We start from the raw sequence: 1055476 nt of genomic DNA, 5'->3' as shown, positions 1-1055476 counted from the left end.
AAGTGGTTTGGAGAAGCTTCAAACAGCAAAGTTCAAAGCTGAAATTAAAAATCATGTTAGTAACTCTTATGCTGTGTTTGCTTAAGCCTCTTGGGTACTTCTCCATTGAATTGGAATATTCCCTAACTCACTTTGGTTCTGCCTTCTGGTATGCTCAAAACAGCATTTACCTGAAGAATTAGGTGCCTAATACACATTAGTTTCAGACACTTAGACAAGTGGTTCCCAAATCCCTCTTGCAGTGAGAAAAAACCCATCTTGCAGATGGGATTGATGCAGTATAAGTAGCTGAGCAGACAAAGGCTGCTCAGCATTCCACAGGAAGCAGCAGAAGTGGCAGCTTAAAAATCACAGCAAGGTAATGAGGACGGCTAGTTTCATTTATATATCTTAGTAGCAAAAGCATTTGCCTACAAAGAGGGAAAACTAATGTTAGGTACCTGCAGTCTTGATTCACGGTGTCTATCTCCAGAAGGGCGAAACTTCAGATGACTTGCCTCATATTTCTTCTTTACAGCTTTAGGGAGCTCCACTCAGCATGAAAAGTCTTTGGATCACTCTCTGTGTCCAAGACACTACAGAGTGTAGAAGACACTCTGTGTAGAAAGGCACTACAGAGAAGTGCCCTCATGCTTTAATTTTCACTCTCGAAACAAAGCATCTGAAAGGTAGTAGATGTAACATTTCAACTGAAATTTGAGTCACGTATTCTTTGCTGGAATTTAGTGCCTCTTGTCTGTATTATCCTGTAAGTAACTTAGATATTTCATTTACTTTGTTTGGTTTATTTGATAGAAGTAAGTAAAAAATGGGGCTCTTAAAGTCATCATCAAGGTGAAGAGCAAGAAACTCAGTTTTAACATTGGTATCCAAAATTATTCTTTCACATCCAAAATCTGGTTCCATAAGTGGATGCCATCCTTGCTGGCCTTGCCCTTGTATCACTTTCAACATGAAAGAAGAAACAGGCTATAGGCAGAGGTAAGAAAATTTCAGTGCTGCCCGTAGGAAACTGCCTGTAAATTTACACCAGATAAGAACTGGGTGATTATGTGGTGCTAAATGAGCTAAAAGGCAGGGTGCATTCAGCTCAGCCCTGTGCTAACACCTTCACAAAATGTTTGGGTCAAAGTGGGTTTCCTTGTTAGACATTGAGAGAAAGGAATAACAGAAGATGCCTAAAGGAAGCTCAGTCACTTTTGAAGATCATGGTGGAAGGGATGCCACAGAAAGCTTAGCAAGAGAGGGAAAGTGGACAGACATCTCTGCTGTTTTCTTTATTGTGTGTCCTTCCACAGTATGGAAACTAGATAGACAGCAATTGCAGATATACTGTGTAGTGGTAACAGACATCAAGATATGGCAACTGGTAGAGGGTCACACATAAAGTCTTTGCTATGCTTCTTGGTTTTCAGGAGCAGAACCAGATCTACGTATACAGAGCAGTGAGATGGCATCATTTTGTCCAGCTAGTAGTTCTCATAGTATGATTTGCAGATACATAAGATATTTAAAGAAAAGGTATTTATTAATTTCTAACTAATCTTTATACCTCACTGTAAATTTTATGTAGTAATTGTAACCTGCATTCTGTTTAACTAAGTGGAAAAAGAGACTAGTTTATCCTTGCTATGTCTGTCAGTAAGGTATGACATGAAAGTCAGTAGGGCCAAGAGCTCCTGGATGTATCACATTAGTTGCCATTCACTGGAAGATTTAAGTCCTCAGCATTCAGTACTCTCTAGCAGGTAATTTGCATTTAGATTGGCTGAGCAGATAACTGCGGGGAAAAAATCAGGAAGTCTTTTTATGATACAGTGTTTTTTCCTGGGAGCACTGAGATCTGTTATGTTCACCCTAGCAGAGCAGGTGTGAGAAATGAGCTGACTCTTGTAACAACTCCCAATAATGGGCATTTGTAACAAGCAGGGTAGACCTGTTGCTAATACTTCCCTGTGTGGACAGAACACGCTTGAAATGCCCATCCAAAGGGCAAATTGTACAAGCAGTCATAAAGCAATGAAAGCATTTTACTAAGTAAAAGCCTGGATTCAGTTCGAAAAGATAAATCTGCACTTGGCCAAGTTAAACATTGTGATAGAAATGTTGGATGAGACATGTACTACCGATTTACCAAAAGCAATCTCTCCCCTGAAAACTAACTTTAATTACATAAAAATTTACTTAGAAAGTAATGCAATTCAAGATTGAGAAAATACCTAACAAATGTCACTTTGAATTAAATCTTTAAGTATTTTTCCATTGATCTACCTATGTGCTTATGGAGACAGATAAACCAGAAACTAAATCAGTAATTTGTTTGCCTGGATGCCTTTCTAACTCTCTGTTACCTAAAGCTCTGTTGTTGTGCATACGAGGAAGTGCCTAGGTCTTGATAGGACTAAGTAGTTCTGAGTTTATTAGTTCTGCTTGAATCCAGAAAAAAGGTATTCTTTGTGGCATATAAGGGCAGAATAATTTCTGTGCCTAGTGATTGAAGCCTACAAGGATGTATTATAGTCCCACTCTTCTCTAAATCTAGTCAATTTATGTGGAAGCCATGGAGTAGCAGTCCTAGGGTGAAAGACAGAGGCTATGATTCTGGGTGTCTAAGGTTGGGGTTAGAACAAAATAAATGCAGTGAAATATATTTTTCTTCTCACAGGTAGGGAAACTGAGACAGTTTAATGAGACAGAAGCAAGTTACTTTCATAACCTTATCTACACTTGGAAGCTTACTAAAATACCTATCACTGAATAGCAGTGTCCCCTTGAGGATTTACAGCAACATGATTGTACTAGAATAAATTAGGGATAATTATTTCAGTAAATCTCAAAATGCATAAAAGATATAAAGTGCAACATTAAACTGCTGAACAATATTTTAGCTAAACATACTCTTATTCTTTCTTTATATGGGAACTCTGGTTTTAGCATTTTTTTCCATTTACTGTATAATTCATAACAGCTATGACGTGGGTTTTCCCCTTCTTCCTCTGAAATACGTGAGTTACATTATAATTTCCAAGATATTGAAGTGTTTACTGCCAAGAGAAGGGAACTGCTTCTTGTTTTAGTATAAAACCAAATCAAATAGTAAGTGAAGTCTGTTTTTCATGGCTCCATCTCTGAATGCACAATAGATCTTCATGTGAACAAGGGAAATGTGCACTTTCTTTGAACTCTGTCCTCTTCTCATCACTGTTTCATTTTTTTGTTTAATTCATAATGTTTTCATTACATTAAGGGAACAACAGGGTAGCCCTCCTGTCGATAGTGGAATAGCTATGTTTCCTTACGCTATAATCTACAGGGTAGCTTGTTTTGTTTGAGTTAAAGTCCTGTTGACTTTGCATTTCTCTAAGAAAAACCTACACATTTTTTTGTTGTAACTGCTTTTTCATAGTAGCAGTTTCATGGAGTATATAATCAGAAATGTATTGATAATCATGTCAAATATATTACAAATATATTTAAAAATAAACAAGCCACCCATCTAAAAAAACTATTAAATTAGGCTATCATAGCTAACCTGGGTAATTTTTCATTTAACTGGTAAAGACTCAGAATGGAAAATAGTGTGGAAGTGTTGAAATGAAGTTTGCTATGATGTTAAACTATCCAGATTTAATTTTTCTTATCAGTATCGTAAAATTGAGCATTACTCAATGATAAACCCATATTTGGGGGAAGAAGGAGAGAAGATACCTGTTTAAAAGTCCTCAACCTGTTGTACACGTGGCCCACAAAATTATCTGATGTTGCTCAGAGCCATGGGAAATGAAGCTGCGACTAAAGTTGCTGCTAGTCTGTTTTGCTATTCAGTGTAGTTGCTTGCATGTGGTCCTTGTCTAGCATTGTAATTATGCAAATGATACGGGCTGAAGACAGCTACCTTAGAGAACAGATGCTTCTAATCTGGAATTCTGAAATTAAACTAGGCATTGATAAATATTATGTATTTTCTTGCTCTCTCCTCCTAGTACTGGAGAAAGAATATTGTGTAATTTGTCTATTGTAGTGACTTTCCCTTCCTGCTCTTCCCCATGTTTTCAATACATAAAAATACAGAATGTTAAGGCCAGAGAGGATCAAAGGGAGCATACAGTATGGATTTCCTCTCCAATGCTCAATCAAGGGTGCCTAAACCATCCCTGAGGAAGGCCTCAACTACCTATTAATGTTCTCAATATGGTTATTTTCTTAGTTTCTTCAGATAGTATAATCTGGTGTTTAACCACACTGCTGAAAAGCTTCTCCAACCTTAATCTTTGCTGTCAGTAGTATTCCTTCTTGTTCTTCTCCCTTGGACATGAAGAACAATTGATTATGGTCCTTTTTCTGACGCTTTTACCATGTCTCCTCCATCTTCCTTTCTAGACCAAACAAACTCGCTGCCTTTTGTTCTTTTTTCAGACTTGTCCTCTTTTTAAATACTCTTATTCTTTTTTTTTTTTTTTTCTTTTTTTTTTTAAAAAAAAAAAAAAACAAAAACAAAAAAACAAACAAACCAAAACAACAGAATTCTTTCTAGTTCCTTGCTAGTCATGTGGTTCATAAACTGGACACAGAATTTCCTGTGAGGACTCATCAAAGCCAAATTTGTAAGATTAGTTATCATTCCCATTATTGCATCCTAAAAGGACATGGTTCTTTGGAAGGACATCACTGTATAAACCACTGGAACACTAGCCAATTTCTGTCCCCACCATCTAGCTAAATATTTCTTATTCTGTATTTTGAGTATTCTGTATTTTATTTTCTCACAATTGCACATTATTGTGTTCTTTTATTTGATCCAAACCCAGTAAGATGAAACTACTTTACTGATTTGTCAAAATAATTTTAAATTCTGATCCTTTCACCAACGGTATTTTCTATTCCATCATGAATGGTTTTGATAAATAAAAATTGGAATTTGGAAATATCTCTTTGAGTGTTGTACAGGATTCTCCCAACATGACAGGGAGCTACTGAAAACTTCTTGTTTGAAAGTGAGTTTTTCCAACTGCTTGTATACACTTTTGATGCTAAGGCTCATAAGCCTTGTGCTTTAGGATGCCAACATTTAAAAATTATGTTAATGTCAAAGTTTACTGCTACTTGTTATTTACTAGGCTGCTGAGGAAACTGAACAGGCTGAATATCTTCTGTGCTTGACAAATCATTCCAGTGGTTTAGTATTCCATCTTTTAGGTATTTTCACTTTCTCAGCATCTTTTGTTTCCTAATGGTATCCTCACTATTCCCATTGTCTTCCTGTTTCTTCTTACTTCTAAACCTTTCTCATGTAACCCCATATGCCATATCACATTCCCTCACATCTTAGCTTTTATCGATATGTCCTTGATCTCTTATGTTCATCCTTTCATTTTCTGTATGATTCATTCTTCACTGTTCCAAGTTATTGAAGAGCTCTCAATGCAGCCATAATGGTCTCTGCTACTCCTACTATCTGTCTTTTACTGTGGAATAGTTTGGTTTACAAAATAGTCTTTCAGTAATCCTACCTGTACTCCTTCCTTCCTTAAATTCTTTCAGAAAATGCCTTCACTTACCATCTCCCTGTTTGCTGAAATCTGCTTTTCTGAAGACTCTTGCCCTATTTAACTACTTTTGCAATCTTTGTTGCATTAGAATAATAAAATTTGTGGTTTAATAATCACCTCCTAAAGATAAATATTTATTCTTTCCCAGGAGTCAGGACCATAACTAAAAGGAATACTGCTATGAAGGAAGAGGCTACTGTCTAAAATAATATTTGTCCTTTATATGTTCAAAGGACTTAACAGATTCATCATCCAGTTTACAAAAATAATCCACTTTTTTCGTACCTTTTTAAACCAAAAAATTTTTCTAGTAAGTCTGTGGATGAAACTAGTGCAAAGTCCTGCAGATGTATTGAGAACTGGTCTCTAGTTTCAGTGAAGAAGTGGCCTGGGGGAGGCGGGGGAAGGCCTGAAGGAAGTTATTTATTCAATATGAATGTAAATTTATTCAACATAAATATATTATATAATTTATATAATTAACAATATAACATATAAATAATAAAACATATATAAAATTATATAAGTTAGATTTATATAAAATTATTTAATATAAATGTAAGTGCAATATTCTACACATGTGCAAATACAGGATAATGAGCAACTCTTTAAATACAAGTTTTATGTAAATCTTGAGGTTATAGCAGATTCACAAGCTGAACTTGAATTAACAATGTTGCATTGTTGCAAAAAGGCACATTTTGTAGCAGCTCCGTTATAAAATTAGCTGTGGGCTGGACTACCTTGTCCTCTTCTCAGGTATGGTGTACCGAGAAGGATGTGGACTAGGTGGAGAGGGATAAGCTGGGAGCAGTGACAATGATACTGATCTAGGAAACAAGAGGACATGTTGAAAGAAGGTAGTGTGTGCTGTGTACAGAGAGAATACTGAGGGGTGATACAAGACCACTTCAAAGAGGAGGCAGTATGTGTTTTACATGTTTGGTTTAGATAGACAAAAGGTAACTGGTCTAAACTGCAGCATGAGAGATTCAGGTTAGACTAAGAAAAATGGCTGGTGATAAGGATACTTAAATGTTGGAATAGTCTCATTTCTTCTTAAAAGCTATAGATAATAGAGCACTCGCATTTTTTTCATAGAAAATTTTCTAGTTCCATCCTGGTCCCTAAGTAATGTAAGTTGTGTGTAAGGTAGAAAATCTCTCAAGGTTCTGCCTATCTCCTGTATTTTAGCCAATGATATCTCTAGATTACATCATATCTCTGAATTGCCCCATTTTCTCTCCTACTGATAGCTCCTAGCCCTGGGGGATTTATCAGATACCCTAAAGAACTGAAAATATAATTGAAAACCTAACATCGGTGTTGCAAGGCTGTGAGTTCTTAGCCATCCACATTTTTATCTATCTTTTCAAAAGGTAAACTTCATTAGGCCTAATTGAAAGCCTACTGAAATCAAGGGAAGTTCTGACTGTTTTCAGTGGGCTTTGAATCAAGTAGTTTTAGCCTTGTTAAACATATGTGACTTTGGTCTTCTCATTCTAACCCCAACTACTCATTGAGTAACCTGTCTGTCCAAAGATGACTTAGTTTGACATTTTTTGCTAAAGTCTCTGGGTTACCGATACAAAAAGTGTATTTTCCTGACATATTAAGATTTTTGCAATGTTTTTTTCAAGAATTGAAGTTTCTGTGGAGAAAATACCCCAAACTGTCATCCAAATATTTAAATTGCTATAGATTTTTTGTGGCTTGAAACTCTGTAAGGGTGGCTGGTTGCTGTGGCAGAGAGAGGTTTTCACATATTTCTCAAAGTGAGTATTTAACCTTACGTATCTAGAACAAACGAGTGCTTCCTCTTCCTACACCCTTGCCACTTCAAAGAGAGGTCTTACTCAGCGTGCTTGAAAAAACTGCTGTTCAGTTTTTCTCACTTAGTTTCTGCATCTCAGTCTGATGCAAAGGAGAGGGAACTCTGATTCCGAGGAAATCCTGCTCAGCTTTGAGTTGTGCTCATGGCTTATGAGAAGAGTGGTAGGATTTCATGCAGCCATGGAGTTTCACAACAGCAAATTATATCAGTCTTTTCAAGAAAACATTTTGAAGCATTGCCATTACCTATGTATTTAAAAAGTTGGGTAATTATAAAGCTACAATCACATATGTTAACTGAATTTGCTATTGTGCATGTATCTAGCAGTAAAGTTTTAAAACACTTTTAATAATTTATTTTTTTATTCTGTACACTTGCAATCTTGTAGTGTAATTACCAGTGTGTCTTTGATTTAGGCAACACAAATATTTTTAATGGCTCTTTTATCCTAGGCTTATGTCTGGAAATCTCTTAGAAGCTACTGTGTAATAAGTTCAGATGTCTTTTATGAGGATTGTACAGTTTTAGAGGCTCTATTTTGAAAGCTGAACTGCTGTGCTTTGATAATATCTGTCATGCAGGATATCAGAAAAAAAGCAGAGTGACTGTAGTAGGTAGTCAGCCTACAGACACAACTTTGCCTTATCAGTGCTGTGAGAAAGTAAGGTACCATTCTGACAGAGCTGAGACAAGTGACTTAAATGACTTATTCAAGGTTTTACTGGAAGCCCGTGACAGAGCATGGAGCTAACTCAAATCTTTTGAGTTCAGATTTAGAGCTACAGCTTCACTATCATTATGTTCTCTTGTCCTGATGGGCAGTTCAGTAAAATTAGTGATTGTGTGAACATGGTTCTGTGTTAAGAAATTAGTATTAGGGATAAATCGTACAATTTTTGCTCATCTGCTTAAGTAAACTAATCTAATTCCCTTTTAATGGAGAATAGGTTCTGTTTTATGAAAGACATGATTGCATAAAGCAAATTAAAAGAACCATAATCATACAGTATTGTGATAACAGAGACGTAGAAAACCAGTTTGAGGTCTGAATGAAACAGTAAAGCCCATGATGAAACAACATCCTCCAGGCCACAGCAGAATCTTCCAACCACATAATTTAGGTCTTCTCAAAAGAAAGGGTAGCCTTATGGCTTTGGATTGCTGAGGCAGAGAGACAGGACAGGCAGAACCAGAGATGGACATATGCCAAAAGAACAGTATTTCTCATGCCAATGTCAAGAGAAAATGTGCCAATCTGCAGTGCTTCTGCCTACAGATTGTCTTCCTTGCTTAGTCCAAAGGGAAGGCCTTTCTGTGGTCGCTGGTGCTGTCTGATGTGGAACAGAAAACTTTGATTAGGAACTTTGTAGGCAAAAGTAGCTTACATCATCTACGTATTTAACAGGAAAGTCATTAAAGGTAAGTTACTTCATATTGGAAAATTTTCCTCCCCTCCCACAAACAGCTGTTTTCATTAGGCTTAAACATCTTCACCTGAGGTGTGATGTCTATCATGTCATACGTTTTGTTAGGATCCACTCTCTGGACTGGAGGCCTTAAGTGTTGGAGAGCAGAATGCTGAAACAGCAGTATCTTCACACACCTGCAGATCTCTTGCTTTCTAGTTATTTGTTACCTTTCTCATCTTATCCCACTTCATATATCACTGCCGTCTCTAATGTTTATTTCATTTCACAACTGGATCTTTTGCTTTGGTGGATTTTTTTTCCCCATATGCTTTTGTGCCTTCACAGTGGTTTAATTCCCATCCAGAATATTTGGAATGATGGTATCTTGCTTTACTTCAGAGTAGATATCCAACTCTTCTTAGGCAAACTAACGAACGTTAGATTTCTGTTGCCATTTCTGTTTTATGTCAATTGCCTATAATCTCTTTGTTCTCACTGCTCCAATTTAACATTAGCTATAAACTTTTTCAGTCATGGATTGTCTTCTTGTTGCAAATGTGTGTGGGATGCTTATTACAAGACAATGGTTGTGAGCACTACAGAAATACAAGCAAACAACAACACTGGATTTAACTCATCTACTTTATTGTATGTTTACAAAACAACTAATTCTCCTGGAATTGGTTTAATCATGCTAGTGTTCATCCCATTAAGGGTAAATCTAATTTTGCGCTGATTCAAACTGCAAGTACCATTTGAAATTCAGAAATGCCTACTATAAAAATTCTAAAGAGTAAGTGGACACAAATGTCCCCGTACCACTTTTCTAAAGCTTTCATACTTAAGATATAACCTCAGACTTTCCTGGGGTAAAGTGAGAAACTGAGTGATTAAAGTATTCCTCCTATATGAAGTTTACAGACTGCTTTTCAGGATGCTTCATATTAAATACAAGGAAAAAAAAAATGCTGCATTGGCCCTGACAGCAGCGTACAGAACATGATGGAGTGCAGGTCAAAATAAAATCACCCTGTGCAGGATGTGTTTGGAGGTGTGTGTATGTGCTGTGGGGTTGTAACACAGCTTTGGGAAGATGGGAGAGTTGTGTTAGAGAGAGAGGGTGTTAATAGTTTAAAGCTCTTTTAAGCTGAGAAGGGCTCAGAAGTCTGGATACCCTTACTTTTCAGAAAATACTCTGTCAGTTTGAACTGACATTGCCTAAGAAGTGGAAGAAAAAAATTCAGTCTTCTCTTATTTTCTTTTAGGAAAGGATGAGTTTTGCTGTTTTGGTACAGCATTGATTTGGTCTGTATCTCGTATGCCAGTGTACAGTACAATACCTAAGTATAATGCACGTGGCATCTGAGCTGAACTGCAGCTAGCTCCACAGAAAGGGGCAGTTCAGTGCTCTTTCCTACCCACAGCTGCGTGATTCTGCCCTTTACTTTGCCCTTGCCTTTGTCAGACCACAGGGTATCAGGGAAGACACACTAGCACGGAAGTAACCCTACAAAAATGTTAACAGTGGCAGGAAACGGAGGGAATGAAATAAAGTCGGACTACTCCCAACCCTTTACTTTAGCTGAACTATCAGTCTGTGTTGTTAAAAAACACATTACTGATTATTTCTGTCAGGGTCAGCACAGAAGCAACTATATAAGCCTCCTTTGCCATGCCAACTGATAGTCTGGGTGTATGCAGAAACCAAACCAGAGCACTATGGAAAATTTTACTGAAAGAAACTTAAGCGCTAATTTAGGCAAGCATTTTGAAGACTGCATTATAAGACTTGTACATCACTGGTAAAATGAAGGTGCTTCCTGCATTAAGGATTATCTAAGATTTTTAGATTAAGTTTTCTAAATAGCATGTATAGGTACCTCAATTTTTATTCTGCTACTTGAAGGTTCTAGAAATTAAATGAGGGTAGTAAGCTCTCCTTTCATTTTAGTAACAACACACACACAGACAATTGTTTGCCCTGATTTTTCAAGCAGTTTTAAAAAAGCTTACTTAAAATGTCTTTATGGTTTTAATGTTTGTAATTTATTTAATGTATCCTAAAGCTTTGTGATTTAGGAAAGATACTATATCGTTTTTTGTTATTAAAAAATGCCCAAAGCATGGAAAAGATGACAAATATATACCATCTAGAAAAAAGGGTAGATTACAAGGAAAAATAAAGTCAAGCTGGTTTTGGCTTCTGTTATGTAAAAAATAACGCTTTAGTAAAAACTGTAGAGTGCTTTTGAAGAATCGTGATTTTTATAACTCTTGGGAGTTTGATGTTTCTTTAGCCGTAACAATCAGGCATAACTGTAAGGAATTGTTGAGCCTGGAACTACTTTTGGTGCCATTGCTATTTTGACAGTTACCTGTGAAATTCAGTGCGGGGAAATAATTCAGCTGAATTAGATTCAGCATTTCAGGTAATCCCTGTTTTACAGCTGTTGGCATTTTCTCACTTCCTTAAATTAAATGAGATAGTTCTGAGCCTGAATCAGGTTGGCCAGCATGTATCAAACCAGTGATCACGAGCAGAAGAATATAACAGGTGAATACATACAAAAGTTCACACTAATTAGAAAGAATTTTTTTGACAAGGAAATTTAAAAGATGACCCTTGGGCAAGATAAACTAGGAACATGACTGCTTCTACTGCTGTGTTAATGAACCTTGTTTATTTGAGCCTTAAATGTATCAGCTGCAATACTATATTATTACTTTTTGTGTGAATGCAAAGCTATAACATCTGAAGCTGCTTAGCTAAAGCTAAATTCAGGGGTTTTTTGTTTTTTTCGGGTGGGTTTTTTGGGCTGTTTAAAGTATGTTTCAGGCTGGAACCTCCAGTTTCTGATTTATTGATTTTTAATTTTATATTAAAACCCCTATAATTTCATGTTATTTAATTTGAACACATAATCTCTGTCTTATTCAGAGAAATTTATGAACAAGTAATAGCTTACATTGAGGAGAATTTTTTTTATTTGACTACTGGTAAGCATTCTCCTGATCTTTATAACAAGAAACTACAGTATTTATAGGTTTTTTTTAACAGGCATTTGTAAATGTTTTTGTAATATTTTCTCCAACAAGAGCAACATTAATCCAGTGAATGTCACACCTTCTTGGGATGTTAACGATGTGATTTTTCCACACTACCTACCACAAAAATACATTTTTTTTCCTATTTTCTGAAAAATATCAAATGATTTAGGAAAAAGGGCCCACCACAACAAAGAGGTTTCTTACTGATCTGCTCTTGTGATCTTTACTATGGAAAACTAACAAGTTAGAACCATAAAATTAAAGAACACCATAAAACAAAACCCTATGTCCAACAACTTGTCTTTCAGACGTCTTCACTCAGATTTTTTGTAGCTCTAGAAAATAAGGGGTGTGGGATAGCAAATAAGCTTTATGCAGATTTTGCATTTCAGGGGTTTCCATTCGGAAAGCTCTGCTGATTCAGCTACCAAACCTGCCATATGTCATTGTATATAAAATTGCTGCTGTGCTGGCACTATTTTGCTGCTTTTGGTTTACATGATAAACATTTTCTGTTTTCTTTGGTATCACAATACTGTGTTTGATATAAAGAAGTGTTCCTACACACAAACAAACACAGTCAAACTCAAGTTTTGTATATTCATACAGACCTGAAGTACTGTGGCAAGTTTGGTGACACTCAGTCATTGAACTTCAGTGTAGTCAGTGCCTGCATGGGCTGTTTACCTTATATTTTCATTACACTGAGACTGGCTCCTTTTGACTGTCCATTGCTGCCACCTCATTTCAGCCATTTTATATCTTTAATTATCACTTACACAGTCTTATCTGTTTGCTGTCTTATGAGGTGAAGAGTCTTGGGCCTCACAACTTACATGGGAGGCTGCCAAGAAGTCTGACTCATTCAAGAAATGCAAGTCTTTTTAGCTTGTTTTTTATGGCCACTATTACTGTAATATCTTTGGACTTTCCAGTTTTTACTTCTAATTCATGTATTTCCCCACAACAAGCAAGGGGTGGAGATTCCTTGTTTCCTTTGTTCCTCTGCCTCCTTGGCGTGGTAGAGGGAAATGCTGGTGGATGACAAAAAGATGGTTTCTTCTTGAAGTAGGTGGTGGCTGTATTCTCTGCAGAAAGTATTAGAATTATGAGCCTCATAGTAAATAACCTTTATTATTCATTCCTGAGAAGTAGGATCACATTGATTCATCTGAATGCACCCTCTTAGGGCACACAATCTTTACACAGTTATTTGACATCTTGGGTATTTTTAAGTTTTCCCCTTGTATTGCTTTTTGTTTTATTAGGTACCTTTTACATTGAAATTAAGTATCTTCTGCAGTCCAGCTCCCAAAGGATTTGGATGCATAACTGTATGGAAGTGTCCTGACAGCCCACTGAGGTCCAGAGTTCATTCCACCTCTCTCAGCACTCCCTGCAGAGTTGGGCAGCCATGTGTCTTGCTGAATCTAAGACCTCCAGTTCCAATTATTCTTGCCACATGTCCCTAGTGGCAGCTTCTCCGCCTTCTTACATATAATCAGAGCAAGAGCCAGGTGCCTACCTTCCTTACCTCCCCTGATGCTGAGCTGATGGGTAAACATACCCTCTCCTCTCACACCAAAGCGCTCTGAAGGCTGCTATGAAGCCCAAGTCCTCCAACAGTCTGTAATTACAAAGGCAGGAAGGATGACGCTGACTGCCAAGAGGACCACAGACACCAGTAGGTAGTCTGTGAGGAAAGCTGGATTGTTGTTGGAGTGAGCTATGAGACGTTTGGAACAAAATGCAGATGTGGTCTAAATGGGAGTAACCTGATCTTTTCCATCCAGATGTAGGTGAAGGAAAGGGTATCATCCAGATGGAGACTGTGCTGGATTGCTGGCAGGAGGTGATGGTTTCCCTGAAGACATGCTTTGTGGGTAGATATCTGTCCTGCCCCTGTATTCCTGTACAACCAGGTTTTGGTAAAATCTCTGTTCAGGACTAGGCACTTGTAAGGATCCAGACTGCCAAGGAAGTCAGATATCTGCTGGCAGAACTGGTATATTGTGGTACTAAAGCATTACATCAACAATATTAACAACTCAATGCATCAGGTGATTTGGCAGGACTTGGCCCCAGCATCTCTTTGGCCTCACAGCTTGAAAAGAGAATTATGACCCGGCTGAGATGCCTGTGTAGTGAGAGAAGACATAGGAGAAGGATAGGTGCCAGTCCAGCAGGGGCACAAAGTGCCTACTTGCTTTATTCTCAAGTCTTAGTCCTTCTTCCTCTCTATGGTAAGATGCAGGAGGGAAAAAATGAGGAAATGGATCTTTCCATTCTTGTCAAATTGTTATATCTATCCCTAGCTTAGTCACTGCTACACGCGCCATATGATTCTGTGAATGCCTTTCAAAAACCTATACATGCCCTGTTACATGGAGTGAATTAGACATCCAGCCTAGAACAGTTGCTGCCTTTTCAAGGGCAAAGTCTCTTGGAGCTGAAGTTAAAGTTGTGTCCATGACAGACCTTGCAGTCTTTATACCCCCTTTTTAATCTGTCATGTTGACTAATATTTTTCTTGGGAGATTCATGGTTCCTGGTCTCCCCCTAAAGCTGTTTGGCTGAAAATTAAGAATGAGCTATGTGCAAGTCCATTAGCCAGCCCATGAATTTCCAAACCCCTCTATTCTCCTACATTTAGCCTGTCATCCTCAAAAATTTTACATGTGTCTAAAAGTCTTAACTGTAGCCCAGTCACCTGTTACTTGGATCCTTCTCAGATTAGAAGTTCTCTTCCCCTCAGCACGAACACAGGCAGACACACAGGTGCATCCTCCCAGAAGAGCTTTCTGCCATGAAGTCCTCTGCCTGCATTGATGTGATCTCCTGCCTTTATGGAAAACACTCAGGTCTCTCAAGCAGTCTCATATTCGTCAGGTTTAACAAAGCAGGCGTCATTTTACTAACCATGGGCTAAAGGATGGCTGTAAATGCCTCATCATGTTTGCCAGCCACCGATGTGAGACACCAATGCACAATTCCAGTTGGCCAGATCTGCCAGCAGAAAAGAGGTCATAAGTCAGTGCACATTGCCATTATTTCCCTAACGTATCATTGCTTGAAACCTGAGTGGGAAGGAGTCATGGTTTATCAATATTAGCTACTGTTTTGAGCAATAGAAGGCTAGGAGGATAAGCTTATCAATTTAGTTCTTTAAATGATAAATCAGAAGTGTATTTGGTGCATAACACTGAAGAGACTAGAGCCAAGTAACCTGTCCTTATAGCTGCAAGTATTCCTAGTGATCGTGCAGCCTTCTTTAGTACTTTATTGTTCCCCAATACAGATGTCAGTGCCTTGAGAGAAGTAATATGCCATCGCTGCCCTGACCAGTCTCACTGGAACATTCACTTCTAGTTGCAGCCCATCCATCTAAGGAGGTCATTTTAAGCTTGAGCCTGGGCAGTCAGTTCTTGTCTAAGTTGCATTGTAGGCTGTAGTCGTGTCTCCTGGGTGGATTCAGACCTATGTTTGATGCTGATTGCCACTGGTGCTGTCTCCTGGATGGATTTCAGACCTATGTTTTAGTCTTGCTTTCACTCTGGTGCTGTCTCTGCTGCTTCTGACTGGGCTGTATGTGGGACTATGCTATGCAGGCACAGCAGGACTGTGCCCTGGCTGGTAAAGGACACTGCCTGTACTATGGCCATCCTTGGCTCCTGTGTGTCCTCCCTCATGGGGCAGCCTGTTCTTGCTGCTCCCTGCCAGTGAGGGTGGCTGCAGCTCACCCTCTGGCATCACGGCCACCAGACCAGATGAAGTAAACACAGGCAAGCATGGGCAGGAGAGTGGGACAGTCTCTGTCACTGGCAGCAGGAGTTAAGCTGCATTGGATGTGAGGTGAACTTACACCTGACAGATCTTTCTCCCACCACAATCGCTTACCCAGGGTTTACCTTCAGAAAAGCAGTATTTCATCCAGTGCCTTGAACTTCATGGTCTCTTGTCGCTTGAAATGACTGAAAATCCATATTGAGTTTCCTGTGCTGGTGATTTAAGGGCAAGGAGTAGACATAGCTTTGAAAATGTTGGAAAACATTTAGGTGGAATTTGGAGGTGACCTTAAACGGGTTCCTCGTTTTGTCACAGAAGCCTGGTTTTTTTTTTAAGTTTGTTCCTCCTCCTACCCACCAACCCCCCACTCCCAATTTTTTTTCCCTTATTTTCACCTCTTCCTCAAAGTCAGGCATTTGAGTTTGGTTGGTTTTTTTCTTTTTTTTTTTTTTTTTCCTCTCTGTCACTATTACAGTCTTTTCATTAGATCAGTATCACACTGCTCATTTGCCTGGGAATTTCCCGCAGGAGTATGCCTTGCCAAAAGTAGTGTTATTTCATAACTGATTTACATGTGAACAGGTTTTTCAGGTTCTTGGTAAACTGTATGGACACATGTAGACTGGAAAATTGCACTTTTCTGTAGAAACTCTCCAAGATCACCAACCTTTTTTTTTTTTTTTTTGTATAGCTACTTACACCTCACCAAATAATTGCCAGACAGCAGTGCAACCAAGGACTGTAGCCAGCATACAGTCGTTATGGTTCCAGAGCCTTTTATCCCCCTAGAGGGGCACTGCACATCTGATATTAAATAGTTGCTTAGGTTAATAGTATGATGAAAATTTGAAATATTTTGTTGTTTCTCTTCCAAAACGTAGATGGTGAGTTGTGGGGGGAACCCAGCAGGTGTATGGAAGTTAGGAAGGTTTGCAGATTGAATTTCGTTCTTCCCCAAAATAATACTTGTTGTGTGGGAATTCATGTTTAGTACCATTGCTTAAACTGTGAACGATCCTGAATATGTGCTTTTGACAGTGTGACTTGTCAGGCAGTGGAAGATGACAGCCAGAGAAGCAGGTCATATCATGATTTCTGCACCTTAGATGGCTAAAGAAGGGATGCGGTGAATACCTTCTTCCATGGCTAAACCTTGTCCCAGGGCCTTGTTGACAACATCCTTGTATGCTGAGAGCATGCACATCACTTTACTGCTGAAGTTGCTCCTCAGCCTGAGCTTGTGCAAACTGCTCTGTCATTCCCCCTTGCAAACTAAAACTCTGCAACCTGAAGCAGCAGTAGGGCACAGTTGCGGTTGCTCTGCAGCTCGAGACTCCACACAGACTGGATAAAGCACAAGCACCCCTAGCAGATGTAAGTTGAAATCAAAGCATCTGAGTATCCATGTTTGAAAAGCTCAGCTGGTGTAATTGAGTGTGTAGTGAGGCAAACAGATTTGAGTGTACACCCTTTAAAACCATCCAGTAAGGCTGCGCTTTTAGCACTTGTTTCCATTTGTGCTAACTTGTAGGAATTAAACATTATCAGTATCTTTTCAATTCAGATTTTTCAGGTGATTTTTGAAGAGACACATCTGAAACTCACAAGGTTTTGCTGAAGAACTGTGTCATTTAAGAAAACATAAACTTATGGTGTGGTTTTAATCAGCCAATATGTAAAACCAGTTTTAACCTGATATATAAATAATCTCACAAATTAAGTAAAGAACATGTAATTAAATGGTTAATGTTGCTGAAATAAACGTTTTGCTCCTTAAATGAAATCTTTCAGCCACTGAGTTCTGTGCAGATTTCCCCCCCTGCTTTGTAAGAGTATTCTATATAAAGTTTTAATATGCCTATGCGTTTAACTGTCTAAATGTAATTTTTGTAGTAGTTCAGTGTATGTACAATAAACAAGTTTGAAAACATAGCTCTTAATAAAATAAATGTCGCATATGACATTTTACTTAAATCCTATGGGTCTGATATTTATGTTGAAAACACTAAATTTTATACTCAAATATTTATTATCTCAAGCATGCACTCCAACGTGAGCGAGCCATTGTTTGCGATGCAAGTGCTGGTGTTTTGGTTTTCTATTCACATCACTCAGTCCTCAGATGCCCTCTGCTGGCCACAGGCAGCAAAGCAAAAAGTGTGTAAGGTTGGGAAACCTGATGTGACAATGTGAGTTACATCATCCCGCACAGACTCTGGATTTTAAAGGAATTCCTTATTGAAGTTATTTAAAGTTTATGACTGTATAATGTGGAACAACTTAAAAGGGAAAAATTAACTAGTGCTAGTTATACTTAAAGATATTTCTAAAGAAAAAAGAATATATTTTCTTGTTCCGTAATTAAAACACACTTGGCTGATGTAATATCTTTTTTTCCCAGCTCCAGGACACAAAAAACATTATTTAACTGAAAGTAATAGTGTTCTGGGAAAAAAAAAAATTACAAGTTCTAACATACTGATATTCAAAAATCATAGAGTAAGGAGAAGCCAAATATGTAACATAAAATTCTAGCTAGGGGAGAGTAAAGTGTTTCACTACCGGTGTTCACTGATGTGTCAGAGTTGCCTTCCCTTACCCAATCAGCTGTAAGTAGAAGGGGGAAATCTAAATAGCTTTGTGTTGTACTGACGGAGTAATGGGCCCAGAGGGTAAAAGATGTTAATGAGATCAGGTCACTGTGTGACAGACAGTTAAGTGTGGTTCTAGAGTACGCATACAGTGACGGTATACTGATTAGTAGCGTGAAAAGACATCACCAGTAAAAACTTTCTGAACTTTTTTAAAGTTTTCAATATGGAAAGTGATTGATATATTTGAAGTGTAAAATATTACTGCTTTCATTTTCTCAAAGCCCTTCTCTTTAAAATATATGAACACATATATACATTAATCTTCTCCTTGATAGTCTTATAGATACTCAGAACAAGGTTAAACTTTCCTTGTTAAAGAGAATATTGTCACAAGCTAAAGGTACCTAGGTAATTCTTACTGTTAGCGTAAGATCCTGATTCTTTTAAGGCAAGACAAAATTATTCAAAAATATTAAACAGATGAACAGCATATTTGGAAATTTCCCATTTCTGTTGTTCATACCAGCATCCATGGCTCTGGGAAAGCATAGACACTGTTTAGCGGTACTGCACCCTAACAAACTTGTAGTGTCATCAGATTTTTAAAATATTGCTTTTAGGTATATTTCTGGTTCACAGAATTGTGTTTGTGTGGTGACATCATCAGCCTTTTTTATATGTCAGTTTTGTAAGCTTCGCTGATGCCTATAGAGCTATAACTGGTCTTTGAACTGCAAAGTACCACCAATTTAGATTCAACTTCTGACTGGTAGTGTCAAGTAAGTCTCTTGGTGTTTTTCTTTGGGTTTATTTTTTTGGCAGAATGGCACTCACCTTTGAGGATGGTGACATGGTAGTTGTGATGACAGAATGCACATCTTTTAGGCCTCTTAATGACATGGTGAAAATTATGGATCCAAAAGAACTTAATAGATAGCAGTATTGAGAACTATTCTATTCTTACATTAAGGTGACCACCAGTTAATTCTCATTTCCAGCATACCAGTTCTAGTGATTTATTCCAGTTTCGTGCACTCCATTGTATGCTCCTAATATGGTTATTAAGTGGTTATGAGCAGTTTTAGAGGAGTTATATTCTGTCATATAAATCTGACATCTATAAACACTGGAACATGAGAGACAAATTATACTTCTGTTACTGTGAACAACTAATAGCACAAATTTCAGTACTCAGGTTTAAACCGTGCCTTGTCTAAACCTCCAGAGCTTGCAGGATCCAAAATTGTTCACTGGCTGTGACACTTGTTTTCTTGAAAGAATATGTACTTCTATGGTTTGATTTGAAGGAAATCAGTAGGGCTAGAACTTAAGGAGTGCTGAAATACTGCTTTGTGAAGTTGAGAAGAGAGGAATACTAATGTGGCATTTTCAGAGTGGTGGAAAAAATGGCTAGCGGGAGGCACTTTACTAAGGAAAGTACTGTGCAGTGTCAGACATATATGGCAGCAATAGTGGCTAGTTATTGTACATATGGAGGGAGAAAATGGGAGGAGAAAACCAGAGGGAACAAGTGAAAATACCAGTATCCAAGGTCTCATCAGTTAGTCAAAGTATTTCCTTTAAACATGAAAATCCATCCTCACAGTACCTTGTGTGGACACGGAGAAAACTACTGGGGATGCTGTTTCCAGCAATGTTCATATTACTGTATCCTATTTTACTTGCACAGACTCCCACTCTAAGACAAAGAATTCAAGACAATTTTTTAAACTTTCATAAAAGATCCTTCCAAAATCCTAAAGTGTAGGCATTTGAATTATTAATTTTATCTGCCTTGGCATAAATCTGAATGTGTGGAAGATTTATTATTAAAAGATACTTTAATTATCTGTGAGATAATGCCATTATATTGTCTGCAAAACCATATTACCCTTTTTTGATTGGTTTTAGAACTGTGTGTGAGTAAAATGAAAGCATGTAAAAATGTAACCTTGAATAATGTGTGTCAGGCTTAAATTTTTTGTTGCCTGTATTTCTTAAACCTTGTGAATAGATACTGAATATAGTCTAGACTTCTCCTTTAAATTATTCACAGATAAAAATTAATTTACTAACCACAAGATGCCATTATTGTTACAGAAAAAAAGCATTGTCAGTATATTTATATGGCAATGCTAGTAACAAATGACTTAACATATTCTAGATGATTTAGATGCATAGATTTGTGTTATATATATTAATGTTTTAATCTCTCACTTGCCACAGTTATCTATATTCTCCCAAACAGGTAGTTGAAGCAGGGCTCCTTACCAAACCTCCCAAAATCTTAAGAAAAGCACAAGGAGGAGAAAAGTACAACTCCAGCTGGAGGAACAGTGCAACTTTAATATAATTCTCTAGCCAAGGCGATCAACTGAACAGCGCTTAGTAATATTTTTCAATTTATTGGTCATAAAAATCTTGATTCTCAGAGGGAAACTTGAGCAGTGATGGAAACAGTGGTATGGAGGCCAAATAGAGAACTGTCTTGAGTGAATTTACAGTAGGTTAACTACAAGAACCACACTATTCAGCGGAATAAAATAAAAAATGTATTTAAACATTCTGGGTATAACGGGTCCTTACCCCTGTGTTCCAGTTAAGACTGGTGCCATGGGCTTGGCGGAACAGGCTGCTCACTCCAACCCATCAGTGTGGCCACGTGCTGGCTAGTAGCCTGTCACCTGTATGTAGCTGTTCTAGATTTTTGTACAGTCCTGGATATCTTTGGATGCCCCTTGCCAGGACTGTTTTCACTACTTATTGTTTTGAACTTAGTCTCCATAAGCCATCAACAGCCTCTTGAGTTATGCAGTCCCAGGAAAATCTCTTTGAGTATCCCCATACCCAAAGCTGATTAGTAGTCATTATTTGGGTCCCTGTCACCTTCTGGCATCTCACTCCAAGGGTGTTACAAAGCTTTAAATTTTTTGTCAGCAATTGGTTCACCCTGTGACAAGACAACATAAATAAAAATTACATGTCATGATGCTTCAACTATAGGCTTCTGATGTAGAGTCAGATGAAATCATTGCTATCTCCTTGCTTTCACCTGTCTGGGTCTGTCGCTGCCTATAAGTGCACAGATAACCAGCAAGCAGTTCTAAAAATGTTTGTATAAATTATAGAACGCTATTTTTACACTTTTCTAGTCATATGTGCTAATCTTCAGGCACATGTTCCACCCCTTTCTAGAAATCTCAGTATTACTTATGCATCATTTACATGACAGATCTCATTAAGATTCTTCCTTTAATATTTGATTATTATTAACACAAGTTAAACAGATTTCCATAACACATAAGGGATAGAGGTTTTTAACAGCATAACATGCTGATCTATTGAAATATCCTGCTTTATAATGTCCTCTTTGTGTTACTCTGTTGTTCCTTGTTACAACCTTGACACTGGGATTTTTTCCAGTCATCATCACAATGTTGGCCTGGTACAGATCAGAAAGAATTCAGACTTACAGGAACAAGTAAATTAGAGTTATCCTTCTCGGAGGTTATCTTTGAGTAGATGGCTGTAAAAAGATTTTCATCGACTGTAAGTCATGGTGTGATTGAACTGGTAGTCTAGTACTGTCAGCTTGTCACTGATCGTGTTTTGTCATAACCTTCTCCAGTGCTGTCAGTATTGGACACAAGCCTCCACGTGTTACTGCTTTATGTTTCCTTGGTGTACTAATCACAACTGGAACTGATTTTTGGTATATCTGTGTAAATTGGTGTGTGAAATCTGCTTGAACTGCTTAACAACATTCTATGAGAAGTACTGGTATTTGTACTGTCATCCTTCAAGATCAAGACCTTTAAGGGTGAGTGTCAAGAGGACAGGCTCAGTGGTGCCCAGTGACAAGACAAGGGGCAATGGGCACAAACTGCAGCACAGGAGGTTCCATCTGAATATAAGGAAAAAATTCTTTACCTTGAGGATGACCGAGCCCTGGCACAGGCTGCCCAGAGAGGCTGTGAGGTCCCCTTCTGTGGAGACAATGCAAAACCCGCCTGGATGCGACTGCGCAGCCGGCTCTGGGTGACCCTGCTTTAGCAGGGGGTTGGACTAGATGGTCTCCAGAGGTCCCTTCCAGCCCCTACCATTCTGTGATTCAAGTAACTTATCTCAAGTCTCTTCAGATACAAGTCCTGGACTACTGTATATTTACTTGGAACCCCAAACCCCTCTTTTTTTTTTTTTTTTTTTTTTGTTTTTTTGTTTTTTGTTTTTTGTTTTTTGTTTTTTTTGCTTTTCTTTCTTCTTCCTTCTGGAGTCTAAATACAGATTTTTCTTATGGGGAGGAAAGCAACCAAAACTGGCATTTAAGTACATAAAAATAGATAATCTATGGTTTTGGAGATATTAATTCTTCGTGATTAATAGGAAATATTCTAGAAATTATATATGTACTACATGCATGTGTTCTCTGTGCATGCATGCAGTAACATAACCTACACTTAGAATTTTAATTCCTGACTTCTGACCCATTTTAGGGCCAGAAACTTTTTGTCTGGGTAAACACTGATTAGTAGTAAAGGCATTTTAACTAAACTGAGTTAAAATTTATTTTAGTGAATTATTACACTTTGTTAGTAAAACTTCAGTTGTGCAATATAGCTTGTTACTGCCATCTAAAAATTTCAAGCTATTTCACATAAAAGTAATCACAATAAAGTGCTGGAGCTTAATTGAACAACAACAGCACAACTGAACAAAGAATACAAGAATACAGTCTAGATTATACTTGTTAGCCAGCCCATACCCACCGGTATGTTAGGTCTTTTGTAGAAGTAGAAGAGCTTGCCTGTCCAAAGTACTTCAAAAATATGTGTTAAAAAATATGGTTGTATAATACACCATGTTACACAATAGGATTTGATATCTTGTTTGCTACAATATGCTGCATCGTGTTAGAACAATAAAAGAATAATTTTTTTTTAAAAAAATATATTTTTATACAGCAGGCAAAAGGGAAAATGAAATCTCTCTCAACAGCTGACTACTGATGAGACTCAAAGTTCCTTAAATTTGTGCCTGCATTTTTCAGCTTCTTCTGATTCCTTCTTGGAATTGTACAAGAAAAACCTTTGAGTCAGCTCCTTGTCTGCTTAAATCTGCCCCAAATACCACTGTGCCTCATCTTGCCTATTTATAAAGAGTCAGAAGCCATACATGCTCCTCCTGCATACTGCCTCAGCAAGCTGTACTTTCAAGACATGTTTTCATTGTCTATTCCACTGTTCTGCAGCTATATAAATGTCAAGAGACTGCTTGAATGCTGTCAGGGAAGTGGTCTTTCTATTCCTGCAGAGCAAATACTCACACTCTGTTATATTATTTTCTGATTCTTCACAAGTTTTCAGACACCATAACTCCACTTCTTTACAGCTTGCCCAAATACATTATGTTTCTAGATCTCAAGCCATAGGTCCATTAACTCTACTTAGTAATGTGCAATATTAAGGGTTTATTGATTTCAAAATGTTTCCTTGTTTGCACTGTTAGCTGCCTTAGCTCTCCTTGTTGTGTTTGTCTCTGAAAAAAATTGCAGATAAAATTTTCTAGTGCATTTTCCTGCTGTTTTGGTCCTGAGATGAATTAGTTCTACTTTAATTAGGTCACAGACTCATGTCTTTATTTTGGAAAAAAACCCAAGTTATGCTATAACGATTGCATATTACAACAGGAAAAGTGTCTCTAATAATTCCAGGAAGCTGTCTTATAGCCCTGAGATTTCACAAAATACATGATCACCATGTTTTAAACCATTCTTGCCAGGCAATACATAGTTCTTACTGGATGTGTGTAAGAAAAGAGAAACATATGTATTTCCCTTTCTAATCTAATAGGGAAAATTTAAAAGTTTTCATTTTGCCTCTGGTCAGCAGGATTATTTTATCCAATGATGTAGCTGCTGAGAGTAGCCTCCTTTTGGTCTGCTCAATGTTTGAACAGTTGACAGTCCTCAGTTTTTGACAAGCATTGAAAAATGGTGACCTAAACAACACGCCCGGTCCTTTTTTCAGTGAAAGCTGTCTGTATATGTTGCTGAATTGCCTACTATACCATCATAACAATGTCAATTTTGCCATTCAAGGGACCAAATATCCTCCAGGTTGAACTTTCCATCTCAAATATAAAACCTTAATGGTTAAATATTTGTGTTTCAAAAATTAGCACAATAATTTTTCCTGATGTTCTGTCTCTGTGTCAATGTCCTCTTCCCCTCTATCCTATCATACTATTCCCTACACTCCCTTGGTTCCCCAAATATCCTTTCTGCACATCATCTTTTCCTCGTGCTGCTGTTATTCCTGATCTTCCTGGTTTATCAAAATGGAGAGAAAAAAGGAGAAGCAACTTACCTGTACCCTTTGTACAGAGTGGCTGGCATTTAGTTTTGTAAAGCTGTCTTGTCACTTGTTGACTGGTACCATCATCTATTCACGTTATGCTTGTAAGGCAATGAAGATGTCGCTGTCCCTGGTTCCTTTTTCTGCTGCCATCTGTGCCTGAAGTGTCAAGTGGTATTTTGTGGCTGGAAACAGAACAACTTGCAGGGAAGAAAGGTGCAAAAGTACATGTCAAATCTATCTGACAAGAACAGTTTCTAAATGCTTAAGATTTTTTTTCTTTTTTCTCCTGTTAGAATTTTTGTACTAACCCATCAGTCCATATACCTCATAAAGATCATATTTTTCTTCTGATAAGAAAATAAGATCTGGCAAACTTGTATGAAGAAGTCCTTCCACATGGACGGACTGATAGGTAATATTTGGGGTTTTGACAGGAAGGTAGTGAATTCAGTTCTCTTCTAAGTAATAATTAAAAAAACCCACCCTATAGCCATTCTGAATAAAAAAAATGTACTTTTCAGCTTGATGTCTGAGATTTAAAAAACATCTAATATTGTGATGCTTGCAATAAAATCACAGTGGTTTCCAGGAGATCTTTTGTTCATCTTTAAAAAGTCTGAACAGAAAAGCAAACCCTTTGCTTTGCTACTCGTTCCTGCTTTAGTCAGCAGATCTAATATAATCTTGCTGATTAGGTTAAAGACTTGGAAATTGTATACCTTGTGTGGTCAGTTGGCCTTGGCTGGCTGCCAGCTGCCCACCAAACCATTCTATCACTCCCCTTCCTCAATGGGATGTTGGGACAATAAAAGAGAGATAAACTTATGGCTAAGGGTCAAGACAGGGAGATTGTTCATAAATTGTCATCATGGGCAACACGGACTCAGCTTGGGAAAATTTCAATTTATTGCCAATTAAAAATAAAGTAGGATAGCAAGAAACAAAGGCAAAGCTAAAACCACTTTCCCCTCACCCTTCCCCTTTTCCTAGCTTCAACTTTATTCCATTTCTGATTCTGCCACCTCCTCCTCCCTGAGCGGTGCAGTGGGATGGGGAATGAGTGCTGTGGTCAGTCCATTAACACTTCATCTCTGCCACTCCTACCTCCTCACAGACTTCCCCTGCTCCAGCGTGGGGTGTCTCCCACGTGATATATTCCTTCATGAATCTCTCCAACAAGGGTCCTTTGCATGGGCTGCAGTTCTTCAAGAACTGCTCCAGCATGGGTCCTTTCTATGGGGTACTGTCCTTCAGGAGTGGAGTGCTCCAGGGTCCCCCGTGGGCCACAGGTCCTGCCAGAAAACCTGCTTCTGCGTGACCTCCTCTCCACAACCTGCAGCTCTTGCCAGGAGCCTGCTTTGGTGTGGGCTTTCCAAGGCTGCAGCTTCCTTCAGGCCATCTCCACTGTTCCAGCGTGAGGTCCTCGATGGGCTGCAGGTGGCTATCTGCTCCACTGTGGACATCCATGGGTACAAGGGGGACAGCCTGCCTCACCATCATCTTCTCCATAGTCTGCAGGAGAATCTCTGTTTCAGTGCCTGGAGCATCTCCTCACCTTCACCATCCTTAGTGTCTGCAGGGCTGTTTCTCTCACATTTTTTCACTCCTCTCTATCCCAGCTGTTGTGCAGTGTTTTTTGCTCTTTCTTAAATACATTATCCCAGACGTGCCACCAGCATTGTGGGTGGGTTCAGCTTTCAGCAGCAGTGGGTCGCTCTTGGAGCCAGCTGGAACTGGCTCAGTTGGACGCATGGACAGCTCCTGGTGTCTGTCTCACCAGGGTCACCCTGTAGTCCCTTCACTACCAAAACCTTGCCATAAACCCAGTACATCTTGCATCTTCTTGAAAGGATGTGAAATACTGAAATCCCTTCTAAATGCTGTATCATCCGTCTTCAATGTCTGCTGTTTTAAGAAAGTGCTAGTATTTTATCCTCCAAATACTATTTCTAATGAGGATAATATTCCCTTTTTTTGCCGAGAGAAGCACATGCATCACATAAATAATAAGACTGAAAACATTTTTTTTCCTAGCTGAAAAAAATTGATTTTACTTTTGTGCCCTACCTTAATTTTGGTAAAATTACTTTTTCCATATCCTTTCTCATATATATATATATATATATATATATGTATGCATTTTTTTCCCCCAAGTTGAGTTAAATTTCTCTTTTCACTTGAAATGGTGAATGTTGTGGAACCTTCCTTAACTAGGGCTCCAGAGATCTTTGGTGTAGGGATCAATGCTGTATCTGAGTTTTTTATTAACAGCTTTTTTTTCTGTATTTTTCTCTTTGAAGAATGCTTGCTTTGCCATTTAGGCAGAAGCTCTTTAGGAGCTATAGAAAATGGAGTACAAAGTCTTTTTTCTGTTACTAAATTTCCTATTTTAATGTACACAAAATGACTGGCATGTTAATAATGTTTTGGAAAATTTGCTGCGTTTTGCATAGCTGTAAGTCAGCAATATGTGTGGAAATATGGAAAATTAGGAAAATGTACAGCAAATGATGTATGCTGATCTTCTTTCTACAAAATATTTCCGCCAATTTATTCACTTTAATGTATGCAAAATAAGAAAGTATCAATGTAGCATGACACCTCTTACAGAAGGATATTTTACAACTGTCATTCCAATAATGAACCTGATGGAAAGATGTCCTATATATTACATACCACTGTTATTTTGTTTCTTAGTTGCTAATGCTTTGCTAAGAGGGTTTAAGATTAAATTTATGCTGTCATTGTTATACAGTTTATTTAATAGTACAAATAGCTTCTTTGGTTCTGTCACATGGCAAAAAAGCAAGGAACTCATTTCCACGACTCGTGAATTTTTAAAACTAATAAGGACTGTCCTTTGTGACAACAAATCTGACACGACTATGCCTTTATCATAGCACCACATAATTACAGAGTGTCACAGAACACTGCTGGGAACAGTCTGGCTGTCTTCTTTACCCTTCCCCAATCAGGTATTTACATACACACTGATAAGATTCCCTTGAGCCCTCTCTTCTCCAGGCTGAACAGTCCCAGCTCTCCCAGACTCCCCTTGTATGACAGGTGCTCCAAGCCCTTAATCACCTTTGTGGCCCTCTGCTAGATTCTCTCCAGTATGTCTTTTTCTTGTACTGGGGAGCACAGTACTGGACACAGCACTCCAGATGTGTCCCTCCCTGGAGCAGCAGGGAAGGATCACCTCCCTCAGCCTGCTGCAGTGCTCTTCGTAATGCAGCCCAGGAGGCTGTTGATGCCTTTGCCACGAGGGCACATTGCTGGCTTATGGTCAACTTGCTGTCCACAGGACCCCCAGGTCTTTTTCTTCCAAGCTGCTCTCCAGCTGGTCAGCCCTGCTGCCTAGGGTTATTCCTCCCCAGGGGAGGACTTGGCATTTCCCAGTCTTGATATTCATTGAGGTTTCTTTCAGCACATTTCTCCAGCTTTTTGCAGTCCCTCTGAATGGCAGTGCACCCATTTGGTCTATCAATCATTCTTCCCAGTTTTGTATCATCTGTAAATGTACTGAAACTGCATTCTGTGTCATCATTCAGGTCACTGATGAAGCTGTTAGACAGTATTGGCCCTGGTATAGACCCTTGGGCCACACCAGTAGTGATTGGCCTCCAGTTGGACTTCATTCTGCTGATCACAATCCTGAGAGCTCAACAGTTCAGCCAGTTTTCAGTCCACCTCACTGTCCATTTCTCTACCCTACTTCCCCAGTTTTCTAATTTTTCTTTAGTCTTAGATCATTCCAGATGTGGAATAACAAACTCTAGGAATCTGTGTTACTTCTGCTGTGTGTTTTCTAGGTTTTCTCAATGATACCATCACTGGCTGGGGAGTTATCCTTATTCCTGAAATATAAGCAGAAGAATCTCATACTGATTTTCTCTTTTTAATTTTTTTTTGTTTGTTTATTCATAACTGTTCACAGCCCAAGTTCATCAAACAAATCCTAATTTTGATAACCTGGATTTTAATAAAGATGGATAATGATCCCATTCTAGAAAACTGATGTCCTGCAGGAGTAGATGTGCTGTGGGGAACAAAGGGAGATTCTCCCTTCACTACGACAACTTACTGCAGCATGACCAATCCAGGTAAACTGACAGAGGAGCTAGTCTGTGCTTGTACACTCTTTCTCCCTATTTAGATGATTTTGGGACCTCTTTGGTATTTCAATAACAGATTTTGCTAAAATAAAATAGTGTTGATATGTCAGTCAGGAGACTTTTCACTGTGGAGACATGCCTCACTCTGATGCATAAAACCACTGTGATGGCAACAGCCTCTTGTGCAGTACAGGAGAAGTTCCAGCCCATAGTTGTCCTTTTAAGCTCTCTTTAGATGGGTTATTTTTAACTGAAAGCTCTCATATTAGTGTCTGCTGCAAGGATTTGTTTTGCAAACTCCTGTCCTTTTTAAAAAGATCTGTTAATATTTTCAATAACTTTCTTTGCATATTTGAACTTTAAAAAGCAAGGACTATAAAGTTAGGAAATCCTCCCTGGTATTTCAGAAGTAGTTTTTGTTTCTGGAAAGACAAATCCACTTTTTTTTTTTTTTCCTTGAAAAGACTTAATGTATTAATGGTTTCTTTTTTTGACTTGTCTTCCTTTTTGTTTTCTTTCTTTTTTTTTATTATAATCTTCATACTTTTGCTTTATACATTGGAATCCCACCTCATCTTTAGATGGCAAATTTAATAAAAAGTTTGTGGTCTTGTTTTCTTTCTTTTCATCAGAATTGGTTCTCTTCTCTTGGATATGCATTCTCCTGTGGAGGTCTAAAAGCAATAGATAGTTCTTCCATTGAATCTGTCTTTTACAAGTTTGGAGACCTAGACATCTAATTTTCAACTTGATTTACAAGCTGTGCAGCAGTTAGTGAATTTATGGACATTGCTTCTTTTAGACAACGTGTTCTTGGATTCATCTTGCAAAGTTCTCATTTTCAGAAATAGTGCTTTTTCCAGATTCTTCATGTTGTAAAGAAAGTTAACACTTTCCTCCCAAAACAAGACGTTTATGGAGAAATTCATCCTGTCCTTTCAGTGGAAGTATAAGTGACCGATACTTTGATACGTTGGTTTGGTTTTGTTTGTTTCTGTACTTCTCAGTTTTAATGCCTGAGGAAAGGCCTTATATTTGAAAGTTCTCTGACTTTTTTTTCCCCATGTCTGTTATCAGTACTGAGTTTGTCCTCTTCAAACTTAACTTATTCATCAGGTTTTCCTGTGATAATATCAAGATTTTGTTTGTTTTCTTGATTTATGATCTCATTTTTATTTAATGGCTTGCTAAGAAAAGGCTGGGCTTAATGCTGGCCTAAAATTCTCTCTAGTTCCAGTCTTCTCCTCATTGTTTGGGGACAACAATGTTGATGATTTTGTCTCTTTGATGCTGGAGTATCTCTCATAAATCTGTTAAATCTGTTTGTAGATTAGTGGATATTCCCCTGTCAGTTATAAAGGAACGTATTTTTTTTTCCTTTTTTTTATTTTTTTTCACAAACAAGTTATTGCTTCCAAAAACCTCAGAACATAAAATAAATCAGTGAAACAAGATTTTTTTTTTCAATATAAAATCTTCAGATAAATCCCAGTAGAACTGTAACAAATGAAGAGATTAACGATTAGGGATTAACTATTTGCTAATTAGCTGTCAATAAGTGATATGTTTTCTCTGTCAGCGTATATATCATCTGCTTGGATAGTTTAAATTTAAGGAGCACACTGGAAGTAGTTGTTCAACCTGAATGATGTCATTGCTGAATAGTACTTGTATTACAGCTAAACTAGTTGGAGATTTTCAAGTGTAATTCTTTTAACAATGTACCTGGATCTTACAAACATTAACATTTTTAGTCAGAAGTGAAAATTTTAAAATATCAAGGAAAAAAAAAAGTGGAGGTATCTGGTAAGAACCTTATGGCATAAGAATGTTTTGAGTTTCCATTTTAAATGATTTTATTTTGTGAATTATATATACAAAGTTGTAATCAATAATATGTTTTTATTTTGCTGCTAAAAAATTATTTGACCAAATGAAGGTCAGGAAGATTTATGGAAAAGTATGATTGCTATGATTTTATTATTTTACTTTTTTCAAGTTCTCTGTTTTGTTTAAAAACAAATTTGTGCATTTCAAATAGATTTGGGAGCATGTTCAATACACTGAGACTAAATCAACTTTCACGAAGAATGGATTGCACTCTGGGGGATCTAGCTGTCAATCAGTGCTCAGTGTTGTGGGAAAGGATGGATGGAAGTGGAAGTTGATTGCTTGCTCAACTGAAGTTCCTCTGATGGTAATGTGCCTCCTAGGTACATGGCAAATTATCTTTTAAAAGAAGTAAATTAAAAGCTATTGTATATTTCTATCTGCCTCCTCTTAGTATGCAGAATTAATAATTTCAAATAGTTTTGCCTAAGTTGAAATGCTAAGTATTGTAGGACCTGTCAATACAGTGCACTATATCACTTGGGGAAGAACTTGAATGAAACTAAGTACTACAGTCTGTTTTTTAAAAGTTTGACCAATTCAGGGAGAAATGTAAACACGTACACTGACAATTCCTGGTTGACCCACCTTTCCACCATCTCCGGTTCTTCCTGTACATGAGGAAAGCAAGGAAGGAAATTTCACTCTTGGACTCTGTACACCATGGACATGTTGATCAATGCAGCTAATAGTCAGATACCAAATAAACCTATTTTATCACTACTGACACTAATTTCCTGGTCCAAAGTTCACATTTTTCCCTTCTCATATGAGTTTTGGCAGAAATGTTTCCATCTAACAACATATAAGTTTATAAATTGAAAATTCCTCAGTCCTAGCCTGCTGTTTTGCTCTAAGCAACAGGGCCGTCAAATAAACAGGCAAAGCACTGGAAAACTGACAGACATGAGATTCATAAGGGCAAGTTTAAGTGCACCTCTAAAACAAGTTTGAAAGCACCATTAATCATGCTGGGCTCTGAGCCAGTATAAGCAACTAGTTACAATTGTATTATTCATTTTACCAGAAAAGATGAACTTATCTCTGCTTTCCTCTGCATGGTTCTTTGCACTGAAAGTGCATCCAGACTTAGCTGGAAGTCTTCCTTAGTAGATTAGAAAAGGGAGACAGCAGGAGGTTTAAAAATGGTAAAATGAACATATTTCTGTTGTTCCTCCCTGCCCTTCATAATCTTGTTTGCCAAGGTATTCTTTTATTAGAAACATATCCCTAGCTTCAATTGTAAAACTAATGGCAAGCTGTTCTTCTGCTAAGGGATACCCTGGATACAATGCAAACAGAAGAAATCCAATGTAGATCTCCAGATTATCCATTCCTCAACAGCAGGTGACAAAAAGACACACTGCTTCTATCAAAACTAGATTTAGAAACATTTCTGTAGACCCCTTGCGTTATCTTCTAATGTTAGTTTACCAACGCTTTAAAGATCTCACCAATCAAAATTACACTTAAAAAATAAAATTGCCAATAGTAATTTTTTGTGTGGTGTTGTTGTTCCTCTCCTGCTCACTGTAGAACTAGGGAGCAATGATTTTTTTCTACCTATAATTTGCTGCAGTCATTTGGGGACTAATTTATACTAATGAAATCCTTTGAAGATGAAAAATTAAATTCTTTATGGTTGTAGATTTCAACTTTATGGATGTAAGTCTGGAGGCCTTCACTTCTCAAGGACTCGCACATCACAAAATTCAGGAAGGATATATTTTGCCTTTTACCTAAATGCTTCTTTTATGCTATTTTCATTCAAAGTGAAAATTAATTTTGAAGATTTGTATGTCAGTGCATAAGGTAAATAAACTTGGAATTAAACCTGGAATTCTAGTATGACCATGTATGTTACCTTCATTGCTACGGGTTCTGAGTCTTGCTATTGCGTGCTTCTTTATTTAGTTCCTCAAGTACAGACAAGAAAAAAAAAATTTGGTCTTGAAATAAATACCAATCTCAATTTAATGCAACTTCCATTTAGTTTGCAGTGACATTTCACAGTGGACATTTAGTTAGATAATGAGGTATCTGTATTATTTTTTAACCTTTGCATCAGCAAAATATCTTTCATAGAAATGAGGAAGTATATCTTCAAGTCAAGATAAATGACAGAAAATGCCTTGTTTTGCACCTGGATGTGGTTGCTCTTCCATTATGATCCCAGTAAGGAAGGCACTCACACTCATCATTTAAGGCATCATTTAAAAAGCTATTTATTAGAGTTAACACTAAAAGAAAATAATCATCTAGGTAATCTTATGTCCCTTTAGATGCTTGAAACCCCAGGTGGTGTAATATCTCCCAATGCCTGTGCTGCATGCTATACAGACCCCATCCATAGAAGAGATTATCCCTCTTTGGTCCTTTGAGCTACTCCTTGTTTTCTTGCAAGGAAACAATTCTATTCATCATTTCTACTCTCAGACAGGAGGGATGTTCTGATGAGAACTTTTTGCTGCACAGTTAGATAAAAGCAAGGTCAGGCAGGTGGTGTATTTGCTGGTACCGAGTGGGAGTTGCCTTCAGGCTCTGCTGTTAAAATTAGGTGGTTGTGTTTGTCCTGCAGCCAAAATTTGTGCAGCACAGGCCTGAGGGCTGTGCTGGTCGTGCATGTTTGTGGTCATGCCATGTAAAATGGTCAAGCAGTCAGGACGACTACACCACTCTGTAGTGATATTTATATTTTAAATCTAAGTTTGTGCTGATGCCTCTGAACTTCAAAGGGGTTTTGGTTTTCTTCATTTCAGGGATAATAGGATAAACCAGATTCCAAATGAGAAACCCCAGGGAAGCTGCTTGAATTCCTTCTTAAGTCCACAAGCAATTTGTTAGGTAAATAAACCGTAAGTGTTCTTAAATAATTGATTCAAATACAAGGTGATTTGTAAAGTTAAAGACCACTAATAAATTGGTACCACAGAGCTGGTAAAACACATCGTGTATGACCAACTTTGGTATAACTCCCATGACATGAATGCAATTATATTTACATTTCAAAAGCAAAATAGAAAGCAAGTAATACGAAATGAATGAAATACAGTTAGAGCCAATTATTGCATTTTTATTTTTTCCTGGCTTTTAAAATTACAGCAATGGGGGGTCCTTCTTTGCCCTCCAATAACAAAACATCAGAAGTAAAATTATAGTAATTCATGAAAAACAGTGGGTATCAACATATAATGGAGAGTTAATGGAATATTTAGGAAATAAGAAGTAGAATGCAAAAGTAGTAGTGCAATTAATACTTCCCATTTCAGAGAGTGTGGACTGAACAGTGTGGAGATACCCTTTAATTATGCATTATACATTTTATTAGTTGTATCTTCTCCAATAAAAAGAAATACCAGGGTGTATATCTATCTATCTAAAATCACAGTCTATCTTACAATTAAACCCTCTTATCAGTCCTTCTGGTACTGAAAGTTGCCCCTTCATTCTGTTCTGTGAATTCTCATCTAGAATTTGTTGTATGCACAAGACGTTCCTTATTGTGCAGAAATAATTCATATCATGTTCTCTCTCTCCATCATTTCATTCATTCAGAAGCAAGAGGTCTGTGGGGGGCATTAAAGCTTTGCTGTTTTCTGCACTTCTCACTGCAAGTAAATTACATTAACTTGTTATGTATTCTGCATAGAGTTCTGTATTGTGCTGCGTAAACCCAATGATAAGATCAAGATGACCACTGGTAACTAGTCCAAACACTTTGTATTTAATGTAGGTGTAGCGAACATTCCTTTCTTTTCTCTTCCCATTGTTCTGTATATAACACATAAGAAAATAATTGTTTTCCATTTATGTAGTCCTTTTAATAATACATTTAAGCAGTGTTCAATTAAAAAAAAATATCTAACAGCTCTATGTACTGAAAATAGGACTAGATAGTTCTTCATTTTTTCCCCATAGCAAATTGCTAAACTATATTGTAATGAAGCTACGCTACAGTATGAGAAAACACACCAAAATGAAACTGCATGCCTCACAGAGCTTTTTCCTGGGTAGAAGACAGGAATAATAAACTTTTCATAACTAAGACTAGTTATGCTGAATACTTCCTAGCATGCAAGAGGCTAAAATGTGGTTAAAAACAGGCTAGAAAGAACAGAACATGTTAGAATATAGTAGTCTTTTATGCTGATACTTGGCTTCATGACAAAAAAAATTATGTTCATAATCAAATATGAAATAAAGGAATCAAAAAAGCATAAACTCACAATATATTTAGACTTTGAATATGTACAATCTGAAGTATTTTATTCTTATATTTAGGAAAAATTTGTTCACCTTCAGCTGGACTTGATTTGAATTTCTATATTTGTGATGAGAGACAGCATCAAAACCCCTTTAATCCAAGCAGTTCTAATCATAATATTTAGAAGATTTCAGTGTTAACACTGTAGAGATTCACCTCAGCCAGCTTTAAATATGTGAAAGATGATGTTTAAATCTGAGCTTGTCAGCCTAGTTGCCTTTGCAGTCAGTGGAAACTAACAGAGAACATCTCATCTGATCTATTAAGACCAGAGCGAAGTATTTTATATTATGTAGTGAATCACCCTCTGAAAGTCCCTGTTCCTTTCTGTGGCCTACAGAGAGAGCTTGCAGCAACTAATTGAGATTTAAACCTCCAAGTCAGAGTGCAAGGATCTCTTTCCATGCTACCTGTCACTGCAGGTGTATGATGTTAAAACTTTCTGTGGAGTTCACAAGCTATTTAGAAATAAAGAGCTTTTGCCACAATGACAGAGCTTGGATTTTTAAAAGATACAGAAGGGGAAGGAGATAAACAGAGCCTTCTGCTTTCTGTATACTCTCTTCCTTCCTATTTGTATGGGACTGAAGCATATTAGTCATACAGGTTCCCTCCTGAGCAAATTATCTCACTTATTTCAATGGTCTAGAAGGAGATAAAAGGGGAAACTTTGGTCTTCAAAGACCTGTAAGCAGCAGGCAGCCTCAGGAGGAACTTTTTGTCTCCAACATGGTATTTTGTAAAGTTTGATGTGGGTAGTGCATGTTGCCTACAATAGGAAACAATGAGAAATTATATATATATGTAATATACATACATATATTACATTAAAAACCTAGTTAAAGCTTTAACATTAACATATTGGTATCTGGAATTTTAAATCCTTTTATGCAGAACAACAAAACGTTAAATTTGTGTCAAAAGTATCAAGACAAAACTGGATGCGTGAGAAATTTCATGAGGAAAGACTCCAAATATATTTTTGCCTGGCTAATTATTTTTTGGTTTTGGAATTGTTTGTTAGGTTATATAAATACTGTGGCCAGAATAGCTTCAGGTGTGTATGTATGAAAGAATAATTTAACAGTTCTGACCTTGTTTACGGTTTGTGTGATAAAAACTAGAAGTAGAAATAGAAGTTATCTGATGGCTTTCCAAAGGTAAAATGGTTTGGAGTATATTCTGAGTTTAAGATTCTATTTATAAATCACAGATAAAGGACTGATAGGTATGTAAGGATTGTTTTAATTCATGGTTCTACGATGTTGGTGAGGCCACTCATTTAACAGTTGCCTTTAACCCTCCAAATATCAGTGTCATACCTGTCCATAAAATTGTGTTGCCCACGGTTAGTAAACCTGAACGATTTTCAAATGGAGCTCTATGTACAGCCTCCTTGCTAACAGCAGGACACCACGGTAACAAACTCGTGCTAACTAATAAATACCTTGCATCAGATTAAGTTCTGGATTAGTAATGCTGTGAAGGTTAAAGTGATGGTGAACTTAATGAGCTGCAAAGAGAAAAATCTGTGTATTCCATTACCTGCTTTCAGAACAACATACAAAAGATTCTTCCCAGAACACCAGAAGTAACAGGGGCACAGGGAAAGCTCCAGTATCCTTGGATGACCTTGTGCTGTTAAAGTCTGAAATTGCCAGCACTTTAGTATTATCCAACACCTGTCACAGAAGGTGAATTGGCTTCACCTGCTGCCAACCTTCTCATGTTTCTGTCTTCTTTGAATTTTAGGATGAGGTGAAGGTGTCAGAAAATGCTGCATTTGTTAGATTTATATCTACAAATTTCTCATGTTTTCTTTCACAGGCCATTATGCATCTACCTATTATTCTGGAATATTTTCAGCTTCTAAATATATTATGCTAAAAGCAAAACTAAAATTTGAATTAAAGATCTGGAATTTGGTCTTTAGGATTTTTCTAAGCAAAATTATTAATAACTACTAAGATTCCATCTTGCAGATTTAAAATAATTGCCTTATTGATGTCCCCACCTGCTTGTGTTACAGCCAAAATAGGTAAATTTACTTAATTCTCATATTCCTTGTCCTCTAAGGTTATGTTAAGTTTTGATTAGAAGTCCTTATTAGAATTTTGTGGTTTAATTTTGTATTAGGATGGCCTACTATTTTTGTTCTTTGCTTGCATGTTGGTTAAGCTGTTACTTCCAAGAGCTATTTTATTAGCCACACGTACATCTTCAGTGATCCTTCTGTGGAGCAAGGCAATGCTGTTGTTTTGTCTAAGTAGGATTTTTTCTGAAATTAATGGAGTGGCAAAGTCAAGCAGGAAAGATGTGTTCGTGACACCACTTGTCATTATGTTGAACCATTTGCTTAAGCCTGAGCTTAGTTCGAGTGTGCAATCTTAACTGGGTGTAGGATCTAAAGTCTTAATGATGTTAATTATTTATTGGCATATCATTATATTTCACTGTGTTCTGCAGTGAATGGCAATGGCGTGCATTTTATAAATCTAGTAAGTTTATGGTAAGAGCTTTTTGCCATCTGCTTCCCTTTTTGGTAAATGTGTTTAGGATTGATATCTGGTAAGCATATGGTCTTCTGGGTAGGAACACTGCCTGTGACTTCATCTCCCACAGCTTTAATCTGAGAAAGTTTTTTATTTCTATAAGATAAAATGTTAGTACAGTTCATCAGTCAAACTCAAGGCTACTAGGTTATCACTGTTCAGTTTGGCTTTAGATTTATATATATAATTTAAATGATATGTTATTCATTACTGAATCATTCATTAAGTAATTAATTACCACATTTTTTCCTCCCTTCATAATTTAGTGAAAAATATGGTTTTTAAGAGGGCTTTTTTCATACTTATATATGCCATAACCCTGTTTTCATCTGAAAATATCTGTGTTACTTTTGCAACTATGCTGTCACTTTGTTTATATTATGCTGGGTATTCTAGTGTCCTGTTTGTGTAATTCATTTATGATTTTCAGCTTTCATTGTGACTGTGGTCTTTCCAAGATTTCTTAAGAGTTCTTCAGGTGTTACTTTCTTTATTCTTTTTTACCTGAGTTGAAGAAAGATTTGCAAGGTTTTGGTGAAAAGAGTTTTTGAGCCATGACTTAAACTTGTTTATTGATGTATCCTTATATCATGTTGTTTTTATAGCTTTTTCGTTTCCCTATTATTTCTCAAAATTCAGTTAAAAAGAAAAAAAGGATACTTGAAAAGTTTCTGTCTTCTCTTATATATGGAAGTTTTAGATCTTCTCATTGGGAACAATATTAAAATTGCTGTAATCTATGATAATGTCATGCAGAAAATAATCCATATCTTGTTAATGGTGATTTCTTTGAATCCAAATGCTGATACTCTCTGAATTATGCTTTAGTTTCTTTAAAAATTACTTTTGGTTTTTATGAGCTTTCTATTATAGTGGAAAATTTATTTTTATTAGATTAGATTTTTAATCATATTGCACATAAATTAAAATCACCTTCAGATGTCCCGAGGGTCAGATTTAAGTTTGTTTTGATTGTCTAGAGCATTATTGTTTTTCTAGAGACTCCTGATTGTTTTGGGGTTAATGTGTGGGAAGAATACTCTTCCAGCTGTAAGCATGATGCTAGGCAGAATTTCACTGGCGTTCTACTGTTATGGTTTTGAAAATGCGTGTCCATTTTTCCTTCTTTCTATATTTATCTATCTTGACAAAAGTGCCTTATTGCTGGCCTTAACATTCATGGGACTTTTGTTAGTCCAAGTTCGTAGGCAACTGTATAATTAACCTTTGATCTTAACTTTGTGTCATCTCTTACTGTATAACATTGTATAATTACTGTTTTCATGTAGTGTGTTTAAAACCTGGCTCAGAGCAGTTGCTGTTAATTGACGTTTGGTCTATCAGCAAATTTTTCTGCTTTAGAAGTCATAATTAATGCTACTTGCTTTGGGTGCTAATCCTCTGGCCTCCTTGAATATTTTATGACTCTGTTTTTATTCTTAAATTGCTTTTTGTCTGCTCCTGGCCATTGACATGTGCTTATTACAGTGATTTAAAATTACATTCATCCAATTCTTTTAGCAGCAGGATTGTTTGTTGCAGTTACAGTTGTTCTAGAAATCTACTTTCACAGTTTGTTACACCGTAATGAAAAGGTTTTTGGAGCCCTGGCATTCCAATCAGCAATGCTTGACAAGAAGAGTAGGTTTCTTGGTATGCTTTTTGTTAAAGGGGTACCTTGTTATATTTCTGGTGGGTTTTTTTGTTGGTTTTGGTTTTGTTTTTGTTTTACATATGACCTGTAGCACAACTCCAGTTTGGATGGCCAATGCATCCGTTTTAACTTTACCTCAAGATCTGTTCAGGCATATCATGAGATAGAATTCAAAAAAAACCTTAGTGTTGTTAGATTCCCACCAGAGAACGTCCGGAGAAGAAATGCACTATTATATTTTAAATTATTTTTGAAAGACCGTGACAAATATTTCTTTTCTTATTTTTCAACTCTTTACTGTCTTGTAATTTTATTTGTGTTGTTAGTCTTAAACTCCTGAACTGATCCTCCAATAATCTGCCTAGTGCAGCTGCACTGCCTTTTCAGTGCTCCAGCCCTGCTGCCAGCTAAGTACCTGTTTGTTATCGAATTCAGCTGCTCATGCTTTCATGCTGTTATCCACCAAGCAGTGGGGTCATGACTTCTTTGCTTCAGACTTGTCCCATATATTCTAAGAATTCCCTATTACTGGAATTCCTACTACACTAAGGAAAAAAATTAATTCCAATAGTAAGTAATGCTTCTGATTTTTGACTGTATTACAGAACAACTGGGGGATTGAATGCCAGTCTATATCTGATAGCCCCAATCTGTGACTAGTTAGATGACAAGCGTTACAAGTCCATTATTTTTTGTAACTTGATTAAGAACAAAATATGACTGATTGTCATGATCGAATCACCTGGGCCAACACGCCAACTCAGGCATTTATCTTACAGGTGTCGTGTGAGGTGATCACCTCATTTAACAGCCTTTTGGCTGTAAAGGCAGGAACTGATAGAAAACTGAACACATTCTACATAAACAAGTACTTTAGATACCAGATATCTTGAATTTTCTGGTTTTGGAAAAATGAAATTGTTGTGTTAGTTACTAGTTGACTTATGATGATTATTTCAAAGATACCTATTGTTCTATACTGGATTTCATACTGAAGTCCTGGAAAATTGTTAAACAAATTCTTCCCAAACTGTGCTGCAGAGACGGTCTGTCTTCTGGCACACTTTTTTCATAAAGTGAGTGTCAAATTCTACAATAGTTTTTCACTGTTGACTAAACAGCATATTCGGATACTTTCTAATTAATTTTTAAGAATATTTAAGAAAGATTAAAAGAACAAATAATTTGTCAAATACAGTGAGTTACGAAGACTTTAACCTCTACTCTGATATCTTGTACCTCTTTTAGTCCCTAATGATGTCGTGTTAATGCATTTCTTGAGAAGCTCTATGTGAAAAAAACAAAAAAAAGATGAGTATGTTTAAGTGAAATGCAGATGAAAGAAGATCAACAGAAAGTTTTTGAATAATCAAAAATATAATAATTAACATTTTGTCCAACTTCAGTGCCGCATTTTCCCTGCTGGATCTGCATGCTAAGCACAGTAACCTGGGACGGGCCTCTCTTTAACATATATGAGTTATTCAGATTTATATAATGACATGCATGTTCCTGCAAGCTCATGTATCTATCATCTGGTCTAGTTCAGAGTTAACAATCTTTCCCTTAACAATCCTGCTTTGCTAATTCCACACATTGCATTGGGAATCTCAGATAGGTCTGGGATTGAGCACCAGGAAAAAGGGGCCTGAAATGGAAGGGTCCGTCTCAAATCCATTAATTTCATTGAATTATGTTTGAGTGGGAGCAAAGTCATACCCTGACAGTTTGAGAATAATGTAAAATGGGAGTTCAATAAAGGTTTTTCCTCTTGGCCACCAGCACTTATAGAAACCCTTTCTCAAGTATTTTCCATTTTGCTTGTTCGTGTCTCAGATTAAACAACCCCAATGGTGAAACAGAAATAAAAATGTCAACATTTTAAAAGCCTGAGTCCTTATGAGATACATAGGTTTATATTTTGTGGTGTTAAAATGTTCAGACTGGCCAGGTATTTTTATTGCTCTCTTCTTGTGGACAAATAAATCAATAAGGAGAGCACTTATAAAAGCACTTCAAAGTAGGTAAGATCATAAAAAGGTGGATAGCTAGTTTTAGCATTTTATTTATTTTACGATAAACTTTTAATGGTTTCTGTTGGTTTAAGTTATTTTGAAAAATACCCATTTCACTCATCTCCCAGTTTGTTATTGTAGTTTAGTCACCTGATCGTATGAAGAATGGAAATAAGAACTACCGATATAAAATTTTTTTTAGAAGAAATATGACTTAAAAAGACTAAACACATAGCATTTGCATGTGCATGCAAACAAAAAGAAATAAGAACCTTGTGGGGAAGACAGCCCTCCATCTATTTTATAATCAATTATACCCTTCCTGAAAAACTTTGCAATCTGCACCAATTAGATGGGTTAATCACTTCTGATCTGGGGGCATATACTGACATGATTAATTTGACTGTGTATTAGCAGTGCTAGAAAATGCACCAGGAATAAAGTATATACATTCTGAGTGGTGTTGACTTAGGTTGTTTACCATTTTAATCCATTAGTAGTTGGTTTTCCTAATTATCTTATGCATAATATTAAATACTCTAATTACTCGCTGAAATAGCTAGCTGAACTTTACTTCATAAAATCTAACGTATGCAGTGTCTAATGTGTGCAACTATCTTGAAGACTTAATTGTGTATGTCTAGAGAAGTAGGAATGGATATTGTATTTAAATATGGAAAGAGTAATAATAATCTGTGTGTGTTCCAAACAAATGTTCTTGCATATGACAACGTAGGACAGTTGTGGTGTGAGAAGCCATAACCTGATGTGTTGCAAACCTGCTTCTTCTAGACAGCCTCTTCAAATCTACCTAGGCTATGAGAGTTTTGAAAAAAATCCCTGTGCTGTCTTGTCTTTCTAATTGTTTCATATTGGATGTCAAGAAGACAAGGCTGATGTCACAGTAGAAGTCTTAATGACAAAGCAAATTAAAAAGGCAGCTCATAACAGGGATTCTGTAGAGACCCAAGGTCCTTATCAGTTTACAGGTTTTGAAAGCTCCGTTTAAGTAATTATTGACCTGGATCTGTTCCTTTGTTTAGAAGACTTTGGTATCCTTGAAGAAACAAATTTTAACAACTAAAATGTCAAGACATAGGACAGTAATATCTAACGGTCAGATATCTTGCGCAGTATTCCAATTACTATTAACAAAAAGATAGATTCAGGTTTCATAATTGTTTTTTAAAACTAAAAGAAAGTATTCATTGCAGGTGAAATGGGAATAATTCATGCAAAAGGCCACAATTAACTAGTACTTATAATTAAAGTACTTTAATATTCACTGCCAACAACTGAACAAGCCTGTTTAATCTACAAAACATAGGCCTTCAAAAGCCTATGTGTTCTTTCTCAAAGGCAGATAAATCTCAAGACAGCTGTAAGCACAGCCTATAGGCAGAATCTGTGCCTAAAATCTGGCTTGCTTTGAACTTACTGGCTGCTGTATGGTTGAAGAAACAGATAGATCAATTATATTATTGAATATAATATTCAAAGACAAGACTAAGGACCATTATGATTCAGTAAGGTCTAATTTGGTCCTGAATAGTGTAAATATTCTAGTATAGAGTAAATCAAAATTCATTGAAATCATTGTTCAGGGTCTGATCTTCCTCCTTTCAGCTTTGCCATAATGCTACCACCTAATTATTTTATGGTTCATGTCCTAGTGGATGGGATGACTTCATGGTAACTCACTTGGACACAGCGTTATTCATACGGAAGTCCAGATTCCTCTTAGATTAAGTTAGCAAAAACTGCAAAAAGCTGTTCTCAATCTGCAGTCATGTTCCATTAAAGGTTAAGGGAATCAGAACCCACAAAATGATTACCAAGATATTTACTCTCATGATGAAAATATCGGCAGCTCATAGAGCCACGACAAACCAGAAATAGAAGTGACCTTTTGTTAGTGTTGCCAAGGGTAACATTTCAAAACACTCGCAGCAGGAACCTAAATGATCACATATTGCACTATTGGGGAATTCAAATATTATGGTCCAACTACCTAAACATAAAGATAGTCGTTATTGAATGAATTAATTTCCTGTTTCTTTTTTTTTTTAATAAAAACTCTCTCCTTTTGCCTAGCAGCCTCCTAAGTTCTGAACACTAAAAATTACTGTATCTTTTGCTGAACATGTTTTTTCCTGCCTTTCCAATACTAACCAGAATTAATAGTTTACCCTAAGTTAGCCGTAGTTAGCCTTATTTTCCCATGTTTAATTAGATAACAATCACTTTTTCTTTCCGTATTACAGCCTTCAAACCAGCTTTAAACAGTGTTTAAGAAATTCATAGAATCATTTAGGTTGGAGAAGACCTTTAAGATCATCAAGTCCAACTGTTAACCCAGGTCTGCCAAGTTCATCAATAAACCATGTCCCCAAGTACTTCCAGGAACGGTGGTTCCACCCCTCCCTGGGCAGCCTGTTCCAATGCTTCAGCACCCTTTATAGTGACAATATTTTTCCTAATATCCAATCTAAACATCCCCTTGAGCAACTTGAGGCCATTTCTTCTTCCCTTGTCACTTGTTGTCTGGGAGAAGAGACTGACCCCCACCTGCCTACAGCCTTCTTTCAGGTAGCTGTAGAGAGTGTTAAGGACCACCCTGAATCTTCCCTTCTCCAGACTAATTAACCCTGTTCCCTCAGCTGCTCCTCATAAGACTTGTGTTTATGTCCTCATAAGACTGTATTCACTATGTGAAGCACAGATGCTTCAACAGCTTTGTTGCCCTTCTCTGGACACGCTTTAGCACCTCAATGTCTTTCTTGTAGTTGGGGGCCCAAAACTGAACGTAGGATTTGAAGTGTGGCCTCACTAGTGCCAAATACAGGGCGAAAATTGCCCCCCTAGTCCTGCTGGCCACACTGTTTCTGATACAAGCCAGGATGCTGTTGGCCTTCTTGGCCACCTGGGCACGCTGCTGGCTTATGTTCAGCTGGCTGTCAGCCAGCACCCCCAGGTCCCTTTCCACCAGGCAGCTTTCCAGCCATACTTCCCCAAGCCTGTAGCATTGCATGGGGTTGTTGTGACCCAAGTGCAGGACCTGGCACTTCTCCTTGTTGAACCTCACACAATTGGCCCATCAGTCCATCAATCCAGCCTGTCCAGATCCCTCTGTAGAGCCTTCCTAGCCTCAAGGAGGTCAACACTCCTACCCAACTTGTTTTCAGCATATTTACTGAGGGTGCACTTAATCCCCTCATCTGGATCATCGATAAGGATCTTAGAGAGGACTGGCCCCAATCATGAGCCCTGTGAAACACCACTTGTGACTGACCACCAGCTGGATATAACTCCATTCAGTGCTGCTCTTTGGGCTCAGCTGTCCAGCTGGCTTTTAACCCCACACAAAGCACACCCATCCAAGCCATGAGCAGCCAGTTTCTCCAGGGAAATTCTGTGGGAGATGGCATCAAAGGTTTAGTAAGGCACAGGTAGACAACATCCACAGCCTTTCCCTCATCCACTAGGCGGGTCATCTTGTTGTAGAAGGAGCTCAGGTTCCTCAAGCAGGACCTGCCTTTCATAACCCCATGCTGGCTGGGCCTGATTACCTGGTTGTCCTGCATGTGCCATATGATGGCACTCAGGATGATCTGCTCCATAACCTTCCCCAGCACCAAGGTCAGTCTGACAGGACTGTAGTTTCCCAGATCCTCCTTCCTGCCCTTCTTGTAGATGGGTGTCACATTGGCTGACCTGCAGCCTTCTGGGACCTCCTCTGTTAGTCAGAACTGTTGATAAATGATGGAGAGTGGTTTGGTGAGCTCTTCCATGAGCTCCCTCAGTACCCTTTATTGAATCCCATCCAGCCTCATAGAGTTGTGTGTGTCTCAGTGAAGCAGCAGGTCACTGACCGTTTCCTCCTGGACTGTGGGGGCTCCATTCTGCTCCTTGACCCAGACCTCCCGCTTGGGGGCCTGAGGCAATGAAGGCATTAAATACCTCAGCCTTTTCCTCATCCTTTGTGACAATGTTCCCTGCCACATCTGATAAAGGGTGGAGATTATCTTTGGCTCTCCTTTTGTACCTGATGCATTTGTAAAAACATTTTTTGTTATCTTTTGTGGCAGTGGATGAGTTCTGATGGCATAAAAATCAGATTGTCCAAATATCTTTGGCATGTACTTTAGATTTGAGTGTCCCAGGGAGAGTTCCAATGTGTGCCAGAGCTGTTTGCCAGCATGAGTTGCCTTGTATATGAAGTAAACATGTTTTTTGGCTGGCTTATAAGCAACTATTTTCAAAAATATGAAAATAATCACTATTTTAGTATTATAAAAGGCTTGTATGTATATCTTGCTTCTTGCATGTATAGGATGCTGATAAACAAACATGAAGAAACTGTAAAAGTCAATTTGACTGCCTTCTAGTCAAAAGACGTTCTAGAAAACCTTCTAGAGGTTCTTTTGAACCTCTCTTTCTTCCATTAAAAAGGAGAAGATGAATAGTTAAGGAAAGGAGGTACAGGCAGTGCTCCCAGAAATGTTGCACACTGTTCCCACCTGCTTGACATCCCTCCTGTTTTTCTAGACTGAGTTGAATGGGATCACAACTGGTATTTTTTAAAGGAAAATTGTAATCAGGGATTTGTTTAGCAAGAAAGTTGTGTTTCTGAGGTTATTTTTTCCCAGAAAAAGGAAGCTTTTGCATGATACATAGACCTTTTCTGGAAAGCAGATGTGGGGCCTAAAGAGGTAACCCAGGGAAAAAAAATAGTATTTGTGAATATCTGCCTGAAGATCATGCCTATGTTGCCTGTAGAAATGCAAGACAACTCTTCTTCTATCCCTATTTTTTTTCCAGTTTTAGAAGCCTGTTGCCACATTCTGAAATGGAACTGAATTTATACTGTGGATAAATGACACTGGTGAGATTTGTTTTGGCTTAAGAAGTGACATCCCTTGTGAGCAGCAATCAATTGTACACAGAAGTGAGAGTGCATGGCCTCATCGTTATCATTCCAGTGATCTTTGTGTTTCTTATTTGTGTAGTCAGGAGTGATTTATTTCAAAATAATTGCTGAAAATGTTGTATAGAATTTGGATAAACACAATCCATCTTGTGCTCTACCACAAAATCTCCATTCCCTTTCAATTTAGCATTTCAAGTAGTTTTTGAAGTGTGACAGCTTTTTATATATATATATAAACAATGTTTTAATAAAAATGTTTACCAATATTGTAAATATTCTGCTAATTTTTTAAAGCAGGATAGCAGGATAGCTCTAACAGGTCCATGTCTTTCTTGTGCTGGGCGCTCCAAAGTTGGACACAGCACTTCAGGTGGAGTGTCATAAGAATGGAGTAGAGGGACAGAAACACAGATTTGTAGAATCAATCACAGAATCACAGAATGGTCGGGGCTGGAAGGGACCTCTGGAGATTACCTGGTCCAATCCCCTGTGAAAGCAGGTTCACCTACAGCAGGTTGCACAGAGCCACATCTAGGAAAGTTTTGAATGTCTCTAGAGAAGGAGACTCCGCAACCTCTCTGCAGTTTGTGCCCGTTGCCCCTTGTCTTGTCACCGGGCACCACTTGGCCCCATCCTCTTGACACTCACCCTTAAGATATTTCTCTGTCTTCTCTTCTCCAGGCTAAACAGTCCCAGCTCTCAATCCTTCCTCATAAAGGAGGTGCTCCAGTCCCCAAAATCATCTTTGCAACCCTCTGCTGGACCCTCTCCAGTAGCTCCCTGTCTCTCTGGAACTGGGAAGCCCAGAACTGGACACTGCATTCCAGATGCGACCTCACCAGGGCAGAATAGAGGGGGAGGATGCCCTCCCTCAACCTACTGGCCACGCTTAGGATCCCACTGGTCTTCTTGGCCACAAGGGCACGCTGCTGGCTCATGGGCAACTTTCTGTCCACCAGAATCCATAAGTCCTTCTCCGCAGAGCTGCCTTCCAGCAGGTCACCCCCTCACCTGTACCGGTGCGTGGGGTTGTTCCTCCCCAGGTGCAGGACCATACACTTGCCTTTGTTGAAATTCATGAGGTTCTTCTCCACCAGATCTCCAGCCTGCCCAGGTCTCACTGAATAGCAGCGCAGCCTTCTGGTGCATCAGCCACTCCTCCCAGTTTGGTATCATAAGCAGACTTGCTGTGGTCACACTCTGTCACTTCATCCAGGTCACTGATGAGTAAGTTGAACAGGACTGGACCCAGTGCTGACCCCTGGGGAACACCGCTAGCTCCAGGCTTTCAGCTTGACTTTGCACTGTTGATCACAACCCTCTGAGCTCTGCCATTCAGCCAGTTCTCAGTCCACCTCACCACCCACTCATCTAACCCACACTGCCTGAGCCTACCTATGAGGATGTTATAGGAGACTGTGACAAAAGCCTTGATGACATCAAAGCAGACAACAACCACTGCTCTCCCCATGTCCACCCAGTCAGGCATTCCATCATAGCAGGCTGTCAGGTTGGTCAGGCATGATTTCCCCTTGGTGAATCCATGCTGACTACTCCTGGTGACCTGTTCCTTCACATGCTTCGAGATGACCTGCAGGATGAGCTGTTCCATCACCTTTCCATGGATGGAGGTGAGTCTGAGCAGCCTGTAATTTCCTGGGTTCTCCTTCTTGCCCATTTTGAAGACTGGAGTGACGTTGGCTTTTGGCTTTCCTCCAGTCCTCAGGCACCTTTCCTGTCCTCCATGACCTTTAAAAGATAATGGGAGGTGGCTTATAATAACATTTGCCAGCTACCTCAGCACTCAGGGGTGCATCCTATTGGGGCCCATGGATCTGAGCATGCCAAGTTTGATTAAGTCATCTCTAACATGATCCTTCTCAACTGAGGGATAGTCTTCCCTTCTCCAGACTTCCTCTCTTGCCTCCAGGATCTGGGAAACTGGAGGTCCAGCCTTGGCAGCAATGACTGAAGCTAAGGTGGCATTCAGTAGCTCCACCTTCTCTGCATCTTTCGTCACTAAGGCACCCACCTCATTCAGCAGCAGGCCCACATTTTCCCTAGTCATCCTTTTCCTGCTGATGTACTTGAGAATCACCTCCCTCAACCTGCTGGCTGTAGTTCTTTTCATGCAGCCCAGGATATGGTTTGCTTTCTGGGCTGCAAGCACACATTGCCAGCTCATGTCCAATTTTTCATCCACCAATACCACCAAACCCTTCTCTGCAGGGCTGCTTTCAGTCAGTTCATCCCCCTGTTTGCATTGATATTGGGTATTGCCCAGACTGAGGTGTAGGACCTTGTACCTGGCTTTGTTGAACTTTGTGAGACTCACACAAACCCACATCTCAAGCCTGTCAAGCTCCCACCGGATGGCATCCCTTCCCTCCAGTGTATCAGCTGCACCACTCAGCTTGGTGTCATCTGCAAACTTGGTGAGAGTGCACTCAAATGTAGTATGGATATATTCTATAATTAGAATTTCTCATACCAATATATTTAGAAAATCTTTTTCCCCCTCAAAGCATATCTTTAGATTCCTTTTTTCATATTTTATTTTGCTGCAATTCATGTTTTCATAATTGGGCAGACTTTGTGAAGCATTTTCAGAAAACCAATAGTTATCTGAATATTATTGTCAAAGCATTATGGACTTAATTTAAATGTGATCAGTAAATGTTTTAACTTCTTGAGTTTAATCCATTTCATACAGATTACAATGACCAACATTCTTTCCTTACCAGACATTTTGCACATCACATCTAAAATATAAAATAAAGTGGTGTGAAACCTTGTTTGTATTTCCTATCAATCACTCCAGCTGATTACAGATTTGCTATTATATAAGGTCCATCCTTTTCCAGTTTAGAGTAAAAATGTGCATTTTGTATATGTAGATTCAAGTATGTATGGATGATGTTCTTCATCAGAAAGTCAATACCGGTGAAGTTTAAACCTTCATTATCTGTTTTGATTTTACATAGCTTGAAAACCTGCCACCTCCTCTTCCCCCTTAAGACTGGTTAATTTGTGCCAGCATTATGTGATATCATTATTCAGCAGAGAAAATTTAACACCAAATTGTTAATGAAATACAAAACACCCCTAAAATACTAGAATAAAAGATAATTTTTAAATTGAATTGAATTTTGCCTTATCTAAGTGATTTTATTTTACTTTATAATGAGCTTTAATCTCATCTCATATTTCAAATAAATAGTAAAATAGCATAAAGTAGCTGTTATCACAACACAAATGCACACTTGAGAGTGTGATAAGAAATGTATGGTAATTATTATGCTACAGTACCTAGGTCTGAATTTTAGAAATTTTTTTTTTTTTTAGGTTCTTAGGTGTTACCCCTATTTAAAAGCAAGTGTTAGTAAAAAGCTCAATTGATTTAATAAATATGAAGTACGGCCTGTACCAAGTTGACCTCTTTTATATTAGCTGACATTTTGTGTTAGGGAATGAAAGAAGGAACTTTTTCAAATCTCTATAGCTAAATGGCAGAGAAAGAGAATGAGAAATTGTAATACTTCCCTTTACTTCACTATTATTCTGACAAGTTAACAGGTTCTGGCAGCTTCCTCAAGGATGTACTTGAAGCTGGAAATGTTTACGTTGTATCAGGTGCTATGCATACAAAAAAGTTGACCAAATTTCTTTTAGTTTTACAGCTATACTTTCTTTCTTGTAGAGAAAACAAACCAATTTTAATTATGTGCATTAGCATGTCTCTTCTTACTATCTTTTATATTTCTAATTTATTATTGTACTTATCACTTCATTAAAAGGTCAAGATCATTACTTAAAATAGAAAGGGAATCTGAATTATTGATGCAGGCATCCAGTGCTGAATGGGCTTCTGCTAGATACAGGTTTTGCAGTGTTTGCCAAAGTCTATGGTAGCTGAGATTGAGCATACCTGGTCAACATTGCCTAGCATTTCCCAAATTAGAAGGGAATGAAGATATATTCTTCAGCTTTCCTGACATCCTTCTCCTTGGGCATGGGCTGCAGCAGGATTTTAGGAAACCATTTAGAAAGAATGGAATTGCATTTTATAAATTGCAAAGTGAGGATGCAGTGGGGACGTACTGTATTTCCTCAGAGACAATGGCTGGTCTTCAGGAAAAACCTTGGATGGATGCTATAAGAATCCCAGTGTCCTGCACAGATCTTAGTCTTGCACTGCCTTGTGACACAGGTAGTCTGTCTGCAGCCCCATTTCTTGCATGGGCCTTGGGCATATGTCGTAGCTTTGTCTCTAGGTCTTTTTCTGGCCCAGTCTGCTGCTTTTTCTGACTGGACTTCCCAGATGAACCCTGGACCACATTTAGAGCTTGATCGTGTCTGAAGTGCACTGCATTGGAGAAGAAATTTCTTATTATCACTGTGCAGCCCTGCTCAGGTCTTGAGGGACTGTGTCCTCATCAGTGAGAGCACAGCTCTGACCCTCAGCTCCTGGGTTGCCCTCCTTCAGGGAGCAGCCCTGCTCTTGCTCCTCCATGCCACCACCATCCACCAAATCTGCATCTGGGGGACAGACAGCTGATACCATGGCTTAAGCAATATAAAGCACTTTTAACAGAGCTTTGTTAGTCTACAGACTTAGTGCATATGTTATAAGCAATGTTATAAGATATAAAAAGAAAATGGATATTCCATGGAAAAATAGTGTCTTCATAGCTGGAATTCAAAATAGAAAAGAAATTGGGTGGATATATTTGATATTTGATTATTGATATATTTGATTTCTGCAATTAGATGTGGTTGTCCATGCCAGTGTTGACTAATAATAATGTTCTCTCCCCTCATACAAAAGAAACTGACTGAAGAGATCTAGATGTTGGTGTAATTATAATTATTTTCCTATTTCTAGCACAGGAGTGGTGTCTAGAATCCCTCACTGGGGTAACAAACATGAAATTCTGGGCACAGACATGGAAATGCTCCCTGTATAAAAGAGTTTTTCATCTGTATATAGAAGGTACAGGATTGTTCGATGTGTAAAGAATGAAAGCTGCTTCCTCAAGGTCACCTCAGATACAAGTCAGATGAAAAGACTACAGAATTTGTTAAAAGTTGTGCTTTATCTGCTGGGCCACGTTGCTTCCCTTGGAAATGCATTGGAAGTATAGTACAACAATAGCATGGGAAACAAAATGAAGCTAGTGGATACTTCAAAAGCATTTCAAACACATTAGTAACAGAATTGGGTTTAAAAGCATCAGCGTCTGTTTTACCTGCAGTATTTGGAAAATACATATCCAGCAATCTAAAGACAGTTTAAACCAAAATAGTTCTTTGCAATTTAGGCATTTAATTAAAAGCTCTAAAGTTTAATTAAAAAGTTAAATCATTTGTCTATCTCTGCGAAAAAACCCTCAGCGCTTTTGTGTTTGGATCAATTATATAACATAAAGCACAGTGAGATAAGTGTGCTGTTTCTGGTCTGAAGTTACAGCATTTTTCATGCATAACAGCACAACACATAAAAATGTGTCCAGAGTACTAGAAGCAAATAGATATATAGTTCTATTAAGCACAGTGTGAGAGTACATTTTAATCTAAAGGGATATTTTTTTCTTTATTTTTTTGGATGTTACAAAGACAAAAAGCCTTTTTTAACGTAGTGAAAATAATGAAGAGTAAAACCTAAATCTCTTCTATTATACTTTATACTTTCAAAATAACAACCTTTTGCATTTATATAGTGGTAATAAACACTCAGCCAAATATCAGAGAAGAATACTAAAGAATGAGATTAAACAGTGGGAATTGTTTAATCAGCAGTGTTCCTGAGGTCATATTTTAAACAATATTAAGTAGCAGGATTTAAAATTCAGAATTATAAGATTGCATTTCCTAACTTCCTCCTACCTTTTCAAAAGGGCTGACAAGTAGACCAATGGACTTGTGAATGTCTCAGAAACTCAGAAATGCTCAGAACAAATGCAGTTGGGAGTAGAAGTAAATAAACTGTGGCTAGAAGCAAATAAATGGCTACTCAGCACTCCCCTTTGAAAATAACAGATGCTGCTGGATATTATTAAAAATAATTCTGTTCTTTAGGCATATAAATAAGAGCAAAGTTCTTATAAACTCTTTTTTTTCCCCTGTGTCAATGAGGAACTGTTTGTTTTGATAAATAACCTTTCTTTGGAGTATCTCCCAAGTGAGATCAAATTGTCAGTTAACTATTTTAAACTACTCAAACTGGCACTCTCTGAGACAGTTCTGCCTTAGATGAGATCAGATCAAATTGTAGACACAAACTGGAATGGATTTGTGCACAGTTGCACAGTATGCTCCTTGCAAATAGTGCAAATTTCCTGGGTTGCATTAGAAAAAGAAAAGTTCAGCAGACTGAAAAATGTTATTCTACATATTGTTATCCCCAATGCCATGTCCAGTTCTGGGCTCATGCTTCAAAAGGGATGTAAAGAAAGTGGAGAGGTCTAGCAGCTGGCTATCAAGATGGCCTGGGCCTAGGGCACCTCTTACAAAAAGAGTGTGCAGGATCTGTGCCTCTACCGTGGTGAAAAGGAGGGTCAAAATCAATCTACTATCTGCCTGCACCTATTGTAAGTGCAGCTACAAGGATGACAGAGACAAACTTTTTTTGGTAGTGCCAGAGGATGTAACAAACTGAAATGGCTATGAATTGTGGTTTAAGAAGTTCAAGATGAACCTTAAGGGGAAAAAAAATAATCTCAACAAGATTGATGGAGCAGTGGAACAGGTTGCCCATTGTAAGCGTGAACTCACTGGTGCCACCTGATCATGGAGATTGGACTCTTAACCGGAGCAGTGTAGACAAAACTTCTGATAGAATATCTAGTCACTGAAATAGCGTGTGCTGGGGACCACTGCTGGTAGGCAACACTGACAGGACTGATCCAGATTTAGTTCTTTCTACTCTATGTAATCCTCCAGTACTATCCCATCAGGCTGTATGCTCCTAGACTGTCTTGACTGCCTTCATGCCATGCTCCATTGTAATCAGTACATAGCCTCACTTTCATCTTACAGAAACATTAATTTGTCAGTTGTCACACAACTTTCACATAATTTCAGGCATTTTGAATTGAAACCCTCCCACCCATCCCTCAACAATAAAAATGTCTTCTGGCCATAGAGACTCCACAAGGGGTTCAGAGAAGAGCTAGAGTCAAATGGGATATAGCCAGGCTGTGCCACTGGCAGGGTCAGAGATGAGTCCCTGACCTTCTTTTTTTTTTATTAGGGTACACATGATCATTGATAAGATTCTAGAATGCTGTCCTAAAGGTGTACATCTGATTCCTCTTGTTTCCACAGCCTTTTCTATGATATTAGAAGGTACTTCATCTGCTTCTTTTGCTGCTTGAATTCTCTACTTTTATGGCTGCTCACCTAGAGTGTCTTAGGTCTATTTGACCAAAACCTCTCATACCTGCAAATAGACAGCTGTTCCTTGAGCATTTTAAGCTCAGTCTAATGTGCTTTTTGCTAATAGGTGAGGCATGTGATAAAGTTTTCAAAGTAGGGCCTTCTTCACCTGTCTGTGCCCAATTTCTCCATTTATAAAATAGGGTAATTCCTTTTACCCTCTTCAAATGACATTATGACAATATAGTTTTATCAATAAAGAACTCCTTTTAATATAATTAAGAACTATAGAAACATCTGACAATAAATTATTTTTTTTTCAGAGCAAGGTTTGATTCATCTACAGTAATAAGGGAAGGCAGTATATATAACTGAATTATTCAGGAACAATGCATTAAGTAATCACTGATAAAGATTGGGGGGTGGGAAAAGTGCTGTGTGGAAGTCTGTGCCAAAATAATACATGAACATGAATTGGCTGAACTATGACTGCTAACGACAACATGAATTGTGACATATCCTAATTTTTAAATTAAAGTTGTTAATCATTATAACGTTTACAAATCTAGTTTGGGGAACATAAAAAATATGTGCCTCACACTTTTGTTGGAGAGTAGCACAGGTATTTTTCCATGGTCTTTTTATTTTTTTATATTGCTCAGTGTAGAAGAAACATCATATAAATTGCATTGAGTGTGCATACCTCAACTTGTAGAATATAATTATTAGACTGCACTTCAAAAGAATGATAGTCCTACGCTAGTGGAAATAAAAGGTAGAGTAATCAATGCCAATGATGACTTTTATATGCAAAAGAATAGAATATACTCAGATATTGTTGACTATGAAATGCCATGAATAGACTGTGAAATGTATATTGTAGGTGCTGTGACAATAGTTCTTTTATCTGAAGGTAGCTGTAAAAATCTGAAACAAGCCTTACTATGTGTGAGCTCTAAGAATGAGATTGGATTTATATAGCGGTTCAGGAGTGCATACATTTTATAGATGTTATAACAGCAAACACGTATGAGGTAAAAATGAATCACCTGCTTAATTTTATCTACTGTCAACATCAAGATTAAAGTGTTGTTTTAAAATATTCATCTTCCCTGTAGAATCTGTGACTAAATGACTGGAGTTTTTTTTTATATATGCCTAATCCTGATTTCGCTGCCTTTTTTAAGCAGGTTAATTATATTAGTGGAGCTTTGTCACATTATTCACTTAGAAGGCCTTGATTATGCATTACACATCAGCATTTCGTAACTAAACATCTGAGATAAGCACTGTACTCAAATGTGAGATGGCATTATTAAGTCTTAAAGCTCTAAAAATGTATGTGAGTCATAATAGAAACATTTTCTTAGAAATAATTTAGCCAGCATCGAGGTACACTTTGATTGTGTTTTGTTGCACAGTTCAAAAATTGTTCCACATGAAGAGTACTCATAGCGCAGCTGATTATGAAAACAATGCTGAGGATATCAATATACAGATTATTTTCCTAGGAGTTAAATTTAAAAGAATCTCCCTCATTTTATTATCTAACAATAACCCAAGCTAAACAAGTTTGGAAACAATCATGTAGAGCATTCTATAGGTTAAACACACTGTCTGCATGGCATTCCTTAGACTTTAATATAGGCAAATTCAGTCCAGGGAATCTGACAGTTCCTTTTTCTTAGGTAATACCTAGATAAAAAATGACCATGCCAGGATCTCTGTAAAGAAAATAGACAGCCAGTTTTCCCATTCCATAGAATGGTTTATGAACTTGTCAGGTGTGCGGTTTAACACCAGCTGGCAACTAAGACCCACCCAGCTTCTCACTCACTCTCCCCATGTCCGGATGGGGAGAGAATTGAAAGAGTGAAAGTGAGAAAACTCATGGGCTGAGATAAAGGCAGTTTAATAGGTAAAGTGAAAGCCAGAGATGCAAGCAAAGCAAAACAAGGAATTGTCATAGTGCTGTCATATTGTGGGCCTACCTGCTTAGCAGCCCAGAGTAAAGCACTCCAAATCCGAGACATATCTAAGCTGCCTGTTTAGCATTTTTCTTCATTATCTTCTGTCACATCTTTGTCGCTTACTTTTAAGGGTTGATTACTTTACTCATATGCTAAGTACCTTCAAATTCCAATATTACCTGCATTTTCAATTTATTTCATATGTACAGATGAACCTGTAATGGGAGGTTTCCATGTTTGCAATGCTGCAGGTGTCCTGTGTGGACCTTCATTAGTCCTTTGATGGCAAATGAAGTCTCGCTTAGTGGCCTGTTGCTTATCTACTGATAAATTTACTTGGGTACATCACTGTTTTCACTGCACAGTTGCAATAGTTAAGCTGCTTTTCTAGCAGGAATGCTACTGCCATTGTCTGCAACTGGGACTTGGGCTTTCGCTGATGGAAGCAGCAGACGTTGAACTTGGTCTAGAAGTAGATGCCAAAACAGAAACACCTAAGTTATGCAGACTGGATTACCTTTTAGTGGTTTTCAGAAAAATCTTTAGATTCTATGCATTATCACTGAAGCTAATTTCAGTAGACTGCATTGCCCCGCTGGAGCAAAGTTATTAAAATTGTCATTTAAAAAAAGTACCTAAGTTAGAATGAAAGCCATACAAATGCTCTTTCTCTACCAAATGCAATATATGAAATAATTTTTAGCATATAGAGAGTAGCATATTTTCCTATTAAAACAGAAATAAGAAATAACTTCCTTTTGGAAAGATAAGCTCCAGGATTTACATGCATCTTGTGAATTGCTTTTTGTTGTTGTTGGTATTTGCTTTTTTCCTGCATCGTGACTCACAGTTAGAATAAATACATGTTTTGCATGCTGCGTTGTTGATTGCGAGCTCAGCTTCCTCATAATAGATGGTATACCAGGATAATAATGGTGATGTACCACTACAATTATAGGTGCAATTAACCATCTATGCAGATGGGCTATCAAATTGCTGTTCTGCATGACTGTTGTATAATCAGGTATCTTATAGGCTAACATAGCCTTAGCTCAGGTTAACAGTGACAAAGCAATCTTAACCATTGGGTCTCATAACAGTGTTTGGGTATGTGGAGCAAACAGTAAAATGGGTTGTGTTATTAAGGGCTGGAACAGCATGAAAGGAAGAATATAGTAGCTTTCAGGGAATTGTAAGACAAATTATGGGAAGTTCTTTTGTGCATCCAACACTTAGGATGCCTCCAGGAGGTGACAAAATTGACAAAGGATGGTAACATGGGTAACAGCAGAGAAGAGAAACATGCCTTTGTCCTTGCTGATACTAATGTTCCCAGTAACTGGCATGTCTCTTTCATATTTCACAGGGTGAAACAGGTAACTAAATTGCATGGAATTTATCCTGTCTTGGGTTCAAACAGGCACTCAAATAAAGAAATTATATCATTTGTATATGGTTTTATGTTCTTGGTTGTGCAAATTTCATCGCTATATTTTTGATGGCTACTTTTGAAAGCTGATGCCTGTAGTCATGATGAATCCAAGTGTATTTTGAAACAAATAGAATAAATCATGAAGGGAAAAAGTTCAAAAGACTTTTTTCTTTTTGAATTGTGAATGTATAAGTTTTGCCTCACAACATTTTGGAGACAGAGAAATGAAGGTAAGATTTAAGAATTTATTGGCAAACATAAACTAGAATGTGCTGGAGTTAGAATACCAGGTTAGATGGATTTTCTTTAATTCAGCATACTACTGCTTCTGCTCTTTAAGAAGGTCTACATATCTTTGTTCCGCCTGTAAATAATTTAATAAATGATAGGGTTTCATTTTTTACCTTCAAGAATATGCATGACTTTTTTACATCAAGTTCAACCTCAAACAATCTATACAGATGTTACATAGTTACTTCAAGCTGAAATGTTTTTTCATATCACTAAGGTATAAAGTGAAAAAGTCAGAATCTGCATTTCTCTGTTCAGGAGAGAACTTCTCACCACCACCTTCCTGGACTTTGCATCCATGAATAAGGACTGCTGAAGCTAGAGTATTAGCAGAATACATTTAACAGGAAGTGTCCTGATAGATTTCATTGGCTTTTTATTATTCAAAAGTTGTGCCTCAGTACACTTCTTGTGGCTGTTTCTGAAGTAGCTATTTTATCCTCAGGTTTTCCTTTTTAATTAAAATAATGAAACAGAATTATAAATAATATAATACTTTAAATAAGAGTTTTAAAATATGTAAATACGTATATATTTTAATACTTAGAGAATCATATCATAGAATGGTTTGGGTTGGAAGAGACCTTAAAGATCACCTAGTTCCAACCCCCCTGCCACGGGCAGGGACACCTCCCACCAGACCAGGTTGCCCAAAGCCCCATCCAGCCTGGCCTTGAGCACTGCCAGGGATGGGGCAGCCACAGCTGCTCTCGGCAACCTGTGCCAGTGTCTCACCACCCTCATGGTAAAAAATGTATTCCTTATATCTGGTCTAAATCTACCCTCTTTTAGTTCCAAACCACTACCCCTTGTCCTATCGTTACAGGCCCTGCTAACAAGTCTGCCCCCTTTGGGCACTGTCAGGCTGATCTAAGGTCTCCCCTGGAGCCTTCTCTTCTCCAGGCTGAACAATCTCAACTTTCTCCTGCCTTCACAGGAGAGGTGCTCCAGCGCTCTGACCATTTTTGTGACACTTCTCTGGACTCTACTTATTCTAATAAAGAATACATTGGGATTTCAATCCAATGGTAATATATATCACCCTTCACTATTACCTGTCTTCTGTAATAGCAGATAAAGAGTAACAGCAGCCTTTGTTAGACAGGCGAGAACAGGAATGCAGTATTGTCTCCTGACCCTAATATTGCGTTAATATTAATGAAAGCAAATAACATTGTGCAAACTTCTGCTTAGGTATTCCTAGAAAATCCCAATAAGGCTTAACGTGTTTTAACCCAGTAGGCAGCTAATCCTCACACGGCCACTTGCTCATGCTGCCCCAGTGGGATGGGGGAGAGAATCAGAAGGACAAAAGTGAGAAAATCCTGGGATGAGGTAAGGACAGTTTGAAAGGTAAAGTAAAAGCTGCACATGCAAGTTTAGCAAAACCAGGAATTAATTCACCACTTCCCATCAGCAGGCAGGTGTCCAGCCATCCCCAGGAAAGCAGGCATCGTTATGCATAACAGTTACTTGGGAAGACAAATGCTGTCATTCCAAATGTGTCCCCCCACTTCTTTCTTCTTCCACCAGCATTTATTACTGAGCACAATGGTATGGGATATCCCTTTGGTCAGCTGTCCCTGCTGTGTCCCCTCCCAACTCCTTGTGCACCCCTTCTTTCTATGTAGAAAATTAAATCTGTCCCAGCCAAAATCAGAAGAATTATATATATATATATATATATATATATATATGAAAAACAGCAAAATACTTTTTCCTCATCTCAGGCCATGCTTGCTATCTTTCTTTCCTGGTGTTATTCTTTTTAACACACAGATGATGGATGTCTTCTGCTGTAATGCTGGTAAAAGGTCAGACCAGTGCCTCATGGCCTGCTTGGGGGCTCTGGTCATTCAGGAGCTGATAGTCTTTGCTAGATGTAGATAAAATGTTAAGTGTGAAGAATATACTGTGCTCTGTACTTTTAAAGTTCTTTTGTGGAGGAAGCTGTGTTCACCCAGAGTGTACGCACCACTCTTGGGATAAACAGCCATATTACTGTCAGGTTTCTTAACTATGGTATAGGTTGTAATAGCTACATATAAATTGGCCTCAAAACTTTTGCTTTTCCTGAAAAAAACCACATTTTCTACACCTTCTTCTGGAATGACTTCTTCCTTCTCCTTCCTGATTTCCCTGAAAATATTACAGATTCCCTTTCAAATTACTTGAAGGGAAAAAACCCAAAGCGTTGTCTATTACAACAGTTAACAGCCTAGTTCCCAGGGAAACCTATGATTGTGTGTCTGACAGGTGCTGAGTTTCTCTTTCCATGCTTATAATGCAATGATTGGTGTGGAAAATTGTGTTCATAATGGTTGATTCACTGTTTATACTTTTTTACAAAATTCAGCAGTCATTCTATGAAAGCATAATTGTTAAAGAAAGTGTTCAAGTATTTGATTAATATTAAATTATACCTTTGCCTCTTTCATTTGTTGAAAGAAAAGTTAAAATTTGTCTTGATAGCTTATAAATAAATATGTTGGGAAAAAAAGAGATTTCTGTCAGTGGTAGTCTCTTTAATCTGTAAACTAGAAGTGTAACAAAATCCCACAGCTGGAAGCTAGGTACAGACAAATCCTGACTTGAAATGAGTAAGGATGATTAATCATTGAAACACCTCAGGATGTGAGAGTACTCTGTCACTTGTAATCTTTAGATCAATATCAGGTATCTTTCTAAAACAAAAGCTTGATTTTAGCTGAAAACTCTGGGCTTGATGCAAGAAATCCAGTAGTGGTCAGGCTATTTTCTATTTTCCTTCTTTGTTTTGTTTTGTTTCCATAGTTTTATGAAGTTAAAGGATGTAATCAAAGCTAAATGGGTGTTTCAAGTGTATATATATATATATATATATATATATATATATTTTTTTTGGTGGCAGGAGCAGGATATAGAAGGAGTTAAGCATAAATGTTTGAGTAGTTTTTCTGAATAAAGTTTTGTATTTCTGGTATGGACAAATAATTGTCCTCATGTTAATATTGTACAATTGTCAAGATAACTTTTTGAATCATATACTGATGCTGAAAATACCATCACCAGTACTTTAATGAGTTTTCCTTTTGACTTTATTAACTGTGCAGTTTTGCTTTTCACATGGGGACTGTGGCTGTAGCTAGTTTTATTACAAGAGAACCAGGATCAGATGTGATTTCAGTAAAGCTTAGCAGCATAGTCTTTCCACCTTTTACTAAGTTGTATACTCCTTTCAATATTTGTTAATTTGTTTTTAAACTATGTATAGAACACAATTTATAAAGATCCATCAGACAGCTAGAAACTTACAATAGCTACTTCCCATTATTTTCTTTATTTTATTATTTCTCAGTACCCTGTACCTTTGATTTTCATCAGAGCAACAGGGGTTTTTTTTCTTCTCCTTTCAACACAGGATTTCTCTGTGGATAGCACAATGTAATATGTCCACATTGGAATTCTCTGATATTCTTTGCAAGCTCTTAATAGGATCTTCAGAGTTTAGGTGTTATTATCTTTTGTGCCAGTGACACTCATTGCAAAGTCAGTAATATTTGCTTTTCATTTTTCACAAGCATAGAAAATTTCTTTATAAGCCAGGTTTGAAAGAGGGGAATACAGCAACACTGCAGTGGTTTTATGATCAGATGGAATGGTGGGGGAGGAAAGAGGTAACTAAAGGTATAAGAAACAGTCATAGAAAAGAGAGACACAGGAATCTGGGGAAAAAAAAAAAGAAAAGAAACGAGACACTGACAGCAAAATTGGATAGTAAATGAGACAACTGAAAATGGAAAAGACCTATCAATACCATATTATTTCATCCCTCTGCTTGTAATGTGGTATTTTTCTGAATTTATAACATAACACCCTCTCCAATATAATTTTAAGCATAAACTTATGCTTCCATCTTTTACTGAAAGTCTTTGTACATTATGCCCTAAACATGTGAGACATTTTTGCCATTTAATGGCCTGCACGATGTTTATAAAACGTTTCATAACAGGATTCATAGCAGGAGTGTTTCTTTTTTGCAATCATTGTGTAGTAATTCTTCTCACAGCATCTCCGTCTTTATGTCAACATGAAGCCAAAGGCAAAACAAACAAACAAAAAAATCATTGAAAGCTATTCAGAACTAGGTATTGTTCAGTGAGTTACATGTTTTGAAATGAGCTCTACTTTTGTATAAGTCTGCCTGTTCCTCATCTGTAAAATGAGGCAACAGTATAATCAGAGTTCATAAAGTGAACATTGATACATGAAAGACTGTTAGATCCTCAGATGTAGCAATAATGAGAGCCAAGATAAATGGGTAGGCTCTGACTGTATGGGTTTGTGTGCTTGTACAGAGTCAGAGGATGCGTGGTATGTTAGTGACTTCCATGGGATGTGCCTGAGTGCATGGCTGCCTTTGTACACCAGCTCTGAACCCAGAACAATGACAGTTTGATGACAAAATTCAGGCACTGAAATACTCCAAGGAAGAAACAAGCTGCCTCAGATGATCTCTGTAGATAGTCAGCCATTGCAGGGCTTTTTCCCTTTTTTAGCTATTTGCATTTAGAGTGAAAGTGACTAAATACATTAAAAATATGAATTTAAGAGTTTAAAAAAGTTATAACCTTTTTGTCCTTTTTATCAGTTTATTGAAAACTTGAATTATTAATTCATTAACAGTTCAATTTTATACAAGCTTCTAAATATCTGAATGTTGATGCTTGAGGTATGGCCTTTTGTTTGTGATATTCTTAAAATTACAGTTCTGCAGAAAATCGCACTTTTATTGCTAAACAATGTTAAAGCATGTTTTAGAAATACAAAGAACAAATTTACACAAAAAATTTTGCTTATAAACTGAATTGTTGTAACCCTACTTGAAAGAAAGTTCTCTGGGGGAAAAAAAAAAGCTGTTACTATGATCATACTGATAATTTAATATTTTCTGTCTCCTATCCTACTTTTCTAATGCTAAAACTGAGGAGAAAATAGTTTAACTTCTAGCAACCATTTCTATTCAAAGGGTATTTGCATGTTGCTACCCTGAACATCACTATACAAAGGACAGAACAGAAAAACTTTCCCTTGACATAAAAAGTGATTTCCCTTTCCTGAAAGGCACGTTGCTTGAACAGTCCTAGATCACATTCAGTGACTGTACTTGCAAATTTTATTCTATAAGTTTGGTGGAAGATTCATGACAAATATTCCTAAATCACTCAAAATTATTTGAGAATCTGAAAGTGTTATACTAGATTTGCCTATGAACAGTGGAAAACATTTCTTGAAACTGGGAATTTTCAGGTTCAGTGTCAGGAAGTCACAGAATCACAGAATGATCAGGGTTCAATTCATGACTCACATGTGACCCAAGGAACCAGCCTAATTTTAAGGAAATGAGCACTAGCATGGCCTGTTTATTTCACCTTAAGGGCCCTTAAACTAAGGGCAAAGATCTACTTACATAAATTAGCTTCCAGTAGGAAGCTACACTATACCTTACCCGTACTCTGATTTTGTGTGAATGTCAAATATCAGGTCTTCACCTCCTTTTCACTTTTAACTTCTTTTGTTATTTAATCACAGATCATTCATTCATTCATTTGAAGAGGAAATCCTGTTTCTTTCACATGAATTGTTATTTTAAAAAATGGTTAGTGAAGTCTGAAACTAAGGTATTGTTTTTGGAAGAAGAGTCACAGACTGGGGTTCATACCGCTAAGCTGAACACAAATATTTAGACATCTGAAGTCTAAACATCTGTATCTGAATTAATTATCCAGACACATTTTATATTCAAAAGAAAGATATAAACATCTTTAAAGAGACAAACCACCTGGCTAATTTTATTCATCTACCGTAGCAGGAAATCATATCCTTTTTTGTCTCCATTGACTCTAAGGGGAGTCTAAAATATTCTCACAGCTTTAAATGTTTACAGCATGGAAGTACAAAGTTTGGTGAAATTAATGTTGATCTTTGAGAGATGCTACTTTCAGATGCATATACTTTCTTACAAAAAGGGTTTTAAAATTAAATCTTTATAGATTATACTCTTGTTTGATAGTGCTTTGTCATAAAAAAACTAAGTTATGGATATTCTGCAGTCACTTGGTATGTTATTAAATATTGTGGTATTTTTGGCTAAATAGCATCTCCTGACCTGAATATTTTTCTAGGTCTTAGTTATGCCTTTCTTAATTTTTCTGAGTAATAAGAACTGAGAGCTTAGGAGGGCAAAATAGGAAAATGCATACACATTATTTTTAAGGATAAACATAAAGAAGAGGGCATAGTGTCTCAGCAAACAGGTTACTAAGCCAGTGACAATGAGTTAACTCAGCCAAACACCTCTATGTAGATTCAGTATTTTAAGCTGAAACATAAGATATGTTGGCTTACAGTCTTCAACTAATGTGTAGTAATTTTGAAGTGTAATAGATATTTTTGTAGTAAGACAAATATTTCAAAGCAGTTTTTGAGCCACTAGAATCAGTTGCATTACCCATTAAGAAACAAAAAAGTTAGTTGCTACATCAAATCAATCTGGTTGTTCCTCAGAATAACCATGCCAGGTGTCCATGGCAAGGTGCTGGCAGCGAGGGGCTTCAGGGACCTCTGTGAGGGAGGAGAGCTGGTTCCACCTGGCTCCAACAGCCCGACTGCAGGATGCAACAGAGCCCCTCAGCCAAGATGGTGGTGCCTCTGGGAAAACATATTTAAGAAAAAGCAAGACACTGCATAGCAGTATGAGGGGTGAGAAAAAAATGAGAGACGAACATCTATGCAGGCACCTAGGTCAGTGAAGGAGAGGAGATTCCCCTGCAGCCTGTGGTGAAGACCATGGTGATGCACATATTCACACTGCAGCTCCTGGAGGATTGGAGCAGGGGAAAAATATGAGGATGTAGCAGCAGAGAAGAGCTGTTATGGACTGACCACCCCCCCCGCCCCCGCATTCCCCATCCCTGCTATGTTGCTTGGGGTAAGGGACGTTGAGGAGACAAGAGTGAAGGAGTGAAGTTAGGCCTGGCAGAAAAGGCTGGGTGAAGGTTTTTTACTTTTATCTTTGTTTCTCACTATCCAAATCTATTTTAATTGGCAATAAATAACATTGATTTTTCCCAAACTGAGTCTGTTTTGTCTGTGCTGGAGGCTGACAAGCAATCTTGGGGTCTTTATCTTGACCTCTGAGCTTTTTCACCACGTTTTGTCCCCCTGTCCTTTGAGGACAGGTAGTGAGTGAGCAACAGGGTGGATGTTTGAGTCTTAGCCAAGATCAACCCACCACAGAGAAGACATGACTATCTCTTTAAATATGATATAGCAATTAAACAGGAGAGGTTCTGTGGATAAACCAAAGGAAGCAATCTGCTTGATGCAAGGCTCATGTTGTGTTCTGAGCATAGGAGACACAGACCCTGTGCTAAGGTTTCAGCATGTTCGAAATTCTGCAAGAGGAAAGAACAATATTGATTGTGACAAAACAGAAGATTACTTCTATTGTTATGTTAAATTATGAGATACTGGATAGGAAGGTGTTGCTAACAAAAAAGGAAGAAAAGGTACAACCATGAAAAAGCCGAAGTATAAAACTGCACTGAATTTAACAGAAAAGAACATACTCTGATGAAAATAATACCATGCTGTAAATGAGATTGTTTGCTTAAAACAGCTGAAATAATTTATTTATATCACAGGATTTGTTGAGCATGAGCAGCAGTTCTGATCAGTCCTGGCTGTCCTCTAAACTATTGATACTACCTTATTTTTGTCAGTCTTTCACAGAAGGTTCATTTTGAATTGTTTCTCCATCCTTCACAATGTCTTTTTCCTCCATTGATTTGCAATCAATTTGGCACTTGGTCTGCTGATTCCTACAAGGCCAAATCTATGGCAAAAAACATTTTAATTATCTCTTTCTAATCAGTGAACTGTCAGGAGGTTGTTCAGCTTGTCTTTTCATTTCTGTTAGTCATCCATCTTTACTTTCCAAAGGACTGGTGTAAGTCTCTTGAGACATCGAGTCTCAAATCAGTCAATACGCTGCATCATTGCTTTCTTAAATCTACCATACACTCTGTACCTTTCAACAAGATTGATAGGGCATGAGCATGATAGTTTTGGACTTCGGCTGTTCTTGAGGGCTATAAATAAAGGAAACAAGAACCTATTATGTTCACCTCTTCTGTGTGTAAATAGAAAGAAGCAGAAAAAGACAAGTGCCTGCAATGCAAATGCATATACATATGTTTCTATGTGCGAGTGGCCAGCTGACTATGCAGTCAATTCATTTGTGAACCTAGATATTTACCCTGTGGGCTGCAGTGGACTAGATTGTCTTATACTTAAAGATCAGCACTTGAAAACGGATTTACTCTTTGCCCTACTGTGAATTTTCCATGTGACCTTAGGTAAATAGCTTCTGGTCCAAATTCCTGGGTGTAGATAGCTAAATAAAAGGTGAATTCGAGATGTGTTTTTTGCTCACAAATTCAGTGTGACATTTGGTAATATAAATAAAAAGACTACTTAAATGATGCCTAAATATGCATATGTGTGTCAGTTTAAAATTATTAGCTTAGCATCTCTGTAAGCTTCACATCACTTTTGTTAGCCAAAAAATGACATCATAATACAATATAAACATGAAGCTTGTTTTCAGTAATATTTCTAAACTGCTCTGAATCATATAGAATGGATATATAAAAATAGATAAACAGAGAGCCATATCCTACAAATCATACTGATTCCATTGCGCTGGTACTGGTTACTGCCCTGGTCCCTGTCTCACTGGCCTGGTCCTGGTTATCCCACTTACTTGGTCATGGTTACCTTTTCTGGAAGAGGCTGTTGAACAAATTAATAGAGTAGCAGTGGAATAGACTTGAACAACATTACTGCTCTGAAACATGTCTGGCAAGCATTCTAAGACCAATTCTAGATTTTGCAATTTTACAATATTAATTAGTTTACCTCCATTAAAACTCATAAGAGGACTCTGAACAATGAAGTCACCCAAAACGTTATCTTGTAATACATCTACAAGATAAATCTGATCATGTATAGAACTGTTCCGATCACTTACATGGAACCATAATATGCATCCGCATGCCCTTCTAATGGAAAGCATATTTTAAAGATTTTATTGAAGCAAAATATCTGCTGCAGTTCTTCAGGCCAAATGGCAACGCTATTTTAGTAAGCCACTGTCTGGTAACTGGCCTTAACTTAAAAGACGGTTCACAGCCTCATCACCACTTGGTTGTTAATGACATTCTTACTCTGCTTTCTTACACATAGATGATTTTCCAGGAAGTAATTATTTTACTACTCTACACTATCTCTTCTGTGCTACGGTAATAGATAACAAGCTTCCTCTTTCTCCTCAGTGTATGAGCTTGTATCTCACATATCATGCAGTCCAACAGGCAAGGAACTATGGATAGATTTGACTGTGAAAATAAGATCCAGGATCTCTCCCTGGGATCATCAAGGACACCTTTACAACTCAGTATGTTCCTGTATGTTTCCACACATTTGCCATTGAGCTATGGCAACTCAAGTGCTCCTACACATGTACTCTTTAAAATAGCCTCTGGTCTTTGCCTCCTTGATCAACAGTATCTCCTTTCTGCTTTGCAGCCTGTTTTGTAGGTTTCCTATCCAGTAGGGATTGTCTGTAAAACTTTCCCTCAGATCTCCTACCTCATTGTAAGTCAGAGCTTTTTTAGCATTCTGCAGCGGGCTGAGTAAGAGGTGGGGCAGTCCTCCTCAGAGGTCCAATGGTTGTGTTGTTTCTTGTCCTTTCACCCCGATCCATGCCATTCTTTGTTCTCAGGAGGAAAGGAGGTCTGCCAAAAAAGTCGGCAGTTCACAAACTAAGCAGTTACTTTTGGTTACTGTGATATACCTGTGTAAAAGAGAAAACAGTAATTTCTTAAACATCCAGTGGATAGAAAACCAGAGCTATGAAAGAATATTGCTGCTTCAATGCTAAAAATGGCATGATTTATTAAGACATAGTCTTAATTCTCTATAAACTGACAGATCTTGCTTATATGAACATTGTGACAACTGTGTCTCAGCACTTTTTCAAGGCAGTACTGTGATCTCTGAAAACTGATCTTGAGCAGAGACAGGTGTGGCGATTTAAGACATTATCACTACAGTTGTCCAGCTTGCTTTTCTGCCAGAGGAGACTACCTACACAACAGGACAGCACACAGAATGGATTCAGCTTTCCCAGTTCACGGTCTTAGCATCTAAACACAAACCAGCTTCATCTGTTGAAGTCTGCTAGAGGTTACCAGTCAGAGCATGAGATCCTTTCCTCAAATGCCTCTAGAAAAATCAACATCAGTTTGGCTTTGTGAAAGTGTAAAAGTGACATGATCAATGCCCATGAGTGATTAAGACCTAATTTATCATTGAATCAGTCCTGTAGTATTGCTGGCAGGAAGCCATCTCATGCATTGACTTCAGTGGAGATGTAGCAGGCATAAATTTGGTATTCCAGGAGCGCTTTTGTGTTTGGGATGCTAAAATATTAATGTTGCCAGTATGAGTACTTAAGGTCTTCTAAACACTGCAATCGAGCCACCCTAGTTTGACAACGAGGCTCACAGTCAAACAATTATTTGTAGATCATGAAAAAAATAATAATATCTTAGATTTCATGCAGTAATATAGTTACACTTACAATGCACTTTAAAAACATTGTAAATGATGAGCTACTGTGCCCTCTTGTTGGCAATGAAACCAAGATAAATGTATTCATTATCTTTCGCCAGTGCCTCCAAAATCAAGCATAGACAAATTATCTTTAAATCTCTCTCAAAGTACTTTCTGGATACTCCATTTTTTTGTAGCAGTATGATTGATCCATAACTTTCAAGCAATAAAAGATAAAATTAACTGGCTTTCTGAAAGAGTTGATCGACAGGCCAAACCGCAGCAGATTATGGGCTGGCAGGTGTGGGCTCATAGGCAGGTCTACATCAAACAGTTATTATGTGCATGGTTTTGTGCCCTTGTTTGAAGCTTAGGTTCATAGGGAGACAACTGGTGTCATTCCTAATTAATCAGCCTGATTTACTTAGAATAAGGAAGTTTTTTTTCGGAAAGATGATTAACCACATTGACAGGATTAGTGCAAAGCACCCTCTCGCTATACACCCTTTATGAGCTGTCATGGTATGTGGCCAAATTGCGAAATTTGCTTCTTTTGATGGTACATTGGATGTCTGCATGACCTGCAGATCAACATACTTCACTGATTTTCTCTCATATATTGCAAAAATCTGAAAGTCTGCATTGACCTGTTGGCTACCTCGTAACGTCAAATCTGTTGGGTAGGCCTCAGTTCCTTCAACAAGGCTCTGGACTAGGAAAATGAACTGTTGAGAACACAGAGTTAACTTCAAAAACATGATTAACACACAGATTCGCAGAGCTGCTGGTACACTTATGTGTGTCATATATAGTAGTGCACTGTGGTAAACATGATGTAATCCTGCTGTCTGAAAGCTATATATTTTTCATATATTTTTAACAACATAATTTCTCACATTACACCATCGTTTTTTAATGTAAGGAAAATGCTAGCACATATACAACCTGCAAGTTAATACAAAACCTCATCATTCATCAGCAACACGAGTCTTTGTATGCCAGGACATTACAAGGCAAAGTTAATTCTGGGGTCCCCTTATCCATAGTCTCCATGCCTGTGACTTTGCAGGTCTATCATTCTCATTTGCTGTGGTTAACTGTCATTTAAGAATTAAGAATGCTTAATTTTCAGTGGATTTGTGAACAAAACTTTTTGTTTAAATCTGTGTATTTTTTATTCATAAGAAAGGAAGCCTAGCACCACATGCATATTTAGTAAGTGTCTGTTTAAGTAAGTGTCCTATAACTTTATGATCTCCTAGTGTATTGCTTTATTGTTGCACTTTTGAGTCATTTATACTTAAAAATTCAGGAATAGCAGCTCCTGTGTCTCATTCTTGCACATACATGACTTAACCTTTCTTTTAACTCTAGTAGGCAAAGAGAAAGTAACAAAATATTTTGCCATTTATTCTTTATAGGGCTTTCCATAAAAAAAAAAATCAAATTTTGTTAGTGGAAGAGTATTGGTTGACACTGTTGCATTGTTAAAGTTTGAGGTCTATGATTACTTTTCTGATGGAAGTATAGATTATATTCTAGGGCATGCAATAGTATAAGTTAATTTAAATTTATATTCAATAGGTATTAAAGCTTTCATTCAATATGTATTCAAGCTTTGACTGCTCTGCTAATGAGAGTCACAAATTTAGGTTAAAATCCAATTATTGCTAAGGACTTCCTTAAGTAACAGGTTTTAATTGCAGTAAACTTGTGCTGTGATATTTTTATTTTAATAGAAAGTTATTTTGGAAAATGCCACATTAATATGGTTTTCCTGCTCTGGATTGCTTTCTGTCATGTGGCAGATGACTCAGCGAGGTTTGTGGAGTCTTACAAGTTATACTCAAATACTAAGACTTCTCAGGAATGCAGTGAACTGACCTAGTAGTAACTGGAATCCTTGTAAATCGAGCTTGTTTACAAATGTTAAACTGATGTGAACCCTGTCCACATTTTCTTATTGTGTACTTTCATTTCACCTGGAAAAGCCTGTGAGTGATGTTTTCAGTCTAAGGGTTGTTCTGTGGTGTACAAAGAATTTGTCATGGTCAGAAAGAGAAAATACTACTTTCTCACTTTTAATTCCAACAGCGGGAGAATTTTGTACAAGAGATACAGTGTACGTAGCTGTAAGGCATACTTCATTATTCCTTCTACACTTACATTTCTCCCTCTATCCCAATAAAAAATGCAGGGCCTGTGCTGCCAGTGTGCACATTCCTTTGTAAGCACCTGTGCCTTTCACAGCATCACGGAAAAGACTCTACGCTCCCTAGAACTTGTCAGAAAACAACTATAGCTCTCTGCAGAAAACAACCACCATGCCTTACCATTTCATCATATCCTGATGTTACAGGAAAAGAGAATAAAAATTTTCCTCTTGAGTTTTGACTTTTACAAAACTAGGTAGCTGAGTCATGCCAACACAAGTGGTGCTATTTCTTTGCAAAATGCAATCTGAATTTTCTGTGAGAATGTCAGAGTTATGACAGCTGAGTATTGCATTTTTATTTGGAAATCTGTGGGCTAATTCCCCCTATGTTTGTCTGTGTGGCTCTTAGAAAATAGCTTCTTTTGGAAAATGGTACTTTTCGGGCAGGGATTTTTCTTCTGCAAAAATTATTTTGCAGTCGATGCAAATGCATATCAATGTACATCACTGAGACTGAGATGTCTGCCTGGATATATATCTGGATGTGCTACATGAAAGGTTTTATTTCCATTTGCATATTTTTGTGCAGCGGAGAATATGGGTGGAGGTCTCGTGGAAAAACCTGTTACAATCTTTACACTCTGTTCAGTGGGGTGGAGAGTCTGTTCCTTTTATATAGAGAGAGGAGCCTGGAGGCCCCAGTGCCTGTGGAGAATGCCAGAGATCACTTTCTCCTCTTTTGCAAACAAGTTTGAAGAAAAAGCATGCTCCCTTGAAATGTCATCTCTTCCAGCCCCTGAGGCTATAGAGATTTGCAGCACCTTCATACAGGTTGCTGTCTAAAATTTACGGTATTATTTTAAAAATGAAGAAGCTGATTTTTGTTTGTTTAGTTTTCAATACACCGAAACAAATTCACCATAGTGTTAACAGACTAAAGTAGGCAGAGCTTCAGGCATTTTCCATCAAGGCTGAATTTAGCGTTGTGGGAAATTCTCAAATATGTTCAGAGGAACACAGTGGGTATGAAATGCTTATCTCTCACTGGCTTTCCCTGGTTTTACTCAGAAAGTCCACTTACCTGAAAGTAGCTGTAGCCCTGAGAAATCTTCATAGAGTGTGAGTGTGGTATATTGTGAATGTGGTATATTTCTTTCTATTTTCCGAATGTCCATCATCTGTTTCAGTCCATAAAATGTAACTCTTGCTAGGTCTACTTTAAAATGGCAATTATTTTTCATCAAACTTATAAGAAATACTAAGAAGCACATATCAGCATGGGGTTAAAAAGAGAGGAAAGATTGATTAATAAAGTGTTCTATGCTGACCAGACATGAGCGAGACATCAAAAATGGAAGCAGCAGAGTATTAGCAAAGCTGCAATGCTACAAAACAGGATTGGAATTAGGGCATCAGTCTCACTGACAACTTCCCAGGATTTACATTTCAAAGGACTTCAGCTTTTCAGTGCTTGGTTGACAGGTATGTACCTATCTGCAGACAGCACTTATTTATAATGTGTAAATGGACTTTCTGTAGTAAATAGGTAAAATGAGGTTTAAAGTAAGGTGCAGGAGAGATTAATCGAACTACTTCAAATCAGTGTAATAGGTGGGATGGAGCCTAATCTAGCTGAATTTAATAAAAACAAAGCTAAGGGCAAGTGCATGGCAACCCCTTCCCTATTGTGCTTTTAAGCACCTCCTGCAGTACTGTCATCCGTCATTCCCATCTGCTGTGGGAGTCAGTGCTCAGTGGCTATTGCAGTCACTCACAACACAGCAAAATTGTGGTTCAAGTGCTTTCCTTTCAGAAGCAACAAATTAAGTTCTTAGTAGCCAAGACACTAATAGTCTTTGAGGAAAAATGATGAAAATTCTGATCTTCATCAGTGAATTTGCTACACTTAATGGGGGGGTGTGGGGGAGTGTGGGGGGTGTGTTGGGGGGGGTAATCATCCTCTCTCAGTCCCTGGCAATATTCTTGTCCTAAAGCCACAGAACTCCACTTCCTCATGCAGTTCTGCCTTCGATGTAATGAGTCTTTACCTCTTTGGCAGAGCTGAGTCATTCTAATAACACAGATGGGTTCATGGCTTCTATTTTATACGTTTAACTGTATATTTTTAACTCTGGAACATAACCATCCTGTACAGGCTCCTCTAGAGATTGTTCAGAATAAGAGTGTGTTTCTGTGTCCTAATCAAGCACACATAAGAAAAATGGGGAAAAAACACTCAATCTCAGTGATACTAATGTGCTTTGGAGTGTCTGTCTTGCAAGCAGAGTTTTAGAATTTGTAAAACTCTGGAGCTTTAATCATAGACTATTTATGTAAAAACCTGAGCTATATCTAACTTCAGATGCTTGATTTTCAATGAAAAATGCAATATTTCTTTTTCACTTGCACAAATTTTGTACTGGTGTTAACAGCGCTCTGGTGGGTTGACCTTGGCTGGCCGCTAGGTGTCCACCAAGGTGCTCTATCACTCCCTCTCCTCAACAGCACAGCGGGAGAAAAAATGATGGAAAAACTCAGGGGTTGAGCTAAGGACAGGGAAATCAGTTACCAGGCACAGTCTTGGCGAAAACAGACTTGACTTTGGGGCAATTAATTTAATTTATTGTTAATTAATAATGCAGCAGCATAGTGAGAAATGCAACAAAACTTAAAGTACCTTCCCCCACCCACTTACTCCTTCCCAGACTCAACTTCACTCCCAACTCTTCACCTCCTCCCACCTCCCACCGAGTGCCACAGGAGTATGGGAATCGGGGGTTGTGGTCAGTTGTTGTAGATTAACTCCAGCTGACAACTAAGCATCACTCCCCCCTGTGCTGGGATGGGGGAGAGAACTGGGAAAACAAAAGTAAAATTTGTGGGCTGAGATAAAGACAGTTTAATAGGTAAAACAAAAGCCACAGATGCAAGCAAAGCAAACCAAGGCATTCAATCACCGCTTCCCACGGGCAGGCAGGTGCTCAGCTGTTGCCAGGACAGCAGGGCTCCGTCATGCATAACAGTTACTTGGGACGTCAAACACCATCACCCTTCCATCTTCTTCATCCAGATTTATATACTGAACATGACATCATGCAGTATGGGTTGTGCCTTTGGTCATTTGGGGTCAGATGTCACAGCTGTGTCCCCTCCCAACTCCATGCACACTCCCAGCCCACTCGCTGGTGGGGTGGGTGAGGGGCAGAAAACACCTTGACCCTGTGTAAGCACTGCTCAGAAATAACAAAACCATCCCTGAATTATCAACATTGTTTTCAGCACAAATCCAAAACGTAACCTCATACTAAATACAATGAAGAAAATTACTCTGTCCCAGCCACAACCAGCACCTCAGTTCATAACACTTCATCTCTGCTGCTCCTTCCTTCTCATGTTCTTCCCCTGCTCCAGCATAGGGTGTCTCCTTCATGAGACTTCATGAAGTTTTCCAATGCAGGTCCTTCCCATGGGCTGAAGTTCTTCAGCATGGGTTCTTTCCATGGGGTTCAGTCCTTCAGGAATGGATTGATCCTGTACTGGCTCCTCTCCATGAGCCACAGTTCATGCCAGAAAATCTGTTCCTGTGTGGAGTCTCCATGGGCTATAACTTCCTTCAAGGCACATCCATGTGATCCAGTGTGGGGTCCTCCATGGGCTTCAATGTGGAAATTTGCTCCACCATGGACCTCCATGGGCTGTAGGGGAGCAACCTGCATCACCACGGTCTTCTACTGCAGGGAAATCTCTGCTCTAGTGCCTGGAACATCTCCTTCCCACTTTCGTCTCTGACCTTGATGTCTGCTTGTTTCTCTCACATTTTCTTACTCTCTCCCAGCTGCTGCACAGTAGTGTTTACTTTTTCTTAAATATATTATCACAGAAACACTGCTGATGGGCTTAGCTTTGGGCAGTGGCAGGTCCAGCTTGGAGCTGGCTGGAAGTGGCTCTGTCCAACATGCGGGCAGCTCCTAGTGTCTTCTCACAGAGGCCACCCGTGCAGCCCCCTTGCTACCAAAACCTTGCCATGCAAACACAATACACAAAACTTACTTTCATACAATTTCATCACATGAGAAACTAAGATGCAGATTAAAATGAAGTCATAAAAGTTTTTATGATAAAGCTCCTAATTTTTAACCTCCATTAAACTCTTGATATTTTATTTTGTGAAATTGTTTTATGATAGTTAATGTCTTTAATGGCTATTTGCCATTTTTCTGCAGTCTGAGTTGTGCAAATATATTTTTCTGTCCATAATTTTAACTGCTAGTTACTTAGTGCAAACACTGTGAAACATAGAATGTTATTTTATGGATCCACTGTTCAGTTTGTGAAAGTGAGAAGTAGGAAATTGCACTCATGATGTAAAATGTTATCAAATGACCATTTACAAGGTGTGGAAATATAAATTTTCATTTAATTTTCTGATGATAATGATGAATGATCAGGAGAAACCTTGATTCATTTCACAAGTGCATAGATGTTAAGTGGGGGAGGAATATTCAGAAAATGTATTTAAGGGACATACATATATTATAAACAAAAGGACTAAAATTACATTGGGAATATACTATTATAATTGTTGCTGGCCTTTACTTATTGAGTGATTTATTTCTCAGGTGTTGCAGTGCCTATATGCTTATACATGGGGAAAAACAGGGAGAAGAGGTACTCAGATGAATGAATTAGAGGTACTGTATTCATCTTTAGTGGTGATTAAAATCAATCTGGGAACACCTATTTGAGATAAATGCTCATGTCATGTTATTGTGGGCTTTCTAACCTGTCAGGTATGTGCATTTTATTCTGGAACTAATAATTAAAATAGACTGCAACCTCTGAAAATCTGGCTACAGAAACAAGCTACTTTAAGATAAGCTATTGAGTAGATACAGCTATTAGATGTTGACTCCTATTATGCATGGTCTTATTGCATAGAACTATATAACCTATGGTAACATAAGTCCCTTTTATTTATGCACAAGCTATCTGGCAGCTAAATTTAGGCAACAGAGCTCATGTGAATAATTCTTACTCAGTGGCTAATGCCCTCTAAGTTTTCAGCTTAGCTAATGTCATGGTAATGTCCTCACACAACCACAGTCATTTCTTTGTGTAACCAAATCAATGCTTCTTCTCCAGTCTTTACATTCAATTACCTCTTTCTCTCTTCACAGTGACATTGTTGTCTCCTCCATTTATATCTTCCATTTATGTCCCACAACTACACATGTACATGCCCCTCTGTCTCCAAATTTTTTTTGTTGTTGTTATTGCATCATTAATTGTGGCTGGTAATTGTTTATACTGTTCTAGAACATTGAGCATACAGTGTTTTCCGGAAGAGAATGCAGAACAATACTGTAAGAAGCTCAAATCTGAAAGAAACAGGAAAATAGTTAATCTTAACTAGCTGTTTTGGGGTTATTCTCCAGTGAACTCCACACTGCCTGTAACACTCACCCAGGATGCAGTATCCATTCACTAGAGAACCCATCACACTCAGTCTTTAACAAGAAATTTTTAAAGCATTTTCTCTGGAACAATGTTGCTGAGTATCTTGCTTGCAGTGTAATGTGGTTCTTGCTGCTTTTAGGTTAGTGCTGATGATATGACTAAAAATCAGACTTCTGTCTGATGTTAAAAGTAAGTAAGTTGGGGTTTTTGATCTAAATTATGTGAGAGAGACAGAGAAAGGATAAAATCCCTGGTAGAATTCTCTGACAGCTTGAGTGTCTAGGACAGACAGAACATGCTGTCATTACCATTAACAGATGAACCCAAACACAGACCGATGAGTTTACTTATCTTTTCCAGGTGGCTGAAAAAATAGGAAAAAAAATATTTGTGTGTGTGATCATCTTATCTGCCATAATTACTAAAAGTTTCCTGAGCAAGAACAGATTGGAGTTCTATGCTTGCACATGGGGAGTTAAGCATAAATGTGATGGGTCTGAAGTTTCTCTGTTATATCTCTTTCCAGACTTCAGCAGGAGCTATGGCAATATGCTACAATTATACATAGAGTCAGGAGTAGAAAGTCATTTAATCTCTACTCAAGTCTATATTTTGCCTTTACCAGAGATAAAGACAGACAGGAGTTCATGTACTTACAATTCTGTGCAATACAATATGCCATATGAAACAGTGTGTTTCTTAAACGTTTCCTCATATTTACTTGTTCTAGGCCTGAGATTTACATTAATTTTGGGGTATGGTGTCATTGACTGGTAATTCTTAATTTCTGCTTTAAGCTTAGTTACATTGGGTAATCTGTTAAAAGTGTGAAAGAGACTTTTGTTCTGATTTCCACCTCTCCTATCCTTGCCTTTTTCTTTCTTCTTTTTTTTCTTTTTTTTTTTATTATGTATGTGGTGTTGTGTGTTGGAGAATGGGTAATGATTGTATAAATGTTTTGTTAAAAAACTTATGGAAAAGCATTGCTGCATGTAATGGTCTTTGACATCTGAACAACCGATTAAATCTGTGATGTAGAACTAAGGTTAAAGATTCAATTATTTTACCTATTAATAACTGAAGAATTCATGTGATAGTTATGAATTAGAACAGAACCTAGACCTTCAGTTCAAAATGACATGTTCAAATATTATAATAAAGAAGCCAACTTCCCTGTAGGATGGTGGTAATCCATGGGGATCACACTTTCAAAGGACACACATCAGGACTTTACAAACACCAGCGTGCTATAATGGCATCCTGGCTTTAAATATGAAACAATATATTTTTTCCCTTCTGTGTGTGTGTGAGAGAGTCTCTTCTCACTGTCATATATTTATCTTCATCTATCCGATCGGTTTGAATTCTTTGGTGTTTCAGCCATATGAGGCCGTACCCTGTATGCAGGTCTACGTGGCAGATGTGGGTTTTTGATACTTTCTTCCAGAGCCAAAGTCAATGTATTTCATTTCATACTCCTGTGTGCTAGCTAGTCCCCCTGGACACTTCTTTATGCCCTTTTGACTTTATTTTAGGACTTACTGTTTCAGCTTGTTTCATCTTTTTCCATTCCCCAGAGAGGCTTTGTTTCTTTTCTATCTCTCAGCATCTTTGTACTCATCAGCTCTAGTCCCTATGGCATTTGCTACATCTGATAAGGCATTATTTCTGTGGAGCTCTTATATGGGATTTGGAAATATATAATTATAAATGTATAACTGTATATGTTCTTTATATGTGTGGGAATTAGATCTCTCTTCAATTATTTGAGTATAGTAACAGCCTAGGGAGAGATCTGTTTTCCCTGTTTTCCCTTACATATTTACTTAAATACCTCTTCAAAACTTTGCAAACAAGACACTACATTTCATCATATTTCTGTACTGATGATTTTCCAGATCTTTGTACTGTGGAGCAGCTCTAGTCCTTTGTCTTAAATTGTAAGGACAATCTTACAGTCTACCTGGACACCCAAAAAACCTGAGAAGTTGTTAGACTGTAGCTGAAAATCATATCAATGGGCACTGAGCATGCTTGTTTGGAAAAAGGGAGGGCTTTGGTTCATCCTCTATAGAGAAGAATCTGACTATTCCAATGGGATGTAGTAAACAATAGGTTTTTGTGCCTCTTGAGATAGCCATATAACCAGGAGTGAGACTCCTGGAAGCCTGATGAAAAGCAGGCAAGGGGGAAACTGATTCTGCTGGATGAGCTCACGGGGCAAAGATTAGCCTGTAGAAAATGAGGTTACACATTTTTTACTTTGGACTAACTCCAGTCTGGCCACATGGCATCTATATATGTTACTGGAACGAGTGTATTTGGGTCAGTCCTGAAGTGCAAATTCTGAGTCAGTTACATCTGAAGGGACTTTAATTTGTGAGCTTGGAGACTGCTCCAGGGTGAGAACTGAAAGACATTAAATTAGCATGATCGGGAGATTCACTTCAGAAGTGCACTTCCAATCCAGATTAAAATGCTAATGTAGATATGCCCTTAGACTCCTAAATAAGGTGGTATGGGTTGTCATGCTGGTGGCTAATTTCTGTGGGTTGTAGTGCACATATTATGCATGAGATATAGATGGTCTGGATCTGAAGATATGCCTTTATCTCTGCTTTGATACTATGAAGCAGAATAAGACTCTAATCCCAAAGGAAGCCTCAGAGCAACTGAAATGTCAATTCTAAATAATAACAGTAAAACAATTTTGATATGAATTATTTAAATTACAGTGTTGTAAATAGAATCCAGAGTGTGAAAAATAGAGCTGTAATTGGGTCTAGCCAAGCAGACATCAAAATCTGATGTGTATTCATATGCTTGAAGAATTGGAATTGGTGTTTTCAGTCTTTTTAATACTGGGTAAAGATCCACCTCTTAAAGAACATCAACACAAATGGAGCAAGATGGCAGTCATGTCAGATAGCTTAACACAGAAGTTAATTTGATTAGTAAGGAAATCACCACTTTCAAGTTTAGCTATGGAAATAGTACAAAACTTCAATTTTAATTCTATTTTAATGCCACTCATTTACTCAGTTTGTAATTTTAAAGTAGCTGAGAATGAACATTAGGAATTAATTTTTAGATTCGCCATTTATTATTTTTATCGATTAAAAGAGGAATCTTGGGAACCCACAAATGCCTAGAAAAGTGGGTTTCAACAGCTTTTTCCATATTGTAAATTGTTGTAAATCATATATTTATTTTTTTTTAATATTTTACATTTTTACACAGTTCTGACCTGAAAGTTCTGGATTAAGCAAAATTATATTAATTTGAGAAATTTAAATGGAACTAGAAGACCAATGGATTAAATTCTACAGTGCAAATGTATATAGAAACACAACACATACTACAGAAAATGCAAGTTTATCATGCATTTTTAGGACCATATTTGACATAATCAGTGTTTAGTTCTGGCTCCTGGAGAAAGGATTAGTCTGTATTTGTAATTATTTTGGTTTTGTCTTCCTAGTTTGTTCACTCTTTACTACTGCTGAGGACATATTTGTCTTGTACGAGTGACTGAAGAAGATTGTCTGCTTGGACAGTGGCCCTAATTAATTTCTGGCACCAAGGTCATTTACAGTGTATAGAAAAAGTTTAACACAAATAGACCACAAGTTATTGTTGAGGACAAGAAAAATATACTTCCCAAGCCAGAGCTTAATGCTGTAAACAGAATTATAGTATATTGGCATTTTCCAGTTCTTCCCTTACATTTTTATTCTACAGAATCAACTTGCTTTGATTTGCTGAACTCCCTACAGGAAGCCACAGCTGGTGTGTCCATTGAACAAAATACAAGACTACAGAATTCTTAGTTTGAGTTGAGTAATAATGTTTGACTGCAGTTCAGACAGAAATGATAATGTAATGTAAAAGTGGAATCGGACAAAGCAATGGAAAGTTTTCCGTTACAATAATACTACAGAACTTTATTCGATGCATAGTGACCCACAGGCAACTATTTTATTATAGTTAGCCACAGATAAAGAAACATCAAGCAAAATCGTACCTCACTATTATTTAAATATCTATGACTATATTCCAGATAGAATCTCCTTAATTCAGCTTTATATAATTTTAAAATTATTTTTCTAGGGCAGAGACCACTTGGTTGATAATTGCTTGGTGACCTTTCTAACCTTCACTCTAGGGATTATTTTGTTGCTATTGTTTTGTAAGGAAGCAGATTTTCTATGATGAAGGGTGGAAATGCATAAATTCAAATACATAGGCAGATTTTGTCTCTATTTTTTCTTGAATAAACTCTTTCCTAGAATTTTTCACATCTAAAGATAAAATGCGATAACGTCTACATAATGGAGACATTTCAATGGTTTTTTAAAATGATCAGATATTTAACATTTTAAATTATCAATAATTAAACATTTAATAACTCATTGTTAGTATTTGTCTGTAATATTTTCATATTTGTGAAATATTATTTATGTATATCTGTAGTTGTATGTAGAAGCAATATGTCTAATCTCTCATCCTCTGTAAGGAGGCATTAAAAGAAGAATTGCATTTTTATAGGAATAAATACAAGAAATGTCAACAGGTAACAGTTTAGAGTATGCAGTGTCACTAATAGGGTTCATAGGATTTATTAAAAATGTCATGCCTTGAAAGTGGCTCCTGGTGTGTGATTTCAAGTCCACTAAAATTAAAGCCTCTGGCATGATATTCTGCAGCTGTTTAACAATATTCAGCACAAATCCTAACCTGACTGCTAACAGCACTATACAAGTTGCTACGAAGAAAACGAACTCTGTCGCAGCCCAAAGCAGCACAACAGGCACAGCAGTCATTTTTCACTCTGCTCCCGTCTTTGTGACTGTCCTTATGTTTGTGCCTTTCTGCAATCCCAACTTGAGTGCAGTACGTAGAGCACCCAAACCCAGTTTCTATCCTTGGGCCTGCGACCCTGCCACTGTGTTCCTAGTATCTTCAACAATAGAAGTGACTGATAGATTAGAACAAAATGCAGCTCTTTTCTGCTGCTGCATTAGAAGGCCATGGGCTGGCCAGCCTTAACTTAAACATTATGTACGTGATCTAATGGTGCAGGTGCCTCCTAGACAACCCCTCCTAGCTCTCTCAATGGTGCAATTCAAGTGCACAGCATCTTCTGTGCTTGTGACACTCTAGAATTTATCTAGCAATCTGCGTGCTATCACGTTCCTTGTCAGTGACAATAAAACCTGTCTTGCCTATAGAGGATTTCCTAATGAAGCACAGAAGGCAATACAAGCAAAGCCTCTGTGCATCGGTGATGATTCAATAAATCAGAGTCATAAAAGGCGAGGAATAGCTCAATTCAAACACAGAGAATTCAAGACTTTTATTCTGTGGTCACTAATGCAGTAATTCCATGTGCATGCAAAGGTCCCATGATGCTTCAAGTTGTTAATTTAACGCTACAATTTAATGAATAATGTAATAGAATTGTACAAAACAGTGTAAATACTGCCACCATGTCAGGCAAATTTCTTCAGGGTGATCTGGTTAACACAGGCCAGACTTCATTAAATTCTTTTTTTTTCCCTCTGCTTAAACTTGATATATTTGTGCATACATAGATTATTCCCATATTGTGCTTTTTGTGATATTTTAGTGAGGTGGTTTGGGGGGGGGGTGTTGATGTTGTTTTTTTTTTTTTGGGGGGGGGCGTTGTTTTCCTTACTCCTACCTACTTCATAGAAATATCTCAAAACAAACCGTAAATGTCAAGGTGTGTGCACAATGCTCCTCCTGATGTCTTATGTATGGAGGTGGAGGTCTTAAAATTCCTGGCAGGATTTATAAAACTTAAGCAAACACATTTCCAATACATCAGCTGAGGACTAGGTATGGCATTCCTATCTTTCAGTGAAATTGAGAGTATTTTCCAAAGTCTGATGCAGTATTCTGCACAGTGCAAGCAAAGCACAGCGTAGGGATGCTACAAGCAATCATTTTACCTTCTGTCAGTTCCATAGCAGTCTGCTCTGACAGATGTGCAGGTGTTGGCTTTTTTTTTAGACTTTTCGTGCCCATTGAAAGTGAAGGGGAAGTATTAGCAATTGCATTGAAATATGATAAAAAGACTTTAAGAACAGCAACTTCATTTTGTTTTCATAAGAAAAATAAATTGAGGTCCCAAATGACTAGGACAAGATTGGCCCTGACAGGAGGTTATTCCTGGGCAGTACTTCTTACTAGCGCATTTTGAATCCCAGCATGTCCATCCTTAAGTTTTTCTGGAAAGGCAAGTAATAATGGAGAATTTTTGTATATGTTATATATTTTCCACTGTCACACAAACTTCTGTCCCAGGAAACCTGTATGTGACTCCAGTGTAGTGTTAGCAGAAATGGAGAACCTGCATAGTGAGTGAAGATTTCAGGATTTGGCCTGTGGTCTGAAAGAAACCTTGCAGCTCTGTGTATTTTAGCTGAAGGAAATCTTTCTAAGAACTCAGCTTACTGCTGGGTATATTGGCACCTCTTAGCTACTAGGTTGTCTTGGGCTTGCTGCAAAATTGCTCTTTGTAGAGCTTAGGAAAGGATGGAGGGATTTAAAGAGCAAATGGATAGTGCAGCTGCTTTGTATCAGCTTCAGCGAATTTATATATGCTGTACAGTGGGAGAAGAGCAATGGAAGTCATCTTTGCTTGAGACAATTCTTTCCCGAAATCAAATGACTAGAAAACACCAGCACACTGTGGAACAGCACTGTCCTAACACTCACACTGCTGGGTCTAGTTCATCCACGTTTTTTCTGGGCTCTGGTTCTCCCTGGCAGATGCAGGCACCCACATTTTCAAGAGGGAAATTCTCTTCTACAGTGATTTCTGTGAGCCGTTAGGAACCATGCTTTTACCTAGTTTGCTCATCAGAAAAGTGCTTATAGGAGCTACTTCAAAGGGTAATCCTCACTGCCTGTTGGGATGCCAAGTCCAAAGGAAAAGATGTAATGGATCCGGAGAAGAGATTTCAAGTCTTCTAATTTAATTCAAGACTTCTAGCTTGCTAGGAGGGGAATGCAAAGGACATTGTCTGAACATGATTTAAAATCTTTTTTTTTTTTTTTTCTGTCTTGAGGCATAACTTTTTTTTCTGCTTAACAACTGTGTGACATGTAGGAGGCTTGACTATCTGACTGATTTTGGCAATCTCATCCTTCAAAAGCTTAGCTTTCATGTTAGCCTGGGCTGCCTTTTGAATATGTGCCACATCATCATCACCTGCTGATTTGCAAAACTTGTTTAGTTGAAATGTTTTCTTTAATAAAAAGGAACCTGTATTCCCCAGTGATGGCCTCATATGTAACTGTTTGCAGTTGATACTATTTATAGAAAAGGTTGAGAACCCTTTGAGAATATTAGCATACATTTTTGGTGAAAGACAAATGAGAAAATTTGGTAGTTAAACAGAACTCAAGCTGTTTAAACTCATTTGAGCTAATGCCACCTACCTCTCCCCTCTGAGCTTGTGTGTGCTCACCCATACACAGATATCTTACTCATTTATTTAGATCTAATGTTCCTTTTTTTGAAGACTTACCTCTTTGCAGAGCTGTATTCTAGTTCCGATAACACTTGAAATAAATGAAGGCTGTTCCCTTAGCAACTGCCAGCTGAATAACCTAAAAATGCAGTGGGAATAAATAGAGTAACTAATATTTGCTGAACCTCTGGGGTTTGTGAAATATTCCTTTTCATAAATCCAGTAAATGGGCTTCAGCTAAATAAAGGGTGGGTTTTAAAATGATGTGTTATTATTTTGATGTGCTGTGTAATTTGTTTACTTGGATTGGGATGTCCTGCCACTTTGCAGCTGAGTGTACTGAGAAAAATTCTGAAAGCCAATTTATTTTTTTTCTCCTATTTATTTGTGATTTATGTTTGTTTTTTAAACAGCTCCTTATACCTGGAGCCATTCACTTTAGAGATAACTGCTTATATTACACTTACACGCTAGCTTCATTCTCTTTCCTCACTTTCTATTAATTTACATTAACATGGTATTTACATTCTTTGGAGGCCAAATTCAAAAGAAAAAACCTCCATCTTTTGATGCATGGTAATTGGGACTGTGAGCTCTTCCTTGATTTCCAGGCTCTTTTGACACGTAGTGAATTTTACTGTACTTTTTGCACAAAGGCCTTGGAAAATGAAACCTAGTTTTTGGTTGTTCTTTGACACTTGTGTAAGAAAAACAATTGATGCTGAAACAGATCAAGGGGAGAGTTTTCCTTTGATTCCCAGACTGCTGGTCAGCTGGATGTTCCTTGGCTTTTTGTCTCCTCGAAAGGCAAGATAAAGTCCATCTAATGCCATGCCACTAATTAGTTTTTAATATTAAAAAAAATTTCAATATAACTACGATCTATAAAATGCTTGAAAAACCTTACAGGTGGAATGTCTCGGGGAATCTTTCTTGGATAGCTGAAAGACTGCTGAAAAGACAATGGCAGTACTGCTGTGCTATAAAGCTAATGCCAGTAGTTATTATACATCAGTATGTTAAAATCCCTGGGAATAGAAGAAGAAGAAAAATACAGTATGCTGATACTTTGGAGTGATAAAAGTTGGAATCTACCAAGCTGCTCTGAGTTTATTCATGTGAAAGCAGGTAAGTCATGGGCAACTAGGACAGAGACAATGAGGCTATCACCTGTGCTAGAGTTGTTGTAGGATTTCAGTTCCTGTGTCAGAAAATTCTCAGATGCTGTCTGTGATGAGCAACGAGCTCTGCTTTTATAGTAGAAAGGGGTTTTTGGGGTGGTGGGTTGTTTTGTTTTTTGTTTTTGTTTTTTTTTTTTTCCCTCCTGGGAAATACAGCTGTTCACTACTATTTTTCCTCAGAACTGCTGGATGACTTTTTAAAATATAAACATATACAAGCACACAGTGGCCCCAGGTGATCAATCATCTTGAAAATAAAGACCAAAAGCATTGAAGTGAACCTGAGATTTTGGGGGAACCTAGTACAGAAGTGCAAGAAAAATTCAGATGTGTTCTCCAAAGGGCTGAGGGGTTTCATGCCTACGTACATTGCTTTATTGCAGTCTAGGCAGAATATTGCATAGCTGGGACCAGCATGAGACAGGCTCCCAGCCAGCTTACAATGGAGTGTGAGAGGCCATTTCCTGGCAAAGCAAGCTAATATTCTAATGGGTCCAGATTTCCTTAAGTAATATATAATTGGGAGTTTCACAACAAATAAGTGCTAGCATTATGTTGCTTGTGGGTTTGAGTTACATGAAATTAATGTAAGCAAAAGCTGTTTTATAGGAACAGACATAAGGCAATTTATTATACTGTGAAAAATCTTTATCTTAATTAGGCTGCAAAACTCAGTCCCAGTTAGAATAATTTTCAGATATTAAATGAAAAAGCATAAAACATTCATCTATTTGAATGACAAAATCTAAAAGCAGAGAAATACTCTATTTAGTAAAGTGTTGCTGCTGAATACCAACAACTGTACTGTGTCCATAACAATCATCTGCACTACTGATCATTAACTTCACAATGAGTAACCGTGCTGATTTATTTAATGATCCTGCAGGTAATTGTTGTTTCCTTTACTAATTACATCAGGGAAATGAGACCTGTTAGCACTTGAAATGGCTTGAAATGCTTAAGCAAATCTTTCTAAAGGGTAAAATGCCTGGCTATTTTTCTCTTACTTTCTGCCCTGAGATAAGATTTTTGTTATTCCCCTGCTGTTCTAATTAGTGAGTAACTCTTTTTCATCCCTGAAATAGTGAGCCTTGGACATATCATATGCTTTAATATTCTGGGAAATTCCCCCACATGGTTAGAACATACTGCTTATAAAAACTAAAACACTTCTCTGTTTACAAGGTAAAATTGTGTAGGAAAAAAAATAAAGTCAGTCTTAAATGCTGAAATTGTTGAAGCTGTATTTTCAAAAGCTTGGCCTAGTGCAGTAGAGTCTGCTGTTCCTGCTGGTGATGCAGGTCTGTAGTGAGGTCTCGTGGGCTTATGCCCTCAGAGCTTTGCACATGGAAGTAGGGCTCGTGCAACTTTTTTAGGTTTACACGGGTTATAGGTTGTCATAATAGATGAGAATACCCTGGCCACTAAATATTCACTTTCTGAGAAAAGCAGGTCATAAAATTTGATTCAGAATTTCCTGTGCCGAAACCTTAACTTCTGGCTGTACCCGAGTTCTTACTGGCAGGCTTCTCAAGCAAGTGTCTTCTTTCGGTGGAGAGTCCACGAGACAGCAACTGTTCCAGCGTTTATTCATGATGTGAGAAATGTGTATCTTGCTCATAATCTGATTTTGTTTAACTTCAGCTCTTAACCACTGAATCTTTCTATGTTCTTGCCTGATTTATCTAACATCACAAATGGCATTCCTTTCAGGTCCTCTTGTGCTTAACCTACTGAAGTGCCGATAAGGATACAACCAATTTTTACCTCATCCTCGTCCAGGCGTAAGTGACTGAGGACAGGCTCTTCTGTTATAGTGGCTATACCAAAAATTCATTAGGTTGAAGAGATCAGTTGCCAGGGAGCTTGAATGACTGTGATCTGAAATGTTTAAATAATCTGGGATATCAGTTTCAGTTCCTGCTATTGCAAATACTTCACTTATCAACACAATTGGTTGTTGATTATTGGCAGGGCCTAACATTAGGGCTTAATTCTTCCTATCTGGGCTATTAGCATTGACAGTCACGCAACAATAGGTTGATTCCCTTGTAAAAATGTGTCACTGATAATACTCTTTTTGCAGAGGGGCTTTTTCAGTAAATGCCAGCCTGTTCTGCCTAGATGATCAGAAGGGAAAAAAAAAATCCTTGCAAAATTAGATACCCTCATGATTTGAATTTGTTAACTTCCCAAAGATGAGGAGATTCAGAAGAAAAGGGTGGAAACAGAAGAGCCAGAATGTGTCTTTGAAGGGAAAATCAATAGAATAAATTCCCAGAAAGTCTGTAAATTCAGTGACTATCTGTATCAGGGCAAATGGCAGGATCGTACTTTCTGGGGAAGTGTCTCACGATAAAGTCTATATTCCCTGATATCACTATGCCATAGCTCCAAAGCCAAACCACATAAAAAATGTCCAAGCTCTTTTTTACAAATGTGAAATACCTGGTAGCAGAGGAGACTAGCAGAGTTTAATTATGCAGGAAGCTATTCTACCACATAATGAGGGCCAGCTCTTGCAAAAAGAGCACTGACCACAAAGCTCTTAGCAACCTGCTGCTGGTGTTATAATTGAAACAGAGCAAGCTTCTTTTCCTCATTAGTGATAACTTTGATGTGAAAGGACAGAATGATCTTGACGTTCTCTTGCAATTTATAAAGATTTTAAGTTGAATGAACAGTTCATCTGTTAGTCTTTTCATTTGTCCCCTGTTATCTTTCCACCCCCTGAAAAAAAGATCATTTTAATTGAGTTGTTGGCTCTCACAGCACCTTCTGCTAACCCAAGTGAACACTCAGTCACTGCTCTCACCTTGCCTTGGTCTAAACCTGCTACATTTTCCTAATGATTTTCTTAAGAACTATAATATATCTTTCCATTTCATTATATCAGGTGTCTGGAATGCAATTTAACTTTAAAAAAGGATCATTATTGAATCTAGTTTACTTTGAGCTGTGAATTGAGTTAAATGTGTTTGAAAGAGCTATGTTTTTGAAAAAAAACTTGTCTTTGTAATAAATTGAACTAGAATTTTTTTTGACTTGAAAAGAAAAGTAATTGCAGCAGAAATTAAATAAAAGATTTGAATAAGCATAAAGCTATGGAATTTAAAAAAATGAAAAAAGTCTGACTGTACATGTAAATTAAACAGCATGAGACACATGGCTCATTTCAAGGCATCTAAGATCTAATGAGCATCAGGTTGTGAGATGAATATTAACAACTCAGCAATACTTGTGGGAATGAATAGATGTTCATTAGACTTTTAATCTAAAACTCTCAAACTGCATTACAAATAAATACTTCCTCTTTTCCAAAGGTGATACAGAGAAAACTATGTCTACTTTTAAGTAGTCCATTATTTAATCAGCCAATATTGTCTCTGATATTCCCAAGAATAGATTGTGGTCCTGATGCCTTAGAGCCTTACCAGGTAAAATACTTTTACACAGACTATTCTATAAGCACATTTGGCTAGTTCCCGGATAAGATGCTATTTTTTTTCCCATTTTCATGACAGATTTCTGAAGGAGTGTTTTTACATTCTTCTATGACTGCCTGGAAATATTTCCTTCCCTCATCCTCTGCCCTTGTCTGTGCTTTTGTAGGGAATATTGCTACATCAGTTCCATCTTCTGTGGAAACAGCTGAAGGTAAGCTGAAGGTCATCTGACTCTCAACATTGAGTTGGTCACTTCACCTAAGGGGAAGAAATAAATTCTTGTTCGTATGATATTTATTTAGAAATAGAGAGCTATACCAACCATGACATCCCAGCAGGAATTTCTCATAATCTTTCATAAATTTACAATCTCATGTGTTCTATACAGTAAATATAATTTCTATACTCTGTACTTTCTCCATGTGGCACCAGAATCTGATATTACAGAAAGAGACATGTTGAAAGGAGAGGTGGAAAGTTACAAAAAGACCAGGAAATCTATGTGGTGAATTTCCAAGTTTCTGCCTTAAGCAGAATAATTTTTTTCTCATGATCACAGGTAATTCCTTTCCCTTTCTTAAACCTAGAAATAAAACAAAGCAGTAGAGCTTGAATAATTGGGAAATAAGAGGAATCTTTCTCCCACCCTCCCCCGCAATGGAAATGACCTTTACCTTGATATGTAAAATCAGAAAATTTCCTCTTTAACCGATTTTATGTGCTAGAAACCTGTTTGCTGTTACCTATGCATCAGAATTCTGTGCACCCAATCATAGGATGTATACTTAGGATCTTTGCAAGGTCAGTGTGAAAGATGCTTTAAGTATAAGACAGATAATTCAAAATTTTCTTCTGTGTCAAAAATAATCTCTGCATATAATAGATTTATTGCAACTCAGAATTGGGCCCTATTTGAAAACTTTACAAAGCTCACTGACATTTCCTTTGAAGTAGAACTATTTTTCAAGTTAATAACACAATGACGTGATACACAAATCACAGCTTATTTTACATTTCTTTTTGAATATTTCACATTTACAGTAGAATTGTCTCTCTATACTTGGAGTGCACTTATAAAAAATATTCTTATAAATGATGCTGAGTATATTGCCTTATAATTTTTTTCACATTCAGCAAGTTCATTAATATTTTACAAGGATTATACCATTAAAAACATACTTTCATGGAATGAAAAGGTTATGAAAAATGAAATGTCACACAGTATGATTTTGCCTTAAAGATCCTAGTCGTTTACACAGCATTCTAGAAATGGTAGTATAAAAGAGAACAGTCTTTCTTTTTGATAGGTTTCTTTCAGGAGCTGGAGTTTCGCATTTCATGCAACATGTTACATATGGAAATAACTTCAAAAAGGTCACCATCTATCCTAGTCACTTCTTGCTTAATTAGGCACTGTAAAATCATGCATTAAGCGGTACTCTTTCAAGGAATTCAAGGAAAGATAAGAAACCCTAATGACAATATCAACTAATATTTATTTAGGTACATCAGACACATACACATGCTTACATGTGTGCTTGATGATGAATGCAAATTCTATATACAACCACTACATCACAGGAAAAGTTTTAAACTCCTACTTCTTTGCTGCTGTAATATAAGGAAGAACCCTTGGGCCAAAATACAGACACAACAAAACTGAATGGAAAACTCTTTTTAGCTAGACTATGTCCATCTTAACTGAAAAATATAATAGAAAATATCCCTAGCTTTGAACTTGAGTGCCAGACATGAGCATCATTCTGAAGGTGTAAGACGTGCCAACATTATTGCTGTATACTGCAGCAAAGAAATTATTTCAGCTTAATGTTTCAGTCAATGACTGTTATAAAAGCTACAGGTTCGTACAAGCTAAGGACAAAAGAAGCCACAAGCATTTTAGACTCTATCCTGTAACTTCAGAAAATTTGTTTGACCTGAAACATGCCAAATTATTCATTAAACTGCATAGAATATTTTTGGAAAGCCTTAAGAGAAGTGGTTTTCTTCTATTGGCAGTGGAAAATTATCTTTCTTTGTAATCTGGAGATTAAGAATTTTTATTCTTTGTTTTGCTTTTATTCTCTTTTCAATCCATTGGATTTTATACATGTGTGTACTGACATCAGACTGTCAGCTTTATGTGATGTCTCAATACAGTTTATTTTTTTTAATTTCATTTCAGATGTTTACTGGTATGGGAAGGCCGCTTTGGAAGACCACTTTGTGACTAAATGATTACATTATCAGAAGGAATGTTCTGGTACGTAGCCTTTTTCATGCCTTTGTCCTTGGTATGCTGACTTTTCCCTTTATGGTAATGAGCTGGTTTTGACTGGGATAGAGTTAATTTTCTTCATAACAACTTGCAAAGTGCTATGATTTGGATTTGTGGAGAAAGCAGTGTCGGTAATGCAGAGATGCTTTCGCTATTGCTGAGCAGGACTTACACAAAGCCAAGGTCTTTTCTGCCTGTCACTCTCCCCACCAGCAAGTGGGCTGGAGGGGCACAGCGAGCTGGGAGGGGACATAGTTGGGACAGCTGACCCTCACTGACCAGAGGGATATCCCGTACCATGTGGTAACATGGACAGCGATATGAAGCCGGGGGAAGAGGAAGGAAGGGGGATGTTCCGAGTTACTGTGTTTGTTTTCCCAAATCCCCATTACCGTGCTGGAGCCCTGCTCTCCTGGGGATGGCTGAGCACCTGCCTGCCCATGGAAGGTGGTGAATGAATTCCTGGGTTTAGTTTGCTTGCTTACGCAGCTTTTGCTTTAACTACTAAACTGTCTTTATCTCAGCCCATGGGTTTTCTCAACTTTATCTCTTCCAATTCTCTCCCCCATCCCACTGCGGGGGGAGTGAGCGGTGGCTGCGTGGCTGAGTTCCTGGCTGGGGTTAAAGCATGGCAGGTAACTATCCCACTGGTGCGTTCTTCCATTCTCCAGGTATAATTAACTCTTTTCCATCTCTCCTTCTGTTGACTTCCTTAAAAGCATTCAAGTAAAAAAATATCATTTAAGCGAATGAGTAAATTGTAGAATCAATTTTAAACTTAAACCTGGCCCAGAAATTTTGTGCCTTCACCTCTTTAAAATATACTAACTTTTGAAATGTAATGAATGCCTTTGTGCATATATGAAGAGGTTTTTTTAGTCAGTGGTGGCTTTTCACTGTTTTGGACACTTTTATAAATGTTGGCTAAGTGAGGACTAGTGTAATATCTCTCTTTTTCATGTCTGCATAACAAAACGTGAACATATTTAGGTTGCATGTGAGCCATTCTGCGGTATTCTGAGCGGACAGTCAGGGAAGCTGCTGTTCAAGCAACACATCTGAAGATATTTCCCAGGGTTGCGATGAAGGTGCAACCTTCTAGGATATTATGAATTATGAAAACTGAGCCCTTCAAAACAGGTTCAGTATTCCAAGCCTTTGAAGCAGACTTCCACAGTGTGCTTTAGGGTGGCATGGGCATTTATATTCCCAAAGCAGGTCATGCAAGGCTATGCAGGAACTATACAGCTAAATGGGAAGCAGCAGCTCCTCAGCAGCTGCTAGGGTTAGCACTGTTATTAAGGGTCAGAATGAAGGTCAGGGTTTTGTCTTCAGTCAGTTCAGAATTATTGGTGGGTGAAGAAGTCTTCACCCTTAGGCATGGAAGAGGCCATGGACAGAAGGAACCTTTTATTGACGTCTCCTTCCTATGATCAACAGCTTAGAGCGAGACGTACAGGCAACAAGGACAGAAGGGCTGGCAGGCAGGATCATGTAGGAATCCCGTGTGTGTCTTCCATTAATATTTTATAATGGAAGAATGGCCAATAAACATTTTAAATCACTAGGCAGATAGGAAATCTAAGTTAATTCCTTCTTTGTGGGAACTCCTTTTTTTTTTAAAAAAAAATTCAGCTAGTATTTTGCAGTTTCTGAGATTTAAAATTATGTGCTTTCAAAGAGAGGGTTTTTTAAAGTTTCTTTTATTATTCTTTTCTACATGCATTTCTCACTCTTGTTTCCACCATACTTGTGATCAGTTAGATCCCAGTTTTCTGTCTGGGTTCCTTGAATTAACAGTTTGCATTTCATATTTAGGTGCTGCTGAGGAGATAGCACGTTTTTGAAAACACTGAATGCAATATTTTTATTTATATAGGGTGCTTCCTGGGAATGATAGTCCAGTGTCTGTTCTTAGGAGTTCAAGGAACAGGTCAAACACCTGGATTTTTTTTAGCTCTTTCTGCATCTCTGCTGGTTTGAGATATTATTTTCCTTTCCCCTGTGCTTTCTGGAAGCTGTGTCTCCTTTACATTTGTAGGGTAGATTGAATATATGAGTTGCTTGTTTTTCCTAACAGTTAACTCAAGGTTTTTGTATTACCTTGCAGAATTTCAAAGGAATTTATTTGCAGCTCAACTCTTTTAAGCTGAAGTGACCCCATAAAGATACAAGATGGAAGAAACACTTGATGCAGCTCTACTAACTCAGATTGAGTTAGTGACCAAAGATCCTGCAGTCCAGAAGGAGCTTTGCCCACAATTCAGTCAGTCCTGTGACAGGCATGGCAGCCTCCTGCAAAGCCTTCCAGATTTGTTTTGTATCTGAAGGGATTGAACAAGCTATTATGGTAAAATATGGACCAATATACTAAAGCACAGTACTGAAACTTAAACTAAGGATCTAAAGAAAGTAGCTGAATTGCCCATTTTTCTGTTAGTAGCATTTCAAATTACCTCAATTGCATTCAGAATAGTATGGTGGTTTTTTTTTTTTTTTTTTTAGGGTATCATCTGATGTGTTTAGCTTTGGGATGTCTCTATAGCCCAGTTAGTTGAAGTATACCATGGCTCGACAAACTTCTGGAGTAGAGCACACAGCCTCTGAAGTCACTAAGTTGTTTAACTATGAGTCGGCAACAGCTTTACTGAAGCTAGTTTAGCTCAGCTATAATGCTTGGAGCATCTGGGACCACTAAAAATAAATGTGGGTTTTTTTAATGGTTTTATATGAAAACACCTGCAACAGTTTGAAAAATATGATTGATGTTCTTACAAACAGAAATGTAACAGTTTAAAATGAAAGTGTCAGTCACCAGATCTAGAATGATGTCTTCCTAGTTAAATAAGCTGCAAGTCCAATGCAAAGCACACCAAGACTTGTATCAATCCTTAAAAAAGTGTTAGTGAGATCTGAATGCCAAATCACTTCCCAGGAGGCACATTATGCTAATCACTATGGCAATCAGTTATTTATCATTCTTGCAGACATGTATTTTCCATTTACACTAACAGGATGCTTGATTGGATTTTGTTCATTAAATGGGCAGAGTCAAAACTGGTCTTATAAACTGCTGTTCAAGTTAATTAGTGAGTATGTGTGTACTCAAGAAGCAGAAAACTAAGTTTTAAAATTGCAACCTACATCAATCAGACATCTTTTCTACATTATACCAAAATCATTCCACTTAGTGTATTCAGTATGAAAGAGAAAAATGCTGCGTTTTAATTTTCCCCATTTTTTGATGGTCTGGTATTAAATGTGACGGTACTTATAAAAGAGTAAGAATAGATATCCACTTTTACTCTGCTGTCTTACCCAAAACTTTTGCAGGCTTTCTGTCTAGCTTAAGAGATGGTGCAAGGATAGGAAGATCCTTAGCACAGTTTTGTGTTCGTTCTTTTACAGTCTTTAGTTTATTAGTTATTAACAGGCCCACAAGCACTACCATGAGGTTACAACCTAATGGTAATAATTAAAACAATAACAGTAACAATCTAAAGGCAATCAGTGATTGAAATGCTGGACTGTGATTCTGGAGATCCAGTTTCAGCTCCTACAGTTTATGTCCATGTGGAAGGAACGGTTTCATTATCCTGGGTGCGTTTACAGTTTTCCCATGTGTACTTGTGAGCGCCCCTTTGTAAAACAGTCAGATGTGTTTTTTATTCTGTCTGCTGCAAATGAATTAAAGATCTAGCTGAGGAACTCACAGATCTCAAAGATCTTTTCTTTCTATCTTGTATTGCATGTCTGGGAGTAGATTTGATCTGGCCCTGGGAACACTGGGTATTCTGAAACGGCATCTTTTTGATATTGGAGCTTTCTGTGTGAATAGCTCAGTATTCACTGGACAGATAAAGCAAGATCTTTAACTTTGAATTTAAAGCAAAGTTCCACAGACTACAAACAGGAAGAGCAGGAGGTCTGGGAGTCAGTATTTCACAGACTTCTTTAGCACTTTGACCATTGCACAGGAGAGAACAATGGGAGAAAAAGCTGGGGTGTGATAGCTTCTTATCCTTTTCCCACGTGTCTCCACTCAGGAGTCCTGGTCCTTTTAGATTCTCCCAAGGTGGCAGATGTTCTAGATGATACCCTTGGTCATTTCAGTTGTCTTTCTCTGTGCTGTTTCTATGATGTCCTTTTTGAGCTGCGGAGACCTGAAGTGTGCATAGTACCAGTACTGTGATAAAACCAAAGTTTTGTCTTGCAGGTAAGTGTTTCATCTTGGTCTCAATAACCTTCCTGAAGGTACACAACTTTTACATTCTAGCAGCTGCTGTATGGTAAGGCATGGGTTTCTAACTCCCTTTGAGATTATTCCAAGTCCCTTTTCCTGACTTTCACCTGACAGTTCCACACTCAGCATGAGGTTAGTACAGTTTAGATTTGCTTCAACCTCACATTTATTGGCACTGAAACATCTTGCTGCCAACTTTTTCCCCTCTCATTCTGTCTTGTGCAGTCCTTCTGGAATGTTTCAACATTATTTGCCATTTAATTATCTGAAAGGGCTTAATATCATCACCATTTTGAGATTTAGGTGTTCAAGGAGATATAAATGTGTCCAGACATCTCATCTTACTTCTGAAATCTGTAAAACTGGGAGCATCAACCAGAGAACAGACAGAAAGCTTGTTGCTCCCTTTTCCTGGCTGGCATTCCTCCTCTGTAACATCTTGCCAAGAGCCTTATGAGAAGGTGTTGTGGCACTGCAGATCCTACCCTACTGAGATTTAACAAATTAAGGTTGGGGTGCAGGGGAACAGGCCTCCCACACCCTCATATCATCTGGATGGAGTGGTTTATCCGAGTCACATAGTTTTATTTTAGGTTTGGCTTGTTTGCTGCACTATACAAGACAACCTGCTGGCTTTTGGGGCTTTTTTTCCTCCCTATTTTTCTCACCTTTTTTTAGATGTTTGCAGTAGATTAACAGCTGTACTCTTTGACTAGAAGTAAGAAAGAATTCAGCAGCCATTTAAGAACAGAAATGCCTCACCACCTCACTGTAGTTCATGATGGTAAATATTTTCTTGGTGGAGGGAAGAGTTGTGGGAATAGCTATGCCTTGAGCAAACAGGGTATGTTTGCTAATATGCAGTCACACCAAGGTTTAAGATGCTGCACATCTTTTGTGCTGAAGGACTTCCAGCGTTGTAGCTTTTAAGTAAATCAGAAATTTTAAAGAAAAATTTGGGTCTAATAAAAAATGATCAAAAAGGAAAGACTGCTATTCTGCAAAGGAAACTCACAAAGATCCAGCAATATTCAAGCTATTTATGATCTAGAAATCTGATTAATTTTTTTCTTCTGCAAGCCTGTTTCTCATGCTGCAATAACCTGCCAGCCTTATCTCCTGCATTTAATGGCCAAAGCTTTTGTGAAGAGCATTAAAGACTGATACTTTTGTGGGTACTCTGGGTACTCAAATACTTTTTTAATGAGAAATTTGTAGTGATGAAATTCCTTTCACTTCCCATTCAAAAGCTGTGGGATTAGCTTCCTTTCCTCGGAGAAAGTCAGAATTTGTTGACAGATAGTAACCCAATGCAGCTTAGTTTTTGGGTGATCTAGTGCAGTCTTTCTCAGCTGGAGAAAAATGCTTCCTCTCCTATGTTTGGAAGGCAAAAAGGCCTGTCCTTTCAGATGGCTTGTTGGAAGGCAAACACCGCAAGGTCAAGAGATTGGGTGAACTCTAGGTCACCCTTGTGGGGAACTGTGCCCATGGATTTGCTCCTCCTTTTTCCATTCCTCCTCCCCCACTCCATGCACACACATATCCCTTTACATTTTGTCACAGGACAGGGTAGGGAGAGGAGGAAGGGGCTGCCCAGGGTCTTGTAGGGCAGGGTGCAATGCTACTTTTTGGTCTCTGTAATGGGGGTGGGAGAGGCACTCAGTGTGCCATGGGTTATTTGGATTTTCCTGAATAGGACTTAAAATAAAATAGGACTTAAAAAAAAAATAAAAAATCAACATTTTGCTTTCCATATTAGAAAAGAACTAAGACCAGGCTTACACATTACTTCTGCTGATCATCTGATAGCCAATAGAATATAATGCAGTGGTCACAGCAGAGTGGGTGTTCAGTGTTTTCACTTAAAGCACATGTGAAACTTCTTAATTTGAGCAAACATACATATAAAATGCCATCACCTAGAATGACTGTCTCCAAAATAATGATAGGTTTGGGTGTATGTATTACTCAACCAAGGGACGAAGTTATACAAAACTAAGCCACTGAATTAAGGCTTCTTTTCTAAGTCAGTCAGTTGCTCCACATGGTGAAGTTTTAAAGGAATACCAGCAGGACTACCCTGTTTTACTATCCTGTCTTAAAAAGTCCCTTTTGTAAAAGATAAGAGATGGTGTCATTATGAAATGGAAATGCTTGCTCAGCCAAGCATCAGAGCAATGCAGCTTAGAGTAAAATTGAAGTTGCTAAAGCTTTGACCCAGATATGCTTCAAATACCTTCAGTATCTTTTTATTCACGTTTTCTGTTACTGAAAGAAAATAGATGCATTTTCCCATCTTATTTTCTGTACTAAAATCAAAATAGGCTGAATACCTTTATTTATGATTAGCACATATAGTGCCTGCCTTTGCTATTCATCTTGATAGCTGTATCTTTCAGGAAGACCTTCATGTTTTTATTCTGTTTGGTTTTGGGTTTTGTTTTTTTTTTTTTTTTTTTTTTTTTTTTTTGAATTGTGGAGTTTGAGCTTAAAAGTGAAGAAAAAAAGAAAAAAATAGAAAAGAAAAACATACCATAACCAAGGGTATTTTTCTTCAGCCAGATGTATCTATTTCATCATATTAAAAGATGAACAAAAAGCATCACAGATTTCTTTATCAGTTTCTTCTGGTGATAGGTAGGATTCTTATACAAGCTGGCATGCTTAGCTAATAGTTTGACAGTAGAAAAGGAGCAGAGGAAGGAAGAACAGCTGCACATTTCAACATTTGTACCAGTTTGCTTAAGCAGCTGAACCTTGTAATAAGTAATGTGAATACTGAAATTGATGGTGAAGAATTTTCAACAGATTTTTCGTCTAGGCTTGTGAGTATTTAACATATATACAATATTATTACCTAGTTTAGAGTACTAAAAATATGAACCACAATAAAGGCAAAGTCAGTGCTCAGGTCTGTCTTTACTGGCATTGAGAGAAAAGCCTTACAGCAAACTCAAGACCTTTTTTTTGGAAGCAGCCTGTGTGTTGGCATGCTTGGGGAGTCTGTTTATAATAGCCTAAAGCCAATTAACCTATTGTAATAAAATGGTGTTCATTTTCTCTTATCATTGACAACTTTTTGCTCAAAAGCATAGGAAGTAATTAAGAAAGAATATGACTTTTATCTTCAGAGGAACTGCGATGATGGCCATAAAAGGGCAGGAGTGGGCTGCAGTTTGGTAGAAGTTCTGATAGGATATGGATTTTCAATATGCACAGTTCTCCATGTCAGCAAAACCAGGTCATTACAGTTTTCTGTGACATTCATAACTAATTTAATGGAAGTCCTGATATAATATGCTGTTTAAGCCATAACCATTTTGTAATTGAAGTCTCAGTTCAAATGGTGACTGTGGCAATATATTTTTAGTTTCAAAATGGGCCTTTTGACTTCGTACTGTGTTGCAAAGTCATTTTCCCCTATAAATATGCATTTCATAAAGAAGTGATTGGAGATCACTCCAACTCAAAACTCTAAAACCAGAAAAAATATTTGCTATAATCAGGTCATCCATTATTACATATTTTTTCCTCCTTTTTGTTGCAATTTATTACACAAAGTATTTCAAATGTAAGACAAAACAACTAAACTTTTAAATTGAACATGAAATGGCCACACTGTGCTTTTGTGCCTGCACAGTCATGGGGTGTTGGTGACACTTGAAAGAACTTTATACATACCAGAGAGGTCCCAGAAACCATAAAATGCTTCAGTATATAAAAGATTACCCTTAATGGCTTCCTTATAAAGCACTCCTTTTCATGATTTTTTTTTTTTTAATGCAGAAAGCTTTTATTTCTGAAGCTAATTTGCATACTTATTTTGCAATTTTTGTTGGGTATAGTTTCATGTTGAGAGTTCCAGCCTTCTTGCACTTTTCAGTTATTGAATTATAAAAGTAATATCTATCCAGGGAAATCAACACACATATGAAATTAGAGTGATGTCAAAAATTACTTGATTTTAATGGCTGCATTACCCACACTTACTATTGCAGATTCCTCATTTTCTTCTTGAAAGTCCTGTAATTAAAAAAAATGTTGTTGCTGGAATTGAAAAAAATTGTGCCACCCTGTCCTCTATGAATATAATTCAGGAGATGACAGGAGATGAGATAAAAGTCAATAAAAAGAGAATTGTTTATTAAAAAGATCTAATGTTACAAGAACAGTACACAGGAACTATTATATTACTGTGTCTTCCACATTGTATATATCATTATATATAGCATATATACAGATTGTATACAATATATCTAACATTTTGATATGGGCCAAGACAGTATCCTTTTTTTTGCTCTACAAACAAAATTTCTTTCTAATTATTTTTTCCAAACAGATCTTGTGGCATTATACAAAAATACAGTCTCCTTAGTGATGCTAGACTGCACTATTACAATCTTTTACATGAAAAAGGAAAGAGCTTTCCTTTGCAACTAAAAACTAATATGTCGTGATGAGGAAACGTCTTCTACAAAGCAACAAATAGGTAATACATAGGTACTTAAACATTTAAAACATGTTTATTAATATATTTAAGATGCAGAATACATATTCTGTTTATGCTGAATATAAAACATACCCCTTTTTGTCCCTGCAATACGACTATGTTACCTGATGGTATGTTCAGTATTTCTGTTTGTATCTTGATATTAGAGATTGAGATATACCTTGATGCAGCTCTGCCTCCTTACCAAAATTCCATTCTTCTTATAAAGCATAGCCATTTATTGATTCAGAAAGTTGTTTAACAAAAATGCCACCAGCAGTGACTGTAACCTTTTTGAATACTCTGAAAGGAACTGCATTGACAAACAACTGTATAAAAAGTAGAGGAAATTATGCCTAAATAATTTATAAAATAGCCATTTTGCTTTTTGGTTCATCACTTTATTCTTGTTTATTTAACCTTTCAAAAAAATGATGGCTTGCTAATGTAATTTCTCTGCAAGTAGCAATGCTGCTGTTTTACAAACAACAGCAGGTAGTTATTTTCTGTGAGTCTGCTTTATCAGCAAAGTATATTCCACCTTCCTTTCTTTGATCTCAATGGCTTTTCCAGAAGCAGAGATATAGAAGGTCTCCTGCCTACACCTACACTCTATGCTTGGCTAGCTATCTGCCTTTGTTTTCCTAGCAACATGGTGACTAAGTAAATTTAAAACTTATTTTTTTAAAATTATTTAAAATACTAGTGGATAATAAAGATTTGAGTTGAACCATGTCTGGAAAATTTTACTGATAAAACAATCAAAATAAATAAATAAAAAAATCATCAGTCAGCTTTTACTAACCAAGCATTTGATCTGTGTTGTGCTTTCTTGGCTACTATTTTAAAGCTGCTAAGAAAGAGCACAGTTAGAGTGTACTAGCTAAAAGCCAAGTATTATTTTGCTAGTGACAGGGAAAATAATAGCATTTTAGACCCAGAACCCATCAAACAAAATAGATTTGCATAACGCTTTTATATGGATGGACAGCTAGAACTATGGTATTAGGACTTTCCTGTTAAATTCTTTTGACTTGATTTTTCCCAGGCAAGGCATGGTAGTAAAACATTCTCCCTCATAACACTGTGCACATCATAATTGTACAAACATGCACACCATATACCCTGGGGATCATTTTGATTCAGGTGCCAATATGTGGAAAGGCCTTCAAATGTAAAAAAATTGTCCGAAATGTCTATTGAGTGAAAAATTGGTACACCAAAAAATGGGATTAAAACTGATAGCAGTCTCTACAAGAATAATTTCTAGTGAGTTATAGAAATAGAGCCAATTAGCAAAATAACTGAAATGATACTCAGTAGCACGTATCCAAGTATTTTTTTTTTCAGACACAGCATTCTCCAAAATATTTTTACTGGAGTCTATATATGTGAATGATTACATTCCAAAAAATGTTAATATTCTCTCCATAATATGCTTTCATATATACTTCAACTTGATTACCAAATATATAAAGCACAGGATGTTACTAAAAAATGGACACAGAGGAAAAAATGTTACAACTGAGAAGTGGTTGGAAAAAGTAGCTTTATCTCCTTGCATTGCTTTATTTGTCCACTTAGCACCCTAATGTATATCATGTTTAAATGACCAGTGGAGTTTTCTTTGTCATATGCATAAGGAATTGATTTTTTTATTTGCTATTGAAAATAAATATTTTATTCATTTCACTTTAAATCATGTGGTATTTGAGAAAAAGCAAACTTGTTTCCTTTTAGGTTTGTGTTTAACCATTTTCTGTTTACCTTGCAATAAAATGAATTACTTTTCTGCTCCATTTTGCCACTTTCTGAGTGTGCTGTCTAGTACTGTATTGACAATTCTTTTTGCTGATGAAATACATATTCATACATTTTCAGAACAAATTCTCTGTACTTTTGCAGTGGGCTGTGTATCTAAACCATATTTTTCTCTCATCAGTAGGAACAGCCAGCCATAGGGGATGCAAGAACAGTATTTGACAATGCTGTATCAAACTCTGCTCTACATTTAAAAAAAGATTTTTTCCCAAAGCAAACAGATGTACTGTACTAGACACCACTGTTAAAAACACCTAATGATACATGACTGGGGTCACCAAAATCAAACATATTTAAAAAGGAAAGTACGTTTCATTTGACAGAAATTACCTTTGTTTACAAAAGTTTATTACATACAATCTGCATATTTTTGGCCCAAGAAGTGTCCCCTCCCCAGAAGACTTTTACAAATAAAGAAGAGAAAAAAACCTGATGAATTTTTGACCGTGTCTCCAACACTCCTCTAAGTGCACCACAGGCATTTCTATGGGTCTTTAAGCATTAGCTTGGGTTTCCAGTTTCTCCACGGACATAAAACTCAATCCCTTGGTGTCATCAAGTTAAAGCAAACAAATAACAAGAACAACAAAGTCTGCAGTCTTCACCACGAGGTTGAAGGAACCATCAGTGCCAAAAGCAATGTTACAGAGGACGAGGAAGTAGACAACACATGTAGGGTGGATTGAGCACTTGTTACTTTTCCTCCTGAAATGAGAAGGAAAGTAATTAAGGAGCAAGTGACACAAACAGTCTTAGTATATTTAGGTACTAGATTTTGCCCCAAACTTGTATTCTGTTACACTCAGCAAAACCTAATTTAGGCAATGGTTTACCATGCGATTGCCATCATGGTATAGACTCCTAGGCAGACATAAGGAAATCAGGGATTTTATGATGATATCTACAGCAACTTGTATGCTTAATCCTCATATTCAGTCTGCAAATGAATGGGAAATAAAAAAAAAAATTGTGGTTTTATGCCTTAATCCCTCAGAATAATTAGGCTGCAGAAGATGCCCTGAGTCACAATCATAAATCTTCTTCCTGGAACAAGGAAGGAAAGCTAGCCCTTGATCTTGATTGTCCAGAGCGAAAAGTGGGCTTTTGCCCAGTAGCCCAGCAGTCCTTTAAGAAGCCAGGCTAAGGGGAAATGTGCTATGGGCTGGCGGTGGCAACAGATTACAGTATGGGAAGGGAACCAGACTGGGTTTCTTTGGACAGTTGTCCTAAGTGGAACTGGTCTGTTGTGCAAAGTCTAATAAGAAAAATATCAGGTCATTGAAGGAATTAAAGATTTTGTGGGCTGGAGTTATAGTTCAAAAAATACATAAAACAAATATTCTGTGGAGTTGGTGTCTTCTGCATTCTGATAATAACACTGTAGTCTGTGACTAGACTGGAGTTGAAATTTTTTGTCTAGATCCAAGTTTCAAGCTCATGCCTTTTGGATATTACTTCTTAAGGACTAGAAAACAGTGTTTAGTAAAATTTTAGTTTGTTGGCAGAAGGTCAGAATTAAAATGCTTTGTTGAGTTTAGGCAAAAGGCAATGTTATTTTCTGGTTGTTCTTGCCACTAATGCTTCCATCCCCTTCTTACCTGTGTAATATTGATACTTTAGATTCTTTCAACATACTGCAGTAACTGAGGAAATAGAAGCTAAACATCATAATTTACTTCATGAAAATATATTAATACTGTAATATGTTAATAATCTGATAAAGTAGTATCTACCTAAGGGAGTCAATGTAACCTACAGAGAAATTCAGCTTATTTTAAAGCAGGCACATACATGGAGTTCAGCTGCCTAAATGCATGCCATTTCAGCTGTGTTAGTACATCTCTGGCTGGTGGTCCAGAATTATGTTCCACATCACATCTGCCGGCTTTGCGCAAATGTTTGGGATACCTTAGGACATCTCAGATGTCCCTTTGTGCCTATGTCTGAATATTCAAATTCAGAAGATCAGCTGAATTGCTCTCTAGGCTCCACTGTTCAGTCTGTATGGATTATATCTCAGCTGACCATAATGTTATTTGAAACACCTAGTGCACATGTAGACGTCTGCAGCTCAATTAGATTTCCAGGTGTTATCCTAGAAAAGAAGAGGTTTCCTGTAAATCCTCTGCTTTGTTCATCAGCCCCACATGGGTGCCTCAGATACACTTGAGCATCTCAAATGGCACTAGAATCCTTTGTTTCAGCATAGAACTGAAGACTCTGATTAATGATTTTATCTAATAGCTCGAGAACTTTTTTTCAGGTAGAGAATAATAGCATTATTGTAATGAGCATTGCTGTAATTACCACTTCGTCAAATACAAATGAAACCTTACCAGAAAAAGATGGAACTCTGATCTGGGGGCTTGCAGTTCCGTCCCCTCCTTCACTGACTGCACAGACCTCAATGATGTAGACACCAACATCAGGAAGAAGTACCACCGCAGAGGTTTTCTGTGTTTCTATAACTTGACTGTTGCTCTGGCCTTCTTGCCTAAATAATACCTATGGTCAATAAAGTAGACTGTGGTCATAGTGGTCATTCAAGTTATATATCAGACATTTTGTGTAGTTAATTCAGTCACTGCCATGTCAACTGTTTCATGCTTTCATTAAGGATTTCTTGACATTACATTTGAACAGCCATCTGCTTTTACTGTCCCCTCCCCTGAATCACTTTAAAACATTAATAGCAAAGTATATTAGCAATTAATGAATGTGAAAGGACATTGATTATGATCCAAAGCTTAGTTATAGTATTTGCCCTCTGCAGCATTTGGTGTTACACATTTTTTCTCAAATATTTCTTCAAAATGTATTTTGGATTCCATCTGATTCAAATTTTTATCACCAAATTTATCATGTAGATATTCACATTTTTGGTTCAAGAACTGACTCCAAATGTAAATAAAATGCCCTAAATAATGTCCTTACTGTGTTTAAATTAGCTGGCTAAGTCAGCTGAGAATACCTCACATCTGTCCCTGCATCTACTGTGAAGCTGAAGACAAGCTTATGGCATGTGGGAGGAAAGCAAGTGAGCACATAGCTGTCTTTTGGGTACTTCTGCATAAGAGTTTCTGTTCCCAGACAAAACTGAAAAGGTTAGAGAGGAGTAAAAAACCAAAGTACACACTCAACATTTTCAGAATCTCAGCTGTTCTGATAAAGGTTAGTCCAGTTTCTGATTTATTTGAACCATTTTACACTTTCTTGGTGGTATTCCCTGATGTATCAGAGGGAGTATCAGATTGTAGTCCATAGGAATGATTGTATATATCCTTCAAAAAATCCCTCCCCCCATTTAAAGATGTTGAAATCATTCTGCTTTGAAGTAAAAGATTGCAGTGAATTCCACTGCTTTTTATTGCTTGTTATTTAAGAGTTAATCTGGATTTTACTCTTTAAAACTTCAAAACTTCAAATGCCAGATGTTACCATCACTGATTGTTGAACATCATCAACATGATCACAAAACAAACCAGAGTACTTGTGTTTCTGGTCAATAAAAATATTAATTTTAATGCCATTTTAAGATGCCTTATTCTTCTGCATTTCTTTAAATCCTACTGCAAACAGAATTAAATTGAAGTGTTACTAGGAATTTCAGTGCAGGCTGTCTTACTAATAGCCACTTTTGAGTCAGATATGATGAACTGATCCCCTCATACAAAGCTTAACCAGCTTATAATCAGTTGAAAATCACAACACAGAAAATGTTGGGATATTTTACTCTCTTCGATTTCATTTATTGCTTTTCATGGTGAAAACTGGTTGCAGACAGCCTGTATAGCGTACTTCACTTACAAAGAAAAACAAGAAAGGGAAAAAAAGCCAACAAGGAAAAGGAGTAGCTGTTTGGAAGAGAGTAAGGTGAGCAAGGAAGAGGAAGCACTGACCTTGTATCCCATTACATCAGATTCATTAGCTAGAGGTCTGACCGGCTCCCACCCAAGAGAGACGTGAGAGCCATCCTGTATCCACATAATATTGCTTGGTGCTTGGCTGGGAGCTAAGAACAAAAAATAACATGTGCATAAATATGTTTTATAAGTAGTTTCTTTAAAATAATATATATTTCAATCTTTTGTTACATTTACAACTGGTTGTGTTAGCAGGCTCCCAGCTTTACTGGAATTTTGCAAGTTTGTTTTTATTCCCCCACCAGAATTGTCATTTAATAGATTGCAGCATGTTTACTCAGCCCACCCCATAAGCTCCATAGAGCTTATGAACTTGAAGTCTTTTCTTTCCCTTGTTAAAAAAGCCTTGTTTTCTAGGAAGATTACCTTTCTCATGAATGCAAAGTCATATGAATTCATGTCCGAATATCAAAGCAAAGCCATGAATCAAAACTATACATTATTCCTGATTATTATATACTCTTATCAAATGAAAGTCCAAGAGGGGCAGAGGTTGTTCCCTGACTTCTCCCTTTGGGCAAAGGTAGTGAGATCACTTACGGGACTTCTTGGTTGCTGCATGCACAGCAGCGCTAGGTGGTCCGTACCCTGCAGTGTTGTACGCCCTCACCGTTAGGTGATATAATGTGTTTCCCTCTAATCCTGTCAGGAGAATGGATGACTCATTTCCCTCAGTTTTAACTTTTTCTGCTGCTTCCTCCTGTTCCATGTCCTTCCAGTAACCAACCTGCCAACAAGCAACCAAATGAAAGATTAATATAAGCATCTGCTAAGCTCATGATTCCAGATGCTCATACTTGCTATCCTGTGGAGTGTCTTTTTGCAGTTTCTGCCTTTTGTCTGATCATCAGGCTCTTTTAAACACATGGATTTGCAGCCTAAACTCAGAGCCAAGCAACGCTCACTCCTTCGTAATGGTGAGAGTCAGAATAGCGTGGTATTACCTGAAACGCATTGAATTACTGTGGACTGTCACAAGGAGATGTAACTTCAAGATGGAAGACCAGAGGATGAACATTGGCAGGGAGTCAAAAGTATTTCAGAGAATTCAAGGAGAGCTCATCCTCTGACAGGTCACCAGAATATCTACCTTCACCCTGGAAAGCTCTGACCACATCAGTCAAGAAGTGCTGTGAGCAATATTTCCCTCCTGGCTCTGTGCAACTTAGAGCCATGAGATTTCTTATAAGTGTAATGAATAGGAAATGACAGAACACCAAAGAAAATCTTTCATTCACCATAAAAAATCTTACCTGAAAAAAAAAAAAAAAAAGGAAGTGGGTTCATTTTTAGTTCCTGGATATAAACAGGTCTCTGGTAATTGCAATTTTGATAGTATGTTTGACTCTTCCTTTTCAGACATAAACCCCATAAATTATCTTTGGTGGTTCTTAATTTGTGTTTCCGGTATGTGCACTGAGTTTATCATCATCTCAGAGAGGTTATAGAGCTGAGCTTGGAAGTTAACTAGTCTCTTTCCACAGGTATCAAGTATTTGCAGGGCATAACTGGAAAAATGCAGTACTGTCTTTTTAATGTATCTAGGTGACCTACACAAGTAAAGTGATTCTTATGGGGCCCTATTTTCCCTAACAGGAGATGTCATTGATGTGCCATTCAAAGACCTATATTCAGCTTACCGTTATTTCTGCTGAGATCTACTTGCATTTATTCCACATTTTGACCTTTTCTGTGAAGCTGGCTATTTCATAATAAGTTATTCACATTATATCTAGATAACTTTTCCTCTGAGAGAAAGGTCAGGGACAATACCGCACTACTGTGAATGTACCCCAGAAAATGGTGAACCAAAAAACCCCAAGTAGTTCGTAGGAAAATAAGACCAATGAGTACAATGCTGACCTTTTATAATTGCACTAGGACTGCCATATTAAAAAAAAAAAAAAAAAAAAAAAAAAAAAAGTCTAGAAAGACCTGGCTGCAAAAATACACATTTGAGGTCATATCTTCGCTTGAGTAAAGTGGCTCTGTTAACTTTGATCTAGGGTGTATCAGTTTGGGCTGACTCAAAGTCTGCTTTTTCAATTGTAAAATTAATCTAAGTATCTTTTTTGTGTGCTTGTGTTATCTCATGTTAAAACGCTGTTGCTTTAATTCTTAGGTTAATTACAGCTTAGACAGCAAATCTAGCTGTAGTCACCACTTGCTGAAATGTGTGATTCACTGAGGTATTTTGCTAGCTGAATGCTTGACCAGCCCTATTGATATGTAAAATAACACCTAGTCACATCTTTCTTGGAAAGAAAAAAAGAATAAACAACCATTTGTTCACACAGTAGGACTGAACCTCCAATGTTTATTATCTCTTGGGTAGTCAGATTCCTTTCATTTTACTTTGACTGCATCTTTACAAACGTGACACTGACACTACAGTGGTGAGAGCCACACGGCATTAAGCACTGTACAAACCGGCAGTGAGCAAACATATATGTCCTGGAGTTAACTTAGTGAAGCTCTCTGAGTATCCAAGAGGCAAATGGTCAGAAAGAAAAAGTGACTTGCCCAAGGTTACACAGGTGGAGAGTAGCAAGGATGGAAAAGCAACTGAAGAACTGAAATCCTGGTTCTAGAAAGCCAGGAGCAAAATCGTAACTAGCTGAATAGGCCTTGTTATTTATTCACAGGGCACACCACATCTCCTGTGAATGCAATGTGCAAGACAGTAGACAGCCTGCCAGCTTTTGCACTGAAGCTTTCTTTTTTAGTATAAAGAATTTATGAAAACCTGATTTTCCAAAGACTGGTATTAGAACTACATAGGTATCAACTTTGTGAGTGTGGAGGAAAGCTAGGAGCATAGCTCATCCATTTTGATACTTTTTGTATGTTTGGAAATGGTTTCCACCACTGCTTATAAGGCATTATCACATTGGATGCTAATTATATTTTGCACGTGTGAAGTCTGCAAAAATAACCGTAGCATATTCCTTACCAGTTCTGCTGCACTGTTCCCCTTTGGCAAAGGAGTGTTCTTGGGGGGATGGATATACTGTATCAAGCACCAAAAGCATGAAACACAATTGGGCAATGCTTCTATCTCAGTTTCTTCTGTACTTCAAAGCCCTTAAGTGTTTGGTTCCCACTTTTACAATTCCCCTTAAAGTTTTGCCAGGTGAGTTTGGACCCTGATCTCAAAACATGCTTTTGTCTTTTTTTTGCAATGCACGCATCCATTTGTTGATGGCCAAATGAACAAAAGGAAAAAGTGGTTATAAAAAAAAAACACTAATGATTGCTGACTGAGGTCAATGCTGGGGGAACTTACATCAGTTTGAATCAGAATCAAGATACTGCTGGCTTTTAAAAGTGGTGGACATAATTCTTAAAAGAGAGGTTTTGTTTATTTACATTTCCGTGTATTTGGTTTTTGTTGTTGTTTTTTTTTTTTTTTTAATCTTGCTATTTTCTATAACGTTAATTTATACTGCTCAGAAGGGATTTACCACATTTAGAATAGATTTTCATTAATGATAACTTTGAATATTGATACACCATGAAGCATAAATCACAAGAGTAGCCCATATTTGAAAAATGAAATAAAAAGGGGGGAAAAAAATTTGCTCTGTTTAATGCATTATTGTTTGTTAGGCTTTAAATGTTTGCTGGTCTTCCTGCTGGTTTTCATTTAGCCAAAGCATAACAAGCTTTGATATCTGATTCCCAGAAACCTATGTCTTTTTGCTGGAGAGAAAGCAATAATGATATTTAGACAACTGAATAGAGGAGATGCAGGAACATGCAACCTGCTTTGTCCTGATTGTGGGTTAAGCAATCGTTAAAAGTAAATCATCACGTTAAAGATTTGTTAAAGATTCTACCTCTAATACTTAACAGACCACTTCCTTGAAGTTTTAGGCTAAAAAATATCTTAAATAATATTAGTCTTTTTCCCAAATTGGTTTCTAGGGTGTGCATACTTTGGTATAAATTAATCTGATCTAATTGCAGGCTGCCTTCTCCAAATTCAGTAGTCAGAGTTATTGTCCACATACTCTTTCTGTTGGCCACAAAGAACTAAAGCTACAAATCAGGCATATCAAGCAAGAGCCTAAATTAGGTAGGATGTATTAAAGTGGGTGAAACACACAAATTTTCCTGGGCTTTCTGATGATTTACCAACATTAAGAGCACCTATGTAGCTGAAAATGAACTCGAAGAGATCTCAAAGTTCAGAAATTGTTAGGGGATGAAGAGCAGTGAGCTGAAGGAACTGCTGCTAGCCCTGAAAAAAACCCATACCATGGTTCAGAATTCATAACAACTATTTTAATTACCATTATCAGAAAATCTATCAGTGCCTTGAACTGGCATATGGAATTCATGCAAATGTTAGTGCAACAGTAGAACTAAGCAATTAGGACAGGAGAAGAGGTGCTTTTTGTATCATCTCAAGACATTTGTGTGACTGTCTCTCAGAACAAGATGAGGCACTCCTGCAAAAAGGTCGAACAGCCTCAGTTCCTTCCCTCACACCAAAACAATTGTTGACTGAAAAGAAGAAAGAAAACACTGTTCAGTACTCCTAGGTTCTGGGGTCGTCTCTGGAGTAGCTTGCATCCTCCACCTCTTTCCTCAGGTACTTTCTTCTCCCATAGTCCTGTGCACACATGGGATGAAAACTGATATTGTACCTCATCTCGAGGACTACCAAATATCTAGCAAAAGTTTCTTATGAAAAATCAATAATTATCTAGGTTTCTCACTTCAGGTAGTAGAAAGTTAATAATCTTCTAACAAACTGTTCATGATACAGACATTGCAAAGGTTACAGCTCTCTTGCGGCCCCTGTGAGACATCTAGGGTGTGATCCTGATCCATACCTTACGGAATTGAAGAGCAGTAGCACTGCTCTGCTGTAAAATCCTGCTTATAGTTTTCAGGATTTTAGAGGGGTTTGAGTCAACATATGAGTAACTTCATAAGCAAAATTGGCTCATATATCAAACTATCCAATGGCTGGCTCATTTTGTGTTTGGAAAAATTCATTCCTTCCAAAAGTAAGGTCTGGTGCAGTGATATTCAGGCTGGTGAAACACCAGTTCCTTTTTTATGTCCTGCTTTACCAGACTTTGGTCAAAACATCTATATGCTCTTTCTAAATTATGTCAAGGTATAATTCACTGAGTTAAAAAAAAATACAGTACCTATAGAAGTGATTTTCTGTTCCACTGCAAAAATAAAGTATATCTAAGAAAAAGAAAAAACTTGAATATTTATCTTTGGAAAGACAGAATATAATATAAACAAGTTACTATGTGAAGTAATTGTCTCTGAAAATGGCAGTCAAGTTTTTCTGTTTTTTATACTTTTTTTCTGCAAGTTGATCCTTTGATTACGTTAATCAAGCTCCTATCTCTTGGGCAAATTCCAATGAAAAAGACATGAGCTTTGTGGTCTATACTTAGCTATTAGCCTTGGTTTTCTGGGAAAGAAAAAAAGAAAACAGAAATATATTTTCTCCTAGCCAGTAATTCTTTCTTTTTCTCTTCCCTACCAGTACTGAGTGACAAAGAAAATATTGCCTAGGGCTGAAATAGATTTTATAACCTTCAGGTTATGGATTCTAAACAATACGTATGAACTGCACACTGTATTTTTCTACCATTCTGCAAAGTTTTCAAGCTACTTTAACAGCGTATAGCTGGCATATGTTTAGTAAGGTCGGGTGGACAGCTGACAAACCTGTACTGAAGTCAGGAATAATATGTGCTTTGGAAGATGCAAATGACTACAGCAAACCTTGCATAAAACTCATGTGACATAACAGTTAACACTGCCTTTCAGCGATGACAGTGTGAAATTGGACAAGTTACTTTGCCTTTCATTACTCCTTAGTACAAAGTACAGACAGGGCTGGAGTGAATATGGGTCACTGCGAACTTGTCCATATGTAGTAGATGTCCTGTCATTTGTGTTGATTACAGCCCAAACATTCAAATGCTATAAAAATAGCTCCCCACACCCCACACCCCCCCAACCTTTATAATGGTGTTGATAAAAGGCCAGGAAATGTGAAGACCATATAGGTGGTTGTCACCGCTGTGGTGACTGCAGGCAGAATACAAATTGAGACATGAAAACAGAGTGGCTAGTCAGATTATTTTACATTCAGTTTGAATTGAAGGAAACATTTTACTTATGGACCACAATCATTCTACATTAGGAAGTAATTGTTTAAAAGAGAGAGAGAGAAAAAAAAAAAAAGATGAATCATTCTTCTTTTTATCACAGTCACTGGATTTCTTTACATTAGCTATTTGCTATTTGTAGATGAAGGTAGTACTATGGGTTATGTTCTGCACTTTACTAAATATGATAAAACTTTCTGAATCCATTTTTAAAATTAAAACAGCTTTCACAGGAGCTGAAAAAAGTGAGTCATATAGAAAGCATAAAGCTGCTCCATACTTTTTTTTTGGGGGGTTGAGAGTTTAACCCCAGTGTCTTGCTATCCAGAGTCCTTCTTTTTTTCACTGAGGGGATGCTTTAAAGAGAAAACTGTCAATATGCTAGCAAAATTGGGCTTATAATGTGGGCTTAGTGTTCCTTAGTGAATACTGTAATGCACTGACTCACTATACTGATCCGATAAGTCATTATCTCCTTTTTGATGAAATCCTTCACAAAAATGGAACTGAAAAGATCTAGCAATATTGTCCTTGGATTGTGTTCTGTCCTGCGGAATTATGCAGGAGAGCAGCATTTACTCTTCTGTTTATTGAGTAAGGGCTGCTCTGATCATAATTCTTCTTGGGAATGAGGACAGAAAAGAGCAAACTACTCCCTGAAAAATTCATCTGTCAGAAGGCAGGCAGAGAAATTTTGGCTAAATGAACAAATAGGGAAAAGAGGGGTGGGGGGATGGGGGCAGAAAAAAAGCACCCTTCTCTCCTCAGATAAAAATAGTACCTCAGAAGGCTCCTTTAATTCCCTCATGGGACAAGGAGGAAAGGAGCAGTAAAGTATTTTTCTTTTTATACTTCATTTTTTTGTTCTGTCAGCTGCAGGTCCCTGCCTTGAAATATTTACTCTGTAATCTTCTCACTAGAATCCTAAAATTAGTGTACAGCACAGTGAGGAGCCAAATTATTAATAAGGTTCAATGTTAATAACCCCTGCTGTATTAATAAGAATTACTAAATCCATTCCTAAAACATCCATGAGAGACATAGAGCAGGTGAGTGTTACTGCTGGGGTCAGAGTATGCTGAACTCCAAAGGTCTAAATGCTTTACAAGACATTTTCTCTAATAGTCGGAGCCCGCTGTCCTGTGTGTAACAGCCATCTATCGCTAGGACACATCTGTAGATCTGTAGGGAGTGTTATGTGACAAGCAGGTAAATACAAAATATATTCAAGTTATGAAAGTTTCTAGGGTAATAATTTTTCAATTTTAGACAGAAAATCTATTTTTTATTTTTAAATATGTAAAACAAAGTTAATAGAACATTTTGAGAATCAATGTGATCGGTGAAATAAGGGTAAAACTAGTAGATATAATTTAAAAGACGTCAAGATACGTGAGAGGGAGTAACAAAACTGCCACCTTTCTGAAGAGAAAAAGACAGGGTGCAGTGAGTAAGGCATTTCAGAGGATAAAAGACTGGCCTAGAAATTGAAGACAAAGGTTAGTGGCAGGTGGAACACTTCGATGTGGAGAGGGATAGCATCTGCAAGGTATCATCTCTATCAGATGCAGTTTTGTTCTCTTTATATATAGCAGTTCTAATGGTAAAATTGTTAGGTATCACTTTTGCTGCATGAAGCAAGCTATGTGCAAAGGGGTAAAAACATATTTAACATAAGGAAGGAGTGGGGGTAAGGTACAATGAGAGAGAACTGACAGAGAGTTTCAAGAGTTCAGCATGGAAATGTATATGGGAAAAAGAGACCTGGACAAATGAGAGACCTGAGGGGACATACCATATTCACAGCCTGGTTTATGAGTATCTAAGCATCAAGAGGCTACAGCAGTCAGGTGAAAAAATGCTAACTGGCTGTGTCTAAGCTGTGGGGTATATGTGCTGACCTGGCCATGGCTGTCCAGCTTGAGGTTGTGCTGGAGAGTGTGGTGGCTCTGGTGCTGCCCAGAGACCTACGTTTCCTTCACGAGTCCATCAGTCCTCAGGTCTTGTCTGGACATGCTGCCCGGGAGATACTCTGTGCTAGTAAGTCACAAGATGTCTTTAAACATCCATATGATTGGTATCTGCCTCAGATCTACATGTTTACCCTCTTTTCACTCTTACTTGTAGAGTATCAGGAAAGAGTCAGCACCCTCTAAAGGACTAAAGCAGGTCGAATAACCTGCACCCCAAAATCAGCAAATTGAGTCTAGCTGAGCTATTTGATGAGGATTAGCATAGCCTGAACACAAGGTCAGGACGGTTTGTGGTGACCCCCGAGGATGGTTTTAGTCCTAGATCTGAACTGTTCCTGGAGATGTGGATTATAAACGGGATCCAAAGCTACAACTGGATCCAGAAGTGCAAGAAGGTCAATTGCCAGGGCCAGTTCTCTTTTCCCAGGTCAGGGAGGGCTGCCTCTGAGTAGAGCTTTATTTGTGGATGTTTGGCTCTTGCTTCCCCTCCTGACATCTGACCTTTTATGATCTGCCCAGCAGATGTCCCCCGGCCACTGCGGGATGACAGCACATGGATGGCAGAGGATCTTTCTGTTGATTGTTCTCAGTAAATAGCAAGTTTGAACTGGTCACTTAGAGCTGGAAACGGTGAATGCCTAATCTTCCCCAGACTGTGAAAGAGGCATGCTGGGTCACTTGCATTTCTTTCAGCTCTTTTTGAAGTGTCAAAGAGATGTTATCAGAACTGGTGTTGAACAGTTTTCAAGCACAAATAAATAAAAGATATTCCGGTGCTATAGCTGCGGCCGTTGTTCTACAGCTAGTCATATGTATGCTAAACCAAGCATAATTTCTGTTGAAGTTTCACTACCACACATGTTAACAGAATGCAATGCTAGCAAAAGTAACAAGACTTCTCATTATGATATTCTGTGTTCATACCTCAAATCCCTGTGGTCTTCCTAGACTTTCTTTAATATGTTTCCACGCAACAAGAATCTCTGATACAGACAAACTTGTAGCTTTGACATCGATGGGAGCAGCAGTGGGTTCTGTATTAAGAAAAATTGAAACAATAAACCTCCGCTGTAACAGCTTGTATTTATCAAAACCAGTCCATCTGAAACTGTCATTTACTTCCTTTATTCTACCTTAATACCCACAAGAAGGTATGACACTTAGAAGGAACATGAAAAACTCAACAAGATGAAGAGATTATTATTGTTGCATTTCTTTATTTGTGTCATGTTACATCAATATCTCACCGCTGATGATGGGCACAGTAAACTGTGACAGATTCTCGTCTATGACTTTTTTTTTTTAAAAAAAACCTGTAATGTTTGTAAATGCCCCCCCTCCACACACCCTTTCACAGCCCTTGATCAGCCTAACTTCAGCAGCAAATGGAGCATTCATTCTCTTCCTGGGTTTTTAGTGCCATTTTGTCAGCTCAGGATGAGTGATACCTTGCTAGGGTGCTCAGTCAGTCCTGCTCCAGGGTTATGCAGCGTAGAGAAGTGATACTCAGAGCTGTAGTGAAATGTTACATCAAAGAAAATTTTAGGACTGTGTTTTTACTTCCTTGGAGTCACAGGCTCCAGTGTTTGGGACATGCCATCTTCTCTCTACTGTGAAGTGTTTACTGTTTTAGGTCTGGGATGCACACTAGAAAAGGGTGCATGAAGACCTATGATTCGTCCCTCTGATTACCTGTGTTGTTACCGTTGGCCCTATGTCTGTATTTCTATCTTTTTGCTATTCACAGGACACTCTGCAGTCCTAGCCTCCTGGTAATGTGGAGCAGAGGACCTTCCCTGCCCTCCAACCAGGATGGGCATCCTTCAGGGCTGCTGGGGTATGGCCAGGGTGCACAGTGGAGGCTTAGGGCTGCAGGAAGCCTTACATATCGCACCGGCCCAACAGTGCTGCCACAGACATGTTTTGCTTTTCACTTTCATATCATTAAACACTTTACAGAGGTCTAACTGTTTCTGTTGTTGGGAAGCTGGGTAAATGAAAATAGAGGTCTGTCACGACAGGCCATTGAGCATACCACTAATTTGTGTCACCAGTGAGTGCATTGGGAGTGAAGAGTGTCCAAAAATTGTCACATATCAAACTGAGATATGAATTAAGGAAATCTTCTGGTTCTTTTGCTTTATTACCTAAATATTACTGAAAATTTGCTTAAGACAAGCTGTGGAGACAAGGCTTGAATGCAGTCAGTGAAGCACACAGCAGCAACATTTCTCTGCCATTCTGATGTAGTTCACTTGCTCAGCAAAAATGTGAATTCATATTCCCAGCAGTCGCAGAGCCTGTGATTTCTTCCTTGGCCTAATGTTCTTCATTACATTTCTAATGTGTTGGTTTGCTCTTGAAGGGCAAGCAGAGGTCTTGGCTTTTATGTTATAGTGAGGAACATCAAAGAGTTTTTTTTTTAAAAAATGTTTTTTTGGGGACTCATTCAACAAGGTTAGAGAAAAGGAGTTTCCTTACAAAACAGCCTGAGTTAAAATGACGCATTTTTCTTGGTGATCAGACTCCTCAGTAAGCTGCCTAATATCAGTCTTGACTCATTAGCTACCCTCCGCTCTCTGATCATATTGGAGGCATTGTTCTGGCACTACTGCCCTGGACTTTTTCTCTGACATGGCTTGTAAGAATTTTTCATCCTTTTTGATGTCAGATTTTTAATGTTTGCAGCTCTTTTTGATCTTCTTTTTTATTTACTTCTAAAGAAAAGAAGCATTTCTGATGTTAGGCAAAATGGTGTTTGCCAACAGTGAGTATTACTAATAAGTATAACATATGTAGGAAACTTTTCAGGTAACGAATAATAATAATAATAAAAAATATCTTCAGGAATAAGTGAAATGGTCTTCTGAATACAATACTGAAAGAATTGTGCTATGAAGAAATACATTCCTCATAATATGATTTTCTGTTCAATAGTTACATTCCGCTTTCTATTTTATGTGCTACTAAGATTTGTGTGGCAAAAGCTATTTTCTAGTTTTTGTATTATTGAAGCAATTACCTTGTTGTCAGAAAAGACTGCAGTGGGATAAATAATTTGAGATGTACACAAAATGTTGGTTGGCAGCCTTTACACTTTCTATAAATTTAGAAATCTTTTCCTCTTCATAGCATTCACTAGTGGTGGTTTATGTATTGCTCAGAATAGAAACACAGAATATATTCTGATATTTTTTAAAATTGGTTTCAACAAATGGAATAGAAATAGGTTTGGATTTTTTTTTATGTGAAGAAAATATATTTCTTACTTATCCAGAAATTATTCACTACAGTTTCACTGATATTAGACATTGAGAATATAAGTGTTCAGCAAAAGAATGGAAATCATATATTTAGGAATAATGTATATTATGACTATCTGAAAGTTTATGGAGACTAAATAGCATTTTTTATTGATTTGTATAAGATGAGGTTCATATAACTTCTGGTGATATAATACAGTCTGTGGTTCACTCCAATGTCATGCTTTATTCTGTGTGTCTAAAATTAATGGTAAGTTTGACAGGTTCATTAGGTTTTTCTATAATGGTCAATGATGTTATAATCATATTCTTTTCTTAATATCTTGGCATTATGTTAAACCTATAGGTGTCTGCCTGAGGTCATACTGCTTGAAAAAAAAAAAAAAAGTCAACATCTTTAATGATCCATTTAATATTCCCTGATTGAATTAAAGATGCAGCACAGCAAGTTCTCAAAAGGCTGCGTGCAATGTCCATGAAAAAGTGTCTTTCCATGTGCTGCAATCACACTTTAAGAAAATATTCAGTTTGTAGATCTTTGGGATGGCTATAATAAAGCAGGACAAGGAATTATACTGCACTGATCTAATGTTCAGAGAGGGAATCCTGAATTTTGATACTGGCAAGTAAGAGAAAGAAGAGCTAGTTAATAGCCCTTACTGTGTCCTCCCTATTTATGACTATAAACAGATTTGGTTTTCTGAAAGATTTATCCTCAAAATTTCCACATGATCTAGCTTAAAAAACAAATCCAAAGGCCTATTAATGTTTATGTTGTTTCAGCTCTCCTGTGGAACAGAGCCTCTGCCAGGATTCCTCATACAATCAATTAATATCCATTTGCTTCTCATTTTGAATCCAGAAAGGATTTTTGCACACTTCCCTAACCCAAAATCTGAGCTTTCATTTGAAGCTAAGAACCTCAGCCTGGGTAATTGCATTATGACTCCAGGCAGCTCTGCATAGCTGAGGCTTTGGGACTTCAGCCAAGACCCATGCATGTTGGAAAAATCCAGAAAAGAGAACTATCAGAAGAGAAATCACAAAGGATCCACACCTCTTGTGTCAGCCTGTGGGTAAGGGAAGTGGTAGCATTTGCTCCCTTGCTGGAAACAGCCACAGGGGCGATCTTCTAAAGGAGGGACCTCCAGCAAACTGTTTCCATTCTCAAGAAATGCCACATGACATGATGCTCAGCTTCACCTCTCAGCCTGTTTGATGTATGTCCCTGGCTTGGGGACTCTACCATATCTGTGGTGGCATGGCTGTCTGCAGGATAACATTTTCTCTAGAATCCTGTGCTAGAAAGGGAAAAGATGTGTGATTTTCAAAACACCAAAAATGAGATGACGGATTGTTTCCTGGACAGGCCCTCAGACTTCTCACTTTTCCTCAAGTCTTTTCTATTTTCACCTTCTCTCTGACTACTGTCTTTGCAGACAACTTTAAAACAGAGAAAAATTAGGAGGGTGAGGAACTGAGCTAGCAGTGAAGCAGCAATCAGCGCTGACCTCTGCCCTGGACCTCTTTTATTTAGTGGTGATACCTTTACTTCTCAGGTAGAACTTCTGAAGCCTACTCCTGTAATGCTGCTCTCCTGTGCAGCTGCTCACAGTACACATCTAGCTGTGGCTCTCCTTCCTCCATGGAATAACCCAGATTTATTACACAGTGGACTGTCACGTGGGAATAAGGAGCAGCCTTGTTCCATGGAGGCTTTACCAACATGTTAGCTACACATGGCTCCCTCACCTTGGCACGTGAGTAGACGTTGGATAAAATAGACTGATAAAACACAAACTTTGTTGGTTTAAAAGTTTGGAGATGTGTTATCATCTTCATGAATATAAATGCTTCATTTCCACCAAGTGATGTGGCAGCCACAGTTATCCTCAGCACGTGAGGAGGGGATGTGCCTATTATTTTGATTGCACATCTGATCTCCCATGGGGGCTAGTGACATTAATCAATAGAATACTTAATAAACTCTTACATGTTAGGGCTGTAATTTCGTGCTTTAAAAAAAATCAGTGGGCACAGCTCTAGCTGAACTTTTACAGGATGTTTCCAGATGGATCAGCTGGCAGAAACAGGAAATAATCCACTGTCGTTTACAGCTAATATGCTGATTTATTAATTTTCATGTTCACCTAAACCCCAAGTAGCTCAGCTTTAGCTATGAAATGAGCCACAGGACCTCACTTCATGAATGTGAGATTTTAATTAAAGACATGGGGGCTGTATTTAAAAGTGTGTAATTGCATATTCTTTCCTCTAAAGGAAAAGGAAAGGGCAATATATCTGTTTGTTTAATAAGGGCTTAGAGTGAAAAGCAAGAGGAGATGGGCCTAACTAGAACAATTCTCCACTTTGCAGTCCCTTGTTTAATATCACATCATCTACTAGCTGGCCTGATGCAAAACTTCTTAAAGTTACGAAGAAATAAAATTGCAAAGGCTGTTACATGGCCCTTTGCCTTTCAGATTATGGAGAGCTTTGGCTCTCCATTGGTTCAATGCATTAGTACAAGTCCATACAAAGCAGGAACAAAAACTTTGTGCAGTATCATTGCATCTTGTATGTATTACAGAAGTGCATCGGGGTCCCTCCAGAGGTTTGAAACAGCAAGACTGAATTTGCAGGCTCTACTTTGTACTGCTCAAGGCTCACTTTTTCATATCTAGACATCTAGACACTGTTTATCAAAATTATAGAACTTTCAATATTTGTGAGGTTAATTTTGCCAGGTGCCTGAAGGAGAAGGTAGATACTGAAATTAAAAAAAACCACCTGATTCTGTATCACCCATTGTGGCAATCATTAAAAAAAATAACAAAGAAACCTTTATAAAAGATCTAATTAATTTTGAAACCTGTTGGCCTCCCTCTTTCTCCCAGGTGTTTATTTCTATTTCCTTTTATATCTGCACCTATTTCTATACTGTGTGTATTCTAATTCATATTTATTCTTGTGCTGATAGGCTGTGTCTACACCTGCAAACTGAACAGGGACAGGCAGACAAGGCACCAGCCTGAGCATGGACATACAGTTATGCATAGCATTAAACCGTTAGCAGTATCTGTGGTCAAGTGTTGACTTGGACAATTAGTGCTGCCCCAAAATACACCCAGGAATATGCTGGTGCATGGCCAGGGATGGTTCCTAGCAGGTGTATGGATGCAGCCACAGTCTGAAGAGTGACAATGTTCGAGTGTGCAGATGTGAATTTTTTTGGCCAGTTGACTTCAAGGGTAAACAATGGCTGGCTTGTTTTATTTGCTAAAAAAACAAAAAAACCCCAAACCCAAACAACATCCCCCCCCCCCCCCAAAAAAAAAAAAAAAAAAAAAAAAGATGTAGCATCATTGTCCTTTACCTTTACAAGCTCTTTACCATCTCTAATAATTTCCCTGATTTACAGAGAGTATCTTATTCAAACTTAGCCTTTTTTTACTGGGACAAAAGAAACAACCTTTTCTAGTTTCTACTGATTTCCTGATGACCCTGCTAGTTCTTTGAACCTATACTACTCTCAGTTCTTTGTGGAGCATGAGCAACCAGAACCGTAGATAAGTTTTTAGCAAAGCTTTGTGGCAGTTTTACCAGAATGACAGAATGATGCCCTGATAGAAATTAGAGTCTGTCTTGTCTGTAGGTTCTAGCTACTAGGTTCCCATTTTGTAATGCATTGGCTTGTTACTTCTCCTTATATGACTGATATAACACTTGTGTGTCTCCAGTCCTCTAAATTACATTTTTCTTTTGCATTATTCAGATCCTTCTTTGTATTGACAATGCATCCAGAAGTTGTAATAACAGCAATATCATAAGCAGCTCTTCTATTAACATTATGAATATTAGATATATATGATCCTTAAGAAGCTCTATCAGTAGCCTTTCAAGACTTTCACAAGACTGGTGGTAAATGCAGAATTTTTTTCTGCACGTATATACAAATATTTGCATTTTCTTTTTGATAGATTAACCAAAATTTATTTTCACCAACTGTTTTTTGTTTTCAATATTTTGGAATGGAAAAGATCTTGTCCCATGTCCTTGAGGTCTCACCATCCATGGTAGTCATGAATAGAAGACCAGGTTAAATCTCATTTATGGTACATTTGAATAGCAAATTATGCATTGCTTAAATTGGAAAGGGTTGTATTTCTGAGCACTTGACAATACCAGAAGCTTTCACTACAGATGTAAAAATTAGCAGACTTTCACATTCATTTAGGTACCCTATGTCATCCTATTTATTCAAAATAAATTATGACATATTTAATTATTGTTGATCCATTCCTTGATTATCTTTAATACCAACACCTTATTTATTTTACATTTTTTCCTGCTTTATATACTTTCCTATCTTTTTTCACCTTAATTTTTGGCAGTACTTGTATTATTCTTAGCCTTTAAATTATTTTGATTTTATTATGTATGCTTTTAACTTATTCTGAATATCTTTTAGTAAGTACATCTCTAGATCCTCAGAGGTAACATACTGCCTTAGAAATGTACCATCTCTTGCAGTCTAAATTTATTTTACACCTTTGGCTCATACACCTTCCAAAACATTCATTTCTAGTTTCAACTGTTAATTCCAGCTTATTAAATAATTTCCTGCTATTTAATGATGACTTGTTCCACTGTTATTTGTTATGATCAGTTTTTCTATTGTGTCTTAATTATTCATCAAAACAAAACTATAGTACCATTATTTCTTCTCAGTCAGTACTGGATAAATAATCTGCTAACGATCACAGCTGGAACACAAGGTCATTAGTCATGTTTACTGTCCGAACTACTCTGAACAGCTAAATTGTCTCATAATTTACAGTGTGCTGTAAATTTATCTAAAATTGGTAAGGTGTTTCTCAGCAGCAAAATTAGTCAGGGCAATCAGCAGCTGACCTCTAGTTCTACCCCCGGTTTCATTATTTGCCCTTTTCCAAAATGACAAGAACCCAAGGGTATTATGTTTTATCCAAACTGGTTTTGTATTTCCTGACATGTTATCATATCATCAGTATGTTATGACATCCAACCATTTTTACTTTTATTTTGTCTTTCTTATGTAGCTCATAGTTGGTCTAATCATGCTTGCTACATCAAGCCTACTTGGCCATTTCTTTTATCAGGACAGCCTTTTCCATCTTCTTGCAGTCATACCTGTACACTGTCATATTTCCTTCTCCATTCCTGTATTTCTGATTTTCCCAGTGTTCCTCTTTCAGTGAATCAAAACCACCCATAGAGATTGCACGTGATTTCCCTGATACTGAAGGCTTGTATTAGTAGTCTTGGCATTTGTAACCCCTCAGTATTTAAGTGGAAAGTAGTCATCAAAAAAACCCTCCAAAGAATATATAAATGTTAAAACAAATGGTGGTTAACACTGCTTTTGTTCATTATTTTCAATATGTTGTGGCTTTACAATTTTTATTCTCTACGGATCAAAGTAATCTGTGCCTGCGCTGAAGTTCAGTGCTTTGTTTTGATATGTTCTAGCGTGAGTCTGATACCACTATTTTCCTGGAAGAATGCACAGTCAGAAGATTTGTCCCTGCTCTGTTCATGCTCTTTTTCAGCCTCAGGCCTGCACTTTGCAACCTTTCTTCTGGCAGGCAGCCTAACTTGCTGTGCTCTCCATGTGCTCTGGTGTCTCTTTCTCTTATTAAAGAGTTCCTTTATGAAAGATTCAGGCTGGTCTTTCCCTGGTGCTGGAACATGTCTACTGTGCCCTTCTGTTCTGCCTTCTGGCTGAAAATAATCGTGAATCTTTTTTCTGTCCTGCATCTTCTGTGTATCATCCTCATTCCCTCTTCAGAACCGGTCCCTGACTCTCATCATATCTTTTACTTCACTAAAACATCTGACCTCTCTTTTCTTCTCTCCTTCATGGTTTGCTTTCTTCCTTTCCTAAGGTCTCCAGGAAAGACTCCTTCAAATATTTCTGCTGCACTAAGCCATCTTTCCAGAGGGTCACATCTGCGTTTTTTCCTCCTGTGCTATTCAGCTGGTTTTGTACAATCTTTTTATCTGCTTCTACATTCTGTTCTCTGTTCTTCTACTACATTCATCTGCATCTTTAGCTCTTGGAGTATGTCTTTATCTGTATCCTGGTGATATTTCCCATGAAGTCAAAAGGCCAATGAAGAAGAAATGTCTTAAAATATCTATAACCGGTCAGGCCTTTTCTCCTCTTCAACTTTCGGTTATCACCATCACTGATCCCTCAGTAAACATTGGTATCATTATCTTCCAAATATCTGACTTAGGGAATGAAATAAAAATATTAGCCCCCCTAGTTATGAACAAGCACTTGGCGTTTTGCTTGTGTTTTCTGAGATTCTTTACTCAGAAGGTGGTTTTTAAGCCTTTTGCCTCAGTCAGAGACACTTCATGTAATAAGGGAGCAGTCAGTTGTGTTCACAGAGGGGAACATTTTACTCAGAGCCACCTGCCCAGCTGTTTGCCTAGGCATAACTCAGAGTCACCACAAAGGGACTCAGAATGCAGATCAGAGAGTACACAATGTGCAGTCATACTCATGTAGAAAAGAAAGAGAGAAATTCCTTGTCCAGAACCTGTCCTATGAAAACTCATTTTTTTTCCTGGGTGCTTAGCAGAGGTAACAGGGTTTAGACTTTCTTAGAAAAATTTGTTGTCCCAGTAAACAACTGTAGATTCATCTGTAGATGTGAGAAACCTTTTAATATGTAACATAAAGTTTCCTTCACTTTTAATAAATTTATCCTAGACCTTTATTGTAAATGTTTGCAGAGCAGTGAATTGAGTGTGTGATGAAAAGCGATTAAGCTAAGGGTTTAGTGGATCACCCCTAGGACCATAATATATTGTACTGTCAATCTTTATTTAATATCTCCTCTTTGATAAAAATCCTTGAGAAAATGTGCCTCCAGTTGTTTAGCTTTTTAAATGTGATAGTCCACAAAAACAGATCTCCCTTTTTTCATAGCAAGCTGAAGTGTCTATTGTCCTCAGTTCCCATATTGCCCAGAACTTAGCTGTATTAAACTGTTTTGTTATTCCTTTAAATTTTCAGTAGAGCACCTAGGGTTATTCTGGAGAAAAGCTTTTTATAAATTAATTTTTCACTGTATTGTCACAGCATCTCATATTTTTTCCTCAAATGTAAGTCTTATAAAGTATTTAGCCCCACAGAATTCCTCTCACCAAAGGAAAGTCTAACGTACAGACACATACAGAGACTGAATTAGCAAAGCTATGATGGGTAGGTACTTTCAGGTAACTGAATTGTAACCAGAAAAGTTGTTTTCTAGAGACAGTCTCTGGGAGCACAGAGAAAAAGTCAATTTTAATAGTTCTATTAAGGTAACTTGTAAAGTTCATATTTTAAAAGAAATGTTAGAAAAATCAATTTGTATGTAACTGATTATTCCATTTCCAGTATTGTCCAAATAACAAGCAAAGGACTACTTATAATTCATCATGCAGCTTTTGTTAAAATAGCTTTTGCTATTTAAAAATAAAAAAATCCATCAAGGTTTGACCTCCCTTCCCTTGCAAAACTCTATTTGTATTGAACTTTCTGATTAGAGTATGAAATTGTTAAATAATAAACAAATCACCATCCATCTCACAGTATCATTTTCCATTGAGGAACAGGGAAGTCAACTGTAAAATTTCTAAGTTGTACTGGACAATTTTTACATTTGGTAATGCTGATCCAAACAGTGTAACACAAACAAATTACTGGAACTGCTTTTAACAAAACCAGCATTTCCAACCTCTATAATTACTGTGAAAGAATAGTAGTAGATAATCTCTGCTACACCATGGCTCCAAAACTATGTATTTATTGTGGGCTAATATGGAATAATATTTAACATTTTCCAGCTTCACATAAAATACCATTATCTTCACACTACAGTTTTGTAGACATAGTATAAAATTCCCCCAATCTGCATTAGGACTGTACTTATTTTATCCTTTTAACAGGAGACAGTGGAATAACTCAAAGTGCAGTAAAGAAGAACTGAAGTATATGACTTCAAATAATGGAGCTGCTCAAAATATTCCTGTGGATAACACTTATTTACCTTTTGTGTGCATGGAAATTTCCATACGCTAGTTCCTTTCAATACAGGACTTCTTTCACTAGTACACATTAGTGTTTTTTTGGTTTTTTTCCCCCACAAAACACTGTTGATCGTTATATCAAATGGACATAGAATTTCGCGAGAAATATTTTTGATTTGCTCTTCTGAACTATTGCTATAATTCACACTGAATATTTTGACATTAAAATAAATTCAAAACCTTTATACTAATGAACTAAAAAAGAGAGAAAATAATAGAAAAATTAACAAAAATAAGAACAAAATTGCATTCTGTGTACTTTTAGTATCCATTAGCCAGGAAATGGACATTCACAAGTGATTTTATTCAGTCTTTGAGCTGTTGATTAACCCATCAAGAAAGTAGCATGAACTTCAGAAACATTAGAAAATATCTGCCTTTCTTTGCTCGTTGTTACAGCAGCCCAGCCTAAAGTTAAGATTACAGATTTCATATTAGGCACGAATCTTCATTAAAAGAGACATTTTTTTCTGTTTTGTTTTTGATAGGACTGATGTGGTTTGAAATGTATTCCTGAACTTTGCCACTTGTTTTTTGAGTAACCTTGGCAAGTTAGTTCATCTCTTTCTCTGAAAAACATGTTTCATGTTACTTGGCACTTCTGCAAAGAATTTTGATATTTTATATTGAAAAAAGCATGATATAAAAGGACATATTATATAAAAACAGCTTAATATAGTTCATAACATATAAGTTAACTTCATGTTGAACTGACCTCCTTCAGCTGAGCAGATGACCACTATAGGGCTGAAGGGACCATCTCCTTTGTTGTTGTAAACACCAACTTTCACCTCAAAGGGAGTCAGTGGTGGCACACTTTCATCTCTGTAGATGAATTTTGAGGCATCTGAAGATGTCACCATTTTTTCCTTCCAGCCACGTGTTCCATTGGGTCTGAAGGCTACAATATATCCAAATCCTTCTCCATTCTGAAACTCTTCTGACACTGGCTAAAAAGTAAGGTTCAGGTAATGATTAGACATAGTTTTACTAATTTAGAAAGCAGTCAGTCAGTGGCTGACCATGATCTATCTGGCTGCTTGTGTGAGGGTGATGCCTTGAGATTTTACTTATCATGCCTAGGGACAATTGCTTCTGAAGAGGAACCTTGTAAGGGTTTCCTCATCTAATGAACCATAGTTAGGCCACTGTCCTAGGAATGAGGTCTCGGTTTCCAAAAGATTTTTTCTTCCATATCTCCCTCGTTGTGTTTAACGCTTTAACCAGTGGTCTATCAATGGAATAACCGCTTCCAGTGACCATGTTAAAATATAGAGCAACATATTGTTAAAGGTTCCTAAAATGCGATGTGAGTGACACTGAACTACAGTGGGACTCTTGGGTTTCAGGTGCTAACCTGTCTAATTTCTATCCAAACAGGGTGTCAAGACTTAGGGATTTAAGTCTAGTAATCAATTTGAGACTTAGGTTATAATGTAATAAATCTAGTTGTTCTAACTGTCAAACTGAGTCTTTGTGGGAAAAAAAAAAAATATCTCATTTGCTTTTCTTTTCTCAGAGGATCTGTGAAATTAGCCTCTTATATTGGGACACATCTGCCACAAGCAGGCAGTTAGCAAAGGGGTTTAGGTGTTTAGAGGCTGAGCAAAAGCTAAATCTTACATGTCCAGCTGAAGGAATGGAATTTTTCATGCTAATTTACTGCCTGTATTTCTTGTAAAGTCAATGGACTAGATGAGGAATGAGGTTATATTTAATGGCTGTGAGCATATTAGGCCTATGCAAAATGTCATAAAAGGGTGTCTAAACTCCCTCGCCTCACATGCCCACCCTAGATCTGCAGCTAATGAACATCTGAATCAGAGCAGGGGCACAGGGGACACCGAAGCCTCTCTCCTCCACACTGCAAGTGACTGTCTCACCACCAGGCACCCCACCCACAGACACCTTCTCTGCCCATCTTTCTGAAGCTGTGCACTGTGCATCCAAGGGAAAAAAAAAATAATCATGACTCTAGAGGCAGAGGAGGAAAAAACAAGACAGACTTTGTCAACTATTGATTTGAGTTGGAAAGGAGAAGCCTGGCATCTCTTTGCAATACTTATGGAGCTGGCAGTAGACAGTCACTATAAAAAAAGCCAGAAATATAAGAGAAGTAGCAGAAGCCTTGAATTTCACTGCAAATGCTAAATGCACAGTCTGTGATTAAAGCTGTGTGAATAAAATTTTGTTGAACCTGCTGAGTATAATCCAGGAGCCTAGGTAGGTTAGTCTTTTGCTGAATTCCCAGAGACCCATATACCATCCCAGTACCTCTTCAGACTTCAAAGTACTTTGTCGAATTCCTATTGCCTGTGTAAGTCCAATACAACTTTTTTGGATCGTGCAAAAGCACAGACCAACTGTGCTGGAGCTATGCTAATTTACACTGTGGTTGTGCCTTATGGAAATGCAGTGGCTACACCACAGACCACAGAAATCTGCAGTGAGTTCAAGTGTTATCCATTGCAATAGGATAAGTTCTTCAGCAGAAATTCCAACACTTACTTTTAATTGCATGTTTTTGTGTTTTGTTCTATCTTTTTACCATTTCTTGAAGAGACAGTGACTGTAATTGGAAATGGTAGCAATCTTTCAAACAATATTTTTCAAACAATTTTCAATCAAAAAAATCTTTAAATTAAAAAATGTAAATATGCCCACTTCACAATTTATATTCTACACAGATGAAATGCTATGATGTTTTTGTAATCTTAATTTGATTAGTGACTTTATGAAGTTTAAGAAGTTTGTGAAACAAAAGTACGCTGAAAGTATTAACACTAGGAAGAACAGCATTAGATATTCATGGAAACAAGGAGCTAATCAGAAACAAAGGGGAAGGTTTGACACCTCCTGCCTTATTGGCAGTTTGCAGTCCTTAGCTAGAAGAGAAAAAGCATCACCTGGCTTTTGTGGTAAAAAGTCGGTGTATCCTGAAAGTTGTGTTGTAGGAATTGCTAATTCATGACTGTGTGTTTTATCTGTATTGCAGGATGGGACACTCATGGGTCTATGGTTTCTTTTGGAAGGAAAATTCAACCCTTGACAAAGAGGGAGATATAACACACTTCAGTAGTCTCCCATTCAAATCATCTGGGGAGCAATATAAAGACAGTTAATATGAGTACTACATACTAATATATGATATTAAGGACTGCGATTAAGCCAGTTTACATCAGATACAGATCTAGCCACCTGATGGTTTTGTTTGGGATTCAGCAAGTTCTCTCCCAATAGGAGAGGTGCTGCTGTTCATAGTAATAGACTATAAAGCAAATTGAAATCAGATCTGTCTCAACTGCCTCAGGTAGCTGGTGTCGGAGAAGGCAGATGTGCCAACAGAAGACAGCCTATTTAGATGTCCTAAAATTTGCCATTTTAAGCAGTTAGTCAGAATTCTGTGTGTCTTTTGCCATCTGAATATCTCCTCAAGTTGACTAAACTAAAACTTCTTTCATTAAACCCCCATGTCTTGATGTCATTTTTCTTGGTGTTGTGTGTGTATATATTTTCTGAATTTGAAACTCTTCATAATGAATCTAGAAGTTTTGAAAATCCCTCAAGAAAAGTCTCTGTTCTACTGTGTTATTTATGGTTAGCAGAGAAGGTAACTCCCACTCATCCAATTGCCCACTGGCATGGTCACACAGCTGTGTTGCATCTTGCATCACAAATATCTTCTCAAATACAGGTTGATTTCAGGTCTTTAGTTTTATATTTTTATGAAATACATAAAAATAATTGCTTCTTAATTTAAATAATAATAAAAAAGTTATAAGCTTCTCCTTCTGTTCCCTTAACTATTATTTCACCTGGTTTAGCATTTAGATAAGATCCAGAAAAGTTAAGTCAACCCAAGCAGTAGATCAGGAGGAAGACTTAATGAATTAGCACAACTTTGGAGCTGTTACCATAATGCCCTCTGCTCAAACCACGTGAAAATGCACATCACTTTGAAAGTTTAACACATCTTTAAAGAACAGTACTTTGTTTTCATGTCTTGCCAAGGTTTGCTGTAAGGAAACCCCAGTACAGTACTCTTTATTTTGCCCTCAAAGAAGTAAACATGAAATCAGAAAAGTCCCTTACCTCCCATGCTATTACTAATTCATGTCGCCTTCCACTTCTGCCACTTACATTAGCTGGAGGTGTCTTTGGCACTGTGAGTGAAAAGGAAAAAAAAAAAACCAAACAACAAAACAAAACGTCCAAGTTATTGAAGTTTTCCCCACAGTAATAAGTTGCTGCAGAAGACATGAGTCTGATAAATCAGAACAGAAATAACAAACACAGCACTCTGTGGTAAAGAAAATTTGCTTTCATTTCACAGAATTCCACAGTCAAGCTGGTAAACTCAAGCAGAGTGTAAGCTGATAAGAAAAATAATATTGGAATAAAAAGCTGTTTAAACACTATGCCTTCTTCAGATTAGTCAAAACTTCAATGTACAGATCATCTAAGAGATAAAACAGGAATTATCTTGTAAACATTTGTATTTTTTGAATATACAAATCAAAATCAGATACCAGGAAACCTGACATATTTCAGAATCCAGGTAAAATCTTAGGACATAAATAATATGTCTCTACTATTTCTCAGGTCAGTAGTGATTTATAATGTTTTAGTAATTGTAGATCTATTCTTATATGCTTTAACAGGCAGCCAATTTTCAGAAATTTTAAAGTAATCATCCTTAAACACCCTTTATACTGCAAAATGCTAGAAGCAGTACTACCCAGTTCTTTAAAAACTGACACCACCATCATGGCTTTAAAAGCACATATGAGCAGCTGATGAAATTCTTTAAAAGAAATTGAAAGTATCATCATCAGAGTGAATTTGGTTATCATATCTTGTAAACCCCCAAATTTTAATTCTTCCATTGGAGTTGTGTAATTTTTTATCTTAGTGCCTCTAATGGCGCTCCTAAAATGACTAATGTCTTGAGTTTATTTACTGTGAGCAGGTAATGCTTGTATTCTTTATTTGATTAAATATATCCAAAGATAGAGACTCTTCCTTACAGAAGCACATAGGTCATTGGTAGAAATGCGGTGTAAGGCAGTAACTGTTAAGGCCTTATTGCATGCTGTTTAGCTTATTTATTGAGTAGCATTGTGCCTTTGAACTATACAAATAAAGACACCTTTAAATAAATGTACATGGTCCTCTCTGTTTCCCATGTTGATCATTAACAGCTGAAGTTCAATAAAAGTGCAATTTTTACTAGGTCCTGGAAGTTCACATAAAATTTTAGAATTTGTTTGTCTAATGTCTTTTTGAACTCTGAACTCCTCTTTAGAGGACATAAGCCCAGTTCTGTTTTTTCTCATAAATGATGCAAACCCACAAAGCTTATGAATTTCTTCTGATAGACACTGTTGGAAATGAGCCCTTTTAGCTGTAGTTCTTACCAGACTGATAGGGGAGGTTTCTCATGTGTGAAACATCTCTCTACAGTAAACCTGGGTTTATCTGGCAAAAACAGTGCCTTCGACTTCCTTCCTTCCTTCCTTCCTTCCTTCCTTCCTTCCTTCCTTCCTTCCTTCCTTCCTTCCTTCCTTCCTTCCTTCCTTCCTTCCTTCCTTCCTTCTTTCCCTCCCTCCCTCCCCACATGCTAAATGAGAACTTTCATAGTTACTTTCTGCTGAAAGCTCTTGACTTCTGTGTAATCAGATGATCTAATTGCTTTGCAGTTTAACATTAGCTAGTGGGAAACCAGGTATCCATGCTGAGCTTGTAGTTCAGACTCCTTCCCTAATGGATGCAGAGCTTTGGGGTGGTTCCCTCCATCCAAAGACAACTGTCTAAACAGCGAGAAAAATTGTTTGGACTCTATTGACTGGAGACGTGAACTGGTTTAAACTAAGACCTAATCTTTACATAGCAATAATTTAATCACATTTTTCTTTCAGAAACAGAATTGCCCTCTGGATTAAAAAAAAAATAGAAACATCCAAACCCCACAGAATAAAAACAATCAGTGTGCAACACTGGGATGAATGTTCTACAGTGAAAAGATGTGGATGAAGAATCATCTGCCAGTAAATTAACATGCAAAAATTATGATGCCATCTCTAATGGAGCGTATTTAAACCTTGTTTAACATCCATTTTTCTCTTGCCTTTCCAAGACATTTTTGGGTAATTTATAAAGGTAAATGAAGTTTTTATGTAGGTGCCACATAACTGATGAGAAAGCATGCAGCACTTCTTTGAAGCATCCAGTGTGATGGACTTATTTAACCTGCAGTGTCCTCTTTCTAGAGTGTTCTTGTTAACAGATTTGCAGACAGAAGCCCTAATTAAATGAATAAGTGCTAAAAGAATAAAACTGTCAAAACGATGAATTTCTTTTGCACCGAACTAAAATATACATTCACACAGTGAAACTCTCAAATGAATAACCATTAAAAGAATAAATGTGTCAAAGGAATAAATTTTCTCGGCACTGCACCAAAGCACATAATACACAGTTATAGGGGGGCATTTTGAAATGAGTAACTGTTAAGTGAAGAAAACTATTAAAAGAAAACATTTTTTGCCAGGCATCGAGGTTATATATTAGCAACCCTTTCAGCAGCATCAAGTTTATAGCAGTGTTATATCTGAATTTACTTACTCATAGCCTAAGTTTATTGCCATGCAATTAGTGACTTCCCAATCTTTAAGTTGTTAATTGTTAGCAGTGACACTCATGAAGATGCACTTGCATCAAATATGCAAGTATGATGATTAAACTTGGCTCCCAGACACAGGATCCATGTGCTTGGAGGACAAGGACATTAGGACCTCTTTTCTTTAATGCTTGTCAAAGCTGAAAAATTCAGTATTGTTTCTTCTGAATAAATACACCTCAACTAGTAGCAAAGAGCTTTTTGCTGTGTTAATGTCTCATGTAATGAGAAGATGAGAGAACATCATCTACTGGAAAATGAACTACTTGCTCCTTGGCTTAAAACTGGTCTTTAGGATTATAAAATATGACTATGCTTAGTTTGATCGTATGCTTGTATTTCTGCTTAAAGCCTTCTTGTTAGCCCCTTTGCCAGCTATCCTTTGTCACTTGTCCCCTGTTTAATTCTTAGACCGTAAGTTCTTTGGGATCAGGTTGGTTCTTTTGTTTTGTTTCTTCAGCCACTGGTAAGGTTGGGACTTAAAAGCCAGGTCTCTCCATTGTTCTAATAATGCGAACAACAAACAGTGCTAAAAACTGTGTCCTGAAAGAAACGGTACTGGATGTAGTTCATAGTAAATAACGGCTGTATGCTGTCGGACACTGACGTTGAAACCTCCACTTAAGGCAAACAAACAAGAATCCTGGAATGGCTTTGCCAGGAATTTGTTTTGAACAGAAACAGCAGGATTTGTTTCTCATTGTTTTCCATTTTTTTGGAAGTACTGTGTCATGCTGAAAATGAAAGTGAAATTAAACACTATTAAAACTTATCTCCCCTAAACCAAACAAATAAAAAACCCTTTAACATTTTCTGTAAGAGCAAGCATGATAAATGTACCCCTCAGCATCCTATGAAGAATTTGATGACATGCTTAAAATATAAATGAAGAAAGGGAAAGGAAATGAAGAAAAAGAAAGAAAGATATGGAAGGGTAAAGCTTGTACATGAAGCCACGGCCAATTGTTTAATAATTTGCATGTCTGTTATCATTACAAGCTACATATGCATGAAAAGCAGTGTTTGTTCTTCAGGAAAAAGTGTATGCACAGAACTGATGTTGCTGAGGGCTTTGTGTATGGGAGCAGTGGTTATAAAGTGCTGAAAAGCGCCGACATTGCCACCTATATATATTAAATCTATATTTAAATGCAAAGTTTGGGGAAGCTTTTCAAAGTGGTAATACCATAGCTATGAAACCATGAACATTTCGGGTAGATGTTAGCTTTTCTTCCAGAGCTCCACTATGTCCAACATTCTGAAAACTGCTTTGTGCTTCAGGGTGCTTAAATTAAGTTTTTGATTCAGAGATTTAAAAATCCCTCTCCCTTCATTCTGCATGGTTGATGGATTTTCTGGGTTTTTTTAAAATGAAAACTGTAGATTCTGATAGAATGTAAAGATAAGCCCATTCGAAGGTTTTGGGTACTCACTTTTGGGCAAAATATGGACAATTATTAAATATTTCATTTTGATGTTATAACAAATGAAACATAGCCATTTGTGTTTTTTTTAAAAAAGGTGTAATTTGAATTTTACTTCAGTTTTATATAAAAATAGACAAAAGTGGAAAGAAAAATGAGGATATTTTGTTTTTAACTGTCAGAGATTTTAATTTTTATCCAAAATTGTTATTTTACTTCTAATTCTCCTTATTTTTACTTCAGTGAGTGAACTGAAAAAATCTTTTAAACTGCTTTAGCTCTAGATTCCTTTCCTTATAGAAAGGAAAAGAGAATGTTGCAATGAACCTGGAAAAACTGGAAGTACTTGAAAACCAGTTAATTCTCTTTTTAACATTCCAACCTTGTAAATAATTTTTTTAAAAGTTGGTGAATGAATAGTTAATAATTTTAAAGTTTCTGTTTTGTCTTTTCAAGGAAATATATTTTTTTCCCAGTTCTGTGTGTTTTGTTTATTGCAAAGAGATATGACAGGTTCTTAATTTTGTAGCGTGTCTTAATTTTTGTGCAGAAAAAAAGTATTTATCAGCCAAGATTATAATTGATTATAGTATTGCTGTAGAAACATGTAGCTAGATTTAGTCCCTGTCCTTCCATTTTGCAGTCTGAATAGGTGAGATAGAGGGAGGACAAATGGAAGCAAGCCCCTTACTAACCTCCTGTTCTTAGAGTAAGAAATGCTAACGTGAGCTGCCCAAATTTACAAAGTTTTCTGATAAGCAATTGAGTCCAGATTTCCCAAATCCCAGTTCTGTACTTTAATCACAAGGTCTTTCTTAACTGTACTTGAATCCTGAGATATTTTCCACATGGATTTATTTTTAAATAAATTCTGAAACATTGTGTCAAATAAAGCAAAATGAAACAAAATGTTGACATTGTTACACTTTTTGGGGAGATGAATTATTAAACTTGGCTTCGGTCCTTAAGAAAATGTTTGCTCACGGTACAGTTGCAGTTCTTTATTTCTTTTAGAGCTTTTTGTATCTTTTAAGTACAGGTGTAGTTTGAAAACCAACTCTTCTTAGCTGTGGAAAAGGTATGAACAGGGGGGGAAAGTTTGTTACCATCTTGGCAGAATTTCCTAATGTAAGGACCAAAGCAACAACACATTCAGCCGTTTTTTCTTCTTGGTTGTTTTCCTTTATGTATCTATATATCTGTATAAATCTCCTGCAGTACACATCTGGGAAACAGAGGGTTCTTAAGTGAAAACCCTTTCACTGTGTGAAAGGCCAGCCCTCCAGTTCTCACCCTCCCAGGAAAACATTTCACATCTCATCTGTTCAGGAATGAAATGTAAAATGTGCCAGCACCTTGGAAGCGGGTGGTGTACTGTATTCAACTATTGGAAAACAGCGATGCCCCAGCTGGTCTCAGGATCAGCATTTTCGTTGTTCTCACTTCCTCTGTATTTTTAATATTTGTAATTTAGTAGAAGACAGAATTCAGTTCCATTCACTGATAACTGTGTCATGTGTGGCTGCAGGACTCAGTCTGCATAGCCTCCATATCACCACGTACAGGACTGAAATCTCAAATGCTGTGGCATATATGCCAAGGAACCAGTTCCTTAGTTTTCTTGTTATGTCTTTTAGTAGCACACACATTTGGATCCTTTGTTAATATATACTGCATATTAGTTTGAGCCTGCAATATTGTGTGTTAATAGCCTATTGTATGTAAATATACCCATGCAGTCAATGGTTACCATCTACTTTCTCTTCTCTTTTTGTTTTTCCTTATGGAAAAGCATTTTTTCTATAAAAGCTTAGTAGCCTTTGTAATCATCTCCAAATGTCTCAGATACAGCGGGTTATTCATTTTTTTCGCAGAGCAAAAGCTGAAACTTCTTTTATACTGGTCAACAAACAAATAAAACACAACTTCGAACGACAAAAAAAACCTGAAAGCAAAGCCAGTGTAAAAGATGTAACTTTTTTCCTGGGACAGAGGCAGTTCTTGGTATGCTATGAAGAAATTCTAGCGGATAATAAGGGCAACTTAATGGTAAATAAGGACTTATTAAAAATAAAACCTGTGTACAATCTGCTACTAACAGAGTGCATTGTTACCTCATAGAATCAGGTTTGCATGCATGATTAGCAGGTTAAACTTTAATTCTACTCAATTTCTCTCTCCCCATGTTTCCTCATGAATAGATAATGTAATTGATGCTTTGCCCCCAGGCTTCAAATGCCCGACTGCCTTAGTGGAATGCCAGACATGTTTAAATTCATGTTATTGGCTCTTTTCACCTTGTGGACCTGTAAAATATGTATCAAGGCTAGAACTGACAGAAATGCAGCAGCTGGCTATAAGTTAGATGTGCCAGAAAATTGCAGTATTATCCATTCCGATGAAAGTAGCTATGAAAAGCAATCATGTTAACTAAATATGAGCTAAGTAACAGGATTAGGGTTTAATTAGAAAATTAAAGCAAGTGGAAATCTGTTTATTATTCTGTTGATTTCCTTACACCATCCCGATTATTGTTTCTATGGGTATTTTTAGATAATGGACTAATATAAAATGTTGTTACTATCTTGGGGAAGAAGTGATAAAATAAGTGAGGTGTGGGGAGAGAAAAAGACTTTAGTCTGCAGTCAAATTAGCTTGTTCCATTAAATTACAAATGCTGGTTTCCATTAAAGTATAAAAGAATGGCAGCAGAATCACACATTTGCTGCCTCTGTGGGTTGTCTAAACAGCTACCGCTCAGCCTGGGGACCTCAACTTTCTGAGGATGAGACACAGTCACCTTCTCTGCTGGGAGACTGATGGTTCTGTAGTTGTACCCAGCGCAGGGGCAGCCTGCCTGTTCTCACTTGTGGGTCACATCTGACATTACTGCAAATAGCCAGGTTACTGTGCCTGGGTCATGAGTAGAGAGGCTGATGCCATGTCCTTTCTGAAATATAACGTCCTTTCACATACATGTCTTCTCAGAATTGAGTTCTATGGTACTAGAACTGTAACCCATGTTGAGAGATTTTCCCTTGAAGCTTTCAGATAAAGGAATAGTAATGGAGAGATTCTGAAAAAAAGAAAAGCATCACTGGGTACACTAAGACAGATATTAATGTGCTAATTTGGAAAACAATATATGAAACCCAATGAAACCTATTGTTAGTTTTCTTGTCTGTTTGACTTTGGCATCTGAAAACTGTGCCAGAGGTGATAATTCCTGCAGTCACTGCCAGCTGTCTCAGAGGGCAGAGCTAAACAGGCTCTGGCCTTCAGGAATATCTGGAGATCAGGGAACAGTGGCTGCCTGAATGAAAAAGATCATGAAGCCTCTGGCATTCTAAGAGTGCCATAAAAATTATAAGCAATAATTTTGCAAAGAATTATGTGTAACAGGGTTTGTTTGTTTGTTTTTTCTTTCTTTTTTTTTTTTCTTCCTGTTCTTTGTTTAAAGCAGAGTCCATTGTGTTATGGTTCTGACTTTACAACCCTTTGCAGGTTCTAACCTGCAAAGGTTACATCTTAGATGGGAAGTTACATCTTATTGTAACTCCTGTCTTCTCACTCCCTCTATAGAATAAGAAAATGAGACTGCATCAATCTTTTTTATTTAAAAAAAAAACCCAAAACACCAAAAAAACCCCCCACACAAACCCCAAACCAATTCACAAGTGAATCAGAAACTAAATTTTTTTTAAAGAAAGGTCTTTTGAAATTGAGGGGATGGTAACAGACTTCTGCTTTACCACACCGTGTTAAGCAGGCACACCAAATAAATTCAGCTTCAATTTCTCCAAAGGCTGTTAAGTTGTTTTACTGGCACCTGTCTGGATTTCAATGTCATGCTACAAAACACTCCTTCTAACATGACATTTGTGCAGCTGTAACTCCGGTAGCAAAAAGGTATTCCTAACTGGGAAGCTGAAAGTGCAAGTAAACATCTAGTATGGTCTTTTTCCTATTTGAACTAATAACTTACTGATTTGTTATTCAAAAAGACTTGCATTCGTATCAGCTACAGCAGTGTTTATCAGGAGGAGACCCATGCACTGGAGTACAGATCATTGCCAGCTGAGTTAAAGACTCTGCTCCTTCTGTGGCAGCAAAAGTGGATTATTACCCAGCAACAAATGCCAATCACTGGGTGAAAATACACTGCACCCTGCATGCTTTGTCTGTCTCACAATTTTATTCTTTTTTTACTGATCATTATGATGTTTTATCAATTCTTTTTTACAGAGGTAGGATTCTAATGGTTTTCCAAAGGAATATTCACGATGGGTGTGCATGAAGAAGATGTTCACTAGAGCTGTAGGAATATGTTTTAGTAAACACAGCCTTTGTTTGGTAAACACTGGGAAAGAAGAAGAAGGAACCCAAACCCTGTGACAGCTAGATGAAATGTAACATTTTCAAACTTCAACTTGTGAGAAAAACATTCAACCACAGCTTCAATACATGCAGTTGATTAAAATCCTGAACCATCTTTTCAAAAACAGGGAACATATTCATAAATGGAAAAGAACGTATTCCCAGGGGTGCAACCTATTACAGGATAAACTTTTTCCATAATGGTTGTGTCCTTTCTGATATGTACCACCTGAATAAATAGGGAAGCCATTCAAACATTAGGGTCCAGCAGAATTTTCGCTGCACATGAAATATTGTACAAAATCAATGAAAGAATGATGGTGGTGAAATAATTTTTAAAAAAAATAATTTGAGATTAAACTAGCTCGTGTTTTTTATTTAATTTTCCTTTCCTCCTTTTCTTAATGGAACAAAGTATGTAGCATATGAAGCTTCTGCTATAAAATTACTGAGTTTCACACTGTGGGGAGCTTGCAGAAGAAGAGGGGAGGGAGAGTTGGAAAGGAAGCGTCCTTCCACATGCGTGAATGGAAATCAAATCACTTCAGTGCAGTTCTGTGATTGCACAGTGAAATTTAATATCAGCTAGCAACTACACAGTTATTTAAAACAGAAGTAAATAAATATGTCTTATTACAACTGAAGACAGGTTTATTAGACTTTGTCTGAAATAGTACATCCAATTCTGAGTGCCACAATGAGAAAGGCATTGATCAACAAGAGCAAGTTCAGGAGAGTCCACTGGGATGGTGGGGCTGGAGTACCTGCCTTGTGAGGAGATACTGGGGGAGCTGGGCTTGTTCAGCCTGGAGAAGAGATGTCTTTGGGGAACCTAACAGCAGCTCCCAGTGCCTATGGGGAGGTCATTGATGAGACAGAGATGGGCTCTTCATAGTGGTGCAGGGTGGAAGGGCACAAGACAGAGGTCATAACATGAAATAAGGGCAGTTCTTGCTGGATATATTGAATGAAAAATCATAATGAGATTAGTTAACAGCTGGTACAGGTTGCCCAGAGGAGATGCACAATCTACCTCCTTGGAGGTTTCAAAGACTGAACTGGACAACACACAGAGCAACCTGCTCTGGGGTCAGTTTACACATCTTTGAGTGGGAGGCTGGACTAGAGACCTCCCGAGATCCCCGCCAGCCCCAATTGTTGAGTTGATTCTGTGGTTCTGTCTAAGAAAATCAGCCTGAACATTCTGCTGTGAATGCTTATGGGTGACATACACACATACTGGTGAACTATGGAACTGAGGCACAACATTAACGTATCTTAAAGGTAAGAATATTTTTTCAGAAGAAAGGTGGACACATTTTGGCATTGCCACTTGTAATTCTTATAGTCTCCCTTAATGAGAAGACAGAGTGCAACACAGCTGCTGTATGCATCCAGAATATTTACAACTACAAGAACAGTTATACTTGCAAATTCAAGTGGAATCTTTGAATTTGGCACTCTTCTATCGCGTATGATCAATAAACCACTTACAAATTATTCAGCTTAAGAAACATCAAAACAAAGTCAAAACTCTCTAGGCCTCCTAAGTAACAAAGAAGAATGAAGAATAATCTGAAAGTGTTCTGAGATGCAGTTCTCTTCTGAGGCTTTATTCAAACCCTGTCTCTTTCTGCCTCTTACAATGTCTTTCTTTAGCTGCCTAGGGATTTTTCTCAGATTCCCAATCCTTTATCTCTCTTCATTCTGCCCAATTACTGTCAATGATTCCAAACTTTCCAAGACCACTGAAATTTTCAAGAGACCCAAATAGGATACAAAACGTTTTTGCTGGGCTCCCACAGTACCATTCCAGTCAGAATTATAATCAGTTTTCTTTAAATGCAATAGCAGTTCATAGTAGAGTGTACATGACAAAGAAACACTTAGAGCACAAGGTATTTCAAATTAAGTAACTTCCCACAGCTTCCCTATCTTGCTGAAAAAAAATCTGTGCACCTTCAAGAAGAAGAGTTTTGAAGAATAAGGAGTGAGAGGCTGCTTGGGAGCAGTTGTTTGAAGAAACTGAGAAGCAGCCTGTAATCAAAGAGCTATAGAAGCCTACCAGAGGGCAGGTAGCAATGGCTTAAGTGTAGGGTGAAAAGGCAGCCCAGATGGAGTAAGAAAGCAGGGAATGGTTTTACTTGAAATTTCTGTGAATTAAATAATATTCCTGTAATTAAAATAAACTGGGTCCCCATTACAAAGAATATCACCCTGGAACAGTGATAACTGAACACACAGATGCATACCAGGGAGAAGAGCATAGGTCTATTACAATATTAAAAAACTTCTTGTTTCTGGTAGTCCTGGAAAATTAACCTTTCCATCCTCTTCTTACCTGCTTCGTTGGTTCTGATCACTCGCGATGGTACACTGGGGTCTCCAGTCCCAATTTTGTTGGTTGCCACAACTCTGAACTCATACTCCACCCAAGGGTTCAACTCGACAGCCATAGCAGACTCCATGTCACCAGTTATCACATCTGGAACTGCAGATGGCAAAGAAATGTGTAGGTCACTCAGATATCTGAAGCTTAAATGCAGTGTCACAATGGCAAGTGGACTGTGTGATACAATATGGCCATTAGAAAGATGGACGTCAAGGATCTAGTATGTCGGAAATCACAGCTAGGTTTTTGGTACTCAGTGGTACCCCTGAAAAGGCACAGATTAAAGGATATAGGGGAGAGCTTTCTGCTTATTCACAGATGCATCATGGCAGGTGTCTTTGTGCTGTCCTTTCAGAGCTGTTGCTAAGTAACGTGAAAAGAATAAAAAAAAAAAGAAAAAAAAAATCAGTGCTTTTAATTTATCATTGTTCTCTTAAGAGTGTCTGTTCCTGCAGTTGCAGATGGTTATTATTGTGAAGAGCAGGAGTTTTGAACAGTCTACTGGTGCTGTTTGAAAGTGTCTCTCACCTGTTTTTACGGTCTGCCAGCCAAGAGAAAATGGACTGCGTGCTTGCAGGTTGTAGAGGGAGATAGGGCTGTGATTGTCTGCCCCAGGACTCCAGGAGAGTGTTGCTGTGGTGTCTGTAATTTCCTCCACTATTACAACCCCTGGGGGACCAGGAGGACCTAGAAATAAAGTGGAATAATCAAACAGACCACACCACCATTGTGGATGAGCAGCATTAATATAGGAGATGCATTCTGTAGGGACCCGTTGGAGTTCACTATCCATGAAATATAAGGGTTAAAATGCACACTACTACATCATGGAGATACCTCATTTCCATGATTTCTGTGGGTAAATTGTGATTATTTCTACTCTTTAAATGCTGCATGGGTGAGTATCAATTAACTTGTCAGAGTGACAGCAGAAGAACTAGAAATAGAAACAGATTAAAAAAGAAAAATCTCCATTATAATTGTTCTGAACCTAAAATTAAAAGAAAAAAAGAGCAACTTTAAGAAGCATCCAGGCTAGACTGCACAGTCACAATCACATTTTCTCTTTGCGTGAAACTTGTCAGCAGGAAAGACAAATAGTGATCAAAATGAAGCACAGGTGGATGTGCTACTTGGAGAACAATAATATTACTAATAACTGAGTCAAAGATACAGCATTCATCCTTTTTCTCAAATTCACTCATTCAGGGAAACCTCCTGGATTAGATTTCTGCTGGAAGTCCATTAACTGTTTAATTGAAAACTATTATAAACGAAACAAGACCCAAATTCAAATATTGTGAAGGCTGATAATTACTATAGCTCTATTAAAAACAAACAAAAAAACCACAACAACCTCTCACTCGAGAAATTAAAGGATTATTTATTCCATTTAGCTGCACCAAATGAGAATATGTTAATCACCATTTATAAAGGCCATGCGACTGATCCAACAAGTGAGGTCTCTGGTAACAAATGTTACTTTACAATGAAAAATGTGACTATAATGTCCCATTCCTACCCGAATTTTCTTCTTTAATTCTTCCTGATATTGATATTACTGGTGTTTGAAAACTGTGCATTCACCCTTGTCAAACTAAGTCAGAGGCAAAGTTTTCCTGCTTCAGGATCCTCTTCCACAGTTGTTGTAACTAGATGTTTAGGATAAAATGTGCATCTCTGTTATGCATAAATGCAGAATAAGCATCTCTCTTGTGGTTTCTTATACTTAAAAGCTTACGTAAGTCCTGAAGGACGGGATTTAATACTTCTGTAAAACATTAATATTATTAATAGCTATAATTATTTATGACAAATCTGGATTTACTTGGCATCCAAGACCCTTCTGATTCTTTTCCATCCTCCTGTTCTTGAAGGGTGAAGTTTTGCTTCTGCTCCTACACAGACAAAGGACTGTAAAATCAGAAATGTACTACTGGACACTTCCTCCCAAAATGAAACTGCAGGAAAGGTGATGATGGAAACAACTTTATTAATAGAAAGCAATTGCTGCTACACTTCTGTGGGAGCCTGATGCTGTTTGCATGTATCATAAGCTGTAGTGGAGCAGGTCCTTTGGATCCTTCCATTCCCATGAGCTGTGGTGAGTGGTGCAGTCCCACTTGCTGATCTGTCAGAGCTCTGCACCTGCAGACCAGGGTGGCAAACACTTGGGTCTGGTGCCACCATTTGAAGTCACAATTGTAGCCAGGATTTCTGCATTACTGAGCTTAGCATTATTATGTTTCTGTGCTGTTTCATGCAATCAAATCTTTTGCTGGCCAGAATCCTTAGTCCATGAGTAGAAACAAATTTAACTGAGTATCAAAGGCTAAAAAACCTCCATCAACTGAAGTATTTTTAGTTGCTGTGATTTTTTTCATTTGCAGCTGCAAACAGCTTTATATTTCCTCTGACGTGCCTTCAACAAAAGTATGTTTACATGAACTATAACAACAGTATGATCAGAGTTTTGTAATACTTGGGCTCAATAGCTTCAGAGTGAGAGAGAGACATTCAATTCTTTAAATGAGAAAGTAATTTACGCTATTCACTTGCCTCTGTTTACTTGGCAATGATCTACAAGCAACTAATTGAGATTAATATGTTAGAAATACATGGGATTTAGAAATAATAGCAACAAAAAAAGAGAAACAAATGTCTGAAATTGAAGGGATTCAGTTCCCTCCATTTCAGGAATGGAAGGAATTCAATAAAGTTGAGTACTATGGATGTATGATGGAAGAAGATTGTCTCCACAACACACTGCAGTCATCTTCCCAGGAGCCCAGGGTACAGCTCTGCACTAGAGAAGAACAAGTTTTTCCACTTCCATGGGTGGTGAGGAGCTTCAGTGCTGGGAGCGTGTCCTCTTCCCTTGCCCTGCCTGCTCAGCAGGCTTGACTTTGCCACTGTCAGTGCCTTTCATCGAGTCACAAATGGTGCTGGGGTAAGATGGTGCCACCTCTTGGACACCTTGTGACTCTTGGCCTTTTGGAGTCCCACCTTAATTTGCAGTTGAAAGGTCTTGCTTTTCCTCCTGGAAGAAAACATGGCAGAAAGATGTATCCTCTGCACTCCTGCTTTCCTGCCAAGATTTTTCTGTTCTTTGATGGGAAGCACCAGGTCAGGCCTTCATCTCAAAATAGCAAGTCCTGGGGCTAATTTAATAAAACAGGGTGATCTTCAATCTCTATCATCTGTTGTTTCAGGCTATCTGTTGATGTAGGAAAATACTAGTGAAATTTTTATTTGTAGCCATGAGGGAAGGTTTAAAGGAAAGCTGGGATCTTGATACAATCATACGCTTTTCCTGGGTTGGAGCCCTAGGCCCAGAGTTATATCGTGGTCCTGAGCACAAACAAAATTAAAGGGAAATATTTTAGTACTTTTTCTTTATGACAGTATTTCTTCTGTGCACACCAAATGTTGTTAAAGAGTTTGTAGCCACTGTATTATAGACAAAAGAACAAGCATCTTGCTTATATTAAAGGATTTGAAATAAATTTATGCAGATATCTCCTGCTAAATTCTTAATATATTTTGTTGTTGGAGTTCTTTCATGTTTTTTAAACCTCCTAAATGCATTCCTTAGCATGACAATGTGTCATTATGCTTTCTGAGATGTGTGCTTTTACACAGTCTGCAGGATGACTGCTAGAAAGCATTTCCACTTCCAACAGCAGGCATTCTTGAAAGCGGATTAATAAAAGACAAAAGCCTCAGTGATGACAAATGTATGACACTTAGCCAGGACCTGAGTGCTATGCAGATGTCACTCATTTTTGTAGAAATCTCATTAAATTTTATGCTTGGATGTAATCATTCATGGTGTCAGCTGGATGGCTAATGCAGAGAAGCTTTTCTCCCAAGGGCTATGTTATTGTTCAGGATCTCTAAAACATTTTTTTAGTTGAGAATAACCAATTGAGGAAAAAATGCACAGTCTGCTCGAATGTTTCTCTGGAAACTACACAGAAAACGACTGGTCATAAATGCGCTACAGTGCAGTTGAACTTCATAGAGAAGACATTTGGGACTGCAATAGGCTCTTATGTGGCTCTAGGAGCACTGGAAACCTGATGTCAAGGACATTAGTCAGTTATCTTCTTTCAGAGCAATTCCACAGATTGATACTTCATTTCAGGACATGCATGACTGCATTTTGGCAAAGTTGTTTTATGTATCTTTTATTGTTGGAATGACCATCCTGAAAGGTCCTTTAGATTACTTGCCATGGTACAATGTTAATGTGAGAGTTCTTGAAAGACTATTACCAATAATAGCTGTAGTCATTCCATGAGGCAGTGCCCTTTCCTGTGAATCCCTGAATGTGGGCTGATTTACTCCACTGCTGCCTGACCAGCATAATTCTTACTTTTACCAAACAGCTAAGAAGCTTGATATGCAGCAGTTCATGAGCACAGATTTCTTGACCTGAAGATTTTCCTTTCTGAATGACAAAGTGTACTGGCTTGTCATCAGGAAGATGAGAAGAGAGAAAAAGAGGAAAAGAAAGAGTCAGTTACTGCAGAATAATTGAAAAGGTGCTTGATAAAACAGGAGCTTGACTGTTGTAACAGAAATGTCTTTTGCTGTGCCCACCTGTGAAGTGTTTGCACATGGTGGGGAAGAAGAGGATGGAGAGAAAGTTCAACGTACAGTAAATGCAATAGGCACTATGGCTTTCATGGATACATATGTTTCCCCAGTCCTTCCACCTCTCCACGTACGGTGCGCTTGAGTGGTTTCTATAAAGTACATAAGGGCCCTGGGCAGGTGGAGAGGTTATGCCACAACCAGTGGCAGGATAGACAGGGAAGTTAGACTCAGGATTGGAAGGTAAGAAAGAGAAGACATTGATGTTCCAGCCTTAATAGTTTTGACTCGTTCCAGGAATGAGGGTCAGGATAAGTCCCTGGTGTCCTGTCTGAGAAGGCCTTTGGTGGTACAGATGTCACATTGTTCTCCTTTTCCCTGATGACTTCTCTGCTTTGTACAAACCTAAAAATAGGGGATTTGGGCAAGGCAACTTTCAGAGTTGCTGAGTGTTGTGAGCTCAGATGCCAGACTGCAGTCCAAAACCTCTGAGCTGGATGTTTGTGAAGTGGCAGTTGTGGCTTGACACAAAAGGTACAGTGCAGGGAACATGAACTGAAATTTCACCTTAGGAGGAAAAACGCCAGTAGCCTATGAATTGCATTGTGAATGACATAGCTAGCAGGTCAAAAATAGAGTTAGAGACTGAGTTTTAGACATGACACTTTTATTGGCATGTCGTGCTGACTATCTTTAGCACTATAGGGCATCGCTTGCCAGCTGTCCCAGTTCTGGTCTGTACTGCCTCCTTTGCTCCCTGCAGTCACAGCGTGGGCACCAGCACTCCCGGATCTGCACGGGTCTCTTTTAGGCACTGAGTTCATGAACATCACCACATCTGATTTGTACTTTTGTACTTGTTTCTAGGTACTTTTTTTGACTGAAGTTACAGATATAAGTTGATATTTGTAAAAACATTTCTTGGAACAAAGGATCTTGTTTAAATTCTTAAAAAAACCTACAGCTTTTTAAAGAGATGAATTTCTTTCCCTTTCACACTGTTGAAGATATTATAACAAAGGTCCTGTTACAAGATCAGATAGCTGCAAATGTTTTGGTCTGGAGTCTGTGGGTTAAAGGGCTGATGCTACATCTACAGTAATATACTCTCTTCTAAAATTGTAAAAGTTTTAGTTATGCTGATATACTGAAAAGGGCCAAAACACAAATCTGAACTCTAGCACTGATCCTATGTGCCATTATGTTGTCAGCCAGTCCCTATCATAATTTCAGCCCTGTGCAATTATAACTCTCCCAGCCAATGGCTTGGCACAATTTATGGATTACCATGGGCTGGGGCAGATCCCAACAGGCAGTTTGTTGTACCCATCCTATTTTGAGCAGGGAGGGCAACCAGAAATGTAGCTGTGTGGATGGGAACTCTGCTGTATCCATTGGCCCCAGGGAGCAGTTTACTATTATGGACATATTCTGTGAGTCCAATTAATGGGGTCTGTGCTTAGGGCATCTTCCTGGCCTTTGCTACAGCTCATATGTAATTTCAAGGACCAGCAAGAATCTGCTGACCTTGTTTATGTTCCATTTAATAATGTTGTGTTTGATGGCCTTTAAACCCAAGTGCTTGTCTTTAAGTTTTATTGGCAATATCACAACTGAAAGGAGCAGTGTGGTCAACCTAACCAGCAGTTCCTGCATTATATTTGCTCCAGGTCAGTGGAGTTCAGAGGAAACATTACTTGTCCAAAAATATATCGAGAGTGGATTACTTGCTTAGATTGGTAGTTTTGCCAGTCTACAAGATGAATAGCTTTAACCTCTTTTTTATTTTTAGACCACAAAATGTGTACTCTTAAACCGCAGATTGTAGTCACAAAGGCTTTCATCCCTTTACACTACAGGATTGCTTTCTGCTCCATTTCAAGATCTTACAGCTTCCAGGTAGCTGTTTGATTTTAAAGCTCATTTTACTTACAGTAGGCATGCACAGTGCATTTGGTTAGCTTTCCATGCACAGTCTTACAATACATGTTATACATCGTAGAAGAAAGCTGATTTTCATCTTATTTTTAAGAAATCTTCTTGCCATCAATGTTGTACTAATATTTGTATAGTTCAAAGGATTTCAATTAGCTTTGTATATGCTAATAGGTTTCCAAGGGTGTACATCACTGACACAGAGAATTAGGAAGACTGGGCATTATTTCTTTCTTCCTCTACAAAAGCACAAGGTCTATTAACATCCATAACAACAGAAAACACATTTTGAGCAGTAAGAGTAAAAGGGATGATAAAAGCAAAAAACAGTGAATGTACTATTACTAAACCCCCCAGAAAATATCTGGCATCTAAATCTACAAAAATCCTTACGTATAGACCAAGGCGATAGTGCTGGAAACAAAGTTAACAGTATTAATGCTTAGAAAGCACAGACCTATTTGTAACAGAACTGAGACCAATAAATTAATTTAGTTTCTCCTAAAGCATAGTTTATAACACAAGGAAACATACAGAAATATTTTTTCTGCATTTTATTTATTTGACCTCTTTTTGTTACGTAAGATGGCATTTTTTGTTAGTTAGCACCTCAAATTAAAAAATTAAGCAAACTTGCCTGACTGCTGCATTACTGTAGTTCCATTGCAAAAAGCTAATGGTCTTTTTGTTTGCAATGCTCTCCCGTACTTAATTACCTTGTAGTGTCAACATTTGCTACAGGTTACAGTTTACACTGTTTACATTGAAGAAAGTCAAATATTGAATAAGGCATTTTGGGACTAGTACCTTTTGCTCCTTTGCAAAACCAATCAGGCTGCACTGTATCTAGAACACATAAATGGATCAATCTGAAAGGAAGTTTGGTAATTTGGAGATGAGCTGGTTGCTCCATAGGCTGTTGTAAGGCAGTGTGTAATGCAGCATCCCACTGCAATCCCCGCAATCAATGCTACTTACTCTCTTGGGCACAATATATTGTAAACGAGGTTTGCAAGAGCAATTTACAAATAGGGCTTAAGTGATGGAATTGATTTGACAACTTAAAATTATTGAACCCAGTAATTTATTATGATAAAAAGCTTTCATTTATTAAATAAGTATTAAAATACTGAAGACTTGGTACTGTTGATTAGGCATTGAAGTTTTCGCAGATGTAAAAAACCCCTTTAACTTCAAAACCTTGTATTCTTAACTCAGTCATGATGATGCTAAAAAGAAATGCAACGCAAGGAAAAGATTATAATGAAAAATAACCTACATTGGTGTTTGTGGTGTCACTATAACTGCTAACAATATAGAGGTTCTTATACGAAAAATAATTTCTCCGTTCTAAATGTTTGAAGCACTGTACCCATCCACATCAGACAATATGTCACAGTAAATTTTGCAGTGATCCTCTAATCTGCAAGAAACTTCCTGGTGTTCTCGGAAACTGCTGTTGCACCAGAAGTACTACTCATCTCAGCGCAGGTGAAATGAATCTCTACTCTTAACAGACTATAAAGAGTCTCATGCTGATCTTTGTAGAAGCGTGTTAGACTCCTATGTGACATTCCCAGCTCACACTATATTCTGTGCTGAACTGTACAGATGTTTTTCTAAGCCAACCCTCCAAACTTGCAGAAGAAAAAGTAAGAAGTGTGTAATAATTGATTTTGGTAGATTTTTTACTCAAGCTTTTCCTTGTTGCAGCCTATGGCAAAGCAAGGGTTGAAACAAGTTCATTAGAAAACTATGTGTTTCAAGAGCAAAGGGATACTTTTTGCCAAATGTCATTGTAAGAAGTAGCCTGCTCTTAGCTATGAGTTCTGCTGTTGCTCTTCAAAACCTCACCATATATGAGTAACAGATTTTGTATTGATTAATTAAACAAACACAAAATAAAAACACTGTTGCCTTTTTTTTTTTTTTTTTTTTGATTGGACCAACCTAAGTTAATAAAGATGAGCCCCTTCATGGTGTCAGCCTTTTTTATGACAGAAGCATTTGGTGTTTTAAATGACTCTACAGTGAAACATGGTGGAATCACAGGATCATGAAGATGTCCTTTGTAATGAAAAGATGAATGCACAGATTGCTTCAAATTTCTACAGCATCATGGGGAAATAAGAATGTAATAATCCTGTTTTGGAAGACAGGCTTTAAAAACTAAATTAATTTACCAAGCAGACATTGTCTTGAGGAAACCTGACACATTGATGGCTACAAGATCACCCGAGACATCTGTGAGATGCAAGTCTCCTGGCTGATACTTGGGTGTTTGGTAACCATGTTTGTGATCATATCATTAGTGTCAGAACATGACATGCATATTTATCCTGTATTAGAGCCTTCTGCTTTGGCAATCACTTCTTCGTGAAAAATCAGTACACAGACAGCTCAACTACTGGTGTGCCAGTGATAGATGGAAAACCAGCCAAGCTGAAACATTTTGTTGTTCTGCTTGTCTGCTACTTAATACTCACTGAAAGTTGAAGATCTGGGTGGATAAATAGAGGCTGGTAGCCAGACAAAGCACGTGACATTGGAAACCTATTTTTGGACTGATGTCAAGAGCAGGACTGACATTCATAAAAATCATAAATCACTTTTGCTTCTTTTATGGCTGATGACTTCATGTGCTAGGGAAAACATTTGTTGACTGTGTACCAAATATCTATATTCTCCTGTAAACATCCTTGTTTGCATGGCAAACAGTTATTCTGCACATATTTTGCTTGGGTGAGCAAACAACAGAAGGCATAAATGGAATGAAATCAGGCAATGACTTGGGTGTCAGGAATGTAAGATCATAGCTGTGATTTATGTTGTATTTATTCACCCCACTAAAACTATTCCTTTGACCATCAGACATACATAATTCCCATTATGGGATTTCTCTAAAGTAGCACATTTGTGTGGGCCTAGTGCCAGGATAGTTACCACCCTATGTGAAAAGCTGTTTTCTCTTCTGAATGTCCTTGAGCTGTACCCGACGGGGCCTGATGACCATCTTCCAGAAAATCTTGCAATGGCATTTAAGACTTTATGGCTATCTGCCTCATCACCCTGCTAGAGGACAAATCTGGTGCAGAGGGCACATGCCAGTCATTTAGCTTTTCCCTTTCCCAGTACACACTATAGTGTATTAGCTTAACTTGTGGACAAAGGTTCCCCTAAGGACTACGTTCATTTTTGGAGCAGTAGTCAACTTAATAAAAGAAGAAAATATTTGGGTTGCTAGAGATACCCTAAATTGTACCCTACACAGTCAGGCTCTCATTTGTTTGTCTCTTGACTTCTGTGCTCCTGGTTACTCTGCCTCAGAAAGAGGGTTGAACACATCTTAGAATCATAAAATCATTTAGATTGGAAAAGACCTTTAAGATCACCAAGTTCAACTGTTAACCCAGGATTGCCAAGTCCACCACTAAACCATGTCCCTAAGGACCACATATGTGTTTTTTAAACACTTCCATGGATGGTGATTCCACCACTTCCCTGGGCAGCCTGTTCCAATGCTTCACCACCCTTTCAGTGATGAAATTTTTCCTAATGTCCTAACTTAAACCTCCCTTGGTGCAGCTTAAGGCCGTTTCTGCTTCCCTTGCCACTTGTTATTTGGGAGAAGAGACTGACCCTTTCCACCAGGCAGCTTTCCAGCGAATCTTCCCCAAACCTGTAGCATTGCATGGGGTTGTTGTGACCCAAGTGGAGGACCCGGCACTTCTCCTTGTTAAATCTCATACAATTGACCTTAGACCATCAATGCAGCCTGTCCAGATCCCTCTGCAGAACCTTCCTTCCCTCAAGGAGGTCAACACTCCTGCCCAGCTTGGTGTCGTCTGTAAAGTTTCTGAGGGTGCACTCAATCCCCTCATCCAGATCATCAACAAAGATCTTAAACAGGACGGGCCCCAATACTGAGCCCTGGGGAACACCACTTGTGACTGGCCACCAGCTCTATGTAACTCCATTCACCACCACACTCTGGGCTCAGCTGTCCAGCCAGCTTTTAACCCAGTATAAAGCACACCCATCCAAGCCATGAGCAGTCAGTTTCTCCAGGGGAATGCTGTGGGAGACAGTGTCAAAGGCTTTAGTAAGGTGCAGGTAGACAACATCCACAGCCTTTCCCTCGTGGGTCATCTTGTTGTAGAAGCTGCTCAGGTTCCTCAATCAGGACCAGCCTTTCATCACCCCATGCTGGCTGGGCCTGATCTGGCAGTTGTCCTGTACATGTGCCATATGATGGCACTCAGGGTCATCTGCTCCATAACCTTCCCCAGCACCAAGGTCAGGCTGACAGGCCTGTAATTCCCTGGATACTCCTTCCTGCCCTTCTTGTAGATGAGTGTTACATTGGCTGACCTGCAGCCTTCTGGGACCTCCCAAGTTAGCCAGGACTGTTGATAAATCATGGAGAGTGTCTTGGCAAGCTCCTCTGTCAACTGCCTCAGTACCCTTAGGTGGATCCCATCTGGCCCCACAGACTTGTGCGTGTCTCAGTGGAGCAGCAGGTGACTTACCATTCCCTCCTGGACTGTGGGGACTCCATTCTGCTCCTCATCCCTGCCTTCCAGCTCAGGGGGCTGAGTACCCTGAGGGTAAGTGGTCTTGTTATTATAGAGAGTGAGGCAAAGAAGGCATTAAGTACCTCAACCTTTTCCTCATCCCTTGTGGCAATGTTCTCCCCCATATCCAGTAAAGAATGGAAATTATCCTTGGACCTCCTTTTATATCTGATGTATTTGTAAAAACATTTTTGTTATCATTTACAGCAGTGGCCAGCCTGAGTTCCAGCTGGGCTTTTGCCTCTCTGACCTTCTCCCTGCATAACCTCATGACATCCTTACATCCTCCAGAGTTGCCTGCCCCTTCTTCCAAAGGTGGTAAATTCTCCTTTTTTACCTGAGTTCCAGCCAAATCTCTCTGTTTAGCCAGGCTGGTCTTCTCCTCTGCCAGCTCATCTTTTGGCACATGGGGACACCCTGCTCCTGCGCCTTTAAACTTAATTCCTGAAGAATGCCCAGCCTTCCCGGGCCCCTTGGCCCTTCAGAACTATCTCCCAAGGGACTCTTGTCAACCAGCCTCTTTAGGCCAAAGTGTGCCCTTCAGAAGTCCAACATAGCTGTTCTGTTGACCCTCTTCCTTGCTTGATTTTCACCTAATCTACTGCCTGGAGGTATAGCATGGTCTTGAAGAGAGACAAGTGTATTTTTGAGCCTCGGTCTGAGACAGCAAAGAAGAGATATCCTGCCTTGTAGATAAACATTGCAGTTCTGAGCTAAGCTGTAAGTGGTTGGCATTGCTTCTTCTACCTTAAATCAGTTCTGGCTTTTGAGCTGAATCCTCTCATCCTCCTCATATTCGGACTCTGTGCCTTCCACAGAGTCAATGCGTCTATCTAGAGAGCATGATGAATCTCGGATGGATGAATAAAAGATTGTGAGTTATTTTTTTTTCAGTACCTAAGAAGAAGAACAACTTGTGATGATGGATTGCAGTTTTTTAGAACTATGTTTTTTACAAGAAATGATTTTGGAATTTAGGTAGTAGCCTATCTGAATATAAACAGATGATGTCATGCATGTCAGGACAGCAGACCTCTGAAGGTCACTGTTGACTAACATGAGACTACTGAAATACTGCTCATTTCACAACCCGCTCCAAGATTAAAATGCAAGACACTTAAGCTGGAAAGCTAATGTACTGCCTGACAGGTCCAGCTGCCAGTAGAACATCTGTTTCTGATGAAATACTCATTATTGGTAGCATTAGAAAAATGAAACAGAAAGAGGAAAAAAATAAGTAAACGGGACTAGAAAAACAGCATTTAAGGAGCAGAGAAATTACTAGGGACCACTAAAAAGTTGTTTCTTACTTTAATAGACCTAGTTTAATCACATTTTCAAAACATTTAGAAAAGCATTTATGTTTTGTTTTGAGTAGTATGCGCTGATGGGGCTTGAATCTTGATTTTGTCCAAACATGGTCTAAAGTATCTTTTCATATATAGTTTTGAAGTGTTCCTGAAAGAGATTCACTAGATAAATATCATAATGAAAATACTGTTAGTTGTGTATTTCACTGCAACTTACCTAAAATCAAGACCTGTGAGGTAGTGAATTTTAAAACAGTTTGAAAATAGTTTAAAAAAGATCTGTAGCTCATTGTAGAAAGCTGCAGAATAGAAATTTGCTGCTGTCTTAATTTCTTCTGCACATGTGCACACACACACATTTACATACATATGTAGTCAATTCAGAAATCTTCTTGCACCATTAATTACCTTCTTGTAAGTAATTAGACCCAAAAGAATTGAGTTTTATTTGGCACTACTCATTCTCTGTTCTTCAGATTGTCTTTCACTGGTGACATTTTTGTAATTAAACTTCTACTGTATAATGCAGAACAAAAAAGAACAAGGGTGAAAATAGTGACAGTTAGTTACCTGCTATATATTCAAGCAATCTTCCAATAAAGTAACTATCAAAAGTGTCTTCAAAAAAGATAAATATGGTTTAAGGATACTGCATGCTTTCTCTGTAATAAATGATACTGAGACACTGCAATGGCTTGAAAATGCAGTGGTGAATGTCTGTCTCTTGAAGATCAGCATGAGAGTTGTGAGCAATAGGAACCTGTAAATAGTTTGTTTCTCTTTACTGCATCTGAAGAGGCTGCAGCAAGGTATTACAAAGTTCTAGAAAACTGTCCTTTGACTTAAAAATAATGCAGCAGTGGAATACATAATTCAGTATAAATTTAGTAAGCTTACTAATAGCAATAATTCTGATATTCATGAATATCTAAAGGATGGAAAATTAGATTATTTTAATGTAATTTACTCTTCATGTCCAATGTATTTCCTGTAGAAATGGTGGAAGCAGAACATTTTTTGGATTAAAAATTACAGTGATATATTAAAAAACCCCACCCTACATGTTCCTTACAATATAACTAACATTTGAAATGCTGTTGTATGATGGTATGATACTATCAGCATTCAAGACTGGCATTTTCTGTAGAGGCAAAAGGAGAGAAAGGTCAGAACAAGGATGTGCTGGAACTTTTCTTGCATCAGTACTTCTAACAGTTCATAACAAAGGTTCTACTATCTCAGTTTGGCCATGGGCTGCAACATTTCAAACACAAAGATGTTTTGCGATATGCCTAAAATGAAATTATTTTACCTAGAAACTCTACCGGAAATAAAGAATAACATAGGTTTGGATTTCAGACTTTACTGCATAGTGGCAATGGGTTTTCTTCATAGATGATGGCTTCCTCTGTCAGGTGGAATTCTTCAGAGTTTACTGAAATACTTATTGAGACATCTGTTGCTCATGGTGTCTTCTCCTAAGCAACGTCCAGTACCTCCAAAAGCTAAACCTAAAGAAGTTTGAAAGGTGCTGCAATTTGGGATCATCAGACAGTGTCAAATTGCAAACCACTGAGTGCACTCTATAAACTGAGATAGGGGGAGAAAAAAGAATTAGAGATACTGAAATTAAAATGAAATGCCTGTAGCAGTATATGAAGAGATAGATTAGATTTTCCTAAATATTCTGGATCTTTGAAATGCTGAAGTTTATAAAGAGTAATCATTAGCAACTCTGTACTGAATGTTTTAAACATTTTCTGGAATACAAAACAAAACCATTCTACGTTTTTTGGTGAAAGCAATACTGGCATTACTCTCTTTTGCGTAAGTTTTATGGATATCTTAAGGAAATTAACTACTTCAGCAAACCAAACATATCCTATAGTTCCATGAAAACTGAATTTTACATCGGACAAAAGAAGTCACACGTATAAAGCATTTTGTGAAAGCGAAGCAAACATTTCTTACTGTATCTTAAAATTATCAAATCATAGACTCAAGAAAAGGAAAACATTGCAAGCAAATTATATTTGAATTTAAATTCCATTAAAAAGCACTTGCAGTTTTCATTTCATCAGCAAGGTGGCATGGTAATGAGACACCCACACGCATACATTCTGATACTGCTTACAATGCCCTTTCTTTTTTTTTAAAAAAATCTCAAATCTGTTCCTCAGAGAAGCATTTATTTTCAACACCAAATTCAATAAACTCATTTATATAACCAGTACTCTTAAAAAAATAATTTTGTGTCCAGTCTGCAGTCTCCTTGATAATAGTAAGCTCAGAGATTTTTTGTCACTGATAAGCTTAATGGCATTAAAGTTGAGATTTCCTTGCCTATCTGTAGAGCCTCCAGCTCCTCTCTGAGCGAGGTAAAGGTAACACAAAAGGCCCTGCGTAACCTGCAAGGATGAATCAGATTTCATAAGGCAGCTAAAATGACATTATGTGTCTGTGTTGAGGCAACTGAATACCACCATCCTTATAGCGTCATAGCTCATAGAAATCTGATGGTCCTCAAAGTGACTTTATGGAAATATTTAACAGCTACTTTCATCAAAATGTGAAGAGCCCTGCAGTCAGCCAGAAACACTCCTTATCATTTAAAGCATATATTTGTCCTAAAAGCAATGGATACGAACATCTCAAATCTAAAGTTGTGGTGGAATAAATATTTTTGAAAGATTATAATCTCTAAATAATCTTGATTTTTTTTTATCTGGAGTTTTTCAAAATTTAATAAAATGTCTAGCTTGATTTATGCTTCCAAAATGTACAATCTACAGTAACGCTATCCAGCTGTGCTGCTGAGCAGGGATCCACCTATCCTGGCATTGCAGGACTCACCAGTTGTAATGCCAGTTAGTGGGCTCTGATGCTGGTAAGTCAGTCCTCTGGTCCAGTCAGGCACTGAACACATGTGTGAGTACACACACACACACAAGTAGTGCAGAATGCAGAAATACTCTGTTTAACAGAGTGCACATAGTGCTAATACTCTGCTTTATTGTAAACTAGTGGGTCTGGGATATGACACGGGATGTGATCTGGGGTCCTGCAGGGCAATGGCTCTGTGCTCCTGTGCATATTCAGGAACATTAAATGACAGGTAAAGCAACTCAACAGATGACAGATCTGAGTCTAAAGATGCAGCCAAAATTTGGTGGTGACAATTCCACGTCTGAATAAAACCAAACCCATGTCATAATATGGGCCTTTTGGTTCCTTGCTCATACCTATTTTACAAAAGGCTGCATGGTCCCTCCTCCTCTTAGGAAGCGAATGAATATTCCTAAACCATTAAAGCCGAGAGAATGGCTTGACCATAAGATGAAATGTAAAGCATTACATAAAAAAACCAGAGACTCAGCCTACCTACCTTACACAGGCCTTGTCTACACCTTGACGCCACTTGTCTACATTTTGACTGATCTGGTATACCTTTTGTGCTATTACCTATCTCAAGACTGTATATCCATTAACCAACTGTCTTTTGTTTCTCGTTGTCATGTCTGCAGGTCAGTTTATGGTGAAACTGCTTTCAAAGACAGTAGGTTAATAAAAAATGTTCTCAGTAGTATAAAATCTGAAAAATTATGTGTAGCACGGATGTCCCTGAAACCCACATACTTAAATTTCCTGGTACAATATTTTCTGGTGAGTGTGTTTTCAGGCAGCACTGTGAGCATACTCACCCCTAACAAGCAGCTCCGTCTCATCTGACACGGTGTCCGCCGCGGTCTCAACCCTGCAGCCGTATCTCCCTGCGTGCATCAGGAGGATGTTCCTGATCATTAAATCTGCAGAGGACGCTTGCTGAAAGGAGGATGAAGTGCCACTTTAAAATTCAGTAAATCTGTGTTCAAGGTATAGTTTACGAGGGTGTTTTGTACAGTTTGAGAAACTCATGATTACAGCTTTCATCTTGCACTGTTTATGTGCCCTAATACCCTCTTTTGAGGATTATCAGAATATTGCATTTATACAATCATTAATAGGGATTAAAGAAGAGGATTTCAGTTTTTTATTAACTTTGACTTTGCTTAAAGCACACCGTGCATATTTGCATGCTCAAAGGAAATTATTCCAAACTAGCACAAAGAAATTCATTAAGGGGATGAACAGAAATATTCTGAATGCAATCAAGACCTCTTACAAATGAAGGGCTCTTTCTTCCTCTTCCTCCTCCCTACAATGCAGTGACATTTGGAGTATGTCTCGCTACTGTAATGAAATTAAGATAACTTGAAAGATAATGTTGATCAATTTTTATTAGCACAGAGAAAATTAATACTAAATATGATTGAGGAAATACAAACAGTTTCTCATTTTACCTGTTGAAATCTTTCTGTATTTAAATCTGAAACATGCAATCCCTGAATAAGTGTACATAGAGAACAAGTTCAACTTTTTGTTTTTTTAGTATTCTAGCAAACAGTAATTACAATGACCCAAAATTATGATCAGAAAAGAGAAAACTGGAAAGTAGAACAGCCTTTTTGAAGACAAATGTCTTTTGCTAAGAATCTCTGTATTATTTCATAAATTCAAGTGATACTGCTAGATTTTGCATGTAGAAAATCATTGTTTTATCCAGACTTACTGAAGTCAATAAATGTTGCTCCATCAGATTTAGGGATCCCTAGCCCACAGGTATTGTTGATTTAAAATAGTCACTACTCAGGGAAAGAGCAGGTAAGAGGGAACAAAAGTCACCCTGACAACACCTTGACTACATTGTGTAGCAATCCTTAAAATGCTTGCAAATTCTTGATTTAATGTAAGCACCAATAATTTTAGCAAATTATCGTATTTTTGTTCCTTTCAAGGCATTTTTTTTCCTCTGAATAGTCAAATGGAAATAATTTTAGCAGATTAACTGAGGATAGATAGATAAAATGTCCTAAAAATATCTCTAAATTACCTTATCATTGCTACTTTGTATGATACGTGAACGTAAGAGATTTTTTTCAACGATAATGTAGAGTTTGTATAACATTATATTATAAATTACATATAGTTAATATTTTGGGCATAATTATGTAAAAATTAATTATGTAACATACAATTACTACAATTATCCAATCTATAAGATATGATGCATAATTTTTATAATTACACAAACAATAATATATCCATTAAAATATATAACTTTATATACTGCTGTATTATATAAACGAGTATTATATTCTTCCACTATTGTCTATTATATATCTTCAGTTTATATAGTACTATATATAGTACATATATAATGTATTGTATAGTGTTTAGTACATTTTATAAAATAATATAATGTCACAGGATATAACATATTTTAATAAAAATAATACAATATGGTATATGACTTGTATTTACCATATATAGTATAGTATATATGTGACATTTTAATATCTGATTACTATATAGCTAATATAATATAATATACCTTACATTATATTTTATACAGATGTTGATATGCACTTCCTTCGTGTTTCACTTTAAGAAACTTTTATTGGATATAGGCATTTTCCTTCTCAGATTTTATTTACTTTGCTAACCAAGCAAAGACTGACAGCCTTTCATTGAATTACATGTTCACTGTGTCATAATATTCCTGTGCAGTGGTTCTAATTTGAGTCAGTTTGATTGTGAATGAGCAGAATTGTATCCTGCATTCAAAATAAAGTTTTACTACAGGTGTACATGCTGATACTTCTCTAGCTGTGCTGAAATATGCTACCAACTTCACCTGCATTCAGCTTTGGCTGATTTTTTTGACACATATTGATTCTGTACGCAGGTAGATACACTCAGATCTTTATCCTTAATCATTTGCAAATTATGAAATCCTACTTTATAATCAGTCGTCCATATGTGCATGACCTTGTGCTTTGAAATATTACATTTCTTGTCTGTTCCTATGTGTTACTTTCATCATCTGCTGTATTGGTAATACGTCCAGTTTTGTACCATACAGCTGTCTTTTCCACACTCTTTTCTGCCAAGGTCATTAAAGACAAGATAAAACAGGATTGGTTCCAAGATCCAATCTTCTATACTTTAGTTTTTCCTTCGAGGCAGAAGAATTCCTTTCCAGCATGCCTTGGCACACATTCTTCAGCCAATCTTATCTTCATTTGCAGATTTGGAACTGAACTTGTCGTAATATGCCATGTAGCACCGGGGCAAAATCTTTACCAAAGCACACTCATGCAAAGAAGGAAAAGAGAGGCAGAACATCAAGGCTGCCAGGGAGACCAAAGTGAATGTGGGCATAGTCTATAGCTTTATAAACCTGTAGATCTAAAAGCGTGAATACAATTGTAGTGTTTTGCCTACTAGAGTGTTTGGAGAGAAGATACTCAGACCAGTGAGGTATAATGCATTTCCTGTATTCTTGCTTTGGCATATCAAAATCACAGCAGTGGAAAGAATATCTGAGTACCCTGCAGGTCTAAATGCAGAAGAAGAGCACACAGTTCTACCAGGAACCAAATTCAGGCTACAATGTCTTTATGTTGCCTAGGACAGTAACATTTACTAGCCGTTGAAACATGGGTTGCTCAAGATGATTAGTGATCCTGGTACAAAGCTTTAGCTGCTAGAAGGCCAGAATCAGTCCACATTTGTCCCCTTTTGAGGGTAATTTACATTTAATGTGTGTTTTGTTGTTAAGTGGGAGGAAATGCATAATGGATAGCAACTGTGGTTTCATTGCTCAGGAGCTTTTAAAAATCTTGGCTGTCACTCCAGTTTCTATAGGGTTCATGAATGCGTGAATCCTAATATTCTTATCAGGAAAAATATAAGTATTTCATCTGCACACCTGCATAACTGGGCAGACAAGCAGCAATTGAAAGAATCATTGCTGTAAGTGGAGAGCAGTGCAGTACAATACATCCCCATGAAACACATTTATTACAGCTTAACAGGATGTGCAGCCAGCATTGCTTAGGATGTGTGAGTGGAATGAAATTAAACTCACTGTGTTTATACAGATGGATATATGCTCAGACATTAGATTTTTGAACATGGGAAATAATGGACATTTTCGCTTCCATTCAGATAGGCAGGAGCTATGTTTGAACAGGACCTTTAAAAATACCATATCATTTGCTGTTCAGTGATATTTATAAAGTGGTCTTTATGAATTTTACAGACTCTTCCAAGTCTTGGAAGGATTTTGTTGATCAGTTTATCTCGTAATGAGAGGTTCAAGATCACAACAAAGCCAGTGTGTGTGTGTTTAAACTGATGCACTGGCCTTCCGAATCTTAAAAATGTCTCTGCACCCTGTCATTGCAGCTGCTGCTTAAATTTGAGTGATTACAATGCAGCTTTAAAAAAACTGCTAAGCAGGAATGCAGCAGAGACTCCATTAAGAAAAGATCTAAGGTCAGAAACTTTGTCTTATGCTTTTAGTCTTCTCTCAGTGCAAAAAGATGTAATGCTTCAACAAAAGCAGACACATACTCTCCCCTCTGGGGAAGACAAAAACTGGTGACCTGGATGCAAACAGTGTAGAAAGATCTCTCACCTGGACCAACATGAGTTAGAACAGCCTGGTCTATCAGCAACCATGTGGTCCCAATATTATTCAAAGCTGAAATGGTTAGTGTTTACATTTTTTTGCCTACATCTAAATTTTTATTTTATTAAGTGTACATTTTTAAAAGCTCCTTTTTATTCCACTAATTTTATGTTTTCCAGTGACAAGACATATTTTGCAATAAGTGCACTATTTCAAAGTAGCATTTTGTTAGAAAAATCTATATTCCTTAGTGTTCTGAATATCATATATTACCCATTTAGCCAAATATCAAAATTATTTATATTTGTTCAGTATAAACCTCTACTGTGTGGAATATATCTTGTACTTTACCTAAGTCAAGGCTTAAGAAAACCCCCAAAATAAAACAGATAGGTTTAACAGCCAACTTCTAATTATTTTAAGGAAAGCTAAATGTAACCTTCAAGGCCAGCATCAGCCATGGACCTACTGTAACACTCAACACAATCCTGGTCTTCATTAAGCAGTAAATAAATAATAATACAGCTATCAATGCCATCTCTCTAGGAAATGTTTTCTCTAGGAAAACAAATTATTGTATAATTCGTATTATGCTCCTGAGTATCCTATTCATCAGGTTCTGGGAAGCTCCAGTGCTTAGTGCTGTGTCAATCTATTGCTCTCTCTGCTGCAGTGTGGCATGTTATCTGAGGTCATAGCTGTGCCTGCAATGTATCTAATTAGCTATACCTGTAAGGTCTTGCATGAAGTAATTTTTTACAAGAATTGGTGCCACCTATACATAGCATTTGCTTTTGATGTGGAGATACTTCCCCAAACTCGAAAAGGCTCCAAGAAGCATGTAGTATGCATACTTTGCTCAACATGGGTCACCTTGTTGGATTTGCCTTTTGCACCCATTGCCCTAATGCTGGGAATTTGCAGTGGAAGGGGGGAAGCCAACTTGCAGAGGAATTACTGGTGGTGAATTAGTACTTCTTCAGCCATCCTACATCCCTACAGAGAGGAAGCTGGGTGTGGATTTTTTCCTTTCCACTTCATAAATCCTAAGAGTTTGTGAGTTGCTTCACAGTAAACTAACCTTTACATCTGGTTCTTCAAGTGAACAGTATTACTCTTTCTGGGAGAGTGAGTTCATTATTGTGAGTCAGTTGCTAGGAAACCTCCCTGTTAATCTCTCCATTCATTTGCTGTGTTTTTATCTCTAAACCAAGGCCGTTCATTCAGTATCCAACCTTTTCTTTTGAAGGCTTTGCACAAGAACAATCTTTATCTGCCTGCATTTGAAACGGAGCTCACAGTTATGCTATAGTACACTTTCTGAACCTTTAGTAAGTCTCTGCTTACTTCCCTCTACCTCTTCCATGGAAGAATTAAATGTTGTTTTGCTTATTACACAGTTATATGTTCAAACTACAGAATCACATGTGTAAAATAGATATGAAACCTAGAAACCCTGAATCTTTCTCTTGTCATTATACCAATCCTAGCTTTCACTTAATCTTGTTTCGAATGCTGCTCATTTTCCACATCGATCGTCATACTTCCCTTCCACACTCCAACTGCAGTCCTGTGAACACAGCTCTGATTTATCTTGGAAAGAGGGACAAAAAGACAAGGAAGTTCAAAATACTGGGTAGTCAATAGACATGCTGTGGCGACTCACAGCTCTCGCCTTCTGCATGCAAAGGCCTGGGTTCTAGAAAGGCTGCCTGTCATTGTGCCGAGGATTCAGGCTGGGAACTCGTCCTGGACAACATGCGGTGAAAATTGTCTCTCTGCGTGGGAAGAGCATGTCTAAAAGGGGTAGTGAGACTACTATAAATGATCATGGTTCCACAAAAGCTTAAATCAATGGCAAAAAAAGACCAGGCAAACACTGACTGCCATTGCAAAAATACTTTTATGATGAAAGCCTAAGGGGTGTTTCAGTCACTTCTTTACTGTGCCTACAGGGATTTACTGAGGCTTGCTTGCTGTCATCTAAATCGCTTGACAGTGAGAGGTGAAGATGCTTTCTACAAAGTGGTTTCTATACAGAAGAGAATTCTTGGGAGGTACAAAAACTTAAAAAGCACCTAAATATTTTGTAAGCTCATATTCTGTATAAATTGAAAACAGTAAAACAATGGTCTATAATTAAATGGGACTGAGACATAATCCTAAACAAGTATGACCTGCACTGTTAATGCTCTCTTGTTCAGCTTAAATGATTACTTAAAATACATGGGTTTTTTTACAGATAACACATATTAGTTTAATTCCTCACTCATACATTATTTGATTTGGAAAAAGAGCCTTAATTAATGAAATTCAGTCAGATTAAATAATAAGAAAATTACTTCCCAGTTGAACCTTGATTATTTGACATATTTGATTAGCAATGGAGTCTATTTTTGGTGAATTTATCTGAAGCAAACTAATGACCTTACAGAATAACTTCATGGCAATGTTTGCTTTGTACCATCAACAGTAAGTGAAAAATAGCAATACAATAAAGCTCTTTTAAATTATGCTGACAATTTATATGTGCATTATGAAGGATTGTTGACTTCAAGCCAACTTCTGTTCATAATACATTTAGGACAATTTAAGTGCCATTTCATGCAAATTCTCAGCTTTGAACGTACCAACCACTTGCCTGTTCACTGCTTATGATATTTACAAATTGCAAATATTTAATCTGTTAAAAAGCAGCAGCTTTTCTGTTGATATAGTCATAATGGAAGATTATATTCTGAGTTCTGTCTTTTAATCATATAAGCACATTTGGAACAAAGAAGATGAAAATAATGTGATTAGTTTTGTTGTGATTAATGGCATGTGGTAGTATAATAATGGTGGTATAGTAGTATCCAGCCTGATGCAGGCTGACTGAGGGATACCTGATAATACACAAGTTGGATTTTCCCCATCTTTAAGAAGTAAAAAAGATGTTTTTCAGGTTTGTGAATCCATGAGTTGTCCAGGGGATGTGTGGACCCTTCCAGTGCCAGTATTTTTGAGCAGTTTGTATGGAGAAAGCAAGAATAATGAGAACGATTGTTTTGGGTGAGCACTGGTGACTGGAAGTGGATGCCAGAGAGAATTGGGAGTTGGATAGGGAGGAGTTTAAAGTGCAGCTTGAATTGTTGCCAATGAGTTTGATTAATTTTATGGAGAGAAGGCAGAGGAAGGGATGAAGTTAAATGAATATCAGATGTCAGGTAGCATGTAATGTACTGGGATAGATTTGTGAAATCTAGGGATTAAAGAACACATAGAAAAAGTATTGAAAATGAGAAGGAATGAGAAAAAAAGATGGTATATGAAATTGCAAGCTTCAGGACAGGGAGACCCACTATACTCATGTTGGTAAATTCATGTTCTGCATCTGAGTTATTATTAGGAGGAGAAAAAAGCAAGACAAGACCAAATAATATGGGGTACCTCTGCTCCTGTTTACAGATGCAGAAAGAGGAAAAAGAAGAGCATGGAGCTACATATATGATTTGAGTGGAAGGGTGGTGATAGTGATGCGTGAAGATGATAGAAACGAAAGCAAAACTCATCTGGGATAACTGTCTCCTTTTGAGAAGACATCACAAAAGGAATCATGGAGAGCAGACACGTGATTGGGATTTCATTAGTGTGCAGCACAAAGAATGTTGTGACAGCCTTACGTGATCAGAGATTTACTAGCAGGGTCTGTAGATGATGGCACACATCAGCTCTAGCAAAGAAAGCTACATAGGTGAGAAATAAAAAAGTCAATGAGTAGAAAGAGAGAAAAGGAAAATGGAAAACTCTTCTTGGTGCCTGGCCAGAAAAAGTATTCTCCTCTTGGGGCTCTCTCCAGTGCACTAGGTGGAGATGAGAAGGATTATTTTTTGCCTTTTTTCCCCTCTAGTGCTGTGATCTTTTCTTTGGGACCTACTTAAACTTGCTATATGTTAATGTTGATTGGAATATGTCAATTAAGAGTAGTTGTAGCACAGTGATTGATTGTTAAGCTTCTGAACATGTGCATTGTTGGATAACATTTATGAAGTATTTACATGACCATTATGTACTTTGCTGCACACTTTGGCTGAGTTTACAAAACAAGAGACAAAGAAAGGGGGCAGGAGGGAGGTGTGAGTTTCAGGCCAGTGGGAGCTTCTTCCTATGAGACCCCACCATGACAACGTGGCTGGGGTTTGCAGGTGCAAGGCCATGAGAACAAAGCCAGAAGATCTGCAGCATAGGAACTGCAATGCAAGAGTACTGCCAGGAAGGCTCTGGAAAACACTGCCACAGCAGCCTGGGAGAGATGCTGCAGAGCTGCAAGTGAAAAATGGGCAGCAGTGCTGCAAATGGAAGGACTTAGCATTAAGGCGGCTGGTATTGATCAGGTGTTCAAATAATCAGTTGTGCTGTTATAACCCGGATTAAAACTGTGCCGAGCAGTTAAACGATCCATCAGCTGCAAGTAAACGGGGGAAAGAATGCATTAATTAAATATCTTTTATTTACTCCAAGAGTTTTCTCTTTAGAATGTTTCTTGTAAACAAGGAAAGGTACAAAATACCTTGATAGAATAAACTAGTGTAAAAACTATCTGACTGTATTTCATTACTCTTCTATTACAGTCAGTTTTTAATAGTGATTGGTATTCAGGAATGTTCAGAGACTGACATTTTCCAAAATGCTCAGTTATCTCCCTCCTCTACAGTAAAATTAAATAGAAGAGAGGCTACTTATCGCCTCTGTCTTTTACTCTCTGCTCATAGCCAAAGCCACAGCACTTGGGCATACCGGTTTACGTACTTGTTTAATTCTAGGAAAAGTTTGGAGTATACCGTTCTAATGCAGCATGCAGGTGTTATCTATAAATTGAGTCAGTTCCCTGGGACTGTTTGTATCCTGGAAGCAATGCATGGTAAAATGCATTATTAGACCATAGTCATCATTGTGTTCAGATTTTGGGTTGTATTTAGCAGTCATAAAAGACACATTTCAAAGTTTTTTTGACCAGAAATCCCTGTTTCATTTTGCATCCTCCTTAGTTTACAAGACATTTATGTTACCAATTGACAACATAATTTTTTATTTATTTTGAAACTGCTTCTGATCACTCAAGTATTTAATGGTTGTGGCATGACAAATGGGCAAAACCTGGTAATGAGCACAGGGCTGAAATGTCTGGAGATTTGAGTTGACAGTAATGGCTGTGTTCAGCCTCTTCCATCAGTGGGAAAGTATTGTGATAAATAGTGAAACAAATTGATCTCAATGAGGTTGATACAGCAGCATTACCCTGTACAGAAATACTCTGTGCATAGAACACATCTCTTCTGGAAGACCTTTGACAACTATTGCTGTTCTCAGTATGGAGAGGAGGGAGGGTGTTAGATAAAACTCTTATTTAATTAGCCTTGTTTGGTTTAATGTGCAATAAAAAGGAAATATATTATTATTAGCAGCTTGCTGTTATAGTTGATTTTATGTAGTATACAACTTAGTGCTACCTATTTAATCTTAACTTCTAACTTATGAATAAATTACTAAAACAAATAAAGGAGACACTTGAAAATGTAAGGAAAGGTGCAAAGTTATGATCTCTCACAGGTTTTAGGTATCAGATTGAAGTCTCCAGTGCTAGACAGTAGTTAATGAATTGTCCAGTCTGTATTTACTGGCCTTTTCTAAATGAAGCCATAGATTTCAATTCACTTCCATGTGAACAACTGACCACTGTAAAATAGAACATGACAGGTTGTGTTTATTGCTTCCCACGGTGGCAGTTTCAGTTAAGATCAAAGACCAAGAAGATACTGAGACTAAGTCACTTTCCTGCATCTGTAATGTACTTGTGAAGGTCAAGGTGAGGGACACTAAGAGCAATGCTGCTGCTTACCAGTCCGTGGATAACCACAATAAATCATTTTCCCTGGCTGCCATAAAAACAATATTGTCTTTCAAACACAGAGCTGGAATAATGATAGCTGGATGAAAATCTACTTGTAAAATCAGCTAGAAAAGGGATACCTCTAGGACAAAATTAAGGAGATCTTAGATCTTAGAAAATTCTGAATAGACTTTGAACAAGATTTCTGGATTTGACGCAAAGCACAGCAAATCAAAGCTACCCTAATAAAAATAAGCAAGTCTATTTTTTTTTTGTGCACAAGTGCTCACTGGTGTTGCTAGAAAGAAATTTTGGCAATTCAGTCTTCCATGCAAAGCTGTTTCTATTAGTTACACTGGTTGCCCCTCACAAAACCTAGTGTTATTGAGTCTTTTGGTAGACATAGTAAGACTTTTCTAATGCCAAAGGTTCTGCTACTAAGTGTATGCACAACATTTGGGAACTTTTCCTTTCCTGGAATGCAGTCTGCAGCTGTCACTCCAGTAGAGTTTGGTCTCTTTTCCTTAAGATTCCCTTCATGCACAGCTTTGTTACACTTGACATCCTTATCACAATTAGTCTCTTGCCAGGCAAGTCCCTGAAGTATCTAAATTACTACAGGTACTAAATCCTTGATAGCTCAGTAAATAACAGCAAAAATGGCTTCAATTTGTAAAAAATTAGTTCTCAGTATGAAAAGTGATAACACTTTTTTTTTGGGTATAAAAGCTACAGATAAAATTCAAAAAACAAGCAAAGCAATATATATTACTAAGACAAGCTTTTCCTTTTCCTTTTAATTTTAATTGCTATGGAGCATGCAATTTTAGCAAGTCAAAATTTATCTACAGCCCAAACAAATGTTACTTTGGTGGTAGCTTTTATAACACTGCATTAAGCATCAGAATGTTCATCATACTTAACACCCGGGTCTGCCACAGTGAAAGTATGAGGTATGCAACCAGTGGTGAGAGGCTGACAATGGTTTTATTATTAACAAAACCCATTCAAATAATGTTCAATTTGTCAGGCTTTCAAACAAATAAACAAAACCCAAACAAACCTGAACATTTCTTTATCTGATGAATTATCAGTGCATGCAGAACAAACTGCGTGTATAATTCTGTATCTTCATGTGCACAAAGGATATTTTTCTTAAATGTACTGTATTAAAAAGCATTTTGTTCAGGATCAACTCACACAATTAAAAAATATTTCATTTTGAAATGCAAAATAAGGGATATAGATGGAATTCGGTCAGATCTCAAGTTTACTTTAAGTTCCGTTTTTCTGCACCCTTAAATTTGTGTCTTTATCACATTGTGTATCACTCCTTTGACAGTGGATAGGTTAAAGGAGATTACATGACAGAAGAAACAGAAGAGTTTTATTTTCTCTTGCTTTCCCCTAGTACCTGTCATGCTTTAGATTTTAGCAAAGAAACACAAGAAATACATTTTCATCCTTGTGATTAATTTCACATGCTTATGTGGTCAACAGAAATGATAATGAGATACAATTGACAACATTCCACAAATGAGTAGTTATGGGAATTATGGGTAATTATGGAATTATGAGGCTTTGTGTCAAACCACACAAAAAATTGTGGTATTACCACAATCACTATTTTTGACTTTTTCATCTCTCAACTAATTAATCTTCATTCTGGGACAATGCAAAAAGTCAAGACATGCCTTTTGGGGAAGGGACATTACATATATTGTAACTACTGCTTTCAAAGAGGGAGAAGATTGTGTCATATTTTGTTTCCAACTGCATTCACAAAAATTCATGTTCTAAAAGGGTCATGCTTTGTTACCTCTGTTCTGAAAAGGAGTGTCCCCCTCCCCATCCTGCCTGTAACATGTTAATAATATTTTCAGCCCTGTTCTAGTTGATCCAAGCCTTTCTGTTCTCTCTTTATAGTGAAAACCAGAAAAAAAAAATAAATCTTGACATTTAAATGAGTTAGGAAGGCAACTAAATGAAGTATAGCTTGACCATCTCTTGTGTGAGCAATCTTGTAAAGGCAAATGAAGCTAGTCTAAAAATACCAGGGTCTGATGCTTCATTTTGGTATTTCTTTATAGTTTCATAGTATTTCACTATTTCAACACTAGTTTAACAGTAACAAGGTAGGATCTGATTTTGCAGTTTTTTGCAAAACGTACAATACATTCTTGTCAGCTTGATTAGTTTGTTTGTTTGTTTGTTTCTCATCAGGTTAAGTTTGCTGTTGCAAAAAAGTATGTTTTAGGAGAAAAAAATTGCTTGCATGCCTCTGAAAAGAAAGGTGACAGATTTTAACTTAATAAAAATGGGTTTTTAATACACTTAGTCATCTAGACATTACTGACTCCATTATGAGCGATTAGTACTATTTTTACTTAGTAAAGTAGCAGTGACTGAGTAGCATCACAGTGTGAAGGAAGTCATAAACTTGTACTAAAATAGCTGGTTAATCTACCAGGTTTTGGAAAGATTTTTGTTATGTCAGGACAATGAAAGGAATCAGTAATTTCAGTGAGTTTTGCATGTATATTTGTCTGAAAGTAGTCCCAGTGTGTCATCTACCAGGTTCTCAGTTTGAATGAATCTCACTTCTACCAATTTGAGGGCTTTCTCTGGTAGAAATGAAATTAGTGAAGAATTACTGATGAATGATCTACAAAATCCTGTTTTCATAAACCAAATGAAATTACATTAAATTAGCTTTACTTTCAAAGGTGAAATGACTTTGAAAATTTCCTAGCCTGAGGATTTTTCCCAGTGATTGAAAATTCCCTTCAGCACAGAAGATGCTGAAATACACTGAAGGAACCATGTAACACATTTTAGATTTCAAGTTTTTGGAAATTACTTGAAGTTAATTTGTAATCAGAGGAGGTTTTCTTGAATCAAAGAAAGTTTAACCTGCAAGTTAAAAAAAAAAAAAAAGAATGATAGCTTTTCTTCCTGTATATTTAGTGCTGGATTTTGAGTATTGGACTCCCTCAGATGAAGATAAGTATGCTAAGAACCTTCACACTAGGATGGACGTTACTAATGCTTTTCAATTAAAAAGCTTATTGAAGTAAACCATTTAAAATAACCCCAAACACCACACCACAAAGTGAATATAGTGTGACTTTCATAAAGGCAAGCAGAAGACTAAATTGATTGCAGCTGACAAGATTTTTAATGCAAAGTTAACTTCACTACATTGTTCTCAAATTACATACATTAACTTTTAAAATTTTCTGACCTTTGTGAGTTTCATTTTTCTCTGTTAACATAGCATGGACATTTGATTTACATTTCATTAGTGGGAAGATCGAGTAAAATGACTGCAGATTCTATTTCCAAACTTCTTAACATTTAGAGATTTCCTTCTACTACGAAAAGTTCAAACCATTTTACATGGGAAAGGTTTGAATTACTTTATCATACTGTTTGATCATACTAAATTGTTTTTGAATCAAGGGGTAATATTTTAAATTGGTATGCATATTTTATCCATATGATTCTTATTGACTTAAATAACGGTTGCACAGCTAGAATCTACCTCATGCAGCGGAGTTGGAAAATAAAGTATACTCCTTGCTATTCATTCAGATATTAAAATATATGCTAGGCAAGTAAAAGCACTAGGAGGTGAGGGCATTCCAACAGCCATGTTATCTGTGAGAAAGACATCAATGCTTAGCAGCATCTTTTCTATATTAAAATGAACAGAAGAATTTAAGGAGGATTTGATTTCAACTCCTTTCTGTTCCCTCACAAAGATCATCAGATGCCTCATTAATAACGAGATGTATAAGTTTACATTTAATATCTTTTTGATTAAAACTGCTTGAAGTAATTCTAGTGACCTACAATTTGCATGTCCCCTAGGTAACATTTCTTTCTAACATTAGTTAGATGAAACTAGTCATCTTTCAATTTTGTCAGAACTTGGTAAATGGGAGACATGTAAAAGCATGCAAATTTTTATCAGTTCACAGGACACAGATGACAAACACATGGTCACTTACTGCCTTGATGCTTTCAAAGTGTCCACCTTCTTTGTCAAAGTCAATTGGCTGCCCATTGAGAGTCCAATAGAAAGTGACCTCGAGTGTGCTGTCATGAAGTGCTTTGCAACTGAGGACAATGCTTTCTCCAACCGTTAACTCTATCTTCTTGGGAGTCAGCTCTATTCTTGTAGGTTCTTGAAATATAGAAGGGTTAGGAACATTTCAATGGAAGTTTAGTTATAGTGGAAGGCTAAAATAATATGTTCAAGTGCTGATTAGTCTACTCAGCTTGTATTTACTGTTCATTTCAAATACATAGGGTGAAATACTGAAATATATTCATAATGCACACGAAGACATGACAGTGGTGAACAGAAGGTACTGCCAGTTCTATGGAAGCAATAAGGCAGGAACCAAAGCAACAATCTATAGGACTTCTGAAAAGATTTAATTAGTTTTATTAGTCTTAGAAAAACATGTTAATTATTATTATTTTTTTTTAAGGCTGCAGCACTTGAAATCTTGTGATTGCATGAAAATCTCAGTTTTGTCACTGACAATGAAAAAGGATGTTTCCAGGCATACTAAATACAGGAAGAAGTCAAAAGACTTAAACACCTTGATACAGAAACCACAATCATATGAGAATTTAGCTGAAAAGTGACAAAAATATGGTTTAGAAATTAATTACAACTCAGTCATTTGATTATTATTACTGCTATAAGGAGATATCTTTCATTAGATTTTGTATTGATGGTTATTACCTTAATCCTAAACTTCGTTCTCATGCAGAAAGAGGTAGGTGTAACTGAGTTCCTAAAGCTAAAACATGTTAAAAGGGATGTTGATTCTTTTACTTATGTACTATTTATAATCTGAGTGATTATATATGTATACCGATTCTTTTGACATACACCTATGACATGACCACTGGAGTATACAGTCTGATGCAGGAATGCAATACTTGACCAGAGGGAGGTCCAGAGGTTTCCTCCCCAGCTTGTTGGAAAAGCTTTTTTATTCAGCCTGTACAATGTTATTGTGTGACTGGCTGGGGATTCTAAGAAATCATCATTATCATCAAAGTATTTTTTCATACCTTTAACAGATACCGATGCAATGATTTCTGCAGATCCAAATACATTTACACTTTGGCATAAGTACCTTCCTTCATCCGATTTGGAAGCATTCAGGATTCGCAGGCTCCCATGTGGAAGAATAGTTATCCTGAAAAAGATAAATACATAAATATATAAATATATCTCCTGTCCTAGCAGCCAGATTTTATGATGACAACTTTTAGAGCTAATAAATAGGATTAAAGACTGCTGCCTCTGTAGCAAGGGATGAGGAAGATGATAATTGAATTCTGTTTCAGAAAGGTTGTAATAAATCCATTTTACTCCTCCTTTCTTTATTCAAAAAGTTTCAGGGAAGCATTAGTGGATTAGTATCCTTTGACACTTATCAGTGGTGAATTTTAATGAACCTTTTGTAAGAAGTAAAAAAGGTGATTGTTCATAATTTGTCTTTAAAGTTTCACTGCTATATTATTGTCAAATCACATTTCAATATCAAGCACTGGCTAATCCATTTAGAAAAAATGACCTTAAAAATCAAATCTAAGAGGAATGGGAAGTAAAATGTAAAAGAGGAATAGAAAAAACATAAAATTAATTGTGTCTGGTCAAAATATGATTTATGGCATCACTACACAGTGTAGCATTGGGACTTAAATAATCTCTGCTTTCTTGTATTTCAGCTTTTTTTTTTTCCCTTGACTTGTATGATTGCAGCTTCACTACATCTCTAAGTAAGTAACCGCACTGAAGTATACTCATGAGAAATGTTGTTCAACCATTTACATTTAGGAGTTTCAGATTTTGGCTTTGCTAACACAGTATTAATCACAAAGTCCATGAAGATACATAGAAGTGAAAATTAACACATTTTTTCTGTTCTGAAATGACAACACCCATGAATTTATTATGTGTTAAAGCTGCAGCCCTGGAAGAGCTGTAAATAATTGTTGCTGCTTTTCTATCAGAGAAGAACTACAAGCCTAAAAGGAACATGGCAACTCTTACATGGCATTTAAGCCATGCTTGCAGATGTTGTATATCCTTTCCCAGCTTGGGTAGTGGATATGGCTCTCTCAAAGGACTTGGTAGATGTAGGTTGGTGGCCTTCCAGCACAAATGGACACTGAAAGCAGATAATCCTCAGCAAGTGCTTTCAGGTATTACATAGAACTTTAGGAGGATATGAAGGAGAGCTTCCTTCTGTATTTTGAAAGTAAGACATGACCTCTCTCTGTGTTAGAGAAAGAGTCAAAGTAGGTGGGTGGCTCTTCCCCAGAGATGGTTGCATTTTCAGGTGTACTTTTCTAGAGAGGGCTTTCTATCTGTTAATGTACTGACTATCACTCCTTCTGCCAGGAGTTCCCTGTTGAGGATATGATCAGAAATCACAGAGGGTACAGTGCTGTGGTTTGCTCTTGAGAAGTATTTAACCAGGAGTAAGGTGTTTTGATCATCCTGATTAACAGGTCTAGTTTGGGCTCTGCAGCATCCAAAAAAGGAAAGAAACTCCCTTTCTAGGCTGCACATATTAAAATGCAAAGCTGAGTTACCTTTGATTTAAACTAGGAGTGATTTACCAAAGGCTTAAGATTAAATAATGTGCTCAAAGTAAATCACTAATATGAGACTGGATATATATCTTTCTCCTGGAAAAAGAATAACACCCTCTCTTCTCTGTTTGTGTTTGTGAAAAATGGTGGCTTATTATCTGAGGTTTATAAACACTGTGGTGGAGAAAACAGAATTTCATTCCAGTGAATAATGTACTTCTATTCACTTCAGATGTGAAACCACTCACTGCTCTCAGCAGAGAGACAGAATAAAATAATAGCTTCAAAAGTGAATGGGGCAGAGGAAGGACATGTCAACTCTCAAATTCCCTAGCAATCTGATGATGTATGTCCCATCTTGCTCTAAACAAACATGTATCAGTATTTAAGTCACATTTTTTGCCTAAAAGTAATTTTATAGAAAACACCATTATATTAAGCAAATGCCTCTATATCAGAGTTTTGGGGTTTGGCTTTTTTTTCCAACAAATAAAAAGGCCTGAATTTTTGTTATAATATGTCACACCTTTGAAGAAATAGTCTGCTTTAGGAACTGACAGTGATGTAAGCTTCCTTCCTTTCCTCTTGGTGTACGTTTTGTTTTCCTATCAAGATGCTCTGTGATCAATGCTCTAAGGATATCGCATCGTTAGTATGACAATAGCCTTTGTAAAACAGTAATAGTTTTCATCAATATACTGTCAACATCAGACAAATGAAAGGACACTCCTACAGTGTTTACAAATTATAAAAGCTTATACACAGTGTAAGTCCTGATATAAAACTGTTTTTCATTCTGAACTCAGGGAAAAAGAAAGTTAGATGCATGTGGAAGATTATCTAATGAATCTTATACATATTATCAGCTACATTTCTATTTAGCTAAAAGCTCTTGCAATCCATGAGGAAAAGAGTAATCACTCAATCAAAGGAATTGCTAACACATTTACTGGTGAATTATTTGGCTCAGAAATTAATACTTTCCTTAAAATGCCTAACATTCATCTGTTCTCCCATTTTTTGTGTTTGGGAAAAAAGCCAGAGGCTGGTTATGATGGAAACTGAAATGCTTTATTTATTCACATAACACTTGCTGCACACAGCAGGAACATAGACTTTCATAGACTTCCCTGCCAATATCTTTCAGTCACAGAGAGACCACCTGCTTGGTATGTCTACATCCTTTAATAAGAAAATACCACAGCAAAAATTTTTTAGCTTCATAAATAAAAGGGAAGCAAAGATAGAAGAGATAGGGTTGGGGCAGAGCTAAGGATGATTCGGGAAAAAACCTAATTTTTTAATTTGTTAGAAACTGAGGGAAAGATGATGACAGATGAATGGATAGAGAAACGATGGATGAGAGATCAATGTATTTAAGTAGAAGAAAAACGCATTGTAATCACATAAAGGAGATAGATGTTGTCCATTGTTGTCCATTAAAGGACTCTGAAAAAAAAGGCACATGAGCTTAATGTCTCTGTAGAAAAGAGTTTTCGTCTGTCTAATAACATGGAGAAAAAGAGATGAGTGTTGATGTCTCAGAGTCAATAAGCATGCTGGCTTTAGATCAATAACAACAAAGATTTTAGCAGAAATTGTTAGGAAAGAATAATCAAGATATGACAACAAATGGAGAAGGGATGAAATTCAACAAGATTCAACTAAAGGACACTAAATGAGACTAAATTGTGGTAATACTTAATAAAAAATATTTTTTAAGAGAAATTAAATACATAGTCGATCTTCCATGGGTTTCAAGCATGATTTTCACAGTGAAATTCACATGACTGGTTAAAAAGGTTTCATACAGAAATTTAAGATGGTTAAGAAACTGGTTGAATGGAAGAGAAAATATTTTTTTTTTGAAAGAGAAATGGTTCTTTGTACTATATCTTGTTTTTCATAATGACTAGGATACAAAAAGAAGGATGCTAGAAATTTGATGAAATAAGCAGTTCATTGACACAGCAAGATCAGCATATATGAGAGGAGGGCTTTGATGACTCCGAGCACCAGACACATAGAAAAGCAGTGAATGTGGCTCTGAGCTAATGGTACCATGCAGCAAAGGCAAACACAACCTTAGAATATATCAGATACCAACCTGAAGCTTTTTATGGAAGCATTAATGCATAAGGTGCTGAAGAAACATAATATAGAACATAGGAAAATTTTGAGTATCCAGAGAGATTAATTCTAGTTGAGCTGGAACTCAGGAGGATTATCAGGATGACCAAGGAAGAAAGAAAACCTTTTGTTCTAGAGGCTGTTTATGAAATCAAAGCTAATGTATCTGCATGTGACATGAGTTTCTATTTTACATGTTAATTCATGGATCCTGTCAGCAGTCATTGGAACCTCTATTAGCAGTAAAAAAGTTTAGATGCCTAATTCACATTGTAGATATCTACAATCAGCTTTCTCAACCTGGAGCTGAATCTCACCCTCAAATCCTGACTTAGTTCCCCAGATATCTGTTATGACCTAAGGTTATTTGAAGGGCAAAATCCCATGTGCATGAAGCACATGACTTGGAAATTAGTTTCCCCATTGTCCCCACTTGCTGTGGCTTTGCTTTGTAAAATGAAACAGTCTGAGCACATGAACTTCAACTGATACTAAACTGGGAGTGCATTGCTTTTCAGCTACAAATATACGTCCAGTCTGTGGAATGGGACTAGAACTATCCCAAAGAGAAACTCAGAAGTAGGCAGTGTGGACAGCATTCATTTTTTGCTGCTTCTATTGATCCGTCCTACCTGCCCATATAGAAATAGCTGTAAGGTATCCAAGACACCTGCACTGGGCAGATAAAGGTGGCACAAGACCTAAGAAAGGACTTTGCAGGACTTACACCTTTGCAGCAGGTTTAAGTGTGTCTTTTTGAAGTCTAGATGTGAACCAGGATGCCGCTGTAGGACTCTCAAAGGTCAGCAGGAGTTTGTGTGGAGGTAGCTGACTCAAGCCCATAGAGTAATGTAGAGACGGTCTAAAGAATTAAGGGTTATAAAGTCTGCTAATGATGCTGGTGGTGAGCATCAAGTGTGATACTGGTCTTTGAACTTAAATCGTCGCGCTCTCAAAAATCAATTAACCACAAGCTTCACTACATACTGCATGCCTATGAAGCTAAAAAAACCCAACAAATTAATAATGAAAAGAGCTAAATTGAAATTGAATGTGAATTTCAAAGGGTATCTGATATCTGTGCATATTACATTTTTCCACTATGATTTTCTTTGAAATAGTGCAGCTGTTGGATGCCTAGCTTGCAAGGCCTGTTTTCTTGTCTAGAGTATCACCAAGTTTGGAAATACATATAACTAGCATTTCTATATTGTCAGTTTTGATAATGACAACATAACCAGGTAAACTAGGTTTAGAATTGTTACAAAACCATGGAAGCATGAATAAAAGCATAAAATCTCTTCTTTAAGGCTTCAGAATTGGACTTGGATTGACATTGGAAGGCTGCAAAATGGTAATTATAGATTTCAGACAGTATTTCTAAGTGATTATTTTCACTGTAAAAATATTTGCAATCTATTCAAAGCTGTTGTTCAGCAGTAACACTTAAGATTGGAAACATTCTTAGTATGTTTGTTGAAACAAATATGCTGTAGCTGACACAGATTAGTCTTTTCATAGATTTTGGTCTTTTTTTACCAATAAAGCATATACAAGGGAGAGTAAGATCCCTGATAAAAAGTGTGTTGTTTTATCTGGAAGAGTGAAAAGTTCATACCATCTCTGTGTGGGATGTTGGTGTGAACAGAAAGTTCTCTGAGACCAAGCTTCTGCTGAGAAGCTGATGGATGGAAAATAGGCTCATAGGAAATGCTGGATCTTTGCTTATAGGTGGTGTTTGGAAGTCCTTTATTTGTCAGTCAGAAATGCCTTCGCTTAATCAGTGTTTACTGCCAGAGGGGTAAGGAAAATTGCTGATGGAGATGAATGGGGTGGAAGGTCCCCACAAATGTAAACAACATCTCACGTTGAATGTGAATGATCCTCAGGTTCCTTGAGGCTTCATGTGACTTAGAGAGGACTGAGTCAAATATGATATTTGAGGGTTGCTCATGTGGGGAGTCTGGAAGGCTTTTAAATAAATTCCCTTTATTTTACAGTATTTTAATTAAAAGGTAGCAAGCTTTTTCCTTTCTGCTGTTTTATGCACAGAAAACTTGAGAGAGTAACTGTAATCTTTGACCTTTTTTTGAGTCTGTCTTTGATAAAGAAGTAGGAAATACAGGCATTTCGGTGTTAAAAAAGGGTGTCTGTTCAGCCTATCACACTGTTGTGAATACTTTCCCTTTGATTAACTCTTAAGGATAAATTAAATGTATTAATAGTCCAAATGCTTTTACTGCTTTGATGTCTTATAGAAAAAAAAAATAATTTATTAATATCTGGTACCACCCACCACAGAAGTTCTCAGACATTTCTTACAGCCAGTAGAGGACATAGTGGTTTAGATGGTGGAAATCCTGAGCAAATTTTATCACCAAGGACAGTTTTACCTTGACCCATCAGGGCCAGGATGTGCATTTGTTCTTCCTATCACATGTAAAATCAGTGAGCAGGGGCTTCCATCAAGATTAAGACAATGAGAAGGTGAAACTCTAATTTTCATTCTGTTGCATCATTCATAGCACATTCTCACAAACAGACTTATTGATGCTGGGGCTAGAAATTGTTTAAAAATTCTGCAGTGGACCCTGGAGTCTGGATGCTAAAGGAAGTGAGTAGATGAGACAGCAAATGTTATGATTGCTACAGCACCTTCAGGATTTTATTGAGTACGTAGCAGAGACAGTGACAGTGTCTGGATCTTAATAGGAATGAATGCCAGGCAGTTTACACTAGGAGCCTTATAATTTTTAAAGAACAGTTACAGAGTGAGAAAAAATAGATTGTGTGGCTATTTGTGGTGAGGAGGAAGACTTAGCAATGAATTTCTTTATTAGGCTGTACACACTTTTACCTTTCCTTGTTTTCAAATATTTATTTTATTTTATTTTGACTTTATCTTTCATACTAAAGTAAATTTGCATATGATATTAGAAAAATAATCACAGCCATCAGGAAAACTTCTCAGTTAGTTTAAAGTCTTGCAAACTTTAACACCCAGTAACTGGGTAAAGGAAAAGTGTAAGTTATTTAAGTGGTTAGGTATTTCCCCCCTGCATTTCTCATTGGGCTTTAAAACCAGGAGCATGAAATTGTTTGTGTGCATGTTTGAAGTAAGAACTTTAAAGATGCAAATGGAGAGAAGCTAAACTGACTCATTTAGCCTGTGGCTCCTCAGAGTGTTCTGATCTGAGCAATCTGTCATTTCACATTAGCTTGGGTCTGGGATCTGTCAGTATCCTTTAATGCAGATGACAAGGAATCGGGACAAGTATTTGTAAATAGTTGAAAACTTTATTTCTCTATGAATGGCTGTGGGCCCTCTCCTTTCCCCTTGCTTTCTCTTGCTCCTTCATAATAGATATACAAGTCTTTAATTCTCACAGAAAATGGATGTGAATTATTCCTACGGTAAAACCACTTAAGTAAGCAGAATGCCATCTACTTTATATACATTTTTTATATTATCACCCCAGATAGAGTCTTTTTATTTAAATATTGTTGACCTCATTAGAAAGAAGACTATGTTTGGACCAGTCCCTTAGCAAAACACAGAATTATTTGGATTTACTTCTCTTCAGATTTTCAGACATTTATAATGGTGCAGTTCCTGTGTGTGAATATCTTAGGTCATTTGAATATGCTAAGACTTATCACTAATGTACTGCAAACTACTTCCAGCTCTATTTAAGCTAATCTATGCAAACTGTCTTAGGGCAGTTTTCTTCAAAGGAACCACAACTGGGCATCTCATTTTGTCCTTGCCATTTGCTGCACAGTAACATTTGTGCATAAAATTAGAGTTCTTGCAGGTCCGAATGGCATTGACATATGTAAATATAATTTCAAGTGGCTAAAAGTCAGTTTTTGATAACAAATGTAGCTTCTCTTCTAAGCACAGGGAATAAGTATGATTTCTGCAGTGTTGCTGAGCAATGAAGGCTGGAAACTACCAATATACAAGAATTAACATGGTCTCTCAGAGTGCTTTTTTCTTTGTGCCAGTAAGCTTGTCATTATTGCTTTTAATGGTGCTTCATATTAATGACTTTATTCAGACCAGTACTTAAGCACATAGTTTGCTTTAAAGACTCGGTTAATAACATTAATGTCAATGATGATACAAAGATCCTAACATTTAAACATCTGCTAAGGTATTAAACTGAATCAGAACCTACCGTAAATGGCAAAGAGGTTCAAATCAGTACTCTATTACCTCCAGAAACCGAACAAGCAAGACGACTTTTAAATTATTCTATGTTTTCACTGGTACACTCAAGGAAAAAAAGACATATGTTGTTGGTATGTTTCGAAAATTTAACATCACTTTGCTAATTGGCACCTTGCCATTCTGCTCAAATATTTTGCCCCCAAATGTGTTTGGTCTGGTGTAAAGAAGAAAAACTGGAAGAAATCCTCAGAAGGTATCTCAGGGTAAATGTCCCAGAGGGTAGGAACGACCATTTAAGGTCTATTCTGCTCTGCATTGTAGCCCAAAAGTACTTTTAAAAGCTTTTATAAAATATTTTTGTTTTAGGACAACATATCTCTAAACATGCTGAAAATACTTTTAAATGATGAGAATATTCTTTTATATTTTTTAGAATCCGTATTATACTCTCGATCCATTTAAAATTAAAATCTATTTTAATATTTTAAATAATTAAATTTATTTCCTCTTTTTTACACACTATTTCAATGTCAGAAATATTCTGCTACTTAGAAAAGGTTCTTGCTTTTCAAGGAAAAGATTTTTATCTGAATAATTTTTTCCATGTTCCTAAGTGACAGCACTGAATTATTAACTTACTCTATTTTCCTCAGAAGCTTTAGAAATAATAAAGTGCTTGTAGGACTTCATAGTTCCCTCAGGAAAAGAAGAATACATGAGAAAACTTTAGTTACTTTAAGATATTTCCATGTTTCACTTGTTAACTAGAAAAGCAACGTTAATACTCGAAGGCAGACTTGGTATGCAAGAGGTAAAATTCAAACAGGCCAGGTGCTGGAGGGGGCAGTTCTTTAGCCACTGTAAAATGACATGATTTCATTCAACTTTATGGATCTATTTTGATTTATACTAGGTGAAGGCACAGCTCAAACCAGCCAAACTATGCTATGCTTGAAGTGTTAATATTAACTTCAGCAATATAATGTGAACAGCAGAAACTCTAATTTCGTTGAAGAGATTCTTGTAAATTTAAGACTGTTAATTAGACGTTTACATGGGTAGTTTTCTTATGCTTAGGGCAGCAGTCATCTAGCTAAAGCATTATTGTAAGCTGTGTAATAATGTCCAGTCAGATGGAACCTGTTTTCTAATGTTGATTCATGTTCTATAGCAACACCACTAGAATATTAACTGCAAGTGTTATTTCCATGTTCTAAAGCAATGAAATTTAATCTTTCCCAACTCCCTATGAATTGTTTTGTTAGAGATACTTTTACTGCTTCCATGTGAATGTAAGAGTTGGGTAGATGAGACCACTTTTGCATTAGACCCCTGCTTGGATTGGGGGCAGGTGAGGAAAAAAAAATAAAACAAAAAGAGGAAAACAATGTAATAAAGTAATATGCATTGTTTAAGACCACCCTGATGGAGCTGTTCTCTTCTTTTTAGTGCTCTTCCCATTACATATATAGACAGTCAGTCATTTAAGTGTCACTGGGAGCTGAATGCCATAATCCCAAGCAAGATGATGAGATACCAGCAGCCAAAGTGGCTGATGACTGCTTGCAAAGGAAGCTTACAGTTGAGAATCAAATCAGCAAGAGAGCTGTGAATCTGTCCAAACTGGTGAGCACGGAGTCTGAAAAGGTAGGGCTTAAATACATGCTCTCTATGTCCCATTGACAACATGTATCAAAAAACTTGAAAATATGCACTTATTGTCTGTCATTTCTAGAAATATACACAAGAATGAGATGAATCTGCTCACAGTATGTGAAGGCTGAGATCATTTTAATGATCTACTGATACATGCTGTTAATGTATCACTGTTAATTTCTTACTTAATGCCTTTGAATTTGAGCACATTTTGCAAATCTGTGGATTCAAACATCTCATATATGTAATATCAGTGCAATTCAAAGACAGGACAGATGAAGATGGTAATGACTGCCCCATCCTCAGGTCAAACTGACTCTGCTGTCAACTGGAGAAGCTCTAATTGTATTTCTATCAAATGGTAGGGACTCCATTTAGTACATTTAGGGACTAAATGGTAAGGATCCTGACAGAAGAAAGACTGCTTTCCTAAGATCCCTGTCTGTGGAAGAGTGTGCAAAGCCTACACTTACTGCATGTTTTCCCAAGTAGAAATGCTTTGGGAGGAGACTCCATTAGTATGATGAACATTTTGCTTCAATCAATAGCTACAAGTTCTTCACCAGTTGCTTAGAAATTTCTTTAGGTTCATAGGATCACAGAATTGTTTAGGCTGGAGAAGACCTTTAAGGTCATCAAGTCCAACTGTTAAGCTAGCGCTGCCAAGTCCACCACTAAATCATGTCTCTAAGAGCACACTTATAGGTCTCTTAAAGACCTCCAGGGATGGTGACTCAACCAGTTCCCCCGGTAGGCTGTTCCAAAGCTTCCTTACTACTACAACAAACTTGCAAGTTATCATCAGTATTGCTGATTCTCCTGTTTCTGTTGCTAAACTCAAAAATTCATTTCCACACTAGCTTGGATTTTACTGTGTAAGACATTGTCCACCAGCTCCCCAGCCTCCTTATTGCACGTGATCTGTCATGCTCCACAGAACTGCTGGTCTTTTAACCATTTCTGTTGTGAAATGTCCCCTATTTTCTTCCCTCTAATAAATATAAAACCTCAGTTGGAGCACAACCTAGTTTGACTCTGTTCTAATGAAAGATACAGATCTGGAGGGGATAGACTAAGGAGAAGGAGTCAAAGAGTTTTTAGGACAAAAATAACTTCTGAAAATGTGAAAAGAATAATTTGATCATGTTAGGTTTAGATTATTAAAGCTTTTGAAATAAATTTCCTGAGATGTTTTTGGAACTGTCGACATTGAGAACCTTGGTAGACTGTATGTAACAAAAATGACAGAGATCAGTACAGTGATAGAAATTATAGAATAGTATAATTGGTCCTACTTTGCAGTAAGAGGTCTCTGCCAGCTCTCTGATTATTCAAATCAGAGATCACCATGCTGTGAGCAATAAGGGGAAATCTTTACTTGTTTGCTCAGTTCTGTAATACTTCTGAGTTTACTCTTGGAAATTCCAGCACTTGTTTTTTCTATCATCTTCATTGGAATTTAGATCTAGCAGGAAAAATCCGAATAATTTGTCACTACATCCAGAAACAAAGCAAAGGATGGAGACAAAAATCTGTCTCATGGCTCCATTTTCACTCTAGACTACTTCACACCTTGAGGCAGGAGCTTGTAAGTGGAGATGTCTGTGTGATAGAACAGACTTCACAAAAATATTGGGAAGTGAATGTGCAAACCTTCCCTGTCTACTCCCATGATGTGTGGGACATACTCTGTGTCACTTTGTGATGACATTAGCTGTAGATTTCTACATAGTTTGCATCCAACACCTTTCCTGACTGCATCCTCAATGAGTGGTCTGCTTAAAAGTCAGTGTCTCTTGAGAACACACGGTTGTATACCAAGATATTAATGCAAGCTGAGGATTCAGAAGCCTCCATTATGAATAGCGGTGCAGACTACTGGCTGTACTGTTTCTGCAACACATACAAAATTATCACAGGAACGTTTGATCTGGAAGACAGCTTTTCTAGAATATTACCTTGTTTCTTGTCCTTGACATTCTCTCTATGTTTCTCTTTTGATAGTAAATCCATGGGTTAATGATTATACTCTCAAGGTCCTGCAATGTTTAAACTTTTACAAGCTGTTGGAAAAATATACCTAACTAAACTGTGAAGCTGGCTGAGCTACATTAGCTTTCTTACATTTTGTGAAAGAACCAGTCTGACCTGTGGATGCAGACATGTTGCAGGAAGGAGAGACAATCTGTTCAGTGGAGATGCAGTTTAAAAGCATTGGCTTAGCACAAAAATCTTTGTAGACTGTAGGAATTGTAAATGGGATTTTGACCATAATAGACTAGGATCTTAGTGACACCCGTTTTCAAGTCAGTTGAGTTCATTTTGCATTCTGGAAAACAATCTGGTACTATGGCTTGAAACCTAGGTAAAGCAGTATCTATTTTATTCTAGTGTCACAAGGTGAAATACAGTCTTTTAACTGGGCAAAGGCAGCTAAAAAGAGACGTGTTCCCTCCAAAGAACTCTATTGCCACTAACACTAAGGGTGAAAAGGGTACAAAGTTCTTACTGACAATCTGTCAGTTAGAGTTGTTTGAACCTTAAAAGCTTTAGTTTACTTTGGAATACCTTGCATTTTACCCACGACTCAGAAGATTTTGATTACAAGTTGTAATAACATTTCAGTAGGAAGTGCTTCTTTTTAAAACTGACATATCTATCTACAGCTGTATCACTGTGCATGAAAGAGAACAGATGGTATTACCCCAGTGACATAAGTTATGTGCAATAGAGCAGAAGAGACTATAATTGTGATACAAAGAAAAAAATCAGTGACTGTTTCTGTGTTACTCTGCCAGGCTGCTCCCAAAGCTGGGTCTTGTTTCAGTCTAGGGTGCCCTATCATGCACAATGAGAAGGTCATAGACCTTTTATGAGAAACACTATGTGAAAAATAGGGTGCGCTCAAGCTCAGCCCATTTTGCTTTATGTACAAACCATCCAGGCACAGCCTTTACCTCGAGTCTCTCCATGTCTATTGCTTTTGCAATGATGGCAAGTTCTGCTAGTCACACACTCTGGAGAGGACTAGGGAGCCATCAAGAATCAGTGAGAAGTACTTAGGGAGAAGATGCAATTGCTAATGTTGTGATGCTGGATGCCCACATCATTTCAAGGATTTGTACTGCTCCTGTTGCTGCCAGCCACAGATCCTTTGATGGATAGGATGTAGTGCCCCTGAGCTCATAGTTATAAACTATGGTAAGTCTGGGTACAAATCATTACATCCCACTGGTGAGCCCACATACTCCCAGGCGACACAGATGATCAGTTGTGGATTGCTAATGTCCAGATATAAACTGTCATGGTTGTGGTGCCACACCACCAATTGACAGTGGTCATTGGAAAGGATCCTGTATTGGTCTAGAGGCAGCAGGGAATTGTTGTGTGACATCAGCTGTGTCACTCACACCTACAGAGTGGTGGCACAGCAGCTGTGCTATCATTATTATGGAAAACTAATGCAAAAATTGGTTCTTTTTTCCTATCTGAGAGAGTCAAAGCAGCACTAGAACATTCATGTGGCACATAACTCCAAGATTTCCTGGCTTTCTTCATGCCAGCATCCTCAGTAAATATGTATCATCTCTCACCAGCACTGAAATAAGAACATGATACTTCTTCAGTGACATTCTTCAACCTTTTCTGTTCCTCAGTCTTCCCTAAATCTCTGTTCCTGCACAAAACAGATTGCTATGGCTTTCACAACTATTGCCCAACCTCTCTTTTTTCCTAACCTTACCATCCAAGCGCATTGTTGATGACATTGGCATGGAGCTAGGAATACAGAGTATATAAAATAGGATGAAAAAGTTACTGTGTCACTGGGGATAACCAACTGTCAGACATGCAGTTGTGTCATATAATTATACAGTTAAGACTAATCAGAAAAACCCATTTTATAAGTTTATATAACTGCAGCAAGCTCCCTTCTCAGGATGGCAGAGAGGAGTGCTGAATTAAGAGACCTTTCTGCTCATTATAGAACCACATCTGACTTTTGCACACCGAACTATTTTCTATAGATATTCAAAAGTACTTTAATCTCTTTTTAATGACTTTACTTATATGCTCTGAATGTATTAGATCAGGTGACTACTTCCCAGGGCCCTGGCAAGGTTAAGCCAAGTATCTAAAGCCGGTAGTGTGTAGTGTCCTTAAAGCAGATAGTGACAGATGGCATCAGTTTTGCCTGTCAGTTTGTAGTTCACTGTGTCAGTATCTCATTCCCTTTCTTCTGAGGTCTGGGAACAGACACAGTCAGGGACCAGAAGCAATGAAAAGAAAGCTATTTTTTCCTAGGGATACAGTGAGGACTACACACAGAGTTTCTTGAAACCTGATGAAAGATTGCTGAACTAAGAGCAAACCTGAAGGGAAAGATGAGCCTTCCAAGGACACAGTGGATGGGGATGATCTGTTTATAGCTCCACTTTTCTGCTGCCAAGTTTGCTTCATTTAAAAAATGTTCCTTGATTTTATTTCACTTCTAAGACAGCATAGCTCCTGTGGTTCAAAGGTTTTTGGTGCTTTAGGGGTGCTCACTTTGATGAAAAGTTGCAGAAAAATCCTCAAAACCTGGGTTAACTCATGCTCCTGTCACACTTAAGTGCATTCCTGCTGAACTGAGATTACACTTGTAACCTCATCCATCATTTCTTCCCTAATTTTTGACTGTTTGAACTTGGAACCTCTGCAGTGCTTTTCACGTAGTTGCTTGGATATAATTATAGAATTATTTATGAACTGCACAAAAGTAGAAGAATCTAAAGAGCAAATGACCTTTCTTTTAATTCAAGATTTCATAGGTTCTTCCAGGGACAACAACAAAAGTAAAGACCTTTTCTATAAGATGATTTTATTTACTGCTTGTATTGAAAGAGGAAACCTAAGGTGTTGTTTAGCAGCAGGGCTGTGGAAAGGAATACAGTAAGGTAGAGTCTTGGCTACAAATATCAGGTAAAAATGCCCCTTTGAGAGTGTGGTGTAGTTTAGAACCTAATAAAGGGGGGAGGAGGGGGGGCGGGATTGGTCTTGATAAAGCTCAAGATGCAATACCTAGAAATATCTGTATATTCAAAGTGCTACTTGACAGGTTCCAAGATCACATATGGACTTATTTATGGACATTTATAAAACACTCCAGTTTCTGGCTTTATCTTTATTGTGGAAGTATTTTGATTTATAACTTCAAATATTAAATCTAATGAGATTCCTACTCAAATACAAACTGTTAGTATGACTTGGGAGATATCTGAGCTAAAGCAAATTAGCTCAAGTCAGCATCTTTGTTATAACTCAGTAACATTACCTTGAGTCCCTCTATCATTAATTTTTCACAGCTCTCCCTCACACTCAGAAAAGTAGCCTTTCAATACTTAAGAGGGGCTTACAAGAAAGATGGGGATGGACTTTTTAACAGGGTCTATAGTACTAGAAGAAGGGCTAATGATTCTAAACTAAAGGATAATAGATTCAGACTAGGTACAAGGAATAAAAAATCATGATGAGGGTGGTGAAACACTGGCACAGGTTGCCCAGAGAGGTGGTAGATGCCCCATCCCTGGAAACATTCAGGTCAGGTTGGATGGGACTCTGAGTGACCTGATCTAGTTGAAGATAGAACCATGAAATTATTTAGGTTGGAGAAGACCTTTAAGATCATCAAATCCAAGCATAAATGGCAGTTTAATAATTTCCCTGCTCATTGCAGGATTGGACTAGATGACCTTTAAAGGTCCCTTCCAATCCATTCCATGATTCTATGAAAATAGGAACGGTTAGTGGAAAAGAAGAAAACAGACTTAATTTAATGACAATTTAAAGGGCCATGGACTTTGTCTCATAAAAAGGGAGACATAATGAATGCAGAATGAATGCTCAGTGATTGAGTGTAGCTACTTTTGTAATCCAAGCAGGGAAGACACATTCTATGCCTGTAGTTGCAGCAGAACAAATGTACAGTCTGCTTCTTCAGTTGTTCAGCAGTGACACAAGCAGTAGATAAATCACTTTGTTAATCAGTTGGTCCTACTGCCAAACATGAAATAAGTATAGATTTTCAGTAATTATCCTTGCAAAGTGATCACTATATGTGTGCAAAGAGTTTGGGACCTCTGAGTTATTTATGAACCGTGGTCCATTGACTGTGTTTTCACAGAGTACTGTTTCTACCTAACTGGGATTTGCATCTAAAAGCTTTTCTTGGTCAGGCTGGAATTAGTTGTATTTATAATTTGTTTCTCCACATTTCGTATTTATTTAATCAACAAAGTAATGATTTTCTAAATTACTAAGAATGTATTACCTCAAGGCTCAACAACTGTTAAACAAAAGAATTAATTAAGAGGGAGATTATTGCCATCCTTGCAAAGATATGAAAAAAAGAGTGAAGATACAAGAAAACTGCCTTATTACTTTCTAAGTAATTTCTTGCAAGGACCAGGCATTTTCATGAATTTTGTGGGGGGAGGACAGCAGATATTAGAAAAGATTGCAGAAGGACAATTTGGGATGGAGGAGGTGACAGAGGTTCTTTTGTGCCCAGTGCTTCCTCAGGACTAATCCCAGCTCTTTTCTGAAGTGCTTTAGAATCTGGGCACTGTGATTCAAAAGTCACAATCAGGCTGTAAACTAAGAGTAGTATCAATGGCTAAGTAGTGCTGAAATTATCAAAGAATATTACACACTGGAGCCCTTAGGCAATGCCATCATAAAAAAAACATAACCAAAGGATGAGATGAAAGATTTGTGTTCACTTTGAGTATAAAGGAACCTTATAGCTGCAAGCTAATACCACATCTTCTACAATTATTTTCATCTTGAAATAAGAATGTTTATGTTGTTCATGTTATACATCATTATAAACTCAAAGGCTGAAGTTCATCAGAAAGAAAGGATTTTTTAATCAAGATATAGGTTTAATCCCATTAGACGTTTTTCTGATCTGGTTTCACATCTGACCGTTTGAAGATACAGTGTTTGAGATCTTGGTCGGGCTTAGATATGTGATGCTTACAACTATGTGATAATTCAAGTTTTGTATTTCCTCTTCTTTTTTAGGTTGGCTTTAATCCAATTTCATTTTTTCCCCTTTAAAGACGAAATCATCTAATTCTAAGAATACTTACAGAAGTGTAGTCTTTCCCAGAACACACATTAATGACAAAATCTTTGCTTCTGCTTTGCTTCTGCTTTGACTATAGAAAGCTAACCAGGCTGTAGGCAGCACAGAAATCTGACAGACTACTGGAGACATTAATTTCCATGTTCACATTTTGGTGTAGGTACGTTATGAAGGAACTTTCTGGCTGATGAAGAAAATTTTGAAATTGCCTGAATTTTAAACTCGATCGGAATTCACTAGCCCACTACTTCTTTGTTCATTATCACAAGGGAAATGTAGACCAACAAAAAAATTTTGGATGCAGCATAAGCCTTGCACTATATTCTTAGCTGTCATGTACAAACGTGTGTTTAAAATATAAATTACACTGGTTCCCCTTCCATGTCAGTGACAATTTGCATGACAGAAAAGAAGACAATATTCTACAATAACTTTCTAGTACTAGATAATTCAAGGTTTAGATGCTATTCAAGTGTTCTAGAGTTAATATTCTTGTATCTAACTCTATAGAATTAGCTACAGTTGTGGAAGCTTCAAATTTGCCACAGAATGTTTACCGCCCCCCCCGCCCCCCCCCCCCCCCCCTTTCCAGAATTCCATGGGTTTTGAAATTTTTTTTAGCATATTTTGAACCGAGTACGTAAAAAAATGGTTTTAATATTCATCTTTCTACATCACTGAATATATAAAAAATGTGAAATTTCTGTTTTCTGGAACACTCTGAGACCTAAAGCATAGTTTGGGCATTCAGTCAAACTACTCACTCTGAGAATGGCATGACTGTAAAAGAATAAAGTTAGTGATCAAAGATGAAGACTTTAAAAATTAATTTGATAGGTTTTATCTGACCAATGTAGCAATACACAAAATTGACTTCCAAATAAATAATGCCAAGCCTTACCTCCTGCCCTTTGTAATTTATTTTACCTATCAATATTCCTATGTATGGAAATTTGTTTAAATACTTCATAGATGCCTGAACAGAAGTGTTGAAGTGCCACTGGAGTATTATTTTCATGTGTAAAAGGTCATTTGTTAAGCAAAACCCACCATCTTAATCAGAAAATATAAAATATCAGGAATTTAAATGATTCCATTTAGATTAAGCCTGTGTTCATTGAGATTTACAGATTGAGTCTTTTTTCATTCAAGGCAATAATGCCTCTTTCTAATTACATTATTATAGAATTACCATTTTCATCGTTTAAATGCCAAATGAATTAATCACCATGTCTAAACAATGAATATCTTAGCAATTAAATAACAACTTGCATTTCACTGTATGTTGTTACACTAGTTCTTGGTCTCTATGTTGGGACACTAGCCATAAGGTATAATTTTGTTTCATTCAGTTAATAGAACACTGTTAAAATGAATTTCATAAATGCAGAAATTCAGTTTAAGTGTTCATACACCTGATGGAATACAGCTAAGACAGATAACTGCACTTGAAAACAGAACCTGCTTAAAATGGAAACAGGGTAGATTGCTAAAAATATCTCCCAAAGCAGGAGTATATTTAATCCAAATGTACTATTTTCAGCTCTGGAACTTATGGAGAAACTGTGTACATTTTTTAACAGATGAAACAACTGTTTCTAATTCCTAGTGTCACTGGATTGTCATTGTAATTCCACAATCACTCTGGATCATTTTCCACCATAAAGTTGAGCCAGATCAAGAATAGGCATTTCCATCCAATTAGCCAAAACTCAATATTCAGAGTTTATGACATTTTTTATTGGGTTTCCAATGACATGCTAGGACAGACTACTTAATTCACACCAAGTTTACTGAGTCTTTTTTCAAAGAATTCTGAATCAGCAGATTGCTTTTGTCTTGGCTTCAGTGTTTTCTTACATAGCTTCAGTATGTTTGGCTTCAAAACAAGGAATCTGAAAGTGGATTTACTTTCGTGTGAGTCACAGCCATAGGAGGAGCTTTTGCAGAGCAACAAAATTTCACCAGTTCAGGACTCAGTGCTTCCACAGTGCAGGCTCTATCACTTTCCTGTGCATTTGACAGACCTTCTAACCTTAAAAAGTTTAAACTCAGTGCATGCAGGGAGTGAAATTACTCATGTACCACAGCAAAGGAATTTGGATGTATATAGGTATTATTTAAAATCAATATGTTAACATGAAAGAAAAAAATATTTAATTTTAACATACTAATAGAATGTTCCTCTAATGCATGCTTTTCAGATTTGATGTAAGATTAAGAGGAAAGTCTTCTCAGTAATAGCTGAACTATCTTAATTCATGAATGTAATAACTGCTTCCAATTTTCCTTTTATCTACCTGTCTTTGACACAGCTGCTTCCTCAGTTTCAAACTGGTAAGACACTGACAATTAAACCACTGGCACAACATCACTTTTTCATCATTACAACAAGAAGTTCAATATTTTAATTCTATTATAAAAGTGCTTGATATACAAAACATCCGCAACATGTACAAAGAAAATGCAGTCAGAATGAAGCCCAGTGGGTAGCATAGTGGTAACGCTTTTACTGGAGCGCTACAGACTGCTCTGTGTCTCTCTCTGGAACTGAACAATCACCCTGTTTAATTAATATAAAAATCTAGTTCTGGGTTGCTGTCATAGACACTTGATTACTTTTGATATTACAGAAAGCTCTGCTTATAGCCCACATAGCATGTTTTTTTTTAATTTATATCTAAGATAATCCCTTAATAATACTTTTAGGAAGAAATGTAATTACCCCTTTGACCCTACCCATTCTGTCCAAACTGGTGCTAATACATCTGCAGTTCAGCCAGACCACATGCATGGCACCCTGCTTCTGTTTAATAGTCTTGGTATTAGAGCTTGAAATCAGGACATATGCCCTGGAAAAACTATTGATGGAAAAACATAGTGATCTTCATGTTCTTTGCTGTCTTTCTACCAAATAGAGAATTCTGTGAATATAGCTAAAATATTTTTTGTAATCCAACATGTGGTAACTATGGCAGCACTTGGTTCTATTTAACTATGTCTTCTTGTAATAACTATTAATCTGAAACAATTCAACGGCTGATCAATGTGCAGACACCCATGAATTTAGAAGTCAAAAAAGGCAAAACTCTTGCAGTAGCTGGCTGTAGATTTAGAACATCTGAAGAAAGTAATCCCAAAACTTTATTTGATTTTCAATATGATTGAAGTCATAGACAGTCCTTTTCCTTTCCCTTGTCTTATTTCTATCCTTAAATCTTCATTGTGCAGCAACTCTGGATTAAGAATTCAGTCATGAAATAACTAAGAATGTCCCACAATACTTTCATAACTATTTCTTAAAAATATATTGGTTTTCCTTAGTTTCATTTTAATTAATGTATTATAGATAACAGACAAAGTCACCCATTTTCTCATTTAAGCAAACAAAATCTTATGCAATTTGCTATAAAAAAAGAGAAGGAAGATAGAGATGGAGTTTAATGTTTAATGCCATTCCTAGTTTTAAATATTTGTGATTAATGTGGATATGTGCAGTGTGATCATGGAAATAGAAATAAATTTCTACATTTATTAAACGTATATTTTATCTCTGTAAAGCACTGACGCATTTTGATTCCAAAGCAGCTGTCTAGTTCAAGCTCAAAGCAAGAGGAAAAGAAAAAGTTGTCTCCAGGATTCCAATGTCTTCAATGTACAGATGAATACAAGCTGTACTATTGCATAAAAAATAAAAAAAATGCCACTGTAAGAAACTGATGAAGTGTATACTCAAACATGAAAATAGAAGTGTCATCTTCATTTATTATTTTGAATAAAAAAAGTAATATTCAAAGAGCAAGCAACATAATTCAAATTCCCAACAGTGCTGCATAGATGATTTTTGCCTGATCCAGCTGGGTAAACTGAATAAATCGTTTCTATAAAGTTAACTCAGTAACACAGAAATCTGTGGGTACAGAACAGTGTATTTGTAACTGTACAGATAATGGTGACAAATAAGTCACATACTGAAATCAAATCATGAGCAGTAATGAACAAAGGACTAAGTCGTATAGCACATTAAGGAAAATATCTAACAAAGTGGATGAGTTGCCATTATGTTAGACATAATTGAACTAAACCCAAACAAATGACCATGAACCCAAAAGGCTGAAGCTAATAGCAACACGCTGTGAAAAGAAAAGGTGCAGAAACATCAGGAAAAGGTACCTATCACTATCTTTACAAAACATTCATTAGCAAATGTGAGTTGTTCTCTTTCTCTTCCTCATTTTCTGTGATTTCTAAAACTAGACATGTATTTAAGTATCACAGAGCTCTTAAAAATGATAATATCTCTCAGAAATTGTCAGTTTATTAAAATTATAATATCATTCATTATCAAAAATCAAGTTTCAAAACTGGGTATATTTTTTTGTTTATGTCTATAAAATACACAGGATCACCTGTATTATTGTTTGTTCTGAAGTCTCAGAATTTAGAACATGTATGTTACAAATTTCTATAGTAAAATTCCTCCTGATACATAAAGTTAATTCCTATCCTGCTGGAACTGGCTGGGTTTTTTCTAATAGCCATTGCTCAGCCACAGAAAGAAAAAGGGGGAAAAAACAAGTAAAAGGGAAAGGAAAAAAGAAAAAAAGAAAAAGTAATATTGGAGTGCAGATTTCCATACATTTATGACTGAAGATAAACTGCCCTTGCTGTGGCTAGATTTAGCCAAGAGTAGGCAGTGTCAGTGATAGACTTTCTTGGAGGACCAAGGGTACCTCTGGTCCCTCATCAGCTTTCAGCAGTTTATCTCTTCTTGAAGTTTTGGGAACTCACGTTCCCATCTCAGTAGCGCAGGTTGTCCATACTTCTTTCACACTACACAGGTGGCAGGGATGCAGAGAAAGCATAAGAATATTGTGCACAGCCAGTGATGGATTGCTTTGCCCTTGCTGCGACATGAATTCAAGGGAATGGACCTCTGCCATGTGCTACCAATGCAGAAGACAGGTGGCTCAAAAATCCCTTGAACCAGCAGGTAATGGCCACACTGATGGAACAGAAAATACCCTAATAATCCTATGATGCTTCACTTGATATTTTGTTTCATAAGTTATTTCTGTTAGTTTACCTTTTGCATTTTCCTTGTCTCCATTAATAAAAATGTGATAGAAGAAATCTAAAACATGAAGTCCAGGTGTGATACGTTCTGTACTCCATAAGGGTGACCTGTCAAAAGTTTGCACACCAACGCAAGCTGGTGATGGTGTGTCATTTGAAAACCACTCCCTTCAAATGAACACTAGTATTCTTAAACTTCTAGATGAAAAAAGAAAAAAAAATAATTAAGTACATCTGAGCCAAGTTTGAGTGCAGCTTTATGTTTTGATGTCCTAGCACAACAGCAGGACAGCTGGGTCAGCAGTGGAATATATCCTGAAGGTGAAGGATAGACGCTTCAGTGAAATGTATGTTTTTCTCCTGACTGCTTTCTTGTTTGTCTCCTGCTTCCCCTTTTGAAACATTTGTTTGACTGCCAGGAAGGGAGTGCAACTCTTTCTCTGACTTCATGGGTACTGGCTTCTTAAACATAAAGGGCAGTTTGAAAAAAATTTCAGAAGGGAAAGAAATGGACAGTTTGAAGTTCAGGAAGGAGTGATGGGCTGAAATGGAGAATTTTCAAGTGAGCCAAAGACTGCTCACAGGTAGCTAGATGGGGAGACTGGCATTAATACTTTACTAAATGTATCTGTAAATATGAAGAAGGAAAAAATGTTTGGGGCCCTCTATGAGAAGTTTGAAAACACCTGCCTAAATTTGGTACTCATTTATGCAACTAATATGACTGTCTCAATGCTGGCATATCTTGAAACATTCTCTAACTTCTGATACTAAAAAAAGGGAAAAAAAAGAGAAAACACACTGTGTTATTACCTCCTTCACCAGCCAGTGACGTTTGTATGAATGCTGCACGATATATCTAGGTGTGAATCTTCTCCTAAAAAAGCCCAGATTAGATGTTTTGTGCTGTTCTAAAACCCTGGCTTGGACTTTCTGCCCCTTACCACCCTCAAATAAGAAAAGATTGCATAAAATACTGAATTCAGCTTTTTTTTTTTTTTTCTCTTCACAGTGTGCTTACATAGTACAGAAGTTACTGCCAGAGCTGTCATTATACAGTGTTGCTACAAACAGTGCATGCTGTGCAAAAGCAAACACTAGGAAGAAATTTCTTAACTTGAGATGGGGGAAATACCTTCTTTTGGTGAGCTCCACTGAGTTTATGGAGACTTTTCCCAATGACAAATCAACAAAACATGAAAAAAAAGCATAGCCTCAGGCACCACAGAAACATATCACCTTGTAAAATTTTGAAGCTACTTTTGAGCTGTGTGCATTGAATATAATCTAGTGGAGGGGGAGGGAGAATAGTTTCAGCCTACCTTATTAGTGGTAATTTTTTAAAAATACCATCTATATTTGGGCTAGGACTAGACATAGACAATATTTAAGGTAAAGTTTTTGGAAAAAAATGGTCTTATGAAATAAACACTCTGCACAACAAATCCTGAATAATCCACACAATTTGGCACTATCAAGTGTAACAATAGGAATATGATACTCTTAGTACCCATATACCCCTTAGTCCAATTCACACGGGAGAAATTACTTCTCTTAGAATGCATCTAAACCCTTGATGAACAACAGATAGTATCAGAAGATGTTAAATGCTGTCTGACTGTAAATGGCTTCTCATTATTCCAGTCAGAAAGGTTGAAGGAGGGGTGCTCGGCACATACAGGACAGTGCTGCTCACTTCATTGCTTGAAGAAAATAGAAACTGGTAGGTCACACCACAGGCCTGTCTAGAGCAACACAGTTCATCTCTAAAAGTAGCGTTAGATCAACATTTTACAAAAACAGCAAAGAAATATATCAGCCTATTTCTAAAATCCACACTAGAGATTATGTCCCAAAGCTCTTTTAGAAGTTAATAAATATATTATGTTCTTAGAATTCAGTTATTATTATTCAGTCAAATGTCTAATCCCTCACTGAATTTTGTTAAAACCTTAGCTTCTGAGATAGTCTACTGTGATAAACTCTACAATGAGAATATCTGGAATGGAAGTATCATAATTTACCAGATGACAATGGGCATAGTTATGAGCTGCTTTTTCATCATGAAAGATAACTATACCAGATTGCATTCTGAACACAGCTGAATATCTTGGGCTGGAACATTTTGACCCACCTTTTGTATATACAACCAGAACTAGAAAAAGAATGTTGAATTTCTAAGAATCTCAAAAGTTACATTGCCAGTAAATTAATTTATAATTGTTTACATAGACACTTTGGTGTGCATGGGTATATTTTTTTATAATACTGTCTTTTGAAGGAAAGAGACATCAAATCATTCTGGTTTTTTTGATAACAAATAAAAGACAAAAATATTAACCAGGTGGCCTTGTTTATAGTTCCCTTCATCCTTTCTTGAATGGCAGTTTAGTGCACATTCATTGTTGGCAAGATGTTTCATGCAGACAAAATCTACATCCCAACAGCAGTCAACCAACTGGATAGCTGAGTGAAAAATTATAGACACTGAGCTAAATGTTTAATGAGTTCAGTAATACCTACTTATTTAATTAAGTCAAGTGATCTTTGCCCAGGATCTTGTAAGTCAAATCTGTTGCAGAAGTCTGCCTACGGTTTCAACTTTGCTACAATATAGTACTGTCCATGATAGGAAAGTGAGCAGATCATCCAGGATTTTAAGGAAGAAAGGCAAGCGCTAACCTGTCTAAACATGTGGCTCCAATTTCGATGCTGCAAATATATGCCCAACTTCAATCTTGATTTTTTGAGATGAGAGTTAGACAGCTAGGCTTCCCATATTAACATGTCAACATTTTTTTGGCTAATATTTTATGTTTATTCATTAAGAACCTAACAATATCTCACTTCATATCATAAAGGGTAGGACAGGGAATGGGGGAAAAAGAACCCACTCAAACCCAAAACTTTTTACCTTAGTTTCTCAGACGGATGCTTTGGCTTACACAGTAAGAAATCCTACCTTATCAAATCAGTGGAGACAGTTTTGTTGGCAACTGAAAGAGCCTATAAGTACAATGAGCCACAGATAGCCAATGAAAAATACTAGCCTGGGAATTTTATTAGAAAGTTGTCAAAGCCGTGGCACCTAACTCAGGTCTATGTTATTTTCATATTCAGCAAAATACTAGAACTTCTAAATTAATTTTAAAATTCAAGCACCAAAGTATTAGGAACTTTTTTTCTCTGAGGTTAGGCACAAAACTGGAAGGTGCCTTTTTAACAATTATGTTCATAAACTCATCCAAAAAGCAAAGTTTTTTGTTCTAATCCCACTTGACCCTAATGATACTCAAACTTCTGACACCTCTATAACCTCAAGACTCTAGGGGGAAAAAAAATTAAAAAAAAGAGTTAATTGGCTCTGCAGTCTTCCCTGGAAGTCAAGGGACAGAAGAAATGTTAGCTATTAACACTGTAGCATCAATTCTGGCATTCTTAGTTGATGAAATTTTGTTCTATGTTCTGTGCAAAAAAGTTGTTCAGGACTGTTAAATCAATATGTCAACAGCCAATGTGTTTTGTCTCAGACCCAGTACTGTAAGTGTGTGAAGGAGACCCCTCAGCTTCTCTGTAGGTTCCAGAGCCTCTACCTCATGTTGAAACTTGATTTCTAGATCTTCTGTATGGGGCAGTTTAAAAACAGTATCTCCAAGTTAGTTCTACCCACACTCAGAGGGGCCTAATGAGATTTCTCTAGCTCAAACAGTAGAGGTTTTTGAGATTGTTTCCTCGGGTTTGGTTGCTTAAATTCTTAGTTATTTACATATACATCAGTGATGCACAAAACCTATACTGACAGTATGGGCTTCAGGACTATGGTAACTCAGCTCAATAGTTTTTGAAAGGTCTGTATTAATCTGTTTGTTGTGTAGATGAACCCTTGCTTTTGTTGTGTTTGGCCCCATTAAACACAGGACATGAGTGTTTCAGGTCTCATGAAACTCTCAGTCTGAGTGTGCTGCCTAGCATCTATGTTTTAATTCTTCACAAACCTTCTTTTGAGACCCTTCTACTGAGCTTGGTTCCCTTATGACTGTCGTCCCCCCGTACCCATTCCCCCCCTCCCCCTTATCAACAATATTTTATTCTGAGATAATTTTTTACTTACTTATCTAATTGCTTCCCTCATTTCATTTAACTGTGGTTATGACTTAGGCTTTCAAATATAACCTAATGGATTCTGTGAAATAAAACAAAATCTTTTATCATGCATTGTTCATTTTGACCCCACTGTCTGCAGTACACTGATTCATTTTTTAATCTCTAAGATTCACATTCCTGTTAAGTGATGTAGCAAAAATCAGTGAAGAATATAGTAATTATCTTCATTTGAATGCGTACATTAATGACTGATAATTTATTCTCGTTCAGTAGTAGCAAATGTGTGTCATTGACATTAAAACACTGCATTATTGCATTAAATTTGTGATTTTTCACAGAAACTCATTATATTCCTGTGTATTCTACCTAGAAGGTTTAGATTTATTATTTATGACTTTGATTTCTCCTTCAACATAAAATATTAAGAGTAGTTCTGTAACCACTGAGGGAAAGAATTCATTTTCATCCAAGATGTATACAATAGTAAAAAAAAAAGATAAGTAAAATAAAATAGTGGCAAAATCTACTTTTTGCTTTGAGGGCTCAAAACTCCTTATTTCTCAGCAAGAACTTTAAAAAGAAACATATTTAGTTATTTTTATCTAGCTGCTAAATTATTAAATTGCTAAAACAGAGTGACAGCTAAAAGCAGCATTTTTCAAGGTTACTCTGTTTTCCCACTTCCATTATCAAGGTCACGGAGTGGAATTTGCTGCTGTTTGTCATGCTTCAGAAACACAGTGATTGCCTGATGAATAAAATCAGAAGAATGACAGGTGCATGGAGTCAGACCTTTGGAAAGGCGTATGTACTTCATTTAGTAAGGATATCAGCTACTCCCAAGGCTCAGATGACTGCAGTGGATTTTTTCTTTGATTCAAAGTAAAAAATTGAGAGGACTTAAAAGCAGCATGCTTCAGTGCTGTCTTGCTGTCTGAAACTGCCACTCGACTCCAGCTCTTCTACATTCACACTATTTGACAAATATCATGCAATGTTTGAATAAGTCTCCCAGTTACGAAGAAGAGAATTGAACAGTGCTTTCGGTTAAATACCTCCTGGTAAAAAGTAAGGCTCATTATGGGAAAAGAAGCTCTGACTCCTTTATAGTCCATGCTATGTGTCTAGCAGCTCCATTTCTGCTTTATCAAAATTAATTCATCTGCTCACAGAGGTACAAACCTTGTAAAGGCTTAACATAATCATATTCAAATGGAATTTGATTATAGACTTTGGCATTTATTACCAAGTGAAATCAGGGAAAACAAAAATGAACAGTTAACACCGGAGATAGCAGCAGCAGGTTGTATCTTTCACTTCCGTTAGTATCAGTGTGCAATAGCCTCACTGGCTGCATCGGCCTAACAGGTAGTGAAGAACCAGTGAATGCTTCAAATCTCTGGTTATTTCTTAGACTCTTTAACCAGTCTCAGTGCCAGCCCGTTGCCCATCAGGCCCATGCAGGCAGCCTGAGCTTGGCCTGCCCCTGTGACACTAAGCTGTTGCGTTATACAGCAAAGTCAGCGTTACATATTGTGCACACTTGGTGGGTTGTGCCAGTCGCTATAGTTCTGGAAATAAATGCCACTACTGGACATGCAAACACTTTTGAAAGTAATTCTGTGTCTTTGCCTTTGCATGGAAGGGCCCAAAGTAGAAGAAACTTAGGAGGCCCTGTCTGATCTGGCCTTCCTTTTCACATGCCTGCAGTTCTGTGGATTCATAGGGTACCATGCTGACATCTCCTTATCTGCACTGTGTCAGAGGGCTATCAATCCAACAGTACCAATTATATCAAAAGTAATTATGCACTTACTTAATTATGCAAGCACAGAAAAGAGTTGCAATTAGCAATAAGCTTATAATAATCTCTATATCATTGTAACAGATTTATTAGTATATATCGGTATTACTAGTACACATGTTGAGTACTCAAGACTAACCCTCTCTAGTCACAGAAATTAATGGCTTAATTACCATTAATATACTTAGGGCTAGGATTTAACTTTTGTAACAAACTTGATTGCTTGTTGCCTAAAACTTCCTTTCAGGAACATTTAAATAAAGATTTTATAGGACTCTAATTTCAATTAGAGTCATAAAATACTAAGACAAGATGGGTCTAAGAAGATATCTAATGTCAAATCTGTTCTGAACTCTCTTCAGAAAAATAAATTAATAAGAATTTTTATTTTCATTGTATTGCCTCTCATAAGGCATTTAAAAAAGACAGAAACAAGCTGCTCTATCTAGAGCTCCTCAACTGCTGTCAGGTAACTTTGAAAGTGATAGAATATGACATTAATGTGATTAATGCATGCATTTTGTAAACAAAACAATTAAAAATAAAGCTGAGTATTAGTTAAAATTCATGGTAATTGCAAACCTTCATTAACACTGCACAGCTGAGGACATTAGATAAAAGTCTTAAGAACTACTTGCTTTTCAATCAAGCCCCTGCTATTGAAAGTTTTGTAAATAGTAATTTATTATCAACTCACAGGATAGTTCCTAATGTCCTTAAACCACTTAAAAATTTAATCTAGGTTGTTTTCCTTAGTGTTTTGGTGTGGGTTTTTTCTTTTTTCTATTTTTTTTTTTCCTGTTAAATGTAAGAACAGCAGAGGTGCTGGCTGTTGAGAAGCGCTGTATTTCAATGGTGAAAGAGAAGTCTGAAATGGTTATTATTCCTGAGAAAACTGGTAACATCAAAACAGAAGCAATCTTGTTGCCACACTACTTTAGCATAATGAAAACCGGCAGAGCAGCATCTGTTGTGTTGTAGAGCCTGAGTGCAGAGATTTCCCTGCTACCTCTGATTGATACTGGAGATCCATCATGCACTACAGAGGCTGAGTATGGTTAATGTATTTTACTGGTATCTTATTCCATCCTTATTTGACAAGGCATAAGACAAACAACAACATATGAACACGGTAAAAAACTCGAAAGTAAGTTCTGTGGTTTGTAGAACTTTGTGTTCATTTATCTATACACACACACCCCCACACCCACAAACACGCAACCCCACACACACCCACACCTCCACACCCCCACCCACCAGCCCCCAAGAGGGTGATTATTTAAGAAAATTAAAATAGGAAAATTAAATAATTTTGAATGAACAGTTTAGCCTTAATCTGTTAATATCACTCACTACTGCATGGTTTTCTCTCCTACATCATATGACAAGGTACAGCTTCACATGTTCCTCCATTCATGTCACATGTCACTCCAAGGTACATCCCTCACATGTCACACACAGAAATAATCTGTGGCACTGTGTTCTAACCCCTAAAGAGTAGCTAGGAGTTTGCTACAGAAGTTGGAAGTACAAGCATTTCCTAGTCTTGAACAAAACAAGTCTGAATTTAGATAATAATACTGCTGCAGAATGCAGCCCTCTTCCAAAATGATGCTCAATTCTTTACTTACTTCTGAATTTTGCTATTTTTGGAATTACAGGATATTTAGGTAGAGGAAAAAGAGAGTGGTGGTTTTACCTTGACAGTCACACTTAGAATAATGACACCGGAATGCTGCATAAATTTTACATTTCTACATTATATTGTAAAAAAAAAAATTTTGGAAAGAATTCAGAAAAAAACATTTCAAGTCAATCAAGAGCTAGGCAAAGCATTATATATTGAAAAACTTAGAGTTCCATCTGCTTGGTTATTTTGAAAGAATTATTTCTTAAGTCCTTCTGGGGCAAGCAAATGATAGATCCCAGAGGGCTTCATAACCTAAGAAGGGAAAGGGATTAAAAGTGCAAATAACAGGAAGCTACCGACAAATAAATTAAAATTGGAAGAATTCATTTCAAACTGAGAGAGGTTAGTTGCTGGAAGAAAATCCTCAAGACTACCAAGGGAAGAGCCAGTTCCCCACCTTTTCATGTATTTGTATTACATCTAGGTTCCTTTCTGTAAGAAGACATGTTATAGTCAAACATGCTGTTTCGCAGGGAATTAGGAGGATCAGAGGAGTAAATAAATTCAGACTACATTATGTAGCTGCCCATTACAGTTCTAAACTCTATTAAACTAGGAAATATTCATTAATTGTGTTTTTTTGCCTCCTCTCACTAGCATTGGCAAAGGAACATATGTTTGGCTGTCATTAGATGCTACATTGCATCCAGCAACACACCTAATGACAGAAGAAACTTCACACCATTTACTGTCAGGGAACATCATTCCAACTCTGTGGCTGGAAGTGATGTGAAACATGTGAAAAGACAAGTTGCTTCTTTCATGTTTCCATGAATGCGGAAGATTCCTTTTGTTTGTCTATTACCAGTGGATTTATGACACAGAATGCATTGAGTTGTTGTAGAACCCTGCCTGAGGTAGTAGAAATTATAACTCTTTGAATCTGATAGTTGCTACCTACGTGTATAGTAAACAACTCCTTTGACATATTACAAAGTAGAGCACAGCAATATTTGTTCGATGTTTTGAATTACCAGGATGGTAGATCTGGACTGAGCTGATAAAAGCTTTTTGTTCTATTCCTCTTTGCAGTAAATCACAATACAATACCCAAAACAGTAACTATATTTGATGCCAGATTGTTTTGCCTTCTTTCATAAATGTAAAGTATGCTAAAATTTTCTGAATATGCTAATTTGATCTATCTAATATTTTGTTACATAGAAAAAGCAAATACATCTAACACAAAAATACAAAAAGAAAATTTTATTTGATAACTAACACAGCCATTTCACTACAACAACAACATCAACAACAAATCAGGAGGCTAAACTCAGCCTTACCCTAGTCTGGCATGAGGTAACTGAAGCCATCGGAGCTGTACTTGGACCAGGCCTGGACATGGACATTAATGTCTGATACTACATGATAAAGCATTTGCAGGTTTTCTGACTGATAGAAGGTTAATATAGTTGTGCCTACTCCTGTTTCTTACAGACATTGTGGTAAGTTCTTATATTTAGGCAGTGAGAACATTTAAAGAAAGTCAAGATACATTTAGGTATTCATATAGCATATTTCATTATCATCTCAGTGGAATCAAGTGTTTATGTTCTGTTGGAAAAAAAAAAATGTGCATAGAAAGCTATTTAACTGAATGTGTCCTTGTTTCATATGTTTTCTTTGTCTTTCAAAGGGACTGTAACATTTTATGAGCAAAAGAAAAGACCCTAACCCTGTTGGCAATCCAACCCAACAAGAAATTAATATATGCTATTGCAAGTTATTAACATTTTGGGAAAAAAAAATACAAACACCTTTAAAAAGTACTATATTTACATGGTAAGAAAGATTCCATTGATATAAATCAGTTGGCAGTGTTTCTATTTTGTTCAACAGGGAACTTTAAGCTATTGAGAAATTGATAGTTTTCAGGATATACATGTCCTGTTTTCCAGTTATCTCTAGTTGTTATATGTAGTTTGATCACATCCATTGTCTGGTAGTATCCCTCATGTGCTTTTTCTAAGAGTATTTATCACTGCTATCTTGGACACAAATCACCACTGACACATGAGGAAAAACAGAGAGTAAAAAGCAGGAAGGGAAAGCTAGAATGTATACAGCATACACTGTGTTCTCAGTTGTTGACTTAAAAATAACTTTAGAAGATGAGAAAGATACTATCAACACTAAGCGAAGAAGACATTAAGAATTTATACTATTTTAAGGTCGAAAATTTATAATCAAAGTGAAACCCCATTTATACACAGAACTTTGGTTAAACTCTGAATTTGTAAAGTAAAATTAACCTATGTATTAAAATATTATTTAAATTTAAGTATCATGCAGATAGAAGGCTAGTAGATCACATTATCTCTTTTGAGGTATGCCTTCCATTGGCAACAGTAGTATGACCAGTATTAGTATGATATGATTTTGATTTATTTATTTATTTTATTTTTTAAAAAGCATAGAAACAATGAAAGTTTCTAACATTTATGGTGCAGTTTCAATTTAACATGATGTTTATCAGAACACCAGTTTGAATCATATTTTATCTATAACTGTGATCAGATTTTTTTGCCGATGATACTAAACTGTGTGGAGAATTAGACACCTCAGAAGGGAAAGCCACCCTGCAGGAAGACCTGGATAGGCTGGAAGAATGGGTTAACAAGAACCTGATGAAATTCAACAAAGATGAGTGGAAGATCTTGCACCTGGGAAAACATAATCCAGGAATGCAGCACAGGCTGGGATCTATCCAGCTGGGGAGCAATTCTGTGGAAAAGGACATGGGGGTCCTGGTGCACAAGCAGCTCAGTATCAGTGAAGAGTGTGCTGCTGTGGCAAAGAAAGATAACAGGATGCTGGGCTGCATCAACAAAGGTGTCATCAGCAGAGATAAAGAAGTCATTATCACACTCTACTCAGCACTTGTCAGGCCACACCTGGAATACTGCATTCAGTTTTAGTTACTGATGTGCAAAATATATGGACAGGCTCAAGATGGTCCAGAAAGGGTGACAAAGATGATAATTGGACTGAGAAGCCTGCCATATGAGGAAAGGCTGAAAGAACTGGCTTTGTTCAGCCTTGAGAAAAGAAGGTTTAGGGGAGACCTTATCACTATGTTCCGATATTTAAAGGTCAAATAGAAAAGACCAGGGATAATGGGTACAAGTTACTCCTGGGGAGATGCTGATTGGACAGAACAGGAACATTTTTCACAATGATAACAATCAGCCATTGCAATAATCTCCCCAGGGAGATTCCCCAACATTGGACATTTTTATGATTCAGCTGGACAGGGTGCTGGCCATCTTGTCTAGACCATGCTTTTGTCAAGAAAGGTTGGATCAGATGATCCTTGAGGTCCCTTCCAACCTTGTATTCTATGATTCTATGATATTTTATTTTAAATTCAATTGGGATCAGTGCCTCTTTAAAGCATTCAGTGCTTGGTGTCACTTCTTTGCAAGCACTGAGAGCTATTGAAGAGTCTGTTCCCTTTATGTTTATTTGCATCTATGCCATTTGTGACAAGATAGTAGTTATTCACAAATGTAGAATTTTCTCTTGTCCATACATGATGGCTGATGATGGGTTCAGATGATACTAAGCACTCCATCTCCTCTGTCACAGAGCTGTGCCATCCAGGAGCAAAGTATTTTTCTTGACACTTGAAAGCATTATTTTTGCAGAGTTTATTAAGATATCTGTACACTCTAAGAAAAAAAAAAAGGCAAGGTCCACAGACATACTTGGCTTCTCACAGCATAAACTGAAGTGAAGCATCAAATGCATGAAGATTAGTGCAGTTTTCCATGTTTGTAAGAGCAAGAACTGCCTACAGGCTCACTACGCATGGGAAATCCCCCGTCAGTCATAGGCACCAGGGGAGAAAAGAACCATGAGAAAACCATCCAGACAAAACACTACCATTCGCTAACTTGCCCTGAGAAATGTGATGAAGGGGCACAAGTGTGCTGCTCTGGAACATGCTGTGCAGTGGCCTTTTACAAGTGGGTCAGAGGGCAAACAAGAAATTTTGATCATATTATTTCCCAGATAGGTAATAAAGGAAAAGTTAATCAGGAAAAAAAAAGCATCCGTATGCAACCATAACAAAATTGTCTTTGGAAGGCAATGCCATTAGTTTGCCAACAATAAGGAAACAGAAAATTTAAGGATTGTTGTCTCAAGAATGCTGCTACTTAGAATGCCCAGTTTTGTTTTCTAATAAGCTTTTTATAATAATTCATAAAAGTCCAGGGTCCACAAGCAACAGAAGGAGATCGTGTCCTTTTTAGAAGATAAATAACTGGACAGATTTTGGGCTGTTACCCAATTCTAAGTGTGTTTACTGCATTTAAAGTTTCTATTATAGCTTTGAACATAGATAAAATCAGGCAGGAACAATGCCAGCATATTAACTCACAAATCAGGGCCAATATAGTCATAGAATCATAGAAACATTTAGGTTGGAAAAGACCTTTAAGATCATCAAGTCAAACTGTTAACCCACAACTGCCAAGTCCATCACAAAACCATGCCCCTAAGCACCACATCTACACATTTTTTAAACACCTCCAGGAATGGTGACACAACCACCTCCCTGGGCAACCTGTTCCAATGCTTCACCACCCTTTCAGTGAAGAAATTTTTCCTAATATCCAATGTAAAAGTCCCCTGGTGAAATTTAAGGCCATTTCTTCCCTTGTCACTTGTTGTCTGGGAGAAGAGACCAACCCCCACCTGCCTACAACCTCCTTAAAAACTTAACAACATTAAGAACCTCAGCCTTTTCCTCATCCTTTGTAGCACTGTTCTTCCCGCATCCAATAAAGGCTGGAGATAATCCTTGGCCTTCCTTTTGTTTTAAGGTATTTCTAAAAAACATTTTTTATCTTTTAGAGCAGTGGCTACCATGAGTTCTAGCTGGCCTTTCACTTTTCTAATTTTCTTCCTACATAACTTCGCAAAATCCTTAAAATCCTCCAGAGTTCCCTGACCCTTCTTCCAAAGGTGGTAAATTCTCCTTTTTTCCCTGAGTTCCACCCAAATCTCTCTCTTCAGCCAGGCCGGTCTTCTCCCCTGTCGGCTCATCCTTCAACACATGGGGACACCCTGCTCCTGTGCCTTTAAACTTCCTTCTTAAAGAGTGTCCAGCCTTCCTGGACCTCTTGGCCCTTCAGAACTATCTCCCAAGGGACTCTGTCAACCAGTCTCTTGAACAGGCCAAAGTCTGTCCTCCAGAAGTCTGAGGTGGTGGTTCTGCTAACCCCCCTCCTTACTTCTCCATGAATCAAAAATATCATCTTATGATCACTATGCCCAAGGCGGCCTCCAGCCCCCACCTGACCCACAAGTCCTTCCCTGTTTGTAAACAGCAGGTCCAGCTCCTCTGGTTGGCTCACTGACCAGCTGTGTCAGGAAGTTATTTTACACACAGTCCAGGAACTTCCTAGACTGTTTCTTCTCTGCTGTACTGTATTTCTAGCAGACAACTGTTAAGTTGAAGTCCCCTATGAGAACAAGGGCTAGAGATCATGAGACTTCTCTAGCTGCTTGTAGAATGTTTCATCTGCCTCTTCATCCTGGTTGGGTGATCTATAACAGATTCCCACCCTTACGCATAAACATTCAATCTTGTTGCTACCATCTTTAAGCTCAAGGCAGTCAAAGTACTCCCTGATGTGCAAAGCTACCCCACCATCCCTCCTTCCTTGTCTCTATCCCTTCTGAAGAGTTTATAGCCATCCATTGCAGCACTCCAGTCATGCAAGTCAACTCACCGTGATACAAGCAGTGAGCTATCAGGACAAAGCTCTCCATTTCCTCAGTATGCAACATTGTTTCAAGATAGATAATTTTAAAATCTGCTCAGATATCATTGGTTTTTGGTTTGGTTTTTGTTGTTGGTTTGGTTTTTTTTTTTTTTTTTCCTGCAGCAGTTTAAAAAATAATTAGAAACAGACTTCTCTTGATAGTTCAGGAAAACAGGAGTTTTCTGCCACATAACCTGGTATAAGGTTGCACTAGAAACACTTGAATCACTTGTAAATAAATACTTCTATAACTTTTTTTTTTAATTGAAATCATGAAATATATACAGATTGAATAGTTTTTATCTGTCTCAAAATATCATAATGTGATAGTCTTTTTCATCACATTTCATCCAATACAAAATAAAACTAATCTGTTCTGTCCCAGGTAGCTGTAACTTCTTGTTTGTACTACATGTAGCTCCATCAGCCAAATTCTGAAATTATCTCAACACTAATTATAATTTTGATGATGAGCTCTCCTAAACTTAGTTAATTCCATTGTGGCAATATGAAGACATACTTCTTTTCCCCCATATGTTTGCTGTTAATTTTATGATTTATTGAAAAGTAATTTTCAAAAGTGCATCAAAGTACTGTGACAGCCTGGTCTGGTTCTGTATTTACTCCACTTTGACCAGGAGTGACTAAGGCCAATGACCTTCCAGTGTCTCTTCCAACTGGAGTGATGCTGTGATTCTCTGAGTGGTTAAATATGAAAGACTCTGCAGAGCAAATTAGAAACATTATTCCCATCCCATTAGTCAAGATGAAGAATCCAAAGAGTCAAGTGACTTAGGGTAATAGCAGCCCTTGTCAAAGTCAGGTTTTAGTCCCCAGGGTTCTTCTCTGTTCATTCAGAAAGGCAACACCACACACTGACACTTTAAGAAAGTTGTCCATAAAACTCAAAGAAATTAAGACTGTTTCAGATAATTAACCAGAAATTTTGATCTCCACTGAACTGAAACTTCGGAATATGACATATATTGAACAAGAGTCAATGACAAAAGACTCTTGTAAGGTTAAGGTTCCCCCCCAAATAAATGAAAATATCTAGACAGACATGGAAACATAGTGAGCTGGCATCTTTCCTTTGTTGGATTTCTGTTCTTGAATTTAGGTTGACTTTCTGTGGCAGGATCCCTGAAAGCAGTGGAAAGATCCATACATCCTTCCCTCCTTTACATGATTATCAACAATCTTAGTGATTCTTGCCATAGTAAGGTGCTTTCTGACTGGCACAGGGTGTTTCAGCAATATCTAATTTAGTGTATATCTGGTTTATTAACCTGTTTTGTTTTGTTTTGTTTCAGTTTAAGAGCTGTTCTCTATGATCAGTATAAAAAAAACAATGAAGACAAGTGAAAGGGCATAAGACCACCTGAGATAGTTAGGTAGCTATTTTGTATTTGATGTGTGTTTCTCATTCAAGTACACGGGGAAATAAAAAAGAAAAAGGAAAAAAAAAAAAAGAAATATTGAATGTATTTACCAAAACCAGTACATGCATCTCCTCTATTGTAGTATTAAAAAATAAAAGCCCACAATTAGATGCATAGAATAACTTATGTGTATATTATATATATATGATTATGAATATTTATTATACATAGTCATTATATAAATATGTTATATTTTATAAAGAAATACTTTGCATATAGTACACATATAAATAATATGTACTGCGTTATAAACACCCCAGTATCTGCCCCAGACCATACAGAAAACTTCCTTCAAGATTAACATACATTTATTGCAGGTATTTCATGTTCTAATAGATGTGGATGAGGATGTCTTACCTCTTACAGTTTTTAATGTAAATTACTGTTTTGCTTCCTGTATAAAACATGTAAGAAGATTCTCTGGAGTTTAAGGGTTAAGTTTGTTAGAAGACAATTTTGTGGCACTTCTAATTAGTTCTATATTTTTTGGTTGTACTCCTGAATTGACAGGATTGTCAATAATTCTGCGATTGACAGAAATACCAGATTTCTGCTATGTGCTCCTTCAGTAACTGTTGACGTCATTGATCTTACAGACCTTACCCTCATTACTCCAAATGTGGGTCACATTACTGTTTGTCTACACTAAAGTAGAAAGTACTTTACAGCTACAGTTTGCAGCTGTACAGCTCAACAACTTAGAAATAGTTCTATCCTATATTAATTATAAAATTGAGGAAATTAAACATATTGAGCCTGAATCTGTTAACACAGGAGGGAACTTTAGTTGGAAGAAGGTAGCAATGAAACCAAAATATTCACATTTTAACACCAATTATAAGCTGAAAGATATTTTTTCTTAGAAGTTCAGCAGCCTACGATTTTTGCTGATGAACTTGGCTCAGTACTTAGAAGAAAAATAATCTCCAAATTAGAATAAATGTATTCTGGACCCTTAAATAAACATATTTACACTCTGTTTCAGTCCATAGATATTCAATGCCCACTTAACTAGGATGATGGTTGTACAAATTTTTAGCACAATTTTATCTTGTAGTTATATGCAGTTCTTAGCATTAGCAGAAGGAAGGGAATATAAACAAAAAGAAGCTAAATCACTAACAGCAATAAAATCCATTAATCCCATACTAAGGCATGTCTCCATATCCAAAGAAGAAGCTGAATATGATTAAAAGCAGTGTAAGAGCTGGACCGGAGTAAGGAAATTTATATCAGTGCCAAATCAATTACAGGTTGCAGGTGTCCAGAATTAATTAAAATAAATTGCTATAAATCAAGCATTAGCTATCTGCCATGATTGGAGTAAAGCAGGAAAGAAAGTAAAAATTAAAAAAAGCATTTTTTTTTATAGTGTAATGCTGAAAAATGTCAGAAAACAAATGTCAGAAAGATATGCGTACATTGCTTGGCAAAGTTTTCATTGTAGAATCTGTTTGAAGGTCTCTTCTCAAACTCCATTAAAGTGTGATTAATTTTTTGAAAGATATGTATACCAAATGGCTTTGTTTTATCTGATGTTTATACACACTGCGTTTAAGATTAGAGATAGAGATCATACAGCTAACAGACATTAAAATAACCTGAATTCTATATTGCACATACAGAAGCTTCAGTGCAGGTAAATAAATATTGATTTTTATTTGCAAGTAATAGAAAAAAAAAAAAAAAGAACAAATATTTAAGGATCTTACATGTTGGAAATGGTATAAAAAAAAGTGACACTATGTAAATACATAGGAACTTATTTCAATATTATTTTTTTGTCATTAAAAATTGTTAATTTGTGAATTCATATCAAACAAACAGTTCAAAGGTCAGAAAAATTGCTGTCCTATAAAAATCCCTACAAAACTATAGAAGTCCAATAATGAAAACAATGAGGTGTATTTTCCTAAATGTTAGAGAAAGGACTGGAAAAAGTCAGATCCTAATCCACAACGTCCCAAGGACAATGAAGATGCAACACACATGGCACAAGTCACAGCAATGTTGTTTTCACTATAATGGGAGACCTTCCAAACTAAAAATATTGGTGAAATATATTAGTTTCCAGTCGTTCAAAGATCTGTCCTAAACATCCAATATATTGGAGCCTTGCTTCTTCCTTTCTGAAGCTAAATTAAAACTAAACTCTATCTAAAAAAAAGCAATTAAAGGACAGATAAAATTCCAGGAAGAGGGAAGAGAGAAAAAGCAGAATTCCAGGCAAGTGTACATACTCTGCTATAAACACAGCTGGATGAAGAACATAGTATTAGGGAGTTAATAAGTCTGACTCTGTAAGCTTGCAGCCATGAAAGTGAAGGTCTGCTTGAGTAATTGGGGCAGGAGAGTCACTACAATTTGGAATGCTCTTCAGACAGAAAGATCTTAGGTCTGTGCCCAAAAATCTGTGTGGATTTTTTATCACAGAAAACTGCATTTTGTGGTGAAATCTTGAGGATGGAATTTGTCTTAACTCAGCTACTTAAGGGTGTTGGGTCTTGCCTAAACTACGTGCCTGGTTCTCTCTCCCTATAGTGAGCAGACAGGAATAAGCATATTGGGACAATTCACATCACTAGCCTTGGATGGGTATTTTGGGATGTGTGAAGCATTCTGACCAGTTCTTGCTTTACTGCTTACCAAAAGACTGGATGACAGGCTTAGGAAAAGAACCCATCTTCTGGTTTGCTAAAGCCTGACGTGACTCAAACCCTCAGTCTCTGCTGAGAAAGGGAACGTAAACCAGTTTTGCCCAAAGTGGAGTGTGAGGCAACACAATAGTCAGAGAAATGGCAGCTTCTGTGCTGACAGTCACACCTGCGGGGATCATGGTGACCATGGAACTCATGAGATTCCTGCCCAGTATAGTCGTTCCTCCACAGATACTCTCCTGCAGTCTGGGCCGAGGCTGAGGGGGATGCAATCAGGAAGCTGCTGCGGCTGAATACTTGTCTAAAACACATGAAGACACTTAAATGTTTATGATAGGACCACATAACATCTGAATGAAAAGTAGGGCTGAGAGTAGCTATCGAAATGAATCCAGAGCACTTTCTGGTTTTCACAGACTTTTGGTTCTGATCCTTGCTAGTATTTAAGTAAATAGAAAAGAGTGTGTGCGTGTGTGTGTATGTATAAGCATATAATATGTATAAGAGTGTGTGTATGCGTTTGTGCATATATATAACGTGCTTAACATTTTTCATTAAAATAAAACAAACAAAAAAAAAAAAAACACCCAAAACAACCCACCCCTCTATATTAGTCTTGACTGTACATTACTTGGATGGATATTCTATCAATAAAAACTCATGGGTTTTTTACATCCTGTGATATTTGGTGAAATGTGTTTTTTTAAATTGATTAGTATTTATGAATGCAAAAGGTACACCTACTAGACAGGGCATTTAGTCCAAGGTAACTGAAATGGAGAAAACCAACAAAGGAAAATGATGGAGACAAGAGGAGGGAAATTTGTGTTGTGCACAGGAGCAAAGGGGCAAGAGAGAAAAAGACACTAGAGTCAAGGAAAACAAAGTGGCACTAGCTACAACACCCCCAGCAATCCCAAAAGCACAGTGTGGAAACTTGACGTGTTTCTGTATTGTGTGCAGGGATGGTACAGGTCTGTAAACTCCCTTTGACTTTTTCTGTGTGATACATTACATATACAGTCCCTTCTGCCTGACAGAAGTGTCAAGAAATCCAGTTATCTAAGTTACCTTGAAGAGGAGAAGGGTGAGAAGAAAGCATTGTGAAAAGAGAGCTACCAAAAGCAGTAAATCTAGTCAAGAAACTACTAGCAATGAACCTCTCTTTAGCAATCTGGGCTACAAATCAAGACCCCAGCTTTTGAACTGGCTTTTCAAGTAACAACTAAAAATGCACGGACTTCTAAAACAAGGGGATAACAGCTGAGAATGTAAAAAATCTGTAAAAGAAATGAGGAAGGGAAGACAGACAACTCAACATTATAATGTCAGCTAGCAGAGAGTCTCACTGAGTTGGTTTAGTGGAGAAACAAAATACTAGGAACGTTGTGACCAGGGACGTGACTCTGTCCAAATTAGGGGTTTGTGTACTGTGAAACATCTATGAGTTTCATTTGCTTCTAGATTTCTGGTTTGAAAGAGAAAATGTTATATGACTCAAGCTTGGGTACCGCACAGTCTGAGTTACAGCCTCATTTTTCTGCTGGCTTGTTTCACACAGCTCCCATTCACACACCATCTGTTTCTCAGGGCATCATTTGGCCTCAGATCTTGTCCACCAAATCAAAGATTCTTATTGCTTTTTTAGAGGCAACACATACAGAGGTAGATAGATAATAAACCTGCATTGTAGTTACAACCTGCACCTGAAGATTTTTAATAAAACATTGCAGACTAAAATGGCTGTTCTCATATATCACCATTAATGTGGTAAATGGCTCCCATGACCCTTTGCCTGTCTATAAATCATAAACTCTGAAGATATACCAGGGCAATCAGATCAGTCAGTGGATGTTTAATTAAGTGCACAGTTTTTCAAGCTCCTATTTATAAACAAACAGAAGTAATTTTTCTCCTGCAGTAGAAAATTAGCGTCTAGATGAACGTTTACAAATTAGATTAAGATGTATTTTTTCTGGATTATACATTTAACCAAGAAATGCACTTACAATGTCTTACTGAAAAAATATCTATCAAATCCTACACTCTTTTATGGACAGTTTTTAGCATTCAAAGAGGGTCTGATGAGAGCTTCAGCTTGTGTCAGAGGAAATATTTTTATTGTTTTCATGTGTCATACTGAATGTCAGTCTCACCAATACCAGTAATAAAACTTCAAAGTCTTTTATTATGCTATGTTTGTGTCTCATGACAAGCAACGTGTCCTGGGACAAATTGCTACTTGGAACTTTTCCATACAGAAAACATAAGCTTTTCATCTTAACTTTTGGAATATAAATAATGAACTGCATTTCTTCCACAAAGAATGAAACCTGCTTAGATAAGCATCATTCATTGTACGAACTTGCATCCTCATTTGGGAACTGCATGTGCTTGAGCAGTGCCTAGCACAATCAACACTAATATATTCATATAATGTGTTTTATTTGCACACTTTTGGTAGCTGAACCGTTATAACAAAAAACTTTTTTTGCAAAAGAATAAATGTAATTTTATTTGTTCCTTTCCTTTCCATTCAATTTTCTGCCTTTGTTTGGAGTATGAAATAACTTTTTATGAAATTGTTGATCTCAATTCAGATGTTAGTATAGGAAATTACAGGACTATGTATAAATCGGTCAGGTTATGTTCTGATACCTTTTGGCTAAAAAATAATGAACCCATGAAATGACAAGCGAGGTGGCTGTTCAACATTTGTGATCCTCTGATTTTACCTGAATTCAATTTTTTACTTTCTTTGATCTTTCTTTCATGACTTTGAATAATTTGCATTCATTGAAAGATAACATTTTTTTTCTATATAGACCTGGGATAGTATTCCCTTGGGGTAGTTTTAAATGTTTAAAATAATCAGCCTGGATAATATTCAGTCAGACATTTCAGTTTCTTCATCATGTTCTAGGCTCAGCCTATGAATCTTTTAATGGGAAACTTACTTCTGAAAAAATGAAAAAGGTGCCAGTTTGCAGTGCTTTAACTGTTTCTCATTTTGGCCTTCTCTGATGGCAGTTCTTTGCTCACGGTCAGTTTACTGCTGAGAATGTGACAAAAGCAGCCGTTTATAATTTGTCAAGACTCCTTGAGACTTCTTTTACTTGCTTCAATAGCTTTAATGCCTATCCATGGAATCCCTTGTGTAGAATCCTTCCTATTGATCAAAATCCTCCACTTGCTAAGTGCAAAATCCAACTTAACAGTACACGGATAATAATGCCACAGAGCAATCTACCGCAGGGCTCCACGGAGTGCTGTTAAGAACCTGGGGCACCGATACTCATTTTTTCAATCACTCTGCTAAGGAGAATGATAGCAGCTGCAGAGAAATGTCTGAGCTTCCACAATGTGCATTAAAAGTGTGGCAGGTGTTTCTTTTCTCCTAGCAAGGTTTCAACACTGTGCTAAAGAACATTATGCCACAATCTAGAGTAAGAAGTTTCTGCCCTCAACATTTAAGGAGAAAGGAAACTGCTTCTGAGGTCCAGAATCGAGGGCTTTAAAGCAGAGTACATTTTCCTGCACTTTCGGTTCACTGAAGAGCCACTTCTTTTGTTGGATGAGCTATTCTTGATCAATCTCAGCATTTTTTTACCTTTTTCTCCATTATTTGTCTGAAACGGGTACTGTGCAAATATGAATGCAAACTTTGCCATTCTTTGCCATTTACAATATTACCAGTGAAACGCTTCAGTCAATTCTGTAATTAAAGCCATAGTGAAGGCTCAGCTAATTCAATAAATGTTATCAATTTTTTCATCAAATATTTCCTTTTTCAAATGCTTTTAAGGAACAATTAATTATATAGTTTTGATACTTTCCTCTACCTTAGGAAAGTACCTGCCTGATTTTCTTTTGGCTTCAACGTAGAAATTAAGCAGAATTTTAACATAATTTTCTATGTCCAGAGCATCCTTCCCTTCAGATCCTCTCCAGTCTGCCCTCCAGCCATTTTTTTATCCAAGCACTTCCCAGACGGGGCGGATGGAGCAGTCTGTCTGTCTGTGGCTGCCCTGCTGTAATAAGGTCTGACCTTTTGTTACTGTGCTCACAACATAGTGCAGATTGGTACTTTAAGAACTACTGGGAAGCCCCAAAGAGAGAGACGTTTAATTGTTAGTGTTACATTCTGATAATACTTAAGTACTGAAAATATTAGACATGATATTTTAAAATAATGAACTTCTCAGAACTCATTCATTTCCATTTGATCAATGAAGGAAGTCTGTAAGTCTGAAATGGTTGCAGGAAGGATCAGATTTAATTTTGGGCAGGCATCTTTGAAATATTAGCAAACAAGCAAATCCCTTTTAAAATCATGTCACAGTTGGAGACTATAGTGTGGATTGAATAATAGCTATTAATCATGGTTAATGCAGTTATTCCTGAACATGATGGACAACTGACTTTTTATTCAATTTTTTTTTTTTTCACTGTCTTGATCATTCTGGACATAAGTCCTGGGAACAAAGGCAGAAGCTCAGTGACTCGATTACAGATGAAAACTTGGGAAGCTACCCACTGGACAAAGGACCTGAACGTAGAGAAAGCTGATTTTTATTAAGTCAAAGTTGCAACAACTATAAGGAATTTGTATCTCAAGCAAAGAGAAAAACTTACTTGTGGGAAAGGGGTCCAGAACTTGACTGGATAAATAAACAGTTTGAAAATTATCACAGAAATTGGAAAAAAAGGCCGTGATGGAGGGTAAGGGGGATATACAGAAAGGCAAATGACGTCTTGATGCAAACCAAAACCAAAAAGAGGTATTGCATAGGGAAATAAAGCAAGGAGAAAAAAACAGCTGTTTGGGTCATTTGAAAGGAAGACAAAATAAAGTTTCTAAACTACAGTATTTTTTCACTTAATGTCCATGAATTCATGTTGAATAGAATTAATCAAAGTATAAAAATGAGTGTTATGCTGAATAAAGGAGCTGTTGGAATATAAGAGATGATACCCAAAGATAACCTTTGGCTTTTCTTAGCTGACCTCACATCACTGAGAATTTAACCATATGCACTACTAAGGAACATGCCTGGCTCTGAAGAGAAACATATTGTCCATGGAAAGAAAAGCGACTGAAGACTGGTCCTCTGAAAATGAAATCAAATGATACATTGAGGTAAATAGAAACATTTATTTTGTGTATTTACAAAACTAATGAGCTGGAAAGGGGAATGGTACTCCCTCTCTGCAGTTACCTGGAGAGGAGTTACCAGCAAGGTAGAGCTACCTGTTGCTAGGCCATTTGTGCAGTCAAGCATCTTCAGACCAAACAGATGACAGGGTGAGAATATGGTGCTACAAGTTCCAAGACTTTTGAATATAGGCAATATGCTTTTCATGTCTTCACAAAGCTGGGTGAATGGTAGCACAGTATATGTCACATAACTGCCATAAAAAAACCCGCCACAGTTATTTCCATGTGTGAGTTTAATTCCAATGACTTTGCAGAAGTTGTTTTTTTGAATTTTATGTCTTAATTCCTAAAATGGTACTCCATTCCTGAAAACAATTTATCTACATCTAAAAAATCCCCCTGCGAAAACAAGCAAAAAGTAGCAGACAGGTAGGGGTTAAAATAATTAAATGGCTTAAATACATGATTAATTTTTTTTTAAAAAATGAGGATATCTGCAAATGAACAGTGTTCCCAGTTTTATTATCTGACCTATGTACCATCAGTTTTATTACACAGTTCTCTACACTCTAGGGTCCTGCTGGAAGTGTCTGAATTAGTTCATTTCAATATTATGTTTATGCAGTAACAATTTTTTCATTAGTATTGTAAGGCATATTATATTCAACAGAACAGGAAACCCCTTTCTAGGAATAAATGAATTTTAATAAATAAGGATTCGTTTACTGCTGTACTTGCAAGCATTTCTTTTTATAGGAGTTTTTATTAGACACAAGGGATTCTCTTCAATACAAAATCTGGATTATACTCTCAGGTATATGCCTTTATCTGAGTGTCACATGGAACTGCAGTTAACCCATAATGCTGAAGTCAAACATCAAGCAGGAATTATGTCTTAAAAGAAAAAGCACATGTGCTTAAATTCAAGCCTGTAATTGCATGAGTCTTTTAAGCTGACATTAGTGTTTAGACACCACTGTGTATTAATGGAATATCAAAGAGAATGTGTGATATCCCTGAGTGGGTACGCAGTGGACAGCAAAGAACTATTGTATTGGCCTTGATCCTGAAAAGGGGCACAGAATGAACACCCCAAACAAAACATAACAACACAACTACAGTAATACTCTGTGCCTTGCATGCGAAAGTGAGGAAGTGTTGAAAAACTGATTCAAGGCAAAATTACTTCTAAGGGGAATATATAGATGAAAACTTCACCTGATCTACCTTTCTGAATGCTGCACTTAGTTCTTGAGGTACTAGGAATTCTAAGTCCCCACGAATACTACTTTTCATCTGAAAGATATTCAGTGCAGAGATAAAGTATATGGTGCTGGTTTTGGCTAATTGCTATTACACCCAGGAACTCACGGTGAAAAATAGCATCTCTGTTGTCATACAACCCAGGTGATGTAAACACAGAGGGTCTTTTACTTCACTTGTTTTTACCTAGAAAAAAATGTAGTAAGTGTTATAATTCCCATTACAAGGTTGTCAGAGCAAAATTAGTACATGATGTGCCCTGAGATGCGGTGTTCAGAGCTTATTGATGCATGAAATCAGAATGAGGAGAAATGCTAGAGCAAGGAGATAGGCTGAGAAAGATTTGTCTGCAGCTACAGAGATGTCAGTCACAAAGTCTGAACTGTTTAGCATATTTTCTCCTGAACCCACTCAAGGTCTAAGGTAAATTAAAGGTACATTACTATTAATATTTTAATTAGCTTCATTTATGAGAAAGTTTACTTACAATATAAGCGATTTCAGTTTCTGAATTGTAAAAGATTCTGGATATGTCTGTGTTAAACACCATGCTGTTTTCATTACATCTGTTAGCAGCTTACAAACAGCTTACAAACACATGGCTTTGGCACCTTGATTTACTCTTCTATGAGAATGTAGGGTGCCTTTCTTTTGTAAAGAAAATTAGTGTTATCCATTACAGATTCTAAAATAAGATTTTTAACATCTACATGATGTTTATTATTTAGATTGTTAAAACAACCACAATAGGGTTTGCGCTGCAGAGAAAATAGTCTTTCAAAGAAATGCTCTGTTTTCTTCCGTTCAATACCTTTAAAATCCAAAAATGCTGTTTGTTAAAAGGCAAACTTTATGCAGACAGGAAAATTTTGGGATGGAGGAGGACAACTGGACCCACACCTCAACCACAACTGAGTCACTGATTATTAAACTATATATGAAGAGAAAAATCCCGGGTGATGCATTGTTGGCCACAGTGCAGGGTTCTGAGTCTTCATCTCCTACAATCTTGTTTGGCTCCTTCCATCAGCCTGCTGCAAAGTAGCCACTGCTCTGCACAAACCTCAGTCCAAGTCCATACACTGCCTGATGAAAGAATTTCAAAGTCTTAGTTTAGCTTGGTTTTATAATGCAGGATAATTATAAAGGAGATTAATTTTTTTAACTTATCTTTTCTTTAGAAATATGAGGTGTATATTAAATGAAGTGATCGGGAAAGTATTGAGAAAAAGGTAAGTGGAGAGTATGTTCCCATCCGAGATGAAAAAAATACAAATGGACAATAGAAAGTCAGTTATAGAACAAACACAGTTGCCAAAGCACATCGAGTGGAAACGGTTATTGCTGCAGTTCCCACCTTCTCTTTCTAGCATCTTCTGGTGACTTGCCATTACTGGTGAAGGTTGTCTTCTGGAGACTTTTGCCTCTAACAGCTAACAGAAGGCTTCTGTTGGCTGCTTTCTGGTTAGGAGCAGTCTGTGCTTTCTGTCTTCAGCTGCCTGCTCTCAAGAAGTGGCCTGAGCACCTCTTTAGCTGGCGCTTGAGGGACAGCCATGTAACTGGCTGGAGCACCGCTAACAGAGGGGACCTGGCAGTTGTTAGTGCAGCAGTGCCTGCAGACTCTGAGACATCAGGGAGTACAGACAGGCGATTGATAGGGTCTTCTCAGAGACTGAAGAGATAAAAGCCAATGCTACATGAAACAAGAAATGAAGGTCATCTGGAAACTATGCCTAAAGGGACGGTAGATGGAAACTCACAAGATGGGGGAAACTGGAAAATCATGACTTCTGGCAACAGCCATCTTCCTAGATCTTGACCTGTAGATTATTTACACTTGTAGAGCTGCAGCTTTGGGATAGGTATAGAGCCCTGGGAGCAGCTGATGGGGAAAGCTCATCAGAGAAGACATCAAAGCCAGCTGTCCTTGGACCAAGCATTTGTGTAAAGGAGGAACAGGCAGGTGATCATCACTAGGGTCTTCTTTGGGGGTGTGTGTGGGATGAATTGGTTGCACTGTCTGTTTTGAAACTCCTCAGTCAGTGATATAAAATTCAGCATGTGGCTGGCTGCTAGTTGGCATCCCTCACAGACTTACAGAGGGGCCACAGCTGTTTGCTGGCCTTATAAATGGCCTGTACAATGGCAACTAGTGCAATCAGCAGGTTCACAAATGATACCAAATTGAGGGGGTGATAGATATACTGTAGAGCAGGGTTGTTATTCAGATGGACATCAACAGATGGAGAAATGGGCTGAGACAAACCTCAGGATCCTCAGTAAAGTTCTGAATCTGTAAAGAATAGTTCTGTCCACACATACAGATTCAGCATGACTAAATAAAAGCAGGTCTTCAAAGAAAGACCTGCTTCTTGTTGACACCAAGCTGATTATGAGTCAGCAATGTGTCCTTGCAGTAAAGAAGGTCAACCACCTTCCTAACTGTGTTAGCAAAAAATGCATCTGGCAGGTTGAAAGAGGCAATCATTGCCCTCTATTTGATACTTTTCTTTTGGGATTGTCTGGGGCACTGAGTAAAAGAAAGACATTGACATAGTGGAGTTAGTCCAGAAGAGAGCCACAGAGATGATCAAGGGGTGGAAAAACATGACATGAGTAGAACCTAATAAATGCTTTTTGCTTCAACCTGGAGAAAAGAAGGCTAAGGGTAGATTTTTGGTTTTTTTTCTGTCTATATCCACCTGTTGGAGATTACTGGCAGTACAGAGCTGGACTGGAAAGATGCATAGAGTAAGAGGTAACAGACACAAATTAGAATATCTGAATAAATATAAGGAAAAAAATAACACTGGAAAAAGCTGAACAGAGAGTTGTAGAATCTCTGTCCATGGAGATATTCAAGACTGGACTGAACAAAGTCCTGAGAAACCTAATGCAGTTAGTCCTTTTTTGAATGGACCATTGGACTAGATGGTTTCCAGAAATCCTATCTGATCTTTATTCTGTAACAGTCATCCTTTCCAGGAGCACTGCAATGTAACATAATAGTATCAAATAGAAGAAAAAAAAAAAGGAAAATAAAGAAGAGATTTATGAAAAAAAGTGATATTTATAGTAAGTCTTTACTAACTAGCTCCTCATGGATACACATTTTGCTTTGGACTGGTGAATGTGAAAGGCTTTTTACTAAAGGACGTAAGGATCCATTCACAGCAAAGAGGTACCAGAACTGTAGAAAGGAAACTTTAAATAATTAATGATAAAAAAGGAGTGGAAAAATAAGGTGTTTCAAAGCTGTGTGTTGCTATATCAGGAAAATAGGAGTTTTCAATGAGTCAAAGAAATTTGTGGATTTTCATTTCTGTAGATAGAGGGATAAGGAATTATCAAGATAGGCTGAGATTATCTGTAGGTTTGTTTGGACTTTTTCTCATCTGGAACCTATTTTTGTATTGTTTTGGTGGGCAGAGAGCTGTCTTTTGATTTTTGCTAGACAAGAAGCTTTGAGGAAAGACTCATTAGTTTTTGGATTATGATAGATTTACAGCCAAGCTACAGAAAAACTTTTCATTTCTGACCTCAAAATCATGAAGAGTTAATGTTCTGTGGATGAAAGGATTTCTTTTAAAAAACCAAATATATATTATCACTACATGGATGTCATTTGGCCTAACAGTGATAAATGAAGTTTATTTATCGGATGTTTGTGGGGTTATGTAGCTGCTGTACATATTTAACAGTAAAGAAAATTTTGAAGAGGAAAGAGATTACATGAAATTTCAAAAATACAATGATAAAAATATGAGTAATAAACAGTCACTAAACAGTCAGAAGACTGAGATTCCTTTGAATAGTGGTAGTTGTAGTTGCCAAAGAATCAGTAATAAATTGATTTGAGAATGTTGAAAGCGGTCATTCCTACAAAAATAACAAAAAAGGGGAAGTGAAAGATGTTTCTGCTCTGTGGTTTGAGAACTTTGTAGAACTGGTGGCTTCAGAGGTGCATTTTCTGATTCCTATATAATTTTACTCCTATCATACCATATCACCTTATTTTATTGGTACAATACCATATCACCACGTTCAAAAATATTAGACTATGCAATAAGGGGATTTTATGCACTGTGACCTTAAGTCATGCATATTAAAACAACACACTTTTCTTATAGGTCTTCTTGAGTTTTTAACTGGAAACTATAAATTTTTAATCCTTTAAGGACATTTCAATGGTTTTAGCATAGTTAATTTAATGACACTGTGGTAAAATTTAAATTATACATTTCCCAGCTTTCGGCTGGTTATGTCTGCTGTGCACATAGGCAAAGAAATAATAGCCAATGAGCATAACACAAAGAGCATATTAGTGACTGTACAGAGATGACAGGCTATGCTGGCAGGGGAAGAAAAAAAGCTTAGCATTATATCAAGTCCAGTGAAATGCTACAGATATTAATATTGATGATAATTTTACTAAGTATGTTTAATAATCTGATAAAAATGGCATATTAATTAACTTGGAAGCTGTTACTTCTTAAAGTTTTAAACCAGAAACTACAGAAATTGTTTTAAAAAAAAGGATTTAGCAAGAGGAAAGCAGAAGGTAAGGGCAAGGTTGAGGAATGTTCGTTAAAGATCTACGCAGGTATCAAATGCCTGGACTATGCTTTTATTAGAATGTTTTCTCTTTTTCAAGGCTAGTCTACTAACAGAAGTCTTGGTATATTTTTAACCTTCCTGTGTGCATTACACTTATGGTTCTTCTCACTTTGGCTTTCTTTTCCTTTATTTGATGTAGGGACAGTAGCTGTATACAGCCACCAGAAAAAAAAAAAAAAAAAAAAAAAAAGGAGATAGAAGAGCCTTAGATACGTATGTAGAAAATTTACTTCCATGTAAGTCCCTAACATCAGAGGAATCTGATTTTCACTGACACTAGTAATTTGCCATGGCAAAATTGGTGTTATACACAACTAGATCATATTAGAAATAGTTTCTTTCACTCATAATCAGTTAACAGCATGATACTGATTTGCGGTACTAATTGCCATTTTACTTAAACAGGATACCTTGGTTTTCATTATAGATAAATTAGTATCAAACTTCAATGAGAAAATATATCTTTTTTTTTTTTTCACAGTGAAGCAAACTGAACCTTGTCTACTGCAAAGACTGATGTTCTACAGTACTTGAAAAAAATACAAAAGTGCAAACAGAACTGATATACCTTGTTCTGATCTGAAGGGTCTTTTTTTGCCAGATAAGATGTAGTTTCATTGTCATATATTGGTTAGAAATACACCTTTGAGACTGCTGATTGGATAGTAAGTTTATGGTCATTTATGTAATGAAATCTCTTCATAGAGTTAGACAGAGGCCTGAAAATCTTTGGACTTGAAAAAGGATTTTTTTTTTTTTTTAATCAAGACTATGTGGGTTAATTGTAGTTTGTGGTTTTCTAGACTTATGTAATTCATTTTTGTAACTAATCCCATTAGAAAGCACATTTACACCATACTTGTTTTCTAGATATCAAATAACTTGTTTCAGTTTCTGTATACAATTTAATTTTCTGCAAAACATAACTTTTTAAAATATGAATAGACATTCTTCTCAGGGAGGAATTAGCGTGCAAATACTGAGAGTCCATAGATTTTAAAGATTGACAGACTGGAGAATGTTAGCTATAATGTGAGAGAAAATGACAAATGCATCACAAATTCCCTTTAAATTTTGAAATTTAATAACAGATTTAATAATATATTCCCAAAGATCACTAAATCTTGATGCAATAGGTGATTATCTGTTGAAAAGCCATGGCTGATAAGGAAGAATATTGCCTGGGAAGGTGGCTTTCTAGTGCAAAATGAATTTCAGCAGCCTATGTATGAAAGATCCTTGTAGTCTCCACACAGATCATGGATGCTGATTAGCAGATCTAACAAAATATTGAGCACCACTTAAAATGTAGTTTAGGCCTTTAGGGTGCTATAAATTAAAAGATACACTCAAACTATATGCTTGTGTTTTGGGGTCTGACAAGATGTCTCAGTCCAAACAATCTGGGTTCATTTCAAAAATTTCCCACAATTTCTTGGGAACGTCTTCTTTAACATTCTGTTACTTTCTAATTTAAAAATAGACTTGGTGCCTACAGAATTTAAACATTTTATCCCTATATGGTAACAAGTCACTGAGCAACAGTAACTAGTATTTATCTTGTCTTATTTCAGTGTGGCTAATTAATTCAGTGATAATGCCCAGAGATTCTGGCTGAGATAAGACTCTCGTGCTGCACAATTTAAACAGTGATTACTTCTCTATCAGGAAAATAAATAGGCATATTCCCTCAATATATTGATGCCAGCTATCACAAAACTGTTTCCATTCTATTAAATATTGTTAGCCCTTATAACATGGTGGCAGCACATGGACAGCCTAGCAGGAATGGCTTCTGGCATGCACAGAGTCCTAAGATGCCTAAGGACTACTTGGGGACAGGTACTTGATGCAGGCTAAAATTCAGCCAGGGAGTAACTGCCTAACAGCATGGCTGATTGCATCCCAGTGCAATCCCAGGCAACATTACAGGGCAGCTTTTAATTTACTGGTGCAGGTAAATCATCTGCTCTAACTGCTGTACAGCGTATATAGGCAGGAAAATGTAAGACTTGCTTTGTGTGCTGTCCTGGACATTCCTCTGATGTGAGCACCTGTCTTGGTCCATGGCCAGTCACTCCAATCCTTCCCGGGCTTCTCTGGCACATGCGTGTCTGCATCTGTGTGATCAGTTGACCAGGGAAACGATCTAGCAAAAAAAATAGCTCATGTGAAATAAAGGGGCTGTTTTTCACCTGAATCAGATCCATAAATCTTTTCATTGTAAACAAGAGACCTGAGATGAGGGAAGGAAATTTCAGCAGTTTAACTTTGTCGCTGAAACCAGACCTGACTGCACCCACAGGTATAGAAAAGTATATCTCTTGCCTAAGGTCCACAAAGCAGGAAACTTCTCAGCCACGACAGGTACTGGACTGTTTCTTTAATCATGTTCTCTGCAGTAAAACATAAGTAATGAATAAGATTTTTTTAGAAGCATGGCCAAAATCATTGTGTAGTCAGAACTCATGTGTGTAATACGATCAATTATTGAAACTGCTGCTTTTGAACAAAGATCCTTTTTTTGTGAAGGGATGATCTTACTGTTTGTTTTTACTCTTTAGTCAAGGTTTCCTACTATTTAGTCATCATTTCCCTTTTCTACTTTATTACCAGATCTCTAATTCCAATTATGAGCCTGCCAGAGCTAAATTAGACCATGATTTATGCAAAAATTGAAAAGAAGCGACTTGCAGAAATCTTTCAGGAAGATAAGAGTTTTTGTCATGAAGTTTCTCTTTCTTAATGTCCTCAGCATTTCGTCTCTTTGCTGCTTTAACATCACTAAATTGCCACTTGGGAATCTAGGGATCAGTTGATGACATGAAGTTATCTTTGAATTCCCAAGAATTTTAGATGAAGTTTCTATTACGGAAAAATGATGTTGAAAGTCACAGTCTGAATGGTCTTAAACACAGAAAAGCCTTTAAGTGACTGATGATTTGCCATATTCTGCCTGTGCGGTGCACAATCAGCCATTTGTAACACCAGCAGAGAAATTAATCTTAGTTAGAATGAAAATTCATTAACTGTTTGCTCAACTGATAATTAACTAAGTTGTATAAGCAGATATTCAAGGCATATACAGCAGATCAAATATCTTGTGGCTGTTAGCAACTTAAAAAGATTGAGCTTTTCAGATTTTTCTTCTCAGTAGGACTATGGGATATATCTGGGATACTTACAGTACAGTAACTCAGAAAAAAATGAAGAAATGCAATTGTATGGAAATACCAAAAAGCAAGGTTATACAGGGTGTGACTCAGGTCCCTAAGTATTAGTGCCATGTCTTTAGGTGCCTGAAAAGGTCCAAAATATCCGTATGTGCTTGATGGATACTGCAGAGTAGTTATGTGAGACTTGCACTCTGCTGACAAGGCAGCTGGAGGCTGGGGGGGGTTATTGTACTTATCTCTTTTTACACAATTAAATCCCATTTGAATTGAAAATTGGTGAGATATGGTGGAACACTTCTTCAAACATCAACCCAATGAGTGAAGAAGAGATTATTTTTCTAAAATGATGTATATTTCAATGCACCGTTACCTAAACATACACCTCTGTATTAGAATTAAACATTATTTCCCTAAAAAGTCAGTGAGTGCCTAAATAGATGTATAGCAGTATATAAAGTATTGTATTAAGGAGAAATAATAGAAAGTATTGTCCTGAATACTATTTCTGGGAAGAGAGACTGGGATGTTTCAGTTCAGAGACGTCACTTAGGAGGTTGTAGATAACAACTTCCTTGAATATAATCACAAAATTCATTTGTTAGCCTGTGGGAAATGTTATTTGTTAAATTAATTGAAACTCATGAGTAGCCATTTTCTTTGGATATTTAACTGGGGACACAAAACAAAATCTTCAAACTGCTTAATAATCAGCTCCCATAGTTAGACTAATTCTGAAGATCTTTATTACAAGGAAAAACATAGTTGTGGTGTTTTCACCAAAAACTGGGAGGAGAGTAAACTGTGGTACTGTGCTGTCTGTGTGACTGATCACAGAGGTGCAGAAAAGCTTGTGCCAGATACAAGTTGAGCCTGGTGCAACTTAGGGACCAACAGAGAAACTGAAAATTACAGTTTGGAGTAATTTTCAATCCATTTTACATATATACTTTATTTTGCCTTCACAGTGCACAGTTTTCAGTTTAAGCAAGCATTACATACTACAGTTGGATGGAACTGTAGCTTTTGGGAAGCTACCACCTTGATTACGAAGAAAGCATATAAATGTGTACCTCTGTTAGACACAAATACATGTTCATCTTTAAAACATAATACAACATGCACTAACCAAAACGCTTTATACAATTGAATACAAATTTCACCTGCAAACTCATATATTTTTTCCTGTTTCTGCTCTGAAACACCATTCTTTTTTTTTCTTCTTTTTTTTTCATAGTAATTGAGCTATAAAGCCATTAAAGTAGGAGTTTATAATGAAAACACTGACAGAGCCTTAAATATAGTAAATAGCAAAACTGTAATAAGATCCTGTCAAAACCGAAAATGAAGTCTGAGAGACCAGAAAAATATAAACCCATGTCCACTTCTAAGTTTTAGGATGATAATATTTTAGATTTAAGTGCTCTATGTGTTTCCATTAATAGCATAGCAGTGTGACAGATGAAATACCTAGGCATACACGGCAACTACTTTTGTAGTCCAAAGATTTCAGTATTAACCTGAAGGTAGGTAAAAGCTAATAGTGTCAGGCTTCCCTGTGTCTCTGTCTGGCAAGATTGTAGCAAACCTGTATTAATATTGGGAATTTCATGTCCCCATATGAGATCTCTTTCTTTTTCTTTTCTCTGAGCTCTTCCACAGCTGCTGAATGTTAAGGAAACATAACTGAAGAACCAGAAAATGATGCAAGTTTAGGTAAAGGCAAAATTTCAGCAGCCTCAGTTCACACCCTTGTCTATTGTTACACACAATTTGAACAATTTGTTCCCTTCAGGGGATTTATTCTTCATTTAATACCTATAGATGATGCTTCTCAATTAGTTAATGGGTACTGTTCACTGTTTTCCTGTTCCTCGTAGGTCAATGTGTGGCTTGAAATGTTATATTCACTACTGTGAAGACAGAATTTCCTCATTAATATTTCTCCATGTTTTTAATGCCCGGTAGCTTTACAAATATTCATGCCTCCCTGTTTTCAGTATCCACTAATTTTATTTGTGATATTTAAAATGACTGTCAGAGCTCTCACTATTATATCCAGTACTTTGTTTTTCAACGTACAGCTTCTAAAGGCTTCTATATGGCTCCAAATCAGTTCCAATGATCCCAGGTGAGGCACAGTAAATACAGAACATGTCAAGCAGACAGTAACTGTTACGTGGCAATACACAGTGGGTGGGCTTTGTGTAAGTGTTGGTGGCCAAGCAGGTTGGGGCAGATCTGAATTTAGAATTTCATGTGTCACAGAGGTAGTGTTGATATTAATTCATTATATGGCTATATGTACTATAAATCAGAGGCTGCCAGCTGATTGACACACTGATTAAGTGATATGTGCACTGATGGGAGCAGACAGAGCCAGACTCTTCTCAGTGGTGCCCAGTAACAGGACAAGAAGCAAGGGGCACAAACTGGAATACAGGCAATTCCATTTAAACATCAATTCCAATTATACATATAAATATCTTTCTTAGGGGGTGATTAGCTGGAATAGGAACAAGTCTCTCAGATCGGCTGCCATGTCTCCATCCTTGGAGATACTCAAAAGCTGACTGGTCATGACCTTGAGCAACCTGTTCCAGCTGGCTCTGCTTTGATCAGGGGGTTTGGATCAGGTGATATCCAGAGGTCCCTACCACTTTCAGCTGTTCTGTAATTCCTTGATATTATTCAAAGGACATGGAAAACAAAGGTTTTACCCACTTGCAATCAATACAAAACCCCACCATGTTGTCTGCTTCAGGAATAGGGATGTTGAAGTTTGTGTCCTGGCCAAACCCAGGCCAGGCTATTGCTTAACATGCCAAAGGTTTTCTTCACCTCAACTTCCCAAACTCCTTCAAACAGAAGTGGAATGCAGGAAACTAATTGTTCCATAGGAAAAATGGCTCAGTTGAAGTGGCAGGTGAGGTACTGTTACAATTTCTGCTCCTCCAAAAAAATACTTCATATATTTAAGTCCTCAGGCAAAATTAACTTTGGAGCTAAGTAGATGAATATGAGCAACTGCACGATGACCATAGAGAGACTGGCACTGCTGTTCAGCTCATGGAGATCTATTGTGAATGTGACCCTCGGAGGCTGTTAGCAGTTTTCAGCAAAGCTTGTTCTGTGATGAGAAAGAGCTTAGACTGTGCCATATGGAAAGGGAGCAGTCAATGCAGAATTGTAATGCCAGTGGATACATATATGTTTCTACATCACTGTATTTAGATATGTGTTTTTTAGATTAACTATTAATCTACACTTGATTTTAGATATACAAGAAACATTGGTAAAATAAGCATTATTGAGAAGCTTTAAAAGGAAAAGAAACGAAAGCAAGACAAAGTAGCACAAAATTGGCACTATAAAAATCCTGCTTCCTCAGTTACCCATTTGTTGGTTAAATTGTGCTATTTTTTTATTTCTGGCTCGTCTGAAAGAAGGAAAAATAGGGATGCAATAGAACACTTTGCACTGCTAGAGTGCTTTTGAATGATTTTATTTTTACTATAATTAATGAATATGTAATGGAAATAATGAACTAGAGTAAAAATTCAATACAAGTTTAATGAGAATAATATTTTAGATGTAGGAGAAAAAAGAAAAACAGATGAACAAAGATTTACAATGCTTTTTAATATCTATGACCCCCCAACATCAGCTGTAGTCGCTACTACAGGGCAATCTAAACAAGAAAGTAGGTGACTTTAAGAAAGTGATGAAACAGAGATTACAGGTCATATAGTAATAGCTTCCAAAAATGTAGGCAGTAGTAAATCATTTAGAAAGTACCTGCAATTTACAGAAGCCTGAACACAGGAACTGAAAGAATTCATAAAAAATGCTTCTCCAGAATTTAATCATTGACTTTAATAGCACTATTCATGTTTCATACTGTTGCAACTGACTGCAGATTCCAGTCTAGTCTACTGTGTGTTATAAAGTTTACTGTCTACACAGAATAATGTCACTAAATATCACTTTTGTTGCCTTCTTTAAGGTTGATACATAAATTTTAAAAAACATTTAATTAAAAACAGACTCCTGTCTGGCTTCCTGGTCTGACTAGTTTGGGTCTGGGTTTTGTTTAGAAGCTGTTGCTAAAATAGTAAATGAGGGCTTGATTACAGATTAGGAAGTATCTGATCGGAATATTTCAGAAACTTCACAAAAATGCTTGTTGATCACTGTACTCTTGCCCAAGGGCCCAATTTTTCCTATTTAGGAACTAAACCATAGTTCCAACCAAACATTTTATTACAATCAAAGCATAAAATATTTTTTTCAGACTTGGATCCCAATAGAATCCACTTTTCCACAAAAACAAAACTACTTATGAATTAAAAGATTCAAAAGTTCTTTACAAAATTATTATGGACTAAGGAACTCAATGTTCAAATCAATAACCAGAGTACACATTATCACAGGTGCCATAAATGGCACACAGTCATCTATCAGCATGTGAGACAATGAAGTCCAGAAACAAGTGGTTGGTAAGGATAGTTAACAGGTTTAATTACTGTGAGTTAACTGATGAAAATATGCAGCTTAAACCTGTTTCTCTACCTACACAACTCCCATTGCTGTTGTGCTCAGGTGTGTTCTAATTCCAAAACAGAAGTATAACAATAACTTTTTTTCCCCCTCCTCTTAACTTTTAGGCAAAAATGCTGAATGTACAAATGTTTGAATGTATTAATGATTCACTGAGAGAATGATATATGAAAGAGATTTGAATTTTATGTGTAGTTCCTCTAAAATGCTGATAGCGATCATTAAATGTCCTGTATCAGTAAGCTTCACAGACTATGCCTTCTTCTTTGGAAGTCCTAATCTTCTGCATAGTAGATCCCTAATACCATATATTTTATTTCATTAAAATGTGGCTTTTGCAGCAGGTCTTGATCTTCACTTCTGGTGAATAGAATGAATTGTGAATGCTGTGGAAGCTTTACAAAATAAGTATGTTTCTATAGGAGTAATTTCAACAAATTTAAAACTTTTATAAGATTGTAACACTCACAATGATACTTTTCATCAGCAAATAGTTGTGAATATCCTAATTTCTTTGCTCTTATCTTATAAACTTGCCACTCATTCAGAACCCAGTTCAAAAGACCTGTTATAAAATAGATGTTTTCCAAATGGAATAAAATGATATGACTGCTCAGAATAATGATTGCTCACCAGTGAGAGCAAACCTAGTACAGGCAAGCTATGAATATGAAGACCTTGAGTTGGATAATTTCTTTAAAGGGAGAAACAGACCAAGGGATGGAACTCCTGAAGACCCTTTCCACATTTACGTTGCCAAGTGAGTGGCTTTAGCCTTTTGAATGAATCTGAAACATTTGAGGCTTTCAGACTGCATTAAATTCCAGGAGCCAGAGTCAAGGTCTGACTGCAGTGAGAACTGCACCCAGCCATGAGTCACACAGGAACAAGCTCAGCCTTCTGCTCAGTTACAAATGCAAATGTCACATGAGGTATTTCTGTCAATGAGCTTTTAGTTGTATGGAGGAACACTTAAGGAGGCAACTAAGTTTGGAAGAGGTGGAATAGATGATAACAGACCTGCTAGTCAAGTGGAATTTCTTCTTCACCACAGAGGGGAAGGTCTCTTTTGCATTGAGACTTTCCTAACAGATGTGCTTACATGGAGCAAATTCCTTTTCTGGGTGGCAGACTTGGCAAAAATAAAACACAACATGCACTTGGTACAAGAACTTGCAAAGAGGAATAAGCTATGGCAGAAAAGAAAAACAATATATTCTACTGTTCTGTCCTTGCCCTTCCTTATTAATTAATCAGAATGCTTCCCCCCACCCCCCCACCCCGAAATCTTTGATGGTTTAACATTCAATGTAAACTCATCACATGACAGTTCCTAATTTTTTTTGCTGGGATTTTTATCAGCAGACTGTGAAGAAATCCCCTTTTAAAAGTGTGTAGATGTGCTAACCATGTCACATTATTCCTTTTTAAAAAATGTATACATAGTTCCCTTCCAGTGGTTCCTTCTCAGAGTGGCTAAAACATGGAAACACACATACTTCCTGCATTGATTTACACTTTCTTTCCCAAAATCATGACAGGCTTCCTCATCTCTTCTTTAGATAGACTCTATTAATATGCAGAGGAAGAACCGAGTTCCTGATATTCCCCCCACCCCCACCCTTCTATAAACAGCAGATGCAGGGAAACTGCTCTGAATGACACAAGTTACTCCCTGAACAGCTGACTAAAAATTAAGTTGAACACAACCCAAGTCTTTCAAAGATTTTAAATAGTTTAAGAAACTTTTTGTCTTCCATGTTTTGTAATTTCCCCTTCCAACCCCTGTCAAAGTAAGCAAGTATCAAAAGCTGCAAATACCAAAAATGTAGCTTCAGTTCTTATTTTTAGCAGATTTTTACTTCAGAGTTAGTCATACGTTTGCACAAGCATCAGGTAATTACCAAAATGCTTTACTGGTCTTGGATTAAAAAGTGATTTACATGTGATCAGGGAAACCATCGTGAGTCTTGTGGAGATGAGAAGGGAAGGTCATGTAATGAAAAAGTCAATTGCATAGCTACAGCATAGAGGCACCAGTCTTAAAATATTTGATATTATCAGCACCTTTGTAATATCATTCTGTCGTATCTTCTCAACATGCACTATACAACTCATACCTGTTAGTAAAATGTTACATATAATGCTGTTTCACTCTGCTCTCCCAAAGAGCCAATATGGCATGAAAAGTCACCCATTTTTCCTTCTCGGAACAAAACAAATGGCATGAGACAAAAATAAAACTCACCTGAATGAAATGGCTCTTGCAGCTAACAAGGACAGATGTGCTCTACTGCTTTCATTACTATTGCACAAATGAACCAAAAGGCGTTGCTTTTATCTTTTTGCCTAACGCCATACAAGTCAGTTTAAGTGGTTTATTCACATACATTACCAGAAAGAAGATAAGATTGCTCTGTGTACTTAAAGACCATGCGCAGGGTGCCAAAACTGTTCTACTGTACAGAAGTGCAATCTTGTAAAGTGCAATTACAGCTGGCATTTAACCTGCTGTTTTTAAACTATGTTTAATGTACAGAGCTGGACAGAACTTATTTAATCAAACATATTCTGTTAAACAGATTGTGCTGCTGAGTACAGAAATGACTTGTATAATTACATCCTATAATGGAATCATATTTTTCTTCTTTGAGTCATTTTAAAGCTATTTGTAGACAGACTTCCATTGTGATCAAGCTGCAAATCTGCCTTATTAAAATTATTTCAAATGAAAAAGCATATTTGTTATTTTATGTGGTCCTGACTACTTTAGCCTCTATGCTTTTAACACCCTCATACACTGAATTTGTAGTATCTCCACAATGTAACTGAAACATTTTTTAAATGAGTAACAGAAAATAGAGAGGACCCCCAAAATAATATCTTTTCATCTGTCTACATCTCTGAACAACTTCAAGGTTTTTCATTTCAATGTTGTGGAAACAATAAAGTCATTACTGACAGACGAATCAGCTTGACAAAATAATTGTGCCATACCCATGCTAACATATACATGTTCTTGTTGCTTGCTGTATTTTCATACATTCATGTCACAGAATCAAACATGCAAACACAATATTTAGTTTACCGAACAGGCTTCTGACCTCTTACTCTCCCTTAACACTTTGTCTCCTTTCTTCCAGGTGATAGTTGGCTTTGGAGAGGCTTGTGGCTTGCATTCAATGACAACTTCTTGGCCTTTGGTAACAATTATTGTTTTCCTCATTTGATTTAGGGGGAAAGTGGGAGCTGAAGCTGTTAAAAAGAAGGATGTTAACTCTACAGAGAATAATCACAACTTCCTGTTTCATTACCTTCTAATAAAATATTAGAGTAGTACATTTGGGTTTGGCTTGGAAATTATTACACCACAGGTTAGATGGAATTTTACAAAATATTTGAAATCAGTAACCAAGACTCGATGCCAGGTCTATAATTTAATTCAGTTATGAATTAGTGAGATGTCCTTTACATCAGCATACAAAAGTAACATTGACTGTGAAATCAAACAGTTTTAGAAATTAAATAACACAGTTGATTTAGCTACACCTTTTCAAAAATTTTTGGATTTCATAGATAACTTGTTAGAAATAACTAGTTCAAAATGAAAAGAAGTTTAAATTTTGCATCTATCCAAAATGCACTCCCTACAGTTAATTCTTACAAAAAATATTACTCTTAGAGAAATTTCATTGCTTTCCTTTTTTATATTTGTCTGAATACTGGGAATTTCAGAATTTCAGAAAAAAAGAGTGAGAACTTCTTCACTGAAGATATTTAACCAAGTCTTGTTCTTAGTATTTCACTTTTCAAGAAGTCCCATTGGTTATATATGTGAGCTAAGCTAATAAATGTATCACAAAATGACACTAATTAATTTCACACCTAGAAAGGACAGTTTTTCTCAAGTAATCTCATTTGTTTGTTTTTCTTAAACCAGTTTTGCAAAACCAAAACCCCTTCTGCACTATCTCAGCTACTCATATAGGAACATGTTACTCTCCATTGCCTCAAATATGTAGGAATTTTGTACCATTATTTTGGGTAATTTTCATACCAGAGATATTTATATGGACAATTTATTCTGTTCTTTTCCCTTTAGTAATCCAGAAAATTAAACATAACTGTTTCTTTAATGCAACCTTATGGTTAAAATTAAACAGGGGTACAATCTCACAAGTGACAAAATGATTCTACTGCTGCAACATACAGTGGCCATTTCCAATATTAGAGAATATCAAAGAAAATGTACAACTACCTCATGTAATAGGTATACCTATTTTATAGTACATATAGAGAACAGAGCAAAAGAACGTCATAACCAACAGGAATGTCTTTGCTGACTGAATCATAAATGACAATGGAAAGTGATGGAAAGAAAGCAGCCACTGACTGTGGGGTTTAATTTATGGCTAGACAGAAATATTTTGAAGAGTTATCAGTGAAATCCTAATGTCGGCCAGCTGGAAAATAATGGAAATGTACTAGATAGGCTAGTCTTCAGAAGAAGTAAATCTTAGCTCAAATATTATTTCAGTAAATCCAGTGTTATTATTCACTTGATTGGGAGTTTACAAGAATAATGCCCAGGTGCAGATTTTGAAATTTGCAAGGTTTGAGCATCTCAGAGACCTCTAATCTCTGATACGGCCATTGAATTATTTTGAAAGACACCTGTCTTCCAGCTATACCATGCTCTAATAAGGATCTCACTGAACTCTGTGGAAGCCCTCTTATCACTATTGTCCCATTGTGTGTTACCATGTTTTGCTTTAAGAAAAAGAAGTGTTGGAAAGACATGCTTCAAGTCTTCATTAACTGCCCACTTCAGCTTCAGAATAATGAAAATGTTATTGTATTTCCAGGTAAAACTATGTAGTGTATTTGCTTTAGTATGGACCATACCATAGTATGGACCAATTACAAGTATGTAATTTTCAGTATTCAATCAGTTCTGGTGACTTCACAAGGAATTTTTACACCTTTAAAAATAAGATCATGCTTAATTAACATTGAATAATGGTCTTGGTAGAAATAATAATTTTATTTTAACAGAGACAAAAATATATTTACTTTCTCTAAGTTTATTCTCCTGCACTTATTTTTGAGGGAGTAAAAAAATACTTCTCCATTTATTTGAACTGAAATAACCTTATATGAGAAGTAGTCACAAAATGTAACTGAGTCAGTAATTTATGAAATAAAATTTTCAATTAACAGAAGGACCTGTGCTCTCTCAGCAGCAAAGGACACACTCACACATGAATAACAAAAATAAAAAGGAATGAACTTTTACCTGCTCTGCTAAGTTTGGACTGGCAGATGCTGTTCCTTATCATAACAGACCAAGAACACATGTAATTACCAAATGGGAAAAAAATGAAGTGTCTGCTATTTTTCAATAATACTTACCTAAAATTTTCAGCTCAGCGCTGACATAAATGGTGCCATACTTATTTTCTGCTAAGCACTGATACATTCCAGCATCTGAAAGGTTCACACCGTGGATCATCAGAACGCCATTAACCATCTCAATCCTGCTCTGTAATGGAATAATAATTGAAAACAATCTATAAAAGTAAACAGGCATTGGAAATTCGCTATGCTGTTAGGCAAAGGGACAAAAGACATCTTTACATTAAAAGAAATCTGAGCAACAAATTTCCTTGGGCTTACTTTTTTTTTTTCTTGTTATATAAAGAATGACAAGAATAAAACAGGTGGGGCAATGCAGAAAAAACTCAAAAGATATGTAAAGGTAAATATTTTTCAGTGCAAGTTCACTACCTCCAAGGCTTGCTTTTGTCTGTTTGCTTGTTTGTCTGCTATTACCCTTACATGATTTTTAAAAGCAGTTCACCCTGGAAACTTCAATGAGGTGAAAAGTCTGTTGTGGATGTAACATATCTGAAGATCTTCAGATCTCTAGCAAAGGCTTGGTTTCAGTCATGGTACTATACTCATAAAAATAGATGAGAAAGATTGCTTGCATGAACAAGAGTGAGAAAGAGTCAGCTTTCCTTCATTATTTGTGCAAATTTCTTATTTGAAAGGTCCACTAGTAGAAAATAATTACCAAAGCTGGCAGAGAAGGGGCATTAATAGCCGTTTATGAACATGTGTACTTCATGGAGCTGTATAATGAATAATTTATTCTACTATAAAACTTCTCTAGGTTTCAGTATTACAGTTGTAGGTTTAACAAAAACAGATAGAGAATAAAGTGTTTGGGAGTACAGAGAAAACTGAAAAAACTTGTAAGGCCCCGGTTTAAACTGATTTTTAATTTGAAATTTCAGAGCCTGGTGCAACTAATGGTTTGGAAAATCAGAAAACCAAAAAGTACAGATATTTAAATTGCTTCAATTTCAGGACTAATAGCTCCATCTAAAAAGGCAGAAATGGATAAAGTAAAAGCGTATAACCTTATTTTCAATGCCTCACAGCTTCAAAAGTAAACTATATTTATGTTTCCTTTCTCATTGTTTGCATAATTGGTTGATGTTCACAGATAGAAGCGACATTCACTGAAAAGAAAGACATTACATCTTTTATATTCATAAATCTATTCTGTGAATTCATTTACAAATGAAGACATTTTCTCCCAGGATTGAACAGCTTTATTTTAATCTGCAAAAATGTATGAAATAAATTTACAAAACTTTTCTTTACTTTAAATAATTTGAGACTATAAAAATGGAAAGGTGTTAGACAAAACCCACATGATGTGAGCTGACGAATTGATGATTCAGTGAGAGAAACAGAACAAAGTGAAATAAAAGGCAGGCCAGGCCATGAGTGGTCTTCTAAAGAAAAAGAGAATTTCATTTAGGTCTATTTTTAAAATATATAACTGTATTTAAATATGTGACCGTATTTAAAGGTGTTACATTCTAGCAGTCTTGGATGGAGCATTCTAATGGTGTTGATGGCGAGTTCTGTTACTTGCAGATAATTAATGGAGTTGAAAACTGATGAAAATATAATAATCATTGTACCTCTTACATTATCCTGCTAACGTTTGAAGAGTATGATTATGTACAAGCAAAATGTGGTAAATAGCATAACATTGGGGGAAATATGAAGGAATCTGATCCAGCAAATACAGCTGTTCTTTGAGTTGTTACTATCTTTTTATACAGAAAAAAAAATAGATACAAAGAGTATAATACCACTATCTAAAGGAAAAAAAAAAAAACCCACAACCAGCAAACACCAAAACTTAATGGAGGTTGTTTAGATGTACATTATAGTACAATGGCAGATGTTGTTGCAGACACAGCTCAAAAGGTTCTGCCTCCTAAATATTTTGGAGAATTGCTGATTAATGAAATTTTACATTGCTTGAGATGGTTCAGAGGAGACATGCATAGAAAACCTATCTGTATACTAACACTTAAGAAACTAACATAAAAAACCAGTAATTTCTGTACTTTTCAGTAGTTTCTTTAACCAACTTCATCTGAATGAAAGGATAAACATGCAACATGCTGGTAACTCCTCATCTAATGTACCTGAGGCCAGAGAGGAACTCCATTTTTCAGCCAACGATATGTGGGCCTTGGCTTTCCAGTGGCTTTACATTCCCATCGGAGCTGGTCTCCGCTGTCTAATTGAGTATCATTAAGTTTCTCCACCCAATGTGGGTAGGCTGCAAGAAAAAGCATATAAAAGCTATATACAAAGCATATAAACTGGTAAGTCTCTAGCTGATATGCAAAGATGTAATCAATTACAGAGCTTAAATTATGGCCTTTACAAAGCTTAGCTTACTTTCAGAAACACATTTTAAACCAATCAAAACCAAAAGAGAAATTAATAAAATTAACAAAACTCCATAACTTTAAAGGAAATGCTGTAATGACACCAGGCAGCGAATAGTATCATGAACAGGAATAGAAATCTGCCTGATTTAATAAAGTCCAATGGACTCAATTACAGTACTATATATTAATGCATGTTTTACTACTGTACTTAAGAACATTTGCTTGGTAGTCACAACAGAATATTTAGTAACTTCTTAAGACCTAAGCTATTTAATTTTTGGTAAAGAGGTCAATCATTATAGACTCTGTTTCATGTAGTTTTCTTCAGTTTGCTAAGGAATCATGATCTATTCAACTATGAATGACTGGACATTTTGTAAGGTATTTGCACACATTTTTGTTAAAATTTTGTTGTTAGGTGTATATGTTATCATTAAAATCTAAGTTTCATGTAATAATCTGTTAAAAAGCAAGGATTTTTTTTTTTTTTTCCAGAGAAGCAGATCTTTAATGCAGCACTCTATCAGATAGCTGTATATAGATCTTACAATTTGGAAAACTTTGCATGACTCAGTGAGGAACTGAGCATTCATATGCAGAAATAAAAATGTACGCTTAAAAGCCAGCTTCTGGGTTTTCATACCATAACCATATCAATTTGTGTAGCAAAGAGAATAGTAGATGAAATTAATTAACTTAATGATATTAAAAATTTTTGTGAGTTTTTTTTTCAAATAGTAGAGAATAAGTAGCTAAAAGGCTTTCATTGCTAAAGGACTGTACAATTCTTCTGCTTGGTATGAATAGAAGTCCAGATCTGTCACAACAAAGTCTCTGCTTCAAACATCAGATAATTGATAGTGTACTTAAACATGCGGAAATTAGCTTAAAAATAAATCTCTGAATCTAGCTGGTGTTTGACAGGTCACCAATCAAAGATGTAAGAAGATATGAAAAGGCATGACAGGTGACTAACAGCTTCTACCTTACATCTCATGCATGGATGATAAAAAAAGTGAATGAGGTGTCTACCGTTCCTAAGCAGAGAATAGTCTGCTTTAGAGTTCCTGACCAGACAGTTCTCAGCAGCTGGAAACATATCAGAAAAAGAATCACTAATTTCCCTTTTAGTAAAGGAAAACAGAAATAAGATTGACCCAACCTCACTCGCAAACCCAAGATCAAACCCATCTGCTCCCTTATTCTTCTTATTGCTGTCGAGGCAATGACTGACATCTCCATGTACGCTCCGCTGCACTGAATCACTTGATTCTTAAGTTATATCAAAGGGTCCCATGAACCCCTCAGAAGCAGTTTGCAGGAGTCTCTGCTCACTTGTCTGCTAATTGTCCTAAAAATATTGTTTGATTTCATTGTATAGATGATGCTGTTCTTTTCTTTTTGAGTGTTTCAATATGCATGAAGAAAGCATGCTGAGAAGAAATGTTTCTTTGAAAGTGAGTATGCTAACATGATTTTGGAAGATGGGACAGTTAAATGTGTACCTAAAAATTCATAAAAGTTAGCCAGCGGTGCTATAAAATCATGCAGAGAGGCTCTAAACTGTCCCAGTTTATGTTTCATTCTTTTTTATCTGCTTTTCTGAAAAATCTACTATATGACCCAAAGCACATCTAGTTTCATTTTTCTGTGTTGAAATTGATCTCATGATGAACCAGAGCATTCAGCATTAGAGTGTGCACCTGTTTACAGGTGAAATAAAACCGTCTCCCCAAGCATGGCTGCAGAGCTGTTCTCCTCAGTACAAAACTGCTGTTCCCTACCCTTTGTGACTGTGGTTTGTTGTTGTTGTTGTTGTTGTTTGTGCACTGTGTTGGCAGCACAATCATGGCACAGGTTTTCCTCTGTAACCCCAATCATTTGAAATTAACAACTTTTTTTTTCACTAGTTGGGGTGTTTCTACCCTACATTTTTTCCTCATAGTCTAAATGACCTTTGGATTCATAATTTTCAAGCTGTTGAACTTGCCGTCAGTGAAGGCAATTAGAATACCACTCCTTTGGGAACAAGGTAGCAAAGTAGTAGGTAGATGTAGCAGGAAAATCGCTAAAGGCATGATTGAGAGAAATACTTTGATCACTTTTTAGCTTCCTTTCCTCTCTATGCACTCCTTACTTTGGCACAGAGAGTTCCCTTAGCAAGGGTCACTCTCCATAATACCATAACACTTGTTCTTAAATTCTGTCAATAATTTAAAAAGTTAAATATTTAACTGGGTGTACAACCTCTGATTCAATATAGTCTTTTTTTTTTTTTAAACAAAAATGTTAACATCATCCTGTTATACATACAGGCAAAGAAAACTTCATTCCATAGCTGCGCTTAGTTTTAATTAGAAGCTATAAATTGTGAGAGGCATTTGAACAGATTTCAAAAGTAATAGGTTCATTTTTCTTTTTAGAAATGCATCATTCATCTTGGGGGAAAATGGGAGTTTGTCTGGTTTTTATCTGTTCAGTGAAGAGGTTTGGGGTGAATGTAAGAATAGAAGGATGTGTTTTATTATTCAGTAGTCTTTATGGATATTGTGCTATAGCTTTATACAACACTGCCGAGATTTTAAAATCACCATCCAATCCCTGATTTATTTTATGCTGCATTTCTGCACCTGTTTATTCAAGGATGTCAAAATGTTTTACAAACACAAATTGGCAATAAATCTGCAAGCTTACAGGCCAGTTTTTATATCCTCTGTGCAAAATTCTGATGCAGAAAGCAGCCTGCTTTCTCAAATAATAAAGAAACTTTTTGACTGAGAACATTAAGAACAAAATTTTGCATAGACAAGTGACTTCAGATGGTGTCCTAAAATGGGAATCAGTATAGAGTTTTGGTGAAAAAAAAAAATAATTTCTGGACACAAGGATAATTGGGAAGTATATAGTAGGAGAAGAATTGATAGCTATCACTGTGAGAAAGATAAGATAGCAAATTTAAATTGAAGGTTCAATTGTGACCACAAAAATCTGTTCCTCTCTACCCAGTTTTACTGCATGCAGCTAACCTGTAGTGGCACTAGTGGATGTTCTTCCATACTGTTTTTATAAGAAGCGATGAAAACTGTTTTTAAAATCAGGATGGTCCATTACATTGCATTACAGAATATTCCCATCCTCAGCTGCTTGTTCCACTCTGGTGTTAAGGCAAACATCCCCTCCTGCTGTGGCAGCAGTGCTGCTCATGGGGCTTTGTCAGGAGGATCAGGCAACTGATCCAGCCAAAAGAAAAATGACCAAAACTGTGTTTTTGTGGTCTGCTTCATACCACCACCGTCTGCTGAACTTGTACTAGTAAGTAGTAAGTAGGTAGTGCAGAAGAAAACCCAAAAAGTTTTTTAGAGTGAGAGAAGAGCAGGAATTGCACAAACCAGTATTTACCATTGGGAAAATGCTGCTAGCCAGGGTTTGTGAAGGAATTGTAAATACAAAAGGTTAATGGCCAATTTGTCTACCCAAATTTTAGATTTTGTAGTCTCTTCTATTAATCAACTTGAGCTTGAATAAAATTTCATGGAAATTTACCGAATAAACAGATCACTTGTGGGAAAAATCACACCTTTTAAAATAGGTTGCAGTGCATATGAGGATGTCTTACATTATCAAAACTGTGTTTTTAATGCTTTTGTCAGTTCCACAGCTGAATTTCCACTAAGTGCTGAGACTACGACAATCTAAAATTGTCAGCATCCAAAATACCACTTTCTGAACAACATCCGAAGTGTCAGCTGCATCAGTCAGTCATGGTATGTCTGGATTGCAGCATCAGGTAAGAAATGAAAAATCACTAGGATGGAATTAAATGTGACCAGACAGGCAGGCTGGGTGTCCTGGGCTTTCTCCAAAATACTCTGTGGTGACCCAGATCAGATGCAACTGTCAAAATGAAGAAGATTCAAACAGACAGACAGCGAGTTCCCACAGAGACATGCAAAATGTGAGACTGCAGTATGACACAGCTGGTCCTACAGCCTGCTTTGAAATTTTACAAGAAGCCCCTGGTAACAAATGATGGCCTACATCTGAATTTGTGAGCCAAAATAATCGTTGCCTCCTGGAGGAACAAGATGTCAGTGAAAAGACAATGAGTTTAAAGGTAAATAATTCATGTTGACTGTTGTTATGAGTAAGAGGTACAGCAGGAAATGCTGTTTCAAGTAATGCCCCCGAATTTTGCCACATCCGCTGTCAGCAAAGGAAGCTGAGAATTTTGAAAAGTTACATTTCGCTAAACTTTGTGCTGCTAAAAACCTTCTGACCCAAACCTTCTCACGCTCCTGGAAAGTTTTGTCCAGGTTTGTAGGCCAGTGAGACACTAATGCTGTCTTCAGGAGCACTAAAGGCTGGCAGAGGCTCACTGGGGAATACTTAATCTCAAGGCCAAGAAAAGGTACTCTCAGGGAGCTGGTAACTGTGTTTCTTGGTGTGCTGTACTGGAGATTGCTGCCAGTCTTCTCCATCCAGAAGCCCTCTGTTATGTTCTCTGACCTTGCTCCCCACTAATGCAGGTAGGTGAAACTGACTGAGATATGGTTTGGACTACCTGTAAGATAGCCTAAAGTATACTAATAGTAGAATTAAAGTATAATAATGCATATCAGAGAAATGAGATAATCTGAAGTGGACTCCCTTTCTATAGTATTAAAGATGTTTTTCTAATATTATTGCAAAACATGCTAATTAGCACAAATTGTGCAGTATCCATAAAGGCAATAACTGTAAAAAATATAATTTTGACAATGGTGGAGAACTAAAAATTCATATTTCAATTGGGAAAAAGTAGAATAAAATTATGTAGAAAATATTTTCTATGGATTCCTAGATTTGAGTACCATCTTTATTTCTGCTCAAAACTAAAATGTATACAGGCTAATGGAGAAGCAGTGTCATGTAGAACACTGCATCATGTTTGCTGTGATTTTCTGCCACAGGTCTGCAGGGTGCCCTTGAGAAAATAATTTCCTTCTCCAACAGCTTAGTTTCCCTCTTGAAGAGCACCTTTAATATTCCTTTAACTCTGAAAAAGGAAGGCATAGAGAATTGTAACACCATAGAGAATTGTAACACCTTTGCATTGGCATCTAGTAGTTTCACAGTTCTAGAAAACAGCTCGTAAGTGCATGTGCTGTGATACACCTTATAACTCAAATAATTTCTTTTTTTGTGGTCTGCTTCAATATTTTTTTTTTTTTTTAATCTGTTTAATTTCAGGCAGTTTAAGAAATGTTGTTGAAAAAGACCAGCATGCTGCTAAATGCCCCTGGCCCCCAGGTCCCTACCATGAGCTGCTATACTTCCATGGAAGTAATTGACAGTAAGAATTTGTAATACCAGAGAAATATTGCTGGGGTATTGGCACAATAGGAGACATCAAGTAGTTCCTGGGCTTTGATTGCTGTTTTTCAGTAAAAGACTTATAAAACATTTGCTTCAAGGGCAGTATGGATGGCATGTACAAAAAAAAAGGTGCAAGCCACCATCTTTGCCATCAAATATTTTTTCAGCATATACAAAAATATAAAATAAAAAATTGAAGACCAAAACCTGCCCTTCGCTCTAAATGGATGTGAATGAAAAGCAAGGAGACAAGCATCATCCAGAGATATACGGATACTCACTAAAAACAAGGGAGCTAAGATAAAGACATTGGAAAGCTGGAGGAGACAGGAAAATTGATTATGGACCTGGAAATGTTGACATATGTGGAAAATAAACTAAATATATGATGCCAGTCTATGGTTATTTGATGAAAGTGTGTAACAAAGACAGAGAACTGTGCATAGTTAGTAATGGAGAAAAAGCACTAGGAGCCATGGGCTGAAATCAAAAGAAAAATAAAATTGATTAACAGGAGAAACTCCTTCTTAAAGGTATCTATTAGCCTGAGGACCTGTCTAAACTGCAGCAGTTGGAATTCCACTGACTGTGAAATTTGAAGACAGAAAACAATTCAGTCTGAGATTCATCACATGACCTCTGGCAGTAGACCTCTCCTGCTAAGTATTTAAGGTTGTAGGATTCATGGAATGATAGCAAGTGATGTAGCTTTAATTGGTAAGAAGTAGGTGGGGCTCAATCATATATTCAGTATAAAGAAAACTTTGACTTCTCAGTATTCAGGGAATGTCCTATAGGCTTTTGTTTCTATCCTTTAGGATGCAGTAATAATATATAAAAGTCATGACTTTTACTAAATATTTTTGATTTCAGGTTGTGTTTTTTCTTTTCAATGTGATGCATGAGTCAATATTTTTTGTGTGCTCACTCAGAAAACTTGCAGAAAAACCAGTCTTAGAAAATGTTCAGCACTTTCTGAAAAACAGAACCTTCAGAAATTGTGCATGCCTAGATTGAAAATTTTCTGCCAAAACTGAAACATTTCTCCATTTTTGATTCCTGTACAATAAATTTGACAAAACTCAGCACACAGGTGTGGCAAGGGTGAAACATTATTAAAACTGTGATAAAAAACCCAAAGATATCCCTAGTATAGTTTTCTGACAGATATATCATGTTTAGGTTGCATGTCATTGTTATATATTATATCAGGATGAAAAAAATAGACTAAAAATTATAGTGATAGTCTTCAAAAAGAAAGCCAAAATCCCATAAACAGCAAACTTAAAATTGTAGTTAAGCCAGTTCTTTGAGGGAATCAACTTTATATTTCAGACTTTAATGCATTACTAAGAAATAAAAAATACATAATTTAATACTGATTTTATTTCAGAAGAAAGATTTTTTGTTTCTAAGGGACCTTAGCATCCTTCATATGTAGTTTAAAGCTTTAAGAGTGCACAAATCATTGCTGGATAATACTGTGTGAAGTTACACTTACTGTACACTTGTAGTTGTCCTCTGAAGACGTTTCTTCCACGAGAGTTTTCAGCCTTACATTCATACATTCCCGCGTCCTCTAGCTGCACATTAGGTATTTCAAGAACAGCTTGGGATTTTCTCAGGCGGGCTTTACTTGGATTATGACCATTAACTTTCCTCCAAGAGATTGTTGGAACAGGGCTGAAATATTTAGTGAAATTACTGTTAGCACTTTTCCACTATCAAGAATATAGATTCTGTTATCTGGTAGTTTAAACACTTAATAATCTAAGTAGCAATAAAATATAACGACAATTAAGGTTCATACAATGCTTGATATACTTCACTTTCTGTAGGGAATCCCTAATAAATGGTTTGCTACATGGAATTTGTCTTTTTCATCCACAAGGGAGGCCAAGATTTTATTGAGATCAAGTAAATCACTTGAAATACTCTCTGTAGAGCTTCTTTAGCACTCTGTGCTTTACTCCTGAACACTTCCACTTTATGGGCAAAATAGAACAACAACTTCAAAACCTGGATGGATTTAGCAAATTCCAACACAACCTGATTTTCCTGCAATGACATCACAGTTCAGGAGATCGGTAAGTGATAAAGTATGTCTAGATGGGGGATTTCAGTATCATTCTATCTTGGATATATTAAGGTAACCAAAGCTTTGGTTACCTTTTCTGTTGCAATATTCTTTAAGTTAAAAAACTGCTTGTGTAAGAAGTATATATTAATGGCACTGCTGCTTCTGACTCACAGTATTACATGCCTGCTCACGGGAGTTGAAGGGCTTTTCACTGTGGCTTGCTGTTCCACACAGTTCTATGTGGAAACTGTCATTTACATTCACGCTGAGGCAAGAGATGGATCAGATAGCATTTGTGCTCATTTAATTTTCTTTTTAGCCCAAACACCCATCAATTGTTGTGCACCCATTGGGCTTTTTGGTACAGACATACATTTGTTTAAATATGGCAGGCACTTAAGAAGGAAGAAAAGAAAAAAGAAAAAAAAAAAAACAAAAACCCAAACAACCAAACAACCCTGTAGTTACAAAATATTTGATTGTGAACTGAAAACTAGACTGCTTCAGGTATTCCAAAAGAAGCTTGGAGGACATCGTAACACAAAATGTAACTGTTACAAGCTAATATTTTTAAAGAAATATTTTGTATTTATTTGAATTTCTTTCAAGTCTAAGCTTAGACAAAAACAGTTAGATCTTGTGGTAGTTTAGATGGGGAAAAGTACTTCATAACATAGGTGCAAATTCAAAGCTTCTACTAATTTCTGCCATCATTTACTAACTTCCACTTATTGCAACTATATGAAGTTACACTAAAAAATCACGTTTCCCTTAGTATCTCAGGGTGTCCAATTTGAGACAGAACAAATGCAAACACAGCAAAAGAACCATGGGTAAAACTCTAGCTATTCTTCAGCCAGCTAAAATCAGGCTGTGAGTTACTGCATGTGCACCCAAACTTGCAGACAAGATACTCCAAATTCCAGTACTTCATAGAGGCTCAGAAAATTTCCAGACTTGTAGTTGGAACTTAGAAGTTTTCTCTAATCTTATGTCACAAATCACTGAATTTCATTGAACCTATTAACAGAATTACCTTCACAACGTCAATATATAGTCCCGTATGGAATGGTATCCTCTATTTATTTGAATATATTGGAAAGAGAAAATCATTGTTTCTTGTGTCAGTTTGCTGCACTAAGTTCTTAACCTAAAGGTACTTTATTTGGAGTGTGTGTGGATTCATCTCTGAGGCACAGTCCCTACAATACCTCTCTATTCTTGCAAAGTGGTCCTTTATCACTGTCTCCCATGGAAGAAATACAGGTATAGAAATCAAGTAACTTTTTTTTTTTTTTCCTTAGAAAACAAAACAGACTGATTGCTTTTTCTTCAGCACTCCAGTTATGTATGTCTTTGTCTTTCTTGATGACTGATTTCCAGTTTTGGTGTCCTGTAGGTTTGGTTTGAAGACATGTCTTGTATGAGTCTAATTTATAAAGTTTGCTTCCTATGAGAAGTTACTTTACATACATTTCCACTGGAAGATTAAAAGCACTTCACATGCTTACCTGACACAGGTACTTCAACCCGACCAATTCTCCACACAAAGACTAAATAGGACATTTCTGCCTCTGATGCACTAATAAAACTTACTGGGTTTAGCCCTAATACTTATGATATTCCTTTCTCATCTTTAGCTACATATTTTGATTTACTGCACTTTGATAGCTATTTCCATGTATTGGAAGTAGTAAAAATAACAATATTATGGGGGTTTACCCCATTTATTAGCTCTTATATCTTATTTCTAATTGCACACTTTGATAACAAAATTTATACTCTTGCTTGAGCAACTTTCTGGAAATTTTGGAGGTCTCTTGTTTTGCAGTCAGCTTTAAGTGCAAACTCCTTATACGCTTGTCCTCTTTCTATATGGAATGTAATTACATCATGATTGCTGGCTGCAAAACAGACACCGTGGCCAGGCAAGTGTTTAATTAATCATTATTAATCACAACACAGGTCCACAGTAGGAGTACTTCATTCTGGTACAGTGCCATACTACTCATCAATTGCTGTTTTATGAATGATAGATAGATGTGCAGGTACACATTATTTGGCACCATATGGGTGCCATGATTGTTGCCCATTATCACTGACTTGCCCTTCAGCCCTTCTTCCAGTAAAATCAGTGACAAGAATACTTTTTTCTCTATTGTCATGGAAGAAAACTAGTTCTGCTGAATAGAACTGATAAGTGGAATATTTTTCATAGTGAATATTTCTGAGGAACAAAGAAGACATTAAAAACAATGAAAGTTGTCTCATTTAGCTGCTACAAGACTTCTGAAAGTCATGTATATAGGAAATTTCCTTAAAATTACATTTAACTAATTTTTTTAAAAAATTTGCTTTTGTGTCTGCTACAGAAAATAGATGCCTACAACACAGCAAATACAGAGGAAATGTGCTGTTCTCTGGGTCATTAGGAAACATTTTTTTTAAAAAAAAAACACACTTTTTTCTTCATCAGTACAGGATAGTAAGTGGAGTTTTTCAAGGAGATAAAGTTACTTTATCTGTGTAGGTTTAATGATTTCAAGGGAAAGTACTCCCAAACTGCAATTCACTCTTCGCAGAAAACTTGTAGTTCTGTTTAATGAAGCTTATTTTCCTTGCATAACTTACAAGTGAGGTATGAGTTTTACATCTGAAATAAATATATATCTATATCTATTTCTCCTCTGTGAGTTGTCTGAGAATGAAATGAAATATATCTTACTGAGGATGTGAAAGAATAAAATTGTGTGACTGTTCTAGAAAACTCATAAAACCCACCATAAAAACTAACATATGCAAGTATTTTCATCTTTTCAAATGATTCAGAGCTTTTTGAAAAATAGAGCAACAGCAGAAGTATCTCTAACATTAATATGAATTTAATGTAATATGCATAATTGTTAAATCTTATAATCAACATAATCCATTTTTATTTTGGTCTCAGCAGACATCTGTTGGAATATAGTTTCGTTGTTTATTACAACCTTGTTCACATTCAGCTTCTATAAGTAACTTGATTCACATTTCAACTGAGTTCAAAGCTAAGATTTCTCCTCACTTTTGGAAACAATTTGTTGAATACTACTGGTAAATCTTAGCACCACCAAGAAAAAAGTCCTAATTGAATTCAGAAATACCATCATTAAACTTCTCATTCATCTGAGCTCAAGTAGATGCTCTACGAGGTCATTGGTGACTGTGATAGATATTACTGTGGGTTTGTTCACTTTGAAGAAAATATGAGTTTACTCATAGATTACATCTAGAAGAGGTTGTAAGTCGGTTTTCAGTAGTATATTATTTGGGACAAGATCTATTGAATTTGTTGGGAATTCTTCATAAGTTTAAGTGGCAATAAAAATGTTTTGAATAACCTATTGAAAGCAATTTTATACTTTTTTCCAATTTAATCTGAAAAAGAATTTAATTAGAACTATAAAGCATATGTTTATTTCAGGAAATAGGTGAGGTGGAAATAAGACTAATGTCTGAATTTTAAAATACCTTTTCCACGGATCTGAGCTCCTAGGTTTTCAGCAGTATCTTAGATAACAATGCACAGGTTACTTTTTCTGTATTTGCTTGGTACAAATTGATTTATTTCTGAAATATTTTACCTTCTACTATAATTTCAATTCCTCTCCACACTATTTCTCTTTACCGTACATCACTGTTCTGAACTGTGCTTTCAAACCCACAGGTTCACATCATAATACATCTTGAAAACCTCTCATGCCTGTGCATTTGAGACTAGAAAAAACCCTTTCTCCTTATGCCCTCCAGTCTTGTAACTGTGTTGAATATCTTCTAATTATTTCAGGATAATTATATAGGATTAAAATGTTGAGAGGTATCATGAAATTTTCTCTATCAGATACTTTCCAGAAGTGCCTATCAACCATTCACACAATTCTACCTTTAGAACATCCCATATAAATCTGTTCCGATTAGATGCAGAGATTTAGGAGACAAGATAATAACTTTTCCTATCATTTGGTTATTAAAAGATAGTACTCATGAAATATAGCAACCGTGAGTAGTGGTGATTTAAGAATAGAAATAGAATAGAAGGAAACGGTAATGAGTCTGAAACTTGCATGCAAGAACAAGTCCAGGTCTGCAAGTCACACCAACACACATACCTGATTGCACTAAAAAGGTCTGATGCATGTATCAGTGTCGTATACTAATGTGGATGTGCTATCCCACCGCTGCTGGCTTGTTCTTTATGGAACAGAGCAAGGACAGCATGCCTGCTTGACTGCATGTCCAGCTCCATGTCATTCTCTTCACATTTAAGTCCTAACGTGTTAGAGCTTCTGTAACATCTAAAATAGCACTATGCATAATGATCTATAAAGATTCATTATTTGTAGTGAATTATACCCAGAGGCTTTTCTGTACTGATTGATCAGTGCCTAAAGTGTTAGCTCAAGCTTGTTTCCTTAACTGATCGACAGCTAGTTAGGTACATAACTGACACTTCTGGTGATTTCAAAGATTTTTCCAAATTGTTAAATTCAAGTTAATCATGAACACATGACTCATCTGATTAAAGTGTAATCGAACAAGAGAACAGAAGATGCACAATAAGCAAGACATTGGTTTCACATTTAATGAGTAAAGGGGAAAAACTGTTCTACAACCTTTTGTTTCTCCATTTAAATGTTAGATAATGGTACTTACTCTTAATGAAATCACAACAGTGCAGCTAGAAAATGAAAAATTTACTAGAAAAAAGCTGAACACTTTCTCCTGTGGATTCAGGGTTGGCCACATTGCAAAATTCCATATTTTTTTGTCATCATAGTATAGCAGATGCTATATTGTGGGATGGAGGAGAAGTTGAGCTACTACAACTGTTAAATAAGGACAGGAGTAAACTCTGTTTTTCCCTCAGCCATCCAGTGACCCATTTTTTTTAGTCTCTGTATCACACCCTACCTAAACTTGATGGCTGGGGGAACTCTGAAATAAGTGGACATTCTTCTAAAAAGTATTAAAGATATAACAGGTAAATTGCCACCAGCTTGTGACTTGATCAAGGCTGTTGAGAAGAGGATATGAAGCAACTTGAAAAGCAAAACACATCTTCTGTGCTAGTATGGGGGATAATACGTGAAGAATCCACAAATTTAAGTTAGAGGAGACAAATGATTTGAAGGAGAAAATTTGCCTGAAAAGGTGACATGTTTTTGGCTGGGGTTCATACAGATTGTCAGGGCCACACTGCTAGAGCATACTGTGTGCACTTGCCCTGTGTGTGAAGCTGTTTTATAACTGGACTTTCTGACATGTAATTTTGCTGTTCCAGACTTTGTCCAGGCAGGATTTATGTAGCTGGTACCTTTATCTGGGATTTTGGAACTCTGCTGTACAGGTACAGCAAACATCTGTGAACTGATCAATTCCAGAGGACTAGTTGCAGTGAGTCCAGGACTTCCAGAAACAACAGGTCTACCATTAATCATCATGTAAATGTAAAGGTAAAGGTAAAGGTAAACGTAAATGTAAACATAAATCCAGTGTGTCTAGGATGTGAAAGATGGCTTTGAATCTTCTGATCAGCTATAAGGTTTTAGGACAGTGAGTGTGATGATTTCCAGAAGTGCTGGATTTAAGCCTCTTGTACCACACAGTATTATATTGCATTCATTTATTTGTGTGAAATCCTGAAAGGAAATACAACACTGATAACTCTGCAGACCTATTATTGATCATTGCCAGAATTTGTTTCCTTCTGATCCTCTCAAGCTCTGATACAGACAGAAAGCATATATATGTGCTTCTGGAAAGTAAGTTTGGAATGCAAAATAGTTCTCCTCCACCTTTAAACCTAGAGCAAAGCTGTGTAAGTTACTGAACAAAGTTTTCAGTAGCATTTTCAAGTTTTCTTTGATGGTTGTGAGAGGGAAAGGGAAGGGATTGGTAACACTGTTTCATCAAGAATGATGTTCTGCTGATAAGGGTGGGTTTTTTCCCACTTTCTCTGTCATACGGTACAAGCAATTAACTCTAAATTTTTGTATGTAATTACGAAGCATTTAGTGAGAGTGAGGCAGCATGAGGCCTGGGAGTGCTGCCTGAGATTTACCAAAGAATATTTATTACATTACTATGAATGATCGTGGTATTTGTAACAGCATTATAAAGTCTATGCAAGAACAAGTCCACTTAAAGGAAGGCAGAAATCAATCCAAACTGAAAAATAGGAATAAAATCCAATCCTGGTCCAGCACATTATAACATAAATTCTTATTCGGTATGAGCTAAAAATGAACTTTAGATTGATGAAAGTCTTAGAAAGATTTATTTGACATAAACAGTATGTGCTATCAAAGGAAAACAAAAATCCTAGATCTATTCCTGTGTTAAGCAAACTCTGGCCTGAAGATGCCAAGATCAGGTTTAAAAAAGTTCCTTCCTCTCATCACAATTTTATCTCCAGGGCAAAGGAGATCGCTACTTATAACACAGACAAATGCCATTCTACTGAGAGTGTTCATTTCCCTCTTGGGATTGTTTTGTTGTCAATAAAATTTAAGAGTAACTTCCACAGCTTCTAGGTTTGGCATCTTTTTCCTGAAGTGAGGAGCAGTGCGAAGGGGCATGGAGGAACATGATTTTTTGTCCTGTGGGACTTAGAAACCTATATTACTATACCAGTTTTTGTCTCTATCCTGCAGTTTGATTTTGGGCAAATCATTCTATTTTAATACCCTATGCCATCGTTCTCTGTTTTAAAAAGAGAAAACAGCCATTTTATGCCTCTGTGACCTGTAGATCAAAAATAGAACATCGTGGCAAGAACTGTATTTGCTGGTGAAGGCAAATTACTATCTGTGGACTTCTACACTGTGAATTTGCTTAATACTCGATGTTAAGACGCTAACACTCCTTGTTCTCATAGAAATTCTTCTATATGTAGGAAAAACACTGAATATTCGAATCCCTAGTTCCAATGAGGAAGTGGATGTATTGCATCTAGAATTATTTGCTATATTTATTGCAAGCCTGGGATCTTGGCGTGCCATTAAATTGTGACTACCATGATAACATTTAATAGGCAAGTCAAAATTAGCTTGCTCTTTGCCTGCAAATTGTATATTAAAATTGGTTAGAATTCCTCAAACCTCAGCCTTCACTTATCAATGCAGTGATTCATCATGTTCTTTCTTATTTTGTTTTGACCAGCACTTCCCATGTAGGGGATAAAATTGTACGTGCTACTGTCAAATATTAATACTGTGAAATATTAATGTGCTCTAAATGTCCTTAGTATAGAATCAGGTTATCTGTAATATCAAAGGTGTTTCTGTGTGTCACTGTTATTGTGGGAAGAGGCAAGAACTGTTCTGTGTTCACGGAAAAGTACAAGGAGGCTTGATCATTTTCAAAAGACTACCTAGAAAGGAGCAGCTGCTGGGGATGAACGGCGGTTCCATGAGCCATGTGTAACCTTAGCAAAGAGGCACTTACTCCCCAAGGACTTTCATACAGTTGCCCAAGAAAGAGACAGCTTATACTCAGGGAGAAAGCTATGCTTGTTCCAGTCATTAAATTCAAGCACATGTCAATCACAGTACATCACGTATAGAGGGAAAATGCCTTCAGGTAGATAGTTGCCTTAAGATGGAGTGAATTAAAAAAAAAAAAAAAAAAAGTCTTTTCTCTTTGTTCTGTAAATCCTGCATTGCATTCATGATGCCAACCTTTCATAAAATATGCTATGACTGTCTATCTCTTGACTGCCAACACACTGTAAAGAACTGCTGACATATCCCAAGGAAATGGCCAAGAAAGCTGTCATACCTGGCCCTAAAAACAGTGAAGCCTGTTTTATATCACAGCTATTAGTATCATTTTATACTCATGTTATATTCCCACGTTTATGACCAACAATGCTCAGCTGCTGCTTGCTACCTTGACCACTCGCTCATCTCAGTGCCCCCAGGAAGCAGCATAGTGCAGTTAATAGAGGTCGACTTTAAATTTGTTTTAAACTTGTCATCAGTACATTAGGTCTGCTACTCTTTAGCATGATACCAAGGCTGGAGTGAGAGGTAGATTCATGGATTTGTATTAAGGAGATTTATGTCAGAAAATAATTTGATCTCAAAATAGAAACCCCCATAAGACCTTTTTTTGACATTGGATTATTGGGAAAGGGTCACATTATGAGAATGTCTTGTCTGCTTCTTTTGACAGTTTATAGCAGCAGATGCCTCCTGCCAGGTCTGAAGCCAGGAAGAATCTTGCTGTCTACAGCACACAAATACCAGTTCTGAAACATTCTGGACCACTACAAAATAGGCAATATTTGATTTTCCAAGATCAGCCCACAAAAGAACAAAAGTCAGGGAGAAAGAAATGGAAGACCTCAGGCATAATTTTAACTGGAAAAAAACATATTTTACAAATTCCAAGAGCAGAGACAGTTAAGTTTTGTCCTTTGCAGTGAAGAAACAATGTGGCTCGAAACTTCTGTTCACCTGTATTGAGGAACCAGACAGGTAACTGCATGTGTTATTCAGAGAACTGTGTAGCCTGGATCTGTGACTTATTACAGGATTATTGTTTCTGAATTTTGTGTTCCTGGCAAAAATCACATATAGTTAAAATTCAGAGGAAGAAAAGAAACCTTTGACAAAAGATGCAATTCTTGTCTACTTTTAACCTTCCATCTTTTCTGAAATTACTCTCCTGTATAACATTGCTTGATAAACACTGATTAGACCTCACAGAAACATCCTTTTACATGTGAACTTGCAAAGTCTACCTTTTTACACCTGCAAAAAGATTGCAATATCTAGAAGCCTTCTTTATAGCCATTACCCTGTGTCATTGTCTTAGTGAGTAACATCACCAAAAATAACTTCTTCAGATAGCTTATGCAGTTCTCCACAGTTACAGTCAAATGCCCTTCACAGGATCATAAAGATTTTTTATATTGCCACCCTGATCTTTGCTTAGATATTATATTCACTTACCCAAACACTTTTTGCTTTTATTTCTGCATAATTAAAAATCCTCTCTCTAATTAAATTAAGCTCTCTCTATATGTACAGTTTGCAATGAGAATATTGGTAGTGCCATAACATAAATGATAACATTTTAAATAAAAGCTTGAAGAACAATTAGAAAAGTCTGTTGAAAGAAAATCAGGTCAAGGAGAAATAAAATCCTATATTCCAGAGATTTAAAACTTTAAGATATTTATTAATCAGATTTGATTTAGAGTTCATTGTTTCAAAATGTTCATTTTAGAACATTTCCTAGATTACAAATCACTAAATTTAATTCAATTGTATGTGACTTAAATATATCTGTAGCTTCATGTTATTTTTATTTTATTTCATTTAGAAAGCAAGATTTAAAAATGGACTATCAGCTGAGTTCTTGCAAGCCATACTACAGATGGGATGAATGTTTATGACTGAGCTATAAATCTCTTCAAAACAAAGTTTAAAATAGAATTATTAAAGCGACATTAAATATAACAGCATGAACAATGCTTCTGTCATAACAGCCTCATCATAATTCAGTAATAAAAGGAAGTCAATATCTCTATTGTACTCTTATCTTTAACAAAGAATATTTCATAATAAAACACAATCTTGACATTACTAAAATGAAATAAGCTAGCATTTAGAAAGAATATTGATATACCATGTAGATGTTACTATCGTACAGAAATAGCACAAACATAAAAACATCTCTCAACAATACAGAAAAACACACATGCAGGTTGTAAGAAAAATTGTCTGTCAGCACTGCTGTCTATTGATTCTTTTGATTAAAACCCCTATGTGTTGATCTATGTGGTTAAAAAATAACCATAGTGAAAAAAAGGATGCATGAAATTTAATTTTTTAGCAAAACAATCCTCTTGGCAGTCTACATGACCCAGGGATCCTATTTTAAAAGCAAAGATTGAAAACTTTGGTAACCTACAAGTACAGCAATAGCCCACATCCTCTTATTTGTTCTAATGAGAAATAAAATATGATTACTCACTCGAAATTGGCTGTTGGCACTATCATAATATAAACTTTACCTTTTAGTTTTTGGTTTTTTTTTCCTCTCCTGTCTGGAGCCACAAGACCAATGAAATAAGGTTTATATGGAGAATAAAATAGAAGCTGTTGTATAGTGTGATACACAACCAAAAATGCAGTGAGAACAAGGCTGTAGTGTGAGTGTCAGGTAGGGGGTGTGCCTTAGAGACAACTTTTACACTAAAAAGTCTGTGTGAAAGACTGGGTGTAGGAAAATTATATGAAAGGGAAACAAGAAGTCAATCTAGAGTTATATGCTGGGGGGTGGGGGTGGGGGTGGTGGCGGTGGGTGGGAGGGGAACACCAACAAAAAAACAGAGAAAAAGAAAAGGAAAAAAGTGTGTTAAATTTATGACACTTCCTTGTTCTTGCTTTCCTCTGAGAGCAAGGGTCTGTGCTCAGTAAGGAGGGTTGCATTTCAAGCTGGACAAACCAGTTCTGTATCATTGTTTGAACTATGAAAATCTGTTCATTTTAAGGCTTTTGAAAAACTCATATATTTCCATCTATGCCTGCTTTTAAGTGCCATGGTAAAATACTAGTATTAAAAACCCTTATGAAATAACAATGCTCCAAAGTTAGGAAGTGCTAAAGAATGCTGGGATGGCCATCACCAGAAGTGCATCATTAATCAATATGTCATGTGGTGGGGAAAGAACTTAAAGTCTTTTTACCTATCAGCATTATTACTTTCATATAATTTTAATGTGGAGCTAAATGAAAACATCAGAATTCTTCTTTCTAAAAAAGTACATGAAAAAAAGAAATTAAAGAATTAACCAGTTGGCTCCAGATATTCTTGGAAGCAAAGTCAGTAATATTTGAGAGAAAATGAAAATGGCAACCTGCTGTCACAGAAGGCAGTGCCTGAGAATTTGCATTTCTGGAGCAGGGAAAGCCAGGAATGCTGCAATCTGTGCATGAGTGTCAGCTGAGAACGTGATGGCTTCTTCACCAGAACTTACCCAAACAACAAGGTCATGATCTGTCTTCATGATTTACGTAATAAACTTAGGTTCTGACACTGAAATGATGGACTTGTTAGAAAACCAGGATTATCTGGACTACAACCAACCACCTCATTACCAATAAGCTCATTTACTATTAAAAAAAAAAAAAAAAAGCAAGCTTGTCTTTTTAAATAACAGAAGACACAAGCAGTGAAAACTGTGTTACTCAAAAGCAAATATTAACATACTGCTGGTTAGATAGTCTATATAGGCATTTTGAATTTTTCCATTCAGTAAGTTTTGAAGGAGTTTTTTTCTGTTTTTTAAATTATTACCTTATTAACAATGCTTAATGTAAATCTTAATCTGGATTTATCAATATTAAAATAAAAAGATATAGTTCTGTTCTTATGAAAAGTTAAAAAAATAGAAGATGTTAATGCTTTGTTATTGCCAGTAGTTTATTTAATTATTCTTGGTCCTCTGTCTCATTAGGAAACAAACAAAACCTCAAATATTTCTAATGAAAATGACATAACTAAATGGGTGTCAGAAAACACATCTGTATGCTATATATACAGCTATATATCAAACATAGATGTAATTGAAACACAAGTTATTGTGCGGATGTGGCTGGATATGGCTATAAAATCAACTTCTTAATGAAAGTGGGCCAGCATAAATATCCAGAACAGATCACAAAACATCATTAATTGCAAAATGCACATTCTGATACATAATACAGTAAATTTTATTTGACTCCTCTGACTGCCGTGTTCTGTTATACCTCAGCAGTAAATCATAGATATATGCAGTGATTTCTTAGCTAATGATTAATGCTGACTATAAACAACATTGTCTAATACAAATAACATAATTTTGAGGTATTTCACTCCTGTATTACTTTGAATTCTTTAGCAACAACAAAGTCTATTTTTAAGTAGCATCAATAACATATTTTCACTTGTAACTGGACCAGCTACATATTTCCTGTGTCACAATAAAATGTCTCTTAGAGAATTTTTATCTGTCAAGCAATTAAGACATTTGATTTTAGTTTGGAGACAAAAGCTGCGCAGCTCAAATTTATTTAATTCCTACAGCCATAGTGACTGGCAGTTCTAAATAAACACTATTAATAAATCATTAATCTTTAACTAAAGAGTAGGCTTTTTTCTGGAATATTTGCCAAATGCCTGCTTCAGGTAATCTCCCTGGAACGTCTGTCATTCTCACAATTACTGTGGAGAGAGAAGAGCCAGTGTTTCAGACAGCTAAATTAAAACATGAGAAAAGCAGCAGCACAATGGTTTTGAGACTGTAATAACTTCTGTGTTATTTACAATAAGAATTCAAAACATTAAATCTGAAAATACTAAATAAGGAAAGAACAAATCAGTTGCTGTTTCAGTTTGGTAATGGGGACCCATGGCAGTGTGCCAAGAAAAGATCCTTACAAGCTATTGGGAATAAGAGGTAGGAGCAAAAAATGAAAATTATGAAAATTAATAGGAAATTTAATGCATTTCTCCTTCCCACCTCAGCCTCCATGTTTCAAACGAGGCCTGAAATGTCATTCATGTGATTATTACCATACCGGGTTGAAAACAATTTCAACTTAGCTGATTTGATTGTGCATTAATGGCTGTGAAAAGAAGATAAGGAACGTGCATGGTAGAAATAGCTGCCCATCACAGTAGCAGCAAATGGGGTCAGCTTATTAGATAACCTTAAATTCCTTGATCATTCAGGTGTTGTTTTTTTGTTGTTGTTGTTGTTTATTAAAGATTAATACCAAATATGAACATGGAAATAAGCTAATTGAAGCCTTTCTTGTCACTTTCTTGTCAACCTTCATCTTCCTTATGTGGCTGTTTGAATAGTGACTGACTTTTTTTCAGAGTTTACTAAATCTCAGGGTGCTGATGATGGAAGATATCAGTAGCTGTGTTTCTTGCCTTCAGTGATGGTTGTGAAGGAGGTCTGTGGCACACCCTCCTTGACTGGAAAGTGACAGATGACTTGTAATCTGTCAGAAACTGCAATTCAATTCCAGCAAAATGAAGAAAACAAGAACTAACATGTTGGTTACAGCTTCAGCCATGGCCAAGAGTCTAAAAAGGGCCTCATTGCCAACTATTGACCAGGCAGAAAATTTGCACTGACAGAAAAAGCCTAGAGCCACCAACCTCTATAGAACAGCCCTTTTCCTCAAATATTTCAGCATTTCAGGAAATCTCTCAATATATTGCTTTTCTGTCTTTCCTCATGTACATCTTTCCTCACCTATACTGTATAAAATATAAGACTTGTGTTTTACCCTACAGAAGTTCTCTCATGTGTGCTTTCTAAACTACTGCATACATTTATGTTGGGAATGAATTTGCAAAAGCCACTGTCACTGTCTAATGGCTCCCTGTATGTGGGCTGTTGTCTCCCACTTTTTGTTTGGACTGGTTTGTCTATGTCCTGTCTCTCCTTCCACTTCACTGGGCCTAAATAGACACAATTAAAACAGTTTTTGAGAATTTATCTCTATTTTTTTATCAATACTTTCTGTTGACCTGCTCACTGAAAAAGTCTTGCTGTTGGTCAAACAGGAAAAGCAGGCAAGAAGGGAAACAAGTTTAAGACATATCTTAGCCCTTCAGTAAAGAGGAACTGTTATGAGAAAAATCTGAACAAAAAAATCCAGTGACCAGTGACACATGAAGGCCAAAATTGCTATAAAACCATTTAAAGAGTCCTCTCAGGTAGCAGAGACATACTTTGAAAGGTTGCTCTGGAAAACCAGAGCTGCCAAGAAAGCAAGTGGTGATCTTCAGGAAAACAGACTATTGTCTTAAAACTGCTTTCCTTTCATGTTTTGTTCCTACTTAGGTAAGTAAGTAATAAGAATTGATACGAAAGATACAGTAGTCCTTAGACTAATTGATTTGTGAAGTTTCTCCACAGGAATTACAAAGATAATCCTTCCACTATTTCTTAATCAAAGCCAGGCTGTAATAAACCTGGTGTGCCTTGATAAGCTATGAACCAGAAACCCAAGCAGGAGATACAATATTGAGCAGCATGACTTTGAGGGTGCGTGTGGGGTGTGGATTCCAAAAGGAACACTGTAAGAAGGAACTGAAAATAATTCAATACAGTGAGATTTCTTTCAACATTCCACCCCCACCCCTCAAATCTGATGGGGTATTTTGGAAGAAACCCTACCCTTTATATTTGTTTATACACCTCTAGCAAAACACCACTGATGGAACACCTGTTTTTACCTACATACATGTAAAGAAGAAAAAATAATTTGATTGAATCACTAGAATTGCTTCTTAGTTCTGATTGTATACTACCTTTGCCACCTTATTCTCGGCAACATTAATAACAGTAACTGTGACAACAAAACTGAAATGTTCTCAGTTTCATCCTATATTCTATAATCGGAATAGTGTATAGAAGTAATTTCACTTCTTATTTAATCTGTATGAAATAGCAGAGAGGTGTTTCTAAAACCTTCTCTCTGTAAACTCATTTATCAATAAACATATAAAAAACCCCTTGACATGAATACTAAACACCTGTTCTCTAGTAGTGTTATTAGCTAGAAACTATCAGCTAGAAACTAGAGAATTGTCACTGCCACAGGGTGTGTTAGGACATGTTTAAAACATTGTGCTCTTAGCTTCACATATAAACTATGCATTTGGAGAAAAAAAAACACTGCTAAACTCATTTAGTCTCTCACTATGATATTTTTGCAGAATAAACTCTAATTTACTTATTTATAACATCTCAGTGAATAAATGGGTGAGTGTGGTAAAATTTTCAATAAAAACCCTTTCCTTTTGTTGTTTACAAGAATGTTACTTTTCATTTTGACAAAGAGTCTTTTAATTGAATGAATTACTGTCCACAGAAATGGCTGGGCAGGGAATTTAGAATTGGCTACTTAGTCAATTGGTTACTTTGAGTGTGCAGTAAGGACTGTGAAAATGAAATCCAGCAAAATAATGAAGCCACAAATTAGGCATGTCACACCTTAATAAACAATGATGTCTAATTATGAAAGAATCTGTACTTACTTGCCAAGTGCGAAACACTCCATCTTAACAGTAGTTCCCCTTGCAGCTGTAACTGTGTAAGGAAAATGAACTTCAATTTTTGGTTCATATTCCCCCATCACACCTGGAAAAAAAGGAATGTTTAAAATATGAATGAACATCATTTTTCCATTTGTTGAGATTAGCACAGTAAAACCCCATGGCTTGCTTTTTGAACCTGCCCAGCAGTAAAGCTAGTAATTGACGGAGATAGCCTCGTTTGATGTGACATGCTCTGTCAGGTCCAGTATACGTTCTAAAACACTCTTCAGGGTTACCAGCAGCTCAACAGTGAGCTTAAGAAAAAGGATTAATTTTCTCAAACATAGGTTAATATTTACATTTTGAAAGATTAAAACAGGCAATCAATTTTATAAGTGTGGGGATTTTCAGAAACCAAAGCAATTTTTACCAGTGTAGTGACAATTACAACAACTAAGTCAACATATCGTGGTGTGTTTGACTGAAGACCTTCTAAGCTCAGCAAGGAAAACTCAAATGATGTAAGAGCATTTGTGTACGCATATACAAACACAGATATGCAGACTCATACACAGTTCAGTTATTGGATTTTCAGTGACCCTTTTAATTTGGGACACGATTAATTTTATCAGGACAACATGCTTAGCACTGTAAGATGCTACTGGAAAAGTATTCAGGAATGTAAAAAATATAAACATTGAAATCAAGAGAGTTACCTGGAATTTGCTGTGGAGTGACCAATCACTTTGGAGAATCACAAGAGTTTAGGAAATAAGAAATAAGCAGGGAAGTGAGACAGGTTTTACAAGGCAAGGTGAGAGGTCTGTATTTGATGTGAGTTGAAGGAAATGTCATAATGAACGTGGCGGGAGAAGAATACAACTAACAGCTGTGTTCTGTCAGACAGAAGGTGGGTTACTGGGATAAGGAATGCTCAGGAACTAAAAGCTATTTTAAAAGAATAAGAATTGTTCAGATTTTTAGATAAGGAAAACTGAATGAAGTCTGACTTGTGGGCACAGCAGCAGTAAAACTAGTCTAGTCTAAATCTATAAAAATCCGTCAGGAGTCTCCAAAGTATTCTAAAGCAAGCAAATAGGAGCAAGAGAAGAAAAGAAAGGAGAGAAGAGAGATCTTATGCAAGAAAAATAAAGGAACATAAGGAAGAACATGGAAGTAGGGTAATATGAGATTTGCAGCTGAGAGAAGACCAGCTGGCATAGACATGCAGAAAAACAACCCACAGCCTATCAGAGCAAAAGTAATATATAAGGCTGAAATGGTAAAACATATAGTTCTAGCCCTTCAAATGTTCTTTATGTGACTGAGGAATGTCCACCTGGGCTGTGCTGTCTTCAACCTGTCTCACAGGTTCCTGCAGCTTGCATCTGGGAAGAAGTCTAAACATATATGCATTTAAACATGTCTTTGGGGGCTTAAGTTTAGCAAGAAAATCTAAATGTGTTGGGTATGTGAATAAAATAACAGAAGTAGAACACATAGAATGCTTTTAATTCAGTGTAATTCCATAAATAATGTGGCTTTATAAAGAGCAGCAGAGTACTTTTTACAAAACACAGTCATGCAAAGGCTCAGGGAGGACCTTCTTGGTCTCTCCTGAGAGCAACCTGAAAGGAGGCTGTAGGCAGGAGGCTGGTCTCTTCTCCCGGATAACAAGTGACAAGGGAAGAAGAAGTGGACTCAAGTTGTACCAGGGGAGGTTTAGTTTGGATATTAGGAAAAAGTTCTTCACCGAAAGGGTGGTCAAGCATTGGAACAGGCTGCACAGGGAAGTGGTGGAATCACCATCCCTGGAAGTGTTTAAAAAACACGTAAATGCGGTGCTTAGGGACATAGTTTTGTGATGGACTTGGCAGTGCTGGGATAAGAGTTTGACTTGATGATCTTAAAGGCCTTTTCCAACCTAAATGATTCTATGGTTCTATGATTCTGTGCAGGAATTTCATGTATTAGAAACAGTAAGCCAATTTTCCTCAAAAACTTGACTAAATCAATGTTTTGACATCACTTTATGAACTGGTGGAGAAATACTTCCCCTTGTATGAAAAGGCAAATTCTGAGCCAATTCTGTCATTAAAGCTTAAAAGGTTGTTGGCTAGTTGTTTTTTTTTTTTGTTGTTTGTTTTTTTTTTTTTTTTTTTTTTTTTAATGGAAAAAAGAAAATTAACCTTTTTGTCCAAGGTATTAAAATAAAGTCAAGGCATCAAGCAAATTGTATTCAATTAAAATTTTCCCTACACTAAACTGAAATAATTTGTAGTTTAGCCTGTCATAAAAAATATATTCTCACTGGCTTGTACTGTATCAATAAATTCCATAATTTAATTACAGTCCTTGTGACTTTTACTGTTCTCTGGCTTCTTTTGTGTGTGATTATGAATATCAGTTTGCTTCATCTCCATTGAGCTGTTCATGATTTTATATCTGTCACATCCCCTCTTAGTTGTGTCTTTTACAGACTGAAAAATCTCAGAGTATTAGTCCTTCCTTACACTGAATCTTTTATAAACTTGTAATCATTCCTTGTGCCCACCTTGCACCATTTCAAATTCCATTCTAGCATTTTGAGATGGGAAGACGAGAACTGCACAGCAATAATGAAGCTGTAGACCTTTCTGTCACAGGTTTGTGTTTGTTTTTTTTTGCTTGGGTATTTATTTGATTTTGCTCTTTCCTTATAGCTTTCCTCACAATTCAGTTCTATTTGCCTTTTTTTGCACTTGAGCCAATGTTCATCCACAATGGCACCCTAATTTCTTTACTGCTAATATCTAATCAAGATATTATATCTTTAGGTTTAAGTATCATATAAATTTGTGACATTTTATATCACCTGTCTACTCTATTGTCATGATATCCTTTCACAGATCATCACAGTTAGTTTTAATTTTAATTATCCTTAATAACTTATCAACAAACCTTTCTACTTCTGTATTCATTTCCTTTCCAGATTATTTATGTGTTGAGTGGTGAAGTCCCAGAAAATTAATTCTGTGGCTTCGCGACAATCTCCCAGTTCTCCATACTGATCAGATACTCCTACAACAGTTGGATTTTTTTCATCTGTTGCTAATTCAAAATAAAGCTGTCCTGCAACCCCTCTAAGGATTTCATTTCTTTGACAGCTTTTGATGAGTGACCCTGTCAAGAGCTATTTGAAATGAAAGTACACAGTGCTAACTTGACCATTCCTATTTGTATTCTCTCAGACTTTACAGGAAAGTTGTATACAGATTGAAGCATGACTTACCTCTTTAAATGCTGTGTTCCTGGTATATGACCATATGGTCAGATCACTATATAGTAATGCAATAAATATAATCCTACTAATTGTACTTTTCCATGTATTTTCTATCAAAAGACTTGACACAGAAGTCAGATTTACTGGTCTGTAGTTCCTCAGCTGTTCCCAGGAGTCTCTTTTTTTTAAAAAAAATCCCCACCTTTTCTACCTATGCTGCTTCTAGGCCTGAAGCCCCGTGAAGGAGAATAGCACATCCCACTTCCTCACATGTATGAGTTTGGCCTTGGGGATTTGTAAGGATTTGTAATGCCAATATGTCTTCATCTTTTGTCTATTGAAACTTCAATTATGAGAACTTCAGTCTTGATAGGGGAATCTGCCTAAGTTTCCATGTAGTAAACATTACAGAAAATAGTTCATTTAGATCTTATGATGCAGCCTTGTACTCCTGAGGTGTACCTTTTAAATCTCTGGCATCTCTTGACTCTGCATACTTGCTGACAGGCGTTGTGATTCAATGAATTTTAAAAAGGTGGTTTTTTTTGCTTTTGTGTAAGACACTGTTCCTGAAAATCATTGTGTTGAATTGGCATATATTATTAAAGATTTGCCTTTTTATCCCTGAAAAAACCACAACTTAAAATAAGATTATATTATTCTTGCTTTTAAAATAACACAGTACCTATGAACACATCTGAGGGACAATATTATTTTCCAGATCTTATGTTTTTAAATTACATTAACTCCCTTTAGTAGGTATATCCTGTACAAGTATTGAATGCTTTTTGCAAATCATGCCATCATTTCATGTTCCTTATGAAATGCTGATCTATTCATTTCCTATAGCATGTTCTGTTCTTCTGGGTTATTGTTACACTAGCAAGTGACATGCCTGCAGCAACTGGCAAAAAAATGTAGAAAAATTACCGAGCAATTGTTTGATGTCCTTATGAAAATTAGGAAACAAAAGCCTATTATTGCAATGGGATATTTTTCATCTTTATTATTTATGATCTTTGAGACCAAGTAGGCCATTACAGTTGTATAGACATCAAGGGAATTATTGAGGCTTTACCTTCCAACGTTACATTGTAATTGCTTTGCTACGGCTGTTGTACCTCCTGGCTCTTTATCTCCCCTAGTTTCTGTTTTGGTCACTGTGAGTCAGGAATGGTAAATTAACCACCACCTGCATTTTCATCAAGTTTTTTTGTTCATTTGTATCAGGTGCTAAAAGGAACCTGAACTTCTAAGAAATATCGAGGCCTTGAGTTATGTGCATTAGAATCAATCTCTCTCAGACTTATATACATGACTCTCAGAGGTTTGGTTGAGGCAATAAAAAATTCTCTCTGTCATTTTTTATTTCCAGTTATCAAACATGAAATATAACAATAAATAAAATTGATCAGCACAGAATAAAAACATAATATACGATTTTCAAGTGGCTAACAAATCACTTTGCTCACGTGGCCTGAGCACTCTAGAGGAGCAGAGAGCTGTTCTCAGCGCTCCCATGTTCTGCCTTCCCATGAAAATACCTCCTTTTGAACAATCTTTTAACTTCCTAGAGATGACTCCCATGATTCAGTTTTCCTTAGGCTAATTAGTTAATTTTGTACACTCCTTACTTCACAAGCTGTGCCTTTCTGCTGAGCTCAGATCTGGGTATGAAAGTGCTGAATTTGTGATTGGTATGAAACAGACTGCTCCAAAATAAATCTAATTTACCAGATCTTGAAATTTTGTCAGAGAGTTAAAAAAGTATTAAAAGCCAAACTTTCCTTTTTGTTTAAGAAAATCTTACCCCTGGGTTTTATTCTGAAAATTCATCCCACCTTATGTTTCCTGGTCCCTGGGCCTCTGCCCTTTCTGCATGTATGAGGAGAGCCTGCCACATTTCTGTCCAGCCAGGGTCTTCCCCGGGTGGGTGAAGTCAAACTGAGATGAAACACCAATAATCCTTCTGTTATATTTCTGATTACCAGAAAAGGCACTGATTCAAATGGATGAACATATCCCAGGACTAAGCACAGCTTGACTTTGTTAAAATTAATGGCTTGTTAGTCACATGGGCAGAAATGGAGCTCAATATTTATAGAAGAGATGATTTCCCTGTCTCCTCCTTCAGCTACTGTTTTTTGGCAACAGTGCAAGTATCTATCACAGAACAATAATTACATATTCTCCGACTCAGGGAAGGAAAAATCTTCATAAAATCAGGTTTAATTTTAATAAGTGGTTTCATTTAACAAGTTGTTCCTCTGACTTGGCTGCAAATCTGTGACTTGAGTTCAAATCTTTGCTATGCAAAGTGTCCTATGAACCCTTAACTATACTGTTGCCTGCATTTTTAATTTTCCACCACAAAATAGAGATAACACTAAATCACAATAATGTGATAAACACTGATTGTGAGGTGCTCAGATACCACAGGAGTAGATGTGACAACATTTCAAACATTTACAGATATTACTACAGATAAAACTGTTTACATTCTCCCCTATGGACCATTTAATGGACACAGAGAATAGAATAAAATAGAAGGATCCATTTCTTATGGTTGGTTTTTCAGCTAAGAACAAGCAAAAGAGCTACAGATTGGGTATTAGTCATTATCACTTTGAAAGGGACTGCTCCACCTCTTCATTTAGCCCAACACTCCATGTGTTACAACCTCAAATGAAGAGTGTAGAAAAATTGTGAGTCTATGACTGTGTCCACAGAAGAAAATTTTTTGTCTTCATGGATAATGAATCCAAATCCAAAATCAGATTGCTGAGAAATCTTGACACGTCTGCTCCAGCTGTGTAGAGGCTAATGCTTTCTGTTCTATCAGTCTTCCAGATATTAAATACCTTCTTGAATATCCCAGAAGAAAAGCTTCCATGATTACTTCTTAAACCCTTCAGTTAAAATTATTTGGGTTTATTTCAAACTGTTTAAGTAACAGCTCTTCAGCTTACTTCAAAAAGTAATTTTGAATGGAATACTTGAATAAGTGGCTGATAAGCTTTTAAGACAGTAGCTAGAAAAGAATATAAGATTCCTGGCTAAATAGTGTCAGAGTGCTATGGAGAAAATGAAAGCTAAAGATTTCCTGTGCTCAGGAGAAAGATTAGGCACATATTTTTACTTGCCACTATTTCATTAGCAAAGATACAACCCCCATAGTTCAGTGATTAAGGGTGTTTGCCTGACAGCTTCGGGTGAAGTCCCCAATCTTAATCACATGGTGTAGGAATATTAATCTGGTTCTCTTACAGCCTTGATAGTGTTCTAATCACAAAATTATTGGGGATTCTTATTGGCTTGGAAGTTCCTCTCAGTTTCTGGGAAACCTCTTGGGGAGTGATGAACTTGTCCTGATGCATAAGAATTTTCTAATGATTTTACAGATCAGTAACTGAGTTTCCTATCACATTAAAATTATGACCTGTTGTATGAATATGTACCCAAACCCAAGAAAATTTTAACTAAGAAACTATGGCAGGAATATTCATATATAATTTCTTCTATCAGTAATCTGTGATGCAAACTAGGGTTGTCTATGGTGTGGGTCTTTTAGTGACAAATAAAAATTTAGTATTTCCCCTGAAGACCTGCACCATTAAATTTTCCCAAATATTTATTTGGAAGAGAGATCCCTGAATATACACATTTACAATTACAGTAAATTCACAGCACAAATTGAATTATTTCAGGTATAATTATGATACCCACCATTATATCCTGACTGCAGCAGAAATCTTCAGTGTATTGGGAAGAATTTATTGACTCACCTGGCATTAATCTTACTCTAAATGGAAAGACCAGTGCCTGCAAAAATCTCTAAAAAATTACTATGGGAAGGGTTGTTTTATGATTACTGTTCACAACATTCCTTCCACTTAAAGTTCCTCTAGCCAAGTTTTGAACTATAAATTTGTATTTTGAGAAGCCTTAAAAATGCTCACATGAAATTGCATTCTGCAATGCACTGAACGCTGAAGTAGCAACAATGTTTTCATATTTTACTCAGAGAGTAAATTCTATCAAGTATTACTGAGTGGAAAGAAGTCTTTACTAGAATCTATCCTAACATGAAAGAAAATTGAGTAATTCAGTTTCTGGGAAAAAAATACCTTAATGAATACAGGACCAGAAGGGGAAAAACTCTTATTTAGTTTACAACTAGGGGACAAGATGTTAATGTATTTCTAATTATGGAGGTATAAATGTAGAAGACTTTCACACTTAACCAAAACAAAACATTGTACAAAAGCTTAAACAAAATTTTCCTCCTTCCCCTTTAAAATCTGTCTTTATATTATACTCTATTTCACTAGTCTGGCAGTTGATCTCTGAACTCTAAACTAGAAGTAGTATTCCCATCTTGAGATATTTTAAAAATTCGTTATTTATAAATAATAAATGGTGTGCATGTATGGCATGCATACATAAGAACATTCTACCTCTCTTAAACAGCAAATACAACTAAAAGCATTTTCAACTGTAAGTGGGTGTGTTATGACTAAATTATAGAGAACTGGGGCCAGACCCTAAGGATACAAAAGCAATGAGGTAAGCTCAGAACAAGCAGTGAGGGGAGCTGTGGTATTTTTAGTTCTTCAAACAAGAGGCCAAAATTTCTAGTCTACAGTTTAGTCTGCAGAGATCTCTGCTTACCTGTGTTTGTAAACATCAGGCAGTAACTATGACCAAGATTGCTGGCTCTCTCTATGTAAAGAAGTCTTTACTGAGTCATAGCCTAGACTTCAATCCATCAATTTTTTCAGATATATATATAATCTAACATCTAAGCTTTTCTGCTAAACCCAACACATATGGCATTGGATGAAACCAAACCTAACCCTTTTGATATTCAATTATGAGTGAGAGCATATGAATTGCTTGTCTACAGCATTCCACTATGCAGATTTGTGCATTTATAGTTCTATGGAAACATGATAACCTGAACATTTTCACTATATATATAGATAATTTTTCTGAGCAGCCATAGACATCAAGAAACATCAGGACTCCACTACATTGGACAACATGCCATCTTGCTTGAGAGGCCTAAGAATATGGGTCAGCAGAAAGCTAAAAGAACTATCATTGTTTCTTTTGTTTCATTTTGTTTTTACGGAGGAGAAGATTGTGCTGAACTGGCACAAGAAGTCTGTGGCAGATTTCTTTTAGGCATTGATGGGCAATGATTATTGTTCCTCCTTTCCAATTGCCTGCTGTTCATCCTGGTCAGGCTCACAAAAGTTATTCAGAAACCTGGAAAATATTATTTAATCTAAATTATTAGGAGGAGAATCTAATTTTCACAGTGCTTCTAATTATCTTCTTGATGGCATGTTCATAGTTCTTGAAGAACCTAATTTCTTCTATAGTAAATTACATAGTTGTTTGTACTTCAGATATCACCTAATGCTTCATTTTTCTTGCAACCTGTACTATTTTTTTACAAGATAAAAACACAATATTCCCTTTGCACTTAGGTATTAAAGGTGTCAAAGTTGTTGCAGTCTCCAGAGCGGAATTATTTTTTTTTTGTTCTGATCAATTAGGACACAAAGCTATGTTGGTCTAAATATTCATTGTTATCTAATTAACCAGAAAGAGCTTCCTAAATGGGAAACATTTTTCAGTTGAGACTACTCATATAACCATGTAAATACAAGTGCCTATTATTTCCTCAATAAGAAAGATCAAACTAACATTAATGTTTCTCCTTCATTAGCAACAGCCTTTGAAATACCTACTGCTTTAAACCCAACAGTAACAAATTCTCCTTGTTATAAACTTACTGCAGTCCTAACCTCAAGCAAAATTCCTGCTGTTCATGATCAGTTTATTTCCCTATGTTGGCAAGAACACCAAAGTGACAAGTCACTCTTACTTGAATGTTATGCCATACACATGATTGCAAAGCAAGCAGTCACTTGTGAATTTGTATCTCAGATCCTGAGACAGTAAAATACTTAACATTAGGTATGACCATTCTTAATAATCTAAAATAGTTCACAATGAAAAAGGTTATTTTTGTTAATTATTTGCACAAATTTTAATATAGTCATTAATTAAAATCTTACCAACACATTTTTGTCTGAAATCTTAATAGCTATAGTTTGATGCAACACCATTCCTAATCCCGAGCTGAATTTAGAACATTTTTTCTCAAGTTCATTTATTTTATACTTTGTACACTCTGTATATGGATCAGTTAACTCTTTCCTTTGTGTAATAGTTTCATAAATCATCAGGAGGAGAAGAAAAACAAGAATACATGAGTGCAGAAGATGTTCAAGATGATACATGCCTAGACTCTTAAAATACTTTAACTAAAAAAAGCAACAACCACATTTCCAGTAGATAGTGTTTCTATAAACTAGCAGGAAAACTTAGCAGTTAAAGCTCCTTGGAACAGGTTATCTTAACAGAGCTCAAAGTAAACTAAACTCAAAGCAAGCTGTTTCACAGTGTAAAGAGTTCTTGTTCTACATTGAATGCTGGAATCTAATCTTTTCCAAACCTTTCTCAGTTTTCCTCCTGCAATACTTCCTTCGGTTCAGCCCTTTTATATTGTCGAAAGACCACCCCAGGATGTTATTTCTACTTTTTTAGGATAAATCTTTTACAAATGGTGTCTTTGAGCTTTTGTGTGTTGTTTGATAGTGCACTTGAGCCATTTTACAATCCCTATAAAACACTTTGTAAAGAGTCATTATATAGGACCCCCCCATAAAACTTCCTACATACCTATAGATTTTCACTGAGAATTTTAGGTGGAAGGGCCATTGATGCTGACTGTAACAGATTTTCTAATTACATTACTATTTTGTGGAAAAAACCAAAACCAAACTAAAACCACGACCACCACCACCCACACACACACCCACCATCCTATTACATATATGTCCTGGTTTTCTATTTTAATTGAAATAAGATTACACTGGGTTTGTTTTAATCCTAACTCTCATCCTATTATTTTTTACAATGTTGCCATAGAATTTAGGCACAAGAGTAAAAAAAAAAAATAATCAAGGTAGTCTTACATCAGAGTTGAGCTCTGTACTGGAGCATTAGGAGGAGTTTCCACAGTTTCCAGCTAGTCTTGCATAGTTTTTATGGACTTGCACAATTCAAATATGAACTGTGGCTGGACACTTAAAAATGTAAGTTAATGATCTTGCAATATAACCCACATTAAAAAGGCAGCCAACAAGGCCAGACACTCCAAAAAACCTGGCAGGATGAAGTCACAGTAGGTAAGTATTTTCAACTCCCATTAAAATCCAGGTATGCTTTCTGTCTTCTAGAATTCATCTCCATATGAATAAACACATTAGAAGACAAAACTCATAATGCAAGTAGGAAGAAAAAAAAAAATCCGTAGATTTCTGGAAAGGGAAAACTGACAGATCATAAACAATAGGGTTAATCTTTAAGCAATTATCTCTAATGTTAATCATTAGTTAATTAACTACTATTAGCATTCTTCAGGGATGGAAATAGTCAATGGCTGTGAAACTGTTAATTTTGCTTTATCTTTATTTTTATGCATTATTTGTCACCTTACTATTCTATACTGGCCCTTTATATTGCTTAGTTTCCACCACTGAGGAAATTACTATGAGTTCTCCCAAATTTTTCTTAAGGTTGGGAAGAAGAGCTTTAGATAACCCACCAATATTCAAACAACATACCCCGAAGTTCAACCTGCATAAGCACATGCAGAACATATTCTATTATGGAAAAGTAGAAATGAACATGCTTAATACCTTGATAACTGTACATTTTATTGTTATGTGAGACCATTAATCACATAGAATTAATCAATAAAATTAGGACAGACAAGATTTAGCTCACAGAACTATAATGACATGGAAAAAAAATTGAAAGTCAAGGTCTGCATTCAGTTACATGAGAATATGTCTGGTCAGATACATCAACCTAGGCTGAGATATGAACTAATTTGCTCTAATGGAACACAGTAGAAAGTATCCTCTGACATCTGAAATTGTACTGGTTCTCTTTTTTTCCTGGAAATTTCACCATAGCAAAGCCACTAGGCAGTATCTACACAGAAATGAAATGAAGAATTACTTAATTCTTTGCTGTACAGGAATAATGTTAAAGTTAACATATTTTCAAGAGAAATAAAAAAGATTAAAAAAGGGAGAAAAAGTGGAATGGAAATGTGTGAACTTGAAATAACTGCCTTATGCCATCAAGCATCAAATGTTTTATGCTCCCTAGGTTTCTATTTCCTAAATTTGAAGATGTTATCTGTTGTTTTTATTAGTCAAGATAATTTAGTGCTCCCAATCAGCATCCAAGCCTGCAAAGATCCATTTTAACAACCCTGTTTATTATTTGTAAATGGTTATTAAATAATTCCTCAAAGTTTCTAATGCATTATAAAGGCAGTTAATGAAACGATACATAATTTTTTTTTCCTGCTAAAACTTTTTATCTCCTTAGGTAGAATTTTAGAGTAGTTTTTATAACCCAGCTTGAAGTGAAATTGAATTATACGAAATGACTGATTGTCAAGGACATCTGAACAAATGAGGTATTCATTTTATTCAGAATCCATTGAAGGATTTCTTGATGTTTTTATTTAATTTGCTTCATATCAAGGAGTTAAGTTCCCCTTTGAGGCACATCACAAAAGAAATAAAAGATTAATAAAAGCCAAGGAAGTTCCTGCATTCTTGCAGAGTTTGACAGAAAGCCTTAATATTATTCCGTGTCTTCCACATAGATAAATAGAGACCAGCGTTGTCATAGGACTGGTTTTTGTTACAAGCTGTCCAGTCCCCTGGGTACAGGTACTGTTTATACATCAAAACCTGAGAACACTTGACAAATACATCAAGTAGAATATTTTTGATTTAATGATATATATGTCCAGAGAATACAGACTATATAAATAATTTTATTTATATAATGCCCTTTGTAAAAGCTGTTTAAAACCACAAGCTCTTCCTGTGGTTTCTGACAAATGTGCTGACTGCATAGGATAATGTTAGTTGTGATGCCAACCATTAGAACTCAAAAGGCTGCATGATTTTTAAAATTAAGCCAATATTTGAAAAGTTGAAAGTGATTCAATTAATTTTATAATCAAAAAGCTTAAAAAGCCACATTCAATATCATACAACATAACACAACAACATAGTGTCAAGTAAACTTTCAGGAACTTGGATATTTGTTTTAATACCCTTCTTAATCTCTCACTTCCTTATTACACTTCATCCTCAGCTGTTTCTTTCTCCACAAATTATTCTTATTTTATTTAGCTCTAATGACCACCTCTTTTCAGCAGCTGTATTATTCCATATTTTGGAGTACAATGTATATATTTTTTTCAAATTCTGCCATCGTCCATTGATATTTGTCAATGGGACAAGGCAATATAATCTAAAGCAATTTCTATCAAAAAGAAAAAGTACAGTACCATTAATGGAATATTTTATTTGTGATCCCAGATAGTTTTTAAAAGGCTTATACTACTGCATTCTGTGGAGGAGGTAGGACAAAGCAGATCTTCTAAATAATAAATATAATTTAGCAAGCAGAATCTTCCTGAATATCTTTTCAAGGTATGTTTATGGAGACTTCAAGGTTAGGTACAAAGCCTGGATCTCTAAGAAACTTGCCTAGTCACACAGGAAAGCAAACAATTTACTAAGAAATACTAACAATCTCCATTACAAAAAAAGGGGGCTTTTCATAAATCCCAACAGATAAAAATTAAGGCATAGAAGCCTGGTAGAAATTAATGCACGTGAAAAAATGAATTGGGAAATTGTTGAGGAGCAGCTCATCTATGTGCAAATGCCTCCTCAATACTCCAGCACAGTTCAGGAGGTTGGATTATCACAGTTGTATGACAGCCAGCCATGAAACACAATTTTGCTTGAGGCTGGTATATACTACCCACTTGACATTTAGGAAAATCTGTGCAGTTTTCCTTCATAGATTTTGTTTCTTAGGTCAGTGATGTAGACTGCTGACTTCATCTTTATTTACTCTCTCAATTTCTTGTATTTGTATTGTGTGCCTATGTACTCTTAGTCCAATATGCATAATTAAACTGTTGAATTTCTGCACAAAACTGGAACTTAATAAAAGCATGAGAAATGTCATAAAGAAACAATAGAGCAAGGTACAGATAATAAATATGACTATAAAATTGTATCTTTTTTTTTTTTTTCACAGTTCAAGCTGATTAAAGACCGTCAGTGTTGGGTTTTTTAATTTTCTAAGGTTGATACTGAAAAGATGGAGTCTGCTATGTTAATTCAGTTAAATACCTGAAACCAAATAATTAGCGCAGGTACTAAACCAACAAAAGAAAATAGGATATGATGCACTAAAACATGCAGCTTTTGCTGCAGAGGCTGCATGCTGTGCAGACAGAAATGTCAATCTGTTACAATGAATAAACATTAACTTAATTCCTTTCTGATCTGTGAACACATTTTTTACTTACTCTGTTAAAATAAGTCATCTGTGTTTAAGTCCAGCTTTTGTAATGCTTCCACATTGTAAGACTAGTCTTAGTTTTACAAAAAGCTATAAGCAAGACAAAAGCCTCAAAGTCTTTTTCTTTCTTTCTCTCTGATTTATCTAAGTATGGACTCACACATGCTGAATTGCTGAAATGTATTTTTGAAGAACTAGAAAGCATCATTAAATGTGGAACATTTTGGAAAACAGGAAAATATAGACCCTTATGTAATCATAAATCATTATTCTAAAAAAAAAAAAAATGACAGAAAAAAGAAACAAAAACCAATTATAATGTAATAAATACAAATCTTTTTGTTTCAAAAGAGAAAATAGCACAGTTGTGTCTATATGTAGATATTCCAACCGAATCAGTTACATATCATTCATATTGAAAGGTTCTATTGCTCCACAAGAAATACTATTGGAAGATATTTTCTTTTGATTTTGGGGAAAAAATCCTAAGCCATTTTTTGATAATAAGAATTAGGTATTTATTTACAGAAAAATTACTGGTTACTTGCCATGATGAAACTGAAAACTACCTGGATAACTAAGTGCCATTGTAATCACAACTGTTGTAATATTCTTGGTGGTGCTTAGTGCATTGAATTGGAGCCTGGAAGTGTAACAGGTGTTCAGTAGAGCAACAGGTAAAGTTTTAAGCAATACAGCCTCTGTTCAGTTGTCTAACCATGTGTGCTTTGGCCATCTGAGATGCCTGAATGTGTATCTCCTGGCACCCCGCTGCTGGTCTCTATGCCCTATGTGATATTTGCCAGTCCCCTGTGGATGTCTCGGATGCCTGAGGGCATCTCAGTGTGGCAGTAGCCATTTGGGCTGAAGCAATTGAATTGAGCCCCAAAGAAACAGACGTTACTGAGAAAGGAGATTTGATTCTCTTTGTCAGTGACAGAGCACCAGAATAACAAGAAGGAGGAACTGTTCTAAACAAAATACATCAGGAGGTGTCAGATTGCACCTCAGCCTTCAGAGGTCTAAATATTCTCACAACTGTTAGATCTTTTAAAAGAAACTGTCTCCATGAACACCTTTCCTCTGCTGATTGCTGCAGCAAATGCATACGTATATTGAAAAACAATAAAATCATGGTTCTTAAATTAACTAGAGTATTTTTGGCTTAGTATTTTTGCTTCTATGTGGTACCCAGAAATAATGCCTTTCTTACCATCATTTCTCAGTGTCAGAGGTGTAGGAGGACTCAAAACTCTGGCATTTGTCACTGTGTTTTTTACCAGGCATATATAGCTGCCAACATCAGATGTTTGCACCTTGGAGATGTAGAGATTGCCTGTCTCCTGAGAGATGAAGCGCCTGCTGTCTTCTGCCACAAAAGATGGGAATTCATTAAATACCCAGCTATAGATGATCTCTAAAAGAACACAGGAAAAAAAATGAGAGAAAGTAATTACAGAAATGATACACTCAATAAATGTTCATTAACTTTATTTAAATAATCGGGGGGGGGGGGGGAGGGGGGGAAGCTAGAGGCTTTTTAAAGTTTTTATTTGTTTGGTTTAGAATTAAAGAGGTTTTTTCTTTCCTTGGAATTTTGAAAATGACATAAGCATTGAGTCTACAAGTTCCCTGGGAAGACAGATTTAGTTCAGGAAAAATAATTAAATTATTCAACATATTAAATAACAGCCATAAAATATTAGATAACTCCCTTTTCTAATCTTTGAGGTCAAACCAAAAATAATATACAAAGCATTCTTTTCTCTATTTGGTCAAATTTGCAGTGAAATATATCAAGATGCTTCCTACAGAGCAAGGGATGACTTTTGCAAGTGTGTATAACCAGTTTTTATTCTGAACATCTGTTTTCAAAATCAGCAGTTTCTAATAATTGTTCAACCTACCTTGCAGGTAGTATTACTGCATTACAGTTTTTCTACATCTGCTTCACTGAAGAATCTCAGAACCCTTCCTATGCAGCTTAAATCCCTATGATCAATGAATAATTCCTTAAACCAAAGCTACCAACTGCTTTGCCTCATAATCTGATGGATCAAAGACTAACCAAAGTGATTTTAAAAAATGGTAATTAAGGCCAGTCCCTTGGTTCTTATTTTTATCCCATGAATCACTCTGTTCATCTGAAAAGTATGTACTTTTCCCTTTATGCTCATAATAATTGGTTGAGAAAAAAGATTATTTCTTATTATTGTATGAGATTATATCATGACTTATTAAAATCCTAGATACAGTAATGTCTTGGCATTAGAAATATCAGTAAAGTTAATGAGATTCTGGTTTAGCAGGGAACTCCTTGCAGGGAATTATTCATGTGGAGTTCCACCAATTCAGACTTTAAAGCCTTAACCTTATGTATACTTTTTTACATGTTTTTCTTCCAATCATATCTTCACTGTTTCATTTTGTTTTCACACTTTAAAAAAATATTCTTCACTACTTAAACTGGCATATTAGCTATAAGGTAATTTCTTCTATAATCTCCCCCTGTGATAGTCTTTAAAGAACTGACTTCAAAATCAAAAAAAGCCAAAGCTAGTTTAGGTACATAAAGTCCCCAATATTGCATGAAAATGCAAACTGCTCCATCGCTACAGCAGGTTCCAAGTTTTTAGACTCAGATTTCCTGGGTGACTATTGTCAGCTTCAGCAGCAATATAAAGACAGTAATTGCACCTGTATCAGTCTGGTTCTCTCATACTTTTATCCTCACCTACAGTCAAAATGTTTCTTGATATAAAGGTAGTTGGAAAAGGAAAGGATCAAAGAGGTGAGAAGAAACACCTCAAAATTTAAATTTTTCTGGGTCCTTTTCTGCTAATGATAGGAGAGGCATTGGTATAGCTGTCCATGGTATGAGAAGTGTGAAACACCTTAACAACCTAACCAAACATATGCCATAGCCAGATGAGCAGTTTGACTATAACAGTATAGAAACCTTAGAAATTCCAACTGATCGGTTCCTTCTACCCTTATGTTGTACCATTCCCTGATACAGTGGTCAGAAAGGAACAGAAAACCACAATGACTGCTATTTTTAACCAATATAAGCCCAACAGTACAAGCAGTGATGTAGAGATGCAGAATGTTCTGATTAATTTTGAAGAAGTTCAGCCTAGTTTTGAAGTCAGATGAAAATTCTCTTATGAAAAACTCATGGTGTTAGTACAAAAATGCTATGTTAAAGGACTAAACATATTTACCTGATAGTAGGGGAAGACTTCTCCAAAATGGAGAATTAAGCTGCACACACTGACTTTTTGCTTAAAACCTTTCTCAGATCTAATTGTTATTCTGAGAGGTTACACAGGACAGACCCTGAGGAATTCAGGGCTCACAGAGAGCTCTCTGAGTGTTTAAAATTCCCTTCCTCTTCTGTTATGTTTCAGGAAAATATTAAGTGCAAAATATGTGCCTCTGAAAATTTTATTGCCACATTTTGCCATGATGCCTTACCTGGCAGAAATGATTCATGGCAGCACAAAATTCTATAAAGTGATGACGAATACACAAGTTCAAGGAAAACGCATAGGCTTTAATCAAAGACACCTGTTACCAGCTCAAATGGAAAGCAATCAGTCTCACTAATTGCTCAGGCTTAAAAGTAGTTCAAACCAAATGTGAAGTAGTCATCATTGTCAATTCATTGGTAGTTTCTGTAAAATCGAATTTTCTCCATTTGTAGTCTAAACCCACATGCAATTAATTATTTAATTATTAATTAGAACTACTCCGAAGGAACAGATTTCAGGAATAAATTTTTGTGCCTCTAAGGAAATAGAATACTTAGTTTTTGCTGGTGCTGAATCCAGTGGGGGTATACTGACATTTTGTCACCTTCTAAGTGATTTCTGCTGTTAAAAATAGAATAATGGATGAATGGGTACTGGCACAGGGTACCCATAAAAAAGTAACAGACCTTCTGTCAGATCTAAAACTCAAATCTTTTATTCTATTAAACTGCAGTTAATGCTTTTATTTGTGCATACCTACAGCATCTGTATTCCAGCCAGGAGCCCAAACTCCAAAGCACAGACAATAGTGCTAAAAGTTTATTTCTTGATATTGTCAGCTCATTGACATTGAAGGAATTAAAACCTATTTTTCATTTCTAAAAAGCAAACCCCTGGGAATAATACAATTTGAAATACCTCAAGACTTTGCATCTGAATGTTTAGATCTGGAATTGATCTGGAATTCTGAACCTTCTTTTCAGTCAAAAAGCCCCTTACACACTTTCTTCTATTAGACCTGGTTAATGAGTTTAGCAGGTTCTTAAATATAATTTTGAGGGTTATGTTCATACGGTATGCATAGGCTTCAGCAGAAATATCTCAGGGAAACTCCCCAATTTCCAATGCATGCTATACAGAACAGTCAGAAACAACCACAGCTGGCTTGGGATTTGGGGACCCAACAGTTTCTAGCTGACAAAAATGCATGCATGATCTTCAAGAAATGATTTTACAAAAGGGTGTTGAGAGAATGACTGCCATTATGGGAAAATGTTGTACTTTGACATTAATCCATTGTACAAATGTCTCACACTTCTGAATTTGCAGCTATAGTAGAGGATAGAACGTCAATGATGCTTATATTCTGGGGCTCTGACTGTTCCCAGTTTGTATGCCAGCAAGACAAAAATTTAGCGTTCTTAAATCCCAGTATTTCTAATGAAGGCTGCCCAAGTACAAAACCTGGGGTTTTGTTCTGGTCTGTTTTGATTTTTTTTTTTTTGTTTGTTTGTTGTTGTTGGTATTTTTTTTTCCTTCTGGCAGTATCATGCATAAGAGAATACCCAAATGATTCAAATGACAAATAAAAATAACTAATAAAGAAAGAATGATGGAAAATCAACATTTAAAACATTGCTATCTATAGACAAGTCTGTAAAATATTCTGAAAATACATGCACAGTAAAATATTCTGAAACAAGTGAATGTAGTTACATGCCACAAGTGCCACAGCAGTTCAGCACAGAGGCACATGTAAATTACAAGAGAGGCTTGTGTTTAAATACTGTCTGAAATCCACTCTTATAAAATGTTAAACTGCTAAGTGAACCTTTTGAATTTCAGAAGAAAAAGCCTAAGACCAAACAGATGACACTAGGACTTTTTGTACACAGCTCACTGCACCTGTCAGTGAACTTCAAGCCTATATTTTCCTATAATGGTTTATGCTAAAACGTTTTAGAACCAGTGTCATTTGGCTAAACACAAAGCACAACTGCAATTGTATTAATTTTTTATTAGGAGACTAAACTCCAGAGATGCATCTCAAGACTGACAGGTAAATAAAAGTGACCTTCAAGAAATTTTGAAGCTAAAAGTCAGTGCTACCAAGATCTAAACAAACTAAACTACAACTGTAAAATCAGAAACTAAAACTGTAAAATCTTATCTTGCTCTAGATAAAACCTCCTGACGTCACCTCCTCTTGAGAAAAGGCTGAGTAAATGGCTTCTCCATGCTGTACTCATTTTGCTTCAATAGGGAAAAAAAGTTTAAGTGAAAATAGGAAACTGAATACTGATGTATACAGAAGTTTAAAGTATTTTTACAGGATATATGCTGAGCTTATTTTTTATTTTTATGCCCATCTATTTTATTTTTAATGTGACACCTATGCCAAAACCACAAAGATGATGCAAAGCCCTTCCTGGAAATTACGGTTGACTGCCAACACAAAAGAAACTTTTATGCAGGTGCTATTCATCAACACAAACAGAAATAGAGAGTAAAAAGACAGAAAAATTATGAATTACAGAAGCAGTTGTAAATTGCCATTCTCTTGTGGCTTGGGCTGGAGGACTGTTCTTATGGTAAGTTCTGTTGCATCCAAACACTTGGTGTGAAAATTATTTAAGTCATTCTGGAACTGCAAAACTGGTATTTCCTTTTACGAATGACCAGAATAGTGTCTCCAAGGAGCTTTGTATCTGTTTTCTGAAGGTATTTGGAAAGTCTTCCAAATGTTCAATTTGTTTCCATATTTTATTAAACACTTTTTAGTGGGCCATGTAGGTGAAAATCTGGGTCACTTGCTGATAAAATAGTGAGAAGAGAGCATTTTTCTCTTGCCAAAACAAATTTATTGCATGAGATTTTGTTTACTAAAATTTCTTAAATGATTTTTGTTGATCTATGTTCTCTGTTCAACAACGCTAATTCTTAAACTGTCACAATGTGACGTACTTCCCATAATGGATGAAGCTGGAGTACTGACATATCAGCATTTTTGTTTGTGTTTTTGTCGTATAGTGCTTTTGGAAAGATCATTCTGATGCAGAATATGTCAGTACTGTGGCTATGCAAAAGTCTTTCTGTCATTGTGAGTAAGAAAGAAATCACCACTTAAGTATTATAACGAGAGCTGTGCTGGAAGCATTCAGATCACACCAAATATTCACTTCTGTATTTGTTAGTGCCTGAATGTTTCCCAGATTTGCTTCAAGGCTTTTCTGCTGAGAAACTGTCTGGTTTGTCCATTTAACATGGTTTCTGGACAGCCTTTTCATTAGTCCTGTGAGCTAAGTGGTATTTCAGGTAGCAAGTGATGACGTAACAAGGAAGTTGCCATACAAACTCCTTTAAGGCCACCTAAAAGCTACATGTGCAGTCAGTAGAATGGTTAAATATTGCATCTCCCAGGGAAAAGCATGCAAACATACATCCCATAATTGCACTTCTGTGGAGTTATGGTGTTTGTACAAGTCTGTTTTGTATCTTTTTGTGATGCAGTAGGAGATACAGTACTCCATCTCCTCCAGTATCTTGTTGGGAAAACAGATTTCCTGTTTAGGATTTCCTCTGATTACTGCAGTTCCACAAGAGGGCAGTACTTGATGATTAAGCGGTACTGATGCCTGATGACAGCCAAAATCTGATATAAACTGGGAGTTTTAGCAACTCTGGAGAAGTTGCTTCTTCTCCTTTTTTCTATTTTTAAGAAAAGCAGCAAAAAGTGCACTCAAGATTACAGGCTGAATTTCCTATACATAGCTATAAACCATGACATTTGTGTGATTGCTTTGTTCTGCCATATTCAGAAATACTCTGTTTAAACAAAGTATTAGGAAAAATATATGCCCGAATTTCCCCTGCTCAAAATAGGAAATCTTAGTTTATCTCAAGCCCAGTTTTCACCCTTATCACACTTGTTGTTTGGATGTTCTGTGTACCAGCCACAGAATAGGGGTGCAATATGCGGCACTCTCTAAAGATGGAAAACACTGCACATTCAGAGGGGGGAAAGCTTCTTTTTAGTTCTGATGAATGATAAAAATGGGTTGTTCTTCCAGCCTCCCACAACAACCAGATAAATAATTTTGGTGCGTTTCTTTGTGCTGCTGCGTCTTATTATCAGTGCTCATTAATCCTCCAAGAAAATATTTAATGAAGGTAATTTATTTGTTGCATTGTAATGCACCCACATAGAGCAAACAGATATTGTCGATTTATCAGCCAGCAATGAAATTGCTTCTTTTCTGCTCTGGGGGCTCTGTATCTACTGCTTAGTTACCTGAAACACAATTCTACCAGTCACATATTTGTCTTTGTTCAGATTTAATTACAGTGATAAATCTTCAAATATTTTCTTTCTTGTAACCATTTACACAGCCAATAACTAAAAATATGGTAGAAAAGGTAAGTGTACTGTCAAGACTGATCTTGTACTGGAGGATACTAACATTATATTGTCATTACCAGCATACACAGTCAATATAGTCTCATTTGTACATTTGACATGTATGAAATGTAGCCACTCATTGAAACATGTAAACTGATGAAATCTCTTTCTCATACATATGACCTTTAAAGAGGTCACATAGCATACAAAAAAAATATTGCTTCTGGGAAAGGATGCTAGATTATTATGCATATTTGATTATCACTATCATGATTTTCATATTAAAAAAATCTGTTCCATAAAGAATCAAAATATTGTGATTAAAATGAACTCAAAACTACATGTTCTTCAGGCTTCTCTTTTGCCCTCGGGCAAGATCAGATATTCTTAGCCTAGTTTTTAAAAATGTCCAGTGAGTTATATTCCTAAATTTAGATCTTCAGAACAACCTATTTCATTGCTCAGTTAATAATTAGACACTTTTCCTGAATTTTTGCGTATAATTCTTTTAAATAGTTTATTACTATTCAACTTACGATCTTGAAAATATTGAAAACACTTTATTGATGACCTATGTTAAACTTTTACACATACAATGGAAGACAATTATCCTTGTGTGTATCAAGCTTCTGTTTTCAAGGCTAGATCAGCCAAATCTCTTTAACTTCTCCTTAGAAGTCATGATTTTAAATTCTCTGCTTAATTTTATTGTTGTCATCTCTACTGCTTTTCTACATCTTACAATTAGGACCCAAACCTGGACATGGTATGCTGTTTGAGCCATTAATGCTATTGATAATTGGAATAATAGTCTCATACTCTATAGGTAGCAGTCATCTTAGTATGACCTAGAATTGAAGGATGCAATTTTTCATTTTACTAAGTATTTAATTTTCTGTAATAGCAGTATTTTTCTAAGGGAGAATATGGTTTAATCACTTATTTCCCTTTGTTCTATCTGTAAATTTTATCTTTGGTAAGTATTGTAACCTACATTTTGCTGAATTTTGTGTTACTCATTGCAAGCAATTTCTCCAATGTATTGACCTTTTTGGATTCTCATTCTATGCTCTGCAGTGATTTTAACCTCTTGCAGCTAGGAATCATTCACATATGTTACCTACACTTTTCCTTCCACTAGGCCACTCACACTTTCAAAGAAAAAAAGATTAAATTTTATATGATTTGTTCTTGACAAATACACATTGTCTGTTTCTTAACACATCATTTTCATCTTATTACCTACAAATTCAGTGTTCAATATTACGACACAGTAACTTTGCAGAAGTCACACTCAGCCTGACCATTTGCCCTTCTTTATTAAGGAAAAAAAAAAAAAAAAAAAAAAAAAGAGAGAAGGAAAAAAAAAAAAGACATTTGATTTTCTTGACACATTTTGAAATAATTTTTGAGATACCATATAGTCAGTAACATTTTCATGTGAAGGAATGTTTAGACATGCGATAATTTCAGATTTTAAGGCTATTTAATCAATACATATTGTCTTATGTAAGTAAAGAAAATGTGAAAATTATGTACATTAATAAAAAAAAGATGATGGTAGAAACCAATATTTTTTTTTGTTAGGATTTAAAGAATTTTTTTAAGGAAGAAAAATACTGGAAAAAGCAAACTTTGACCACAAGGCAGAGAAATTACGGATAAGAAGTTTTAAAAGTCTTTTGAAAGCAAAAGAAAGAGTTTTAACAACAGCTCTGCACTATTGGTACTCATCTATTATTAGGTAGGAATGTAAATCAATACTTATGTAGAAAAACCCTGAATGCCATATATAAATTGACATTTTATGTTTTATAATATACAAGTTAATGCAGATTTCACTGCATAATGCTATTTCCTATGAAAAGCAGAAAAAAAGTGGATGGTATAAGGCAATAAAGTTGGACAGTCTAAGTAAGTAATACCAGAGAACTTAATTCAGTGTTTAAGCATTAGCATTGCAGCTCTTTTTATCAATACTATTGACCTTATAAAACTATTGAAACATTTATGGCCAGCAGGACAAAGGGCAGTGATCAGCCCTTTGTAATCGGCACTGGTGAGGCCACACCTCGAATACTGTGTTTGGTTTTAGTCAAGAAAGATACTGAGGTGCTGGAACATGTCCAGAAAAGGGCAACGAAGCTGGTGAAGGGTCTGGAGCACAAGCCTTATGAGGAGCAGCTGAGGGAACAGGGGTTGCTTAGTCTGGAGAGGAGGAGACTCAGGGGGGACCTTATCACTCTCTACAGCTGCCTGAAAGGAGGCTGTAGGCAGGTGGGGGTCGGTCTCTTCTCCCAAGTAATAAGTGGTAGGACAAGAGGGAATGGCCTCAGGTTGCACCAGGGGAGGTTTAGATTGGATGTTAGGAAAAACTTCTTACCTGCAAGGGTGGTGAAGCTTTGGAACAGGCTGCCCAGGGAAGTGGTTGACTCGCCATCCCTGGACTCAATGATCTTAAGGGTCTAAATGATTCTATGATCAGTAATTTCCAAAGGCGAGTATTACAGATAATTTTGTTCCAGCATATAGAAAGGGTAATCAGAAAGACCCACATCATTATAAATGGATTAGATTCAATCTTAGATGAAATAATTCAATGGCTGATATGAAACTTGATTAATATCCAATTGAAAAAGTAGGATATAATTAACAATATTGGAAGTAAATAAATCTAGTCAAACTAAGGCAGTGTATTTTATTGTTCTTTTTCTTGACAAAGACAGAAAAGTTTCTGTAATGTACCTAGAATTCATGTTCTGTAAAAGGAATTAGAATAACCTCAAAATTAATTTATTGTACATTGAAAGGATTAAAAAATGACTGCAAAGTGTGATCAAAAGGATCAGCTGTGGAATTCTTTGTCCCGTACTGCTGAACATTTTAACAATTAAAAGCAAACCTATGCAGCTGTATTCACTGATCTACAGGAGATATAAAACTTGGCCGTGGCAAATGTGCAGGACAAGTCATGGGTAAACTCTGATTTGGATAGCTTATTATTACTATTTGAACCTTTTATTTTATGATGAAAATGTGTTGAATGTACAGTAACACAAATAGGTTATTTCTTAATAATTTGAATGAACAAGAATTCTGTGGTGATGGCTAACTATAGTACTCACATGAAAAGTGTGGCACTGGAAAGTAATGAGGGTATTGTTTAATGCTCAGGAAAGCACATCACTGTATAGAATATTTATGTGAAGAAATGATCTTATCCAGCAAAACGTTCAACAGAATTTAAAGTTTTTTTTTTCTCTTTTTTTCTCTTTCACTCTTTAAATCTCTCTTGTTCTCTGATCATGCTATGATACTTTATTTTCTCTACTTTTTAATGGTAGTGATGTGATAGTTACTCTGGCATGGTCTGCTTCTTACCTAAGTCTGCTGAAGGGGTGAGCACGATGAAAAGCTATACTCCAGAGCATTGCAGAGTTCACCTGCAGTGAACCTGTACCCAACTGGGATGTTGCATTGCATGGAAATTTAATTCCATTTTATGACTACTGCAATGATACCAATAGATTCATCAACACAAAAAAAGACCCAAAGTAATGATAGGATTATAATCATCCAAATTTTTGGAATATTGCTCTGTCAAGTGCAAGAGTAACATTATCTCTTTTTCAGCAAAATCTCTGCATCCCTAGCTTTCCTCTGTTCCTCATTTAGCAACAAAAGTTTTGTTAGGCAAATTCTGTACTTTGGCTGAAAATACTCACTAGTACTCCAGTTATCAGAGTATCAGTCTCTCAAGGACTTTATATGTATGTTTCAGTTTGGAGTTTTGTACTTCCAAGAAAGAAAACAACTTAAATTTGACACTTTATCCCTCATTCATCTTTATTCCTAATGCCAGGAAGGATTAATAGTAGCAGAAAGATTTCTTTTAAAAGATTTAATTTCAGGCTTCTGGGTGCAGAAATGAAAAGGCTGCTGCAGTTCTAGTTCATACTTCAAAACACTGTCTTTTCTAACAGCCTTCACTACTTTTTACATGCAGTTGTCAGTAATTGTATCGGCAAAAACTGAGTTCATAGAGTCACCTTTGTATGGCTGCACATATAGAACTTAAGATACACCCCATTGCCTCTCTGCTTTATATTCTGGTGCTATGTGTCTTAATATAAATGTAAAGGCTTTTGCTGGGTCTCTCTGCAGGTCAGTGTTTGGTGAATTCCACCACAGCCACAGCATGATATGATTTGTGGATCTTCCTTGGGCCTGCTCCTTTGCTCCTATGGTATTTATTACCCTAAGGTCTAAAATCAGGGGCAGTACCATTATCATCACTTTTATATGGGAAAACTGAATAAGATGGAAGGAGGAGACTTTGAAGCAGTCATGAATCAGGCCATATTCAAAGAGAAATCTCCACTAATACATAATTCTTTCAGTTTCTGATATTCTTTCCTTTCCTTACCAGCTCTTTGTTCACCTACAGGAAATGCCAACACACACACACACACACAAAGTAGCAGTCAACTAATCCTTAGAAGTTGCGTAGATGAACATCAGAGATAGGTAGCTACACCCTCACCCTCCCTCTGAATTTGATTTTCAAATGTTAAAAAAAAATAAATTAAAAAAATAGCAGTATAAATCACATAATCCCCCAGATGCTCAAGGTCTAGTGCTTAGCTCCTTGTTGGTATATTTTCTAGGCTTAAAGTTTACCAAGGAATGGATCTTCCATTACATCTTTCTGAACACAACGGAACATGTGAACATATGCTTCAGAGGATAACAAAACCAAATTTATAGTCCCCAAAAGACAATTTTTAAGTATTAAGAATGACAGTGACAGATGATTTTTTTCACCTTAATTAAAAAATAACTTGAAGTGCAGATGAAGAGGAAGATACATGTCACATTAGCAAACTGCCCTAGAATTCTGATAATGCTGTTCAGCCACGTTGTAAAAATAAATCACTACAAATAACCTCACCAACAATAAATCATTTAAAAATTAACAATGTAGAGATTGTAACTCTTACGTGTTTCTACATACAGAAAATACACTGTTGAGTCCCTGTGCACATTGTTCTGCACTACTGGAAACCCAGTGAACTGCTTCCATCCATCTTCTACTTGTCACATAATTATTAGTTAGAGATAATACATATCCTTCTGTTGTCTTACTTTCAGCCTAGGGCAATGTCCCATGATTATAACCTCTCCTCTTCAACACCTTAGCAACAGCAATCAAAGTGACACCTGATGTGTCACACTATATATACATACCACATGGAAAAATAAGGTATTTGGCCAGCTCTCCCTGATTATTCTTTTTCTAAAAGAAATATCATTATTCAAGTAACGACAGGTGATTCTGTTTGCCCTTTTGCTGAGCACCTGCGTATTTTTCAGATGACTAATTATGTTTTTCAAAACCCTTTTCTTTTAGGCATGAAGCATGATTTTGTAAAGTCCAAGATCTGGACTGAAAATACTGTTTAGGATTGAAAATCCATGGTAGTTTGTGAAACTCTTAAAGGATCTTGTGGTTCTTCAGGAAAAGCCAGACTGAGACAAACCCTTCATCCGTGTTATCTACATGCTTCTTTCCATTCTCCCTCTTCTTCTTCCTGAATTTTTATCCCTGCAATCTCCAACAGAAGACTTTCTTAATTATTGAAAGAGGAAAATACCATGAAAACACTCCAATAAAGTGAAATTTTCCAGCTACAGATTCTCTGCTCTAGGTTAATAACATCAATGCAACAATAATTGTATTAGCTGGTTAATGAAGTCATCAGCAATGATTTTAACAATATTGGAACATAGCATAGGAACACAAGATATAGAAGTGGGCAATCAAATTATCAGAAGTAAGTGTGGTATTAATCATTATATTGTTAAAAAGATGGCATTATGATCAAGAGAAGTCACTTTTCCAATGTTATTGCTCTTCCGCTGTCAGAAGATAAAGAACACACATGTGCTGCTGCACAGGGCTTTGGATTTGGCTGTAATCATTCAGATTTTTGTCTGAAGTCTATGATATGCTTATATCTATGCAGTCATTTTCTCCTTGAAAAATCCAATCAATTGCCTTTAATGTATTTACTATTAAGTTAGAACTACCTTGATGTCAGTTACAATTGTATTATGTAGGGGGAAAAAAAGCCATAAATACATCCATATATACATTTATGAACAATTTGTAGTTTTCCCTTTGAAAAAGAAAAATGAAAACTGGATACCCCAACTAGAATTGTTTTCATACCGCTTCATTTATTTGGAACAATCTTCCTGAACTGATTGAATAAGGTTATATTAAAATCTATGTCTCACTAAGCATTGCATCACCTCAAATGGTAGTAAACTCAATTTCATATCATACTTGTAAAATAAAAAGATTTCATCATATAGGGAAAATTGTTAATGGCACCTTATAGAACTCAGATCAGTTCAGTACAAAACTTCCTCTTTGTGAATCAAGACTGACCTCCTAACATTTTCAGTAGTTGTTTCTACTAGAGTCGCTGTTGAATTCATTTAATCATGCCTAGCCTGGGAAGGGTTGCATTTTCTGAAAACGTCACTGTTTTCATCCTTTTTTTAATCCTTTAATATTTCCCTACAATGGTAACTGAAAGAAAAAGCTAGACTCCAGACCCTTTGAAATTAATCATTTCTCATCTCTTCTTCTTATGTTTCCTCTTGTTTCAGCTGTCTGATCAGCATTGTATTTCTGACTTCTTCTCCCTAGTTATATTGATTAACATGTGCACTCTCACTCTATTCTTTTCCATGGTATGAAGTAGAGAGGTAATTGGGATTAATTAGAAATTTTCTATCTTAAACAAAATAGGCTTTCTGACATTTAAATAACTGACATGTTTGTAAAATGGTATTGTTCCAGCCACCAGCTTAGTGAAACATCAGAACTAAATAGCAAACGGATTTTAATAGGAAGGTTATTAAGAGAAGGTCAATATTGTGAGAGCCCTGTACCTCTGTGACTGTAACTGTATGCTACTCCAATCTTAAATCTAATAATGCTGGGCTTCTGCTATTCTAGAAGTTATATAGCCTGTGCCACAGCAAAACAGTCTTTGCAGCACATTAATTGATACCTTTACAATACTAGCTGCAGAAATGTGATTGTGATATCAGGAACATATATTTGTGTTAAATCTGGCAGGACAATGCTGTCTTTAATCATTAGACTGAGAGTTCCAGATAGTTACGTCTAATTTGTTGGGACATCTTCGTAACAGGCTAGTAATTTGTCTCTAGAGAAGAGGAGCTTGAGCACTAGAGAACCTTTTCATCATCATTGTCCCATTTGTCAAGCTGTAGACAAATAGTCACATACGGCTGGCTCCTGAAAGGTGATAGAGCATGAGCCCAAGGACCAACATACTTGATGCGTCTTTTAAATTAATTAATCTCTTGTGCTTCCTCCCTCTTGTCTTGGTATCTCCTTTCATTTTGATTCTCCTGAAGTAGCAGTTGGGGTAATATTTGTTGACAATAGTGTGGCTGTGAAACTACGGTACATGTCCCTTAAACAGAGCCCTGACAGGGCTGTCCCTTCATCCAGTGTTGCATGCTGCTTTAACTGGCCCTGGTCAACCAGCTTTCTCTCACTACGTTTTCATAGTCCCTGAGGGGAAGAACAGCTCCAGTGAGTAATCCAGTGGGTCTATAGATATTAAACTTTCTAGTGTAGCTTAACATATTTTTTTAAAAAATTATTAGTGGTTTTAAGGGGGTGGGGATCAACAGTGATAACATTTGGAAAAGTGGTTGTGTTTTTCTTTGAAATGCAAAATTACAAGTTCCTTGGGACAATTTACTACAGTTGGACCAGTAATGCATTTATGGTCATGTATTACTTATATATATATATATAAAAAAGTAAGAGAAAATCTAGATTTCTATATAAAGAAAGTTTAAATTGATAACAATTATTTATCCATATGCCTATGCTACAGACATTGCCTGGAATTTGGGGCACATGCAGATCATTAAAATGTAATTAAAATCTAATAACAACACGTTGCAACAGACTGGGATTAACTCCTCAGTGGCAAACATGGCTTGTTACAAAGCTACCCTACAGAAAATTCTGTCATTCCCAAACTGTTAAATTTCATATCCTCAGATGCATGCCTTCAACAAGATTGAGGAAGGAAATCCTACAAAGTGCTCCGGGGAAGTCAGCAGCGAGATTACTGGTCATGTGTTGAGTAATGAAAAGACCACAGAAGAAAAAAAAAACGAAGTTAATTGTGTTTGTTCATTCCATAATGAAAACTACAGGCATAGTCTTCAATCAGTTGCACAGATAAAGAATACAGATTCCTATATTGAGCCATGTCAGGAGCCATGGACATTCACTTTAATAACACACATGGGAATTAGCATTACTAGATAAGAAAGTTTCAAAAGCAGTCTAGTAAAAGTGATAAAGTAGAGGATGCAAGAGGGAAACAACTTTATGATTCTTCCAGGGAAAAATGTGGGTGAAGAGACAAGATGGCTCTATGGAATTAACCCAAAATTAGGACAGGAATATAGAGTCTTTAAACTCTAACCTGTCTTCTAAAACTTTTTTCTCTCTCCTTATTGAAAATTGACGTTCAAGCTTCATTAGCATTCAGTTAAAGTCAAATAAACACGAAAAAATAGTAAAGCCTAAGAGGGAAGTGCAGGAACCCTTTGGCTCATGATAGCTAACTCATTCATTTTATATGTGTGGTTCTTAAAACAATATTTTAAAAACATTTAATATGTACATTATGATATTTTTTATGTTATGGACATGTAAAGAAGTGATAGTGCTTTGATAGTAACCAGTAAAAGAGTCCTGCTTGTTCTCAAAGTGGAAGAAGAAATGTGACTTTCATCTACACATTAGTCTCTTCTGAAAGCAAATTATACAGCTTTCTATGCTAAAGTTGATTTGAAAAGTCAGATTTGACAAAAATATATCATAGATCAAAGCTGGATATTACTTCACTGTTTAATACATAAAGAACTACATTGATATCACAAATCACGGCCAGGAAGAAATCTCTCTTGTAGTGACAGGTTAAGATGATGAAGTAGCATCCAGTGATGTTTAGACATGGAGATTCAGAGATTCAAGTTCACGCAGGCTTCCTGTGATTTTTAAGTAATAAGTAATAGCTAGATCTGTGTAAATACAGAAGTTATCTAATGTGCACTGAAACGCCACTGTTAGGTGCCTGGGTCTTGGGACTTAATCCACAGTCTTAAGATAACCTTGTAACCTTTATATACATACAGTTAGACCTCTGTAAATTGCATTCACAAAAGTCAGCTTAGTAAATGGAGACCCATAGGGTGTATGGATGCCTTCAAAACAGAATTTGCTGTGTCCTGCATGCAGATACCTGAGGCAATTGCCTGTAAACAAGCTAACGAGCATACTGAGAGCAGTCCAGCCCAAATGTAACAATCTTGTTATCATAACTAATTTGCCTGGAGAAGTCTACTTCTAACAATTGTGTACCTGAATCAGGTCATTTAGAGCCTGCCCTTGTTATTTCTATGCATAATTTGTTCAGTATGGGCTTAACCAGGGGAGTTCCAACTAAAGAGCTACTGCACTTCAGCTGGGCTTGGTTTCTTACTTGTAGTGGAGCTACAGTCCAAAGGTGCTGTTTTAACGCTAATGCGGCTTTCAGACTCCTTTTGCAGGCCCTGAGGAGTGAGAAGCAATTGGTTTGTGTCCACTTCCTAAGTGGTTTTCTGTGTTTGTCCAAAGTACGCACAAACAGGAGCTCAAAATGACTTTTAAAAAAAATGCATTCTTTGCTCTCACTTTCTCCAATTAATATGAAGTCTAGGACAGCTGTGTGGGAAACAGAACAGGACAAAACCTCCTGGACCTTGGTAGAGTTTTATTTTAGCAGCTTGACAGGTTAGCAACATACTATGCAGATATCCAGAACATGGATCTCTTCCAAGACATGCATGGGGAAGGACCACGATCCCCATAGCACTGGCATTAAATAGTCATCTTTGGTGAAGCATTTCTCATGAAAACTACAGTTTTATAACACTGAAGGGGAGGCATAAAAGATGCAGCCTGTAACACAGTTTCCAAACTGGGTAAGATTAGCTTTGTCCTTAGAAAGAGATTTTTAAAAGTTATAGTTTAACATCTGTACGGATGTTACATGCTGTGGAACGATAATGTAGCAGTGCTCCCCTCAGACGCCAGAGTCCCTGTGAGGAGGGAGCTCGCTCGCATCTGCCTCCCCCTGTGCACTTTTGTGCCGTTCTCATTCTAACAATGGGAATCGTCATTCTCTATTAAGCTCATGCTGAAAGCTTTGAATAAAAGCCCTAAAAAGCTCAGCTGAAAGTATTAATTCTGAGGGAAACATGTAAATCTGGATGAAATCTTCCATTCATTTTTAATCTCGCTATGGTAAACCTTGTAATTAAGATGATTAAATGACTGAATAAACCACTATATTTACACCCTTTAGAATACCACAATGAAAAGCCATAATCCTGTTTATGGAAAAAAGCAGTAGAAGCCTCATAAAATGGAGACATCAAACAAAGCTTATAATTTAAGCGGTTCGTAATTAAGGAACCGCTCTCTTACCAAGGATACGTAAGAATTAACTGTCTAGGAAACCAATCTTGAAGAAAAAACTACTGGGGGATGAGGAAGAATCAAATATTTATGGAGAAAGAAAAAAAAAGGAAAAAGGTGCTATGTTTATGGATGATCAAAGTTATCCATGATGAATATATTTCACAAGGGACAACTTAAAGATTTGCAGCAAATAAAGTATTAGTGGAAAAGCTTCTGGAGTAGACACATTAAAATGATACAGGACTCCCAGTGAAGTCAGAGGCAGCATTTTTTTAGAGTGATGGTCCAAGGAAAGCAGGAGGTGAGAATCTGCTGGTGGCTGTTGGTCATAAGGTCACACAAAATCCTTTTTGTTGAATGTATTTTCCATCAACATTCTGAAAGAGGGTATAGTATCTCTCCCAAAAATCTCCCTCATTTTGCTTCTCACCTGTTTCTCAATGAAGATGACAATAACTTCACATACTCCTTTATTAAGACCAAAAAATAATTCTCTCATTTAAATCTGCACTGCAAATATTCTGAATATATTTCAGGTGCACCTTTTTTTTGTTTGTTTGTTTCTCCTTTATTTCCTCTGTAAAATATTTGGACAACAATCTAATGAAAACTTACACTAATAATCTATATGTATCACAAGTTTGTGTTTGTTTGTTTCTTGCATTACCTCTTGATAATATATCACAGCATTAATAAGCAAAAATCAAGTTGCATACATATGAAAATTAGTGTAGTATATTTTCAGTCACTGGTGCTTTGTAAAGACTTTCAGATTTTTCTAGAATTGTGCTCTGTAGAGAATGGAATGTATTTATTATTCAATCAAAATTATTTACTTTATCTTCTATTTGAAAACATGTGAATAAACCTATATCTCTTTTAATATAGTGTTCTTTCATTAAGTCATCTTTCTTTTTCCACGATGATATTGTAGTTTTCTAAAAGGGCTCAATCCTGAAATTCTAAGGCAAGCTTATAAGTAGTTATTGATTTTAGAGATTGAGGAATGGGATTCTGTTGAAGGCCAAATTGCTTACGAGGTTGTGGAGAATGATTAGGTTTGATACTGTATCATGGATTTATCTCCTGGGATTAAGTAAGTGAAAATTATTTCTAAAGGTGCTGATCAATGTGAATAAATCAATACAGCAGAGCTTGCAGTGTTCATCCACAAAAAAAATTCTCTATCATCGCAAACACCCTCATAACTCATGGCATTGTTACTGTTAGATGTTCACACATTTCAAACACAGAATCATTTAGGTTGGAAAAGACTTTTAAGATCAAGTCCAACCATGAACACAGGACTGCAAAGTCTTCCTCTTAAACCATGACCTAAGCACCACATCTATGTGTGTTTTGAACACTTCCAGGGATGGTAATTCCACCACCTCCCTGGGCAGCCTGTTCCAATGCTTCAACACCCTTTCAGTGAAGAAATGTTTCCTAATATCCAATCTAAACCTCCCCTGGAGCAACTTGAGGCCGTTTCTTCTTCCCTTGTCACTTATTGTCTGGGAGAAGAGATCAACCTGCCTACAACCTCCTTTCAGGTAGTTAGAGCAATAAGGTCCCCCATGAGCCTCCTTTCCTCCAGACTAAACACCTCCAGTTCCCTCAGTCGCTCCTCATTAGACTTGTGCTCCAGACCCTTCACCAGCTTCCTTGTCCTTCTCTGGACACTCTCCAGCACCTCTACATCCCTCTTGTAGCAAGGGGCTCAAAACTGAGCACAGGATTCAAAGTTCAGCCTCACCAGTGCCCAATACATGGGGATGATCACTTCCCTAGTCCTGCTGGCTGCACTGTTTTGGATACAAACCAGGATGTTATTGGCCTTCTTGGCCACCTGGGCACACTGCTGGCTCATGTTCAGCTGGCTGTCAACCAGCACCCCCAGGTCCTTTTCCACCGGCCAGCTTCCCAGCCACTCTTCTCCAGGCCTGTAGCATTGGGTGGGTTTGTTGTGACCCAAGTGCAGGACCTGGCACTTGTTGAACCTCATACAGTTGGCTTTGGCCCATCGGTCCAGCCTGTCCAGACCCCTCTGTAGACCCTTCAAACCCTCAAGCATATCAACACTCCTGCCCAGCTTGATGTCATCTGCAGAGTTTCTAAGGGTACGCTCAATCCCCTCACCTAGATTGTTGAGAAAGATCTTAAACAGGACTGGCCTCAGTACTAAGCCCTGAGGAACACCACTTGTAACATGCTTTAAAGATTCTTTATCTTAGATATACCCACTACAATAGCTTAGTGTTCATTTGAAATTTTGTCTCCCAGATGATATTAAAGGTAAACATTTCTTAGGACTATTTAGCAGACAATACCATCTTTGCAGGTCAGACACAGAAACTGAAATATAGTATCCAGAAACAGAATGCTTTAAAATAAAAATGTTTAGATGTTACTACATGCACATCCTTGAACTTCCTCTGCTCTGAAAAAGGGTTTTGTAGCTGGAAGTTTCATATTTGCTGCTTAATTTCAAAATTAAATTCACACACTTCCCTCTTAAGTTTTGATTTTGTCCAAAATTATTTTTCACAAACTGACTCTGATCTGGCAATAAGGCATCTTTCATTAATGTTTTGTACCTTGTTGCCAGACCTTCATGGAATGATTTATTGTTGAAACATCATCAATTGTGGAATTTTTTGGAAGGCCCATGGAGATAGGTCTCCCCTTTCCCAGGAGACACCAGCCATTGTACTAATACCACTTGCAGTCCCATTGCAGTACCACAAGGATTTACAAACCCTCAATATTTTGCAAGTAGGGAGCTGGAGGGAAATTCCATGTGACTCTGCATTACATGATAAACAAAAGAAAAGGAAGCCAAGTCCCCTTCCCGTTCACATGAGGTTGTGTTTACATCTGCATATCCATTCAAATGTTCAGCTCAGTGATTACTTTTCTATAGTGTAGAACATTTCCTGGCATAGCTATGGTGACAAAATTATGCCAACAGGGGCTCAAAATATTTTTTCTGGAAGTATTTTTTCTGCTGGCATAGTGTACCAGTGCTCAAACAATATAAACTAAACCAACTGAACTCTGTTTGTGAACACAGTAGTTTCCACAGCAGGGGTTTTGGTGGCCCACTAATGAAAATGAAAGATACTAGGTTTTCACCATCAAAGGGAAGCTGTGTGTTATCAGTAGAACATTGCATTGCAATCTAACTAGACATTTAAAAGCATCATTTAACAGAAAAAAAATATAAACAGTTTGATGGCACAAGGTGCATTTTGTTGAATGACAGCTCTTAAAAGGTGTATGACTACTTCACTGTTGATGCTTATCTGCCCTTACACTCTCAGTTTGTTTGGGGAAATCAAATTCAGCTGTGATGTTGTAGCCATCTCTCAGTTTTTCTGCCTACAACTTTTACCCCTCAGTTTACTTATCAGAATCAAGCCTTAACAACATGCACTCAATTCCATTACATAGAGATTGTAGTGTCAAATACAGAAATAGATTATAAAGGTAGCCATAACAAGAGAAGGTACTCAGAAGATGCAAAAGCAGAGAGATATCCAGAAGATAACAAACATTAATTACATTGATAATTGTCATACAGTAGTAACAATCATTCCAGAATAAATAGAAATTGAACACATTTCTCTAACAGAAACTAGGAGATTTTCTTTTCTGCAGCTCTTCCATCTGTAATATGACTTTTTTTCAGGGCTCAAATTTGGAGGAAGAAAAAAATCCCCTTAGTAAAGACCTCGTTTCCCAAAGAAGACAGGAATAGTCTACACTGCATCTACTGAAAAACAAGATATTTTGTCTAGTGTCATGTCTCAGGTCTGATATGATATGCAAATATAAAGACATACTTAGGTATCTGCAGATATTACAGGAGTGCCAATTTGAAAAGAAAATATATAACCTCTCTGGAATATCTACAATTTCATTTGGGAACACTTAGGCATTTCATGGTTTTTATGATATTTCTGGCTTCTAATAATGATGCAGTTGTACTGGAAACTAAGCTATACGGCAAGAGGAAGCAACCGAAATCATGGCTGTACTACTGAAAACAAAAGACAATTTGTATTCAACAACAGTATCTTGACACTGACATTTTGAAGAATTTCTGAAGATTTCTAAACTCCAAAAGAAATCTTCTGTGGCCTCAAGGCAGCGTTTTCGTCACTGGTGGCACAGAGACTATTGTTATATTCAAGTGTTATTAACAGAAATTCTGCTGCTATGCAGTGGCATTTGCAGTGTATGAGCTTTAATTACTCCTTTGGTACTCCAAAACCTGTCAGCAGAACAGCGGATATTTAATTTTTTAAGTTCTGCAACCAAATATATGTTGTATCTAAAATACTGAGTAAGCATCCAATAACGAGTGAACTGTAAAGGGCCAGTGTGCATGCAAGCTGCAGCTGACTGTACCTGGCGAATGAAGTGGAGGGGAGCACATCAGAACAACTCCTTGACCTTCACGTACAGAGACAGCACTTCTTGTCCGACCGCTAAAATTCCCCAGATCTATCAAAAGAACAGAGCATTTTAGTTACATGCTAAAGATTTTAAATGTTGTGGCTACTGTGACTTACATTTTATTTCCTCCTGTAAAGCTGACAGTTCCTTTTTTCATACCTTAATCTACAATAGGAGGGTCTTTAAAAATAAATCTGTTTCCATAACAAAAAATTTCCATGCTGCATCAGCAGTTTATTACTCTTCTTAGTGCACTTGGATACAGTATCAAAGGAAAACCAGCAGACAATATATATATACAATTTGCAAAAACATTTAACAGTGCTTTTATTTCTTTTTGCTATATCCTGCTCTTCCCCCCCCCCCCCCCCCCCAGTAGAAGTGATTCATACACAGTAAAAAAAAAAAAAAAAAAAAAAGAAAAGAAAAGTGGAGAGAACACCTTGGAGTCATCTGGAGAGTGCATGGCACACTGTCATGAGAAGAAGGGAAAATCAGCCGCATTAGTTCTAAAACTAAATTTGGTCTATTGCACACTTACTCTTTTTAAATATTTTCCTTCTGATTTCTCTGGTGTTATAAACACAATCCAGTTGTGGGTAAATATGTTTTCCCTCCAAAATTTTGCCTCTGGCAGGGGAATAAACATTTCCCTTTTTGTACAAAAACTTTTGAATGAAGCTGTAGAGTGCTGCTATGAACAGTTCATTGTGTTTATTAAAGCCTCTCAACCAGAAGATCCAATTCCTCTGTTTACCACCGGGAACACTGGACCTAAGTTCACATTTGAGGTAGATAACTATGCTCTAGCGTGTGTATCTGTAGTGGAAGAGATATGACAGCTCAATTCTGTCACTGGACTAGTGCCTTCATCCTTTCCTCAGTGCCAGTGATGCCACTTAAAGCCTCTATTCACTCAGGGTTTTTCTAGAGACATGTCTCTGTGATGTGGATCAAGGCAAAGACAGCTGCAGTAAGGGTACCCAAAGATATCTTTGAGAGGGACACAGGAGCTTCAGTAAGCATTACACGAGGATCCAAAATATGAATAGATGGGAGTGGGAGCATCTCTCATTGCCATTCAATGACCTATAGCCATACATCTTCATTTCCGAATACGGACCAAGGTGCTAGCGTGAGCCAGAGAGCACAAATCAATTTTAATAGATTGAGTAGAACTATTATTTTCTTAACTGCACTCAGCTGACCGTTTTCTGTCAGATGCTGAAACTCCAATTCTTGCACCATGCCTGCTAGTGCATAAAACTGAAGTTCCACGATTTTCAAAAGTAATATGATTTCATCTTTGATGGATTTCGTAATGGGGATTAGGTGCACTTTTTTTAGTAGAAAGTGACTTACAATGCTTCCAAATGTTTTTTTCACATTTCTAAAAGATGTCTTGGGCATAAGCAGAAGCCTAATATTTAAATGTATCTAAAATTGTGCCGGTTTTGGCCAAAATAAGTCAGCATTCTGATTTCAACCATAGATATCATGTTTGAATAGAGAAAAGGCTTCAGAAGAATTTTAACAAATCATAAGTCACCATTCCCAAATTATGCAAAATTTTGCTAGGCAATAGTTAATGCAATATTATATTGCATTTTAAATTAAACACACTATGAGTTATAATAGAGTCTGGTGTAATTTCACTTAAAAGTGTCACCTAATGGATGTTATCTGATAGTATACTCTGTAGAAATGTAATTATTATTACCTTATGTCTAGAAAACAGTGGGTCAGTATATCCCTGCAAAAATAGTTGTTTTGGATGGAAGAACAGCTTGCAGTTAAAAGTCTTCTCAGTTAAGAATGCCTGCATTTCACTTGCATGTGACTTTGAGTCTACAACTTTATGTATGTTTGTGCTTTTCTAGTCCTGTATTTTTCTAAAGGGAAGCTGATATATCAAGCAATATTGTCTACAGCCTAATAGAAAATATATGTTTATCTTTAATTTTAATGCACAATTTAGGAATACAATAACCTTTTTTAATGCTTTATTGCTGAGACCTTGTAAAAACAGTGTGTGTTGTTAAAGATTTTTTTCCAAAATCAATTTTTCAGGTAAGAATGACACTAAGTTACCATAAAATTGTTCTTGTAACCTTCCTTCTCAAGAAAATATGATGAATCTTCTCTTTATGAGTGTCCTAAAATATGCAGATTGATTTACTCCTGAAATCCCTTTAAAGCTCTAGACTGTATGCATGAACAAACCTTAATGAATTTAAAATATGGACAGAACTTGAACTGATGTGCCATGGCTTCAACATGTTTTGAGATGTTCTGAAACCAGAATAGCTGCTCTGTCAGAATTACAAAGGCTATTTCTCTCTGTGTTGGAACAGATATCATAAGCAGTACTTCCTTTCCCAATATTTGGAGGAAAAAAAAAAACACCTATGTTGGATACATCAGAAAAAGAGCTTTAAAACTATTGACTACCTGACGCCCATACTGCAAGTCTGCGATATGGACTAAAAAATGATATAAATATATTATTATTTAAAAAAACACATTTGGGTCAGGGAATCAAATTGCTGAATATATTAAAATATTGTGAGTGCAGTAGTAAAAATTCACACTAGTGTGAAGAGTGATCCTCTGTAATTTATATAGAGAGCAGGACAAGGAGGCAATCTTTTCTACTTCTAAAAAAGTCTCTGAGATTTGTTTTAACAGACTGCTTCTTCAATTCATTTTAAGCCAGAAAATAATTAATTGGAATTTTCAGAAAAGTTTTTATTTTAAAAAAAAAATAAGAAATTCAGTCTTTTGATTTACGTTACAAAGTCAAATTGCAATATTGAATTATTATTTAAAAATAATTTTGGAAAATATTTTTTATTTTCTTGAAAAAGCTTATAATTTACATATCTCTCCTGGAGGATAAAATATTTTCATTTTAATGTAGAATCTTGTGTCTTCTAGGGTTATATGTCTTCATACTTTACACTAAGTTTTAACTACCTGTGATGCACAACCTGGAAGCCTGTCAACACAAAAAAACGGAAATTTATGACATCTGAATGGTATCCTATAGAGGCAGAAGTGAAAGTTTTATAGCTTTTGCTATTTTTTTCCTCAGGTGGATAAATGCTATTTTCCCATTAGCTATAGCAACCTCAGAAGCTGTTTCCCCCCCCCCCCCCCCATTTCCTGCTTTGTACAGGCACTGTGATGGACAAACAACTTTTTTTTATCTAAGTGAAAAATAAAGATTTTTTTTGTTTAAAAGTAGAAGTTCTGTGTGTGAGTCAAGTTTCTATTTGTTCAAACCAATTAATTTCAAATTAAAGAAGGAAGGTAACAAAGAGCTTTGAATTTCAGTTGTTTTTTACTATCTCTTCTTTCTGAAATGGATTTTTTTGTGAACATACAGTGTAGAAAAGGATTAATAGGTACAAAACAGGGATTTAGTTATAAAACAAATAAATGTAGGAGAATTTAAAAGGAAGAAAATGTGAAGGATTATGCTTGTAGCTCCCTCACATTAAAATAGTAGGTTCATTATTGAAAAAATCAAATGAAAGGGAAGTTTAATTCATTTCCTGTAAATCTCAGCCATTTCATACGTAACCGTATTGAAAAAGGCTACTAAAAAGTATTCAAAATCCTACCATTTTACTTTAAAAACTCTATAAAAATAGATAATGAAAGAAAAGGTGGACAGAATACAGCTTTAGAGGTGGAGACTGTAACCCCTCATGCGGCAGTGCTGGCTATCAGTTCAGTATTCTTTCTGCAGTATAAACCTGTAACATGTGACATGTCAGACAGCCCTACACAGAATGAGTCTATCCTTCATATTATTATGATGTATATGGCTGATTGACAAGAAAATGCCTCTTTGTGCCCCATAGGTGTTCATCTTCTGCCCTAGAAAATTGGATTTATTTACTCTTCTGTCAGTGCTAGAGGCAAAGGTGGTAACACCAATTTTATTATTTTCAAATCGGTTCCTGGAGTTTTAGCTACATGAGTTCCATATTCTTTAACATGAGGCAGAGCCCTGACCCCTTTGAAAATGTATAGTTAAGTGTCAGTCACCATTTCTAATGCAAATATAGTATTAGCAATATATACACAAAGCATGCGAGAAATGTTTAGGATGGAGTGAGTGTGGCAGGAGTAGCACAATTGCTTTATTGTTAAAAAAATATTCAATTCAACAAATATCACACAGTGTCACTAGTGTACAACCTGTGACACAGGAGTGGTCTCCACTATGAAAGGAAAACAGTAGAGAAATTCCAGAGCTAGTGAAGAGGCAAGACATTAAATCCATTGGGTTTGGTGCAACACTTTCTGGATGTCTTATGGTTCAGGTATAATTAGCTCAGTGTAGCACTCCATCTTCAACAGAAGTTAAAGAATTGGGAAAACCATTCAGAACTCTGATCCAAAGCAGCTGTGGGGTAGTATATCTGTCTCTACAGTAGCTATCCTCATTCTTCTGGACGGACTTGAAACATGGGTTTCTCTCAGCACACACAGATACATATTGATGTGCATTGTGGAAGAATGATGCTCACCGCCACAAAAGTATCAGTTTAAATGAGACTCAGCAGAAGATAAAACACTTCTGCTGAAGGTGAAAGGAGCAATGGAAAATGAATGAGAAAAATGTCAAGGCAGTCAAAGCAACAGAAAAGCTTTGCAAGACTAGCAACAAAATAAACAACTAAATAAAGGGGGAAATAGTCTGTCATTGGCAAAAGGACTTGTACAAAAGTTGGAGCAGTTTTTGTTGCTTAGTAGCCTTCCAATCCACCTTCACTGCAGTTTGCTTTAGGCATGCACAGAAGGGATCATTCATTCTGTGTGTTCATCAGTTGGCAGCAGCTGACAGAAGCAACAGTGAAGGGTCAGTCCACTGTCACAAACAGTCCACTGATGATTGCTATGAAATTAGGATCAAATGTGAAATGAAAAACAGATCTTGTTTTTATTTTAGGTAATTACGGCTTGGTAACCTAGCATGGAAACTATGGAAGGCTCTGAGGTTAATTATCAGCGACTTGAACCAGTCAAATCACTTTTAAAGTAGAAATTAGATTGGTGAACAATGTCCTCTGCCAGCCCAATTCTGTGAGTTTGAACCATTTTATGTGCAAATTTATTATGAATTTTAAAATGAGCATCATATCATATGTATTAAAATGTTTAAAGTCATATGCTGAAGATATCTGAAGGTAAGTATAAAGCAGGCAATATTCTTTCCAATAAGGTAAAAATAGCTCTACACAAGATAAAATTCTTCTGTCAGGCCAAGGACAAACTTATTCATTGTATTGTCATTAGAGAGGGTAGCCTTCCTCTCCTTGTATTTGAAAGGCGGGACTAAGAAATAGACCTTGAGATGGAATTGTAGCTTTTAGAAAAGATGAGATTTACAGGGAAAGGAATTCTATTAAAAATGTGTTTTTCAAAATTCCATTATAACCTAAATCAAAAACATGGTCTGACTGTACACTCTAAACAATGGGAAATATAAACGTTGTGTTTAATAGCCCATAAACACAAGCTATAGAAGAATGAAAGGTAGGTATTAAAAAGAAATTACACGTGTGATTGTATAGGGAACGTTTAAATTAGATGAATTAAATACAATACTCACAGGACATCAAGATGTCCAAATAAATCAATAGATCATTTTTTATTGACATATCCCTGTTTTCTAGGAAAAGCAGATTAAACAGGGGGAGCTGTATTATTATTCGCTGACTGGAATTAAGAGTAAGTTTTAATACCGAAGATGTTAACTAGAAAAGGTGCGAAGGGAAGCTCGGACAAAAAGATTTCTGCCATGACAGAAACGTCATATTACCATGGTTAATGGGAAAGCATACATCTTGAACTTTTAAAAATCACATTACCATATGACTTTTAGGTGACAAAATAAGGGCAAGATTCAAGTACTTCAGAATTTATCATGCTTATTATCATTGCTGCTGTTATTATTTATAACCAGAAAGCTTTTGAATCCTTCATGGATCATCAGTCTGACACGACCTGAAAAAAGGTCATTTTTTTCTGTCAAATAAGGTACTGTGCAATTATATAACAAGACACAACAGAAAAAAAGACAGTACAAATAAGCAATGATGTATTTAAGCCTGTATGCCAGCTATCCTATGTCTCGGTACATCTACAGAGCCATCAAAGAGTTTTTAGGAAAGAGAGTGGTTATACAGATGTTTTCAGCGAGTGCCAATAAAAAATGACAAGGAACCCAGGGGAAAGCTGAGTCCCCTGTAAAAGATGAAGAAAAGAAGACACAAGATACCGTAATTTCTTATATTTAGATCAACATCTTCCAGACCCTTTCTCAGATACTAGAACAAAGATTTCTTCTCAGAAAGAAAAGGAGTCATTAAAGGACCTTTGAACAATGGTGGTCCTTGAGCATGGTCCTGTAAAAAGAATCTTCTTTTTGACATGCTGTCAGCATGAAATATAATGTATACAGCATCAATTCATTAGCCCTGAACTACATTTTCACTATGAAATGCAGAAAAGTAGTTAACTAAAGGAACATTGTTTTTTTCTTTCCTTAATGCCATATATATATATATATATATAATTTTTATAAATTATATCAATTCAATAATACCTGGTATACTGCAGTCAGTAGTATTATCCTGCTTATTGTTCATCTTCATCTAGCTATGTCCAGCTGTTTTCTCTTGTGAGTAGAGAACATCTTTTCGTACTTTCTACGTTTCATATTACAGAGAAGCCATGACTCTATAAATGTGGCTAATACATTCTGCCATAATGTAATTTATTATAGTAATAATTATATATTCTAGTGAATATAAGAACTATATAGAATTATTTCCTAAAATGATGTATTGATTTTTGAATGAAATATAGTATAATTTTTTTCTTTTTTAAATGTCCTTCACAAATTAGATTATTTATAAATAATTATTATTAATTAGAAAATTAGAACTTTTTATAAAAGGCAAACCCCAGAATTTGCCTCTATTTACTATGCCATACCTATTGAAAGGGAATACTATTTTTCAATTAAAATATTCACTACCTGTGATCCTACATAGACGATATATAAAATATAAATTGATATGTTTCTTCCACGGTTTTCTCTTGACCAGACCAGCTAATTATTTTTTATATAATCTAATCATTCATGGAGAGGTACCACAGGAGTCTTGTGTATACTGGGAGCTTTGAAGCATTTTTTATTTTGTTACACAGATTCAATAACATCAATGAATATCATCAGTGTCATCAATAAAGTTTAATTCTTCCCAGGGCCTTGAAGAAAAAAGGGAATCTGTAGATACCTGAACTTCAGTAGAATTTGTGCACTCATAAATCCTGAAGTACTGGATCAAAGTTAATTAGAAGGAGAAATATTTACATGCAGAATAAAATAACAAGATTACGTTGAAAATTGTAGATCTGCTATATGATTCAACTTGCCATGTTAATTGCATGATATCTGGGATGCTTGTGGTTACAGTTGTTGATGGTTATGATTAATTAATTACAATCATTCTGTGTCTGTAGGGTTTCATCTATTCTCACAATTATTTCAGCATGCTTCTCAGCTGTCTTTCATATCTACATACTGCAATATCAAGGTAAACACAGAACCAAGTGGAAATATAGTTAAGACTTTTTCACCCTTTCATTGTATTCATGATCTGTCATTTAGGAGCAACAGCTGAAACCAAAAAAATAAACAACCAACCTTAAGTAACAAATGAAAGGAAAGGTTTTCAAATACAGTTACGAACACTTAACCACCAAAATAAAGTGGGTAAATAAATGGTGTTATTTCTAGAACTTCTGAGCAAATAGATTTTCACTTGAGTAATGCATGCAAAGTACTATTTTGTGAACACACTTTTTTACACAGTGTTATCTGCATCTTGAGAAATACACATTTGTATTTACATACTTTGTAATACACCTTCCTGGCATCGAGTGCTATTCTATCCTGTATAAATTCTATATACCTGGTAGTATTGATAATCCTACTTTCTTACTTTTTTTTTTTCCCCTTGTACTTATGACTGCTTCTTCCTTTTTTCTTGTTTGCTTTTTTAATTACTTCTTTCAATTAAATTCCAAATCATTAAGAACATATTGTAAAGACCATTTTGCTTGTTGTAACTGTCTTCAACTAGATGTGACTTTTCCTTCCTTTAGTTAGTAACTAAAGATAGCAATGAGTTAGGATTTTGCATGATTAAACATGGAATGACTAGCAGAGTATACTTTCTTATCTTATGATGGAATTGACAGTGACTAAACTCCTTCCTATAGTTTACTGGAAAGTCACAATATAGGTGTTGTGGTTCATAGGAGGCTGATCTGTAACAGTAACACAGAGAAAAAAACCTTTGCTGACCACTCTGTATGAACAAGTCATTAAGGAAAAGACATTCTGTATTTCACTGAGCTAATTTATATTAGAGAGTAAAACATTGCGTATATATGTTTAATACTTATAGTTCATGGGTTCTGGTCCCAAATATAACATAACGGCAGCACTTCCTTATGTACAGAACAATGTTGCAAACCTTTAGCCTTAAGGATCCTTTCTGCTACATCTCTTAGTTTCTAGTCTGGCTTTGCCAAAGCTGGAATTTATCAGAAGTGTATAAAATAGTTCAGAAATAAAATTATTCTTATCATGGAAAGGTCACAAAGGAAGTAAGCTTTGTCAGGTTCAGAAGAGATGGCACTGAGCTCACCTAAAAGAAAATCTTTACAAATTCCACATCTTTACAAATTCTGCATTCAAGGCTATCTTGCTTCTTTTATACTACACTGACAGAATACCACCATATTTTCATAACTTGTTTAAAGTGACCTAGTTTAGATCTCTAATTTAAGAAGATATTAATCCTATCAAATAATTGATTATTTCTCTTTACTGACTACAAAGGGGACCTAGATTTACAAATTCAGGCAAAGACTTTTTTAACTTCTTGGATGTTTTTGTTTAGTGGCATAAATCCAGCAAAGGTGGTACAGGCAAAGACTGCAGAAAATAAAAGAAAACCTTGCCCTACCAGGGTCCCTGTTCTGCAGATAACATGTAGAGATGTTTGATAATGTTTTCATTATTACTCTTTTTTTTCCTAACAATTATATTTTTCATAAATGGAAGGTTTGTTTCAGAATTGCAAGTTATAGGAACGTGAACTAGGTCAAATATAATATCTGAGAACTGCTGTTCAGATCTAAGGATTGGAGAATGGCTTGACTGTCCAAGTTCTAGTAACAGCTGGAGGTTTGTAGACACCATTTCTGAGAGGTATGACATATCAAATGCTGGCTCCACTCTAAACAAGTCATTTCACAGTGCTGACTTTTCACTAGACTAATGTGTATAGATGCCTACATACTTCACTTCTGGTCTGTCATAAAGAAAAGAAGGTCACAATCTCCTGGAAATTATTTATTTGCTCTTCTCTAAGACTTGTAGTGCCTAATATGACCTACAAGTCACTTGTGACAAGATAAGTAAGTGCTTGGACACATCTAAGGTGTAAATCTGGAATACCTTGGTCTTAGCTGAATAGCTCAACTGAAAATGAAGATCTTACAAACACACGTGTTTTCTAGGTAGCAGCTGCTTGTTACATATGATCTCAGGTAATGTTTTTGATAAGGTAGATTTTTTTGGAGCATGTTATTCTACATAATATCAAGTGATACCAGTCACTGCAAATCACAGTTTAGGATATGAGCATGTAATTGAACAAGTAAGAATCATCAAAGATAAATAAATTCTAACTAGTCAGTTGAGCTACTATAAGTTACTGTCTATATACTTTAACCTTTTCAATCTGTAAACTAGAACACATCAATTAAAAGCCCTATGAAGGTAGTCTGACCATTCGCTTAACAATCTCATATGTGGCCAGTGAATGGCACACTGTTTCTTTGTTATATCAGTTAAGTTAAACCTTCATAGAGTGTTTCATAATTTTGTGAGATCCTGGTTTAAAGCTATTTCAAATGCTCTCTAAAGGGCATATACATCTCCTACCTCTCTATTCAACTATTATTCTTCTATTCCACTTGTTTTCTAATTCTACCGTATGCTAGTGTCAGAGAGCTTGTTTAGCATGCAGAACCTCCTCTCCTCTCCTCTCCTCTCCTCTCCTCTCCTCTCCTCTCCTCTCCTCTCCTCTCCTCTCCTCCCCTCCCCTCCCCTCCCCTCCTCTTCCCCTTCCCCTTCCCCTTCCCCTCCCCCTTCCCCTCCCCCTCCCCCTCCCCCTCCCCCTCCCCCTCCCCCTCCCTCTCCCTCTCCCTCTCGTCTCTCTTTTTTCTTGAGACAGTCATGCTTCTTATGAAAATTATATCCTTCCTGAGATATCCATATAAGAAACTCGATTCAGACACAGATACACCAGTAGTACTACTCAGGCTGCCACATAGTGATAAGGTTGCACAAAGAAGTAATCACTGTCTTTGTTATAGGAATGTGCATCAGGCAGCAATCCCCCTGTAGTTCATCTGATCTTTTAAATGGCTTTATCATTTATCACAATTATATATTATTGCCCACTGATCAATAGAAATAAAAATAAAATATGCTTCCTGAACGAAGTCAGTTAGATGCTCCACAATATGGATTACTTTATTTAAGCAATCTAATAATTGTTTCTTTTTTTTTAACTGACCTTCCTAGGGCAAAGCAAATTACTGCCAAGCGCATCCCAGCTGTAACAGTGGCACAGACTTCTGGTTCTGAAACTAAGCACCATCAGACCTGCGAAAGCTGTTGGTTTGGAAGTTATGGGTAATTTGCTAGCATTGCTAATGCAGCAGGGCAGAACAGCAGGACAGGTTCTCTTCTCATAGAGACTGCTGACCATGTAATGTACAGCAGAGGATCAAATGTTAGGCCATGCTGTCTAAGACTGCAGCCATATCAAACCTTAGTAATATGTAATCCTTTGAGATAAAAAAAATAATGCTGAAAGACAGATATTTCTGGTCAAGTCAACTGAACTTGTTCACAGGACATAGAGCCATACTACCAAAGAGCCTTACTTCCTCCTACATTACTACTCATGAATTACACAGCGCTTATAGTCCTTAAAGCCATGATTGACCAGAATCACAGACCTGTATTTAGACAAAGATTTGCCCCAAGGTAACATGGGGTCTGTGACACAGGTTTTGAGTAGTGTGGGCAAAAGCAACCACTGAGAGGTTAAAAAATAATAATTTCAGGCTGAAGAAGTTTTGAGACCTGAATACTTGAATTCTCCACGTAACAGGGAAACTTCTGCTGGAGGAATCGGACCTCTTAGGATTTGGCCTTGTAGGAAGGCACCATTAAGCAGCTGCAACAGGTATTCAGAGAGTCAGATTTAAAAGAGGACATGGGGGAAAAATGTTAAAAAAGTCTAGCAATTTAAGCATATGGTGTACATTTGGTAGAGCAGGCTAAATACATAATATGTTTTTTACCAGCAAGGAGACAATCCAGGCTTCTGTAGTGAATACACTGTATGAAGGAATTGAAAATTCACTTCAGAAAAACAGAAGTGACAATGTGTTAAAACTAATGTCTGGATTTTATACTGACCAAATAATTAGGGACTGTGAAATGAAGACTGTGAAGGTAGCTGGTCAGATTTTAGTATTATGAAATGATGTAAAGAATTTTTTGGATATTAATGAATATCAAAGGAATATCACAGGGGAAAAAAATCTACAGATTAAGTACTTACAGAACCAGAGTTTCTGCAGTGACATTGCCAGATGATCATTGAATGGCTTAGAACAAGCAGATCAGTAACCTCAGAGGTGGTGAAAGGATTGTTCCTTAATACAAAGTATTAATTTACAAAGAACCCAACATAGCCAAAGAATCTAATTAACAAAAACTAATGGGTGAAACTGTGCATATGTAGTCTACAATATTTCAGGTGGAATATCTTATTCATACTGTTGGTTTCTAGATGGTTAACATTATTTGTTATAAAACTTTGTTTTCCCCTGCTCCAGTAAGAGTTATAGTTGTTTTTAACAAAAAGGGCTGAGTTTTTACTGTCTGAAAATCAGGTCCTTTGAAAATTTCTCTGTCACATAAGTATGGTATGTTGTTCTGATGCCATACTTGTAAAAAGAGGTTGACAAATCTGAACGGCTTTAGAGAAAAGTTAGGAGATTAATTTGAATTACAGAAAACATCTTACAGTGATAAATGCCTAAGGCTAAAAAAAATAGTCTGATGAAGTTAAAAGTGAGAAAAGGAAAAAGATATTTCCATTATTTCTTTTTCTTAAAAGAAATTATTTGAGTTTCTGAATCAATCTTCTAGGGAGTCTAGGTGATCCTACAAATAAACATAATGTGATTGTTTAAGTTCACTCCTAACAGTGGTCCCCTCGACCTCAGTGGGTTTACTCAACTTATTTAAATAAATGCAGAAATATTTTTTACAATGGAATATGATTTTTAACACAGATTTCATGCGTAAATTATTTACACAAAAAATAATAGCAAACTAAGATATATTCTTAGAAAGGATAAAGGAGAAAAAAAAATGAAATCTTTTCAGTGATGTGTGGGAAAGAATAGGAATACGTCGCCCTTGTCTCTGAATTGGAGAGTCATAGGTTTAACAGATGGACCACTCAGTCGATGAAGAATTGGCTGGATGTTCGCACTCAAAAAGCTGCAGTCAATGGTTTGACATCCAGGTGGAGATCAGTGACATGTGGCATTCCTCAGTGGCCTGTACTGGGACCAGCACTGTTTAACATCTTTGTCAGCAACATGGACAGTGGGATTGAGTGCGACCTCAGCAAGTTTTAGTCTGCTCTCATGAGACCCCCACCTGGAGTACTGCATTCAGCTCTGGGGCCCCCAACATATTCTAGTAATCTATGATTATTACAGTGTTATCACTTTAATAATTACTGAAGAAATCTTATTTAAAGACCCAGGTTTAAGGAGATGGCACCTAAATACCGGAGGAGAATTGCATCCATGCTATCAATGTAATTTAATATAAAATATTTTGTTTAATTCATTGTAACCCATTTTACACATTTTGCACTCTAAGAAGATGAAATGGGATTTTTATCAGTGTAATTGAAAATTATTGACAAGAAAAATACACTGGTAGCATACATTCATTATATCCAAGTCAATTACTACTAAATTTTACATGCTTCCAGTTAACAATACAAGCACAGATTGTAGGTTAAAATTTACTGTGATTAGCTCATTCTAAGTAAAAATATGTTGTTAGAATATTTACACTTAGTGACTCAGATAAAGTCATATCATAAATATCTATGGTCTACCAAATATGAATAAAATGTAAGCAAATCTAAAATGAATGGTACTGTGACTAAGTAATGGTGACTAGTCACTGAGTAGATTCATGTGAGATTATACTTTAAGGTAATACTATAATGTTAATGCTGAGAAATATTTTTTTAAAATTTATTTTTATGCAAATGATTTTGAATATAATAGAACATTTTAAATTGTTATCCCTATTATTTGGGAAATATTTTCTTTTGCTTGGAATATACATGAGTTCTTTTTTTCTAACTTATTACCACAAAAACAGTATTTGTGTGTGCTAAATTTTATTCTCAGTGTGGAGTTCAGTTGTCTGATAGCTACATCTGAGCCAGTCATACTAATCTTCCTCTAAAGACAATGCAAAGAAATAGACACTTCAAATGCCTGATTCATTTGACCTGTTTTAGATGTCAACCTAACATGAATGAATTGCATCCTAATAGTGCAATGGATTAAGTAGGGAATCTGAACAATTAGATCAGTTGCAGTTGCCTATAGTGTGGCTATCTGACATTAAAGGAGAATGAATCAAGTGCATTTAGAAGCACTTTACTATTTCCTTGATATTCAGATTTTTTTCTCAATATCATCATTTTGTTTACAATTCTCTGATAAAACTGGGTAGAAGATGACCAAGGATTGCACTGATATATGTAAGAAAAGTAATAGAAGGCAAGTATAAAATCCCTTAACTGGATTGGCCCTTTGTTAGTAAAGTGTGAAGCAACAGTTTTTTACTTAACAGCACAGCAGTGAGCTAACTAATTTTTAAAAATGTACACAGGAGATCACGATATGACTGTAGTACTTTTCCAAATAATTTCCAAATAAAGGCAAATTGAGCATTTAACCTCACAGACTTTCTTGTTGTGGTACTAATTGTATTGCAAGGTACTGTTCCTGAAAGACAAAGATCATAACTTAACATTTAAAACAACTTGGGTATACACATTTAATTTTACACCTGATGTATTCATATTGTTCTGCAATATAGAAAATTTAAAACTTACATGTATTAAAGGATTTTACATTGACTTTTAAAAGAAGTCTACAGTGTGGTGAACTCCATCTTTTACCTACCTTTTTGGTGATTAATGTACATATGCAAGAAAACTTCCAGCTCAATCTGCTAAGCCTGAGTGATACTTAGACAACCTAATCTTCTACACCTTTGGAAGACACATATTGGAGAAAATAGGGTAACGGAAGTGCCACCACCATAATGTTCCGTTAAATGTCCAACTTCCAATGACTAGATGACTTTATGCATGCACAAAAGTAGCTAGCATTTCATATGTATTGCTTGTAATTTCAGTAGAAGCAAACAGCTTTCAAAATAGCAAGGAGGAAATGGAAACGCCTTTGTTATGCATCTGCTTTACTGTATTGACTTTGTAAAGAGTGTAGAAAACTATTTCCCTCTCTAGAGACACCTGTAATGTCAGAGAAGCAATGCCTTTGGGTAGGTATTGATTTTAAGTAGACAACACTAAAGATGATTGCAGTCACGTAAACCTGCTCTTCAGCCTCACAAATGCAGCCTGAGTATTTCTGCCTGTTAAATGCCACCATTATTTAAATACTTCCAAGTTATTTGAGTGCTGCTTAGTTCTCTTAAGTTAGAGTTGAAATGGCACTTAATAGATAGATTTAATGGGATATATATACAAAAGATAGAAAAGCTTCCTAATTAAAAGCAGAATGAGGATTGAGAATTTTTTTCTTATAACTCTAATTTCTAACATACAAATAGTGACAGAAGAAACACGCAAATCTTAAACTCTCAAAATAATTTTTCATAGTCATGCTCTATCGAATTGCAATTCTATCAGTAATTTTTTGGACGTACCCTAGAAAATTTAAATACATTCATATATTTTAGTCTTTATAATCAAACTACACAAATAACAGCTATTGATATACATACTTATCATAAATAAATAATGTGAAATCTATTGCATGTGAGAGGATCTCATTTATGTTTCATCACTTCACTTAACCCAACTATCTTATTATTTAATACATGAGGTTGCACTGCAGTATTGTTTAAGCTCCTGATGTCTTGTTAGGCAATATTAAATCTCTGCTTCTTTGAATACACTTTTATTGCTGGTCTGTTAGAAAGAAATGGTTTTACTCCCCTGTCTACAGTTACCCTCCTTTAAAATAATAGGTGAATGGGACTATGATATTATCAATATAATAAAGAAAATCTAAACTATTGAACAAATACTTATACATTTGGCAAGTAAAGCAGTAAAACAATGATTTCTGACCAACAGTCCTGGAATCCTCAGGTCATGAAAAGGTTACGGAAATATCTAGCTGGTCCATAGAAGCCTGTTGCTTTTACAAGGATTTGAATTAAATGTTTGAGGCTAAAGATGCAAGGTGGTCTATAAAAACCTCTGGGAGCTGGCACAAATTAATAGTCTGAAGTCTGGAATTAACTATTATAGAAAAAAATCCAACCATCTATAATTGCAGATTCAAGAGGTCGAAGGCAAAGAAGTAGGTACAATGTAAAATAATGTGACAGTGGTAAATAAGGTAATACGGTCACCTCTCATCATAGAACAGAAATCAGTTCTTTCAGAAAGTTTTGTTTTAAAATGATTTATCTTAATACGATATAAATAAGGTTAAGTCCATCAGCAAAGCAAACAGAACACATTAACTGAAACTAAAACTATACCCATTTATGCAAAAAAATGGGTTATGCTCATTAATTTTATATTACTTTTGCTTATCTTAGCCTTTATTTAGGTGCAGTATTTTCTAATTAACTTAATGGTTGTGCTCTTATTCAGTGGAATTACTGGGAAAGTAAATGAAATTCCAGATTTATTTTATCTACAGTTCTTAAATTTATTTTATTGTCTTATATTACTGCAGTGAAATTTTCCAGAAGACTTGTGATCCTTTCCTGAAACATTTTTTAGGCAAAGACAATTACTAGTCAGTCTTGTTAGATCTGTCATAGATGCTCATGGCACAGTGCCTATAGAGAAGGCATGTCCAATACATCTGCTATGAAGGGGATGCAAATTCCATTTGCTTCCAGCAGACTGCTCAGTAACTGTTTGGTAGAATAGCTGTTGCCCTGCCTTTTTCTTATATAATGGGAAATCATTAATTTTATGTAACCTTAGGGAAAAGAGAAAAAGAAGGAAGTGTTTAAATGTTTAAGTAGATTTTGGTTAAAGACAAGTATCTTTTGCTCAGCTAGCTTCATCCTAAGTATCCACCTTAATGTATCCGATGTATGAAAAGTCTTAGTAAAGGTTGACAAATCTGTGTCCTTGTTTTTTTGTCTTCATGTATAAATAAGGAAAAGCAAAAAAGTGATGTGTTCAAGGATATACATATGTATGTATTTGAGAAAATATTCCAAGATTGTTTTGCACTGAGAGTCTGCACTAGTTAATTATATCAACGACAAGAAAATTCATACAGTTTTTGCAAGCACTCTGAGAAGAGCTCTGGTACACTTGCAATGCATAAGTGGTCAGCACACATCTTTACTATGGAATGACGGCTTGTCAGTCAGAAAGCACAGAGCCAAATAACCTTTCAGGAGTTGTCATTCAGACCGATTCTGAAATTGGGTTCTTTCTCATTTGCTTATGCAATATGAATATTTTCATGTGGCAGCTGATTTCAGCAAGTTTTCACTGTAGTGTTAAAAATGTAAGTTTTCTATAGATGAATTCTAGCCCATATATGGCCTTGAATTGCGTAGGTAGACATGGAGGGCAAGCTTAGTATGTCTTCAGATCTGAGAGAAAGGTTTCAGGTATAGCTCACAACAGCAAAAACTGGGTGGAACAACATAGGACATTCCTCTTCTTTCCAGAAGGAAGAGCAGGATAACCTTTATATGTGCAATTCACAATCCAATGATTAACATAAAAATGAAAATTTGAAATGCAGTTTAACTACAGTGGACTAATTTTTTTCCCCATTTTATCCATATTCTATCTTACAGCAAAGAAATTTGCTCACACTTCTTGTATAGTTTGATTTTTCCACAAGGTATTTTTAGTGGTTGAATCACAGAAACAGTATCAAAAGGGGGTAATCTGCAATTCCTTTGTAATTCTTAACATAAGTAATATCTGAAAGAATAAATGCAATAGACAAATACCATTTATTAGGTACCTTTGTATATTCTCTTATCCCCTAAATCTCGTCTGTGGCATTATTTTTTTCTTTCATAAGTGAAGGATGGCATGTGCAGGAGGAGAGAGGTCTGAATCTTATGATCCAGATGGTATATGACAATGACGGTCAGATGCTAAGCAGGGGAGAACATGCTCTACCTAGATGACAGACATCAAGGTTTAGAAGGAGAAGATCAGGAGGCATCTGATTGCTTTTCATTTTTCCTGGGTGTCCTTCAATATCTCCAGTGGTAAGCAGAGTGTCTGTGGCAGATCCATGGATGGAGTGGTGGAGCTGCTTTCACCTTTTGTCCCCCTACAAGGAATAGTGGCTGACAGAGCCAGAAGTTTCACTGCAATTTGACCTTCAAATTCCACAGTGCCACACAACCAGATGACACAAGTCCCAGTTTATAGCTCTTTCTTTCCTCTTGCATCATAAAAGCTTATAAACCTGTCTTTCATTTTTTCAGGGCACATGTAAAACCACTATTTTAAAACTAAAGCTGATATTTCTTAAGCATACTTTATGTCTTCTATCCATTAACTATGCATTCAGCCAAATTCTGTGAACCTGAAGAGACAGCTTGTCATTTAGATACTCTGTCACATCAATAAACTCACAGTACTGGGGGGGAAATCCCTTAATGTTCTCATGCTTTATTTTGACTTTTTCCCCTAAACAAATATCAGTTGCTGAAATTCCTAAACTAACAGTAAACCCCCCTTAGTAGTAAGTTCAAAAATCTGACACTAGATGTTTAATATTCTATGTTCTTCATACAGTGAAGGACTCAAGTCATCCTTAAATGAATTTTCTATATTTAAATCAGTAGAAGGGGGTGTTGTTGGTTTTTTTCTTCCACTTTCTCTGTGTAATCCAAATTGATGTCAAAGAGCTTTCTGTCAATCGTGTCTCTCAGAACATGGAAATACATGTATTTGCTTGCCTTCTGAATAAACTGAAAACACTGAGCTTCACAGCCCTACCTGGCAGTAAATTTCATTTAAATGCAACAATATAGACACATGGTGCTTATTGCAATACCAAAGTCAAAGTTATTTAACAGATGAAGGGATATATAGAAGCTAGAAGTCAGATCATAGCATCAGAGGGTAATTCACAGTGGAGGGGCCCTCAGGAGGTTGCTGGTTCAATTGCCCTGTTTAAGCAAGGTCATCCAGACAATTAGATCAGGTTGCTTGGAGATTTGTCTAGTTGAGTCTTGAAAACTTTCAAGAATGGACACTGTACAACCTCTCTGGGGAACCTGTGCTGCTGCCTAGCTGTCCTCATGGGGGAAATGTTTCTCATAACTCTCACTCTAGTTTGTGCTTGTTTTCTCTTTTCCTGCTGGCAATCACTGCTTTGAAAAGTCTGGATTCATCTCCTTGTTAACCTCCCTATAGGCACTGGAGAGATGCTGTTAGGTCCCTGTGCTCCAGGATGAGCAAACTGAGCTCCCCCAGCCTGTCCTCAAAGGGCAATTGCTTTAGACTCCACCATTTTGATGGATCCCACATCCCCCCACCCCCCTTAACTCCCTCTAGTTTATCAGTGGTTTTCCTCTACTAGTGGGCCTGAAACTGGCCACAGTATCAATTCATCATCTCATGGAATAAATGGATCTCATCAGCAGGGACTGTTTTCTGCTAAGTGTCTGAGTCCCTAATTTTCATCTCTTAAACTTAATTACTGTTGTAATTACTTAAAGAACCTTTAAAATAATTTGAAATTATTGTTGAAATAGAAGTACTTCCTTGCCTTAATATTTATAAAGAGGTTGCAATTTAGGTACCGTGACAGTCAGTCAGAATCTCTTAGTGCTAAAGGCATGAGCGTATACAACTTGACTAAATGGACACCCTTTAATGTTGACAAATATAAGGATCTCAGGGGACAGCTGTGATGTTCAACACACTCTGGGGACAAGTTTCATTTCTATCAGACAAATTATCTAATATAGTCACTGTGTGGTCCCTGTTACAGGCAGGAAGACACTATTTATCTTTCTAAGTTTAGATTTTTCTCTTATTTACACCAGCAAGGTTTTTATCGATATTATCTCCTCAGAAATCATGCTTTGAGTAGTCCATTTATTTTGTTATCATGTTTTTGTCTAAATGCTTTCTGGGCATTCAACTCTTTCTCCTGAATTTGTAACAAGAAATTAGAAACCAGAGGTACAGTAATAGCAGAATGACACAGGCCCTCCACATGGACTGTCAGTCTAAAAGGTTTCTGACAGTTCAATAGGTAATTACATTAAGTCCTTTATGTACCAGGTCTCTGTGAGCTGATTCTCATCTATACTTTCTGTCACCGAAATAAATGGAGTTATGCAAATATAACCCCACATGCAGATCAATTTCCTTGTGCCTTTGTTAAATAGGCAAAGTCCAGGGGCACAGAAGGTTAACGTGGGGTATAAATATTTTCCAAAAGCCTAATGCTGTGTAAAGCACAGTGTGTAAGATAGACAAGAATGTGTTTAATGAAGTGTTGGTGATAAAGAAAATAAACTACAATTATTAATCTGTCAAAACTGTAGATGAAAGGGATCAAATCCCTTTTATCATTTCATTAACTTCACAGAGTATCACAACGGGTAAATTTAACAACTGTATATTCAGCTGAGAACTGAATAATATCTTATTTATCACTTTGTGACTCTACATTTGCATCAGAATCAGTATTACTGAAAAGCTGCAAAAGAGTATAAAAGATCCATTTGTGAATGATGTATATATATCAATGCTTATAATGGGAAAAATATTTTCAGAGAATAATTCACAAAAAAATACCTTCTGGGTTTGAGATCTGGACGCCAGACAGACAAATGATTTTGAAGGGACTTAGCTAATCACCAGGTTCTGAAGTCTGTCCAGAGTCAGCCACTGTTCTTAAAGCCATGTAAAATGAATTGTGCTTTTTAGAGTATGCAATGTACAGAAACAAGTAGGCCTACGACATACACAGGTTTTGTTTTCGGGGCTTAAAAGGGTTTCTATTGGCATCCTGGATAGGGAGTGGTTCTGCATGTTCCATTGGGTAGAAGTACACTGACAAGAAGATCATAAGTCATTTCATGAAATAAATTGTTTGTGCATTCAAACACTCTCTCACCAAAGCCAGCGTTTCAAATCTGTGGATATGTAAAAGTATGCAATGAGCACTAGCACTACAGAGGAAAACAACTGAAGAGCTGTTGTTCTGCACCTTAGACACAGCAGCTCCAGATTTTGACTACCTTTGAAAGCTGGAAATGCAGACCTTTACTTTGTACAGAGGTATGACTCCAGCTTCTTTCTGCACATGGCAGCACCTTTCATACCTGCACATCCACAAAAACAACGCATCACCAACCAGTATCTTCCATCCACCTTGGAAAGAGGAATTGTACTCACATTTTCCCCTGGATTTGACCACTGTATATGTGTACAATTATTAGAAGGATCTTAAACAATTTCCGTCTCTTATAGTTTCATCCTCATAGAAGAGAAAAATGACAGCTTATGCTACAGTCAGATCTTTCGCATTCTTTTTTCTGTTTGGAGTACAGTTGGTGTGGACAGCCAAATGTGAGCCACAGGTATCCAGCCTATTATTCATAGCAAATCCGTTTTTGACTTGGAACTGGAGTCTGACTTTGGCCAAGAAGTTTTTCCTTTCTCCTCCATAAAACTTTCATAAAATAATTTAGGTTGGACAGGACTTCTGGAGATCATTTACAATCCCCTGCTAAAGGCAGGACTATCTTTGATCAGGCTGCCCTGTCTGATCAAATTTTGAATCTCTACAAGGAACCTCTCTGACAGAAGAGTAGAGTTAGCAAACCGCCCCTTGGGGCTATACAATTTAGGACTAAAATATAGGGAAAATAAAAATATATATTACCAATAATTTTGGTTACATTATTGTCCACTTCATTTCTAAATGTCTGAATTTGTTTATATGGTTAGACATGGCAAGGTTACTACAGTGATTGTCACAGAGAATAAATCAGAGAAAAAATCAGAAAAAGTACAAAAGTAAATTTCAGAGATCCTGTGAGTAAAAAGATGGTATGTCAAAGTCAAGAAGCTAATCAAACTACATACCCTAAGGTGTACCAATAAATCAAGTTGTCATGAGTGCTCCTAATGAAGGACCATTTGTGAAAATTTTACCTTTGCTCTCTTCAGCTAATATTCAGCAAGTGAATAACTAACTACCATGATGCTCCCAATAGAAAATGCGAGAGTAAAAAATATAGAATGTAATTTTTAAACATTTTATTTATACACTATACATTAAGAAGTGGTAACTATAGAAGACACCATTGCCATCACCTACTGCACCTGCTGTGTAACATGAACTATAGGATTTCTCTAAATTAAATCTAATTAAAAAAATAAATAAATAAAGAGAAAAAATTTCATTACTTTTGTAGTCAAGTTCTTCCAGTTGTTATTTTTTCTCCCTGTGAAGTTACAATTTATTCCCAAGGAAAAACGAAACAAAACACACACTTTAAGGTTCAAATGCTGAATTTTGTTACTGCTTACTTCCTAGACTGCATATTTATTATTTTTATTACCTATGTATCAGTGCATTGGTAACCTTCCTCTTTAGAGCTACACAAAACAAATTTCATTTTTTTTAAGAATAAACTTTGGTTTTCTAAACAATCTTCCACATCCTCTCCCATTCATCAACATCTTTTTCAACTTGTAGGCCCCAGAAGTGACAAGGTGGAGAGGAAGATGAAGAATCTTCAGACTGTCAGTATGGAAAGGATAACCTAGATTTTTGATTAAGAGCTCCAATAAAATGGAAGCTGGAATAATCCAAAACAGTCATTCCCTTAGATGAGAGGTGCTATGGCCAAGGAGAGGCACACTGCCACCAGGGGCTGACCCATAGGGTAATGTGAGCCACAAAGGAGCAACAAAGAACATCACCCCAGGAAATGTGGTACCACATCCTAAAGCTAATGACTGCCAGTAATACAAGGTCCCTTTCTTTCATCATATTAGACAAAGGAGCTCAAAAATCCTGACCCTGCTAAGTCTCAGACGGGAAATCCTACAACTAGACAGACACAAGAAAAGAAACCACTGCTGAAAACTGACATTTTCTCATAAACATTTTTTATTATTATTATTTATTTCAAAGAAGCTCTATGTGAGCAAGTAAGATCCATCGGAAGATCTGTGTCCTGGTCACAGGCTATCAGTTGACTTCATGCAAGGTGGCAGAAGCCATGTGTCAGTCCAGGTCCTTGGTAACCTCTATAGTTTTCCAGCAGACTTAAGAACAAGCAGTCGCGATGACAGGCACAAGGTAAGCTGATTGCTGTGTAGCAGGAATAGGTGGATTTTTTTTGATACTCCTCTCACAGGAATAGAAAGACCTTGCACCCTCTAATTCTTGGGATATATTTAACATTATTCTCATTAAAATCTTCATAAGAATTGCAGTTTTTTAACTCATTTAGTTGAACCTGGTGAAAGACAGTCTATTAAATTCAATATTTTACATCTGTTCTTAAGTTTAGATTCTACAAGAATCAAGGATTCATTTTCTTACAGTTAAGAAGTTGTGGTCGAATTTGTGTGGGAGGTACCAGTCCCTTGAAAGTTCAGAGTAACATCAAGATGTAATTACAAGCAATTTTTTTTTAGTTTCACTTGTGAATTTCTTGAGAAGAACAAATCATTCAAGATTTAAGTTCATGAAAGCTAATTTGGATGTTAACAGTAGGCAATGATGACAACTACTGCTACTACTACTGCTACTGCTACTACTACAACAACTACTTTGCACATTCTGTGGTTCAGTTTTCCCTCTCTTTACACGTTCTTCTACCAAAAGATCTTGACACGCTTCTCAGCTTTGGAATCTTCCCCTATTATCTGGCTCAGCTACTGCTTTATAAAACCTTGGGCAAACAGGGTCCAATGGACAGCAGAGACAGTCAATAGCATGAAGAGATGGCAAATAAACCAGTCCTATATAGAGTGACATTAAGTATAAGAGTCTGGGAATAATGATTGACTCAGAATTTTAAAATCTATACATATGTAGATCTGTATATATGTGTGTGTGTGTGTGTGTGAATTTATATTCTTATTTATGATCTAGATAAATTTAAAGCATATGATTGTATTTTAAATAGGCATGGATGCATATATATGGATTTTGTGACATTTAACTAGTTGATTAGCAATAATTTCAATGGAGACTGTTGACACTCATCTGAGCTCTCACTGTGAGATCCAGCCCTATGTGCAAACAATACAATGTAAAAAAGAAAGGCACTAGGCTAGCTAATAAATTATAGCAGAGCTGAAAAAGAGGTGTTACACCACTGCAAAAGTGTCTGTTACAGGTAGGCTGAAAAATATGATTTCAGGCTCTGAGGAGCAGGGAAGAGAATAAATGACACATGTCCTGTGGTTACTACAGAGAGGTGACTTATCAGCTGCTTGCATTCTTTTAAGGAAAGATCTATGAGATACGGAGCTCAAGATCGGGGGGGGGGGGGGGAAATCCACTGGCATAAACCCAGGAAACATTAAGTTTTGCAAATTCATGCAAATGGAACGAGGGTTCACACTCTTTATGACTACCAGAGCTTTCATTCTCATGATAGTTATGACAACAATGCGTAGCAGTTCAGGGTGAAAGGAAAATTATTGCAAAATACATTAAGAGACTGCCTAGTGTTACTTTAATGCTCCCAGTACTGCTGTATTTATTTAATATTTTGGGAAAAGCATAGTATGAACTGGCATTGCTTGAAAAAAATGAACAACTGAAAAGTATGTAAGAATAGTGCTTTTGTGGTTAATTGGGATTGTTAGGAACATTTTTGCTTCAAGTTTCCTGTAATATTTTCTGGTGCTTCTGAATACGAATGGAAAGAGTGATAGAAGAGGTGGGAAAGAATCATAATGTGGTGAAGAAATGATGCAACTTCTCTGTAACCATAGTTCTTAGGGTATGTGGAAGGAGAGTGCCTGCTTCTTTAAGGGTAGAGGGGCAAGTGTCTGTAACTTCCTCAAACATGGTGTGCATGTGTATTCCCTAGCAAAATTCAAGCTGGATTAGTTGGGTCCAGACCAGGTATCAGGCGGGCAGAGGGTCTATCCTAGTTCATCCAGGGGGACACGTGAATGTGCGGTGCCTGAGGGGTGAGTGTGTGAGTGCTGCATGTTTTCCAACGAGCATCAAGCTGAACCAGATAGCTAGTAGGGGACACATGACATGGAAAAGTGGGTGTATGATCTGGGCAGGGGTGATGGGTCGACAGAGAGGCCATGCTGGTGCTTAAGCTATCTGAAAATATGGGTTTGCTTGTGAACCTGGAAAATGTTGTCTTGTGTGCCTGCACTAGTAAACTTTTAACTCTAGGAGCTGAACAAGAGGAGGAGACTTGTATGTCTGTTTGTTTTCTATGAGTTCTGTGTGTAGGTGCTGGTGTGCCTTGTCTGTGGCAATCTGTGTGACCAGCTGTGTCCATGTCCAGTGTGTGTCAGGGCACAAGGCTGGGCTCCAGCAGCTGGGCAGCAAGGTCCTGGGTTGGAGCAGCTGGCAGAGAAGGCCACATTCTTAAAAACCCTTAACAATATTCTTTTCTCTATTCCTGCTTTTTATGCCAAAAATAGGAAGAGGATTGCATTTTTGCATCTAAACTTCTAACTCCTGGGACTGAGATCTTAGTCAATAATTTGAGCAGAAGTTGTGTAGATTAAATGTTGAGACAGCACTAATATGAACACAATACTCTTTTAAATGTGTCTTAGTTTTTCAAATATAGAAAAAGAAGCCAGAATAATCAAGGAAAAAGATACTTTTCTTACTCATGTTTGCTATGGCTACAAAGCAGAATGTTGGCATCATATCGCTATCAGGCTGGTTCAAACAGCTCAGAGTTCACACACATTGCAAATCATCAAGATGATGGATACATACTGGTCAGTACTTTCCGTTGAGCTATTTGCTCCCATAATCTACAGCATAGAAACATTTGGGTGTGAAATACTTTGCACATGTTCTGTGTATGGAAGCCAAGAAATGTGACCTATTTAGAAGCCTCTGCTGACTGTGTAGATCTTTGCTGCTTGCTAGATCAGTTCAATCATTTTTCCATATTCTCTCATGCAATATTTAAGCATTAGAAACCCCCACAGAAATCCCACTTCCCATTATATTGTCTATCTTCATATTTTGGCTTAATGTCCATTTCTGTAGAGTTTTTTTCAGAATACTCCTTAGCACTCTACTAATCCAGAATACCTGTCACTTAAAGCACTAACTCTGACCTTTGTATGCTGTCTTCTGAGATTTTTATTGCCTTGTTATCTCTTAGCTTTAATTTGCTTTGTAAATTTTTATGTTGTTAATAATGAATTCAGAGAATCATGTAAGTATAGATTCATAGAATGGTTTGGTTTGAAAGGACCTTCAAAGATCATCTAGTCTACTCCCTTCTGCCATGAAAAGAGGTATCTTTCACTAGGACAGGTTGCTTAAAGCCCTATACAACCTGACTTTGAACATTTCCAGGGATGGGGTGGGATATTCACGAGTTCTCTGGGCAAACTGTTACACTGTCACCAATCTCACAGTAAAGAATTTCTTCCTTATACCTAATCTAAATTTACCTTCTTTCTATTTCCCCTTGTCCTATCACTTTGGGTCCTGGTAAAATGTAACTCTTCATCTTTCTTATAAGCCCCCTTAATATATTGAAAGGTTTCAGTAAGGGCTTACTGGAGCATTCTCTCCCCTAGACTGAACAACCCCAACTCCAATGCTTATACCTCAGTTATAAATGTTACTGACTTTCTGTATCTTACTCAAAGTTCTCATGGGTTACAGTCACTGGAAATCTAGATGACAGCTAAGAAGCTGTCCTAGGTAATGCTTTAGCACTATTTTGTTTAACAACGCTTATACAAAAGATAGAAAATTTACCTAGCAAGGAGCTGAATGTGAATATCCTGGAAGTGCCAGATCAGATCAAACACACTCTTTGTAGTCTGGGGTTTTTTTTTTGCCAGTCTTACATTCTTCCAGGCACCTCTAGCTTCTGCACTTCACTGTAAAATGTTTCCACTATTTTTCTTCAAATAAAATATTCTGCACTGCAACCTATTTCTTGAGTCTGAGATTACCACAGTTCTTTCACATCTTCAATCCCTTTTTGTCTTAATGTGCATTCTTGAGATGAGAATGGTGAGGTAGCATCCACAAGAAATTCAATGAAAAAGGAAAAGAAAAATACAGTTTACATAAACTAAAAGTGGTTTACTTTTACCGGGTAAACTAAGCAAAGAACCTGCATAAGAGTAAACAAGTTTTATAAATCAAACCTTAAGTACCTAAATGCATTCCCATTTACAAGCACTAATTTAAAGACTTGAAGCAGAAATATCATCTTTGCAGCCATTATAATTCAAACACTGAAACTTGTAAACCTTTTATTATAGTCCTTTTTCAAAATGCCTATGGTTAAAGTAACAAAAGTATTTCTCCTTCTGGTAATTTGTACTATTGGAGAGGTACAAACAGTGAATGCAATGTTACTCCCTGTAGGTATGTTACTGTAGGCTATGTATATAAAATATAGGAAAAATACCATTTCTTGTAATTACTCCAAACTTTATTCCAGTTATGATATCATTTAAATCCTTCCCAGACTAAGTGTTTATTCACAAACTGATGTGCACTTCAGATAAGTTATATGAGGTCAGCAAATTAGACATTTCTAGTGGCAAAACAACCCAAGGATACAAATTCCAGATTGCATGTCACATAGATGTGATAATGCAGATCTCTGAGAAGTGATATGCTCACTTGTGATTTATTTTGGGAGCTAGCCTCAAGATATTGCCTGTTGGCTTCCATCTTGAAAATCAGTGTCACTGGTTTCAGCTGTGTCTGCACAGAGACGGTTATTATTACTGAAGAGAGTGAAAAGTCTTTAATATACAAATTACTTCTGTTTAAATCTCTGCCTATTTATTTATTTTACCAGAATATTCCCAGGAATTTGTGTTAGCAAAAAACTTAAATAAAAAAAAAATCAAATTAACAGAATATGAATGTACAGGTAACCATAGTGAGAAGATATTTGGAAAAGCTTTTTCAAAAAGCCATGTTACTGGTGGAAAACAGTTTCTGTGATATCTGTTTTCCTCTTCTTGAGTTCTACAGCAATCTATTTTTTTTTCAGTTCAGGATCAAAGTCCCATATGACTATTCTACCCTTACTAGTTTATGAGAACATGCATTCTAGCCACTTTGCAACATTGTTGTAGTATTGACCCATGTGTGCCAATATCGTGGTGCTCACAATGAGCAGCGTATCAAAACTTCACATGAGTTTGCAGCTCACAAACTGTTAATTCCCCAAAAGGTGACCCACTTTGTCAAACAAAATGACCATCTGATTGAACTAACTCCAGTATAAATATTTCATGTAGTATTAAGGTAGATTTGAACAAAACCAGAAGCAGAATCCTCTGGAATCTAAAACATTTACAAAATGAAGACTTACATTCCAGCATATTGCAGCACTGACCTAGTTTGCATGCATTTTCATAGCAACCACAGACATATCATTAGTCTTTGCTTAAAAAATATCAATCATAATTAAAATCTGGAAACAGTATCTGCTAAAGTGGGTGAAAGCATTTTAAGACCATTAATAGTGAAAGCATGGAGCTACATGACAGACATAATTTACAGATTTTTCAGCTGCTAAATCACAAAGAGTATTTCTTTTAGAAAGTGTTTAGTTTGTGGTTTTTTACATCAGTGTCTGATTCACTTGCCTTGACTGTTTTTCATTAAATGAGGTAAGAATAAACAACAACATATATGCAATGTACTAGAAAAAAAAACATTATATTTCAGGATACTCAATAAAATTAAAAAAAAAAAAAAAAGAATAGAACTTGGCAGCCCTGATTAACTGAAGTAGACTGCTGAACACTGCCTTCATTACAATACACTGTCACAGAGTGCTAGGCTCTAAATTAATAAAGTTTGAAGACAAGAATTTTTTGTAACTGATCTAAAAAGCTCGGCTATTTAAAAATAGAAACCATTATGTACTTTACTGATCTCCAAATGTTTTTGTAGGAAGCAAAAGACTGCAAAGCAATCTTATTAGATAGGGTTGTGAACAATTTATTGGTTGTACAAAATAACTGATGTGAGGATTCATTATTTTTTTCAAATAGAATGACTCCTAAAAAGATGACATGAGCAATTTTTGGGTCTAGTATGTTTCTAAATGTATTACTTAGAAAAATATATGTACTCTCCAAAAAATTATCTGTCCGGTATGGATGTCTCCATCTTTCTCCATATACTATGTAATTTTTTTACACAAACACTGTATTATTTCAGAAGATAATATATGACTGCTTTGAAAATGAATGATAGGAGGTCTACAGGAAAGGTGGGGAGCGACTCATTATCAGGGAGCATAGCAACAGGATGAGGGGTAATGGTTTTAAGCTGAAAGAGATAGATTTAGATTAGATATTAGGAAGAAATTCTTTACTATGAGGGTGGTGAGGCACTGGAACAAGTTACCCAGAGCTGTGGCTGCCCCATCCCTGGCAGTGCTCAGGGCCAGGCTGGATGGGGTTTTGAGCAACCTGGTCTGGTGGAAGGTGACCCTTGGCAGCGGGGTTGGAACATGATGGTCTTTAACATCCCTTGCAACCCAAACCATTCTATGATTCTGTTATATGATTCCATAAAATCTTTTAAATATGCAATTTTCATTATTCGTATTACCTCGATTCATATAGAATCATAGAACATCTTGAGTTGGAAGGTACCTATAAGGATCAGTAAGTCCAACTGCCAGGATTTATTTTATTTAAATGTATTTCAGTAAACATTTTATTTGAATCTGATAATGTACCTGTGATGCTATGAAAGTAAACATTTGAATTTAATTTTTTCCTTCAATCTTAAACAAATTTTGTGCAAGCTTTATATCTATGCCACTTAAAAGTACTCAGTTGAGTTTAATCCCAAATAATGTGGAAATAATTTTGTGTGCTAGTTTACTGTCTTTCTTAAAAGGTCTTTGTAAAGTATGTTTCTTTTCATGTTATTGATCTGATACAAAGTTCACTTAAAACAGAGAATCTGCAGATTTTTGGTCTGGGTCATTTTTCCATTGTCTCTTCCATTTCTAGTTTCTTTTACTTTACTCTCTTTTGTGTAAATGTTTCCCCCAGGGAAAAAAATATATATGTGCTCTGGTCATACACTTAGGATCATAATATGAAATAACAGCAAATAAAGGTAAGCTTCAGGGCTGTGAGTAAGTCTCACTTTAGGTCTAGGTGACTAGGAAGAATGTGCATGCCTTTGTCATCAGGTAGTTACACTGAATAAGGATGATTTACTGGCTGTGGATCAAGTAGTTTAAGGAGAAGTTGTATGGAAGAGGATGTGGTGGAAGAAAGGCAGGGGGTTTAGGCAAAATAGCACTGCAACAGTGGCAGTTTCACTACAACTTCATCTGTGGCCTTACCTTCCTCATCAGATTATTTTCTTATAGCTCCACTTCAACAGTTCAACAACTATACCAGAATATTAAAGACTTAGTGACATAGCTTTCAGAGAAAACCCCAATAAGATCATTATAATGGCATTTCAGTCTTGGTATTGTAAGTGTTTTGTAATTTTGCAGATTTATGAGTACAGAAATAGTTTGTAAGAACAGTCTTATGTACAAAAAGTTAGTGAGGCTTTTTGTTTTGTCAATACTGAGTCAACTTTTACCACGTCTAAGTACATCTTACATATACATATGAATTGGATATGTTTTCAGTATAGTATAAAATAAAACTTGAAGTACTCAAAATGCTGTGGTAAAAATTATTTTACTCACTATAATAGGTTTTTCTTAAACAAGGTATACAAAACATTTTGATGTTATTAAAAAAACATATTTTATTGACTCCAAAAATATTGCTTTGGAATTTTATTGTGAAAGAAATAATAAAAAAAATCAAATTAGTATAAAAATATTAAGTTCTTCAATCTCCTGTGAAACTAGTAACCCAGTTTTTAAACATCCTTTATTTACATAGTACACAACTCTGTACATTTCAGACAACTTTGACCAAAATATGCAATAAAGTTCTTTAGCCTGAATGCAGTCCCAGTGACTTAGAGTGAACTGCTGGCAACGGTTTTGCAGCATAAAGTTCTTAAAGGACTGGCTCCTCTGTTGAGATTGCCACAAGGAAATCTCAAATTGAGAATATGTAGTGTCTTTTTTCAGTTAGTGATGATTTTCTCACCAATATTCTAGTCTAACTTTTACATTCACTGACATATATTATCTATGATGCTTCCACCTTTTTTTAGCAGATAGGATTTTAATGAGGCAACAGTTTTAAGTTAATTAAAAATTAAAAACAGGTGTAATTTCCCAATATCACATTAGTACACATTACAAGACCTTTAGAACTGGCAGTGAAACAAAAATCTTAAAAGAGCTCTTGTCCATATTTGTGGTTTGTCATGGTTTGTGATGATCATAAATTAAGATTGTATTTCTTATGCTCCAGTTGAGATGGAGCAACAGCCTTTCATTTGTAAAGTGTAAAAGAGCATAGTAGGCAAAACAGGAAATGGAGAAGAGTAACACAATAAAATGGCAGTGAAATTCAGAGGATGTGACTGAATAAAGGCTGTCTTAAAATCTCAAAATCTTGGAGTCACCAAACAAAACACAGATTACAGTTGGATGCTGTTATACTAATAAGTGAGGGAGATGGTGAGACCTCATAGTAAAAAAAAAAAAAAAAAAGTTGATAAATGGCAAATATCTAAGTAGAAATGCCTTTCCAGGCAGAAATTTATCTAAGAAGGACCTGTTTCATTGTAGTTTATTCTGCAGTAATGATTTAATAATTTAAAAAGAAAGTACCAGCTGCTGAATTATCAGTAGAACTTCCTATTTAATGTAATGCAAGTTTGCCATTCAAAGCCTTGACCTACTTTGATTATGAGAGCTAATGGAACAGCAATTTGAGTCATTTAGCCTGAAGATACAGAGAATTTTTCTAATTAAAAAAATCCATTCTGCCAATGGATATTTGTACTGTCAAGAAATCCATCCATTATTATAAACAAAACAGGTAACAGCTACTGTGACTGAGACAGCCACGTTTTCCATTAGATCATGTTTCAGTTACTTCGTTATAGTTAAAAATAACTAAATGTTCATTTACTTTCTTAAGTATGCAAAAGGTAATGCATGGAAAAAGCATGGTACAGAATGTATTGAATATGGACAATGAAGGGAACTGAGCTTAGGAGCCTGAGGTGGGAAATACGAGATAGAGGAACTGCAGGCAACAAAACAGAATGAGCACATGGAGTTTACAAGAGAGCTAGAAAGAGGTTACTTTGCTTTTTTAGTCAAATAGATGCTTTCAGTAAGGAAACCACAAATGGGATCAGCAGCCTAATCGATAGTAGGAGAGAGATCAGAAACCAGATGCAGGATTGAGATATAACCGATACAATGGCTGAGAAAAAGACTGGTTAGAGTGATGAATAGGAAATCGACCAGTTCTGTAAGGACTTGAGAAAAGCAGTTCCTCCTGAGCTCACATACAGCTCCCCAGATTACTGAATATTTTACATTTATCTCTCCTATCTTAGTTTTCCATTTCTAAAAAGGGCATAGTAATAACTACTCACTTCACAGGGACATTGTAAAAATAAATGTATCAATGTTCATGAAGCACTTGGATGCTGTAATGATGAGCACCATGAAAAGCTTCTGAAGAAATTAATTTTGTATTCAGAGTAGATTTTGAATACTCTGAATTAATGAAGGTGTAGAGCTGTGCACTGAGCAATAGAAAATAGAACACTGTTCAGTGAGTGAGCAGTAATTTTTCTGTGACCTGAAAGTCTAGGGAGTCTAACGTTAAAAAAAAAAAAAAAAAAAAAGATTGTGTGACAGATCTATATAGTAAGACTTACATGCAAGGCAAAAGTCAGTTGCGCAGACAACGATAAATCCCTCACCCCACAGCTTGAATGTTTGACCTTGCAACTCTAATAAAACTCAGTATACTATTTAATGTGTAGTTAGACACACAGTATAAAAGTTTCTGACTAAACTATTGTCTTTTAATTAATGTGGTGTATGGAGTGGGTAGGTGGGTGGGCTCAGGATTTACATATTTATAGAATCCTGAGGGCATTTTTACATATTTCCATGCTTGATGAGATATAGGGCTGAAACCTAATTAAAGGGTTTGTTGGTTTTTTTCTGGTTGGGGGTGGGGGTGGGGGTGTATATACAGAGACAGACTACAATATGTTTTACAGAATTTTCTCCATTTTATGTGCATACTATGTTCCATGAAACTAACTTCTGATATCTGACTTTTAAAACCCTACAGAAGGAATTATGAACTTCCAGGTCCTGGTGTGCAGATGTAATGCATCTACCCAATCTCACTGAATTTAAGACTATGATGTTTGGGAACTTGACATTATCATCACATGGTGGTCATCAGAGGATGCTTTTGAAGTTATCATTGTCGCTGGTGACAAATTATTCATGGAGCTTTTTTTGGCTTTATCCTCACAATAATTACCAGAAATGCTATGCAAGATGAAAATTACATTAATGTGTTCACAACTTTGAGTGCAAAACATTACAAATAAAATGTATAATTCTTACAGTTGAGAATACAACTTTTATGTTGACAATATTTCCCATCATTTTAGCATAATTTCAATAATTCTATCATTGTGCTCTGAACACTAATGAAAATGTCAAGAAGAACAAAGGACAAATTGGCCTTGGAACTGCACACTGTTCTGACATTACATCACTAAGCTACTAAACTTTATTAATAGAACTCGTGGATGTTGTAGGAGCCTCAGATCTTATCAACTAGTGCCTTTTAAGTGTGAATTTACTTCTACCATTCTTGTCTTCTCCCATCCTCAAACTGAATGTTTATCATTCTGTTTCTGGTATCTCATGCTTCATACAGAATCATCTGTATAAGCTGTTCTGTCTCTATGGAAGAACAAAGGCAGGCAACCATTGGATCTGGGTTCATATGTAGATTCTATCCCATCATCTTTTCTTGTTAATTTTTATTAAGCTAGCTAAAAAGCTTATTTCTATTTCTTATGATTTCCTTTGTCAGTCTACTTAGCCTGACTTGTGCTAATTCTCACTTCATCCATATGTTCCACAACCTTCCAGATGTTGTTTTCTTTGAAGATCAATCTCCTTCATTCAATTTAGGCTTTTCTTAAGCTTAACACTTTTGCTGCAGTGTTATCAACTAATCTAGAACTCCAGTCTTTCTTAAAAGTTTTCCCTCCGAGTTCCAAAAGTATTATCAAAAGTGACTCTACTGCTTTTATATTCAGTGTTGTTCCTGAGTAGGTGAGGTTAAATGCCCTGTCCACTTTTTTCCCCTCCCAGGTTTGTGCTGCTGTCTCTTATGCTGTCTCAAGTACTTGTGCACCTGTGTTTATGAATGAAGAATAACCTGTCAGACCAGTTTATTTCTCAACCAGATCAGAAGCCTGATCTGCTCCTCAGGAAAGCCACGATACATCTGTGTCAGGATAATGGATGGAACATAGTGAGGGCAGGAGTGCCATGATAGTGCTACAAATACCATGGAAGAAATTTCAAGTAAAACTAGCCCTTTCATTTGAAAGAAGGTAGATTACTGCTCACCACAATCTGCAACGCCTGGAAGGCTGTAAGTAGAGGGATGACATGGTAGTTGTCAGAAGTCAGTCTGAGTTAGAACTTGCAAAGGAAATTTAGAAGGTGTTGTCTGGTCTTGGCATAGAATTCTCCTTCAGGGTTTGTTTTTGTTTTTTTTTTTTTTAAATTTCTGCTATTTAGAAAAGCTACTCTTATTGTCATCTGTATTTAAATTCCAAGACTAAATGGTTCATTAGCATATTAGATCAGATTGTGAGAGATAAGTAAGTAGGTTATAAGCAGGTTAAACACGAGTCTTCTAGTCCTGCAGAGAAATGCATAGTGCTAAAATGAGAAGTCAGTAGCTGTACTATTCATCTTTAAATTATTGTTGTAATTACATTTTGAACTGTCTCCCTACATGAGGATTTCGACTGATGCTTCTACAGAATAGAAGATATAAAATGTATTGTTTAAAGTACGTTTTCAGAGTTAAAGACTAAGCAGAACTTAAACCTCAGAATATTTGGTTTTGGCATCAAAACTTATGCAGCAATAAATGACCTCGACAACGTCAATAAAGCTCATTTCCATTTGAATACTTTGAAATAATCGTAACTTTTTTGGTGTTTGATGGATACAAGGATCAATGAGGTTGAATTGCACTGCCTACATGCAATTGAAATGGAACAAGATAATAAATGTTGCTCAATGGAGTACACCCGGAAATGATACCCTTTCCTGAAGCTAGTAAATTATAACGAGAATCATATTTGCACTATATTGATGTATAATTCCTAATTAGAGATCTGACCTCAACTTTTCAAACTGCCTTCATTCTAATACCACCATGCAAAAGAATAAATGCTCATGAGTTGCTGCTCTGGAGCTTCCTGAATGTTGGCTTTCAGCTTTGTAAAAATGCCCCTTTCAGGCTGAGGTAACGTGTGATTTCACCATGAAAAGTCAATAGATGAAGGAATGAGTTTTTGTAAGGACACATGCAGAGTAACCAGCTTCTTTCAGGAGAACAAGGAAAGTCTAATGTTTTTGCTTTACTGAATATCTCTGGAGCACAGCGATGATTAGCATGGTTTTCTCATGTTCACCCTACAGAAAGACTTCATATGTAGTTGTGGTTCTTCAGACTTAATGTCCTATCTTAAGATGTCTGTCCCAAGACTTTTAGAACTGTAACATCCATACAGACTGAAAATTAAGGAAGGATGGACAGACTAGACCAAAATTTAAGTAGCTTTATTTAGTGCTTTTTAGCATTAAAAATTCTCATAGTTTTGTTTACAAAGTAAAAGCCGTAAAGCTTCATTATTTTGGATAACTATGGCATATCAGAATCATATATTGAAGACACAGGGTATGCATTTTCTCTAGTATGCTGAGGACTCTTGATTCAAGATAGACTTTGTCTATACTAGTATAATTTAGTATCAAGAAATACATTCCTGCACTGGACTTTCATCATGAACCCTGTCACAGTGTTAGAAATATTCATGGGATTTTTCAGTGGGACCACAGCCCACCACATTTGTCACATTTTGGGTGTTAGCAGGAGTGACTGGGGGTAATCCCCAAAAGAAGTTTAGAAATACTCTGTGTCTTGGAAGGTAAAAGAGTTTAGAAGTATGATGTGGACCTTTCCATATGATTTGTTCTCTATGCAAGGGAATGTTTAATTTAGTAGCATAGAATAAGAACACCTTTTGGAACTGACAGGATACTGATTCAAGGCAGCAGAGAGGAGATAAAAGAGAATTATCCCACCTTTCTCCTGCCTTCAAGGAAAGAAAGCATTTGCATTTGTAGATACAAAATAATTGGGTTTCCTCTGCTCTTCAGAGTGATCTAATACAGAGGAGGCAGTTGATCTTTTAATGCTGATGTAGCAATGGAAAAATAGAAACTTACTGCAATCCTCTGACAGCTTCAGATATGGAACTGAAGGGACAGAAGTACTCATAGCAAGTCTACCAGCTCTTAGAAGCTCTTATGAAGGTCTTATGCTATCATAGACAAGTCACTGTAGACAGGGTCAGGAGACCATTTCTGAGGACAATGCTGCACACTGTATGTGGAAGGGGAGTTCCAGGAGACAAGGTGTGTATTTTTTTTCTCCTGTAGCTTTCAGTGGATGCAACTCCTGAATACAGCCGAACTCCCATAAGGTTTACTGTCTGGCAATGCTCATTAATGGTCTGTTGGGAAATTTGAACAGATAAATATTCATTCATTTTGTCATTCTTGTCAGAAAGAGTGGATGCTGTCTTTACAGTTCTAGGTGACCTCTTGAATGCTGATTTTATTTATTTTTCCAGACTTGCTTTGGGACTTGGGTGAAAGATTCACCTATGTGAAGCAATGTCGAAGGCAGATTTTCATCAAAGATTCACTATAGCCACAGTGATAAACCCAGATCTAGCTTTTTCAACAGGAAAGCTTCCTTGAGAACTGCTGGATAAAAGGGGTTGTAATGAGTTCTGCTATTTTCAAGACATGAAGTTTGTTATTCTAAGCTATTTATTCACCTTAAGAAAGAAAGGATCAAGAAATGAATGGCAGAAGGCTTAATTAAACCTATTATATGTCTGTCATGATGACACTATGGTAACAAATTCACACAGACTGTTTCAACTCTTGCTTTAGAAATTCTCATGTTTAACAACAACAAAGAGTTTAAGCATGTGCTAAATTTTAAGCAAATACATCATCCCATCAACTTCAAAAGGATTGAATATGCAAATACTTTAAGATTAAATACTTTTTTAGACTAAAGCCGAAGTTCTTAGCATCTTGCACCATTAAACATAGTTGTATAAGCTGAATGTTTCTGTAAAAAACAAAGTATCAGTACAGCTAAAATTCATAACGGTTTTCTGAAGTTGAAATAAAACAATAAGTTCTAACCTGACTCAAAGATTCATTTTTCCACAATTTTATTATGAAAAAATAGAGTTTAAAATTCTTTCTGATTCTCCTAAAAGAAGAAAGGGTTAGATTTGCAGTAGTCGTAAGTAAATATGTGCAAGTGGTTTGAACATTTAAATGGGAAACTGTGGCCTGGGGATTTGATCCAAATCCTAGTCACTGAAGACCTTAGCCTTGAAATTGCATTTTGTAAGAATGATCTCACAATCCTTCCTTGTGAAATTGTCCCACCTTGCACAAATAAATAACAGAAGAGATAAGAAGTAGTCTCTACATCTGAACTAGAAGTCAGATCCCTTCTTTCTGTAAGATAACACAATTTCCCAGGTGTTCATTTAACTGAAATGCTTTGTGGAGTGTGACATATATTCATATTAATCTCAGGTTCACTGAATCACATTCTTCAATTAATAAACTATTTGTGACTAAAATGCAACCAGTCTTATTACAATGAACTTTTCCTGGCATATACAGCTGGTTTGCAGGTGTTTCTTAAGCATGCATTTCCCCCAAACAGGAATTTGGAATTATGCAGAAATCCACACAAAAATTTTATATTGCAAATGGCTATTGCAGCTGTAGCTATTCTTAACCAACATAATAACGTTCTTCATGTTGCTGTGATGGTCTCAAAGCAAAACAATTTGCTTTGTTAAAAATGCTGTGTTACAGGATGATCAGGGACATTTTTACAAATGAAAGTATAACTAGTTGCGTTCTGATTTCTTTTCCTACTTCAGCTTGTTCTCACCTTTCTTGTATAGCATTTAATAATGTTTAGCTTTGTATGATTTAGAATAAAATGTTAATATTGTAATGTGATCAAACATTTTGTTACATTGCATATTCTGGAATTACCATAAGAAATCAAGATTTTTCTCACTTGTAGAGGTCTGTAATTTAATCAACACTTTACAAATTAATGTGAGGAAATTATGGAGTAAACACCACAAGATGTCCAGGGAGCATGATGGCAAGAAAGAAAACATGGATCACTAAGCTCATTTCTTATGAGGTGAATTTGCTAACAGGCCATCAGAAGTGTGCCATGATGGAATGGGCAGCGCACAGGCTGTTTCCCCAGAAAACTATTGATTTACATGTCTGAATCATGGCTGACTTCTTATTCTGTAGATCACTGGACAGTCATGGTATCTCATCAATTGAAAAAGGACATTTAAATCGTATGTAATCAATAACCTTCTCTGTAGATTAAATGAGAAAATAGATTTAATTTTTTTAAAAAAGAAAATGATACAAAGAAGCCAGCGACAATCAGATTAATAAAATTGCAGTGAGGAATTCCATAAATGACAGGTGAGAAATTATTTTCCCCTAGCACTTTATTTTTTTTAGCCCAGGCTGAAAACATCACAGGATAGTAGGCTTATGAAAGGTTGAATAATCCACAGGTAAAGAAAAGCAATTTTGTTTTGTGACCTAATGAAATACAGAGATTGTACACATGGCAAACATAAGCACAGAATACATCCACTTTTATAGCCAAAGTTGTAGCACACAGATCCAAAGAGAAGCTGTGGAACTGCTGTTGTGCAGTAAGGCAGGTAGATTTAGTCTACTTGGAATTTGTATTTTTTACAGTTTTCCATCAGGTTCAAGCCAATTATTCTTTTTTAGCTCATGTACACATGCTGAAAGTAGCCAACATTAAGAAATTACAATTAAAAATTAATTTTGAAATCCTTCCTTTAGGTTACACAAATTTCTAAAAGAAAGGGGGAGAGATAAGAGACCAAACTAAAACCATCTAACAATGTATGTGTGCTTAGTGCATAAGTGACTTCATAAAACTTTTACACTTCTACACTAAGTTTCATATCCTCATAACACCTCTGATGTTATGCACTTCTTTAAAATTACTAGGTGTTCACAAAGTTGGGTTTCTGCTGGCAGCAACTGTAAATTTTCTATGTTTGTTTTATTTGGCTGATGCTCTTGCCTTCATCTAGACACATTTTTTCTTAATGTAGTAAAAATTTAAGCTAGAATAACTATATTTCTCCTTTCTAGTTCCATTGACTGCAAAATCACTAAAGATGTGTTTGGGATTTGCATAACTCTTCCATATAGCTAACCACGCCCAGAAATATGCAATTCATTAACGTTAAGATGGGCTAAAGGAATTCAGTAATTATTAGTCTAATGCTCCTACATTTTAATAAGCTGATTAGAATCTTGTTAAAAAAAATACACTTCATATATGAACTATTCCTTGTGATTGTGAAGTATAAATGACATTTAAAGCTGTAGCAAACTGACAGGTTTTTATCTTTTTAACAACCTGCTATGAGCAAACCTATGAAATATGAGTTTAAACATACGATTTTTGTGATCAAGAGTACTGATTTGCTTGACATTTTGTCAGTGTTATTTTGGGGCATTTTTCTCCAATTTCTCTGCATAAAATTCTATTGAAGATAAAAGAAATTCCTGGCAAATATATGTTTTTATTAAAAAATACATTTCTTCTTAATTTCTGTTTCAGCATGTGTGTGTGTGTCTGTCTCTCTCTTTTTTCTTACTTTCTTAAAACAGCATAAACCAGCATGACCTTGGGCATGAGAGATCATAGGAAATGCAAAGAAGAGAAAAAAAACCCTTTTTTTTCTGTGTTTAAATCTTCATAAATATTTGCTAAGGTAGTATAAAATTTTGAGCAGACCTTTAAGTGCTTATACCTGTTTTTTCCACTTTGCCCCATAAAAATAACCAGTGATACAGGGGCTTTTTCAAATGTTCTATCTCTTAAGATATATGAAATAATGTTCATTTTATACCTCTTTCTCTTTCAAATCCAAAGAAATAGTGTAAGTATTCCAAAGTCTGCAAATTACATAGTACAGAAGCATTCATATTTGTAATGCATCACCAGTGCTGAACTACATGATAATAAATATAGCAACTGGGCTTTGGCCATGCAATTGTGAGGATACTAAGAGCAAATGCAATAAGCATACTCTTCTTTTTCAAGTTTTGTGATATTTTGTATAGGCACATTATAGCACATGCCTTTTCCCGTAAGACTGCGTCAAAAGCCTAGTTTAATGATCACTGTTGTTTCCTTTTGAGCTGTATACCATTTCCATCTGAACAGCTCTGCAGGCTACAAAGATGTAACTGTTTTCTGCAGCAGTACAAACCATGCATTCAAGCAAGTCCATGAACTTAACTTTTAAAATTTTCTGTGAAAGTGGTAAGCTTCTAAGTTTCTAGAATCCATGGCTTTCAGTGAAAAAAGAGAAACTGAATGCCATAATCTGTAGCTCTATCTCATAATCAGAAATGCCTTGATTTATCCTTGGGATTATAAATTACCCTTTAAACCATTAAAGCCCAGTAAAATTGCAGGACACCAATTACTTTCATTACTTTAAGGACCTTTTCTTACAAAAATCTTTTCCCATGCTTTACTTCCCATGTTACTGAAAATAACTGGGGACATGCAAGCCTGCTGTTAACAAGCAATACTTTGCTGTGAGACATTGGCATAAGTTGCCCAGAGCAGCTGTGGGTGCCCCATCCCTGGCAGTGCTCAAGGCCAGGCTGGATGGGGCTGTGAGCAACCTGGTCTAGCGGGAGGTATCCCTGCCTGTGGCAGGGGGTTGGAACTAAATGATTTTTACAAGTCCGTTTCAGCCCAAACCATTCTATGATTCTATGAATACTATTAAATGGCCTACTTCAACTATACTGACATTTTCTCTTACAGCATTTAATCACAAGCATGACTTTTTAAAAATTCTTATATTTATTTCAGTGTAATGTAAGCCACTCTTTGTTCAGTCCTTCTTTACCTATCTATATAATGCTTTAGAGCTCAATGCTAGTTACTAAATGAACATAGTCTAATCTAAAGACCATTTAATTGTGTACTACAGCATCCAATGTTGTTTTCAGGTAATTAATGAATTTAAATGCAAGAAAAGGTTATTAATAAATGAGAGTCTATATATTGTGTGGTTAAAATATCTTAATATGGAAAAATTCCTCATTTATTTCAGAAAGATTGTGATTGCACTATACAAGTTTTTCTATGAAGTAGGATGTCTCCAAAATATTGTTTTAAAATATAAGACCATCCTTCATGTTGTAAAGTATAAAACTTCCCTTTGAGCATCTGCTAAGAAACATCTCAGTTTCATAAAGGAAATAAAGAGTATTAGCACTTTAGGAACCAGTGTAAACTTTGTATCACCCAAGATAGCAGGATAAAAGTAATCCGTTCTTTGCTTCAAGAAAATATATCTGAACTTTCTGGTCAAATTCAAGACAGTGTCTTAGATATTTTAAAGCTGAAATCACAGTGAAAATCTTTATTTTAAATTTACTTTAGATCTGACATAAAACATTTCTGTGATATAAGCTTCTGATATGTTGCTATGAGTTTACAGTATGGTGACACCAACTTATATGGTAAATTGCTGCTTGATACAAGTATTGCTTCAACAGGAACACATCAGCTATTGAAGACCAGGGATTGGAGGAAGCATTAAATCAAGGGCGGGTGAGAAAGTGTCATGCTACAAAGAAGCTGAACTACAAACACATATTGAATTTGAAATTGCTTTTATGGAGGAGTTGCTCACAAAATTTTAAAAGAACTTCAACCAGTTATGACTACCTATCCTTTCTTAAAGATTTCTATATGCTTATAATAACCTCTTCTTCCTCACAAGTTCTGCACTATTTGCTACACCTCAGTCCTTCCAGCTACCATTACTCCATTAATGTCTCCTGAGAAACTTTCATTACAATTGCCAAATAAATACTTTAATGAACAGAAATCACATTCAAGACATTACAGTACGACAACTTTGATACCTCCAAAAGCAGGTGTGCAGGCTAATAACACTTTTAAAATGCAATAAAAATAAATCCACCAAACCCAGACTCTTATTTCTTCTTTTTTTTCCCCCTCCTTTTTTTTTTCTTAATAACCTTATCTAAATTTGTTTTACTGGAGGAAATAATATTGTAACTAGAAGTACATGGGGTTCTGAATAAACTGTGGATGTAGGTACTGAATCTCATAGGCCTTTTGTTGTTTGAGCTCCAGCTCTCACTTTCTTTGTAATTTTTTTTCAGCTGGAGGTCAAATGGTCACCCATTAGGCATGGTCCTGAAATGGAACAGAAATTTCAGTTCCAAGCCCTGGAACTATCTGTATTTACCAGTTGTCAGGTTCTCTAACTAAGCAATTTGTTTAATGATAGCTTTTTTGTATGAAAGATAAAATGTTGCTGAGTTTTCTCAGATATATGTTTAAGAATGAAGTCAAATAATACTGTGATAAGAGAACTGTCGCAAAGTTCAGAGTTTTAAACATGATCTGGCATGAGGAAACAGAAACATGAGTATTGGTCCCAGCTCAGAAGTAGGTGGGCAGTACCATGATCTTGCTAACAAATACCTTGACAGGACAGATAAGACTAAAGCTACAGATTTGAGAGGTCTGAGTTTACCAGGGAAGGGTACAGTAAGGGAGTATCTCAGACCCCATACTATTTCTGCTGAGTTCTCTACACCGCCATATGTGTTAACAGACATGCAGGTAGGCAACTTGTGCTTAACCCCACTGTTTTCCAGTTGTGTCTATATGAAGATCTGCCTCATGTTTCATGGTAATGTTCTATTTTTAGCAGAATCTGAGAAATTAGGATGGAGGTTTTTTTGCATCCCTGCTTCTGAAAAAAAGCCCCTCATGATAGGATTTACCTAGATAAAGCACTAAAATAATTTTGGTTGCCTTCTTGCAAAGTGTTGAAGGGAAGTCAGTGTTGGAGGTAGAATATCAAAATTCTGGACTTGTTTTTGGTGATTACATGTATGAAAGAGCATGCTATAGACAGACCACATACATTTACTTGCATTCATGGATTCTTGATAGCTTCTAGAAAGTATACTGTGATGAAGGATTTCAAAGTGGTGAAATTTTCCATTTCCATTAACAATTACAAAAAAAAATTATCTCAGTCGCATAATGTATAAATGTATGCATGACGTGTATGCATAAACATGAACATAAAATGTATATTTTTATGCCTATATACATACAAAATTATGCTTACACAGTCATAGATGCTGATTATCCTATAGATATATAGGAAGTTTATCCCACTCTGTTCCTAAGTTTACAGTTCTTTCGAGCTCACATAGTGTGGCAAAATGATATATGTTTCAGGGAACTAGCAATCAGTGAAATATTGTTGCAGAATATTCAGGTATGACATTAAAGGACAGCATTTGGGATCATTTATGAAAGTCATTTTCTCTGATAGTTAGTTCTATTTTAAGAGTTAAAAGTCCAGTACAGCAAACCACTTTTTCCCCACTAAGCATTTTATTTCTAATTCCGAAATCCTAGCCCAGTAAAGTCAGTGGTCAGTGTAGCATGTAATGCATTAAAATTACAGTTTAGAGCCTTATGAAGTAATGTAAAGATCTGATTTATCCATGTTAAAAATTTTTTTACTCACATGCAAATTGAAGAACAGCTTCTCTGCTTAAAATACTGCCAAACATGTTGGTGGTTAAACACTGATACTGTCCAGAATCCTTCATTTCACTGGGGTTGTTGATGATCAAACTTCCTTCTATTAAACTGAAGCGATAATCACTTTCAATGTCAATTTCAGTTCCATTTCGAAGCCATCTTAGGAAAAAAGAAAGAAACTATTTGAGCATTTTATGGCCAAAGGAAAGCATCAAGCTTAGTATATAGAACTGGACAGCCCTGGTTGTTGTAAGGATGACAACTACTCAAAGAAAACCTGTGCCACAACTCATTATTTTGGCAAAGCTTTGGATGGAGAAATTCCGTAACGCATGGCTGACAAAAACTAAGTTTTTCTGATAGAACACAAGTAAAAGCAGATCTTAAGCCTATGAGGAGAAAGGATAGTTTTTGGTTTGGCTATGCTAAATCAAATTAGTAACCTCTTCCCCCACCCCCAGAAAAAAAACCCAAAAACCTATCACCCATAAAGTCTTCAGACTTGAAGCCTGTACAGCAGATGCATGCTTTATGTCAAAAATAGGACTTTTACTGTGCTTATAATAATCAAAGTTTCAATTCACGTTCTATCATTAAAACTTTAGGCCCAGATGAACTTAGAGTTAGCAAAGCTAAGTCTGTACTGCATTAGAGCAAAGAACTTTTCTTTTCCATTCTTTCAGCATTTGTTTTTCTGGGTCAAATAAATGGAGAAACCTGATTTAGATACAGAAAGGAGAAAAGCAAGGCCTGTGAAGAGAAGGGGGGTAGCTTGATGTACATAGGCTGTTATGAAATAAAGGATATTGGCAACAGACAAAGGCAAATGAATATCAGCTAGATCGGTATACACAATATTCAGAGAAGACTGGGACAGGAGAGACTGGAATTAGCTGGCAGCTGGTCAAGGGTAATGCCTGGAAGCTACCAGGCAAATGGAAATTAAGATCAAATGAGGAGCTGGCTGGCAAAGGGAATGCTAAAATTGGGAGGTGTTCGGGGCTGAAATGAGAAATCTGAACAGTAAAGACAGGGATGGGAGTGAAGATAAGGTGGAAGAATCCCGGCTAACATATTGGAAAGTATCACGCCTGAGCCAAAGCACTGAATAATTCCCAAATGAACACTTCTTTTTTGAGGTTTCAGAAGTAATCTAAGTCTCATATTTTTTCTGTTGTGTGAGTGGGTTTTGAGGTTGGGGTTTTTTTCCCCCCTGGATCCTCTCTGCCAAAATGCCTCACCTCTCTCATTCATCTCCGAAGACTGAAACAACAAACCTGCAACAGTCGACTGGCTGCAAAGGAAAAGATTTTGTATGGTAGATTAAGACTCCAGCACTCTGGAATAACCTCTAGGGAGGTATGGTGCAATATCTCAATTAAAGAATAATACTCCATATAAGAAGACTCTTTAAATTTACTTTTCTGTCAAACTGTGTAGAACGTGAAACTGTTAAAAGAATACAAAGCAGATAAGCAGTGTAAACAGGTATGGCACAGCTATTATGATGCACAGATATTTCCTTCATTGCTAGTTCGCAGTCATTCTGCAATTTCAAAGTTGCTTCAGGAAATTGCCAGCTACTCCCAAGCTTTGCCAGCATTCAGCAAAAAAATGGAAGAACTTGGTAACATCTAGACTCCAGGAGAAATTTTAAAGAAGCGAAATGATTATCAGTTCACTCTATCTTGTTAACATTCATTGGGAATGACAGACAGCAGAATCCAGCTGAAATAGCTCTGAATTTTTCTTTATCCAAAGGTCAGACCTGGCAGAATTAATATGAACTGTGAAAATATTAGTTGCCCGTTTTTTTCATGGTTGGACTTTTGATCACAGAGGACCCCTGTTTCACTTAATGCAAGAAATGAAACACTGTTGACAATATCTTTATACTGCAAAGGATATTAGGAAAATGTCTGTAGGATTCACTACACTTGTAAAAAAGATTCATACATAGCAGAGCTAAAAGAGGAACTTTTCATCTTGAACATTTTGTTAATTATTTAAGATTTTTAATGAAATAAAAAAAGAAAGTTTACTTTTACATATATATATATATCTGTGTGAAATAAAAATACAAAATTAATTCGTCCAGAAATGATGGGAGATTTAGATAAGGAAAAGGCCAAAATTACATGTTTGAGCATTTCAAAGTGGGAACTGACACAAAATTCAGTTTGCTTTAATTAGTTTTCTTCACTTAGTTTCATTTTCAGTTAAATGCAATGCAAAAATATGCTTTTGTAATACTACCCCAAATCTTTGGATCTTGATGTCTGTCTGTCTACATATCATGGAGTCCATCCTGAATGGTTGTATTCTCCTCACATAATCCAAGCACATTAGAGGAAAAGAAACGCTGAACTGCGTGACATGTTTTCTTCTAGGTACCCTGGCTGATGTGGGAGGACAGAATCCCAAATATAATACTTATAATGTAATGAGATGCTAGGGAAAAATCAGCTACATTTTTTTCTTGAAGACAAGTGACAACATAACATTTTGAAATATTCTAAATTTTTTAAAGTAATTTTTTTAAAACTTTTTACAATGGTGTTTTCTATCAGGAAATTATACTCACAAAATATTTCTAACCAGTTTATATGTCTCTAACCAGCTTATATGTCTCCAAAGTAAAATAGGAAATGCCGTATTACACAAGCAGTGAAAGCAGTGTAGTGAAGCAGCATCTCAGGGAGCTCTGCACCTGCCTTTAACTCAGTAACAATGGTGACCTGTTGTTGTGAACCCACAGGAAGCCTGTGAAAGGTTGTATCCCTCATCAAAGGTCTCTCAGTTATGTTCTTCACTGCACAGATCCTGACTTGTTATACTAAAGTATGATTTGCAGAAATGCTGAGCAAATGGAATCAATTTATCTCAGGGAGTTACATGTATTTAGATACCTTAATGACTGGAACTGAAGAAAAAAAGATTTGTAAAAAGGTTATGAACACTGTGTCATAAGTTATACAGACTAAGGAGATGTATTAAAATGGCAGAGACAATTTTGGAATTTTTGAGTGATTCAAATGTTCTTTTAATACAGCTTTAGAAAAACAAAAAGTTGTTCTCTGTTTTGGCTGAAAATAATTTTTAGCAGCATAGGCCTCACAGCACATGTAAATAACAATCTGTATTGTTCAGTGCTTGTAGATAATAGGACAAGGCCTTTGGTGATATGGGAATATCCCTTCTCCTCACTATTTCATATGCCAGAGGCTGGGCAGTGACATACAACAAACCTTTGCCTATCTATAGTCTTTTCTGAGGCTAAATTCTCTCTGCACCTGCCCTGAAGAACAGTATATTCCACACAAATAATTTATATATTTTTTCTTTTCCCCTGAATAGTATGTATTGTATATGCTGTACAGACACACGGCAACAACAGGAGAAGTTATGTTGTGCCATTAGAACTAGGCCTTTTGGGTCAAAGCTTTCCTTTTAAGAACCACAGTCATGAAAGTTTGTTTATAAGGCTGTTGACACCAATTAATCTCTGGAGAACTGAAGGAATGGGTATCACAAAGTCATAAAATAACCAAGGTTGGAAGCAACCTTGAAAGATAATTTGGTCCAATCTTTCATGGAAAGGGGAGCCTAGATTATATTATTTAGCACCTTGTTCAATTGCATCTTGAAAACCTTCAGTAATGGGAAGTCTGCCATGTCCCCAAGGAGGTTGTTCCAATGAATGACTGTTCTCACAGTAAAAAATTCCTTTCTTATATTAAGAAGATACCTCTCATATGAAACCACTCTTGTATTTCTTTCCCCTTGCCTTCTCCATGTGGTTCCTTGTGAAGAGAGAGCTTCTACCTTCTTTGTAACCACCTTTTAAAATATGCTGAAAGTCAGAATTTGTTGATTGCATTCCATTGGGAAAATGCAAAAAAAATGTTGGACCAAGAAAGAAAGGAGATGATATAGGTTCTCCACAAGAATGATGAGGTTGTCTGGGAGGGCTATGCACAAGGTTCCCCTCTTTTGGGGGAAGTTTGTGCCTTTTCTCCATGCTCACATGCTACGTTTAATGGGCTCATAGCACTTTAACAATGTGTGGAACTAATATGTGTGTTGGGTTTTTTATCAGCAATGCAACAAATATGTAATAGAAATTACACAAGGAATGTCAATAAAGAAGAAGTCAACGGAGTTTTCATCACACATGGTGAGGAGTTCATGCAATTCCATCTTGAAGAATTTCTGGCCACTCATTCCTAATCCCATGTTACATGTTTTAGTCATGCCTGTGCTTCTTGGGGAGATTGTCCATTTAATGACTCACATATTTTGCAAAGAGGAAGATTCAGTGCTATTGTGATGGGGATGTCTAAAGATGGTACTGCCTCTGAATTTCTTCCAGTCATAGAAATGTAAGTTTTGTGATTCAAATAAGTCTAAGGAGAATTCATCCAGAATTCTGAAGAATCCACAAGTGAAATAAGTGTAATAAGTAAAAAATACAACGCAGAATTCATGATTGTCACCTATAACAAAACACAATGGTAAGAGTCCTTATGTTCCCTTTGTAAATCAAGAATGACTCTATGAGAAAAGATAAAGGATGTATGAAAAAAATAATCAACCATATGTTCTCCCAGCCCTCCTACATCACTTCTAAATTGTATAAAATATGAGCAGAGTCAGATGCAGCAAATGGATAAGGTGACTGCAATGTACTGTTCCCACCATTGATAAACTGAACTCTCAGACTCACAGGAGTGTCACAGCAGATGCATATAGTAGGTGTCAGTGACATAATAGTCTGTATGGGAAAACAGGCAACAGACAGTGGTTGCAAAGAAATAAAATGATGGACTTGTGAGTGAAAAGACACCAGATTTGGCTCAGTCATGGTATCCCATATTGCATAATCATGTCATGTAACGTACCTGGACTTCACTGCTTTCCCTATAAAATAGGATAGTATTTCATAGCTTTACAGGTTTTTAGGGAAAAAAAAAAATCAATTAAATATTTTGGTCTTGTTAGCTGTTAAAGCCACAAGTCAAAAAAAAAAGGACAAAAAATCTCTTCACATGGATAATTATGATGCACAGAGAACATAATTTGAAACTTCACATATTGTGTTGGCATTATTCACTACCACTTATGCTTCTTGCTTATTCAGAATCAGAAAAAACATTCAATCAGAAAAGCTACTTGTGTCACAGAGCTGTTTCTGTTATGTTGTTCTTCAAAGCACACTGACTCTCAGAGTGGAATTGTAGTGGCTAATATTCTGAAAAGTAAAAGAAAATAATTTTTAAACAGGTACCTGTATGTGGGAGTAGGATTTCCACGAGCCTGACAATTCAGAGATACTTTCTTCTCCTCAGAATCAGTTGGAAAAATCACATCATCTGGCTCTTGTACAAACACTGGCCCATAGTCAACACTTTCTGTGGAAATAGAAGTCCTGTAGTTTAGGAAGTCTGAATAAATGTAAGTGTATTATATTTTTTTAAAGTGAGATTAAAGTATGCAAAATTATGTTTGGTTTTCAGAGATTCATATCACATTACATCAGATGCAGGGTAGGAGATAAGGAAGAAATATTACTAAGTTAACAATACAATACATAGTGTGATTTAAATGTTCATCATGCCTTAAAATGGCTTTCTCATCAGACATATTTTGACCTACAGTCTAATGAGCAGCTCAAGAGAATTAAGCCAGCAAGAGGAATTAACTCTGCTTATAGAGAGCAAGGTAAACAGTAATTTTCCTGCTGCCTGCAGTAGCTTACCTCACAAAGAACTAAGAGACAGTTTTCCCCTTTATGTCAAAGACTTGCTAAGAAAAATTGCTAGTAAAATTAATGGCAGCAACTGGTGGCTACTATTAAATAATATATAGCAAAAACTGACATATCATTTTACTCCACTGTCTTCTCTAATTTTGGCATGCACCTATATCTTGATATAAATTTACATTTCTGAGCAAGAAAGAACTACACAAACCATAGGATACATCTATGATTCCAGTTCATTTATATTGTGAAGAGGTAAATGTAACCTTCAGAAAGTAAAAGGCTGCATATACAGCATTCCTGATCACATAGGTCTGAATAACTAAAATGTTCACCATGCACTAGAAGACTGTGGAATTTTAATCAGCATAGGCTTGCTCCAAACTCTTGGATTATTTAGTCACATAATTCTCTTCAAACTTAGAGCACTAGCATAATCACTTGGGTGAGGGGAGATGTGGCCTACAAAGGCACAGATGCCAAGTGAGATCCTTCATTGCATACATAAGTGCTGTTTGTATACGATCACTTATCCACCCAAGTTCTGCCCCAGAACATACCAATGTGCAGCAAAGCACCTCTGCAGCCAGTCCACACTTCACCAAGCCATTTACTCTCTCCACACTCACCTGAGAAGGTCTCTTCTTCCCTGATACTTAAGCTGTGGGAGGCTTTGGGCAGCCCCTCATTGCAGGCAGGTGTGCACAGAACTGATTTGCAGGTGAGCTCCCAGAGCCAGATTCAGTGCCAGTTGTTTCCTCACTGCATTTTAAGGCATAATCACTGCAGCCTGGCACCCAGGCAATGAACAAAGTCTTTTCTCAGAAAGAGCACTTACAGGGAGATAGTTACGTTGTCCTACTACTTGCAATGAAACACATGGGGACAGTGTTTTCTCAGTCAGTTTTATGATTTGATATGTTCACATCATAAAAGTCCTCCAACTGGTACTAAGGTCAGTGTGACACATTAAGCAGTTTATAACCTCTTGTTATATTTATCCTAACAATCCCAGCTTAAAGTAAGAACTGTGCACCTTAAGACTTTGGGTTTTGGTCATGGACTTATAAAAATTATTTACTTTGTAGTTCTATCAGCTCTTCACAACTTTAAATGTTATGGGTTCACAGTTTTGGTAACTGTGACCTTTTCCATACTGTTAATGCTTTGAGAAAGTTTGGGTGGACAGGAAAAGGTGCACAGGACTACAAGAAGTAACCAGTCTGTTAAACACTGAATTGCTCCCGGGTGTTGAGACATCCCCTTTATCTGTGTGCACCCTCATGCTGAGCTCCACCTCGCCCTGCCCCGGCCCTGGCAGCAAGGCTGAGGCCCAGGGCACGTGGGGTGGGACAGGACGGTGAGGGGCTCTGAGGTGGCCACAGCCCCGGGTCAGGAGGCTGTCCCCACGCAGACAGGAGTGACAGCCAGCTCTGCGTGTCGGCCATTTTCCCCATGGGCCTGAGTTGTGGGGTTTGTCCATCCCGCTGCATTTAACATGGCTGAAGAGCTACAGCCCGTTTTCCCCCGAGCAGCCCAGGGCTGGGCCTTCCATCAGCCCTGGCTCACGCGGTGATGTGGTGGCCATGTCACAGGGGGCTGGTGTCAGGGCATCCCAGGACAGGCACGGAAAGGGCTGCGCGGTGAGGCAGCTGGAGGCGAGCAGGCGGGTGAGCCAGGGCTGAGGGGGGAGGGCAGCGAGGCGGGCAGGGAGGGGAGCGCAGGGCTGCTGGGCCTGAGCTGGCAGGAAGGGGTTGCCCACGGCATGCCATGGTGGCTGCTTCTTCTTTTCCTGAGCTGGAGGTTCGCACCAGGACAGGACCAGAGCATGGTGCACTCCCACACCTTCCCTCCACATCCACTCAGCCAGAGAGGTTTGCTACCTTGTACAGGGATGTTGACACTAAGTTAAGGCATCAAGAGTTTGGCAGAACCTATGGTAGGGGTTCCGCATGGTGAATGAAGGTAGCTTCTGCCTGGCCTCCCTCCACAGCCATTCAGCCAGAGTTGTCTTCAGCTTTCAACAAGCCATTGACCTAAGGCCCAGGAAGCACACACACACAGTCTGCACCACGCGTGGTCCCACAAGCTGCTGGAGGCTCCTCACAGCCATGGACAAGGGGAGCTTCGAGCCACCCATCCTCTCTTTCTGAAATTCACTTTGAAATACAGTTTTCTGATTCATGAGCCATTGTCTGGTTCTTCTGGCAACCATTTGGGGAAACCTCCTGCGCCTTGTCCTTACTGTCATTATTTCCTTATTATATTTAATTTATATATCTTTATATATGTGTATATATATGCTATATATATACGTACACACACACACACGTTATAGCCAAAATGTGGTTTCTCTCTCTCATGTACAGAAACACTTTTTTTTCTCTCTCAACTACTGATGAAAAAAAATCAGATGTTCTTTAGTTCTCCTTGCTGACCAATGCAAATACCATGAGAACAAACTTCAAATAAGAATAAAGTTTCCTGTACTTTCAGTTCTGTATTAAAAATAGTGTCATTCCTCAACACTCAGCTTTCTTGCCACCATCCTTGATGTAATTCCAGGTCAATAAATATGCCATGAAAAAGAATGAATTCCTGAAACCCTGGGAACACAGAGTTGGGCAGGAAAGAAATATGACCCTGTTCAAAGACGTGCATTGAAATTGTGTTGGCAATATTACTTCTAGTGTCTGATAATTCTGTGCTGTACTTTTAAAGAATAAAAGAAATAAGGTTCTTGTAAATGTTTTCTTAAGTAATATTTTAAAAATATAATTGTCTGCAGAAGTAGAAGGCACAGCAAATTCTACACTGCACTGGTCACTTGCTGTTGACCCTGTCTGCAATGTTACAGTACCATTCAAGCTATATGACTGGCATAAATAGTTTTGGTGCCATTGTCTTAGACAGAGGTACTTGTGGGAGGAAACAGCTCTTTTCAGTACTGTGTTTTTCACCCAGCAGACAAGATATCTGAGGGGATAATCTCAAGCAGCCTGTGAATATGGGGGGAAGGAGTTCTTGCTTTACATCTTCTCCCCTTCATCTCTTATGTCCTTTTAGAAGTACTGTTTTACTGCTGGTGATACTTGTGGATGGCTTTGCTAATCCTTCTGAAGGTGCATGAGAGAGATCTTCAGACAAACCATTTGTTTTCAGCTGTTATTCTGACACACTGACAAAATTTGTTAAAATGCCGTTTGGAAAAAGGGAAATAGTAGTCCTACTTTGAAAGCAGAGTAACTTAGCAAAATTTAAAAACCAAAAGTTTTTACAGGACTAGGAAAACAATGTTTTCTTACGTGTCTAGTTGTTTTTTGGGGTTTTTTTCCTCCCTATTTTTCAAAGGCTTGTTGACCCCAATGAGATGGAAGAATTTTCTGAAGAAAAGCTACATGGTACTATAAAATGATGGAACTTCTAAAGCAGCCTAAAAGGAGGGGTCACTAACAGATCTTCCATCCTAAGATACACACTGGACTCTGCATACGGACCTGACCCAGAAAACTACCTACTTGGTAATATCATGGACCAAACCATATCCCAGTGATATGTCAGTCCTGGGTATTAAAATATTCAGGATACATTAAGAAAGTTGCAGGAGTTTCTGATAAGGCTATATATATTGCTGAAATGTGCATCTCATAAGAATTTATTAAAATAAAACAAATGTATTTCATTTCAAATCAATCTTAAAAAGTGAAAAGCAATTTTTAGTAAATATGGATCAGCTTTGAGTGCTAATCATTATCAAACGCACTTTTGAATTTCTTTCTTTCTTTCTTGGTTTGTTTTCAGTTTGTACTTGTTATATGCACTTGAGGTGACAACTCTAAAGAATCTTCTGATTAACCTTTGTTACCATAGAAATAAGCAGTTTAACCTTTCAGTATATTCAGAAAATATTTTAGATGTGTAATCACCCTGCTTTCAAAGAAAACATTGCTTTCTTCAACTAAAGGTAGAAACCCTCTTCTTTTTTCTTTTTCTTTTTTCTTTTTTCTTTTTTTTTTTCAGCTTAAGCACTGAAAAAAAAGTAGTAACCTTAACTTCAGAGTTAATGTTGATTTAGTGAGTAGTTCTATAATATAACCTTTGTAAAATCTGTGTGTAACAGATTTTAACATTAACAAAGGTGGCTGTAAATGACAATAATTATTTTGCATATATAGAAGAAGAGATGCACATATATGTGTCTATGCATATTTATAACACATGCATTTATAAGATACATTTAATCTTAAAACTATCTTTCAGTTAACTTTAAAGTTAAGAAACTTTGAGGAGCCTTTCCTTTAGACAGCTAAGTTCAGGCAAATACACATGCCCTGAGATATGTACATTCATTCTCATATGCTGCATGCTGGAACAGTGTACAGCACATGTATGATTGAATTTACACTGCAAAAGAGATAAAATTATTTTCTCATATTTTCAGATTTATCTTTTCTAAAACAGGTATGTTTATTTTCTTCTCAGGGAAAATAAGACAAGTTTTTCCTGTTGCTTGAAAATGCTTTCCCTGTTCTGTGGCCTGAAACAAACATATCCATTTTAAACTTAATTTATAGTATTCAAATTGCATGACACATTAGTCAATTTTGCCCAATATCTTTTTAGCATGAAAAAATTTTCAGTAGTTTATGTCCTTAATTCAGTATGGAATATCCGTTTAGTCAGCTGGGGTCAGGTGTCCTAGCTGTGTCCTCTCCCAGCTCCTTCTGCACCAGCAGTCTACTCGCTGGTGGGGTGGAGTGAGAAGCAGCAAAGGCCTTGACTCTGCTTAAGCACTGCTCAGCAATAACAGAAACATCCCTGAATTATTAACATTGTTTCCAGCACAAAACCAAAACATACTCTGTGTAAGGGCCCTTTCTGAGAAAAGGCTTTTTTCATTTTCTGCGTGCCAGGCTGCAGAGTGATTATGCCTTAAAATGTAGTGAGGAAACAACTAACACTAAATCTGGGTTTCTGAACTCATCTGCAAATAAATTCTATGCACACCTACCTGCAATGAGGGGCTTCCCAAAGCCTCCCACTGAGGGGTGTGCCCATAATTCTGTACACACCTGTCTTCAAGGAGGGGTGTGCTCAAAGCCTCCCACGTCTTAAGTATCGGGGAAGAAGAGACCTCCTTAGACGAGCATGGAGGGAGTGAATATTTTGGTGGAGTATGAACTGGCTGTAAAGGTGCTTTGCTGCACACTGGCATGTTCTGGGGCAGAACTTGGGTGGATAAGTGATTGTATGTAACCAGCATTGATGTATGCAATGAAGGATCTCACTTGGGTCTGTGCCTTCATATGCCACAAATGGTACCTGAACAGGGACTTGATGAAAAGGGAAAAAAAAAAAAAAAACACCAACCCTGTGGCATAGCCTAGCTGAACCAGGGAAGACAAATATGTGAAGACGGATACTTGAGTGCTCTCATCACCACCGCAGGACAGTAGGTGAACAGCTGGGAACCATGGGGCAATCATTAATACAAGAATAGAAAAATTGGGAACAGAAAAATCATATGGATGTTTTGGACTGAAATAGCTGAAATTGCCCTCACCCATAGTTTCTGCATTTTGGGCAAAACCGACCGAGTCATCACATTCTGGTGAGTCGTCTGAGATTATAGTCTTTTGAAACAAACATTCCCTTGGTAATCACGTTTATCTCCTTGCAACAATAGGATATCATGTCCAGTAGAGGCTGTATGAATTTCATTCATGTATTTGCAGCAAGGAGCAAGAGAAAAACCTGAATCTTTCTGTGCTGTTTTGCAACTATGACTAGATCTGTAGATTTAAATTGTACTGTGCATTTTATTGTCAAAGATATGAAGGGAGACTTGAGCTGAAGCAGTTCTGAAAGCAAGAGAAAGAGAGTATACTACGGTGCCTTAGATCAGCGCAGAAAGGAGGCTATGTGAAAGGAAGATGTGGAATTATATCTCCAATACCAGGCAGGGTGACCAGCTGTGTGGGAACAACTCCTGTACAAAGCTGTAAAAGAGCTCAGACCTCAGTTAAAGATTTTTGGACTCAGATCGGCATTTATCATGACCTTGTACGCTGCCATTGCAGAAGAATTGTAATGACCCCATATGATTGTGAAGTGCTGTGTCGTATGATGCTTACCTCTATGCAGCATACAGTTTGGATAATGGAGTACTGGGATCAAGCTGCTGTGCAGCCAATGGATAATTCAATGAACTTGAAAGATATAGATCAAAGGCCTTGGTGAACCCCCAACTGGCTTGTTCAATCAGCTGATCACAAGCATCCTACCAATGATGAGCCAGAGAAAAAGCCAGAATAATGTGGATCTTCCTGATGCTTCTTGCTTTGCACCTGGCATTGCCACTGTACAAGCTGTAACAACATTGAATAAGTTAGGATGTGATATGAAAAATAGCGATGTGTGGGTTTTTTATATTGGTAGGGAGTTAGGGCCATTGCTGTATGTCTACCGTGTTTGATGAACCTGATGTAAGCCATGATACAAAGGCCTGTTCATCAAGCTATGATGGTTCAAATTCACACAGCCTTAACCTTATCCAATTTAACAAACAAAAAAACGGGAATTGTAAACACTGTTTCTGAGAAAAGGCTTTGTTCATTGTCTGGGTGCCAGGCTGCAGTGATTATGACTTAAAATGTAGTGAGGAAACAACTAACTAAATCTGTCTCTCTGAGCTTATCTGCAGATCAGTTCTGTGCACACCTGTCTGCAATGAGGGGCTGCCCGAAGTCTCCCACAGCTTAAGTATTTGGGAAGAAACCTCCTCAGATGAGCATGGAGGGAGTAAATGGCTTGGTGGAGTGTGAATGGGCTGCAGAGGTGCTTTGCTGCACATAGGCATGTTTCAGGGCAGAACTTGGGTGGGTAAGTGATTGTATATAATCAGCACTTATGTGTGCAATGAAGGATCTCACCTGGGGTCTGTGCCTTCATATGCCACAGTCCTGTACTAGCTACTATGAAGACAACTTACTGTACTCTAGGCAAAGCCATCACACCAGTCTGAATTAAAGACACAAACTATTAACTTTTTTTTCATTGTTAAAAAATATTGGGCACTATTGATGCTAAGTCTAGCAGATGGTGGGAAGTTAGGAATTCTTGTTCAATAAAAATTAGATTCAGGCCTTGCACATCTTGAGGTTCATTAATACAAGCACTTTCAGTTATGAACTGGACTCTGTTGTTTATTTTCTTCTGAAAGTTATCAAACCAAAGATGGAAGGATATAAGAGGTTTTATTTACGATTAAGTTCAATTATCTTTACTGCAGCATTTCCAAAAATTTTTTGAACAGTAAAAAAGTATATGTGTTTGCAGTTTTATGATTCTTCAAGAGTGTTTCATGAATAATTCACACTTTCTATGCACAATTTTTAGTCATGGCTTTACATATTGATACATAGGTTGAAGAGAAGGACTGTATTGCCTTAACTGCATGTTTACAGCAATTCTGTATAGTTTACATTCACCAGTGAGCTACAGCAATAGTTCTTTTAATTTGAGACACATGCTGAACTAAGAGTGCAAATTAAATATCATAAACTAAGTATAAAAGGACCTTTATTAGAAGCCATGTTAGGCCTCTGAGCATGTCTGCTGAGAAATCAGTTGAGAAGGCACTTAAGAACATGTACTTAGGCAGTTAATAAAAATTTTGGGGTTTTTTCTTATGGTAGATCTGGTTCCTGAGTATATCCCATATATTAGATACTTGAATTATACAAGTTTTCAATTATAATATTATAAAATGTTTTCCCTCTCTTATTAATGTTCTCTCACTTGCAGCAGTGGTCAATCAAGACCAGACTTGAATACAGGATGCTGTAGCATTTTTCATTTAGGAGGCCCTTGTTAATAAACATGACCACTTACCACTATTACTTAAGACATACGAGTTGTTGGAAAATAACTAGAATATCTTTCTTTCAGGAGCTCTAAACATGGAAAAGAAGCCTTGAGGCCAAATAAAAATAAAGAAACTTACTAATTTAAATAAGTGGAATGCCAGATGACTGAAGTAGTGAACTTATTTCTGGGTTTTAAATAATCTTTGATATTATCTCAAACATAAAGTTATTAACAGAACTGAGAGAGGTTTAGAAAATAAGTTGCATTTAGCTGCCATAGTAGATGTGTTCTTGCCCTATTGTATGATGCAGGTTATCCTACTTGGTCTTCTGTATTGGAGTCCTTAGTACTGCCACATCAGACATATGCTGGTCTTCTCTAAGTTCTGTTTCATACCTGCACTTGTGCTATGCATGTCCTTCAGATAATCAAGGGCTTTTAAAATATTACTCAGGTGCCTCAGATTTACCTGTTTCTACATCTGTGTCTACACAGATGGATATACAAGGACCTGTAAGTGCTGGAGTATACTCTCCTAGGAATGTTTTATATAGTCCTTGAAAGAAAGAGTTGAAGTCTGTCTCTTCTGAGTCAAGTGCTCTGCACATTGGAGCTTGTGAGTTATGGCCCTTTAAAACTGTTTTCTCCAATCAGTGGTTCTTCATTTCCTGCTGCAAAATAGAAGCTCAACTTTATTGTTGCAATGTGGCCCCTATGTTTTGAGAAGCCTCATGATTGCTGACGTATATCAGGTATGATCATAGCATGCCTCTTGGAAATGCCAAGATTTTAGGTGGTGGAATGCTTACCCTGAGGATCCCCATCCCATATCCCATTTTCTTAGGATGAGATGGATATAAAATTTTCTGAGCCCTCTTAAAGTAAGAATTTAAGCATAACAGTCAAGCTTCACTTGAAATTTAAACACAGTAGGCTGCTTTTTTGCCAGTTAGTTTTTTCTTCAGGAAAACACAATGGAAAAATCAGGGTCAATCAGGGAGAAGATGCTTTGTGGTTCCAGTTTGTACTATATTATTCATAAAGTCTGTATTCTTTTGCCTTGCAGCTACAGATTTATTCTCACTCAGTCTCTAGATATTGATACTGTTGAAGACCAGGATAATATGCTCTGATTCTAATCCTGAAATCTGATTTCCACCTACACACATTAGGTTGGCTGGGAGAAGTTATCAGTGCCTGGTGCGGTAACTGGGTTCAGTCTAGTCAACACTTACAAAGAATATTGCAGAGGAAGGACACATGTAGAAACCTGCCCCAGTTCCAGAAATGCTATCAAACAGCACTTATCTGTTTGCATGATTCAAGTTGTGTTCTAGGTCAGCCTTAATTCAGGGAACATATTTAGGCTTGTACATAAGCTACTTCTGTTCACAGAAACACATGCACACACCATTAGCTTTCAATACACACAAGGTACTTTCCAGGGGAAAGAAAAGACTTTACTGAGAGAAGCAGTAATCCTGTAATCACAGTCATTATACTGCATGAATGTTGTTGAACTGTGAGATATTAACCACAATGCTTTCCTCTGTTACCTCCTTAGACTATTATGCTCAAATATAGTCTAACCTCTTCCTCCCCCCCCCCCTCCTTCTCCTTCCTCCATCCTTTTAATGTTTTTCTTTCTACCTTTATTTGAATATAATTCAGACAAATATTATCACTAAAGAAATAGTATCAGACATGTGGCTTCTTTAAATGTAACCAAATATGAGAAAATGTGTATTGTTACTATGATTTATTTCACTTAAAAGTAAATGACACCGTATTACACCAGTATGTATCCATGCATGCACAGATATGCATGCATGATAGAGTTGACTACACAGGTAGATTACAGAGCAGGTAATTTAGAGAAAAAGTAGTTTTATAAGATTTACTATTCATGTTTAATTTACATTACTATAGCTCATAATTATTTAGAAAATTTCCAAAGAGGAAAAAAAAGTACATAAAAAAGCGACTGACATTTTAGTACCAGATGAAATTGTGCTGTAATGGAATTTCAAACCACTAGTTTGCTATTTTCATGTAGGAATACCTGTATAAAATTATTCTGCATAGGAATCTTTAAGAAAGACTATTTGATGACTTTAAGGCTAGTCTGAAGAATCTAAAGTGAAAAAGGTCCATTTCTACTTTGTGATGATTAATAAAATTCATAATATGTCTGAGAAACACTGAAGTAAGCTGATAAACATGTACTGCTTTTGAAAAATGTTTCCAAGGTTCAGAGAGGGAAGCTAGACTTACCATCATGTTTGAAGGCCTCTGAAAAGTGATAGAGGTTTGTTGGGGAGTGATAATGTTGTGCAGCTCCTCTCCAGCCTGGTGAAGATACACTTCCTAATGAAGGACTGCTTAATCGTGGTCTGTTCTTTGTGTTAAATGAGGCTAAAGGTGAACTACCAGATTTGATTCTTAGGATAGCAGCATATGAAGTGGGGAGTCCAGGAACAGCTTCTGAATATTCTGGGGGGGGGGAGGGGAAACAAGAAATTAACATTAAATATATACAAAATCTATCACTTTTCAAAATAATATTTTGTTATGCAGTAGAAAAGTAGAAAAATTTTATCTGTAAAAGGGGTGTCAGAGACACCCCGGACTCCATGAGGGTCTCGGCTTCTAAACAGAACGAGGCAGAAGCATAGAGCTCTAAGACAGAAAATTCCCCTGCAATTTCAATACAATATAAAAATTAGGTGGTTATTATATTTCATTCTTTTGGTAATATGGGTTTTCAATATTTAAAATTCTATTTCTATGACCCCAAATCACTGTCTGCCAAGCCACCACCTTTCCTTCACAGCTTTACAGTACTTTGTATATGCAGTACAGAAACACTGGCTAAAGTTAAATATGCTCCTTATTTCAACAGTACTCTGCAAATCAAGTGAGCTAGCTAAAAAGCCCAAGAGCCATATACGCACAAACCTGTCTGCCAAAAACATGCATATGCAAAAATCACCTCCTTTTCTATTTCTGTAGCTTCCTTTTTTCCCCTTTTCTGCCTGTACTTAAAATTTCATTGTCTACAAGTACAGAATAGTGCCCAAGCTTTTGGTCCCTGTATAATGCCAAATATAAGAGAAATAATTAAATAGATTAAAAATATCACTCAGGAGCTGCAGGAACAAAGTAAGCAGAACTTTTGAAATCAATAGTACTTGACATAGCACAGTCTAAAGGGCATGACAAGAAAATTTAAAAGTATGTTCATAAAGATGAGCGAAGGGGCTTGAACTGTATATCAAGTGCTTAAGAAAGAACTGATTTTTGGGGGGACAGTGAAAGTGGTTGGCAAGAAAAAAAGATTATTGTTCTGTCATTTCCACTGATGATAAATATTTATAAACTGGACATTCTTCAAACTGGCAGAATGTGAACGATGAAAAACTATGGGTGTTCAAAAGCTTTGAGTAGAAGCATACTCAATTGAAATACAATTTCTGAAATACTAGGTCATGGCTTTGCTGGAGAGCTTTTGGAAAAATATTCTAAGTGTAAATATAATTTAGACTATTTCATATTTCGAATGGTTTAAAATTAGAGAAATATGTATTTTACTTTATGAAGATTGTGATGGAGAATGTTTAGTCTTTCAGGTTTTGGAATAGGTCATTTCAGTACAATAATCAGTGATTATTGTCTCTGATCAGATGTTAAGTGTTTACCTCTTCTGCCTTTTAGAAGAGGCTGGAATTTGGAAAAAGCAGATGACCAGTATTTTAAAATTACCATTTTCATCTATGCAAACTATACATTTACAGATTATTTGGTGATGCCATATCTCATTTCAAATTTGGATTTAAATACAAATTTTTGCAATCATATGGGAAAAGCATAAATAAGGAAGGTCTGGTTTATTTTTCATCTTGGTCTCACAAACAATCTATTATGTGCATCATGCTGTTTTGTACATCATAAGCATAATATCTTTTCTGGCTTGCAAAGAGAGGGAAAATACAACATTGTCATGATAAATTGAAATGCAGTATGAAACTATATCTTATAGGACCTCTTGAAACATTGTCATTGGAATATAAATGTGATTTCACAAAAAATATCTTGATTGTCTTTTAATAAATTCTTCATATATTTTGCAGTATTATGTATTTTAGTTCTTTTAAAGTAAAATTTTCCATAGAGGAGAAGTGAAATCCAATCCCAGGGGAATATTGAAAAAAATCTTTTAAAAAATCATATTAAAATCCACCCCCATGAAATAACTCATTTTTGTTCTCTTTTCCCTCAGGTTACAATCTCAAGATCATTGAGGTTTCTTGAAAAATTATTTTTTTATATTTGTGACTTATTTTGGTCTCACCAAATACTAATTTATCTCATTTTAAAATATTTTTGGCCTTACAAATATAAATTATTTCAGATAAATAAGCTGCAGTAGAAATGTCCGTGGTTAAAGTTATCACATTAAATTCTTAATGCAGAACAGACATCTTTCTTGTGAGCAGAGAAGGAAGATATTTCCTAGGGAATATGGATACATTTAAGGGATAAGTCTCTAACACATTCTGTGTCAGAGAATGGAAATGTTTGGTGGTGAATGTAACGGCCCTGGTGGCAAAAAAAGAGCCAGTTAGTTGGGTGCTGTGGAGCTCCTCAGATCCTCACAGCTCAGATACCCTGATATCCCTAGGGTTTCTGGTACCGTCCATGGAAATGCTGCAGGAAGTCTGGAAACAGTCAGATTGGGATACAGTTCTGTTTTTCCTCACATGGAGATGGGATGTGGCTAGATTGCAGCTGGTAACAAGGATGCAAGACACCCCACAAAGAAAAAGACACCACTTCTCTCCATCTTTTAAATATATATCAATCTGCTTGTAACTCAAGGAGAACAAATGGTCTATAATCTACATGAGACGGGCAAAGAAGCAGGAAGAAAATGCTAAATTGCGAAGTATGGTGTCACAGAACTATTCCAGTATGTACTTTTATACATAAATATAATACATAATTGTAACAGTGATAGATATTCTGTTTCACAGTATCCATTTCTATAGTTAAAAAAAAATAAATGAAAAAAGTGGAAACAGTGGTGATGGCTGTTGGGAAGACATTCCTTCAGTGTGCAAATGGACATAGAAGAAATACACACTGGAAGGAGTTTTACTTTATAATAAAAAAAATGCAGATTTGCCTTTGGTCCAAACTTTACAGCGCAGCATAAGCCCTAATAGGATTTCAAAAGGAAACATGATTGCAATCACATATATAATGAATGTACTGTTCCTGGAGTATTTTCTGCAGATACAGGCAGTTTTCTATTTCTGGCATGGTATTTTAGCTCTGTGCTATTTGCCCTATGGCAATGGACAGAATTTGGGAAAACTTTATGTCAGTACTTTTTCGGCAAGTGATAAATACTCTGTGTGACTGAAATATAGTATTATTAGGCCATTAAATGTACTATATGCCATACATATATCAATAGTAAAACTCCAGTGTCTGAAGACCTTTTAAACTACGTAGTCCATTTGTTGACAGCAGAAGATAGTTCCTTAGATGATGTTCCCGAGAATATCAGATATTCTAGCTTGAGAAGATTCAGATATATATTCTTATGTCATTTAATTGGGAAAATTATGAAACAGTCTTCCTTGATGGGTAGACAGAAAGGCTTCCTGTGCAAGCTAGAAAGTCTGAGCTGTATATTGCTTTTTTTGCAAAGAAATGGAGATTAACAATCAGAAATTAAACACTATTAATCCTGATTCTTAGATAGACTGAAATCTCCAGTGGTATGCAGCCTCTCTGTCTGCACAAGTTTGAGTCAAAGGGCCGTTTTTGTTAATGTAATATTTCTCATTTTATGCTATGACTGTCCTGTTTCTTTGCATACATGACACAATAGCCTACTCCAGTAAATAGGATTCAACAACCCCAAAATAGTTTTGACAACTACTTTTTGCTGAAATAGTATGTGCAGACAGCTTGGTGAAATAAAACTGTGGTTCTTTTCCCACTTAAAAATAATAATAAAAACCCCTTTAAAATACTTTGTTATCTAGTTGAATGGGGAGCACTTGTTCCACGTGGTAAATCCAGGGTTTGAAAGGACAGAAAAATCAACATGCTTTCAGATGTATGTAAAGTACCTTGGGAAGAAAGAGAAGGAAAGGATACAAAAGTCATCGTACATGGTGAAAAGGTCTTGCAGTAACAGCAGTATTACGCAAACTGGTTTCTGACCTTTCATGGTATAATTGTTTTGTTTGGCTGGGATTAGTGATCAATGTGAAATTTCACCCTGACTCTGCTGCTGAGTCATGCTCATGGGGATGCTGTATCCGAGTAAAGTTTCTCTTGTAAGACATAATTGGAAATAGTTAATAACTTATACGTAAGCAAATATTCCTTGTTTTGTTTACTAAAAGCCTGTAACCTATGAATATCGCTGACAACTGGAGCAGAAAGCATGCTTACATTAAAACAAAACCTACTTCCTAATCCGAACATTCATCTCCAGAGATTTAGACTTCTGTACTGCCTAGTTGCATTGGCTTAATTAGAATATATTTTTATTGGACTACTATTTACAATAAAATTATTCATTTAATTTGGTTTGGATTACACTTCTGAGACTTGAGAAAATAAATTTATTTTCCATTATTTAAGTACATAGTTAAACTGCTGGAGAGTAGGTGTTAGATGTCTCTAATGTGTTTTTTAGCTTTACCAGTCTACCCTTCAAATCCCTGAGAGTTTTCATCAGACCTATGGGTAGTTCTCAAAACTGCTGCACTTGAGTTTCACTATGGAATTATATTTTCCCTAAACTCATTCTTTGAAATGACTTAAGTATTTGGGATGAAGCATCCAAAGGTTTTTCAGCTGCCAGCAGACATAGATAAGGAATATATAGGCCTAAATGGTAAAGATATTAAGCAACTAGAAACAGCCACAATAAAATCAGCACCTTGGATTAACCTTCATAGTTCTTTGCACTAGAACCACCAGATTTATAGTCATTTTAATAACAGTATGACAGTTTTAAGACAGACTATATTTTTTTTTATTCCAAGTGCACATTTTCTTAAATGTGATTTCCAACAGCAAACTATGATTTGAATTAGTTTTGGTAACTTTTTAATGAACCTGTGTCAACCCATTAAATTATTCATGCATCTTTTATTATTTCCAGCACGCTGCTCTTCAGCCTTTCTTTGGTCAGTTTCAACACAATAAGGAAAAGCAGCACCATAGGTAATAGAGAAACTGTCTTCTACTGATTACTGAGGGGTTTTTCTGTTCAAAAAAAGCAAAAATATGAATTTCAAGATCATTTGAAAGATATTTACTCCTGTAATTTACAATAGGTTTGTCAGGTTAAATTTGACTTTTCATGTGTGCTGTGAGGGAACTAAGCTGACTCTGAGTGAAAGGGAAACTTTTCCCACAGGATGGTATATGCTTATACACATTCCTTAGGTGCAGTCCATGGGTACAGATATAAACCACAAATACTATCCCATTATATTTTATCTGAAAGATTTGTTTCAAATGGTACAACATACGTCAACATAGCTCCAACCATGGCACTATGTAATTTTCCCAAAATACATTCTTTCTTCAAACAGAAAGATGGCAAAGCAAATTCACTGAATCTATCCCAAAAACTTCTTTGCATACTGTCTTTCTAGTATTTGAAAGCTATGCAGAATGAAGGATTCTGACTCTTGGGGTGATGTTTTGTTTTCCTTCGTTCCTTTTTTTTTTAACTGACTCCTGGTCAGTTACTAACTCATTGACATTTCTCAACTATCTAATTAAAATGTAGTTTATCTTATAATACTTGCAAATGTGACCTTCATTTGTGTATTTTTGCTAGCTAGGATGTTTAATCAAATGTCATGAAGAATGCTAACCCATTTTTTTCACTGTAACTTTTAATTATGTTGTTTCAGTGGAAGCATTCAGTCTTCTATGAAAATAGCTGCCTTCATTCTGTAAACTGGATTGTATCATTGTTGCTCCCCAATTTTTTAAACAGAAGTATATTTTCTGTCTTGTTCTGTGCATGCACATTGGTTTCCTTTTAGACTGCTCGATGACATTTAGCTTGGCAATAAACTGAGAGAAATATGCAGGAATAGTAGGAAACAGTTGATAAGGTGTCCATCCAGGACATCTCTTATGAGAACTAGGATTAATACTAGAGAAAAAAGTGGAAGCTAGCAGATTTTCTCAAGAACTGGTTTGCATTTGATCCTCCTCTGCACACTTCCCACTGTCTGTGGTTTAGTTTACATGTCAGAGATTTTATTTTAAAGATGCTATTATATCCCAATTTTTACTCAAAATGACAGGCAATGCAACAACATATGCAATCATCAAAACCAAACCAAATAAAAAGACTGAAACCTTCACAAGGCTTAAAAACTCATTTTAAACACCTGGAATCTGGATGTCTACATGTGAGCTAGTGAGGCTGGATTCACTTTACAGGTAGTGAAGAGGAAGAGGAACAAGATATGTGATGTGATGGACATGCTTAGTAAATGTCTACTTTTTTGCCACAGACTTTAAAAGTAAAGTGAGTAGCTGAGGTGTCAACATTTCAACTTGTTCAGTTATCCATTGTCTTAGTCCTCTCATCATAAATCAGTCAAGCTTCATTTGTGTCTTTTCTGCTCAAAATGTCTGGTTGTTCTGTGGAGGAGTGAAGATCAAGAGATTTGTATTGTTTCCCAAAGCAGCAGTGGGGGATGATATAGAAGCTGGAAGCTCTCAAGGAAAATATGCTGTTGGTCTTCATCAACCTTTTTCACCATAGATTTGGTAGTATGGAAAAGGGAGAAAATTCATCTATTTAAGATGGTCTTTCCTTGTGGAGAAAAGTAGTTTTTTGCCAGGACTTTGGCCAAAAGAAAAAAAATCTTAAATCCAGTAATTATTCTGTTGAGCTTTCCAGTAGTTCGGCATTCAAGGAAGATACACAATAATTTAATTTGAAAATCCAAAATAGCCTCTCACTTCATAGAATTTCTTTTCTCTTAGAGTTCTGGTCTTATAAGGCAGCAAATTTGAGAACATAGAATACTATGGACAGATATGGAAAAAAATAAAAAAAATTAGGGATATATTTTGTTTTCCTTTAAAGTAGCAAAGGGAAAGTGCTTTGAAGAATTTAAGCATTGACTGAAGGATAGTAAAGAATATTTCCAGCAGCTATTAGCAAATGAATCAGTATTTTTGGAATATTATCCTGTTACACTTGATTTAAATATCATGAATTTTTATGGGGAATTATTTTGAATAATACAAAGATGGTTTTGTAGAGTTAGTCACTGTTTCCCTTCCTACCGAAAAAAACCAATCTCTTTTCTGTCTTACTTCCACTTCATACTTATAATGCAGCAAATAGGTGACTCAATATATGCTCAATTATTCCCACTTTGCATCCAACATATCCACCAGATCAAACAAAATATACTTTAAAATAGAACACTTAGAGCTACAGATTGCTTACAACTGCAAATAACAAAAAAAATAAAAGCAATAATATATTCCAATTATGGAAGAACATTTGTCCAAAGTTAAGTAATTTTAAAAGTGTTTTGAGATGATTGTTTTTGTTTTCTATCAAAACACTTAATATTTTCACTTTCAATGCATGCTAGTATAGTATACAGATTTCAGCTAGTTAGGGTATGTTTCTGCCATAGCACAGGCTTCAAACACACTGATTATGTTAAATAAGTGCTTTGCACCTTTTTCAAAGTCTCTGCAGTCACGTAATGAAAAGTGGTTCTGAGATGTAAAAAACATAAAACTCTTCTTTGAAAACTCTTCTCATGAACTTATTGAAGGAAAATTTAACTGCAAATAATATTTTTTAAAAAACGGTATGATTTAGCATATTCCATGTAGCTCAATATTTATTACTTCTGTTTTGTGCACTATTTAGGAGCACAGATGTGTCTGACACTTTACCATTATGTGGAATTTTTCTGCCTGTTTGTCTAATACAAAGGAATTTTAGGTCAGCTTTGTCTGAAAAATATCACTTAGACCAGACAGTGTAGATAGATGAGAGCATCACTATTCTCATGCCATCCAAGAGAGAGATTGTAGAAATTGGCGGCTTCTACATATCTTGTAGATATTTTCTATATATCTGTGGCCTGAAGGAGCAGTGCTACTTACTAGGTGTAATTTGTAGGCACATGAAGAAGTGCCCTAAGACTCCTAAATGGTTTCTGTTTGTCAATTTTTAGATATATTTCACTATCCTACTTCTTCGGGTACTTTTCATACAATATTTTTCAGCTCAGACGTGACTTGTATTCTCTAGCAGGAAAGTCTGGAGCATTACTAATGTAAGATCCATAGATTAGCCTACACTGCATGCTTTTAATTGAAATCTTAACTTATTTTCCCCATGGCTGATGATCATCACAGTGAGCTATCAATTCTGACTGTGAAGGGAGAACTGAGTACCAAAGGTCAACTATTTTAGCACTAATCAATTAAAGTAATTAGATGGATAGAAATCCTTATTTATAGCCCTTCCTTCCTAAAATGATATGCATATCAATGTTAGGTAGACAATAATAGATCAATCCAATACAAAGGATAAACTAGTAATTGACATTGTTAATATAAAATGCTTGATTAAATTATTAATGCCACTATGAACACTGAAGCAGTCAAAATCTTAATAATCAGTGTGCGAAGGAAACTACCTGCTGATTTTCTTGGCAATAGAAATATGTATACATTAGTAAAACTCTGGGGTTTTAGGAGATCAGACAGCTACTTTGCCAGAAAAACAATCTCGGATGTTGCTCACTTCTCAGAAATATTTTGAAACATCCTGAACTAACTTGAAAATACCAGTTTGTCTGCTGCTGCCTAAACACAAGCTCTGGTACTGCCTTAAAACTACCAGAAGTTTCTTTCAAAAACCACATTTGTTCTTTCTCCTATGTCCTTCAAGCAAATAAGTTGTTTTCCATAAACATCTTTATTGCTCTCTCTTTGTATTCCCCCAAACCAACACCTGAAACCTTGTTTTTTTGGTGATGCCAGTGCATCCAGGCCACCTGGAGATGCGCTGTGAGAGTTATTATTGCTTTCTGTTTTATTGTGTACTCATCAGACTTCTTCTTTTGTCTGTTTTACACAATAGCCTTGCTAGTGAGGACTATGTCTCTTTGCTTGCACTTTTATCTGTCAGTAAAACAGGACCCCTACAACCATGTATCATATCCTAGCAGAAGTAGCACTGACACCAGATTGGTGTCTTACGGTGTCACTGGGGCAGTGACTGGGCTGAAATGGGGCCGTGGGCCTTGGCCAGGGTGGGGGGAAGCCCTGGAGAGGCTGGGCAGGGTTGCTCAAGCCTAGCAGGGCCCTGACAGCAGCCTTCCTCCCCAGCAAGGTGTGCCTTATGTCCTGCAGAGACCTGGGCCCAGCAAAGACCTGCCATGGAGTGGTTTAGTTGCTGTGGGATGGCATAGGGCTACTTTAAGGGACACAGAGCTGGGACGGGGAGTGGGAAGCTTGGGGCTGGGGAAGCTGGATTCAGGCTTCTCATAAGGAGGCCTGGCAGGCAGAGGAGGAGGATGGCAGAGCTGGGTTCAAACCTGGTCAACAACACCTACAGTTTGCATGTTAAAAACAGAAACACAATGATCTTAGAGTCACAGAATCATTTAGGTTGGAAAATATCTTGAAGATCATAAAGTCCAACCAATAACCTAGCACTGGCAAGTCCACTACTTAACCATGTCCCTAATCCACTTCTAAATAAGCACCACATCTGCATGTCTTTTAAATACCTCCAGGGATGATGAATCAGCCACCTCCCTGGGCAGCCTGTTCCAGTGCTTGGCAACCCTTTAATTGAAGAATTTTTTTTCCTCATATCTAACCTAAACCTCTCATGGTGTAACTTGAGGCTGTTTCCTCTTGTCCTATTGTTTCTCACTTGGGAGAAGAGACTGACCCCCACCTCGCTACAGCCTCCTTTCAGGTAGTTGTAGAGAATGACAAGGTCTTCCCTCAGCCTTCTTTCCTTCAGGCTGAACACCCCCAGTTCCCTCAGCTGCTCCTCATCAGACTTGTGCTCCAGACCCTTCACCAGCTCCGTTGCCCTTCTGTGGACATGCTGCAGCACCTCAGTGTCTTTCTTGCAGTGAGGGGCCCAAAACTGAACACAGTGTTTGAGGTGCGGCCTCACCACTGCTGAGTACAGGGGGACAATCACTCCCCTTGTCCTGCTGGCCACGCTTACTGATACAAGCCAGGATACTATTGGCCTTCTTGGCCACCTGGGCACACGGCTGGCTCATGTTCAGCTGGCCATCAACCAGCACCCCCAGGTTGTTTTCTGCCTGGAAGCTTTCCAACTGCTCTTCCCCAAGCCTGTAGTGTTGCATGGGGTTGATGTAAATAAGATCTTTACCATTATAATGCTGATCAATTAACAAAATACTGAAAACAAAAACAGTTATCAGCGTATATGTATATGAATGAAAATTGTTCGTTTGAAAAGGAGGCTACTGCTGCAGGCAGAGCTTTCATCAAGGCATAAGCACACTTCACTATTCAAATGGCTTCCCTGTTTTCAAACCTACTGGGATGGAAGAAACTGATAGTTAAGAGAAATTAGCCACTGATTTTAAAAAAAATCAGCTGGAAATTATTTTAAAAGCATATTATTAGTTTTTATACATCATAGCAAAAGTAGACATATTTTCATCTTTGGATGAAAGAATCTGTGACATTTTTCATCAAATAATGGAATTAACATGAACAATAAAGTCATATGGTTTTCCTGAAGTAGTGGAAAACAAATACTTTCTGAGAAGAGATCTTGTGTTAATAAGACAGAAAAACTAGAATTTGACAGGTTTATGTAATTCACACATTAAGATTCATTTGGAAAGGTAACAGCTGTACAGTGTATGATTTGTTTAAAGAATTTTGCAAAATTTCCTTTTATTATAAGGGAATGTCCACAGTTTGGAAGCTGTGCAAGTAAACAGAGATCAAGTTAACATTCAATACCATGAGTAACAGAGCAAGAAATTCTATCAGTGGTTTATTAAAATAATAAAATAATCCACTAAAAGTTTGTCAATTAACATGTAATTTTTTAGAAGAATCAATTTTACTTTGACATAGAAATTTCTGGATAAGTTTGTGACTAGCACAGAGAAATCTATGATTCACAGCTAAAGTAAGCTTTCTTTAAATTGCAAGATTAATTAAAAGTTACCTGGATAATGCAAGTTTTTCTGTTCCCTGTGATACACATACTTACATATTAACCCAGTTCTCTGTGTTTATGTGCCCAGTGGAAGCAGACAGTCTTTCATCCCCTTTAAAATATCTCGTGGTTCAAAACATTTTTATATAAGTTTTTTTCAGCAGCTAATGTATTCTTTTCAACCTTTGCGTCCTTCTTTAGTTCTCTGCTTTAGCATTCGTTAAATTTAGTTTGCTTTAGCATTCGTTAAATATTTTACAGTGCACTGTCCACCTTGCCTTGCATCTTCGACACCTTTATGTGGCTTAAATTTCCCTTAGCAATCCTATGAATTAATCACTGGGTATATTGTCGGTCTAAACAGCTATTGCTAGCAATTAAACAATCCTTACACACACAGAGTAAAATTCACTCTCTTGCTCTGGAGAAATACATTGACAAAGCAATTCTTCAGCATTTTTAAGTATTTAAAGAGGCATGTAGGTCTGCAGACTGTTAAGGGGGTTAAGATTTTATGTTGGTTCTAAAGTGTTTTCAAAAATAAAAAAAAACATACTAAAAAACCACTTTGTTACAATGGACTTTAGTCCACTGTCTTTCTGCATGGAAACAACAGTTCCATGAAAATGTACATGCTGAAGCTTGTCTCTTGTCTTCTTTGTCTAAGATGTACTAATAAAAGTGAACACAAAACCCTTTCAAAACACCAAAAATTCTTCCAGTCTTTGCAACTAAATAAATTAGAATGCACCATGCAGCGACATTTATTACCATGGGGTAAATCCATAACACAAACACATCTGCACACTGTTTTCCTAAATTGGAAATAACTTTGTTGTACTAAACCCACCATATTCCACAAGCTCTTCAGGTAATTCTTAATTATTCTCCTCTGTTTTCATAGTGGTTGCTTTTAACCACAGGATCTGGTGCCTCCTTGTGTGCATTTCCAATTGTAAACTTACTCTGGTGGTGAGCCTGGCACCCTCACTAAAGTAGTCACAAATTCAAAGGAAAGCCATCAAAAGGATGCAGTATTCAAGGCAGACTAGAAGTTCCTTGGAGGACACAGACTTGAGCTGTTCATACAGTCCTTTATAATGGAAAAAAGAGAGGCTGTACAGCTGATCTCCAACAAAGTGCAAATTATTTTAAAATAGTAATAGGAGTACTGAGATAATACCCTAATACAACTGTTTTGTTACCCAGACAAAGCAAAAAGTGCATGTTAATAAGGAGCTACCTAGTGTTTTACTAAACTTTAGAAACCTGATGATTTTAATTTTCAAGCTCAGCAATAAATTTTATGTATTTGGGGAAAAAAAAATCAAATTATCAAAGTTTATCTCACTCAGAACTTCAGCAAACTAGTCCTAAATAGTGCATCCATCAAATGCTTGTAGAAGCTACAGTCTGAAAAGACACAACTTCGGCAAAATGATGCCATATAAAACTGAAAAAAAGGACTTTGTTATGACAAGATGAAATATTAAGGCAATATTTAAGGTTCTGTTTGCATGTAGAGAGATAACTTTCAAAGTTTGATTAATTACTACAGGTAAGAAAGAGCAGAAAATTGACTATAAACTCAGAATAATACTGTAAAGTATTTTATAAGATTTTTAAAGGAATATTGATGTCCAGGCTTCAGTCCCATTTTCAGAAAAGTATTTAAGCACACAGTCTCATATTAAAATGCTGCTGTATATAGTGGGTCTGGGACTCAAGGAGTTTCTCCATCCCAGTCCTCCTGAGCCAGGCTGATGTGGCCCCATGACACCAGGTCCAGGCACCAGCAAGGCTGAGCATTTATCCCTGGCACAGACACACACACACATGCAAACCACACAGTCAACACGGAACATTCATGGATCAACACAAACAGGCAGTGCTTTTACAGGCACTACCCACCCGCCAGCAGAATGGATGTTACCCTCACCTAGGAAAACAGTTCAGAACAGGGTTTAATGAGAAGGCAAAACAGATTAAGACGAGCAGGGGCAGGGCATGGCAAGATGAGTGGACCAACCAGCAGCTTACCTGTACCCAGCTGTTCCTCCCTATATTACAGAATAACAAAATAACTGAGGTTTGAAGGGACCTCTGAAGGTAATCTAGTCCAAGCCCTTTCCTACAGCAAGGCCACCTATAATCTGTTGCTCAGGACCATGTCCAGATGGCTTTTCAATGTCTCCAAGGACACCCTGTCCTTGGTCACCCTCACAGTAAAAAAGTGTTTCCTGATGTTCAGAGGGAACCTCCTGAGTTTCAGTTTGGGCCCATGGCCTCTGGTCCTAGCACTGGGCATCACTGAAGGGAGCCTGGCTTTGTCCTCTTTGCACCCTCCTTCCACGTATTTATAGACATTGGTAAGATCCCCTGTCCTTCTCTTCTCCAGGCTGAACAGCCCCAGCTCTCTCAGCCTCTCCTCACAGGAGAGATGCCCCAGGCCCTTCATCACCTTTACGGCACGGCACGTTGTAGAACTCTCTCGAGCCTGCCCATGTCTCTCCTACTGGGGAGCCCAGCACTGGACACAGCCCTTCAGCTGTGGCCTCACCGGTGCTGAGCAGAGGGGAAGGATCGCCCCCCATCAGCCGCCAGCCACGCTTTGCCTGGTGCAGCCCAGGATATCATTGGGCACCTTTGGTGTAAGGGCCCATCGCTGGCTCACGTTCAACCTGGTGTCTATCAGGGCCCCTGGGTCCTTCTCTTCCAAACTGCTTTCCAGATGGATGCTCCCAGGCATAAAGGGTAATGGTACAGTAATTGAAAGTCTACATTTCTCAGACTTTCTGAGAATTCAGTAAGAACATTCAGATAGATATTCAAACTTAATCCTAGAATAAACACATGTGTACAGAATACTTTGCTGTCAGAGATCAAAAGCATCAGGGTTTTGTGCAATGGGATTAAACATAAGGCAGAAAGGAGTTTTTCACCATGGTCATAATATTAATATTTAATATTTAATTAGCGGCTTAATTAACATTAGCTGCTTTCCAGCTGGGTCGTTCCCAACATACACTGGTGCCTGGGGTTGTCCATCCACAAGTGGAGGACTTTGCATTTCCCCTTGAGGTTCTTGTCAACCTATTTCTCCAACCTGTTGAAGTCCCTCTGGATGGCAGCATGACCCTATGGGATGGCAGCATGACCCTATGGCATCAACATCCACTCCTTCTGGCTGTGTGTGATCTGCAAACATACGGAGGGTACACTTTGTCCCATCATCCAGATCATTAAAGAAGATATAACACAGGGCTGGAATCAGTATTGATCCCTGGGGTACACCACTAGTTACCGTCTTCCAACTAGGCATTGCATTGTTAATCACCATTCTCTGGCCTGATCATGCATACAGTTTCAATCCATCTCACTGTCTGCTCTCCAGCCCATACGTCAACAGCTTCTCTAGGAGGATCTTATGGGACACAGTGTCAAAGGCTTCCTGAAGTCCAGGTAGACAACAGCCACTGCTCTCTCCTCATCTACTAGCCATCCCTGACATTATCTCCCATCCTCTCTTTTTCCCAAGTCTGTTCCTCCCTGACCTACCTCTGTCCATTCCTTTCTCTGCATTTGGCCCTCCTCAGAAACATCTTGTAACAGCTATATTTGCAGTACCCCTCAGAGGTCCCATTGATTTGCCCTTCCCCATGCAACCCATGATGATCTTGTTTTGGTCCTTATCAGTTACAGTGTGGTGGATGAGCCTTTCCATGGATACACCTTAAAGGTTCCTTCAGTGACCCTTCAGTCAGTGACTTGAGACTTGTGTCCTCTTTGACATTGCTTCTGTTATCTCTTCTTCATTAAGGTTTGTGTATCTAGGTGTTTAATTTTATACTTTTCCTACCTCCTGTCCTAGTATTTTAAGGATAGACCAGAGAGCCTTATGTTCCATGTATCATTAAATGAAATTCAGTGTATTTCCCTGGAAAGCATCTGGGAGTAACAGCCCAGGCAATGTTTATCTGATTTCTTTTTTGGGTGGGTTTCTCTTCTTCATTCATTATAGTGGGGCCTAGGGAGACTAGGGTTCCTAAATGTGGCCTACGGGAATATTACCATTACTCTTAGTGAAAGTCAGTGGCACCTATGAACCTCAAACAGGTTTCAAAGTTGGACTTAGTTCAGTCTCAGGCTATTTATAATCATTTCAACTTTCCAATAACTTTCAGACAACTGAAGGATCCATTTTATAGGTGTCATAAATGTCAATAGCATATAGATGCCATAAATATTAATTGTAATTTATCATTATTGCTATGAAATATATATATATTGACAGTATAAAGAGGCTGGCCTCTTTGAGCAAACTGGGCAAGGCATTGTATAGATTTCCAGTACCTGAGAATAATAGTTAACAGATAAGGCAAACACAAAAAAGTTGGGAGATCATAACAGCTTTACATATTATACATGCAACTAAAAGATCTCAGCATTACATATAGACCTCACAATTTTATCCTACAGGGTGTTTGAAGGACGATGGAGATCTGAAGTCTCAAGTAAATACTCACAGTCAAAATGATTTGACAATATCATAATGTAGCCCAACAAAACACCCTGTAACATTATCCCATCCAGCAGCGGGCAGTCGCACACCTCTTTGTAGACTAGACAATAACTTACTACAGCCCCAAAGAAATTTTCCTTAGTGCTTTGCTTAGTCTTTTCATAAAGTCATCAGGAAGAGTTCCTATTAGGAATTAACTAGAAGAAATGCATGACATGGTAATTATAAAGCTAGAACAAAAGCATGTTTTATTACTAACAGCAATAAGTCTACAGAGAAAATTATACCAGCAGGCAAGGCTATTATAAATTTAGCACAGGATTCTAATAAAACGTATAAATGCATTAGAGCCATCTATGTGGGAAACAAATCATCTGCAAGCATTGGCACTATAACACGTGTAATGGGATTACAGTTGGAACCAGTACTCAAACACCATGACAGCCAAACTTGGTCCCCATATGTACATCAAGTGAATAAACAACGGAAAAGTAAAATACAGCAGAGAAAAATCAGCACAATTGATTTTAGACATCAACACAAAGGTATTTTCTAAGGAAAACAGAAAGATATTATATTTCAAAGTAGTGTTAGTTTGCCAAGTACTTAGGGGAGTACACACATGGGCGACAATAAGAAAAGACTTGTCATGTCTTGAATTGTGTTGGCTTTATTGCTGATTTTCATTTCAAAAAGTAGTTGCCATTTAATAGACATGGAATACAGCAGGAATTTTTAGGTAAAGAAGATTTTGAAATCCGTCAAAGCTGTCTAAATTGTAGACACCTTTCCAGGAGAATTTATAGTAGTTCTTTTTGCCACAATGTACTTTACTGTTGTCACATAACTAAATTTTTAAGCATGAATAGCACAGAACAGAAAGATTTATTCTAAGTCATCTAGTTGGTATATAGAACTTTACTGTAAACACAGTTAGTGTGACTGTTTTGAAGCCTGAGGTTATAGCTTGCATTTCAAAAACCTTTCCATAAAGAAAGGATATTGAATCAGTAAGCCTTGTCATTTCGAAGGAATTTGCATTCTGAGGGTTTTATGTTCCCATCTATAGTTTTGCATTACTAAATGACAATGAATATCAATCATGATAATAGAGAAAATATCTTTGCTTATCTGAAATTTCCCTTGCTTTGAAATAATACAGTCCTGTTTTTCTGGGAGGTTTTAGCCAGTGTAACACAGTCAGACACAACCTATCAGTCACCAGTAGGAAGGACATATTTTGGGATAAACTTTCAGGCACGTGGCTTCCAGAGCCAAAATATTCCTACCCAGTTTTGATGGAAAATAGCTTGTGGGGAAAAAGTTACAATATCTACTAATGAAGCATATGGGAAATTCAACTTTGCAATAACATACCAACATATTTTTATCTCAGTGTCCATCTCTTTGTCTCCCAAACAGGCTGGATTTGTGGACCTCATTAGTCAGGAAAGTCAACTTCATGTAATTTCATTTTATTTGCCTTCAGACTGGAGTCCACAGATCTGTGATGACGGAGCCTCCACTGTACTGCACACACTTGTCTTCTAGGGCACCATTCTGACACTTTGGACTCCTAATTTTAGCAAGAAAAAACTGTGTTTCTATTACATACTTCTTGCATGTCTGTAATTTAGAATTGGTATTGTCTGCTAAAGAGTTTTCTGTTTTGACACCTTTGATATTTACACAGCCCACAGGTAAATTTCAGAATTGTCACCATCACTCAGTGTATTCATATTTCAAAATTTTGCAAACCCTCCGAGAACAATTTTAACTCATAGGTCAAGCAATGTTTTAAATTACTATGTTGGCTCACATCAGACATACAGAGACTTCCTAGGCATACTTTCAAAATCTTACTCTTGTCTGAAGGAAGTTTACATTTTTGAAAGTTACTATTTTAATATTTTTTTCCTTAAACTCTATTTGAGCTGCTGACCCTCCTATCCTACAGGGAAATACTGTAAATGCATATCTGGAGAGATTAGAGTATGTTTTTGGCCTAGTCTCTTCTACATTAATTTCACATCCCTTCCATACAAATGAACAGAGCTAGGTCCTGAAGATTATCTCCCTAAAGCCGTCCATAAGAATGAAAAACAAAGCCACTGACATTTTATTATTCATTTATTTACATTTTTATAACCTACTCCAAAGGGAAAGAACCTGAGCAGAAAAATGGATCTAAAAATATTTTAGAGCATGCAGCCCTCACGTTGTTCCCAAGGCTGCACTTTTTTGTCTCCCTTCTTCCAATTTAGCACCAACAGGCTCTTTCAAAGGATGAAGGGGCTGCCAAAAGCTCTGATCCTTGTTGCAGTATGGGATCTGTGTGGATCAGATATTTCTATGTTTCTGCTTTTAGCTGTCAGTATAGAATACAAATTGAGTTTCTGAAAGCTATAGCAAGTGACAGCAGGGAAGGGCACATCTTTTGAGAACAACTGATGTCAGATCTCTCCATTCTCCATTCTTTGTCTTCTGTCAGTGAGCTTCTGGGAAGCAGAAAATTAGTGAAGATAAACTTTGTGGACTGATGTTGTGGGCAGCAGAATCAAGGAGGTTCATCTATTTAATGAGATTTAAATTTATCCAACTTTTTCATTCTCCATGACTTCCTCACAGGAAATAGCAAGAAGGCCCTCTGAAGCTGAAAATTATTCTTGACTCTGCCTAAATTCTGAAGTATGAAAATTCAACTCTTTAAAATGGGAGGGTTTTTTTACTTTTATGCTCATTATTAGCCAGTGGAACCACATTTGAAGGCAAAACCTCTGCAGAAAGTGTGGAATTTTAAACCCCAGTATTACTTTCATTTTCTTATCCACATACATTCCCCATAGATGACTGGCAGTGAAGAGCATTGGAACCAGGAAAAGAAAAAGAATAAATAAACACAGGATAGAAACTGTCAGATTTCAGGTTATGGAAGATACATAGACTTAAGAAGAAAATCAAAGTGACTCAGTTGTGTCTCTTCGCTCTTCTCTTCAAGATCACTTTATTCCTGACAATGGGGTAGAGCAGAAGAGCATATTGAAGGTGCAAAGAGAATCAGAAAGTCTGATATAGTGAAGCCAGAGAAGTTAAAAGAACCACAGTATATTGCTGATAGTAACAATAAGGATTAAAATCTGTCTGGTTCCATTTGTAATTTTGCTGTCACTGGAAAGAACAGCAACAGGAAACAATACACAAACATAACATTCCTGGGGCTAGTAAAGGGTAATATAGACAAGATTGTATCCAGACCAAAAATAGAGGTGAGATGAAGAATTCTAGAAATGATCACAACTCTACACCAGCAGGTACACTGCATGATACCTGGCCAAAACACCTGTTTTTTTGTAGATTCAGAACTGCCCATTATGTTATTGATGAGCACTCACTAACACAGCAAAAACAAATATCAGCTGCTGCTATTACTTTAACCTCTAAAAAGAGATGGTGCAGACTAAAAAAATAGCACCAGCTCTCTTGTGCTTAGTCTTTTAAAACATTGTTCGACCTTTGAGTGAAATACTTGCTCTAGGAGAGTGCAAAATTTTGAAATCTGAATACACAGAGCAATGGTGACAATTCTGAAATTTACCTATGGGCTGTGTAAATGTTCAAAGTTCTCAAAACATAAATTTCTGTCTGTTTAGATGATAACACCAATTCTTCAGTATAGAGATTGCAGAGGAAAAGAAAGGTCTCTTACTTATGTACTCTGTTGTATTTGTAGTAGGATTTTCCATTACTTTCTTAAGCAATTCTCTTTGCAAAGATTTCTGCACCAGATTATTTATTCAGTTACACCAAGATAGCTGTGATTATGGCCACCATGGCTACTGAGCTGATTGAGAGCACAAATGACAAACAATGACCTTTACTATCCCTGGGAATTGTCTTCTGTAGAGTCTGTAGAATAAAAATCTCTTCATCTCCTCACTTCTTGCCCATGTGTCTCCTTTCTCCATGCCTAATTGCTATGTGCAAAACCCCATGGCAGGAGATATTTTAAAGGTCCCTCCCAATCCAAGCCATTCTATGAAACTAGAAGCAGAAAATGGTCAAAGATTCAAGGATTTCTGATCAGATGGGCGAATGCCAAAGAAGAATCACACATGACACTATTGACTGTCTCAGACTTCCAGGAGAAGCAGTAATGAGTGCTAATTTTGCTGGAGATTTTGTTATATATATTAGTGTCTTTTAGAGACTACACTGATCTTAGGCAAAAAATGAAGGCCAGGATGACATGGAGGGAGTCTATAGAAAGCCACTCCATTTTTAACAGGTTATTTGAAGGCATCATTCATTGCTCTGAAATAACAAGCTTTTGAGTTCCTTAATATCAGTTAATTGCTCTTCAAGCTTGCATGGGGCATGGGAAAATCTTTCTCCTAAAAGGACACCATAACTAAAACCTTTACACTGCTAATGTCAGTTTACTGTAGCTTCATTTTCCATAGCTACAGAAAAAGATATTTTTATTTCTTTATTACTGTTCAAATGCAGACAGAGATTGTCTTCTACAATTATGCTGTAGATCTTCAGTTCTACTCATTGTAATCCAGATTGCTGATGATTTAGTAAGTTATGTGTTTGTCAGTAGTACCAATGCTCATAATGAGCAACAGCCCAATAGATCACAGGACACGGTTTTTCATTTCCTCTGGATTGTTCCTGCAAGTCAGATTTTAGATACTGTAAAGAGAATGTTAAGAACTTGTGGTGGCAATAAAGGTTCAAGCTCAAAAATATAAAATTTTTAAAAATAGTTTGAAGTAAAGAAATCTTAAAACTTTCCCTTGCAGGATATGAATTGTAGCAGGTAGTGTTGTTATCATGTAAGGAGCTGTTCATAAAAAACGGAGGTCAACTTTTCTATAGAAAATGGTCCCAAGAAAGGATATAAAAGATTCCACCTGGAAAAAAAAGTTTCCTTTTGAATCGTATAACATAGCTTTCCACTAAAAGTCCACCTGTTTTTACAGGGCGTTTTTGCTATTTTCTTTAAAAATACTATTCTATCAGAAAATATCTATCAAAGTGAAAAAAATTCCATAACATATCAATTTGAATAGGTGTTTTACTGAAATAACTTCTTAAATACTGATATAATTACAGAGCAAACAGTATCCGAGAATACCGAGAAGTTTAGCTATATCTGGTACTCACATAAGATGTGGGAGATACGTATTCATGCCCCTGCCCTTTTCAAATTTTAGACAAATATTTACTAAGCATAAAAGAAAGATTCTAGAAGTCAATAGTGAGGGCATTGCCTTGCACTGTAAAAGTCACTGGTTAAAAGTGCTGCTCCAATTTGTAGTATTGTTTACAGAGATGGAAGAGGTAACGGGGACATGAAGACTACTGAAAGTCCACTTACAAACTACCCTGGTGTTTAGAAAACTCATCTGTGGTTGCGAAGATCAAGGATCAGACTCTGGAAAAAGCATAAACTGGATCTAAGTGACACATCCTCGACAGGCATTTCCAACACCGAGTTACTGAATATCACCAGGGTGGTCTTCCTGCTTGGTTCTTGTTCTTAGATTGCTTTGCAGAAACACATTCAGGCAGTGCATGTCCTCATCTTAATATTAAAATGTCTAAGAAATGTTTAATTCTATTCTTTCTAAAATGAAGACTGCTAAAATCACTTATTCCACTCAGACACTTCAAGATTAAAATAATCACATCTCAAACAACTGCTATACATGGTAATACAAAAATACTGTGGTACAGGATTTTGTAGAGGATAGTAGAGGATATTAAATTCACACCCAGTTCATTCCTTTTGGAGAAGAGACTTCCACCTTATGGGGACTGATGCATACATGCTGTGAACTTCAGAATGTCTTCAGAGCTTTTGGAATATAGTAAAATTTTTTTCTGCCTGCAGCTAGTGTAATAGGCTGGTGGGTTATGGTACTACTCTGGAAGGGACTGATTCATGCCAGCATGTTTCTCACTCTCATGCGTTGATAAGGGTCTTTGCCAAGCAAAGAGGAATCTCCAGCCACCAAGAACGAAAAGCAGCCACTAAGGATCAGAAATTTTTCTCAGCCATAAAAAAAGCTGAAGGCATTTGAAACATTCTGTCTTAAAGGAACATTTTGAAAACTAGTTAGTTATCAGAAGCATTTTATTTAAGCAGCATAGATAAATGAAATCATAATGTAAAAAAGCAAATTATCATCTCACATAAAGAATACTACTGACTATATCTTTCTGAATTTTGATCTTATATGTAAATACCTTAAACATATGGTTTTGTGAGATAATGACAATGTAAAAGCACGTGCAACAGGCATAATAGCATCTAGCTGCTAAACACATATAACAACCAAACCATACTTTTCCAGTACTGTAGTAACTACAAAACTCTACAGTTTATTATTTTTTCCACTTTTTCTTGTTCAGCCCACTGTATACGACAGCATTTTGTTCAATGTCTCAGATAATGCTTATTTCCCAGTTACATACATTTTATTATTCCATATGCCCACATAACATCATTTTCACATAATAACTGAACTTCAATCTTTAATGGTTTTTTAACCAGCAAACTTTAAAACAAAAAAATGACCTAAAAAAAAAAGAGTATGTTTATGTATTTTGGAGCATGACATTTTTGCAATCCTTGGAGAAAATAAAGTGATTTACCTCTCTTAGTTTTCAAAATCAGAACCACAGGCACCTTATGACTCATTCACTGCTGCAGTACAAAGTCAAGCAAATAGTACTGAAGTCATTGCAGACCATTTTAACTGTCATAAGTTACTACACAGAAAGGACTTTCTAAGAGATTTATTGCATGGCAGGCCTGTTTCAGTAGTGCAATTATGAAAGCTTGATGTCGCACACAGAATAATAGTAACTACTTTTCTTTTCCTGGATGCATAACAGTTTGAAGGTTTTAATGTGTCATTTGATAACATATTAGATATCATGATACTATTGAAAGAATTTAATATATCCACCTTTTCCAAATGGGTTTTGTTTCAGTAGGACAGAAACTGACCTTTCACTAGCCAGCAGTAATCCCAATGTGTCAACTGAAAATAGGCTTCATAATTAGAAGGCCAAGTAATAGTGTTTGCTGATGCAAATCTTTTTTAAAGTCAGTGAAACAAAGCCTGGCTGTCCCTGAACGATCCCTGCTAAAGGTCTTTGGGTTGAGTCTACCCTTTGTTATGCAAAGGGAAAGCAGACTTCACTCAGTTCAGTACCTTATGATTTTACAGCATTTTTATGTCTGTTGCAGAGATCTTCCAGCCACACGGGCTTTTCTGCCCTACACTGATCCTCCTACACTGAAATGGTCCTTCTAACATCAGCTGAATTAACATTATAGCAAATTGCTTCTCCTAACTTTAATTGTATACAAGGCACTCCAGAGCTGGTCCAGAATAAAATTTGGTAATTTGCTTCTTTATAAAGTAACACTCATATTTAAAGTTAAGTTCAATAGAAAAGAATATCCTAGACCGGATGGCTCATTACTTTATAGATACAAATCATAAGGCATTACATTAAATAATAAATGGATGGGTTGAATTTTTTAACAATATAAATAGACAGTAATCCATGGTACTCAACAGCATTCATTTACACCAAGGGAAAATACATTTCTTCTAGCTTTTTTGGCTTTCAATTATTTAATTTCATAAACTTTTTCTCTGTGTTAGCTGTAGTGTTATTAGCAATTTATATTAGAAAGACCTATTATCCAAGTTTAGTTCCAGCCTAGACCATACACTCCAATCTGCCTACATAAATATTTAAGGAGAAAAATTCCCTGAAACTGCAGGTAAAAACTCTGTGAATTACTTTTTCCCTCCTCACAGAAGATCAGTAAAACTACTTGGAAAGATTGATGTCTATTTATATGAAGTAGACATAAAGGAAAATAAATGAAAGAGTGGATAGAAAATTGAGCTGACTGTTCAAACTCCAGGGTTTTACTCGTAAATGCTTTCTTCTGTGGGTACCACAGTAAAAAGTACAATACAAATACCATGAGATAGAAGATAGATCACATACCTAGATTAAGCAAAAAACATATCTGGGATAATATGCTTTGTAGAAGTACAGTGGTTCTATGTATAATACTGTGTTGTTAAAATGAAGTTCAGAGAATCACAGAATGGTCAGGGTTGGAAGGGACCTTTGGAGATCATCCAGTCCAACTCCCTGTGAAAACAGGTTCACCCAGAGCAGGCTGCACAGAGTCGTGTCTAGGAGCGTTTTGAATGTCTCCAGAGAAGGAGACTCCACAGCCTCCCTGGGCAGCGTGTCCCAGGGCTCTGTCACCCTCGGGGTAACAAAGTTCTTCCTCATATTCAGGTGGAACTTCCTGTGCTGCAGTTTGTGCCCATTGCTCCTTGCCTCCAGTAGCTGCCTGTCTTGAACTGGGGAGCCCAGAACTGGACACAGCACTCCAGATGTGACCTCACCAGGGCAGAGCAGAGGGGTGGATCACCTCCCTCGACCTGCTGGCCACAATTCTCCTAATGCTCCCCAGGATCCCACTGGCCTTCTGGGCCACACGGGCACACTGCTGGCTCATGGGCAACTTGCTGCCCACCAGCATTCCCAGGTCCTTCTCTGCAGAGCTGCCGTCCAGCAGGTCAGCCCCTTGCATGTACTGGTGCTTAGGGCTGTTCCTCCCCAGGTACAGGACCTTACATTTGCCTTCCCTTCTTCTGGTAACTTCTACCTTGCAAATTTTGTGTTTGCCAGTGGGCAGGCTGCTGAAGACCACACATGTACTGCCTGCTGGTCAGTGCTGTGTGAAAGATATTTATGGCTAATTCTATATACACATTTTTTAAACTAATAACCAGAACTAAATCTGTTAAGGAGATTTTAAAAGTTTTCTAGGCCATGGCATGCTGTCACTGTTAATACATTTGCAGGACCCCCCCCACTCCCCATCCCATATATCTCCAAAATATCTGCATATTATTTAATATAGTACATATTCTATAAAAGTTAATAACAAAGGAAATCTTGATCACTCTCTGGTCTGACTTCCTATATAATTTCCATCAAAAATCTTTGTTGAATGAGTCCTACTTGAGCTCCTGAATATCATACAAAAGAAAACCAAAACATACTGAAAAGTTCTCATTGTTTGTATCTCAATGTTCAACTTTTACAGATTTCTACATTTTCTACATCTAATAAAATAAAGTGACCATCCACAGCTGGAAAATGTTCCAATGTACCTCTATAGAGAAAACATTGAAGCATTTTTTATATTTTAGAACAAAAATTTGTTGTTTTGGGGTTTATTTATTTCTTTATTATTCTCAAATAAGATCTTTCTGCAGTCAAGAGATTTTTCATAAATGTTTTCTCCGATAACACCAACTTTCCCGAAATATTTTCTTCATATTCACATTTAAAAAGCTTTTTTTGGAAAATTGGAAAAATGCATTCTGTACTAATTTAAAAGGATTTTATGGGTATATAGAACTGTGAGAAAGCAGGAGAGACCTGCAACCTCTTCCAGTTTGGACTTTGCTATGAGTTTGTGATGATTGTGCCCAATTCAGAAAGGCCCACATACTAATTTATTCACTGTCAAAAATCCAAAAACACTCATTTGTTATTACACTTTAGCAATAAGTGATGAAATTAGGATTGCTGGAAGTGGATGTTTATTTGAGAATACACACTCCATGAATGTGGAGTCCTGAAAGGAGTGCTTCAGGCTAACTGAGGGAAGGTGTAATAATAGAGCAAGGTGTGAAAACTAAGCCTGAGAAATTTTAGATAAAGGATGGGGCAGCTGCTGCCTTACTGAAGCAGCAGAGAGGAAGATAAAATTGGTCTGAACACAATTTTGAAATAGAAAGATTGTTTGGGTAATTTTGTTTTATTTTTTTAATATATATTCTTTGATTCAATGAGGACATCAGAGTGTATTACAGTGTTCTTAACTGTGTATTTTTATAGTATAGAAGACAGTGGAGAATTAACTGAAGACAGTGCTAGAGGCAAAAAACTGAAGGACTGGCTAATGCTTTGTCTTTCGTTAAGCACTCAGAAGTATTGCATCTCTGTTTTGGGCAGCAAAAGGATATGCTCAGTGTAAGGAGACAACAGTCAACAGCAGGGAATGACATCCCCAAAGAGAATGCTGAGAGGCAAACTACAACAAGCAAAAACATGCATTTCCCTTGCCCCCATGTTCCTCTTAGTTCTCTTCTGCACCTCTCATGACCGACAGGCCTACAGTCATTCACATTCAGTGGTGCAGGTAATGAGCTGCAAGCTCCCCAGACTCTCCAGAAACACCTGAACACTACTGATTTATTTATACAGGCAAAGGGGCTTTTTGTTCTTTTGGGTTTTTTTTTTTTCATTATGTCCTAGTCATTAAGCTAGGAACTTCATGACTCATGGATGTCAACTATTTACAACAGCAAGATCAATAAAAAATGAAGCAACAGGAAAAGGTAATCACAGTCCACCACTTTTAAAACACAGAAGCCTCATTTTTTGCCACTTTTTTCCTCCCAGATGATGGATCTCAAACACACATACAGACAGACACCTCCTCTACACACTTCTCCCACACAGCGACAAACAGGCCACCATCAAAAAAACCCTTCTATCTGCAGGATAGAAAGTCTGTTATTGTTCTTTCTAATTTTTATTATTTCATATGTGCCCACATAATGATTATACAGAAAGTTTCTGAAGGAACCTAGAATGCCACACATACACACAAAGTTCTAATACAGTTCAATATACTGGCATGTGTTCTTGTTAACCATTCTGTTCCTGTGTCTCAGAAGTTGTGCTTATACAATGGTTTGTGGTTTTTGGTTTTTTTTTTTTCTGGATATAACATTATATGCTGCCCTCAGCCTGTGCAGCCTAACCTCTCTGAGGAGGGGTATGATAATTCCAACAGTAACGGCTCTTGTGTTGATACACTATTATGATATAAGCTAATGGAAAGCTAAATGCGGGAAACCAGGCTGAACGCTAGTTCATCTGAACAAGCTCTTCTATTGATGCTAAAATGTGAGTTGCTGTGTCATATTTCTTTCTGAAGGAGGAAGGGAAGGAGGGAAGATAACTCCTAGCTCTGTGTACCAGCTTGTAATATGGAGTAGTTGCCTATCGGTGGGTTTCTGTCGTGCTTGGTTTTCTGGTCATGATTCAGGTGGTCTGTCTGCATGTTAGAAATTATTTATCTTCTATAATAATTTCCTTCCTATTAGAAGATCCTATAACATTTTTGAAAAATGCAATGAAAAATATTGTTTCGAAAGTGCTGAATGGAGATTGTGTCTGAAGTGGAATGTGATGACACCCAAGCAGCATAAACCAGGACTAACGTCAGAATGTTAGGGCAGGAAGAAAAGAATGTATTGATTCTTTGCCTAAGTATAGTCTTTGGTATTGGAAACACTGAACAGAGGTGGGCAGCCTCCCAGAGACTGGCTTTCCAACCCTGAAAGAAAATTCTTCATATAAATTTGACAAAAAGCTGCCATTTCAGTGATGAAGCTTTCCATAAAAAAAAATAATATTTCATAACTATTTTCAGAGAACTTGATTATGCCAAAAATAATATTTTTGCTAGACTGGAAAGTGAAGAGAGATCAAGTTTAAAATATGAAGATTTTTAGGTTATTACAGCTATTCATCAGGTGATAGTCAGTTTGCTCAATGACAGTTTAAAATTGATCAGTGGTTATTTTAAAAATAAAAATAAATCTGCTAGGAATCTCTCAATAAAACATCTTGAATGCCTGTATTTTGCTTTTAAGTCTGCTTTATGTGAAAAAATTTTCATAACTTTTACAGTGAATAAAAATGCAAAACCAGATAAATTTAGATATAGGGACTACCTGAAACCTACTCTCAAGCCTAAGACTGATCTCTTCTTGTAACACTGGGAAGTCCCTCTGCATATTTCTACCTCGATGTGCAAAACAAAGTGATGATTCTTTAATATCTTTGCCTATGTGCTTACACTGAAAATATGATAAGAGGTTTAGTCAGAGGATTAAGTAAAAAAATCTTACTGATTTCAAGGCAACTGGCAATTACACTTCTTTGGATGCCAATAAATACCCTCTATACTATTTCTGTTTAATGAACTCTTGATAAATTGCATTCAAGCACACTGGATATTCAACACTGCAGAGTCTTGTTTCTCTTTCAACACAAATTCTGGTATTTTTTGCAGAGAAAGGTAAAAAAAAAAATGTACTTCAAAGAAAGTTGTGCTATTCTTTAATACCTCCTGTAGATTAGTGTGTTCTTATTGTGTGAGTAGTTTGTATCCAAACTCTTACTGTACTTTTTGACTAAGAATCTGTAAAATAAATGTTCCATAATTGTGAAATATTGCATAAATTTATGGGTTCTTCATGAGTCACTACTGCTACACTAGGCTTAGAAGATATTCTGCCAGATGGAATAGAGGAAGTTGGATTGGTCTTTATGAAAACTGGTTAAATTTTCTGTCATATTTAATATCTAATAGTAAAGGTAAGTATAGAAACTTATCCTAGGTCACTGCTAAACTTAATTTAGTGAAATCAGAAAAATTCCAGTTGAGATTCAGAGATAGGACATTACCAGCAAAAGAAACAAAACTTGAGCTGTTCAGGTCAGACATAAAGTACATGGGCTGAAGGAAAAAGGTTTGAGATTTTTTTTTTGTCTGAACTCTGATGTGCTGTAAAGGGCATTAACAATCTGCCATAAGGTATATATTAAAAGTAGATACACAGAATGAGATGATGTTTTCATTCTTCAGTCTTCTATTGTTTTATTATTTTATCTTCTTTTAAAGTATATTCTTTTTTAAAATTGATTTTATAAACTTTTAAATCTTTTTTGTACAAACCTGCATGGAGGACATGATGAGTATTTTATAATCAGATTTCACTGAAAACAGTAGACCTGTCAGAAAATCCTGCTTATTAAAAGAAGGAGTGGCATACTATACTTCTTCTATAGTTAGGGCTTAGTGAATAGTCTGTTTGAACAAAGCAACTTCTTTTTTTAACCTGCAAAAGCTCTGCAAGCAAGTATTGACTTTATGTTTATTTTTCAGGTTTTGTGCTGTATGGACATGATTAACAGAAGGCTATTGTTTGCATTTGATCTTAGGATTTGGTAAGTTCAGTGATATACTTCACCTGAGCCTGATCAAATGGATCATGCATACGTATTTCTTTTCCCTTGCAAGATTCAGAAATAGGTGATTTCAGAAGTTTGATAGTGTTGTATGATCCTAGAATTCTGGTTTCTGGACTGTTCATAATGTAGCATTTTGAATTTTCCTAGGGCTAATTTTGTAGGCTGGTAACAGTCAGACACTTAACTATTCATCAGGTGGGCACAGCAAAAGGTAGTTTTACTGCACGTTGTAAATCTCCACATTTTGGAAATTACACTACTGCTAGGTTTACATCAAACAAAATTCTTCTTTTTCATTAAGAACATACTTAATAATAAGTCAATGAAAAAAACAGAAATTGATATAATTCCTTTTTATGTAGTGATTGTATTATCTGCCAAAAGTTATGACAAAAGCACAGAGGAGAAAATAAGTAGCTTTACAAGAACAACTAGTTAATTCTTATATCTTATAGATTTGTACCTTGTTTGATTGATTTTGACACATAAACACTGAGACCTTGTTTGTGTAAGTGGTGCTCCCTCGTAAGTGTGATCTCAAATCCCAACACTTTTTATCTGTCAGTACATGTTTGCAGCCCTTCTTGAACTTCTGCCTGGACACCTACTGTCACAGAGCTTGTAGGAACTTAGTCATATTTGAGACTTCTCTTTGTCTGTCCAGACTGGCAGAAAACTGGTGAACGTGCTATTATGGGAAGAGGTAAAATGATTATAAAATAAATAATAGAAGAAGAAACATGACCAAATTATTTCTTTGCTTTGTTCCTTAGGTGGCCATGCCTTAAATCCACACACCATGTTACTTCCAGTAGGGGCACACTGGAGTTTCACAATACCTGACTCTAGAAGTAACTATACTTATTAAAAAGAAGGAAAAAAGACTATGATTATGAACTTGTTAAAGCTGTTTTCTTAAATTTTTAAAATCTGTTATAAAATCTGCTTTAAAATCTGCTTTAAAGGGACTCTTCCTCTGCTTACATTGCTATAAGTGTTCTTTCAATTACTTTGTCTTGACATGGATAAGGCAAGTGAAAAACTTAGCATTAGATAACCTGAATAATCCAAGTATATAAGAACTTGCATAAATTGAACATTTTCAAAACTGACAACAAGCAGATAAAATAAGAAACAATATATTCTTGTAAAGGTCATATGCTCAGTAATAACACAGAAATTTAGGCATCTTTATTAAATTGCCTACTATAAATTATAGAAACAAATCAGAATAAAGATTAAAGACAGGCCTCAAGAGACCTTATCATCCAATCATATGCTTGATATGTTTAGATTACTTACCACCTACATAACATATGTGCTACAGTGCAATATTGTTTTAAGGTAAAATGAGCAATTTGGAATAAAAGCTTTAACCTTACATCTATTTAAATAAAACAATACAAACATAACGTATCTTGCCTTTACACTCTCTTTAGATAGCAAGAGCTCCGCTCTGTAAAATTATGGCAGAAATACAGCAAATCTGCAATGTAAATTTCCACCTCTCTAATAATCCTCCTGACGAAGAGGTGCCACATGTGTCTAACAAAGAGACATCCATTTCATCACATTGATATGCCAGTTCTTTTTTTGGTATTTTGGGGGGACGGGGAGAGGAAAACTAATTACAATTATATTTATTAAAACATTAATCTTGTCTTGGCAGGAATTTGTAATACAATTAAAAGTTCGTATCTCAATATGGGACCATCGATGGAATAAAAGTAGAGAACAGTGGAAAGTATTTCTGTGATGTTATAGTGCTTGGAGTTCAGAAAATGAGGATTACTGATACATCAGCAGGGGGAAAGATAACTTCTAATATAACACATGACCTCCCACTGAAATTGAGTACTTCACCCTTTAAAAAAGAGTAAATATCCCTTGTGTGGGGCATTTGAATGAAGGTATCTTGTAGAAGGCAAAAGAACTTCAGACAGAAGAGAAAGAAGAGATCAATAGCACAGATGTCTTACCTGTGAAAACAAGGAAATTGTCCCTACTAGTATTCACAAACTCCCTGAACCCCCTACATCTGGGAAAAAAAAATATTATGAACTTCATTTTCAGGCAGAAATGTGCAATGAATCTACTTTTCTTCAGTGATGGTAGTGTTAGGTTGTGGTGGACAGTGGGAAGGAGGCAGGAATTGTCCTCATTGCTCAAATGCAGACCTCAAGACTATGTGAGTGTTTAGGCTGCACATTTTATACAGTAGAGAAGTAATAATTCCAAATTGATTACATATTCTTTCCCGTGTGTTGGACAGGTGAAGTGAAGAGTGTAAGAAGAATAACTTTTTCAAGACTGCTTAGAGCAGTGTTCAAGGAATCCAGGATGACACTTCAGTATTTCATTTAGATAATAAGTTAAGGTTTCACTAAGTTCAAGTATTACACACTGAAGCTTGTCATATTTTAAAAAACAAAAGGGTCTTTGGAAGTAACCACAGAAGTCATTATCATTATATTTGCACTGAAAACTTTGAGTAGTTATTGTATTACATATTATGCAAACTATGCACCCTGGGGCTGTGTGGATGCATTTCTAAAATAGCTATTGTTTCCTACTATTTTATTATGATTGGAACCTAGAGACCCATGACCATTCTCAGGAATTCAGTGTTTTATAAGAAGCTCACTGCTTACTTCTGCTTGTGAATTAGGTAACAAGTAGGGGAAATCAGTCTCAAAGTCTAGAACATCTCATTAAATCTCTAACTGCATAGAGTAAGTGTATTTGCTTTTCTGAGGTTTGATTTAGTGATGAATATTGTAGAAATTCCTGGAGGAACGCTGTTCAGAAAATGCATCCCTCCTGACTCCCATGTTCTTTAAGATATGTCTTTGCAAGGAGCTAACCGATCTTGATTTTTAGTGTTAATAAAAGAAACTGAACAAAAGAAGTCAGAATGTCATTAAACCTGAGCTTATAAAGTATATGACACCCAACTTCCTTCATGCATTTTTTTCAACTACTGCCAATTGCAAAACAAAAGCAGTAATTTTATATTTTGAAGGAAGTAACAGCAGCAACCACATTTTTAAGTCATGTAAATAGTTTCAAGTTTTTTTGTTAGAAATCCATTTATTTTTTCAAAAGTAGACTTGTCATGAGAAAGCCCTTTTTTTTAGGCTACTGACATCCTAATTATTTAAAATATTACACTGACTACCAGTACTTATGGGCATTAATAACCTACCATCTAAAATTTTATTCAGTCAACAAATATCCTTTCATATTTAAAGGTAGTAATTTTAAGTATGTGTGTATAGAAGGTGTTGATTCTTTGAAATTACCCTTATAGATGGCCTTCAATTTTTCAGTATCATTTTTTATTTAATAATAAATTATTTTATTGAATCATTCAAGCATCTGTGTCATATTAAATTAGCATCACTCTGTGCTGCAGTCTCTTAACATTATGCTTGAAATAACATTTCTGGTTTACAAAGACACAGTAATCTGAATTGCTTAATAAAAATGTGGCTGAACTCCATACTGCTTTCTTACCTAAGGATGCATCCCTTCTTCCTCAAACTCTAGGCATTTGGCAAGATGTCTGAACCTTACTAGATTAATTTTTGAGGTGAAGCAGCATAAAGGGTCTTCAAAATATTCATGCACTTCTCTATATTTGATGATTTGTATATCGAGGGATCTCAAGGAGACCAGCGGCCACTGTTCATGCCAATATCCATACTTCCAGTGGCTATTAAAGAAAACCTTGAGAAAGGAGCAAAACCAATACGGAGCTAACAACACAAGCAATAACACAGATCTACCACTAAGAAACAAAACTTGTTTCAAAGATTCTAAGATTAGTCACACTACCTTAAAGTTTTCCTTCTTTAGTTTTCCTTTTTTTTTTGGGGGGGAAAGATGTTAGCTCAATATTACTAAACTCTCTGAGTATGGACAAGAAACAGCATAAAACACTAACCTCAGTGAAGGAACTAAAAAGAATAAAATACAATAAGCTTCAGAATGGTATTGCACTTTTCTTAAGAATTACCCACTGCTACTATAAAAACAATGTCCTTAGTGTCCTAGCTTTGCCTTGCAGAAATTTCATAGCTTTTTTTCCAATTTTCAGGACCAATAGTTTCTGTAAAAAAGTGTTTGAATGCACTCTATAATCAGCATTGAATACTGAATTAATGGCTAGGTTTTATGGCTAAATCTAGGGACAGGAAAATCCATTAGCCCCTCTCTGCTTCAGCTTCATAATTTGTAATATTGGGATAATCTTCAAATTTTTCACAAGAAGATTTGTTAACCTCCATTAATGTCCAAGGAAAAACAAATAAAATATGCCTTCCACATTAAGAGTAAATGTACACTTAATGCTCATACCAAGTATCACAGACCAATGCAGCTTAGTCTGTTTTCAGGTCTGCTGAGACCAGTTTAAACACTGAGTGAAATGCAGTCTTTTGATTTCAATCATAAATAGATCAGTTCTTAAATATCTATTTCTCCATTTTTAGCTTCAAAAATCTTTAAAGTAAACTGTCAGATAGCACTAAATGAGGTGCTAATGGTGCCATCTATATCACAGGTAGGGGGTTAGTAGTGTTGTTTTTGACCCACTGTGAGAATTCCATAGATACCAAAGAGTTGCAGTAGGGTTTATTGTGGAAGTACGCTTACTTTCATTCAAGCAGCTTTAAAGACCTGACCAGCAAAATTATTATAAGCATTAGAATAACGTATGGCCTATGGGAAGAGTCTGGCCTCATCCCACAGTGGGATATTTTCTTCTCACAAAGAAACTGCAGAACTCTGCTCTGCTAAACTATAGTTATGTTCAGCCATCTGACCCTGTGGTGCTGAGTCTGGGGGTCCAAATAGGAAAATTAAAATTAACGTCTTGGGAGTTCAGGGGATAATGATTTACACCCTTAGACCTCCTGAAGCAGGTGTGCTGCCTGCCTTTGAAGTTAATTACCAACCATTATCAGTGAAGCTGGCATATTGCCACTTATCTAAAAGTAATTTTTTCTCCTAGTGTAAGCTGAAAATACTCTTCTTTTTCATTTCAGTCTTCCTCCCATTTATGTAAGTATGTCCCAGATTTCACCTTCAAATTAATCACCTTCAAATAACAATAAACTCTAGATAATAACCAGTTCAGAAAGCATTTGCCACCAAATGTGGCAAAAAAACCCAGTACCCTACAGCTTCATTCATTTACTTTCACTAGTAGCTATGATGAACTGAATGGGTAACTAAAATATTCAATTCAAGTATTTTTATATGTAAAATCTGTTAACAGTTTTGCATACATATGAATAAATGAAATGATAACAATAATATTCAGAAATCAAAATACAGGCTGATTTAGTCTTTTGTTCCAGGCCTTGCTGCTGCGATGATGTAACTAGCTGGTACACCACAGTTTTAACAGAAATATGATGCTTCCAGATCAGAAATGTGCTATCATACAATGCACAGTGGACAGATTTGTGATTTTCTATGGAATTATGGCAGATCTGGTACTGGTAAATCTTGTCCCACTTATACAAATGCCAGAGAAATTCTCAAATGTCACCTTTAAAAAATTTCGGGGTGGGGGGGTGGAAAGCCACTGAAAGGTGGTTATACCATAAGACTTTCTTACAGTCATGGTCAGAAAGTAGATAGCTAAAATTAGCTGAGCAACTGAAAAATCTAATACCTAATTAGCTCTTTTAATTTTAAACCTGTTTAAGAGCTCCAAAAGCAGAAGTGACAAACTTTTGTGAATCACCATTTTCTTTGATCAAAATTCTACCCTCAAATGCATCTTCATATCTCTGGTTGCTTTTGAGGGAACTGTAAATGATACCTGCAATGTGGGAATTATAGATAAGTGTGGAATTCAGAAACTACATTTCATGATAAACAGTGAAACCCCTGTAATATTAAAAACACTTGAACTGACAATACATCACTCCTATAGTAAAAAAGTAATAGGACAGAATTCACACAACCAAAAGCAGATGCCTACATTATGCAAGTCATTCAGAGACATTTTATAGTGAGTGAAGAAAAATAAATATATCTTGGGTGAAGAGTATAATTATCTCCCACCAAAGTGGGTGAATTCTATTCTTAAAGTGCCTGTATTTCCCAAGACTATAATCAGAACTGAATGCGACTAGTCCAGAAGTGGAAATCTAAAGGTGGAGAAAATAAATCCCACATAATATATCTAGTTCTGAAATCAGAAGCAAAGCATGATTTTTGCCCTTTTTTCCTTTATTTTTTTTAACATGAATTATGCTTAAAAATGGTATCTAGGCTAAGATTGTGTTTAGCATATGCCTTCTTTTTTTAGTTTTGAGTTCTTCATTCTCTGTAAACCAGCATCAGGTTATGTTTAATTTAATAAAAGTATTCTTGCCAGTGACAAGTTTATAGTGTTGTGATTACATGCTTTTAGCCATGATAATAAAAGCAAACAATTCTGAAGTTGCCTCTCCATCAGATTCAAAAAATGCTTTAGTAGTATCTATCAGACCAGACCATTTTAGAGAAAAATATGTTTCACTTTTTTGACGGTTCCAGAGAATGTAACATTAGGACAGCAATATAAACTAGTAAAAACTGATAAAATGCATATAGCAACAGAAAAAATTAAAATAGTTTTGGGATACTTGTTGAAATACTCTTGGTAAACTTTGTGTTCTTTTAAAACACAGAAGGAGAGTTTAGTGTGTAATATGAATTTTGTTAAAGCCAATGGAACAGCAAGACTAATAAAATACTACATCATTTTGACAGGTCCTGAAAGACCAAGAAAAATCTAAATAGAAAAATATTTAAAGACAGTCTTTGGGGATTCAGAAATGTCTATAGTATAACACTTTCAAAATGTAGTTCCTTGAAGGAAACAGCAGATCTTATTTCTTCATCAGTACCAAATATATAAGCCTTGTTACTTCATACTGCTCTGATTCATGTATATGTAATATACATAAAACCAAATAATGTATTTAATGTTCATAGCAAAATGCAGGGTGTAAGGGTACATGGAAGTTGAGAACATCTTCCATTAAGGTCATCCAGTCAAGGACCTTTGCAGTGCAGAAGGAGATAATATGTAAAGGGAGAAGCAGTGAACAACAGCAATTGGTGATGCCAACCTGATAGTCACAGGATAACAGAGATGATGCCAAAGACAAAAGATCAAATTGTCCAGTTAATAACCGATGGGCCATTAGAGCTCCAAGCACAGCTTTGGAAAGGATGACCTAAATTTTGTAGCTGGTAAGAAGGGGTAAACAAGAGAAACATGAGGACTTGTTTGCTAACAAGCCCCAAGCTGGACTAGCAAATAAGAAGATGATGTGGCTTGTACACAGCAGGGCAGGTTGAGGGCTCAGTGTATGGGCAGAGGTACTGGACAGACAGAAGGGCCATGCCAGTACTTGTGGATGTGCAAACAAACATATGTGTGCTTGTGAATCTGCTGTGATGTGTGTGTGCTTTCACCAGTAAACTTCGATCCTGACCAGTTGAAGAGGAGGAAGGGTGCTTGGCCGGTTGTGCTTACATGTTCTGCATGCCCTGGTCGTGTTCTTTGAGGTTGCAGTTGAAAGCAGTGCCTTCTGCATGGCAGCATGTGTAACCGTCTGTATCAGCACACTCTGTGTGTCCTCTGTGTTCGTGTGTATGTGTCTCTGATGCACATCCAGTCTTGCTACTGGCTGATTTCACAAGGGGGCAAGCTGTAGCCCTGTCTGTTGGCCTGGGATGGCGAGCCCTGGTGGCCAGGCAGAGGGAATCCCCCCCAAACAGCTGGAGCTGCCAGAGACTGGGACCATGTATAACACCCCTTAATATGGAGGATCACAGTACTGTATGATCAAAACTTTTTAGCAATCTGCCTGAAAAAAAAAAGCTTTAAAAAGTATGCCAGAAAAAAAAAAAAAAGTAAATCTATTTTTAAAATAGATTAAAATAATGCTGTCAGTGGAGACCACAGCTCTCCTTTAGTTAAGTGAAACTGCAATTCCTCCTGAGTGTAGCCTTTGACAAAACAACTATTGTACACAGACACAGAGGTTTTACTGTCCTGAGAGGTTCCACTGAATCAGAGGTCACTTGCACCCTATTGTTGTACCTTTCTGCTGTGGCTTATTTTGCAAATGTACAAAATCCAAAGACCAATTTAGAGAACAATATCATTCTGAGTGGCAATGATAACACTGGGGAGAAAAGATGCTGACTTTGTCTCACTTCGCAGGAACGATAGAAGCCTGTGAGGCTGGAGTGCAGCAAGGATGATGTAGGGTGGCATGGAAGCGGATGACATCTCAACACATATAGTTCTATTAAAGCTTGCTGAACTTAATATATTATTCCTGCATATCTGCCTAACACATTTAGGTCATATTGGGCTAAATACACACACACTTTTACATACCTTAAGAATCATATATTAAATTGAGTCATGTACTTCTGTGTCTGCAGGCTCTCTTGTTCTGTTAGTGTGCATAATTGCAAGACCAACAGTTAAGTTTAACGGTGTTAGACGGACGGTCTGTGGTTAGAGCTGCTTCAGAAACAACCAGATCATACATTTCTTTTATCACAATTGTTACAGAAGTGCATTTTTTGCCTTTTTTAATTAGAACTGCCCTATCAGTCTATTATTTGAACTGGTTTGCCTTTACCTCTTCAAAATGAAGACAAAAAATAGTCAGGTTTGGAGTTTTTGCTTTAGTTCTCTACTGATATATTTTGGTTACAAAAGCTGCTGGTGCAGACCTACAGGCTGGGGCTCTGCAGCAAAAGGCCTCAGGTAACCATGAGCCCTCACCGGGCTCTGGCAGTAGAGGCCAAAAGCACCATGGGCTGTAGGAGAAGGGACAGAGCCAGGAGACCCAGGGAAGTGGTTTTCCCCCTCCAGTTCTGCACTTGCAAAAACTCTAGATACTATGTCCAGTTTTGGACACTCCACTACAAAAACGACACCGACCAGCTGGAGGACTGTCAGGGTAGGCTACTGAGATGGTGGTAGCTGCAGCACTTGCCCTGTGAGGAGAGGCTGGGGGAGCTGGGGCTTGTTCGGTCTGGAACAGAAGCAGTTTTGAGGGAACCTAACAGCAGCTCCCAGTGCCTATGGGAGATCCTTGAGGAGATGGAGCCATGCTTTCCATGGTGTTGCTGAGTGAGAGGGTGAGAGACAGCGGACATTATCTGGTAAAGACAGAAGTTCAGACTGGATATAGGCAGAAACTTTTTCCCAATGAAGAAGGTCCAGAAGTGACATAGGTTGCCCAAAAATGCTGTGCAGTTTCTGTCCCTGGATGCTGTCAAGACTTGACTGGATGAAATGTTCAGAGTAACCTGGTTTGTCCCTACAGCTGACCCTGCTGTGAGCAGGAAGTTAGGCTGGAGATACTCTGAGATCCCTTCCAGCCTGAATGATTCTGTGATGATATTTGACTCTCTGTTGTTTGCAGCCATCAGTCATGCTTTTAGCCAGGTACGTACCATACCAGTTTACTGTTCACGTTCATTTACAGACATTGATGAAATTACACATGGAAATTTTTTAAGCAGTTATTCCAACCTTTTATCCAAATCATCAAGTTGATTAAGGATGTTGGAGAAAAATAATTAATCTACTTTGTATGGGGATTTTGGGGTTTGGGCTTTGTTTTTTCCAAATATTTTATTTTTTTTAAAACATAGTCTGCTACTCCTGCTGGCACGTTCAAAGTTAACCACAGAGATCAGTAGGTAATCCTTTCATGATCTGAAAGAGGAAGATCAAGTATAAAATTGTATATGATACAACAATAATTTGCAAAAACAGCTGTCTGGATTCATTGGGTTTGAATATTAATTATTGTCTCCTTGATGAAAGCATTACATTTGAAGCTGTATGTAGCAGACAGTACTTTCACTAGTGGTGGCTGCACAGGTTTTGCTACTGCAGTGCGAAAAGACAGCAGAGTACCAGGACAAGCAGGTGGAGTGAACAAAAATGCAGGTGCATGCTTTGTCACCTCAGCTTTTATTAAAATAACAGCATTGCATATTTTAATCCCAGGACAGGAGAGCAACCGGCACAGCAGATCAACAGTGGGAATGATGCAGGTGTGTGTTCTCTGGACACAGCTTTTTGAACAGCGTTAGCAGGCTGCCACAGAAAGGACAACAGATAAAGTGACTACAGAAAACACTGCATTGCCTTTTATTATGCAGTAAGGTAAAGAAAAGTACAGAACTCATGGCATGTTTTGATAAAAAAATTTTGAGGCAGTCAGTATTTTGGGGTTGAAGAGAAGCCAAAGCTACCTGTGAATATGGTGAATAGTTTCAAATTTCCTGGCTTTCTGATTCAGATTCAAGTCTGGAAATTGATCCTCCTATCTGGGGAGACAGCTTAAACATGAGGACCATAAATATTCTCGGGACTGGTTCCTTCAGGTTTTCTGGTGAAATCTTCTCTAGCTAATTAATTGAGAATTCTTCAGGCAGAGAGAATACAAGAGATCTTCATGATAATGGCATTAATGTGGAAATGCAGGATAGATTCTTTTCAATACCTGGTTAAATATAAAGATTTTTTTTCATGTAGCTCAGTTTCTCACTTACTCAAGGAATTCTGAAATTGTTTATGTTTGCTCATATTCATGCAATGCTCTTCATAGAAATTAACAGTTTAAAAGCAAAATTTAGCAATCCTACATTCTTTCTGGAAGCTCCCTGATGATGGACGGCCTACAGGCTATTTTTCTGTACAGATCTGAGCGGTAGTTTCTGAGTATGCTGTAGGTGGTTTTGAGGTCTAAACTTACAATTCTTTCTGCTTGCTTTTTGCAAACCTTTAGGATCCTTTAGTACACCAAATACTCTTTCCTCTATCTCCAGCTAAAGCCAGACAATCTCTATCTTGAAAGCCCAAGGTAAAACTGTTACCTGAAGGTGGTTTACAAGGCATTCAGAAGATACTGTGGGTAAAAACTTTTTGCTGCTGAAGAAACAGTCTTTGAATTGATGCTTTTCATTCCAAAGATTTTCAACAGGCAATAGTATCTCCTTTTATGTATGACTGCTTGCTTGACAATTAAATAGCATATATTTAGAATTAGAATTGTTCTACAGAGTGCTTGGTTTGGTTAAGCTGCCGTATACGTAATTTGAAGAAAATGAATGCAATAAGTCGAAGCAAGTGCTAGAAGTCTTCACATTTTTCATGCAAATTAAGGCAGCCAATGTATGAAAAGACGTTTAATAATTAAAACTCTTCAAATTTAAAACTTTACACCACTTTTTTTCACTGCTTCCAACAGTGGTTAACACTGATTTGATACTAATAACATAATTTAACATGCTCTGCAGGTAGAGTGATTTCAAACCAGAGGAAGGATTTCCATGGTCAGCTCTCAGTAACCAAACAGCCAAAGAATATTAGAAAACAAAATCACCTTTAACATTGTCATTAAAGGCAGTTAAATTTAAGATTAAGAATGTCTTTAATCACAGTATCTGTTACTCTTTATGCAAATACCACCACATGTATACCTAATTAGTTGCGGGTGGTCAGTTACTTTGCTGTGATCTGTTCAATCTGAAATCCAACACTGACCAGAGACCTGACAACTCTTAACATCACCATGGATTATTTCAGTTTTTATATACTAAAAAGTCATCAAACAATAATTTAATGGATACAGTATGGATAAATGGGGAGTGCTAGCTAGCTGGCTGGGAGGGACATAAAATATGTATTTAATAGTAATTTGTATAAAAATTATAAAGTTGTGGTTTCACTTACCTATGACCAGATCTGAAGACCCTGTTTAGTTATCACTCTGTTACATTAGGCAGTTGGTTTACTCTTCTGCTGACTATGGATTTTTTAGATGATAAATTTTCTGCAGGAGTTATTTGTTCTGAATTTCTAAAATGCCCTGCACAACAGGCTCCTAGGCACTGCTATATTATTGACAAACAAACACAATATTATACCCCCCTGGTATTTTATGTCAATGAATGTATAGGGTTGGATGGCTTTTGTTGATTTTTTTTGTTTTCCTTATTTCTATTGCCTAAAAGAAATTAAAGTCTCAAAGCAGCTCTTCTCTAGGGGATTAATGTACTTCTTAGGCAAAGCATTTGACTTCAGGACTTACAGCATATTTCTTATTCTTGTTTGTTTGTCTCTGGAGGGTGTTCAACAGTTACCTAGCTGTATGGTGTCTGATCTGTCTTGATGCATTTTGCCTCTTTCTGTGATATTCTTTGAAACATTAGCAACAATTTGTGACTGATAATGGGATATATTTCATATGAAGGTTTGCAAAAGATAAGCAGCAATAAATCCAAACAACTCCCTTAGATTGTGATGGACTTGTAAAAATAAAATAGCGTTTAGGAAAATTTAAAAATGGACCACTACTGTTATAAAGAATGCAAGTGTACCAGGGAACACATATTATGAAATGTAATTTCAAACTTGTATAAGTCAAATTTGCAATATATAGCACAATCAGCTGCTTTTTTTTGACTAGGGCATATGTAATGCATAAGCAAGTGTCATTTCCCAACAGATTTTTCTTTATGTCCATAATTTCTTTATATTTAAACTGTACGGTTGAAATTATGCTGCTGAATATATACATAATCATCAACTGGCACTAAATTTTTAAACATGCATTTATTTTTCTGCTCTCTTGCAATAATCTCATTCTTATCCCTATAATTTTAAACTCTTAAACCATATTTATTTTAGCATAATTATTGAGTAACTGATAGATTTGAAGGACAACTGGAAGCTCTGAAAGCAGAAGCATTATGACTACATTTTCTATCAGTCTTCATATACATTTGAAGAAGAGAAAGACTTTTAAAGGAAAGTTGTGCATAAATATGATGGTTTGAAGAGACTATACAGCTTATGGTTTTTTTATGTAAAGTTATGAATTCACTATATGGCCCTTAACAAAACTCCAGATTACTCATGGAGCATCTAGCCTCTCTCCTTCTTCACACCCTCCCTACCCCCTCCAGGCACCAAAATTCCAAGGAGCACACACCAACACTACAAGGTCAGCAAAGCTGCCACTGAAATTTAGCTGCTCTAAAACACAGGTTTTATTCATCAGAAAGGATTGAGCAATCAGGCTGTAAATCACCAGAAGAGCAGTTTCATCTGTCAAGAATCTGTGAGCACTGAACAGAGGCTTTTCCAGCATTCACCCCACAGAAAGCCTGGGAAGTTGTGAAAGGGCAGGGACTGTGCCCATCAATCCTACCACTCAGCCGGAGCTGCCTCCACTAGACAGCTGCGAGACAAACCCTGCTTGTCTGAATGCAGATAGGCCTTGAAATATGAAAATATTTCCTTTCCGTATTAGGAAAATAACAGACATGCTAACTTCTTGTACTTCCTTTAAGTAAAGCGTTATCATATTTAGCAATTCTGTGCAAAGCTTATTTACTTGCAGCTGTACGTTTTTAATGCTTCTGATGGCCTGTTAAACCAAAGACACCTTTTAAGTGAGGTTCTGAGGTAAAAGCCTGCTTGTTCTTTACTGCAAATCCCAGGTATTACTGCAGCAATTGTATTGAGGGCTGCAGGGAGTTAAACAGAAATTCTGGCTTTTAAAAGTATGAGGCATGAAATGTAGTATCAGTTGCCTTTACAGACTCAAGAGGCCTGAAACTCTGAGATTCAGTGTCTGGATCTTCTGCTAATAGTCTACTGATCAGATGGAAAGTGTTTTATCCTAGGATGTAATTAATAAAATGGCAATGCTAAGGCAATTTCTAGGCCAACTGAGTTTACTGGAGTTACTCCAGATTTTAAAAGTTTCACTGTAAAATGGAATTTAGCCCCTAATGTATGACTAATGGTACGAACCTAAATTAATGCAGGTTTTCTCACTTAAGCTTTTACTTGAAATGATAAAAAAATGAATAAAGTTAATATACTCATATTCTTCTATCAATCCTTCCAGAACATATCATTTACCAAGTTCTACCTTCATTACATTCTGTGCTCTATAGATTTTCAGGTATATCAGAACAAAGAAAAGGACCTAAGAAAAAATCACTTTCCTATAAAAAAGAAATGTAAACTAGTTTTGAATGCACATCATGCTTTTTCATCTTTGACAGCAGCAGTATTTCAGAAGATACCAGATATGAGGTATTTATGGCAGGTGCATTACTACTTAGAAACTAATCTCACACACATGGCTGTTAACGTGAAATATGGATTTTAATAATCCAGCTTGGTGAGATATGTGAGCTTTCCTGGTGGGGATGTGATTAGCCACAGTCTGCAAGATTAATTGAGATACACAGCACAAGATTACATTTAGTGAACTCCAAGCCAGTCTGATTATGCAAGAGACCACTTAGATAAGGCTGTATCTTTATGGATATAAAAACAGATAAATCACAAACTCTACTGTGACAGGAGAGTCAGAATAGAGACTGTTTAAGTCAGTGAGCCCAGTGAACAGATCATCAAAGTAAAATATCCAGGCATTTTGTAAGCAAGAAAAATAAGCCACCAAGAACAACAAAAATATTCCATGTAATTCAGATAGAGCAAAAAACATAGAGGGAATTAGATTTAAAATGTCTGCAATCATCATCATTTTAAATTGATGGTATGAAATTTACTTTTTGTTTAAACATGGTGATACTTATTCCGGAAAGTACTATTTTGAAACAGTAATATTCTTTTCAGTTTACAATGGAGTCTGAAATTGCATCAAAATCAGTGCTACACAAGATACCAGCTTGAAGGATTAGATACCTTCAGAATGTCACTATCAGGAAAACTTTAAGTAGTTTTAATCTAATACCATTATTTTTCCATAATGAGTGTTTCCTCCAACCCACCACACTGCTGAAAACACAGATTTGTAATACAGAAGCAAAAAGTACAGGGCAGTACTTGCAGAAACCAGAGCAGCTTGGGCTCAATGCCTTTCTCCACAGGCTATCAGTAATCTGGATAATTTACTGTGCTGGTTTTGGCTCAGTTAAAGTTAATTTTCTTCATAGTAGCTGCTATGGGACTATGTTTTGGATTTGTGGAGGAAACAGTGTTGGTAACACAGGGATGCTTTAGCTGTTGCTGAGCAGAACTTGCACAAAGCCGAGACCTTTGCTGCCCCTCACGCTTCCCCCCCCCCCACCACCACCACCACCAAGAGGGCAAGGGGTGCACAGGGAGATAGGAGGGGACACAGCTGGGACGGCTGACCCCCACTGACCAAAGGGTTGTTCCATATGGTATGGTGTTATGTTCAGCAATAAAACCAGAGGGAAGGAGGAGGAAGAGGGGATGTTCAGAGTGATGGCGTTTGTCTTCCCAAGTCCCTCTTATGCGTGATGGAGCCCTGCTGTCCCAGGGGTGGCTGAGCACCTGCCTGCCCATGGGGAGTGGTGAATGAATTCCTTGTTCTGTCTTGCTTCTGTGCACAGCTTTTGCTTTACTTATTAAATTGTTTACTTACTAAACCGTTTACTTATTAAACTCTCAACTCACAAGTTTTCTCAATTTTACCCTTCTGATTCTCTTCCCGTCCCACAAAGGGTGTGGGAGTGATACTTTTAGTTGCCAGCTAGGGTTAAACCGCAACAGTCCTTTTGGAGAGCAAATATTGGGCTGCCCACACACCCCCCCCCACACAACTCCCCACCCTGGTGGTATGGGGAGGAGAACTGGAAAAAGTTAAAACCTGCGGGTTGAGATAAGAACAGTTTAATAACTGAAATAAAGTAAGACAAAAACCCACAGCAACAATAATTGTAATGAAGAGGAGAGGGTGAGAGAGGAATAAAACCCAAGGGGAAAAAAACCACAAGTGATACACAGTACAATCACTCACCACCTGCTGGCTGATACCCAGCCAGTCCCCGAGCACTGACAGGCAGTCCCTAGCCAACACCCCCAGTTTATATACTCAGCACGATGTTCTATGGTATGGAGTGTCCTTTTGGCTAGTTTGGGTCAGCTCTTGGCTCTGCTCCCTCCCAGCTTCTTGTGCACCTGCTGTCTGACAGGGCATGGGAAACTGAAAAGTGCTTGACAAAGAGTAAGTGCTACTTAGCAACAGCTAAAACGTCCATGCATTATCAACATTATTCTTATATTAAATGCAAAGCTCAGCACTGTACCAGCTACCGAGCAGAAAATGAACTCTATCCCAGATGAAACCAGGACAATGACCTGCTCACTCCTTGCCTCAGTTTTCCTGTCTGTGGGCTCAGCAGCTGACAGAGATACTGACCAGTATTCAGATGTTTTACTTTTAAAGCCATATGTGTACCAAATGTGGAGAGTGTTTTCAAATAAAATTTTATTGTTATACCTTGTAATAACTTCAGAAGACCAAAGTCCTGCAGACAACACAATCATTCAGGTAAAAGTGTAGAGTTTCTTTACACATCATTGTTTTTTTCTAATTGGTACATGGGCCACTATCCGCAAAATTAACAACTTCTGGAGTCAGCTACTAGACATTTTTGCTCATTCTCTCAAATCACAGTGAGCCTAGCACAGATTAGTCAGTCTTCTGAATTACAGATGAAGTAAACACACAATAAGAAATACCAGAATAAGGCATTGTGAACGGCATTTCATTTGTTCACTTTGACAGGTATAGTTTAGCTTAACTTATTCAGGGGAATATTTTGCACTTACTAGTAAATGTCATATCTTATATGTAAAAATACTTGGCTTTTGGTAATGTGAACATCAGTCAATAACTTTGCTACTAAAGGATTTTCTGAATAAGAAAAAGTTGTATGTGTGTATGTACATGTCTCAGAGAAACACTACAGCAGGAACATGCAGAGTAGATGGACACTGAACTCACTTTTACTCCAGCTCACCAACCACATCATACCGACCTTAGACTTAGCAATCCTCTACAGTGTCACATTCTGATACTCAGTGCTAAAACACAGGTTCCATTACCTCTTTATTGTTTTTACCTTCCTCAAGCTATGTCTCCTGAGGCTCTTCAGGATACTTTCTCCTCACTTAAGGTCACCAAATAAGCTGATGTAAACAAAATAGGAGAAGCAGTAGCCACAGATAACACTGGGGAAAGGACGAAGGAGCATGATCAAATTTCAGACCTTGTCATTTGATTTCCAGCTGATAACTGGCCAGCAGGAGGAAAAAGCGGAACCATGAAACACCCAGACACAGTTGTACACCAACACATAGTACAGAAGTGCATCCCAATCAAACCGGAATAATCTATGCCAGTTTTGATAAGGTTTTAATGTTCACAATATGTTAAGGCATAGAATCAAAGAAACGCAGACTCTCAGATTGGAAGGGACCCATAAGGATCATCAAGTACAACTCCAAATCCTTCAGGGATTCTATTATTGCCATAGATTTTCCAGCACACCCATTTATTATTCTGTGTGATGTACAGGAAGTTGCACTGTTCAGACAAATAGAAGATTGAAAATCTATTAGAAATTGATATTATCTTTGGGTTTTCATGCAATTGAGAAAAGAAAAACCAACAAAAATGTGGTAGAATCAAAGCAGAAACTTTAATATCACAGTGAAAAACTCCTTTCTGCCCTATTTAAATCCCATTGCACAAAACCCTGATGCTTTTGATCTCTGACAGCAAAGTATTCTGTACACATGTGTTTATTCTAGGATTAAGTTTGAATATCTATCTGAATGTTCTTACTGAATTCTCAGAAAGTCTGAGAAATGTAGACTTTCAATTACTGTACCATTACCCTTTATGCCAGGGAGCATCCATCTGGAAAGCAGTTTGGAAGAGAAGGACCCAGGGGCCCTGATAGACACCAGGTTGAACGTGAGCCAGCGATGGGCCCTTACACCAAAGGTGCCCAATGATATCCTGGGCTGCACCAGGCAAAGCGTGGCTGGCGGCTGATGGGGGGCGATCCTTCCCCTCTGCTCAGCACCGGTGAGGCCACAGCTGAAGGGCTGTGTCCAGTGCTGGGCTCCCCAGTAGGAGAGACATGGGCAGGCTCGAGAGAGTTCTACAACGTGCCGTGCCGTAAAGGTGATGAAGGGCCTGGGGCATCTCTCCTGTGAGGAGAGGCTGAGAGAGCTGGGGCTGTTCAGCCTGGAGAAGAGAAGGACAGGGGATCTTACCAATGTCTATAAATACGTGGAAGGAGGGTGCAAAGAGGACAAAGCCAGGCTCCCTTCAGTGATGCCCAGTGCTAGGACCAGAGGCCATGGGCCCAAACTGAAACTCAGGAGGTTCCCTCTGAACATCAGGAAACACTTTTTTACTGTGAGGGTGACTGAGCACTGGCACAGGTTGCTCACAGACATGGTGGAGTGTCCATTCTCGGAAATATTTAAAAGCCTCCTGGACATGGTCCTGGGCAACTAGCTTTAGATGACCCAGCCAGTGGAACTGAATCAGATCACCTCTGGAGTCCCCTTTCATTCTCAACTCTTCTGTGACTCTGTGAAGGTCTTACTATTACTCAAAGAAAGTGCCACTATGAGTAAGAATCCTTTAATCACAGTAATTGATTAAAGTACTGGTGAGGTAGATATATCATTCTATGCAACTGTTTGGTTTTGGCTTCTATTAAAAAGGTCAGCCAAAGTAATTTTCTTAAAAACATCTTTATATTAAAGGACAGGATACTCAGAAATATCTTAGTAACTTAGGAGTAAAAGTTTCATGGGTAGATAATACTTCTTTATTTTTTTTAATAGATCACCAAAATTCTTTAAAGCTGAATGTTTAAAATTAAAATCAAATAGTTCACCCATCAGCAAATCACATACAGACCATTAAAATGCCTTTTAATTTCAGGGAAGTTTTGCTGACTACTTTGAAAAATCAGTCAAGTTTGAAAATTTTATGTGGGAAATAAGAAAAAAGCAGGCTGTAATATTACTGCACCATAAAACTTCAATGAAAGAGCTCTTACAGTTCGCAATCATTCCATTCACATTACCACATTTAAATAAAGAAATATAATTTAGTTTGCATTTCATCCCTTAAAAGTATTACTCAAATATATGGCCAATGTTTACATAGGCTTTAGGTTTACAAGACTAAATGACTTATCCTTCACTTCCATTTATATTTCCTGTTTTATTTCTAGGAAGTCTGTAGAACATCATTATATAATATTCAGTGTTTTATACTTTGAGCCAAACCGAATTTAAGTTGTGCCTGGGTTTTGCAGTTATTTGTTGTAAAGGAAGAGGTTATTTTAGAAATTAATTTCCATATATAGAAACATGTAATTAATGAAATAAATTATATATTCTGGATAGCCTAGTTTAGAATCCTATTTTCTATTAATACAGACACTGAACTAAAGAAATATTAGAAACTCCTCAGCGGTACCTAGATAATTCTTCAGTGCTTACTATATGAGATATGGTGCCAGGCATCTTCCATAATAAGAGAGAATAAATAATAAAATACTTTTCCCTTAATAATCTGAGATTTTTTCTTTCCATGAAGATAAAACAGATGTAGATAGCTGCACAAATTTTCAAAGGAAATTCAGAAATATTTTGAAGTATGACAGCTTTCCCACAAGTCTTTTGCTTATTTGTATTTTTCCATGTATATCAAATCTAAATCTTGTGCACTTAGTGATGCCTATAACAAAACCACTATCTTTGAAACTGCCTGAATGTAGAACTGGTTTACAAAGTAAGAATAAGCCTATGCAAATACAACCACTATGTGATTTGAATAGTGAAGGTGATGTGTTGCCCATGCAGTAACATCCTGGGCAGCATGGTGGGGGTGCCTTCCCAATTATGGCTTTTGATACTGCTGACATAAGAATTTTGCATAAAATAATGCAAAAATAATGATGAAACAGTGGCAAAGAAAAGTGTCTGCCTTATTTCCCTCTCATGATTAAATCAAATATTTTCTTCCACCCATTCCTTTTAAAGTAGCGTGAGAGTACAAGTTCCAGTCTCTCTCTTCTTAGGGTAAAAGTTGCATTTAATGAAAGGGAAAAAATTCTTTCTACTGTATAATACACAAAAGTATATGTTCACAAGGACATACATGTAAACACACAGATTTATTTTAAATTTTAAAGATGGCATAGTGGAAATAATGAAGGAAATAATTAAGACAGTTGTTTAAAATAGAGATGATATATGAGGTTTTAATATGCTTTGAAAAAAACAGTGCTTTTATTGAATGCTTCCAGATATGTTTATTTTGATATCCCTATCATTTTTTATAGTACATTGACAGTAACTCTGAACAAGGTACACAGACTTCATAATGCAATTGCACATAAGTTATGCTTTTTCTTATGTGTAATTACAATTTAATTCATAGATCCAAAGACTTAATTACATGATGAAGATTAATTACAACATTTATTAAATATATAGGACTAGTTTCTGTACAATAAACTGTGAAATAATAGAAGGAAGAAGTTATTCATTCTATTAGTAATGAAAGGGGAAGAATAAGTAAGACTTGCTCTTAACTTGATTTTGCATTATTGCAAGAATGGGTTTGTTCTGACTTCATCTTGTATGGAGAAGCTTCCTCTTCCTGCTTGACTATTTGATTTTTATGGTATGCTTGAAAATACCACTAAAGGACAATATCAGTACTTTCTCTATTTAGCAAAGGTGCAAAATTGCATCCATTTGACCCATCCCTTCAGTTTTATTTCAGTTTTGGTCTTGAAAATTAACCACATTCAGTGTTTGAGAAATCACATAATTCTGTTTTCTTCTTCAGCAGTTCATTAGAGGGTAGTGGTTTTTTTCCCTCAGAAGACATAGAAGTTAGAACCCTAACTGCATTGTTAATGATAGGAGAATAACATTTCTACTAAGCACTTTTTAATGCACTTTTTTATGTAGCAAATGTAGCAAAACAATAAATCCATAACAGATAATATTAAAATATGCCACATGTGGAGAGAAAACTTTCTTAAAGATTTTTCAGAACAGTCCTGTGTCTTACACCTTTTATTAGCAATAGGTACAGTGAAACTGTAAAATAGTTATGACTCTTCAGGTATTTTTTATACAGCTATGTAAAGAATTGATGCACAACTGGTCAGGGTTACATTTCTGTGAGTGATGGCATGTATAAATACAGTAATAGATTGTATCATAACTTCATTTGATCTAAGCAGTTTGTTGCTTGTATTTTTACTTATTAAAGCATTACGTAAAATTAACCCATACAATCTACATATAATTTCTGTAGAGTTTATCAGCATGCATATGCTGTACTTCTTTATACTACGCAGGTACAACAATTTTTTGTAGACCCCTCCCTTTATACTGTCAACATTTGGAGTTACATCAAAGGAAGATGGTTAGAAAATCAGAAAAAAAAAAGGTTAGAAGGGACCTCTGTGATTCATCTAGACTAGTCCCCCACTTCTGAAGCAATTTCAACTGCCCCTAACCATTCCTGACAGGTTTTGTAATCAATATATGTTTAGCAATGTCCCACAGCAATTTTTTCCAGTAAGTATTTATATTTTTTTTCCGTAATGTCTACCCCAAATCTCATCTGTTCCAATGTATTCCTCCTATTTCTTATGCTGTTCTTGGTGAACATTTTATTTTATTTCTTCTTTGCAATTACCTTTTATTTACTTACAGAGAAAAAAACCGCCAAAACCAACTGCTCTATCCTTTCTTCTTTAAGTTTTACCTACTTTAGAATAAGCAATCCAAATAAGCAATCTTTCTACCATTCTCCCTGTGCTTCCTTGCTTGTTTGTTTTTGCTGTTGTGGTTTTCTAATCCCTTCTTAGCTAAGCATGTCACAGTACTCCAGGCTGAGCCCTTGTATCAGAAGCAAAGGTTTAGTTCCCACCTAGCAAACAGTGTTAGTGTACACACATGGCAGTTTAAAGTCTATCTCCTGCATGTATGACATCAGTTAACTCTGTTTGGCTTTTGATCCTTCTAGTTCTTTCTGAAGAACTACTGCACTTGCATATGTATCTGCTTTACTAGAGGAATGGTCACACTGGGACAGGACAAAAGTCCATTTAATCCAGTAACAGTGGCCATAAGTGGATGCCTGGGGATGCGTAAAATTGAGGCAAGCGTACATGCTGATTCTTACTTCCATTATTCCGCTCATTATTTTCAGATTGTGCTAGTTACTTGCCATCTCCTGAAACCTCTCTTTTTTTCATTTGAATAAGAAAAGGTTAAATATTTAAGATTTTACAGAGCAATTTGTTGTTGCTTTTCCTTTCTGCTGAATTGCAAACTGCCATTTTCTTTGTTCCTTCTCTTAATCCTTATATACATATGGAATTACTTCTTTTTACACTTGATATTCCTTGCTAGTTCTTTCTGATTTTATGCCGTATTCTTACTGTTTCTGCCCACATATACTTCATACTTTTATACTTACTGTAATGAACTATGCCCATTTCCACATTCTGCGCACTTTCTTTTTGTGGTTGAGATCAATGAAGAATAGCTCATGGACCAGCAAGCTGGTTTTTACTGCACATCCTATTATTTCTCTGCATAAGGATAATCTTGTTTTTGCGGATTTGCTTCACTACTTCAGTCTTTCAGACTTTCTTCTGATAAGACCTGGACTCTGTATTTATTAAAAGGATGCCATAGAGAAGTTCAGTGTCATTACTTTGTTGCTCTTCGCCCTTTTTTCCATAACAATCATGAACTTACCCAGTTCCTGATCGCCTTACCCAAGCTGCCTTATACCCTCACACTCTCCACAAATTCCTCTCTGTGATTACAAAGTTTAGAAGCACTTTCCCTCTGATTGCTTTCTTCACAACAAAATTCAGGAGGTTGCTTTAAAATTTTCACAGATTAAAATAATTTAATTTATATAACACAGGTTTCTCATAAAATGTTTCCTATCGCCACTAAGTCTCTTGCTTTTAACAGCCCTACTCACTAGTCACAAAAAGCCCTCATTAAGTTTCTTGGTAGGTATGTCTAATATAAAGTCCATTATAATTAAATAAATGTTTGCTTATATCTATTTTATTATTGATAGAGTCTTTCAACCGATATATTTTCCTGTGCACTTTATAAAAAGAACATCAAGATGCATCTTTTACATATAGGGGAACACTGCCTCTCTTTTCTCTCTATGTGTTTCTACTGGAAAAAAATATATAATAAATATGTATCAATATTGCTGCCATGAGTATTATCACAGGTCTCTGTCATGCCAATCAGGTCAACAGTCAAGCTTGTAACATTGCTATAGTGACTCTCAGCTTCTGCTTATTCTCCACTTTTACATCAGATGCACACATGTGCATACATGCGCACACAGACAGCTTCTTCCAAAACTGTCACTGCCTTGTCATGCATGTCTGTCCACTGGCTAAATTTCCTTGAAAAAGGGAATTTGGAAACATTCTGGATTAGGTCAAAAAAGGAAAAAGGATTTGAATTAAAGTAACAAGCTATAGAAAATTATGACACTGCAGGTATTTTTTTTTAAATATGCCTGGCTCCTGAGGATTCAATGAATTTATAATGCTTGCTGCAGGTGCTTCTTATAGCACAAAATAATAAGGGAGGAAAGGAAGAGTGGTGTTACATACCAAGGAAAATTTAAAGATTAATTAAAAAAAAACTACATAGATTCAGTGCAGGTTTGGATGAAAACCAGAAAGAGTAATGGATTAATAAGGATGTTTTGCACACAACTGAAACAGACAAGACTTAGAAATGAAATAGGTTTAACTCATGTGCCTATGTTAAGTTTGTGAAACACATCTACAAAGGGCAAAAATCAAAGTTACTGCACATACAATATTTGGTCTCTGGTTAATGAAACTTTTCTAAGGAAGCTAAATTAAATTTAAAAAAGAAAGAAAAATACACCAGTAACTTCACTAGAGTTTGATTTCCTGCTGGTTATTGATAGGTTATAATTTCATTAATCTAAACACCCATCACTGTACTCTGTCAGAACCATCACCATTTTTTATGACATTCACCTATTTATTTATTAGCAATGGAACACAGAAAGAAAAAAAAAAAAAAAAAAAAAAAAAGGTAGGAGGAACTTTGGGTTAGATGTCCCAGGTCTGCTGCAGTCCTGCAACCATCAGCTCAGCCAGCTCTGGCTCCAGCCCAGCGGCAATGCCTACTATGCCTACTAAATACAGCAGTACCCACTTGGTGCTGACTCCTGCTAAAGAAAAAGACACATACAGCTGCGATGAAGTGCTGCGATGAAGTAATTTCATTCTGCTGGGTATTGCTCATCTAAACATGAGGATTAATGACCCAATGGACTATAGTGCAGTAGAAAGGACAGAGAGATTATGCACATGCTGGGCTAGCAGCATTCTCAGGGACATGCACTACAGGGAGCCATGAGTGTCTTTACATTCAGCAGACCTCAGTTCAGCCTTACAGAGAAATTGTTACATCTGGCTGGGACCAAAGAAGAAGAGGACTACTGGTGTTCCTCCAAGAGAAAGAAATTTTCAGGGCTCCACAAACTGCAAACTTTGAGGTGCCGTAGAAGAGATACAAGGCAGAGAATGTGCAAACCTCCATTCAGGGGACAAATTTGGGCATTTCTGTGGATATCTTTCTACTTCCTCGAAAAGAGGAGCTTCATACACGACTAAAGTGTTAAAGAGATTGATATGTATTATAATACTGTCTACTTCATATGATTTTTAAATAAGCTACATTAACTCAATTTAAAGAAATACTAATGCACAGTTAAGTGTCCTACTTATTATAAATGAGATAATTTGGGAGATAATTATTTGCTTGGGCTGCTTGACATCAAGTTTCATGATGGTAGTACTTTCATTAAATATATCTGTTTCCTATGTATAACTTTCATGCTAAAAAAAAAAAGTGCTTTTTGTTTGGGTTTGGGGTTTTTTGGTAGGGAGAAAAAAAAAAGAACAAGGTTCAACAAAAAAATAATTTTCATTATTCACTGAATAAATGAGTTTCTGAGAAGCATGCAGGTTCATGGACAAAGCAAGCTGATGGGATATAATTATAAATAAGGCTTATAAGTAACTGCAGTAACTTGTGTTGATGTTTTGAGCATCATGCAATGTATGTTACTATTACCTGTCATACAAGCATTTTTTCATTCACAATCTGAGTGAACATGTGTCCTTCATTAGGATACTGAAAATTCGTGTGTTGCAAAAAAATTGTTATAAATGTGGGTTGTGACATGAGAAACTGTACAGGTAAAAGTCACAAAGGCTAAAGCACACTACTTTGGTTGCAAAATACAGACACACCTAAATTAAAGGGGGAGTGAGATGGGGGAGAAGTGGCCTTCAACTTTGAGGAACAAAACTGGTAAAACTGCTTGAAAGTCCAGGGCAACAAATCATCAGCAATATGACAAAGTGACCCAGGTAGGACAGAGGGAATAGTTTTAAACTGGAAAAGGGTAGATTCAGACTAGGTATAAGGAAGAAATTTTTTTATAGTAGATGCCCCATTCCTGCAAACATTCAAGGTCAGATTGGATGGGGCTCTGAGCAACCTGATCTAGTTGAAGATGTCCCTGATCCTTGCTGGGGAGTTGGGCTAGATGACCTTTAAAGGTGCCTTCCAACCCAACCTGTTCTATGATTCTACATTCTCAGAGAAATGCTCCAAATATTCACGTGTGAAAACAGATATTTTGAAAACTCACAGTTACATGGCTCTAGTAATTATAGATCTTACTAGTTAATTGAAATTACCACTAGACAAGTTTGAAAGCCTATTTTATGTATCACATTTTAAACCATTCACCAAATATTTGTGAATTCAGTTCTGTTTTTTAGAAAATAAGAGTTATTTAGCTATTTCTTACACTGATGAAAGAGATTTGGACACATGGATCACAACATTTTATAAGGTAAATTTTTCATTCATCCAATTTCTTAGATAATTTCAGCATACACATAGATGAAGACAGGCAGTCTACACCTGTGTATGATAGTATGAGCAATCATTTACTTTATGGCCCCTAACCCAAATGGCAGATCATGTAAACAGCAGAAATTGCTGCAGCATGAAAGGCTAATATGACACTATTTTTATAATTTAAACAGAAATCATTGCCAGCCTGTAGAATATGATTTTTGAACTACTTTTTTTTTCATACAGAAACCATAAATCCATTTTATTTCTTTTTCACTTTGAAAAAGAAAAAAAAAAAAAGCTATCTCTGAAGAAGGGAAATGTCACAGACATGAAATACAGTTTTAAGTAAAAATGTATTGAAGAAATTTGTGAAGATTATATGATAAGTGTATATCACAGTTGTCATACTTTGCAGGGCCTTTAAACTTGACAGGTTTTGTTTGAACTTGTCTTGGCCTGGCTAAAGCTTTGTTTTAGTTGACTGATCTGCAACAGCTAATGGAAGGAGGAATTTTGAATTATTTTGTCATACTTCAGCTTATCTTTAATGAAGTATGTGGTATAACCAGAATTTTTATATAGATAGCACATAGTAGTTGCCCCATGTAGAATTAAGTATTTATGACCTTAGGATAATGGTGTAGTACAGAGTAATACAGACATGGTATGGCAGCAGAGGCCTCACAAGTGGAGACAGAGGATGCCGTGTAGAGGATTGCTGGCATGAGTTGATAAGAAAAGGGACATGGGATGGATGGCACTGGAGACCCAAGAGCTGTAAACAAATGATCTATAATCAGTTAGAGAAATGCAGATCTGAGAAATGGGCAAACCCAGTATTAGATGTACCAAAGACAGCAAAGAGCAAATATCAAGCATAGTGAGACATTCCATATTTTAAAATGTGGATGTAATGTGCAGATGAAGATCAGCAAAGAGCAAGGTCTAAAAGCAGGGTAGAAAACATTTTAAAAAAATAGTCTCAAGTGGACCTTAGAGACCTTAGAGGAGAAAGAGAATCAACATTACACTCCAGACACCTGAGACTGGTGACTTGCTGTAATGTGCTGCTCAGAATGACACCAGGAACCGTAGGACTCTGAAGGGCTGGGGAAAGCTGAGCACAACAGCAGAGAATGAGATAAATAAGTATGAACTGTGTGTAACCATTTTCACTGTTTCATTATTGAGACCTTTTCTGCAACAGCACTCCTTACTGCATTTTTTGCTTCTCTCTTTTTCCACAACCATGAGATCTGGACTAATTGTTTTTATTTTTTATTAGATTGTTCCAATTTCATTTATATTAACAATACATTCTTGATTTTACATATAAATTGTGTTTCCTTTTGTCCTCCAGATTCTGAATGTCACACTAGATTTTAATAGGTAACGTCCTATAGTGGGGTATTAAGTAAGGTGCTTAGAGCAGTGTGATTAGCACATGACAGGGTGTCCTGGCTAAAAAATTATGTATGCTTTAATAATAGATGCATTGTTTATGATAGCTTATATTTAAGAATTTCCAGTAGCTACTCATCTGGGCAATATTTCAGAGCAGTGTGGACATGAACACAGCTTTAAACAATTCTTTCTTGGTGGTGTTGTACAATATGTTTGAAATATCTGCTTTTTTAAAAGGAACAATGTCATACTACAAAAAAGAAACCACATATTTAAAGTCTTAATTGAATGACTTTTTATAGAGGCTTTTGTAATGCAGTTGTAAATCACGTAGGTATACTGTGGAGACACAGAAAGATCTGTCACAGAGATGTGTGATTCTTAGGCAAACATTGTCTGAATATAGCTGGAGAATGTAACTGCATCCATAGTGTTTATTTTCCATATGTGTACAAATTCACCCATTTTATCTAATATCTAATCTTGTCTAGTGTCTTCAAGCCTTTTGTCTTGATGTTATTTTCAACTGTACTTCCCTTGCATATCAACTCACTCCCTACAGGAGTTCTTGTCTGTTATATCAATTGTCCTGGTTTCGGTTGGGATAGAGTTAATTTTGTTTTCAGTAACTGCTACAAAGCTGTGGGTTGGATTTAGAATGAGAATAATGTTGATTGATAATCCACTGACCTTTTTAAGTTTCTCAGGCCCTGCCAGTGAGAAAGCTGGAGGGGCACAAGAAATTGGGAGGGGATGCTGCCAAGACAGCTGACCTGAGCCAACCAAAGGGATATTCCATACCATAGACTGTCTTGCTGAGTATATGGGGGCAGTTGGCCGGAGCTTGGAAATCTCTGCCTGGGGACTGGCTGGGCATCTGTCAGCAGGTTGTGAGCAACTGTACTGTGCATCACTTGTTGGTTGGTTGGTTGTTTTTTTTTTTTCTTTTGGATTTTATTCCTCTCTCCTCTTCTCTCTTTTTCATTACACTTGTTTTCATTATTATTCTTATTATATTTCATTTTATTTCAATTATTAAATTTTTCCTATTTTAATCCATTAGTTTTTCCTTTTTCCCCAATTCTCCTTCCCATCCTACCAAGGGAGGGGGGGAGTGAGTGAGCAGCTGTGCAGTTCTTAGTCACTGGCTGGGGTTAAAGCATGACATCACTATACCAGACTATTGCTTTAGCTTTTACATGCATTATCTGACCTGCTTCAACATTGAAAATTAGAAGAGAATGCTTGTCTTAAATCCCACATATTGGGTTCTTTTGGACAAAGTTCAGGAAAACTTATAGTACTGTGTATCATAGGGACATCAAGCTTAAGAATGGAATAGGTGGGCAAAAGGCATATCCTTCATTTATCAAACATTGTTTTGTACTGAAAATATAATGGAAATGTTAATGAGAAAGAGAGAGAGAGAGAGAGAGAAAGAGAGAGAGAAAATAATTTGCAGAACCAAAACTGATATATAGAAGCAGAAACTTCTTAATGTAGAGAGCTGGCTAGGCAAATAAGATATATGTGCAAACATTAATTAATGGACTATATGTCCTTAGTGAACACTTTCCGCAAAATAACTGAAAACAGTGCTGTCAATTATTTCTAGTTTAGATTGATGAGAAATTCAAGTGTTAAATACTCATTCAATACTACACATGAAAGAGAATCTAAAAAGCCTTTAATAGGCCTAATGACACATGATTTGTGAAGGGGGTTTTATTACCATCTCCTGTTAATTACTTACAGCGGTTACAGTCTACAGCTTTGTTACAAAAATATGGACATCCTAAACCACATCCATTTTAGGTTTATTTTTTCCCATATCACCGAAACATTCTTTTTGATATTAGGTTGTTTAGCGAGAGTTTTCAAAAGTGGCAGAAATAGCACCACCTGAAGAATAAAAGGAATATACAGCATATTATATACTGTAATTATATATACATAAATCGCTTTAAGAAGTAATGGATGTATTCAGAAATTAGTTCATTGTCAAGTGACACATTTCTTCAGTTGCCTTCTATGAGCTCCAATCTGTTGCTTTCTCACTCTCCACTTTTTACAAGCTTTATACTGAAATGGATTTCCCAGTGAGATTCATATCTATCTGAGTACTATTCATACTGTTATTCACTGTAAATATCTCCAGAAGCCCTATTAACTTTAATGCATTAGCTCTTCTTCTGTTTATTGCAACTTAATGAATGCATAACAATTTTAGTTTAAGACACCATTAGCAGGATAGATTTTTCCAAGCTCCTATAGCTCAGCAGATGTACCATCATAAATTACCACAAAGCTACATGCTTTTTTATGATGGTCATAAGACAAAATTATTAGAAAACCATTTTTCTGTTCTCCTGCAGACTTAGCATTCAGAAAGGCTACAGGTTTAGTAAAAGCATCATGTCTATGTGGTACAATCAGCATATGTTCCACTAGTAACAAGGATTTAAGCAAAGATGAAGCTATAAAAATAGGTCCCATAGCATTCTTCTAGACAGGCCAAGACAAGAATCCAGAGGATATACCATTGAATACCAGAAAGCTGTTCTTGTCTGATAATTGGAACTATTAATTTACATTCTATCCATAACAGGAGTTCTTTCCCTTCCCTATTATTTGGAACAACAGTCAATAAAAATGAACCATATCTTTGAGGGCCTGCTGAGAACCTACATGAGCAAAAGAATTCACATTTGTGTCATTCAATTCACATCTATAAAGATAAAGCAATGCAACAGAGATGGCTGAGTGGATTTCAGGGAAATTTTGGTGTATAAAACGTTTTCCAGATCTCTTCCATACTTAAAAGCAATGCTTGAACTCCTGGAGAGAAGTTTAAGTAGCTATAATATGCAGTTGGGTAATTCATGGAAATCCTACATACAAAGTGTTAGTATGACAAACAAATCAGCTTGCTGTGATCTAATTTTAGACTATGAAAAATACTAACCCAGCTGTAAAATCCAGATTATAAATCCTACAGACATCAAAATAAGTTAAAAGAAATACAGATATCCAAGAAAGATCATAACTTCCTAGTGGGAAAGGTATGGTGAGCACTGGATGACTATTTATGGCTTAACAACTTGTGCTATATTTGGAAGTACAAATATAAATTAAATGAAACAATAGTATTAGTTTTACATATTCATCAAAGTAAAAATAGCTCTCTGGAGCTGAAGCTCAGTTATACCCAAGGAAGGTTTCTGGAGCACACTGACCTGCTCAAGAAGTAAGATACCCTTACAGATTGGAGAGAAAAATGCAACAGTTTCCACAACAAAGCTGAATTCTGTTAGTAAAACAATGAATCTTCTTTAGTCTTTCGGAGTGTGCTGGTTCTTTCATTGACCTGTTTGAAACACATTGCAAGATAGAGCCAAATCTAAAGTCTTCAAGTTTTCAGATTTTTCAGTGCTTCCTTTTTCTTTATGTGGCCAGAAAGAAATGTTTCTTAGGATTTCCCATTATAGCTCAATGTATCCACACAATGTTTGTGATCTGGAATTCTTGCCTTAGGCATCATTCTATTAGGAACCGTGCTATTTTATGAGTATATAAAACCTTGCAATATCTGGAATAAACTCAATTAGTTAAAGTTTTTGGTAGATATCACTGTATCAAAATATCCTGAAGACTTTCATTTGTATCCCTTTTTTCAAAACTGATGGTGCAGAACTGAAACACACAAACGTCTTTTAAAATCCTGGCACACGTCAGATTGATGTACTTCAGGTGACGGAGTAGACAGCTTGTCCACCATCGAACAGATGTTTCCTTTACATTACTGTTTCTTGCAACAAGCTGTGACTGATAGAACAGGCATGCAACTGCGAGGTGTCTCATATTTGCTTAAGATTATTATAGTTTTTCATAGGAAAAATATATACATTTCATAGACCCTTACACCCTGCTCCAAGAACTAACTCCCATAAGTAAAGCAAAGTTTAGCTTCTGTCCTGTTAGCTGGATGAAGCTTTTCCAGATCAGGAATTCCTCCCTTCCATGGGACCATGAACTAACAGTTCAATACTAGATGTATTTCCTTAGAAATCACAGGGAGAGACACGAGGACATATCGTACCTTCTATTCTCAAACGGGTATCAGAAATCCTATGGAAATCACAACATTCAATTCTGACTAAAAGTTCAGATAGGTGAGCAGTCATTTTAAGTCTCTTTGACTTGCATTTCAGACTGAACACAGCATGTTAGCAGCTGGAAACTCTCACATGTGACTCATATAAATGAGACACACATATTCCATGCTACATTTAGTGAGATATGCCAGGCTGCACAGAGTAAATTTCTAAACACCCTCTTTCAGGCAGGTAACTTTGCAATGTATGTCATCAGCTCTCCTTTGTACGGCACGCAAAAATGGTAATGACATCATCACAGGTGTGCAAAATCAAGGGTGAGGCATCTTGGAAGTAGTTTTTCTTAAATAACATTTTCTCAAGGGAACAGTACCTTCCAAACATGCCAAATGAGTTAAACTATACTCTACCTTGTAATAAAAGTAAAGCTAGGCATTACAACTCTATAATTTACTGGCCAAGGACTTTCTCTTCGTTTATTTTATCTAGCTTTTTCTGTATTTTCATCTATCTATCTGCCACAACAAAATCATTAGATTGGTGTGTACGTAACGTGAATTTTTCTGAGCCTTAGTGGTGATGTTGGGCAGGTCAAGATGACACAGGTTTTCCTGCTAGCCTCCAGTCTTGCCAACTGAGGCTATATTTATGCACTTTCATGTAAATGTTCACATTGTGTGGAAAGTGTGGAACCACAGTAATTACACAACCTAATCAACCTCTTTCTGGTAACTAAGGAAAGATCAGAGAAGTCTTTAATTCTATTTATTTACTTAATTGCATTGGATTTGAAAACATAATGGGATAATTTTTCAATTTAGTTCAGTATGTTTTATGCATAAGTAATAAGCATTAAATCAAATTATTTTTGTTTACATCTTACAAACAAAATTCTGGGTGAACTAACAACATATTTGAATGTTTGAATATATCTTCTTCTGCAAGGAATTTCTGTCTTTAAGTAAGTTGTAACCTTTCTTTTAAACTGGAATTTCTAAAGTTACATGAGACTGCTGTATTGCTGCATTCCCATATTATGCATAACACATACTTTTTGCTGTGTATATTCAAACTGGTTTATCTGCCTGAGTAACAGTTACACACATGTTAAATCATCAGTCCTGAATTCACATCCCCTAATTAAGTTAACATTAAAAAGTTCATTCCAGTTTTATAAATATTTTAGTTTTCCTGGTTTTAGTATTAGTGTATAGGTCAGTATGCAGCCTTAGCTAGACATACATGCACTCTGGATGTGGAAAGATCACTAGCACAACTAGTGCAGAGTCACTGCTGAACCCATTGGAATGACCTGGAGCATTTGCAGAGAGTGCAGGTCTCCAAACGGTAAACTGACATCCTGTGCTTCCTGGCACCACACTATAACTGAAAAGATCAGAGGAGGAGCAAGAAAGGGAAGAGGATGGGTATTACCTCAGCTAGCACTGAGCAGTAAGATGAGTGAGATTTCAGGTAAATATGCAATGGCCAGGCTCTTGTTTGGAAAAATAAAACAGTGTGGGAAAGGGCTAAGGGAGAAAATATCAGTAACTGTAATTCAGACAGATATAATACTTTTGTATGATGGAAAACACCATTTCTGAAGCTGATCAAATAATAATAAAAAAAACCCCACAATCTAGAGAGTGAGAGACTTAACTCTTTTCCTGTCAGTTCTTCTGTCACTTTTTTTTTTTTGTTTTTTTTGTTTTTAATTCAACAAATGCTGAAAATATAAGCTGTTATATAATCAGTTATGGTTTTGGGTTTGGGGTTTTGGTGTTTTTATGTTTAATTTTGTGTTTGTGTTTGTTTTTTTTTTTGTTTGTTTGTTTGTTTTTTTAAGCAGGAATTATTACCATGAATAACAAGAGAAAGGTATGCAAAGATTAGAGTTCCTGGATTAATGTCTTCTTGGAAGAAATGAAGGATTACACAAATATTTTCTTTTCTACAAAGAGTGGGATTGGTATAGCAGAGCTGTTAAGGGAGATTTTATGGATCAGCGCTTGACTTGGTCTCAAAATTTTTGGACGGGTTCTCAGGTGTTATTCATAATACTATTACAGACATAATGCTAGATTTAGCATGTCTTCTGTCATTACTCTTGGTTTCCTTTGTAGACAATAGAGACAGGTCCACAACCTTGCATTGGCATCCTACTTCTGAGTAGTATTTTCTCTGAAGTCTGCTTTAGGAATGTAAATATATTAACTATAAAATTGCACCAGAATTCACTGTCGCTTTATACTAAATTTCTGTATCCTGCACAAATGAAGCACAAGACTATGGCTGCATGTAAGAGAACATCGGAGTTTGCAAATTAAGTCCCCAAGATAACTCCATTTCCCAAAGAAGCCTCTGTTATTGTATATTCGTTTCTTTAAAGGTATTTATGATTGCTGTCCGACTTGATAGTGACCTAGCAAACTGGACATGACTGCTTCCCTGCAGGGAAGGTGTTCTGCTGAAAAAGGCAGAATAACAGCAGAAATGCAGAAGCAACTAAAGAACAAGATGCTTACAATCAAATGCTGCACTGGGGCCCAAAGTAGCCTGACATAAGCCTTGACTAATGATTTAATTCAGCCCTTCAGCAAGCAGGTGTATCTGTTCTATCATCTAGAGGACACGCAAATCGCAAGCACATGCAAACAAGGAGCTGATGTTACAAGATAACAGTAATGTGCACCTGTGCTTTAGAAGGCAAATCAAGGCCTTAGAATGGCAGGCCACAAGTTATTTGACTCCAGAAATCAGGAGGCTTCCTGTATATAACACAATAGTTCAGCACTTATATTTTGATATCTTACCAAAGTTTTAGATCTAACTACAAACAAAAATCCCCACATTAAGGTTTATATACAATCCCAGATATTCATACTGTATGACTGGTTTATGCACAATTGTCAAGATAATTTTTCTGGAGCAGACAAAATGGGGTCATGTCAACAGACAGTAGCTGATTACTTGCTTTCTCTTTCTTCTAGTTAGCATTTCAGATTTGGAAATGTCTAACATACTTACAGCAAAGTAAATTACTAATAGTACTTCATGTTTTCATCCTTTCACTCTAAGATTAATTTCTTTGCAGCCACTTTACAGAACTTTAGTTTGCCTTTCTTTATATGAGAATGTATTCACATATAAAGAGGAATGAGGGACTGAGACTAGGAAATTGCTTTCATTTTCCTACTACTACTAAATAACCTTTCTTCTCAATATCAGGATAAAAGGTCAAGGGTCAATATATAATTTAGGATTCTGTTTCTATAATCGTTTACATGAGTAACTCTTGACTTCAGGCAAGATGGCCTTGTGATTTTATGCTTTTTTAATGTGACAAAAATCTGAGGAATTTGGCCTATGCTTAAAAGCAGTCATTAAAAAATGCACAGTGCAGATCTCTCTTGTTCTCTCCTTTCGTTGTTTGCTGCAAATTCTTGAAAATGTCTTGGGGCAGTTACCATAGCTTTGACAAAGCTCTCTGAGATGGTGCTTTTCAAGTGGCTGTGTTTGGGTCTATCAGGAGTCCAAAAAAAAGGGATTAGAGAATAAGTTTGATCATTCTGGATTATCCACACTGCTTAACTGCCCACACTTCCAAAGCTCTGGGCACACAACTCTTAACTTCATACCTTACCTCTGTTTTGGGCAACCCACCTCTCAACAAATCTGTTTGTGAATAAGCTAGCCCTAACCATTTTTCCCTTTGGCCAAATGACCATTTGCTGACATTTGTTCTCCCAGTCTGGAATTCATCTGTAATATACTTTTATTTAACATTATAGACATAGCTTTTCAACCCACTTCTCTAGAATAGGATCTGCAGCTTATTAAGTCTCAGATTTTTCTTTGTCTCGGTAAGTTGCATTAGATATCACAGAAAAGCCATAATCTGTCTCTCCTTTAGTCCTTTCACAGGCATAAGACCTACAAGGTTTCCACAGTTTCAGTGCTATGGGCACACAAGTTTCAAGTTCATTCATGTAAAATGTACATTTAGCTTTGTACAATACAGAAGACAATTTATTCCTTCTTCACTCAAAGATGGGAATTCAAAGAAAATAATAAAACCATCTGCATATATCTGTATTTTCCCCTCAATTTCTTATAGTTGTGTGAATCTAGGGGCGTGTTGGTCAGACCATTCCTTGGAACTTCAAGGTATTCTGTTGCACATGCTTTTTCTTTCAAATCAAGGTATGTTCATCTCACTCCTGCAATCAACATTGTTTTTTTTCTTAAGTATCACTTCTGTTAAGATGAAACTTTCTTTAGCATTGTGTTCTGTTCCATTGCTTTTCTTTGTTATTTTTTATTCACCTGAGTGACTGCTGGTGAAATTTTATTTGTGTGTGTGTGTGTGTGTGTGTGGTTTACAGAAGCAAAACTGAGAACCTACAACTTGAAAACCATGCTTTTCATTAGGGTTTTTCCTTCCCAGCCCTGTCTTTTTTCACCCAGAAAGTTTTTCCCAGTTCATGTTGCCTTCTTAGCTTAACTGTTGTTTGGCCACAGTCCAGTCTGTCAGGTTAATGGCTGATACCGTTTGTTTTGCAGCTTCATCTAGACAAGCAGATTGATTTCTGTTAGAGAATTTGTCAGTTTGTGATGGACTTAACACTCCTTGAGGCATTCAGTAACATAGTGATTTTAGGAGTTAACTAGCATTCTTCAGTGATACGCAGACAGATGCCCCATATTGTTCCAGCAGCTCTATGAAAATATAAATTTCCCTGATTGTAGGAATGAGATGTGAAGCATTTGCTACTGTATCATACATGCCTGTTACTTGAACGTCTGTCTTAATATAGCATGCATTTTAAGTTCACAAATTCCCCTTTACAAAGTCTTCCTTTATTTCCTCCTTATGGTTAACAAGAAACATTCTCTGACAATACTGCAAATACATACTGAAGAAATATTCAAAGAATGTCAAACTAATACTAACTGCCCTACAAAATGCTCATTTATTATACCTAATATACAGAAAGTTACGACTTCCAAGAAGAGCAAAAAGGGAAGATGAAAAGTACAAAAAGAGACTGCACACTGACATTTTAATGGATACAGTCATGCAGCAATCTGAACTGCAGCAGCAAAGTGTTGTTTGTTGGGCACACGTATGCCATTGGCCTTTAGGAATGAAACATGTCTTTTGATCTCTTTCTAGCTCTCTGTCTGACTTTGTGTGACCTTTGGCAAGTCACAGTAGTTGGGTGTGCAGCATCCATAAAAATTAGTAAACTATCGCCTTACTTGTTCTCTTGAGGTTTGTGAGGCTTAATTAGTGAATTTTATAAATCTTTTCTAGACTCACAAATGCAAAGTGCTATAAGGACAAAGTTTTATTGTCACTATTCCTTTGGGAAATGAGCTTCTAAGAGCTGTGTGAGATAATTAGTTACATTTTGCAGGCTGTGCTGCAGCTAAAACCACCATTAAAGTAATCTCTCATATAATATGAACAATACTTGCTCTCACAAGTTTGTCAAAATCAGATGTGGGTTCTGGATTTCAAACTTTGTCTTTTCCTGCCCTGCCAAAATTTGAAATCTGTTAGGATGTTAGTATTTTTTTTCTATTTTCTTTTGCTTTTAAATGGTGATAGATTTTTGCCTCACTTCTAGAAAACTGCTCATATTGAATGTTTAGGAAATACGATTTCCCTAGTTCTTTGCAGTTGTTCACAACTGTAGCCATAGAAACTATAATCATCCTTCTCAAAATACTTTGAACAGCCACAAATATTTTTCCTAAGACATCTTGTAACTTAAATAAAACAATTGGCTGTGAGTTTTCTTGTACAGGCTGTGACTGATGGCATTAAGCCTACCTCAAACTGCCTCTCAGCTGGCCATTTGCAAATGGACTGATTCTTTTCTTGGACAGCCAGTGTCACCTTTCTTCATTATTTGGAGGAAGAAGACATTAACCTCTGAGAGTCAGCCTTTGTTTAGTGGAATTAACAGTAGCCTGACTCCCTTTGTGGCATTAATAAAGTCATTAAGACACTTCTGAAATGTTTATCTTATGGGCCAGATTTTGTAAAGTAGATGCGTGAAGGAAACATACACCTCTCATGTTTTTATTCTCCTGATGTCTCTATCTCCTTTTATTAAACTCTTGAATTTTCTTTGTTAATGTCTATCTAAGTTGCATGACAATTTCATTTTTTTAGATGGATCCACTTAATCAGAGAAAACCATCAGGTTATAGACATCTATTTTGTTCTTTAACTGTTTTTTTTTAAAAAAATATGACCAACATATTTCAAAACTTGCTTGTCAATCTGGATTCTACTGTGTTTCTTTCTGAGTGGTTGGCCAGGTAGTTTAAAACTTTCACTGCATCTAAGATCTGTGCTTTGGGGAAATCCATTAATTGCTTACAAAAAAATCCTTATCTGTAGAGGAATGCAGGCAGTGGGTTGATCAGCATTGATAACATGCAGCTGTGGCCTTGCCTCAGAGGCAGTGGGTTGATTGACACGGATGATGTGCAGCTGTAGCTCATTCCTGCCAAGTAGTTAAGTAGCACTGAGCATTGTAGAAGAGGGGTCTAGATGGAGCTGGAGTAGTGTGGTCTGACTTCTGAAGGGAGGAGAAACAGCATGGACAGTAGAACCTGACTGAAGGTAAAGCCTTGTTACAGCCTGATAGCTTGCTTGTGCTGCAATGTTTATCCATGTGAACATTCTCATTTAGCAGTGAACTCAGTCTCAGTACCTATGTTCTTCTCCTGTCTTATTACCATGCACAGACTTTCAGCAGGTACAATTTCTCAGGGAACTCTAAGAAAGTGCTTATATCAGTCATAAACTGTGCCATGACTCCTTTTTCACTAGCCAATCCTTCCTCGGTATGGAGTGCTATTGATGTTGCTGTTCCAGTCATGTAAATTCACCAAATTTCTGTATCAACAACAAAGTCATATAAGCAATCATAATATAAGATGCTGCTGTTTACAGTTTTTGCATTAATAAATATTCATGTAAGATATTAATCAACTTGATTTACTACTTTTTTCCTTCTCCCTCTTATGATAGGTGTAATCCTGTCACCTCTGGTTCACATACTTTTTGCCAGGTCAATTAAAATAATGTTATGACCTAATTTAAAGTTCTCAGTTAGCAAGTCAGTATGGAATGACTGTGTGTTTTTACTCTGCTTCATGAAGCAGCTATCATCTGGCAAGCTTGCAGAACTTCATCCTGTGGTGTAGGAGGCCAGAACTTGGAAATACCACCAACAGAGCTAGGCCTTAACTTCCAGGATACCCCTGTCCCTTCTGGAGCCTTGACCTTCCAACAAGCAAATGCTATATAAGACAATAATACTATCTATGCCTTGAGGATCCAACTCTAGCAGTATCTGTAATACCTCTATAAAAGTGACTCATGGAGTTATGGTCTGTGTGAAAGATAGGTCAAGACATATCTCCAGTGACAGCTTGAATGTCTGTCTCCCTCTGCCTGCTGTGCCTTACAGACTAGCAACCAGAGCAACTTGACATTCCTGGAGTTCACTACTATTGCTTGTCAAAAGATCTGGGCACCCTGAGGAGACTGGCCATGAGATAGAGTTTATATCTAGGGCCTTATTGATTTGGGAAAGCATGCCATGGATATGGCAGAAGTATATCCTGACAAACTACAACAGCAAGAAATCCCTCTCACCTTCTTTTGGTAGTCCAAATCATAATTGAGACATATCTTGAAAATTTTATGAAATCTTTAACATCCCTAAGAAAGTTTATAAAAAAGAAGGGCAAATGCAAGACCATTGAAATGATCCTAGTATGGTAAACCTGCAAACAAGTGAGACGGTGGTGGCATGAAGCATTTCAGCAGTTCTGATAACTGAAGAGTTTGCTTTCCTCCTGACACTTGCAGAGCATAACCCAGGAAACCTCCAGATTCTGCAAGAGGGCTCAGTCCTCTCTGTAGTCCATTCAACATTTGCCTGCAGTCACATAGTGAATATTCAGGAGGTGTCCTCTCGAGAGAAGCAATATATAAAAGGGAACATTCATACTCATTATATGTAATCACAGTACCAGTATTATATAGATAGGATGTGGAAATTAATTTTGACTTGTAGAGAACATCCATTACAGAGATTCATGTATTGCAACATGGTCTTTCTAAAAAGTAAATATGCTTCGTATTTTATAATAATAATAATAAATGGCCATTTGTGCAGTGGGTGAAAGCAGTATTCTAATCAGTCAGGGAAACCAAAGTATCACATGTGTTGTGCTTCATTCTTGCACTCTTACTAGATCATTCCCAGCAAGTAACCCTACAGTGAGTCATATCTTATAGATTATATAAAATCTTTTCTTTCTTCCACTAACATGGTATTTTGAATATTAAAGGTTTGAACATCTTTCTCCTGATGCTAGCAAAAAGCTTAGCAAGCATTACAATCAAAAGTCTCTTTGAAGATAGAACAAAAATAATGAACTATGTAAGCTAATTTATGCACAGAGTTTATATCTTTCAGAGTAGAATAGCATTTATTGAATCTAGCTGTTTTACTTATGTAACCACCGGAAAAATGGTCTCAAACCGACGTACAGAACAAAGCGATATTACAGAGAGACATACTGTGGACCTATGCAAAAAAGCGTGTTCCTATCTTTTTGTGTTTCTGTTCTGCTAAATATTCATTCATGCATCTCATCCTGGTGAGAGAAAACAAGACTGAAGCAATTTGAAGTATGCTCATCCATCTCCAGCATAATCTTTTTTCCTTTTTCTCTGCAAGCAAACACTATTAAATTCTACCTGCACAAGGATCCGCAGTGAAACAACTTAAGATATAGATGTAACATAGCGTTCACCTGTGTTTGGAAATGCCTCAGTCAAAAAGCGGCAACATAGTTTGTACAGTTTGTGCTGATAGTTATGTTACTGGCATCCTGAAGAGTGGCATTTTGATAAGGTGAACTAGACAGCTCTTTATGTGGATAACCTTCTAAATGGGAAGCAACGTAATACATTCTTTCTCTCCCCATTTGCTTTATAATTGTCATCAGCTCCTGACAATTTCAGTTTACCCTTCAGTATTGTACAACAAAAGTTAATTCTATACTTTTCTAGTTTGTTGTTTGGTTGGGGTTTTTTACCCAAAATCTGAGGGGTGGGGTGGGGTGGCACAACATTTGTATGAAACGATACTCCAAAGCAGTAAGTCTAAAAAGTTGGTAAATTTTATTACTTTCTTCTTCTCCTTCATCATGATCTTTCTCTTAGCTTGATAATATTAAATGTCAGCAGCAGGTGCTACTTGAATGAGTGCTGGACAGTTTGAGTAATGCTTTACAATTTAGTCATGGCTTTTGAAAATATTGCTAAATACTGTTTGCCTGTTTAAACTAATGAATGTTATGGTTATTTGCCATCATCATCAATACAGCTGATTTTATGAATTAATGAAGACAGTTCATAGGTTTCCAGTTACTTCTGGGGGAAAACTCTAATCAAAATAGTATTGAAAGAAAATATTGTGGCAAGCCTGCTACCCTGCTACACAGCACCTCTGACAGAGTCACCCTCATTGTTGTAACTGATGTGCAACATTTATTTCTAAAGAATTCTTAATGTACTTAAAAGCTTGTAGCTGTAAGAGACTCTATGTTGGCTCCATGCACCTGTTACTGGCAGTCATTTATAGTCATCATGACCTTCCTTGGTTAAGTTTTCATTTTAGTTAACTAAAACCATCAAGAAAGTAGACCTGAAATGTCACACAGCAACTTACTAGTTTTTAAAAACACTCCTGGGGAGGTCAACCAAATGCAATTTTTATTTATTTATTTATCTTTTTTTTTTTTTTAAGTTGAAACAGTCATGGCTACTGCTACATGCAATGTATGTAGACAAAGCAGACAGGGTTTCAGTTCTCTCATCCATCTTATTCAGAGAAAGATTGTTATCAAAAGTATTTCAACTTCAGGGAAGCATCACAGCTGCTACACTTCAGGACAAATAACTTAGTGTTGATATATCGCAGTTTCTCCTGATGAAGGTTTTACATTTTGGCTAAACCAGATTACACTGGGGCATGAGGTGGAGATATTCCAGAAGGAATGCTATTAAGTAGACTACTTGCCAAGTTTTGCGAAACTTGGAATCAAACATATTGAATTTGTCTCCTACAGATAATTTTGATGATTTAACAGTCTTTCACTTACTATTTTGTTATTCTCTGGCTGGTACATTTTAAACTTAATATTCGTTCTGATTTGTATTTTTCATTGCAAAACTCTGTAATTGTTTATGAACTGAAATTGTCGTTTCCTCTCCCAATAAACCTGGTTGCTAAGAAGGAAGCCTTAATCTCTTTGAAATAGTGACTTCTGTGCTATCAAGCATGATAGAATAATAAAATATAATGGTAATCATTTATTTTGATTATGTGGCACTAAAGATTTTCGAGAAATTTCTGTACAAACTGCAAGGAAACTAGCTTTTAAGCTGATGCTCTGGCTTTTTATGAACAGAATGGAGATACTTGTCTAAAACAAGGAGCTACAAAAACCAGCTACAGAGCGCAAAACCTTTTAACATAAGAAATTCTGGGTGGAGGAATGGGCCCTTATTCATAGCTCAAGAGATTCACAGGTTCATTGGGGTACAGGTGCCTGGCTGGGGGTGGAGCTGCCCGCTGTAGAGCAGTGCTGAACCAGTGCTTGGGACATAAAAGCTGGAATCTATTTCTTGCTTATTTTCTTATTAATTAGGAAAGATTCAAACTCCTTTTTGTACTTCGGGAGCACAAGAACTTGTCTGTCACCCCTGACAGGGCTGCCCTAAACACTATGGCACAAGCATTCAGATCAAAGCTATCTCAATCTCTGCTGCTAAAGATGCTCCAGCTGCCATAGGGTATTCCATTAACGCAGGAAGGATAGGGAAAGACCTCCTTGCTTAGTCACTGAGGATCACTCTGGGGAGGGAGCAGACATGGGAAAGTTCAGTTCTGCTCTATCTTCTACCACTTTTAATTACTACAGCTTTAATTTTCCTGCTTCTTGTCATGCTGGCATTGTATCTGGGAGACAAGTCCTGAACTCTTCTAGCTCAGGCTCCACAGGTAAGGAAATAATACCTCACTGGGGAGTGCTTATGGGGCTGTGCTGTGAGCAAGTTATGTTGCCGCTTTGTTTTGCAGTGTGGATTGTTAAGTGCACATCTACTGGCACCAACTTAGGCACCAGGGGAATGTATAGTAGAACGTGTATGCAGAAGTTTAAGCAAAGACTGACCTGGGATTTTGAGATTTATAGTTTTTATATTGGGTACCTACAAACTATTATGAAATGAACCTTGAAATACTTCAAATTCCTTTCTCCATTTAAAAAAACCCCACAAATTATAATTGTGTGAAGGTATGCACTGTACATGCTGGAATAAACAAAACAAAGCAAAACAACTGCTTTTTGCTGCAAAAATGACAGCTCCTTGCAATGTATTCCTCAGATCAAAAATCAATTGAGAAAAAAAAAAAGAAATGGACTCGGCAAAAGAATTAATTGTGCAAGTGACTTGGAGTTGCTCTGCAAACTGTTCTCCTGCTGTTTTTAACCCTTTAAGATATCAGATGACTACTACATAAGGGAGGAGGTGCAGTTTTATGATTTGGGTTTTTATGATGTTTTAGCACAATTTCTTAGCACAGCTTTCAAGGTGGATCTCAACATAAAGTATTCCAGGTTCATTCTGATTACTATGATAAAAGGTGCATTTTATTCAAAGATGGATTAAAGAATATATGGTACTTTTAGGACTTGTTTTAAATATTAACAAAAGAAAATCATATTTGATCACTCAGACGTGACTTCATATTCCTTACTGGTATACATGAAATTTAAATTTTGCATGTATTTTATCTAGTTTTTTCTTCACTCTCTCTTTTTTTTTTTTTCCCTCATGAAGTACTTTAAATGCTTTTGTTCTTCAGTTTACTAAATGATAGCTGCATTCCAAAGAGATTTAGGAAAGTGATCAAACCAATATATCATAATACAATTTTCTAAGACTGAAAGATTCAAATAGGCTGCTGACTAAGACTGCCAGAAGACAATGAATGTTCAAGATTTCTCAGAATGTTAATGTGAATTTTGCCTTCTGTCCCCTTAGCATTAATTAAAATTAGAACAGACTGTTTCATCCTCTTTATCATTACAGCTTAAACAGCTTCTGACTGACATCTCAGCTGACTTATTTTCCTTCCTAACTTTTACACATATGCCAGCCTGGGCAAAAATCTAGCTGGTAATTTTTCTTCAAATTATTTGTGAGTCTAAACAGTGTTGATGGATTAAAGGAACTGAGAATTCCCTCTACTTCCAAGGACAAATTTTTTCTTCATTCATTCCTTAGACCTTTGTGAAGATTAGAGCAGATATATATATCACCTAAATGGTTATAGAAGTAAGGGCAATCAAGGATAAATATAAAAATATTAGTTTTGATGTTAAAAATGATATTTAAAAAATTATAATACCATTAACTAGCATTAAGTGCTCTCTATTACATCAAGATATATTTAGAAGTATATAAACATTATATTCCATAATGTATTTCCTTTTCATAATCTGCTTCTCAGCAGAACAGTGTCATTTACCTGTTACCACTTCTGTGATGGAATTCAGCCAATATATAACATGCTAGAAGGATTCCATAGATTACATGCACTGTTTCATTCCAAATTAATGACAAATTAATACAGCTGAGAGGAAGGTTACCCATCAGACCTTTGATTCTGTGGACTGTTCTGGAACAGACCCAGTGCACATTGCGGATTCCAATTCCACAATGTGATACGCTATGAAAACATGTAATCTCATTCCAAATATTGTGCTGGTATATTCTTTTTCTTTGAGATACCAGGCCAAGAGTTATAAGAACATGTTTTTAGTCCTTACTTTCATGTCTTCTTTCTCATATCATCTCCAAATGCCAGGACAACTCTTAAAGCAAAACCAGTAAATTGCCTGTTCTTTGATACAGATTTATAACAAAAAACAAGGCCTTAATACCTTTGGAAACACAGTAAAAGCTGTACTTAGGAAAAGCCTATTAAAAGGCTTACAAACGATTCCTTTCACATTGGCCACTAGAAAATAAAAAGTCATTTGCTGGTTAGATGGATTGGGAGCAAAGCAGTGGTCACAATGTGAATTAATAGATGCTGAGGTATACAGGTCCTGAAAACCTCATTTATGTCACAAGAATGACATGGTAAGATCTTCTTAGATCTTTCTCTTCTGTGTTGTACTGTGGGATGATTAATGGATTAGGTATTTTTGTGTGTTTGTGTTCTCCCTTGTCTGGGACTCCCAGCATAGACAAATGTCCCCCTGCTTCAGTATCACCACAATATTTAATCATTTTCTAAAAGTAGAAACAAGTAGAAAGGGGTGGGGGGTGTTAATTTAAATTCTTCATCCTTTCTTGAGGATATTATTCACTTTTCACATTCTCTAGTAAAACAAAAGTTCCTTCTGTAAAATAAAAAAAAACACAAAACAAAGAGAAAAATTGTTTTGGGTTTTCATTTGAGATTTTTTTTCATCGGTACCTTTTGTACTTCTAAAGTACGAGTACTACTTCTTCTCAGTACAAGTGACTGCAGTTAAGCAAAATCTTCAAGGCCCTAGGTAACAGCTTGAGAGAAACAGCAAAACTGGCATTTGCAGAAGTTAGGCACATACTGCTTCAATTAGCAGTGAGATGCTTACTCTTATCAGGGATATTGTAATTTGTGGAGCTTCCCTGCCTCCTCATCTGTTTTCACAGCTACACTGAATGCATCTGAAGCTGAAAAATTATCAAAATCTAAACAGCTGTCAGTTTGCAGAGACTCCAGCCACTGCATATGTGCTACCACTCTGCCAAGGCCATGCCTAAATACCAGTTATAACAAGGAGGACATGCATATTGTGTTCTATTAGTTTCTACTAATTTTCCCAATTATTGTGGCTAGCACTATTGATTCTTCCATCAAAATGAACAAATTGGACAGGACAAAGCACTGGAAAAATCTGTCTAATTATAAACACACTCTAAAGAACACCTCCATCAGGAATAATCATGCCCTTATCATCATTGCTAGATATTCAAAATCCCAGCCGAGGGGAAAAAAAAAAAGTCTTTTCCCTACAATTACTGCCTTATTGTCTACTTGCTCACACCAATTTTAAGCTCTATGAAGCCTGGAATATTATTTTGTCTCCTAGTGTTCAGAACCTGAGTTTGAAATTGGCAGTCTCCGTATGTACAAATCCCTCCCGGAAATTTTCAATAAGAACAGCTAGGGCCCAAAATCACAGGAAAAAAATCCAGAAAATACATAGACTGGGGTACCTAGTATGCCTAATAGTTATCTTCTCAGTCATTTATTTTTGAAATGTATCATTCCTAGTCTATAAGATACTTCTGTAAAAAAACACTCCCCTGCATACCTACCTCTAGCATTGCAGCTTACAGCTCAGGCGTGGCAGCTGCATCTAATGATTCCCATTACTCTTTCTTGATCATATTTGCCTTTTTTCCCCATTTTTTTCTAAAAATCCTGATCATCTGCCAATGTCTTCCAAACTGATAGCATTTTAATAATAGCTTGATGTTTGGAACTGAATGCAACAGAAATGAGGGTTGTGCAGCCAAAAGGAAGGAACAGATCTAAAGAGAGAACCAACATAGAAGGGTGTACATCTGTTTTATTGAAGGGGGAAACAAACCCCACCAAAACGCTCAGGAAAAGAAAATGGTGAAAAATTAATTTGAAAAATCATGTAGACCTTAGGTCTGTCTGTATTACATAATGGTTCTTGAATTTTTGAAGTGAAAAGCCATAGCAATAATGATATGAATGAGAATTAAAACAATTCAACAATAAAAAGGGAAATTGGGCATCTAGAGTAAGTAGGACAGTTGCAGAGATATATTTTGCTGGCTTTTACATGTATTATAATGCACTGAAAAGATTAAACTCATGATAGCTCTTGTTTCTTAAGGCAACAGATAAAAACATAGAGACTTCCTTTCAAGTATTTTACTGCATGTGTAAATCTATGTTACCAGTAATTTTAATTACATGTAATTCCTCCCTCTGTCTACACTGCTTTCAGGGCTGAGGCTAAGGAAAGAATTATTGTCACTTTTCATACAAATATAGATAATATCACTAGTTTCCTGAAACAAACAAACAAAATGGCCTGTGTGTATTTACTTTCTGCCTAAATCCCTCCAAAGCAGTTTCAAGTAGTGATATACAGTGCTGTACTGTTGCAATTGCCATTTGTCCATACTCATCTTTACATGCATACTACAGGATTTTAGCCTACCTTCTCGTAGGAGGCTGTTAGCAATTGATGCCTGTGGAAGTTGCTGCCTGAAGAACGAAAGGCCTGACCACGCAGGATTTGACTTCGTATCCTTTTTACAATTTTTTTTGTCAAAAAACAGATTTCCAATCTATTTAGCCAGTAAGTTTAAAGGAGCTTGTGAAATGAGCTAAAACTAGGATAGTAAGTAGAATTCCACTCTTCTTGTAATATAGTTTTATTAATTTTGTGTAAGGTGCTGTAATCCAAAGATAGAGCATTAGAAATACTTAGATAGCTTCTAAAATTCAATGTACGTGTGAAAAGCCACTGCATTTCAGCAGTGAATTAAGTTACCTCTGGGTACTTTTCCTACAGGCATGCTGAGTCTTTCAGCACATTTCAGGACCTGCCATCATGAAATGCCCTATATAAATTTAAATTTATACTAATATTTACAGTATGAAGTTATGCTGTAAACTGCAAAGTGGCATGTGAAGTAGAGTAAGAAATGAAACATGGTGTATCACAGAAAAGGCTACTTGTGTACAAGTAGCTGACGAAAAATATTTTTACATAATATTCTTCATCCAAGAAAGAAAGTCCATTTTTGTACAGAGACACAGACACGTATTTGCGCATCGTGCAAACAGTGACACTGAAACACAGTTATATTGGAAAAAAACTCTCTGAAGTAAACTCTTTACCAGTCCCATTTCATTCGTAGATGAGATGCCTTATTTATTGAAAATGAGGTAAGAAGCACAATACTATGGAATAGACTGGCCTTGTTTTCTAAGTCTCTGGCTGATTTTCAAGTAGTTAATTTAGGGTGTGGTGAAGGGAAGCAAACCCAACAGAAATACTATTTTTTTTTTATTTGTGGATGCAGAAAGAATTTTTCAAATGGACCTCCTGGAACCAACCTCGCTTTTCTCTTAAGTCTGGTCCTACCATCCAGATTCACCCTACCTGACTTAAGCCACTTGACACACTTTAGAAATGTAACAACTACAGTTTCCCTTTCTAGTCAGGAGCAAGAAGAAAACACTCTAGAGAGCAGCATTACTTACCCAGGCCTAATCCAAGGCAACCAAACCTGACCTTTTGTATCAAAATCATCATGTGGCTACAGTCACAGGATTTGTACTACATCTTTCAGGGAGAGGTAGGAAACAAAAGTGATCCCTTGTTGATGTCCAGTTGCCAAAGTGTGATGACAACTCACCACCTCATTTCAGCAAGGAACTGGATAGGGCATGTCAAGACAAGACCCATGACATGGGTCAAGAGCTTTCCCAGCTGGTTTCCTCCCACATCTGTGGATTTAGCCTAGACAAAAGCCCTTCTCCTCTGTAACACAAGTTCAATGTAGTAGACCAAGTGCAGGACATAAAGTTGTGCTGCCTGTTAGCCATATGCAGCCCAACAGTCGGTTTTTTCCAGTGTGACCTGGCTTTCAGAGAGACAAATAAGTCTGTAAATGCTAAACAGTCTAACAAATTATAGTAGTTCATCTCATATTTTATCTATAGGCTTTATAAAAAGGCAACTGCAGTATTAAAATGTCAAGTTGTTTGTTGTTATTAACAAGGCCAAAAATAGGTCTTTTAAGAATATGAAAAATGAGGGCAGCAGAATTTAATAGGATCTCTGATGACCTGAAAAAAGCCCATTCACAGTGCTTTTTTTTATTAGTGTTGTGTACTAGAACAAGCCAAAATACAGCTAATTTATCTCCAAAACAGCAAATTGCTTTTTAGTAAATGGCCCACGAGGGGGCAATAAAAACATTAGAGAATCTTTGACATGGTAAATAATTAAGAGACTGGTCAAAATCTTGATAGAAAGTCCTCTTTGCCTACAAATTACAAGACCTCAAGGGTACTCCTGCAGAAAAGGAAATGTACAGTAACACAGGAAATGACTCAAGTGCCAAGTCTAACACAATAGCATTATATATTAAATATTGGCAGCAAGCTCCAAAGGAAGGGAACTTTACATCATGATCTAATTAATGCCCTGTATCATGGGGACTTATACATGTTAATAGTTGAAGTGATAAATTCAAATAGGAAAACCAACAGTGTAATAATCTAAAAAAGGAAGTACATTAATAGGTCATGTATATGGTAATAACCTCTCAAATTGACCAATTAAGTCATAAAGACAAAATTAGGTATCATAATTAAGTATTCTATAAGCCATTTTCTAACAAATACTGAACATTTTCCCTTCATTTGGTGATATTTTAAAGACAGTAGACTCATACTGAAATATTTTTATTTCAGTGAGCTATAGTGTCTCCTGAACAAGGGTGGTTTAGATTTCCAAAGCACTATGATGACTATCACCAAAACCACCTTCTCTTTTAATAATCCAAGACCTGTACGGCTCTAACTCAGACAGATAGTAGCTCCCTCCCAACTGCAACAGCAAAGTACACAGTCTTCCATATAAAATGCCAGTATTGTTCCCCTGAACACTACTTATTTTTATCGGGGAATAGCTAGATTTGAAATGAATCATAAACACAAAATCAGTGAAAATCATGCCATAAAAAAATGAGGTAATGTACTTAAGGCAAGAACAGAAATATTTTTAGAATGTCAGCTACCCTACATTGTAAATGCAAAATAATATTTCAAGGTATTCTAAAAATGAAATAAATATAACACTATAATCAGTTCTACTAGGTTAGCCTATATCAAAATGGAACCTCAAAATAATCCTATTACTGCACCCATTCCAGACAATTATCCTTTTCCTTTTTTTACTTCCTTAGCCATTACATTTATCTTACAGCTCTTTGCACCTACAAGTAGCTTAATGTAAATTATGAATAAAGTCATTAATTAACAGACATTACACTAACCTTGTGTCTTGAGACAGCACAATGTATTTACACCTACACAAGGCAGACAAGGGCTGAAAAGTGTTCAGACATTTACGTCTGCTGGTATATTGCAACTGTGTTAAAATTTAAGGTTTGAGCAGCTGCTAATCTCCACTTTATACCAAAGTGCATGATGATCTTCTTGTCAAAACAAGTATTGCTCTGTGACTAATTTAAAGCTAGAGACTCTTCGACCACTTGTAACTAAACCATGCTTGAACATTGGTCACAAATTGTGAGAAACCATTATTCTTAGCAGCCCTTGGCTTATTAAAGAGGTAGAGATGACCATACTTGCATGCTGTCCTAATTCTTTTCAGACGGTAACAGGGTGCTTGGCACTATACAAAACATAGAGCTGAAAAAGAACCCTGTTAAGAAGCATATAAAATCCAGATATGTAGGGGCATCCCTCACATGTGCTAATCTTGTCACAAATTCAGGGCGAAATCTGATGAACAAACTTATGATGTTAGGGGAATAACAAGGTGCTATGTTAGAGAAATCAATAATACAACAATGCCCCTTTGGCTAATTGGAATTGATGGACTTGACAGAAACATTTAGCAGGAGCACTTTGAAATAGGAATCAAATCATCAGAACAGGAAAACAGTTTGAAGCACACAAATAATGATCATTATCAAAATAGAATGAGGAGAAAGCAGTAATATATACTGTTATGCACATTGCCTGAAGAAAGTAAACCAGGACTTTCATTTTCCTAAGTCCAAAAATATCAAAATTATCTGAAAACCGAAATCACATTTTCAAACTAATTTAGAACAATCTCATATGACTTGCAGAGAAAAGAAGGCTTTATAAGCAAGTACAAGAATATCCCTCTGACCGTTTAAATCTGTCCCCACTTTTGCAGGACTTTCTAAATAAAACGCTATACATTGCTCACAAAGCAACATCATTTGCAGACTGCAAACAAATTTGAATCTAATTGTGTAAGGGAGATGAGATCTATCTGTATCTGTGTGCGCACATCTGTATGAGACACACAGCAGTTTCTAAATTACCTATATCATGTAGTCTTGCGTATGGTTTGTAATAATGCTAGGCAACAGAACAGGCTGCAGTCAGCGGGATGGAAAGACACTTGACAGAAAAGGACCTTAAAGTCCTGTTGGGTGACAAACTGGCCATGAGCCAGTAATGTGTCCCAGTGGCAAAGGTGGCCAACAGCCTCCTGGGCTGCATTAGGCAAAGCATTCCTGGCAGGTCGGGGGAGGGGGGATCCTTCCCCCCTGTTCAGCCCTGGTGAGACACGTCTGGAGTGCTGTGTCCAGTGCTGGGCTTCTCAGTAAAGAGAGACAAGAACAAACAGAAGCGAGTACAAAAGAGGGCCACAGAGGTGGTAAAGGCCTTAGAGGAGCATGTCCTTGATGAGGAGAGGCTGAGCTGAGACTGCTTAGCTCAGAGAGGTTAAAAAGGAAAACTCCAAAACCAGCTGATCAGAAAAGGTGAAGGGAGACTTCTCAAAGGTGCAGTGATAGGAGGAGAGGCCACAGATACAAGTTGAAACATAAGACATTTGTACTGGAGATGAAAAAAAGTCTTCAAGTCTCTTTCTAATGGACATAGCCTTGACTGAGCATCTCGATATAATTACTCCTGCTTTGAGCAGACAGGTAGACTAGACTACCTCCTGAGGTCCCTTCCAATCTCAATTGTTATATGATTCTACTGTTTTCTTCTGTGTCTGCACTTTCACTGACAAGCCTTTCTAAAGCTTTTTAAAAAAACAGCCAACCAGAAAACAACATACCTTGTAATATGAAAAAATACTTTATGGCAAAATAATTAAACATCATTGGCACATTTGTTATTGTTACTGGGGCTAATGGTGTCTATATTCGAATAAGTAAATGACAGTAAAATGCATAGCACATAAGGGTCAAACTTGGAAAATGGCCTGCCTTTGTGCTGGCAGTTTTCCAGGTGCTCACCAGCAGCCACCCATGACAATCAACTAATGAGGGGAACTCGTTTCTGCAAAACTGTGTTTTGGAGATAATGAAAAACAGAAGAGGAAACCTGGTTATAAAAGGTCAAAATTGTGACTCCATAGCGTTCTCTCTACATTTTTCTAAGAAAACATGCAACATCAAGGAGATAATAAACACTTTTTTCAGTCTGTGTTATTTGCAATTGCCTAGCATTTAGTAACACAAGCTTCTGTGCCTTCTTTGATTATGTTCAGTGGGTTTACACTGAGACTTAAACTCATCCTGGTTTCTTTTCATCCTGGGGAAATTCCTTCAGCAACAGATCTAGAAAATACCAGGGTCTATAAGATGAAACTTCACATGGTATTCTGCAATTGTGTCAAAATACAGGAAAACTTTGAATATTTATTAGGAATCAGTACAGCACTGACATAACAGCCATGATAGTGATTTAAGTAGTTTTTAGAATACTCTAAGAGAAAAGAACACTTATAACAGAAGAAGAACTCAAAGCAAACTTAGTATTTATTTATCTACGTTCCTGAGAAAAAAAATTATTTGCCCTATCAAACCCATTCATTCTAACAGTATTTTTATAGCCTACTGAGGGCATTACAGTTCCATCACCTGACTAAAGTCCAGAATATATTCTTCTTTCTGTATAAGCACTATCCAAAAAAGCTCTTAAATCTACTATTGTGGGCTTCTTTTGAAGGACAATCAGGAATTATCAAGTAAAGAGGAGCTGAATTAAAAATCCAAGCTGTCCTTAGGTTTAGGAATAATGTATTAATTAAAGGCCGAACCATCTGTATTTCTCTGGCAACAAGAGATTATTATGTCAAGGTGTTATTGCACTGTATAACAATGTCACAGTACTGGTACTTTCATCTCTTATTGATGGGTAATCATGTCATTACAAAGAATGTGAAATGCAACATCACACTAAATCAGCCACATAAATCTATGTAACTCATGATAACTCTGTGACACCATTTGTGCTGCAAAAGCTGCCCTCCTGAAGGTATAACGGGTCCATTACAAGGGAGACAGCTCAGTTCTTATTTTTGTGTATTATTTGAAATTCTTGCACGTCTGTGAAACACGAGTTAAAATATTTTATTTGAAACTTACCAAAATTAGATAACATACACAAACTACACCACAAAACTCCCAAGAAGAGCAAACTATATCATATGCTCATAAATATTGACACATACACACATAAAAAAATCTAGCTAAAAATTATTAATGGAAAATATAACTAAAAGATACAGAGGAAATGGAAATGCACTTTTTTCCCTATAAAATAGGCTGCGGAAAAAAATAAATTAAAAAAATCTAAATTATAAACATTTGTGTTCTGTGTTTAACATTCTTATTCTATAGGTATAGAATTTATTTCCCTTCTTGTTCTTCTTGCTAAAAAAAATGGTACAAAGCATCAACATGTATTTTTACCATCTCTTCAGGAAAACAACAACGTCAATACCTGTGTAAACTGAATTTTTTTCTTCTTTCTGAACTCTGCTGAATAAGTGGAAAAAAAATGTAAATGAGGAAGGAAAGCAGCCAGAGTTCTTCTGGGTTCCACTGGGAATGTAAAGAACATGCTGCTAGTGATATTTCTGCTGTTGTATTTAGTGCCAACAAATCTCCAAAGAATTTTTGTTTCACAACAGGAAACTGTTGCAAACCTCAGTTAATGCACTCCACATTATATTACTTCTAAATTCATACAAGGTTCCTTTCTGCTTTCTCAAGCTAAACACCTAGAGACCTCAAAGCAAGACAGGGAAAAATAACTGCTGCATATATTAGAATATACTAAATACAAAGCCTTAGTCTTTAGAATTACTAAGCTTTTTAGTATTCTACTTTACTGTCAGTACAAGGTATTTTACAAGCATTGAAGTCAACAAGTCAAATGGGTAGACTAATGTAACGGCTAATACAGCAGCACTAGGAAGCATGTTTTGTCTAATAATGAGATGGTAAGAAAATGTATGAAAAAAGAAGGCAGGAGAGAAGAAGTGAGAAAGAGAAAAGGAAATAGTAAAAAGTTGCTACACCTAATCTATCACATATGCAAAAGTAACTAACAAAAAGAAAAACATTTTTCTCACTTTGCTTGTTGGAAGTAATGCTTCTCTGACTACCAAACTTAATGCCCAATGTCTGCTAACTTCTCTAAGAGCAGAGAAAGGCCCAGAAAAAGAAATTAATATCCACAGAAGCAGACCTGAGGCATAAAGGATATTAATCTATTGGAAAACGGGCCTATTGCATGCATCCTTTGTTAAGGAAAACAGCGCTGGCATATAATTTTTGCTTCTTGGCAAACTCATTGGTTTTTTGAAGCCTTTGACTGTGTTAACCTGTTCCAGTACTGATTTACTAATGCTCAGAGTGGCTGAGGTTGAAAGGGACCTCCAGAGGTCATCTGGTTCAACCCCCATACTACAGCAGGTCCACCTACAGCTAGTTGCCTTAGGACTGTGTCCAGACAGCTTTTGATTATCTCCAAGGAGGGAGATGCCACAACCTTGTAGGGCAATCTGTACCAGTGCCTGGTCACTCTCAAAGCAAAAAAAGTGTTTCCTGATGTTCAGAGGAAACATCCTGTATTGTAGTTTGTGTCCACCACCACTTCTTCTGTTACTAGGCACCACTAAAAAAGAGCTTGGCTCCATCCTCTTTGCACCATCCCTTCAGGTCTCTATAAACTTTGCTAAGATCCCACTTAGCCTTCTCTTCTCCAGGCTGAACAGACCCAGCTGTCTCAGCCTTTCCACATAGGAGAGATACTCCACTTCATGGTCCTTCATTGGACTGCCTTCAGTATGTCCATATCTCTCTCGTACTGTGGAGTCTAGAAATGGACACACATTCCAGGCGTGACCTCATCAGTGCTAGGAAGGCTTAGTGCAGTCCAGGATACCCTTGGTGTTCTTTGCAGCAAAAGCCCATCACTGGCTTATGTTCAACCCGGTGTCCACCAGAACCCCCAGGTCCTTTTCTACCAGGCTGGTTTCCAGGCAGGTGGCCCCCAGCACATTATGGTGCCTGTGTTGTATTTCCCTAGTTGCAGGACTCTGCACTTCTTGTTGAAGTTCATGAGGTTCCTGTCAATCCATTTCTCCAGCCTGTTGATGTCCCTCTGGGTGGCAGCACAACCCCATGGCATTATTATCCACTCCTGGTATTGCATCATCTGAAAACTTGCTGAGGGTACAATTTGCCACATCATCCAGATCACTAAAAACAATGTAAAACAGGACTGGAACCAGTATTGATCCCTGGGGTACATCGTTAGTTACTGGCCTTCAACTAGATGCTGCATTGCTGATCACGACCCTCTAGGACTATCATTCAGCCAGTTTTCAATCCATCTCACTGTGTGCTTTCCAGCCAATACATCAACAGCTTGCCTGTGAGGATCTTATGGGGACAGTGTAGAAAGCCTCACTGTAGTCAAGGTAAACAACATCCACTGCTTTTCACTCATCTACCAGTAGGTGGTTCCTAAGATTTCATTATTCAAAGTTATCGCATTATTTAAGCCTGACTTCCCCTTGGTGAATCTGTACTGACTACCGCTGATCACCTTTGTGTCTTTCATGTGCCTGGAAATATTTTCCAGGAGTAGCTGGTCTATTCTCTACTCAGGGACAGAGGTGAGACTGTCTGGCCTGTAGTTCCCTGGGTCCTTCTTGCCCTTTTTGAAGAAGGGAGTGACATTTGACCCCAGGCACCTCTCCTAGTCACTGTGATTATTCAAATGTAAACAAAAGTGGCCTCACAGTGACATCAGCCAGCTCCCTTAGTACTTGTGAATGCATCCCATCAGGTCCCATGGACCTATGTATATCTAGTTTCCTCAATTATTCTCTCACCTAACCTAAGCAGTTTGCTTAAGTATTCTCTAACCTGATCTCATTCCACTAAAGGCACAGCTTCCTTGCTCCAGACTTTACCTGCCATCTCTGAGTCCTTGAATTTCTGAAGGCCAGTCTCACTAGCAAAAATTGAGATGAAGGCGGCATTCAGTTTCTGGTTTTGAGGAATTCTGTATTTGAGGAATTAGACTTCTGAGATTTTAGTTATAAAAAAAAAAATATCCATCAGTAATAATTTCAATCTGGATTCCTATACTTCTTCACTGGCTATTAGTCTCTTGTGCCTTAGAAGTACTGGACCTATAGGCTAGTGCCTGGAATAAGCACTCTCACTTTATTTTTCTAATTCACATTTCTTATTTACATGATTAAACACTATACACCCTTGACAGCAAAGAGAGACAGATCACAACACAATAATTATTGTATCTTAATTTGGATTCAATAACCTTCTTAAGGTGCCTTCATTTCATTTTTTGATAATACAGGTGGTCAAGGAAGACTGTGCTCTTGCTTTTGATCTCTTCAGTTAATTCTAAAAACCTGGTTGAAGGACTCCACTCCTATAAATATAACCCATTTAATAGCTTTTGCTTACTCTGTCATTGTCACACAGTTATGCTGCTCACCTTGAGAGTTCACACTTAGACAGACGATATAAAAAGTAAAATGATGTAAAATTAACTGAATGATGAGAGATAAGCCTGGGAAACAAGGTGAAACACCAGCTGGAAACTATACAACTTCTAACATCCCATGCTTCTGCTTTCCCTAAATATTCTCAATAACTGTGATGGAACAGTGGGAGCAGCAGTGTCAGTTATAATACACTGGTAGATGATTTGATTTCTTGACTTATCAAATAGCAAATTGCATGCTTGATCTATCCAAACAGTCCCATGAAATTTTAGTATGCAGAAATTTGTGATGATGTTATTGCCTTATCTCCTGGAATACTGTAAATGCTGTCATTATTCTTGAATAAGGCAAGGTGGTTACAGTATTGACAAAACAAAAGGACCAAGAGAAATGAAGATATATTCTTTAGCAGGTGTCTATCCAACATGTTAATACTGGTTATACTTTTGTTAACCATTACCTAAATTCTGTCTGACAAAGATTGCTAAATTAATTCTATGCTGGGGTTTGGTTTTTGTTTGTTTGTTTGTTTGTTTGTTTTTTATTCCAATTGAAACAAGTAAATATTCCCATTGTTTCATCTGGAAAATAAATGACAGCTGAGGAAACTACTATTTACCTAAGCCTTGACAATGAAATAAAATAGAAGTATTAATGCACTAATATTGCATTGTTAGCACTTGCAGGTACAAAAAGTTGTGCTAATTTAGATACTATAATATTCTCTTATTGAAATAGGTGGGAAAACCTAGAAAAGTGCTCTCAGGGTTCTAATACTTCCATCACATGATAAAGTATATATTTCATAACTAAGAATTGTCTGATTTTGAGTAACTGTTCCTGAATGTCTCATTTTATGTAGAACAAGACTGAGAGACCCATGAAAAGGAGAGATATGCAAAAAAGTACACACAGTAAGAACTACACTGCACAATAAGAAGAGGAGTGAGAAAAACTAATAAGGGTTTGGGGCAAGGATACACACAAACATGCATGGAATCAGGAAATAGATCATCCTCTATTAATTTAAGCTGAAGTCAAAGTAAGAAATAATTATAGCCAGCCTGGCAGTTGCTAGCTGTACCTGTTAGGTATGGATAATAAAAGAGAGAGTTCTGGTATGTACACATCCCTTGAACTTATAAAACACTTTCATTTGGAAAGGCTGTTTTCACAATAGGCAAGTACTTGGAATACAGGAAATTTAGTATCCTATATATGAGATCAAATTATGCTTACCTTGCAGATGAGTGCCACAGCTTGGAAACAATCAATTGGTCAAATTCGGCTTTTAGCCTGGATCCTAGAATAATCTCTCAGGAGTCTTGTTTTTGTCTTTGTTGACGATACACAGAAGGTAGACTGATTTGATGTACCTGATTTGAATGCCTAGCATAGGTGGTGAAAATATGTCTACTCATTTCCAAAACTTAAATAGAAGGATTATATGCAAAGCAATTATATGTGTATCAGTTTTATGAAGCAACAAATATTTTAGTAGATCTAAAGCTTTTTTAGACAAAATAATGCTTTTAAAAATAAATCTCAAAAGCCTAACTGTTCTTCATCTTAATTAGAAAGCAAATAAAAACAAATCCTATAGTCCTCGGGATCATTGCTGAATATGGCTTGTGTTTGGAAGATTGATTTTGTTTCATAATCCACACTTAAACATAGAAGAGTTACAAGCTTACAAGGTATCTGCAAAAAAGCTTTTAGAAATGAAATCTGCTCCTCCACAGATGAGATAATTAGAATTTTGTAGTTGGATGATTAACTAAGAATATACTATTCTAAATCTTTCCTCAGTGTTTTGAAAAATCTACATTTCCACATGATCTATTTGGATTTTTACACTCCTATCTATTCAGGCAACTATCAGAGGATTTACTCTCCAGTCATACTCTATAGCTTTAATTTCATTAAAGCAAATTCATTGCAAGGTAGTTTACTGTTAAGACAGCAGGGTGCTGTAAATTTTAACTGTTTGGAATGTACGATCAAACAAAAATAACAGACACACACACACCCTCCTGCTGTCATGAATGTACTGCTATTAGGTTTACTTGCTTGCCAGTGGGGGTGCGGGTGTGGGGGTGGGGGGAAGAAATTAGTCAGAGTTTTAAAAACTCAGGGAAAGGCAGCAGAAATTAGATTTGAACAGTAATTGAGCACAAATCTATCTTACAGAAATCTGCACCAATGCATTTGTAAATGATAGACAGATTTGATTTAATCTTCCAAAAAAAGAGCACTGTAACTAATGTGCCTGGCTTGTGAGACTCAGCTCAATCTGTCACCAATATAAAGACAGCGAGCCATTTCCACAAAGCTACTCAGCTTATCTAAGATCTGACACAGACTCCATTGAAGGATCAGTCTCTACTTAACAGTTGTTTGATTTTTTTATTATTATTATTTATTTTATTTCTTTCTAGGGGACAAAAATCCATGTTCCTGCATGGATCAAAGAACAGTCAGTAGTACGTGGTGGTACAGGATGCTCTTGCTTCTCTATGATCTAAGAGAACCACATGACTGGCTGGCCTCATTTGTGAATTGCAGTGATGCTCTTTGGGCCTGGTTGAGGGGATACAGAGCAGTGGATTGCACTAACACTTTTTGCAGCTGAGGGAGCCACAGGCCTAAAATTCTCTAGAAGTCCAGGTAAAACCATTTCTGATTGTTTGATCTCACATTTATTAACCTGCCATGTTTGAACATTTCCTAGAGAAGCTCATGGAGATATCTTGAAACAGGTTATGTCAATACCTTTAAGTAGCACAATGTCTCATTTTCTAACTCTTCTCAGTACATAATACTTCAAAACAGTCCTTGAATTTTATGTTTTCTAGCATCAATTTGAAGCAAGAACAAAGACAGTATAGACTTTCTGCTAGGAGAATGGGGTGTCGCATGCAAGGAACATGCAGAAACTGCTCTACTTGCAAATCTTAAAAGTTGCACGATGGAAAAACTCTTTTAAACAGCAAATTATTTCCTAAGATGCAAGAGGTTCCCTGCATTTTCTTTATGAACTAAAACATAAAGCAATGTGCAGGTCAAGCACAAAAATTATTAAATAGCATATGCACATAAATCAATAAATCCCATTAAAAACAATCCCTGTTTGCATTTTGGCCTGTTTGACACCATTAAGATGAAGCTGCTAATCTATTAATTCCATCAATATCTAATACTTTGAAATTAGAAATAAGAGGGACTAATTGTAAACTAATTAACAGAAATCTTTGCCTGCTGGCGTAATAATATGTTGTTAATGTAAAATTTGACTTACAATCTTGCTATATTATTCCATCAAGAATACAGGGGCTTGTTTATCTTAGCTAGCATATGGCCTTGAGTATTAATCATCTCTAAGTGTGTGATTCTTGGAATTCATAATAAAAGTTTAAAAGAAAAGTTAAGTATTTATACATTTGCAATTTAAATTTAAGATGGAGGAAAACTGCTCCTAGTATCCCTGCCAGCTGTGGTCAAGCCTGACACAAGAACAAAACAGCTTCCACACTAACAGACACATCTCTGCAAAGAATAAAACAAGTTCTCTGGGCTCTGCTGCAAGAACTTTTAAAATTATGTCCAACCAGTTCCCAGAATACAGACTCTTAAAGACATGACAATCCCAACGTAACATGTTGCAGCTACGTTTTCACAACCAGAGCAAAGACAAGTTTCAAGGCTCCCAACCATAAATTAACTCATCAGTTGCTACTTTGGGCACTGGTTGGTTTGTTTGTTTGTTTGTTTGTTTGTGTTGGCTGTTTTAGATAAATCAAGCAAATGCTAGACAAATTTACTTCAAAATGAATTATGAGAATATTGCGATCAGAGCCCTGGAAAGCAGTTTTGATGAATTTCTCTGCAGATACATTAAAATTCTTTGTGGATGTAGAAATGGGACATAGATCTATTTTTAATCCTTTACTTTTATTTCATGCCACAAAATCTTCATTAATAGCATGCTGGGACTAGAACTAGCTTTTTTACTTTACAATTTCTCATTACTTATACATCAAGAAAATACCACAAACACTGTGATTAATTCTGTCTTTAGTAAGACTTATCTCCATTGAGCCAGTCTGATAAATTACTTACATCTATCTATACTTTATACAAATGAATAATATCTCTATTTGATACCTCTAAATATTGTAGGAATTACAAGCTTTTTAGAATATTCTGCAGCACTGCCTACATGGCTAAATGAAATAATACTTCCCAACCAGCTGTGGAAGGAAAACCGATGGATGTGTTTAAGTAAAAAAGGGAAATGAAATCTATTTAACCGTTCACAAGAACAGATATAATAAATATGTTCCAGGAAGACTCAGGTTGGAAATGAGAAGCCTTTGTAGAAAGGCATATGTTTCTTTGTAGTTGGAAGATGAATTAGTATTTAAAAATGAACTTTTCCACTGACATGAGTAATGTAAAATGAGGATAATTAAGGAAAGTTCATTACAGAACTCTGTAATTTATGACAAAATATACTTTATCAAAGTGGGAACTCAATAATTTCCTTTTTAAAATATTCCTTAGAATTAGGAATATTTTTAATCATAACTTTCTTAGGGCAGAAAATATTTCATTTAATCATTCTTAAAGTATTTTTCATGTTATAAAAATTCTTATCACAGGTATTTTAAAACCTTAGCAGCAAATACAAGAATGGCTGACCAGAAGAAAACTAAAAGTAAAAAAAGACCTTGTGGGTTACTTGGAAAGGCTATTGAACTGATTTTTTTTTTTTTTTTTCATATATCACATACAGTTAAAAGGCTAATTTTTTGCTTTCAGCTCCTACTCAATTTTTCTTAGATATTTTTTTTTTTAATTTTAAAGGAATTTATTCTCCCTAATTGCTGCAGAACATCTTTTAAAAGGCCAAGCAGTTGGAATAACTGAGAGGTGTAGTACAAGTTACAACAAAAATGCTATTATTACTTCCAATTATTATATCCTATGTTAAGCTCTGCAGGTTTCTTTCACTGTCCAGAGAGCTGAAGTTGTGACAAGTTTAGGAAAACTCCATAAACCCTAAAAATGCTGCTAAGAAAAAGTAGCCTGGCACGTCCACTATACTGTCAAATTGCACTACAGTACACAGTGATTTGCTGTGCAAGTTGGGAGACATGCAAATTTACAGTCTTGACTTCCACAGATTACAGTATATATTATAGCCATTATTGGACACCATGATGAACAGAAGACAGAGGACTGAAAGTTTTAGAGGAAATGTCTTTTTTTTTTTTTTTTTTTTTTTTTTCCCAGTTGTTCACAGATGTTTTTTTCAGTTCTAGACCTACTGTAACAGAGGAGATTCTGAAATGCAGTGGAGCACGCATAGGGTACCTTGCCAAATCAAGTGTTTGCAGAAGTTATGCAAACTAAATCAGCTATTAGGATCACCAAGTCTATCACTACCATTTCACCCAATGAAGTAAGCAATGTGCAAATCAATGATGAAAGTAACTTAACAAAAGATCTGACAGAGTTTCGTGTTCATTTCACTATGGCCTGTTTGAGTTCCCTGATCTCCTCATTATTTAAGTCGATTACTACTTGCTGATAAAATTTACATATTCACAGACTATATCCTGCACTCTAATTAATGGTTGTAACTCAAATCTTCTTTTTTTTTTTTTCCCCTTTTGCCCTTGGAAATCCCATTTATTATCATTCTTCCTTAGATTTTCCAGTTCGTCCACATATAAATTTATGTATGGTGCCCAGATTAAGTCCAAATTCTAAATGATACTTTGTTAGTGCTCAATAAAAAGAATCAATTCATATTTATATTCAGAATGTCCAAGAACAAATGTTATAACGTTTAGAACAGTATTCTTGTATATCTAAATATCTGAGCTCACATGTAACAAAATGAATTTATCTTTCAGATATCAGTACCCAACAGCTTCCCAGAAAGCTTAAAAAACTTTTACAAATGAATTCTTGAAATACAAAGAGGAAAAAGAACTAATCAAGGAAAAAAATTATTGGTACCATTAATGGCCAAGACAGTGGGTTCTAGATTACTTATTTTACATGAAGGAGATAATTTAGTGGATAAGTAAAAGAACATGGTTAACTTTTGGTGTATCTGCACATTCAGATTTTTTCTATAGTTCTAAGGCGCTTAGATGATGTAAACCCCATTTTTCATGAATGAGTCACATGATATTCACCATTCTCATTGGTGAAACTTTGCTGGTTTATCAACTTACAATTGAGTTCACTGGTCAAGTTTTTAATATGTTAAAATAGATATATTATTATACTCCATCCACAATGGTTCTGCAAGTCACAAATGAAAGTGAAATCAGTATTTTCTAAAATTCTGCAACATGTTAATATTTTATTGAGTAACAGCACTGTTAATTGACAAATGTTTTCTGGATTATGTAAAATAATCAGAATTATTGGTTCTTTAAATGCCATAGAACTCTACTAAAAAGACAAAAGGAAAAATTATTTTAATTAATTACATTATTAATTATATAACTATTAATTATTAAATAATTAATTATGCTATGATAAATGATATAATAAATATATAATGAATAAGTAATAATTATTAAATGATTATTAATTAATTTTTATTCTTTATACCTTTTTAATACCTTTTTAATTTATTTTTTTTCCAGTTTTCCAAGCTTTCACTTAAAGTGAAGGAACTTGACAAAATATGATTAAAATAGTGGTTTCTACTATCTTCGGTTCAGTTTATTTCTCACACTTATGGACTTACCTATCATTTCTTTAACCTATATTATGAAAGCTAAATGCATTAAAGTGATAAATCCAGCACAGTTAGAAGTGTTAAGAACTATCCAGCAAATGGAAAACACAAGTTCTGTAATTTTTTTCTGTTCTACCTAAAATGATCACCGAGGAATAACAATTCAGTGAAGAAAAAATATATTACAAACAGAAAAAAAAAATACTACTTTGAACTACAATTATTTTAGGCAAAATTTAACATTCTGATATATTATGGAAAGCAATCTATAGGTACAAATGTAAACTCTACAGAAATGCAGTGTTTTCTGTAGGCTCAGGTGAGTAAGGTCACTAAATCAGAGTACAGGTACACACTCAGGGTGAGTTTATGTACTTGGAGATGAAATCATTTCACTTGTCATCTTCTTCCCACCTGTGACATAAGCGGATTCAGAACAGATAGTCATAAACTTCACTTTAAAAAGTATTAATTTCTATACCATTTCAGCATATTTTCCTTCTACTTTTTTATTTTTGTATACTTTACATTCTAAAATCCTTTGTGAGAGATTTTCCACTTTTAACTTTTTCAACAGGTTAGTGCTTCAGTGGCAAGCGAACAACCATTGGAGAATTAGAGAAGAATATTCACACCACTTGCTTTAGTCATCTAGATCAAGCACCTGATTTAAGAGTAGTTTCCACAAGGCTTAGAGAAAAGCAGCATCTCCAGAGAGGGATTCAGAACTGCTAAGTTACACTGGTGCTAATGTCAGGAGTTATTTATGAATATACTTATCTTTTTCTTCTGAAATCTGCTGACACTGTGATCCATTGTTCTTTTTTAATCACTTTAAAAATCAATGCTAAATTTCAATGATGCTGCATCCTCTTGCAGATGATAAGACTATATTCTTTCTTTACCTGATTCGCTTAAATCACAGGCTCAGTCAGAATGCCTGTCTTCACATTTCTTCATGGACAAGATGAGAATGCTATCATTCACAGTGTTACAGGGAGTTTAAATACTATCACTTACAATTCTGTGCTGAGCAAAGATGATACTGTTAATGGCTGTGTGGTGAGCCATAGCAAACCACCTACAGCTTTGTACTGTGCTAAATTGACACTACCTATAGTGCCGTGACTAAAACACTCCTTTTCACAGTTGCACACCTTATTAAGGGCAAACACTAGAAGCACAGGGCATGGTGCACTCACCACAGGGCTCACACCCCAGTGGACATCAACAATACTTGAACTGTTTAACCACTAAGCTAATGAGATGCATTAGTTGTAGTGGTGCTAAGTTAAAAATATTACTCCCCCAGCGCATGGGGGGAGTGGGGGTGGGGGGGTGGGGAAATCCCAGCCAAAACCAGCTCTGATGGGGTATCTATGGGGTATTTAACAAAGTACTAGATAAAGCCCTTCTACTTCAATACCCAACATTAAGGTTAATAAATCCAATGAAGTAAACTCAAACCACTTCTGGAAGTGGCCTCAGTACATAGCACAGCTAGCCATGCTGAATAAAAGCCAAAATTGCAGGATACATTCTTCAGTATTATCAGCATTTTCACTCTACTGCACTTAACAGGGAAAACCTACCTATCAAAGCAGTCCACTGAGCAAAGCAGTTACCAGTCACGGTGCTGTATGGAGCTCAATAAACTCTGCCTCCCACAGTCTTCGTACTGAACAATATATGCACATTTCATACTTTCTGACAAGCGAGAGATTTATTTTTCACACTTTATTTTCATTCAGTTTAGAATAGAGATTTAGTTACATTACAGTTAAGAAATTGCTCTCACTAAACTGCTAGCAGCAATTTAAACAAAGACAGCTATGGAATTGACAAGTGCATTTTTAAGTTTGCAACAGCAAGAGGTTCACTCATAGCTACCCATGTCCCTGTGCTCATGTACATATGAATTGTATTTATTCATTGATAACATATGTCGGCTCTCCACATCAGCCAGCTTGCCTCCAGTATGCAGAAACTGACAGATTCCATTCTTACATAATTTTTTTTTAATTTTTACAAATATAAATCAGGTTCTCAACACAGGGGTTCATGCTTACTTTTTCCATGTGGCTCTAAAAAGGAGCAGTGTTTTCAAATGGCAGTAAGATCTTTTACATGATTGACTGGTAAACAAACAAGCAGAAAAAGAAAACCACACCAGCTTTTTTAGCACATGAAGACTTCTTCAGGTATGATACAGACAACAAACATGAACTTCATATTAGGTAAGATTACTCTGAGTTTAACCCACTGTCACTACTCAGATGGGAAAATCTGAAAGAAAAAGATAGTTAGCACCTAGGGCGCAGAGGAGAATATTTGCAAGGACACAGATTATCTCATCACTACCTCTAACACAGGTAATTATCATTTATAGAGAAGTTATGGACTTTAGCTGTAGGAGGAAAACCATATCTTTGCAGAAAGTTTATAACCTCAATAAGTAAATGACTTTTCATTCCAGTACAGAAATGAGTTTAGCTCCCTGGATCATTTCTGAAGGTGCTTTATACATGCTCTGATTTTTTTCCCAAAAAATAACACCTCCATCTTCTATTATCAAAGTTTATTCAATCCATGGTAGAAATTTGATTTCTCTCATACAGTGTTTGTGATGTTATTTGCTATAAAAATCTTTCGCATTTGGGTGAGCAGGGATGTTACATTTACCCAAAATAGGTGGTTTGTGATTTGTCAGTTCAATTTCTTCTTGTTGCTAACTATATTTGACCATACTAAGTAAAAATGGAAGAAATCCTCATACACACTTGGTAGTATACTACCTGAAGAGTCCTGACTGGAAAGTGTGATCAAAGAAAAGTCACACCTGGAAGTGTCAAGGACACAGGCAACTTTTCCAATAATATGCTTGCTACCTAATGTTGGAATTAAGCAGTAAGATTACACGAAAAGCCCTTACAATGGGTTGATTGTGTGTTGGTGGGTTTTTTTTTGTTTGTTTGTTTTTCTTAGATCTTGACCTATAGTGTAGTATTTTTCTCAACCATTTAGGGCAAAGACTATCACAATTAAAAGAAAGGGGGGGTTATGCTACTATATTGTATTTCTATAGTTTGGAGGCAAACAGTAAGCTAGACTCTATGAGGAGGTTTGAGCCTGGCATTTCTTAGAGTTAAAAGCACTGGGTGCTATCGTTTGAAACAAGAGCTGGGCATGAACCAACAGTCTGGTTGTTCTTCTAATCTTGCTCATCTAGCTGTATAACAGTAAACCCAGAAAGATCCATGAACACATCTATCCTGATAATCAGATATTACACTGAGAATCTTCTGATCAGCCCTGTGAAAGAGGAAAAGAGCGATACAAGAGCTTGCTATGCTCTCAATGAACCCCAAAAGTTGGAGGGGTTGGGGGAAGAACAGGTATTAAAGCAATCCAAAACTATTTACTAGGTAACCAAGTGTTATACCTTTCCAACACAAGCACATACACACACACATTCACACACATCATCCATAGAATTTCTATTAGAAACTTGATAAAACATTTAATTTTTAAAGATATTTAGTTTTGCTTTCTGACTTGAAGCATTGTCATATCCGCCAGCTCTCCTAGTAGAGCTGTTCCAATATTGTTTTAACCTCATTACTAGAAAACTGTATCTAATTTCAAAGCTGAATTTGTCATCATTTCAAAGGTTTCACTGCCTTTTTATTGCATTTCTTATTAGAAAAGTCCAGGCCAATCCTTCAGAAACATTGTTCTAGCCTCTAATGACTTTTTAAAATTAAGTTAATGATTTATTTTATTATGTATTTGTTATACTGTTAGTGCTGCACTGAAACTGTAAATTATTCTGCATTATGAGCTAACTATTCCTTGTACATGTCTGGCACTAGAAGAAAGGGAAAACAAACTCAGTTGCTTGTTGAGACCCAGTATTATTGGCTTTTAGTATTTCTGATCATGAGAAGTGGTCATCTAGAACACACTTGGGGAAAATGAGTTACTTCATAGAATGAAATACTTTTGCCAGCAAACCCAATACAAATATTCCTACAAAACCCTTATCACTGTTGCAATGTGTCATGCAACTGAATTCCCAGCAGTAAGGAAGAAAGCAGCAGAGATTCCTGAGGATGAGAACTTCTGAAGTGTCACCCACAAATAAGACATGGAATATCTAGGGAAAGTACTAAGAACTGCTTTGAACACCTTGCTGGCCAGCAGAAGGAGACAGTTTTATGAATTAAAACAGTGGATCCTGAGTGTTGCCTTTAGTTGGTAGATGCCTTTTTTTACTGTGCTGCATAGAGCTGAAAGGGTGTCTTCCATGGCCCATGGTTCAGCTGAAGATTTAGCTGAAGGTAAATATTTTCCAAGGTAGCTGAGAGTAGTCTTCCATGGCCCATGGTTCAGCTGAAGATTTAGCTGAAGGTAAATATTTTCCAAGGTAGCTGAGAGGCAGATTTGGTGGTTTGTTCTAGTGATTATGCAGTAAGTCTCTACACAGGCTCTATGACTTTGTTTATAGTGGTTACAAATTGTAACATTACCTTGGGGTAAAAAACCCCCAACATTTATCAAATAGAACAGATTGACTGTTCTAGTAACCAAAGTGCTCTATTAAATACCATTAACTCTGTGAGCCTCTTGTAGTGTCAGGGCAGGGCCTCACATGGTACCTAACTGGGGGTACTGGATGTAAGGGTAAAGTTTCTGAATATGCTCAAGAGAAAAGAATGCAATTCACCACCTGCTGTTATTGCTAAAGACACTCAAAGTTACGAAGCTGCTTGGGAGTCAGGGATCTTTTCCTGGCATCCCATGGCAGGAGCATTTTCCCTAACCTGTATCAGCTGTACTGAGTCATCCCACAGTCAGAATGAAGAAATGATCTGATGAAATAGCATTCCTGGTCTGCCCATAGTCTGGGCACTTCTCCCTTACCTAACACTCAAAACTGTTCATTTCTCCTCAGTCAAAGCATTCATTGCTATTTTGGGATAGTTTTGTTAGGTATAGTGGATACACTACCTTAGGACAAAAGAATTTTTTCCCGTCATATCTGTCATTGCCATGAGTACTTAATACCTGTTCAGAAATACACTTTCTTTCTATGTTCTTTAATCACCCAAAAACTTGAAAGAGGTTTAACTCCATATCCTTAATGTTAGAAATTATTCTGGTTTAGTGCAGAATCCCAGAAAGTAATTCAAATTCAGATGGGTTTAGCTAACTTTTACAAGTGGCTGTCTCTGTCCATTGACTCTATAGGGAAGGAAAGCAATTATTCCCTAACTCAGATATTTCAATTTAAACATTCAAGTTAAATGAGATGAATCTGGGCCTGTTTTGTCCAACTCTTTGTGACAGCTTCTTAACAGCCGACTTCTTCTTAACAGGACTTTAAAAAGGATGCTTTTATAGCTTTATTACAATTGTTTGCCTACTGGCCCATTATCTTTCTATTAGCCTATAAAAGTAAACAGGCAGTCTGAAATCTCTAAGAAAAGAAGTAATCAGGCAAAACATCAAGCAAAACAGAATGACTCATTCCTTATTGTACTTTGATATAAATGCTAGGTTATATCAGTGCTATAGACATTGAGCATCCTTAGCTTCAAATGATGGAATTTTGAAGTGAAGAGGTTTAGTCTTTAATATTTTAACCACAAAGACGAAGAGGGATGAACAAATGTTTTAATCTAGATCATTATAAACTAGTAATACTGATTGACATTTTGACTCCAGGTCAAGATGATATTCCAGGGGTACAATGTCAGGGCTGAATGTCATCTCCAATATCACTCAAAAAAAAACCAAAGAGAAGTAGTAGAGCCATTATCCTATTGTGTAGTCTTGAAATCAATAGATACTTCTGTGTAAACTGCCAGACAGAAAGGTAAAATCATTATCTTAAGACAAAAACTTCGCTTCATTATATTTTGTATCATTCTACCAGTAAAAAACGTGTGATTTAGGATCATATCTAATGCAATAGAAAATATTTTAAAAGCCTCAGATTGCAGTAGGCTGACTCTAGAGAGTTTGTCACATTAAGACTTATCCACCAAATAAGAGGAAATACAAAAATTAGGATAGATTTGCAGGTTAAGGTTTCTCCAGACTGATGATGGCAATAGAATGACTGGAAACTATTTTTCAGTGAGTATCACAATTTTCTTCTGGAGAAAGAAGGTTTGTCATCCCAGTTCCAAACCGGAGCTATTCTAAGTACCAGTTTGCTATGTTTGCATGTTTGATAGGAGCTTGTTAGGAGGTAGGAATGTTTTAATGAACAAACCTAAGCATATTAAACTGAGAAAGTATAACTAGATACAAAATTAAAATATGTTCTAATAAGACAGTGATATTAGTGGATGTGTTACTACTGTTATGTCACGAAATATCAATCAGTTTAATTCTTGTATACATGACAATGTTTTTGCTCTGATTCTAATTATTGCTCACATTTACTATGGTCTTAGACCATAGAACATAGGCCTACAACATCAATTACTGTCATTGTAAAAGAAAAGCATGTTGTGGTTGCCTAACATTTATTATCCTGCAAGTTGAAGTATCATATAGCAGCATATGGGCATATCATTACATAGCCCCATCTAAGTATAAAAACCTAAATAATTTATTCCAGAAATTCTTAAACATAGAAAAAAAAAAAAAAAACCACCACCACCATGTATTTTTTACGTTTCTATTCTTCTTTTGAATTAAGAATTATACAAAGTGGAGCATTCAGCAGGTAAGTGCTTTCCTCTCCAGTTAACTTAGCACTGAAACCAGAAGTGAGCATGTGGGTGGCAGTCTACCTTGGATTTCAGCACCACAGCAAATTATCTTGCTTTGTGCACTCTGCAAATGCAGTATTTCAGGATGGGCAGTAGAAGGGTTAAGTGTGTTCTGACTTTTACCTTTTACTTGGAAGACTGAGACAAAGTCCCCAGGCACTGGTACTTATCTAGAGCTCTTTCTCTGGGTTTTTATGTTCAGCTATCAAAGGTGACAAAGTTGCATGGGTTTTGCTATAATGTCATCAGTGCATGGCTGGAGGGCAGGGGAAAGGTGGGTAATTGTGTAGTCTTATCAATGATAAACACTGGTCATTCATGTGTTCATCATTAATTTGGCAGAGAAGCAACTTTTCATATACTGCTTGCCCTGATGTAGGAAGGACATTGTCCAAAACGAGGAGGGATAAAAGCGAGAAATAGTCCTGGAGCTCAGAGTGGCATGCATATTTTATGCAGTTTGGTTAATGAGTTTATGAACCTTAGGCTATGAATTCTAATCCTGGCAATGTCTGCTGGAATTCTGAAAGTCACATATTGAGCAGGCTCGGGATGCATTTTGGAAGCTAGTAACTGCAGATGATAGAGATAATTCCTAAAAGGCTCCAAGTAGCCAGGTGGAGAGGGATGGACATAATAAAAGATGGGAAGCACCCCAGATTGCTGCCAGCTGTAGGTCAAAACTAGACAGGACAGTTGTGTTTGTTCCACATATGCTCTCTTTACTTCAAAGCATTTTTTTGTAAGTGCCCCTTCATATCATATTCTAGCAAGCAACTGCTCAGAAAAAGTCATGCTGGTTTTAATTTTGAGCACCATACTGAGGAATACAGAGAAAAAAATCACTATTGAGGAAGTCTTTGCTTAATAGGAAGAATGTTTTATGTGAAAAGAAATGAACGCTACATAGAGATGAGGTTTAAGGACAAGTGTTTACCCACTTGGTGCTATGAGCAGTGACCACTGGGTCTCAGAGGTACTGCCTCTATCTTTAGAAGCCTTGCTACTTTCATTATACATATAATTTTATTGATGCCATGAATTATAAAGTCTTACAGAGAAAATTAGTCTCTCTTTGACCCAATTAACATGCAGCAGGTAATAACATGGAAGAAGTAGATAAATGGGCAGGGGAACACAAAGGCATAAGGGATATACTTTAGATTAAAACAGAATCAGAACTCTATAAATGTCATTCACTCTGTTATGTAATCTTTACCATCTATTTAAATTTTGAAACATCTTATCACAGGAAGCAATAATTATTAAAAAGAATGACAGGAACCCTACTCTCAAGCTGGCTTTTGTCAAGTGTCTTACATCTGCAAATAAAAGCCACAGTCTTACTTTTTTATTAACCATGAGCTGATAATCTGATGTGATTTTGTTCTGTTTTAAAAATATTTCTCCTCATCTTGAAACACAAAGAGACAGATGTGTTTGTCTCACTCCAAGGTTAGGGAGTGCTGTTTGAAAACAATGCCTTTCTGCAGTATTCAATTCCAGCTTTCTGAGAAATCAGTGCAAGTAAAACTTAGCAACTCTAAACAAAGAAAAGAATCTCTGCTTAGCTGGTACTATTGTGAACCAAAAATAAACAGCCTTTACTAGACATATAAAAGCAGATTGCAAAGTGAGTATGGGGAACCAGGACAGTAAACATCCTATTGTATGTAGGACAGTCCAGCCCAAATTATAAGGTCATGATTATGCATGAGGAACACACAGGTGAACAAATAAACTAGAAGACAAAATTGTTATGCTGTACCCTGTAACATTCTATGGTTTTTCACTGAAAAATCACAATTACACCTGTAAAAATGCCTTGAACACATAATTTGTAATTATATTTATATATATAAGCTCTCAAGGAAGTTAAAAATTGTCAACAGACTAAATTATGATGAACTTCATTTAAATTTAAACTGGCCACCTCTGAACTCACTTCAGGGATTATTGTAACTGAATCAGATATGAAAGGCTTCTCTGAATTTCAGATAACAATTTCTCCTTGGTAACCTGTTCAATTACAGCCTGAGGTTTTGCTTTACAGGAAAGCCACATAGGAAGAAGGGGGGGAAAAATGAAAGTATTTTTTCCAGCCTGTCACTTCAGAAGTGAGGCAGATCCTAGGTCTAAAATGACAGCTTAATTCTTCCTCAACTCCAGTTTGGCTTAAAGGGCAACAATATGCCATAAGGAAAGAAGGAACATATTATCAACCTTGAGACCTTCTTTCTGTCTCTTAATTATCAATATTTCATAAATGTAAAGTTTATGAGAATCTGAGTGTGTAACTGTGATCCTAGCCCAAGACTACTTTTTGCTTACTTGAGACGTGATTCAGTCCTCAATCTTGTATTCTGAAAATAATACATTCTTCTCCACCCAAAAATTATTTTCCACCTAGCTTAAGCACAATTGCATACACTCATGCATAAATAAAAGCCAAAATACCAGGGTCAGCTTTAAAACAAAAATGATATAAAAATAGTTGACCCAAACGAGAGAGGTCATTATTCTGTTCTTGGATGATTTCTCTCACCACTGTAAAATCAATACAATAGTGTAGTACCCTCCTCCAAACACTGGCTGCTGCTAAGAGTGATCCCATGATCTGATGATTTAATGGATAAGTACTGAATTCTAACACAGCCCAAAACAACAGGAATTGAATGATCTTTATCTTACAGAAGCAGCATCAATATCTATTGCTTTATCATTAAGAACAGGGCGTTCAGGCATCTAACTTACCAGGCTACCTTGAATTGTGTCAGCTGTAGGAACTATTTGTAGTTGTAAACGTGCTCTAGTGAGTGCTGTAATATAAAAGCACCCCTAACACAGAATGATGTAACCAAATGTGAAAGGTATGGAGACAGGAAGTTACCAGTTACACGGACAATCTAATCAAAAAAACTTTGAACTCAGTTTTGTTACCTTTGGTTAATTTTGGTCTTATAAAATTAAATTTTCTAATAAATTATTATTATTAATGAAATCATTACGAAATTATCTTTGAGTATGAGAAAAATGTATGTGTTATCACATTATATTCAACAACATGTGGAAATAAGTACTAAAGTTAAAAATAATTTCTTAAAGGAGTCTAAATCTATTCCAGTATAGGGAATAAACCCTTAAAAATCCTAAAGGATCACAAATAAAAATGAAATGTGAAAAGAGAAATGCTTTAGAAACCATCAGATATAAGTAGCAAATTAACAGACAGGAGAAATAGTCACTTAATTTTAAACATGATGCTGAATGACTGGCAAGAGTCTTCAGGGTATTATGCTACTTAAATAAATACTTCTGTAAATACTGACTTTCAGTTTAAATTCCAAAGTGGTTAGGTATTTTAATGCTATATTATATATATACCATTTACAGATATTCTGTTTAACAGCTGTTGAGGGTAAAGAGATTTTCACTATGTGAAACTAACTTCAGGCTGAGTACATCAATTTCACTGTGTAATACCTTCTGCAAGATGCTGATTTTTAACACTTAAAGTTTGCAAAGCAGAAGATATAATTCTTAAGAAGAAATTCTAGATTTGAATTTCTGAAATGCTTCTGAATTTTGCATCAAAGTACTTGGAAATTGTAACAATAAAAATATAATTTTCAACTTTAAAAAATTAAAATTATATTAATAAATGGTGGTTGTAAGACACTACCACTAGAAACACCAAAATACAAAAGTTACCAGTATTGATAATGTGCCTGACAATACAAGACAAAAAAGAAAAATATTCCCTGTCCCAAGTAATGGACTTAAATAAAATAAAATAATGAAGCTACATGAGGAAAAGCAGTTTAGATCAGACTGTTTCATGTATGCATCTAAAGCGTGTACACTGATATCCACAGGCACTTTCCTTTATTAAATTCCTGTGTCCAATATCACAGTACTATAACAAATTAAAGTATTTTATTTCATTTACTTTTATTAAATTTAAACTTGCAAAGCCAAAACTCTTTTGGAAGAATTTGAGAAAAGAGTAGCTTTGAACTGTTGAGAGGCAGTACAAGGAGAAGCATTAAGAAAATGGTGGGGCCAAAAAAGATCAGTTAGAGGCAATAAGCTATCAAATTACAAAAATTCTCATGTGAGAAGCCTAAATGATTATTGATTAACTTATTTTATTACTTGCAACGGTAAAGACAACTAAGCTAATGCCAAGAGAAAAACCTGCAAAAGAAACACACTTACTACACGGAAAAAATCATTATGATCAACAAAACATAGACTGAATTAACAAAAAACACAGCAACCTAATAACTAGTTTCAAAATACAGAACATGATCCCAGAGTGAAATATTTTGCAGCAGTTAGTCTTGAGGAAAGTACTGTGCTAATAAATAATTTTCCATTTTTTCCCTTTTTTTAATAATATAATTGTCATTGTCTTTTCAAATGACATACATAGCTGTCATCTCTTCTAAACGTTATTCAGATTTATGTACAAATTAAAAGCATAGGGGACAGTACTGGTAAATCTCTCAATCTAAATTTTTACAATTTCACCACTCAGGCAAATAATTTTAATAATGATGTTGATCTTCCCTGGCATGCTTTTACCTCTTCCTTTTTCTGTTTGCAGTTAAGACCCTTGAAACAATAAGCAATTTTCTTGGTTTTGTTTTGATTTACCTGAAAGACAGCCAGTGAGTGACAGAAACAGAAACAGTTTCCATGACAACCACATCATTGGTTGCAAAGGTCTTCAGTCCCTCTTTGTGCAGTTGTTAACAGCGTTGATGTTTCTTCATTAAAGCTTAGCCTAGTGAAACAAAGAAAAATTTCTGTTAGGAAAATTAAAAATATCTTGCAATAGTATAATAGACAATTCAAAAGCCAGAGCTGGTCCTAATGCAATTAGAAGTCTAGTTCCAAAGTACTCTGTATGCACAGGGGCAGGTGGCCTGACACATACTCAGAGGGATCTTGTTCCAGTAGTAGTTACCTGTGTTAACAGCTAAAGTGTCTGTGGCAGTGCTTTGGATAAATATATATGGATATCACCCTAAAAGCTATATGTGTACTGAAGCTCTGAATTTCCAAAAAGCCAGACTTAGAAGATAGTACACAAATCTTTCACAGCAAACATATTCAAAGCATATAGCTTAGCATATGTTCTTCTTTTCTTGAAAGCTGTATGTTGATATTTGGTATAAAGCATTTTAGAAAGCCAGAATAAAATAATATTTGCTTTAGGAAAATTCAGGCATTTTTACTACTTGCAAGTTGGGTTGAAATAGATTCCAGTTCCTTCCATTTTACTCGTTGTGTAAAGAATCTATCAATGCATTTGAAACAACCAGCATTTATACAGCACAGATTGATTATTCATACTTACCTCTTATGACTCCTCAGATTTGTGTTTCCTGTCTGTCCTATGACTCATACATACATCTTGGCACACTACATCCTTCATCACACTGTTCTTAGCTATTGCTTTAGCAATATCAGCAACTTTAACACACTGAAACTTGGAGATTTTGTGTTCAAATGACTGAAAACTCAGTCCAAGATACAAGAAGTTTCAGCTGGTTGTGTATGGACATGAGTGTACTTCTACTCTTTGACTTGAAAAACATCAGACTGCAAACATAAAGCTTATTTCCTACACTTTATTAATTGTATCTGCTTAGGAAGCCTTTGAGATCCTCCTCTTGGAGTTGAAGGAATCTTCAGCCCCTAGGGGCTGTGATCTACAACTACAAGAGCAATCTCACAGGACAGAACAATGAGACAAAAGAATTTGCTTTGCTCCCCTATCAAACCCCCTTTGGGCATAATATGACTCCTTCAGATTATAATAATTTTAATTACATGCCACAGTTGCTGTTTCAGGGGTCCTGCCCTGTATGCTAGAATACTCACAATGTAAGAGCAGAAACAAAGCTCAATATTGTAGCCCCCCAAAAGTAAAAATAAAACTTCATAATATATGAGTTGATTCCTGCTGGATTATTCTGTTTCAACTGCTCTCTGAGCATCTCTAGTTGTAACGTATTTTGACAGTCTTTCCCTCATATATAGGGACAAACATCTATGCATACACATGTAGAGAGACACACACACTGAGCATAAGAAGACAGCATCTGTTTAGGTCGCAGGTAGTTATTCTTGCAACAGTCTAAAGGTGTAACTTGTCAGCTCTCATTTATACAGCACAGCATGTACAGTTTTCAACACAAATAAAAAATCCCATTTAGGATTGTACTTCCTTCCAGGTAACCTTAATATCGGGTGTACACATTAATATAACCATCTCTGAAAGAGAATATAATAATCTGGTAGTCAAATGACTTTGCACATAGTGCCTGTAGCTCATCTAAACCTCCACAGGAAACTTCCTCAATTAATTATTAATGTCAGCTGCCTTTGGTTTTCACTTCAGTGATAATCTTCTTTTCAGTCACTGTGTTCCTTTGGTTAGTGAATTATCTCATTCAGCATTCTTTGCTGGCCAGGCCTTTGGGAAATAAGTATTTTCATTAATATTTAATTTTTTTTTTCCCTTATGGACATATCTGTTAAAAAGGGTAAAGCACAGCTTTCCCCTCCCCTTGCCAACTTTATTACTCTTTCATCTTCCTCATCCTCACTTCCCTTCAGCTTCTTTTATAATGGTGCAACACAGAAATTATGTTAACTTGGTGATATCTCTGTTGCATAAACAGGGAAAAATATAACAAAACTTCCAGCATTAAAGTTTGAGATTGTTGTTGTTGTTAGTAGTATTAGGTATTAGTGTCTATTGTATCAAACTGTTAAAAAATAATACTAAAGGTTGTGATTGGTTGAGCAGAAACGGAATGCCAAGCAAAGGGACCATCAAAATAAAAGATGCAGTTATACACATTGCTCTTTGCATTCTTGAAACATGATGATTTTAACTCTCAGGAAAAGGATATATATGTAATGAAAGTTTCAGTAAAGACAGCAGTTATGTCAACTTGTGCCAGATAAGAAGCCTATAGCTAAATAGCTGTAACAACTTTTTACATGACACTTAACTGTGACCTACATAACCTGACCCTATCAATGTAAAACCAACTTCAGTCCTGTTACACCGGCATATTAAAATGTAAAAGCAGAGCACAATGACAGGGAGATGCTCTGAATTAAGTCATGAATGTTGGACACTGACCTTCCTGTTAGGATATTTGTTGTATAAATACATTGGCTTATCTCAGTAGGTGAATTACTAGCAAAACAACCAAGGGGAAAATATGTCACTGCGTAACTTTTACAAGATATACGTAGAAATCTTGATTATTATCATAATAATGAAAGGATCTTGCACCTTCACTTATTTTTTTCTATATTTCTTGTTTCTTCAGGGATACTTGGAAAACACTTTCCTGGACATATGGACAAATGTAGTACACAGCAACATGGTAGTGCCATCATACATCTAAGAATTGAGGTGTACAGTTCATGCAGTCTAACAAAGACATTGATATTGCATATATGGGGCTACCACATGGCATGTGGGACAATCCCAAAGGTGCTCTCTAGGAAATAATACAGGTAAGAGTATGAAAATGCTATATTTAAGAAATATAGGCATATAGTCTAATTTCTGATCTAGATTTAATGAAGGGATGTACTCCTGGTTTTACTGTCAATGGCTGTCATCTGATATTTGCAATGACTTTTATAGAGTCTTGGGTGATGGAAGAATTCCTTTATGCTTATAGCAAAAAGACCAAAGCTGCCATAAATCCATCAAGAAAAGCACCTTCTTTCTTACAGAAGAAAAAAAAAAAAAAAAAAGAGAGAGAGAGAGAGAGAGAGAAAGGAGAGATTGCTTTAGAAACAGTTAATTAATACTTTCTTACGTCTTGTAAGAAAGTTCCTAACACTGGCTTATTCTTGAAGTAGCTTAAGGGCATACATACAAGCAGTATTCAGTTGTTCTTGGTTTGAAAATCTTCCTAATTTTCTGGATTATTTTTTTTTTGCCCAGCTCTGATTATCTCCATCCCAGAATGAGGAAACTTTTAAAACAAGCAATTACATTTTAATCCTAAGAATATAGGACAGAATATACAGTCACTTACCAATGGAAAAGAATATAGCTGAAGATGCTGCTCAAAAAGACTTCAGAATCATTTCAGCCGAAAAGTATCAATTCTTTATTTCCCCAGATATAAATTTTGACCTCACAAAAATCCAACTGGTTTCTTTGGAACAGTTTGTTGGCTTCACTGGTAATTCAGTGCAAGAAAAGAAAATGAAGTTTTCCAGAATGTAATATGTTCTACAGATTTCTTTGGCATAATAGCATGATTTGACAGAGCTCTGTAGTCTAACTTTGGAACATAAGGATGGAGTGTTTACCATTTGTTGAGGTTATTTCCTGGCCTGTTCTTATTCTTTCTTCACAAAATATGCAGATTCTGTAAGGTGGGTTTTTTTTTTCTTTTATAATACTGAAGATATGAATTTTGCCTGATGGCAATTTGTAAAACACAGTGATCTAAAATAAATTTTGTGTATATAACACACAGCAAACAATTTATCTAACAAATTTAACTTATTTTTCTGCACAAAGGATTAGTAGATATGGTTTTCAGTTTCCATACAGTACTATCCATAGTCCTTTGTTTTCCACAAAATTTCTGCCAAATTGTTTTGCAATTTGTTTTAAATCTTTGTGCTGATTGTAGACAATTATCAAAACATTCAGCACTCAGTATGTTTTACTGAACTGTTTTGGCTAGTAGTGACAGCGTGGATACTTTCTTATGGTTCTGACTCCCAAAAGAATTTGTGACTATTTAGAGCATGAGTACTAATGCACTGTTGACAACAGTAATGCACAAGATGTTTGAATCAGATTCAGTAAATCCATGGTGGTAGTAGTAATAGTAGTAGTAGTAGTAGTAGTAGTAATAGTAGTAGTAGTAGTACTAATAATAATAATAATACCTATTATCATTAGGGTTTTTTTCTGGCACTTATGATAAATTTATATGCTACTGCGAAGATTTGTTCTTTCTTTAATTAAAATATTTATGAAGTGAAGCTTTTAGCATAAATACTGTGATACTGATACCAAAGTGCTTTTTCCATTATCACTACCTCATTTCCCTTTTCCATCATATGCATATTTATCAGTACCAATGTGAAAGGGTTGATTACATAAATCCACATCCTCTCTCAAAACAATGCAACAAGGGTCTTTGTCTCTACAGCAACTATACTGCTCAGAGGAAAGTATGTGACTTGTCACCAAAAAAAAAGGTTTTCTCTGTAATATTTCTTTTTCTTATATCAATACACATTAGAGGAAAGCCCAAGTCAATAGCACTTCAAGATATTCAATTTTCCCTTTCCTTTAGCAAAAGGAATGTGCTCACAGGTAATGAAGAAATAACACCAGAGATAAGCAATTCTGATGTTCTGCATGGAGTTGGAAAAGCAAGGACTGAAGAGAGTAAGAAATTGAGCTATTGCCACCTATGTGTCTGAACGGAAAGGAAAAAATAGCATATCCTACAAATAACAGATATACTTACATGGGTTTAGATAGCATTTTTAGGAAATATTTTTCTTCACATTTAGGAAGCGGAGGATGTTGGCCTAAGGACAGCTAAACTGCTAATGAGATTTCTCAAGGTGGCAAACCTATGAAATCAATAAATGCAACGAGCTAAGTATCACTGACTAGGCTTTCTATAAAAGGCTTATTATACTCTTGAAAAAAGACAGAGGTCTAACTGAAGTTCCAGTTTAAAGCACTGAAATAGTCTTCTAATCAACACCGAAGTCTCTGTCCCTCTCTGCACAACCTGTACTTCAATCAGGGCTTGAAAGACATGAATTGAATTGCCGCAGTCACTAGTTCAGCCCATCCTCTTTGCTCTCATGAGCATCAGGCTTGGTAACGCTCTGTCCATGGAGAATTCAAGGCTTTAGAAAAGCAAAGGCTCAGATGTTACAAAGTTCATCAACAGAGATAGCTTGGCTGGAAATTTTTAAAAAGAGCTTGCTTGTTGAGAGTTCTCTGATGATATATTTACATATAAAGTTAACTACTAGACCACGATTATGGCAGATACTGGTTATATGGGTTATAAATAACCTCTGTTGAGTTCATGTTCCTGCTTGCTTTCAATAAAGAATTAATCTCCTCAGTCCAAAGTCTTTTTGACAATACTGTTTACAAAAAGGTTTAAATTTAATAAAAACACACTAAGCTAATATTTGATAAAAGTCATACCATAGACAGTTTTACAATGAAATGTCAGTGGAATTTCTTTTAGGACAATTGAAAGTGAAATGATATTAAGCCAATGTAAACAGCAAGGCATCTTGTAGGATTGATTATTGTTCCAAGGGGAGATCATTTATTTTCAAGTTTTAATAACAGTTCAACTTATTGTAAAGAAAATTTAATAAAGTACAGGTTTTAGCAGTTTTGTAAAACAATTTCTGAGTTATTTTATGAATACTTAATTTACTGCTAAAAATGCTAAAAGTTTGCTCTGCAGTGGGACCTTTCTTTCTCAGGTTCCTCCTAGCAAGCAACTAGGACTTTCAATATCTAAATTAATAATTCATAAGTTTGGGGGTGGAGGTGGGGGTATTCATGTTGTTAATATATTTTTCAAAGATACAAGTCAAGTTCTAGGAAGAAGCATAAAATGCTACTTTACTAAAAAAGCTAATTGGCTATTTCTGAAAATCGTATCAATCACAGTTTCTGTACTGGTGAATGAATATCTGAACTACTGCTCTGTAAAACAAAACAAAATATTTGATTGCAAATGCAATCTGTGACTCCAAGAGGTTCTGAATTATTCAGAGGAACTAAACCTGTTTTGAAAACCCTGCACAGTACCCATAGAAAAAGAAACTAATGTTGTATTAAACATTGATTATTTTCTAGTATTTTAAAATATTTTCATGTACATATCTATAAAAAGACTTTTTGGGCAGCAAGTTGCTCATGAGCCAGCAGTGTGCCTGTGTGGCCAAGAAGGCCAATGGGATCATGGGGTGCATCAGCAGGAGCATGGCCAGCAGGTCAAGGGAGGTGATCCTTACCCTCTGCTTTGCCCTGGTGAGGCTGCATCTGAAGTTCTGTGTCCAGTTCTGGGCTCCCCAGTTCCAGAGAGACAGGGAACTACTGGAGAGGGTCCAGCAGAAGGTTACAAAGATGATGAGAGGACAGGATCATCTCCCTTTTGAGGAAAGGCTGAGAGAGCTGGGGCTGTTCAGCCTGGAGAAGATAAGACTGAGAGGGGATCTTATTCATGTCTGAAAATACCTTAAAAGCAAGTGTCAGGAGGATGGGGCCAGGCTCTTGTCAGTGATGCCCAGTGACAGGACAAGGGGCAATGGGCACAAACTGCAACACAGGAGGTTCCACCTGAATATGAGGAAGAATATCTTTACTTTGAGTGTGACAGAGCCCTGGAACAGGCTTCCCAGAGAGGCTGTGAAGTCTCCTTCTCTGGAGACATTCAAAACCCACCTGGACACCATCCTGTGCAACCTGCTTTCACAGGAGTTTGGACTAGGTGATCTCCAGAGGTCCCTTCCAACCCTGACCATCCTGTGATTCTATAAACTTAAGATGCAGAATGTCTCCCTTTCCAACACAAGCATGCCAAAACATGGATGAATGCAACAAAATAAAATCTCAGCCAATTGACTCAGCTTTTTCATTGTGCTTAATATTATTTTTTTATCAAATCAACCATTAATAATAATAGTGTACATTAAACAACTCATTTGATGAAGAAGCCTCATTTAATGCTGAATTATTTCAGAGACCATTCAATCTTATTTGTTAGAGGAGCTAGATCCTTTTTGGGATTCTTACTGCAAATCAGACGTAAAATGTCATCAGCATGCTCAGGAGAAGGAGAAGATGGCAGAAATAGTTCTCAGCTTCTCTAAACTACCAATAGTGAGGTGCTGCTATTTGAGTACATTTACTTGAATATAGCTTGAAAAAATTAGGGTCCCCCGCAGGCAAGTCAAGTGACTCAGGCCTTTAGGTACCAGTTGCTCAGAAGGGGTACAGCCATGGACTCCTGCACCACTCCCATGCAGATGCAGCATGCTGGTCCCTCTGTTAGGCCTGGATATGTTTTCAGGTGAATAAATACCTATTTGTTGAGGCCTTCTAAGAAGGAAAGCAGTGGAATTAGTTTTGGGGTTTTTTCCCTATCCATTTGTCGAACAGACAGAGTTTCTAAAATTCATCTCACATTTCAGAGAACAAGCAGCTGCTGGGGACGAAGCAGTTCAAAAAGCGTTGCTGCTCCTGCTTAGGTACGTGAATGGGCACTGCAACATGGATTGACCTCACCAACATGTTTTTTTGATTTTTTTAAACTGAACTGGAAGTACAATAGTTTTTCTCACAGCTACCGCAGTTAAGCTCTCGGGTTTCTTGTATGAACTGTATGAACAGTTACTTCTTAAAGTCCCATAAGCACTTATTGACGCTCCCCTGAAATTTTTTGTAGTTGTGTCAATATTAATCACATGTAAGCAATAGGAAATAAAGAGGAAAATTATGTATAATTTGACACTGGAAATTAGGTATATAAGCTCTCTTGTTAGTAAATGAAGAAAAATAGACAACCTGAAGGAAAATTCATTGGAGTGAGGTAAACAAGCTTATGGTTTTTTGCTAACTGTGAGGAACCTGATTGCAGCAGAAGCCTAGACAGCTACCCCAAATTATTCAATTAACTCTCAAACGGCTAAAACTGAGTAATAGCAGTCTTCACTTCTTTGATCAAGCCTGTATGAAAGTTTCTACAATATGCAAAAAACTGAACCAGTTATTTCACTTCTATTCCAGTCATCTTGCAATAAAATCACACTTGCTTCATGATGGACATTCCTTGGTATTTTAATTATTCAGGAAATATATTCAAGTACTTTTATTAAGTCCTACAGTTGCCCTCAGAGAACCTGAGAAGTTCAGGGGGGAACAGTTATAGTATTGTGGGTCATGTTATTGACATGCCCTCAACCTGCATTGTTTGTATTAGACTTGATATATTTGCAACCAAATATTGCAGGGAAATGGTATATTCTTATGCTGTTCTTTTCAGCCCTCTTCCAAATTCAGCCCAAATTCCTCTGGGAGATCATAAGATGTGCCAGAGTAATCACATCTGGAATTTTTTTTGCTCAGCTAAGCAGGGGGATTAAGGACAATGATAGGACCAGCATGACATTGCTGCTGTTTTGTATCTCCGATGTACTCATTAGATCGACCTCCAACATGTAAGAGGAGCAGCTCATCTTGGCCTCACTTCTGCAGCAATCAGCTAGTGCTACAAGGGAAGATGACTGCAAATAAATAAATATCTTTGACCGCCACTTGCATCTGGTATTGTATCAGCCAGTATGAATAAGCATACCTTAAGCCTTCCACTTAATGCAACCGCCAGACTAACGGTATTATGTGTTTTTTTAACACAAACCAGCATCACCACTCAGCTCTCTACAAGGATATAAACCCCTGTAGATTGTGTGTAAATCATACTCTGAAGTAGTGGCCACAATCTCTCTGTGGATATGTAAATTCCATTCATTTCTGTGCTCACTTCCAGACAAATCAGCTCTGGCATAACAGGGTGTATGTGCACCATGGTGTTCAATACTACATATGAAAAGGATCAATACATTTTCTGTGCCTAAGATGTGAGATCTCTTTTACTTTATAAAGCAGGTGCAGGACAGTCTCCCAAAAGTGTGTTAAGGAAAAGTAAGATCCTTCAACACCCTCCTTACCTTCTGCATATAGGCCTTGCATGGTGCTGTCAGCCTGTAAGGATGTTCATACAAAAAGGATGTGGGCTACGTGCAGTGAGTGGAGGGGACCATTTCATGCATAGAGAGGATGGGAGTTACCTAGAGAGGTTTGTGTAAAAAGACTGTGTGTGAATGATCCATCAGTGTGTATATACTACAAGTCTGCCTCAGTGACAATCCACAGATTAGAAAAATGACAGTACCATATAGAAAGCTTGTCTTCACATCTCATTTGTGAGGTCTGGGTTAATACCTGTGTTAGCTACTGGGGCAGATTTCATATTAGTTCAGCCCTAAGGTTTAGGTAACGAGACCAGTTTTAGTCAATTGTTTTGCTTTAACATAATATATAATAAAATTTATACAAGATTTTAGCTAAAAAGTTCTATCTGATCATAGAATCATAGTATTTTTTGCGTTGGCAAAGGCCTCCAAGATCGACTCCAACTATAAACATAAGACTGCCAAGTTCACCACTAAATCATGTCCCTAAACATCTACATGTCTTTTAAGTGCTCCAGGGATGATGACTCAACCACTTCCCTGTTCTAACCAAAACACTATTCTGCTTTTCAAATATGAGGTGTCTTTCTGTAATTTTTTATCCTGTTATTTGAGAAAGAATAAACCATGTCTTCTCGAGTTGATCTGTATGTACAGACCCCATGACAAGGGTACATCACCATTTTACAAGGATTTTACACAAGCACAAAGGTTTTATTGCTTATGTATTCAGATGAGAGGATTCTCCACAAAAAAAGAAACAAGAAAAAGGATTACATCTTCAATTCAAGACAGGGTAAAAATTTATTAAGGTTAAGAGACACAAATTTCTTTAGACACATTTGGAAACAAGTCTTAACACTGAGCATATTTTTTAAATGTATATTCAATTCAATCTCAAACTATTCAGATTAATAAGAAAAAGTGAATAAAATATTATCTGTTTTATTTAAATGGTTGGACTAGACTATCTTGTAACTAATAGTTGTAACATCTCAGGATAACAAAGAATGTATTTAATATACAGTAAGAAGACCTTATCTTTGGAACTTAGTTGTTAGAGATGTATATAAAGATGTAAAATTTGAAAATGCATCTGTAAAAACAAAATTAGGAGGGAGAAGATACTTAAAACACGCAGTTCTTCTGAAACGGTTATGGTGGTTTAAATGTTAATACTTCTGTTCTTAGCTATTTTCCACTTGAAACACTGCAATATGTTTTTAAACTGCCATACTGAAGGATATTAATGATGCAACAAATTGACTGGTGCTACAGAGACATATCTGTTTTTTTATGAGCATATTTAATTGCACATGTTTCTTAAGTTTCTAATTACAACTAGTACTAAAAGTGTCTAGATGCTTAAGGATGCATTTTTATATTTAAGCATACCTCATTATTATTACTTATATGGCAGACAGTTCACTAAGATATAATGATAGGATATTAAAGTGGATTAGAAATCTCATTATTAAAACACAAGCCTGTCTGAATAGAAAAGAAAAAAATAAAGTACTCTAAATGGAATAAGCACCTCTTCATTTTCTTTAACAAATCTCATTTTATTATGAGCTAAATGTCAGAGACATAAAGATGTAACCGGTGGCATGATCCCATCAAGGTGGTTTGTATCTGTTATTATACTGTATTTAACACTGTATTTCCAAAGATTTTAAATAAAGCCAGTGGACTGTACTAAGGGCTCAAATTTCAGCCAAATGTGTTTTAACCTATCTGGGGGTGGATTGTTTATTTTTAAAGAGTAAGATACAACTGCAGTCAACATCTCTTCCTGTATTTTAACTCAGTATTAGGGCAGACACCAATTATGAAATTGTGCTGTCAGGTTACCCCTCTAAGGGCAGTCACACACTTCAGGTGTTCAGTGGCAAATTGAATTTGACATTTAATTTGAAGCCCGGATACCATAATGTAAAACCTTCTGCAGTATTAGTGATAAAGCAGGAGGGCAGACATCCCGGCTGCCTTTCTTAAATAGCTCTCTCCATATTACCACTGTCTTCATTATTTTCTATGGGGAATTTTTTTCCTGATCTTTAAAGTAAATGTTTAGAATCACAATAGCTCGCAACTAGAGCATTTCAGGTTCCTTTATAGATTCAGATAAATTATCTACTATAAACTTTATACATACATGCTATTTAGACACCCTGTCATTTTTTAGTTTAGAACAATCCATAGACAGCATAGCACTTAGTAGCTGGTGGTGCTGACACTTTCTCATTTGTTTATTCTTTGGAAGATAACTTAATTTTATGTTGCATAAGAAAGTGTGCTAATGGTGGCTGCAAGGCTTTTATTAATTGAAGATTCATTTTTTGCAGAGATTCTGTGTAAGTTGGAAGACCTTTCTTTAATGCACTTCAGGGTAAAGTATTGGAATATAATATTTTCAAGAAGCAGTTAGAGATCCTCCTTGCTTGACAGTATTGACAGATATTAGGGTCAGAAATTAAAAATGTCATAACCTGAAAGTGCAGAGGTTGGTTTTGTATACATGCAAATGGAATTTAGCCAGGATACTGGATTAACCACCACCTTGGAGGTTACCATTACATATCAAAAAACCCACCACCACCACCAACAACAAAAAATTAGGATAGTTCCTTGTCCCTGTAAACTGTCACAATACAACAGCTATGAATTAAGCTGTGAAATGTATAATAGCTCAGAATCAGATCCGGAGGCTCTAGCCATAGAGTACTATATTAATTAACAACAGATACCTGTGTTATTTGATATTCGTACACAAATATTATCCAGACCAAGCAGGATCCTATTTCTATGGAATTACCCAGACCACAGAACACATTCATTTCTAATTCAGCATACTGTTAATTTTGCATAAACTGGCACTATCTGATGTGCATGGAAGTCTGCAAAGACCAAGTTATTTCCCTTTTATTTTTCCTACCATTTCTGTGTTCTGTATCAAGTGGCTGAAGTGGTGTTATTACTATTTTTCTATTTATTTTTGGCACCTTAAAATGGAGTTCACTGTCATGAAGATCAACAGCTTTGGCACCCCCTACAAAGTACTCACATTTCCCTAATAATGCCAAAAAGTTGTCAGAGTTCTGTCAGGAGAACTGGAAGGACATCTCTTGATTTTTTCCTCATTGATTGTTTTTTTTTTTTTTTTTTATTTCTGAAATAGTTTTGTACAGTTTTTGAAATAATTTCTTGAAGTTTTTTTCTGGGGAAAGAATATCCTCCTCAACTAAAAGTCATGAGCCTCTTCTGGTTTCCAGAGAGCAATGTCATTGATTGTGTTGACAGCACTTATTTCCATTGATCTGTCCCAGTTCTTTCCATGTCTATCAGAACTTGTCTTGCAAAAATTTGTCACTTTTCTTTAGCTTGTGAGTTCCAACTGGTTGTAGGTTGTGTTCAATGACAGAGAACATTTTCTTTTTTATTTCTTTTCTCTATTTCCATTCATGAAAGCAGAGAATTTAGAATTTGGAAGCAAGAATACAAACTATATGCAGCTTAAAATTTTCAGCATGGCATTTTCTTTGCTGTGTAAGATGCTTCACTTTGGCAAACTCACATTGTCTATAAAATACAAACTAAGAACAACATTTCAGAAAAATGCAATGAAATATAATGAAGGACACATGTAGTTTTTGCTCTTAATGTGCTGAAATTCTGCTAATGCATCAGGCAAAAGTCAGCCAGTTAAACACAAGCCTGGGGCTACTGGATGTTCTGGTGCATGCTGGACAAGTGCTGGCAAATCCTTTCAATTTCCCAAAGAAGGCTCTATCAGGACAGTGTTTTCAGTCACCTGTTTGACAGGGAGTGAAGTATCAGGCCCATCATTGCACCTGCTTGGCTTTTTTGTGCTTCTGAAAGATATGTGGAATGATGCCTGCTTTTATTAAAAGTTTAGCTATTTTCTTCCAAGAGACAGAAACCCTTCGGCACAGTCCTGATTAGTGGTTATAAGGGAACCAAGGTAAAATTGCTGTAGGAATTGAATGTGCTTCTCACCCCTCCCTGATAATTACTTGGAATCATAAGTATTTTGCAATTCAATTTCTAACACCTACTGCCAAACAAGAATAGCAGGGTGGCACAAGAGTGACACTTATATCCAAAACTGAATGCTGTCTCAGGATGGCTTGTCACCTTCCTGCTCTTCACTAGAGGTTTCATGCAAAGCAGCAGAGGGAGAGAAGCCAAGAGGACACATGGTTATGTAAATAAGCTCTTAAAAATAGTCTGGTAATGCCTTTTGTAAAATATGATGTTATGCTTTCTATTTTTCTTACCCTGAACATTCCTTTAAATTCTAGTTATATTAGTTTATCCATTAAAATTAAAATGACCTATCAGTAAAACTTACTATTGTGACAAGTCCCACCATAAAAATATCCAAGAAACTAGAAAGTGAATATAATCCCTGACATATTCACTTATTTTATGTCTGATTTCCATGTTATGTTGGAATATTTATAAATTATTAACAATAAAAAATGTGATGTAATTAAGTATGCTTATGTAGATTACTACTGAAAATGGAGAGGCAGGTATAGTCCATGCTTTGAACATTGTTTTTATGTGTGATTAGTGAGTGTATCACTTGCAGTCTTTCTATCTGCATTTATGGGACTCTTTGGCCACATAAGGTTACCTATTAAACCACCAAAACTTTATATTAATTAAAGTAATAAAATAAATAAATAAAATAAATAATTAAAACAAATAATTAAATTAATTAATCTGATTTTAAATTAAACTGATTTTATAAATTGAACCAGACTTAAACAAGGACAAAAGGACATTAGAAATATGCTAATTTTCATAGCTAATTATACAGAAAAGCAGTCATGTGTTAGCTTGGCCTAATTCCAGTAAATTGAAAGAGAAAGTCTCTAATTGTAGATCCTTTATTTCAGCACTGAAAGTATATAAGAAAAGATAATTTTGCAGCTAAGGAAAATGCAAAGCTAAAATCACATGAGAGAGTTCAAACCAAATGGGTGGCATCATATCACTATTTAAAATTTTCAGTAAAGAAGACTTTATAATGCCTCCAGTGGAAAAAAAAAAAAATCTTTAATTTGAAAATATTACCACTAGTTTTACCACACCTGTGTTTACATCTTGTTAATATTTCAGAAAATTTCGATCATGGAATTATAATTACAAAGAATTTCAGTTTCTACTATACTCTTAGATGTGTAGATCTTTTCTGACAATCTATTCACTAAGGGGAGGCAGACATTAAGAAATCAAACCAGGCTACACTCATTCAAAGTGCTTGTACTGGTTCTGCAGACATAAAAAAAGAAAATTAATTAATACAAATATTATAGCTGCAAGTGGATGTTCTTAACTTGTTTGAGCTTACTTTCATAAGCTAGATCTTGGAAAATGTTTCCTGAACCACAGAAAACTCTTGACCTTCAGAAAAGATGTAGTGCACTGATATTGTGAGGAATTAAGTAATGATATAATTAATTCAGTTAACAAAATAATTTATTTACTCATTATATTCTTTCCTCAAAAAAAATCTGGCATGAGGAGGGAATTAGGTAAAAATATATACGTTTAGAGAAGATGAAAAAAGTGTTGATCTGCTTGAGGATAGGAAGGCTCTGCAGAGGGATCTGGACAGGCAGGATCGATGGGCTGAGGCCACTGTATGAGGTTCAACCAAGCTCAGTGCTGGGTCCTGCTCTTGGGCCACAACAGCCCCACCGAATGCTATGGGGGCGGGGGAAGAGCAGCTGGAAAGCTGCCTGGTGGGAAAGGACCTGGGGGTGCTGGCTGACAGAGGACTGAACATGAGCCAGCCGTGTGCCCAGGTGGCCAAGAAGGCCAATAACATCCTGGCTGGTATCAGAAATAGTGTGGCCAGCAGGACTAGGGAGGGGATTGTCCCCCTTTACTCTGCACTGGTGAGGTTTCATCTCAAATACTCTCTTCAGTTTGGGTCCCCTCACTGCAAGAAAGACATTGAAGTGCTGGAGTGTGTCCAGAGAAGGACAACAGAGCTGGTGAAGGGTCTGGAGCACAAGTCTTGTGAGGAGCGGCTGAGGGAACAGGGGTTGCTTAGTCTGGAGAGGAGGACACTCCGGGGGGATCTTATTGCTCTCTACAGCTGCCTGAAAGGGGGCTGTAGGCAAGTGTGGATCAGTCTCTCCTCCCAGATAACAAGAGACAGGACAAGAGGAAATGGCCTCAAGTTACACCAGGAGAGGTTTACATTGGGTATAAGGAAAAACTTTTCACTGAAAGGGTGCTGAAGCATTGGAACAGGCTGCCCAGGGAGGGGGTGGCATCATCATCTCTGGAGCTATTTAAAAAATACATGAATGTGGTGCTTAGTGAATAGTTTGGTGATGGACTTGGAAGTTGTGGGTTAACGGTTAGACTTGATGATCTCAGTAGTCTTTTCCAACCTAAGTGATTCTATGATCCATCCACTTTGTGTCAACAAAATTTAGTCTGATTATTCTGTTATACTGGGGAGAGAGGGAAAGAATCTCACCTTCCTCCTGATGGTTTGAGGACATAGCAAATGTGCCACAGTTTTAAGGGGGACCATACAGGATTTTCAGTGTTTCAGAAGAGGCAAAGAATAAGGAAAACAAAACAACTCTATCATCTTAATTCAGTGAGACATTACACAGTAAAACTAATCTAAGGACCAGAGGAGGACTCATGTTAACTTTTCTTGTTTGTAAACCTGAGATTTGAATTAGCTGGTTTACTTTCATTGTTTTTTTATTTTAATACACCAATTTTTACCCAGCTGCTCTTTTAAAATGTAAATTGTGTCACCACTGATGAGCAAGGTAAACAACTGAAGACAGATCATGGCATTCTGCCCCCAGATAACTTCTGTTTTCATAGCACAAGCAGATTAAATATTACAGGGTAGCTACAAATCCAAAAATAAACCTGCTGTGTCTCCCATTCCTATATACACTGCTGTAGCACATCTTACCCCCAGCTGTCCTTGTTCACTGGCCTCTACAGGCCAATTTTTGCCCTTGCCTATTTGCATATAATATACTAGAAAATTAATGCAATACAAATTTCCTCACTGTTTAGTATCTTTGCTTTTTTTCCTTTAACAAAGAAAATATAAATTTTGGAGAAATCATTTTTCTCCCTTGTGAACACTTGATTTTTGTCATTCCCCATCACTTTTAAGAGTCTCTGGGATGAAATTCAATCCAAAAAGACAGAAAAAACTTAAAAAAAAAAAAAAAGAAAAAGAAACTGATTCACACCTCTTTTCTGTGGATAGTTTTATCAAAGTGTCTCTCTCAGATGATCAAAGACAGGACTGAAGATTCTCTCCAGTGCACCATTTCCTGCCATTGCTTCAGCCAGTTTCCCTTGGATTCTGCCAGCTAACAACAACTCCAGACAGCACTGGCAGCAATAGCTTCCAAGCTGACAACATCAGTTTTAATTTTGAACAATATATCTAAAACCAATGATGCCTGTTTCACCATTGTCAGTCAAACAAAAGGAGATTATTTCATTGTTCAGACAATTATAAAGTGTAGTTCTTTTGACAATACAATGGGAAATGCAAACACATTATTTCAGATATACAGTATGGTGTCACAATAATTACAGGTGCCTGATATGCCATTTTTTATAGCTTGGTTTATAGAGTAGTTTAAAATCAGGTGAGAATAAAGAAAATCCACAGAACACTAGAGATTTTTAGCACCAGGCTTTCTTTCCTACAGACGTTACCATGTTCATTACATTCTGCTGCATGTCACTTTTCCTCATGAAGATAAAATACCATGGTTCTTCCACCCTTGACCATCATTTACCCCTTCAGCTTTCCTAATGCAATAGCCATTAGGCCCAGGTTTCTGGCTAAGACAGATATCACTGTGTGGGGTTACAACAGTACCAGCTGGCTGGGTGCGAACAAGTTGGAAGACTAAAGACATGTACATATATTGTACCTACATATATGCAGGTACTTATATACATTCATTAAAACTTTACTGTCTTACACACTGACAAATTTAACTAGGCAAGACTTTTATCAAACCTAAACATTTCAGTTTAATGTCCAAAAAGAATTTGTTCCATAGAGTTAAAAAAGAAAAAAATAATTGTTTTTTAGTTTTACTGTTCTTTTCTAAACAGTAAAGATAGTAAAGCTGTTGGATTTTTTTCAAAATTGGAAGGCTTTTATGGAACATAAAGCTATTGATGTTATTTTTTGTGTGGTATACCAAGAATAGGTTTAAGACTTAAATCTCATTTTTAAAGTTAAGTCCATTACTTTTAATTTCTAAAAATTCAGTGATACAAAGAATTTCTGGAAATCATCTCATGGTCTTTTAAAAAAATAATTAACGTACCAAACAGCAGTATTGGGGTTTCTTTATTTATATTTAAGGCAATATATTCTACCTACTAATTTGAGGAAAAGATCCAGAATGGTAAATTTCTTTGTTTGTTTATTGAAGAACAGATAGTATTATGTGGAAGTAAACGTATTTCTTTTTTTCCATGTGTCAAGTTACTCATACAGTTTGCTTTTTTATGGGCAAACTTGTTTCATAGGTATGTAAACTTAAAATACTAGGAACATTAAGACAACTTTAGAGATAAATTATATATTTGAGTACTTAGCTGTGCATCACAGCTTTGGCATATGGAATTACAAAGTAAACAGTAGGTAAATCAGGAAGGCGTTAGTACGAAAATAGAACCATAAGAAGCAAAAAACCAAGAAATATGTCACTATAAAAGACAGCATTTACTTAAAACACAGTTACTTGACTTTGAACGTTATGTGCCTTTAATAGATGTTCAACTGGACAGTCATGATCTTCAGTTAAGCAAATTGCTCTGTTTACCTGTTTAGCCCGTTTGAAAATGAGACAGAATAACTTAACGAGATTATATCATTCACCTTTCCCCTTCAGGAGAAATTTTGATTACAAAAAAGAGTCCATAGAAAGTCACTGGACATCTTTATTACTCTCTGGATATACCTCATGACAGCTGTAAAGCTGTTACTGTTAAGATTCAAATGCTATTGTTGTTTTCCACCTTGTTTGCAAGGTAGAGAACTTTCTATGACATACATTGATATTGTTGATATTATTTTTCAATTTAAATAATAAATACAGATGTTCAAACACAGATTTTCTCTGAGCCCACAATTTTTTGTTGTTTGAGTTACTGGAAATATAGGTGGACTATAAAAAGATCTGTTTAATACTAAATTAAGTGACAAGCAGATAGAGAAATTGAACTTACACAAAAAAAAGTCTTTTCTTCTTTCAAAAAAACCCCTACATTTCTTCTTCAGCTGGTAAAAACTTGTTTGTGCAATTACGTATTTCTTCCCTTTAAAATAAATTGTTAGTTTACCTCGACAGCTTGCTGAGAGAAATGAATCCAACATAATTCAAGTTAAAGATCCCTACTTAAGAGCATCCACAAAACAGTATAAAGTAGTTCAAAATGACCAGTTTAGAAATCAATTTAATTAACTCACTGAAATGTATAAAGCAGTTCTAATAACTAGTGAAGTCAAGGACATGTATAGTGTAAATTTAATCGGTGACTATGTACTCATTTAACCACATCATGGTCAGGTTTTGTGATCAGTGTGATGATCACCAGTTTTGAATGCTAGCACTCAAACTCACACAATTAACGTTTAATGTTTTATGGTGTTTAGTCTTGCTAGAAGCTGAACTGAACTTGCTCTTCCTATCATAAAACATGACAAGACTGTAACCACTTAGTGAACTTCTAATTATTTATTTCTCTGTTAGCCTTTAGGTTTTAGAGATTCATCATTCTAAAGAGTAACAATAAAATTACCTGAGTTGTTATGAAGAAGGATTAAAATAAAAGGTTAAAATAAAGCAAATTATGACCTGAATAATTTCACTAAGTAATTCAAGTTAGTTTCAGTAAAAATCTTACAAAGACACTTGTGTGGTAAAGAAACAAAAATAATTTTAAAAAAAATTTACAGGAGAGACTAAACACTTTACTGGGTGCCAGCTCCAAAACCTACTTCTTTGTTGCACATCAAATAATTTACTTATTCATGAATTAACAGGCCTAATAATCTTGAAGAACATGTTGTGTTGATTATCATTTTCATTAAGACACAATAGTGCCAAATTGCCATTAAAATATGTTTAAAAGTATGTGAGAGACAGAAACTAATTTTTTGTTAACTATGTTAAGTACCACCCCACACCACCATGTCTGAACAACATTTTTTAAGAATACCAAGGCCTGCCTTTGTATTGGGTCAAAACAAACTTGCTTTAAAATATTGCAGCTTTAAAAAAAAAAAAAAAAAATAAATAATTTTCCAGAGTATGTTATTCCTTAGGTGGGTTTCTAACTTTCCTACTTCTTTCCTACAAATCTTAAGATTTTCTCCATTTTATCATACTTGAACTTTATTTCTGCTCTCAGTAGGGAGTATTACAGATAAGCAATATGTCTTAATGGTTTTCTGGCTTCTCAGGCCAGTTATCCTCATTCTTAACCAGAAGCAAGCCTAATCTGGGTATCTCCTCTTCTCCATTATCTATAATAAGCTCTTTCTTAACGCTTATTAAAACTGATACCTGGTGCTAATCTCAGCATCACAAGCTCCTACTTTGAAAAAAATTGCATAAACCATGTACCTTAACATGAACAGCTAAAGAGAAGCAAAAATAAATGAGACATTAAAATGAAATAATGATGTTATCCTATCTTCTCTTATTAGCAATTTTTTTGTTGTTGTTTTTTGTTTGGTTTTGTTTGGTTTGTTTGGGGTTGTGTTTGGGGGTGTTTGTGTTGGGGGTGGAGGGGTGTAATTGAGAGCAGCCATAGAGTGTTAGAGACAGATTTTGAAATCAGTACCACTGTTGTCTTGGATTTTTTCCCTCTGCTAATTCTTCAGTAATAAATTAATAGAACGGTAGAGAGATGAAAATGACATCAAATCAGAAAAGCATGAGAAACTGAAGAGAATGTGAAAGGACTGTATTAAAAGAAAATAAAGCATGTTTAAATGTTATTTTTACCTACAGTTTATATGGACTTTTATTACTAAAAAGCGTAAGGAGAACAGTTGCAAACACAGCTTCTGGAAGGAACCAAAACCAAACATGCTAAATCTTGAGCTACTTTTTCCATCACTGCTGAGTCACAGACAGCAAGAGTTTTTCTAACTGCTGTACACACATAATGGCTGTGAATTGATACTTCTCCTGCACACCTTCCACTGCAGGGCTCCAAACACTTGCAACAGCAGCCGGTAGGAGTTGAGCATACACCCTGGGAAACCTGATGCTGCCCCATTAAAATGCCTTTAGCAGAATTGCAGATGATTCTGTCTTTGGTTCACACAATCTAAGCGAAGGGTTGATTTTTAACTGTTGAAAATGTTGTCTCTGTGTGGGTCTACCTCAAATAGACATAATATTTTATTCTATATTATAAGGACAAGAAAAATTATTTATTTACTGCATAATGGTATCAATATTCCAGATTTTACAGTCCAGTTCTGAGAAAAAACCCTGAGCAAGCACCTATGTAAATGGACCCAACTAGCATAATTAGCATTGCAGAAGTGCACTAAGCAACATCTTACAGTATTACACTTTAACTTAACATCTCTAACACATCTTCACTCATTAAACACATTCTTTTGTCTTTGAAGAATTAAAAATAGCTGTATGGATTTTCTTCAAACTATACATACATTTCACAGACAAAAAAATTTGAGAAGCTACAGTGCAACATCAATTTATGGACAAGTTAAAGAATACAGAAAATTATGACATGAAATGAAATGTTGTTCAGCAGCCTTAAAGAAAGCACAGTGGCAATCTTCAGTCTAGTAGAAGATATAAGCATAGTTCCAGAACCTAAGCGTGTTCTTTAATCCTTAATTGATATATCCATCCATAAGAATTTCATTTTGCACTGAAATCAGGTTACCAGATAAGAATAATTTGCAAATGCTAAAATGCCTACTGCAACTAGAAAAGCTAGCTGTCTATTACCAGAACTAGCTATTTACTATTATCATAACTTGGTATAGATAATATATTGGAAAATACTCCTTGGAAAGCTGTCTTAAATGGAGAAGTTTTGAAATGGAAAGGGAAATTCCTTATTTTTGCTGTTACGACTGTGTTAAAGTATGCGACACAACTTATTAAAATATTAAGAATAAGATATATGACAAATATACACTGAGTTAAAAGCTGGCTGGACAGCCAAGCCCAAAGAGCAGAGGTGAATGGAGTTACATCCACCCAGCGGCTGGTCACAAGTGTTCTCCAGGGCTCAGTGCTGGGGCCAGTTATGTTAATTATCTTTATCAAAGATCTGGATGAAGGGATCAAGTCACCATCAGTAAGTTTGCAGATGACACCAAGTTGCAGGGAGTGTTGATCTGCTTGAGGATAGGAAGGCTCTGCAGAGGGATCTGGACAGGCAGGATCGATGGGCTGAGGCCACTGTATGAGGTTCAACCAAGCTCAGTGCTGGGTCCTGCTCTTGGGCCACAACAGCCCCACCGAATGCTATGGGGGCGGGGGAAGAGCAGCTGGAAAGCTGCCTGGTGGGAAAGGACCTGGGGGTGCTGGCTGACAGGGGACTGAACATGAGTCAGCCGTGTGCCCAGGTGGCCAAGAAGGCCAAGAGCTTCCTGGCTGGTATCAGAAATAGTGTGGCCAGCAGGACTAGGGAAGGGATTGTCCCCCTTTACTCTGCACAGGTGAGGTTTCATCTCAAATACTCTCTTCAGTTTGGGTCCCCTCACTGCAAGAAAGACATTGAAGTGCTGGAGTGTGTCCAGAGAAGGACAACAGAGCTGGTGAAGGGTCTGGAGCACAAGTCTTGTGAGGAGCGGCTGAGGGAACAGGGGTTGCTTAGTCTGGAGAGGAGGACACTCCGGGGGGATCTTATTGCTCTCTACAGCTGCCTGAAAGGGGGCTGTAGGCAAGTGTGGATCAGTCTCTCCTCCCAGATAACAAGAGACAGGACAAGAGGAAATGGCCTCAAGTTACACCAGGAGAGGTTTACATTGGGTATAAGGAAAAACTTTTCACTGAAAGGGTGCTGAAGCATTGGAACAGGCTGCCCAGGGAGGGGGTGGCATCATCATCTCTGGAGCTATTTAAAAAATACATGGATGTGGTGCTTAGTGAATAGTTTGGTGATGGACTTGGAAGTTGTGGGTTAACGGTTAGACTTGATGATCTCAGTAGTCTTTTCCAACCTAAGTGATTCTATGATCCATCCACTTTGTGTCAACAAAATTTAGTCTGATTATTCTGTTATACTGGGGAGAGAGGGAAAGAATCTCACCTTCCTCCTGATGGTTTGAGGACATAGCAAATGTGCCACAGTTTTAAGGGGGACCATACAGGATTTTCAGTGTTTCAGAAGAGGCAAAGAATAAGGAAAACAAAACAACTCTATCATCTTAATTCAGTGAGACATTACACAGTAAAACTAATCTAAGGACCAGAGGAGGACTCATGTTAACTTTTCTTGTTTGTAAACCTGAGATTTGAATTAGCTGGTTTACTTTCATTGTTTTTTTATTTTAATACACCAATTTTTACCCAGCTGCTCTTTTAAAATGTAAATTGTGTCACCACTGATGAGCAAGGTAAACAACTGAAGACAGATCATGGCATTCTGCCCCCAGATAACTTCTGTTTTCATAGCACAAGCAGATTAAATATTACAGGGTAGCTACAAATCCAAAAATAAACCTGCTGTGTCTCCCATTCCTATATACACTGCTGTAGCACATCTTACCCCCAGCTGTCCTTGTTCACTGGCCTCTACAGGCCAATTTTTGCCCTTGCCTATTTGCATATAATATACTAGAAAATTAATGCAATACAAATTTCCTCACTGTTTAGTATCTTTGCTTTTTTTCCTTTAACAAAGAAAATATAAATTTTGGAGAAATCATTTTTCTCCCTTGTGAACACTTGATTTTTGTCATTCCCCATCACTTTTAAGAGTCTCTGGGATGAAATTCAATCCAAAAAGACAGAAAAAACTTAAAAAAAAAAAAAAAGAAAAAGAAACTGATTCACACCTCTTTTCTGTGGATAGTTTTATCAAAGTGTCTCTCTCAGATGATCAAAGACAGGACTGAAGATTCTCTCCAGTGCACCATTTCCTGCCATTGCTTCAGCCAGTTTCCCTTGGATTCTGCCAGCTAACAACAACTCCAGACAGCACTGGCAGCAATAGCTTCCAAGCTGACAACATCAGTTTTAATTTTGAACAATATATCTAAAACCAATGATGCCTGTTTCACCATTGTCAGTCAAACAAAAGGAGATTATTTCATTGTTCAGACAATTATAAAGTGTAGTTCTTTTGACAATACAATGGGAAATGCAAACACATTATTTCAGATATACAGTATGGTGTCACAATAATTACAGGTGCCTGATATGCCATTTTTTATAGCTTGGTTTATAGAGTAGTTTAAAATCAGGTGAGAATAAAGAAAATCCACAGAACACTAGAGATTTTTAGCACCAGGCTTTCTTTCCTACAGACGTTACCATGTTCATTACATTCTGCTGCATGTCACTTTTCCTCATGAAGATAAAATACCATGGTTCTTCCACCCTTGACCATCATTTACCCCTTCAGCTTTCCTAATGCAATAGCCATTAGGCCCAGGTTTCTGGCTAAGACAGATATCACTGTGTGGGGTTACAACAGTACCAGCTGGCTGGGTGCGAACAAGTTGGAAGACTAAAGACATGTACATATATTGTACCTACATATATGCAGGTACTTATATACATTCATTAAAACTTTACTGTCTTACACACTGACAAATTTAACTAGGCAAGACTTTTATCAAACCTAAACATTTCAGTTTAATGTCCAAAAAGAATTTGTTCCATAGAGTTAAAAAAGAAAAAAATAATTGTTTTTTAGTTTTACTGTTCTTTTCTAAACAGTAAAGATAGTAAAGCTGTTGGATTTTTTTCAAAATTGGAAGGCTTTTATGGAACATAAAGCTATTGATGTTATTTTTTGTGTGGTATACCAAGAATAGGTTTAAGACTTAAATCTCATTTTTAAAGTTAAGTCCATTACTTTTAATTTCTAAAAATTCAGTGATACAAAGAATTTCTGGAAATCATCTCATGGTCTTTTAAAAAAATAATTAACGTACCAAACAGCAGTATTGGGGTTTCTTTATTTATATTTAAGGCAATATATTCTACCTACTAATTTGAGGAAAAGATCCAGAATGGTAAATTTCTTTGTTTGTTTATTGAAGAACAGATAGTATTATGTGGAAGTAAACGTATTTCTTTTTTTCCATGTGTCAAGTTACTCATACAGTTTGCTTTTTTATGGGCAAACTTGTTTCATAGGTATGTAAACTTAAAATACTAGGAACATTAAGACAACTTTAGAGATAAATTATATATTTGAGTACTTAGCTGTGCATCACAGCTTTGGCATATGGAATTACAAAGTAAACAGTAGGTAAATCAGGAAGGCGTTAGTACGAAAATAGAACCATAAGAAGCAAAAAACCAAGAAATATGTCACTATAAAAGACAGCATTTACTTAAAACACAGTTACTTGACTTTGAACGTTATGTGCCTTTAATAGATGTTCAACTGGACAGTCATGATCTTCAGTTAAGCAAATTGCTCTGTTTACCTGTTTAGCCCGTTTGAAAATGAGACAGAATAACTTAACGAGATTATATCATTCACCTTTCCCCTTCAGGAGAAATTTTGATTACAAAAAAGAGTCCATAGAAAGTCACTGGACATCTTTATTACTCTCTGGATATACCTCATGACAGCTGTAAAGCTGTTACTGTTAAGATTCAAATGCTATTGTTGTTTTCCACCTTGTTTGCAAGGTAGAGAACTTTCTATGACATACATTGATATTGTTGATATTATTTTTCAATTTAAATAATAAATACAGATGTTCAAACACAGATTTTCTCTGAGCCCACAATTTTTTGTTGTTTGAGTTACTGGAAATATAGGTGGACTATAAAAAGATCTGTTTAATACTAAATTAAGTGACAAGCAGATAGAGAAATTGAACTTACACAAAAAAAAGTCTTTTCTTCTTTCAAAAAAACCCCTACATTTCTTCTTCAGCTGGTAAAAACTTGTTTGTGCAATTACGTATTTCTTCCCTTTAAAATAAATTGTTAGTTTACCTCGACAGCTTGCTGAGAGAAATGAATCCAACATAATTCAAGTTAAAGATCCCTACTTAAGAGCATCCACAAAACAGTATAAAGTAGTTCAAAATGACCAGTTTAGAAATCAATTTAATTAACTCACTGAAATGTATAAAGCAGTTCTAATAACTAGTGAAGTCAAGGACATGTATAGTGTAAATTTAATCGGTGACTATGTACTCATTTAACCACATCATGGTCAGGTTTTGTGATCAGTGTGATGATCACCAGTTTTGAATGCTAGCACTCAAACTCACACAATTAACGTTTAATGTTTTATGGTGTTTAGTCTTGCTAGAAGCTGAACTGAACTTGCTCTTCCTATCATAAAACATGACAAGACTGTAACCACTTAGTGAACTTCTAATTATTTATTTCTCTGTTAGCCTTTAGGTTTTAGAGATTCATCATTCTAAAGAGTAACAATAAAATTACCTGAGTTGTTATGAAGAAGGATTAAAATAAAAGGTTAAAATAAAGCAAATTATGACCTGAATAATTTCACTAAGTAATTCAAGTTAGTTTCAGTAAAAATCTTACAAAGACACTTGTGTGGTAAAGAAACAAAAATAATTTTAAAAAAAATTTACAGGAGAGACTAAACACTTTACTGGGTGCCAGCTCCAAAACCTACTTCTTTGTTGCACATCAAATAATTTACTTATTCATGAATTAACAGGCCTAATAATCTTGAAGAACATGTTGTGTTGATTATCATTTTCATTAAGACACAATAGTGCCAAATTGCCATTAAAATATGTTTAAAAGTATGTGAGAGACAGAAACTAATTTTTTGTTAACTATGTTAAGTACCACCCCACACCACCATGTCTGAACAACATTTTTTAAGAATACCAAGGCCTGCCTTTGTATTGGGTCAAAACAAACTTGCTTTAAAATATTGCAGCTTTAAAAAAAAAAAAAAAAAATAAATAATTTTCCAGAGTATGTTATTCCTTAGGTGGGTTTCTAACTTTCCTACTTCTTTCCTACAAATCTTAAGATTTTCTCCATTTTATCATACTTGAACTTTATTTCTGCTCTCAGTAGGGAGTATTACAGATAAGCAATATGTCTTAATGGTTTTCTGGCTTCTCAGGCCAGTTATCCTCATTCTTAACCAGAAGCAAGCCTAATCTGGGTATCTCCTCTTCTCCATTATCTATAATAAGCTCTTTCTTAACGCTTATTAAAACTGATACCTGGTGCTAATCTCAGCATCACAAGCTCCTACTTTGAAAAAAATTGCATAAACCATGTACCTTAACATGAACAGCTAAAGAGAAGCAAAAATAAATGAGACATTAAAATGAAATAATGATGTTATCCTATCTTCTCTTATTAGCAATTTTTTTGTTGTTGTTTTTTGTTTGGTTTTGTTTGGTTTGTTTGGGGTTGTGTTTGGGGGTGTTTGTGTTGGGGGTGGAGGGGTGTAATTGAGAGCAGCCATAGAGTGTTAGAGACAGATTTTGAAATCAGTACCACTGTTGTCTTGGATTTTTTCCCTCTGCTAATTCTTCAGTAATAAATTAATAGAACGGTAGAGAGATGAAAATGACATCAAATCAGAAAAGCATGAGAAACTGAAGAGAATGTGAAAGGACTGTATTAAAAGAAAATAAAGCATGTTTAAATGTTATTTTTACCTACAGTTTATATGGACTTTTATTACTAAAAAGCGTAAGGAGAACAGTTGCAAACACAGCTTCTGGAAGGAACCAAAACCAAACATGCTAAATCTTGAGCTACTTTTTCCATCACTGCTGAGTCACAGACAGCAAGAGTTTTTCTAACTGCTGTACACACATAATGGCTGTGAATTGATACTTCTCCTGCACACCTTCCACTGCAGGGCTCCAAACACTTGCAACAGCAGCCGGTAGGAGTTGAGCATACACCCTGGGAAACCTGATGCTGCCCCATTAAAATGCCTTTAGCAGAATTGCAGATGATTCTGTCTTTGGTTCACACAATCTAAGCGAAGGGTTGATTTTTAACTGTTGAAAATGTTGTCTCTGTGTGGGTCTACCTCAAATAGACATAATATTTTATTCTATATTATAAGGACAAGAAAAATTATTTATTTACTGCATAATGGTATCAATATTCCAGATTTTACAGTCCAGTTCTGAGAAAAAACCCTGAGCAAGCACCTATGTAAATGGACCCAACTAGCATAATTAGCATTGCAGAAGTGCACTAAGCAACATCTTACAGTATTACACTTTAACTTAACATCTCTAACACATCTTCACTCATTAAACACATTCTTTTGTCTTTGAAGAATTAAAAATAGCTGTATGGATTTTCTTCAAACTATACATACATTTCACAGACAAAAAAATTTGAGAAGCTACAGTGCAACATCAATTTATGGACAAGTTAAAGAATACAGAAAATTATGACATGAAATGAAATGTTGTTCAGCAGCCTTAAAGAAAGCACAGTGGCAATCTTCAGTCTAGTAGAAGATATAAGCATAGTTCCAGAACCTAAGCGTGTTCTTTAATCCTTAATTGATATATCCATCCATAAGAATTTCATTTTGCACTGAAATCAGGTTACCAGATAAGAATAATTTGCAAATGCTAAAATGCCTACTGCAACTAGAAAAGCTAGCTGTCTATTACCAGAACTAGCTATTTACTATTATCATAACTTGGTATAGATAATATATTGGAAAATACTCCTTGGAAAGCTGTCTTAAATGGAGAAGTTTTGAAATGGAAAGGGAAATTCCTTATTTTTGCTGTTACGACTGTGTTAAAGTATGCGACACAACTTATTAAAATATTAAGAATAAGATATATGACAAATATACACTGAGTTAAAAGCTGGCTGGACAGCCAAGCCCAAAGAGCAGAGGTGAATGGAGTTACATCCACCCAGCGGCTGGTCACAAGTGTTCTCCAGGGCTCAGTGCTGGGGCCAGTTATGTTAATTATCTTTATCAAAGATCTGGATGAAGGGATCAAGTCACCATCAGTAAGTTTGCAGATGACACCAAGTTGCAGGGAGTGTTGATCTGCTTGAGGATAGGAAGGCTCTGCAGAGGGATCTGGACAGGCAGGATCGATGGGCTGAGGCCACTGTATGAGGTTCAACCAAGCTCAGTGCTGGGTCCTGCTCTTGGGCCACAACAGCCCCACCGAATGCTATGGGGGCGGGGGAAGAGCAGCTGGAAAGCTGCCTGGTGGGAAAGGACCTGGGGGTGCTGGCTGACAGGGGACTGAACATGAGTCAGCCGTGTGCCCAGGTGGCCAAGAAGGCCAAGAGCTTCCTGGCTGGTATCAGAAATAGTGTGGCCAGCAGGACTAGGGAAGGGATTGTCCCCCTTTACTCTGCACAGGTGAGGTTTCATCTCAAATACTCTCTTCAGTTTGGGTCCCCTCACTGCAAGAAAGACATTGAAGTGCTGGAGTGTGTCCAGAGAAGGACAACAGAGCTGGTGAAGGGTCTGGAGCACAAGTCTTGTGAGGAGCGGCTGAGGGAACAGGGGTTGCTTAGTCTGGAGAGGAGGACACTCCGGGGGGATCTTATTGCTCTCTACAGCTGCCTGAAAGGGGGCTGTAGGCAAGTGTGGATCAGTCTCTCCTCCCAGATAACAAGAGACAGGACAAGAGGAAATGGCCTCAAGTTACACCAGGAGAGGTTTACATTGGGTATAAGGAAAAACTTTTCACTGAAAGGGTGCTGAAGCATTGGAACAGGCTGCCCAGGGAGGGGGTGGCATCATCATCTCTGGAGTTATTTAAAAATCTGTGTATATAAGGTACTTAACTACATGGTTAGGTGGTGGAATTGACAATCCTGTGTTAATGGTTGGATTTGATGATCTCAGTAGTCTTTTCCAACCTAAATGATTCTGTGATTCTATCATTATATTAGTACCTCCAACATGTAATAGGCCCCTGCCATTAGCTGATATTTGATCTGTGAGTAAACAATAGAGGAGGTGGGTAACCAGACCAGTTAACATCTCAGTCTGAGAAGAATAAGCTGTTATATTAGGGTTTTCTGGAGGAATTTAATTGCCTTCATTCTGCTCACTATTGAGAGAACTAAACAGCCATCTTTTATAACTTTACAGAAATATAATAGGTGTTCAAGGAAGTAGGAACATATGGATTAACTTTTCATGTACTAATATTTGTCTGCAGAAAGATGCAAGAAGACTAGGAGAAATTTCTTCTCCCTCCCTAAGGAAGTGTTAAAAATGTATCAGCACTTTATAGGAGATAGTCCTTTCATTTTCATAATTAATTTGAATACCGTATCCTAAACAAGCAAAGTTACAGGCATAAAAGTGCCATTCAGAAATAATGATAAGAAAAAAAAGGTGTAAAAAGTCCATAGTGCATTTTAATGGACTGTTTTGATCAATCAATCAAGATTTAATCAATATTTTCACCATTGTCAAGAGATTTGAATTGCAGAATTCAAATACAGGAATCTTCTGGTATCTTAAAATGGAAAGACTCCACTTTTTCAAAGTAAAATACATTAAAAGGGTTAAAAATATTTTTAATGAAATAAGTGCACATATAAAGCTCTAGGAAAAATGAATGCACAGGACGACATTCTGCAGACAGGAGAATAAGCCTCCTTACAGATAGCCTCTAAAGTGAAAGAGCTTTCACTTTATAACAGGATATGCCCTAACCAGCACTTCTTCTAAGGAGTGGATTATGTTGTCAAAGAAGAAAAGAAATTTGGAGACTTAGAAAGACTTGAAAGCCAAACCAAATCATGGAGTAGTCAGTTTTGATATAGAATAGATCTTTACATATAAAGATAATTTAACTATTCAGTAGATTCTTTGAATATTACAAATAAAAGACAAATGATGAAAACAGAGTATGTGCATTACGGGATTTCTAAAACAAAACCCTAGATTCGCTTCCAGGACACTGTAGTATTTTCATTACCAAGTGAAGAGGTAAAGAGTTTATTTGAATGACAGTGCAAATAGGATGTTTCTAATAGAGTTATTTTTGAGCCAGTAAGGACTTGAGCAATACACCAATGAAATTGCTATCAGCAATAAGAAACACTCAGACTATGATGGTGGAAGAAGATCTGCAATACCTGGAGGAGTACAACCTCCAACCTCAGAAAGAGTATTGCCAGAACTACCTTTTTACAATGGAATGTAAGGGATTTATATAGACATTTGTGAAACAATTTTTTTTATGCATACAGCTGACATGGATATATTACTGACAACTAGCAAAGCAACAGGCTGATACTAAAGGTTTGTAAATCTAAAAAATAAAATTAAAAAATAAACAAGCTAAATGTTTTTTATAAAAACTTGTACAGAACAAACATCCAAAAACCACTGGAGTTTAAAGTAAGGGACATTGAATAGTTTGCTACAGTTAAGAGTCACCAGGAGAAAAAATTAATAATTTTATATTTAGGTCAATAATTTTTTTCATATTGCTTTTGCTTAAAGAAAATTACTTCTCAGTTACTGAAAGTCTGAAAAAACTTTAAACAATTAAAACATTTCAGAAGATTGATGTTGAAGGTTATTGAAACAGTAATACAACTGTTTGAGACTTAATTAATCTTCTGTCAATTAATGTATTATTACATTTTACTACATTCACAATAAAGTACCTACATGTCTAACATTTAAGAATCACCAATTGTGTGGTCTGTATCATTAGGATGCCAATTGACAAGATGAAAAAAGTCTAAAAAATGTCATCATGTATTTGTCCCATTCCTAAATATTGTAAAACAGAACCATGTTTCCTGGAAGGGCAAGATGAGATAGTAGAAGCAACAGAACAGATTATGAACAGGAGTTTCTGATGTGAATATACATGTTTGAAAATAGCCAGACTTTTCTCATTTATTAGTTCATTCTTTTTTCTTGTCAACAACACATGCTCAATTCTCCAATATATGTGAGCTACGCATGCTTTGCAAGGGCCATGGGTTTTATGATCAATATTACTTGAGGTGTGGAAAATCCCAGAGAGAGTGCTAAATAGTTATTTTGTTTTTGCTGAGAGTTAAACAAAAAGAAACAGAAATATTTCTTCCATATTACTAATACAAATACTACTTGCCAACAATTGTCAGTAACAAAGGTTAAGAATGTGAGCTGCCAAAGGAAAGCTTGACAGTGCAGAACTTCTTTTTGGAATGGCTGTCAGCTAAAAAGATCAGTTGAACAGAAAACTAAAGATAGCCATTTGGATTTATTTGCAAAGTAATAATAATTAAATAAAAGTTTGGAATAAATTGAAATATTTTGTTGCTGCATTCTAAATCAGAAATTTGCTTTTAATTGAAGTGGTTGCTAAAATTATATTAATTTTTTGATATAAATCTAATTATAGGAAGACATTTAATTTATGTTCCTTCACACTGTTTTTATGTTGCACAAAAGTTATAGTGTTCCCTGAGAAAGAAGTGAATTTAAAATTTCAGCTAGACTGATGTCAAACACATTTCAGGCAATAAAATGAATTGTCTGAATCATAAGTTTTATGTCATTCAGGATTGTTTCAACTATAAGCAGAGGCAACGCTTCACAGCCCTGGAAACATGAAATTTAAGTGCTGTAGCCATACAAGCACTTGGGATCACAGAAAGCTGTAGGGTCCAACTGACAAGCTCTTCAAGTCAGAACAATGAGCGAGATGCCTGGTAGTGTAACAAAAGATCGACCAATGTCTACAGAAATCCTGTATTCTGGTTCAAAAAAAGACAGGGAACTACTGGAGAGGGGCCAGCGGAGGCTACAGAGATGATGAGGGGACTGGAGCATCTCCCTTTTGAGGAAAGGCTGAAAGAGCTGGGGCTGTTCAGCCTGGAGAAGATAAGACTGAGAGGGGATCTTATTCATGTCTAGAAATACCTTAAGAGCAAGTGTCGGGAGGATGGGGCCAGGCTCTTGTCAGTGGTGCCCAGTGACAGGACAAGGGGCAATGGGCACAAACTGCAACACAGGAGGTTCCACCTGAATATGAGGAAGAATTTCTTTACCTTGAGAGTGACAGAGCCCTGGAACAGGCTGCCCAGAGAGGCTGAGCAGTCTCCTTCTCTGGAGCCATTCGGAACCTGCCTGGATGTAATTCTGTGCAACCTGTTCTAGATGACCCTGCTTTATCAGGGGGTTGGACTAGATAATCTCCAGAGGTCCCTTTCCAACCCTGACCATTCTGTGATTTGGTGATTATATGAATGTGGAGTGGCAATTTTTCAAACACAGCATTGCAAGGTACATGACATGCACTAAATGGATTATAATCCATGGTTAGGGTTTGCATGTGTGTTTATCAAAGGAACAGCATGATTACCTAATTTGTAATGCACAATAGAAGATGCCATTTAATAAGAGAACAGAGGATATATGCCTATAAGGATTATAGGATTTAAAGAGTATAAAGATGAATCCTAATTTGAGACCATAGACTCAAACTGCTACAAGGTGAGATCCCACTGTATGTTACATATGAAGTTAGTAGAGAATTTAATTTGCTACTGTATTCTATTACCCTTAATAAAAGGAGCTGTGGAGTCAGCCTCTGAGTCTAAAAAAGTCTGAGTGAATTCAGCCTTTGAAGGAAGTGGAATTTGAAAGGCTCTGGATGAATTAGGGGCAGGTAAGTTCTGCATAGCTGTGTCTCTATGTGCCAGTGCTAGGCACTGAAGGTAGCAGTCCCAGCTGGAGTTCAACTGCACACTTGTTCTTCTGCATATTTGTTACCAGCATTACTTGAATTTGTGAACAGTCAGTCTCTATATAATTAACTTCAGTGTCTCTATAATAAAAAAGTAATCAGCTGTTGTCTCTGGAACTTTTAAGTCCCTAAATAAGACCTCATATTAATATTTATTTATTTACTTATTGTTATGTCTTGTGGGTTTTTTATAAGATAGACACAAACATATTTGGGGAAGGTTTGTGACATTGGCTCAGATTCTACAGGGGTTCTGCTCCATACAGACCTTAAAAATCTTGTGAAGCACTTTGTATGCCTTGGGGAAAGGCTGAACTGATACATAATTACAATCTTTACCCTTTTCTTTTTCTTTTTTCTTGCCAAGGATGATGTATCAGATCTTCAAATTGAAGATACATATTTCTGATACATAGCAGAGTTACACTTGTACTTTTTAGAAGACATCTACAGAGTGATTGTGATAGAAGAAAAAGCAGCTGTGCAGAATAAATAAAAAGTATATTACTGCTCTTCAAGACGCTTTATTTTTTTCAGTTGGAAACTCTGATGGGTCTGCTGCACATAACATCCCTTTGGGTAGGCATTCAGGTTGAACTTTGACACTGGGAGGAATAAATGGTGAAAATATCGAAAGACAACACTGAAAGTTTAGTATTGCTTTTAGAGTACTTAATTTAATTTGAAGCGATACCTTGATCATTATTTAACTCTTATGACCAATGGGACAGACTGCAAATAAATGGCGCTTTTTTTTTTTTTTTTTTCCTTTATTTTGTCTTATAGATGGTCTTGGAGTTCCAGTACAATCTCCTGAATTCTCAGTTTAATATGTGGCTAATAATATTGTCTAAAACCTAGCTAATGCTTTTTTAATTCTCCACCTGTTTTCTAGAACTCTAGATGGCTGAACTTGAAAACCAGGTAGCTCTGCCTTTCCATATATATTCATCAGATCCTTTGCTCTCTTTAACTTTTTGAAAAAATATAAAGATGCATTGACTTTAGAGCAAGGTGTGTTCTAGAACTACATGTCCTACTTTAATGGAGTGAAAACCATGAACTAACACATTTCTAGGTGTACATATTTTCCATTTCATGTTTAAAAAAGAGGAGATTCCAAATTATAAAGAATCCAGGAAAAAAGCTGTTGCTCTTAACATTTCTTATATATACAGAAAGTTCAGACAAAGGTATTGTCCTGATTTCGGCTTGGATAAAATTAATTTTCTTCTTAATAGCTGGTGCGGTGCTGTGTTTTGGATTTGGTGCTAGAACAATGTTGATAGCACACTGATGGTTTCAGTTACCGCTGGGTAAGGTTTATACTTAGTCAAGGACTTTTCAGTTTCTCAGCCCTGCCAGCGAGAGGGCTGGAGGGGAACGGAAAACTGGGAGGGGGCATAGCCAGGACAGGTATCTGAACTGGCCAAAGGAGTATTTCACACCATGGGATGTCATGGTGAGTATGTAATCTGGGGGGAAGATGGAAGGATCAGATGTCTGGAGTTATGCCATTTGTCTTCCCAAGCAACCAGTACACATGATGGAGCCCTGCTTTCCTGGGGATGGCTGAACACCTGCCTGCCCATGGGAGGTGGTGAATGAATTCCTTCGTTCACTTTGCTTGTGTGTGCAGCTTTTACTTTACCTATTAACCTATTAAACTGTCTTCTTCTCAACCCATGAGCTTTCTCACTTTTATCCGTCCAATTCTTTCCTTCATTCCATTGGGGGCGGGGGGGAGGGGGGTGGTGCAGAGGGGAGTGAGCAGCTGTGTGGTGTTTAGTTGCCAGCTGGGCATGACAGGAATAATGAAAAAAAAAAGAACCTGGTAAGTCAAAAGTAAACATATAAAAGACTTAAATGTCATAGAGTCTGATTTCAAGGTCTTTTGTGTAATGCAACTTTCAAAGCTTAAAAAAACGGTGCTTTCAAAGCAAAAACTTACCTTTCTATGAAGATTTCTATGGTGCTTTATAAAGGACATAGGGAAAAGTCATAATGAATGAATGAAGAAACTAATAATTTTCAAAGAAATTATTATTTTTGTCTTGATATTTTAAACTTTGATTTACTTCTCTCATGGGTGTCTGTACAGTTTCCCAATAACTTCGTATTTGCACTGTGATTCAGTGATAGAGACTGGCAAACTCCCACACTGGTAGTAGCATAATACTACACCAAGAACTTCATAACGAGGTTTGATCTGGAGTAAATACCCCTAGGTCAAAGCAGCAATCCAGTCTGAACTCTGTAGTGGTGCTGATAACTCTTTTTGCATTACTACTATTTTAGGGCTTGTATGAGAGTGTCTAGCTGTAAACATATGTTTAAATTGCTATAAAAATTTCTAACACTTTGAAGAATTACCTTCTTTGACCTGTTCCTCTTAGGTTACACTAGTCATTTTTTTTCTGTAAGGTTCTTTTTTTCTACCTTTCCATTTTTCCGCATGGATCAGAGAAGTATGAAGATCTTTATCAGGTATTCAAAATACTCCCCTCTCTCTAGGGTATAAGACTTTCACAGATACAATTGATCCATTTCTAAATTGAGGGCCAGCATTGTATTAACTTTCCTCCAAGTGTATGAAATCACATTTTTTACTTGTAATTTGCTGTCCAAAATGAGACTTCCCAATGAAATTGCTTAGATCAAACAGAAGCAAAAAAGTAGATGTGACAGACTTCTTCCTGTAGTTTTTGGTTCCCTCCACAATTTACAGTTATCAATTCCCAGCTGTCTTTCTGGAGTAGCTCAGAGAAGGCTGGAGGTGAGCTGGGGCAGAAGGACAGAGGTGAGTGCTAATGTCAGGTGGTGCAGAGCCACCCTCCTTTTCTGAAGGATAGCTAGTGGGTAACATGAAAAGCTGTTACAGCAAAAAGGCATGGTAACAGCTAACTCAAGGAAATCCCAGTGAGCAGAAAATAATAAGGATTCCTCACGCTTCTTTTTTTCAGGCTTTTTCACAGTAAAATCCAAAAGCAACACGTGGACTGATCCAGTTCTGTTCATTGATTTTCCCTGAAACTGTCCATTGGCACAGATTTGAAATCTCCATATCTAAGCCTTGCAGTAAAGATCAGACCTGGTCTTTATTATTTACCCATCAGACTGTGGTAGGAAGCAAATCACTGAGTACTCTAGAATTTTTTTGTGTTTTATAAGTAGTAACATTGTAAGTCTGCTTTAAAAACAAACTGTATTTGTCTCAGCAAAGGGCTTTGGAGATGCTATGAGGAATGCTTTCACTCTCATCACTAAGACATGGAAAGTCATTTGGAAAGTTCTGTAACTGACTCATATGGCTTATTGCCTACAGCATCTGCAAAAGCATTGATAAGAACAATGCCTAAATTAAACTGGCACTGCTTTATTTGAGAGTTTTTTTCTGAGTTGCACATGGTTAACAAGCAGCCTTACAAAGAAGGAGCATAAATGCCTTTCTTCTACATGGCAGAGGATGGAGAACTGTAGCAGCATAGGGATGTGGCAATGCGGAAGATCACGTGTTGTGACAGAAACGTAGGAACTAAGTAGAAAACCACCCACGAACGGGCTGGCTCTGCTACTAGTATGTAAGTCCCTGTGTCTTTCAATAAACTGCCATTTTGCCTTCCTCTCCATGAGAGTCTGAGAGCTGATGGTCCCTCAGGTGCTGCGCTGAGGTTTGGACACGTCATAAGCTACTACAAGTGGTGACCCCGACGTGATCCTGGGAGGCAGCATGCTGGACAACGCTGGACCTCTGGAGGGGCGATGAAGCCGGAAAAAGGTGTTGATGTTGATTCCGTGGTACAGGTATTGAAAAAATGGGTGAAGGAGGCAGGGGAAAAATGCCTGCGAAAAGATATAAAGGAAATCATCCTATGGATGAAGGGCAGAGGGCTGATTGTTAACCCGCAAGATATTATGTGTTGTGAACTGTGGGAAAAATTTGAACAAGAAATTTGGGAATCTGAGAAAACGGGCACGACAGCGTGGGTTTCAACCTGGGGTAAGATATATCATGCTATGAACAAAAAACATGAAGGGGCTCAAATATGGGCTGCGGTGGGAGCATCTATGTTTGGTACTGAGCATCATTGGCTCCCCGGAATAAATCGGAAAACGCAGGTGGGCACTTTAATAGCAGGGGACTCTAAACCTCCTGTCCTCCTCCTAGTCCACCGGGTAATCTACTGGACAGCCCACCGTCAGAAAGAAAGGCGGAATGCTATCCGGTAGATAAGAAGAATGCACAGCAGGAACAAAAGAGCTTATACCCGACAGATGACTTGGCAAATTTAATGCGGAGACTAAAAGTTGAGGAACAAGAACAGCAGGAAATGGATAAGGCAAAAGAAAGTAGTGTGTGGGATAGAAAATGTAAAGGACGGTTGGCAGAGTTAGAAAAGGAGCAAGGACAGAAGGAAAAGGATTGGAAATCAGTAAAATGGTTACAGGAGGCTATTAGGCAGGGTGAAGACAGATTGCGCAGAATAGACAAAGTAGGGGATAACACCCAAACATGGCGCCGGTGAGAACAGCCACTGAGTTATTTGGACGTAGCAACCCCCCCTTCATCTAGTTCAAATGAAGAGGAGGACTCAAAAAACTGTGATAACGCAACCAGCAATGAGCTACCTGACGTAGACTGGTTGCCTAGACACATCAGCCCAAGGGGGGGAGCGAGATCAAGGACACACTCAGCACTGCTAGATAAAGAAGACAAGGGTACAGTCTGTCCAGCTAACAAAGGGAGGACTTTAACTGACGTAAAAGAGGAGGAGGGAGAAGGAACAGTTGAGCTGCAAAAGGAAACTGCAGTAGATTCAGCTACCATAACAGCCCTTATGAAACAAATGCAAGCAACAGTTCAGCAAATACAGGATGTAGTGCAGCAGCACAGAAGGGTAGTTCCCTTGTCATAGCTCCCTGTGGAACAAAGCACAGAAAACACAAATAGCGATAAAGATAGAAAGGAACCAGCAGGAACAGATTGGTCCTTAATAGCAAAGAAGTGTAAATTGGAGGGTATTCATTTGGCTCCCCTCACAGCTTTCCCAGTTATAGTAAATCAACAGGAGGGCAATGAATGGGTGCCGCTAGATCACAAAATAGTTACTTCGCTGTTTAAATCAGTTCAAAATAATGGGCTTTCACATCCTGAGACCCAATTACTAATTGATATGGCATTGGCAACACCAGTAATTCCGGAAGACATAAGGACCTTGGCTAAGGGGTATTGTCACCTTCAGTATTAACGTTGTTCTTGGAACATTGGGCTGCACTTATTAGACAGAAACTTCAGGAAGAAGAAGCGGATCATCATCATGAATTATATGGAGCAACGTTTGACCAATTGATGGGCACAGGAGCCTTTGTGACACAGCAGGCACAAGCACACTTGCGTGGCAGAATACTGCGAGCAACGACACAGGCTGCGAAATCTGCATTTGTTGCGACTCTGTCATTGTCGACACCGTTACCTCGTTTATTACGTACAGTTGCACTTCAGGAGAAAGCAGGTCCATCAGGAACACCAACCCCACTGGTGCAAGTTGTAACCGTACAGACGTGTCATCACTGTGGACAACCTGGTCACATTAAACGTGTGTGTCCGAATCTCCAAACGACAAATGTGTGTTGGCGCTGTGGTAAACCGGGTCACGTTGCCCGTGGTTGCCAATCAACTATGTCATTGGGAAACGCCCAGCGAGCTTCCTTTCACCGGGGCAGGGGAGCTCGTCGTCCAGTGCCCCGTCCACGATCAGTATGTCCCCAGTGGGTCAAGCAACCAACGGTTATGTTACAGGAACAGTACAGAGGAATGCAAGCAGAACAGACTGCAACAAAAGACTACGACATGCAGGATCCGTCTCTGCAACTGACAGAGGACTAGCTGCACTTCTAACCATTCCGTTGTTTCAACGCCCCTACTGACAGTGTATGCAACACGAGAAGCAGGAAGTAGGACAACGACAATACGTTATGATGCACTGCTAGATACAGGAGCGGACATCACAATAATTACAACACAGATTTGGCCTAAAGAATGGCCACAACAACTAGGCCCAGCAATATATGGAATAGGAGGGAAGCGGCAAGCGACAGTTTCAATGGACTTTATCATCCTTAGAGTGTATGATGTTGATGGTTCACCCATAGAAGCCTCAGTGAAACCAGTCACCCTGGCAGAGGGTAGACCTCTTTTAGGAAGAGACTTTTGTGCCCAGGTCAATTTGAAGATAAAAAATTTATAATGGGGGCCACTGTCAATTTGCAGCGAATGACGCCTATTAAAATGAAATGGCTGACAAATGAACCAGTGTGGGTTGACCAGTGGCCCTTGACACAAGAAAAATTACAAGCAACCAATGAACTAGTACAAAGAGAATTATCAGCCGGACATATAAAACCTTCAACAAGCCCTTGGAACACACCGATATTTGTCATACAAAATAAAGCGGCAGGACAGTGGCGATTGCTGCATGATTTAAGAGCAGTGAACGAACAATTACAGGATATGGGTCCACTGCAACCAGGACTGCCAAAGGTTAGTGTGATACCAAAGGACTGGGCAATCATCAGTATAGACATAAAGGACTGTTTTTTCTCTATACCATTGCACCCTGAGGATTCAACGCGATTTGCTTTCACTGTCCCATCGACAAACAACGTCGCACCCGCAGAACGATATCAATGGACAGTATTGCCTCAGGGAATGAAAAATTCACCGACACTCTGTCAACTGTATGTAGATAGTGCTATAAAAGAGACCAGAAAAAAGTTTGGGCTTACAGCGTTGCTGATACACTATATGGATGACATCTTGATAGCAACACAGCAACAAGATATCGTCTTAATGAAAGCGCTGTATCTCTGGAATCAATTTGATAGGCATGGCACAGATTGTACACCTATGAGAAAGCACTATAATTTTCCCATGACTGATGTAAAAGCAAAAGTGTTAGTACGTTTTCTGGGAACAGATACATGGTTACCTGGGTGGTCACTTGTAGTTTTCGGTCGAGAATACGCAGCTGTATCTCATCCTGATGAACCAGAGGTTAGGTGGGTCCCCGCGAAATGTATCAAACACATGACTTTAGATTCTCTTACAGGGAAAAGGAGGGATCCGAAGTTTTTTAGCACTGCTACTGGTTTTGGTGTCCTTGGTCAACGGTGACCGCCCGTACAACTGGACACTGATACAACTTCAAGAATCGCAAATACTACAATCTATAGTGACTCCGGGTGCTCCCTCCTTCAATGTCACGGTCTGTCAGCCGATGGGCCCAGATCTACTGGACAGTTGGCGAGCCCCGAATTGTGCTAGTAACAGTAGCAGATGGGACACTGGGGGTAGGAATACATATTGGTGCCTAAGTTCAAATCCCGGTAGAAGTTATTGTAATTTCCCTGGTTATTTTTATTGTGCCTGCTGGGGCTGCGAAACTATTGTCACAGCGTGGACCCCGAGTCAACCTGATAGATTTCTTATGGTAACATGGCATCCCTTTGGCTGTAAGACCCCTTCTAAAACTGATGGTGGGACGGTATGGCACCGTGGGAATTGTAGGTACCTCTGGATAAATGTCACTAACCCGTCCAATCCAGCTTGGTTTATTGGCAAAACTTGGGGAGTAATGCTTTGGACATCAGGTACTGATAGGGGCACCCTTATTAAAATCAGGTACACCCCTCAACCTCAACCCCTAGGCCCCAACGTAGTAATCTCAGCACTTCTACCCCCACAGACCTGCGCCCCTGACACAACTCCCGAAGCGACTAAAGTTTCAATTCGTGTCCCTCAAAGGACTCATACCGAAAGCCCTGACCCTTATCCCCTTTGGTCCGTGATGCAGACGATATATTTGACCTTGAGTGAATCTAATCCAAACCTCACTAACCCCTATTGGCTCTGCTATGACATCAAACCCCCGTTTTATGAAGGTGTTGCTTGGAATGGCACCTATAATTTATCTACAGAGGATAACCCCGGTTCATGTAAGTGGGAGAAGTCTATTATCGACCTCACGATGTCAGCAGTCAGGGGGGAGGGAACCTGTCTGGGCTGGGTGAAAAGGAGCTGGGTCTCGTTGTGTGCTTATAACATGTCTCAACAGTCCTTTAGTGGAAACGTCAAATGGGTTATTCCCGGAGAAGGAGGGTGGTGGATTTGTTCCAGGAAGGGCCTCGTACCGTGTGTATCACTTGAACCTTTTAATAACATCACTGATTTTTGTATCCAAGTCTTAGTTATGCCAAGGATTCTGTATCATCCCTCAGAGGACATATATGCACACTGGAAAAAACAACCATCACCTGTCCGGGTCAAGAGGGAGCCGATAACGGCCATAACGGCTGCAACCCTCATGGCACTTGGAATCACCGGAACAGTGACTGGTGTCACCTCCCTAGTTCAACAATGGAACGGCTGGACCTCCTTGCGCACAGCAGTTGATGAGGATTTAGAAAGACTTGAACGATCTATCTCGGCCCTAGAGAAATCCCTATCCTTGTTTTCAGAGGTGGTCCTACAGAATAGGCGGGGCCTAGACCTTCTTTTCTTACAACAAGGAGGCCTCTGTGCAGCCCTGCAGGAAGAGTGCTGTTTTTATGCGGACCACACAGCCATAGTTAGAGATTCACTAGCGAAATTGCGTGAGGGTTTGCTACAGCGTAAACAAGAACATGAGGCACAGCAAGCATGTATGAATCCTGGTTTAACCAATCACCCTGGCTAACCACTTTATTATCTAGTCTTGCTGGTCCTCTTCTTATTCTGATGCTGCTTTTAACTTTTGGACCTTGCATTTTTAATAGACTAGTAGCATTTATTAAGTCTCGTTTAGACACAGTAGAGAGATAGTATGTTTTGTTGGCTCACGTGACTCACCATCGTCACCAATGCACTTAATGTTGTATCTTTGTTAGCATGGAAGGGGGGAATTGTAGTAGCATAGGGATGTGGCGATGCGGAAGATCAGGTGTTGTGACAGAAACTTAGGAACTAAGCAGAAAACCACCCACGAACGGGCTGGCTCTGCTACTAGTATGTAAGTCCCTGCGTCTTTCAATAAACTGCCATTTTGCCTTCCTTCCATGAGAGTCTGAGAGCTGATGGTCCCTCAGGTGCTGCGCTGAGGTTTGGACACGTCATAAGCTACTACAGAGAACAACATTCCTTCTGACTGGCATCAGTCCAAGTATTATTAATCACTTCCAGAGAATAATTTTATGCTTGTGATAGGTTCAATGCACAAAACATATCTTGCAGTTTATGATTTTGGGAGGGAGAGGGGTAATGGGATAGAAGTTGGTCAAACAACAGCTATAGAAACTTATATTTGCTTTCCCTCCTGCTGGAGCCATGAATGTCTTTTTAAGCATGTACCAATGAAACACACACACACCAATTTTTATTGATATCCAGTTCCCAAATTTTGTCACTTTATCCTGTACGTGGAAAAAAAAAATCTTAGATAGTACTACACTGCCAATATTAACGCTACCTTTTTTTTGTCTCTTAAGAGGAATTGAAGGTATAATCATACAAGATGCTTGATATTTCCTCCTGAGCCAGTATTGAACAATCTATCAAACATGAAACTTGTTACCACAGGAAGTCACTAAAACCAACATTTTGCGGTCAAAACTGAAAATGTAGTTTTTACAGACACATACACGCAGAAGCACACACACATTAATCTGAGCTGGGTGATGTTTTTAAGCTAGAGACCATAAAACCCCCAAAATTTCCACCTCTTAATATGCTGTTTATATAGTTACTGAAGTAGTTTTCCTGACACATTTGCAGTTTCTCTTTTCCTGACTGCTCCATTTCTTTATCCATGTTTGGTGGGAATTTTTGCAATGGCCTTAAGAAGTCAGACACGTCTGGCATCAACACTTCATAGGCACAAGCGGTTAACATTTGAGATTGCTCTGTCAAACATATAGATACAAAACTGTGGACAGAAAAAAATGAATTATCTTTTTCAAAAGCTACTATATCGTGATAACAGTAAAAGTTGCCTAAGGCGTAATTTTAAATGTTAGACTTCCCCATCAGGAACCTATGAAAGTTTTGATTCTCAGCTGTTTATAGTCTTGCATATCTAGAGTTTCTATGCCTTGCAGATCTCCAAATCCTTGAATTTAGCATAGACAAGTACATAAAACATACATGCCAAAAAATATGCCATCTTTTTCAAGGTCTTTTTACTCATCACCAGGAAGAAACAATGCTATTTTTGTGTGATACAGCTGTGTGAAACAGCTCTCTAATACTTCTGCACATCCATAAACTTCTGCTTCAAGCACTAAACTATTGGCCTTATCTGAAACCTAGTGTTTCTCTAAGTGAATTCATGGTATTACATCCTAGGACTCAAGATATGAAGAATGTTAGTTTATGCTGAAGTAATTTCTTCTTTCAGTTAAAACAAAAGGGTAAACAGTTCAAAGTATACCCCATCATGTCTAGATGCTTTATGAAAATGGCTATGATTAAGGGCTAAAAATACTTAATCTTCAGTTGCACTTTACAATCTGGTGCAAAAGAAATGCAAAAAGGCAAGGAAATTCCTTTACTTGCTTAGGTTAATCTATATGTTTACTGCCTCTTCCACTAAGTCAGTTGTAGGTATTGACCTCATGGAATTAACTGCCATGGAAAATGAGTTAATGCCATATATATCAAGTCCTTCTAATAGAAAAGCTGAAGAGTACATCACTGAAACATTTCCAAGAACAGAGAATACTTAACCAAACCTTAGAAGAGTTAATACTATGCTGTTATTGCTTTCATCTGTAAAGACAAAGGAACTATTTCCTTTTCACATCTGTCTTCTGCAGACTTCGGTTTCCTTTTTACAAGCTGAAATGGAACTTGACAATTGAAAATTTACAAGTACACTAATGTATGCATACCACTGCAGTTCTAAGTGCAACTTTAGCCCTTAAATATGTTTAGGTTTCCAAGAAGGTAAGTGCTTTGAAAATTTTCCTAATAATCAAAAACTAGTTCTGGAAGGAACACAATGTGTATTTTAGTGATGAATGAACAGAATTCAACTGGGTAATGAAAGAACTTTCTGGGGTTTTTCCAAAGTATCTTCCTGAAAATTGAAGTGATTTCCTTTCATAAAAGATTAGCTGATAGTCAACCTCACCAAAACATTTGATTACTAACAGTACAATGACTCACAGCAATTTCTATAATAAGCACCTGAAAGAAAATCAAGATTAACAATTTCTTTTACCTGAAAGAAGTATTAGGTTATTTCTATTTAATAACTGTCTGAAAGAAATAAAGTACAATACAAAATACATGTTATATGCATTGCTTTAGGATTTGTATTCTTGCTTTGTAGGAATGGCAAATTACTGTTAGGACTACAAATATGACATAAATCTTGACAGTTTCTGGAATCAAGTACCTGTCAAAAAAGAACTGTCCTCCTACTTGCCAGCTTGTTATTTAAATATTATTTCCCTTTCCTTATTGCTGCAGAACAGTAGCTTCAAAGAATAAATCTTTCCTTAAACATAAATGGCAACTTTAGGAAATAAGGTATCCATTCTTCATAAAGAAGATTCAAGATTTCTTTGAGTCACAAACCTAGGAGATCAGCACTATAAGAGAGAACACAAGGAAATATGTATGCTCTTTTATAACCACAGTAACATACCCTTTTCAACTACATACCTGAGAAAGAATGTTAGAACTAAGAACCACAAAACTTTTAATTAAGAAAGTTGGGTCTATTGCTGCAGGATTTTCAGCGTTAAAGGACAAACTAAGAGAAAGTTTCATTCATGGAACATGAAAGTTTCGTACTGTGCATATAAACAAAATCTTCAAATTACCTAGCAGGAACTCTCCAAAAAAGAAAGAACAAAACATTGTTCACTTGTATTACAAATGAAGCAATAGTTACAGAATCATAGAATCATAGAATGGTTTGGGTTGCCAACCCCCTTGCCATGGGCAGAGACATCTTTCACTATATGAGGTAGCTCAAAGCCCCATTCAGCCTGGCCTTGAACACTTTCATTTATGGGGCATCCACAACTTCTCTGGGCAACCTGTTCCACTGCCTCACCACCCTCATAGTAAAAAATTTCTTTCTTACATCCAGTCTAAATCTACCATCATTCAGTTTAAAGCCATTACCCTTTGTCCTCACTACATGCCCTTCCTTATAAAAGGTCCCTCTCCAGCTTTCTTGTAGGCCCCCTTTAGGTACTGGAAGGCTGCTGTAAGGTCTCCCTAGAACCACGAGAGAGGAGGCTTCTTCTCCAGGCTGATCAAACCCAACTCTCTCAGCCTGTCTTCATTGGAGAGGTGCTCCAGCTCTTTGATTGTTTTTGTGGCCCTGCTCTGGACTCACTCCAACAGTTCCATGTCCTTCTTATATTGGGGGACATAGAACTGAATACAGTACTCCAGGTAGGGTCTCACGACAGTGGGCTAGATGGGAACAATCACAGCCCCTTGACCTGCTGGTCATGCTTCGTTTGATGAAGACCAGGATATTGTTGGCTTTCTGGGATGCAAGCACACATTGCCAGGTCATGTTGAGTTTCTTGTCCACCAACACCCCCAAGTCCTTCTCCTCAGGGCTACTGTTCATCTATTCTCCACCCAGCATGTATTTGTGCTTGGGTTTGCCTCAACCCAGGTTCAGGACTTTGCACTTGACCTTGTTGAACTTCAAAAGGTTCACTGGGCCCACCATTCAAGCCTTTCAAGGTCCCTCCAGATGGTATGCCTTCCCTCCAGTATGTCAACTGTACCACACAGCTTAGTGCCATCAGCAAACTTGCTGAGGGTGCACTCGGTCCCACTGTCCATGTCATTGACAAAGATGTTAGACAGCACTGGTCCCAATAATGACCCCTGAGGAATGCCACTCGTCACTGGTCTCAGACAGTGAGTTTGACAACTCTTTGAGTGCAACCATCCAGGCAATTCCTTATCTACCAAGTGATCCATCCATCCCATCCATGTGTCTCCAGCTGAGAGACAAGGATGTCATGTGGGACAGTGCCAAATGTTTTCAGGAAGTCCAGGTGAGTAATTTCTGTCTTTTCGATCAGGAATACCTTAGAAAGATGTATTCTACAGGATTAGATATGAGAACTTTATAACAAAAATATTAAAATATACTTAGAAGTTAAAGTTGAAAATGTGTATTCTTTTTATTGCAGGATAAGAAACATCTGGCTAGTTCTACTAATGTGTGGTCATCTTTCAGTAGCACAGATTTTTCTTTAAAACATAATCTAAAATACCTCTAAAATATTAAATCCCTGCAAGAATGCGAAAGAACTCCACCTTACTTTCAGATAAATAAAAATGCAAATATTATCAGAATAAAAGAAAATATTATTATAAAACCTGGTAACAAACAAACAAAGCTTCGTAGTGCTTTCTAGTGAAATTACTTTTTTCCTAATGTAGTTTAAAATGTGAATATTATTATTAAACCTAACACATCTAAGATATTATCACCATGTTAAACTAAAAGCGTCCATTGTCTAAAAACTTCTTTGAGATCTGTGCTTGGGTAGATCTTGGGTAGAGATCTATCAATCAACAGTCTAGAAACACAGTATCACTTCTTCTACATAAAATACGACTACACAGGTAGGTGATAATGGATCAGCAATTAGTCTATGTGTGCCAAGCAGAAAAGTAGCATGAACTTATGGTTTCTAGGCTAGCGTCAACTCATGAGTTTGTGTTTATCTAAATGTACCCACAGGGGTATTACAAGTGGGATTACAGGTGGCACCTACAAGTTAATATCATAGTAGGTATTTCTGTTTTGCTGGTAGTATAGCTAGCCACATAAACCAGCGTGGCTTGCTCTGAGAGTTTATATTATTATGTAGGAAACCAATGAATGAGATCACAGGTCAGCATGTTACTGTACTGGTATTGAATTTATTGTATTGGTCTAGGTTTACTGTATGTAAAGTTTTCAATTCAAAAGTTGCTATCTCACTACAGATGTGGCAGAAACGTGTCTGCAATATCTTTATGAAACACATCACAGCTAGGAAAAATAGTTCTGGAAATTATCATCTTAGTTCACTGAGTCACTACCTCCAGATCCTAAACACAGAAGTATAAACATGAAAACTGTTAATAATTTTCTCTTCCACTGTATCTGACATATATATTATATAATGTGAAATAATATTAAAGTCTCTCCTCAGATAGGCAACACCACATAACTGTCTCCATATCCAGGTGTTAAAACTTGCCACTTTCCTCACACACATTTTTGTATTGCACACCATATTATGCTATCAATATAAACATGTGTCACATGTCACAAAGAAAAGTTTATTTGTGGAGGCAGAGCCTCAGAAGACAAGGAAACTTAAGACAAAATCAATATCAAAACAAAATCAATAAAACAAATGAGATCTAGAGTATTGTTCATCCTATTCTTGTTCATATTTACCAAGCCCTCAACAATATTTTTTTTCTGTAAATTAGTTTTTTGTAATTCCTCCAGTGTACTACATGAAGTGTTCCAGAAAACAGATCTAACTGTAAGATTTAGAGGGTACACAAGTCTTATTTCTAGACATATGGGGAGGAGGGGGGAGGGGAGGATTTAAATAGTTACAGTAGCAAATCTGAAAATAATTAAAGTAATTAGTAGTTTGTAACTTGTGGGAATGTGTTTACCCTAGCAAGGATTTATCAAAGGGTGTGTTAAAAGGGGGACATTCTGATCTCTTCCTGACATGAACCACTGTGGCACATAGGCTTCTATGAAAGTGGTGACTTTGCACTCACAGGACTGCAGAAAGTCTTGTCCTATAGATTGGGACTAAATGTCTTTGAATTTAGCTCATATGACGATGCTATATTGTTGCTTAAAATAATGGTCAAGCAACACAACTGCAGTTCTTGAAATGATAGCCATGTGGGCTAGGCAGCAATATTCAAAGTGATGGGTACCCACTTTTGAGAACGCTACCTGTATTTTTTTGTTTACATGGAAAGGATTTGTTAGCAGTAGGAGGGTGGACTACAGGGGTGGCTTCTGTGAGAAGATTCCAGATGCTGCCTCCATGTTGAACAGAGAAAGTTCCAGATGGCTCCAAGATGGACCCACTGCTGGCCAAAGCTAAGCCCATCAGTGACACTGTTGGCACCTCCGTGTTAATATATTTCAGAAAGGGTAAATGATTCTGTACAACAGCATCTTGGAAGGAGGAGGTAGAGTATGTGAAAGAAACAACTCTGCAGACACCCAGGTCAGCCCAGGAGGGGCAGGAGGAGCTCCAGATGCCACAGCAAGGTTCCTCTACAGCCCATGGTGAAGGCCATGGTGAGGCAGGCTGTCCCCCTGTAGCCCATGGAGATTCATGGTGGAGCAGAAACCCACCTGCTGCCTGTGGAGGACCCCGCGCCAGATCAGGCAGATATCCAAAGAAGGCTGTGGCCCCATGGGAAGCCCACGTTGGAGCCGGCTCCTGGCAGGGCCTGTGGCCCCATGGAGAGGAGCCCAGACTGGAGCAGGTTTCCTGGCAGGACTTGTGACTCTGTGGTGGACCCACGCTGGAAGAGTCTGTGCCTGAAGGACGGCACCCTGTGGAAGGGACCCACACAGCAGTTCATAAAGAACTGCAGCCCATGGAAAGGACCCACGTTGGAGAAATTTGTGAAGGGCTGCCTCCTGTGGCAGGGACTCCATGCTGGAGCAGAAGAGTGTAAGGAGCCCTCCCCCTGAGAAGGAAGGAATAACAGAGACAACATGTGATGAACTGACTGCAGCCCCCATTCCCCATCCCCTTGTGACACTCAGTGGTGGAGAAGATAGAAAAATCAGGAGCAAAGCTGAGCCTGTGAAGAAGGAAGGGGTGGGGGGAAGGTGTTTTTAGATTTGTTCTTATTTCTCATTATCCTACTGATTTATTAGTTAACAACAAATTAAATTAATTTTCCTCAAGTCGACTCTGTCTTGCCCATAACTGTAATTGGTAAGTGATCTCCCTGTCCTTATCTTGACCCATGAGATTTTAATTTTATTTTCTTCCCCCAGTCTTGTTGAGGAGGGGGAGCGATAGAGTGGCTTTGTGGGCACCTGGTGGCTAGCCAAGGTACACACACCCAAGTAGCAAATGAAGTGTGTATGAAAATAAGGATTAATCCAAAAGGGAAACAAAACAACAACAACAAAAAATTGCTCTTCAATTAAGGTTACAACAGTGCTTTTCCTATGAATTATGATCACTTTAATTAAAAAATAAGTAGTAAATAAATAAATCCAAGCATGGGTAAAGAATGAAGACAAAACCAGGGCAGAAACTTATGGAATTAAAGAAACTAAAGAATATGTACTTTTGTATCACCAAGAAGTTTTCCTCAGTTTCTTATCTCAAAGAATAATCAACAGCAGAAGCTTAAGGAGGGGAGGGCTTAAGAGCAGGGCATGGAAAGAGTGGTTTAAAACCTGGTGTGAACAATTAAGATAATGCTGATCTTTTGCAAGCAACAAACCATAATAATGTTTCTAAGCCCTGGACTAGGTCACTAAGGAGAATCTCTAAAATACTTTTAACTTGAACTTGGCACAGGTGATAAACCAGAATCAAGAACAAAATGTATCAACAGAAGTAGGAGGATATTCAAACTTAAAGAAAATGGATTAGTCACTTTTACTGATCTCTGGATTAAGTGTTCTTAAAAACACATTTCTGTAGCATTAGTTGATTCTTTCTAGTTGTACTTTTCTAGCTATACTTACTGTGTATTCTGAACATCCCTAGTATCAATGGCAACTCCCATCTTTAGATTTTAAAATACGTATAAGATTTCATTACCACAAAATCCGCTTGTTTTAATGTGCTGGAAGTGTAGCTGCCTAGAACAAAAGAAATTTGTGCTTGTCTCCTGATGTACCAAATTATCATGAAAGCAAAGAAAGGATTAGTTAACAAATGTCATTCACCAGTATTTCTGGCATGACATTTCAGGCTAAAATTAATTTTATCATTAAAAAAAAAAACCCATCCAAGCACCTAAACTCCCCCACACTCAGGTCTGTGCTTGAAATACACATCTAGAGACAGTTCAGCTCATGTTTTCAGTCTAATCCCTCCCAAAACTGGTACAGAATTTTACTTTACTTCTCACAGTCAGCTTTAGCTTGCAAACACACTTCGTTAGTGTAGCTAAAATAGCCCAGGCATGTAGGAGGCATGTACTTTAACAATGCATGTGTGAAGCTTGAAAAGTGTTACAGTATAGTGGCTACACAGAGGAGAAAATAAACGTGTTAGCTGTCATTATAAAAAGTGATCCATTCCCTACTTTCAAGTGATGTGCTTTGAGGCCACAATGATACAAATTTACCCTTGTGAGAATGATTAGTATTTACTTCACTACAATAAATCAATCCCAAAATGAAATATACTGGTATGAATTTGTCATAGTATCTGCTTGGTCTGCTTACTATCTGCAAAATTTTCAGCAGCTCTAGCTCTAGATTACCAAGACCTGAATTTCATACAGAAGTCAGATTTGACTTCTCCTATCTGTTTGTACATTTATTTGAAGTGTAGCTATTGCATCAAAAAGTCTACGGTGTTGCCATCTGCTCTTAGAACCCTTCCTTGACAGTTAACATGTTTTCACATGAACATGCACGTCAATATTGTGTGCACACATGTGTGCATGTCCCAAATGGATTATACAGTCAGTTTGGACAACATGCTTAAGATGATAACCACTAGCTACAGGCCTTCAGCTTGACTCTGCATTATCTCTGAGCTCTGCCATTCAGCCAGTTCTCAGTCCACCTCACTGCCCCTCACCTAACCCACACTGCCTGAGCCTACCTAGGAGGATGTGATAGGAAACTGTGTCAAAAGCCTTGCCAAGGTCAAGGTAGACAACATCCACCGTTCTCCCCTCATCTACTCAGCCAGTCAACCCATCATAGCAGGTTATCAGGTTGATCAGGCATGATTTCCCCTTAGTGAATCCACGCTGACTACTCCTGATGACCCTCTTTTCCTCCACATGCTTAGAGGTGAAAGTCTTTACTTTCACCATGACTTCGTTGGCATTCCTATTGCTTCCAACTGTAATGCTGCAGTCACTGCATTATTTATGATTTCCATGTATCTCTACTTCAGGGAACAACAAAGTGATACAGGCTGATTATCATTCTACTCCAAGGCAGTATCAACCTCTTGAAAGAAATGAGGCAAAAGTAAAGGAAATAAATACCTATGGAATAGGTAAATGGCAGCTAAAGAGGAATATATTGAATAGCAAACAATTTATAAGTTGTAGATAAAAGTCTTGAGTAAATAAACTGTTTATTATTATTGTTGACAGAATATAATATGCAAGCTAAATGTCATGAAAATGAGAATTCAGAATGTCATCTGACTCCATTGCTTTTTAAGACATTTGAAAATTAAGACTTTCTGCATTTAGATATAAAACACTCACTCGATTTATCTTCTTATGTTTATATTCATGACTATCTGAGGCAAACCAATTTAGGGAAGATTTGAGTAAAATAGGTTTCAACATAATCTTTAAGAGCTCTGAATCAAGTCATTCTTTTAGGAAGGTACTTAGGAAGCCAGAGAGATTGCCCTTAAGCATATTTAAAGAGCATCCAAGCAGCAAAGAATATTTCAGTCCAGTTTAAAGGAGGTATGTAATTTTTCCATTACTGTGAACTTATAAATTTCTATTTAATGAATAGAATTATTTTGTTGTCTATTTGGATTAGCTATAGTCCAGCAAAGAATAGCTTCTACTTAAAATGCCTACTTCAGGTGTCCTGTTGAGATAGTGTACTCCTGCATGTCAGGATTTCACAGAAGGTCAGGGTCCTTCAGAAAGCACAGTCCCAGGACTGTTCAAAGTACAGTCACTCAGAGGTAACCAAAAGGAAATGTCAAGCAGAGAGGTATCTCTGAATTCTCATTCTGTTCTGATATTTAAGGATGATGCTCAAGATTATGCCTGTGTTCATGCAAATTTTGGATGCTAAATACTTTCCTGATGAAAGAATCCTAAGTACAAGCCCCCAAAATTCTCACTCCTTAGGAGCATCAGAGAGTGGAATTGTCTGGATTTTACATTTACTGTAATGTCATGTTCCCCATTTCCAGTTCCTAAAATGCCAGAACACTGGATAGCACACATGATTCTCATTCCTCATGCTGAAGCCAGCTTTGAAGTAAAATATTATCAAATTGAACAGAAAGAAAAAACGAGAGAATCTGATCTCTTCTCTCATTGTCAACCCTACACTCCTGTTCCAGGTCTATGAATTGTTTCTGGGTTGAAATCAATGGATGTTTAATACAAAAATGTTCTCGTAATCTGCAGTGTAGGAATGGAGAACAAAGTCTCCTCACTGCCAAAAGATATAACAGTAGAAGCTCCTGTTCATCTCTGCATTTAGTGGAAGAAGGCGAGCATACCAAGATGTTATCACAATAATGGCCAGTTCTGCGTTGTGATGAAACACAGTTGTGTGAGGAGAAAGGAGAGCTGCAGCTTAAAACCGAACAAAACCTGTCCTTATATTTAGCAGATGTCACTGTTGTCTCAAAGGTTGTTTTGAACCGGATTGAGGCCATGAGCTTTGGAACATTTGGTGCATACATAGCAACCAGGTCTTTTACAATTTTTTTAGGTCACAACAATCATTTGTTAGATAATTTTTTGTAGAAACTGAAAGATAAATACTAAAGGAGCATCAAAATCCAATATGCAATGCCTTTTCATTTCAAATAAGCTTTCTGACCTGCTCTTGAAGTTAAGCACATAAATTGCTTAAATCCTATAAGCCCCACATAGGCACTACAGTAGGCAGCCTGTCCTTACACTACAGCCAATTCTGCTTTTTTTCTCCACTCCCGGGTTATATAGCTAAATTAGAACTTTCTAAACATAAACTAATTTTTTATGAATTTACCAATAGCAGTCCAAATATTTTTTTATATCTACCCTGTTTCAAAGCAATTATGCAAATTGAGTTTTTTTCTAGCATTCCTTACAGAAAACAGTTATGTTATATGCATTCTATCTAACATTTGATATAGTAAAACATGTATTTCACATTGTACTACCATGAAAATGAAAACTGTTTTAGTGTTATTTTCTTAAGAGTATATTTCTAAATAGCCATTTAAATGCAAGATAACTTTTTATAAACACTTCCCTTTTTTTGGAAATAAAACTATAAGTAACTACCCTTTGTGAAAATTCAATGAGCTTTTGTTCTATTATCTTTTGTGAAAACTAAACAATGTCAGCTTGTATTTAAATTTAGTCCAACTAACAAAGTATCTGTGCTTTGAATAAATGGATATTGGAATATCTATGGGTACGGGAAGGGATTTTTTTGCTTTGTTTTTATTTTGTGAAGAAATGCAACTACTTTATACTATGAATCTGGTAAATGGCTTGGAGCTATAAAAGGTTTCATGTTATCCTAATAAAGGGGTTTAGATGTGATTTTTAGCTCATTTGTTTTCTTATAGAAGCAGAGATATTTTTATTTTAACAGGATTGGTACTGGTTTGCTATCCAGTCCCATTTACTGCTTTGATTCAACACCACCCACCACCACCCCCAGTCTTGTTTTTCCTACCTGCTTCAGCCTCATGCAAGGCTCAGTGATCCTCAAAGGACCTGTGACCCACCGATCTTAGTTTTCCCTTTTGCCCTGACTTAAATCAAATCACTATGTTCTCCCTTTGAAGAGACAAAAGGCTGTGTGGCTCACGTTAAGAAATCAGCAGAAGAGAAGGCTGAGCTAGTGCAGAAGAAGAATTCTTATTCCTTCTGTGGAGTTTTGTAGTTGCTAACATTCTTCTTTTTGTCCTGAGTTTCACTGAGCTTTTGCTGGCTCACAAGGGTGATAAGCCTCTTCTCTCTGGAAATCTGTCCTCTAACAGCCATGGCTCAAAAACTATGGCTCTTCCTTGTCCTCCATTCTGGTATGCTACCTTACAAAACATCCTTTCTCATGGTAAAGTTAACCCCTGGAGACAACTATAAATTTGTACACTGAATGACGTAGCAAGAGCCAAGTGCTGTAGTTGCACAGCGATACAGGAAAGAGCACTCTGCATGGGAGCCAAATCCAGCCAAGAGCCTAACCACTCCATCGCTGTCTCAAGTGTGTGAAAAATCCTGGTGAAGAAACGAAAGCTCAGCTTGGTCGTAGGAGAGAAGAAGCTGGACAGCTACATGGTACCATACCCAGGGAGATAAGAAAATTTATTACTGTAGTTCAGAGCAGTCCCTCCCGTGCACCAATCAATATTTTGCTTCTCCCAGTCTCTGCCTTTTTTTCCTTCAACCTTACCTGTTATTTCCAGTTCCCCTTTCTTTCTATGCTTTTTTTCCTCTACCCTTCAGTCTTTCCCAGCTCTTTTCCCCCTCTCTTGCCTCAGGGTGGCATCTGTTATCCCAAAACACCATCTATTATTCAGTTACCTGAAAAGGCTTCAGCTTTGCTATGCTGTGTTCGTAGTCAGCTGATAGCTAGACAAATTAAGCCTATAAAAATTTCCTTTACTATTTTTGAAGTTCAATCTCTAAATGGCACTAATTAATACACCATACTCCTTATTATCACAAAAATGTTTGCTTCCTAAGACATACTGGAGTTATACTTTATGGAAAATATACCTACTTTCACTTAAACAGGCATCCATTGGTGTTTGTTTACTCATCAACAAGTTGCCAAAACTGTTTGTGAATGCCTTGCTAGAAGGTTCATAATGTACTTTTGTATATCCAAAGTCAATATTGTCACTGACAGTACTTCATTAGCAAGTTCTTCTAAGATGGTAATTTGATTTGATTAATTATGAAGGCTGAGAATTTTAGGAAACTCCCAGTGAGCAGTAGCAGTCAATAGGAATCACAGTGACTGGCAATGAGGGGAGCAGAACTCCCAGGAGACAATGCTTGTTATCAAGTCTGTTAGTAATAAACACGGCTAGTAATGTTAAACCAAATAGTTCCTCAATAATTTCAATTCCTTGCATCTCTTCTCAGTATTAATAACGAATTTCCTGTTCATGTCTTGTTGGAATAAAGAGGTGTTTACTTTTCCATCAAATTTCATTCAGACTCGTCTGGCAAATAATGGGAACAGCAGTCCTGGAGGACTGAAGAAAAGAATCATTAGGTCCCTCTTGGAGTTTCATGTATTTCACCCAGGCTGTGAGGATAAACAGGGAGACATTCCATCAGAGTGAAGCCAGAAAGACGAGAGTGTTGATTCAGATTATTTCTTGTTTTGGAAAATATTACTAAGATAGACACCTACCAAATTTGATGAATAAAATTGCTTGGTCAGAGATCTGAGTGCTAGTAAAAGACGTTAAAATGTCATCCACATATATTCTTGGAGGGCGAGGGGACCCAAACAAAACCCCCTCATTAACCTTCTTTAAAACTCAAACACTCTGTCCTTGATGCAGCTGTAAAAAAACTAGAACAAGTATTAATAAAAAAGGAAATTTGCCACTGAAGTGAAGAGGTACCCTGTGGTCAATCTAAGGACAGTACACAGCAGGGGCTAGTCCTTTTCTTTCAAAGGACGATAGAGGTTTCAGATGATACCAAAGGAAGGGTCTTGCTATTAATATAGTTTGACTACAATGTCCAGTGATATTTTTTTCCTAATCCTTTCGTTTGTATGAATCTGTTAACTAACACAAAGCTTGCAATATGCACTGAATGCCAGACTAGCTACTCACAGTTAAATCCAAGATGGCAACAAGAGATTATCTATTCAAACGCGCAGGAATTATAAAAAAAAAAATCAGAAATTGTCCTAAATGTCATGATCACCCTCAAGTTCACCTTTAAAATCTGGTTCAGATTTACACTGACTAGGGTAAATCTTTAGAGTCTCCAGTATAAAACATGACACAATGTACCAAGAAGCCCACTCTAAACAATTATGGGGTTTAAAATATTGATCTTAAAATTCTGATCACAAAGTTCTGATCTTTGAAAGATCACAAGTCCTTCACTTGGTTTTCTGTGTTCACCGTTACCAGTAGGCTAGAATGCTTAACAATAAACAGAATACCTAGATCTATGTCAACTGCTGTTTGTGTATTGATTTAAAACAGTGTTAGGCAAAACCTATTTCCATAATCTTATATTGAGATGATGAGATGCAGTGATTAAAACTGCAAGATAATGCCTGCTTTAAAGGTACAACTTCACTTACTCATACAGAATGTTAATTCCTAAGTGAACAATTAAAGAAACAAAACTGAATGTCTTTTGGCAAAATAAAGAAAAAACATCTGCTCTGTGTGTAGCAAGCATCTCAAAAAGTACCTACAGTTTATTTTCTGGAAATGACTAGCTATTACTTTCCCTATACTATTTTTTTTAAAGGGCTAGGTATTACAATTAAATTTCCTTTTCAAACTTGAGGTTACTTTTTTTTTCTTTGTGTCTCCCTCTAGTTTATTACAGAAAACAAATGACTGTCATTCCGTGCATCATGTCTCAATACTGAAAAAACATCCACTCCTGATATACAGTACAATCTGTTCCTTGCAGTTTTAACAAGCAGACACTAATGTTTGTTGCCTTATCTCGCATTGTTGCTCATACTTAGGAAAAATGCCTGACAGATAGACATCTACGCTGTATCTTTCTTTTTTTTTCCAGCATGCTCCTCAAACTTAAACAATGATTACTACTGAAAACATGACAACACTGAGGTTGCCATGGGTCCAAAAGGGCTTATCCATTCCACTTGCTAGGAATGGCTATCTGCCTCCACCAATCTGCATGTCTTGTCTTATGCTCCACTTTCTGCCACAGAATGGAATTATCTTTTTATTCTGACTTCTTACACTATATGTTATCTTTCGGATTCTTAAGTGCTAGCAGTATGAATATATATAGACAGTTATTTCCTGCACAAATATAAATCCAAGTTTTTCAATAGCTAGCTTTGTACTCAATGATTCTTTTGTAGTAGTAACTTTTACAGGAGTGATGGATAGAAATTAATTTCAGTAAACTCTGATTTTCCTCTGTCCTTGGTATATTAAGGCTAGTTGTCTAAAATGTCAGGTACTTTGGTTATTAAAGCGTCTTGCTTTCTGACTCCTGTCTTTCCTAATGAACTGTCAAGTCATCTGTTCTGCCCGTGGTCATGATTTACTAACCATAACTGATGGTGATATTTTATGACACGCATTTGCCTAATTTGGATGCCATTTCCATGTAGCAATTCTACCACTGTGAGCTTTATGCTACTGGTAGACCAACAAAGATTTTGTAGTTCTAAATCCACTTTTTAAATCCTTTCAAAAAATCTTCATTTCATTATATATAAAAAAAAAAAAAACCAAAAAGCAAAACCAAAAACAAACAAACAAAAAAACCCAAAACAAAACAAACAAAAAAAACCCCACCAACCCTCTCCTGCAAGCGTACACAAGAGTATTCAAGGCTACATTTTTCCAATACAAAACATGTGCATCCACATTGTGTAAATTTGCTGAGAAAAAGCCAATATCAAGGAATCAGTCATCTATGGGAACAAGGAATGTACTTGAAGCCTCTTGACTCTTGAAAACTAATCTCAGTTGTAAAAAACAGTAAGCTCTCGCATTGCAGTAGACATTTAATATCATTATTTCTTCTGTACAAGACCCGTCTATAAATCATACAAAGTATGATGTGACAATAAAGTCTGTTCTTAATTTTTTAAATAATTTATAATATTTTGTTTCTCACTTGATGTGTATGATTTGATAAAATCTATTTTATATTCTTATTATAATTGGAGGCCTAGTTTTCTACATTTAACTTATATTCTGCAACTTTTTAGCCAATACTACAGTTCAGTGCGTGAAAGAGAGAGAAAACAATTCTTTCTGATGGGTCAAACACCATGTATGAACCAGAGACTGTCACTATTAAAACTATAAATGTGTGTGTGTGTGTGCATGTGCATGCACATGTTTGTGTGAGAGGGTGAAAGTCTTCTTTTATTTGGTGAAAAGTACAAATATTAACTAAGAGTCATGTCAAACTTTCAATATTAAGTTGTTCTAAGCTTACACTATTTACACAAAGAGTATATATATTTTTAAAAAAAAAAAGTATTGTGAGCATATATCACAGATGGTTTCATTTAAAACTTTTAAAACTAGTTTGATGACAATTAAAATCTATCCTAATTTTACACTTATTTTAGGAGTTTATATTAAGTGTTTTTACTACCACTTAAAGATTTATCAAATGGTATTGTCAACAAAAAGTCTTATTTAGATATGATCTATTTTATCTTTCTAACATGTAGAGTCTGGCAAAAAGAGATTGACTCCCAAATATTACGCTAATAATATTTTTTCCTAGCTTTGAATATATTTTACTAAAAATCAACCCAGACTATGAAAAAAAATTGAATTACTATATATTCCCACACTGATGACATAGCAAAAAAGCTATTACTTCTTCCAACAGAAAGTTTTCTCTTATACTGAAATCAATAATGATAGGACACTTAGAAATGTTAGCACTTTCCAATCTCAGCATCTTGATCAACATAAAGATAGTCTTACCATGCTTCCACAGTGTTACAAAAATCTGCAAACGGCCAGCAAATGTAACAAAATAATTTGTACAAAATAAATATAAATGGCATCTGCTGCTCAGAATACTTTAGCTTTTTATCTGGAAGACATATTCTAAGCAAAAATGCTGCTGAGTTAGCATTTTCTTAGAGGCTTGTGGAAAATTAGAGGTCTATCAATGACATGCATCATCACTTCAAATGAACTGTGGAATCCAATATAATAAGTGTGAAGATTCCACATAACTGGAAGTGGGCACAAAAATTCTGTAATTTCTCATGATTTCATGCAATGGATTTCTCATTATTATGTCATTTTGGGCACTTCTGAAATTGAAAATCTAATAAGTAAATAGACTAAAGCTTAAAATAGTTTAGTAGTAGGGAAAAATTACTTAGGAGGGCTGAGGATTACGCCTGACATTACTTGGACCATGAAGTTCTATTTCAATGGTATAAGAACCATCACAGCCTGTCACCAAGGTGCAGAACCAATGCAAATGTATAGGAAAGGACATAGGGCAAAACCAAAGAGCTCTGACAATTGTTATTCTCTCATAGGGCTGGGTTAGCATATTCCTGCCCCGATGTGAATTTCCTGCCTCATGCCAGAAACTTTCAGCCTTGTAAGAGAAAACTACATGTCCTGGTCTAACAAAACCACACAAACCCCATCTTTTCATTAGCAGTTTAAATTAATTCATGAGAATGCAAATTGAAAATGCTAGAACATGTTTTCTTTTCACCACCTCCTTCACAGGGGCAGTAAACTTTGGCAGGAAAAAGACAGGAGAGCTGGAGATAGATGTGTCACATCAGCCTAGCATTCAGTAGAGGATGTGTATCAAAATCCAAAGCATTCTGTCTTCAAGGGGTGGCCAGCACTGATAAGGAGGAAGAAGGGAAATAATTTTTTAATCTGCTTAGAAAAGATGGCAAAGAACGTACACTGTTTTCTGGATGACCAAGATACAGACCTATGTGTTAGTACATGTGAAAAAAAATCCGAAACCAAAAGTCTCTTTGGAGGCTGAGAAATTATTGCCTGTTACTTTCCCAAAAGATATTTCCCACAGGAAACATTGCATGCTCATAGGTACAGTCTCTTCCTGAGATGCAAAACAGATCCCTGCATAGGTCTTGTTGCACAATGTTTTCAATAATTTAAGATTGATAACCATATCCAGGATTCATCAATTTAGGCATTCATCATGTAATTTTCCCTAATATTGACATAGTTTCAAGGCTACAGAATTAAAAGAATTTCCATGTATTCCATAAGAACTTGCTTCTTTTCCATTAACTTGGTCCTGCTGCAAGTTAGTTACAAATTCTAGATTACTTTTCCTCATAAAATAAGAGAATAATTAATTTCTTCTTTTATCATCTTTGCAGAGAAATATGTAGACTGCACCATTTTGCCAAAGAAATCTTAGAACAGAAGCTTAAAATGAAATCCTGGCTGCATTGAATTCAAATCCAAAAGACAGATTTGGACATTAATTTGCCACATGCTTTTCATCTGAGGTTACCAGATAATCAGATTCCTTATAAATCTCTCTCTTCAAAACAGTAAGCCTTGACTGAATGTTTCTGCTTTAACAAGAATCTAGATTAACACATTTTGTCAAAATTATTGCAACTAGTAAAATAGTTATTGATAATACTAGAATTTCATAATTACATGGTATTATCTTGAAACTATCCTTTTAGAAAAGATTGAGAGGATATTATTAACATTAATTTGAAACAGTTCTGGAATAAACAACCTATAGAAATACACTAGGATGATTTAAGAGTATGGCACACTACGCATAAAGATGAGATGAAGAATAAACAGAGATCCAAAACAGAATTAATTCAGTACACTAAGAATAATGCATTATTTCAGACATCAGAATTTAAATACTTGCTTTGGAAAAAATGAAAATGTTTTTTCAGTATCATTAACTGATGAAAAGAACATACTTTTTGCCTGGGATGGCATTTATGGTGGTTATTCTCCAAAGCCCCTAATGATAATCATACCTTTTGTTCTAATACAGGCTGTTTATTTCATTAGCTTTGGAATACCATGTGATTTTTATATTCATTTCATAAGCTGTATGAAAGCCACACATTTGTTACAAAAGTCTCAAAACATTGTCTGGTTAATCTCAAGTAACTGAAATTATACAGGTATTGGAAATATAGAACAGAAAGGACTGACAATGTAAATGGAGAGATCTTGTTGGCAGGGTAATAATGTAATTTGAAAAATTGTCTTTTTTACCTTGAAATTTTTTATTTAGCACTAGAGACAAAATCCTGCCTGCAGCCCTGTCTCTCAGGGGATCAGAGGTCTGTCCAAATCAACACAGTCTGTATAGTTCATAAAGCAGTATAAGCATTGTGATGTGAGGATTTTTCTTCCACCCCAGACAGCTAGGATATAGGTTATAAGTTGTAGGAATTCTGGTTTCAAGTCAGGATATAGAAGATTTAGGAAGATAATGACAGTTCACTATCTAGAATAGCAAGTAATTTCATTATTGGAGTACTCATTGGAACAAAGAAACAGAAATTGAAGATGTTGCATTTTCACACCTTAGACCAAGAACCTGATTTAGGGCACACCACATACAGGCATCCTGTCACATTGCCTCAGTAATCTCAATTGTCTCAGTCTGACCAAAGCTATCCTTTTCAAACTCTAACTGTAGATAAGAGCTAATACCAAAATAACAGTATCTTATGAAAACAAAACCAAAACCAAAACACACACACACACAAAAAAAACCAAACAAACAAACAACCCACCCCCCAAAAAAAACAAACAAACAAACCTCGTTCATCACAATATGCAAATGATGGTTCTTGGTCTTCCAGTTTTCTTTGTACTGCTCCAAGGAAAACCATAAACAGGTAGGATTACAAGCAGAATTGATATGGTCAGTTTTAAGGATAGCACATGGCTACATTTTTGAGAGATGATCTCTGTCACAATGTTAAATGTGTCATTCGAAGTCTTTTCAAAACCCATGCTTAGAAACATGACAGAAAAGGTTTCAGATAGAATAAATTCCAACAATTCTCTGCATAAGGGAGTAATTTGTTAATATAGTAATTCTTTTCTCTTAAAGCTTAACCCCCGAAAATAATTGTAATATTTAAAATATTTTTTTAATGTTGACATTTAAGAATAAGTACAAAAATTTTATATTTTAAGAATATAGCTAATATATCAAATACAACAGTTCAAAAGTCATAGTATTAGGTGCATTTGTGTTTTCTGAATTCATTTTGTCTGCTGCATCAGACTATTTAAAGCCTTTAGCGGGTACCTTTTTTAGAAGATTTTTCTTTTTTTTTAAACTGCAATATTATCTAGCTGTTCTTTAAATAGGTCTCAGGAAAGCCATTTCAATTTAACTTCCATTTTCAATGAATTAATTATACCTTCTATGTAAAAAGCACGATGTTTGAGAGTGAAAAGTAATTCTAGTGAAGTTCCCAAATATTGCAAAGAAGTACATTGTAGTATCACTTTCCTGAACTCGACAGGCACAAATTTTAAATACGATCTTTTGTTCACTCTATTCTTATTGGAAAGACTTCCCATTCCCTAATGGCTAAGGATAATTGCATTTCTTGTGTTATTTTACAGGATGCATCCTCTTTTGTTTAATTATTTTTTTATTTGAGACACTTCAGTATTTCTTCCTCTGGTAAGTACTCTTTGTACCTATTCCTTTCCTGAACATAAACACCCATTCATACATAGTATTTCACACACAGTTTTAACAGTCTCTGACAAGACTGCATTAACATGTCGTCACTGCTTTTGAAAATATTTTGCTCAATACATAAAATCGTACTAGTATCTTTCTAAGCCACATCAGCTAGGTAGCCCACAGCCAGTCACTATACTACTAACCAACACTGATAATTTCCTATTTGGTTTCCAAGTACTGACTTCCAAATTTATAAGATCATTCTCTTCTTTTTACGAATTCCCTTCAGTGTTCTCCCTTTCCTGAAATAAGGTAATATTAGGAACTTGAAAGTCTATATGATTTAGTGAAATAAAATTGTCCCTGCTATTCAAAGCACAACTGGGCTTTCAACTATCATTCACAAAAGTTAGACATAAATAGGTCATGAGAGCTTCTACTGTGTGCAAAATATGTTGCAAATCCATTTGACTTTGCTAGCGAATACTACAAAGACTGCTTTTCAGTTCAACTTACCACAGTTTGTGGTTTTCAAACAGCAGAGATCCTACTTCAAACATCAGAGTGTTGAAACAAGTGTGACTTTCACACTTCTTAGACAAAAAAACCCACAACAAAAACCAAAAATTTGAGTCAGCTCTGACTCAGCTCAGTCTCTGAATAGACTGTATTCATATTTTGCATTATGTAACTCAAATTTCCAACTACTTGCTTAAGAGGACAAAGGAATATATAATATAAAGTTATTAACAAAATTAAAGGATACTGAAAGACTAAACCAGCTAAAGGTCATAGTGAGCAATCATCTCAGGAGCAAGACATTAGATAAATAAATCTTATTATTGAAATTAATTATTTACAGAATCTTCTCTCTGTGAAAATATAAGATAAGGCTAGTACAAATCCTCATTAAATAATGGATTTACTGGGTTGAGTACTCTTTAGATATACTATGCTCAAGGAATTGGCTGGCTCAGAAGACTGTCAGCAATTTTTTTGGTTTGCAATGAACAGATTAGTATAGAATGCGCACTTCTGACTTTAAGATAAGACAGACATACGGATGCTGACATACCTTCTCATCTGTTGTAAGTCAAACTTTGCCAGCAATAAGGAGATAAGACAGCAAAGAGCAAAACCGATATAGTTTCTTAGAAAGTTGTACAAGTATTCCTCAGTTTAAATATAAATCATAGAAATATTATCTTGCAGTAGTACCTTGACTCAAACAGTGCTGCAACGACTAAAATGAAGGTAAAAGCAAAAACAAGCAAAAAGCTGTTCGACATAAAATCACTAATAGCACATGGTTTGTGGTTAGCAACTAAAAGCATATGTGTTCTCAGTGGTAATTTAACAATATATTTCAAACATAATTTAATAAAATTGTAAAGATTTCACCCCACTTGTTACTTTAATTATGATAAACCTTTAAATCAAAAATAGCAATCAAAGGAAATGGTTCTAAAACATTAACAACGGGGAACATTTAGGAATACTTGCATGAACCTGTCAGTTTTATTACAAAAAATCTACTTTTATAAAATACAGACTAAAAATGGAAAAAGTCCCAAAATATTAAAAATTATACATAGCTTTAGATTAGTGTGCTGTATAGGTAAAAATGCCAGTTTTAATAAAAAGATTGCAAATAAAATTGCTTCAGTCTGTTGAAATCCAAATAAAAAAATCCTAAAGTTCAGGTTAAAGATTAAAAATTATAAAAGTGCAGGAAAAAAATAAAGCCAGTAGTGTATGATTCATTGAGTGAAGATTTACATTAGTGAAATAAGGGATTAAGCCCTAAAAATCCAAACCAAAACAATTTTAATTATTTACATGCAGAAAGAAATACATGGTTTTGATATAAAATAAGACTTCAGTAACTTCTGTCTCTACAAGGCTATGGTGTGGTACCGTTAAAGACAAACAAACAAAAAGAGCAAGACCAAAGACAACCAGGTTAAAAAACAATACTCATATTTCAAAAAATTTGAGTTTTGTCCTGCTCAAAGCCCAGAAAATACATATGCTGGGTTCATGTACAATTATACACAGTCTAAAAAGAATTATCAATATAAACTCCAGAATATATATTGGCTGCTTTTTACTTGTCCAGGCAAAAATTAAACTTCAGGAAGTATCAGTTTAGAAGCATCTTACAGTAAAGACAGGAAGACTTTTTTTGTTTATGAAAATAAAATTGGTTAATTCTTACACTAGTAATACACAACATAAAATCAGAGGGCAACTAGAAAGATAATTCATAAAAATTGATACACTTCTGAGGAAGAACAATTAAAAACCATGCTCCACTATTTCCCATGGGGAACATCAAAAGGTTTTAAGAATACTTCCACTGTACTTTCACAATTTGGTATTTTCAGCCTTCAGGAGCATCTGATAATTTCATTTAATGCAGTATGCAAGCAGTTTGGGAGGAAGTTTATACACTGAAAAAAAGAAAGTTAAACATCGTGTTCTAAGTTGAGTTTTATAGAATCATAGAATCATTTGGTTGAAAAAGGCCTTTCATATCTTCGAGTCAAGCCTGTCTAGATCCCTCTGTAGACCCTTCCTGCCTTCAAGGAGATCAATACTGCCACTGACTTGGTCTTGGATACATTCAATACCTTCATCTAGAGCATCAGTAAAGATATTAAACAGGACTGGCCCCAATACTGAGCCCTGGGGAACATCACTTGTGTTCCAGCTGCCAGCTGGATGTAACTCCAGTCACCACCTCTCAGAAGGTTGTTATCAGCAAAGCAGAGTCTGGTTAAAGGGGTGTAGCCAGCACTGCTCCCCAGGGGTCAGTGCTGGGCCCAGTCCTGTTCATTATAGTCATCAATGACCTAGATGAAGGGTCAGAATGTGCCCTCAGCAAGGTTGCTGATGATACAGAATTGGGAGGAGTGGCTGATGCACCAGAAGGCTGTGCTGCCATTCAGTGAGACCTGGACAATCTACAGAGAGTTGGGTGGAGAGGAACCTCATGAAGTTCAACAAAGGCAAGTGTAAGGTTCCCCCCAGCTACAAAGGAACAATCCCATGCACCAGTACATCCAAGGGGTTGACCAGCAGATACGCAGCTCTGTGGAGAAGGACCTGGGAGTGCTGGTGGGCAGCAAGTTGCCCATGGGCCAGCAGTGTGCCCGTGTGGCCAAGAAGGCAAATGGGATCCTGCGGGGCATTAGCAGGAGTGTGGCCAGCAGGTCAAGGGAGGTGATCCTCCCCTCTGCTCTGCCCTGGTGAGGTCACATCTGGGATGCTGTGTTCTGGGCTCCCCCATTCCAGAGAGACAGGGAACTACTGGAGAGGGTTCAGCAGAAGGCTACAGAGATGATGAGGGGACTGGAGCATCTCCCTTTTGAGGGAAGGCTGAGAGAGCTGGGGCTGGTTAGCCTGGAGAAGATAAGACTGAGAGGGGATTTTATCAATGTCTAGAAATATCTTAAGGGTGAGTGCCAGGAGGATGGGGCCAGGCTCTTGTCAGTGATGCCCAGTGACAGGACAAGGGGCAATGGGCACAAACTGCAACACAGGAGGTTCCACCTGAATATGAGGAAAGAGTATTTACTTTGAGAGTGACAGAGCCCTGGCACAGGCTGCCCAGAGAGGCTGAGCAGTCTCCTTCTCTGAAGCCATTCGGAACCTGCCTGGATGTAATTCTGTGCAACCTGTTCTAGGTGACCCTGCTTTAGCAGGGGGTTGGACTAGATGATCTCCAGAGGTGCCTTCCAACCCCAACCATTCTGTGATTCTGTGTGATTCTGTGAAAGTTAATTCAACAGAGGCACTGTTAGCTAATTTAGTTCCCTATTGCAAAATGTCTTTGTACAGAACAAATACCTTAGACCTGGAATGATTCCTAAGGCAGTCTGGTTTTCTGCTCTATTCCAAGACCATTCCTATTGCAGCCATTCTGTATCGATTGCCATAGATCATTTCTCATCCTTAAGTAGGTTCATTTTCATTGCTGGTACATTAGGTACTGTTTCAACCTCAATCTGAATTGCTGTTTAATAAGATAAATAATCATAAGAAGTAATTACCCAACATTTAAGCTGATTTGTAGCTGTAGCTATGAGGCTGCAAGATTATCAGGAATATTACATACATATTTCTGTTCCTTTGTCTTCTGAGAGAAAAAATGGGTTTGTGTTGTCTAAATTTGGACTAAGAGACAGGAAATTGAAAAATTTCTTATATAGTTTTAAATATAAATACCTTATTTATCCTCCAGACAGCAATTCAGTATTTCCTGTTCAGTTCTCTCTTCTCTGTATTAATATGTATCTACATTGTGTTAAGATCTAAAGATTCTGAGCAAAGTACGAAAAAGCTGAATGTATCCCTAAAGCCAGTTACCCTGCCTCCGTACAGCATCAATTGCACCTCTGTAATTTTTGATAAACATTTGTCTAGTCTGCTGTTAATCTCTATCTTTAGTAATAGAAACTTTGCAATTGCCTCATGCAATTGGCTTAATCTGCAATTAGAAACTTTTCCTTACTGGGCTGTATACATCTTTGTCTCTGCAACCTGAACTGCAACTTCTTGTTTCATCAAATTTGCATATGGAGAAAATGGTGTTTACTTGTCTGTCTAATACCTTTTTATATTCTGGAAGGTTTTTATATCCCACATGAGTTCTTCGAGGTAAACTGCCTTTAGTAGGTTAAACTATTTTCACAGATAAATTCAATAATCATCTGATTGTTCCCACTGCTTTTCTCTGGACTATCCGATAGCTGTACATATTCTTTAATCTGTCACACATGAAACATTAGGATTCTTTTCAACTGAGACCTACTATTGCTGAGCTTAGCAGAAAGATTATTAGGCATTATCACTCATGAGCAAGCTTTTGGGGCTAAGATAGTTCACTGAAGGTATATGCTCCATGCTCAGAAATCCAATGGGAAAACAAACATTAACTAACAGAAACAGCTTTAAAAAAAAAAAAAAAAAAGAAAAGAAAAGAAACAAGAACATCATAAAGCTATGATATAAACCCATGATTTTCCCACATCTAAGATTCATTCTGTAACTGTAGTCTGTTTAGCTCAAAAAACCACAGTGTATTTGGAAATGGTCCAGAGAAAACCAGCAAGAATGGTATGAAAAAAAATTCTTCACGAGCAATGACTAAGTGAGCTAGGACTATTCAGTCTGGAAAGGAGATAGCTGAGGGAAGATGTGCTGTATAAAATCATGAAGATCATGAAGAGGCACAATATAACTCTTTAAAAATATAAGCCAGAAGTTATGAAATGTAACCAGCAGGAGCCAGGTCAAGGAGCAAGCAGAGGGTAATGTTTTTTTCCAGGCAGTGTGCCTATGTTTGCCAGAGGATGCTGCAGATCTTAGAAGTTTGTATGGGACAAGGTGAAGACTGGAGTAGTACAGGGAATTGAGAACTACACAGAGTTGTTAAATACATAAGAATTTCCTGAGATAAATGTAATTTCTGAGCTGAAAGTGATTGAAGGCTAAAAGATTTTAGGGAAAAAAATATCTATCTGCCCTGTACCAGCCTTTCTCTAGGCATGCACTTTGGTCAAAGTTATATATATATAGAGAGAGGAATATTTTCCATGACCCAGCATGCTTGGTCTTTAGCTCACTCCAATAACATCCTGAATCATTGCTATAAAGTGAAGCTAAGGAAGTACTTGTTGTTGAAGAAACATAAAACCATTTACTGGATTATTAATTTTGTCAAATATGGGATTTAGGATTTATTTTTTTTTTAACTTACTAAAAAAGAATTTTCTTACAGTTATTGACTCAAAGAATAAAAAGACTACTATCATGTGCAAATGCAAGTCTGAGACAAGAAAACACCAACTAACTCAAAGTTCTAGTAATTAACTTTTTTCTCCCAACAGCCTTTGGTACTACTCACAGTAATATTATGTGCCATAACACTGTCACACCAGGTGAAAAACTGTCCAAGACTAAAGATCAGTGTTAGCATGAAACGTTATTGTTGCACAATGGAGATCTTGAATATCACTATACTCTGTGTTCATTAAATACTGCTGGAGAAAAGAGCCTCCTGGAATAACAACCAGACAAGTTTGGGTTTTAAGTGTGCAGCTGTTTTTCAGCACAGCTACACAATGTTTTTTCCCTGCTTTCTAAATTTCTAGCAAGGCTTCAGACTTGCCTGAAAGACAGTTGGCATCCGTGCAAGCTAGACAAAGTAGGAGATAATAGAGGCTGACAAAGGGAATTCTCTAAGGTTTTGGATAAGTCTGCAAGAGCTGTCTCAATTAAGGAAGTTTGTTAGCTCCTTAACAAAAGGGTTTACCCTTTTAAGGGTTTACACTGGAGTCCCTAAGAAGATCAAATACTGTTACTTGCTTTTCCAACTGTACCATGGAAAGAAGTGTTTTTTATCTGATGCTGACCATTGGATTATGGTCTAGCATGCTAGAGGGAAATCCCTGCACAGGAATACTGTCATTTACTGAGGATATTCAGAAGTTACATTAGCGCAGGAGATATTAAAATGAAACATTTTTGTACTGATCATTTTGTACTCCCAAAAAACTTTGGCTGGATGTTGAACTTCATCTAAATACCTAGTTTTGTACAATCTCAGATGGCACTTCCTCCCATCAGACTCTGGCTTAGCTCTGCTTCAGCTATATGTGAGGTTAGCAAACATCATGAGATCTGTACCTCATTAGGAAGCTGATTTAGAGTTCTGAAGAGTTCATAGTTTCTAAGGATGCCTCCCAAACCAAGCTAGATTAAAAAACATCCTTTTGAAGAACTAAAAACTGTCTGCTCTGCAGTTCAAAGGTTTAGACGTTCAGCTGGGATTGGTGAGAGCTCAAGTGTGTTTTCCAAATGTTATTGTAGGAAGTGCAGTAGGTTTCTTTCTTTCACACTTTTACTGCTCCATTGGTACCACTGTGGTTCTATTGTTACATATCTGGTAAAAGACAGAAGAGAACTCTAAAATGGAAGTTCAGAAGTTATTTCTTTTCTTTACTGTCAACTGTTTTTAGTGACAAAAATCCTGACCTGTGTAATTGGATGCTGATATGAAATATACTTCCTAACAATGTTTATCATGAGCAGTAGTTTCCACATTTTGGCCTATACTGCAGAATTTAGCTTAATAAATCGTACTATACTCTACATAAAAATGTAGTTAATCAGTGGCTCTGTTCAGGAACATGAAAAGTTGAAAATTGTTCCCAGATGTATGTTTACGGGCACAGAACATCTCTGGCCACAGTGGACTCTGAGGAGATAAAAGTAGAACCCCTCTGTCAGAGCATCATTTGCTCCAAGTACCGTCCCATTCCACCTCCATGTTCCCAGTCTCAAAGGCAGAAGCACACAAGCTGTGGACTTCTTTCACGATCTTATCCTTGGGATATAATTGTTAACAGAAAAAGTCAATGAGATAATTTATTCTGTTTAACAGAACTAGACTTGTCTTTAAAAATACCATTCCCTGATTCTTTTTATGTTAAATTAAAAAAAAAAAAATGTCTCAAAGTTTTCCCAGTATGCACTCTGGTACGTATCCTATTTTATGCAAACATATAATGAATCCTTTTACACTTCTCATTAACTGAGCTATTTTCAGCAGCGCCTATGTTCTCTGCTGTTCATATCCAATTTTACTACATGCTCCAAATGAGAACAAAAAAAAATATATTTCACCCTTTTACTGAAGCTAAATATTTGCACAAAAGAAGGTGGAAAGTATTTAAAAGTTCAATGATTCTATCAAGATAACAGCAATTGTCACAATTATGCAGTATTTCCAACAAAATGAGGAAATACTGATTTACAAACAACTACATTGAACATATCCTGCATACAAAATTTTTGACCCTAAACCCACAGTAATTTGCATCTACCATTCTCATTATTTGCTTTAACTGACTAAACCTTAGAACACAGAGCCTAAAGACAACAGTAAATTTGTATTTGACCTAGATTTATTAAATAAGTTCATAAAGTTCAGCATTTTGGAAATAAGAATTCTTTATCATTTGTATTTCTTCATATTTCTGGATTTTATTGCTGTCAGCTATGGATAACCATCTTGTATAAGGAAGCACTCAGGACTTAGAATAAGATGTCCAGCCTTAACCTTTTTACCTAATAAAACATCAGTACGGCTCAATTGCTCATGGCACTGTCCTCAGTCATTTAATTCACTTTCTATCTGCACTTAAGAGAAAGGATAGCAACATTTTCTGTCACACTATCAAGTAATTCACCTCAGTCTGTGAGGGATTAAGAGGTAAGGCAGTTTCATGTCTCAAGTTTTCAACCTCTTTCTATGAGTAAGTGCTGACAACAAAGTTTTCACACACCCATATACATCTCACGATCAAAGCTGCATTTCTATTGATTAAGAAAAATGCATCTCTACATACATCATTTCAAGCCTAAGTTCTAATATTCAAAAAGAAAAGAAAAAATAGGGGTACAATTTACAGTCATATTATGAATATACTATAGGTACTATAGGTCCTTAAGTCAAAGTCTTCTCAAAAACTGTATGGCCTTTGATTAATATTGATAGAATCATAGAATCATTAAGGTTGGAAAAGACCTTTAAGATCATCAAGTCCAACCATTAACCCAGGACTCCCAAGTCCATCACTAAACCATGTCACTAAGCAACACATCTACTCGTTTTTTAAACACTTCCAGGGATGGTGATTGCACCACATTCTTGGGCAGCCTGTTCCAATGCGTCAACACCATTTCAGTGAAGAAATTCCTCCTCATATCCAATCTAAACCAAGGCAGTTTCCTCTAATCCCATTGCTTGTTACTTGAGAGAAGAGACCTACCCCCACCTGTCTACAGCCTCCTTTCAAGTAGTTGTGCAAAACAATAAGATCCCCTAGAATCTTCCCTTCTCCAGACTAAGTAACCCTGTTCCCTCAGCCACTCCTCACATGACTTGTGCTCCAGACCCTTCACCAGCTTCGCTGCCCTTCTCTTGGACATGCTCCAGCACCTCAACATCCTTCTTGCAGTGAGGGGCCCAAAAATGAACACAGGATTCAAGGTGCGGCCTCACCAGTGCCGAGTAAAGGGGGATGATCACTCCCTTTGTCCTGCTGGCCACTCTGTTTCTGATACAAGCCAGGATGCTGTTGGCCGCCTTGGCCACCTGGGCATACTGCCAGCTCATATTCATCTGGCTGTCAACCAACACCTCCAGGTCCTTTCCACTAGGCAGCTTTCCAGCCATTCTTCCCCAAGCCTGTAGTGCTGGTGGGGTGGTTGTGACCCAAGTGCAGAACTTGGCACTTCACCTTGAACCTCATACATTTGGCCTCAGCCCATTGATCCAGCCTGTCCAGATTCCTCTGCAGAGTCTTTCTGCCCTCCAGCAGATCAACACTCCCCTGCAACTTGGTGTCACCTGCAAAGTTACTGAGGATGCACTCGATCCCCTTGTCCAGATCATCAGTAAAGATATTAAACAGGACGGGCCTCAATACTGAGCCTTAGGGAACACCACTTGTGCCCTGCCAACAGCTGGATGTAACTCCATTCACCACCACTCTTTGGGCTCAGCCATCCATCCAGCTTTTTACCCAGCACAGAGCCAAGCCATGAGCAGCCAGGTTCTCCAGGAGAATGCTGTGGGAGATGGTGTCAAAGGTTATAGTAAGGTTCAGATAGACAACATCCACAGACTTTCCCTCATCCAGTAGGCGGGTCATATTGTCATAGAAGGAGATTGGGTTTGTTAAGCAGGACCTGCCTTTCATAACCCCATGCTGGCTGCGCCTGATCCCCTGGTTGTCTTCCATGTGCCATATGATGGCACTCAGGATCATCTGCTCCATAACCTTCCCCGGCACCAGGGTCAGCCTGACAGACTTGTAGTTTCCCAGATCCTCCTTCCTGCCCTTCTTGCAGATACACATCACACTGGCTACCCTCCAGTCTTCTGGGACCTTCCCAGTTAGACAGGACTGTCTATAAATGATGCAGAGTGGCTTGGTGAGCTCCTCCACCAGCTGCCTCAGTACCCTTGGATGGATCCCATCCTGTCCTACAGACAGTGTGTGTCTCAGTGAAGCAGCAGGTCACTGACGGTTTCATCCTGGACTGTGGGGACTCCATTCTGCTCCTTGCCCTTGCCTTCCAGCCCAGGGGGCTGAGTACCCTGACAGTAAGTGGACTTGTTATTGAAGACTGAGGCAAAGAAGTCATTAAATATCTCAGTCTTTTCCTCATCCTTCATGGCAATGTTCCCTGCCACATCCAATAGAAGTAGATTATCTTTGGCCCTCTTTTTGTTTCTAATTGATTTGTGAAAACATTTTCTGTTACCTTTTATGGCAGTGGCCAACCTGAGTTCTAGATGGTCTTTTACCTCTCTGATTTTGTCCCTGTGTAACCTTGCATCATCCTTGTAGTCCTCCAGAGTTGTCTGCACCTTTTCCAAAAGGTAGTAAATTCTCATTTTCCCTGAGTTCCAGCCAAAGCTCTCTGTTCAGCCAGGTTGGTCTTCTCCCCAGCCAGCTCATCTTTCTGCACAAGGGGACACCCTGCTCCTGTGTATTTCAGACTTCCTTCTTGAAGAATGTCCAGCCTTCCTGGACTCCTTGGCCCTTCAGGACTGCCTGAAGTTCTGAAATTGCAGCAGAACTCCCAGAGAAACATCCTTCTGGCTGTGCCGGGCACTGTTCAGGCATACACATTCCTGTTCCAAAGACCTCACAGTTTAATTTCAAGCAAGAAAATTGAACAGCAACAAGAGAGACTGATGGAGACCAATAAATTAAGCTGAAGCAGCTATTGAAGACAAGGTGAAAAACAGGACTGACGCATGGAGTAATTTCTTCCTTCAGGAGGCTAATAAAGAAAATATGCTTCTGTCCCACGGAAACACCTATCAATACACATTTCTCCTTTTATTTTCCTAAACCCAGTATGTTTTCCATTTGTAAATTACAGTGCCATGTATGCACTGTGATGGTCTTATAATAGCAGTTCATCTACTTGAATGAAAAGTGACTAACTGCTTTGAAGGAGCAGCAAGAAACCTCTAATAGCAGCCAACTCTGTGTCCTGTGCATTCAGCCACAGTTAGTGTTTACCAGCAACAATTTCCTTTCACTTACATGCAGAGCTTTGGTGAACCTACCTCATTTCCACACCATTAACTTCCAAACATTTTTTTCTTCTCACTGTCACTCACCATGATCTCTTCTGTGTTTTTCTGTCAAATCCAATAGCTTCTCCAGCAGTCTCGCTCCGTCTGTCTTAGAATAAACTCAGACCTTGCTTCTTCTAAAGAACCTTTCTCTCATTCACATCTGTTTTTCTGAGTAGTTTGGGCAGTACCTTGGAAATTGGTCATGATCATTATTCTGTGCTCATTTCAAAAGTATGAAGTATCCCATGTTCCCAGGTGTGGTAGGCAGAGCCAATTTAACTAGGTTACTTAAAGGAGTAAGACAGAACGCTTCACTTGCCCAGGCAGCAGTATTATTGTGCTAAAGACCAAGCAGCTCATGGCTGGCAGCGCTCTGAAGCATGGGGCTTTATCTCCTGTAAATAGGATTAGCAAATGAAAATACATATTCTAGTTTCATACAGCAGGATTATCAGCAAACTGATGCATTTCTGTGATGTTCCTCTTAGCTCTATTTTCAAATGAGCCCTCAGACTGCTTTTGTTAACCTTTTCTGTGAAAAAATGCACATACTCTAACATTTAACATGTTACTTTGCAGATTTAGACTATAAATTTTAGATCATCTCTTTAGTAAGAATAATAGAAATACCCCAGTCATAAATTTTCCTATTAGAAGTTAAAAAATTGTGTCATAGAATCAATACAAATAATAAAGCAGCTTAATGAATCAAATAAATAGCCACTCATTACATCATTTGAAATATTGTGTGCTTCCAGTTTTAAAGTATCCATTTTATATAAGCACATTTTTTAAAACAAAAAGAAATACTGCTGCTAAAGTTTTTCTTTATGATTCTCCCAAAAGCAGATTCTGATAGTTAACTATTTTTGAGAAGTCACTGAAAATGGTAAATCATGTGCTCAGGTTAATTCAGTGCCAGTACAAGTACACTGTATTTGTCATCTGAATCTGCATAGCATATCCCTGAAACAGGTTCATGAAAATTTATCATATAGTCTCGTACTGAAACAACATAAGAAAAAACTGCCTTAAACGGTTTCCATATTTCTGGTAAGTCCATCCTCACCACAAATTACTTAGTTCTATTTCCAATTTAAAATGTAATACACTTATGCACAAAAAAACTAACTTTTTGAACTTTCACTGAACAATAAATGTAAATTTACCAGCATGAGCATGAATTATCTGAGTTGATTCTACATGATGGTGGAAGTATCCAGAGACTTACTTCCCAAAGAATGGATGGCATTTACTGTCTGTGGGACACCCTTCCTGTGAAATATACGAGGGAAATAACAGCACAGTCAGAATTGGTGTTTCACTCTACAGCAGTCAGAAATAAAGACATCAGCTTACACAGAATGTGAATCTCTTGTTTGTATTTCTGAAAAGTAAAGTCAGAACCCTGAAGATTCATAAAGCAAAATACCAGCTGTTCGAGGAGCTAGTTGGTAGGACCCCTTGGGAAACTGCCCTCAGGGACAAGGGAGCAGAACAGAGCTGGCAGATCTTTAAAAACACTTTCCATAGAGTGAAAGAGCTCTCGATCCCCAGATGTAAGAAATCAGGAAAGGAAGGCAAGAAATCGGCATGGCTGAGTGGAGACCTGCCGGTCAAACTAAAGGGCAAGAAGGAAACGTACAAGCGGTGGAAGAGGGACAGGTTGCCCGGGAGGAGTATGGGGATGCTGCCCAGTTGTATAGGGATGGGGTCAGGAGGGCCAAGGTGCAGGTGGAGCTGAATTTGGCAAGGAATGCACAGAATAATAACAAGGGCTTTGACAGGCATGTCAGCCAGAAAAGGAAGGTCAAAGAAAGTGTAACCCCCGTTTGATGAGCAAGACTGGCAAACTGTTAACAAGGGACGAGGAGAAGGCTGAGATATTCAACTTTTTTGCCTCAGTCTTCACTGGCAGCCTTTCTTCCCACACGTCTCAAGTGGATGGTCCACAAGACAGGGACTGAGGGAGCAAAGTTCCTTCCACTGTAAGAGAAGATCAGGTTTGTGACCACCTGAAGAACCTGAACATACACAGGTCCATGGGTCCTGATGAGAGGCATCCCATACTCCTGAGGAAATTGGCTGGTATGGTTGCTAAGCCACTATCTGTGATATTTGAAGAGCCATGGCAGTCAGATGAAGTCCCTGGTGACTGGAAAAAGGGAAACATTGCACAGGTTTTTTTAGAAAGGGTAGCAAGGAGGTCTCTCAACCTGTCAGCCTCACCTCTGTGCCTGGGAAGATCATGGAACAGATCCTCCCAGAAGCTGTGCTAAAGCACATGTTGGACAGAGAGGTGACTTCAGACAGTCCAGCATGGCTTCATCAAGGGCAAGTCCTGCCTGACCAACCTAGTGGCCTTCTGTGGTAGAGTGACTACATCAGTGGACAAGAGAAGAACTATAGATGTCATCTATCTGGATTTCTATAAGGTCTTCTGTATGGTCTTCCACAACACCCTTCTCTTCAGATTGGAAAGATGGATTTGATGGGTGGACTGATCAGTAGATGAAGAATTGGTTGGATGGTGGTATCCAGAGGGTAGCAGTCAATGTCTGGATGGAGATCAGTGACTAGTGGTATCCCTCAGGGGCCTGTACTGGGACCAGTACTTTTTAATATCTTCATCACTCACATAGTGGGGTCAAGTGCACTCTCAGCAAGCTTGCAGATGACACAAAGCTGTGTGGTGTGGTCAACATGCCTGAGGGATAAGATGCCATACAGAGGGACCTAGACAAACTTGAGAAGTGGGCCCATGTGTACTTTATGCACATGGTCCTGCATGCATGTTGGGGCAACCCCCAGTTCCAATACAGGCTGGGGACTGAAGAGATTAAGAGCAGCCCTGAGGAGAAGGACTGGGGCTACTGGTGGATAAGCCAGCAATGTGCACTCACAGCCCAGAAAACCAACCATATCCTGGGCTGAATCAAAAGCAGCATGGCCAACAGGTTGAGAGAGGTGATTCTGCCCCTTTGCTCCACTCTGATGAAACACTACTTGGAGCAGTCCATCCAGCTCTGCAGCCTTCAGCACATGAAAGACATGGATCTGTTGAAGCAAGACCAGAGGCTGGCAACAAAAATGATCAGAGTACTGGAACACCTCTCCTATGAGGACAGGCTGAGAGATTTGCAGTTGCAGCTTGGAGAAGAGAAAGGTCTGGGGAGACCTTATTGCAGGCTTGCAGTACTTCAAGGAGGCTTATAAGAAAGATGGGGATAAACTTCTTAGCAAGCCCTGTTGCGATAGGAAAAAGGGTAAAGGGTTTAAACTAAAAGAGGGTAGGTTTAGACTAGATATAAAGAATAATTTCTTTTACAGTAAGGATGGTGAAACACTGGCAGAGGTTTCCCAGAGAGGTGGTAGATGCCCCATCCCTGGAAACATTTAAGGTCAGGTTAGATGGGGCTCTGAGCAACCTGATCTACTTGAAGATGTCCCTGTTTATTGCAGGGGATTTGGACTAGATGACATTTAAAGAACCCTTCTAACCCAAACTATTCTACAATTCTATTTCATGATTTACTTAAAAACTAATACAAAGGTTATCCTTTAAAATGCATACATTTTCTGTACTACATAATGCAACAGTTTCTTCTCCATGACCAACAGACATGAATCACCCTGCTAATTCTTGTCCACTGGTAAAATTTAGTCGTGTACGTCTGGATAGCAAAAGCACTTTTTGTTATGTTATGGAAATCATAATAAAAAATAAATGTTTGTACCCATGATGAAAAATATAAAATTGTTTTAAAGTAAACTGGTGTTTCCCTACATGCTTCAATATTGTTATAAAAGGAAGAAAAAATATTGCATAGAAGTATCTTATGATCATTCCTCATAATGTGGAAAACAAAAGGGAAACATTCTTTTTCAGTACAACTGAAGGATACAGTGCTAAAACTGTCAGCTAATAAGCCAGAGAATTGTTGCCTTCATTGCAGACAGTGTCAGGTTCACAGAACAACTAGAAAGTTGTATGCTAGAATAATAAATGTCATCCTAAGCTGTATCACTATCCAGTCATTAACCACACGAAAGCAATTTCCAATACTGACCAACATTAGGACCTAAAGACCCAGTGTAAAAATCCCAACTACTAAATTTATCAGTTTAAACAGTTAACAGACACAGGGGAAGAAAAATAAGTTAAAACAGAAATAGAGTTCCAAACTGATGCAGACATTCGCAAAGGAAAACTATTTTCAGAACCTGCAAGCAGAAAATTCTCTGTTCAAGGACTGACACAACAACACCCTTCTTTTGGAGAAAAAAATAATAAATAGACATAGGCTTTAGCATATTTAACAGCCATCTAATTTCACATAATCACATCATTTAAAATATCACTACAAGCAAAGAAGCATTAAAATACATGCAAATTCTCTTTATTAATTCTCCTTTCTAAAATATCTGTTCTGGTCTCTACCCTCCTCCCCCTTCTTTCTTCACCCTAGCAATGATTTCTGCCTCTCACAGACTTGATTGCTCTGATGACCTCAATCAAAAGGCAATTATCTAGTGAGGATGGAAGGTAATTATTCCCATCAAGGAGAGATTGAATGCACCTGAATAGACAGCTGCAGTTCTTCCAGGGATTACATTATTACTGTAGAAATTGCCTCCATTAATTTGTGATGCATGTCAAATTTATGAAAAAAAAAGGTTGATTTGTTTGCAGGACAACTACTTTTCCCATTTTACTCAACACTCACTCACTTTAAGGCAAGAGCACAGTCAATTGTAAGTTACTTTAGTGTATGTGACAACTGGCAGCATGCAACCATCTGCTCAAGATTGAATGTGACATAAAATCAGGAAAGGGAATTGAAGCTCCAGATAGATATATGTTATATAATTCACAGTCAGAGCCAAAAGCATGGATACTTCAGTCCAAGCTTGCCAAAATCCTGCTGCAGGAACAAAAGTATAGGGACAATAAACACTAATAAAAGAAAAATGGTAAGGCTTAGCAAGAGAATAAGTTTACTCAACCTATTCACTTTCAACCCTAGACAGGGAAATGTTTAATTCTAGAAGAGAAAGAATATAAAATCTGTAAACTATTATCAAGGACCTATACTTCAATATTCACAACAATATCCTATTTTTACAAAAGGCTGACAACATACCTGCTTTCAGACTGCTGAAGAGTTGCAAGTCCTCAGACTTGTAAGTTATGTCTTAAATGCTGAGCCTTTTCTGGGAATTCTGTGTAAGGTTTCTAAACACTGTATTCAATCCACATGCTAAAACTCTGCCTTCCTTAGGCAGTGTTATATGATTAAGAAATGAGGCTTCTAACATAAAAATTAAAATTTCAGTAGATTTGGATATACCTTTAAAAGTAATCTTGAAGTGATCAGATGCTTCACAACCACAGTGGGTAAAACTGGTCCCCCTTAAGGCCAGCGTTCGCCCTGAATTAAAATGGGATCGTTTCCCTTAGCAATGCTTACCTCCTGAAAGGCTAAAGTACAGAAGACTGAATCAGAATGCATTTTATTCACTTACTGCTGAACTATATGGAATTTTAATGGACAATCAGCCAATAACCATGTTGTTACATTTTATTAGTAGTTATTTTTCTGCATAGGCTACATCTGTAAATCCTGCCTTTTAATGCAGGTAAAAAAATGTAAAAATATTCCAGTGCTAACAAATTGTCATAAACCTCAGTAGTAAGGTCATACAAAGTAGTTTTAATTAGGTATGTACATGGCGTATTTAATTTAGAAATAGGGATTTTCCCATTGTAATCTTACATCCCTTCATTCTCTGAAGTATCATATCTAGTCCCATTGATTTACTAATCTTAAATTTTCAATATTTTTCTATAATCTGCTTCTAAAGTGGAGACACTAAAGCCTCCAAAACCATTTGCATTGTTCTTATTTCAAAAATTTATCATACAACACTCTCTTTTAATATATAGTCCATAAGAACCGAATACTTTTCTCAGTGTCTTCAACTTTTCACCATCATTTCCATCTTCTCTCTTTTGTTCACTGAAATATGAGAGAAGGGAGAGGAGAAGGGAGTAAAAGGGGAGAGGAGAAGGGAGTAAAAGGGGAGAGGGGCAGCAAAAAATGCTGAGAACAGAAGGGAGCAAGCATTTGCCCTGCCTATTTCAAAATTCTTTTTTTGACAGCTGAATTTCCAGCCTCTAAATGATGGCTGTGCAGCTTGACTGGCTTTCCTTTTGCAACACATGTTTTTCTGCATTCATTTTTTGTTCTTTGTATGTTACAGAAACTTAAAAGCATAATCAAAGTTCACATCCTTAAGTCTATTTTACCATTGACTAAACATACAAGTCCTGTTTTTTCTTTACTTTTTTATCACTACTTAGAGCTGTGTGGTGTTCTCTGTTTTGAAATTCTCAATGATCAATATCAGTTCATACCAAAAATAACTTTTCTTTTCCCATGAATAGAATAGCAGAGGTGTACTGTAGAGTTTGGAATCTCTACTGACCAGTGCTTTATTAAGCTTGTGTGCGTTAGATATGGATAAAAGAAAACAAAAAAGTTGTATTTTTCTTCCTGAAGAACTTGACATTTGTATGACTTCTATTCAAATTATCTTTAGATTCATAATTATTGTGGTTAAACCTAGCTTTGCAAGTTACTAAATAATCTTCAGCCCAGACATTTTTAAAATATTGTCGGTTTCTGATTTAATTGTGGTCAAACTGCTTCTAGATATTGTGATACACTATGTAAAGGTCCTAAGAATTCAGGCATGTTGTCTTGTATCTTAACCAGATGCCAGACAGCCTTCTGGTAGACACTGTTCTATTTGGTCTTGACCCATGTAACACAAGCTCCTCACCAGGGTCATGCAATTTTTGTGCACAAAAACTTCCCAGTCCCTTTTGGGTATTTCAGAGAACATGGTGGAACTGGGCACTTAAAGAGGCCAAGTGGCCAGGTTTCTGGATTTGCCTTGCTTTTCAGTGAGGAACATGTTATTGGTGAGTTATCTTAAGATCATTCTTAAGCTAGGTTAAATAAAAAGTTAAAGAAAAAAGAAGTTATTCAAAACATCTAAAATAGCTGACACAGTTACAAAAAAAAAAGAGGAAACCAACATTTAATCTACTTGCATCACGATTAAATAAAAAATCCCTTTATCTAGTAGGTGTGATGTGGACTTCTCTAGCATCTGTGGATTTTATTTTTTCCCCATGCATTGTACCTCAGGTTTTATCCCTGAAAGAAAATCTTGTCTTGGTAAGACAGGCTTGGTTTTAGACTTAATTTCTATTTTGGAGCCCTCCAGTGGGTCTAGCAAGATTTAATCTGTTTTTCTAAAATTATTTTACTTCTTTCTCATTCAGGTGATAGTCTGACCATCCATCTGATTCAAAATAAGCTTTCTTTCACTTCCTTAGAAATGCAGATTTCATCTTAGACCAGATCGGTTCTTATACCTGACAGGCAAATTACCCATTCCTTGTCTCAGTGAAGGTATAAACTCCCCCTATCTCTCTCTCTTCGGGTGACTCTGGGTGACTTTTCACATTACACAAATTGCAGCAGAACTCAGCCCCTTGGCTGATAGCAGCAGTACAACTGTTTCTTCCCTCTCCCTTCCTGACACCTTATCTAAGTAAAACCTAAGGTGACCCGAAGAGAAGCTTTTAATTTGGGTTGGGCAGAAATTTTCCAAATAATCTGCTGGTTGAACTTACTCACCTGTGAATAAATTATTATTAAATCTGACGAAAAGGAGACAACAATGTCTATTTGGGAGGGAGTGAAAAAAAGGAGAGGAACAACTCTTCATGGCAGCAGCCTGCTATCAGTTGGACTATGTACAGTAATTACACCCACAGCACAAAGGCTGTTGTGCCAGGTACCTTCTCTGTGGAATCTTGCATGTCTACATTGATGAATATAGTGGAAACAAATACCTAAGTGGGATATATGGTTCATTACTGATTCTTCACAAAGACACTGACATGAGTGTAATTAGCCTTTCTGGCATGACAATGAGCCTGGGAATGTCAAACCCCAGCCCCAGCATCCCTCCTAGGAGGATTGTGTAACACATAGCTTTTATATTCAAATCTCTTCTAAGCTCTTGCAGTTTGCTAGGGAGGATCTGCTCTTTCCTTATCACCCTTAAGTACTGAGGCAAGCTAGTTTGCAATCAGTAGAGTAATAGGAATAGCTGCTGCAGCAAATAACCCCTTTGAGAAATAGTGCAGTAAGAGGTTATCAATTTGGAGCAAACAGACAAATTGTGCCCTGGGCCTCAATGTATCTGCTACTGCAACCAGTACTGCATTGATTCACAAAGTTGAATATTCAGTTTGTTGCTGCAGAAGAGTAATCAAGGTGCCTTGGGTAATTTAAGCAACTGAATTAGTCATGGTCATCCTCTACTAATTATGGTTATGGATGAACTGCTTTTGATTTGCCAATAAGTTTATTAATAAGTCCAGAGCACAGCAACCTCCATGCAGAGACTAGCTTAAGGGTAAGTCAGAATAAGGTGACTTACAGGAAAGACTACATTACTTGGTAGTACCAAATGTATCAGTTTTATATTGCCAAGAACTGCTGATAAGAAAATTTTATGGCGTGCTGTGATATACAGCTTTAAATTATGGAGTTACCACTCACACTGTATATGTCTTACAAGAGATTTATCTGCATCTTTAAAGGTTTAAACAATTAAATATTGCTTTAAACTTCTATACAAAATATAGAATACTTTAAAAGTTATACATCTGGAAATTATAAAAGCTCATAAATCATTTAAAATGAGAACATGTTAATATAAAAAGAAGCAAAAATTAATAATAAATGATGTTATGAACAGAGAAAGCCCAAGTTACCATTTTAAGGGTCCTAATTTCATTTCCAATCAGTACTAACTAAGCAGAGATAAATGGAAAGGAAAAAAAGAGGTAAACATGACAGCAGGTCAGCTCTGTTGAATTTGTAGAAGTTAATAAGAGATACGTGAACTTTCTACCGTGCTTTGTATAGTAACATATATGTTCTATTGAGACTGTAATGTGAGACTGTTAAAATACATGCTGCTGCTCCATATTAATTGCTTTTCTAATAATAAATAGTGATGAATGACTGCAAATATCTGTTGCAGAAGTGGATGAGGGATGGATATAATGAACACACCAAGGGGGTATATTTTAAAGCCAGTATGTGATTGTAGTATGCACAAAACCAATTATATAAGTAATGCCCACATCACTCATGCTCTGTTTTGCAGATCAGCACACATTTTAAAGTTCCCAGTAATGAGAACTTTCCCGATTGTTACCCAGGGAGGGGATTTCAAGCAGCCCTTTCTGAAAAAAACAAAAGACCAACCAACATATTTTTATAGCTTTATTTCATACATTAAAACCTGATAGCCTTTAAGAAATTATGGAGGAGTAGAGTACAAAAAGGCACATTTCTTAGAAATATACTAATTCCTTGCTAGGGAGACCATCTGTAGCAGGAGACTAATGTTCAAGTTCAATCTTTCTCAGCTTAAATCTGAAGAGGTGAGTGCTTCAATGGGAGTAGGAAATCAACTTGACTACCAGACGTAACTCACTGGTTTATAGTGATTTTGGTTTACACTAATCTGTTTTCCTTTGCTCTGAAGCCAGCTAAGCAAGCTAGTGAAGCCTGGATTTAGGTGCAGAGCAGCCCACAAGCCACCTGACCATGGCCTGGCAAGCTCCTCTCTCACTTCATCTTTTTTATCTACATGGCCATCTGCCCATCTCCAAATACCTGCTCTTGTGATCCAGTATGCAAAGTGAACATTTTACCAAACAGTGTTAAAAAAAAAGATGTAGCTTCGGAGTTGTGTAGTAATTAAAAAAAAGAGTATTTCATGCACATTATGTATTCAGAATGACTTACAGAGTTTGTGCCCTCTCCAGTTGCATTAATTCTGGTATTGATGTGACTCTGCAAACTCATTCCTTGTGCTAACCTCAGAGAAAACTAACCTAGGAGTGAGCAGTTTTCCGCAAGGTTAGTGTGCTAAAATGCCTCAGGAAAAGGGCTAAGGACTTGAGAGGGAGGGGCAGGACGGCATACAAGCAAGGAAAGCAGGGGGATGGCAGATAGCTCAAAAATGAACGTAGGTTTCAGAGGAGCCCCAGGCTCCAGTGCCACATTTCTGCAGAGGAGAGGGCAGAGGCAGGAAAAAAAGCATTTTACTTTTCTATGGCTGCGTTGAAAATGAACTTGAGACTTAGATGGCTAAAAAGATTTAATGGCTAATGAATGGATACGTCTCATGACTGCTAATATTTTTTAGGGTTTCCTCTCCCTCTTATAACACCCAAATGTGCTTTCCAGTATCCATCTGCTGGATCTTGTCTCTAGCAACTAGAAAGTATAAATATGCGGTGATCCCAAAACTACTCACTGCCACATAACCTTAATGTAGCAACAGCAGTCACAAAAAATATGGATATAGGGTATGTTAGATGACAATGGCAGAGGCAGCTGGGTTGCTGTATTAGAAAACTCATGTCCTAAACGCAGGGTGGCCCACACTGAGGGATGGTCAGCCTCAGAAAATGCAGCATCACGGCATGATAATTCTCATGTTTTACAACAAAATAAAGAAAAAAATGTATAATGCCTCTAAGACAGATGCATGGATGCCACCTGCCATCATAAAGATTTGCCCACATCTTTTATTTTTTATTTCTTCATGGAGAAGTCAGTAGAAATCAAGGATAAGTGGAACTGCCATATCAAAAATCCAATCCATCACTGTGTATGTTTTGAGATTCCAAAGTACACTTTCTCTTAAATCATTAATTGATTTCTGTGGACAGATACCATTATTTAGGGAAAATGGAAGTCCTACAAATACTGTGATGACTCAACTTTTTTTCTCATGAAAACATTTTAAAAACGAACAAAAAATCCAGATAATATTGGATCTACATACATTAAAGTTCATTCAGAATAAACATCATATCTTCTTTCCCCAAGTACCTACTTGCTGTGATAAATGAACTAAATATTACACCAGACAGCATTAAAAAAACACTGAAGTAACTGCCCAATTCTATGCAAAAAAAATTTGCTTATTTCAAACCCACTTCATGTATACCAAGTGGTTAAAAGAATATCAGCTGTAGCCACAACAACACAGAAAAAAAGCACAAATATTTTCTGGATTGAATGCAATTATAAAAAAATAATTAAATAGCACTATCCAAAAGAGTAATTATGGACAGCACATTTAAATATTCTTTAAAAACACCCCGGAATATTAAATCTCTATAAAATTAATTTTCTTCTACAATAATAAAATTGAATAAAGCCTGTTTATCTACAGCTCTTTGTCCTCACACCCATGCATGCACAAATACAGTACCATCAATTTCTTGCAGCGTCCCTACTGTATCGGTGTAGGATAAGAGGAAGCATTTTCTGTGTTCAGTCTATCAATGTACATAGTGATTTGCTCATTGGTTGTATTGAACAGAATGTAGAAAATCCACTTTCCACCTAATTTTTTCCCAGTAAAGCATTTGGTCAGTCAGCCTCACCTCCATCGCTGGAAAGGAGATGGAACAGCTCATCCTGCAGGTCATCTCTAAGCATGTGGAGGAAAAGAAGGTCATCAGGAGTAGTCACCATGGATTCACCAAGGGGAAATCATGCCTGACCAACCTGAGAGCCTTCTGTGATGGGATGATGGCTGGGCAGATGAGGGGAGAGCAGTGGATGTTATCTATCTCGACCTCAGCCAGGCTTCTGACACAGTCTCCCATAAGATCCTCCTAGGTAGGCTCAGGCAGTGTGGGTTAGCTGAGTGGGCAGTGAGGTGGACTGAGAACTGGCTGAATGGCAGAGCTCAGAGAGCTGTGATCAACAATGCAGAGTCTGGTCAAAGGCGTGTAGCCAGCGCAGTTCCCCAGGGGTCAGTACTGGGTCCAGTCCTGTTCAATTTAGTCATCAATGACCTAGATGAAGGGTCAGAGTGTGCCCTCAGCAAGGTTGCTGCTGATACAGAACTGGGAGCAGTGGCTGATGCACCAGAAGGCTGCGCTGCCATTCAGTGAGACCAGAACAGGTTGGAGAGCTGGGCAGAGAGGAAACTCATGAAGTTCAACAAAGGCAAGTGTACAAAACATCCACATACACCAGTACATGCAAGGGGTTGACCAGCAGATACGCAGCTCTGTGGAGAAGGACCTGGGAGTGCTGGTGGGCAGCAAGTTGCCCATGAGCCAGCAGTGTGCCCGTGTGGCCAAGAAGGATGGGATCCTGTGGAGCATTAGCAGGAGTGTGGCCAGCAGGTCAAGGGAGGTGATCCTCCCCTCTGCTCTGCCCTGGTGAGGTCACATCTGGGATGCTGTGTCCGGTTCTGGGCTCCCCCATTCCAGAGAGACAGGGAACTACTGGGGAGGGGCCAGCAGAGGCTACAGAGATGATGAGGGGACTGGAGCATCTCCCTTTTGAGGGAAGGCTGAGAGAGCTGGGGCTGGTTAGCCTGGGGAAGGGAAGACTGAGAGGGGATTTTATCAATGTCTAGAAATATCTTAAGGGTGAGTGCCAGGAGGATGGGGCCAGGCTCTTTTCAGTGGTGCCCAGTGAAAGGACAAGGGGCAATGGGCGCAAACTGCAACACAGGAGGTTCCACCTGAATATGACAAAAAGGTTTTACTTTGAGAGTGACAGAGCCCTGGCACAGGCTGCCCAGGGAGGCTGTGCAGTTTCCTCCTCTGGAAACATTCAAAACCTGCCTGGATATGATCCTGTCCAACCTGCTGTAGGTGAACCTTCTTTATCAGGGGGTTGGACTAGATGATCTCCAGAGGTGCCTTCCAACCCTGACCATTCTGTGATTCTGTGATTTGGAGTCTTTTTTGATGCTTAGATTTTTCATTAAGTTTTGATGAACATCAATGTTGAGTAATTTTTCATATTTCTGTGGAGTTAGCTAATGAGTTCTGCTTTTACTGGGATGGAGGAAAATGAATGTCCTTGCCGATAAATGACAAAATTGTTTAAACTTTTTCTACTGTTCAAACTGTCTAAATAATGCTATCAAGACTCCACATTCATTTTTCCTTTCTACGTATTATCATATGTATTCTACATTACTGTCACACCTTTCCACCTATAATGAAGTTTGTTTGTGGTTCCCATCCTTCAGTTACACTTGAGAAGAGAAACAGGAGACTACTTTTCTTCCCATCAGAGAGAAAACAAAGAGGTGAAAACAAACGCTCTCCATCTGCACTAAATCTGCTTATCATAAGCAGGAACAAAGATAACAAAGAAAAGAAAGGACCCTGTTAAGTGAATCATTTAAGTGAGATATATATTCAGAGAAGTCAAATGGAAGGACTTCAAGACCCAAAAGATTTCTCCTGGCTTGGTCAGACAGAGTAAGGTCCAGCAGTATGCTTCCACTGGACAGACCACTTTTACACCCCTCCTCTCTATTTCCCTAAATTTGTTCCTTCCCATTCACTTTGATCCACTCCTTTCCCCACTTATAGCCCTTCCCTTACACATCATACAGGCTTCATTATTTCTACAATCCCCTTAAAATCTCCTATAACAAGGTTTTATACAATCCTACAAACCTCTCAAATATCCCATAGTACGTTTGCTCCAACCCATGAGACCCATGACAATCTTGTCTGCTTCCTTTTATCAGTTATGAAGCTCTGGCTGAAGCACCCCGAGGCTGTGCTCCACAGATCCCTTCAGCGTCCTGCAAGCTCTTGGCTTTTGGTATCTAGATGTTTGTTATTTCTCCTCATTCTTAGTGTTGTTTTTTATGTTGATTTGCCATTAATCAGATTACCATCACAATCCAGATGTCCTTACACTTCAGGTGTCTACATACATTTTACCATTCATATATTCTTGTGGTATAATTTTTTTCAAAAAGAGAAATACCTTAATCACGGGATTATGACAACTGCCATTTAGTAGCTTGAAGAAAACAGAAGTTTGATGGTGCAGGATTGTAGCCTTATTTTCTCAATTAATTTCAAATTTACAGTGAGCTATCCTTCAAAATCACTGTATATATATTGAAACATTGGGGAAATACACTCTCTTTTTGACATTTCTTGTCAATGAAAATGTTTTGTCACTGATACACAGAGTCTTTTGTTCATCACACCAATTAATATTATCAATCTTTCCCTCTATTATTGTATTGGTTTATTAACTCTAAAGAAAAAAATAATATCTTTTTTTTCTTTCAGCTGTGAAGTACATGGTATAGTGGAGTCCTGGTCCACAGCTGCTACTTCCTCACCAACAGACGTCACAAAAAAAGCCCCCAGTATTAAAAAGCACACCTATGGAGAACAGCTGAACTTCCCTCTGCACCCTTGGCCTTTCACTGATGATGTCTCTCTCTAGTAATCTGCTGCCCTAATTCATTGCATCATTTCACTTTTCTGTATTAAGGCTCCTCAAAGTAGAGCCCCTACCTTTCTCTGTCTGGTGTAGGAGGGTTAATCTCCACTAGGTCACTATGAAGCAAATAATAAAACCAAATAATTATGAAAATGTCACTTTCCTTTTTCTGACAAGACCATATGTCACATCTTAGAAAAATGTGAGGGTTTCCACAGGCCATAACGTTATTATTGATGTTGTTTATATTGCACAATAAAGCACATAAATTCAGACTCTAATGATTTTACATTTGCTAGCAGAATGCAAAAAATGTTATCCCTAACGGTGATGTAAAAATAAAAAGAAGTCTGTTTTAAACATGACACAGAACTCTGATTTTCTATGTAAAGATATTTCATCATCAGTACAAAAAGTTCATAGTATAATAATAATAATAAAACCTCAAACAAACAAACAACCAGAAGCAGAATACTTGATTCCAAGTTCTATAAGGCATACTCCTTACTTCTCTTATTTACATTAATGTTCAGACATTCTGAACAAGCAAAGCCTGAGGAGTAAGGATGTCTCCAGCTTTTTTAGTGACATGCCCTCAAGGAGTTATGTATTATCATTCCTCACTAGACAAAATATTTGGAGGTTTTCAAGGACAGCTCTAAAGAGAGCTTGTTGCAATATTCTAGCCCAAAGGCACAGAGCACTATGGGCAGGTTTGTGTCCATTACCATCTTTGAATATTTCAGAAATTAAAATGGCTATATAAATGTGATGTCTGAACTATTTCACTGTGAGACATTACTACTCTATGCTTTGATGTTACTGAATTTTACCAGAGACATCATCTCTGAGTGAAACTAGGGGAAATTTGCCTGTATTCTTAAATAGAATTTGATGTAGAGAGACTATCTTAAGTTTCTTTAGCAACTGTAGAAGTGGGAAAGAGGAAAGGCAATCAAAAGCAAGAGGGAAAATGGGAAGAACAATAGACAAAGAAACCTAGTTGATGCTATTAAAAGGCATACATAATTCTGAAAAGGAAACTTATTCAGAAGGTGCTATAATCTGCAGGATGTCCTTTCTGAAGTCGTTTTGGGGGTTTTGTTTATTCTAGGGCACTAGATTACAAATTCAGTGAAAGGAGTTTACAGAAAGTTAGGTATCACCGATTATTTATACAATCAGATATATTTTCATAATTTAATTACAATAAAACCTTTTTTTTCTTTCTTATTTTCTTTACATTTCTTTAAATAATTTAAATCTTTGGGTGTTCATAGATGGGGGATGTTCATTCTGGAGAATGTGATGCCTAAAAACTAAACCCTTTTAAAAATATTTTTCTTTCAGCATTTATGAGAATTTTGAGGAAAACAAACAAAAAAGCAAGCAAGCAAACAAATAAAAGCTCTCTGTTCCCAGGTCCAGATGAATATGTCCACATTAAAGAAATTCAAATAAAATCAAGTAAAATACCAATTCACAACAAAATCAATGTCACCTCAAAATATTATTTGTTACTTACTTGGGTTTTAAAGAACTAAAAAATAGAATCAAAGTAAGTAAATTAAAATTAATGAAATACTATAGGAATTAATGAGGTGTTACAAATTGGAAAATGAATAAAAAATTTTCTTAAAGTATTGAAAATGAGATTTTATCTAATTTTAACCATTTTCAGCTTTTTTTGGTAGATCTTTATTGACACCATTGCTTTCTAATAAAGTAAAAAAGAATCCTGAATGTTCCACTTACTTAGACATTATGCTACATACACAATTATGCAGTTCAAATTATTAATCTAAATCATACTATTTCAGTTATCCTTTCTGTCAGCATAGCAGCCTGCTTAGATGAAAGTGATGCAAACACCTGTTTGCATCATCTAATTATTATCAGATTGTGTTCAAATGTTATACCTATAGAATCTCTCAGTAATATATTTGTTAATCGGAATTCTGACATGCACAGCTTAAGAAGCAGGTTTAGGAAAAGACTATGAAGTAGAACAATAAAAAAAGATAAACAACCAAACTCATCAATGATAGATTTCAGACACATGCTGAAAGGTGTGTGAGAGAAAGTTAATTCTAGGTAGCTTACTGCAAGGAAAACATAACTCAAAAATAGTTGTAACAGAATTTATTTTCCCATTTCTTCATTTTATAGTGCATTGAGAATTAACACATATGATTGTGAATACTTTCAGCCATTTATTCTACATACAAAATCTTCTGTCTTCCATTACACATTGTAAAGCCACAATTACAAGTAAAGACATGCAGGAGAATAACCAGCTTAGCTTTTTGAGGACTTTGAGGAATATTTTTCTTTTTTTTCTCCCTAAATACTTTGCAAATTCAGACAATGTTGAGATACTGTAAAAAATCAATGTAACAGAGTGTCTTTGTGTGAACTCCATCTAGTAGTGGAAAAAACAACTCTCAATAAGATACTGATTGCAAAAGAGTCACTTGGTAATCTTACAGGTTTAAGCAGTTTGGTTAACCATCAAATACTTAACCAATGCACCTCCAAACCTAAATAAAATCCACCTTTCTGAAATTTATGCAGTGTTCAAAATATATCCTGACACAAATTACATCTAGCATTGTATTTAAATTTTTATCGATGAGTGTTAGCTGTGGCCAAGACTTAAGACTGGTTTTTCAGTTTTTGTAAGTATTATGAAATATTTAGATGTATAAGGATCCTTATTTTGTAAAAATAATTGCCACAAAGTGACAAACCTGCTACTTGCCTTTTCTCATGATTTTCAGATTTCCCTGACATACCTGTCTGCATGTTCTTCCTCACCTGTTAAATTAATAAGGGATAGTTTTGCTCAGAGTCCTTTGGAAATTAAAAATAATCAATTGGACTTGACTCACTAGGGGTTAAACAGCTTTATAACAAGTATTTCTGATACTAAACTGTAGTTTGATTTCAAAAGTAATCATACTTTGGGGCTGGATTAAGGAATGGCACTGCTTTTATAAATGTGATTTTATTAAGAAATCTTTAAAGACTTGGTAAATGAAAACCTGAATCATAGTGGCAAAAAGGCATTTCAGTTTCTAATCATAATCTGTTTAAACTCCTAGGGGAAAAATTAGTTTGTGATTTATATTTTGTTGCATTTTAACATCATTGAGGAGCATTCCACCCCTACAAACTTCTATTTAGATACTTCCTGTTTCTGATCTTTCAGATGTTTCCAGGGGAAAATTAAATTTATTGAATGAAGGATGGCCAGGTTTAATGGTTATTATTACTAAATTTATCCCTCTGAAGTATTTCAGGTTTCATAAGTTTTTTTTTAAAGTACTACAAAAAGTTGCTACTGAATTGGACACATAATTTTTATGACTACAGCCAGAAAGTAAATAGTAGAGGTTAAGGAAATTCCAGAGGAGATCTGCCAGACCTACCTAGGTTCTCATAGGATGATTATCCAGTGATATCTGACTATTGAAAAGATCTGCAGTGTGTCTTTGGAAATATTATTTAATCTATATCAGTAACAAGAGAGAACCAAAATGCTAAAATGCTTAGCAAAATGTTCAAGCAAAAGAACTTTTGGGCTTTTTTTGAGAATATCTTTTAGCTGAAATGCTATTTTTCATGAAAAACATAATTGATTACAAATGTTTGAACAACATATTGATCTTTTTTCACAAGCATTATACTATGTGATTCACAAGTGATTATACTATGTTCTTATATGACTCCCACAGAGATATTTTTCTGTAGATGTTTGCAAGTGCTCCATAGAAAGTTATGGTTGCTTCCTATAAAAGGAAAGAGATACTAGAATTTAAATAAATAGACAGTCACAGATGTGCACAGACTTTTTTTTTTTTTCATTTTCACTGAGGAATATTATCACATCAGGCAACAGGAAAATTATAAAGTCATAAACTTCCAGTTAAGAAAGACTGGCAAGGATAAAACCCAGTAATTAAAGCTTAAGAGTGGCAAGATCTTGAAACACTGCTTTCCTCAGCTTTCTCCCTTAGACCTTCTCACCAATGCATAGCTGGTATATTCCTGCTGATATTGACTCCACCACTCAGGACACAAAACCAAAAATTGAAGTGAAATATTTCCATGAGTATTATAGAACAGATTTGTTGAAATCTCATCACTTTCACTGAGGTGCAATATATGACTTAGTCCGTACACATACTCTGTTTTACTTCACAAATTTTCTGTTAGCACATGGAAGATGCTCTTCATCTCCCCTATTCTTTATACAGTTTTATAAAGTATTTGGTTCATTACTATTTAGAAATAAATTAATCATTAATTGTTCTGTAGACCTTCCAAACTAAACTTCCAGTGCGTTAACTTGAATTTGCAGTGATCTTGTGTTATCCTTTCCAGTCCTACATTTCTGTGATGTAAGCCTTCCTGATTTAAAACGAAATACTGTCCTCATACTCAAAGGTGTAGTAGGACAGGCTGGCCTAAACCCATCAGAACAAAAATAGGAAAAGTGATAGATAATACTGAAGCATAAAGACAATGTTCTTGATTAAATCATTTAAAAATAATAGTGTATAGTGATGCTATTTCAGCTTGTGTCTTGCTCATACCACCCATCACAGGTTTGAAGCTAGAAAATCAGCAATATAGCCTTTAGCTTCCTCCTGTTTCCCAGTCATTCTATAAATGCAGGCAGTTCACAAACACTTCTCACTACGTCTTGCAATTGTCACCACCTCTTCAGCTAATATAATTAATCTTATGTCCAAATGATAGAATAATCCAATATTCCGCAGGAAAAAAAAAAAAAAAAAACCCAAACCAAAATAAAAACATACACATACTATTTTAGGTTATTTTTTCTCTCTTTTTCCACCTAAATACATGGTTATGATGCTAATGTGCTTCACAAGTCTTTCATTTTTGCATAAATGGATGCCTAAATATCTTTTCAGATTTATTCTTAAATACCCTACCCTAACTTCTGGGTTTGTTTGCTGTTTGGCAGTCCAAGTGTTGTCTATGTTTAAGAAGCTAAACTAAGTTCTCTTTTCTGGATTTCCTATTAATATCTAGGTCAAGGTGGCCTCAACATTGAAAAGATTTGAAGTGGCATTCTCTACTAATGCAGCCTTCCTTACTCACACTCAGTAAAACTGTTTCATTATCAGCTCTGCCAAAACAGTTGAACACACTCAAAATACTGGCGTACTAAGAAAGATGCACAGCAATCTGATCGTTAACCCTTTCCTACTCTCTTTTTAGCTTTCTTCAAAATACTGCTAAAGTATAAGATTCCAGAGCATATTATAATTCAAACTAAAGTTGGTGTCAAGAAGCAGAAGGACATTTCCCCACATCCCGGCTCTACACTCAGCCAGAGCAAATTCAGCCCTCTGGTGACGATCACCCGTGTAGCACCCTGTGCAGTGAAGGGTTTTAGCCTCAGCATGAGTGATCTCTGCTCTAATTTCGTCAGCTTTAAGGATACAAAATATAAAAGTAATCCTGTCATTAACTGTAAAACAGGGTTTGATGTGTAGGCCTGTATATTAACAATGCTTTGCAAGAAGTTCTGGACAATTGCTCAGCAGGGACATTTTGCTTGGTATCATCTACGAAGCCACCATGTCAATTCTTACTTGCTTTATATCTGAAATTTACTTTGGTATGATTGTTTACAATGTGGTAATATCTCCAGGCACATTTGGGTTTTCCAAGCAATAAGTAAGATGCTGCATTTAATCATTATCTATTCACCTCAGAGATGAAGCACCTCTCCTGAAATAGAGATTTTAATAAATCTAACAATGTCAGGGAAAAAAACCCCACAACTCCACCCTTCTGTGAGTAAGGACGGACTGTCTCAGTTTAATATATGTATAATTCTTTTCAGCCATAGGAACTGAAAGAATGACTAGAAAATCCTATTATCTAGCAATATCCCATTTACTTGGTAGAATAAAGCCAAGTTCTCCTTTGTTCTTTTAATATTGTTTCCTAAAGAATGAATTTAAGTACTTCACTTTTTCATGTAAGGAATTAACATATATGATAAAGGATCAGAGCCAGCACCTCGGAACTGTGGTATTTATGCAGGTCTCTGGGGTCTCCAGAATCATAGCTATCACTCCTGGAGACAACATCCTTGCTGTCAAGAAATCCTCTGAAAAAGCCTGCCTGAGTAAAATTAGTGTTTCAAAACAACCTGAATTAAATATTTGAGCAGTTGCAGAGAATTAAAATAATATTTGAAGAAATTACTGTTTCACAAGTGCACAACATTAAACACAGTGCTGTTAAAGCACTCTTTTTTTCCTTTAAGAAAGCCTCCCATTCCATGATTACCTAGCTTGGGAAACTGTAATTTCCTACAATTATTTCATTGCCATCGGTGCACTGTCACTTTGGCATTAGCAGTGTTACATGCTCTTTTAAAGGGTCACCATTACCAATTCCAGTCCAATCTGGGTAGATTGACATGATAATAACAGCATGGAAAGGCTACATCTTAAACATATTAGCCATGACAACCAGCACTATGGAACTCAAATGAAATTTGACAGGTTTTGGTGTGCAATTCCTTCAGTTTGAAAAATGGACTAATGCTCTAATTAATTCATATTGCTGAGAAACATCATAGTTTCAAGAATGAGCACTCTAATGATTTTATATCCTAACTTTTCCACAAATGTTTTAAGACATACCTTAAGAAAAAATAAAAAAAATGGTCAGTGCATTTTAAACCTATTGGACTGAATCAGGGACCTGCACGAACAGTAGTTTATGTATGCTTCCATATGAACTACTTACTTCCCTTTTGGAAAATATACCAACGCTTTGTCCCGGCTCTGGAAATGATCTGCCAAAAGATGCTACTGCAGATGTTTCCGTTTCAGAGGAGCCTGGGAAAGAAGTAGAGGGAGAGGCACATTTCCTCCCAAACTGCCTTGTCAGTCTTGTTCAAGAGCAGATCCAGAAAGTAAAATTTATCCCCTTTGGCAGCAGAGGCTGCAACATTTTTAAAAGAAGGTTTTCCATGAAAAGATACTCTATAAAAGTGTCATGGCTCTGGTGACAGAATAAGGATACACCCACCTTGAATGATTAATGTAAAATTTTTACCTTACAGATTCTATTTTCACAGGAGGGTGACATAAATGTGTTACAATTTTTTTAAGCAGGACTTTTCTAGTGTCTTATTTATGTAGCATTCAGCAGTAAGTAGAGTAGGAGCATTGTCATTACTCTGCAGATAATTAATTTGATTTCTGTAGATTCTCCCATGACTCTCCACAGTCATCTACACTCATGAAGTCATGTGCGATGACACTATGCTGACTTCTGTTCTTTTCAGAACCTTATAAATGGATTATTTCTGAATTTGGAATCTAAGTAGAGGGTATTGTTTGTATGAATAACATCAAGGTGTAAGGGCAATATGTAGGTGTATCCAGGCTGGCAAAAAGAACATGCAAAATCAACTGACAGGAATCATGACATAAAATATTTCCATCTAATGAAAAGGAAATTTTTACCTGTATATTTTGCAATAAATTTTCTGATATTTATGTCTTGATCAAGGTTAAATATCATGTTACTTAGCAGGATACAAGAGAATAATGTCACTCTTGGATAGAGGAAAAGCCAACCAGTTAAAACTAACATAATATTAAAAGGAAAATCCTAGGACAGAGCCATGGAAAGGCATTTCAGACAGTAGAAGTTATCTATGGAGAGACCCTGTATAGTTCAAGCATACAAATTTCATTAAAATAATTGTGATATCAAAGAGATCAAAAACATTTGAAAGATTTAAAATAGTTGAATTTGGTTCCCAGAAGCTAGATGAAAAATTCACCTTTCTTAGATTATGAAGAAATATTAGCCATAGCAGTTATAAAGTAAGAAGAATGATAAACAAAGGTAAACATGATGCACAGTTTTAAATCAGCAGTATTAAAACAGTTAGCCAAGTAGCAATCTGGTTTGCAGATGTCCTGTTTCAAGCCTTGAAAGTCTCGAAAGTTCAGGGCCATGGAACAAAGTTGATGCTGTGGCAACGAAACCAAGAAGTTTCATCTGGATTAACCGAGTAATTACCAATCTATCAGCCACATGCCAATCTGCTGAAAAATAAGAGGTATTACTCAATTAATAAAGAAGGACAAGGCCATATTAACTGGCATGAATTATACAAAAGTGCCGACAGTGTACTTAATAATTAAAGGTAGGCAATTAATCCAAATCTGCATGGATTTATGGAAAGTAGATCTTAAATTAGATCTTAGAATGATCTTTCTTTTGTTATGTACTTTGCAAATTTCACTGATGAAAACAATAGCACTGATACAGTACACTTAGAGTTTAAAAAGGCATTTCTTTTGATACCACAACTATTCAAATTAAAATGTCCTCATTTCTTACTCAGAATGTAAAGTAGCCCAAACATTGAAATCAATGAAACACTGATTGGTTAATAATATGAGCAAAAAGAAATGTCTATTACTACGTTGGTTGTCCACTGGGGTCCCAGATAACTTGTCGTGCCTAATACCTATTTCACATAACATAAAAATGACCATAAAAACCCTCTAGTCCTAACAAATAAGATTTGTAGATGACACAATAATCAGACCACTAATCCTGGATTACCTGATGAGTCAGAAAAAAAAAGAACAACCCCCTCACCCTGCCCCCCATAGGCTTTTTTTCAGTGTCACTAAAAATGAAATAGTGTTGCCAAGTACCAACAACATGGGCCATATTTCTAGGATGAAAGACTGAATAATTTCAAAATCAAATTACTACAAGCCAATGTCACAGGCAAAATAATAATAATAATAATAATAATAATAATAATAAAAACTCTAGTGATAAAATAATAATTATGTATATGTGTCAGTCCTTTTACACAACTCCTACTCAGATGTTTATAATTCACAGATGATGTTGAGGAGCTGGAGAGGGTCCAAAGAAGTGCTATTATTGATTTAAAGGTGTAGAAATTATGCCTTCTGGTGAAAAATTCAAGTACTGATACTAATGGAAACATTAAAGGTGGTCTGTCTAGGAGTAAACTGCATTTAGAATACAGAATAGCCGATGGAGCATTTTATATGTTAATAATATGATGTCACAAAATCAGAGGCTGAAAATTAAAGCTAGAAATTCTTTGGCTGAAATAAGTACACAATTAGTATTCTAAGATCAACTGAAACAACTTTACCACAAGCTTTTGCAGCATCTTTGTCAACAAGCATGTTTTGTTTTAAGACTTGAAATTTTTGTCTTCACATATTTCTTATAGAGATTTTATAAAGTCTATTATCTGATTGAGAGAGATCAAATTAGGTAATTGCAACAGTTTCTTTGGTGTTACTTAAGAATACTATCTAACTCCATTACTTAAATGTAGTTCTAATCGATCATTTCTCTGAAACAGTAAAAAGTGCACAGCTTGTAAGAATAGAATAGTCTCCCTGATGATATTCTACAAAATGGAATACAGATATTTAGGGGGTAAACAGAACAACTTATCTGCAGTTACCATTAATGTTGTTTTCTGTTTATTCTGTTGTCAAAATTGCATCTCTGCTTACAGCCTTGTACATTGTACCAAGAGAAAGAAAAAAATCTCACAAATTCTGCTTAAATGTAATAAATTCTACAGAGCAAACTCCATAACTGACTGGTTTGAGGTTTTGCTAAGGCTGGTGATTGACAGGCGTCAGGAAGAAGTACAAGTTTCAGAAATTCCAAACACCACTTAAAAGCAATTTTTCAATTTTCCCTTTTTACAGATCCAAATTCAAAAAGCTTGTAGCATACACATATATGTTGGAATGTATTCTGTGATGGGGTTTTTTTATATATATTATGGATTCTTCAAAACATCATTATTAAGAAAATAGAGATCAAAAAAATGTATGTGTTTGGAAACATATATGACACCAAGCTGTGTGGTGCAGTCAAGACACTGGTGGGAAGGGATGCCATCCAGGGGGACCTTGGCAAGCATGAGAAGGGGCCTGTGCAAACATCGTGGATTTCAACAAGGCCAAGTGTGAGGTCTTGTGTGTGGGTCAGGGCAATCCCCAGCGCAAACAGACTAGGCTGAGAATGCAATTGAGAGCAGCCCTGAGGAGAAGGACTTGGGGGTGTTAACGGATGAGAAACTCAATGTGACTCAGCAATATGCACTTGCAGCCCAGAAAGCCAATTGTGTCCTGGGCTGCATCAACAGAAGCATGGCCAGCAGGTAGAGGGAGGTGATTCTCCCCCTCTATTCCACTCTCGTGAGACCTCCATCTGGAGTAATGCATCCTGTCCCCAGTACAAGAAACACATGGACATGTCCAGACAAGGGCCATGAAAATTATCAGAGGGCTGGAGCACCTCTCCTATGTGGAAGGTTGAAAGAGTTGGGGTTCTTCAGCCTGGAGAAGAGAAAGCTCTAGGGAGACTTTACAGCAACATTTTATATAGCTATATAGCAAATACCTAAAGGGGGGCCCACAGAAAAGTTGCAGACGGACCTTTTACAATGGGATATAGCAATAGGACAAGGGGTAATGCTTTTTAAGCTGAAAGAGGATAGATTTAGATTAGATATTAGGAAGAAATTCTTTACTGTGAGGGTGGTGAGGCACTGGCACAGGTTGCCCAGAGCAGCTGTGGCTGCCCCATCCCTGGCAGTGCTCAAGGCCAGGCTGGATGGGGCTTTGGGCAACCTGGTCTGGTGGGAGGTGTCCCTGCCCATGGCAGGGGGGTTGGAACTAGGTGATCTTTAAGGTCCCTTCCAACCCAAGCCATTCTATGATTGTATGTTGTACATAGCCAGTGCCTAACATCTATTCAATGTACAGACAGCATTGTTTTGCCTGAAATCCTGCTCTTCAAGGAAGACAGTTACTTCAATCAGACATATATTTAAGGATCTGGTCCACAATATGTGTCTGTCATCTTCAAATATCTCTAACATGGAAACAAAATCCCACAGGCTCCTATTTAGGGTATTTGAATTGTCAGAGTTTCTTAAATAAGACATTAAATTGGCACTTACACTAATAAATCATTACTATAATTGTATGGAACAGTTCCATCAGTTTTGAGTATGCCTTAAGAGAAAGCTGCAGAAACTTTCTCAGTAGACCGAAACTTGACCTGATTTCTACTTTTGTAACTCTTCAAGGGCCAACATATTTTGCTGATACTATCTCTTGAGCCACACCCATTAAAATTCTTTGTATGCATTCATATCTGCACTGCAGGTTCATCTGTGGAAAGCTGTATCTTTATCTTCACAAAATAGGTAAAATTATTCATAAAGCTGTAAAGTAATTACTTCATGATTACCTGTATTTATATTACATTTTCACTTAGTCAATTGAGATCATTGGTCCAGCGACATGAATGCACATATTTCTGCATGAAAAGAAGAAACAACATGCTAATGAAATGTGGTGGAACATAGCACCTCGTGTCCTCATGTTAGATGAGAAAAATTCAAGGCCAGTGACACTGTTCTGGAATTATGGATGCGAATACTTTAGATTGGGGAAAAAAAATCATATACTTGAAAATTCTGACATACACTGAAGTTATGAATTACAAGCACTTGAACATTTATTATACTTTACCTAATTAATTATTATGAATTACAAAGATATTTAAAATCTAAACATTTTTCTATGTTTGCCTTTGGGATTAAACCCTGAGGTTAAAATTCAGGAAAATATATTTCTATGACTTCTTTTTCCCCTTAAAACTAGAGTTATTCATGACATAAATTAGAAAACGATTGAATTTTGTTATTTTGTCTGTGAAAAAATAATACATTGACTTAAAAATAAATTACTCTTTGAGGGTTTTTTGGTTTTGTTTGTTTGTTTTCTTTGAAGCTAAATGTTACAAAATACTAAGGAGTAGCATGATGGCTGGGTAATGTTGTACCATTTTTTCATCTGTCTCTGGAATATATACATGAATAAAAATATTTCACCCTAACTAGACACTGTCTTCCATGTAGGAGTGTCAAAGTGAAACATAAATGAAGTCTAGAGAATCTAATGATTTCTCCTGGCCCTTAATTCAGCCAAACTCTGCAAATGGTTTCCTTGGTATTTTTTTAATCAGGAGGAAATAACAGGCTTTGAATTCACACATGCAAGGGTGAATAGTATCTACTGAAACACACTGAATTCCTTTAATAATGGTCAGACAGAGAAGACAGTAAATACTCCTTCTCTTCCCAATATTTCCTTGGCTACGTATCCAGATCTCTTCAAGGCTATATAATTTCCAGCAACACCTTCACTTCCAAATGGTCAAGCCGCCATCATCTTAGGACCAGTGCTGTTTATTCTGTAATGCATTATAATTTAAATGAAGTTTAATGTCAATTCCAATTCTGTTTATATGAAACATTTGACTTTTATTGTCTTATAGCAGTAATCAAGGCAATCAATATAGGCTCTTTGGCTCTACACCCCAGGAAATAAACCTCAGATACATAGTTCTCCAAAGTGCACAAAGTATCTCTGCCAGAGTTATCCTTTATGACCAAGATAACCAGCAATTTCTAAACTATTTTAGGCCAATTCTAATGAAGTATCAGTAAAATCCCTCTCTCTCTCTCAATTTATCAAAATGAAATATTTATGTAAGGAGTTTACATTATATCTTTGAAGTATAACCTTTTTTCTGTGTATTTGATATTGTGGAATAACCTTCACCTTCACCAGTTCTCCCACTTTTGCTGACTTAATTCTGCTAACCCCAGGTGGCACATGAATGATGATGTAAATTAAATTTGACATCTCTATTGACTAAGTCATTGAAAGTCAAAAAGCAAGCACCACAGACTTCCTAAATGTTATTTTCATATGGGGGAAAAAAATCCCCCCTTATTTTTCTAATAAAATACTATTCAGAAAAAATTACTTCCTTTTATGCTAATTGAAATTACAATATAGGTGGCTCATGCTGCTTACTATTAAAGCAGCTGATTACTTTGAATAAACACTCCTTTGGTGCAGTTGCTCATAGTGTTTAGGCCGCAATTTTACATGTTTATGATGTTTCTATGTCCTTTTGTATTTTTCTGAAGTTTATCCTAAATAATTTATGAGGCATTCTCACTGAAATTAAAAGAAAAAATTGTTCTGCTTGTGATAAAACCCAAGCTGTTCCAATCAGAAAAATAAGAAATACTAGCACATCTGTCTCATGTAATGGGGACTTTAGTTCTGAGAAGTGTGTTGTCCAGATGCCATAGGTGCTCTTTCCTTGATCTTCTGAAAACATCTAGTAACTTTACCTTTTATAAATCTCTGCATTTTCAATCCACACATGATCAGATCTGTAAGGCTACAGCAGCTAAATGCTCTGGGGACTCAGCATGCTTCACTTAACACAGCCTATATGCACTACTCATATTGAACCTTATCTTTGTGGAGAAAGCAACATTTTTTTCTCCATACACTTCTTCCAAGGGCTGAATACCATAATGGAACCTGGCACAAAACAATTAAGGAAGACTGCTGTATTTTTTCTATCGTCAATAAGAAAGGAAAGAAGAAACAACTTTCTGACATATGGAAAGAACAGGAAAAAGAGAAAAAAGCAGGATAGGGCAAAGGGGCAAACACCAGTAGTAGAAAGAGGAAGAAGAAAACATTTCTCACGGCCTGTAAAAACCTCCTGAAAACCAGAGTGAAGCACAACATTTCCCCAGAGGTAAGTACAAAACAAATGACTGCTTTTTCATGTCTATCACTTCCATGCATCCTTTGGTAAAGTACTTCTGAAAATCCCAGTCTGAAGATGAAGATTAACAGGAAATTGACAGATAATAGGAAATTACTGTAAAAATAAAACCCCCAAATAAAATCTCCAACTAACTAAAAACAACACCCTCTGCCTTCCTCCAGCCCCTGCCCCCCTACCAATCAAACAAAAATGCATCACAAGTGTGGCAGGCTGTAAAGAGAAACTGAAAAGGTAGAATATACCAGACTATAAGTAACCCGAAATCACCCTGGCATATGTAGCCATTTTCCAATAGTTTTTAGTTAACATGATCACGTAGTATTTCCCACAGGATCCCTACCTCATTTAAGTACCGTGTACTGGAAATAGACAGGATTATATGTTTCAGACAGCTGAAGTTCAATTTGAAAGGGTCCAAAGTGTTGACAGTTGAAAATGAAATCAGTAGGAGTTCTGCTCTGAATTAAAGTTCTGTGAAAGTGCTAAGAAAACTAGAAAAAAAGTCAGCCTCTTGGCTTCTTGAATAGGGCATAAAACCCGGTCAGAACTTTTGGAGATGTTGCCTATCATTTGTGACCAAGTTCCTTAGTGAAGTAGGGTTAATATAATGCCACCTCAGAAAACCACTGTGAGGATAAATTTGCTGACATCCTGGAAGAGCGAAAATATTCTGAATGAAGACTCCAGAATCAAGAAAACTAATAAATCTTTGTTTGCTAAAAATTTGCTTGGTATAGAATAGCTAGGAGTAGATAGGACTCTTCAAAAAATGTATTTGTGGCTTTTGTTGTTGTTTTTAAGAAAAACACTAAATACCTGTGTTTCAGCATATCCTGGTTTTGGCTGGGATAGAGTTCATTTTCTTCCCAGTAGCTGGTACAGTGCTGAATTTTGGATTTAGTATGAGAATAATGTTTATAACACGCTGATGTTTTAGCTTTTGCTAATTAGTGCTTACTCTAAATCAAGGACTTTTCAGTTTCCCATGCCCTGTCAGACAGCAGGTGCACAAGAAGCTGGGAGGAAGCAGAACCAGGAGCTGACCCAAACTAGCCAAAGGGATATTCCATACTACAGAAAGTCATGCTCAGTATATAAACTGGGGGGAGCTGGGTGGGGGTCACTGATCACTGCTTGAGAACTGGGCATCACTGGGCATCAGTCACAGGTAGTAAGCAATTGTCCTGTGCATCACTTGAGAGGTGTTTTTGTTTTATTTCTCTCTTTTTCTGTTGTCCCCCTTTTTTTATTGTTGTGTTGTTGTTGTTAATAATAATAATAATAATAATAATAATAATAATTTATACTACTATTATTTCTATTCTCAAACTGTTCTTAGCTCAGCCCACAGGTTTTACACTCTTCTGATTCTCCTCTCCATCCTGCCAGAGTGGGAGGAGTGAGCAAGTGGCTGCTTAGTTGCCAGCTGGGGTTAAACCCCACAGTATTACATATTACATATAAATTACATATAAATTACATATAAATGACACAGCATTACATATAAATGACACAGCATTACATATAAATAACTGCAGTCAAAGATTCTGGACACAGACATAACCAATTTCATTAGATGCCTTCTGTTTAGATGATACATGGTCATTACCCTTTTAGAGCTAAGCATATGCTCATCACAGTAGTAATTTTCTCCATAGATACAATGTTGACTGTTCAGGTACCAGAGGACAATATCACACAATGATTTGGGTTGGAAGGAACCTTTTAGATCATCTAGTTCAACTTCCCTGCCATACGAAGGAACATCTTTCACTAGACCAGGTTGCTCAAAGCCCCATTCAACCTGGCCTTGAACACTTCCAGGGATGGAGCATACACAACTTCACTGGGCAACCTGTTCCACAGTCTCACCATAGTAAAAATTCTATTCCTTATGTCCAATCTAAATTTACCCTTTCTCGGTTTAAAACTGTTGCCCTTGTCCTGTTACTACAGATCATGGTAAAAAGTCTCCACCTTTCTGATAAGCCCTGGGGGCTGCCCCTATCCATGTGCAGGACCTTGCACTTGGCCTTTGTATTGAACTTCATGAGGTTCACTTGGGCCTACTCCTCAAGCCAGTCAAGGTCCCTCTAGATTAACATTATCAACCACACCACTCAGCTTGGTGTCATCTGCACACTTGCTGAGGGTCCAACTAATCCCACTGTCTATGTCATTAATAAAGGTATTGAACAGTATAGGTCCCAATATGGGTCTCTAAGGGATAGCATTTTTTACTGATCTCCAGTTGGACATTAAGCCATTGACTGTAGTTCTTTGGATAAGGCCATCCAGCCTCTTCTCCATCAAATAGTCCATCCACTAAACCTATATCTCTCCAGTTATCCAGGATGTTGTGGGTGACTGTGTCAAAGGTCTTATAGAAGTCAAGCTAGATGGCATTATTTGTTCTTTTATCCACCAATACCATCACTCCATCGTAGAAGGCCACTAGGTTAGTCAGGCATGATTTCCCCTTTGTGAAGTCATGTTGGCTGAACCACCTCCCTGTCATCCATACATTTTGTCACATATTCCAGGAGGATCTGTTCCATGATCTTCCCAGGCACAGAGGTGAGGCTGACAGGTCAGTAGTTCCCAGGGTCCTCCTTTCTACCCTTTTTTTAAATGGACATGATGTTTCCCTTTTTCCAGTCACTGGGGACTTCAACTGACTGCCATGACTTTTCAAATATGATAGAGAATAGCTTGGCAAACATATCAGCCAATTCGCTCAGTATCCTGGGGTGTATCTCATTGCATCCCATGGACTTGTGTATGTTCAGCTTCCTCAGACAGTCTAGAACCTGATATTCTCCTATGATGGGTAAGACTTCATTAACCCATTCCCTGTCTTGAGAGGGACTGGGACTCAAGAGAGGTGGGAAGAGCAATTGCTGAGGGGAGAAAAAAAGAAAAAAAAGTGAAGTACCTCAGCCTTCTCCAAATCAGTTGTTATCAGATACCCTGTCTTATTTATTGGGGGGGTTACAATTTCTTATGTCTTCCTTTTCTGACTACTGTAACTGTAGATGCCCTTCTTACTGTTCCTCACTTCCCTCAATTTAACTCCAGCTGTGTTTTAGCTTTCCTGATTCCACCACCCCTACACTTTCAGGCAGTATCCCTAAGTTCTTCCCAGGATGCATGTCTCTGCTTCTACTGTCTATGCATTTCCCTCTTGTGGTTCAGTTTGGCCAAGTGGTTCTTTCTTGGCCATGCTGGTCTCCTGCTTTATCATCCTTATACTCTGAGCAGAGTCAGCCTTCCAGAGTGCGTATGGTTTGGAACAGTGTGGCATTATCTAGAACAGACTTTTTTTTTGTTTGCCTTTGGGACTAAACCCTTAAGTTCTAATTTAGGGGAAAAAAATACTAAAAAAATTTTCAATGTACCAAACTGCCCTGTCAGCACCAAGTAGTAGCTCAGATACAGACATAAAAGCATTAAAAACAAAACTGCTATTTATAATCTTGCACAAGCACAGTCATTCATTGACACTAATATGAAATTCAAATGTCTGTGTTTTGTTTCTGGGGAAATGAGCATTGTTTTCAACTTATATGTGGTCTAAATACAAAATAAATCTTCCAATTTTATGACAAAGCAGCAAGAATTCATGAGAAGCTGAAACTTAGGCTGTTTTTCAGTGCCATATTTGCCAAGGACATCTATGCAAATAAAGATACAGAGAAATCTTTTCTATTTTTGATCAGCATAGGCAATAAAACAGACATCAGACTGATTTGGAAAAGTGTACCACAGTTTTGAAATTGTTTCCCAATACATTTGATGCTATGGCTGCAGGGTGCCTAGTCTATGAGCCATAACATATGTCTGTTTATCTTTGCCTATACATAAGAAGGGCAGCACTATCTTCAAATAAGGTGAAAAAACAAGGTAAAAAAAAAAAAAAAAAGTAAACTCCTGAACATTAAAATCCATTGTTCAGCTCCTTCTGAATTTAATTTTGCCTAAGAAAGATGAAAAAAAAAAAAAAGAAAAAAAAAAGAAAAAAATTCTTTCAGGCCTCTAACAGTTTTGGTTCAACAAGGGGAAAAAATTTTTTCTCGAGCCTAAAGCAAATTGTCAGGCTTTTAGCACTTCTAAAAACACCTAAAAGTACAGTAGAGGGAAGGAGGAGGGGGTAGTGACAATGAGCTTTGCAAAGTTTCTGCCAAGCATTATTACAAAGCAGGAAGGTGAGTGTACGGCGCCAGTATCTTTCCTCTCTCTCCATCTGGTAACTGAGGCAGAGAGTCTCCATGCTATGAAGTGGCATCCCCTTCATTTTCACACTATTTTCTCCCTTTTTTTGCACACTCTTCTCTATCTGTAATTTGGTAATGTCCACCATCTGTTAAAGTGGGCAGAATGGTGATAACTTCCCTGTGGCTTCCAGGCAATTATTGCTTGCACAGACAAAACGAGTTCAAATATTTTTTCAAGCAATGACAATTAATTTGGTTAGCTGTTCATTTCAGCTGAACACTTAACACAATATGCATTTTTTTAAAAAATGGGTTTTTTAATGATGATTCAGATTTTAACACAAGAGATTATAACTATGTACTCCATTTTTGTATCAAGGTATAAAAACTTTGAAAAGCATGTCAGAATTCTAAACACTTCATTAATGTATTTATGCTTTATAAAAACATACTAAAACCTGTTTATTCAAGTTCCATCAGTAAAAGAGAACTATCAAATAAATGACAATTAATTTGTGTCTCTTCAGCAAAGATCTACACGGAAAATACTCTAATTTCAAACTACATTTATATCATCTGTGTATCCGTTAACTTCCACAGATTTCTCTGAAATTTTCACCTTTTCAGAGAAAAGGAGAATGAAGCTGAGAGTCTAGCCAAAAAAAGCAAATAAGTGACAATCATCTGGGAAAAGGTTCCACAGACTGCAATTTCACACTTTTGCATTCAAGACAATGTCAAAAATCCCACTGGCAGCACACTAAAGAAATGTCAAGGTAGGAGAGGAACGAACCATTTCTTCCTGCTTCAATAGATCTAGTAAATTACACGTTTCTTTGCACACACACACAATCTTGCTCTGTAGCCAGACCTAAATATTTGCAAGCACCCCTTGACTTGCTTTGTGCATAACTTTTCATTTTTTGCTTTTTGAAGAGCCAATTTGAGAGTTTAATTTGGAAACTTCTCAATACACGGAAAGTTTCATTTAATTGTATAGACATTAGACGTTGAAGTGGAATTTGTTTTCATATTTTTGGGATTTGTGAAAAATTGAGGTAGAAAGGACAGGAGTAGCAAAGGAATCTACTGTCTGTGCATTCATCTAATTGTAAATTTTAAGTAAATGACAGAAGAAATAAACTACAGACCTGGAAGTTTAACTTGCAACCTATATGCTATCTAATTTTCAACAGAAATATTTGTTATGAAGAGCGAAAGTGTTCTCAAAGCTTTGGCAAACATATCAAGTTGTCTTGCAAATCTACAGGACTTAATAAAAATATAGGGCATTAATTGTCCGTCAAAGTTAAGCTTACTTTCCTACATACCATACTTTCAGATTATGCTATTCTGGAAGTTATATACTTTTCTGAAAAATTCTGCTATCCTGTAGTGCTTTAAATATCATATTTGATTTAAAATAAAACAAACACAGTCATTTCTTTTAATACTAATTTTAATATAAGTGCTATCAATCCATTTATTAGGCCAATCATTAAACATTCTAAATTCAGATGGCATTTGATACCACCTCCACAGGCTGACCAGGTAGGTGTTCTGCTATTTAAAAGATCAAGAAAACATAATTTATGTCATTTACCTTTTGTCAAGCAATTTTAAAATGCTCCCTACATACGGCCTGAAAATTTTAATACCCTTGATTTTCTTTATATTTTTTTCAAAAGTGAATATATTGAGTCATCCTCTGAATGGTATCTGTCAATATCACCATATGATAGCATTGAAACATTTGTTATCTGAAAATGCAGAACATCTGCTATTTTGTCACTTAGCAACACTGTGCAATAAATTTGCCCCCCTCCTATTATTATGCAAAATGTGTTCAGGACAAGAAATGCTTAGAGGAAAATTGTTCCTGCAGTGAGATATTTTGACACCAAAATCTTTTCTCATCAAAGATGAAAAGCACCTTGTCATTCATTTCTAATTGCAGCCTCCATTCACTCAGTACAGAAAGATGCCAACTCCCTCTGGTGATATCATACATAGACATTTACAAAACTACATTGGACTTTATCTACTCTTGCTGTTTGCCAAGATCAGTCAGTGTCAGCATTGATACTCACTGATAAAGGGAATTTATAATTATGAGCTTTAATTGTGTTTAACATTAAGAAAAGGGCATTATGCTTTTGGATATCAATAGTTGCTGAATCATCTTCTAAAACAATGGATAAAGCTTCATTTATATTCGTATTCTGAGGTGCTAAGACGTTAAACTGCAACGACAACAGAGATTTCACACTCCAAGAATCAATTTCAAAAGATGTAAACTTATTAAAGATTAAAATGAACTATTTAGTGTTCTGCAATTAGTGTTAACATCCAGGCTAAAACTACCAGCGGGAAAATTGCTGAACGGGAGCGGTAACTATGTGAGATTACAAAGCCTCTGAGAAATTCTAATCCTGGCCAAAACAGCATTAGACAGTCTAATTCAAGCTACAGATGCACTCATATTAGCATAAATCAGAAGAAGAGATAAATAAATCCCCCTCATTAGTTCTACTTAACATAGTGGCTCTTAGTAATTTTCCAAAAGTAATACAAAATACTTGTAATTGTACGAGTATAAGCTAGAAGTTTATTTTACATCTTATTAACAATTATTTGCAGCTGTCAAGATAGCCACAATAGCAAGAACTTCAGAGCTCTTGACATAATTGTCCAACAGGCATTCTTGATAATTTCAAAATGTGATTTACAAGTCCAGTTATGAAATTATTATAGGCTCTCCAAGTTATTAATGAACTCAGCACAGATATGAAATGTTACTGAGTTACCTATGGTCCATAATAGTTTCATAGAATCACAGAATACCAGGTTGGAAGGGACCTCAAGGATTATCTGGTCCAACATTTCCTGGCAAAAGCATGGTCTAGACAAGATGGCCCAACACTCTGTCCAGCTGAACTTTAAGAGTGTCCAGTGCTGGAGAAGCCACCACTTCCCTAGGGAGATTATTCCAGTTGCTAGTTGTTGTCATTGTGAAAATGTTTTCCTCTTGTGTCCAATTGGAATCTCGCCAAGAGATTTTACCTTTTTTAACATCAAGGAAGAAACTTTTCTCATGGAGAGCATGATACACTGTATTGCTTCTAATACCTTGCTTTGAACTACGAATTGGATTTTCTTCTTCTTGAGCTAAGACTATTCTCAGTCTTTTAGCTATGTATGCTTCTTCCTACAGAAAACCACCTTTGGTAAAACCTGTCCCAAAAGGTTATGTAAACATAACCTTGAAATAAAAATAAAAGGGACAAAATACCTATTGAAGGATCATATTTTTAAAGAGAGTCCCTATGAATTATTATTCTACTTTCTATCAGAATATTCTTGCTCCAACAAGAAAATCAAACTAAAATGTACAAAATTTATTAAATCTGTTTACGTGGATGATGATGTCTATGGGAATGGCACTGAAAAAGTTCCTTATACAGATATATAAAAGAAATACCTGGGGTTCATATATCTATGTGTGTGTGTGTATATATATGGAAAATACCCTGCATTGTCTGACTTATCATATATGCCTCACTTAAAACGTAGATATCAGATTCTACAAGATGCTCATGATATAATACATAATCACCACGCAATAACAGATTAGTTACTACTGCCAGCTTGTATGTTGGGGAGAATTGCATGTAATGCCAGATTTTTTTTAATTTTTTTTTTTTTAATTTGTATTCTGCAGGTTTATTACATTAATTCCACAAACAATTCCTTTGGCAAGGATTCAAGGTGAATCCACCCTCCCAGTGCACATGTAAATCTGCCGTGCAGGGGGGTGTCCTTGTCGAACAGTGACCTCTAGGGTGGCAGAGAGTGGGTTGAGCTACAGGTTATCAATAGACTCCTGCTGCGAATCTCTTCTTTTGAAATTCACTGCAGTGCTCTCATGCCTACTGTTGGTTTTCTGGTGCTTTGAAGCTGTGCAGTCAGAACAGTAAAACAAGTATTGTTGATAGCTACAGGGGACCCAATGTAGACATTTATTTATCAATAATTAAAATATATGCAGCAGAATATTTGCTAGTGTAGTCATCTTAGGTTGTGTCCTTATTATAGAAGTTAAATGCTAAAAAACCCAGTGCTTATGTCCAATAAAAAAACGAAGGCATTTTTGTAGAGTGGAATTTTCCAAGCAGCCTGTGCAAGTTTAGTGTCTGGCCTCAGATGGATTTTCAAAAGTATTTAATAGAAACGGAAAAAAACAACACTAATTTTCAGGGGGAAAAAACAAAACCAAACCAAAACCCAAAAAAACAACTACCTAGCACTCAAAAAGGTCAAGCCAGATGTTCCAAAGGAACTAGAAACAATTACAAGAAACTTTATTTCTCAAAGATTTTCATAATTTATAGCAGTGACAAAGTGACAATACACACCAACAGGCAGCACTATGAATTTCACTCTCGGATGTTTCTGCAGAGCAAGATATCTCTACACCTCAGCAAAATCAGGAATATTCATAAGGCACATGCAGTACCTAAATTAGATTTCATTCTTCACATACTCATTGAAAATAAAAGGCTGCTTTGTGTCATCCTCTGGAGATATGTCTGGAGATGCTCTGAAACTTCTGTTTGTAATTGTGGCTTTGAAATGAGGGGATGGCACAATGCGAGGATCACCTTGAATTCCATATTTTAACTTAAAGAAACACTGAAAACAAGACTTGAGGAAGGTGGGAAGAAGAAGGAAGCTTCCACAAACACAGATCAGTGTACTCATGTCACATATACCTGATGTATGTATAAAGGGAAACCTTTGCTGAGATTCACACAAACAGTAGCAGTTATGAACAAACAACACCTCAGGCACCATGAATGCATTCTCCTGGTGCAAATAGCAGTGAAAATACCATCAGAGTGAAAACAAAGTTTTATTATCTCACAACACATTCTGGTTTGTGAGTGTAAATGGAAAACATTGGTTTTTCTAATCATTACAAACAAGCAACTCAACTGAGTTACAAGATATTTCATTTTTAAAATACAATTATCGCCTTGATTAAAATCTTTAGCTATCTAAAACACTTCTATGATACCAATGTTAACCAACTGGAAAGCTATATTAAATATATATTTATTAAATATATTTATTAATGATATTTCTGTTATTATATATAATATACAATATACAATATATTATATGTGATATATAATATATAATAATGAAAAAATAAGACTTCTTTCATTTTTAAACATTGAACAAATGCCCATAAGGCACTAAATACTAGAACATCTTTAATAAAAGTATCATGGTTTTTTAATTAGTTTTGTTAAAAAGAAGACTCCCAGAAAAGATGCATATTGCATCCCTGCCTCAGCTGTGGAGACAAATGCCAAGAAACACGTAACAATTTTACATCTCACCCAAAATAATCAATAATGGCCATGAGTTTCAGGGTAGAGAGCACTGATTGTATTACAGGAAAGGGAAACCTATCAAATAGAACTAATGTAAGATAGTGAATTCCCTTTTCCACCATCATAAATTAATAGCTGATAAGTTCTATCTTTGCGATTTCTCTAACATGAATAATAAATCAAAGTACACATTATTCTATGAAGTGAAATAAGGGTATGGATTACTCTAGGAAGAGAAAGGGACTGGAGGAAACATTTCTGAGAACTAACCTCACTTGTTAGCTCAGGTGTTCTGAACTAAAACAATAATCAGTGTAATTTAAATATATGACTCATATCCAGAGTTTTCATAGCATCCAAGCTCTGAAACCACATCCTTTTTTGTGTCACACAAGAAGAAAAACAGCCACACCTCTGGCAGTTTCTGGCCAAAAGCAAGGCTCTTTAAGGGTTACCTTAGCTAATGTAATCCTGATAAAGACAACGTTTCTCTTCATCTAATAGACAGGGCATTTAAATAGCCTGTGGAATAGTCAAATTTTGCCCTTGCTGTTAGGGTCCAGAAGGAGGCACCACTGCAGTTCATTAGGACGTTAGTCTTGTTCCTGATTCACATTTGTCTCCTGGAGGGGACAACAACCCAGATCCTGAGTGGGGTTTGAGGTGCAGAGGAGTGGAGACGAAATGTAGAAATAGTGTGTTTGTCTAAAATTATAACACTAGAGAAAAAAAAAAAAAAAAAAAAAAAAAAAAAAAGAAAGACAACATTAACCAAAAAACCTAAGTGAAATTAGCTCCATGATTAAGTGGAAGTTCAGTGGAAAGGTAAACAAAGCCCACTTTCCTCAGCTCTGCTTATATCATAATTCAGGTGCCTGAACATTTATGGGCATCATACATAAAATTCTGCTTTGTTAAATATGACATAGTTGATTCCACAAAAATTCTGAAAGCAATCATCATTTCCATTTGGCAGGATCTTTCCAAAGCTTGGGGTAAAACTTCACTGAGAGATTAGTATTACAAGGAATCCTCATAGCTTCCAAGGATAGAATGATAAACTGTCTTTTTTAATTTATTCTATAGTGAGAATTGGCTCATTCTTTTTAATAAAATTCAAGTGTCATTTTTTTCAAAGAAATCTTCAAAGCAAATTTTGGAACAGTTTCTTTACAGATCAGGGGGTAGTGCAAGAAATCATACAAAAAATCTTTCAGAAACCAAGAGAAAGTAAGTGTGTGGAATGAAAGCTTGTACTCTATTTTCCTCACCATGACTTCATTTTCTGCTGAAATTTAACTGATACCAAATCGAAATCTGATGTTTTACAAGGGTTACTTGGGAATCATTTCCACAGAATTGCCATTGTTTTACTCTGATGTATCTAAAACAGAATTTAGGGCAGAGTGAGATGAAATTAAGATACTTTCATAAATCCAAATAGACTCTCAGGTTTCTTAAGGGGAAAGACTGTTAAAACTAAATAAAGATTATAAGCATTTACTTTTCCAAGTGCTGTCACATTAAAAGCTTTTACATTACTCTGCTAATATAGAAAACTCTGGACACATTACTTGCTTCTCAGTGCTCTGAGAAAAACAAATCAGAATTATATTACGTGAACCTTAATTAAAGTTTTATTCATTTTTAAAAGGATTTTTAGAAATAAGAAGGTTGACATTAGTTACATACAGTTAAGTTAGCTGCAGTGTTTTAAAGGTGCTGTAAGTCTGTAACTGCTAAAAAACTTTGGATTTTTAAAACACAAACAAGAAATTCTACAAACTGAAATATGTGTAAATGTATCAACACTGCTTCAATTTAGTAAAGTCAGCGGAAATGACCAGCTATCTACTACCTGTTTTGGGGGTGGGGGTGTTTAATGAAACTAAAATCCCCCTTTGAAAATATAAGTATTTAAATTTTAAAATGTCTGTAGGTAGCTGTATAATCAATGGTATTTGATTTCTTGTTGGGTCCAAATCTCCAAATGCCTTGTCAAACATGCTATCCACACTTACTAAAGAAAGAGTGTGCTAAATCAAGTTCAGGGTTGGGTTTTTTTATTATTATTTTTCAGAAGAAAACATTGGCTAGTTATTTACTACTCTATTCTTAAGCTACATCCAATTACTTTTACAATGTATGGCATGTTGCAGTATTTGACTGGAAAATAAATTTCCAACAAATAAATAAATAAATAAAAAGCTCTCTCACATGTCAAAGCACAAATGACATTAAACACCGATTCTATTACAGAGTAAGTACGTTTGATTAGCACAATGACTTAAAGGAATAATTTGTTTCACAAGATGCAGGAGATCTGCCATTTATTCAAATATTGGTAATCACTCTATTTGAATTGCATAAAGAACATGGAAATTAGAGGAAACATGAAGAAATGCAAATTAGTTATCACAAGGTAAATATGCTACAATTAATTCTCTATCTTATGTAAGCAGCAGCATCCGAAGCAGCCTACTTTGTTCTTAAACCAGTGGATATATAAACATAGATGCTTAAGACTGACTTAGGTTAAAGCATTTACAAGAACAGACTTCTAAACTTCTCCAGCATGGCTGTAAGAGACCTTGTAGCACCTAAATGAACATACACGGCTTCTTGACTACGGTGTTGGGATTGTCCCCACACTCACTTTCAGCATGTTCTGAGCCCTCCAACAAACCCACCTGCACCCTCCAGCCCCATGGCTTGCTAGGCTTTACTCTCTGTTGCAGGGTAGAAACAGAACATGGCACAGAAGCAGCAGAAGACAATAACAGGCAAGTGGGATTGTTTCCAGGCGGGATGCCCACATGCTCCCCTTGCCCTAGATAACAGTAGCTGGCAGAGTGGCAATGGGACATGCCATGTGAATGGATTACCCAGCACAGTCAGAGAGCTGTTTGCCCAAATGCTGGCAATCCCTAGAAAGGAAGATGCCAATAACTCCTAGATTAAATGGTAAGCAGGGCATTACCAAGAGATTTTGGAAACAGGGAAATGAGCTTGATAAGTACAAGAAGACCATGGCAGCCAAGACTACGCCAGCATCACCTCGCTGTCACTGCAATCTCTGCCTAGGGCTGGCAGAGCATCCTCACCATCAGGGCCACAAGCACGCAGTCAGGGCACCAGCAGTGCAGTTTGCAACACAGGACCCACACCTTGGATGTACACTTGCAGGGGCTGTCTCAGCAGTGGTGAGACACCCACCAGTGGGTGGGCCGATACAGGTGCAGGCAAAGCCAGAGCACGCAGGCAACTGTGCAAGTGTACATGATTCACACTTCTGGGGGATAGTTATAAAAAACCAGTTAGAAATTTAAAGGGACTTCTTACAATTCTTTGTATGTCTAGCATTGTGGTTTATCTTCTGTATTGTTTAGATTGATCCTGAATATATGGTTCATTGATTGCTGGTTAATTATGTGTCATTAATGAATCAATAAAACACTTGGAATCAGATTTGATTTAAGCCACGAGTTGAGCAGCTTTTTTATCCAACACTTACAGACTTCATGCTCACAGAATATGTCTTTGAACAAGTTCTAAACATGTAGCGGAGAAGGAACATCCAGGAGCCGGAAAAGGGGAACATATGCCATACCCAAATGTTAAGCAGGAGTTTTCAATAGTGGACGTGGTAAGAGAATTAAGGTTGTTAAAACCAGGATGCTGCAATAGAAGTGGCCAACAAAACTATGTATTAGTAGATACATAGTATAGATGGGTCAGAAGGTGGCTACAGTCTTGATCATTTAAGTATAGTCTCTTAAAGTAGATGAAGACTCTAACAGTTAAAAAAGGTTCAGATTAGGCCAGTTGATTGAGGCATGTCAATTGGGAGTAACTGCTATTGGAAGAAAAGCCACATGATGAGGGAATGCTCTTAAAGAACTGTGAAGTTCTGTGTTGCTGACAAGCATTTCATAATAGAAGAGCTATATAAGGGTTGAATGTATAGTACAAGCATCACATACTCTGAAGAATACTATTTCACACTAAACACAGCTTATATTTATTTAGGTTTACAGATTTACAACATAAAATTTTGTTATCCATTCTCTGTATACCCTATTTTCCAAAACCTTAACAAGATGACTTGTGTAACATGAGACTGTAGAGTGCTGCCAAATGAAGTTTAGCATGTAATACTGGGCCGATTCATCCCAACTAGGCATCCCAGGTTCCTTTCATTGACAGACACCCTGAGGATGGTTTAGATGTTGGTTGAACTGAATTATGTCCTGTTATTTCTTTTCACTGATTACAAACAGACTCAGCAATGAGGCTCGAAGCCAATGTGCCTTAGGCCTGCAGTAAAGTGTATGGAAGAAAACTGACTTCTGTTTTTAGCTTATCTTTTTAAATATTAGTATCTTGAACTGTCTGTTTCACCAAAGACAAGTTTTATATAAGCAAAGTTAAAGATAAATAAAGAAATCATGCTCTCTAATTCATGCATGCATTTCTAACCTTTTACAACTGGAATTGATAAATGCACACTCATTTATAAAAAGCATGGTTTACATACAACTTGCAATATATATGTTATTAGCTAAATAGACACTGCTGTGTATATGCCTGTTAACTCCGTTGCTAAGATCAGTACAGTTCCATTTATTTTAATGTGCAAGTTCCACATTCGTGTTTAACTGAACATTCATTTGTCTGGAAGACTGAGTTTATATGAGTACTAATTTGTTATGGAAAATGAATGCACTGTGCAAGAAAAACACACATTTCTTCTTCAACAGCCGAATTATTTTTAAATGTAGCAACATGATGAATTACTTATGTATGACAACTACCACATTTTCAAATACGGCCATTTCATAGTTACTTATACTGAGGTCTTAAGAATTATTGTGATTTTATTTGTTTTTACCATGAAAATCTATAAAGAAAAAAGAGAAATTATATAGATACATTTCATACAAGCATAAAAATAATAAAAACATTTCAGTTTAAAGTGGAGCTATTCTTCATCCCCAGTTGAATTATTACTCTTTTGCTATGTTCACAAACAAGTCACTTGTACAAATTATGATCTACATATTGGAGTTTTAATAATGCTGATGACTTGGTAGAAACTCAGTAGAATAATTGATATATGTTCTTTTGTTTTCCTACAAAAGGGAAAATAGAAATAAGTAATAAAACCAATGTGTAAAAATCTCTTATGCTTCTGCTGCTCAATTATACATTGCATGGGAAAAGCAAAGGCAGAAGGGGAAATTCAAGACTAGTTCCTAATTATCCAATCTAATTCTCACACTATCTCTTATGTTTCTTGTATCACCTAGTTGGTTATTTAGTCAGCACTTACACTACACACCACCATCATCAATGCTATGGAATTACTTAACTGTTCAAAACAGAAAAGCAGACAATGTTGGCCCCTTGGAGTTGTTCAGCTACAACATTTGTCCGACTGGGGTTTTCTTGGCTTTTGTTTTTTGAAGTTGATGCAATTTATGCAATGAGTATTTTTTGTTGTCCTGTTTCTTTGTTTTTGTTTGGTGTTTTTTTTTTTTTTGTTTTTCTTTTGTGCTCTGGTCCCCACATCGTTCTAGTGAACTAAAATGTTGCAATGTGTAGCATACCTTCTATTTACAAAACGGTTTAGGAGATTATTTAACTGGCACAGCCATCCATCTTTTTACATTTTCTTTTCACATAGTGTTTATAGTGGGCCATGTGCTTGCCTATTGACATGATGTTGTCAGTTATTCTAAGGGCTCTGTTGGGTTTGTCTTCAGAGAATGAATTGTTCATTTATGGTCTGATATTGTTTTAATCAAATACTCTTCTGAGGGTTTTCTGCCACCCTCCCTTTCCTACTCCACTCTTAAATCCTAAAATATATTTTAGCTATGAAGAGGAAATTCTAATCAGCAGTGAAAATTTGTGACTGAGGAATGATCTGGTATGGAAGGCAAGAAGGCTGAACTACAAGATGGGGTTAAATTACCTGGAAGCAAGGATGCCAGAGACAGGTGGTCTCCTTGCAAGAGTGAAGTTTCCCTTGGTGATGAGATAAGAGCCAGCATCCTGGAACAGGAGGCCTCAGGGCCCAATCTCAGGGGCTGACTTTGGGCAGCAGAGCTGGTCTGGGGGGTGGACCCAAGGGCGTCCTGAGGTGCCCCATGCAACGGCTCTTGGGACTGGTGCTGGAGCAAGGGTCTATAAGGAATCTGCTTGTGACAAATCTTTGCAGAGCCCATGTAGAATTGGATATTGTGGGAGGACTCTGCCCAATGCTTTGTTCATTATTTTATTTTTAGATTTAAGTACAAACATATTTAATTCACCTCAAGGGATACCATAAGGTTGTTCCATAAAGATACCATAAAGATTCCGTAACAGCTACCAAACTGATTAGTCATTGTAGAGTTTTAATGAGTTTTGCTCATTTGTTTTTGGTTTTGGTTTGGGTTGTGTTGTGGTGGTTTTGGTTTTTTTTCTTTTTTTTTTTAGTTTGTGTGATACAGAAACACAAAAAGGGATATATTACACCTTCTAGTTCCCCACTACCTCACATTTTCTGGCTTTCTATGAATCCGTATCTCCACCCAGTTCTTATACTATTGAGTTTGAATTAATCTGTGCTTCTTTAGTGAAAGTTAATACGCTCAATCCAAATTGCCTGTAGTATCAACAGATATTTTGTCTTTGAAAAGAATGCATATATAGAATTCTTTATAGGATTCTACTTCCCAGACAAATTGTATGCTGTTCATCAAATTTTTATAAGTTTCATGGACTTATGCAACCCTTGGCACTACTAGAAGACTTGTTATTTGCTACAGTGGAATTTGAACTAGGTTCTTAATTGATTGTTTCATAAACTTTCTACTTTAAAGTTTTTTTACAATATGAAAACCAGTGATTAAGATTTTTCAGCTTTAATGCTGTTTTTTCTACATCTCCTTTCATTCCAAGAGTTCAGATCAAAGTTTATAACAAAGTAAGTTTATACACATAATAATATAATTAACCTGTAAAATACTTAAGATTTTTCATGAGCATTTTATCAGACAGTCATTGAACTGGGATAATTAGATCAGTTGATTTATCAAATGGAAGAGGGAAAGTGAAAGATTGTGGTTTGTAACTACACTCTAATGAGAAAAGCATAGTGCTACTTTACTATATTACTTGCAATCTCTTGAGTTCCTTCTCAACAATAGCTCTGGATTTCCAGCGAGCATTATTACTCATGGAACATAGAAAATTAATTTTCATAGAACTGCATATGCTAGCTGGGACTTTAACCTGCTGAAGACAGTGGAAACATGTTTCTGACTCCCTGAATGACAGAAAATAGCTTTTATACTTCCACAGTTTCTGTACAGGGATTATTGCCCTAATCGAGGGACTAAGTTCCTTTCATGCCCTTCCTGAAAGTTAGCTAAATTTCATTTGTGTATGACTTACAGAGCAAAAGAGATTTTTAAAGAAAAAAAAAATCAATTGTATTTTTATTTTATGACTTGTTGCATTTGTCTTAATAATATGTATATATATATAATAATAATACTATTATGTAATAATTACTTCTCAACAAGTCTGTGAACTAAGTAATTCCTGCCTAGGGTGAAAACATAATGTTCGGTGCCAGGCAAACTGAACCAAATAAAGAGTGGTCAATGTTCTCTACCACAAATACCAGCCTAGCTTTCATTTTTAAACTCAAGAAGGAAATAAAGTCATATCTTTTTCCTAATCTATGGATAGCAGGACAGGAATCTATTTGAAAATTTGCATTACAAAAGTAGTTAACCAAGATCTATGGATCAATATATATTGAAAACGGAACAGATCTCTTTAAGTACATGTTAATTGCCAAAACCAAATTTAATATAAAAAGGAAAAACAATTATTGATTTTATAAATGATCTTGGAAAGAAATACATATAAAGTCTTGAGGGATGGGACTAGTATGGGTACATCAAAGTACTGAAGATACAAGTGAAGTGCTCAGAGGGTAGCCTTGAAACTGAGCTCAAAGGCAATTCAGTAAAATTTCTGTAACCAATTTTATCTATACTAAGAGCTCCAAACTAACTATCAGCAAAAATGAAGATTTGCCTAAGGAAGAATGAGCTATATCCACCACATTTATGTCTTTAGCAACTCCTTCACAATGGGATGTTATCTCTACAAATAGAGATAATGCTTTGAACAAAGGAAACAATTCCTTAGCTCACATTCACTATAGAAAACTAAGCAAAGTTTTCTCTGAATCTGAAGTCAGTTTTGCCGAGGAACTTGCAGTGCCATTCTGTTGCCCTTCTACTTATAATTAGGTGCCTTGAAAATTTATACATTTGTAGAGATCAAGGTTTAAACAAGGATTTCAGTTTAAACTAACTCAGAGTGAAGGATTTTCAGTATCTAATTCTGGAAATTGAATTTTCATGCATAAAGTGTAAACTAGAATGCTGTTGTGACATTTAGATGATGTGTTTTACTAGCTAAAAATAGTTGTTTATCTAAATTTATTTTTATATTGCCTAGCCCTCATAAACAGTGCAAGTTCTATAAAAGATTCTTTGCACTTAAAATCAGTTATTTTTATTTTATTACCGTATTTTAAAAATTATGCTGTGTCCGTCCCCCCCCCCCCCCCCCCCCTTTTCTATTTATGAAAGAGCTTTCTTGAAGGACAGAGGCTTTGACAGTCTGGCAAAAATGGGGATAGAATGTCTATCAAAAGCCTCATTTTAGAGCATTCAAGAATACCTCTTTCTCTACTGCACACAGTCAAACACAAACCTTCTTGAAGTCCAGAACGTATTCAGCCCACCAGATAACATTTCTATTAAGACTGTTCTTTAATATATGTTCTTCCTTCCGCATTTTATTACTTAGTAAAGAAATCAGTTATTTCTTTAGCAGTAATATTGAGATCTTGGGTCATAATGGTTTTATTCATCTATCCAGGTGTTAATGCTTTATCACATAAATATGTTAGGCTACTCTGAGTGATAACTAATTCACTTGCTTTTTCTTAAATGAATGCAGACTCCAAATTTCACTTACCAATTACAAATAAATAAATCACTAAACATAACATCTGAACTGGGGTGATATTTAAATGAATATTCAATTACAATACGCTTGAGACAACAGAATTAAAATTAAATGTTACTTTTAGTGTTCAATAACTTAGATCCCAGATTTTCTAGTAATATTTCAGGAAAGCTGCAGCCCTCTCATTTTAAATTAAGAATTTATTGAAAAGATTTTTGAGTTAAAGAAGAGAAACACTGAAAAAGCTACATTTCTCCCCTACTCTGCTACAATAAACAGTGAACTACAACTTTGAGCTATTAAATCACAAACACTACACACTATTTTTTAAACACAAAAGAGGGAGTCCATGCTTTTAATGTTTCTTAATAAATAAATAAACACCTAGAAAGAGAGTGTCAAAAAGAAGGCAGTCACTTATTCACAAGATCCATTGAATGTAACTCTTGCATTTCATAACGGCACGCTGTTCTCCCTTTCCAGCTAGAAATAAACCTGAGAGAAATCACCCTATAAATATTTCCCTTTCTTATATATTTGTATTTGGATGACAAACATTTTTCCTCTACATGCACAACTTTTCCTTTTTGCCTGTAGAAGCACTAGCAGTGAGCACCTCATGCTTATATATGTATCTTTTAGCATCTAAAAGCAGGAGAGCACAACCCTACGATGTGCAATGATCAAACAGGAGATAGAGCCATGAACTAACAGGAAAAGCTGTACAACAACAAAAAAATAGATTTTACACTAATAAGTAGATCTAATAAGACACAAAAGGGATAAACCCAAAATATATCTAGACCTGAGGGTATCAAAGTAAAAAAAAAGTTGATCAACTTGGAGTGATATGTAAAACTACATTTTCCTTTTGCCAAATCACTTCTAGAATGTTAATTTCTACCATTTTTTTTTAAGAGTTCCTTATTATGTTTGCTGTCTTGAAAGCTGCTGCTCTGATGACTGCCATGTTCTTGGTCTGAGGACAAGACTGGTTTCCTGGGAAAGCAGAGGTGTGCATGAGTACCTGGTGTCAACCACCACAGGTGCAGTAGCCCTGTTCAGCTGTTTCATTTCAGAACAAGAAGTGGGACAGCTCCCATGCATTTCAAAACAAGCGAACAAGGGTGTCTTTCCCATCAGTCAAAAGTTGTTCTTTCTTTTTGTTCTTTCTCTCTTGAATGGAGAATGTGATGTTTACAGGAAACTGTAACTGTGCAAACACCACCAAAAGAAGCAGCTGAAGAATTCCCCTACAGAATCAAACTAGATCATTGTGGTTCTTACCTTATTTCTAATCTCCCTCTGATTTTTCTGAATTCAGGAATTTTTAAAAGGAATTATATAAGATTCTATTTTAGAAGAAGTTTTACATCCCTTTGGAAGTATGTGTCCGAAGGCCAAATTCTGCTTTTGGTACATCAGCAAGAGTCTGATTCATGCTATTATAAATTAAAATTGGTCTCAAATAAGAAAAAAGTGCCAATTCAATCATGTTTCTGAATCATGTCTTATAAAGACAAAAAATGTCTTATTTCCCACCTCTCTGAGAATTACCATATGTAGAATACTGCATCCACTTTTGGACCACTCAGTACAAGAAAGACACTGGCCAACTGGAGGGAGTACAAGGGAGGCCACTGAGATGGTTGGGCTGGAGCACTTGCTCCATAAGGATAGACCAGAGGAACTGGGCTTGTTCAACCTGAAGCAGAGATGGCTTTGGGGACACCTAACAGCAGCCCCCAGTGACTGTAGGGAGGTCATTGAGGAGACAGAGTCAGGCTCTTCACAGCAGCACAAGCTAGGAAAACAAGAGAAAACTTGTTTATAAATTAAAATGAGATTCTAAGCCTGAATATAAAGATAAGCTTTTTCACCATAAGGACAGTCAGGCAGTGGCACAAGCTAAGAGAGGTTACCGTCTCTGTCCTTGGACAATTTCAAGACCCAACTGGATGAAGACCTAAGCTGCTTGGTCTGACCTCAGAGCTGACCTGCTGTGAGCAGGAGATTGGACTGGAGACTGCCCAAGGTCCCTTTTCCTATATGAACACTATGATTTTACGGACTTTGCTTTTAATACAGAGCTACTTAACTTTACCAGATTCAGTACTTACCTTCTTTATTTCATGTGATAGAATATCCAGGCAAACATCAGTTACAAGCAGTGATTTCACAGTTGCACAACAAATAAGCCTGAAATCTATACTCTCAAAAGCCCCCACGGCATCCCACAAAAAGATATGAAAATGTAGGTAAGACACAATTATGTGTGACTGCCACATTCATTAACATTAACTAATAAGATTGTTGACATCTAAAATTGCTTGTGTCAGGTAGCAATGACAAACTTGGTAAGACAGTACTTGCAAAATGTCATTAAATATTTTGCAGCTCATTTCTATCAGTACCAAATATTGGATTAAGACAATAACAATGTTCATATGAATTTGAAAAAATTAATTACAAAACGGCTTTAGAAACCCCATTGCATATGTGATTAAAATAATGAAAATAGCTTTTATTCTGAGGACTTTAAATAGGAAAAGTACTCCTGCTATTACAAATAAATACCAATAATTAGTGTAATGACAACAAATAGCACTGAACTTTCATAGAATCATGGAATCATTTTGGTTGGAAAAGATCTTTGGTTCTTCTCATCCTGTCAAAGCAGAAGTAATTAATTTTTTCCCCTGAAACTGCTGATAAGGGAGTTGTGCTGCATATTAGGGATGTTTTATCTTCAGAGTGTCTCTGTTATACTATGTAAAGCTTTAATTTTTGTGTGAGGCTATGGATTTTCTAGTATATTCTTAAAAGATTGCAAAACCCAGAAATATTTCCTATTTGCCAAGATCTCTTCTCTAGTTTACAGTCCAGAAAATTATTTCTTTCAAGTGATTTATGTTGGTATTTGTAGCCTAGAACCCTTCTAACAAAATCCACATTATTCAGACAAAAATAATTTTAAGTCGTGGATATTTGCAAGACTTGAAATATGAATGTGGATTCAGGTTTGAAAACCTGAGCCAAAATCAAAGTGTGTTGACAGCCTCTTTTTCTCTCCTACTCATGTAAAAGGCAGCATGGTATAAGCATCTTTATGTCATTTTAGCATATTTTTTTTTCAAGTCAGGGAGATAAAACAACAATTATAAACATATGTTTTACAAATACTTCTGCAAACTTGAAATGTTGTGCTTGTATAAATTGTATAATGAAAATCCTACATGATATCACTTTGAACATTTACAGTCACAACTCACAAAGTATGTAAGACTTTCTCCTGCTCATTTCTTAGGAAAGGATGGGTGGCTGTGCAACATCTTCCCCAACATCCATCGGCCAGCATACATCCCCACTGTGAATGAGTGGATGTCTTGTGGCTAATCTCAGCCTGGCTGCTGGGAGACAGTGGTACAATGGGCACAGCTGGCCATGCCATGGTGAGGTTTGAGACTGGGCTTTCGTATTTGCTATGTGGAAAGCAGGCATCTTTGGTCTTTATGAAAATTTTAGAGCTGTTTTTAAGTAACACTGGAGCCTGCTTGGACCTTAATGGCTTGACAGGCTTGGCCCATTGCTGCTTTCCTGAAAAGCATGGTGCCTCCTCAAAGTCAGACAAGAAGTGAGCATGACGTGCTACCCGACTTAGTTTTGCAAGAGTAGCTACTCACTGAAAAGCAGCAAGTGGCACCCTCAGTGCAGTGGCTGTGCATGCAGTTAGCTTCTGTTCACATTGGAATTTCTGATGCTATATCAGTGCAGGAATCTTTCTTGCTTCAAAAATTAAAGTATGCTTTGTGGCTTAGTGTGATAGCAAAGCCAATCCGATAGCAAGCTGCCACAGAAAGTGGAAGTCTTGCTGTTCTGAAATTTCTCTTGCATCTAGTATACTGGTTTAGCCACAAAATTAAATTAAATGAAACAAAACAAAAAATATTTTCCACTGGATCAACAAATTATGCATTTACTCTACAATCTATAGATCTGCTACAGGGAAGAGAGAGCAGCAAGAATGGAAATTAACCACATCTTTTGCAGTGATTTGTCACTGCTTGGGTTTCTTTGTAATATCAGATCAAGCCTAAGTAACTATCTCAAGATAAAATATTTTCTTCTTTAGATCACATTGAGATGTTTTAAAAAATAACTTCTTGTAGGGAGAAAGCATTATAGCAGATCTGAAACTTGAATACATGAAATTACTTAAAATACCATTTCTATTTTCCAAATTCTGCTATAACAGAAGGCAGTGCACCACTATTAATATGTTACACATTAGATTCTCATTAGTCTATAGTGAACTGTAAACATATACATCACAATTTAATCCATGAAGTTATGTACTCAGTATTGATGAAAATGATACTATTTGGATACTTCAGAACTATAGTCAAATAAGAATTCAGACATTAATCTGAAGACTTTGAAAATAATTTATATGAACATCAAGTCTTAACTGCACAGCATTTTAACCTTTGCAGCAGCAAAACATGAGTTTATCACAAAATTAAAATCAAGCAATTTTGTATAACGGAAAAATGAACCCTAAAAGTAAATGTGTTCCAGATCTAAACCCTCTGATATTCTAGCTATTTGTATTGCAAATGCATAGGCGGAAAAGTGGGCATTCACTATAGCCATTTCAGGCCTTGAAAACATTAACCTCCTCAGAATGAAAGCATGCTCATTGGTAAAAAGATATCAGGCATATAAACCCAAAACCTTTAAAACCTTCCTTTTAAAATTGGTGTGATGCAATTAACCTTACTACCTGTGATAACTGTTGTGCTTCCCCAGCCTGTGTTGCTCTCTCCACCTTGAAAAGGAAGCTGTTACTCACCTAAGGTGATACAGCTGCTAGCAAAGCAGCTGCTGAACTGCCACACTATATCCAGCAGGCAGAACTTTTTATGCAGTATTGAAAATTGAGCCCTTCATGTGTGGAACAGACTCCAAAACAAACCTTTTCTGATTAGTTACATCTCAAATAGATTTGATGTCATTTTCCACCTCTAGGATTTCTAGTTCTATAATCTATAATCAAGGGGAAGCTATGCAGGTGACTTGCTCAATGCAAGCTTGAACATCATTCCTAAGTTATAGTATATATCCTTTGGTAATACTCTTGATTTTTGCATTGATATGGAACAAGCATGATGTATCTAGCATTTCTGCAGGAACTTAAATGTAAAAGTTACATTAAATCCAAACCCACCCACCCACCCCCAACAAACTAAATAAAAAATATTCTTTCAAATCTTTTTTATTCACTCAGAATCAAGAATCAGTTTGAATAAACAGGAAATATTTAAAATTTTAGATCCTTCTGGCTCTGCAGAATTAGGTAGAAGTTACACACAATAGCAAGGTATCTCAAAAGCAGAAGTCCCAGGAAGAATACTTCATACAGAATTATTTTATTCTGACTGGAATGGGGAAACACTGACTATTGAAGAAGTGAGTAGACAGATTTCTATACATTTATTTAATTAAATTCATTAATTAAACTCAAGCTTATTTTTTCATGGCAAAAGTCACATGATGTATCTGATTTCAAGCTTCCTGGTTCTCAGAAAACTATGTTAAAGCTAGAGTTATAAACAATTTGGGTAAAATCTAAAATGATCAATGTCTGTGACTGGATGTCATTATATGCACAGGTTGTGAGACTTTCTCCTTTGCACTTTTCTAAGCTCATGCACCCCAAAAGCAATTACAATTCCCAGGAAAAAACCTACATTCATCACCTTCAGAGCCACAGCTATTTCTCTTTTAGCAAGGAGAGAGCGTGGGTAGCTTTAGCTGGCTATACGCTGAAAAACCAACCTTTTTAGATTGGGGGAGCTATTCCCATGGAACGTGAACTGGCAGAGGGCCAGAGTCTGCAAGGAAAACTCAAAACCAGCTGCAGCAGAGCAGCAACTAAGATCTAAAGTATCAATTTCAAAAATAATTGAATCATTACTTAACACATGAAGTACTCAGTAATACAATATAATATTTTATTTGCCCTGAATACATTATAATAACCATTAGAAGTGAATTCAGTAAACACTTTTTTTCACCAATAGTTTTGAGTGACTAGGATTTCTGGCAGCTACCCAAACAGGTCACCACGAACAGGATAATGTGGCAATCTGTTATCATTAGCTCTGTTGGAAAGGTTCTGAAGACACTAGAGAGAATTAAATGACCTGGAAAACTCAGTCTATGGAAAAGTCTATTGTACTCATCTCCATTATTTCCACCTCTACGCATCACTGGAACAGTGGAACAACATGATTTGCAGTGGTGACAAACATAAAGGTCATTTTTCTGTTTTTCTTTTATCCAGCATGAGCCATTTAAGGATTGTTAAATTCCACACATACAGAAAATTACTAATTTGTGTCAGTTCCTTACACTCTCCAGTGTCTATTGAAATCTCCACATTTGGAAGACAATGCAGAGTTGTATTTTTGAAAATCACTGCTACTTTTGTTGCTGTCCATCACTGTTACAACTGTCAGAATTTCAGATTGTCTAAAATAACAATATACAAAACTCCTATATAGCCTGTTTTAGGAACCGTTTTTCCTAACTGGTGCAAATTTTCCAGCAAAATTTGGAAGAAAGAGCAGGTCTAAAATATACATATATGGTTTAAATTTATGTTTGCTGCTCTTTGGCAAGAAGAAAGAGTCATTTTTCATTTATAGCTTGGGGAAAAAAAACTCTTCCTCTTTTCCTACCACCTCTTGCCCCTCAAGGACATTAAAGATGTGTTTTCAATACAGAATGCCAGCTTTGCATGCACTCAGAGCCAAAATGCTTCTTAATATGACTAATATCCTTCAACAGATCTGCTACTCTAATATAGCTTGTACAGAGAAAAAAAGTTAAAATTCACCTGCCAATCTTTCCTATGCTTTTAGTGGTTGCAATTCTCAAGAGCAGGAAAATGAGTTAAAATCTGTTATATTTAAAATGACACTGTGATTCTGGTCATATCAAGTTCATCAGTTCTATTCAGTTATGTCTGTTTGGAGGTCACTGTCTGTCTCATTCATTAAAATGGCTTTCTAGTTTTCTGACATGATTCTCAATTAGTTAGGTGGGCAGGTAAACCATCTGACATCAAACAATGAACTATGTGCTTCCAAATATGTTTGCACAGCCACACATTACACTTAAGCAAGCTCTTTATATTGACCTATTAATAAACCATAGTTTGAGGTTGAGAATAAAGTCTCAACTCAAAAATTAATTAGAAGTGTCCTGAACTACATGATCATAAGTCATTCAGCTATTAAATGATGAAGCACACAAGTTAACAGATAACCGCAGACATTTACTCCATCTTATTTCCATCTGTGGCTGTATTCATGATAAATTTAAAGTGACTATCCGTTGTTCATCTGGATAATGAGTCTCAGATTCAAATGACTCATACCTACAGCTGCTATATCACACTGGTTTGTATCACAATAGGCTCTTAATGAGCACACTGCTTTTGACTTTCACCTGCTTCATTAATATACATTTGTATTTATCTAAATATTCTAATAAAACATACATTGAGTTACACAAATAACAATATTATCTGGGGACAAACTCTGCCTGCCTAACAGGGTGTATTATCCTTGACTTTTAAGTTTACCTTCATGACAACTTGCCTGTGATTTCAGATTCTTGTAACAAGCACACCATATCCTAGAATTGGACCAAGCCACATTAAAATACCTGGGAGTTTAGAAATGTAATATAGAACTTGTCTCTAAATCTTGTCTACAGAGTTTTTCAGAACTATTCAGAAGATGCTATTAAACATGAGACAAAAAATATTTTTCAGAAGTTATCCAGTGCACCCAGGTTAAGAGTATACTGCAGTGATTATAAAACATTTACAAGGAGTGGTAAACACTTTCAAGACAAAGCCTTCTACAAACCCATGATGAGAAACAACAATATTATCTAGAAAAGTGGATTCCTTTTTTTAATCTATGTTCCATTTGTAAGCTTATTCAGGTTAAATTGGTGGTGAGAGTTTCTGTGTTTGAATTCAATTTTATAAACTAATAAATGCAAGCAATAAAGCTCATAAACATATTCCAAAAGCAGTTTAATTTAAACATCCACTACCTCAGCTCTCCCACTGGCTGTACAGAAGTTGTCCTTCAAAACAGAAATGATCTCCACAGAATAGTTCTTGTATAAGTGAAAACTGATGATGCTCAGGGGCTGAACTGAATCAAAATGTATTAGGACTCCTTTTCGGTAATCTGTGGAACAGAAAAAAAGTTATATGTAAGTGCAGAGCCAGATTTGAATCCTTGGAGTACTCAAACCTTCTTGTACCGTAAAGGTTTTTTCCAACCTAAATGATTCTATGGTTCCATGTGGAGATCTGCTCATGTGACCCTCATGTTTCATTCCTTGTATGTTGGGGTTTTTTTTAACATGGCAACGTTGGTTGGCTGTATGCATTAAAACTGAGATACCTTTCTTGTTTCACAATGGATACAGGATTAAAAAGTGCTTTGTTTGTGCCTTGTTTCATGCCGTTAAGGGAAAAAACAGTGTTTTTTTACAAAAACAAATGAACAAAAAAGGAAAGAAAAAAAGAAAAAATAATTAAAAGTTATTTTTATCTGCTACCCTATAAAGAAAGGATAGTACTGAGAAGAATGGAAGAGTTATAAATTTTCATTACTAGCTTTTTGTGTTTATGTATATTCATCTATAATGAAAGGAATATGAAATAATTTCTGTAGTTTGAATTTAAACCATGTCATGAGCATTTTTCTAAAGATGCTTTCTCATATTACGTTTTTTAAAAAAACTTTTTCCAGATAACATGGAATTACAACTTTGTTGATTACTTCATTTTCAAATTACTCATTTGAAATTATGCTACAGGCATGCATCATCAGTGGGCTTATCATCCTAAAAAAATACAGCATAAGGCTTCCTTAAAATAATGATTGCTTGAACCAAAGTCTCTTCTATCTACATATCTAATCATTAAATTGGCAACAACAGAGAAATCACACCACTTTCAGTAAATTTGAACAATTGTTAGCATCCTCAATTAGAAAAGAAAAAAAAACCCAACAAAAATAAACCCAAACAAACAACCAAGCGACCAGCCAAGCAATGAATGAAAAAAACACCACTGTTGTGATACTATGTGAGCTTTTGGATTAATTCACTTTCATATGAAGGCTGAAAACCAGCCTTTTACCTGCAGAAGTCTTTCTTAACTAAACAGTAAACAGTTATATCACCTTTCCTTTTTCCCAGCTTTTCTTGTACCCAACCAAAGTTATGTTCTCAGATGCTTCTTCTCTTGACTTTCACAACATTTTATCTTGATCAAAATAGTCACAGGAATGTCTTCCTGTTCCAAATTGTTCTCTACTTAAGATATTTTCCTGGGAATCAGTCAGCAGCTGATTTGCTTCTACCAAATAATTTTGGATCTAGTTAAAACTAAACAAACAAACAAATTAAAGCCAATTAACCATCCTATGACCTGTCTCTGTCATTACCAGGAAATGTATAAGATGTCTTAAGTTCTTCTACCTAAGGCATTGTGGTAGAAATAACTACCAATTTCATAGCTGATGCACTTGAGAATTATGAAGGATGTTTCCTCACTTTATTGGCCTTGAAATTTGAATTGAAAAATTTACCCAGACCTTGTCTTTAGAAAGGCCCTGAACTCATGGGCTGGAGAGTAGTTTTGACTTACATTGTGTATTACAAAAAAATCCAAACAAACAAACAAAGAAACAAACAAAAAAAACAACAACAACAAAAAACCCCACCACACCAGTACAAGGAAGAAATTCTGATGTTGATCTCATTAACTTTTTGTAGACCAGCCTACAGGAAAAGAATTTACCTAACTGATATTACAATTCAGTCCCCTACTGCCTGAATGATTCAAAGCTGCATCTGCAGTTTAGCCACCCAGAGGAAGGCAAACTGCTCACCTTTTGTTAGAGCTTTCCCACCTTGCAGAAAACAGTGAAATTTTATAAAAACTATTGTGCTGGCTTTGGCTGGGATAGAGTTTTTTTTCTTCAGAGTAGCTGTCATAGTGCCATGTTTTGGATTTGTACTGGAAACAGTGCTGATAACACAGGGATGTTTTCATTATTGCTGAGCAGGGCTTGCACAGAGCCACGGCCTTTGCTGCTTCCCAGACACCCCACCAGTGAGTGGGCTACGGGTGCACACAGAGTTGGGAGGGGACACAGCTGGGACAGCTGACCCCAGCCGACCAAAGGGATATCCCATACCACATGATGTCATGCTCACCATACAAAGCTGGGGGAAGATGAAGGAAAGGAGGAAATGTTCAGAGCTATGACATTTGTCTTCCCAAGTAACTGTTGCACATGATGGAGCCCTGCTTTCCTGGAGATGGCTGGTTACCTGCCTGCTGATGGGTAGTGGTGAATGAATTCCTTATTCTGCTTTGCTTGTGTGCACAACTTGCTTTACCTATGAAACTGTCTTTATCCCAGCCCATGACTTTTCTTACTTTTACTCTTTCAATTGTCTCCCCATCCCACTGTGACGGGAGCGAGAGAGTGGCTGTGTTAATCCAGCTGGGGTTAAACCATAACAGTTATTAAGAGAAAAAATACAGAAAACCAGTGATGAAGCCACAGTATCAGAAGAGAGAGAATTAGATTTCACTTCCCATTCCCTTACAGTATTTGTATGTTTTTAATCACTAACGATAACTATCTGTGTGGCTAAGTGTCCATGAGTAAGCCTAAAAATACACCCTTCTCCCTGTCTAGTTGTTACCCAAATCACCGAGTGGTAAAAATACCTGATCTAATAAATATTCAAAATTGTATTTCATGCACACCTTTGGCACTATCAGTAAGGAATGTCATCCATCCCTCCTGTCTTTTAAGCAGGTTTCTTAGCAGCCATTTAGAGACACATCCTGAAAGGGATGAACCATTACTCATCCTTGAGAGCAGCAGCTTCAGCTGCCACCTCTGGCAGAAGTACTTCCACAAAAACACTGTTTATTTCCTATGACTAAAATATGAGATTCTCCAATCAGCACCTGGATATTGCAGACCTCAGCCACAAATCATCTCATTTACCTAAAAAATAAGAAAGGCGCTAGATATTTCTCTGGATGGAATGGATCCTGTAGCCTTGTGAATAAGATATCACCACTGTTGTTAACAGGCCATAGTCTTTGTAATAACTGCAACACCTCAAGACCAGGGCTTGTCAGGTTTACTTTATCTGAACTTGTTTTACCTAGCTAAACTTTGTTATAACTGATAGAGCTGTAACAACAATTTTCAAAATTACCAGGAAATTAGGACTGTTTCATTTTGCTTTTTCTTATCCTCATATGGTACAATTTTCGTACAGGTAGTAGTAACAAGTAGTTATTCCATGTATAATTTAATATTTATGACTAACATGACATTACATAGAGGAATATAGCCATGGTATGACAAAAGAGACCTTGAAAATGGGGACACAGGATGCAGTGTAGAGATGGGCAGGCACACAATGACAAAAGAAAGGACACAGGCTGATGATGGAGACTCAATGGCTATAAACAACCCATTAATAGTCAGCTAAGGAGGTACAGACCTGGGAAAATCAGTTTTACAGGCAACAAAAAGAGCAAAGTACATGTATCTAATATACATAAGGTGTGTCATAAATAGTAAATCCACATTAAGCATGCACTTGAAAACCAGTGAACAAATAGCAAGTTGTGAGCGTGTTTGCAAACATAAAAATGTCCCTATGTAAGTTTTAGATAACAAGGAATAAATCAACCACATGAGTCTCAGTGAAGGACCCAGGATGCTGACAGCTAGCTGTATCCTCTCCCCACACTGAAGCCAACCTTTGGATCCAGAAGGCGCTGAAATATCAAACTTAAACTGTAGAAGTGGTAAATATCAGGAGTGTGTGCCGCAAAATTTCAACAACTTCTGAAATATTTTATTTATTTTCTATTTCTTTCTTTTTTCTATAACAATAAGAATTATTCAAGTTGATGAATAAGATTTAAATGATACTAACAATAAATTATTGAATTTACATATAAGGTGTGGGGTTTTTTGGCCCTAAAAATATCTTGACCACCAAAGTTCCACTTCCTTGCAGCACCTTTTGGAACTAATTCCTAGATGTTTTTCAGTTGATCAGTCATTTGCCTGCAAAGTTTACAGCTGCACATGGGAAAGGAAGACATTGCCCTTAATAGGCAATGGGGTGGTCGTAGTGGAAACTAGAAAGAGAGATGGAAATTCTCTGTTGAAATAATGCCAAATCACTTATCTTAAATATGATTTGCACTTAACTTTTCTTTTTCCTTGAGTTTCTTTCTCTTTCATAAATTACAGAGGTATAAATCCATTATAGGTATGAGTGTGTGTACACAATATTAGCTATTGCTGTGTGTTCATACATATCCATATGCCTATACATTAAGATTTTCCTTTTTAGACTGATTTAACATGAAGTACCAGGAATAATTCATCTAGTTTTTTTTAAATATTAATGGTCACAGATTTCATTCTTTAAAACATTTTTTAAAAATAAAAATAAAACTATTATTTTTAGCTTTGAACTGAACATTAAAAAAAATTGTGCAAAAAATGTTGCACAATAACATGATAGTAAAATGTGTTAAAAGGAGAAGAACTACAATTTATTCAACCTTCTTATTAGATAGAAACATCTGCACATCACTGAATTCCACAGAAAGTAGGCTAGCCATTAGGTTTCAGTAACTGGAAGAAACAATAAATTACAGCTTTTACTTTTACAGCCCATTACACCCAAAGGTCTAAAACCTTTCTGTGGTTATTTGCAAGCCTCAGAGTACTCCAGCTGCAGTGTCTTACACCTTCCAACTTTCTGTGACTAATAGATGCTATACTATAGAGTGAACAGGAAATTAAGAGAAGAAGAGAGGTGTAAAATCAGTATCCACAGAAAGGCTATGCAGGAAGACTGTGAAGAATAGCTCACTGTAGGGCTATGCAGTCTCCCAGTGACCCTCAGACAAGACAGGTTACATTCTCATTAATGACCATTTAAGAATCAGTGAATTTTTATATGTTAGAAAGGGGAAGCAGTGCTAAGGTTATTAAATATTGTGGAAAGGCAAGGTAGGAAAGGGAAATAAAGACATAATAGGTTTGGGGAGATACTTGATGGAGCCCTGCCGTAGTTAGCCAGGAAAAATAGCTTGAGAGATGTATAGATCTTTCTCCCAGTTTTGACCTCTTAGAGGAAAGTTATGCCCCTTTCAAATTTTAGTCTGTGTAGAGGCACAATATCCTTCGTGTTTCCTTGAAGTATCCTGGCAATTGACTCGCCTTTCTGCATTTATTAAACCAATCTACTGCTTCTGGTACAGCACGGTTCAGAAAAACAGTTACCTTTTGCTCACCTCCCTATTCAGTAATTCCACTTTTCTTCTTGAAGTGTCTACATCAGATCTTCCTCCCACTTCATTTAGTCTCTTTCCTATTATGAAAAATGGGCCCACAGTTCCTAGCTAATGTCAGGATAACATCAGCTCTATGGAAGAAAGAAGCTTCTCTAAGAAATGTAATGCCTCCTATATTGAACTGGAGAAAACTCCGGACATCTTTAGACAGTTAAAGTGCGTCTCGCTATTTGTGTCTATACTACAGGCAAGAGGTTCCCACTGTGCAACTAAGGCTACCTGATGACTGCAAGGCAGGCAGCATCATCCTCAGCAAACACAGTTTCCATTAGTATCAAAGACAGTTGTGCTCCTAAATGTCCTCTGGAAGGCCTTGTACTGTAGGTTGTAGTGAAGTATATGCTTGCTACAAAAAAAACCCCCAAGTATTTCCACTGTGTATGTGTGTTTCAAGACTGCTTTTGAATTCTTAATGCACTGTTTTCCATTTAGCATTTTTTTCTTCTGCTTTTCTGCTTCAATCTGTTTCTGGTACTCTACAGTCTTCACAGGTGAAGATTAAAAGAGAATATAAGAGACACAGAGAGTAGGCATACCAGGAAATCTTAAAGGCAAGAAATTGCTCCTCAGGCTCTTTATCAAGTGTACTTGTCATTACACAGGTTGTCATATTTCAGCCCATGCCTTTTAAAGGACAATATAGTTTAAAATAGAGCTTAAACACTTAAAACTACTCCATCAGTTAGTAATTTCTCCCATCTTACATATCTTTTAATTTATGCTTTGAATTTATTCATATAGGAATCAAACGTATACCACATATCTTAATGGAACATAAGCAAGGATTCTTACTGACTTTTTAGAAGCGTGAAAACACTTCTGTATGTGTGTAATGGCAATAGTTTGGTCAGCTCAAAGGAAGCTGAGTCTAATTCCAAACTTAAATGAAGAAGAAAATTATTCCACTTAGAAACTGAAATCCAAATCTTGCAGTGGTGAGAAATTTTTATTTACAGTACAAGGCAAGGAGGCACAAGGTAATGATGTATATCCCATAGTGAGTGTCAGGCTGTGATCCTCACTGATTTTTAGCCTGTTCACTGTAGTTAATAGACTTGACCCATTTATAAAGTCTGTGTATCTAACAATTTCTTTCAAATATATGCATACTCTCTGGAGCTTAATAATTCAAAATAATTAATTTCTCAATAAATTTTTAGTCTGGTAGACATAAATGGAGTGTTATTCAAGTTTTTAAATATATAGCAGCAGGTTCGCCTTTAATTTTAAAGGATGTCTTGATATTCACCAGTATTTTTGTACTGTCTACCGGCATATACCTTCCTTCTACAGGCTACAGAAACAGTAGGCATGATCCCAGAACAGTCCTTCTTCCCCTCCTGCATTATAAGACGATAATAATTATGGTGGCTGTTATATCTGTAACACCTAGCACTGGTGTTGTTCACAATGTATCATGTTTTTTTCACAGTAGAAGAAAATGTCCATTTTCCAGAAGGAAAAACATGGAGAGATGTGAAAACATCTGAAACGTCACCAGCGGCTAATGCCAATAAAGACAAAGGTTATAAATAGCATTTCCAGTACACTGTAGAGTTCAGTAATGGAAGAACCCAATTGCTTAAATGCAGAATTTGAAAGAACACAATTCTACAGCAGGAGATAATTCCTGGCCTTATACAAGAAACTCTGAGGACACACACTCAGCCTCAAAAGATCATTTGCCCAGTGAGCAAATGTTTGTAGGTGGTGTGATATTTAGTTTCTCTTTCCTGTTTCTCTAGCGTCAGGCGAGAAGCCTGTAGAAGGTGAATAATACAGCACTGTGTGCTTTAGTTTGGGTTTTTACCCTAAGCCCTAACTAATGTTGTAACTTTGTGATTTTATGTGATGCTGATGTAAGCAGCCAAAAAGGTAGTCTTGTTAAAAAAGGGAAATTAATAACAAAAGAAAATGTCTGCCTGTCTGGGAGTTGTGAGCCTGGGAACTAGGTCTTAGGACCAGAAACATCCTTGAAAATTGCATCTGGCCTCTTTGAAGTACAAGTGGGAAACCTAGAAATGGGTGACAACCTGAGATACTATCAGTAAGTGCAAAACCCAAGAAACTGTAATGGCAACTTACTGTCTGAAAAAGTGGAAGCAGTCTGGAGAAATAAAATTGGGCTGAAAGAACAGAAACACCATTACCTACTGGCTGTCCCAGGTGGAGAATAGACACTAACAGCACCTAGTGGCTGCTCAAAGTGGTCATATCCTACACCCTCTTGTGTCTCTACAGTATAAAAAGGACTTAATTTTTATCCAAAATGGAGACTCTGTGAGAACTTGCCATGCTGTACTTACTTTTACTTTCCTAAAAAAATTTGAATTCCATACAAACTTTCTACAAGATCTTGGACTCTCACTGGGGATGCCTGACTGACTCCAGACTCCATTATGTGGAACATTTTTTAAGTGAGACTCTGTCTGTTACCATATTGGTCCCTGCATCAGGCCCACTTTTGAGGTTGGTTCAGTTTGTTATCCCACCTCTAGGATGGTTGGGTCCCTCTTCATGACCTTCATTTGACCTTCCCTTTGAGATGGTTTGGCCTTTTCTGAAATCTAACTCACTTGACACCAGTGATATATATCCATATAGGTAATCTATCATAAATTTACCTGCTGTTATATCAGTGATGTTACTTCATTAATGATACATTTGTAGTTATATGTAAGAGTTATTTGTTACGATATTGCTTGTTGCTATATGATTGATTGCTGCTATTACTGACTGCTGCCATACTCAATAGATTGATAGTATATTGACTGCTGATACTAATTTGTAATAGCTGTATCAATATATATTCACTTTATTATCATTCATATATTTGCTGGTGGTGGTTTGAGTGCTAATTGTGATACTCTGTAATAAAGCAGAGAAATTTAGTGGGTAAAAGTCTCCATCTCTTTATATATTAAGGAACCCTACAAACCTATGGTAGCAACCTCTATATATGCACAGGCTGGGTAACCCTTTACATTGTGACAATGCTACTGAGATTAGTGTCACATTTTTTTCATGCATATTGTCTTGGCACAGTGTAATCTACCCTAAGTGCCCTGTCACAGAACTTGGCTTGCTCCAACACAGTAACAATGCGGGTACACTGACGGAGGAAGGAAACTGTGAACATATTCATTGGCCAAAGCTGTTACCAAACACCACTCCAACTGGATCTTCATGTTCACAGAAAAGGCCGTGTTGCTGCACCTTTCTACCACAGATGATGTTTCTGCTGGCACTGCTGCTGTGTCACGGTCAGTAAAATATTACCTTTTGGAAAACGCACACTGTCATTACTGGTTGCCAATGCAAGTAATCATCTCATGATAAACTCCTCTGAGCTCAACTTCTGTTACATCTGTTTGCTCAGATTCTTTTTTAATTGTGGCAAAGTACTTATTTTCAAGTCTAATTAACAGAATGCTTTCTTTCACCTTTGTAACCAAAGACAAATTTTCACAGATGTATGTTACTTTCTAGGCGGAAAGACAGGATTATGACTAATTCTTTCTCTTTTTTTTCCCCTTTTCTTCTTTTTTTTTTTTTTTCCTTTTTCTTTTTTTTTTTTTTTTTTTTGACTCACTGGGTACCCAAAAAGGTGGATCAGTCTGCAGTGAAGACTCACTGAATCTTGTTTATCAGAAGTCCTGGTGAATAGTCACAGTGTAGCAAACTGAGTCTGTTTCAGCTGGGTTATTCCCATCTGGTTTGTTTGTAATGCTTCCAGTAAGTGTAACTTAATACTACTAACATGTCTGAGTAAATGTCTTATTATATAATACAAGAAAGCATAAAATGTTTTATAAACATTTCCAGACAACAGACCTTGTGAAGGTTATTATTTTCTATTTGAAGACAGGGAAATCAAGAAACAGTAGTTTTCAAGGCAACATCTTAAAAAAAATGCTTGAAATCACCTGGGGTTTTAAGATACTGAGTTTGAAATGCTTTAATACTATCCTGATTTTTTAATATGTCAAGCACCTGCAGCTCTCACTGCCTTTAACTGCTGTTCTCTGTGTTGAGTGCACCTCAGAACAAAACTCTGTGGTAGGTAACAAAATGAAGACACCCAAACTTTCTGCAGATACTTGTAAATGTGGACCTCCTAAGTGATTTGCAGAAAGTCAAACAGTGAGTCACTGTCTAAAAAATAAAAGAAATTAAGTCTCCTGCCTGTCACTGTACTTTACTTTGGAAACATGCTGCTTCTCAGATAGTAGAATTCCTTCAGTTAGAGTGGTCTAATGGAGCTGCAAGGAAAATAGCACTATTTAATAAGTTGCTACAAGAGAATAGGTAATTCAGGAATAAAGATCAGACAACACACAGTGCCTGTAACTGAAAACCAGTAAGGGCAAAAGGTAACTGAACTGTTCTCTCCTCCAGACAGAGGTACTGAGTGGTAGCATCACAGTAACTGCAGAGTGAAGGGGGCTTAGCTGCTCAACAGTGGCCACTGTGGCTTTGCTGTGTCATTCAGAGCATTTTCTACTCAAGCCATGGTAAAAGTGAGAACTGACACATAGGTGCCACAGTTCTGTGCAAATTAAATACAGGTGGAGTAAATAAGATAAAAATCAGACATTTTAGAGCCAGTCATATAAGAATTTAAGGAATATCAGCAGAGTACATTTCTTTGTTCATGAAGTGGATGTTCAGGGAGCAGACATGTGCTCTGAACACTTTAAAGATAGTAAAACTACTTCCTAAAAATATCAGTTTAATTAAAGCCATGTTGAAATTGTGATAGTCAAATTGAGCTGGTTTGGACCAGATCTCACCTTTAGAACTATTAAAGGATGAATACCAAAGACATTCGTTTGTAATAAAAACGTTATCGCAACACACAGGAACATGTGCACACATTCCTTTCATTGCTTCCTTAATGGCAGCCCAACTGACTGGACTAATGACTGAAGGCCCCTCCATCACCCTGAGACCATTAAGTGCCCACAGTTGTCCTCTTGCTCCCCTTCCCACATTGCCCTGTGCTTCAAGTCCCTGTTAGGTTGCAGCTAGTGCAACTGTCTGTCCCAGAGAGCCCATTAGATCTTTTTTCTCCTCATTCCTGGTGTTCCTTTCTGTTCTCCTTCCCTTCCTCCATTTCTCCTTCCTTGCCTCTCTCCATCAACCTTAGGAATTCAGCTCTAATAGGAGCTAAAGTAAAAAGGGAAGGAATAGGATACATGTGGAAAGAATTCTTTATAGATTCAGATGAAGGTGTCTGGTTCAGCTAGAGCACATGCCAGCATCTCCATGTTCTTTTCACGATTTACTTTTTTTTTTTTTTTTTTTAAATTTCTCAGCGGCTTCCAAATCAACAATGCTCTTCCTGTTAGTTCTGAAACACTCCCGAATATTCAGACTTCCTTTGATATGTTATTTAAAAAGTCATGTTACTAGTGCATGGAGAAATATTATTAAGTACAAAGGTCCCTCCAGCCCACCTTGTGACACAAATCATAACAATATTTGTAATATTAGTCTGCTAACAACATATAAACTGCTCAGAGAACAACAGGCTGGTCTGCCTCACCTTGGTCTCTGAGAAGGTAATGGAACAACTAATCCTGGAAACCATTTTCAGGCACATGAAGGACAAGAAAAGTATCAGGAATAGTCAGCATAATTTCACCAAAGGGAGATCATGCTTGGCCAGCTTGATAAAATGTTACAATGAAATGACCTGGTAGAGGTAGGGAGAGCAGTGGGTATTTTCTACCTGGACTTCAGTAACACCATTGGTACTGTCTGCCATAAGTACTCATAGATAAGCTGGATGTATGGGCTGAATGAGAAGACTGTGAGGTGGATTGAAAACTGGGCAAATGTCTGGACTCAGAGGGTGATGATCAGCACTGCAACATCTGGTTGGAGGGCAGAAACTGGCAATGTACCACAGGGGTCAATACTGGGTCCAGTCTGTTTTAACACCTTCATTAATGATTTGTATGATGGAGTAGAGCATACCCTCAGCAAGTTTGCAGATGACACAATACCAGGAGAAGTGACTAATAACACCAGAGGATCATGCTGCCACCCAGAGGGACCTCAAGAGGTTGGAGAAATGAGCTGGCAGGAACCTCACAAAGTTCAACAAGGGGAAATGCAAAGTCCTGCCCCTCAGAAGGAACAATCCCAGGCATCAACATGTTCTGTGGACTGCCCAGATGGAGAGCAGCTCAGCAGAAAAGGACCTGGAGGTCCTGGTGGACACCAAGTTGAACATGAGCCAGCAATGTGCCTCAGAAAAAAGCCATGAACATAACAAAGGGACTTTCATCCTACGAGGAAAGGCTGAGAAAGCTGGGACTACTTATCCTAAAGAAAGATCAGGAGGGATCTTATTAATATATAAAAATACCTGAAGACAGAATGTAAAGAGTATGGAGCCAGGATCGTTTCAGTGGTGCCCAGTGCAATGGGCACCAACTGAAGCAAGGAGGTTGCCTCTGAAACAGGCTGTTGTACTGTGAGGGTGACTGAGCACTGGAACAGGTTGCCCAGAGATGTTGTGGAGTCTTCCATCTTGCAGATATTCAAAAGCCATCTGTACATGGTCTGGGGCAACCAGGTCTAGATGGTCTGGAGGTCCCCTCCAGCCTCAACGATTCTGTGATTCTATGATTATTTATTTAGAAATAGCCCATGCTTAATTAGTTTCTACACATTCACAAAATCAAAACTAATAGAAAAGCATTTCTTTCAGTTTTGGAACTAATACCTGTTTTATCAAGCAAGAAAATGAAATGAGATTAAATAGCTGAGTTTTGCACTGTAGTCTAAAATGGGCTATCCATACCATCTATCTTAACAAAATCAGTGTCATGGTTTAACCCCAGTAGGCAGCTAAGCTCCACCCTGCTGCTTGCTCACTCCTTCCCAATGGGATGGGGAGAAAATTTAAAAGGTAAAAGTGAGAAAAATCACGTGTTGAGACAGCCCTGCTCAGCAATGACTAAAACACCCCTGTGTTATCAGCACTGTTTCCAGCACAAATCCAAAACATGGCACTATGCCAGCTACTCTGAAGAAAAATAACTCTATCCCAGCCAAAGCCAGAACAATTAGTTAGCTCAGTGTTTTTTTTAGGATTCCCTATGGTTAACAAAGGCAAAGTAGGGAGTAATTTACATTCAGAACTAGTTCAGTACAGTAGGACAAGTATATCAACGAGTTAGTTGAGCTCCCTACATGAATACGAGTAGCTACTTACAACCCATAGGTTTTACTATGGGGTAGGTTATTCTGTACTACACATCCCTAACATGCATATGCTTTGAAGCTCTCCAAAGGACTTACTGTTGGTCCCTGTGTCCCCATGAGGTGCTGGACAGCCTTTGCTACAGTCCTGGAGTGGAATTTCCCATTTTATGTCCTTAAAAAGAAATCTGTTTTGCATATATCAAAACCGGACTTTAAACCAAATATAGACACAGGGAAGGATGGTCAGGGTATTTATATCAAAATTATACTAGTGCCTTGAATCAAAATGTTGATGTGTTCCCTTTTTCCTCCCTTCCTCTTCTCTTTGCTTTACCATTTCTCTCCCATTTTACCCTTCCCTTTCCTCTCCTCAACATAGGACCTCTCATGATTGATTGACATTTCCCAAGGAAGAGAATTACTCTCCTGAGTAGCTGAGCTGCGGACATGGAACACTATAACATGCTTAAAAATTATCATCAATATTTATAACACTTTTATGTACAAGTTGAGTCACATTAGCAGACAGGAATGAAACCTACATAGATTCATTGTAAGAACAGCGAAGCAGCAGCAGCAGGTCATCTGCTTAAAATTCAAGTTGCATCCCTCTTGAAAGGAATTGCCTCTTTGACCAGGTTCTCCTTTTTGAATGACAGACTCACTGGCTTTTTAAAATGTCACACTGTTACTCTGGGTAACACGAATATAAAATTTTCCAAATTTTGATTTTGACTTTGATAAGGAAGAAGAATGGAGAAGTAAGTTAGATTTTAGTTTGAATATGCTTGAGGGTGGGGTGGGGGAGCTAACAGTTGATGTATTTTATTATTGGACTTGAGGAATTTTCTAGTTAGGTTTGGCATGTGAACATTGAAGAAAATACTGTAGAAAGAAAAGACAATTGTATGAAAAGACTTCTAAAGACTCAACAATTCATACATTTCATGTAATACATTTGTAGCATATTAATTACAGCATATAAAAGTGGAATGCACATGCCCCTAGACAAAACTGTCAGAAGCCACCTTAGCAAATTATTGTTCCTTATATGCATACTTGTCCTTAACTTTTAAAAAGATATTCATCACTCATTTTTACATAGGATGAGCACACACCTCTTCTTCTCCTATAAAAATGAAGAAGCAAGTTGTTGTGAAAAATTAAAATAATTTGGATTTGTGTTGACAACACATAAGAACAGTTTCAAAGTGAGCAGATACACAAGTCTCTTTAGGTTTGTCCTCATGCAGGTAGGAAACTCAACATATTCCTGTATTTATTTCTCAAGTGAAAATTAGTAATAGTAAAACAAAAGCGGGAAAAAAAGTATTTTCTCTACAGGTCTTCCTACAAACTCCAAAAGTAACCATTAATCACCTGTCGTGGTTTCAGCTGGGATAGAGTTCTTAGTAGCTGGTGCAGTGCTGTGTCTTGGATTTGGTGTGAGAACAATGCTGATAGCACACTGATGGCTTTGGTTCTTGCTGGGTAATGTGTATATTAAATCAGGGACTTTTCGGTTCCTTGGGCCCTGCCAGCGAGAGGGCTGGAGAGGTACAGGAAAGTGGGAGGGGACACAGCCAGGACAGGTGACCCAAATTAGCCGAAGGGATATTCCATACCATGGGATGCCATGGTGAGTATATAAATGGGGGGAAGAAGAAGGAAAGCGGGGGATATTTGGCATTATGGCGTTTGTCTTCCTGAGTAACTTACACATGATGGAGCCCTGCTCTCCTGGGGATGGCCGAACACCTGCCTGCCATTTTAGCTGTTTAACTTTGCTTGCGTGTGCAGCTTTTGCTTTACCTATTAAATTGTTCTTATATCAGCTCCTGAGTTTTACATTCCGTTCCACTTCTCCTTCCTATCTCTCTGGGTGAGGGGGAGTGAGCGAGTGGCTGCGTGGTGCTTGTTTGCCAGCCAGGGTTAAACCACAACATCACCATTAAAAATGAACCTGTTCCTGAGTACACATTTCATCTAAACAAATTGTTCTATGTAGCCGTGACTTTTTGTATTAAAAAGTATTTTTCTAAAATCACTATTATTTAAATAAACATGCTGGTCAGCAGGACTATGGAAGGGATTGTCCCCCTGTACTCAGCACTGGTGAGGCTGCACCTCAAATGCTGGGTTCAGTTTTGCGCCCCTCACCACAAGAAAGACATTGAGGTGCTGGAACATGTCCAGAGAAGGGCAACGGAACCGGGGAAGGGTCTGGAGTACAAGTCTTAGGAGGAACAGCTGAGGGAACTGGGGTTCTTTAGCCTGAAGAAAAGCAGGCTCAGGGCGACCTTACTGTTCTCTACAACTGCTTGAAAGGAGGTTGTAGGCAGGTGGAGGTAGGTGTCTTCTCCCAAGTAACAAGCAATAGGACAAAAGGAAATGCCCTCAAGTTGCACCAGGGGAGGCTTAGATTGAGTATTAGGAAAAATTTCTTCACTGAAAGGGTTATCAAGCATTGGAACAGGCTGCCCAGGGAAGCGGTTGAGTCACCATCCCTGGAGTTATTTAGAAGATATGTAGACATGGCACTTGGTGACATGGTTTAGTGGTAGACTTGGCAGTGCTAGGTTATTAGTTGGATTTGATGATGTTAAAGGTCTTTTCCAAGCTAAATGACTCTATGATTGTATTATTCTATTCTATGTTATTTATTATCATAAACCAAAAATATAGTAAAGTATGAATTTTCATTATTGCAACAACCAGTACACAAACCATAGTACCATACAGGTTACAAGGTATATAATAATAGCTGTGGGCTGAGTCAATGAGTGTTCCTGTGTTCACAAAGGTATGACATTTTTCTTGTCTTAAGAAAACATTTCAGTTATGGATTTTAGTAAACAATAACAATTTAATACGCACATATGAAGTTAAATGGAAGCAGTTAAGAATTTCAAATGCATTCTAAAAGGCAAATTGATTTTGGTATTCCTTTAAAAGCAATCTAAATTTTGTACTACTTTCTTCTATTAACCATACCTGAATTAAGATCTTTTCATTAGACTGGAGTTGAAGCAGTATAAGGACTGCCTTTGAATCAAATGTAACACAAATGGATTAAAATATGATTTGCTCAAAATTACCACCATAAATCTATATTAAGATTACTGTAACCTTTGTAATGTGGGAAGAATTGCTTTTTTCTCTACTTGCTGTACTTCTATAAATAGAATTAACTGGAATTTGTGTGTCATCCATATTTAGCATTGGATATGGACTGTGGATCTAACTGAAAAACTACCAGATTCAAAGCATGTATCTTGATTTGACCAAGTCAGTTCTAATTTGAAACCACACTTGTTTTGCCTTGTCACGTATATTGATCATCTTTCAGACTACCAGTTGTCTATGAAATTGTCTGAATTCATAACACTTCTCTGTCCTTAGATTCATTGTGGGAACAGATGTTAAAATACACATAATAGCATAAAATTATTTCTTGTTTAAAATTTGAAATATGCACTGTACATCGATTACTTGGGCTTTTTATTTTATAGAAGGTCCTGAGATTATTTAATTAAGTAGCAGTTTTCTTTTTTAACAGCAGAATACTAAGAATACTAAGAATGTGAGATTAAAATTTATATGGCTATACATTTTGAATAAAACATCTTTATATTTGGACAGCTAATCTTAACATTGCATGCAATTTTTTGCTTCTTACACTTTTATTTCTTCAGCTGTTTTTGAAAGTCAAAAGGGAAGAAAAATAAATTAAAATCTCTGACCCTTCAATCACAGCTAATCAAGGTAAACACTGAAATCCTCTTTCCTGATATTGATTGAGTTGAAAGGTTATTTTAATATGTGCTTCACCCTTTTTCAACTCAGTATCAAAAAACTTCGGAAAAAAGGAGTAAGTCTTAAAATTTTGTTTTCCAGTTAGTCAAACCAAACATGCTTGATTATTTTTATGGGACTTTTTAGAAATAAATATACATTCAAAGATGGTGACAACATTATATCCTGACATCCTATAACCTTTCAGCTCCACTGAAGAAACTGGTTGTATGATCATTTTTAGTCTTTAAAGGGGAATACACTTAATTAGACTAGGCTCAATGTATATATGATGACAGTTATCGGGAATGTATATTTTGAGATTTAAATCCATGGGAAACACAAAACCTAAGTAGAAAATAACTTCTGAGTTTCAAGAAATTGTAGAACATTAACTAAGCTCAGTTTTTCAATTAGGTGAAATCTTAGTGACTTGTAATATTTATTTTCTTCAATTTTCTTGAAACTTTGCAAAACTTTGCCTATGGCAGTAAATGTGCCAGTTTTTAGGTCAAAGGAATTTGCAAAGAGAAAGAAAATACAAGTGAAAGTAGAAAGTAATAGTTTTTAAATCTGGCAATTGAGAAAACCTAAATATAGATCCAGTATGTTTCTGTATTAATACAAAAAGTCTAGAGCAAAACAGGTGTATTTCTTGCACACTGTTATACAGACATCTATCTACTTATTCATACAGCTGTCCTCTCTACCTCTTTCTCTATGTGTCTTCTACAACTCTGAAACAGTATTCATTGCCTAATAAGATGAATTAACTGTAAAAGTTTTTGTGAAGTCAGCTAATGAATTGATTCCTAAGGAATTTTAACTCCTTTTGGTATTTTCAGAAATAACCTAAAATTCCACTGCAACACGTGTTTTCAAACAACAACAATAACAAAAAACTGTTGCAAGAAAGCTTGAGGATATTCTTATAAACTGAATAATGATATTGCAAAAAAAATGTAATGAAAATGAGATTTAAGTTTTTAAACAAAAGCATTCTATTAAATTCTGAAACAAAGATATTTTGGTGTAATTCCTAAGAAAGCTAAGTCAAGCAAAGCTGAAATTTTAAATGCAAATTATAAGTTTTGGAAATCCAAGCCTTTGGCTAAGAATTACATCTTACATTTCCTGTTCTGTCAAGGAGGCCCTGTGTGACCCTAAGCAAATTAGGACAAGCCTGACATCTACAGTACTGTCATATCCAGCTAGAGTGTTGAGATAGAAAGTGCAAAACTCACATGTGATGCTGGTATCTAGTCTCTTCAGATTTCAGGACCTATTGTATTAACAACTGGTGATTTCTATTAATTCCTAAACGTGAGCAGAACAGCTTTGAGAGGCTGAAGTTAGTCCTTATTTGAACAGGAGACTGGCAGAGATGATCTCCCTTCAAACCTTGTTTTTCATGTGACTCTGTAATAAACATCCCTGTGGCTCTTTTCCCTATTTGTAAATGTTTTCTCCCTTACTTTGAGTGACTAGTTTGCTGAGCCAACAGCTGTCTTTAATGGGTTTCTTGGAGTATATAAGACACACGCCATGTTTCATAACCTAATTCCATAACATACATAATCACAAAATCAGGAGGGTATATAACTATGATGTTATTAAATGACTTGAAATCAGTTTCTGTCTTTGGAACTTGACTATACATCAAACTTTTGCAATAAATTAATAGATTTCTTCTAAAAATTATGACAGCACTGTTAAATTATGCCTTAACTTGCATGTAGCTAAGAGCTTCCTGAAAGTCAACAGACATCTTTGCACTCAGCCATTCATACTGGCATGTTTAGGAAACAAGTGCTGCAGCATTCCAAGATGCGTGAGGAAAAATTGTTCTTGAGTTTCAAGTAACCCATTCTTCTGCTCTTTCAAATATGCATGCTTTGGTCAACAGCTCTGAATATCATTTGCATGTTTTAATTCATATTACATTACACTGAAGTGAATAGGGAAGTATCAATAATTACGGGTCCTTGAATGATAAAGCACAGACCAGCTGAAATTGATGTGTTTGTTTAAAAATGTATTCTGATTGGGATTCTACAAAAATTAACCAAAAATGGGCTCAGGCAGTACAACTGAAAAAAATAAATTAATTACAATACTTTTTAAATTTTTTTAATTCAGGGAAAATAGAAGGACATCAGCTTCCACACACAGTGGAGTATTACTGACCCTGATCTGAGTTTGAATGTAGTCTATAAACCCAGCAATTTAATTTAGTGTCTATAAACCCAGCAATTTAATTTAGTAAACATATCTCCAGTATATCTATGCACTTTTTAAAAAATTGTATGTGGAAAGATTTCTTTTGCTTGTGATGAAAAATATGACAGCATGGTATTTTCTTTAATTACAAACTCTGGTGTGTTTAATGGCACATATTTGGCTTCCAACTTGACAGTTCTGTCTTTTAGAATCAATGGTTAGACTCGAAGGCACCAGGTTGGTCATCAAGATCAATATTAGAAAAAATACAGCTTGTCAAGACCTCTTGGCCCTATATTGATTCAAATAGGGTACCACAGAGAATTTAATAATGATGTTGCAGCTGTTGGCCAACAAAAAGAAGCTTCTTTCATCGATTTGCGTAGAGGCAGATGAATAACACAAAAACACGATTACCCTAGACACTGTAGTAAGACTTGTTACAGAGCTTCCAAAGCGTTCATTTGGGAGGTGTGGTGGTTGCATGGAATAACTTTCAGCAGACTAAATAATTGGATTCATGTTTGGAAGAATGCAAATTGTTGAAACTTACTAAGAGAAGGAATTTTACATTCCCTTAAAAAAAGTACACCTCATTTTGCCAACCTGGACAAAACCACCTAGTTTTTCTAAGACTACATGAAGGAGTTTTTGGTGTGGAGTTAGTTCTCTCCAACATTTTTATCCTATTATGTAAAGTTATTTTAAAAAAGAATATACTTTATGAACAATTCCCATTTTTCTCAGTAAACCCCTTCTGTGTTCTGCCTCTTGCAATACCTCCTCAAATTGAAAATGTCAGGTATCATTCTAATACTGCAGTTTTAAACAAACTCCTGTCATTTACTCCTAGTCACTGGGGAATTTAAACTATCATTTTTGAACCTTTTGTAAATAACTAAAGGTTTTACAGGGCCTGGAAAGTCCGTGTTCTTAATTTACTTTTAGTGGTTAGAAAAGTGCTTGGAAAGAAATCTCCCCATGGATCTGAGAGCACTTCAAAGAAAACAGAAATGCCTTGTAGGATCTATTTTTATTTGGAATTTATTCTTTGAGGTTTTTTTATTATATTAGTTTCAGATAAATTAGTTAACATCAACAGTTAGTAGTTAACGAGGATCCTCTATGTCACTGAAGGAAACAGGAAAAACCCTGCATCTTGGTGCTTCACTCTTTTTTCACACATAATGTTTTCCTCCAGCTTCATTTGCCTTATACTATAAGAAACATCTTCTTACAGGCTTGGAAATACTTTGCTAATATTTTTAATGATTAATATGTGTAACACTTTAAGTTAGCAATTATAATAATTGAAAATGAAACTAAAAACTGTGTTATAAATTGATAGACAATAATCATGTTTGCTGAAGGCCTGCTATGAAACATGAAACATTCTGCACAAAAAGAGAGATAAGGGCAGAAGCAGAGGAAAAAACCCAGAGTTCTCCTAGCTTCTTTTCCAAGAGACAAAATCCTTTCATCTCAAAGTCAGATTTTGTGCAACCAGGTTTTCTCTTGTTTTAAAGCAACGGACAGACAGCCACATATTCATATCAGTGGCCTTGTGGATAGAAGTGTAGTGTTATTAGTTCCCACCTACTGAATCTAGTCTTCATCCCGTTAGAAAAGCAGAAAACCTCTAAGGAGATGTATTTCCTCTCATATCCTGAAGAGACCAAAATATTGACAGCAGCAGAAGCTAAGGCCCAGAGGGGCAAAGGAAGACGTGTTGTATAGTCCTGTCAGTCCTTACATGCAGACTGCAATCAGCAGAAGAAAGTTCCTGCAAGCTCTTCAGTGCTCTAATCACTAGAGTGGGGACTGGGACCAACACTAGAACATGCTCACAGGGAGCCTCAACTCTCACACCACTTACGCTCTTGCCAGCAGTTTACGTTTCCAAGCAGCCTAAACACACTTTCAATTCCATGCTGTCCTGGTTTCAGCTAGGATAGAGTTAATGTTCTTAGTAGCTGGTGCAGTGCTGTGTCTTGGATTTGGTGTGAGAACAATGCTGATAGCACACTGATGGCTTTGGTTCTTGCTGGGTAATGTGTATATTAAATCAGGGACTTTTCAGTTCCTTGGGCCCTGCCAGCGAGAGGGCTGGAGAGGTACAGGAAAGTGGGAGGGGACACAGCCAGGACAGGTGACCCAAATTAGCCGAAGGGATATTCCATACCATGGGATGCCATGGTGAGTATATAAATGGGGGGAAGAAGAAGGAAAGCGGGGGATATTTGGCATTATGGCGTTTGTCTTCCTGAGTAACTTACACATGATGGAGCCCTGCTCTCCTGGGGATGGCCGAACACCTGCCTGCTACTTTAGCTGTTTAACTTTGCTTGCGTGTGCAGCTTTTCCTTTACCTATTAAATCGTTCTTATCTCAACCCTTAAGTTTTACATTCCTTTCTGATTCTCCTCCCCATCCTTCTAGGTGAGGGGAGTGAGCAAGTGGCTGAGTGGTGCCTGGTTGCTGGCCAGAGTTAAACCACAACACATGCTGAAGTTAGTTTTGGCTTGTCTACTTTTTATGATGTCACTATTTTATTATGATGACAAGGTACAGGAATACTGCTGTATTGCTGATAACCGTTTAGATTATTCTAGCATTTGCTTTGTTTAATAAGCCATATTCATTTACTGGAACTCAGAGTCCTATGTGTTTTAACAAACAGCAATTCGTGTTTAATTTATCCACACAAAACTAAGATATCCCTGGGATACCTGGTTCAACTTACCTTAATGTTACTGAAGAAAACTTTCACATAATGAAAGGACAAATTATAAGAATGCATCTTTTATTCTTTTCCTTTCAGTTGCACCTGAAAAAAGCAGCAGCGTTTTCCAGCCTACTACTGAATCTGACACTTAAAGGTCCCTGATGAATAAATTACCTTCTAGTGGAATTTACTTCTTGTTTTGGTACATACAACTGTCAATTCAAGGTCTTCACTTACCTCTCTCTAACTTATATGTCTATTACTCTTTTAAGACATATTATTACTGCCTCGTGTACCTGGAGGGCAAAACAGCAATCAGGCCTTCATTATACTCAGCATTATTCAGTCCAGTAAGGACAGTGTTTGATGAACAACTTATTCAATAGCAGTGCTGGCCTAAACACGACTGCACTCCCTTCATCCTCCCCTGCTGCAGCCCTTGGATCTTCATCCTGGGCTGTGTTTTGATCACGTGGACACTGCCAGTGCAGGTACTGTGCAAACTGGAGATCAACTCTGGCTAAGAAAAAGGCTATTGACATTCCGACCAAGTATGGAATGATGTTCTACCTCTTCTTGCCACAGTCTGTATAAATTCTGGGATAAGACAAAGAAACCAGGGGATAAAATGTTACCCTGACTGACTTTTCCCTTTTTTCTGTGTCAGACAACATGAATAGGAACATGCAGATTAAGTTCTGATCTTGTTTGTTAGACCTTTTTTCTGTCTGCAATTTAAAACCAAAGTTAATTTCCCTCTTTTTAATTCCCATTATCCAACACAGTTTTCATGATAAGTGGTAAAGCCTACTGCTTGGACACTAGTCACCATTTCTCCCCTGTTAGTCAGTTGTCTGGTTCACAGATGATATCTAACTTTGGGAATCAGGTGCATCCAACTTTTCCCATCAGCTGTCTCCTTTCTTCTATACACTCTTTACCCAATAAGTTAGCCTCTCTGCCTGTTACATTATTCTGTTAGTTATAACAAAGAAAAACAAGTTAGACATGGATTTTCAGTCAGAAATGCAGATGTCATTTCAGCATCAAAAAAGAAGAGACACAGCAGAATGAGTTAACAAGAACAAAAATATATTAAGGAACAAGGAACAAATCTAGAGAGAAAACCTTTGGACATACTTGAATCTTGATTTTTCTGTCACAACTTACTATCATTTATTACTTACACTATGTAGAAGATTAATAAGAAGTTATGTAATTTAAATATTGTGGCTAAATTACAACTAATGTATAGGGCAGAAGTAATAATAATAATTAAAAAATACTCAAGGACCATAAATGTTCAAAAGTAATTTGTATGGTATGTTATGGGAGGAGCTAAACTAGGAGGAAGAGATGAAATTGAGAAAAGAAAAATGCACATTAAATATTAAGGAAGACCTCTTTCCAAGCATTAAATATTTTCCATTATGGAAAAATCAGTACCTACTAGGCAGTTAAATACGCTACTTCTTTGAAGCATTTACATTTCCCTGAAAAGAGGTGTAAAACAATATAAAGCATTATGCTACAGTCATGGTCAATCAACCAAAAACCCTAAGAATTAAACACACATTTATTCTAGTGAAATTGAACGTGACATTCTGAATGCTGCACACACCAGGAAGAAAACTGGACATTTTTCAGCTAACATGCTAATAAACATGTTTTTAATATGTTAATAAGCATATTCTGAAACAGTGCTTATTAATAGGTGAAACTCAACAGCAGAAAATCCCAGAGAAAGCTAATATAGTTTTAATCACCATTACTTTTGTAATGGGTACTAATTAGTCTTCAAATGGTTGATTAGTTGTTACCAAAGCCATCTGTATCCCATTAAATACCATTTCATTGCAATCAATAAAAGCCCACAGATTTTGTACTGACCTGGCAGTCTCAAGCTGTCTATCTCTGGGTTTGACGCAACTGAATTTATCTTGTTTTAGCTATGACAAAAATTTTCTAGTAGTCACTTTACTATTGTCTAATTTCTTTGATTGTGGAGATCACATACCATAAAGCTATAACAAACCTGTGTAGTGAATGAATAACATTAGCCCAGAGAAACGTAATTACATTGATGTTAATCAGTGCCGGGGAAGCCTATTATGTAGCTTCAGTAGGTAATGGCTGAAAACAACCAAACTTAAGATTGAAATAAATGGAGATCAAGTTAAGCAATCTATGTTGTAAGAGCATATATATATATTTTAAAAAAAAATTACAAAAAATCTAAGTGGAATTAAGGGTGTGTAGGAAGATGTTCTCATCAGTGTCAGGCTTTAGATGGAAACTCAAGATGCTGATAAGCTGTTATAAGTTCCTTTTTTAGGAAGACTGAAACTGTCAAACAACGGATGCTGAGAAAAATTGGAAGAGTGAATGTTATAACAGAGAAAGAGGATAGGTGCCGGAAAGTTTCCGTGTATTGTTCTTAACTATACTATTAATTACAAGTGTTTATCATTGCAAATACTATTAATTACAAGTGTTTATCATTGCAAATAAACTAATAATAATAATACCCATTTCTGTATTATGATTAAAACACTAAAACTTTAGATAAATTAACAGTATTTTTTTATCTGCACATATAAGGAGTCTTCCCTTTTCACCTGTATCAAAGCTTTGATCATAACATATTTGCTAAACATATTTTTTCTTGTGAGAAGTGGAGTTGATTTCTACCTTATGTCATACCTATATAAAGAACTCCAAACCCAAAGCTCATAGGACAACCAAAGTCTCTTGCAATTTAAAAGGACAGCATTTGTCACCTGTGTCAGTACGTATTTTTAGCTCTCACGGATACTAAGCCAGAATCATGAGCTTAAAAAAACATTATTTTAAAGTATAGCTTGATTCATAGAGCTTTCAAACAAAAATGCTTATTTTAATAGCTTGTCACCTATGAAAAAGTATAGGTAACATGTCAACCTCTGCTTTGATTTCCTCAGCTCAGAAATAGTTACAACCTATTACATGTTATAATTGGAGATAGCAAATCAGTGTGGAAAGTTCTTAAGTCTCAACATGTATGATCATTACAACTTCCTAATAGTTACTAATGGACTACTGGTTTTTTACATGTCTATTTTTATTAATGTTGGAACCTTTTTTACACGTATGCAAAGACACTCATCTCCACCAGTTTTCCACCTCTTTTGACACTTTACACGATCCTTTGCATCCAATAAATATTTTACCATCATTCCTTTACAAGGACTTAGAAATCTAGCACAATATTTTAATTAATGATATGGTGGTCTCTCCTTTTACTGGAGCATAGAATTGTAATCTGTTATGGTTTAACCCCAGCAGACAGGTAAGCCCCACACCATCGCTCACTCACCCCCCCACCAATGGTATGGAGAAGATAATCAGAATGGTAAAAGTAAAATAATCGTGGGTTGAGATAAAGACAGTTTAATAAGTAAAGCAAAAGCTGCACATGCAAACAGAGCAGAATAAGGAATTCATTCACCACATCCCACGGGCAGGCAGGTGCTCAGCCACTTCCAGGAAAGCAGGGCTCCATCATGCATTAACAGTTACTTGGGAAGACAAACACTATAACCCCCAAATTCCCCTCCCTTTCCTCCATCTTCCCCCCACTTTATATGCTGAGCATGATGTCATATGGCATGGAACATCCCTTGGGTCAGTTGGGGTCAGCTGTCTTGGCTGTGTCCCCTCAAAACTCCTTGTGCACCCCCAGCCCCCTTGCTGGGGGCGGCGGTGTGTGAGAGAAGCAGCAAAGGCCTTGGTTCTGTGTAAGCACTGCTCAGCAATAATGAAACATCGCTGTATTGTCAACTCTGGTTTCAGCACAAATCGGAAATGTTAGCCCCATAGCAGCTACTAAGAAGAAATTTTTTTATATATAATAAATATATAATAAAGAAGAAAAACTTTATCCCATCCCAAACCAGTACATAATCACATAAAATTCAGGAAGTTAGTTACACTGAATTTCTGTAAAAATTCCAGGCTTTTGATTTTTGTACTGTTAGTTCCACAAAGGAATGATCTATACAGGATGAGACAAAGCTCTATCTAGCCCAGTAACCTGTAAGAAAATGACTTAGCAATACAGCAAATCTACTGCAAAATCTTCACAGCTTCCAAAAATCTTTGATGCAGAGATCTTTCATCAGAATTTGTTCTTAAAATTTGGTATGTATGAAAGGCTAAAATATACATAAATATTTTATAATATTATCCATAGCAAGGGATGAATGTCTGAAGATAGAGTAGAAATCATTATTTGCCTAAAAATAGATCTTCTGCATTGTATCTTCAATATTTTGCACCTCAAGACCACTTAATAGCATGAGAAGATGTCATTTGAATGATAGCAATTGCCCAAACATTAGCATTAACATTGAGCCCATTTGCACAATCACGGCCCAATTCAGTGCATATCCATTGCTATTTATCTCCATTCTGTAGTTTCACCTGCCTTTTACTTAGTATGAATAAATCATTAGAACAGATGGCAAAAACTTACCAATAAAAGGCACTGTCATTCTCAGTGTAAGCCCACCATACTCAGTCAACATATATTTGCTAAAGCAAAACAGCAATTCTATGTTTTAGGAATTTATTCTGCTAGAATTGCTGATCATATTACTTTAACAATTAACCTAAAAGGGAACTATTCACTCATTCCATAGAACTAGATCCTTTCAGTACAATCTTTTGTTAATTACAGATGGCTTGTTCTGATTACATTCACTTCTTTGAAGGCTATGCACACACAAACCAGACACATACAATTTCATATCCTGTGGTGAAAGAACAGGATTCATTGTAAAGCAAACAGATCTTGAAGATGAAACATTATTGAAATGTGGTGAGACTATTAGTCAAGGATCTTACTGATGTATGATTGCTTATGAATGTGTTTAGTTGCAGCTTAGGCTGATAATCTTGCAATTGATAAAACTTCCAGTCAGCATAGCAAAGTCAAGAGTGAACTAAGGTATTTTCTGAAATCCTTTCTTTCTATGAGTAATACGAATGATGTCGCTTCCCCATTGATCTAAATAATGGTATAAGTTTTTTCACTAAATTTCCTTACTACCACTCACTGTAACCACCCACATAATATAAAAATGTAGATATAAAAAGTGAATAAATATAAGGCTAGCATAAACAAAACCAAAGATTGAAGAGTAGTCTTCGTTTTATCCTTAACACATCTCTGAACTGTCAGATTTCATTTCCATCCTTTGCATCCTTTGTTTATGATTGCTATTTCTTTCAGATTGTGTTAAGACACTAGCCTGGAGAATGTATTTTTTATAGAATCAATTTTCTGTTTACATTTAAGTCCTCCTATGCCCTATTCAAGTCACTAGCTGAATATCATCCAGAAATCACAGCATGTTAGTGAAGCAGAAGTACTGACCTTGTTTTGTACTGACGTGCACTTTGCACAATAACACACTTCTCTACAATACCAGCAGACAATTTCTAAGTCAAAACTGTAAGATTTTTACATGAGTAAAAACCCCTGGCCATGCATCCTTCATCCTACCTTGCCACAAAGAGAAAGGAATAAAAAATTCGCATACCTTGCTTTCAGGGGTTTTTTTTAGATCTGATGTAGCGTGAATTTATGCAGAGGTGACACATTTGAGCTTTGTGATTTGCTAAATAATATATTCTATAAAAACTCAGTGCATCCATTAAGGGTTAACCATTCTGGGACCTCACAACCTAGATTATAATGAAATGGGTAGTATTTCATTTTCTCCAACATATTTCTGAGATTTGTGAATGGCATAAACAATTTTTGAGTAGGATTAATGCCATTACTGAAAATAAAAATATTTCTGGTAAGTTAAAAATGTTTTAATGGACCTTTTAGAAGACTTTTGAAGTGAATTTAGTGAATATCAAAGTGAAAATTTTGACAGTACTAGAGCCCAAACTGGAAAAAAACCTAATTAGCATATTGCATTAACCACAGACTGAGAAACTGTTTCCACAGCCCCCAGTATTACGATTCTACTAACTGAGATGACACTGATACACTTGTAGGAGCCAAAAACATATAACAAAGAAGTATCCCCTATGCAGAGCAAACACTGATGAGGAAAATATCTCAGCAAAACAGAGTATAAAAATTTTAAGTTCTTTTATTAATGGGTAGATGTTATTTATTACATCCACTGACATCCTGCCACTGTATTACCTTGCAATTCAGAACCTTTTAAAGTATCTGAAACAGAAGTTCTCATCTTAAATCCAGTAAGGACTATTAAATTATAAAGTCTGACCTCTTCTATAACACAGGCACTGTAATTTAATCCAGTTATCTTGCACTGAATGCAATTGATTGTATTGTTACGAAGCAAGACTTTCCTTCAAGAGGTGAAGAATCTCTTACTCTCAATGTCTGATGAATTATTAAAGTATTATGCCATATTTCTGACTAGAATTACTCTGAATTTAAATTCCTGATATTGGCTCTCATTACACCTTTCTTAGCTAAATTAAAGAGTCATTCAGTATTCATTATTTTATTTCCATGAAAGCATGACTCTAGGAAATGTTGAAAAATGTGCTTGGCTAAATTGCACTAAGACTTTTAATACACTATAAATGTGGTTTAATGATAGTATAATCTTACACAAAATTCTTATGAGTACTGAACAATTATTTGCAGATATCTGACCAGTTAATTACACATAATCATTTGGCTCATTTACCTACATAGCAATACTTGTATTTTATGCAGAAATATCAAAAGACAAAAGATTACACCTGCTTATTCTAACCATTTCTGTATGGAAGATTTTGGGATGGAATTTTATGAACAGAAAAAATAAGGATTTACAAAGTACAGAACCTGGAATCCAGTTCAAAACAATACAAGAAAATTTGGGTTCATAAGGTCCAAGTGAAATTAAAGCAGTGTAATGAATACACATCAACATCAAAACATCTTTGATACCATTTTTGCTGTCATCAGAAGAGCTATAGGACTGTATCTATGCTTTAAAATTGCCTAAATGAGTGGTTGAAACAATCTGAGACTAAATAACTTATTAAATATTCTGAATTTTATTTCAAATACTCGGATGAACACAGAAGGAATGAATGACTGCAGAGGATTTTCAGTGTAAGTTTCATCTGGCCACAGACTAAATTTCTGATGCCTTATAACAAATAATAAACTAGTTTTGACTGTAAGCATCACATGTCCTGGGGCGAAACTGTTAGCACAGTTTTCTTACTAAAATATGCATATATAGAATCATAATTCATGAGAGTGTGTGTATGTGTTTCTGTGTGTGGCTCTGTTTAATTCATATTCATATGCCTGTTTCCTCTCCCCTCCATCCCATGGTCAACATCTACCAAACAAAACAAGTAGAAATCTCAATGTTACTAAGAACTCACAAATTTTGTCAAAATCATAATTCCTTAGGTGAAAGGATGAGAGAGGCTTTTTCAGTGAACCTAATGAGAGACCCTATGGAGGAAATGTGTAGTGGAGATTATTGTTGACTGGACTTCAAATAATCCAGTGGGCACAATGATATTACAAATGTTTCAGCAGCAAGAGTTGTCAGCCTCAGTTAGCGCCTTGACAGACATGCATAAGTTTGTACGGGACTCAAATCTGTGGGAAAACAGACTTCTCTGAATCTTCTTCTTGAAGAGTAACCACTTTTTCTTTGGAATTCCTTTTCACTACTGGTCTGAGTTTGTATTCTTAGGGATTGATTATGTGGAGACAGCACTAGTTATGCCAGCATCAGGTTTACTAGTTGAGATGCTTTACACTTTAGCCACTACATTCTAGATGGAGATTGGCTTTTTCAGCATTTCTTTTTTTCTTTTTCTTTCCAGGGAAGCAAAAACTAAGATAGCAAAGAGATTGTGCAGTCTTTAGTGTCTGGGGACTACAGCTGTTGAGCTAGGAATCTCCTTTCAGTCCTATTGTCCCTAGGGGCTCATACAAGCAGTTACACTGTGGTACACAGTATTTTCATCCAGAGTTGTGCTGCAAAGATGCAGCTTCTGGTTCCTGATTCGCTCTGACATAGACATATAAGGCATAAGAGCGATATCTCATACCTGCTGCACTTACAAGAGTTTGAATTAAACTCTCATACTCATCTTGAAGAAAAATATGATAGAACAGCGTTGTATGGCAGGGTAAAGAATTATTGATTACAGAATTTAGATGAATAAGAATGCTTTCATTACAGTTTGTTTAAATGCCTCTTGTTCTTGTTGTTGCTGGCTTTTAACCCGACTCTGCACATACTGAAATTGATCATCTTATTTAAACAGCTCGAAAGCGTGAGCCCAGGTAAGGTTCTCCAGGATAAAAATGCTGCTCATCTCTGGAAATGGCTACTGACTATTAGGATTTACAAAATTCTATTGTCTAGATCAGGGGTCCTTAAACTACAGCCCGCGGGCTGGATATGGCCGCCCAGGGTCCTCAATCCGCCCCCCGGTATTTACAGAACACCCCCCACAGCCAGGGGTTGGGGGGGGGAAACCAAGCAGCCGCAGATGACTGCTGCCACTTCATCCGCGTGCCGGCCCCCTGTTTAAGAAGTTGGAGGACCCCTGGCTCTAGATAATGTGCAGGCTAAACCTTGGTGTACTGAATTATTCATAACCAAACAGCACTCTCTGGAATGGTTTCATGTTCACAAACCAGACCTTTTAGAATTAGCCCAAACCAGCAACCACACTTCCATGTGCTACATATAATGAAGCAAAATTGATGGTAGACTTTGATTAAACGACCCCAAGCTGACTGTGAATATCAGAAGTGATGTGTTCAGCTGATTGGAGGAAGAAAGCCAATGGCTTCAAGCACTTTCATCCAACTAGTCAGAAAATTACTACCAAGATCACAGAAACAAACAGCTCTTGAACTCAGTCCTTGGGCCAGGAAAAGAAATACCTGAAGCAGTGGCACTCGCTTGCTTTCTTTTAGACTTTTGTTATTCTGCTTTATAATCTTTCATAGGAATGTGGGGTTTTATCATTTGTTTCACTGTAAGACTCTCATTGGCACTTCCAACTGAATAGTATCTGTGTTTCTCAAGCAGTCCAAAAGCGATATTCCAAAAAATCAACTGATTTTTTTTTTCCTAAATCATTACTTTTTGAATGGAAACATATTGTTCACTGAAGTAAATACTGCAGTGCAATTTCCCATCCAGAAGACTGTGTAAAAATGGAATATAAATGTTGCCTATATGCTGAGCCATATTCTGTCATTATTTCGTCGTATATCCATTCCTGTCTGCCTATCTCCTGACTTTTACTTTTACATTTTACACTTATGTGTAGAATATGATTACACATAAAAAAGATAGCATTTTCCTATTTTGAATGGTTATATTAATATCCTGTTTTCATATGTGTGAATAGATTGCATAAAACCTTTTTTCATTTTACTACATAATAATAAGCACATACAAAAACATAATACAGTGTTCAACCTTTTCAATTAGTTTGGTTTTTTTTGTATAAAATCACAGAACTTATCCACCTTTTGAATCCAAATAAAGATGTAGATGCATTATAGGCACAATTCACAACAGTAATGTAAGCAACGTATTTAAAAGTGGTCACAGAGAGCTAACAAGGAAATGGAAAAATTAAACAAGTTTAAGGAGATTTCTCTGACTGTTATAGAAAGTCGTCATCTCTGACTGATGTAGAAAGTTCACTGACAAACAGGGAAAATTTCACACATGATGAAATACGTGGTTTGATGAACAGGTTCAAAGAACCTATATGAAACATTTCACATAATATGAATATATAAGAAACAAAGCAAATAAGCTTATGAGGAAAGAACAGCCCTGACTAACAAAGGAGAAAGTAACCTTAGTATTGACAGGAGGAATGTAAAAAGAAGCCACAAATCTGCTATTTATAATGATCTGGGTATTAAAACAATACATTCAAGTATGAAGAAAAGCAGTTGTGAACTTCTGTGGGGTTTCTGGTTTTTTTTTTCCTTTTTCCTTTTCTTTTTTTTTTTTTTTTATTTTTTTCTTTCCAGTGTTGTAGTCATTAATCCTCTCAGAGCACTACCTTTACCTGCTTTTGAAGTTAAAAATTGAGATTCCTGTTTCTACCAGTAAATCTTTGCTATGTTCTTTGGGATACATTTATGCGACAGCATAAAGAAAACAACTAAAAAGAAAAACCTTTCAAACAGTGCTGTGAGTATGTTTCACATTCTCCTTTGTATTTGGAATCTGGGATAAAGAAGCTTTTTGTTTCTTTCAGCCAGTACCCTATCAGCAGGATATCTGGACTCTGTGTGTTACCTAGATGTCATGAAGGTACACACTGCCATGGAAGTATCTGACATTATATGTGCAAAAATAGATTAAAATGCTGGAAGACTAGCATACACATTAATGAAACTTTTGAGTGACAAAAATTTCAATAAAAGTCCAAAGATGAAAAGGAATAATTTCATTAGTAGAATATAATTAACTTCCCCCCCAGACACATCATGAAAGTCCTACTGTAATGGAAAACCATTTCAGAAATCCTGTCAAAGAAGGTCTCCTCTATGTCGGTCTCTTGTCTTTTGTTACAGGTTACCTCTTCTATGCTGGTTTACACTTTCATAGATGAGAAAGTTAATGTTTTGGTCATTTGTTTTCTTGCTTTTTTAAAATCACAGACTCTGCACTATGTTACATAAGCTTTCATAATTGTTTTTCCTGTTTCTGCATCTATTAAAGTGCATCTTTGCATTCCATTTCATTACAAATGCATTTTAAAGCATATATAACTGAAAAAAAAAAAGGAAACTAATCACAAATTTTCTTTTTCTGGTAGGAGTTTATTTCTGTATGGCTTTTGCTTTTCAGTTTGCTTACCTTTCTCTCAAGTCCCTCTGTCTAGCTTACACCTGCTCTGAGCTTCCAGCCAAACTGTTATCCATTATTCATTAAGTCATCCTTCCTATGCTGAATTTTCTTTTTTGTTACCCCACATCTCCATGACTCAAATAAATGAGAGTAATTATCCAGTGCAAAACCACTGTCAGTACAAAATAAAATTGAGGGGGTTTCCCTGGAAAAATGTTAATTTATAAGAAGTTGTCTATATCTAAGGCATAAAACTTTTCAAAGTTAAGCTTCTAACTATTAGTAAAATATCAGCAGCAATTAACTGTTCAACTGCTTCATTAATATCTCTGAAAAGACTTTTCATGAGTTTGTTTCAATTTTTCTTAAAAAGGGACAGACATTTTTATAGCTTAGAGGAGCAGCTGCAGAAGTAATAAAATTTTGGACTTCCCATGGCTTTTGATACTAAGGTTACCACAGAATGCAAGGTATTTTTTGCTACAACATGGATTTCATATACATAAAATGTTATGTGTATATGTTTCACTTATATTTTTGAATGCCATACTATATCAGTTTGTTGTTATTTTTATTAATTGACTTACTATATTACTTAGTTCTACATGTTTTTTCACCAAGAACAATGAATAATGTAAACCACAATATTTCAGTATACAACATATGTCATAATAGTTTTCCAGATAAGGATACATAGTTTTTGTGTGCACTTTCATCTATCAATACCTACAGAAAAGATTTTGTTCAACTCTGGAAATAGAAGGGAACCATATATTTAACAGTATGAAAAATTACACTGAAATAAACAGCCTACTTGTGCTTAAACATATTTAAATTAAATTCAGTTTAATTAAAGTGAATTGAAATAGGGCTAAAAACACTTATGAAACCTACTAGATATGTCAAGTCCTTTCCTCTCTGTTTTTATTCAGTTGTTCGCTTCTTTAGGTCTTGAAAACTCAGGCAGGCACAGACAGAAAGCCCATTTTAGGTAACAAGACAGAATAAAGCATAAAAAGAGATATCTAGACTTGTTATCTTTAAAATAAAGGTTCCTGATAAAAGTAAGTTTCCTGCATATATAAAATTATTTCATTTAAGGGTTAGCTTTGATATTAACTGAGATTTTAACTTGCTCTGTGTGTGCTTTATAGTGTCATGTTGTCATGTTTCCATGAAAGACAAAGATTCTTACTTCAGAAGCATCAATAGACTTCAGGTTAAGAAACTGAGATTAATTAGGTGAATGTGGATTGCCAGCATTTATGGTGTTGGCTGTAAGTCCAGGCAGCAATAAATATTTTTTTTTACTCAGTTTGGGGGAAAAAAACCCAAAACCAAAATGAAACAAAACCCAAGGTTTGTTTTCATGCAGAAGAAAAATAAATGACAAAAGCTCAGGAATAGAATGACATATTGTGATTGATAATGCCTGAGGAGAGACTGAGATCTGTTTCAAAATTAGACCAGAGGCCATATATCAAGAATATGGATTTTTTGAGCATTTTTGCCAAGTTCAAGTGAATGAATAAACATAAAAGGTCCTTCCATAAACTGGCATTAAGTAGCAGAGCACCAATGAGTTTAATAATGTTTTTCTGATTTAACCCACCTGAAAGCCTGGCCAAGAGTTTTGCACATGTTGCAAGGACATCGAAATATTTTGTTCAATCTCTTTACTTTAGCTCATTTCCTTAAGTTTACAGTCATCACAAAGAATTGGGAGTTTATTCAGCTTCATCCAGAATTACAATTAGAAGGCATTATTGCATGTTAGCCATTCAGAAAATCCTATCTTCAAAGATTTTAATTTTAACATGAAAATGTAAAAATGAAAGAAACGCTCAATTCTTTTACCACAGGTATGACCACAGCACTTCGAAGCACTGACATATACCTCCATAAATCCAGAATTAAAGGTTCTGAATTTACTCCATTTATCAGTTTATAAGTAGATATTTCAAACATAGATCTATAATTATTATATACTCTATCCTTTACATACTACTGAACTCTTTTACTACATAGTATGTGCAGAGCTTGTCTATTATATTGAGTGAAACTGTTATCTGCTAAATGGGAAGGAGATATCAGAAAGAGCCAATGTTTCAGTTACTTAATGGAAACTATTATAAGCTTGTTATGTGTACAGGGAAGGTATGCAAAAGGTAAAGTCATCATAAGAACAGTTTTTTGGGAAGGTGAGTATCTCCTTTCAGCATATCCTAGGTCAGTTAAGCTGAACATAGTCAAAACTGAACTTCTGAGATTTCTTCCAGAACCTTCTCTATTTTCATGTACTGTTGTCCTCCTTGTCCTTAAAATACAGATACTGCAAAAGCACAAGTCTGGCAGAAAGTTTAAAGTTTATCTAATGTAGTATCCTGTCCATAATTTCTAACTACTTTACTTCCATCTTACTTTAAATATGAAGCATTTACCCACAACAGTGTTCTAAATCTGCTCTTGTCTCTTGTCCCCTGAAAGCAATGCATTTCTTTCTTGTCCTAAGTCCTTACTTCAACAGGCATATCTCTACAAAATAAATAATTTTTCTAACTTTGCTTCCTTTTATATTAGCACAAAATAACACCAACTTTGCTTTCTCTTATGACAGCATATAGTAATAACAGCACAGATATTAACACGTTCAAAACACATGCAAGAAGTTAAGTACTATAATACCACCAAGGGTGAAAGGAAACTGAGAACTGAAGTAGAGGTAAGACCAAGCAGTCATATAGATTTTCACATCACTGGAAGATCTAAGATACTACAGTTGTGAAGATAGTGGAAGAATGTGGAAGAATAAAACAAACTGTCTATTTTATCATTGAATATAACTTTCAGGACCAATTTGTCAACTTCTGTTTAAAACATTTAAAAGCTGATTCTGCTACACTGAACATTTCTTTGAATTGATCTACACTGTTGCAGTCTTCCTTTCTATCCCCTTTCACTTGTTGTCATAGAAAACTGATAGTTACCAGGACTTTAACAATAGATATGCAGCTTAATCCACTGCAGACTGACATCTGCTAAAGACTTTTCTTAAACTAAAATGAGCTGGATTATAGCAGTATTGGTTTTCAAATAAAAATATTTGTGAAGGGTTGAGAAACATCAAGCTGAACAGTGGACAGCCCCATATAATTTGTTCAACACATTATTTGTTATAGTTTCTGTTCTGTTTTTGGTTATTTTCCAGCTTTGGAAATGACAAAATTAAGAAAGGAAACTCATCATTTACTGGATTCTATGCCATGCCTTTGAGTTCTGTCCTCAAAAAGATACTTCAGCTTTTCAACCTTGCACAGTTCAAAAGTCTGCATGACTTTGCATTAAAATTTTAAACCAAAAGTCACGTTTCATCTGGGATTTCAATTAGAAAAGTACAGTTTCCACCAATCACACTTTTATTAAAGAATCAGGAATTACACTTGATTTTTAATATCTCTTAATGAAGTGTTTATTCTTAGGGAAGAATAGTATCTACAAAATATGACTTAGAAAGCTAGTCATACTATGATCAATGTTAGCCACAAAGTGTACCTTCTCTGACCTTTTCTGAATCATCCAGTGGAAATTCTAATTTTTATCTTCTGACTTTAGAAGAGGATAATTTATATTCCTCAGATAGATTTTAATGTTAAATGTTAACAAGGAAATTAATAGAGGAGCAACAAAAATGCTAATACAAGAAAAGAAACTGTGTTCCTTTAAGTAGAATGCCAAATAAATTCCTTCAGAAAATGGGTAATGGTGAAGATATACCATATACTATAGCAGGTACTTGAAATATCCCTATGCAAAAAAATAAACAACAAATGTAACAGATATCAGGATGTGATCATTTTCACTTCAAGAATTCAAGAAAATAATAATCCAAGTGCCAATGCCTAGAAAATGAATGCAGAATATATACTAATTCTTAAAGTGTGTCTAAAATCAAGTAGAAGGGGTTTGGTGGAAGTTTTTGATCCTTTTTTCTTCTATAATGACCCCTGTGTATTCACTGAACATTCACTTGCTTGCATGAAGACGCAAGCTGGTTAAATACCAATGAAACATTAACAATACTGAATAATACAAATATGAAAAGAAAAAAACAGAAAAGCAATTATAAGAGACTACTTCTTGTTTAAGGGGTTCAAGGGACTATCTCTTCAGTCTCTTATTTCTGAGGCCAAGACTGAAGAAATACTGCAGACACTGATTCTTTGAGTGAAGGAAAACCTCTCTCCATAAGAGATGCTACAGATCATCGCTCATTGTTTCCAAGTGCCTATTTCAATAAAAAGAATTAAAAAAATTATATCAACTAGTAATTCAGGCACACTGCCTGTTATCAGACCTCCTCAGTATGGTAATGAATACTCTTCTCAAACACTGCTCAACTTCTTCCTTCTTGACCTGCACTTACATCCCACTCATAAGAAAAGCTTGTGGACCATCATCATTCAGGTTTTATTACAAAATCCAGTTTGACTCCTCAAGTTGAAGGATTCTCCTTATTAATCCCCTGCCAAGCAAATCCTTGGAGTAATTTTGACCACCAGAAACACTTCTTCAATGCAGTAGCTATCAGAACTACATACACTGACAGCTTGGACTAGCCTGTGCCTCATACTGTGATGGGCTACTTGCCCCCTGCAAATATGAGATAGTTAAAACTGAACAATCAAGAATTTTCTATGCCAACAGAAGCTTTCCAGAACCTTTTTTTCCTACAGAGTACAGGGAACAAAGATGCAGGGGAAAGAATAAGGAATGGTCAAAATAACTTTGTAGACCCAACAAGTGGGTTTAGATTACTTTTGCCAGTACATTGAGCAGCAGGGGAGAATGTCCCCAGTCTTCACAGTGTCCTATGGTCTATGTATTGCAGACTCCAGGGTGGGTGTTAGTAGCTATCACAGAGATGCTCATGCTTCTTTTTTTCCTCTGGGAAGGAAGATATTCATATATTAAGATTAAACAACATAGACATAGGTAAAAATAATACATAAACCTCTTTATAATAATATTCTGTTGGGGTTGTATAATTCAAATCAGTCCCATTCGTAAATAGCAACTTGTTCTTAAACTTTAGCTGAGAACATAATAAAATAAGATGTTACCTCAAGTATCTCTAAAATTCTTCCATGCATTGCATTATTTTGCCTTGCCAAATACTTGAAAAACCTATGTATGATTTAAAAGGTTTCCTAGCTGGTCCACACAGCAGGCTGTAAAACAAAAACAGGTAATTTCAGACTGCTGAATCTAGCCAGTGAAGCTTGGCAATGTCTTGCTAACCTCATCCTGAAGTTATCACAGACAGAAGGAGAAATTTTAAGTATTTTTAAGCAAAAAACATTTTTTTACCTAGCCGAAACACACTGATCTCTATCTAGCTACCTATCTGCATGACCTATATGTATTTAGTTTTTCTACTGTAGAGATCAGATATTCTAAACACATACCTTATGATTTAATTAACAAATTAGTGAACGCTGTAAAGCTGACCTTCACCACTTCATATGCAAAGAATACTCATTTTACATTTGCCCTTTTTAGACACAGAACATTATGAGTCTATGTTATTAATCTGCAGAAAATACAAAGAATCTGTCAATGTGGGAAAATCTGGGGAAAACAGGACAAAAAATAAAAGGCGCCTCACTATAAATGCTTTTAAAGTCCCAGGACTTGGTCTCCGGACAGGTCATACTGTGAACACTGTTAGGTAATCGATCCCAAGAAATAGAATGTGATACAAGATATAAGTTTTTGCCACTGATCACAGAAACTGATTTGTGGTAAATATGCTAGCTTGCATTTTTTTGCAGTTTTGAACTCGGATTATTCATTGTTTCAACATCAATAGACACATAGGAGAAAGAAAACAGACTGTAGAGACAGACTGTAACAGGACCACTGAGATACCAAGTAGAGGTCTAGAGGAGACAAACAACATGTGGGAACTATGGAAATTAAACAGTGATGGACTTTGGATTATTTCAGTTCCTCAAATGAGATGAGTCAAAGCAGCAGCTTCTGCTTCAAGCTGGAGAGCGTCAGGTTTCTGAAGATTTTTTGAAAAAAGTAAAATTTTCAGGCAATTGAAATACAGATGGTAAACATAGTTTAGACTCATATCATTAGAAGATCCCTGGTTATGGGAGAGCAATGGCTGATGTAATGAACCAGTTTATATGGAAAAAAATAAACCTGAGGCTGTTACAGTAGGATCTGAACCAGACACTGCAAAGTATTGATTATTCCAGTTAATCATTTATATAAGATTAATAGAGTGACTCTAAATGCTGTGCATCTCTGAAACTCTGAGGACAGAGGGGATGGAAAGTATCCAGGGAAGATAGATCCAGTGGTCCTACCCACAAACAAAAGGGGAAAAAATTGTACCAAAAGATATCTGTATATGAAGGTAAGAATTGAAAGCCCATGCATGTCACACTGTTACTACTCATTTTTTGAAGAGCCTAAGAAAAGCCTAAGAAAAAATAAATCACAATAGGTGACTATTATCTGTGCTGCACACATGAAAGTTTGTTTATAATTCTGGGAATTATGGTTAGTAAGTATTCATTTCTGGTTTAGAACACCTGCTCTGCTTTAACACTGGGATCTGCATGATATTTATGGAAATAAACATAAAAGAATTCATCTTCCCTTCCTCTCACACACTAGGGGTAGGCAAAGCAGAAAAATCAAGCAGAATATTATTTAGACAGCAAGGCAGATGGGTGGGTTTTCAAACTATTTTAGTGTACTGAAATACTACAGTGAAAGGTTAGATTTTCTTACTGTGATCTTTTTCCATTTCTACAAGCAACAGCAACAGAGAAAGAAAGAAAAAATAGAAAAAAAATAATAAATCTGTAGTTTTACCATCCAAGAAAAATATTCTCATTCAAGAAAGAAAATTCTTCCTACCATGATAAGAAAGCTGACAAGTCTATCCTGGTTTTGGTTCTATTTTCAGCGACTTTATTTCATGGAGTATTTTTTCTATGTAGAAGTTACATACCATATGCAGATTTAATGCCTTTGTTATCACTCAAAATATGTTGAGAAATTAAAAGTTAAAATAGCCTATTTTATCAGTTACATTAGAAATAAAGTAAGTAGATAAACCTGCAAAGAGGTATGTGGTTTAGCTCACTTAAGGAAAATACCCCAGATGCTGTAGCAAATTTGGATTAGAATTGAGTTTTAAGGATACTTATATGCCCTTTTATCCCCACTGGGTAACTACTGAAGAAAAAACCAGACAGAAAAATTCTGATTGTGGGTGAGAAACTGGCTAGCTACTGAAAGTTAACGACCTTGTTTAGTATCCCATAATTGAAAGTTTATGGCTTTGCTTTTAGAGTACAGTGACAGCTTCGGTAAGGATCTCCATTTTTCCTTTTTATTAAAAAGATGAAAAATAAAACCAAATATATTATTTCTCTTCTTTGTCTGGTCTCCTTTATCATTTGAGTAAGTAATCAGTATTGCTACAGATGCACAACAGCTACAACCAATAGGATGATGATTTTGGGTAGGGTTTGCCATATATTTTGTTACAGTAGGGAAAAGCAAAACTGAAAACTGTCTGAAAACTCATTAAAACCTCATGAATAGATAGATAGATAGGGACTGAGAGATGGATAGAATAAAGTGAGTTTCAAGTAATTTTTGATTCTAGACAGGGTCAGATCGTGTTTTGAATGAAAGGGAAAAGGTGGCTTTTACATTATAAATAAACAGTACCTTCCATAACAGTTACAACTTGACATATTCTTAATTTGCTGTATCACATGGTGCATCAACTATTTCCTACTGACCCCAGCAGCATTCTTGGTAAAGGAGAAGTGATATAGGTCAGAGAAATGGGAGGATATAATGCTGTAACTTCTACACTACTAGTAGCTACACTACTTCTGACAGCAAATCCTGTCAAAATAAGATTGCTGAATAAATAACATGGTCTGTTCTGTGAGATCTTGCCCAGAAAAAAATAAAATTCCCAATAAATTTAATTCTACGCTTTGATGGCCTTATATAGTCATGATGGCCAGATGACCATGCAGATGGCCACTGCATTGGCAAAAGTTAAAAAGAATACTTGTAAAACTTAATCTCAAAACACTTTCATAAAGAAAATTGCAGGCAATTGGATAAGGTCATTAAATAAAAAAAAAAAATCTTTGTTGAGGTTAATTGATTAATGGTTGGCAGTGAATAAATGCACCATTTCAAAGTTATTTTCCCTCTAGTTTATTACATTAATTGTAACTAATATAGTTACAAAAAAATGGTCTGTTCCTACTTGGAGTTTACATTTCTTACCACAAAATATGTATTTCATGACTCACCTATAGAGCCACAAAAGCATGTAACTTCATAGAAATGAAGCAAATATACATCATACTTTCATAAGCTGTGAATTTCAGAGTACCAGTGACAGTTAAGGTTCAAACCCCGCAGCTGGTGCTGCATCAGGACTTGCGGGGGGAACAGGGCTGTCCCACCAGCCCAGGGCCTACAGAACCAAGCCTGAACCCTCCCAGACAAGTGTCAGTCTCATCCTGACGTCTGTTATTCTGTCTTGCTCCAGCCTTTTCCTCTCTAGACTGATCTATTATCTTCTTTCACTGGATTTAAGTGTGTTGGCACCAAGCTGCCAGCAGCGGGGCAGCCTCTGTGAGAAGAGGCCAGGGCTGCCCCATGCAGGACACAACCAGTTCCAGCTGGTTCCAGTGGCCCTGCGACAGGACACAGCTGAGCCCATCAGTCAAACTGGTGGCGCCTCTGGGAAAGCGCAATTAAGAAAAGGCAAAAAGCACTACACAGCACTGCGAGGGGGAAATGGAAAAAGAAAAAGTGACAGAAGCCGTCCTGCAGACACCGGGGTGAGAGAAGCGGAGGAGAAGGTGCTCCAGGTGCCAGAGCAGAGATTCCCCTGCAGCCTGCAGAGAGGACATGGTGGAGCAGATACCCACGCTAGAGCAAGTGGATATTCCCTGAAGGAACAGCAGCCCATGGAGGAGCAGGGAGCAAGTGTGAGGGGAAGGAACAGTTACGGACTGACCGCAACTATCATTGCCCATTGCCCTGCCTGCTCGGGGCAGGGATATAGAAAGTCAAGAGGTGAAGGAGTGACTTCAAGCCTGGAAAAGAGAGGTGAGGGTGGGTGGAAGGTGACATTAATATGTCTTCAGTTCTCACAATCCAAACTTACTTTAATTGGCAATAAATTAAATTTTATCCAAGTCTAGACTGTTTTTTCCCATGAATGGTAATTAGTAAGGAATTTCCCTGTCTTTATCTTAACCCATGAGTTTTTTCATGTTATTTTCTCTCCCCTGTCCCATTGAGGAGGGGGGGGTTAGGGAGTGATGGGGTGGGGGTCTGGCAGCTTGCCAAGGTCAGCTGCTGACAGTATAAAAGAAAAAAAAATGTGGGAGAAAAAATAAAAATTATAACAAAAAAACCCCATACCCCACAAGAAAAAAAAATACTACTTGATGTCTATTTTATATCTTCATAAAATATATTTTGGCAATTAAGCACATTTCAGGGGAAGCTTATGAGAAGAAATATATGGTTTCAGTCTGTGCCTCGCTGATAATGTCAATTTGTAATGACTATGACTTCTGCTACATCTCCATCATTCCATAATCGTGATATTATGCTCCTGTTGCAAATCCATCAGTGCTAAAAGGACCAGCATACATAATTTGGCCTTTATCTGTGAGGAAGCACTTGCTGAGAATGTTACTTGGCTGTCCAAATCTGTGCTGTTTTGGAGCTGGTAATTTTCTGAAGGAAGGTGAGCAAATTTTATATGAAAACCAAATATTACAGTGACTACATAACTGTCCCATACCTTCCAAAACCAACTTTCACAGCAGAACTGGATTTTGGAAGAGCTAAAAACATCATTGAGATTAAATGCAGATATCAGGTTTTGAAAGGAAAAAATAACTATTAACTGAGTTTTCTTTCCTTCCCCCCTCCCCCCCCCCCAAATAACAGTTTAAGATTGAGTAGTTTTCCTTTTTTATACATATATATTTACTGTAATTTTTATACCAAACATCACCCAGTAGCCAAGCTTTTATTTCCAAGTCATCATAGCCAAGTTTCACAAGAGAATGCATTTGCACTATTTCAAGAATGTTGTCATAAATGGAAGCCTATGTAAGAAAAAAGCCAAATTGCCCTTGTGAAAGGTTCTGTTCTAGATGACCTACAATTTCCATTTGTGCCAGTGCAGAATTCAGGGTTGTATTGGTCTCAATGGTTTCTGTAGGAAACGGCTTTAGGTTACATAACCCGGTGTTCAGATTTTCTTTGTTTGGGACTTTTTTTTATTATTTTATATTTCAGATCCATATTTTATTCTAATCTACTTAGGATTTCAAACTGTGCACATCACTGTAATTATCTGAACCTGGTCCCAAAATCCAAAAGTGCTTGCAGTCTCCTCAATCATTACCATTAAGGTGTAGCTGGGAAACTACCAGAGTTTGGTTTTAATGAGCTACATTTCTTGTCCTAACAAACCTTGGTGACAATTCTTATCTCAGTCTTGTGAAAGCAGAAGAAACACAGTGCGGCTGAATGTTTTTGTTTTCTCTTTTACTGTCTACTCCATTTCCTATTACAAGTTTGTAAGGGGCAAAATGCACTTTTAAATTTTACTACATTGCAACACTTACTCTGCAGTCAGAGGCCAGTCCTGTATGCTCAGTTAGAATGAACTGGTGTAACTCTAGACACTTCACTGGACTGTCATAATTTCATACCAGATATGAAACTGCACTGATAGCCACTAAACTAGAGTCCAGCCAAAGCATCACTGACCTGTTTTTCCACAAAAAACTGCAGATAGGAAAAACTATTTCAGGTTTAATAGGATTATTTTAATATAGCAATTTCCCTGAATGCAACTCATTAGACACACACAATTTATAATGACATTATCAAAATGTCTTCAATAAAGAAATAATATAGACCACCACAGTGAATTAGTACACTTGAATAAGAAATGTGCTGCTGCCTGCTGTGCAGAACAACAGTTGGATTTGGCTGTATGTGTCAGATCAAATCACAGTTACTAAAAGCATTCACTTTTCTGATATGAACAGAGCAGACAAAGAAATCTTCTCAGAGAAGATGTTTACCCCAAGGATAAATGGAGCTAGAGATTAAGATATTGAGGAGCAGGATACCACTGAGCAGATGCTAGGTGATGTCAGGAATTAGGGACGCTCGTGTTAGAAATGCCTACTGTCAGCTGCAACCACCCTAATCACTGTGAGGTGGGACAGGATGCCAGAAACATGGGAAAACATAAACAGGGGTAATCGAGAGTGTGAGAGAGAAATGGTTGGCTATGGTTGACTGTATTGAAATGGATGTTTAGGAATGACTGTCATATTTAGAGCAGCAGGAAATGTCTGAAAGTCATTGAGAATTTTCAAAAATACTCTATTTTAAAAGGACAAAGGTCTGCATTTTTGGAACCATGGTGACAGAAGGATTTAGAAAATGATCCTGCACTGAATTATAAAAGTCTGTAGTAGGATGCACCAGTAATGACTGTATCAATTCTCATGACTTATCTTCTAAATCTCATCTCTAATATAAAGACATCTGCCTATACTGGAATTTGTTTTGACAGTTCAACTATTCCTGCTTCAATTTCCACTTCAATTTAAGGTCAAAATCCTTTTTGATTTATCTGTTAGAATAGCCACACATAAAACACTCAGTAGAACACTGAAGATATGTCTTTAGACCAAGGTTTGCATCGCTGAATTATGCTGAGGAGCTCGAGACCAGAATTGGACCCTGGTTGTTTTATTTACCGTGAGCATCTGTGAAGGTGAAGACAAATCCATCAGGACACTCCCTCAGTTGATTCCCACTACACAATTCCATGAAGATACACCTTTTTTCCCATTCATTTACAGTGTAGCATTGGGCTTATTTGTGGGTCTACATAGAAAAAGAGGTGTCACTGTACTGTGCTGCCACTAGCTAGGTGAATCCCACTGTGAGGCAGCACACACATGCAGTGTTCCTGCCCTAGATCCTTTCAGCTTCAATTCAGTAATCAGAAGTATCTACAGCCATTTGAGATTTCCTAGTGCCTGAAACACCTCCACTGTGCTGACGCATGTTCCTTTCTGCATCTCTGATGGTGGAATTCAGGTCTAGCTTTAGGTGTTCATATGTAAGTATCTGCATGTGCAGTAGGTGTCTGGGTCCTTGATACCAGCCAGCATAGCTCTGGGAGTGATTTAGCTCCTCTGCAAACAGCTGCTGGCACCTGACAGCCAAGTGCTTAAGCATCATCTAAGCACTGACTTTGTTGCCTTGGGAATGTTTCTGCTGCCCACCCTTGGGCACCTGGTTTCTTCTGAGACTTTCTAGTGAATCCCACCAGGCCTTCAGACACCTCTCCCAGCAGGCATATTGGTGTAACTCCCCTGCATCAGATCTGCCAACACCACAGGCATCTGCAGTGGATATCTGGGTAGCCTTGGTGTGTCGAATGACAGTAGACACATCCGTATGGGAAGTCATGCTCTAGATTTGCAGTATTTATAGCACAGGGTAAACACGTAACACACAGTTGGAGGTCGCAGTTCAGGTATCTTGATCATTAACCAAATCCCACTCCTGAATCTAGGCACATCAGAAGCCAGGTAAGCCTGAAGTCCAGTTATGTTAACAGGAAAAGAAAACAAAGAACAAAGAGCAGGGATAAATTAAATCTTCAAATAGTCTTTCCTTTGAGGAAGGTGTCTATAATCAAACGTACTATAGAGCACAAACTGAGTAGATAGAACACTTTTAGATATTTTTCAAGAGGTGTCAGCAGGTCTAATTTTAAAAGGGCAGGTCAGACTGTAATGGTACAGCTAAGCTTTTATGTCCTCCATAAGAAGGTTAATACAGTTTTAAAAGGTAAGAAAAGAAAGAACATGCTGTAACCTTTTATCCTTGTCTTTAATCTGACACTAACAAAAATCGAGGAAATGCAGCCTGCCACCTCCTCTCACATCACCACATGCTGCTATGTGCCTGGAGTTCCCAGAAAGCGGTACCAGTTGCAGATACATGCAGATGGGTGGACAGATGCTCCCAGGAGACAGACATACACACCAGTCCCCTCACACTGCACAGGAAATAAGAAATTAACCTTCAGGATAGCCACGACATGGAAAGAAAGGAAAAAAGGTTGCTTTCCCATGATTTAAATATACATTGATACTGTCAGTGATGTTAATGGTCCAGCTATTTGGACTGAAGTCTTCATGGTGCCCAAAAAATCCTACTTAGGGCAACTGCAGAGCTCTGCTACTCCATGATAATATTGCCAGCACGATCCGGCCTTTATCTCTTCATGAAAATTATTCATGTTCTGCCACAGAAGATGAGCATTCTTTGCCTTTGGAGACATCACTGGTGGGCTGGGGGTGGGGAGAGAAGACCTGGTGTGGACAAGAAAGAAGCTATTTTGCATTGGCAACATGCCTGTTTCTGTAGGCCATTTGTTATATATTGGGCTCTGGCAGGATGAAGCTATCAGGTACCGAAGAGAAAAAAATAAATGGCTCTTCAAATGGTTAAAGGTCAAGAAAGGCTTGCTTTGCTTGAAGGAGCTCCCTTGAAGTCAAGCCATACTACTGTTTATGGCAATGGTCCTGGGATGGAGCAGAATGATTTTATGGGGTTTGAAGGCAAACTTGATTTTCACACAAAGCAGCAAGGGGAGATCTAACTCACAGATCATTACTGCTGTGTATTGGGGTTTTTCCCCTGTTAAGCGCCTAAAAAAATGTAGTGCCACAAATTTCAAATAATATTTTAGACAAATTCTAACTGTATTAAACTCTTAGTTAAGTGGCAATTATAAGACTATATACAGTAATGCAACCTGCTGACTGAAAACCTGCCCTACCAACCCACACCTGGAAGAAAAAAAGCAGAGATATTGCTAGGCATGTGGGGAAGTATTAGCAGATACATTTGTAGGGAAAAATCATGAAACCACCTCCCGCCATGCTTATTAGCATGTTATCTACCTCTTGCCGATCAGAGAACAGTGGCTTTTTATTGCTCTTTACTGGACCTGGGCATATCTGCATTTTAAAAAATAATTGCAGGCTGGTAATATTCAGAGGAATAAAAACAAAGATTCAATTAGGAAACTTCAGGAATATTTAGGAAACCTTACTATGTAGAATTTTTTTGGCCTGTTTAACTTTCGTTCATTTACATAACTGTTAGCTAAAGTATAGAAAACTCATGAACATGTAGGAGGGGGGTTTAATAAAATTATTCTAAGAAAAAATAGTTTCACTGAACTACCTTCCTGTGACTTATCTCTACTACCTCAGTAAGACAATGGAAAGCAAAAGTCCATCTTACCCAAGCTTTTGGCAATTTCATCTCTTCTGCTAAGAAAGATCCCAGCTGACTGACTGCAGTACAGGATTTGTGGGATATTTGAAGTGCTGCAGTTTTTTCCAACACAGGGACTAAAAAGAAAAACTTCTACAGCATGAACAAAATTAGAACTACAAGTTGCATTTTTAATTCCCATAATAATATTGAGTATTGTGAAAATCATAAAAAGCAAATAAAATCATTTCAGTTGAGCTATCATTTTTCTAGAATTCCAAATGGGGATATAAAAGGTCAATTCCAATAGGGCAAACAGGATGAGGTAACTGCTTAGAGAAAGCAAATAATTTCCTACAGTAGCCGAGAAGGTTTCCGTTTCTCAAAGCATAGAAGTTTAACACGCTGATGCTAGTGTTGACAAATGTGGCTGATTCCTTTTATCAAAGTGTAATACATATTTTATACCCCTGCCAATTGCAACTAGACTATACACAGTGAACTTAAAATATAAGCCCATGCTTTCTCCCATAGCTTGCAGCATTATTTTACACAAACCCCATGATGATGCTATTATGTACTAACAATCAGATTACTATAAATAAGATTAGCTACTTTAGTTGGTTCTCATCATCCTAAGATAATATAAAATGAAAAAAAAAAAAAAAAAAAAAAAACATAAACCAAATAAAACTGTAGAATGAGTTTCTACAGGATTGCCAACATGATGCTCATGTCTAGAAACTTCATTACACACAGCTATGGCCATCTCCAGTCACATACTTGTGGTTGCACATACCTGGAGGATAAATATAGACATAATCAAGGAATGCCATGAAAACAGAAGTGTTCAGTGCTGTTTTTTCTGTAATAGAAACTGCATGAAGAAGACACATTTTCTACAGCAGTCTATGAAACACTGTATTTGAGCAGGTAAACAATTTTTCACAAGTTCTCAACTAGAAGACAAAAATTAGTGAAATTATTTCTTATTGTATTTTCTCATTCCACCAGCTGCATGTAATAGTTCTAAAAATGAACTTCATTACAGGCAGATGTAGAACCAAATTAAAGGACATATAACTGATAGCAAAATGAGAACTCCAGTCTGGCAGCGTTTCCAGACTCAGACCTGAAGCTACTGCCAATACGGCTCACACTTTACGGAGCTTCTGGTACATTTTCCCTTAGATTTATTCTTTATAAGTCCTTCTACTTATTTCCACATCCAGAAGCAGTCAGCACCAGGACTAGATGTACTTCAGTGGCATCCCTCTCCCTGTGCTACTACCTTGAAAGGTTTTTGCAAATATGTGTAGATCTGAGAAAACTGCAGGTGTTATTTATTTGTCTGTATTGGGTTTATGCGGCAGTGTTTTGGAAGGGAGGGGCTGCAGGGATGGCCTTTGTGAGAAGACACCAGGAGCTGCCCCCATGACAGACACAGCTGGCTCCAGAGACCCACCACTTCCCAAAGCTGAGCCCATGAGCAATGCTGGTAGGTTTTCTGTGAAAATATATTTAGGGTGGTATAAAAACCACTGCACAACAGCTGTGAGAGAGAGGAGTGAGAAAATGTGAGAGAAACAGCCTAAAGACATCAAGGTTGGTGAAGAAGGATGGGAAGGAGGTGCGCCAGGCACCACAGCACAGATGCCTCTGCAGCCAATGGAGAAGACCGTGGGGAAGCATATTGTACCCCTGCAGCCCATAGAGGACTACATCAGAGACCACTGAGAAAATATTGCAGTTGGAAGTATCACTGTAAACATGCTGTTTCTTACCTTGCTCTTCTGAGAGAGCTGGTGACAACATACAGACTTACATGGACCTTAGATGTATCACTGTACACTTTTATCTTATTCTGCTAGAGAAATAGCGTTCTTAGCAATCTTAAGTGTTTTCAGAAGTCTTAGAAAGACATACTAACAGATGACATATTCAAACAGAAGCTAAAGGTAGAAATTGACATGCAAGTTTCTTTGGGATGCACTGTATGGAAGGTTTGGGGAAAAGATTTTTGGCCTTAAAAGAGCTACCTGCAAGTAAATCAGATCTGATTTCTGAAAGATGATATTTAAATAATTTTAAAACTGTTTAAGTAAGCAGTAATTCTGAACTGTTAACACCCTTAACAGATTTTGACAACCACTATGAAAACTATAAGCACTCACACAGGCTCAGATCCAGAAATAAACCCACTTATTTGAAACAGTTTTTATGCCAGAATATAATAAGGACTTTTTATATGACTCTCTAGGTTTTAATAGATGGACATTAGAGACCTTAATGTAGTAGAATATTATAATAAAACAAGATGGGTACTAATATAAATGTACATTAACCCATTTGCTAATGATCAACATCAGCCATAGGGACAGCTGCCAGCGGTTTCATGTCCTTTCATCAAAAGGGAGACAGACCCTATTATAATGTTTTAATTGTTGAGAGAGAAATGGATTTGCTTTTATCCAATCAATATTACTTTTACTGAGAATCAATTAAACTGACAAGGCTTCTCTTATTGAAGTAAGTAGGGGCTTTAATTAAATTCCATTCTATAGTTCAAGCAAGGCATAGGAAGAGAAGAAGCATCTAAAGACTACTTTTTATTTGGTGTGTATGTTGCTAGTAAGGTATTAGAAGCAATCGTAAATTAAACTGCAGATATATTAACATTTTACTTTGTATCATACTACACATAAAGATAAACCCACAGATATATACTGGTCCCATCTATTACAATATGTATTTCTGTTCTGAATTAGCACAAAATGGAATGCTCTGCATGATCTTTTATGTTACAGTAACATAGTATGTAAAAGGACATCCTTCTATTTCCTCAGAAACCATTATTAGTACTAAACAGACTCTCTTTGCCTATTTCTTTAGAAGATCACTGTACAAAAATGAGACACTGCAGAATAACAATAGGTTCCATTTAATTGGTGCAACCCTTCCCCTTGCCTATCAGCAGCACAACTCAATATTCACTCTGAGGCAAAGGAGTTATTAAGCATTTCAAGTGATATTTTCAAAGGGAATTTTCCTTTTTTCTTACTACCTCTTCAAATCAGAATCACTGGGTGAGAAGAAAGGCCAAGGGGATGGAAAGAAAAAGGCTTAATTCCTAAGAAATTATTGAAAATGATGTCATGAAATCAAACAGCACTTTTGTATAAAAAAAATCTTCAGAAGAGAAAATACATTTTAAGCAAAAGACATAAAATACAAAGTCTGCAAGTGGTAACACCTCAGATCACTTAGCCTGGAGCTTCTATCATTTCTGTCTCCTGATGTGGTGCTATTCCAGTTTATTTTCCTTAGGCTGCTTTGCTCACTAAGGCAAGTAATTAGAGTAGCAAATAATACAGCCAGAGTCCCAAATTAACGTTCAATATTATCATCTTGTTGCTACTGGCTAAAACAATGCTAACATTGGTAAATCTATATACCTTCCTGCTAAACAGCTATTAAAATAAATGATTTACTAAAAATCATCTTCAGCATCCTTGTTCAAAAATATGCCCTTTTTGTGCAAATTAAATAGCATACTAAGTGGCTAGCAGGTTCTTCTCGTTAAATATTCTTAATTGCTCAGTAGTTCAGTCCACATGTGTTTCACCTACAAAATCCCCTATACCATTAAGTGTCTCCAACTTGTGGCATGGTTGCAAGTATCCTTTTAACAACAGTTTTCAAAGATCAGCTGGTTATTCTGAATGTGCTGGGCATGGCAAAAATTAAGATCTTTTTTGACTTTAAATGCATTCTCTTTTTTTTTCTCAAAGTGTGATGGAAATTACAATCATCAAGAACTAGTTCAGTGTTTTCCAGATAAAATTTTTTCCTGCTTCTAAATGGATTTTTTCAAAATCAAGTTGTTAATTCGATGGTTGGATAAAAAAAAACACCATGCATTTAAGTGTATATTACAATTAACGATTTATATGATATCACTGTATACAATATATTATTTCATATATGCAAACAATTTATACTGAACCAAAAATATTATGAACATGGGTTTTAATTTCTGTTTGATAGCCAAGTTGAAATTTTCACTTTTAATTTTGCTTTACAGCATCTACAAATTCACCCAGCTGGCAAGGCACGCAGTGGTGGCAGCGGCAAGGCCTACAGTGGAGCGCTAGATCAAGGTGTACGGGTGTTCCAAGCATGGGGGGATCTCAAGTGGCAGTGGGGAGCCCCACCAGCAGCTGGCACCTCACGACAGTCAGGTTGGCATGGCCTGGGCATTCCCAGGAGCAACCACGGCAGATTAAAGCGGCTCTGAAGATCACAGGCCAGTGGGGCATGGCAGGGCAATTCACGTGGAGGGCCCTGCTTGTAGGCACACAGCCCAGAGAAGTGATCTAGGTCTCTGCCATAACAGTGGGCACTCACCTCAGAGTTAAAGCCAGTGTTTTACAGAGGAAGCCCCTGTGATGTAGGTTGCCATGAGTGCCCAGGCTCTTCTGAAGAAAAAGTAAGTACCTGAGCAAGGTGCTCACAGGCTCATGATCTGTTACATCAGGTGGCCAAGATGCAGGAAACAGTTAAAAGGCTGCTCAGTATTACAGGAGCCAAGATGGAGATAAATAGTTTCAGAACCATGCTTCTGTAGCAGACACCACAGAGAGTAAGTCCCCTTGGACCCTGGTGGTCCACAAAAGCAGGACTCTGAAGAACACCCAAATAGAGATATGAAGCTTTAACAGCTATAGACACCCACAAGCAAGGTATGCAAGGAGAAACTGTACCAGCAGCACACCATGGATGCTATAAAAAAAATGAGGAGTGGTCATAGTGGGTGACTCAATTAAGGGGCACTGAAGTACCCATCTACCAGCCTGACAGGGAGTCATGTGAAGTATGCTGCCTTCTGGGAGCTAAGGTCTGAGATGTTGCCAGAACGGTGCCACAACTGAGATGTTGCTGAGAGGGTACCACAACTTGCCAAGAGCACAGACTACTATCCACTACTAATCATTCACATGAGCAGGAATAACACCATAAGCCAGAACCTGGTGCAGAATCAAGGAAGAATATAAAGCCCTGGAGGTGAAAGTGAAAAATATTGGTCCCCAAATTGTCTGTTGTCCTATTTTATCCATTAGAGGGAAAGGTGCAGCCAGAAGTAGACATATAATGCACATCAACTTCTGGCCTCATGACTAATGCTGTCATGAGGGGGTTGGCTTCTACAACAATGAGACATTCTTTGATGATTATAGTCTGTTATGCAAGGACGGGATCCACCTGTATAGAAGAGGCAAGGGAGTGTTTGACAGCAGATGAGCCAATTTGGACAGGTGGGCTCTAAACTCAAGAAGTCGGGGAGGGGTCCAAAGTGGCAAAAATTTCCAACTGTGGAATAAATCAAGTCATCCAGAGCAGCAACATATGTTCCTTAGCTGCCTCTCAAGATGAATACCAGAAGGCCAACCACCTCAAGGGTGCACATGGCTATGGTGGATCCTATTGCACCCCTCCTGGGAAACCTGTGTACTCGATTCCCTCTCTGAAATGCCCATACACTGGTGCACACAGTGTGAGGAATTTAAAGATCTGTGTGCAGTCGCAGGGCCGTGATCTCATTGCAATTACAGAGACATGGTGGGATAGCTCACATGACTGGAATGCTGTCATGGATGCCTATGTACGTTTTAGGAAAGACAGGCCAGCAAGGCGAGGTGGTGGAGTTGCTCTTTATGTGAGAGAGCAACTGGAATGTATCGAGCTCTGCCTAAGGGTGGATGCAGAACAAGTTGAGAACTTGTGAGTAAAGATTAAGGGGCAGACCAATATGGATAAGCAAGGAGCTTCTGGCAAACCTCAAACATAAGAAGGAAGTTTAAAGAATGTGGAAAAAGGGACAGGCCACTTGGGAGGAATATAGGAACACTGTCAGACTATGCAGGGATGCAATGAGGAAGGCTAAGGTCCATTTGGAATTAAATCTGGCAACAGAGGCCAAGGACAAGAAGAAAGACTTCTTCAAGTACATCAGTAGTAAAAGGAAGACTAGGTAAAATGTGACCCTGCTGCTGAATGAGGTGGATGCCCTGGTGACAAACGACACAGAGAAGGCACAGTAACTGAGTTCCTTCTTTTATTCAACCTTTACTGCTAAGGCCAGCCCTCAGGAATCCCAGACTTTGGAAGCAAGAGGGAAAGTGTGGGGAAACGAAGACTTTCCTTTGGTTGAGGAGGACCAGGTTAGAGATCATTTAGGCAAACTTGGCACCCACAATCCTTGGGCCCCAGTGGGATGCACCCCCAAGTGCTAAAGCAGCTGGCAGATGTTATTGCTAAACTGCTCTCCATTGTCTTTGAAACATCATGGAGAATAGGAGAGGTGTCTGAGGACTGGAAGAAAGCCAATGTCACTCCAATCTTCAAACTGGGAAAGATGAGGGACCCCGGAAACTACAGGCCAGTCAGCCTCACTTCCATCACTGGAAAGGTGATGGAATAGCTCATCCTGCAGGTCATCTTTAAGCATGTGGAGGAAAAGGTCATCAGGAGTAGTCACCATTGATTCACCAAGGGGAAATCATGCCTGACCAACCTGACAGCCTTCTGTGATGGGATGATGGCTGGGCAGATGAGGGGAGAGCAGTGGATGTTGTCTACATTGACCTCAGCCAGGCTTCTGACACAGTCTCCCATAAGATCCTCCTAGGTAGGCTCAGGCAGTGTGGGTTAGCTGAGTGGGCAGTGAGGTGGACTGAGAACTGGCTGAATGGCAGAGCTCAGAGAGCTGTGATCAAAAATGCAGAGTCAAGCCGAAGGCCTGCAGCTAGCGGTGTTCCCCAGGGGTCAGTGCTGGGTCCAGTCCTGTTCAACTTATTCATCAGTGACCTGGATGAAGGGCCAGAGTGTAACCTCAGCAAGTCTGCTTATGATACAAAAATGTAAGGAGTGGCTGATGCACAGAAGGCTGCGCTGCCATTTAGCAAGACCTGGGCAGAGAGTTGAGTGGAGAGGAATTTCAACAAAGGCAAGTGTAAGGTCCTGTACCTGGGGAGGAACAACCCCACACACCAGTACAAGCTAAGGGCTGACCTGCTGATAAACAGCTCTGTGGAGAAGGATCTGGAAGTTCTGGTGGGCAGCAAGTTGCCCATGGGCCAGCAGTGTGCCCGTGTGGCCAAGAAGGCAAATGGGATCCTGGGGAGCATTAGCAGGAGTGTGGCCAGCAGGTCAAGGGAGGTGATCCTGCCCCTCTACTCTGCCCTAGTGAGGTCACATCTGGAATGCTGTGTCCAGTTCTGGGCTCCCCAGTTCCAGAGGGACAGGGAACTACTGGGGAGGGGCCAGCAGAGGGCTACAGAGATGATGAGGGGACTGGAGCATCTCCCTTTTGAGGAAAGATTAAGAGAGATGGGCCTGGTTAGCCTGGGGAAGAGAAGGCTGAGAGGGAAACATATCTATGTCTAGAAATATCTTAAGGGTGAGTGTCAGGGGGACAGGGCCAAGCTCTTTTCAGTGGTGCCCAGTGAAAGGACAAACAGCAAGAGGCACAAAGTGAAATGCAGGGAGTTCCACATTACTTTGAGGGTGACAGAGCAGTGGGACAGGCTGCTCAGAGAGGATGTGGAGTTTCCTTCTCTGGAGACATTCAGAACCCGCCTGGACATGATCCTGTGCAGCCTGCTCTAGATGACCCTGCTTTAGCAGGAGGGTTGGACTAGATGATCTCTGGAGGTCCCTTCCAACCCTGACCATTCTGTGATTCTGTAAAATGTTGAAACTCCCCACAGAGAAATGACATCCAAACACCTTTAAGTGATTGCAACAGCTGTGGGTAATTGTTCAACTTATTCTGGTGTTTATGGCAAAGGTATAACCTTCTATACTTTCACAACAACAAATAATCTTCTGGTACAATATAAAGGAACCAACCAAACAAACAAACAAGCCCTTCAAAAATAGGCTTCATGCTTACCTCAGGTCTGCTCACAAAGTTGTAGCAATGTAACACCAATGGAACGGGGTACAGTATTCGTGCTGGCTAAACTTATGAAATTCCCTTTCAATAACAGTTTTATATTTGGGTACACTACTGAATTTTTGCTATGGCTATAAAAATAAAAGTTTTCTTTTGTGCCTCAGCAGTTTTTATGCAGGTTTTAATGAAATTTGCAAATACTGAACTTCTCAATGCCTTTCTGTAACTGTCTGCATGTGAAGTAAGAGTAAAGCTCATGTTAACTACTCTTTCTGATTGGTGAAGTTCAGACTGCTACTAACTCACAGTGATGTAAGAGGTCGTACTCCATAAAATGTTCATGAACTCCTGCATAGACACCACTGAGCTATTGACTTTCTTATGAAGAGTTAAAATACTTCATCACTAATCATAATGGCCGTTGAATGGGTTTTAAAACCAGAAGCCATTACACGAAGTAGCCTGTAATATATTTTCAGAAGGAATGATCTGTCATGCCCTAAGCAGATTGAGTCAAATTCTACTCAAACTCTGAGTATCTATTTTTTAATTGATCACTTGCCAGTTATACCTCCAAACAGTAGACAATAGCCATGATGAAGTACTTTTTTTCTACAGCACCTTTGTGCTGACAGCAAGGTAGCAGCTTCTCTTTGGTACCTTTTGAAAGACTTTCTGATTTTATGAATGATTCACTGCCCACAGCTCAAGGTGTTTTGAAAAACATAGCTTTTTAGGATTTATGCAGAACTGAGCCACTTTTTAGTACTTTCATTAGTTTTCCCAGGACTGCACAAACATAACAGAATTTCTGTTCTAATAGCAGCCTAAGTGTTTTCCTGCGTCTCTCCATTTTCTAGCCTATTTTCTAGACAATGGACAAAAAGGAAGCACTGATGAACGTGCAGCATATAGCTAGAGAAGACAATCTTTTTTAACTGAAATGCTGAATTATTTAATCTTAAATATTGTATAAAAACAATTCCAACAAAACTGCAACAAAATGGTTAAAAAATACTGAAGACGCTGCTTTCCACATTTTTTGACTTCTTTTTTTTTTTCTTTTTGAAGTAAATTGTTTAGAACATGTAGTTATCTCTTTAAGAATTAAAAACAATAAAGAATTTAATCTTTTAAATTCATAAAAAACTCTCACTGCTTTGATCATCTTGTCAAATATGCTTTTCATAATTTTGCTTTAAAGAAAAGGAAAAACTTGTGTTTGAATGTTATCTCAGAACAAAACATTTCAGAATTGTAGGTATTTTCACAAAATTAACAACCTGTGTTCCAACATTTCTCTGTTCCTTTAACATAGAAAATTGCTTCCTTCCTATAGCAATTTGTACTTATGTCGAATAGTAAAATAATTGGAAAGTCTTATGCTATTATGTAACAGCTCAATAAACATTCTCTTTTTCCCTTCAACGATGTCAGTAAGATGTCAGTATCATTCAAAAGGAAATTTCTTTGGTTTCCTGATATAGAAAGTTTACAAGACAATCCTCATCTTTTGCTACCTCCCTCTCCAGCAAAAACATGCAATAACCATGGTCTTTAGATGCATGTGTTAAAGGGGAGTTTTCTCATACCACGGCCATAACACAGTTGTATGGATGATTCCGAGTTCTAGTTTTCAGAGTAGTTTTCCTGGCAGACTTTTCCTTTGAAAAGGAGGAAATAAGCAATCACTGATGTCAGCTCCACCAGTTGCAGCTACTTTTTAAAAGGATCAGGGCCACTGTCAGGACACCATCAGTACAGGTGAGCACAGTTGTGGGTTGTGGTTTTTTTCTTCTTGCATCTGTTTAATATCACCAGTTCTACAAAGAACTTTGCAAGGAAAAAGCCCTGTTTAGCTAGTAAATGCTGTGTGACATTGCATTTAATTAACATCGTGTTACACTTATTCTGGAGCAGTCATAATTTATTTTAGTAATTAGAGTATCAAGATTTCATGCTTTTATTTGACTGCTACTTCCATTTCAATAACTCACATTTAAATACATTGTCATCCATATTAGACAGAGCTAGCCAGGGTGATGACAAAAATACTGTCATATTACAGTGTGGATGATATCAAAAACTTTACAGGGTTTATATGGGCCAAGGTACTGATCCTCATGCATGAGAGAGATATCTCAGAGAATGGGGACCTGTGAAGGTTGGATTACCTGGGCCTATTGGGCAGTGATACACGGGAACACAGGCCTTTGCAGAAATTAACCACTGCACGTAAGCTTTTCTGTCTAACTCAGCCCGCTAGAGATTGGTGAACAGCTTGCTACATGCAGACATTGTTCAAGTATGGACCTAGCAGTAAAGAAGCATTCTTACTAAAAAAAAACTATTCCCACTTGATGGTGGCAGTGTCTAGAGCAAGTCACCTCTTATTCGTCTCTTCTGAGTGCTGTTCCCCAGTTTATCAATCATTTTGTCATTATTTAATGATTTCAATAGATGTCTATAAGGCTTCTAGAAAAATAAGCATATTTAATAGGGCTGAAGAAAACATCAGTTTTCTTTCTCAGAAGAGAGGCTTTACTTGATGAGCAGTAGAATATTCTATCATAAGTAACTAGTACCAGGCAAGAACCTGTATCTGCATTTCCACAGATACAACTTTCTTTAAGGATTTATAGGATACCATTATATCTTATAAATGGGGTTAGAAAAGTTAGCTACAGATCTTCAGTTAGGAAAAGACTGCTGCAACATACCATATTCAAATTAAATTAACAACTTAACACACACACATACACCACACACCACCTCGAAAACAAATGCCCATCTATTTTTTTTCCTCTCCAACATTAGGTAGAATGTAAACTGTTCATCCCATTGCTCCCCATGCCAGCAACAATTTCGCATAGATAAAATCTTAAGTTTCCCCTTTTTCCCAGATATCATATGACATGATTATCCCTATCATTATCATTGAGTTTGATAGTTTACTAGATTGCATCATGATGTTCTTTTAATTTGATGATTACGTACATGCCCCAGGCAAGTTACTATGCTAACGTCTGATGATTTAGCAAACTGATATGGTTTTATTTATTTATTTTACTTCTGGCTGAAACATTTTCTAGTCTCAGTGTAATGCCTTTGTGAAAACAGCCTAGATACACAACTTCTGTGTATTTGCATTAGTGGTAACGAGGGATGCCTTGAGCCACAGGAAAACAATATGGTTTTTAATGTACGTGCTTAACTGTTGTGTTAGGTCCCTAACTTTGAAAAACCCAGCTTAAATATTTATGAAATGACATTGTTAATTTTGAATTGAGTAATGACTGATTATCTTTCATAAAGAATTCTGCAAGATCTGCAGTCAGGTTTCTGTGCTGAGTTGCAGGGTTGCAGGTGTTTGTTTGGCTCTCTTGGGCCAAAGGGTTCAAACTACACTAAAGTTTTTTAAATGAAAATTTAATTGAAGTTATAACACAGGTGTGGGGGATAGTTCAAATTGGGTTAATGCAGTTCAAAAATACTGGTTTAGGATGATGAGTTCAAAGCTTGTAATAGATAACAATTTTCTGGGTTTATTTGGCATCTAAACTATACAGGTCTCCACATCCAGGCTATGCCTATACAACTTGTATTGAACATGTCTTTTTAAGTTTCAGCTCTCAAGACATAGAATACTCTAAAACAAGTCTACTGCCAAGCTTCCCCCCCGCCTTCCCCACTCTGTCCCTGCCTCCAGTACTTTAAGAAAGTATTTTCTATAGTAAAGTCTATAGGAAATGGTATAGATCTATGAAAAGGCTTCATTACATGGCACAATGTGAATAGTTATTGTGTCCACATTCCAAATTGTGACATGAATGTTCTGTAAACACATTCTCTGACATGAACAGAAATTCTCAGTAATATCAACTGAAAATGAATCTATAATCTTTTGCTGGAAGATAAACTCAACCAACTCAGTCCCTTTGAGGATAAAAATTACTGGATTAATAATATTAAGTTTTGTTTTATTTGAATGAATAATTATTTTGTGCCAATACATTACTGCTTACATTGCTTACATAGGCGTTTCACCCATGCTTTTCTTTATTTCATTTGATTGTAATTCTTTCCCCATAGACAAACCTGTCTGAGGCAAATACACTCGGCTGAATAGTAGTGAAAATTTAGATAAGGTACAAATGGCTGGAGGGCAACTGCAATATTCAGCAATTATATGTACACTACACCGTGCCCCAGTGGAATTCCTGCTGAGAATGTGCTTTGCATTGTGTAGAAACAATCAAGGACAGAAAACAGCCACAAATATTCACATTAGGCAGTTTAATGTGGGAGACTATTTCACAGGATACGTTTAAAATAATAGATACCAGTGGAGTAAGAACTCTGGGAAGAACCTGAGACAGCTATTTCCTGAGGAACAGAAACCTTTCTGTGCAATTAATGGCATCTGTTACTTCTGCTCTACTAGTTCCATATTGTTTCCTCTCCCCAAACCTGAAGGAGAAAAATCAAGCCTTTCTAGCCAGAATGGAACAAAACCTCTTTAACTTAAGTCTATACTAGTAATACTGCTTATTCCAAATTCCACCATGGTTACTTGGCCCTCTGAATAGCATAACAAAACATTAAGCAGCACATTTTCAAAGAACAACCTTGTATCTGGGCCATGCAGTGTGAAGCATCAAGAAAATGGCAGAAAGATTTTAGCTACCTGAGTTAGAGAGAAAATTAATCTCTTGAAAAGGGCTTATCTGGACTCTGTTATTTCCAGTGTGAAAGGCATATTTAGTGAAAGAAATAAATTGGTTATTACTTGTACATTAGTGATCAGCACAGACTCAATGTAAAACACAGTTGCTAAACAGAAAACAAGTTCTACAGAGGGTATTGGGTTGATGACCCCATTACAGCTAATGACCTTGAACACCATTCAGACTTAGTTTAATGCTCCAAAACCTGTCAAGCAGTGCTCTGTTTTTTATTTAACTCTCAACATTCTTTCATGCCATAGTATGAAAGACAAGAATAAATATCTCAAGTCTACTTAAATTTAAATATTCATTTATTTCAATATCTCTTATGAACACTGGATTTCTAAATCTCAGCTGTTTGAAATATCCATATAAAATGGAATATTGTATTTTATGATGGCACATAGAATTTACTTTGAAGGCACAGTGATTACTTACAGTTCAATAAATAAACCAACATCTTTGTATGATTAAGGTGTGGTTAACTGTGAATATTTCTTCTTGTTTGCTTGTAACTTCTTTTCTGTCTACCATCTACTTGTTCTTTCTACAATTCTGTTTCTCTGCAGTTTCAGCTAAAAGTTTTGCTCAAGAGTGTCCTTAATCTGGTTCCTGAACACACCCCAAAATGCTAGCTTGAATTCCATAATAGCTGCAATTTATGTTAGCTTGACTATCATGGGAGCTGGGCTGAATCTTTAGTGCTGCAGTGAAAGGCAGAAGCTGAAATTACAATTCCTGGGGTGCTGTACCTAATCGTTTTGTTCTGCTCATTCAGCCAAGTTGTACTCATGCAACCTGACTACATAGTGGAGCTGTCCAAGTAGCAGTCTAGATCTAGCCCAGGGGATGAGTTAACCTATGTCCCTCGAACAGAACAGCAAAACTTGCAGGTTAGAAATGGAAGAAGAGATCTGTCAGAATTCCTACCCCGTTGAAATTGCTCCCAAGGAAGAAGAAAAAGAAAGCAAGAGAAGAGATAGGATGTTGTAGGAGTGTCACAGGGCATGTGGCAGTACAGGGATCTCCACGGGCCACTGGAAAGTTACAGTGACTTTGTAGCTGTGTGATTAAAAACAGGGGGGAAAACTGTAGTGAGACAGTGGGAAGAAAGTGCTGAGCCAGACAATCAACTTAATCAAGGACTAGTGCTAGATGCTGAAAGCCATCTGTTTCTTGCACACATTGCAGTAAGATTTGCATAAAGGCATACAAAGCCTGTAGACAGGTAGGTGGACTGAAGTGGTCAATACAGTCGCAGGTTCATAGCATCACAAAGTATGCTTCATCACCATTATGATAATATCTAAATGGAAAGTTGTGTTGTTTTAAAGAAGCGCAATTACGCTGATCCCAATTGTACAGATACTTACTGGTATAAGGAAACTAACAGAAATATTCCCATAGGAAGATTCTATAATAAACACTCTTCTGTCAAATATATATATGTGCATGTTAAGGATTTTACCATTAGGTAGAGAGCCAGGGTAGGAATTAGTCTGTTGGGACAAGACTATGGAGAACTTATATTAATGGGCTTAGTTTTTTGTAGAGCTGTCAAGGGAACTTAAGGGAAGATGGGGGCCTGGAATGAAGGGCCAGGGACAGAAAGAAATAAAGGAAACGTAATGTGAACTTAAGGGACATGAGAGTGCAGAAGTGGAGGGGTAGGATGAAGAGACAAGGAACACTGGTAGAATGAACACAATTATATGAAGAAGGATTTAATGCGTCAGTAGAGCCCACCCTCTACTCAATAACACTCATAACTCCAAGTCATCCACCATGACTTTTTATGGATTACAGTTTAGCTATACCATGGATTAAGAGGACAGCCAATATCAGTCCTTGAAGGATTTATTAGCTGATACATGAATAATGTATGATGCCAGATGAACAAGAGTCATGCCGATTTCCAAGGCCAAATGTTAACCTAGAGAACATAGGTTTGCAAAGAATCAATCTGTTTTTTTGTTTTGCTGATACTTGATGGCAGCAATATACTCACACACTTTAATATCTTCTCATACTCCATTATATTTTTCCCTTCATAGGGCTATCTCAACCTTCCTTTGCCCAAATAATGGAGCACAGATTACCCAGTATATCCAAGTGTATTTTTCTGATTCCTACGTATCCAGCTTGGAAAAAAAACCATCCCTTAAAAACCCTAAAATTTGCCAACACTAATAGACAGCTGTGTTTCACAGTACGGTCAAACTCTTTTCAGTTTTAAATATAAGATACTTAAAAAAGAGGAATTTAGCTGTAGTTTATACCACAGAATAACACAGCTTTTTAAAATCTGTATTGTCATCTCCCAACAACACCAGAACTTGCATAACTTGTAAACAAGGCTTTTCCAAATTTAAGGAAGAAGTATTAAAAATAAACATTTTGACCATTCAGGCAGGTCCCCTCTCAAGGCTCCACCAACAAACACCTCCCTGTGTTACTTGTACACAGTTAACACAGCTGCGGTACAAAGGCCAAAATTCTCATGCCTTGCTCCTGACAGTAATTCTTTTTAAACTGATAGAAGTGAGCTGGGACCTTAGGCTGCAACCATATGAGTCTTATCTCTAAATGAGACATATTAACTACGTAGGCAGTAAACACAAATGAGCAGAAAGTTCAAGCTCTGTCTTATTCAAAGCAAATTATTAGTTCCACATTTTTTGTGAAATTTTGATGAAGACAGTGAAGTATTGTCACAGATAAGTATCATGTAGTGGTGACAGTTTGTACAGAATCAACTTAAAGGAATGTTGTCAGTTTAAGAGTCTCTTCTGTGTGATTTTTTTAAAGTCTCCTATTGCTACATTAAACAACTTCTATTGCTAGTACTGCATGAGATTGAAAGGGGAAAATTCCCTATTCAGCTTTGCTGCAACTGTACAAACTCCTTTTATTATATAGTTATTGTCAGTGCTGCCTTCTGTCTGTGGTTTTCTCTGTTGTTTGTGTGTCTCAACATATGAAAATGAAACACCAAAACCCATATGAGCTATCTGTCTTCCTGACTCTATTAGAGTTTCCATCAGATAGGAGTCAACCTGAGGTCTGCCATCATTTCCAGGGACTGCTTGTGGATTTTCCATTAGATTACTGAGTAAAAAAAGAGCTGATTTTAAGACCAATGTTTTGGTCTGCTGTCTGCTAGCTGGCTGTCTTAACCACTTAGCCAAGAGAGTCAAGTTTCCATCTGTTTGTCCTCCTTTTGTCCTCCAGGCTCTTCTGTTGCCTCTCATACAGAGGCTCAGATGAAGCAGGTGCCTAAGCCTAGGAGTAGTAAGCTTCCAGAAGCTGTTTTACTTTTCAGGCTAAGAAAAGCCAAAATCTCAAGTCTCCTACTTTGTAGTTTACAGATTTTGTCATCGGACTTTAAGCAAAAAATAAACAGTGGTGTCAATACCTCCTCCTTTTTCTGGTACTTTTAAATAAAAATGATAGTGATACTGTATCAGATAGTGAAGTTAATTATGCCAGTATGACACCAGCGTGTAAAACCTGTCAGACCTTTACATAAAGGCTTTGTAACAAATACTGCATCCATCAAAGGACTTAAAATCTGAGGTATCTGTGAATGGGCTTTGAAGGAAATATGTGTAGAATAGTTAACTTGACAGAATCTTGGATATCTACAGTAGAAGAACTTTAAGTAACTAAGTAAATGCTATAGCAGAAATGGATAAACTGGAGAGTCCAGATAGTTACACAAACCTGTGAATATTATGTCTTATACTTAATTGACAAAATCTTAAATAAATATCATATTTTACTTTATATTTTTCTGTAAGTCCCAGCCTTAAATTCTAAATCTGTATTGAAAACTTAGTCCTTGTGAGCTTTTCAATTAGCTTTGGCTGGGTAGGTATATTCCTGCACTAAACTTGTAGCTACATTACTGTGTTTGGACTGCTTTCATCCATTCTTTGTGGGCAGGTGTTCTGACATTATAGGAAAGTATATATCTGTGTAGATGTTGCAGGCCATCTGAGATGCACATTGGTCCTCAGTGTTCCAAGAATCAATTTGGACTTCGTTACATCTATTTGGATTATCCACGACTTAATACATAAACTACTTAGTGCAATTGTTCCAAGTGGGTAAGAGAGAAGAACAGATAAGATCTTTCAGTGGAGTTAAAAAAAACAAAACCAAACCAAAACCAAAAAACATTTCCTGGATCTATTAGCAAGATGGTTCTACAATCTTCTCAGAGCCAGTAATGAAGAGGTGTGAGTCCAGCCTAATTACATGGTCAAAGCTCAGAAAACAGTTTTGATCACCTTTGGAGTAGTCCATTGCAGCTGCGAGTTCTTCAACAAATAAGACAATCTGCCACGCTCAGCTACACCACAGAAACAGAACTTCAAATTTAAGTAACAGGAATTACAGGCAGAGCAACAAGGGACTGTCAGTTTCTGATTGACTGATGGCCAGATTCTCCCTACAGACTTTTGATTCATATATATTAGACTTTATTGTGGAGCATTTGAATGTACGGCCACAAGTAAAATCCCTAGTCAGAAAGGTGGGGTATAAATAAAGGCAACTTCAGGAGTTCCGTTTGTATGCCAATTAATGCCATGAGGAGCTATGCAATGGGAACTTCAGTGGGAAAAAGTGTTAAGGCCTACATATTACTGTTGAACGGTGACACAACTGGAGTACAAATTTCCTGAACAGAAAAAAATGAGATCTTCAGGGTGACACAATAATAAAAAAGGTGTCTGAGCAAGTCTCCCCACTGTACTCATCTAGACCCCTAGAAGAAGTGGTTTTTTATTCCTTCCTCAGTAAGACCTTAGTGCACATTTGTCCCCTGGTCTTCTCCAGGGTTACCCTGTGGTGGCCTATGCAGTCTCTCTGTGCTTGCTCTGCATTTTCATTGTGCTTTTTTCTTCCTCCTGCCCATCTCACCTTGCACTTGAGAAGTCCCCCTAGCCACTTACAAATTTCTAAATACTTTCAGGGAAGGAGCAATCCCTGTCTGCTTCTGTTGGTTTTCATTTGACCCTGGTATCGGGCTACCTTCCACTCCACAGTCCACCCTCTCAGAGAAAATTAGGGCATACAATAGCACGTGCTGGGGTGGGGGTGGGGGTGGGGGTGTGTGTGGGGTTGTAGTCCATGGAAATCACTCACTGTAAACTACTGCAGGGGCTGGTCTTCACTGAACAGCATTTATTCCCCCACTCAAAAAGCAAATATATGCCCTCTGCAAATACGCTGCTGGTAGCTGGTAGCAAAGGAGCTCTTTTTTTCTTCCTACCTTACAAAGACAGTGACAAACCCGGAGACCTTCAAAGGCTGAGCTGCTAATCTCTAGTCTTTCAAAAATGGTATTGTTGTCCACACAAATCTGTAATTTCCCCAGCACACTAGAGGATCGTTGCTTTTAAGAAAGTTTTCTGTTCTGCAGGTTTTTATGCAAAAAAGCATTTTAGGCTAAGTGTCACTAATATTCCTCTCTCCCTCCCTCCCTTTTGTCTCTAGAGTCTCTCTGTCAACCTTTGACATTTACACATCCAAATAATGATTTTTTTCCTGAAACCGTGATGATTTTCTTACCTTTCAAATTACAAAATTTAGGGACAAATAATCTCCTCTTTGAATTTCTCTGCCTTTATCCATTTGCAGTACAAGGTTATTTAAGTGTATGTCTTTGATTGTATTGCTTAATGCCAGAACCATTATTATTTCCTTCCCTTTCAGTTGCTTCACATATTCAGTTAAAAATCAATTGTGTGCCACATCCGCAAACATACCCTCAGTCTTATTTCCTCTCATTTATTTTTTCCACTCCTTGCCTGGGTAGTTAAACTTCCATTAATACCACTCAGGACATCTCAACATTTTTTTTTAAGTTCCATCATTTCACAGTCCAATTGCCATCTGTGGCAAGATAGCTTCCTATATAACATTCATAGAGCTATTTATCCTACAAACCTATAATCTCAGTCTATAATATCCCTTTAGTCTTAATTTCAAAAATAGAATTTGATAGCTGTCTCAAGTACAGCTCCAAGTGTTTTTTGTTGCATCAGCTTAGGAAAATTGAAGTCCCGATAGAATTAAATCTGGCTGGGGACATCAAGGGCAACAAGATAAGCTTCTGTAGGCACATCAGTGATAAAAGGAGGACTAAGGAAAATGTGGGCCCTCTCTGGGAGGAAACGGGAGACCTGGTTATCTGAGATATGGATAAGGCTGAGGTACTCAATTACTATTTTGACTCAGTCTTCACCAGCAAATGCTCCAGTCACAACACCCAAGCCACAGAAGGCAAAAGCAGGGACTGGAGAATGAAGAGTTACCCACTGTAAGAGAAGATCTGGTTTGAGGACATCTGAGGAACCTGAAGGTGCTCAGGTCCATGGGACCTGATAAGATGCATCCACAGATCCTGAGCAAACTGGTGGATGAAGTGGCTAAGCCAGTACTGATCACCTTTGAGGAGTTGTGGCAGTCCGGTAAAGTTCCCACTGAGTGGAAAAGGGAAACACAACCTTCATTTTTAAAAAGGGAAAAAAGGAAGACTCAGGCAACTAAAGGCCAGTCAGCCTCACCTCTGTGCCCAGCAAGTTGAAAAGTATGACAAGGCATATGGAAAATCGGGTGATTGGTCCAAGACAGACCTGCTGCTGGCTAACGCCAAGCCCATCAGCAACAGTGGTAGTGCCTCTGGGATAACATATTTAATAAGGGGGGGGGGGGGGGGGGGGGGGGGGGGGAACGGAACCTGCTGTGCAACCTGCACCTGGCGCAAGGGGGTGAGACTATGTAAGGGGAATTACTCTGCAGCCACCCAGGTCAGTGCAGAAGGAGGAGCAAGAGATGCTCCAGGTACCTGAGTAGAGGCTCCCTCCAGCCCGCGGGGCAGCCCCGGCGGGGCAGGCTGTGCCCCTCAGCCCACGGAGCCCGCGGGGGAGCAGCTCCCCCCCGCAGCCCGGGGCAGGGGGTGCCCGCAGGGGGCTGTGACCCGCGGCGGCCGCGCCGGAGCCGGCTCCGGGCAGGGCCCGTGGCCCCGCGGGGAGGAGCCCGGGCCGGGGCCGGGCTGCGGGCAGGGCCGGTGCCCCCGGGGGGGCTGGAGCCGGCTGGGCCTGAGGGGCTGCGCCCCGCGGGGGGGGGAATCCACAGTGGAGCAGTTAATGAAAAACTGCAGCCCATGGGAAGGCCTCATGCTGGAGTTCCTAGAGGACGGTCTCCTGTGGGAGGAACCCCACGGTGGAGCAGGGGAGGAGTGTAAGCAGCCCTCCCCGTGAGGAGGAAGGAGCGGCAGAGGCAAGGTGTGATGAAGTGACCGCAAAACCCATTCCCCGTCCACCTTTGCTACTTGAGGGGGAAGAAGACAGAAGAATCATGAACGAAGTTAAGCCCAAGAAGAAGGGAGGGTTGGGGGAAAGGTGTTTTTAAGATTTGGGTTTATTTCTTCTTATCCTACTGATTTGATTGATAATAAATTAAACTAATCTGCCCACGTAGAGTCTGTTTTGCTGATAACGGTAATTGCTGAGCAATCTCTCCCTGTCCTTGTCTTGACTGAGGTGCCTTCTATTACATTTTCTCTCCCCTATCCAGCTGAGGAGGGGGAGTGATACAGCAGCTTTGGTGGGCACCTGGCATCCAGGGTTGACCCACTACAAGAGTGCTACAGCAACCTTAATTTTATTTCTTTTTTTTTTTTTCACCTTCAGTGTACAAGATCAAGTTAAGAGCGATGGAGATGTTCACGTTTGATGTGCCTTTTGACTTTCCTTCTGATTGCCTGGTTTTATTCTGAGAAGCAAGAAACAACCATTTGACTAGAATTAATTAAGTTAGGTAAAGCAATCATTGATTAATTTATCAGCAAGTACATATGCCAATATTTCCAAGTAACACTGCTTTTCCTACTTTTACAGCATCAATACTTTTACATATGAGAAAATATTTTCGGGTCTGTTAGCCAAAAAATGCAACACTGAGGCCTAAAGGAATAAATTCTGCACAGTGGTATCTGCCTATCCTAATTTGAAATCCCCAGTTTATACAGGGGTAGAAATGTACAATCTACAATTAATGATTATTTTACTCAAAGGAAAAGAGAGGGCTTTTTTGCTTAAATTGCATTGTTTATTATTTTTATTATCACCAATGTTATTTTAAATTCTTTTCTGAAATTGTAAAAGAAAATCAATAATCGAACAAAAACTGATTTTGCTTGGTGTTAGATATGTTCAGTTTTCAATTGGAACATATAGATATCTTTCAGTTCATCTAGGAAACAGAAAAGAAGCAGTTTACAACTGCAGTCAAAGCAAATATCATTTATGATTTATTATTTCTGTGACTTGCCAAAGAAGCACAATAAAAGATTTAATAATTTAACATTCAACAAAATTCTTGTCTCATTGCCTTAAGTATGGCTAGGTTCTCTCTGTCTCTCTCACAGTTTATGAAGCTCAACCCATTCCAGGGACAGTTATTCCTCAGTTGCTGTGTCCTGAGTAAAAAGAATCCTGTGCAACCTCAGCAAAAATTGTCTGTCAGCCAGTTATATTTCTGGAACTGGGCACAATTTTTTTGATAGTAAGGCAAAGATTCTTTTAAAAGTCACAGGATTCTAGATGCAGTCAGTGCATCAGTGGAAATTAGGAAAAGCCATGTCAATTTGGGAAATCAAATGGAAAAAAACCCCATAAGTTATATTATTAAAAAAAAAAAAAACCAACAACAACAACCAACCACTTATCTCTCTTAATCCTCTATCCTCAAAGATTTTCACTTTTCTTTTCTGAAGTCCAGAACAACCAACATACCAGAGAAATAAACTTTGTGCTGAAATGATTGTTGTTTGAATGCATCCTTTACAAATTTCCTTCATTTTAATAATGTTGCAACATTGGTAGTTGGTAGTTATTGATATTTATATTTATATTTAAATAATATTGGCGGTGTATTGGTAGTTATTACACCGTAAAATTAAGAGTCTGGAAAAAAATGCAAAGCAAGGCTTCTGGGCTTTTTGCTTGTAATAGCTTTTTAATTACTAGAGACTGGAGTTTTTGCAGTAGTTCAGAAAAAAATCAATTAACAATAATAAAAAAGAAAAGGAGGAGAGACTGAGCTTTTGTTTGAAGAATAAAGTACCCTTGTAGCATCCTAAAATTCTGAATGTGAAACAAGATTAGAGGGAGACTCATCTGACTGGCTACTTTTACATACTGCCAAGGCTGGAACCTTTCCTCAAACTGTAGTTAATGATGCATTTTAATCGGTTCAGAAAATAAAATAAAATAAAATAAAATAAAATAAAATAAAAGAAAAGAAAAGAAAAGAAAAGAAAAGAAAAGAAATAAAAACAAAAAACAGCCTTATAAAATTTCACTTAGAAAAATGTTACCAAATATTACCAACATATTTTTAAGCAATGAGATGTTCATTAAAAAAAAATAAAAGAAATGTCTGCCTAAAAAAAGTGTTTTGCAGACAGAGAGTAAAATTGTAGACACTGAGATAAGAAATAGGGAATTGTTCATTTTTACTTTCTAGGGAGAATTTCAGTCCAGTCAGCAAAATTTCTTTTAGAAACATTCCTTTCTAAATAGAAAATCTCCTTTTTCAATTTTTTTAAAAAAGTGCTATTATATTAGTTTCCTTGTGTAATATACAGGTTGCACTAGAAGCACAAAATTACATAATTTTCCTTGGAAAAAAATATTCCCTTTTTCTGAAAAAGATATTTATATGTTTACATTAAATGGACTATTTTCTGACTATTGATCCTTTAGAAGTAAGAAGACAATACACGGTACCCCACGTTAAGTATAACGTATCTCTTAAAAATGTAAAAGACATTAGGAAATGGTTTTAAATTATAAGATTAGATTCAAACTAGATATAAGGAAGGAAACTGTTCTATTATGTCCTTGAACAAGACCTAAAATACTATGTCAAACTCACTCAAGTACATGAACAGTTTTTGTTTCTTTGTTGGACATAAGCACTGTAGATGTCCCCATTTGTCCAGATGAATCCTACATTGTGTAATTAATAAAAAGTTGTACTGGACAGGTTATTAACTATGCTATGATTTTGAAATTATAAGAGATAAGCAGTGGAAGGACTGAGTTTAGACAAATCTCTGTCATGGATCTATTTCCACTCTGGTAAACATCATTCTTCCCCTTTCCATAACACTTCAGGGTAAGCAGAGACTATATATTGCCTGATAGAGGCAAGAATAACATTTGAAAGAAAGTCCTGGCTTTATTTCTTCATATTTGCATGAGTCAGTGACTGGCAGAAAAAAACATAGTTTTGACTGTGCCCATCAGCCTAATCGTCCACTTCTTTAAATGAAAGGAGAACCCTTCCGTTACCTGGTATTTCTAACCGAGCTATTGTACAAGGCACTGAAATACACAGCTGTTTAGGAAACAGACAGTGCCTTTCTGAGGAAACGAACTGCCAAACAGATGGTCTAGTGCTCGACACAATATAGTCGTTTTGTCTTGCCTTGTTAGTGGATAGTGGCCTTTATGAAATACAAGCAAGATCACTTCTGTGTATCTCTCTGATCTCATAAAGCATGTCATAAGCTCCAGTGACACCACACACACTACTTGCTTTTAATGGTGGTGGCACTTCCAAAAGCAAGTGGGTAGAAAATGTCATGAGGATGCCTTAGTAAAGCTCAATTGCTTGCAAGCCTTTTCTGTAGCCTGGGGATACCAGTGGTGGATGCAATTTAGAGCAGGTCTCTGCTCCAATACTGAATATGAAAACAGTACTCTACAAGACCAGCTCAGGGTGACTTCAAAGAAAACTTTACTCACTGGATAATCAACACTACATTAAAGTCACAAACTGGGATGTGGCACGTTGTGTACCAAATTTACCAGCTGATGCAGTTTGGATTTACACAGGTCCCTCACACCCCATTTTTAGAATGGTTACAAGAAGAGCTAAAGAAGGCATTGGCTTACTAATTTATGACATAATAATTTCAGAATAACCATAGTTACTAAAATGAGGTTTATTAACTGGGTAACAAGCATATATCCTGTATTTTTGAGAACAGACAGGATCATAATTCACATGATCTTCAGCAAAGTCACCGCTTATATTAAAACGTATCTATTATTTAGAAGCTTCATGTTCTTTCTTCTAATATTTGAACTGGTGAGAACTATTATTGTGTATATGCATAAAACAGGAACAGCTGAACTAGGTAATGCCAAAACTTGAGTGCTGTTCACAGTGTACACCAAAGTGGAAAATATGCAACACCTGAGAGAACACAAGTTTGCCTTCACTTTCTGTACTCTGTCGCACTCTGTAATATCTCTGGTTTCTGTTTGCACCTGTCAGATTGCTGATGATACATCTGAAAAAAGGTCACGTCATAAAATTACAAAGAGAGATATGATTTTGAATCAGCTAATTTTTAGTACTGTTAAATGAATTTCAGACCTGCTACTGTCTTAGATCAGTGTTGCCTCATTATGGTTAAATCTGGGTTCATAGTACAGAACTATAGCTATAAAAACAAAAGCAATAGCTGTTCTCTGTGATTCCACTCAGGACAAGTTTCCAGGGGTAACTGGTATGGATTAATACAACAAGCAGCAATCCTGCATCAGAGGCATTCACACACAACCTCTCGGTCACAAATAATTAAGTTTCTGAAGTAAGCTTAAGGTATAGTTCTGTTATCTAGACTGCACACGTCTTTTATATCTAACCTTGATCATTAAAAATGGCAGATTTCATGGTATGGAGACACAGGGTGGCTTTTGTTGCAGTGCAAATTTGGCAGATGTTAAACTATATCAACCCAACATATTGAGAAGAGTTCACAACTTGTATCTCATAGAGCCAAATTTAGAATTTAAAGGTTCACTTTAGTAAAGACTTTAAGGAGAAAAACATGCTAAAAATTTTCGTATTATGATGTATGATTTCTGTAATACTGTAAAACAAGTAAATTTTACTTTTGTAAAAAAAATACAGTCATGACACTAGTTCCTTTCATGTAACTCCTCAGTGGATGAAACTTGCTTTAACAATATATGGAGTTATTAAAACATCTAGGTAGCAAAAACACACCATTGGTTTAAGTTCCTTGGTCATATAGGCTTGTACGACACCTTTAGAGCAAAATTCTATTTAGATAATTAAATGCTGTCAATCTAAAATACTCTTTGCTATCTTAGCTAAAATTAAGATTTCATATTATGAAAACTGTTCTTTACTGTTGCTCTGTGAAAACAACAACAAAAGGCAAGACCCTATATGCAGTCTTTAATTGTCTTTAATGTAGGCTTTACTAAATTTAGAAGTGCTGTATAATTATAATGTATATATCTATGCTTACATTTGTGTGTATTATATATAAATGAATATATACCATCATACATTATATATACAATTCATAGATACCATTAGTGGTAAAATTATTAAGATCAATATTTTAATTAATGTTGCTTTTTTCAAAGAGAAAATATTTCTGCATTATTTCAGTTCAAGAAATGAACAACTATATGTGGTTACAGTTTCAGCAGGTTCTGTCTATATTATTGTTTTAAATGCTCTCATATTGTTAGAAACTTGCCAAGGTCTTAAAAAATTACTAAAAAATAATTCTGGCAATTTCATTGGCTTTGTTTGAAATATGAATTGTTTTTATAATTGGGCACTGCCTGCGTTGTTAAGGTAATGTAAATGTGTTAGTGTATGCAATTCTTACTTGAATTCTTATACTCCAGGACAAACAGAAAAACAACCTTTGTTCTTCTGTTGCTTTCCTGTAATATAAACTTTAAATAAATAAATAACAGTAAAGAAAAACAAACAAAACCCCCTAGAAGCATTTACAGCTGCAACTGTCCTAAGTTCCCCAGGTTTCCTGTTGGTACTACATTGTTTATAATTATTTGTGGCACGGTTGGATAATACTACATAATAGATATTGCTTTCTCTTACTTGAAGTCAGAAGCTGGGTGTGCTTCATAAGCAAAACATCTTGGGCTCATACTGTAGACTGAATAATACCAGATACACTAAAGCATTAGAAACGTATTGACTATCATTACTTGTGAATCACAGAATAACTCTTAAGAGACTTCTCTCTAAAACCATTCATTCCTTGATTCTTTATGCCACAGAATATTGTGCATCACAACCATTTTTTGGAAAATCTGTTGCAACCAAAACATAATCTGGAAGTTGCCTTGCAGTGATGTTTTAATTTTGGAAGTTAAGGTCCTCTGGAGCAAAAGTCATGTGTGTTAGGCCAGTGCTCCGCAAAACTGAGATCATTAGTGTGTTGCTGAGTTCTTTTCCCAAGGCAATGCTACTGTTAATTATAGTTTCTGTTTATGAATTAGAAGAAATTCTGTTTAGAAATCAGAAGAATTCATAATTCACTGAGTCAGAGGAACACTCATCAACCATTTAACTTTGACGTGTCAGATTGGGATTTGGCTCATTCTTTATCATATGCAAACCCATTTAATCACGTTTTGCCAAAATCAACACTTCAAATCATTAATAACACAGAGCAGAAATACAGTAATGTACTGTACTGTAAAACAGCCAAATTCAAAGATCACAGGGAAGCCCAAGGTGATGAGACTCAAAACCCTGGGAAATAATAATAATAATTAAAAAAAAAATCACCATCGTATTATTATCTTCTGTCATATATTAAAATCTTCAGTTCCATGAACTGTATGATGCAGAGAAGTCTTTGATTTTGTTATACACTTGGCCTCATTTATGTCAAAGTAGACTAAATGCAATATTAAAAATTTCTGATCAGAAATTAGATTAATTTTTTTGTACCAGGTAAAATCCTAAGCACGTTAAGGAAAATTTGGAAAAATATAATTTTTTCTACCTTCTGGAGATTTTCAGGAGGTTCCAATACAAAAAAGTAATTTTAAATCCCCTCCATAACTATAAGTCTATAACTTCCCTCCTCTCCTCTCCTCCCCTCCCCTCCCCTCCCCTCCCCTCCCCTCCTCTCCTCTCCTCTCCTCTCCTCTCCTCTCTCCTCTCCTCTCCTCTCCTCTCCTCTCCTCTCCTCTCTCCTCTCCTCTCCTTTCTTTCTTTCCTTCTTTCTGTCTTTCTTTCAGAGACATAATATTTATAAGCAGCACAGTATAGGTAAAGTGAAATGATCAATCAAAATGCTTGATATCTTTGCTGGGATTTATATTTTAGTTTAAATACCTCCAGTGATACATTTCATCCTTATTTCAAAATCTAAAATAAGTCAGATGACTTGCCTCCTGGAAGTGTTGCTCTCAGTCATTTTCTTTAGAACTCAAAAAAAAAAAAAAAAAAAAAAAAAAAAAAAAAGTCGTCTAGATGAGCTCAGATTTCTACACTCTCAGTATCTAAAATTAGGCGAGATAAATGATCTCAAGTGTCTGAGATCTTGCCAGTTTAGAAATGCCTAGATGACGGAATATTATATATTACATAATTCTATTTTAAAATATGTTCAAGTCCTCAAAATGTTAATGTAATTTCCATCTTTAACCATGTCAGACAACATCACCACTGTCAAGATCAAGTCAGAAGAGACACTAGTAGGCTTTTCATGGCTTCCTGAACGTAACTCTGATTCTTCACAGAGAGTTCAGAAAGGCCATCAGCCTTTGGAAACCATTGAGAAGACGAATTTACTCTCCAAAACACTTTTGGTGATCTTCAGGGGTGAGACCAGCAAAAGTCCTGGAAATCTTCAGGTGTTACATATTCTGTGTATTCCTTTCCTTTTTACTCTACTTATTTTCCAAGAGTGTTCTTTGAGGTCAAGTCCACAGCATCAAGCTGAGTGAGTCAGAATGGATGGATGCCAATGTCATGATTCCCATCCCTAGCAAAAACACTATTATAGCTGGCAATGATGGGTTATTTATCCATTTTCCAGATAGTGGCTGTATTTATGGTGACACTTTTACTCCTCAGTATGGCATGGAAGCAGCCACAAGCAATATAAAAGTATATTAGTGAAATATTAGTGTGAGGCTACATACTCATGTCCTCATTCCCACACATTTGTACTGTTTCTGAGCATCCTTCTGGGACAATTTTGGCCTGTGACAATTAGTACTCTACAAGATAATGCCCAGTCCCAAGGCCCATTCTCAGCAGGATACCCTGTACTGGAGGAAAGAGAGTTAGGTCAGAGGTGTTAGTGGCAATGTGTCTTGGCCATTATATTTATTAGGCTAAGAATAACCCACAACTCTTTGATAGTTGAACTAAAATGTTAATTAGCACTAAACCTGAAATTGTTAAATTTAGCTAAAAGAACTAAGAGATGGATATTATAATTTGAGGTAGAAGAATAGTCCAGTAACTGAAAAATACTCAGAAAATATTAACAATGGAAAATACATCACATGTAAATGTATTCTACATGATGCTGCATTATATTTTCAACAGGAACACCCAAGTATCCATATCCTCCAAACATATCCAGATGGATTTGCAGACTATTGCATGAGCAAAAACCAAAATTATTATGAAAAGTTAACCCAAAACTGTATTTTAAATTATGTAACTTTTCTTTTTTTTCTGATGATGATTGTTTATTTTCCATTTACTTGGAAATGGAAACTGGCATTTGGTTCACACAGTAATATTTTTTGTACTTTATGAGAGTTCAATTAAATTATGATTTAGACTTTGCAGGGAGTTAATGGATAGCAATTTAAAGAACTATTGCTGTGCTTCATGTAACATGAAGTATCTTACTCTGCCTACATAATTTCTGTGCTCTTACTGTTTAAGCAGTTATTAGGAAGTGCTCTCGATACTGTCTTATTCTGTGTATCTTCAGAATTCCACCCCATTGCTTCTGATCCAGATGTTTTATCATGGTTACTGTAGCATTCTGAGGCAGGGTAAAGCCATTAGGCAAAGGTATTGTAGCTGCATTTGTTCAGAGAAAAAAAAAATCAAGACAACAGATTCTAAACTGAAAAGCTATGAAAATCTGGATTAAAAAAAATACTTAAATTTTCTCAGGAAACTTTGGAACCTCATTCAGCCTGGAATAATTGTTATTGTGAATGTAGTTAAGAAGCTAAAACCAGCTGTGATTCAAATGGATGCATAAGCTACACGGAAAAAAATGCTTATGATTAGGTGCAGGTAGTAATGGAGTGCAATAAGCAGCAGTTCCCATGCAGCAGGGCAGGGATACTGAGGTTTTTTAGCTGCAAAGCGGTGCTTTGGTAACTCAAAGCAGCCATAAACCTCACATATGGATACATCAACCTGAACATATCAGGGAATCTGACCTTTTTGAATATGAAGCTGTTGCACATTACAGTCTATTTGCTATTTAAACTTATTTGTGGAAATATCAGCATTTAGTGTGGTTTGCATTTTTATTCACTTGAATTGGTATTGACTTTATTTTGATCTACTGCAGCAAATTTATAGCAGGCACAACAGAGCAAAGGCACCTGATGACTTGTTTGCTTAATATAAATGCAAACCCAACATGAGGAACAAAATACTTACACCTCAACACTTTAAATGGTACAGCATAAAGTAGATGATTTAATTTTTCTCATGAAGAAATCTGTCCCTGATTACCATGGCTGGTAATGCGAACACTCCAGAGAGACTATGAAAGGAGAGACCTTGATTAGATGCCTACTTGGCATTTCTTCCACTGCTACATGATTGCTGTTGACCACTTTGCAAATCTATTGGTATTGGCACTGCATGTGGCCATTATTATTTTTTCATAGAGTTATAGTTACCTGCTAGCTTACTTTCATCTTTCACCTGCAAAAATCTAAATCTTGATATTTAGCTTCTCTAGCTGTAACAAAATGTATACAATATGTATATGAATATTCTGGTTTATGGTCCTTTCAAAATTAAATGCGCTCTTTAAAACTGCATCTAGCATATGGGCATGAGCACTGACTTTGCTTTGTCATGCCTGGGCACAGGTAAGCAGAAGGTATGAGATCATAGCCTAGGCTGCTGAGTCCTAGTTAATAATGCAAGTGGAAATGGGGAATCCATGATCAGCCACTAGCCTTGGTTTCCACGTGACAACGCAAACAAGCATCATCATGATTCACAGCTCACCCCCTCATTACCTGGAGTGAAGATAAACATTTGCCACATTGGACACGTGAAATTATCTAAGATGTACCAACAGAAAAGCCTTTCAAGAACTCTTGACTGTCTCCAAATGTTTAGATTTGTACTGTGTTGTTCCGAGTAATAACTATTTAACTTCTCTGAAAAAAAGAAGACCTTTTACTAATAGGCTTCGCACTGCATGCTGACATTTCAGAAGGTTGCTATATTAGTTCTATCATTCAGAGCCATGAATTATTGATTAACCTACACTATTCTCCTTCAAACTACTGAACTACTCACCATTGTACTGATGCAAAGAGCTAATAAATAAGCAGAATATAAAATGACTTAATTCTGCTTTAAAAGAATATAATAAAGTTTTAGTAGAGTCTGTACTGTTACTAGTGCTAGCCAGGTAGTAAATTTTGTTTAGCTTTCAGGCTTTATGCACCAGTCTGCCATCTCCAAATTAGTTTCAGCTTCATATTTCATGGAGATTATACATCTGTTTGTGAGGTAAAATGCTGGTATTCCTCCAGCCATTCTCAAACCAAAATGTGCTGCTCCAGGTATCAGAGCTGTCCCTTACCTTCCCTCTTTTTACTATAGGATGTCATTCTTCCCTAAGTTACATTTGTTCAAATCAGGAAAGGCTGTGTCAAGAAGTAGAGCTGCACCATGGAGAGAAGTATGGGGTACTGTTTATTTTTGAAGAAAGTATTTGTTATTAAGATAAATAGTTTATATTGGCAAAGTGAGATAATAATAGACATTCTAAAGCATAGCCCCTGACATTAGCTTTTAAAGGCATGTAGTCTGCTGTAAAGGCTGGAAACATTGTACAGGGTATTTCAGATATTCCACAGAGCTGTAGAGTACCCTGTTACAGTAGCTTCAAAACATAGATAACCTGAAAAACTTTGACTGCGAATCATCCCTACAGTGGGATTTTTTTTAACTGAAAACCTCAAAAGATGTTTTGGTGAGCTCATCCTGTTTGATTTTGTTTACTGGGCATAGAAATTTAATTTTTTTCTTTTACTGCAATTACTATAATAGATTGACTACTGAGATCCTGATGCAGTGTGTGCAATACAAAGAATCACAAGAATAGAAGGCAGTATTGGAATATTTCCCTGTTGTCCAAGCTCACACAGAAAAATAGTAAAACCAGTGATTAGTTACACCTGGACCATTTTCTCTGAAGACAGTTATTATGCTAGAGCACACATTTAAGACTATTTTTGATAAGAAAGAGAGTTTTTCAGTGTCTTTAGATCCACCATATACTTTTTTTCATTTGAGAAGTTTTGATTTTTTCTTAGGCAAACTAGAAATTTTACTAAGAATGGTCTCTGTAAAATATTTCGTTTTCCATACAACATTAAAAATAAAACAAACAACCCAACCCCACCCCACTGTGGTTTTATGGGAAATTGGGTTTTATGGAAAAATTAGAAAGCAAAAACCATCACTTGCCTGTTTTAATACATGAAACAAATTTACTGTAGAGGTCATGATCAGATCTTTTGTCTCCTGGAAATATTAAGGTTCTTAAACAGAAACCATCTAGGTGAGTTTCTGAAAACCAAATGAATACGACATACCTGCTCGATAATTTGGAAATACCTGCATGGGAACACCTACAAAACATTCAGAATTCCTTTGTTCTAGCTTCTGGGAAAGTGCATGTGTCCCACAGAATTCAGGTCTGCTACTCTCAGCACTACAGGGATGTCAGGTCCAGAAGAGGAATGAGTGCTGAAAGGATCACACTGATGGCTGTGAGACTCCCAAGAGCATGCAGATTCAGCTTTGACATCAGCCTCTCCTTTTGCATTGCATTGGGGTAGGGCAAACTGAAGTGACAGAGCTGATGGTGGGCAAATTTACCCAAAGTAGGTTTTATAGCTTAGGCTGTAGTTCTTGCGGCCTTAGGGGGTGGCTATCGTACCTGAAACATGTCACTTCAGAGCAAGCTCAAGTGTATGCGCATTATACTCTAGCCATTTAGCCATTTCTGTGACTGCAGTGCTGAAGTATTTATTTTTATCCATTGCACCAAGTTTTTATGGTTTGCTGTAACTTACAGGGAGGGGAAAAAAAATTACCTCATCCATAGTTAAGTGCCCTAATTACTTACTTCAAATGATATGATTCTTCCAGAAAACTTTTAGAAGAGCTTTAAAAGCTCTCAACAGCTTACAGCTGAAAGCCAAATGTATAGGTTCTAATTCATTAACACTTTGTAAAACTACGTAACTCCTCAATAGCCCACTTTTAGTATGGTGTGGTCTCACTTGAACTTCATAAGTAATGCAATCCAAAATCTTTCAGGTAGGATATTCTTGGTTTTTTTCATTGGCATTATTCCAACCTGTAAATTCTCTTGTTTGAGTCTTGATCATTAGCCGTCTTCTCCAGAGAGCATTCTGCATTCTCCACCTGTTCCATGTCTAAGGACCAAATCTAGCTTTAGTGTTTTATCTGTCTTCAGTTTTTCTGTTACAAACTCCTCTGTTCATTTAAACTGTAAAGTTCTGGGGGTTTGGGTGCACTGTAACAGCAGTAGGTGTGTGTACAGAGATTTAAGTTCCTAATTAAAGAGAGAGGAAATGCATGAAGAATATTTCTTGAATACTATTTTTATCTAAGAGATTTATAGGATCCCTTTCTATGAAACATTATGGTAGCTATTAATTATATGAGAAAGTGTTATTTTTCTCCTATAAGATCCTTTGTGCTCAACTTCCTAATGCTTGAGCACTACAGTTTTCAACCTTCATGTAGTTTTGAGGTAATACACAGAAACAAATTTGTATGATACAGTAGACTGAACAAATATTATGTTATTGTTTTCTTGCCTAGTGTCGGGGGGTTTAAAATTTTTAATTTTAAATTTTAAATTGATTTTGTGTGTAGCAGTGCAACTATAAAGCTATGCAAGGCTATACAAGATAGACATCTTATTGGTTTTAACCCCCCACTATATTTTCATCCACATCTTTCTTTTCATCCCATTGTAAAAGTAGCCATCCCCTGTAATAATATTTCTTAACATTCTATTTTTTTTTTCTTTTCAGTGAAGGTTATTGTTTTTTCATAAACTTAAAATGAGATGGATGTCAGTTAAATAAAAATTAAGTTATCTAAATACGGATATGCATCAGATGAGGTAACTCCAAAAAAAAACCAAAAAAGCAAATTATATTTACTGAAAGCAGAAGATCAGTTCTCTGCCTGTCTCTCCATCATCACCCTGGCAAACCTTGTGTTTGTGGGTTCTATTTTTCTGTGGGAAGTCTACATATTCACTTATCACAGTGACTACCAAGAAATCTGGACAACCTTAGAGAATCTATATGTAAATAGTAAGAAATGTGCTGACTTAAAGCCATTTCAAGTTAATTGAAGTGTGAGGAAGAAATATATGTTTTCATGATTTATTGGCATTAAAGTGTCTATTTTTATTTGGACAATTTTCACCTACATAGCAGCGTACATTTTGAAAAATGGAGTAGAAGGCATTTGGCTATCAGAAAGCTGCTAAGTATTCATGCTTTGTAAATACCCACTAATACTCACAAGGAGGGTGCATATTATATAAATTAATTTAGCCCAAGGTACTGTGTTCATGCTTGCAAACAATTTACCTGTGTTGTATAAAAAAATTACTGCACAGTAAAAGTAACAGAAGGTCTTTTTCAAATGTTTAGGTACTGTTACATGGTGTTTATCCTACTGCCGAGATACCAAAAAGAATTCTGGAGATCTTCTAGTACAATATGTGGATTTTTCCCCTTTTTTTAAGTTGTTCTTAGGAGAAAAGGGAAAAAACAAAGCTAATCCCTACTTTAATACTGCACTTTAGACAGGAAAAAAAAATAAAAAACACCCCACACTACACATGTGTAGAGCATTGTCAGCCTTGTTAGGTAATTTTCTTTCTATTTTTAATTCTCACAATTTGCCTGTGTTTCATAAGGTATTCTGGAATTGCGCCAGCAAAGAACTCAATCTCATGCTTTGCTTTGAACATGTGCAAAGTCTTCTGCATATTCTGCCTTTGAGGTACATTTTTAAATTACTTCCACAGAGAGTCAGTGTAAACTTATCTTAGTTGGTGCATGTGTCGTCACTTGGTGCAGGCAAAGAGAGGGCAAAGAGCAGTGGCACCAGTGGCTCCACAGCTGGCACCGGCTGTCAGTCCCCGGAGGGTCAGACACTGGGTTCTCTGCCAGAAGTGTCAAACTCAGCATGATTTTAAAAACTTAAGTAAGAATAATGTTTGTTTGCCATGTGAATAATCGGAACTTATATGATGTTTAAAACATTAGAATCAAACATCTCTGGGCACAATGATTCCACAATACACCTTATTATAACTACAATATTCTGCAAAGAGAAAAAAAATGCTCATAATCTCATATAAAATACTGAAATACTTACAAAGTATCTGAATTTTGAAGGTGCCCTTTCCTTGTTTAATCAATAAGTGGATATATGATTCTTCTGAAGTTCAAAAATGTTCAAAGAACAGGAACTATAGCTCAGAAACAGTGCAGGATTTAAATATATGAGATAAGACAAATTATTCCGTACAAATACTTAAATAGTATGTACAGACCAACGCACAAGATAGGCTACCTCAAATTTAGGCCATGATTATCAAGGTGCACAATGGGTTTAAAATACAACATTTTTTTTATGATGGGAAAAGAATTAAGCCAAAGTAAAAGTAGGAGGGTGAAATTACATCACACTGCTTTGAAACCACAAGCCTAAAGCAAATATGCATTAGTATGACAGTTTTATAACTAACAGATTGCATTTCTTAGACTTTTGAAGTATGATCCAGTTTAATAGGCAAAGTACTTTGAATAACTTCTATGTGGAAATACACTTTAATTACTTCCTGAATGTATCATATGTTCACCTGGAAGTGAAATACTTTATATGAGTCAATAACAGGACTCCAAATAGGCGTTTCAAATTGCATACAGGCCCTCAGTATAATTAGTTCTTGGTAGAAATATAGTAACCTGTACCTTTTTCCATTAAGAAATGAAAAATCTAGCAATATTGCCTCTATTAAGTAATGAGAATGCAGAATTTAATTATTTTTGCTATATATTATATATGTGATAAGCAGTACATTTGAAGGCATATGAATGTGATACATTGTAAGTCTAGAGCTGATTGGACTTTTTTTTCTATTTCTTGAAGTTCAGTTACTTATCTATTGCTAAAAACTTGTTTTGTATACATTTTAGGCCACCGTTTCTCAGTGTTGGACCAGAAAAGCCTTTCTAGAACTGTCTGCAACACAGTTCATGAGGTTCTTAACGTGATTTGCTGAAAACTTTTTACAAATAATGAGGCCTTAGTGATTTAATAACCATCTTCAGGTATCATGACATAAATTTACAAGGAAAATGATTCAAATCCAATAGTCCTTTCTTGCTTAAGCATACCAAGGATGTGGACCTAATGCCATCTCATTGACTTCAGTGGGCTCATAACCACAGCAGATGTTAACACCTCCTATAACAATTCACAAAGAAGAAAGTACTTAAGTGAACTAAGTAAGGTTCATTTTAAAACATTGTAATTCCTTAAGGTATCACTGATGCTTTTCAAAATGGCACTTTGTTGGTACACAGTTGGCACCAGAATTTGAATTCTGCTTTTGTTAACATAGCACTAATGAAGAAGAATATAAAAGTTATGAGGCAGCAACTAAGTCCTTTCAGGAAATTATGATAAAAACAACAAACAAACAAACAAAAAAGCCTAGCAGTTCACTAAAGTTGTTAAAGCATATATGGCAGAGATAAAAATATGCTGAGTTTGAATCAGTATTTTATTCATGAATTCTCCCACCACCGCCACCTGTTTGGTGGAACCATGTTTTAAAGAGCATTTAATAGTAATTTCTATAATAATTATCAGTACACTCCATGCTGAAGGTTAATCCTTTGGGTATTAATTTAGCTTTATCACAAAGCAGACAGAGTGTCTGTATTAATCTCACTGCACTTAACATATTACCAAAATCAAAGGCTCTATAGGGAAAAATAACTTTATTTCAAAACAGTGAAACTTAGTTGATGCAAAAGTAAATACAGTGTTTATTGCAACCACTTCAGTGCACAGTACAAGAATGTGCATTCGGTACTTAAAGAAAGTGAATCATCTGAATCATTTCAAGACTACAGGCTCTCCAGCTCTGCTGTTTATTTATATGCCATATATTCTGCAAATTTCTGTTGGCACACAGAAAGTTCAGTTTTATACCAAAATAGCCTCTGATACTCAGTCTTTTTAAAATTGCAGTCATATATCCTGTTAAAGCATAAATCTTTATACAACATATTACATTTCAAAAAGCTATCAACCAACTAAAAACATTTTCTCAGCTGGAATTAAGATCATTCTACAACTTCAAAACCACCATTCCTATTATTAAAAATAAAAAATGTAAAATAACTAGCCACACTCACTAAACCAAACTTATTTTTAGCCATTAATTTAGCAATGCAGAACATTGTTCTTTCTTAAATGTGTTTCAACACGTTGCTCACTGCAAAAGTGAGGATTTGCATAGCCATATGCTACAATGCTTTATTACAAGCTGTAAATATACAGGATGATCAAAGTTGTGTTACTTCCCTCAGAGTCACTGGAAACATTGTCTGAAATCACCATGAAACACTGAAAAATGCCGGTGTTTATATGGAAAATGATTACGTGACAAACAGGCTCATTCTGTCATTACCTATTATTAAGCATTCACAGGCTTGCGAGGCTTTTCATCAACATGTCCACAGCGAGGCTGATACAAAGCAATAAATAAATATATGAGATGCTATGCTGATATCATGATCAGTTACCTGTGTGAACGTGGTCACTTGGAATATGGCCAAATGCTAGACCTGTCCCAGCTCCTCCTTAGCAGCTTGTGTTCCCATTAGCAATCCAGTACAGCAAAAGGACAGTGACAGCTTAGCTGGGTAAAATTCAGTATCTATGATACAATTATTGCACCACTGATTACTTCAGACGTTGGCGATTTAATCCTTGGGGTATTAATTTACTGCTCTGACTGTACAAAACAGATCCTAGCGCTTTACCCCTTTGAGGGTTGTTGCTGTGATTATTCCATATGGCACCACCAGTAAGGTTTTCCTGTGCATCTTTCCCAGTAAACAGATTTTAGGATATCATCAAATTACTCAGTCAGCTAACAAGAAAGAACTTTATGCTGCTTTCAAGTATCACAACATACAGCAATCCTTTTTTGAGAAGAATTTCATGATTTCGAAGTCCTGTTATATTTCAGTTAGGAAGATTCTTCCTTGTTTCAGAAGGTTTTCTGAAAGAAAATTCTAAAATATTATACTGAACAGAGTTCTGGTTTTATATATACTGATATAACTACAGGTTTATGAACATGTATTACGAAGAAAAATAAAATTTTAAATATTTTATTCAAAAATATTGAACCAGGCTATCTCAAAAACTCTGAATGTTCCATTATTATTTTTTGAAACTAAAACTGGGAAAAAATACAGAAAATATTTTCCACTTTAGTAAATAAAGTGTACTGATTCTACCACAGTTGTATATCCTGGTGTCAAAGTTTTTCCTAACAATTGATATCTCCTTGGATTTAGTTGCAGCTTCAAAGTTAAAAACTACTATCAATCAGGAGTAAAAACAATCAACATAAATTCAGCCTCCAAATTTGGAAACTCCAAGGCAAGGATGATACCTACAGACTATGTAGTTAACCTTGAATTTGACACATTTATTCTATTTCCTTCTTTGTTACAGTGTCTTATTTCAGTGCTACATTTCTTTGTGTGTAAGGGGAAAGTGAAGAACAGAGAAGAAACAGTTCAAGAGGTCTTTGTCAAGATCTTTCCTAAGAGAGTCCTAAATGAGCTAATTAAGCTGTGGCAATAGGGCCGTATTGTCATGGATTAAAGGCTGCCTAGGAGAAAAACGTCAAAAGTTTGCAATTGAACAACCATTTTTCCCTGTGATAAAGGTTAACACTACACATCCTAAAGTCTCAGAAGGAGTATATTAATTTATCTTATTTATATTATCTTAAATAAGAGCTAAGAGGCAAAATTTTGCAATGGGACAGCATTATGTAGATTTTGGCAGGACTGGTAAAGATTCCACATCTCCACAAAACTGGCAAATAAGAAAACTAAATCTTTCAGACTAAATGTTTAACTGAAGAAATTGACTTCAGCACCATTTTAGAAAAGTCAGTTAAGACCTCTTTGCAGATTATTAATAACACACCTAAATAAGAAGTTTGGAAATAAATTAGATAATAAGCAATCTGGAGCATATGTTAAGGCCTCTATATAAATCAACGCTGCAGACTTATTTGGTTATGTTACCTGAAATAGCCGTAAGACCTTCTTCTTACAGAAGAAAGAGAGGAATACAGAGAAGAGCAATGAGGCTGACTGAAGGCATGGAGCTCTTGCACGAGAAGAAGGACCAACATGATAAAAAGTGTGAGAATATAGAATACTTATACTGTTGTGGTTTTGTTGTTGGGTTTTTTAAAAAGTACATAAATACAATTATTATTACATTGGTTAAGTTACGCACCTGTACTTATTACTTTTATTCCCACTGAATGGAGTTTGTAAAACTCACTTTATGATTATACATATATAAGCCTGGATGGAATTTCACAGCTTCTTGTCTGACCACTTTGAGATATTTGTGCTGCTTTCTTTTCAGGCTGCAAACTAGCTCCTTCAGGTTTACCCACTGCTGACAAGCTTTTGATAATCCTGCTTGTTTGGTTTTTGAGGCTTATCTGAGCTGTTCCTTCCTTTTACACATCAGAACATTGTTGTGTTGATGAATGCAAGCAGCCCCTTTGATCTGTGGGCATTTTTTAAAGCAGTCAGTAAAAGTCTGCACAGCAGTTAGCTAGTATGTTTGGGGTTTGTTTAATTTTTCTTCTTTAAAAATGAAGCAGCGCTTTAGAGAAATAAACCCTCCTTATTTTTGTTTTTAATTACAATTTACAGAGGTACGTTAACACTGTCATTATGCATTTCCAACAGCATTGAACTGTTATTAAAAAGTCATAATATACCTGCAAAGTAATTTGTTCTTGCCATTGTTTGCAGTGTTTCAAAGTGGCATTCATTTAATCAAACAAAGCTACCCACACATCTGCATCTAAGTTAGTCATTTTTTTATCCCTTTGTAGTCAGGGAAGAGAAAAAGGTAGACACTTCTTGGGTGAGAATTACATCATCTTGAAGAAGACATCCAAATTCCAACAAATGCATCCAGCTATAAAAGCAGCTGTTTCTCTCCCTTGACTATAAAGGGAGTCTGATAAGCAATATCTGCTTGGCTCAGACATTGATGTCTACACTGCACATGTCTAAGATGAGGTGAGATAAATCTCTGGTTTCTGCCTTCTTTTCACCTCTGGGCTCTTTCATTTGAGTATCATTTCAATATATTGCCTGTACCTCTGGTAACATTCCAAAGCCTTTTTATTCCTCCCTGAATTTCATATTACTGGCATTTCAAGCAGTGGTTTAAGAAGCTGCTAAAAAACAACTTTGGCCTTAAGGAATCAAAAACAATTCACTGAAGAAAATGGGCACCAAATCCAAATTCTGATCTCCTGCATGATAGAAACAGTACTGGGCTGCCTGGGCAGTACATGGGCAGTCATGAGCTCTCTCTTACAAGACACTGAGGTGGAGCTTCAGTAGTCATAAAAAAACATTTTCATGCCTGACTGACACTACTTTCTTGCATTTGCCCTTCAGGTCCTTCAGAAAAAAAAAACCAAACAACCAAACAAACCAATTCTCAACGCCTTCAAGGTATGATTAGAATTTATAGTGCTTAAGGTATGCTGTATTCAAACAAAAATTGATGCACAATTTAAAAGCAAAGTGATAATTAGAAGTATGTAATTATTTCATCCAAGTAAATCCTCCTTAAAATACACTAAATACACTTTAATACACTACTGTATGTCAGTCGTCTACCTAGTTGCAAACACTATTAACTGCTAGTTCGGTAATTTTCAAACTCCCAGTTTGAAATAAGTGAATGCAGTCTTCAGACAAAACAAGCTGAACATTCCTCCAATATCCTAATATTATATATTGCAAATTGAAGCAGGCTTTATACTTTAAAGCAAAATATGGCCAGCGTCAAACACCATTGTGCCAGATGCACAAGGCCTGTGTAAGCCACCAGTTATGTGTCTACAGAACGCGCCACAGGCCATTTGTTTTACTTAAGGGAACTAAAGAGAGGGGATAACCAGAAAGCCAACTCATTCATTATTCATACTTTAGAATCTTTACTTCAATCCACTCAACACTGAAGTTACAATATTCTCTTTCTACATGCACAAATTGGAGCCTCAACAGATATTAGCATAATTTTTATTATAGACAGATGTGGATGCGATCTGAAGCTTAAGTGCATTCAGTACCACTCTGGAATGTTGTATATTCCAAAACTCTGTGATGTTCTCAGATTATAAAACATACAAGTGCCAATATTATTATTAGTTTCATAGGAAAACAGACCTCCATATTCACAATTTGAGCCTGGTGTCAACACTAAATCTCAGGGTTTTTGATCATGGATCCGTTTACATAGCACCAAGCCTGCTGGCGATGGATGTTGGGTTCACCTGTCTCAGAAGGTAAAAAGGATCCTAGGTCAGGAGTTAGCAGGGCTCACTGAGAGCACTTTAAACTAGATTCAGAGGGGGAAGGGAATAAAACTAAGCTCATTAAGAGATGAATCTGGGGGCAGTATGCCAGAGTTGGAGGTGAAACTGACAGCATAGCTGGAGTGTATCTATGCCAATGCCCGAAGCATGGACAACAAACGAGGAGCTGGAAGCCATCTTGCAGTAGGAAGACTATGGCATAATCACCACCATGGAAACACGGTGAGATGACTTGCATGACTGGTGTGCTACAATGGATGGCTACAAACTCTTCCAAAGGGATAGGCAAGGAAGGAGTGGCAGTGGGGTAACTTTATATGTCAGGGAGTGTTTTGACTACCTAGAACTCAGTGACAATAGGGTTGAGTGTTTATGGGTAGAGAATTACGGGCAGCATCAACAAGGCAGATATCCTGGTGGGAATATTTTATACACCACCCAACGAGGATGACAAGGCAGATGAAACATTCTACAAGCAACTGGAAAAAGTCTCAAGTTTGCTGGCCCTTGTTTTCCTGTGGGACTTCAATGGGAAATACAGCACAGTGGACAGGAAACAGTCTAGGAGGTTCCCAGAGTGTATGGGAGATAACTTCCTGGTACAGCTGGTCAGTGAGCCAGCCAGGGAGACGCCCTGCTGGACCTGCTGTTTGCAAACAGCAAATAATAGTGTGGCCAGCAGGACAAGGGGAGTGATTGCCCCCCTGTACTCAGCACTGGTGAGGTTGCACCTCAAATACTGGGTTCAGTTTTGGGGCCCTCACTGCAAGAGGGATGTAGAAGTGCTGGAGCGTGTCCAGGGAAGGGCAACGGAGCTGTTGAAGGGTCTGGAGAACAAGTCTTATGAAAAACAGCTGAGGGAACTGGGGTTGATTAGCCTGGGGAAAAGGAGACTCAGGAGAGGCCTTCTCGCTCTCTACAACTACCTGAAAGGAGGCTGTAGGCAGGTGAGGTTGGTCTCTTCTCCCAGATAGCAAGCAACAGGACAAAAAAAAATGGGCTCAATTTGCACCAGGGGAGGTTTAGGTTGGATATTAGGAAAAATTTCTTCACTGAAAGGGTGGTGAAGAATTGGAACAAGCTGGCCAGGGAGGTGGTGGAATGACCACCCCTGGAGGTGTTTAAAAAATAAGTAGATTTGGTGCTCAGAGACATGGTTTAGTGATGATCTTGGCTGTCCTTGGATAACAGTTGGACCTGATGATCTGAAAGGTCTTTTCCAACCTAAATGATTCTATGATTCTATGCTTCTGATTTGGCAAATTACAATATCTAACATTAGCTGAAGGAAGGTGCCTAAGAAAAGTAATCAGACTATGATGGTCTGTTCCTCAGTGGGTATCTTCTTGATCTTTAAGAGATTTCCTTAAAACCTTGAAATACTAAACTTTTATACCTTCCACAGTTTTGATAATTATGATAATTCAGTGTAGAAAATTTTATATCTCTGCAATTACTTACCTGTCTTCTGAATAATCTTCAATTTGTGGTCTCAATGATACTTAACAGCAGTATGTTTCACAAATGATGGAAAACCTCACCAATGTTCCGAGCTGCTTTCAGTGACTCCAAATAACATAATTAAATTGAAAATATTGCCATGTACATATGTAATGAGATAGGAAAACAAAACCTCTCTTACTTCTGTTTCAGTCCATAATACACTAACATCATGTCCACTCTTCTCTTCTAAGGCCAACTGTTTTAGTGAAATAGTTCACTCTTCCTCATTTTCATCTCCATTCCTCCATTACTCTCTACACCCCTCTTTATTCATATAATGGCTTTGATGATCTTTTGACTAAAGCTTTACCAAGAGTAGACTCCTCCTTACTTCACATTCAATTATCCAAATTCAATAAAAGCTTTGCTTGCAGACACAAAGCAAATGCGACAACCCCTTTTCAGTTATCTCATGTGCTCATGCCCAACACAGAGTAATAGATGGGACCGGATGATAAAAACAGTAGAATTGATTGTATTCCTAAAAGCTAGTTTTCATTCAGAAGATGCTGTCTTCTTCCATGCCTACCCTCTTATAAAAGCTTATTCTCATGTATTTTCAATTTTTAAACATAACTACAGTGGTAGCCACTTATTTCAATGAGATCCAAGAATATATTATCCCAGCAACTTATGACTGTATGCACAGAACTGTAGGGAAGGGGAAAAAAAAGAAAAAAACAGAAAAGAAACTGAATGTTACTTCTCTTGGCAACATTGTTATAACCATTTATTGATCTGAATTCAATAATAATAAATACACTTTCACATTGGGAGAGAATATACATCTTTCCAATGTGAACAAAGTAGTCTTATGTTTTTCACACTAAAAGTTTTAAACATTTATTTTAAATCCATGGAAGAAATGAATGTAAGGCTGATCCTTTGAGAATGGGAAAACAGTATCTTTACTACAATGGATTAACAAACATAGATTGATTCATATAGGACAACCATTTCATAATGAGTCACTTCTATCTGCTATTGTGTCTTGTCATGTTCACTGCAATCATTTGGCCCTTTTAATACTGCAGCTAGAAACATGTACTACAGTAGAATGTCTTGATATCGATACAAAAATTACCTGGCCAGAACTGAACAACCACGCCTGTTTTAGAAATGATTTTCAGAACAATTTGAACTACATGGATGTAGAATAAATTATTACTCACACCAGGGTAGCCTGTTCTTTAACTGGTTCAGTGGAGGTCTAAGCATGTACAGGGTGTCCAAATGTTCATGAGCTTACTACAGTGAGTGTATTAAAAATAACAAGGATAGAAGAATGGACAACAAGGAGAGTGAAAGAATATGAAAAACAATTGCAGGTATTTCAGCATAATTTACCTATATGCAAAATCTTTAAACATTTCTGAAGATCCGAAATGTTTCAGGTAATTTTGTAAATCCACAAAGAAAAAAAGATCTCTTTTGCCGTATTTCTGTTACTTTACAGCAGAGTCATGTTTTAGCTTCCTTGGGGAAGTCTTTCCTTCCTAGTCCAAGTGTTTCTGCCATCTATAGTATAACTGAATTGAAGACACCAGTTCCAATTTTGCCAATAGGGCTCCTTTTCAAGGGGCAAAGGGCTGAGAAGGAATTAATTTTTACCCTTCCCTCATCTTTCTTCCATTAAAAAAAAAAAAAAAAAAAGAAAATGAAACACAGTGGTAGAGGTGATTTTTTCATTAGAGTTTAGCTGAACATTTCTGAACCTTGAAAACAAATTCCTCTTTCTGCTGTTTGATGTGCCTTCCACAAGGCCAGGGAGGTGGGGACAGCTTTTACCTCTAACAGTTTAAATGAGGTCAAAAGGAGCAAACTAGAAGCTGAAAAATTGAAAATTTGCTTGAGAAGAGAAAGGAAAGACCTTCTTCTTGAATTCCCAGTTACATCAATGTCCTGCAGGAAATAACTTGAGTGGTTGTGTTGCCTGTGTTTTAGAGACTTTCTTTCCCTCCACAACATGACTTCTCTTGACACTATTGCAACATGCACGTGCATTAATGTACTGTCAGCACACTTAAATTATTTGCCTTCCAAAACCAGCTAGATTCTGCAATAGCAAAATGTGTACAAGCTTTGAAGATTCTCTGAAAAGTAACTCCAGCAAAAAGCATCAAAGCATTCCGCCCTTGTCCCTTCATCATCTGTGCTCCATTTACAAGCAAAATAACCTTTCTCTCAAAAAAAACCCCAACCTATCATTCCCTAAAAAGTCCATGATATTGAGCAGGATTTGTACATGGCTAGATCTATACAATCCTACAATACTGTACTGCCCTCTTTTTCAGGTTGTGCTCTCACTCAGAGGTGCTCTGTTTTCCCACTGCAGCTCGGAATTTGGATTTTGCAGTACTGGGTCAGACAGAACAGACATCAAACTTAATACACTTTTCCTCCAACAGCATGGAGTAGTAAATGCTCTAGAAACTGAAAAAACTCCTGACTTTTATAGGGTATGATGTGACATTATAGCTCTTATCCTGAGCTGATATAACTAGAAATCAGCTGACATCTGGAAGTATGACATTATCAATTCTTCTTGAAACTTATATAGAGAGTTTTGATAACATCAGATATTCTTTTATTCAGTGTTGGTCCCTTTTTGAGACTTATAAAAATTACTTGCCTTCAAAGGCTGCTGTTTTCAAAGAATTATTGTCCATGTTTTATTGAGAAAGCATATTAGCTGTCTGTTCTAGGCATTTTTATAAAAAAAAATATATTGACTACAATGATTAAAGTACACTAAAAGCATTTGTAGATTATAAGAGCTATAAGAGTTTATAAGCACTCTATAGGACAGGATAAGGTTTCAACATGATTTTGATAAATTGAAGAAATGGCTCAAAAAGAAGAAGACAAAATTAAATAAAGAAAAATGCAAAGTACTGCTGCTAGAAAGGAGAAAAAAATGCACAGATACAAAGTGAAGAATAACTGGATAGTAGCGATATGATACAAAAGGATGTGGAGGTTGTGATGTATCATAAATTGAAGATGAGTCAGTAATGCCCCACAGTTACAGGGTAAAAGCAACCCTGGTTGCTCTTAACAGAATGGTTAAGAATGCTCTGGTTTGTCTTAACAGAAATTACTTATATAATAAGGCAGAGAGATGATAATGCAAATTCTACTTGACTCTAGTGAGACGCCAGATTAAGGACTATTACAGACTGTGGGGACACCACTATTTAATAAAGATTTAAAAAATGGAAAGGACAGAAAAAAAAACAATCAGGTTAAAACAAAGCTTTGAAAATGGGTCTAGTAGAAAAGCTTGAAGAAACGGATTTTTTTTAATGAAAAGATTCAAGGACACATAGAAAGTCTTCCAATTTATAAAATACTGTCAAGCAAAGGGTAATGAAAAAGAATTCTCCATTTTACCTGGGGTGAGCAAATATTGTAAGAAAATGTTGCTTACATTTTCTGCAAAGATTAACAAGTGCTATATGGGAGAAAATTCTTTGGTGATTTGAGTGCTTGAACAGGACTCTCATATACAACTTACACAATTTCTTAAGAGATTTTTAAGATATGAATATATGTTGCAAATATGCATTCCTTCCTTATTTGATTAAGACAACCAATACAGATAAAGACATAATAACAATAAACAGGTAAGTTTCAGCAAGCTGGAAATTATTGTACAATTTTTTGATGTACCTATATCTCTTATTTTGACATACCTATATCTTATTAGCATGAGTTCTGTGGGAGCAAAAGCATATTGCAAAACAAAAAGCCCTCAAAGATGGCTAATACCATTCAAAGCAATCACTACAATAGTATTAGCCTCTCATAATACCAGCAGTACCTCTCCAGATACATTGAATCTTCAGACTCCTACCTTACCTGACTGTTGCTGCAACCAAGGCTTCACTGGTAAGATCTCTGAGGGCATCAGGTGGACTCCGTTAGACATTATTTATCTTGTGCTAACGTACAGAGGCCCTAATTTGTGAGCAATTATTCCCATGTTCACTAGGGACAGGACAAGAATAACTGATCATAACAGATATTAGGTTTGATATTAGGAAAATATTTACAATTATACAGATAGTTAGATGCTGAAAGCAGTGACCCAAGGAAGCCAAGGGATCTCCTTTCCATCTGAGCAAAAGGAGGAAATGTCAGACCCTGGGCAGTGATGTTTATGAGGACTGCACAGACTTGCTCTATTCCCAAACTTTGTTTCCATGAATAATTTACAAATCGTAGAATCAAAGGACCAGAGAAAAATAGGGCTGGCAGGTAGCTGAACACATTTTTGATTTCACAGCAGAATAAGCAAACTTTAGTTGTACACTTTCTAGCACTAGTTTATCTAAACTGTTCTTAAAAACCTCCCGCAATGGGGATCCTGCAACCTCCTTAAGCAAGCTGCTCTTGGGTTCGCTCTTAAACCAGCATATGTACAAATCCCTATAGAAACAGACTCTATGACAATACCCAAAGTCAAGTGAAGCAAAACAGAGACAGAGAATGGGGGAAACACTGCTATCAGCAACTTCTGATGTTATTTTTTGATGCAATTGGTTCTTTGGAAATGTTACTGATAGCAGAAATTATTGACATCTTTTCCTCAGTCCTTGTTTTACTAAATCATGAATCCCACACAAGGGAATAATTTAATCAGCATAAAACTGTAGAAACCTAATTTACAGTCTGATCAAACTCATTACTACAGATAGGGCTCACAGTGAGTGGGCAGACTGACCAGGCTGTGAACGTAAGACTGGCCAGTATCTGTATCATGCAAGCCGAGTCCTCTAAAAGCAAACCAGAAATGTAACTTTCTGCAAGAATGCACAATTTTTAAAAGCTTACTATATTTTTCCCATTCTGCTGCCACTTGAGAGCAATGAACTCCCATTAGTGGGAAATGAAACAAATAATAACACTAAAAAAAAGATATATGAACAGAAAACCATTTGTTTTTTAAATATGCTATGTTAGCTAAATATAATTTATGTTACACAAGTGACAAAAATATCAGTAGTATACGGATATGGTCATTTGTGTTGGTGTTTGCTTTTTTGTGCTGATGATAAAAAACATATATCTACTTGAAACAGATGCACTGTAATATTGCCTTTAACTGTATTCTGTAGGGATGGAAGAGCAATAAGCAAAACTGCCCCTTTTCAGATTTCATAGCATCAAGGGAATTTTCTTTCCAGAGTATGGTTTTGAATATGTAAAGTGCAATGCTGTGACTGACATTGAGTTTACAAGTAACTTACTTGATAGAAAGTATTAATACCGCATGTTCTAATACAAGTGTTAAGAACAGATGTTTTCTTCAATAACTTTTTTCAAAGTACAATTTTGTCCTACAAAGCTGAATGCTGAAAGAACACATAAATTTCATTTTAATAATCTCATTTTAATTGACTTTCAATTCAGTGAACAAAATAAAATTTTAAAAAATGCCACAATAACTATCTACTTAAAAGAAGAATCAGACTTAAATATCCAGTGCTTGCTTGCTTTCTTCCTCAACCTACAGCCAGATAGATTGAAGTGGGGAAAAGAAACAAAGCCAGGAAATATTTAGACCATATGTTTTCTCAGGTTATTGTGAAACAATTCTAAATTGTTTTTACACTAATATTCCAGCACAGCCATGCAAACATTAATTGTACATAAACATGATGCAACTTTCAGAACTATATGGTAACCTGGCGACAACATTGCTACTGAAGTTTATTAGACACTGACAGCACATTCAAGTTCTGACACCAACTCATTCTAGTAAAAGAGCACGAGATGCCATTTAAAAAAATCAGATTTTTTTAAAATAGATTTTTATTGGCTTATATTATGAATGCATTTTTTTTCTTAATCTTCATTAATGCTGAATCCACTGCTACCATTTTTGGCAGCTGAGGAAATCTCAATTGCAAAAAAACCAGAATTGTATTAATAATTCTACCATATTTGACACACACCCACACCCCCCCACACACACACCCCCACACCCACACCCACACCCACACCCACACCCACACCCACACCCCCACACCCCCACACACCCCCACACCCCCACACCCCCACACCCACACCCCCACACCCACACACCCACACCCACACACACACTCTCTCTCTTTCTCTCTCTCTCTCTCTCTCTCTCTCTCTCTGCTGCTGGCCAGTATGACTACTAATTCCATCACATTCACAGCAAGGATAAGAAGATCACCTTTTCTTAGGCTGTGAAGCACAAATGCTCCTGCTGAATAGATGCATGGCTGACCACCGTTCAATCTGGACCCGTATATACCATATACTCTTTCAGAGTCAGATACAGGGGATGAGATTTTCAGAGACCTGGTCTGGCCTCTGGATCTGCACAATCCTACATGTTGAACCCTATAAAGTTCATGCACTGGCTTTTCTAATCCATGGCGCTCTGGAGAAGGAGACAATGTTCTACTCATAAACTTCCTGGTGCTTAAATAAACTGATGGATCTGAACACAAAATAGGCTATAAAGAACAAAATACACATATTCATTTAAAGAAAAGAAAAAAAGAGAAGAAACAGACCTTTTCTGTTTTGCAAAAACTGAGTCTTCTGCAAAAGCTTGAAGTTAGATGTTTTATTTTCAGGTATCAACAACTCAGATTTACTTTATTAAAGTCTTCTAGGATCCCTTTCAAGTATCTAAAGTTTAATTCTATGCATTTAATTTTGCTGCTTCTCCTCCAAAAGGAACAATTCATAAGGATGTCCAAGACTTTAAGGAGAATCATTTAAGTTGATCCAATGTTTACAAGGCCATTATGTTTCAATCTGATACATCTTTATGAGGTCTAAAGAAATTAAAACACCTTAGAAGTCTTAAGTATGAGACGGTTAGACGCTACAAACCTAAATGATCTTAGTAGGCAATTTTTAACCTAAAAGTGTAGAAAAAGATGAACTTCTATACTCTGAGCATTTTTAACAAAACACAGAAAACAAGCATCCAAAAGGCATGCTTTTCTGTATGACTACCAAATACTCTTTCATCCTTTGCTATATCATTAAATATAGGTGAGAATGTTTTCTATTATTTTGGAACAGAAAGGATATAAGAAATGGAAGTCACAGTGAATTATCTGTTAAAAAAAAAAAGTAAACAAATGATCAGAAAATTCTTTCCTGAAGCTTTGAAGGATGTGTTTGGCTGTATTAAAAATAAGGTTGAAAGAGCACAATAATATAATTATAAGCAATCTGTTCTCTCCCTAGCCCCTGGAGACACAGGATGAAGAGGAAACTCAGAAGATCATATATTTCAAGGACAGAAGGCAAACATATGAACATCTAAACCAGCATACTGAAAAAATGCAATGTGAATTTTATTATAGCCTTTCTTCTCAAATAAATAAATATCCAGAATTCTTCTTTAGAGTCTCCATCCTCTAAATGTCATGGTTATTCTGAGGTAGGTGAAAGTAACTAGCTGAAAGGAAAGCAATATAGTTTAGTTTGCTTTAGATTGCTTTTCATTTTTGTGGAGAAGAGCCAGCTATCACTTTTTGACATATATATATAATTATTTAAATGCACAGCACTCTCAGAAAAGTAAGGTGTTAGCTAAGGACATTTTCACAACAGTAGGGAAAAACAGCAACCTTATTGAGCTCGGCTGCTTTCACATTGTCCTGGTTATCCTACCTCACTTGGGCAAACCTTGGCCACAGCTCAGGGAAAGTTAAGGATGTGTACCAATATTGGAACTGATGGTAATAAAACTTTTATAAATACCTCGGTCTAAAGCAGTGAGGGAAAAAAATACTGTCTTTTTTTGTTTATTATTTTAAATATAGTGTATGAGAAAGCTTTCTTTCTTTCTTTTAACACCCCTTATGAGATAAGCTAAAAGACACTACTGTACTAGAAAGAATCTCCTTATAGACATAGAAGCTCCTTAGAGGCTATCTCCTAGGTGGTAGAAGATCTGCCAGAATTTGAATTGTCCTTTTGAAAAAAATGCCGTCCAGCATTGTTATCTTAGAATTAAAGGGAATCATATTTCCTTCAAAAAGGTATAATTCAGTTATAAAAGGCAAAGTACTAATATGCAGGTGTAAGGCGTTTATTCATCTACACTATAAGCTGCCAATATCTGGAGTAAGTTAATTCATTCAGCTGGTAGTCTTGTTTTTCCCTAATGAAAAAAAAAATTATTCTTAGTGGTAGATTACAGAAATTAGAAAGATAGCTAAAACATGAATTTCTTCTATGAATTATTAATGCTACCAATACTTTAAGGACAGGTTAAATGTCATCAAGGGCCTACATAATTTATTAATGAACAAGATTAATGTCCAATGTCTTTGTCAGTGATATGAGAAATTTGGACTGGTCATATATTTTTAGACTTGAGAGTGACCTCATGACATCAAATGACTGAAATGGAGATTTATTTGAAATATATGTAAATATACTATAGATCTACTGTTCTGAAAACAGAGACCATGTCGGGTTAGTTATAGAATCTTTTAGGTGAAGTGATATTAAAAGCGATGCACGTACTTGGAGCAATCAAGGAACTGCAGACAAAATGAATATTTTGATCACAACTGGTTTTGGAATGCAAATCTAAATAAATGATGATTTATAACCATGATAGTTACTACAATTTTGATCATGTGATAGACTACAAGTCATCTGAGGTGTGAACTTTTCCAGCAAAGATGAGATCATGGCCAGTAGCTACCAGATCACTAGCTTTAACTTCAGTTTAAGCATATTTCTGATGACAGCATACTAGTTCACTCGGGTTGCACTAAAAAGGCAAGATTTTAGGTGAATCCATTTCCAGCAGAAATCACATAGAAAAAAATTGGTGATAGGGCTCATTAGGACTGGCTTCAAACAATCTCAGAACGCACAGTAATACGGTAAGTTTTGGGGCACTGAAATTCCTGATCCTGATTCATTCAAGGTTAGTGCATTCAGGGTTAGTTAGAACTTCTCTAGTTGGCAACATAACCGCATTAAAATGATTGCTTGTGAGAAGCTGTGTGAGTGACTGAACAGGAATGGCAAAGCTTTACCCCCAAGGGGGGATAATGCAGTGGGTAACCACATTCTAATTTGACTGGCTTTGAATATCTTACTTTCCTGTTCAAATATATACAATATAATTTTATAATTCAATCCTTTGGAAGGGCTTTTTATGGGGGGGGGGGGGGTGGGGGGGTGTCCCTTTTTTTTTTTTTTTTTTTTTTTTAGTAAGTTTAACAGTCCTGAATACTTAATCCACTGAATTTCACTTAATACTATGAGTTATGATTATGGCCCCGAGTTTTGCTGTCTGATTGCTTCATGTTCTGTCTCTGGAAGGTTACTTTTTCCTCATGTTTGCACTTTCTAGCCGTATTTTAGACTACAGCTATTAAAATCCATTTACAGGTCAGCTCTTTCAGGAATGTTAGCCTATGATTGATGTAGACAATTGAACATTTTTTAAGTCTATATTTGTTGCTCCAGGGTACAGGTTAACAAGATACTTCAAGAGCTGATTCCAGCATGGCACAACATTTCAATGAACAAAGTATTGCCAAGCCCCATTTAGTTTTGAATATGAATTTGTAAACCTCAAATTCTGGAGTTGATCAAGAGATAACCTACAAGGCTGGCAGACTGCCCTGGATCATATAGATGACTTTTCCACTTGTCACATGCCAATCCCTTGTATGGCTGCTCCCACATTTAGAATTTAATTGTCCTTTCTGCTTCCTATTTCTATCCTTGCATTTGCAGTTACTTTTAATATAACAAATGTGACAGTGATGAACAACAGAACTGTTTGGATAAGTACCCACCTATGAATGTCAACACCTGGATGGAAAATAAGTGAAATGAAGGCTGCTGTCTTGAATGTCCTATCCATCAAAAATAAGCAGTAGCATACAGAAAAGCTTCTGTCCTATCTTTTATAGAATATATTTCTCCTATTAGCTACATGTATTGCATGTTAAAGCTGCCTTGAAATCAGTGACAGCAAAGATTTTGTTAGGTAAAATGAAAAATATGGAATTTTAGTGTTTCCTTGTTATCTTCAATGAATTACGTTAAATGGAGACATTTAAATCAATTGATCTATTAAACTTATGCCTGGGCTAATCGGCCTCACAGGCTGTGTGGTGGGACAGGTCATGCAGCTATCTGCATTTAACTCAGTTTTAAAGTTTGCTCTGACATTTACTTTTATGCTTCAGGTGCTGTGATTAAATAGAAATGATGAATGAGTGCTGTAAATGACTACTCTGTTGTCTGGGGTACAAAGTTACCACTTCTCCGGCATGACCTCTAACTAATTTCCTCTGTCACTTTCTCTCCTGATTTATTCAGAGTAGTTATTCCTCACCCCCAGATATTTCTAAATCCCCACATTTTTCTCCTTGTTCAGCTATTGCTCCCTCCCCACAGCGTTTCCATTCACTTTTTTAATCAGCACGATGTAATTGTGAAAGGTGTTAAGAGCTCCTACAAACATTAGATACAGAGGTATTGCCCGTTTCAATTGCTGTGGGACAAATTTATATCAGCTTATCCTAGACATACCCAGGTTAGATGTCTACACCAGAGCTACTCAGTTGGGCTTCCCTTATAGTTGAGAGAAGGCAATAATCACTTTTGGATATAATTTGTCTTGTTCTAGACTGAGGTTAGTTGTGATCTACAAATGCTTATTTTTTATAAGCAACTATCAGGGGAACAAACAATTATTATACGGGGTACAGATGTTAAACCTTCAGTGAATAGATGAGATGTATATGTGTATCTGGTCAGAGAATAAGATAATCTTGCTCTTTCCAGATTCTCAGGGATACAAAATACTAGTAATGGTATGGGCTGGATGGATTTTAGATGAATTTAGTTCCCCTTTAAAAGGGAAAAGGAACACAAGACAATAATATCAAAGTGATTAAGATTCTGTTGCTCAATGCCAAAGACAGGAAATTATCAAGAGACTCACAGAGAGGTGATTACAGGGCTACTGTACAATCTTCCTGGCTTTCTTATTTTCTTTTTGATACAATTAAAATTGATTTTATTTCCATTCCACTTATACATCCAAGCCAGCTGTCCAAGTTACATCCACATTGTTCATATCATTGCACTGATAATGGCACTATTGAGGGTTGTCCTGAGTCTGTCGCTCACCATGCTGTGGACAAGCTGACCACGTTTGGTCTCCTAGCCAGTGTGAACTCAGGGCTACTAAACCCACCTATCTTATGCCTCACAGTATCCTAATGCTCCAGTGAGTAACTTCAGATGCCTTCAAGGTAGGACTTTGCTTTTCCCATATTCCACCCAAAAATGATTTTTTCCCTCTTCTAATTGCACCAAGGCCATCCCAGGAACAGTTCTCACATTCCCACATCTAGGCAGCAAAGGCGAAGGCTGAAAACAGGTCAGGAGGCGGTGGAGAGCTGCTCCATACGGCACTGAAAACATAGCCAGGCAGTTAGGACTTTCCATGAAGAAAAAAGTCAAGGAGCCTAAAATGAAAACACTTTGTAAGCCTTCCTGTCTAGAACTGGGAGAGGCTCAGGAAAGCTTAAAGAAAAAGCTGCAGAGGTGAGAAAAATGAGCAAAATGGGTTCAATGACTATATAATCATCACTGAAGACATTCCTTATTCTGCCACTTTCTACTTTTCCTCTTTCAAAAAATGTGTGATTCTTTCTTCATTTGCAATGGAATTTATCTTCTGATTTATGATAATGAAACTAGAGCCCTTGATGGAGCATTTAAAATCCTTGAATAACTCATTATTACATTTCTTTTTACTTTTTATTTCTTAAATAATCTTCACAATTGACTGTAATTCAAATCCAAGAATTGGTTTTGAGTCATTATCCTCCATTGTGCAGTCAGTAAACACTTCAGATTCTGTTTAAGGTGTACATACACTCTTAATAATGAATTCTGGAAGACAAACATGGAAAATAATTTTAAATTGTGCTCTGAATGACTGCATTAAGTCTGTACAGTAAATTTCTAATGACTGGTCTTAAAAACTGAGTTGTGAGAAGAAACTATTCAGCATTAAACAATATTTCATTTCCCGTGGTATCACAAATTTCTTTCCCTTCTACTATGTTCTTCTGATGCTATGAGATCATTATTACTACTACAATTTTAAAATCATTCCAGATAAAAGGGATATTATCAAGGGATTAAACAGATCGATATATTACTTGGATATTTTCATTTAACAGCGTGACTTATTTGACACCTGAATTTATTTCATGAAATCAATATATTATTTTGCATTCCCTGACTATTTGATACTCAGACCTTTGGTAAAGAAAACTATTCCATATTTATATATTCTGTATGAGACAGAACTGACCTCTATTCCATATCTGTTATTATTCGGAAGAAGTTAGTCTTCATTTATAAACTTGTCATTAACATGGAAAAATATCTTTGAGGAATATGACCAATTTAAAATTAATTCAAAACCTTTTGGTTACACAGTAGATAATATGGAGAAAAGACAACCCTATGTTTTGTCCTGTAAGCAATGACATAGTTGAATCTAACCAGAACTATGATTTCATCTTGAGGTACATATATTGCAATGAAAGCAAGGAAAATTCAGCAAGATTCTAGCTTTTGGCTGCTAATAAAGCCTACATCTAGGCATTGTATGTCCAGTCTAGCAAAACCTGGAGTCTGCAAAGATTCTGTAATCCAAGTACCAGATATTCAGCGTGTGCTTAGGACAGATGGTTAGCAGGGTAGCTACAGTGGTGGTTAAATAGGCAACAATATTAAAATAATTCCAAATATAGCTTTTAGGGAAATATCTACACACTGATATTCCGTTTAGATTATTGCATTTATCAACATAATAGTTGGCCAAAGCTGTTGATATGACCCAGTTCTGCATTTACATCCTTCCAGCTGGATATTGTCAGTAATACATTCATAATCCGATTCTTAATCTGTGGTAAATGGTTAGAATTAAATTCTCTGATAAATGTAAAGGTCTTATTTGATTTTCATGAAGCATGTTTGTCTTCTCACATAAAAAGGTTAATGTGAATAAGAGATCTGTATACTCTGAGGGAAATGGTGCAGAACCTTTGTTGGATTTCTGTTTGAATAAATCCATACTCAGTTCTCAGCACTGTAATTGGGCTTGTAGGGCAAAATGCTCGCATAGTTCTGCCAACCTACCCTACGTACAGTTTAGGACTTTTGCTACTTCTATCTATTGAGGATACGAATAACTTTGATATAAAATCAGTAGAAGATTAAATTTTGTGTTCATTTGTTAAAGTGTTGCAGCTTATTGTTACTTGGAGCAGCCTAAATCTATGATGGTACTAATTTTGGTGCCACTTTCAGTTAGGCATCAGCACTGTGGTGGGAGTAAAATACCCAAAAGGGGGTGTTTGACTGGCATTTCTCTCTTTTAGCGGTGAAACCAGAAAGGAGATTAGAAAACCTCTGAGCAGAGCAACATTTTGGATCTGTCTTACTTCCCTTTTCCTCCCTGTCTCAGAAAAAAGTTAAGTGGTTAGATATGCGGAGAAGCAATACCAAATGTTTCTTTATACTTTGTGTTCCCTGTGAGGTAGAAGAGATTAAACATCATCTTTCTTCCAACTGCTAATGCGTGCCTAGTTGTTATCTGACGCAAAACATGCATACCTTGGAGGGCCATTAGACCTATGAAAACTTTGCAGAAACTTGCTATTCATTTCATCCTTATGTACCTCCTCCTTAAGTTTAAGTCACTGGTATATGGCTGGTGTTTTGGTTTTACAAGCAGTAAGAATCTGGGTGAGTGTTTTCTGTTTACTGGTGAAACAGTACGTACAGCTGTGCACCATCGGCATATGGCAGGCATTTAAGCCTGTAGCATTTTCTAATATCACTGGCTGGTTTAACACATATGTTGAACAGGGAAGAAGAAAAGGATCTATCCTTTTGAACCTGCAGGGGAAAAAAGGCTTCTTATTACTAACAATATATTTAAGAGAAAGGAGTATAATCCCAGGTGATTGTTCTTTCAACTCCTACTGAATATTTGAGATAATACTGCAGTATCCCATGGAAGACATTGTTACAAACAATAATACACGAGGAACAACGGATGCTTTTTGCTCTGCGTTTGGCTGTGAAAAGATGATCTCTCAGGAAGAATGTCTCTATCTCTATAGCAAAAGTTAAATATAAAACCTGATTCTGAACGTGGGAAAGTGGCGTAAGGCAAATGCTGCAGAAGATAGGTAGCAACTATTGTCAAGACACTTAGGCATGACCAGAGGTGAAAGCAGAAGAATATCTAAGCATCATCTCCAGTGAGTGCAGAATGTCTGTGCTAGCAGTCAGAGTATACTAAAAATATTTTTCAGTGCAGTGTCTGCTAACTTATTTTCAGTTTCCTGACAAATTGCAGGCATTCAAAAAAAAATGCCATCCAAAACAAGACAATCCTCTGCCCCCTAACAAAAAAACCCAAATCTTCCCTAAATTTTACATTTGTCATTCAGCAGCCTGAATTTATTAGTGACAGTGTCACAGCCACTTGACTGTCTCTGCAGGACCTTAAATTATATTTTATCTTATACAAAACATGTATGCCCTGAAGACAACAACACAATGAAATGCTAAACTCCTCCTTTTGATATGTCAGATAAACTGTTTCATACCTGCAACCATGTGTTTGTTTTGATCCCATGACGTACCTTCATAGAATAATTATGAAAAAATGGAGGACAGTGGCGTAGCTATTAAGCAACTTTACAACTTCTCTGGTAATATCATAGCATAACAATTCAATCATTGTATTGGACTTTTTGAACAGTTCACCTGCTTTCTTCCATCTCCAGGACCCCAGAGGGACACCCAGAATTATCTTCATTACCTTCCTGAGACACTATGCTGCCTCACCTTGCAGAGGTGAGCCTCACCTGAGGCTCCCATGGCTCCTAAGAGCAATGCCTCTTGTTGAGAGACTCACGTACAATGGTGAGAGGTGGCTGCGTGTCTCTGTACAGCTGTTTCTCTGCAGCCCTTCAAAAACCGCAAGATTCATGTCAGGGTAATGAAAAGGCCATTGACTTGAATTAGAGACTTTTTACACATTTCGTTATACAGTTTCATCACCATAAATGAAAAGGTAACAGCTTTGAAATATTAAGGAAATACAACAACTACAGCGCTGCCAGTAGCCAAGACAGGTGCATGCATACATCCAGAACCTGAACACTGCTGTTCCTGAAAGACCTAAGAGTCAAACTGAAAAGTGTGAAAAAACTAACTAGGAATTATTTTTAGAAGCTATAGTTGGACATCATGATGTGTATATTTGGCTGATAATTGCATCTCATACTGATGTCTAGAAAAATTACTGCAACACAAAGTATGATCTTAAAATTGCAGCTGTACAAGGTATCATTCTAAAGGTGTTAAATATCTGTATATATGCAGCTGCAATCATAAGCCTGATGCTCCCCCTCAAATAGGTAACTGGAATGAAATGCATGTGCAATTTACAGTACTGAAATATAATTCAGTTATAAAAAGAGAAGTGCTAACATTGCTATGCTCTGTTTCCTTGAAATAACTGAAAGTCAATTCAGTTGAGGAACACAACTTGTCATGGCTACCTAGCTAGGCCTGCAGAATTCAAGATGCTGGAAAAAGCGTGCCTTATACCCAGTTCGTATTTAACCTATTAAGCGGAGATGTGCTTGGTTTTTGATGTGACATCTTGAGGCTTACGAAGAGCAGAAAGCAGCAGCGTTACAGAGGGATCAACAACATAAATCGCTGCCATATCTACGAAAGAATCAGATCCCACTGTTGCTGATCTCCTGCTCTTTTTGCTTTTGACTGCAACCAGATAACTCTGGCAGTAACCTTTTTTAGCTTTATCATCATCATCATTATTGTTGTTGTTGTTGTTATCATCATTATTATTATTGTTGTTGTTGTTATTATTATTATTGATATTTACAGAAGGTAAAAAATAAAAAGTCATCCTTTATCTAAGACACTGAGTCCTATTTTTCGTGCCAAGCACAACCAAGGTGTAAATGATTATATAAGAAATAGAAAGTGATGCTAGCATTGCATTCCTCTTTGGCTACCATGCATTTATATAAACTATTTTCTGGCATATCGATATGTCATTCCCTTTGTTGAATCTGTTCAAGTCTAGAACTTCCAAACCACAGTGAAGAACAGGGCACAAAATTCACATTAATTTCAGAGGAAGTAATGAGAAGATTTTTTTAAACATTTTTGAAGACTGCAATTTATGTACCACCTTTGACAGGGGATGTTATTTACAGCTTTGACATAAAAGCAGACATCAGGTCAGGCGTAAGACACAATGCGCACTATTTATGCCAGGTTTTAGTATGATTTTGGATAATAATACTAATTGGACTTGTGAGCTCAAAATAAAATGCTTGCATTCCGAACAGTGACTTAAATGACATGAAATGGGAACAGGGACCTGTTTCATGTCAGTGAACTTTCATGTTTATTCGGAGAAGTTGCTGCTGCTTGCATTTTGTCATTTTTACTTTTTCTAAAGTGTGTACTGCTTCTTGGCTATAGAAACAGCAAACAAAACTAATCCAATACTTTGAAACCTGTTATTCAGTTGTTTTCTTTTTTTTTTTTTTCCCTCTCCTCCAGGTGTTACTTCTTTGCTCATTTCTCTAGTCCAAAGCTTTGAAGGTGGGAAGCAGAGAGGGTTTATTGTTATTATTTCAGTGCAATATTATTTTAGGGAAGATGGAAACACCCTGTCTTCTTAATTTCTGCTTTAAATTTCCAGAATGACCAAGTCAGATTTCTTCTGGGGAAAACCTGCTTTCTCATCTGAGTCCATGATCCAGCACAGTCCCCTGCTCGCAGCTAATGGAAGGAGAAAGGGGAAGAACAGATGGGGTGTAGGAGATAGGTGGAGCCAAAGCTGTGTCCACAGTGCAGCATGCCAAGCAGCAATTTGGTCTTCTCCATGAACTGCTAATTAAGAAACAATTAAACCAGCAATATACCCAGTGGTGTTGGTAATCTCGCAGTTATGGGAATTATCCCATGATATAGTAAGATTAAATGAGAATTTTGCTGTTAACTATTCTAACCTCTTTGAAGAAAATATTATGTTATTGCCTTATTCAGTAAACATTTCAAGAAGTTACTTTTATTGCTTTCTGCTTAGATGTGTAAGTGTACACATCACTTTACAAAACATGCTGAATGACTAATGCCTGTCTCAAAGAATTAGCAATGGAAATAAAAAAGAGATCAAGAACAATTGTTCAGAAAACAGGTAAGGTAATGTCAGTGAGGGAAAAAAGAAGAAAAAAAATCCAGAAACATAGGATAGTTAGGCAAAGAAGAGGACTCTTAATTACGTATTTGCTAATGAGTTCTTCTAGAGTATCATCAGCACTGTTGTAGAAAGACATTGCTGACGTAGAAGCAGTCATACCTGAACTGGGAGCTCTGCTGCACTGTAGGCATGCTGCAACGAGCAACACATGTGGCTAATGGGACGGATAGGCACCTGTGTGTATCTTGCACCTTTCTGCTGTGCTCAGCCTCAACAACATGAAACAGAGGAAAATATTTCTGAAATTAAGTATGGCCTCCAGACAGCACAGCTGCCACGGGTGTTAATTCCTTGACCACTAATTGCAGTTCTGAAATCGCTGGGACAAGGCTTTCCAACAGCCCTGCCCTAATGACTGTCCCCAGACACAAACCCCATGGCTCCTGTCAGAAATTACCCCTAGAAATCTGGAAGCTCCAAAATTCATGGTTTCCTGGAGCACCTGGCTTTCCTGCTGCGGAAATAAGAACTTGGATCTATTTTGAAACTCTGTTTCTGGTGGCTTTGCAGTTTACTTCTACATGAAAAGAAATGCACTATGCTTTAGAGCTGGCTGCTCTGAAGTCGATGCTACAGCAGCCCTGGGACATTCCCACTGGCAGACACATTTTCATACTTTAGGTACTAATAAGAAGGACTGGGTTGAAGCTTTCAATATTTTGGTCTCACACTTGGTGGGAGGACTTCCTGCAGTTCTGCAGACCCAGAGCATTCAAGCATCCTGGCCCCGGACCTTTTCAAGGAATCCTATCAACTTCTCATTGAACGCCTGGCTAGTTTGCAGTTATCCAAGCTACGAAATACTTGTCAGGGTATCAGAAACACCAAAGTCCCATCAGTTCTGTACAAAAGCTGAAAGATACAAGAAAAAGATGTTGCCCAATTCCTGTTGAGTGAGGACTCCTTTAAACATCCATTTGTTTCAGATTACTTAGGGCCCAGTTAATCACTTTATCAATTAAATGGAAGTGTAGATGTTGCTCTTTGTGAAAATAGAAGTATTGCTATACTGCAATAGTTGTAAAAATTTAGGTTTAATAAAAAAAAAAAAAAACTATTTGCATTTTTAACATGAAAGACCACAGATGAAGAAAGAGACCTCCTTATTTTTTTGTGTGAAATATTTTATGCCAGATGTAGTTATTGCTACATACTACATTTTGGCTGTACATACTTCAAACAGGGAAGGGGGGGAGAGAGGGATGTTAATATGTCCTTCATATTTTAATACAAATGTTGAAATAGGTACTAATCCAACCCAAAACCATTAATTCAATATGAAACACATTTATTTGTGTAAATTAGGCAGCAACTTTGTGTTTTAATTCAATACACAGAGGAGTCTTCTGGGGCAGCATTACTGCTCTGCAATACCTGTTTAACAAAGCAAGACAGCTTGCTCTGAGCATTCTGGAACTGGGTCTCTGTGCAAACCGTAACAGAAAATTATGGGATTTGATTAGAATTGAATGTTAATTACTCAATAATATTGAAGAAAAATCATCTGTAGTACTTAAGCTTGTTAGTTATGTAAAAGTCATAAAGGAGGTCTACTTATTAAGAGATTTAATTAAGCAAACAGGTCTTCATGCCAAAGTCAGCTTTCCAGTCTTATGCAACAGCAGTCCAATGATTCTGCTGGGTGTACTTAGCTTGTTTGTTGTTCAGTTTTAAGTTTCTATTCAGTAAAAAGTCAAGACAGTACCTAAGCACCAAAGAGGTTTAATCTAACTCATTAAGACTTAAATTTAGGTGCATGCTAAATATCCTGCCAAAGGAAGAACTAAATGGTGTAACCAGTGGGATGTTTAACAGCTGTGGGTACAATTCAGCCTTAATTTTAAGCAGTTGCTTGAATTGTATATATGTCAAATGGGACAAAGGACTTGCTATGTAATTAAGACACTTATATGGCTTCACCACTATAGTATCTGAGCATCTCATAATGACTATGTCTCTGAGGCAACAGCATTAATTCCATTGTAGAGCTAAGACACAGTGAGTCTGCAGTGAGAGTAGATGCACTACAAGAGTAGAGTCTTGCCCATTTGGAAGAAGTCACATTCCAGCCTTACATGCCAAACATCCTTGCAAAGGTTTTTGTAAGAATTAAGAGCTGAGAGAGATATTCACAAAAACCATCAAGCAAGTCAGCAGGAGTGGTTAAGAAAAGAATGACATTCACTGATTATATACTGAAACTCAGTTTCTGAGAAGACAATGCCACCATTGCCTTGACATTGCACATAAGATGGACCAAATTCAGCAGCCCTGAAGCACTGTCAGGATACTTGGCAGTGGCCCAGGGACTGTCATGGGAGACTGGATTCAAATCAGGGAGCTTTCACTTTAGGCAAAGGTAAAGATTTGAATTTCATTGAACTCCAGTGAGAACATCCCAATATGGTTAAAGGAATTAAAAAGATGTACCTGTTCCCCCTTTCTTTCAGAAACTCACATCTACAAAGTGAGGTCTCATCAGGAATGGGGAAGGACTAAATTTAACATGCAGGAGCTACCCGCTTTATGGAGACATGGGTTTTGTGGCTGTGGACATGAGCCACAATAGCCGAAGCTGGGCACTTCACCGATAGAGGTAACATGCAGGCAGAAGTGCCAGCCTTGGAAAACTCAAGGATTAGACAACAGCAGAGCTTTCTGAATGTAAAAAGTTGGCTGAAAATTGTGTTTTATTAGTCTACCCTTGAGTGACATTGTACAGATCTTTCCAGTTCTCAGACTGTTAGCCAAATGGCTGGATGCTTTGGGGGGTTTAAAAAGAGACATAAGAATTACCACACAGACTCAGAGCCAAGCTTAATCTAACCAGCTACCACATGGCAAGTACAGACTTTAAAGTTTCCAGAGATCCCAGTATGAATAGAACCTGACTACTTAGCAAAACCTTGTGCCATTCAACAACAGTTCCAAAAAAATTTAATAGAATGATGTAAAGCAGCTACTGGGTTCAAAAAAGCTTGGATGCTTTATTAGGGAGGGATAGGTTTGGATTATGCTTGATATTAAGTATTTGCTTGATAGACTGCCCTGCACAAGGGAAAAATAGATACTTAGAAGACAGTGATTAGTAAAAAAGTATTGATCCTCATCAGCCAGATCAAGCTATTCTGAAAACTGAGTTATCTAAACTATAAACTGTTTTACACTGTAAGTAATGTCGTGAACCATCCATTTCTCATTAACACTTGTAACAGCATAGTTTGAAGAAAATGTTTCATAGAGGCACAGTGAATTGAAGGTACAAATTAAAGAAATAGATCAAGTCCCAGAGTAAATTATGATGTCAGGATTTATTTCAGTGAAGTCAGTCATACTTATGTATATACTTCAGTGCTTTGCTGAATTGAGGGTTAAAGTAACACACTGCAGGATAAATAACGGATACAATTAGTTATAATACTACATGAAAATAAGAAAAACAAATTTATTGAAAATAATCAATTCAACTAAGATGTCAGATGTTCCTAATCTAAAACAAAGCTCTGCATGCCTGCATAGCTCCCTGAATATCCTGGGGCCAAGTTATGTTCAGCTTCATAAAGATTTTTTTATTTAAAAAAAAAGAAGTCTATCACTGTGCAAGAAGACAACCTTAGTTTCTGCTGTATAGATATTCTGAAGTCCAAATTTAACTTTTCTTTGCAAATTACGTCTGTTGATTTTTGCTAACAAAATTCCAGCCCTGCATAGCTGTTACAGAAAGCCAGCACTGTGGAGCTACAGGAATTGTTCAAACAACATCTGAAATATCTCAGATGGATCCTGACACAGAATTCTGACACCTGCAACATGAAAATTTGGATTTGATCATCAAATACCCAACCTCAAATTAACAAAATAGTACAAAAATCTGTTTATGAGCAAAATACAAAGAAGCCATAAGCACTTTAAAAAAGACCCCCCAACTAACAAATAACCAGCAACCCTACCCTCCTCAAACGTTAGGAAAAAAATCAATAAGGAAAGTCTACTGTAGAAAGACCTCTCTGAAAATCAGATTAGTAGCACCTTGTTTAGCTTCTGTCTGATATTTTTTCTTACAGATTTTCTAAAACCTTTTTTCCATACAAGGACATATACCTTTCTGGTCAGAAATGGGCAGTGCCTATTTGTGTGAAGTACAGGTATGACGTATACTATATATTACCAGTATTGAGAATGATTTTAAATAATCTACAGATATTAATCTATTGAAGAGGGCTTCAGCTACCCAAATGTGCCAAAAGCTAAATGCAGAGTAATCCAGACTACCATAAAAAGTTAGTGTAGGAATTTTAATATCCTCTTGGTTGTCAGGAATAAGAAGAGGGAATGGAAATATTGATTTTTGCTGAGGGGTCTATTAAAAAAGGAAAGCATTACAATTCTAGTTTATATTTCCATACAAAAAAATGCTGCTTGGGGAGACTAAACATGACAAGGCTATTAAATAATAAAACTACTAGACAATTATAATATTCCTTAGAGAGCTTCACCACATGAAACAGTATCAGAAATTGGATTTGCACATTTCTTGCATCAGTACTGTTCTTCTATTTCTGAAATGGAAGCATACACTATCTGACATGTATACAATAGTGGAAAAAACAAGCATTACTGATGTCCATGATTTTGATTCTGAAGTTAAGCCACGCTACATCACATGCTCAGTCCAGACAACACTACCTGTATACTACAAGATTCTGCATTTGTGGGTTAATCAGAAAAACTAACAATGCTGCCCTAATTTATACCCAACAAAACTTTTTAGTCCTGCTTCTATTATTTTCAAGATGACAATCCTTACCTGTTTATTTTCCCTGAATGATTAAAATATGTTAAGTGAACAAACATTCTGTTGATTCTTTTATAGTTATAAAACAGTAGATAATAACCACATGAGGAATTTTTACTTATTTTTAAATACCTCTTTTCATAGTTCTCTGATACCAAGAAGGTGTTTGTTTTCAGCTTTTAAATAAATGAACATGATGTTTCTAACTTCTTTAATCTTGCATGCTATTGATGCTGAGGACTTGTATCAGTGTTGCTGCTGGCATCCTTACGTCTTTTAGTTGTGCAGCCACTTTCTCTGGTTTCTCGCCAGGATAACCACTCACTCACTTGCAAATTGACTGCTTCTACAAGACTAGTCTGTCTTACTCTAGTCCTGACATTCTGTCTTGTTAGTGTTCACTTTTCCAGTGAGTTCTTTTTAATTTTCAAAACATACACTACATTGTTGAGCTACTTGGAAATGTACTCTAGTATCAAGGAAAGAGGTTGCCTAAATGGCTTTATACCCAGTATTCAAGTTGCTTTATCACTTCTACCTTATTACCTGCAGTCAGAATGATTGAAATGCAATGTTGATATCTGCCTTTTTTTTTTTTTTTTTTTTTGAATCAGTGTGGTACAGGGATTTTTATACTTTCTTCTATAAATTTCATAGATTTTTCCTCTTCCTTTCACTTGTGAAATATAGCAGAAAATACTTTGAATATTTGAAGGAATATTTGCTATGAACCTTTAACTCTTAGGAAATTAAGTTCTTTTTCACATATACTTATTGCTTATTTTTTCATTAAGAATATTTACACACAGAGATCAGTACAAACAATTTAAATGCTACAACTGTCATGAATAATGACATTGGGACAGAAAAAAATATGACATCTGGAAGTCCCACTGGGACCACTGAGTATGATAACTAAATAACCCCCTTGCTGAAAATTAAAATATACTAAAAATATAATGCTTATACAATTTATATATTAATACATGTGTGTGTGTGCATAAACTATGATGTTTAATAAGCTCTCACGATCTTTGCTTTCACTTAACCAAAAAGAAAATCTGTTTGCAAGGTTAGTTGAACATAGCTTAGTTAGGTAAATCTTTTCAAACTTCTATTCTGGTTTATATTTTTTTCTCTGGTGATATCAGTAGCACTTCTCCAAGGTAGGGATTGGTATCCACATCTTAAAGGTGGAAAGAGTAGCGAACAGAAACCTTTAAAACCTGCCTGAGGTAGCACAGTTAGTCAATAGCAAACCTGGGTTTGGAATCTATAGCTCATACTTAACATCCGTGTATGCCGTTTTCCATTGGAAGACAGCTTCCTACTGGAAAAAAAATCTCACTTCCCCTCAGAACAAACCCACCAACAACCCACAGCTAAACTCCTACAATACAAGGTATTTTCCCTGCTCCTAGACTTGATTATCTTAAATCTACAACAATGAAGAAATGAGGGAGTTTGTAAGAGAAGTGTGAATCTTAGCCCAGAACTTGAAATTAATTGATACATAAATAATAACAAATATTATGTGAATTGCATTTAAGAATAAGAAACTGGCGTGAAGCTAGACTTAAAAAAACAGGAGGGAAGGAGATCAATGTAATTGGAAGACCTCTCTACTTGCTCTATTGGAAGACCTCTCTACTTGCTCTAAGACACAGAAAAGACAGAAAAATTGCTGAAGAACTGCATAATGAAAGAACTCTGAATAAAATTCTGAGGATGAAGAAAGAAAGTACATAATGAAGCAGTACAAAGAACAGAAAAAAACCCAAAAAGTTCTGCTGGATTCCAGTTTCCTCACAGGACCTAAATCAAATATTCTGAAGGCCCCATCCCGTTCACAGTGGGGAGTTTCTACAGGAACTCTGTACTGAAGTAGCGCATCGAAGCCTGTGGCTTGCGAGGGTACCACAGCCAGGAGAAATTGTTGGTCCTCGAAAATTCTGTGCTCGTACTGACCTCTAGTGACTGTTAACAGTGTCCTCCAGTGACCGCAGCCCAGAGGGCACCTGTCCCTGTTACACACTTTGCCTTCAAGGACTGACCTTGTTTCCTTGGTAATGCTGTTGTTATGCCTGTGGTATTTTCATGTATTACAGATACCAAAATGGTTGGAAAAGGATGCTACGACTATTGCTATTAGAATATTTTATGCCTCATTTTGTTATCTTCTAGATTCTCTTTTCCTATGCCTACAACAACAGGGAGAGAACTCCAAAACCTTTGCTTGCAAGTGCTGTGGAGAGAGTAGAATCGTTGTCCCTCTGAACAATGCCACATGCTCTGCAGGTTACAGCATCGGTATTCAAAACTATAGCTAATTTACACAGTTGTGGGGTTTAGCATACTAAATAATCTCTTGCAGCAAAGGATCGAGAGTGCTAGTGTCTATACTGATGTTCATTCTGTCCTTTCACTTATTATGAAGAAAAATTTCCTAGTTCAGTCTTATTCCAAAAAAGATACTTATCTTGTGCTCCTCACTTCATCGTGTTCCTATGCTTCTCACATTTGCCACATCTTTCAGAATCCTATTCGTATGACATTTTTTATCATTATGTAATGAAAGCACATCACTTTAAATGGGATGTGATGAAAAAATGCACAGGAAATTAATCTAACTAATGTATTCATTTTAGCACTAGAACCTAAGTCATATTTGAAGGACATGTAGATTCAGGGATATCTGGTTTTGTATCATCAGTGAAATAATATAACAATTTGATAAGCAATTTTAGCACAGAATCATACCAAAGGGGAAAAAATGTACTAGTACATGCCTTGTCAGTTTCAAGAAGTCCTAATATATAGTTGGTGAACAATAAAGCAGTATCTTTTTAAGGCATGCTAATACAGAAATCACAATGTAATATCACTGCTTGGAAGTGTAGCACAGGTAACAATAATGCTTTTCTGAACTAATCAAGACATAATTCCTGTGATTATCTGATAAATACTGCTCCTGTGATTATCTGATAAATGTGTTAGTGTAACCTCTGAACATTCAGATGGATTGCCACAGTCAATAATTTAAAGGACTTTTTCAAATATCACATAGAATCACAGAACGGTTTGGGTTGGAAGGGACATTAAAGATCATCTAGTCCCAACTCCCTGGCCACGGGCAGGGACACCTCCCACTAGACCAGGTTGCTCACAGCTCCATCCAGCCTGGCCTTGAGCACTGCCAGGGATGGGGCACCCACAGCTGCTCTGGGCAACCTGTGCCAGTGCCTCACCACCCTCGTAGTGAAGAATTTCTTCCTAATAGAGCTAAACTAAATCTACCCTCTTTTAGTTTAAAACCATTACCCCTTTTCATATCATTACAGGCCCAACTAAAATGTCTGTCTCCATCTTTTTTATAAGCCCCCTTTAATTATTGAACCTGTACAGCTTTATTTTAAAAAATCAATGTAAAATGAAAGTAGGTTACGTTTTAGCAAACACTTCTAATTCTTGCTGCTTCATATTTCTCAGGAAATGCTGACAGAAGAGCTCCTTTTACTTTATGTGACTTCTCAGATATGAAATCGGCAAGAAATATGAAAATCAGTAGCAATCAAAACATTTTTACTATTACTATAAAAATTCTGGTTTTCCAAAAATAAATTTAAATTATACTAATGTCTTGATCCTGTTTAGTCATCTCTGATGATCTTTTAAGTGGTTCTTCTCTTATCCATTTCTACATATCCATCTTAGTACTGTACTTTATACATGTAAGGTGATAGACACACATCTATATCATAGATACAGATATATACATCACACACACACACACACATATTCCCTTTCCGGAAGAGAAATATTGAGTCACAAAGCCAGAAAGCCAGAATGTACTTACATTGTGGGATGAAAAATTTGATTATGTTAAAATGAGTTAAGTCTGGATATTAGGAAAATGTTTTCATGTATTTTTATACACTTTAATTTTTATAATCTGTAGATGTGGATCATAAAAAGCTTATGATGATAAAGCTACGATGTAATATATGGTAGTGCTCAAGATCAACATGGTGATTACCACAGTAGAGAAAATTATACATAGCATAAGGAGAAACAGACTGCAATCGCTGTTTTGAGGAAACCACTTATGAGAGCCCTTTACCTCAGTACTTAGACCTAGCAATTGGCACACTTTGTATGTAAATCAATCACCTTATTGTACCTCTCTTCAAGACATCCCTTACCATAAGATGCAAGCAGTCTCTTCCAAGACCTCCTACCCCTGCAAGACCAGAAGATACAAAAGGCAGCTCAAGTCAACAGGATCTGCCTGTGAGCTCAAAACACCGAGGAGCTGTGCCTGTGGAGCTGTATGCTTAATGGTTTACCTAAGATTGTACTCTACATATAAATGAGTAAGTTTTCTGATTCAAGAGGAGCAGTACTTAGCATTCTCCTTTTTGGAATGGGAGGGCCCTACAGTGGGAATATTGGGACTACATATTGGGAATATTAGGAAAGACATGACTGTTCAGTTTTCCTACCTGCCACTTTTCTCATACGACTGCAGATGAGATATGAATTAAGATAATGGTGGATTTCATCCGATGAGATGTAGAAACCCTTCCCCAAGCCTTGAACTACGGTTAATGGAGGTAAAAATACACTTTTAGTAAGCAATTAATCTCATTCTAACAGAGAATGGGGGTCCAAGTCATGCCTTTCATGTATCTACAGTCAGCTTCTTTTTATCAAGAATGAAAACAGCCAATATTAACAACCTTGATATGTATACCTACATTATAGGTATAAAGAGGTAAGAGATTAAGTCTATTTGGAGATTTATTTTGTTTTGTTTTCCTGTGAAATGGGATGGCAATATTCCCCTCCTACTTTTCTTTGTCCTGGACAATTTATACAAAAATGCCATTTGACATGTGTGGTCACACCAACCCACACAAGGCAATACTAACATTGACTGCTATCTCTGAAATTCCTGCAAGACAGGTAAATAGTCAGGCCTGCTCAGTGTCCCATATTATAAAAAGTAAGACATAGAAATGTAAATTTGAAAATAATTCCAACGTCATTTTGTTCACTATATATTTTAGCCTGTACTTTCTAAAATACAAGGTTATGATAGAAAGTATTATTTGGTCATTTTCACACTGAGAAAGACAAGTTATGTAGATTATATTTAACAATATTTGGCTCAGAGTTTTCTTTACATTGACATTAATAGTGGGGAAGCTATGCCTGTAAAATTATTTTAAGCATTTATTTTCCATAAATTATACAGCCAAAATGCACATAACCTCAGTGTTTAAGATAAACTTTTTCTTTATCTATAATGTAAAGCCTCATAAAGATTGCATTCAGAATGAAAAATAAATATTACTTGTGGTCAGAAATTCCTTGTTAGGAATCAGGAAAGGCTGAACCAGGAAGTCATCTTTACATCTTTTCATACAGAGATCTTTAACGGAAGAAGAAATAAAGCAAAGACTTAAGCCAGAGGAAGACATTCAAACATGGAACTGATATGCCTTCCATTTCACTCAGGTTCATTTGTAAACAATGACAGCCAGGTACTGCTTTTAATACATTGGGGAAAGGTTCTGCATTATAATATTACAATATAATTGCAAATAAAAATAGATGATTGTGAAAAATATAATTACGTGACCATACAGTAAGAAACAAATGTAAGTGGGAAGCTAGAGACCTAGATCCTCTCAAAAGAAATGTCAGCGAGTCATGGGGAAAATTACTCTGGGACTTTAAAAGAGACGCCTTATTTTGCATTCTCATTGGTATTTATCTTACGTAATTGGAATTTAAGATCTCCAGGGCAGTGAGTAATATTAATTCACTGTGAATATTCTGATAGAACAGGTTCTCAACTCCCATTTGTGCGTCTCAGTGCTAAGTGAGTATACATAACATTGTGGACAAAAAAAAAAGAGATATGTCCTTTGAATACTTTTCATCTATTATGAACTTATATTTAATAAAAAGTCTCAAAGAGTTTTCTGATGCCTACACTTCATTGAGTCAACCCCAGATTCTCCAATTATGGTCACAGAGAAAGTGGTTCTTTCACTCCATTATACTGATATGCAAAAAAACAAGAGTACTTATGATTCAAAATTTACAGGATGCTTACTGCAAAATACCAAAAAAAATATCCTTTTTATGAAATTCTCTCCTACCTTTCAAGCTTTTAACTTTAAGAACTTGATTCTTATCCTAATCAATAAATCAGTTAAACTGCAGTCCTTCACAGCACCTACATAAGAAATCAAGATTCAGCCAGTTATTTGAGGCTTTCCTTCTCAGTTGTTGGATTAGCACTTCAGTTACCGAGTTTCATTCAGTTTTACTTCATTTACTGTCTTCATTTATCTTTTAATATAAAATCACTATCTCATCTATGAATACAAATAATCACAATTGTTAAGTGCAGATGATATGCCACACATTTAATTCTTAATCGGCATTATTGTGCTTATTATTGTATGTTTAGCAAAATGTCACTAATCAGTAAGAGCCAGCAACCACTGTAAGGGATTCAGAGCTGTCTCATTGCTCTGAGCCAAGATTCAGGTACAATTGTGCACTTTCATGTTATTAGAACTCTTTGATTTTAATAAAAATCACAAAGTATCTTTACCGTTTTTCTCAAATTTAGAATTATTGAATAACTAAAAATGAAACTTTTAAAAATAAGCAACATATCATAGACCTTAGGATGTAGAGTCTTTGCCTACTGTAGTTCAGCTGTATCTTCAGCCTTCTTATTTCGCTAATTCGCTAACCTGCTTACTTAGGATTGTTGTATTTGTCCAGCTTCCTCCCAAACCAGCCCAGAACAAGCATGTGTTTTTAGGGATTAAATTCTTGGGATGATTTACTTAATCTAATAAACCCTCTTCAGCTGACCATCAACTCACTTACTTTTGCTCAGAACTTCTTTTTTTTTTTCTGCATTTATAATTCAATGCAAAACAACTGAAAGAGCTGCCTGCACTTCCCAGGGCCTTGAGTCCCCCCCTTGCCTCCTTTGTTAATTGATTCTGGATCATCTTGAAGTACACCTGTCTCAGATCTGCTTGATATGTGCCTGTTTACATCCTTGTCCAAATTAAGGTTTCTTTCTGTACGTAAAGGGAAAATCTAAGACAGTTTTGCCCTCGAAGTTCCCAGTTACTCGCAGATCTTACAAGTTCTTTTTAGTGCTCTTTAAAAAATAAATTACAACACACTGTGAGGTATACTGAGCAAATTTCCCTGCCCAAATGTAAAAAAAAAAAATCCTCTTGCTTTTCTTCCAACACTTTTCCCATGACCATCTTACCTCCTTTTCATATCAGAATCAATGATCCCTTCCCAGCTAACTGGACACATCAGTATTCTTTTCCTCACCCTTTCCACAGTTTCCTGCTTCCTCTAACAATAAGCTCAACCAAGCAACACATTTGCTTTCAAGAGGCTGATAACTTAGCTTATACTATTGGGTTTTCTTATGGCTCCAGCTTTTGAGCTCTTGAGATAGTTTCAGTCTCCTGAGCCACTGCACTGAGCTATGTTACATACTAACACGATTCAATATGAAGCTGGTAGGAGTTATGGATCATTGGTAATTTATAGTATCAAACTGAAACCAATCTAAGAAAAATGGTTTTGGCAGCAATGAATTGTGCTCTATAGAATAACAATCCTTTCTGCATGTACAAAATTGGTCAATCAGAGAATCACTGTGCAGATACTGTCCGTTAGTCAAAAACACTGTCCTTAGCATACCCCAAGATAATATACTGAGTGACTTCAGCACTTGTAATCAACAGGGAGATAAGGAGCTCATATCTTAAACTAAATGTCAAAGAAAAGGAGCCCCTCTGTCTCCCACAACCACATAACTACCATACATTATATGCATATATTTTAGATGACTAATATTTTCAGTGAAGCCCATCTGGAAAGATAAATATATGTGGTAGCAATTCACTATTTCCATCTAGTGTATTTTACCTTTTTTAGTACTGACCTTCAGTTCTATATTTCTAATTTGATGATTCCACGAGGGAAAACCGGAGGTGCTTGTTAGTTGGAAGGAAATTAGGGTAAGCAAAAACCTTTTTAATCTTTCAGACTTTACACTATTTAAATTCATTATCTGGGGCTATTCATTCTTCCTTGAATGATTAAACATACCTGCACAAAAGAGTAGTTTGTTTTTTCTACAGTGAGATTTCTTTTCTTTCCAATGGAATCCCAGTTTCATGGGCTTTGCTTGAATCCAGTGCACAGATCCATCTTAAAGAAAGGGAATTCCAGAAAAATTCTAAAGCAAAGTCTTTGAAGACCTATATAATGCTATTATAAATATTTTGAAAAACACAAAACTGATGTTAAAATAAATCCATAGTTTGTGCTTTTTGCTTATTTGCAACAACTTAAGTTTTCGTAGAATTGAGGCAGCAATATGATTTTATGTATAGTTTAGGTAACTATGTAGAAATATAAAAAGAAGCTTTATTAATTGTATTTCTTTTCACGAATACTGTGTATTTCAACAAAACTGACATTATGGGATAGAGAGAAGTTTGTGGGAATTCACATTTTACATTTAGGCAAAACACAGACTAGTGAGATAGAAATGAAAGTAGGGTTTTGTTGGTTTTGTTTTCTCTCCTATCAGATTCTTAGGGAAATAATACCCAAGAAAATTATTTCTCATGCTCTGAATTTTGTTATTCTTACTTCCAGAAAACTCCAAGGCTTAAATTTCAGTAAGAAACCTGGAGGCTTCCATTCTTGTGTGAGGTTCAGGCTGTTGTTTGGAACAAAAACAACAAAGAAGAAGTGTGCTGAAGACGGGAAACTGCCAGTGAAGCCATAAAGAGAGCACCAGGACTGGGCACAGGCCGGGGAGTTTCTTCCTTTCTGAGGCCCTGGATCTCAGCTCTGCCGATGTGATACCACTGCCTCGCTCACACCTCAAGGGGAATAAAGCCCAAAGATAAAAACTCTATCGGCTAAGGGGGAGCACACATCCAGTGTTGTAACACCTCCACATTGTGTCTAAACTGATAAAAAAGGCTTGCCTATCCAAGTTGTCCATATGAAAAGCTGATGTGACTGTAAGGGTATAAAATCTCAACTCAAAAGTGCTCAGCTGGTCTGAGATCCCTTACCATGGTCACGCAGCGCCTTCCCTCTGAGTAGGTCCTACGTGTATGAACTTTTCCCACTTGTAGCTTACTATAATGTCTTGATTAACTCTGTAGTCTATTTCTTTACCTATCTGTGTGCTGTTTATTATAATACTATCAAGGGTGATCAACATATGATCACTACCTCCATTTTATCAACAGGTATAGTGGTTTGCTTGTGAGTATTGATTTATGGTGTTTATTAAAGTAATCATGTTAATCACAGGGTGAGTTCTAGTGTTTAGTCGCACCTCTCAGGTCTGTAACTGGTGAAGCCGATTCCCCGCTCTGGGTAGCAGGCGGGAGGTCTGTCGGGTCACTGTTTGGACATCTTGCACTGCTGATATATCTTGGGAAACACAAATTACTACAGTGTTAGCTGGGAGTATTTTGTATCTACCACTGTCATCTAGCAAGTAAGGAACAAAACCTAAAATGACAGACCTACTGAATTCAATCTTGATCCCAAACTATAGTCAAGTAAAGAACACTAGTGTGTGCTAAACCATTACCATGTGGACAATTCCCCCGAAATCAGAGATACAGAAATGCTAAAATTTAGATATGTACTGAAATATCTCATTAAATGAAGACACACATGTGGAGGTTTTTTAGTGTATTAAAAAGCTTTAATACTTTACCAGATATACCACTTCACAATACAATCTTCCTGATGTAATTAATGGAGAAAATTAATCTTCCACCATAAGTTTTGAAATATTCTCTAAAAGGCTTGCAAATATTGAAGCAAATTATATATAGTTCATCTTTGGAAAGTGCTAGGGTTGACCAAGGGCAGTTTATTTTAAAGCATACATTAATATACTCTAAATTATCCTTGAACTCTAACTGCAATATTTTAAAGAATGCTTTTAGAGTTTCATCAGCAATAAACAGACAAGCATAGTTGCAGGAAAGAAAACTGGACTAATTCTACTGAACACGTGAGGAATTAGCTTCCATTTGCAACTGTCTGTGGTACAGAAAATGGAGCCTCTCAAAATACTGTTTTCTCCTTTCAGTTTCACACATAGCCCTAAGGAACATTCAGCCAATCCAAACATATAAACCCATCAAATGCTGCTGGGTCACAAGAGCATAATCTGTATAACAAAGTGGGCACAATGATGTCAAAGCCAGCTGTGTAATTATATGTTTGTACAATACATTACACTTAATATAAATACCCAAAGTATTTGAAATCAGCTCATAATGCTAACACGTATCTGTGATATCAGGAATGTATACCAAAATAAGTATTTGTCTATATTTTCCCATTTACTTAAATAGATAATATAAATATCACCATCTACTGGCAGAAGAAAATAGGTAGCAGTGTTCACAAGCTTGTAGGATCAATAAAGTTAAAGACACAAATGAATTCCAGCTTACAAAGCTCTTAAAAACCTGCAGAAATGCCATTCACATCTTTGCTGCCTGGCAATGTCCACATAATTTTCCCAAGTTGTTCATGGAGCTAGAGGTGGCTTGCTAAGCAGTTTCATGTACTTCAGTAAAAATGCCCTCTGTGATCAAGATGCTCATCCTCAATTAAGAAGAATAATCTTAATTTGATTTTACAGTAAGCTGTTTCATACTTATTATGCTCTCTGACCCATATGAAAAGAACTGCATTTTATTGTGGGTTACTTTTATAGTAATAGTGGTTGCAAAGAGTTCCTCATATTAGTGTGAACTTTTATTATTTTCTGTTCTTTTCACAGGTACGTATATCTCTAACTTTGATGCAGAAATATTGCTGAGAAAAGAATTCTATTTTCTCAAATGTGAGGCTAGTTTGCCTGGTAATGGAAATAGGGGTAGAATGTTAAAAGAGGGATAGCCCCAGTTTTTATTTGCCTTTATGTATCTGAGTCCTTAATATGCTCCTTTGTGTGTTCAGGCTTTTTGTGTAATCCTGAAGGCTAAGCTTTTAGTAATTTTGATAAAAGCCTAGAGTTTCTTTTTCTCAGTTGCCTTCAGGAACTGAGGTTTTAAGTAAAACATTTAATAGCACATGGCTTGTCATGAGATTGTGAGAGTTTGCAAGACTGAGATTGCTGAAATCAAATCTTGACCTGATTTGAGCTGAGACAAGTGAAATAGTTGTGGGTAGAAAGATATCAAGAGAAAAAGAAATAGCAGAATATTATCACAGTTTGGATAACAGCAAATGAGAAAGAAACAAAGGGAAAAATGGAAATTGAGAAACTAGCAATAAGGGAATGGAAATAGTGTATGTGGCAAACAGGGGTAGCAGAGTAGGTATTAGAGGAAAGATTATTAACCTGGGAGATGTAAAAAGGTCCTCTCTGGAAGGAAAAAGAAGGAAAAAAGAAGGAAAACCGGGGGGGTGGGGGGGTGGGGGGGTGGGCAATGGTGTGAAAGTCAGGAAAGGGCAGGGTACTGAGGTAAAAGTATTGATGGGCCCAGAAAGACTGGGAAGAGTGAAGGTAAGATAGAGGGTTAGAAATCTGGCCAGCATCTACAGATCTCTGTAGATTTGAGTAAGATTCCTCTAAATGGCGGGAACAGCTAGGAAGGCATATTTGAAATAAAATAGGAGCAAGGCAATAACGCAGCTTGTTCATACATTATTATACATTAGGGTCTTGCAACTGTTTTAGTATCATAAACCAACCGCTTCATACTAGAAGACATCCTAGCAAAGAGTAGGAACTGGTGTTGCTGACTGTACCTCTTGCCACCACGCTGCGGATTACGTAGTACTACTGGGAGACAGGTGGCTCAGCAAACTCTCTTTTTTAGATGGAGCTAACTATGAAGGAGGTCTGAGACAGTATCTTCAAGGACAGTAACACAAGCAGTAGTTCTTTGCACTGTGGTCTGTAGATAGTAGGTAAGGAGTGAGCTGAAACTAAAAGCTTTCGCAAAGATATAGAAAACCGTGTCAGCAGTTCAGAAAGGCTGAGGGACTGAAAAATGACGATGTTCTTCTTTGTATGCAATTAATCACCCTTAAATTGCAAGGCCGCTTTTCCACAAATTTGAACTTGCCTTTAATGCTTTCACACACAGAGCGCACAGCCTATGTTCAGGGAAGATAATAAGCAGAGCCAAATGCTTGTGCTTGGAATTTGTCTTAAGGTGATGTCTTAAGGCATTGGTACAGAACAGATTTCTGCAGCTCTAAGACCTCACTTATTTTTCTATGCTGGTGGATATACATTGTCCTCTCCTACTTTCCCCTTCCCCCACCTCAATCTTTTGGTAACCGTCTCTATTTTTGCTTCTTTAGCCAGAGGAGCACTTTGGAACAACATCAAAGCTTGTAACAGATTTTTCCTGACAACTGCATTAGTACTGAATGGCCCAAGATCAGGCTGTCTAAAGGGACTGACAAACTCATCACTAGTCTTTTTGGCAAAAGGTCAGTAGATGATTTTCCAACACTCAATAAAAATATACAAAAATAACAATCCTACTAAAAAAGAAAATACCCCCTCATTTTGTTCTTTCAAACAAATCCTCTGTTCTATATTACACAAAACTTTGATCATCATTATTCTATCAGTGGCTGAATTTGTCTGATTTTATTTACAAAACCGTCTTTGAGAAAATAAGAATGTGAAAAGACTCATCACAATCCCAGCTCGATGCCTAAGGTAATTGGCAAATAAATTGTCATTCCTTACAAAACAGGATGGGGGAAAAGAATTCAGCACCTCATGCATTAAATGCCGATTTTTTTTCTATTTCAGAGAAGGGTTATTTGACATAGAAGTCAGGAAAAACAACCACTAGAAATCTGATTTTTTACTTTTCCAAGCTATATAGTGAAAACATCCACCGATATGTTTAGGGCATAATTCTGCGTACTGCCAACAGACTCCCTGGGCCTTAATCTGACTCCTTAAGGATAAGCCTTTCTTTCTGTAGCACATAAATCACAATCCCTAGCACATTTCCATACTAACCTTGACAACAGGCAATAAGTTATGATATCTAGTTCACCAGTTAGGTCTGAAGCACAGAAGTGATGCACGTTACTTTGAATTCACATTGTAACCCATGAGCCTATGTGTGTCTATACCCTGTAGCCTGCCCCATGCTCTCGTTGAAATACGGAATGAATCAACTCATTTTCCAGCCAGAGAAACACAGGCACCAAGGGGAGAGAGTCACACCTGATCTTTGCTTTGGCAGTAGGTTCGGACATAACTTGCTTAAGCTAAGCAAGTGAACCAAAACAAGGCAGTTCAGACATTTAGCTATCTGACTTTATAGGTCAGTAATACAGCCAGGGGTATCTCCCTAGAATCCTTCTACAGAGAGTGGAGACAAATAGGCATTTTTAAGGTTCAATATGTCTGAACTATTTTAGATTTCTAAGTCATGATGAGATGAATCGTGTCCCACAAGTGGCTGTTTCTCTTCCCTGACTATAAAAAGTCACCGTGCTGCCTAGCTCAGACAAATACATCCATATTAAGGAAGGATGATTCAAGTTAGGTGAGATTAATCTCACACATGGAGGCTGAAGATTAGCTTTTAAAGTAAATAAGTGGTTTACAATGTAGACAGGGACCCTAGTGTGATTTTCCAATATATTTAGATGATTTGGCCCTTTTGAAAACATCACCAGCTGCCTATCTGCAATCTCCAGTACTTACATACTTCTACCAAGTTTCCCCGTGGAAATTCCCCATGGAAATATTCTCACATCAAAGTTAAATTAAGCCGATTATCTTTAAAACAAAAGCAAAGAGAAACAAACCCCATCATCACACATGCACACACAAAGACAAAGTAAAGGTCTTAAGAGCTGGGCTTCCAATCCCACCCATACCACAAGATGCTCAGCACTGTTAGGATGAAATAGTTGTACAAAAATCTAAAATCTGTGGATTTCTTTCCGATTGCAATCCTCTTCAAAAAGAACTAAGAAATGTGCTCCCTGAGCAAGAAGGTTTCGCTATAAAATCTGGGACAAGTGGGAAAAGACAACATCATGTACTTCATATGATAAATTCTTATTTTTTCTAATATCGCACAGAAATGCAAATAAACAAAAAGCTCATCTACCTCAGTTGAAAAATACATTGCCTATTCCAAACCATATGTTTCAGATGATAAAAAAAATAGCTTGCAAGCACATATCAATACCTATTTGAATAGCAGCATATGAGTGCTATCTAATCAGCCACAAACATGTTCTTCTAGCAATTACAATACTTTTTTGTTTGTTTGGTGGTGTTTGGTTTGCTTTTAAAGACTGAAACCTCTTGTCATCTCACCAGGAAAATATCCAACACCACTTAAACCCAGGAAAATATTTCTGCAGTATTCCAGAAAGACATTTTATTCTTTACTACATCTAGTGAACAAACAAATAGATATGTCAAGTGGCTACCCCACATCTTTCCTAACACTGGATTATCTGGAATTTCCTTAGATGCTGTAGACCTTCAGACTCCTTTACCAATGTTAATCAACCAATATGATGATTGGAAGACACAGTAAAGGGCTACTCTAGATGTCTCTATTGACTATAATACACAGTCATAATAATCTCACTCATAGTACAATGCCATTTTAAATGTTTTGTACTACTTAAAAGTTCAAAATAAATTTCTAAATGTGACATTGTTCTGCTCATTCTTCTACTGCAGTCATAGCAAATTAATCATACAGTGTATAATGGAAAATAATAGCTAATGTCCAAACACTGACTGCTTGACGTTACTGTCAGCTGTGTGTCATTATTAATATTCTTATTAAGTGCTATGAATGGTTGGTTGAATAAGCATTAATGGCCTTTAAAGATGCAGATGAAAAAATGGCTGCTTGTACACAGTTCTTCCAGTAGAAAACATGTATTCACACAGCTAAAAACTAATTTATCTACAAGGGAGAGTAAGAGTTATCAAAAGTAACACACCACTGTTACATTGGGGGATGTGACATGACATTTTCTGTATTTTTAATGGGAATTAACATCTATAAAACTTGTGATAGGAAGAAATGTCTTTACTGCAATTAGCACATGCACACACACTTGGATCCTATAAATTCCTAAGATCAGAGTTTCAACATTTGACACCATTTTCTGTAAAAGCTTATCTGTTTCTGTCAGATTCTTCCAACACTTGCGGACTTTGCAGGTTATGACTCTTGCACAGTGTTAAAAAGCTCCTCTGTTATAAAAAGAATAAAGGTTTTCATGATTAATTACCAGTAATCACCTGCTGCATTACTATGTGGATGAGAACATTAATATGGCAATCATCACTGCAGTCTTCTGAATAAAATAACCATAAAATACATGAAATCAGACATACACAGAGTGAATCACCAGTGGAAACGTATGTCTATTGGCTCTGTGAGGTATATATATGATCAAAAGCATGATCTAGACAGAGCCACCAACTCAGCAGAGTATGAAAGCTGGAAAAGTAAAAAAGCCAGATGTGCACAGAGCTAAGAATGACAAAGGAGCTAAACCTGCAGAGACAGAAGGCCAAATTGTAACATTCTCATAAACATGTAACCACCTGTCAATCAGAGTTTTGTCTCCTGAGACTGCTTCGAAGACTCTAAGGAAACCAACTAAAAATGGTCAAAATGAGCTAATGTGTTAATTGCTGTGGGGATCAAGGCTAAAGCCACAGGAACTGCAGAGAAAGCTGAGAAACAACATTTGTAGCTACAAGAAATCTGTGCAATGTTTTCGTTTTGTTCCAAAATGCCTAATAAGTGAATACTGAAATCTGGCCCTTAGGCTACAGACAGGGGTTCTCTTGGCTGATGCGTTTCTCTCCAGCTGAGTTGCAAACTATTTAAACTTTGCCCTTTCTTTTGCATCATTTTCAGCCATAGTTTGCACATGGGACAAAAGTAGCAGATAATCACAGCCACTCTGTTGAAAAGTGATTATAGGCAGTCTTGTGCCTTGACTGCCAGGAGATGACAACATGGGCAGAGCAAGAGGAGGGAGAGCCGAGCCCAAGGAGCTTCTGTTTGTAGGACCTGTTCGTTTTACAGCTCTCCTTTTGACTGGCGTGGGAAAAGCATTAACTTTCTTAGAAGGAAGTTTCACCGTTGGGGTGGATGAATAGTGTTTAAAAGGCACATACTTTGCTACTTCACAGAACTAAGACAGTCATCACAGAAAACACCCATTTTTTTATTTTCCAAGGCACTTTTTTTAGAATGAGCAAAGTATATTTTTGCCTCTGTTCAAAAACAAGCTGGTGAAGTTGTTGGGGGTTTCTGTCCCCTTTTTCCACAAGACCTTGCTTCATTCAACAGATGGGATGGTTAGGATATAGGGAATGACCAGCTGGTCACTTTTTCTTTATATACTTTTATGCTCATCACTCACTCTATGACCTTTACCTTACCATATGTCATCCAAGCCATGCACTGAACGCTGAATAAATATTTGCTTCCTAAGACTTACACTACAGCCATGCAATTTCTGGCTGTCTAAAAAGGATGGCAAGTTATCTTGTCTATCATTGCATCTCCCTTACTAAAAAATCCCACCTTTTTGATGATCACTTTATATTTGGGGAGCCAGAGAGAAGGAAGTTTGGCAGGAGTCACAAGACTGGCAACAGTGTCAAGGCCAGAATCGAAAAGAAGGAACAGGAAATATTTTTCTTATTTTATGAAACGTCAAAAATATTTTCAGTGGAATTTTTTTGGCACTTTGTCAAAGTTAATCTAGGGGATGGGTTGGGAAAAGATTCTGAGAGTCAGAGAGAGGAAGAGAAAATTAGAAATAATCAAAGCTTCATAACTTAGTCCCCTTTAGACAGAGGGGGTGAAGTTTAACCCCTTGCATTTTCTAAGCCTCCAAATAAGAAACAGTTAAATGTATTAAGTAAAAATTAAGTATTCATCTATGGTGTAGAAGAACAAGTTAAAGACATTGTGTTTCCATGGTCTATTTCCTTTCATGTCTCTTATGGACATCCATCTTGCACCTGAGAAAACTCAAAAGTTGCACTGAAGCCTACTCATTCTTATAAAATGTTGCATCCCAAGAAAACAATTTCACAAAAGGTTCCAAATTCTGCTTCTGACAAATACCTCGTGGAGCTGTTCATCCATTCACACAGCCCTGCCAGAGGTGTTAGGCAGAAGAGCTCGACCTGTAACAGATGTAACTTGAACAAAGACACTTTGCATATTAAAGTAACAAAATACTCAACAGTGATTCACATGGAATGATGAGACTGCTTTGTGATTGCCTGTGAAGTTGTCATAATTGTGACTGGTGTGAGTCAAGGAGAACACAACAGATCACAATTAGATACAGGCACTAGCACCATGTGGAAGGATGCCAAATATTGCTTCATCCCACGTACCGGCAACCACGAAGCCAGAATAGTTCCTTTTTCCCTTTGTCCCAGCTATGTGTGGCTTCAGTACCCAGCTAAGGATGCAGCTAATTTTCTTCTGCCTTTGAGGAAAACGTGTGCGCTTTAATATCCTTATATATTCCTAATTGGTTAACAGACATTCCGAATCTTACTTTCAGCTTTTGTAAAGAGGGCACGTACAGTGTTCTTAACAAGAGTTTAAAATTAACGAAAAAGCAAGTTTTAAATGTGGTGTGCAGGGTATAAGAAAAAAAATCTCACCGAACAAGGATCTAAATAGCAAGACGTATTCACAGTTTTGACAGCAAATCTGTGCTGAGCACTGTCTGAGAAAACAGTTTGGGTAGGTCTTGTTCAACTCTTCTTCTTATATCCAGATCCCCTTATGTCCATAGTTATCAGCAAAGTTTAACTGCCATTTAATTGAATTCTTGAGAGGTTTGCAATCTCCTAAGATTATGGAATTCATCTATGAAGTACTAAGGTACATTCTTAATTTTTAAATCTAGCCGTCTTCTTTAGAACAGGCCACTGCCAAATGGATTTGAGCTCATGTTTAAAATTAAGCATATGCTGAAGTAACCTATATGAGAATTATACTACAAAGCACTGTCTGAAAACATGAAAAGCCATTACAAAGTAGTGGATAATTCTTACACAACCATCTTCTTGAGTTCCAAGATATTAAGGGAAATGACCCTTTAAATCAGTGAGGTATCATTAAAGAAGAGTTTTAGTCAAAATTATTCATTCACCATGATAACCTATTTTTGCCATGTAGACATATCTCTATATTGATTTCACAATCAATCACTTTTTAGCAGCAATCACTGTCTGTTAGTCCATAATATACATACATACATTACATACCTAAATACACACACACACACACACACACATATAAATATAGCATTAATAGACACTGCCCAAGCATCCATCCACAGGGGCCACCTTGCCATTTTTCTTTCTTCATAGCAAAGTGTTAGTACCAGAAGCCAAGATATGTCCAAGCCACTGAAAGACATAAGATAGATCCTTGCTTTAGCAGAGGCAGAGGACAATCATTCCTTCTCTCAATGGAGACACCAAAGCAGAAAGCATGGCACTTCAGCCCCACAGAAGTTAATCAAGCTACATAGCAGCAGAAGATCTAGGGCAGTTTCCTAGATACAAGGTTTAAAACAGAACAAGACCCAGATTTACATTGTCTTTAGCCATTTTGTGACACAAATTAAAAAATAGGTTTGGGAGGCTAAAGATGTAGACAGAAATGCAAAGTGTGATGCAGTGTGCATGCTCTCACCACTTTTATTCATGCCTGCTTTTTTCAGAAAACAGTGGAGTTTGGTTGTCTTTTGTCATCTGTCCATCTGTGTGTTGTCGCCCTCCCCCCCCCCCCCCCCCTATTTACAGTTTTGCCTCAGATACATGTGGGATGAGAAGAAAGTTTGGGGATTTTCTGAATAAACTTGCCTTTACAAAAGAATTTTTTTTTTTTTTTGCTAAACTAGCACACTTAAGCAACCACCCTCCCAGCCTCTCTGCTGAGAGAGCCTGTATCTCTGAAGTCAAAGCTATTAGTGTTCCATCAGCATGTTCCACATAGATTATTCTGAATTTTATCTCATTCTTTTGAGCTTATTCTGTATTATAGGGCAATAATTGTGCAACCTGATGGATGATCAGTTGACTCTGAGTTCCATTCCAACCTCAAAAGCATGTGGCAGTTGAAATGCCAATTGTATAATCAATGTTTGAAATAGGGCACTGCGACATTAGTATAAGCCATGAAATGAAGGTGATTACCAATTAAGAAGTAAATTAGGTTGAGAAGGAGAAGCAAACGGATTAAAAATAAAGTCATCAATAAGGAGTTTAAAAAATCAAAAGACTCACTGACATCTCAAAAATTATCCACCAAAGTACCAAACAATGCATAGTCAAACACTGGGATATCACATGAGAAGAATGATAGTATTAGAATAAACTCGCATTTAGCTTCCCTAAATTTCACGTTGCTCATAGAACTATGCTGAAATACTTACAGCCATAGTCATGTTTTCATTTTATGTCAGTCTCTTGAAGCCAGTGACCAGGACGTTATCACAATGGCAACTCCAATGTCAGACTAATAATTAAAACTGAGAGAATATGTGGGAAAATTTGAGTATATTTTAAAATGCATTTTGATTTCACTGGGTTCATACCCTTTAGACTTCATGTTTTGTAGCTATTCAGGCATTTGCTGTTTATATGGACAGAAGTTAGCAGAAAGACAGTGCTCATCTCCAAAGCTGAAGTACTAGATGAGAAAAATTTCACCTTGCGTAGTCAGTCATATGGCTGAAAGCTGACACTTTGTTAGCCTCCATATGTTATTGATCTTGCTCTCTTCTAACTAATTAATATATTTATCTAACTGATTTACAGAGACCTTTGACTGCAAGCATTTATTTATGTGCTTGGATAACAGCACCTAAATAGTTCTGTCACAATAAGTTTGACTGAACACAAACCTAAACTTAAACATGAAGTGTTCACAGAATCAAAATAGAATAATTTTCCTGACACTTATTTATGAGAAAATATAGCAGAAATTGTAAATTAAGATTATTTTCATTAAAAATACTTAAACCAAAATTGTCTGCAAACAATTCAACAGAGAACTTACATTGTAATTTTTAATTATTTTGAAGACTTACTGCTCTGTTTGTAGCTAGCATGGTACTAATAAAATTTCTAATCGTAAGGATAAATTATTGTGCATAACTTATTTTTCAGTCTTATCAGAATACATCATGAAAACTTACACATACAAATATCTAGCACAAAATGTATTTCGTGCTTTGGAAAGCAATTATGCATACAAATTTTCTTATATGAGCTTTTAATTAAAACACCTCCATTTCTTCGTAAGTCTTTGGGGGGAAAAGAACCCCAACAAAAATGGTCATAAACTTTTACATTCAGGAAAAGCTTTCAAAGCAAGTAAAAAACTGGGACCTGAATTCTAGAATTGTACCTTTTTTCTCAACATGGAAAACTGTCATGGAGGGAAAATTCTGAAAGTTACAAATTTCCAGGGCTGTGAAATTATGTGGGCTGACATAAATTGCAGAATTTTTTGTTTCCCAAATCAAATCCTGCAGGTGGATTATTGATTCATTAGTTTCACTATGGGCAGTGCTTCTTAAGTCATTACAGGATATGTATGAAGACAGTTAATTTCAGTCAAAAAAGCTACAGCTGTGAGTGAATATACATTTTTCTTGCAATTCTGACTGTCAGTTTTAGCAAAGCAAAGAAAGGAAGCAGAAGCTTATGCTCTGCCAAATGTGCAACTATAGCAAAGAGAACGTGTACAGGTACATATGTGCATATTTGGATGGATGGGTCGCAGAGCTTCGGCTTTTACATAGCCAGTCTGAAGCACTTTAAAGGAACATAACTTTCACTTCCGAAAGTTCAAGAGGCTTTAAATGTTTCTTAAATTAGGCAGCCAAAATCATTAATCTCCTTAGAAAATTTTGGCAAAACACTGAATTCATATTGACACAAGGACTAGGAGGTAGCAGGCTCAATTAATGAAACCATTTCTCTTCTCTGATGGCTTTGCTCTTTCTCTCTGAAATCACCAGGGTAACACTGACTTTATCGCAAGTGCAGAGAAAGCACTAATGTTTTAGGATGGGAGCAAACAGGTATTGATAAAATACGTACTGGCAAGCCAGAATCCAAACATGAACTCAGGCTGCTTTCCAAGTTCGGGTAAGCTGATGTTCTGCTCCTGAACCTAATGCTGACAGTCCTGTTTACGGCTCAAGGCAGAGGTGAGCCCGGATTGCAGCACTCCCTGCATCACTGTAGGCCCAGACCCAGCTGTGGCAGTGGATGAGGTTAATGTCCTCACCTGCTCATGGCCATCCCTTGGCTAAGGCAGGAGCAGTGCACTAAAAGAAGCAAGTTCTTACAAGGGAGTGTGATGCCAATTAGCTGGGAGGAGACCGTGCGGCACTGCTCTGACTTTCTGTACCTTGAAGATACAGCAGACAGCTTGCTTATTACTTGTTTATTACTGTTAATTAGCTTACAGTGAAGAAAACCAGTGATTATGACATAACTGCTATTTGTCGGTATTACAAGAGGCTTGCACTAAAATGTCCCCAGATAAGGTAAGAGGTCCTTTTCAACACTTACTTTATAGCCTATAAGAAATGATTGGACAGCATTAGTAGAATTCTCCTTATAAGAAATTATTGGACAAGATCAGTAAAATTCTGCTTCGACAGACACGTTCAGGACATTTTTCCACTCACAATACAGCTGATTCTCACACCTGTCTACTGAGAAACTGCACACTGCAAATAATCCCAGCAGGACAAGTAAGCTCCTATTTACTCAGCAAAAGCAAGAAAGGGCATTTTTGACCATTTTCATTTCTTTACATCACCAGTTTTATGGTCTGTGACCTTCACAGCATTTTGCTTTCACACTATACCTCACTATTTCAAACAGAACCTGAACAAATGCTTAAGCCCTGAGATTCAGTAAGGTTTCTATCCTATTTGATATGCTACATCATTAAAATATTAAATCAGATAGACCACCACCTAATCAGTATATTCCCAAGACATATTTTCTTCGCAAGTTCCATGCCTTCAGCTTTTAAGCCCTCGTAATGATTGAAGCATTTTTAAAGTAAATAGAGATGCAACATGTACATTGCCACAATGGGACATATTTTGTATAGTGTACCTGTCTAATCCAATTAATTGGATGGGAGAAAAAATAAATTTAATGGTAGAAGAAAAAGAAATCAAAATATTGAAAAAAGGAAAAATATTGGAAAATATTGAACAGATAATCGAAACCTTTTCTTTGTTGCTAGAAAGATGTCTTATCTGCATAGCTGTCCTGAGCCACACTTCCCTGATTATTCTTCGTTTATCTGTTGTTTTAGTTTACTAAAGTATCCCCCCAAATGCAGAGAACCAAAAAAAAATAACATTGCCATTTTAAAAGCTGATTAAAATGTAGAGCCAGTGAAGTTTGATCCGCTGTCTTTCTCCTGGTTGTATGTATATAAACTAGGAGAGCAGTACTCAGTGAACAGCAACTCTGCCATGTTAAGCCTAAATATGACTGATTATGTTTTCCAGACACAAAGGTTTTATAAGGTTTAGCAATCTGGAGGAGGGCTGTTCATTATCATTAAGCTAGGCATGGATTTTCTGGTTGGTATGTGGGTTTTCCTCCTATCCCTAGCAGGTCCTGGAAAACACAGAATGCTAGTGGGCAACTCCACCTCTTCTCTGCCTTCTGCTGGGAATGTCAGACATCACCGTGTACCTGTATGAATTAACAGATGTTAGATTTGCTACCAGTTTCCTTTAAATAATAAAATAGATTACATTTTAATGAACTAAAATAAATAAAAATCAAGATAAAGGGGACAGAAATCACACATAGGCAGTGTCAAATTCTCATTGCAATCTATGTATAATCAAAAAGTACCTTAATCTACATAGAAACACATAGAAAATTACACTTACAACTATAATATTTAAATAAAGTGGTTTAATATTTGATTCAGTGTTTTGTTAAACTTTCTTGCACTTTTTTTACACATCTTCTCATGTTCTCAGAAAAACCCTTGAATTTCTGATGCTCAGATGTAATTTGTTCTTGATCTGTATTTAAGCTTCATGTCCATATTCATTGTATCATGACATAAAAGATTTTCAGCACCTCAGAAAATTAAGCTATATGCTTAGGCATGGGTATAATACCAAATAGTAGATCACCAATTAGGAAAATACAGGCCTCTCTCTTCACATAGAACTGCATCTATACTGCTATGTATGTAAAGTATTTGTGAACATGTGTAGGTATTTTGTATGTATGCATTTAGCTTCTTCACCTGCAAAGTGGGGATAATTATTCTTTCTTTACAAGTATCATGAGGTTTAGCTTAATAATTTCTGGCAATTGGTGTGAGATACTCTTAATTAATAACTACATATGGTAAGTGGTAAGGTTAATTATTCCACTATGACAGAAATCAATCACAATTAAATCCTTTCTAGCTACATAATGAGGCAATCTTAAATTTTTTTGATTTGGCTAAACTGACTTGACAGTCGCATTGCTACCATATGTTGGAAACCCAGGAGACGTTCGTGGAGATTACAGCATAGCTCACAGAAAGCCCCTGTGCAGGCTCCAAAGGACTGAAAGAGCCTATAAAATAAACTATACCAATTTTTAATTCTTTTTTTGTTATGCTTCCATTTGAATCAGTAATGTTAGTCTAGAAAATTATTTAATACCCTGACAATGGCATAGAATAAGCCCATGGTTTTCTTCATGAAGTGTTGTTGCGATATTAAAAATAATTATTGTAGTGCTAGCTTGGAATAACAAAAATCTTGGGATTTTATTACCCCAACCCTTATACTCGACTACAACAGTACTTCCATTGGAATGATTAAGATTCAGAACTTGTTGGCTTTCTTTTAGTCCATTATTCATTACATTTGTCTTTGATATGTAAGTGGGCATGAAAGGAAGGATATTTAAGTTGGTAAGTGAGGAAGACTAGCAAATGAAGAGTGATTTGTGGAGGCCAAAAAATCTGTATATACTTGAATGCTTACATTTCTTCTACACAGGCAATATATTAGTAGTAGTCTTTTATTCAAAATTCAATTTACTGATTCTACCACTCTATTAATGACATGAAACATGCAACAGTATTGAGTGATATTCATGGATGGCTGGATAAGCAAGACTCTTCCAAGGATGGAACACAGACTTACATAAAATGGAAAGTTCAAGCTTTCACATCATTAGTGGAGTTTTAGACCATATGCTGCCAAGCTCAAAGTAGCCAGGCTAAGCGTTCTGTGTCAAACTCATTATCTCTCAAAACAAATGTAGTCTCATGGCTTCTGCAAACAGGAGATGAAAGTCTCGGCTTTCAGTCAAGGTCTGGTTTGTTCTTAATTAGGATCTGTAACAGTGCAGAACAACATCTTTTCAAAAAACAAACTTTTTTTTTTTCCCTATTGAATCAAGGATCTTTCAAGTTTCTCTCTCATTCTTGACACTGTATTACCAGCAGTTACATGTGTACAGCAGTTCTAACAGCCAGGAGAAACCTCACTGGAAGGTGGTTGTTTTTATCTGATTTGCCATTGTGCAGTGTTTTAATTTCTCCCTGCATGCTCTCAGCATAAAATAGTTACAAATTTATGAAAGATTTAGGTGTGCACTGTTACTTGAATGTTTTTATAGGAAAATGCAATAGCCTAGGAAATGGAGAAAGATACCCTGCTTCCAAAACTGAGCATATCTTCCTCTGCAGCTCTTCTGTTGTCACTTGTTATTCTTTTTTATTGCCTCTGATCCTCCCTACCTTTCCTTATATTAGTTTTCTCTCTTGTTTCATTAATTGCATTATATTAACTTCACAACTAAGGCCAGTTCCATCTCAATAGGCCAGAGACAAACCTAATTCTGCAAACAGTGTTCCTCAAAGGAACAACAAGCAGTTTTCAAGACTGTGAATGTTTGCCTATGGAACTGAACAGCAAAGTATTTCTTGCTGACAAACTGAGAGTTTTCTTTTTTCTTAGGATGTTTGTCCTCGTTCAGGCTGCCATCCTTAGCACTGTAAGTCATCGTTAATCAGCAGAAATAGGAAATTCCTCACACTATGACTAAGTGGACTAGCATAATCTTCTCAGGATTTTATGAGATAATTTTACTGTTTTGATATTTAAGAAGCAATATCTTTAGCCCAAAATTTTTATAAAGCACTCTATATTAAAAAAATGATTTAATGAGACATAAGCTTCTAAGTATCTGAGCCATCAAAGAAAAGTCTTACGAGCCTAAGCAGTTCAGTACTACAGGACTTGAATGATACGCAAGTAACTTCATATTCTGGGTCTCATCCTTCTCTCACAGGAAGTCTGGGACAGAGAATTGGACTTTACCTTCACAGTCCCAGTCAAAGATCTGATACCATTTGCTGGACATCTTCTAATTAAGCATTTCTTTAATCCAATCCAAAGCGTTCCCACTATTTGTGAAGATCCCCAAGTTCATGCATAAGCAAACTCTGTTTTAACAGAGTATGGGCCAACTCCTTATGCTTAGCACAGTCTGTGTAATTCAGTGTCACAAGAGGTTATAAAATGTGTTGCCGTTTTTTTTAGAGGGGTGACTGTGAATAATTTAATTTGTGAATATAAATACAGACGAGTGTTTGTAAAGGCTAAGTTTAGCCAAGGCTGGATAATCTCCTCGAGCTCTTACTGTAATCAGTAGAGCATGCAGCTCCTCCAGAGGATGTCAGAATAGGCACTTTTCTCTGTGCTAACTCCAGGAGGTGCAAAGGAAAATTAGGTTTGCAAGGACAGAATATATCTTCTGAACAATTAAGACTAACTCTATGGTGGGCTCTAAAATGCCAACAAGACAGAGTTCTTGTATGTGTCTATTACTTAACCAGTATAGCATCAGAATGCCAAACAGGGCTGGACAGATACAGTTATAGTTACACTACAAAACAAATTCCAGTGTCTAAAGCCAAATTTCAACTCGATGTGAAGCATTCCAGGATACAGGATGCCTTCACATTTCTTAAATGCAGTCTCTCTGGAAGTCAGAGAGTAGTTTCTGCCTAAAAAATATGTATATTATATATAATGATGTTCTGATTTCAAGAAGGGTTGTGTTTTTTTACTTGGAGAATTCAACACCCCAAAAAATTTAGTGTTATCTCAGGAAATTACTATTTTCACCATGCACATTTCCCACCTCTTACTAGTCATCAGCAGTCAGACCTACTGACAGAAATCCATGCTGACAAGTAAAAGAAACAAAAGATTTTGTTCTGGTGCCTGCTGGATAAAAAAATCCTTCATTGCAGATGCAATATATAAGGCAAAGTTAATGCTATCAGGCTGTTGGTATATTTCAGTTTAATAACTGACGCAGAACAAGATGCTTTTTGGAAAATAACCAGAAAAAACTTAGCAGAGAAGGAGAAGGGCTGTAAGAATGACTAAGAATTCCATGAAGAAGAGAAGGAGAGGGATTGTCTGTGCAAAAAGAGGGAGAAATGATCTTCTGTGACTTCTAGAAACAGGACAAGCACTGCTTACCCGGGCAGCGCTCTCCAGCTGAAGTGGAGCTGTAGCATGGCACTGGTGCAGTAAGTAACAGTGGCACATACCGTTCCTGCCCAGACGTCCTCCAGCACCCCATCCCATGGCCCCACAGCAGATGATACACCGTCAGCAAAACACTCCCAGGGCTGACGTCAGAGGCCATGGTCAGAGGTGCTGTAACCATGGTTGGCAGCGCCAATTTGAGTGTGACAGCAGTTTCCTCCGTTCCTGGTTCACAGTCAGGTTCCTTGGACAGGAAAAGATGGCCTAAGCAGAGGTTGTCCTCAGTCCTAAGAGTCTGGAGTTCTACACACTGTGTTGCAAGAATGAGGAATCAGGTGTGGTTTCTTGGCTGAATCAGGTAATAACAGTAAATCCTCTCTAGCAGTGAAAGGACTGGCAATCTGTCTAGTGAAAGTTGTGTCCGATATCCCAGACCTAATAATCTGGATTCATATAATAATTTTGACTGGAAGGAACTTCTGGAGATCACTTGATCCAGCCCTTCTACTCAGAGAAGGGACAGCCTTCACGTTTGAGCAGGTTTCTCAGTGTTAGAATCACTTGAGTGTTGAGTATCTCCAGTGACAGAGATTCTGCAACTTCTCTAAGTAACCTATTCCAACGCTCAACCACCCATGCTATGAACAGTATTTTCCTTTACATCTAATCAGAATTCCTCTTGTTGCAGCATGCACTTCTTGTCTGTTGCCTTTCTGCCGTCATCTCTGAGAAGAGCTTCTGTCATGTCTATAGCTACCATAAGGAGGCTGAAGACAGTAACGTCATCACCTCCTCAGCCTTTTCTAAGCTGAACAAAACTCTATTCTCTCATTTTTTCATCATATGCTGAATGTTGGCTTCCCAATGGAGAGGAAATAATTTATGTAGAGTCTTCCTAAACTTCATCTATATTTTGTTCCATATATGGATGAGCTCTAGCACAGATCTGTACGTAATCCCTTTCTTCAAGGGTCTCATTCCAGTCATCCATACTTTGTATATGAGAAGTATATCTGCTTCAAGAAATAGCTTTTCATTCAAGTTATAAAACAAATAACTCTCTTGCTTCTTAACCAAAAGTAACCTGAGAAGTTGCAAACTATAGTAATTACAACCCTACCACTACGTAAAGATTTTTGAGGTTTTAGTTTACGTTGTAGAACTACTATACAAAACCCCACTGTGTGAACAGTAAAACAAAGGTAAATTTAGCAAGGTTTTATATAACGTGTAGTGATCCTTAATTTATTGTTTCTAAAAGGAGTTATTCTAGCTGTGCCTAGGTGTAGCAGACAGCTTGGATATATAGGATTTGGATATTTGTGGAGGACAAACTAGTGAGGAGGGTGACCATTTTGTCAGCATACTTAATTTTGTTTACATATTTTACATCAGCTTTATAGCATCAACTTTAGAACTTCAGAAGCTGATCTAATCAAGATAAAGTTAATCAGTTTTCTCCAAAAATTTCAGCTTTCTAGGAAGTTGTACAGTGAGTGTCTTTAAATACAGGATACTGGGGAGATAGATTGTTCTGTTATCTGTCACACTCTCTCTTAAAAGCTTTGATCTAAAAGGCCTTTGCTTTTATGGTTAAAGAAAAAAATATTTTGCACTGAAATGGTACCATTTGATGATCTCTGACACTTAAATGTTTCATAGAGGCTTTGTATAGAAAACAAAAATACTTTAAAATGCCACCTTTAACTGGCTTCTGAAAGAGCACATATTTCAGTTTTGAAGAACAAAATTGTTTTTCCACATATAAACATTCATTTAGGTCCCACTCCCACACAGCACTGACTCCTCCAATAAAGAGTATGACTCACATCATTGCTGGTGAAGGATATTGACTTTCTTTCCTGTACTAAACATCAGACAGGCATCAGAACTACAAAGTTATTAACTAAGATATATCATAAACGAGTATCCACTGACCCCCGAATAGCTTCAGTTCAGTAGTTACTAAGCATTCCACATCCTTTCTGGGTACAAGGCTAGTTTTTATTATTACGGTAAACCCACCAACGTCATTTGCTACCTCAAAAGACATATTTTAAGTCACATATATTGCCTCATCTAAAACCATTATTCATCATTTAAATGCAAATCACGCAAAAAATACCAAATCTCTTCTTTCTCAGGTAACTTCCAGAAACTTTCATGTTATTTCTCTTTTCTTTCATATTTTCTGAGACAAGAGTCTTTCTAGTGCTAATACCCTTTGCTCCCTGAATCACAGATCTGTCCCTCCCTTGTTCACACTATTCTACTTACTGGCTTTTCAAGCAGACACCTAGTCTTCAGCCTACGCTCAGAAGACCAGGATACTGAAACACCTCTTTAATATTCTCATAACAGCTTGACTCATAACCTCTGATTTACTCTACTATCACGCTGTCACAAACACTTCTGTAATGATCTCACATTTAATCAACCAGGAAACAGTGTGTATCATAAGTATTTTTTTTGTTTGTAAGCTACCAAACTTACGTACAAACAAAATGTAAACATCAAAGCTGATGAATAAATGTTCAGTTGCAAGTTTTCAGGCAATCTTTCAGAGTGGGAAGATATGCAGTTACATATAGTAGCTTAACCAGCTTTCTAAAACATTCCTAGAACACTGCATTTGTCCTACAAAAAAGTGAATTCACACATCTGTCACTGCTACTACTCTCACAGGCATCCAGATCTGTATTTATAGTGCTAAAAAGGCAAAACCCATGCAAAATCATTTGCAAGCATGTAGAAACCCAGTCACAGGTGCTTTGAGGACTAGGAGTGCCACAGCTGTTAATTTGTCAGGGGTAAGGTCTGTTAATGACACTGAATTGCTGGCTTATGGCAAATGAGTGTTGCATGTGAATAAACTGACTGTGGTACATCAGTGGCTGAAAACCAACGTGACAGAAAAAATGCTGGATATAAAACACTGACCTGGGGGACTCAGATGGAGAGTTACGCCTAATTAAAGTAAGTAGAGTCAAACACACAATTCAAACAACATCTGTTAGGAAACAAAGCAACTGAAAAAGCATTATTACATTGAGTTTTATGAATAATTCACGTCAAGCAGGTTAACTGTGTTTGTCATGTAACTCCCAGGCATTTTTCCATTATTTGATAATAGCAAGGCATCTACAGTACACTTAAATACAAAATGCCCTGAAACAAAGGCATTTAAGCCCTTCCTGGAGAGCCAGCTGTGTTTAATCCTGTGCTTTTAGCACAGAAGCTGAGATCAGAATAGGAAAAAGTCCTGTTGCCTCTCTTCTTTCACTAAAAGTTGTTTCCTCTAAAATAGGAAAAGGACTACAGCAGCATGGTATAGCCAACTGGGGAATGATAAAAGTTCAAGACACTCTCTGAAAGACCCACAATGGGGGTAGGAAATTCACTGTTCAGGCTTTCATTCTCCTTTCTTTTACAGTCTTTTTTTTTCCTTCCTCACAGGCACACTGATGCAAACTCCTGCAAGTCAGACGTCACTCTCATAGCATGGAAGTAGCTGATGCACTGAGGCACAGTGGAGTCTCTCCAATGACTTCAACAAGCTTCCAAACAAGTAAGAAACTTCCTCTTTGTGACAGTTTCCTCCTTTTAGGCATACAATAACAATACAGAAGAGAGAGAAAAAAGGCAGGGAACGTGTGATGGTTTCCATCTGGAATCTTCTCACTGCATTATTTATATTCATTCTTAAAAATTAAAATGAGAAATATTCCTCTCCTTCCCTTCTCTGTGATTGATGCTCAAGAACATTGCAGAAGCATATTTAATGACACTGAGTTATTCGATTTGCTTACACAAATCTGGATGATAGTAAGTGCTTACAGCCTAATTAACTCTTCAGCCCTGGTTACATAACCAGGAAGCACCAGGTAACTACACTTGCTTTGTTACAGGAAAGCTCAATAACAATAACCTGGAGTTTTTACAATGAATTGGTTTTAGATTAGCCTGAATAGAAGAACATATGCAAACAAACACCAAAAAAAAGTAACAAAAGCTTCAGTAATCTCGAGCTAAGTGTCTAATTTATGTTAATAGGACACTAACATGTTATATATGTAAAGCTTTTTGTCTGATCTTTGTAGCAGTTAATTTCCTTCAAAGAAAGAGGCTAGAACTTTTTCTCTCATTTCTATTAATCAGGATGCTTTCTTTTTTCTTTTTTTTTCCCCCTTGTGTTAGCCATGGAGTTAGAGTCACATATCTGTTCAATATTTTATGCGTGAAAATAAAGAGAAGACACTCAAGAAGAAAATCTTTAAAGTAAATTTTTTCTAAAGCTATCACTTACTGAACAAAGGAGAACAAAGGACTGAATTACTTATGAGTTTTTACTTTACGATAGCGTTTCTTTTGTTTGTTTTTAATGCAGTTTGAGGAGGTTTTGGTGACATTCCTTTATCCTCTTTTATGCAAAGTCTTTTTGATTGCCCAAGAATAATCTTCTCATCTGGCATTATTAAAACAGTGTTTCACACTATACTTTTCTCAGCAATCATTTCTCTCTTCTAGTTTGAAAAGAGATCTAGAGAGAAAGTTTGAGTATTTTTGCATAACCCACTTTATAAATATCCTATGTCTCAGTATCATAGGGCCTGGAGGAAATCTAGACTCTAGTGAAGTTACCACTTCAGGAATGGTTTTGGCTTATCCTTTCTCTCTTTTGATTTAATGGACAAAAATACACGATGTGTTCTTTAATACTGAAAATCTTAAGACAACTAGCTGAAACCTGACTAATAACTGTGTCAAAAAGTTAAATTACCTTGTTAATTATTGAAACAATATATTATCACTACATATATATATATATATATGTATGCACACAGCCCTTTTGAACACTTATCTCTTACAACTAATGGCTAATTCTCAGAAGTTTAAAAACAGGAGCTAAGGGGTTTTCAACTCTTATCTCTTAAAATTAATGGCTAATTCTCTGAAGTTTAAAAACATGAGCTAAGCGTTTGATTCAAAGCCTTGGATTTTTTATTTATTTCATCATCTTTGGACCAGAGATCAGTTGTATTAGCTATTACCATGTCTAATACACACAGGTATCATGTTAGCTTAAAGCAAAGCTAGACAAAACTCATGCATTTTGGTCTAGATCACTCTGGTAACTCTCAGACATGAGAGGGCACAGAGCACGCAGGGTGAGGGGGTGCAGGGTGCTAGCCAAAATGCCCAGCCTCACGCCACACATTTTGAAATCTCTGTATGACTCAGAGGCACAAGACACAGCCAGCACGCTACACAAAGTCAAAGGCACAAGCAGCTGTGAAAGAAGTTTCCACATGCAAGAAACAAGGAGTATGTAGAATTTATAGTTCAGTTATTCTGCATTATTTAAATAATTAACTCAACTGGAATGTCACCAAATAAATACAAACCAGGAGGTAAGACACTACCTGAATAGATCTAGAGTGGAGAAAATAGGAACCATGCTCCTACACAGCAATTAACCCATAGCATGATTTCTTTCAGCCATGACATCTCTTTTCTGCACTGGAAGATTTGGAGAATATTCAGGACAGGAGTTAATCTCTGTTGACTTTTCCTCTGAATAAAAAGTCACTTGTAAGAGAGCCACAAATTCCTTGTAAGTACTCCCTTTAGTTTTAAGTTATGAATCTTATGATGAGAGATTTGCAGAGGGTGAAAAAGTCTGCTACATTAGACTGATGTTATTAACAAGGATGCAGTCAAATTCAGAGACTCTAAAACTTCAAGGTTAGTTTTCATCCCAACTCTCTGTAAAATTCTAATTTTTTAATTATTTTTTACAGAAATAATTATTCTGAATAAATTTGCTTCAACAGAAGTACTTCATTAAGATACCTTTAATAGTTTCATAGTTCTCTGAATCAAAATAAATAAACTGTCCTGCTAGGTTTCATTTGAAATCAGCTTTAGTATGAAGCTACATTTTGAGTATAAAACTGCTAAGCAAAATGTCTCTACTGATGTTTCTGATATCCCTACTTTTCATCTTCTCCAGTACATCCAGAGTTGTAGTTCTCATGAAATGATATTAAAGTTGTATTTCTATCAGAGGGAGACCTACAGCATGCTTGAGAGCTACAGAATTTCTGTTGGCCACATGAGATAAAAGAAAACAATAAAAAATTCTGAAAATGCCCCAAAGCTGCAGGTGATTCACAGTCTTCATAAGGCAGGGCACAGATAAGAAAATTGAGTCTTAAAATTTTTGATGCTACAAAATTAAACACTTTGCACCAGTTAGGAAAACATTAAATGTTCTTGAGTTGAACTGATCAGCATATGGCATTTGGATTTTTATCAGACTTTGCCTCATCAACAATTTGATTTTGAAAAAACTGCAGCATCCTTTGCGTAAATAAACAAGCAAAAAAAAAAAATATCCGTTTATGATATTTGATTCCTAGCTAGTTGCCTTGGTATCATTTTACATGTTTTGTGTTAACTAACACAGGCTGGCAGATAACTATATGTGAGTATGTAATAATCTAGCTCTATTAATAAGAACATAAATTTTAGTAGGAATGCCAAGGAGCAAGCTTAATTTCTACAACAGGCTATTATGGAAATGTGCTTTCTAGCTGTTGTGCCTGTCTAGACTGCTATCAGCAGCTTGTATTTGTTATGAAAGCCTGCAGCTGGTCCATGCAAAGTTTGCTGTTTTGCAGCCCATCTGCTCAGAAGAAGAGATCTGTAACACTGCCCAGCCTGGAGTAACGCTCCCTTATCATTGTAGTTGCAGTGCCTAAACAGAACTCTGAAATAATGATGGTTACTTTCTAATTTTAGATCCCAGTAAATTAACTCCTGTCTGGGCAGATGGCTGTCCGGCTGGTGAAACCAGAGACAACTGAGAATCAAGAAACCTGTGCTGTGGAGTAGCATCTTTTCATTTCTGTGACTTGCTTGATCCCTGTAGTCCCACCATAACTGTGATGCTGAATGTTCTCAGGAGATGAGAAGGTGGCAATGAAGCCAAGTAAAGTGTGAACAAATAGACGTGGTAAATGCAGGAGACAAAAATAGAACTCTGTGCTTGGAACTAGGTGCACTATGCACAGCTAACGTGCTATGACAGTTCCAGAATTTCCTAAGCAAGACCTGAACTTGATATTAATTTTAGGCAAAATTTTAGTAAACAAGTCCAACACACTTTTTAGCAGTAGTCAATAGCTGTGTCATTAGTAAAGCTTCAAGAAAAAACACTGTATACAGTGTCCTTACTTTTTACTGATAATATAGGAGAAATACTTTCCATTATTTATTTACCATTTAATATCCTGAAGAGAAAAAAATTGACTGCAGTTCATTCAGATTAATTCTTTTCTGATACAAAAATGGTTAAGGAGCCACTTTCTGAATGACCAAAATCAGCAAACTTTTATATTTTTTTAGGTTTGGCTTGCTGTCTTGGGATCCCAGCTTACTCTTATTGATATCAATTCCTATTGATTTAAAAAGGAACTGGGAAAGACTATTGAATTTATATAAGAGATGTCAGTAATGACAAGATCGTCCTTTATAGGTACAGGTTCAGTAATGGCGTTCTGCATTGGATCACCTGTCCTTATTCAAACTCCTGCTGACCTAAAATACTAAGATGCTGACAGAGTCAGCAGAAATGGTGTAATATTGATCAGGGAGACCAGTCAGTGTCCCTTAGCAGCATACATGAGCACCTTCCATGGATTACTCTTGGCTACTTTGTGTTCCACTTATCTTTCCCTTTGTTCTGTCTCTTGCCTGCTTAGCTGTGATTTCTGGTACCTGCTCCTGCTTTCTCCTGCTTTCTTGTCCCTGTTACAATTTGTTTTCTACTATAAACCTCTCTTGCTTCTGATCACATTCTCTACACAGATACTTAACCTGGGAGAACTCAAACTCCTTTGCCTCGTGCCTTCTGAATCTGTCCCCATCTCTGGTTCTAGCCTCATTATAACCATCAAAATCAATTGCATAGGTTTCTAATAGGATGAACCTCATACAACCAGGTTATGCTATGCAATGATAAATCAGGAGAAAAAACAAGATAAAGCAAGAGATTTCCAGTCCAGAAATATACTATATATTAGTAATTGATTTTTGTGTTTAATGTTTTTTGTATTTGCTTTTAAACTCAAGATTACTGAAATGTTAAACTGGAAAAAAAAATAAAATCAGGAAATACTACTATATGATGGTTAACATAGAATTTAAAGTAAGGTTTCATTAGATTCTCTCTTAAATTAATCCCATTTGCATGAAAAATATGTGTATTACTCTTTTAAGGATTGTATCACTAGAACAGATGTTCTGTCTGCACAGCACAGAACCTGACCTGGGTAAACTCTGCTCCCACATACGGTATTCCTGGGGCCCGTTGATGTGACTGGTTTTTTGTATGTGTATGTTTTCAAAGTGTCTGAGAAACAGCAAAGGCTAAGCTGTCACCCACAAAAACATTACATCTACAGCATGATGCTAAATATATGTTTCATGCCCTGGGGTAATGTAGGAGGTTATGTAAAAATATATGAAAATATGAGGGCAGTGTGAGTAGTGTTGAATCATATTGGAAGATCAATGCATGGTGCATGGCTAAGAGCAGAAACATATGGAACAGTTCCTTAGAAAAGAATAAAGTGGTAGTCAGCAAACTATAGTAACATCAGAAGAGGGAACACAGCTGGCCACCTTTCTACTCCTTTGAATGATATGCATTACAGGAAATTAGGAAAAAAGCAAACATTCCCCTCTCCTAGTAAAGGAACTTACGCTCTTTCTGGCCTTTGCTGTTCTATGGAAAAGGAGGAAAGGAAGAAAAGGCATCTCAAAGACTTTCAAAGATTTACATGCTGTAGACAGGATCTGACCTTTAATTTGGCTAGATATGCATTGATTGGGACTGAATCTCATTAAGACACAATCTACTGGGGGTGGTGTAAGAGAAAATATAATATTGATTAAAAAATAAAATAATCCTCCTCTCTGTCTCTCTCCTGACTGCCTTAGTTCATAATTAGCCTTCCCATCTAGCTTTCCTCCTACATGTTATGTAGCCGTCAGTCTGACAGAAAGCAAGATCATAAGAATGCAATCAGAAATTTCAAATTAGCAGTCAAGCACAGACAAGAGATGGGGGAACCTGCATCATGCCCTGTACATGGTTTGACTGAAGCATGATTGCAGTAATATGAGTTAAAGATTTTTAATTCAGCATAAAATGTGACTGCTGTTATGATTACGGTATGGCTTGGGAATTGCATCACATTTTTCTTACGCAGAGTGACCATGAGAACCAGCTGATACGCAGCAGCACAATAGGGCAATTTTTCCCCTAAAATATAAGACTGAAAGGGCTACTTCTGTCCACTGTGGGAATGCTGTACAGAGAAAGCCTTAAAAGGCGAACTTAGCCAATGCTGGCTCTCTGTTAGAGCTGTGGAAAGGAACTGAATCAGAAGTGGTAACTTTCCCCTCCGTCTTCATGATCTTTTAGAAAGTGTGTTCAGTACCAGGATAAAGGATCAGATGGCAATGAGACAATACCAGGATCTTCCCAAGCAAACCTAGGTTTTTTTTAAAGTGTCTGCAGCACTGACACACTGTCTGAATCAAAAGGATTTTTATTTATTTATTTTAACAATAGAGAAGCAGTTCAAAGTCTACTTTATCACCAAGTATTTCAAATTATTTCCTTGATGGTACTGGGGGACAAGATACAAGGTGTCAGCAGTCTATTGAGTTTGGGTTAGCTTTGCTAAAGTTTTATTTGAGAGTTATCAACATCTGGTTTAGGATTTACAAGATTGTAAAGTCCTAATGTAACAATTATTATCATGTTTATTCCGGTTGCTACTTAATTGTAGGTAAATTTCATGGTAAGGGCTCTTTACAGAAAAAAAAGTGGCAAATTTGATATATTAACACGGTAATCTTCTTTCTGAGAGAAAAATATATTTGAGCTGACCTATTAAAAATATGACTGTTTAGTATTCAGGTTCTTCACAATGATCGCTCATTGAGTAATGAGCACAAAAAGCCGCAATAAGCATCTTCAGCTGGCGTGTATCACCATAGCACAGTGAGTTCACTGAAGTGATGGCTCTTCTGCTCTCTGCCAAGATCTGGGTCAAGTTGAAAGTTCAATGAGCTTTATTTCTAATGACCATTTAATAGATCGCTGTGTCTCCATGTTCTTAACCCAGGGTTTCAAGAGTTGTTCAGTGTTAGTGGCCTTAAAGCAAAGCAAACACCTCATCTTCAGCTAAGTAAAAGAGAAGAGACTTGCCTTTTTCTGAGAGGGAATGGTACTGGAGGCAAACCAGATAGGAGAGAAAATGATAAGAGTCTGGGAGAGGAAATACTAATTTCAGAGGTTCTGCTGGGGCTTACACATTGCTGCAGACTATACTTGGCCTTGTGAAAAAAGAAGAAAAAGTCCCTCCTCATAAAGAGGTTTCAGACATGTAGTTTTTAATTCCCATCCTGGGAAGCAGAAGACCAGAAGAAAAGAAAGAAAAGAAAGAAAAGAAAAAGAAAAAAAAAAAAAGATAAAAAAGAGAACAGAAAACTGAGCAGAAGGAAAAATAATTGATGTAGTGAAGTTAAAAAAAGCTCTTCTTCGCATTTGGCAATGTTGTTTGCCATCCGAACATTCATCCAAATAGCAAGGGACAAAATCACGTAACAGCAGCTATAAAACGCGCTGAGCGGCAACAGTGTGTGGGGCGTAGGAGTGCCACTGTAAGGAGCACCTAAACAAGGGAATCTGCCCCAGGAACCTGAAGTTTGAATGAACGGGAGCTCTCTCACATCCAAGCAACATCTTGGTGAGGTTATCAGGTATTTGAATTCAAAATATACCTGGACTCAGAGTGAGGTGGTGCAGTCACTGTTTGCAGTCTTGCATCAGAGCTCTGAAATCTTCTGAGCCAAACCCATCATCAGGAAAACATTCTGTACTTATATTGTCAAAGCTTTTTAGCATGGTAGGGGCTTCTGGTGCCAGGAAAGTTAAAACCCAATAAAAAAAAAAAGAAACCGTGGAAAAGCAAGATTAATAGAATGTTGTGATACTGAGGCTGAGGAAAGAGTAGTAAATGTAAAGATCTTTAAAGGAACATGATGAATCTTAGATGTATTGTTTGGAGTTTCTTTGTAACTCCTCTGGTATTAAAAATTCCTTGTTCTACCCCTATCTTACTGATATTCTGTTCAGATATTTGCAGTTAATACTCTGTTTTAAGCCTGTTTTCATAAACATTTGAAATTATCTAAAGCATTCTTTCAATTTAAATCAAAGCTGGCATTTCCTCTTTTACGTTCTTCCCATTACTGCAGGGGTTCAAGCGTTATTTTAAAAACTGCAGTCTTCCGTCTTGCATTTTTGAGAAAAGCCTTCCTCCTAGGGTTCCTACTCCTGTCTTGTACTGCAGACCACTTCTTCAGACCTAGTAATTTAGAAGACTGTAATAATAATATAAGACTGTAATAGCTCTGTATCTGAGGGTAATACTCCCAGCACTCTTCTGTTCCTTTACTCAAAATTGTTGGATCTTCCTTAAAACCATAGTAAGAGAGACAACAGTGAGGATCTCCTTTGGGGGGCAGATAATAAAATCCACTGTCAAATTCACATGAAAAATTTCCTAAAGATTATTCTATGTTTCACTTAACAATGCTGTTAGCATGTCATTAGAAGATAATTTTTACCTTTGAGGTTAGTGGATAATCTTCTCTATGGAAATTAGCAAAGAAGAAAAACAAAATACTGCCATTTTTTTTCTTTCTACCCTCACTTAGATCTTGAAAAAATGGAACACCAACAACAGCAGGTAGGAACAGAGAGCAGTACACAGCATTGCCACTACTACCTGGAAAACTCCAACAGAAAATTATGCACGTGTAAGATCTGAGCAAAGAAAAATGTAGGTGCAAGTGCTTTTACTGCTGAAGGTATAATTAACAAAATATATTTGGGTTGTGTGCAAACAGTGACACAAATCCTGAAGAAAACATACAGAAAACAAAAAAAAAGTCAACTTCTGTATGTCAGAGATTAGTGTTGAGGATGAGAGTTAAAAAAAAGTAGAAGTTCTGTTTCTCTTGAGAAGAATAAGCATTAAATTTAGTAGGAAGAAACATTACCCTAAGGAGGGACTGGAAACTTCAAAATAAGTTAAAAATCAAACGCAAACCAATACTTTCTGTTAGATCTTTTTTAAAGCAGAAGCTGAAAAAACAAACCTCAGCATCAAAGATAGGAAAAAAACTGCTGATCTTGATGTGATGAACACACATTTAGATATTTTTGAATGCTCACATTCACAATTTGCAGGAGCCATCAAAACAGGAAAGTCTTCCCTCTCTTGTCTGGTTGGTTGGTTGGTTGGTTGGTTGGTTGTTTTTTTGTTTATTACATGGAGTCTATAAGGTTAAGACAAGAGTTCATAATTTATTGCATGTAGTAATTTTGGATCAGATGGGTGTTTGCATGTTTGGAAATGCTTATGGGCTTGGAGCCACTCTCACATTTTACCAAACAGCTTCAGGGAAAGATGCCCAGTATGAGATTTAGATAGTTAAATTATTTCAAGACAATGTGTGTAAGTCAAATAATTTGATCTCTGGTGCACTCTACAGTTATAAATATAGACATATATCTACATCCATAGACAAATATGAATCAAGGTGGGAATCTGGTATTTCTGGCACTAGTGTGGGTTTACTCAGGAGACCTCCTTACAGACTTACTTATTATCTCTAGTGATTTGTCAGTTTTTCAGACCTTTTAATTTAAAGTTGTTCAGGTGCCAGCATCCTTAGTGGCTGAAGTAGCTCTATCACTATCTGGAACAGCAACAGCAGCAGCTCCTCCCTTTGTAGGACTGATGCACTGCATCGCAGTGGTTCCTTGGACACACCTTCTTCTTCTGACCAACAGTATTTTCTGACTGCATTTCAGTATTGTCACCTTTGGCCATTCACCTTATTATCTGGAGCAACAGCAACTAGAGAATGCAGTGAACAGGGATGGCAGGGTGGGACCTGAGGCAGAAGAGAAGGTAAAACGCCCAGAGATCGCATGGGACTGCCACAGTTGGTGCGACACTAGCGGTGGCACAACAGCAGCAACTTTACAGGACCAGTTTGAATGATGGCACATCCTCCTAGACCCCGATGCCTGGCACAAAAAGCAAAAATGATGGGGGCAAAAGCAGTCCCACCTGTGGGAGATATGCTGTGGTCACACCGAGCCACTAGCTGAAGGAGCTGTAGGAGGAGGTGAGCAAACTGAAGAAGGAATCGACAAACGTCAAGAAGGGATCGACATGCAATCAATGAAGTCCACATTATGTGGAAGGAGGGGCAGGTAAAAGCTGCACCTGAACAAATAGAGAATGCAGAACGCCAGGAAATGGAAAGCTAGAAGCTTGCAAGTTTGGTGACAGCATGAAAGCTCCTTCCCCACTTTGCAGCTGTGCATTTCCAAAGTAGATTTAATGCCCTGATAAAAGGTGGGGAGGAACAAGTTTTCTCACAGCATAATGAGGACACATCCGAGCTTTTAGTTGGATTTAGACCAGATAATCTCTAAAAGTCTCTTCTAACCTAAATTGCTGTATGATTCTATAACAATTCTACTATATTAGTATCTTTGAATTTCAGAACTGCAGTCACAAATCCATATCCAGGATCATTTGCAGGAAGGCTAGCATATCCTATGAGCTGGATCCAACTGACTGTGGCAGTGTCGACATCCCTGAAACCAGCAGGCTTAATGTTTCCATACTGCATTGCCCACTTTTCCTCTACCATTTATCACATGCCATCATACTTAAAACTGAATTCTCCAGTCTCATTCCCTGATGTTGCAGGATACATCTCACCACTCCAACAACTGTGTTACACCCTGCTCCCATTTTCTGTTTAAGAACTATACACAATACCATAAGTTTGGAGCATTCACAACACTGCTTCTAATTTCCATTTTTAAAAGTTTCGTATACTACCAGTGACACTTGCAAACAATGCACTGTAACTTCTTTCATTCTGTGCCTTAAAAGTAGTTAAATTATTGGCATTACCTCTACATCTTAAATATCAATGATCAGAATCACTCACCTCAGAATCCCAAGAACATCTCATAAGGAAGAAACATTTCTACCTTTCATTTCACAGCTGCCTGTGGAATGGGCTATTTTTAGAATAATTTAAAGCAATCAGTAACCACATCCTTATAATCCAAAGTGGGTTTTTGTTTATCCCCCCACTCCACATTCTGTGAAAATTCCCTCCTAGGACATACAGTACCTCTGTTTTTTTCCCAGTCTGACGTTAGACTGATCAGATATCCCCGGGGAACTTCTTTCTATTAACAAAAAACAAGAAGGAAAATAAAGCCACCTGGTCTATAGGATCTGGGGTTCACCGGTTGGCCTATGAATCATCTGTTCTGGGAATAGCATCAATCCATCTTCTTTGATGCTCGAACAGTCTATACCTGTTCAAAACCACAGCCTTTGGAAAATGTAATCCTCGTTTAATATGACAAGAATTCAGAATATAGGTCAAATCAATCAACTCTATTTTAAGAAATAAACTACTTTTATAAAATAAAATAAATAATTAATTAATAATAAAGTAATTGTAAAATTATAATATTATAAAATTATAAAAATAAAAAATAATAAAGAAGTAAAACTACTATTTTCACATTGTTCCTATTTAGTCCATTTTTCTATTTGCTATTTATTATATATTCTGTAACTACTAAAATAAATACTTAGTATGTTTTGAATACCTTTTTTTATGCCAGCATAACAAGTGCGTACAAATGAACAACAAATAGAAATGAACAAGAATGTTGTAATGACTGAAATGATTTTTTTCATGTTGAATTTTCAGGTCATATGATACATCTGCACAAAATGTTTTCATTTCTCATAAGCTGTATTTTCCTACAGAATACTATCTAATTCTAGAATTTCAATCAACTACAGTAATAACATGTTGAAGGTTTTAACATTTTTCATAACTTTTACCACAAATTGAAAAATTTAGGGACAATTTTTGCCTGAAATAGACCCTTTATATACCCGCAGTGAATACACATCCCTGCCCCTGAACTCAGGCCATTTGATTGTAAGTAACGTATTTGCACGGAAATTAACAGATTTTTATTCAAAGCAGCATATTTTTGCTAATTCAAATAGCTTTTATCCAAACCCAATTATGTTTTAAAACCAATGAACTTTCATTTATATCAAGATGCTTTTTATCGCATTCTTTGTTTCACAGTTTGATGCATTCAACTAAACTAGCAGGTATTATCTGTAGAAACAAATGAATTTGCACTAAAACCACTGAAGGTTAATTTAAATCTTTGTAAATTATTTTAGCAAATTATGTAAATTTAAAAACAGGCTGAATTTTTATATGTCTTAGAATGGAGTTACATTAATGTCTTATTCTCAGAAGACATTAGATCATTTTTAATGAATCCATATTTACTAGCTGTAATAGTCACATTTATAGTGCTTACAAGCACACACCTAGAGGTTGAGTGGGAAACAACTATACTATTTCATGAAAAAAAGGGCATTAAAAAAAAAGATCATTTAGGTTTTGCTCTCTTATCGTTGTAGAATATTAAATCATCTTGAAATTGCCTATTACTTTAACATAAGCAGGTAATAAGCATGATTCACCTCACACTGAGGCAGAGAAAGGACTTTTCCAAGCAATTACTTGGTCAGTGGGAGTAATGTGAGTGTGTTTTCTTCCTAAATCATAGACTAATCATACAAGATAATTCAGGTCCAAATGGTCTTCAGAAGATCTCCAGCCCAACTACCTGCTCAGTGCAGGGTCTCCTGTGAGATCCGACCAGGTTGTTCTGGGGTTTGTCCAGTTGGGTTTCGAAAAAACTGCAAGAACAGAGACTGCACAACCTCTCTGGGCAACCTGTGCCACTGTTTGACCACACTCATGAAGGAAAGATTCTCCTTACAGGTTCAGTATGCCTCTCAAATTTCTGTTTATGTCCATTGTCTCTCATCCTCCTGCCCCGCACAGCTGAGAAGAGCCCAGCTTCATCTCCTTGATGACCAATGATGCCTGCTTAGGTACTGGTGGGCGCTGCTGCTCTGTCTCTCCCGAGGTGTGTCCCTGGCTCCAGGCTGAACAAACCCGGCTCTCCCAGCCTGTCCTCACAGGGCAAGCGCTCCAGCTCCTGCAATTTTGGCTTCGTTTTTTGTTTTCACCCCCCCAGCTAAGCCTGCAAAGATCTCACCCACTTTCCATATTGCACAGCTCCAGATGTAAAGCTGGAACACTGAATAGATGTGGCTTGTACAAGCAGCAGTTTTAAATAAGGCAAAATTACAAAAACAGCTTTCTGGGCAAGAGATGAGGAAGATTTAGAACAAAGCCTGTATTTAGTGCCTAGAGGATTTAGAGAAATAGAAGCAACACTTATGCACACCTCATTCAGCTCATTTACTCAGGTTCTCTGGTTGACATGCAGACTAACATTTGACAAAACATGGATAATTCATTGTTCAACACAATTAATTTTTTGATCTCTGCACTTGTTTTGACATTGCTGGGTATATGTTTGCGTTTCTTCACCTTTAATATGATCAATCTGCACCTCTTTCTCCTTTGTGACCTCCTCCTTTTGATCCTTTGATCCTGTTTGATGTGTTCCCCTGGCTATTTCGCTTTGCAGAGCACAGCAGGATCCTGCTCCTGTCCTCCCTCCCTGCAGGCCCATCTTCTCACCTTTCAGAGATCTCGTATCTACTCTGACAGTATCTCCTAATCTTCAGATTTTTGACATTTGTGCTCCATCCAGTCTCATATTACTTTCTCTGCAACAACCTCTTTTGCAGTTATATTTGTCACACCTGGTCTGAACGCCTGCAGTAACTTTTGCCAGCAACATTTTTAATCTTCATATACTTTGCTCTACTGCATTTAGCTCAAGACCAGGAAGATAATACAGAATCAGTTTGTTCTCCTTTGCACACCTTAGTAAGATTATTACTAACATCTCCACTGTTAAGCCAAGGAACTGCCACTGTATTACCTTCTCCTTGTATTTCAAATTATACAGATGTATACTACACATCCAGATATTGTAAACTTTCTAAGATTTAGATATTTACAGTTTCCCAAATTTTGGTCCTGCAAACAGCTGGACTAGTTGTTGTAGGTCTCTTCCAACAGAACAATTCAATTCAATTCTAACTTCTAGCTACCTCCTTCAGACTGTGAAAATGACAATTTGTTCCCATTTCTGACCAGTTACCGTTAACTATCTTTCCAACCTACTCTGATATCCTCCTTTTCCACCTCTGCATGTTAAGTTTATGTCAATTATGCTGTCAGTATTACATTCCTGAAGCTCACTGCATACTTCCTTTTTTATGAAAACAGAACTCCTAAAAAAGTAGTGGAAATATTAAAATGACATTTTAAACACATTCCACACTTGTGCACATTTGTCTTATATGGAGACATTAAAATTGAAAAGATTATAGAATCACTTGATTTCTGGAAATTTGAAATGTTCATATTATTCTACTTTTATTAACCAATTTACCAAATGATAATTAAAATGTAGCATTCCAGGTTGTTATGACAATTCCCTATATGCATGTTATAAAGGCAGTGGTGATGAACATTTTAAACATGTATGTCTGCAGTGAAGACATTCCTTACAATTATGTATGTCTGGATCCTGCAAAGACTTCAGCATGGCAGCTGCTTTCCCCATCCGAGTAATCTGATTGTGCTCCAAGGAACGATTAATATGAGTGATGTTTCCAGATTTCAGAGGCAGAAAGCAATTACAGCATTGCCTGACCTCTTGCTTTACACAGGCCAAAGAAATTTAGCCAAAGATGTTCATATCAAGCAGATGCTTTCCCAATGGGTGAGAAGGCTTAGAATGGTAGGTACCAGTGTTACTAGGTTACTTTTACTCCATCAATCCCATTTTTCTCTCTAACCCCCAAAACTTGCAAATTAGGTCAAATGCTTTGGAGATTAAGTGGAACTGGGACTGCACCTACCTTAGCATCCTAGGATGCAATTTTGAACAAATCTCTGGATTGTTCCAGTTTATCTGGATTTGGTTTGCATTGCATTGTGGCCTCAGAGCATACAAACTTGATTTTTAAAATGAAACTGAATCAGGAGATAAACACCAGGAGTGAACCTGAGGCACTGCAGCCACTAGCTGGTACTCACTCAGTTCATGGGACTGGACTACATCTAGTCCAAAGTAAAACTCCCCAGCATGGTTGTGGTGCAGACACCCTGTCATCAACACCATCAGTTTTATAGAGGCAGCAACAGCTGCTACTTTTGAAATATGCTTCTTGCTATGGAAGGAAGTCTTGCCCTGCTTATGTCGGGCAGACTCTAGAAATCACTACGCAAAAATGGTGTATTTATTTCTTATTTACAACAGTTAAATTTCAGTTTTCAGCTATCAGGTTCTATCGGTTTTTTAGGGTTGGGGTTTGGAGTTTTTTGCTAAGTAGAAATTCCTCCTCTTCTAGCACTGTTGTGTGATATTTAGCATACCCACATTTGTTGAAAAAAACAATTACATTCTTCACTTTTTATTGTCATTCCTACTTTAAAAAAATATTTCTAAATTAGATTGACACTTACTGCAGAATGATTTCACTGCTATTATATGGTGTCCTTCCCTGATCAAGAGTGATTCCTGGAATTATTTTCATATATGGAAAAAGACTTTAATTGAGGGCAGATTTTCTGGAGTTAAAAGGAAGTTCAGTGATTCATTGCGATATCTTATTCTCATTCCAGTTCTGTAACATAATCTCAAGCAGAGGCAGTTTGTATTTTCAGGAAAACAGGGATGTAACTAATTTAGCATCAAATATTTCAAAGTTTAAGTAATCTGAAAAAGGAAACTAAAATGTAATGCAGATTGAGTTCCTTTAAGAATGCTTTTTTACCATTAAAGCTCATATAGATAAAACTCGTCTGCTTTCAGAAATAGTTGCACTTCTCTATCAGTAAAACTGTTTTAATAAACAACTGCAGTTCAGGGAAGATGTCAGTTAATCAGCCTTGGGTATACTGTCAACAACCATAAGAGATAGATTAGTAGTCTGTGATAAAATTTACAAAAAATAAGAATTTTAATTCCTTGCAATTGCTAAAAGCATTTTTAATCCATGGAAGTGTAGGCAGATCTAAGATTTATAGTCATAGATGTGCCAAATGCATGTAGTTCTGTCTGAATTACATTTTACAGGCACTTATCTGTGGATTTAAAACATATGTCAAAAGGACTTGCTACATAAAAAGTGCCATTGTACAACAGTTTCATCTGTACTTCCTTGTTGAAAATTCATAATAAATGTCAGTAGTGCTAGAGCCTACAGTCACACAGCTTTAATATTCCAAATCATGAAGGCACACTCATAAGAAAGAAATAGAAAAAAAAAAAAAAAAGACCATGTTTAAAATTTCTTCACTGCAAGCTAAAATTTTAGAAATAAAACCTTGTCTGCTGGAAAATACCATTAAACAAAATAGATACAGAGTGTAATAAGGAAAGAGAAAAATATAATAAAGTGAGACTTCACCAGAGTGAGAAGGAGCAATTTAATAACTAGGCTTTTACCATACCTGCTCAGAGGTTTTCTCCCTCTTTTGTTTTCAATTCCATTCATGAAAACTTATAACCGAAAATGTATAATAAAGGTTAAAGTTGATATAATCCATGACAGCAACGTAATTTTACATAGTGAAGGGAACTGTGTTCGCTGGTGAATGAGAGAAAATGGAGAGAACTGTAACATCTGACAAATTTTTACTGGAAACATTTTTGCTAAAGGGCAAGGACTCAAAAAGTACTTGCACTGAGTAAAGAACATGTCCTTTCCTTTGTAATAGATATTCCTGATCAAAGAGAAGTATAACAATCACTGGACTCATGGTATCGTATAAAGCACGCTGGTTTTTGAGACTATATCTTCAATTTGTGCCTTATCTTCTACGTTTCCTAACTGTCCTGCTCTTATTAGTAGAATTTTCTAATAGTCAATTCAAGTTGTGTCAAACTATTTAGCCTCTCCTATATGCTTTTTTTTTTTTGAGCTTGGCTTTATTTTGACTAACTGGAAGAATAATGTGCCAGCGTATTGCAATTCACAGTAAAGTTCTGATTTTTCTCTGATTTCAAGTGTTCAAATGCTTTCCTTCTCAGTGCAGCATAACAAAACTCAAGCGATAAGTGTGTTACAAGCCCAAAATATATTAAAGTAATGCTGGCTATATATGGTCTTCTTAGGGTGTACCACAGGGAGTCAACAGATAGGACTTCTTACGTATTACTTACATGAAAACTGATGATGATGGGGGTGACAATGATGATCCTGAAATAGACACATATACCTACATGGAAGCTGGAATAGATGGCCTCCTGTGGTCCCTTCTAGCTTTAAATATCCTAAGATCCTATCTTTTTTTTTTGGTGTTTTTTTTTTTTTTTTTTTTTAAATATGGGACAATACAGAGATACTGTTCCACATCACCAACATCGGATTTCACTGAATGCTGTTTTTAATTTATTTTTTTCTTTCCAGAAATGCCCAGTACCTTACAGGACTGTGCCTTCCACCTCAAAATTTTAATATAAAGCTCCTTCAAAACTCGGCACCTTTTCTTGATGACATTTTTGTCTCATTTATCAAGGAGAAGAGCAACATTTACTTAAGTAAATGTTCTCAGGTCTGTGCAGCGATTCTGTCACAAAATGTCACAGTAAACAAGTAGATGAAGCCTGAGAAATCCTTTATTATAGCAGTCTCCAAGTTTTTCATTAATTGAATTAAGATTCCCTTCAGTTAGACTACTATGTTTATTGTTTCACAGATAATTCTGAAGTGTTACGCTTCATAAGAAACACTAAAGGGGTGGAGAATATTATGGACAGCAGAGGGTTTTATTTTATTGACAGGACAGTTATTTCTTACTTCCATTCAATAGCAGTACACATTAAAAAAATATGTAGGTAGCAACATTGTAACTCAGGCATTGGATAATTGCAGTTAATGGCATAAGATAGCACTGGTTTCTGTCTATATACTTTCCTCTTACTCCACCTCTCCCTCCAGCATACACACACAATATCTTCAGCGTGTTTTCAGTCACCAGGAAGAAGTGGTGTAGAGGAAAGCCAAATCATGTTCTCTCTGTGAACTTTTTCAAATATTCTTAATGCAGCAGTGATAGATATCATGAAATCCAGGTGGGGTGAAGCTTTGTACCACCTCCTCCTCTCCATCAAGCTCAAAGACTGTTTGCCTGAACTCTATCTCCAGAAGTTCGGTATCTTGGCCTTCAGTGGCAGGGTTAGACTCCAGGTAGCTCTCAGTATAGGCATTGCAAATTTTACTTCTTTGTGCAGCAGCAATGTACTTCTGATCTTCCAGCACCCTGGAAAATCTGATGTGTTGCAATTGCATGTACACATACTCCTAGTCTAACGTAGAGCACAGTAGACCCATTATTATTGAATCTACCAAGACTGATACCATGTGATACCAGATGTAACATATATCAGAAATGGATTATCTCTCTAAACCAAAAAAAAGGCAACCTAGTCCATGCAATCAAAATGCACTTGTTGTAGGACTCAAGATCCTCAGAAGAGGCTATTGTGTAAACTCTAACATATGCAGGATGACTGAAGCTTATTCCCTCAGACTGGCAACACAAATGGAAGGTTTGGAAGTTTCAGAACCATAGTCTTTTATATAAATAAATAGATAATAACAAAAGTATTTGCAGATGTGGCACCAACAGCATATTTTCATTAACATGCAAAACACCTTGGCATCAAATGTATCGGCATTGCTATCTAAGTGCTTGTACAATTCTCCTGCTTGTGGATGACTGATAAGACCAGTTCCAGTTTCCACTGAAATCAATTACAAGTCTCCTACTAGCTTCAGAAGGATATGGATCATGTCCACAGCGCATCGTGTCATGCAACTTTCATTATATTCCATACCCTTTGTTAAGTTAAAATATGTGACTTCTAAAAATGCAAGCTGCAGCAAAGTCTCCATCTTCATCTTTCTCAAAATGTTAACATATACCTTTAGGCACACCACAGATACTCGAAGCAAAGTAAAATTCTATGTCTTGGTTTCACATGATAAAAACTACTGATATTCATGTGGAGGTCTCCTGAGTATGAAACAAAAGTAAGTTACAAGGAGCTCTGTAGCTGTCTAGGCAGCACTCAATTCTTACCTGTAATGTGTTAAAAAAAAAAAAAAAAAAAAAGAAGAAAAAAAAAATGGATCTGTGACATAGAGGAAAATAAATAAAAGAGATAACTCTCTCCTGAGAATGCAGAGAAAATACAACTACAAAATACACAGAAGACAAAAGTTTATAAGGGTAGGGAACTGTATTAGAAGATAAAAGACTTCCTGAGCATCTAAAATGTATAGCTGTTTGCATTGTGACTGGGCATATGGATCAGATCTTTGCTTTCATTTATAAGATATCTGTGTAACTATCAAGTAGCTGTAATTAAGATAGGATAACTAAATTAGTTCTAAAAAATAAGGATGAGAAACTCTGCTCTTTTGTGTCTTTTATGAGCTCACCTAGGATGTACCTTGTCATTTCACAATAATATATGGACTTATTACTGACGTACTCTGTAGCACCGAGAAACAGTCAAGGTAACAGACCCTGTAGGATTTCCACAGTTGTGGTACAAATGTAAGAACTGTTTAGGCGTAAATGAATTAATTCAAATCTATATCATACATTACAAAAAACTTTCTCAGTGGTGTTAATGTTGCTTTCAAATACAGATGGTTGAAAAATCCTTGGTGGAACAGCTTTGATTCAGAATGTAGTTTTGTTAAAATTGAAATTGAATAATGTTGATTTTGATAAAATTTTAATCTGGAGAAAACTTTAAAAGAATAATTTAAGTTTTTCTGGTTTGTTCTTAAAATACTGCACTACTTCAGTCTGTTAATAGTTACATTTCATTCTTATTGTTTTGCTGCATTTCAACCTTTTCAGTAATGTATTACTTTTTTGGTGATTATATGTATACAATATTATACAGATTACATAAATACTAGAATATGTTCTCACACTAAACAGAATAATTCACTTTAATGAAACACACACACACACCAAAAAAAAATCAGAAATTCCACATTTGAAAGAAACTGTGGAAAAGTCTGATTTTCATTTTGGTGAATAACTTGATCTCATATAAAGAAGTCCTATTTTTCCATGAAATTAAAATTCCAAATACCACTAATTTTGGTACAGCTTGCAGATCTTCCAGCTCAGTATATGACTGAGTTCACAGCATTGACTTCTGTGAATCATTTAAACGTAAAACAGTGTAATGGATTTGACAAAGTGACACATTATGTTGTTCTTGAACAAAGTGACATGCTCTTAAGATATTAATAAGTGAGATTACATGCATACTGGAGAAAAGCATAAGCATATGAGGAAGGATAAGGACCCAAAGGAAACACCATCACTGGTGGCTTAAAATATCTGGCCAAGAGGATGCCTATTTTAAGCAATTCTTGGAGCTTTTTCTCTGCTTAGTGGAGACAAATACACTGGCTTAGAAAACAGAACTGGACGAGTAGGTAGAAGCAGCGTAATTTACTAGTCATGGTACTGCTTTTGGACTGCCCTCTATATTGCAAAACAGAAAACCACCGTCACAGCAACAGAAATTTTAAAAGCCTCCTACAAATTAGGTTATATACAGGAGGAAATCCATATTCATGAATACCTACCAGCTGTTACACAACATTAGGTGTGCTCCTGGAGCACAAGTTTAGTTCCTCCAGGAGGAACCCAGTTAGTGTTCTCCAGCCCCGCTCTGGGGTGTGAACCAGAGCAGAGTTAGTTAGGGGAGATGATAAGGAGATTCAGATCAGAAGTACACCCTAGATTTGAATGAAAATGCTGCTGTAGAAAAATCCTCCACCTCTGGGTCAAACACAATCCACACAGCAATGACTTGGAAGGAAGTTAAAGCTATGGCCATGTTTTGTCCTCTCAGCACATACACGAGAAGGTGGCAGGGGGCTGCATAGCTCATACAAAAGGTGAGTTAAGCTTAGTCGCTACCAGAAGAAAAAACATCAGCTTTTCTGCTTATGTAACACTAAGCTCTGAGCATATAAAAATCTTTCCATACTTCTCTCTGCTTGCTGTATCATTTACTCCTGAAATACGTTTCTCAGGGCAAAACAATGGAATTGAGCATGGTGAGATAAGGCACCACAATGACAGAATATCTAGCAGTAATTGACAGTGCACTGAATTGGCTGAATTCCCACAATTCTGGGGTTTTGGGAATAGCCATGCGGTGTATCCATATACCACACTGAGATGAAAGCATTTGTTCCTTTTCTTGTGGTACCTAAAAAAGACAGGTTTGGCATAAGGAAAAGTTCTACGTCTATATGCAGCAGGTATACAAAATATTAACAAGTTTGGCTGTGTTAAATAAAAAGTAATTGGCAGTATCCATTTTCCTCATGGCAGATTTTATTCTTTTTTTTTGTTATTATGCTGCCTTATTAGATTTATATATATCGACTGATACATATATATCTAGAAAAAGAGACATACTGACTTATTAAGACTTCAATAGTCCAGATGATAACTTAACATACATTTTCCTTCCAGTTATATTAACAGTGGAAAGCTGCTGATCATCCACTGAAAATTTTTATCACAGGAGATGGGTACTTAAATCTTGGTATTTTTCTGGTCTGCAAAGAATGCATATTAACATTTTAAAATATGTACATTAATTCAAGCGTGTTGTACAAATATCTTTCTCCAAGGCTGCACCATCTGGCAAAGACAACCAAAACCTTCATTTTTTTATTATAAATATATATGCATACATGTTAGTAACAAAAATGTGTAACTATATGCATATACATATTTCAGATGGCTCAATTGCCATAAAGCAGGAAAGATTTTCAAGAAAGTTTAGGAGAAACTTAAAACAAATCTTTTCAGTTTATTGATGTGCTACTGGAGATGCTGATCAGAATGTGAATTATTCATAACCCAGAACTGTCAAAGTTAACTGTAAGTACCTGAGGGGATATCCACTCAAAGCACAGTTTTGGGGTGTTTGCATTTCAGCGTGACATTACCAAGAATCATATTTTTGAACACTGAGTTGCCTATGTTGCTAAATTTGGTGTAGAAGTATACGGAACAGTTTTTCATAAAGAAGTTTGACTAGAGTAAGAGGGAAAAAATTAGTACTTCTCTCACTTTCACAGATAAAAGGTCATGAAGACAGATACAGAAAGGGAATTTTTGGGTGAGACTTCACAGCTAGATAGGCAAGTTGATATATCAAAGGTCATTATGCTATTCTAACATTAATATCGATATACAGTGATATACAAATCCCAGATAATCCTACTATGGTCAGCTGTTTTATTACTCTTGGAATTGAAAATTTAATTTCATTGTTTCTGGAAAAATACTTATTATGAAAAAAAAAAAACAAAAGAAAAGAAAAGAAAACAACAACTCTTTGTGATGAGGCATTAATAAATTGCCTTGGAAAATGAATTTTAAAAAACCTAGCTGTCCAAGACGCATATTTTTATTATTTTATTGGCAATTTTGTGGTTTCTTGTTTCAAAACTCATGTTTGGCAAAACACATTCTAAAAGATTAAGCTACAATATTTTCTATTGAAGTTGTCTAAAAATTAAAATGTATTGAAATTCTGATCATTTAACCCATTTTATTTTTCTTTTTGTTTATTTTTCTTTTGTTATGACTAATCATTTCAGGTTGGCACTCTAATCCTCAACATTTTCAGAGGATAAGCATTATTTTTTCCTAGTTCAATACAGGTTTTAATTTTATAAGGACTATCACCTCAAAGGATAAATTACAGAGAGTGAGATCAACATACAGCAAAGTTCTCCTCCCAGAGGCATTACAACGTAAACTGCTGTGGTAGAAGGAGGTAACAGACAAAAAGAATAGTCTGTTTTGCAGATGATGAAGACATGGCAGGGGAAGGAAGTTTTAGAAACTTTTGAAAAACGAGAAATGGATGCCTGGGGTATTTAACATGCAGTGTTGCATGTCTGCCCTCTGAGGAGAGCAGTATACATTCAGCACAGAAGTCAGAGAATCAGCTCAAGCTCGTGGTGGATTAGGAAGGACACAATTGAAATCCTTGCCTCTCCACCAAACTCTCCTGCTGAGGCTGAAAAAGGAACAATCTTATCAGGAGCCCAGCTCAATGACAGTTCATTCCTAATCTTAATATCCATGCTTGCACTTCCTAATCATCCCAAATTCTGTTTAAGACTACATGGGAAAAATATGTCATGCTACCCATTTCTTTGGGCTTATTTGTCCATTGTCATCTCAAGATTCTGAAAATTTCTGCATTTTGGTGAAAAGTCTTAGCTTCCCTTCCTTCTCAATTTGTATAACCAACAGCTGTGTTTTATTCTGGTCAGTAGAGTTATTCTAGTTTACATGAATGAGTATATCTAAAAATCTTTTTAACAAGCACTTCACACAAGTAATGTGGATATTCGTTCACCTAATGCATACATCTAACCTTATTCATCTGTATCTATGCAGGTCACCCTAGGCTCCCTTTATAGACAACAGGAAAAAACAGTCACTTTTAGGACACAATTAATCTAATTTCAATATCTACCTTAAGGTGATATTGATGATGCTCTAGAAATATACGTAAGGGACATCTAGGGTGACTAGATTAGATAAAGACATCCACCTTGTACATGTCTTATATAATTAGGTACCTTTTTCTCCAGATGTATTACTATATGATAGAGATACCTGATATTAATATAGCAAGGAATTGTAAAAAGACAAAAATACACAGTTTATCTCTTTCTTACAAGTGTTAGACAAAACAGAAGTGCTATGGGGAGAAATCAATGCCACTCTGAAACAAAGTAGAGCATCCAGTTTTAAGTCTGTGTGTTTATCACTTGAGCTTTATACCCTGACCTCATGCAATAAAGGGCCAGAATAAAACGACCTTTGAATTCAAGACTTGTTATTCAATCTGCTTTCTATTATTTTACTACCAAAGGCAGCATTTGTAAATACAATGCACATGGATTCTGCTGTGCTAAACTTTATAAAGACTGCTGTTTTCTTATACAGCAATGAGAAAATAACATATGCAGATTTTACACTGTTTACTTATTATGCAGAAGTTCACTCTCAGATCTTAGTGTTTGTGCCAGGTGTAATGAAAATCTACTAATTTTACCTCCAGCTCCATTTGCCAGATAAGACTCTATGCTTTGTTCCAATACCTATTCCTTAATTGATGGCTTCTGTGAAAAATAAAATAGCTTTTCCTGCCTACAGATGGTGCAGAAGTAAACTTACAATCCTGTTTCTGACAGCAATGCACCGTGTTCTATTATCATTTACAACATTTACAACAGCCTGAGCTATTTGAGAAGAAAGGAGTGAAATGGTATGGCATGCCAGAAAAGAAAAAAGAAGAAAAAAGGAAAGATTCCATCTTTATGAGGCAGAAATTAAATATCCAGCTGTATCTGTACTGCTTTGGGTAGCCATGCCTCTGCTTGGGCTCAAGTTCACCAAAGTGATCTGGGTCAGTCACATTCATGCCATAAGCATTAGCGTCTTTCCTTTATCAGTTGCATCATACCTTGCTTCAAAAGCAATGAACATCAAATACCTCACAGTAACACACAAATCCCTACTTCACCACAACAGAATTTTAACATGTATCTTATCTGAATAATGTCTTCCATCACCCCACCTCTGGAAATTTTCTGTCTCCTACAACCATGTAAACTCTGAAGTGGCCAAGCGTGATGCTTTCTGTTGCTTTTGAGGCTAGATTATGATATAGCTGCCAAGCAAACGACCAAGCCATTCCTTGGCCTTGGTACAGGGGAGCAAGGACTTGCTCCTTCAAACAGACCATGGTGGAAAGAAAGGTAGCCACGACCCTTCGTATTCAACATGAAGCTGCAAAGCAGAAAAGGAGTGTGTAACTATGAAGGACTGGAGTACTTTATTGTAACATCAGCCTGAGGGATCATCATGACTTTTCCTGTGACCAAAGGTGTTTTTCTTGTCTCAAGGAATTACTGAAGCTGCAGATGTCATGTGCCTGTTCTGGATCCATGCCTGAGTGGGATTTATAGAATGGTTTGGGTTAGAAGGGTCCTTACAGATCATCTAGTTCCAACTACCCTGCCATGGGGTAATTGGAACCATCTTAACTAGTTTTGCACACCCAAAAGCTTCCAGTCTAACCTTGTTCCTTATGTTTCTTCTCTAATTAATAAAGAGGCAACATCCAAAAGTAAACTGTTACACCTCTCTCAAAACCTGAGGCCTTGAGGTAGCATGGGAGAAATGGTATTGAGAAGGTTTAAGACCATTTTCCTTTTTTTACTGCCTGACTCGACATCACACTGATGGTTCTCACTCCAGTTTTGTGGCACTAACCACTCCTGTCGGCTCACTTGATACTCAAGCCACAGTGTGAGCCGCCACAGTGTGGACAGAGTGGAAGAGCTTTATCCTGAGCTAATACAAGATTTTAAAATCACTCCTTGCAGTTCTAAGAATCTGTTGTTTACCTATTCAAGCCTGAATCAGCCATTGGATTTTAAGAGATTAATATTACCACTGAAAAATTTTAGTAACCAGAACACATTCAAATGCAGTAATGGTGGTTTAAGCCACATAATTTAAGCCATGATCATTCTTGATTGCTATATGACATCAGTTAATTAATTCTGAAATAACCATAGCATTGTGGTAAGAAGAATCTATGCTATCTGGTTGAAATCATGGATTATCAACTAAATATTAACCAAGGTAAAAGACATCCCTTTCTACTGTGTCCTAAATGCAGTCCATATTGTTGCTCCTGGTGCTATTATTTCTGAAATATTAGACAGAAATACAGGTAAAATGATGATTTTATTGTAACTGTCAATTACAGTTCTGTTAGAAACTCTACTAGTGTCTCCTCCAAGATCTTTTTACCTATTACAGATCAATGATCTTCCAATTACCTGCCTTACAGCTTCTTATTTCAATTTAACTCTCATTATTTATGCCCACTGGAACAATTATACTGGTTTTGTGTTGACCAGCTAAACACAGATTTTCACTCTTAAGTCTGGATTGGTGCTAGACAAATCTTACAAATATTTCCCCCAAAATGTGTAACAAAGACTGTCACTTTATAATTCATCCCTGAATGAATGAATTTACCAGTGTGATTCAAAGAAGTCTACAAAGGCAGCATTTTCAGTCTTGTTCTACTTTATCGTAAGAATGAAATTAAATTATAAAGAGCACCAGAAGGATCATTTTTCAGAAGTATAAAGTAACAGTAAATAATAGATTACAAAAGACCACATCACTGCTATTGACTGGCTTTGATTGTCACCTTTGTAAGTTTGTGCACCAAAAAAAGGATTATTTTGCAGAATTCTTACTGAAACAATAGTACATTAAAAGCATCACTGAAGTCATACCATCATCTTATTGCTCCACAACACTGAATCCCATTCCATCCCATCACAGGGTACCCTTAAGTGTGCCATATCTAAATAGTTCCTAGTATAAAAATAAATAATTACATACTGTAAATGAAATGGTCAAAATCTGTATGTGTTACTTCCATACAAAGTAGTTTAATTTCTCTGCAGTTATATGCATGAATTTTAGCAGTGGATCTAGCAGGGACTTTTTAACTAGAGTGGGTATTTCATTTGCGCTTTTTTATTCATTTAATCAAATTTCATACATATTATATTATAGATTTCTTCAGCAGTGCCTTTACCTAGCTGCTCTTTCTGATTCATTAAAGACACATGGATAATTTTGCTGACTAATTTTTGGCAAAACTTCTTTTAACTGTCTTCAGTCGAGCTTTGTTGGTTTTCATCAAATAAAGACCTGCTCATAAAATGAGACAGTTGCACTGTAACACAAAGAAGTACTTATCTTGAGCCAGTAACTTAAAACAATTTTTAAAGAAATATGGTGTCCTAGCACTGTATTTCCCCAGATTAACGACAAGTAAACCCAAATCTGATCTTGCATGTCAACAGTAGTATTAAGAGTAACTTGGTCCATTCTATTGTTTGTATCTGTTCTGTGGTAGATAGAGGTTCACTGATAATCCACATCAGATGGTCAAAATTTGCCATGAGTCCATGGACTGGATATAAAATGTAAGTCAGTTGGGAGGAGTTTAAATTCAAAAGGATGGATAGAAAGACAGACTAGAGATCATTAGGACAGACCTATCTGATAAACAGAAAATACCATGAATAAGCACAATGGTCTGAGGTTTCAATGAAAGGTCAAAGCCAGGAGGCACCAGTCACTTAAGTATTTTCAAAGAATATAATACAAGAGTGGTCTGCAAAAATAGAACGCAGTCCAACATGCATAAGCTTAAAAAATGTCGTGGTGTGGAAAAAAAAATGAATAAAGGTTAAACACACTGAATTCTTCAATTCCCAGATCCTGAATAGGACAAAATAAAACTTTCAAATACCCATCAGCATGTCAGATGTATTCCCTTCTCAAACATCTTTTGTTAAATTAGCTTACCTATGAAACAAATCAACAAAATCTTTTCATATACCGGTATTATTTCATATTTCATATACCAGCATTATACTGCTGAATGCACACCAGCTGTTCTTTTAAAGGGGATTAATGGTTGCTCAGAAGAGAAGTCTTATTTTAATTTGGAAGTGATTCATATGACCTTGTTGCACAAGATTTCTCACACAAGTTTTTGGAAAAACATGACTGATGATTTTGCTTCGTACTCAATCAGGAATATCACATCACGTGCCTAATAGATGTCAGCAAACAAACTTGTTTATTTATTCTATGAATGCTTCAAGTGTGATTGTTTGGTGTTGGGGTGGGGTTTTTCTTCCATGTTCTTGTACCATTCCCTTCCATTGAAAAGGAGAATAAACAAGACCATGGGATACATTTCCTTTTACACATATATGGTTAGGAATATAAATTCCATTTTCAAGAATGAAAAGAGACTTTACAGATTAACGTAAGGTAACAAATAACTGCATCTCAGCTATTTAGTGTTACTTTCCATGTGCCTTTCCTCGTCCTACAGCATCCCACACAATACATGACGTAATGTGATGTAGCTTACCTTTATAAAAGAACAATGACACTGAGCTTTTGATGGGCAATACAAGTCATATTTCCCTAGAAAGTCACAGTGGGAACACATGATGTATAGTGACTTACTGTCTGGTAACTACTGATTTGTCAAAACTCTTAAATTCCTAAATGGCCTTTCTAAACTACTTACAGTAAAATTCCTAAGTGCAAGGCTAGATTTATTTAGATTTTTTTAAAAACAGATCAGGAAGTTAAAAGCCTGGCTCCTCCTTACTTCAATGGAAGTATGACAAAGTGATTGCAACAAAAGGAAAGCAAGTAACAGAGTCCAATTATTCATTAATACACCAAGGGGCTGTTGGGAGTGGTCTTAAATCCATAAGAAACATAAGCGTAGATGTGAATGTAGTACTAGGTTTAAAGAGTTTAGGTTGTTGCTATGTGAAACAGGTCTAGGGAGGGACAGAACAAAATGCATTCTGGAGATGACTAAGTACATACCAGAGTTTGTCTACTGCAGGAAGCTACCACTGGAGTTTAAAAAACTTAGGATAAACAGTCAAAAAGGCCTTATGTGTTTGGTACACACAACAGGGATGTAGCAATTTTGAATTATCATCAACACTCACTCTCTGGACCATGTTCTGCATCCTGATTCTCCTGTCTTGGCCCTGTACACTCCTTAGAGCTACTGAACCTCAGCTTGAGGAAACAAAGGTATGCAAGTGATAAGTGAATATTTATACACATCAGTTTAGGATCCTATTAAGATCCTCACTGACTCACCCTTAGAAACCTTTGTCCCACTGAAACTCATTTATTTGTTTCAGTGGGCTTCTTGTAACGGGAGCTGATAGTTACGACATACAGGGCCTGACTTAAATAGCCTCTGCTGATATATACCTGCATTGAAGGGTCTAAACAGCAGCTCCCTGTTGAGGGGATCAAAGATAAATATCTTTACATTTTGAACTTCAAGCATTCAGACAGGCAAATTACTGCTGGGGGAAAACCAACCAACCAAACAAACAAAACGTACTCCCCTCCTGAAAAGGCTGTATGTGTCCATATTCACTTTTACGCTAGTTTATCTCTGAGACAGTGTTTTGATCTGGTTTGATAGTGAGTTTGTGCACCTCTTAACAAGGACAGGCTTTAGCACAGTATATCCTTTGTACTCTCTCTGCATGTTGCAAGTGAACACAGTACATGCAACGGACTGAAGTATCTCTGTGTGGAATATAAACAAATATGCCCAGTGAGAGGCAATGAGCACAAACTGAAGTACAACAAATTCCATTTAAGACGGAATAACCGCCTTTTTTACTTTGATGGTGGTCAAACACTGAAATACGTTCCCAGAGGGGCTGTGGAGTCTCCATCCTTGGAGATACTCAAAACCTGACAGGACACAGCTTGGGCAACCTGCTGTGGGCGATGCTGCTCTGAGCAGGGAGTTGGACCAGGCGATCTCCAGAGATGCTTTACCCACTCAACCGCTCTGTGAATCTGTGGTTTGTGGAGCAGTCGCACATAGCCTTACCTTAGCTTCTTCCTCCCCCGGTGCAGCAGCATATAGTTAGGCCTTGGCAGGAGTACAGCATGCATGAGGTTTTGAAGGACAAGGAGATGGTGGAAGAAATTGACCCTTCTAGAAAATCTCCAGGGTTAAACCAGTCAAGCACACTGAAAGCAACATATGAGAAGTCAGCAGTGCTGTGTGCAAGTGCATGTAAATTGTAAAGGCAACATCCAAACCATCAGCACTGTGCTATTATCATTTGGCAATTCAGAGGTAACTTTAAATGTAGTACTGTCATGGGAAGTTCAGTAATGAAGACTTCTCTTTTGGAACTGAAGACTCCAGTAAGCACTAGAAGGTATCACTGCATAAAGAGATGGACAAATCCTATCAAGTTTGATGTGGCATTTAGAAATATGTAAAAAAGCACTTGCATTTCTTCACAAAAGGGAAAGCATACTCTGTATCCATTACAGTTGTCATGTTGAAATACAAGAGGGGCTTGCAAGTGATTTCAAGAAATTCCTAAATAAATAATCAGTGAATATTCTTACCATGTTGTGACACAGATCAAGAGTAGAAGTGGAAACAGCAAGAAAATCCTGAACAACCCAACTCAGTGAATACCGAGAAATGTAAAAAGGGAGGCATCATCAGTGAGAGCAATGCAATTGTGTCTAACTGAAACATGACAGAAGAAAATATTAAAATGGAAAGTCTTTAGACAGCGGGTCTTTAAACCCAAATACTGAAACTGAAAGGTGAAAATCTGAGGGCAGCAAGAGCTCCAGCTCTGAAATTGAAACTGAAAAGAGACAACCCAGAGGCAACATTCATTCAAACCCTGATGATCAGTCTGAAAGAATAGAGCCCGAGGACAAAAAAACATTCAGGCCCTAGCAGTAAATTTGAAAGGAGGGAGCTTTAGGGCAGGAATTGCTCAGGCCTTAACAAATGAGCTGGGATGGACAGATCTTCAAGACAGCCCCACTCAGAACCTGGGACCCAGAAGGTAAGGCATTAGCAGGGGACTGTGCCCCTCCTACAGCCTCTGATAATGAGCCTCATTAAGCCTCTGTTATATTCTAGCCATTACCAAATACTGAATTTAAATGAATGTACTGCAGTACATGCTAAAGGATCGGGAATTAGAATGGAGTCAAGAGAACAACAGAAGAGGCAATACAGCTAGTCCAAGAGTGATGTTACAGCCTTCAGTGAGCAAATCCAAACTATCACTTTGCATTAACAAGACTGACTGGTCAAGGAACTTGCCTAATGTGAGATATGTCTAATCAAATGGCATTATCTTTTCTCAAGATATTCAAACTCTGCAGTAAACAACAAAATTTACTTTCTCTACACAGTACATAGGCTATATAACTGCATTTGCTTTGCTTTGTTTTACTAGTATATATCATGTAGTGATTGATGGCCTTTAATTTTAGAGGAAAAAATTGAATAAAGTATTTCCCAGTAAGAGGGAAAGATGGGAAATAGTTTTGTAAAGCTGTAGTTTTGCAAAGGGAAAAATTCTTAGTAAATCTTTGCAAGTGCTCTTCCATTCTAAAAACCAATGCACTTCAAAACATATAAATGAAGCCTTCAGGACCATACCCAGGGTGTCTCAAGTTAGATACCCTGGTATCTAAAAGAGAGACGTTTCTTTCCCATTGTGCAATCCTGACTTCCTAAATCAGGATCCTAAAGTTCATACCTAAGGCAGTTGAATGAATGAAGAACCATGGGCAGCTCAGAACCCTGAGAGTGGTCAACTGCTCTGAAGACTCAGTTTAAGAAAGGAGATTTTGGAGTTGTGTCCCCTGGAAATCCTCTCTGTTCACCCTGTCAGCATCTAATGTCAAGAACACCCACTGACACACTGATAACCAAAGCATAAGCTCCCTAATAAACCTGAGAACTGCAAAACAGAATGCTATCTCTTTAAATGCAGAATTACTTTCACTGCATGTATCCTTCTATTACATACTGAATCGGGGTTTTTTTCCCTTTCTTAAAAAATACCTTCAATTAAAAGTATGTCCACTTTTCAGAGGCCAACTGCAATTGCTTTTAAGCTATACAGGGGTTTGTCATAATATTTCAACCATTTCAAACATATGCCGAGTGTGCTATTTCTTCATAGTAAGTAATAAGCTTTCAAACCTTTATCTTTATTCTCATTATCCTTGAACTATTTTAGGTTTTAATTTAGAAATGGAATGACTTGTAGATTCTTCCCATGCCCACAGATTCTTTCTTCCTTTAATGAGGTAGTAGCTGATGCCTCTTACCGGGACTGTCTTGAACGTTCCGCTTCACAGCAATTCTTATATATTCAAAAATTATGGAAGTAATCACGTTCTGTAGGAATATGTCCCACTACAGCTAGTGATATGGTTCTCAGATTTCTCATTTACATCTTTTAAATTAATGACTGTTTGCTGTATGATAAAAAGGGTAGTTATCACTGGAGCTAATTCATCACACAGTACTTTATTTCTGAGATTCAGTCTTTCCATGTACAGGACACAAAGTTAGCAATTACAATAAGCATGTATCTATTAAGATATAAGGAAAGTTTTAGGTTACCTAAAGCAGTCTTTGAAAAGACACCATGCCATTTAAAAGACTTTAAAAGAATTTATGTCATCTGAAAATAATTAGGAAAAGAAGTAAATTGGGAGAAACCAAGGAAAGGAGCTTTAAGCACCAACAGTCCAATAGTTAATATAACGTGGATTTAATTCATTAGTAGTTTCATTTCTACCATTTGTTCAGCACTGCCTTCAGCATTTAAGGGAAGATCAGACTGAATGATGTTGCCAGCTCTTCAACATGGCACTCAATAAATATTCTTGAACATACATTTCATCAGTTTTACTTCGGTATATGAAAGATTTGAGTATCTTTATCCTGCAGAAAAGTTAAGATCTGGTCTTTGATCTCCGGAGTTGTAGGTTAGTTGTAAACCGAAGAGTCAATACAAATAACCTACCAGAGAAAAAATCCATCTAGAAAGCGAACTATCATACCCCTGATGTTTTTCCAGCCTGCAGCGCTGTCTCAGATTTAAGGGGAGGGGGTAACAGGGACTGTTCAGAAACATTGAGCTAATGTGAAATAGAAGAAGATTCCCAGTTGTAAATGGCTGTAATTGCCTAGTAGATACACAGTTACTACTTCAAATGACAAAGCTTAAACATGGCCAAAGAACAGTCTTCCCTCAAATGTTACTTGTTTTGATGTTTTATCATCATTTGCAGTCATTAAAAATATGCAAATACTACAGCTAGGGTATAGGATGAGGTATTAGAGCTTTTAAAGGGAAACTGCTACTATTAGGTATGTGTATGTGGCTGCAATGCTGAAAGAGCAACACAAGTGGAGAGCATTGTCCTCAGGTGAAGAGTTGTGAATTACAAAAGTGTTGGTCTTCTTCAAAATTTTTGGTAGTGTTCACATTTACAGTATTTAGGTCCTTACTTGAAGTCATCAGTCGGACTTCACTGCACAGTTTGCAATGGAAGAATAAGAACGGTTTTAATATTGTTAGGAGGCTTTTTGAAGGGTATGCATACATTTTCATATGGATTTCCTTAATTACATGTCTTAATTACTATTCTCAATTGAAATTAAATTATACTCCAGAACTCACAGGTTTTTATAAGGAAAACAAATTAATTAATTCCTAAGTGTATGTGTATTTCTCTCTTACAGGATTCTGTACTGCTGAACTCATAGGAATATTTATCTACTAAGTTCTGTAAATATTTGAAGTATGATCACTTTTAAATTTTTGGTGTAAGTTACATGACCATCTCTTTTCCTCTTCTTAAAGGAAAATAATGAACATGCTACATAAAGGGAACATTTTGAAAGGGAGATTATGCTGCAGTCTTAAAAAGCCACTGGTGCATTACGGAAGTATTGAAAATAGCTGAGTATTATATAACAAAGAAAAAGAAGTTTCTGAGCATAAGCAACTTCATGGTCTCTCTTTTATAAAAGAAGTTCAGCTAATAAAAGACTTCAAAGCTTTAGTATTACTGTTTGAGAAATGTTACGCTTACTTCTTTAGTCAACAAAACAAAATAATAAAAGAATCCTCAAATCCTTTTCTGTGATGCAAAATATTTTCAAGACATAGTAACTTATTTTTCCATTCAAAGTCTGAGAAAATGTACCTGAAATTGTGATTTATTAAGGTCTTTGAGGAAATAAGAGATGTTCTAAAGTTGCACAAATAATGTCCACTGGCCAACGCCATGCCAGATTCAACATCAATATTAAATTCTGAATCACAGAATCACATTAGTGGGAGACTTACTCAGGATGATGTCTCAGACATGGAACTAGGGTTTTGGCCAAATACCAGATCCATAGTCATGATTCTAAAATTCAGCTTGTCTGGCTAAATAAATTTGACTTTAGTAGAAATTATATATATGGAACTCATTTCAGCATCCGGTCCCGCTTGTAGTTTGAACCAGCCTAGCCAGTCTGGCATCTTAGGAAGCACAGGCTATAGCTGTGCATTGCCTGTAAAATCCTTTGGACAAAATGAAAGACATGAAGGGAATTATTCTGAAAATGACTTTACATACATGATTTTATTATGCTTCTGAATTATAGCTATAGGAGCTCATTCCTACGTCATTTGTGAGCCTGCTGTTGTAAGCAAAACCAAAGAGTATGTTTTCATATGTATATGTATATGTATATTAAAACACTACGTATATTTACACATACACTATTATTCAAATCTTTACAGAACTTCTTCGTAAATGCACATTTTTTAAATCTACATCTAAAATTTTAAATACAGTGCTGGTTTAGTTCTATCGCATATGACAAGTAAATTGGGAGAGCTGCTAATTGAAGACTTAGAGGTGATACTTTCTTTTCCTTAACCTTTTGTTTACATTTAAGTAATGAATCCTTGGGTAGTTACTAATGAAACCTAAAGAAAAAAATTTTAAAGTAAAAAACACAAAATCACTTAATTTAATACGATGTGAAATCTTTCATTTGCCTTTCTTGTTTTTGCTTTCGGGGTTATCTTCCCAGCAAACATCTCAGAACACCCGAGATTTGTTAGGAAGATTTACAGTGTTGAAGTATTCACTTGAAAATTTAAAACACAAAATCAAATGCAATAGGACAGGGAAAAAAAAAAAAGCCATACATTTTTTTGAACAGGGCATTTTTCAAATAGTGAATTCAACCCTTTGGAGTCAACACAGAAATCCACATAATTAAAATTTTAAAAGAAAATGTAGCACACAACGTACTGAAAAAGGTTTACCACCTTTAACAAGACCATTCTCTTCTTTTGTCAAACACTCCTCTGCTGCTTTTGAGAAAATAGATCTATACACAAAACACTGCATTGCCTTGACAAACAAAACGACGCAACATGAATTCATGAATAGAAAGCAGCATTAGTGCCAACGTTCACAATGTAGCACGTGCTAACAGTCAGTGTTAATATCTTGAATTAAAGACTAATGAACTCATTGGGAGTGTTTCCACTGAGTTCAGCGAGCTGCAGATCAAGCCCACGATATCCATCTTGGTGTGCTTCTCGCTAGGTTTTTCATCAGGCACAACTGAGAGAGCAGGCAATGTGACTCTATCTGCATCTGAACATCACCAGCTCGGGCTTAATAATGCAAACATGAGTATGATTTCCCTCTAGCTGTAGTCACTGGAGATTTTAAAGATGGATAACTACCATAGCTGTTTCATGAGCAGTGAGTCTAAGGTTCACAGGCTCTCCAAACTCCCACAGCAAGTGCCTTGTAGACTTCATCTCTCCTTGGTCTGCATAGCGTGTTCCTTCTTCCCCTGTTAACAGAGTTTCCACTGTAAAACTGGAAAATTAACAAATTAATCTGCAAATAAAAAAATCCTCTGTCTAAGGATACACGGAATGGCCACAGAAATGTATTTAATTATTGTGACCTTAAAGCAAAGCATCTCATGTATTTTTCTTTGTCAGCAAAACCTCCTTGGAAATCAGGATAAAGAGTGAAGAGTCTTTGCAATCACTTTCCACACCTATGATGCTGTACAAGTGTAAATTCCACTAGTGATTAATTTTTTAATAACAAAAATAAACTATGAGGTTTTTCTGAAGGTGGGATCGAACAAGTGGGCTGATGGAGATGGCTACAAAGTACATAGAGACATGGGGTTTACCATGGGTACATAAAGTGTTAACGGGAAGCACCAGCAGAAAGAGACATCTAGAATGGACTGCACTCCTTTGCAAATTATGATAGCTGTCATGGTGAAATATCAAAATTGACACAGTAATCGCCTACATTTGGTTAAGCAAATATTTCCCAGATCCTTACCAGCTTAACTGACCATAAGCTTTCCTTCAGTATATTCCCATCTGTACTTTTAGAAATAAAATTTAGATCAAGGACACATGCTGGGACACAGCATCCTCTTTCATGCTGTTAAGTTAAATACTGTAATAAAGATGTAATAAATTAAGATTTTCAGAAATGTATTGTTTTATGCTGTATCAGCTAATCCTATTTAAAACATAAAGTGGAAAGACACCATCTGCCACTGAAAGAAGACAAAGGGAGCCACTGGTAGCTTAGCCTTTCTGAAAGCCAGTCCACTTATATTTGGTATCTGAATTTGGTTTTTTGGAACCAAGCTAAACATTCTCACCAAATACCCTTACATCTTCCAGAATTCTCATTGTCTTTGGTAAAGGAATACCAAGTACAATCAATCAAAAAATACATGCCTCCAAACTCCTCCAACAATTTATATAATTTACCTTAAATGTTACCGTATGTTTTATAACAAATGGATATTATGACCTTGTTTTCTGTCCTTTCCTTATCACAATAATGGCACAAAGTGTTGTGCCATGTCCCATGGACTACCTAGAGACCTGGGTGGTAGATCTCAATGCTGAAGCTACAACTCAGAGACCACCTACCTAACACAAGGGCATATGCAAAGAAGCCTTCCGTAGCTCCTCAGGCCTCTTCCCTTTCCCACAGCTCTCTGACAGCATATTAAAGACTATCACTACCCACTCTCCTTCCCTGTCCGAGGCCGCCCCCCGCCCCCGCCCCCCCCCCCCCCCCCCCCTGCCCCAACATTTCACTATGCACATGCAGATTAAAGAAGACCTTTAACCTTGATTCAAGGGTAGGGCTGTTATAGTGTTTCCTCCTTCTTCCATGTAAGATAACATCAGCCATTTCTGAGCAAAAGTTCAATGGGAAAGTTCTCACACCACTGCAAAGAAAGACTAGAACACCCAAGTCAAATAGAGTTACTTAGCGAGTAACACAGTGAGCATACCTCATAATTTAAGAGTCATTTATTGCTGCTACTCCTGTTGAGCATTTTTTTCCTTAATCCAAACTGGAAGTTTTTCAGTCCAATTCAGTTACTGTGGAATTGGTGTATGGTGAATGTACACAGCACCTCATAAAAATAATGTAGCATCCAGCAAGATGTGGTGGTTTATGCCAGTCCAACTTCTGGCAGTGTTTCCACTGACTTACATAATTTTTTCTAGCATTCAGCAATGGCAGAGAGAGTGCTAAAGTAAAGTGTTTGCAAATTAAATAGAAAAACCTAAGGAACACTCATCTTCTCTTGAAACACTCTTGTGTGCGTGGAAATGAAGATTTGCATGCATTTGTATTCAATAGAAATGACTGGGCAGAGGATAATACCCTATATGAATTTTAAAGCTTTCAGACACCCACATTTCTGTTTTAGCACAATTGGTTTGTAGATAATGCACTATGTTTAACTCTTAGTAGAACACCTGCTACATAACGTTCAGTCTTGACATTATAAAATTAATTAAAACATATGAAATTCATAATACTCCATCATTCTGTGTAATGCAACATTTAGTGCTAAAGAGCAGCTATTGAATGACACTTCTGGTGAATGGAGCCTGAATGTCTGGTCATTAGATGATAGCAGCAATATTTTAGGTAGCAAACAGATGTCAAATGAATTCATCAATACAAATAAAAATCTGCTTAACAGGATCTAAACTCAATCTTTTAAAGCATCAGTAATTTAATTATGCTTTCCATACAAAGAACAAACTTACATTTTTTTACTTGGTATGACCTTTGTTTAGAGTGCTACAACAACAAAACAAGGAAGGAAGGAAAACAAACATTCAGGAAAGGCTCCAAAACTAGCACAGTTTGTCCTTCCTTTGTGATGGGCTGCAAGAACCATCCTGTAACACACTGTCCATCATCTTCAGGACCAGCAATACACAGAAAGCAATATCGCTACCATGACATCCAGTACACACACACACAATCCATCTCCCTGTTGATAGTGCTCATAAATGAGAAGATTGGATGGCATGAACTATGTATCTATAACTGAAGGAACATAATGTAATTGGACTACTCTATCGCCTTCTCCATGTTGTTGCTTTTTTCACTCTCATCCTTTCTATTTAAATAATGTTTTTTCAGAAATAAAAATAAAATGAAAGCTCACGGGCTTGTCTGAATTGGCGGAGCATCATTCCATGCGCTTTATCTTTGGCACTCAGTAATAATTAGAGAAAACAGATTCAAATTTGGAAGCCAAATTTTCTACAAAGAACACAGTCCTGGATTACACAGAACAGAATTCAACAGGAATACCATATACACTTCCCTTGTACTTCTGCTGTAAAAATAAAGTCAACTAATCTTTTTGTATTCTCACAGTGGTTCTCCTAACATATTTTCCAATCAGTGATGGCTTTCCTCAACATGCTTTCAGATGCAGAATCCTACAAAAGGAACAAATGTAACATCTCTGTACAAATTAAACCTATAAATGTAAAGGACCCAGTACTCACTTAATTTTCTCTGGGTTATCCTATAGATATCCTTCTTTTCCATACAGTACATATGATTTAATTTTTAGGGGCACACAAAACTCTGCAGTTCTTTGTTAAGTACAGTTGCTCTTTAGCCATCTCCCATCACCCAGTTCTTCACTATTTTCTATGAAAGATCAGAAGGAATAGTGACTGAAAAATAATTGTTGGTAGCAAATCTTGGTTCAGGAGAAAAAAAAAAAAGTTTTTTGAAGGAAAATTTGTAATTTGATTAATTTATATCCTAAAAAAGTGAAAGTTTATTTTTTAATTTTTTTCTTTTTCTTCAAAGTTGTATTTAAAAAGAAAATTAAACCCAAAGCAGTCTGTCTTTACTGCCTTGAGACATATGAATTTTTAGTTTTAGAACACTAGTGACTATTCAAAGTGCAGCCTTTTATAGATAAAAGGGCAAGAATGCTCAAGAATACAAATGTAGTTTTGATACTTCAAGTTTGTGGAGAAATGGAGGAAGATTTCCCTTTCGCCTCCACTAATTATTTCCTGCTAGTCTTTTCACAGCTACTCAGAGGTGGCAGCTTGGGAACAGATAAACCACTGCATCCCAGTGAAGGGGAGCCAAAGATGACCTCACCATCTTAGTCAATTAGGTTAAAAAGTTAGTACTCAGGCAGCATGGAGCTCTGGCTATATTTTCTTCTCCTCATGCTCTTTGAGGTGATCTGTACTCTTCAAGGCAAACTATCTACACAGTGACCAATTTTGCCTTATCCATTCACAGAACACAGGAGGGCTTTTCCCTTGACCCCTCAATACTCTCAATGTGACTAGTCAGAAACTTGCCCAGAGAAAATTATACAGCTTTCCCCCCCCTCTTCTTCCTCTTCTCTGAATTCACTTGGTATTCTCTTGCCGTATAATAGGCTGATATACTTCTTTCCATTTAACATACTTTTAATAGTTTCATCATGTTTAGTCAAATAGTTCTTGATTTGACTACTCTATCAGTGTTGCTTTTCATCAATGTAAAATTCTCTTTAGCTATTCCATGATCATACTTCTGCCTTCTTCTTGCCTACAACTCTTCAGACTATTCAAACACCACCTGCATGATCCAGTTTATAATTTATATTTGCTTTAATATTGTTAAGCAAGATAATGTCTACTTTATCAGTTTGGACTTCCTGGTGTCATCAGTGTTTACCACATAATTCTGAAAAAAATTGCCCACTGTGTAAGGGGGACAGTCTGTCACTAAAAGGGGATGTTTCTAGCTGTAGTTTTCCAGTTATGACTGTGCTACCTACAATCACGCTTTAGAGCAGAGCATAGGCAGGTTGGCTAGGGACAAGGCAATCTGCAAGAGGCTAATTTGTTAGAGGACAAAACTAGTTTTCACATCTTTCCTTATTAGCTCTAAAGTGAATGGAGCAGGGGTTACAGATAAATTGAATGAAACAGGGTGAGACTGTAGAGGCTTCAGGTTCAGGATGGAGTGCTTGGACACGCTGCTGCTGTTTCATTATTTTCTATTTAGCAGAGGCCGTCCTGGCAGCAGAACTGAGGACTCTGCAGTGATTCAGTTATTAACAGCAATGAAGCTTCCTCTAGCATGTGCTGTGTCTCTGTCCAGCAGCAAGCATCTAATTCCTTTCTGCACAATCAGGGACCACTATCCATGCTACACCAATGTAACTGTGTGTTTCCTTCCCCCCCACCCCACCCCCGACTCCTCACGAAACTGAACCCATGACCCAGACTTGGGGAATGGCTCTAAACATGGAGATAGTCCACTAATGAAATTCATCCTCTTGCAATGTAACAGAATGAGTGGTTTGCTTCAGTTTTAAAAATGTAACTCTCTAAAGTGGTTGTGATATACATTGTGAATGCCCAGGTCAAATTCTGGTGCCCTCAGTGGGATACAGGGCTTCTCATCACCATTGTTTGCGTTTGGCATGCTCTAGGCATCTGCATGCTGAACATACAGATTTTAATTGGCTTCTTGCTGGTGTCTAACTCTCCTCCTACTCCACACAGTGAGTCTAAGTGCTAGAAAAGGTTTCTAGATGCTGTTCTGGTAGCTGAAAGTTCTGATGGTGATACATGATACCTTTAATAAACTTACTAATCGGTCCTTTCTTACACAGGTTCATGTTCCAATGTAGATAACATACAGCATGCTAGGAAAAATAATAAAATAAAGAGAGGCCCGGTGTGCTACTTCCTCATACTCACAGCCTGGACTTTCTCTGCAGTAATTATCCTCTGAATTTTCACATAAATTTTTAATTTTCACCTATACTTTCACAAAAAACAAATACTTAGAAAATAACAACCATGCTATGGTCTCCTATTTTTTATTCCTATTGATTTCTGCAATTACTATGATGGAAGGATGAAAGATGTGTTAACTAAACTAGCAGTCGCGTTTTAGTGACTGTGTCTATGGCCAACACCTGGCACTGTGGTACTGACTGAGGCTTGCACAGCTTTTCGTACTCTCAGAAGCCTTCTGAATATTAAGAGCTGATGTTTTGACAGATCTTACTCCTCATGCAGCCGGGTCCAAACTTGCTGACATTCGCAAAATGGACAAAGAACCCACAGTTTTCACAAGCCCCACATGCACGTAATTACTACAGTTACTCTGCACAGCTCTTTTTGACATGTAGATGTTGGCCTTAACTAGTCAGAACCAGTGGATTATGCAAAAAGATTCAAAAAAAGCCCTATACGCATCACCAAAAATTCATTGCTGCATGCAGGAGGGGTGTGCATGGGTGTGAACATGCGCACGCGTGTGTAAATAAAACCCTTCCCAGCCCCATGGTGATGTAGTGGCCCTGTAGCTGATGCTGTGAAGCAGGAAATCCAATTATACCTTACTTAGTATGCATAACTAAAAACGTTATTGGTCATAAAATTATCCGGCCTTTTTAAAAATTAAATCTATGAACTATGTGGCTGTATTCCTCAGGCTGACTTCACGCTGTGTGAGGAAGTGCTCTCTTCAATTTGTTTCAACTTTGCTTACATTATGTAAGCCTCATTTCAGTATGAGAGAAGGTTGAGGCAACGTGGCTAATTCCCATTGTAAAGTGTCTGGGAATTCAAGCTCAGGCAAAATTCTGCCACTCCTGTGACTGTGCAGAGCTTTCTCATACACTATGTGGCATTTCTGAAGTCAAAGCGCCACAACAACGTATCTGTTTTCCAAATGCATCCAAAAATGAAATGTCACCGCGTTGATGAACAGCTTCTGTAGCAAAAGAGTGTGTGTGTGACCAAATGGCAACAGACCAGTGTTTACACAAAAAATGAGCATAATAAAATAAAATGACGCTGAACAGCAAAATTCCATGTTATTAAAAAAAAAATAAAAATCCTAATTACAGCCCATAGCAAACCATATTATCTTTTAAAACCCTGAGCATATACAGATTCATCATCTTGACAAACAAGGTAGATGATCATCATTATTTACTGTGCTATGAATCCCTCTCATAAAACTTCAATTCCAAGGGGAAAACTCACAGCCACAGAGCAGACAGGCTGCGAGGTTTCAATGGCAAGGCGCAGATTCATCCCAAAGTGCGAGGGTATCTTCTTGTCTCTGGCTGGAGGGATATTTTGTGTCCACTAAAATCAATTCTTTTCACCCCAAATTCAGTACCTCAGCAATATAAGCCCTGACATGACTTACTTCAGTTTTCCCAGAAATACCCCCTGAACATTAACTTCCATAAATGCATTTCAGGACGCAAGTCCTTGAGGATGCCTGCACAAACTAGTTTATTTGTATTTGGTGAGTGGAAAAAAATGTTATACTTGTGCATTTCCCCATGCTGCTAGTAAACTAGACAAGCTTAATGGTGCAGTAAAAAACATATTAATCAAAAGTTCAAGGCAGATTTTTATACACTGGTAGTACATAGGTTACAAATAACACAAACAAAATCCCAATTGAGATTGAGTGCTTGCAAGCTGACTGCTTCCTAGCTGGTCAGCCTCCCTTACTGAGGACCATAAGACATCTCAAAAATCACAGGCAGCCGTCACAGTTCAAAAATCTTTTGGATTTTACTTACAATTCTGCAAAAAACATGAGTTTTCCCTGTGCATTCATACATACATTTAAAATTAATGTTTGGGATACAAACCCATTAGGCTTGGCCACCTTGGGTACTTAAAGATCATTTTCTCCCATCCTTGGTTCACACCTCATCTACTACAGGCCCTACAAATTGTCCAAATGTTGTGAATTGCTATTCCAAAAAATAGGCACCTCATCTGCTACAAAAAGCTGTTACCTTTTTTCTTAGTCAGCCACGAACATTAAATATCAGACAAGAAATCTGCTTATTCTGAAAGCTCATAGATTTTATTACCTTGGCAACAAAGTGATCTGTTCAAACTGCTTTTTGCTGGCAGTTTTAGAGGTTTCTGTGTCACAGAAAAAGCTATGAAGAGTGGATGAATAGGTAACTGACCCCTTCCTTTATACTTGCATCGGTTTCTACAGATGGGAGAATGGACATACTGTGAAAATGAGGTCCCTGGTTGCTCAGAACCAGTGGTAGTTAACAGATGAACTGGATTAAAAATAGATTTTTCAGGTTTGTGATAATCACTAATAAAATCCCAGGTGGGAATGGAATTTCAGTTTCAATATATCAAAGAACAGTTTGAATTTGAAGAAGAAAAACAATGGAAAAAAACCAACATATTTGAACAAAAGAGGGAAAAAAATTCACGTCCATCTTTGGATTTTCATTAACAAACAAGCATCCAAATGCTGTCATCAAAGCTTGTTACGAATCAAAAAATATCAAACCACTTCATATGGAAGCTCCTGTAAGTCTCTCTTTTCTTGGATGACTGTGGTGTTCTATTCATTGTTTCCAAAGGAGGGAAGAAAAATAAAAATAGTCACAGTGACACATACATCTGATGTTTCAGTGATGTTTTATTGGTGTGTGTCACTGACAGGTGAAAAGCCTCCCACCCCAGCAGGAGGATGAGATGGAGCCAGTTCCCCACATGTCAAGCCCCCATCTGTGCCCAGACAAAGCCTCCCATCACTCAAGAGCACACTTCCAGGAAACTTCTACTGAAATGGCAAGGGATTTGCAGCACGGTCTTTTAAATGTTGAAGGTAACCGGCCCTACTAAAAAAGACGACCAAAGCTTTATCTTTCTCTGGAAAACAATGCCAACAGTGGGGATCCATATTTATCACTGCCCAGTGGCTTTTGAACCAAACACAACAGGTTAGCAAGTATTTTTGTGGGTTTTCTGTCAACCCTGGAAATTTGGTTTGAAATACGAAAATCTGGCAAGGGTCTCTCCTAACTGTGATCACAATTAATAAAAGAGTTGGAGGGGAAAACTGCCCTGAGTTACAGTTCAGGAACCTCATCATGGGCTGCAGTAATAAAGCTAGTTCATCAAAGTGGGCACAGTGAAAGAACCTTGTGGACCACTTTTTTGAGCGGTGCAGCAGCCAGAAAATTACATTATTCAACAGCTTCACATGGCACTGGTTGCATCTTCATCTAGTCTCCAGGGCTGGGGGGAAGGGAAGGTGTTTTTCTGAATAATATTTTACGCTGTTTGAAGTGAACTACATTTGACTGAATGAAACAGCTTGTTTAAATTGTGTTTATGATGCATTTATCAGATAGTATTTTTGTGATTTTGAAAATAAGAAACAAACTGGTAGAAAAGAAGTATTCAGGTGTACAAGACATAACCCACAAAAGTGAAGAGATAAAAGGTTAAATAGTACGGGTTTTCAATGTTTCAGACAGAAATACAAAAAGGCTAGAATACCAAAAGTACTCTTCCATGCCATGAAGTAAAGGTCAGGTGTAATTAGCATTCCCTTCTTAAAGGTACTTGTCCAGGACTTCACCTAAGATTAACTAAATTGTAGTCAAGGTTGTTTAAGCGTATGTTCAGTTTAAGATTGTGTGTGAAGTTGCTCAAAACACGCACACATGGTTCCTGAAGTCAAAACAGCAATCACTGCTGGTTTTCAGCATCCTCAACACACAACCTTTGTCTGCTCTGTGGGCAGGGTCTGGCCTTTCTCTTCCCCAGACTATTAATATTTATGAGAAAAAAACAGTAAATTTGACTAAGAGGGATATCTTTTAGGGTTGGGGTTTTTTTTCCCCCTGAATATAGAAAAGAATGAGAGTAAGTCACCACCTGAGATTGAAATGCGTATGAGACATGTCTCCTATAGGACCTCCTATGGAGATCTAACTAATCAGCTAGTCATCAAGCTGCATTAAACTGCTTTCTACCAGCTCCCCCTCCTGTCTGTACTTTTTTTTACCATTTCTTTTCCGACAGCTTCTCCATTTCCATACTTCATTTTTTAACATTCATTTTAGGTCCCCTTCCATCTCCTACAGCCCTTGCTGGTCTGAGGCAGCTATGGCAGCCTACCTTTGCTCACAACTCAGCTTTCTTTCCCTGACTGTAGCTGTAACCTGGCGCCCTTCAAGAATTGATTGGTCACTCAGATCAAAACATTAAATATTTAAAGTGGCACCACACCATTCATAAAATGAAACATAAAGTGTTTGTTTACTCTCTGCTAATTATTTTGGTCCAAGCAGGCAGACTCAACTGTCTGCATTATTAATTAAACCTCTAAAAATGAGGTGAGGACAGAAAATGTTCTCTTCTGCTAACAGTGCTAAAGAATAAGCCACTGCTCTCATTTGCTCTATTATAACATGAAAACTTTTTCCTCCAAACTGTGCCAATACAAAGCTAAGCAAATCATATCAGTCCGTATTTCCAAATGGTTTGGATAGAAGCTTATCAGTTGTGAAATCTCATGTTAACCATCTTTAGGAGGTATAATGAGCATTACTAATTTACTGTTGTTTGTGGTTATCTGTGGGCTTAAGTAGCAAAGACTCATGGTCTCTAAAATAGCGTGCTTTAAAACAGATTAGTTTGAAGGTTATCTTAAAGGAAAATGGAAGGTTTCCCCATAGGCCACACAATAGCAATACATAATAATCCACATACAACTTCTACCAGTGCTTTATTTCTTTGCAACTATATATTCACTATAGGAACGTCATATAAATACTCATCACTGGGCTTTGTGACCAGGAACACTGTACAGCGATGGAAACCACAACAATTTCACAACCATGCTGAAAAGAACTGTGAAAACCCCTAAGTGTTATATGTTTTGATATAAAGTTTGGTAGTTTCATTGCACAACTTGAAGCAATGCAAGATTCCTGAATTGGGATTTTCAACGGTGACCTGAATCTCTGTTCTGTTCTGTCAAAACTTTCACACAGTGGTCGAGTGCCGATTTGCAGTTTAGGACCAGAAACACTCAAAATTCTCATTTTTGTTAGACACAGGGGGACAGATCCAAAGGGAATGGAAGAGACTAGTTACAGCATGCAAAGAGGTGGGGTAGATCTAAGCGCACACATCTGTGAACTGCAACTTTTGAGTGTTGCAGAATATAAAGCCTACCACTCTGCTGTGTGTCTCCACAGGACTCTGGAGCCTAATTATAGAGCTATATGAAAAAGTTCTGCTTGTCAGCAGAACCAGCAGGAGGAAAAAAAAAAATCCACATTTTTGCACATTCACAGAAGAATAAAATATTTAGGCAGAAAATCATCATTGCTGCAGATGGACACTTACAGAACAAAAATGGGTAATTTTTGTGCAGCTCTGCTTGTTGGTAGTATAGCCAGAATGCATTTGGTAGCAGCTTTAAAATCCAGCCTAGAATTCCTCAGTCACTGTCAGTGCAAAAAGGGTAGCAGGGGTTGAGGGCTGCAGGTAAATTCAAGGTAGGGGAGCCATCCTAAAATGAGCAGGCAGGACACTCCACTGAATTTAGTGTTGCTGCACTTTCTTATGCCAGCACAGAATTTGGCTGTGTGTGGTTTTGAGTCCTTCTCAGTAAGGATTAGCCACAAAAGCCTGATCACAATTAACACAAGGCTAAATGTGAGGATATGTCCATATCACAGCAACGAGGAAAGAGAACTAGAAGAAGCATCAGAGATATGCACAAACTGTTAAAACAGCAGTCAGCAGTTGCTAGTGGCTAATGGATTTTAGCTGCCCGCTTTCATTACATTTAAGGACACACTCTTTAAAATGCACCCTTTGGGTCAGAAGAAATATGCCTATAGAAGAGCTACTCCATGCCCAGAACATGTCTTAAGGATCACTAAGGTACTTTTAGGAGAAAATACAACTTGACAGAACGGTAGGCAGAATACCTCTGATTCCCAATGGTGTTCACATGACACGCCTCTGCCCAGTATATCAGAAAACCTCAATAACCCAGATCAGTGTTCTCTGTGTGTGTTGTGTGATGCTCCGCATTTCCAACAGAGAGGTTGTCCATTTGCAAGTGCAGGTCTGTGACACAGAAGAGGAATAATTTATGTGGACTTTCCCCTTCTTCCCCCGCACTAGTACTGAGCAGAGAAAGGGGGGATTCAGCACTGCACAGTCCCACCGTTTCTATACTACCCAACCAGTGTTTACAGCCTCTCGGTGGAAAGCCTGGCTCTTAAGCTGTAGTTGACCTGTGCTTTCAGCTTTGGGTAAGTGTTTCTCTCTTAAGATTGTTAAATGCAGTGTGAATTTTATGTGAAAGTGCTTTTTTTCTCCTTTTTTCTTTCTTTTTGCTCAGCACCATGTAATTTGGCAGTCCTTGGAGTGCTAGGAAGTCTTTTTCATGTATCTCAAGCCAGAAGGACTCTGACTTTACCACGTTAACAACATACATTTATTTTCTGCCTTATTCACATGGCAATGGTAGTGATGAAATGTTGTGTTCTCAATACTTCCCTCACCTCCTCCTTCTTTGTCTGACAGCGGCAAGAAAATCCAAATACAGAAAAGGTAAATCAAACATAGAAATTAAGAAAACTAATATCATGCCAGCCAATATGTGGGAAAACCTCAGGTGATGAGGAAATCAAAATAAAATGGCAATACAATAGATTACACTAGAAAAAAAAAATAAAGTCACAAAACCCAGTAATGTTTTTACACACCAGTAACTAAAAAAAAAAAAAAAAACAAAATAAAAATTAGTAGAAAACAATAAAAATCTCCTGTGGTAGGACCTTCTGTCCACAGTCTGCCCAAAGTTTCTATTGACTGAGCTGTTGGACTGTTTCTCAAACAAGGAAAAAGGATTTCTTCCTATGTTTCTGAGGTGTCTTTAAGATGTGACATACAGTATAAAGAAGTAAAATAACACTGTGTCCAGTGTGCTTAATCCTGGAAGTTAGTTTTGTTTGGTTTTATTTTTATTTTCAAGTTTAGGAGTGGAGTTTTTCTCAGTCACTTCAACAAGATTAGGCCCAATAAAAAGTAAACCTTTGTATTTGCTTTGATTTGTTACCTCCTTACAATACTGTAATAAAACCAGAAATAATAACAAGAAGTCCAAAATCACTGCCTTGCATATAGCTGTTTACAGTCTGCTCCTTCCACTGACAAAAAATTCCAGATCTTACTATACCACCTACAGGTAGTTTTTAGAGAAATACTTGGGATCCCCTAAGCTGCTCAGTTACACTCCCATAGGTTGCAAAAAGCAAGCATGTCCGTTATAGTTTTTGGAGAGCTTTCTCATAAACCATGTTCTTTTAACTTTAAACCAGTCCCACAAAACAATCTGCTGTATTTTCTGAAAACTTAGACAACACAAGAAACTAGTATGCAGTTGTTAAAATAGACAATATTTTTAGTAAATAAAGTGTTCAACCGACCATACTTTCTTATATGCCAGCTTTTATTTGGTGCAGAATATCACATTATGAAGACCAAAAACTATGCCAGGTTCCTTTTTCTCTCATACAATATTCTTATTTACAGATCCTATAATCCCATATAATCATGCACACATTGTTTATAACTTCAACGTATTTTATAAGCTTTGAAAGAAATCCTTAGCAAATTCCTTTACATTCCTTTACAACTGGAATCACGCTGTTTCAAAAGAACTATTTTGGAAAGACTGACAGAGAAGGAATTATGATAGTCACTGGATATTTAATGAAAACTTACAGAGAAAACAGAAACTTTAAACAAGTAACTTCTGGTGGTAAAATGACCCTTAGTATTCCCGTATGCTCAATGCTTCTCGACTTGCTCAACCTTTATTTTCTAGAAAAGGGCTTTGCTTTTTGCAGGCTTGATCAATCAGTCTGTGTGTCTTGTTTCTACTTTACAGAAAACATGCAAGAATTTAATCCAAAATCAACTGAATTACGCTACTTTGATGCTGCATATTTTCTCCTAATGTTGATTAATATGCCCCTTGTACAAACATCCTCCTCCTACCTGATGCCTTCAGTAACATCTCAATTCGTTACCGATGACATTCAAATTTCCTCCAGAGATGCCTTGTGAAGTCACAAACACAGGATTATGCCCATCAGTGAATGACTTGGGCACAAAGTGATTGATAAAGCAAATAAATACTTAGATGTTAGCAATCAGTCAGTTGTGATATGCAAGGGGGGAGAAGTGCAAGACTGCAGACATTTCAGCTATATATCATGTTTTCTAAATTATCTCTTTGTGTGCCAATGGTCCTCTTAATAAATTATCCTTCCTTGTTATCTGATCTGTTCTACATTTTCAATTACACCTCTTCTCAAAACCATGTAACAGTCAGTCTTTCTCATCCTGAAGCTATTTCAGTGTCCAGCCTGCATTCCCAAAGTCCAGCCAGAGGAAATAATATACAACTGGTTTTGAGTTGAGAAGCACACACACATCAAAGAGATGTTACGACATCAGAGAAGTCATAGCTTTATTCTGATTCCCTGAGCTGAGTTTTATGTAAGCAATAATACATGACAGTGCATATGTTACTGTGGAGAAAGAACATTTTGAGCTCCTTGAATAGCACGAGACTGAGAAATCAAGAGTTTGTATCACCTCAGATGTGCAGAAGTCAAAACGAAACAAAGAATAATGCCACAGCAAAAGAGTGAGTCTATTATTTTGGTTTCTTTAACTCATGACAAAAACAAATCAGAAGTTCTAATAAGGAGAACTTATCTTCTAATAGAAACTCATGTGAAAGTCCATATATTTGTTTTTAATAAGATTTGATCTGCATGAGATTTTGGAAAGGTGAAGAATGAATTAATGTATAAAAGCGGTCTTAAAAGTACCCATTTCAGAAGTAAATGTGGACTGCTGGTACAGTCTTCAGATAAATTTGCAAGACACTTCATAGCCTGTATGTATGATCATTGCACAATTGCTTTTTTTTCTGGTGTGGGAGGTGATCTTGAAGAAATCTATACATGATCGTGGTATCATGGCTGTGAAAGAGAGATGTCTTCCCTGAGATGTAAGCATTTCAAAGGTCGCAAATATAGCAAAAAAGGAAGAGCTCTTGAGTTAAGCCATACATTCTTTGATTCAGGGACCATTTTGCATTTACAGCTCTACGTACAATCCAAACTTGATTTATGATTGTAGTCCCTAGTTGCTACCATGATGATAGTAATTATAAGGTTTATAATGGAGTCAGAGGGCCTTTCCAATAGAACAACAAATCTTCTGTGGCAATCAGAATTCTAATATAAATACTATTTAGTACGGACTTGTGATGTGAATTAGACAGTTGGGGCAAATGCATTGTAAAGTGGCATCAGCATTTTGTAAATATATGTAAATAGATGTACCTACAAGTTATGCCATAATAGAAAAATCAGCAATTTATAGATGCAATTGGTGAACTGTGCATCAAAGTAACTTAAATATTAGATAGAGAACTGTATCTGATTTTTCCCAGCTTTGAAAGTGTACATGTGCAACTTTAGATAGGAAGTTTAATATCATTAATTTGGTCCAGAAAGTGGGCTGTATAATATTCCAGGCAGTGAATGCTTGTGGAAAAGAAATTAGTAAGCATAGAAAAAATATACTGGATGGGATTTTAATTTGTCTATATGATGAGAAATTAAAATGCTTATTGGGAATACAACCATGTTTTTGTGTGCTAGGCATACTGAAATTCCTATATAAGAGCAAGACAGTTCCTGAAATGTCAGTATTTTCCAGCCTTTTCAGAATCTGTCTGTCTTGTCCCCCATCCAAGCCATTAGAAGAATAAATGTAAAGATAAATTAATAATCTGGATTACATCACAGTAATATAAAGCTGAATGACTCTGCCAGATCAACAGTGCTAAATGTCAAAAAAGTGTTCAGCACATCTAGAGTAATTTTTTTGAGTGACTATGCTACTTAACTTTTGGAAAATGTTCTCTGTGAGAATCGCCTCAGAAGAGGTAAAGTATATACTATGACTTTGTTGACTCATTTTCATGCAGTTTTGCTCATTACTTTCCAGGTCTATGTGGAGACCTGCAAACAACTGAGAGCAAATAGCATATGAAAGTCTGCGGAGTAAGCTAATGGGGATAACTGGTCATCTTTCAGAAAAAATAATGCTTGTGCAATTAAACAGACAATAATTAATCACCCCTTCAAAAGTAAATTTCTGTTAAGCTCTTTGCCCATTACTACTTAGTTTTGAGAGCACATTTTGGGGGAAGTTATTGCAACGAACACATCTTCTGAACGAACACATCTTTTTATGGATAAGCAAGACTTACAACTTTTCAATTTTAGTGCCTGAATGTCTTCTCAGAATAGTATTATGAAGAGGTTGTACTGTTAGATTAGCTTCTTCTGATACTATGACCACAAAGTCTTTTTCATTTACATGCCCATCTGCGTACTACTACTCTTGGCTAAATGCACTGCTGTAGCAGGTTGGTTACAACCTATAACAGGAATGTTACAGCCACAAGGCAATGTCCCTCACATACTCAAGGAAAACTATTAAACCAATAAAAATAAAATGGGGTTCATGAATTTTTGCAAAATTATTCTATTTAGTAAGGGAAGACACCCAAAAGACCGAGCTGATACTATGTCTATATCAATTACAAAGCCGTACATTTAGTCTTGATCAAAATGATTTGCAGGCTAGGAGTCCCATTGGATATATAGAAAATCTTAAACTTCTGGCTATAAAAAAGTGAGCATTTCTCACGCACAAGGAGGCTGGTGCCACACTCCCTGTATGTTGAATGGGAAGTTGCCATCCTTTACCCTTTCTCATTAACTGCAATGAACTACCTTCAACGTTTGTCTGGGTTTAGTTCCAGCAGCAGGAGGTTCTTCAAAGATACCATGTTTTAACACCATTTACAATAAAATCTTTAAGAGCGTACTGAAAAAAGAAACTCCCAAAAGACGTTTCTGATGGATGGAAAAAGTTTGATGCATTTTCTATTTCTAGGTATGGGAATGGAGAAGATTTATCAATTTTTCCTGAGACTGACATGTAAGTTTGGTCCTGAAGGAGGTGTAAAGAGGTGAACTATGATGTTGGTAACTACTACATGACAGCATGAATTACTCTGTCATTCTGACATAACCTCATGGCTCTGTAAGCTTAGGAGCTAGTCTGAGTGGATGACTACACGGAACAAGTATGGGCACGTGTGATCAAGAACATCAGCCGTAACATGGATGGTAATTCTAATATTTTACCATATTCATAGCATATAGAATCTGACACACAATCCCCTGTTATACATCCACTTGAACCCATAAAACTTGATTGGTGGCCTTTATGAAGTACAGTGAGAAAACATCCTGAGCTCCCTTTTAGAAAGCGGAATATAAGCAAAGATCTCATTTTCTTATGATCCATACACTTTGGGACATTTTCATAAATCAGCCATGAAATTTATTATAAAACCAAAGAGATTACATTTCCTTCTACTAACCAGAAAATGGTTTTGTTGCTTCCATTCCAGCTTGCAAAGACACAGAATCATCACTCATACCCAGTGTATGTGTGGGTATAAACACAGATATACATATGCATACATACATTACGAGGCTTTGAAATCTTAAATTTAAATAAAATCAAAAAGTATTTCTTTTATCAAGTTCTAACAATTCTCTAATTTTTCAAAAGGCACTGGCCCATAATGTAGTGTTATTGATCAGAACTGCTCAGAAGATAAAACTCTGTAGGGACTCCATCATGTCCGGACAGAGTAGTTTTTCCTTGTAAAGCGCAAAGTTGATAATACAGGGTGTAACAGACCCTGAAAAAAGCATCAGAGAGGCTACGCACAGAAAGAAGAAAATAAATTCTGTGGAAGATTTGCCAATATATTAGCAAGAAAATGTCTGTTTGACATTGATTCTTAGGAATTAAGAACACTGTACAAACTGTGGTGAATTTCAGTTTAGTATTTTAGAGTATGAGAAATTGTTCAAATGATTGAGGTGGTTCTGAAACTGAGAGAAAGTGCAATGCAGAAGCTGTTAGCAGGAGCATATGGAGGGAGCAGACCAACAGTGGCAAATTATGCAGTGAATTCAGAGAAACCAAGATCTGTTTTACAGGCTATATGCAGAAAGGCAAAATAATTCAGAACAGTTTGGGTTTTTTTTTCAATGCCACTGAACCAGTCACCTCAGATGGCTCAGTGCCAGCCCCCTGGCATATATATTCTTAATGTATAGTTTTCTATGATGCCTTTAGTAAAGACTTGCATCAATTACTTAAAATAAATATTCTTATCATTAACCTAATCAGAAAACTTTCAGTGTGATGACTCTGTTCAGTGGAACAGATTTTTCTGTATTGCTAGCAAATCAGATTTACTCTTTTTGAACATGCCAGCTTTACAACAAGCAAGAAAGAAAACTGCATCTCAGACTGTCACTTAAAGCCTCATACTTTTAACCTCCTCCTTTCATCCAGAGCTCTTTACCTTTACTGACACCCTCTGGTCCCTATCTCTAAGTCAGGTTGAATTCATTCCAGCAGTGCTTCCAAAATTTACGTTTCCAAATCAATATTTTGTGGAGCACAGAACCGGACATTTTCTGAAGCCCCCATACATCATAATCACTGATTCCCCAATAGTTTACCATGTCAGCAACTTATTCAGGGGACTCGAGCAAATTTGCCAGTCATGACCTTCCTGTATTGAATCTGTGCTGACAGTCCTCAAAGTTATGCATTTCTTAAAAGTTGTCCTTTATTATTTCGTAACAGCAGAGTTTTTAATCATACCTTTTATCTTAGGTGCTACGATATTTTCCTCCAGATCAGTTTTCAAAGCTGCTTTCTTTCAAATTTTCAGCTCTAATTCAGCCAGATTTTTTGTATTTTCTGTTTTCATTCTTAGTACATCTGCCCTTATTATAAAATGAAGATCCTTTCCCCTCACATTTTAACCTAGAACTCAAGAATTTGCCCTTCAGCTTCATATTGACCAACAAACCTAAAATCTACACTCTCAGTCTCCAGATGTAGCTATCTTCACACTCGTATTTATATCACACTCTGCTAGTTCTGACTTTTTGCATGGGCATCTCCTTGTAAGTATATGAAACAGAAAAACTGCATGTTGAATAGTACACTTAAAACTATTTAGCTATTAGCACCTTCAAGAATGCTTAACCCTTCATCCTCCTTTCTTTATACATTTGTTGCCTTCCAAGCCTTAGTCTTCTTAACCACATGTCTTAATCATTCACATAGTTAAAAGTATATAGCCACAGAGGACCACTGTACATGAAATATTCCTCAGTTATTATAGTTCATGCCTCAGTTTTCTGTCTTCCTTTCAGTATACCTCACACACCAAGCATCTTCCCTCCTAACAAGATAGATATTGAATGGGGTTTGGGTTTTTTGGCTTTTTTTACTTGAAATTTTGCAAATAAAGGCTATAGTAATTAAAGTCAATATATGAAAATACATTTTTACAAACTCTAATAGATATTTTGATAGCACTTTAAAGTAATGGCCCAATTATTGCTAATTCTTTTGATACCCGCTGTAATAATATTAATCACAATGAACTGATCTTGCATTAATATTGATTGCCATAAAGTACTTCTGAAGGAGTTCTACTATAACTCAGCAAGAATTAATTGCATTTTTAATAATTAGAAAATGTCATCCACATTTTAATTATCAGGAATCCCCCTTAGTTTTTGGCTAACAGTGAACATGTAATTTATTTGTGGTTTCAAACTTTAGGGTGTCATCCAAAGCTCACTGAAGACTAGGGTAATGCTGTGACTCAGAAGAATTTGGCATCGGGTCCTTCATTAAGAAATATTACTGAAAATGTTCCATTCAAGGAAAGTATTACTTTTAAATTAAAAAAAAAAATAACAAACTTTGCAAAAGCTTTATGTTAATTTTTTAAAATATTGCAACAGGGGAAACTTTATTCCTAAGTAGTCACATTACACTATGTTGTGTAACTTCTGTTTTATGAGGTTTCTGCTCAACCAGAATGAAACTAAACGTCTGAAGAAGCACAGATACAGTAATGGATGCAGAATTTTTTTCTGAGATAAAAACCTTTAAAACAGTTTCATGCTCTGCGTTACAGAAATAACTCTCAGTTCATCTTCTAGCTAGCTCATAGCCATTCCACTTAAGTCTTACCCACTGCCCTCACATCACAGAGGGAAAATCTGCGCATCTTCAGGTAATCCCATCTCCTCTGCCTGTCAGCAAAGGGGAACAGTCCAGGCACCACACTTTTCTAATTCCGGAGGTAATTGTTTATCCCAAAGCCAAGTACCATTCTGAACTTCATAGCAATACAACTTTTAGTGCATCACTATAAACTCAATACGCTAGGTTATTTTCTGTTTCACCCTCAAGCATTAGCACGGTAGCTCTCCCAAACATAAAAATTAGCACATTAAAACAGGCATTTTTTCTCCGGAGTACGTATTTGTTCTAAAAGCCTCGCATCAACTCTTCACAACTCATTCACTGCAGTAGTTTGCTAGCAAGTTAAACGACAGCAAACATATAGTAGATCACAGTAATTTCTGCTTCAACTTTTCCGCTCAATTACGACAATTTCAATGCAAGATTCAAAACAAAAAGCAAATCACATAAACCTGCTGCAGGAGCCCAAAAATGGGATCTCTCACCATTGCTGGCTCCACAGCGAACTGCTCACAGAGATGCCGCGATGGATATTACAACAAATAATCTGCACGCACTCCAAAGTCTAACCAGGGAAATCAGTGCCTGGCTGGGGGAACGGCAAAGGCACTTACCGCTGCTGTGGCACCGTCTCTCTCTCGCCCTGACTCTCAGTCTCTCTCTCCCATCCTCCTGACAGCCTCAAATATAGCAGTCCCTTATGGTGCCGAGCCTGTGGGGAGCAGAGGATTGCAGAGTTGGGTTTTTCCCCCTCCCTCTTTTTTTTTTTTTTTTTTTTCAAACGATCCAGCGGTAGCTCTCCAGACCCGACCGCCTCTCCTCCTCGCCCCGCTCACAGATGAAGAAACCCAGGTGAAGGCATCCGCGCCGGCGGCTCCCGCGAGCCCCTCCCGCCCCGCCGTGCCCCCTCCCGGAGGGGGGACCGAGGCACCTCCCCCGGCTGCTCCCGGGGGGGCGGCGGAGGCTCTGCCCGCCCCTGGCTGGACCTCTCTGTATGTATATATAACGTACAGATGTTGCCTATGTGTGTGCCATCTCACACCGCCGCCCGCGGCTCGCCCCTACCCCTAAGCGTACAAGGACTCCCCCCCGCCCTCCCCCCTTTCCTCCTCCCTCTCTTGCTCCTCGCCGCCTTCCTCCCCCATTTCCTCCTCCTCTCCACTGCTCTGCCCCGGAGCGTGAAGGCAAGAAGGCGAGTTGGCGAGCGCTCTCCCCTGGGCTGCTGCTCCGCTTTAACCCAAGCCCCCAGCCTTTCCCAGAAACCACTTTCTGCCCCCATCCTCCCCTTACCACCCCTTCCCCATCCGCCTGCCAGGTAGATGATGTTGTTTTGGTTGGGTTGGGTTTTTTTTTTTTTTTTTCTGAAACGTATTTTATTCCCTTCACAGCGGTGATGACCCGCCTTACCCCCGCGCACTGCAGCCGGGGCCAAGCGCCGGGAGCCGCGGAGGCTGCCCGCTCCGCACCGCACCGCACCGCACCGCACCGCACCGCACCGCACCCGCGCGATCTCCGCCTATATAGCACGGCTGCTGTAACTGAAACAACACCGGGGGCAGCAAGCCCAGGGCCAGCAGCTGCAACGCCGCGGCTCCGGCAGCCTCTTCCCTCCCTGTTCCCTTCCCCATCGCCCATCCGCTCTTATTGCGGCGCCCCGCCTCGCCCCATCTCCGGCGCTGCGCTACGCACTGCTGCGCCCTCCCCCGCCCCCGCGCAGCACCGCCCCCGCGGCCGCTGCGCGCCGGGCCCCGCGTAGGGCTGGCCGCGCTCCCGCCGCCGGCACCGCTCCTGCCGCTTCGCCTTTTTCGTGTTCCTCGGCCGCTTCGTACTCATCCATACGTCTAGTGCGCGCTCCCACTCTGTGCCTTTAATGGCTACCCTCAGGATCTAGGCTGATGTTAATCCTTTCCTTCTCTTTTTTATTTTTTTTTCTTTCCTGCAGCGATGAGAACTTTCAGATTTAACATTTAATACTTTTTTGCCCTTCAATACTTTTCTTTCCTTGCTTTTTTTTTCTTGCCTTCCTCAAGTAATTAGGTCTCTTTATTTAACTTATGCATTAGCTGAGTGACTGTTGTCTAGTTCCTGTTCGCCAAGATTTTTCTCTGCTTCAGTTACTCCATTTCAATGATTTAGGCTTTCTGAACCTGTATGATGTACAAATATATGTGTGTGCATTTTTCTTTATGAATTTGTCTTCGTATTTATTTTTTTCCCTATCCCAGGTATTTTCTGATTAATTTTTAGAAAATGTCCTTTATTTGTTTAAAATTCACAAGGAGGAAGAAATGTTTAATTTTGGAGTTTGCTGAGAGTGCTTACACAACTCAGTCTAGTCTTATATGAGTTTTTTTCTGTCTTTTGCTTGTCTTTTATACAGAAGCGTCTAGCATGATAACGTTATCAGTGATGAGTGACACAGCTGTATACACTTTTGTGGTCTTGTATACTATATGGAAGTCTGTCAGAGGATTTACAGCTCAATGTCACGTTGAATGAATTCTGTCCACTAATATCAGTGAGAATGAGCTGCAAAACCACCTTACTCTCAATTCCTTTTTTATTATTCTAAGACCGTAAATTTCTGCTCCATCACCATCTACCACTGTCTTAACTATCATAGTGAAAGACTGAGAATGAACCCACCGTTAGAAATGGACGTTGCATATGCTATCCCATACAACACAGAAGAAAATTGTCTCCACAGCTGTGGATGGGTCTGTAGGTGTTTTTTTGTTGGGCAAGTAATGTTGCAACTTGACATACCAAAGCTTCTCTTCATTGACTCAATTCACTGGAAATTATCATCCGGTCATTATTTTCAGTGTTACTAGGTTACAAGACAGCATTTAATCAGAAGCCAGGAATAGTGACTGCATTAATTCTGATCTTATGAATAAATTATGAGGCTCCATTTCTCAATATTTCCAAAGTGAATGTTAAAGCCAGAAGCATTTTTGCTAATAAATGTATTTTTTGCATACTGTAGTTATTTATGACAACAGTGAGAAATTACTTGTGAAGATGTGACTTTCATTGGTTAATTGTTTTTACAGGTAGAGATGTAATTAAAAGAAATGCAGACTTTTTTAAGTCATAAAGACTGGACATTATGGCCTTTATCTTCCCTTGTTAAGATTATAGATCAGGGTTATTGGTAAAGACTACTATGAGGCATACATGCCATACCTGTTGGGCTACATTATTTTTGCTTTTAGCTCACTTTTACATAGAGTTCTTGATGAGGTACACATTTATTTTGGATAGCAACATTTTATGTTTGCTTCCTTCTCTTTAACTTCACATCAACAGTATTTCTACAAAGACATATTTTTACCTTTTCCTTTAAGATAATCAGGAGTGGACTGTATATGTATGAGTACAAGTTTCTTTGGAAACAAAATGGCACACAGCTTTTAAACTTAAAATTTCATTCGATTGTGTGTATCCTTTGCAAGGTCAGTTCTGGTTTTACTCTGTCACTGTAAGATCATGAGCTGTTTTATGGCATATATTTTCAATGTTTAATACATAGACAGTGAATTATATTCATGGCTTTGTTACAGTATTATCACTGTTGTAGACTTTAAGTCAACCTATCTGCCTTTTGTGTATATGATCTAGTTGTCTAACCACCTCCATAGAAATGCCCAGTGGGCAAGCAAACAGATGCAGCACATCTGCAGTCTGAGTTGTTTCTGAGCTTTTCTCTTGTTTTGTACATCTTTCCTTTTTGTTCAGTCTCTCTTCTTTTAAGAAGAGCATATTGTATTCTTTCTCTTTGCCACATAGAAAGCTATCCGAGCAATACCATTATTATTGGGATATTTCACTGTTCTTTCTCATAAGCAAAAGAAAGACAGGAAGTGAATTTTGAGGGAAAACAACTGGCTGCGCCAATTTCTCCCTCACATCTGTGTCTGCCACAGCACTGGGGGTGTAGCTTTAAAGCACCAAGAGAGCTTCTCTTTCTCTTCCCCTCCCCATTTATAATGAGAAATTCCTTCAGGTACCTGAAGGACAGTATTTGACAAATCCTAGTTTTTGAAAGATATGCATTGGCCCTGTTCTAGTACATAACTGTATAATTTTAGTGGCAGCCACTATATTTTGTCCTCCCCTAGAACATCTGGATAGACTCATTCAGCTCCTCATGGCTGCATAATTAGAATTACGAGAAAAATTTGTAGGGGGATAAGCAGAATTATGTGTAAATGTGACACATAATTCTTCAGGCCTTCGGCAAACAGCAGAGAAGATTCAGAGCCTACCATACAAGCTTTCAGTTATAGCAGCTAATTAACAAACTGGAGACGTTAGCAATGGGAAGAAGTTGCTGCATAAAATAAACCAAAAAGACCAACCTCTGGGGACCTGAGTCTCCTAAATTTTCAGAACTGGCAGAGAGATGACAGCTGGTCCAACACAGAGACTGGGAGGAAGTTAATCTACTTGAAAAAGTTTAGAAGCAGCAGAATTAAGCATGTTCCATATCACAGTTCTATGTCATGCCACAATTGTCTTTTTGATTCTGCAAGAGAAACTTGTAAACTGAAGGCATTGTTTCATTGAAGCATGGTCTAAGTAAGAGAGGATGACAGAGCTGTACTGCACTTAATCAAGCACCTCAAGGATGTTACAGAATGTTACTACCGAAACAATGGTCATCAAAGAGCAAACTTTGTGGGGGACAGGCTGGGAGTTCCCTTGTCTCCCCAGAAGCCTCAGGGAAGTTGCAGGTGTGAATATCTTAGCTTTACACCAAACCCATTTGTATGCTTATTCTCCACTGCAAGTTACTGGCTTTGTGAGGAACTGGTCCAAAGGAAACCAGAAGAACAGGTTCTTAAAAGTCAGTTTCCTGGCTACTGACAGAAGCAGGATAAACTGACCAGCAGAGAGGGATCCTCTTACTTTTCTGTGCATGCATTGTGCAAGTGCAATATGGTTTTGAAGTTCAGAGGCAGAACAAAGATCAGAAGGGATTTGCAGATTCATATTCTCTCACGGCTTTCCTAACCTTGTGAGAGATATACCTGGAACATCTGTTATGAGATTCAATGCATTGCTTTTGATGCTGTGATACAACTGTACTAGTTAGTATGCTGGGAAAAGCAAAACCATAATTTTCCTCATTCCTTCCAGCTTGATCTTCACCATATGCACAGGAAGGGTCTAGTGTTCCCTGGAGACTGATTTTACCTTCTACAAACATTGAGCAAAGCTTCTACTGCACATGGGAGTAAAATGCACAAAGGGGTAAAGAGTGGAGAAAGAACAGATCTGTTTACCACTGCAGCCATCCCATGGTAATATGAGCTGTTTCTGATAGCGAACTAGTTAGGGCATGTGGTGAAGCATAACCCTCAAAGTAGAGAAAAACAAAAGGAAATTAGAGGTTCTGTGAGCACCACAGAATTTTAGAAGAACAACCTGTAATTATATCTGAATGTTTCAGCAGCAAAGAGAACCGGATAGCAACAAAGATAAATCCCCATACCTTCCTAACCCACATCTCAAAAGAGCCAAGAGCACGAAGGATGAAGACTGCCCTCCATTCAGTTACTGGATGGTCAGAATCCATGACTTTTGAATCCAGACAGGGGTAGATACTAAATTTAGGTTCTTAACTCATATTTCAATACCTAAATATAAGTGGCCTGATTTTTTCAAAGATTTTGAACAATTCCACATTCCTCTGATTTTTGTTTGTACTTTAAAAAAAAGAATAGATTCTTTTGCTTAAGTATCTAACAATGGTACACAGAATTCTGCCTTTATAGACCATTATATAGGGCATTACAGTCTACTTTAAAAAATATTTGAACATACCATTGTGCCTCCCAAAGATGGAGGATGCTGCAAAAGAAAGTAATTTCCCCGTGTCTTCCTGGTAATGAAGCAAAGGAGAAGCAGAATTCCCATAGCCCTAAGTGTGCAGTAACAAATGCTCTTTCCCCACCCCCAATGCCGAATTCAACAGAGATACATTAAAAGAGGAGGTTTGATAAGGGAAGCATACTTGTCAATGAAAACCTTCATAGGAGTATAGTATACCTGTAACTACACTAGAAGTGAATTAGACTTTTTATTACTTTTAATGAATGAGCCTTCAGTCCTAGGTGATTTTCCTGTTGAGGAAAATAAAAATCTGGAATTTATGACATAAGCAATTTATGTATCCCACAGTATATGCCATTATCTTTTGTTCCAGAGGATTTGTGAAATCTGTGAAGGAAGTACTAGGAAGACAAAGTTGCTGTAGTTTTCAGACACCCATTGCCTTCCGGAATAGTCACTTGAGCATTTCAGGGTCACTCTAAGAAAAAGGGGAATTCTGGAATATAACACAGTGTACAAGACAATGCAATAACTAATGTAATGAGTAAGTAAAGCTGGATAAAGTTATCCCCAAGAAACCTAGGTGACACTATTAGAAAGTCCTTATTTGGTGGTGTATAACTGAATTTGTTCACTCTCACTTGAAAACAAAACAACAAACAAACCGAACAAACCCTTTTCTAAATCCCATGAGGAAAACAGAAAAAGAATGGAAGGAGGGAAGAAAGAAGAATATATAAATCACTTCCTTGAGTCTGAGAAAATCTCAGATTATTCTGTTAATCTCAGTGTCCCAGAAGATTTTACCATTCTGCTTTGTTGAGTTCCCTATCGTCATGTTGTGCCATAGAAGAAAGTGTTTGACGGAGACTGTCTGAAACTGAGGGAGTTTGCAGTAGCTGCAATTAAAGTAGCACAAATCAACATCCCCTACTTTACTCACCTGCCTCCCCAAGGGGATTAGATTCAACATTTGACTTCCCTTTGATGTTTTATCCTTTATATGACAGTTTCCTAGGAATGGCAAATTTGGAACACCCTATATGAAAATAATACAAAAGAAAGCTAGAATGAGGTTATTTCTTCAAGTACAGCTGGAACAGCCTGCTTGACTCCAGTATTAACATGCTGAGTACCTGATAAATCTAGATATCTAAAGATGCCATTAATTTAATCAAATAAATTGATTTAATCTAATAATAAATTTTATTGATGGTGACTTAGCAGGTGAAAGCACAAACGAAAATGACTTTGAAACCTTTAAATGTTTTCTGAAGAAACTACAATTATCTGATGATCTTTCATCTTAAGAACTAAAAACTAAATAAATTGAATGGAGATCATAACATATCATTTCTAATATATATACATAGATTTCAGTGTAACCCACAGAACATTAATTATAGCACTTATTTCACAGCTGTTCTATGAAAGCTCAAATAAAATGTGTCTACAATTAAAACTGAATATATACTGACTTCATTAACTTAACAGCTGCACCAATAACCAATACCAAGGAACATACCCTACTTCGTTAATGTCTTGATACCATCTGCAACAATCAAAACTACTGGGTTTTAAAGCGGATGATGTCTTACTAGTATTGTGATCACAGCTACCACAATATGCTTACACACGCTACTAAAGTGAATTGATCTATTTCAAGGGAACTTCAAGGGTTATGTGCTGCAAGATAATTTCCTAAACACAAGTGTGTTTGCCACTAAGTCAGAAACAGAAATTCTTGGTGGCTTCTTTACAATTCTCATGTGCTCAGACATGAATTTCTTGTGTCCAGATAAACTAAAAGTTAACTTTGGAGGAAAAATGAGGGAGGAGTCTGAAGTAGCATAGGAAACTTTTATGCTAATGGTTACTTTTTAATGGTTTGACATTGCAGCTCTGTCACTTTAACCCATATTTCAAAGTGTAACTTCCAGCTTTAAAAAGAAAAAAAAACCCAACACCAAAACCCACACAAAAACCTCAAACATCCCACTGTAGAGAATCATAAAGATATTCAAGAAATGTACTAGATTTTTAAATCTCCTTCACAAACTCTCCTAACATCAAAGCAGTAACAGGTAACAAAAGGTTAAAAATCATACCCCAGCAAGGCATGATTCCATTAAATTTCTACAGTAGTGTGTCTTCAGTGGCAGGTTCTCCTCCAGGCCATGGTTTAGGGTGTGAACTTAATCCATTCTATCTGCTCCTCTGAGTTTTGACTAGACATGTCCTAGGTATTGCAGTCTGTCTGTCACTGCAAATGTTTGTTATATCCTTACACAGTTGGGCCCTCTCTCTGTAATTCTTCGAATTTCCAGCACAAATCCTACTTTTCTGTTATTACCTTTCCTGCCTCATTTACTCATTTCTGTTTTTTCACACTCTTCTTGTCTTTGGTTACAATTTATGACTTGTGTAGCTTTCACAGATCCAATTCCCTCGTTCCTTATGTTCCTCTTCCCAGAGTGCATTTCCTTGCTTATTAATTACAGGCCTTTCCCCATCTCTGGCCTTCTTACACCTCCTCTCTCAGGTTCCTTGTCTTAATCTGCTCCTTCCATCGACAGCTGTCGCTTGCCATGACCTCTGAAGGTCATCTAGTCCAACCCCCTGCTCAAGCAGGTTGCACAGGGTCATATCCAGGCAGGTTTTGAATGTTTTCAGAGAAGGAGACTCCCCAGCCTCTCTGGGCAGCCTGTTCCAGTCAGAGCACCCTCCTTCAGGTGGAAATTACTGTGTTTTGCAGTTTGTGACTCCTGCCTCTTGTCCTGTCACTGGGCACCACTGAAAAGAGCCTGGCCCTGTTGTCCTGACACTCACCCTTAAGGTATTTGTAGACATCGATAAGATCCCCTCTCAGTCTTCTCCAGGCTAACCAGGCCCGGTTCTCTCAGACTTCCCTCATAAGGGAGATACTTCAGTCCAAAAACTCATCTCTGTAGTCTCCGCTGGTCCCTCCCCAGTAGCTCCCTGTCTCTCTTGAACTGGGGAGCCCAGAACTGGAAACAGCACTCCAGGTGCACCCTCACTAGGGCAGAGCAGAGGGGTGGATCACCTCCCTTGACTTGCTGGCCACACTTCTCTTAATGCTCCCCAGGATCCCACTGGCCTTCTGGGCCACACGGGCACACTGCTGGCTCATGGGCAACTTGCTGCCCACCAGCATTCCCAGGTCCTTCTCTGCAGAGCTGCCTTCCAGCAGGTCAGCCCCTTGCATGTACTGGTGCGTGGGGCTGTTCCTCCCCAGGTACAGGACCTTACACTTGCCTTTGTTGATCTTCATTAGGTTCCTCTCCACCCAACTCTCCAGCCTGTCCATTTTTCAGGGGTTTCCGGCACGGAAAAGTGCAGTTTTATTACTGGGATGGAAATAGACACACCTGTAGTTTGAAAACAAATTCTGCTAGAAAGTCAAGCTCCTGTTGTAAAGTGTTCTTAAAGTAACTAATGAATTTGTTATACTTCAATATCAGTGAAAGGGTATTTTTCCATTAGCTTTTGTTCAGAAATGGCTGAATCATTTTTGCTAAATTAAAAAAAAAAAAAAATATTAATCATCTTCCTGACAGACACCCAGTGGAGAAAACTGCAATCCCAATGTAAAGTTTTGGCAATGTTAAAAGAAGCTTCAGTCAGTATCTTCTAATGAGAAGTATCAAGCAAGAATAACTCCAAAGACACTACCAGCTCCATCTATAATAAAATCTTTTTGTATTAAATTATCAGCTATGTTATTAGCATTGAAAGTGAATATTAAGCATCTGTCTATTTTCCTTTCAAAGTCTTAACATAAAGGATATATGGACTTTTAAAAAGTTGTCTTGTCTTAGTCCTTTTGTAAAAGATGTGACAGCTGGATAATGGTTTTAATTTTTTTCATGCACCAGGAATGGCTGCCCAGCTGGATGGATAGCTGCTGTGCTGCTTGTCCCTGGAGGCTAGTGGCTGGCAGGTGGCATTCTCTGAAGAGAACTCCAGGTCTCCAGGGGCAATAGAAATGCCCGGGGAGAGAAGAGTGTGGAAAGTTTTATTTGTCTCTCCAAGTCAGATGGGGAGGGAGGGACAGAGAGACAGAGACTGACAGCTAGCGTAGAGAGAGCGTGCAGCGAGAGAGCAAGCTCACACAGGGGCCTCAGGGACAGAGAAAGCCGCTTTTACAGCCGGCGGGGGATTTGTTGTTGAAAGGCAGCACTCCGTAGGGTCAAAACAAGAAATGGGGAGGTGGTGGTGGTTGCTTAATTTTGTTCTCAGTTTTCTTTATTTTAAAAAGGCTGTTTAATAGTTGACTTTTCCATGACAACCCGCTTTTGATCTTCAGAGTACGTTGGTAGTTACTGAGGAGACCGGTTCACCTCAGAGCTCTTATCCTAAAAGTTGGACCTTAAAAGATTTATTATAAAAAAAAAAAAAAAAAAAAAAAGATACTTTTACTCCGTACTGAACTGCCACCGAAATGCGGGCCTCCCCCGCCCCGCAGCCCGCAGCAGCCCGCAGCGGCGGGCACTGCGCGCACTGCTCGGTGCGGCGCCGGGCGCACGGGCGGTCGTTCCAACCCACGCGCATGCCCAGCTGTTTCGCGGGTCCCAGTTCGTGTTGCACAGCGATACATAGCATTGCATTTATCGGAATGTTTCGCATACGCATGAGTCTTCCCGTCTGGGCAGTTATGCCTGCGGGTGGTCGTCGCGACGACCTGAGGATGGTCGTTATCCCCTCTTCACTCTTCTTCATCCCGTTGTTTGCCCCTGAATCCCCCTAAACTCTTGCGCATAGCCCTGCCCGCGCTCCTGCCCGAGCCCCAGAACCGACTTGCCCTGCCGCCTTTGTTGCAGACCCCCTCTGGCCATTATCTGTTCTTTGTTTCCCGAGACTGACTTCTTTGATTAGAAGTCCTTTCAGCCATCAATTTTAACGACTGGAGATGGTGGGTACTTGACCAGATGGTTGGTACTTTGTGCACATCCTTGTTTAACTAAATCAGAGTCTGGTAACTGAGGAGTTCAGGCAACAGAACCGCTTCGGAACGAGCAAGGCAAAGAATGCGTTAATGCGTTAAGTATTTAGTAGGATTTCAGTTACTGTTCTGAAACATCAGTCAATTACCGTAAAGCACCTTTACCGCAGGAAAGATTGGAAATAGTGTTATAAAACCACCTAAAAATCTGTTCTATAGAACTTGTATTAGCATAGAATTAAGGTTTTCACAAATACATTGCTGATTTTAATTGAACAGACTGAAAGCAAAACTGTTTACATGTGAAAGACATTTTGGCAGATGTATAGCTAAATTAGTGAAATTTAAAGTGTGATGACAAAATGCGAGACTTTTTTTTAGCATACTAATAGCATAATTTAAAAGCAGAAGCAATTTGTTAAGAATTAAATTGCATGCTCTGCACGTGCAGTAAAAATGTTTTGTGCCCCTCAAAAGGTTTTATTTTCTTAGGGAGAGTATACATGCTAATTGAATAATAAACTTAGAAGTAGCATTTTCCAAAGCATTTTCATCTGTTGTCTGTATAACAGCTCCAGAACACTGATAGACTAATTCTGCTCATATTAGGTACATAATGCATGTTACATAAACAGCATAATTATGTTTTTACTGTACTTCATCGATTTTAACATGCACTTTAAATGTCATGATACTATGAGAAGCAGCTGTAAAAAATGCCATCTTGCTGCTTGGTATTTGTGCTATGACTTCCATAGCAGTTTTGAAAGTCTGAAGGAGTGTTAACTGCCACTATTGCCATCTCAGGATGGTGTGTGAATATCTCTGTACCTGACGCATCCTCCTCCTCCACCAGTGCCAATTATAACAGAGATGGTCTCCAGGGATCGCTGACAATTTCCTTGATGATGCGTGAGAGCTGCCGTTGCCTACTTAGAATGACTCTGCAACACTGACAGTCACTAAAAGGTTTGTGTCTTGGCTGTTAAATGTACTTAATAAGGGCATGCCATTTTCTGTCATCTCTTCTACCTTGACAATAGCCATATTTTCACCATATGTCCATTCACAACAACTTTCTGAGTGTCAGTGTGACCGAAGGTTCATGGTTCCAACAGCAGGTCCACGTTGTCCCTTTATATCCGCGTATGTGTAACAGCAGCAGTGAAATGTATAGGATTGCTAATTGTGTTTGCTATGTGCATGCTAGGAATTAAATGACATTGATCAGGATTACTAACGTGTCAATAAAAAGCAAACCTGCGGTAGACAGTGAGGAATTAGTCACACCTAATACTTTTAGTTCTTCTTTAAATAGCAGTGCTGAATCTAGTTTGATTATATTGTGAAATCAATCATAATAAATGCAGTCTGGAATACGTATAATATCACTAGTGATTCAAATGGGGAAGGGGTTGATTTTACGCATATACATTCGGTTTTGCACAGTACCTAAAACTTTTATGGATAATTTCCTCCAGAACCTGCAAAGAAGAATATTAATACTTCTGAAATTAGGTAAGGTATAATAGAAATCACCCAACTACACAGCCATGGCTGATGCACCTGTCAAGGAACTTCTCAGAATTTCCTTAGTGTCAAAGGTGACTCACATTCATTTTGTTAGCTTTTAAACAAGGCCTCTAATCCTTTTATAAATAATTGGGTAAAATTCAGGTATACTGTCAAACATTTATGCTTACTGTATGGGAAAAGGAATATTTCTTTGTGTATTGATATCCTTATATCAGTGTTGGTCACGACAACATAGTCTTAAAAGGATTAAAACAAGAGGAACTGCAGGTTTCTGGGATAGCTTTAATTCCCCAAATTCCATGAACCACCTCCTCCAATTTCTGTGGTTTTATACAGGGAGAAAGCTGAAATTACACTCTGAAACTGCTGCACATTTCAAGTCTCTATAAAATCTCAATGACTGATCAGTCGTATCTCTAATGTCTTGTAGTTAAAGCAACGAACCAGTTTTCAGGAGATCTGGATTAGATTTCTTGCCCTGCTATGAGCCCCTTGGATGGCCCCGGACCAGCGATTTGTTTTTTCAGTTCTTACTTATCCTAACTTTACCAGAATATAGAGTAAATTTTCTGAGCTGGAAGACTATGTAGTAATAATTCCTCTTATGTATTCATAGGAGTGTTTAATGTAATGGTCTGATTTGGGGTATTAGGGATAGAGTGTCTAGATGTCTGTTTCATGTATGGGGTATTTTTAACTTACTTTCATGATGAGTTGCAGGTTTCTTTGTTAGTTGATACCTAGGAATAATGCTTTAGCTCTGGAAATAACCATAAGATTAATTTAATAAAATAAACAGATCAGAATATGTTTGTTTTGAATTCTATTTAATTAACATGAATGTTAATTAAAATTCATTGCTGCTGATAATAACATTATTAACATGTATACAGTGTACAGTTAACAGAAACAGAAGTAGAGGCAATTAGTGGAATTAGATGTTTTTTTCTACTGAGAAAGAATATCCCGAATGGTAATTGCTTATATTCATGCATTCTCTGCAGATATTACTAATAGCATCATTAAATCAATATAACACTACTTTAGAAACATTAAATGCATTTAGTGAGTGGGGACTTGACAGGGACTCTACTATTTTTTTTAAATTGTGTATGGCTGTCAATAGTGTTGGGTATTTTGGGGTGGCAATCACAACCTGACTTTGTGTTTTGCATCACAGAAAGTAAATTAATGTATGTGGAAGTCTGTTGCTGCCACGTTATTGCTTCTCAGGTGCTTTTGAAGCATTTGTTATCTGTTAAGTGACAACTGTGTAAGTATGGACGTTCATATAAATGTCCTCACCTCTTTTCTCAGAAATTTAATTTTGGCACCACTTGAACTATTGTGCGCATTTATTTTACCATGTTTGGTATCTTGAGTGGGTGCGAGAAACTTTGGTAAGAATAGGTAAGGGCCGGGGAGGGGGGAAACTTTCTGTTTTCCAGAAGATCCAGTGCAGCCAGCAATAAATGAAATTAATTTTATAGCCCTTCTCTGCCCCTTTCTGTATTGGAGGAGAAGCGAGGGACTTTGGCAGCTGTGAATGCTCCTAAGGTGCCTTGTTTTCACCCTGTTGTGTACAGTGGGGGACTGTGTAACCCATAGTCCTGTCCATTCAGAGTACAGTGCAATCACACCAAACCCCCTGGAAATCCCAGTCTTTCTCATCTTTCTTAGTGATATCCTGATTACAATTTTACAAGGATTAATTCTCCTGACACTTGTGTGAGAGAGATATAGCAAATAAGTTTACAGAGGGAAGTGTCATGACAGGAGAGTTAAAAGGTTTCCCCAGAGATGCTACACTCAGTGTGAGACAATTTACAATTTAGTGAGCCTGGCTGCCAAACCCTGCACTCAGACCACAAATCCAAAAGGCTCCTTGAAATTCAGCTGCTTATTTTTAATAATGTAAATAGTGTGTTATTATTGCAATGAAGTTGAATTATCTTTGTTATCATCTCTTGGGCTGAAAGATGTAGGAGATGTGTGCTGTATAAACCCTTCTATGGATAATCTGGAGTAAAAATCAATGCTGAAAAATTAGGTGTATGTGATTAGGGAAGCTAAACATGGCATTATATCACATGAATGGTTACCTTGTACTGATAAAACAAGCTGAATGATTAAAGACGTTGTTAGGCAGGCACTATGCTAACACAAAGACAAAACCAGAATTAATATTGAAATTACTGAAATTTATATATTATCAATATACCTTTATATGCCTAAGTGTTGTAGTCCTGGAAGGACAATGAAAGATGCTGACAAGTGTTTACATTTAAATGTAAAAGGTGATACTTACCTGGCCAGCATGCATTTAGGACAGTTAAGTGTTATGGTGGTTGGAGAAGTGTCTGCCAACATTGTGGCTTTCAGAAGATGCTGTTCTGTATGTATGCTAGAAAACAGTTTTGCAGGGGCATCCAGTTACCCTCGGTAAAATAAGATTAAAAAACAACAAAACATGTAGGGGATGGAAGAGACCATGATACATAAACAACATGAAGTGAACTGAAATAGAGTTTAAACTGCAGACAGTCAAGGTAGTACCAGATGGAAAAATGTGGAAAATTATGGTAAAAAAATCTATAAATTTTATAGACAATGTACAGCCTATCAGCTCTTTCCCTTTTCCTCCCCTCAGATTCCCTCACTTGCTGTCCATAGATGCCATGAAAATCCTGTCAATGTCATTTCAATTATCTGCTAGTAGGGGAACTATGACTTAGGCCTATGCTTCCTTTCAGGAGCTAATAATCCCCTTCCCAGAGGTCAGTGCATGGCTTAAATGTTGGAAAATCCTCACCTCTACAACCAGGAAAGCAAAAACTAACCTGAGGATTTGAACAGGAATGCCGAGCTTTGACTGAGACACAAGGCTTGCCACAGAGTGTCTGAGAACATGAGAAAATACAGCAGAAATGGTCCTTTGTACATGACCCGCAGAGAGCATATTGCACAGAGCATCATGAGGAGCAATAAATGTACTAACTGAGTCTGGAAGATTAAATCTTCCTCTATATAGAATATTCTTTTGGGGAATCTGAATATACTTTGCCCAAGGCTTCCTTTCCCCAATTCCTTTGTGAGGAGTAAGAGGGTTAGTCATGATACAGCCTATAATTCTGAGATTTGTAGTAGTGCTACCTGTGTGCTGGGGCTTGCAGACAAACTATGCTGAGGGATACCTGCTGTTGCTTGTTCATATTGACCTATAGTTTATTTTATTACTGCTCCCATGGATTAAAAACACAAACTACATGGTGCAGTGGTCATTTCTAGAGGACATTTAAGTTAAATCACATAAACCTACTACTGAATATACAAGTATTATGAAATCATAAGGCATTATGTACTCTCATTTTTAACCTACAAGAAAGTTTAAACAGTGTATTTAAAGTCACCTCGGAGTTAATGTAAAAATTAAATAAACATACTGGATTAAAGAAAGTATACTCACTAATCTATCACTACTGTATCTTTTGAAGAGCAGGGCTGAAAATTATTACTGCCTGTCTAAAATATGTCTTCTAAAGGAAGAGTACCGTATTTAAAATGAAATAATTTTATTCTTACAAGTGGAACCTGCAGAAAAAAATGTAAGGTACTGAGATATTTTTACTGTTTTTAAGGGATAATTACATAATTTTATAATTAATGACATTTCTAACAGGCAAGGTAGGGGCTTTACATGGATGAGTCTATAAGATAGTACTCTTATGTTCTGCATAGCTGTAGCCTGTTCTGATATCTGAAAACATTATGGTATAATAAAAAGTGACATTTTACAACATCTTTTGTTAATTTTTTAAATATACAAAGAATTTTAAAGAATACAGACATAAAACACATGAAATAATAAATCTTATTTGTTATATCTATGCTACTTTCTTTCTGTTTTTAATACACTGTGAATAAAGAACTCTTTATCATCAATATTTTCTGATAAATATATGAATATATTTGAAGACAATATTTGGATGACAATGCAACTCCGTTCTCATCAGTCTCATTCCTACCACCATAGCTCTGCCACATAACGGATGACATATTGGCAAGCAGCTGAATTGTAACTGGGTGCATTGGACTGCCCCAGGGCTGCCAGTTGCAGGATGGGGATGGTGGCTGATAGCAGTTCAGTAAGTTGGGAGTGTATACAGCATGCTGGCACTAAGCCTGCTTCCTTGGCAAGTGTGATCCAAGCACCCTGCCATGTATAGGGTGTTCTGGGAATATCCTGTCAGTACTGTCATATTTCTCAATCACAGGGAAATATCCATATTCTTCAAAATTCACAACTATGTTTGGAAGGTAACACTTCTACAAGTATGTATCTGATGCCAGTGAATTACTAGATGGCAAGCCATGTATGCATTATTTATGGTACAAACAAAGATGAATGAGTGGGGAAAAAATAGAGTAAAAACATGGAAGCCGAATACCAGGGAAAGTACGCTGATTAAAAATGAAAACTCTCCTAGTCCTCCAAAGGCAGAGAGTACATAGGCACAGCACTAATCTCTTGTCTGCTTATACAGGCATTGGGTGTCTAACTGTCTCTTAAAAATTATTTACCATGTAAACAATTTTAAAAAAAATCATGCTTTGTTTCCAGCATTTTATGTTCACATTATTTTCCACAGTTTACTTCTCTAATCCGCTCCTTGCCACTGCTTTGATCTTCTGTATTGTTTCCCTTCTCTGTGAAAACAGTTTTCTAAAACTAGCACTCCTTTCCCTTGCTTTCATTCCCAGAGAATGCGAATCCTTCTTCCATCTACTGTCACATCATCGAACAGCCCTTGTATGCTACGGTACGGTCAAAACTGGATGGGAGTTGGCTTTCCCAGGCCAGCCTCTATTCTTGTCCTTTTCTTCTGTGTATTGGTACCATCTGCCTGGCACCCGGAGCTCAGCACTGGGGACAGCTCCTGAATCACATCCATGTCCCTGACACTGACTTACTTTGTGATCTTCAGAGATGACAGAACAAGGCAAAAATTGTTCTTTCAATAAATAATTCAAGCATTCAGACTGGAATTCAAGCATTCATGGACCTGTTGAAAAATACCACATACTATTCCACCAAAAAATGGGAAAGTGCTGTATTTAATTTAGTTAACAAAGCCATCTTTTATATTAATGTCTTGGTAAGTGTTGGCAGTCTCAGTTCTCATCCTCCAGCCGCTGTGCATAGGAAGCTGCCTCTGTTCCTAGGACAGTCCTTTTAACACATTTGTTTATGGCTAAGTTTTTCTGTCTGCAAAACTAATTTACATATCCTGCAGGGCTATGAAATTTAATTACTACATAAAAATAGTAGATGTAAGTTTTTATACAAGGAGGAAACATTCTTATCCTCATCCTCATCCCCATCCCTGTGCCAAACCCCATTATTACGTTCATCCTCATTCATATGATTATTATTCATCTCTTCTTTCTGTTGCACTTGTGAGGATATTACTTTTCCCCTCCTTGGAATTTACATCCTTTTTTTCCCCCTAGCCCAGTCCATTTCTGTGCACAGATTCCTTCCTTTCCTGTCTGCGTGAAAGTTGCAATAACCTCTTCTGTAACAAGTTATCTTGTAATTTTATCTCTTGCTATAAAGCGTTTTGAGAGGCTTTGTATGAAAGATGCTGTATGAAAATGAATTGAATTTTACTGTTTTAGCCTGAAGCAGGTGTAGCATTATGAGCTGATTCCTTTCCTCTCTCCCTTCCAGACTCAGCTTGTCATCTTTTTAAACAGATTTTACATTTGTGTTGTTTTTTGAAAGGTATTTATCAGTTCAGCACACAAAACAACTTGGTTTTATCAGTTTTCAAAACCATCCTTTTTAGTAAGGTCCTACTCTCATAAAATAGCATAAAACCTAAACCAAAGCAGAACCCTGAGAATAATGGACCTACAGAATCCAGTTGCCTCAACAAAGATCTCACAACAACCTCTGAGTCACAACACGATTGAAAAACACATATGAAAAAGACCAGATTAGGGAAATTCCCTAAATGGGACCATTCTCTTAAGTACATTGATCTCTGCAGATTTTTTAAACACCTCCAGGAGTGGTGATTCCACCACCTCCCTGGGCAGCCAGTTCCAATGAGTGACAACACTTCAGTGAAGAAATTTTTCCTAATATGCGAACTAAACCTCCCCTGGTGCAAAATCAGGCCATTTTCTCTTGTTCTGTCCCTTGTTATCTGGGAGAAGAGACCGACCCCCACCTGCCTAAGCCTCCTGTCAGGTTGTAGAGAGTGATAAGATCCCCCCTGAGTCTCCTCCTCTCCAGAATAAGCAACCCCAGTTCTGCGGCCTCACCAGTGCAGAGTACAGGGGACGATCACTGCCCTTGTCCTGCTGGCCACACTGTTTCTGATACAAGCCAGATGCTACTGGTCGCCTTGGCCACCTGGGCACACTGCTGGCTCATGCTCAGCTGGCTCTTGACCAGCACCCCCAGCTCCTTTTCCTACAGGCAGCTTTCCAGCCGCGCTTCCCCAGGTCTGTAGCATTGCATGGGGTTGTTGTGACCCAAGTGCAGGACCCGGCACTGAGCCTTGTTGAACCTCATACAATTATCATCAGCCCATCAATCCAGTCTGTTCAAACCCCTCTGTAGAGCCTTTCTACCCTCAAGGAGATCAACACTCCTGCTCAACTTGATATCACCTGAAAAATTACTGAGCGTGCACTCAACCCATTGTCCAGATCGTCAATAAGGATATTAAACAGGACGGGCACCAATACTGAGCCCTGGGGAACACCACTTGTTACCAGCCGCCAGCTGGATGTAACTCCAGTCACCACTCTATGGGCTTGGCCGTCCAGCCGGATTTTTACCCAGTGTAAGAATGGAGCATGGCAAGCTCCTCTGCCAGCTCCCCCAGTACCCTCAGGTGGATCCCATCCGGCCCCATAGACTTGTGCATGTTTATGTGGAGCAGCAGGTCACTGACGGTTTCCTCCTGGACTGTGGGGACATCATTCTGCTCCTCATCCCTGCCTTCCAGCTCAGGGAGGTGGACAGATGGGGACACACTCACATGGGACTGGGATGGGATGGGGGAAATGATTGAGTACCCTGGGAGTATCTGGTCTTGCTATAAAAGACTGAGGCAAGGAAAGCATTAGCTACCTCAGCTTTTTCCTCATCCTTTGCAGCAATATTTCCCATCACATCCAATAGAGGATGCAGATTATTCTCAGACATCCTTTTGTTTCTTTGCTATTTTTTGTTATATTTTGTTATTTTTTTTTTAGCAGTGGCCAGCCTGAGTTCTAACCGGGCTTTTGCCTCTCTGACCTTCTCCCTGCATAACCTCGTGACATCCTTACAATCCTCCAGAGTTGCCTGCCCCTTCTTCCAAAGGTGGTAAATTCTCCATTTTTACCCGAGTTCCAGACAAAGCTCTCTGTTCAGCCAGGCCGGTCTTCTCCCCTGGCAGCTCATCTTTCAGCACATGGGGACACCCTGCTCCTGCGCCTTTAAACTTCCTTCTTGAAGAATGCCCAGCCTTCCTGGGCCCCTTGGCCCTTCAGAACTATCTCCCAAGGGACTCTGTCAACCAAGGTCTTAAACAGGCCAGCATTAGCCCTCTGGAAATCCAAGGTAGCAGTTCTGCCGACCCTCCTCATTTCTCTGAGAATCAAACCCCCTGTCATCTCATGATCACTATGCCCAAGACATCCTGTGACCTCCACATCACCCACCAGTCACGGATGATGATTTGTTAGAGGGCTGTGACCAATCAGTGGGTTGATGATTTTGTTTCTCCCCCTAGTTTTATGTTTATGAGGCAGTAATAGTGTCAGCGTCTTCCATGGGACCACCTAAGTAAGCAAATGAATTTGAGTACAGCAACCTCTGTATAAGATTTTATGAGTCTGAAGCTCAGTGCTGGCCCAGGCAACATGGATAGGAATGCTTCGGTCAAGTGCCCACAGCGTCATCACTGCTTGTTAATGGGCAGCCTCTGACTCTTCAAGTCACCCAGCCAAAAAGGTCTGAGACAGCATTGCTCACCCCTCTGTTCAGATCAGGAGGTTGGATTCTGACATATGGAAACTTAAGGTTTGAAGCTCACATGGTGACTACTCAGACTAAACTTGCTGCATGGATGAAAGACTGTAATCCAAAGACAGGAAAGTATGACTTCACTGAAATCAGTATGAGTTTTACCACTGATTTCAGCAGAGAATTTCATGGCTGTTTGTTAGTGCTTTCAGGAATAAAAGTATTCACAAAATAAAGAAGAATCCCATACAAACAACATCCAACAAACATTTCTGTATGAGCGGATTCTTTCTCTCAGAAATAGCCACTGCCACTTACAGGTAAGTGGAAAAGAGGCAAAACTGAAAAATCAGTAGGAACCTCAGTCATCTGAGGGATTAAGAACAAGACAAACAGGCAAATTCCAGAGAAGCCTACAAGGAAAAAGAATCAGTGGCACTTGTGGAAGAAAGCTGATAGTTCTAGTTACACGCTGTGTTCTCTGCTACGTGCATCTTCTCCATTGCCCCTTATCTTTAAAGACTGTTTCCTTCTATTAAAGAATCACATATCTTGCCACTTATTTCTCACTTAGAATCATAACACACTTAATAATAATTTATTACTGTGGTGGGTTGACCCTGGATGGGCGTCAGGTGCCCTCCAAAGCCTCTCTATAGCTCCCACTCATCAACTGGAGAGGGGGGAAGAAAATGTAATGAAAGGCTTGGGTGTCGAGATAAGGACAGGGAGATCACTCACCAATTACTCTTTTGGGCAAAACAAACTCAGCTTGGGGAAACTGATTTTATTTATTACCAAACAAACCAGAGTAGGATAATGAGAAATAAAACCAAATATTAAAACCACCTTCTTCCCACCCCTCCCTTCTTCCCAGGCTTAACTTTACTCCTATTTTTCTCTATCTCCTCCCCACCAGCAGCACAGCAGGATGGGGTATGGGGGCTGCGGTCAGTCCATCACACGCTGTCTCTGCTGCTCCTTCCTCTCCAGAGGGAGGGCTTCTCACACTCTACCCCTGCTCCATCCTGGGTGCCCTCCCACAGGAGATAGCCCTCCACAAGCTTCTCCAACATGAGTCCTTCCCACGGGGTGCAATTCTTCAGGCACAGACTGCTCCAACATGGGTCCCCCATGAGGTCACAAGTCTTGCCAGGAAACCTCCTCCAGCCTGGGCTCCTCTCTCTCCATGGGCCTGCTCTTGCTAAAGACTGTCTTCTTTCTTTCAGGACTCCACTCCATATACTCATTACTGGTCTACTTAATTTAGCTGGTCTTTGATTACTTAGAGAGTATATATATGTGCAGAGAGGGATCTGTTCCACTAATTCTCCCGTGTGGATGTTCAGTTAGATCTTACATCTCCTTAGGTTTTTTACATAGAGAGAAAATGAGAAATGACGAAATGCCCTGGACAACTCCATCTTTCTCCTGTAATTGTACAGAGAATTTATGGACACCATCTACCACTTTTTTTTTTGAGGTGAAAGGAGCTTATTGCAAAGTTGATATACCCAAGAAATAAGAATAAATCTATCACCACTCTGAGGCACTCATAATATCAAACTTAAGATTTCTAAATTTAAACCTGTCCAAATGGTACCTCTTAAGTGTCCTCGTCTTTTCTGAAACCCTGAAAGGAAAACATCTGTTACTGGGTTGAAAAGGGCAGGGGTAATTTAGTTATCCATCTTTTGATTTTATTTAATAGATCAGTATAGTAAAGGGAAGCTTCTGGAATGAATCTGATCCTTTCTTCCATTTCCTACCAATAAGAGAAAATCTTCCATTCCTTCAAGAACAATAGTGTCTTCTCTGAGAAAAAATGTTTTTCAGGCTCAACACATCCAAACAGTTTAAATTAGGTCTCTGGACAAGCTGCAGTTCTGCGTGTCAGCTGGTACTGATCTTGCTACTTATCTAAAGCCCTTAAATCACTACAGAACTGTTTAACATGGTTTGTCTGTAAGACTGATGATTTCAGCCCCTCACCTGTGGCTGTTGCCAAGGAGTTTGTCCCACTGTTTACAGGAAAAAAATTTCTAAGAAACCTGGATTTGAACAGTTTTCCTCATTTTTACCCGACTTTAGTTGCAGAGAATTTCTATAGTGCTTCCAAGAAAGAGCTCTGGCTTTCTAAAGGACTCAATGTTACTTCAAGTTTCATTCATGTAGCAATAAGGTGTTCAGTGTTATAAGGGTAAAGAGCAATAGGTCTTAGTATTGCTCAATGATCAAAGGTCTGAAAGGGACTGAAGATCACTGGCATCTTTATGGTACCTAATAGAGGGGTAAACTGTGTAGTTATTACCAGAAGCATTCTGCATCTTCTCAGATTAAGGCACTCAATGCAGCTTTAAGGGATTTGTCTGGAAAACTGAAAGGGTAACAACAACTCCTCCATTGTTCCATAGAACTATGGAAGAGAAAAAACTTGTGGTGAATTATGTGAAATTTGGTGAAATCAAGTGCTGCTTTAAAATGGTATGAAAACAAGAACTAAAGACAAGATGCATGATGGATCTATAAGTACTTGTATGTGTGCCCAGTGTCTTTCCAACAGTTGCGTGTTCATATGAAGAAACTCAGAATGTGCATTATAAAAATGAGCAAGACTCTCACAAGATGGTATCATTCTTCCCCAGGAATAAGTTGTACAAGGGTGTGTACATTTCTCACATTCTGTTTGCTCAAGTTTTGCTTTATTAAATTTTTGGTGAAAAATCAGCAATATTTTTTGAGAGGAATCTTTGGGAGAAGGATTGCTCACTTTCATAATAAGTATGAAAACAACAGAGTACAAAAACCTGAATAAACAAACGAATAAGTAGGGCACAAAGACCACTATGTTAACCCTAGTGAGGTAGGTGGAGTTAGCTGTTAGTGGTCCAGTTGTTAACCTGAGACACATAACACTTTGGTTCAGCTTGTCACTCAACTACATTATTTTATTTGACCCCTGCTTTCAGTGGAAGACAGTCATGGGTACCAAAGCTGGCTCAAAACATGAATCCTTTAGTCAATAGTGTGTTAGAACATTTTTCTTTTTTTTTTTTTTTCTCCCTTGACCAAGGAAAATAATTTTGTGTGCTCAAATTATTATGTTTTATTACAAAAATATGTGTTTGAATTACTGATGATAGACCCGTGGGTACAACATGTATATTTTTCATTCAGATTTGTCAGAAGGGCTTCTTTCTGAGAAGTTACTATTATCAGCAGAGAAAGTAGAAGAAGAACATGAGTCTTTCTACCTCCTGCATTTATTTTAAGAAACACAATTGCAAAATGAAGATCAGAAGGTCCAATCCTAAAACATACTGAGTACCTGAAGCATCTGTTCTAGATAATGGGTGCACATCCAGAAATTATTCCGCTTACATATCTTTGAATCACTGGGGATCTGAAAAAGATGGTTTTCACTCTGATCATTAGATGATAGCAGGATATTTACAGGACCACAAAATCATGGACTGAGGCTGGAAGGCATCTCTGAAGATCTAGTCCAATCCCCTGTTCAAAGCAGGGTCTTCTAGTGCAGGCTGCCCAGGGCTATGTCCAGCTGGGTTTGAATACATCCAAGGATGAAAGCTTCAGAACATCTCTGAAAACCTGTTTTATTGTTTCATGACCCTCACGGTAAAATAGGGGTGTTTTTTTTGTTTTGATTGTTTTGCTTGCTTCCTCCCACACCCCTTCTATGAATTGTACTGAACTGAAGACTTAATAGTGCAATTTAGTATTGACATTTGGACCAAAGATGAGAGATATGTCTCAAAGAGGAGCAAAAAATTGTGTGTGTGTGTGTGCATTCACTGCCTGTGTTTATGACACCAAGTTATGAATTTGTGATTCTTTTTCCCAGGAGTACAAAAAGAATACGTAACAAACTGGGGCTCCAGGAGTGCCATGTTGGTAGTTGCCCTCTTCTCCTTCCCTGCCACGTGATTTTCATTGAAATGAAAATTCAGGCATGTAGGTCAGATGAGTGTTGATCATACCTTGTGTCTCTGTGTTTTGGGGATGAGAAGGCGCTCCAGCTTACACCTGCGGGTCAGTTTACAAGTGGCCAAAGGGAGCACTGACAGTTCTGGAGGCATTTTACAGGAGCAGAGGACTGCAGGTGCTGGCTTGTCCTTGCTGTGGCAAATGGCTTGGTGCTGACTAAGACTCCAGAGGTTACTTATAGTTTGCCCTCAAAATATGAGGTGTTAGAAATTTTTTCACCTGCAATCTAAGCCATTTTCAGAAAGATTTATGCTCTAAATCAACTCTTCAGAGCATAGCTTCTTTTATTAGAAAAGCTTAAAGCACTAAAAGTACATTTTTGTTCATTTCGTTTTCTCTTTCAAATTTAAAACAAAGAAAAAACTTCCTGCTCTACAGCACAGACCTTTTTGCCTCAATTTGGCTTTGGGTTTTAGTTGGTTGTTTGTTTTTTTTGTTTTGTTTTTTTTTTTTGGCGGGGGGTGGGGTGGTTGGGTTGTTTGGTTTTTTTGGCTGGTTTCAAACTGATAGATGTTGATATTAGCACAAAAAGCAAGCAAACAAAACTTACAGACTGGAGAGAAGGGAGAAGAAACAATTATCCAGCATTCTTCGCTTTCACCTCAACAGTGCTTTAGGATTCATACCTGCATATATGCTTATGCATATATGTACACATATGTATAATGTATAGAAAAGTCAAATTCTGGAATTGAAGAATTTATTCTAGAGGGTTTAATTTTTTGTGAAAACTTAATGAAGTCTGTAGACCATTCCACTGCACACTAATCAAGGTTTTGAAATGTCAGAATCTTCCAGAGGATGGAAAATCCCTTACCTACTCCTGTTTTACTTGATAGCATAGTGTCAGGTGTTCTTTAGCACCCTCAGCATTAACAGAACATGTGAGATTTTAACATTTCTGTGTGCCAAGTGAATAAGAGCAGAAACTTTAATAAGGTATGCCTTGATTTATCCTGTTGAAAGGACATTTACATACACAAATTACACACACACAAAATATCTCAGGAAGTGTATGAATACAAAGGAGATTGATGCAGATAGGTGGATCTGTCCAAGAGCCAAACAAGGGGTCTGTGGGTCTGCTAGTATGAAGGGAAATCAGGTACAAAACCTTCACAGTCAGTCATGGTTGCACAAAACATTAGTTTAGGACTATTCTCAGTACGCTTGTTCATTTTTCAACCAGCCAAACATAATCTGTAATATTTATTTTTCAGCCTGAGTTAAAAAAATCAGGCATTAAATAATGTCAGCTTTCTTCCAGTCTCCAGTTAGTGGAGAATTTGGGGTTCTAATGTATAATAAATTGGGGACAAAGTCAGAGATATAGGGCAGAGGAAGAACCAGGTGCATTATGAACAGGAGAACAGGGAAAGAGAAACTTGGTGCAACAGTCCAAAACAGAGAATTCAGAGAACTTCAGACAGCCATGGTATTTTAATTTACCTTAGAGGATGAAACCATAGCAAAAAAATAGGAAAAACCCCTCACATTTTTTTTTTTATGAGACAACCATATTTTAAGCGTTACGTGCCTAGGGAAAAGTATCAAGATTTCCTTCCTTTCTCCCCATACTTCTCCCCCAGACTGATAATGTCCATAAAGAAGGTTTTGCATAAAGCTGAACTGAGCAGTCAAAAAGCAGCTATTTAAAATATTCAGAATCTGGAAGTTTGCTTTCTTTCCTAACTTTGCATGGAAGCTAGCCCTGAGACACACTTGGAAAAGAGCCCTGAAGCTTTGCTATGGCTTTTTTTTTTTTTTTTTTAGCTGAACAGCATTATTAAATAGAAACATCATTTCTCTATGAGTTCTTGTCAAGGCCATGATGTCACCTGCAGTGAATGCAGCATTATTGCAGACATCAGTGGAACATGAAATGTGTGGGTTTAAGGGTGTATGCTTATGAATACAGGCATGGCTGTCCTGAACATATGCTGTGTAGACAAAGGACATCTGTGATGAATACCTTCCAGGTGGTAATTGTATAAAGGATCCTCTGCTCGGAAAGGAACAGCTCCATCACTGAAACTAAAGAATATAAAATGCTGTTAATGATACTTTATGCTGACATAGCACCTTTGTTCTAAAGATATCAGGCATCGTACTAATGTCAATGAGCTCCTCTAAGCACACTTTCAAAAACTGTAGTCAAGAACCTAGCAGTTCTTGCTAAACCTCTTTCTGGTTTAGCAAGATTCCTCTAGCTGTCAAATTGTCCAGCAGATTTTGCATCCTCTTCCCTTGTAGAATGGGCAGAGCCTTTTATTAATAGATTCTTAGACTCCCTTTCTGATTTGGCTTTCTGAAATTGTTCTTTTCACATACCTGATAATGCTCCTGTCTTCTACTCTAAAAGGCATAAGAATATTTCCTGAGAAAAGTATATACTGAAAAATGACAGTGGAGCTTTAGACAGATGTTTCAGATGCTGCCTGAATAAAGCAATACTGTACCAGGCCTGTGCCTGTGTCCGAGACGTCATGGAAAACTCTCCATGGGATGTCAGAAAATTATAGTGAGTTTGAAAAGAATGACGAGACATGGACATTGTTGCCCACTTCAATTGCTCACAGGATTAGGTGTCAGAGAGATGTATGTCCCTTTTGCAGTATGACAGGTATTCTGTAAATTCAGTGTTATCAGCAGTCGTATTACAAATTTTGTGATATGATTTCTTTTTCTAGGCACAGTTCACATAGCTGTATGCTGAAAATCATCAGCATTCTTTTAAAAAGGAAAAAGTGTAATAATATGACTGAAATGCATGTTATAATCACAGCATTCATGATGGGAGAGCATAAAAATTCAATTTATATAACCATCTTAGGTTTTAACCTCTTTATTTTTCTGGGAGGATGTTGGCTTTAGATGATGAAAATAGTATCGCAGCAGAGGCATGGAGAGATAAAATGAGACCTTTGGAGATGTAATTTAATCCCCTGCTTCCTTTCTACAATGTATTTAGGATTGGTCCCTTTCTAACATAGAATGTAAGACTGGTCCTTGATCTGGTGTAGTGAATGCTATGTCCATGCAGTGTTGACTGCAGAGAAGACTCCACAAAGGTCCCAGGAAAGACAGAGAAATAGAAGACTTTCTCTTTCATTCCTTCCTTCCTGCCTTTCTCCTTTGCACTCTGCCCCCTCCCCTTCTGTTTTCAGATGGTGACTTAAATTGATTGCTGGGGTGAAAATTTAGCAAGCTATTTGGGTTTATTTATTCGGTGATCACCACCACACACTTGGCTCTAGCTCTGCCCTATTCCACTCCTCAGCCCGCTCCTGCTTTCTGTAATTCTCTGCTGTTCCCTACCCCTTGCAGCTGTGTCACAGCCAGGATAAAATCTCCATTTTCAACCCAGCACAGACCAGTTGTGTCTAAGGGGATCAGTACTACCTAAATTAGTGTTACTGTTATATTATTTTCAGAGAGCTGTCAGTGGCTGAGACAGCTTGTCTGTATCCATGATTTCTACCCACCGTGATTACCTTAGGAATGAGGCTAAACAGATAAGCTTAATTTTTTCCCTACACTTACATGACTTCATTTTTTCCAGTGGTTGCTTCAGGCTTTCAGGAGTTCCTTTATTCACATTCTTGGCAGAAAGTTGGCTTTGCTCAATGATTGAAAAATGAAATGAAATAACCCAAACAAACCCACCCCCACTCTCAAAGCCAAAACCCATCCTTCTGTAATATTTTCAGACTTGGAGACTTAGAACATGGAAAGACTATAAGCCATTTGAAAAAGACAAGATTATCGTACTTTTACAGGCATCTAGCTGCTTGAGCTACTAAGTACGGATGTGGAAACCCCATGTTAAAGTCCTTTCCTGTTCTGAAGCAGGGTGGCTGCACGTTTCTCTCATGTTACAGGCAGTGCTTAGACCACAGGACACTTGTACTCCTTCCCTCCTCACTTGGGTGCAATTCTCTATCCTCCCCCTCCCCTGCACATCAGTCTTCTGCACAATGGCCAAATATCTGATGTCTATAGTGATTTCAGATTCAGTGAAAAACATATCATATCTACTTCTAATATAGATTTTTTTATACCTTGCTCTTTTAACTGCCTGTTAAGGTGTTTTACATGCCAAAATTTTGAGAATTCACCATTTTCTGCTTTTTCCATTAGGCACTATTGAATAAATTCACAAACACTTCCTGTGACTTCTTCATCAAAAGCTTTACAGATATTTTCCCTGATTATTTTTAGGATTGACAGATTTGAACTTAACTGCTCGACAGGATATAATTTTGTGGACCTTTGTCTTATCTTCCAGACAGAGTATCCTTGATAGATGATGAAGTTTTGAGGTTTACTATCAGCTGCATTCTTTTTTGCCTTGCAATATTTCAAACCTGGAAGTTCTCAGACAGAGCCTTTCAAGAGAGAAAAAAAGCTCATTCAGTGTTTAAAATATAGAGTAACGGACATGTTCTACATAGTCTTTTAAAGAAAACAACTATTAAATTATCCTGTGACTTTCTTCTAAGGCTTCTGTTAAACTGTCAAACTCTTTTTAGGCTTTCTATCATCCTTTTTCAACTCAATGTTTTTTTGTGTTTATGAAAGAATGAGGTGATTAACATTAAAAAAAAAAAAAAAAAAAAAGCTTTTGAGAGTACACTGCAAATCTATTTGGCTGATAGTGGGCAGTGGGATCCTAAATTGTTACCTTGCCAGAGTCCACGATTTGAAAGTCTCTAGTTTTCAGTAACAAATGGCAAGTTCTGCTGTCTTAGAGATTTTTGGGGAACACCTGCATAGAGCTACATCAAGTATTGCTCCACTGTAAAACCTTTATTCCAGGTGCTACCCAGCTTGGATCAAGGGATGGGACTGTTTTCATAATTTATTAAAACTTCCAGAATAACACCTGAGCTGAGGTGTGTGCCATAACTGTTGTTTTATCAGGATAGAAAACCTACCTCGTCTAGGAAAATACCCCTCACTGTCTTTAAAAATTAAAATTGAAACTTTTGAAAAGTATATTGGGAAGAATGAAGTACTAAGGGGGTAAATATACTTCTGATTTCATTATGATTTTAATCATAGAGTATTTCTAATAAAGTTTTATCTTAGAGTATAGAATCATACCAAAGCATATGGGAAGAGAAGAAGGAGAATTTCAAGTTGATTAAGCAAAAATTTTCCATTCTGGTAAAAATAAAACAAGAATTTTAGAGTTGAAGAAAAAAATATCCAGTAAAAATCAGTGATTTGGCAACAACAACAAAATTACAAATATGTGTCTGTGTTTGCAGAACTGTTTAAATTAGAAGAAAAAAAAAAGATGAAAACGTGAAAAGGTAAAAATGTTGCAAATTTTCAAGGAGACATTACCTTTGTTTCAAAGTTTTCTTTTCTTCCATTTTTATATAAAGCAAAAAGTATTTGAAAAAATGGAATATCTTGTTTTGGTTTGACCTGAATGATTTATTTGTTTAAAGCATGTTTTTATGGACCTGCCTGTGCAAAGCACAATGCATTATTCACAACTCAGTACTGTGGATTGTACTTCAAAAACAGGTCTACATGGGGATTTCACAAGATTTGCTCAAAAAAACTAGACAAAATTGAGAAGAATTTTTTTAAAAAAACAAAACCACAGCAATAGGCAGGATGACCTTTGGGGACATGCAGTTCACTTTCTGTCAGTAATTCAGATAGTCAGGATATCTTGTTCAAGCTACCAAGGTATAGCACAAAAGCTGTAAAACCTGCTTAAACCCTAATGGAGAGCTTTAGCAGAATGGGGTACTATGGTAATTGTATTTTTTTTTTTCAAACAGATCTGAATGTTAATTAACTTTCAGTGCTTTATGGTACATAAATTTTTCTCCTGCAAGTGCTATTCATGTGTTTATTCTCACAGACCTGAATAGGCTGAAGTAGGCATAAAAATGAATTCTCATGTGCCACGTTAAGCATATAGACTGCTGTTTACAAGATGAGCGTATTACAGCTGCACTAGCTGAAGTGACTGACCAAAATCAATCAGAGGTCACAAACAGAAACTACAAATCCAATCCCAACACTGGTACTGGCTTCAGATTAGAAATACTTGGGGTTTGTCTGTGCTAAGTCTTGGGTTTACCTCAGATATAGTCCTGAGCTTCCTTGAACCAGAAAAAGAAGTAGAAAAAGAAACCAAATAAGAAGGCAATCAGAACATTGCTGCCAAGTCAACATTAATTTTATTAATCGAGTCATTACCTTACTACTTCCAAATATTGAATTACAAAAATCAAAGCTTAGATGCACTTTTTATCTGAAAATTTCAGAGTTCTTACCAAGAAGTTAAATATAGAATTAAATTTATCCCTTTTTTACAGATTGTTTTTATAAGAGCTATATATTTTTATGTCAAAATTACCTTTTAGGTACCTTGCAAAATTTAAAGGCAGCTGTAGTCATATAACAATTAAACATCATTAACCCTAAACTACCTATGAAGCTGCCCTCATCAAGCTGCCTACTGAATAACAACTTGTTGTGAGGTGGTATTGTGCTGCCCTATTTTCTCCTTTTCTAAGAAAGCCCTGGATAGTTTTGTCCATTCTTTGACTTTTATCACCTACAAAGGAAACCAGCATTTGGCATTTTTAAGCTACTCCTAACACACCGTGGCTTGCTTTCATAATGAATCAGGCTAAAGCTTTGTCCAACTGAAATGGGACTCAAATGCTGTTGTGAATTTGCTGACGATTCAGCACATAAAGCAACGGCAGGCAGTCTGTCCAGATCAACCACTTTAATCACACCACATCTAATGACTCCTTATTAAGAAATTAAAAGGAAAAGTTTATTGTTCTATACAGTAGGCTCTTAAACATGCTTCAGTATGAAATATGTATGTATATATACTATGTATATATATAGTATAAATTTATATGTATTTATGTACGCGAGTGTATATATATACACAAACACTTATAGAAAAATAAAATCAAGAAACTTGAGAAGGTGAACTACATCACATAAATACAACCAAAGTGTATTTCATTAATTACTGACTTTCAGGCTTAGGAAATAAAGTCAGAAATATGTAATAGCTGTAAGATCTTTCTTTCACTTTCTCTGTTTTAAAGGTCTCTGAATGATGGAAAATGGTTACTGTTGTCTTGATTGCTATTCTCCCTTCAGTCGCCCGTTTAAATTCAGTAATATTATACCTGTCTGTACTTGCTACTTGAAATAAGATCATCTCTATTCAGCTTTGCCTCTTATTGGTTTCCAGTATTCTGGTAGAGCTGAGAATTTTCAGCTGACAGGTCCCTTTGTGCTCAGTTCCACATAAGCCTCCAGTAAGACACATATCTCCCCCCAAAAAAGTTTGTAGACTAAATGAAAAACTGACAAAAAATAAGTTGAATAAAATATCTTATATGGTTTATGGATAGGGACAAAGGTTAGCAGGAAGTGTGACTTGCTCTTCAGTGCACACACACAACCAAACCAAGAACTGACTTTAGATCTCCTGTTTCCCTAGTGCCATCACTACAAGACGTTCAGTCCTACCTTTGATTTAACTTTCTTTTACACTTTTCCCATGCACCTGCTGTTCAATATCTGGGGTTCAGATTCTGCAGAATGACAAGGTGAGCATACAAATGTGCAAGGTTGTAGATGTAAGCAAGATAATTAACACTGAGAGGCATGCTCAGCATATTTTTACTTTTTTTCCTCACAGATAATGACTTTCTTGCCTTTGAATTCAAGAAGAGGTACCATGTAGTATTCCTACTACAATTAATTGATGAATACATTCTCCCACCAAGAGTTTCTTCTTTGCCTAGAAACCTGCCGCAAGCAACCTAAATATGTACATTCAAAATAAGCAAAAGAATAAAGAGATAGAGAGAAGGGAGGGGGGACAGGGGAGACAGATGACTAGCTGATATGTATCAGTTACAGTATTTGTATTCTGAATTTATTCCTCTAACCTCACTTGAAATCCTAGAGAAATTGGGTGCGTCAGTTAAAACTGACCGTAGGCAGTTTCAACTCACATGATGATTATTTGCTCAGAAGTTCGCTAAAGGTCTATTTGACTGTGGCAGTATTACAGGAGGTCATATTTTTTCAAACATGAACTATTCTTGAACAATTTTTACAATTTATTGGGCAGGAATAAGCTTTCCATCAATAACAAACACATAGCTTCTTTTTCACATATTTGTCTTAAATCTTCTTCTGTTTATTCATCACTATTTCTTATAGATTTTAAAAGGAAATGCCACATTTCTCTCAAAGATAGAGTTCTCCATGCCCTTTGTTACAGTACAGTAAATCTGTGATAGGTTATAATATATTATGACATTCCCAAATTTTTAATATTACAGTGTGAAGATCTGGAACCAATCAGAACAACAGGTAATTACTATTTTCAAAGTATCTGGAACCATTAAATTGTATACAGGTCCATTGTGCTGGAACCTGAACATTGATTTGGTAAGGTTTGGGTAGGAATCAGGGGGAGAACCAACAAGGCAGATATGCTGGTGGCAGTCTCTTATACACCACCCAACAAGGATGAAGAGGCAGATGAAATGTTTTACAAGCAGCTGGGAGAAGTCTCAAGATTGCTAGCCCCTGTTCTTGTGGGGGACTTCAACTTACCAGATGTCAGTGGGAAATACAGCACAGTGGACAGGAAACAGTCTAGGAGGTTCCCAGAGTGTATGGGAGATAACTTCCTGGTACAGCTGGTCAGTGAGCCAGCCAGGGAGACGCCCTGCTGGACCTGCTGTTTGCAAACAGGGAAGGACTGATGGGTGATGTGGTGGTTAGAAGACATCTTGGGCATAGTGATCACAAAACGATAGTTTTCAATTCTTGGAGAAATAAGGAGGGGGATCAGCAGAACTGCTGCTTTGGATTTCTGGAGGGCTGATGCTGGCCTCTTTAAGACCTTGGTTGACAGAGTCTCTGAGGAGGTAGTTCTGAAGGGCCAAGGGGCCCAGGAAGGCTGGGCATTCTTCAGGAAGGAAGTCTGAAAGGCACAGGAGCAGGGTGTCCCCTTGTGCTGAAAGATGAGCTGGCAGGGGAGAAGACCGGCCTGGCTGAACAGAGATTTGGCTGGAACTCAGGGAAAAAAGGAGAATTTACCACCTTTGGAAGAAGGGGCAGGCAACTCTGGGGGACTGTAAGAATGTCATAAGGTTATGCAGGGAGAAGATAGGAGAGGTGAAAGCCCAGCTAGAACTCAGGCTGGCCACTGCTGAAAAAAATAACAAAAAATGTTTTTATAAATACATTAGAAACAAAAGGAGGGCTGAGGATAATCTGGAGAAACTGGCTGCTCAGGGCTTAGATGGGTGTACTCTGCGCTGCATAAACAGCTGGCTGGGTGGCTGAGCCCTAAGAGCGGTGGTGAATGGAGTTACATCCAGCTGGCGGCTGGTAACAAGTGTTCCCCAGGGTTCAGTATTGGTGCCCGTCCTGCTTAATATCTTTATTGACAATCTGGACAATGGGTTGAGTGCACGCTCAGTAATTTTGCAGGTGATACCAAGTTGAGCAGGAGTGTTGATCTCCTTGAGGGTAGAAAGGCTCTACAGAGGGGTCTGAACAGACTGGATTGATGGGCTGATGATAATTGTATGAGGTTCAACAAGGCTCAGTGCCGGGTCCTGCACTTGGGTCACAACAACCCCATGCAATGCTACAGACCTGGGGAAGAGTGGCTGGAAAGCTGCCTGTAGGAAAAGGAGCTGGGGGTGCTGGTCAAGAGCCAGCTGAACATGAGCCCCCAGTGTGCCCAGGTGGCCAAGGTGGCCAGTAGCATCTGGCTTGTATCAGAAACAGAGTGGCCAGCAGGACAAGGGCAGTGATCGTCCCCTGTACTCTGCACTGGTGAGGCCGCACCTTGAATATTGTACTTACTTTTGGGCCCCTCACTGCAAGGGGGATGTAGAGGTGCTTGTGCGTGTGCAGGGAAGGGCAAAGGAAGCCGGTGAAGGGTCTGGAGCACAAGTCTAATGAGGAGCTGGTGAGGGAACTGGCGTTGCTTATTCTGGAGAGGAGGAGACTCAGGGGGGATCTTATCACTCTCTACAACCTGACAGGAGGCTGTAGGCAGGTGGGGGTCGGTCTCTTCTCCCAGATAACAAGGGACAGAATAAGTGGAAACAGCCTGATTTTGTGCCAGGGGAGATTTAGATTGGATATTAGGAAAAATTCCTTCACTAAAAAGGGTGTTGAAGCATTGGAACAGGCTGCCCAGGGAGGTGGTGGAATCACCACCCCTGGAGGTGTTTAAAAACGCATATAGATGCAGTGCTTAACAACATAGTTTACTGATGGACTTGACAGTCCTGTATTAATGGTTGGACTTAATCTCAAAGGTCTTTTCCAACCTAAGTGATTCTATGATAGGTTTCCTATTGTGCTGTATTTGAAAACATGAGATAATAATCCATAGAATGAAACTGTGCAATAAATACATACTAAAAAAAATCAGATTCTGTTTTAGAACAATACTGCAATTCTTTTTTGGCAGAAGCTAGGAGATTTTTCTGATCAGACACACCTGATTCCACAAAACGTTCTTCCCTCTTTGTTTTTCTTTATCAAGAATGTAAAATGGTACAGAGATATGAAAGCCGTTGCAGTATAAGTATCAGTAGGTTGAAATCTAAAGGCTTTTTGTATCTAGTCTAAGGGACTACTCCACTAAGCCTGAGCAGATACACTGAGTTGTGCTATTGTGACAAAAAGAAACATCTTTCATGTAGACTAGTCTTTGTTTTTTTTTTCTTAATGTCCTTCTCATATTACAATAATGTCTTAATTTTTTACAATTCTCTGTCCAAAGTCCCAGATCCAGAAAAAACTGGAAACCAAGTCTCTGTACTACAAGCAAAACAGTGCTTTCAGTGGGCTGCTGAGGAAGCAGGCAGGAAATAAAACCTGAATTCTGCTGGTGCTTTGCCTGAAGAGGACTGTTACTGTGAAATATTTCAGATTTTAAGTACAACTGGTTAAAAACTGTTTCATTATAATTTTTGCAACTAACCCTGCTACTTAAAGATTTTTATGGGAAAATAAATGAAAACTAAATGAAAGCTTCTTTCCTGGAAGGAACTTATGAAACAAAGAAATGCCCAGAAGAAGTAATAGCCATTTTTCTAATACCCTGATGCAACACTCTCTTAAAACTTGTACATATATTATTTGTTCTACTTTTACCATGATTATAGAAAGTACATTTAAAGAATTACAAGCAGACACGTTTGGAAGGATTTTTTAGTAATCAGCTGCAACATACAGATTTCCATATTAAACCAGACTTTCAGCTATGTATTAAAATTTATACTTTATTCCAGAAAGTTTAGAGCAAGTGAGACACAAGATCCACAGATTAAGAGTTTTGGATATGTTTCCTTTAAAAAATGTATTAAGACAAATAAGTGAGACAAATATGTGATGTAGTAATTTGTTAAAGAAATGAAAAGCACCTTATACTGCAGAGCAGAAATGAGGAAAGGTACAACAAAATAGAAAAAAATTCAAAATGAAACGAATTATTGTCCTCGCCTAAAACATGACTGTGGAGCTCATTACCACAGGATAGCAAGAGGACAAGAGATTAGTGGGATTCAAAAGAAGGCGAGGAATGTACATTAACTAGAAGAAGAATAATTATATCAGTATTTAACATTTTTGAAAGGAGCAGAAACCTAATTCAGGAGTTAAAATTGAACTTGAGTTAGAAAGGAGACCTTTCCTGGTGGCAATTAGCCTCTAATTGTCTATTACAGGGTTTTTCTGAAATTGCTCAGTGACTTAGCAAGCTAATAGACAACATAAAACCACAGATCTTGTCCAGAATGCAGCCTGGTGTTATCATATCTGGGAGACTCCAATTTTTCTCGATTCTTGTCAGTTACCACTATGTGGTTGAAATTGTGATGTGTAAATAATTTATAGGCGTTAAGATTTTGTTTTTTATTGCTACAGAGCTCTTTGGATTGCAGAAATTGTTCTCCCTGGTAATTATTGTCTGCATTAAAAAAGGGGAAGAAATAAGAGATAGCTGTACTAAGTGCAGTGCTTCTTTCTTCTTCATCATCAGAAAGAATAAATAGAAAACTTTGTACCACTTTTGCTAGCCTACCTGCAGTTTTTTTATACCTATATCATGTCCTCCTTTATTTTTTGTCTTCCTTGAATAAATAGCCCAAGATTCTTCAGTCTCTCCCTGCAGAAGCTGTAATTCCTCTCTCACATTCTTCTGTTTGCAGTAGAATTGTATAACTGAAAATGCTAGACATCACACATCATTCTTTCTTGTAATTGGAATGTAATATTTTTTTGTATTATTTTCCATCCCTGTTCCTTTCTAATTGTAGTGTTTTGTTTGTCTTTCAGCTGCTACTGAAAGCTAGGTTTGCAAAATGGCAAAAAACATAGTGGGGTGAGTTGTGGAAAAGGATGCTGAGTAAAATACGGATTTAAAAAAAAGATTTTAACGGAACAGATAAAAAGCTTGTTACATGCCAACACAAAGGGTTTGCACATGTTTATGGTTATATATGAACATATCTATGCCTTCAGTGGTATAAATTAAGGACAAATGCCAGATTCTGCACCTGGGGTGGCGTAGTCCTGGATGCTTATATAGACTGAGAGACAAGAGGCTGGAACACAGCACTGCAGAAGGAAAACTGGGGATTTAGGTTGATGGTAAGCTCAATACAAGTCACCAATGTGCTCTGGTGACCAAAAGGGCCAGCTGTACCCTGGGGTGCCATAAGCTCAGTATAGCTAACCAGCAAAAAAAGTGATTGTCTCACTATAGTCAACATTGGTGTGGCCTGAAAACAGGTACAGTGTGCAGGTTTGAGCTCCACGATATAGTATATAAAAATATTAGGATGTGTTCAGAAAAGGGCAAGGAAGATGGTGATGCCCAAATGGCACAGAGTAACTGCTCAGAGATGAATTTTGTCTTTAAGCAGTAAAGGTATTTATTTCGTGCAATGTTGGAGAGCTAACCGATTCGCACTGGACAAACTAGCTCCAAAGTTTTCAGTGAAAAGTCAGGTAATTTATACAGTTTTCCTGAGAGGTTACAACATCTTACATACATATTCATTTGATTTCAACATCTAATCATTCCATTCATAATAGGTGGGATCTAGGTGGAGTAAACCTTTCAACTTTCTTTGTTCAACGCCTGACTCAGTCTCCTTATCTCATTCAGGTGCCCACCTTATCTTTTCTAATTATTCAGAGTACATTCCTTTACTTTAACATAGTCAGTGGAACCTTTTCTTATTCAGAGTACTTTTCAAATTATTCAGAGTACATTCCTTTCTCAACACAAATGGAGCATCACCCAGAGCATTGTACCAAACTCATTCTGACTAATCTTTTTAAGACCTTGCTCTGTTTCAATGGTGAAAAGACTACAGGGCATGACTTAAAAGGAATAGCTGAGGATACAAGGTTTGTTCAGCTTAGAGAAGAGGAGACTGAGGGATCACCTCATTACTGTCTACAATTTCCTCATGAGGGGGAGTAGAGAGGAAGGTGCTGATCCCTTCTCTTTGGTGTCCGGTGATAGGATGTGATGGGATGGCTTAAAGCTGTGTCAGGGAAGTCCATATTGGATATTTGGAAAAGTTCTTTACTGAGAACGTAATCTAGCATTGGAACAAGCTCCTCAGGGAACTGGTCCATGGCACCACGCTTCCTGATGTTCAAGAAGTTTGGACAACTGTTGTGCTTTAACCCCAGCTGGTGACTAAGCCCCACACAGCCGCCCGTTCACTCCCCCTGCAGTGGGATGGAGGCCAGGATCAGAAGAGTAAAAGTTAGAAAACTCATGAGTTGAGATAAAGACAGTTTAATAGGTAAAGCAAAAGCCATGCACGCAAGCAAAGCAAACCAAGGAATTCACTACTTTCCTTCTGCAGGCAGGTGTTTAGACATCCCCAGGAAGGCAGGGCCCCATCATACGTAACAGTTACTTGAGAAGACAAACGCCATAATGCCCAATGTCCCCACCTCCTTCTTCTTCCCCCAGCTTATATACTCAGCGTGACATCTAGCCCTTTGGCCAGTTCAGGTCAGCAGTCCTGGCTGTGCCCCCTCCCAGTTTCCCGTGCCCCTCCAGCCCTCTCGCTGGCAGGGCTGAGAAACTGAAAGGTCCTTGACTGAGTATAAACATCACCCAGCAACAACCAACAACATTGGTGTGCTATCAACATTGTTCTAGCACCAAATCCAAACCACAGCACTGCACCAACAACTCAAAAGAAAAATAATTTTACCCCAGCTGAAACCAGGACAACAATGCCCTTAGATACTTTTAGGTTGCCTCATGTGGAGTCAAGCACTAAACTCAATGATCCTGGTGGGTTCATTCTGACTCAGGATATTCTATGGTTCTATAATTATGTGATATGATGAAGTGTTTTCTGAACTAAATTCCTAGAGTGAAATGTGAATGGTAAAAAGGCTGGAAAGATTGGAGCCTAAATAGATAACTTACCTGAGTAACGTTTACAACATTTATCAAACCCTTTCCATTCATGATAAAGAAGAGGGAGACTTAAAATGTATATATTTGAACCCCATGGAGAGTTCATGGAGAGTAATTAGCATTCTTGTATCAAACTTTACCTCCTGTTCCCTGTTCCACATAACACATTATTCATAATGTAAGCTTTATAAAAATCATTGCTTTCAGACAGCAGCATAAATTTATGTTCTTTTTCAGGCTCCATTTCATGCTTTGCTTTACTTAATAACACAGCATTTTTTTCCCCCTGAATTCCCACATAATTCTTTCTTCTGCAGCAAGGATCAATCAATTGGCATTACATTACTCTTGATACTGATACCATATAATTCTGTAAAAAACCTAAAAATCAACTTTGAACAAGACCATAAGTCCTCTTGTTCAATTAGTTCCGTAGAGTTAATGGTTAATGAGATCAGGAAATGCTCGTGCAAAGGAATAGCTCCAGGGATCTATTCATTCAGAGTAAGGGGCATATCTAGGGCTATTGTATACTCCTTTCAAAGCCACCTCTTGTTTCTTTTTGAAGATGGAAACATTCTTCCATTCTTCGCTTTGAAATCTGTTAAGACAAATGTCTTTCAGAGGCTGTGGACTTGATCAAGAAAGGCATGAAATCCCTACATATATTATTTCTATTTTGTTGCATGAAGTGCAGTCATTACTGGCCCTGACTGATTTAATTTACTATATTTTTCCTACATTTCAGAATGCTATATACATTAAAAAGATATCTGTGTGCTCAGTAGGTTCATAATGAAATTCAGACTGGAAGGGATCTTGGGAGGTCTCTGGTCCAATCACCTGCTCACAGCAGGGTCTGTTATGAGGTTGGACTAATTTGCATGCAGTCATGTCTTGAACACCTTGAAGGGTGGAGACTGCACTTCCTCTCTTAGCCATCTGTGCCATGGCTTCAAACTCCTCATGGGGAACAAACTTCTCTGTATAACCAGTCTGAACCTCTCATATTTCACAGAATCGTGGAATTATAGAATGGTTTGGGTTGGAAGGGGCCTTTGAAGGTCATTTAGTTCCAACCTCCCTGCCACGGGCAGGGACACCTGCCACTAAACCAGGTTGCTCACAGCCCCATCCAGCCTGGCCTCGAGCACTGCTCTGGGCAACCTGTGCCAGTGTATCACCACCCTCACAGTAAAGAATTTCTTCCTAATACCTAACCTAAATCTTCCCTGCTTATACTTGGGTCCATTGTCTTTTGTGATGAGCATGGATCCAACTTCTTGATTACTCATTGTAGGTACTGGAGGCTGCTGTTAGGTCTCCTGAAGCCATCCTGCTCCTGGCTGACCAAGGCCAGCTCCCTCAGCCTCTTCTCACAGGAAACGTGCTCCAGCCCTCTGATCTCAGGGGTCTCCCCTGAACTCCCTCCAGTTTATCAATGTCTTTGCTACACTGGGGACCCAAAGCTAGGCACATACTGAGTTAAGGGTTTATTACCACACAGAAGGGACTAGTGGTTTTATTTCAGTAACAATGCAACAGTGCTACCTGCCACCTTACTCAGATGCTTGCATATCTGAGGTTTACCTTGGTTTATAGATAATCATATCAGCAGCATCACATCATGGCCTGCTCTGCTGCTCTGTTTCTGTCCTGAATATACTGGTACCTGGCCTTCATAGCCTTTAAGGGAAAAACTCAAACTTGTGGATTAGGGTTTTCTGTTTGGTATTATTTAAAGAAAAAATATTAAACTTTGACATATTTAATTTCTATCTCTGCCATAATCCACCTGATACTCTTTGAAGGTGCTTTAAAAATTATGTTCTACTTAAATAAGTGGAGACACAGGAATGCAGTTATGGCTAGTATTTTCCAGAGAGCCTAGCATAATTAAATATTTACCTTCAGCAGGACCCGGGCTCTAAAGTCCTTGTCATACCCTGAAAATTTTCAAACATTTTTTTCACTCTCTCCCCCGCCTCACCCACCCCTCCATCCACCCCTTTTTTGGGATATCAGAGTCCAGGTATTTGGAAATTAATCATAATTTTCAAAAGGAATATCTATTTGCCACCACCCTTTAAAGTTCATGAAACCAAAATTTAAAGAAAGGGAATATTCTCTTCTTAAGGGAAGACATATACACTATGAGCTGAATTTTAGTTTCCATTGGATCCTTATGTTGCAATTATGTAGATACTGGAATTTATCATGAATTGAGGGCAGTTACTGTCTCCGCAGGATATGGTTTTACCTGTAGAAATGCACAAAGAAAAAATATAGTTTTAATTATCTAGTTTTTCCTGAAGTTATCTAGTCCTCACTGTTGAATTTCATGCTTACTTTAAGGTGTCCCACAAAACAAATCAATGAGATTGACATAAACCAAATGCAAGTTCATAAAATGCACTCAAATGTCAACACTCATGGTATTTTGTAACTTTTGTTACTGTTCAGAGATACTAATTTTCAATCTCTGGTATAAAAGTGTTTAATTTTTTAAATTTTACTTTTAGCAAACTAGGAGAAATAATTTGCAGATATAGTAAAAACAGGGAAGTTGTTTTTTTTTTTGGCATGTAGGAATGTGTGAAATGTACATGACTGGATTGTGGGTTCAATTACTTTTTGCATCGTTTTTATATTAACATAATCTAGTGATTTGCTTTTAAATTAGCATAGAGATTGCTACCATGGTCAAAAGAAATCTGTGAGGGTATTACTTAAATTCTGAAAAAAGATAATTTGTAGTAAAGGAAACAAGTGGCAATTATAATAATTTGACAAACAATATGTATACACTTTTTTCTTCTTTAAAAGAAATATATTTAATCTATTTTTTGTTTATTAAATACTCTACAGAACACATTCCACTTTTTTGAAATAAACACTAACAAAGCTGTGTGTTTACTGTTCAGTAGCTTCACAAATAAGCCAACACATTTGTTTTTTGAGACAATGACTTTTGTCCATGTTCTTAAATACTTGCCAAAACTACACTTCTCTTTAGGAAAAAAAAAAGAAAAAAATCCATATAGCCAAGAAATTTATATTGAATGCAGCATTTTAGAATCAGAATTTTTACATGGTGTTTATTTTTTTTTTTTAATACTTACACAGCACCTAAAATCAGTACCTTGAATCTTTGCCCATAATAAAAGATAATAAAGAGAACCTGAGCCTCCACTTGCTTTGTCATGTTTTGCGGTGTAGTCAAGTCAGACTAATGCAAGACTAATGCAAACATCCATTTCAGCTCTGCTGTGCTCCCTGTCCAGGCAGGCAGAATACAAAGCAGCTGGGAAGTGTTTGAACTGATCTTACCATGACAGCTGTTTAGGAGTACAAGATACAGTGGTGGCATTAGTTATAATACACGCAGAATAATCACAAAAACTGTTGCAAAGCATTTACCAAACATGCACAGCAAATGTTAGTCCCTTTAAAACACATGAAAATTAAAGCAATAGTAGCCTATTAGTTGATAGCCATAAATATAATTCTATGCTTCCAAAATAATTTGTGTCTTACTCTTTACACAGGAAGCAGCAGTCTGCAGATTGTTATTAGGAATGCTATTTTTTTAAAAAACTTCAACATCCAATAATAAATATTGTTATTTTAAACCCCAAGTTGGACATCAGGACTCTGATAACTGTTCGTAGAATAAATGCTTTGCGTTCAGCTTAAATGGTGAACTTTGCAACTCCTGAACTTTTGTAACCATATACTGTTACAACTTTAAAGAGGACTAAATACCCTAAGATCTTCCAGGCTTGTTGCTGTTAAAAAATGAACGATACACTTCTTTTACTGAAATGTGTATCTTAATATTGGTTTTGTTAATTAAGTACTAAAAAAGAGTTGCATCTAATTATGGGGCTCATCACAAAGATTTTTTCCACTTACATAATGAAAACCTTCAGAACATACGTGATGGCTTTCCTTTCATTAAAGAGAAAGAAAACTTTTAAATACCTCCTACCTATGCAAGTTTATACCTGCTTTCATGACTGCTCTGCTAGCCACAGTTGTTCCGGAATAGGAACTATTGCAGAGATTTTTCCCTAATTAACTACTTGCAATTAGATATTTTGCTGGTTTTATTCAGAAAGACAGTAGATACGGTTTGGATTAGAAGGGTGCTAAATACAGTTCACTCCTTTGGAAGTTATACAATGTTACAATTTATCAATATGTTATAATTTCTTCGACATCTCCACAGATTGCCCCAAATAATTATATTTTATTTAATTTCTATATTGCCATTGAAACCAAACTTTCAGATTTCACAAATTACAATGTATTCTAATGCTGTGATAACAGCTACATTTTTTGTGAGTTTTGCTGCTTTTTAACAGTCTCTATACCTCCTGGTCTCCATTGGTAGAATTTGTGTTCAGTTTAAAACCAATGCATTCCAAAATTGGTTATCATATTTCAATTGTGAGGTATTTCAGTGAAACATGTTTTCTTAAGAGGCAACCCCTTCACACTCTTCCAATGTAGTCAATTTTGATTAGACTTTAAGGATAACAGTCTGATTTTACATTATTAACTAATTTCCTATTCCTAAATTCTTGTCCCAAATACTGAAAGAAAAAAGAATGAAAAAAAGGTGAATGTAAAGAAAAAAAGTAATTCTCCATCATTTACTGCAAATACTATTACTGAACAATACCGCTTTGTGATAGCTCAAGTGGATCAAATTTTTGGAACTCCCAATCTTGTAAATATCTTGTCTTTTTTTGACATGGGAAAATTCATATCATCTTGGGTCAAAACCTTTGGATGACAGACCAGTAGTTTTGGAGACCAAGCTTACTGAAAACCCTCCCAAGTCTCTGCTCAAATTTTCATTAATTGCCTCCCAGAATCCCAGATGGCTGTAGAAAGTATGATACATAGTTTAATTGTTTGAGCACCATGAAGCAAGAAAAAGTGAAAAAATCCAGGAGTTTGTAAAGGAATTATAAAATCATTGCTGTGAGTACAGAGAACTACAGACTTACACAAAGCAATAAACAACTTTCTGTTATTAAATATCACTCAGAACTGAAGAGGCTGGCAGATTTTCTTTGCGTAGCTTCTCTTAATTTTAAGTTATCTTTGTAAGATGAGCTTCTATATGAAGTAGCTATCATAAAAATGTGTATCAGTGCAGTTCTTTACAACTTGTAATAATGCTGTTACTGTGCATTGATGGCCTGACCCCACACTTTCAGTGAGGTCCTGTGCATGTCTCTTTTTGGTTAGATGCTCCCATATAAGCAATATGGCTAACCAAGCTTCTGCTGGCTCTGCAGTGTCTTTCCTAGACAGAACATTCTCTGCTTTTCTTTAGAATCTTAGTTTGAGAATTTGGGTTCCAGTCATAGCAAGCTCGTATCTATTACAGTGTTACTTAACAGGTAGCATTCTATAGCAGAACAAGCAGTTCTTGGTATGATTTTTTGTGGGAAGGTTTTCCCAGTTGAAAAGCACTCCTCCTTCTCTTTGTGATTTATCGTAACACAGAACAAATACAGCAAGTCAAAATTCTTGGGTCACACAATGCAAAGTATATTCAGATACTAAATGGGAGTTGTAAGCAATGGAAGCAGTTACAATAATTTTTTTTGGTACACAATCAGAATGAAATTCTTTAACTGAAATAAATGTTTTCCAAAATTATTATAACTTCCTTAGTGTAAAGAGCAAATGTTTATCTGAAATTAGGCTGGCTGGTTATTTATATGCTTATATTCCCCTGACTAGACCATCCTTTTATGCCACAATATTCTGACAGTTATCACTGAATCATATCTCACCATATGTAAATTCTGAAATGTGCTAAAAATGAAGACTTAATGCAGAATTTCCAACACTGGATATGGGCATCTTACCAAAAGTGGTATATTTTGATGACAAACAGAGTTGGAAGTCCTTTCTGGGAATCGGAAATACCTGCCCTCTGGATTTAGGAGAGTTCCGTATTTTATAAAGGCCTTTCAAAAAGAAGACTATCTTTAGATAATTACTGCATCTTTTTGGATGCTTAAAACCTTTATGATACGGAAACTGCTGTACAGAATTACTACCGAGTAAAAAAATGGAATGTATGTTGGAACTTTATGTGTTCCAATACTGAAAGGAAAAGTGTCAAGTAAAAAGAAAAACAGCTGATATAAAACAGACAAAAGAGACAGTGCCTGTAATTATTTGAAAAAAATTTAGAGGCTTAGTTCACAGTTTTACAGGTTCACTAAATACATCTTTATGTGTGAACTGACAGATTGACACACTGAAAAAAATCTTAAGATTGAAAAAAAGGTACGAAAATGAAACAGAAATGCAACAACAAAACATCAAAACTTCTTAATACTGTGGGAAATCAAATGCCACGCTGAGGCAGGTGTAGATTTCATGCATAATGTTGCCATGTATTGAAACACAAGGTTATAAACATTATGTGTACACACAGAGTTCAGGTATTTGCTTTAAGAAAAGACTTCCAGTGTGCAAGTGTATCAGTTTAATGTGTACAATTTACAATGCTAGAGTGGAGGCATATGCCATGAATTAATCTAGAATATGTTTCTACCACTGGATAGCCCTAAATTTGAAATTTAGTCCATACCCACTTACAGAAAGTCACTGCCAGTGCCACTCAGCAATTACCAGGAAAGCCGTGTGTAAAAACTGGCTTGAAGTATTCCTGTATCACAGTCATTTCAGGAGGAAACTTGCTTTAAAGGTTCCAGAAATGCACCAAAGCAATCATTATCAATTGAGATCACAAACACTCACGGTGGTGGACACAGCAATTTCAGGAAGTGAGCGATATGGAAAAGGATGCTAATCCAGTAATTCATACGGTGAAGTTAAATAGCAATAGAACTTTTCCCATAGATCTCAGCAATAGGTCTACTGGGGGAAAAAAATCACAAAAAAAATTGGTGAAAGAAATCCTATTTTTTCATCAATCAAACCCCAACATTTTTTAGTGGGTACAGCAGAGGAAAAATATATAGGAGACATAAGGCTTGAAGTCCCTGAGAGCACAAATAAGACCAAACTGAACTGTAAGCATACTGAGGTCTATGTGATACTTCTATAGGTGAGCAGGATCAATGAGTGAATGCAACACTCATTGTAACTTTTCATCTGGTTATAGGGAGGTATGTGAAAAGTGGAAAAGATTCAGCAGGCAAAGTGGAAGACTAACGAAACGTCCATCTGCCTCATCCAGAATCTCACATCTTCCCTCCATCACTGTTTTAAAACAAGTGTTTTAACATCTAGAATCTCCTGCATAATAAACATTAGTTTCTCACTAGTGTAACAACAAGGCTGATAGCTAAGGCATTCAGCTCAAGAGTTGGAAGAAAATCCCTTCAGGAAGGGAAGGAGCATGCAACTGGACTGCAGACCTCTAGGCAAACAGCGAAGGTGACGTGTCCTGTGGTGCTGTTTTGGAGTGGGTGGAGATAGAAGAGGAAGAAGACCTAGTGTGGTCATGATTATTATTAGTGGTTATACACATGAAGGCCAGCTGTGCAACAGTTTTGAAAATCTGCCGAGACAAAGACATGCAGAAGTTGTTTTAAGGATTTAGGCAGCTTTATGCACGTCCAGTAAGAGAGAAGGGGATGCTGCAAGTTTCATATGCAGATTCCATTTCTTTTGGTATCTAAATATGCCTGTCTCAGGAATCTGATCCTTATATTTGATCTGATGAAGCAGAAAGTCAGTGACTGAGCATGGAACTAAGATCAGATATATCAAGCTTAGTGCTTTCCCCATTGAATCATCCTTCTTTTTCTTTTCCAGGCGCATACAAGTTTGAAAGTTTTCCTCTACAGCGTCTCTGGGGCATGCTTTGTTTTGCAATTCACAACTCTGCTTGTGAAGTAAATACCAATAAGTCTCATGCCGAGCATATAAAACCTTTGCCTGGCAGCACGTACAACAGCTTTGTTGCTCTCCTGCACTGCTCTGCCTACATTTTCTAGCCTTCACCCACCACTTCTAGAGATGTGAGGCTGGTTTGATCTTCATCTGCATTCAATCTGTTCTCATTCTCACCAGAGCACGAATCACCAAGGGATGCAAGCTATTGTGGACCTTTTGTGAAAGGGACACATGCCTACCAAACCTGTTTAAAATGATTAAATACTTTTCCATATTGTCCTGTGATTAAATCTGAGCATAGGACTTTGCATACATATCTCAAAGAGTTGGAAATTTATTTTTTTGTCTTTTGTTTTTGTGTGTTTGTTTGTTTGTTTGTTTGTTTTTACCAGGGAAGAATGAATCTGTTTACGATTTTATAATTACTGTAATTTACTTTGAGACTTTCTGTCATTTTACCCTTTGGTTGCTTAATGATTCATTTAAACTTTTAAGTGAAATTATTTCTTTTTTCTGTTTCATATGACCAAAAAGAAAAGGATGAAGAGCTTGCCCCTCTTTATTCAAGCTCCTTCTCCTTTGTACCTTTTTTTTCTAGTGATTGATCTTTCTTTTACCATCAGCCATTATTCTGATTAATTGCTTTGGTCTGTGTATAAAATTTGCATCAAAAAGAAGAAAAATTAAAATCACAATTAAGAAAAAACCAGTTTTCTAAGTCTATCTTGTTTTTCTTACACATGTGCAAGGTAAAATAAAATAATGACTTGCTTTGTGTTAGTATGTCATAATTGTCTGAAACTTTTGTTGCTATATTAAAATAAACTCCGTAAATAATCATTCACTTGAGGAAAGACATAATAAGAAAAATAGTATGTAGATGCTAAGACAAGGTAGCACATTAAAGACGTGAAAAACTTAGTGTATAACCTGCCCATTCCATATTCTTCAGTTATTCTCTGGAGAGAATTCTCCCTTACTGTTTTCTATTTTACCATAGTAAGCTTATACAGGGATTCAGGATACAGACTTCTTCAGTCTCTTTGTTATTTTCCCTCTGGGGTTGTCACTCATGTCAGGATTTTTAAATCATTGTAGACATGATATTTGTTTATAAGTACATTTGGATATGTATGCATGGATATGTGTTTATATGCAGAGAAACAATGTGAAGAAATACAGATATTAGAGACTGAAGAAAACATAAAAGTTAAAATTATGCATTGTTCCTGATTTAATCTCACAAAGTCATTCTTAAATGATGAATGGTTACAATTCTTCCTGAAAGTCATCCTGCTTACAGTTACCTCCTTGCTGACTGCAGGAAGTCACATCCTCAGCAGGCTAAATTGGCATCTCTCCGTCAGTAGCCATAGAGCTACACCAGAGGACAATCTGTCCCTGTACAAGCATAAATCATAGTAACACTAATTTTCCATTGCTTTGAACCCAGCATAGTACATATATGGCATGTAGGGAAGCAAAAATAAAGAATGAGTGAAATTCTCATTGAAATCCTAATGGCCAATGTTTGAAGATAGAAATGACTCGTCCCAGTGCATGGTTCAGCAGAATCAGGGTAAAATTAGATAGAAACAAAGAAAAGTCAAAATAGACAGAACTGTAAAATAAAATCAATAACCACCCACCACCACCGCCCCACCACCCCACCCATAATAACAATATTTTGTCTCAAGGAATTTGTTTGGAGGCAATGATTTAGACAGAATTACCAGGAAAAGTTAGTAGCTGTTTGTTTTCTTACCATACATCTAGGGCTTACTTAAGTGCCTGAAAAAAAGCTTTAACCTCATTGATATGGACTCTGCTAAAAAGCCTGATGTGTTATGAGTAGAATGTGTGAGTTCATGGGGTTACAATAGTCAGAAATGTTTCAAAGAAATGGCGATTTTATTATGAATCTCTATCTAGTTAGACATTTATATTACTAACTACCTTGGTTTTCAGTTTTCAGAAGAGTGTCATCTGAAAGAAGGCTAAGCTCATAAGCTTGAGGATTGATTTGAACAGAAACCAGGAGTTGTAGCTTCAAGTGGCTTTTGACTCCACATCAAATGCCAAATGTACATCTTGGTTGAGTTTCTTATTGAAGCAAATCAACAATAAAAAAAAAAGTCCATCAATGTTGATGACCAGAAACAAATCTGAATCAGTCTATGATTTAAGTTTTGCACAAAGCTGAACACATAAAGCTTTATTTGAACCTCTGGAATACAATTATAATTAAGACTTCAAAACATCTTTTTCATTAAATTCAGACCTTGAATTTTGTAGCTTATTTGCATTTGAGATAAAAAGAGATACACATTTTATATGTTGAAATTAGATTTGGAGAAGCATAAGCTCATTCCCAATGGCAAATATTACTAACTCCAATTCCAGTTATGAAAAGCTAAATAGTTTTTTTAAGTGGGAGACAACTCTTTTAATAGGCTTTCAATATTAATCCTCTAATGCTTATTGTTGCTTTACTTTCTAAAGGTTATGTTAGAATGAGTGAACCAGGAAAGTCTGAATTAGATTTAAATTAGAATTTAGGGTTAAGAATTAGAAATACCTGACATGAGATTTGCAGTTTAGATTTAATACTGTTAAAATTGTGGCTGTAATTTTAGCCATGTTTCTCCAAAATTGCTAGTTTAGATGAGCTTGCAAGACTATCCGTAATGTTAGACTTCTTAGTATCTGTTTCTGAAGGTTTTCAGTGTGTTAATATTCAGAAGATACCTATGCGCACACATTGTTGCCAAACTGAGTAAGAGGATCATGTTGCATAGAACAAGAACATTTTGCATTTTGGAATCTTATCTTTGACAGGACAACAAAAATTATAAATAAAACATGAGAAACATAAATTCTGGCCTTGGTTTACACACTGAAATGGCAGACATAAGAATGTCTGAATGCAACCATATGATGTAATGCACTAGTGCTATGCTGCATGATGTAAATAGTAAAAAGCCAAGAACAAAATTCCTTTTACTTCACAAATCTTGCACACCTGTGCTGGTATTAACCAGAAGTTTTTAGGAACGTGAATAACCACTTTTAAGAAAGTAGACTAAATACTATTAAACTCAAGAAAGGAGAGATCTTTAGGTCTGAAACCACCCTACTTTTTAATAATAATTAAAAGAAAAAATTGCACACATGAATTTGATTGTTTTAAGTTATTTTTGCAGGTGTATATGGCCCAGCAGGGTAGGGATATTTTTTTTTTTTTTTCTGACAGAGAAATCTTTGAAATTGCTAAGCTTCCTAGATTCTTCAGGATACCAGCAATCTTTCTCTGATACAACAAAGCTTCTCCTTACACAGCTCTTGACTCATAGATAGGGTTAAAATTACAGTGGTTAAAATCAAGCATGTATATAAATGCTTTGCTGCACCAGGCTTCTGTAAAAACAAGCTCTTTGTCTCTGGCATCTCTGTTGATAAATTGTGCCAACAATGACACTAATTAGTATTACGGCTGCTTCAAAAGAATTTAGTACAACTTGAAAACTTTGTTCACTCAGTATTAACAAGTACTTGCCAGTGAAATTATATGAAAAAGTCAATAAAGATGCAACTCTCAGATGTAATAATTTCCTTTGTGATACTGTGCATTCTACTTTTTTAAAGGGCTGTATACAATATGCCTGTGGCAGATAGGCCTGCTCCACCCTGAGATACTCCAGCTTTTCCAGGGCCAACTCGAGAAACATTCCTATAATGAATCTCCGTGAGTGTGGAATGACCTTTCCATGTGTTTCTGCTATTGTGGCCATGTACTTACCCTAAAACTTTTCCACCTTTTGCAAAATACTTTTGGGACTTCAGTTACTCATTTTTCATAGATCACCCACTACCTCTGTGCAGAGCAAAGCAATAAATAAACCTTCACTGATGTCCATTTCCATGTTCCATCATAAAATTTTACAGAAGTGCAGATACGTGAGCTAGGCAGCAAACCTTTGCTTTGTCTTTTTTGCTTCAAAGTCTAGTTGTGTGTGACTGTTTTGGATGCTGCTCCATGCTTAGAGGACACATAAGAAAATATAGATCGAAACAGGGGCTGGATCCAGGTTTCACAAATGCAGCCTACCACACAACCCATAGTGTCTACACCACACTAAAACGGCTGTTCTGATCCTCCATCCTCACCTGACTGTCCTTCCTAGGAAAGAGATAGCTTAGAAAAAGCTTTCCACCTCCAGGAGTACTCCTGATTTGTAAGGTTATATTGTATAAATGCCAGTTTCACTGCTACGTCACGCTTTATTTCTTCTATACTCTCTAGTAAATATCATCCAGTTCTGTTGGTTTATTGCAGCTGAATTTCCAAATTGCTCTATAACTTCTTCTTTATGGACTTCAGTGTCTTTAAAGGCCACTCATGAGAAAGGCCATTGGAAATGGAATTCTCCTGCCATCCAGGTTAATAAATGCCAATACCAAAAAAAGTGTTATTCAGCTTCCCTTGTACCTAAAAATCTTGCTGAAATACCAATTCATTTGCTGTTTAACTTTACATCTATGAACAATTAAAACCTAGAACCTACAACAGTCCACATTTCATAGTCTTGTAACTTCACCTTTTCATGAGGGTAAAAAGAGAAGCAAGACATACAGTCTACATGATTTTGGCATTCTTGAACCACAATATATAGTAATTCTTATAATAATAAAATCAAATCCTTTTTGTTTTTGTTGTAATGTTCACAGCTTCAGTTTCAACAGACTCAAACATTAAATACTGAATATATGTGATTTAAAACAGGGTAAAGGACAACGAATTCAATAGAGAGCTTTACAGGTGTGTAAGACTAGGAAGTCAGATGCAGCCATTGAAAGATTAATCTGTGTTGCTTCTTGGAATCATTTGAAACCTGCTTTGATCTACTGTTGCTGCAGCAGCTCCTTGCTGCCAGGACACAAACTAGCTAGTTTCAAACTGTACTGAATATATTAAAAATGCTATAGTAATGCATGTATATACCGGCAAGAGATTATACTTAATCACTTTTTTGCACCTTGTTTCCTACATGGTACAAAAACTCTTGCCCTTTTTCTAGATCAGCACAAGATTCATAACTTCTATGGATCAGGCACCAGGGGTATCGTAAGGCTGACACATAGTACACAAAAAAGTACAGTAAATGTCTGCAAATGTGAATGGCTAAGCATAAATATACTAAGAAAAGGAACCACAGTGAACTGGAGGTTAAGTAGTAACTCTTTGCTGCTCTTGGAAAAGGAATATTTATCTGAAGCTTGACTGTGTTTTGGAAGGGGAGTTGATGAGAACACATGTGTAGAGTTTAAAGTATATTTGCATTTGTTTAGGAAAAAGGCATCTGGTTTATTGGAAGAACAGGAATCCTGCCTATAGGGAAGTCTTTCAGAAGTCCATGACACTTTTAAGAGCACCATCCCTACAATGAAAAAGGTAAGACTAGACTTGTCTAGATGAAGAAGACTGGGATTTTACTTTAGTTACCAGCTCTTTCTTTCTATATATATCTTTTGTAGCAAAGTTTCTTCTAAGAATATCAGTATTTAGTTTGGTAGGGGCCCCAGGATGAATACTTTGATCTAGTATTCTGAGAAAGCCCAGAAAAATGTTATCAGTCCTCTGTCTTTTCCTTTGTTTCCTGCCTGCCCACCTCCTTCTCTCTTCTCTCTCTGGCAATAATGTGAAGACCATAACATTTTTGGCGGAAGTGAAAGGATATTTTTCCACCCGGTTCATGCTTCACCTACGTTTGGGAGTGACATGCTTCTTGTCTTCTCCCTTGAGTCCTACATTGTAAAAAGATGTATGGAGCTAATACAGAAGTATGTAGGGAAACAGCTGTAACAACAGCATTTTCTTTCCCTGGGGGAGCCTAAGCTCACTTTCTGTGGCAAGGCAGGCTCATAAAATTTAGGTGGCAGGTAATTTTCCTGACAGTTCTTTGCACGCATGGGAGAGAGGAAGAAAATGGTCAGAACAGTGATGGGAAGGTCCTTGAAATAAGTACAGAAAAGAAGGGAGGGAGGGAGTGACTAAAATGTTTGAGAATGTCTGTGGTAGAACTTTTTTTTATTCCCTTCTGCTCATCTTTTGCTGCATTTTTAAAAAAATGATTACATGTATACTTTAGATAGCAACAGATACTGACCAGCATGCGTTAGACAAAGACATTCAAAGAGTATTTAATGCATTGTCAATTAGAATCAGTGAACACTGAACTAAGTATCAAAGACAGTCTGATTTGTAAATCTGAACTGTACAAAGTGGTCTTAAGGGGAGTGAGTGAAATTCACTTGAAAATTCACTTGACAATTCACTTGACATAGAGACACTTCAAAAGGTGATAGGACCTTCTAGTATTTCTAACAACTATAATTCACTGATACACAGAAAGGACTCCACACTAAAGTGAAATAACAAATAGTATCAAGAAAAATACAAAATTTCCTAAAATCAGTGTAACTGAGTTGGTGAATATTTTTTTTTAATTCCTTGATGATTAGTACAAGATATAAAGAACATTTGAAATCTTACTTTTGGAGAAAGCACGTAATTGAAAATGACACTTGATTAGGAAAAAAAGAAACCTAAGATCTAGAGCTTTCTAAGGATCTAGTTTAAAGACCATTCAACTGAGTTTTAGGTATGTCAAAAACATTGGAAGGATTTATTATTGCAAAAATAGCTGATAAAGAGCTTCCTAGTGGAAAGGGTAACGAAATCAATGCAGCAGACAGATGCAGCTGTTCTATACATCATGTCAAGCTAACATTTGCTGATGTTTAGTATGTTCTGTGTGTTGATTTGTATGACATAGGAAGGTTTTTCAATGTTAAAATACTGTTTCCAATACCTTCCCTTCTTAGCTGGCCTGTGGGCTGCTTATTATGATACAATGATTCTACGTGGTTTTACTGCCTTTAGCAAAACCTGTGATGATTTTCCTATAGTTTTGAAAAACTCTCTTTAGGTGGTAGCTGGTACTGAAATAGCATGACAAAGTGATATACAATGAAAAGCAGACTCAAGTACTAAACAAAAAGTTCTGTATCAACTAACGAAGCCTTGAATCCTATGGATCTGTATCTCAAAACTGACTGCCTTTATAAATTAATTAAATTAAAGCTGCCAGTGGAATCTACATGTTCTTCAGCATCAGGGAATGGTGGGGCAGCAGGGAGGCAGTGGTTTTACAAATGTCAGCAGTATTGAAGGGTAGGAGTCCGTATCTTTTTTGACAGTAGAAATTACACATGACAGAAGAACCTCGACCGAGGAATAGATTATCTCATTTCTAATATGGTGTGAGGTCTACCCGAATCTTTCTCCAAAGCTAGGTCATTTGTAATAGAGCTTTCCTGTATTGATTCTTTTGTGTCTTATGCATTGTGCTCATGCCAGAACCTTTCTTTCCATGGAGACATTCTTAATTGGGTACCCATTTTCAAGAGCTGTATAGGCACACAACATATTTGAACATTGACAGCTGAAATCGGCAATGGGTTAAAAACTTGCTAAGAACTTATAGATGTACATCAGAAATAGCATGATCATATGACCCTTACTCCCACAGGAATCAAAATTACAAAATAATTTTGTTTGTAAATGAAATAACAACTATCTATGAAGAAACAGGATCATATGTGTTAGTAATGAATATACAGGTAGATTGTGGAAGTATCTATTAACTAGTTTTGTTAAAATAAAAGTTATATGATTCTGCTTTTACATGGGCCATTCACGCTATTCATGTATAACAATACATGTATTTTGGCAACCACCCTAACACACAGTATGTTGCAAAACAAGAAATGTACTTAAGTTTACATATCCAACATCTCAAATTAATTGTTTTAACAGAAGTCTGAAAAATTATATAAAAATATATGACAAGTAAACATATTCTTTGGTGGATTTGCAACAATTTCTAGGCACTTTTATTTCTTCATTAGGCCAGAACTGAGAAAATCCCTCGGTGTAGCTACATTAAAACATCTTTGCACTTTAATGCCGATTATTTTTCACACAGAGTTTGAAATCCCCCAGTATGAAGGAAGATCTAGATTTTCCTGAGTCAGCTATATAACTTGTGCCTTTTGGCCTTTCTTTATTAATAAAAGAGCTCTGACATATATTCTGTGCTGAAGAATATAAGAAAGAGAAAATAAATACAGCGAGAGTAAAGGACAGGCACTTGTTTTGTTCTTTGCAGAACCATTGTATTTCTAAAATTGAAAGTTATTTTCTTACAAGGTCTTTGCAGTCTCCATTAATCATTTCTTTAGCTAAATCTGCCTGTTAGCGTATTTCTAGCTGCCATTGCATGCTCCTAGGAGTTTCTTTAAGCAGCCCATGCATTTGTTTTTGACAGAGGTTGGCCTTAAGACAAAATCATCCATTCAAATCGATAACCATCATGCAACAATTGTTGACTAAGCCAACGTCTTCTCCTTCAGAACAAAAATCCAGTAGGAATACTGTACAATTTCAAATTTACTTTTATATTAGGACTCACCTATGTAAACCTGCTCCGTCTCTCTCCACCTTGTGGTTGTTTTGTATCATTGCAGACAATTCTTTCAAGGCTTAAGCTGAACATTTTTGTTTTCCTGTGCATAAATCAAATATTTACGGACATTATCCTTTCCTATTCAGTTATCTATCTGCTGGCTGATATAGTTGAAATTTATATTTGCCAGCTTACTTTTAATGGAATAACTTTTTCTGTCTTGCTCAGGAAAATGTAAGCTGTTGATTATGACATGCTGTAGCTTTCTGTATCACGTCACATATACTTTCTTTGTGATGCTTTGTCTTGAGATCTCAGCTAAGAGCACCTTAAAAACATGATGGATGATCATAAAGCAGCCTTCAGTGGGTTTTCTGTATATTAAATTGTTTAACATTTAAGGAGAGAGGAAAAATCTGATTCTGCAATCAAACCCGAAATACTATTCCCTCTCCCCTTTTTCCCCAAGTTCAGATTGGAATAGATCAACAAACGGGCAGTTCTGATTATTGCTATGCTTAATTTTAAAGCTGAGTGCCTAATGACAGTATAGATTTTGCTATTATGGCTACCTCTGTAGCTCACAGGTAGCTCATACTGTGAGTTACTCATCTGAATGCTAGGGAAGCCTACAGGTTCATCAACTAGATCACAGCTAGCACTGAAAACAGCCGTATGCCCTTAATCCCACCTGCAAGTGCAACTGCTACATCTGCAGCTGGAAGCAGAACTTTGTCTTCAAGTGGGATTCACACTTCTTTCTGGACTCTCTCTTGTGTTTAAATCACAAATGCTCCCTCCTGCTCCCGCCCCCTCCCCCCCCCAACATAATTCAAGACTGCTCATTTTGCTCAGTTTATGAGTAATTAGTTGAAAAGAGTTGGAAGCCCAGCATCTGTCATTCATGAGACTGTAGTTCTGAGGGATGAAGCAGAAATAATCTCATTCCATGTGGTTAAAATGTTTTCCTGTTTTTACTTATAAACTGGAAACTTGAAGCTCACTCTAGAGCCCAGTAGTTAAAACCTTTAGAAAGGAAGAGACCTGGAGGCCTTTCATTAATCTAATCAATACTGAATGTGAAAGTATTCACAAAGTGGGGCACCTGGTCATTTTTGTCTCCCAGATGAATGCATCAGCCATTATAATCACGCTCATTCTGTCTTCTGTGCCAAATGAACATTCATCGATCCCATGTAAAGTGGAATGATTTTAGCTTAAGAAAAAAATAATGCAAAAGCACTTCCTTTCTCTAGACTCCACCTCAGTGTGGCAATTAGGGCACCCCCATAGGAAGCATATATCCCAGGACCAAAACAGCTAACCCCCATGTGTTCCTAGATACAAGCAGATCAAGGAAGGGATAAAGGATGTTCATAGCTTTGCTTTTTGTGCATCCAAACTATGTTGAGTATGGTCTGAGAAAGCCAAGAGGAACTAGCCCTGTCAGTGACATAGGTAGAGATTTAGGTTTTAGAACTGGGACACGACTAAAGCATGAATTAGGCCTGGAGCTGCTACCATGATTCAGCCTAGGGGGGTGTCTAGTTTTTAGAGGTAAACATACTCGAGCGTCTGCAGTAACAAATAGCCAAGTATTTCAACATTTTTTTGTGCTGTCTATCGTGCAAGATACTTACTTAATATGTTGGGTTTTTTCCTTGATTAGAATTTTCCATACTTATTCCTATGCCTGTAATCTGGGGCTGTTTTTCTTCCCAAATAAAAGCTATACAAAGCTATCAGTCGTGCAGGGTTTCTAGCAGGTAAGTCATTAATTATTCATTTTGATGAGTGTGACCACTGCTGTGAAGCAGCCCCAGGAGGATTTCCAAAGGACCATTTGGTAATAAATATTCAACAATTTGTAATGTTTAGTTCTGATTCACGTTCCAGTACCTGTCAATGGCTGGACATGTCCATTGCCCATACATACTATCTCCTTTCACCATCATTTAACGACATCAAAATCATGCATTGCACCATGTTGAAACAGAAAATTAACAGATTTTTAAAGTCACCTTGTCAACTCTAAGACTACACTTCACCCTTGTAGGTCCATAAACTCTCTTTAAATGCTTATTAAAGCTTATAAATGATGCTTCTACTTCAGTGGAGCAGCTCTCATTTACAGTGTAAGATGATTTGGTTCATTATTTGCAAGTGGAAGTGAGGCAGAATGGAAAGATGTATGGAAAACTGACAGTGGCAGCAGGGAGCATACTCTTAAAAGGATAAGAATAATAGTTGGGAGGTATTTCCAACCCTACACACATAGTGGATAATCAGATAAGATGGATTTAAAATCTAGTGATGTGGTTTTTGTTTCTTTTGAGGCAAATTCATATAATTCATGTCAAGCTGATTTTACATATTTTTTCTAAGTAACCAGAAACATGAAAATCATACTTACATCAAATATATGTGAGGATATGAATAATCAAAACTTTTTAACAAGTGTTTAGATTTGTCATTTTTAGGGGTTCAAATCAACTTGTGATTCCTGAGAAAGGGTTGAAAACTGAATGAACATTGACAATACCTTTCTCATTTTAAACAAGCCGACACAGACAGAGGAATGAAACTTTTGACTGTCAGGTGCTTCTTCAATAAATGCCAATGCTGATGACATGGTAACATTAAAGTGCCAGGTTGAACAAAGCTTAGCATCAGGTAGATCATGGAGAAGAATATTAAACTCAGTATGAGTTTGTAGTTACCACAAATGAGTAAATCTTGGTAGAAATCAGTGAACTTACTTTTTTCCTTCGACCTTCTTTGATTCTCCTTTTTATGATGTGATAGAAAAAAATGCAAGTCTCTTCAAGTAAGATTGACAAGCATGAAAAGTGGGAAAGGGTGAGGATAAGGAAATATGTGTCAAAGTTAACCATATAAGAAGCAATTACCTTGGATGCCTCTAGTACTGAAACTACAAATGGTTATGCTCTCATTTACACTTCCAGTAACACCACTAATATTAATAGAATGATGCACCCAACTGTGAAAACAGCAAAAACTGGTAAAAAAGATCCCTTAAAAGATTAAGCATTTAAAATTTGTCAAATTTGAGAAGTACTTATTAGGTCTCCAAAATATGAACTGGATAAAGCATTTATATTTATGGGTTAAAAAAAATTAATTAGCTTTACTACTTATAATTTTTGAAAATGAGCCTCTCTGCTACCTAATATTTCACAATGACTGATATAATCCAGAAAATAAAAAATATTGGATCGTTAGTTAGAGGGACTGAATTGATTTTACTTTAACCTTCTGAAAGTTAAGCATCTTCTCTAGGCTAGTTGACAAGACTCCATCTATGGCCCATGCAGGGAGACGCACACACCCCAAAAGTTATCAGCTGCTAAGATTCTGTCTGAGATAGATAAGGTAAGATGTCCTTTCCATCCTTGTCTCTTTCCATCAGCAAATGAGAAAGCCTGCACAAATCTCTCAAGTGTGATACCTAATGTTAGGTAACCTGAATCCTGCCCTACGTTCCCCAGGTTGTTTTGAGTTGTAAGGGACTGCAAGGTTCTCATACTAACTCTAAAAAGAGAATTCTCTTGGATTGAAAGGCTGAATCACTCACTGTGGATATGTAAAAATAATTAGTACAATTTTAGAATGACTAGTTATCAGTAACATGACATGAGAACTTCTAAATATTCCTATATTTATGAGACTCCCTTTTCAGATCCTCTCATGCTTCCTATATATCAGAGCAGTTGTATATAATATATATATACATAATCAGAGCAGTTGTAGAGTGTGGGGTCCAGAAATCACAAATCTGTTACTACTTTCTTTGTAGTGAATCCTCATCACCTACAGGCTTTTGACAGAAAAATATCTTTTTCATCTAGAAACAAGCTACTATATTCTGAAAAGGTTTACTGATTGGAAGAGTAGAATCACAGAATCATTCAGGTTAGAAAAGACCCTTAAGATCATCAAATTCAACCATTAACCGTTACACTACCAAGTCTACCACTAAACCATGTCCCTAAGCAACACCTCTACTTGTCTTAAATATCTCCAGAGGTGGTGACTCAAACATGCCTAATGAGTTGTTAAAGAACACGCCTAAGAAGGTGTTGTCTTCCATGGCACCTCATTAACTCTGTCCAGTGTGGGCTGCACCTCAACTGTATGAGCCAGTCTGTGTATCGGCAGGGAGCTGTGCTAAACTCTCTTATACCCATTCTCCCTTCTATACAGGGCTTCACATGACCCTAAAATTTCTTCATAAAATGTTTTTATTACCCCCCAAAATATGCAGCAAATAGAACTAAAATAATGGAAGTACATTTTAGCAAGTCTTAGAGGACACGGTGCTGAAGGCACATGCACAGTCTGTCAGTTGACTGTGATGGCTGAAGTTACATACTTTAGATCTATTCATTAGCGAGCCTTTGGTCTGAGAAACAGTATCATAATGATAAATAGTATTTCTCACAACTCTGCTCCGACATGCTGCTATCTCTATTTATTCTGTTGATTGCATGTACTTGAAATCTTTCCATTTATCTAGCAGAGTTACTCAAAATGGAGATCTGGTGACTCCTGAAGCAATATGACTCTTAGTCTGAAATAAATAGGAAGGGAATGAAAAGGTCATCCACATCAAGTTCTTCAAGGTATTTTAAAGGTTCTAGGTAACCATGTAGCTGTGGCAGCCTAGGGATTTATTCAAATAACAGAACTGTAAATAAATAAAGAAAATCCGGTAGATAGTCAGGTAGTTTTAATAAAAAAAGACAAGATGTCTTGGATCAAATCATCCAAATATAGTTTTAGATTTATTTCAGATCTTTCATATTTAATAACATCACATTAAATTTATAAGAAGTCTTACTTGCTAGAACTAATTATGTCCTTGTAGAAAGAAAGTTGATTATGCAACCATCACAGAGCCAGGCATCAAAAAGTAAGATACTGAAGAATTAGTTGGCATTGGCTCCATTGGACATGGGGGAAGCTTCTTGCAGAAGCCACCCCTGTAGCCCCTCTGCTGCCGAAACCTTCCCGCGCAAACCAATACACTGGTCATGCACCTAGTTACTGCAGTCTGTCCTGTCTTGTTAAACTCTTCCTGTCTCTTCTGTGTGTGACATTGCTCTCTATTGTGTGTGAATTGCTAATGAACCTCAAACAGGACTAGCTGTGAGCAGGAGCCTGAATCTGGCCAGACCCAAGGTTGGGGCTGTGTCTAGGTGTTTATTCTGGACATGCCTCCCAGGGCCCGATTCAATAGACCCACAGATATGCCTGTGCTGGTGGGTTGGGAGAGTGAAGGCACCTGTATGTTTGTGAGTGAGCTATAATCCTGATCACCTGGAGAGGAGACACAGGAGCAGTCCTCAGTGCTGTTCACAGTGATGAAAGTGCTGCTGGTACATTTACAGCTGCCAGTTAAGGCACTACTCTCTCTCTTCGTTGATCTGTATGGCCAGATGCATGTCCGTGTGTGTATTATATAGGTGTTCGTGCATTGTGTGTTTATCTGTGTTTTACAATACATGCTTAGCCTTAACAGCACGTACGCTTAGAAATAGCAAACAGACTAGAGAGGAGAAATCCCCTTGGTCTCCAAGTGCTCCACATTTGACTTCCCTTAACAATTAGAAAACTGAATGTCATCCAAATGCAATGCTCAGGACATTTAATGATTTGTGAAAGATGTTATGTGCTCTGGCTGCTAAATTTGTACAAAAATTTACATGTGGATTTTTAAATCTAAACTCAGATTTTTTTAAAAAAAATCTTGCTTTGAAAATATTAATTATAGACATATAATTAAACCAGTTAATATTAAGGTAAGCTAGTTGTATTCATGTTATATACTCAAAGAAGCAGACAAAAATCTAGGGGATGCTGCTGATTAAAAACCACATGGAAAACAGGTGAATTCCCTAAAGAATGAGAAAGGACAGACATTGTACCTATTTTTAAAGGGGTAATAGGGAAGACCTAGGTCCATCAGCTTAGCCTCTATACCAGAAACATTCTGGAACAGCTTGTTAATTAGTTTGGATGCACCCTGCGGATAAGGTGATAGGGAACAGCTGACATGGATTTGTCAAGGAAAAAAAAAAAAAAAGTCATATCAAATCAATCCAAGTTCTTTCCGTGGCAGGGTAATTGCCTAGTGGACAAGGGAGAAGCTATAAATCTGATATATCTTGACATTAGTAAGCATTTTCACACAGTCCCATTTGGCACTGTCATAAACAAACTACAGAGGAACACAGTCTTGCCGTAATTGTCACATGGAGGGTGCACAATGTTTTGAAAAGGTGAACTTTGTCACTACCCAATGGTGGCCATCAAATCTGGAGGATTTTCCAGTAAAATTAACCAAAAACATTAACAGTACAATACCAACTACTAAATGAGTAGCAAAAGCCAGTACCAGTATAATTAATGGAATGACTAGTTAATTAATTGGTAGCACAAGGAAGGCTTTCTAGGGAGTCTGTTGAATTCTTTTTATTGGAGACATTTAAGAGTGAGTTAGACAATTGTATGTTAGGGGTAGGTTTTTATAAGTCTGATGGACAGGTGTGACTAGACAGATGTTTGATGCTCCTTGTGACTCTGATCTCTTCACTACTTTCTTTCTCCATGGCTCTGTTACAGCTTCTCACATTACTTGGAGGTGGTTGCTTGCTTTTTTCTTCAAGCCTTACTGCATCTTAGAAAATCCTTAACAACTTTCACAGTATTTAAAATAGAGGCACTGCCTGGCATAGTTTAGAAAGGTTTTGGAATGAAAGCACTGTATAAGCACAAAGTTTTCTCATTATGTGTCAATAAGAAGTTATTTGTGCTGTAATTTTCTAGTGATAGCTAGAAGTTAAAGAGTTATCAGGCTGCCTATTGTGTATGCGCATATATAGATGCATTAAACAGAAAGATTGTATATAATTTCCTTTAATTATATCTTTGCCTATTAAAAGCCAACTGAATGCATTTTATACCACGTGATCAATGGTGTTAAATCACTTGCATTTCATTGCTGAAAATTTATTTTTGAGATTCAGTACTTGAGGCTATAATAGATTCCCTAATTGTAAATCTCAAAATTATGTTCTGCCTAAATTACAGTGTAACTTGCAGCAGAACATGCTTTGTATCCAAATATAGGGTTTCATGTTTTGTGTGAACTGGAAAAGCATTATGTTAAAGATGGTTTTACATAAACTCGCATTTGTTTCTCTGTATTCAATGTGCTTATAGAATAATCTATATTTATGTAACATCTTTCTTTCCCACTACACACACGCATATGAACACACTGAAGGCACTTTGAAGTTGTAAAGTCAAATACTTAATTCAGGAAACCAGAGTGCTGAAATTCTGTGGGTTTGGGGGTTTTTTGTTTGTTTGTGGGTTTGTTTTTTTAAGCTATCTGCTAGGTGAATATCATCAGGCAGTGTTTGATTACACAGTCTCATAATATTTGTTGTGTTTATAGGCTCTGCTTTTGAGTGTGGTCTTGGAGCAGCTCTTAGCTGACACATAAATAGACTTGGCAAGCCACATGCAAACTGTAGAGAAAGATTTGTTTCCTTGTAATGAAAAGGAAAGCAAATCATGTCTGTAGCTAATGGCAGCCAAAATTATCTCAAAAAAATTTTCATTTTCTCCCTTTACCAACAGACACTAACCTCAAAAAAGAAAACCAACGTGTGAGAGCTCAGAGAAATCTGTTAGGAAGCTTTGAGTATGGCACCTATTCAGACACATTCCTCATGTTGTATGTAGTAAGATGGTTGCTTCTAACCAGCTTTCCACCCAGTGTGCAGAATCGTCTTTCACCTAACATAAGCGCTGAAGTTCTCCCTGTTGTTAGGGAAGGCTCTCAATGTAACGTCTCAAAAAAGCTATGTAGAGGCTTTCAGAGGCACCCTGCTTCTTCTGGCCTACATCTGGGCTACCCCATGTTTTTGGGTTTTCTTCCACTGACCAAGGTAGAAGAGGGAAGGGATGTGAGAGAAAGATATCCTGGGTCTTATCCCAGCATTGAGTTAAAAATAAGGCATTTTGCCATAATGTGTAGTTAGCTCATAAAGCAACTTAGTATAAGCAACTCAGAATAAGTCACTTCTCAAAGTTCTTACTAATGTTGATGGATCAGGGTGAACATGATGAAAGAGATGAAAATATGCTTTTCAAGGAAGCAATTTCCAGCCATTTAAAAATCCTGTTGTTTATCCTATTCAAACTTCTAGAGCCATAAAATAATTTTCATGTCATTCAGTGAAACCTGTCCTCAAAGTGTTCAAATGGCCTTAAAATTGCCGTGTTTAAGTATCATAAGTCTATAATTAAGTGAACGCAGTTTTGTAGGCAGGAGCATAAATGCTTGCATCTTTGGACCATAAGCCATCAGCACTATTACTCCATTTATGAGTCTAATACGCATGAGCATAGCATAGGGAATTCAGTATAGTAGAACAACCAGTATATAACCAATATTATATGACATATTTGTCCTTCAAATAGCTTCAGTCTTCCCACTCACCTAGAAACTTTGTTCCCTTTTCTTTGAATTTCCTCTCTTGCCTTCCTAATTAACAGGATTCCTATTTGCCCCTAGACAGTATGGCCTTCAGTTGGCTTCTTTATCAGTCTGTACCTTGGTTCACACTCTTCATGAAAGACACTCTTCATGGCCTAGGTCAGTCACTGTTAACACCTGAGCTTCTGCTGCCTGATACAGCCTTTGGTTCAAATTCTGTCTGATTTCCTAAACCAAAGCTACTGCTTATGCAGATGTTTCTGCCTTGCACATAAATGCTGAGGCCTGAAAATCTACATAAGAGTGGAGGTTTGAGACTCATTTGCATTTGTGTTTTCCCAGTTAGAGTAGCCAAAGAACTGACCCATATAACAAAAGTAATTCTAATGGATGGACATTCTCTGACAAAAACACCCCAAAACCCAAATGACAACAACAAAAATTTGTTCAACAATCTCTGTCTAGCTGAAGACTCAGTTTTGCTGAAATAACTAGAAAGCCAGTCTCACAAATGGTTAAATTGAACTCAGAAATTTGTATCTCAGATAGGCATCATCAATAGATCCAGGATCAGCTATACATAAAGGAGAAACTAAAGCCGTAGCTGTTATCCTTGCTTTACACAATTATTTCAATTCATCACCTCTGCTTAAGCCCTGATTCATCTCACCTGTGTTTATGTACCTAACAGAGATACTTAAGTTGGAAGCGTAAGCATACTTATCAGTTAAGGAGGAAGAAAGACAACTCCACAGGATAATTCAGAGCTAGGATGGTCTCAAGCCACAACAGAGATGCTTGTCTCTGTCTCTGTCCTCTGACAACAGCCAGTGCTTACAGCAATCATGCTCCCAAATTAGGTCCTTCAGTTAATTGGGTCAATCAGGATCCATCTAGGGCATTGTCTTAAATTAGAATAAGCATTGCTGCTCTCTTTCTTTATGCTTTTTTTCAAAGTACCTGAACAATAAAGTCTTATACTCGATTAGTTTTTGCTCCATGCTACAATCTAATATAATAATACAGGGTAAGCAAATACCTAGTTGATATTATAGCATGATCCTGGCAGACTTTCTAAGCCAATTAGGGTCAATGTAGATCAGTTTTATGCCTGCAGGGAGTAGTTGTAGCCTTATACTGAATGATTCAGAGAAGCAGCAGAGTATGGTAGCAGGAACAATAGGACTAGTGGCAACAGCTACGTAGAGGGTGTCATCTTACTTGCTGGACAGTTGTACATCTGCACATGCTGACTATACTTAGTATATTGGCAAAGGCTGTGGGGATGGAGCCTGAACTTATGCATGTGTTTGTTAAATTCCTAAGCTGAACCCTCCAATGAATATTATAAATGTATCTTCTACACAGCAGGAACAATTTTACATGAGCACTATGGTTTTTTTCCAGGAGGAAAGTTGACAATATTTCTTATAAAAAAGGAATGAGCACAGGGAGTCTGTTGACTACAGTGTAGCTGAAATGGGTAAATGAAGGAGTTCCTACTGCTACAGGAAGAAGTCAGACAGTAATGATGTGACAGTAAGCACCAATAGCAAGATATCTGGGAAGACAGAGAACAAGGGTTAAATCACAGATTTGACAGTTCAGCTTCCTTTCTTATACATTACATATCAGGTGTCGTGCTCAAATACCAGTGAGATTAAAAGCTGTACAAGGAGGCATGCAGATGACCTCTATACACCCAAACGCTATATATATGTATTTTTAAAGGGTGAATTGAAGTTCTGTTACATAGCAGGAAAAATAATACTGATTTTTTTTGACTCAAATAAAATATCTGTAGTGCATTGCCTCCTTAGTCTTTTTTCCTCATCTGTAAAATAGGAATAATAATCTCACCCTTCTGCCCACTGTCTATGCAGTGAGTTTCCCATTCAGAGCTTTTAAGGACACAGGCTGAAATAGTTCATCATAACTGATATACTTGACTGTGTAAAATTTCATTAATCATTACTGTATTCAGCCTAATAATTGGCATTTAAATAAACAGTACCTTCTTTTTTAAAGGGTCTGAGCTTTTTTTGAATAATATAGAACATGTACTCTATCTCCCCTGATAGCTTTCTATTAAAAATATATGTCTTGTTTCCAGCTTAAATCGATCTAGCTTCAGCCACTGTTTCTTGAGCTGTGTTTCTTTCCTAGTCTGTAAATCTCACAGGGATAGCACAGTGGGCCTTGAACTCAGTACCACTAGATATCCACGTAATAAGAGCAAGAATAGTTATTCATTTTACTCAGCTGCAGTAATAATATTTGATGCGGGGGAATGTGGGGGACGGGTTTGATCTAAAGGCAATTGAGTTACCAGCAGTTCTTCTCACCCTGCCTTAAATGTATTAACATTCCCACTTTCAGCTGGTAAAGGGGGGAATAATGATAAGTGTCACATTACACAGCAATTTGAGCCTGTTCATTATAAGCCTACAGGATACATTTTCTCAGCAGTGCTAGCATCAGAACACAATGCAAGTCTAAGAGCAACAAATCACTGCAATAACCCAATGGTCAAAGAAATTAATTTAGATAAAGAGTAAGAAAGCCCAACAGTTTTAATTTCTTTTTATCCTTTCAGTCATAAAAACCACTTTTAAAGTCAGTCATTACACTGTGCTTTTCACCTGATAAAACCCCAAATCTCTGCTAACATTTTTTAACTCTTACTTTGCTGTAGTTGAGCCACTTTATGTTCGTTCTGCTTCCTGATGGTTTGTTGAGAATCAAATGATAGAGCAGACTTACAGCTCCAGCCCTGTGCATTGGGATGTGGGTATGTTGACAAAGGTGGATTAATGCCTGTGTTTCACACAATGCCTCTATGACACGTAAAGACACGTGCTCTAAAAGCAAAAAGAATCCCTAAAAAGCTGCAGCTTTTAAAGCATGCTCTTCTGTCAATTCTGCTAGGCTACTTTGTGAAAGAAGGAACAGAACTGGAATATGGCATTATATACATGAGTAAATATCCCTTTAAGAGTAGGAAAACCTGAAATTTATTGACCTTCAGCTTGATCTCTCCAGTCCTGTGTTGCTGGATGGTAGCCACTGGAAGGAAAGGAGAACTTTTGTACTTCCTTAAATGGAAGAACAGAGATAAGTGATCCATCTATAAGGCTACGTCACATCTTCCCTTGCTATAGAATATATTTCATGTTTTGGAATAGTGACAGGTTTGTGGACAGTAGGAAAAAACCCAAACAAACAAAAAATACTCTTTTAAGATTTTGCTTTTAGGTTGTCACAAAAGGAAACTATCGTTGATTATCACTACAGTCATACACAATTGAATTAGGAAGGATTATCTCCTGCTTCTGTCAATTTATACCACAAAGTACAGTATGGTAGCATTGTACCTAAAAGGTAATATATACTGCAACACACCACACTATTCTGCTTTATATATTTCTCTCTTGGGCAACAAATGCATCCTTGATGAGGACTGAGTCATGTCATATGGCTGCAGAAGAAGAGTCCACAGAGCTGAGCTTTTCCAATAATACCAAGAAGTATGTGAGAATTAGAGAACAGTGAGTCATTTTAGCAACAGAAAGATTTTAATTGACACTTGGTTTTGGAAGCAGGTTATTTATATTGAGTATTTTGTCTGTCACAAACAATAGGCATACTATTTTACATTTTCTATTTCCCCTTTCAGATGTTTTTGGCTTTTCTGTGTATTTTCTTTTCTTTTGCTGTACAGATCTTCTCACAAAACGTAAAAAATAGCACAGGTACAAGGATGTTTATAGACAACTGAATTTGGAGTAACTGCTGTTTTACAGAAAAGGTTGGTTATTTCAAGCTTTAGTACTTTTTAAAAAGTCATTGCAAGACTGATTAGTATTTACTTACTGTTTGCACTTTTTAAAAATGTGGAAAATCAAAGCTAGGGTTTTAGAAAACAAGATCTGTCAGCAAACTGCATAGCAACAGCTCAGCAGCTTGTACAACATGCTTGCTGACATGTCTAAAATACCAAGGAACTACTTTTTTATCAAAATAAAAGAATTCAACAGCTTCTTGGAAAAGGAAGGACATGTCTAAAATTAAAAAGTTAATTTGAAAGCAAACACTTAAAGACCTGCTCAATTTAGCATATGACTTTTAATAATCCAGATATTTTCTTATTGACTAGTAAAATTCAACTGTTTTAATAGCATTTCATTTAAGTTTTTACTACCTTGTAACTGGAATGATAACCTTTTTTCTTTTTACTTGTCATTCTTGCAGGTGCAGTGATAAAGCATTATCTAAGAGTGTGGCTACTCTGCTTTCATGACCACTTGTGGTGGCAGACTTGCATTCCAGAGAGGTACAAGAGGTACAAAAGTGCAAATGGTTTAGATCTAGTAGTTCATTCACACTACACTTTGCAGTAAAGAGTTTCCATGCATTTCATAAATTATGGGTCTATTTCCCATAAGGTCAAAACTGTCCTCTTTGAACTTATCAAAAACCTTCTCTCTTTCTTGAGATTTAATCGCCAAGGATTTATTTTGTGAGCTGCTGGAGTGGAGTACTCTAACACTCTCTGTTTATTGTCTGTCAGTTGTCTGCATGATCTCTCTTTATAAAAATGAAGTTACTTTTTATGAAGCCCGTTATTTAGAACTGTAGTTGGGATTTTTAGATCTGTGTTTAATAGTGAAACAGATCTGCAGGATTAACATACCATTAAGTCTTTTCCAGGTGTAGGCAATAATGTGATAATAACATCTCACAGACTCTCTTCCTCATTTGACAGTCCATTAAATGTATCAGTATCATTATTAGTAGTATTAAAATTGTGATTTTGATCACAGTCTTTATTCACTGTACTATGAACTGTACAGATATACATTTAAAAATCCTATACTACAGTTAGATTGTAAATTAAGATAATATCTATTTGGTAATCAGTATCAGTAAGTTAATATCCATCAGCTTAGTAGTTAAACAGTGAATTGCACATATCATAAACCTGACACATTCACAGACAAAGCTGTGCTGAATATTGGTAGGATTATTACCCAAACTGAAACATTTTCATAATTTCTAGAGTTGCCTCTGCTTCCCCCCATCTCCCTTTCCTTAAAACACACTCCAAAGTCACATCTTTTTAAGCTGATTGATTTTCAACAGTTAAATGAGGGTGAACCTTTTAAAGGGGAGCCTGACAAACTATCACATGCAAGGCTCCCCCAGGAGAAAGAGGCTGGAATATCAATATGGGAGAGGCAAAATTGTTCTTTAACTCCCTCTTTTATGTCATAATTCATTGCTCTGAAAACTCATGTTTAGAATAAAAGAGGATGTTAAGGATCTGACATTGCTCAAAGTGTGAGAATGTGGCAGATTGACAGAGCACAGGGGCAAGTGGTCATGGCCAAAACATGATGTTGCTGCACTGAGTGGAACTTGCCAGGGACATATGTCCATGCAAAATGTTGTGTTTGCTGGGTTTTTCATATGCTTATAATCTAGGGAATTAGTAAGTCATCTTTGCAGCATATCATGGTAAATTTCTGCTGCCACGTAAACTGAATCAGGGACCATACGATGAAAATGGTTGGAAAGCTTTTTTTTTTTTTTTTTTCTGTATCAGTATAAGATTGATTGGGCCTTGAGACTACACTCAGAGAAATTCAAGAAGTGACTTCTGTCATTGAAAAGTTCACTTCAGAAGTACTACATTAGGAACTGTGATGACACTAATTGTGTAGTGGTCATGTAACAACACAAGACTGGAGTGAACATTTAGAAATTATAAAATCCAGTCCCTTGTTGCCACACATAACCCATATAGTACTTTGCACTGGTCACAAAGTCGGAAGATCTGACTCTCTGGCTCTATATTCTATTCTAAGAAAGTAGAATTAGCCTTGAACTCCTCAGTTACAGACTGTCCAACAGGGGAAAATAAAATATCCAGGGAAAGGAGAAATACTTATCCCGTAACCGCCTTCTCCATAAATCCTGGTACAAATGACATGAAGGAAAAGATGTATTAGAAATGATGGAGAAGAGTATTCATAAAATAATTTTTCTCATAGTCATTGATTGTAGAAAGGGCATTTTCATCCAATATACATTAGACTCCAAGGTTTGCCTAAAGTAGGATTGAAATAAGACTTAGAAATCTAATTAGTGACGTTGCAAGTCATTGTCTCTCCCTAAATACTGACTCATGTGCATAACAGAGTTCTCATTTTCCCCACTAGACCATGTTCCAGTTCTCCATTTTGTATGATAATATTAAATGCTTATGGCCCTCTTGGAATTGTTTCAACTGCATTTTACCTGTGAGTTGAAATGAGATTGTGGAGACAGATCTTGCAATTTTTCTAGTCTCAGGAAATCTTATGCAGCTAGTGATGTCACTCCCATGGAGAAGAAAAGGTTACATTTATTTTACTGTCTTCTGAAGCATGTGGGGAAGAGAATCACTGGAATAAAAACCAAACCACGTTTTTTGGGGATTAATAAATAATGCAAGCTACAAGGAATCTGCAGCTGCTGTTAAAGTGGGTGATTTTTTGCAGTAATTCCCTATGTTCTCTTTTACATACAAAATTGACATAAAAACCTGAAATTCAGTAGGCATATAGTAAAGATGATACATTGAACTCTGAGTTTTGTTTCTATTCATATTATTCCCTATTCACGATCTTTTCAAGGTTTAATCTCCTTTACATTATTGGACTTTCAATCATCTATGATTCTGCCCCTTAATTTATTTTCTCTTTGTTCTTCAATTTATTTCTTCCCATGAGTATTTCCAAGACATTTTGTCAATTAAAACAGAATAAGAAAGGAAGTCCTGCCTAACTTACATAGATTTATATAAATGCCTTATGCCATAGGTTTAGAAATTGGACAAGCAGTTGTCCTACATTTAAAGTAGAATTGCATTTACTGTACTGTTTACCTCATTAAAGGGATCATAGTATTTCTGTATAGAATTCTTGATTCTATACCATCTTCTGATTTATTTTATGTTTCTTCTGGTCTGCATTCCACTGAGTAATAGTAAGTAATTGCTAGTTAAATGAAAAGATGCCTTTCAAGAAACAATGATACTGAGTTATGTGTTGTCTTCTAAAATGTATTACACTCTAATCATACACAGTTCAATACCCCTAACATTATGACAATTAATCTATACAAACAATCACTCCAGGATTGGTTTTTCTGGGTTTTGGTTGGGTTTTCTTTTTAATATTTACTGAAAATTTTCCAGTAATTTTGGAAACTTTATAACTAGGTGATAGGTGATGGTAATGGCAGGTGAGGAGGCAGACTCTTGAGGACTGCAAGTAAGAAAATATCACTGCTGTATTCAAGAAGGGTAAGAAAGAGGATCTAGGGAACTACAGGCTAGTCTGCTTCACATCACAGGAATGTGGCTGGGAGAAGCCAGCATGGATTTTTGAAGGGGAAATCATAACCCACAAGCCAGGAATGCTTCTACGATGATATGACTTGCTCAGTGGAGAGCAGTAGATGTTGTTTATGTTGACTTTTGTAAGGCTTTCACACTGTCTCACATCATCCACATGGGAAAAATAATGACAAATGGACTCGGTAAGGAAACAGTGAGGTGGGTTGAAAACTGGCTGAATTGTTGAATCAAAAGGTTGTGATCAGAGACTCAAAGTCCAGCTAGAGGCCAATTACTAGTGGCTTGTCCCAAGGTTTGATACTGTGGCCAATACCATTCAACATCTTCCCTGATCACCCTCAGCACATTTGCAGGTGGTAAACCTTGGAGGAGTGGGTGATGTAGCAGAGGGTTGTGTTGCTATTCACAGGGACCTTAACAGGTTGCAGAAATGGGCAGACAGGAACCTCATGAAGTTCAGCAAAGGGAAATGCCAAGTGCTTCCTCTGGGGAGGAGTAACCCAAGGCACTGGGACAGGCTGGTGACAAACATTTGAAAAGCAGCTTGTCAAGGAAGGACTTGGAGGCCCTATTGAACACCAAGCTGACCATAAGCCAGCAATGTGCCTCTGCAGAAATAAATTACAACAGGCTCCTGGGCTGCATTAGACAGAGTGTTGCCAGCAGGTTGAGCGAGGTGACCCTTTCCCTCTGCTCAGCCCTGGTGAGACACATCTGAAGTGCTCCATCCAGTGCTGGGCTGTCCAGTACAAAAGAGACATGGACATACTGGAGAGAGTCCAACCAAGGGCCATGAAGATGGTTAAGAGCTTGAAGCATCTGTCATATGAGGAGAGGCTGAGAGAGCTGGGACTATTCAGCTAGAGAAGAGAAAGCTCAGAGAGGTCTTACCGATGTGTTTAAATACTTTGTGAGAGGACTAAAGAAGATGGAGCCAGACTCTTCTCAGGAGTGCCCTGTGACAGGAAAAGAGGTGATGGACACAAAATAAAAAATAGGATATTCCATTTAAATATAAAGAAAACTTTTTCCTATGAGGTTAGTCATACCCTGAATAGGTTTCTCAGAGTGGCTGTGGAGTCTCCAGTCTCACAGAGAAATTTAAAACCTAATTGGATATGATCCTGAACAACCTTGTGTTGGTGACCCTGCTTGAGCAGGGTGATTGGGCTAGATGATCTCCAGAGATGCCTGTCAACCTCAGCCATTCTGTGATTGTGTAACAAACTGATTACGGCTGAGAAATTGCCATCAAATCTGTTACTGTTTACTTGTTTATACCAAGTGTTGAAATTTTCCTCTGAAAAACATGATCATCTCTAATGTTGACCCCAGCCCAGTAAAAGATGTGGTTAAGGGACTATTCCTTGATGTAAAAGGTACATGTTTAGCTTTCCTTCAGAATGTGACTCATTTAAAATACCTAAGACATATTTAGATCTCGGGTTGCCTGTTAATCTTGTTCTTTGAAATCAGTGTCAAGTTCTGAATTGTAACTGTAATTATATATGTAACAAACTACCACAGAGAAAAATTCCTTTAAATTGCCTGATATGATGTATCTGGTGGTCAGAGATTTAGTCAAAACTCCCAGATTAAATCTTCAGTTTTCTTCCTGCTTACGATTTTGGAAAACCTTTTTCCTCTTTTTTTTTTTTTTTTTAATTTAATTTAAAAAAATGAATTAATACCTGCTTTATTCACTAGGCTATTGTCAGGCTTAATAACTATGTGGTAAAGGCTTTGTTTGGAAGAGCTATGTAAAACCAGATCTCTTCGTACAAACTTAATTTATAAGAATACAGAGATTTGTATCCTGTGGGAGCATCCTTGGTAGACACCATTACTATGAGCTTCTGTTTTAGAGTCCTAAACCAGTAACAAACACGCCCCACCCCCCACCCCCCCCAAACTAAAACATCCTCATCCCCTTCCCCAAGAAAAAACCTTTACTCAATTAGAAAAAAACTGCAGGATAGCTTCATAATATAGATCATGAGATTATTGATTATATGCTTCAAATATAAGGGTAGCCTTTCATAAAATTGTTGCTTTTTTTTTGTATTTTCAGTTACCCTGCATAAGCATACACATACACATGTCAGCTTACAAGAGGTCAGTTTGCAAAACCCTGCTTTTACTTCAGTTTGATAAAAAATGTTTTAATAAAAATTGCCTTTTCAATTAAGAGGCTAATTTCACTTTGAGATGAGAAGCTTCAGAAGGGTTGCATATAGAGTCAGAGTAGTTTGCCTTTATTAGGAGTGCCATAGAAAGCTTTGGATTCTTGCTTGGTTTTGAATCTTGTAGTATATTATCATTATTTTAGCACTACTTGAAAAGAGCAGGGATTATAGAAAAAGATATTAATTGTTCCTCCTTTCTTTTAGGTTCTGTATTTCAACTAGACTCAAGTTTGGCAATGAAAAAAAACAAACCAAAAAGAAGCACCAATGAAATCTCTCTTATAAATAAGCATGTATAATAAAGAGTATTTTTTTCAAAAAAGTGAGGATGAACACCACCAACTTTGAAGTTTAAAGGAACAGTGGTGTTAACAGATAGTGGTATGGATTTGTATGCTGTAAGAGAGTTAAAAAAAAAGGTTTAGCCCTGACAGCCACACTCTTTCCATATTCCATAAATATAAATGTATTTTATAATATAAATATAATAGAAAAAAAATCATATAATGCTTATAAAAAATCAGTTTATTATTACCAAAGTAGGAAAACCTCAATCTAAATGTAACCGATTATACATATGAGCTTAGTGTCAACAACTATATATGCGAGAAGACTGTATCACTTTGAACCTTTATACTCATAAACTTCTCAGACAGAGGTTTCTGTAAACTACAGTATTTTTCATGTAACTCCAAAGGCTGGTCAGGGACTATGAAATTGTGCAATAAGAAAGTCAGATGTGAAAGTTCTGGGTAGATAGCTTAGTAGAACTTTCTGCTTAACTCCTTTTTAAGAGCTATCCCAAAACCATAGACTTCTGATGATTGTTTGATACAGTGCAGCTACTAAGAGATTTTTTTAAAAATAAAAATTTGTTAATTACTTTTCCCTTTCTTAGTTATCTTTTGCTTTCAAATTCCAAAACTTATCTACTTTTGTTATATGATGACTCATCTCCAGTATATTTTAAACAAACCTTTCATCTTGCTCTCTTTCCTATAATTAATCTAGCCATGTGTCTATGTAATTTAAATAAATAATAACAATGGGGTTTTGCTCTTCCCCCCATACAGAAACTTATTTTTCCAGCATGTTCTCTTGTTATGACCCACCAATCATTGATATTTTGTTTGCTTCCTCAGCAGTTTCACCTGGATTATTGGCCTTTTTCTTGTATTCTTGTCATGGCTGATGGACATGTGAAAACCATGCTGCAATCCATTCCATCTATTTGTACTACAGAAGTCTCTTCTTGATGTTTCATAACTGGTCTGGCAGTAATTTAATAGAAGCAAACAGATTTGGGGGTAATTAAAAAAAAAAAAAAAGTTATTTGTAGTAAGTAAGTTCACCTCAAGGGTAATCAATCAATTTTCAGTAAATATAATCGATTTAGTGATGAACTTCCAGTTCACTTCTCATTACATTCCACACTACTGCACATTCACAGTGTTGCAAATTTGGAAATCACAAATTAAATTGATGGTGCTATTGCAGCAAAACTGGTGATGGAGGAAAAGCAACACAGTACTTGAAATCGAGGTCTATATAGTAGAAAAGGCATACAACGTCTTCAGTTTTTCTCCAACCATCTGTCACTTTGCATGTGATGCTGTTTATAGGCTATCATACCTTCTTAATGAAGACCAAACAGTAGATAGCACATTGATAACTGACTTTCAAATATTCTGCATACTGCAAATGTCAGACAGAAATTGACATTTAGTTCAGGTGGGGATAGTTTTCTCAATGTATTTGCTAAGTGGAACCTCCAGGTCAGTGGAGAAGATGAGTGATAGAACAGTGGACTAAAAAATTATTATTCGTCCACACTTGTAGTTACAATCGCACTCCTGGTTGCCCCCTCTCAATTTTTGGTTTCATTTTTGCTAAGACATAATTTTTGGAATCTTACTTTGGTCTGCGTTGCCATTTAGCTTGTTGTTGCATTCAATAAAACTAATCTTTTAATAATTTAAGCATAAACTAATCATACATAATCATACTGTTTTGCTCTAATTCCTCTATTGAATTTATTTTGTCCTCTGGAAAAATAATAATATATATATTGACAGATCTCTGAAGTTTTTTAAATTGAGAAGATAAAATTTATCAATATATAACTAAAAAGAATATGTATGATTTTTTAAAAACTATTTTTACTGGTAAAATCAACCCTCATTTTCCTACAGCCTTGAAACACTAAATAAAAACTAGAAAGATGTCATATGAAACATCAGCACTGATTTGCAAACCATACATTAATGACATTACAATCTGAAGAGCACGTTGGATTGGATTGGGTAAGCTAAAGCAATACTGAAATTCACAACTTTTAAAGAGGCATGGATATAACAGTATAAACAAGAGCATACTGACAAGCCATAGCAAATTAAAATACAGAGCCTTTAGCCTCAACAAGCATTTTACTTCACTTCTTGAGAGGTACTACTAATCTCTGTTAGTAATGAAACAGAACAGAGCCTTCTATTCATAGGTCCAGAACAGCTGTCCGTTTTTTAAGGATGAGGAAAGAATGGCACAGAGAGAAAAAAGGACAACAATTTTTCATCCAGGGGATTGAGTAGTTTAAGAGATGTCAGAATTTGTAGTGCTCAGTTCAGACTGCAAACTACTAGAAATAGATTACACTGGCTGTGTTCATGCACTTGAGTATTTTGAACATTAAGCAGCTGGGCAAGAGCTGTCTTCTTTCACTATCATGTTGAATATACCATCAACCCAGAAGCATACACACTTCAGCAAAGTTAATTATCTTTCAGTGACTAAAGTAGCATGACTATTGCTTGTTTATCGAGTTACATATGATGCACCCAAACTAGGTTCAACCTGAAAAATGTGCAGTTTTGAATTCTTTTGATTCCTGTTCATGTTTTGATTCCTGTTCATGTTTTCAGACAGTAAAAACTTTATATAGAATGTGCCGCTTTTTTTTAAGTGAAAGGAACTCAGTCTTGTCCATACAAATCACCTTGTAAATATTCATCTCAAACTTCCACGCCAAAATCCAAAATTCAGAGCTATGCAAGTTCCATGAAGCATCGTTGTTATCAGAAAGTGATTAATTCAGCAAAGTGTGTGTGATTTAGGCAGAGGGTAAACTATTTTTCTTCTCCTATAGCACCTTTTTATTATTGGCAGCATGTTCTTATATCTTGACCCATTATACATTTACATGCTGTTTTCTTCTCATCTGCTTCACATCTGCCTCCTCTGTATTCATAGCTTTAATCCCAGCAGTTCCTTTCTAGTGCTCCTGTGATTGCCAAAGTGCACATGTAAATCCTGCTGTAAAACTCCATGTTCTAGTAGGTGCTGGCTGCCCTCTGTGGAAGGATGGCCGTTATTCACAAACTGAAGGACTGACTTTTTTTCTGTGTGAAGTAGAAAGCTATGTATTTAAAGGCTGGAAGAAACAAATGCAGTTTATTACTCTAGACAGAATGATTTGCCAGTGCTGCGAGCCTGATGTTCTGCTACCTTATGTGCCTGTATCCTCTTGGCATTGCATTTAAATAAGTGAATACAACCATTAATGGATCACCTGCTTCAGCCAGGTGAGGCTACAAGTGTATTACAAAGAAAAATAGGTGAAAAGAAAGCATAGGTGAAGCTAATGAAAAAATGCAAATGCCTAAGTCTTTTATCAACTGTTACGTTGACTTTACTTGGGTCTGGAAAGATTCTCCAGTCTCTTCAGATACGTTCCTGTGCAAAAAAAGTGAAAGAGCTAGGTCTTGGGAAAATACAGAGGCAGTACCTGGATTCATATCCTGAAGCTGTTCTCTTTCTGCTGCTCGAGCATTTGGTAAGTCTTAGGCATTGGAACAGGATGTTCTGTAAGAGACAGCAATCTGGCTGGAGAAATGTGGAGAGGGGAGTAATTTCTGTACCGTTAGGGAGCCTTACGGTCTGCAGTTTAGCCCATCAAATCATAGCGGGAAAATTGCCTGCCAGACCTTCCAAGGTTTGCTTACCTGTGTCTGCACGGACCTTATTGGTATTCAAGCCCTAGTGCTAGGATACAGGGAGGCAAATTGGCCTCCTTACTGTCACACAAAACAAAGACCTCTTAGAAAAGGGTCTCTAATTCAATATTCAGTTCCTGCCAGTGCGGGAGACTTGGTTGGCCCATATTGTCGTTTGATTCCATGTCTGTAACAGAGGCCAGAGCTGCTGAGTGGTCAGGTCCATTGGATGCAACTGTTTCGCTGCAGCATTGCTCTTCATAATGCAGGAAGAGGTGGGCAGACCTTTGCAAAAGAAGGCCCTCTAGTCATTGCTGAAACATCTAAGGACATGGCATGCAAAGATGTTTAATAAACAGATTTATCTGATGAAACCTCCAGAATTTATGAAACAGAATAATTAACATGGAATCATATTATTTCCAAATTTGTAATGATAAGCAGAGCTCCAGAACTTCTGCATGAGTTGATATGTCCATACAGGCTTTTTTTCTTGGACTCCAGTGCCTCCAACATGACTCAGAAGCCAGCACACATATGGGAAGGGGTTATGCCGGAAATGAGCCGCTCATTGTCACAGATACGTGCTAATCACTTTGACATTGGAAAAATCAACTGTCTGCTTGACAGTGCTGGCAGGCTGTCATGCTCTGCTGAGAATTGTTTGCCTGCCATTTGTGGGCATGAAGAATATGCCAGGAATAATATTTTTGTCAGGGAGAAGGGAGGGCCAGTGGCTGCCTGTGGGCTGGGGGTTCCCTGGAAGCATTGGCAGGAATGGCAGCCAGGATCTGTCCCATCACTCCAGCAGGGCAGCAGGGCAGCCAGGGGCCACCAGGGCAGCCACAGCCCTTGGGCACTGGGAGCCTCCCCGAGGACAGGGATCACAGGGATCGGCTGATTCTGGGCTGGGACATTGGCCTATGGGTGGGCCCAGCTCAGTGGGGCCCATGCCTGGGCAGGGCAGAGCTGTGAGGAGCTGGAGACCAACATCCCACAGTGTAGCCGGGTCAGGAACTGGGCTGAAGTGGGGTCCCGGGCCATGGGTAGTGTAGGTGGAGGCCCGGGGGAGGACAGGCAGGGCTGTTGGTGCCCTCAGAGCGCTGGCAATTTTGTCTTGCAGAGAGTGAGATTTCCAAGGTGGAGCCTTTGGTGTTGACCATGGACTGTCAGCACAAACTATTTTAATGCAGCAGTTCAATGAGAAAATGCTAGCTTTTTGTATCCAACATATATCCTTCAAAAATCTTGTGTTTCAAGAACTTTCCCAAAGCCAACAACAGGACAGATCTCAGCCTAAAATCCTGACAAACAGAGGGGACCCTGAAGCCATTGGGAAAATTCACATTCATAAGCAGGATTTCTAGAGATATAGACCTCATGCACAAAAACTGAACTAAAAATTCAGTCCTATGTAGCAGCAACTGTATTTTTCATCAGCTCTATATGTAAATAGAATATATGTGGCTGTGCTCTGTAAAGGTAAAGGATGTGATCCACCAGTGTGAATCTTACACAGTCATGGACTTTACTAATTCATACAGCTGGAAAGTGTTCCCCAAAATCACATGAATCTATGATCAAGGGAGGCCTGGAAAGCAGGAAGTGCTTGAATATGTTACACATATAGTACTTTCAATTAGCGACTGATTACTAGTGCACACACAAGTTTATTGGCTTGTGAAATACCAAGGAATGTCTTTCAATGATAGCTTATAGAGTGGTAAAGCAGCTTTCCACATGCTTTTTAATATACCTGGGGTGAAGGGACTGCTAATCCATATGGAGTATATTGTACCTGATTAGTTTTATGGAGTGTGTTGTGTAAGGGTTGATTTATTTGCTGGATAAAATATCAACTTACATGTAACTCTGTGTGCTTTCTACTTTGGGGACATGCAGTGCCATTTAATTGGCTTGTGTAGATAGCTTGCTGTTTTTTGATACTTCAATAAAACCTTCTGGTATAGCTGTCTCTTCACATTTCCTTACTATTAAGTAGATGGCATATGGTCAACAAGTGCTTAAGAAACACAGAACTTTATTAAATGTACATTTATAATGAAAGGAAAAAATTAGGACCAATGAAGTCAGACTGTTCAATGCTAAAAAGAAGTAAATAAGCCTTTAAACTAAATTTTGAAGTTTAACTAACAGAAATGAAGTAAGCAAAAAAAAGGAAAAAACAAACAAGTTAATTAATCATAGAATCATTCACGTTGGAAAAGGCTTTTTAGATCAACAAGTCCAATTGTTGACCTGCAATATGTGTGGCCATGAGCGTCCCTTGTGTTTTGCTTTCCATTTTCACCTTCTCTTAAGCATTGTTAGTCATGAATGCTGCACTCTGGCTTGTCCTCCAAAGCTTGTTTAGTTAATTCTATAAAACTTCTGTACTATCACTTGTACAAGTAAAACATTTCTCCACTCCCCACCACCCCCCTGGCCCCCGCCACTTTTTCAGGACCTCAAGTCACTAACTCTAGGCTGTTACAGCAACATAAGTAGCAATGCCCACAATTAGTCTGGAAATGGCCCTGTTATAGCATCTCAGTGTGTTTGATCTTACTGGCTACACCAGTAGAAGATAAACGCTGAATCCCTAGATCATCATCCAAGGAGTAAGTTTGACTGTTATACAGCATTTAAATATATTCTTACTTATAAGCGAATCCAGTGTTTACAAAAAAGCCCATTTTTCCAGCACTGGGACTAAATTACAAAAGAGAGAAACCAATGAAATACATAGTTAAGATTAAGCCCAGAACCACAGCCGTTTGTATTTTCGTTGTAGGTACTTCAGTCCTAACTTAAACTCTCCCTTGTTGTTACTTTTTTTCCAGTGGTCATTTTCTTCTCCTTCTTTCTCCATCTTCTGGTGCTGCATAAGAGACTGAGTAAAAGCTATGATCTTTGCTATACCAGAACATCCCTCCCTTGTCTTCTAGTAGGTGTTTCTTTGCAATAGGACATTGCACAGTCTTCCAGGGGTGTACCATGGTACTTCTGAGGCTTATATCGCTTTTTCTTATCCCTTTTTTTGAGCTCTTTGATTAATTTAGTTCTACTATAAATATTAATTAGCACCTTCCTGGCTCCTGGTTTCTTCCCTTTATTATAAACTTCTGAAGACATAAGAAGATAAGAACGGCTGTGACAGGTCAGATTAAAAGTTCACTTAGCCCAACAGTTGCTTTTCATAACTGGCCAATAACACGTAACACATGTCCTAGAGAAAAGTATGAAAAGGATAAGCAAACAGCAGTGCTCCCTTCTTTTCTTCCCTTTCCCCCCCAATCACCAGGCAATATGCTACTTATGGACTATCTGAACCAGTAATGACATCTTTATACTTAATTGCCTTTGATGAGAAAGTTGCTTCCAGGTTGCTTCCATAATGCCTTCCTCATCTTATTCTGATATCAGTAAAAGCATAGCCTTCATATCAGATGCCTCTTATTTTTTTCTCTTGGAACATTATATATAGGCTAACTGCTTCAGAAACACAATACAATGTAATATCACAACTAATTAAAATAGGAATGGGTTGGTTAGATTTAAAAAAATCCCTTCTCTCTCTCTCACTGCATTTCATATTTTTAATTTTATGAGGATACTATGTACATGTGTAGACCCACTTTTCTCACACAGTAGTAGATATCTAACTGCATTAGGAACAGAGTTATTTGTCCCTGTGAGATTTGTCAATGGAGTACTGAAACAACAGTGAAGTGAGATATATATTGTACTTGAGGCATACTCAACCCACTGAAATTTGAGTTATCGTCTAAATTTTGCTGTATTTTATTCTGGAGCTATATGCAGCCAGAATGACTGTGTGACCTCGGTAAGATTGTTAAACTTACTTATTCGAATGTTTCCACCTTGCCATCTATTTTATGAATGTAGCTCTAGTTGTTTCTTGTTGAAGCAGTTTTCTTGTTAACTTTAAAAAATCAGGAAATTAGTCTTTAATTTGCTTTAATTTACATTCATATGTCACTTGATACATGGTTACAGAGTTCTGAAACAAAATACCATTCTTAAACGCCTTTCAGTCATGAATGCTAAGTAGATATGTTTGAACAAGCGCCTGAAAATAATTTCCGATTATAATCTGACAAAATATTAAAATAATGGTTATTTCTCAATTATGTAGTCTTGGTTATAAAATAATCATTAATTTTAGCCCATGAAAAAATAATTTCAGAAAAATCTATTGCTCTGTGAGTTCCATTTTGTGCTCCTATGTGGGCTTTTGGAGAGTTTTAAGAACAAAATACGTGAAGGATAGTGAACAGACTCTTCAACTGAAGACGAAATGTTTTTTTCTAGCTATAGAAAGGCAGAAGAGAAAGAAGGCATTTCTATAACCCATTTTCTTAAGTTGCCTGAGAATCTCAAGATTAAAAAATCATAGTTATCCAAAATTAGAATCATCAGGACATGTTATCATCCTTTCTGCTTCCAGACTTAAGGGTGAGGAGAGGGGGAACCAATAAACATATCTCACTTCCATTTCTACACTTCTCTTAGCTCTTATCCTATGAGACACTAGATGTAGCCTTTTAGGAAAATGTTTTATTTCCAATTTTTTTTTGTTCCTGTTGAGAATGTTATAATGACATCAGTGAGATGATGACATAAAATACACATACATTACATGAAATATTACAGCCCCAGGAGAAAATTAGGTTTTTTGAGTTTTACAGAAAAAAATGTATACACATTTAACTAAAGTTTTGCTTTAGATATATTTTAGTAGGAAAACCACTTTTGCTCATTATAGTTTTTTATACTTCCCTTTTTAACAAAAAAAAAATTGTGGGGTTTTTCCTTTCTGATACAAACCTGATTTTTCGTTTAGAAGTTCAGAAATTTAGTAAAAGATTAATTTTTTCATTGCTTGAAGTGCTTGTCATGAAAGGAGCGGCTAGGTGACATCACTTAAAGAATTACCATCAAGGGGTTTGAGTGGAGTACTTTAATATAAATGTGTGGAAATGCAAGTACACAAGATACGATGCAAGGTTCACTTTATTACTTATTACATGGGGTAAATGCAGAGAGAGAAATCAAGTTGAAATCATGTTAGAATGAATTTGGAAACAGTTTATAAAGATGAAAGGCATAAGAGGTGAAAGGAGATCCTCCAGTAGAGTGACAAGGTTTAGAGAGGATCCTTTTGCTTTCTAAACTCTTACAGAGTTTAAGTGCAGCTAGATCCAATCTCAGTCTCAGACTTGGTCAATGGGTTATGTCTAATGGGAGAGGTATAGAAAGTGGGGTAACGAATAAGGGACATCCTTCTGCTGAGTCACAAGGTTTGGAATAGACCCTCTTGCCTTCTAAACTCTCTATAGTTTAGGTACAGCTGAATCTATTCCTAGTCTCAGACTTGGACAACAGATTAGGTTTAAAGGGGTAGGGGGTGGGGGTGGGGGGTGCACTGGGGGAGGAGAGAGGGAAAGTGTTCATAATTCAAGGTTATCCGTAAGATTTTAGCATCAAATCAATAAAATTTGGTTTAAGTAACAAAAATTACAGAATTAACCTAACTACTTCAAGCTTGCAAAATATATTATAGCAAATGCATACTTACTGAAAGTTTGTCCTGGAGTTCAGTGAAATAGTCACATCTTATGCCTTTGCATCCCTCAGTGGGTGAAGGGCTGAGCCTTGAGGAGCAGGGGTATCAGTCCAGTATGGACAGTGCCATTCTCTGCCTTCGCTGAGCAAGAGTTACTGGTAAAATCAAGGGGTGCTTAACCACCCAACTCATTACTTTAGGCACCGAGGCCAAGCCAGCAGCTCCTAAGGTCATAGAACAACCCAGGGAAGGAGGAGAAGCACACCATCACAGTGCCTTATGAGCTAGTTTGTTTTTGTTTTGTTTTTTGTTTTTTTTTTTATTTAGCAGCCTTGCTGTGACAGTAGATTCTGTAAATCAAAGGGTTACAGAAGCTATTAAATAATTGTCAACATTTCTTTGCAAGTCCTGGCCTTATCTTCCACCCACAGCTCCAGAGTCTGCAAAGACTTTATACTATGCACTCTGCACCTCTGAGTGAGATGGTGTGCTCCCTTGCCACCCCCAACTTGACTTCTATTTCCCGTAACCCTGCTCAAGTGATAACTCGTAGCAGGGATCATAATGGATGCACCTGGTTGTGATGACTATATCCAGCTCAAAGTGGATTCAAGTGAGACAGATAACACAATAGCCAAGGGCTGATTTGAAATGCAGCTGGTATGCAAATATGACTGTAAGTCAATCATCTTACTGCTTAAATAATGGACAGCCAAGGGTCCATTGCCCTCCTGCACAGCAGGGGTTGCATGCCAGGATCTCTCCTGGAGTAAGGGTGCCTTTCAAAGTCACTCCTCAAGGCTGAGAGAATCCTTATCACATCAGGTACTCGGTAAGTGAATGGGCAATAAAAGCACTGAAACTTTGAAATATTAGCTAAGTGATATAAAGGATTGATTTTGCGCATATAATCCTTTAGACATAAACTGTTGACCAAGTCTGGGACTAAGAGCAGATCCAGCTGCACCTAGACTCCTCTCTGAGAAAGAGTTTAGAACACAGGGGAGTCCTTTCTGAACTTCATAACTCAATTGGAAGGTCTCCCTGACAATTTTGTCTGACCCTGTCCTTTATGTGGTAAATATACAAGTGCAGCTTGCCATCAAATCTTATTAAACCACTGTCACATTAACCATTGAACTTTGTTATATCAATAAATTGCTGCTTCTTTTGTGAATGACTCTATCTGTGACACTGAGAGAAAAACTACTTGGATGTCTCTCCAAAAGCACCATATAATCTGAGTTCGCTCTGCTCTCCTGGATCCTCTTTTCTGTGGACCACTCTTCTTAGGTTGAAACTGAGCTGGAACCTGGAAAGGATATTACAGCCTATGGTATCTGGGGTTTTGTTTCTACATAGAATAGCTAATTTAAAATAGTACAAGAGTGGTGAGACAAGGACTACTATAAATAAAATAATCCAAATTTCACACATTTTTGGATACAAGCTTATTGTTAAGAATAATACAGCCATGTAGAGTGAACCAAAAGTAACTGAAGAATTGAACTCAATGTAAAAGACAATTTAATTTCTGAATGCATTAAAGCTGAAACAATCTTGTTCCTCAGGAAAAGTCAAACAAATATGAGGCAAATAGACTTGTAAAAAGAAGAAACAGGACAATGAATGCTGGCTAAACTTCTTATGTAAAAATGAATCAGGAAAAGGCACAATGTATTTTTAATAATGGGTGGATTAGGACTGAGATCCAATTACAGAGATTTTTTTTAATGTAGTTTAGAAAGATTTTCTACTATACAATGTAGACTACGAAGGGAAACAAAGCAAAATTTCATTATATAATTTAACCAAGTCCTTGTAATAATTTTAATTTTACCTTAAATTTAAGGCCACACTTTCATAAGTTCCCTTCCAGAACTGCAGATCAAGACTTGAAAGAGAAAGTTGAGTGAGGCAAATCACCGTCTGGTTTCAAAACCCATCTTCTGAAATCCTTACCCAAATCCTCTACCTTTCTTAAAGAGGAAGTAGTAAGAGCTGTCATTTTTTGAAAAGCAACAGTGATGAACCTTCTTTGTCATGATATTTTTTGAAAATATGAAAAATGTGGACTGAATTTTTTGGAGAAGCCGAAGTGTGCAATGTGAGAACTAACAAGGAAAATTAATTCAATTGCTTTTATTGTAGCTATACTAAATTCTATATTTAATTTGATGTCGAGTTAGCCACCGATCTAAAAAACTTGTATTCATACGAATATTCACAGCAACCTAAAGTGTGTTTTGCTAGACCATAAAAATAGTCACATCAAGGACATCAGGACTTTTTGAAGAGAAGTCCCAAAGTTCAGCAAATTTGTTTGTTTAAGGCTCAGAGAAATTTAAAACTTCTCAATTCAGCTCAGCAAAAATAATACCCCAGATTATAATAAACCACGGCTCCCCAATCATTGAACATGTCAGAAATAAATACCTCATTTAATGAAAAACTTGTTTCTGATTATCCCAAATTTTTCACAAATTCAACCCAAATCCATTGAAAAATTTTCATAAGTAGGAGAATGGATCACAAAAATTTTATTTCCCAGATGACTGCGCTAATCACTGGAATTGGGATAAATTTTAGTTGGGTTACTTGGAATAATCTTGTCCTCTTTTTCTCCTTTACAAGAATGGTTTCCTCCCTGCCCCACAGACATTTAGAATATATTTTTTTTTTAATTACATTCCTCCCTTTAAAGATTTTATGCAGTTACATTCCTATCAACAATATCTCAACATTTTGATCAATACTTCAATATTTAAGTATATTTTTGGTAGTAAAGTGGGTCAGTGTCTACAGCAATGGAAAACTATCACCTTTATCAGCATACCCCCACTGCAACAGTCAAGACTCTTACTAAAAATGCTGTTTAGCTTTCCTTCTGGAAAGACACAGAATATGTGTCTCTTAAATGTAATAAAGTGCCTGAATAACAATAATTTATTCTATTTCCTAGCACATCTCACACTTTTTTATTTGATTTCAAAGAATATTTGTTTGACTGGACTTACTTCTTTGTGTGTGTGTATTATTTGTGGAGAATTCAGCTTCCACAGAAAAACAAATACACGAAAAATCACTCCTAGAGTCCTATCCAGGTTATTTCTGTTCTCTCTGTGTGTGTGTGTGTGAAAACAGATTAAAAAATCACACCTATTTTTTATAAATATCAGGAACTCAAAGATATTTGAATTGTAGGACACTGGATTATTAGGTTGGAGGTAGCTAGAATATTTCAGGCAGACAGTTAGGCTATAGAAGTGAAGTACAGAAAAAGAAAGCAAAATAAATTCTAGTCCAATTATGCATTAAAGGATAGGAATTTGGCTTTTAAATTCTTTGTTTCTTGTAGAGAGACGTGTGTGTTCTCTGGTACCCATACACATCATTAACAAGAAAAAGATAAATTCTGATGAAGAGACTGTGTGTAAATAAAAAAAAGCTGCATGTATTTTAAAGACATAGAAGCAGAAAATTGTGTGAAACTTTTTATTAGGCTTGAAAGTATTTTAATTAATGAAGTTATTTTTAAAAGATACAATACTTCTTCAAAGCATTTCTCTGATAGGTTATTCTCAGTCTGTTTCTTATCTTTGAATAAAACTCCTTGTTCTCTTTCCTGATAACTTGCTCTGAAGCAAGCAATGTGATAATACCCACTGCTTTGAGTACCTTCCTGAGTTAGAGGAGAGAAAACATTTCCCTTTCTTCGTCTGGTGTCCATGGTTAGAAAATCAAATTCATAACTTTTCTTAAAATTGGAACAATCCACCATCCTAAGGTTCAAGATGTAATCATTTGTGTAATGCATGAAAGCTATGAAATGTGGGATTTCAATAAATCTTGAGCGCTCATCTGGAATTTCAGGTTTGTATACAGACTTCATGCATGGGTTTGTATGACCAGTGTGAACCATCTTCCCCATGTAGCTAAAAAAATATTTTAATTTCTACTGTCCTGCCTTCATGCAGTGACAATAAAGTAATCTCAGGTAAAGGATACAGTAAATGAAATCAAACACATGGGAAGGATTCATTTGATCCCATCCATGTATCTCCTTTTCTAGTTTGGTCAGTGGTGAGAAATAAGCACTTCTGTCTCATGATTCATCTCATCCTAAAGTAGACAGCTAAAATAGGTCAGATGAATCATACTCTGAAAAATGCTGCTATTTTTCCATTTATTATAAAGGGAGCCTAGAGGCAAAATCATAGATAAGGATGCTACTGTGGTAGATTTCTAATGTTACATGAGATGAATCCAACTCATGATGTATTTCCTATCAAGCAGCACTGACAGCAAACATGACTGCAAAAGCTTGTGATGTTTTCAAAGGAAGGGACATGGAGAACTGACTTTGAAAGAAAATTACTGATCAGTTAATGATTGTAATAAAGATGTAAAGTACCCGTGTTTGTCATGGATCAGTTTCAGCATAAGTCAAGGATAAAGTTATACCTCGTTAACTGAATTAGTTGGAAATAAAAAGCAGGAGAAGCCAAAATGCTATTGGAGTATTCAGCAGTTCAAATCCATATGTTTGATTTTGATTCACATTCCTTCTCTATCCCCTAGGCATCATGACATCCCTTGTGAGCTATAGTACAGGACTGATCGGCACAAACTCTATCAGTTTGTATGAATAAACAGAAGTGCTGCTTCTCTCAACTTTAGCACTTTGATTTTCATAGTTAAAAAAAGGAAGAAAATGAATGTCACTCCAGTAGTTTTTAAATAGAACATTATGGAACTTCAGTAAATCACTTCTATTGAAATTACACACAGAACAGTGTAACAGATGCAAAGTGACTGATACTTGCAAATGTAAAGCTATTGCTAAACATCTGAAATAGTTTCACCAAGCCAATGTAGAGGAACTAGTACATTAAACTCCAATAAAATTCTGTAGTGGAGCATTACTAATTTGCTGCTTCTGTGCAAATGATTTGAACAAGTAGCTATACTTGAAAGATGAGTAAGAATCAACATCTGCAACATTAGGATGAAGATGTAAGGCCTGAAGTAGTTGGGAGAAATTAGTAATAACAAGGAGCTAGGAAGAATATCAATAAAAGTGTTGGATCCTTGTAGAAGAAATGGACCTCAGCTGTGACCTGTTGCTCAATCAGTTAGTTTGGTAAGTGGGGAGCTTAGCAAGAGAATAAACCAAAATCAGAAACCCAAAGCTGGTTTGTTTGTTTGTTTGTTTGTTTTTTTCTTCCTAGCTAAGATCATCCTTGCCACTGAAAACTGTCATTTCTTTTTTTGTCTTCCATCTTATTTGCTTATGAGTGGTTCTTCTATTACAGCAACAGCCTCCAGAGTATAAGGGCTTACACCAGAAGTTAGTGAAAAGATAATGGTCTTTGTGCATTTTTGCTAACAAAAGAATCAAGCAAGTTACAGCAAAATACTGGTAGATAAATGAGTCTTCTGAGCAAAGCACTGATCTGTAAGGCAAGCTGGTTTACAACAGTACAAAGAAAAGAGTCCTACTGTATCAAACACATGAGAAACTATCACTTTTGTAAGTGAAGAGGAAATGCCCACCGATCACAGTGTTTTCAATACCCTGAATACTAGACAACTATAAATATTGGCAAGTAGAATCACAAAATGGCTGAGGTTGGCAGGCACTGATAGAGATTGTCTAGTCCAACCACCCTGCTCAAACAGGCTCACCTACAGCAGGTTGTCTGGGGCCACATCCAATCGTGTTTTCATTTTCTCCAAGGATGGAGACACCACAACCTCTCCAGGAAACCTGCTCCAGTGCTCAATCACCCTCAGAGGAAAAAAAAGCTTTTCTTTACATTTAAATGCAATTTCCCGTGTTTCAGTTTGTGCCCATTGCCTCTGCTCCTGCCACTGTGCACCACTGAGACGTGTCTGATTCTGTCTTGTTTGCTCCCCACTGCCATCAAGAATTTACACACAGTGCTAAGATTCCCCTGAGCCTTATCTTCTCCAGGCTGAACAGTCCCACTTCTCTTAGCCTCTCATTCTGTGACAGATGTTCCAAGCCATCTTTAGTCATCTTTGTGGCACCGTGCTAGACTTGCTTCAGTAAGTCTGTTTCTCCCTTGTACTGGTCAGCCCAGCACTGGACACAGCACTAAGTAAAGCACTGGAGCAGGGAAATTCACCTCCCTAAACCTCCTGGCAACACTCTGTCTAATGCAGTCCTGGAGGCTGTGAGTCATTTTTTGCTGCAAGAGCACATTGCTGGCTCATGGTCAGTTTGCTGGCAGCCCTGACTTCCAGGTCCTTCCCTGCCAAGCAGCTTTTCAGCTGACTGACTCTAGCCTATCCTGGTGTTTTTCTTCCTCATATGCATTTCCCTTTGTTCAATTTAATGAGATTCTTTGCCCATTTCTATAACCTTTGGAGGTTCCTGTGAATGTCAGCACCTGCTTTGGTATACAGTTTTGTATTACCTGCCAACGTGCTGAGGGTACACTCTGTCCCATCATCCAGGTCATCAATGAAGATGTTAAACAGCACTGACCACAATATTGACCCTTGGGACAAACCACTAGTCACTGTCCTCCGGCTGGATTTTGTGTCTCTGGTCACAACCCTCTGAGCCAACAGTTCAGCCAGTTTTCAACCCTTAGTTGCCAAACCTATTGTCAATCCTTTACTGTCCAATCAATTACTCTCCATTTATCTAGGCTGTACTTCATCATTTGGTGTATGAAAATGTTGTGGAAGACTAACTAAAGTCATTGGTTTGCACTGAGCTGGTTATTTCATCACAGAAGGCTGTCAGGTTAGTTGAGTATAATTTCTGCTTTATAGATCCATGCCAGCTATTCCTAGTCACCTACTTGTCCTTAGTATGCTTGTAAATGATATCCAAAATAATTTTCTTTGTCACCTTCCCAATATAGCATTATATAGAGCTTTATATGTATATATATTTTTTTAAATGGCTTTATTGGAAAGCTGGTAAATCTTGCTATATGAAAAGTCTAATTTTTTATATTGTATCTATACCAAATATTTAAGTTGTGCACAACTTTTTTCAAGATACAAACTTAAAGTTAAAACAATACCTGGATCAACAAAGAAAAGAACCTGCATTGAGCCAAATAGTTTAGAAACAAATCAAAACAAAAACACGCAGGACTTGGAGGTAAATAATAATAATGTGGCAACCCAATGAAAGCAAAACTGAAGAAACTGGTAGGCTTTTCACAAAATCATGAATGTCATACTACCCCAGGCTCCCCAACAACAGGGTGAAAGGGAGCCAATTGCGGGTCAATTACCATCCAGTTTAAAATACTTTTTTCTTAGCGCATAAACTGGAGTTTAAAGAGTAAAATCTATCTGACCTAAAGCATAGGTATTGTGCATACATTTTTGATAGCAGCTGAAATCAGATGGGGAAAATATCATTATAAATACTTAAATGTATCCAGAAACAGGCCAGAAAACAGGAAAATGTTTGTGCTGCTCAGGTAAATAAGATCCATGCTTTTACAGTGCAGAATATCTACACAGTTAAGAAAATCCTGTTGTATTTGGTTTACATGGCAAGGTTTTAGTATCCAGAGGGATGCAGGGGTGGCTTCTGTGAGAAGAGACCAGGGACTGCCCCATGCCAGACATGGCCACTTTCAGATGGCTCCAAAACAGACCCACTGCTGCCCAAAGTTGAGCCCATCAGCACTGCTGCTGGCCCTTCTGTGTTGACATATTTAAGAAAGAGTAAAAGATGCTTTGCAGCAGCTGAGAAAGGAATAAGAAAAAATGTGAGAAACCACATTTCAGATCCCAAAGTTGGTGAAGAAGGAAGGGAGAAGATGCCTCAGGTGCCAGAGCAGAGATTCCCCTGCAGCCTGTGGAGAAAACCATGGTGATGGGGTTGCCCTCCCTCAGCCCATGGAGGACCCCACAACAGAGCAGGTGGACATCTCCTCCATATTCTCAGTCGCCTTAACTAAATAAACAAATAGTAGCAGAATGCAGTAATAGTGGAGAACTGCAGACTCACACCATCACTGAATGTTTGAGGCTAGAAAGGATCTGTGGAGGTCCTTTAGTCCAACCTCCATGCTCAAGCAGAGTAACCTACAGCAGATTGCCCAGGACAGTGTCCAGACAGCTTTTGAATACTTTCAAGTATGGAAACTTCACAACCTCTTCGGGAAACCTGTTCCAGTGCTCAGTCACTGTTACAGTAAAAAAACCTAGGCTTATTGATGAAGGAAGATAAAGACAGCAAAGGGAGAAAATTCTGAGGCTTGTGAGTCATGCCAAACTTTTGCAGCATAAAACCCCCATGTCTTGTACCAGATATACTCAGAGAACTTGGACTGTTCTGATACTATACAAATCACACTTGTTTCCAATGTATTCAACATTGGAAAAAGCCATCTGAGCCAATATGGAAGCTACCTTGCAAATGTTCAAGTGCGGAATCACAATACAGAGGCATAACATGCTCCTTAGACTGTACCACAAGTACAGAACATTGTTAATTATCTTATCCTGAGGGACAGGATCTGACTTCTTTATGCCCCTTGTAATTTAGACGTGCATAATTTAAAATGGGAATCAGTATTCTCTGCAGTTGAAAATAGATAATTGTGCCTTCAAAGAAATATGTTCTCAGGGAACTTTCTCAGGTCTAGATATATAGGGTCAAGAGATGTGTATTTTCTGCAGATATAAAAAAGAAAAAAGAAACACATTTAGTTCAGGTGCCCTTGTGCTTTTTAACTTGTAGAGTGCCTTCAGCCAGGGGAATCAAAGCACTTAGATTGTAAAAATTGTACCCATATTTAAATTGAAACAATAATTCAGGTATTCCATAGACAAAGATTTCTACAGCTCTCTATTTACTTTTGCAGTCAACATCCCGTTATTTGTCTACTTTAAAATTATAGAACCTTTTTTTTCCAGAAGCTATTCACTTAATTTTGAATATGTCCCTTGATGAGAAGTTCTGCAGCTTGTTTCTTTTCCAGTATGTGTCCCTGAGAACAGTCCTTAAAATAGAACTGCAATGTCCTTAAGTTTTGTGTTAAGAACAGTCACTTCCCTAGTCTTGTTACTGATAGAAATGGAGTATGTTTAAGAACTCAAAGACAAATGTGTTTGCTGTTGTGGTTTTTTTTCTTTGTGTTTGTCTTTGTTGGTTTTTTCCCCCTGACTCTTTATCAGTGCTTTAGGACTCTGCCTCAAAGGCCTTAAGAACAGAGAAAACAGAAATGTACTTCTTCTGCAGTGTAGGAGAGGAGAAAATCTTCATGTATGTATTTTGCATCCTTAATCAGCTGTATGTATTCTTGCACAAATTATTCCTAGAGATTGTCCAGAGAGGCTATTAGACTAATCTCCTGAGGTAGATGCCATCCAAACTCCAAATGGCACAGGGCCAGCATACAAATAATTTAGTTAAGCAGAAGATACAGAAAGAAATTTCAAAATGGAATTTAATTCCACAAGAGATCCTACAATTTGTGAGTAGGTGTAGTTCAGTTTGAACAAAATTGTCTTACTACATCACAAATCTCAGCTTTCTGTAACTTGCACACTTATGATAGTGCCAACTGGTAATAGCATGTTTTTCTTTTTCTTACGCGAGTAATTACATTCATCCTTCATGATTGTAAGGGTCGTCTCAAGACTCAAGGTCATCTTCTTTCCTCCAGAACAGAATCCATGGCAGAGTGTAGGCTACAGAGGCAGTAAAACTTTAATCCCACATGACTATTTTCTGTGCTAAAGAAACACAGACTGATCATCAAGATTAAGCACAAGAAATTTCTCTTTCTTTGAGTGTGCTGAAATTTAAACTTAGACCCACAGGAAGCTTTAAAAAAAAGAAAGTATCTAGAAAAATGTCAGCTCTAATTTTCTGGGTTTTGTCACTCGAACAGTTAGACAATCACTTGAATGTATTCTACAGCTTGTTTTCATTGCGGGTGGGGGGTGGGCAACAAACAAAATACGCTGAGATAATTATTTCATTTTCATGTTAAATTTTTCCCTGAGGGAAAAAAAAAATCAATCAGAAAACTTTTCTAGTCCCCCTCTTTTAAGAACAAGGTCTCCTTGCCACTATGTAGTTTTCTCTGTATTGATTATATAATGAGCCTTTGCTAACATCATTTTATAGTCCATATTCAATTAAATCAAGACATCAAGTATGACATTAAGTTTCATTACCAGGTTCCATATAAATAGACTGAGATTTTCTGCACCAGTTTGCTAGAAAGCCATGATTTTATAGTAAACTCTTCATTGTAGAATGTGAAGTAGAATTGAAAGTCTTTCTGATCTCCAAGAGGGGAGCGTGCAACAAAAAGTATGAAAACTTTGCGTTGTTTTTTCATCTTCAAATGTGATGTTCACAGCTAATACCTAGGGATTGGAGTTTGGAATTTGGAATATCAAAGACTGAAGTACAATCTGGCATAGTAAGATACTTATTTAATTAATTAAAGTATTCATTAAACAAAAATAAAAAAAAAAAAAGAGTTTGTCCCCAGAAATGTATTTTTTTAAAATTGGGTATCAGCATGAACTCTGAGCTAACGTTTATGTTCTGTGAAAACTGTTCCGATTCCAACACATTAGGTGCTTGACAGTGGTCCAAATATACTAAAATACAAACTGGGGATATAACAGAATAGTATAATTCTGAGGAAGTCATAGATGTTTATGGAAAGCTCCATCCAGAAAGCATGGTCAATCTATACTGCATCAGGGAGAAAAAAGACCTAGCTGGAAAGAAAAGATAAAAGAAAACAAAATTTATTTTTAAGAAATCAAGCTACAGATTTAGGTGAGACACTGCTTCTCTGATAACTGTGGAGTTTTTAATACAATTTCTTAAGATCATCACATAGAAAAGGATCAAAGGGAAAAGGAGTGTATGTTCCTAGGTAATGATCAAAGAAATTTTTTAAACTTGTATCCTGCCACGCAGGATGAGGCTTCATGTATTCAGGCACAGAAGCAACCCAAAATAAAGGTATCTTCTTTCCTCTGTACTGGCTGTCTGGAAGCATTCGTTTAAGAAATCTTTTCAAAAATTTCTTTACCTGCTTGGATTGTTTGATCCATTGTGTGACATACTGCATGGAACCCTTGATTTACAGATCTTTAAGGACACCTATGTTAAATATTCAGCGACAGGATAAGAGGCAATAGGCACAAACTGAAATCCAAGAAATTCCATTTAAACATAATAAGAAAAAAAATTATTACTGTGAGTGTGATTAAACACTGGAACAGGTTGTGGAGCTTCCAGCCTTGGAAATACTCAAAAACTGAGCTTTGAGCAACCTGCTCTAGGTGACTCTGCTTTGAGCAGAGAGTTGGACTAGACGCTCTCCAGTGGTGCTTTCAAGCCTCAGCTATTCTGTGTCTGTGTGGTTAAGTGATCCTGTGAAACAGCATGGTCTTTATAAGACTTCTGTTAAAGTCTCAAAGAAGAAAATTTTAACATTAAAAGATGTACAGACATGTTTCTACATAATTTGCTCCTTTTCCCAGTGAGTAAGGCACATCTTTGTTTTTAAATCTTAGATGAGATGGAACAGAACAGTTATTTAAATTTGGATCTAAAATCTTCATGAATCCACAGGGAAAAAACCAAAACATCGTTCACAATATTATGAATGAGGTCATGAAATCTTGTAGATAATACTTGTTTGTGTGATATGTACCATCTTTTTCATACTTTCATTTTAAGTCTACTGTCAAGTCATACCAGGGAACCAGAAATATACTTGCTTTTCTGAATAATTCAACCAAAAATATTGCCAAAAGGCAAGTTATCACAGTGGTATGAAAGGTTGGGAAAGTTTAAAAGACCAAAACCCCCCACCAAAATCCACCTCTCATACACATACCTGTGATCCACTTCCAGGACATTAAAAAGCAGACAGATGGATGACAATTAGAAGGGTAATGACAGGACAAGAAGATGAAAATTTTCTCCATATTAATCGGAATTTGGCTTGCTTTTAAGTTTAAAGTTATGCAGCTAAATTTGATCTGATTTTCAGATGTAGTAAGTGCTGCAGCTTCATTAACTTCAATATGGATGCTCAGCCTCCTATGAGAGTAAGGTCACCTTTCGTTAGGTGCTTAAGTATGCGTTTCATGGCCTGACTTATAGAAGTACTACACCCATAACATCCACTGAACTCTGAGGAATTTCAACACCTGTGAAAAATAGGATGTTAATATCTACTTCTAAGCATGGAACTTTGTGATTGATTCTCATTAAAGAAATTACTAACACAGTTGTGGAAGAACAGAGTTGATTGCATGCGAGAGCAGCACTTCTAGAAAATTTTATATTCTCATTATACTGTGAAAACAAGAAACAATAATGTTTAAGATTCTTCATTTCAAGTGACATTAAATTTTTCTGATTAGTCATACTTTTTCCAATAAAATTTTTGAAGATTTTATTTTTCTTATATTTTCAACCTACCATAACATACTGAAGAAACAGTCAAATAAAGTGTTACTCAGCTTGGACTTAAAAGAGGACTATTCATACCTGCACCAGTTCACCAGTTACCAAAGTTCATAAACTGCACTGAAGAGTTGACAAAGAAGTTTCTGTCTCTCAGTAAAGCTGATGGCAGATATTGGTGATGTCTTTATATATATATATATGTACATATATATATATATAAAATATATATAATATATATAAATACTATATTTTAATATGCTGATATTACTGGCTTCTTCATAGATAGTAGTGATGGCTTAAAAAAATACATTACCAGTTTTGAAGATAATTATCTTTTGAAGAGCTTTCAACTTAAGACTTAAAACTTTCTCTAATGGGAAGGACTTTATTTGAACTGGAGGAGTTGTGTCTTAGTAAACCTAAGTGGGAAATATACTGGTAACAAAAGGAGGGAGAGTAATTTTGGAGAACCATTTTACCATTTGTGACCATGTATGGCCATACTGGGGCTTGAAATAAGTTACTCGTTTGGATAGGACTATCTTCTTCATGGTTCTGTGTATTTCATATGGACCATTAAAAATACATGTACCTAAGGTGGCAGAAAAAAATCGTAATGTAAAAAGTTGAAAAGTGATGCCAGTCTTATTTATGGACTGTTACAAGAGTTCATTGAGTTTTGAGTATGCATCATAAAGAACTTATTATACCTATAATATTGTAAATTATCACAGAATAGATACTGTTAAGGGGAAGAATAGCAGATCAGTTTTAAATTTCATTTTATTGTTCAAGTGGGATTCATTTCCAGACTTAGAAACTTACATATCAGTGTCAACATATATAGGTAGGAGTGTAAGTTCCCATTAGGTAGGCAGTGGAGATGTAGCTAATTCTGAGCTGGAAGCTAGAATGGAGCCATGGAGTCATTTGACTCATATTAAAGCATGTTTAGGAATCAATCCATTTGTTAACATATCTGCCCAGTGCCATTTGAGAGGCTGTAGGGAATTCAAGGAAAATGCAAAGGAATGGTAAATATGACACAAGACATTTGAAAAGTCTGTGCAGTTCCAGACCACAAGCCGATGGCCAGATAGGATACCCCACAGAAACTAAAATGGCTCTAGATATCATTTTTAGACAACTGAATGAAGATTTTTTTTTCAGGAGAGCATTCAGTTACCTAACCGTAGGTGTCTAACACATAAGGAATGATTTCTTCACCATGTCTACTAGTCCTACGCAGGTGTTTCAGATACAGCAGGGGGTCCCCCATTGGACCACTCAACCTATTCACAGGTAACTAACTTTTCTCCCCAGTACATGGTCAGTTGAATAGCCAAGAAGGCACCAGTAACTATATTGACTAAATCATATTTGGCTGTAGACACCTAAATTTTATTGTCTTCATCTGAAAATGGGCCATGCCTTCTTTTCTGGAAATTGTTCAAATTCATTGACATAGGTGAAAACCAACAGAGATTTTAAAGAAAATGTTAAATAGAGAATAATATTTGTAAGAAGATTTGTGAGGTAGCAGTATAAACACACATCTGATTACAAAAAGGCTCTCCTTATCATTTACCTATTATATAGGTAATATAAGTACAATTCCTAATAGAAGTTCTGCCGAGTTGAGAGACCCTGGCACAGGCTGCCCAGAGCAGTAGTGGGTGCCCCATCCCTGGCAGTGCTCAAGGCCAGGCTGGATGGGGCTTTGGGCAACCTGGTCTAGTGGAAGGTGTCCCTGCCTGTGGCAGGGGGGTTAGAACTACACAATCTTTAAGGTCCCTTCTGACCCAAACCATTTAATGATTCTATAAGTTCTATTAATTTTACATTAATTAGCTGTTCCTGTGTTATAAAGGTGTACACTCTGCCAGTATTGTGTTAAACACAGTATTATGTTCAATACCATTTTTTCCCCAAGTGAGACCATTTTTCCCCATGTGACCTTTGCCATAGAAATTTATTTCCAAAAGTGTTCAGCAGTAGTCTTGAAAAAGGTAGTTTATATTACCTTGTAAGGGTCAGAAGCTACACCAGCATTTTTCTCTCAAGCCTGCAATACTCAGTTATTGACTATGTGTGCATTTAGCATTTGTCATTGATGCCTACTTTTAAAGAAACCGAATTGTTTTTAGAGAAAAGCTATTCAAGACATTGAAGATCTGCAGTGATCAATGCTCAGGACACTTAGCTTTCCTAAGCAGAGTAATAAATATATTGTCATAAGCAGAGAGCTTGCATGCAATAGCATTTATTTCATTAGATATGCAGTACTTATTGCATGCACTTTTACAAATACATTTTAGCATTGGCATAATTCTGCAGTAATTTATGTGTGACTCTTAGCAAGGCTACTTGATAGAGATACTTATGATAGAGTTTCCAAGAAAATACTCTAATGTTTTCTTGTAATTCCTGAAATGGCTTATGGCTTCCTATTCCAGTAGAGTATAGAATTGGGAATCTTTATTTAGACAACTTACTTATCTTTCTTTAATGGTCTTTATAGGAAATGGATGCTAGAAAGCAAATAAGTTTAAGAAAGCAATATACTTGATATATATCATAGCAGATAGACAAAGAACAGAAATCCACCAAAAGTTCTTTTTTAATGCAGTCTCTCCCCTAATTATTGTTTGGTTTTGTGGTACTTAAGGACACGGTTTAATGGTGGTCTTGGCAGTGCTAAGTTAACAGCTGGACTCGATGACCTTAAAGGTCTTTTCCAACCTAAACAATTCTATGACTCTATGATTTTTTATTTTTCTTGTGGTTATTTTTTTGTTGTTGTTGTTGGTTTGGGTTTTTTTGTTATTGGATTTTTTTTTCTTTTGTTTTGTTTTAAGTATGTATCTAAATTAGGCTAAAGCAGAACTTAAAAAGAAGAGATTTGGAACAGATTGACTTATCAAAACTTAATAGTTGCCAAGGGGGTCCATAGGTTTGTGGTAAAAATAATTTCTTGTGTAGATATACAAATACCATGGTTCCCAGGATTCACAGACAATCATAGGAAGGTTAAATACTGTCATCTCTTCTAAAAATAGGTAACCTTTAACACTTGTAAACAGCTGGAGTAACAGCTCCATTAGATACCAACTGAAAATATTTTGTGTACCTGCTGTCTTCAGAAGGGAACCGAAAATATCCTCTTGATATATAAGGAAATTGTGAACATACACAAAAAAACTTTATTTTACATGGTACTAAGCACCACTGAGATTGTTCATATCTATCAGCCTCTTACAGGCATGAATTCCAGTCTTGAATAATCCGCGGATGCTTATGTTGCAACTTTACAAGAGGGGAGTTCTTATTTCTGCAAACTATCACACTGTGAATACAAAAATAATAAAATGAAACAAAGAAATGCAAAGAAGTGAATGTGGATGTATGTGTGGTCAGGGAAAACAGCATAAATGGTAGCAAAATAAATACTAACACCATTTGTTCATAAACTGAGAGAAATGGGCATAGTTTATGAAAAGAAGTAGAAGAATGTTTTTTTAACAAGATGATTTCTGTAGTGTTTCTTTACAGCATGTCTTGGGAAGTATCTCCAAAATCCACTGAGTAGGAAAGGAGGAGGCATTAAAGAAAAGTGCTGGACTCATCAGTGGTAGTATATTTTGCCCCCAAGAGCACATGCTGTGTGATAACTGCTGACAGAAAGCATAGCCCAGTAAAGGACATCTGTGTCTGGTGAATGTTTGGTGTGTTGGAAATTCACAGCCAGTGTTGGATAAAAGGTAGGATATTTGCTAGAGAGATGCTGTTTGTATCATTAATAGCAGGGCTGCTAAATGATGGGCATTTAACCACCTCATATCCAAATCATCAGTTATTAATATCTCAACACTGATCTTCACGTACATCATCTGCATGTCCAAGGTGACTTGTTTTCTTACATTTCCAATTAAAAAGTTTATTTACTAGAGTTAAATTTACAGGCTGTGTGCTGTGGCAGTCTAAAATTTGCCTGTACTACTTCTTGCTTCAGATAGGAAAAAGACATGCTAATTTCTTATGTTAATACTACCTCTTTGTGTTTTCTTCTTATGGAAAGGGATGAAAGACAACTTTCTAGCTTGTGTAGAACTCTACATTTCCATTGAAACCACATTACTTTCTCCAGCAAATTATCTGGGAAAATAAAAAATATATAAGCAGTGCTGGTTTTAGAAGAGCTTGATCTAAATCTAAACTTTAGACCTTTACTTCTTGTACAGTCTACACTAACCCAGATATTTAAGATCTAAGTGGACTTGACTGGAAAAAGATTCAGAGAATAAACCCTCTGGCTGTTGCTTGAGGTGGTCTATCCAAAATTTTAAATCCAAAAGTGAGGCATGCTACTTGCATTCAACTGAAAACTGATCTGAGTGGAAAGATATTATTGTGGTTTAATTAAAGGGAAAATAAAACACGCAAACCTTAAAAAATTAATCTATGAATCACACTCAGATGTAAAATTATTTTTAAGATGACAAAGTTTATTCATTATATACCTGTCACATTAGAATCTTTTATGCAATATTTCTGTTGCTTGCGCTATTCTATTAAGAACATAATATTTCAGAATACTGCTTTGATGTTGACAAGACTGAAAAGTTTTACGGCTACTTTTTAATGATCAATAGGAACATTTAATCATGTTTGCCATATCTACAACATGTTGTATTTAAAATTTACAACATACTTTCTTAGTCAAGTTTACTAGTCTTATAGCCTAGACTTGCTTAGTGTAGGAAGTTATTTTTCCTGTACAAAAAGGGAAGAAGCTGTAAAATTCTTCATCAAAAATGTTGATATCACTTACTTTTCAAGGTAGGCAGCTTAAATTTATTGTCCAAATCTTCTGTTTATTAGAGTAAAAACTGTGTGTCTTAGTGTCATTCCATACAGTTTATTATGAAGTAAATTCCATTACTTGTGAGATATATTTTAAACAGTCATGGTTTATTTTCAATGACTTCAATAAATAAATTGTTTACCTTTAAGAAATTATATATATATGGATATTTTCCAGAAATTCCAGACTTTAAAGAACCCAAACTTCTGTCTGCCTATTTTGGATAGCCGTTTCGTTTCCTTGAATGAGTTCCATCCATAAAAGAGAAACTGCAACGCCTTCTGAAATTTCAAACTTATCCACTCATACATAGTTAGAGTGTCCCACTCAGAACTTTTGGCAAACAGTCCTGTGATGAATTTCAGTCCTTGGTTTATAAGAAAGAGATAAAATTGGGATTAAGTCTACTTTGGAGATATTTTTTGTATATACCAATACCATAGTATAGTGTCCTTAATAATAGAAGACAGAAATATTTCACACTGTACCTATTTTTAGTGTACCATTGCTCATTTATCACAGAAGTCCTCAGAAAATATTTTGTGTAAATGTTTCACTCCTCTCTATTGAGGAAACTCAGAACCAAGCACCAGTTTTTATATGACTTCTCAGGGCTTCTGTTCAATAACAGTAATCACAAAGTGAAAAAATAAAAGGAAGAGAAGAAGAAAAGACCAGGTTGGGAAACACCATTGGTTGAACAATTTACTTTGTTCATGAATTAGAATGAAAAATGAGAATGTGTTTTCTTTGTTTGTCTTATGAACTTTGAATTTTTGTAGAACATTTCATTCCCATTTTAAAATGGTTATCAAGATTGATTTATGAAAAGTTGAGACTGTGCACACAGTAAAAGCTAAAAAACCTGTGTCAAAGGGCACATGAGATATTTTTATTAAATTCATGTTCATCATTCTTCAAAATATCCTACTACTGAATAATCTGCTCCAGTTAATGATTCCAACTTGAATGATATTTGTAGAAAATTCTTGCATTTAGGTTACCACCATTCAGGTCTACTTATTTTGCTTCCACAGGGTGTAATGTATTTGTGCTATAGGTGAAGGAAAGTCAAAAGAAAAGTTTGATGTCAGGTTTGAAATAATTCTTGGTTTCTACATGACACAGAACAAGAGAAGACGTTTCCACACAGAAAAGTCACTATTTGCCTAAATTCTTGCATCACCTGGTCAAATTCAATAGCTTTTTTTTTTTTTTTCCTGTTTTTTAACTGTTGAAAGAAAATTCAAAATCTGGTTAGTGTTATATATACATGAATACCAGGAACAACAACTCCTAGAGGTTTTGTTTTTCCAGCCTTCCTTTTTCCTGCATAAACATTCACTATGTACTTAGTGTAACGCAATTACAGATCATTAAGTACATGGCATAAGAAAAAAAGCCTCTTATACAATCTGGTCTAAAATCTTACTTGTATTCTATGCTTTTTTAAGTTCAGTATATTGTTAGAAACACCACCTTTCTCTAATATCATTGTTCATGTTGACTGAATCTTAGTTTGAATCTTAAGTGGCACCAGTGGCAATTTTTTTTTCCTATTTAAATATGTGGAAGACCTCAGAATCCACAAAAATATCTTTAAAATATTGTAAAGTTAAAGGCCCAGACTGAGTTTTTTTTCAGTTGGCATTATTTTTTTCTTGGTAAGGTTTTCATGATTTCATTATAAGTCAAGATACATCACCTGTGCACTAAAAAATGTTTAACATAAAGTTTGGATATTTATAAACACACATGCTTAATCTCTTCTGTGTTTTTTTCTGTATGTACTAGTTTCACTGTATAAGAAAATGCAGCAGGACAACAACATCTGTGAGGGAGGGGTAGTCAGAAATGCCTATATTCTTTCTGATTTAGTGAAGTCCCAGGCTTCATTTAGGAGTATTTATGATAATGCAAACCTGAAAGTTTGAAGTTTTGAAGACAATGAATCTGTGATTGGGTGACTCTGACTCTTCCTTTCAGAAAGAGCACTAAATACACAATGGGAAGTCCAAAACCTGAATGTACCACCTTATGGTGTTACTCTGTAGCTGTCTAAATCTAACTTTTAAAATATAAGTAATATTTCAAAATTTTTCATTTTAATGGAAAGATCTTTAAAATATCCCCAAACAAGATCCTTTGTGCAATTTTAGATGAAAAATATATCTGGTTACGGAATTCTAACCTCCCTAAGGAAGCTCTAACAATAATATGAACAGAAAACAAATAGATTTGATTTTTCACACAGTTGAACCATTAGGTGAGCACAGAAATGGAGAACATAGATTTTGAGAATGCTGTTGTTGCCTAAGAGAAGTACTTTAGCCACAGGGGAGCTAGAGAAAGCAGAGTCATTTGTAAATGCTACAACAGTGACAGAAAATATGAATCCTTGATGAACATTTTAAAACAATACCAGTACAAAAGGTAAAGATTATTTCTAAATAGACTTTTAAGTAAATAACCTGGCTGACTGAAATGTTTAATATCCAGAAATCTTATGATCTTAATAGTTCCTTTCAAAATCCACGAGGGAGTGGATCTTTTAAAAAAATCTCTATGGCTATGTGGACTTTTATTTATTGTGCATTCTTGTATTTCTCTTTCCATCATTTTCTTAATTCAGCTCCCTGTAAGACTCTGCCTTCATTAGGAATATTTGTATGGTCGTTTACAAAAATTCTGCAAGATTTATTTTTAATGGCTATATTGTACTGATATAATTATTTGCACTGTATATGTGTCTGCATTTGGCACCTACAAAACTGCTGCTTTAAATCAGGGGTAGAAAATTTTAGGGCTTTTTCTCTTTTCTTTTCTTTTCTTTTCTTTTCTTTTCTTTTCTTTTCTTTTCTTTTCTTTTCTTTTCTTTTCTTTTCTTTTCTTTTCTTTTTTTTTTCTTTTTTCCCTTGAAAAGACAGAATAACTGATAAAATCAGGTAGAAGAAAATACTGACAAACATAACGTAAGCTATTAACTACAAAGAAGTGGAGTATTGCCTTTTTCCCAGGAGACTGGAGCTCTCATCAAGGACCTCATGGCAGTTTTGAGTTTTGAGAAGACAGTCTGTGAAATTTGTCTCATCTAACTATAGACACTGAAATACAATAAGCCATATCCAGAAAGTGCTTACTTTACTTATACTTTATTTATTCATTGTAAGGGAATCTAAGACGAAGGACTCCAAAACATATCCTGCATGAATCATACCAGTTTTGCATATATTGTTTTATTTCAGTATTTCTTTCCAGTTGTTTATGCTAGTAATGAAATAAATAGTTTAGAAAAAAATAATACTTAAAAAAAATCACCATAGCTATTGCTTTTCATAGTCTTTGCAGTTTCCAGGAGCTCTAAGCACAATTTAAATGGCTGAAGAAACTTCGTTTTTAGTGAAATGCTATAAATATAAAACACTTTCTACAAGTGGAATGGAACATGTGATACTGTTCAAAGACATGCAGGTGCTAGACATGTTATTTGGAAGGATATTCACAAAGACACAGACAGAAGCTGAAGATATTGATAGTCCTGGAACTATGCCATTTTCTTTGAGAATGCTTCTTGTGTTTCCTTGCCACCCAGATTACACTTTTTCCTTCAATAGGAAATTGATTATTGGCTGCCTTCCCAAGCTCCCTCAGTGCCCTTCCTAGTAATTTTAATGTTACCATGTGCTATTCTTAATAATATATTCTCTTTGTCAGGAATGAATCAGGTTAATTTCTCTCCTGATGTCCCTCTGCATATTCCACTGAGGTTAAGCATCGTCTGACGATGAGACTTTACATACTAACTATTGGATGAAGTCACTGAAATTCCAAAGACTGGTGAACAGTATTATTTCCATGCAGTAGTAAATAAAATTTAAGCATGATTACCTCTGTTTTATCTTTGTCATATTCTGTTTTAAACACAACATTTGCATTTGCAAAACCTACTTTAAAGATACTTTCATGTGAGGGTAAAACTTTGCCTGATGTAAGTTTTAGTGAAGATGCGGATGTACTTTTTTTATCCATCTGGTCTATGACATCAAAAGGATCCTTCCTAACTGTTTGCACAGCTTTAATCACTGAAGTCTTGAAATGCCTTACAATCAGTAGCATATTTTTAAATTTTCACGTATGCTCTAAGATAGAATTTTTTTTTCTATAATTCACATTTATTCAGAAGGTTGTCAAAACAGAGCATAAATAGGTTACAAAATTTGCGTTAGATTGTAAACTCTCAGTTTGAATTAGGAACTGATTCCCAGGGTGATGTTCAGTTGTTTAAACATTTATTGCCATTTGAAGTATCTGAGTACAGCAGAGATATCTGCAACGGCCCAGGAGACACGCCAGAAGATGCGCTGGAGACCTGTAACCTTTTGACCTGGCTGCAGAAAGTAAAGGAGGTGTCAAAATGCACCTGAAAAGCCACTAAGCTGCTCAGGTTTAGGCAACTAAGTCATTTGGGAACCTATTCTTTTTACTCAGGCTTGAAATTTCTGTGTTTAGACAACTGAATTAATATACATAGCACCTTAAGCTACTGATGAGGACTGTACTCCTTGGACAATCTTTCCTACTCTTAAGTCTTCAATGGTACAAAGAAGGGAAAAAATATGTTCCAAAACTATGCAGCAATAGAATTTCTCATACCACACTAAGACGTACAGTCAATGACTTTGAAAAGGAAAAATTAATTAATGTAACAGGGGAGACTGGGCAGCCTTGGATGTTAGATACTGCCACAATATATCTGGAGACAATGAACAAGCTGAGAAAGAATTTTTCTTTTTTTTCCCCCCAAAACTTGAAAATTATCACTAGCTAAGCTGTAGTGCCAGAGGAGGGTTATGAAGAAAGAGTAGCTTTTTGCCATGAGGAAAACTCAGGAAGTACATCAGCTTGGGCTGTGATATTGTGTAAAAATGACAAGCCTGACAAAGTCACAACACAAACTGTTGAAAACAAATGTGATTCATTGAAAATATTGGTACCCTAAATTAACTAAGGTTTCTAAGAATCAGTTGAAGAAAAGGTTAATAATTAGATCTCTTAGTTTTTAAGAACTTCAGCAATGTTAGAGATGCAAACATGACAGCTGTTTTCTCATCCAATTTTGGTGTTAGAGGTCCTGGAAAGCTGAAATCAACCCATACTGGAAGCAGTTTTCTTCTAATGAAAAATGGTTGAAGAGACAAGTTTTACAGGACTAATCTAAACTGAAATTACAGAATTTTATACTTCATTGTTTTGGTGGTTTAAATACTTTTAAAACTGTATGCAATTGATCTTATTCTTATGCTGAAGATGTGGCCTCGTAACAGTACTTATGGTTTCCTGGTTGCCTACTGGGAACAATAAGGCCAAAAGACTTTAGATTTTGTTTCTTTTCTCCAAGTGTTTGAATGTGTGAAGCTAGTTTAGAGTAAGATATTGTAAATATGATTACAACAGCTTTTAGTCACTGCAGATAATTGGTAAACCCTAAAATTGCATCATGTAGGCACACCTGATTTGTGATTCAGCGTTTTTATTTCCCTGGAGTGAAAATTACCAGAATCTAAATGCAACAGGAGAAAAAGCTTTGGACTGCGGAAAAGACAGTGAGCAAAATTGGTGGTTATTCTTACAAACATAACAGACTTACCATTTTTATGGTATAAATGTTGCCCTCTCTCTTAATTTTATATTTTGTTTCTTCCTCTTTTTTTTTGCAACCCCATGTTTAGGAAGTTTGTTGTTTTAGAAAGTATGCCAGACCACATGACAGCAATGAAAAAAGCTATGAAATATGAGGCTGAGGTCCTCAAAACAAATAAAACTCATCAAATGAAGCAAAGTGACCTAATTCAAGTGACCTTTCTTTGAAGTGTAGACTTTATGAAAGCAATCCTCTTCTTTGGAGATCAGAGTGTGTTACTGAAATACAATACATGTCAACGAACATATCATATTTTTCTGCTGGTGCACAATACAGCTTTGTGCTAGCTTAGTGGAATTTAAGGATGAAGTGTAGATTTCACCCATGATCTTGTTACATGGTAGGCATCCATTTTGTTTTCTGCTGCATATCCAGATGCTAATTTTACTATTAAGTTCTCCATGTTCTAAGTATTTATCTGGTTTTATCCTTGTACTTTAACAAAGGAGTTAGCTGAGATGTAAAGATTGTCAGTCCCTAAATTTTCATGAGGAGATTTGTTTAGGTTGAGGTAGTGGCAAAACAGGGCCAGCTCACTGAGTGGCATAAACTTTAAGTTTTTAAGTACTAAACAATATAAATATAGCATAAGGATACCTTGCTGTTTCAAAGTTTCTGTTGTGTGACACACTCATTCTCTCTGTACAGAATACACTCACACCGATCAAGGTTCCTGCCTGTGTGGTCCAGCTGTGATCAGCATCTTAGACTCAGGAGTATAAAATACTTTATTTGAACTGGGCAATGTGCCTCAGTCTTGGAAGACATGTACACATGGTGTTTCCACCTTGGGTTCAGCCTTTTGCATGGTTGTCTATGCAATTTGTTCCCATGGAGGAGTTAATATTTTCACTATTTATTGTTTTCTGACTTAGTTGGTAAAAGTTCACAATGGTCTCATTAGCCACATCACCCAAGCCAATTGCTTTGCCTTTCTCCATAACTAAATCCAGGTAGCTGTTTTCACCAGGTTTACTATCATGGGTTGGTCTTCTGTCCCAAAAGTGTTATAAGCTAAAGCTATATAGAGTTCACCTGTGCTTATGCATACACCTAAAAAACTAACACGGCAGATGCAGGCTGAGCATTTAGAAAAACTTCCTCAGCAGCCATTATCTGTGCTTAGTTTGTTTTTCTAGCACTGCTAGAGGCAGAGGTAGAGTTGGGCAGATGTGGTTAGTCTCACTCACCCGAGCAATACTTTAGTCAGGCAGTACTCCATGGCATGGTAACATATACAGGAAAACATGGCTGAAGCTAGATTTTTCCCTCCAGATCATTCAAGAGGGAGCTCCATACCAGCTCAGTATTTATTAGATCAGAATATCTGGGTGTATTTGGATGTCTAACTTCAGGTTTTTTAGTTTAAATGTCAAATTTACTTTCCAGGCACTCAGAACAAATCACAAGAATCAACTCCCACATGAAAAACACACCACCATTTCAATGAAGGATGATGGTTTCTGACTAGCCAACCAGAAGCCTTCCAAAAGGAAATGATAACACCTTGAGAATTTAGTACAAAAAATCTGACAGGTGGTCAATAGTTTTGTATTTTCACACATCTAACATCCATTCCTAGGGACTGCTCAAAAATAATCAAATAAAAGGTAACCCCGTCAGCATGGCACCACTGGTGGGGTAATCTCCAGTAATATGCAGAACCATCTTTTTGTTCTTATTCTTAGGAATACCTTTATCTTTGCTCTTTCCATAACGAAGCTCTTAATCATTTGTCAATGGGAGAGTAATTCTGTGTTTTAATTACACCCTGTTTTCCCTGTGCTATTTTTAGCATTATACGGCTGACAACATTGCTTTCATATAAGTTGATTATTTCACTTTGTCACTAATGCTAGGGAAAAACAGTAACAAAGTGCATGAAAAGAACAGAGCATGTACTAAGAACAGAAAACAGTCACAGAAACGGAACTAAAATGTGACTCCCTTATGATCTTGTGACCATTGTACTAGTTGAACTATTGAAACTAAGAGCCACAGCACATGTATCATTACTATTGAAGTTAATATTGAAATGCACCTGAAAATATTTCATAAAATGTAATAATGACCTATTCTTTTCTCAAAACCTCTATGTCTTCAAAGGTTACGTTTATGTACATAATACATTTTATATGTTCTCGAAACATCCTTATACATATAAAGAGAGTAATTATAAACAATATACAAGTATGTGTGTGATGATCACATTTTTTCTTGGAGTCATGGATAATGCTTGCCTTTATGACATTCAGGATTCATAAACAGAAGTTGTACTCAACCTGATAACTCACTGATGACAGTGCTAGGGTAGCAGACTGTTGGAAAAGGCAGAACTGAAAATCTTTGCTTATAGTTTCCTGAAAAACCACAGATGTCATGCTGTGTGTAATCATATACTAACTATTAAGGTAGAATAACTATTTAATAACAACTGTCCCATCATTTCCATTGCTGTTTCTTTGAGTGCAAGTTCTTAATATACTGCTTTTAAGAAGTCAGGCTTGATGCAGATGTTTTTGAAAATCCAGATGTTTCTATACTCGTCAGGGAAGGTGAAAAGATACATAAATATACACATTCTTTCTTTTTTAAAAAAACAGAGATATGATTATGCTAATTAGTCTATTAGTATTAGACACTTTCTAAATAAATTCAGATTAACATCCAGTTCATCCAGTGGGTCAATATCTTCTAATCAGTTTTTCCATAAAATGTTATTGTAATGTGAATTTTCTGTATTGCCAGCATCATAAACATCATCAGTATTGAGTCATTTCCTTGTTTACACATGAACAAAATATTGCATTGAGCTCTCTTAAGAGCTACTGATTACTGATATTACATTTGGTGATGATTTGCAATAAAGAAATGATTAAAAGGGTGTTCATGTGAGCACCTTGCTAATAAGTTATTCCCTCTTCAGTCCTATAAGAGTACCTCTGAAGTACTCCAGGATCAATCAAGTACTCGCAAACAGGCCTTCAAACCTGTTTGTAAATATGCTCTTCAAAATATTGCCTTCTGTAAATAAACTGAGAGGAATATGCAGCTTGATTCTAGCTTTGCAACAAGAACTTGGATACGAGGGAAAATATGATAGGGACCACACACAAAACTACTTACTTATTTTGTGGCATGTTCCAGATAATTCATTTAACTAAATGGCTTGAAAGTTGCCCTGTTTATTTTGATTTTTGTGTTAGAATAAATTTATTTTATACAGTAGAAGGTACTAATACCCCGCGTATTAAGAGAAAAGAATCATTGTGGTTGGAAGGGACCCTGATAACCTCTGGTCCATCCTGCCTGCCCAAAATTGCATCAGGTCAAGCTGTTTCCTCAGGGCCACATTCAGCGAGGTTTTGAATATCACTAAGGATTAAGAGTTCACAATGTCTCTGGGCAAGCTTTCTACTGTTTGACTATTCTCACAATCAAAACGTTTTTCTTACATTTAAGCACAATTCCCAGTGTTAATATACTATACTATATTAGTATACCTATTCTTTTATACATTTATTTTATTGCTGTTTTACTATACATATTATTATAAGTAAGCTGATATGCAATACAACCACTATGGAAAAAAGTGATGAGATGTTATTCTGGCAGTTTCAGTGATGAGATTTTAGGCCTGATGAAAGCATAAGATCTACACGGATAACATTGCATTTTTGCATTTTTTTGGGTGCAATTATTATTGCAATTAAATAAGATAAAGCAACTTCAATTAAATAAGATATAAAAAAATGTAATTAAATAAGCTAAACCCTGTGAATGCTTTCTCTCTGTTTACACAATAAGACCTTAGATGGAAACATCCAGAATAGTTTATTTCAATGCCTAAATCAATAGTAAAATCTCCAGTTGAGTGTCTTCCCAGTACCACCAATAGTAAAACCTCATAATGGAAAACAAAACACACATCAAAATTTATTTTGATTTCTTAATAAGGCTGATTGCCCAACAAATTCCCTCCCCCCAAAACTCCAGCCTTTTAGTAGAGGTAAGCACATTATTTTTCCAAAATGTAGCTGAAGTTTAGTGTTGTATTTCTGTTTAGTAATACTTTACAGATGTTAAATTAAAATTGTATGCTGGTGTCATGATTTAACCACAGCTGACAACTAAACCCCACACAGCTGCTCGCTCACTCCCCTTTGGTGGGATAGGGGAGAGCATCAGAAGAGTAAAAGTTAGAAAACTTATAGGTTGAGATAAAGGCAGTTTAATAGGTAAAGCAAAAGCCACAAACACAAGCAAAGCAAAACCAGGAATTCATTCACCACTTCCCACGAGCAGGCAGGTGCTCAGCCATCCCTAGGACAGCCGGGCTCCATAACGTAACAGTGACTTGGGAAGACAAATGCCATCACTCCAAATGTTCCCCCTTCCTACTTCTTCCCCCAGCTTTTAGTGCTGAGTCTGATGCCATATGGTATGGAATATTGCTTTGGTCAGCTGGGGTCAGCTGTCCCGGCTGTGTCCCCTCCCAGCTCCTTGTGCACCCCCAGCTCAGTCGCTGGTAGAGTGGGGTGAGAAGCAGAAAAAGCCTTGACGCTGTGTAAGCACTGCTCAGCAATAACAAAAAAAATCTCTGAATTATCCACACTGTTTACAGCAGAAATCCAAAACAAAGCCCCATACCAGCTAAAATGAAGAAAATTAACTCTATCCTGGCCAAAGTCATCACAGGTGAGAAAATACCTGTGATGTCCTCATAAACGCCAAACAAATTCTTTATAATCAGTGCTATTATAATGAATACCAAACAATTCAATGATGATTAGTGCTATTACAATGAATACCAAAGGAATTAATGATAATTAGCTGCAGTAGGCTGAATAAGAAATGAGCTTAACATGAGAGATTGGAAAAGTCTCTTGAAAAGAAGCTTCAAACTTCTAGTGAATTAGTGCAGTCTTAGGGTTATTTAATATTGAAAGGACAACAACATGGCAAATGCTGTCTTCAAAGCAATAAGGTCTGTTTCATCCAGACAATCTCAACAGATGTGACTTCACATTGGACAGATTTTTGGTGATTCTTTTGGGAGAGGACATAGATGACAAGAGGGATTCTTCAGATGCCTTCATGGCTTCACTCTGCCCCACACTATACTCAAGTGGAAAGGGAACTAGTATGTGTATGTGTTAAAATCTCTATAGCTGCTTGGAGGAATAGGGAAACAAGGGAATATGTGTTAGAGTTCTCTGTTTAAAGCATGGTGCCTCTAGGTAGTGTGAAACATGAATCATTTAATTAGACTTGCATAAGATGGCAACATCTAACACTCAGAGGCACTAAAGTCAATGTGTTGTCAGTCCTATACAATGCAACACTTCTCATGCAATTCCTTAAAACCTAAAGCAACAGCTGCCAATCTGACCAAGTAAATGCAGTTTTCATTTGCATACAGTTTTCAGTTTTAATCTGGTAATTGTAGGAGGATCTGTCATGTAAAATGCAGTGTCTTACTGTTTTATTTTAATGGTAATATAAATGAATTTAACCAAAACTCTCCCATGGTTTGGATAATAATGCATTTTTTCTAAGGTATAAAAGATGTGTAGGATCACTGACAAGGTTATCAGTGTTTGACAAAGAAACTTATTAAGACTTCTGAAAGAATTCCCTTCCACAGTGTTCTTTCTGTTTCAACAATGCTTGATGTTCTGCTTTGCTTTTGTGGGTTTCATTTTCCTGAAGAGAACTGAAAATACTTTCCATGTTGTCATTAGTTTAGCTACAGCAGAGAAAATAGTTGTCTGATTGTTCTGTATAGTTATAGCTGCTCTCCATAAGCTGTGATTATTATTATTTAATAAAATTATTGATTTCCCTGGTATCTGTTTCTAAAATGACACGTTCTTGTAGATCCTGGAGATAAAATCCCATACAAACTAGTGCTTGTTCGTCCAAGTCTTGTTTATTCCACATGTTCCTATTATGACTCTTCAGAGTCTATGCAACTGTTACGCTTTGCCCAACCAACAGTAACAAAAGTTATAAAAAAAAAATATTAGTGTGTCTTTCATTTTATAAAATGAAAGGGAGATTTCAGAAACCAGAATGAAGAACACAAAGACAAATGAATTACAGTCAGATTGTGTTTTTTAAAGAAAACCCATGGATCTGCATGTATACACGTATCTTTGTTATCCCAGCTGGCTTTTCTGAGAACTGCTGTTCAAATTAAACTTAGAAAATGTATCAGAATTGTCCTTCCTCACAATTTCATTTGAAATCTGTCATTCTTAAAGGAATTCTGTTAAATAAAAAAACCCTCACAAAACATTTATAAAATGTAATTTACAGGCTTACGTGAGCCCTATAAATGGTCCTTTGATTAAGATCTTAATTGAGGTAGCATAACACTCCCCTCCTGGCAGTATAAAATAAGGGAAAACATCATCTGCAAAATGAACTGAACAGGCAAGACCTTTAGATTGACTTTTATCAAACAGAAGGCTTAATCTGCACTGCGACATGTCTTAACAATTCCCACGAGTTGCATCACATGAGTCCAAATGCCTAATTTTCCCTTTGAAGGAGAATATGTCATCTCTGCCAAAAGAGTAATACAAAAGACATAGAAATATCGGTAGGACAAGAAATCATCTTAGTGTAAAGTTAAGTTACCACAGCTCTTGTACTCACCGCAGCCTACTCTGGCACAGAGCAGAGTCTAACCGCTGAAAAAACAAACAAAACCCCCCACAAAAACCTTTGACCTAAAAACCAAAACAAGAGCTATGAGGCATTCGACTTGCCTGAGGTGTCGTTACATCATTTTTGGAGGAAATAAAGGATTGATAATGGCTTTTGATAAAATTGATAAGATTGGAATTGTACCCTAAGCTTTTATGGAGTTTTTAAGAAGATCTCAGTATTTTTGGAAGCTAGAATTGAAGCTAGAATTAAATACTGCTTCACGATTGCCTCTTTGTAAGGTAACTCACAGGAAAATTTGAATTCAATGTTGAAGGCAGCTGAAGTAACTTACACATTTTGGTGTAGAAGTATTTTGCTGCACAGGGAGGAGAACATATTGCAAATTTTTGACTAATGGTATAGGAGTAGCTGTATGTGGGAGGTGAAATATTCTAAAATAAAAATGATTGGAAATGTTATTATATCTTGGGAAAATTATGATTTTTAAATGTACATAATAACAAAATTGCTAAATGCCAATAGCTCTCAAGCAAGGGAATGGCTTCAATAGTAGACCTGAGCCTCGTGTGTGCTAGTTATTTCTGTATTTCTGTTGCTCTTGCCAAATTTAAAAATACGCTACATGGCTGTTTTGTTCCTGCCATTTTCCTTGATAAGTGGAAAGGGGCTTAGAGGTTCACAGTATTTCCTTTCTCTTTCCTCAGTCAATGAATTTTCTGTCTTTCTCCAGACAATCATAATTATCAAAACATGCGGGATCAGTATGGGTCTAGGATCCCATGAAGGGATTGGTTGATGATTAGTTTATCCTACTTTGTCCTTTTTTTTTACTGAAACTTCCACTGTGCCATAACAGCTACCTAGGGCAGGCTCAATCTGTGGAAGAAAGAATTGCCTGCCTTCATAGACCCTCTGAAACTGTACCACAGTTAATGACTTTTATTGTTGTTGCTATACTACCATGAATTACTCAAATGATAATGCCCAGGCATTGCAATCTTCTCTACCAGCCACTCTCTGCCATCCCAGTAGAAATAACATGGGTTTACATCTCCCAGTCCTGCTTAGAAAAACCAAACCAAACCAAACCAAACCAGAAAATTCATACTGGTCTAACTCTTATTGGATCCTGAATTAGCTGGTTCAGACTTTCAATATAAATAATATCTTGATCAAGAAGAATCCTGATACTGTACTGTTCCATACTCTAAGCTCTGTGGGGATCACAGACTCTACACTGCACAGGATTCCACCCTGTCTTATTTTGAATTTTTACATTCTCTAGTAAGTATCTTGATGGTCAAAAAGTCATCTTCTCAGTAGGACATTTGTTTTCTGCAGGGAATTCCTGTCTGAGATGACAATTGTTAATTATTTAAGACAACTCCCACATAAAAAAAACATAGACCAAAACCAAACCAACAAACCCCCCCCCCAACCCAAACCCCAAATAACTTTACAGTAACAGAAACAATGAAAATGCCCATCAACACTAAAGCCCAGTAAGCTTAACTTTCAGAAAAAATAAATTCCTCCTTCAAATTTTGAAGAATGGTTGAGTTGAGAACAAATTATTTATTTTTCCTCTTGGATCAAATCACATTTGTAAAAGTGATGACTTAAGCACAGATCTCAGAATCTGCACTTTTAAGTGTGTCAAAAGCCTGGTAGATTCCTATTTTATCCATGTGTGGACAGCTCACAACAAAAAGACTGGAAATAATTTATCCAGTAATTGCAATTCTCATTTGCACAAAATCTTCACTCTGACAGGGTTATTTCCCAATTCCAGTGTGGTGGGGTGATTATCTACCATTTACTCAAAAAGTCTTTCACTTAGGTTAATAGTTTCAGCTAGAAAGGAAAAGAAAAGGTGTTGAGGGGAAATTTTAAAAATTATTTTTGTTGAGTAAACAGAGCTTTGAGAAAAGTTGAATGAAACATTCATCTAGGCCAATGCAAGTGTGAGGTTTTGTAGTATATGTTCCACATGCATCCATACTGTGATAGGTGTGTTGGAATACTTTTAAAGTGTTTCAAGAACAGAGAGAAATAGGAAAAAAAAGTAAGCCATCAAGGAGATGCATTATAATCTATGTTAATTTATGTGGGTTTAGGCTGTCAGACCTAATGTATAGGTCAGAGAATATGGCTGTCTTTGCAGAAGTCTCAGTACAGCAAAACACTCAAAAAGTAATATTGTGTTTAAGTAAAGTTTCAAGTTTTAGAAATATGTTAATGCTCTTATTTTCTTGTGTATCATGAAGTACCTATGTCTCCTTGATTTCCACTAGTTTCAGTCTTTTTTTTATCCATGTTATAGATAAATTAGTTTGATTCTGCGCTCTAAATAAGTTAACTTAGAGAACCCCCAACTAAAGCACAGAAAGAAAAAAAAAAATTGCTTCAGGTCTGTGCAAACTGAATGGAACTGATCTGGTTTAATACAGAAATGTAGCCAAGGTGCAGCTCCCTACAGAGGGCAGGATGCCTCAGGAGTTCAAAGTCTGGAGCAGAGATAGACATAGGGGAGACACAGCTGTCTACTCAGGGAGGTACACCATTCAAAGTTAGATAACCTGGTTCACCACAATATGAGAGATTAAGGTTAAAGTTTTATATCTTGACTGCAAGGCAGGAGAGGGAAAGACTTGTTTGTTCTGTCTTATATAGACAGGATATACCCTTTATTTTGACATCATGTGTAATACTTGTAAGCACTCGTCAAGAGAAATGCATTTCTGCCCAAATAAACTTAAACTTGCTTTATTTTTACTTTTTCCTCAGTAGGATAGGTACTACTCTTAAAGTCCATGTATGTATAGCATTGCAGGAATCCTAGGATTGGCTGAGATTTCCACATAATTCTTGGTTGTTCATGGAATGACAGCAATATCCCCCAGTAAACTGAGAAGGAAAAATACCCTACCATGAATACCATAGGTCTCAGCAAAGGACTGAGAATGCTGGTGACTGTTCATAACCCCAGTCCCTATTCTTCTTGAAGAAAACTTTCCATTGACTTTAGGAGCTAAAAAAATATTAGGAGGCATATAACACCAGAGAAAAAGGGTAGATAGTAAGACAATTTATGTGTAACTTTTTTAAACACTTTAAAAACTTTATATGTATTATAAATGAAGCCTTTTTGTAATAATTGAATAATTTTAAATAGGACTGATAGTATCACTGTAATTGGGCTGATGATAACCGATTGTTTCATTTTGATTAGACTGTAAAGACCTTTACTAGATTAACAACAAATTCTTGCCTTCATAGAATCACAGAAACATATTGGTTAGAAAGAACCTCTGGAGATCATCTAGCCCAGCCTGTGTGAACATGAGATTTTTTCCAGTTGTCTGAAGATGTCATTTAGTTCTTCCTGATTGTGGGAGCTGTAGCAGAAATCCACCATGATGTTGCCATGTTATGCTAATCTCAACCTATAAAATCAGTTTTGGCTCCACATCCATCCCTAGGCAGAGCTCCACGCATTCCATACATGCAAACATCTAATTCATCCTGATAGTCCCCATGCTCTGTGATTAGCACACAGACACTTCAGAGAGGTACTCAGTCACGCACATTTCCCAGAAAAAAAGTGGGAGAGCCAGCACCATCACACTGTTCTTTTGGCCTTTCCATATTCATGCATACACCTGAGGTGGGTTACTTTCTGCCTTGTTTCAGTGAATGAGTTCTCATGTCCACATTACCCAACATCCTTTGCTTTCCAACTCAAGTCACCACTCCCTCGCTTGATTGTGGATCATAATCTCCCTCCTCCACTGTCCCTGGTTTAAAGCTGTCTTCACTAGTTTATCCTCCCTGTTTGCAAAGAAGCTTTTGCCCCACCTGACCGAGCAGATCTTGTCACAACAGTCCTCAAAGAAGGAGCTATGATTGTAAGAATGAAATTCTTGGTTTTGACACCGGCTGCACCACCATGTTGATCCTCAGGATCCATCTACTCCACCTCAAGCCTTTCCCCTCAGCAGCATGACTAAAGAAAAAAAACAACACTTGGGCCACCAAGACTTTCAGCATCACTCTGGGAGCCATGTAATCACACCTGATACGCTGCAGTTCTCTCCTAAGAGATAAATCTTCACATATGTTTCTTTTCTTATATTACAAGATTTTGAATGAATTGAACAAATAGTAGGATCTAGATTTAGTTGCTGATGTGTGAATGCATCAGTCTGCAACAGTCTGAGATTGTTTGGGTGTGGCATATGAGGACACAGACCCCAAGTGAGATCCCCCATTGCATACATAAGTGCTTTTCACAATCACTTATTCACTCCCGTTCTGCCCTGGAACATGCATACGTGCAGCAAAGCAACTTGGCAGCCACTTCATACTCCACCAAACTGTTTACTCCCTCCATGCTCATCTGAGGAGGTCTCTTCCACAATACTTAAGCTGTGGAAGGCTTTGGGCAGCCCCTCATTGCAGGCAGGTGTGCACAGAACTGATTTGCAGATGAGCTCAGAGAGACAGATTTAGTGTTAGTTGTTTCCTCACTGCATTTTAAGGCATAATCACTGCAGCCTGGCACCCAGACAGTGAACAAAGCCTTTTCTCAGAACGGGCCCTTACAGTTTGGGTATTCTACTTGGCTTCCGCTACTGAAGAACTTGTGTTTCCCATAGATTCTACTTGCCACATCTGTCAGCTCTGTATGTCAAATCTACCAGCCTGCTCCATATATTTCAGACACCCTAGAATGCAAAAAATGGTATTTCAGTCATGAATGTTCAAGAATTGACTCATTCCTCAGACCACTGAATAGCTCTCTTGTCTCTATTGACAGTAGGGACTAGATTCAGTTGCTTAAATACAGCATCATGCTGACCTCCATCTGCTAGTCATAAAGGACACAGGTCCTATATGTTCTAGGTCATATCTTCTAGTCCCATTAGGGCATTTCAGACATGTGCAGTCATCTCAGATGATACTAGGCAGATTAATAGAACCCTGGATCTCCACTGTCTATACTGGGAATTAAGGCACTCAGCATGTCACCATGTTTTCATTTAATTTTCTGAATCTATGCCTGAATCCCGTTCCCCTGGTGTGTGTGAAATGGATCTGGTGTTCATATCCACAGTGTGAAGAACTAGTTATCTTTCATGCCAAAGTGGATGTAGTATGAATGTGCATGATTTCTTTGAGGCAGCCTTTGCTTTGAACAGTGTAGCTGTTGTCCAGGACACACTCACTGACTTACTAAGCAGTGTTCAAGTCCTAACACCAAGATAACATGGACATATATACTAAACTGAGTGGAAACTGTCCCGGATTTTCACCTCAGAGGGAATGTACTAATCTTCTGAAAAGTATGTGCTTTTTTCAGACTGCAGCAAAAAGAATAGAACTGAGCTTGTAATGTGTGGCAGCTTTATATAGTTATACCTGTCAGAGCTGTATGTTATAACTGGATGTTTGCTAATATCACAAGGGGAATTTAAGCAGAGCAGAAAAGTCTTTGGTGGCGTTTTTTTTTTTTTTTTTTTTAATCTAGTACTGTACTAAACAAATGTCTACACTTCTGAGTATTGACTCTGGCTGGGCTGAAGCTAACTTACTGCCTAGCTGCCTAAATGGTGCTGTGCTTTGGATATGTGAATAAAACAGTGTAGAGAACTCACCAGTGTTTTAGCTGTTGCGAAATAGTGCTTTCACAGGGTCAATGCATTTTTTTCCAACCTTGCCACCCCCCACCTCCACTCCTCCCACTCTGCCCTGCCTCCCCCCTGCCACTGGTGGGCAGGCTGGTGGTGGGCCAAAGACTGCAAGGAGACACAGCTAGGACAGCTGACCTGAACTTGTTGCAGATTGTCTTAAAGTTTTACTGAATCTTTCTATGTTTTGTGTTTGTTTGTGAAACAGTCAGCTATAGGAACATCTTGATTTTAAAGAGTTAACCTCCATGTCAGCTATGCTGCTTGTTATCTGAGACTGTGTTACTTGAATTCCCTATTCTATAGACCATAATAACCTTAGTCCTTAATCTTTAGACCATGACCAGAGCACCTAGGCTCTGTTGTGTATAGGGTGAGTTACTGGACAACTTGGCAAGGCCGATATCCAGCCATCCAACTTGGCAACAAAACTTACTTTTAAGGTGTCCTGAAGTGAACTACCTTCATTATAATACTAAAACCCACACCTACAGGTCAAAAAGACCCTTGCCCAGGTGAAGACACTTCCCCTGCACAAGCGTAGTAACAGAAGAGGATGACACAGCAGATATTATAATTATATGCAAATTACTAACCAATCATTATAACTGGGAGTGTATGACCTTGTAAGTTTTGTGTATAAATGTAATGGTAAAATCTACACAGGTGTGCTTGATTTGTGGAGATTCTACTGAGCACCCAGCGCTGCAATAAAAGGAGTGCCTGCTTCTTAATAGTACATTGGTGTTAGGTTTTATTCCCGATTTCAGTGACAAACTGGCCAAGGAGATATCCCATCCCATATGATATTGAATTCAGAAATAAAAGCTCCAGGAAAGGAAGACGCATGGGGGGATGTTTGTGATTATGGCATTTGCCTTCCCAAGCAACTGTCACATGTACCAAGGCCCTGCTTGCCAGGAAATGGCAGGACACCTGCCTGCTGGTGGGAAATAGTAAATTAATTTCTGATTTTGCTTTACTTGTGCATGTAGCTTTTTTTTCCATGTATTAAAACTGTATTTATCTTGCTCAATGAGTTTTCTTGCCTTTGTTTCAAATTGTCGCTGTCCTTAGGAGAGGAGAGGAAGCAAGCAGCTGTGTGGGTGCTTCGCTGCTGGCTGGGGTCAGCCCACTGCTGTCTGAGACTCCTTGCCATAATCCTATCCTTAGCTTGACTTCTATCATGAACAGTAATTTGATTTTATTTTAGTCTGTTCTCAACAGAAAGAAAGTGATTTTACAGAAAAAGCATATACTAACATGACTTTAGCTGAGCAGCTGGCAAGAAATAATACTTTTCTGTATTTTTCTTAGCTTAATTATGATTTTAACGGCCAGCTTTTATTGCAGCAATCTTAAACTCAGCAAAATAACTGTCATCTTGGTAAGAGCAAACATACTGTTCTTCCTGGCAGCTATTTCTACGCATGCAAACATTTCATACACTATTATGGAATCACAGAACAGTTTAGGTCAGAAGGCACCTTAAAGACCATTTAGTTCCAGCCCCGCTGCCATGGGCAGGGACACCTTCCACTAGACCAGGTTGCTCAAACCCCTTCCAGCCTGGCCTTGAGCACTGCCAGGGATGGGATGTAAGGGCCCGTTCTGAGAAAAGGCTTTGTTCACTGTCTGGGTGCCAGGCTGCAGTGATTATGCCTTAAAATGCAGTGAGGAAACAACTAACACTAAATCTGTCTCTCTGAGCTCATCGACAAATCAGTTCTGTGCACACCTGCCTGCAATGAGGGGCTGCCCAAAGCCTTCCACAGCTTAAGTATTGTGGAAGAGACCTCCTCAGATGAGCATGGAGGGAGTAAACAGTTTGGTGGAGTATGAAGTGGCTGCCAAGTTGCTTTGCTGCACGTATGCATGTTCCAGGGCAGAACCGGAGTGAATAAGTGATTGTGATAAGCACTTATGTATGCAATGGGGGATCTCACTTGGGGGCTGTGCCTTCATAAGCCACAATAGGGCATCCACAACTTCTCTGGACAACCTGTTCAGTGTCTCAGCCCTGGTAAAAAGTTTGTCCTCGTCTCTCTTGTAGGCTCCCTTTAGGTACTGGAAGGCTGCTATAACATCTTCTGTAGGCTGAACAACCCTAACTCTCTCAGCCTGTCTTCACAGGAGAGGTGCTCCAGCCCTCTGATCAAATTCATGGCCCTCCTCTGGACTTTCTCAAACAGGTCCATTTCCTTCTTATGTTGGGGACACCACAGCTGGATGCCGCACTCCAAGTGGGGTCTCATGATAGCAGAGCAGAGGGGGAGAATCCCCTCCCTTGGCCTGCTGGCCATGCTTCTTTTGATGCAGTCCAGGATTCAGTTGGCTTTCTGGCCTCTGGCACACATTGCCAGGCCATGTTGAGCTTTTTGTCCACCAACACTCCTGGGTCTTCTCCACAGGGCTTCTCTCCATCTCTTCATCCCCCAGCCTGTATTGATACTGTGGGTTCCCCTGATCCAGGTGCAGCACCTTGCACTTGGCCTTGTTGAACTTCATGAGGTTCACACAGACCCACCTCTCAAACTTATCATCATCCCTCTGGATGGCATCCCTTCCCTCCAGCATGTCAACCACACCACACAGCTTGATGTCATCAGCAAATTTGCTGAGGGTGCACTCAATCCCAATGTCCATGGACATTTGCTGACAAAGATGTTAAAACAGCACTGGTTTCCATTACAGACCCCTGAGGAATACCATGTGTCACAGGTCTCCACTTGGATATTGAGCCATTGACAACCACACTTTGAGTGTGACCATATAGCCAATTCCTTATCCACTGAGTGGTCCACTCGTCAAACCTATGTCTCTCCAGTCTGGAGTTAAGGATGTTGTGTGGGACTGTGTCAAAACCATTGCACAAGTCTAGGTAGGTGACATTAATCATTCTTGCCTGATCTGTCAAGACTGTAGCCCCATTGTCTACAAATGGCTACCAGATTTGTCAGGCACAACTTGCCCAACGTGAAGCCACGCTGGCTTCACTAGTCACCTCCTTATTTTCCACTTGGCTTATCATAGATTCCAGGAGGGTCTGCTCCATGATCTCACCAGGTACAGAGGTGAGATTGATTGGCCTGTAGTTTCCTGTGCCTTCTTCATTTCCCTTTTCAAAAATAGGGGTTATATTTCCCTTTTTCCACTCAGTGGGAACCTCACTGGAGTGCCACAATTTCTCAAATATGATAGATAGCAGCTTAGCCACTTCATCCATCAGTTACCTCAGGACCTGCTAATGCATCCCTTTGGGTCCCATGGACTTGTGGATCTTCAGGTTCTGTAGGTAGCCTTGAACGTGATCTCCTCCTGTAGCAGGCAGTTCTTCATTCTTCCAGTCCCTGCCTTTGCCTTCTGTGACTTGGATGGTATGGCTGGAGTGCTTGCCAGTGAAAACAGGCAAAGAAGTAATTGAGTTCCTCAGCCTTTTCTATGTCTCAGGTAACCAGGTCTCCCATTTCCTTCTGGAGAGGGCCCACATTTTTCCTAGTCCTCCTTTTATCAGTGATGTACCTTCAGACACTTATCTCATTGCCGTTGATGTCCCTGGCCAAATTTAATTAAATTAGGGCTTTAGTTTTCTAACCTGATCTCTGGCTGCTCGGACAGTTTCTCTATTCCTCCCAGGCTACCTGTCCTTGCTTCTCCCCTCTGTAGACTTCCTTTTCAAGTCTGAGTTTGTCCAGGAGCTCCTCGTTCATCCATGCAGGCCTCCTGGCATTTTTGCCCAGCTTTGTCTCTGTTGGAATGCATTGCTGCTGAGCTTGGAGGAGGTGATCAGCTTTCTTAAGTAACTCTTCCCTTCAGGGCTTTATCCCATGGTACTCTACCAAGCAGATGCCTGAAGAGACCAAACTCTGCTCTCCTGAAGCCCAAGGTAGCAATCTTGCTGCCCGATCTCCTCATTGCCCTAAAGATCTTGAACTATATTTCCCCCATGACATCTCTTGGAATCATGAAACTTGCTCACATGGTCTGTCATTGAACCTCTGCAGTCATAATGTTGATGATGATACTTTTAGAAATCAGTAACTGAATTAGTTTGGGAAGTGTGGGATCAGCTGCAGAATGTAAGGAAAATGGTCCAATTCTCCTTTCATTGCCTTCAGTCCCTCATCTTCTCAGGATGGATTCCAAATGTGAACACTTGAGAGCTGTTGAATTCCCGCCAGCTGGAGCACAGCAGAAGACAATATTTGCAAAGTGTGAAAGGAAACCAGTGAAAGGCAGTCCAGATATCAGTGGGAGTGGGGATGGGGGGATGAAGACAGAAAAAAATTAAAAATTGTCACTTCAGGCACAGATATGGCATTGCAGTCTTTTGCTGAGCTGAGCTAAATATGCTTTTAAAGATGACGTGTAGCTGTGAAAACAATTCGTAGGTCGCAAAGTCTTTCTTGTTTGAATGAATTTTGAAATGAACCTAGTTCAATTCATTAGCCTTATGTCACATTTAAGCTGTCACAAATCCTTCCATTAGGTAGGAAATTAGTTTACCCACTGGTGAACCAGAAAGATGAAACATAGGAATTGTACAACTAGAAGTTGGACTCTGCAGAAAAACTGACATGACTGCTTGATAAAGTAGATGAACTTCTCTGGGGGTTTGTAAATCCTTCCTTCAATCCATGCCCTGAGCAGGAGCAGATGCACTGTTCTGACATGAAACAAAATTTCAAAGGTTTAGTGCCTGAAAGGGAGATCAGGCCTCAGTATATTTCAAGCCCAATGAAGATCCATCACTAATCATCTCCCCTCCAGAATACTTTGACATTGGCAATGACTAGAAAGAAAGATATTCCCCAAAGGCTGATTAGCATAACAGGCAATTTATGTAGTGAAGGACCACCCAGAAAATAATTAGTAAATTACCATAATGGAATTTTGAAACATAAATCAGTATATACCAGAATGATTAAAAAAAATTATTTAAATGTTGACTTTGCATCATAATTACCACACAGTGATAGGTACTAAAAGCATGAAAATGTTGAATATACTGATATTCAACGACAACTGCAGTTTCAATTAAAAACTGTTCAATTGCTAGAGCTAGTAACAGTCAAGGGCCTTAAATATAAACCAGTTGTTGGTGAGTAGAAAGCTGACATACATCTGCTGATCTGTGGTAACTTACTATGTAGATGCAACTCAGCCCAAAGCAAATACAATGTAATTCAAGTTAACATAACCACTAATGGAAAAGGAATACTCTAAATTTAATTACCTTGTATTTGCCATGAGCTAGGACCACAAACATGGATATTTATTGCAGATTAGTTAATGTGTGCTCTTACTTAGGATAACTTGTCCATGTTCCCCAGCCTTAAGTTGCATTTGTGGCATAGGATTCAGAGCTTATTTATAGTGAAGGTACTTCCTTTTCTCTTTATCCCCCACACCCCGTGACCCCCCCCACCCCCATTTAAAGAAAAATATAAAACCTAGTCAAAACTGTATGATGGTAATCATATCTATGAAATATTTAAAGTTTCAGCATAACCTCAGTATTAAATTTCTGAGTTTATCAGAAGTGGCCACTTTTTCTTCTTTCTCTTTATACAACCATTTTAAAAGATCTGAATATTTTTTAAATGAGAATCAAAACAAGTATTCAAATTAACTGACATAACTATCAAAATGGTTTTGTGCTGAGAATAATAAAATGTTCAATAATACAAAGAAAATATTTTTAATATGCCCCAAGTAATGTAGTCTAATGTGCCTTGTGTGTATAACCATGAAAAATAGTCTCTCCTATCATAAGAAAAGATTAAGTTTGAGAACACCTGAGGGACCTGAACATACATACGTCCATGGGACCAGATGAGATACATTTCAGGGTCCTGAGAGAATTGGCTGATGTAGTTGCCAAGACACTTTCCATCATATTTCAAAAGCTATGGCAGTCAGGTGAAGTCCCCAGTGACTGAAGAAAAGAGAATACTGTGTTTATTTTTAAAAAGGGTAAAAAGGAGGACTCTGGGAACTACCAACCAATCAGTCTTACCTCAGTGTCTGGTAAGATCATGGAACAAATCCTGCTGGAAGACATGTCAAAATGTATGGAAGACAGGAAGGTCATTAGAGACAACCAACATGGCTTCATCAAAGACAAATCATGCCTGACTAACCTAGTGGCCTTCTACAATGGAGTGACTGCAACAAGTGGACGAGAGAAGAGCTATAGGTGTCACCTACTTAGACTTCTGTAAGGCCTTTGACATGGTCCCCCACAACATCACTACCTCCATGACTATTGTAGAGAGATGCATTTGATGGACAGACTGTTAAATGAGTTAGGAATTGGCTGGATGGCCACATTCAGAGTACAGTCAACAGTAAAAACCAGTAATGAGTGGTGTTGTAGAGGAATTATAGAGGAATGAAGCAGGTTTAATTAACATTAACAATATAAAACTGTGGGTTTGCTTCAGAGGCAGTGGGTTGGGTGATGTGGATAATGTGCAGCTGTGGCTGGTTCCTGCTAAGTAGTTAAATAGCTCTAAGGGGGATGGAAGAGGAGCACCAGAGGAAGAGAGACCCAGGAGAAGCAGAGGGGTGAGAGTGAGATCGAGATCAGGGGCATAGACGGTGGGATTGAGTGGTACAGTTGATTTGTTAGAGGGAAGGGATGCTACACAGAGACCTTGACAGGCTTGAGGAGTGCACCTATGTGAAGATCATGAAGTACAAGGCCGAGTGCAATGTCCTGCACATAGGTTGGGGCAATCTCCAGCATCAGCACAGCCAATCATATCCTGGGCAGCATAAAAACAAGTGTGGCCAGCAGATGTAAGGAGGTGATTTTCCCCCACTACTCTGCTCTTGTGAGACCCCACCTGGAGTATTGCATCTAGCTTTAAGGTCCCAATACAAGAAAGATGTGGGCCTAGAGGAGGGCTGTGAAAATGGCCAAATGGCTGAATACTTCCGTGAAGAAAGGCTGAGAGAGCTGGGGCTGTTCAGCCTCAAAAAAAGAAGGTTCTGAAGAAATCTTATTGTGGCCTTTCAATACTTAACGGGAACTTAAGAAAGAGGAAGACAATGTTTTTACCAGGGCCTGTCATGATGGGACAAAGGGCACTGGTTTTAAACTGAAAGAAAGCAGATTTAGGCTGGACATACGGAAGAAAACTTTTATGATGAGGGGAGGGTGATGAGACACTGGAAGAGGTTGCCCAGGGAACTTGTGGAACATATAATTTGAAGCATTCAAGGTGAGGCTAGACAGGACTTTGAGCAACTTGGTCTAGTGGAAGGTGTTACATCCCATGGCAGAGAAGTTGGAACTAGATGATCTTTAAAGGTGTATGATTCTGTGAATCTACCATTGCATGGGTCTATTGTTCTATGAAACTCTCACAACTACTTTTTGCTTTCTTATAAAGTTTTGGCAAACTTAAAATATTTTAAGAAACACAGCTTGCACTGATAAATCTCACCAGTTTACAAGGTTATTTTAAAGACTGGCAGCTTTCTGAAAAAGTCAAGGTGGTATAAAAAGATGTAAGGTTTTAAAAACAAACAAGATGGTGGTTTTTGGGTATTTGGTGGTTGATTAACAAGTGGCTGGTAAAAGAATGGGATACTTGGTAAAAGTGAATGTGTTTGTATTTCATGAAAGTGAAATAAGAAAAATTTAGGAAGTGGGCAAGAGTAGTGTTATAGTAAAAACAACACCTGCAAGAGGTTTTCTGGAATTGAATTGTCCAGGACTATAAAAGTAATTTTTATTATGTTTTTGTGAGATCTTGAAACAGAACAAGAGGTATACATTGCAAATGCAGTAAATAAAAAGAATATGTAAAATAAAAGATATAAAAGGATATTGGGTATTTTTTCAGCTGTCCTGAAATATTGTTTCTTATTTAAACATGTCTAAATGAAACTTTGAGATGGTTGATTATACAAATAATCACATTGGCTTTATACATAGAAACAAAACAAAACCAAATCACACAACAATGAAGTAAATTAGAATATGATTTCTTGTTGAATTAATCTTTTTGAAATGCATTAGGTGAAAACTTTCAGTTATTCCAAAGTTTGCCTGTGTAGTTCAGTAAAGAATGCTGTAACTCCCCACAAAAATTTCTTAACTTGTAACTTTAAAGATAATTGTAACCATGCTCTATTCCTTGTATTGGGAAACTCAAAGTACCAAAAGAAAAATAATCAAATATGATGGGAGAGTACAATAAAAAAACTCTTGTGTTAGAGGCAGAAAAAGTTTTCTATGACGCACAGAAAACATTCACATATAAAAGCCTTCTTTTGCAGAATAGGTGCATGTTCAAAGAATAGACATTCAACTGAGCATGCCTTTGCGACTTAATCTTTAGAGACAAAATAGTCTCCAGCAGGCAGAACAATGGATTTTTTTTTCCTCTGAGATTCAGAGGGTTTATTTCATTCTGACATTACCTGCTGAATTATCCTGGTTAAGACAGAAATATTCTGGTAAGTAACACTTCTTATTGTTTTTTTTTTTTAATAATTTATATTTATCCAATGATATAATTGATAATAAATACAAATGACTAATCATTGTTTAACTGTGTTGTTTACTTGTAAGTTCAACACTTGAAATACAAGGTGGAGTATAACACTTAAATAAGCTTATAATGTTCTAGTCTGTAAGGGATTCCTGTTTCTGGGAATCAAGTATGATAATGTACAGACTATTGGATGACATCTGAAGATCATGAGCAAATTGTTTATAGAACGAGAAAAATAACTGACTACACTTTGATTGTTAAAGTTTGACACTTGGGAAAATTTAACAAAGGACAAATTTTGAGGCTAGTCTGTTCTTCAATATGCTGTATGGAGACTCAGACTTCTCAGAGTTAAATCCTGCCAGAAATTCAACAATTATGAATAATTTACTTGAAAAATATATCCTTTCCTGATTTTAAAACATTGAGAATCATAACTCTTGATAAGTTGTCAATTAACTTTTTAAAGAAATGGGCATCTTATTTGACTTTAAAGTTAGCTGCAGTTTCTTGCCATTTGACTGTAATGTATCTAAAGTTAAGAGTTTCTCATTAGCAAGCGTCTGTTTCTTTTTTATGAGTAAAAGGAGACTGTCATAGACAGTAACATCCATAACCCTTTCTTTGATAGTATGACAGGTTGAACTACCAGATTATTATGTTGGAATGCATATTTTACAATTCTGCATGTATTTTGGTTTTACACTGAGCCTTCTTGAATTTTTTGGTAATCTCAAAATGGATGCTAGAATCAACGCTAAATTATAGAACCACAGAATTATTTAGATTGGAAAAGATCTTTAAGATCAGTCCAACCATCAACAAAGGACTGCCAAATCCATCACTAATCCATATTCCAAAGCACCACACTTACTCTTTTTTTAAACACTTCCAGGGATGGTGATTCCACCACCTTCCTGGGCAGCCTGTTCCAATGCTTCAGCACCCTTTATAGTGAAGAATTTTTTCCTAATACCCAATCTAAACCTCCCCTGGCACAACTTGAGGATGCTTCCACTGGTTCTGTCACTTGTTATCTGGGAGAAGAGACCTGCACACCCACCCACCTACCTGCCTACAACCTCCTTTCAGGTGTTCGTAGAGAGTGATAAGGTCCCTCCTGAGTCTCCTTTTCCCCAAGCTAAACAACCCCAGTTCCCTCAGTTGTTCTTCATAAAACTTGTACTGTAGACCCTTCACCAGCTTCATTGCCTTGCTCTGGACACACTCTAGCATCTCCAAGTCCCTCTTGAAGTGAGGGGCCAAAACCTAAAGACAGTACTTAAGATGCAGCCTCACCAGTGCCAAGTACAGGGGGGCGATCACTCCCTTGTCCTGCTGGCCACACTATTTTGGATACAAGCCAGGATGCTGTTGGCCTTCTTGACCACCTGGGCACACAGCTGGCTGTCAACCAACACCTCTAGGTCCTTTTCCACCTGGTAGCTTTCCAGCCACTCTTTCCCAGGCCTGTAGCATTGTGTGAGGTTGTTGTGACCCAAGTGCAGGAATCGGCATTTCTCCTTGTTGCACCTCATATAATTGTCCTTGGCCCATCAATCCAGCCTGTACAGATCCCTCTGCAGAGTCTTCCTACCCTCAAGATCAACAGTCCCCCCCAGCTTGGTATTTTCTGCAAATTACTGAGGGTCCACTCATCCAGATCATCAATAAAGATATTAAACAGGACTGGCCCCAATCCTGAGCCTGGGGAAACATCACCTGTGACTGGCCACCAGCTGGCTCTATGGGCTAGGCCAGCCAGCCAGCTTTTAGCCCAGTGTAGAGTACACCTGTCCAAGCCCTGAGCAGCCAGTTTCTCCGGAGAATGCTGTGGGAGATGGTGTCAAAGGCTATAGTAAGGTTCAGATAGACAACATCCACAGCCTTTCCCTCACCTACTAGGCAGGTCATCTTGTATAGGAGATTTAGCTCATCAGGCAGGACCTGCCTTTCATAAACTTGATCCCCCAGCTGTCCTGCACACGTCATGTGATGGCACTCAGGATGATCTGCTCCATAACCCTCCCCAGCACCGAGGTCAGGCTGACAGGCCTGTAGTTTCCCAGATCCTCCTTCCTGCCCTTCTTGCAGATGCACATCACACCTGCTGACCTTCAGTCTTCTGGTACTTCCCCAGTTAGCCAGGACTGTTGATAAATGATGCAGAGTGGCTTGATGAGCTCCTCTGCCAACTGCCTCAGTACCCTTGGGTGGATCCCATCTGGCCCCACAGACTTGTGTGTGTATCAGTGGAGCTGCAGGTCACCAACGGTTTCCTCCTGCACTGTGGGGACTCCATTCTGCTCCTTACCACTGCCTTCCAGCTCAGGGAGGGTGAGTACCCTGGGGGTAACTGGTCTTGCTATAAAAGAGTCAAGGAAAGTACTAACTACCTCAACCTTTTCTTCATCCTTTGAGGCAAAGTTCCTCACTGCATCATATAAAGGATGCAGATTGTTCTCAGCCCTCCTTTTGTTTGTAATGTATTCATTAAAACATTTTTTGTTATCCTTTACAGCAGTGGCCAGCCTGAGTTCTAACTGGGCTTTTGTTTTTCTAATTGTCTCCCTGCATAACCTTATGACATCCTTACAGTCCCCCAGAGTTGCCTGCCCCTTCTTCCAAAGGTGGTAAATTCTCCTTTTTTCCCTGAGTTCCAGCCAAAGGTCTGTTCAGCTAGGTCGATCTTGTTCCTTACCGTCTTGTCTTTTGGCACATAGGCACACCTGCTCCTGCTCCTTTAAGACTTCCTTCTTGAAGAATAAGCTACAGATTTCTTTTCTTGAAGACCCGGCTATAAATTTCAGGAGTGTCACAGTAGGAACAAATAAAGAAAAAAGGTAGCATCTAAAGATACTGGTGCTGACCTCTTTGCATAACTGAATGACATATTAGTTCTGTTCAAAATATCCACTTGAAATATCATGCCTAATTATTCACTGTTACACTTCAGAACCCTCCCCATACCTCTTCCATTCCCTAGGCATCTGTTCCTCAAAATATTATAGCTTTGGCTTACATACCTATTTGCACGTATTTATATTTGTCTGTAACAAAACATCTATCTTTTTGTTTACAAGCTGACTACCACCTTATGAAGTGATTCAGACCTAACTTTTCTGTCACTTGTGTTTCCTGTAATCTTGATGTCATCTGAAAACTTCATCACTATCTATTTAATGTTGTCTTTTGAGTCACTGATAAAAATATTAACCCAGAGGGAATAAGAGGTGGTTTTTTTAGGACTTTACTACAGATTACTTATTACTGAGTCCCAGTTACATTTTTAATTTCAGAAAGTGTCCCTTTTTTTGTGAATAATTTTATTCAGATTGTCTTAATAGAAAGAATAATTTGAGTCTAAGAAAATGCTTCCTAAAATTTTAAGAGTAATTAACACACATAACAACACATTTTAAAACCCTTGTATTCATTGAAAAACTGTTAGTTTCATATATGCTTACTAACCCTCTTACTCTGAAATCTGTGAAATTACTTGATTATCTCTGTTCATTATGCCTCTTTATAACAAACCAAAAGATTAATTAGAAAAAGGGAAATTAATATAAAAAAGGGGAAAGGTAGTACTTTGAAAACAAATTATTTCACTCAATGGCCAATAAAACTTGATTTCAAATTTCTTCTTCAAATGTACATACCAGGATTTATTTCTCCAAAAAAGGAAACCCAGCTATCATGATAGTCACAGCTCATGATAGTCTTTAGTCTCTCTTCAACATGCATGAAATGTCATTCTGCATTTGATAGTCTAATATTCTTCTGAGCTGATGATGAAAGGCAGATTTGCCCTCTGATTACTCCAGACAGAAGGCCTTAAATGATGACTTCTTGCAGTTTCTCAGAAGTAAGTATTCTGTAACGTTTTGTGTGAAATGGATTGACTGCTTCAGGAGGGATCAAGAGGTATCTCAGCTGTCCCTACTAGAATGCCATATAGAGCAGCAATTTAAGTTTAGTTGTTAGGAAGAAGTTCAGTCTTAGGCAGATGATGAGCCCTTTATCCCCACAGTTTTTGCAAGTTAACTGATCATAAACCCTTCTTTTTCTGTATAGGCTGAAGCAGTGTTCTGAATGCACACTGACTGCATCAGGCACAACAAGAGAAACAATAGGAAGGGAAATAACTACTTCAAGTTTGTCCCATTCTTCACACTAAATCAAAACCTGGGGCGGGGGGGGGGGGTAGGAAGGTTTTATTTTAAGGAACTAGGCTCTTTCTTATTACTCAAAACATAGACATTCTGCACAAATTAATTTCAGTCTATAAACAATTAAATAATTTCCCACTAGTTTGCCAACTATCTGTGGGTAGATATTGAGAACAAACCTGTGACTTATGTAATGAAAGTTATATGAAAATCTGTAAATATATGAAACACACATGATCTAATGGCCATAATAATTGTGATTAATCAAGCTGTGGGGTTGCTTAGTTAAGAAATACATCTTATTTCTGAATAGTTCATGGCCTAAATGCAGTATATCACCTATTAAAGTATCTTGGAATGTTTACACATTGCTGTGTACACAGGCTCCAACACACAGCTAGGGTTAGAAGACTGTTCCTCATGTTAGGTAACTTTTAAATCTATCTACAAGAGTCTGAAGTTACATATGATGTGAACATTCACTATTATTTTTATTCAAGGAACGACGTTGGCTCAAGAGGATCATATTGTCCTTAAGCTTTCCATTGTACAATGGACACCAACAAATTACATTTAAAAGGTTGCCTAGTGTAAGGGCCCTTTCTGAGAAAAGGCTGAGAAGAGGGGTGTACCCATAATTATGTGCACCTGCCTGCAACGAGGGGCATGCCCAAAGCCTCCCAGTGAGGGGCTGCCCAAAACCTCCCACATCTTAAGTATCGGGGAAGAAGAGATCTCCTCAGATGAGCATGGAGGAATTAAACAGTTTAGTGGTATGTGAAGTAGCTGCAAAGGTGTATGTTTATGCACATTCTGGGGTAGAACTTGGTTGGATAAGTGATTATATGCACTGGGGGATCTCACTTGAGGTCTGTGTCTTCATATGCCACAGCCTAGCGTTTCTGTTTGCTGTACGTAGTCTATGGTATTGAACTACTTTGTCTTCCAATACTGGAAACAATGCAAAAGTACAGAGGGTTTTATTAGTCCTTTCAATCCCAAGTATCCCAATTAATTTACTGAAACCTGCTATCTGCTGTAAGGTGTTCACTGAAAAATAAGGTGAGGCAACTGAGCTTTGTGTGGCAATTAACAGGTTTTCAGAATAGCAATGTGAGAATTAGTTGCTACTTTTCACATTCAGATTGTTTTTGGTATTTCTTGCTGCCTGAGAAACTTGTGAATGTAAAAAACAGTGGGTTGAACTGCTTTTGTACTCAGGCCTGTGGAAAACAAACCGAACAAAAACCAAATGACTTCATGTCCCATTAGGATGAATTAGTAACAATGCCAAGGACATTTCTTTATCAGTTTAAAAGTAGAGTAAATGACAGGTGAATTGGGTTTACAGGTTCTTTTTTTCTCCCAGCATCAATGTGTTATCAACATTATTCTCATCTTAAATCCAAAATACAGAACTATAATAGCTACTAGGAAGAAAATTACCTCTGCCAGAACCAGAACAGTTTTTCTCCCAACATAGGCCTTGACTTAGCAATCAAATGATAGCTTCCTTTTTTTTTTTTTTTTTTTTTTTTTTTTTTTTCTTTTTATCATCCCCCAATATGTAGGTTCTGCAGGCAAAACATGGTCTTCTGGGAGCAACGAGACAACTTTATTGCCTGCTGTTTGCACACTGCATGAGGCTGGAAATGTAGCTTGGCTGAGAGAGTATATGCTAGTTCACTAATCCTAGAAATGCTGACTCTGAGTACTGTTCTGGAAAAGACTGCAATAAAAGATTCATTTTTCTTGCTCAAGGACACTCAGAACAGAAGGGACCAGCACTCCCTTTTGAAGCAACCATCTGGCCCTGTGCTTTGCCTATGCAAGATGCAGATTTTTTCTAGAAACTGGATTAAATTATGCTTTTCAGAGAACTATCTAATCTGTTTTTAAAGACACCAAAGAATAACACGTCCATGGCTGCTTCTGGCAGGTTGTTCAAATGGTTAATTAGCTTCACCAATGCATCTTACTGCATCTTATCTCAAGGCCGTATAAGTCCAACTTCAGTTCCCAGGCACTGGATCTTCTTAGGCCTTCATCTGCAAGTGTAAGACACCCTATTCTATCCAATAGCCTTTCTATAGTTAAGTGTCTATGCAGCACGATCAAGTAACTTAATTTTCTCTTCAATAAACTAGTAAATGGAATTCCATAAGCATCCCATTTCAGGGATTAGTTTCTAGTACATCTGGGTCATTTTTTTTTGATTCCTCTGAATTCTTTTGATTAAATTCATATTTTCCATGAAGTGCAGACCTCAAACAGGATGAAGAATTCATCAAAGCCTTACAACTGCTGTGGACAGAGGTTACCTGGTTCCCTTCTTGATATTCTTTTATGCATTCATTGACAACGTTCACCAAACAGTATACTGAGCTTCCACACTGACGCTGTTCTCTCTGGTTTTTCTCAGATTGCTGCTTTCCAGGAAGGAATCTTGCATTCTGATTCTGCATTCTTCACAGCTTCCCAAGTGTAACAATTTGCACTGTCAATGCTGCCTTGAAACATATTTTGCTGAATTATGATCTTGTACCCAGGAGATTTGAAACATTGTGTAACACCACCCTTTTCTCCTTGTTGTTTAGTGCTTCCATTGATCTATACAACATACTAGCAAAGACCTTACCTGAACATCTAAATAACACAGTATGATTATTGATTAAAACATTGAATAGTATCAGATGCTGAAGAATTCTCAGTGCTCCCAGCTATCATAAACCCTGACACTTATTTCTTCCCCCTTAAACTCAATTTGATACATTTGAGTACCTCAGATTTTACACAACTAAAGCATATGACCAATTGATTATATACATTGCATGCTTTCTCAGAAGAAGGCATTATATAATGTTGTGTCAAAAACTTTGAAATATTTGAAGTGTGTAATTGCTTTTATCAAGATCTTTTATCATCTGATCAAAAGTATGACAACATTTTTGTGCTATCACTATATTTTCTAACAGAACAAGGCAATTGTATTTTTGTACTAATTTGTGTTGGCACATTGCATGTGCTCTGAATATAAATATTTAATGAAAAAAGAGAAACAGTGAAATTTCCCATATGAAATTAAGGGTTCTAGCTTAAACAAGGTTTTTAGGATCCAAATCCTGCTATGCACAATTATCACAAGACAGTGATCAAATTACTCTCCTCTCTTCAGGATGAAACAAATGGAGACTGTTAAAGTATGAAATGACTGGTGAATTAAGTTTCCCAGTGTTCTCTTTCTGTAATGATTGCATTCTGGAAACCAGTGAAAAGCAACATTCCTGAGGGCTCAAGTATTGGAATCAGTGCTATTTAACATCTTTGTCAGTGACAAGGACAGTGGGACTGAGGGCACCATCACAAGTTTGCTGGTGACACCAAGCTGTGTGGTGCAGTCAACATGCTGGAGGGAAGGGATGCTATCTGGAGGGACCTTGACAGACTTGAGACATGGGCCTGTGTGAACCTCATGAAGTTCAACAAGGCCAAGTGCAATGTCCTGCATGTGGCCAGGGCAATCTGAAGCACAAGATTAGGCTGGGCAGAGAATAGATTGAAAACAGCCTGGAGGAGAAGGTCCTGGGTGTGCTGGCAGACGAGAAGCTCAACATGATCTGGCAACGTGCACTTGCAGCCCAGAAAGCCAACTGAATCCTGGACTGCATCAAAAGAAGCATGGCCAGCAGGTCAAGGGAGGTGATTGTCCCTCTCTGCTCCACTCTTGTGAGATCCCACCTGAAGTACTGCCTGCATCCAGCTCTGGGTCCCCCAACATAACTTGTTGGAATGAGTCCAGAGGAGGCCACAAAGATGATCAGAGGCTGGAGCACCTCTTCTGTGAAGACAGGCTGAGAGTTAGGATTGATCAGCCTGGAGAAGAAGCCTCCTCTCTCGTGGTTCCAGGGAGACCTTACAGCAGCCTTCCAGTACCTAAAGGGGGCCTACAAGAAAGCTGGAGAGGGACCTTTTATAAGGAAGGGCATGTAGTGAGGACAAAGGGTAATGGCTTTAAACCGAATGATGGTACATTTATATTAGATGTAAGAAAGAAATTCTTTACTGTGAGAGTGGTAAGACACTGGCACAAGTTATCTGGAGAATTTGTGGATGCCCCATAACTGGAAGTGTTCAAGGCCAGATGGGGCTTTGAGCAACCTGGTCTAGTAGAAGGTGTCTCTGCGCATTGTCTTTTGCTCTGTGGTCTGAATTTTCTTTATCACATGATATTGGCTCACCAGACCTTCCATTTTTAACCTCACCCATTGTACTGATTTTGTCTGGGATAAAGTCAGTTGTCCCCATAGTAGCTCGTATGGGGCTATGTTTTAGTTTTGTTATGAAAACAGTGCTGATAACACAGGGATGTTTCAGTTATTGCTGAGTGGGGCTGACACAGAGCCAAGGTCTTTGCTGTCTCTCACCCCACCCCACCAGCAAGTAGGCTGGGGGTGCACAAGAAGCTGGGAGGGGACACAGCTGGGACAGCTGACCCCAACCTACCAAAGGGTGTCCCATGCCACATGACATCATGTTCAGCAATAAAACTAGGGGAAAGAAGGAGGAAGGAGGGACATTTGGAACGATGGTGTTTGTCTTCCCAAGTAACCATTATGCGTGTCAGAGCCCTGCTGCCCTGGGGACGGCTGAACACCTGCGTGCTCATGGTAAGTGGTGAATGAATTCCTTGTTTTGCTTTGCTTTTGCATGCAGCTTTTACTTTACCTATTAAACTGTCTTTATTGCAGCTCATGAATTTTCTTACTTTTACCCTTCTAATTCTTTCCCCCATCCCACTGTGGGGAAATGAGTGAGCGGCTGTGTGGTGCTAAGCTGCCTACCAGGGTTAAACCACAACACTCATGACAATGGATTGCTACAGGAGCTCTGGCTTTCCAGCTAAAGTAATATACTTAAACTTTTTTTTTTAGAAAGTTTTTTGTGTTCATGACATTATTTTACCTCTTTTAAAGTTCCAATTGCTATTACTGTGTTCTTGAGAGCCATATATGGTTTCTCCTCTGGTGTCTGAAAGTACTCTCAAGATGATGAATACGAGTAGCTGAAAATCTCTTTTACATAGTTTGTTATCAGGTCCTTTGTGGTCCTTGTTTTGAAAATTGCACATAACTGAGTTGACTGAGGGCTTTTCACTCTATGCTATCATCAAGCTGAAGATCTTTGTGGTGCATTTGCATTTTTATGCTATAATATTTGATCAACAAGTGAAGTATGTTTATCTCCACCCCTTTCTTGCTGTACACACCAAAACTGTAGCAGTGCAAATGCAATGAAGCCATTTTAGAACTGTATGTGGTATATTTTGAAAAACACTGCCTTCCAAAGCAGCTCTGTGAATTTAGGCATACTGGTAAAACTTTATCTATGCAACCACTATTGCAAACACTTGTTTCCTGTATGGGCATATTTATTCTAATGGAAATAATGACCATGATTTGAGTTATTTCTTATTTTCCTTTGTGAGAAATATGCACAACTTGTTAGTCCATTATTTTGTATGAATCTTTCTTCATTCATAACTATTTGAAGGTGACAGGTGATGAAGATAAGATGTTGAAGCAATTAAGGTCATTTCTATCTTCCTCTAGGCCTTTTCACAGATTGGAAATGTACTAACAGAAATGAAGAGAGATTTTTGTAAGGCTTTTTATTCTCTAACACACATAGATCTATGCACGATATATACAGCTTTACATTCTAAGTCAGACTGTAGCTTTTGAGTGACCTGCGAGTATACCTTGTCTGATCCTGCATCAGCCGTCTTTTCATAGAATTTCATTTTTATCTCCTGGCTCCATTTTAGCAGAGAAATGGGTTGTGCTTCTGATCTCCCAAAGCATCAACAATACTGTTTCTGCATCCATACGCCACATTGAAACCTGCAAACTCGTACTGTGCTTTGCCACTGATTTTTCGGCTGAGGTTTATTCCCTACTAGTATTTTCAAACTAATTACCTGCTGGCATGCCAGATGTGTTGAGGTACTTTCTTTGTCTTTTCCTATAGCATGTGCCAATATAAAATTTTGACATAAAATACAATTTTTCTTTTGTGAAGTCAGTTAATTTTTCTTTATCTGATAATTTGTTAGTAAATAGTATTTTCTTTCTTACTCGGGATTAGGAGAACTGGCACTATGAACTTGAGATTTTCATGCATTTCACCTGAAATCAACCTGATTATTCAATGAGTTCAGTGAATTAACCAGCAATGACTTCACTTCCCATTTGCTTTCTTGTTATTATTTTTTCTGTCAATATGGTAGGGATGCTACATGAGTGTAATGATTTCAGCACACAAGAGGAACTGTGTACTCTCCTGACTTTGGAAGTTAAGCTAGAAGATTGCTGGATCACACAGATTAAAGAATTTGAAGAACAGTGTGGCATCTTACAGCTGACTATTCTGTAACATCTTCCCTGCAACACAAACACAAAAGTGAACACTAATTTTAATATTCTTTTCTTAATTTAAAAGTCTTTTAATTTTTAAAACTCTCAAATCTGGAAAAATGCAAATGCCAATATGATTAAATAATCACTTATGTGGAAAAGGGACCAGAAATATGGAATGGTTTGAGCACTTGATAGCTGAGAACAAGACCATACCTTTAATCATTTTGTTGTGAGAAATATAATAAAGTCAAAAGCATACCCAAGAATCTGGTAAATCACTGTCAAAGATAATTTTTGTCTGACTTAGAAAACATGCATCCAGACAAAGTACTCCTATTCTGTGAGCTTTTTAAAATAACATCATTACAGGATACCAAACAGTCTAATAATAAATAAAAATTGAAAATGAATTGACCACAAAATACTAATTTAAAAGCTCTGTTGTAAAACTGAGTTGGAAAAACAAGAAATCAAGACTGGTTTGATTAAACTAATTGCCAAAGTGGCAACAGGCTTGTGAAACAAATGCAGCAATCCTACTCTCCCCAGTCTGCTCTCCATCCTTACTGCCTCCAGTTCCTGGGGCATTGATGACTGAGCCGGCTTTAACACATTTCCTCTTCTTTTCTGCCACGTTCCTTCCTCTCTTTCTCCCAATCATCAGGTAGCCTTTAATTGAGTATTCTCTGCTCAGCTGCAATGACTTTTTTCCCCACCCTGTCCCATACCTTTTCCTTCCCCGAACTGTATGACATCAGCTGGATAGGCTTTACAAGTATGCAATTTTCAGCTATATAACTGTCTGAAGGTGCATATTCTGAAGAGATTTAGGAAACAAACTCAAAGCAAGAAAGCATGAGGTATTGTAATGGTGATTTAGTAAGGAATGAACTACTAACTTAGACACTGTACATAATTTTTTCATTCATGTAAAGAATCAAAAAAACACAACGAAATGAGGAAATCACACCTGTTCCATTTTGGATAAAGCAAAGACAACGGGCATAACAGTGTGGTATCTGCCACCTTATTACAGCCTACCAAATATAATCTTTAATATATACATATCAGCATTTATGAAGAGACTATAGTGAGAGAAAGTAGTCTTTTTTAAGGAAAATATAGGTTAGTTATACAGTTATGGTGGAATAAGCTTCATGTATACCTTTAATTTTTTACAGATATTAAGAAAGCAGATGAATAGCCTGCATGTGCTACAGGATATGGGGTAGCCTCTCTACTATGATGCAAAGATGTAAACTACCTTGAAATTGTTATGTAATGTTGCATTTGCATTCAGGATGTCTAACATGAACACAGAGTAAAAATTCTGCTGCTTATGATTTCAGTGTAGGATTTAAGCCAGGAAATTTTCTACAGGACTTACTGATGCGAGGAAGAAGAAATAATGAACATGAAACACCTCGATATAGTGGTGATTTGACTTATTACTGAAAGAACTGAGCACAGAGTTATAAAGACAGAGAAATGGAAAAAGAGGAAACATTGCAATCAAAACTCAAAATGATAAACCCAGTTATATGGCAAAAATATTTGGTCAGCAAGCAAATCTGAATGTATTCCTATACTCAGTTTGAATACCTAGGAGCAATATCTCACCAGCTTCAAGGAGGAATTGGAGGTTCAGGCTGAGACAACAAACTGACATTAAGGGTATGGAGAGTGGCTATCTATCTTAGACAGCAGCTTGATGTGTCTACAGAAACAAATCTACGATGGTGAGCAATAGCATCTGGTGCAAATTGAAACAGTGGTCAAAAAAAAAAACCAGGCAAACTTTTTTCTTATTTTGAAGGAGTCAGGAAATTAGTATTAAAAAGTTATAATGTTTGCTTCACCTAATGCAAAAACAAGTGGGCAGTACACAGAAATGCTGGCTTTTCTTTTGTACAGATTCTTCAATGAGAAGGCTGAGGTTTAGGTCTACATTTCGGGTCATTATAGTTGAGGATTTTTTTATATGGATGTAAGCTCTGGAATCTTATTACTGACAAGTAAGATAGACAACAAAAAACTTCTGACAATAAAATACTACGGCAGATTATAGGGCCAGGAAAAGGAAAACAAGACATTACAAAGAATCATGAGAAGTCTAAAAACATCCAAATAAAATAAATGCAGTGATATCTCAACAATATCAGTAGGTAGAACATACTATGATAGTGAAAAGGTAGACTAATTATTTGTCTTTTGAAGGAAAAGAAGCAAAAAGGAATAAGAATAATGAAACTAAAAATTCTCAGTGTGAAGTTTTAGCAAGAGAAGAACAATATTGACAGAATGGCTTGAATAAAACTGTGAGTAGCTAGGGGTTTAGACAAGGGAACAATAATTGCAGTACTTCGTGAGGCAGGTGATGTACGGGGTGAATTGTTTTATTGTTCACCTATGTAATATGAGGAAAGAATCCAGATCTCAAGATATTCAAGTAATCTTAAGAATTTTCTGCAGGTTTGCACAGAGCTATTGGTATTTTGCTTGGTAACTGTTTGAATTATTTGTTCCAGGTAATAGATGCTTTATTCTTGCATTTAATAATTTTAGTCAAAAGTTGAGGTTTCTGGGTTTTACACACTTCCTGCTTGCCTGGCCCATGCACTGCTCCCTGGGTTGTAAATTACACTGCTCTGGTGGTGTTAAGATGAATCCATCAATCTAAGTTGCCATTCCTCTCCCGTAAAATTCCAAGGAAGGCTTGTCAGCAATACTCATTCCCCCGCAATGTCAATTCAGTGCTTAGTTTTCTGCTTCTGGGCTGCTGCCTAATCTTTGCATCTGGGAATAACCTGAGCTATACAAGTAATTTGTTTTACTAATTTTTTGTTGCATTAAAGTGAAGTATGAAAAATCTTAGCCTCTGAACCACAGTGTGCTGCCTTGCCTTCCTCTCCCTTCCCCCTTTTTTTTTTCTCATTTGCTGTTGTTAGTATAATGCATTTCTTCCCATAATTCTCCTTCACATATAGTGTTTATATATTGAAATGATGCATTCATACATTCATAATGTCAATGTAATACAATTTTCATACATGTGTCTTCACCTTAATTCTTCTAATTTATGAACTTGAAAGTCTCCTCCCCAAGAAATGTTCCTGACAAGTTATGTTTAATTTCTGGATTAATGTTATAGTTTTTGACATAAGCAATATTTAAGTCTGAAGTACTCACATAAAGAGAAAAAAAAAAAAAAAAAAAAAAAAAAAGGCTTGAGTTGTAGGGCTTTTTTAAATCCACCAACAGTGTTAAGGTTAGTAGTGCTAATTCCTTCCTTTACTGAAAAGGGAAAACACGAGTTTGAATCAACTGCTAGAAGTCTTCTAACCAGAAGTTTGCAGGACAATTAGGAAAAGAAGAGGAAATGTGAACTTAAGACTTTTCCTGTTACTGCATTTTAACTCCTCATCACTAGGAGGAGTAACACCCTACCAGGGGAAAAGTGGATTCAGAATAGCTTTCCTGTAGATCCAGTTATTTTCATTGATTTTCCACGATTTTCAGGCTTTTACTGACATAGGTGGAAGTGGCACTGCTTTTTGTTTTCCTCTTCCTTGCTTTATTTTCAGAATCGAGTTGATGGCAACCCAACTGTGATGGGATCAATATCAAGTGGCAGCTATGGTTTATCTGTTTGCTTCTTCCCCCATAGCCAGTCTTGCATGTGAACAACGTACCAGTATTATTTAATCAAATAAAATTAATTATCAGTTAAACACATTGGTGATTTTTACTGCCACCATCATCTTTACAAGAAGATACATCATCTTTGTCTTGAACTGAACCCCACTCCATTAGTAGGTTTCCCTTAACTAAAATTCATTTTAGGGACAATGCAGTAGTCTATCTAGTCTTCGGATGCATCTCCAGACCTTCCAGCAATGTGTCTCACATTTGCCAAATCCAACAAAGTGCTTTAGGGTACTTCAAATAGCACAATGGGACTGAATGTTTGCAACTGAATCCTAAAACATATATGTAAATATAAATTCTCTCTTCAGTGCAGAGAGCCTCCATAAAGGAGCTTCTATCACTTCTAGATTTGTAGATACAAGGCCATAAAGACACATACGCTTGTATAGAGAAAACTCAGGCAATTTCATATTGTAAAGAGCCTGACATTTATGGTCTTCCTAAAACATACCTTCAAAAAAAAGACCATATTGATCTCAAGACCCCAAGAGGCAGAGAATACATTACACTTACTGCAAATTATTTCAAGTATCATATGTATAATACAGACAGCTTTGAGTTTTAAAACTTTTAAATTTGTTTGGTTTAGCCCCTAGCTTACTCTTAAGATATTGTTTACCAATATGAGTTTTAAAAACATGTATTTGCAGGATGCTTCACGCATTATACTTAACTAAGCATACATAAACCACGTGTTCTTGAGATTTGAATTATAGCTTTATTTCTAAAACTTGATAATTTTGAAATGTTAATGATCACTAAAAGTCAAGACAGAACACTGAAGAAGATGATGTTATGCTATCAGATATTGGTAAGTATACTTTCAATTATGATAAACAGTGACGCCACAAAAGCTACAGGGCGAATTCTGAAAGTTACACAGAGCTTGGAGGAAGGAGAGAAATAATTTACAAGAATAGGTCGGAGACTCAGGTTACTTTGATTACAACTTGCATTATTCTGCAGATCTTTTCTTTAAAGTTAATGGTACAAATTCTGGAGACAGCACATACTGGAATTTCTTGCATAATCATACATGAAATTCTGTGTAGCATTAAGAGAATTATTCATATTTAACAAATTTATGTTTAAAATATACACTACAGATCTGCAAAGTGACCTGCTAAACATTATGTAAACCTAAATTGTTATTTGGATTATTTTTTTATCACTAAGCATATTCATTTCCATATATGAAGATTTTCTTCCAGTCCTTTAACATGCTATTAACCTGTCATTAAAACAGCATACACCTGATTTCCCTTGTCATTCTTATAAATTATGTAGCCACTTCTGAGTTCTTTTTTAACTGATTATATAAAGAATGTTTTGCATTATACAGAAATTGGTTTTGAATGTGACTGCAGCCTTAGAGCATTGACGGGCAACAGGAAGGCTATATGCCCAACAAAGACCATTGCTTTTTCCTTCATCTATTATCATCAGCTTATTTGTTATATTGTTGAAATGTCTTATAACAAAAAATAGGAACAAAACATACCATATGTTTATTATTTTTAATTGAAAGAAGGGAATGCTGTCAATTTATGCAATAAGATCCTCATTAGCCCTGTAAGTCTACATTTATCTGGCCAAGCTTATTACCCTTAAAGGTTTTCTCTCCTAATTGGCAAGATGAGGTCACAAGTTATGTGACTTCTGCTTATTGAACTTTGAAAACTCTCTTTAACTACTGTGGCACTGGGAATAAAACCTGTCATTCAATTCTAAGGACCCATAATCTGGTCGTCGCCTGCCATCTGGTCCCCTGTACAATGTCAGCCTAACAAGGCTTCCTCTCTGGTGGGGAGGCTGGAGGCTGCTCTAGTTGGCATTTTCTGCATGCATGTCATTCTGAGGCAGAGGGGTAGTGCAAAGTTCTTAAACCATTGAAGTTCCTCACTCCTATTAATACCATTTCATTAAAAAAAGAATAGAAGAAGAAAATAAGCTTTAACTGCCACTTAATCACAAGGACCTTAATTATTTAGTTTTCAGTCATGCCCAGTCATTTTCCATTTAATACTTAGGTAAGTTATGACTACAGTAACTTCCAGAGACTGTATTCAGGAACAAAAGCTGCATTTTACCAGGCAGTAAGAAGAGTGCTAGCTATGAAGACAGTTCTTTCAACAGAATCCTGGGACTCTATGAATGTTTTTATCTAGCACAGTCTTTGCCACACAAGAAATCTCAATTTACCTTTGAGACTGCTGAAATAGACAGCTATGTGGGACATGGCCACACTGATCTGGGGTTCTTAAAATCACAGTAACAATGTTAACACATAGGCATTCAGAGGTTAACTACTGAGCCTCTACGCAGAGCTACTTAGGCAAGGTGCAGCTTTGCAGAAAGCTGCTTGTTCCAGAACTGGCTTATCTTCTACAGTTGCTACTAGCGTAGCTCCCCTTACACCTTGTATAAACAGACCCAAAGTGATACAGGTGCAGCCTTGCATTTTTTAATAGTGTAAACCTAAGTGACTAACAGCTTTGTTGTGCATGTTAGGGTTTACACATAGTAAGAAATCATAGTAATTAAATATTAAAAAAAAAAAAAAAAGTATAGGGAAAGTCTTAAAGTTGAAATCGCAGGCAAGTGGGAGAGAGGTTGCCACTTAATGCATTTTTGACATTTCTCTAAACTCAATTCCAACAACTTTTCAAGTGCTTTTTTTAGCAAGAAGTTTGAGAAGAACTTTTTTATCCTTACTCTTGAAGCTTACTGTACCAAAATGAGGCACATTTTTTTTCAAATTTGCATCTGTAGATGTTAGTGCTCCATGTTTATTCGTGTTATCTAAGAACTGACTGTTCTTAGATTCATATTTTCAGTAAATGTCTTTGCAGTTTTCCCAAAATAAAATAACTTATGACAGTGGAAAATGCTTTTCCTAAAATTTTCCCCTGTGGCTAGTAGAAAAACCATTAAATTTGTTTTATTTGCAATATTTATCACATCATTATTTACTATTTCTTCTGGATCATATACTGAGGATTCTATAACATCTGCTAAATGACCTCTGTCCCAGCACCTACGATATTCTACCAGAAGCCTTTGCTTGCTGTGAAAATTGGACATAAATCGCTATTCTTTATTTCTGATCTTTTTAGCCACTCACTGACCTACAAAACACCTTTCTTCAGCCATTCACAGTTTCTTTAGAAGCCTCTGGGGAAGGTATGAAGGAATATCTTTTTAAAAGCTTCTAAAAAATCCAGGTACACTGTTTGACTATCTACATGCTCATGATCTGTTTCAAAAGTTAGTAATACTGCTTCCCTCCAGAAAAAAATACCCTATCAGTTTCATGCCAGAAATGTTTGCTGTGCTTGTCTATACTATTTTGATGGGAGTATTAGCAAGCCAGTACATGAGTCAAAAAAAAAAAAAAAAAAAAAAAAAGGAAGAAGCCAAAATTAAATCACCATCCACAATGTCATTTATAAATTCACTAAACCTGCTTATGTTAGCCTGTTCTCACAGACCTTGTGCTTAGTTTATCCATTGTTTCCTCTTGGCTTTTTTTAAAAGGTTTTAATCTTTGAAAGCACAGCTGAGTGACAGTAAGGCCTCTGGGTAGAGAGAAGTGGCATAAAACTACTACAGAGTAAGAAGCGTGTGAAGAAATTGACCTGTGAGCAAAGAATCAATATGGAACAGGGATGTAGCAGGAGACAGAGTGGAAGTGAACAGAGGCAATTTGTCAGATTGACTTTCTCCCATACACAGTTCGCCTTTTATGGATAAACACAATCATCCAATATAAGTATGGGTAGCTTAATTACCAACAGTATCTGAGTTAATATGATTTCTCCATTAGAAGCTCAAATCAAGATTTAAGGGAAACCTTGGGTACAAAGCTCCGTAGCATGAAAGAAGGAAAGACATTATTTGATTAGGCTAAAAGGCAGCAAAGAATCAGAGTGCTATAGGAATAGTCACAGATTACCGAAGTATCCACAGTGGGCGAGAATATTGATGAAACAGAACCTGGGAGTGGCTGAAAGAACTGGCTGAGTCCTGGAAACTGATACTGAAGATTGCAACTTGATGGAGAAAACATGAGGCTCATATGCCTAATCAGAATAGAACTGCACACCAAGAAGAGGACAAAAAAGGAATCGCAGAAAAGAGGAAGAAACTTCAGAGAAAATGAAAGAAAAAATGTCTGAGGAAGGTGTGAGACCACCTAAGTCCACAGAAAACCTGGAATAGGTTTAGATGTTCTTTGTTTCCAAGTTTACCAGTTAGATTTTTATGAAACCACACTTTATTTAGTGTCCAGATAAAAACTACCTTCCAAACAAAACAAATTTCAAGGAGAAATAATTGGCATAGGACCTGTCCTGAGGCTATGTATAAAATTGGTTGATGTGTTTTCTCTGACACGTGCACACATGTAAGTCTTAACTTGGACACCTTAACCTAATAGCTTACAACCAACACAGGAAACAAAAGCCAAATGAACCAGCCTCTCTCCAGCTGCCCATTTTCCACCCATTATATCAGAGATGTCTGTGCATTAAAATAACAAAAAAACAAAAGAAAACATCTCATGTGCAGAAATGGGTGTTTTCAATGGGTATTTTATTAGTCTCATATGCTAGTTAACTATCATGTTCCTCCTCTTACAATCTTCACACCTCTTTTAATGGAGTAGCTTTTTAGCTGTGGAACAGATAGCATGTCCCATTACTTCTTTATACTTTAAAAATAAATGTCTTTTTCAAAAATCTGTGCTTTAATAAATATATGAATAAAATTTGGGATAGGATTTCTTATTATATACTATTTGGCCCTCATCTCTCATTGGAAACTTTATGGTGATGGACTTTTCAGGTGCGTTAAATGCAAAATTAAACTATTAACTGGAAAGTGTTCAGAGGAATTAGTAAGCCCACTACCCTTTCAGGGACATCTTGTATCCTTCAATGTACCACTACAATATGCTCATTATTGTAGCATTTGTCAAATGACAAAATTTCTGAAGGCAGCACTGCTATTTTTATGCTAGCCTTTGGGAGTTTCTGGTTAGTTCTTTATTTCTTCCAGAAATAAAGACTCCTTCCATATCAGTTTTAGATTATTGGCAACAGCAACAAGAGAAGAGAGTAAATCCATTAATGCAGCAATGTGCTTTACATCATCAGAGTGGCTTTGGCTTCAGACTGGATGTTGAAGTTGAGGATGTGAAGTCTCAATGTACTGAAAATATAAAAATTCAATTGCTAAGGGACTAGAGAATAATTTTCTGTTGACTGAGACATCACACATAATTAACCCAAACACCAGGCAAGGAGAGGAATGATAGAGCCTTTGCTTGGTAAAAGAAAGTAAAGGGGCCAAGGACCTAAAAATGTGGGAAAATCACAAAGCAAATATCTTGTCCTATTATTACTCCTTAAATCCACTGAAAAAGTCACTAACAGCAGAATTAAGACAGTATTGATATCCCGGTGTTTCAGGAGAGAGAGAAAGAGACAGGAAGAGAGAAAGAGAGAGGGGAAAGGAAGGAGCATGGGAGAGATGGAGAGATGGAGGAGGGAACAAAGAAGGGAGAAAAAGAAAGATACCAGTTTGATCCCAGAGTTACCCAGAGTTAAATAGTTTTCCAAAACGGTACAATCTTTTGCTCTTATTCTTTTAAATTGTTTGGAAATCTTTAGCTGTGAGTAAAAGGAATCTGCCAGCAGGATATGCTCGGTTTAAATTTATATAGCAATTACATATTGGCTAACACACAGGTGATAGTTGCTATTTAATGAGCTGTTAGGATCTGTCTGCTCACCATCCTGAAGGCTTTGGCTGGCCAGGAAGCACCTCATGGAAAGAGCAGTTCCATAGCTTCCTGTACTGGATTCTCAGTCACCTTTCCCAGCCTCCATCAACACTGAAACACCAACTTAACCTCATGGTCTGACATTAGAGTCCATGATATTTTCTTTTAGGATTTTAAACCTTTTCATGTTGAGGTTTCCCATCTTGAATCCAGAGCTACTAGCAATGCTTGTCTCAATAATTCTTTTTCTGTAATTTTACATTTTATATTTTTCTGCAGACTTTATCACATGACTTTTTCTCATGGATCAGCCACTTGCCCAGCAACCTAGGCCAAGCAATGGCTTTATTTCAGAGCTGTTCCTTGGAGCTTGGAAACACATGGATCGAAATCCTGAGGTGGCTGAGGGCAAGCTTATGGGTGAGTTTCAAGGGAAGGATGATGGAAAATTCAGGTAGCATTCTCAAATGTTTCAAATAGACATTTGACCATTAGCTTTACTAAAACTACATGATCTGAGTATCTAGTACACTGAACTAGTGAAGAAAACCTAATTCAACAATGTAACCTTCCATCTTCAATAGTATGTCATCAGCATGATAATATCTCCACAAGAAGTTAGTTCAGGTAATAAGAAATGTTTCATCTGTTTATCCATGACATGGATTTTGCAGGAAATAATAATAAAAAAAGCCAAAACCAAAACCAAACAAAAACCCCCAAGAACCCCAAACCAAACAAAAGGTTAATTTATAATAAAAATTAATAAATCAAGAAGAATTTGTGAATCCTGATAATGCAGGACTCTAGACCTGGTTTGTTTTCCAGTGGTCATGAAACTAAACAACATTAAGGCTTCTCTGCGTAATTTTCTGGTGTACCTCCATTTGGTCTGCTCTGTCTGTTAGAGTAGAATGATTTAGTTAAGCCTACTGTGGCTTACTGACATGAACAAGATAAACTACTGAAGTGTTCAGAAAGCGTAGCTTTACATTCTGAATTGTCATTTGAATTTCACAATTCCAGAGACAGAAATTAAACAGTCTTAATTTGAGGAGTTATTTTTATGGTGTTCATAGATTTCAGTGTAACTGTCTATGGATGTAATATAAGTGCAGCAGTTTTCAGGATTGGGACATAACTGATTCTTAAATGATAATGCACTCAAACTCAAAGAAATGTTAAGAGCTAATAGTTCTCTATCTTATTGCAAACTCTGCCTATGGTAGATGATGATATAATATAGAACATGCAGTAATTGTCTTCTCCAGATGGGAAGTCCTATGAAAAATAATTTTGTTTGCATTCAGCAGTAATACATCTGCTTTCAGACAAATTCATTTCAAAGATTTTAATGTTCACATCATTAATTTCAATCCATGGTGGAATGCCTAAATGAAAATAAAAAGACTCTTGTCAAAATTGTGACTATAAAAATTATTATATACAATTGAATGTCAAAGTTTGGTGGCTTTTATATTTGGTCTCCAACTTTTCAACAAAGCAGATGGAATTAGGACATCTGTCTTGTAGAAGAAGCTCTGACATAAATAGGTGTGTAAGGCTCACTGGCTTTCTGGAGAGAGATTCTCAGACATCAGACAGAAAAAGGAGGAAAAAAGATTTTGTTTCATTTGTAAAGTGAAAGAATCATGTTTTATCAGTCCTAGAATATGCTGGTATCCCTTGTAAGTAAAAACATTTGTTGTTCTTCATTATTATTTTCACAATTGTAAAAACACTGATGTAAAATTTCCCGTAAGTTTCACTCATTCTTTGGAAATACAGTGTTTTATGGTATTTCCTTCAGAATTTTTGCCTGTTAAGCTGGTGGTGGTTTTTTGTTTTTGTTTTTTCTTCTCAAAAATTCCAAAATTGCTGGAATAAGAAATTGTTTGGAAATACAGGAGTGTTGGAGACATAAGTTCTAGTCTCTCCTCCTGTGCAGACGAGTGTTGCAGCAGTAACAATGAATCCAAGAGTTTAACAGACCTATTCTGGGGTGAGTCATATAACATCTTTCATGTTAGATTTAACCAAGGAGTGTACAAGCCTAATATTTTTCTCAAAATTATTTTTGTTTAATGAAGCAGACACTGAAAATTTTACCTTGTGCTTGTGAAAATAAGAATAAAGGGAAATAAGTGCTTGTGTGCAAGCCAATTATACTGCTGGATTTTCTGAACAGCTATGCAAAGGATTAGATACTTTCAAACCTATACAAATTAATGAATTATTAACAAGTATTGTACTCAGCATGTAAGGTTGTAGAGTCATGCTTTGATGAAAAGCCATAATCTGGGAAATTTTCTGATGCAGTGCTGAATAATGGGCCATATGCCATCATCAATATCTTCTAGATTAATAAGAATATCAGAAGAATAAACTCATATGTTATACTGGCACCCTGAGTCAGCAACATACCTTTGAAACAGAAGTTTCTAGAACTTCTCTTTATTCCCCAAGAAGACAGAAAGGGTTTTAAACATATCTACTTCAAACAAATACCAAACCAGATTTATTGGAATATAAACCACAAATACTTGAAAATCTACCTTTTGCTCACTATGTCATTGAAGGCAAATTCTTGCTTCTCACTGTTTTTCCATAACTGACCAAGATTACCGAGTATCAGAAACATCTTCTCAGTTACCTCTGGTCTTCAGGAAGTGTCCTCTGTCCCCTTTGTGTCCTGACTGCCTTCTGTCTCATCTTCAGGCAGTCTCTAGGTCTCCTTGCATGAAGTTCAGGCTCCTGTCTTTATCCTGATAATTTCTTTTCATCTTTGTAATGTCCTGTACACTGTAGGGAATGTCTTTTCCATTTCCCAGGAACTGGGGACAATTCTATTTAATACGGTTTGTCAGTGATCTGGATGAAGGCATTTAGTGCACCTGACACCAAGTTGGCCAGGAATGTTGAACTGTTTGTGGTTGGCAAGGCTCTACAGGGGGATCTGGACAGGCTGGACTGATGGGCTGAGGTCAATTGTATGAGGTTCAACAAGGCTCAGTGCCGGGTCCTGCACTTGGGTCACACCAGCCCCACACAATGCTACAGGCTTGGGGAAGAGCGCCTGGAAAGCTGCCTGGTGGGAAAGCACCTGGGGGTACTGGCTGACAGCCGGCTGGGCATGAGCCATCAGTGTGCCCAAGTGGCTAAGAAGGCCAACAGCATCCTGGCTTGTATCCAAAATAGTGTGGCCAGCAGGACCAGGACAGTGATTATCCCCCTGTACTCACACATTAGTAAGACCGCATCTCGAACACTATGTTGAGTTTTGGGTTCCCCACTATAAGAAAGATATAGAAGTGCTGGAATATGTCCAGAGAAGGGCAATGAGGCTGATGAAGGGTCTGGAGCACAAGTCTTAAGAGAAGCAGATGAGGGAACTGGGGTTGTTTAGTCTGGAGAGGAGGGTCAACGGAGACCTTATTGCTTTACAGCTGCCTGAAAGGAGTTTGTAGTGAGGCATGTCAGTCTCTTCTCCCAAGCATCAAGCAATAGGACAAGAGGAAACGGCCTCAAACTGTGCCAGGAGAAGTTTAGATTGGATATTAGGAAAAATTTCTTCACTAAAAGGCTTATGAAGTATTGGAACAGGCTGCCCAAGGAGTCACCATCCCCAGAAAAGACATGCAGATGTGATGATGCTTAAGGACATGGTTTAGTGGTGGACTTGGCAGTGCTAAGTTAAGGGTTGGACTCAATGATCTTACAGGTCTTTTCCCAACCTAAACAATTCTATTCTATGAGAATATGACCATGTCATAAAACATTACTGTTAAGAAACAGCCATGTTAAAACTCCATTTTTGCAAGATAAAAGGCAAATAATCATGTAGAAATGTCAATGAGCACTGCATTAGGTTGGCATATTTTCAGCTCTAAACATAAAGCACCCTCATTATTTCTACAATTGTGCTGGCTTCAGTGAAGATTTTGCTCACCTCAGTTGATTTTCATGCACTTTCAGACTAAAGAAATACGTTATTTTTACCAAAACACTGTAGTCAGTGGGACTCACTTCTAGTTCCTACACAGCCCTTGGTGTATATCCCAACTGTGCTGAAAGAAGCACTCCTAAGGACAAACCCATAGTTTGCCTTTCATGGTCAATCTGATCTCAGGCCAGCAGCTGAGGCAGCAATTGTTGTGATGGGTGAATATAGAACTTTCCTATGAACATCATCAAAAAGAAACGAGACTCCTGTTCTAAGACAGTGTCAACTGAGTAGAATTTAAAAAACTGCTTACTTTTCTGTTGCAGGCTTTTACCATGGCAAAACTTCTAAAGCATTTGATCCAAGCCTGAGCTACAACACATTCTAATTTCCATATCACCATTTTTATTCAAATCTTTCCCAGAATGAATTAGTAAATGTAATTGTATTAGTTCTTGTATGGATGTACAGCAGTCCCCGCTCTATTTGTATTTCTTAAATTCCATCTTCTAAATATTATCCGTATCACTATATTCCATTTTAAGATAAAAAAGTGGAAAGTAATGTATTTTGTAAGTGTCTGTCTTTTAAGGCTGTGACTGACTCTATAGAGGAGCACTCTTCACCTTTACCATTTCAAAGAAGGTACTACAGTGTTTTGCATGAAGGCAGGAAACTGAACAGTACAGGGAATGATCAAAGCATGGGGAAAATAGGGTTCATTGCTTTTTAGGCCGTATCAGCTGTGCGTTTTCATCACTTTTCAGGAAAAAGGTTAATATGTGTTAATAGGCCTTCATTTATTCATCAGAAATTCAGGCAGTTCACTCAACCCTTTTGTTCAGTTTCAAAGAGATTGCATGAGTGTGAATGTTTTCCCCAGTATTTTCTCCTTCCTTCTCCTCCCCTCCCTCCCCTGCCATGTAGATTTGATTGGCTTATTATTCATTTCTATCCTGGCATGGCACATTTATTTCATAGAAGCTCATCTACTTTTGGTGTGGTCATGGAGGTCCAAAGATTTGTCCTCCACTAACGTTGCATTTGTTGAAGTGAGGCCAATTGTCAACATGGAGCTTGATACGATTTACTTTGGGAACTGTGTTTTGCTACTCAAATTACAGTTCTTATTTTGTGTTTCACTATGATTTATACTGGTTTTTTTCTTACTTTTGGAAAAAAAAATAGGGATCTATGTGTGTCTTACCAACCTCACTTTGGATTCTGGATATACAGAAATACCTGTGGTTTAAAAAAAATTGTAATACCTGAAAAAATATTTAGAGACATTTAATTTTATCTTACTGATATAATCTGGGAGGTGAAAGGAGCACAGTGCATTAAGCAGCAAAAATTTATCAAGTTTATATTTATGTCCCATGTTACTGTTATTTGCAATATTTTTGATTTTGATGGTTGCCAATTTGAGGCATTTAAGCTTTTAGGAGTAGGTGATCTAAAAGTAAGTTGCCTCAAGACTAATCTAAAGCCCCAAGGAGTTTCTATTGGGCAATAGTTTTGTCCTTGGGCTTATTTATTCTTTTCACCTTCCCCCACTGCCATTTTTTTAAAAATGTTTCTTTTGTTTCCTTCACCAAATTCCTTTCCACTTATGAGACTTTTGTGAGAATAATGTGTTCAGTTCAATGGCTTTTTTGTCCTATTTCATAGAATCACAGAATCATTATGTTGGAAGGGACCTCCTGGGATTGTTTACACCAGGGTCACTTACAGCAGGTTAACCAGGACCAGTCAGGTTTTAAATAATTCATGAATCGAGACTTCACATCTCCCTGTGCAACCTGTGCCAGTGTTTGACCACCCTCACATTAAAAAAATAAAGTGTTTTCTTCTGTTCTGATGAAATTTCCTGGTTTTTAATGCTCACCCATTGCCTCTTGTCCTGTGAATGGGTGCTGCTGAAATAGTCTGTCTTCTTTACATTCTCTATCAGATATTTACACACACGGATAAGATCCTCCCTGAACTTTCTTTTCTCAAGACTGAACATTCTCAACTCTTAGCTCTCTTAGCTCTCATCACATGACATATGCTGCAGTCCCTTAATTATCATGTGATATGCTCCATTACGCTCAAGTGTCTCTTGTACTGGGCGGTCCAACACAGGACAGAGCACTCCAGATGTTCCTTGCCAGGGCTGAGCAGAGGAGAAGGATCAACCCCCAGACCTGCTGACAATGCTTTGCTTAATGCAGACCAGGAGGCTGTTGGCATTCTTTGCTGCAAGAGCACATTGCTGGCTTCTTGTCAGCTTGCTGTCTACCAGGATTCCCAGGTCCTTCTCTGCTAACCCGTTTTCTGGCTGGTAAATCCCAGCCTGCTCTGTTGCTTGGAGATTGCACTACATGACCTTTAAAAGTCCCTTCTAACCCAAACTATTCTATGAGTCTATTGTTTGTTTCTTCCCAGGGGCTGGACTTGGCATTTCCTCTTGCTGAACTTCTTGAGATTTCTCCACTCTGTCTGCCCATCTGGTCTATAAAAACCTCATGGTTTTGTGTCATCTGTGAACTTGCCAATGGTGCACTGCATCCCATCATAGAGGTCATTAAGAAAGATATTACACAGTACTGGCTATGGGTATTGACCTCTAGGGTACACCACTAGCAACTGGCCTCAAGCTGAACATTTTGCCACTGATACAGGATTTTGTGTCAGATTTTAGTTGTTTATGTCAGTTTTCTGGTGTGCTTTATAACCTTCCAAAACCCGTCTTTATTGATGACATGTAGTCTAGTCTGTATTGCCTGTTTAACTAGATAGCATTTGATCTTTCCTTTATGATGTGCAGTCTTCTATGATAATGGTTTTGATTAAAGAATAGCAATGTACTATTTTCCCAGATGTTTGCCAAATACAGTGCTAATTCCTCATGAAATGAACTATTTTTTTAGGTTGCCTAGAGACAGATATGGACCTTAGAGGAAATCTGGAGCTCAGCAAGAATATTAAGAGGTTTAGAAGACATAGTAATGTTGAAAAATTTAGGGCCATTTAATCTAGACAGAAGACAGTGAAGAAAGACACAGCTGAAATCTTCAAATCCATAAAAAAACATCTGCAACCATGAAAGGAATGAGTAATTCTTAATTTCAATTCTTTCTGGTGTGAGTACAATATGAAGTTACATATTAATGAAATTAATACTGGACGTAAGGGAAAACTTTCTAATGTTTATAATAGGGGACAACTGGAGCATAGACTGAGATTTTAGAATTTAAGTCTTCAGAACAAGTTAGGAAAATATTTTAGGGGAATGGCCTAGCTATTTGGGGGAGAGATGCTCTCCTGACGACTGATTTGACTTTAATTCTTATGATTATGGCTGTTTCCATTCCATTGGTTGCTCATGGATTAATCACCTTTTTTAATTTTTTAGAATCTGTTTCAGGGGTAGTCTTAGAAACTGTAAAATGGCTGGAAAGTTAGAGCGAAAACCAGTTGAGCTGTTTTTAGAGTCAATCAGCAGTTATGACAGACTTTGTTTAATATCTCCAGCATTAAGATTATTCAGCCTAGCAGCTGAACATTTGGCATAAACAGACAGAAGTTATGTCCATCTACCAAACAGAACAGGACAAAAAGACTAAAAAGTATAGTTCACAAATTTACCTGAACTGCTGCTTTTTTACTGCTAAGCATAATTCTGCTTTAGGTAATCACCTTTTAACATTCTGGATGAAGCAAGCTACACAGAGAGCTCAGATTTTAGTACATAGTAAAAAAAGCAGAAATCAGATATATGTTGAAATGGCAATATAGTGAAAGAATATATATAGTAGCAGTTAGGACCTCCAGTTAGACCATGTAAGGTCAGAAGAAATGTTCTCTTCATATTAAGTAAGACTTGAACAGTATTGAAATAATCTTAGATTTTAGAAAAATTATTAGAAAAATTAATTACCATGGCAAATAGATAAATAAGGAAAATGAACATAATGAAAGTACTGCTAGGACTGCAAGCTGTTTACTAATAACAAACAAATCTTGAAATGAGATAAATAAGTTATCTGTCTACTTTTCATGCTAGTTTTATTCCTGGAGTGTTTTCTCAGAGAAATTACACTTTTATACATGGCAGTTCAGGGAATACATGTCTACTGGGGACAAGTTTGTTTCAGATGTATACTTTTTCAGAAAAAAAATAAAAGGTAAAAGTTGATTTTAAATAAATATGCAAAACCACTTACATGATAATAAGTTAATAAGGGAAAAAGAAAACATTTTTTTTAATATCAGTGCAGTTGTAACCATCTTTCCCCTTTATCACTAAGGATGTGCTTTTATCTGCTCCTCTTTTTCTGTCTGTGACATCTGTCTGGTTTTCACATCCAGTCCAAATTGCAGTATTTGCATCTTCTTGAACCTGCATATCTTTGCTATAGTATAATATTTCTTTGTGCCCCTAGCTGCTTGACATGTGTTTCTTTTACTTTGGTCTTCATACCTTCCTATTTCACATTTCAGTACCTGTGGTCTCTATCTGTATTCAAAGCACACCATAATTTAAAGGGACACACACATAGGCAAGTTAATGTAAAGTAACAAGTTACCACTCAGCTGATGAGCTGCCTTGATTCTCCTTTTGTATGCTCTTGCCTTTTGCAAATATCAGGTAATTCATGCAGCTTTGACCAGAGTGGATAACTGTTAATCTATGGTGAGTGACTTTACATTTCCTGTGGGTTAAGAATGGATGTACAGTGACTTACCATGCTTTGACTAATGGCTGTTAACTTTCTGTTATCACTTAACAGGAATGTGTGTTTGAGTTCCATTCCAAAGAATGTCACTGGGACCAAAATGGACCGATATTTTCCCCCTTTTTGGTGGCAATAAAATTAAAAGAGGAAAATTAGCTCAGCGATAGTGACCAGATTCTTAATTCTGAGCTCAGACTTCTATGACAGCCCACAGTGACATCCAAAATATTGTTAATGTTTGGGATTGTACTCTTGACCTCTCATGCTTATTAAATGTTTCCTTCTTCCAAGTCTTTCCTTGAAGTCTATAATCTTTATCATCTGATTATAATCCTATAATCACTAATAATCTACAATGGTATGATAAATGTTAGCATTTCTATTTCCACTCTACACTAATTTACATCTTCTGGTTTCATTAAAACTGATGAAAATTTTGCCAGTTGCCAAAACAGTAGGAGGACTTCCCTTGGTTGTAAGCTTTGAGCACCAGATGCTTTCCAGCCATGAATATCTGTAGGGATGTATGCAGAAGAAATGCAGAGTAGGACAGAAGTGAGAAGTAAGGGTTTTGTACATAGGTTGCATCTGTATAAATAGTAGCTCAGAAACATAACTTTGTAATTAGCCTCACAGAATTTTTAACCTGCTCTTTATGAGAAAAAATCCTACTCCATTCCTAAGGAGAGCAAAATGAAAACTAGGCCTTCTCAACTTGATGTTGAACACTTTGTAAGTTGCTTCAGATAAGCATGTATTCTTCAAGGTACACAAGAAGATGTTGTTTTTAAAACATGTTTTAAGACAGCCTAGCTCAAGTTGTCAGTCTTAATAAAGAGCTATGTGGAAGTCAGTATGTGTGATGGTATATTCCTTTTATACTTTAATTCTATGAGTGCCTGAAATGCTTGCAATTTGCTAGCTTCTAACACCCCACATCTTTTATTCTTCCCCACAGCCTCATTATCTCTACTTTGAAATTTTACTCAAGGGATGACATGATAAATTTGGAAAGCTAATTCAGTGAGTATTCTTAGGTTATTAACTCCATGACTTGCTCAGGATTATTTAACCTTTTTGTTTAACACTTTTCATTAAATGATGCAGTGTTAACTTTAACACCTTTGATTTAAGTAAGTGGCCTGTATACAGTGGATGTGATTTTGCACTTGTGACAAGGCATAAAACATTAATTCAAATAGTAAAGGGGATAGTCTTTCCTTAGAGCAGGCTCTCTTATAAAACAGATTCCCTTAATCTAAGGTCAAATAGTTCCAAGGAATCTGTGTAAAGTTTCCATGGATTTGGTGACAGTCCCTCAGCTAAAAATTATGTTAGAATTTTATGAATTCACAGGCTGTATTTCATTTTGCTCAGATGTATGCCTCCTGGATATACATCTAGTATTTGACTTACATCATATTGATCTGAGTCTACAGAAGACAACCTCCTCCTGGCCATCAGTCTTTTCTGTTTATTACTGTGCTATTCATTAACACCAGCAGTTGACAACATAAGCAGCACTTCAGGAAATCCTTTTCTTTCACATAATGCTTTTGTGAAGATTTTCGCCCAGAGCAGCCTGCTTTCTTTCGAACCTACTTTTGCCCATAGCTCAAGCTTTCTTTCCTGCCTCACTCCTACTTCAGCGTTTTTATTTTCTTGCATTCTGGGCAGCAAGCTGATGTAGTGCTAAAAACTCAGGAGAGAGAGTCCTCCTGCTCTTTTTTTTTTTTTTTTTTTTTTTTTTTTTTTTTTTTTTTTTGCAGACAACCATGAATCCTGAAAAAGATAAAAAGAAATGGTAAGCCAGGATGTGCAGCCCTGACATAGAGTCAGACCGATCACTCTAGGAATAGATTATTACTCAGTTAATTTGGTGACAAAACTGTGGAGTTGTGAACATGTAGAGAGCAAGCTTTCACAGATCTCAACCTTCCACAACATTTTTCAGGTTTTTAGTGACATTTAAGAAGAAACACCCTTTCAAATTCTGTTGCTTGTACTCAAAGCAAAAAGATGTATTATTTTGAAAAGAAGAGCAAGTTTTCTTTAACACAAGGTTTTGGGTTTTATTTTATTTTATTTTTCTCTAAACTTGATTTCAGGAGTGATTTTTATAATCTTTGCTAATACTCATAAAAGTAGTTGATGCTTCATTGGATTTAACCATAGCTATAGCTACATGGTCCACTTGCAAACCAGTAGGAATTAATTAAATATTTCATTAGACACAGTAGAGGAAATATGTAAACTGTTTTGGAAGGATATCTTGGAATCCAGTTCTGTATTTCTGCTGTCTCTTCCACTCCACCTCCCTCTTGTCACATGCACATCAAGTCAGGCTTGCTCCTTCTTACTTTTGACCCTATGAGTCTTTAACACTTTCTACAAAACATTAGAGTTGAAGTGAAAGAAATGCATCCTTTCCTTAATTCTACATCTGTTACTACACATAGTATAGCTTTGAATTGCAGTTGGCTACTCGGCAGATGGGGAGGGAGGTGAGTTAAAATCCTTACAGAGAGGAGATGAACCCAGGTCTCTCACATTCACAGTGAGGGTGATATAGTTAAATTAAAAATGTAGGGCTGTTTTCCTTCCCTAGCCACGACAGTGTTTTCAAAGAGAAGCACGAGCCTTGCTTCCATTTCTGAAAGAAAGATTCAGATATCTAATTAGACAGTGTGTGTCAGAGCTGCAAATTCCAACTAAAGATGTCAAGTGACTTTTGACAGCCTGAATTTTAATTTTAAGCCTCAGGGAAAGCTAGGATCTAATACACATCTTTGTCATCAGCATTCTTCATTTGTTACTTTGATGATCTATGCCTTCCACTCAGTGCACTGGCTATTATGAAATTTTATTCTCTCTCTTAAACATCCCCCTGGCCTCCTGTAAAGCACAGGAAGTCTAATCACCTAACTCAGAATTCCATCCCAGGAGTTCAGGAGCTTTTAAGGAAGGCCCTGCAATATCCAAATCCTTCAGTGAATCTATCTCCAAGTTAATTGTTTGAGATACCACGGTAAATTTATAGCAGACCATGTAATTAGACTCTTGATTCTGAAATCCAGGCTTGCAAACTGTCATGCTCTCTGTCCCTTGCAAATAGTCCACCAGCTGAAGAAGTCAAAAACACAAAATACAGTAGAAGCAGAGATAAAGTAGGTAGGAATTATGGTCAGAAATACCACTTCAGAAAGGCTTTTCAAGTGAATGTTGTAGTAAGCAGGCAAACAAGTAACTTCGTCTGCTATTCCCCCCTGTCACCTTATCTTGAACTGAGGAGATACTTCTTCCTCTCTGTCTTGGAAAGAAAAATCCTGATTGCTGGCCAGTTCAGCAGCTGTTCACAGCTGCTTCTGTTACTGCTTGGCTGTCTGTGGTGCAATTTACACAGCCAGCTCTACTACTCCCACAGGGCGGGCAGCAGAAACCATTCAGGAGGAATGGACTAATGCAAACACAAGGCTGGAGGCCTGAAATCACTAGAATAGTGGGGGAGACAATTACTTTTACTGAGGGAATCTAATGAAGGAAAGAAATAATTATCATTCATAAAGAGGAACAACCAGAAGCCAAAACTCAGAACTAGTCTTCCTTTTACACAACTCTTTCTACTCTTGGGCAAAAGGGAATGGGTACTCTGGGAGATCAAAAGGAGAAAGGACATGATATAATTTCTCTCTACTAAAATGAGGGATTAATTATTATCAGTGGGACCTTTTAATGTAAATATACACACTAATATATATCATACATACAGCAAGGTATTCTCCATAGCTTTCCTCCAATGATACAAAGAAGCTGACATAGCTTTGTTATCTAAAGTCCTGGTTACTTTTTGGTTAGAGATTTAAGGATATTTGGCTAACTCTACATACTCATCATGATCATGAAAGTGGTACATAAAGACTTTTCCAGATCAGCACCTCAATTTCTCATGTTCTCTCTGAATCTCAGGTTTGTGGAGTGAAAAGTAGGATACCGCTGATAGTAAGATGATTTTAGAATGCAAGTTGTTCACAGCTTGGAGTCTCTTGAGGCACTTTTAAACAGCAATTCATCTAGTCCCAAAGTAAACATCTAAAATTAATCAGAGGATTAATATCTCAAACTTATTTACTTTTTTTTCTGTTAATTGTAAAGGAGATTCAGGGTGACCAGGTACAGACATCTTCACTTCTTCACAAGAATCCACTCCTCAGCGTGTAGGAGTATTTGATGCCAAATAAGTGCCTTAGACAATGACCCAGCCTAGAGATGGATGGACACATGCATTATCTGCACAATACAAGTCACAAAACCAAATGACAATTTCCACATCAAAGTTAAGATTCATAACTTAGCTCTATTTGTTCAAGAAGTACAAGATTTACTTTCCTATCTATTGAAGTCACCATGTAAATATATCACAGAACCACACAGTCACAGAGCATTTGATGCAGGAAGGCATCCCCAGAAGAACTTTCAACTCTGTTACTCAAGAAGCATCAGCTAGAACATGTCCAAACATGACCATGTCCTGTTGGGTTCTATATATATCCAAGGATGAAGACTTTACAACCTCTCTGGAGGTCTGAACAACCTCTCAGTAAAAGTGTTTTTTTATGTCAAAGTGGAACTTTATGCATTTCCTGTACATACATTGTGTTACCTATCTTTTCTGCCAAGCTTTCCAGCTGGGTAGTCCCCAACATATGTTGATGCCTGGGGTTCTTCCTCTCCAGGTGCAGGACTTTGCATTTCCCATTGCTGAAATTCATGAGGCTCCTGTCAGCCCATTTCTCTAGCCTTTCGAGGTCCCTCTGGATGGCAGTATGACCCACTGATGGATCAGCCACTGCTCACAGTTTTGTGTCAACTGGAAGCATGTATTGGCATAGATACGTTCTGCCTTTCTCTTATTTTTGGGAGCACAGTTATTTAGGTCTTCTGATTAAAAAAGTACTGTATTGTCTGCATTATGAACAAAAAGTTCATAGTTTTATAGGACCTGCATTCTTTTTATTGAAGTAGCTGTGTTCCATTTTCCTGTTCCCTGTTAACCAGAGGTTTTTCATAGATTCACTTTCTTTACTTTTATATTTCCTTTATTCTCAAACTTAAAAAAAAAATATATTTAAATGAAGTAATTCAATTCCATTGCAAATGTGAAAAGGGAGACTTTGTTTAACTGCTACTTTCGCTTCCTCTCTTGACCCAGTTTTTTTAATAAAAGTCCTTTAGGTGACTGAAGAATTGGGAATTGTAGGCAATTAGAAAAAAACATAATAAATTGTTCTTAAACATTTCCTAATCATTTATAGTTTTCATTATTTTTTTTTCTTCCCACTGAGTTTTGTTCATGACTGTTTTCAGCTTAGGAGATAAATCCTTTTAATGTGTTATAGCCCTGATCCTCAAAGGCTTTTGGATTCTTAGCTCTGACTGAAATAATGGGATTTAGTTGCTTTGGAAGCACAGCTGAAAAAAAAACTTTGCATCTTTATCTTACTGGTTAGGATATTCTGCTTGGATGTAGAAAACCAAATTAATCCATGAGCACTTGCAATCTCCTTGTCTTTAAGTAACACGATGAAGTTTCTTAGAGAATTGTCCTTTGCTGTTTCTACTTTTTTTTCAGAGCACCTATAACAAATGTCTGCTTCCTTGCTTTTAAAAAAATCTTTATTAGTCACTGCTTTTTTAAACACTGTTAGTAATATTTGAATGTTCTATGATACTTCCAATCTATCACATGGCAGGGATATGTCACTTCTAGAGTGATTCTCTGCAGAGGGGCATTGTGTGGTTTAGATTTAATATCCCTCATTACCATCTCATTTGCTCCTCTTTTGAGGGACAAAGGCCGTGCTCCTCTAGTGGCAGCCCTTTGAAGACTTGTGTTCAACACTTCCTTCCTGAGCTCACACAGTGCAGCAAGACTTCTCCTTGGGAAGAGGTGCATAATATACCTGAGACACGGGCTTGTTTCGTTGACTGGGAATAAGGGAAAAGTGCCTGTCCCTGCCTCTTATACAACTGAGGATGTTCAAGAGGTTTCACTACAGATTTATAAGTACTAAATCTTGCAGTCAAGTGTGATTGCTTTTTGATGTTATTACAAAGCTAGCAAACGATCTTACTCTCAACATTAATTAAAATCAACTTGGAAAATTACTCTTTCATATTGACAGGATTGAACTACAGGGCTGTAAAATAGAGTAATGACGAACAGCAATGTATCAAGTTTTGATGAAGTACGGTCCTTATTTGATTGGGTCCTATTTTAACATTTTCATTAATAAACTTAGCTTGAGCCTTGGCCACACTGAAGTGAGTGACAAAACTTAGTGACTTCGACAGGCTAGGATAGCAATAAAATGGTACATTAATGAATGTCCTATCTGATAGTGCACTCAGCTTCAAATAATTCTGGGAAAAGAAAATGCAACAACAACAAAAAAAGCCCTGTTGCAGACAATAAAAACAGAATGCAGGAAATAAAAATAAGTTTAGTTTGGAAATATATTGTCTCATTAGTGTGTGAATAGAAAAAATTCTGAAAGTGTAAAATCGTCTATTCTAGGTGCAGGGTGAAAAAAAAAGTAAGTAAATGAAAAAGAGAACACCCTCCAGAAAAGTCATAAAGCTGGCAGAAAGACTTTAGGGCAACATATAAAAATGTGTTTACATTTTATATGCATAACATTTGAAATTTTACATAACACAAAGCTGACAATAATATTATTTAGTTATCAGTTATCCTAATAATTTCTACACATATACAGATGAACACCTGCCATTGTTTATGGGGTGAAAAAGTTATTGTTTGTATTTGGCATTTTTGTTCCTATACCATACTGAACAGAAATAAAAGATACACTCTAGAAGAGCCAAATTCTTATACCAGAGTCTAAGAAACATTAATCTGTATGATTAGTGAAAACATGTTAAGGGTAGTTAAAAGAAAGACTGAGACTAGATATTTTTCTGTATCTGAATGAGTCATGAAGAGAAAATATTCATATATGTCACTAGAAATGTTAACACATATTTCCCCTTCTTTTAACTTAGAACACACAAATTCTGTAAGAAAAACAAGTATCAGCAGCATGTTAATACCAGCAGCATCTTGGGCATAACCAGAGAAGAAATCTGTATTGTTAGAATTGTATTGATTGTTAGAATCAATATTCACTAATTGATAACATTGTTAAGTAGATTAAGTATTTGGAGGACATTTGCCTAGTAAATATATTCACATTGGTTTGCCCTCAGATCCCTTCACTACTTTGTCCTATGTCACATCATGTCATGTCCTTATTAAAGCATGAAGGCCACAGCTTTATTTGTAAGGGCTAAAGTCAAAGAAACAGCAAAAACTTGTATTTTTGAAGAGACAAATTCTACAGACATTTTTAATGGGCGTAGTTATCTTACATGTATACCGTGCTGCTTATCCGCATATATCAGAGATATTTCAAAGAAACAAAAGTGGTAAAAGAAAAAAAATCCTGCCTGAAAGCCAAGAAGTTCTTCTAGAGGTTGAGCAATTAGAATATTTGTAATGGCCAAAGCAGAATACTTTCAATCCCTTTCTGTATGAGTTCAGTGTATTTGGAGTGAATATCCAAAATCCAGTTAAGAGTACATAATGATCTGACAAGTAAACCTGGCTGAAAATCAATGTTCTGGCTTGCTGGACACTTGAGGTCTGTCTGCCCTGTCAAATAATTTGGCTCCTCAGTTAAGACCCAAACCCTGACCCCTTGATCTTCCACAATGCATAAATGTTAATTTGTTTCTAAACCTTCTTTTGGAGTGCTGTCAATCAGTTCCCGTGGTGCAAAATCCATTTGTTATTAAAAAAAGAGTTTTCTGTAGAGATTGTTTTCAAGGGAGACAGTGGATGAAGGCTGCGGCCAACTGTTTTGTTTTGTTTTTCTTTTCTGCTCTGTAGCTTCCTCCATTACCTGGTGAGCACTGATTCTTAAAAAATAACACAACTTCATGTGCCATGCCTTGGGGCAAGCAGTACACACCCTGAGTTTCATGCTATAAAAACCTCTCCCTAGTGGGACTAAACACAGACTTCTCATTATTTCACAGACACATGGCGGGGGGAGGGGTGGGGGGTGGGGGTGGGGGGCAGGAATAATCTGCTGGGGAAGCACATGACGCAGATCCAGGGCCAAGTGTTAAGTGTCTGTGGCCCGTGTGTCCTGAAGGCATCTGGCTTTATGTGCTGTGTGTGTGAGTCACTGCCTCTGTTCACTACGGACCAAAGGCCACCCTGTGTCATAGATGCATTTAGCAATGTAGATATGTATTTTTTTTCTTGGAAAGTTTGATCCAAATCAGACCAAACCCTAAGATGGTGGAATTTCAAGCAAACCACAGTTAACAGTGAGAACTGCTTGTGTGTACAGTAGTAGTACCCTCACAAGAACACCAAAGCTAGTGCCAAGATGTGCTACTGTCTGTGGATGGTGCCAGACACAGCACCTCTTCTTCCAATGGATTCATAAAAAGTCCTTTGAACCAAGATTTTTCAGATGCATACATAGGGCCTAGAGGATTGAAACCACTCATGCAAACAAGTTCATAAGAAGGATCTAACAGCTGAGATGAAAGGCCTCTAAAGATGTTAATATTTTAATAACCTGGGACACTAAATAGTTTCTAAGCTCACACATTGATTCTGTAAATTTCTGATATGTGCCATACTCAGTATGTACTGCTGAATCTTATTCTTCTGAAAGCAAGTGTCTTTAAAATTTTGCATATTGTTTAAATAATTATTTGCCATATGCCTAATCAATGGGTTGCACCAGTCAATAGAATCCTAAATGTTTGACAGAACATTAAACTTGCAAGAGATATAAGGGCATGGCATTTGTGAGTATGTGTAAGTGTTAGAATTTACTTTAAAGAACTGATGGGAGAACTAGATCATTTTTATTTGCCCTCACTGTATTTATGGACAGGAAATTTACTGAAAAAAATAAAGAAACACAGCAGGTGAAAGAATGAAAGAGTCTGTGGCTACTATAGCCTTCATAGTTACTGTAAATACAACTAAAACAGAATCTGAGCTAGGACCACATTACAATCTTATAGTCCAATATCTCAGATATTATTTTTATCACAAGGAAAAAAAAAAACCTTGAAACTTGATCCTTATTAAATGCAATAGTACAAAGCTCTGAGGTGTGAATTGCCCCATTTCTCTTTGTAAGAAACAGTCATGTCTGATACACAAGTTCAAAAAAAAGTACTACTGTCTTTTCCTTCTAGTAAAATGACTAAGAAAGAGACTGGCCTGGAGAAGAACAGCAAACTCACTCACTTAGTAAGTCCTACATTTTGTTGCTGTTGGATAAACATTTAGCATTTTGAAACAAAAATAAATTGTCATATTTTCATCAAGGTTTTAATGGAAATGGAGGTAGATTATTTACCCACAGGTTAAATTCTCCTTTCTCGGTTCTCCTTTCTGGTTCTCCAGCTCAAGAAGGGGAACAGGAGAATTCTTTAACAGCTTTTAGCATTTTATAGCTCAGAATGGCAACGAGATTAAATTCCACCACATATTCTCCCAGTATTCCCTTTTCCCACTACTTTTATTTCCTGAAATTATCTTGAATTCCATTCCTCTATTCAGATTCAACAGTAATATTCCTCTGTGTGGCAGATGCACCAACCCATTTTACTTGATGGGCACTAACCACGCTGGTGCACAAAATAGCTATAACACTGTCATGGCTAAAGCAATGTTTGATGCACTTCCTTCCACGAGACCCTGTCACCTCTTAGGGACTTTGCTCTTTCTACAGGAAAGACCTCATACACCACACTGATAAACAGCCACACAAAATCCTATGGCAGATAGGAAGAACGGACATGGCATACAGATTTTGTTCTGAGCACATCAGCTGTAATACGAGATTTTAAAGGCCAAATGGAGAAATATATAAAATTGGTATGCTCAACATTGGTTTAACTCTCCTCTTGCTGAAGGAAATGTTAAAAGTTTTTTCAGGCAATGTTAATGCCCCGTAGAGGAGAGACTTCCAGCCATGAATTTTATCCTATAGAATAAATGTAGCTTTTTTTTCAAAGCAGATCTCTCCCAAATTACATTAACTGAGATTCTCTCCCCTAAAATGTTGCAAGATTAAGTAAGAAAGTTTTCCCCTATGCATCTGAGGTCTATATGGCTTCCCTCAGAAGCCTTGGCTTGTGTGTGCCATGCGTATTGTAAGCTCAGAGCTAACCAATAGTAAAAGGAAGATAAAATGAATGTTATCCATCCATTTTTTCTTTAGAAGGAAAGAAAACAGAACCCTGCTTTGTTCATGAAAGCCCAGCATTCACAGCTCAGCAGTCAGTCTTTGATTTGGAGCTGGTTTGCACTGGGGGTGCCATGACACTGATTTTTTATGGGGAAAAAATGAGGATAACAAGGCACTTAATAAGATTAAGTGATTTAGAGATACATGTGTAAAGCATAGTTTAAAGACATCAGTTTTCTTTTTCTCTCCCTCCCTTTTCATCTCCTGCACAGGAACAGAGAAACAGACTTCTGAATTGCTGTGGTGTGTTTTTTTTTCTCTCTCCAAACCTTAGATATTTATTTAAGTGAAAACAAAAAATCCTTTGCAACTAGCTGATATATTTGTCACTACAATTGTAAAAGCACATTTAAAAAGGCATAGAGAAAAACAATGATATAGTGAACAATTCTTTAATGACAATTAAGAATCACAAACACAGAAAAAACCTCAATCAATTTGATCCTGAGATAATTAGAAGTAATGTCAAATAGCTGTCCACAGAATTGTTCCTAGCATCCTGTGACTAATTCTTTCCCCCTCTGTGTCTACCAGCATCCTCCTATTCATAGCTCCCTTCTACGTCTCCATACTCAACACTTCTTGCTTTCTCAAATCCCCTGTTTATTTTCCTGGGTAAGAGGCAGCATGTTCTGTGACTGATTTAAAGGTTTACAATAAGAACACTTTTAGATTGGCCAGGTGGCTGCTAACTCTTGGAGCCAGTGAGGGGATAAGTTACAACTGCTTTCTCCCTTTATTGGGCAGTAACGATTGAAGAAATGACAATCTCTTGCTAATAGTAATCATGAAACCTTAAGAAATTTTGTCTCTTTGAGACCTCATCTGTTATTTTCAATGTACTTGAAAGCTGGTTGACGATTTCAGTGCTATTAGAGGAGGACTGATTGATACAGACAGTATGATCATATAAAACTTGTTGCCTTAGAAAAACGTGCTAAAGGATACAAAGATAGCTTATTTCTGGCTTGTTATGGCTTAGTGTTGCTTCCAGAAGGATTTAAACTTTAGCAATAATTCAACTCCAAGCTTCCCACTGTAAGAATGTCTTAAAGTCCTTTATAGAAACTGAATCTTAGTGATTTCTGCTCATAGAATATCCTTGAAATAATTTATTTTCAGGGTTTTTTTTTCTCAGTTGGATTCACAGATATACTCAGATCAAAATAAGAATGTCCACTCCTGAAAAACATTGTTTTCTTTTTTCATTGCAAATATGAATTAAAATGTAGAAAATTAAAAGCAGAAACATGGGGGGAAATGTCTGTGAAACGTAGTTCAGAGAAATTATGTTGTTTCAAGACAGATTTTTACTCCTGAAACAACAGGTGCTCCTTGTAACATCTGGAACCCCCACACTCCCCTGTGCCAGCAAACAACTTCATAGCTTTCTATCTGTGATGGAAAGGGCCTAAAACTGGGAAGAAGTTGTGCTAATCATTAATGAAGCTTTGAGATCTATTGGGGAAAAAAAATCTAGTGAGAACAGATGTATTAAGCTGATGGTTCCCATTCTGAGGATACTCAGTTAGTCTAACTTGGCTCAGACTCACAAACCTTGGAATTTTTAAGACAAGGCAGAAAAAGAAGAGATTTTTTTTGCCTGCAAACTGAAATGAAATAGCATTCTAGCCTCAAAGGAATAGAGGATTGCATTTTAATTTTGAGATTTCTTGCAGAAAAATGGTTGAAATGAGTTCTGGAAAATGTAAAATTTTAAATTTGCTCATCTCACATTGTTGCATAGGGAGAGCCATCACAGCTATGCATGCACCCTCACTGTCACAGAATGGTTGGGGTTGGAAGGGATCTCTGGAGTTAATTTTGTCAAACCCTCCTACTACAGCAGGGCCACCTAAAGCCTGTTGCCCAGGACCATGTCCAGACATCTTTTGAACATCTTCAAGGTGGCAGTCCTCCCTGAGCAACCCGTTTCAGTGCTTAGTCACTCTCACTATAAAAAAAGTGTTTCCCGATATTCAGAGGGAATCTCTTGTGTACCACTTTGTGCCCATTGCCTTTGGTCCTGGCACTGGGCACCACTGAAACAAGCCTGGCTCCATCGTCTTTCCACTATCCCTTCAGGTGTTTAAATAGTCTAAACAGTCCCAGCTTTCTCAGTCTTTCTTCTCAGGAGGAAAGTCCCTTAATTACCTTTGTGACATTTTCTTGGACTCTCTTCAGTATGTCCATGTCACTCTTGAACTGGGTTTTTCAGAACTGTACACAACACTCCAGATGTGACCTCATCAGGGTTGAGAGGAAGGATCACCTCCCTCTACCTACAGGTAGTAGTTTGCCTAATGCAGCCCAAGATACCATTGACTCTCCCTGTGGCAAGGGCACACTGCTGGCTCATGTTCAACTTAGTGTCCACCTGGACTCCCAGGCCCTTTTCTGCAAGGCTGCTTTCCAGGTGGGTGGTCCCCAACACCTCTTGGTGCCTGGGTTTGTTTGTCGCCAGGTGCAGGACATTTCCTGTTGAAATTCAGAAGACTCCTGTCAGCTCATTTCTCCAATCTGTTGAGGTCCCTCTGGGTGGCAGCATGGCCCTCTGGTGTATCAGTCAGACCTCCCAGTTTGGTGTCATCCCCAAACTTGCTGAGGGTACACGCTTCCCCATCATCCAGATCATTAGTGAAGCAGCTGAACAGGACTGGACACAGTATAGATCCCTGGGCTACACTGCTAATTACTAGCCTCCAACTACACTTTGCACTGCTGATCACCACTCTCTAGGCCTGGCCATTCAGTCAGTTTTCAGTCCATCTCCATGTCTGCCTATGCAACCCAAACATAAGAGTTTGTCTGCGATGATCTTACAACAGACACTATAAAAGGCCTTCCTGAAGTCCAGGTAGAAAATATCCACTGCTCTTCCTTCGTCTACCAGGCCAGTCATTTCATTGCAGAAGTCTGTTAAGGTGGTCAAGCATGACTTCATCATGGTGAATGTATTCTGGCTACTCCTGATTATTTTATTGTCCTTACTGTGCCTGGAAAGTCTTTCCACAATTAGCTGCTCCAAGACTTTCCCAGAGATCGAGGTGAGGTTGACCAGCCTGTAGTTCCCTGGGACCTCTTTATTGCCCTTCTTGAAGACAGGATTGACACTTTCCTGCAGTCTTTGGGCACTTCTCCCTGTTCCCATGAGGGAACAAAAAGTACCAAGAGTGACCTCAAATTAGATCAGCCAGCTCCCTCAGCACTCATGGTTGCACTCCCCTTGAAAAATAATCTAGTGACAACTGACACGGAGAAGGCTGAGGTACTCAGCGATCCTTCTGTCTCAGTTACTAAAGGCAATTCCTCTTCCCACATCTCTCAAGTCCCTGAACTACAAGGCAAGAACTATGGGAACAAAGTACCTCCCATCATAAGAGAAATCCATGTTCAAGACCATCTGAGGAGTTTTGAACAGAAGTCCATGGGACCCAATGAGATGCATCCAAGGCTTTTGAGGGAACTGGCAGATGTATTTGTTAACTCACCCTCCATCATAATTCAAAATCCGTGGCAATCAGGTAAAGTCCCAGGTGACCGAGGAAAAGGGAATATCACATCCTTTCTTAAAAAGGGTAAAAAGAAGGACCCTGCCAACTATGAGCCACTGAGACTCATTTTCATGCCTGGTAAGATCATGGAACAGGTCCTCCTGGAAAATACGTTGAAATTTATGGAAGACAGGGAGGTTGTTAGGGATAACCAAAAGGCAAATTGTGCCTGACTAGTCTCATGGCCTTCTATGATGGAGTGACTGCATCAGTGGACACCAAGATGACATGAAGCTGAGTGGTGTGGTTGATTTGCTAGAGGGAAAGGATGCCATCCAGAGGAACCTTAACAAGCTTGAGGAATGCATCCATGCAAACCTCATGAAGTTCAACAAGGCCAAGTGCAAGGTCCTGCATCTGGGACACAGTAATCCCCAATATCAGTACAGACTGGCTGATGAATAAGAAATTCTTTCTTATACCAAGATGAGCAAAGAGCATGGGGTAATATGAGAACAGTCATTCACTGGAACAACCTTCCCATGAACATGTTACAGTCTCAATCACTTGAGATTTTCAAAACGGAACTGGACTGTGTCTTAGCTAACTTCTTCTAGGCTCCCTTTCCTGTGAAAGGTTGGACCAAGTGATCTTCTGAGGTTCCTTTCAACATGGGCTGTGCTATGAGTCTACGATCCTGTTTGTTACTCTCTCACAGGACTGCTGGTTACTCTCTGCCTCCCCATTATTCTTGGTTCAAAGCCCTCTTAGTGACATCAGACATCCTATTGGAAAAAATAGCCTTTCCCTGCTTAGAGTGGAGGATCTCACCTCTCCCAAGAAGATGCTGACCTGCAAATAGAATCCCATGATCCCTATTGCCAACACCAGCTCTGCAGCCACACACGTGTGCAGTCCAGCCTCACAGCGGTGTAGTTTTTAGTAGGGGCAACCTGATTCCATGGATGATCTGGGGATGTCTCATAAACCAAATTAAGTCTTTCTCTTCAATAATTCTGGTGTTTCTAAGAACTTCATTTAGTCCATTTGTCTGATTAGAAGAAGATAGAGGTTGGTTTGTACTATAATGAGGAGGAAAGGATTAAAATCACAAAGCAAAAATTTCAAGACCTGTAGACTCTGCACTCTGAAAGAGTTAATAAGATTAGGACTGGCAGTTGGTACTTCAAAAGCTGGAGTAAATACACAAAATATGCAGATCCAAACCTTAATTCATTCACCTTTTAAACTATTACTGAGTTATATAACATTTCTTAAAATTAAAACATTTCTAAAACCTATAAAGCAGCTTGCACTGCTGAGTATATTGTTCTTTATAAACTGTTTTCACAAAACCCAACCATATGGATGCAGCTCTTTTACAATATCTTTGACTGAGCCAGGCTCTTTCTAAAAAAGAATTAGAACAATAATAACGAGAAATGCTGTCAGTATTTTAAATGTTTTGACCCAAAAGCATTTAGCATAGTCTGATGTACTATAAACTAGAAAAAATAATTGAATTAATCCCATCACCTTAGAGTTCTGGTTATATTTTGTAAGAACTTTTTTGACATTTTTGTGATAAATGCAAATGTAGGAGATTAAGAGCTAAGAGGAAGAAAATTTGTTAGATTACCTCCTAAGTTACTATAATTTTTTAATTAAAAAAGTTAATTGCTGTCAATAAAATGAAGTCTTTCTGTCTGTTACTGGCTGAAAAACATAACACTTACTTTTAGAAGGTCTGCTTTCATTGCAAAAATAAAGAACAAAACTGCTGATTATTCAGCTGACTAGTTTCACGTAACTGAAAAGGTGTTAGTTGAAAACATGTTAGTTTTTCTTAGAAACATGGGGCTCAATTACCAAGTACAATTATGGATAATTAAGGGAGTATTTCACATCCAAGTTGAAATGTAGTTCCTCTGCAGTGGAATAGGAGCTTTGCTCCTGGCTGGAGTGAGGCAGGATTTCATCCTTATATGTTCAACTACTATCAAAACAATTTATACACCAGGTGCCAAACCGTGAATACCTCTGTGATGTCTTTATAGAAACCCACCTCCCAAATATTATTTTTTACAACACATAGCCTAAAAGTAAACAGCAAAATTCCTGTATCACCATACTTATCTAAAATGTAAGTACCAACTTAGGGATTTTTATCCTCTGCTTCTATTAATTAGTTTTCTCTCAACTTCTTTTATACTTATGCTTATAACCAGATTTGTAAAGATCTTTTTGCTGAACTTGAAACTCAAAGCTACTTCCTTCCTTATGTGTCTTCTTTGTTAGGTGTGTGTCTTACAGAGGATTGCAGTGTGCTTTGTGATCTCCCACAGTGCTGCACCATGCCCTGCAGAAGATGAGACTTAAGGAAACTGTGTTCAGATCCCTCATACCGTTTTGGAGAGCTATCACCAAGATAACAATGAAGGAGATGTAGATATACCTGCATATTCCTTTTAAATAGAGTCATAGGTCTTACTTTGCAGAACTTGATACCTAATATGTATCAGCTATAGTAGAAATAAATGTAGGTCTGCAGTAACTAATGTTTCCTATAAAGAGTTACGGACTGCATGAAAGCTGAGTTATGCATCTTGAATTTGTCTGAAAACAAACATTGTTTCTATTTCAGTCACAGAGAGAACTGAGCAATGATAAGCCCTCATCTCATCAAAATTCTTTTTCTGTCTCTCTTGCTGTGGAGCCTCCACTGCCATCTGGTATATTTTATTTTCTTCCTCTTCAGATGCATATCCTTAAGAGCCAGCTGCTATACAGCCCTCAGTCTCTCAATGTCTTTCTCTAGTATTTGCACACTTGAGTTACACCGGGTATTTCGTTCAGTGCTGGGGAGCCTTTAAATTACATGGGCTCACATCACAGGTTGTGACTTTGGAGGGAATGATAGGTTTTTAAGCCTAACATTACTCAAACTAAACATGAGCCAGGCGAATGAGCAAAAGTCAATACTCAAGTATTTAGAAAAGAGTTGAGTGGACTTCATTCAAGTTTTTCAGAATCCATCTCTTATTAGGTCTGCATGAATACTGGAATGATCCTTGCAGAATTTCCAAAAAAGCGTTTTGGACCCTAATTGTTCTACACCAATTTTAATTGATGTTTCAGTGATTGGAAGAATTGCTGAGAAGTAGATTGCCAATTACAATATCAAATTGACTTCAATTGATTTAGCATGTAAATGAAAAATCAGAAGTTGTCTAAAAGTAACTTCTTTGAGGCTTGGTCTGGGCCTCTTGTCTTTCTCCCTCCTCCTCCTCCATACACATACATTTTACGGCAGTGGTAGCAGCAGAAGCAGTTCCGGTCTGGATACCAGATGTCATCTATATGCTGATGACACTACATAATAGCCTTGGCCCGGCACGTCAGAAAATTGGATCACCTATGCAAGCTGATTTTGTGATATTTCAGAAGTGTTTGATGAGTAATAAATTAGTGCTAAACTTTGAGGAAAAGTTATAAAATTCACCTTTAATTCCAAATTAAGAACATTAGTAGCTCAGCTGCTGTTAGGTAGTGCATATATTAATGATTTTTTTTTTCTTTTGAGCTATTCAGATTCTTTAAACACAGTGTTATTTGCCCATCTAAATTACTTTTTGCCTGGCCTGAAGTAAAGAATTTCAACATGGTCCTCTGAAATTATATCTGAATACATTATCTTTCAGGAACAACTGTCACTGTCCTTCACGTAATCACTAGAGAAACTCATTTCCTGGGCAAATTCAAATAAAAAAACTCCAAATCCAGAAATCACATATTGATTCACAGAAAGAATATGCTTACTGTCTGAAATCTATCACAGCGGTTACAGGACTTTTTAAGGTAAAGTCTACTGCACACCAAACATAGTTTTGCAGTCTTAAAGACCTATGACATTGTTGGACCATTTGTGTTTTCCTTCATATGGTGACGTGTGAAACCCTTACAAGGGCCCTCATCTGTGGCACATGGCTGCAGGATTTCTGTTGGGTCCTGCTTCGTTCTCAGTGCAGTACAAGCACTACTTCCTGGCCTCTGCTTTAGAATTTCATATATTGGCTTGGATGAGGGTAAGTTTCTAATGACTATTCCTTTTGTGCTAAAATGGTTTTGAGTTGTTTTACTGGACATGTTAGTTAAAACTGGTTTTGTTGACATTTATATATCTCTGCATCTTACAGTATATCTTAATGGCTTGCATATGTTCAGGTCAAAAGTATTCTCAGTTCATGGTGGCTTTTATTAATGAAGTAGTGGTAAAATTCCAGGAAACTTATTAATGCTTATAAATTTTCTGTAGTGTCACAAAGGATTCTAACATACAGAATTCTGTAAAATGAAAGTATTAATGTAAAAAAGGCACATAGTTTCTTATTCTATTATTTTATTGGCAGTTCTTTTCTCTGAATGCCTGTTGATTTTGATTATATTGCATTCACTAAACATTTTTTTAATGACAATTTATGACACTAAATTTCTTCATAAATACTGAATTTAGTTACAATTACATTACTCAGGCAGAGAATATTTCCGTGCTTAGTACAAAATTCCTTGCAAACAATATTTTCATTATCTCTATTCTTATTTTAAAGAAGTCATAATTTTCCTACAACAGTATGAACAGTATTAGCTTTAGCAATGATGAAAGGAGAGAAGTCTCTGAAAAAGCAGGGAAAAGAAAGAAAGCAGAAAAAATGTTGAAAGAAAGGAGGAAAAATATTAAAAAATGGATGTCAAAGTATCTACTGTACGAATAGTGGGACAGTGAGATGGCAAGACAAAACCTGTGTACTGGTTCAAACAATTTTTTTTCAGAGGGATTTACTATCACATTTATAACCCTAATCTTGTCTGCTTGCAGAAGAGCTACAACAGAAGAATAAAAACTAAAAGGAATGATGATAAAAAGTAAAACTGATCATTCTGCATATATGTCTTTACAGGGAAATGGAAATAATATTTAAATTGAAATAAGAACCACACAAAAATTTCTTAATGGAATTAGTCATAGTCCTGCTGTAGAGAATACAGAAATACAGAATATATCTGTATTAGCAAGTAATGTAGTCAGAACAGACCAGTAAGTCATGCAATTGGTTCAGAGATTCCTTTACATACAGTTAAAGGCATGTACGTCAGACTAGATTTAGTCTGTTCTGTTGGACCAACCATATCTGCTATGTACTTTCTGAAGGAAAGTTGTTTCAAAAAATAAATCGTCCTCCAAATACCTTGTTAAGAAGTCTCACCCTGTCCTTTCAAACATTTCATGTGGAAGATGATTTCATATCATGGTCCCTGACAATATTGCCAGACAAGGACTCACATCTGAAAGCTTTATTTATGTTCCTGTCTGTTTCATTTCTGATCACAATGAAATGTATACTGCTTAACCCATCTCTGTGCTGAGTTTCAGCAGTGTTCAATCAGAGGCCTCCAATAACCTGGCTCATACACCCAAAAAACATGTATAACAAAGTGATATATTTACCCATATTAGAAAATGGAGCATGAGCTCCTGGGATTAATGATGCTCACTGTGACCAGGGTGGACCAAGGTACTGTGTTTGGATGTGCCTGCTCATTGGAGGATGCAGAGAATGAGACCTGGAATTACACTGGAGGGCAACACCTCTGACTTCAGACTCTGTAAAAGACGGACCTCTGCAGTACCACTCCACAACTGGAGTTGTCTCTGGTCCTCAAGGACATGATTTTCATCTTGAATGCTCTGTACAGTTTTCTACCAATCCTTTTGTGTTCAGCAACAAGCATGTGGTTAGCAACCTCTTGAGACTGTTAATGGATAATTCTCCTCCAGAGAAACTTTTGGTGCTTTCAAGCTAGGTGCAGTGGCGTTTTTTTCCTGGACCCATGTTGTACCTTTTTGGATTTTCTCTATGTTGCAAAGCAGACATTACTATAAAGAAATACAATGCTAGGAGTGCATTATTAAAATACAATAACAGGAATAACAGAGGACATAATAGTAGTAGTATTTGTCTCAGTATGAGTACAGATCCTCAATAAGAAGCAACAGCAATAAAGATATCATAGGTAAAGGAAGAAGAAGACAGAGAAGGAGCTGCATGAGTTGCAAAGAGTTTAGGGCTGATAATAAACTTCAGGCATGAAGGTACATATGTCTTCTTTTCCATAGCACAGAAAACACTTCAGGGTGGTACAAGAACTCAGTTATCCAACAACTCTTTTTTGGCACAAATATGGTAGGTATGTGCAGGGGGAGGCTGAGGACTGCAGTGAGCATTGGACCAACATGTGATGAGTGGAGAAACACTACTTCTCTGAAACAACCTCACAAAATGGGAAAGGCTTATTATAAGCCAAGGTACCAGGATATTGGCTTCTCTCTGAAAAGCAGTAGGTACCTTTGGTGCATATACCAGTAAAAGTAAAACAATTCTTAAAAAGGCAAACTTCTTGAATGTAGATCTGACTCCAAAAAAGCACTTATATCTGTTTTTTTGTTGTTGTTGAAAGGGGGTTTGGGATTCCTTCGTACCAGACTCTGTAAGTCCTTTGCTTGTCAATGCTGCAGAAACAATGATTATAATATTAGTTACACATTATCTGAATTTTATATTTATTTTTATCTTTTCTTGAGTAAAATTGTTCTGAAAGGACTCTGTAGAAAATTACTGGAGGAGCCTGGACCCTAAACCCCTGAGGGGGATCTTCTGTAGACAGTCAATATGCTCAGGACAACTATAAACAATAATACCATGCTCCCGGTAGATCAACCATTCTCTGGCCGCACCAAACCCCTCGGTTTCATACATATTTCTAAGACAGCCATAGCCTTAGTTCAAAGCTTATTCTTTTGGGAGTGTTGAAAAGTTGTATGCTGTAGCTATCAAATGCTACTAATTAGGCAGGCATCCACTGTAGGTTTACTGTTACAGAAAGCACATTAAATGTCTCATTTACCTGAATTAACTTTTATATTTGGTTTACAGTTTTCTTATGGGAGGAATTTTTCTTTATTTTTAAGAAAAGGTACGGGAAGGATTCACCACTAATTATGAAGATTATTCTGTCTATGCTTCTTGTTAACTGCCTGGAGAGTGCTGAGGAATAACACAGGAGTATTTCTAGGAGAGAATTTGAGGCAATCCTCTAATAGCTGTGACAGAAGATTATCTGGATGCAAGTTCCTAGTCAGAATAGATTTTCTGTCTATCAAATGAGATCCAAAACAGTTCTTTCAAGAATCATTAATTCTCAAACCATTCAGGCTTTTGGAAATAGTTCACCAAGCACTGAATAAAAAACTTTTTATAAGACTGACCAGGATCGTGCAAGCTCTAAAGCTTTTATCAGTAATTAAGCAGACACATACAGGCTGAAGGTTCTCATGAGTGACTGGGTTATGATTTCCACCCACCCACCCACCCACTCCTTATTTCTGGTTGTGGTTTGTTTTGGTTTTCTTTTGTTTTTTTCTCCTTTTTTTCTCTTTTATGGGTAAATACAATGCTTCAGTATGACAAGTAAATTGCTGTGCATGTCAAATTTTGTCACCTTGACTACTGCAGCCACTTACTTTATAAACTTTTGTTTCAGTTATTTCACCCCTCAACTTCATCCAGCAACTGTCACTAAAATAATTCTTTGTCAGTGTTCAGATCATATCATTCCACTGCTCTGTAGCTCCTTGCACTGCTGTCTTATCTTTTTCTGAATCCAAGCTATGTTTTATCTCAACTGACAAGGCCTTTTAGAAACCTGCTTACATTTAAATTTTAGATAATAATTAGGTCTCTGATTCAAGTCTACTTTTCTCTAGGTCACCTTTCCTGGACATAGTTATTGTGAAGTTTTCATTTCATGATGGACTTGGTCCCAAAAAGTCAAGAGATGGAAACACACAGTATATCTTTACTATGTGCTCTATCCTGTGCTTTACCACGTGAAGCAGAAGAAACTCCAGGAGTTGAGGTAAGCCATGAGACAGAGAACCCACATTACAGCTGTGCAGTTACTTATTTTGCCAATTCTCTGGCTAACCAAAATACTGAAAAGAAAATATTTGCTTCAAGCAAGACTTATTTTTTCTTATTGTAACAGCAAGAAGAAAAAGAGAAATTTATTTCTGGCTCAAACAAAATTTTTTATTGCTACACAGTATGTTGTTTCTTTTTTTTTTTTTTCCTGGAGGGCAATTTCTTCAGAAATCCGTTTCAAAAGAAATCATCATTATGCTGAAAATAAATATTTTAATTTTTCAGCTTCTCACCCTTTTTTTTTTTTTTTTTTTTTTTTTTTTTCTGGCTAAAACATTGCAACACTCAACAGGAATTTTCAAGTAATCACATTTTTCATTGAAATAGATAAAAACAGATCCAATGAGTCCATGTGGTAGTCTCAACCTGTATAACATTTTTGCCTAAGGATCTGACTGTGCATTCAAATCTTCCTGCTAGTAATGGCATATAATACCCTTATGCAGCAAGGAGTACTGTTCCAGCTCCTAAGACTAGTGTGATTTAACCTGCACTTAAAATAGACCTGCGTTTTATGGGTCCAAGTGAGCTCAGCAGTTACAGACAGACATAATCACTGTGCTGTGTTCATTTACCCCTCTCTCAGCTTGGATTTTTCCCTATACTGAAACAATCTTTTGGGTCTCTCCTACCACCCCCCAGCATCTCAAACCTTTTCATGCTACTTTGTCTTGAAGAATATCAAGAGTTCCTTCAGGTATAAAATGGTATTGAGTATTTCACAAAACAACAGACTAACCTACAAGCTTCAAGATGTCTGAATTCCTTCTCCAAGGCTTTTTTGAGTACATCTGTCAGGGACTTTTGCTATTTGCCTTCACGTGCTCTTTTAAAGGGGAAAATAAACCCATAATTTTTCATCTTAGAGATAGCAAACCATTTGATAAAAATTTGCCCATGTTACAAATAGATAAGCAAAGAATCATTAAAACAATCTTGGGATTAGACATTTTGAAAGCAATATCTAATCTTAGAAAGTAAATTACAAAGGAATCCAAGATGACACAGATGAATTGATTTTCATACAGTAGTATCAGCATGGGAATTTAGCCAAGTGATAACATCAGAAGTCAATTTACAACTTTAAAAAATACTTTTCTTGATAGTAACACTCTTGAGGTTTAGGAGTTAAGTGAGGTGAGCCAGGCAGAAGTAAGAGGGTTTTCTGTCGCACTGTGGAGATTTTTCTTTATACACTTTTTACACTGTGGAACAATTCCAGAAGAAGGTTCAAAATCAACATGATCTGATAGTCTTTTCCTACAGCATTTGAAATAAAACAAATTATGGAAGAACAAGCAAATCATACCAATTAACTGGGAGAAGATCATGGAAAAAAAACACCCCAAACAAAACAGAAAGCAACTTTTCACATTTTCAGACAAAGAAATTGTTAACATATGAACTTCAAACTTAACTAAGGCCAATAGTAGTTTCTTCTGGACCAAGCCATGCCATTAAGTCTCTATTCTAGTTCCTCACCCCTAATGCCCTGCTGGAAATTATTGCCATCACTGACCTGTTGGGAGCTTAGTTCATATATATACCTTGTAATATGCTTCAGGCAAGAACAGTCAGACAAGCTGGAGCCACCATTATATACTGTTTAGGGAAACCTGGCTGATTTTTGCCTGAAGCAAACGAGAGAGACTTGCTGTTCTCCTGGAAATAACGAAGAACTGGAAGTAATCACCTCCACTGGCACATCCGTGTCAGCTGGGATGGCATTTGTCCAGTGTTGGATAGAGCTTCATTCTGTGTCTCTTGCTCTAACCAAGTAATTTCATATTACGCAAATACTATCATAAATTGAGACAGCACTGTGACTTTAGACATTTTGCTTGATAACACAGTCGTCTTTACATAACTGTTACTCTGTGAACAATCCCGAGGGTGGCAGTTATCGGAAACCTTTCCCCTTCAGTGCTAAGATCAAATTTTTTTAACAAGGCATAAACAAAAGATTAAATCTGGGAAACTGTCAAATATTAGGGAGAAAATATGCTTCAGAAAATGCATATTTTACTAGATTTCCACTTTCACTGACAGTGTATGTGTTATAGGTTAAACAGATTAGCCTGACCCTTCACAGACGAGTGCAGGAAGCCCTGCTTTCTCCAGTTCATGGCAGGGCAAAGAATGATACATGTTATAGGACTGTTCAGTGGATTCAACTAAAATTTCTAGAATTTTAAGTAGATCCCTGGTTTTTTTTCAGTAGAAAGGCATAGTCTGGCTTTTCTTTAGTGTTATAATTAAACCAAATGAAATTCAGGGGGCATGGACATGAGAGAGACAATGAAACAGAGTAAATAATCAAGGGCCTGACTGAACAGAAATTTTTAGGATCACAGGGAAATTTCTGTTGGAAGAGATCTCAGGGGGTCTCAAATCCAATTTCCTGTTCACAGCAGGGTCACCCAGGTGATCAGACCAGGTTGTTCAGGGTTTCGTCGAGTCAGCACTAGAAAATCTCCAAGGATGGAGACTGCACAACCTCCCTGGGCCACTTGTGCCACTGTCTAACTGCGCTCATGGGGAAAAAAAAGAAAACCATATATCCAGTCTAAACCTCTCTTGTTTGAACTTGTGCCTGTTGTCTCTCTGGTGCCCTGCACAGCTGTGAAGAGCTCAACTCTGTCTCCTCAGTGACCTCCCCACAGGCACTGGGAGATGCTGTTCAGGACCCCCAAAGTCGTCTCTACTCCAGGCTGACTGAACGCAGCTCCTCCGGCCTCGTCTCACAGGGCAAGCACTCCAGTCCCACCACCTCAGTGGCCTCTCCTGAAATATCTCCAGCTTACTGATGTCTTTCCTGTAGTGGAGGGTTGCCCATTGTGGAGCCAGAAGAGCTCTCTGGCCAGTTCTCCGTGTGTGACCATGATGGTCAGCACCTGCAGCTGGAGTGGGGCTGTGGCCCTTGGGTCTCATATGCCCAGGTGCTATCAACAAGGGTCCAGGGGCAGCTACTGGGCAAACTGCTTGAGCCCAGCTGCTGGAGGCATCCACATTCTGCATGCATATATATATATGTAGATACAGGCATGCATACACATTCTCACTAGTGAACCTCCATCCTGCTCAGCCAGAGAAGGGAGCAGGATGAGGCTTTTGGTGCCATTTGTGCTTTTGTGAGTACTCTTGTCTGTCTGTGATCAGTGTGGCCAGCCAGGTATATAGCCATATAGGTATACAGGTCTGTATGTGTGTATGAACTTTCATATATGTAATACATACTTGCTCTCTGTGTGTAGGCCTACTGGGAATACATCTTCAGCTTCACTACTGATCAGACCTGAGGGGATGAAGCTGGGGAACTTTACCTCTCTCAGGCTGTTGGGTCCAGCTGGATTTCCCCTAATATTAAACTCTGAAAAAACTTCTTAGAAGAAGTGATGGCTATTGCGTTATTGAGAGCATATTGCAGGGAACCATCTTGTTATATCAGGAAGGTGATTTGATAACATAATCAGCTCTTATGTAAAGCCACAATTATTATGTTTTAGGCAGTAAGATGCATTTGTAATTGTGATTTTTATTTCCAAATCGTTGTTTTTAGAAGAGGAAGGAATTTCACCTGATCAGATTAAAAATATGTATCAGTTCATAAATTGATATAAATCAACAAAGCTCTCTTAAAACCATATATATATAAAACATTGATTTTCAACAGCATTTGTAATAATGTGATCTTTGGTCAGACACAGGAAGATGCAGGTATGATGATAAGAAATTGTGCTACAATTTCGCACATGGACAAGTGGATTGCACTTCCCTCTTGATTTCTAATTTTAAATAATTGGAAGGGAGCTCAGAGCATTGCAATTGCTGATTTTTAGGTATTCTGTCTCCCATTGAATAGATCTAAAAATATATACACTAAGAAAAGAATATAAGCTTACTGAATACCATGTCCTAGAATTTCTTCATGTTGACTCTACCATGAAGACAGTGAAAGGGATTCTTTCAATGCATACTTTTAGTAGTGGAATGTGTTCTGGCATGTCAAGTGCATTTCAGCAGCACACAAAACTAAAGCTGCAATAGGTTAAATTGCACCCCTAAATCAAATACTACTACCCTAATTAACAAGTTGAATTAAGCACCATCAAGTATTCATCAAGAAGATTTTCCTTTTCATTAATCTCCCTAATCACGTAATCCTCAGAGTATCAACCAAGTTGCTTGGTCACATCAAATATGAGGATAATTAAACTAAAGTGAGAACTTAAATTCTTTTTAGTATTCATTCATTCCAAAGTGATAAAACGTAGTAGTACCAGTGTTTCACAGTAAAAGGATTTCTGAATTTTCTACTAAATTTTATGGGCTGCAAACTGGATGTGTCCAAAATTAAATTTCCTCCACTATTTAGCAGAGGATTTAGGACCTTCCAGCTGATAGATAGGGGCTTTGCCTGGGCAATAAGACTATCCATGTTCTCTAATAGCTAAGGAATGTCTTACTATCTCAGTAAGATTTCCTACAGTCTTGTTATTAGTTGTCATTTTATTGGATATTTATATTCAGGCTTACATGTGTTTAATCTGTCTTTCATTCGTGGTCCCAGCAATCATATGTGAGTTTCCAGGTTCCATACATTGCATGAATAAAGTTTCTTTAGTCTCCTTCTAGAAACCAGATTTTTTCTTTCAAACATATTCATCTGTGTACTCAAGAAAACCAATATACATTTAAATCTATGAGATATATCAGAAGCTAATGAGAGAAAATAAAATTCTGCAATGAGGCACTTCTTTCCTAGTATCTCGAGAACTTGGACATCAGTGAAAACCTGCAAGGTTTCCTGCTTTATTGTGTCAGTTCTGCTTCAAAATATAAGATTTATTGTCTCATCCATTTACGAGGGCATCCATGCCATATGCCATACTGGTTACGTTATATAAAATAAGTACAATTTCAGTCACCTGAACATTTTCATTCAGACCTTACATCAGATGAACATCTTCTTCAGGGTCACATCTTCATCATTTTATATACACATGAATCCATTTGAAGCCAAAACTGTGTGTATTTCATCATCTTTAATTGCATAGATGGAGTTTGACCTGTGTGCCTAAATGTGAACATTTCCATGCAATTCTAAGTTTAAAAACAAACAAAACCCCCAAATAAATTAAGTTAAGATCTCAGTTTGGAAAGCTACTCTGAATAGTCCTTTGAAAGCAATATCATGAGTTTTACTATTCTGGTCTCTCTAAATCATAGGAGGACAATTTATAGAGCATTATATGATTTACAGCAGTAACGCACCTCTAGGCATTCAGTGCAAGAAATCTGTGTCTCACTTTTGAAGGACTTTCTTCTCATCCTAAATGCACCTAGCAGATGCAGAGCATGTTCTACAGTGTGTTTGTGTCTCAGTAACTGGCCTTGAGCAGGTGATTACTGTGTTCTAAATTCAATATCTTTACAAGTTGTTTTGAAGAGGTGATTTGAAAAGTAACTTGCTTTTAGCCATTTACTTTGGTAATACTAGTCTGGGATACTTATCTGAGTACGTGAAAATCAAACAAGGGTCATTATCAAGATCTTTTCGTTTGGTTTTTAATCTCCTTCTTGAATCTTTCCTTTTCTTTTTGCCTTTTCTTGTTTAAAGTTGTGGCAGGCAGAGAATGACAGTGTTTTTCTAACTGCCGTGGCCAAGGGATTATTGTACAACTAATCAACCGTATATCAATCTAAATATAAAGGAGCCAGAAGGAATCTTCACATTAATGTCTTGGTTTTGCCAGCTGTTCCAGAAAAGCCAGACTCAGACTACGTATTTTCAGTCTTTACTTTGAAAAGTGAATTTAGGATAGACCACTCTCTGTAAACATTGAAAATATATGAAAAGTCTCATAAAATATGTAAGTAAAAAAAATAATTAAAATATTAGATTTCTTTTTAAGGAGATAACATTAAAGATTTTATATTCCTTTATTTAGTGGTCTGAAAAATTGACACAAAAGCTGTCAGTGATGTCATGCTCAAATCAAGCATATGTAAAGAAATAAGTCTGCTTATCTTTTTCTAATATCACTTCTACTTCATAGTAACACAGTATTCCTACAGCAACAATCATCCTACGGCATTAAGAAATCTAACCCTTAGGTTTTGTGTTTAGCAACTTCCAAGATCTTCAGTGATGTTCTCTTAAAGTACCTATTAGTACAGTAATATATTAATGTAAATATAATTTGCATTTTATTACTTAATTAAATGAAAAGCATATTTGTATTTTTCAAAGTTTGGCTTCATTTTCCATTCTGTATGTCAAGGAATTTGTCATCTAGCTACCATGTAAGTAAATTATAATAACTTTTGTAGTTATATGTCTAAAAATGTGTCAAATTAAGACACGGGAATAAGTATTATAAGGATTGCTTAAATTTATAACACAATTCAAAGCTGTTAGGCCCAATAAAAACTTTATGTCAGATACATTCATGCATACTGGTGTATCTTCCTTTTTTAAGTGGAACAAGGTATATTTGAACTAACTAGGATATTGTGCTTAATTTTGCCTCTTTCATGTGTACACTAAGCCTTGATCTATCCTGGTTCATCTAACCTTTCCTGTGTGCCACTACAGAAGGTGAAAGTGTTTATCAATCTGTCCTGGATGACTGAGAACTTTTATTTGACTCATTTTCTAATCTCTCTGTATTAAATGACTGTTTTTACCCGTGGCTACAGCCCAGTTTCCCGTTCATGAATGTTTTGAAGATTTACTTAGTTTTTCAGGGAAAAAAAAAACCACATTTTTTTTTTTAAATTATAGATGGAACTGTGTATGTATATAATCATACATATATAAAAATATATATGTATATGTGTATATGTACAAAAGTATTTTGTAACCAGACCTTTATTTTGCACCCAAATCAGAAATATCAGTCATCCGAGTTTGGTTCACCGTTTACTTATCCCTTGACCATAGATCAAAGGAATTAGAAACAGAGAAGATTTGTCAGATCACGTACTTCAAAGCCTGGGGACAAACACAGGATTGTTGCCTGCACTATATCTTGTGTGCTACCTACTTTCATTACAATTGTCTCAAGTGAGAAAGTTTGAACATTCTCCTTGGGAATTCGCTACATAATGTGAAATCTATCAATGACAAGTAGTTTTCCTCAAACATAGTATTTTTCCTATCTTTATTATTAGCTGTTATTCCTGGTAATGACACATTGTGCTCTCTGAAATCACTTTTACCTCTAACTATTAATATCCTTCAAAAAACATACTTTCAGCTAAGCAGGCTGTTATTTTATTTTTTACATTTCCCATTTCTACAAATCGTTTCTATTTATTGCATTTTAATGTAGATTTTGTTCACATGGGCATGAGTGAACAATCATACCAATTGAAGAAAATCAAGAAATCATAAAATTCAATGCAACTGTAGGTTTGGATGTGCAACTGTAGGTTTGGATGTATTTTTCTTGCAATTCTTGCCCCAAGTTTAACACAAATCCTTATATAGGAGAATCAGGCCCAGCCAGCATGGGTTTATGAAAGGAAATTCCTGTTTCATGAGCCTGATCTCCTTCTACAACAAGATGATCCATCTCATGGATGAGGGAAAGGCTGTGGATGTTGTCTACCTGAATCTTGGTAAAGCTTTTGACGCTGTCTCCCACAGCGTTCTCCTTGAAAAACTGGCTGCTAATGGCTTGGATGGGTGTGCTCTACATTGATTAAAAAGCTGGCTGGCTGGTCGAGCCCAGAGAGTGGTGGCGAACGGAGTTACATCCACCTGGCAGCTGGGTACAAGTGATGTTTCCCAGGGCTCAGTACTGGGGCCAGTCCTGTTTAATACCTTTATTGATGATCTGGATGAAGGGATTGAGTGCACCTGACACCAAGTTGGGTGAGAGTATTGATCTGCTCGAGAGTAGGAAGGCAGAGGGTCCTGGACAGGCTGGACTGATGGGCCAAGGCCAATTGAATGAGGTTCAACAAGAAGAAGTGCCGGGTCCTCCACTTGGGTCACAACAACCCCACACAGCGCTACAGACCTGGGGAAGAGTGGCTGGAAAGCTGCCTGGCAGAAAAGGAGCCGGGGGTGTTGGTCAAGAGCTGGCTGAACATGAGCCAGCAGTGTGCTCAGGTGGCTGAGAAGGCCAAGAGCATCCTGACTTGTAATAGAAATAGTGTGGCCAGCAGGATAAGAGGAATGATTTTCCCCTTGTACTCAGCACTGGTGAGGCTGCACCTCAAACACTGTGTTCAGTTTTGGGCCCCTCACTGCAAGAAAGACATTAGGGTTTTGGAGCATGTCCAGGGAAGGGCAATGAGGCTGGTGGAAGGGTCTAAGCCTTATGAGGAGCAGCTGAGGGAACTGGGTTTGTTCATCTGGAGAAAAGAAGGCTCAGGGGAGACCTTATTGCTCTCTACAACTACCTGACAGGAGGCTGTAGGCACGTGGGAATTGGTCTCTTCCCCCAAATTACAAGTGACAGGACAAGGGGAAACAAAGTTGCATCAGAGGAGGTTTAGATTGGGTATTAGGAAATTTTTTTTTCACTGAAAAGGTCATCAAGCATTGGAACAGGCCACTTAGGGGGGCGGTGGAATCACCATCCCTGGAAGTGTTTAAAAAATGAGTAGATGTGGTGCTCAGTGACATGGATTAGTGGTGGACTTGGCAGTCCTGGGTTAATGGTTGTACCTGATGTTCTTAAAGATCTTGTCCAACCTAAATGCTTCTATGATTCTATAGTCCAGTGAATAAGTAATGTGAATTAGAGATTGTAGATTCTACAAACCACACAAAAAAGTCTTCTATCACGCACTGCTGTTTTGTGCATTATGACTCTCCCTGTTGTTGACATCTATTTACAATGTGTTATCTTCCTAAATAACATTTTAATCTCTTCTCAGCATTCAGATCCCTCTGAAAAAATAAGATCATGATTAAAAAGTCTCCAGTGTTCACAAATATGATTTTATAGCTTTATCTGTGTAGTTTCTCTAATTTTAGTTAATTCTGGCTTGGTTTAAGAAAATGTTTTCTTTATTCTCATGGGTTGTATGCTGCTAAATACTATACTGTTGTTAAACATATGTAATAAATTAATCCCCTGTAGCCCTTAAGCCCAGGAAATATGTGCTTATCAGTTAGTAAGAAACCACAGGTTTTGTATTAATTTAACAATACAGGTCTTGGAAAATGTTGATCCTTGTCTGCACTTGTCTAATCTTGTGTTTATTCTAGACCATTTAATCTGAAATAACACATTGTATAACTGTGAGGTGATCAACATGTGACTTGTTTTAGTATTAATGCAGCTTTTTGCAATTACAAAGTTTTACCCTAAAATATGTACAAGCTATGGCAATGGTCTGGGAAACAAAGCGTTCATTGGTAACCAACTGTGTGGACCAATAGGGAAAGAAGCACTAGCAACAGACTGTTTCATTTTTAAATTTAAAAAAGTATCAACAGCACCCAAAGAGAAAGAACCTCTCACCTTCAACATCACCTTCAACTCCCAGTGAAGGACTTGGTATTTTGACAAGCTTTCATAACAACAGATAGCAGATAGGAAGGGTGAGCACAAGGGAAAGGGGCTGATGCTCAAAAACGTGTGCATAACCTTTTTAACTGCATTTTGATAACAATTAGAAGTAATTGTCGAGGGATTTTTTTCTTAAAATGTTACTATAATAAATGTACTAAGAAGGGCTATTTTTTTCCTCTTTTGATTAGGCCGTTAGGATATTAATTAGTTGAATAAATCATAATTCTTAGTTCTACATATCAGATGCTCTCTTTTTTTTCCAGAGCTGCTTAATATTTTTCCCCAAACTTTTAAATATAACACATTATAAAATGATTATGACTGATGGGTTTTTATCATAAGCACAGTAATAGTTTGAGCTGACCTTTCCAGAATTTTATTTTGATGTTGGATATCCACCTTGAAACAACCTGGAACCCATTTTAGAAATCCCCATCTTTTAAAAAAAATGTCAAAGAGAGGCCAGGAGCCACTATTTGAACATAGAAATCTAAAATCTTTATTATTGATCTTTGGTGATCATGTTATTTCTGAAAATATGACCAAGTGTTTTTCTAGATTTTTTTTTTTTTTTAAACATTAATTTTATCACATTAATAGAGCCTGAAGTGACATAAGGCAAACATCAGTTTTTCACTATGTTTTGATAATAAGAGTGCCATAGGGGGCTCCAAACTTCTTAAGAAATGTAGAGAAAAAATGATTTTTCATCCTAACCATGAAAGAGAGATTAGCTAAGATAGTGAGCTAAAATAACACTACTGGAACATCATTGTGCTGCTCTTGCTGCTTCTGCCTCTCTCCCTTGCCTGCCATAGTGACAGCTGCATAAACCCAGCCCTTGCCTCATTAGCAGCAGCCTCTGAAACCCTGGGTTTTCAGGACTCTGGCATAAATAAACGAGGCAGCAGGCTCGTGGCTGTTTTCCTGCCCTTGATTGTATGCTGTACTCTACATCTGCTTACCTTTCTTGTGCCAACGGAGAGCTCTGGATATTTCTCATATGCTTCCCCCTTCCCCTACATCTTTGGCACTTTCTGAATTCTTCCTGAGTTTTCTATAAGGGATGTCACTTCAAGCACCCTACAGTGCTTATCAAACTTACTGAATTCATCAATATTCATCAAGTCTCCAGGTGACCACAGCTCTTTCCCAGTCTCAACTTCCAATCTGTCACTCTATCGGTGCACAGCTTTTATTTGTGTTTCCATCTCTGTGAAATATTCTTGTCTTGTCCCTTGAGCAAATCTATAGCCTGATAAATACCTTCATTAATACTCTCAGAATGAAACCATACCAAACTATGCAATCAACACACACTTCCAAAAACATAGGCAGAGATTCCTTCTTATTACGATATTACTACAGGTCGATGGTCCCTTTATATGAGGTAAGAAAACAGTTCTGTTCTACTGTTCTTTCTGCCTTTTTAAGCATCTCATAACCTGGTGTTCTGAACTGGTAAGTCACAATTCTGAGAGAAGAATTAAACAGGTGATTGCAGATGCAGATGAAAAGGTTTTATAATTCAAAACAAAGAAAATCTGTCTTTCCTACCTATTGAATGACTCCTTCTTTTAAAATTTCTCTGGCTACATGGAAAACATGTGGCCCTAGGGTGCTCCTCACCTCTTGTATGTGATTGTCTACCTTGGGCACACATTAGGATGAGATTTACATGTAGATAATTTCTCTCCTAGTTCTTCCCTTCCCCCATTTCTGCCTTTTAAAAGTGAAAAATGGGAATGAGGATGGGGAAGTGGTAAGCTGTGAGTGGTGAGTGTGTTTCAGGAAAATCTCCAGTCTGAGCAATTAGCAGAATAAAATGAAAAACATGCTAAAAACTGGCCTCTCTCAATCTCCTGGACTGCAACCTGAGGCACATGGTATTGGCTTATTACTGTGCTCATACATCTGTGTGTTACTTTTCCACTGGAAGCAAACGTTAAGGTACATTTTTGTTACCATTGCATTTACCCTTCTTAGTTTTATTAAGATGAGCCAACGTAAAAAGAAACACTAGTTGAGAAGGAGATGATGTTTTAGACCATGAGTCTATGAAATCGCATCCTTATTTCACTTAATTCACTACTTTGGGCCAAGTAGTGTGAGTGATATCAAATGGCTATCAGGAGTTAGCAGAGAGGCTGTTATTACTAATTTCAAAGGCAGTTTGTTCAGTCCTTGCTCCAGAAATATGATGAAAGGAAGCAAAACTAGGCTGATATACCTTACCCTACACATGGAACAGAGCTGCTTTACCTGTGTTCTCCAAATAAATTAAGAAATCATAGAATCATTTAGGTTGGAAAGGATCTTTAAGATCATCGAGTCCAACTGTTAAGCTAACCATGTCACTAACTGCCACATCTACATGGCTCTTCAGTACCCACAGGGGTGGTGACTCAACCACTTCCCTGGGCGGCCTGTTCCATTGCTTGACAACCCTTTCAGTGAAGAATATTTTCCTAATACCCAGTCTGAACTTCCCCTGGCACAACTTGAGGCCATTTGCTCTTGTACTATCCCTTGCTACTTGGTAGAAGAGACTGACACCCACCTGCCTACCACCTCCTTTCAGGCAGCTGTAGAGACCCATAAGGTCTCCCCTGAGCATCCTTTCCTCCAGACTGAACAAATCTGGTTCCTTCAGCCACTCCTCATAAGACTTGATCTCTAGACTTTTCCACCAGCTTCATTGCTCTTCCAAAGACACACATCTAAGGACACATCTGAGAAGGTCTGCATCTTACACTCTCCTTCAAAAAAAGTTTTAGACCTGAAGCATGTTTATTCTTCGAAGTACTTCAGAGTATAGTCACTGTAAAAGAATTCTGTAATAGAATGCTTAAAAAAATAAATAAAAATCCAATTTCTTTGTCCTAGGGCAAGTAGGAAAGGCGAATTTCCCAGACTCTGGCCTTTTAATTTGTTCTCTTTCTGTTAACAGTTAAGTTTTAAATATTTTTGTTGTTTCTGAACTAAGGCTGCTAATAGCCATTCACTGTTGGCAAACTTAAATTACTACCGCTTATGGTCATAAATAAAGTCAAATTATCATATTTCATTGCCGTCTCCTGTTGTGTTCTCTTATCCTTGTGAAAAGTAATCATTAGCCCAATAAATCTGTGCAATTTAATTCATGAATGACCCATGGCACAGTGTCATAAAATCTAAAGATTCCAAAGCTTATTTCTCCACTAGGATTGTTTCCAATTGCACAAGATTTTAGTAGTTTATTTTTAAATTTTTATTTTACAAAATAAAATACATAGCTTTTCATTGATAGGCAAAGCAGGAAATACCTACATTAATAATAAAGTTACAAATAAACAGTTGCAATCAGAATATTTAGAAACAGCTGCAGCACCACCAAAATTGTTCAGATTGCTGATAGTATTTCAGTTTCCATAAGCTTTTAGCCTGCTGTTGTCTTTGCTTTTACTAGTTTCAATACATTCATTTTCAGCTGGTTTAAATTGGATACTTAAATTAATGCATTGTCAATTTGCTCTTATGGCAGAATAAAATTAAAGTAGGAAACATAGATGTGGCATAACAATAATATAGTTTTAAAGATGCTCCTATATGCCAAAGATGCACATTGTCACTAGCCAAGTAAACTTAATGACACTCACAGAATAGAATTTGTGAAGGCTATTAACAAGATGTTCTCTTTAAAAGTTAAATTGTTGTTCACAAAGAAATTATATTATTGAATTTAACTGGCTGGATGCACACCTATTACTTTTGCAAGTACTTTAGATAAGGCAAATACAAGAACAAAACTTAATAGTACCAATTAGTATCGCCACATGCTCAAGCACTTGTTTCCTTAATATTTAAGTTCAATGTTCTTGGGATAAAAACTGGAAAATCCTAGAACATCAATATAGTGTTTAAACATTAATTTAATTTAACTGGAAGGAAATCAGTAGGCAAGCAGCAAGAAGTCCAAAATTGGACATGTCCCATTTTTATCTCCAGGGAGCATTACAGTGTTTTGCAATAGCCTGGCTGATGACCTCTTGCTCATGCCAAACAGCTGTGTGCGGAGCCACTGGTAGCCATGCTTAGATATCAGTGTATCGGATATCACTGCTTGACTGGTCTGAACTCTTGCTCTTTATTACTGAATTGCTACCTCACCATGAACCATCAAAGTTTTACAGTAAGAGGGAGAGTGTTTTTGCAAGAAACACCTTCCTTCTTTTAAAATCTCAGTGGACTATCAACAGCACATAGTAAGAACAGTTTGCACTTTTTACTTGTTTTTAAATCTGAGTTTTCCAAATTTTCTCTTTAGCAGCATTACAAGACAATTCACATAATTGATAACTGTAAGATTTTTGGTTGCTATTCAAATTCTCAGCTATAGGGTTGCTATTCAACTTTTTTTGAGTTACAGACTGTTTATAGCAGAAAAAATTATGTGCCTGTTCCTTCATGTTCAAGAACATAAGCACTTTCCTATGTCTATTCTATGTGCAGATCATGCTATGCCTGTTTGCGTCAACAAAGAAAAAAATGCCTACCTGGCTGAATTCAGTGACAGCAAAGCTGTTAACAGTGTGGTGCCAAGGCCCTGGAGTAGGAGGGACAAAACCAGCTGAGGTCTTGGCACTTCCTCTGCTTTGGTTGTGCCCCAATGAACATTCTTGGCAAGTGCTGAAAGGTGTCCTTTTGCATACATCTTAGAGGTAGGCAACCTGGCATCACCTTTTCAAATCCAGTCCCAATTTTGCTACAAAAGTATTAAAAAAAACCTAACCCAAAGAGTTTGAACTTCTGTTTTCAAATATAGGTTTGAATTACTCCATTTCTGGAGTGTCCTGCTTGAAAGCTGTTAAAAGGCTTTAGGTGGGGACAGGTTGACTGCTTTCCGCTTTTGGAGAGAACATACTTTGGAGTCGCAGTTCTGGCATCAGCAGTGCAATAAAGATTTTGTGTTGTCTTGGATCAATAAGTCTGTGGACAAAGCAAAACCCTGGAAGCATGCTTTCACATAGTAGCTCAATACCTGCCTATCCTTATTAACAGAGACTGAAACATACTGTCTAACTGCTGTGGCATATTTTTGCTTAGTAACACAGCTACACATCTTATTATGTTTCTTTTCCTGTTTAGGGGGTAGAGCTGACAATGTACTGTCTCTGTAGTTTGAAATCCATTTATGTTTGAATGCCACAGTGCACTATGCACTCTTTTTCAAATTCAAATTTGCTTGAGTTAATTCATTTAACTACAGAGAATCATCTGTCTCTGGAGATTAGTGGAAGAGGTCACTTCTTTCACATCAGGCATTTTAATCATTGTGATCAAGATTGTCTCCAGTGCTTGCTGCTGAGAAAGTGTCATTTTCCTACCTTTATGTCTTTGTTACTTTATGAGGATTATATTGCCACTGTCTTTTTATTGCCAGGTTTGGGGTTTTTTTTCACATCTTAGAGAAAATCACTGGTTTGGGCAGGGGGTGACGGGGTGTGTGGTTCTTTACAGAATATTACACTCAAGCAGTTACTTCCATACATTGAAGTAGAGAAGTTATACTAAAATATCTAACAAGAAAAAATGTATGTTTCTAAAAGTAGTGAAGCTGGAGTAATTTTCTTGTCATTTTGAAATTGTAGACAAATCAGTTTAAACCTTTTCCACCAACCAAGGCAGAAAAAAACCATAAATTTTGAATGAACTACTGATGTGATATGAATAACTAGAATCAGTGGTTCTGGGAGACATTTTTCTTACGACAGATACTGAAAGTCTTAATACAAAGTTCAAAACTGATAATGCTCTTCAAGTTTATTTTTTATTTCTTATTTTCTCATGAGAAAAATATTTTTAACATTAGGTGTACTTCTAGTGCTAAATCAATATTACATATGAACATGAAATCAAATATTTAATCATGCCCAAATCACATATAAAACTTCTCATTGTATTTGTGCAACACCTATGTGGTTTCAAGTAGCATTTTAGCTAGATCTGGAAGAAGCAATATAATTACCATGAGTACTGTTCTTTACGGTGAGTCTTCTGGCCCCAGAGCTAGTTGATTTGATGGAAGTCCAGGGATTTGCACTGCATTGCAGTTTGTGATGTGGGCAGGTCCCAGAAGGATCTGGCTTATTTGTTCCAGTAAAATGGAGGTCAAGAGGGATATGATTATTTGTTATAAATATATGAGGGAAATAAATGCCAAAGTAGGAAAAAAAAATCAAAACTGTTTAAGCTGAAGGACAATGCTGGCACAAGAACAAGCTTGTTTAAATATTCTTGAATTAATTTAGGATCAAAATCAGAACAGGGTTTCTAGCCAGAAGGTCCAGAATAGCTTTCGGACAGCTAGAAGCAGACATAGAGAATATTGACTAGTGTTAAGATGGAGTGCAACCTCTTTATGAAAGAGATTGTTTTATGCAGTTACCTGAAACAGCAGAAGGAACATAAGCTCTAGAGGACTTCTCCAGTTCTGATATCACCTCCACCCCCTTCCCTCCCAAATGGCAGGTTGGGACTTCAAACCACATTCAGCAAACCTAACCTTCAACATCTTTCAGAATCTTGCCCATTTAGCTCATTGCACTGTCAGTGGAGAGAAACAGTGATGTGCAGAGAGCTGTCCCATTCACTAAAAATTTGAATTGTCCTAAGTACTTTCTCTTTGCTTTTCATCTGCAAAGCACAGCAAGAATGTGTGCTTAAATTAAGTACCTAAATTCAGTGGGATGAAGGTTGGCTGTTACCATCTCCTATCAGACACCATTATTATCATGTTTCCCCTTTTTTCTCCAGTTTTTAGTTATTTTTTGATAAACGTTTAAACTACACAGTCTTGTTAAGAATTTGTCATGCTTCAAGTCTTACTGCAATAAAGAATCCTTAACAACTAAAGAGTGGTAATGCACATAGTGAATTTTTAATCATTAAGGAAATTGCTGTTTAACCTGTCAATAATGGTTTCATGTTTTTTTTAGCTCAGTATCTTTTTCCTCATGTGATGCCCTGTGGAATAAGTTAAGACCAATATTTAAGATTATGTCAATATAATCCTATTTCAATAAAAAACACAAAAGACAACTTTCATGAAGCCTAAGTAGTCCTTAGAGTACATCACACAGTACTGGAAACATGAAAAACATTTTCACATAGCTATATTAACATAGCTGAAAAGAAAATCACTAGGACCAAAGAATCTGATGTTGCAGCAATTACATTTGCAAGACTATAGCTGATTCTGCCCGAACTCAAAGTAAGACCTTGCAACCTGTGTCAGATATACAGGAAATAAATAATGATGGAAGAACTGTTGGATAAGGAAATATTTCCAACAGTGAATGTTTAGTCTCCAATTAGACTTTTAAGAAGAAAATTTTAAGCCATCATAGCATTAAATTTAATAAAAGATAAACATCAGCATTTACCAGACTCATGTGCACAGTTGCTTTACCTGGTGTCCCTCTGCAGTCTGTGGTCCTCTCCAGAAATACCACTTAAAAAGGCTCCAGTTTTTTTGGACAGTGGCCCCTGAGGAGAAGAGTCATAAAATCCTCTCCACTAAAACTCTGAGCCGCAGTAAAGCCACTTCTCAGTTTTGCTGCATTTCAGTTCTTTCTGTGAGGAATTTACTAGCACTGCAGGATTTGGCTGCAGTGTTTGCCTTTGCTGTGCAGTACTCCCACTGAAGCCACTCTGAATTTGTCCTACAATACCATGAAGACTTGTCTCCTAATTTAAAACATAGAGCTATGTTTGCTTTTGAGTTACCACACTACTCATCCCAGCTAGTCAAGGACACAGTGATACCACCATGGAAAGATCTTTCTGGGAGTCTAGTGGCACTTCTGAAATGTTTACATCAGCTGAAGAGCTGGGGTATATGCAGATCTGTATTTCTATGGATCTGGATCGTGATCAGGTGTGATCAGATGTCTCTTTTTTTTTTTTTTTTTTTTTTTTTTTATATTGCCCTAAGACGAATGTCAATGCTAGTCCAACTCTGCCCAGAATCTGGCCCATGGGGATGTGTTTCAAAGTGGGAAAATATATCTTATGATTTCACATCACACACACTGATTTTTTTACTAAACTCTTTAACCATTATAATATAGTATTATCTGGCCATGCTCCAGTAACATTGGTAATAGCTATAGGTGAAGATTTCCCTAGCCTCCCAAAGAAAGAGACTCATTTCCTTATTACTGCAGAATGAACAGTTTGCAAAATGTCTGGGAGAAAAAAAATATCTTGTTTTAGCCAAATGAATCTTCCATCTGAATGAACATACGGTACACTTTTAAAACAATAATTAGCCTACCATCAAGGAGGAAGAAAAGAACAGGCTCAGAGTATCAGTGCTTTAAGAAATAGAAACAACACATCTTGGAACTGACTTTGCAAGTCTCCAAAATATGAAATGTAATTAGCCAGTGAGAATTTGAGCTTAATATATTATTAAACCTTGAAGCTGAAAATTAATTATTGCTATCAAGATTAATTTGAATCTAGGGTAAAAAGAAGGTGAGCTATAATCTAATGAATTTAAATAAATGTGCTCTTCTTCATATGTTTTTGCATATTGCTGTGAAGGCTTTCTTGCCTTCACTACCTGTGAAGACTAAAAACATTGGTAACTATTCAAATGTATGAGTTTTTTTCTGAAAACTAATTGTATAGTCATCTCAATATAAAGAGAACATGTTGTAGAGTCAAAATAGTAAACTGAGACACTAAAACGTTCACTGAATTTCTGCTCTTACAAACCAAATGCAAGTGGCAGAAGAAATCTAGGTATTGTTCATCATTATAAATGCTGTTTTCAAGTCAGCTGAACCTACAGGGTGTGCTTTGCCTTCTGCCGCTGGAAGGCAGAAGACCAAATTCGTCCAGGACTCATTTTTTACTGTGGTTGCTATATTTGGGATACAATTTACAAGCTTTGTCCTATATTCCTTTTGCATTTGTCTCCCTCTGTCACCTGTTAATGTGGGTTACCTAATTACTTTTTCATATCAATTCTTTCTGAAGATACACAGAGTGTATTTACAGAAATATAAAGACTCACAGATATTCATACAAATATGTAGCACAATTTAGCCTTTGCCTTCTGTATTTTAATCTGCACACATCAACTATGAAAGCGTAGAGGAGTATTTTTATCTTCATTATACCAAAAATAATACTGACCCAAAGGAATGTGTTCATAGGCACACAGCCCATTCTTGCAGGGAAGCCAAGGTGCTTCATTCCTCTTCAACTGTTCTGCTCACAACTATGCCTCAAAGAAACAGCCACCCATTCCAGATCTTTTTGTACTCTTTTACCTAAGATTTTCCTCAAATTATTTTCATTTTATGGCACTTAATTTCTTCCTAATTTTTACAGTCCCTCCACAAGAAGACACAATATTTGTATTAGGCATCCTCTTCCATTCTTCTTACTTTCATCTTCCATTAGATGGAAAAAAAAAAAAAAAGAAAAGTCTTGTTTTATCCAAATGAATCTCTACTATAAAACAACTTACTTTCCTTTGGAGTAAGAAAGAAATACAATCAGTTTCGATGAGTCATCCTTTTAGCTCTCAGAACACTTAAGATGGCATGTGCTAAAGCTAGCTGGAAGACTAGACTTTGTGAGTAAAAAGCCAACACTTTATGCCCGTACATTGATTATGAGCCACATTCAAAGATACTTCTGTAATTACAGCAGTATTTGAGTATCTGGGATGAACCTACATGAAACAAAAAAGATCAGAAATTCTACACAGTTGAGCTTTTTTAGTGGATTAGCTCTTACCGATCGCTCTTGAAAGAAGGGGAAAAAAACAGTGTTCTTAATTTAGTATGGAAAATTAAATAGTCCGGGGCATGGACAGTTTGTTATTGGTCATATCCTTAAGATCTTGTCTAGACTATACAGTTCATTACAGATTACTGGGCTGCTGAGCATAATGGTAAATATTCCCTGGAAAAAAAAAGTTATTTCTAAGTTAACATTATGTTTCATTATGTCATGGAGGGAATAGAACACCAAACAACATGACAATGAGAAGTCCAATTTAATAAATGAGTAAATGATGGAGAGGCTGTATCAGCAAAAGGTTTTCATACATTCCCACCAAAACACAGACACACAATTAATGGAAACATGCCCTAATTAGCACCCCAGTGAGTTGGTACAGTCAAGCCAAGAGGACTGCGAGACTCCCTCCAGGCTTGGACTCCCTCCAACCAATCTCCATGTCAGGCTTTTGGGTGACAAAAGCACAACATCCCCCAACATCTTCCTGTGGCCAACAGCTACAAGGCACCCATTAAGAAAGGTTAAGAGAAGAAATCTCTGCATATTTCACAGCTGAGAATGATGGAAGACTCTAAAATGATCCTGTTACTCCCTTGCAGAGCACTGCTCCCTGGTAGCCCACTGTCATGAGTCTTCCAGCACTGCTGCCTTGCTTCTCTCTGCACTTGGGGACATGGATGACAGCCTTCCTTACAGGGGAGCCCTTACTGGTCACGTGGCATAACCACACCTCAATTTTGTGAGAGCTTCAGAGAGCTTGGGTTGAACATTCACTTTTCTTTCATTTTGTTGCTATTGTGGAAGGCAATAAAGAAAACCAAGTAATGGACAAGCAAAAAGACAGCAGATACTAAGCATCTGGTCATCTATCATAGGTCATTGTTCATTCAGTAATTGTAGAGGAATGCAGCTGGGTTAATTATCATTGATAATATACAGCTGTGGGCTGGCTTCAGGGGCGGTGGGTTGGCCGATGTAGATAAGGTGCAGCTGTGGCTGGTTCTGTTAAGGGGTTGAGAGCCAACGAAGGGAGAGCAGCCCAGGAAGAGAGAGAACACGTGCCCTGGATGCGATGAGGAGAAGGCAGCAGAGGGACTGTATGAAGAGTATGCTGGTATGAGGTGGTGAAAGCCCTTGCTGCAGCTTGATAGTTTGGAGAGTGCTGTGACAAGTAATCTGATCTCAGGTCTTCATTCTACTATTCCTCTACCACTGTACATGTTAGAACTTCTCACAGGGAGTTAAAGAACATAGGAAAAAGAGTCTCAATCAACTCCATTCTCTGTATTCCTTCAGAGATGCATTTACTTCATTTGCACCCAAATCTAGTTTAGCATGGACCAAGAATAATGACTATTTAATTGCTTTTTCTGAGCAGACATTTATTCATGTTAACAGGGTTGTACTTTGTGAACTACAGATTTTTATGGTGCCAGCTATTATACTTGTAGGATGCTGAAAGGGAGGTCCCGCATTGCTAATGCATGTGTTGACAAGGCAGAAATAGACAACGTGCATGATAGGCATAGTAAATCTTAGTTCCCTGATGCAACACAATACAAGGTGAAGGGTGGACAATTCCATCTTCTCTGCAGGTGTGGTGTACCCAGAGAGGGAAATAGAAGTCAAAATCATTACAGCTGCACAGCACAGCCCAAAGTATCAGAATCCCTCTTTTGAACATTGATTTAATCCCAACAAAACTTCAGCATGTAACAAGATGCCTAAATTAGGAATGCAGTCCTAGAAGGCTATGTTATAAGATAAAGATCGTGTTGTATGTATATGGATAGGTTTTAATGGCTTTCATTTAGCAGCAAAGGAAGCATAAAGTGTCTACATTCTTCATTTAGGTGTTTCTTTTAAGAACACAAATGTTGGTGGGATGAATCTGGGACTGAGTTTACAGAATTCCTGGGGTAGGAGTTTCAGTTTTTGAAGGTTCTTTATGTTTTCTTTCCTTTTTCTTACTAGCCTGGGATAAGATTTCTTTTCTATGAAGCTGTATTTTCAGTATGCCGGAATATTTTAGCTTTCACTGTTTAAAATGCTATAGTTTTTAGTGGAAAACAATAATAATGTTAAAAATCATACATGCTACAGTTATGTCATCTTGCTCATAGAAGTTAATTCTAAGACACGTTGATTTATTCGATACCTCTTTGCTGTGGGACCATCCCTAGGAGAAGGCTTAAAAAGAGGAAACTTTATTGCAAACTCAGTCTTACACTTCTGTACGGTCAGAATTTACAGGCCTGTAAAACATCACAACTACAGCCTGAGTAAGCATAAAAATGAACCTTGCCTTCCGTTCAGTGTTTTCCCTCCTTTGAAATCCAATAGCTGATTGATGGTCTTTTTTTTAACGACACTAATGAATTCTAATGGACCGTATACAGAACTGAAAAAGACAGGACTAAAATGGTATTATTCTAAGTCCACTAGCAAGGGTGTAAGTATAAATAGGTTGAAACACTTTTACTTTAGCTTCCTCCAGCCTTTTTGGAATCCTTGGTTAAGTTTTTATAGACTTCTATAACACCTGAATCATATACCGTTTTAAAATTATTATTCCTAAGCTGCACTGGTGTCCCTTTTTCTAACATCAAGCATCAGATTTTCAACTACCAAAGGTGGATTGGCAGGGTAATTATGTGAGATACAAAATTCTATGTAATAGTAAATAAAAAGAGTGCTCACTTACTTGGTACATTTCCATAATGCCAGAGAAAATTTCCATCTGAACTGTTTGAGACTTTAGATCATGAAATGAGTGACACTGAAGCATAGTGATAGTACCTTTCCAAACTTTGAAACACAAACATATATTTGTGAAAAGAAAAATGAAGTGTGTTTATCTGAAATTTCTTCAGTGCTCTGAACACTGTCTTTCATATTTACAAAGACCACCGTTAGATTTTACCTTCACTGCACAGATGTTTTTGATGGGCTAAAGAGGTATTTTCCTCTGCTGTTTGCACACAGGAGTCTCGCAGCAGAAACATGCATGTGAAGTATCTTCTGACCGTTAACTGTGTTTCTGGGAATATGGTATCTCTGCTGTCAGCCTGTTAATTTAATAGTGAGGAAGCAGGTAGCAGTGATGATATTTGTAAATGAGATGTGCAGTTTTCTCCAGATTTTGACTTCAAAATAGAGGTACAGAAGTTAGGCATATATGTTTTAAAATTTGGGTCTCTCTTGCTCATTCCCATGCACATATATATCTGTTTTTTGGGCAAGAACCATGAGGACATGGAGCAATGAATACTCGCAACATCCCAAGGCACCATAGGGCATATTTCTCCTCAGAGCCTTATACAGGCTTCCTCTTTCGACTGCACGATAGTGATGGAAGAAAAAGTAATTTCTGACACTTCTATAAAAGTTTTAGTATATTTATTTCAGAGACAGTTATCTTGGCTTCTTGTAACTGAGGGAGGGTCTCTACCTTCAGCTCGTCTTTCAGAATTTTACTTTCGTTTGTTGAATTGTTCTAGTTGTTCAAAAGCAACCCAACTGCAGCATTAAGGTTTCCAAAAACTGTTTTTAATAGGGATAGCTCCAATTTTAGGCATGCAAGGAAGAAAGACTTACTCCTGCCATTCCTCACTACTGCACAGTGGAATCATACAGAAATATAAAATCGCGTTAAGAAAGTGGAAAGACCAATGAACTATTCTGAACAGAAAGATGTGCAGTTAAACTGAGTCAGAAAATATGTTCCTCCCAGGGAAAATTATAGAGTTATTGGAGAAAAAGTTTAATGTCTGGATTCTCAAATGCTGTTGTAGGGCTTTGTAGTTTCAGAGGAATAGATGACTCCTTATCTTTTTGCCTTTATAAACCATACTCAAAAGTCACTTCGTACTGCATTATGAATTGTGTTGTCCCCTTTGGAAAGGTGAAGAAGTGCATCTGAAGATTGCATAGCCATAGGTGACAAGGGAGTCTAATAAGGAAACGTCAGGCACAGAAGCATGGGGGAACAATGAACCTGACTTCTAAAATGGTTTAGGATTATATATATATATTTTTTCCTTTTTGTGATGCTTTTAGAAGTTTGGAATGGGAATAATCTTATCAAATGCATATATAAGCAGTGTCAGTCTACATCTGAACCAGCCATATGCTGCCTTTAATGGAATAATGGAGAAAACCAGGTATTTCTCAGGTGCAGTTCATCTCTTTCTATAGTAGATGTCTGAAATTTATTAAAAGGAAAGCCGAAGGTAATTAGTTTTGGTGAACACATCTGTGCTACAAACACCTAAATCTAAGTGAGATGAATCCCATTTTATATTTTTTGAAACTTTGTTTTCCTAAGTTATTCAAAGAAAAAGAGAATTTTGAAGAATGTATTTTGTTTTAGTCAAAATTCTAATTTCAGTCAAAAAAGGTTTTGATGGAGAACTGTGAACCAGCTTTAAATGCTACATGAAATCTATACTAAAAGACTATTTTATATACATATGTGGGTTTTGATTAATTGATCTTGGAATAGAAACAAGCTCGCTTTAAAATGTACTGACTCAGACCCAGTACAATTAAGTTGTAGTAGGAACTTTTTTTTTGAGCAACGAAGTCAGTATATATGACAGACAGAAAAAATATGGAGCTAACCTGTGCTACAAGAATTTGGTACTTTTATACTCACAGACAAGAAGAGACTTGTGCTTTGTAATTGATCAAAGTCCACTGAAGACAGGATACTTTCCCTTTTTTATGTGGCTTTTGGTTGGTATGTATAAGGTACTTGTATATGACATGTAAACAGTATTTTTAAGAAGTAACCCACTATGTACACAACAAATATTTCAACAACTTCTATGAACCTCTTACACATGACAGGAGTCCTTCCATAATGCAAAAAGTAATATTACTAATACTGGAAAATTATAGCTAATATACTACTCGTATTTAGATCATTTTGAATACCAGAAACATGATTATAATTACAAATACAACTTCTTTATGTTGGCCAAAGTTTGACTTTAACATATTATATAGAAATGTTCCATCAAAAATAATTGGTTTTTTTTCTTGAACTAGTAGATAGAAAAATGCCACTTTATGAAGCTTGACTTACCTTTGCAAAAGGTTAGTGCACACAGAGGGGCAACTGGCCTGTTTCTATTGATCATAATATATAAAATATAAAAACTAGCAACTATCTTATTACCCCAGATTACCAGAAGGACTTTGAAAAATATTTTTATAAATATTGCTTTTCCACAAGTGGAATACATTTAAACACTGTCCTGCTTTAGGGCTGTGAATTACAGTGAAAAACAGATTCCTGTCATTAAGACAGTTATTCCAGTTTGGTGTACTTCATTGCTCTAGTATTCATTATCAATCCATATTTACTGTCAGTAGGTTAGCTGATATCATCATATGTCTGTATGTGTTCTTGAATTTTAAACTGAGGGTAGACTTTCAATAGCTTCTTCCAAATTATCTGTAAGATTGCAAAAATAATTACAGGCAGGATTAAAATAGCACAATATATAGCATAACATTCAAGAGGAAAAGTATTCTATTTTGATGCAGGTTTTTGATTCAAAGAGCAAAAGTAAGTACAACTTAACAAATACATTAGAGAACTGAGGTCCAGCAGACAGAAAGATTCCAAAATACAATGCTGGAACCCCCATGTAAATTACTGAATAGACTAGAAACAGCACCAGGAAGCATTGCCATAGTGCTGAACTGCTAAGTGTAAAAGTCACATGTATTTTACAGAATATTTTTACATTGAAAGTCCACGGTTCCGTTATTTTGGGGGATATTTTTGTTGTTGATTGATATCCTCTGAGATAAGATATGCTATATTATGCAGTAGTTCCATATTCAGCATAATGTTATCTGATATAAAGACTGAATGTGAAGCTACCTCGATGGCATTTACTATGTCTTAGTTCTCTGCCTCTGAACAGATCGAACCATGAATGTTCAGTTCCCTATTCACAAAGGACAGTCTTTCTGCAAAGTTGTGGGGGTTGTCTATGGTCCTTTTATGTTTTGCTGTGTAGATTTTCTACAAATCCTCTTGAACACTAAAAATAGTTTACCACACTTTTTAAAAAATTGGAGCTAAATTAAATGGTGTGTAGTTTCCCACTGTGCTCATTTTTTTTTTTTTTTCTCTAGATAATAGTGGTACACTGGCTTTTTGCAGGTATAAGGGCCCTTTCTGCCACTCAATGTGCTTTTAAAACTGTCACCTACTGTCAGAGATTTCAATTCTTACCTCATGCTGTTGCTATTCAGTCCTGTTCCGCGAAGATTTTGAAAGTATATAACCTTAACATCTTTGTTATAACCTTCATAATATACATATGTTTGCATTTACAAAACAGTTTTACTATTTGCCATTTTGGCAAAACTTTTCCTATTGATTTAAATTAAGACTCCAATTTAGTTCCCATTAAAGTAAATGTCAAAAAACATATTGATTTTAAGTGGGACCCTAAATACCTCATTTCTTCTTAAGCTGCAGTAAGACTGCCGTTGTAGCCTGGAATTAAAACTTGTGAGTGAACTAATCTTTTTTTCAGCGTCTACTTCTACCTGAAATCATCTTGATTTCCTTTATAGTCAATATAGAGGTATAGGTATTCCTAGCTCACAGGAACGACCTAATTTAGACACTGCTTCAGAAGAATGAATTCCACTTGAGAAGTGTCAGGCTCTTGGTTTGCTGTCTGTTCACGAGGATGACCTATGAGATTAGGTGAGGTACAGGTATCAATGCCATAGACTCTCAGTCAATTGTCTAATTAGGTAGCTTGGGTCAAATGGGATGTCCCAAGTTATTCAGCTGGTCTCCAGCTGCCAGTCCAGAATGGTGCAAATCTCCTTTACTTTGTCATATGTCAGCACCTTACAAATGGCTCAACTACTCTGTGATGTCTCAGGGGCCCTAGACGGCTGTGTTAGGTAACTGAATCTTACTCCTACTGTCATGTGTTTCAGCTGAAATAACTATCTCCTACAGGGTGAGCTCCAGCTCCATGTTAAGATATTTAGGTGTCTACATGTAGATGCCTATATGTAAAGCAGTCTAAACTGCAGCCATCAGCTGGGATCAAGTTGATGCAACACTTAGAAAGGCTGGAGGTGGGGGTTCAAGCTCACCCTGAAGAAGGTGTTTGAGCTCAAATCAATTGCTTCAGCACATGCATGTACTGCAAGTTAAGATTCCTTAGGAAACCTTGCTTGGCCTTCAAAAGCTGGCCCAGATATGCCTGGTCTCTTTCAGGTCCTGTGCCCCACCTGCCACCCTTGTGCAGGTGTACTGGCTAGTCTATCACGTCCACAATGTCCTCACTGGAAGACAATGTAGGGAAGCTGCTTTTCTGTGAATTCTTTTCCTGGAAGAAAAGAATTTAATTCCAATCAAATTGTGCACTCAAAATTAGTTCCTATACTAATTTATTGTTTTGGATGTCTAAGTCTATGGTCTGTCATTTAATGACCTGCCCATTTACTCTGTCTTTTCTTCTTTTTCATATGCGTTTGTCTTTGTTCACATTACTCTGCTCAGTGCAGTCAGATTAATGCAAGAGTTTTGAATGTTTTAGTTTGTTTTCTAGCTAATCGGTATTTCATTCTCCAGGCATAATTTTTGTTACCTTCAGAAGTGAAGGTCTCAAACAGCAGATAATGCCAGATTTTTGTTCATGTTACACATATGGACCATATTTATCTAGCAGCCTCTAATTTACTGCAACTTGTTGTTCTTCAAAACAAAGTACCAACCACAGCAACAACCACCATAGGATGATTTGGGTTGGAAAGGACCTTAAAGATAATCTAGGCCGTTTACCACAACTCTTTGAGTGTGACCATCCAGCCAATTCCTTATCCACCAAGTGGTCCACCCATCAGATCCATGTCTCTCCAGTTTAGAGACAAGGATGTTATTTGGGACAGTATCAAAAGCTTTGCAGAAGTTCATGCAGATAATGTCAGTTGCTCTCCCCTGATCCAACAATGCTATAACCCTATTGTAGAAGGCCACCAAATCTGTCAGGCACAACTTGCCCTTAGTGAAGTCATGTTTGCTGTCACCTATACCTCTGTATTTTCCATGTGCCTTAGCATAGTTTCCAGGAGGATCTGCTCCATGATCTCACGAGGCACAGAGATAACAGTGACTGGCCTGTCATTGCCCAGGTCTTCCTTATTTCCCTTTTAAAAACGGGGATTATATTTCCCCTTTTCCACTCAGTGGAAACTTCAACGGATTGCTGACTTCTCAAATGTGCTTGATAGTGGCTTAGCCACTTCATCCACCAGTTACCTCAGGACCCTTGAATCCATCTCATCAGGTCCCATGGACTTGAGCACCTTCAGTTTCCTTAGATGGTCTTGAACCTGATCTTCTCTTATAACAAGTGGTTCTTCATTTTCCCAGTCCCTGCCTTTGACTTCTGCGACCCAGGCAGTGTGGCTGGAACACTGAGGCAAAGAAATAACTGAGTACCCCAGCCTTCTCCATGTCTCAGGTAATCAGGTATCCCATTTCCTTCTGGAGAGGGCCCACGTTTTCTCTTGTCTTCATTTTATCACCAACTATCTACAGAAACTTTCCTTGTTGCCCTTGATGTCCCTGGACAGGTTTAATTCTATCAAGGCTTTCCTAACTTGATTCCTGTCTGCTCGGACAGTTTCTCTGTACTCTTTCCAGGCTACCTGTCCCTGCTTCCAACCTCTGTAGGCTTCCTTTTTGCATTAAAACAAGGTTGTCCAGGAGCTTCTTGTTCATCCATGCAGGCTTCCTGGAATTTTTGCCTTATTTCCATCACTCCTGAGCTTGCAGGAGGTGATCCTTGAATATTAACCAGCTTTCTTGGGTGACTCTTCCCTCCAGGGCTTTATCCCATGGTACTCTACCAAGCAGATGCTTGAAGAAGTCAGTCTGCTCTCCTGAAGGCCAGGGTAGTGAGCTTTCTGTGTGCCCTCCTTGCTGCCTTAAGGATCTTGAACTCTACTATTTTGTGTTAAGGCTGCCCTTGAGCTTCACGTTCCTCACCAGCCCATTTTTGTTGGTGAGAACAAGGCCCAGCATATAAACAACATTGTTTTATCTTTTGGGACACCTTTCCTAATCATGTTATGAATGTGACGTGACAGATGTAGTCACCTCATTCAGTAGCACCACAACCACAGCGTACATTTTGTCAGTGGATATGTCTCAGTCACCTGCAGTTTTACATCAATATAGTGTTTTTGTTAGAACTGAAGTGTAAGCTTTCCCTTCTTTTCTCACAGTATTGTAAAACATGTTTCACATCAGTATCACCTCATCATAAAGTTAGAATCAAGCCTTAAACTTCTTTTAAAAAAATGACTAATCACGTATGACCTTTACCTGGTACCAGGTCATTGACTTACAGCTTGGCAGTAGGCAGACGTTTGCTGTCAAGCAGAGCTATTCTCAACTGACTCTGAATCAACATATTGCATTCATCATACTAAATTGCTTGCAAATCTCAAAACAGACTTGTACTGGAAAAAAAATTCTAAAGCTTGTTGAAAATCAACTAGGACAACTAGCATTAAACAGAGAGTTTTGGATTGATGCACGGTTTGTTTTCTGACTGAAGTTTCTCCAGAACAGTGTGTTCCCCACTGTGCAAATTTATTACTCGCAGCCTTTGGGATTTGTTTGTTTAACTTGCAGTTTATGCTGCTGGCTCTACTTTGGTTATGCCATCTGTTGTTCTTCTTTCCTCTTTCTTAGTGGTTCTTTTTCTCTGCGTCCTCCGTTCCAAGCTACATTAACTGCTGTGTGTCTCTAAGGGTATTTGGGATGTTTTAACTGTATTGTGCAACACTGTCAACCACCAATGCTTGGAGAACCCTGGGTTCCTTCTCACACCCTCCAGAAAGTATGAAGCCTCTTTAAAACATGAATTATTTTTAACCTTCTGGAAATGTTTCTTCATCTACAGTTGGTTCTTGCACCTTTTTTGCAAAATATGCATATGTTTCTTCTTTCTCCTATTCTCCTTTCTCTTCCTATCTCAATACTGGTAACTCTTGCATAAGAAGTCGTCATGTCATAGTTTGCATTATTTTGTTGTTGGGTTTTTTTTTAGTTTTCAGTCCCTGAAGTCATCTAATTGCAAGAGGATTCTCATTTTAAAACATATTTCTGGATCCTTTGTTTAAAGAGAAATTGAGAAAATCGTGCCACTAATAATCCTGCCAGAATGAACATGGGCTAGAAAACTGGAACACTGAATCAAAAACCGACACACTACTGTTTCTTAACTCTCACAGTTTTTAAAGAAATCACATAACATAATTTTTTTCAAATAATGATATGTTTTTCATCTGTGCATTCTCCTGCTTCTGTGCTTTAAGAAAAAGAAAATCTTTCTTGGATAAGTGTTCTCATGTGTAAACATTGAATGAAAGCTAGAGTAGGACTGAATGGTGTCAATCTTTGGGTATGAATTGGCATTGCAATATGCATATTCTAGATTTAATCTGAAATAGCTTGCTTTTTAAAGCAAGCCACAGTCGTTTTAAATATTTGTGAGTGCATGGAGTGCTGGAATATTGTGTGAGCTCAGCCATGTGGTTATGTGCATTTATACTCTATTGTTTGGATTCTTATGTGTCCTTTGTAGCTTATATCCCCTATGCACAGCTTTATTTGCCTCTATGCAGTAGCTAGGGTGATGACTTCATGAATCATGGTTTAACAGAAAGAACACATGGAGCTGCGTTAATAAGGAACAGTGAATAGAGGAGTAGTTTTTGTGTGCATAGCTACATAACAATAAATTTATATTATAACTAACTACTCTGTAATTTTACAGAATATCACATTTGGCTGTTGTCTTGCTCATAAACTATAATTTTTATTGAAACCTCAGTCTTCAGTAAGACAACTCTTAACACAAAAAGCCTAGCCCGTTCACTCTTCTGCTTGATATAGTGGCACAAATAACAGCTGATAAATTGCAAAAGATTTGCCATGCGGGCAGCAATAAAGTGATATGAGAGGGCATAACATGGACTTTGTGTTATTTCCAGTGTCTTGTACTGTCGTGTGGGTTGCTTTTAATGATTGATTGTATTTTATTGTAGAGAAGGATGCTGGTGCCCTTGAAATAGCATTTTTCAAATGTTACAAAACATATACGTTGAAATGAGTTCCCTCAGCAGATGAGGAGGGCAAGTGCATTAATGCAAGTATTAAAAAACTTGATCAGCTTACCAAGTCAAACCAGTTACACAGACTGTATAATGTAATCTGTGCTACACTGTAAATTATTATCTTCTACCTTTCGAAAATGGCAAGCAGTTGATAAAGCCCTCTGAGGAATTTACCATCCCTCTGCCTATCCATCTGTCCTACCATCTCTGGCTTTTGGAGAAACAGCTGTCTTTAAACATTATACAGTAATTCTATGCCAAAGGAATGCATGCATTATCGAAGCTAGTATTGTCTTGTGCATCCTAAAGGTGATTAATTTTTTAACATGTTTTAAGAGATGCATTCATTTGTTCAATAGTCTGAACAATAAGCATAACTGTGGAACATAGATTACTTCCCTTTGTTTCAGTTGTTAAATAGTTGATACATCCCAATGGAAAAGCAAAATATTTATCCTACAGTTTCTGTTAGTGTCGCACAAAATTATATACAGCATTCATAATGAAGAGTTAATAGTAACGTTGCACTGTTTGTAGGAAACACAAACAGTGAATAAACTTCAAGTCTCAACAGTTTATTCTAATAAGAAAATTAAGTTTTTGCAAAATGAAACAATCCTGTTACTGTGTTATACCACATAAGCGTACTATTTATATACTACTATTATTGAATCAGTATTTTTCAGCTATGTGATTTAACAAGTAACAGGAGTTATGAAATACTGAAGAAAGAAGAGTACAGAACTATCCAGAATATGATATATTTGATCACTTAGGTGGGATTCATCCTGTTTAAGGGTGTAAGTTGGCTGCCTAACTGTAGTCAGTTGGGGCTTTTATACAAAGGCAAAGGTACTTCCCACTACAGCCTCCAGGACTGACTACAGAATAATATGAACCTCACACAAACCTTGTATCATATTTGTGAGCCTCGTGTAGATGTCTTAGGAACCCAGGGCACTTTAAATGCCATTGCAAAGCTATCTTCAGGCTTATGAATGTTGATCTAGATCACCACAGTGTAGATGTCTGCACTTGAGATAGTCATCCTATTTTACTATTAATAAAAAAAAAAAAAACAAACGACCAAAACCAGAAAAGAAAAAAGAAAAAAAAAAGTTTAGGGCATTATTTGCATTACTATGCTGTATATATGGTGAACTGCCTGCTAAAATGCTTATTGCTCTTTGCTGTACAAGGAGCTTAGTGCTCAGCTCAGATCCAGATTTACATGTAGTCAGATGGATTTCAGACTTTTTAACTAATAAATGAAAAGTGCCTGGTGAAAATATTAAGGCACTGAAAATCTGGATCCTCTTATTGATTAAAAAGGTAACTCAGAGAAACTCTAATCTCAGAAAGCATTAGCTTCCTTGTCACTGTTAAGAAGAAGTAGATCAATCCAATTACTAGATTAGTTTGAAAAGGTGTGATAAGGTTCACTCATATTATTTACCAGGGCCTCATTTCATCCAAGTGGTTAGTGCACTTGGATCCCTGAAGTGTGCTGCTATTACTTTTGGAAGAAAATTAGTGGACAGCAGGCAAGAGAGTAGTAAATTACCTTAATCTCCTTTTAATTACAAATGTGCAGTTCCTGCAGACAGGCTTTGAACTGAGTGGATTTTAATAGTACAGCAGCACAATCCTGGATTGCACATTAGAAATTAGAAGTTATAATTCCTCCTGCCTGGGGAAGCTGTGCTGTTTTTTTCTCCAGGAAAAAGTCAGATCTCGGTAGAGTTTTTCCTTCTTATCTTTTAATTTGGTGGGACCTTTTCTTGACAGTATAATGATTCTTACTAACAGTGATCACTTAATATTTTACTTTTGAAGCATTTACTGACAGTACTGGTTTTGACTGGGATGGAGCTCAATTTATTCATAGTAGCTGATACAGTGCCATGTTTTGGATTGTGACCAAAACAGTGTTGATAGCACAAGGATGTTTTAGCTAAAATCTGAACAGTGCTTACACAGAGTCAAGGCCTTTTCCGTTTCTTACATTGTCCCACCAGTAAGTAAGCTGGGGATACACAAGGAGTTGGGAGGGGATGCAGCTAGGACAGCTGACCCCAACTGACCGAAGGGATGTCCCGTATTGTATGATGTCATGCTCAGCAATAAAACTAGGGAGGTGAAGGTTGGCAGGGGCTGCTGTTGCTCAGGGATTGGCTAGGCATTGGATGATTGGCAGTGAGCAATTGTCGTCTTTTGCATCACTTATTTTTCTTGTGTTGTCCCCCCCTCCCCTCACTCTTTGTTGCCTTTTTTCCTTCCATTTAAAAAAAATTAATTATTAATTGTCTCTGTCTCAACCTACGAGCTTTCTCACTTTTAGCCTTCCAATTCTCTCTTCCGTCCTGCTATGGTGGAGTGAACAAGCAGCTGTGTGGAGCTTAGATGGCTACTGGGATTAAATCACAACACTGACCCCAGATTATTGGTTCGGTTGGTTTAAAATAGGCATATTCACAGCAGTCACTCCAATAAAATCTCTAATTTGGAACAAGGCATTAGAACTGATTGCTATGTTAGTCTGTTCAGATTACGAGCATCTCTGGAGTAGAACCATGTTTTACATGGTACTGAACACATATAAAACAAAGTAACAATAACACTATAATGTGTTCAAATTTGTCCCTTGGCTATCAGGCTTACCAGTATAATGATTTAGTGACTGCCTGTTGATGATTACTTACTGTGCTGGCCAGAAAGTTTCAATATGCTATTTTCAGTGCGATTAGACCAGTTTACTAGGGTAAGGGTTAAAAAAAAAATATATATATATCTGAAGAATCAAGAACCAGGGACATTCAGAAAGATTTCTATTGAAATTCCAGGTAGTTTCCTGACAATGCCTAGTCTGATTTTCTGCTGCATGTTCTCAGCAGCCTCAATGTAAAGAGCTTTAAGAGGCTTTAGGATAATATATGTGGTAGCTGCTTTATTCTAATGTATGCTATTAGATGACTTTTCAGGATGTCAGCTGGCTGCTTTCCAGTTTGGTTCTGTAGTAATACACCAGTTCAGCAATTTATCCAAATTATCCCTTTATTGAAAGGGGCTTCAGTAAAACTTTATGCTGTTAATTCAGCCATTTTTTGTCAAACTACACTGAACTAAAAGGGATAAAATAATTATATGTAAATTAATGCCCATATTTATATGTAGTTAATTGGAATACTTCCATTTATGTCCTTAGTTTGATACTGACATCATGCCCTTTTAAAGGCCTGTCTTAAAAAAAGCTGGAAGTCTATTCAAACACTTCATGATAATCTACCAGATCTTTAGTATTTATTTACTCACTTCCTGATTGTTAAACTAGCTGGTGCTTTTCCATTTCACTTATCCTTGCTGTCCATTCCATTCCAATATATAAAACTGATTACCAGAGGTATTTGCAAAACACAGAATGCAGGGAGTTTGGAAAAAAACTGTAAAAGTTTGTGACTTTATATTTTAATTAAAGAACAAAATAATTTTGTACATAAGACAAGAAAAAACTGTGGGAAACTGTAAATCCAAACAACTGAAAATGTATGCCAAGTCTGTCATTTGTATTGGCAGTCTACCTCTTTTTTCTGGAATTTTCAGATTACCAGTAGCCTGGTCAAGCTGCTGGACACCATAACTCAAATGGCTGCTGGGCACACGCAGAACCGTTTTGCATTCTGACCAAGAGAAGGGGTAACACCCACCATAGACTCTGCAGTTGATTTATATGTGTACCACAAGCCTAACATGATTTTAACTCATCGATCCAAATAATCCCAGAGAGAAATACAGGGCACTGCATCACAGAAGTAATTTTATGCTTTTTGATTTTTAAATGTTAGCAGGTATGGAAATGTTTTACCAACAAGTGAAGAGAAGGATATGTTGTCCCTTTTCTCCCCAGGAATCAAGACATCATTCAGTCCAGTCTAAGTCATCTAGGAAATGAATAATGAACTCAAAGAAATATTTCTGGTTTTATTATGCAAACATTTTAGACTTTTGTATCATTGTCATTAATTATATTTTACAAACCATGTTGCTACATGTTTTCAAAAAATATGATAGGCTATGTTCTTCAAATGTTCCTTATCATGCCCAATGCATGAATGATTGGATGAATGAATGAATAGTGAAGAAATAGAAATGTAAAAAAGACAAAAAAGGTAAAGAAGAAAAAATCGCATGGCAAAGTGCTTATGAAACTACTATATTTTAGGATGTACAAAAAACTGTTGTCTCACTTATTCATCAAAATATCCACAGTATCAAAACTTTGCAAAGAAGGCTTATGTTTATGACAGTAATGTTTGCCCATTTAACTTAGATAATATTGATAAAAGACTCTTAGACATTGAGGGGGGTTCCTTTTTCCTTCCTTTTTTTAACTGTGTACCTGGTCTGACAATATTGAAAGGAGGTAAATAGGATGATTAAGCTAGTTTTTTTGCCGGTGATGGCACTGTGGCAAGGGATTCTGTCTGTGAAGATTAAAATGGCAATCAACATGGTTTTATGAACAATGCACCTTGTCAAACAAATGTGATGCCTTTTTACATAAGTTTAGCTGATAATTGTAGTTGATAACTGCTTTGGCATAATGGAGTTAAAGTATTTTAAAGCAGTTGTCCCTGTCTTTCTTTAAATTTTGATGAAAATACTGCTATGCAAAATCAATAAAGCTTAAATATCAGCTATGAAAAATACTTCAGGAAGTAAATACAAATGAAGTATCATTGTCCAACAGGATGCATAACCAGATGCCTCTGAAATGTTAGTTCTTGTTTCTCAACCTCCTCAATGATCTGGTCGAATTTGCTGATAATGGATAATTAGTGAGTGATAAGTAATGGAAAAAGACCAACTCGACTAAATTATATTGCTTAAGAAAATTACTTTTCTCTGGACAGCATGTTTTAACAGAGCCAAATGAAAGGGCATACATCAAGGAACAAAATATGTAGGTCACACTTGCAGGATGGGAAATGGTGTCCTGGTGTTCAGTGACATTGAAGGACTTAGAGGAAATAGTAGCTAATTAAATGAACATAAGCTCCCTGGGCAACACTATAGCTAAGCAGGTGAACATGTTTTTGAGATGCCTAAGTAGAAAAATATTAAATAGAAGTGAGGAGGCTGTATTTGTGTACAGCACTTGAGAGATTTTTACTAGCATACCTACATGCTTGTTTTGGTGACTATCTTTAAAAGGGATATTGAAACATTAAAAATAGTATGAAAAAAATTTTAAGGGCAACTAAAGATTGGGGAAGCTGGCAAAGCATAATGAAAATAAGATTATGAAGGCATTGTTTACAAGCTCATAGATGGAAAAAAACAATTCTGATAGGAGGTGGAGCTTTAACACACTAGAGTACCCAGTATTGATTATTAATAACCAGTATTGGAAAATAAACTAATTCAGAATTCAAAGAAGCAGATCTTAAAATTATAGATTAATATAATTATTTAGGTTGTAAGGGATCTCTGCAGGTCACGTAGTCTAATCTCCCGCTCAAAGCAGCACTAACCTCAAAGTCAGATCACTTTTAGCAAGGCCTTGTGACTCAAATTTGGAAGTCCCTAAGGACAGAGGTTTCACAGCCTTGCTAAGCAGCCAGTTCCAGTCCTTACCTCTCATTCTGAGAGTTTTCTTACATCCAGCTGAAATTTACTGCAGTTTATAGCCATTGCTTCTCATCTTTCAACTGTGTACCCCTAAGTGGAGTCTGTCTCTCTCTTCTTTCTTGTTTCCTTTAGATATTGAAACCAGTTTTTAGGTAAATCTTTAACAGTTCCATTACTGAAAATTAAATGTGGTTTGGTGATAAGAAAATCCCCCTGGTTTGTGAGTGATTTGGGAGGGGTTTCCAGGAGATGTAGGGTTTAGTTAAACTATGGGCCTGATGCAGGAATTGCAGGATGAAATTCTGTGATTCCTACAACTTAATTTAGCTAAATCAAGTTTTAATTTACTGTAAAAGTTCCTGTCAGACATTAAACTTGTGATGCTATGAAGTCAATGAATTGCAAAAATGCTCTGGTATAGTAATTAACAGCACTAAACTGTTTCTGGATAGCAAGGGAATGAAGTCCTTCCCTGTCCCATTAGTGATGCTCATCATATTTTCCCAACAGTCTTGAGCTAGTAGGTTCGTTATTGGTTTGGATTCTTATTCTTAGTAATCTTGGTAATGGTACATACTGTTTTACGGTGATTAAATCAGGCTGAAGTTAATACTCAGAGCATAAATCTGGGACTCTTTTTACCTACATTTACATATCTATAGGATAGACATTCATACCTTTTCTAGTCACTGAAGGCTAGACACCTTCTTAATCACTGATGAGAAAAAAGGGTATCTAGTTCAAAAGCAATCATGATCCAGGAGTTCAGATAGGTAGGATTAATTGTCCCTCAAAATGCCTACTCCAGTCCACTGATCATGGAAAGGAGTATAGGTGAATGATTCAGGAACTGACATGGTACACCGTAAGCACCTCAGGTTGGGTGAGATGAGTCCCAAGAAAGTTTCTCTAAGAAAATAAATATTCATAAAGAAAAGCATACACATAAAACCTGAATTTCTCAATTCATAAAATAATCTTTATACTAGTGCTCTGTCCTAAGGAAAGCAACAAAGATGGTGAAAGGACTAGAGGGCATGACCTACAAGGAGCAACTGAGGATACTAGGTGTGTTCAGTTTACAGCAGAGAAGACTGAGGGTTCACCTCATTTCTGTCTACAGCTACACTATGAGGGGGAGCAGAGGGGTAGGTTCTGTTCTCTCTGGTGCTTGGTGACAGGACACAAGGGAATGGCTTAAAGCTGTGTCAGGACAAGTTCAAACTGATATTAAAAAAAAGTTCTTCACTGAGAGCGTGGTCTACCACCAGAACAAGCTTCCCAGGGAAGTGATCATGGCCCCAAGCCTGTCACTGTTCAAGAAGCATTTGGACAATGCTCTTAGATGTATGGTTTAACTTTTAGGTTGTCCTGTTTGGAGTTTGGAGTTGGACTTGATAACCCTCATGAGTCCTTTCCAACACAGGATATTCTATGATTCTCTGAATCTTTTCTTTCATGATACCAATGTATGGATAGATTCACGCATGTGAGATGTTTTTGTATTTAATGGTTGATGGTGACATTTTGAATATAGAATCTGCTAGTGCATGTGCAGAAAAATTGTACTTCAGTTTTGTGATCATGTTTTTCATGTGCATGCTGGTAATTATCACTGAATATTTCAGTATCCATTTAAAGACAGAACCAACATTTTCATTTATTTGATACATTTTGTCAAATATTGATTTAGTTTTGTAGGGTTTAGTGGAAGATCAACTTTTGCTTCAAATGCCTACCTTAAGTAACAATGTCCTTTAGTTCCTAGAATAATCTTTTAAAACTTCTATGTTTCTGGGATTAAATATTAAGTCTTTATTGGTCACTTGAGATGTAAAGGTGGTAGTGAATTTTAGGGGTTTTATTTGTTTTGATTAATATTTCCTGAGGTTTTTCTTGTTTAAAAAGTGGGTCCCACATAATCTGCTTGGTGGACCTACAAACTAATATTTACATTTACAGTCTGCAATTAAATGACTCTTTTCAAATAACTCAGATGAGTTACAGATCAGTAATCGATCCATGTATGTCTTTCACAGCAGGAAGGAAAATAATAGAGTATTAAAGAAAGATAGCGTTTATACAGTTGTAGTTCAATCAACATACAATCTCATGGAAGTAAGAGGCACATTTTTACATTTAAGAACTCATTTTTTGTGACTAATTTTGTCATTTCCAAGGAATATGCCTTAAAACTAATACAGCTATGGATTATGTATCATATATATAAAAATAACTGTAACCATTCCTCAAAATCTAGTAAGTGCAGTTAATAACCTGAAATTATAGACTTGATAAAATAGGCAACGGTTTAAACCAGTGATTTTTAATAAATATTCAGATCTTTGTGTAATTCAAGTTCCACTGTTTTCATTGTACAATGTATAAGTGTATACAGGTAGTATACAGCTAGAACAGCAACATTGCTAAGATTAATCTTAAATATAAATATACAAAAGGAAATATTAAAAGCCTGACTTCAACCCTCAAAATTTATAAAAGCTTTGAGTTAAACAACTGACCTTCTCTCCTCTGGACATATTTAATGCACCTTTTCTTTAGCTTTCTAGTTTCTAGAAAATTTCCAGCTGAAAGAGATGCTGTTACCTAAATTAAAAATAGTGTTCTACTAACTTGCAACTCTTGCCTTAAGTTCCAACAGAAGACAACCACGAATTAGTAATTATTTCTGTGGAAAGTACCCTGTTGCAACTTCTAGCTGCCTTCCCTTTTCCACCATATAGCAACTGGGTTTTGGGTTTTTTTTGTGTCCCTTTGTTTATTACAGCCTCCCTGTGTACTTCCATATCCTTCAATTCTGGTGCATCCTCTGATGGTATTTACTACATGCTCTTTCTTCTCTCATTCTGTACCTGAACTTCAAGACAGAAAATGTGGCTTTGCTAACCTGGGAGTTCAGAGGGACTATGTGCCTCTTCAGGAAGAATAATCAAAATACTTGTATATAACTTTGACAGCTCAGAGCTTGTGTATAAGTATTCACAGTATGGGGAGTTCTGCCATGCTATCTCACTACCTGCTCACTGGATTATCTCTACAGATAGCAGGCACAGTTTCAGGAGTTTTACAGGATACGGAATTGAGTCCTGGGTAACCCATGGAAAGAATCTTTTGGGACTATGATTAATTATATTTCTGTTGTGGTTACAGCAGCTTACACTTGTGAGATATAGCTCAAATGTTGAATTCACAGATTTTTACTGAGATATATTAAAAAAGCAGATGACCAGAAAGTCTTTCTGCTATTATTCACATAAATCCATCATTAGGCATTTAAATACATACCCTATCTTCAAAACTTTTGTCTCTTCTTAAACTCTACCTGATTTTATGTAGAATTGGTTTTCAAAACAAACAGAAGCATACTCAAAGTTGCTTCTGCAAGTATGTCAGTACTTTTTTTTTTCTTTTTTCTCTTTTTTTCACTTTCATGGCTAAATTCACAATTAAAAGACTTTAGTGAATACTATTAGACAGACCAGAATGGTCATCAGTCAGCCCTGTGTAACAACTATGCATGCTACATAGTCATGAATGTTTGTAACTTTGCCAATTAATTTGTGGTGATAATATCTAACAAAGGATGATATTGCCAGCTGGAAGCCAAGTTATTCCCTATTCCCTATCCTCCCTACCACCATCACATCCCTCCAGACTGTATCATGAGATCTTTATCATGCCAAAGTGATGTTAGAAATAAGCAGATAGGACGTCATTTTAATATCTTAACTGAAGGATAACATCTCTCAGTAGTGCAGCTGCCCTCCTAATGTTGGACCTTGGCATCAACACACTGCAGAAACCCACTTCCAAAATGTGATTCTTGCTATATGCCCTGATTAGAGGTCTTTTGTTTACTGCCCTGTTTATGCACAGTTTCATCACAACAACTGACGTTTCAAAAGCTAAGAGGATTTTACATAACAGGACTTCTCTTGCCATTCTTAATTTCCTTGACATCAACTTTCAAACTCATTTGCTGCATTTTAATTGTGTATTAGATCACGCAGCACTTCAGTGCAGAAGGTCTCTTCCTTCCTGCCAGCAAGGTACAACCAGACAAACACTCAAGGCTAAAGAGTTATTCCTGCACAGGATACAGAAATGTCTTTTATTAATTGGGGCTAACCAAGCCTATACCAAACAACTAGTTTGACATGGACAGAGGAAGAACCTAAACAAAAGATTTCAAATATTCTCCTATAAAATGTTCTACACCATTGCAATAACAAAGGAACAATGCAACGATGTAGGGAAGATGCAAAATAAAAGCACCTGACTAAATTAGCTGGCACAAAAGACCTACAATTATAAACACAATATTTTCTTGGATGTCATGTCTGGTTAAAAATAATGAGGTTAGAACTCAATAGACAAAAAGTGATGTGGAGAAACTCAGGTATAGTTAATGGAAAATATAATAATGGAGCAGACGATTCCATGCATCACCTTTTAAAAAGGTTGTTAAAAGTGCAGGTAGATGTGGGCGAAACATGGAGAAAATTTTGGAAAAATACTTCTGAGAATAGAAAGGCTGTTAGGTTTCTGCTTTTATCCACAGATTATGGCTTTATGTCTATAATTTAAAGACCACTAGTTTGGTCCTCTAGCAGGACTAAAAATGGGTAGCATACGGTTGTGCTGCACTAATTGAAGTGCTGTGGAGAGTCCTGTGAGATCCACTCTGCCATTGCTCCACTTGTGAATTCTTCTCTGTTCTTGTCCTCCTTCCTCCCTAAGAAAAAAAGAAATAATAAAATAAATCTGATATTTAACCAGCAGCACAGGATTAGATAGATTTTGTCTCACTATAGGAAGAAACAAGCCCTGGCAAGCTCAAGCAGAATATCTCAGATTGAAGAAAATGGATGAGGAACCCAAGTTCAAAAGCAAAATCTGTTGCCAGCCTCTCATCAGAACCTGGTACCCTGAGGATATAAACTCAAAACTGTATGTCCTTTTACGTCCTCTATATTTCCTATTGCTTCTTATTTTCTCTTTGAATTTTCCTTTGATTGTCTTGTCAAAACAGGAAAAGTGACTCAAAATGAAACAGCAGAACTATCACTTTCTTACCTGCTACAATGGACTGCTTGACAGAATCAGAATGTGTAACCAAACCCACAACCTGAAAAGGGAGTTTTGATAGCTTTTGATTGATTGCTCTTCACAGCCATCTGATCTCAACATGTTTACTGCTGCCTTCGGATTATTTTATTTTTGCCTGATCTACCTAACACATATTCATTTACTCTGAAATTTTCCAAACTTTTTCATAAATTTACAAGTGTGTTTGCCATGTCAACTATGCGATTTATGGTCTACTCAGAAATCTGAACTATGTTTGTTTAATGCTGTACTAAAACAAGATCACATTTTTGGTGTCTCTGCTTATTTCTGTGATAATCAGAATACCACAAAAGGTATTCCACAAGAGAAGTCCCTGGTAAAAAAGAATTTATTCCTACGTTCCTTTCTGACACCAACATACTGACTAGGGTGTGAAGAGAAGATAGAGTCAGGGGTGTGCTTTCTTCCTACCCATTGCATAGCTGGGAGCATTTCTCAGTAAGATTTGTTCTTCCCCTTTACCTTCCTGTGAAAGAAACCATGGGTTAGAAAGCAGCTCCCTCAGGAATGACCTAATGCTTCCAAGGCAGGTTTCTTTGTATTGATACATATATAGTATTTCTTAAAATACTCAAGTAAATATAATCAGGTCCTGAAACACTCTACCAGAGATCTTCTCACTTAACAATTTCTGGTTAGAAAATTAATTTTAACGTATGATGAGATAAGTGCAACTCTAAATATACACCATTTAACCAAAAGGTTTTATGGTCCCAAACCCAATGTCACACAGAGTTCCCAATACAGTGTGTAAACACTATTACCTTTTCCAAGCAACCTTTAGTCTCTTTCAAAAAATAAGTAGAAGAAAGCAGTAGATAAATCTAGTTTGGCACAAGCCATTTTTACATATGTTATTATTGTTACTATTTATTATACTATTTTCCTTTCATTCTTCAGTGGTAAAGTCCAAGACAGCTATTGACCTCAGGATTAATGGTGGGCCAACAAAACTATAATTATCCAGATAACACATCTTTGTTTTCTTCTAATTTAATAGAATATACTCAGTGCTCACAATTTTCATTCAGCTTAACAGTGACAAGGTTTTTTCTTTTTAAATTTTAAGGTTTTGGACATACATAATTACTGGAGGTGCTTGGATTTTATATAAAGAACAGGTTTCAGGGCTTTCAATGGGCCAGTACTCAGCTATGGATTTTAAAATGCATCTCAAAAGTCTCAAAAAGGCAAACAAGCAGCACAGAAAGCTTTTAAGTATTTATTTGTTTATATATATATATAAATCCATATTATAAAAATAACCATATATTTTATATCTAATTTATGTGTATATATATTTTTCTGAAGACCTGTCATTAAAAATTATCAATCCTGCCATGTAGTACTATGAAACAAAAATCAAGACCTTCTGTAACATATCCTCCTCTCTTCACCTTCCATTTTTGTAAATCACACATTTCTTAATTGCTGCTACTAATCCATGTGTCCCTTCTATTGCTTTTTTCACTGATTGCCTGAACAGAGACTGTGGAAGAAAATCTGGAATTCTTTATCTCACTCTTACTCTACAGATCTCTTCTAACATCTCTTTTAACAATTCTGATTTGCCTTAATTTACATGAAAAACAGATAAGGCTAGGAAACAGTTGTTTTAAAAATGGTGTCATCATATATGTCCATGCACAACTCTGCTTTTGCCTCTGTACTCTTTCCCTTGAAAAGGTCGTCTTTCCTTCAGACTGTTCTTCAGTTTAGATTCCTCCCTGAATCTTTCTGGACATAATTTCATTTTTTTTTCTCAACATTTTGCTGTTGCATGTCACTTTTACACTCTGAAGTTTTTCAAACTGAGTAATTTTGGCAGAAATCTCCTTTACCCTTCAATAACTACTACAGTTATAAATAGTGAACCTCCAAATCAGCATTAGGAGAAAAAACTCCCAGATTTACTAATTATGCTGCTTTCAGTGGTATTTTATTTCTCCAATAGTGGCGTCATTTTGAAATGCAGGAGTGCTGGCAGCTTAAAGGAGCTGTGTTTTGTGAAGAGATTCCAATTTATATATAAATTTCCAACCCTGAAAAAAACTCCGGTGGTTTTAAATTTCATTCAGATTTCTTTTCCTACCATCTTTAATTGGTAATATATTCTTCAAAGCAATTTGTATACAAATATTTATTTCAAGAAAGGAGAGAGTGAGGGAGGTAAACAGGCAAGCTACACTATATGCATTACAGTATATTTTCTTAAAAGCAAAAGTTCCCATTTCAGCTACAACAGTGGAAAGACAAAGCAGTAGCAATGGTTTTAGTGTAGGACCTGTTGCTCTGTTTCCACTTTGTTGTGTTACAGAATAAACCTGAGGCCCTGTAGCGCTTTTGGCCAGGTGAGCTGTAGTACATTTGTATGTTCAGGTTCTCAAGCCAGCTTTGATCAGTTAAAGTTCACGTGGCAGCTGTGGTGACCTGCGTGGGCCACAGAGTGCCTACAGACTGCATAGTCCCTTATGTAGTAAGGTTTGGGATTAGCCCATATAACCTGTGCTTAGTGCCTGAGCTACTTTTGATCTGGCTTCCCACCGCTGCAATCACACTTTTGATTATAGTAGGCTTATGGCTGTTCATTGCCATGGTAAAAGGTAAAATACTGAACAGATTTCTTAAAGCAGTGGAATAAAGGGGAAGAAACACTGTTAAGGTTTGAGTATCAGGAGCAATATAGGAAAGAGATGACAGCCAGGATTTGAAATACACAAATACACCTCTCTCTCTCATTCTTCATCATATGTGTGCACATATAACCAAAATATGCAACTCTGTATGCTTAAATGAGCTGTGATTCAGGAATGAAGCAGAAGGAACACTGAACAAGTTTCTCAAGAAAAACCAAACCGATCAAAACAACAAAAATCAGAGTCTAAATTATGGTTGACTTTGAGAACCACATCTATATATTATGTACTCGGCTTTGCATGTACTGTTGCTGAATCTTCAAAGAAAACAGCAATAGCTCCTTCCTCATTCTCACTGGGAACGGTCATCCCAGCACTGAATAATTTTTTAGAAACCTTGAAAGGATGGTTTAGGGCTATTCTGGCTTTAGTTTTAAATTCAGGGCCAGATGTCACTGTTGACAAGATGGAGATGTAATGTGGAAATACAGATAAGCCAGTGATACTGCAGGCCTGTTCTCGTTGCCTGTCAGATTTTGCTTTTTTCCTACATAGAAGCAGGATTGAACAGAATTGGTTCCGAAGGTAAGAAACATAAGTTTATGCAATTGGAATGGCTGTTTGAATTTTTAAACAGGGTATTTTAAAAAAAGGAACATATCTTTTATTAGTTACGGTTCATTATTTTGCACATTATTTTATGAACACCTTATGTTTATGCTTCCGTATGGAAATAGATCTTTTCATTGTTTATGGATTACATTTAATTTTACAATTTTAAGGCTAATGCCAAAATTTAACTTGGTGGAAGTTCAAGGCTGTATTTCATTTATGTGGCTGGGTGTCAGTACTGGGGGGCTAGGGAGTGGCCAGTGCGCGCCGCTGCGGGCAGCTCCCCCCTGGCTGCCGGAGCCGCTGCCAGCCGGCTCAAGGCCAGGGGTGCCCAGTTAGAAGGGGAGAAAAATGGCAACTTCAGCCAGAGAGAGGAGCGAGAACATGTGAGAGAAACCACTCTGCAGACACCCAGGTCAGTGCAGAAGGAGGGGTGGGAGGTGCTCCAGGTGCCCAGCCTGCCTGGCCTTCAACTGTCAGCCTGGAAGGCCTCAGTGTCCTGGGTCAAAGGTGCAACCTCTGTGCAGATGTCCCAGCTACCACAGAGTGTTTGAAATGCCACCTGCTGCCTATCATTGAGAACACGAATTCAGTCCATACATTTGGTAAGGTGGATCACAGTCTACTGCATGTCTTTTGTCCATTGACTTTAACTGGAGGTCTCACAGGTGCACATGTAGGTAAGTACTGCTTCAAGAGGCAGAGCTTTGATCCATATTGTAGAGTTGTGTATCAACCCCTGGCTCTAGAAACAACCGCTGCTCCCCAGTCTAGCTTCTGTCTCCTGAGAGTCCTACTATTGTCGATCATTTTCATAAGAAAGTGGTTTCTCCTCCTCCATCTGTCCTCCTGGCACTAACGGTTTGCTGAAGTTTTTATGTCAAATCCTTGTGTCTGCAATAGCAGGGGAAAAAAAAAAACAACAAAACAAAGCAAACACCCCCCCCAAAAAAAAAAAAAAACCAACCAAAAAAAAACCAACAAACCCAACACCAAACAATGCAAACCAAAAAAACCCACCACACAACAACAGGCAGATTTTAGATTTTGCCAGATACCTGACACTTTATCACACATCTCTATCATAAAGGTTTTGACCACATCTGGCAGTTCAGTATATGTGGGCACATTTCTCCTGCAATTGGGCAAATTCAGTTCCAACCAAGTTTAAGGAGAAGAAAGCATGCAACTCCTGCTCTGTTCTTCGGTTAACATGCCAAGGGTGCATCTCACTGTCTGTGTAATTAATACCCACTAAAATAAATCACATAAAATTAGTGGAACAGATATTTTTTCAATAATTCTGTCTTTAAACATATACTTTACCCTTATCTTCTCCTTTTTAAGTAAACAAAGCATTTTAGGCCAAAAAAAAAATAATAAATTCTCATGAAAAAACCAGACTCTTTCAACCAAATGACAGAAGTTGCAGAACAAAACACATAAATCTAAAAACATGTTTAATTGAAAATATAAACATCAGAATTGCTGTTTGCAAATGGAAATATCCCAATGTAAGCGTTAAAAGGTTTGGCAGATGAACTGCTCTAAATGCACCGATAAGCTCATTAGGTGAATCAGAAACTTTCACTTTGCCATCAGTCTTTATTAGTTGCAGTTGAGTTCTAGTATTGAATCACAGTAGATTAATTCAGCTCACGTCACAGGTATTTACATGCCTGAGCACTTCGTCATGTAGATAGATTAATCTACTTGCAAAAATATAAAAGCATGCCTATAGGAGAGGTTAAAAAAATAAAAACTTTTTTTACATCATGCATTGTGAACACAAATAAATTCCTTTATAACCTAATGCAGACTTCGGGCTATTGTAATATTTTCTAGCCATCTTTTCCTAACAAATATATGTATGAGACAACTAATGAGAAGAAATGCAATCAGCAACCCTTTCGAAAAACATACTTCTTTAGGATATAAAAAAAATTTACAAGTTACTGTGATGCATGGGCTGACCCAGAGTTTTACATATTTATATACTGAAGTCATTGTTTCTGTTTAGTGAATAACCCCGGTACATGAAAACAAATATCACCATCACTGGACATGAGAAAAAATGTCACCTTCACTGGTCTTTCCTCAGGGTTACAGCCTTCTTACTGTTGAACAAGATACCTCTCTTTTCATTCAAGGTTAATGAGATCTCCACATAACAATCTTGCATTAGAACCTCCACGTGGCTGCAAAGAGGTGGAAGAGACTGATCACTACAAATTAAACAGTAAGGGTGGATTTTCTTGATTAACTTCATATAAAATTAGTTTTCATTGCATTATTCATTCAGTTTGAAAGTTTGGATGACAATATATTACTTTCACTTTTAGGCAATCAAGCCAGGGCACACAAAAGGTCTGTTGCTATTTGAAATTCACTTTATTGGCACACGAATATCACAGCTAAAGAAATTATTACTTATACAACTTTGTGGATAGTATTGAGCTATTATCTATTTCTTTTTAATGAGGTGCAGAGCTACAACTTACATTAGATCTCACCAGTGAAACAGTTGGCTAGTGCATGAATGGAAGACCTCCAAGTAAAGGTCACAAGAGCTGAAATCCTGCTCCAGAAGAACAGGACATCTGCAGGGAACTTCAGTGAGGTTAAGATTTCATTTGGCCAGCTTTCTCTAAAGCTAACACTGCCTTTTTAATGAGATGGAAAATAAGTTCCTAAACAGGTATATTACTAACGGACGGTGACAGTTTTAGCAAAAGCTGACAAATGTTAATGACTTGTGATCAAATTCTTTCCTGAATTTTTGTAAACTGTCCTCACATATTTAAATTAACCTTTTTTATTCATACTCTCATTTTTGTCAACAACTGTCTTACAGTATTTTCATGCATAAAGAGTTATGTCCTCTATCTGCATTATGAGTGCAATGACTCTTACTGCCCCTCAGGTGTATGTCTGCTCCCTTTAGCATCTGTGCAAGTGAAGATGCAGCTTTCCATCAGATGGTGTAGTAAGAAGGTAAATCTATCCAATTTTTTACTTCCAACAGCAACCAACTAATACAAGCTCAAGAAAGAAGAATTTATAGTAGGAATCTCTTGTATATAAATATCTCTTTTTAGACAAACAAATAATTTCTGATACTACATTTTCTCAAACATGAATGTACCTGCAAGGCATCTAAATCCATATTTGGAGCCGAGCAGCAACCAGATCATCAACTCAATAATATCACAGGTGATGTCGCTCTTTCTAGTATGTATCTCTTCAGCCTGTTCAACAAAACGCAGCATTTCACAAGAAAGCTTAGTACTTTCAAAGATGTGGGAAAACTGGGCAACTGTTTCAGCCTCTGATGTCATCAAAGAGGTCAGTGATGTTCAGGCTAGCAGTCCACTCAAGGCAGTGACTAAGTTTGCAACAACTCTGTTACCAGCAGAACAATAATGAGATTTGTAGGCAAAATGTTGGAAAGTCAGGGAAATATAAAGCATATCTATAGAAAGTGAAGCCTGAATATAGGTGGATTAATTATATAATCAAAACCACCTGAGATCCATTCAAAGTAGTAAACCTGAAACATATACTATCGCAAACATACTACAGAAAATGAGCTATCTTACAGCTCTTTGACCTTGACTTCTACTCTGATATGCATAATGTTTCATATGCATTGCTTGAATGTATTTGAGCAAAAAGTTGCTTTCTTGTGATTTCAGTCCAGTGCACTGAAAGTCTGTTTTAGCAGCTCTCCCCTCACCCGCCACCCCCAACTCTTCCCTGAACTAACAGACTTTAAAATGTGATGAAAATCAGTTTGGCACAATATTTTAAAATATAAGATGTCTGAGGTGAGAAAACACTCACAAACACATTTCTTTTTAAAACCATACTGGGAGAACATCCCCCCCCCCCCCCCCCCCCGAAATGTGTTATTCAAAGTAGACCACAGTATAGTCCGTGAGGTTTGTTTTTTGTTGGTTTTCTTTTTTTTCTTTCTTTTTTTTTTTTTCTTTATTGTTTTGGGTTGTGGAGTTCAGTTTGTTGTTGCTTTTGTTTTGAACTGTTATACAGGATGGATTGGGAAAAGGCAGGCTTGATGTGACACATGTAAGGCACAACTAAAGCACATATGTGGCATCTTTTCTGTTACTGATGTACCTGCCCCTAATATTTAATGCTTTCTAGAGATGGAAGCTACATCAAATTTTCATCATACTGTGCAAAAAAAAATGTATTATCAGCTGTATATTTTTGATCAGAGCAAAATGGAGCTTTCAAAATAATATTATTTACTGTTTTATTTACTAGCAAACCTAAAAATGGTCACATTGGTCACAGTTAGTAGAAACCTCATAAGCATTTGGTGTGATGATACCTCAGCTAGCTCCACTAGAGATCTGTTAGCATGGGACAGTGCCTGGATAAGCTGCAAAACAAGAATGATTAGGCAGAAACAGTGTTCCAGCCTTTGGGCTCTGCAGCTTCCAGGACATGTGCTGTAACTCTGCACACCACATACATTTACTAGAAAAACAACTTCTGTTGAAGCCAGCTGATATTTGTCCATTGGCTGCAATGGGCTAAATGGGAGGTGAATGAAAGGAATCTGCAAAGATCAAAAAGTGAAACAGGCGTTAGGTGGATATATCTGTATATTTCATTGGAATGTTTCATAAAATTTTATTCCATCACTCAAACACACTAAGATAATTTTGACTTAATCATGTATAGTATAATATCCCTGTGCATTGTATGATTTACTATTGATGAGTTCTATTTCTGTCCAAAATAAGAAGTTGTATACATTTATGGAGGAAAATAATTACTGTAATTCCTATGCAATGACCTTCCATATAGGGATCTTAGCTTGTACTAATGACCGATTTTAAACTCAGAAGAATTATTTCAAGTACTAAGCAGAGAGAAGACAAGTGACTTGTTCAAGTTCATACAGAAATACAAAGACAAGAATAGAAATCCAGGAATATAATTCATGGGGCAGACTCACAGCTCTATTTGAGGTAGAAAATTGGCCTTTACTTCTCAAAACAGGTCTACTTCTGTGGTTGATTGACTTCACCTATTTACTCATTGCTAGTAATGAAATATACCAGATTTGAAAACCCTACTCTATTCAAATTGAGTAGAGGAAATAGTAAATAGTAAGTAAATAGTGAATAGTAAATGGAGAAGTAATGTAACCACGTATTGGTTTTACATAGCAAGGTTTTCACAGCCAGAGGGAGCTGCAGAGGTAGCTTCTGTGAGAAGACATCAGGAGCTGCTGCTACGTTGGACAGAGGCAATTTCAGCCAGATCCATGTCAGACCCACCACTGCCCAAAGCTAAGCCCATCATCAGCGTTGGTAGCACCTCTGTGATAACGTATTTAAGCAAGTGTAAAAAACACTGAGCAACATCTGTGAGAGAGAGGAGTGAGGAAAATGAGATACAGAACCCTGCAGACACCAGGGTCACAGAAAAAGGAGAGGTGCTCCAGGTTCCAGAGCACAGATTACTCAGAAGCCTATAGTGAATCAAAGACTAGACTAGACTATTTAGAAAAGATTTTTTTTTTTTTTTTTTTTTTAAGTTGGAAAGGATCTACAATGATGATCTAGTCAAACTACCTGACCAATACAGGACGGATCAAGTCAAAACATGTTATTAAGGGCATTGTCCAAATGCCTCTTAAACACTGACAGGCTTGGTGCATCAACCACCTCTCTAGGAACCCTGTTCCAGGGGCTGACCACCCTCTTGGTAAAGAAATGCTTCCTAATGTCCAGTCTAAACCTCCCTCGATGCAGTTTGAACCATTCCCACACATCCTATCACTGCATACCAAGAAGGGATTAGCACCTCCTTTCAGTTTCCCCTTCTCAGGGAGCTGCAGAGAGCAATGAGATCACCTCTCAGCCTCCTTTTTGTCCGAAATAGACAAGCCCAAAGTCCTTAGCCATTCACAGGACATGTCTTCCAGTCCTTTCACCAGCTTTGTTGCCCTCCTCTGGACACATTCAAGGACTTCCACATGCTTCTCATGTTGTGGGGCCCAGGACTGCCCACAGTGCTCAAGGTGAGGCCACACCAACGCTGAATGCAGCAGGACAATCACCTCTTTTGACGCTGGTTATGCTGTGTTCGATGCGCCCCAGGATGTGATTTGACCTCTTGGCTGCTGGAGCACGCTGCTGACTCATATTGAGCCTGCTACTGACCAACACCCCCAGAGCCCTTTTGGCAGGGCTGCTCTCCAGCCACTCCTCTCCCAGTTTATACTTGTGCCTTGTATTACTCCATCCTAGGTGCATTTCAGCTTGTTAAATTTAATCCATTAATCATTGCCCAATGCTCCCATCTATCTAGATGCCTCTGTGAGCCCCCTCCTTCAAGAGGGTCAAAAGAACCTCCCAGTCTGGTATCATCAGCAAACTTGCTAATGGTGCATTCGACTCCTGCATCCAGATTGTTGATATATATACTGAACAGAGCTGGCCCTGGAATTGAACACTGAGGAACACCGCTAGCAACCAGTTGCCAGAGCTCTTCCCTTCAGCCAGTTCTTCACCCAGTGCACCGGGAACCTGCTCATCCCACAGTTGGACAAATTGTCCAGAAGGATGCTGTGAGGGACCGTATCAAAAGCCTTACTAAAATCCAGACAGGCTGCACCCACTGTCTTCCCTTCATCCACTAGGAAGGTGCCCTTATCATAGAAGGATATCAGATAGTTAAATGGGACTTTCCCTTTGTGAACCCACGTTGACTGTGATTGATTACGTTGTTCTTTAAATGCCTGTCAATAGTACACAGTACAAACTTCTCCATAATTTTTCCAGGAACTGAGGTTAGACTAACAGGTCTGTAGTTCCCCAGGTCTTCCCTCACACCGTTTTTGTGGGTGGCATAACGTGTGCTAGCTTCCAGTCAGCAGGGACCTCCCCAGGCTCCCAAGACCTTTGGTAGATGATTGGGAAGGGTCCTGCTGGAACACCCACTAGCTTATTCAGAACTCTGGGATGAATCCCATCAAGCCCCATGGACTTGTGAACGTTTAGGTCATACAGCTGATCCCTTACAATTTCAGTGTCCACAAATGGAAAATCGCTGTTCCCACACGTGTTGTACTCTGACTCAGGGGACGGGGCAGCCCAAGGTCTATAAGTAGTATTACTAAATGCCTCTGCTTTTTCTTCATGATGACCATCTTTCACAAGTATTAGTCTAATGTTTTCTTCAAACCTCCTCTTACTATTAACATACTTTAAAAACCCTTTCTTGTTATCTGAAACAACACTGGCCAGTTTCAGCTCTAATGAGCTTTGGCCTTTCATGTCTTCTCCTCACATAAATGAAACACAGATCTGTACTCTTTCTGCTAAGCCTGACCTCACTTCCAGAGATCATGCAGTTTCTTTTTCCTCCTGAGCTCCATGAGGAGTTCCCTGTACCGTCTAGCTGGTCTTCTGCCTCTGCTTGCTTTCTTGACTTACAACACAGTGGAATTGCCTGCTCCTGTGCTTCTAAAAGGTGGTTCTTAAAGACTGACCAGTGCTCATGTACTCCTAAGCCCTCAAAAGCAGATTCCCAGGGTACTCTGTTAAATATCTCCCTGAATAGCTTAAAAGTTAACTCTCCTGAAGTCCAGGGTAGCAACTCTGCTGTCCTTTTTTCTCATTAAACCAAATATTTTAGACTCAACCATTTAATGATCACTGTGGCCTAGACAACCACTTACTATCACATCCCCCACGAGTACCTCTCTATACACAGATAGCAAGTCTAGAAGGGCATCCATCCTAGGTGGCTCACTGAGTACCTGTCTGGAGCGGTTTGACCCTGGCTGAATGCCATGTGCCCACCAAGGCCACACTTTCACTCCCCCCTCAACTAGACAGGGGAGAGACAATAGAATGAAAGGCTTGTCGGCCAAGGTAAGGACAGGGAGATCATTCAGCAATTACCATCAAGGGCAAAACAGACTCTACTTGGGGAAATTAGTTTCATTTATTACCATTCAAATCAGAAAAACACTTTCTCCCCATCCCTCATTTCTTCCCTGGCTTAACTTAATTCCTGATTTCTCTATCTCCTCCCCACCAGTGGTGCAGTGGGACGAGGAGTGGGGGTTACCGTCAGTTCATCACATGTTGTCTCTGGTGCTCTTTCCTCCTCACACTGCACACTCTGCCCCTGCTCCAGTGCAGGGTCTCTCCCACAGAAGACAGTTCTCCATTAACTTCTCCAATGTGAGTCCTTCCCATAGTCTGTAGCTCTTCACACACTGCTCCAGTGTGGGTCCCTTCCGTGCAGTGCAGTCCTTCAGGAACAGACTGCTCCAGTGTGGGTCTCCCCCAGAGTTACAGGTCCTGACAGAAAACCTGCTTCAGCACAAGCTTCCAACAGGTCACAGCCTCTTTTGGGCATCCACCTGCTCTGGCATGGGGTCCTCCATGGGCTGCAGGTGGATATGTTCTCTACTCTTAACCTCAATGGGCTGCAGGGGGACAGCCTGCCTCACCATGGGCTTCACCAGGGGTTGCGGGGGGATCTCTGCCCTGGTGCCTGGAGCACCTCCCGCTCCTCCTTCTTCACTGACCTTGGTATCTGCAGAGTTGTTGCTCTCACATAGTCTCAATTCTGTCTTCTACTGCATTTATATTGCATAGATTTCCAACCCCCACCCCCCCCTCCTTTCTTAATATGCTATCCCAGAGGCACTAACACCATTGCTGATTAGCTCAGCCTTGGCCAGTGGCAGGTCCATCCTGGAGCCAGGTGGTATTGGCTTCATTGGACATGGGGGAAGCTTCTGGCATCTTCTCACAGAAGGCACCCCTGTAGCTGTCTGGCTACCAAAGCCTTGCCATGTAAACCCACTACACTGTGACAAGAAGTAGCCCTCCGTCCCAGCACTCCAATCATGGGAGTCATTCTACCACCAAGTCTCGCTAACACCAAAGATATCATAGCACTGAGAGCCAACCAATGTTTCCAGTTCATCCTGTTTTTTTCTCATACAGTGTGTATTGGTATACAAGCATTTCAGATATGTTCCTGGGCTCACTGTGCTCCCGGGAGCAGTGAAAATGTTCCTGCTAGCTTTACCACCCTCAGGAGATGCCATGCAAACTCTTGGCTTACCTACTGCAATCCTGTTGGTATCCCCTTGCCCCATCAATTTTACTTTAAAGCTCTCTCAATCATCCCTGTCAGCTTATGTCCAAAGACCCATTTACTCCATGGGGACAGGTGGATCCTGTCAGGCCCCAACATATTTTGTCTCTCAAAGGTTCTTCTCGAAGGCACCAGTCCTGGAGCCAGGTATTGATGTCCTGGGCTTGCCTGTTATTTCTGAAGTCTCCCCTTGTTACTGGGAAGACTGAGGAAAATACTGCCTGTGCTCCCAAAAATTTTAGCATTCTTCCCAGGGCTCTGCAGTCTCTTCTGATTGACCTCAGACTTTTTGTTGCGACATCATTTTTTCCGCTCATGAAAGAGAAAAATGGATATTGGTCTGAGGGTTGGACTAGGCCCTTTAGTCTTGTGACATCCCTAATTTGGGCTTCTGGGAGGCAGCAAACTTCCCTGAAAAGAAGGTTCAGTCTGAAGATGGGTGCTTCAATTCTCCACAGGAAGGAATCACAAGTGACCATAACTTGTTCACTGTTTCCTCTTGGCCCTGGTCTTAATGCAGGTTTTCTTATGAGGGGTTGGTCTCTCTGACCTTGGCAAGACTGCTTGCACAGCTTCCTCCTGCTCATTATGTGTTTCACCTACCATACCCAGGGCCTTGTGCCTGTTCTATAAGGGTATCTTAGAGGGTAAGGAGGGGTTTCTTTTACCACTCCATGCTGTAATCTTCCTCCGTCCCTCCTTATCACTTAATACACTGACTTCCTCATGGCACAAAGCAGATCCAGGACCTGCCTCATTGTGGCCATTTGTGAACTGAATATGAACTGGCCTCATTGTGGCTATGCTGAGTTCGCTTCTATGCATCATAGATGACAGAGTGCAGCTCCATTGATCAGTCTCCCTCTCAGACTCTTAAATACTCCTCAGTCTGCTCACCTCCTCCTGGAGCTCAGCCACCAAGCAGAGCATCTAGACACGCCTGCCACAGTCTTATTTGCAGATACTTCCCACCTCTAGGAATATCCCTTCACACATCCTACGGTCAGAAACCTGGGCAGTCACATGCTTGAACAAGACCTCTGTCTGTGTGGCTGCCTCTGTTTTACCAGGTGCCAGAAGCTCAGGAAAAGCAGAGGACACTGCTTTTTGTTGGGTCATCACCATACTGCCATGTGCCTGCCTGCTAGAATCATTTAGGTTGAAAAGACCCTTAAGATCATTGAGTCCGCCTATTAACCTGACACTGCCAAGTCCACCACTAAACCATGTCACTAAGTGCAACACCTATATGTCTTCTAAATACCTCCAGGGATGGTGACTCAATCACCTCCCTGGAAAACCTGTTCCAATGCTTGACAACCCTCTTGGTGAAGAAATTTTTCCCAATTCCCAATCTAAACCTCCCCTGGCACAATTTGAGGCTGTTTCCTCTTGTCCTATCACTTGCCACTTGGGAGAAGAAACTGACACCCGTCCCACCACAACCTCCCTCCAGATAGTTGTAGAGAGCAATAAAGGTCTCCCTTTCTGATAACTAAACAACCCCAGTTCCCTCAGTAGCTCCTCATAGCACTTGTTCTCTAGACCATTCACCAGCTTTGCTGTTCTTTGTTTGCACTACAGCACCTTGAAGACCATGGTGAAGTAGGTTGTCCCCCTGCAGTTCATGGAAGACCACAGTGGCACGGACACCCACCCTGCAGCCCATGGAGGACTCCACACTAGAGCAGATGGACATGCCCCGAAGGAAGCTGCAACCCATGGAGAGCTCACAAAGGAGTAGGCCCCTGGCAGGAGTTTGCAACCTGTGGACAGCCCATGCAAAAGCATGTTTTCTGTCAGGAGCTGAGGCCCATGAGGGATTCATGCTGGAGCAGTCTGTTCCTAAAGGACTTCACCCTGGAGGGCGAGGGGTAGGGAAGTAAAAGAATTATGAGTGAAGTTCAGCGTGGGAAGAAAGGAAGGATGAAGGGAAGGTGGTTTTACTTTTGTTCTTATTGCTAACTATCCTACTTTATTATTAATTGGCAATAAATTAAATAAATTTCCCCAAGCCAAGTCTGTTTTGCCCAAGATAGTAACTGGTGACTGATCTCCCTGTCCTTATCTTGCCCCACAAATTTTTTCATCTTACTTTCCCCCTCTGTCCCACTGAGGAGGGGGAGTGATAGAATGGCTTGGTGGGTACCTGGTGGCCAGCCAAGGATAACTCACCACACTGTTATGTCTCTTCCTTTACGAAGGCCTTCGAACATATAGGAAGTTCCTCTCTGGAACTTGCAGACTTTGAGATCAGACGTATTTTTTTCTGGATTTCATTCACTTGGGATAGAGTGATTCATAAGTGAAATTACATGAGAACAGAATCATGGAAGATCTCAAAAAAAATCCCAAAAATCTTTCCCAGCTGTAAACACTACTGCTTAAGCTCAGCTGTTTCTTCATTACACATTAACATGAGCATTCTTGACTATCACTTTGACAGGTAAATCATGGCATTATCTGTGATTTTAAGTGCAGTGTACGGTCTTGAAATGATCAACTTACAGGGTTATTATTGATGCTTTTTTATTATTATTTTTCTTGTCAGTGGTCTTTGGTCAGGTTCCAGTGCAGCAATTTGACCGATATAAGCCATAACCACACAGTTGCTAACACTTTATGAAGATCAGATCTGTACTGGGCATGGCAAATTACACACTTTCTTTTCTTTTTTTATTTTTTTCTTTTTTTTAAGCCCAATGTCAGAAATAACAGATCAGTTGCCTGTCAGGGTTGAAATAAGCAGCAAAGATCTGAGCTGGAATACTTGTTTACTTCTTCTCAAAGTAAAAATAAATATGTTCACCCCACTGTACAAACTTTCAGATCTTGGATCTAGATGCACTGTAAAAACAGTGCACAAAGAATTGTGGAAGAACTGCAGTGAGCAAAGAAAACTCACTCTATATTCTTCTGGTAAGCCTCTCACTAAGAATGTTAAAGCTATGTTAGGCCATAATGAATTTATTACCCAAAAAAGCACAATGAAAACCAACATAAAGGTGCAGCAAGTATTTTCTTTCTGGTTTACAGTGACTTCTGAACTGCCCCTGGAACATTGCTCATCACACCATTCTCCAGGTTGTGCATTAAGTTTGAATTCATCCTGTACTGATAGTCTCAAAGACAGATGTGAAAACATTTCTCATTTACTCTGCTTGGAATGAAGATTAGAAAAAAAAATATTACATGATTTAGCAATGGATCATTGATCCAATAGCAGTGAACCCAGTGGAAACTCCAAATTTTCATATAATATACTGAATGCCAGGTTAGAGGTAGCATAAAATTAATCTAAATTAGACTAACTTTTACTTTCACTTATAATGCCTTAAAATTGTTTACATTTACTTCTGTGTTAATGACATCAGACTAATGAAAGCTAAGATAAAACTGGAAAGTGAAAGTAAGAGAGTGGTGTTTAATTAGATATGCTATTCATCTGCAGGAGAAAAAGAGTGCACAAGATTGCAATAGAACGTGGCCAGTTTTGTCTGTGAGATGGTTTCATCAGATAACCAACAATCCTGCGGATAGATGACTCGGTCCAACAGTTTTTGAGATCATTAATTCTTCCCTGGATGTCATATACACCACACTTTCTGTGTAGATTAATTTTAAAAGTCAGTGTTATTATTACTGTTATGAAAAATGTAATAATAATTTCTGCTTTACCAGAGCACGTCATGTTAGGAACCTCACAGAAATGGAAAAGAGTCAGGTAACTGCATGCATGCATCTGCTGATGCTTGATCAATGAGACAAGCGGCTTGTGTGATGCAGTAGAGACATGAGAATCAGTGGATAATGATATAGAGGAAGTAATAGCCTAGGAAAATTATTTGTGAAGGAGTCTTCTTAATGAATAGAAGAAAGAAAACTGTGGCTGATGGGACCAGAGCATGATGTAGCAAGCAGAAAGATGATAACAAATTGAAAATTTTAAGCACTTTATGCAGTTATTATTTTACAAGCACATAGCTAGGCTATAAAGACACAGTTTGGATAGTGATATTCTCCACAGTGGTTGAGAAAAGGAATTTCTAACAAGAGCTTGCCTAAGCAGAACTCTCATTTCACTGCCCTATTTCATCAGACAGCAGGTTTCTAGACATTATAATCCAAAAAAAATTAAAAAGGCAAAGTGAGATTGTTATGAGTCATCACTCATCACTCAATGTATTTGCATGCAGAAAAGCAACATTATTTTATTCAGGGTTTATCCAACTTCATCTCTGTGTTTCTCTGAGAAGTACATTTCCAATTGTCTATGGAAGGATTTTAGAGTGGTTTAAGGCATTTAGATGTTTTTAGTGCTGTTGTTGATAAGTGTTTGAGTACTGCAGTTTCCCTACAAATACCTATCATGTAGATCAGAAATTTTTAAACTACGCATGTGAATTAAAAGGAAGTAAGTAAATGGCAAATTATTTTGGTTTATGTTCTACAGAAGCTTCCCAGATTTATGCAAAGGTTTTTTTGAGAGAGCAAATGTCCACCAGAATTTGTCAAAATTCAGAACTGCTCCATCAGTTTCCAAGAAAAAAAACAACCTTTCAGTAAGTACTTCCTCTGAAGAAAGAATATTTTGTTCTCAGAAAGTCACTTTGTTTAAAGACTGTCCAAAAAGAGTAGAGAATTAGTTTATATTATGAATTTGATGTCAAGAATGAAAAAATCTCTCTTTTATGAATAAATTTTAAAGTTATGCAATCAAAGGAAAACTTATATTGTTCCTTTGTACGCAGCAGGTACTTCAGTCAGCTCATGAAGAAAGTAGTACAGGTTGCTGTTTGCTTCAGGTAACTGTGGACAGGTTTCCTATTTATCTTAAACTAAACAGAAAAAATGTTGTGTAGCATTGTGACCATTTTCCTTCAATATTATTATTTTTTTTAAATTACCTATGAAATAATTCCAATGGCAATTATCTTCAAAATCATACAAAGATAACAGATTCTTCCTTGCTGTACACAAGGTTAGTTTATACCAATATCTTTGGAAAAGTTGGGATAGAAATAACAATAAGAAGGAAATCACAAATAAATGAAACAAAAAATTACGATTGAAATGGCTCTTGTAAGTTTTAAGATGAGCTGTCTTTCTAAGGAAGTTCATATCTTTGCTTACATTCATTCCCAGCAAAGACATTTCCTCACATTTATTTTGATGAAATGTCATCGTTGAGATCCAACTTTATCACTACAGTCAATGGTGTGAAATGGGCCTTGACCTAGGACAATGGGTTCTTTGTCTAGGCTAAAGTATAGAAATGCCACAAAATTATAACTAGTAGTTATTGACCTTAACAATATCTATTGAAAGCAATATGTAAAAAGAAGGAAGAATCTCTATTGGTAGGAATGTTGAGAGAAGAGTAAAATGCAAGACCTCTTTTTAAACTGTCAGATCTCTAAAGAAAATAGATATTAAGCTGGATCATTCTGTGAAAAGTGTTAGAAGAAGGGACATAGCAAGACCACACTTTACAGATAAATGGTGAATGGGATGTAAGACAATGTACAGAAGATAACAGGGTGTTTTAATTATGTCCATTAAACTAGTACATGTAGGGATAATTAGAATTTAATTAATTTTATTTATTTTTTCCACTTTTCTTGGAATTTCATTTTATCGTAGTACAACTCGCCTATTTTTGGCTGCTGAGTTGTCGGTTTGACCAAAAGAAAAAAATCCATACTACTTTCTTCTTCGCCCATTTAAAACCCCTATTTTTTTGCTACACAGATAAATGAAATGGAAAATCTGTCCACTAGTTGTGTTATCTCTCCAAACTCTATCCGAGGGTGCCATAAAGGAAGAGCTCTGTAGCACCAGTGACTAGGCTCCATTATGAGTTGCTAAGCTTTTATGAGGCTGTAGAAAGGCATTTGCAAATATAATTTACCAGTGACACAATGAAAGCACATCTCTCCAGTGTTCAGCAACCACAATGACATTACCAAGACAATGGAGCAAAATACTTTTCTAGAATAGTATGCTCAAGTTTAGGTAGAAACATGTAAATACTTATATGTGGACTAAGTGCATGGTCCATGGAAATCAAGTTAATGCCAATGATGGACTCTAGAAAGTAATTTCCAATCTCTAAAATAGAAAGATAAATTGTGCGCAATGCATGATCTTCTAAGCACCAGTGTCCAGTGCTGGTTTGGTTGTACTAGGATATTCAAGACATCTTGTTAGTCAATTTGACTTAATTGCTATCAGAGGCTACAGCTTTCCAGCTAAAGACAAAACATACCAGTGCATCCTGTCAGTTGTTAGGCTGGGTCATTTTCTAAACTCTAGTATGTTGATTAGGGGGCACAATTCAAGTGCTTATTTCAGAGACCCACAGGAATTTGATCTCTGTGTAACGTTCCAGAAGGTACAGGTCTTTCACAGGTCCAGTATCCTCTTCTATGTCTACATACTAGCATCATGTAGATGTCCCAGATAGCCTAGGAAAACAAAATTAATAAACTCATGCCTCTGTACTCTGCCCTTGATGTCCATTGGCTATGACAGTAGTTTATGTACCTTCGTCACAATTAAGCACTTTTTAATGAGAAATAAATCTAAGGATTTAAATCTTGAATGGAATACCATTCAATTTCTATCTGCCAGTCTCCAGCTGTACCCCACCTGGTACTTCCTAGCGCTGAAGTCACACCACTGATATATAAAGTTTAAGTATCTATTACATTTTCCTGTATTATCAGCTGGTATATATTGGTCTGGTCCTAATTTTCTGAACAAGATGACTTTCCTCAGCTAGAAAACTTCAAAGAAGGATATTTATTTTAATCTTGTTAGTTCACTCTTTCTGTTTTTCCTTCCTAAACCATTTTCAGGGCTTCATGTTTCATCTCTATCCTATTAATCTTTTAAGAAAACCAGAACATGTTTAACAGGCAAATTGTTGTTCTATATCTCTTTTTTTATTTTTTGTTGTTGTTTTGTTTTGTTTTGTAAGAGTTTCAGGTATTTCTGCATGGTGGATGCCTTTCTGCCTTCCAAATGGAAGTCCCAAAGCTGCTTCCTCATCTTGACTACTCTCTGGTTTGCTCTTCACCTTTACTGTCACTGTTTCACATCTGCCTCCAAAAATAATTTGGTTGAGACCTCACTGATGTCTCTCTTTGGACTTTTACTATCTGTTCTTTCAGACAGCTGCTGTTCTATACTAAATATTCCTTTCCAGTCATTCTAGAAGTAATAATACCTGGTTTGTAATTTATGTATTGATAAATACAAAGTTCTCCTAAAGACTCTGACAGTTTCATAACAAAATAAATAGGAAGATCTTACAATAACAATCAGATCTCAGAAATTATCTCTGAAAAAAAATTGGATAATTACTTTTAGAGACTCGGTTCCAAAGAACCTAACTCAGACTTTATCAAACTGAGTAAAGGTGGGCAACCAGCCTTTCTATAGCAAGAACAGAAATAAGGCTGGGAGAATGGAGCTGTGTGCAGTGGGAAAGTAGCCATTATCTTGCACATTTGCAGTCAAGTCATTTCATTAAAATTTGCTCCTTACTCCTGGTGTTCTAACTCAACAGGGAAATACTTTGCAGTTTATTAGACTCCTGTTTCTCCTCAGAGAAACAGGATATCACAGGGCTTGTCTGTTTAATGCAGTATCAACATTTCCTCTTGGGAGAAGATACCATTTTCACTCCCTCAAGTGAGCAGCATTTGAAATCAGTTCTGATTAGTGTTCTCCCTACTTCATCCAGGTTCAATTAGTGGAGGATATTGAAGCTGTGAATTGCCTGTCATCCAAAGCTTCCTGGTATGTTTACAAAAGCAAACAGACTATATTATAAGAGTATTGTATATGAAAATGGAGCTATTTATTAATATTCTTTTACAACAACATTAGCTAGGAAATAAGCCCTGTGGTTATTTCTCCTCACAGTATATGCTTTGTTTTCCATCCCATCAATGCTACCACCCATTAAAAGAAGTCAAAAATGCTACAAGAATACAGAATATTTTCACTGCAGATTCAGGAGTATTTTACTGCAGAAAAAATACTTTGGGCTTATGGAAGAAGAGAAATTTTAAGATGTCTAGTGGATTTTTTACCATCTGGTCTGTTTTACTATCTGACTCTCCACATAGTATCTAACTCTCCATGGAAGAAAGGAAATTACATCATGGTTTCAAAGATGTCTGAAATGCTGTGAAATGGAGGGCTAGATTTTACCCACAGGCAAGGAGCAGGGGAATAAGGCTACCTTTAAAACCCCGTTAACCTGGCTGCACAAGGTTCCATTTGAATGCTGTGTAGCTAATGTTTGTGATCAGACAGGGCAGGAAAAAAAAGTGATAAATGGGTAGAGTAATTTGGGCAGGAAGAAAATGAGCACTTTGTAGAGAGGGTATATGCTTTGATTTTTCTTTAACTTTCTAACTCAATAGAGTAAAAATAGGTTTGGTGGGTTTTTTTTTAACTATTAATTGAACATGACTGTCATTCATTTAAGTTACATTTAATGCCTGAAACTGCTCTTTACATATCTGAACCTGACTATTGTATTTGTTAACATCCTCTATAATCCAAGTCCCAAAATTCAGTATTAAAATAAAAAAACATTAGCACAAATTACTGCCTACTGCCTGCAGAGTATAAAGTGATTCATACTTGCCTCTGTACCAAAAGACACAAAATACCTCATTGGCTGGGGAGTGAAAAGTCACATTTTGGTACTTGCCTTAATATAGCTGCAACACCATGTATGCCCATCTTCATGAACTTTATAACTTTTGCTCTGGGCCAATGGCTATAATAACCTGCTACTCTTCTCTGCTTCAAGAGGCAATGATATGCCAGCAGTTGGGGTTTTTTTAAGTGTTTAGGTACCTAAATATGTAAATTAATACCTACTGATATTTCAAAACCATGCAGAATCCTAAATATCATTGATTCTTGTGGGGAATTGATGTTTAGGTTCCTCAAAATTGTAGTGGGATCCTACCTGCACCCTTAAGCACCTAAATGTCTTTGAAAGTCTGGCCTAAGGTCTCCAAAATCACATTGCATTGTTGGCTGATGCTGTATAATGGTGTGAATAACCCAGATGCATACATGTATTTATTTTCTTTGCACCTATGCATCACTAATAATACTGAGGGATAAAGATGAGCAACAAGATACCTTCAGTGGGAAAAACACATTCTCCTAGAGTATTCTGTATGCTAATTACATCCATATTGTTTTATTAGTTGCGGTATATTTAAGATAAATTAATCGTTACTAATGTAAGGTTCTAAATGAAATAATATGATTACTGTTTATGTGAATTTTTAAAACATTCTCAAGCAAAGGAAGAAAGATACTGTAGCAATCTATTAGTTAACTATAGTAATGACTGATTTTTGTAAAACTGTTGCTGTTGTGAGTCATATCCTGTGATTTATAGAAGCAATAATGTATTTTTTTTTTAAATCGGAAGATGAAAGACAGTTGAGTATATACAATTGAAAATCAGTTGCTCCCCAGTGATGAATGAAAATTCCCACCAATCAGAACACAGAAGTCATTCATAAGAGTAATAATAATTAGAGTTCACTAGCTCATCCAGTGCCTCTAAGCCTGCATACGATGTGGAGGTTTGGCTTCTTTTTGTCTTTTTTTCCTTATTAGATCTAAAAGAAGACTAAGCCCCAAGCATTAGCTCCAAAGAATTCCTGATTAACTCTTTCTTGATTCATGTGGTATTTGCACACATAATAAGCTGCTGAAAGGTTCTGTTCTAACATTCTGAAAGAATACATAGAGCATATTTGATGACTTTCCTACATCTACTAGAAACAGACACCAGACTTAAAATACTTCTGTACTTTAATGGTAATTCATTATTTTAGATAAAAACATTTTTTGGGAGAAGGCAGATATTAAAAATTGCTTTACAACAAATCTGGCAAGCAATATGTAACTCTCAAAGAAGTATTTTCCTAAAATAATATTAAAGTTGCATGTATTCTTTGAAATGACAATAAGCTTAATAAGGTGTTTTCAAAAATATTTTACATGACTTTTCATGAGAAAAAAACTTATATTTTCGCATGCTTTTATGTGCTTATGTGGTGTCTGTAGTTATTAACTAAATGCTTAAACATAACAAAGAGATATGATTTATAAGATTTTTGTTATTTTATGTCATTTAATTCACTGACCTGCTCTCTGTTTAGGTAAAGTCTTAAGTTCCTTACCTATCAGAAAGGCAGACAGGAGGTTCAATTTCTGTTGCACACATGAATCCTTCTGGTTGTTTAAATTGATACTTGCACTGTTGCAACGCAACATAAAAATGTTATGTAAGTGATATGAATACTTGCAGATGATATTATGGGTTGTTGTTACGAATATTATTTCCATATTGTCTGCAAAAACATGAGTTGCAATGTTCATCAAGATTCCTGCAGTGCTGAAGAGTTAGCTGATTTCTGCAAAAAATCTTAAATCTGCTGTGTGTTTTACTATAAATCAGAAAAGAAACTGAAAAAACTAGACATTTCAGTGTTCTTTTTTCACTTGAATACTTCCTAGAAAAAAATAATCCTTCTATAAAATGAGTAAGCATGACACAAAAAATTGAATACAATTTGTGTGAAACAAAACAAAAAGAAACAAGCTGTTTAAAACTGCAATGAATTGTAAAGGAAAAACTAAAAATAATTACTACTATGACTTCTTAAGCAACAAATTATTCTACAGAACTACCTCCCTTTCTCATGAGTCTTCATTTATTTTTAAAATAACTTCTGCTTTTCTTGTATGCAAGTTCCACATCTGAAAAGGCTACTGCAGGGCAGGTGGGGTTTTGTTTGGGTTTTTGTTTGTTTGTTTGGGGTTTTTTTTGTTTTGTTTTGGGTTTTTTGCTATTACATGTTTCATCGTTCACAACAAATCACTTTCCCCATTGGTTGAAGTTCTAATGCAAATTACACCATTTGGCTTTTCAGCTGTCCCATTGTGAGCTACTAATCACAGAATCGCAGAATGGTTGGGGTTGGAAGGGACCTCTGCAGATCATCTAGTCCAACCCCTTGCTAAAGCAGGTTCTCCTAAAGCAGGTTGCACAGAGTCACATTCGGGCAGATTTTGAATGTCTCCAGAGAAGGAGACTCCCCAGCCTCTCTGAGCAGCCTGTTCCAGGGCTCCATCACTCTCAAGATAACAAAGTTCTTCTTCATATTCAGGTGGAACTTCTGTGTTTTACTTTGTGTCCATTGCCCCTTGGCCTGTTGCTGAGCGTTACTGAAAAGATCCTGGCCCTGTCCTCCTGACACTCATCCTTAGGATGTTGACAAGATCCCCTCTCAGTCTTCCCCAGGGTAACCAGGCCCAGCTCGCTCAGCCTTTCCTCATAACAGAGAAGCTCCAGTCCCCTCAACACCTTTGTAGCCCTCTGCTGTCCCCTCTCCAGTAGTTCCCTGTCTCTCTGGAACTGGGGAGCCCAGAACTGGACACAACACTCCAGATCCAGCCTCACCAGGACAGAGTAGAGGGGGAGGATCACCTCCCTCGACCTGCTGGCCACAGTTCTCCTAATGCTCCCCAGGATCCCATCGGCCTTCTTGGCCACATGGGCACACTGCTGGCTCATGGGCAACTTGCTGCCCACCAGAACCGCCAGGTCCTTCTCCACAGAGCTGCCTTCCAGCAGGTCACCTCCTCGCCTGCACTAGTGTATGGGGCTATTCACATGGTCTTGACTACAGAATCACATCAGGGAGAGGATATTTGAGATGGTTCATTTTTATTCATTGCTCTTAAAGGCTTCCAAGCTTTCTAATAAGTTATTCCATATGCAGTGTCAGTGGTTTGTAATAGGGGACTATGGGCAGCAACTCTACTTGTTGCCTGTGCTATTAAAATGTCATTGTATTTTGTATTTGAGTGAGAACTCATCTTCCTGAAATTCTTTGATTTGGAGATATAACTCCTATCATGCTATTCTAATAGTACTGGAGATATTAGCCCGTGCATAAAAAATGCTGTTATATATAATTTACTTGACATGAAGAAACTGATGCCTCCTGGTTTGAGTCAAACTGATTATTAATCTGTCCACATGTCTACATATAATATTTGCAGTTGCACACTTCTTCATTCTGAGGCCATAACATTTCCATCTGTGGTATTCATATGCAGTATACATTATTCAGGTTAATAAGATGTTAATAATCAAAGATTATTGTAAAATGTCATCACTGTTGATAACAAGTGAGTACACAACGAAGAAAGAATACAATTGTGGAAACAATTTTAGCTTAAGGCTGAAGCCGTTCTGTTAAATGTGTGTGAAAGAGCACATGGGTTTTCGTTAGTGTGTAATTACCCTAACTACTAGCACAGCAATTTACATTAGCAGCAGTATTCTTGCGTATCTGTTTCTATGGGTTGAAGTTGCCTGCCACTCCTAGCTGTGCATCAGCTATCTTCTCTAAGTCAAAAAAGCAGGACAGTTTTACTGATCTCAGACAGGACATTCATTCATTTTGAAATGCAAACAAAACCTTTTAAAACAATAACTACTCTTATGCTTACTGTCTCTGTGTCAGTGCCTAAATGATACGAATTCTGTATCACACATTTACAGAATAAAATGTGATTATAAAATGGCACCTTACTATACAATAGTGATGACAATAATGACATAGACCACTTCCCCCCCTTCCCCCCCGAAATCCATGTGAAACCATATGTTGTTCCGTTGAAACATAACGTTATTTAAAAATTGTTCCCAGTGCTACCTACATCCTGGTTTCTCTTCCAGCTCACTGTAGTCACCTTCACTTACTGATCCAGAATATTTAGGTGTTTAGTATTTCATTGACTTTTACTATTAAATTCTCCTGCCACATACTTTACTGCTGTTACATTACTAATTAAACTGTAAATAACCTTTTCAAGAATAAATGAGAAAAGAAGCAGAAGAAAAATTCCTACTAGCATTAACATTTTGTATGGGGCTGAATTTTGATAAATGGATTGTTTGTATTTAATAATTTCATCTGCATTTGGTAGAGTTGTTGTGTAGTCAGTATATGGTACATCATGGCTAATAAAAAACCAGCATTTCTCAGCAGAAAGAAGTAAGACAGACTGTTTTCAGGGCTAAACTTCTTTTTAGGCTCATACATTTGTAAAATGTAAATCAGATTTGTAGTGAAACTGAAAATCTTTCTGAGAAAATATATTTTAACATTCAATTTTCCTTCCATACTGGATCAACACTGATGCCTTTGGACCTAAACCTTGAAGAGCAAATCTGTTCTCTATAGTCTTGTAAGAGAAACACTGGAGGTTTTGGTGGAGGTAGGTAGTTATATTTTTAATTTAATTAATGTTTCAACCTTAATATGGGTAATTCTTTCTGATGCCATGTAAAAATGCCCAGAACTGTTCGGTTTCCTTTCAGTGCTTTAGTCTAGCAAGAAGCTATTGCAAGTTATGATAGTTTATAACTTCAGAATATACAGGTTAATTATAAATTCTATATATATAATTTATATACATTATATATTATTTATAAATGAGATCTGGCTTTAAGAACCTACAACATTATTTGAGCTTTACTCTCCTTCAGATTCTGAAATTCTGTTATCCAGTTTAGTGACATTTTTTGACATCCTTTATTTTCTGTGAAAAAGGCTGTTGGTATAATATGAGAGTTCAGATGGTAAAACTTGTAACAGTTTAATTGCATATGAAATATAAAACAGGTAAAAAATGTCACACTGTGATGCAGAGAAATAAATAAATGATAACTACTGTTTATTTTCAAAGCAGCCAAGGAGAGGAACCAAATTTTCTTGTAGCACAGCACAAACAGAATAATGGAAAATTTCCTTAGGGACATCTTGCACTTCAGGATAACCTCTGGCAACAGGTTCTGCTAGAAAAGCACCAGAGCGACAATACTGGGGAAAGTAAAAATGCATGACTTTCTCAAGCTATGAAAATCAGGATATAATCCAAAATGATATATGATATCTGGATGTGGAGCATGGACCTTTCCACCTTTGCTCTGCAGCTGTATTAAGCTCTTATCCTTGTGTCCCATCCAAGCTGTATATGCACATATGTGTTACGTGTCCCATGGAGGAGTGGTAGTGGGAACCAATCTTGTTCTGCAGATACGTCAGTTGCAAAGCTTAGAGCTTCCTGGGTCCTAATTCAAAATTCAGTGGCAATGCTATACTTTCTTTAGTCTGTTCCGGCATAATTTTTGTCTCTTTTATTCCTCCATCTTTCATTACCTACTTCACACTGAGAGTTGAAATTAACCCTTTTAGCACTCCAGAAAGTTAAGGGTATTTAACTATGAATTGAGTATCATATACTATGCCTTGTCTTTGACAGAACAGATTCATTTATTCTTGCTTTAAAAGAAACTGACAGTAAGCTTTTTAATCCCATCTTATTTCAATATCTTCAACAATTACAGCAGAAGTTGACAGTAGTCTGAATTTCATTCATCTGCAACCGATTTATTTAAAAGAGCAGACCATATGAATAAACCATTTTTTTCTCATGCTAATAATCTAGCATGCCTCTCTGCAACACATTACGTTGTTCAAATTCACGAGTCCCATTTTGCAAAGAAGTTGCATAGTCTTTTTGCACCTAAGCACAGCTGGAATCTGACTAGGAAAAGTACCAATTTTAATCACTTCTGGCAGCAAATTTTAGGTTAACTAGATATTTAAATTTTAATAAATATTCTTAGCGTTGCTTGACTTTCTTCTAATTATTGCATTGTATTTCTAGGCTACTAAAGACAAGCAGATAGAGTTATGTAGAATATCTAGGACTCTGAAGATGCTAAAAACAGTCAACTGTAATTTCTGAACTAAATTTTTGACTTCTTATTGTTATTAAATTATAAACAGATGCAAATTTCAGCACTTTCATGTTGATCCATTCTGATCAACACAAATAGAACTTACCTATATGAAAAACCTTACCTTTATGAAATATACTCCTGTTTACAGGCAAGAGTAGTAATTCTATCAAACAGTATGAATACATCAGTTTTGTCCATTGTGAAAAATGTAAATAATAATTAAAAAAAAAAATGCCATGTAAATTAGGTGCTCCATTTCTCAGACTGTTTTGCACTCCTCTTTTTTTAAAAACAGTATTGTTGTTTTGATGTACTGTGGAAAAGAGTTAGAAATTATATTTACTTACTTTTGGAAATCCAAGATACATCTTTTACAGATTCAGAATAAATGTGTAGGTATGTAGCTTAATTAATGATCAAAATACATAATACAATTTGTAAGGGAAAAAAGATACCTGTAGACAAATAAGCAGTTCAAACCTTCCCCTTTGCTGTTAAGTAACTTCCATTTAGTGTCTTCTCTAAAATTTAAGGATAAATTAAAAAATAAAAATTTTACAAGTTACATTGCTAAAAGGAAATTGAAAAATAAATTGAAAAGAGAAAGCATGAAAAGATTTTGTCTAAAACTTGCTTATGTCATTCCAGGGAAAAAGGTGCTGAATATTCAGAGGGAACTGTAAATTCAAAGCTTGTAATAAACTCAAAATCTTTATGGGAACTAAGGAAATTATGCCTAATGGTATTAGAGAAGATTTTTAAACAAAAGAAATATTACAAAACAAGTGTTACATTGGATAGCGGTAACATTTGCCAGGAAAAAGCTGACACAAAATTGGTTTTAAGAACACAGAGATTTCCCTATTATTAAATCTTTCAAGGTTATATACTCATAAGAAACAATTATCATATCATTACCTTTGTACTATAAAACTAATTTTCTATTTCAACACTGATGTGAACATACTTAGTTGATTGAAAGGGATGGAGGAAATCCATGCATAATTTTCTCTAATGGGTTGAGTCTAGGGAGAGTTTACCTTCTATAAAAAATAATGAAGGCCGAAATGAAGACACACAGAAGACTTCACCATATGACCATGTTGAAGAGATCAGTCATAGTTTAATGTAAATATTTTCTCATATTTCAACTATATGAGTATAGGTACATAAGAAAAAAAAATATTTTTGTTGGATTCTATTTAACACTATTCTGCTTCCCCCTCCCCCCACCCAAATGCATGACTCGCAAATACCAACTCTTTTACAAGTTTTTTTTAATAGAGAATAGTTTCAGAAAAAATTATTTGAGGGGAACCTTTTATGAGCATCTATTACAGCAGGAATTATATAGACCTTAGCCATTTTGAGGAAATCACAATTAAATGGGATGGATGTGTAAAAGAACTGTGAACTTTAGGAGACTGTTGAATTCACAGGAGAAACATTAGTGTGATCACCAGCACAGCTCAGAGCTGTTTGGTGCCTGCCTGCCTGGATCAATCCACAGCACCTTGTCACACACAGGGTGACACGCTGACCTTCCTTGTAGGGTGAGTGGGGAGAGCTATGGGAGTATTTTCTGCAGTAACTGCTTCCCATAATCAGATGCAGTCATTAGATCAGCCAATTAATCCCAGATTATTCCATCTAAGTGAAAATGCTGATTACTGAACTAAAGAGTAGGCACCTCTTTTTAGCCTAATCAACCTAGGAATTCCATGATGAGTGGTTAGTTTTGGTAGGAGGGCTCAGTGTGTCCAAAATGTAGGTGTAGCCCTGCGAGTAAGATACTCTCCAGAGAGGTACATTTTGGTCACTTCAACATATAAACCTTGCACCTAACTAGAAATTACTGTAGAAAGAAGAAACAATTTTAAGGAAAATGGAAGGTGTTGCACAAGAATAATGTTTACCTTACTGACTACATCAAAGGATTCAGCCCAAAAGGGGTTTTGTGTTGTTCTTCCATGACTAAAACTGTCAATGTCAGGTTAACAATATATTGAGTATCTGTGGGACTTAATTTTAAAACAAAATGCAACAAGACAGACCACAAATTTAGGTACCTATTTGATTATACAGTAAGGGTATAGGATTTTGAAAACAAATACTTTACTCAGTCATTGAAGTAATTTTGGAAAACTGGCCCCATGAATGTTTGTCCAAAGTTGCATGGGATATTTTTGAAAGCACAGGGAACAGAACATCAGTAGCTAAGTGCTCTCTGGGCACGTTACACCACCTTCCTCTGCTCACTAGTGGCCTGGCAATAAGGTAAACTAGAAACTCTGCTCCGGAGCAACTTCATTCCAGCTCTTGTCTTCCTCATGTATTTCCTCATGTATTTCCTCATGTATGTCACTCTTGTAGATTTGCACAAACCATTACAGAGCTCAGTGAATAATTACTATTCTGTTATTTGTTTAAAGTTAACCCAAACAAATAACATGGCATATTTTTTCAGTTTAAAAAATAAATAAAATGAGTGTAGAAATGTAATTCAGAAACATTTCAAAAGGGACCTATCAGAACACAATACTGCAAAAATTGCTCATTATTCAGATTCATTGGGAATTTTTCAAATTAGTCATTTTGGAATTTTTAAGTAGTCTCATTTTTTAGATTAATTTAAGTAATTTCAGTTGACCTAAGACTGTATTGTTCATCAAATAAGCTACTTTCCAGAAACATCTTTCTCAGCTCTCTGCCAGCTGCACCCTCTTGAAGTTTCAAGCAGCTCCTTGTTTTCTGGCATTATAAAGTGAAGAGAGGGGAAATGAAAGGAAAAGAGATGACAGATTTATCATAATTTCTTGTGTATAATTGATCATTGTCAAAAATAACTTCTTGCCTGAAAAAGCAATGAGGTTAATCAGGTGCCTGCTGAAATCTCTGCTGATTTTTTACTCATGACTTCTTTTCTCGCTTTCACAGGTGCCATTGTTGCTGCGCTCACCACCATCTGTAGTGCAGAAATGACAGTCACACCAGAGGCCATGACAGAAGCGCTGGCATGAAATGAGTTCATTTTCTTTCTAGTAGCTGGTACAATGCTGTGCTTTGGGTTTAGGACGAGAATAATATTGATAACTCACTGATGGTTTTAGTTGTTGCTTAGTAGTGTTTGTATTAAGTCAAGGACTTTTCAGCTTCTCAGGCCTTGCCGGTGAGAAGGAGGGGCACAAGAAATTGGGAGGGGATACAGCCAGCACAGCTGCCCCAAACTGGCCAAAGGAATATTCCATATCATACGATGTCATGCCCAGTATATAAACTGGGGGAGTTAGCTGGGGGTGTGGGATTGCTGCTCTGGGGCTGGATGGGTATTGGTCAGTGGGGGGTGAGCAATTGTATTTGCATCACTTGTTTTTTTGGTTTTTGTTCTTAATTCCTTGAGGTTTATTTCTCTTTCTCCTTTTCTTATCTCCCTTTCCATTACAATAATAATAATTATTAGTAGTATTACTTTTATATTTTACTTTATTTCAATTATTAAACTGTTCTTATCTCAACCCATGGGTTTCACCTTTTTTTCCAATTCTTCCCATTCCACCAGTGGAGGAGGGGAGTGAGTGAGCGGCTGTGTTCTACGTAGTTGCTGGCTGGGGTTTTGAGTTTGTCTGTTTGTTTGTTTTGTTTGCACAGAAATTGTCAATATAAAAACTTTGTCTATTGGAAACATCTGGTGGGAAAATACTGGACTGCATTCTTCATCTAAGTGGTCTAATACTTGTATCTTCTGAATGTTTTCATTCCAAAGAGCTGGCGTTATTTAGTCCAACAAATGAAACACTTCAGACATTTTCTCAATTGTTGTAATTAAAACCAGGCTCCAGAAAAGTAAATAAAGTAATCTTGAGATCAATAAAGCATTGCTATTTTAATGATATCAAAATCCCAGATCATAAAGTGCTAGGTTTCAAAGTGCAGGAAATCTTAGTGAACCCACAGTGGTCTCTCTCTGATGGAGCTCTTGAGCGAAGAACTGGACAGAAATGAAGCATCTTGTTAAAATTCAGCTCTCTGTCTTTGAAAATAACAAAATAAATTTATGGGGAATTGCCATAAATGAAGATGCTGCAATAAGGTGGGGGGGGTGGAAGATCAGACAGAAATCGTGACTGAAAGAGTAGATAGGTGACAAAACCTGACATTAATAGGGAGAGGTACCTTCAGTGACAGAGGATATCACATACCAAATCATTCTACATAAGGTGTGTGGAGTTAATGTTTGTGAGGGGAAATCAAAGCTGAAGCCACCTTCAGTCACATTTTGCTCTCCTTGAAAACAAGGAGCCTACCAGACCAAGAGAGGCTCCCCTGGTGTTAGATGCAACATATGAATATCTTGGTGAAATGATTACAGGCTGTGACAGAGAGCACGACAAGGGCACAGAATATACCACATAATCAATCCAGTGCAGTATTATGCTGAGGGACTGTTTCCTTTCTGTGTTTTTTCTTTCATGGATCTTATGGAGCATCCTCTAGCATCCACAGTTTTCTCTCCAGTCACTAACTCTTTGTGCATTCTCCTATACGTTACCCTTCCTATTCCTGTGACTTAGCCAGATGAACTGAAAGCATTAGTGACACTTCATGTCAGAATCTGCCTGTTAAACAATATGACAAATAATGTGAATATTTGTATATTTCCTAAGATAGGTTTGTACTTTTCTGTCATCCATTAATGTTCTGGTAGAATCTGTCCTATTGTGTCAGCTCTTCTATGTTCTTTTGGCATAACGTTTTAAGTGTTTAAGTCCTAAATCTCTGATTATTATAAGAGCTACACATTTGGCAATCTTTAAAGGTTGTGACTTGAAACTGTTTGGCAAAGCGTTTACTTCGTGAGGGTCAATAATTTCACTGTGTGTTGCAGAAGTACCTTGCCAACTTGGAGATTTATAAGAACTGTGAAACATTTGCTTTACTGATACTGATGACCTTTAGATGAACTAACAGCAGGCTTATATTTTTACAAAAAATGCATTCTGCAGTATGTGATAAATGTTGGATTTTTTTCTCAGGGATTAGTATTTCCTTTTGATTTCTTTAAGTCAAATGAGGTCAGATTCTTTAAAAACTATGTTAATAACTCCAGTCAGATTCTTGTGAGAACTTCAAGATTGTAACGGAATTACATCTCAAAAAAAAGCTAGCAGAAATACCATTGTAAACCATACATGTCGGGAGTTAACCCATAAATTCCCAGTTTGTGGGTATAAAATACAAATATGCCTAATTTTGAAATTAACTTTTACAAAGCAGGAAGATCACAGGCCATCTAATACCTCTTTTGTTGTGCTAGTGAACACAGAGCACTTCAGAAGGTATAACAGAGAAGAAGCTTGGTGAAAAAAAATTGTGGAAAAAAAAAGGCTGTGATAATAGACTGAAGCTAAAAGATAGGCGTGAAGGTAGAGTAGGGCAAGAAACAGCAGGGAATAAACAAATCATTTAAGAAGAAGCACCAGTCTTCAGAAATGGTAAGCTTGAAAGGAAGACATGGGGTGCATGGGAACATCTGAAGCACCAATCATGAAGAATATACAGAGTAAAGCTAGCTGAAGAGACGATGCTGATTATCAGGGGGTTGTGCAGATGTTCCAAAAATCACATTCTCTAGATGGGAGAGAACTTCCTAAGGAACTTGCTTTCTGGTAAGAATGCAAAATCAAAAGGTGAAAAAGCTCAAGAATACCTCTAATGATGTGTCAGACCAGGGATTAATAGACATAAAGTGTATATTAATTGCTCCTTCATTGTCTGCATGATTCATAACTCTTTTCATTTCATGATATTGCCAACTTGAAATCACACCTCCGAACCCAGAGGTGTCAAACACTAGAGGTTCTGATCCACTGTAACTGTGTAAGGTGTGCTCTTACACAAGTTCAGTAAAAAGGATACTGCTCTTGCTATTCTGACAATATCTTAAATTCTTTCAACTTCATCATTCACAGAAATTGTTTTTTTGTACTTCCTGTTGGAATCTGCATATAGATTTTGTTGAGTCATGTCATACATCTATTGCTGTCCTGATAGATGTGGCAGTAATGCTTGTAAGGACAGTCTCTGAAGAACTTCTATTTCCTTGAGTGTGCTGTGAGATTTATAAAGCTACTTATGAGATATATCATTATTGAGTGAAAGTTCCATTGCAGCACTACTGAAATACTTGAAACAATATACTTGCATGTTCTTAAGTGACTGGCACAAATACAATGAAATAAATATCCTAACCATCATCAAATTTTTATAAGAAAAAATCACAGAATTTTAGTGATACAAAAATTATGTATACAGTTGGTCCAAATTCTTTCTTCTATTACATGGCTACAGATCAAATGACTTTGCAGTTGTATTATTAATACAGAGCAGGCCATTTGTGTTTGTCAAAAATGTTCTTTAATAACTAAGAATTTCACAAGTAACTTGAAAAATGCTGAAAAATTGAGCTATATAGCTTCTTCAGAGGATTTTGTTACTCATGCATCATCTGTGAGAGTAAAGTGAGATTCTTATACTTTCTAAACCTGTAATTCATAACACTCCATGAGTTTCTGTTAAAGTGGTAAGAACACTCATAAGTATGTATGTTTCTGCTTCTGATCATCTATATATCATTGGTTTTATTGTTCCTTGGTATCTTCTCTTTTCTATCTATAAGTAATGAGACACATTTAATATTTTTTTCATATGTATATACTTTTAAATAATTAATTCCATAGGCAGAAAGGTGCAGCACTGCAGAATAGAAATAGGTGAACTTTCCTAAAAGTAGAAACATTGATCCTATTGTTGGTATGGAGAAAAATAGTAACACATTTTGAGACAGCAAGAACATAAGAAATTCAATTCTATTACCAGAACAGATCAGTGATCTTTCTAATATGGCAGTTTGTCTCTGACAATAGCCTATAGATGATACTTAAAAAGAACATTTTAAACCCTTTGTAGAGCACCTAATTGAGCAATGCCATGTTATAAGGAAAAAAGTCTTCTGGCCTCTAAGTGCTGACTAGCTTGAAGTGCTTACACATGAGAATTGCCAGACTTCATTGTTATTTCCTATACATTGTATACATCCGGATTAGATTCATCAGAAGTGGAAGTACATTCAAATGTTGGTGACAGCTCAAAGTCAAATCAGAATTAATTGCTATGTTCATTTTTTTCCCCAAACAATTCAGTTCACAAAGCTCCAAACATTTCATATTTTGCCATGCATTTTGCTAATAGAAAAATTAGTTACTCAGAAGATTCAGAGTAATTGTAAAGAGTGTTTGTAATTGTAAAAATTGTACAAACTGTAAAAATTGTAAAAATTGTCCTCTTCCTGTCATGGAGTTGTTCTCTCTTGACAGTCCAGGTAAGCAAGGACTGAACACGTTAGTTTTGTTGGTGCAGCTAAAGTGCAAGTATATTCCACTGAGGACGTGACACAGAATTCAATGAGGACAGTGTAAAAAATTCCTTTCGTATCAAAACTCTTCAGGTTTATTTACCTGACACTGTGTATGTGTTTTTGTAAATAATGTAGCAAAATTAAAAATGACACAGTATAGACAGAATAAATTTATTTTTATCATACAGAATACTGAACTTTCACTCACTGTTTCATACTCCTGTGCAACATATGAGACGTATATGTTCTAATATTGTGATCATTATTATATGTGATGGACTAGAGGACAAGAAATGCTGCCTCTGGATTCCTCTTCATATCTTCTAGGCTAATCTTAAGTGGCATTGCTCTTTGCAGCCTTTACATGCTCTTGACAAAGGCATATAGCCATGCTGAGCTGTATCATATTGAGATTACCCCACATCTGTGCTGTGACGTTAGCTCTTGTGTGGCCTTGTTGCCATCAGCCCCTGCTCAGTTCTGTGTTGTTATCTGTGGATGGCTGCTCTCAGTCTTTTGACTGGCTGCACATTCACTGCTTGTTCAAGCCCTGCTGTGACATTTCTTCTGGTGTTTTTATACACACACGTACTCTTTCATTCATACGCCATGCAAACTTGTGCATTGATTATACTGTATATTTCCTTTGCAAATCTCTATGTAAAAGCTTCAGCTTGCTGAATGGAAGGTAAGGAGATAAAATTAACCGCATTTTAGCACTTCAGCAGCTGTCCCTGCATTATTTATGCTTAATGTTAAGGCCACAGGTTAATGTGAAGAAGTTAATCAATGCCTTTACAGATGCTAGAAGAACCATTCTTATGAAGTACCAGTTTTAGTTTTGTAATTGAAACTGCCAGACTGAAACCCAGTGACTGCAGCTTTCTTCTTTATTACAGTGCGTTTCATCTCTTCACCCCTAAGAAAGGACTTTTTAAAACAACAAAAAAAATAATTTGCAAAGTTGGTCTTCTCAAACAGAGCGCAAAAGGATGTCAGCTCAAAATGTCCAAAGAAAGGAATAAGTTAATGATTAGGGATATATTTCTAAGACATTAGATGATTTAACTCAGACTTTAACTTTGTATATTAAAAAGTGCAAATATGCCTAATACAAGACTATGTAAAATGTTAGACAGGCTCTGGGTGTTTTAATAAGATTTGTTACTCATATTAAAACTACAAATGGCCTTGCTTTCATCAGGATACTATTAGCTCAAGTTAACACCGTGCTTTTTTTCTGTGGGGAAGCCTTTAGCTATCAAGTTACTTTTACTAAGCAGAAAGTAGATGTTTCCCTTCCTTTGTTCTATGTACTTGAACTTAATAAATTCAAGTAGGAGGGAATCCTGCAGTTGACACTTAGAATTTCTTTTCTATTAGACTGAATGAGCAGCAGATAATGTTCTGTTTTGATGTCTATTGCTTAGCCACCTCTGACATAAACAAAGCACAAATTTTATGCCAAGAAAATTTAAAAAAATATGAACTGAAATATAAACAATGGAAAAGATATATTAAAAAAATAATTGTGGGTTCTCTATTTGCCTTTGGATTTCTGAAACTTTCGATTTTCATGGAAGACTTATCATATTCTGTAGTAGTTATAGTGAACTCACACAAGAATCATGACATGCATTTTGAAATGTAAATGCATATTTTCACAAAAAAAATTAACTGAAAATGTTATTTTGTGAATGCTAGATATCTCTAATGGTATTGTAATAATCTTAAAGAGCATACATAAAACACCCCAAGAGCTGATTTTTCATTGTTAAAATGTTTGAATTATGGGGGAGGAGGTGGGGGGGAATAATCATGATGAAGTGTCATTTACGTTTCCCCAAAGCTCTTGCTGAGATCTCCATAAAAATGAAAAATATTTCTTAATGTCTGAAAGGATAAATTTTTCTTCAGCAGAGTATATCATGGTAGATGCTATCATCTACTTAAAACAGAGCTGTACCTGAAATGTCTTTGTTGGACTGTAATACCTTGTAATGCAAAATTTTACACGCCTCCTTAATTTCATAGTGTGTATAACCCAAGAAATAAATAAGGATTGCATGCCTTTGTGGAGATCTCAGTAGTTTTGAACAGTTTTGACCAGTGAATGTACTACAATTCTGAATTCACAGATGTTTAGCCTCTGAAATACTAGCAGACAAAGTCTGAAAAGACTTTAAAATTGTGTACTTTTTTCACTGCCACAAGTTTAAACTTCCTTCTCCTCTAATATTAAGGAGAATTCAAACTCTACTGCTAGGTAAAGGATTAGTGGTTCACATAGGAAACTTGGGAATAGCTCATTTTAGGTGCTGGACAGTACAGAAAATGGATATCTATTTTTCTTATTCTGTTGCTCGTCTAACATTCTGGTTTTGTTTGTAGGAAATAACACCAGGTGAAATACAGACAATAGTACAAAAAATAATTAATGTTATTATTTGTATTTTAGAAAAAAGTTGCTAAAATGGCCTTACTTATGCAAATAAGGCCTAATTACTGTCAATAAAAGATCTAAGTTGTAATTTGTATCTTGGAGTAATGTCAGGATGTGTAATTCCAAATATTTCAGCACTCTAGCAACCAATATTAAATCCTTAGCATCTCCATCTCTTTCAAAACCCACTACCTGCAATTAAGCAATTTCAGGAACCATGTGCACTATATCTGGTGTTTTCAAACGAGGTGCAACAGTCTGCCTGGCAAATAGAGAACTTAGTTTTTGCTTTAGCAAAGGAACCCTGAACCTGAGTTGATTTAGCTGAGTGTATGAAAACAATGACCCAGAACAGAATCTGAACCACAGCAAAGCTCTTTCTTTTTATTTATGAAAACTGCGGTTAATCCTTTGCCACAGTTTTATGTAGAAAACTCTTCTTTATGAGGGGCAGTTCTTTAGAAATGAAGTGGGCAGAATTCTGAACTCTTGCAGAATATACCAGACATTGTCCTTTCTGAAATACTTTGGCATGAATGAAAAAATTCTTTGCTCATGAGATTTTTACCTTGTCAATGAGATTTTAAGGAGTTCAGGAAAACTTAAAAAAATAATTAAACAATATTTACATGAAGAGCTGCTTGGCAAATTGGAAGTAGTTAAGATTAATTGCAACAACATACTGCAAATACTATATTCCACATTTTATGAAATTAAAAGTCTATAAAAGTCAAAGTAGGGAAATTAAATTGCTTTCCAAAAACTAAGGAGAATTTAGTGCTTTAAGTAATAAAGGCAGGGAAGGTTTTAGGACTGTCTTCTTCCTAAACATGTTGATTCCTATAGCACAATGCTCCGAGGGGTCAAATTTGAGTGTTCTATTACTAAGGGGTTTTTATTTAATAACTTAAAGAGCGCTTTTTGAAAAGAATGCAGAGACAAAAGCAGGTCATACATGTAACCAGAACATATCAGAACTTACTAGCAAAAGCACAAAAGACAGACAGATATCTGTCAAGATATCTGACTAATAATTTACAAGACACAATATGTAGATCAGGGGTCCTCAAACTTTTCAACCAGGGGGCCGGCGCATGGATGAAGCGGCAGCAGTCATCTGTGGCTGCTTGGTTTCCCCCCCCAACACCCGGCGGGTAGGGGGGGGGGGTGTCTTTAAACACCAGGGGGCGGATTGAGGACCTGGGGGGGCGTATCTGACCCGTGGCCCATAGTTTGAGGACCCCTGATGTAGATGAACTCAAGCTTTGTTCACTACTGACTGAGACATTCCCAGAGGGGAAGGTGCTCTGATGTTCTGAAGAGGTTGATCATCTTCTCTTACCCATTCCCAGCACCACTGCAGGGGAACGGGAGGTAGGAATTCTACTACTACCTCTTCAATTTGACCTTACTAGTGTAAAGGCCTGAAATATCAGAAGAATAAGAATAACTTTGCTATACATTACTTCCAGTCACCCATCAATTCTCAAAAATTATTTGATAGAGCAGAAAAGAGGATGGAAAGAAAACTTCCTGATGAGTGCAGTATAAAAAAGAAGACAATCTTCAAAAATTGTTCTCATCTGTTTAAAATGCTGGCATGACCAAGGCTTTAATTTGCAACTAAATTTTAAAGAATAGTGTGAATGGATTGTATCCAATTCAGCCCATCAAATTTTTCTTGGCCTGTAATGAGCAGGGTCATCCTTTATTGACTTTTTAGTGCAAGCTAATAAAATATCTAATACTACTGTTAGCTAAAGTATTCTGTTTCCAGACAACTTGATTTAATGGAATAGCTAATTAACTGAAGAATAATGAACCAAATGAATTCAAATAGTAAAGTAATACCTGCCAATTCATTGTAGAAACATTAATTTAAGAGATGGTAGGGAGAGGGAGTCCTTTGGTTTATCGGTCTGAATAATCCTTTGTAGCTATTAACAGTTAGACAGCACTCTTGTTATGGAACTGTTTTTCCTTGGCCTGACTCCTTTCCTGCTTTTTAGTGAAAAAATTAAAGGTCGTTGATTAGGATGTGTCTTGTCTACAGTACGTGTCCAGCTATAATCACCTTACTGAAACTGGGTGGGTATACAACAGTCTGAGGTCTGTCAGGATGTTACCCTGTCTTATAAATCACAGAGAATAAAAGAGTGCTCTAATCTAACATTTACACTCTATACATTTAATGTAGACTTTTTACATTAATTGGAGGGGATGGCGAGTACTGAAATAAGAACTGAATTCACGGTGGATTGAGCTTGCCTACAGTGAACTCAGTGAGCACAGTCATCCTTGAGATCCAAAGAGAGGCAAAAGGTGAATTTGTTAAAAGGGCTATATAAATCAAACCACTCAGATTTAAAGCCAAAGAACATTCTGTTCCTCAATTAGTTTAGATCAATTCTTTCCAAATGTCATCTGCAGTTAATAATATTTTAAGTTTTGCTTCAAAAGAGAGTTTAGTGTTTCTATTTTTGATGTCTTACAAGAGAGCGGGAGTCTAGAGCTGATCAGAAGGTATTATCCCTTTTGTGATCTAGACCTGCTTCACAAGGCTACCAAGCTTTATCTTGTTTCCTGGATACGTATCACTGTACCACTTTGGTCAGTCCATTTCATAGGTACCATATGATCCATTGCTTCTTAACAGTATGTTCTGCTTCCCGATTTTAAGACAGCACTCTTTTGTCCAGGTTTTGTGGAAGCTGCAAGTACATTTTATTTCTTGTTCCTGTATTGTTCACTGGTCACAAGCAGGACAGTGAAAGTTCATGAGAGGCTATCACCTTTTGCATCCATATGCTTACCATAAACTAATTTAGATCTCTATAGTTCTTATATGACTTTCTAGAATAGCATATTTACTTGCTTTCTTGTAAGTCTATTATTTCCTTGTTTTTAACATGAACAGTGATGTATACAGGTAGTCAGCAATCTAATCTTTCTATTTTTTGGAGCACATTTTAGATAGAGTGAAGGTTGTTGCCAAATAATGGTCCAGATTTGACTCCTTAGCTAACAGAGCATCATTTTTATAGCCTAGATGCCCTTTTTTCCCCTGCAATCCAGTTGGATTGTAGGTAACCTTTACTCAAAGAAATTAGCTTAAAATAATGCTCTTGAAATCCAATTTACCTTATGATTATTATACTTTTTTCTTATTTATCATGGTCATAGTTGATATACCAGCGTTTTGTATGTGATTATACATGCTTGGTTGCTGTGGTATCTCCAAATGCTGTGGTCTAGAAAGCAAGTCTCATGAGGGACAGCTGAGGGAGATGGGGTTGTTTAGACTGGAGAAAAGGAGACTCAGGGGGGACCTTATCACTCTCTACAACTACCTGAAAGGAGGTGGTAGGCAACTGGGGGTAGGTCTCTTCTCCCACATAACAAGTGACAGGACAAGAGGAAAATGCCTCATGTTATGCCAGGGGAGGTTTAGATTGGATATTAGAAAAAAATCCTTCACTGAAAGGCTGTTGAAACATTGGAACAGGCTGCCCAGGTAGGTGCTGGAACCACCATCCCTGAAGGTATTTTAAAAATGCATAGATGTGATGCTTAGAAATATGCTTTAGTGATGGACTTGGCAGACTTGGTTGAACTTGATGATCTCAAAGGTCTTTTCCAACCTAAATTATTCTATGATTTTATGATTCTAAATGTTCTTTTTGGAGGGTGAAGGTAATACCTCTGTCCATGAGACACAAATAAATCAGTATCAACTTTGGACCATATTCCACAGTTTTCTTGAAAATGGCATATGGGCAAATCACACACCAACCTTTGTTGTATATTTTCTCTGTCCTTTCAGAATATTCTGCCCCATTATCTTCTTTACAGCTTTTGGCTCATGCAACTAACTGATTAAGACAAAAATCTTCTAAGTGGCATTACATCATAGAACCACTATCTTCTAAATATAGTTACCTTGGCATACAAGAATCATATTCTTCAAAGCTTTGATTTTTAATGCCACCCATATTAAACCAGAATTTTGATAATATAAACCCCACAGGTTGAGTCCCAGGCAAGTTTTCTTGAGGTCAGTATGATTACTCACAAATTCAAGTCAGTAGTTTGATAAGAAGTCAGTAGTTTGATAAGAAGTATTGTTCGTAGGGAGTTTGGTGCTCCACCAAAACACCAATGTTGGATTTAACTTCAGCACTGGTTATAATATAGCACAGCAAAAGGAAGGCAAGCCTTGTCACAGGATATTAATTAGAAAAATGAGTTTTTTCACTGTTTGGTAAAACGTTGGGGCAGGGGGGAGGTTGTCTGGTTTTTTTTTGTTGTTGTTTTTTGGGTTTTGTTGGGGTTTTTTTGTTGTTGTTATGCTTTGTTTTGGTTTGTTTGTTTCTTTCCAAAAGAAAAGGTGGAGTAAATACTGTAAATATTTGAGTGTCATCATAAAAAGCAGCATAACATCAACTTGGTCTAATGAGTAGAGGCGAAATGATGAAACAATCCAGAGAGACTTTCTGCTGCTTCGCTAGCTTCCACTGTGCTAGCTAAGGATATCTGATTAGGATAGTATCTATCAGTTAATAATAGTCAAAACATTTCTAAGAGTAATTTTTGAAGTTAAACACAACTTAGTTTAGAGATTTACCCAGAATGAGAATAGATGCAACAACATTTTTCAGATGGATTATTGTCCATCGAGGCTTCCATAGATATCAGATCACTTTACAGTCACACAAGGAAATGCAATGTTTGTAACTGTGATTCTGACACCTTTGTAAAATAATTCCTTTTGGAGTTTTAATATATTGTTTATACTGTAACCATCATCATAATTTTTTACTTGTCTCTCAGAGATGTAACCATAGTTGGACAGGAAGAGAAGGCAGAAAGCTCCTGAAACTCAATTTCCCTGAAAACAAGGTATTCTGCACTGAGTAAAACAATCTCTGTTTTATTCATTGTGTTGTGCTGTCATCAAGAAAATCATTCACCATCTCCCCTGTTTCTCCAGCTCTTCAGCTTTTCCTGAAGATAAGAAAGGACAAAGAGCCTTCCACAAAGATAGGCAGAGAAAAGTTGTACCATTTGGGGCATTATTTTTAAATCACTGTATCCCTACAGCATCGTAATTTCTTTATTTCCTTAAATTTTGCATGCAGCTCATTCTGCACATCTGACTCAAAGTGAGAGCAGCTGAGGTAGATTTTTGTATGAAGTGGCAATTCTCTTCCCTTTGCCATCACATAGTTGCATGAGTTTAATAGATGTTGAACAGGGACCTGCTGAATGGATCAGATTTAAGTCATATTCCTAAATATGGGCAGCCTGCCAGCCTGCTGCATGAGTATTTCCCTTATTAATAACAAAGCAGAAACTGCACCTTTGCTATGTCTTTGGCTAGAGATATGATGTTTTGCTCATGATCTAGAACAGAGATTACAAATTTAAAGCTTTAAATATAATTTTAACTGTATGTTTTCATAGTTTTATTACATCTCTGTCTTTTTTTTTCCTATGAAAAGGAAAAAAGAATCAAAAAAAATCCATGTTTAATTTCCCAAGCTGGTGCACCATATTTTTGATCTGACACATTCAGTTGTACCAATAATATTATGTTCTGCTATGTCAATAGAGTAATGAAACATCACTGAAGTAACCAGAGACGACAATGAAATAGGCCATAAAATATAACAAATTGGAGTTTTCTGAACAAAAAGAGAGGGGAAAAAAGCTCTATATTTTTGTAATTATAACACAGTTTCTTACTTGAGCATCAGTTAAAATAAATGAAAACAATTACTTCATTTTAAACATATATTGTATACTGCTGTCATGGGAATTTTCCATGCTTGACCTGGACTTCTAGTTGCTATGACTATGTTACTTCACCCTGAAGGCACTTTTGAATTTGACACTTTACATTTCAGAATCTTGTTGCACTTTACAAATACTAAACAATATGATACTGCTCTGAATAAAGGAATACACATAGGTGCATGTGTGTATATATGTATACACACACACACAAAAAGGCAAGATATAGAGGGCTAAAAAGTATCTCTAAGGCCAAGCCTACATTGCCTCTTGTGACTAGAACAGTTAATTCAGAAGAAGTTTATAGTATCTAGAAACTGACACATGAAAATGGAGGTGCAGGTAAACACCATGTTTTAACAAGTCTTAACTGTATAAATGGCATATATGACATTTAAAAAAAAAAATACTCTGCCCTCAAACTGAGATCCCCAAAATCCCTGTGACAGCATTATCTGATATTTATTAGCTCAGACTTGACATTCTACTGACTTTTTCCAGCAAAATCTAAAAGCACAGGACATGTATTTATGCTTAAAATATGAATACAATATGAACTACTGTCTTTCCACATCCCACACTGTCAACTTTTTTTATGAAAGGATAATTCTTCCACTTAGTTGAGCATATTAACTTACCCAGAGAGTGACTAGTTCTGAGTCCTTGCACCTTGTCACAAAAAGGCATACAAAATACTTAAACATTTATCTCCTGAAACTAGTGGTAGGAACGGGAAGTAATTTCTTATCTGCTGGAAGGATTGTGAATAAATACTGATAAAACTTGTATTTGACATAGCAGGGGCAAATTAGAGACCAGATGAACAATTTCTCTGCAACAGATTTGATATAAAATAATGGGGTTTATAGGTCCTGGCTTTATTTTCATCTTGAGCAGCACCACCGCCTCCTCAGTATGTCCTGATCACATATGTTGGGTACGGTAATATTCAGATTTGGAAAAAGAAATTAATCTCAGTCATTCTCAAGGGCTGATACTGAGACTGATGTTGTTTGATGTCTTTTTTGCTGGCCTGAAAAATGGGATGAAGTGCACCTTCAGCTGGTGTGCAGAAGGATCAAACTGGCGGAAGCTGGCAGAAACTTTATGAAGTTGATCAAAGCTGAATGTGACATCCTGAACAGACTGGGGACATAGTGGTTAGCACACAGCTTAGAAGAAAAGGATTTAGGTGTTCCAGTGCACAAACCCAATATTATTCAGCAGTGTATCCTTGCAGAAATTAATAACTGCATGTTGGGCTGAGTGTAGCCAGACTGAGGAAGAGTGTAGCCAGGAGGCCAAAGTGATTCTTCTCTGTTTGGCACTAAGGATGCAGCATTGAAGGTATCATGCCCAGGTTTTTGCTCCCCAGTACTCAAAAGACATTGACACAGAGGAATCAGTGCAGGGCCTCCAAGGTGTTTATGGGGCTGGAGCACAAGATGTACAGGAAAAGACTAAGGGATTTTGTCCATATGGAAAAAAGAGGATGGAAAGGAGCTGTTTTCAACTACCCAGTAGGAGAGTGTAGAGAAGATAGAGCCAGATGCTTCTTGGAGGTGCACAGTGAAGGTATTAGAGGCTATGAACATGAGCTGCAACAAGGGAAATTCTGAATAGATGTTAGGGAAAAAAGTTCATGATATGAGTGGTCTAAGTGTGCAACAAATTACCCAGAAAGGAGAAAGGTTGAAACTAAATATAGCTTGGAGGTTGGCCATGCTCTGAGTGGGAGGTTGGACCAGAGATTACCTTCAGAAATCCCAGATGACCTTCAGAAATCCCTTGCAAGCTAATCTACAAACCAAATATATGATTCCCAGAAGTTATATTTGCAGGCTTCATTATAGGTTTTTGCATTCTCTTAGATGTCCCGTTCCAAAGAAAATCTTGGGGTTTAATACAAACAATTTTTCTGCTATTGCAGGGACTTAAAACATTGAATTAATGATAAAGTTCTCTTTGTACCTTTAAAGTTTTGCACAGTGGGAATTGATGAACCAAACAAATCCTTCTAGCCCTGTCTTCTTATGTTGATCTGTCTGTGGATATTCTGCTGTCAGTTACAACTCTCTGAGCACGGCTACAATTATCCACTAAAATGAGTAGGAAAAATTATTGAAGAAGTTTGTTCTGAAACACTTTTGTTTTGTCCTGTTTATATTTTATGTCAGTACAAAAGAATGTAGAGGTATACAGTATCACTGTCTCATTCCCATTTTGAACAGTAATTTTCCAAGGGTCCTTTATTTTTATGTTGGGATACCTACATACCTGACAGAATCAAAACTGCATTGAAGAAACCATCTCCATGACTTTTCTATAATCTCTGAATTTTTATATATCAATGAAAAACTCTATAGAAGTCAAAAATCCACAAATAAGTTTTATTCCTTAATGTAGATTTTATCTGATGTAAAAAAAAAAAAAAAAAAGAAAAGAAAAAAGAAAAAAAGCGCTAAGGACTTAATTTCTCTAGCCAAATTTATGTAGTAAAGATTTTTTTTCCTTTTTTAAAATCTATCATCAGGCTAGAAAATGGTTCAGTGCACTGAACTCAGAGAAACTCACATCCAAAAGTAGAGTCAAACATCAATAACTTGTTCATTAGATGTTCATTTGCATCTGGAGGTTATTTCCAAAAGACAAACATTTGCTTATCAAAGCTTAAAAAATAAATCTTAAATTCAGAAACTTGAATGTTATGACATGATCTGTTTTGTGTGTGTTTGGGGTTTTTTTGGGGGGTGGTGTGGTGTGGTGGTGGTGATGGTTGTTTTTTCTTTTTTTTTTTGGTGGTGGTGGTGGTGGTGTGGGTTAGTTGTTTGTTTGTTTGTTTGTTTCTCCTCAGGACTCATAAAATCTTCCACCTGCTCAATTTTTCTATATGCATTGTATACAGATAATTGCTCCCTTTAGATCCTACTGTTTCCAAAGTTTCAGGCAGCACACAGGGATGGTACAGACAAAACCCAAGAGTTTATGCTTAAGAAGGTGTTGAAGAAGAAACCACTACCCTGTGTTTTGAGAAAAAGAGGAGTGCATGCTGTGGACTTAAGTGGCATGTCATGACCCAAATGAAAGGACAATGTAGTGGTCTTTAAGATACTGTGACCTGAATACTGTTGGTCAAAGGCTGTTGTTATGAACCTCAGTCAGTACAAAGATTGGCCAGCTACAAATTCCTGTTTAATTACAGTGTTCTGGATGTTCTGTGATCTGTTTGTATCAGCCATCAGGCCATCAGCAATCCATGGATTGACCATAGCCTGGGAATCAATATTATATTTTCTGTTCCTTCTGCTAGGATTTTCTGTCTCACTACTTGGCAAAACTGTCAGTTTCTGCAACTAGAAAAAAAGCAGAGGATTCTAATTACCCTTCCTGTCTATTAACCAAATATGTGGAAGAATGTTGTTCACTTTCATAACTCACACAAGTTTTGAAGGCCTTTTCAGACTTTAAGCAGGGCTACAGAGTAAAGTTCCTTCCTCCTGTTAAATTCCCACATGGATCATTGCTTTCTGCCTATCCAAATTTCCAATTCACTTTCAAATGTGTGAGTCACTGTTGAGCTGAATGCGTATTTTATCTTGAGTCCTGGTATTTCATCAAAATGATACCAACAGAACCGCATCCTTCACTTCCTGCCTTACATTTTTTGTGCACTGTTGTGCCCTAGTGAGTAATGTATAGTATGGTGCAACATGGAGCATACCTTGTACTCTACTGAACAGTGCTTGTGTTTCATTCTAGAGATATAAGTTCTGTAACATAAATTATCTAATTTTTACAGAAACAGGAACACACCATTGAAATTGGATGTAGTTCAAAAAAGCATAACATACAGTGTGCAGAATGATATAAAAGGAGGTTGTATGGTGGGTTTTTTCATTGAACTTTAATTAAAAATTGTTCTGGTGACTTATATGAAAGTGCTTTTGATACAAACAATTTGAGCATCATGTGTTATATGATTCAGCCACAGGTTGAGCAGCTGCAATCTCTACAGATACGTTGCAACTTGGTTCTTCACCTTCATAGGTATTGGGAGTTCCAAAATACGCTTTAAAAAAAATGCTTAATCCTATTCTATTTTGTTGCAATTCTTAGCAACAAAAAACTAAAAATAAGTTGCTTGATTGCCATAAACCCAATTCTGGACTCTTATATGCCTTAGAATATTTGTATGAAAAGAGGAACTACAAAGTGATTATCAGAACAATATTGTATTTTAAATAAAAAGCTGATTCTGATCTTCATAGATTTTTTTTTTCATCTTTCATGATGAACACTTAACTGCATTAAAAAAACGCAAATAAACAAACCCCAAAGAAAAACAGTATCCATTTTAAAGTTTAAAAGTTTTTGAGCTGTATATGGAGATTCCTTTTTGAGCCTTCATATCAAATATCTTACTAAGCCACAGAGAGAATCAAATGCCTACATATTCCTAAGCTCCTATCATCTATAGCAGTGGATCCTGCATTTAATTCTCTTGATGTGTCATGGACACTAATGCAGTCACCTATCACGCATGATGCATCAAATACCATGTTCCAGAAATGAAGCATGGAGATATTGGCACTGTGTTGCAGCAGGAGTAGACCATCCAGTGATCTCCCTTTGAGACTGATCACATGATAGGAAAGCCCAGTTGCCTGACCTACCAAACCATTAATGATTGATAGACCATGAGCTGGGAAACTCTGACTTGTGTCCCTGCTTATCACTCTTTCAGGTACTACCAGTTACTGTGAAACTTGTGGGTTGCAGTAGGTCAAGTGTGCATGTGAAAGGGAGCAAGAGAACATGAAAGCACACTGCAGTTCACCTCCACAGGGGTGGAGATGTGACAGACAACCAGGCTGTAGTCCTGATGTGATTACAATAGGTAGCTACTTTTTAGCTTGCCTCCTGTGGTTTTATTCCCTACATCATCAATGAATTTTTGTGAGGAAGCATAGCATAATACCTGGTTGTGGCACCTACTGTCTTGGAAACTGTGGTGGGTTTTTTTTCCCATGAAATACAAAACAAGTAATTCATGTGGAAAATATTAATCTGTCCTTTTGTGTCTGATGAAGAACCCAGAAGGTAATTAGGATGGGCACTAAAGTAAAACTTGCTCTTGGGATTCTATTTATTTATTTATTGAGAAATCTGCTCTAAATAGCTTTGGAATTCATTTGGCTGTTATTTCCCACTATTTTTTTCTCATTAAATAGGCAATATAGAAAACTGTTTGATGCACTCTTCCTCCCTTCCATCCTACCTTTTTTTACATCATTAAGCTTTTATACACAAGATAATGAAAAAACCAAGTACTCAGGCACTGGTGTTGATGGATAACAGTGATTTAAGACTTGGTTCCACCTCTTTACACATTTTAACACAGCATTTATTCATGTAAGCAATGACTCCGAGATCAGGAAGAAGGCGGACTCTGCCACAGTCATAGCTCTTGAAACAATAGGTTCACTCTTTCTCAAAAGCAAAACATCACCAGTCAACATAATTAACAGTGGGAAAACACAGTTCATTTAAATTATTCATTGGGATAAAACCTGAATTTACAGAGGATCAGAAAGGGTTGTCCAATACTTATGACAGTGGCACTAATGTTAAAATACCTCTTGCTTGGGAGTGTTTCTGCTTAACACTCCTTGTAAGCAAAATGTGTGACATCCCCTGATGATCTCCTACATGTAGCAGAAAAATACAAATACACAAATTGATGTAATAGCCATGGGAAGAAAAGGGTAACATTAACCAGAGTAGGTCATATGCAAGATAATTCATTTTTTTAAATTATCTACCCTCTGTTTTAGGATGTTGACAAGTACTTGCCTTCTATTATCCTCATGCCTCACAAAGAGGGACATTTAGGAGTAAAATAATACAGAGGTGATGAGCTGTAGTGGCCTATATAAGAAAGTGCACAATTTCAATTATCTCCATGTGTCACAGTGTGTCAAATTCAGCAGCCACATCCTCTGTTTGACATTAGCTATGTAGCAAGGAGGTTGAAACCAGGGAACCTGCTCTTGCAGAGATCCTCCTTTGCAAGCAGCCACAGACAGTCAAAGAGCCTTCAATACCTGGTACCACGCTCAGATTTTAGGTACATCCCAAGTTCATCAGTGCTCAGATGGACATATTGATCTAAATCAAAAACTCTGTAGAGCAGCTACAAAGACTCTTCCCCCCATGCCCCCCCCCCCCCCCCCAATTACATCTATGTGTATTAAAAAGGTTGGATGCTTAATTTATTTTAAAATGGTAGACAGATGTTACTAGAAAAAACCCATGAATTCAGACATTGGCACCACCCCCCCACCCCCCCCCAATTACATCTATGTGTATTAAAAAGGTTGGATGCTTAATTTATTTTAAAATGGTAGACAGATGTTACTAGAAAAAACCCATGAATTCAGACATTGGCACAAGGTCATTATTTTCCCATGAGAATAAAAAAAGATGGTAATTTTAAGTGCCTAACTCACCTACCTGAATTAGAAGTCAGTCACTTTGTACAATCAATGTTGAGAAAAGGACACATTTGATTGGATAAAATCACCTTTTGGAGATGACTGTATCTCCCTTAGCTATATAGGATGATGCCCATAACCTAGATGCCCTTAGTTAGGTGTATAAAGTTAGATAAAACTTTCAATTCACTGTAAAACATACAGGGAGCATAAACATTGATCTTAGGGTACTTAAAACTACCTGTTGAGCCCAGCATTTCCCCCTACTTTTCCTTCCACTGTCCCCAGATTAAATATGTATTGATAATATAAGTGATGGTTTATCCAACATTCAGAGCTTTCACTCAAAATATGCTTGTCATTTATTTTTCATATTTGGCCATGGAATGTTATTTGTGCAGCTCTAGTCTTCTGTACAAGCTGTTGCAATTCCTTTTGCGTTTTTTTTTGTTGGCTATTTTTCTGTTTCATGTTGTTTTTCTTCTTGCAGCATCCGTCCTTTCTTTTCCCTGGGCATCCTTCCATTTCCTCCTCCAGGGTTACCATAGAAATACGCAGTCACAAATTTCAACAGAGAAACTCAGGCTGAAGCAACAAAATGAAATGTCAGAAAGAACTACTTTGCATAAGTCACAAAACAAATTGTACATGTGTATAATTATTAATTATGTAATATTTTTAAAGAATTTGGGCATAGCTGTAGGAGCTTGCTTTTGGAGTTGTGCTTTTAGTTCATCCTCCACTATTTGCATTAATAGCATTGGCAATAAATACACTGATTTGAAGCATATCAGCTTGGCAAGCCCTTTTATCTTCTGCCTACAGTATTCATTTTAAACAGCTACAAAAATAAAACTTGGCACTTTCCAAAACAAGACTACAAACAAAGCTAAATATACTATGCACAGTATATCTAAGTGTGACACAAACACTTCACTGGCTACATGTTGGCAATCGTGAATAGGCAAGGCAGAAGAGTTCCCCTCGTATAAGAAGACATCTAGAATTAACTGGATGTCCTTGGTCTAAATATTAGGATACAAAACTTACTAAGGAAACCCCCCCCACACATTCATTTTTAAAAAACGCTGTTTACGGCTAGACGTGAGGACATTATGAACATATTTTGTCATTAGATATATAGCCAGTTAAACTCTTAATTGTAAAAGCATTTATTCTTCATATAAGAATTCTTCATATGCTAATTATAGGCCTGATTCTTCATATGCTAGTGATATCATAGTGAGCTGACCTCAGAGCCCCAGTTCACTGAGACAAACCATGTCTTCCTCTGCCCATCTCACATGCAGGATCAAAGACTCCTGACTGATGTTTACCCAAGCTGTTTCTTACAGAGGCTTTAAGATGTATTTTCTGCCAATATCTTTTTGTTTGTTTGTTTGGCTGTACTTACTGCTAAGAAGTCTTACCTTAATGGTTATACTAAGGGCTGTGGTAGATTTGCCATGGCAGACAGAATCAGATAGATGAAGCTGTTAAAGCACTGAAGTGTTTGTCTTTTCCCCTGTCCATTAATGCAGGGATGGTTGATAACACGGGTGATCACCCTCTGACTTATCACAGCGTACAGTCCAGTATATTAAGGTAAATGAAAACTAGATGTCTGATTTTAATCTTCTACCACAAGCCTGTCAGAGTCCTAAATATCTTTTGCTGCAGTATAAGACTATTGCTTCTTGTCCTATCTTCAGCCAGCATGGGGAGTGATTTATTTATTTCTCTTATGCTACTTCTTACGCATTTGAAGACTAAGAAGGATGCAGAGTTTTAATGGGTAGATTTGTCTGACTGCCCACACGGAACTGTGTGCCAATACATTAAGAAATATAAGGAAGAAGAAAATGTGGGACCAATTAAGCCATAGGGCCAGTGAGCATTCTGGGAAGGTTGGGTGTGGAGTGATCTGCCAGTCATGAAGGGCAAGTTTTATGTCTCATGTAGTTTGTGGACTATGCCGTGAAGCAGATGAGACAGGTAGCTGGCCTTTTTTTGGTGAAAATCTGTCTTTGGATTAGAGTTTTAGCAGAAGTGGTAGAGTTTTCCTCTACAAGATTATCATGAGCCCCTTTAATACAACGTCAAATTGTGTGATTTGATTTAGGGATACAGCAGTGGTGCCAGGTGTTTGAATGCTCTGGAGATTCAGAGATATCTTTACTGAGCGCTTGTGTTATGTCTAACTAGCATACAGGAGAGGCTGAAATATTTATCCAAGGCACAGAAGAGTGCATTGAGAAAAGCTAGAAAGAGACAAGCCTGAGAATAAGGGACACAGCAGTGTTTGTTTAGTCGTCATTCCTTAAAAAGAAAACTACTGAGAAAGAAGAGAATGATGACAAGAGATCAGAAACACACAGCTAAATTAGTAACGGTAAATCAGTATAAATGTCCATGCCATTGACCTGCAGTACAGCTTCTCACCAGCACTGCTGCAATACAAGGCCATACCAGACATCTGGAAGGATCTTATTCACCATTAAACATAGCGTTTGTCACCTCATAATTTTTATTTCTCTGCACAGACCTCGTCTCACCATTAATCAGAATGTACTGTTCACTCAGCTATCTCAGTTTTCTAGAGTGTTAAGGAAAAGTTTGTTTCAAGTTTGCTTCAAAAGCATAAAAGTTATTGAAAGGTGTTCACCTGGGGATATCAGCCTGAGGGGTAAGTGTTGTTTAACTACATTTCACAGAAGGACTGTGCAAGCAGAAGCAATGAGTGGGCAGTGTCTGGGGATTTATAAATTCAGAAAAATATATCCACTTTTGGTAACTGCACTGATATGAGTCATAAATACATCTCTTCTGCCTTTTTAGTTGTTGATGTAAAAGTAGGGATGGAACTAAACCAGTTGTGTTTTACAAATTTTTGTTGTTTTGTTTGCTGTGCAAACAGATAAGATGGTTTGCAATGTTACAAAGGCTCATCATAAATATGTGGAAGACGTTGCTGTCCTTCTGGCTAGAAGATGTGCGTGACTGCATAGAATAGCAGAAACTCAAAGCCTCAACCACAAGGTGATGAATGGCAGATGGGGGAGTCCAGCCCTCAGGAGAAATGAATGTCACAAATCCATCACAACCACCCACTAGAGAAGTCAAGAACTAATATAATCATTGATATCAAAAGTTGTCTTATGATTACATCGTTAAATTAAGGAGGTGATAAGATGTCTTTCCCATCATCAACCCATTTGCAAGGATGCATGCTTAATCTGGGGGCTGCAATAGAATAAAGGTTCTTCAGAATTTCAGCAAGCCACCATCACAGCTCATCACAACTACCTGCCTTCTTCAAGCAATGAGAAATGGACTAGACCAGGGTAGCCTACATCAGTCACTGTGGGCATGTTGTTAAGGCTGCAAGTGAACTCTCAGGCTGCTGAGGAGGCCCTGCCTCAGGGTAAGTGATTGAGCAGGAGGTGGAAATCTGCTGGACGGGACACCAGAAGCTTCTGAATGGAACAAGTACTTGTGTGGGAAGCTAGCAAAAGTTAGAGTTGTGAGGTATGGCTGAATTTCACAGGTGGTTAAGTGGGAAGTATGTGAGAAAATGCCAAAATCCTCAGATAGTTGGAGGGGAGTACTGGGAACCTTTGGGGGAGTACAATATTGTAAGGCCACCAGTACCCAGGTAACCATCAGTAATACCATATAATGCCGAGATTGCCTAGGTAACGGGATCAGAAGTAACATAGTTGGGAATGGATAAGCAAAACTAGGAGCAGCTTGGAAAAATATGTTATGGGTTCAGCTGTTTACCTGGGGGAATACTGGGAGAAGAAAGGGAGATAGGTGATGAAAAGGAAGGCCAAGAAAGGGGAAAGGGATGCTGAGGTATGGAAATGCTGTGAGGGTGGTGTATGGGGGTGCCTACTGGAATTCCTGTTCTTGCTTGCAGCAGCTAGAGCAGGACAAGGAACCAAACCCTCATTGTCTGACTCTGAAGCAAGGGTTGTGCCTGTATCTGCAGTCTGTGGGTCTGGGGTTGGTGCAGGGCAGATGGTCTCCCTCTCCAGTAAGGGAACACATAGATGGATGAATCGAACATCCCGGTATCACTGCATCAGTGTCTGTTCCAGGCCTCACAGTATCAGCAGCTACCTACCTGTTCAGAATGCAAGTGAGCTTTTTTTCCTCACATGACTTCAAAACCTATCATCCTTTGATTTCAGTGCCTCAGCAGCACACAGACTTATCATTTGCAAGCACCTGCTCTTCGATCTCAGTTTACTCTTTGGTCTGTGTCTTCTACTAGCCTATCTCATTCATTGGGATGACAATGAGATGTAGTGGGAACCCTTTCCAAATGACAGATTTTGTCTCCAGAGTTGCCGAGTGAAGCTGTTCAGTTCACCCTCATGGTCTGTATTCCCAACCCACTTGTACAGTACCAGTTTATCAGCTGTGCCTCTGCTCTAGCATGAACCAGACTCTTCCATCACTTGGAGCTGCCGTTTCAGGAATCTGCAAAAAGTCTGTGAAAAAGAACAATCCATTAAAACAAATACTTTTTTTTAAAAAAAGATAAAAATAAACAACCAAAAATCCCAAACAAATCAAAACCCACCCAAAACAGAGGGAGAGGGAAAGGGTGAAAACCACAGAAGACCAATATACATGTTATAATCCCACCTGAGCTTCAGGGTGTCCTTTTAAGTTTATTCAGAAACACTAAATCCTGAATCTTTTCCTTCCAGAAGACAGGGTGGAAAAGCAACTACATACCTAAGTTATGTCTGAATTTGTCCCGTAATCAAAAGTGAAAAGTCCCTGCTGAAGTTCACAGACTGTAATTTCATCATCTTCAGGGGCACCCTGCCCCCCCAGAAGCCCTAAACTGGTAACCCCTCCCTATTTTTTCCTCCCTATTTTTTCAGCAGATGAGTCAGCAGCAGTCTTCGAACAGGGTTTTTACTATATAGTCCACCAATGTTCAGTAGCAGAGTTACAGTCATTACCTGATTTCTGCATAGGCAACTCAGGCTCCAGAACAATTAAAACTGTAATATTAAATAAAAAAAACCTACAACACAGTCTTTAAGCTAACCAACTGTTATACACTATTCATACAAATAATACATTCTTGGTAGACTCTACATGGAAATTTAAGCAAAGAAATCTAATCCTATTTCCTCAGAAACAGATAACTCGGTTCAGATTAGATGGATTTTATCTGCAAAGAAACATGAAAGTTTCACACAGCAAAGAAAATTATGCTGTGATAAGGAGACGAATGAATCAAATTAAAGAATTCTCCATGCAGACACCGAAAGAGACCTTGCAGAACCACTGCAATTATAGCACAGCTCTGTAAGAGCACCCCCCCTGCTCAGCTGGACACTCCCTCGACTGCTGTATTTGAGTCTTGTGACTCCACACACACGTGTTCCTTTCCTTCCTTTGGTCTGGGAGGTTCTCTGGCGTATTCACAGTGCACATGCTTTTGTTATCTCACCACAGAAATATGGTTGTGTGGACCAGGTGTCATCATCCCACAGAACAGATGCTGATGCCTATCCTATCTCACCTCTCCATCTTTTAACTGCATCATTTTTTTGTGGGTACTTGAGGCTTACGGGGACAAAAAGCAAACAAGTAGAGAGTGCTGTCAAAGATTTTAAGGTACGTTTTTCTTTTTTTCACCTCAGTAAATGAATGAGATTTACAGATTCTGTATAAAATCATGTGCATACCTCAAGATACACATTTTGCTGCCTCTGTGCACACAGCACGTAACTGTTGCAAACACTGTAACTTGAAGCTTCTTAGAAGGTTTACCTCCTGCAAGTAGTTTCTGGAGCTCAAGTTTATATCTTACTCAGTTATATGTTGCTCTTTTCTCATTTCCTCAGCGATGGTCATACAGACCTCTCTGACACTGAATGTACGTCCCCCCACCCCTCACACCAACACCCTTGTGCTTCCTGCAGAGCCTGTGTTGTTAAGTTTCTATGTAACAGTCCAAGAAACTTGGAAGCTTTGTTCCCCATTTTTGAGAATGCTCCACTCACTTGCTGTAGTCCTCTACAAAACATTTACTAATAAATGAAATCAAGATGATATT

At 37.1% G+C, this 1055476-nt stretch overlaps 2 protein-coding genes across 8 annotated transcripts in view; both read right to left on the bottom strand.

Moving 5' to 3' along the window:
* Window positions 1-52776, bottom strand: part of ARHGAP42 (Rho GTPase activating protein 42) — a 215959-nt gene extending 163183 nt beyond the window's left edge. Inside the window, exon 1 of the mRNA XM_080376482.1 lies at window positions 43396-52776. The gene's annotated coding sequence lies outside the window, so the exon portion shown is untranslated. The remainder of the gene's footprint in view (window positions 1-43395) is intronic.
* A 28246-nt stretch (window positions 52777-81022) lies between these two features.
* On the bottom strand, window positions 81023-1049219 carry CNTN5 (contactin 5). 7 transcript variants are annotated; one of them, XM_080376471.1, is made up of 26 exons: window positions 1040449-1049219; window positions 815561-815589; window positions 668692-673447; window positions 456790-456919; window positions 353780-353998; window positions 343163-343286; window positions 337859-338034; window positions 294146-294241; window positions 272699-272902; window positions 257733-257835; window positions 242064-242245; window positions 234956-235092; window positions 232854-232983; window positions 230546-230696; window positions 169505-169632; window positions 168424-168599; window positions 154727-154847; window positions 139136-139294; window positions 138557-138706; window positions 127828-127898; window positions 124451-124685; window positions 113270-113379; window positions 104764-104950; window positions 104200-104312; window positions 102637-102805; window positions 81023-101005 (listed from the first exon to the last, which is right to left on the bottom strand). In XM_080376471.1, exons 4-26 carry the CDS (start codon window positions 456845-456847, stop codon window positions 100902-100904), a joined length of 3303 nt encoding a protein of 1100 aa, XP_080232597.1. In that variant the 5' UTR covers window positions 456848-456919; window positions 668692-673447; window positions 815561-815589; window positions 1040449-1049219; the 3' UTR covers window positions 81023-100901. The 7 variants fall into 7 exon arrangements, with proteins under 7 accessions (XP_080232597.1, XP_080232595.1, XP_080232600.1 ...); XM_080376469.1 differs by lacking the exons at window positions 668692-673447; window positions 815561-815589; window positions 1040449-1049219 and adding exons at window positions 585367-585506; window positions 781758-781885; XM_080376474.1 differs by lacking the exons at window positions 139136-139294; window positions 668692-673447; window positions 815561-815589; window positions 1040449-1049219 and adding exons at window positions 585367-585506; window positions 781758-781885.
* Between the last annotated feature and the right edge of the window lie 6257 nt (window positions 1049220-1055476).

This window comes from Falco punctatus (assembly GCF_963210335.1).
Source record: "Falco punctatus genome assembly, chromosome: 2".
NCBI lineage: Eukaryota > Metazoa > Chordata > Aves > Falconiformes > Falconidae > Falco > Falco punctatus.
This window is presented reverse-complemented; position numbering and strand designations above follow the sequence as displayed.

What these genes read in the sequence shown, in the direction of transcription:
- CNTN5 (XM_080376471.1), bottom strand. Translation starts at nt 456,847, where the DNA reads ATGATGTGGTTGTCATGGAAACTGTTTCTGTTTCTGTCACTCACTGGC. An exon ending in AGCTGTTCTTCAATTTGCAT is followed by an intron (nt 294,242 to 337,858) that starts GTGAGTAAAAAA and finishes TTCTTTTGATAG; the next exon opens with ATCTGGGGAATTTTAGCGGT. An exon ending in GACGGAGCTGCTTGTTAGGG is followed by an intron (nt 139,295 to 154,726) that starts GTGAGTATGCTC and finishes CTTTATTTCTAG; the next exon opens with GTCCTCCTGGTCCCCCAGGG.